At 42.8% G+C, this 1121813-nt stretch overlaps 4 protein-coding genes across 28 annotated transcripts; 3 read left to right on the forward strand and 1 right to left on the reverse strand.

Moving 5' to 3' along the window:
* Positions 1 to 115716: 115716 nt before the first annotated feature.
* Positions 115717 to 222474, forward strand: VCL (vinculin). 4 transcript variants are annotated; one of them, XM_090058637.1, is made up of 22 exons: positions 116599 to 117007; positions 151696 to 151766; positions 170802 to 170952; positions 172443 to 172551; positions 176348 to 176470; positions 178943 to 179103; positions 192476 to 192566; positions 195520 to 195667; positions 197675 to 197828; positions 199511 to 199686; positions 200546 to 200736; positions 203025 to 203224; positions 204163 to 204291; positions 205538 to 205687; positions 206597 to 206705; positions 209189 to 209491; positions 210081 to 210205; positions 211297 to 211482; positions 215038 to 215250; positions 217725 to 217928; positions 218603 to 218707; positions 219938 to 222474. In XM_090058637.1, the coding sequence occupies exons 1-22, from the start codon at positions 116840 to 116842 to the stop codon at positions 220082 to 220084; spliced, it is 3414 nt and encodes a 1137-aa protein (XP_089914763.1). In that variant the 5' UTR covers positions 116599 to 116839; the 3' UTR covers positions 220085 to 222474. The 4 variants fall into 4 exon arrangements, with proteins under 4 accessions (XP_089914762.1, XP_089914763.1, XP_089914759.1 ...); XM_090058636.1 differs by lacking the exons at positions 116599 to 117007; positions 215038 to 215250 and adding an exon at positions 115717 to 116502 and having other exon boundaries at positions 192473 to 192566; XM_090058633.1 differs by lacking the exon at positions 215038 to 215250 and having other exon boundaries at positions 116601 to 117007; positions 192473 to 192566.
* Positions 222475 to 229734: 7260 nt separating this feature from the next.
* Positions 229735 to 268051, reverse strand: AP3M1 (adaptor related protein complex 3 subunit mu 1). 6 transcript variants are annotated; one of them, XM_090058444.1, is made up of 10 exons: positions 267928 to 268031; positions 255677 to 255812; positions 247815 to 248090; positions 247025 to 247196; positions 241632 to 241769; positions 239672 to 239757; positions 237981 to 238114; positions 235506 to 235713; positions 232418 to 232562; positions 229735 to 230783 (listed from the first exon to the last, which is right to left on the reverse strand). In XM_090058444.1, the coding sequence occupies exons 2-10, from the start codon at positions 255761 to 255763 to the stop codon at positions 230683 to 230685; spliced, it is 1347 nt and encodes a 448-aa protein (XP_089914570.1). In that variant the 5' UTR covers positions 255764 to 255812; positions 267928 to 268031; the 3' UTR covers positions 229735 to 230682. The 6 variants fall into 6 exon arrangements, with proteins under 6 accessions (XP_089914570.1, XP_089914573.1, XP_089914572.1 ...); XM_090058447.1 differs by having other exon boundaries at positions 255677 to 255806; positions 267928 to 267945; XM_090058446.1 differs by lacking the exon at positions 267928 to 268031 and adding an exon at positions 266602 to 266710.
* A 134-nt stretch (positions 268052 to 268185) lies between these two features.
* On the forward strand, positions 268186 to 845884 carry ADK (adenosine kinase). 4 transcript variants are annotated; one of them, XM_090058441.1, is made up of 11 exons: positions 268186 to 268340; positions 300784 to 300858; positions 332952 to 333005; positions 457234 to 457312; positions 547638 to 547810; positions 562741 to 562849; positions 697425 to 697595; positions 765031 to 765066; positions 772275 to 772389; positions 814442 to 814528; positions 844719 to 845884. In XM_090058441.1, the coding sequence occupies exons 1-11, from the start codon at positions 268285 to 268287 to the stop codon at positions 844841 to 844843; spliced, it is 1080 nt and encodes a 359-aa protein (XP_089914567.1). In that variant the 5' UTR covers positions 268186 to 268284; the 3' UTR covers positions 844844 to 845884. The 4 variants fall into 4 exon arrangements, with proteins under 4 accessions (XP_089914567.1, XP_089914568.1, XP_089914566.1 ...); XM_090058439.1 differs by lacking the exon at positions 268186 to 268340 and adding an exon at positions 278168 to 278306; XM_090058442.1 differs by lacking the exon at positions 300784 to 300858 and having other exon boundaries at positions 268203 to 268340.
* Positions 845885 to 887133: 41249 nt separating this feature from the next.
* Positions 887134 to 1110261, forward strand: KAT6B (lysine acetyltransferase 6B). Of its 14 annotated transcripts, XM_090058676.1 has the most exons (21): positions 887477 to 887693; positions 888136 to 888399; positions 888667 to 888877; positions 892729 to 892808; positions 894027 to 894908; positions 898253 to 898315; positions 1014194 to 1014302; positions 1025641 to 1025756; positions 1025987 to 1026068; positions 1032842 to 1032974; positions 1042318 to 1043249; positions 1044199 to 1044320; positions 1046443 to 1046558; positions 1047743 to 1047884; positions 1054415 to 1054576; positions 1057580 to 1057673; positions 1098279 to 1098510; positions 1100714 to 1100873; positions 1101467 to 1101733; positions 1103110 to 1103413; positions 1106463 to 1110261. In XM_090058676.1, exons 5-21 carry the CDS (start codon positions 894288 to 894290, stop codon positions 1108946 to 1108948), a joined length of 6141 nt encoding a protein of 2046 aa, XP_089914802.1. In that variant the 5' UTR covers positions 887477 to 887693; positions 888136 to 888399; positions 888667 to 888877; positions 892729 to 892808; positions 894027 to 894287; the 3' UTR covers positions 1108949 to 1110261. The 14 variants fall into 14 exon arrangements, with proteins under 14 accessions (XP_089914805.1, XP_089914802.1, XP_089914803.1 ...); XM_090058677.1 differs by lacking the exon at positions 888136 to 888399; XM_090058675.1 differs by lacking the exon at positions 887477 to 887693 and having other exon boundaries at positions 887719 to 888399.
* Positions 1110262 to 1121813: the final 11552 nt, after the last annotated feature.

The following is a 1121813-nucleotide window of genomic DNA, read 5'->3' on the forward strand; positions in this document are numbered from 1 at the left end:
CGTTTGTTAACCGCCCTTAGGTCCTGCACCAGTCGATATGTGCCTTCAGGCTTTAGTACAGGCAAGATAGGAGTGTTCCAGGACGACTGACATTCTCGCAGTATGCTGTACTTTAGGAAACGGTCTATAGTCTCCTGCAGTCCCTCTCTGGCTTCCCTTTTGATTGGGTACTGCTTGATTCGTACTGGACCTTTTCCTCTCAGTAGTTGGATATTAATGGGGGTTTGATGTGTAGCCTTTCCAGGGACCCCCTCTGCCCACACCAAAGGGTATACCTGGTCTTCCCACTGGTTCCACTCCGGGGGAGCGTTCATAGCTGAGGGTTCAACCACGAGGGTCATTATCCATGCATTTTCAGGGGGCAATGTGAGGGTTATTTCATCCTGGGTAAAATGCAGTGATGCACCTAATCGACAAAGCAGGTCTCGTCCTAGCAGGGGTGTTGGGCAATCTGGAAGGCAGACCAATTTGTGAGAGAGAGCCCAGTCTCCCAGAGCACATTCTGCAGGACCATACACTGGGCACTGAGTCTTTTTTCCCGTGGCACTCACCACAGTGAGAGAGTCCGCTACGGGAAGTTGAAGAGGTTGATTTACAGCGGTCCGTGCTGCCCCGGAGTCTATCAAAAAATCAATTTCTGAATTCCCCACCCGCATTTTTACTCAGGGTTCCAGGGGTGGGGTGGTCCGTTTCCCCTGACACCCCTACTCCTGTCCTTCAGCTGTCATTATGGGAGTACAGTCTCTCCCTTTCTCTGGGCATTCATTCTTCCAGTGTCCCTCTTGCCAGCATAAGGCACACTGGTTCCGTCCCAGGCGTCTTTCTTGTGGGCCAAGGCGCCCGCGCCCACGACCCCTTATACCTCTGCCTCTCCCACCTTCTTGTGGCCTTTCTCTGACTCCAGCCTGTACTGCTGCTACTAGCATTCTAACTTGTCTCTTGTCCTTTTCTCCTTCTCTGAGAGTATACGCCCTGTTTGCAGTTTCCAGGATTTGTGCTACAGACATACCCATTAAGTCTTCCTTCTTTTGTAACTTCCTCTTTATATCAGGGGCTGCACGGCTGGTAAAAATACCCTTTATAATTGCCTCCATCGCCTGATCATCAGGGTCTGCACTGGTATTTTGCTGAATGGCGTCCCGGATGCGCTGTAGGAATGCAGCAGGACTTTCCTTCGGCTCCTGTACTATTTCATATGGCTTTGCCCAGTTATTATGTCGGACAGCCGAGTGCCTAAGCCCATGCATAAGTAGTTCTTTGTAAGAGGTAAGACGGGTATGATCCATAGGATCGTTAGGGTCCCATCTAGTGTCTGCTAGGGGAACCACATCTGCTGGAACAGGAACATTGACAGGATCCCTTTCATGCCTCCGCTGTACTTCCTCCCTGGCTTTGGAAATAACTTGATTCCGCTCTACTTCAGATAATAAGGTTCACATAAGGATATTACAATCATCCCAATCAGGCTTGTGACTAGCTAAACATCCCTCAAAGACAGAGATAAACTTACCCGGGCTAGTTGAAAATTCTCCAGCCTGTGCTTTAAAAGCCGCTAGGTCCACTGGGTTAAAAGGTACATGGGTGTATACTTGCATGGTCTGGGCTGCACGCCCATCTGCCCCAGGCCGGGCTATTACAGTTTCAGTAAGTAAAGGATAAAATCCCACTGAGGGAGGGATCTCTGGGACTGGGGGCATCTGACCTTTATATGGTGGAGGTGTTAAAGCCGAAGGGGACGTCGACTCTGGCATTACAGTAATGGGGGGGAATGCTGAGACTCAACACTAACAACTACTGATCCTGTCGGAGTCAAATTACACTTCTGCAAAATACCTGTCTTGTTCCATAAAGCCATAAACAATTGTGCATACAAATGTTCATTCCACTTACCCGTCCGCTGACAAAACAGGAGTAATTGGAGAATTGTATTGTAGTTAATTGACCCTTCCGGAGGCCACCTTTCCTGATCCTCCAGTTGATATTGAGGCCATTCCACTGTACAGAACCTTTTAAGATCATTTTTAGTCATTAGATCTGACTTAAACAGTTTCCAATTAGTCAGAATGCATTCTATGGGTGTACACCGTACCCTGCCAACCATACTCTGTCCCTGCCCCATACTCCAGGGAGACACTGGGCATCCCCAGGTCTTAACAGACAATGCTCAGACTGCTGAGCTATCCTACCTTATCCGAGGGACCGGTTTCACACCGTCGCCCACGATCGCTTCTCCACTATTAGAGCACGTTGCACTGTTGTGCCCTCTGGGGTCGATCAAACCACGTCTCTGCCGAGGCCCCTGATAAAACCACAGAATACTTTATACAGAAATAAAGAAAGAAGGGAGGAGCAACCCATATTGCCAGTTACTGTTGTATACTACCCTCTGGTTGTGGTCTTGCCCATACTTCCACTACTGGTCATGTATGCACTCCCCCTGAAGCTCCCATGCTCCCCCTCCCCATGTCCCCCACCCACTGTGCCCACCATGATGTTGGTGCTCCAAACTGCCAAGCACAGTGGCATCACCAGAATGGTAAGTCTGCAACTATGCTTGGAGTGTGGCACCTCTTAAAACTTCAATATTTTGGAGATAACCTTCCTATTTCTTATAATTGACATTGCCATTCCAGAAACACGATGAATATTTCAGGCAGATGCTGCATGCCAGACCTGCCCCCAGATGTGCAGCATCCCAGGTGATATATAGGTAATATCAGAGAAATGTTATTTCTAATGCAGGGGGAGGGAGGGGGCGTGGGAAGGAGGCAAGAGGGCAGTGTTTGGACTGTGATCCAAAATCCTGTCCTCTTCTTTGAATTTCTTCCCCTCCTTGCAAAAGTCTTTTGAGACAGAAATCAAAAAGACTCAATAAGGAAAGCATCAAGAAGCCACACCCAGTAGAAGCAAGTTATTTAGTAATAGTGTAATTGTTAAATAGTTTCTAGCATACGTAATAAGTAGTGCATTGTTGTATATATTATACACACACACACACACACACACACACACCCCCCCCCGCAATAGATAGATAGATGTGTGTGTGTGTGTGTGTGTGTGTGTATATCAAGGTGCTGGGGAGGAAAATCACCACTTTTTTCTCATTTTTTCTATTAAAAATATTTTTTTCAATTTATTATTTAATTTTTTAATAATGTCTTTTTGATTAAAAAATGTAAATGCATCACATTTTTAAAATAAAGATTTGAAATTGTGTATATGTGTGACATGTTTTCTTTCACAGGCAGATTGGCATGCATGGCAGTCTTTCTGTGTGGTTTGGGGTTGGGTGGGTTAGGACAGGTGATGACTGCATCTGTCCATCTTAGTGTAGGGATCCTTTGTTTTGGGGTCTTTATGGAGTAATGGCATTACTGAAAAGATTTGCAGGGGCTGTTATGGGAGGTCCAATGCTTGTTCTACCCCCACTCCCAATATACAGAGATCCTGGCAAGCCAAGCCTCTCTGAGGGTGCAGCACCTTCTTACAAGAAAGACTTATCCCTCCCCTCCCACCTCCACACAGAGCACCCCATCCCAACCCTGACAGACTAGAAAAAGTGGCAAGTGGTGATACTGGGAGTGCAGGGGAGAGCCTTCTTTAACACTTGAAAGAGGGAATTTAGCAACTCTTCTGTGTATTATGAGCCTAAGGCTTGGTTTTTGTTTTTTGCAAAACACCTTCCACCTGCGTGTGTCCCCCCGCTCCCCCCCAACTCTTGACCAGGCCAGAGGGGCAAGCTGGGGCAGCTGCATGTATGCATGTTGGGCAATGTAGTGGTCTGGTCACTGGCTGGGGTGGGGGTGGAGTAGTATCCTCCGGATCCCCATTGAGTGGGATCCCTGGTACCCAAGGAATATTAATACACCTCTACACTACAACAGTACCACCCACCCACCCGCCTGATGCTGCTGCTCAGCTGTTTGGTGCTCAGCTTTGCAAATAGCTCCTCAGTTGGTTCTCAGCTTTGTAAATAGTTTCACAAAACACAGGAGTCAGATGATTCATTGTCTTTTACATAACAATCTTTTAATGTTTTTATTGACCCTTTTATTTTTCTTTTCATTAGTAAAACCATGTGTGAGCTACTTTTGTATGAATCCAAGCATTCACAGTGAGAACCCACCCACCACTCCTTCAGGGCAGGGACAAAAAATAAGGCAGGGAGGAGTTCAAACAGGTCAGTAAGATTCTCATAAAAGTAGCTGAAATAAATTAAAATGCTATTTTGATTGGTAAATCACAATAAATTGAAACTGAAATCATGCAGTGGGGAAGCAACGATGCAGGCTTTCATGGTACTATAACCTCTGAGAATGCAATTGAATATCTTAATTCTGAAACAATGAAGATACCAGTCACTTAAGGGAGGAAGGGCCTTTGGCCAAGCACCACGCTGGGCACTGAGAAAATTATTTTGATTGGAAAAAAATCAAAATAAACTGAAATGTTATTTTGATTGGAAAATCACAATAGATTAAAATGTTATTTTGATTGTAAGGAAGACTGTATAGTGTATAATAGTGGTTGCAGTACTGTGTATAATTGACAGTTCATTGGATTGCTAAATCTCACTCAATTGAAATGTGACCTTACACCTGAAATCACTTATGGTGATAGGTATTGATGTCAAATTAAAGATGCCCTTTGCCCTCAAAAAGGGAAGCTCAGTAATAGCGTTTGTGGCCAGCACAAAATAAAGAAGCATAGATGAAGTTTTTCATGGGACTGTAACCTCTGAGAATAGGATAAAATATCTTAATTCTGAAATGAAGAAGATACCAGTCACTTAAGGGAGGAAGGGCCTTTGGCCAAGTACCACGCTGGGCACTAAGAGAATATTATTTTGATTGTGAAATCACAATAAACTGATATGTTATTTTGATTGTAAAATCACAATAAATTGAAATGTCATTAGAGAGGGTTGGAAGGCCCATCATGCAGTGGGGAAGCTAGGATTCAGTTTTTTATGAGACTGTAACCTCTGAGAATGGGGTGGAATATCTTAATTCTGAAACAAAGATACCAGTCGCAAAGTCACCAGACAGGGGGCAAGAGGAAGGGAAGGAGAGCCTTTGCCTGAAAAACCACTCTGGGTGCTATATCGCACTTGACATAATAACAAGAAATTGAAATCTAGCACTTAAGAAATGGAGGAGCTACCCATATTGCCATTTACTGTTGTATACTACCCTCTGATTTTTTTTTACATTGAAGTAAAATATATAAACCAAATAAAAAGAAAAGGAAAATCGAATCCAGCATCTTTCAAAAGAGTAATGAAGCATATCTGAGTAAGCTCTTGGTTGGACTACCTGAACATTTGTCATTTTTCACCATTTCAAAATCTTGCACAATGTAGGCTGGTAGGCTGAGCGACAGTCAGCCCTGGAAGCAGGGTGCGCACATGCACACGTACATGCACATGCATGCGCGCGCACACACACACACACACACACACAGCATAGACTGTTCTTACCCTGACCAGAGACAAAAACATTCTAATCATTAATAAATAGTAGCATGTTAATATTAAAATGAAATATATATATTTTAAATTACCATTGATAATTTCATGTGCATGTTTAGTTGTTGATATATTCACAGGGTAAGTTCCCTTTTGTCTATGTTTATAAACTGTATGTCGCGGCAGAGAGAGGGTTAATTTTTATACCTGCACTGTTTACTACCCTTATCAGGAATAATCATAATGCTCATTTCTCTCATGATTATTTTTTGAGTATTATGAATCTAATACCAGTAGCAATAGACACCTAGCAGTGAAACATTGCCAGCATTGCCAGTTGAGACTGCCAGTTGAGACAATACAGAAGGAAGTGACGTCAGGTGTCCTTCTCAGGCTTTGAAAGTGGGTTCTTCTCTTCTTCCTGTTGTCACCATCAGGAGCACAGCGTAGCAATGGGAGCTAGAAATAGGAGATAGGAAGCATAGGAATTTTTATTGGAAAACCACCATGCAGTGCCTCCCTCCCGGGCCTCTTGTACAACTCGTGTACCTTCCTTCATGACAAAAAATTCACCAACAGGATTTACATGACAGTTGAAGTAAACAATGCATCCCCCTCCCCACCCTCAGGGCACAACCAAGTGTCAGGTGTCACTTACCAATGCGTAAAGTTTGGCGGGTTGTGGAGCATGTCACAATGTCCTCTTTCAAGTCCCACCTCTCAAAGCGGCTCTCATCCTGCACTCAAAGATTCACTGCACCCAACTTCAGCAGCCTCCACTCTTCTCAACACTATATTTGCATTCCTGTGCCCCCCCAGGAGCAACTCCACCCGCTGGTCTCCCCGCTGGGATGAGTCCTTCTCTTTCTGGTGTGCTGTTGTCTCTCATTCACTTCAAACCTCTCTCGTCAATACAGCATATGCGCCCCCCGATAACTACTCCCCCAACTTATAGGCCCTGAGGGGCCCCTCCTAACTGCTTCAAAAGAGAGCAAAAAAAAAAAAGGTGGGGAAAGTGCCTTTGCAAAACAGCTGCCTCTGCAAAATATATATATATGGTGCCCTGGCAAACTCCTGATGTGCAGGCCAGACTGGTTAGGGGGGATGCAGCCAGCTCTCCCGTGTACCTTTGCATGAGAGATTGCCCGGCCCCACACCTCCACACCCCATGCACCAAGCACCCAGAAAAAGCAGCAGGCAAAACCAAAAAAATCAACCCCCCTTCCCCAACCCAGCACTGGTGTGCAGCTCTTGCAAGCCCTTCAAAGTTAGGAAGCCAGATGCAGAAAGCCAGGATAACATGAGGTTTTATTGTAAGCAACACAGTATTGTAACCAGTCAGTTATTTGGACTTCTTTGCCTTTACCCCACTATCACCCTAAACTGGCCCCGACCCCCTGAACCACAGTGGTAGCCACTTGGCCCTGCTGGGAGTTGTTCACCCCTCCCCTGACTCCACTGTGTTTGGGGGAGCAGGCTCAGTTGTAATGCTCCTGGCTACGTCCTGGACAGAGGCAAGTTGAGCCTGCCCTTTCTGGGGTGGTACCTACTTTTTAAACACACATTTGGGCAAGAGCTGTGTGATATCATCACTTATCTAGTCCTGTGACGTCTTGGCATCAACGCGGCACTCCGTGTGGTGTAGCATCTTCTCATGGAAGGCATTTGTTTTTTCCGCATCAGAACGAAGCGACTTCTGGAATTTGTCCCACCAGCCTTCTGTACTGGACATGGGCTTGTGACAAATCCACCAAAGCCTCCATCATGCTTTCTTGGGACCATAGCTGCCTGCAGTGCATATCCCTTGAGTGCTCTGCTGTAGTGCGAGCTGGGGTCCAAGGCTCGGGGGCATGTGCCCAGTACCTGGTAAACAAATGAAAAAAGTATTCCCGGTTTAGTGATATTTCCTTCCCCCAAGAGGAGGAAACTCCACCCTCCCACCCTCCCTGCAGTGAAGAAAGGGCCTGCTGGCATGGAAACAAACCCTGAAAGAGTGAGGCACCATTCATATTGCCCAAAACTTATAAGTCCCCCTTTCGGAGCCATGTCCTCAGCTGCCACTGCCTGTGCCAGCTGCACACAATTAAAGCAAAACACTTAGTTTGGCAACTGTTACATTACCAACCCCAAAAGACTGAGAATGGCATATACCTTTCATCTACCACCAAAAGAGCAAGGCGACCCACCTCCAGTGATACCTGCATTTCTCCCCCCCGACACACAACCCAACCTGCACAAACCTGAGCAGTGCCTGCCAGTGGCAACAGGCATATTCCAAGATACTTACAAGTCACCAGTCATGCATCTTCTTGGACTGTGAGAACAGAAAACAATGTTTGAATGTTGGGAAAAGAAACTGCATTAGAAGCAGTTTCTTCCTGTTCATCCTCCTCCACCTCATCATCTGTGCTAGTCTGTGGAATTGGGGGAGACACTGCTGTGGTTAAGTACAAGGTGTACCGCCCTTCTTGGAAGTCCCCATCTTCCATGAACACAGAACAATCTCCTCATTGCTGCGAGATGCTCATGGTTTCCGGCTCAGGAGGACCTGCCTCTGTTGGTGTGCTCTCCTCCAGCACAATGCCAGTCCCAAAAGACTGCATACAAGGAGCCTTGCCTGCATCCTTGAAGAGAATGACAGACAGCTGGTCATAGAAAGCAGCAATTATGTGCCCTGCCCCAGAACAAGAGTTTGTGTCCCTGGCATGGTAAAATGCACATCTTGGGGCCTTGATCATGCACTGGCACTGGGTCCAGTCCTGGTTGTGCCCTCATGGCTGCATTGCTTTTGCAGTAGCTGCATAAAAACACGTATTCCTCCTACTTTCCAGCTGGTCTATGATCTTTTGCTCTGACCAAATGTTGATTAAATCCTGCAGTTCTTACCAGGTCTAGTTGGGACCATGGGAGTTGGAGGTATCAGCCTCCTGCTTTGTCACCTACGTACTGCTGGACTTGGTTTTCTGAGACATCGGGAAGCAGTTCGTGCCCAACAGCAATTGGATTCACAAAAAGTAGCTGGTGAAATGTGTGGGTCATCTTTATACACATGCCTTATGTGAGCAGTTTGGAAAATTCCATGTACTATTGTGAAGGTATCACCTGTGTCTCACAACACTCAAAGGTGATGAGGCACCACATTTAGCAAGACAGACATGATGATGATCTTGAGCATGGGCCAGATAAAGCTATTGTATATTCAGATGCTTGGTTAATGCCCCATAATGTTGCAAAAATCAACCACGCCTGCTTGCGTTTTTGCCTGTCCCCACTGAGTCACACAGAATCATGGTCAAATTTTTTTTGGTGCAACTAGAGAAGCACAGACAGACTGTTTTTACTGACCTCACAAAAGTATTCAGTTTGTCTGGTCCTACATTAACATGAGAGTGCTGTGGCAAAATTTTATCTGTCTCATTGCAGAATTAAATCTTTGAAAGCTTGATGACAGTTGTCTTCAACAAAGTCTTGATGCATCAGAACATCTCCATTATAACTTTTTTCTTATCTCAGGGTAGAACACCCCCCACTAAACAAAGGCTGTGCAAATGCCCAGTGCCCCAAGGTTACTTGTTGAAATGCAGATAAGAGTTAAAATGCAGTGGTCTTCTATATTGAATTCAGCAAGAGAGAGCTCCAGACCCACTTGGTGGTAGTGAGAAACAGCTGAGCTGAGAAGCAGATGATGACAGAGAAAAACCAAATGGAGATTCGGGATGAAATGAATGAGGAATAGGAAGTGGAGAATAGAGAACAACAGAGTGAAGACATGGGTGAGCAGGAGGAGGAGGAAGAGGTGATACTGCTGTTGATTGAACTACTGCTAGCCTTGAAATTAATACAAGGCATGCAAGACCAGATAACAATGATAGCATATGCATCATTAGCATTTCTCCAAGCTTTTGATGAGGCTGCACGTACAAGTGCCTCGCAAAATGGGATGGATATATTCTGAGGAGTGTGACAATTGAGAGGTATACGAAGTAATGGAATCTGACTGGGCTCCGCGGAGAAACCTCTGGAGCAGCAACTGCACAGTCTGGGCCTGCAAGAGCAACTTGGCCTGATGGGAGTGAATCGTGCAGACCACTTGGAATGATGAGCAGTGGCTGGAGATAGTCCAAATGACCAGGGTAATGTCTTATCTTATTGTCTCAATGCTGGGGCCACAAATTGAGAGGCAGGACGCTAACATGTGTCAAGCCATCCTGCCCGACACAAGGGTGGCCATGGCCATCATGAAATTGGCCAGCCTGTCTAACCTCCACTACATTGTGAACCAGTTTGTTGTGGCTCCCTGCATGGCTGGGGTACCAACTCATGATGTATGCCAGCTGCTGCAGGACATCATGGCAAACAACTTTATTTGCATCAGGAATCCTCAGGAAGTCATAGATGGCTTCAATGACATGGGTTCTGTAACTGTGGGGACTTTAGACAGCACTCACATCCCAGTGCAGTCCCCTTCAGGGAGGGGGAGGTCTTTCACAAACAGGAAAGGATTTGCCTCCATGATCCTGCAAGCTGTGGTGGACCACTGGGGCTAGTTCATGAACATTTTTACCAGGTGGGTTGACAGTGCACATGACACATGCATGTTCAGAAACTCTCCTCTGCCTGGCCTTGTGCAGAAAGGACACTATGCACCTGGAGTCCCTGTGACAGTGACAGGAAAGGGACAGGAAGGGAAGATTCACAGGGCTTGTCATCGGGATAACAATGGAGTCACCTACTGGGAGACTGGCCTGAGCCTAGGCTGGTGCAAATGGCAGGGTTTTGGGGTGACTGTGGCCTGGCATTGTGGGAGGGGGGAGTATAGGGGGGGGTACTTAGCGTGAGACTCCCAGCAGGGGGCGGGGACTGTGGAGGCTGGTTTACCAGCAAACATGTACCTCCTGCAGTAATTCATTAGACAAGACATTACCAGGAGTAGATTGGTATTTGGCTCCCCCTGCCAGAATGTGCAGGGAATTACACTTAGGACTTCAGTAGTTCACAAGCCCGTGGTGTACAAACACAAATGCGATGCACCAAAATAACCTGGGTTCAGTTTTTTTAGGCATGTTAAAGTAACGAGGATCAAACACCATAGCATGTACAAATGCCCTCAGGTACTAAAGTCTCTGTGTGGCACCACAACCGGAAAGATAGAGAAAAAACAGTAATTCGAAAAGCTAGTCCTGAGCTGCTGCAACAAAACATACTGGCACAGCCTGTCAAAAGCTGGTACAAGCTGGGATCTGCCAGTGACCTCTGAAATGGCTGACACACTCCAACCAACTACCATCTTACCACACAAATTACACCCTTGAGCCATCTGGCTCCAGGACTTCTAAGGAGCTTTGTGTAGATACATTCTTTTCAAAGCAGAGGGGAAGGTGCTCAGTTTGGGAGAGTGTTCCTACTGCTGCTGTTTTCTTCCTTCATATGAGAGAGGTCACACAGAGAGGGATGGTCCCCTGGCATTTGTAGGAGCACTATTACTACAGGCCCTATCAGGATGGAGCAACTGGAGATGGTGAACACAGCTCTGCTACCACACTGGCATATGATATGTTGACAGCACTTGCTCAACCCATTGTATATCAGATATACAAAGGACTATTTCAAAGCTAAATTCAGCATCACATAGTACTACAGAAATCCCAAGAGGATACCAGAACATTTGGCTGAAAACTAATTTCCAGTTATATGCTGGATTTACCATTCCTAAATCATGCAATCTTAGCTAGCTATAGAGGCAATTGATTTAGGAACAAAATCCAGTGTCCTGAGTTAGGAAGTAAATAAACATAGTAAATATTGCAAGCTTGTGCAATAGGCTATCCAAACTATCCAGACTAAAATCTGGGAGTATGTTTAAAATAAGTAAACTTGGAAAAAATCAGTCTGTTCATGGTTTCTGAACACAAACAAAGGTAATGTGTGTCATATAGGGCCTTGATTAATTCACTCAGTTTCAAGAAGTACTGACTTGGGTTGTACCAAATCATCCATGTCCTACAAGCAAGAAAACAATGTCAATTAAATAGGCACATATTTGCATGTTTGTCTTGTACTGTAACCATCTACTTATTTTTGTAAACTTAACCCAATACCAAGCACTAACTTGAAATGCTGTGTATCTGCAAGTAAACCTGATTTTCCTTTCAAACCATGCAAACTTTTGCATATATTTTCTCCTCCAGAGATTTCTTTTTCATGGTTTTACACTGCCAGCCTGGATAGTAATTTGGTTTTGAATAATTTCTGTAATCATAATTCAGACGTTGATACCAGCCTACATATACATTGACTCTGGTTATGCGGCAGCTCTGATTTAAAATGCAGGCAGAGCTACTGGAACACCATTTTTACTATGTTTCCCACAGATTGTAGCCTTTGGAATTTCCAGCGTCCTAAATAATTTAGGACGCCATTCCAAGTATATCGTAGGTGAAAGAAATATATAAAGAGGAAAAAGCAGTACTGAAATTTGCTTCATTAGATACGTTTGATCTACAGAGAGTATAGTTCTCCTAGATAACCTGCTTTATAACACTGAGCACTGCTGAACTGTAGGACCTGCCCTGGTCACTTCTACATGTGCTATTAATTTGCAGTAGGCTTACTGCACAGTAAAATACTGATCTGCTCCCATGCAGCAGCCAGGGGGAGGTCCAGACTCCCATGGGTACTAGCTTGGGGGTTGACAAAGGACACAGGGATGGTCCCAATGTGCAGAGGGCCAGAAGAGATCTACCACCCGATTTTGGAGAGGACCTGATGTGCACCAAGCTGGGAGACAGCTGCCCCTGCAGTAGGCCCTGTGCCCATCAGGACACACAGCTGCCAGGAAGGGCTTCCCTACCCAACAGGGACTTCACTGGAAGCTATCTCAGGTATGGGGTAGCTGCCAGCGAGCCTTGTGCTAGACAGGGGGATGGGGCACAGGGCCCACAAGCAGCTATCCTGCTTGAGTTCTCAGACAGAGCTGCCTGCCCGCCAAAGCAGCTCTGTGCAGTACAGAGCTGGATCCTCTGGGGCCCAAGCAGGGGCTGGGAAATCAGCCCCTGCCGACTACCGGGAGTGGGTGCAGGGTAAGTGGGGACTGGTTTTCCAGTCCCTGCTTACCTCCTGGAGCAGCCAGCTCCACGCCACGCAGAGCTGCTCTGGGGTGCAGGCAGAGACTGGGTTCCCAGCCCCCATTCACCCTCCAGAGCTGCCAGCTCCATGCTGGAAGCTTGTAGCTGGGACAGGGAGCAGAGAGCTCCTCAGTCCTGGCACTGATGGGCTCCCAGCTCCTGGGGGGAGCCAAGCACTGAGCAGTGCCAGTACCGAGGACAGAGAGCTTCCTGTCTCCCATGGCCTTCTGCTGCCTAGGCTGACTGGGGACAAGTTTGATCCCAGCCAGTGTCTACATGTGCAGTTAATCTAGTATCTGTATTTACAGGTACTAGCTGAACAGAAGCCTAATTTACTGTGCAGTAAATACCCCACACATGTAGATGGTGACACTTTATTGCACAGTAAATTAGTCTGTTGTGCTGTAAGTTGTCTTGTGTAGATGCATCCCCTGTTATTCAGAATAGACAAAACTCTGGGGGAGATGGAGAAGTGATCAGCCAGGGTACATTTTTAGGTATTCTCTACTTCAATCTGAAGACTACAGTAGTTACCATTTATCAGGAAAAGATTAAATTTAATGACCCACATTTGATGGAGATGTATTCCTAAATTAGATGCTGAGTGGTTGATCTGAGGGTATTTGAATTTTATTCACCCAGGAGAGGTTCATAAGGGTTTCACAACCCCTCCACTGGAAAACCTTGTCTGTGCGGAGACTTCAGGCTAAATCTCACTCTCATTGAACTCAACAGCAAACCTTTTATCAGTTGAGCGTCAGGGTCAGGCCCCATAGGCCAGTCACACTCTCTGTGACACTTGCAACACTCCCTAAACTCTGCACATACTGGTTTTGTGTCAGAAAGGCAGAATTGGTCCTACAGGGACAGCTTTACCTCACTTAATTCTAAGTGACTGTGCAGGAGAAATGAATTTTAGTATGATCAGTTACCTGCTCAAGTAACTATAAAGTATTTTTACATTTCTCCAGATCTCCTTACATTTCTCTTTACATAAATGTATGCAACAGATGTTAAGCTATAGGCATTACAGAAATTATGAATGTATATCTGCAATGCAATTTATGCTTTACAGACACTGACTGGCATACCAGGCATTCTGCTACAGGAATCTTACTGTCTCTCACAAGGCTCCTTCAGAGGTATAAGGAATTCAGTGATCATCAATAGTTGTGTATATGCACAGGGGAGCATATACTCCTGTGTATATGCACAGGAGTAAGTGCAAGTGAGGCTCTTCAGACAGTCTGTTCTTGGGCTGGTATTATTCAACATCTTTATTAAGGATTTAGATAATGGAATAGCATATACATGCTCATTAGATTTCCAAACATCAAGCAGGGAGGGCCTGCAGGCACTTTGAAGGACAACATCAGAATGCAAAATTATCCTGACTGATTGGGAAAATGGTTTGAAATAAATCAGATGACAGTTTGGGCAGGACAAATGCAAAGTACTACACTTAGGTAGGAATAACCAATGTCACAAAAGGAAGACAGAAAATACATGAAAGGCTGTTGCAAAGAGGAAGGTAATACAAAGGAAAAAGAGGAAGGTAACTAAACTGTGAATACCAGTTTGTTTCATGCAGGCCACCAAGAAGTCTCCACCCAGTAACAACTTCCATTGCTATCAGCCTGGGCTCAAATAATTTAAATCAGTGATCTCCTGACAAATATTTGCATATAGAACGTGCTTTCAAAGCCACACCAGCGAGTGCCAAAACAAGTCCTCCACAGAACGCTGGGTGAGGAGACTGGTCTTACGGTTTTTTCTTAGAGCCAGTAACAGAAAAGCTTCATCTATGTAATTAACAAGCATCTATTAAAAATCAATTATATCACAACTTAAAGTTGCAGTCTATTCACAAAGACTGACCATACCTACATTGAAAAATTACGTGCATGGGATCTTACCACTGCACTGGTGACTTCCTGTGCAGGACTCACATTTCCTCATTAACGTTACTTCATTATGACACTCCTGCCCAGAGCTAATGAAAATGCACAGTTATCAACAGAAAGTCATTACATTCAGGCAAGCCTTGTTAATTTGTGCATTCTCTCCATAAGCATGATGCTTCCTTCTTTCATTATACTCTGCTTCAAGAGATAACTATATTATAAAAGGCTTCATTCAGCACTTAGATCAATTAAAAAGACATACAAAAATCATGAAAGCATAATTTCTATTAAGCAGGGAATTTATTATCATTATTATCATCATCACAGCCTAAAATTGAATCTTTTATTAAACCATGCTATCCTAATGGCAAACAATAAAATTGCAAGGACTCTTGTTCCTTCATCCAAGGAGACTTGTTTGTATGTTCAGGACAGTGTGGTATACAAAGTCTTAAGAGTCCAAAGGAATTTACAGACTATGCCAAACTGAATATTGAGAAGATATATATTAAGTAATTAATATTAAGTTTTTTACATATGTAGCAGGCTTACCTTTTTGGAGCTTGGGTTGAGCCCCAGGATTGAGGGTCTGCTGTTTGACTGTTGGATTCCACACACCAATCCGGAGGCAGCACAAGGGAAGTAATGCCCCGACCTTTTCCAAAGGCAGGGGGCAAGGAGCATCTGGACCTGAATCAGAACTGTGCCAGCCAGGTCCAGAGAACGTCGGGGGTGGAGCCCCTGAAGAGTATAAAAGGGGAGCGTGCTCGGCACACTGGAGAGAAACAACGAGGGACAGCAAGGAGAGAGGAACTCCAGAGATGGCCATCCTCGGGACCCTGCTTGAGCTTCAGTGGAGCACAAATCAGCACACGGGGATCAGGCTCTAGGAGCTGCTTGAGGCGCCTTGAGCCTGCGAACCCAGCAAGCGGCTGGGCAGTTGGCATACAGATCAGCACACAGAGAGCTGGCCCTGGGAACAGCTCACGGATGCTTGGGCTTCATCTGGTGTGTGGGTCAGCACATGGAGAACTGCCTTGGAAGCAGCACATGGCTGCTCACTCTAGCCCTAGCCCTAGGCCGAGTGACCGGAGTCCTGCAGTATGGCTCTACTTTTAACTAAAAGAGCCCTGGTGCCCAGAGCAGGACCCAGTGTGAGACCAGGGAGTTGGAGTCTCTAAGGGCTTGGTTCCCATGAGAGAGAGAGAGAGAGCCCTGTGTGCCCAGTGCAGGGTGCCAGGACGTCAAGGAGAGCCAAATGCACCACTGGGGAGAGGCTCTTGTGGGATCAGCCACCAGTGGATGAGTCTTGACTTTTCCAGAGAGGACGTGTGAGTTAGTGGGGAAGCAGACCCAGCAGGGGAGGCTGACATGGGTGAGGAGGGTCAGCCGCCTCCACCCTCCATTGCAGGAAGGGCGTGTCCAGGGCCCTAAAGGGAAGGGGCTTCAGGGAAACCCCTCAGGGAGGTACTGAGTGCACTCCTTATTTTGAGTTTGTCATTGTGTAAAGGGCTATATAGCTAGGGGTATTCTTTAAGGGGATTTATATGGTTTATGTGTTTTAATGTCTCAGTGTGTATATTGGTATTGTTATTTGTGAAGGTTTAAAGAAATATTATTGTTAATTTGCTTGGGTTACATAGGTTAATATCCCTGTGTGTTAATTGTGTTGCATAGGTTGTAAATTATTCAGTTCATATTTGGTATTATATGCGAATTGTGGAATATTGTATATACAGCAAAAGCTGTGTTAACCAGCACTTTATTAGCTGGTTAACACAAAACTCTACTAACTGGCATCCGAGGGACATGGCAAAAGCAAAACTGGAAGTACCACTTCTGGTTTCACCTCCATGAGCCGAGTTCTTCTTTGTCATTTCTTCAGCCTGCCTGGGGCAAAGCAACCCTCCCTGTCCCCCAACACACTGACACCGGGAGTGCACCAGATGGTTTACATTTGATTAACTGGCATCCCCCATTCCAGAGGGGTGCCAGATAACAGAGCTTTTACAGAGTATTATCTGTTAAGCCTTGTAAATATTCTATGTTTTATATGAAGTGTCTGTATTTATTCTTCTAATAAAATGTACATAGTTAAGTACTTGGTTTCAGCTTAGCTCTGTAGAGAGGGGAGGAAGGCACTCTAGTAGCTGCCCCTTCCTCAGCACCCTGCCTGACCACCACCACTGTCATTGGAGGACAGGGCACACCCCCTGGCTGTATCCAGGCTACACCTATCATATTTCCAATGGTTAGCTGCAAATACTGGCAGCCAAAGCCACATCCCATTGTGAGGCTGTGATTTCAGTTATGTTATTTGTTTGAATTGATCCACTGAAGCTAGGATGACAATATGAGAATTCATAAGTTCATACCATGTCTACTTCTGTGCTGGCAAAATACATCCAAATTCTGGTATTCTGAGGTAGTAGTAGTTCTGCCTTGTTTGTATAAAAAAGAAAAATGTTTGCCTCTCCACTTCACCTTCTATTACCCCCAGTTCTTGTCTAGCCTGGAAGATTAAGGCTTCTCTACATGTGCAGGTAAAGGTGCAATAGCATCTAATGCACCATCCACAAAATCGTGCATTACACCTTCTTGTTGGTGCAGGAGAAGCCTAACCTTGGGCTTTCCCTGCACAGGCAATAAGTAAGGTCCCACAGTTCTGGGAGTCTCCTCAGTTTCATGCACCTCTGAGAATGAAAGACCACAGTAGCTGTGATGTCCCAGCTCTGGGGTTCCATGCACCCTGAGGCTGTGCGATCACAGATGCACCCTGTAGAACTGAAAAGCATGATGCCAGGGCCCAGTGTCTGCAGCTACGGGACTCTGGGTCCTAGCAGCTGGGCTACCATCAGTTGCGGGGCTCCCAGCCTCAGCTGTGTATGGTGTACCCCTGCAGCTGGGAGCCACATCAGCAGACCATGCTATGTGGGCAAATTGAAGCTCAATACCAACTAGATATAAAGTTAGTACATGTTTTTAAGATCTAATTTTATAGGTGACTGGAGCTCTTTATGGCATAATGGCTAAGTACAGACAATCAAAAAGCCTGAGGCTGAATTGATTCACTCTTTGCAGGTTAATTTAAACTCCAGAGATTAAACTCAGGAGCAACTGAACAAACATTCACTTTTGATTCAGGAAATGCAGCCACATGCTTGCAGTGGCTCAGGCCAGAAGCCAGGGGGGCGCTAGAGCACGCCTTCCAGCCTGCCAGCCACTGTCAAAGGGAAGGGACTGAAGCTCCAAGGCTTTTCCCCCCTCTCTGCTGGAGCAGAGGCGGTGTGGCCAGGCCCCACCCTTGGCTACATGCTGGAGGCTGGGGGTTTAAATCCCCTTTGTGGTGGTGGCGGTGCCTATGGCCAACTCTCCAAGCTCCAGTGCCATGCAGTCTGCAGCAGTTGTGACCACTCTGCCATGCCCCACTCCCACCCTCAGTGCAGCCCCTGGCCAGGAAGAGGCTTGCACTTCCGGGAAACCATGACAGGGGTGCTGCCCCTGTCAGTGTCCCTCACCCCTCCCCACTCCAGTGGCAGGGACAGAGCCAAGGCCAGAGGCTGGCCAGCATGACCCCCTTAGGCGAGGGGGCAGGGAGGGGGATTATTTCCCCCTTTTCTCCAGCATCTGGCAGAGGGGGCAGGAAAGGAGCTTATTCTGCCACTCACCCTGCACAGGGAGGGATCAGTGGTGGTGGTTGGGGCAGGCAGACCCTGGCTGCAGTCCCCTGGGGATAGGGGGAATAGAGAGGGAATAAACCCCCTCCCTGCCCCTTCTGCCCCATTTTGGCCAGTCTTTGGCCATGTCCCTTCCCCCCACTGCTGGAGCAGCAAAGGGGGAGTGCCAGGCGGATACCGGCTCAGGTCCGTGCTGGTGGGACAGGGAGGGGGGAATTAAACCCCCTCCCTGTCCAGTTCACTTGAGGCTACTGCCAGGCCTGGCCATGCCTCCGATGTTGGAGCACCGAGTGCAGAAATGTCTGGCAGGTCCATGCTGGTGAGAGAGGAGGCAGGGGGGAATAAATCTCTTCCCTGCCTACTTCATCTTAGGGGGGGCCGGTGTCTGGCCATACCCCAACCCCTGCCTGCTCTTGCTAGGGAGGAGAAGGGCAGGGCCAGCCCTACTCCATTGCAGCAGAGAGCACAGGCCCCCCAAGGGCTGTGGAGCACACCAAGATGCTGGGGGACTCTGATTTAACTTAAACCAGGAAGGGGTCTGGGACAGACATTGCATAAACTGGTTTGAGCTCAATGAGTTAAATCTGATACTACATTCAACTGAGTTTATCACAAACTAGTTTCGGCCATTTTGAAACTGGTTTATGCGTACTGAACTTCTGTTTTGTACAGGCTTAAACCAGATTCTGATCACTTAAGCCAGTTTATGTGCAACTTTTAACCTTAAACTTTATCCCTAACCTTAAACTTCTTTGTGTATAAATTCTGTCCCTAGCTGATAGGTACTTTACACATGTAGCTCTTCTCAGGGTAACTGCATGATACCTGCAATGTGTAGAGGGGGCCTCACTGTCATAACTTTAATAATTCTCAGAAGTGACAACTGAGTAACTGAGAGAGGATAGCTTTAGTCCAGCTGTTGTTAACACCTCTTTATTTTCATTTTTATGACCATTTAATTCCAAAGGGAAGTTCATGCATTTACAGTTTTGAGTAGCTGTACTAATCTGTCATTTATTAATCCACAGTTTAAAAAATAGGACTGAAATACCACTTCTTTGAACATGCTAAATAAAGCCTTGGAGTAGTTCTTCAGAGAACAAATTTGTCTTTGTATTTTCATCCATCTCTCTGTAGCTCTGCAAGTATGAGTTCAACTCCTGCTCTGGACTCATGGCAGAAGCTATGTCCCAAGTTGACCCAGCTGTAAGTGAGTACCTGGTCAAAGGCACATATCACTCCCTTATGTGCTATTACTTAAGGAAATGATGTACTGTAACCACATAGTTCAGTGGGCCATTATGATTGAATGGATCTGCCTAGCAGAGACTTCTGGCCTGGGACTGTGCAGCTGTTCATGCCTGCCTGCACCGGAGCAGGAAATTCAGATAAGAAGGGAGGGGGGCAGGGAGGCAGGGGAGGACCGCGGGTGATTGCCCCAGTCCAAAGGGCCAGGCCAGTTCCTACTGAGTCCAGCCAGGAGCCACATGGAGTGGCCGGCAGGGGGCAGGAAAATGGGAAAAGCTGCAGCGGGGGTGGGGAGGAGTGGAAGTGAGAGGGCACACAGGAGCCTGGGGCCTGCATTGATGTCCTGGGGCCTGCATTGATGTCCTGGGGCCAGTGCCAATGGGGCCCAGAGTGGAGTGGCAGGAATGTGGGGTATGGCCTGGCAGGGGTCCGCAGAGCCAGCCAATGCATGACCTAGTTACACCTGGGTTTTCCACCATACAGCCCCAGCCAGCTGGGACCCCTTGTGCTCCTGCCATCCCACTCTGGGCCCTGCCAGCACTGGTCCCAGTACACCAGTGCAAGCCCTGTGCTCCCATCTGGCTGTCACTGGCTCCTGCACACCTGCTTTCTCCCAGTCCCCCACCCCAGCTCCACAGTACAGGAGGAGACCAGCATGCACAGCCCTGACCCCATTCTCGCCTGTCCCCCTCCCGCTGCCAGCGCTTCCTGGTGCAGCTGCTCGGAGCTCACATGGGGCTGTCCTGTGTCTCCACCAAGTCACCGCTGCCTCTGGTCTGCCCCATGGGGCAGTGGTGGCAGCACAGAGCAGGCACAGGCAGCCCTGTGCGGGCTCTGAGTGGCTGCACCAGGAAGCGCCAATAGCAGGAGAGGGAGGGGCTGCCTTTCCCTCATGCTGTACAGCAGTTTGTTCTACACTGCTGCTGCTCAGCCCCATGCCAGCTCCAGGATTTCCCACTGGGGATGAGATGCAGCAACAGCTGGGCAGAAACTGCTGCTTGGCATGGAGGAAATCCTCCCCAACCCCCCTGCTGCTGGCAAGCAGTTTTAGCACACCAAAACTTGCCTGGCAGCAGTGTGTGTGGGGGGGTGGGGAGTGGGAATGCTTTCCCCCATGCTGAGCAGCAGTTTCTGCTCAATAGCAGCAGCTGCTGTTGCTGAGCCCTGACGGATGAGCGTGGAATCGACGTGGGTACGCAGCTTTGCGGCTACATGTACTGGTCCCTGCAGCTACCACTGCATACAACAAGGTGGTGCAGAATGGGCTCAGGACATGCTGGGACTGCACACTGTTGTTGGAGGTGGGGAGGCACTGCAGGTCGCTTAGGCTCCAGGCTGTTGCAAGGTGGGGGCGAGTGCTGACCAGCTCAGGTGTGTGTGTGCAGGGGACTGCCATGCACATCCCACATACCCTCAAACCCTTCCTGCAAACCCCACAGCCACACCCTCCCCCATGCACAATCACACACCCCACAAATACCACCCCCACAAACCTCCATACCCACCCACCCACATCTCCTCACAAACCCCACAGCCACCCACCCATACACCCCAACACCCCTCCACACCCCATACACTATACAAAGGTAAAACTGCATTTTGAGCTATTATGCAATCATTTCCTCATATATAGTGCAAAAACATGCAAATCAGGACATTTTTTAAAATTAAATTAAAATATATTATTACCGGTGTTTCATTTTTAGTATAAAATTTGGGGGGGGGGGGTTTCCCCTAAGATGGCAGAGCCTCATCCCCAAAGGAGTACTTTTAGGGGCAACAGGAGGGACTTCTGGTGGCAAAGGTCAGAGGTTAGGGTTGGGACTTCCATCCCAAGATGGCCACCAGGGGGTGGCGCACATGTCAAGGGGCAGAGCTACCCTTGTGGCCCTCAACAGCTTGCCAAAACTCTGTAAGCAGCCCTCCACCCAAAATAGTTGCACGCCCCTAGTCTATCATCTGACAGGATCCTGAGATGGCTTTCTTTTACACACTGATTCCCTACCAGTTAAGAGGGAAGATTACCACCTAGTCAAATCACACTCCTATAACATGCAAGTTTTACCTTGGAAGAGACTGATAATAAGTGCACTGAGCTGGATATAGCAGGATGAAAGCCTGCATTCGTATTAGGCTTGTACTCAAATGCTTCAAAAATGTAGTAAACTTAAAAGGTTACCTTGAAAGCAAGCTGAAGGAGCAAGTCCATTAGTAAACCTCAAGAATACAGTCATTATTAATGATCTTTCAATGACTCTAAGAACCATAGTAAGTGCAAGATCAATGCAAAGATAATTTTGTATCTCTTCCTTAAAAAAACACCCCATGTTACGTTGTTTTCTTTTATAAAAGTTTCTAAGTCATGAAAGTAAAATATAGGTAAAATCTGTTACCTTGTAGACATAATGCTTGGTTTTCAGGTATGTACTTGTGTACGTCATATCTTTTTTTTCAGTTTTAGAGATGAAAAGGAGGCTAAAAAAGGATTTAAAGAATAAGAATCAGTTATGGAGGCATGACACAGAAGTAAAAAAGCCTTGCTGAGTAAAGAAATGGCTACTTATTACCTAAATTCCTCTAGGAAACATCATTAGTATCTGAATGCTTCCCACATGAGATAGATCCTTGGTAGATTTTGTGGTATCTTCTGCTCTTCTCCGCTTTGTGAGGATGGAAAACTTGGTTTAGATCCAATCCATTAGATAGCCAGGTTAATCTGAGCTGCGTCAAATGCACCTGAGAGAACTGTACACAAAACTCCCAACCCATGATTTTGAGGGCCATGTCACATGTTATACTTAGGACATGTTAACTACACTTAAAACACAAGTTTCCTGTGTTCAAGCAGTAAAACACTTGCTAAGTGTGATCATATCATGCTAAGTGCAGTTGTACCAGAGCAGAGTTAGGACTTTTCAGTGGAGGAGTACCTCCAGATCATGTTAAGTAATACAAGTTTGGTTATCATCTGACCACTCTATGGCAATAGAAGCAGCTCAGCTTGCTGATTGTTGGTCCCAGCCCTGAGACTACAACAGAGTCCTGAACCAGCTCTTGTCCAGTGCTGAGACTGAGTCTGATTCAGTGCAGTCCTATACCACATCACTCATTTACTGTGCAAGTGCTCAGAACATGTTCTAACTATTAATACAGCACGCTTATGCTTACTATGGTTGAAATTAAACAGCTAAAGGCTAAAAGGCCTGTGTATCAAGGCCCTGAGGCTTGTTTGACCCATCCCCAGTTAGAATAGCTTTGAGGGTATCCTAAGCTGCCCTTGTTGGAACAGCCACTTAGGGTGCTGACAGATGTGGAAAAACAAAACACACTCTACCAGAAGCAGCAGCACATTACTTTGACCCAGCTCTGCAGCATCTGTAGAGATCAGGAGCTTCAGCCAGGGCCAGATTAACACATAGGCAAACTAGGCACATGCTTAAGGCTCTGAGCGGCAGGGAGCCCCCCAGTCCTTCCCTCTGTGGTGGCAGTGTGAATGACCCCATCTCGCTCCCTGCCCTTCTCATCTGTTCCTCTCCCCTCTGCCAGCCTCGACAGATGACGACTGCTTCCTAGCAGTGGCTTCAAGCCCTGCTTCCAGTAGGCGGCAGCACCAAGGTGGAGAGCAGGGTCTCAACCAGCTCAGGGCCCACAAGTGTGTTTCCCCCAATCTCTACAGTTGGTGGAAAAGCCGAGTGTAACTAGGTCATGCACTGGGCTCAGCACAGGAGCACACCAAGTTAAAGTAGTCTCATTTTTCTTACACGGCTACAAGGAGCCTTGCATATCATTTCCCTGGCTGAGAACCCAGGAAGAAGTTTCTTTAGTTCACTTTTCTGTGATCCTTTGCTTCTGTATACCACATATGATTAGTTCTGCAGTCTAACACACAAGACACAATCTCCATTGCCCTAATATTATAAAGGGCTTAATTTCAATCTTATATTTATAAGCACATTTTATAGTACTCACATGACCAATTACTGAATTGCCCACATAAGTCATATTTTACAAAACAGATCTGTGAATACTTTCATGCATTGAAACCAGAGTCCACTTCCAGAGAATAAAATCAGGTTCCATGATGGCACTGACTGGTAAAACAAATCACTTGGAGATAAGTGGCTTTATATTTTACTCTGTAGGGCAGTCATTATACCTCTTCCATTGATGAAATCTGATTCAGTAGCATCTGAAAGCTGGGTTGATCAGATAATCTGAGACTTTACAAAGTGATCCATACTTAGCCAACAAGGAATGCAATATTTTTTTGTTGAACTAAGAGGCCAATAGGCTTAGCTGCAGTACCTGCCTTCCCACCAGCCTCTTCTCAAATAGTTTTTGCTTAAACCATGACTTAGTACAGGATATGAATTATCAAGGACCCCCAAAAGCCTGAACTATCATTTTGGGAGTGGGAATAGATTTTTGCTTGTGTTAAGAAAAGAAACTGAGCCCCTAATTTCTTTGCCTAGATAGAAAGGCTTGCAAATTGAGAATATTAAAAAAAACTCCCCAAAACAAACAAACCCCAATCTCCCCAGCACCACCTAAAATATAAAATGTAGCTCTTTTCTTGGAATGGAAAATAGATGGAGAAGAACCTATCACTCAGCTTCCCTCAGTGGGTTAAATATCTACTTCCCATCAGCTAATCAGCCCCAGCAATAAGGACTCATCACCAGGATTATATTGCATTTCTGTGAATCAGCAGTCTACTGATGGCAATTCCTAACCACAGTGAATAAACAGCACCAGTAAGGCTTCATCATTTCCTCCTTGGTTTAAGTCCCACTAACTGTCGGTCTAGAACTACTGTACAGATGCCTGCCTAGAGATATGATAAATAAAGTCAGCATAGGTACAATTTTAGCTGTCTGGACCTAGTCTGATAGTGGCAAAAAAATACTTCAGGAACCCACAACATGCTCTTTTCCAATTTCCACCGTCCACTGTTCAGTTTTGACCCCACACTAAATACAGAATCAGTATTTTGATACTTGGGCCTGTCTCTGATATTGCTGACAGCCTGGACTGCAAAGTACCAAAAGCAATTAAAACAGAAGGATTTTACCAGTAGACTAGAGGGCTCCATCTTTTGAGGGTTCAGCCAGCTCAGCTTCCAGTCCTCACAAACTACTGAGCAACATCAGCTTATTTCACCAACTAGCATTTCTGATGAACTGCTAGTAGCCCAAGAGCAACCTGCTAGTGCAGTAGAAACACCATGGAGTGCTTGCCAGATAGGAGGTGTATATTCTGAGCGCAAAGTCTGAATGAAGTCAGCTGCTTTCTCACAATGAGGGGAGAAGTGATAGGAGTATCATATATTGTTAGTGAAGACATGTAACAGTGCTGTGGCTAGCCCAGAAGTAGGCCAGTTGAGACCCAAAAGATGCAAACTCTAACCCTTCTCAACCTAGGATGCCCCTGAGAAAAGGCTCTATGGCTAGGTTTTTAAAAGGGAAAACTGAAAGGATCATATAAGCAACCCCGTGGACAACCTATCTATGCTGCTGCACATTGTAGCCATCTACTACTGTGAGCAACATACTGTCCAGTGAAGAAGCTTCTTAGGCCTATGCCAGGCTGTGAGAGAGCACTGCTGGTGCCTGCCACTTTAAGGGCTGAACCAAGCAGCCAGCAGGTGCTTGATGGTGGTGGCCATTTTAGATCTCTGGCTACCTATATAAACAGAGCAGTTTGCTGTTGACAGGCTAGGCAGAAATATTGCTTGGTTGTATGCAATACCCTGGAGGTAAAGGAAGGGAGTCCCCTAGGCTTGCAGTGCCTGTTTCCTGCCCCCCACAATACTCCAGCCTGAGTAGCTGAGGAGGACCTGTGAGACAAGGGCGTTCTGTTCCGTTCCACCCTACCCCAGCCCTGACCAGCACAAAGCCAAGGCAACAACTATCTGCTTTCTCTTTCAAGAGGCTGGGAGGGAAGGGATTGCTGGGAAAGGAGGCCTCTCTTGCCTCACAGGATCCCCCAGGTAACCTAGCTAGTATCCTGGGAGAAGCTGGGCTGGGGCTGCAAAGCAAGGGAGCTCCATTTCCCCCACCCCCCTGCCCAAGCCTCTTGACAGCAGCAGCATGCAGGGCTTACATTCTGCCTTTTTTCTTTAAAAAAAAAAATGTTTCACTGCTGGCTGGTCACTAGAGACCATCAGAGCAGGTTAAGTTAGAGAGAGAGAGAGAGTTTCTGGCTCTCAGAAAATTGGTCCTTCTTGATTGAATGTAGCAGGGGTCACTAGCAGCAGGCTGGATTAACACAGCTCCTTTCCAAGATGACTGTGAGTTGGCAGTTATTAGATATCTGCCACTAGATGGCAGAAAGATTTACTAAGAGCAGGCTGTGACAGTACCATTTCTTGGCTTGCTTCTTAGGTCAGTTAAAATGTCTTTGCAGGCTGGATCTGGCCCATGGGCAGTAGGTTGCCAAACCCTGGGTTACAGTATAGAGATCTCATTCTGAAGTTGGTAAATTTATGCTACAATATATACAGCAGTCTGCACAGCAGCACCTACATGGTGTTTATATGCCTTTCAGTGACATTTATAGGGAGGTACAATCCCTTAGCTTAGGTAGCTCTCTCAAGGAGGCCATTTAGAGCTACCTATTATTAACACGGCTAGGAAGCAACTGGGGACTAAAATAAAATCTGCCCTTCTGAAGGAGAAATGCACCCTAACAAACCATCTCATCTGCCCTCTTGGATTACCCCTTTTTCATCAGCAGTCTTGCAATACAGGGAAGGCAAGCAGGGTAGCTATGGATGGTTCATCAGTTGTGATTTTATATTTTAAGCGCAAGTAAAAGATTACTTTACTGTTGGATACTTTCAGCACCCAACCTCCAGCCAGTGGCCCAGGTTAGTTAGAAACTGTTTGAACAATGCATATTTGAATTGGCTTAAGAAAATATCAAGTTACTCAGTCACCAGCTTCTTGCCACAAGGCTTTCAGTTATAATCCATTAAAGTGTGGACACTAGAAGATTCATGCTGATGTTCAGGCCGTACAAGATGGCTGTAGCACATGGGAATAGGACAATGAGTAACTGGAACAATACAGGCAGGGGATTCTTGGCAAAGCTTTGTTCTCATTGGGAAAGATGTAAAGGTCATGGGGGTCAACACAGTATTTTCTAAAGAAGGAACAACAACTTCCGTCCCACTACACCCCTGAGGACTTGATAGATTCTAGCAATCATAAGACAGAAAAAAAGAGGAAGCTGAGGGACCAAGAACAAATTTGTGGTCAATTGCTTATTTAAATAACAGTCACACTAGACGCCCTCATTTACAATAGCTTTAAACCTAACAGGCTAGTTCTTGGTTTTTCTTGCCTCTGTATTGTGCATGTATAAAACTTTTACATGTGAGCAGAGACTATAAATCCAGAGTGTGAAGGTTTCCCAGATGCTCATAGTTACTTCTAAGAAAGATTAAAATAAATAATTGTCATAATCGAAGTTTGGTTCTGACTCAAGTCTGTAGCTGCAATCACCCTGGTGTACACATAATAGATGGCTGTCTTCCATCAGTTGTACAAAAGTGGTAGAATCCTAACTGATTTCAAAGCAACTGAACAAAACAAGACAAATACTTCTGGCAGATTAGGAACTGTGGCTGAACACAAGTGTTTGTATTCATTTGAAATCTGGGCCACAGTTTTCAGGCTTTTCTTACTTCTATACAAAGTAATGATAAGTCATAATGCAGTATTTACTCTACAGCTGGGCAGGAACTATCACTGTTCCTTTTGTACAGTGGACCCTGCCAGTATCTATCTAGGACAGGATGTTTTTCTGTCTCATAGTATATCAGTCTTGGTAACCCTGGTTTCTGCAAACACTTTGCTTGCTGACTGAATATGCCTTTTCAGAGCTTCCCACTGGCTTCCTCAGGTTTTATGTTCCTTCTTCTTGCTTTCAAGACACAGTACAACTAAACACATACTTACCTATTTAGGTTAACTCACCTGAGCAGTACGTGCCATCCTTTCATTTACCTATACACCTTCTTACAATAGCACCATGACCTCAGAACATTAATTGGGTAAATGCAGATCTACCACCTATTTTCAGTGATCCTGGTTTAAAATTTGCAAATTCTCTGATAAAAAAAAATCCAGGTTCTCTGATTTAAAAAAAAAAATCATGTTTTTCTGTGATTTAAACACCACTACATATATAGTGGCCCTCCAGTGCCACTAGCCTGGCAACACAGCTCCCCACTGCCCCTGAAGCGACCTCCCCACCCCCTTCCCACACTGGAGGGGCAGGCACTTCCCCTCTGCCCCCACAGCTGGACACATTCCCCCAGCACCGGTGGGCACCTGCCCCCCTACACATTTATCCTTCCACACAACCCTGCTGTGCATGCACGTGCGCATGTGTGTATGTGCGTGTGCGCACACGCATGCACACACACACATACTTGCATGCCCCACAACCCCCCAGACAGTCCCTAAGACCTGGCCCTACAGCCCCTGCAGCTGGGTCATTTAGAGATATAGCCTTTGGCATGAGTCCAGAGCAGGAGTTTTCTGTAGTAAATGGAAAAAACAGACCCCTGTTTATTATCGTGAGTACCCATTAGTGACCGAAAAGGCAGGTCCTTACCCTGAGAAACTGACAACTGCGAAGACAACAGAAAAAGAATGGGATGAACAAGACACTACTAAACATCTCAGTTCAGCCTTTGTTGTATTCCATAAACCACCCAATGTTTATTTAAACTGAAAGGTCCATGGGACCAGGATGTCTTGATACCCAATTTACTTGGGGGGTCTGAGCATTCTGCACTGTCCCCCAGTCTGCAATCCAGTTCTAAATGCAGCTTAAGATATCAATGACCATCTAGCCTCTCATGTGCTGGGGCAGTCTCTAGCAAGTCTGCTACTATAGTAGCTGACATTCCCTAGAGCATCTTGGGATATAGCCAGGTAAGTAAGTGCTTCTTTCCAAAAGAGGCATTCTCAAATAAAAGGCCTTGCATTTATGTTTGGCATATGTCCCATCTGATTATGGAAAGCCTGAAGTTTGGAAAGCTTCACTATTTGCCTGAATATTGTCTAAGTTCTGAAAAGTAAGGGTGCCTTGACCTGAAAAACCTTGAGAACAGCTTGTTCACCTACAGAATTGTACCTTCCGCACTTGGAGTGAGAAGGGGTCAGAAAGAAAGGAAGGTTAGTTTTCATGTTTTTAATAGTTTGCTATTTTTAGCTCAAAACTGGAATGTACCATGTTTTACACACAACTATCCAAAGAACCAGATGATTAAACACTCAGCTAGACTCGGTGAGGCCAGTGATATTGTTCTGAATGCTGGACTATTTACTTGCCTGTGTGGGTTGGATTGTTTGTATCTGTTTCCAAGCAACAGAGCACAAGTTTGTCACTTGGCCTCTTAAAAAGCAAGCTGATTTTAAAAAGTAAGAGATAAGATAATGGAAAAGCAAAGGCAGAGGAGTTGGAGGACATTGGCCAAGGCTGCATAACACACCCATATTGATGGTGCAATCCTAAAACTTATGAGTTCTTAGCTCACAGCTTCAAGCTTAAACAAAATGTGCTACTTGCATTTTCTGTTTAGCAGATTTGTAGATATCACTTAAGGATATTAATACTCTTCTATATCCTTTATCAGGTTTCTTGTTACAGTAGAACTGCTTATGGTCTCAGAACAGCCTACCTGTCTCTTGTAACAATTTATACAAATACAAAACCATAAACACTAAGAATTACATGTTACATCATTATGTCCAATGCCAGAGAAAAACTGCATACTAGGCCTGTGCAAGTTGGCAGTGATCAGATCTGGCTTCAGATCCAGCCGCTTCGGATGGCCGCAATCCAATCCAGAGCTCCGGACCAGGTTTCCACCTCAATCCGGCTGAAGCAGCTCCAAAGCTGCAGAGCTGCCTTGGAGATCCGGTCATAGGGTATAACGGGGGAATCAATGAAATATCTATAACTTTGTTGTTTTTTGTCTGATTTAGATAAAACTTGTAGGGGTGGTAGCCTCTGCTTAGGGTATGAAACTTGCAAAGTTTCAAGAAGATTGGTTCAGGGGTTTGGGGGGAACTATACCCCAAATTCTTGAAAGCCAAACTCATGTCACAGCTACGTGTCATACCACAGAGGGATGAAAACTGCAGAGGTAGTGGCCTCTGGTGAGGCCATAGAGCCTGCCAAGTTTCAAAAAGATTCACTTTTTTGTGATGCTTTAATGTGCATTAAAACAGGCTAATGTGCACATGCAGATGTGTAGACTGTGTCCATGTTAGGAATGCTGACAGAGTCTACACTTTAGAACAGAGTTCCCAATAAAGGAAAGAAAACTGTGTTTGAAAAATACCATCAGTGGAAACAATATTGAAAGCAAAACTCCTGTCATGTCTATGTGTTACACCACAGGGTGTCAAAACGGCAGGGCACACCCAGTGTTACCCATGGCATGAGTTTTGCTTGTCCACAGCTTGAGGGGCAGTTCCCCCCAAGCCCCTGCACCAGTCTTGAAACCTGGCAGGCTTTGTGGCCTCAGTAAGAGTTACCAGCCCTGCCGTTTTGACACCCTGTGGTGTAACACATAGACATGACAGGAGTTTTGCTTTCAAGAATTTGGGGTGCAGTTCCCCCCAAAACCTTGCACTGATCTTCTTGAAACTTGGCATACTTTGTGGCCGCAGCATAGGCTATCACTCCTGTAGTTTTTACCCCCCTATCTTGTAATGCCTAGATGTGACACGAGTTTTGCTTTCAAGAATTTAGGGTATGGTTCCCCCCAAGCCCCTGCGCCAATTTTCTTGAAACATGGCAGGCTTTATTCTCTCTGTGGATTCTACCACCCTGAAAATTTCATGCAAATCAGACAAAAAACAACAACATTATAGATATTTTATTGTTTCCCCATTATACCCTATGGCTGGATCTTCGAGGCGGCTCCGAAGCTCTTCGGAAGCTCCAAACGGCTTCGGGAAGCCAAATGAGGCAGCGCTTCAGACTGGACATGCTGCTTTGGACCCTGAAGTGTTGGAAGCTTCTCCGGATCTGAAGCTCTGTCTGAAGCCTCGCACGGCCCTACTGCATACTGCATGGAGCAGTCTGTGTCAGCTAGTGTGATACAGTGGGTGCCAACCAAGAGAATGCCTGGAACAAATCACACGTTCCACTTCCTCAGCCTGGATTCCAGGGCACTAGGCAATAAGCGTGATGCAGAGCAAGATGTGGTTATTTCATGGAGCTCTGGGGAAGCACGGAAATGGGCGCATTCCACACTCCTTTATACAAGAGAGGCTTTGATATGGGGAAGCATTTTTGTAATGCTTCAGACACAAAGCATAAAAACCAAAAAAAAAGATTTCAAACTGCATCTCAAATATTGTTTCCACTGATGGTATTTTTCAAAAACAGTTTTCTTTCCTTTATTGGGAACTCTCTTCTAAAGTGTAGACTCTGTCAGCATTCCTAACATGGACACAGTCTACACATCTGCATATGCACATTAGCCTGTTTTAATGCACATTAAAGCATCACAAAAAAGTGTTTGCTTTCACTAATGCACATTAAAATAGGATAATATGCCTTTTCTAGTACCTCACAATAGAGGTACTAAACTTTAATGTGCATTAGCAGAAGCATATTAATGAAACGTGTAGATGCGCCCAGTAAGGTAACTAAGGGAGGGGTACTTGAGCATCACCCCTGGGCACCAGCTTGGCCTGGGGCGGCCAGGGGTGGTGGGTAGGGTGCTTTTTTTTTTTTTCCAGCAACCATCGCTACTGCTTTGTCTGACACTGGAACAGCTGCTACCCAATGTGCCACTGCACCAGGGCTAGTGTAACCAAACAGGCAGCTCAAGCAGTTACTTATGGCTGCAAATTGTAGGGAGCAGCAAAAATGAGGCATAGGTGCTACACTTCACACATGCTGATTACACAGGAGGGGCAAAACACCTGCAAAGTCCTAGTCCCACCCCTCTTGCCTGTGGGGAGGCTGGGAGCTGAGACACAGAGCCCAGACACTACCCAAGGCACAGAGCTGCCCAGTTATGCTCTGCCTGGATTTTTTTGTTAATAGATACCAGATTCAAGACACAAGGCATGTTTAACAGGAAAGCTAACACTCCTGTTACTTTAAGGGAAAACTTGCAGCAGATAGTTCCTTGCAGCCATTCTTAACTTATCTGTCAGGGCTCTAAGCAGTGAGGAAACCCTGTTACCTAGACAAGGAGCTGCCCATTAGGGAAAGGGGAGCACCTGCAGTGGATTAACAAACCACTGCCCCAGGTGAGCAGGCTGCTGCAAGCAGACAATAGGGCAGAGCCTACCTGGGAAACAAGGAAACAGCTGCAGCTGTAATTATAAGCTCCAAGGGCAACTGGATGGCAAGCCTTGATGAGTCAGCCATACAGGTGGCAGGAAAGGAGCTCTATCTTAAAAGTACTCTACCAGAGTGGTTGCATAGGAGCTGTTTATTCCAAGGATTGTGGTTTGAGAAGGGGCAAAGACAGTGTTAGAGAGCCCTGAGAGGGGCAGAGCTTGGGGATAGGGGGCCTGGAGCCTGAGAAAGGAAGAGATGTAAGAACATTGGACAGGGAAATGTGGTTAGTGAGTCTGGGGCCTGGGCAGAGCAGAGAGAAAGGCCCCAGAAGGTAAGGTAAGGGGCTGGAGCCAGCTCCAGGACAGTGGGCTTTGGCTAAGGGACCAGCTATAATAGAGGAGCAGAATCTGGGAAGGCCAAAGTCCCAACAGGGGAGTAAAGGCTTGAGGTGGCTTTGAGGACAAGTGTCCCACTTGAATGACATTGCATAACACCTGCGAGGCATGCGCATGGCTGTAGGAGAGGTTTGTAGGCTGTGAATATGCCCTAAGGTAACGGGTGCCTCAAGCAGGGAGGGTCCAACTACTGACAGATGAGGTTTGAGTTAGTGGGGACCAGGAGGGGATATGCTGGCAAAGGAAAGTCAAGGATGGGTTCTGGGACTCTTAGCTTTCTTTTTATAACTTAACAATTATATGAAGGTCTGGCAGGTGAGAGTGGAAGGGAGGGTACTCAGAATCAGGGCGAGGCAGTAGCCATTTAGCCTCCAGGGAGTAGTATTGTCACCTTTGGGGCCTGGCTCTGTTACAGCATGCTATACCTTTTGTGGCTTATACATATCAACTCTTCCTTATTAGGGGTGTGCAAAATGGGCTGTATTTGATTTAGATTCAGCCTGAATTGGGGACAGTGATTTGATTAGTTGATTCAGATCACTGTCCCCAGTTCAATTCAGCTGAATCAGAATCTAAAGATTTGATGCTAATTCGGAGAATCAGTGATTTGGCCATAGACACAGATTTACATGTTTTTTCTACATACCTCAAGATACCAGGAGTGGCTCATGAACACTGCGATGGTGGGGCAGATGGAGCATCCCACAGGAGCATAGGGTGCCCCCCATGTGTTTGGCGGTGAACCCAGAAGTGGGCTAGAAGTACTTCTAGTCCACTTCTGGGGCCACTGGGGAGTGTGCTGGAGGGCTCCTGCACACCCCTTGGCTCAGCAATTGGCCATGGTGGGGACCCTGGGTGCCACCCCAGGCCCAGGAGGCACCAGTCACCAGGCCAGGGAAGCACAGGGAGGGTCCCCAGTGTGCTCCACAGTGGACCCAGAAATGGACTGGAAGTGCTTTCGGTCCACTTCCATGTCTGCTACCGAGCACCCAGGGCTCAACCTCCCTCCCCCGTGGTCCTATGAGATGTTCCATCTGTCCCACCATTGCAGCATTCATGAGCTGCCTGGTACCTTGAGGTATGTAAAAAAAAAAAAAAAAAAGAAAAAAAGAAAAAAAAAATTAAAGCTGTGTCTATGTCAGAATCTCCAAATCTTTCCGAGTCGATTTGGATGGTTCTGATTTGATTCAGAGAGATTAAAGGGTCTCCTGATTCAATATGGAGATTTGACCAACGAATTGGATCTAATCTCCACCAAATCGAATCAGGGCCTGAAACTTCACACAGCCGTATTGCCTATTACAACAGATACTATCATACAAAGACTAACAAGAGTCCATATACAACTTAATTCTTCCTGGGGTTTCCTGGAGGGTGTCCCTCTAGTTTGTTCTAAATCCTTGATGTTTCTAGCACATGGTTTAAGCCCATCCTGTTTGCTGCTGTCCCAGATGCCTGGCATACAAGTCCATAGTGCTGTAAACATCGATAATAATTGGTGCAGGAAAGCAGTTGACATGGATAGTGCCACCTTGTACTTCCTTGAGTTATCTCTATATTAGAAGAGGATCAGACAAGTGCACAGCACACTAAGGAAAATCAATAAGAAAAAGGTTTTTTAAAGTTTAGGGAATACTTGAATTATTCCACCTCTCATTGTCCAGGAGGGGGAAGTTTTCAGGAGAACACAGCACAATTGCCATTTGTCTTTATACTAACATAGCACAGAGTCCTCCTTGCAGACAAAATCATTTGTGGCTTCTTTGGGTTTGCACGGTCCCTGGCAGTCATATTAATCAGACTGAACTCCACTGCATCAAGGATAAGTGAAAACTAAATTTATCTAGGAACTGAAACAGGTGTCATGGGAGATGGCATCTTGCTTCTTGAGACATTTCATGGACATGCATGCACTAGTATTCTTCATCTTCCGTAAGACTCACCTCTGATATAGATCTGCAGAACTGTGCATGTGAACCATGACTAGGGATTTTGAGAGCTTATAGTATGGGTCAGCAACGTATCTCCAATGGAAAGGTTTTATTCAGCCAACTAGGCACAGGCCACTGCCTGCTCACTGTTTTCCTATGCCTCCTAGGCTCCCCACTGCATATCTCTGAAGACCCTCCAATCCCATCCCTCCTCCTAGCCAAAGTGAAAGGCCCAACAGCAGCTGCAGGTGGAGAAAAAGCATGGAACCTTTGACTTTGCTGCCAGCTGCTCCTGCAACAGGTATCCAGGGTGGGAGCAGGTGAATAGGGAGCCACAGCATCTGGGCCAGCGTACAGGTCAGCAGGATGAGGAGGCTGGGTAGGGGTTTTCCATGAACATAGCCTAGGAAGTGGCATGCCACACAAAGCATAGGAGCCTAATAGCTCCTGGGCATTTTAAAGACCTGCTCTGACTACCTCTGGTTGGAGAAGATCAGGAAACTGAGCACATCCTGCAGACAGTTAGGATCCCTATCTGAGCAGGGCTGTGCAGATCCCTGCAGTGGATAAATGTATGGACTGAGTTGGCTGAGGGGACATTTCCCGAAAGGAGGTGTGCATGTGCGTGTGTGTGTGTATGTGTGTGTTCTGGTGCATTAAGACCAGGTTGTGTTAATTCAAGCTCAGGCTATTCCGTCTCAGAGGAAAGAAAGCAAAAGGGCACAGCAGCTGCCTTGGCTCTCCAGGGAACTAGCAGACCTCCTGTGGCTAAAAAGAAGGGCCTACAAAGGATGGAGGATGGGATCCACCTCCAAGGAGGAATATTCTGCACTGGTCCGGTCCTGCAGGGAGCGAACCAGGAAAGCCAAGACTGTGACGGAACTCCAGCTAGCTACAAGTATCAAGAACAATAAAAAGTCTGTTTTCAGATATGTGGGGAGCTGTAGGAAAAGCAAGGGCAACATTGGACCCCTGCCAAATCAGGTGGGGCAACTGACAACTGACGCCCAGGAAAAAGCCAACCTATTAAATGGGTATTTTGCGTCGGTCTTCCATCAGTCCCACAGGACACTCATGCCCATTACAGGACAGGGAGGCCCAGGTGAGGGAGATCCCCTGCCTTCCACCAATGCTGACCTCATGAAGGAACACCTTGAGAGGCTGGACACCTTCAAGTCAGCTGGCCCTGACAATCTACACCCCAGGGTAGTCAAGGAGCTGGCTAGCATCATAGCCCAACCCCTGTCATGGATCTTCAAGAACTCCTAATGCTTTGGTGATGTGCCTGAAAATTGAAAGAAGGCCAATGTGGTGCCTGTCTTCAAGAAAGGGAGGAAAGTGGATCCAGCAAACTACAGACCCATCAGCCTGACCTCTATCCTGGGCAAGGTCCTGGAAAATATTATCAAAGAGGCCATTCTTAACAGACTAGCTGACAGCAATATCCTGAGAGATACCTAGCATGGGCTTGTTGCAGGTAGGTCTTGCTTGACCAATCTCATTTACTTCTATGATCAGGTGACCTATCACCTGGACAAAGGAGAGGAGATTGATGTCATATATCTTGACTTCAAAAAAGCCTTCGATATGGTATCCCATGATCACCTGTCGGCAAAACTGGCCAACTGCGGCCTCAGGTCCACCACAATCCACTGGCTGCGGATTTGGCTCCGTGGTCGGACCCAGAGGGTGGTGGTTGATAGAAGTCAATTGTCATGGTCCCCTGTGACCAGTGGGGGCCCCAAGGCTCTGTCCACGGACCTCTATTGTTCAACATCTTCATTAATGAGGTGGACATTGGTATCAGAAACAGACTGGTCAAGTTCACTGATGATACCAAACTTGGGGTAAAGCATCCACACCTGAGGACAGGTTCTCCACCTTGGAAGGAAAAAACTGCAACATCCTTATAGGCTCGGCAGTGCTACACTGGCTAGCACTACCGGTGAAAAGGACGTGGGGGTCATTATTGACCACAAGATGATCCTGAGGGATAGCCAGCACAGGTTTGTTGCGGGTAGGTTTTGCTTGACCAATCTCATTTCCTTTTATGACCAGGTGACCTATCACCTGGACAAGGGAGAAGAGAATGATGTCATATATCTTGACTTCAGAAAAGCCTTCAGACTGGTATCCCATGATCATCTCTTGGCAAAACTGGCCAATTGTGGCCTTGGGTCCACCACAAGCTGCTGGCTGGGAAATTGGCTCCATGGTTGGACCCAGAGGGTAGTATTTGATGGAAGTCAATCGTCGTGATGCAGCAGCTAGTAAAGTGAGCAGAATGCTGGCTTGAATCCATAGATGCTTCTCAAGTAAATCCCGGGATGTCATTCTTCCATTGTACTCAGCCTTGGTGAGGCCGCAGCTGGAGTACTGCATCCAGTTTTGGGCTCCGCAATTCAAAAAGGATGTGGAGAATCATGAGAAAGTCCAGAGAAGGGCCACGCGTATGATCAGAGGTCAGGAAAAAAGACCTTATGATGATGGGCTGAGAGGCTCTTTAGCCTGGAAAACTGCAGGCTCAGGGGCGATCTGGTGGCCACCTATAAGTTTACCATGGGTGTTCACCAGGATCTGGGGGAAAAATTGTTCACCAGAGTGCCCCAAGGGATGACAAGGTCAAACAGTTATAAACTTCAGCAAGACCGCTTCAGGCTGGACATAAGGAAGAATTTCTTTACTGTCCAAGCCACCAAGGTCTGGAATAGCCGCCATCGGAGGTGGTTCAAGCACCCACACTGAATACCTTCAACAGAATTTTGGATGCTTATCTTGCTGAGATCCTATGACCTCAGTTGACTTCCTGCCCCTTGGGCAGGCGGCTGGACTTGATGATCTTCCGAGGTCCCTTCCAGCCCTGATGTCTATGAAATCTATGAAATTCAACCTGTTGTCAGTGAAAGGCTGCAAACCCCTGATGTAGTGTAAAACTTGCTTATTTCATTCTTACTTTGCTTTACTGTTCATCTGTCCATTAGTCAAAAAAATAAGCCCTTTGGCAAATGGTATCTTTTGACAAGTGAGAGAACATGGTTCTTATCATTACTTGAACATTATTATACAAACAGTAAGTTAAAGATGTTGTTTGGAATGAGAGCTGGCCAGGAATTTTGAGATAAACGTTGTTCACTGAAAAGTGTTGAGAGTTAAAACTGGAATTAAAAGCAGGAACAAGAGCTTTTAAACAAGAGAAACCCTCCCCCCCACACACACACACACTGCCCCCACAGCAGAATAACCAGTAAACTAATTCCCAGAGCACTTACCTAGAACGTTAGGGCACATGTACACGTGAGGGGGCTTTAGTCCTTACAGTTGCATTCTATGCCCCCTAAAATGAAATGGTCATTTTTTAATTGAAATCCACCATTTTAAATTACAAGGTTTCTGTCACTTTTATGGCAAGTGGCCTGATCCTTTTTTTCCCCCCCAGCAGAGACTGCGTGTGGTGGGCCATTTGGGGATGCTCCTACACTGAGACACCCACCTCACTGTGCCCCACCAAAAACCCAGCTTCAGATGCCTCCCCAGGGGTACCAACTTCTGGTCAACCCCCTTCCTGGAGCACACCTGCAAGCCTGGGGTAATCACTGCCACCACCCAGGGGTTTGATCTTTATTTGGGCCCTGTATTCTCTGGGGTACACAGGGCTTGTAGACCTTGAAGGTGCTTGACCCACTGCGATAACTTGGGGTGCTTCCTTTAGCCTGAAGCACAGAAAGTAGCCTCCCTAAGTCAGCTGAACATGGAGAACATCAAGGCATGCCCAATCCCTCTCCCTGCAAGTCCACCAAGCTTTTTATAGTGGAGAGCCTTATTGGTCAAAGAAGGTAGGCTTGGGGAAGGGTACGGGTTAGGTAAGGATCAAAGAATAACCCAGAGCAAACAATATGGCTTGGTTGCTTTTTGTCATGCTTCTATATTACAGTAAGATATATTTCTAGATAAGTTTCAGGTACGTTCCTCACAAGTATCATCCAGAGGCTGATTGAGCTTCCCTTTGAGGCAGGCAGTTCATAGCATGTCAGTGAGTTTCAAGATGCCTCTTCCCACCTTTCCCCCCTCCAAGATGGAGCGGCCCTTAAATAACCTCTCTGACCTCACCCCTTGAACCAAACATAAAGCAGTATTCTCAGACCATGGCTGACACTAGTTGGTCAGTTTAAAAAATTCAGGACCCTCAGGTGGGAGTTTAGGGTTATACAGGACAGAAGATGAAATTCCCCTCCCCTCAGGAATTTCCAACCCTGTTACCATTGAGACCAGGTGCACACAAAAGCCTAGCTATAAGCACATGAATTACAAGTTGCATTACAAAGGGGAGCCATTTCTCCACCACCATATGTTTTTATAGATCTCTTTGTAGACCCAAGCTTTTTTTCAAAGTTATACAGAATGTGATTTGTTTCCATATTTGTATGGCCCAGCTCTCTCATGCTGCTTTGCTGAAACAATATTAGGCCTTTAAAAAAGGAAAATTCTCCTTTGTATAAGATGTTTACACACACATGCACACACACATGCACAGAGTACCCAATACAGCCAGAGCATGACAAAAACAGTACAATGCCTCAGGCAGCTTGCCTGTTTTGCTTTAAACCTAGGCGAGGAACACAGCCAAAGAACTCCAGCTGTGAGTGTATTCTCCATAACATGGTATGGTACATTTGTGCCCAGCAGGCTCTGGCAGACTGTTTGAAAATAACTCTGCCTTGAAGAACATGGGATTCATCTATCTACTGGGGCTTCACACCTGTCCACATTTTTCAGAGAGGAGCTTAACAAGTACGTCCAGCTTGAAAATAGCTTTGCAATCTTCATAACAGAATCAGTATGCTTTACTGGCCTGAACCAAGCCGTGACCCACTGCTGTGAGACAAAGGTTAAACCTGGTTTAGCAATGGAAACCTGCAGGTTTTATGTGACTTGCCTGATATCCAACAGCAACTCAATACCACAACTCAGAAGAGAATTCAAGGGCCATTGTAGGGGGGGCCCTACCCTGTTCTAGAAGGGGAAGAGGATCCAGGGGTACCGGGCCATTTTCCCTTCCTTCACCTCCCTCCCCACACCTTTTCCTTCCTTACAGTTTGGGCATTTACCAGCGCATCTTTTCCCTGGTAAAGGTCCCTTCCCCCTGGTTTCCTAGGTATGAGGTCCTGATTCCCCCTTCCCTCTCACATCCTTCCACTTCATCTCAATGTCTCTTCTGCGTGTGCTCCAGAGGTAAACTCACAGGCAGAAGAACCTCGGGCCAGGAGGGCAGAGGAGGCAGTCTGGCTGTGGAAGCTACTGGGGATGGAACCTTCTCTGACAGCACGAGGACTGCAGGGAGAGGACTCAGGAGGCAGCCCTGAGTGAAGAGAAGCTGAGAGCCTGCATAGGAAGCAAGCTAAGTACCTTGGGCACTTCTGTTTTGTTTTTTTCTACTTGGATCGCACCACCAAGGGGTGCAGTGACTCCCATGTTAGGGTTACCATATTTCCAGTTCCAAAAAAGAGGACACCTGCTGGGAGGAAGGGTATATGATTGTGGGCAGGGACAGAGGAAGTCTGGCCCTGGTGCATACTAGAGAGAGGAGGAGGAGAGGCCTGTGGCACCCTCTACCCTGGTCTGGGGCTTCAATACTCTACCAGGTTATTTGGCCATGGTCCTGCACCCCTCGGCAGTATCTCCTAGGCACCCCACTCCCCATAGACTTACCTGCATCTGGCTGTTAGGGCTGCTCCCACCAGCCTCCTTGGCTGTATGCCAACCACGTGTGTGTGCATGTGCAGATGCACATGGCACCCCCTTCCTCCAATTGCTCCAAACAGCTCCTTGTAGGCAGGAAGGTTGGCAGCCTGCAAGAGGAAACCCACAGTTTCCTCCTTTTAAAGAGGAAAATCTGTATTTTTCTACAGGAAATGGAAAACCCAGATCCCTGGTAAACAAGTACACCACTAGGCACAGATGGCGGTGGGTGGGGGGATAACATGGCTTAGCCTCCCCCAAACGTGGGGCAGCTGTGGGGCTGCAAGGCAGCCTGGCCATGGGTTTCAGCTGGCCGCAGCAGGGATGGAGAGAGGTGCACGTGCAGCAGTGAGGGAGTGGAGCTAGGGCTAGGGGCAGGGCAGGCACTGCACAGATGGGGGGGGGTGCAGGACTGAGCTGCAAGTGGCTCAGCTGGAGGGTGCAGCTCCTGCTTCTATGTGCACCCCGGGAGGCACAGGGGTGGGGTGTGCCCCCCAGATCTGTGCGGTCCAGGGCAGGCTGCTGCTGTGAGCTGCAGCCGGGGCTGTGCCAGGCTCTTCCCAGCGTGGGGGCTTCAGCTGGGTTGTGCTTGAGGCAGGCAGCAGTGGTGCTGGGAGGAGGCTATGGGGTTGGGGGGGCTGCAGCCACCCCAAAATTCACAGTGGTCCCCCCAGCCCCCCTCCCAGCACTGCTGCCACCTGCCCCAAGCACAGCCTTGCCCAGGCCCCACCCTGCTGGGAAGAGCCTGGTACAGCCGCAGCCCACCCTGCCCACACCCCGTGCAGATCTGGGAGCACCCTCCTCCCTGGGCCCTCCTAGGTGTGTGCAGTGGTGGGAGCTGCCACCCTCCCCCTTACATCCCCAGAAGAGCCACAGCTCCATCCTGCATCCTGCCCTGCTCCAGCTGGGCAGCACCTGTCCTAACTCCAGCCCCACTCCTTCCCCACCTCCTACTTCTTCCCCCACAGACTTACCTGCTGAGGGGGGCATGCATGCTCATGCGTGCACACACACTCAGCTTTCCCCCCACACCAAAAAAAAAAAATTTATCTCCCTCCTGACATAGTAGCTGCCATTTGCCACTCAGTTTTGAGACATCTGAAATACTGTAGTTATATTCTTGGCTATCACCCTGTGTCAGCTGTGACCAAGAAATGATTTTTACAACAGCCAGAAAAAAACCCTGACATACAAATAAGTGACACAGAATTTGACCCTTGCTCTTAAGGTCTTGTTGTCAAATTTCATGCATACAAAAAGGGGCCACAATAATATGATCATACAGGTAGCAGTAAAAGCCCCTGGTGGCCACATAGTTCCTGCTTTGCTCTGGTTCCCTCTTCTCCCCTCCTGCTGCCTGACCCACTCTGCCCAGTTACCTTAATGCTGAGCCATTTATTCTGCATTGGGTTCCTGCAGCCTATCAGTCCCTTATGGCCCAGCCTTTCCTGGGTCCTGGTGAACAACTCTCTGCACTGGGGCTCCCTGCAGCTGTTTGCCACCCTTAAAATAAGAGGGAGCCCTTGGCTCCCTGTTAAAATATGCCTTACACAAAGTGCTTGTGCAGTATAGCTGAAGATATTTTGTCTTTGATATATATGATCCTAAAAAGGAAAAGACTGGTAGCTCAAGAAGATTTTTCTAGCAAATCAGTCCAGCAACAAGGCAATTATTATATATAACAAAATTTGTCAGTATAAAATTCACAGGAAAAAAGCTCCATCTAAGACAGGATTGTACTTTTGGACAACCTATAAGTCAATGTGGCAAATGAAGACTGCATGCATACATACTTTTAATTCTGCATCCCACCCCGCACCCTCACCCTCTCCTGACATACATATTGTTCTACCAGCATTAGTTACATGGCCATCCTGTGTGTGCCTGGCTGTATGCATAGCAGGGCTGGGAAAACCTCAGCATTGTTAAGTTGCATTTATACCAGGGGTGGGCATCCTATGTGCAGGCCCAAGCCTGGAGGCTTGGGATTCGGATGCTCCCAAGTTTCAATCACTCTCAGCTGTAAGGCCCCAGGGGCAAGCTGGGGAGGAGTCTCCCGTTTCCATAAAATGGGCATTAAGCCAGGATCTTATCACGGGCAATGAACATGGGAGAGTAAGTATACATTACCTTCGCAGGTACAACCCCATGCCAGAAAAGCTGTTATCCCCAGGTGCAGCTAGGAAAACTGCCTTGGAGGTCATGGTATTTCCCCTGCCAGGTAGGTCAATCATCATACAAAATGCACCTTACCTTCAGGATCCCAACCTCCTTCAACCATTTGAGGGAGATTAGTGTTGGGATAGCATGGCTACCCAAGGTGATTAAGTTATACAATCTATGCCCTTCCAGTCATGCACTGATAACTCTACCTAACACTGAGCACACTGAGCATAGAGAAAACAAGGGCTAGCAACTGATGCTCTGGAGAGAATGTGCCAAGAATCTCTCATCTTTCACATCAAAGTGCTGTAACAGAACGTGTCAGAACAACTAACAAGCCCAAGGGAAACTCCTGTAATAGATTAGGCTGGGAGAGAAGCAGTATTATATTTCTGTTAACAGACAAAAGAAGTCGGGAGCAGACGGAAATTGTAAATATATCTTTCCCCATTAATATCTCTAGCAGCTATTCCCTTCAAGCCTTTGTAGCGGGTTGAGGGAGTTCACTTAACCATTTGCTTAGTATACAGTTAGTGATGGATTGTTCAAAAGGAAAGAGTATCCTAAGGTTCAAGCTACATGCAGCTTTCAGACCTTGATCCATTTTTTACTTCTCTGCCCTACTGTAAACAACAGAAATGATATCTAGTTCTTTCCAAATAAACATGGCAAAGGAACTACACATCTGGTTTATTTTCCATTACTGTTCCAGATCAGTCTTATACTTTTGGTCTGTGTGGTTTATTTTAGACTGAGAAAAACAGTTTCACCAATCATTTAGTGAGAGGGAATTTAAGACCCAGATCCTGTGAGATCCTGAACGCCTTCATCTCCTGCAGAGGCCAACTGGAATTGAGGTGTTCAGAACTTTGCAGGGAATAGTAGAAGTCGGGTCAGAAGGCACCTTGTAGATCTTCAAGTCCGACCCCACACCTGGGCAGGAGAAAAACTGGGCTCAGATGACTCCAGCCAGGTAGGCATCAAGCCTCTTCTTAAAGACCCCCAGGGTAGGAGCCAGCACCACTTCCCTTGGAAGTTGGTTCCAGATCCTAGCCGCCCTGACCATGAAGTAGTTCTTATGGATGTCTAATCTAAACCTACTCTCCAACAACTAGTGGCCGTTATTCCTTGTTATGCCGGGGGTGCTAAGGGAAACAAGGTCTCTCCCAAACCCTTCTGGTCTCCCCCTAGTGAGTTAGTGAAGGCTAAACAGGTTCAGGTCCCACAGTCTCTCATTGTAGGGTCTGCCCTGTTGTCCCCGGATCATGCAGGTGATCCATGTTGTCCACATTCCTCCTGAAGTGGATGAACTGGACACAGTACTTCAGCTGTGGCCTGACCAGTGTTGCATAGAGGGGGAGGATCACCTCCTTGGCCTTACTTGAGATGCACCTGTGGATGCATGACAAGGTCTGGTTAGCCCTGCCAACCGTGACCTCGCATTGTCAGCCCATGTTCATCTTGGAGTCAATAATGACTCCAAGATCCCTTTCTGCCTCCGTACTCTCAAGAAGGGAGTTTCCCATCTTGTAGGTGTGCTGCTGATTACTACTGCCCAAGTGCAGCACCCTGCACTTGTCAGTATTGAAACGCATCCTGTTTTTGTTAGCCCACCCCTGTAACCTATCCAGGTCTTGCTGTAGTCTTTCCCTCTCTACTAGCATGCTCACCTCACCCCAAATTTTGGTATCATCAGCAAATTTAAACAGGTTGCTTTTCACCCCATCGTCCAAATCACTGATAAAGAAATTGAACAGCGCAGGCCCAAGGACCGAGCCCTGGGGGACTCCGCTGCCCACTTCCCCCCAGGTTGAATATGACCCATCTACCACCACCCTCTGAGTACGACCCTTCAGCCAATCTGCAATCCATCTGGCTGTGTAGGCATCAATGCCACAGTCACCTAGTTTTTTAATGAGGACGGGGTGGGAGACGGTGTCAAAGGCCTTGCTGAAGTCCAGAAAGACTATGTCCATGGCAACATCTGCATCCAAGGCTTTTGTAACCCGATCATAAAAGGCAATCAGGTTGGTCTGACATGACCTGCCCCTAATGAAACCATGCTGGTTGCCCTTGAGCATCACACCTGAAGCTGGCCCATCACAGATGTGCTCCTTGATGATCTTCTCAAAGAGTTTCCCTACAATTGAGGTAAGACTGACGGGTCTATAGTTGCCGGGTCCTCCCTCCTCCCTTTTTTAAAGATGGGGACCATGTTGGCTATCTTCCAATCATCTGGCACCTGGCCCAAGCACCATGAGTGCTCGTAAAGCCATGCCTTGCAATAACCCCTGCATGCCTTGCAATAACCCCTGCTAGCTCCCTCAGCAGCCTGGGGTGGAGAGCATCTGGACGCGCTGATTTGAACATGTCCAGCCCCTCCAGAAGCTCTCTAATCTGGTCCTCCCCAACCTGAGCTCTGGAGGCATTCCCCTCGAGTCCGTCTTACATCACGGTGGGAAGTCCCGGTCCCTGCACAAGAAAATGGAGGTGAAGAATTGGTTAAAGAGGTCTGCTTTCTCCTCTGGCACAACCACCAGATTGCCCAGCGTATCTTGCAGGGGCCCCACGTTTTCCGGTGCCGCCTTTATCATCCCTATATATTTGAAAAAGGACTTTTTGTTATCTTTGATTTTGGATGCTACTCCTAGCTCTATGTCCACCTTAGCTTTCCTGACAGCCCCGCTACAGGCCCAAGCAGAGGAGGTATACTCCTCTTTGGAGATAGCACCCCTCTTCCACTGGGTGCACTCCGCCTTTTTGGCAATCAGGCATTCCTGGATGCCCTTGGTGAGCCAGGGGGGCTTTTGGGCACTCTTGCGCCCCTTGCTTCTTGTTGGGATGGTCACCCCTTGGGCCTTGAGTATCGTCTCCTTAAGGAACGACCACTCATCATGCACACTGAATTCCTCTGCCCTCGAGAACCTCAGTGCCTCTCCCACTAATCTCAACTCATTAAAGTTGGCCCTCTTGAAGTCTAGGGCTACCGCCTTGCTGCAGGCCCTTGATACCCTGTGCTGGATGGTGAATTCCAGCATGGGATGATCACTATCACCCAGGTGGTCAAGAACCTGGAGGCCCCTTACCAGATCATCGCCTGTGGCCAGGACCAGGTCCAACAGGGCATTTCCTCCGGTGGGATTGTGCACCTCCTGAATTAAGTGGAGGAATTAAGTGGAAATACTCCTATGTAAACATGCACTTGAACACAGTCACATGCACTTTTTCTACAGATCTTCCCATTTAACATATCTAAAGTCCTGGCTGCTAACTTAAATGAAGTAAATTAGTCTTTTCTGCTTTAAACTCTCGCTGTCATATATTGCACCCCAAATCAAGGTTTCAGAATCCTTTCTTTGGGGTGCAATGGACCAGTGTTCACATTTCACACCCTGTCAGTACCTAGGGTCCTCCTAGGGAAACAAACGATCCTACTGGCAGACTATATTCTAAGAGAACCTCAGAAAAAGCCTTCTCATGGAATCCCAGTCCTTCCGCAACCAACAGCCTCAATGTTGAACAGTTCCCTGGCTTTCTTGCAACACGGCCTGCTCTTCAAATTCTGCAGTGCAACACTGAAGGCCTGTCATCTGCCAAATGTAACCTCATCACTAGCTCTTTCTTTATAAGCAATGTATAAGCACAGCTTTCACACTCCGATAAAAAGCAAGCTATTTTCCTGGTTAACAAATCAGATGCGAGATGCCCACCAAGGCACAAAAGCAGTCCCTTTCAAAGCCAATTTAGTGTCACTTCTAAAGTAAAAGTGATATTAAAGCACTGTCTATATAAAGGCAGAAATTACTAACAAGTTGCTTTAATTGAGCAAATGAAATAACTCAGGAGCAGAGGATGTCCTATAAGTGTAATTTTTCCATAGTGAAAACAATTATTTCTGCATGCACAAAAACCTGTGGCTTCCCATAACCATGGCTTTATCAGGGCAACGTACATTCTCTCTCTCCCCTTTTCCCTAATTTTAAAAATAGTGAAAGGTGGGAAAGACACTGGTGTTAGAGACAGAAATTACACATAAACTAGTAAAATAGATTGGAAACTGGTTCAAATCTATAACACAACAGAAGTTCAGTTCACATAAACTGCTTTCAAAATACCCAAAACTGGTTTAAGATAAATCTGGATGGATGCAGTATCATACTTAACTGATTTAGGTTAAATCAGTTTATTGAACTCCAGTCCCAGATACCCACCAGATTCAGGTTAACTCACAGTCCTCCAGCATCCCAGGATGGGCAGGCGAGCCTTGGCCAAAACTTTCTGATGCAGTGGAGCAGGGAGGCATGCTCTAGCACCCCCTGGATTCTGGCCTGGGCCACTGCAGGTATGTGGCTACATTTCTGGAATCAAAAGTAAATGTCTGTTCACTTGCTTATTGGTTCAATCTATACAGCTTAGGTTAACCTGCAAAGACTGAATCAATTCAGCCTCAGACTTTTTGACTGTCCGTACTTAGCCTAGATGATATATATCACTTGCTAATTAGTAGTAGTAGTAGTAGTATCACTGCAGAGTCTAGAGGCCACCACGAGGATCAGGGCCCACTGTGAAAATACTTCACATGCACACAATTAATTAGTCTTGCCTCAAAAACCTCACACTAAAAAGGAAATGCCTATATTCTAACACGTACTGCATTTGTGATTAAATCACAGAAGTAATACAAGTTCTAATGAACTTATCCTGAGCCTTCATAGAATTATAGAAAATTAGGGTTGGAAAGGACCTCAGGAGGTCATTTATCCCAACCCCCAGTTCAAAGCAGGACCAGCCCCAATTAGATCATTCCAGTCAAAACTTTGTCTAGCCAGGTCTTAAAAACCTCCAAGGATGGAGATTCCACCACCTCTCTAGATAACCTGTTTCAGTGTTTTACTACCCTCCTAATGAGAAAATTCTTCCTAATATCCAGCCTAAACTTCCCTTGCTGCAACTGGAGATGGTTGCTCCTTCTTCTAGCTCCATCCTCTTTGGAACCACCCTTCAGGTAATTGAAGGCTGCTATTAAATCCCCTCTCAGTCTTCTCTTCTCTAAACTAAATAGCCCAGTTCCCTCAGCCTGTCCTCATAAGTCATATGCCTCAGCCCCCTACCCATTTTTGTTGCCCTCCACTGTACTCTCTCCAATTTGTCCACGTCCTTTCTGTAGTGAATAAAGGGGAATAATCGCTTTCCTGGACCTATTAGCCAGGAGGTGCACAGCCCCACTGGGGAGACGTCTTGTTGGACCTGGTGCTGGCCACGGGAGATGACCTGGTGAGGGGGCTGTGGGTGCTTGACCATCTGGGTGACAGTGATCATTGCCTGCTGGAATTCACCATCCAGCGCAAGGTGGCAAAGGCCTGCAGCAAGGCAGCAGCCCTAGATTTCAGGAGAGCAAACTTCAGTGAGCTAAGGAGAATAGTCAGGGAAGCACTGAGGTCCCAGAGGGGAGGGGAGCCAGGTGTCCAAGGAGAGTAGTTGCTCCTTAAGGAGACAATCCTCCAAGCCCAAAGGGAGGTAATCCCAAGGAGGATCAAAGGGAGCAGGAGGGCACACAAGCCCCCATGGCTCACCAAAAGCATCAAGGAATGTCTCTTAGCTAACACCCAGTGGAAAGGAGGGGACATCACCAGGGATGACTATACTGCAGTTGCTCGGGGATGTAGGGGGGCAGTCAGGAAGGCCAACGCAGAGATGGAACTAGGACTAGCTTCCTAGATTAAGGACAATAAGAAGTCCTTCTTTAAATACATAGGGGGTAAAAAGAAGGTTCCAGGTAATGTGGGGCCCCTGCAGGACACGTTAGGAGATTTGGTCATCACACCAGACGACAAAGCCAACATGTTTAATGATTTCTTTGCCTTCATCTTCCTAAGCAGGGACCAGAACAGTTACCCCCCCGCTGGGCTCCCCTCATGCCCCAGGGGAGGCACACCTAGGCCAAGGGTTAGTGAGGAACTAGTTAGGGAGCTTCTGAAGGGACTGGATGTATTCAAGTCAGCCGGTCCAGATGATCTCCACCCTAGAGTACTAAAGGAATTGGCTGAGGTCATTGCAGGACCCCAGCACGGCTTTACAAGCACTTGTGGTGCTCTGGTGTGGTGCCAGAGGACTGGAAGAGGGCCAATGTGGTTCCCATCTTCAAAAAGGGTAAGAAGGAGGACCCAGGAAACTATAGGCCAGTTAGTCTTACCTTGATCCTTGGCAAGCTGTTTGAGAAAATTATTCTGGCACACATCCACAAGGGGCCAGCAGGGGATATCATGCTTAGGGGTAACCAACACAGGTTCATTAGTGGCAGGTCCTGTCAGACCAACCTTGTGGCCTTCTATGATCAGATCACCAAATCCTTAGATGCAGGGGTGTCGGGGTACAGCCACTACTGGCACCCCGCATTGGGGCCACTTACCGGTTACCAAGAATGTGCTCACCTTGCGTTGGGCGTTTTACACGCGCTTGTCTTGCCTGCCATGACTTCGATGTTAGTAGAGTTGGTTATGATGGTCCGGCGTGTGTCATCCAAATATGAGACTCCTTGGTGTCCGCGGGTCCCGCGTTGATGAGGGCTCTGCCACCCCTACACCCTCGCCCGTTCCACCAGGTGGTGGCCACCTATCCAGGCAGGCCACGTGTTGGTATATCGCCCAAAATGGTCCATAAAAGAAATGCCAAGGTAAACACAAAGACTATGGCTAGGGATTCCCTATAGGGTGGGGCCTGCTTCGATCCTCAGCAGGTGCCCTTGGATATCCCCCTGTCTGCCGTGGGGTTGCACCCCCTTTTTAGTTCTCCATGTTCTCTTCAGCCCTTACTAGGGCTCCCTGGGGCCGCTCAGCCCCTAATTACAGGAGCTACTGTTTCGCAGTCAGTGACTGCCCCTATATCACAGTTTATACGGTACCCAGCTCCTGCTGGGTTCCAGCTGCTCCCGGCGGCAACAAACAGTCCACAGCTTTCCTGGGCCAGCTCCCTGGGCTCAAAAGCCTCGCAGGGGCTTACTCTTCCTCCAGAAGGTTCTGCCGCGTCTGAGGATGGCTCGCATCCGCTCGAGGGTGCTCTCGCCAGTTTCAGCTCCACCGCTGCTTTCTTCCAGTTCTGCCGCCCCACCTCTGGCCGATGCCGGTGTCTCATTTATGCCAGCCCTGGTTGTGCCGGCTCCTCCCTCCTCCTTGCACCTGTAACAGGTAAGTTCCTGCCCAACGTTTTGGGCCTGTAGGTGCAAAATTAGCTTGATTCCCCCTGGGAGGGGAGCCTCAGAGCCTGCCGGCTCCCTCTCTCCCTCACAGCGGGGAGCCTCGGAGCCTGCCAACTCCTTCTCTCCCTCACAAGGGGTATCAGTGGACATAGTCTTCCTGGACTTTCAGAAGGCCTTCGACACTGTCTCTCACCCTGTTCTCATTAAGAAACTGCGGGACTGTGGTGTCGACACCCACACAGTCAATTGGGTCGCCGAGGGCTGCACCCAGAGAGTGGTTGTGGATGGGTCATTTTCAACCTGGAGGGATGTGGGCAGTGGGGTGCCCCAGGGCTCAGTCCTCAGGCCTGCACTGCTCAACATCTTCATCAGTGACTTGGATGAGGGGGTAAAAAGCACCATGTTCAAATTTGCTGATGACACAATGGTGTGGGGGGATGTGGGCACACTAGAAGGGAGGAATAGGCTACAATTGGACCTAGACAGGTTACAGGGGTGGGCAGATGAGAATAGGATGGGATTCAACACCGACAAGTGCAAAGTGATGCACCTGGGGATGAACAACTGGCACCATACCTACAGGCTGGGGAACTCCCTTCTTGTCAGTACAGAAGCAGAAAAGGATCTTGGAGTCGTCAGTGACTCCAAGATGAACTTGAGCTGGCAGTGTGGGGACACAGTCAGGAAGGCCAACCGCACCTTGTCATGCATCCACAGATGCATCTCGAGCAGGTCCAAGCAGGTGATCCTCCCCCTCTATGCGGCACTGGTCAGGCTGCAGTTGGAGTACTGCATCCAGTTCTGGGCACCACACTTCAAGAGGGACGTGGACAACATGGAGAGGGTCCAGAGGCAGGCCACTCACATGATCAGGGGGCAGCAGGGCAGGCCCTACAAGGAGAGGCTACAGGACCTAAACCTGTTCGGCCTCCAGAAGAGAAGGCTGAGGGGGGATCTAGTGGCCTGTTACAAATTAGTCAGGGGGGCTCAGCAGGCACTGGGGGAGTCCCTGTTCCCCCGAGCACTGCCAGGAATGACCAGGAATAATGGTCACAAGCTGGCAGAGGGTAGATTTAGGCTAGATATCAGGAGGCGCTACTTCACGGTCAGGGCGGCTATGATCTGGAATCAACTGCCAAGAGAAGTGGTGCTGGCTCCTACCCTAAGGGTCTTTAAGAGGAGGCTAGATGAACACCTTGCTGGGGTCATTTGACCCCAGTACTCTTCCCTGCTATGGCAGGGGGTCGGACTAGATGATCTACTCAGGTCCCTTCCAACCCTAGAAACTATTCATAGATTTCAAAGACATTAGGGCTGGAAGGGACCTCGGGAGATCGAGTCCAGCCCCCTGCCCAAAGGGCAGGAAGTCAGCTGGGGTCATAGGATCCCAGCAAGATAAGCATCCAATTTACTCTTGAAGGTGTTCAATGTAGGTGCTTGAACCACCTCCGCTGGCAGACTGTTCCAGACCTTGGGGGCTCAGACAGTAAAGAAATTCTTCCTTATGTCCAGCCTGAAACGGTCTTGCAGGAGTTTGTGACCGTTCGAACTCGTCATCCCTTGGGGCGCTCTGGTGAACAGACGTTCCCCCAGATCCTGGTGGTCACCCCTGATAAACTTATAGGTGGCCATCAGATCACCCCTGAGCCTGCGCTTTTCCAGGCTAAAGAGTCCCATGGCTCTCAGCCTGTCATCGTAAGGTCTGTTTTCCTGACCTCTGATCATGCGCATGGCTCTCCTCTGAACTCTCTCAAGCTTCTCCACATCCTTTTTGAATTGTGGAGCCCAAAACTGGACGCAGTACTCCAGCTGCGGCCTCACCAAGGCCGAGTACAAGGGGAGAATGACGTCCCGGGATTTGCTCGAGAAGCATCTATGGATGCATGCCAGCATTTTGGTCGCTTTACTAGCCGCAGCATCGCATTGCAGGCTCATGTTCATGAGACTATGAAACTATGAAACTATTAGCAACACACCTACCGATGCAGCCCAGTATGTCGTTAGCCTTCTTGGCACCCAGGGTACACTGCTGACTCGTAATCAGCTTATTGTGCCCCCAGGTCCTGTCTCTTTCAGCTTCTCAGCCTAAATGGACTATCCTTTTGTTCATAGCCTCTATAGACTGAGCTGAAAAGAACCAGAAACCAGAAACAGATTGGCTCTTAAAGGGAATCCTGTACACACAGAACCTGAGGTTCTGGTCATTTCATTATTCTTCGTCTCTATTTATATTATGTGAGATATCCAAGCCTCATGCCAACCTTGTACTGAAAACTCTAATCTGTCATATACAGACACAATCTGGTGACTGTGTTCTTCCAACCCTTCACCTAGGCATAGTTTCAGACCTACTGACATCAATTACATGGTGCTAGTCTATTCTCTTTGCACATTATTCCAGTTTTGGAATAACTACACTAATAGAAACCTCCAGTGGACAAATAGAAAGCTAAGATTTCCTTGATCAGAATTTATTCCAGTGTTGAGCCAAGTGCTAATGGCTATTTTTTTGACCTACGCTGGATTTTATATTGCCATATTACCAATGGCTGAAATCACAACTACCTCTAAGCAAAAGCAAGACCTTCCTCATTGTACCTGACATAGTACTTTACAGTGGCGTAATGATTTCTCTTCCCTCCGGTACTTTCTTATGCCGTACTACCAAAGGCAGGACTCCTTTTCACATTTCTAGTCTTTTGAGTGCTATCCAGTATATTTGGTTTGGTACAGTTAGTGTTTCCCCATCTATTGCCCACGCCCCATTGATGAAATGTTGAAAGATGGCTGCAAATTTGTAGCTTCTAAACTACAGCAGAATCCTGCGGCTATAAGTTTAATTATACTTCTATTTCATAGCAGTTCTCTTACAAGTATAGGTGGGCAGACTGTTAATAGTACTGTAGTATGTGGAAGAAACAGATGATCGGCTATAGAAAAGTTGACAACACTACTTTGTACAGAGTGACAAGTGAGCAAATTGCTAGCAGATTGGCTATGCTGTCAGCTGTAACAATGCAGGCATTTCTTATTAGTTGTTTAAAAATGATCAAGGGCAGGTGTTTGCCTTTCAGGAGGATGTTGATAGAGCTTCAGTCTACCACTATCAAAATGTATACAGGAATATAAGAAATAGTAATCAATTATGCCTCTGAGTCTTGGTCTGAGTGACCAGCAGCTTTCTATCATCTTTTAGGATGACTCAGTGCAGCTGAAAGCTTTCGTTACCTGGGAGGATGCTCTGGAAGCTATTAAAACTCCATGACTTAATGGATTTTTTTTCCTCTTGGTTTCCATCAAAAATAACAGCCTCAATAAAAACCTGCTTGTCCCTGATCCTGTTTGCAGAAAGATCTTATGCTGGTATGTTCTAGCAAGGGGCATGCGAAGTGGGCCCTATTCAATTCGAATTCGGATTCAGCCTGAATCAGGGACAGTGATTCGATTAGTTGATTTGGATCACTGTCCTTGATTCGATTCGGCTGAATCTGAATCTGAAGATTTGATGGTGTTTCGGAAAATTAGCGATTCAGACATAGACACAGCTTTAAAAGTTTTTTCTACGTACTTCGAGGTTCAAGCGTGGCTTGTAAACACTGCAATGCTGGGGCAGAAGGAGCATCCCACAGGAGTGTGAGGGACCCGCCACATGCTTGGTGGTGAACCTGGCGTGGACCAGAAGTGCTTCCAGTCCATTTCTGAGTCTGCTGGGGAGCACGCTGCCCCCCTTCCCCATGTCCCCTCTGGCTTGGTGATCAGCTGTGGGGGGACTCTGGGTGCCTCCCCAGACCCAGGAAGCACCAGTCACCAAGCCATGGAGTCAGAGGTGGGGCCCCCCAGCGCGCTCCCCAATGGACCTGGAAGTGGACCAGAAGTGCTTCTGGCCCACTTCACAGTCTGCTGCCCTGCATAATGGGGAGCCTCCTGCACTTCTGTGGAACACTCTATGTGCCCCAGCATCGCAACATTCACAAGCCACCTACTACCTAGAGGTATGTAGAAAAAACATTTAAAGCTGTGCCTATGTCTGAATCACCAGATCTCTCCAAATCCATTTGGAGGGTTCTGATTCGATTCAGAGAGATTAAAAGGTCCTCTGATTCGATTTGGATTTGGAGATTCAGCCACTAAATCTGGCCAAATCTCTGCCGAATTGAATCAGGGACCAAAGCTTCACACAGCCGTAGTTCCAGCCTCTGTACAGTTCACAATAACAGCTTCACTACATAAAGGCTATCCCAGCACAAAATGTGCAACTCATCCTGCCATAACTTTATTTAATGTAGGTAAACATTTTTGCTTAGATCCCAATCTAGTATCTGGAACATGTCGTACAGGAGTAATTATTTATTGCAGTGACTCAGGTTTCATTTTAAACAGATTAAAGAATATTCAGACTCTGTTTATGCACCTAAAAAGGAGGTAAATCTCTGCTCTGTTTTACTCTGTCTTCCTTGCAACAGCATTGAGTTCAACTGGATTGGCAGAGTTGAAATCAGAGAAGAATTTATCAAATACAGAGAAGGAGTATATATGTACATAGATGATTTGTGTACACATACACATGCATCATTTTTACACATTTATGGTACTTCCAATTTGTGTAAAGAATGAGAAGGATCGATGCTGCACAGAGGTCTTCAAGTTTTTTCTACCCAGGTCAAAGGAGCACCTAAAATTTTGGGCATGAACACCAGTCCCTTATGAAAGTCAACATCGCCCAAGAGGTTTACCCCAAACCTTAGGTCTTCAAAATCCAACTGGAAATTCTCACCAAATACTTTAATGAGATCTCAAGTATTCCTCACTTCCACACAATCCCAACATTCCCCTTTTTGCCTTTGAAAATGCTACCCTCCCATAATATTTTAATACATCCTCTTTTCCTATGTCAGAAAATGATGTTAGACTACTTGTTTATAGCCTCTACAATATAGTTAGTTCAAAGTAAAAGTATGTACAGATTCTTAGTTTATCCAAATCAGCATTGTTATCTCTAGTTCTTACAAGAAAATAGTTTCTAGCATTTTTAATCAACTCCCAAGATGAGAGAAGCACCCAGGACCAGGCTAGTAGTCTCAAAAAATACAAAAATAAAAATACTGCACACAACAGTGATATAAGATTTCATACATTCTTCTGCCTGAGTGTGAGGACTGGTCAGAAATTATCTGGCAAGGATATTTTGATGGAAAAATAGTTTCCACACAACTGAAGCTGGAAGGGAAGGATAGTAATTGGTTTTCCTGAAATTTTTCCAATTTTACACTGTGAGGAAATAATCAAATAGACATATTGGTCTGAGTTGGCTCTGGGTGAACTGGTGCAGTGGATCCCTGGAATCACAGGACCACAGAGGAGTTGTAGCCTAGATAGACAACTCAGCACATAGAGAACAGGGAGTAGGGTCACCACAGGGGGCACCTGTAGTGGTTTATTTAATTTGTTTTGAATAAAAGTAGAAGGGAAGATGAGAGTCAGTCTCATGTAACTTAAAACCCACACCCATAGAGTGGGTTAAAAATGCCATACAATTGAGGAACCAAAAATCTTAACTAATAATTTAGGTTTTTCAAGCCACTTAAAATGTCCAAAAGTGACTGTGCTAGGTTTAGATGTTCTTTGCACATTAAATCACAGGTGAAGCTCGCAAGCTTTGGCAAAGTTTTCAACAAGTCTGAGCCAAGTCATGACTTCAGACAAAAAACTATGGAAAACTGAAGCCTAGTCTAAATATAATTCTTATACAGCTACAACCAAACAAGTAGCGGATGTTAAGTTTTCACATATATACCATTTTTCATATAATGAATAATCTGTATGCGGATGTTGTATACTGGACTAGTTTATGGGAAAGTACCGTGATGGAATGGTTTATAGTTTCCCAGTATGAGAAAGAAAATAAGCTAGCTTATATGAGTACATTTGTATTGTTTCAACTGCAGCTACAAGGTGTAAAGAAGAGTGTCAAGATCTCAGTAATATTGTATGGCTCCTACCTAAAGTGACAGATCCTCAGTTGGAGGATGTAAGTTAGTGGAACTATGAGAATTACTCCAGGTCACCAAAGGGCAGTATCAAAACAACAAACTGGTATCTCAGCTCAGTGTCTTACTCTTGATCACCCTGCATATTGTACAACTAGCTAGTGTCTGACGTATACTTTCAAAATGTAAAGTGCTAAATTTGGAACATGGCATAGATGTAGAAATAAGTAATAAATATATATCTGGATGTAATGAAAACACCCACACATACCAGATCTATTACCAAACAAAGGAGTATTAGTATTAAAACTAGAATGTGCTTCCAATTATTTCATGTTGGAAGACTGTTAGTAAAATGGACACATTTTTAATGGCAACAGTGTCAACTATGAATTATCTATTTGCGGTCAATACTGAGTATCTGCATCTGTCATAGGCTTCAATGGGAGCTTTGCATGCTCAGCAAGTATTAAATGGCTCTCAACTATGTCACACAAATTATATGTATGAAGGTGAGTGTAGCAGGCTGTCTCTCAGGGGGTAGTAGCCCAGCTGCAAGTAGTAAAGAAATGATTGCAAGCCTGCCTAGAAGGACTAGGCCAGCTGATGAGGATAACTGTCTGGCCCAAAGGAAGTTAAAAGCTCCCAGGAAAGAGAGCTAAGAGGGATAGAGGGAAGGCTGTGTGGCTAGAGGCTGTAGCACTGAGGTAGGATGCTCTCTCAGGATCTGGGAAAAGACCACAAGATTTGGTTAAGTCAATTATTATTTATGTATTTGTTGTTTTATGCTTTGTGTTGTTTCCTGTGGGGGCAAGTTTGCCTCAGGGAAAATAAAGACTGTGGGGTATTACCTGACAATCTGCTACAGTTACTTTATGGGTGAGATATTAAAGATCTAGTGGGAACTGGGAACTGCATCACTAATGTGCTTCTGCAGTCCCACACAACACCTACACATTGCTTCAAGGTAGCAAGTACTGGAAAAAAATAAATTACTCTCTTCAAGTGGCAAGACAAAACAGACAGAGGAAATTTTTAAAAGAAATGTGCAATCATTGGTTATTTATACAACAATATGTGGCAAAACAGCAGCTAGAAACCACATTCTTGAAATATTATTTCAGTGCAGAAATAGATTCTTTCAGCTGGCCTGTGCCCCTGCAGGGGCCCTGTAAGTTCAAAAGCTACATGAATATCTGTGCCCCTCCTGGAAAACCATAACCTTAAGGGCTCAATGCATGGCTTCATTTCCTCCCCTACACCATGCCCCAAGCCTCGCGGGTGTTCTATTTCTTTGATGTTAATTATTTGTACACTCAGCCCCCTTGGGATCTCAGACCCCTGATCCCTTATGTAGTTTCCCTCTGAGCTCTTGGACCCCTGGTCCCACATGGAGCCCCTCCTCCAGGCTCTTGGACCCTCTAGTCCAGCTTAGCCCACTCAGGCTTGTGGACCCTCTGGGCTGGGTCTCAGCTTTTTGCTAAGCTGCTGGACCCCTTACTGGGCTCCACTCTCAGTCTGAGGGCTCCTGGATTGCCAGTTCTGTAAATAGGCCTTGAGCCTGCCACCACAGGGCTCAAGGCTAAGCTACCAGTGTAACTTAAACAATTAAGAAGTGTCTCAGCCCTCTGGCAGACACCTGAAACCCTCTAGAGGCGTATCCAGATGAGCCTGCACATGCCTCTTGCAGTGTCTCAAAGCAGTTTGAGATGCTGCAAGAGGAAAGGTGGAAACAAAAAAATGTTCCCCGTGCTGCATATTTGCACCATGGATTTTAAATCTGATACCTGGAAACCCAGGTATCAAAAAAAAGCCTGCAGGACAAAACCAGGGCAAGGTATACTCTTTTAGCACTCCCTGAAGTAACTGGAGGCCGGGGTCCTCCAAAGATGGTTGAGGCCAAGCTGCGCTGGCCTGTATTGCAGGGGGGCTGTGCCAGGAGGGCCCTGAGCACCTCTATCACCACTGCTGCTGCAGAGGGCCTGTGGGCCATGCAGGGAGGGAGGCATGTGTGCCCTGTGGGAGAGGCTGTGCACCATGCATGGCAGGGCTGTCAGTGAGCTGTGCAGAGGGGGCTGCATCATTCAAGGGGGTGGGGGACACATCCCTCCTGAGAAGCACCCCACTCCCACACAGCCTTTCCACACCCACAGTCCCCCCCACAATCCACCCACAAACCCCTTATCCACATACCCAGTCACAAACCACAAACCCCCACAAAAGCCCGATATCCCCCAAGCCTCACCTCCACAACTGCTACACCCACCCACAAAGCCCTCCAACTCCCCTGTTCACCCCGCCATCCACTCCATAAATCTCACACCCTGCATGCCAAACTGGCCACATGGGATGGGATGAGACCTGTTGGTTGGGAGCTGTAGCTGCAGGGCCAACTGCCACATTGTAGCCCTGCCCCATGCCCACACCAGTGCTGAGACATGTGGCCCCAGCCAGGGGGAGGAGGGGTCCTGGTCCCAAGAGTCACTTGAGGGGTGTGATGGATGGAGGTAGCAGCAAAGGTGAGGCAGTGCTTTGGGTAGAAGAGGCCACCAGAGCCAGGCTTAGAACCCACCTGCCCCACTAGAGCAGCCTGTGCAGGAGGAAGCTGGCCTGGGAAGAAAGGGCCCAGCTCAGTCCCTGATCCTCAGCTGAGGGCTTCCCAGGGACAGCAAGAGGCAGAAAGCAGAACAGCAAGAGCTGGCACTGCTCAGCGTCACAAAGCAGTAGGTGGGACAGCTGTAGCTAGACTCATGTCCTGGTGCTGGGATAGAGATTGCAGCTGGGAAGAAGCTCGTAGGGGCAGGCAGGGGCAATTATGATGATAGAGGCACTGATAGGCTTCCAAACTGCTTTAAACCTGGAAATATATCAATAAAACATTGCCCAACTGATCTCTTTATATATAGTGGCATTTCATTTTAATAGCAAAAGGATGCTATTTTGGGTATTTTAATAAGAGATTTTGGATTTCTTATCAAAGATTTTGCAGTTTTTAAACAGGGTCTCTGCTGGTGAGACAAGTGGTAAGACCCAGGCAGAGAAGCCTCTCCAGTGCAAGCACCAAGGACCCAGCTAGAGGGCAGATGATGTGGATGACCTCTTGGCCATTTGGGGGCAAAAGGACACGCTTTGACAGTTCAAAGCAGGCCATCTTAAGGAGCCCATCTTTTGGGCAATAGCTGTCCAGATGGCACAGTGCGGGCATCCCATCTAGGTCTGGCAGGCGTGCAACCATGGGGCCGCAGGTCCAAGAGAGTGGATGCTGGCACAGATGGCAGCAAGTCACAGCCAGGCAGCAGCCACCACTGCCAGACTGCTGCAGTGGGTAGAGGGTGCAGGGGTCACTCCAGGTTACGGCTGCATCAGCAGTCCAGCTCGCACAAGGGGTAGTGTCCCCAGATACCAACCACTGGGCCTCAGAAGCTCTGGTTTATTTGTGTCATCCAAGTACTATGGGTCCTAAGGCGCACCCGGCTAACTAGTAGCCCCTACTGTATGGGGCTAATGGATGAATGACACAACAAACCTCTTGGGCAAACAAAGGCAAAAAAACAGGACAGGAGTGACGTGAGGGTCAAAGGGTCAAAACATGAAAATGAGTGCTCCTGAGGGAGACACAAAGCAGAGCCCTCCAGGCCACACCCACTGGTCCTCAAAGACATCTAAGGAGCCAGTGGACACCGCCCAGTGGTGCTACACCTGAAAACATGAGCGGACCAGTGAGAGAAGCACTGCCCTTCAGTCCCCAGGCACCTTCCCAGCCAGAGCCTTCTTCCTGGTCATGTACAGGGCTCACTTGGCCAGGGCCAGGAGGAGGTTGACCAGGAGGTCCCAGGACTTGGTGGGGCCGCAGATGGGATGTCCAAAAATAAAAAGGTTGGGGGTAAAGTTCATCCAGAACCTCAGGAGGAGGTTCTGGAGTTAGAGGTAGAAGGGCTGAAGACTGGCACACTCAAGCATCATGTTTGCCAGGGTCTCCCTCTGCCTGCAGAAGGGGCAGGAGACCGAAGGGCATCAGTAAAGCTTGCCACATACACACCTGTGGCGATGGCTCCGTGGAGGAGCTGCCAGCTGAGGTCCCCTGTGGCTCATGGAATGAGGGTGGAATACAGGCTCAGCCACTGGGATGCCCCAGCTAGCCCCTCACCAAGCAAGTCCAGCAACTTGGTGTCTGGGCAAGACACAAGGGCAGCATGGTGGATTGTGTGGTGCATGAGCAGGTAGAGGTGACGGTGATGGTTGGTGGACAAGCAGAGTGGTTTGGTGTCCTCCAGCTGACTCAAGTGGTGAAGTGGGGAGTGTTGTTAGGTCAGGGGAGATGCAATCCCCATGACAAGCTCTGGTGGGCTGGAAGACATGGGGAAGTGGAGACCACCATCGCACAGGACCTGGTCAACAAAGGCAAGGGTGCCAAGAGGTAAGGCAGATGTCACTTCCTGGACTAGGCAGCAGGTTGCATGGATCATGGGTAAACCCATACAGTGGGCCAGCACAGCAGAATCCACCCACACATGAATGGCGCATGCCCCCAGCAGCTGGGGGGGCACAGCTGTGCCAGCGGTGGCAGGAGTCCAGTGGCAGTGAGGGTCAGAATTTTAATGAACTCATGGCTGGGTTGGGTAGAGCAGATGGTTCAGCAGGGGCCTTGCACACCTCAATGCTTGGTGTGGGTTTTGCCGGCTCACGTAGCACCCTCCCATAAGCATAGAGTGTGTCTATGAAACTGCAGGCCCGCCTATATATCTGGGTGTTGCAGCACTTGGGCACCTTGCCATCCCCCACCAACTCCCTCACAGTGGCAAGGACACTGTCAAAATCTCCCCAGTGATCCAAGGCAGGCTTCACCTTGCTGGTGGACCACCAGGTGTACTCATGGTCAGGGAATGTAAGTAGCTTGCATCTGGGGACCGCTGGGACCAAGATGTCTACAGGCTCCACAGAGCCCATAGGTCCTCAGGTGTCTTCATCCTGGTCCTGGGGTTCAGAAGGCTCCTTAGAACCCCCTGGTCTGCTACAACCCTGGACTCTTGCTGGGATTGAGAGAGCTCTGCAGCCCCTTGGGACGGGGCGGGGCTAAGGGTGAGGGTGGGGCTCCATCACCCTTTCTGGCAGAGCTAGAACCCCAGGGGGGCTGTGCAGGGTTCCTGACAAGATTGGCCTGTCAGTCAGGGGACCCCACCTTGACCACCTCTGGTGTGGGGCCATAGGGCAGGCTGGTAGCAAGGTTTTTCTGGCTGGGGAGAAGAGCCATCAGGCACTGTGGTGGCATTGGTGCCTGCCTCAGAGTCCTGGGAGTGAGGACTTCCCCCTCAGGACTCACTACGGTGAGCCCCAGGGCCCCCATCTCCCCAGATCGTCGGAGGGGGAGGGCTCTGCTACTCAACCTACTGTTGGGTCGGCCAAGGCCAAGGTGCCCATGGTCTTGGGGTGTAGGCCAGGCCAGCGGAGTGAGGGGCTTCCTCCATGGGCTTCTGCTTGGGACTGTCCAGCAGCCCTGAAGCCTCCTTCACTAGGATTACTCATTTTCTCTCTCACGGGGGTGGGCTGTCAGTCACAGCAATGGAGGCTGCTGGAAGCTAAGCTGCTCTTTCCCCCTGCCTGGTGATCCTGGGAGGGGGTGGTGGGTTTCTCTACTTCAGAGGGCTCCAGCTGTGCCTGGGCCTTCTGCTTGGCTTTGTGTCCTGAGGGGACCTGCTCCCATTCAGCTATGGGGTGGTCCTCAAGCAGAAGATGGGGGCTGGGGGGTTGGGGCAATCGGCTGCTGCCTCCCTCCCTGGGACTCTGCCAAACCTGGTTGGGGTGCAGGGTCCCCTCAGCTTGTGAGGGGGCTGGATGGCAGGCAACGAGTATATTTATTGATTGTTAAGAAAGCCCACAGCAGTCAGGAAGTATACGCCAGTGCATCTAACTACACCTAACTATACCCCATCAAGTGGCCTCTACAGGGTCCAGGTACCTATCCCAATAACATTACAGAAATATTGAAGTGGAAAGGGGTGAGGTGTAGAGGACGCAGGGCCCCACAGAAGATGCCCAGACACTAAGACCTGCACCCATCTCAGTGTATCCCACAACAATCAGGCACCACCTCCTGGTACCCTCTTCATAAACAGCAAGTTGTGGCAAGTGAGATATAGAGACAAGAAGGCAAAACACCCATTGAGAGTGTGGCATCCAGGTCCCACCCCAGTGTGGCCCTTCAGCCTGGGTCCCACTACACCACACCACACTCCAGCTCACACCTGCCTTGCATGCACCAGACAGCACTGCCCTGGCCCTGGCCAATGCACACATCTTTCCACTGGAGATGCTACCACAGCTTCCCACTGGAGCTGCTCAGCTTCCCCTACCTTCAGTGGCTTCTCTTCCTTCTGCTCCTGCAGTCCTGCTCTGGGCAGCAGGCAGCACAGGGAAGCTGTGGGGATGCATGCCAGGCAACAAATGTCCAGTCAGGCCCACGTGGGAGCATGGTGTGAGCTGCCCTGGGCAGGAATGGGCTGCCATTTGCTCAGCCAGGGCAGAGGGGCAATGCAGGTGCAGCATGCTCCAGGCAGAAGAGGGCAAGCAGCAGCATGGCATAGCCCCCGCTCCCAGCACTGCCACTCCTGCATCCCGTACCCCCCTCACCCCAGCTGGGCAAGCAGTGGCAGCACCCACATCCCACACCCCCACCGCCCCAGCAGGGCAAGCAGCGGGCTATGCCCTGCTGCCGCTTCCCCCGCTTCTGGCTGGAGTGAGCTGCATCTGTATTGCGCCCTGCCCTGGCTGGGCAAGCAGCAGCAGGGCATAGGCCTCCCAGCCTGGCTGAGCAGCTTGTCTCAGCCCCAGCCCCAGCCCCAGCCCCAAACCCTTCCTCTCTGTTGGGGCATTGATCTCCCCACCACCCAACACACCTTCCTCTCTCCCCTCCACCCACCACAACAGACTTTCCAGCTGGAGGCAGCTGTATCCAGCGTGGTGAGGACTGCTGCCTATTTAGCCTACGGCCGAATCTCTGAATCAGGCCGAATCTTTACAAAGTCTAATTGGAGGCTTCCAATTTGATTTGGACCTTTTAATTGGTCTCCCAATTTGATTCAGATTCGGAAATTTGGCCATCAAATCAGGCTGAATCTCCTCTGAATCAAATCAGCTACCAAAACTTTGCACAGCTCTAGAATGCATCCTTTGCCTTTGAAACTCACTGCCACATAATTAAATTGAAATCACCAGGGTAGTAGGATTTTAAAAAGAAAAGACAAAGAAAGGTTTTTACATTTATATGAATACAAAGAACATCAGTTACACTGCACAGCTAAAAATAAAGGGTGAGATAGAGCAATATATATATATACATATATATATATCAACATCTGCTTCTGGACACACACCTCCCACTGACTCATATTTTAGTTAGAAAGAAACTTAACTTCTCTTTTAGCAAGTGATTCCAAAATCAGGATTTTTTGCATCTGTGAAGAAGATAAAGAAGTTTGAAATGGTCACTGCTTGACTAGATACTACACCCTAAACATCACTAATATAATCCAATATGACAATTTATATTGTTTCTTATAAAGGCAGCTGGTGACCTGGAGGGTGGGATTTAATTCTTATTGGGTTGTATGTTCAGTAAAAATATTGGAAAGCTTTGTGAAAAAGGAAACAAAGCATTTGATATTTTTCCATTATCAGCTTAAAAATCTCTCCTGTCAATAGGTAAGTTTTCATTTATACTCAAATGCACTTAAATTATTTTACACAAGAGAAAAAAAATCCCATTTTACCATAATGATTATTTTTCTGCTGATATTTTTTCTTCCACCAATGAATCTGTAGAATTGTTTCTCTTTTAAACAAGTTTTTCAAAGCCCACATATTCTGTCTTGATAAATCAATTACCTGAATTTCAATACAGTGGAATGAAGCCTGAGACTTTGTGGGCAGGTGCTGCCAAGATTCTTTACATAACTCTTGCATGCAATGCACTAGAATCCTTGACCGAGTCTGGTCCTGTCCTTTTCTTCCCCATTACCTTCACCCCCAAGTTCAGCATTGCATCTCACCCATGATCTGCAGGGCTCTCTATTTTTTCCAAGGCCTGGACTTCTTCAGCTCTGCCAATCCATCTTTCTCCTGACTTTAAGCACCTGCTGTTATTCCAGTTCTGGGCTTTCCTAAACAGAATCTTTCTAAATGTACCTACTTAGCCAAATGACAGTTATGTGCTGGTTTTATAAAGGAACACAGAGCAAGTAGAGTGACAACCAATAACTCCTACTGCAACATTTTTACAAGTTCTCTTAGTGCTCTCAGAGGTAAGTGCTGAGCAGTTGCTTGAACCAGCATGTCTCAAATCAGTATACATGATGTAGCATATGGCATAAATTTCTAGAGCAGTAATTCTCAACCAGGGCGCCTTGAAATCCTTAAAGGTGCCACAGGATGCTTCACAATGTTAGGTGTGCAAACATGATTCACATTTTTTACACATGAATCTACAGTGTTAAAAATGTGAATTATTGTAAACTTTCTGAGTTCTTTGCAAAAGAAGAATTGCTCTATTATTTTGCTGTAATCAAATAACGAGTGAAAATTAAGAACTAGCATTTTCGAAGGGGTGCTTTAAGTCTATTGAGGAGTGGCCTTGACTCTGTTAATGAGTGCATCAAATCCAAGGTTGAGAACCACTGTTCTAGAGGGAGCAATGGAAGAAGAAAAGGAAGAAAAATACATAAATTAAGGATAAGGAAGAACTGCTGTACAGTATCTGTTTGACTGTTGGAGAAACTAGTGTGAACATACTGATGTAAAGTTCCTCTCCCATGTATTTTCCATTGTACACATGGCAGTATAACAAGCTTAAAAAAGAGTATGTGACCCAAAATAATTGGGGACCCACTGGCTTAAACAAACCTTACAAACACTGATCTGCTGCAAAGTTTGGCAATTTGGACAAATGCTGAAGGAGCTGGCTGAAGTCACTGAGGAACCCCTGGCAAAACTCTTCCAAAACTTGTGGCACTCTGGAGAAGTCCCTGAAGACTGGAATAGGGCCAATGTTGTGCACACCCACAAGAAGGGCAGGAGGGAGGACCTGGGTAACTATAGGCCAGTCAGCCTAACTTCCATCCTAGGGAAAATCCTAGAAAAGTTTATCAAGGAGTCTATCTGCGATAAGCTTGCAGAAAGTAAGATTCTGAATGACAGACAGCATGGCTTCATCGCAAGCAGGTCTTGCCTTACCAACCTCATCTCCTTCTGTGACCAGGTAACTCACCACCTGGACATGAGAGAGCAGATTGACATTGTATACTTAGACTTCCAACAGGCCTATTATCTAGTATCCCACAATGTCCTCATGAGAAAATTGGAGGATTGTGGGCTTAACTCTGAGACAGTCAGGTGGGTGAGAAACTGGCTGCAGGATAGGACCCAGAGAGTCATAGTGAACGGATCTGTGTCATCCTGGCGAGAAGTGGGCAGTGGTGTCCCACAGGGGTTGGTGCTCAGTCCAGTACTTTTTAACATCTTAATTAGTTATTTGGATGTGGGGGTGAAGTGCTCACTGGACAAGTTTACGGATGACACCGAGTTATGGGGGAGCGTGATCACACTTGATGATAGGCTACAAGTACAGACAGACCTAGACAGGCTAGCAAGTTGAGCAGATTGGAATCTGATGAAGTTCAATGTCGAGAAACATAAAGTGCTCCACCTCCGGATGAGCAACCTTCAACACACCAACATGTGTGCCACCAAACTGACTAGCACCACAAAAGAAAGGGACCTGGGGGTAATAATAGACCACAGTATGAATATGACCTGCCAGTGCGATGCTGTAGCCAGTAGGACAAATAATACTCTGGCATGCATTGATCGATGCATCTCCAGCAAAGCCAAGGAGGTGATTCTTCCACTCTGCTCAGCACTGGTAAGACTGCAGCTGGAGTACTGCATGCAGTTCTGGGCACCACACTTTAATAAGGATGTGGACAAGCTTGAGAGAGTGCCACCTCTATATGATCAGAGTCTTAAAAGGCAAGCCGTATGAAGAAAGGCTGAGAGATCTGGGACTCTTCAGCCTGAGGAAAAGAAGGCTGAGAGGGAACCTGGTAGCAGTTTACCGCTACACTAGGGGAGTACATCAAGGGCTCGGTGAGCAACTGTTCACCAGGGCACCGAGGGGAAAACCAGGAGTAATGGCCACAAATTCCTGTAAGATTGATTCAGGCTCAACATTAGGAAAAACTTCTTCACAGTCAGGGTGCCCAGACTGTGGAATAAGCTCCCTCCAGAGGTGGTGCAATCACCTACCCTGGAAATCTTCAAGAGGAGACTTGACAGTCACCTTGCTGGAGTCACCTGACCCCCAGTTATCTTTCCTGCTTGGTGCAGGGAGCTGGACCCGATGATCTTCTGAGGTCCCTTCCAGCCTTACAATCTATGAATCTATGAAAAAAAGCAGAGATTAGGCTGAAGTCTGCTTGCTTTTCTGATCTCATTCAAACAGACACATTCTCTCACTTCTCACTCTCACATGCTGCTAGAGGAACTACTACTTGACAGCAAAAGTAACTAAGAGGATAAACAGGCTTCAGGTTTCCAGGGTGAAGATTAGTGTGTTAATCTCATGATTCACTCAGCTCCATGATACAAGATTTATAAAACAAAAGCACTGAACTGCCATCTGTAGCTCTCAGATGCAACAACCAACTTTCAGAAACTTGTCCCATATACAGAACTCTATATGTAGTCACAAATGTGGCAGGCACAAGGCCCTTACTGGTAATAGTCAGTTTGCAAATGCACTTCACAAAATTATTTTTAACTCTGAGTGCTGGCTCCTTATCGGGGAGGGGGCAGCAAACAAAGCTAAGCCCTGGATGGGCTTTGTGCTGTAGATGCACAAGCCACATCAAATCTTAAATGGGCAATTTAATTTCTCTTAGGTATAAAGATACATGTCCATTTAGAGCGGTTTCAAAAGGAGCACTTTCAAAATGGCAGCAGCTGTTAACCGTGTTACACAAATTGCCAATTGCTCAAACCACAAGTGAGACCTTATAAAGGGGGATAAGGCAAAATGCCATGTTTATTGATTACATGAATAAGACATAGAGGTTCGGACACACCATTCATAGACGCACACAAATCATACACAAAACTTACACACATACACAAAACAACCATTCCATTCAGACATTATAGTTACCAGCAGCAGTTGTTTAATAATAGCACTGGGTGGCTGGCCTTATTGAGAGAAGATGCAGATAGCAGGTAGGGTGGTTATTATGAGAGAAATCCTGTAGATAACAGCTTGGAAACAGCAGTTGAGAGAGAGGCTCACCCAACTTGTCATTTTTGAAGTCTTCTTTTATAGGGATTGGCATCCTTTGTTTCAGTGCTTTGGGGTTTTTCCATACATACCCAGCTTCTGTTTTTGCAGTTGTTCTTAGGTCTTCAGCTTGGAGTGTTCTTGATGCTCATCTGGCAGGACGGGTGCATTCCTTCTCCTCATTATCTTCTTTGTGCCCTAGGCCTTAAAGGGATTCTTCAGCCATTCATTAATTAGTTTACTGACCAGTAACTTACATTTGGTGCCTTGTTGCTTACATAAACAGTTAAATCTTCTTCTCCCATCTCTATGCCATTCTCTCGCCATTCACCCTTTTACACACACTCATACTTTATATAATGGCTATGCAGAGTTCATTCACTTATGTCAAGCAGAAGGACACAAAATGGAGTTTTCAAGTTGCTTACAGGACAAGACTAACATGGTTACATTTCACTATTATTACACTTTATGTTAACATCAGCTACATTAGTTCAGTTCCTGCTACAACAGTCTAATTATTATGCGTGCCGGACAAGCTGCAAATGATACAAACATTAGAAAACCACTCTAACATTGCTTCATTTAGTGAGGTATGTATGTGTCATGGAGTATGTTTCAGGGCATTGTGCACAGGGTGAACAAAAGACTCTGAAGAACATAGGTATGAAGAGACTCACTTTGGATGTGTGGCTATCTGAAGTTTGGATGGGAAGGAAGGGAACAATTTCCTGCTACCAATTGTTGGCATGGTGTCACATCTTCAGTATGTCTTGTCATTTTTACTTGCACACTACCACTAATTTATAAGTAGAAACAGTGCTAAACTTCTAAAACATACCTTCTCACCCAGAACAGAGGCACATGCATTCTATTCCTCCGTCTAAACCAGGGGTAGGCAAAATGCAGTCTGGGGGGCCGGATGTGGCCCTCCAGGCCATTCTATCTGGCGCACAGGGCCCCTAAAAAAATTTTAAAAATTAATATTAATCTGCCCTGAACTGCCTGTCATCCAGCCCTCAATGGCTTGCTGAAACTCAGTAAGTGGCCCTCTGCCCAAAATAATTGCCCACCCCTGTTCTAAACAGCGAACAGAAGAAAAGCTTAATTATACAGAAGAGGAAGCGGTGGTGACTTCAATTACCCGGACAGTGACTTCAATTACCCGGACATCTTGTGGGAAGATCACTCAGCTAAATCTGAGCGGGCGCAAAGCTTTCTCTCGTGCGTGGATGACCTCTACCTGACCCAAGAAGTCTATGGGCCAACGAGAGGCAAAGCGCTGCTTGACCTGGTACTGGCTACGGGGGATGGCCTAATCGGCGACCTAGTGATTGATGGGAAGTTGGGTGACAGCGACCATGACCTGACACCTTCACCATCTGCCGTAAAGCTGGCAAGTCAGTCAGCAACACAGAAGTCCTTGACTTCAGAAAAGCCAACTTTGACAAGCTCAAGAGGCTAGCTGGTCAGGCCCTCAGGGACCATGACCCCAGGGAGATGGGAGTTCAAGAAGAGTGGTTGCTTCTCAAGGAAGCGATCCTCAGTGCACAAGCTAAATCTATTCCAACATGGAGGAAAGGCAGCAAGAAGGCACAGCAGCTCCCCTGGCTCTCCAGAGACCTAGCGGACCTACTGTGGCTAAAAAGGAAAGCCTACAAAGGATGGAGGACGGGATTCACCTCCAAGGACGATTACTCTGCGCTGGTCCGGTCCTGCAGGGCGCAAACCAGGAAAGCCAAGGCTGCAACTGAACTCCAACTAGCTTCAGGCATCAAGGACAACAAAAAGTCCTTTTTCAGATATGTGGGGAGCCGGAGGAAAAGCGAGGGCAATGTTGGACCCCTGCTAAACCAGATGGGGCAACTGACAACTGACGCCCAGGAAAAAGCCAACCTATTAAATAGGTACTTTGCGTCAGTCTTTCATCAGTCACATGGAATGCCCATGCCTGCTATGGGACAGGGAAATCTGGGTGAGGGGGATCCCCTACCCTCCATCAATCCTGACCTCATGAAGGAACACCTTGAGAAGCTGGATACCTTCAAGTCAGCCGGCCCTGACAATCTGCACCCCAGGGTACTCAAGGATCTGGTGAGCGTCATAGCCCAGCCCCTGGCACGGATCTTTGAAAACTCCTGGCGCTCTGGTGTAGTGCCAGAAGACTGGAAGAAGGCCAATGTGGTGCCGATCTTCAAGAAAGGGAGGAGAGTGGATCCGGCTAACTACAGGCCCATTAGCCTGACTTCTATCCTGGGGAAGATCTTAGAAAAGTTTATTAAGGAGGCCATCCTTGAGGGACTGGCCCAGGCTAACATTCTAAGGGACAGCCAGCATGGGTTTGTTGCAGGTAGGTCTTGTTTGACCAATCTCATTTCCTTCTATGACCAGGTGACCTATCACCTGGACAAGGGAGAAGAGATTGATGTCATATATCTTGACTTCAAAAAAAGCTTTTGATCTGGTATCCCATGATCACCTCTTGGCCAAACTGCCCAGTTGTGGCCTTGGCTCCACCACGATCCGCTGGCTGGGAAATTGGCTTCGTGGTCGGACCCAGAGGGTTGTGATTGATGGCAGTCACTCATCGTGGTGCCCTGTGACCAGTGGGGTCCCTCAAGGCTCTGTCCTGGGACCCATACTGTTCAACATCTTCATTAACGATGTGGACATTGGAGTCAGGAGTGGACTGGCCACGTTCGCCGATGACACCAAACTTTGGGGCAAAGCATCCACGCCAGAAGATAGGCGGGTGATCCAGGCTGACCTGGACAAGCTCAGCAAATGGGCAGACGAGAACCTCATGGTGTTTAACACCGAAAAATGCAAGGTTCTCCACCTTGGGAGGAAAAACCTGCAGCACCCTTATAGGCTCGGCAGTGCTACGTTGGTTAGCACTACAGAAGAAAAAGACTTGGGGGTCATCATTGACCACAAGATGAACATGAGCCTTCAATGCGATGCTGCGGCTAGTAAAGTGACCAAAATGCTGGCATGCCTCCATAGATGCTTCTCGAGCAAATCCCGGGACGTCATTCTCCCCTTGTACTCGGCCTTGGTGAGGCCGCAGCTGGAGTACTGCGTCCAGTTTTGGGCTCCACAATTCAAAAAGGATGTGGAGAAGCTTGAGAGAGTCCAGAGGAGAGCCATGCGCATGATCGGAGGTCAGGAAAACAGATCTTACGATGACAGGCTGAGAGCCATGGGACTCTTTAGCCTGGAAAAGCGCAGGCTCAGGGGTGATCTGATGGCCACCTATAAGTTTATCAGGGGTGACCACCAGGATCTGGGGGAACGTCTGTTCACCAGAGCGCCCCATGGGATGACGAGGTCGAACGGTCACAAACTCCTGCAAGACCGTTTCTGGCTGGACATAAGGAAGAATTTCTTTACTGTCCGAGCCCCCAAGGTCTGGAACAGTCTGCCAGCGGAGGTGGTTCAAGCGCCTACATTGAACACCTTCAAGAGTAAATTGGATGCTTATCTTGCTGGGATCCTATGACCCCAGCTGACTTCCTGCCCTTTGGGCAGGGGGCTGGACTCGATGATCTCCCGAGGTCCCTTCCAGCCCTAATGTCTATGAAAAATCTTTGTAACTGAAGAGAGCTGTTATTGTCATATTACACATTATCTCCCTGAGGTTTCTTCTTGCTCTGAGAGATTAGCAGCTCCTTTTACAGAAGAATTTAAAACATTTAGCTCCTTAGTTGTTTTGATGCAGGATCATTTTATACTGAAAATATAATTATTTTAGAGGGCTCCAGCCCAGCATTCCTTACTCCATAAAAGGAGGAAATCCTAACACCTCCCTATGTATGGAGAGTCCTGGCTTAAGTAAAAAGAGTGTTGTTTCGATGGGGTAGTATCTGAAAAACCCTGTAACCCATTTCTTGCTGTAGATTTATAGTGCAAATCTCATCCAACCAGATAAGATTCAACAAGAAGTGCAAAGTCCTGCTTTTGGGATGAAATAACACCATGCACAAATACAGACTGAGAAATGACTGGCTAGGTTGCAGTACTGCAGAGATGGACCTGGAGATTGCAATGGACCATAAGCTGAGTATGAGCCAAAAGTGTGCTCTTGTTGCAAAAAAGAAGCTAATAACGTCCTTAGTTGTATTAACAGGAGTGTCACTTGCAAATCAAGGGAAATGATTCTTCCAGTCTATGCAGCACTGGTGAGGTCTTACCTGGAGTACTGTGTCCAGTTTTGGGTGCTACACTTCAAGAAAGATGCAAACAGTTTGGAAACAGTCTGGTGCAGAGCAACAGAAATGATTAGGGGCGGGAAGGTAACATTTATGAGAAAAGACTGAAAGAACTAGGCTTATTTAGCCCAGAAAAGAGAAGAGTGAGGAAGATTTGATAACAGTCTTCAAACACCTGAAGGGTGATTATAGAAAAGATGGACATGGGCTTTTCTCTGTGGCTGCAGGGGACAGCCCCAAGCTGCAGCAAGGGAAATTTAGACTGGAGATTAGGAGGAACTTTGACTCAGAGTGATCAGGCAGTGGAACACCCCACTTAGAGAAGTTGTGGATTCTCTGTGCTTGGAGATTTCAAAAGCAGGTTAGACAGACACTTGGCTGGGATGGTTTAGTCAGGGATGATCCTGCCTTAGGCATGGGGCTGGAGTAGAGGACCTAATGAGGTTCCTATGTTTGCACTACTTTCCTATGTTCCTATGTTACACCAGACCTGAATTAACTGCTGCTTTGTAAACTGAGACCATGTGCAGATTTAGAGGAAAGGATTTCAGTGTATCACCACCAGAGCTTTCTGATGCCAGACCTAACTACCCTAGGCAGCATGGGAAAAGTTTGACTCCTAACCAATGCCAGAGACTTCATTTCCATTCTGTGTTAGCACTACTGAGTGTAAGGCAGTATTATTCCCTGTTTTATGAAAAAGATCTATTTGGGGCTTTTCATGAAAATGTGGTTCTGGAAATAGATACAAAATAAGCGGCTGCAGAATCACATTTGAAGGCTATAGCTGACATGAATTTAGGCCATATACAGTGCCAATTATCTCCTGCTACATATAATTCGTGCAGAGAAACAGGAAGCCTGCTTAACCCTACATATATAGATCGGTCCACACATTTAATATCTTTGGATTAAGACCTTTATACTGATTTAAAAATCAATATCCTGTATATTAGTTCATAAGCTACAGCTTCAGCAAAGTTTAATTACTTTCTTCAGCAGCTTTAAATCTAGGACAGATTGAATTAAACCATTGGCTTCTATTAAATATAATCACTTTCCCTGGTGAATTACACAGTGAAGGGGAAGTTACTAATCAAGAAAAAACAAAGATACCTTTGTTAAACAAAGATATGTAGCATGACTCCACTTACATTTGAAAAAGAGTGAACAGGCTTCGACCATACTCTGGTCTCTCAAAATAGCATATGGATATTCATATACCTGTGTGCATACACGGAGGCCAGATCTATACTTGGAAGGCTGTGCCATAGTAGTTACAATGGCATACTAACTGTAAAGCACTCCTTGTGAGCATGCAACTTGCAGCATTGAAGCTGAAATTTTCATAGCATATTTTATTCAAAACTCCTGCCATCCACTCTTAAATGAAACAATATTTTGGCAGCAAAACCAGGTCTACTAGGGCTGTGCAAAGCTTTGCGTGTTGATTCAATTTGGAGGAGATCCAGCCCAAATCAGTGGCCGAATCTCCAAATCCAAATTGAATCAGGAGACCACTTAAAAGGTCCAAATCGATTCCAAGTTCTCTTAATCAATTCAGAAAAGATCCAGAGAGCTTCGGCAATTCAGGCAGTCCCTGCTCGCTGCAGCAGGGAGCTGGACCCGGACTCCATACTGGTAAGTAGGGGGTGGGGGAGGGGAGGCTGGAAGAGTAGGAAGGGGACCATGGGGGAACCCCTGCCAAGCCCCATCCCCTGCCAAGCCCCCACCTCCCCTGAGTGCCCCTGACCCCCTCCCACTGTCTCAACCCCGCTCATGGCTGCCCCGCCCAGCCCCAGCTCCTGGCCCTTTAAAGAAAAGCCTCTACACACCAGCTGCTGCCAGGTGGGGGGGAATCCCTGCTGCCCCCCACTATGCCACACCATATGGGGGGCTCTGCTGTGAACCTCCCGGCCCCCACCTGCTCTCCCAGCCCCGCACCCTGGCTGCTGCACCCACCCCAGCTCCTGGCCCTTCTTTTGGGGGCTCATGGCATAGCCCCGCACACAGCACAGGGCAGTAAGTGGGCAGCGGGGATCACCCCTGCTTGGCAGGAGCTGGTAAATCAGGGCTTTTTCTTTTTTTTTTTTAAAAGAGCCAGGAGCTGGGAGAGCAGCCAAGCCATTGACAGTGTGTGGGGGATGGGGCCAATTCAGAGATTCAGCCAATTTGGTAGCAGAATCTCTGAATCAGATTCAACTGAACTGATTCAGGACAGTGATTCAAATCACTGAATCGAATCACTGTCCCCCGAATCGGCCGAATCCAAATGTGAAGCGAGTACTAGCCACTTTGCACAGGCCTAATGTCTACAGTAGAGCTTTTGCTGGCATGACATTGTCAATCACAGATCATGCCCCATTTGGGCTCCTGGCTAACATACCTGGACTGGCAAAAGTCTGTAGCGTAGACCCTCAGCTGTTCAGTGTACTATCCAAAGTTTATGGAGTTGGCCTTTGTTGTTAGTTTTAACAACAAAGCAAACTCTCCTTCCCACTGAATTACCTTGGATCTCCTATTTGTTACAGTAAATCCAGTGTCCCAGATTTCCCAGATGATATCCTGGATTTCCAGAATTTCCATATGGTCAGTCTGCATATCAACTAACAGTTAAAAAGAAATACAATTATTTTCTTTCTAGTGCAGCTAGATGAGTTAAGCAGGGATTACATCACACATGTGAAAAATAAAAATCATGAAACAGACAGGAAATATCTGTTCTCTTGACTTTAGACACTTACACGTGAAATAACAAGAGATATAAATGAGACAGAGTGAGCAGGAAAACATTAAGAAAAGGGACTTAACTACATACTGTATGTGATGCTGAAGTAATTATTGGGCCTCTGCAAAGTGGCTAGTATTTGCTTCAGATTCAGTCAATTCGGGGAATAGTGATTCTATTCGATTCAAATCCCTGTCCCAAATCAATTCGGCTGAATCCGATTTGGAGATTCTGCCACTGCCGAATCAGCCAAATCCCCGGCCTGTTCTCAATAGCTGCCCCACCCACTCTCCCAGCTCCCGGCTCTTAAAAAAAAAAAAGCCAGCACTCAATGGCTGCTGCCAGGCAGGAAGAGATCCAAGCTGACCCCCACTTCATGGGGGGCTCTGCCATGAGCCCCCAGAAACCCTGAGGCTGCTGCAGCAGCCAGTGAGTAGGGGCATTTTCCTTTTTTTTTTAAAGGGCCGGGAACTGGAGTGGGCAGGGCAGCCATGGGGGGGGGGTCAGCGAGTGGGGGTCAGAGAGCTCATGGTAGAGCCCCCCACATGGTGTGGGGTAGTGGGGGACAGTGGGGATCGCCCCCCCTCACACCTGGCAAGAGCCAGTGAGTAGGGGCTTTTTTTTAAAGGGCTGGGAGCTGGGGCCATGGGGGGGGGCTAGGGGAGCAGGCGGGTGGTTGGAGGCACTCAGAGGGGCTGGGGCCTGACATGGAGTCTTGTTCATACAGAATTCCCACAGGCAAGGTTTCAAACTGCTCCCATTCTAGTCAGTGTGGATAACCTCTAACTGACCTTGAAAACTTTATCCTGCACTGCTGGAGGGAATACTGCATGTGTGCTTCAGTAAGCATCCATTTCCCATGGCAGGGCCTGGAGTATCCTTTAAACACACCCATTAGCAACCTCTAGTTTTTTTACACGTCTGCTTCTATCAGCCCAACTGATAATACTATCAACAAATGCCAAATTATGGATTTTTCCCCTCCCCCAAATTTCCTAAGCAAAGATGCAGGTTTTCAGTGAACCCATACCCTTCCCTACACAAAACCAAAAAAAAAATCAGTTTTAATACAACATTTTTTACAGTATAAATGGAAATGATTTACTGAAAAAGGGGTCTTTGGCTTCCAGGTTAGCAAAACAGTAAGAACCTCTTTCCATTTCCACAGAGATTTTTATTTTGGTCAAAAGCCACTTTTCCCTAAAAAAATGTAACTACTAGAGTGTTGTTCATAACCTGACTATATCTTGAGCTAAATCAATGAAGTCCAGCCTTTTTGGCAAGCATGCAAAAAATTAGCCCTGCATTCTCCCTGAGTGGGGCTCTTATCCCTTTCTGTTATCTGATCCGCTGCTCAGTTTCATGCTCCCAGACCAAGCTGCTCCTCTACATCTACCACTGTGCTGTCTGTTCCCTCCCCAGTCTGCAGAGGTCTGTGCCACAGGTTGGCCACCCCCAAGTTAGGTGATGTTTTCAAGATAAGCTCGCTAACCTGTCAAGTGAACATTTAAAGCATGAATGCTGATGACGCTCCAGTTAGAAATGTACTCAATTACTCTGTGTGACTAATACACTGTTCAGCTTTGAGCATTACTCTGCAGTGCCACCATTTTTCATTCAAGCTATACTAATAGAAGAGGAAATAATTTGATTGTAAATAGTTCGAGCTAACAGTACCACAAAGAAACACTCATAGGAAACAAACCTTTTGGGTTTTTTTCATGTATGGCAGGAGGCTCCTGGTCCTGGGTGTGACCAAAAACTACACCCTGCTGGGGAAGGATGGCCTGGTTGGGCTACCTGTTGTGGGGTAGCTCCCCAGAAATGCCAGGCCAGTAGCCTCCCCGGTGAAAGAAAGGTAGGGGTGCCTTATAACCCCACCCCCAACTACCCAGTGGATCACAGAGCAGATAGTGGGGCCAGACACGCCTAGAGAGAGGCACCTGGGCCCAGGGGGAGTAAGACCCTGAGACCTCAGAGTCAGGATAAATCATTGGCCACAGTGAGAGGGCAGAGGAAAAAACTGGCTACGTAGAGTAAGGCCACAAGGGAGCCCTCAAGGGTATGCAGTACTTGTGTGTGCAGAGTAGGGTTTCAAGGGGCAACCTGAAGGGTTGCATTAAAGTAAGCTAGTGAGTAGCCCCAGTGAGGGGAGTATATTGTTGTTGCCCTGGTGTGGGGATGGAGGAGAAGGTAGGCCAGAAGCAGAGCTGGGCCCCAGTAAGAGGGCGTGCAGTGTGCATATGAAGATACCTGGGGCAAGCAGAGCCAAAGGCCAAACGCAGCCAGTAAGGGGCTGAAAGAGTCATAGTGAGTAGCTGAATACACAGTGTGGCAGCATAGTGACGACCAGCTCCAGAGGGGAGTGAGAGTCCCAGGTAAGACCCTGGAGCATGGGTAGGTGTGACGCACTGTGCAATATAGATGCCATCTGCGAGACATGGGACATGGTATGAGAAGGTTGGAGCCATGTATATACCCCTTGGCATCAGGACATTAAATGGGCAGCCTCCCGCTTAGTACATCATGTATATCCCAACAAGTCATGGCAGGTGAGATAGGATAGACTTCCCTAGACAGAGGGGTGGCCAGTATGGTGACTGACCACAAATTTGGCTCCTTTGTCACACAGATGTCGCTTTTTTCACTTATGTCAAGAATAGTTTGTTACAGTTTATTCAAGTAGGTCACTTCAATAACTAGTCCAAAATTGCAAAGTTAAGCAGGATAGGTCATTTTCTTTGTTCAGTCTATGAATAAAAATGAGATTCAACAGGTTCAGATTTGCCAATTCTGAAATGTTGCGAGACATGGGCCAAGTATAGAAGTTACACTTAATGTGCAGTTGGCTCACAGACAGTGCTATACAGCTGTAATTGAACAGATGGTCAGAGCCCACAGAGCACTGTAAAAAAGCAGATCCCATCCTAGGATGACCCCGGATGGATGTGGTATGAGATTTCAGTGCTGTAAGAGCACCATAATGAACATCTGCATCAGATCCCATAGTGACTCCCAATAGGTTGCACTGCAGCACCCTACTCACCCCACCCCAGGGTGGTGGTCTAGCCTAGGCCAGAGCTCATCTTCTGTAATTGACTGCTGAGCTGCCTCCCTTCCTCCTCCCAAGAATCAGCAACAGCCCTGTCTCCAAACTCCTCTTGTTACCCCTAGCCAGCTATGAGTCACTGTCTGGTACTATTGCTCAGTGTGCAGATTCCATCTACCCCATCTGGGCATTTGTAAAGATTGAAGCGTTCGATTTAAGCACTGTACTGATTATGGACACTGTATTCACACAGAGTATTATCCAAGATGTTTATCTTGTACAGTGTTATTTTGAAACGTCCATATCCAAATCTTGGTCTATTCAGCCTGACCGACACTTCTCTGTCAAGGTCATGTCCCATGGGGGACTCATTTGATGTTGGTATAAAACACTGTAGGAATAGATTTCCAGATTATTCTGAATGGTCATTTCATTTCCATTCACTCCACCTCTTATCTACATTTAGTGCAACACACACAGCCACAGCACCCAGCCTGCCAGGCTCTCCACGGGCCCAGAAACCTGGCAGCAGGGAAGTGGTTAGGGTCTATTTTCTTATGTGACTTGGTTTAATGCCCCAAAGTGCAAGAATAACTCTGTGTGTGCATAAGTTGTGCAGCCTGTTAAGAGTCTCGGCACACTGTTAAGTACAGCATCAAGCTTTTTAGTGCAACAGCTTCTGGACCATACAGGAGCACAGTAATCTGCTGGGGTATATACCATTGCAAAGGCAGTGGTTCTGAGCACTTTGAAGTTGGCACCCCATGCCATGCTGGCTAAACATCTTAAGGCAGCTACCCATGCAGAGACTTTACTGATGATCTTCTGAATGTAATGTTTATAGGTCTAATGCAGGGGTGGGCAAAATGGCAGACCCGGCTGGCAGCTGAACTCCATCTCTCAGAAGCCCCTGTCTGCATGGCTGGGGCCAGTCCCCGTGGAGACCACAGCTGCACTTGCCCTATGATAGCACAAGGCTGGGCTTGCCATGGAGACCAGACTCAGCTGCACTGGTAGAGTGCACAGCAGAGCAGGGCAGGGAGCTGCTCTGGAGAAGCTGGGATCTTGCAGTGAGGGCAGGTTGGTCTAGTGCAAGGGCAAAGCCACAATCTGTTCCCTACACACTTCAGGCAGGGGTGTGCATGCAGTGGATCACAGCTCTGCCCTGGCTCCTTGCAGTGGTGACAACCTGGTCCTAAGCCAGGGCATAGGCAAGATCTGTTGCATGCTCACCCCTACCCAGCGTGTGCAGGTGACAGATTGCAGCTCTGCCCTGGCCCCAGATAAAGGTCCCCCTGCTGCAAGATCCCAGCAGCTCCGGAGCAGCCTCCTGCCCTGCTCTGCCACCTACCCTGCCAGCACAGCTGTGTCTAGTCTCTATGGCAACCTCAGCCTTGTGATATCACAGGGTAGGTGCAGCCAGGGTCTCCATGGAGACTGGCCCCAGCCATGCAGTCAGGGGATGCTGGGAGATGGAGTCCAGCTGCCAACTGGCTCTGACCTGCAGGCTGGACTTTATTCACCCTGGTCTAATGCGACTCTGGTAAGTCAGGGTATGGTCATAAGGAAGGATGTGGTCATGGAAGCCAAAGCCTTACCGATGACACCAGCGCCGCAGACTTTGGTTAACTACCTGGATCCTCCTCTCCGTCCTCAGCCCATACCCCAAGACTGGGAGGATCGAAGAGAACACCACCTGTGCCCCCAGACCCTTTTGCCCACTCTCAAATCCCTGTAGCACCTCATGACCCAGCTGGGAGTGCTCTTAGCCATGTCATTGGTCCCCACATGAATAAGGAGCATGGGATACTGGTCTGTGGGCTGGAGGAGCTTAGGGATCTTCTCTACAATGTCTCAGATGTGGGCCCCCAGGAAGCAGCAGACTTCCAGAGCTAAGGGGTCGGGGCAGCAGATTACCTCCTCAGTCCCCCTCAGAATGGAGTCTCCCACAACAACACCTTAGTTTTCTCTTGGGGAGAGCGGGGGCGGTAGCTGCAGTTGAGCCTGTGTTGCCTGCAGGAGCTGGTAACTCAGCAGGCTCTGCTGGAGCAGCAAGAGGTGCGTACCTATTGCTAAGATCCGACGGGGCAGGGGCCTTGGTGTGGTGGGCCTTGGGGCCCTTGACCACCTTGGTCCATGCCCCTCACTGGACAGAGTGGGAGGTCCCGGAGTCCTCCCTTGTCCTGGAGGGAGACCGTGGTCTACCCTCCGGCTCCTGGGGGAGAAGGGCCTGGCAGTAGGAGTCTATCTCCTGCTCACAGTCCCTGATGGCATGCGGTCTCTGGACCATTGATGTGGGGAGTTGGAAGGGACAGGGTGGCAACTTGTACCTGCACTGCTGTGGCACTTGAATGAGCCAGCCAGGAGCAGAAATGCACTATGAAGGTCCAAGAATGAGGTCTACAGATGGCCAGCCACTTACTGAGGGAGGCCACACACACTGCTGAGACAGTCATAGCACCGGGAGATGGAATTTATGCACAGAGTCAAAGACTGCTTGGGATCCAGCTACGACACCCCTGAGTGGCATCAGTGCTGCTTCCCACAAGTAGACCACTGCCCTCCCAGACCAGAGTGATGGGGAAGCCTGCCATGGCGTTCCCCCTGCTGTCCCAGGGTTTCATGTTTGTTAAACTGAGCCCCCATGGCTGCGCACCCCCCGCCCTCACCTCAACGTCATAACCACCTGGTGCAGCCTTCCCTCTCTCATTGTTAAGTGACAAGAAGGTTCTAAGCTCTAGAGTGGACAACACTGTAGTTTTTGTTTAATAAATACACTAAAAGCTCCAACATTTGATTAAAATGAGGCATGTCTCTTCCTCTCTTTGCATTTCCCTGCAACCTGGTATGTTCACCTGAGGGGAGGTTGGGGAGGATAAGGGGAACGGGGACAGTACCAGGGCAGCTTGTGTTGTGGACAGTGGTGTCCATGACAAGGCCAGAGGAGCCTATAGCAGAAAACCCTGGCCTGGTGCCACGGCATGGGCACTTGAAACCCTCTGGTCCTAATCATAAGGGGAGCGCTTCTGGTACACATGAGTGAGGAAACAGTTGGCTAGAGCTTTGTGGATCTGGACAGCCTGCCATGGTATAGGGTTGGGGCCACTACATATCAATGAGGGGCTCTGCCTCTCCCCCATCCCTGTACCGCAATGTGCTCAGAGTGCTAGGCCTGGTCAATAGCTGAAGTACTCTTTCTGCCAGTCCAGGTGCCTCATAAGCCAGTGCAGGAGGGGTAAGCCAGGCCCCCAACAAGGACTAGGAGGGTGGTGACATCACCAGTGACAAAGTCAGGGACCCCAAGAGCTTAACACCCACTCTCCATCAACCTGGGGAACAGGGAGTTGTGCAAGGGGTGGGCATTGTCCTCATCAGCTACACAAAAGTCAGTGGCTCACTCATGCCCCAGATGCCTGGATTGTGTGTGTGCGCGTGTCTACATGTGTGTGCAAGTGTTCAGGATACCTAGGTGTTGTGTGGTGTCCTGGTGGGCAGCCGTGATGTCCCCACCAGCCAGTCAGGGATGGCTTGGACATTCAGCTCTGCTCGGGAGTCTTTGACAGTCCAGGGAGCCCAAGGGGCATGCTGGGAAGCATGCAAGAGCCCCCTGACCTGCTGCGCTCAAGCCATGCAGGCAGTCTCGGAGCATCTCCCCTCCCTGCCCCCAACAAGGGCTAATGTGTGTTCTGCTTCCTCCCAACCTAAATGGAGACACTTAAGAGTAAAACTTTAAAAGTTAGAGCACTTCAATCACAGGCTTCTTGAATACCTGTACTTAGCCATGATGACTAGAAACAATCAATTCAGTTCATTAACTTTTCCTTTTATTTTTTTTAATAAATCCTTTTACATTTTAATAAATCAGTTTTAAATGCAAGTTTTAATGATCTTTTTTCTTCTGCATCCCGCACATTTACCCTATTTTTATTTGGCTAATTTTAAACATTTTAAAATACTGGTGTTCTGCATTTTAATTGAATTCCAATCTCAAAACTAAAATAAAAGGTATAATCTCTGAACCAAAAGTGTTACAGAGTTTTGCATTTCTTTTTTTGTCTCAGGCCAACACAGCTACCAAATACATCCCTGAAACATGGAAGATGCTGAATTTTAGCAAAGAAGCTTAAATCCAAAAATTGGCTGAACAAAAAGTAAGGTTTCTGCTCCTCCTTGCCTTTCTGCCACCTGACACCACCAGGGAAGGAATCCTGCCTTATCTGCACATCAAAGACACTCTCATGGTCCCAGAGGGACATACTTCCATCTTCAGCTTCCTCTGTGTAAAAATAAAGTTTATTTTCCACCTTTGGGGACTTTTTACCATCTTTAATTTTCCCTGAGCCTGAGGAAGAGTGTGTATGCCTGAAAGCTTGCAGAAAAAGATAATTTTTTTGTGATTTCTTACTTGATATAATAAAAGGTATCTCTGAACCAAGAGTTCTAGAGTTTTGCAATTTCAAATGTGTTACAATGTTTGACACAAAGTAAATATTAGCCATGAAATAATAGCAATCTGTCTCTACCAAAATAAAATGTAACCAAATCAAAATAAAGGTTATATTAAGCCCTATAGCTATGTAAATAGCACATTTTCCTGTTTACTAATTGTAAACAGGACATAGTTCAAAGTTGATTTAGTGTAAGCAAGATTTAGTGTAAAAACTACGTTTATTTGCAAAACAACATTCCTTAACGATTTAACAATATTGAGACTCAACCAATGAGAAGACTTAATTTGTTCTTTAAAAATATAACTACAAAGTAGATATGCAAAACCAGATTAAATTGATGTCTTAAAGTTCCTTTTTTGGATTATTTAAATCCGTGATTTAAGGAAACTTGATTGAAATCAATCTACCCTGGATGGCCTCCATAGCTAAATGTAAATAATTCAAAAGGTCATCATTACTAAACAGTGATTGAGAACATGACTTTTAATCACAATTCTTTGCATGTGTGGATGAAACATGATGCATGACTAAAGGATTTTTTTTCCTTTTTGATTATCAAAGATAGCAGTTTACAAACTGAGAAAAACTAGCCAGTTCCTACAGATGTCATAACTACACTTCCATAGGCATAATTTTCTGCAGAATGTACAGTAAAGTTTCATTTAAAAATTCAAGGCACTAATTGGGTGCAAATGCTGCAAGGCAGAGATCATTTCCATCTTTCCAATGGAAGTGTTGGGTTCTGGAAATCTGATTTGAAAGCATTTTTACACAAAAATTTGCACAGGTTGAAGGGGCAAAGCAGAAGAGAATCAGGCACTAGCTTTCAAGTCCTTGTAGTTGTGAAGAAAATTTAAGAAATAACAGCCCTAGCAGTACTAAGTCTGGTTAGTTAGAAACAATTGCTGTGACAGATGTGTGAAAAGACACCTTTAACACAGCTCCAAAACATAATAGCTACTATTTAATGGCAACCTTAGTAAGTGTTTCACTGCTGAACATTTTAGCTGAATCATAAATTATCTACTCTCAAAATTATGAGGCTAATTTGAGAGTTAAGTGGAGCTTGAATAGAGTCAAGGCTTGGGGCTCTGGGTTCAAGCACATTACTACAAATTCTCCCATTCTGCCACTTGCCTACACCATCAGTAACTTTTGATTGTGGTAGCAGAGAAAATACATATCTAGATGGATAAGAGCTCTCTTGAAATCTGATACATCAGTACAATGATATACATAATAATCCATAAAGGGAAAGTTAAAATTGCAAGGTCCAGCACTTCAAAATTACTTTAACATAATCTAAGGGGAGAATACATTGCAATATTTTTGTATAAGTTAATAATGACCCCTCTCAGAATGATGATGATGATGTATATACCAATACCATGACATCACAATATATAAGCTGATCCTAACATTAACACAGAAGATGGAAACCAGAACAGGGCCTATTTATTATTTTCGCTTTTCTGGGAACACAGATGCTGCATCTAAAAAGCTTAGAACTTTTTCCTTAGTTTCCATTGGAGGACACAGTACAAAACTACTCAGGAATAAGCACAACACCCTAAGAAGGCAATCCACATTAACTAATTTTCAATCCTATATTTTTATTTTAAATATTTATTGCTCATATTATCGCTAATTTCAGACAAACAGTATAACAGGGCCAATGGCCATACCTTTGGCTTGAAGACACCAATGAAGTCCAAGCAAAAGTCAGCTTAAATCAGAATGATCCAACTAAAAAAAACATATCCACAGACCCAGTCATATGCACTGACATATTTGTTACATTCAAACAGTGGGCTTATGCCCCACAGGAAACTACAAGTACCCCTCAAGAGGATCCACCAAGAGGGTAACAGGTTGGGACAAGAGACGAAAATCAGTAATGGGAGCACTGTTTACCTCCATTAATAATAAAGGTTAATAACTAGGGTTCTAAGCAGGTACACAGAACATAGAACATTAGCTAATGACCACTGCCCCTCAAATGCATCCAAGGAAACTGTGCACATTGTCCAGTGAAACTATCCAGAGATGTACATGAATGAGTGAAAGGAAGACAACCCTCACTGTCCCCCAGGGTCTCCCTTACCAGCATATCTTTCCTGGTCTGGTAGATGGAGATGGTGGCCAGATCTGGGAGGGGGTTAACCAGAAGGTCCTAGGACTTCGTAGGGTCACAGATGAAGCATGCATAAAATAAAAGGTGTGAAGAAAAATGTAGCCAGACCTCAATAGGAGGCCCACATGCAGAGTTAACTCAGAATTCTATTTATTGGCACTGGCTGCAGCAGGGAAAAGTGGCAGACCAGAAGTCACACAGATAGCTGCAATAGGCAGCTGGGAAATTTAAATGCCAGGTCAGACAGGTTTGGGTGGCCCCCAGACAGGGGAAACTGACAGAAGTGAGTTAACTGTGACTGCACAGAGGTATTGTGTTTACCTGACCTGACCAAGCTGATGATGAGTGACAGAACGGGAATCAGACTTACCTGATGTGAGACTTCATGCAGGAGGGTCTCTCAGAGTCTAACAAGGATCCTAGCTGTGAGTGAGGGTGCTCCAGGAGGATTACCTGGAGGAGGGAAGAAAGAAGAAGGAGTGGATTGTTACAGGATCTTTCAATAGTCGGGCTTACAGCAGATCACGCTTTGCGATGTTATAGGTGGTCAGGCTCAACTTTATTAATGAGGTGCAAAACAAAACAAAATCAATGGTGCTGTGTCCACCAGTGAGCACACACTCACCACGTCTCACGCGCCCTAGCAACATGTGAGACAGCTGTCGTATACTGGCGAGGTGTTTCTGGGGTTGGTCTCCGGGATCAGGCGGGTCTGGCGTCCTCCCCTCCGGCTGGCCGGGCCGAAGGTCGTTCCAAGTTCGAACCGATCCGTGAGTACGTTCCGTCGGGCGTGCAAAGACCCCAAAGTTCGTAGTGCAATGTCTTTTATACCCTCAGTGATGCAGGGTGGTCTAATCGCGTGTGGTGCTTCTTCATTGGCTCGGAGCGGTGACTGTCACATTACTGACAGACCCTGGGCTTTCCCTTGAGAAGCCCTGTGTGGAAAATCCCAAACACATGTTTCTTCTATACTGCCGCCCTAGAGTCTCTTATTCACTTAGCACCTGTTACATAAACACTATGCAAACCTCTAGTTGGCGTATGCGAACATGGCCACCTATTACAAAAGGTTATAACACATAACAAATGCAAAATAATTACAACATGGATAAGGGTTGACCCTATGACATGGGGATTCCTTATGAGGAAGGAGTGGATGAGAGAGAAAGAGGCACCCATGGACTAAGATAATTGACTGATGGTGCTGGCTGACACTGAGAGACTAACCGCCCCTGAGTTTGTTCATTAATTCGTCAGCCTGACATTTCAGGCACAAGGGACTGAACTAGAGTTTAACTAGAGCGTTAGGCTAAGTACATAAATAAGGTCCTTGAGGAGGATTGTGCCTGGAACATCTGGAATGGTAATGGAGATGGAGGAGCCCTGCAAAGAGGCCAAATGGTTGGTTAAGTTGCAGTAAGGTCCAGCTGATCTTTCTCCCTAGTTTTACAACTTCCTTTTTGGTTCTTTTAACAACAAGGCATGAAGGGTGAGTTCTAGAAATGGGGACCATCGGGTCCCAGCAAATTGATTGCAACATACACCCATCGGAAGTACGATCTTCTACATCCACAAATAAAACAGTCTTTTTGTCATTTGAGTGCCATAAGTTGGTCTCCCAGGACAGCCAGGCTAGGTATAGACATTCTAAAAGCCTGAGGTAGAATCAATCTAATTTATGTGATTTTCTATAAGCTGCATAGTTTAGATTGGTTGTGAACAGAATACACATTTGCCCTTTGGTCCTGGGGGAAGAGAGGGAGGAGGAGGTAGATGCCAGGGGGAGCAACTCTTAGACTAGATTCCATCATTTTTAAAGTCATCGATTAGGCTTTGTGGAGCTTTGGTCCCTGATTCAATTTGGTGGAGATTTGGCCCAATTCGGTGGCCAAATCTCCAAATCCCAGTCAAATCAAAGGACCCTTTAATCTCTCTGAATCAAACTGAAACCGTCCGAATTGATTCAGAAAGATTCTGAGATTTGGAAATAGACACGGCTTTAAATGTTTTTTCTACATACCTCTAGGCAGCAGGGGCTCATGAACGCTGTGATGCTGGGCTGCATGGAGTGTCCCACAGAAGCACGGGGGGCTCTCCATCCTGCTCAGTGCAGACCCGGAAGTGAAACAGAAACACTTCCTGTCCACTTCCAGTTTTGCCAGGGAGCATGCTGGCCTCCTCTCCACCCCACCCCAGCTCGGTGATTGGTGCCTTCTAGGTCTAGTGGGGCACCGGGGTCCCCCTGTGGCCAATCACCAAGCTAGGGAGGCATGGGGGTGGGGGCCAGCATGCTCACTAGCAGACCTGGAAGTGGACCAAAAGGTTTGCTGCTGAGCATGTGGAGGGCCCCCCTACACCCCTGTGAGATGCTCCATGTGCCCCAGCATCACAGCATTCACATGCTGCACTGGTACTTTGAGGTATGTAGAAAATACTTTTATAGCTATATCTATGTCTGAATCAGCATCAAATCTTCAGATCTGGATTTGGCTGAATTGAATCAGGGACAATGATATGAATCAATTAATTAAATCACTGTCCCCGATTCAAGCTGAATCCAAATCAAATAGGGCCCTATTCACACACCTCTACAATCTATGTGTGCCATACTTCTGTTCTGTTACAAGTATATACCAGTTGTGTGTGCTGAACTTCTATTATGGGTATATAGTGGTTTCCAATCACTTATGCTGGTAATAGTATAATGCAGGGGTGGGCAACACATGGCCCATGGGCCAGACCTAATCCATCAAGCATTTTAATTTGGCTCTCAGTGCCCACCAACAAATTATACCCCTCCCAGCCCTTCCTTCCATGTACACCCCCCAGACATGCCCTATTGCACCTTGCTCTCACCCTCATAGGCAGAAGGGCCTGGCTGCTGCAACCCCTGGGGACCTGCTCCACTTCCCCAGTCTTCTGCTGGCTCCTGGCAGCAGGTAGGGAAGCAACAGGGGTGGGGCTTCAGCTCGGCAGGAGCACAGAGTGTGGGGCTTGGGCTTGTGGTATCTTGGAGCTCGTGCCCAGGGGGGCAGCAGCAGCAGAGAGCTTGGGTGAACAGCGTGTGGGTGTGAGGGAAGGAGGGGTGGGGACTCCTCCCCCACTCCCCCCATGGTGCACAGTCCCAGCAGGCAGTGGCAGCAGCAGCAGGCTGGGTGCTCAGGGCTGTGCAGGCACCTGGTAGAGTGCAGCTTTGGCCAGCACTGTACATTGTAGTGAGGGGCACAGCCTCTGCCAGGCCACCTCTATCACCAGCACTCCTCTATCACCACGTGCAGCTCTCACAGTTGCTGGGCATGGGAGGAAAGCCTCAGGCACTGGAGCCAGTTGCCTTGCCTGCTGGGATTATGTAGTAAGGGAGGAAAGTCCCAGGTGCATTCCCCTGGGGGGCAGGAAAGGCAGCCAGCTCCAGCACCTGGGGCTTTCCTCCAGTGCTCTGCAAGTACAGGGAGCACTGGCGATACAGACTGCCTGGCAGGGGGTGATATATAGCACTGGCTGGAGCTCCCAGCATCCTGAGCACACACGGGGGGCGAGAAAAGTAGGGGGGTCCCCCCACACACCCCACAAACCCCATACACCCATACCCAGCCCCCACATATACACTCCAATATACCCAATGTGCCCACACACACAGTCAAACACCCTCACAAACTCCCCCACAAATCCCCTCACCCCACATACACACCCTACCCTATCCCCAGTACACAGGCACACACACCACATATACACCCCTGCCTCCCACACACACCCTCCCACAACCCACCCCCAACAACCCACCACACACACCCCATACACCCCCCACAACCCTGCATACACTCCCCCCCCACACACACAAACTACAATATATAAGACCAGTGGTGATGCATAGGGAGTGCACAGGGGTGCACCCCCTGTCAGGCCTTGCTCCCCACTAAGGTGACAGGTAGGGTTGTAAGCAGGAGTGCCAGTGCCCCCCCTGCGAGTGCCAGCCAGAATGAAGTGCTGGATGAAGTGGCTACAATGCTCCCAGAAGTGGCTGCAACCGCTTCTAGGAGCTCTGCAACTGCTTTCTGGTGAGTGAGATTGACTGTGGGAGGATCTGCCCCCTCCAGTTGGCGAGACTGACTATGGAGGGATCCCCCCAGTCACTGAATGGTCACTGGGGGGGCATGCACCCCTCCCCCCAACTCAGATGGCACCAGTTACCCATGTACAAGACTAAGAATTCATTTTTTAGTTATTATGTAATCATCTCTACACACAGTACTGTAGGAGTAAATTTATTCAGGCTTCTGGCCTACCTGACTAGAAAACCAGACAGAGACCAGAAGTGCTGATACTACTTATTTCAGTTACATGTTTTGAGATAAGAAATCCTGCATGTCTTATTACCTTGTGCACAGTTGTCCAATTAAGTAAACTTGTTTTAGTTTCTCCACGGTCGTATTTTTTTCTCTTTATCTGTCTTAAGTACAAAAATGCTTGAAAACTTAGAGAGGAGGGGGATTCCTCTGAAACAGAGAAGTGGCTGATTCCCCTTGCTGTATGAAATCCTCCCTGTGATCACAGTATAGCTCTAAATAAAGAAAAGCTGGCTCTGTCAGTTCTGATTCAACCACAACACAAAGTTTGATTTCTTCCACAGTACACAAAAATCATGACCAAAAAAAAATTCATAATAAAAATAAAATATTTTATAGTAAGTGTTTGACTTTTAGTGTATGATTTGGTTTTTTTCTGGTTCTAAGATGGCAAACCCCCTCCCAAAAGGAGTATTTCTGGGGGGCAAGAGGAGGGACTTCCAGTGGCAAAGGTGAGGCAGGGATTGGGGGTGGGACTTCTGGTCCCAAGATTGCAACCAGGGGGTGGGGTACCTGTCAAGGGGCAGGGCCCATGCAGACATTGACAGCTCACCAAAACTCATTAAGCAAACCTCCAGCCAAAATAATTGCCCACCCCAGAATAATATCTGTACCCAGCCTAAATTTTACATATTTTCCTTAGGGATTCTGACCTAAGCCCTTATTTCAGGAAAGTCCTATCCCTATTTCCTCCCAAGTAGAGAAGGGAGACAAAAGTTTTTCTTCTTTTAAAAGGCCCATCTGAGCACCTCACCTCAAATTTCATAGTACAGTTGTTGGTTCCATTTCCCAAAAACTTACTGGATAAGAGCTGCAGTGGTTGCCACAGTTCAGGTTTATTGCCTCAGTCTTCTGAAAGGTCTTTTTTGGGATGCAGTCTGTGAGGGTTCCAGTTATGATGATGGGGATTTTGTGTACATTGTACTACCAGCAGCACCTTTCCAAACAACTATCAGTCTACAGCCTGCTCCTCTCAGAGTTGGCTTGCCTTTTCAGCTTTTGCCTTGCCTGCCGTTACTCTGTCGCACACAACTGGTAGCTAGCTACTACTGCTTCTCAAAGTCAAGAGACTGGCTTATCTGCAACTGCTAAACAAATGCCAGAAGCCAACTGCTTCTTAGAAGCCCCTGCTGCTGTCACTCTTATGCCTTCTTGGCTACTTTTCTAAAGCAGTGTCCTTGAAGGTTGCTGCACCTTATGGCCCTGACCCTGCTATGAACTTGAGCAAATATTTTCAGGGTTTGGGGCCTAAACCAAAGGAGCCTGTTGGTTAATACAGCGCTATTCAAAAAGTCTCTTGTGATAGCATTTCTGAACAGAACTGGTTATAAGTATCTCTACTTTTCTCATGAGAGTTCCTGTTCTCATATAACCTCAGGGAAATTTTGCAGACCCATGATATTGGGATGCTTTGATTATGGCAGTGATTCTCGACCAGGGTATCATGAAATCCTTTTAAGGGTGCTGCAAGGTGCTGCTCAATAGTAGCACAATCAAGTTTGCAAGTGCCGACACATGATTCACAAGATAAACCAAGAGATTTAAAATAGATTAGATAGATAAATTTAAAATAAAGAGATAGATCACACATTTGAAAGAGCCACCCAGATACCACATGAAGAATTGCTGCAGTACAGAACGCCCCCCTCCCCACTATGAATCGCACACTGCTGGTTATGACATATCACCCCTCCTTTGAACCTATAAAGAAAAATCTCAAACAGTTGCAACCCATACTAGGAGACCCTATTCTTAAACAGATCTTCCCAGATCGACCCATCCTAGCCTCCAAACAAGCACCAGACCTCCCTAACCTCATCACCAGAAGCAAACTTCCTACAACCAAAAACACACTGAATGGATCCAGACCATCCCATGACAAGAAATGCAAAACCTGCCAAGATATCTCCACCACCCCCCACAATTACTATACCCCACAACAGAGCCATTAGCATTCTTGGATCTTGCAGCTGCACCTCCAGAAGTGCAATCTCTCTTATCTAAGGCACCAAATGCCCTGATGGAAATATGTAGGAGAGACCAAACAACAACTGCACACTAGAATGAATGCACATGAGAAATCTATCAAAGACAAGAATACCCAATTACCTGTGGGGGCACATTTCTCACAAGAAAACCAATTTCTCCAATCTCTCAGTTCTAATCCTCAAAGGGAACTTACAAAACACTTTTCATAGATGAACCTATAAACTTCACTTAATCAACCTCCTGGATACAAAAAGTCATGGACTAAATATAGACATTGAATTTATGACACATCTGACTCCCCAGGTACCTCTCCAGAGTTTACCTGCTACATTCACCCCCTTCTCTCTTTTATCCCCACCTCCCCCCCCAGTCTGTCTCTCACCCACTGACTCCTCCATTTACATCTTCACTGACTGCCTGTCTTGCATGCACACCAGCCCAGCCTCTGGCTTCTTTACTATTCGTTCCATCCAGGAAGAGTACACAGCAACTGCAAAGGCTTCCTCAGCCTGATGAAGGGTTTTTTAAACCCAAAAGCTTGCTAAGAAAGTTTTTTTTCCAACTATTTAAGGTGGTCTAATAAAAGATATCAGATTCACCCAAAGAACCCTGAGATTTCAATTAGGAATCCATAGCATCAAAAGCATTCTGACCTGTTGAACTGTCTGAGTTCTTTGCAACAGAAGAATTCTTTTTCTTCTGCAGTCAAGAAACAAATAAAAACTAAGAGCTGATATTTTCTGAAGGGTGTCCTGAGTCAAAAAAGGTTGAGAGTCACTGGGGTTAGGTCCTGGACAAGCATCTGAATTCTAGGGAAACATGCACCATTATTAACATACTAAAGTTGAGGATAAAAATGGGGAAACAGCACTTCTGTTTCTCTAGCACTAATCCCAGTATGCTTAAAACCGCAGGCATTTTTCTTTTCAGTCACAGCACAGTATTTATTTCATCCCATTATTCTGACAGAGGCATTCCATAAGTCACCTTTCTCAGCAAGCTACAAGAGGCCTGATACTCCAATATTGGCAAGCTCCAAATTTTGCCTTTTGTCATACTAAGGATGGCTTTCCACACAACTACTCCTGCTGCCTATATTCTCCCATATTTGGAAGTTGGCCTGCAGCTCAGAAATCCCTTGTGGGTTTCTGTTTAAATTCCAAAGTCACTGTTACATGTTGCCATTTCCTTAAACTGACGTAAATCAAATACAGTCTGAAGGAAAAATGGGAGCTCAGCCTCAACTAAATAATTTGCTAAGGAAGCTGTTGGCAATGCAGAGAGTATGCAGAAGACAAAGGAAATTAAAACCTTAGTGGACTTGCAATACCTTTGTCTTCTACACTGTGAATTGTTAATGCCTGTGAATCTCATTTGGCAGCATTCTACACAGATGTAAATCACAACACACAGCCTTAGAAAAGTAACCCCTGTGTATGAAGATAAAGCATTGCTGCTCCTGTGCACAGAGGCATTTGTAAACAAATGAAGCCCAAACATCTATATAACAATCCAGTTTTTCCCCTAAATATCTTAGGGTATCTTCAGAGAAAACATACCTTCCATACTGCTTCCCATTTTCCAGTTGTCCCAAACCAGCAGGACACATCCATCCATCACATTGTTTTGGGCTTTTTCTCTGCAGCTGCATAATTTTATGCATCTTTACAGGCAGAGTAATTGCATGGGCTAGGTACACAGGTCTGGGCATCAGGAGATGCGAGTTCTGTTTTTCACTGCTACTGACCTGCTGTGTGATCTTGAACAAGACAGTTAGGGTATGTCTATATTGCAGTCACTGCAAACATGATGGCTAAATACAGACAGTCAAGAAGTCCAAGGCTGAATTGATTCAATCTTCACAGGTTAGTTGAAGGTATATAAATTGAACTGATAAACAAGTGAACAGGCATTCATTTTTTATTCTAGAAATGCAACCACATACCTGCAGTGGCTCAGGTCAGAAGCTGGGGGTGGGGAGTGGAGCTGCTAAAGCATGCCTTCCTGCTTGGCTGGGGCAGACAACTTGAGCCAAGGCTAGCCTGCCCATCCTACTGGGGGGGGGGCGCAAAAGAAGCAGGAGGGGGTATTTGCACGGGAGGTGCAAAGCATCCTAGGATGCTGGGGGACTGTGAATTAACTTGAATCTGGAGGGGATCTGGGACAAAAGTTCAATAAATTGATTTAACCCAAATCAGTTAAGTTTGATACTACATCCATCCAGGTTTATCTTAAACCAGTTTGGGCCATTTTGAAGGCAATTTGGCTAAGTACAGGCAGTCAAAAAACCTGAGGCTGAATCAGATCAGTCTTTGCAGATTAGTTTAAAGTGCACAGATTAAATTGAAACAGAAGTGAATAGACATTTACCTTTGATTTAGGAAATGCAGCCACATGCCTGCAGCGGCTCAGACTGGAAGCCAGTGGGAGGAGGGTACTAGAGCACAACTCTCTGGCTGTGGGTTCATTTCCTCTTCCTGCTGCCCTCAAAGTCTCTATGATTTGCAGTCCAGAATTACAGCAGCAGATTGCTGCAGGGTTGCTTAGCACTTCTTCTTTCTGCTTCCAGATGCCTTTGGGATTTGTAGTCCACAGTTGCAGCTAGCAGTAAGTTTGAGCAGACCCAAACTGGGGTTTAGCTGGTGGGGGCAGCCCCTACCCCGCTATGGACTGGGCTGTATCCTCAGCTGGGCTTGCCCCCACCCCCTTGTCAGCCAGCCCTCACTGCTCCAGCTAGGAAGCAGAAGGGTGGGACCAACCCTGCTCTCTGGAGTATGCAGCATAGCCCAGCCTAGGGCTGGAAAGCATGCTGGGGGACTGTGATTTAACTTGAACCAGGAAGGGAACTGGGACAGAAGCTTCATAAACTGGTTGGACCCAAATCAGTTAAGTCTGATATTACATTCAATCAGGTTTATCTTAAACCAGTGTCAGCCATTTTGAAACTGGTTTATGTGCACTGAACTTCTGTTCTGTTACAGGTTTAAACAAGTTTCTGATCACGTGAACCAGTTTATTTGCAGCTTCTGTCCCTAGCCGTTATGTGCACTAAACTTCTGTCATGTTACAGATTTGAACCAGTTTCCAATCAGTTATATAGGTTTATATATAACTTCTGTCCCTAGCTAGTGTGAACATATTAGAGCTATCTTTTAGTTAGCTAGCTTCAGTAGAAGTAGCAGTCCAGCCCCAGCATTACAAGAAATCCAACATTGGCTAATTATTTATCCAGCTTCTCAAGCAGTTTTGAAGCCCAAGACAGATTCTCTATTTCTTTGGCTAGATTATTCAGTACTCAAGCTAGCTTGTTTAAGCTAACTGAAGAACATCTAATTCATAGACATCCCTTTTGTACTCTCTATGCTTCATATTTTCCATTTATAAAGTCAGGTTAGTAACATTTACCAAACTTTGTGCAACACTTTGAGATCCTCACATAAAGAGCTTAGTATTATCGTTCTCACTGTGAAAAATTCCAGGCCAAATTGTACTGGGAAATCCCCAAGGACAACTCCACCTTACCTATTAGTAAAGCATTAGTAAGAGCAGGAAAAAAGATAAATATAAAACAGACATTCATATAACTCTCATATACTTTTTCCTGACTTTACCTATGACTCCCCTCTTGGCTCTAAAAACATCATTTCTCTTTTCTCCATTTGCAAAATGTTAATATTAATTACCTCTCCTTTGGGTCTTGTGAGGATTAGCTCATGTTTGTAGAATGCTGTGAGGGTGAAAAGCACTGCATAATGTAAGTGCTAAGTATTAGCATATTGAGTGCCCTTTTGAAAGGACCTGTCTAGATGTTGCCTGTGTTTCACAATGTGATGTAAATTTGTTGTTGGCTAAAGTTTGGGCTTGTCACATTACATACAAGTGTTCAAACCACAAGTGAATCCACCCCAAACAAGTGTGGATTAGAGTGCAACACCACCTTTTCAATAAAGATTGACAAGCCTTCTTTGTTTAAAATCCACGTTTACTTCAAAATGGGCTGCACTTCACAGGAGTTTCCCACAGGGTTAAAGAGCTAAATTAGGGGTCATTTGAGCAAGACATTCCTAAAATACAACCTCCTACCCAAAAAAACAACAAACACAAAAAACAAAACAATCAGTTCACAAAGGCAGAAGATTTCACCATTTTTATATCGTATCTTGCTAGCCCTCAGAGTTTCCTGCCCGCCAGTTTATACTTGAGCTGGGTGATTCCAGAAGACATCCTTTGCCATTGGAGGGCATAGTTGGTAATAACACAAAGTGCCATGGGTTGGAGGCCTGTCAGCCCAATATTCCAGCTTCACTTGGTATGACGGAATATAAGGTTGCCTGTGTCTCTGAGCTTTCTGAACCCCATTCCTTATGTCTGTCCCCAGACATGCTGGGATCTATAAGGGTTCCTGATTCTTTAGTGGTGTTTGATATATTCCTCCTACTATCCTTGTATGCAGCAGCATCTAGGGGAGAGGTGGCTGAATGTGTACTCCTATGTATGCCAGGATCTATGGATCTTTCCTTTCTAGCAGGGTCTGACCCCTTCTCCAGGCCCCCAGGTGTGAGACAGGTTTGGGGGAATTTAAGGAGGGCTAAACAAAAGCAAAGTGTTAAATAGACTCCTTAGATAAGATGGTTATTTCTGGGAAGTAAGCCCTGGACACATCACCTAAACACATGCTTTGCCCTTGCAAAGGTGTAGACTCCAACCTACATTGGTTCTGTACCCTATCACACAGTGATTTGTATTATCTGTATCAGCAGACTGCGGTTGTCACTTATGGCTCATTGTTCAAAGAAGGCACAGTTAAGGGTGCATTGGCATGTACATTAACTCTGTAGTTGCTGGTGTCAGTGAATTATTTGTTTAAAAGAGTATAGCACATTACCTTGAAATCTTAACTCTTCAGTAATGACATTTTTCATTAGTGAATTGAATAAATGTTCCATATTTAACAGAATAAGTTAATTAGAAAATTTAAACATTTTTCCAAAAAAAATGTTTATTTTTTAATTCCTTTCCCTTTAAAGCCAAGCTTTCTCAGGGCATACAGGGAGGCTTTCATTTCCATTGCTGGACAGTATCTCATATGAGAAGTCCCACCAAAATAGTTATTCACCAAGGTAACAAAGTTACAGTAATACTTAACTCACCAGCAGAGTAGGCAGAGTATAAGGGTTCACAGTCTAAGATTTTGTAACTGTAACTCCTTGCACAAGGAAAGAGCAGAGAATAAATAATACATTCAAAAGCCTCTATGCTGCCCTGTGAACATAAAACATGCCATGATTTTAAAGTGTGGTATTTTAAGGTCTAGAAGCAAATGCTTTGTGTCCCAGTAAAAACCTACAGTTTTGTCCTTTGCAGTGGTATAGCCCTAATGACCTGATATAGTCCAGCATTTAAACTAGGGGTGTCAAACTCATCATGAATGGCAGGACTGGGCCTGCAGTCCAGCCTTACACACTTGATCCAGCACAGAAGGCTGGTCTGTCATTGGCACTATACGCAATGCATCCCCTGGGCTGGTCCCATGCTTTGCCTTCAGCTTGTGTCCCAGACTGGGCTGTGTCATAGTTTCATAGTTTCTAGGGTCGGAAGGGACCTGAGCAGATCATCTAGTCCGACCCCCTGCCATGGCAGGAAAGAATACTGGGGTCAAATGACCCCAGCAAGATGTTCATCTAACCGCCTCTTAAACACCCCCAGGGTAGGAGCCTGCACCACTTCTCTTGGAAGCTGGTTCCAGACCCTAGCCGCCCTGACCGTGAAGTAGCGCCTCCTAATATCTAACCTAAACCTACCCTCTGCCAGCTTGTGACCGTTATTCCTGGTCACTCCTGGTAGTGCTCGGGGGAACAGAGACTTCCCCAATGCCTGCTGATCCCCCCTGACTAGTTTATAACAGGCCACAAGATCCCCCCTCAGCCTTCTCTTGTGGAGGCTGAATAGGTTCAGGTCCCACAGCCTGTCCTCATAGGGCCTGCCCTGCTGTCCCCTGGTCATACGAGTGGCCCTCCTCTGGACCCTCTCCAAGCTGTCGACATCCCCCTTGAAGTGCGGTGCCCAGAACTGGACACAATACTCCAGCTGCGGCCTGACCAGTGCCGCATAGAGGGGGAGGATCACCTCTTTGGACCTGCTCAAGATGCATCTGTGGATGCATGACAAGGTGCGGTTGGCCTTCCTGACTGCCTCCCCACACTGCCGGCCCATGTTCATCTTGGAGTCAATGATGACTCCAAGATCCTTTTCCGCCTCCGTGTTGACAAGAGGGGAGTTCCCCAACCTGCAGATATGGTGCCGGTTGTTCCTCCCGAGGTGCATCACCTTGCACTTGTCTGTGCTGAAGCCCATCCTAGTCTCATCCGCCCACCCTTGTAGCCTGTCTAGGTCTGATTGTAGCCTGTTGCATCCTTCCAGTGTGCCCACGTCCCCCCACATCTTAGTGTCATCAGCAAATTTGAACAGGGTGCTTTTTACCCCCTCATCCAAATAACTGATGAAGATGTTGAGCAGTGCGGGCCTGAGGACTGAGCCCTGGAGGACCCCACTGCCCACGTCCTTCCAGGTTGAGAAGGACCCATCCACTACCACCCTCTAGGTGCGGCCCACCAGCCAGTTGGCGACCCATTTGACTGTGTGGGTGTCTACACCACAGCCCCCCAATTTCTTAATGAGAACGGGGTGAGAGACAGTGTCAAAAGCCTTCCAGAAGTCCAGGAAGATTATATCCACTGCTATCCCTGCATCTAATGATCTGGTGATCTGATCGTAAAAGGCCACCAGGTTGGTCTGACAGGACCTGCCACTGATGAACCCGTGTTGGTTTCCCCTAAGCATGCAGTCCCCTTCTGGCCCCTCCTGGATGTGTGCCGGCATAATTTTCTCGAACAGCTTGCCTAGGATCGAGGTGAGACTAACCGGCCTATAGTTTCCCGGGTCCTCCTTCCTGCCTTTTTTGAAGATGGGGACCATGTTGGCCCTCTTCCAGTCCTCCGGTACCTCACCAGAGCACCACGAGTGCTCATAAAGTTGTGCCAGGGGACTTGCAATGACCTCGGCCAGTTCCTTTAGAACTCTAGGGTGGAGATCATCCAGGCCGGCTGACTTGAATATGTCCAACCCCTCCAGAAGCTCCCTAACTAAATCCTCGCTAACCCGTGGCCCAAGTGTGCCTCCCCCGGAGCCCGAGGGGGGCCCAGCAGGGAGGTGGCTGTTCTGGTCCCTACTTAGGAAGACGGAGGCAAAGAAATCGTTAAACATGTTAGTTTTGCTGTCTGGTGTGACGACCAAGTTCCCCATGGCATCCTGCAAGGGCCCCACATCACCTGGGACCTTCTTTTTACCCCCTACGTATTTAAAAAAAGACTTCTTATTGTCCTTAATCTGGGAAGCTAGCCTCAGTTCCATCTCTGCCTTGGCCTTCCTAACTACCCCCCTACATCACCGAGCAACTACAGAATAGCCCTCCCTGGTGATGACCCCTTCCTTCCATTGGGTGTAAGCCTCCTTTTTAGCAAGGAGACATTCCTGGTTGCTTTTGGTGAGCCACGGAGGCTTGTGTGCTCTCCTGCTCCCTTTGATCCTCGTTGGGATTACCTTCCTTTGGGTTTGGAGGATCGTCTCCTTAAGGAGCAACCACTGTCCTTGGACACCTGGCTCCCCTCCCCTCCGGGACTTCAGCGCTTCTCCAACTATCCTCCTTAGCTCGTTGAAGTCTGCCCTCTTGAAATCTAGGGCCGCTGCCTTACTGCATGCCTTTGCCACCTTGCGCTGGATGGTGAATTCCAGCAGGCGATGATCGCTGTCACCCAGGTGGTCGAGCACCCGCAGCCCCCTCACCAGGTCATCACCCGTGGCCAACCTAGGTCCAACAAGGCATCCCCCCTGGTGGGGCTGTACACCTCCTGGGTTAGATGGAGGTCCTGAACTCTTGCCAAGAACCTACGTGAGCGGTCAGACCTGGCTGACTGCTCTTCCCAGCAGATGTCCAGGAAGTTCAGGTCCCCCATGACTACCACATCCTTAGCCTTCACTACCTCGTGAGCTGACCCAAGAATTCCTGGTCAACCTCTTCTCCCTGGTTGAGAGGTCTGTAGTAGACTCCCACCGTTAAGTCCCTTTCCCCTCGACTGCCCTGTATTCTAACCCAAAGCACTTCAGAGTGCCCCTCCCCTGACTCCTTGCTAATTAATGATGATGTGTATTCCTCCTTAATATAGAGCGCCACGCCCCCACCTCTCTTTCCTATCCTGTCCCTCCTGTACAGCCTATAGCCCTTGACATTGACCGCCCAATCATGCGTTTCGTCCCACCACGTTTCTGTAATCCCCACTATGTCCGGGCTGGTGTCAGCCAGCAGGAGGGTGAGTTCCTCCTGCTTGTTGCCCATACTACGAGCATTTGTGTAGAGGCATGTGCGTCCACACCAGCTCTGCATGTCACAGGCAATGTACACCTGCCCAAACTCCATGTGCAATGCACAGGGCCAATCCAGTGGGATAGTCCACTTGGAGACCTGTGGGAAGAACTGCAGGCCAGATGATACGGCCTGTGGAGCCATCCCTGTTTTAAAACAGTAACACTTTTAAACCTGCTTTAAACCAAAAACCTACACCACATCACTGGCATTGTCAGAAGCACTTTTTCTCCAGCATATCCTGCCTACCTGCTTCTACCTCATACTAAACCTGAAAATATACTGGTAAACCCGCCCTTAGAGAACCCTCCACAGTTGCTCTTGTGGGGGAGGGGTGGGGGGTACAGATGAGCACAAATGTGCCTCATGTGACATGTCAAACTAGTTTGAGAGATCACAAGAGGCATGCTGAGAATAAAAAAATGTTCCCCACATTGCATATTTGCAGTGTAAACTCAAAATTTGATACCCACATTTTCAAGTATCAAATAAAAACAACCTGGAAAAAAAGCAGTGTAGGGCACAATTCTCCACCGTGCCCTGAGGCAAGCCAGGGCTCAGACCTCCAGAGGAGCTCTGACACCTAGTCAGAGCATCTCTGTGGTGCCCCCTGCTGCCCTAGCATGCTGTGTTCATGTACGGGGCAAGCAGGAGCAGCACAAGGCTGTGACCCAGGTGCTGTCCCCAGTACTGGGGGTGGTGAGGGTGATTGTGGGGGGAGGGAGCTGTAGATGTGGGGGGGGGTTGGTCAGGGGCATGGGTCCCCACAGCAGCAGCAGTGGCCATGGGGCACTCAGGGCCCACTGCAGCCAGAGTGCCCAGCAGTGCGGCATGGCCCCGATCACCTCAGAGCCTGTGTTGCCTGTTGTGCCATGTGGCTTCAGGCAGTGGTCACCTGGGTTGTCACCTGGGGCCTGCCCCCATTTGCAGAGACTACATGTAGTGCTGAGCCAGGTCCTGCCTCCATAGAACTGGCCCAGCCTGATGGCACCTGGGACCTGTGGAGCCAGGATCTGGCCTGCATGACAGGCAGTCCCTGTGACTGGGGCTGGGCCTCAGGTGACAGCTTGAGCAGCCCCAGTGCTGCCTGAAGTCTCATGGCCCCACATGGCACCACACTGAGCCAGGCCAGCCACACAACAAGTGACTTAGGTGGTGCCAGGTTCAAGGGGATGGGGACCGCACCATGCCATGCCACTGGGAGCTCTGGCTGCAGTGGGCCCTGAGTGCTCCATGGCTGCTGCTGCAGAGGTGAGCTGTGGGCCCTGCAGGAGGGCTGGGGCTCTGTGGGGAGGCATAAAGGCCCTGCGAGGGGGGGTATGAGGGCCCTGTGGGGGAACAGTCCATGTGCTGTGGGGGAGGATATGCCCTGTGGGAGGCAGGGGACCCACCCCTCCTGAGCCGCCCCCCTACACAGTCCTCTCATACCCAGTCCCCCCACAATCCACCAACACCTACCCACATACCCCATGTTCCCTCACATGCCTACACACACACACACTCACATCCTACCATATCACTTCCCACCCTCCTCCTGCAAATCCCACATCACACACCCAGCATGCCTAACTGCCAGACAGATTGAGACCTGCTGGCAGGAGCTGTGGCTGCAGGAGCAGCTGTCCCCACATCCTAGTTAGTGAAGGGGTCAGGGGGAGATCTAACTGTTCTATAAGGAAACCAAAAGCAAACATCAAAACATATAGATATTTACAATTTCTATAGAGACTCTGGTAGGCTTCCAAATTGCTTTAACATTGTAAATATATCAATAAAGCATTGCCCCATTGATTGATCTCTCTCTTTCTCTCTCTAATACATATATATGTGTGTGTGTGTGTGTGTGTGTGCGTGTGTGCGTGTGTGTGTATACGGTATGTGTACGGTATATATATACGGTGTGTGTGTATATATAACGGTATTCTGTTTTAATTGTGGAAGAACATGGATTTTGGGGTATTTTAAAGAATGAATTGGGGCATTTTTATCACAGATTTTGCAGTTTTTAAATAGAGAACACCAGAATTCCTGCAAGTGAGGCAGATGATAGGACCCAAGCAGAGGAGCCTGCTGAGGGCTGGCACCCAGGGTTCAGCTGGAGGTGGTTGATCTCTTGGCCACTCGCGGCCAGGAGGACATGCTTTGACAGTTCAAAACAGGCCACCCCCCTGAGAACATCATCTGGGCAAACAGCTGCCCAGATGGTGGAGCGGGGTCACCCCATCCATGTCTGGCAGGCACACAGCTCTGGGGCCACATACTGTCCCAGGTGGCAGCAGGTCATAGCCGGGCAGCAGCCCCCACTACCAGACTGCTGCAGTAGGTAGAAGGTGCAGGGAACTCTCAGTTATGGCTGCTTCAGCAGTCCAGCTGGTGCAAGGGGTAGTGTCCCCAGACACCAATTGGCCAGGCCCCAGAAGTTCCTGTCTATTTGTTTCATTCAATTGCCATGGGCCCTAAGGCACACCTGGCTAACTATTAGCCCCTACTGTATGGGGGCTAATGGATGAATTAAACAACAAAATTATAGGGACAACAGAGGCAAAAAACCAGGACGGGAATGTTGTATGGGCCAAGGGGTCAAAACGTGCAAATGAGTGTGCCTGATGGGAACACAGAGTAGGCTCCTACTGGGCCATGACCACCAGTCCTCAAAGGAGTCCAAGGAGCTGGTGAACATCACCCAGTGGTGCTCCACTCAAAGGTATGTGTGTACCAGTGAGAGAAAAGTGGCCCCGCAGTCCCCGGGCACCTTCCCAGCCAGAACTTCCTTCCTGGTCATGTACAGGGCCCACTTGGCCAGGGCCAGGAGGTGGTTGACCAGGAGGTCCCGGGACTTGTTGGAGCTGTGGATGGGGTGTCCAAAAATAAAAAGGTTGGGGGTAAACTTCATCCAGAACCTCAGAAGGAGGTTCTGGAGGTAGAGGTGGAGGGGCTGCAGTCTGGTGCACTCAAGCATCATGTGTGCCAGGACCTCCCTCTGCACACAGAAGGGGCAGGAGACCAGGGTGTCAGTAAAGCTCACCACATACACACCCATGGAGACAGCTCCATGGAGGAACCACAAGCTGAGGTCCCCAGTGACTCATGGGATGAGTTTGGAATACAGGCTCAGCCACTGGGGCACCCCAGCTACACCCTTGCCAAACAGGTCCCATCATTTGGTCTCCGGGTGAGACGCGAAGGCATCAGAGTGGATCATGTGCCAAACAAACATGTAGAGGTGGTGGTGATGGACGGTGGAGAGCCAGACCAGGTTGGTGTCCTCCCACTAGCTCAGGTGGTAGAGCAGGAAGCACTGTGAGGCTGGGTGAGGCACCAGCTTGACAGCAAACTCTGGCAGGCTGGAGGACATGGGGGGGTAGGGGCACTGCCACCACACAGGACCTGGTCGACAAAGGCAAGGCTGTCAGTAGGTAAGGCATATTTCACTTCCTGAACTAGGTGTCAGGTCACACGCGTTGTGGGTAAACCTCTGCATTGGATCAGGACAGAAGGGTCCACCCACACCCATCTACCAAAGTCCAGGAGGTCACTGATATGGGTGACACCACCCGATACAGGTGATACCACCTCTGTCACAACCGGGGTGCCTCTGAATACCTCCAGCTGGGGGTTCCAGATTAGGGACTCAATGAGCAGGTTGGTGCCCTGGGCAAGTGTCGCAGGGGACCAGGAGGTGGAGACCAGCTTTTAAGCCTGGAAGAGGTCCTGCTAGAACTGTGACAGCCCTTGCAGGTAATGCAGGGAGAAGCCCTGCAGGCTGAGGAGCTGCCAGTTATACCAGAGCCCCTGGAAGTGGCAGAGGAAGGCATGTCCCAGGTGGCCCCATGCTGCATGGCTACCAACACCATATAGCAGTCACTGCAGGGCTGGAAGATGGAACATCAGGATCTGGCTGCACAGGGAAACCAGGGCCTGGCTGCCCTCCCATAAGGGGAGGCTCAGGACCTCCACAGCAGCCCAGTGCCATCCTGGCCAGAAAAACTCCAGCACCTATCTCTGGAGCCTGGCTAGGACCTCAGGGGCACTGTCAGGGTCTGGAAGCAGTGCCAGAACATGGACAGGACCAGCTGGTTTAACAGTAGCACCCTCCTGCACAAGAAGAGATGTCACAACAATCCTGTCCATGCCTGGAGCTGCTCCACCACCCTTGCCTCCAGCTGGTGCCAGTTCTCTGGTGGGGAGGGATCCACTGGGGGCAAGTAGGTCCACAGGTAGATCAACGAGCCCATGCTTCAGCAAATGTCTCAGAGCATGGGGGGAATGAGTCCGCCTGCCACCCATCACCCACTGTCAGGCCAAAGCTCTTGACCCAGTTGACCCAGGTAGAGGAGGCCAGTGAGTACAACACCTGGCAGGCCTCCACCAGCACCAGGTTGCCCAGATCCTGGACCACAAGGAGTATGCCATTGGCATACACTGACAGAACCAGCCACACTGCCGGCACCCAGAGCACCAACCCTGTCACCCACCTCTGCACAGTTGGCCTGACAGTGAGCAGCCTTGACATACACCTTGCTTGAACAGGATGAGTTTCATCAGGATCCAGCTGAGCTTGACCAAACACTCCGCAGAGGCATATAGCACCTGGAGAGCCTGCATGAAGCAGGGTCTGAAGCCAAAGACCTGCCTCAGAGGTACCCATGATCCACCCTGTCAAATGCCTTCTAGTCTAGGGACAGGCTCTCCTGGCATGCTAGCTTCAGGAGGTCCTGAACCAGGTACAGGCTGTCGAAGATGGAATGTCTGGGCACTGTGTACATCTAGTCAGGATGGATCACATCCACCAGCATGGACCACAGGTGCAGCAAGATGGCCTTTACTGCCACCTTGTAGTCCATGCATAGGAGGGACATGGGAATGCCCCTTCTTCAGCAGGAGAGTCAACATGGCCCTCTGGCATGACAAGGGGAGCTCCCCACTTCCTTCAGATTCAGCCGAGACTGTGGCAAAGTCTGGGCCAAGGACAGCCCAGGAGGCCCAGTAGAACTCTGCGGTCAGCCCGTCTATGCCCGGTGCCTTGTTGCCAGTGCATGTCCGGGCATGTGCAATGAGGCAAAAAAACCCAGCTCAGATTTGTGCCACTCTTATCTGAGTTGCTACAAGCACATGTGCCTGCATGTGTGGACACGCCCAGAATGTCTATGTCAGATGTACTTCAGAGCAGTGGTGGGGAGCATCCCACAAGCTGCTTCACTGTTGAATTTCCAGTGGGCATTTGCAAGTGGCAGCAGCTGGATAGTGCATGCTCTTAAGCATGGGTCTGAACAAATCCTCCCTCCTAACTTGCTCAAGATCCATGTGGGAAGTCGGTATTAACTAAAGAGCCACAGCAACTTACAGACCCTTGGTGAATTCCAGCAAATGTACTCCAGTTCAAATAATACTTATAGTACACTAACTGACATTGATAGAAATAAGTAGTGTTTGTGTTGCATTGCTCATGATTGCAGGAAAAACAAACCCAATATGCCCAATACTTGGAACTAAGAAATATATTGCCTTATATATTTCTGATATCGTTATATAAGGTGATATATACCTACAGGGAGTTGGGAGCGGGGCTTAGGGGTCTGGGAGCTCAGGTAGTGTTTTCGTTGATCCTCCCAGTCTCGGGCTATGGGCTGAGGAGGGAGAGGAGGATCCATGCGGTGAACCAAAGACTGTGGCGCTGGTGTTATCGGGAAGGCTTTGGCTTCCATGACCACAGCCCGCTCTTTGGAGAGAGAGGCAGCGAGCTGTTGGGAAGAGATGGCCTCCACCTCTCTCCCCTGGGGAGGAGGCTCTTCTCAGCCAGGCTGGCTGACCTGCTCCACCGGGCTTTAAACTAAGCCCGCTGGGGGATGGGGGGACTAGTGCCCCTGCTGGCCCGCTGAACGGCCCTTGCAAAGCCAGCGGACCAAGGCACTTAAAGGGGCACTTAAGGGAGCCCACCCCTGTCCCAGCCCTGGTACAATCTGTGGGCAAGGCAAGAGCCCCCAAGGGCACACTTGCCTGCCTGTACACTAATGCCAGGAGCCTGGGCAACAAGCAGGACAAGCTCGTCCTCCTGCTCAGTGCAAAGAAATATGATGTCATTGGGATAACGGAGACCTGGTGGGACTCCACCCATGACTGGACCACGGGGATAGAGGGCTATACCCTGTACAGGAGGGATCGTGTTGAAAAAAGGGGCGGGGGTGTAGCTCTCTATGTGAAGGAAAGCTACATGTCCCTGCAAGCTGATGTTAGCGACCGGCATGGACAGCTAGAGACCCTCCGGGTAAAAATTCGTGGGGAATTCGGCACAGGGGACACAACGGTGGGAGTCTACTACAGACCTCCCACTCAAAGTCCCGAGCTTGACCAGGAGTTCGCCCAGGAACTGACTGAGGCCGCTTGCTCCAGGACCTTGGTTGTCATGGGTGACTTCAATTACCCGGACATCTCGTGGGAAGATCACTCAGCTAAATCTGAGCGGGTGCAAAGCTTTCTCTCGTGCGTGGATGACCTCTACCTGACTCAAGAAGTCTATGGGCCAACGAGAGGCAAAGCACTGCTTGACCTGGTACTGGCTACGGGGGACGACCTAATCGGTGACCTAGTGATTGATGGGAAGTTGGGTGACAGTGACCACGAGCTGATCACCTTCACCATCCGCCGTAAAGCTGGCAAGTCAGTCAGCAACACAGAAGTCCTTGACTTCAGAAAAGCCGACTTTGACAAGCTCAAGAGGCTAGTCAGTCAGGCCCTCAGGGACCATGACCCCAGGGAGTTGGGAGTTCAAGAAGAGTGGTTGCTTCTCAAGGAAGCGATCCTCAGTGCACAAGCTAAATCTATTCCAACATGGAAGAAAGGCAGCAAGAAGGCACAGCAGCCCCCCTGGCTCTCCAGGGACCTAGCGGACCTACTGTGGCTAAAAAGGAAAGCCTACAAATGATGGAGGATGGGATTCACCTCCAAGGACGATTACTCTGCGCTGGTCCGGTCCTGCAGGGCGCAAACCAGGAAAGCCAAGGCTGCAACTGAACTCCAACTAGCTTCAGGCATCAAGGACAACAAAAAGTCCTTTTTCAGATATGTGGGGAGCCGGAGGAAAAGCAAGGGCAATGTTGGACCCCTGCTAAACCAGATGGGGCAACTGACAACTGACGCCCAGGAAAAAGCCAACCTATTAAATAGGTACTTTGCGTCAGTCTTTCATCAGTCACACGGGATGCCCATGCCTGCTATGGGACAGGGAAATCTGGGTGAGGGGGATCCCCTACCCTCCATCAATCCTGACCTCGTGAAGGAACACCTTGAGAAGCTGGATACCTTCAAGTCAGCCGGCCCTGACAACCTGCACCCCAGGGTACTCAAGGAGCTGGCGAGCGTCATAGCCCAGCCCCTGGCACAGATCTTTGAAAACTCCTGGTGCTCTGGTGTAGTGCCCGAAGACTGGAAGAAGGCCAATGTGGTGCCGATCTTCAAGAAAGGGAGGAGAGTGGATCCGGCTAACTACAGGCCCATTAGCCTGACTTCTATCCTGGGGAAGATCTTAGAAAAGTTTATTAAGGAGGCCATCCTTGAGGGACTGGCCCAGGCTAACATTCTAAGGGACAGCCAACATGGGTTTGTTGCGGGTAGGTCTTGTTTGACCAATCTCATTTCCTTCTATGACCAGGTGACCTATCACCTGGACAAGGGAGAAGAGATTGATGTCATATATCTTGACTTCAAAAAAAGCTTTTGATCTGGTATCCCATGATCACCTCTTGGCCAAACTGGCCGGTTGTGGCTTTGGCTCCACCACGATCCGCTGGCTGGGAAATTGGCTTCGTGGTCAGACCCAGAGGGTTGTGATTGATGGCAGTCACTCATCGTGGTGCCCTGTGACCAGTGGGGTCCCTCAAGGCTCTGTCCTGGGACCCATACTGTTCAACATCTTCATTAACGATGTGGACATTGGAGTCAGGAGTGGACTGGCCAAGTTCGCCGATGACACCAAACTTTGGGGCAAAGCATCCACGCCAGAAGATAGGCGGGTGATCCAGGCTGACCTGGACAAGCTCACCAAATGGGCAGACGAGAACCTCATGGTGTTTAACACCGAAAAATGCAAGGTTCTCCACCTTGGGAGGAAAGACCTGCAGCACCCTTATAGGCTCGGCAGTGTTACGTTGGTTAGCACTACAGAAGAAAAAGACTTGGGGGTCATCATTGACCACAAGATGAACATGAGCCTCCAATGCGATGCTGCAGCTAATAAAGTGACCAAAATGCTGGCGTGCCTCCATAGATGCTTCTCGAGCAAATCCCGGGACGTCATTCTCCCCTTGTACTCGGCCTTAGTGAGGCCGCAGCTGGAGTACTGCGTCCAGTTTTGGGCTCCACAATTCAAAAAGGATGTGGAGAAGCTTGAGAGAGTCCAGAGGAGAGCCACGCGCATGATCAGAGGTCAGGAAAACAGATCTTACGATGACAGGCTGAGAGCCATGGGACTCTTTAGCCTGGAAAAGCGCAGGCTCAGGGGTGATCTGATGGCCACCTACAAGTTTATCAGGGGTGACCACCAGGATCTGGGGGAACATCTGTTCACCAGAGCGCCCCATGGGATGACGAGGTCGAACGGTCACAAACTCCTGCAAGACCGTTTCAGGCTGGACATAAGGAAGAATTTCTTTACTGTCCGAGCCCCCAAGGTCTGGAACAGTCTGCCAGCGGAGGTGGTTCAAGCGCCTACATTGAACACCTTCAAGAGTAAATTGGATGCTTATCTTGCTGGGATCCTATGACCCCAGCTGACTTCCTGCTGGACTCGATGATCTCCTGAGGTCCCTTCCAGCCCTAATGTCTATGAAATCTATGAAATCTATGAATATAAGGTAATATTATGGCATTTTCTGGGAAGAGCTATAGATGATAAATTGAAGAGCTCTTGGAGCTCAGAAGCTACTCTTTTAGTGTCACTGCTTAAAGTTTATCAGTGGCACAGAGTTAAATACTCTCTGACCTGATCTTCAGAACAGTGTAATTTAAGCTAATTGTGGGAGAAAAGTCTATGTTCAGCCTCTGATTCTGAAATTAATATAATCAGCTTCTGTGGTGTGTGCAGACTTGGAGTATATGAAGCTAATTGTAGGGCAAGAGCTTAAATTGAAGGATTTTTTTGTTTGGTTAGTGATGGGCTAATTTGTTTATTAAAACTGCTCAGAGATTTTGAGTGTTGAAGGAAGTCTTTATGGAGATGAATTAAGCAGCAGAGTGCAGATAAAGCAGTCAAAGATTCATAGTTGATGTGATTTAATTGATTTATCACATGGATTTATTTGTATCTCCACTAGGTATGTAGTGCATAGATATATATAAAACTTGTGGCCCTCTTGTAACTTAATTGGTACAAGTAAGCATAGATCTCATGTTCTGTTACTACAAAACCATGGGTGCTTAGTATTTTAACTAAAAAGGAAAATAGCTCTTGGCCAAAGGGATCTGTGGCGTAAGGTTATGCAGTTCTGAATCTAGCTAGTAAATAGCAATGATAGACACACAGAGACATAGTTCATTATTACTAAATATAGTCTTCTATTTAGTGTTTGGCAATAGCCTTTCTAGAAGTTCTGGAAAGCCACAGGCTGTGATAATGCGGTGAACTGATACATACATAAAACACAAGAAAAATCTGAACCTCCTGCCTTGGCAGCAGGAATACACACCAGAGAGGCTTCAACCAGCAAAACACTTAAAGACTTCAAGCTGCCCAGGTACTTAAAGTTATTCTCATGCTTAAAAGCTTCAGAGGATCAAATCCAGAGAAGGAAGTTCCAGGGAAAGGCATTGCTACAAGCAAGCTACAGCAAAGAGATACTTACATGACTGAACTGCAATTAACTCCCACAGATACAGTGCCAAAGGAGGATGAATATTCTCTTGGTCATCTACAATATTTTCAAATTAATGGGTCTTCAAAGTGAATATAAAAAAACCAAGGCCCTGGCTATGAGGGATCATTCAAGAAAGGTAGACCGATTCATGGGAAGAGGATAAACTGTCAGTAAATTAATGCTACTTCTGAGTTCACAGTGGGGTTTAATATATGTATATATGTGTACTTCATACTTTCAGACTTTTTGCCCTACCTCTTTTATGTGTCTCCATGCAGACATGGTGATATGCTATCAGATGACCAGTACAATGAGTAGACACAGTATATATGTGATATGTAATTAGACTAGTAAAAGGATCACTTTCTCTAAATACAAGTAAGTTCAGAAAGGATTTTGATAATTCATAACCAATATTTTAAGCTAACCAGTTCTAAGTCAGAACATGTACATAGAGAACAGAACATATAAGGGAAGGCAAACTGTTTTATCAGCACTCAGAAACTTTACTGGAAAGCACACAACCCTGAAAAATACTGATGCTTTTTATGGTGTGTGAGAACAACTAATTCTTAGTCACCAGTCTCTCATACAAGAGTTTATATTTGGCTTCAAAATGTGTTCATATAATTTCTTTGCCACAGCATCTGTTTTCTGTCCTTCAAAACATTCCTTTAGCCAGAATTCATGCTGGTATCTTTGTTATTTCAAACTTTTGATACACTAAGATAAACTATTTAAGAATGCAGTGTGGTTAATAAAATGCTTTGGACCTAGTTGGTACAATAAATGAGGTTGGTACAATAACTGAGGAAGAAAAAAATAAACTAGACTTGCAGTCTGGGATTCCCAGTATTTCAGAGCTATGTGTGTCTGCTAGTCATTAAATTCCTTAAGAAGAAGACTGAATGCATTAAGAAACTACTCAAGTTTTACATATGGTTAAATCTCTGCAGGATCTGGACCTTAGTGCAATCTAGTACATGCCATATCAACACATCAAGCAGTGGTTCTCAACCAGAGGGATGCAAGGTTCTTTCAGGGGTGCCATGGTGGTGCAAGCATCACCATTGCTGCTGTAATCTGGTGGAGCTGTGCCACGCACCTCCTGCAGAGCTAGATCCAGAAGTGGCCATGGCAGGAGTTCCTGCTCTCACTGCAGACTTCACACAGTTTGTACGTTCTTTTTTATAAGGAAAATTTTTTGTGTTCCAAGTCAAATCAGCCAAAACAAATCCAAATCCGTGAGTCATTCAAGAACCAAATGTGGCCCTACTACCAGCAAACATCCTTCACCCCCAACCAGAGCTTCAGATGCTTCCAGATCCTTTGGCAGGCATCCTACATGCAGGCCCAAGCCCGAAAGTGTGAGGTTTGGGTATCCCTGAGTTTGGCTTGCCTTTGGCCATATGGCTGCAGGAGCAAGCTAGAGAGGAGTCTCCCATTTCCATAAAGTTGGCACATAGCTGAGATCCTCCCGATGGAGGCAGGCCAGTGGGAAGCTAACTATGAGGCTGTCACAGGAGGTCCTGTCTGCAAGTAGACAAGGTGCAACCCTCCACTACACAGTGTCATTTTAATTGCATTACCTCAGTCAGAGTATTTCCCCAGCCTCTATCGTGTTTCCCTTCACAGTTTTTTCTCAGAAACAGAAGCACGCAGGTAAATGGAACTGTACCATCACCTCTGTTTCCAGATACGTATGTGGGATTGGACCAGGAAGAGTAGGTGAGAGTGAGTGCTTTTACCACAGTCATTTCTTAGTTTGGCTCTGCAGGAGATGCCTGATGACTGAGTTGGCAGCAGCACCCCAGTTGAGACCCCTGCTGTAAGGATGAAATAATTCACTGATATGCTGACGGAGCACACGGTAATTTTATGGTTATGTTAAAAAAATCAGTGTTTGTTATGGCAAGCCTTGTTCCCACTTAGACATAGTTTGTCTTTTTTAAAGAGATCACAACCTCTCTCTTTCTGAAAATCCAAGGTATGAACAATGTGTTACATAAGCTAGGACAAATCAGGTCAATTTTAATTAATTTAAGTCTGTATTTTGTCTTTATTTCACCCACAACAATCCCATTCATATCAACATAGAGAAAATAGAAAAGCACTTTATTTTATTTTGCTGTCAGGGCTTCATTCCTATTTCAGGTAACATGGTACAAATCAAGACTATTTCCATTGCACCTAACTGAGAATTTCTCATGTAAGTGACAGAAAAATCAAAAGGTGCTGGTGGTGAGGCAGAGAGTTAGCATATGTGTGGACAGGAGCCTGCAGTTACACTGCTGCTGTCTTGTGCTGTTTTGGGAAATGGAAAATATTAAAGGATGGTAAACCTACTCTGAATAAGGAGTTATCTGGCAAGCTAAGGCAGCACCACACTGGTTCTCAACTGGGCCGACTTCCAGGAAGTTATGGAGGAATGCCCTACTTCTCAAAAGGCTGAGAACCACCGACTTAAGAATCTAATCCTGAAAACATTTACTGTGCAGTATAGTACACTACTGCAGGTTCATGCATTGACTTCAATAGGAATTCTCATAGCAGTAAGGAATTCCGCAGAAGGTAAGCATTTGCAGCAGCAAGGCCTTTGGAAAGGGTTCTATTCGACTGATCATATCAATTGTTATTGCACTACTGAGTACCCTCACGCAGCAGCTCCCAATACAAACAGCTGGGTGCAGAATTTCAAGGTACTTTGAGAGAGACTGCATTGCAGTTCCATTGTTCGTAAATGTGCAGTGTTCTCTTTCTTTCCCACCAAAAATGAATGATCTGTGCAGTATCACACTAAACTGATTCCACCATCAATCAAAGTCATAGGAGGGTTTCTTATTACTCATTAAAAGTAATGAGTAAATGGGGATGGGGAAGAAAGGGAGGGAACAGACCGGAAGAGGGGACAAGCAATTGAACAAGTGATTGATTATATATTTAAAAAAATTCAGCAGGCCTATAAACTGCTTATTCAAAGGAAGGCATAAAAATAAGTAATACAGAACCATAGAAGAAAAACTGAGTAACATTCTGGGCACTAAGGGATCCCAGGGAGGGATTTATGGTTATGGTGATGAAATGGAGATTCATTAATCTTTCCTTAGTTCATCAAGGGGATCCAACTCCCTTTAAAGTCAATGGAAAGATCATCTTCTTTCTGCCTTGAAACATGTTCAAGGAGAGGCTTGATCTCATCCTAGCATAAGCAGAAAAAGGAGAAACCTTTGTCTATGTCTGTACTTCTCCAGGTACCCATGGAGCTTTGCTTTATAAAGGTGCTTGTTATTGTCAGGATTTGATACCGATGAAGAAAAATGATGGCTCAAAGACAACAGGACTTAATGCAAGCACAAGAATGCTGCTACTGAATGCCTTGAAAGGTTGAGGCTCATGTTACTTGAAAGGACTTCACATTATGAAGTAATAGCAGAGGAAGGAGCTAGTTTCTTGACTTTTTGTCTTTTGTCCTTTGACCACGAGGTATTTAGAAGGTCTATAAGTGTGTCATATTATAGGTCTACAAAACCATGAAGGATGTGGATAAAATGTAGCGGGAACTGTTATTTACCAAAACCCTAGAATACAAGAAGTAGAGGGCACTCACTGAAATGAACAGGAAACAGGTTTAAAAAAAAAAAAAGAGGAAGTACTGTTTCTATACAATGTGTTATTAATTCTTGGGATTTGTGGTAAGGAAGATTGCAAAGCGGATAATATAACCATGTTCAAAAAGGAATTAGATAAATTCATGGAAGACAAGTCTGTTGAGAGCTATTAAATAGAATAGTCAAGAGAAGGATCCTCTGACATCCCTAAACCAATGATTTTTGATACCAGGGTGTGGATTATATTAGACATACCCAGTACATATACTCTCTTTCTAGAGCAGCAACCTACAGCTTGCAGGCCAGATCCAGGCCACAGAACCTTTGGATCCAGTCTGTGTACATGGGACTCCAGTGGCATCAGGTGGCCAGGGGGACCTTTTGCAGGTACTCTCCCCAAGCTGCCATAGGAGGAATACTGGCTGCAGGCATTCCTGCCCGCCCCCCAACTGCAGAGACAAGTGGCAGTAGGGTCCTAGCCCCTACCTATCTCTGACCCAGGGTGCGTTACTCTGGTCTGAAGCCAGAAAAGGTTGCCTACCCCTGCTCTACAGCATTTGCTACTTGCCATTTGTCAGAGATAGGACACTGGATTAGACAGACCATCGTTCTAACCTAGCAAGACGAGGTTCTTTGGGTGAATCTGATACCTTTTATTAGACCAACTTAACCTACAAGGCACTTAAGTTCTTATTTCCCTATTTAATATGGGCTACTTGGTGCTGCTGTAAGGATCAGGATAATATTTGGGAAAGGGAATGTTTAGCATTTATTTTCCCTTGTGGGAATTAGTTATCAAATGTCTACAACACCAGATTGAAAGCAGGAACTCATACATTCTTCCTCAAACTGAATAAACTGAAAGCATCTGTGATCAAAATTCATCATGATAATACAGCCAGCTGTTAGGATCTGGAGAGTTAATAAAATTACATATGCTGGAGAAAGAATCTTCCCGTAGAAGTGTAATTAATTTACAATTACAAATATGGAGCTGTCAAGTGAGCAAAGTAATTGTATTAACAACAAAAAGCAACTGCAAAATTGTAACTCCTGTGAAGTCAGAGGCAGATTTAACATTGCAAAGTAAAGGAAAAACAATTTAAGACAATCACTGTTTAACATTAGTAGAGCACTCGGTGCATTACTATCTTCTCTTTACTAAATATGCCAGAATTTAGTTTAACAAAGACAGCTGTTCGAGGTTCTAACTAGCAGAACATTTACAGAGCAGACCTGTAATCTAGGCATTAAAATTGAAGAATCCAGGCAGACTTCTATTTATCCATTATTACCATATCCTAGATATTGAAACTAACTAAGCCCTTAAAATAAAACAGCAATCATGTTGTCCTTTAGATGGGCATAATTCTGGAAGGCTGCTAAAATTACCTTCTAAATGTTTTTATTCTGTTATGTATGCCATATAAGTACCTTCTAGAACCACTATAAAGTGGCTGTTTGTAACTGCCAAACATCTGTTATCTGTCCTTTAACATACTAGTTTTATTAGGGCTCCTTTATCTATCTACCTATCTATCTATCTATCTATATATATATATATATATATATAACTGGGATAAACGTCAGTAAACAAAATCTTAGTCAGAAGCAATTATTTTTTAATGAAAGAGTTTAGCCAGTTCAAGTTCTATAAAAGGTAAAATAAGTGGTTTATCAGGTTTGCATACTTCTGCAAAGTGGAATTTAGCGGATGATTAGCTCATACCGTAGAGTAATTAGTTTTTTGTAATTCCCAGCTGCTGCACACCATTCTCTAGAAGGATATGTACAGTGTACTCTTTATTACTGATCCATAATATGCAAATTAGTCATTATTGTGATAGCATATTAGAAAAGATATGCAGAATTGTGCAGCTCAAACCTCAGTGACATGATTCATGCATAATGTGCATTCACAGCACACACTCAAGAACAACTGTAGAGGATATCACTTAAGTATCTTTTGCATAATAACACAAAATTGAACTAAACTTTATCAAATCTATTGATATATCTGTTCCCAAACTAGATCCTATAATCCTGAAATAAGCTGAGTCCCCCACTGTACAGTCAACACCACACATGCATGCATGCCCAAAAAGCCCACCATACTTAAGGAATACAAAACCACAAGAAAAACAATTCAAAGCTAAAATTTAAATTTCATCCCTAGGTAACCTTCTGCAATCCTGCAGTCAAGATGCAAAGCCCTTGACTTCACTGTGGCCTCTTACTGGTTCAGAGGTCCATTGATAACCAACTTTTTATAGGATCAGGATTCTTATGAACATGCTGCATGCATGTTATAGAGGAGGCTTCAGAAGGCATTTGGCTTGTGTTGAAATCCTTAAAAACTGTGCCACAGAACTTAGGGTTACCATACATCTGGATTTTCCTGGATACATCCTCTTTTTGGGTCCTCCAATCTCCATCCAGGCAGTTTTTTAAAGTATCAACAAACGTCCCAGATTTTACTCGCTTAACATCAGAGTTTTTCCCAGCGCTTCCCCACTTGCCCTACTAAGATGCTGCTTGGGGCTGGGGAGAGTGGGGGAGGGTGATTGAGGCCAGGGGGTATCGTGTGTCTGTGTGTGCACACATGTGACCGGCATGCAGCCAGGCAGGGTGGTGGGAGGAGCCCTGGCAGCTGGATGCAGGGAAGTCTATGGGGAAGCGGGTTGGAGGGTTAGGGCTTGAGGACTGTTGTGTGTGTGTGGTGAGGGAAGTGGGGGGCAGGAAAATGTGGAGGGGATGGATGCATGAGGGGGGGTGGTACCTGCTGGCACTGGGGAAAGCAGTCTGGGCTCTAGGGCTGAAGGCGGGGAAGGTACCTGTCCCTTCAGCGGGACAGGGGTCAGTGGCAGGGTGGCTGGGAGACACTGCAGGGATGGGGGGGACAGGGCTGTGGCTTGCGAGTGAGGGGCACCAGGGAGGCAGGAGACAGTGGGTTGGGAGGGTGGGGCACAGGCAGTGCCAGGAGGCTGCAAGTTGAGAGTGAGGAGTATCAGCAGGGCTGGGGCTATTGCTTGGGAGTGAGGGGCATGGGCAGGGCAAGGCAAGGGCATATCACAGCTCCCCCCATCATATTCCCAGCCGCTTCTCCAACAGGTGGCCTCTGTTTTGAAACTGGAAACATGGTAACACTACAGAACTAGCCTTATACCATTGAGTCACAAAGGCATAGTCTATGCAGATACACAGAAATACATAAAAAGTTAACATTTTTCCAAATGTTATTGTGTGTACATAGTAATGAGGGGGGAATACAAGATTATATTCCTGCAAACATTTACATGTGTGCTTTTCTTTAGAACTGTGAGTAGTTCCAACATAGCAGGAAAAGCCTAAGAGGGAAGATGGGGTGAAGAATGTGGGACTATATATGGGAAATCACATACTAGTTTTATTAGGGCTCAGAATGGCACTTGGATGCCTCCACACCCCACCCTCATAAATCACAGTGCTTTAACGTGAAGTGGGAGAGCACTGTGCTGACCTTTTGAGGAATGTGGATTGGCTGCATAGATACTTATACATTTAGTCAGAGTTCAGTGAATGGAATGGATCTGTATGCTACTGAGAACCAGATTTGGTGGTATTTTATTCATAAAACTGGATAGCCACTGAGTCTTGTTTTCTATGCATTGTTATAGGAAAGGCAATGATTTCTTAGGGTGATATCTTTTATCAGACCAACTATGGTGTTGGGATAAAGTTAGACAGGTTTCTGAATGCAAGACATTCACAAGTTTGCCTGCCTTTTCCTAAACTATAGTTGGTCTAATAAGAGCTATCACCGTAAGAAATCCTTGCCTCTTGCATACTTTCTGGACCATCACAGCTACAATATCACTCTTACACTATCATTATCAGAAGGAAGTAGGAATTTTGTATGCTCACTGGTTGGAGTTCATGTTTTTCCCCAGTTGTCTAATCAAGTAAATTTCCATAGCCATATCACTACCTCACATTACACGACTATTAATCTGCAACAGTTTTAGAAATCTATTTTACTTTTCGCTCCATTTAACTTTTAATTTTTTTGTATGTACAATGAAAAACCCAGTTTCTCTTTCGGGTGTCCAATAGCTAAAGCTAAGGAGACTACACAAGAGGCTATATTTAGGCACTTCAGTTCACATGTGGTAGAAGGCATAAATAATGTTAGTTGCATTTTTTAAGATAAAGCAGCTGTGTTCTGACCAAGAGCTAGGCTGGGACCCAAATTGCAGCTCCAAGAATCCCACCCAGTTACACACCATAATCTGTAAATAATGCCCCCCCCCAAAAAAAAACCCCCAAAAGAAACCAACAACCCAAAAAACCCAACCAACTCCAACCCTTGCTGTTGGCTTACAGAGGAGATGCATTGCCAAGACATTATTCTGTTTCAGTGCAGCCTTCCATGGCTCTACAGACTGGACTAAGCATATTGGACACAAAGCCTGCCTATGGTTTTGTAGAAGGCAGGGTCGATCGGCACTTTATGGCAAGGGGAAGGCAACTTATTTTTCCTGGGATGTTAAGATGATGGACATGTGCAAGATTTTATGCATTTCAGGTGAGAGCTCCCTCTGAGAACAACCAGGGCCACTGGGCACAGGACACAGTACCTCTGCCTTACAGGCCAACTAAATCAGAGATGCCCAGCACACGCTTTAGGAGTCAGTGGGCTTGCTTCCTCAGATGCTGTGAGGGGCCTGCAGCTCCCGTGTAGTTGGCTCAAGGGCTCATCTTTTTAGACAGGAGCCCCCCTGCCTCGACTGGGGAAAGTTGTCGGAAGATGCCGGCTCTTAGCTCTCGCTCTTTTCCTGAGGGCAGAAAGTGACGGAGCGATTCTTCGGCTGCAAACAGCTCAGAGGCCACCACTCCGGATTTCTATGGGAAACCTCCGGGCTTCTCACTGCAGCCCTGTGAAAGGATCTCAGGGCAGCCGGGCTGCGAGAGGCGGGGGCGCCCGGCCCGCCAGCTCTTCTCGCACTCGGCTTCGGGCTGCAGAAAAACAACCGGGCGCTCGGGACAGGACGGGACCGCACAAAGTCTCTGGGCTGTGAGCACCGGCGCCTGGCTCGCTCCGTGGAACGGGGGGGTGTCGGCAGCGGGCGGAGGGAGCCACACCCCAGCCCCCAGCAACCACTGCCTCATCGCTCGCTCGCGGCCTCTCCTTTTATGGACACCAGAATGTCTGACGTCACCCGGCTCTGGGAAACCGCGGTCAGCGCAACCAAACTTGGTCGGGAAAAACTGGGAGGTGAGGTGCGTCGGCTTGGAATGCTGATGGACGCGGCGCCGTGCCATTGGGCGCGACAGGAGGGTTCCGCTATTGGGCGAGAGCGCCGAGGGGGCGGGAGAAGCCGAGAAGCGTGAGGAGGGGTAGGTTGCGCCGGGGGAAAGCTGCCGCCTGGCTGCGGAGCGGAGTGGAGCGGAGCGGAGCTGTGTTGGTGCTGCCGGGACCTGTCCGGGGCCGCAAGTTCGAGTCCCGCCACAGGCCTCCGCGCCGGCACCGCAGCTGGGTCCCCGCGCGCGGCGAGCACTTCGCCGGGAGTTCGCGAGGAGTTGGGGCTCCGGCCCCCCCGCCCGCCGCCGCCATGCCCGTCTTCCATACCCGCACCATTGAGAGCATCCTGGAGCCCGTGGCGCAGCAGATCTCGCACCTCGTCATCATGCACGAGGAGGGCGAGGTGGACGGCAAGGCCATCCCAGACCTCACCGCCCCAGTGGCCGCTGTGCAGGCCGCCGTCAGCAACCTGGTCCGGGTGAGTGCGGACGGGCGTCCCGCAGCCAGCAAACTTCCCGCCCGTGACAGTGTCTGAGCCTGGCGCCGGTAGCGACCCTTGCCCTCCCGTCCGCTCCCCTCGGCCAACCTCCCGGCCGTGCCGTGCCGGGGCTGGAGCCAAGCCTTCTCCCCTCTGCGGGACTGAGTTAGGGCTGCTTGAAGCCCTCTTTCCTCCCCGCAGCAGGGCCACAGGAAGCCCACGTCCTCGGGTGGGGCTGGGCGGCCCGCACCCGCCTGTGTTTGGATGGTGCCCACTGCACGCACCCCGCACCAGATTGGGACCACCACCTGGAGTTGGGTGGCTGCCTGCCTGGCCAGCTGGGCAAAAAGCTTGAGCATTGCTGTTTCATTGACATGATGAGGCATCTTTTTGAAAACTCCATAAAGTCTTTGTTGCCTCTACTTGTGTGTCTCTCTATAACTCCTTCATGGGAAACTGTTTGAAAACCAAACAAACAACACACCCCCCACCAACCCTGTGTAAATCATGAATGCTTTTGAGCTTTATTTTCGGTGGAGAAAGTTGCGCTGTTAGAACTGTGAATGGAGTGGGGTGGCGGTTGAGTCGGGACTGTTTCAGAGCAACAAGCCGGGATTGTGTTTTTTAAGAATGAGTTACCACTTGCCAAAATAAGGATAATTGAGAGGCAATTGGAATTGCTTGACTTTTTTTCAGTGTTACCTTTGTAGCACCAGAGCTTTTCAGATTTAGAAATATCTCAGTTGTCAGTACATGTACAAACCTTTTAATCATTTGAATTGAAGTTAGAACAGTGGTACGAAACTATCCAAAGAAAAACTATTGGTGGGGAATAAACTTGCTCATTATGCCTTGTAAAGCACTGGGCTGCTGTATACCTCCTATCTCCACAACTGTTTAAAAGATCTCATGCATCTTTCCTTCATGCAGCTCTAGCTTCATTTGTAGAAAAAATGATCTACTCCTATAACCCACAAATTGCTTGTTTTTCATCATTAATCTTGTAAGATCTCATTTTCTAAGTATTGGTTTGTTGTTCTTCCACTGAGACTGATTTTTATGCTAGTTTTACATGGTCCTAGATAGCCTTTGTAATAGAGAAATGCCACCTGGAAATGTTAACTTGGTTAGCACATAGTAATTTACGTTCATTCTGTATGCTATATCTAAGTTAATATTGTAGGCTACATAGCATGATTTAGCATTTGCAATTATAATCATGGTAAATACAGCATTGACCTAATGGCTGACATCACAGAGGTAGGGGATATGGTGGAAAACATGGCAGGAAGGCTACTATTAAGGATGTGAGACTTATTTGAATTATACTCCTCATGCAGTATTTATTATAGTGGTATTGACCAGCCTTCTCTAACTTCGATGTTTTGCAAACCCTGTTATTGCTGGGCAGCTGGGTTTGGTTGTGCCCAAGATTCTTTTATTTTTATGCTGGTGATGTACTGTCTGGAATACTTCTGCTCTTGGCTAAGCTTTTTCTAATGACACCTAGTTGCAGAGTAACCCATGTCTCCTCGTTGGTTCACTAGGAAATTGCCCATCATGAATGGTGGGGTTGGGGGGGCAGGTGGGGGTGGAGCACTGCTACCCAGTGCCCCGCAGTGCCACCACTCTGCCCCCAGCCCCATGGGCTACCGCACCCCCCCACATCCCCTGCTCCAGTCTTCCCATGGGAGGGGGAGAGGGTACCCCTTGGATGCAGCAGTGAGGTCAGAGTTGGGGGGTGAGGCCAGTGCTGTACCTCCAGCACCGTGCGCCATCACCGGCTCCAAGGACCAAGGCTGGGGAAGGGTGTGGCTTTGCCACCCGCTCCTGCCCCTCAGTCTTGCTCCATCAACTCTGTCTGCATCTGAGGAACAGGGCTGGGGGAGGGGAAGAGGCCAGTGCCACTGGCTTTGCCCCCACTCTGGCTCCTCAGTTCCCTGCCCTCATGGCGGCGCTCCGCCGTGTGTCTGTCTGTGCAGAGCATTCTGATTGTGTCAGTCAGCATTGTGATTGGTTGCCTTGGCAGCCAATCAGAGTACGAATGAAGCGTTAGGGACAGACAGACAGACAGACACACACACACACACACACACACACACACACACACTAAGGCTTTTATTATATTAGCATTGTGAGTGAAGGAATTGGTTATATAAGTCTAAGGAAGGGAACACAGAATATATGATGCAGTTAAACTCAGATTTTCCTTTCATAAAGAAATTTACATCTGAAGCTTGTTTTAACCCTGAGCTAATTTTATATTGTCTGGCAATGCAGTCATCTGTGGAAAGAGCTTTACCTGGATAAAGTAAGGAAAACAAGTCTCCTAGCCTATTAATGCCAAATCTTTAATTTTGGGCTATGGCTTTGGAATACATTCAGCCTTTATTTAAAAATATGTATCCACTAGCGAAATGTGGTTTTACAAGTATTGTTCTTTCCGTTTGACCATCTTTGGCATGCTTGGAAAAAGACTGAATAAACTGAAATGGCAGTACTAGTCAGAGATATTCCTCAAAAGAGTTGCCTTATCTCTGTGTTCCACTGAACCCTGTCTACACTAGGGAAAGAATATAGAAAAATAGTTCTATCAATTCCTGATGTTGTTTTTTTTTGTATAACTTCTAAGTGTAGAGGTCAGCAGTCTGCCTGTATTCTTCATTTTCTGAAAGTGGGAATGCTTGTATACACAGGTTGTCAGCAGTTGCTAGCACTGTAATCATAGGTTTGATTGTTTGTTTTTTCCTTGACTAGCTCTGGGCTTCATTATACTTCACCGGTAAAACTCCAGCAACAGCAGGATTTTGAGTCCTCTTCCCTAGACTCAGTTAGAGCAAGTCTAGAAGCCATTGTGCTTAAAATTCATGTGGCTGTCACAGCTACTGTTGCTGAAGTGATTGAAAAATTTGAGTAAAGCACACAATTTGTACAGTGTTTTTGAAAATGCATTAGTTTGGGAAGCCCTGATGGTTTAGTTCTTCTGTCCCTATGCCAAAGAGCAGTCTTACATAGTTTCTTGACTACTAGGTTGTGTTTGTTGCACTACCCAAGACACAGTCCATATTGTGCATTGTAACCACAGTGCAGCAGACAAGTATTCTTACATGAATATCTTCCATGGTTCATAAATCACCCCATATAAAGCCTCTGTCTACTGTTCCTTTTCCTGCTGGAGGATTCAAATGGAGTTCCTGCTTAATTGGACTTCTGATCTTTGTGGGGTGGAGAAGATGGTAGGGGAGGGTGTTTTGTTTTACTGACTGGGAAGATGGATTATATTTCAATTATTGAAAGCTTTGTAAGTTCAGAATCTCTAGTGATTTGATAGTGTAAGAGTCACAGGCAACTCAATCAACAGTGGGGACTGATCCCTGGTGGGATATTATGAGACGTTATTGTGAAACTAACACCAAACACCAGGAGGTCAAATTCCTGATCTAAATTTATATATGTAAAATGAAACAACTGCCCCCAATAAGGCATCTTATTTCATGTTAAATGTCCAACATTTGATATTGTCTGTGTCCCCTGGAATGTGAATGAACTGAGGTTTACTTTTTCAGTGCTGTATTTTGTTAGCAGATGTCAGGCCTGGAACAACATGCAAAACGTATCCCCAAAGCCAAACTTTGACAAAACATCCAAGAAGTTACTTGCTGGAACACTTAAGTTGTGCATCAGTGCAGTGCTCAAAGCTCCTGCATAATTTTTGGAGAAAAAATATGAGCATAGTACTTTCATGGGGGAAACTGAGACAGTAATGGAAATGCCTCATTTCATATCAGGTATGCTAAATCTGAGGCAGGATAAACCCCTTTATTTGTCATCTGTTTGTTTGCTTCAATCTACAGTGCTGTAGGTAGTTGACATTCATAGCATTTTCTTTGCAATTGGAGAACTTAAATGATAAAATTGAAAGTAGAGTTGCACTGATACATTGGTCCCATATTGTATCAGCACCAGTAAAAGGTAAATTGACATTACTGGCAATTGGGGTTTTTTTTGGCCAGTGTGCTCGATTAATGTTACTGATAAATGCTGCGTGCATGTACGCAGCCGAAGCACAGCATGCAGGCACCCAGGAGCGCAGCCTGGCAGCGTGGAGAGCAGTGTCCAGCTGGTAAGCCAGCTGTGGAAGGAAGGGGTGTGGGGGAGGGAAGGAGCATGGATGGTGGCAGACCGAGGCTCCAGCAGTGAGGGAGGGAGCCAACTGGTGCTGATGCTGAGGCAGGAGCAGGCGCTGCACAGCTGGGGCAGGTGTGGGGCGGAACCACAAGTGGCTTGTCCAGGGAGTGTGGGGGGGAGGCGGCTTCTGCTGCTACATGCACCCTGGGATTGCATGGGGGGCATGTGCCCCCAGATTTGTGTCTGGGGTGGGGGTGGGCTGGGGCCAGGGATAGTGCTAGGCTCTTCCTGGCAGGGGGGCTGGGCTGGGCTGGGCTGGGCTGTGCTTGGGGCAGGTGGTGGCAGCACCTGGAAGTGGGTTACTGGGGGGCTGCAGCCACCTAAAAATTCACTGTAGCCCCCCCTGTAGCAACGTTGCTGCCACCTGTCCTGGATGCAGCCCTGGCACAGTCCCCCTTGCTGGGAAGAGCCCAGTGCCGTCCCTGGTCCCAGCCTGTAGCAGTAGCCTGCCCTCACCATGTGCACACATTCAGGGAGTACATGCCCCCCATGCCCTTCCAGGGTGCCTATAGCGGTGGGAGCCGCCACTCCCCCCACACACTCCCCAGATCAGCTGTGGCTCTGTCCCGTGCCCTGCCCTGGCACACCCCGGCTGTGCAGCCCCTGCCCCAGCGCTAGCCCCACTCTCTCCCTCACCATGGGGGCCTCAATCTGTCCCATCCCCATGCCCCTTCTCTCCCTCCTTGCTGCTTCTCCCACAACAGACTTACCAACTGGATGCTGCTCTCCAAGCTGCTGGGCTGCATAGCGACAATTGGATTGGTATCGGCCAATATGGCTAGTTAAAAATTGGCCATCGGCGTCAGCCCAAAAAAGTCTTTATCGGCGCACCCCAACTGAAAGTTTTAAACTTAAGGGTAAGCCCAGTATGCAGGGAATAAAGGTCAGGTATACTTACTTAACTAATTGCTTTGCAAAGGAAAGTTTGAAATTTTAACTGATCACATCTAGATTGGGTAAAGTTTAACCTAAGAGCGGTGAATAAAAAGTTTCTAAGCTGAGTCACTAATTGAGGGAGAGGGAAAGATGTAGGTGTGGTTGTGTGTGTGTGTCTATATACACATACTATTCATATAAAATAAACTAGCAACTACCTGTTATGAATGGGGGGGTGCAAAACAATCTCTTTCTCTTTCTCTTTTTTCTCCCCATACTGTATAATTTATTTGTTAATTACCACTAATACACAAAGGGGAAACCTGAGGGAGCAGCTTAGGGAACGGAATCGTGGGAACTGTAATCAGATAATTCAAAGGTTGTTTTTGTTAAGATAAGGCCTTGAGACTTTTGTTCAAAAATGAGAACTGAGAATATCCTAATATGGGTGTATTCCAATAGCTAGGTCTGTAAGGAAGGGACTCATGCAATCTTCTAGCTCAGCATTGCTTAGTATTCTTGTTTGTTTATAGAAGGTGGAGAATCTTATTTGCTTTAAAAGGTTAAAAGGAATAAAGTCTTATGCCAGCCCATCTGGACTCTGTTGTGTTCTGAAAGTTATAACCAAATGACAAGTAACTTAGAGCGTTGAAGGAGTCCTAATTAGCTAATAAGATGAAGACCTTTCCCATTTTTGTATTTTTTTTATATCTTGTATTTGAGAAGATATATATGATGGAACAATTGATGTCAAGTGATAAAAAAATAATTTTAGAGGCAAGGCCATCTGTTCTTGAGACTATTCTATTCAGAAAGGGGACAAAACATCTGTTTTACTTCGGTGTATCTGCAATTTTTTTTCATGATTCAGAGGAATTTCAGACCTTCTTTGTAAATAGTGGACATTTGTTCTGATCAAGTAAGTTTATAATTTTACTTGATGAGACTTTTAGATGGATAGTCAGGAAGAGAAAGCAGTCTTGCGGTAATGCAGCCATACATCAGTATGTAATTGGTGTCTTGCTTTCATGAGTTAGGAGCGATTTTTAAAGAGGAAATAAATCAATCCATCTGAATAGAAGAATCTTTTGTTCTGCTGATGATGTTTTGTGGCTTCATTATTACTTGTCTTTGCTGCCTTCTCTGAAAGGAATCTTTTGTTTTGTATTTTTGACTTGCAACTGTCCTTAACTCCCCAGTCCCCATTAGTGATTGTTTCCAACCTTGCTTTTAAGCATTGAGATGGAATATTATCTCAACAACTGATAACGTGGCTGGCTGGATTAAGCAATTTTAAATGCTGACAGTTTGTGATATACTACCCATATTACAAAGAACCTGTTAATCTTAGTTCAAACAAGATTACAGGAAATTTCTTTTAAAATATATTTGTAAACTTCGACTTGTGGAGGAGGTCTAAGCTTTGTTTATAACTGAGTCACTGTAGGGTGTAGGAGAGTGGTTGTTATGTTCATATGATGTTTGAGGTGAGTTGCTAGTAAGGGAAGAGAAGACTTGAGGTTTCTTTAATATTTGATGTTGTTTGATAATACCCTAAATGTTTGTACCTGACAACTTGCAAAAAAGAATTTTTCCAACTATTTTAGTTAGTCTAATAAAAGATACCAGATTTACCAAAGAGTCTTGCATGCATATTACCCAATACTTTGTCAAAAAAAACCCAACTCCCCCAAAACTTAGTGTTTTTAAAATTCATAAATGCTATTAAACTTTAGACACATGATTCTTTTAAAGAATGTTACATCAAGTGCACTATGAGGAGCTAGATTTTAAGAAGACTGTTCAGAATGTCTTAGTCGCAGAATTCCAAGTATGAAATGTGAATCAAGATGCTACATGTGGATTATAGGTTTTTTCCCCTTCTAGCTCCACTTTGGTATTGTGACAAAGGCACCTTCCAGGCCTGGTAATAGTATGGCCCCACCCTTGTCTCTGGTTAAACCTCCTGCTTTGTTCATCTGCCACGCTGTGTTGATAAATGATTGTGATGTTAAAGTAGGCGGGAGGCTGCCCTTCCGTGCACCCAAATGACATGGGTGATAAGTACCCATGTACTCCTACCACCTCTGTGTATCCCATCCCTCCCTGATGTTAAATTGTGATGATACTTCAGCTCAAGCCATGCCAAACTAGGCACATGGTTGGATCTTTACAATACTGCCTCTTTGGGGCCACAGATCCCCCCCGCCCCCCCGGGGCCTCTTGCACTCCACTGGCGCTCACCCGGTCTCTTGCATACTGCCTATCCAGGCCACATTTATTCTGCCCTACTCAAGGAGATCCTCAGGCTTTTCTCTCCACCCCTTGGTCAGTCCTGGCACAGTTTTTTGGGCCTCTCCCGTGACCTTCACCCAAAAGGAACTGAGCAGTTACTTAACTATAGGCCTACTTTGCCCCTGGCCCCTCATCAGACCACTACGGGCCCCTCTTGGGCCACAGCTCTGCCCCTTACACTGGGGCATGGGGTCTTCCACCCCCTTGGGACTCAGCCACTTCTCCCTGAGCTTAACTGGCCCCACAACTCTGCCCCACCACTCTCAGGGCCCAACGTCTTATACCCTGTCCCAAGGCAACAGTCATTGGGGGACAGGAAATACTCCCCATTGTGGGACTGGGGATGGGGGTGACCCGCCCCTACAAGAAAAGCCCTGAAACCTGCGCAACCATACCAGTTTTAGGCCACTGAGTGCAGGACAAGCTGTGCCGGGAGGAAACACCTGCATGGTTCATGAACCACGCTTATTTCTGGCTGGAGCTGGCATGAGCAGATTATGTTATCACAGCATGCTGCTTGGCCAGAATAAAAGCCAGTACCAGGAGAGCAGTGGAAATGGCCGACGGGGAAAGTGCTTTCCATGCCAAGCGCAGCCAGCACTGGTGTGCAATGGGGGATCAGATCAGGCTACTGGGGAGCAAGAGAGATCCTCGACAGGGGAGAGGAACCAGAGCAAAGCCTCAGGCACTGGGGCTGCAAGGGAGGAAGAGTTGCTAATCTACCCCCCTCAGCCTTTTTTTTAGTGACTGGATTCCTTTTTTGTTCTTCTCTTGCCTTTTTCTTCTCTTCTTTTGGCGGGAGATGGCACAGAAGGGTCCTGAGGCGGAGGGGCTGGAACATTGGAACATGGGCAATGCTCCAAGAACTAGAGCAGCCTTGGAACCATGACAAGCAGCTGGCTGGCCATTGAAAAAACACAAGGAGCCCAAGCAAACCCGGTTCCCCATAGAGTACAGTGACAGGAAGGAGCCAATTGTAGCCCAGGTGATGTGAAGAGCAGGGATTGAGGGGACCAGAGAGCAAGCTGCACCAAGCCCAAGTGGCTCGTCTTGGAGGCTGACATATGGAAGGGGTGTAGGGAAGGCGGAGCCCCACGAATTCTTGTCAAGTGGTGTGGCCAACCTGGGAGAGTCCTTAACAGGGGAACTCGCTACTGAAGGTTCAATTAAAGTTGTGGCAGGTGACTTTTCAGGCTTTCCCCAGGGTTATTGAGGACCCCTCCAGGGGTGACAGAAGCCCATGCAGCGCCTAACACCAGGTGCACATGGCAGGGTGGCATGTGAGCGGATACTTGAGACCAGACGGGCACACACCCCCTTAGGGTCAGGTGCTCACTCCTCTTTGAGCATGCCTGGCACTCCTCCAGGGTCCAGCACCCCATGGGCATCGGGTGCTTCTCCTAAGTTTACCTGGCCCTTGCAACTCTCCTAATAAGCTACTCAAAGGTGAGGGCAAGGGTTAGGCACTCTGACCCACCTTACACCAGGTAGGTTCTCAGTCCTGGTATTTAGGTTGTCCTGCCCCACCACAGGCAGGCCCACCAGGCTTCCCTGTCCCAGCAGGGTGCAGTTTTAGGTCGTGCCCAGGACCAATGAGCCCCTTCCTTCCCCATAGCCTTACCCTTACCTCCAAGATATTCCTGGAGCAGAAGCTCCCCTGGGTGATGTTACTCCCCAGGCAGCTGAGCACAAACTGCTCTGATCTTATAGCAGAGTTCTCCAAACTGGCCCCCTGCTCCAGCCCTTAAAGTGACAGACACACAAAGGGGTGTTCTGTCACAGCATATAAAGCATTTTGCTTGTCAGGTGGGAAGTGTGGGGAAAATAAATGTTTGTTTTTGTTTTTTTTAATGTGCTGGCAAACATGGTATTAACATGTTATTTAAACAGTGATTGTTTAAAAATGTAAATTGGCTGACATGAAATTATCTGTTTTTGTTTTCTTGTGTTGTAAATGTGATTATATTAATTTAGCTTGTGTGCATTTTTTATGGTTTTTTTGTCCAGTTTTCCACTTATTCTGCTTTTAGGAAGGGAACTGGCCAAAGCCTAAATCATCTTGGGGAAATAAAGGTTTGTGGCTGCTTACTTCAGTTCATCTGCTATTGCATAGAGAAGTTTTTTTTGTCTTTGTTTCTTCCCCCCATCCCAAACTAGAGTGCCATCATGTGAGGTCCTGTTAAAAATGCTGCAGGGTGCCATGTAATATTAAGACTATTAGGTATGCAAACACCTACATGTTGTGATTCACATGGTAAGACTACAGATTTTGCATGAGAATCCAGGGTATCAAAACAGAAAAAACATTCCACAAAGACCTTTCTGTGGTCTTTCTGAGTTCTTTGCAATGGAAGAACTGCTGTTTTCCACAGTCAAAAAATGAGTGAAAGTCATGAGTTGGCATTTTCTGAGGGGTTCCTTAATACTGAAAAGGTTGAGAACCACTGGAATGGAGCATTTTTTTAATGTTCATATATTGTGTAATCACAGCATAGTTTGCTTGTCATATCTTTCTTGTTTTGTTCATTGTAAGAATCTTGTGCATTGTTCCCAAACTTTAGTTCTCAATTGCATTGTAGTCCTTTGTGATTTTTAACATGCACCATATTATTACATGCACTATCGCTATCCTGAAGAATGTCTTAGTCATGGAACACTTGTATGCTGTACGGCAGAGGTTCCCAACCTGTTTAGATCTCCGACTGGCAACCTGCGGGCTGGAAGTTACCATGGACCAGAAATGACTGCACACCAGTCCACAGACTGGAATTAACAATGGACCAGCACACTGCAGTCCAGAAGTGACTTGCTTACTGCATAGCAGCAGCAACCATTTTTTATACTCGGTATGTCTTCTATACTCAGTATAAAAAAGGTTTGGCTGGTGGTCCACAGTATGCCAGTCACTTCTGGACTTCTGGTGTGGCAGCCAACTCTCCTGCAGACTGGCAACCAACCCTTTGTGGCCTCATACTGGGCCACAGCCTGGGTGTTGGGAAGCTCTGCCTTATGGCACTTAATAAATAACACATGCATAGATGGAATGACAGCTGGAATAAAAAAAACAGAAATAGACCATGTCTTAGTGAAAATACTGGACAGGAATACCCTTTTCTTATCCGTTCCACACTTAATTTGTGTTTTCTCAAGTGCTATCTTTCCCAGATCCTTAATTCTTTTGAAATGCATACCTATGTTTCCTCATTTTATGGTGCATTTCCTCCCCCTAATTGCTGACACTTGACCTTTTTTGGGATACAGCCACTACATTTATACTCTGAGTCATATACTGTGATCCTGCTTCCAAGTATGGCTGTATAAAGAGAAATAGTCTGGCTGGCTTTCTCTCTAATCTTAGCTGTAGATATTTAAAAATTTTGGTGCGTTTATTTAGTGAATGCAAATCTGTGAAGCTAAGCAATAGCTTTCTCATTAACTGAGTTCAAAGTTTATTAGTCTACCTCTTAGTTTGTAGACAAGACACTCCTCGGTGATGTGCAGCATTGTTTGCATCTTCCCAAAAGTGCATGATGGTTTAGCACTGAGGCCCCAGCAGTGAGGGTTGGCTGCACAGGGGCCCTGGCCTGTCCTGAGCCTCTTTAGCGGGGACCACTCTTGCAATGATAGTTCAAAGCCAGACGGTTGACAAGTGGGGTTTGTCACAGGGAACTTGTTTGTGACTTCTTTTAGACTACAGTCTGCTAGTATTTTGGTAAAGCTTTGGTTTCAAATGATCTAGTAAATATAAAAATCTAATTCAGGCACATATCTGCTTGGCAACATCCCAGTTGCAAGTGCTGAAGTGTAATGCACCATTATCCAGGCACTAAATTTTTGTACCCTAGCCTCAAATTAAAAAGCTCATAAGGGATTTAATCAATTGACTTGTCTGAAATAAGTCTATTCAAAAGTTCTCAAGAGGAGTCAGGTATAGAAAAGAGAAAATAGCTGATTTTTTTTTTTTTTTTTAATGCTTCAAGGCCATGATCAAGTGAAGAATGTAAACAGAGGGCTGTGTGCTGTTTACTAGTGCACATCTGCTGCTGCCCATGATCTTGTCTTCCTTGTTTAATTGTGCCCCTGCTCCTATATGGATAGTCTGTCTCATCATTTGTTCTCTTGATCAATAACAAGTAATTTGCTTTGATACAGAGCTTTCCTTTCCTTCCAGGGATTTTAATTGCTGCGAACGGATAATCTTCTTTGGCATTTATCATTAGGTGTATAGAGGCTTTATTAGGGAACAGCTCCATGTCTTGTTTAGACAATAAAAGTAACCTTTTCGTGCAAAGAAAGCAGTAAGGTGAATTTGTGATGAATGGACTGTATTTTAATTTATTTTCCCTTAAATATTCTGTAATAACAGCCAAAAAAGCATTGGCCTGTAAGAATTATAAACTGGCCTGGGAACAGGACATGTTTGTGTCAGGTTAAGCTGTCCTTTTACCAGTGCAATGAGTCTTTTATGAGCCATAACACATTTTGCTGCAAGAGAACTGCAGTATCAACATTGCAGTGATTTTAGTTACAAATTGTCCCAAACAGATCTGGAGTCACATAAGGGTTTCCTTGAATTCTATATCCAGCATTCAAACAACCACAGATTGGTTTAGAAAGTAATCGTTCTGCTTAAATAGGGTTACCATACGTCCGGGTTTTCTCAGACATCCTTTTTTTGGCCTCTGTCCTCATGTTCGGGCAGGTGTTTAAAACGAGAGCAAACATCCAGGTTTTTGCTTTTTCCTCTGCTTTTGTGGGCTGCTGCTTGGGGCTGGGAGCAATGGTCAGGGTGATTGGCTGTTGGGGGTCACATGCTCCCCACGCAGGCCCCTGTAAAGAGACAGTGTATGTGTATGCACGTGTGCAACACAGGAGCTGTTTGGGCAGCAGGGCTGGGGGGCAGGGTGCTGCAGCTCAGGAACGAGGGGCACCAGCAGAGCTGTGGGTCCAGAGTGACGGGCACTGGCTGGGTTGGGGGGCAGGGGGCTGTGGGTCCGGAGTGCGGGGCATCAGCTGGGATGGTGAGCATGGAGTTGCAGGTCGGGAGTGAGGGGCACTTGCAGCACTGGGAGGCAGCAGGCTGTGGGTTGAGTGTGAAGTGGGGCTGGGAGGGCTGGGGTGGGGCAGGGGTTTAGGAGTGAGGGGCAGAGGCAGGGCACTGGTATATCATTGCGTGTCCCCCCCCCCCGTGATCATATGCCCCTTCCCCTCACAGGTGTCCTGTTTTTTGGTACTGGAAATATAGTAATCCTAGCTTAAAGCTTTGCAACAGATCCTAGGTCATCTTTTCTAATGAGATCAGGTGATAGTTTCTTGCAAATCCAAGAAAAGGCTTTGTTTTCCTCTGGGGTTTTAGGATGAGCATGGGCAACTGGTGTTCTTTCTTGTTAGGGTAATCTGCAGGTATGTAATCACTCAGTACAATATGCTCCCAATCTGAAGTGAGAGTCAGTCCTGCTATTGAAAAGGTATGCAGCTGATTACATAGCAACATGCTCCTTTCTATCTATCACTTGAAATACTTCAAGTCTGAGAGATGGATGAATTCTGATCAACTGAATGTTAAATCTTTGCATTGCCACATGACCATCCAGGTGACCCCAGCACCTCCTTTTAATTTTATTTCTGTGCATCTTGTAGCTGATGCTATGTTACCTGTTTTTGAAGTAGCTATCAAATGTGGTTCCTACCGCAGCCTTGGCTCCCTCTGATAACTTTGGACGCCTCTTACCTACAATGACCCATAGAAGAAATTTGTATACCTTTTGGAAAGCTGGGCTAATATGTAATTTTTGAGCATCTTCAGGACATTTATTTAAATACAGTGTGAACCCTTTGCTCAGTATGCTGATGTGAAGACAGAGTAGTGGGTACCTAAGAAAGTGAAGAAAGAATCCATTAAGTATTATGCTTACTTGTGCTCCTCCTTTATTACCACTGCTGAAGAAGCAAATTTGTGATGAAAACATTCTGCTGGGGCTGGCTGTGGCAAGCTGCTGCACCAACATCTGCTCATTGCTGGTGCCAGGTGCATGTGCACCTCAGTGCAGACAGCAGATAAGGGGCCAGGGCTGCACTGACACAACAAGGATGGGGTCCCTCGTGGCTCCCCCACTGTCCGCCCCAGGCATACCCACATCTAACAAGTTGAGGTTGGGGTATTTTTGGAACTCGGCTCAAAAACATTCCTGACCCCTGGATTAATTAAAGGTTATTATTTAAAAAATCTAAACTTCCTCCGAGATATGGAAATCCTTGTGTCTGACTCCTATTCCACAACTCTTATTTCATTTGACAAATTCTAACACTATCATGGTGGGGTTCCCCCCCTTCCTTTTCTTGTTATGTATATTCAAGCTTTGACACTGGGGTCAAAATGGCTATTTTTGTGCACAAAACAGCATAGGTTCTGTCTCTGATGGTAAAAACAAGAAGTTTTAGGGCTGGGATATCATTAATGCCTGACAGGTTATATTCTTCTTATTGGATAAGATTATGTTCATGTCTTATTCCTCGCTAATGTGTATCGTTTGTTTTGTGGTTGGAAGTATTTGTGTTATATTTAACTATATAAAAATCTACAATAGTTTGATTTGAGCAAATATGCTTAATCACAGTACTCAGAGACACATTGTACATTAGTGAAGATGAGTAAGAGGGGAATCAACAAAATATTTCCTTGGCTAGTTTGCAGTTTGGTTACATTTGAACATCTTTGTGTATACCAGTTTAGACTGTCTGGAAAACTGCAGTTGTCCTCCTGTTTCACTGTTTTTTGCAAGTTTTAGAATGGGGTCGACTTTTGGTGCTGTTGAATGGGAGATTGTAAAATATGTATGAAAATTCCAAGGTTGTCTTGATTTCCTTAACAGTGCAAACAAGGTACAGATTAGTTTAGTTTAAGGCAGTCTTCAGTTAAATTTGGAAGTAAATAAAAAGTGGAAAGCTTTATTTTCTGAGGATAGAGAACAGTCTTGCAAAATGCACTTGCTGTTCATAGAGACATCTAAAAGTGCTTAGTATTCTGTGATGGTGTTTATCCTGCAATTAACTTTTAATGAGATGATGGGAAACTTTTTTTTTTTTTTTAATGCTGTCACATTGGTGTGGAGAACATGTTGGCTGCTTTAACCAAATTAGACCAAAATTACTATTTTAATAGTCAAGATCACAATCTGTGACTGACCATTCTTGGTAGCTTGGTGAGAAAATCACACCTTGTCTGGGTTGGTGGAGAAAGTCGTATTTAAATGATTTTACTCTTCATTAACAGAGGCTAAATTAATAATAAATAGAAAGTGCTTCTCTAATTAAGAGGAAATTCCTTACCTGCTTACTACCATGGTCCTATGTGCATCCTCTTTCCCACCCTGCCTTGCATCTCATCTTGATCTTGATGTTGGCACTGGACACCAGAAGCTTTGGTTAGCTTTGAACCAAAAAACACAGTTTCTTTCAAATGACAGCTGTCAGCTGAAGACTGAAGTCATCTAAAATAACTCCCAGGTACTAGCAATCTGAGCAGCCAGAGGTGGGGGGAAAGGCTTCAATAAGAACAGATTCATGAGCACTGGATTCAGTTCTGACTGCTTTTTGCAGCATCTAGAATGCCATATCTGAAATTAATCACTTATGTGGCTTTTAGCACAAGTGTGTCAAGTTTTTCACCGATATCTTTAATGTAAATTTCTTTAATATAACAATATATTTGTGTGTGGGTGTGTGCATGTACACTCAGCCTTAATAAGCATGCTTTCTTTATCTGCATTCTATATGTAACCCCTCATACAAGGGGGTGTGGGTGTGCAGCTATAGTAACTCAGGTTCCTCAAGGGTGTTTCAGCTTTAACAGGAGGGTACAAACAAGTTTTGATTTGTTTACACACAAGCATCCAAACATCAAGCTGTAACTTAGCATGGAAACCTGATCACAAAATTACGCTCTCTCAGCAGTACAACTTATAATGGTCACAAGCTGGCAGAGGGTAGATTTAGGCTAGATATCAGGAGGCGCTACTTTACGGTCAGGGGGGCTAGGATCTGGAACCTACTTCCAAGAGAAGTGGTGCTGGCTCTTACCCTGGGGATTTTTAAGAGGAGGCTAGATGAACACCTTGCTGGGGTCGTTTGACCCCAGTACTCTTTCCTGCCATGGCAGGAGGTCGGACTAGATGATCTACTCAGGTCCCTTCTGACCCTAGAAACTATGAAACCCCAACTCCAACAGTCTCACAAGGACGCTTCTGTGTGCGACTTCACCCTGTGCACAGCCACAGCTGTTTCAGATGGAACAAGTACTTTCATTGCTCTGCCATCACTCTGCCTGCATTAATTTCTGTAGTAGAGCTGTGCAGAGCTTCAGTAGCTGATTCAGTTTGGAGGAGATTTGCCCTGATTCGGAGACCAAATCTCCAAATCCGGATCAAATTGGGAGACCAAGTAAAAGCGCTGAATCAATTTGGAAAAGATTTGGCCATAGACTAAACAGACAACTGACAGCTGCCTACACCTGGTAAGTCTGTTGGGGTTGAGGAAGGAAGGGGTGTGGGGGAGGGAGGGATTGGGGCTGGGTCAAGCTGCCCAGCCAGGGTGGGAGACGTGTTACTTGGGGAGGGGGGTGTAAGATTCAGGAGTGCTGAGAGCGGGGGCTCTGCCCTGCTGCTGTTTGCCCAGCTGGGGCAAGGGGGATGGGATGCAGGCACAGCTTGCTCCAGGTGGAAGGGGGCAAGTGGCAGCAAGGCATAGCCCCTGCTCCCAGCACTGCTGTGCCCATATCCTGTGCTCCCCATGCCAGCTGGCAAGCAGCAGCAGGGCAGAGCCCTCGCTCCCAGCGCTGATATGGGTGCAGCAGTGCTGGGAGCAGAGGCTATGCCCTGCTGCCACCTGGAGTGAGCCATGCCTGCATTGCACTTCCGCCACATTGGCTGAGCAAGCGGCAGCAGGGCAGAGGCCCTGTGGCTTCCCCCACCAGGGCAGAGGCAGGCACAGCTGGAGGAGCCATGGGAGAAGCCCCATGCCCGGCCTGGCCCAGCATCCCAGCCCTTAAAAGAAAAATTAAAAAAAAAAAAAAAAAAAGCCTCGCACTCACCAGTTGTACTTACTGGCTGAAGCAGTGGACATCAGGGCCTCTGAGGGCTTATGGCAGAGCCGCCCCATGCAGTGTGGGTCAGTGGAGACAGCGAGGAGCCCCCCTTCCCGCTTGGCACCCACGTGGGAGCTTTCCCATGGCACGTGTGCAGCATGGCTCAGCAGGTCACCGTGTGCTGTCTGGGAGCTGGGGCAACTCCAGTAGTCAGCCAGAGCCTGGCACTGCTCAGCCTCAGCTCCCAGATAGCGTGTGGCTCCCTGCCGAGCTGCGCTGCACCCATGCGATGTGACAGCTGCCGTGTGGGTGCCAGATTGGGGGGGGGAGGGGGGCAATCCCCACTGCTCCACGCTGTCCCAGGGGTGGGGGGGGGGTGCTCTGCCATGGGCCCTCAGAGGCCTCAATCACTGCTCCTGCAGCCGGTGAGGCTGGGGCTTTTTTTTTTTTTAAAGTGCCGGGACTAAGCTTAGGGCCAGGTCGGGGATGAGGCTGGGCAGGGCATCCATGGGGACTTGTCCCATAGCACCCCACACCCGGGGAGAGGCTGGCACAGCTGGGGGAGCCACCTGAATCAGTGCCAAATCTTCTGAAGCTGATTTGGCTGAAGCAATTCAGGACAGCGATCCGAATCTCTGAAACAAATCACTGTCCTCCAAATCGGCTGAATTCAAATCTGAGTTGAATACTTCCCTATTTGCACAGTCCTATTCTTCAGCCTTTTCAGTGCAACTCACTCAGGCCCTGCTCTGTTGCAGCAGTCAGCTTGTCTCTCTGCTGGGTCTCCTCGGTGAGGAAGTTGATCCTTCTCTCAGCTGCACTCAGACCAGGATCCTTCACAGTCTCCCTGGGACCTCTTTTTAATGATGCCTGGAACATATCTGGGAGCAAGGCCTCTCACCTTCTCCTTCCACTTGGCTCTGGGGAAAATAGCTCCCATGTTGCAGCTCCTCTTTCCCACTTCCCATCCTGCTAGCCCTCAAAGCAGTCTACTTGAGGGGCTGTAGTTCAACCCAGCTCTCTGGGCCTGATTTTCCTGGGCTTGGAGTGGTTCCACCCCTCTCTGCTTATCTTCTCACAATCCAGGGGTGGGATTTACATTTTTTTTTTTTGGCGTAATTGGAAACTTAACTTCTTTCTTAAAAATGGTTACTTAACTCAGAGATATTGAGTCCCAATCAACTAGCCTTTATAAAGCTCTGAGTTCTTTAAACTAGCCTCTGTAGAAGCACTAAACATTACTATGTATTTGTAAACTCTGATTCACCTCATTTGCAGTGGGACGCTTGTAGGGAAAACAAAACACTGTTTTTATTATGGAATTAATCTTGGTAAGCTAGTAATATGAGACTACAAGGCTTCTACTTCAGGGTAAAACTTTCCGTTTCTTACTCTGTAGGACTGTTTTCCACTGCTGCTAATGTCTGAACATTTGGCTATCCTTGACACTTTGTTTCAGCAAAAAGAATACAAGAATACTTGTCACTCCAATCTGGTGGTTTTGTTATCTGGCCAACTCTTTTTTTTTTTTTTCCCCCTCTTTGTCATTACACTGATTGTATTGCAGGGGAAAAGGTGTTCTTAACTTATGTATGGTCCTCTGCTCCCAGCATCAATATTTAATCATTTTGTTACTATGACCAAGCCAAACTTCCAGATGTCATTTGTAAACAGGCTATTTGCTAGGTTTAGAAAACATACTGATACTTGAGTTTTGTGCAAACTGATCACTTTGAATTAGGCCTCAAAGCAAGCTTGCCCTGCTCTGAGTTGAGTTTTATTTGGTAGGTTCTGATTTTGTTGGTGCCAGGGGTTGAAATAACAAATTGAGAATGTTCATTTCAAAACAACAGTGTCTTAGACTCTTTAAAACATAAGATAGTTACAACTTTAATGTCTGCTGTAAGGCTTTTGTTATGAAGGTATTGGTTATACCTTGCATTCAGTCCCAGAGGCTTCAATATATTGGATAGTTTGACCCCATACAGGTAGCTTCCCTGAAGCAATATGTTACAGTGTTGTAGCAACAAAGTTTGGTGCCTGGGGAAAGCCCCCAGTGGCAGCCTGTGCACAGATCCATGGGGCTCACGCCCCTTCATGCTTGCCAAGGAGGCACACAGTGGTGGGAGCCATCCTTCATGGTTGGAGGGAGAAAAGGTTATTTGGAGGGGGCTGAGCAGACACAAGTTTGCACATGCACCACCCCCTCTCCAGCAGGTGAGTCTGTGGGGGAAGGGAGAAGGGTCATGTGGCGGGGGGTAGATCAAGGCCCCTGTGGTGAGGGAGGGAATGAGGCAGGGGCAAGGGCTGGGGTGAATGAGCTCCAGCTGGGCTGGGTGGTGGGAAAATCAGAGCCTGGGAGGAGACCCAGGGGGCATGTGCCGCTCCCCAGTGCGCAGTGACAGCCACTTCTGACCTGTGCACAGATCAGGTGGGCACGTGCCCCCCCCCCCGGGCTGGGGTTTGCACAGCATTGGGAGCCCCCCATTGCCCCTGAAAGAGCTGCCCAGGGTCTGATTTGTCCTACAACCCTGCCCTACTCCCTCCCTCAATGTGGGGGCCTTGATCTGCCCCCTCCCCCAAACTCCATCCCCTTCACAGAATAGACTGCTACTTGCCTGCCATGCCTGGTAGCCAGTGATCCACATGCCAGGCTGTGATCCTGGCTGCATGCATGCCCCTCCCCACCGCTGTTGCAGCCACTGGGAGCCTGCAGCCAGGATGCCTTGAAGACCTACCCGCTGCCCCATGTTTAGGGGGGATGAGCCCCTTTAGCTCTGACCTTCCACTGCCAACCCTTCCTCTGTCCCCTCACCCCCCTCTCCCCCCAAAACAGGCTGCTTATGGCTCTGTCCTGTGCCCTGCTCTGGCTGGGCAGTGCCTGTTAACGCCCCTTTGCTTTGGCGCCTGGGGTGGTAACACCACTTGCCCCCCCCCCCATGACAGTAATAGGTTATATTGTGAATCCAGTCCCAGAGTCTGCATTGTGTTGGATAATTTGATGCCACATCAGTAGCAGTATCATGGGCTATGAAAAAGAATCCCATTTTTAGTATTTGACAAAGTAGGTTGTTGCCTGTGAAAGCTTATGCCTCTTTGAACCAGTTAATCTCTAAGGTGTTGCCACCCTACCGTACCTTCAGGATATGAATACTAATCTCTGAAGCTGCCTACAGAGATTCATGGGGTTACCAAGTACAGTCGCTATATGTATGTGTTCAGTAACACCAGAACAACATATAGCTCAACAGGTTCCTTAGGAATGGTGTGAGATCAGATTAAAGCTTCAAGAATAAAGCTTTAACATTTGCATTAAAACTAATAGTAATATTATGCAGTTAAGGCAAGTAACTGAAATGGGCTCCTGTTTCATAAGAGGTGATTTTCAGGTCTACAGGTATAAATCTAGTAAGTAAAAAGTTGAACTCAAGTGTAGTTCTTATCAGAGTACTAAGATGGTACTTCAGAAGCCAAATCTTCCTGTAAAGTATGTAAATAATCCTGAGATTTTTTTTTTTTAAACGACAGTGCAAAGAAGAAACTAGCTAAGGAATTTGATGTTTTATGTGCAGTTAGTCATGAGAGGAGTCAAAATCTATATATATGCTGCTGCAGCCAAAAGGCTTCAGATAAACAAACTGCAGAAAGGATTCCTCAAACACCCCCAAACCTGAGAGCTCCAGTTCCACACAACCACTGCCACTCTGCCTAAATCTTCACACAAGCCAACCCTCCTGCCAGTTTCAACCACACCTCCCAACCACCACTCACATCTAGTTACAAGAAGCCCTTTTCTTACCCCATCTTCCAGTTCTGGTCTGCCCAGTCCCACTACCCTGCCTCAATCTTAGGGTAGATCTATCCTAATATCCCTTCCAAGCTTTCACCCCCTTTCTGACAGAGGGGCTGTGGCTGTCATCCTCCTTCCCCAAAACCACACCTAACTCTTCTCCCACCCCACAACAGAATGAATTCCAGAGGACTCTACCCTAAAAATTTAAAGAAAAAGATCCTTGGTCTCACTTTTGTTGCTAACAAAGGGCTTGCACTCACTAACTGCCTGCCCGCTGCTGCTGCTTTCCCCAGTGTAACAGTTGATGGGGACTAATAAAGATGTAGGTATATAGATACACACAGGCCTTGGTGCTGAGAACCCTGGCCCAAGTTAAAAAGAAAGCTGCTTTAGCCCCTAAGTAATCCCAATGGGCATATCCAGATGAGTGCATATACGTGGTTTGCAGTGTCGCAGATGCATTTAATTAGATCCTATAGATGGAAAATGTGTGTATATATGTATACACACTAGACCATTGCCCGTCAAGAATGATGCGGGGGCCGGGTCCGGCCCTCCCCTCCCCTCCCCTGTATTCCAGGTCTGGATCTGCTCTGCCGTCTTGCCCTGGCCCATTCCCACCCTACCTTCCCTTTGGTTCAGGGCCTGTTCCCCCCTTCACCTGCTGCTTCTGGTCTGGTGCCACTCCCCGCCACCCCTGGACTCTGTCTACCCCTCCCCACTCCCTTCCTCCCTCTCTTCCAGCTGTTGGCAGGGCTGTCACCCTCTCTCCTCCCCTCCCTGCCAGCTTTTGCTGGGGCCTGGAGGTGGCGGGGCAGCAGTGGCATGCTTCTTCCCATCCTGGTGGGCAGGGACAGAGTCCTGCATTCAGCCCTGCTTCTTCTTCTCATTCGGTTGGGGGAGGGGGCCGCTCCCGCCCCCCGGGGTTGTCAGAGAGCTGCCACTGTGCCCTCCCCCTCCCTTCCTCCCCCCCGCCGACTTTTGTCGGGGCTCGGTGGCTCTGCATCCCCCCGCATCTGGTCCCACCCCCACTTCTCGTCCTTGGTGTCGCTTGAAGAGAACGGGGCGGAGGAGCCAAGGCTGGCCTTGCCTCCCCCATGCTTTGAACAGCATTCACTGCTGCTTCACTGTCATGGCAGTGCTCCGCCATGCCATCTCCCATCAAATGTTTGTGGAGCACTCTGGCTGTTTCAGTCAGCCAATCAGAGTGTGAATAAAGCATTACGGACAGACAGACTAAGGCTTTTATAATGTTTGAACGTACGCGCACACACACAAATACAGTGGCTGTGTGTAGGGAGGGGCAGTGTGTGTGGGGGGGAAGGGGCAGAAACAGAGAGCGTGTGTGTGTGTGTGTGTGTGTGTGTGTGTGTGGAGCAGGGCCATCTCTGGGGTGGGGGGGTGAATCGGGATGACTACCCTGGACCTTGTGCTTTGGGTGGTCCTGTGGTCAGTGCAGTATGGGCCCCGCTGTGGCCACCGCACTGCCCCCCACCCCTCCCTGGGCCCCACACAGGCTGATATGCCCCAGGCCCCACACACCCCTAGGGACAGCTCTGGTGGCAGGGGGGAGCAGAGTGTGATCGTGTGTGTTCATAGGGTGCATCCCACACACAGACCCCCACAGTCACACCCCCCACACACAGCATCCCACAAACACGAACACACCCTCCCCCATGCCCCACACACCCACAGCCCCTCACAAACCTATACACACCCCCTCCACAACATACAAGAGTAAGACTTCATTTTAAGTTACTGTGCAATCACCTCTGTACACTACACAAACGCATGTAAATTAGGACAGAAAGATTTTTTGAAATTAAGTTCATGAATGTTGTAGATATTTGATTTTTAGAGTATAACTTGGTATTTTTCTGGTTCCTAGATGGCAAAGCCCCTTGCAGAAAGGAGTATTTCTGGGGGCAAGGGGAGGGACTTCTGGTGGCAAAGGTCAGGGGTTAGGGGCGGGACCTCCAGTCACAAGATGGTGACCGAGGGGCAGGGCACCAGTCAAGGGACAACCTATGTGGCACTCAACAGCTTACCAAAACTCAGTAAGCGGCCATCCACCCAAAACAATTGCCTGCCCCTACCCTACCATAGATGTTGCCTGCTACTACACTTCAGTGGTCTCTGCTAGGTTCACAAGTACTGCCTGATAGTTCCTTATGCTGTTGGATTATTTTGTCATATTCAAAGAGTGCCTTTTTATTGTATGAAGATGATGGTAGCAAATTGGGAAGCATAACAAGCTTTGTTGCATATCATGATAATTACTATGGTTCAATGTCTAATCAGTTCTATTTCTATCTAATCAGCTTTTTGTTTGGGTTCAAAAACTATTTTCTGAGCCCCGGTTTTTGTGTTGCAGACAGATGGATAGGTCCAGCTCTGCCTATTAGCAGGATAACTGCTACTGAAAAGCTGTCATTCAGGGTCCTTCATCTAGCCTACACTTCAGCTCCTTCCTCTACTCTTATGTCTTTCCTCGTCGTTTGAAAAAGGCAGCATATTGCTGTTTCTCTTCAGGATGATTAAGATGTGCCTTTTCCATGGAAGCTTTGTCCTATTTGCCTGTGTTGTCACACTTTTTTTTGGATGCAATGTAAGCTGTGAGACTTTACCAGAATGCTAATCGGTATCTGAGAGCTGGCTGGCTTGACTAAATACAGAGCAGATGTTGGATGGTAATCATTCTTGGTCACCAGCACTCTTGGCAGGGTGTAAATTAGCAATCTGAAGTGAGGGCTGCTTATTGTTGAAGCCTGTACTGCAGTTCCAGGCACCCAGACAGGAATTTACAGTTAAAGTTTTAAATGCAAAATATTACTTGGCAATGTAATGTCTTAAAAGAGTTAGTGTTACAGTTACATGCCAGGTAGTGAATTACTGCACAATAGCATATAACCAGTCTGATTCTTGTGTGTCAGTCATCCTCTTGCACAGCAGTCTTTTTTGAAACTTGTATATTAACGTGTGCTGTAAGCTAGCTTGTAGTAGAAGCTGTATTGAAACAGTGCTGTAAGCACACCAGTCTGAAGTCTGCAAGATCGTGATTTTCTAGTCCAATTCTTGAGAATCAGGAAACCAATTCATTTAAAATTGAGTAAAAGTAAGGGTTACACTTGCTTAAGTTTATTCAAACAGTGCTGCCTGCTCTTTTTTTTCTTTTCTTTTTTTTTTCTTTTTCTTTTTTTTTTTTTTGCTTGTGGATCAAGAGTGAAATAATTCATTGTGCCTGAAGATTTTAAATAAAACCTCCAGACCTTGTGTGGGATGTGACCTTGTTGCTGCATATTCTGGGAACCTTGTCACGGTAAAGAGTTTGTACGTAAGTTAATAAATGTACATGGATCTTGATTAGTATGACATTAAGTTAGGTCTCTGTCATTTTATGGAACACTGGTTATAACCCAGGATATGAAGTTAAATGGAGTTTTCCTACACTCTGAGAAGGCTGGGGATGAGAGAGACATTTTTGTTTAAGAATTATTCTGAGTGACAAAGAAAAGGGTTGCAATGCAAATTGCCAGAAACTGGCAAGCACTGATTGATGGTATTGTCTGAAGAAGTGCTGTGCAACAGCACCTGAAATGGGTGTAAAGGTTCCTATTTAGAAAAAAGAAAATGGTTGGAGGGGGCAACTCTAAATGTTTGATTTATAAGTTTTCTTTGACTCTTAAAATTGTATGGTTCTGAATAAAACTGTATTTTCACCAAATAAAGCTTTTTTCCCCCTCAGCGTATGGGAGAAAGAAATATCAACCTACTTTGATAGGAGAATTTAAGTCCAGACTAAAATCTGTAGACCAGTGGAGGCCAACCTTTGTGGCAGGTGTGCTACAAATCAAGCACTGTTCCCTTCTTGATTGACACTACACTGCACTCCCCTTCCTTTACCCTGTTTGCTGCTTTTTGGTTCCTGCCCTATCTACCACTGTGCTGCCTGTACCCTCCCTAATCTGCTGCATGCCACGTGCAGGGGCTGCTCATACCACTTGGGATATGCATGCCATAGGTTGGCCCCCCCCTGCTCTAGACTGTCATCCATAGAAGTCAATATGGCAACTGCAGTAGATTCTCTCGCTCACCAACATGGTGGGTGCAGGAACCAGGGACTTCTATAGATCTATAGATGTCCCTGGCCCACAAATAGCTGTGCTGTGATATGGCAGTACAGCTGATTGCGGCTTGCTGAAGATGTCTGTTTCCAGCCTTAAATACCAACAGGTCTGTCTGGCTCACAAATCTTTTCTGAATCTGGGTCTCTTATACATTGGCATCTGGTCTGCTCTTGTGTTTTAAAATTTGGTGAGGGAATGTGCCTGTGAAAACAAGGATAGAAGGGCACTGATGGGACCTAAGCACTAATCAGGTGCAGAAGACTTTCTCTTTCTGCTAGGTTTACAGTGATGCTGTATGTTGATTTGTTCTGGTTGACAGTAGTTGTCTTGACCAAATTCTGTGGTGTGGGCAAGAGGGAAATGTATTTACAGATTAAACCTCAGAAAAGAAAGTAGTTTTTTCATACTTCCCTTGATGATCATAGATTACTAGTAATGGAACATGGGCCAAATTTACACCCCAAAAATGGCATCTGTGCCTTTTTCAGCTAGTAGTAGTAATGCCACAAGATTGCTTTTTGTTTCTTTTTAATCTAGGCAGTAGTCCATCTGGTGACCATTGTGGGACCTGTTATTTCAGGTGGTTGCATTTGCATGCTGTTTGGCACATCAGGGCCCCTGAACACCACTGCAGTACAATTAACAGCTTATTATTAGAGGATGCCATTCATGGTGTTGGATGTTGTATTCTTCTTAAACTGTGGGCCGGATGAGTGGCATGGGGGCTGGTCTGTGGGTTGGACCATGCGAGGGATTGGGCCTTGTATGCCCAGATTGGGCTGTTGGCTGCCCCAGCCTGGCCCTGTGTGCTTGGATTGGGTCACATTCTGTCCCAGACTGCCCCAGACTTGTGTGGCTGATCTAGCATGCAGGGCCATGCTATCCACCTTCCCAGGTTCTCTGAGTCCAGAAATTTAGCAGTATGGGAGTGGCAATTAAGGCTGTTACCAGTTCTCCTCCACCAAATTTTTGGATCTGTGGGAAGCCTGGCATGCTGGATGACATGGCTTCCTGGACTGGGTCTGAACACCTTCGCGCCTAGCTACAAAAGGGAATTCCATATTTTTGTAACGTTAGCGTCTATGTTTTCAACAAAGGATTAATGTGTAGAGTCTAGGAGTAATCTATTTACCCTCGGTTTTAAATCGTGATTTTTGAATTTTTTGAAAAAACTTCTTTCTATGGCCATTTGTTTCTCAAGCAAGAGACAAGGAATGGTGCAGGCCACACCCTAAATAGCACTAGCCTGCTTTGCTTTGATTGTGGTTTGTGATGATGGGCAAGTTGTGTGGCTTCCAGGTTTGAATTTCCCATCTGTAAAAATTGGGTTAGAGTACCATTAAAGATTGTAAGGATCTTGAATATTGTTGTGGTGGAGCCAGATGAAAACATAAATGCAAGGAGTGATGTTGAAACCAAAACCAATGAGACTGAACACAACCAGGCTCATTAGCGTAGCTTTATGGGGTGACGGCTGGTATTATGGCTTCCTAGAAGAGCGTGGCAAATTGGAATAAATGTAAATTAAGGAAAGAAAAAAGCAATTTCCAAAAAACATTTTGGATTTCAAAAAAAAAAAAAAAGCACTGGTTTGGTTGGTACCATTTATTAACAAGTCCAAGTAGGTTTTTCAGAAATGACTAAATGCACATTGTAGTGAAAGATATAATGGAAAATGTGGTGTTTCCAGTGAAAACCAGCCCAGGATTTCATTGTTGGTACAAATATAATAAGACCAGCTAGTCCAAAAAAGCCACTGCTATCCCTTGGCTAAGAAGAAAAAGTGTGTAAACTTCCTGCTTTTGCTTAATCTGTTCTCTTGCTTAACAGGCAGGAAGGGTTCAACAGTTTATAAAGAAGAGCCAACTGTATCCTAGTAAAGGTGATCTTGCAGATTAAAACAGGTTTTTTTGTCTTTTCAGTCCAAATAATTTTGTCTAGTTCCTGAAGATGATCAAAAAACAATGGTTGTGATCAGGCTACTATTAGTGTTGAAAACAAGTGGTGCTATATCTTTAAACCATTTATTTTGTGCACAAAAGGTGTTTATTAACTGCATTATGGTCTGATTAAGTTTCCAGGTGCTAACATTTTATATCAGTAGTTTTAGAACAGATTCAAGGTCAGAAATGTCTGCATCTATTTTTTTGCTTTCTTTGAATGTCCTGAACAACAGCCTAACCTCAACAACAGTAAGGTTTGTTAATTGAGCAGTCACCTCATGCTTGCCTGCAGGTTGTTTATATGTAACTGCGGTGGAGGAGGAAACCTGGAGCTGAATCTGTACTTAAACTTCCAGTATACCAGAAAATCCTGGATTCACTATCCAACACAAATATAAATTGCTTTGCATTTTAAAATCAAAAGGGGAAGAAAATACAAACTGCCGTGCATCTTGCTGTTGAAAAGAAAGAAAGAAAAATTCTCAGGTCCAATGCTAATGGCATCTGATTACAATGAAACCACTTCAGTAGTCCTATAAAGCTACCTTCAGAGAGAATTATCCCATTAACAGATTCTTTGTTTCTGATATCTTACTCTTTTTCATCTAATATATGCAGTGTTGCAGCTAATTAAAGCAACACATCTCCAATGCATATGAGAAGTTGTTTACACAACTACCTGTCTAATGGAATTGAAGAGTTATGAGGTATGTTCCAAAAATAAAGAACTTGGTGAAGAAGGAAATGTAATTCATCCTCCCATTTTTTTTTTATAGAAGATGAATACATTTCCCTCTCTTCTGTATTCCAAGTGAAGATATATTGATGCAAGACTGTATAGTGATTAATGCAGCAGAGCTTATCTGAATGAGGGCCTGCATTTGACATGAACCACCTTCATTGTAATTTCATTTGCTGCAGTTCGTCTTTTCCTCCTTCTCTCTCTACCAAATCTCTTCTATTGTTGAAATGTTTTGGGTTTTTTGGGGCCTTTTTTTTTAAAAGGCCCATTTTAGGAATTCACATAAGACCTGGATGCAGCGGGGATTAGTTCAGTTTCTCCATTTGCAGTGACATTTTAAATAGGCTGAGTTCTCTCTTCTTTTTTTCCTCCCGTATTCTTTCCATGGCTCTCTGTACTCTTTAATATTAAACACAAGCCATTTTTAATGCATTACTTCCCAAGGATCTGTTCCCTCTGACTCTGTTAGTTGTATAATCTTCTTTCCCCAGCACAAGTCAGTAGGGTTTCTGTTGATACCCCAGTATATTGCAGGCACATTCAGGAAGTCAAGCAGAAACTAGAAGAGCAAACTTCATGGATTCAAAGTAGTCTTGAGTGTTGAAGAATTTTTTTTAAGTGACTTCAAAATGAAATAGATGTTTAGAGAGTAGCTGCAGTAAAATTATTGTATTCTCTTGTTTTTCAAATGCAATAAAGTTTTAGTATAAAATGCATATAAGTACTGATGAACTGCAGTGTTCTGATACTTTAAAACATCTTTATTCCATTTGCTATGGCCTGGAATTTGTATTGACCAATTTATAATTTTCACTGGTATTACCATAGATATAGATAAAAATAAATTTACTACAATGATTTTTGTCTCCTTCTAGGTGTGTCCATTGTATCTTCATGCATAAGGCTGTTAATTTGATCTAATTGCTGTGTTTTTCTTTTGCTATGTAATAGGGAGATCCAGGTTTTAAGCAATCAGTATTTAGGAAGTCGGTGTGAATTTTAGCATATAATGGGTAGAAGATCTTAAAAGTTCAGTACTTGGCAGATAACCTGTGTTTTTATTTGTGATGAATTTAAAGCTCTTTGTGCAATGCACATTTCTGTTAAACTTGTAGTGAGCTTAAAATGTGTTTCAGTAGAGTACAGAAAGCAGTAAACAGGTATTTTTATAGTTAAACGCTGAAGAGAAACTTCTGGCATTTTATAATGTCAAAAGCTGTTTATTGTAGGTGACTGAAATTATGGACTACTGATATTAAAAAGAGAAAAGTACTATAATATGAGCACATCTTGGAATTTCTGTAAGGCCATTCTTGTTTTGCCTGTTCTCCAGCCTTGCCTACCACTGGAAGTATCTTACAATTCCCTGCCCCCTTCCTCACAAAATTGAGTTACATAAATATGCTTCACCTTTTAATAAATGCAAAATTGTTGTCTTCCATCCCTGTTTTCCCTTCCCTCCTCCCCTCCTGAATGTGTAAATCTAAAACAGAGAAAGCATTAGCCAACAGTTGAAAGGACTGTGAAGAAACAGTACTTTTGAGAAAGGAGAAAATTAACTCAGCCACACATCAAATGGGTGTTATCTGCTAAGCCTAATGTGCCTATTCCCACATAAATATCTTCATCACTCAAGAGTCTTTAGTCTTGTCCCACAGCTATGAGTGGTAAAGAGCCTCCTTTTATAAATTGGGAGAAGCTAAAAGAGTAGTGTGCATTTTTTCCTAGCTATATATTTTTAATATAATACTAGTAAACATTAGAGGACAGGAGGAAGAGATTAGTGAATGTTTTCTGTTTGTCCTCCTGGGAGGGGAAATGTGTTGCATCTTTACATGGCCAGTGAAATTGGTGGTTTAGCAGTCACTTTCACCTACCGGTCAGCGAGTTATATTAGGAAGCAAGTTCATACAGGGCAGTTTTTCCCTTTTAGATGGAAAATTATCCTTTTCCTTTAGCAGAAGTGGGAAGTTTGTGATGCAGATTCTGCTATCTACTACATTTTTACATGACTAAGAAATCACTATTTTCTCATTCCACAGAAATGTTCCTATTACTACCTTCTAAATCAGTTATGGGCAATTATTTTGGGCAGAGGGCCACTTACCGAGTTTTGGCAAGCTGTTGATGACCGCATGGTCATCCTTCCCTTTGACAGGTGCCCTGGCCCCTGACAGGTGCCTTGCCCCGTGGTTGCCATCTTGTGACTGGAAGGCCCATGCTCTAACCCTTGACCTTTGCTACTAGAGGTCCCTCCCTTTGCCCCTGGAAGTACTCCTTTCAGCAAGGGGTTTTGCCATCTTGGAACCAGAAAAATACCAAATTATATTCTAAAAATCCAACATCTAAAAGATTAATTAATTTGATTTTATAAAAATATTTTTGTCCCGATTTACATGCATTTGTGTAGTGTACACAGAGGTGACTGCACAATAGCTTAAATGAAGTCTTGCTCTTGTATGTTGCGGTGGGGGTGGGTATAGGTTTGTGGGTGTGTGGGTATATCGGGTGTGGGGGAGGTTATGGGTGTGTCTGTGAGGGGTGGATAGGGTGGGAGTATGGCTGTGGGGTGAGGGAGCATATGCGGTATAGGTGGGTATGGGGCTTGTGGGGTGCTGTGTGGGCAAAGGGTGGCTGGTGTGTGTGAGGGGGTGTGAGTGTGGAGGTCTGTGTGTATGGCAGTGTGAGGGGGTGTGGGTGCGGGTACATGTGTATGGTGGGGTGACTTACCCTATGAACACACACACTGCCCCCCCCACACACTGCTGCCAGCTCCCCCTGGATCCTACTGCCCCTGGCTCCTGTCATCTTTGACAGGTAGCCAGGAGAAAATGAATATTTATTAAATTTTTTAGGAGCCCCACGAGCTGGATAGAATGGCCTGGCAGGCCAGATCCAGCCCACAGGCTGTATTTTGCCCACCCCTGTTCTAAATAGTGGTATTTCTATCAGACCCTGTAAGTCTATATCCTGACAAAAAAGGACAGCTTGTTTTGTGTTCAGGGAGAGGATATTGACTAACATGTAAGGCATTACCAACAGTGATGCAAGCGTATCTGCATCATCTTGGTGTTCCGTATTTTCTTTCTGTTCCTCAGGTTGGTATGTCTTTATTAAATATGGAGAAGAATGTAACTCTACCATATTATATCTGTTGTACCTCTAAAGTCCTGGTGACTTTTGTGTTTCACTTATCCAGTGTAGTGTAGCTATGCAGCTTTCCTCACTGTACCTTCTGGAGCTGCTCTGAGACTTGAAGATCTCACTGTCCCAGGTATTTTAAAACCAGGCCAGCTCTTTTGTGGTCTGCATAATTTCTTTTTCATTAAAAGCTTTTCAAATCTTGCTTCCTGTGAAACAGATGTGGCAATTTGTAGCTGGGCATGTAATGAACTGTGGATATTTGCCACATTCCTTATATATATATAAAATTTACCTGGAGAATTTATGTAGGAGTTATTCTGCATATAGGATGGATCAAATTAGGATTAGCTGGGTGCATCTACATGAAATGCTTTACTGTGCCACAAATTAGTCTGCTGCTCAGTAAAGCATCACCATCTACATGTATGCAGGAATTAGGGTGCAGTTGACTAATTTCCTGTAAATAGTCCCATCAGATAAAACTGGTATCCAGCAATGCAGTAAATTACTGCACATAGACACGCATGTAGACAGTGATGTCAGGATTAGTTTACTCTGGCTCAGGTTGAGCTGGAGTGTATTCAGTCACATTAATTGCACAGGAAGATGCACCCACTGTGTGTGTTATCACACTTCAGTATTAAAGCATTTTAAATTTCTGTAATATTGCAACAGGAAAGAAACTTTTGTGGTATCTTTTGTAAAAATTAAAAAAGAAATGAACTGTTATCATGCTTAATTGCCTTTGTGTTGACTATGTATCCTGTATTTAATCAAATTACTTAGGCAGTGGGCCTATAATCTGTACGGTTATTAGGTTTTATTAACATAAATAGAAAGAAATCTTGCTGCTTAAATGATGTCATGTACCCTGTTTTTGTATGTTTTCTTTGTATAATTTCCTTGGCCTTGGGGCAATTTAAACTGGTCCTAAAAATCTCCATGAAGATAAGCAGAGCCATTTCCCAAGATTAGGGACAGATGGCTTCAGTGCTTTCATTTACTTGATTTACTGCCAGATGCTTTTGGAATAGTGCCTTGAAATGTCTGGAATTCAGTCTCCAGCATAATCATGAGAAAACCAGGAACAATTATGGAATGTTTGTATATCTGAAATATAAAGATATATCACTCTAGGCCCTAATTCAATAGAGTACTTAACAGTGTATCTAATTTGAAAGATTAGGTACTCTGACTTCAGAGTGACAATTCATAGCCTAATTTATAGTTATTAGGTATACGGATTTTTAACCAAACTTTCTGGAGGTAGGGCATATCATCACTTTATAATATTGACAGGGAAGAAGCGTGATGAGTTAAAAGTACATTAAGATTGTGTTTTTGTGAATCGGCTAAAACGTCCAGAAAAATAGATAGTCTTCTTTAAAAATAATAATGTGAAGTATAGTTTCCCTTGTTACTCTTTCTAGGTAGTCTTTCTGTCAGTTACATCCTAATGGCAATAGTGGGAAAGGAAGCGAGAGTTGCAAGAAAAACTTGTCACCCGAAGCTAAATTAAACAATTACCTTAACTGGTTGTAATTCAGGACCCTAATGTTTTTTATACCATTTCTGTGGCTATTTAAATAACATCAAGCTAAATTCTGTTTTTCTAATTAATATGTAGAAAGAAAGTTATGATTAATGTGAATTGAGCCATGAATGGAATATCAGGTTTGCAGCCTGAATTCAGAGTGAGTTGAATGAGGAATCTGGTAATTTCTTCCTGTTGTAGTAAACCTTTTCTTACTGCTGTCAAACTTCAGCTGTAATGCACAAACAGGAAGCAGGCGTACTATTAACATAACTTCTGCTTGCTTTCCAGTAGTATTTAACAAATGAGTGTTTGTAGTCTTGTAGCCATTTCTACTGTGTTAGAGATGGGGGTAGAATACTGGCATTTGTTTAGCATTAGTATCAGTCCTGATAAAGAGAAGTAACAATAAGTTAATACCCTGCCACACATTTAATTTAAGTTGTGATGGAAGCCAGTCACAAAAATGTTACACAATTTGTGGAATATTTTTGGTGACTGGCTTCATGTTTTGTTATGCCATTAATTCCTTGAATGTGTATAGCAGGGTTACTATTTATGGCACAGTTAAGAGGTTAATTATACCTTAATTGTAATATCTGGCAGGGATTTTTGCTTCAAAGATGGTTAAAAGAAGGCAAAATGGAAGAAGTTCCTGCAGCCTTTATTACATGGATTCCCAGCTAATTTCTGAGAAGTTCTGACATGTCTTCCCTTTCACTGATGGTGTATTTCCTTGTTGTAAATTGTGGGTAAATTAAAAGCCAGTTGCTAACTTATGCACATATAATGGTTTGTGTAAGTGATACGTTGCTAGCATGTAAACTGAATAAACAAAGTCATTTTCAGCACAAGCAATGCCTTGCATCTGTTATATCATCTTATAACATAATGCAGATATAACAATATATCATGAGATAATATCAGTTATCCAGCTGAAAACCTGTGGGCACAGTAGCAATCACTTTCAGCCATGTTACTGCCAATTTCAGCCATAGGTATGTTATAGTAGCTTAATGCATAAAAGTTGAAAACGGATGTGAAAAAGCCTATCCTAGTTGTTGAAGCGTCAGATTGGTATTTATGTGGAAAACCAGTCTGACTTAAGTTTCTGGAGCACTGTAGAAAGCATTGTGCTTTCTTGCTTTCTGTTTGAACCAGGAAGACATAAGAACTGCAAGTAAGACATCAGTTCTGACATTCAGCTGGATATCAGTTTTTGCTGTATTTTCCAGTGATCTCTATACGTTTTGGAATGTGAGCAATAAGGTCAGAAGGAGCCAGCTCTGAAGCACAGTCCAGCAGTCAACTATTCAAGCCCTGTATGTGCTTACTGGGTTGTGACGAAAGTTATAATTTACCAGCTTTGAACAGCATAGTGGGATGGGAATCTAGTTTAATTTTAAAAGTTTGCATATTAAAGCATGTTTGTTGGTCCAGTAAAAGTCAAGGTACAATGCTATCTTGTCTGTAGCTCAGGAAGACCTGGTATCACTTAATGCAGATTAGTGTTTGGCTTAAAGATTTTCTGCTTTGCATTACCCTGCTTCAATGACTTATTTAGCTGGAAAATACAGTGAACAAAGCAACTGGAAATATGCTGTCAAGTGAGTGATCTCAGAGACTAAGGAGCCAGATGTTGATTAGAAAGACTTGTTGTGTAACACAAGAGCTATTGTGTATGAAAACCAAGATCCTATTTTATTCCCTTCATTATTAACTTCTGTCTGATATATTTGCCTGAGGATAGTCTGTAGTGTGTGTGTGCATGTGCGTGTGTGTGTGCACGCGTGTGCGCATGATTATAATTAATTAAACTTTTCTGATAAGCTTGACAGGTTGAAAAGGGATTTTTTTTCTTTATTTTTATTTCCTTTTGGATATTTTTTGATTAAATTGTATTGGCAAGATAGCAGAGCTTGTTCAGTTTAAAAGTTGATTCTGTTTCCCTCATTACTGAATAATACAGTGGTTCCCAAGCTGATTTGTGAGACTGTTAGTGGTCTTCAGGTGGTGCGTGGTAGCATCACAGCCTCTCACTTTTCTTGTGACTTGGTGCACCAGACACGTTGTGTCCACATGTGTGATGCCCCACAGGATTATAGCTAGAATTCAGATGATAGTGAGCTTTCATACTTGCTTCTTTGTTTCTTTCAAACTTCCTTTACTTTTAAGCAATAATTTTGACATATTTTATGAGAACTTTTCTTTCCAGGAGCATGATAGTCTGCAGGAAATGTGAAGTCCATTTGTTCAAAAAGTTGGGGTACCACTAGTGCAGAGTGGTGGATTTTTCTTTTTATGTCTATAGGAAATAAAAACAGAATAACATTTTTTCTTTTTGCGTTAAGATTAATATCTATCTCTTACAATATAGCGAATGTTATACATTTGAGCAAAAAAAATTGCTTTGATTTACTATTAAACACTCAGGAATTAAAAACCTCAAGATTGCTTGTAAGAATTAATATTTGTTGTTCAGACTCTGTTCTTTCCATTCTAAATTGGATAACATTTTATTTTTTCTGGTTAAATGGTGTATTACTATTGGTTTTCTTAGACTGTTCAGTACTAGTAAATCAAATATACTGCCCAATAGTATTAGTAAGAGTTTATTCTTCAAAACTCCAATATCTATATTGGAATGTTTCTATTTGTACTGATTTGGCCAGATCAGTGAAGGAAACTTTCCCCAGCTGCATTCTAGAAAACGTCTCCAGTGATGATCATTATATCTACAAATTTAAAACTTTTTAGAACGGGTGAGCTATTAATATTTTAAGGTTCAGTGCCTACTTAACTCTGTGCAGACCTCAAAAACTCTAATGTGTATTCTTCATTGGTTAATTCCTGTTGTTGGTATTAAATCTTAATCATTTACACTGATGGAATTAAATTTAATTCATACTTTAAAGTGAAATCCCAAAGCTGAGGATTAAATGTGGATTCTCTCTTTTAATGCAGGTTGGAAAAGAGACTGTGCAGACAACTGAAGACCAGATCTTGAAAAGGGACATGCCACCAGCATTTATCAAGTAAGTTCACATAAATAAGTGTAATTTACATGACAGATACAGAAAACCTGCTCCATGACTAAGTTCATTATTTGTTTCAGTGTGAGGAAGGGGAAATGTATTTATTTGCTAAGATTCTTTGCGATACCTCAGATTTGCTTGTCCTCATTTGTTTTCTTTAGTAGTTCAAAGGGTGATAGACTTCCTGCTACAGCTGAGAGAGAGCCAGATACTGCTTTTTACTATGACAGTCTTGGCTTTTTTTTTTTTTTTTAACCTATGATAACTTTTTTTTTAATGTGCTTTCCTAGTGTTCCTCCAGAAATAAACAGTAATATTTTTCCACATGCTGGGATTAAAGAATGCTGAAGAACCTTATAATAAATATTTTTTCAGCAAAATCTCTGCTTATTTTACTGGTTGCGTGTATCAGTGAGACTATAGCCAGTAGGTGCTTCATGTCATGGCCTAGAAAACTATTTTCAGATACCTAAAGACTAGTGACTAACACTTTTAAAATTACATTCAGGACTTAGTATTAATGACATGTTTTTATCATCTGTAGCCCAGAGTCTTTATTTTAGAAATAAAAGCTTCTTGGCTATCGTGACACTGCCAGGCTTGTCACTGGCAAATGACAAACTCATTTAACTGACTCTCTTTCCCCATCCTCCTAATTCACTGGTTACTTTATTGATGCTTTTTACTGACATATGTCAAGTTACTGAATATTTTATTCTATTTTTCCAAGCCACAGGATGCTGAAAATCTGGATCAGGAAACTCCTAAAGCAAATAATGAAATAATAAATGCAAGAATGCTGGGACAATGATGTTTTCATATGGGGGTTAGGGATAAGAGGAGGCAAAATAATTCTGAAAGGGAAATGTTTCCAAATAAATTTTTGGGGGGAGACTTTGAAGAATCATGTGCGTGGTAGGCTCTGGTTTATGGATTTGGAGAATAGAATTGTGATGTTATATAAAAAATCTTACTTTGCTGTCTCCATTTTCAGTAGTGGTTTAGTAGTTATTTTTTATTTAAGAGGGTGGTGAATTAAATTAATGACTGTCTTTGAATTTTTGAGCCAGAACCAACTCTGTTTAATACTTAAAAGCTTCCACAGCATGTAAGAAGTGTGTGTGTGGGGGGGTAAATATCATCAAGGATATTTAGGCAAGTAAGTATGAGGCAATATTAATCAAAGGTGTTTGAAAAAGCACAGTGGGAATTCAGTTAACCCTTATTGCATCCAAATGGCATGTACCCAGCTGTGAAAGTGGTGTTTTGGCACTTAATAGAATCACATCCTGGGTTTAATTATGCAGCGTGGACATGTAAGCACATACGCCCTGGACATGTGCAGTAGGCTACACTCAGGTCAAGCAGCTACCTGGCTACATATGAATGGACCCTGGCTTTGGTTCCAGAAAAAAAAACAAGGAGCAGGAAGGTCCTCCCATCATTTGGTTAGGGGAGGAATCAGAACACCTGGGTAACAGACCTTCATGCCCAGAGGAGATTTGAACCTGAATCTCTGATTTACTAGCACAGCATACTGACCACCACCGCATAGCTTAGGCAGTAGCCAGGCCCTTCTCTATCTTTTCTTCTGAAACAGAACCACTGCCGTTTGCACTGCTCTGCTCTTCATCTGTTTTACACAGTGGAAACTTTTCTGTCCTACTGGGAGTAAAGGTCCAGTCTAGAACCTAGGGCCTATTCCCTGCCAGGGTGGTACCTAGCTCACTTAGCCTTATACTGTCTAGCATGTTCTTTTTTTTCTGGCTCCACATGTATTCACCTTTGGCTTCCCAGGGGGGAACCTGAAAAGGAGGGCTGGAAAGGTCATTGTATGGTACCCTATTCTGTAGTGTTGGGGTTAGAGTGCTAGAGGTGCAAAGGTTTGAACCTCCTGCGGGCGAGGGATTGGTTTTAGAAAGCAGGCCTCCTACTGCAGGATGACTGCTGTAACTGTTCAGCTACCGGAACTAAAATGTGGGAAGGTTCTTCCCCTCCCACACCACCGAGCTAACGCCCTATTAGTCACGGGTTTTTGTCTGGTTACAACTTCATGACTGAGTTGTGCTCACTGGGCCTGTATTTAGCTGAATACACTGACATTGTTGCACATGCTCAGGATTTGTGCATATGCTCAGCATCCATTCTGTGCAGATAATAAGAGGATAGAATTGTAAACTGCATATGTACCAAAAATATTACTTTAGCAGCTGGAAGACTTCATTTAAATGCAGATGGGTAATGGCATTGCACCTGACATCTGTTGTTATGCACCTAACAGTCACAAGTTGTTGCTGAATTTAAACAGTTTGGGTCTGATTTACACTGAGGGGAAAAAAATTATCTCAGCTGCTCAGTCAGTAATTAAACCTGTTCCATACCATACTTATTTAAAAAATAATATCCTAAAGTAAAACAGGTCTAGCACAGATTCTTACAAGCAAAATTCAACATGTACAGGTTTCCCTTGCCAACCACGGGGATTAGGTTCCTGGAAGTTCCCATGGTTGGCAAAACCACGGTTGGTAAAACTAGAGACTTGTGGGAAAAATGGGGTTAGGAACTTGAATGGGGCCTTGGCCAGGCCGGGTTGTGGGACCTTCCGAACCTGGTGGCAGTGGGAGCCATCCACCTGTACCGCTGGACAAGCCAATAAGTGGGGGGAGAGGGAGGTCGAGGCCCCTGTAGATAGGGAGCTGGGCAGAGCTAGGGATGCTGCCCAGCTGGGCGGTGCTTGGGATTGGGGGCTGGAGCAGGATGGGGGTTTGAGTGGCTCATCTGGGAGAGGGGAAGGGCTGCTGCCCTCAGTGCAGCCCTGTGCACAAGAGGGGCAGCACAAAGCAAGCAGTGGCAAGCAAGGAGATCCCTGCTTGGCTTCTCTGCTCCCTGCCAAGCTGACTTGGCATGGCAGGGAGCCGAGAATTCATGCGGGGATCTCCTTGACCACCGCTGCTCACCTTGCGCTGCTCCAGCAATGCACCTCCTGCATATGGGGCTGCACTGAGGACAGCAGCATGGTGCAAAACCAGCAGCAGGCACAGGCTTCTCTGCTCCCTGCCACATTGGGTTGCAGGGGAGGGAAGCAGGGCACAGCAGCAGGTGGGCCTGCAGTTCCCTGCCACCATGGATAGGGCAACTCCAGCAGCGAGGTGCGGATTCAGGGGGCAGAAGCTGAGCCCAGCTGTGGCCTGCTCCTGCCTCGTGGAAAGATCAGGGGCCCATGTGCTCCCCCCCTACTCCTTGGCTCCCCATCACCACACTGCCTCTGGAAGAGCCACCAGGCTCTGATTGCCCTACGAGTTGGCTTGGCCGGGGCCGGCACTCAGCCCCCCAAATGTTTTTCCTCCCTCTGCCTGTGAATAACCATGGAAAACCATGGTTACTCAAAACTATATACAATGGTAGGCAAAATGGTATACAGAATATTAACTAGGGATAGTCAAAACCATGGTTGGCAAAACCATGGTAGGTGAGGGAAACCTGTATGACCAAAACCTTTCTCATCTAGACATGTTTGTTTTTAAATTAATTCAGTACATGTTTACAGTTCTCTGTTGAAGGTCTTAGAGCTTATTATTAGCTGCCCTTAAGAGATTTGTCAGTGGTGGCTTCAATGCAGTATTTGTTTCCTCACCCCAGTCTCTCTTTCTTTTCAACCCTAACTGACTAATGTAACTCAACCTTAACATGGGGGCCACTGCTGGGGCCCAGGGGAGAGGATGTTTCTTGCTCTTTGGATGTTTGTATGTGTAGGGGACTCTTTAATTAGAGTGGCTTTTGGAGCCATGCTAAAGCTCCTGGAGTGTTATTTGTATAAGTGTCCCTGTGTTGAAAAATGGCAGCAGGGGCATTTTAACTAAAGCTGTAGTTAAAGTGCCCCTGCCACTATTTTTAAGAGCGGGAACACTGATACACCTGATGCTGGAGGTTGCTTGATTACTTGAATCTGTTCCAATGTGCTGTAATTAGTGTGTCGGAGCAACCTCGCTACATATGTACAGGCACCCATCACTTTTTTTGCTTCTCTGAGGCTGACCCCACAGGATGAAAATTCCACCAAATTAATATAATCTGGTGTGTTTTTGTGAAGCTCTGTAGTACAGATGGGACTGAGATTAACAAATTCACTGTGGCTGGTTAAACAGCCATCAGATGGCAACTTTCATTTTCAACTGACATAAGCCACATTGAAACCGTTGACCTAGTCATTAAAAACCTGTATCCTATTACATAGTTGTCTCAGCCACCAGGGACCTTGAGTAATGCACATAATTTAAATCTAATGTTTTGAAGTCTGTTCATATTATTTGCTTCAGCTTTTATGAAAGGGGAAAATCCTTTGAAAGAAAAAAAAGAGATGAGTTTAAATTTGAGAGCTAGGAACAGGGCAGCTGCAGGTCTGTTTTCACTCACAATCAAATATAAATTCTGCCATTTTAATTTGAATTTTATTAGAAAATAAACAGTGGAACTTTAGCATGGTTACTAAAATAGTGTTCTTTTAAGTTTTATCTCTCTAGTCTCACTTCATGTAGATTATTTTTAGTAGGAATTAAATAAAATCATTTTTTAATCTGATCTCAAAGATTTAGTTCTGTTATAGGACCATAGGGAAGCAGGGCTAGAAGGGAACCTAGAAAATGTAATTCAAGGCAGAATTATACCTAACAATGTTTGTCATTAAGTCAGATGTTTGTTCAGCCTGTTCTTGAAAATTTCTAAGGATAGAGGTTGATTCCACAACTTCTTTAGTTCCAATGGTTGACTTCCTTCACGGTCAAAAAGTTCTTCCTAATCCCCAACCTATTTTTTGTCCACCGCTACTTGTGGCCATTACTCCTTGTCCTGTCTGCGATAGCCACAGAGAAAAGTCTAGCCCCATCCTCTTTGTAGCCACTCTTTAGGTATTTGAAGTGTTAACAAATTTCCCCTTGGTCTCTTCTCTACATTAAATAATAAAAATTTGTTAAGCCTTTCTTCATAAGCCTTGCTTCCCAGACCTCTAATCATTTTTGTTGCCCTGCACTGGGCTCTCTCCAAGCTGTCATGTCCTTCTTGAAGTATGGGGCCCAGAACTGGACACAGTACTCCAGGTGAGTACTTAGTGCTCACCAGTGCTGAATGGTATCATTAGTGATACCAGTTTAATGATCTGTAGGCTGATTTTTTTGTTTGTTTGTTTGTTTTTTGTTTTAAAAGGGAAAATTTAAAGGTAACATTTGAAGAAAACTCCCTTAACACCAGTGCCAAACAGAGCTGAAGAATCACTTTCCTTGATTTGCAAGAGACACCACCGTTGATACAGCCCAGTATTATGCTGCTAGGTTTTTTTATTTGTTTGGGGTTTTCTTGCAACAAGAGCACGATGTTGGCTCATTCCAGTTTATGGTCCACTGAAACCCCCCAGATTTCTCTGCAAGTACTGTGACCTAGCTAGTCATTCCCCAGTCTATTTGTATGTACATTTCTTACATTACAAGTGCAGGATTTCAACACTTGTTCTTGTTGAATCTCATCCTAGGCCTAACTTTCAGAGTGTTTGCAGCTCCTCCCAATGTAATGTTATCCACAAAGCGTGTACTCAGTCCTGTGGTCCAAATCATTAATGAAGATGTTGACCCAGGACAGACTATTGGGGAACTCCCACTTGATACCTCCTCCCAGCTAGACACTGAGCCATTGATGACTATTTGTTGAGTGTCAAATCTTACTATGTCCCATGGAGGCCATGGGATGTCATGTATGTTTTCTTGAGTTTGTTTTACTGACATGGCATGTGTAGTTCCTATGTACAGATAGTGCCAAGCTGTATTTAACCTTACCGTTATTATGTCTGCATGAATTGTGGTGTTTAATATCACTAGACTTTTGAAATATCTTTATTTTGACCAAGACTGTTTAGCTGAACAGTACTTAAATGTTCCTCACCTATTCACACTTAGTAGAGGTAACTGCATTCATACTTAGTAGAGGTAACTGCTGAGAACTGGCATTTGACATTGGTTGAGAATTGGCATTTGTTTCCTCATGACTGAGGCAGGTGGACCTAGCCCTTCCCGATGATACTGAATTTACATTTTTAAGTAAGGAGCCATAAAAATAATACCTGACTATTCAGACTATTGGAGGAAGGATATTTCTCAGTACAGGGAAATTTAATAAGTGTCAGTATCTTCGGGATATGTGTGAAAGGATGCAGATATTCTCCTCATCTCCCTTAGATCAGGAGAGACTTTTAGTTTGGTAAACATGTACCTGGGAGGGGGGCAGGAAATTGTATGCATAGTGTGGACGCCCCAGGAACCCAATGGACGATGCATGTAAATGTACAGATAAGAAACCATACTTAAGCTTTGCCTTAAGAGGAAGGGTTTGTCGCTAGTCTTCCAGATACAGGGAAAGCTGCAGATCCTTAGCCAGCAGACTGAGAAATGTAGGCTAATGGGAGAAATTGCAGGAGGCCCTGGAAGAGAGGCCAGAGGCAGAGGCTGCTTTCTGACTTGTTGAGCTGAGTAAGGACTGCATTTTGGGTTTAAGATGCAGGATAAGAACAGATTAAAGTTCTGATATTTTTCTTTGCTCTTCTATTCTTATTGTCTATTTCCCAATGTATAGTTACTGATTTCTTATATTTGCTCTTGTTATTACAGTAAATCTTTCTGTTATCTTTTTACCCAACTATTGTCAGTGATAACTCCTGACTCCATAGCATTTGACCATATGGTCAGGCTTCTTCCATGGAAAGTGGAAAGTGGGGAGGGGGCTAGGATGATCCTTCTTTTCTGAGCATGTGACCAGACAGGGAGTACTTCTTGTAGGTGGCAAAATCCCCCTGCTAAGAGCTGGTAAGACCTAGGTGAAGCAGGTAGAACTGAGACACCACAGGCCAAGGAGTTGGCTGCTCATCACACTGGGTGGGTGAAGTGGGTGGAAGGCAGCTGGGAGCTGCAGCCCCACACTCTGGGGCAGGAGCTGCCTGGCTGCAGCTTCCCCTCCCACCCCCTGCCTGGGTGGGCATGTAGTGCCTGGCACACATTTCCATGGCTGCTGCCGTTTTCCTGCACTACCTGTTGCCTGGAGCAGTGCATCAGGAGCAAGAAGAGGAAGGGAAGGAGCTGCTGAAGGTGGGAGCCAAGTATAGTACTTGGGCAGCTGCAGCATCAAGAGAAGCAGCCCTGTTGGGAAGCTGTGTGTGTTCACTGGGGCTGGGGCAGCACCATCAGTGGGCATATGGTGTGGGCTACCCTGGGTTGTAGCAGGCAGGGCTCAGCCCCACACACATGTGCACACCTTCCCCTGCACACACACACCCATACACTGCCCTCCCCCCCCCCAACAATATACAAGAATAAGACTTTATTTTGAGTTATTATGAGATTGCCTCTGTATATATAGTACTCAAAAACAAAATCAGGGCAGAAATTATTTTTTTAAATAAAATTATAGTAGGTTATAGTTAGATGTTTGATTTTTTTAGTATGATTTGTTTTTATCTATAATTTGTAAAAATGATATCTTTTGAAAGATTGTGTGGCCCTTGACAGCTCACCGAAACTCATTAGAGGGGCTTGACCGTCAAAATAATTACCCTCCCCAATCTAGCTTCTCTTAGTGCCCATCTTGTTTTTCTACTATGGTGTAGGGCAGGGGTGGGCAAAATGCGGCCTGGGGGCTGGATGCGGCCCACCAGGCCATTCTATCCAGCTTGCAGGGCCCCTAAAAAAAAATTAGAAAATTTATTTGCTCTGGGCTGTCTGTCATGTGACCCTCGATGGCTTGCCAAAGCTCAGTAAGTGGCCCTGTGCCCAAAATAATTGCCTGCCCCGGTGTAGGGTGTTTGCCTCCTCTTTTCCTGTTTTTTGCTGCCAACTGCATACACTAGTTCTTTGGTTTTCCTCTTTTGACATGTTTTTAGAATCTCTTTTTATTGCTTTGTGTCCCTTATCAGCTGTATCTCAAATCATGCTCCTATACTCTTTCTGTTCCCTAAAAATATGACCAATTTTCCACTTTTTGTAGAATTCTATATTGAGTTTCAACTCATTGAGGAGATTACTGTCTAGCTAGCCTGGTCTCCTGTTGTATTGCCATTCTTCTGTTGGATCAGGATAGTTCTCACCTGTGCCCCTAACTGGGCCTCCTTTGGACAATTTTTTTAAGAAAGGAAGGAGATAAAAAAGAGAGAGAGAGATGGAGAAGCTTTGTATATTTTGTAAGGGATTGTAAACCATCATGGCACAGAAAAATAGATTGGAATTCAGAAAAATTTCACTTTTAAAACATTCACAAGTAATGAACCAACCAACATAGCTAAACATGTAGTAGTAGTTGTTGAAGCGTTGTATCAATATAGTACTGTATGTACTTCACTAATTTTTAAAATAAAATCAATGATTGCAACGAACATTTTCCTTTAAATCCTTTGTCTGATGTATTAAGTGTTTTGTTTTAAACTCTGTATTTGAATGTCTGATCATTTTTTGGGAGGCATGGTGAAATGTATGTAGGGGGAAATAGAAGCAGGAACTTTAATAGGTAAAATAGAAATAGTTGACTTCTGGTATTCAGGAACACTATGTGAAACAACAATGACAATTGTTTTCCAGGAAAATGAATTCCTAGATTTTTATTTAGTGTTAAACGTCTTGTGAGAAATGCATAAAGTAATTGCATTATAGGGGAATGTACTTGTTAAATTCTTGCTTCCTTCAAACATTATTATTACTTGGGTCATTTTGGAAACATTGTAATGACTTCTGTGGCTCAATCTGAAAATAAACATACTAATATCAAACACATTTCCTTTAGAATTTTTGTAAGTGAAGCCAAAAATGTATCATATGAGAATTTTGCAAAAACAAATGCTGTCTAAAGAAATCTGGCTGATTGGAATAAAACAACTGGCATATTAATGAAGTATGAGCAACAGATTTTGATTTAAAAGTAAGCAAAATCATATAACCTTTGCAGTTGTGTGTATGTTTACCGATTTGCACTACTTCTATTCTGCTCTGCTTCTGTCTTCTGTATCTTTCCCCCTCTCGTACAAAAATGCTGTCAATAAAAAATAGTAACTGAATATGCTGAAGTCTAGAATCACATTTATGTATATTGTACCAGTACACAGTAACTGAGTTGTTGTTGTTTTTGTTGTTGGAGTGATGTTGTAGGTGTAATGGTCCAGGAAAGGCAAGGATTTTTGTGACTGATCTTTTTTTTTTTTTTTTTTTTTTTTAATTGAGTGGTATCCCAACTACATGGTTGGAGTGGACTTAGGCAAGTTTTTGAGTGCTAGCTCTTTTGGGTATCTATTAACATGTTTTTATTATTGTATAATGTTTAAAAGTAGTAATTGTTTTTTATTGTAGGGATCGTTGTCTTCTAAGGGAAAATGTACAGGCTTGGTAATAGCAATGTATGATTAACTGTAATGTCTTTTTGACAATATAGCATAGAATATTACCATATTTACTTGAGTACATGACAAGGTCTCTCTCCACCTTTCCATATTGGCAAGAGGAAAAAAGCCTCTTGTCTTATTTATTGTATACAAGGAAATCTCGCGAAATATATTGTCTATCATTAAATTGCCCCCAAAAGCAGGATGCTCTCAGTAATGGAAGCCAGCTATGAAGTTGATTAAATGTAGCTAACACTAAGCGTGGCTATAAAACACATGATCCTATTCCTTGCTGCCCCCCAAAGAATTTGTAGACAGCCACCTAACCTCTCTCAGCCTTCTCTTATGGAGGCTGAAGGGATCTAGGTCTCTCAACCTCTCCTCATAGGACCTATCCTAGAAGCCCCTAACCATATGTGTGGCCCTTCTCTGGCCCCTTGCAAGCTTATCCACATGCCCCTTGAAGTGCGGCACCCAAAACTGAACACAGTACTCCAGCTGCAGCCTTACCAATGGTGCCTAGAGGGGAAGTATCACCTTTTGTAGACCTGTTTGTGATGCATCTATTAATGCATGATAGAGTGCTGTTAGCTCTATTAATCATTTTGTTACATTGTTGACTCATGTTCATCTTTGAGTCAGCTATGACTCTGAGATCTCTTTCTGCTGCTTAGAAAGTCATCCGCCAATCTGTATGTGGGTTAGTGATTCCTTCTCCCTAGGTGTAGTGCTCCGCACTTACCCTTGTTAAACTGCATCCTGTTTTATTCTGCCCACTTTTTCAGCTTGTCCAAATCTGCCTGAATCTGCTCCCTACCCTCCAGTGTGTCTGCTCTGCCCCGTCATTTGGTGTCATCTTTGAATTTGTACAGTGAGCTCATTATGCCCTTGTCCAAATCACTGATGAAGATGTTGTTTTTACATGTGTTCCTCACTTCCATGGGCTTGGGGAGAGCATGGTTAACAGTAAGGGGGGAGGGGGTGCTACCAGGGGAAAAAGCTGAGGGGAAGCACAGAGCAAAATGGCTCACTGAGATTTATTTTCTCTTCTTTATCATCAGGAGAGGGACAAATCCAAGGCAACCCTCCGATAATTCAATTCTGTACCTGGAAAGTTATAAGAAACTTGTAAATTTTTCATATATAGAATCTAATTACGTGTGTGTGTGTGTGTGTGTGTGTGTGTGTGTGTGTGTGTGTGTGTGTGTGTGGCGGGGGTAGGGCAGTCTTATAATCAGGGTTATCATCTCTTCAAATAAATATGGTAATTAGACATCTAAATAGCTGATTATCACATCGTGTCTGTCAAGTATTCCAGATTCTTTGCAAAATCTAAAGAAACCAAAGTTTAGTAAATATGCAGATGTTCCTAAGACCACCATTTTATTAATCTGTGGAACTTGTGTGCATTGTAATGAGGCAAATGTAAACATATCAGGTACTTCAAGTAGAGTTACTTTTCTTAAGCCAGAGAAAATGTATCCTTTTAAGAAATTTAAAAAAATTATTTTAATATATTTTCATAAGTTTGATTTTATATTGGCAAACTTAGAGTTTATATAGACTTTATATTATTGGCAAACCTACTACATTAGAGAATAGTATTTAAATAAGATAATTGTATATTAAAATAGCTTTTCTTAAAAACTTTTGTTTCTAGAATCAGTAGTCTAGAATTTGGCCCAATATTTGTAGCATAGAGACTGCAATAAATATAAGTAATTAATAGATATTTAATAAATTTAAAATAAATAATTAATCCTAATAAATAAAAATGCTTTTGTTCTATAAAGTTACCTCTCCAGGATGCATCAGAACTGTAGAGTTTTAAGACCTTAGAAGAAGTGGTGTTATGTTATGTTTTACAGAATTAATAATGCCCCCTGCCCACTGAGTTTATTGCAACAACCTTTTAGAATTTTAATGTCTAAAATACAGTACTCTTTTTTTTTTTTTCTTCTGCTTCTAAATTCATTAAAGGAGTAGTACTATATTTTTCACCAGTGCTATGATATCTCAGTGTCAGGAATAAATACTCTGGAATTTTGGAACCTTTCTATGGGAAATGTGCAGCTGTTCCACCTTGGCCTGTGACCCTGTTTGGTACATCAGGCTGTATTTTTCCTTGAGCATATACTTTGAAGATTCACAGCTGTTAGTGGTACTAGTCATTTTAAATAAGTACCACTTCACCTTCGCAATAGGAGTCAAGTCTTACCTTTTATAATGATAAAGAGGTCAGTTTTTTAGAAACACCACATTTCGGTTTGGATCTGACTTGTTAGAGATGCCATGTTTTGGATGGGAGGTTAAGCTAAGACTGCTTCTGAAGGGAACCATGGGAATTCTGTGCATAATACAAGTTTGAAGGTGTAGGAGAGACACTAAGAAGATTCATTTAGCTTGACTCTTCTGCCTATAATCAGCCAGTGTTTGAGCGTGTGTGCTGGGGAAGGAATACAGAATATAGATTACAGTTGTGTACAAATATCCATGTGACTTCAGAATTTCATTGGTCCCAAATATAACTGCTTTCCCAATAAAACTGCAAACTCTGGAAATATTATAAAGGCACATCTTATTTCCATGATGCCTTTTTATAGAGTATTATTGCAAGAACTAGGTAATCTGCATCTAGTAGGATCTTAATTTTGTGGGCTGTTAGGCTATGTGATCCTTGAGTTAAACAGTTGTTCAGTATGGGATATTCTGTTTTAAATAGTTGAATATAATTTTTAATTAATCACTAACTTGATACCAGTTTTGGCTAGTTTTGGAAGAAATGCCAGTTGCTGTTGTGCAAGTTTGTACTTGGAAAGTCAAAAGACACAAAAGTTATTCTGATTTTAGATAACTGTTGAGCTCACCCTCCTGAAGCAGAATTAGTGTCTGGAAATATTTTTACCATCTTCCTGCCTGCAAATGTCACTTCACTCATACAGCTTATGGATCAGGGAATTATTGAAAACTTGAAATCCATGTACAGAAGGGATTTTGTGAGGAAGCTACTCAATTAAGAAGGCAGTCTCCAAGAATTTCAGTTGCAGTATATCATTAAGGATGCAATTTGCAATGTGGTATGTGCCTGGTGTGCTGTGAAGAGTACAACTTTAAGGACCGCTTGGAGAAAATTGTGGGCAGCAGTGATGTTTCCAGAGGGATCTTCTGATGAGGAAGAATTTGCAGGTTTCCATGCAAGACAGAAAAAACAATCATTAAAAGAGATTGTTGATGTCCTTCAAAATGCTGACCCCACCTAACCCACTCACTAAACTCAGAGATACTGAACTTGAGGAGTGGGTGAAGATTGATCAAGACCTTGATGTTGCACAAACCCTTACTGATGCTGAAATTATAGAAAAGGTTGTGCATCCTGACAGATCTACTGCACCTGAACAAAACTTAGAAGAAGACCAGAGTGAAGAAACTGAACTGGCTTGGGCTACTGCTGCTCAATGTCTGGAAACATTCTTGAAATTTGCTGAGCAACAGTCTTCTTATTCTGCTTAGGAAGTGATGCAACTTCATGTTGCTCACAACAATTTCCTGAAAAAAAGGCAACTGACTTGCAGGCAGGCAGACATCTGCAGGTTGCTTCGAAGAGCTTCTGCAGCTTGTGTCTAGGATCATTTTGTTCCTTGGGGAAAAGTGGCACTTTGCGTAAGTTGCAACTGAAGTGAGTGCTTTTGGCAATGTTGTGTTTAAAAAAACCAAAACAATAGCAATCAATAAATATTTAATTGCCTGGAGTCCTTCAACCTTTTTATAATTATGGCATGTTTCCAGTAAAACTTTAAAGAGTGCTTATGTTGCTAACTTTAGTAGAAAAACTAGTATGCCTTTGTCAGTGTAATGAAATACAATATAAAATATTTGTAGCAGAAATGAAGTACAGCCCAAAGCAAAGCATGATGGAAAGTGCAGTTCACACTTGCAGAACTAAAACTTTTGTGTGGTATCTTAATTTGGGAAAATTGCTTTTGGTTTTAGATGTTTTGACATGAAGATCTGATTGCATGACAAGTCATGTGAATGCTCTGTTTCTATTTTACAGATTAGGAGTATCAAAATATAGTTTATAAATAATTTTGCTTATGAAATGTTTGTTATAAATGTGAAGTTGCTGTCTTATGTTACAGGGCAGCTGAGTTTACATGTCTGACTGTCTTATTTCTAGAAGTATCCTTTTCTGTCCAATGGCACTTGTGTTAGAAGCTGTAGTCATTACCAAAGGTCTTGGCTTTTATGTTTAAATATTACAAATTCTCTGGTTAAAAAACCCCCAAAGATCAAAAAAAACCCAAGTCTGCATTTTTCTGCAATTAAAATGAAAATATTCTATTCTATTCCATTCTATTCCTTTGGCTGTTTTTTTTCATTTGTAAGCAGTGCATTAAAACCTGAAGGTATAAATATTCAGAAAGTGACTAGAATTTCAAACTTTAAATTACACTGAGTTTGAAAGAACATTTAAAACATATAAAAGTAGCTTTAGTGTTGTAATTTTGTAGAACTTAATTTATTAAAACATTTTCCAGTTTTGCGTCTCAGATTTCTTCAACTTGGTAACATATGCATAAATCTGAAGTCCCTTGACTTTATAAAAAAAAGGGGAAAAAAAAGAAGACATTTAGTAGGATTGCACCAATAGAAATTTTTGGGGCTGATACCAATAGCCAAGTTTTAAGGAGATGTATCTGCTGATACCTGTCTGATTACTGCTACCAGCCCGGCACCTTGGAGAGCTGCATGCAGCTGTTAAGTCTGCTGTGGTGGAAGTGAAGGGGAGGGGAAGGAAGGGACATGGGGGTAGGGGGAGCAGATCAAGGCCCCTGTGGTGAGGGAGGAGTGAGGTTGTGGCTGGGGCAGGGGCTGGGACAAGCGCTGCCCAGGTGGGGTGGGCATGGGACAGAGCTGTGGGTCATCTGCAGTGGTGGCTCCCACCACTGCATGCTGCTTATCCAGGAGCCGCTGATCTGGTGCTTGTCCGCTTGCCCAGCGGCTTCCACTGCTGCTCCTGACACTCATCTGGGATGGCATGGTGGGGCATGTGCCCACAGATCTGTGTGGGGCGGGCCGAGGCCAGGGCTGCATGGGGCTCTTCCTGGCCCAGCCCAGCCCAGTCCAGCCCAGCCATTTTCCCCCCCCCGACAAGCATTGGGAGCAGTGGTGGGAACCACTGGATAAACAGGCAAATGCCGAAAGAGTAGCTCCTGAATGAGCAGGGCACAGTGGCATGAGTCACTTCCCCTGGCCTGTTCCCATCCTGCCCCAGCTGGGTAGCACTTGCCGCAACCCCAGCTTCATTCGTCCCTCATTGCCCCCAACTTCCCTTCCTTTCCTCCTCCCCTTCCACCACACCAGATTTACCAGCTGCATGTAGTTCTACAAGCTGTGCTCTTTGCTGCTTACATGCTGTTTTGCAACTGTGCGCATGCACGGGCATTTATTGGCTAAGTTATCAGCCACATCAGGCTGATTTCCCATATGATCAGTTTTCTTTATGTCAATGTTGATCCGATATCGGACCGAGGTCTTGGTGCACCTCTAACATTTAATTCACGTTGAAAAAATAAAATAAAATTTTAGTTGTGAGTGAGACCCTAAGCATATTCTCATGAAACAATTGTTGCTTTCTTTCCCCAAACAGGAACTATTTTTAAAAGAGGGGAGTAGGGCCAGTGACTGGGCCATGGCGGCAGGGTAGAGCCCCTGCACTATAACACCCTTGTGCCCCAGCCAGCCTTGGTCACAGTCTGCACATGCATTTGAGTGCAAGTTATTACTTCGCTGTAGGATAGTATTAGTCTTTTAGTTCTATGTAAGCAGAATCTGTGTGTACTGTGCTGTCTACCCTTAATGTTCCCCTAAGGAGAAGTGAGAATGAAGGGAAATTCATAGAAAAGTGAGCATACAGAAGATTATATGAATAGTATTTCATCAAACTGAGTTAAATTTAGAAAAAAAAATGTTTGCTTACCTGTGTACTGTTTCATAGTAGCTAGGGTCAGGAGGGACAGTGAGAGACAGTGTCAAAGACCTTCTTAAAGTCTAGAAAGAATACATCCATGGTGACACCATCATCCAAGGATTTAGTCACCTGGTCATAAAAGGCAACCAGGTTGGTCAGGCAGGACCTGCACTTGATGAACCCATGCTGATTGCCCCCGAGCATGATCTCCCCTGCTGGCCCCCCATAGATGTGCTCCTTGATGATTCTCTCCAAGATCTTCCTGAGCACCAAGGTGAGGCTTACAGGCCTATAGTTACCTGGGTCCTCCCTTTTTGGAAAATTGGGACCACATTAGCCAGTTTCCAATCCCCCAGCACCTGGCCAGATAACCACGAATGCTCATACAGCCAGGCCAAGGGCTCTGTGATAATTTCTGCCAGCTCCCTCAACACCCTTGGGTAGAGGGCATCTGGACCTGCAGATTTAAAAATGTCTAGCCCTTCCAGAAGATCCCTAACTACATCTGTGCTGACTGAAGGCCTGACAGAGCTATCCCCAAGATTGTCCCTATCCCAGTGGGATGTCCTGGTCCCCGTTCAAGAAAACAGAGGGAAAGAAACTGTTAAAAATATCAGCTTTCTTGTCTGGCGTAGCCACAAGATTACTGTTTCCGTTTTGCAGGGGCCCTACATTGCCTGGTGCCCTCTTCTTGCTCCCAATGTACTTGAAAAAGGACTTCTTGTTGTCCTTAATCCTGGATGCTAGCCTGAGCTCCATCTCTGCCTTGGTCTTCCTAATAGCCCTCCTACACTCATGGGCTGAGGAGGAGTGCTCCTCCTTGGTGATAGCTCCTCCCTTCCACTGGTTGTACACCCCGCTTTTAGTCCTCAGGCATTGCTGAATGCCTTTGCTGAGCCAAGGGGGTTTCTGAGCACTCTTACCCCCCTTTCTTCTCTCAGGGACTGTTATTCTTTGGGCCTGGTGGATCCCCCACTTAGGGTACAACCATCCCTCATGGACTCCCATCTCTTCTACCTTCTGGGCCCTCAGTGCCTCCCCCATTAGTCTCCTAAGCTCATGAAGTTGGCCCTTCCGAAGTCAAGGGCATTAGCCTTGGTGTAAGCCCTTGACACCCTGTGTTGGATAGTGAAATCCAGCAGGTTATGATCACTATCGTCCAGGTGGTCAAGGACCTGCAGTCCCCTCACCAGGTCATCCCCCGTGGCCAGAACCAGGTCCAGCTGTGGGGCTGTGCACTTGCTGGATAAGGTGAAGGACCTGGCTGTCTGCTCCTCCCAGCAAATATCTGGGTAGTTTAGGTCACCCATGACAGTAGCATCCCTTGACCTAACTGCCTCCATAAGCTGACTGGAGAAGTCTTGGTCCAGCTCTTCCCCCTGGTTGGGTGGTCTGTAGTAGACATCCACGGAAAGGTCCCTTTTGCCACACACCCCCTTGCAGTTTGACCCATAGTGTCTCTGCCAGATCGTCCTCTACCCTGAAGCTAATCCTTGATGACGTGAGGTGCTCTTTGACATAAACCGCAACCCCCCCACCTTTCCTCTCTGTTCTGTCTCTTCTATATAGGGTGTATCCCCAAATGCCCGCCGCCCAGTCATAGGTAAGGTCCCACCAGGTTTCTGTGAGCCCTACTAAGTCTGGGTTCTTACTCACAATCAGGAGGCACAGTTCCTCCTGCTTACTCCCTATACTTACCATCCAGATATCCAGTGGAACAGTTTGTTAATTTGACCCAGGGTGTTTAAAGCTTTAGAACTGTTTATGAAATAGACTTTCTTTCTGCCTTTTGTCTTGCCTCCATGAAATCATATGGTACATAGAAAAGTTGACGGAACAAGTAAAATTAACACCTTAACTCAATTCTCTTTTTAGTGCTGCAACTCCATATTTTTATTAGAGCTTTCATTAGCTGGATAGACTAGATTAATTTTAAAACTCATGCACTTTAGTTAAAAGCAGTCAGGGCTCAAGGTAGAGGTGATATCTTTTATTAGACCAACAGGATTTTTGCAAAAAAAAATCTTTAATTGCAAGCTTTTGGGCACAAACACCCTTCATCAGGCATCAGAGAAAAATTTGTAAAAGTTCTCCTGAGTAGAAATGAAAGTTCACATTTCATAGGATTTCACAGAGGAGTCAATAGATGGAAAGCTTCTCTGGGCAAAAAGTTCTTACTTGAGGTAAGCATTATGGCTACTTGCAGATGTTAAACAAAAAACAAACCCAAAACCAAACAAAGAAACAGAGCTTTACTTAAAACTTGATGTGCTTCCACGCTGAGCCCAGCCTCCAGAAGAGGCAGTGTGTTAGCTGGACCCAGCTCACCCAACGTTTGTATAGCTCAGGCTCTTAAGTGGGGCTTTTTTGGTGCTATTATCTAATAGCTGATTGAATCAGCTATTAGATAAAATTGCCAAAAAACCCTGCTTGAAGTGCCCAATCTATACAGATGCTGAAGAGCCAGGTCTGAGTAATGCACTGCTGCTCCTGGTAAAGCTCATTTTGTTTGTTTGATTGTTCTAATTGTAACATCTGCAAGTAGTCCTATAACTCAGATTCTACATTTAAGGACCCTCTCTTTTTTTAGTTGTATCAGCAGTTGATAGCACTTATATCTGAACCTCCCTATTTGTAATCAAATATTAGAGCTATTTAGTTCATGTTTGCATAAGGTAGTAAGAATAGAACCTGAAGAGCAGGAAATCTTCATTAGTGAATTAAGTTGGGAGAAGCTTGGTTATTTATTACTGTATTTTGTTGCATACAATTTGCCCCCAAATAAAATTCACACCTTATTTTTGGAAGGCAGAATATAGGAAAAAGGTTTTTCCAGTCATGTCTGACTGTGTAACAAAGACTAAATCTTCCTAGGAACATAAGAGTACAGGTTTCCCTTGTTTTATGCTGTACATGTGTTCCTGGAAGATGGTGCATAATTTGAATTTGCATAAAGGAAACCTATTTTATTTACAATGTAACAAATAAGGATACGTTCCAAGACCTTGACTGTACTGACCCCCAGACCCATTTCTACCACTTTTCAAAACAAGTTTGGTACTCACCGACAGCACAGTACATACAGGCACAGGGCACTATCATAATGGGGATGGCAACTATAGAAATACATGTCGCAGACAATGAGCAAGGAGTACAGATCCACACAGGAGACTATGTGCACATCACTCCCACAATGCATTGCACAAAGCAGCTGACTGCGGGCTTCCACCACGCCAATCGCATAAGAGTAAATTTACCTCTTATACAACAAATTTTTTTATATAAAAAGGGACATTGCATAAGTATGAATTCGCATATACAGAACCTGCATAAAGCAAGGGAAACCTGTATACAGGAAGTGTGGCATTCCAGGAGGTGATCTTAATGAAGCATCAGGAACTTCCTGACATAGAAGTTATCTGGATAGATGAAGCTCCAAATAAGTTGATTTCATCACTGAGAAAAAATGTTTACATGGGCACAGTAAACCATAAGTCAGTTCAAAATATGTAGAACTAGATACGGTTGGTCTGAGGTGTTTTGCATATGAAAGTACAAATGATTGAGATTCTAGAGCTGAGCTTCCTGAACTTTTGAGATCTGCCCCCTTCCTGCAGAGTATTTAGAACAAGCATTAACTGTTGTCTTTTACTGTTATAAATAGGGTGGAGAATGCCTGCACTAAACTTGTCCAAGCGGCCCAGATGCTACAAGCAGATCCTTATTCAGTGCCTGCTCGTGATTATCTCATTGATGGATCAAGAGGCATACTTTCTGGAACATCAGACTTGCTCCTGACTTTTGATGAGGCTGAGGTAGGCACTGTAACACCAGCAAACCTGGTTCTGAGTATCTCTAATATCCACTTAATTTGTAGTAGTTCCAAGGATTCCATGTATAAATCTAACAAGGGCCTGGTTTGGATGGATGGAAAACATTCCAATAAGTACTTCAAAAGTGATCTGGGACATGATCATGGTGTGAAGTATTTGTTTTCTTAATCATAGTTCCAGTGTTCAGGAAAATAATTCATTCCTCTCTAAAGCTACATGCTTCTTCAAATGCTCAGTTCCAATATGCACAAGGTAAACAAAAGAGGAACATTTTTTATTACTTTGGCATGTTTTATTCTCACAAATATAAAATCTATTTTAATATCTATTGAACAAACATAATGTTGGAGATCATTATTAGAAGTGACTGCTTGAGGACTTGCAAAGAGTATTAGTTCAGATTTTCAGCAGTAATGGCTGCTTTTCATTTAAATTCAGTGCTCTAAGTTAAATCCTCCAGAAAAGGTTGGGTGTTGCCATGAGCTCTCTATTTTCCAGCCCAGTGATTCTCAACCAGGGTGCCATGAGATCCTTTCAAAAGTGATAAGGGGTGCTGCATGATTTTAGCATGGTTAGGTATGCAGACCTGATTCACAAGATAAACCCAGTTTTCATATAGGAATTCATGGTGTTAGAACCTTCTGATCTGTTGTGATCTGAGTTCATTTCAACAAAGGATTCACTCTATTATTTGTCTGTAGTCAAAACAACAGTGAAAATTAAGAGCTGGCATTTTCCAAAGGGTGCCTTGAATTGATTGAGGGGTGTCTCAAGTATAAAAAGTTGAGAACCACTCCTCTCAAATATGATGTAAAAACAATAGGTGTTTTAAAAACAGATTGGTAAAAAGGCCAACGTGGACTTCTAATTCAAAGCATAGTTAAGAAAACTCCTTGTGCTGCGAGGCAAAAGGAGAATAAAATGCCCCTCACACACATTTTTTCTGGAAGGTTTTAGAGTTGGATCCATCCTTTTTAAGTGGAATGTTGGATAATGTATTCTGCATGTGCACAACTGTTTAATGGATAACATTTCATAGGGAAACTTTGGAATCTATCGTTCTGGAAGTTTTACTTAGTAATTTCTTTTTTATCTGTTAAACATCAATAACAAATTATAATACAGTCTTTCTTCAAGACAGCAGTGCAGCATGTTCCCTAGTGCCCTAAGAGGTGAATATACTTTCTTACAATTTACGTATTTCCCTGATGTCCTTCAGATCTTGAGGTAGGTGTGAAATTATTGGAAACAGGATGTGTCATTTCAAATAACAGAAATGTTGGTTTGTTTTGGGAGTACAGAAGATTATGTGGGTTTTGTTGCTGAAAAGTTCTGAGCCATTAATTCAAGATTCCAAACCTCACATAGATCTTTGCTAACCCTGCTACCAAATGCTGTGCTTGTTCTATTTTTCAGTAATAAACCTTGCATTTCTAGCTTGACCTATTAAATGATTAAATGCTTCTTTTTAGGTCCGTAAAATCATCCGTGTCTGCAAGGGAATTTTGGAATATCTAACTGTGGCAGAGGTGGTGGAGACTATGGAGGATTTAGTGACATACACAAAGAATTTGGGGCCAGGTTAGATTTCTCCAGTATCTTCTGAATATACTCTTATGCATATATTTGTTGTCCCAAGTTTTGTAGTCATTTGTATTTGAGTTATGTTAAAGCTTTTCCTTTTGAAAGTCTGCTGGAACAGTTTATATTAAAGGTCAGCTTTCCAGTGCTTTCTGCCTCACAAGTATTATCTTGAGGATGCAGTACAAATCGCATTAGAAAATGCTATATCAGTGATTTGACCCAGTGTTGGGTCAAACTGTATCGCAGTATGCATAGGACACAAAGGTAAGCCATTTTTCTTTTACATTATTAGGGAGCAATGTGCTGAAGGATAGACTTCTTGATATACAACAAAAATATAACACAAAATACAGTATAGGAAGCTATATACTTTCAAACACCAACAACTGAATCCAGGTTTTGGGTAATGAGCTTCTGTACAGAGTGAGGTAGTTGCATCCTAAAAACATTCCTTGGACTGTTACAGTTTAAATTATAATACAAGTTTGACATCTAGATATTAGTAAGAGGTCCAGAAAATAGTGCTTCACTGCTATAAAAGCGAAGGCCAGATAGGGTTCTCTCTTCTCTACTTATTCACTGTTTCTTTATTACAGGCTAGTTGGCCTAAGACTGTTTTATGATCTTTCACCTCATTAATGAGGCCTTTCTGTTAAAGAGGCAGTATGTCTGCCCCAGTTTTTCTCTATCTGGTAAGAGAAAAAAAAGATTATATTCCTGGCTTTGCCATTGGCCTGTGGGATCGTTTGATAAAATGACTCCCTTTCTCTCTTTTTCCCCTATTGATCAATTGAGAATAACAATGCTGGCCCCTTTTGTAAAGTGTTTGGAGATAAACAGGAAAACACTAAAAATGCAACTGAAATACAAATATAAATTTTCATATGAATAGAAGATGTAAATTGAATCAAGAGGTCCACCAAGTGGTTTTATTTCTTCACCTCCCAAATGGCCACTACCAGCTACTTTGAAAAGGTTCATTAACTCAGAAGAGCTGGCTTGTACAAGGTGTCTTTATATCAGGAAGCCTGTTCCTCCTTTTCAGTGTAACAACAAAATTCTTCTGTTATGTGTATTCCTGGCTAAACTTTGGGATTGCAATAAACTTTTATCTGCGGTGATACCTTGCAGTGGTAAGCTCCACAGTAGGTCATGCATCACGGCTTGAAACCCCCCCAAAACAGAACCCCTGAAAAATCATTTGCCTTCATTTTAACTGGCATCCCCTTGGTTTACTTCAAAAAATTAAATAAATACGTGGCCAATCTGGCTAGTCTATCTTCTTCATGTGGTTGATTGATTTATTTTGTTTTATATACTTCTCTGGTGTTTGTTGTTATCACTAAACCAGCAGTCCTAGTCTTTTCTGTGTCTTCCATGCCTCTGATCATTTTCACTGATTTGCTCTGGACTTCTTTTGCCTCTGCTAGACTGTTTTTGAGCTGGGTTAGCAGAACCGAACATGGCATTTCAGGTAATGACACATCAATGATTTATATGATGACATTATGACACTTACCTCCTTTTGTATTTTGATTGCCATGACTTATTGAGCAGACTTTTTCATTGAGCTGTGCACAAGAAGCACATGCCTATTTTCTTGAATGGCAGCAATTAATTTAGAATCTAACAGTGTGTGTGAATAATTCAAATGATACATGTCAGTGTTTATAAGCCTCATATTTTTCAACACTGAATTTTATCTACTATTCTGTTGTAAGTTTTGACTGAGGAACTTCAGTCTTTCCTAGTCTGGGCTAGCATAATTATCTTAATTTTTCATTTTGTCATCCATCACACATTTAAATACATGGACATTTTCTAATCCATGACAATACTTTTTTTTCCTTGTCTCATGATTATCTGCCTTACTGCATGCTGTGAGAGAATTATCATAAACTGTTCATAGATCTACCAGGAATCTTGTGTTGTCCTTTGCAAATATGCTGAAGTTTTATAAATCATTGGAGAGAAGTAGGATGAAGACAGGTAATATTGACATAACTTTGTACCATTAGACTTTTACCCTGTTCTTTCAGGGATAATTCAGCGCCAGATTGGATGAAGTCATCCTAGTTTAGAAGTTTCTCATTGCCATCTGTTCGCTATTTCTTTGCACTGGTGATAAGACTGTTAAACTGGTGTAATGTGATAAATATGTCATCTCTCTGGGGCTTGATTTCTTTTTTTGTTGTTGTTTGAAACCCCCCCCCACTACCAAATGTGTTCTCATCATGTCCATCTAGGTGTTTTAGAGTTCTTTTTCCCTTCCAGTTTTCCTGATACATAAGTAAACCTTAGTGACCTGTAATTGCCAGATCACACAGAAATATCTTTTAAATCTTTTGTTTATAATTAAGTTCAGCCCTTGTTTTCTAGCAGTCATCCATGATTTACTAAACATTGCATGTTTTTGGTAGAAGGTCTTCTGCTGAGTTCTTATCTTTTGGAAAAAAACTACTCTCTGGTTAGTTTGTGATTTTAATTGCTTTGTTTTGTCTCTCTCTTGGACAACTTGTTCTCTGATAGTGTCTGGATCTTTGCTGCCTGAATCTGAGGTAGATATTTTCCCAATGTCCACCTTGTTCCCTTGTAAACCTGTAGAGTCAATAGGTTGTTTCTTTTGCTGTACCTGTGGACTACTTTTTATCTTAAAGTTCCCACTTGAATTTTTTTTCTATTTTGAAAGATACTTGCTTGACTCAGATGATCATAAAACACTTGAAATTTGTGATCATTATGTTATGTAGAGTAGCAGTATTATACTTCTGTGACACAAGCTGTCCTTTCTATATAGTTTATAGTTGGGTAGTAAATATTTGATCAGTATTTAATTTTTGAAACCAGGAAGTGTGTGTAGGTTTGTGTTTCGGTGTGTGTTATCCCACCAGTCTCACATTTTACCTCTAAATTCAACCTGCATGTATTTCCTGTTAGTTTAGTTTTCTGCTATTGGCAACCCTGAAATAGAAGTCTTGGTCTGACCTATGTGCTCTTCAGAACATGTAGTATTAGTTTGTATAAACCTTCAAAACCATGTCAGCTTTCCATGGCATGTTTTTAACTCCTTAAACATGTTATTGTGGAGTAAATATACTTTCAACAGTTAAGATTTATGTGGGGACCACAGTAGAATATACATCAGTCATCACATTTTCCAAGTGGTCGGGAACTACTGGGGGAACCATATATTCTTTCTCAAATAAAATAAACTAATAACATGTTATTCTGGAGTAAATATACTATTATAGTATAGTATACAATATTTTAGAATGAGGACAATTCTACTTAATGTATATTTATTTGTTCTGTCATAATGGATGCCATAATACTAGTAAAACTTCCAGACAAGTATTTTCTGAAGGCAGCACACCATGTGTCCCTGATACTGGCTGATCCCATCTTCCATTATCTAAATGCGACTTAAAGTAAAAGGAGGAAAAAGTAGTAAATCATTGTCATAAGATGATGACCTGACTGTCTTTGCTGAAGTCAGCTCTTCATTTATTCTATATCTGTATAGGTCATTTTTATCATTAGTCTTTTAAGAAGAACAAAAAAGCTTAAGAATCTTGAGGCCTATTCTCTAGGTTGAATTTCAAACAGAAACTGAATGTATAGTTTCCCTGAAGCAACTGAAAAATAGTTCAAAGTTGTTGTGCCTTGTTAAGTTTTTTGGCTTTTGTTTGGAAAGTTCAACTGTGAGAAGGTAGACTTCCTTGCAGAATGTTCAGAACTATAGGGAAAAACCGTATTCATAGCTTAATTACTTGAATTAACTCTTCTGATCTAGGAATGACAAAAATGGCAAAAATGATTGATGAAAGACAGCAGGAATTGACTCATCAGGAGCACAGAGTCATGTTGGTGAATTCCATGAACACTGTGAAGGAGCTATTGCCAGTCCTTATTTCAGGTACTTGGTCAGACTATTTAATACAATTACATACAAATGTATAATGCAGATTTGAATGGCATTGTGTTTTGTCCATTAAAATAGCAGCCTTTACGTCCCTTTTAGACTGACTGGAAATATTTAGGTGTGTGGATTATTTGTCAGTAGCTTGGAGGTGGGAAGAGAAGCTATTACACCAACTTATCCATTTCAAGTTTTGTGTACTTGCAAAAATTAACTGTATACTATTTATATGAGTTGTATTTACATGCCATGCATGTCATTTGCTGCAGTATTACATTTAATAAATATTTTAAAATAGCTGTTTGCATTAATGCATTTATATGAAAGAACTTTCTTATGGTTGACCTACCTTTTTTTAGCATCTATGCATAATGGGCCTCACAGCAGTGTAGTCTAGATGCTGCTGTCAAAGGCTGAGACATGTATACTCTTTAAAAACAAAGCAAATTAACCCCTCCTCCCCCAGATCTTCTTGTACATATGCATGCACGCGCACACGTGCGCGCGCGCACACACACACTCGGGGGAAATTGGAACCTATTCCTGCCACACTTAAGCTTCTGATGCATTTTATTCTGGGAATGGCCTAAAAGGGAAGAGGCCTCCACTTGTCTGTTTCTTGGGTGTAGAACTTACAGTCCCATTACTGAAGCAGCGTGGCCCTCTGTCAAAACTCCTGTCCTCTGCCACAGGGAGTGCTGGTCGAGCTACAGCTAGGGAGACTGAATATCTTACCCAAAATATATAGCAGTGCATAATGTTGAGAATACCTTGGCCTCTTAGTTGTTTGCACTTGTGAACAGATTTTGTTTTCCTTCTCGCCAGTGCCAGGTTTCATTTTTTTCAAGTGTTATAGTTGGGGTGGCAGTTTAAGCACTGTTTTTTTGCTTTAAGAATGTAGTACAAAATTACTCTCTCTTTCTTTCTAGTCCCTAGTACATGCTTTGTGTATGACACAAGCCATAAAGTATATCTAAACAAGTTGTCTGCTTGGAGATCCACAATGGTAGCTGTCTGAATAATAGAATTTTGGTTTGAAGGGTTTTTGACAAAGTTGTACAAGTAGAGTACAGCAGGCTTTGCCTTTGTAATGTCCTTTCAAATCCTACCTTCCTCTTGATGTTAAATTGAGTTAAATCAAAGCACTGGACAGGTTTTGGAATGGGACTGCCTTTGCATCTGCAGAAATTGAGGTACTGCTAATGACCCCTATAGCATAGCATTGTGCTTCTGTTCTAGTCTGTGAAGATGACTCCACAAAATGTAAAGGTAGTCTGAGATGAAGAAATAGCAATGTGGGGCTAAACATTGATTGTCTAATTTGGCTTTGATTTTAAATGTTCAGGCAAGGTGAAACATTTTGGACAAGAGCGCCTGTGTCTGTGTTGGTCTAGTACATTCCTGTGATTATCTTAGTAATGTGCATGGGGTTTTCCCATTGCTATTGCCCTGGCGTGAATTTTAACTGAGCAGATGGGTGTAGGAACACACAAGAATCTGAAAATTATAGGTTTATGGTATATTTTGTATTGATGCTGACTATTTGATGCATCAGTGCAAAACAGGAAAAGGAAAAGGAGAGAAACAGAAGCATCTGCATAGGAAAACTAAGAGGTGGTGGTGGTATGTGGCAATGTAATCTACTTAGCTGGGAAGTAAGAACAATGAAGATAGGGCAGCGTATGCTTTAGCATGAGCTAGAACTAGAGCAGTGGTTCTCAACCCTCAGAACCCTGAAGAGTTATGAGATCCTTTTAGGAGTGCTCTGGAATGCTGAACAATATGAATACTGTTAGGTAAGCAAACACCTACACATGACTCACAGGATAAATGCAGTGTCAAAAATTGTGGGAATCTTTACACGTGCTCCAGGGATGGGGCAGTGCTTTAATCAGAGCAGCTCTTGGGAACCACTAATGTAAAGCATTTCCAGCATCTTGTATATTCACCATCCTGCGCTTTAAAATGGCAGTGGGGGTGCTTTTAACTAAAGTTTGTTCAACAAGCATGGGGCGCTGAATACACGAGACACCAAGGCTGCTGGAACATTGCAATTAGCATGCTCAATTGCTTTAACGTGCTGTCATTACAGTGCGTTGGAGCAGGTGCCCCACATGTCTACAGGTACCCATTCCTTCTGACCCATTGTGGCCTTTCTGAGTTCTTTGCAACACGAATTGCTCCATTATTTTTCTTTAATCTAAAAATGAGTGGAAACACAGAGCTGGATTTTCTGAGGGGTGTCTTCAGTCTAAAAAGGTTTAGACTGAACGGTGAGCTAAAGTATATATTTTGAAATACTATACTTGACTGACCTAATTATACCAATGAACACGTCTTAAAGGCCTCGGACTCCATGGTTTTATTCAATCCCATTAAGTACTGTTCATGAATGAAACAGTGGGAGAGTGTCTTGTTTAAGAACTGGATCTTTTGGTGGTTTACTAATCAGTTGTACAACATTTATAGCTATGAAGATTTTTGTAACTACTAAAAATTCTAAAAGCCAAGGGATAGAAGAGGCTTTGAAAAACCGTAACTTCACAGTAGAGAAGATGAGTGCCGAGATTAATGAAATCATCCGTGTGTTGCAACTCACTTCCTGGGATGAGGATGCCTGGGCTAGTAAGGTATGTTCACTACTCCTTTTGGAAATTCTGCTTGACCTACCATAGCAAGTATAAAATGACACTTTTCAGATTATAGAGTCTGTAGATTTTATCTTGCTATACTTTTGCTATGCTTTGTAGATTTTATCTTGCTATACTGTGTGATACCATACCATAAGAGAATCAAGATAAAAGATTATCATTGGAGCTCATTTGTCTTTGAGATAATATTATTTGTGTTATTGCTTTACCTTTTTCTTAAAAAAAAAAAAACAAAAAAAAAAATCTTGTTGACTGGTTATTCTTATTTGATTTGATATAATAGAAACAAGAAGGTTATAAAAGAACATTATGTGAACTTGTTCCAATGGCTTATTTGAAGGGCTCTCTGATAGCTTTCAAGAGATTGTGATTTATGTTAAATTTGGTTTCTTTCTTTGGCGTCACAAGATAATTGTAAAATGCAGTGCAGTCTTCCCAAAGGAGGGAAGTATGTGACAGTCATACCTCATCTAGCAAAGTGGGAATAAGTTGGGTACAAAAGTTGTTCTTAAACTATAGAAATCATGCCTAAAACTGGTTTAATACGTAAGTACTCATAATCCATTATTTACCCAGAGTTGCCTTTGCAAGTGTTAGGAAAAAAGTTAACTCACAGTCATGTTGACTGAAGTTTTTTGTTTGAAAAGGCAAGGTGAAAAGTTCCACAAGTGGTGATTAACTGAGAAAATCTTTTACTTTTGCATTTACCTGAGTGTTGAGGTAGTGGATGCAGACAAAAGTGCAGCTCCCCACTGTAACTGAGAACACGTTGCAGGAAGTGTTCCGAGTTACTGTGATCTCCAAAGTTCACTGTTGGTTCCGGGGGGGAGGGAATCTAGCTGCTGGCTTCCAGCATACAGTCTGTTTCCCCTACCAATGACCCCTCCTCCAGTCCCAGCCTGTCCCTGTTCTCAGAATGGGAGTGAGACAAGGGAGCAGAGGAAACTCCTAGGGGTTCCCCCGCTGGCTCTGGACGGTGGGGTGGGTGAATTGGAGCGACCCACCTTGCCGGGGCAGGGGGGCCTACAATACACCAGCCCCATCCTCCAGGAGGGGCTAAAAACCACCAGACTGAACGCCCTCTGCTTCCCCTCTCCCTTCTGAAAACAGCTCAGAGGCTAGCAGGCAATGCAGACGCAAATTACAGAAGATGCTGTTTTGAAATGTCTTCATCTGAAACCTCATGCAATGAAATGAGGGTTCAGAGTTTTGCCAGGTTGGCCATTTTGAAACAGTCCACAGTTTTGAACTTGTATTTGGTTATGGTTATAGACCACTTCCTGTGGCCATATCAGGTGAAAATTGTCTTTTTTGTCTGCACCCAGTGTTACTGTCTGTTGTCCTTATTTCTCTCCTCCAGAAAGGGCTTTCTGGGCTGCATGCTCATTTTGGATGAGAGAGGGTGTAATCTGAGGTCCGATTAGTTGGAATGTTTACCAAATTATTGTCATGCAGGTGCAACGTGCGAGTGCTGGTGTGGTTCTCCTTTCTTTTCTTGTCACGTTTTAAAATGTCTCTGTTGCCAGTTCAGTCCCATGTCTGCTGCTCAGCAGAAGGGAACGTTGGCATCTTGGAGAAGCCGCCTATATGTGTTTACATCCTGTGTAACTACAGTTGCAAAGAAATGGCCCCTTAAATAGGTTGCTGATAGGATTTGGGGGAATAGTTGCACAGCAGCAAACAACAAACTATTTCAAAAAACATCTATAGGGATAAAAACCTGTTAGTTCACCATTATTAGTTGGTTCAGGAAACCTAACATCAAATTTGAGCAAGGGATTAAACCACGTCGGCCTACATATTGGTGTCCTGACCCTTATTTTGCATCTGAAGTATTTTACCACTACTATTTCTTTATCATGACTACTTTATGCATCTTTGTTTTTGTTCTTCTGTTTGTTTCTTACTCTTTTTCTCACCTTTTAGAAGGTAAGCTTTCTTCCAGACCATACACTTCTACTTTTATACTAAAACCAAAAAGCATGTTTGACATTTTGTGCTGTGTGCAGACTGTGTGCTGTGCATTTTTTTTCTGTGTGCCAGTTGTAACACCATACTCATGTGTATAGGTTTTTTTAAAATTATTTCAGTTGAGTGTTAGCTAGACGGCTGTATATGAAAATCAGAGTTGCATGATCGTATACAGATGCTCAGTTTTTCCTGAGACAGTTGCTGGTCTCCCAGGAGAAACCACAAGAGTATAGATGTTCAGGATGTTTCTCCAAGAGGGAAAATGGCTGTCCTGGGAGAAGAATAAGATGGGGACAGTCAGGGTTAAATCTCTCTTTGTCAAGTTATGAAAAGACAGACTTACTGAATTTGAAAGGAACACTTCTAAGTTTTTGTTTGTTTGTTTGTTTTTGTTTTTGTTTTTTTTTAAGGATAGCTTTCTGTTAATGTTTTTATTTTCCAGTATGTTACTAATATCTGTTGCTCCTGAATGTCGACCCCAAACATGCAAGAGGAAGCTTTCTATTTGTCAGGGAGCCTTTACCAAGGCTTTGAGTAATTTTACCCTTTTCAAAATTCCTGCTCTTCAATAGCAGCAACTGTCAAAATTCCTTCAGAATGACAAAAACTTTTACTAAGTATAAGTCCCTTAGTACAGTAGCTTCTGTTTTATATATACTGCGTTTACTCACATATGAGATGACCCCTTATATTTGTAGGGTTAGCTTGGATTTGAATTTGCCCCTCTTTCTGCTGCTATATCAGGGAGAATAAATCTGAGTCAGGTAGCCCCCTTCCTTTTTGTACCCCCCACCACCTTCCCCTTGCAGTTCTTTCCCTTGCTCCTTACTGTCAGATCCTGCTCTCCCTGAGACATGGAAGGGCAGACTTGAAAGCACTGACCTTGAAATAAACAGTTTATTTTATAGGCAAATTACTACAGGTATCCATAGACTTAGACTTAGTTAATCTAGAATGATGCATTTTACCTTTTTTAAAACGGTTGCAAGTTTTAGCACAGGTACTCCGTAAACATACTTGTAAAAACAGCACTTTGGCACATGCTTATACCAACTACAAATGATGCATGATGTTAGTCCAAAGGCAAAAGACTCATGATTTACCATACAGTTCATTGGACTGGGCCCCATCAGTCAACAGCATTTCAAGCCTTTGTGATCCCACAGCTCAGTACTACTCGATGTGTGTGTGCATTCAAGATATTCCCCACAAGTGATCCATGTGATAATTAGTCCGTCCCCCCCTCCCATGACTGGAACCAGGTGTTCTTGTTATAAAACCTAGGATATCCCAAAAATGTATACGCAGATGTAGTGCAGGGCAGCATAGTCCAACTTCACCTCATGGAGGGCAAGATCACACTAATCATCAGGAATCTTGGTTTTCTTTGATAAAAATAGCAAATTCTCTGATAAAAATCCTCATTTAAAATTAAATACCACTATATACATAGGTATCAATTAAGCACAATGTTTTATTTGATATATTTACAATTTTAAAGAAGTTTTGAAGCCTACTAGTTCCTCAGTCAGTATAATAAAATAAATTCTAAATATGTATAAATTTTGGAATTTGACTTTGGGGTTTTTATCATAGAAAATCAAAGCTCCCTCTGCCCCCTGAGCTGACCAGGATGCAGGTCCCAGACCCCTTACTCCCCACTCACAAACCCCAGGCCCTGGCAGAGGGGCCCCCAGCCGCCAGGTCTATGGGGCCAGAGACCTGGGACCACTTCCCCCTGCCCCCTGCAGCAGTAGCTGAGCCCTGACGGTTGCCCACAGGAAGCAGTGGGTGCTGTGGCAGATTGGGGCATGGAGCCCAGCTCCCCCTTCCCTGTGGGCAGCATGGCCAAAGTAGAGCCCCTTGTGTTGGGGGGAGGGTGGGTGCGGGCTGCCTGCTGCAGGCTTAGGCAGGGGGCTGGCTTCCTGCCACTGTGCTCACTCCTAGGGGACTGTGGAGGGCACGTGCCCACCAAATATGTGTGCGGGATGGGGGCAGGTGTGGGCTCCCTGCCCTGCTGCCCTCTGCCTGGGACCTGCATGCCGCTGCAAGCCCCGCATCACCCTGGCAAAGCGCCCCGTATCCACCTGGCAGCACCGGGGGTCACAATCCCCAGGGTCTCTGCAGCCCAGTGGGTGGGACGTGGCATGGCAGGGCCACAGGATGGGGAGCCCAAGCCTGCAGTGAGCAGCCTGCACCCACGCCATGCATGAATCTGGGGGCACATGCCCCTTATTGCCCTCCCAGGAGTGTGCGCAATGGTGGGGAGCTAGCTTCTCCTGCCCCCCAGATGACCTGCCTGCAACCCTGTCCCACTCGCTGCTGGGGCCCTGTGGCCATGCATTCTAGCCCCAATCCCCGCCCAGACTGGGCAGCAGGCCCAGCCCTGCCCAACTCCCTCCCTACGTCACTATGGGGGCCTCAGTCCCTCCCCGCACCCCACCAGACTTACCTGCAGGAGCTGCTCTCCAGGCTGCTTGGCAGCTATATGCCCGTACATGCACATGGTGCCCCCAAGCCTGACTGCTCTCCTTCTGTATCCCCAGCCCCTTTCAGGCTGGAACTCTGCCAGCCTGCAAGAGGTCTTTGCAAAAGTCCATAATCTGTGTGTTTCTCCATTAAAATGAAAAATCCAAGTTTTTTTCGGGTAAAAGGAAAATCTGCGTTTTTCTCTGTTTTTCCTGTGGGAAATGGAAAACCCGATCCCTGCTAACCATATGCACCAGGCTGAGAGAGGGATTCTGGGTGAGCTCTTTGGGGCCCTGTTTGGTGAAGTTTGTCAGACATTTAAGGCTAGTGAAGAGACAGGTCATTGGAAATGGAAAGAAAGGCACAGCTTTGCTGTGGGAAAGAAGAAGTTGAAATGTATGCAGTATACTGCTTTATTATGACTTGTAGCAGTTTAATGATAAACAGTGTATTTCCTTGTATGCAATTATAGGACAAAGGGCTTTTTTCCTCGATGCTGATTGCGGGGGACATCATCTTGTATTTAAGTAGATACAATAGATTATTTATCAGAAATTCCCATGATTTTTATCACAACTTCACAGTTCTAGTGCATGGAAGACCAGGAAGCTTCATAGTCCGTAATGAATTCAGCAGAAAGTAGGACTGTGCAAAGCTTTGGTCCCTGATTCGATTCAGCCTTATTCAATGGCTGAATCTCTGAATCCAAATCGAATCGGGAGACCCTTTAATCTCTCTGAATCGAATTAGAACCCTCTGAATTGATTCAGAAAGATTTGACAATTTGGACATAGACACAGCTTTAAATGTTTTTTCTACATACCTCAAGGCTCGTGAATGCTGGGTCGGATGGAGCATTCCACAGGAGCGTGGGAGGCTTCCCAGCCAACTCAGCAGCAGACCCAGAAATGGACCAGAAGCACTTCCAGTCCACTTCTGGGTCTGCTGGGGAACATGCCCCACCATCCACCCCACCATCACAGCATTCACAAGCCGCGCCTGCTACCTCGAGGTATGTAGAAAAAACATTTAAAGCTGCGTCTATGGCTGAACTGCTGATTCTCCGAATTAGCATCAAATCTTCAGATTTAGATTTGGCCAGATAAATTGGGGACAGTGATCTGAATCAATTAATTAAATCACTGTCCCCAGTGTGGGCTGAATCTGAATTGAATGTGGCCCGTTTTGCACACCCGTAAGTAAGTTAGAGGTTAATAATTCTTAATATGTGTGAATAGCTTCTTTGTTATAATAATGCAGGTAAAGATTTTTTTTTATATAATGGTTCATATTTTGACAGTGTCTCTCAGGGGAAAATGTTAGTCGGAATACATAATACATAAGTATGTTCTGTGGCTAGTATACCAAGTATATTGTGGTGCTCCCTAACTAAATTCAGAGTATTTTAATAATCACTTTTATTTCAGCTTGTAGGATGGTGGCAGTTTGCCAGGATTTTGGAAATCCAGCATTGGGCACTGCCTGTGTACTGAACTTTTCATGGTATCAAGGATATTAAATGTTACAACTGAGCAGGTGTGAGAAAAAATACAAGCCCTTGATTAGGCCGTCTTGCCAGTAGTCACATACAATAGACTTTCCTTTTCCATTTTGTATACATGCCAAATGGCTGATTAGAGGAGGGAGGAGCTGCTACTTTATTTCCCCTTGTACCTGTTGCATGTATCTTGTGGTAAAAAAATATTCCTCCAGAAAGGGGAGGAAATTAAGTTAAGAGAAAAGGCTAGAAGGAGGAATTCTTAGTGGGGAGGGAGGGACTGTGCAATTATAACAGTGTTAATGAAAAGTTCAAGCAAATTCCAACACTGTTTCATAGCCTGGTTGTGAGTAACAGCTATAAGTAATAGATCTGTAATTATAACTACATAGAAATATACTTAAGTTCTTCCAAACCTATTTGCTACTGACTGAAATCCCCTGGAGCGTTGTGGGTTGTGACATCGCATTCATAGTACCATGAGCTGTCACTTATGTTACTCAAGATGGGTTGAATACTTATCTAGAATCAAGGTGCTGGATAAACATGGGCATTTTTCTTAGGCAGAAATCAATAGTTATTTTAACTGTCTAGCTACACCTTTTTTTTTCCCTTTAAAAAAAAAAATTGCAGTGTATTGAAAAAATCCTGTAAGGTGAAACTGGGATAAAACTACATACAATAAAACTGAGTGTACAAATGTTAGTTTTTCCTTTGTTTTTCCCTACTTCTTTCTCAGCCTGTAGCTGTATGCTGCTGCATTGTTAACTGCATGTAACTCATTCTTCAGCAGAGGAGTCAGCCTATAGTGAATAAGGAATGGATTCTACAAGGTCCTGAGCCCTCAACTCACAACGAGCGCTCTGGGAAGCTGGGAAGTGTCCAGTACCTTGCAAGATTGAGCTTTGTGTGGTGACTAAGCCAGCTGTTATGCCAGAAAGTTGGACTTGCTGTACTTCCCTCATCATTCCCTTCTTTGGTAAAGGAATGAAGCTATTTCTCAACTTCCCTAGACTGAGTTTGTATATTCAGTCTCTGCAGGGTTTCTGAGTTTTCCTTGCATATAACACTACTGCCAATATACATTTTGGACTAGAATATATTCTGAGGGATTTGGAAAATATCTAGTAGGGGCAGAAGTATCACAGAAGTGGTAACTTGATCTGGATGTTATCTTCCCTGCAAAGGGCCCATTCTTTTTTGCTCCTCCTCTCAGGCAATGGTTATTCTGCTTGTGCAACTTATTTTTTCTAGGCTTTCTGAAAAACCCCCAAAACCAAATAGGTTTCTTCCTGTTGCTGCAGCTGCTTTGTGGGAAAGCTTTGCACTTCTCTACATGGGAAAAGGTATGTTGCTATAACAGCGAATATCCCAACTGAAGATGAGCTTAGACTGGAAAAAGTACATGTTACTGATGTAATTGCATCAGAGCTGTGAATTCCCCACTCTGAATTTGCATTATTGACATGCCATGAATAGATGCCATTAATGCAGTTATAGGGGAGTTATAGGGGAGACGAAAATGGACCTGAAGGAAGATTGAAGTTCAAAATGTTTCAGCGCACAACATACTAAGCAAGAGTGTTTAAAAGTTATGCCCTAGATAAGCTTTCAATTCCAGGTCCTTGTCTACTGGCCAGGATCTATCTATAAAACCATACATTTCAATGATCTCTGCGCTCCAGTTGTCTCTCCAAGTATGATATGGTGGTAAGAGATCCGTGCACCAAAGGGATGAGGTAATGACAAATACTGGCATGTTCAGCTAAGGAACCTATTTTCATTGAGGATGCCTGCTAAAAAAGAAGCTTGCATTAAGCAGAATGAACATTTAGAGAGCAGTCTTTTGCATTATTGTTCAAAACCCAGTCACACTAATAGCCTGCAGCAATGACTTCAGCAGGCCACAAGTGCTTTCTAGGCAGTCCTGGGTATGAAGTAAAGATGAAAAAGCTAACATCTAAAAAAGTCCTCAAAAACAAAACAACAAAGATTTGCTTAAATTAGATGTAATTGAACTTATTAGCTCTTAGAGTGAGCTCCCTAGCAGGAAACTTAAATATCCAAGAAGAGAGCTTGACTGGTGACAGAAAGGGAGGAGCTATAGCAATCTGTGATCGTTCTTCTGTCACTTTCGGGGAATCCCAGAAATAGGTGTATTGGCCACGTGCTATTCACAAGATTTTAAGTGCAGAATAAACACTTTGTGGCCAAATGAAAAAGGTGAAAAAATACTGAGAAATTCTACACTTGCAGTTCTAAAAATTAAAATATCTGTGAAAAAGCAAAAAACAAAACAAAAATCCAAACAAAAAGCCTCAACCAAAAAACAGTTTGATCAAATTTGAGATTCAATTACAGAAGTCTGTAATCAGTGGCACTTTAGCAACCACAGTTACATAAATCAACAAAGAAGATAACAGTTAACAGAATTAACTTTATGTACTTTTCTGGCATGATGATAACATAGATTAGAATGGGTGATTCCTTCAGATGGCAGGACAGTTCTGTTGAGCTGTCAAAGGCCATGCACACAATCTTTCAGAAGAGATCATTTTAACAAATAATAGATAAAAATACTAAAATTCAAAGTACTATAACCTATTTTAATTATATTTCAAATAACATTTTTGTCCTGATTTGTTTGGTTTTTTTGTGAGCAGTGTATGTGGCAGAATGCCACCTCTGTCCCTCCCCAAAAACTCTGCTCTGTGACAGTTTGATTAATATGGGCCCTACAGAGGGCATCCCATCTCTTTAGGTTACCTGAGTTGGATACATTCCTGAGGGAGTGGGGAAACCTGCTCTCTCTGCTTAGGTGACTGGCATCACATACCTGGGTGAGGGGCTTATGCTCCCTATTGTTCTGAGCAATGCCAGCCTGACTGGGAAGGGACTAGAGACCCTGCCAGTCTACCTAAAAACCAGTGATGCATTTCAAATGGGTTGGCTGGCAGGCAACAGGTGCTGGCCTTCATTGGACCAGGTAAATGAGGTCATAAGGTTAAGGACTGCCCAGGAGGAGGAGCAGTAGCCATGATGAAAACTCAGAAAGAGAAGAGCTGGACCATCTGAAACTTGCTCTTTCTCTTGAAACTCATGTTCAGTGAACTGCCTGCCTCCAGAGGGAATCTCCACCTGCCTCTGGATGATACTTGTGAGTAAGCTACCTGAGATGGAACTAGATATATAGCTTGCAGTAACTCAGAGGCGTGATCAGAGGCTACCCAGCCATACCAGTTTGCTCTATGGGATTTCTCTGATATTGTTCTACCCTGTACCCTATTGCAACCCTACCCCCTGTAACCAGTAAAGTTCTCCTTTGTACCTATTAACGCAGACTTACTGGGAGTGGGTCTAGATTATGCCTTGGGGTGCCCTTGGTTTGGCTGACTAAGGGAGACTACTATTTGTGTTTCAGACTGAGAGAAGTACCCAGAGTTCTTGAAGTGGGTCGAGTACCCTCAAGGGCTACCAGGCCTGTGTTTCCCAGGGGGCACAGGGCCAGGATCAGTTCAGACCCTGGGTGGTGGTGGTGTTACCCCCAGTCTAGCAGGTATACTCCAGGAAGGGGGTTGGTGAGATGCTTGGCGCCCCCAGGGAGGCACTCAGAGCCTGGAAGTTGGTCGGGCCCAGTGAGTTGGGTGGCTCGGTGCAGGATCACCCCCTACTGGCCTGCCACAGTATACATAGAGGCAATTGTATAATAGCTCAAAATAAAGTATGTTGGTGGGATGGGATTGGGAGGGTGTGGGTATGTAGGGGGACATTATGCTCGTGTGTGGGGAGCTGCCCATATGCTAGGTTGTAGGAACCAGCCAAGGGTGGGAAGAGGGAGGGGAGGCAGGGGGTGCATGCAGCAGACCTCACTTGGGTGGTGCAGCTATGGTCAGCCCCTACCCCACCATCCAGTCCACAGTGATCCCTGTGGTACTCTGCACAAGGCCAAGCCCCTCCTTGCCTGGGACAGGCCTGCACCCATATCATGCCCATTGACGGTCCCCACCTCCATCCCAGCACTGGCCTCAGCCAGCATACACAGCTTCCTGGTGGCTGCCCAGATACTGCTTGCCTTCCCCCACCTCCAGTGACTCTTTCTCATGCCACTGCTGCACTGCTCTGGGCAGCAGGTAGTGTAAGGAAGCAGCGGTGATCATGGGGATGTGTGCCTTGCACCCTATGCCCAGTTAGGTGGGGGTGGGGAAGCTGCAGCTGTATGGCTCCTGTCCCAACAGGTGGGGCTCTGGCTCCAGCTTCAGGTCCTGGCTGCCTTCCACCCTCTCAGTCACCCACAGGTGTCTGTTCATTGCACCAGTTGGGCAGAGTGGGTGGAAGGCAGTCAGGGGCTGGGGCTGGAGCCACCTGGCTGCAGCATCTTCTCTGCCTGACTGGGCTTGTGGTGCCTGGCACACACCTGCACAGCTGCTGCTGCCTTCCTGAACTATCTGATGCCCAGAGTGGTGCAGCAAGGGGAGGGGAGGAGGAGCCACTGGAGGTGGGGGCAGGGGGGGAGCTGAAGAGTAACTGGGTGGCTGCAGCAGCAGCACTGGGAAGCTGTGTATACTGGTTGGGGCTGGGGCTAGTGTGGTGGCATTGGCAGGCACAGGGTGGATGCAGGTGGGAGCATGGCGTGGGTAGGAGTGTATGGGACCGAGCCCCATATGCGGCAGCCGTGGGTGAGATGCATCCAACTGGTGGGCCATATTTTGTGTGCCCCTGACAAAATGGAAAATACGTGTTTTTTGTCTTTAAGTTTTACATGGACTTGAATTGGAAGGAATTATTTTTAATTTGCCCTCTTAAGAATCTCCAAGGCAAAGTTTAAAGGTGCAATCTCATATTACACAAACACAACCACATAGATCTTCCCTTTTAGAAAGTTCCTTTAGGAATAGGTGACTACATAAAGGTGACTAGGTGTTGAGGCCATAATATTGCAAAGACATATGTATTCCTAATTTGTAGGCTCGTGAGTCTATTATGCAGTGTTGGAACTTTATTAAAGACTCTTGTGACAGATCTGTTTGCCTTTTAAATGTTTTGGGTTTTTTTAATATTTATGGAGCAGCTGGCTTATTCATTGCGCATTGAGACCTGAAGTTCCTTTAGTCCTCATCTGAAACATAACAGAATCATAGAAAGGTAGGGCTAGAAGGGACCTATGTAAGTCATCCAGTCCAACCCCCTTACTCAGGCAGGATCATACCTATCCAAACTATCCCATACAAATCTTTTTTATAACTTGTTGCTAAAGTTACACAATCAGCTTTGTCACATAAGTATAAGGCATCACACCCTAACCTGCCACTGGTAAACCAGGGGGACAATGGCAGTTGACAGCTATAATCATCACAAGTGATAATACTTAAGACTACTAACATAAAGTTATTAAGAATTAAGCACAGAATTAGCAAACTGTAGAGATCAGAAGGTGATGACCACCAGCATATTCTGTACTAAACCTCCCCAACCTGGGTCTTGTCCTTGGCTCTGAATCTTATCGATCTCTCTCTTTGACAAGACTGCAAGGGAGCAGGTTCTCATAGCGAGGCTTTCTGCTAAGTGCTATTCCACTGGCTCTGGAAAGCAGTTCCAGGCCCATACTCTGAGCCACCTAGAAACTCTAGTATGGCATGAGGTGACTTTGTAGAGATGGATACCAGAGCACATAGGCCTGCATAGGTCAGTCTGTGGTCAATCTTTTGACTCTGCGGCCCTGACGAGTAGCATGGGACCAGTGATTTCTGGAACTGGGATCCATATGCACCCCCTCTCCCACACTGCCCCTGGCTGGCTCCACATGCTGGGATCAATTCCTGTTCACCCTCCCTTGGCACCAAACTTTCAGACCTATGGGGATGCCCACAGGTGAGACTACTCCAGGGGCTGGATCTGGCCCAGAGGCCAAGGGTTAGATTATAATCAAGCCCTTGAACTGGGAGTCAGTAGAGGTCATCAAGCAATGACTTTGTGTTGATAAGAGCATACATACCACAGTGATTAAGTTTAGGGATGACACTAGCTCAGAAAAATTGGTGTGTTGGTGTTAGTGTGCCCCATACAGTTCAAGATACTGATCCCTGCCCCAGGGACTTTGCGGTCCAGAGCTCTTTGTTATGTTGGAGTTGTATTAGGGGCCAGAGTTCCTCTCTTAACCTGTGCTGTTGGGTAACAGAACTCTGCATAAAGCTGCTGGAAGTCTGACTTGATAATACAGCTTTGAACTTCACATTAAACAAATTTGCTACCTTTTATCATACATTTGTTTAAGAGCTGTTTCCTGGCCTCCTCTCTAATCTCCTACTCAGTGGTTCTTGTATTTTCCTATTGTATATACATCAGACAGAAAACTCACAATGACTTCTGGTGGAGAGTTTGCAGATGAGCCAGTGACAGGCTCATGCAGAGAAAGGAGGACTAGATGTTTTTGGCCTTTTCTAAGCAAAGGAGCTTAAGTGAGCTGATAGTGGCCAGATGGTCAAAATAGGGGCGTCTTTGACAAAGGTGTAGTGTCATGAGTTGGTTAAAGTTTTTAAAAAATGAAAAAGCCCATAAACATGTGCATATGTAAGTCTCTGATGACTCAAAGCTCTCACTATTTGTAAATCCTAATAGTTGGCCGTGAAGCCATCTTCTCCCACCTTCTTCCTCAAAGGTAATGAATGCATGGTAGCTTGTTTCTAGCTTGAAAGGTGGGTAAGTTGCAAAAATGTAAACACTCAACAGATTAATCTGAGAAAGGACATTAAAATAGTAACTGAAATTCTGCCTCGAAGATTACTAATCCCATTGGTATAAAGTTGGTGGGTGGAAAAGTTCTAAATCATAATTTCATTTGGTAGTGCAGTCCCTAAAACATTTTATGTACACTTATACTTATGTTGGGGAGCTAATGGATTGTTAGAGCTTTTGTTTTTGGGAGGTATAACAATAGGAAAATGAGTGAACAAACAAAATAACAACTTGCATGCAAAACTTTTTTTTTTTTTGGTTTTGCATTTTTGGGCAGGATGAAAACATGTCTGTTGGTTTTAATCTTAAAGAAAGAACTGTAACCAGGGCCGTCCCTAGGGGGGAGGCAAATCGGGGCGACTGCCCCAGGCCAAGTGCTTTGCGGGGCCCCGCGGTCAGTGCTGTATAGGCCTCACTGTGGCTGCCATGCACTGCCACTGCTGAGGATTGCTGGCTCCAGCCACTCGCCTCCCCCTTCCCCCCTGTGCCCCTGTATGTCCCGGGCCTTGCACACCCCTAGGGATGGCTCTGCCTGTAACCTGCTAGTATCAATACGTTTGGGGGTTGTTTTATAAAAGCTTTAAATGCAAGCAGATTGTGCTTCAACTTCTGTCTGTTTTGATCGTTAGCTATCTGTGGTTTGAAAACTGAATGAATGTGATTGATTTCTTTCTTGCAAAGGACACTGAAGCCATGAAGAGAGCTTTGGCCTTAATCGATTCCAAAATGAACCAGGCAAAAGGATGGCTAAGGGATCCTAATGCACCAGCAGGTATTTTAAAATCACCCCAAATACAGCATTCAAACTCTTAGGGCAAGGGCAGGCAAAGTCTGGCCCACAGGCTGGATCTGGTTAGCAGCGGACTCCATTTCCCAGCTACCTGTGTACATCTCTGGTGGGGAGACCCCAGCCACATTGGCCCATGAAAGCACAAGGCTGGGGTTGCCATGGAAACCAGCCTCACCCCACTAGCAGGGTGTGCAGCAGGACAGGGCAAGGGGCTGCTCCAGAGCTGTTGGGATCTTGCAGCAGGGGCAGCTTGCTTCAAGGCCAGGGCAGAGCTGCAATCTGTAGGCGGTACACTCCAGACAGGGGTGGAGGCAGGGGATTGCAGCTCTGCCCTGGCTCCTTGCAGTGGCAACAGCCTGGTTTGGAGCAGGGGCAGAACTGTGATCCTTGTGTGCCCCTGCCTGGAATATGCAGGCTGCACATTGAAGCTCTGCCATCGCCTTGCCAGTGGTGACGGTCTGGTCTGGTCTGGAGCAGGGGCAGAGCTGCAATCTGCTGCCTGTGTGCCCCTGCCCGGAGTGTGCCAAGCTACAGATTGAAGCTGCTCCCATCTCAAGATCCCAGTGGCTCCAGAGCAGCTCCCTGTCCTGCTCTGCTGCATACCCTGCCAGCGCAGCTAGGGCTGGTCTCCATGGCAATCCCAGCCTTGAGCTTTCACAGCACAGCTGTGGTTGGGATCTCCATGGAGACCAGCCACAGCAATGTGGGCAGGGGCTGCTGAAAAATAGCTGGATTGGCCATTTTGCCTCCCCCTGCTTTAGGGCATTTATACATGTGCTTCGGAGGGGGAGGAAGGGGGCACTCTCAGAGCTGTTCTAATTAAAGTGCCTGGAACATCATGTGCATTGGCAGGGGCACTTTAAAGTTTCTCAAATGAGCTTTAGTTAAACCATTCCTGCTGCCATTTTTCAGCATGGGGTCACTGATACATCTGACACTGGAGTCTGCTGGAGTGCAGTAATTACCGCACTCCAGCAGACTATTAATCGAGTTTGCTCTGACTTGTAATTAGAGTGTATCAGAGCAGCCTCTCTGCATACGTAAAGGCGCCCTTAATGTCTAAATGACTGTTTGTTTAAAGGGAAAAAATGCAAAGATAATGTTCCTGGAATATTGTTAATGCACTGATATGGGATTATTTTGAACAAACTTTTTCAGTTATATTCTTTTCTTTTCTTCAAATATTAATATAAAACAAATAATGTATATATAAAGTGCTCCATAATGTTTTGCTTTTTTTGTTGGCCAAATCATATAGTTTAAACTATGGTAAATAGTACTTTTCCTATATGTTCTGCTTAGAATGATCCAACCAACTAGTTTCATCCAGCACGCAGAGTCCACCAACAAATTGTGCCCTACCCACCCCTTCCCATGAGGGTGGGAGCGAGGCGCCCATGTGTACACATAGCCAAAAAACCGTAGTGGGCAGAAGGGCTGGCTAGCCAGAATGGAGCTTCTGCAGGGGGCTGCTGCTGCCACTGCTGCAGTCCCTAGGGACTTGCTACGCTTTCCTGGTCTTCTGCTGGCCCTGGGCAGCATGTAGGGACATATCAGCAGAAAGGCTTTGTGGTGCTGGGGCTGGTGGCAATGCAGAGCCTGTGCCCAGGGTTACAAAGGATGGCAGCAGCATGGAGCTTGGGTGGGCAGCCTGTGGGTGTGAGGGAGAGCAGGGCACGCAGCCCTGGCAGGTGGTGACAGCAGCATTACGCGGGGCACTCAGGGCGCAGGCACCCAGTGGGGTGCGGCTCCAGCCAGTGCTGCACATCGCAGTGAGGGGCACAGCCTTCACTGGGCTGCCTGCATCACTGGTGCTCCCTGCCACTTATGCACAGCTCCTGAACTTGCATTGCAGGGAGGGAAGCCCCACATGTTGGAGGTAGCTGCCTTCCCTGCCCCACTGGGGCTGTGCTGCGTGGGGGGGAAGTCCCAGGCGCCTTGGCCCCTAGTGGGGCAGGGAAGTCACCAGCTCCAGCACCTGGGGCTTCTGTCTGGTGCTGCACAGCCCCAGCAGAGAAGGCAGCTGTCTCCAGCACATGGGACCTCCCTTCCTGCTGTGTGAGAGCAGGGGCTGTGTGTGAGTGGCAGGGAGCACCAGTGGCCCAGTGGAGGCTGTGCCCCTCGCTGAGATGTGCAGCACTAGCCAGAGCCACGACTCACTGGGTGCCTGCACCCTGAGTGCCCTGCCTTCTGCTGTGCCGTGGGGAGAGTATGAGGGGGTCCCCACCCCCTCAACTTCCCTCACACCCACACCCTGCCACCACAATCCCCCACGTGTATATACAACCCCCCCACACACCCCATGATACACACCCTACCACCCACACACACCATACACGCACCACACTCATCCTACTGTACACCCCTCCATATGCAAAACTAAGAATTTATTTTTGAGTTATTATGCAATCATCTCTATACACGCATGCAAACACAAATCATGACAATCATTTTTGTTGTAATAAAATTAAAATACTGTTTGTTATAGTAGATGTTTGACTTTTAGTGTATGATTTGGTTTTTTTCTGGTTCTAAGATGGCGACTCCCCTCCCAAAAGGAGTATTTCCAGGGAACAAGGGGAAGGACTTCTGGTAGCAAGGGTTAAGGGTGGGACTTCCGGTCCCAAGATGGTGACAAGGGGCGGGACTATCAATCTGGCCCTCAACAGTTCACCAAACCTCATTAAGCGGCCCTCCACCGAAAATAATTGCCTGCCTCAATCTAAAGCAACATTATAGTGTCGCAGAAACATTGTCTTACAATAAGGTATTAGATTTCTTGCACTGTGTGCCTACCCTATCATTTCAATACATGTACTTTCCTCCCTGAATGAAGTGTAATTAGGGAAGCAGGTCATGATGGAACTAGCAGTTTCCCCTTATTAAATAATGAATATCTTACATTGAACATGTTGTTGGCTTTTTTGCATGGTAGGTGATGCTGGTGAGCAAGCAATAAGGCAAATCCTTGATGAAGCTGGAAAAGTGGGAGAACTGTGTGCAGGCAAAGAGCGCAGAGAGATTCTGGGAACCTGTAAAATGCTGGGCCAGATGACTGATCAAGTAGCTGATCTTCGAGCCAGGTAAATCTCTTGTTACTACTCAAACAGTAACTCTTCTACTATTAAAACAATTGTAGAATTGAACCTTCGTTATACCGCTATTTAGGGTGGGACGTTCATTGCTATAGTAGAACAGGGCAGTTTTTTGTGAACAGTTTTTTGTTCTGTTAACCCTGGTTCTATTGAGGCTTCTTCACATTGATACGTAACTTCTTATTTACACGAGTTCTTGGGACAATACCAAACGATAAGGTTTAATCAGATAATGCAGGCTTTTCTTAACTGAGCATATGGCAATATAACCGGGCACTAAAAAATCTCTAGCAGATACAGAATTTTCAACTCCTTTGCTAAATATTTTCCACGAAAAGAAGGTGCCTTTTAGGAATTAGCTTGCATCATCCGAGTTATAATATTCTAGTCCTTGGGATTTCATTAGATGATTCATTTCATTAGAAAGTAGCAGTTGTTCAGATGAAAAAAATCATTTTTGTCTTTTTTTTTTACTTCCCTTCTTTTAGATGGACTTTAGAACAGTTCTTCTGGTTTATAGCAGTTTACTATCTGTGCCCATGTTGAGTCAATCGTTATTCTTAAAACTTTAGTTTTATGAGAGGCGAATCAGACTCGGTGTCAGTTTTGGAGCTTTTGATTCCAAGTTGGTACAGCATTTTTTAGCAATATATGATTAAGGGTCTGCTCATCTTGAGGTGGCTGGCTGATTTCACTGGCAGATTTTAGTGTTACTTCACTTTGAAAGCAGCTGTCTGAGTCACATAAAATTATGTATACGTTTATTTGAAATTAAACCAGATTTTTGTGTAGGTCAAATTGTTCTCCCCATAAAATGACAATTTGTGTTCACTTCACTGGCCTGGGACCTCTGAGAAAAATAAGACTTTTTGGCTGCACAGGGATTCATGCCTGTGTTGACCAAACGGTTGAAGTATCTTAACTTCAATGTCTGCTAAAATGTGTGAAGAAGCATCTCTTTTATATCTGGCCTAGCCCTGGTGACAGGAACTTTAGACCAAACATCATACAATTACTCACATCTTCTGTTAACCTAAAAAAGATTTTGTCAGAAGAGGGCAGTTTAGGTTGTGTAAATCCTAAATGTAGGTTGTGTAAATCCTACTACTTAAGCTGCTTTGCAAATATAACTTACCACATCTAAAACCATAAGGTGTGTGAGCACATACTTAATATATTATCTTCAGGCATGGGAATCGTCCAAATAATGGTTCTAATTCTCCTTTTCCACATACTGATTGATTTTTGCATATCTTCTTAATAACCTTCCCTGAGGTTTCCAGTTCACCCAGAAGTTTGTAATCCACCTAGTAATCTGCCTTTTGACATGAAAAAACAATGGATCCAAGGATGTCTCCATTTATAATAGCTTAATTTAACAGAGTCAGTTCAGTCTTATTCTAAGATGCAGCAGAACATAATTTGCACAGATGCTGCAATTCCAGCTGCTGTAATGTAATCTTTATGGTCATGCTGTCTAGAGGCAGCAGAGGAGTTCTGTTACATCTATTACAAGCCTTACTTGTACTTTAGATGGGAAATCTTTAATAGATATAAACTGGAAAGTTTCTCAAAATAGATACAAAATGCAAAATTTTGGACACAGTGTATTTTTATTAAAATAGTAGGTGATGGAACTAATTCTGTAGAAGTTTCATGTATTGCACTTTTTTCCAAAACAAGCACATAGCTGAAGTCAAGTAATTTTGTGCAACTGCCCCAGAAGGTCCCTTTTTCTTTTTCTTTTTTTTATTATATCTTAAAGAAATCAGTTCTCTTCATGACGCTACAGACAAAATTATAGACAGAGACAGACAGCTCTTCTCAGTTGAGTATTTGGCTGATTCCAACTTCCTAGTACAGTTCTTAAAATCTATCTCTTGACCGACTTTGTTATATTGTGACTATTGTAAGAATAAATTAATAATTGATGGCTGGTCTTCATGCTTTTGTTTTAACCTATGGTATTTATGATTGTCATTATACTTAAAATAGAGGACAAGGTGCTACACCAATGGCCATGCAGAAAGCACAGCAAGTGTCTCAAGGTCTGGATTTGTTGACAGCAAAAGTGGAAAATGCAGCCCGTAAACTGGAGGCCATGACTAACTCTAAGCAGGCAATTGCTAAAAAAATAGATGCTGCTCAGGTACTGTTCATATTGTTGTAATAAACACTTCAGTATTTTCCCAAGCTGCTACTTTGTACTCATAATGAACTGTTGCAGGTATCTTGACACAGAATGTGGTTACGCCACATGAAGAATGCATGAGAGACATTTTTTTGTGTACAAATAAATCTTTCCAATTACGCTATCTGGAGGAAACACAGGAGTTCTGTTACTGGTTATCACAAATCTACTTGTACAGTAGATTCTAATTAGCTAATAGATGTAAACAGATGAGCTTCTAAAAATAGGGGGAAAATGCAAATTTTGGACATGACATTTTCTTTGTTTAGCACCATTGCTAATCTTTTGGGAAGTTCACATGCTCAAATGCTTTCTGTGGAGATTTGTATGTAGACTTAGCATAGGGGAAGGCAATTATTTTTGGCAGAGGGCCACTTACTGAGTTTTGGCAAGCTGTCGAGGGCTACATAGGTAGCCCACCCCTTGACAGATGCCCCTCCCCCTGGTTGGCATCTTGCAACCGGAATTCCCCCCCCTTAACCCCTCTGACCTTTGCCACCAGAAGTCCCTCCCCTTGCCCACGGAAATATTCCTTTCAGCAAGGGATTTTGCCATCTCAGAACTAGAAAAATACCAAATTATATTCTAAAAATTGAACATTTACAACATTCATTAATTTGGTTTCAAAAAATATTTTTGTCCTTATTTACATGTAGTGTAGTGTACATAGAAGTGATTGCACAATAGTGTCAAATGAAGTCTTACTCTTGTATACTGTGGGGGTTTGGGGGCATGGAGGGTGGGCATTGGCGATGTTTAGGGGTGCACCCCCTTGAAAGTGCCAACTGCAAAATCGGAAGTGCATTTCCCTCTTTCCCCCTCGTTGCACGGACACACACACACCCTCCTGCTCCTTGCCCCGTGCTCCTGCAGTCCAGTGATGCAGCGGGGGGGCCATGTGGTCCTGGAGTGGCTGGCAGGTTGGCAGGGAAACCTTGAAAGTGGTGGCAGGCAGAGGCTTCTGGTTGTGGGGGATGGGGCCAGGCTGGTTTTGCATCTGTGTCTTGCTGGCTTCCCCTGGGTCCTGCTGCCCCTTGGACCTGTCATCCTTGACAGGTAGTCAGGAGCAGATAAATATTAATTTTCTAAATTTTTTAGGGGCCCTGCAGGCCAGATAGAATGGCCTGGCTGGTTGGATGCTGCCCATGGGCCATATTTTGCCTCTCCCTGACTTAGCAGCTATGTTTAAGAAACTATAAAACAGTCTATTAATGTAGTTATCTTGTTTCCTTTATAAGAATAATATAAGGGACCTTTTCTCTTCTGAAAGAAAAGCATAGTCTTCAATTGTTGCTTTTGTTCCCATTTATTTAGTTTAGGAACTATTATCTATCATCCTGCTTAAAACAGTGGTAGAAAATGCTACCTTGTCTAAAAAATAGAGATATAGAGATACAAAATGGAAGTAGCTGCATTGTACTAGTTAAAATAATGTCAGTGCAGAGGGGAGAGTGGACAGCTGGGCTAAGTTGTATGTAACTTTGTATGCTTGGGCTCATGTAACAAATCAGGCAGGTACTATTAGGGGACATCAAGGTATGGCATCAGGAAGAAAATGTTTTAAGAAATTATTTTGTTTAAAAGATGTTTATTGCAGTAGAAGGCTTCATCTTTATTTGTACATTTTCTTTTCTTTAAAGAACTGGCTTGCAGATCCTAATGGGGGCAGTGAAGGAGAAGAACATATTCGCGGAATTATGGCTGAAGCCAGGAAAATTGCAGAACTTTGTGAGGAACCCAAGGAAAGAGATGACATTCTGCGTTCCTTGGGGGAAATCTCTGCTCTTACCGCCAAGCTGTCAGATCTACGAAGACAGTATGTAGTAGTATCATGCCAGTTGTTATATTTGAGTAAATATAGTTTGCATATAGGAATTAGCTAAATAAGGAACTAACAAAATGTGAAGGGGGGCAAGGAGGGGAGCAAGAGAGAGAGAAAGCTTTTGCTTAAAAGCATTCCTTCAGGGACCTGTGCTTGGCTAAAACCTGTTTCTATATCAAGTTTGAAAAGAAGGGATGTTTATACATGTGCTCTGGGAGTGGGGGCGTGGGGTGCTTTAATTAGAGTGGCTTTGAGAGCTGCTCCTAATTAAAGCATGTGAAGCATCATGTGTATCAGCATCCCTGAGCTAAAAATGGCAGTGGGGGGTACTTTTAACTAAAGCTCATAGAATGAACTCTGATGCACATGATGCTGGAGTCTGCTGAAGCACAGTAATTACCATGAGTTTGCTCCAGTGTGTTGTAAATACAGTGCATTGGAGCAGCCTTGCTGTATGTGTATAGGCGCCCAAGGGATGGGGACACGCTGCGCTTGTCAGCTGTCCTCTTTAATATGGCATAATTGAATGCACTGATTCCTCATTTTGCAGTTGCTGGAATTTTAATTTAGGGTTTTCTTGAGAGACAACCCTAAATTTTGCAACCTCAAACTGTTTCTACTGATGTTTTTCATACTGTGTAAATAATTTCTCCTGTTTATCATTCTCAGGTTTTGCCACAATGACTTGTGTACCATTGTTAGGCTTGCTCCTTTCTAAAAAAATAACAGTGAACAAAGTCATAGTAAACTAAGGAACAGAATCACAGTGGAACCTGTACTGAAAAAGCATTATGCCTGTTGCATCAAGTCCAATGGAGCTTGTGGCTGTAACTATATCTTTTCTTTCTCTTAGTGGGAAAGGAGACTCTCCAGAGGCCCGTGCATTGGCTAAGCAGATAGCCACATCACTGCAGAACTTACAGACTAAAACTAACAAAGTTGTAGCAAACACTAGGCCAGTTAAGGCTGCAGTCCATTTGGAGGGCAAGATTGAACAAGCTCAAAGGTGGATTGACAATCCGACAGTTGATGATCGTGGAGTAGGTAAGGTTTTCGCTTGTCACAGTTAACCCTACTAATGAATTCTAGTAAGTTTCTCCTGAGGAAGGAACTGAACATCAGTCTGATAGCACTTGTTTGGATGCTTACAGCTGTGGAAGGGTCTCAGGAGGACTAGTTATCTTAGGGTGGGATTTTCCAGTTTTCAGACTTCCTGGGATATAGTGGTTTCTAAAGCATTCTGCTCCTGGAAGAATGAAACTTTAAAGGAGATGACCATTTATCTGAATTTTTCCCCTTCAATTGGAAATAAAAAACAGAGACATTCCAAAAGAGCACAAGTACATGCTTAGCTACATTTGAGTATTTACAGTAAGGCAGGAGCCTTGCAAAGAACCAAAACTCACTTGCAGTGGGCACAAAGTAAAGTTATTGTCAATAGGTACAAGAATACATTATACCAGAAATGTGTAAAAGGGAATAGTAAATATTTGTGATGGCCATAACTTATTCATTTCTTGTTTGGTTAAAAATTTCTGTCTTAATATTACCAATACATTAATAGGTATTGGTTTTGTTTTCATTTTAAACATGTGGCTTCCAGGTTTAATCCTGGGTTAGTCTCATGTGAAGAATTTGTAAAGAATATACCATATCAGATATGCGCTGTGTTAAATATATACAGCATTACTGGAAGAATTTTTGGCCTGGTATTTTTAGTCTAGTGATAATGTGACAATACTTCTGCAGTGTTTGTTCCCTTAACGAGGCACCAGCCATGTCACAAACAACTTTACACATTTACACTTATTCCTAGCATAATGTTGTGATAAGCTTTGATTAAAATCATGACATGTAAACCTGATTTTATTTTATAGTTGTGTGGGCCATTTTGCTGGAATTTATTGCTGTTATCTATGTAAATACCCATATTGTAACCCCCCACGGCTGTGAGATGAGTGGAATTGTTAATTCCTACTGCCAGATAAGAATTGGGCATGATGGGATGAAATGCCACATTAATATCCACATTTCATGATCATGGCTAATCCTTAAACTGCAATCTAAATATTTGTTAGGGGTTCCAGCAAGACTACTCAGCCAAAATAGGAGGCTTCACAAAATGTTGATGTCAGCACTGCACAACTGCTCCTGTATATTTTGGTCCTGTGACAAAATTGTCTTACTAAGAGCATGGACAGATCAAGTACACCCTGTAAAAAGATCTGGAAGAGACTTACTACAGGTTTGGGGGTACCTGTTTCATCTTTTGGCTGCTAACCAGCAGTAAGGAAGGTTAAATGACAGTAATTCCTTCACTTTCACTCAAGGGTAAAATACTGCTGTTGTACTTCACTTACCAAAGGTTAGAAAAAGATAAATTAAACAGAGCAGATCAGCAAGTGTGCTCTTGTATGTCCCCATCCTTTACATAAGTGTAAATGAACTTTTGCCCATGCCCCCGTTTTGAACTCCACAACTTGCAATATTAGCCAAACTGAGCGCATCTATGCATGAGCTTTATGACAGTGTAGACTAATTAGCTCCACAGTAAAGCATCACCATCTCCATGTGCACCAGTATTAGGGTGTGGTAAATCAACTCCACCGTAAGATAGTATTGTTGGGAACAGTACTGTCTTGTAGCAGAGTACTTATGTGCACTGGAACACATATAGGCCATGACAGGGGTGGGCTGGGGCACAAGGGTGCTAATGTGCAGGGGCTACCTGCTGCCTACCCCTGCACTTTAGCATCCTTGTGCCTCAGCCAGCCCTTTTGCTGCCCGACATTGCCACCTGGAGCCTGGGGCTGCCTCCTAGGGCCCCCTTCCAGCCTGGGGCTGCTTTGCCCGAGCTCAAAGTGTTGTCATCCTGGGGGCACGTGTAAATGCTGCAACTGGGAGTATCTTATTCCAGCACAAACTGCACTAGAGTTTATTGCTCTGCCTTAATTGCACATGTAGAGGTACCCACTGTGTGCAGTGTGAGAAGTTCATGGTGAATTAGCACAGTAGGAACATGAAATTATCTAATAAATACTCTGTTTTTGCCAACCCTTGCTAACTGAAGATGGTATGGCCTAATGGGCAAAAGAAAAAAAAATCTTGAAGAGACTTGGAATTCTTCACATGGCTTAAACTGCAATTCCTTTGTGTAAACTCATGAAAGATCCTTCATCCCAGGTTCTGAGTAACCAGAAAGTTAAGAATTAGACTGGTTATAAGAGACTTCTTTTTTAGTTTGGCCCTTAATTGCCACTTTAGCAGTATGTCTGAGTTATTGTCTATACTTTTTGGCTCTGCATATTACTGATGTCGTACTTATACTGCAGGCCAGGCTGCAATCCGGGGACTGGTTGCTGAAGGTCGTCGTTTAGCCAATGTTATGATGGGACCCTATCGCCAAGATCTGCTTGCCAAATGTGACCGTGTAGAACAGCTGGCTGCCCAGCTTGCTGATCTGGCAGCTAGAGGAGAAGGAGAGTCTCCTCAGGCAAGGGCCATTGCTGCACAACTCCAGGACTCCTTGAAGGTAACACTTTGCTACAAGTGGAACTATCACCAGTTCATGTACCACACAAAATATTGGTGGTTGGGAGTACTCTTAGTTGAGGTATGTGGATGACATACAAAGTAGGAAGTAACTTGGGAAAATCTACAGTGTTAAAAGACTCTGGAGGTGTCTTGCTGACCATGGGTTTCTTCACTGCTTGAGATGTTAAATATGACTCTTCTCAAAGGACTTTATTTCATTTAGGAAGGTATTGATTTGGTGGGATGGACGCATTGATTCGGAGTCTGTTCTTGCTGTCATTGCAGATCAATAATAGGTTTGGTCTTGTACAGAAAAAGGGTGTTGGGAAAACTGGTCATGTTTTTCAAATTCTCATTCTCTGCCCCCCCAAAAAAGGACTGCTTGAAGAACATAGGGTCTCTAATTAAGCCATTCATTGTTTAGCCTCCTGATGCTGTTTTGTAATCACTAAGTGCATTTATACACGTTTGTCTGCTCCAACATGCTAGAGATCCAGCACGTTGGAGCAGACTCAATTAATCGAGTCTGCTCTGCACACAAGCTGACATGCCCGGCACTGCATCGCATGCATTTGTGTAAACAGCAAAATGCGTGTCAGTGCTGAAAAAATGGCGGCAGCATGCTTTTGAACTAAAACACCTTCAATGTGTTTTAGTTCAAAAGTGCACCACCGCCATTTTCTCAGTATTGACACCCATTTTGCCGATTAATACAAATGTACAAGCTGTGGTGCCGGGGGCTTTTAAAAGCACCTGACACTGCGGTGCAAGCATGTGTACAAATGCCCTAATATCCCAAGGTTTAATGTTACAGTGGTTTATAAATTTTTACTGAACATGCTTCTATCTCAGTGGTAACCACTTTATATGGCACTATTTTCTTTGTTTTTGCAAGAATACAATTCCTGGGATTACTAATATAAACATTTTTTAAAGGATCTGAAAACAAGGATGCAGGAAGCAATGACTCAGGAAGTTTCTGATGTCTTCAGTGACACTACAACTCCTATTAAACTATTGGCAGTGGCAGCCACAGCACCTCCTGATGCGCCCAATAGAGATGAGGTAAGTGCTGTAGAGACTACAAATAGATTCTTGTGGGTATTTCGCTATGCAGCTTTACATGAGAGAAGATCTTGTCCTTTGTTGTCATCCATGCTCATCAATATTGCTATTGTGAGGATTCTAATGCAAACTGCTCCTAGGTTAATGGAAGTAATTGATTGACTGATTACTGGAAGTAAACATTCAATAGAAACCAGGATATCTATGCCAGACATATTCATGTTTAGATGCTTCCAACTTTCTTTTAACTGTTTGTTTATTGGTTGGGTTACCTACAGTAGTGTTAATTTCTCTACATGTAAAGTTTTGGTGTAAGGAGACCAGAGCAGATAATCAATTTGTGCCAAGACTCATCAATATATTAGACCTGTTTTTTCCAATACGTAACCCATTTCATGTGCCTTTATACAGTATCTAAAACACTTGGCTTAGAAGCTGTATTTAACTAGTTTTTACAGAGAGCCAGAAAGATTTTCCAAAGCCTGAGAAATTTGGCTTTATAGGAGAGTAACTTTTATCAACATTATAGTATGTATTCAAAAATATAAGTGGATGCAACTGTAAGACTGGATATGTGTAGAGAGAGTTCTTGTGTAGTGTTTTGGTTTCTAGGATAACTATCCATTTTCTTATAATTTTGTATGAAAAATGTTTTAATTTTTATTTTCTATATTTTTAACTCAAAATTCTAAAACAATTTTAGAAAAATCTGTCATCTTTATAAGAATGACAGCTACAGCCCTGGATGCATTGTTGTACATTTCTTGTTGGAAGCCTAGTTTTGGAAGTCAGACTAATTTCTTTTAGGCATATGGGTCCAAAATTATTTTTCCCACACTGAGTGATTAAAAAAATAAAGAAAACAAAACCAAAAAATGTTTTAACATATAGCATCAGGAATTCCTGACTAGTACTACTAGGATATAATGTACAAATATCTTGCATCCATGAAAATGTTAAAACACACCTTGCCAACAGGACAGGATAGATTAGTAATTTAAATCATCTGATTAGGAAAAACTCTGCTCTAATCTTGGGATTATAAATAAACATTGTTGCTGCAGGATGTTAATTGATTTAATGCACCAAGCTAGCGAACAGAAAATCTTGGCTTCAGTGTTTAATAAAAATGTGTTACTTGTGTTGATGCTGTGGGGACAAGGATGGTGTTAGACCTAAATAGAGTAGAAAATACTTTTGAGACAGTACATTGCTGCTTATATTTTTCTTCTCCTCTGACCTCTAGGTATTTGGTGAAAGAGCAGCGAACTTTGAAAACCATGCTGCTAGACTTGGAGCTACAGCAGAAAAAGCAGCTGCTGTGGGAACTGCTAATAAAACTACTGTGGAAGGCATTCAAGCAACTGTGAAATCAGCGAGAGAACTTACACCTCAGGTCTGTTTGCTTAACATCTCAAATTCTAAAACATTATTTTGCAGAGAGAGACTCCAGAAGAATTTCTTTGTGGTCCTGTTGACCAAAACAACATTTTTGCATTGGCATTATGTTGGGATCTAACTAACAGGATTATTACTAGAGTGTCATATTTGAACCGGAAAGCTTGCTTAATAATTGTTTTCCAACTATTTAAGTTGGTCTAATAAAAGATATCAGATTCACCCAAAGAACCTTGTCTGCCTATATTATATTTTAAGGTGATTAAGATCCACTTTTAAAATAGATCTGTAAAAAGGAGGATAGTATGTGTAATAGATAGGACAAGCTAAAAGTTAGAAATAGATTTCTTTCTTTGACTTTTGGCCAGATATTTCAGTGGCTTACCTCTTAGCAAAATGACCTGCAAAACTTTAACATTTTGGTAGTGTTGAGGTGATGTTGTTGCCATGATGGTCCTGGAAATATCAGTGTCAAGAATTCTTACCTGCAGAACTTAAAAATGTCTGGGTAAGAAATAATGCTCTGTAAAAAGATTTTTCTAATTTGGGTGGTCATATGAAAGTGTAACTATGTGCAGCATGTATAGATTATGTTTGATATTGCTACTCAGAACAGCAAAAGCAAATGAGCATGCTCTCAAAAAATGGATTTGTTTTTGGGTGTATGTGCAACTGCATAAATAATTGCAATTCCAGATAATCTAGTATCTAGGGGCATTTTAAATCTCCTTTGTTGTGCAGAGTTCTTTATGCAGCCAGAAGGCTTTTACAGTAAAACTAAAACTGTCAGATCAATATTGAAAATGAGTAATTGGGCACCTAGTCAAAAATGAAGTACATTTTAACTGTATGTAAACTATTCCTTTGTAACAAATGCTACATATTGAAGGATATCTTACTTTGGCAGGTAGTATCAGCTGCTCGTATTCTGCTAAGAAATCCTGGCAATCAAGCTGCTTATGAACATTTTGAGACCATGAAAAATCAATGGATTGATAATGTGGAAAAAATGACAGGTAAATTACAGAATATTTTATACCTCTTACTGCTTAGGTCCTAATATACTTTTTCTGATGCTTGGATTTACAAAATATGCATAAAAGTAATAACTACAAAAGCATATTTTTATATATAGAATAGAGCAGACATGTGCCATAACACAGAAAAAAGCCTATTTAGCAAAGTTTCTTGTTGTATAGATGCCAAATTAATACATCTTGTTTTCTACAGTTCTAAACTACATAGGTATGTCGGTTCATTTTTTTTCTACATGTATTTCCACATTGTGGTATCTTTCCACTTGGTATTGTAAGCATGACCTTTTGTGATGAGTCTGTTGTAACTAGCTGATTAGCAGTAGGTAACTATTGACCACTTTTAACAGTGCATGCATGTGTTGCTGCTGATATGCTGTAGATGAGGCAAGCAAGACTTGGTTGGGGAGGGAAATGAAGCAACAGCTTATTAAATAGAGCATAAAACTAAGTCCCAATTAGAGGTCATTGCAACATAAATCTGATGAAACTGAGGTACCATCTGATTACACAATTGCTGGTCAGCCCCCATAGTACGATAGGTCCTGATACTGGGCATGACCAAAACCTTTTATGTGATAGAATTCAGTTGTCTCTGGTGTGTATTCCCCCCCCCCTTCCACCCCAACAGCATTTAGCCTGGAAGCACTACACGTTTTTAAGTAAATCAGCTGAAAGTACAGTTGGAGACTTGCAGCTCTTTCCTCATATGCTAATGCTCCATTGTTATCAGGAATTCTTTGACATGTGGAGTGCCTAGCAAAACTGTAAAATAAGCCTAAAGAAATTTATAGGTGGAAATGTTTGTTTTGTCTTAAGCTAGTTCTTTGCTCCAGCTGCAATCTACAGTAATTATCCAGGATAGTATGAGCTGGGTATTATATCAACTGATGTGGATCATATGCTATAACCATAGAGTGTGTAGTGAAGAAAAACAACAGTGGACATCCCAGGATCTGTGTGTAAGCGAAGTGAAAGTTCAGTTTGGTACTACACCATTCTCTCACCTTCCAAGCATCTCCTGCCATGTGTTCTGATATAACTGTCGAAGTGTTTGAGTCCATTTCCAGAGGATGACAAGTACATTAAATACCGATGAAATTTTTGTGTCTGAATCTTCATGACACTGAGGCTGCTTACAGACATAACTCCCCCCCCCCCCAATTCACCCAATGTCTTTATAGATTGGACACTTTAGCTGGGCTTTTTGGTGCCTTTGTCTGATAGTTGATTGAATCAATTTTAGATAAAAGCACCAAAAAGCCCTGCTGAAGTGCCTGAGCTTTACAGATGCTGGGGAGCTTGGTCAAACTAATGTTTCCTCTTCTGGTAAAGCACTGTTTTTGGGGGGACTTTTTTTCCCACCACATCTGTCAGTGCCCTGAGTGAGGCAGACACAGGTTGGTAAATCTAAAATATCAAGGGGGGTCACTTTTGTTCATGCCGTAATATAAAGAAGCATTTTAAAGTCCAGTTGAGTCATAAAACTATGGTCTTGAGTTTTTCTAATGAGTTTTCAGTCAAATAATTTTTCTTTCACTGATGTAGCTTGAGGTCATAAAAGATATGGGGTACCTAGCAAGTAGTGACAGGACTAATATTTTTCCTGACTGAATAATATTTTTGGACTAGCCTGGTATGAATTGTCCTTCACACTTCTTGATAATGCATGTTTATCTTGATTTTTTTTTTTTTTTTAAGATGCTTGTATCCCTTCCACTGTGTTTATATTTCAAATGTATTGGGTTTAAATTACGAAAAATCCCCCAACACTTAATTGTTAATTTCAGTTCTCTTCCATGTTGTCAGCTGTATATTCAGTTACTTCCAGATTTTTACACGATGGCCTGATTTTCTTGAGTCTGAGACTTTTAGAATAGGCAATCTCATTGCTATGGCTATCTCATACCAGAACTTGGGAAATGCAAGAAGTTTCTTCATTTCATATGAGTAGAATCCATGGTGGTGGTGATTAGTGATAAAACAAGGATAGAAAACGGACCACTGAATTAACTGAAACAGGAAGTAAACTATGATAGTCTTACTGGTTAATGTGAAACACCAACGCAGCAGCAAAAACACAAATGCAGCAGTATTTTGTCCAACACAAACTGTCTATAAACAGGGAATGATTTGGGTGGCTGAGTAGCAAGTGCACATAATCAGTTTCACACAATAGTAGTTCTAGATGTTTCATTTTCCTTGTTTCTGGGTGACCTATGGCAGTGGCTAGAAAACTCATTTGTCATTATAAATAAAGAAGATAAATGCTCCATCTTTGCATTACTGAATGTTATGTTCTCTGCCACACTTCATGGTTTGGAGTCACCTTCATCTAGAATCTGTATGTAAAGGAACTTAACCATCCAGGAGAGAGAATATGTCCAAATATTTACAATCTCTAGAGCCCTAAATATCCATTTGCTTTTCTACGCATGAAAGAGAAACATTAATTTTTGTCTTAGGGTTGGTGGATGAAGCAATTGATACCAAGTCTCTGTTGGATGCATCAGAAGAAGCCATCAAGAAAGACCTTGATAAATGTAAAGTTGCAATGGCTAATATCCAACCTCAGATGCTCGTAGCCGGTGCCACCAGCATTGCTCGGAGGGCCAATCGGATCTTACTGGTAGCAAAACGGGAGGTTGAAAATTCGGAGGATCCCAAATTCCGGGAAGCTGTTAAGGCAGCCTCTGATGACCTCAGCAAAACTATATCGCCAATGGTAATGGATGCTAAAGCTGTAGCGGGGAACATTTCTGATCCAGGTAAGCATTAAAAAAAGAGTAGAGCTCAAGTATTTTTTCTACTCAATACTTTTGAAGTACTAGTGTAGGCTAGGAGAAAGATGTAGCCATTGTAATTTCAGAACATGCATCCTTTCAGGTCCTGCATTGTTGTGTGGTGGATTTAAGATTTGTACCACTTAGTACTGGAACCTGCTGCTTAAATTTAGTGAAAAAACCTTCATTGAATTCAAGGTTCAGCCACCTAATTTGATACTTGATCTGTTAGATAAAAGCTCCTTCATAGCTGTTCTTGATCTTTGTCATGGTGGATTATTTATAAGTGGCTGCTGAGGACTATGTGTAGCATTTTCTTTAGGATGACAAAGTATTGTTTTTTGTAACTGGAGGTACTCAAAGTGGATTCCTACTCAGCCAGAATGAACATATTAAAAATTAAAAACTTCTGGATATAGTTCTGGCAATTATTAAATGCCCTTAGGCAACATATTTTTAAAGTTACCTGAACAGCCAGGTGTTTTGTAGAATGAAAATACTGAAGTTGTGGTCTGTCAGTCAGTTGGCAGGGTGGGTTATGCAGACTCGATTAATAATTGGATCATCTGTTCAGGTTTGCAGAAGAGCTTTCTGGATTCTGGATATAGGATTCTGGGAGCTGTAGCAAAAGTCAGGGAAGCCTTCCAGCCTCAAGAACCTGATTTCCCCCCTCCTCCACCAGACCTTGAGCAGCTTCATGTAAGTGTCCTGTAATTTATCAGTAATGATACATTCAAGTTGTATTGGCAAAGTATTGATTACGTGTAGTGACAATGAAAATTATCAGGCTCATATTAAGTACAGTCATGCTGCTGTGCAGCTAGACTTCAGTTTTTACTTAAAATAACTTTTGGTGGCACTAGTTTTAGACCTTGATGTAATTAGGTTAAGAATGAAGCACTTAGGATTTTGCTGGGCTTTGGAGCAGACTCAAAAAGCACAATTTTTCTTGAAGCAGATTGGAGAGGGGCAGTCTCTAACTCTACTCCAGTGTTAGCTTTATAGCCTATTACCAAGACCTTTAAGTGCATTTGGAACTCGAACTTGAAAAGGATGTAGCTGACATGTTAATTCCTTTGTTAAATTAGAGCAGGAAATCTTTCAACAGGAAATCAAGTAATTTACTACATGTGTTCTTTCACACCAGTTGTACTTTTTTTTTTTGACCATTCAAACAGAAATATCATGATCTCACTTGGTTTTCACGGAAGAAAAAAAGTGTTTGGTTTTACCCACTATTTCACGTTTTCAATCCCTTATTTCTCTCCTCTGACATGAGTTACTTAAAGCCTAATCTAGTGTAAAATAATACTCCAGAAGGTGACCTATGGGAAAATAATGCAGGCTTTTCTGCCCATTGCTCTTTCACTGCCCCACAAAAAGAATCCTTTGAATCTATGCATGTCTCTGGTCACATACATTGTGCAACAGCCTTTCAGAGTAGGGTCCCTTGCTATTACTCTACATCTATCTTACAACTAAGCAGCTGCCACAATTCCAGGACAAATATTAATGTTTAATGTAAGAGTGTTATTGATTCTGACCAAACTGAAATAATTTACTTGGCTAATCTGTTTGTCTTTTGAATGAAGTAGTTGTATTTGACCAGCTACACCACAAAATTAGTGGTCCTGCATTCAGTGTGTAAAGGAATAAAATGCTATTAATAATCTCCTTGCAGTGCTGAACTTTATAAAAACAAGGAGAAAGCATGAATTCTCCACATGTCCATTGACATGACACCATATAGTTTCAAATGTACTGAACATACCCCTGTGTTTAATGCTTAGCTAACTGATGAACTTGCTCCTCCGAAACCACCCCTTCCTGAGGGTGAAGTTCCCCCACCCAGACCACCTCCTCCAGAAGAGAAGGATGAAGAGTTCCCAGAGCAGAAGGCTGGAGAAGTGATTAATCAACCCATGATGATGGCTGCTAGGCAGCTACATGATGAAGCCCGAAAATGGTCCAGCAAGGTAAGAAGTGAAGCATATATGTGAGCTTGTTTCTACTGTTTGCTACCTCTAGCCAACTAATGTAGGAAGGGTGTTTCTCTGGAACCCCCAGTTAAAGATCTTGGACTGTATAATTGCCCCTGGCGAGTGGTTGGGCTAAATGTCCAAAGCCAGCTGTTGACATGTTTTTTTTCACAGCCTGAGCATGGAGGTTGGTTGAGATTCTATATATGTCACAACTCTACAGATGGATATTTGCCACAGAACTGTGCTGCAGATTAGACTTCCATTTTTCTGGCCTTTATGGAGGTGATGCAATTTCCATACAAGGCCTCAAAGCAGTATGTGTGCAAATCCCTAAACAATGGTGGTAAGAAACAGTACTTACAGCTCTTGTTGGGTGTTGATTTTTGAAGACTAATGATGTGAATTTCAACAGAAGTATTATTAACTAGTTTGCTGTTGAGCATTTTAATATCCAAAGTTAATGTGCCTGTCCCACAAAGCAAAAGTGCCTTCTATAACTTGTCAGTTCCAGAAGCTCCTCCTGCTTTCCTCACCCAGTTGCAAAAACCTTCCACTGTATACTGACTGCTTTTATTATAGGGTACTACATTTTCACTACTAAATTCTAGAAGGCACTGAAAGGGTATGTGTTGGGGCTAAAGAAAATAAATAGATATATAATTAAATAAAAGGTCTATTGCAATGATAGTTGTGTGTGTTATATGAAAACATAGCTGTTACAGAATCTGCAGCTTGCTGTACTGAGAATGCAGAAGAGCTGCTTCAGAAGTGAGGGGACATGGACTATGAACTAAATTGGGATTTTGATTCCTAATTAGCCCCCTCCGCTGGTTTAACTGTTAAATCATATCAACAGGAGCAATGAGAATCTCTTCATCTCTGAAACATGCAGTAGAACAGCTGCCTCATTCCTATATGTCTAGGGGGTGCTGTGATGCACCACACTGTATGTAAACCTGCACTTGCATTCAGGCTCGCTCTTGTATTTGTGGTCCTTCAGTCCTGGTTAACATAGAACTATCAACATTTTAGTTGTTCTATGCTGGGGAAAACGGGGACTATATTAAATCAATTTCAGGTGGTTTGTGTGCGAATTATAGAAATCAGTCAGGCCTTTAGTTGGGATGACTTGCAGGTATCTCATTGGTTTAACTCTTGGCATAAGCCATCTGTCTCCAGGATATGGATCAGCACAAAACCACTTTGGGGCATTTTGTAGCAGTTAAACTTTTCTGGGGAAGGCACAGTTTGCTGAGTCACTTTGTTTGCTATATTTAGGGGCGGGGGAATTAAACTTCCACTGTTTATTCTTCAGTAGGCCACAGATGTAACTGGCAGGCCAGGCTCTAACAGGTTTTCAACACTGATTTAGCAAAACCTACTTTGCTGGCAAAATGAAGAAATATACACTTGTAACAAACGTTGAACCTTCCAGACCTATTTTGGAAACACTTTTTAAAGTAGAACGGCTCTTTGAGTGAAAGGACTGATTGAGTTTCTACTTGCTTCAGTGAATAAAGTCTGTGCATGTTTTAGCTGAAAATCCATCCTCTTTTAATTTGGCAATCATTATGAACGGTAGTTTTGAACGTTAGTGGTTTGCAACATCCTCTTTCTTTTAAAAACAAAAAACCAAGTGCTTAGTGCTCTGGATTCTAAAGCTGATAAAACATGATATGTACTAAAAAAGTTTGCTTGGCATATGTAACTTAGACATCAAGTAAAACACCTAAAATGTTTACCTTCCAGAGCACAACACCAGAGCTTCAAAATTCACTAAACTTGCAACTTGTCCTGTAATTAACATGAGTCAAACTTGGTGTTCTTGGTATACAGCAGTGTTTAGGTAACGTCAAAAAGTCACTCAAACCAAAACAAAAAGGAAAAAAGGAAGGTCTCCCAGCTGTGAGTACAGCTGCAGGAAATGGCAATGATTTATTGACCCTAGTACATGTCCAAGGTACTATTTTTGGATTTTTTTCTTGCTCTGGGTTCAGTAGTGCTTTCAAGGAAGCTATTAAAAAACAAGGGCTTTGCAGCCACAAGGGTCACCTTCCCACTGAGGATCAAGTATGCAACTTGAGAGATTATGAAAAAAGATCCAACTACCCTCAAATCTGATAAGTTTGCCAAAGGGTGGCGAGCCCTTGGTGTAACAAGCCAATCTTTCATCTTATTTTTCGAAGTGTCTGAGTTTACATGCTTATATCTGTATATGGAGGGGTGTCTGAGCTATTTTTTTACCTGGAGTTTTGATACTCATCTTTGTAAGATTCTGAAGTTAGGCAACTTCTCATTTTTTTTAGAATGTCCTTTTGTCCCCATTAGACCAACACGGCACTTCTAACCACTTCCTGATGGGGCATTAGGGTTTTTAACTCAATTAGGCTTCAGCAGAAAGAAGTAGGAAGGCCAACTTCAGAAGGATTTGTATTGTGTGATACATGTAAGATATCCTTCATCAGATTAAGACTTCTGTTTGTTTATTTTCTTACTTTGAATTAGCCATGTACTAGATGTAGTTTGTCCCTTTCAAAGTTTTTTTTTTCCTGGTGAATTTTTTTCCTAAAAGGGATGGTTCTATGGCACAGCAAAAAATACATACCTCCTTGATGAGCACTCTTTGATTTGTTCCAGTCTTTGCCTACAGCCTAAGAAATGTGATTAGTAAGTTTGTATAATAAAATGGTCTTGGACATTTTGGCTATGCTTACTTTTCAAGCAAACAACACCATGCTGTGCTGACATTATTTCATCCCTGTATCATATGATCTAGACTTCATTTGGCTTGAATCCTTATTTAAAGAAAAAGGAAGCAATGAATGTAACATTGTGGCAAAACAATATGGTCCTTTTTTCTAATTTTAAAAAGATTTTATTAACTGTGTTGTTTTATTAATTACTTTTTTGGTCTGTTAATAATTACAACCCTCCTAACTTAATTTACCACAAGTCTCACCTTTCCTTGTCATAACCCTTTTTGTTGGTTTTCTGCAAATCCTGAGACACTTCCATTTTAATTCTTGCAATTTATTTGCTCTTAATTAACAGAACAGCTTCTAGCATTGGTATTACCTGACCCTATTCTTATCTCTTTTGGTCATCCTTATGTGAACCAGTATCCACGTGAGCAACAAAGCCTTTCATCTCCATCAGTCCCAGCTCCTTGTTTCCAGTGCATGCTTCTTTTTGTGTCATAGGTTGTTTTTAAAACCCATTTATGCTACCGTTTTCATATCTGGAAAGTGTTCCGAAATTTCGGTTTTTGTGTAAACCTAGTAAATGGATAAGAGTGTGTGCTCACACCTTTCAAGCCATTGTAACTTTTCTCTTTTTACTTTTTTAGTAATGTTGATTCACAGGTAAAACGTTTGTTCCCTTTCTGTTGATCCTTGGATTCATGCCATTCCTCCTCCTCACTTTCAGTCATCCTGTCGTTTCCTAAGAGGATGTTTGGTTACTAAACCAGCTCAGTTCATGCTCTTTTACCAAATTCTGCTTCTCATACTAACTGTCCCTGTTTCTCCACCCTCCCTACCACCTGCAAAGCCTGATGTGACTGGGGTTAATGAAGCCACTGAGGCTGGTGTAGATATAGATGAGGAGGATGATGCAGATGATGCTGAATTCACCCTCCCTTCTGACATTGAAGATGATTACGAGCCTGAGCTGCTGTTAATACCAAGCAATCAGCCCGTTAACCAGCCCATTCTGGCCGCTGCTCAGTCTCTACATCGGGAAGCAACCAAGTGGTCTAGTAAGGTACTCAGTTTCCCACGGGCAACTGGTCTGTGTGCATCCAAGCCATGTGGAACGTTGACACATTTGCATCACTCTTGCTCCTTGCTGGGTCCCATGAGTCTGAGTGAATAAGTTTGTCTGCACTTCATTTTAAGGATTGAAAGTGGCTTCACAAGTTTGTTAGGTCTGTTTGTCAATGCTAGATTAAGGCTTGATTTGGGTCACTTAATACCAAAAGGCTTCCTTACCCTTTGCCTCTGCCTATCTTTCTGTAAATGGCAGTGTAAAAAACCTTTTACATTGTTTTTTTCTGACCACCTGTGAAGCCATGATTTGGTTTCTCAATGACTTCAGATTATAACTGAATATACATCATTCAAGAAGTCATTTAACATGTCTATTTTGCTTTGCCTCTATCAGTGGCTTCAACTAAAATATATATGGACAAGGAATGGCTTTGTATGGCAGCATTATCAAGGACTGCCCGCTGATGTGCACTTGGCTGTAATGCAAATGCTGGCCTTGATGAGAGAACTCTTTAAAGAAGCTGCACTGAATGCATTAATTGCTGAATTCAGACTATGTTTATATGGTACCAGTGGAAGTCTAAGCTGCGGTTCAGACATTGACACATACTCTGTCATTGCATTAAAACACAAATAAGTGTTTGCAGGGCTGGTCACCTTTTTTTTTTTTTGGAACTGGCATGCTACAACATGTAGGTTTGTTGGGGTCCAGTAACTGAGGCTAGGTATGTATATGTGATCTTTTCTTTTCTTTTCCATGGAAAGAGCTTTAAAACAAAATATTCCCACTCTCTTGTCCTTTTCAGATTCTAGAGCTGAGTAACTTGTTAGGGGGCTTCATAAGTGTAATTATTAAATGTTTCTAACTGCTTTATTTTTCTACATGACTGAATAGAAAAAAGTGTATTAGGTCAGTTCTCTCTTTTGTTAGAACTGGGCCAGCCATTGGATTAGGAAGCTGTTCATGGTAACAAGCAACCCATCTTTTTATATCGCCCAACATCTTTGTAACCTTCAGTGTCATGTTTTGGATGTCCTTAAATTTAATAGCACCAAACTCTGGAGGTACATCCACAATGAGGAGGGAAGATATTGGCTCAATCAGATTTTCAATGGGCGCTTCTACACGGGACACTTTGAGCACAGTAGACTAATTCTACCGTGTGTTAGCTCAGTGGGCAAAACCTGTGCTAATGCGCAGACTTAGTCTACTGCACTTTAACCATTAGTTTGCAGTAATGCACAGTAGCATAGATCCTGGTGCATTGTTAGTATCTGTCATTACAGGTACTGAACATGTGCTATAATTACAATGTATTAATGAACATGTCGATGTGCCCAGTGTGTACTTTTTGCTACAGACTTTCTTGATCTCAGAATGACCTGCTTTGTGCTGAAGAAAGAATTGTATGTAGAGAATTGCATTCTTATTCCTCAGCTCACTGCTAATACTTCATTCACTTAACCACACATGAATAATTCATAGCACTTAGTATTTCACGTATTGCTAACATTTTATAGATACATGAATCTGACTATACTAACAACTGATTGACTTGGTCTGAATTCTTACTCCAGGCTTCATCTTTGGAATAGATGATGAAATGCATTCTGCTTTACATGTTACTTTCACCCATTACAAGTAATTTTCAAAAGTATTTCACTGTAAGTTCCTAATTTAAAAGCAAACAAGAAACCCTTTCCCCTTAAAAAAAAATGCTCACTCTTAAGGGACTGTCTTTAAGAAAGTTCTTTATGCATTAAAAGCTAATCTATTGGAGCTTTTTTGGCTTAGAATTCAGATACATTTAGCTTTTTATGATGAAACTGGCAAAGAGCAATTTAAAAGAAAAATTATTTAAAGATGCTTCTATTTGAGAATGTGAACTTAAGTGACAAATCTTGCATACATTGTAAATCCTTTTCCTGCTGTCTTCTATAGATACTATAGAATCAGTAGTGCAGTAGGGCAGTGCAGCTGATACATTCGTGACTCAGTTTCTGATATCATTTAACATTTTTATATTAAAGTATTCAGTGTTTATTATTAAGCTTCAGTTAATTGGTGCTGTTTGGTTTAACATATGTTCTTTTCTTGGCACTATTTTTAATAATGCTGCTTTTATAGAGGAAATTAGGAATGTCTAACACTTAACACACTTCATCTTAAAATCTTGACAGCAGAATAGTCACTTCTACTCAGTGAACAAACTAACAAGTCAGTGCTCCTTTTCCCATTGTTCAGTTGTTTCACTAAGTGTCAAAGAAAGTATTCCACAAATAATTTAAACATATCTTCAGTGCTCTTCCTGAAGCCTTTTCTTTTCTTCTTCTTTTGGGTAAACATTAATTGTTCTTCCTTCACTTGAGAGAAGTAAATGTAGAGGACAGCTCAGGTGTGGTTTACTTTTCTGCAATTTTTGGATTAACACTGCAATTGTATAACACCATTATGTTTGTTCTCTGCAGGGTAATGACATCATTGCTGCTGCCAAAAGAATGGCTCTGCTAATGGCAGAGATGTCCCGCCTTGTGAGAGGTGGCAGTGGGACCAAGCGTGCCCTTATTCAGTGTGCGAAGGATATTGCAAAAGCATCAGATGAAGTAACTCGACTGGCCAAGGAGGTGGCAAAACAGTGCACTGACAAACGTATTCGAACCAACCTCTTGCAGGTAATTCAATCTAACCTTGAAATATGCATGAAGCTCTTGCCTTCTTCCATCCTGCTCTTTTCATCCCACAGGTTCAAAGTTTGCTCTGTCTCCTTAGCTCCCACTCCCAGGTTGGTTCAGTTTTAAGGCTAAAGCTTGGAAAGTTTCACTTTCCTCAACTCCAGTGCAGTGAGCCCTTTTTTGCAAGATCTGGCTTTATTTACAAAAAGGAGAAGGGTGTCGGTGTCCAAAAGAGACACTGAAAATTCCATACTATGGAGGCATGTCTGTACTGTTTTTAATGCCCATGTAGGTGTCCTAGTCATGTCACAGTATATGAGCAATGCTATAAAACATGCTAGAGCTTTTTCATAATCTGACAGTAGGCCACAGCTAGAGTTGTTAGAGTAAAAAACCACACCCTCCATTCTTGATGGAACAAACCCTAGAGGGACTGTTTGGAGCAAATGAGAAACATCACTCCGTGTTCCCATTGTTTGAACAATTGCCCAGGCTTGTCACGAGCCAAACAATCATTAGAAATTAAGTTCTTAGTGGCATTAGGCCTGTGCGTGTCTACTTCTATCCATTGGTAGAAAACCAGCAGGTTGGAGGGGCGGAGGTAGTCAGCAACGTTGGGATATCCAATGGTTAAAGTTAAACTGAGGTGATGCATTGTATTTCCTACCCCTTAGGTCTGTGAGCGAATTCCAACCATCAGTACACAACTCAAAATCCTCTCTACTGTCAAAGCTACCATGCTGGGCAGAACTAACATCAGTGATGAAGAGTCAGAACAGGTAAGAGCAGTGAAAATTGATTGTAATGTAGACCCCTGTGAAGGGGATTGGGTGTGTGTTCTGTATATAATCAGTTTTGTTAGATAATCAGACCTATTAGTAAGCAGAGTTGCTGACTGATTCTCAGTCTTGGGGTACAGTGAGGTCCTTTTAAGGGTGCAGCAGGTTGTGCAGTATATCACTGTTAGGTGTGCAGAAACCTCCATATGATTTGCAACAAGGCTCTCCAATGGGAGTGTGGCCAGGGGCTGCATGTTACACATGTCATGGGCCCCAGGATGCACACTTATGCTGTGCAATAAGCATAAGCCCCCTGTGTACTTCCATGCTGGCAATTACCTCTCTCTCCTTCTACCACCATGATGTGGCAATTTTTCCCTCACTGCATGGAGACAGTGTCCCCACTCCCCTGATGCTGTTACCACACAGATGGCAAGCTCACCAGGGCCTCCCACTGTTCTGTCTGCCCCAGAGACCCCAGCTGCTTTAATTGGAGCAATGGGAGCAGCAGTGGCTGGGTGGACCACCCAACTGGACACCCTTGACTTACAGGATAAACCCAGAGATTTTGTATAGGAATCTGTTGCGTCAAACCCATTCTGACCTGTTGTGGTCATCTTGAGTTCTCTGCAGCAGAAGAATTGTGCTCTTATTTTTCTGTAGTCAAGATTGAAAGCTAAGAGCTGAGGGTTGCCTTGAATCTAAAAAAGTTTAGAACCACCAGTCTGAGAGAGTATTCACTGGTGCCCTCTGGTGGCTAAGTAGTACCAGTTTAAAAAAAACTAATTGGCCAATCATTGAAAATACTGTTAGAGCGCCCCTTTTAATAATCAGCACCTTCATCCTGTGAACTGTTATTTTGGTTATAGAATATTTGCAGGCTTTCTAAAAACATTTTCAGGAGCTACAAATCAATCAGCTTTTTCTCATTCATTAGCTTTTCTTAGATTTTTCAGTAGCAGACTGTGAAGAATTGGAAAGTGCCAGAGACTTATTTGATGCTTAGAGTGATTGGACTTGCACAGCTGGGAACAGATGTTTTACATTTGACATGGTATCGTGAAACTTTCATAGGCCAGAATGACCTAGCATAGTGTTCCTACTGAGAGTTCCTAGCCTGAGTGTAAATTTCATGCTACTGAATAAGGAGTTGCTTGCCTGAATGTGAATACTGTTCTACTATCCACTCTTTAAGAAACTGAAACAATAACTCCTTCCCTTTCTCTACAGGCTACTGAAATGTTGGTTCATAATGCCCAGAACCTTATGCAATCTGTAAAGGAGACCGTGAGAGAAGCAGAAGCAGCATCTATTAAGATTAGAACAGATGCTGGATTCACCCTTCGCTGGGTTAGAAAGACTCCCTGGTATCAGTAAACCGCCATCACATAGTATTGTATCCTGTAACATAAATGCCTTTTTTTTTTTTTTTTGAAGCAGCAGAGAATTTTTACCAGCGAACAGTGTTGTAAACATGGGCTTAAAATTAGCTTGTGCCAGTGTCCCATTTTGAGGGCAAAAAAGAGGAATATGCATTTTAAGTTTTTGGAAAGCATTTGGTATCCAACATCTCACAATTGCTTCCAAGATGGTGATAGCTTTTTATTTTACTTGCTTTTGAAGATATCTCTTCATGGCTTCTATAATCCCAGAAACACACTTCATTTATGCACTGTGTATTGCAGTAGTTTCCATGGGGTGGTATGAAACATGGACCTCACTTTCCCTGGAATTGGAAGTCCGGAACACTAACAATGTTACTTAGCTGTTTTGGGGAGAGGGGATGTGGAAAAATTGGCAGTGACATAAACAAATTAGCTTTGCAGTAAGTTTTTAGCTAGCTGTTCTTGCATAATGCAAAAGCATTGAGAGGTGTGTAATCAAGTTAGTTTTCATGTGAATGATCCCTTTTTTTTGCTGGTGGGGGGGAAGGAATCCCATTGCTAAAATAATCTCTTAGGCTGCTACTTTTTTGCCTAGCTACAATACCCTAGGCCAGCTGTATTCATATACTTCCTGTTGCCACTAGCAGGCAATCTGGAATCTGAACTGTGTTATACTGAAATGATTGGCAATGGAGATTTGTAGCACTTGGGTGATAGCTTAACCTTTCCAGTTTCAGAGGCCTTAAAAATTAAGGAGCTCTTCTTGCCATCCCCTTTGGTAGAGTATTGAGCTGAAAATGTGGAGTCCACTGGGCTAGATGAATCTGTCAGTATTCAAAGCAACCTTGTATGGGCAAAGTGCTTGAATAGAAAATAAATGTATGCTAGCTCCTCGCCATTGAAATCTGAGTATTCTAGTCATCCAAGGCAGAGAGGGCAGGTGGAAAGATAATGCAAAGTTTCCATAATGCTTTGCTCCCTGCCCTGAACTCCATGATGGACTAGCACCATACTGGCATTTTCCAGGCTGAGCAAAGGGAGGGCGAGTCTCATGCAGTCTGTTGGCGTATAAATCTCTTGAGAGGTTTTTTTTTTTCCAAAACTGGGCCGTACAACTTATTTTATAGACTGCAATCCTATATCCCCAGTCCTGCTGGTAACTAATAGAATCAAATTGTCTTTATTCCCTTATATTAAGAAATAGCTATTTTTATGCTACCATAATGCTACATGACTGCTTTTTCAACATGATCATGATAGCTGCTCTATAATTGTATTCTTTTGGCATTTAAAAAAGGAAAAACAAGTTACTAACACTTGTTAGTCAGAAAGGGCCATTATGTATTTGCAAAGAATACTTGCAAGTTTATTATGCATACCAGCATTGACAGCATAATGGCACCTTAGTTTCCATTTGGAAAAGAATGACAAATGCCTCATGCCCAATCCACCAGTAAGCAAGTGCCCTTGCTGATGAACATTGATTTAGATACAGTCAACAGCCCAAAGGAGAGGAAGTGGTATAGGAACAGACACCTTTTATGTCTGTCTGCTACATTTACTGTACCCTTACCAATTTTTCTCTCTCCTTTGTACTATTTTCTAAAAGGGAAATTCAGATATTTGAACTACATTATAAGCTGCCTCAATGACCTTAGCAAGAGAAAGCACTTGTTCATCCTTATTTCACTGCTTTTGTCTGGGTATTACAGAACACACAGTACTTAGGATCCTTTCTTGGATTTCTTCAGTAACTACCTTCAACAGAAGGGTGGAGTGAGTCAGAGCCTTAACCCCAGTATCTTGCTTTGGTTGGTTTATATCAGACTCTTAACCCTATTGTAATGTAGTAATTTGTATTTAACAGTAAACAACACTGAACAGGGAAGAGACACCCTTGATGGTCTTCTGACTAGTCTTCCTGTATTTTGTTTTAAATCCCCTATAATTCAGGCATCTCTGTGAGAGTTCTAGCATCACTGTTTAGTTGCTTGATTGATATTAATGCAATATTACTAATGCCTTTAAATACATAATGGTTTATGCCAAAGATCACTCTTTGTTTTAAGGAATGTGTGGGGAAGAGTTGATTAATGTTTGCTTTTGATATTTCTTCAGAATGTTTGCTATCTGTGTTCTTAGAGGAACTGTTTTCTAGGAGCTGAGATACTGTACACCTTATGCAATTTGTGCTTTCTTGAACACTATTGGTCCTCAGACCTACAATGAAGCAAAAATTTGAAAATGACCTTGAATGTTGGTTAGAAATGTTTTACCACTAGAGAACTTTGTTTATAAACCAAAATGTGTTGTATATTCTAATATTTTCAACTTTGTTCCTTTGTTCTGTTAAAACAAAATAAAACTGCATTTGTACAAATATCATGTTGTGAATATTCACAGGGATTTGCTTGGTAAAAACTCTTTTTCTGCTGAAAGAGCAGATCAGTGTAGCAAAAGGATGCTGAGTTGTCAAATTATGCACCCAAATGTGCCTAGGAAAGCGCGCGCACATTTTCTAAACATTCCGACTATAAACAGCAACACATGCTCTTGTAGAAATCACAGGCTCCTTCACAGTTGCGGTTTAACATTCAAAATTAAACATCACCATGGAAACAAGATACGGTTAAGAGAGATTTTGTACCAACAACCATAGTTATAGCAATCCAGTGGAATATTCTCCTCTTCATTTAAAAGCTGGCAAATCAGTACCTTTAGAAAAAGCCTCAGACAGAGTGAGAGCATTTGGATCCTTTCTAGGTTTGTACTGGCTTGTCCAGTTTTGGAAAAGGCATTTAGTACCCTGTAGTCAACTGTAGCAAATCAAGTTCTTTATAGGCTCAGCACTCCAATATTCTACACCAGCCAACACAAAGGAATAGAAATTTGAGGTGGGATTTTCTTGATTCTTCCACATAGGCTAGAGAGGGTCATCTTGGTAAATGCATACAAGAAGTAATCTTGGAGCTGTTTACCCTCCTCCCATAGGTTCTGCTTGAGGCAAAGATTATTGTCATGAAGGTAACTTCTATCCAGCTAATGGCTGCTTCTGAACAACAGAGCTCCTGCTTATCTTCTTGATCATCCCTGTTCATGATCCAAAGCCAGACAGAATGTGTCCTTTGCCACTGAGCATGAAGCTTGTTTATAGCATGTGTGGGTTATAGCACTCTGTAGCATGGGGAAAGGACCTACCGGGAAATGAGGCAGATTGGGGGATAGTGGGCTGGCAAAGTTCATGGTCAGGTGGGTTGGAAACTGGCTAAGGGTTGAATCCAGACAGGTCGGTATCATCTTGGTGGGAGGTGGCCAGTGGTGTTGGGTCCATACTGTTCAACATCTTTATCAGTGATTTAGATGAGGATGTGGAAAGCACACTGGCAAGGTTGGTGTACAGTAGTAAGTTACAGGGAAAAGCAGTCACGCTAGGGGATAGGATCTGTATAGGATCCAAGGTGACCTGGACAAGCTGGAAAGATGGGTGGAGTGGAACTGGATGCAGTTCTATAAGGATAAATGCAGAGTGCTTCATCTGGGGAGAAGTAACCAGCAACATGAATATAGGTTAGGAATATAGGTTAGGATATATATCTTGGTCAGCATGATGGCTGAAAGGGAAGTCAACAGAGCTGATAGCATACTGGGATGTATTAGTGTGTGCATCGTGAGCAGGGCTAAGGAAGTGATACTTCCTCTCTACTAGGTGCTGGTGAGATCCCAGCTGGAGTACTGTTTCATTTTGGGTGCCAAACTTCACAAAAAGAGGTGGAGAATCTTGAAAGGGCCACAAGAATGATTAAGGACCTGGAGGACAAACCTTATGATGAAAGACTAAGGGATCTGAAACTGTTCAGCCTGGGGAAGAGAAGAGTAAGGGGGGACTTTGTGGCTGTCTATAAGTATGTAAGAGGTGACTATCAGGAGCTGGGAGAAGCTGTTCACTAGGGTGCCCCAGGGGAGGACAACAAGCAATGGTCATAAACTGTTAGAGGATCATTTCAGGTTGGATGCAAGGAAGAACTTCTCTATGGTAAGGGTGACCAAAATCTGGAATAGACTTCCCAAGGAGTCTCCAACCTTGGAAGTCTTCCAGAGAAGACTGGACAAACACCGTTCTGGGATCATTTGATCTCAGCAGTATTCCTGCCCAGAGCAGGGAGGTTGGGCTTGATGATCTTTCGAGGTTTCTTCCAGCCCTTAATTTTTGTGATTCTTCATGGTCTCACCTGACCATCCAAACTGACAAAAGAACTCTTACAGCACTGGTGGAATTAGGCCATGGTGGTGGTTTGTTACTTCTGTGTTAGGCTAGAGGAGAAATGCAGTGAAGATTTGCTCAAGAAGCAGACAGACGGTCTTAGTTCTAAACTGCTGAAGGCTACTCTGCAGCAGAAGGGGTGATAGCCGTGTCACAGCACAGACTTAGAGAAGAGATCAAGGCTATGAGTGAAGGTGACCTAACAACTTAAAGAGGATGGGGAATTGCTGCTCAGGAGCAATATACCCATGACATCTGCATGATCCTGTTAACAATAAGTGATAAATTACTAACTCTAATCCTGAATGAAACAGGGTTAAAGTTGCAACGTCTTTGCTACAGCCTGGCATTTGAGAGGGATGCAGTTGTCGTATGCCTGTTTATACCTGAGGTGATCTGGTGGCTAAAACTGTTCATCGTCCTTGGGCAAGTTCTTACCAGGAAATAAGTTGGTAGTGCTCATGGTCCCTCTTTCCTCTTAGGAGCAAGCAGGTTATAAGCCCACACACACTCTTGTATAGTCAGTACAGTTATGGTCGGTGTTGTGGAAGAGACCACTAAGCCCAACACAAGTCAAACTGGAGATCCTTTGCCACTAAGTAGGTTGCTAATGTCTTAGGTGATCTTCACAGAGGCTGACAAAGCTGGTATATATAGCTCCATGCTGTCACACATTACCTAATAAGTGGAGGTGACCAGTTGGAACGCAAAGGTGAACAAGCTGCAAGGTAGACTTGGAAAAAAGGACACCAACTCTCTTCAGCCTGCTCCTCTGGCAGAAAGTGAAAGATACTTCTGGATTAAATTCCAATCTTCTGCTGGAGTAGGTAACAGCAATTAGGAAAAGCTTCTGAAGTAGCTGCTGGAGCTCAGAAAGTGAGCACAATGGGTAAAATGCTGTCATCTACTCTTAAAAAGCTGAAATATTCAGAGCTGCATAAGAACATAAAAGTTTTGCTGGTTGGCTCAGTGTAATGTCTTTAGGTGCACACTACTACTTTGTCAGCATTCCCATGATTCACCATCAGCTATCAAAACAAGACAAATGTGCTAAGCATGGATGGATAGAGACTAGCAAAAGGGCTTCACTCAAAAAAAATCAAAGGTGGTACAAAGAAAAGGCCTGTTTCAAGATTTCCTACTCAAGAAGTTCTGGACAGAAGTAGGGTTACCAGTATAAAGGGCTTATTTTAATCTACTCTGGCCATCCCCCCAGTTACATTTTAAACTGCTAAAAACAATGGTGGTTTCTAATTTCACTAAGCTCAAGGTTTGTCCTTTGCTAGGGCAGCAGTAAGGTACAAAGGATGAAAGAAAAAGATCAGCAACCAGATTAACCAGAATGAGGGCTGCTGAGAAAGTAATACATATGCAAAATGGATGCATCACAGGCCAGTACCCACTGCAAGCAGTTCATGGCCCTTAGAGCCCAAGTTCAGAATATTTTGATCAGAGTAGCTGAAAGGAAGAGCATAGAAAGATGAAGTTATTGCCAAGATTGTTCAGGGAAAGAGCACATGCCTTCACTGAAGACTAGCTGCCTGTGGGCATAGCTCCACATGCACTTTACTGTGCAGGAGACTAATTTACTGTGCAGTCAAGTGTCACCATCTACATGTGCACAGTAATTGGGCTGGTGTAGATTAATTTACAGCACCACTGGATAGTTCTGTCAGATGCAGGTACTGGTAATGGTGGAGTCTGGGCTTAAACACATGTGTAGACAGTGAAGTTGGAATTATTTTGCTGCAGCTCAAATTGCAGCAGAGTTTATTCAATTGCATGAATTGCATGTATAGACTTGCCCCCTTTTTTCTCTAGTTGAAGTTGATGGTCTATGGAAAGAATCTTAATTGGAATTCACCCTCTTGGGAAGAGGCAACTGGTTAGTGTCTTCACTTATTACAATCACTTTAAAAAAATGGATCCAGGTGTAAGCTACCATGCTGGCCACAGTAAGTGCTGTAGCCTTTTTGTATTTTATATTACAGAGGTCAACAAACCTCAGCACATGTGCCAAGCACAGTATGCGAGGCCATTTTGCTCAGCACACCACAGCCAGACCGGGCTCTGTGGTTGGCAGCAGCTACCCAGAGCCTGGGCTGGTTGCAGCCAGGAGGTTGCAAACATCTGCTCTGGGCTCCAGCATTAGCTCCATACAAGCAGGTGCACATGTGCCTCGGAGCAAATGGTTGTGGGGGGAGCCCTGAAGCAGCACAACCCCAGCCTCTCCCCTGCTGTTGGCACAGAGCTGATGACTGGGGTCTGGAGCCTGGTGCAGCTGTTTGTAGCCAGCCTGGGCTCCGGGCAGCTGCTGCAGGCAGCAAGCAGGCTGCAAACAGCTGCACTGGGCTTTATAGCCTCGGCATCAGCACCATGCTGGCAGCAACTGCATGTGGACCTTGGAGTGGATAGCAGGAGGGCTGTGCTGCCTCAGGCCCTATCCCCACTGTCCGTTCCAAAGCACGCGTGCACCTGCTGGTATGGAGCTGATGTCAGAGCCTGGAATGGATGTTTGCAGCCTCCTGGCTGCAACTGGCCCAGGCTCTGGGTAGCTACTGCCAACCATGGAGCCTGGTCTACTTGCAGCAGAGCTTGCAGCTGCCTGCTGGGAGCAGCCCGGGCTTCATGGCTGGCAGCAGCTGAGCCCACCTGACTCCCACCCGCTCAGAGCCCAGCATCTGGTTCTGTGCGTTTGCCTGCCTCTCTGCACATACACAGTCTGGTTGCAGATGTTTGTGTGTATGTGTCTGTTCTGGGTGTGTTCTGGTTCCCTGTGTTTGTGCACATGGTTCTGTGTGCCTGTGCATGTGCCTGGTTCTCGCTGCTCTGCTTTTTCTCTCCTTTGTCTCTTTTCTCTCTCTCTCACTGCAACATGCTCAACAAAAAAGGAATACAGAACAAAGGCAACATTTATGATTATTAAATATACTAATATGTAGTGCACCCTGCCATGTACCACCCCCCCCCCCATTTTGTTTTTCTGGCTTACCAGCACTCTGGCCAAAAAACCTTGTTTACCCCTGCTATATTGTATTTATAGGAGGCAAGAAACTTAACTGCCACTCTTGGCTGGACTTTGCTAGGATAGGTGTTACTGCACCCATAAGAATGTGAATATTGCTACTGCAGAAACTTGGTATCCTAGTGTTTCTTATTTAATAGCTTCACTAGAAAAGCTAGATAGTTGTGTGGCTTATGGTTGTAGAAACCTAAGGATGTGCACATTTAAAAATAATATATGTATATATTTTTTTAAATAAAAAGTTGAGCACTGGCAATAACTAGTTTTTAAGGAGGCAAAAGTTGTTTAGGATGTAGAACTTTGTATTTAGGCTCTTTCAGACCAGGTTTTGTTTTGAGGGCACCATCACCATGTATGTTAAGATCTGTATGCAGAATAGCTGTAGAAATGCCAACAAAGCCAGCCATAGGTCTCAACCTTTTGTCACACACAATACTGTCACTTCACCAGGTGTTTTAGGGAACATTAGATACAGGGCCCTGACAATTTTAACATTCCTAAGCCAAGACACATAAGCTACCAGCCTTGTTGACACTGACCTCTGGTGGTAAGAAGTGAGATTAGCTGCCCTGACCATGATGTACAAGAGTCTCACATCAATCTGTCCCCAAGGTTCTATTACAAGAGTCCAGTAATCTATTCAGTGTTGGAAATCTGATGCTGTAGTTTAGGGATGCAAGTCTGGCTTGTTATGGGGATTTGTTACAGATAACAGAAATAGGGTCTTTCTGTTACAGATTATTTCGGTAACAATACAATGCCAAGCATGGCCTGCAGATGTTATGGACATTAGGGCTGGAAGAGACCTCAGAAGATTAGAGTCCAGCCCCCTGCCCCAGGGGCAGGAAGTCAGCATGGATCATAGGATCCCAGCAAGATAAACACCTTCAAGAGACACTTGGATGTTCAAAGCAGGTGCCTTGGGGGCTCGGACAGTAAAGAAGTTCTTCCTTGCATCTAACCTGAAATGGTCATGGTGGAGTTTGTGACTGTTCAACCTTGTCATCCCTTGGGGTGCTCTGGTGAACAGATGTTCCCCTAGATCCTGGTGAGCACCCTGATAAACTTACAGATCACAGAAACCAGGTTTCAGATCCACCAGAGAGAAGTTACTGGTTTTAAATGAACATGCATTTCCCCATCTGTTGTGAAGCATCAATAGAAGGCATAGAGCTTTGGGCATGCCTCGTTTTAAGCTTAAGTCAAATATACTTTTAATAACACAATCCTAATAGAAGGATATTAAGACAATCTATGCTGCAGTTGTGGCCATTTGCACAAGTATATCTCAGTTCTCTATAACAGATTAGTATATTATTTTGATACAATACCTAAAGTTTAGTTTTACAACCTGTAGCTTCCAAAGCACAACTCTAGCCATGCATGCATTTCCTGCAGGATTAAAGTATTAATTAAATTTCTAAAGAGTCTTCCCACCTCTTCCTCTCTACTCTGGGCTTACCCCACATTTCCATTGGCCTTCAAGAGGAAAGTCTTATCTGTAATACTTGCCTGAAATGCCAAGGAATGAACTTCAGAATCTATTTAGTGGTTCCAATTTAATGTGTTAAAAGTTATCCCACAGACCCATTCAGGATGACAATAGAGAAACTGCAGCCAAAAAAAGAGAACACATGCTAATTTTTCAAGCTGGTGTAAGTATGGTTCATTCTGGTTACTGCTTTGTCTTTTTCAGAATGGTGTATTAAGAGAAAAACCTGTTACCTCTAAAATGTGGCCCGAAGTCACAAAAAGCCACAGTGTAGTGCTAGGTATACTGTTTCATCAAGATTTATTGTACCTAGAGGAAGAATAGCAGTTGAAAAATGAGCTCCTACCTCAAGTTAGCCAGATTTTCAGAGACCCAGAATTCCTGGATTTTTTGAGAGCTTAGTTTCACATCTAGGTTTGAAAGTCTGGACTGCGGAGTTTTGGTTTGGGTTAGTTTATCCCTCTCAAATGAGGCTACAATCTACTTTACCCATTTTCAAGACAGGGCACTTCAAGGCAGCAAGCTGAATTACTGGCAGAGCAGACTAGAGAAACTGAACTCCTTGCCTAAAGAGTGCTTCAGGACCAAATATTCAGATTGGTTAGGGGCTCAAGAAGTTGAAGGCAGGCAACTGAAAAAACATCCCCAAACCAAGCTTCTAGAATCATCAAAACATAAAGCTAACTGAAATGGAGTAGCAGGAATCTCATCTCTGTATCTTCTTGAATGCTGACACTTTTTTTCCAAGATGTCCACTTGGTAAGCAGAGCTATGGCTAGCTCTTACTTTGTGGCAGTGTAATATATGCATCTTAGTATTGTTTGCAGAGTGTTGAGAACAAATCAAGATGACTTGACAAGAGGATGTATTTGCAGTAGAGTTCCCTTTAATTCTTTTGTTACAATAAAGCACACAACCTTTAAATTACATTTGACATCTTCTACGTTGCTATCTAAAAGCTATGATCCAACATACACGTGGCACACAAGTCTGGCTACATTCACTTCAAAGAAGTGGCACGTGTAAATCAAAGCAAAGGCTTGACATAAAAATAGACCTTCCTCTCTGCAACTGGATTTATAAAAAAATACAAAGTAAGATGAGAAATGGAAACAAGATGAATCAATGAAGCAACCATCATTCCCAGGATTTGATGCAGAAAGTTATTTGATCAGCTCATTTGCTGATGGCACAAATGAAAGCTGATTAAGGCAAAGACTCTGTAAGAAAGGCGGTACCTTGTAAACATGAGAAACAATTTTTTCTTTATCAGAAAAATCTCTCTGGGGAGTGATGAATTTGACTTGGCCCATGCTTGGTTGGAACCACTACCCATTCTCACTGCTGTGTTTTGTTTCTGAAGCTAACACGTGATGTGCTGTGGAATGTGAACTTGCGGCAGGCAGTGAGGAGGGTGTAGTGTTCTCCCAGTGCTGCGGCAATGAGGTGTGCGGCCACAGGAGTTTCCAGTGTGCTTGCAGGGCCTGTGCAGTGTGCTTAGCCTTCCGGCATTGGTATCTTATATGGCAGTGTATTTTTCATGGCAGACTGTGGACCACTTCATCCTAAAACAATTCTTGAACCCAAGGACTGATTAAAAAAAACAAAGTGAAACTGTTAGAAAAAGTCATCCGATTTTAAAGCCATATTTAAGAAAAAACAAACGATACTTCAATTTGAATAGCTGCTGTGCACAAACTAGTCAGTGTGTCTTATTAATCAACCAGCACCTAACAGCAACTTAAGTCACTAAGCAGTCATAATTTCCAACTTAAAAATGTTCTTATTTCCTGTTGGGAGTTGGGCACCTTCTCATGTCCTCACTTGGAATTTGCCTGCTTTAGTGATGTACTTGACACCTTTAAAAGGCTTGTATTTTTCTCCGTACATGTCCAGGCGATTTACTTTCAACCCTGCAAAAGGGAGAAAAGAGTAAGAACATGCATTATTAAAGTTATGCCCTTTCTGTTTGTAAAGGATCTTTCAATTCCAGAAGTTTCCTGTGCAGAGAGGTGGTGTGCCTACATTGACTTGATTTGGTTTCTCTTCTAACCTCCTCTTCCTTTCTAACCTTTTTCAGAGGTTAAGTCCAGACCATAGATTTAGCTACTACTACACCTACAAGCTAAACCCTAATGATCCTTCCTCATCCAGTTTAGGACTCTGATGTATGCAGAAGATCCTTCAACAGGGGGAACAACCTTTATGGCAGGCATGTCACAAATGTATCTTCCCCAAGTGCCACTCTGATTCCTGATCTGCTCCTTGTTCGCTGCCTGATCTCTTACTTTGCTTCCTGCCCATACCCTCCCCAATCTGCCACGTGCCACACACAGAGGCTGCCCATGCTACCTGTGGCACTCATGTCACAGGTTGACCACCTTTGGTAGGATGACTGAGTTAAAGCCTCAGTTCTGCAAATACTTATACAAACAATTTTACACAGATCACTCATGCAATTTGCTTCAAAAGCGACTACTCCTGTGCCCACAGTTAGGAATACATATAATTTTAAGCAGTGTTCAAGGAGTTGGGGTCCCCAGGTTATCCTTAAATCCAATTTTGGTTTAACCCTGTAGACTTCAAGGTTGAATTTTTCCTTTGAAATAAGGAGTTATTTTGAGTGTGAAGAATGCAGGTTGACAGCTCCATGGGGGAGGGGGCGCAGGGGGAAAAAAAAAGAAACAGTGAGAAAATAGTTTCCCAACCCAAAGAATCATCAGGATTGGTTTTACTGCTGGGAGGCCTATGAAAGTCAAATGAATTATGGGAAGCCATGTTGCCCCACACTCCAAGCTCCTCCTCACCTCCCAGCCCTGTAGAAATTTGGGGGTTTTGGGCAGACACTTTTTTTTGTTTTAAATACGAATGGCTATCAGAACATAAGCATGCCATATAGCATTGGTTTGTGTACCCCTGGGGTACTTAAAAGGGTTGTAGGGGGTACATGGAACTGTGCCTGCATGCAGCCTCAGCACAGCACGCGGGCAGCCAGGACACACCCCAGCCACGTAGAGAGCAGCCGGGTCCAGCGGGTAAGTTTGTTGTGGGGGGAGGGAATGGGGCAGGGGCTGCCCAGCTGGGGTGGGGGGGAGCTCCTGCTGCTACATGCACCTGGGAGGGCACAAGGGGGAGGATGGGCCCCTGGATCTGCACATAGGGCAGGGTAGGCTGGGACCAGGGCCACTCTGGGTTTGGCTGTTCTTGGGGTGGTTGGCGGTGGCACTGGGCCCTGCTCCCCTCCCAGGAACAGCCCAGTGCAGTCCTGGCCCCAGGTGCCCATCCCCCATGCGCCCAGAAGGTGTACACATATTAAAAAGTTGAAAACCTCTGCCATCTAGGGTCGGACCAGGGTCCATCTCTGACGCTGGCAGGGGTGAATGCTCTAGAGGGATGCATCAATCAGGATTTCACTATTCTCTACCTACAAGGTAAACTTGTTAAGGAGTTTGAAGAAACCATTAGTTTGAATTAAGCCCAATTCAGATTTGCAGACATTCCAATTCAACATAAGACTCCATATTTCTGTTTAGTGCAATAGTCTTACCTGAAATAGCTAGCTGTTGTATCTTAAACTGAATGTTTAGGCTGGGATTCTCCTCTGGCTTGGGGGCTCCAGACTGCAGATTCACAATGCCCTTCAGATTTGGCAGCTTTTGAGGGGTAATTTTGCCAACATCCCATGTTAAGACCTTAAAACACACAGTAATGAATAAGTGTAGGAAATGTCAGAAGCCAAGTTACTGTCAGGCTTCTAGTTTGGAAGCTAGTCCGTAGCTTAAAGAAGGGTTGTGGCAGCTTGGCAATAGGACTAGCTAGGAGAGGTAAGAGTTCTAACTGGACACGTTTCCCTGTTCTTACCTCTGATATGTGCTTTTAATAGTACAGGAAACCCTCACTGTTTGCGGGACTGGCATTCACAGTTTCAAATATTTGCAAATGCCGTACCTGCATCTTAAATATACTTACAGGAGCTCCTTGGGAGCTCTGCGCTTGCCACCACCGAGCTCCTGCTGCTGCCAGAGCAGCCATGCCCCCCTACCCCCAGCCACAGGGGGCACTGCGTTCATGAACGCAGTGATTTCACCATTTGCGGGGATCACAAGAACATATCCCCTGCAAATGTCGAGGGTCACCTGTACTCATTCCTTTTTTAATAATGATTGGTCAGTTGGGCACATGACGTTATAAACTGTTTCAACATCCAGAGACAACTCTATATCAAAGTAGTAAAGTAGCACATCACAAGAGAAGAGCACTGCCACTAAGAGAAAATCTCCAGTTCCTTAAGGGCTAATCATTTCCAACTGAAGGTGAATTACTGGCTTTTCCACAGAGTTTATTTCTAATTAACAAACAACAAAGAAGAAGAACATAGGCCCCATCAGTAAAGAGGTAAGTCTCCTGTCAGCGCAGTTCTAGAAATAGGACTTTGCAGCTGCAGTAGAAGTACACCGATACATTGGTCCCATATTGGATTGGCACCAATATAAGGAAAATTGGCTTTTTTCCCCTGATGTGGCTGATAATAGGGGGGTAGATCCCACCACTGCATGCACCTTGGGAGTGCATGGGGGGGGGCATATGTCCCTGGATCTGTCTGGGGTGAGGGCAGGCTGGGATCAGAGGCAGAGCCAGGCTCTTCCAGGCAGGGGGCTGGGCTGGGGAAAGACTGGGGGGGCTGAATCCCACCCCCCCCCCAGTGCCACTGGCACATGCCCCAAGCGCAGCCTGGCCCAGACCCCTGCCAGGAAGAACCCGGTGCAGCCCTGACCCCAGGCTGGGGTGGTAGCCCACGCTCACCCTCTGCAGATCGGGGGGTGGGCACATGCCCCCCCATGCCCTTCTCGGGTGCGTTCCACAGCAGGAGCTGCCTTTCCCCCCTCCCCCACCAACCAGACAAGCTGCTCATAGGTCTGTCCTGTGCCCCAGCCCGGCTGTGCAGCACCTGCCTCGGCTTCCACTCCCTCACCGCAGGGACCTCAATCTGCTCCCCCTATGCCCCTTCCATCCCCCCACACCAGACTTACCAGCCCAGTGCTGGTTTCCAAGCTGCTCAGCTTTATATCAGAATTGGATTGGTATCAGCTGATGAGGCTCCTCAAAAATTGGCCATTGGTATCAGACCAAAAAAATCTCTATCGGTGCACCCCTAAGCTGCAGCATGACCATATGTTACACTTGATAAGCAGAGGCTTGGACTCAAATGTGCTGCCTTCAGTTTGGCTCTACCCTGTGCAGTCCTTCTGTGCAGTGAACTCCATTGCAATGTTACAGGCAAGTCAAGTTTTGGTTTTAGGATAATACAATCCTGCAGACACAAATTAATGCATCTCTGCTATAGAGAGAGGCCAGAATAAAATTATGTTGGTGGGAAGCAGCCTCACCAACTGTCACTGTGCTCCTTAACCTTCTCCCAAAGTGGAGGTACTGTCAATGTTTCTACTCCAACATCAATACTTTGCACTGTCCTACCAACTGCAGTCAGTCATTAAGCAGAGTTTACTAGGTTCCATTCTGGTCATTTGGCTCCCATGCACACCTCCCACTGTCGTGGGCACTTGAAGCATTTTTTTTTAAGCCATATGATTTCTTTGAGGAACCTTTGCCTCAGGGTCAAACCAAGAACTGACTGAACAATTCCAAAAGCAACAATTAGCTCAGATGACATAATATGACAGGCAGGAACAACTGGGCTCAAATTCCAACCTGGTAAAATTACTCCTGGGGACCAAAAAGAAAAGAAAAAGAAAACCTCAAGAGCTTGAGGATTCTGCACCTCAACTCTAATGATAGCAGCAGGAAGTATATCTGCAGAGGAGCAGAATTCTGCTGCTCCTCTCTGAGTCACTTTTCTGCTGCTCTCTTATTTAGGTTTAGGTCTTCTGACCAAGTATGAAAGCAACAAACAACTGCCTGCTGCTTTACTACCTACTTGGTTTTAATTCTGCTGAAACACAGTCGCAAGTAAACATCATCTTAAAGAATACAGGGAAAGGCACACCATTAGCAAAGTGAACAAGAAAGCTGTTGCATGCATTAAAGAAACAACTGAAAGAGAGGAAAGGAAACTTACCTAATCCTCTTAAGGCAGGGGCAGGCAAAATATGGCCCGCAGGCCACATCTGGCCTACCAGGCAATTCTATCTGACCTGCAGGTGCCCACCAATTGTACCCTGCCCAGCCCCTGTGCCTCGCTCCCACCCTGGTGTGTGGAAAGGCCCAGCCAGCACAAAGCTTTTAGGCGAGGCTGCTGCTGCCACTGTTGCAGCCACAGGACTGGCTCGGCTCCCCTGTTCAGCAGCTCCTCCTCCTGTCCCTGCTGCTGTGCTCGCTCTGGGAAGCAGGTAGGGAAGTGGGGGGGGAGCTGTGGCAGGGACAAGGGGAACTGCAGCTGGGCAGAGGCAGGGAGTATGGGACTGGCAGAAGCATGGAGCCTGTGCCCAAGGGGGCAGCAGGAACATGGAGCTCAGGTGGGCAATGTGTGGGTGTGGGGTAAGGTAGGGGGTGGGTGGTGGGGACCCCCCCTACGATGCACAGCTCCTGCTGCTGGCAGCAGTAGGTGGCAGGTGCTCAAGGTGCTTGTGATGCATGCGCCTTTTAATTGAGACAGAATTAAAAATCACAAGACTTACTTTAGTGACTGGATCAAATGTATAGCTGCCTTGTGAGGCGGTAAGATTCATGTTAAGTACAGCTTTTGGCATGTGGACTGTCATAACAACTCCTTCCACTGTTTTCCCCATATTCTGTTTAGGTCCAATTGTAACATCAAATCTCCCTGAAGAACTGTTCTCCTTAAAACTTATCATGTGCTTCACATACACAGGAATTGCCACCAAGCTGGAAAAAGAGAAATTTGGTGTTAAAGTCACCCATCCAAAGTACTATTTCCTAAGTATAAAAGGTACTATTTTAGTGTGCCTATACACATGCAGGGTATTGTAACTTTTGCGATTTACTTAATGCACTTTAGGTATAGGGTCTTAAATCTTAATAGATGTTCCATGGCTTGGTGTGAGTTTTGTGCCTTGCTGTAGTTCTGTAGAGCAGGAGGCAAGGAGGGCTGGAAACTGCACAGTTACCATGTTGAAAAGCCCCCCCCGCCTTTTAAATACATGCGCAGTAAAGGCAAACCAGATGCACTACTACAGTTTGTCTCACATACAATGAAGTTTAATTAATGCAACTTCCACTATTTAAAAAAAAAAAAAAATGTTCTAAAGTTGCCCATGTGTTTTAAGTGACAGCTTTTTTAGCACACTTTAAATGGCGAAGAGTCACATGTATAGGTATTCTTAAATGGTGCTTACATCTATTGTCTTCTAGCAAGGATAAGCTAAAAACAGTTCTTAAAAGTAGGAAGTAAGACTTTGGTAAAAAGATCCAAAGAAGGTAAAGACAGAATTCCAAAGACATTGAGTACTGATATCAAGGCATTATCCTAGTGCAGCAGTGCTCAACCTCTGGCCTGTGGGCCAGATGCAGCCCATGAAGCCAGTATGAACAGCTCATCACTGGTATGTCATCATTGGTACTGATACTCCTGCACTCCTTTCTCAGAACCTGCTCAGTTCAGCAACAGGGGAAAGGAGGGTATGAGAGGCAATGCTGCTGACATGCCTGTGTGCTCAGAGCTTTCATCCAGCTCTGGAGCCCAGGAGCCGAGTGCAGCTGCATCACCTCTCCCTCCTTCCACAAGGAATTCAGTAGCAGGGAAAAAAGCAGCTGTAGTGTTCAGATCATGGGCTCTGGCACTGCATGAAAGCTCTGAGAAAACTGGCATGTCAGCGTGGGCTCTGGCAAAAGCCACAGCTTTCAAGCTGAGCACCACCACTGCTGCTTGCTGCTTCTTCCCTGCCACTCAAGTCCATGAGGGAGGGCTTGGTGGGAAAGGAAAATGGCAGGGATGCTCAGCTCCTGGACTTTGCAGCCCCATCAAACTTTGGCTGCAGAAAGGGGAAAAAGCAGTGGAAACCTGCCACCGATGACTTCAAGAACACACAATCCCCCTGGGGTCCTGATCCGGCACAGGGTAGTTGCAGTACTTGGGGGATGTGTGGGCGGGGGGGGGGAGGGGAGGAGTTATTTCAAAAAAAGCCCCAATGCTCTGGGGCACAGCATGGTCCCCTCCTACACAGGAGAGCCATGTGTTATGAGACCATTCAGGCCCTGGTAGGCCACTGAGAAGTGTAGGGAGCTGAGGTAAAGGTACAATGCTGCCACCTAGGCAATTTCCAGCTGTGATCTGAAATAATGTTTTTATTATCCTGTGTAATATTATGGCTGTTATTTTTTGTAACGATTCCACAGTTTAATTTTTTAAACAAAAATTCAGTGTTCAGCAAAAGTAATGTTTCCCTGCTAATATTCTTAAAATCTTAATGTTATGATATGATGAATTATAGAACTATAATGCCTTTCTACGTGGCCCTTGGCCCATTTCCGCTTTTAATGTTTGGCCCACTTGTAAAAAGAGGTTGAGCACCACTGTCCTAGTATAATAATTTGTTCAAATGCAAATATATTTGCTACAACAATCAACAGAAAAAAAATGCCGAAAGACAACCAGCCAAGAATAATTCCACTGTTAGCATACAGTAAAAAGAAATTTGGCTTAAACAGGTTTGCAATTTAGTTTAAATTTAAAAAAAAAAAACACCCCACAAAGCAAAAACCAATGAAGATAAGTGTTCTGTACTGATACAGTATCTTAACTGCAGAGCATTCTGTGGTATTTGAAATATTAGCCATCAAGAACAGACTTGTTATTACCAATGGGCTGGCCCGCTCAACAGCCACTGCCAGATGCTATCAGCATCTCTGTTGTAAAGCTGGTTTATTGTTAGAACAGCAGTTCCCAATCCTATTTGGAACCCCACTTCTGGCTAGCTCACAACCATTAGCCATCCCTAATGTTGTTTAGGAAGTACTGTGTTAGAGAGCAGACAGCATCAGATTAAAGAACTCACATCTTGAAATAATGGGAGTTCTTGCATTGTCAGAACAAGTCAGAGATAATCAAAACTCTCTGCAAGGCTTTTGAAGTTATTCATGTGCAAATCAACAGTTGTTCCAACAGAAAGCTAGCAAAGCAAATACCGACTTACTTCTGTGAGCTAACACGGTAGGAGATCAATCTGAAGTTTCCATCTGGAGGAATAAATGAGAGGACTCTTTCAGACTCCCAGCGTTTGAAACGAATGCAGGGATGGAAGCTGACATCATCCAGCAACCTTGGGTTCTGCAGAAAGAAACCAAGTAAGCAAGCTTCTCACGTTAGTTGAACGTCTGGCATCAATGTTGATGCATTTTTCTCTTCATTCCCTTTTCCTTCCTTTGGTACTTTATAGGGGTGCACTGATAAAGATGTTTGATTATTGACCAGCCATATTGGCCAATACTGATCCGATTGCTGATATGCAGTCCGGCAGCTTGGAGAGTAGTGTCCAGCTGATAAGTCTGGGGGGGCAGATTGAGACCCCCGTGGTGAGGGGAGTGGGACTGGGGCAGGTGCTGCCCAGCCAGGGTCAGACACAGGATGGAGCTACCTGCTTGTTTGATGGGGAAGGGGAGAGAGGGTGGTTCCTGCTGCTGCATGCACCCCTGGGGGAGGCATGGGGGGCACATGTCCCCCAATCTGTGCATGAGGTGAGGGAGGGCTGCCCGCTCTGTGCTCAGGGCCAGTATCTCTTCTTGGCACCTGTGCTTGGGGTGGGCAGTGGGGGTGCTGGGAGGGAAGGCTACGGGGGGGGGGGGGCGGCTAGAACCACCCCAAAGTTTGCCATAACCCTCCCCCACTATCCTGTAGCCTCTTCCCAGCAGCTGTGCTGGGAGGGGAGCCTGGTGTTGGCCCTCAGCATGCAGCAGGCAGCCTGCCCCCACACTGCACAGACTGGGGGCATATGCCCCCCATGCCTCCCCCAAGAGCGCGTACAGCAGCATGAGCTACCTCCCCCTCCTGCCTCCCCAGATGAGCCGCTAGCTCCATCCCATTCCCCACCCTGGCTAGGTAGTACCTGCCTCTGCCCCAGCCCCACTCCCTCCCTCACTGCGGGGGCCTCCATCTGCACCCCGCATTCCCCTTCCTCCCCACAGACACTGTTGTCCAAGGTGCCTGGTTGCACTCCTGGCAACATGTATGCTGTGTCTGCATGCAGATGGCATTTATTGACCACATCAGCAATAGACTTTCTTTGGTTGACGTCAATTTTCCTTTTAATTCCTTTAATTGCTAAGATATGGACTGATGTATCAGTGGGTGCACTTCTAGTACTTTAGAGAGGATTCAGCTTAGAACAACCCTAAAATAGCCACAGAACAGGGGCCTGATGGTGGGAATGCCAGTTTCCCCTCACTGTCCTATTGCAGTGCCTCAGCTATGACCTATAGGGACTGAGTGCAAGCAAGAACAATTTTTCCATCCAAACTAAGGTTGCCAACATGGATGCCTGCTGAGGAAGGGCTAGTTTTGATGAATACACTTCTTAGACTACTGAACTAGAGTCGAACACTGGTAAAATTATGGTGCATTGTGATGGCTAAGAGGCAAAAGTCTATAGAAGTCTGTGAGTAAGGAGGTCAGAGTATAATAAAAACCACCTGATGACTTATTTTATTTTTTAGCATGGTTGCCAATTATGAAAGAATATGCTGCATGATGACAAAACAGCTAGAGTTCTCTCATTGTAATCATGGATTGCTGACAGCACTATTTCAATAATTTCTGCAGAATTCTAATTGAGGATAAAACTACAACAGTTATTTACAAGTAGATTGCTGATTATATTGTTAGCATTACCATGAAAGAGAGAGAAAGATCTGGCATTCCTGACAGCTTAATGCAGGAATCAATGACACCTTGAATTTCTGCAAAGACCGTGGAACCTGAAAAGAGGATGAAAGACATGACTTAGCATATTGTGGATAGCTGAGCAAATAATGAGTTTCAGCAAGGGAGAACAGATGCAGTTTCTAGTACGGTGCAGATCCTATCATCTGTAACACCCAGCCTAACAAAATGGTTCTCTTCACATGTGGCACACAAGGCTTACTGGGGCATGTAAGCTACAACATACAACAGCTTGTAAGCTGGTTGAGTACTGTTCAGGTTGGAACATGGGATTTCTACCCAACATGGTCGTATCAAGTCAGGCAGTCTGGTCCCCAACAGTGACATGATCCTATGGTCTGGATCTGTTCCACTGGGCTGAATGAAGTTAAGACATGCCTGCATTAAAAACGCAAATTAGAACTCATGCCTCAGATGGACAGAGACCATGGAATTCCTTGCTCACCAAGACAGCACTCATCTGTGGCACAAGTGGACAGAGGCATATCAAGCCTTGGTGAGCTCCTGAGGTTTTAAGCTACAGAAGAGACAGTGGAAAGTGCCACAAGAAAAACAAAATAATAAAGCTAATTTGGTGAAGGGTCTGTTTCCAAAGAACAGGATCTAATGATATCTATGTAAATACAGTAACATGTCATTCTAGAGCAGAGAAGCCTGTGACATTCACTAGAAAGTAGAAACAAGATTCCTTCATCACAACCCCTCAAGGGAAAAACAGGAACACCTTACAAACTGGAATATTTTACAAGCTTACAACTAACTGTGTAAGATTCAAACCATCCCCACGGCCTCATACATTGTTGGAAGAGGTAGAATGGAACAGAAATAAACAGGAACCTTGTAATAAAACATATGTCTGACTAAGCACACATATTACTTATTGGGTGGTATGGAGCTATTTAGATGTGTGTTAAACCTCAAAATAATCTGGCTAGTTATCGTCACTCTTTACTCTCCTAGAGAATTTCAGCACCCAACATACACATGGGTTTCTGGAGCTGCCTTAGAATTTCACACTGGAGAGAGAACTGATGCTGTCCATTAACAGTCTGCAAGAACAGCAAGGAAAATGAAATCACGATTGAAGTTTGCATTGAACTGTTTGGGATTGGGGAGGAGAATGCTAGTTGTCATTACACCAATCCTTCAATCTCAAAAGACTGTTTTATGGTGCACTACTGGAACACATCTTGTGTGATGCTACTTGAAGTGGCAGATACTTATGTTTTGAGCAGTTGAGAGATTTCCTATGTAGGCAGATCTTACAGAGTAGTTTGCTTATGTCATTTTATTTATTTTGTTTTTAAGCAAATACCAGTTAAGTGAGTAACATCTACAGACTTTATATTTTTTCCTCAGTTTTCTTAAGAGACAGGAAACAAACATTTGTCCACCCCTCAGAGAAGTTGGCTGTAGTTTGTATACAAAGTTAAAAACACTGGATGGCTATTTTGAAAAGAGCATCCTATCAGTATTACAAGAAAACAGGTAAGTGGAACAAGTGAGCAACACCTCATGCCCCATTCACAGAGTGAGGAGCCACAAAAGTAATGAAAGAAAATGGAAGAGAGAGAGAAAAGATAATGCATGCCACCACACTTGAAGCTCTGGCTGTAAAGAAACAAGTTTCCATTAGGAAACATTAATGTACTAGCACATATACAATAACTATCTAAGTGGAGGCCATTACTTTTGCATTAATAGTTTATTGGATAAGTGGCCTAGGCAATATTGTTATTACAAGATAAAAAAATATATTTGTGCATGTTGTTTTAAAAGAGCAGTGTACTTAATTGGTAGATGGAAAAGCAACGTATTAGTCGATTTAAACCCTCTCTAAATCCCATGAGCTGAATGGAATGTTGAAACAGCCTCTGAAAAGGAAATTTAAGTTGACATGGCATCTTACCTGATTTATCTATAATTGCATCTATTTCTTCAATGACATCGAAATAGGCTTCATTGTTTGTGTACTTTACCCCGGCTCTGCGCCAAGGAATGTTGGAGAGCTGTCCAGTAGGAAGTGTGTCTCCCACATTACTGCTGCCTTGAAAAAAAAATAAATAAAAAAACAAAACAAAACACCCCCACCCCAAAGAATACATTAGAAGAGAATGGTTCCAGATCTCATAATTAGATGTACCAACATAAGACTGCATTCAATAACTAAATTAGGCATCATACACTAGGATTTCCTTAAGTGGCCCTGAGTAAGCTACAACATGTCCTTACTGTTAGTGCCTTAGCATGCATTCTTTATACCTCTAAAGGCATAATTCAAGTTAGCAGAATTTAGGGGAGGGTACAATTAGGGGCTAGATCCAAAGAACAGATTTCCATGTTGTGATACTCACAGAGATGTGGGGTAGAAAATTTTCCAGTGCTTTATTTTTCGTTGGGAAATTTTCCATTTCTAAAACTTCACTGTTTCATAAAATTCATTAGTAACAATGAATGCCAATACAGGCAGTCCTTGGACTTATGGTGCAATTGGTTCCTAAAAACTGCGTCTTAAGCCAAAATGTTGTAACTCGGAACCAATTTTCCCATAATAGTTTCATAGTTGGTAGGGTTGGAAGGGACCTGAGCAGATCAAGTCCGACCCTCTGCATAGGCAGGAAAGAGCACTGGGGTCAAACGATCCTGGTGAGGTGTTCATCCAGCCTCCATGTAAAGACCCCCAGGGTAGAAGCCAGCACTACTTTTCTTGGAAGTTGGTTTCATATCCTAGCTGCCCTGACAGTGAAGTAGCACCTCCTGATATCTAGCTTAAATCTGCCCTCTGCCACCTTGTGACCGTTATTTCATGTCACTCAGAGAAACAATGTTATACATGGGGGATTGCTTCACAAAAAATAGACCAGAATTTTGTACTTGATCAATTATAGATGAGTAATATAGCTGCATTAATGTATTTATATTGTAAATAGAAATCATATTGATTTGGAAAGACTTCTTTGAGGTGACTTTGCTGGACTTTTTGAAAGGCTTTTGGTTGGACTATTTGAAGAGTTATTGGCTGCAGATTTTTCTGGAGTTTTGTCTGCTTTCTTAAAGAAAGTGTCCAAGGAAGTTTGGACATATGTTCTCCAGGGAGATGAGTGATGCAACAAAACTGGTTGGCTGGTGTGGTGTCACATTGGATCAAGTATTGTAAAGTCAAAACTGATATCAAAGTTGAAACAGGGTGTCAATTTACAAATGTTGTAAGTGCGAAACGCTGCAAGTCGAGGACTGCCTGTACAATATTAGGCAAGCATGGCAAAGTTGTAATTAATGTTTTTTCAGGTGATTATCCCTAAGAAGTGAGAGAGTACATATATGTTTTATTGATTTGTAAACAGGAAGGTAAATACTAGGGCTGTGTGAAGCTTTGGTCCCCGATTCAATTCAGTGGAGATTTGACCTGATGAGGTGGCCGAATCTTTGAATCCAAATTGAATCAGAGAACACTTTAATCTCTCCAAATCAAATCCAAACCCTCTGAATTGATTTGGAGAGATTGGGTGATCTGGACATAGACACAGCTTTAATTGCTTTTTCTACATACCTCTAGGTAGCAGGTAGCTCATGAATGCTGTGATGCTGGGGCACATGGAGCATCCCACAGGAGTGTGGGGGGTCTCCAGCATGCTCAACAGCAGACCTGGGAGTGAACCAGAAGCACTTCTGGTCCACCGGGGAGTGCACTGGGGAGGCCCCCCCGTGCCCCACTGGCTCAGTGACTGGTGCCTCCTGGGTCTGGGGAGGCACCTGGGGTCCCCCACAGCTAATGGCCAAGACAGGAGGGGCCCCCTCCACACACTGCCCAGCAGACCCAGAAGGGGACTGGAAGTATGTTCCAGTCCACTTCCGGGTTCGCTGCTGAGCACATGGAGGCGGCCCGCACTCCTGTGGGACGCTCGGTCTGCCCCAGCATCGCAACATTCGTGAGCCATGCTGGTACCTCGAGGTATGTAGAAAAATGTTAAAGCTGTATCTATATCTGAATCGCTGATTCTCTGAATCAGTGTCAAATCTTCAGATTCAAGTTTGGCCGAATCGAATCAGGGACAGTGATATGAATCAACTAATTGAATCACTGTCTCCAATTCATGCTGAATCAGAATCCAATAGGGCCTGCTTTGCACCCCCCTAGTAACTATACTCGCATAATAATCCAAACCAAAAAATCAAGTTATGAATTCACCTAATTGGCTATGCAAGTCAAATCAAGCCAAAGCTGAAATTCTTATTTCATCTCAGACTGCAAGTGAAAGCAAAACCAAAACTAAAACCGTGATTCATTTTCGTGTGTTGCTTTCAGTTCAAACACAGAGCAGTGTCTCATTTCGTTTCTTGAGTTGGGGAAGTTGGAAGTGTTTGCATAAGTTTAGTTTTTTTAATGCTTTTGGTTTGAAATAGTCATAAGAATGCCTAATCAGACCAAAAAAAAACTAGTGTGGCATCATTATAGTGAAGTTCAAGCCACTGAAGGAAGGAAGAAAGTTGGTAGATATAAATATTGCAGGCAGGAGTATGCTAAGAATGCAACAAGAATGAAGAAACATTTAATAACATGTAGAAGCTGTCCTGAAAGTGTACAAGCCATATACAGAAAGCTAATGCAACAAAGTGGTGGAACAACATCATCTGAGAAAAGTCTGCTTCAGGAATCCCATGTAAATAAAGTTAATATGTAAAACAACACATAGTAGACACTAGTATCTATATTGTTTTAAAACATTATAATTTTAAAAGTTGTTAATGCAACTCTGGAAGATTCTTTATTTTTTCATTTAAAATATTTGTATCCTGCTTTTCCACTTACACTAAAAACCCGAAGTGGCTTAGGCTGAACAATAATTTTGAAAAAAATACATAATAGATAAATAATTAACCATTTCAACACAGCAGAGCAAGCTTAGTCCTCTGGCTGATGGCAGAGGCCAGACTATACTTTGCTTTGGCTGTGTAGTCCTAGGGCAGCAAAGCAGCAAGTTGAGCAAGCAGAGTGTTCTCTCTGGCAGAGAGTGGGGAAGCAAGCTCCCTGACACTTCTTCTGATGGATGAGGCCAGACTAGACTAGGCTAAAATAAAAATCTTTTCCCTTTTGTTGCAGGAACTTGGCAGTGCAAGTGCAACAACAGATTTGCAAAAAGTGGTAATTGAAAATGTTGAGCTGCCAGGTCTAGCAGCAAACCTTTGGGATCCTCAACCCAGAGGACAACATTTATCAAAAGATGAATTATCTATTGCTCTTGATACAAGTATGGAAATAGCTAAGAATGTCTCCAACATCCACAAAATAGCCGTGATGACAGACACTGCTGAGTATCGTGCAAAAGAAAAACTTTGGAGCAAAGACATTATTTGGCTGGCAGCAAGAGAATGCGTTTCCTCTCACATGGTGGAAGGGATACTGTAACACCCGGCTGTTGTCCAGCATTGCTCTAAGCATCCTAAGCACTCCACCAACAGTGGATTCTTGCGGACAAAACTGGAAGGCTTTGGGCTCATTCAAGACAAAAAGAGGAATAGACTAACAAATGAACGCACCACTAAGCTTGTTTCTATTTCTCAAAATCTCTTGCTTCTTGAGAATCAGTCAGAAGCACAGTTAGTGAAGAAGATACAGCGTGATAAGTTGCTCTTACCCATAGACTCATTGGTAAAACCATCCCTTAGTGAAAGAGAATGTGGTTCAAGTAGTTCTGAACCAGATTTGCCTCAATCTGATTCTGCAATGGAACTAATAAGTAGTGCAAGTGATTCTACAGATGTTGACAGTGGAACTGGAGGTGCCGCAATGACCTCAGTAGAAGAAAGTTAAACCCTGTTGCAGTAGATGAGTGGACAACCACAGCACATCATGCACAGTTCTTTGGGTATGCTAAAACTGTGTGTCCATAGTTTTCGGTGCCTTCATTTTTTTTCCTTAAAATTTAAACAATGTAAGGGAAGCACATGCTATTGTGTATTGTCTTTACATCTTTACAAGTATTCCAATAAAAATAATTTCCTTCCACATAAAGCTTTGAATTTGTTTGAATATAACATTTAAACTACATTAAGCATGCTGTATTTAATTTTTTCCTAATCAACTACTTCAGTTCAAATTCTTGTGGCTTTTGGGATATAAAATTAACATGGTGGTACTTTTTTAGTTTTGTTTACTAAATATAAGTTGAATAAACATGTAAATCAGATCATGCTCTATTTAGGGCATTGGAAAATTTTCTAGGAAACCCACATCTCTGGATGCTCAACATCACATGACAGCAGAAAACTTTCAGGTTCCTGGTCCTTGTGTGGATTCCACTGTCCTGAGTCAGACACCTATGCTCAACACCCTGCATGGAGAGCCTGTGCTTCAGAATGACATTCTGAACAGCCAGCATGATAAGCAGGGATTTGCCCAAGCAAGCTAGCAGAAAAGCAGAAAATGGGGGCATCTTCAGACAACCTCTAACCAGAGCTAGGCTGCAACATAGCTGTACTGACAGCAGGTGGCTTTTGTCAGCTTGGGTCATTTTGTTCCTGGAAACAGTACGCCAAGGCCAGTAGAAAACACAAAACAACTTTTGTTGGCATATGGTGCATTTCTACTAAGGGGCTGTACTGACAGAGCAACACAGTCCATTTACAGCCCCTTAGGATCCATAGTATGACAAACCCTTAGACATCTACATTTTATTTACACCTTTTTGTGAATATGTTCACTTAATGACATGGGACTTGTCTTCACTTTCATTTTAGTTCAAAGCAAGTGCAAGTGCTGGTCCGCACCTGAGAGCCATGCACAGGTAAAGGATATGCTTTAAACTTAAGCAAGCTGGTCCACTTGATGCGAGTTGAAACTCATGCAGTGACAATACTGGAATCACTGATATATTGAGTATTCAGCTCATCTATATTGCAATACAAAACAGTGGTGCTTGTGTTTTTTGGAACATGAAAGCTCTTGCTCAAGCTACATAAAACCCTTAATTATATGCCAGCAAGAAGTATAAAAAAGATCATCTCCCCCACCACCAAAACTACAATCACACCAGCTTTGCTGCCTTAGTGCTGCAGCCACCTTTAAAACAATGGCAGTCTCAGTAGCTTGAGTTGTTAGACTGAGTTTAACTCTGCAGTAGAGACAAATCCTTAGACTCCCGAGTCACCTCAATACTTTTGAAAGGATACCCTTAGCTGTCTATAATCAGGACAGAATGAAGGTCATTAAATCTGAAATATGAAGTAACTCTGCTGTATTAAAGTGAAACAGGAGAGAGAAAAAGCTACCTTCAAAGTCAGTTGGCTATTTTAAAATCATACCTGTGATAGAGTTGACAACAGAGCGCAAAATTGTGGGAGGCTTAATCAACTCTTTCAAGATGTTTGATTCTGTTGCCAGTGGAAAGCCATTGTCTAACATTTCTTCTAGAAGCTCGTATACAATAACCACATTGTCCTTAATCGCGGTCTCGGAACACTCACCAAAATAATCCTGAACAAAGGGAAAGAATTTTTAGTCATGTTAAAATGCTTGACAATTTGAGTTTACTTAAGAGATAAATCTGTATAGAAATGCTATTACTAATGTTAATGCATATCTTTAATTAGATAACTCCTATGAAGTATAGCACAAGTCTGGAAAATATCTCTGTGTGCAGTCTAGTTTTCAACTCTCCTGGGAACACTCACTCCAAGTTCAGCAACAGAGATTCTTCAGTGATTTCTACTCCAACAAGTAGGTTTATAGTGCAGCAGGGTAAGTGTCCATTTCAATGAAATTGTTACCAAAAATAGAATTATAATTGATACTTAGTTCCATCCAAATAGTATGAAAGGAACATTATAAAAGCATATCTAAAGAAAGGCCACTTTTGTAAACAACATTCTCCTTGTGTGCACTTAAATGTATGTATAGCCAGAAGCCAAATGAAAAAGCAAAATCTTACGTAAATGTGCGCTTTATAAACCAATACTTGGCTTTTGGTTTCAATCCTCAGTTTTCAAGGGGGAAATCATTAACTGGAAGGGTTTAGCTACTTCAAAATTCTTAAACTTTTGCAAGAGACACTTGAGGCAAACTGACAATTCCAAGATTATACCAGTGACAGACCTGAAAAGTATCTGCGACGCGGTGCAGGAATTCAATTACAAAGAGTGGTGGCACTTCTGTCTGTATGACAGACACAAAGAAGATTTTATCCCGGTAGATGCTGATGAGGTAGTGGTGTGGCGTTGAGATGACAGGGGGCACATTCTCAACATCGACAGCTTTTTCCTGAGCTTCAAAGAAATAATCACACACAGATTGGCTCACAACGCTCTTCCAGTGCTTCTCCAAGAATATATCACCAGAACAGTTTATAAGAAACAGACTGTGGATCATTTTCTGTTGGAGACACATTCACACAAGTTAAAACAAACAGAAGTGACTAAGATTGATATCAATTCTCACAGCTTTCCCTCACAGTGCTGGCAATTCTGTACCATGCTACACTGATTTTTTTTTAAGTCACCACATCAAATATACATTTTACTGTAATATTTAATAAGTAAAGGACATTTTACAAAACATACCCATGCTAACAATAAATCAAAATGGTTTGATTTAAAATAGTGTAACTCATTATTTTTATGAAGCAGGAAATTTTATTTAAATAATAATTTTAATTCCTGTTCTGCATTTCTACTTCAGGTTTTTTCTTAAAGAAAGGCAGCTTCTTTTGGCTTGGTAACCATTGCAAAATATATTATTTGCAACTAAAATGTAGCCCTTCTACCAAACCTGGGACTATTTTTCAGTAACCAGGCAGACAAACAAATGGACACATGTTTGTTTAAGCAACTATGCAGCTTAACATTTATTGAGATTCTTAATTTTTACATTAGTTTCATTCTAAGTTGGTAGATGACATTGTTATTGACAAAATGTTTACTCTTCTACAGGTAATGTGCTTGAAGCTGTATTGAAAATGAAAATAGGAATGAAATTGAAATACAGCATTTAAAAAAGTTTTAGTTACCAGTTACACAATTAAATAAATGCAAAAAAACCTCCCCACTTTAAGTGCCCAGGATACCTAAGAAAGAAGTACATTTGTCTAAATATGCTTTACTTAAAAAAAACTAAAAGACTTATTAAATGTAGCCAATATATATTATTTGTAGTAAAACTAGAGTCTTGAAAATCATAACCAGTAATAATAATTACAAAAACATTTAATCTCAGCCTCATATGATTTTCATTTACATAGTAGATATGGAAAATAAGATGTCTTTGTTGTCTTAATTGCCATTCTGTTTGTCAGCTTTGAATGAATCAGGCAGTAAACTGAACTAGCTAACCAATCTAGCTAAAAAACAAAACAAAAAAACCCCAACTGCCAAAGAGGCTACCTCTATCAGAAGTTGTGGTAGCACTTCCATAAATTAAAAATAGCAAGGAAGCTCAATGCATTACCCTGAGGGGATTAAAATATTAGCATTGGTGCTCAATATCTAGGTTCAGAAAGTTATTTAGACAGATGTGAAGAAACAGCATAGTTAATGAGTTTTAATTTCTAGAGTACTAGTTGGAGGGAAGAACAGCAACTAAACTCATATAGCCAAAGAAAGCTGTATGAATAATATTTTTCTTTAATCTGGATAGGTTGGCTAAGATGGACTTCAAATGACAATAGGTTGTATTCCACAACAAACCTAACAATGACAAACATTTACTCAGCCCCAAAACTGCCATATTTAGTGGTATACCCACAAGAAGAGCTAACCAGTAAACACCAACCATTTCATACTACATGCCTTAAGCCTTGTATCATACTGCTGGAAAAATTGCTTAACTCCAGATAAGACTCTCTCCGTCAATATTACAATCCAAGCATCTGTTTATTATGTTGAATCTGTGTATTCATTATCTTAATGGAAAAATGCACTTTTGACAGCCATGAAGCTGCTTAGTCTAACGCACCCTCTTAATTCTGTGAAACGGATTAACTGCCTCGTCTCTAAAAGGTCTTTAACCAAAGTTAGCTAACTTATACTAAAAGCACCTCTTTTCCTAGGGAAGATGCATAAAAAGGACACGTCTTTGGCCATTACAAAGGTAAACAGACATTCTGAGCCAAGATGTCACTTAAAAGGAGGACTTTTAGGAATCCTTGGGTGCATCTACACACGCAAATGCTGTGGGATGGGTTTGCTCTAGCATAAACCACCCCAGGCAGGCATCTATTCATGTGGGGAAGCAGAAGTGGATTTGCTGCTCCTGGCCCTGCACCAGCCTCCTGGAGCAGCCAGGGGGAGCTCTATGCTCCCCCTGGGTGCTAGCAGAGGGGCTGGCAGGGAGCATAGGGCCAGGAGACAGCTGTCACCTGGTGGGGGTGGGTGGATTGCTCCCTGCCCCTGGGAGATACCTGCTGCCAGGGCAGGCTCTGCCACTGGAGCCCAGGTGGGGAGCTCTCGTCCCCAGCTCCCTGACTGGGGGCAGGAGGTTTGGAAAAAGCTGCAGTGGAGGGGCTGGTTCCAGCCCCTTGCCCTGATCTGCCGGTAGGGCAGTTAGCACCCAGATTCTCCACTCAGCCAGGGTCTCACGACTAGCTGCCCCAACTGGTGGACTGGGGCAGGGGACTGGGACATACAACCTCTCCCCCACCCAGCTCTTTCCAAGCCCTGCACTTCAGTTGCCCAATAGGAGCATGGGGCTGGGCAGTTGACTGGACAGTTCTCAGCCAGCCCCAGGCTCTGAGGGGAAGTTTGCATGTGCAGCCTGGTGCTGGCTGGGGATTGCCCAAGACAAGACAGTCCCCAACCACCTTCAGGCTGCATGTGTAGACTACCCTGCGCAGCCTGGGGCTGGCCAGGAACTGTCCCAGTCAGGGGCAGGACCCAGCCAGCTCCAGGCTGGGGAGTGAACTCTCCCCATTCAGGGAGCTCCCAGCCCCCACTCCACAAATAGGCTGGGAGCTTGTTCCTAGCCTCTGCTCTACAATTGTAGGAATGAGGGCTGGAAGACTGTATCCAGCCTGTTCCCAGACCCAGCTCCACGACTGAAGTCAGAGTAGGGGCTAGGAAAATCTCCCAGCCCCTACTGTGATCAAGGAGCAGGGGCAGGAGGACAGTGTCCCCACCTGGGCACCAGTGGTAGAGCCTGCCCCAGCAGGAAGCAGCTCCTAGGGGCAGGGAGCAATCTCCCGCTCCCTGCTGCCCAGGAGCAAGTTTGTTCCTGATTGGCTGACTACACATGCCATACTGCACAGTAACAATACTTCTATTTACAGGTAGCAAATTTACTTGTGATGAACACAAATTACTGCGCAGTATCTGCATGTGTAGACAGCAATGCTTACTGTGCAATAATTTGTGCTAATCTTAAGTAAAGCATATCATGTAGACACACTCCCTGATGCCAATTAGCTACAGATAGGGATGGAAATAAAGCTATAAATTAGTTCTCTTCTTGACATATATTAAGCAAATCCAAGGCTAATTGTATTTATTGTGTTTCTGGAACAGCAATAGTAAAAAAAGATGGATAATTTTTATAAAGCAAGGGAATGTTTTTAATGACACGGCAGCCTTGCCATAATTGCTTTAATCCAGTTTAACTAAACAAGTCCTGAATTTAGCAGGCACTGAACATTAAAACCCTCCAAAATCTCTTTTGAGATGGTCACACAACTGTGGTAATTCTAATTAACCACTGAATGTCAGTATTGTTTCATGTCAATGCAGCTCAAACATTTGAAAGTGATCAGCTATGAGAGCTTAGAAAAGTTCTCTGTACATTTTAATATGGATACAATAGCATATCTGTTAACAAAGACAAACCCTAATTAACAACAAATGCAGAGCAAGTTGCATAGGAAAGGTTTGGTACAAGCAGCAGTGGCCTCAGTTGCCACTGAAGGACTATTTCCATAATGGCCTGATCTAAAGCTCACTGCACCCAGTGAAGACACTCCACTGATAAGAATAGGTCCAGATCTGCAATGGGCTTTGCATCAGGCTCTCAGTACATCAGACATCTGTAGCAGAGTATTTTTTTTTTTTTAAGATCTAAAAGTTGTACTACAATCAACACTTACCCAGGTTTTACTAACTGGCAACCCTCCCTGACACATTCTTTAAAAATATATAAACACAGCATTTACATTAAATTGCAAGCCTGCTAGCTAAAATCTATTTCTTTACATTCTGATCATAGATAGCATGCTATCCTGGTGCATGTTTCTGGGTTGGTTGCGTTATTGCAATCACTCCATATGTGATAAATCCCGATTATGCTCCTGCAAGGCAACACAATTGGTGCTTATTACTCAGCTGTTCTAGGTCAAGTTATATTTCATGGCAACTTTTACAGAACTTACAAACTTTTATTTCTCCAACAGAGCTTTGCTATTTCAAGCCCAGCTCCAGCATCCCCTTTTCATAGATTATTTTAGTGCTGCCAGAACAGCTGGTTTAAGAACTCTGGAAACAAAAAGCTCGTTCTGTGGGTCAAGTACAGTGCAAGCAGCTATAAACCAAGTTCTGCTTCTGGGCATCACCTTTATGGCCTCAACTTCTAGTAAAAAAGACAAGTCAACCATCACAGTCATGTTTCTCTGGTGATACTGCTAAGGAGGAAGCTCTGGTTGCGATATGGACACCTACTTAGAATCACAGAAAATGAGGGTTGGATGGGACCTCAGAAGGTCATCTAGTCCAAACCCCTGCACAAAGCAGGACCATCCCCAACTAGTTCATCCCAGCCAAAGCTTTGTCTATCCAGGTCTTAAACTCCGATGACACCACCTCTCTGGGTAACCTGTTCCAGTGTTTTAATACCCTCCTAGTGAGAAAGTTTTTCCTAATGTCTAACTTAAACTTCCCGTGCTGCAACTTAGGATCATTGCTCCTTGTCCTCTCATCTGCCACCACTAAAAACAGTTCCACTCCACCCTCTTTGGAACCACACTTAAAAGTAGTTGAAGGCTGCTATTAAATCCCCTTTCGGTCTTCTCTTCTCTACACTGAATAAACCCAGTTCTCTCAGCCTCTCCTCAGAAGTCATGTGTCCCCACCCTCTCACTATTTTTGATGCCCTCCACTGGACTTTCTCCAATTTGTCCACATCCTTTTTGTAGTGGGGGGCCCTAAACTGGACACACTACTCCAGATGTGGCTTCACCAGTGCTGAATAGGGGGGTTTAATCACTTCCCTTGATCTGCTGGCTACACTCCTACCAATGCAGCCCAGTATGCCGTTAGCGTTCCTGACAGCAAGGGGACACTGTTGGCTCATATTCAGTTTATTGTCCACTATAAACCCACAGGTCCCTTTTCTGCAGGACTGCTGCCTAACCTGTCAGCCCCTAGCTTGTACCAGTGCATGGGATAAATAGGAACTAAATCAAAACTACCGATTTATCTTATGCAAGACAATAAATAGATGGCAACAATTTCCCTTTAAGAGATTAACTAATCACATACTTCCTTAATAAATACTATTTCAGAGATCACTGGATTATTTTACTACTGGCGCTATGAAAGATATTACTTCAGAAACTATTTATGGTATTCCCCAGGATTTAAGATTCTCTAACCAGCCAAGCTTTCCAGCATCAGACTTCTACAGGCAACACAGAAATCATTCAACTCTTGTTCCTCATCCCTTTGTTTATCTCGACTCAAATGTTGTTTTGCAATGAAAAGAACTAAGCACTGTACTATCATGGGTAAGAAATTGTGTCTTAACATTGGTACAGAAGCAAATCCATCATAAAATTGCTACTCACACCAATAGGTCAAGTAAATGATATCAGCAGTCAAACTGCAAGACATTTTTAGGATTAGGACACTAAAAGCAAAAAGGTCAAAGATCAAAACTTGTGAAATTTAAATTTTAAAAAACCCAACAAAAAAACCTCACACAGACATATAAATCATGAGTACTTTCACACCAGCTGCTGGTTCAGCTTCCTGGGAAGGTTCACAAGTCTAATGGGCTAAAAACTGGTTTTGAATCATTTAGATTTGAATTTATAAGATTTCCACTGTTTAAAAATGTTTTGTATTGTTTTTTCAGGACACACAGTTAGAGCAAAAAGGTCTGAATCCCTTATTATCAAACACAATAAATTTATGGAAGGGAATTCTTGTTTGAAAACCTGTATACGGGATATGTGGATTCAAATATCTGCCATCTTCGTGTTGGGGTACAGACATATTTTTTCATAGTATGGTAGGTGCCTGGGAATCCCATGCTTCAGGGCTTCTGTTGGTCACCTGGAATGGATATGAAGAATTCTCCCCTGGCCCCCATGATTTCCAGTACTTTATTAGCTTATTCATTTTTTCTGTTCTACTTTTCTCTGACAGACTGAACTTTGGCTACAGCTAAAGCTAGGAGTTTTGACTGGCGTGTGTTAGCATTAGAAATCTGAGGCATAGTGGCAAGAGGGTCTTGCTTTTTTGTTCAAGGTCAAGCTGATCACCAGCTTTAGGTCAGACTGACATGGACTGCAGAGATTTTGCCTCTGCGGCACAAGGTATGGTGTTCTTCCTAACATCCTCTTAGTATATGCAACTACAGTGGCAGGGCACTAGCAGCCTTCCTGTCTTTTTGATCTTTGGAATGTTAGTAGTTGGTATTTCTGGCTCATGCCAGGTAGCAGCAGCATGTAAGAATTTGAAATCCCCCCCCTTAAAAAAAAAAAGTCTCTTGGTACATCTACATAAGATGCTACCACACAATTGTTACTGTGCATTTATTTAGTACATGTATTAGGAAGTACTAAATAAATGCACAGTAACTGGAGTTACAGCACAGTAGCATCAGCAATGCCTTTTAAGTAACATTACAGCACAGCAGCGTCTTGGCAAGGTTTTTCCCATGCAACACTACTGTGCAGTAGTATCAGGCTACTGCGCAGTCAATGTCTCATGTAGACATGCCCTCTGTGTAGTTAGTTGCCTGCAAATGCAGGGAACTGGATTTAATGACCCAGAAATGCCTTCCACCTCTATAGTCTTAAGTACTTCACTGAAGATTCTCTATTTTCCATCTCCAGCAATGCTTAGACTACAGAAATATAAAGCCCTGGAAGCAGAGAGTCCCCATAAGGAACAGGCTTTGAATACTCATCCACAGTTCAACATTTAAGCCATAGGTAGTTACTGTAAGTAAACTAGTAGCTTCTGATACCCCTGAGCTGCTGTATCGTTGACTTGATTGAGAAATTTCTTATAGAGGTGAAGGAAATTGCTTTTCAGTGCTCCTTATACTCAAAGATAAACTACTCGTTCTTGTCAAGACCTCTGTTACAAGGGATCTCAATTCCTTCTTTCTAGTTACTCTTCTAGTTCCAAGGGAACAGAAAGGCCTCAGAGGAAAACATTTTTTGTCCAACATATGCTTGCTATGCAGAGGACTGTTTGCTCCTTTTTGAAAAAATTCAGATGCTAGTTTTGTTCCTTCCCCACTGTCTGACCAAATGAAAAACCTGGATGAAAGGCACACGAAAACCACCCAGGAGGAGTGTTGTGTATTGGTAAAGGAGTATGGTAGTGTTTTCAGGAGCAATCACTGAGGGCACATGCCTATCCTTACCTAGAATTAACCACTTCAAAACTTTATTGATTCAGTAATAACATAGCCTGGTGATGCCACATGACCTGCCAGAACATCAAACCAAGCTACACATACGTTTATGAAAACCACGGAAAGAAGAATGTATGCATGTAACCTTTGCAGTGCAACCTGAACTCTGCCCTCAAGAGCTGACAAGGGAATGGTTCTGGAAAGGTTGGGACCTTGATGACCAGAAACACATCACTGGCTGTGCAGCATTCCATAGCTTTGAACCACAGGATTCATCTGCACATATTCCAGTTGCCTTCACTGCATTCAGTATGTTTATACTGAATGATGGACAGTAACTGGAGCAGGTTGACAAAGCTGCTACCATTGTAACATGGTAAGAGGTGCACATGTACCTTATTTTGGTGTTCAGTTCTGTAGGCTGCATCAGTAGTGATGCACACAGGTGGTCTTGTCAGGAGGATTATACAGTCTTGTGACATACAGGGCTGTGCTTCCCAGAGCCTTAAGAGGAACAAGTGAAAGCTGTGTCTTGGAAATAAACATAAGGGAAAAGGTGAGATAATATTATACAAAACTGGGTGGCTTTGTTTTTGAATGTGCAAGGGGGATATAGCTCCCATTTCCTATGCCCATGACCTAAGACAGACAAAGAGAAGTGGATAGATTTTGTCTTACAGTGTTCATGCAATGCGTTTCCAGAGTCTTCTGTGCCATCTTTCAGTCAAGCACAAGCATGCATGCTGTTGGTATGCTGGGGTATCTATAGCTTAGTGGACCGAGTTACAGTTCTGTTGCACAGGTAGTATATAGTACCTTGTCTCTGGAAACCAGGAAATTCAGAGGTTTTAGTTTAGCTGAAGCAGACTTCCTACAAGGACAACAAGCAGTAGACAACCTAAATTCTGCTTTAATAAGAATATATTGGGGCATTTAATTCCCTTAAGAGGAAAAAATAACCTTATCATCCCCATGTTTCATTGTCCAGCTCCCTCCTCCTTTCATCCTTTGCACTGACTGAATCCACTATAAAAGGGGCATTGCCCATCTATTAGTCTTTTAAATGCCCATGCATCATCTCTTAATTATGTGTCTGCCCTGCACAGGTTGGCTCCTCTCTGCCCAGCCCTCTTCACTAAGAATGGTATGGTGGTCAGTGAGGATTCCACAGGTGCAGGAGCTGGATGGAAGAAATACAAGGGGGAGGGGGGAGCAACAAAAAACCAACATGGCAGAGCTGAACTGAACACCCTTCCATCCAAATGCTCTGCTGCATTGCTCTGATCTCTCTTACTTAAAAACAGCAGTAAGGAAAAAGGTGGCTGTGGAGTCTCTGCCCCACAGCAAGGGGTAGCATGAAGGAGGGGTTCCTTGGTCAGACAGTTGCATAGGGAAGAAGAGCCTCTAAATCAGTGGTCACCAATGAGTCAATCTTGATTGGTCAATCATGGAGCCTCTGACAGTCAGTCTCAGCCTCTTAGAGGCTCCATGATCAAAAGCAGCAGGATGCACATGGCTGGGCTGAGCCATGCCACCTGGGTTTGTCTGGGAGGCAGGGGGGGCAGTAGATCCTGGGGTGCCCTTTACTTACAAAAAATGATCTTTACCATAAAAACGTTGGAGGAGACCACAGCTTTAAATCCTGTCCTAATAAGCCACCATACTGGGCAATGTGTTGGAAGAGGGAAAAAAAGAACAGGTGGCTCCTTTTGTCTTGCCCTCCAATTACATTACTAGAGGGGAAGGTATCCAACCTCTGGTTCTGCTTTTTTTTTTTTAGCTCTTCTGCATTCCCAAAGATCCATTCAAGGGATACTCATTGTTTATAGAGGGGTGACAGAAAAAGTACGTCTTGAAAACCGTTTCCCATAATTTTTCCCCCAAATGACATTTGGTTGATCTCTTACATTAACTAAGGTTGTTCCAGCCCCTCAGAGTTAGCCCTAGTGATCTAGACTTGCAGAAGGGCAGAATGCTGCTTGCACTGCTCTAGCATCTTTAACACGCTTCCACATTTCTGACCCCTCCCCATATTTCCTAGCTCTGCACCAAGCAAAGTCTGACAACTCAAGTCTATTATGAATGACTCATACTTGGAGAGTGGGGTAAGGGCAAGCTTTGTTCACCATAAACCCCTGCCCATGAAAGTCACTGGCTCCCTGAGATCCAGTGTAAAGGCCTGTGAGATTAAGAACATATTCTCCTTTTGGAAAGTATAAGGGAGTAAGTGGTCCTGCTAATGGTAGGTTATGCATAAAACCACTAAAACAAATTTCTCCCAAGAGCCAGAGTGTGAGATGCCTTTATTTCAATGGAATCAGTATACTTAATTTTTGTAGCTTCCTTTTAAAAATCCAGGCATAAAAATGACATTTCCTTGTTTAATTAAAGATCCTCCAATATTTTTCTCACATAGCACTAGACCCTGTTCTCATGTAAACTAGATCCTATACAGACAATTCTACCATTTAGCTTTTGATGACATTCAATAATGCAGCCAGCAAGACCCAGTCTTATAAAAGATCAGTAGTAGGTTGCCTTCAGTTCAATGACAGAATTGAATTGCAGATGTTTAACTACTGCTTCCAAAAGATTCCGTCTCATTTAAGTACAAGTGACTGGATTTTCAATTTCTGTTGATGCTCCTTAATACAAGTATCTGAATAGCATTAATCCTTTCATTTATAAAGATGCATAATTCACCTGTTGTTTACTATTACAACTAGAGGTGCACTGATTCATCGGTCCAATATCAGATTAGCACCGAAATAAAGAAAATTGATTGCAGCCGTAGCGTAGAACTCAAGCAGCGAGGATCATCGCTTGGAAAGTTGCATGCAGCCGGTAAGAGGAGGAAAGGAAGTATTGTGGAGGAAGGGGAAGGGGAAAGGAAGGGGGGGGGGCAGATTAATGCCCTCCCACAGTGACGGAGGGAGCAGGGCTGGGGCCCACCAGGGTGGGGTGTGGGACAGAGCCATGAGCGGTTTGTCTGGGGAGCATGGGGGGGTGGCTCCTGCCACTGCATGCTCCCCAGAAGGGCATGCTTCCCAGGGGGGGAGGGGCAGGTTGGCTCAGGGCTGCTTTTGGGACAGACAGTGGTGGTGCTGGAAGGGGGGGGACTACGACAAAATTTGGGGTGGCTACAGCCCACCTGTAGTCCCCTTCCCAGCACCACTACCACCTGCCCTGAGTGCGGCCCCAATCCAATCCCACCCCCCCTCCACACTCAAAGAGCCCTACACAACCCCAGCCCACAGCTGTAGCCCGCCTACCCAGATCTGGGGCCACATGCTGCCCCCCTCCATGCCCTTCTATGGTGGGCAGTGGTGGGAACCACCCCCTCCTGCCTTGTGCCCCCAAGATGAGCCACGGCTCCATCCTGTACCCTGCCCCAGCTGGGCAGCATCTGCCCACAGCTCTACTCCCTCCCTCACCTCAGGGGCTTTGATCTGCCCCCACCTATGCCCCTTCCCCTCCTACTCCTCTTCCACCAAAGACTTACCAGCTGCACGCACTGTATTGTAAATCTGATTGGCATCAGCCAACATGCCTCCTTAAAAATCAGCTATCAGTATCAGCCCCTAAAAGTCTCTCAATTTACCCATAATTAGGACAAAAATACTATGTATTCAGTTCATAACTACCTGGAGTCTTGTGAGGTATTTCTCTTAGTTATAACTATTTGGATTCTGGGAACTTCAGGTGAATAAGACCAATACTAACAAAGGCTTTTGTTTAATTAACATCTACTTTCTTTGCATTTGTACTAGATCAGAGCTATGTGTGTAACCAATCTAATTAAGCATAGTTACAAACACAGTAAGACAGTTGTCTACTTTCCACATGCCTCTCTCATCTTTAGCTTTATTCTCTTACCATTGAAAATTACTTCCTGGATTTATTTTTTCAAAGTAAGTGGTCTCTTAAGAATGCTTTAAAGTTGCTTTTAATTAGTAGTGTAGTATGGGGAGGGGAGTGCCCTTTCCATCCTCCTTCATGTTTTCCATAACAAAAAAAAAAAAAAAATCACAGCCTGTACTGCAAGCAGAAATTTGCATAGCATGTCAGCTACCAGCTGGCAGGCCTTCCATATGTTTACATGCTGTCTCAATTTAATGTTTCCAACCCAAACACTCCATCACTGGCAGACTCAGATACACCCCATCTCTTAGCAACACCCAACAAATAACTACTTGGTGTTTAATCAATCTCATTTCCTTTTGGTGTATGCAAGGATTGAATTTCCCCCCCCCCCAAAAAAAAGCTGGAAAAATCCAATCCACTTGGCAAGAGGACAGATGTCACTCATTCCTAATACTCATTCTGGGAAAATATGGGTGGAACTGTGTTTGTAGCAAGCATCCCATCCCATGAAATAAGCTGAAGAAATGTTAAGGGAATTTCTGAGGAAATTTACTATTCAAAATAGGTCACATACTACACTAAGCAAAATGAATACAGAATGGCATGTTTAATGCCAGAGAGATTTTTGTGAGTTTTAAAGAATAGGAACCTATCAGGAAAGTTGCCAATTGCCTGAAATTCTACAAGTGCCAGTGAGAATTGTGACCATTTTGCAGATTTGGGCTATTAGGAAGTTAGAAACCAAGGGTTATAGGCTCAGTGAGATTCTCCTATCACCATGCTCCAATACACAGAGCTCTACAACACAGAGGCTATGAAGGCACAACAGCAGAGAGACAGCATAATTATCCCCATGCTGCTTCTCTCACAAGCTCAGTTTTAATTTTAATTGGCATTTTGGATTTAAAAAAGGGACATATCTGCACAGTGCTCAAGTCTTGAAATGCTGGATTAAAATTTATAGGCAGTTAAAGGAAAGTCATTATGATGATCTGTAAGGTCCTTTCCAGACCCTAACAACTATGAAACAATATCTTAGTAGTGTGCCCCGCTTCCCCTTCCCCACCCCCTGCCACCAAGTGGCTGAGACGCAATTAGTGCTGCAGTTTTTGCCTCTTGGCCACTCAGCAGTGGTGGGGTCAGGGGGAGGTGCAGGGAGCTACAAGTGCAAAATTAAAGGTGTTGCTGTACTGCCAATTTACACTGCAGTTTAGGTAGGTCCCTATACATCAGAGTATCTTCCAAGTTACTCCACTTCCTTCCAGGGGTTAGACACTTATCCAGCCATGGGTGTCTGGTACCTCTCGAATCAGTGGGATGTCAGCAGATCTCACTTTTTTTTGTGACTGTAGAAGCACCCGCACCACTTCCACAACTCCCATGGCCACTTCCACTTTTGCTGGCAGCTCTGCTCCCTGGCCAGCGCTCACCGGGGGGGGGCACTAGTGCTCCTGCCTGCCGCCCCAGCAAAACAGGGAGCATGGACCAACAGAGGGTACACCAGCACTCTTGGGGGTGCACATGCACCCCCTACACCTCACCCCCTGTATTTAGCCATATTATGATCTGGATGGCACAAAAGTGACAAACATTTTTCTTTAAAATTTCCTTTGCTTCCATAAGGTATAGCACATAAATGGACCGCTTAATCCCACCAGCTTCAACAGACCGGTGCTGGCATGTGTAAAAATAGAAGAATTAAGCCTCCAAATTTAGTTTACACCACAACTATCTTGAGTGCCACAAGTCTTCCTTGAGAAGACCTTTAAAGATTGAAAACAGACAGGTAGAAAATCTGTACTTAAAAAAAGCATTGTAAGAAGACCAAATGCTTGTAATAGAAATATTAGAATCCCTATTAAAAATAAATGTGCATTGTGTGGGTGGAAGCAGGTATAACATTTAAGTGACTGGAAAAGGGGGAGAAAAAAGAAATGGGATAGAAAAAAAGCTAGCAGTAATAGGAAGGTGCAACAGCAGACCCAAGCCCTGTTACTCAGCCAGGGAGGTTGAGTGGGACTTAATCAGAGCCCTAGACACCTGTGCAAAAGCATGCTACAGGCAGATGGGAACGGTGACCTATGGAATCAAAGGGGAGAACTGAGAGGAACTCTATTGAGAGAGGTGGGGATTGAAGCTGCTGGTCCAGGAGGAAGGGGCATGTCCCAGGACACCAGGTGCCTCTATCACTTCAAGAGAAGCAAGTAGCAGGAGCACTTGCAGCCCTCTGATTGAGAGATCAAACACCCATTTGCCAGGCTGAGGGGAAGGCAGAAGGGCTTCCAGGGCACATAATCCCTGTCCCAAAGATGGCAATTAGGAAAGCAGGAGGAGAAGCAGCTCCCATGGAGAAGCTGACTGTGGGAAGCAGCCTCAGGGAGCCTGCTCACAAGGGGGAAGCAGGTCTAGCCCAGGTATATTATAGTTCGGGAGCAACAGGTGTTGCAAGCAGTATGCCTGTGTTTTCTTTGTATTCACAGATGTTTAATTTGGCTTGCTACAACACTAGTGGACTGGGTGTGGCTGAATGAGGCAGCCACAGTGGGGTGCCACAGGGCTTAGAACACTGCCATGGCAGGATCTAAGCCAGGGATGGCCAGTGCCTGAGAAGGACCAAATAGGCATTGGAGCTCGTAAGCTGAGACCTGGTTTAGTGAGCCTAGGTTAAAGGAGGCCAGCTAGAGAAAAGAGGCAGCAGCTGGGAAGGCTGAGACCCCAACAAGGGTTTGGAAGCCAGAGGAGGCCAAACCTTGTACTAAGGCAAGGTGCCTCATAAGAATGATCAAGCAGTAGCACCTGCAAGGTTTAGCTTTAGAAGTGACCATGAATTTAGCTGCTAAGGCAAGCGGGACCTAAGGAGAGGGAACCCTAGGGTCACCAGCCTCCAAGGGGAACCTTCTCACATTGCTTTTAACAACAATGTAGGTAAGGAAGCAGGGTGAGACCCTAGGAGGCATGGGCAAGAGCCAGGCAGGATCAAAACAGCCACTAGGGGGCATCATGGCACCACCCCTCCCACACCATAGCCATAGCCTTCACAGAATGTTAATAGGAAATGCCAATTTCAGTGTAAATGGTTTAAAGTTTTCCATAAGGCAAATGACTAGTTTATTATTGTAAAGCAGTAGGGTTCAAGTCTGTGATCCCATGGACCAAATGAGTGGCATGGGGCTGGATCAGACCCTGTGTGTTAGGACTGGGGTCCCGTTCTACCCTGCATGCCCAATCTAGTGCCTAGAGAGCAACAGCCTGCAGGGCTCCACGGGGAGCCCTGAAGGCCAGGGGTTGAGCACCCAGCTGTAGGGCATTCAGGGTTTTTTTTAAGGGCTAAAAAAGAAAAGATTATATATTTAGTATTTGAAATAGTAAATGCTTTAATTTGACATTGTGGTTTATTCTGTGCGTGTCAGTTTGATTAAACTAGTTCTCAAGGTCTTAATATCTAGGAAAGAGATACTGGAAGAGATAATACATTAGGAATTTATTAAGGATACTAGCCAATTGCCCATCAAGAATGTAGGGAGGGGAGTGGGTGGGGAGCTCTGTGCCCCCCCCTCCCAATTTGGGCCCACTCCCCCTATCCCTCCTGCTGCTTGGGGTCCAGACCTGTTCTCCCCACAGTGGCATCCCGACTCCACTCCCCCCACCCATGCCACCACCATCACTTCCTAGGAGCAAGGAGCACCCCCCCGCTCCATCATCGCCATCTGCAGGGAGCGGGGGGGGGGGGGGTGAGGCCCCCCATTCTGTTTGCTCTGTTGTCATCGCCTCCAGGGAGCAGGGTGGGGATCTCTCAATCCCCTGCTCCGTCCCCTGTATCCCCACCATCATGGTGGCAGCCTGCCACCTGTCAGAATGCTTCTTTGCACAGACAGACAGGACAGAGAGAACAGACACTGAGTGAAAGAGCGATATTTGGAATGGAAATAGCAAGACTATTTTGAGCAAAATATGAGTAATGATATTACAATGTGTACAAGAAATCTAAGCAACTGGTCACCTTTCCTACCCCAAGGCAAAAAAACTGGGGATGTAGATTACTACAGCATGCAAGGAGAAAAATACAAAATATTCCAGTAAACAAACTGTCTGAAAAGCTGGTCTGGCTTTTTGTTTCTTGGATTAATCAGAAGAAACTTTCTTTCACATTTAAAATTACTGCTATTTAAATTCTACTGAATTGTAACTGGACTGTCTGCAGGCAGGGCTGTCAGCTAGATTTTTCTTTTTATGTATGGTAAACAAGAAAACGTAACACATCCCAAGTCTAACAAACTGCAACACTAATTTAGTAAATGCCAATTAATGCCTTATTCCAGATTGGAAACTGCTTTAAGTGATATCTTTGTATAATTAATGACAGGTTTCCCTACCTACCAACTTGCTTCAGGCTTTTAAAAAGAGCTGCTATAAAGTTGGCAGTCACCAACCCATTCTTTGACAGGTTCAGCAAAATCTTACTGCACATACTTTCAAGTGGGGTAGCACAAGGGGGATACAGGGAGACAAAAAGAATAAACATGGCTAAAACTTAAATGAGGAGGGTTTAATTTGGCTTCTTCCAGCCCTTACTTCCATAAACGGCAGTTGGCACCTAACACTTTATTTTCACCCTCCTATCTAAGACTCTGGCTTCTGTCTCCAAAACAGACATTCATAATTGTTCAACATGTGGCTACTTGTAGGAAGAGTTCTAATAGAGGAATTAAATGGAACTTCACTAGTGCATAGGATTAATATTGGCTTTCTGCATAGGCCAGCTACATCCATTGTAAATATGGATTGCCACCTGAAGTCCAAAGGAGACAGTTTACTATTTATGCAGCATTTTCACTTGGGTAGAGACAGATATCAGCTTTGGCCAGTTGTTCAGACTCATTTGTTAGTGCTCCAAGGAGCAAAACACTAAATGTTAAAGACTATGTCCAATGTGTTAAATTAAAAACAAACAAAAACATTTTTATAAATGGAAGAGGCTGCATACTATTATCTGACTTCCAGTAAGCAGGTTTATCATTCCCATTCATTTTATAATTAACAGCTAAAAATAGTAATAATGGTAAACAGATAGATTTGAATGTTCAGTTCACAACCTGCTTGAAAGCCAGCTTTTCCTTTCCAGTATTTTACTCCTCTTTTTAGATCTGTACTTTCAACAGCTTTGAGATCACCATTTCATTATGTTTGACTGAATGCAGACCCCCTCTCCCCCCATCTCCTCTAAACCATTGCGGGCAGGGGGGAGAAGAGAGAGACAGCCTACCTCTTAAATTGATTTTTAGCTTTTAAGCTATTCTGTTTTTGACTTCGTAAGATTCAGAATGCATTGTATTAAGGGACATTTAGTCATGCAAATGCATTGCTGAACTTGAAGAGTCCATTTTTCCTGTCCACATACATAAATGATTCAGTAATAAGAAAGGAACATCATTCACCCCAAGTTATTAGCATCTTTTTTAAAGCTGTTTTCTACAATCAATACCTCTGAACTACAACCAATAGACAAATTATTTCCCCTATAAACTATTATTTCCTTAGTGCACTGGACAGCTCTTTGATTTATCAGTTTGTATTAATCAGTTGTACTGTATTTGTATTACTGTTGTTTGCTTAACTCTTTCATGTAACAATATGGAAAGACATTACAATCTCCAACTCCTTTCAAAGCCGATAAGAGGACACAAGAAAAGGCATGCTATCAAAGTTAAATAACATCTATTACATTATTACAGACAGTGTTTAATTATAATGACTGTAAACCCTTAAGCAGATATATTACTATTAAAGGTTTGATGCCACTTTACACTGTTACTAATCATTACCTAGAACTTACTGAAAAGTTACAACTATGGTTATAAAAGGTGGCAAGAGAGCCATATACACAGGCAGGTGCAAGATGCTATACTGCATGCCAGCAACTTGCAACAATGCAGGTGCCTGCTGAGATAAACAAAGCTGCACATGAAAGCACAGAGGGAGATGGTTTTGTAGCTAAGGCACTGGGTGGAAATTCGGGAGATGTGGGTTCCACTCCTGGCTCTGCTTCAAACTTGCTATGAGAGGCAAGATCCAGTATGGTTCTGCAGGTGTCTAAACAAGATTCTGGTATAATTTAATTAGCCAAGTTTCAAACAGTAATTAAGTTTGGCCCTGCTCTACAAGCTCCAAAACCTCAGTAGCTGTCCAAGTTCAAACCATGCTTCCATTTTGGACTGCAAAATTACAAGGTTCTGCACTTAGCTTCTGAGTATAGCCAAATGTGAGACATTGACCATTATGGGGTATGCACAGATGAACCCATCCCTAGAGACACATTATATGTGCTCCGAGCATGCTTAACTCATACTTAGCTCAAAAATATTGGTGGTGGCAACTTTTTACCCAACAGCCAACATTTTTTTTTTTTAACCCAACATATCAGAGCATTTGCACAGCAATCAGGAACCCTGAATTTTAGGTCCTCTTTAGCCTGAGGGATTCAAATCCCCTTCTTAGGAGACTATTCTGCCACACTAAAGGATAAAGCTGGGTAAAACATTCTCTTCTCTTCCTCCTCTTCTCCATTGGGCATCCGTCACAGGAGATATGAAGCCAGAAAGAGAACAAGAGGGAGACTGGCACTGTACACTAGTGGTTACAGTACTTCACTAATGGAAGGAAAACCCAGGTTGATCCCAGCATGTAAATATCATTGTTAAATAATAAGAACAAGACAATAACCTTGGGAATAGGGATTGGAACCTAGAATCCCTTTGCCCACAGGAACACTATACCCTCAAGCCAGGAGCTAGGAACTTTGAAAACCACACAGCAGAACAACTTATCTCAAGTCCAGCATGCACTGGGTGGCTTCAGTGGCACATCAGCAAGGGGGATTTGCCTGTGATGGGGTCAGGCAGCTGGGAGCTGGCACTAACACCACTCTTCCTAACCCCCAACTCCATAGTTAGGGCACAAGCAAAGCTTCCAGCTGGGAACTGCATCCATGCTGCTGCTGTCACTTCTCCCCAGCCCCTTGTTCCCTGGCTGCACTGAGGGTATAGCTTCCAGCTAGTAGGGAACTGTGCTGCAGCTGGGTAGCTCAAAGTTGGGTTCTCCTTGATGTTGCTTCTCCCTGTTCCCAACAGACAAGCCTTCATAGAAACAAGCTGAGTGTTAACAAGGGGGATATGGTTCCTTGGTTTATTAACATGCCAAAACACAAAGCCAAGAATTCTAAGGACATAGTAGGCAACAGATTTAGTTTACTTTATGTTCCCACATCACAGGCTACATGAAACTTAGACTTAAAAGGCAAGGGGTATGCATTTAGTGGTCTCTACAACAGCTGGCACACCTTAAGCATTTTGCAAACTATGAAAAAAAGCCTTTCCTTGCCATCTAGACACCATGGACCACCTTGCTCCTATGAAATCCATAGGGGGATGATAAAAGAGGGAGATAGGGAAGTTCTTACCTGAATTACTATGAAACAACTTGCTATTACCAAAATTGCAGTTTAGGTTTCTGCAAAGAAGTCTGGTTTTCCCATTTCACACAGTTTAGACCAGGGGTGGACAACATTCTATCCGGCCTGCAGAACCCCTATAAATTTAGAAAATTAATATTTATCTGCCCCAGCTGCCTGTCATATGGCCCTTGATGGATTGCTAAAACTCAATAAGAGGTCCTCCACCCAAAATAACTGGCCACCTCTAGTTTAGACAATAACAGATCCACCAACTGAGGAATACTTTTCAAATGAACTTTCAGACATTCAGGCCTAAAGTCTCAAAAAAAAATTTTAAGCATCTCACTCCTATCAATTGCAAAAGGCTCTAGACACCTGAAAACCTTTAAGTCTCAGTTCAAACTGAAATGCACTATGATCCCCAACAACTTGGGCATTCTCTTATGTCTGAATTCAACATCAGAGACTCAATTTCTATACTTAAAATTTTCTACTTACACATAATCAGAAAGTTAAGGCTATTTTTTAAATATGTAGAATCTCTTGCGTTAATATTTTTAAAGTTAAGCATTACATATTTGAATTTAACCATAATGCTGAGGCTTGCTTTACCATTAAACATCCCAAATAAATCTGACATGGATAGGGGTTCACATAACTGTAAAACTGCAAAAGACAGGTAGCATTAACACAGCAGCCTCCCATTTTCTCCTACAGCACAAGAGGCTTTTCATATTTAACTTTAAGCCAACAGCAATAAAAGACTCCATTAAGAAACAAACCTGGACCAACCCAGTTAATAAATAAGTACCATTTCCACACCATGACCAAGAAAGCCAGTCAGATACACTCCTTAACTCTTAGCCACACCATTACTAAGATACTCTATTTTTTCCAATGTTAAATTCCTTCAAGAAACCAAGTCTAGGCTACCAACTGGTAACATTTAAGTCAAAAGGGACAAAGGGAAGGTTTCCCGGCCAAAACGAAAGCGCAAAATGCGGCAGACGTTTATAAACAGAAGACATAAAATGTCCTTGGTAGTTTTCTCTGCTACTTCCCAGATGGTTATCCCGAGCACACACTCCTCAGTCCGGAGGCAGCCAACGCCCTGCAGTAAAGCATAACCACCCTGAGAGTTTTATAACCTCCAAAAACATTAACTAATAAGGTAATAAATGCGACGATCCAGGCCGAGACTTCCAGGCTCAGAGCAACACGGACAGGACAAAGGGAGGTCATTTCAAGCAGCAGCTTTCGGCGCCTACCAGGAAAAAAAAAAAATACCCTTCCTTTTCCAGCCCCCAACTCTCCCCGTACGACCCAGTTCACCTGCGCCGGAGCCCGCACTGACCCGGTCCCGCTCCCCCCGCAACGCTGGCAAATATGGCTCCAAGGCCCCCACCCCGCGCCTTCTCCTCGGCCGGCGCAGGTGACTATGTGACTGCCTGCAGCAAACGCGAGCCCTGCCGCCTGCTTCCCCGGACCGCGTGCAGGCGCGGGGCGCTCGGCCTTAGGCGGCCCCCGGAGCAGCTCTGCCCTCGGGGCGGCGGGAGGCCTCTCACACGTGTGCGGCAGCTTCCCGCCCCCGGGCCGCCCCGGATCAGGCGCTCTGCGTAGCCGACCCTGCCCCACTGCTGCTTGCAGAGAGCTCGCGCCGAGCCGGGGTTGTAGCACGCGGGCGCGGAGATGGCAGGGGACGAGCCGCGAGCCAAGAAGCCGAAGCGGGAACAAGAGCGGCTGAGGTAACGCGGCGGCGGGCGCGGGTCGCCTGGCCGGGCAGGGTGCATGTGCCCCGGGCAAACGCGAGCGGCTCGGTGCCGGCGGGCGAGCGCTGGCTGTGGGGGCTCCGAGCTCACGCTGTTGCAGCGAGCGTGCTCCGAGCCCGGCGGGGGCAGCGGCAGCGGATCTCGGGTGCTGCCTCTGCCACGCGTAGCCTGGCTGCACGTGGGCATGTCCTCAGTGATGCCTGCTGAGGCGCAAGTGCCCACAGACCTAAGCCGGTGCATCTGTTCCGGTCCATCAGGGTAGGGGGCAGAGAAATGACGGGGTCAAAACAGTAGATCAAAGAGCATCCAGGCGCTCCCCGAAAACAGCTTTTCCCGCAAGGGCTGCAGAGGAGAGGACAAGTGCTAGCCTGCACAACGGATCTGTGCGCAGCCGCTGCTGCCAGCTAGGAGAGCGGCACTTCTGGGGTGCCCAGCGTGGCTGGCACAAGGCCAGAGCTGGGCCTTTCCGTTCACGCTACGACCGGGTTGTGAACTATGCTACCTTCCCCAAGCCTTCGGGGAGCCCTTTGACTCGCTGTTTGCACAGTGCTTATAGGGAACCCGGATTGAGAGACCCTAGACCTAACTATGACCTTCTTATGTGAGAGGCAGTGACTTATGGAGATATTTTTTTATTGGACCAACTATCCGGTAGAGTTAGACAAGCTTTCCCATGCAAGACATTATGACTTGGATGAAGTAATTAGCCAGACTCCTTGTGTCAGATAGGAAAAATGCAAAACCAGAAAAGGTTCTTGCATAGGAAACCTGATCCTACCACACAGTTTGTTCAATAAAAAATATCACCCTAAGAAATTCTTCTCTCACATAATTGCTGAACCATCATAGCTACATAATCACTCTTACACTACCTTATTATGAATATGTTTTAGGGCAAATTGCATTGTGGGAATCTGTTCCTTCAGTGTAATAGATAGATAGATACAGATAATAATAGATAGATATTAATAGACAGACAGGGTGCAAACTGGAGGTGTTTGGGGCGGGGCTGAGCCCACCCATAAGAGACAAGAGCTCCCCTGTACAATTCAAAGATGGTAACTTGATCAGGTGGCTCCTTCACTTAGATTGTTAATCAATTAACTGTTTTTGTTTTTGGGGTTTTTTGTGCAGATTCTCCCCTCTGCCCTCCCCCTCCCCCCTCTCCAGAGTCAAAATGTAATTTGAACCCTGTAGACTCCGCGTGGGCAAAATGCGGGCTGCAGGCTGGATACAGCCTGCCAGGCCATTCTATCTGGCCTGCAGGGCCCCTAAAAATATTTGAAAATTAATATTTATCTGCCCCTAGCTACCTGTCATGCAGCTCTCAATGGCTTGCCAAAAGTCAGTAAGCGGCCCTCTGCCTGAAATAGTTGCTGGCCTCTGCTGTAGACAGCTGTATATGTATTTTCCTCTATTTAGCATTGGTGAGGTCACATCTGGACTATTGTGTCCAGTTTTGAAACCCCACTACAGAAAAGATGTAAATAAATTGGAAATAATTTGTGGATAAAGTCCAGTGGAAGGCAATGAAAATAGGGGGCTGGGGCAGATGACTTACGAGGAGAGTCTGAGGGAATTGGGCTTATTTAATCAAGAAAAGAGAAGACTGAGAGGGGATATAATAGCAGCCTTCAACTACTTGCTGGGTGGTTCCAAAGAGGGTGGAGCTGGACTGCTCTCAGTGCTGGCAGATGACAGAACAAGGTGCAGTGGTTTCAACTTGCAGCAAGGGAAGTTTAGGAGGGTAGTAAAGCACTGGAACAGGCTACCCAGAGAGGTGGTGGAATCTCAACTCTTAGAGGTTTTTAAGACCTAGCCAGACAAAACCTTGGCTGGGATGTGGTAGTTGTTGATGGACCTGCTTTGAGCAGGGGTATGGATGACCTCCTGAGGACCTCCCTTCCAACCTGAATTTCCTATGATTCTGTGATTTTATATATATGCATGTGGCTGATATCCATACCCCTTTTGTGTTGTTATTTTATTATAGTAGCCTCCAGAAACCCAAGTCAAGACTGAAGTCCATTATTGTACAGATTACTGTGCAGATAAGTAACTAAGAAAATGGTCTTTATTCACTCTAGGAGTGAAATTATGACCCGGCTGAAGCCACTAGCAAACTTCCCCGTGTTAGATAGGATGAAAAATGGACAGAACAAGAAAAGAGGTTGGAGATAGGTGAATAATGAAGTAATGAAGCTGATAACATTATCAGAATAGAAGTCTCATCTAGGCATTTCCTTAACCAATGCCAGATGGGAGTGATTTGTAGGCATGGCAGAAAAAGAGAAGTATTCAAGAAAGATTTAAAACAGATAATGTGACAAGTTTGCAAATGATGAGAGCTGGGTTTTTTGGTTGTAAGAAGGGTGATTGCACCCAAAAGCTTGCTAAGAACTTTTGTCCAACTGCTCAGTTGGTCTAATAAAAGATATCACATCTACTCAAAGAACCTTGCCTGCAAATTATGATAGAGACTTATTCTGATGCATAAGAAACAGGATGGTAGAAAGCATGTTTGAGACAGGAGCAGGGGATGGTTGGCTGCTAACAGTTGTAGGGCAAGGTGGGGGCTGATGATTTCCGAGATTTACTTAAGATATTTAAGTTTCTGACTGTGATTCTGCCCTGCATATCTGGCTTGTAGTGTTAAGAGCAAATCTAGCTTTGAATTCTTATTCTAATTTGTTTGTATTAGATATTTTGATCATTAAATAATATTTGTTTTCTCTGGGTGTTTAAAAATATGAAGTAAAAACAGATGAAATAACTAGTATGGGCTTCTTATCTCTTCTCATTTAGCCAGGATTCTAGAGTAAGTTAAATTCATTAACACATGCAAAGTTTGTTTTAGAGCACTTTACATATTTTAGAGTGTTGCTAGCATTAAAAATTCATAATTAATTGCTAAAAAAAGGAGCAGTACTGCATTGAGGAGTCTCATGATTGGCACTACACTAAAACTGGAAATTGGGCTTTTTTTGTTGTTATTTAACTTAAATAAGAGGTAGCTCAAAGCATAAAGCATATGCAAAACAAAAGCATGAATTGCCTAGATGTATTTTCAGGACTTTTGTATTAGATTTGGCAATAGATATTGGATAGATGCTACTGTCATCAATTAAATCAATTAAAATAACTTGAAATTGAAATGGCAGGATCCAGTGGTAATTATTAATTGATTGAAAAATTTAGCATCAGGCACAGGAGTTTGAATGGTATCATGAGAATAGTGGCTTTACATAGTCTTGGCTCTGCTGAATTAGCTATTCCTATGGAAGCAATTTGTGACATTAGTGTAAAAACAGAAGGCAGCATATATCAGTAACTTGTTTCTTGGCAGCTGAGTGACTTTTGCAAGTCTAATAATAGTTGCAAGGACAGTGGCAGATAATAGAAGAGGAAAAATATAGCTGTACTGCAAAAAACCAACCCCCCCACCCCCTCCCGCAACAACCCAACAAAAAAACAAATTAGAAGTAAAAATATAAACCTATGTTAGAAAAGCTACAGTAAATGTCAACACTTTTTAAATAAGCTGTTAAAACAAGGAAAGGCTGGAAAGCCATCCTCAAGCTTACGTAGCCCAAACCAAACCGTATCTCATTCGGCTTAAGCACTACATACATATTTAGAGAGAAATAAAAAAAATGGCAGCAGGTACATTTATCTGCTTGTAACCCCATGCTTCATTAATAAAGTTCTCTTTTTTTTTTTTTTTAAGAAATTTTTCCTATATGCCTGTACCAACTGATAAACTCTCCAAAGATGATTTTGTAAGATTTTATCCACACAATGGATACAATGTACCAGGTAACCTTGTTACAGCATAAATGAGCTCTGCTGGTGGTGAAGTGGCAGGAAATGTAATCCTCCTGCAACCTTGTTATAATATTGGCTTAAATTTTATGTATAAATTCCAACTTTTTTCTGTTTTATAATAATCTCTGTTACATTATTATGCCCCTCCGGTTGCTCAACAGCTCCTAAATAGATTGGATGATCATGATGTCTGCTCATGATTTGTTTTCTGAGCAAATTGATATGTCTGCATGGAGAATGCGTAAGCATTACGTTTGGCAGGAGATGCTTATCATTAAAAGTACGAAGTGCAATATTGTTTTCTCCAGTTAAGCAACTATTCCTCTTTAGATTCAGTTATCAAGCACACATTTGACACATTCTTTCCTCAATTTTTTTGTAGAAAGAATCAATGTTCATCCTCATGGTTGAAATTGGGCCTTGATTGATTTGGTACAGATAAGAAAATCCACAGTTGTATTGGTAACTGTGAAATAATATTAATGTGTTAAGAGGGTGAGTGGTGGGGGATTCTTAGTATTATATGCATTTTAAAATGTAATTTAATTTTTCAACTTATTTCAAATGAATGAAGATTCCAAGGGTATTAAATAAACTCCAATAAATCACATCTGCAGTTAGCAATTCACTTCTGTTTTGTCGTCTTCTTTTGGGTTTTTTTTAATTTCACCTTGATCTTTTTTTTTTTTCCCCTTGACTTCTATACCTTATTCTTGTGCACTTCTTCCCTTCTGGGTTCTCCAAGCCTGTAAATATTTCAACACATGCATAACTTTGCTTATGGGAATATTCTCACTGGTCTACAGGGAACTGAACTCATGGTTCAGTGCTAGAGTCTAACAGTGCATGGATTAGCTTGCTGTATTGAGCCCCAAGAGAAGAATAAAACTGAGATGCATATTGTATATAGTTGGAGATTTAGAGAATAATATTTTTAAACTATTTGAGGGAGAGAATAACAACTAATTTTTCTGAGGCTTATTTCTTCTCTAAGGGTTTAGCATCAAAAACCTCCCCTGCATTGCTGTTGACACAGTTACTTGACTGGCCATCTGAAAAATGCTATCATTCTACTTGTTGAAGGGTCTGTTTCACCTTATATAGTTATTTAATTTTTTAAATTACTAATCTGGTCCCACACATTTTTGACCATGCTAGAGCTGGCAAAACATACATTATCTAATGTAATTTTTATTATTCTTCATTATCAAATTGGATCATGGTTATGTCATGGTGACTGTGAAGGAGTGTGTTTTGAGGGAGGGATTGACTGCAGGAACATTTTTTTTTTTTTTTTTTTTTTTTGTGCTGGGAGGGAGGATGAAGGAGAATGAATGTAGACAGACCATGATAGTTGCTTCTAAATCTATTTAAACTAAGATTTGAAAATATTGCTCTGTGTACTTAACTTGGTGAGCATGCCTTGTCTAGTTATATTGGACAAGATTAGTCATGTTCAAAAATTTACTCATGTTTTATTCTCTGTGGGTTTAAGGTAGTTTTTTTCCCTTAGCAAATTGGCATATTTGATAATGAATCCTGAAATTGATTTGAATTATTCCCAGATCTTTTGTGCATTTCTTCCTTTTCAGCTGATCCAGGGAGAAGGCAAACAGCTGTAGTATTTCTGGTCTAACTAGGTTGGATCACTTGACTTAAAAGCAAACATGGAAATAACTGTAAAGAGGTTTGATTTCACATGAAAGATAGTGGAGATGAAGAGTAAACTGAAGAAGTAGCCTGCATTTGAGCTATAAGTTATCTTGGCTTATTTTGTTACATTATTTTTGCTTACGTTATGTATGGAATTCTAAGAAGGAAAGCCTCAGCTTGTGGTAAAGGTGGTGATACTGCATTTGAATGATTTAGTAAGCAAAATATTTTAGTGTTTTTCACTTAGTCATTACTTGCAAGTCTAAGGATAAGCAGCATAGATCCAGTCCAGTAAATGTATTTCTGCAAAAATTTGCTAATTGGTTTCTCCCCTCCCTCCCCCCAAAGCATGGGGAAAAAAACCTTATCACAGGAGTGGCTAAGCTTTAGTACACATGCCGCAGGTGGCAGATTGGAGAGGAGGCAGGCAGCACAGTGGCAGATGGGGTAAGGCAGGAGAAAGCAGCAGCAGTCAGGGCAGGGAGCACAGAGCAGAGAGCAGAGTGGCAGATCCAGAAAGGGAAGGGAATTGGAGTGGCAATGAGAGAGAGTGTGTGGTTTAATTTGTGACATGCATGCCAAAAAGTTTGGCTCTTATTGCCCTATCCTATTGAAGTAGATTGATGTTAGATGCCACCTCTTCAAAAGACTTCAGAAATTATTCAAATACTCTCAAATTATTTATATTGTGGTATGGAGAGACATGACTGGGAGTTGTGGGGGAAGCTTTCTCTCCAACTATTTGTTAAAGGACCGATAGATGTATGTGTGGAAATAGCCAGCAAGTTTTACCCTCTGAAGAAAATTATCTTCCAAGTCCTTAATCCTGCAAAACATGTACCGTTGCTTAACTTCATGTACTCGGGTATCCGTGTTCAGATCAATGGGACTCTGTATTGCACAGAACATACAGACACAGCCATCAGTGGCTCAAGGTTAAATAAGGAGATGTCAAGTGACCCATGACATCCCCAGGGACTTGTCATGGGTCCAGAACTGTTCAATATTTTAATTAATGACCTGGAGGATGGATTGAGGGTATGCTTATTACATCTGTAGATCAGATCAAGCTGTGTGGGGTAACAAGCAGCTGGTGACAGGATTAGAATTCAAAATGATGTGGATAAATTAGAAAAATAACCTGAAATTAAAAGGACTAAATTCAGCAATGCAAGTACAAAGTACTCTATTTAGAAATTTATAATCAAATGTAGGAAAAATTAGGAAATTACTGGCTAGGCTTCAGTAAGGCCGAAGAGAATCTGGAGGTGTAATAATGGATCACCAGTCAAATACGAGTCAACAGTAATATTGCTAGAAAAAAAAAGCTAATAGCATGCTGGGATGTGAACAAGTCTATCTTATACAAGTTGCAAGAAGGGATTCTTTATTCTTTACAACACAAGCAAGGCCTCACCTGAGAAACCATCTCCCGTGTTGAGCATTACACTTCAAAAGAGGCTTTCACTAGTTGTCTAGAAAACATGGCTTGATGGGAGGTAACACTGGGATTATTTTGTTTTGAGGGGAGATGATTGAGAGGAGGCATCAGATAACAATTTTAAAATACTTAAAGGTTTTTACAAAGATGGTGATTGATTATTGTCATGTTCATTGGAGACAGTGCAAGAAGGAATGATCTTAAACTGCAGTACAGGAAATTTAGGTTAGATATTAAGAGGAACTTTCAAGCTCTGGGAGGGATTAAGTTCTGGAATTTATTTTACCTAGAGATGTTGTGGTATCTGTGTAATTGGAAGCTTGTAATTGCAGGTTAAACATCTTTCTATGATGTTATAGATGAAGAGTGATCCTGTCTTGAATAGGAGTTGGACTATATGACTTTTTGTGTGATTCTATGAAAATTAAACATATATGCAGGTCTTCACAACATCAGGACTTAGCTGAGGGCTTTAGATGCTCTATCATGGGAATGAGGTCTATTTAAGAGAAGTATGTGCCCATCATGGGTTAATGAAAAAAATCTAAGGTCTTATCTTCTTTTTTTTCTCTTGTACTTATCTGGGACTCATGTGGTATCATAGGGTAATGAGGTACAATGAAGTCCTGAAGGGAGGTTGGGAAATGAGGGATAAGCGTAATAAAAATAGAATAAAGAGGGTTGAACTTTGTTTATTTCTAAAAGAAAATAAGTGAATGATATCTTCACCTTTATTGAGTTTATTTCAGAATTATGTAAAGGGCATCCTTTTATATTCTTTTCTTTTCATGCTCACTCTTTCTCTTTTGACACTTGGTTAAATAAACTCTTTCTCTTGTACACTTGAGTTTCCTATCAGATAATTAAAGAAATAAGGTACACTTTAATTCTAAAGGTTCTCTTATTTCTTTCTCTTAATGGAGAGTAAATAAAACAATCTCTTTGAATTTTAATAGACTTAATAATGCAGCCAACAAAGTGGTAGTGAACTGTCTTTAAAAAGGTGTATTTAAATGTGTGGCAAAGGCAAGAAATTTGTTTCTTCAAAAAGTCATGTAAAATTAAAATGTTGAACTGGTAATATATATTGTGTGTTTTGCAAGTAATGCAGATTTTATATTGCAGAAGGTACATAGATATTCATCTCAGGAAATGCACATGGGAACAAATCTACCTGTATAAATTTGCATCTAAACAATGAGGAGACAGAAACCTTATTAATAAAATTTTTCTTAACTTGACATGTGGTCAAAAATGTTTCAGTTGTGATGGGAACTGGAGGAGGTGGTGTTTAGCAGCTTTGCTGGCTCTGTGCCACTTTGGGATTCCATATTCAGAAGGGAAATCCTGCAGTGACTAGCTTTGTTGGCTGCCTTGCAGTCAGTGGCACAAAGCAGCTCTAGCAGGCTCAAGGATTTGATCCTTTAACTCCCAAATAGAAAAGGAGGAATCTACTGGAAAAATTGCAGTTTCCCACTCTTACCCTGTTAACTATGGAATATGTGCAGTGTGGCCTTAAAAAAAAAAAAAAAATCAGTAAAAAAAAAAAAAAAATACTCCACTTGGGTATCCAGAAACTGACATTCCTGAAAAGTTGGTGTAAACCTTTCTATAATTCAGCTCATTTTATATGCTTGGGAAAGAGAGCTGGGGCACAAAATTGAACTGCTACATTGCAAAGCCAGTTGTGCAGTTTTTCATCAGCATTTGGGTATGTGGGGTTGGGTAGAAATAGCTTTTTCCTTCTTTCCTTCCTTCATTTTTTGGCATAAGCAACATTTTGTGTGTCATCAATTTAAGAAGCCAGTGTTGTGTTGCTAATACTATGCCCAATTTGCAGAGAGTAGCAGTTACTCTGGCTGCAAAATTAGGTGGAAGTGAGTTGTAAAACAGGAGGAGGGAAGAATGAGGAATGCTGAACTTATTGCTATTTCTTGCCTCTGAAGCAGCCCTCGTGTCTATTTACGTTGCATATCTGAGCTGGGGACCCCAAGACATTTTTGCTAGCTAAGTCTGATTTTATTGCTCAAACTGGGATCAACCTTGACATTTGTAGAAGGCAAACAAGGTTACAGATAGGCACCCACTTCTGTTGTGCTGCCTGTCAGGGTGAGGAAATAGGATTGGCAGTAGTTGCATTTTGCAGGCAACAGGCAAGTCACTGCAGCAGCTTGTGCCTGAAAGCCCTGCCGCCTCCTGAAGTGGGGCGAGAGAAGGCCAGGCTGAGGGCGGCTCTCTTCTCCTGCCCAATGTTGCAAGTCCTGTAATGCCCGCCCCGGTTTCTTAAGGGCCGGCTCCTGGCTTGCAGGAACGCGCGCTCATCTTCGCTGCCTGCTGCGTCCTCTAGAAGAGGAGGTCTTCGGCTGTCAGGATCCGGGGCAGACCCTGCCCGCGCAGCGGATACTCAACCCCCGCGGAGGAAATCAGCAGCCCCCAGAGCCGGGTCCCTGCAGCTCAGCTGGGCCAGGGGCGGCGGGACGTAGGGTCAGGACCGCGAATAGCGCCTGGCTCAGGCCGCGGGGCATCCCGCGGAGCCGAGGAAAACCGGTGTGGCGGTCACACGGCGAAGGCTGGTGCTATGTCCCTATACTACAGCCATCTTAGATGTGGGCAAGCGCTCCCCCCCCCCCCCCCAAAAAAAACCCGCCAGTCCTGCGTGTCGCTCCTGCGGGATGTCACATGCGACCCCGCAGATTCTCCTCGCCCGCAACAAAGATGGCGACCAGCGAGGCAAGAGGAGCAGCCCGGGCTCTCGCGTGCAGGCGCCGCACGAGTCCTCCCAGCCCGCGGCTCTCTCTTCTCGTCCTTTCGCACGGCCCCGCCCACCGGGGCGCTCCCTGCCAATCGCGGCGTGCGCGCGGCGCGGGGGCGGGCCCGGGCGCAGTGGGCTGCCTGGCTGCCCAGGGCGGCTCAGATGCGATGGAGCGCGGCGGGGCGCGGGCACCGGGCGCACGGCTGGGCGGCGGCGGCTGCCGGGGCACGGGCGGGGACAGGCTGGCGGCGGGCAGCATGCCGACGCTCAGGTAAGCCTGCACAGCGCAGCCCCGAGGGACGAGCCGCTGCCTCGGGGGTCGCAGCAGCCGCAGGCGCTGCCCGGGCGGGGCGGTGGGGAGGTCGATGCCCCTGTCCCCTGCCCCGCGCGTCAGCAGCGCTGCGTGGGTGGGGGGCACCAGGCGGCAGTGTCCTCGTGTGGGAGGCGGCGGCTGCACCTCTGCCCGGGCTGCCCCAGCCAGGAGCGGCGGGAGATGCCGGGGCTCCGGGCAGGCGGGGAGCTGAGCGGGGCAGGTGCGCGGGACCCGCGGGGTGGGGCCCGCGTCTGCCCCGGAGGATGCGCTGCCCGGCAGGAGGCGGGGGCCGTTGAGCAGGTTTCCCCCTTTCCGCGTTTGACTCTGGGCAGGCTCCGAGAGAGCAGCAGGGCGGATCCCGGCCTCGTCTCGCAGGGGCACGAGAAGGCTAAGATTGCTGTGGAAAAGTGCTGCTTTTGGCCCCAAGTTGTGTGGAGTGGTGCAGTGCCAGGACCTCCGGTTTGGTTGTTTTTTGGGGTTTTTTTCCCCCAACTAAATATAGATCAGTCCCAAATGCTGAGGAGGTGGAGGGAGCCTTTTACTGGGACAGCCCTGTCTTTGGGATAAAGTTAGCCACACTTTCCAAGCACGCCAGCCCCAGTGCCCACATCTGAGGAAGAACGTCTTGTATTTGAAAGCTTGTCTAACTTCATCCCCACTGCATAGTTGATTCAATAAAATACATTGTCTTAAGAAAGCCAGGCCTCTCTTGTAATTTTTGGACTGTCACAGCTACAACATGGCTCTTCAGCTACCAAGGTGGAAGATGATGGTCAATACAAGACTCGGCACCCCTGGAGGTCTGGAAGCTTTATGATGCCAGTTCCCCAGATGAGTAATGATCAAGAAGCTTAAATTAAAAAAATCTATAGCATAGCATGCAATAGGGAGAATTAGCCCTCTAGAGCTGTGTGTGTGTTCAAGACACTTTAAATTGGCTTGCACTCCAACGTGCAAAGTGAACTGGTGACCTTTATCATATAGGCATTTCTGATCAGCCCCATCGTTCCAGGAGATCTGTCTAAAGTTACAGGCTCTGAGTTTAATTATCGTTCAAGGGTGCTTCCTGGATCTTTTTTCCCCCACCCCCAATATGTTCTGTATCAGATGTCACTGTCTCCTGTTAAGAAATACAGACCAGTGGCTCAAAGCATGATGCTGTTCAACTGTCAGGTTATGCTAAGCCAATGCAACTGGCTTGAAATCTCACTGGTAGTGGAACAGTTTACTGTATGACAGACTCTATTCCTAGAAGCTTTTGCTTAAGGGGCTTGTTATTTGAAACAGAAAGTGTCAGTGAGTCCAAAAGAGGATTATTAAATGTGTATTAAGGGAACTCCTCTAAGCCTATTTGGAAATATGCAGCTTCTTAGCTAAATGCTACCTTTTCAGAATCTCCATTTAGGGGAGTATATGAACAGTTCCATGGATATTTGTGCTTTGCTGAATAAAGATACAAGAGAAATAGTCTTTCACCTCTAGACTCACCAAGTATCAGCTCTGAAATGCTTTTGGTCTCAGATAAGTTAAAATGATTAATGGCCATCTTTTATAAACGATTGTATTGCATAGGAAATATGCTGGGAGCAAAATAGAATTGATCAAATCTTCTAGCAATGTTGTCGTCGGCATGGTTCTAAGAGGCTTCTGTAACAAACAGATAATTGTTTAAAAAATCAAAAAGAAAACACTGAAGCTACAATAACCCAACTCCATATATGTGTGCGTAGTTACCTTAACTACAGTGACAATATTATTTGAATGCAGCTTATTTTGGATTTGCTTTTGAGGGCAAGTCCAAGACGCACACCACTGTTAGATGTGTTATACCACAGGTCCGCTCATGTCATATGCTCTTAATAAAATATAATAAATATTACATGCTTGCATTGGTTTGATCTGATATATATTGGAAAGCCAAGCCATTTCAGTAAGTCCCCCTTGTCCCCCAATCCCCATAAGCGTTATGCACATACAATGACCCAGTATTTTATTTTTTTTAAGGGGGATCCCATCTACATAGGAAAATTACTGTCGCATATGTGCTTTATAACAGGCAGTACTTTATACTTATAAACACACATTTTATCAGCTTATTATGACCATATAGGACCAGTGATTCTCCGTCAATCATGGTGCCTCAAGGTCCTTTAAAGGGAGACATGGGGTGCTAACACCTAATACATAGCACCCTACAGTGCTACACGTTCACAAGATAAACCCAGAGAATCCATGTCAAAAGCATTCTGACGTGATCTTTTTGAGTTCTGTGCAACAGAAGAATCGCTCTATTATATTTCTGTAGTTGAAAAGAATGAAAGCTAAGAGCTGGTGGCATTTTCCAGAAGGTTCTAAAAAAGGTTGAGAACCACTGTTTTGGACAGAGATGTCTTGCTGACAGAGAATTGAAATAACTTATTTTGTGTCTCCTTTTGGTATAACTCCTGCAAAAAAAAAAAAAAATCCAATGTATTTTTTTTTTTAAATATTTCTTTAAGCAAGAATTTTCACTGTATCAAGACTGGAATGTTCTTTCACTTGCATGTTTCTAGACATTGAGCTTCCATTGCCATTTGGATGACACTTTTCTATGGTGATAGCATGCTAATGTGTGTACAAGTGTTGGAGACCACATACTTGGTTGACATTTTGATTTTAGTAATTAAACACGATTACTTTCATAGTTGGAACTGGCTGGACTGAGTTGTTTCTGCTTTCTAATAATCTGATTTAGAAAAAATATATGCTTAAAATTAATTAATAACTTTTGCATAATATTTTGTGAAATCTAGTCGGTTAAGGTTAGGTTACTTGACATTTGATTAAAAATGATTTTCAAGTGGTAAGCTATTCCTGATGAAAGAGACTGTTCTGTGTGCTGGTTGCGCCTCATTACTTCAATTACTTGTGATAACCAGGATTATGTGCAAAAGTTTTGCAAAGATCATTACTTCTCTGCAAACAGTTAATGTCTCTGAACAAAACAGTGCAGTTGGCAGATCAAAGTTTATATTTAATGGTTTATATTACTGAAAAGTTTGACCTAGTAGTTATTTTTCAGTTTATTCAGCAGCAAATGTCAAAACAAGTAAAATGTCTTGCCCTTTACTATGGACAATCTGACAGTCGATTTGGGCTGCATTTAATGTGCAGTGTTAGTTCATACAACCTGTAAAGTAAGCTGATGGATCTAGATCTTTTCTAGATCTTTTTTCTTTCTTCTGATGTAAAAAGATAACTTGTTACATGGACTTCTGTTTGTCTCTCTTTTTTTAATTACAATATTCATATAATAGCCAGAGACGCACCTAATTTATGTGTGGATTTAGTCAGATAAACCTATAAGGAAGAACATATTGGAAAACAATATTTCTACCATAATTTAAACAAGAATTTGTCTACCCTGTGTTTAAATATGAAATTTCCAATGAGCTGTATGAGCATGTTTGTGGACTACATCCAACTTTAATATCTTAAGAAACTTATTTCTGAAGTATTGCATGATACCCAGAACATTAATGGTGAAATCTGAACCCCAGAAATCAGGAAATTTAGTTGTTGGTTTTGTACAATTTTCAGCTCTTCCATGCTACATCTGACTTACTGGATTGCCGTATTTAACAGTTAAGTTTTCAGTTGTGCTGCCTGTGATGCTTAAAAGTTAAAAAATGAATTGGCAAATATATTCTATTTCAGCTGCATCCATTTATTTCTTTTAAGTGGAGATAATAATACTGGAAAGAGTTTAATACTTGATGCTGTTCCTATTTTTCTTTTCTTTCTTTTTAAACTTAATTTATTAACAAATCCAACATATCAAATAACAAATTTACCATTTAAAGATGCATCCAATACCCTACAATATACATAAAGACCAATAATTATCTTCTATCAACAGTGTTCCCTTAAGCCAAGGCAATGTCCACAGGAGTCTTGTGTTCTTTTTTTCTTGTTTTCAGTCTCTAACGGTTCCTTTATGTTTTAGTCCATGCTAAGCTTTTGTGTTTCTTCAGCTCTACATAAGAATTTATTTCCTCTTTTTTTCCCTCAGAACTCTGAATAATATGAATTTCACTATCTTCCACTCATCTTTATTTTTAACTTTTGATTTATTCCAAGTTTGTTCTTAGATGTTAGCTCATAAAACTTTCACTTCCATTTAATATTGAAAGCAGTTTTTCAAACTTTCTGGTTTAGAGGAAGGAGACGTTTATTATTACTTTTAAAAGCAAATCCCAAGAGTTGCCACCAATTTTCTAAGTATATCTTTTCTCTCTTTGGGAACACTGACTTTGTAGGACATCTGCTAATCCTTCCCAAACATTTTAATGCAGATAAGTTGCATTTGCCTTACTTGTGTTAAATATCAGATATTGATGTTAGCAATACTAAGGAGCAACAGTTTCCAAATATGTCATTTGCTTCTCTCTCTCTCCATTCCTTTTGAAAGTTTCTTACTAGAGCTGTATGGAAACTGAGCAAATGAGAAAGACATAATCTTGGGAGATGTTGCAAAATTATGCCTTATTACAAGGGAGTCTACATGGATCAAGCCATTGAAATCAGTAATAAGAGACTATGGTCCAAATATTTCATTTGCTACTTCTAATATGTTCTTGCTAGTTGCTGCTACATCCACTAGTTTTTAAGTGCTGTTGTATATGTGCCAATGGGCAGGTAGAGAATGGTTGATGGAAAGAATCTCTGGGTTAGACTACTTCGGGAGTTGGGGTGGGGAGAAAGGAACTTAGATGATAAACAACAATGAGCAAAAAGCGTTGTATGGACAATGATGATGGTTTATATCACAAGTATAGAGTTGTGAAGGCCTGGAAAAACCCCCAGAATAATTTGGAAAAAAACCCAGTTTTTCCTCCATTTTTTCTGAGGATTTTTTTTTTTGTTTGCTTCAAAAAAAATTGGAAAAATTGAATTTTTTTGAAAAATTAAGAAAAGTCATATGAAATATTTTTCTTTTAGAATGATGAATAAAATGTTTAAGACAAAGTGTTTATATATTCCTACCCTTTACTCCCCAAAATGTTTTCTAATAACTATAATAGGAAGACTTTTATGTAGGATTATCTACAGTATCAGATCATTACAATTCTTGTACACTGAGGATAAGGAGTACAGCACTGGCAAAGCGTAGGGGGTACACACATGTGCATGTGCACCTTGTGAGATTGGTGGTGCACACCCTGAGAGAAGCACTGCTGACACCTGAATTTAAAAAACACTTTTCACAAATGAGCCTATGAACTTCATTCGTCAACCTCCTCCATACAAAACTCATGGACTCAGTGCAGACATTGGATTTATGATGCACTGTAACCTGCCTGACATCTGACTCCCCAGGTACCTCTCCACTTTTACCTGCTATATTGCCCTTCCTCCCTACCCCCCCCAGCCTCTCTTTCACCCCCCTGATGCCTCCATTTCCATTTCACTGACTGGCTTTCTTGCCTGCATAGCCTCTGGCTTCTTTAGTATTCCTTCCATCCAGGACAAGTGCACACACCATCTGCAGATGCTTCCTCAGCCTGACAAAGGGTTTTTAAACCCCAAAGCTTGCCAAGATATATTTCTCCAACTGTTCAGTTAGTCTAATATAAGATATCAGATTGACCCAAAGAACCTTGTCTGCCTTCTGTTGAGCGGGATGAATGCAACAGGGATTGTAGCCTGTAACAGAGGGCCTCCCGGTGCCAGTTAGATCTTGATCCGCCCACCTGTTTCTGGGCCAACTGCTTGCCCCTCTTTCACTTGCCATGCCTTCATGAAAAACTGGTTCAGATGTTACCCAGGCGGGAGGCTTCCCATTTAGGACCCTGATGTCTAGGGGTGGCATTCATTCCACAGCTCTTTACCTCCCCTGCACTCTGGCTCTTGCCTCGCAGATGGCATCCTTCACTCCCTATCACTGTGGTGTACCCTCTCTGGGACCTTTGGCCCTGGCCCCACCTTCAGGCCAATCGGAATCCTGACCTTCTTGCTCTGGGCATTCCTTGCAGTGGGCCCCTGGCCCTTCGATCCCCACCTTTGCGTCCTGACCCCAGGATGGACCAGTGGAGGGTACATCAGGTCAGATCTGAACTGCCTGCTAATTCTCACCCTCAGACCGTCATAGAATCATAGAAGTAGGGTCGGAAGGGACCTTGTAGATCTTCAAGTCTGACCCCCTGTCTGGGCAGGAGAAAAAACTGGGCTTAAATGATTCCAGCCAGGTAGGCATCAAGCCTCCTCTTAAACAGCCCCAGGGTAGGAGCCAGCACCACTCCCTTGGAAGTTAGTTCCAGATCCTAGCCGCCCTGACTGTGAAGTAGTTCTTACAGATGTCTAATCTAAATTCTCCAACAAGTTGTGGCTGTTATTCCTTGTTATACCAGGGGGCGCTAGGGGAAACAAGAGCTCTCCCAAACCCTTCTGGTCACCCCTAGTGAGTTTATAGCTGGTCACCAGGTCCCCCTGCAGTCTTTGCTTGTGAAGGCTGAACAGGTTCAGGTCCTGCAGTCTCTCATTGTAGGGTCTGCCCTGTTGTCCCCAGATCATGCGGGTGGCCCTCCTCTGGACTCTCTCAATGTTGTCCACATCCCTGCTGAAGTGGGGTGCACAGAACTGGACACAGTACTCTAGCTGTGGCCTGACCAGTGTTGCATAGAGGGGGAAGATCACCTCCTTGGCCTTACTTGAGATGCACCTGTGGATGCATGACAAGGTCCGGTTAGCCCTGCCAACCGTGACCTCGCATTGTTGGCCCATGTTCATTTTGGAGTCAGTAATGACTCCAAAATCCCTTTCTGCCTCCATGCTCTCAAGAAGGGAGTTTCCCATCTTATAAGTGTGCTGCCAGTTACTACTGCCCTTACTACTGCCCAAGTGCAATACCCTGCACCTGTCACTATTGAAGCGCATCATGTTTTTGTTAGCCCACCCCTGTAACCTATCCAGGTCTTGCTGCAGTCTTTCCCTCCCTACTATTGTGCTCACCTCACCCCAAATTTTGGTATCATCAGCAAATTTAAACAGGTTGCTTTTCACCCCGTCGTCCAAATCACTGATAAAGAAATTGAACAGCGCGGACCCAAGGACCGAGTCCTGGGGGAACTCTGCTGCCCACTTCCCCCTAAGTCGAATATGACCTGTTCACCACCACCCTCTGAGTATGACCCTTCAGCCAATCTGCAATCCATCTGACTGTGTAGGCATCAATGCCACAGTCACCCAATTTTTTAATGAGGACGGGGTGGGAGACGGTGTTAGAGGCCTTGCTGAAGTCCAGAAAGACTACGTCCACAGCAACACCTGCATCCAAGGCTTTTGTGACCTGATCATAAAAGGCAATCAGGTTGGTCTGACATGACCTGCCCCTAATGAAACTGCTGGTTGCCCTTGAGCGTCATCCCTGAAGCCGGCCCATTGCAGGTGTGTTCCATGGTGATCTTCTCAAAGAGTTTCGCTAGGATTGAGGTAAGACCGATGGGCTTATAGTTGCCCGGGTCCTCCCTTTTTTAAAGATGGTGACCATGTTCGCTGTCTTCCAATTGTCTGGCACCTGGCCTGAGTACCACAAGCGCTCATAAAGCTGTGCCAAGGGCCCTGTAACCCCTGCAAGCTCCCTCAACAGCCTGGGGTGGAGAGCATCTAGACCCGCTGATTTGAACATGTCCAGCCTTTCCAGAAGCTCTCTAACGTGGTCCTCCCCAACCTGAGTTCCATAGGCGTTCCCCCTTGAGTCTGTCTTGCATCACGGTGGGGAAGTCCCGGTCCCTGCCCAAGAAAATGGAGGTGAAGAATTGGTTAAAGAGGTCTGCTTTCTCCTCTGGCGCAACCACCAGATTGCCCAGAGGATCTTGCAGGGGCCTCACATTTCCCGGTGCTTTCTTCATCCTCCCTATATATTTGGAAAAGGACTTTTTATTATGTTTGATTTTGGATGCAGGTCCTAGCTCTATGTCCGCCTTAGCTTTCCTGACAGCCCCCCTACAGGCGTGAGCAGAGGAGGGATCCTTGACGTACAGCGCCACACCCCCACCTTTCCTTCCTTCTCTTTCCCACCTGTAAAGCCTGTAGCCCCTAATGCTAACTGCCCAGTCCTGGGATGAATCCCACCAAGTTTCTGTAAGCCCAATTATGTCTGCGTCTGAACTGGCTATTCTGAGGGTGAGTTCCTCCTGTTTATTCCCCATTCTACAAGCATTGGTATATAGGCATTTAAGGCCTTGCCTAGCTGCGTGTGCCACCCCCTGATTTGGGAGACTGTTTGGATCCCTGTTTCTTACCTGGGCACTCCTTGCATTTGTCACCTGTCCTGCTCAGTTGTTGTCTCCTCGTCTTCCTGCGGCCCCCTCCCCTGGTGATGCTAGTTTAAAGCTTGCTGTACGAGATCAGCCAACCTGGAAGAGAAGACACGTTTGCCTTTAGGAGAGAAGTGAAGTCCATCCCACCCCACTCCAGCAAGTCCTCCGCCCAAAAGCATAGGTCATTATCCAGGAACCCAAGGCCTGCCTGGTGGCACCAACTACATAAGCACTGGTTGACCTCACCAATGCAGGTCTTGTGTCGCCGTCCCTGCCTACTCACCGGAAGAAGAGAGGAGAATGCCACCTGCGCCCCCGTCTCCTTAAGCTTGTCCCCCAGAGCCTTGAAATCCTTCATAATGGGGTCAGGGTTGCCCCTGGCTGTGTCATTCATCTCCACGTGGATGACAACCATGGGGTACTGGTCTGCAGATCGGATGTAGGCTGGGATCCTCTCTGTGATGTCTCTAACCTGAACCCCAGGCATGAAGCAGACCTCTCACGTCATGGGGTCAGGCCGACAGATGGGACCTTCTAGTCCTCATAGGATGGAGTCTCCAATGACAAGAACCCGGCATTTCTTCCTGCTGGTGTTCATTCTCTGCCCATTCTTTATCATGTGAGGCATGATCACCTTCACTGCAACTAATAAGTTTCAGGCCTCTCAAAGATATTACAGGTCTGGATTTTCCCCAGTCAGGACTGTGCACATGTATGTGCAGTGGTAGGAGGTTATCAGGTGCCTTCTACCTGCCTTTCACCAGGGATATTCATGGTCCTGGCATTTCCTGGGGTTGCTGCGCCCCCAGCAGTCCCATCAGGTCTCCTGACCCTGGCAGGGTGCAGTTTTAGGTCATGCCAAGGACCTGGGGACCTATTACTTCCCCATAGCCCCAGCCCATATCTCCAAGTTTGTCTTGGCACAGGAGCTCAGCGGGGAGATGTTCTAACCCTGCTGGCTGGTGAAAAACTAAACTGCCACCTCCAGCTCTGAGAGTGGGGCATTAAAAGGTTGTGAAAGCGACTAAAAAAAGTAAATGGGTGCGGAGTGAGGAGGGTGGCACTTTCTCTATCTGCATGTGGAGCTTGGGGAACCCCAGCAGCGGAAGATTCACCTTGAGGAACATCAGCTGCTCCACCAAACCAGCGGTTCCACATCCACAGCAAGTAAGGTAGTCACCAAGGCCCCTGTGTTACTTGCTGGATGGTGGGCTCTGGTGCTTCTGGACCCCAAAATTGAAGCCATGCCCTTGGCCCACATTGGCAGTGGCTGTGGTGGAGGAGATTGGATGGTGCTTGGAGTGCTGGCATGGGACAGTGGATCCTCCTCTTCCACGTCCCCCCACCTCTGCCCTTCTGCCTCCCTGACTGTTCACCAGCACCTCTGTCCAGTGATTGAGGGCTTTGCTGTTGCAGATGCTCCCCTTCACCCTTGGGTTGCACATGCTTACCAGCACGTGGACTGTACTGGACTGTAGCTGCAGTTTTTTTGATGCCCTCCTTTAGCTGTTTCACGAGTGCCTGCACCCCTGGGGAAAGCAGCTTGCCCCAGCCAGGAACATTGATCCCCTAGAACTTCTCCATTTCATTCTCAAGCTCCTTCACTATGGGGATCACCTGGCTAAGGAGGGCACCGCCAGTGCTGAGGCTCTCAGTGGCCTCAAGGAATGGCTTGAGAACTGCTAAGATCTGGGAGATGGTATCCCACTCAGCTTTGTTAAGGGGGCCACTAATCCCAGTCTCCCTAACCAAGGCCATCTCATGGATGGCCTTCTGTTCCTTGACCAGCCTGTCAAGCATCAGGTATGTGGAGTTCCACTGAGTCTTCACATCCCTCATGATTTTGTGGTGTGGGATGCGCAGCTCTGCCTGTTTCTCCTGTAGCATCTTGTCCCCCTTGATGCTCTGGTGGAAGTAGCCCACCACCTTCCTGCATTTCAAAATGAGCTTGCTGGTCATGGTAGTGATGGCACCATCACCAGGAGCCCTGTCCCCCTCCAAGGCACCCCTGACTATGAGGTGGAACTTGTGTGCCACACAGTGGATGCCAACAAGTGGCATCATTCACCACCTTGACCATATTGGCCCTGTTGTTGGTGACCATGAATCTGTGGGTGAGCTCAGCCTGCCCAACAAGCCACCCCTGCACCATGTGGTTCATGACCATCGTGATCTCCCTTGCTGTGTGGGACTCATCCATCGCTTCTGCTTGAAGGAGAGCCCACTTATGTCCTGACTGATGATACCAGTGCCCTGTGAAGGAGTGGTAGGCATGATCTCCACCCCAGCTGCTCCAGATGTCTGTAAAGCTACCTGTGGCCCTGCCTTCCACAGCTCCTCCCTCAAGTACTCCTAGCATGCCTCATACAGGGAGGACACCACCATTCTGGTGGTGCATGCAGGCATTTGGTAAGATGGGGTCACAAGTGCCATGAACCACCTGAACCCTGGATGCTCAACAAAGGAGAAGGGCTGGCCATCCAAAGCAAGCATCTCCTCAATGCTCTGGGTAACCTTGCTCGCCTTGGGATCGCACCCTGCTTTGTCCCCACCTTTCCCCCACTGGTCCAGGGTGGTCTGCCTCTGCTTTGTGGGGATGGGGACTTTGAAGCAAGATGGGGACTTCTTTTTGGACATGCTTCTGCTGGTGCCAGGCTGAGGAGGAACAAGAGCAAAGGGGTGCTGCCCCCTGAGCATTACTGTGGTGGTGAAGTTTCTCGTCCTTGCCCCAGCTGATCTGCTTTTGGGAATGCGGGCAGGTAGCATACCTGGGATCATCTGCTACCTCAAAGTGATCCCATAATACACTACCTACCTGCTTCTGGGTTGCGGGTGGCGATCTTACCCTATCCCCCTCCTCATCAGGTAGAGGCACAACAACCGGGGAAGCTGAGGCACCTGCCCCCACAACCTCCTCCGAGGTGCCTTCCAGCGAAGGAAACCTGCCTCCAGGGGAACGTTGAGGGGTGTGGAGCAAAAACTCAGATTTCCCCCTGCTTTCCCAGAATTTCCTTGGCTATGGCACTCAGCTCCCCTGCTTCCAGATCCAGCTCTGCCTCTGGCACTGGGAGGCTCACTCTGACAACTTAAATTGGAGTGGAGAATGTCACGCTGCTGCTGGTTGTGGTTACTGGTGTTACTGGTGGTGCTGCAGATGCAGACACAGCTTCCACCTCCTTGCTTTCACTAGTAGCAGAAGATTCTTCACTGCAAGGAAAGAGGGTGTGTCTGTGTTTGCGGTGGGAGTGGGAAACTTGCAGCTCTCCCTCTGCCTCCTCTCCTTCCCCTGCCAGAAGACCTGCCCACCTGCCTTTCCAGCATGCTTCATGGTGTTTAGTGTGCTGCAAAATGTGTATGTGTGTCTGTATGTAATATATATTGTGTTTTCCTGCAGAGGGATGACACACTGTCAGGGAAAACATAGATTTCTTTTTTTGTGTGTGTGTGTGGTGGGGAAGACAGGGTAACAAGAACAAATAAGAGGATTTTTGGGGAAGAATAAGCTGAAAGGAATGGATAACAATAGGTAGGCAAGGGTAACTAGGAAAGGATTGGATAGAACTTGGTGGCAAGAGACCCACTACTACCAAGCCAGAGCCCTTCAGATGCTGCTGCTGCTGCAACAGGGAGAGACAGATGATTTCACACACAGCCTTATATGTTGTTTCTACATCCTTATAGGCTCAGCAGTGCTATGCTGGCTAGCACTATGGAAGAAAGAGACTTGGGGTCATCATTGACCACAAGATGAACATGAGCCTGCAATGCGATGCTGCAGCTAGTAAAGCAACCAAAACGCTGGCTTGCATCCATAGATGCTTCTCGAGCAAATCCTGGGACACCATTCTCCCCTTGTACTCGGCCTTGGTGAGGCCGCAGCTGGAGTACTGCGTCCAGTTTTGGGCTCCACAATTCAAAAAGGATGTGGAGAAGCTTGAGAGAGTCTAGAGGAGAGCCACGCGCATGATCAGAGGTCAGGAAAACAGATCTTACGACGACAGGCTGAGAGCCATGGGACTCTTTAGCCTGGAAAAGCGCAGGCTCAGGGGTGATCTGATGGCCACCTATAAGTTTATCAGGGGTGACCACCAGGATCTGGGGGAACGTTTGTTCACCAGAGCGCCCCAAGGGATGACGAGGTCGAACGGTCACAAACTCCTGCAAGACCGTTTCAGGCTGGACTTAAGGAAGAATTTCTTTACTGTCCGAGCCCCCAAGGTCTGGAACAGTCTACCATCGAAGGTGGTTCAGGCACCTACACTGAACACCTTCAAGAGTAAATTGGATGCTTATCTTGCTGGGATCCTGTGACCCCAGTTGACTTCCTGCCCTTTGGGCGGGGGGCTGGACTCAATGATCTTCCGAGGTCCCTTCCAGCCCTAATGTCTATGAAATCTATGAAATCATTCCTCCAGAGCACTGATTGGAAGGGAACTCAGAGAAAGATCAATCACTGGCCAGCTACAGATGTCAATATCAGAGCAGTCTTTCCACCCCCTCCTCCCTCTCCCTTTTCTCAGTTTCTGTTTCCTGCATGTCTGCCTCCCGAATCTCCAAATCTTTTCTGAATTGATTTGGAGGCTTCAATTTGATTTGGAGCTTTTAATGGGTCTCTCGATTCTATTTGGATTTGGAGCTTTGGCTGCCAAATCGGTCTGAATCTCCTCCAAATTGAATCAGCTACCAAAGCTTTGCATAGCCCTATAAAACATGTAAAAGCTACAGTCTTTAAGAAGCAGCAGAAAGAAAATAATGCAAAGAATAAAATAGTGACACTCAAACTCTGTAGTAAAACTAGATGGGGTGAAGTGGTGATCTCATTTGAAAGTTTACTAAAAAACAAAGAAGTTCTTCAAGAAACAGTAATAACTGAGGATCTTAAAGTACCAAGAAGTGTAAGGAACACTGTATTTGATGAAGATGTCTTCTGGATTCAGCTGCAGAACTCCCTGAAGATTCTAAAGCCAATTTCTTCAGCAGTCGCTGCATCTCAGTCAGACAGTGCACTTTTGTCAGACATTCCTTACCAAATAGCCCAGATAAAATCAACTGTTTTTGAGAATCTAAGTGCATCTCTGCTTACAAGTACAGAAGAAAGAAAAGTGAAAGACTTTATTAACAGATGGGAAGAATTTTGGTGCCAGTCAATTCAGGCTGCTGCAAATCCCCTGGATCCAAGATTCAAAGGCAGAAATGTTACTGATGCATTTGACTGGATTTCAAAACAAGCAGCACATGTAGGACTTCATGTTGGAAAGGTACTTTCAAAGGTTTCAGAATACAGAACATCTTCAGGTATTTGGTCCAGAAATGCAGTCTGGGACTCTGCTAAGCATATCCCTCCTGCAACAAGGTGGCCAGGCCTTTGCATGACATGGCCTCTGACTCTTCTTGGTTCTCTCCTGCTTCAGATTCCTCCATCTTCTGCAGCATGTGAAAGAAACTGGTCTAGATTTGCAAACACTCGCACCAAATCAAGAAATTAACCAATATGTGAAAGAGTAGATAAGCTTGTCTCAATCCGGGCAAACCTTCAGTTTTCAGAAGTCTGTCAAGATGATACAAATGAAGGTTTGGAAGAAGCAGAAACAGCTGATAGTGATAGCTCAGAAAATAAGATGGATTAGACTTTTTCATGTAGCAAAATTTGTATTGAATGAGCCTTGTTTTTTTTCCTTTTTTTCTTACCTCTTTTTATAAGAATGAGTGCTTTCTCTATCTCCTTGACACGTGCAGGAGACTAAGTCCAGAATACATGATAGCATTCTTTGTTTTACTATAATGTTGATGGTTTCTTCTATTTTCAACTTTAATTTTTGCCTGCTTCTCACAAACTGGCAATAACTAAGAGATGCTAGGTTCCTTAGAGTTCAGCAGCTTGTAGCTCCGTTTGTAACAAAAATTAAAAACATTGTAAAGTAAATTCAATTAGTAAATTTGTAATTATTGTCTGAATAAACTATACTTTTAAATTTAATAAATATACCAAACATGATCATTTTATGAGCAAGCCAAGCTATACATAATGCATTTTATGCATTTAAAGTAGCAAAGTACATTTAGAACTGTAAAAGGATGCTAAGAAAATAAGTATTGCATATATTTCAGTTTTCCTAAAATTTCCACTTTTTTTCTGGAAAAGAACCTGGGGAAAAATGTTTTTTTTCCATGGCTTTAAAATTTCCAGAAAATTTACATCTCTATGCAAGTGACACTGGATGGCATATGAGGGATTCAGATGCATTTCACTGGCATCCACAGAAGGTACGATTATGTAAAATAATGTGAAATCATGATCAAACCCCTCTGTGTACCTGCAGTTTCTGTCTTTTCACTGTCATGTACAAATGTGCAGAAGACTTCTTTGACTTGTGGCTCCAGAAGATGCAAAATATTTAGATCTAACCTGGAAGATTATTTTTTAAATGATAATCATAGAATCATAGAAAGTTATGGTTGGAAAAGACCTCAGGAGGTCATCTGGTCCAACCCCTGCTCAAATCAAGGCCATACCCAACTAGATCATCCCAGCCAAGGCTTTGTCTAGCCGAGTCTTTAAAACGTCCAAGGATGGAGATTCCACAACCTAGTGTTCCAGTGCTTTACTATATCCTCATCGTGAAAAAGTTTTTCTTAATATTTAACCTAAACTTTCTTTGCTGTAACTTGAGGCCATTTTTTCCTTTTTCTGTCATCTGCCTCCACTGGGAACAGCCTAACTCCATTCTCTTTGGAACCATCCTTTAGGTAGTTGAAGGCTGCTATTCAATCCCGCCAGTCTTCTTTTTTTCCAGTCTAAATAAGGCCAGTTCCCACAGCCTCATCTCATAAGGCATGTGCCCTAGCCCACTAACCATTTTGGTTGCCCTCCACTGGACTCTCCAATTTGTCCACATCCTTTCTGTAGTGGGGGTCCCAAAACTGGACATTGCAGTGCAGATATAGCCTCATCTGTGCTGAATAGAAGGGAAGAATCATTTCCCTTGATCTGCTGGCAGTGCTCTTATCTTCTCCCTCCAAGTGCTCACCTTTTTCCTCCTCCAAGTGCTTAGAAATGGATTATTTGAGGACTTGTTTCATGATTTTTCCAGGGACTGAGGTGAAGGTGACTGGTCTATAGTTCCCAGAATCCTCCTTGTTCCCTTTTTAAAATATGGGAACTGTCTTTGCCCTTTCCCAATCATCTGGGACTTTTCCCAGTCACCACAGGTTTTCAAATATAGTGGCTAGTGGCTCTGATCACATTGGCCAATTCCCACAGCAATACCCTTGGGTATGTTACATCCAGCTTTCTAAATATCCCTAAACTGTTTTTTTTCATCACTGAGGGCTGCTCACCTTCTCCCTAAACGGTGATCTGGCCTGTGAAGACTTAGGTGGAATAGTCATTGAGTAGTTCAGCCTTTTCCTCATCTGTCACTAGGTTGCTCCCCCATTCATTCAAGGACCCACACTTTTCCCTGATCTTCCTTTTGTTGGTGAGATACTTGTAGAAACCCTTCGTGTTACAATGTACTCTGGTACTGTTTGTTTAAAGGATCCAAGTATTTTGTTTTCCATATTCACAAAATATTTTGTCATGCTTAGTTTAATTTACTGTAAAATGTAACTCAGCAGTTTTTAATTTGAGAACAAACCTTTATTATTTTCCTTATTATAAGAATAATTTTATTTATGAACCGTGCCATATACCACAATATACTTGAAGTTCCTGTATTGCACGTGTAAGCTATGAAAGAAAATGGAAACCTTGTGTCAGAACCAAATTTAAAAGAGATGCTGGATAACACAGTGTTAAGCACAAACATGCACGGACAAGTAAGTGGAAAATCCCCAGAGGGCTAGTGAGCATGCCCGACACATGCCCCATGCTTGACCCCACACTTGTCAATCATAAAAGTTCAATGAGGTAATCTGAATTGGCACTATGCGCATGCCTAGACATGCACCAGAATGCACTAGAACTTTCCAAAAGGGGAACTATTTGATTGGCCACTTGAAACATATTTAAGGCCAGTGAGTTTCCACCCACGCCGGAGACCAAACCAGACAGGAGCCAATCTGAGCAGAGACCGCTACAGCGGAGACTGTCTCAGGGAAACGACACGGCCCTGGTTCTTGCGAACCCAGAGCTCCACTGGTCTCCCCGCCACTGTCATATCCCAGTGTACCCCTTCCTAGAAAGCGTTCTTCTCATCTCGACCATTCGTTATTGATCATTGTTTACTCGTTCACGTTCCGGTTATCTTCGACTCATTTTGGCCACTCGGTCTTGATTATTCATCCGTTTCTCGTTACTTGTTTACCACGTTCCAGCCTCGTTTTTTTGTTCTGTGTTTCCGATCAACTCGTTATTCGACTCGTTCCTGTTCATCGACTTTGTTCCTGTTACCGACTCGGCATCGTTTCTCGTTCACCGTTATCGTATTATCGTATTTCTGTAACCAAGTTGACCTGACCTACGCTACATTACCATCTCGTGGCGTAAGTAAACAATAAAAGCATTCTGTTTTGAAACCGCATGCTTGCCCGACCGCTCTGACTCCTCGCCACTAATCCCACCTGTTTGATCCACACTCGGCCCACCGTGACACCGGGGCTCTCGGCTCCGACACCTTGGAAATGCATAGGCTTCATTTCTTTTTACCGTCTATTAGTAAGTATCTAGAAAATCAGTCAAGTTGGTTTGTTTCCTTTTTTTTCTTTGATTTCCAATTAGCAGAATCCAAATTTAATGATTATATAGAAGCAAAATCTGTACTAAAATTAACACTTTTTAAACTTAATATGACATTTGGAATTTTTCATGAATTTAGTATTGAAATATCTAAGGCAGTGTCTTTTTTAGTAGCGTGAAGGACGGGAAGCATATAGGAAATTGATACCTATCATCTGCCTGGAAAATATGGTGGTACATTTCAGTTACAGCCAAAAGCATCTTGATTTCAGTAGTGAGTATTTCCTCAAAAACTAATGTCTGTTATGCTATCGAGCATGTCCTGGTTACATACTGTCACTTGGTATGTGCCAAACCAGCAGCGAGTGAAGTCCTGGAAAGGGATCTGGTTTCAAATTCACTGATGATGGAGGTCTCTAGAGTGGCAGTGGGAGAGCCCTTCAACTTCCACTCATTGCTTCATTTCTGAGTTTGGTACATGCATAATAGGAGTGGGTAAGCAAATTGTACTTGACGGGTGTTTTCAGGGAGCATTGAGGAAGCTGTTTGGACAACTTACTAGCTCCAAATTTTATATTAATAATACTTTGGATAATGCCTATAGTAGGTTGAGCAGAGCAAGACAAAACTAGGGAAAAGGAGTGAAACAAGTGGTAAAAGTTGTAACTGACAACGATAAAGAATGTTTTTGCACGATCAGCACTGATAAAAGGAAAATTAACTTTATTGGCTATCAGCTTTGTTGACTGGTTTAGCTGATTAATGTCACCGATAAATATAATATGCCTTTTGGCTGGGGCCCCCAGATGTCACATGCATGTGCAGAGCTGTATTCATGCCAGAAATGTAGCCAGGCAGTTTGGAGAACAGCACCCTGCAGGTAAGTCTGGAAGGCAAAGGGTGCTGGGATTGAGGCCCCCACGGTAAGGGAGTGGGGCAGGGGCTGGGAGTGCTGCCCAGCCAGGGTGGTGAATAGTACTCAGCACAGGGAGCAGGATGGAGCCACAGGTGGCTAGTCCAGGGAGGGTGGGGGAAGCAGGTGCTTCCCCATCGCTGTGCACAACCCTTGGTGGAGGGCATGTGGCTGCCCAGATTTGTGCACAAGGTGGATGCAGGCTGCCTGCTGTGAGCTCGGGGCTCTCCATCCTGCTGCCTTTGCCTCAGGGGCTTTGCATCGGCCTCATGTCCCCTACCCACCCAGCAGCAGTGAGGGCAGCGAGTTGTGCCTCCTGCTGCTGGGTGGACAGGGTACACATGGCTGATGTGGGGCCCTCGGGGCAAAGGCAGCAGAGCAGAGAGCCCAGAGCCCACAGCAGACAGCCTGCATCCCCCCTTGCCCCACTCGGCTCCATGCCGGTTAAAAGTGCCCCACACTTAAAAATTGAAAAGGGTGGCAGCAGCACTTGAACTAAAGTTTATTTGACCAGCTTTAGTTCAGGGGTGGGCAGTTATGTCGGGCGGAGGGCTGCTTTACCCAGTTTTGGCAAGCTGTTGAGGGCCACATGGGTAGCCCCATGCCTTGACAGGTGCCCTGCCCCCTGGCTGCCATCTTGTGATTGGAAGTCCTGCCCCCTATCTCCTGACCTTTGCCACCAGAAGTCCCTCCCTTTGCCCCCCGGAAGTACTCTTTTCAGCACGGGGTTTTGCTATCTCGGAACCAGAAAAATACCAAATTATATTCTAAAAGCGAACCTCTAAAACATTCATTAATTTGATTTCAAAATATATTTTTGTCTTGGTTTACACGTGTTTGTGTAGTGTACATAGAGGTGATTGATTAAAGTAGATTAAAATGAAGTTTTATTCTTGTATATTGTGGGGGTATAGGTTTGTGGGGGGCTGTGGGTGTGTGGGTATATGTGATATGGGGGAGGATATGGGCCAGATAAAATCCCTGGTGTGCTGTCTTTTGTCTACCCTGATATAGGGCTTTGAAGGTGAAGACGTAATACTTAAATCTGATGTGGTGAAGGAAGGGAGACAGTGGAAAGATACGAGAATTTTCTTTAGTGATATTTGGTTGAGAAATTATCTTGGTAGCAATGGCAGCACAAGGAGTGGTAGCAGCAGCAATCCGAATAGTCTGAAGGAGGCAGTGTGAGTGTGGTGTGGCTACGGAAGGGGTTAGAGGCTAGGGTTTGAAATGGTAGGATCTGATGTTGTAGACTTTCAGTATGATTTTGGAGAAAGAAATGGCATGGCTTTGAATATATATTGGATCTAAGAGACAATGGAAAAAAGAGAATAGGAGATGATCCTCAGAGTATGGACTTCAGTGCTTTACTAGTGGTGTCACCAATAAGACAGAATGGTTCTTATTAGTGGTGTCACTGGTAAGAGAGAATGGGAAAGTTGTGAGTTAAGCTTTGAGGTGATTACGCTTATGATGTCTGAATTTCTTACTGAGATGTGGGGCTGAACATATAAACAAGTCAGTGAAAAGAGGTAGGAGGAATTGATATGGAAATGGTAAGTGGAACTATGCTCTCTCAAAGAAAGGAAGGGAATAAAAGGAGGGGTGAAGGCGTGCAATGTGAGAGAATGTAACACCCAGATGGTATGACAGGAGGATTTTCTACAGGGGGTGCTGGAGGAGAAGAACCAAGAGGACATTAGTCCAAGAGCTTCCAGTGTTAAAATGTCCAGATGGAGAATATGATCAGTAATGAAAGCAACAAAGAGGAGGCTGAGAATTACCAGAGATTATACTTGCCTACCTGATTCTTCTATATATTGGCCAAGTCCAAATAAAGTTTTTAGCACTACAACCTTAATTTTTGTTCTTGCTAAGAATGCAAGATATCTCAACATTGAGATGTCTATATTGAAACCAAACTCATAGCCATTATTCATTCAGTGTCATTTACTGCATGGAGCACACTGGACTGGGAGTGAGGAGACCTGCGCTCTATTCCAGCTGTACCATTGATCGGCTGTGTGTGATTTTGTGCCAGTCACTTCTCTGCCTACCTCCTCCTCCCACCCATTTGTATATCTCCTCCTTTTAGACTCTAACCCGGGGTAGGCAACCCTGGCACAGGTGCCAGAGCATGGCATGTGAAGGCATTTTGCTTGGTATGTGCACCTTAGGGCAGACAGTTGGGAAGGGGCTGGGATTGCACTGCCACAACAAAGATGGGGCCCCTCATGGCTCCCATGCCATTTGCCCTGGCATGCCAACAAGTCAAGGTTGTGGATATTTTTGGCACTCTGCCCAAAAACGTTGCTGACTCCTGCTCTTACCTTATTTGGAGCCAGAACTATATGCTCCTATAACACCCATTACCAAGGAGGCTTTCATTTTCTGGTATTCTCTAGGTGCTGCTGTAATATGAATAGTGAATATCGTGGAACAATATTTGCCAGTTGTATAATTGGATATTTTGGAGCAGAGGTAGCTAGAGAGGTAATAATTGATTAAGGCAAGAACTGTTTTTTTGGCGATCAGGGATATAATAGCTTTCTCAGTGTGAAAGAGGCATTAAGGAGGAGCGTTGGCACCAGATCAAGAAACAGAGTTAGGGGGTAGTAGGGATCTTGGAGCAAGGTGGAGAATAACATTTGGCCCAAGGCAGGAATGCTGGTACAGTTGCATTAGTAAACGTTTCCTTTGGAGATTTAGCTTATAACAGCAAAACTGGACTTTTCCTGGTACAGTCTTGTTTGCCTGTCCCTTTCCATAATGTAATAAGCTATGATGGCAGAAACTCAGTTTTGCTGGTGTAAGTGCATCTACACTGCATGCTTTTGCTATGTTGGTCACAAATTATACCACTCTACACCCTGACTCTCGCGCACATACTTTCTAAAAAGTTTGGGGTATAGACCTGGCTCAAATATACCATGACAACAGTGACAGCAGAATGAGAGAATTTGATAGAGAAAAGGGACATCATTGCAGGTATTTGTAATATTATCTTAAATGGCTTAGCAGGATTTTGTATTGAGACCTGAAGTGGGTGGTAGAAGACAAGATTTGGGGGAAGCATGAAGGCACCGAGTAGAAACAACTCTCACTGCATTTGATGGAGAAGTGGTGCAGTTTGACTTGAAAGATGGCAGAATGTGTTTGGGGAAAATAATTAATGTTTTTAGGGGAGAATGGCATGTGTTCATGTCCATTTTGAGGTACAAAGCAGCATAAGGTAGGAAAAAAGGAAAAAAGGAAGGGGATTTGCAAACAGTTTAGGATGGGAGAGTGTGGAGGGAAGTAATAACTGCCTGAGCTGCTTCCTGGACTTGCAGTTTTTTATTGGGGTTTTTTTTTTCCATCTTTAAAATTTCCCTAGTTGTTTTCATCTTCAGTTCTTTGGCTTTTATTGTCCTGAGTAGGAGATAGTAAAATGCATTTGGTTTGCTTGCCAGATGAATCAGTGAAATTGTGTACCTTTTATACGTGGTCCTAAAATTGGTTAGAAATGCTGCTGTGGAAGCTCAATTTTAGCTTAACTTTTATTTGAGCTAGGATCTCAGAATGAAAGATAGTTAGGTCAGGTTGCTTTGACTGACTTCAGAGCATTCTGTTTTTAAGCCTTAAATATTGTGGCAATATGTTGGCAATCTCTCTTGAGTGTTATCTACCTCTAAAAGTGAGTATTTAGTGGGGAGGAAGGGACCTATTTTGTGGCTTCTTTGTATTAGGTTTTCAGCTATGATTTGAGTAGCTAGATCATGGTGGTATTAAGAGCCAGCAGGTGTTGGTTTAGTTAGCAATGTGGTAGCTTAGAATCTAGTTTTAGAAAGTCTACTGGGAACAGCTGCATTCACAACAGCTTGTTTCTATGCCGTGTATTTAGTTCCTTGGTATTACTACTTTGTCAGTCGGACTACACTGAATACTACTTTTGACATTAGCCTTTATCAAATATTTTAATAATAATAATTTCCTCTGGTTATTCATATCTATTCAGAACCTACTGTTTGGCATCATGGATTGTATCACACATTATAGAAAAACTATAAGAGACCAGCTAAGTGGAAGTGCCGAGGCCAGTTTGGCTGTTAACTGTAACCTTTTTATAGGGTTAAGTGTATTATTGCCTGGATAGCAACTTTATCAACTAAACTTGGTTATGGAACTCTACAATCTCATCTTCTACTGCGCTTTTATAAAATCCGAGGATGGAACCTAAGTGCACCCTACACCCCTGTGGACACGTCAGTTGATATGCCGTATTCATCCTTCATCTGAATGAAATGCTACTTAAGTGAATACAGAACCTAACTTGTTTGAGATTTCTATTCAGTGTAGAACACTGATTACAGGTTTGGCTTTTTGAATCAAGTCACCTGTGCAGCTCTCAACTGGACAAAACTTAAATATTTCTGTCCTTTAATATAAGTATTCAAGAAACAGTCTTGTTCCCTGAAGTATTTTTAATTTGTTTCTTATTTACTTTAGTGTTTATAATAAAATTAGAAACATGAAACTAATTTTTTAATACTGGTTCTTTTGTAGTGAAAATGTCCTTTTTGGGATGGGAAATCCTCTTCTTGACATTTGTGCAGTAGTGGACAAGGACTTCCTTGACAAGTAAGTCTTAAGATTTTTCACATTAAATAACTTATTAACGTTACTGATATTTAATTAACACAGATGTAAAAAACCTGCTTAAAGTTAAGCTCTTAATTTAGTCTTTCTGAAGGTGTTGTGTGTCCTGGAAGAGACTAGTAGTGTATTATTAAACTGATTTTCAGCCCCCTGGCTCTGACCTTCTTTTGTCTTTGTTCACTGGCAGCAGTTGCTGTATCCTTTACAAATGGTGGTGGATAAACCTTTTTGGTAGTCCTGCCACAAATTATCTTCACGCCCTACCTAAGTGCCACTCCAAACTCCTTCCTCTTCATGGTCTGCTACTCTGCTTTCTACTCTGAGCCTTGTGCTCCCTGCTCCGTCTACCTGTGTGGCCTGCTCCCTCCCTGATCTGCTGCGTGCCACACATGGAGGCTGCCTATGGCACCCGTGCTGCAGGTTAGCCACTCCTGCTTTAAAACATCCATATGGGTATTTCAGGAAACTATTGTTTATCTAATCTAAGCTGCACATGCTTTCTTCCCTTGGCCTTTAGGTTTTATATTTTCTGAACTCCATCGGTTTTTTTGTTAGTTTGTTCTTCATTGGTTCCTTCTGATTCCTCAGCTTGTTCTAAGGTTCCTAGGCTTGCTTAAGCAGTTTGTATACACAATGGTAGTTTTTGCTTCATGCATTACTCCTAATATAGTACAATATTTTCTGAGCTTAACTTTTTGTTCCCTCTCAAGAGCTGCTTCATATTTCTTAATGGCTTTTGTTCTGCCTGTATCTTTGTTTTTAGTTTTAATGTATTAACAGAACTATGAAAATCCCAAGAACAGCCCTGCCACTCTAGCATTACCTCTGGCATGAAACTGTCACAGGTTTTGATCCTATTGAATTAAAATCGTGGTTCGTTTCTCGGGAGGCGGAAAAAAAACCCTTCAGCTACAGACACACTTTATTAGCAACACAAAAGGTATATATTTGCAAATAGGGTCAGAGAGAGAGACAAAAGATCAATCACTCTGCCCCCGGGCACAATCATTAGCAGGCTTTTATCCCCTCTCTCCTGACCACGTGTGCAGAAGGAGGAACTTTTACAACTCATTTCCGGTTCATACAAACATATATGTAAACATGTCGCTTCATACGTCCCATGTGCATTATAATTAACTACTTAAGTATGCGGGGCGGATAGGCTTAATATGCATTAGGTTATCACGCGTGCGTAGATGGGATCCAAGGTTACTCAAGGTTCAACCTGAAGGCTAAAATGGCATTTGCTCTTATCTTAGCCTAAGAATGTGTGGGTCATGAAAGAAAGTGTGATTTAGTGTAACAAAGAGATAGTAAATTTGCAGAACAGAGAGAGAGTGATACCTTAGTACAAAGGGCCTTTGGTGGTTTTCCCTTCAATTTCCAACCCCCCGCTTCTCTCTCCCATTAAGGAGACGAGGAGGGCTAGCAGCTGTGTTTTTTTTTCTAAATCTGCTATTGATAATGCATTTTTAATAATATTTCTAACAATATCCCCCCTCGAGATGCTTTCTGATCTTTACTTCATTCGGGCATATCAAGATAATTACGAGGAATTTTTCTGAGGACCATGACCTTTGCAGCAGTCTGTGCTTTTAGAGGGACTGCTGCGACCTGCATTCCTTCTACCGTGGTGGTTATCAATCTAGTGAGACAAGGAATAAGGCAAGGGATAAAAATCAAACCAGTTAGAGCACACAAAAGCACAAACCCTACCTTTTTCCACCAGGGTCCTCCAAATAATTGAAACCACCAGTCCTTATTCCATGTGGTTTCCCACGTTTGTATTGGTACATGGGCTATTTTTCTAATCTCTTCGGCAATCTCTAAGACTGCTTTCCCGTTGTCATCTATTTGGAGGCAACAATTAGAAAGGTTGAGCTTTCCGCAGACTCCGCCTTCCTCTGCAAGTAAATAGTCTAAGGCCATCCGATTTTGGTATACGGCTGCTCTCATCTGAGAACTTTGTCGGGCCAATAACTCGAGAGCAGTGGCGGTCTGGTTAGTAATTACTTCCAAGACTGCCTGCAACCGGATGATTCTATTCAGCATATATATTGGTGTCCGGTATCCCCAACTCCCATCATTAGCCCATGTAGCTGGTCCATAATACTCAATAATCCTCTGAGGAGGCCACTCATCCTCCTTCCACTTTTGGGAGCTACCCTGTGTCAAACTTACATCAATACTTCTCTTGGCCCTTTTCCAATCATCATACAAAGAGACTCCCAGCTTATTTCCAACCTCAGACGGTAACAAAAAGAAAGCTGGTACAATTACTCCCATATAGCAAGTTCCTGTCCACCCCTGTGGTAGTATTGTATAGGCCCGTCTTCCGCAAATCCAATAGTATCCTCTTAAGGCCCTATTTTCTCTATTGGTGGCATTTGGAGGGGCCCAACCATAGGGCATCTCGGGAAACCCCAAGCCTCCTTCTGGACCCAAAGGACTAGCAACTGCGTGGCCTCCTTTCATGGAACATTCCCATAGCCCATCCTGGTTCTTGTCTGTACAATCTGTCCGATCATCACTTTGATTTGTGGCACTCCAATACTTATTAAACCACACAATTGTTCCATTGGGATGCTGCCACACTAGCCGATTATACCCTGGGCTATTAGGATAATAAAGCCGTTCTAATCTTGTAAGGTTCATCCACCTTACTTTTAAAGTCCATATGCAACGGCTGTGTCCCAACCTTTTTCCTGTACCATTATTACTGATGCAATACTCTCCTAACGCCACTTGGGGAAGTTCCCAACTGTGGTTCTCATCCCATTTTTGACTAGTACTTTTAACATCTGCCTTACTACTTACTAGCCATTTCGGGGCCAAAGGAAAAGCCCTCCAAGGCCACTGGCCTCCGGCCTCCCGAAGCCCCCCACAGGCCCAGCAGTTGGTAAGATTAAAAGTACCTGCAATTCTTTCCATCATATCAACATACAAATTTGTCCCTGGGGGAGCAATTTGGGAAAGCGAGGGTGTGAGCCAGCGGTTAAGGCTGGTCAATTCTGCTTCTTTCATTATGCAGATAACAACAAGGCACATTAAGATTCCCACCATATTTTCCCTTTTACTTCCTTGTCTAATTTTCTGAGCTTTGATTAAGCCGTCTCAGGCGCACTTGGAGATCACCAGTAGGTTCACAGCTCCACTTGCTGGCTTCTTGTTCCGAAGACGACTCAGCTTCCGGAGTGAGTTCGTCTTGGGAGATGTTGTCCTCTGACGCTTGTGGATGTCGTTTCACACGGGTATGGTGTATCCAACGATCATGGCCAGTAATCTTTACAGCGGTGTGGGTTGTTAGAAGTACCTGGAAAGGGCCACTCCACCTCTCAGTCAAAGGCTCCTTTTTCCACCGCTGCACCAAGACCCAGTCTCCCGGGGAGAAGTCATGTACTGGTACATCTAAAGGCAGACGCTGAAAGGAGGCTGCATACCTGTGAAGAGAAAACAAGACAGACTGCAAGGCAATAACATATGTATGAAGCTCACTATTACCTAATTCAAAAGTTACATTCTCTCGCATCCCAGGAGGTAAGACTCGAGGCGGCTTGCCAAACATAATTTCATATGGGGTCAATTTGAGGCCCCGTCGGGGAGTGTTTCGAATGCAAGTAAGAGCTAGCGGCAATGCTTGAGGCCACTTAAGGCGTGTTTCAATACAGATTTTGGTGAGCAAAGTCTTTAAAGTTCTATTCATGCGTTCCACTTGTCCTGAACTCTGTGGTCTCCATGGTGTGTGTAGTTTCCAAGTAACCTTGAGAGCTTGTGCGACTTCTTGAACCACTTTTCCCACAAAGTGTTGTCCTTGATCCGACTCGATGGACTCAGGCAGGGGGAATACCGGGGAATGATCTCCTGTAACAAATACTTCACTACTGTAGCTGCAGTGGCAGTCCTGGTGGGCCAAGCCTCGACCCAACCAGAGAGCTGGTCTACCATGACAAGTAAGAACCCGTGATGTCCAGACCGTGGGAGCTCGGCAAAATCAATCTGCCATGCCTGTCCAGGGTACGCTGCCCAGGGTCTACCTCCCATTGGCACAGGGGGTTTCCTTCGAGGGTTTACTTTCTGGCATGTAATGCACTTGGTAGCAATGCGCTGAGCTTCTACATATAGCCCTGGGGCTACTGCTTGGCGGATCACTAGATCACCCATGGCCAAACCTCCCATATGGGTTCTTGCATGGAGCTGTTGCAGCATCTCCCGAAGCAATGGCCTGGGTATCATGACTTTCCCTCCTGGTACTATCCACCACCCCTGGGAGTTCTTTTCTGCACAAGCTTTCTGTGCAATTTTATCTTCTTCAGGGGAATACTGTGGGACTAAATCCTGAACGTATGGCCATATGGCATGGGACATGGCCTGCTTGGATACCTCTTCCGCTTCTCCCCCAATAAATGCAGCTTCCTTTGCTGCTGCATCAGCCTTTGCATTTCCAAGCTTATGCTTTTTCTCAGCAGCCTTCCCATGGGCCCGCACATGAATGACTGCTACCTCTTTAGGCTGGTGGAGTGCCTCTAGTAGTTTGATAATCTGGGGGCCATTAGCAATCTTATTCCCAGAGGCAGTAATGAAACCCCTTTCTTTCCACAATAGTCCGTGCGCATGGACTGTAGAAAAAGCATAGCGAGAGTCAGTGTATATATTAACTCGCTGGTCTGTCCCCAGCTGTAATGCTCGGGTGAGCGCAGTGAGTTCCGCGGCCTGTGCCGACCATGAGCTCGGCAATGACTCCCTCCATACTACCTTATCCAAGGTTACCACTGCACATCCTGTTCGTCTTTTTCCATCGATGACAGAGCTGGAGCCGTCCACAAAGTATTCAACATCTGGGTCTTCAATTGGGTCCTCAGCAAGATCAGGTCGCACCTGCGTGGTCTGATTCAGGACCTCAAGGCAGTCATGCGTCGGTTGCCCTGGCTCTGGCAGCAAGGTTGCAGGGTTTAAGGCTGTAGTATGTTTGAAAGTAAGTCCTGGATTAGAGAGCAAAAATATCTCATACCGTGATTGTCTGGAGGGGTTAAGAAATTTCCCTCCCTCAGTCCCTAGGATCTGGGGAACTCCATGAGGAGTGAGTATTTCCATATCCGCACCCATGACTATCTTCTGGGCTTCTTCAACAACCACTGCTGTGGCTGCCACAGCCCGAAGACAGGCTGGCCACCCGAGTGCAACTGGATCTAGAACCTTTGAATAATATCCCACGGGTCTCCAGGTCGGGCCCGATGGCTGTGTCAGCACCCCTGATGCAACCCCTCGATTCTCATGAACATACAGTCGATATGGCTTTTTACTGTTTGGGATGGCTAAGGCTGGGGCTGGGTTAATGCTGCCTTCAGCAGATCAAAAGCATGCTGCATTTCTTTATTCCATTTCCATTTAGTGAGACTCTCCTTAGTCAGGGATTCATACAGTGGTCTAGCCTTCCCACCGTAATCTGGTATCCATAGTCGACAGAACCCAGTTAGCCCTAGGAATGCCCGCAGCTCCTTGGGTGACATAGGTGGGGTTAGACCTTGAATCACCTGTATGCGATCTGCACTCAGGGCTCTGACTCCTTTTGAGAGCTTATATCCCAAAAATGTGACTTCAGGCTGACATATTTGGGCTTTTTCTCTAGAGACTTTATATCCTTTTTTTCCCAGAGTGTTTAGGAGTGACCTGGTGGCTTCCTCGCAGAGCTGCAAGTTTGGGCTTGCAACTAGCAGGTCATCCACATACTGGAGGAGAGTCACTGCAGGGTGTGATCCCTTCCATTCCCCCAAGTCCTTCTGAAGGGCAAGTCCGAAAATATGGGGGGCTGCTATAAATCCTTGTGGAAGAACTGTCCACATGAGTTGGGCTTTATGGAAAGTATCTGGATCCTCCCATTCAAAAGCAAACAATTTTTGACTCTCTCGGTGAAGAGGAATAGAGAAGGAAGCATCTTTCAAATCTAGCACTGAAAATATTTCAGCTTCCCCCGGTACTTGTGTCAAAATCGTGTGAGGGTTCGGGACTACAGGATGGTCTGAAAGGACTTTCTTATTTACTGCCCGTAAGTCTTGGACCAGTCTGTATGAGACCCCATCTGCCTTTGGCACTCCAAGAATGGGGGTGTTATAGGGTGAAGACCCTTCCACTAGCCATCCGTACCTCTTGTATTTCTCTATTAACGGCTTGAGTCCAGCTCTGGCCGCTCGGCTGAGTGGGTACTGCTTTACCCGAACGGGCCCCTCCCCATCCTTGAGTACGATCCTTACCGGGGAGACGAACTTAGCTCGCGCAGGGGTTCCATCAGCCCATACTGAGGGGTCTACTCCAGTCATGTGATCTTCTGGACTTACTGCAGGGCGTCGGTCCTCCAGGAGAGCCATCTGATAGTTCGAGCTCTGCTTGACAGGTAGCTGGACCACCATCTGATCGTCTCTGAAAAAGATCTCAGCTTGCAATTTTGTGAGTAAGTCCCGCCCAAGGAGTGCAACCGGGCAACTTGGAGAATACACAAAGGAGTGCTCGAGCAAATGGTCTCCCACCTTGGTGAGGAGTGGTTTACAAACAGGGAGTCGAGTTTGCATTCCCTCAATCCCTTCTACAAGTACATGCTGTTCACTAGTTCCTGCACGGGGGGGTTTTTCTGGAATCATTGAAAATGTAGCCCCAGTATCCACCAAGGCTTCAAAGTTTTTGCCACCAACCCTAATGGTTACCATGGGATCTTCTCGGGCTCCAACCCGAAGGGTAGTGGTCTTAGATCCCTGTCCCCTTCATTCTGAATCCTCACCCTTGTCTTCTGCCCGCATGAGGTGACCTCTCGGTTCCCCCTCTCTCTTCTCCTTCAACTTCGGGCATTCTCTCTTCCAGTGTCCTTTCTCCTTGCAATAAGCACAAACATCTGCTCCCACTCTTTCTCCCTTCCTCTTCTGTATCCCAGCCTTTCCAGGGTTCCCTCCAGTTATAGCAGCTGCTAGTGCTGCCATCTGTCGCTGAGCCTTTTTATCCTCCTTGTGCTCCTGCACTTGCTCACGATTCCCATACACCTTATATGCAATTTCCACCAGCTCTGAAATCGGTTTCCCAGCACCTCCCTCAGTTTTCTGTAACTTCTTATGGATATCAGCAGCAGATTGACCAATAAACATAAGATTTACCATGCGCTGGTTATCTGGGGCTTCTGGATCCAGATCCGAAAACCTGCGAAACGCCTCATACAGCCTCCCAAGGAAAGCTGAGGGATCCTCCTCTCTTCCCTGTCTCACCTCATACAATTTAGACAGATTGGTAATCCGAGGCACTGCCTTTCCCATTGCTTCCACTATAATTCCCAAATACCGTGCACTCAACTCTCTGCCCTCTGCAGTATGATTGTCCCATCTCGGCTCTTCTACAGGGCAGGTATCACGCAGAGTACGACCAGCAGCACCCTCTGACTCAACTCTGGCTGCCGCAATACGCTCTGCTGTACCTAACACTAATCTCCTCTCCTCCGGGGTTAGGAGGGTCTGGAGCATCATCTGGACATCAGCCCAAGTGGGTCGATGAGTCTGCCCAATAGATCGAAACAAATCCCTCATCTTTTCAGGGTCTTCACGAAAAGAGGGGCTCTGATTCTTCCAGTTAAATAAATCTGAAGTGCTAAATGGGGTGTAGACAAAAGTTGCAGTGCCTCCTTCCCCAATAACCTCTCGCATCGGACAGTTCAACACCGGCTGTGACTCTACAGGCTTGCGCAAATAATAACCCTTATTTCCTGATTCAGATGAGGCACTTGGCTGAGGCTCACACTCTAACTCATTAGGTATGCATTGGTACGTCGGTGGTGGTCTCTCGAAGGGAGGGGGCGGTGGTGCAGAAGGACTGGATGCCGAGGAGGTGTCTGACTCATCTTCGCTACCCGACAGGGCAACCGGAGCACGGGTCCGGTACTTAGCCAATTCAGAATCCCCCCCCTCATTAGACTCAGGAAGTACAGGCGGCCCCCCCGAGCCTTTTTCTTAACAAGCATCACATGAGACTTTGCTAAGTAATTCTTAATCCAAGGTGGCTGATTTTGAACCACCCACAACCAACAATCAATATAAGGAAACTGATTCCAATACCCATTTTGCATAACAATTTCATGGATAGCTAGCACTTCTTTTAACACAAAGGATCCTTTCGGGGTCCAGTGGACCCCAAATGTTGGCCACTCGAGTTGACAAAACTTAGTTAAATCACCTTTTTTCATTTTTATTCCATAATCGGCCGGCTTTGCAAATTTATTAAAATGACGTAATAAGACTTTTAGAGGGGTATCAATATTGTTTTCTACACAAGAGCTACTCGTACCCATTTGCCCACAAAAATGCGCTCAAGGCACACCAAATACCAAAAAGATCTCAACAACAGATGATTTACAATGAGAGCTAAGCCTAGAATTTCTCAGCAAACTTACACATCCTTTGTTTTAGATCCGTACACCAGATTGGGCAAAGGGAATTCGTATACTCACTCAGATACCCGAGAGATCTCGATCCAAATTCCAAAGTGTGTCTGCCTCTCCAGAAACTCAGAATTTACATAGGATACTTCCTTTAACTTCCCGGATATTCGGACTTAAACCTCAAATACCAGGGCGAGTCCAAAGTCGGCTCGGTGCGCACAAACCCCTGGTACCGGAGGTGCTCCGTCACTGAATTCCGGGGTAGTCCTCGAGAAGCCCCACGTTGGGCGCCAATTATTGAATTAAAATCGTGGTTCGTTTCTCGGGAGGCGGAAAAAAAAAACCTTCAGCTACAGACACATTTTATTAGCAACACAAAAGGTATATATTTGCAAATAGGGTCAGAGAGAGAGACAAAAGATCAATCACTCTGCACCCGGGCACAATCATTAGCAGGCTTTTATCACCTCTCTCCTGTGCAGAAGGAGGAACTTTTACAACTCATTTCCGGTTCATACAAACATATATGTAAACATGTCGCTTCATACGTCCCATGTGCATTATAATTAACTACTTAAGTATGCGGGGCGGATAGGCTTAATATGCATTAGGTTATCACGCGTGCGTAGATGGGATCCAAGGTTACTCAAGGTTCAACCTGAAGGCTAAAATGGCATTTGCTCTTATCTTAGCCTAAGAATGTGTGGGTCATGAAAGAAAGTGTGATTTAGTGTAACAAAGAGATAGTAAATTTGCAGAACAGAGAGAGAGTGATACCTTAGTACAAAGGGCCTTTGGTGGTTTTCCCTTCAATTTCCAACCCCCCGCTTCTCTCTCCCATTAAGGAGACAAGGAGGGCTAGCAGCTGTGTTTTTTTTTCTAAATCTGCTATTGATAATGCATTTTTAATAATATTTCTAACAATCCTTCCGTATGAGTCCCATTCCTTCCAGCTGCCAAAGTGGGGATTTTTCCCCTGCAAAGTGGGGTTTTTCCCCATTTAGCAAGTAACAAATGGGTTTAGGCCTATCCTTCAAAGTGCCATTTTCATAATTTGGCTTTCTGTTGTATAGAATTGATTAATATTCAGTGTTCTCTCCATTTCATACCATTAGTAGTTAATAGAATTGTTGGACTCAAATCCATTTCTCAACCTTGACTGAAGAACATTTACAAGTTTACTTTTCTTGACTACTTGTTTTCTTCATCCATCTACTTCATATTTCTTGTGTTTTTTCTGTGAAAGTTCCCTTCTGGTATTTAACTTATATTTTTGTGAAACAAATTGTTTCATTGTGTTTTGTATTTTAAAGTTCTGTTTGTAGTAAGTTTGAAAAGAAATCAGAATGACATGACTTAGGCAAGAGCAAGACTGCTTTAGAATAAAAGAATGATTTATTTTTGAATATGTATGAACATTTTGATGCCTGATGAAAAGGGCCCCAAATATTGTAAGTAATGATACCCTACCCCCCTGCAAAAAAACAACCAAAACCAAAACAAAACTCCACACCATTCTCATATAGTGCCATGCAATAACATTTGCATCAAATCTCCAGAAGTTTTATTAATCCCCCCCCAAATCCTCTTATTACTGCTATAACAATTGTTGCAGAACTTGCTGCACAGCAGTGATGGATACTCTCTCAGCAATGAGAGAAATGTACTGGGGATTGGTAAAACAAAAGTGTTACAAAGATTTAATTTAGCTGTTCGCTGGGATGCAAGAGAGCTTAGGCTGGTTTTGCATTATAATATTTTCCTGGCTAAAGGTGATGTAGCCATGCTTGTTCCTTGTCCACCAACCAGTTTTTAGTCCTGTAGGTAGAAGTAAACCATCTTCCTGAATCGTGCGAGTCCTCTGCGAGCGTTATTAAGCCAATAAAATGCCATTGTGGATGCTGCATTATTTGCTGGTTAATAGCCCATCAGCAACATTCCCGCAACACTTCTGTCCTTCCCAGCAGAACTCTGATCACAGTTTTGAAAGTTGCTGCCTAAGGGGTCACCTTGACTGGGAAGTATGTGGTGCGATTTCCTTTCCATTAAGCTAGGCCATCTTTTGTAAGCAGTCAGGCATGTTTGTGCAAAGACAGAACTTCAGGTAGACATTGGACTGCAGTATGGATCAGAAAAGAAGCCCTGGGTCAGTCTGACCATTTAAGGCTATGTGCAAAACAAGTGCAGGAATAAAGATGGACATTGCAGAGAGGATAGAAGAGCTTGGATACAACTGAGATGAGAAGCAATGCCAGACGAAAGTCTCAGATTGCCACCCATTACCCTTCCCACTAACTGAATCTGTTGACCGTGTTTGGCTTTATCCTTACCAGTACCCAGATAGTGACAGAAGATTCAGAAGAGGGAATCTCAGCAGAAATCAGCAACAGAAAACTCATTGACAAGCACCATTGTAGGAGATGAAGACAAGGAGAGGCAGTCAGGCTACACTATATGCCTAGTTCTGGCTAAGAGATTCAGTCCAGTAAGAAAAAATATTTAAAAAAGAATGTATGGGTTGTGTTTTCTTTCTTATGCTTAAGCTCCAACCTCCCCTTGTTCTTAAAAAATGGTGGCTGTATGCAGGTGTCCAGAGAATAGAGGAACTGACTTGGGAAATCACAAATGTGTTCTGGTACTCAAATAAGGGAATCCTACAGTAAGTTGATAGCCATTGGGTGTAGCGGCAAAATGGAATTTCCACTAACCTAAATCAGTTAATCACAAAAGGAAACATTAACTGAAACAGGTGTGAGTACCAGGGTTATAGCAAATAACCAATCCAATACATGGCCAATCAGATTATGAAATATTTGAGCAAATCTGTTGAGTAAATGTTGCAAAAAAAAGTGCCTTGGGTTTATCTGGTTCAGTTGCCCAAGTCTAAAAGACTTGCTGTCAGGCTCTTTTTGAATTTGAGACTTAGAATTTGAGAGATTTTGCTGGGGCCTCAAGAGGGTTACCTTACGTTGGCTTGTAGAGCTGGTCCTGCCCCACTGTTTTGGGGTGCTCTGTGTTTACCTAGCCCCAACTATCCTTTTGTCCTCTGGCACAATCTCAGTAATAGTCAAGATAATATTTCTAGGAAGGGCAGTCTTATTTCAGTTGTAACTGCAGGAGACTAGGTGCTGCTGGCATCATTGTTGACAGCACTGTCTACATAAGGGGATAATCGCAAATGGGTGCAAGCAGCTGTAATTCTCTGCCTTTGAGATCCTCAATAATGAATTCTCCAGCAGTCAGGAGAACTATAATTACAACTGCCTGACTAGCTTAGCAATATTGATTTTTTTTTTTTTAACTTAGAGCTTGGGATACTGTATATACAATCTTTTTCCCTTATGGCTTTAGACTCAGGGGGTTCACAACATTTTGCAGCCCTGGGCCAGAGCTTGTGTTTTGTCTTGTTGCCACAGCTGCAAATCTCTACCCCTGGAGGGCTCAAACAGATATGTCCTTCACTGCAGATATCTGGTCCCTCTCTAGCTAGGTAAGTGCAGGTACAAGAGAGCGGTAGGGAAGGTTGTTGAGGAGGGGGCTGTGGAAAGAATGAGTTCAGTGCAGTTTTGAGATGCCTGAACCTCTATGCTTCCCCAGGTCAAGTTAGATCTTCCCAGGCTGGTTTCAGCTTCTTCGTGGGCTGGAATTAACCCAGGGGCCATAGGTTGCCAACTCCTGCCCTAGGCTTTTGACAGCATTCTACATACTGCTTACCATGCTGAGAACTATGGAGCAATCTTGAAGCTGTCCCAAAGGTAGTCTGTCCCTCTATTTACTTTTATGGAAATTTTTTCCTTTCCTTTCTGTTAACATTAATAATGTTGTATTCTTTGTTTATCCACTGTGCCTGCTGGATGTATCTTTGAATTGTCCACAGCATACCTGCTCAGAGACTGACCTTAATCAGAAAGAGGAATTACTTGGACAATGAAAAACAATATATTTTTGTTTTTGTGAGGGAACTGCTGTGGATATATGTAAACAGTTCTGTGATTTAATGTAGAACCAGTTGGGACCTGGTGGTGGTTGGTGTGGGTGTGTTCCAAATAAGCTGTTTAATAAATCTGAGTATTTAAGTATTCCCTGTTTGTTACTGTACAATGAAATATTTTCCCCCCAAAAGCATGATTTATTTACCAAGTCTTAAATTTTATTACAGCCCAAATGAGCAATTTTTGCACCAAATCCTTAAAAATCACTTATAGATAATTGAAAATCCATATTCAAGCCGATTAGTTTTAAGTAGTACATAAACAGAGCTCAGTGCCTTACTACAACAGTGCATGAAAGTGATCTTTTAGAGTCTCCTTTAACTGTACAGCAACTATGTCAAACTTGCCATGCCCTGCAGGCTGGATAAGTGGTGCTGGTCCTGTCCTTGGGCTGAATCAGGTCTGCAGACTGTCTCTGGGTGTTCCCTAGGCATGTAACACAAGCGCATAGGTCTAACCTGAGACATGCCCCCTCCCCACCACCTGGCCATCATGGGGAGGGGCCAAGTGGTAGGGTTCTGCTGGTCCTGTCTTTGACACTTCTGCTGTACAGCATCTCAGTTGGTTCCTATAACTTCTTTTGTGTCTGTGTCTGACTGTTTGAAATCAGTGAATCATGTTTCCATCTCAGTGTTCCACTTACAGGTACACTTTGCTGCAAATTGTATTTTTGCATAATATTGGCAAAGCAATAACAATAGGGATATTTGGCTCACTGAGATCGACCCTAATCAGGGTTATTTCCTGTGTCCTCTCTGTGTATCAAAAGCACATTCAACAGCCATCCTACAACTGTTCAAAGACCAGATACATCTTTCTTTGCTGCTCACTAAATACTTGGTATATTGTTTCATCAACCAGAAAAACAGTGTAGGTTAAATCCCCACAAATTGTCACTGGCATTGCAGCCTTAATAATAGGAACACTTTTGTCCTGGAAAATTGTTCCCACTAATTATATTTTAATTTTAAAAATTCTAATTTTCTGAAGATTTGAGCATCCCTTATTTTCCCCAACTAGCCAACATTTTATTTGTCAGTGAAACATAATCTGTAAGTATTTGTGTAAGGGTGTGCATATCCTCATTCTGCACGCAATCTCTCGTCCAGTTGCAGTTACAGAAGTCCATTATATCAGATCTGTTTGTTTTTCTGCATTTTGTCCAAGATCACAATCTTGTACTATTGGCCTTGACACCTGGATGATGACCATTTGTTGCTCAGCGTACGGTCCCAGAAACACTGTTTGACTACATGCAACTGATCAGTTAAAGGGATTTTGTGTGATTTGCCCCTTGGTTGTCTTGCTTTCACTGCAACAAGCTGTACAAGTGTAAAATAATTATTGTCTTTAAATCTAACAAAAGTTCATGATTCACATTTCTGGGGAAGAGTGAGAAAATATATGAGTTTTTGGAGAAGAGACCTATGTAAAATAGAAGGAAAGGTATATGTGGGAACTTAAACCTGATTCAGGAAATCCCTGTGCATAATGCTGACATCCTACAGTATGTTGTTCCATAGGTGGTATGGCTGTGTGGGAGATGATGGTAATGGCTTCTGCTGAAACAATCTTTTTTGTTAAAATGTGTGGTGGTCAAGTGTGCACATGATATGGGTATTGCAGTACTGGAAGCTATATGACAGAAGTTTTACAATTAAATTTTCTTATGTAGTCATGGTCCTAGGCTGGTTGTTGTGATGGAAGTAAAAAAATTGTACATTGGTTGCCAACAGCTTGTTGTCCATGTTAAACTGTAAGTAGGCAAATATTCCCCTGTTACTCCTCCACAATATATTTGTCACTAGGAGAAGGTAAGATTTAATCAGTTCATTCAAACTGTGCCATCAAAAATGGGAACGTAATATCATTAAATTAAATTGTAGTTTTATTACAGGATGCAGGCTGTCTACAGAAAGTTGGCATTATCTAATAAAATCCCAGCTGAGATTGAAGAGCCAAAGTTTAGGTTCATATAAAAGCAGCAAGTAGCCTGATGAAGGGGAAATCTTCAGGGATTAGGAAGTCTACAAGGAACCCTGGTGGGTTGGTTTCTGTGTGAGCCTTGGAGCAGGGTAACTCTGGGGCAGGCAGCAGAGTGTAGGTGTGAAAGGACTGTTAGGAGTAGAGGGACTTTTCCATGGAGCCTCTGAATCAAGCAAGGCATGGGGTTTGAGAAGTGGAATTTGTGTTAGTAGTTTTAAATGGACAAAAGCTCAGAAACTCTGAGAAATAGAGTCAAACTAAGATCTTGGATGTGTTGGCAGTCCTTTGGGTACTGAAGAGGTGGACTAGCACCCTGGTGTATTTTTTTTGTTTTTAAGTTCAGGTCTGTTTTCATTAGTGCAGAACATGCTGATAGTGCTTACTAAAAATTCCTATTTATAGTTGACCTGAAAGCTGTGCCGCTTCCTTTTTGAAGGGTGCCTTGCAACGTGGATCCATTGCCTTCTTAATCCCAGACTGACAACTGCGCATGTTCCAGACTGAATTTTCTAATATTCAGGATAGAGTAAACCTTTAATTTTATAAAATGTATAAATATGTTAGCATTATATTTATTAAATCAAAGTATTGATATTAATAATGTTTCATAAATAAATACATTAATAAATTATTAACAGTTTATATACTTATGCATGAGAGGAGCCTTTCATCACTAATGTGCTTAGAAAAGTTTGTAAACGTAATTGTGGCTGCTTGTGCACTGCCAAAACTGTGGTGGTAATGAATAATACGAGGGCTTCAGATAGGCATCTTATAAAGGAGTATATGGAAAGATCAACCTTTGTATGGGCCGTTCTTTTCTGGTTTTTTAATCTTTTGGGCCATCCTGAAGTTGAGAAATCATTTTGGGGGTGCTTTTATGTAGTTGTTTGTAAATTGCAACAGGGCGTAGAATGTCAGTAAATGTGAAATGTTTTAAATTTTATAATTTTGTCTTTATTATTGTTTATACATCAGTTACTTAATTTTCAGGAAATACATACCTCCACATGGTAGCCTCAAATATATTGCATATAGAGGGGTTTTTATTCTTTTAATGCAATGGAACATTTGCTATTTTTTCCTACCTTTTAAAGTAGAAAACTTGTTCTTAAGCAGTTAATTTTCTATTTTCTTTTGCACACAATGTGAAGGGATGCATAGATAGTTTCAGCTCAAAGTTTTCTAACATTAAAAACTGATTAAATAAAATCAGAAGTAAAACATTTTTCTTGATTATTTTTTTCACGGTATTTGTAAAGCATATCATCAAGCCAGTTTTCCATGTCCAAAATGGATAAAAAGCAAACATTCTAAATTTAATTACTCTTAACTTTCATATTTAATGTGATATTCACAATATCACTAAAACAGATGTTTAAAAATTGTTTCAAACTACTAAAACACATATTTCCCCTTGTCTTCATAATGAAACAAGTAAGAGCTCTTTTGTTAAAAAACAGAGCTTCTGTGACAGGAGATATTGCCCTGAAAACCATTAAAAGCTACAAAACATCACATATTTTATACAAAAAAGGAATTGCCATTGATTGGGCTGAATCATTCTCTAGCCAAAAGATTGATGAGTCTGTGGTCTAGACTTGCAAGAGCGTATTTTCTTTTATACTGAATCCATTACATAAGAACATGATTTAAGTTGTAAGTTTTGGTACAAATGCAGACATTCCTTTTTAAGACTAGTGTGGCTCTGGTTTTATAGCCCTTTCCTTCCTTCTAACACCAAAATTGATGACAACAAATGGGGAATGTTTCTAGTTGCTATAGTAATGAAGTAAAACAGTCTCATAATTGCTGCAAAATTATATTGCAGTTAGCAGTCCAGTTTAAAAATAACAGACATTTTGTACTAGGTTTTTGTTTTTATTTCAGTGGTTTGCCATTTGGGTTATATTTTTGTGAGAGAAGATTTTTATTAAAGCTTTGTTTCCTTACTGTTTGGAATTCCTTTAACTTTTAAAAGATGCTAGGAAAATGACAAAATTTGATAGGAGTATTTCCCTAGACCCATTTATTAGTGGGTTATGTTATTTCAGACTGTTCACACTTTATTGCGTCTCAGTGATGCACACATTTTGGGGATAAAATGCTTAATAGGGTCATCTGCAAAAAGATAGGCTCTAGTGCCCATATGTTTTACTGCTAGTATAACCCTGTATTATCACATTTGGCTTCCGTTGCATACAATAAGATCATTTATGTCTTTACAGCCAATCTTACCTAAAAAAAATATTCATTCATTCATCCATCTTTCTTTATGAGGTGTTTCAATGTATATGTATCATAAATGCACTGTTTGCTTTATATGACCTTTATAAGAAGGTAGCCAGTGTTTCAGTCCTGCCTGTAAAGATGGCAGCATGTCAAGTACTGTTTACAGTAGACGCTTTTTATCCTCGTGACTTTGCATACTTCCTTTTATACAACCAGTTGCACAAGACCACAGCTTCCTAAAAGTAACAATGTCAGTGATCTGGTTTTCCTTTTGAAACAGCTATACTTCAGCTTTACTTTGCCATTCTGAAGAGCACAGAGTCATGATTTTGCATATTTGTAGATGTTGGCTGTTCAGAATACCAAGAGTTTGAGAAAATGGGTTGCGGTCAAAATGATGGGGGTCATGATATCCATAAGTTTTATGGTATGGAAATTAAAATGTAGAATTTGAAGGGTTAGCAAATTGCAGGAATTACAACAGAAGGGTGGATCTTGACTTTGGGTCCTCAGTTTATCCACCAAGATTAGGTGTTTTTGGGGATGATACCTTGATCTTTGGCACAACTTTTAAAACTCAGCATATTACATTTTCATGTGGAAGTGGTTTTGTCATTTTTACTGCAAAGAGTCAAAGTAAAAAATATCTCTTAATAGCATCCTAGGAATGTAGGGCTGGAAGGGACCTCATGAGCTCATCTGGTGTAACCCCTTTCTCAAGGCAGAATCATCCCTGACTAAACTGCCCCAGCCAAACATCTATCTAATCCCAGCCAAGTCTTTCAGAGGTGGAAATTTGAGAGAATTTCTGGCAGTTTCAAAGAACTTTTCAAACTACAGCAAAACGTAAATCCCGATCTTAAAAACAAACTTTCTGTGCTTATGAATGTTTGATTCTGATGGTCTTTGAATAAATGTTCCTTAAACAATGAATGGGCCATAAACATTCTTGTTTGTTTGTTTTTAAATTAACCCTGAAACAGAACCTGTCTTGTGAGAGACAGCAAAATATAATGTTTATGTTCTTCATTTATGTCCCAGAGAAATCCCTATTTAAAAGATTAATATAGTTGCACATCAACAAAGTTGAGTGGCCAGAGATAATTTTTTTTTATATTCACCTGAAATTATATATAAAAAAACATTCACTTCAAAGAAAAGCACTTAAACCTGGATCAGGCCCCCACTGCAACCCCCATCTCCTCTCCCCGCCCCACAAGCTGGATCTAGCCTATTGGCCAGATTTGGCCTGGGTTTGGGGAGAGACCAGGCATCACCCATGCAGCTTGCAGGGTGAAAAAGTTAGGCACCATTGGGTTACATGATTGCACCTGTGTGGAATTTGGTTTCATTTTGATGATAAACTATAGAGAACATAGGTCTGTAATGGGCCTCCTGCACCAGTGAACTGAGTTCCTTGTGTTTGCAGGCCATCATTACTCAAGGAGTTCCTAAAATAACCACTTCAGACACTCACATGGCTATAAAGCACAGTACGCAAAACAACAAACCCAATAACATGCCAGAGATTAAAGGAGGGGAGGTAAGGACACTACCGGGGCTTCACTACTACATTTACAGGGGAGTAATTGGTTAATATATGCCCATAGGAAAAGAATTGTTTGTTGCACTACAGAGTAAAGCAGAACCCTTCCGAGTCCTTGTAAATGACCTAGTCTTAAAAACATTTTTTTTCCTGATGCCAGTTTTGGCAGTCTACTGATTAGAAGACTCCTGAGTAGAAGAGCAAGACTGCAGCCAGGAACATCTGAGTTCCTTAAGTACCAGCAACAGCATCAGTGAATCCCAGTCAAAACTCCCACATCTTAGCTGTGGCCAGTATTCCCATGTTTCGAAGTGACACCTACTCCCCTACAAGGTAGTTACTTGTAAACTGCAATTGCATTCCCATTTACACTGCTGCTTAAAACAAGACAGTGATTCACAGGATTGTTACTGATTGCCAGTAGATGATATTGAAGCACAAGTGTTTGAAGTTATATCTTGGTTAGGTTGAATGTGGGAAGAATACTACATTAATAATGTGCATGTATGTCTCCATTACAGGGCATGGAAAAATGGGAAGAGAAAAGACTGCTCTTCAGTCCCTTATCACTTGTTATTTTGTTATATTTAAATAGAACTGTTTATGTGATTGTTATTCTTGAAGGATTTTTTTCCCCTGCTTCCAGAGTTGAAATAATTGAAAGTTGGGGCTTGAATTTGAAGTAATTATACTTTAAACTAAAGCAGTATGAATACAACTTACTATTCAGACTGTTAAAATGTATAGGTACACTAAGTACAAATGAGAAAAATTTCACTCTGTTGCTCTGAACATTTTAAACCTAGTCTGATACCTGGGAAAAAACAAACAAACCAAAGTGTGTTTTTAACTGAAGAAAGGCAACGTGTTCTGAGAAATGGTGGTCTTGAGAGTAAAACCTGCTACTACATATTACACTATGTTTCCAGCCATTCCAAATGAAAAATTAAGTCGCTAATTGAAAATTAATGTAAAATGTCCAGAAATTTGAAGTGTGTAATCCTGAACTAGGGCTAGGAGGATATGAAATAGGAAGTTGGATGAATATATGAAGAAAAGATTCTCAGAGCTGTAGCCAGAAGTGTAGATTTTGATTGCAGAATTCTCTCTTTCAGATTTTCAGGTTGCATATCTTCCTTAAGAAAAGCTAAGGATCCTTCTGCTTTTCTTATCTTTCTATTCTAAGTTTATATTTTTTGTTGAGACTTTGGGTTCTGTCCTTCTGAATTAGGTTGCTACCAAATTATTATTCATGGAGGTACTAATTAAAAGAAATTATGAATTGCTGTGTCAGTAACTAACGTCTTTCTCCTTTTAAAATGCAATTGTTGACCCACTTCCAAAATGAACAGTATAAACTGTCTTTTTGTCTTTGCATCCTATTAGCTTTATTATTTATTTAAACTGGTGTTGTTTTCATCAAAGTTAGAGGTGGAAAAGACCAGTTTGATGTTTTCTCCACCCCCTGCCAACATGGGATTGTTCCCTACACTAAATATTTTCATTTTTTGCTACGTCACATTTAAACTACTAACAGCAGGAGAACAGTAAGTCAGACGTGTCAAACTCACCTGGTCCTGTGAGCTGAATGAGTGGTACTGGGCTGGTTCAGGGGTCAGATCAGGCCCATGGATTCCCCTGTTTCCCTCCTCAGGGTGAATCCAGTACCTATGGTGCTATGACGAGATGGTGCCTAAGGGCCGCCACCATGGCCCACTTGGGTTTCCCCAGCTTGCAACCTACTCACTCACCTGCTGTGCCTTCATTGGTAGATGTAACAAGTGGGTGTCCCAGGGCTGGTTGAGTTGTTGGCCTGCCCTCTTGTCTGAGGGCTAACTGCCTCCCTGCCTCTCCTGCTACACCTTTGATGAAACAATTGAAAGTTGTTAACCAGGCCAGTGGCTGCCCATTTACTTACGCTATGCCAAGGGCCTATAAACAGCTCTGAACCTCCCCTTATACCATGTCCCATGCCTTGCAGATAGTATCCATAGCCTAACACCAGGCCTAAGAAACCAGTGCCCCAGTCTAGGGTTTTTATTCCCGTGCCCTCATTCTGTTGCCTCACATCTGGTCCATCACTCCCATACCCTCATACTGGAGCTTGCAATCTCTCTGTCCTCATGTCTGGACTCTCAATCCCTATGTCCCTGCACTGGGCTCTCAATCACCCCTACTCAGGGCTCCCTTTCCCTCTGGCTCCTGCCTGGCTGAAGACCCTCTTGGTCCCCACACACCCCCACACTGGGGCCTCATCTCTTGCCCAACACTGGGCCTCCTTCTTGCCTCTGGAGCCTCACACCCAGCTCCCCTTATGAACCTCATATCTCACAGTGCACCTGGGCCATCTCAGGCCCCTTCATGACCTGAACCCGGCTTCAGGCTCCACGCACTTAACCTGGGCCTTTGCTTTGTCTTTTGGGGTGCGCTTCCCCAGCCTTCCCCTTTCTGGTGACCCATACTCGCCCTTAATGGGGGAGACACAGGTGTGCCATTTCCTGGGACTGCCCCACCACTGGCAGCCCCACCACACCATCCAGCCTCAGCAGGATGTAGTTTTAGGTCATGCTTCAAGACCAGGAGTCTCCAGCATCCCCATAGAACCTGGCTTGTACCTCCAAGATGTTACATAAGCAGCAGTTCCGGTGGTGGCTGTGTGGCAGTGTTCCTGCCTACCATGTGGGAGATCTGGGCTCAAGTCCCAGCTGAGGTGACTTGGGGTGAGTGAGATAAGAAGCAAATCTTCTTTTAGGCTAGGCGCTAAAAGAAAAGAAGCAAATCTTCTTTTGAGGCGCTACTTCATGGTTGGGCGGCTAGGATCTGGAATCAACTTCCAAGAGAAGTGGTGCTGGCTCCTACCCTGGGGGTCTTTAAGAGGGGGCTAGACAAACAAGGTGGCAGGGAGTCAGACTCAATGATCTGCTCAGGTCCCTTCCAACCCTAGAAACTATGAAACTATGGGTGATATTCTCTCCTTGGCTGCTAGCAGCGAACTGCTGGCTCCACTGCTCAGGGCCTGCTTTTATCACAAACAGCTGGGCCCTGTTTCCAATCAGGCAGTTGTGCCTGATTGGAAGTGCAGCTTCCTGCAGGGTGCTCTGCTGCTTGCCCAGACCCTCTGAGTGACAGACTGCAACTTGTGCTCTGTTACAGTAAAGAAAATTAATGAGGGGAGACCGTTTACATGGGGTTGGTGAGTCTCCTGGGCCTTGCTCTCTCTGTTTTTTCCTCGTGTCCTGTTTTCGCAGGCTCTGACAGCCTTAAGGGTTAGATTTGTGGTCTCCTTCCTCCACCACAACCATGTCCATGCTTCATAGGTGTTGCTGGTTAATCGTTGCAACGGGTTAGCTCATCCCCCAAAACAGTGTCAGGTGTCCTGTGGCCTCTAGGCCTGGCTCAAGGGCCTTAGCCTTTCCAGCCTTTACCCCTTTCCTTTAGCTGGGTCCATAGCCCAAGGCTCACTGTTCTGGACTCCAACTTTGAGGACCCAGCCCGTCTTGCCCTTCTCAGGTGTCTCACCCTCTTGGGTTCAGGCTCCTGGTCCTGATATTCTTGCCCTATGGCCTTTTTGACTTAAGGACACCTCTGTTTTGGGCTGTTTGCCCTCTGTGTCTTGGTCCCTGTTCTAGCATGGCTCTCTGCCATACCTCCCTGGCATCTTATGGCTTTGTCATTGCCTCTTATAGTCACATCTGGACAACCAGTTCAAACAGGAATGTAAAAAAAGCTGCCACTTTAACAAAAGCTCACACTGCTTGGCGTAAATGAACAAAAAAAAAAAGAGAGAAAAAGGAAAAAGCATATTGTGGGATAAACAAACAAACATGTTTTCAGCCTTTATTCCATCAGGCTTTCACTGCTCTCTGTTTCAGGCATTTAGTGCCTGTCAGGGTCCCTCAGGCACCTATCCCCTACTGATACCTTTGTCCCCTATAGAGTACCGTTCCCCGCCCTTCTTTTTCCTAAGCTTCCTTTTTTAAGTTCCTCGGAGCATGGCCCCTTCTAATCAAGTGACTGTTCCTCTTCAGCATAGCTGCCTCTCCTTAATTCTAATATGCAGTTTTCTCTGCTCCGTGGCTGCTGCTCAGATTTGCCACATGTAAGTTCCTCTTTGGTAACAGGAGCAGTTGGCTTCCTGTTACAGGTGTCCACTTGTGGACCCACACCACATGTCACACCCATTCTAACCTATCCAGGATTTGTACTACACAAGGCACTCCCTATTCCCCTTGGTCAATTGGAGTGGGCACTGTATGCAGCAAGGTTCCTGAACCAGCTATGGGGGAGGAGAGCACACCTTGTGTGGCACAGATCTTGAAACCTGTGGCATGCTTTCCAGGCCCTATGCAATGTTGGTCAACTCAGACCCAGGGCATCACTGGGGGATAGATCCAGCCTCTGGGGTGCATCTTTGACACCTCTGTCATAAGCAGGGATCCTGGTTTTCTCTGATTGAAAAAAAACAAAACAAATTCTCTGATTTTTTTTTTGATTTGTTTTTTTTAAACTGCAAATTCTCCGATAAAACCCTCAAAATCTGCAATTAAAATGAAATGCCACTATATATATATATATAATGGCATTAATTGAACACAATGTTTTATTGAGATATTTACAACTTTAAAGCAATTTGCCTCAATCTCTATAATAAGATAAATTCTAAATACCTTTTGGTATTTGATTTTGGGTTTTTTTTATAATGGAAAATCAGAGCTCCCCCTGTCCTCTTAGCTTACAGAATGCAGGTACAGAATGCAAGGCCCTTGCCCCCTTCCCCCCCGCAGCCCAGTTGCAAGGGCTGTAGTGCCAGAGACCCAGGTCCACAGCCCCCTGTCCCCCACAGCAGCGCCCAAGCCCCAGCTGCCACATAGCGGAGTGTGGAGCCTGGCTTCCTCCGCCCCCCCATCATGGACAGCACAGCCGGTATGGAGTCTGTGGGGGGCCGGACGTGGACTGCCTTCTGTGGGCTTGGGCGGGGGGGGCAGCTTCCAACCACTGCACACGCTCTGTGGGGGGAGGGGCAAGGGGGACCCCATGCTCCCTAGATCTCTGTGTGGGGAGGGGGCCAGCTGCCCACTGTGGTCTCAGGCTCCCTGTCCCAGCAGGCAGGACCCCATGTGGCAGGGCAGAACGGGTTCGGGCAGGGAATGCCACAGATGAAAAACATGGTCACTACTAAAGCTCTGCCATTGCAATGGCAAAGTAGTAGTGGAATGAACAGCCTCTTGCTTAGTCTGCTTGCACACTTTTTTTTTTATTATTAATCTTTTTCTGAATTTTTATGTGAACAAAGTTAGTTTTCTTGATTGTTGTGAAACGAGGCTTGTACTTATAGTTAAAATGCATTCAAACAAACTTTGTTTTGTTTTTATAGTTGCAGAAGAAGCAGTGCATGAAGTTAGGCTCTGGTTCCAGAACATAAACAATAAAATATGACTTAAGTGATTAATGGCACAGCTTGAATGTGGAATATTCAAAAGAATAAGCAAATCAATACATGGACTACACTTTTATTTCAAATGTTGATTAAATAATGAAACCGTATTTGCATAAAACTAGCAACTTAGGCACTAATGACGTAATACTGAAAGATGCCTGAACATAAGAGAGTAACATGAAATACGTTCTGCCACTGAGGGGAACTGAAAATATCTGTTGAGGATTGCAATAGATGTAGTGCATACAATAATTACAGCTTTCTTATGTTCCTTCTCAAAAGAAGCTCTTGGGAAGAGGGAACAAAGCTTCTACAATTATACATTCCAAAAATGAGAATTTTGAAAATATTTTCATAGACTTGTGAATGCTTACATATATTTTTCAGTTCCTGGTCCTCTGGTTTAATTACAATAAACTATACTGATTTGAAAAGGTTCTTACTGTATGCTTCTATCTAGACAGATAGCTCAGACCTTATTAACTGATCATAGTTTGCCTCAGTGTGGTGATTAATTAGCACTGAACTTTTCTGGCTTTCTTAATCCATTTTAATCATTTAAACCTATTATTGTTTTGACTTAAATTCAAAAGCCCCTTAAACCTGTCTTACATTATTAGTAGCTGCTAAAATCCTGATTTCTAAGCACACTGTTTATGGAGAGTCTTTTCGGTTCAACAGTCTGTTGGGATTGGAATGCTGAATCAGAAGAATCTACGCTGAACCCTGCTTACATTAAAAATAATGCTTATTCGTAATGCAATAAACTGGTTATCCTGATAATGTCAAAACAAGCATGATAATTATTGCAAGCCTAGGGAATGCTGAACTTTTGAATAATAGGTGGTATAACTTTATTCCCTGAGTTTACTACTGTGTTGAATTCTGATAAGGTGGAACCTCAGAAATCTTTTGCAAAAGGACTTTTGCTGACAACATTGGTTAAACTCCACTTAAACCAATTCTGATGTAAAAACAAACAAACAACAGAAGCCAAAGACTTTAAATCTGTAGAGGGCATGATGCTGGTAAACTAAATACTACATGAGTTGGGGAAAAGCCAGTATTGGAAAAGTAGACATATGAGAAACACTTCCATCTCAAATTCTGTGCAGAGTTGCTAAAGTATCTGCAGCACACTAAAACTTTCACATTCAAGAAAGAAAGTCCTAAGCAAAGTGTTTTCTAAACTAAAACAAGCTCAATCTGGGTTTCTGTTATGAGTTCAAATTCCTTTATTTAAGATGCTTTTTAAAAAGCAGTAGTTGTGTCGTAAGTATCTGTTCTATGATGTACTCAAAACTTTCAGGCCTGCCTAGTTGTGTTATTTTTTATCATAAAATAATACCACAGTTGCAATCAGCTCTAGGTTTAAAGGAAATAAGGTAGAAGGGGCTGTTGAGAGAAGTTTTTGTTTAAAGAGGCTCTTCACCTTTGGAACCAAAGTTTCACAATGTTTATAGTTTAATTATTAGAGAATTCAATGCTTTGCTTTCTGACTTCCAACCGGTAGATATTTGCCTTTTGTAAAGTGAAGAGTCTGAAGCCACAGAATGCTTTTAGTTAAGACAGCTGTGTGACTGTCTTTCCTTGACTATATTCAATCTCTCCTTTCCAGTTGATCTGAAGCCAGCCTGCCCTTGGGTTAGGTTATGACTCATGAATATGTGGGCCTGTCAGTGAAAAGGAAAGTGTAAAGCTACAAGAAATGGAACTTTTTAGAGTAGGCAGTGAGCAAAGGGGGATATGAGGAGTAGAATGGGCGAGAGCAACAGGAACAGGAAGAGATTTTAAGGAATTGTGGTGGAGCAAAGAGATGAAGGTGGTGACAGGACATGAATAGATACTAGTTCAGGGAAAGATTGTAGGGTGCAGGGAAATGGTGTCTTTTGATTATGAGTCATTTTTCCTGGTCACCACTGTTTCAGTGACATTAATGAACACAAAATAATTTTCCTAATGTAGCCACCTTTTGATGAGAAACAGGATGAAAATTTGGGTATGAGAGAGGGAGAGATATTGGCAAAAGGCTTGTGGGTGCCAAAGGCTGGGTAGAGGGTTGAGGTATGTAACAAAGATGCTGGACCAGTATGTACGTTATTCATGTCAGCAGGTAGTAGAGCAGAGGTGGGCAAAATGCATCCTGTGGGCTGGATGTGGCCCACCAGGCCATTCTGTCTGGCCCATGGAGCCCATAAAAAATTTAGAAGATTAATATTTATCTGTCCCTGGCTGCCTGTCATGCAGCCCTCAATGGCTTGTCAAAACTCAGTAAGCGGCCCTCCGCCTGAAATAATTGCCCACCCCTGTAGTAGAAAGTAAGTGGAATCTCTTTCTGGCAACCAACAGGATCATCTGCCCATGTGCATCTGTGAGAGAGAGAAATAGAAATATATGTGTATATATGTGTGTATATGTGTATATATATAAGTGTGTGTGTGACTATATATAGTTATATTTCAGTATTTTATTTCTAAAAAGGATACACATCAACTATGTGTCTATTGTTTTTAATTTATTACTTACAGATCTTCATGATTTGGTCTTGTTAACATAATACTTGTGATTATTTCCCAAAATGGCAACCATTCCTCCATTTATTTTTCAGTTGGCCACTGGCAGAAGATTGTTTCAAATAGAATGGCTGTCCATTCTTTTAGCCTTTGCAGGTGGAAATGGAGCTAACCCTAGTAAAGCTGAACTGTTTTTCTTTGTTTTCCACATGACTGAAGCCAGCATATTATCAGATAATATGACTGTCCTTTTCTGTTCAATGGTTTGACTTAAGAGAAAGCTTAAATAAAGGAAGTGGGAAGCTGATGCATGCTGGCAGACTGTGGAGATATCCAGTAGCCTATGAGGTGCAGGAGGGAGTAATGGACATAGGATAGTTGGGATCAGAAATGCATAGTGCAGAGGACAGGAATGTGCTGTTCAGGGAGCAGTCAAAAGTGCAAGTAGAGACTTCAAGGGATTGTACAGGAACAAGGTTGGACAGGAAGAAGACTGAGGATAAAATTATGGGGTAGAGGTGATTGCAGGATTATGAAGTTACAATTTGAGTGGGACAGATACATTTCAAGTCATTCTGCAGCTTTTTCCTTGGGCTTTTAAGGAAATGGGTTATGTCTGAGACCTGGTATCTGGGGCAGGATGTATGGGCATTAGTTTAAATTACTTATATTAGTTGCTAGAATTCATATAATGCATGCTATTTGTGTGTGTGTGTTTTAAAGGAATGTTCAGCCTGTAGAGCTAAGGCTAAATGGCTTTACTGTAGTGATATAAATGTGCTATAATCCTTAATACTCAGATTTTCAGCTTTAGGCTAGTGATTCTCTTTAACATTCATGGAATATAATAGGCTACTTTAGAATTTCAGAGTGATTATGGGAATAGCCAAAGCTGCCAAAATCTTAAATGAATTAAAGCAGTTCTTTCACCAATATTTTTAAAGCAGTTCAGTCACTATTTTCTCTCTCTCTGGGTAAACCAGGTTTGAGGAAATGAAAAAAAAATGTAGTTACCAAGCATAATGGTAAGTCTTAATGCTGGTTTTGAACAACTCCAAATCAAATACGCTATGATAGCTGTAAATATTTTTAGGTGTCTGTTGATCACAAATGTTGATGCTGCTTCTCATCAAATGGGAAAAAATATACCATGGCAGCAGATTTACAGTAAGCCTCAGACAGGGCTTTTTTAGCCTGAGAGATCTCTTGGAGTGTCAAAGAGAAGCTGACTGTCTGAAAAATAGACAAGTAAGCACAGACATTCCTGATGCTCACTGTCCTAGTTTTTATAAATTAATTATTAAAAGCACATACAGATAAGTACACTTTTTCTTTTTTTTAAAGGAAGATGAAAGTGACTAATATCACTTTTAAGAGTTAACCGTATAAACCCTGAATCATCATTTAAAAATATTTTCTGATGGACCTACAGCAAGGCTCTGTACCAGCGGTCAGCAGTAATTTTTTGGCAGAGAGGCTGCAGTGATCCAACTTGGGTTAGAAGTGGGCAGGCATTAAGATCCAGTCACCGCCATTTCTCCTTGGGCTGGATCTGGCCCATGGGCCATAGACTGACCTCTGCTCCACCTGAAATCATTAGTGTTGGTTAGGGGCCCTGGAGAGACCTTGTGCAGAACTCCATGATGAAGTCCATATTTTAAAGGGCCTCTTACTGATTAAACCATAGTCTAGCACAGTAGTTACAGTATTTTGTGACATCTTAACATTGTCTGATTCATTCAGGATGTACTGGTGGACTCACTGAGTAGCTAAGCTTTTTCTGAGGGTATCTTCACAAAAGTGATTTGCATAGCATTTTCATCTTAACAAAAAGCCACTTCCAGAGGGGGTCCTCCTGCCACTGAGAAATCTGTCCCTTTATAAAGACCATTTTTAATATATTTGCAAAAAATATTTGTTCTCACGTTATTTTTTTTCACTAGTCCAGGAATTACCTTTTTGAACAAAGACGAGTTGGCAAATATGTTTAATTTGAACCTGATTTAGTCAGTGATAGCAAAATAGGCTGATCTAATTCATTACAATGTGGCAAGAGCCAGGATGGGAAACAGTTTTAGGCCTTTAGGTAGCCCTGATTACTGGAGTTGGGCCTAACTATCTGCAGCTGGCTTGAGTTACTTTCATGGGTGTGGCTGCTTGGATCCAAGCAGTTTACATCTCAGTGTTCTTCAGGCTGCTCAATTGGGCAGATGCCTCTTTGTCTGGCTCGTGGTTTCTAGGCCTTGCTTGAATCCTTGTTCCTGGTTCCTAACTCCAGCCTCAATCCTAGTTCCTGATCTCTGATCACCAGGTTGTGGCTTTAGACCCCTGGCTCCTGATTGCTAGCTGTCTTCTGTCTTGTGTTTTTGTCTTGTGGCTTTACTTGAATGATTGTGACCACTCCAGTCCCTTATAGCTACAACTCCTGCTCTGGATCTTCTAGCTCAGGGGTGGGCAGAGTACAGCCCATAGGCTGGATCCGGCCTGTGAGGGCGTTCTGTCTAGCCTGCGGGGCCCCTAAAAAATTTAGGAAATGAATATTTATCTGCCCTTGGTTCCTGTCAAAAATGACAGGAACCAAGAGCAGTAGGACCCAGGGGAAGCCTGATGGGCTCCCACAACAGCAGAGGCCCCGCCTCCCCAGCCAGGAGCCCCAGCAGAGGCTTCTGGCCTGGGACCAGATGGCTGCCCTGCGCTGGAACCTCAGGTAAGTGGGGGGGAAGGGCGGGGGAGGACCCTGGGCAGGGAAGGAGCGCCGGGAAAAGTGGCCCAGGAAAAGCTGAGCATGGGGTGGGGGAAAAGCAGTCCCTCACCTGCCCTCTGGCAACCCATCGGGGATGAGTGTGGTGACAGGAGCTGCAGCCCCCCCGCTTGTCGCACCGGGTAGTGTCTGCCACCACCGCCTGTCGGCTGCCCAGAGCGCGAGCCCTGGGCAGGCAGTAGTAGCAAACGCTGCCCGGCATGGCAAGCTGGGGGTGGGGCAGAGCTGCTGCTACCGTGTGGAGCCCCGACGGACGAGCCCAGAGCTAGCTGGGGCCCAGGTTGGCAGTGGGGCCGGGTTACAAGCTGGTGCTGAGCATGGGGAAAAGCAGCCCCTTGCTTACCCCATGGGCAGCGCCCTGTACTGTAGCTGCTTGCACCACCGGTGGGGCTGACTGTGCCTGCTCCAGACAGCCCCGTGTGGGCTGCGAGTGCCTGCAGCAGGGAGTGCTGGCCATGGGGTGTGCAAGGGACCAGTTTTTTCCGTGCTCAGGGCTGAGCACTGCCCCCCCGCCTGTACTGTGGGGCTGGGGGGCACTGGGAGTGAGCAGGTGCAGGACCCTGCAGGAGCACGGGGCCTGCACTGGTGTCCCAGTGCCAGTGGGGCCCGGAGCAGTGTGGCAGAGCACAGGATCCCAGGCAGCAGGGGCTCTATGGAGCTGGGTCAAGATGGTGACCAAGGGGCAGGACACCTGTCAAGGGGCAGGGCTACCCATGCAGCCTTCGACAGCCTGCCAAAACTAGGTAAGCGGCCCTCCACCCGAAATAATTGCCAGACTCTGTTCTAACTAGTGACTAGTCATGACTTCTGCTTGCTGTTTGTTGCTCTGCCTCAGTCTCAGTCCGTTACAGATCTCTTGACCCGTTTGCTCATGATAGCTTGACTTGTCTCTAGTTTGGACCCTTGTTTCCTGATCTTGCCTGTTCCTGACTCCTTAGCACATGATGCTCTAGTGTCAAGCCTGAAGGCTCATGTCCTGGTCGTCCCCTGGCACCAGGTGAGCATTAAAGAAGGGTGTAGGGTAAACATGTAGGGTGTAAATCTAAGTTAGGTTAAAGTTTAACCTTTTCCTGCTTTTGCTGGATAGCTCTTTAGGCTTAAACATAGGTCCCTAAGCAGCATACATGAGCATGTGGTTTTGAATCTGATCTCTGCATTCATGTCATACACTCTTTTTCTCCATCTTTTTATTTAGACTGGTAGAACCAAATCACAGAAGGACTTGAAAGAAATCAGCCTTTGTGAATAGTCTGTTTGTTTTCCATATGCTTGATCATATCTCTAAATGGCTTATTTTGGGTCTTAGGACAGTTGTTTGTTACCAGCTTTTGAGCAAACATTGGTTCATGTAACAAACCTAATCTTGACATTGAACCTGAAGTTATTTCCACAGTGCATAATTAATGTGGTCTTAGAAGTGGTAGGCTTTGGAAACTTACATGTTATCTAAACTGCACTATCTCTCTAAGCTGTTTGTCCCATTCAGAGTATCAGTGCCAAAATGCTAATTACAGACAAGGATCATTAGTTTCCATTATACAGTATCTCTTTTAGACGGTGGAAAATGATTAAATGAAGTGTCATAATCTTTCCTTATGAGGAGTATTTTCAATTAAGCACTCTAGTTATTGATTTTTTTACAAATTCCAGGACATAAAGAAACACATAATGACTGTATGGAGGCATCATTGTGTTCTGATTGGACTGCTAGTGTAATATTTTTTTGTGGTAACTAATGAAGGGATCATATAAGTACCCAATAAAAAGTTGCACAGAATAAAAATTATTTCTTAGTAGTGGTGGAAAAATAACCAACTTGAACTTGCTAGTAGGATTTGCTGTGAATCATTAATATTAAAATCATACAGTATCCCTGTCACTTGTTTGGCAAAAGGATTATCCAACTGTACTGACAAACTTCCAGAATGCTATTGTTACTACCCCTTAGGTTTGCTTTAAGTGTAGGAAATTGTTGGGTTTCATGGTTATATGATCTGGCCATTGTGTCTAAGATTGTGGGAATAGAATGAGAAAACAAAAATAAAGCAAAACCAATATAACAAGCAGTTCATATTTCAGGGAATCTGTAGTTTAATGTACTGTGGGGAAGAAATTATTTTGATAACTTTAAGTCTTGTGCATGTCTACATAAGAGCATTGGCTTGCAGCTCATATGACTCTATGTAGTTCTATTTCAGTATTTTGTTTCTAAAAAAGGTTACTGATAAAGTATCAACTATGTGTCTATTTTTTAAATTTATTACTTTTGGAGCAGGAATTCTTGATTTCAGCATTGCAGGCTCACAGATCTTCATGATTTGGTCTTGTTAACATAATACTTGTGATTGTTCCCCAAATGGCAACAAATGTATAGTGTTTGGTAAGAAAGAGGAGAATATAATCAAGTTCAGAAGAGGTTTGAGATCATTTGTTACAATAAAGAGATTTTTTATGACCAGTGGCAGACTACATCACAGTCTTGTTTCTCAGCAACCCTGGCAAATTAAAAGGCCAGTTCTTCAGTTTTGAACATGCATTAAATAGTGATTACATTCTCTGTAAGAGAGTTCAAGAAAATTCAATGAAAAGATTAATGGTTCAGGGGGCTTCACTGGCAGGGAAGATTTAGCTTTGAAAGAAGACAATACTGTAAGAAATAACATTCATGATGCTTTATTCTTTTCTAATCTGAACTAAATTTGGCTTTGCTAAGTTGTTATAGACCTACTAAAATTGTGACTAAGTAAATTATCTGAAAACTAAACTATAAAGAAATTTAGAAATGTAGAAATGTAGAATTCTTATCAGAATTCAGATCTCTTTGTATCTAATAGCCTCTGCTAACAAATTTGGCAAGCAGATCTTGTTTTCTTTAACCTGGCTAGGATGGTTTAGAGCAGGGGTGTCAAAGATCCAGCCCATACAGCTGTTCCATCCAGCCTGTGTGGCTTCTGGAGGGGCTGGCAATTTGGGGAGGGAGTATGTGGCAAAAACCAGAAATCTGGGGTACAGAGCCCTGTTGGGGATGCATTCATGCAAGGGACATTTTAGTAGATAAATATTTCAGGATGATAGCTATATTCCAAAAACCTAAAACCCCCAAATCTTTACATTTTATTTTGTCTGGTTTGAAATTTATGAAGTTTCTTTCCAATAATTCTGATAAACACCAAAGTGCTTAACTATCTTTTCTTTTTTTAGGTATGGGCTAAAGCCAAATGACCAAATCCTGGCAGAGGACAAACATAAAGAACTGTAAGTTTTATAAAAACTGACCTTTTGGATCATGATGCTAACAGTTACTCAGTTACTGCATGTCCCTAATATGTGTTCATGATATAAAATCATTACTTGTATCCAGTGAAATTACAAATGAAGAAACAAAAAATCCCCAGCAAACCCCACTTTTTGAAGGTAATGCACTGGTTAGTTGTTTAAACTGATAATATTTCATCATGCTTTTGCATACAGTCATTTATTGATAGGTTCAGATTATTCCTCATTGAAATATTTCCTGTTTTGGCTTAGCAGACTTAAGAACTCTTGGACATGACTGCCGAGAGATTTTAAACTACCCTCTTGTGAAAGTTTATATAGCTAATTATTAATTGCCTTCCAGTAGAACTGCCTGTATTTACTCAAATACAAGATGAGGTCCCCTTCCCACTCCCCAATGAGCATGGGGAAAAATGTTCTTTCTGTTATTTACATACAAGGAAACCTCATTAAATACATTGTCTGTCATTAAACTGCTGCCAAAACCAGCATGTGCTCAGTAATAGAAATCAGCTTATTAGGCTGATTTAAATGAAGCCAACACTGAGCATGACTATAAAACTCATAGCCCTTATTGGGCAAGCATTCTGAGGGGAACCTACCACAAACATAGGTTAGTGCAGTCCATCTTAATAAGACTTTATTTACTTGAAGACAACCCCCACCCCCCAGATTAGATTCTATATATGGAAAATTTATAAATTTATTATAATTTTCCAGGTACAGAATCTAATTATTGGAGGTTTGCCTTGACTCTCCCTCCCTCCCACTGCTATAGCAGGGAAAATAAATTTGAGAGGTCAAGTGGCTTTTTTGCTCTCTGCTTCTTCCCAAATTTTTCCCCTGACAGGCCCTTCCCCTTCTCTTTGCTGGCAGACCCTGCTCTCCCTGAGCACATGGATATGTGGAGGAAATTTGAAAACAATAACCTTGAAATTAAAATGTCAGTATAGGCTTCAGTTTGTCCAGAATTGATGCATATTACCTTTTTTTTTTTTTGAAACTGATGCAAGGCTTAGCACAGATACTTCATAAACCCACTTTTGAGCATCACTTTGGCAGCTACTTATATGTACAGGACTGCCTGTATGTATGTGTACTCCATATTAACACCCTTCCCCCCAAAGGATCCATGCCCTGATTAGCCCACCACTCGCGATTGGAACTGGGTGTTCTTTTCATGAGTCCTGGGATGCTCCAATAATTCATATGCAGATGAGGCACAGGACAACTTGGTCTTGCCTCACCTCGAGGAGGACATGGCTCCACTAATGATAGGAGCCAGGCTGAGGAGGGCAGGGGAGTACAACAGAAGGTGACAGCAGTGTTTCCCCATGTAGAATCTAATTACTGGGGCTGAGCTTATATTCAGGGTTATCGACTATTCAAGTAAATAGGGTATTTTAATTTAATGTAACAAATTATCGTTTTTGTTTGTTTGGGGTTTTTTTGCTTTTATATAAAAAAGCTGCAATTGATGTCATTGTTTTAAATCTGAAAGTTTTATGAGAAAAACCTGGAATCCTTGCTAGCACCTTCAGCGTGATTTTTTTAGAAGCCTATCAAGAATACTTTTGTTTTTTAGGGAACATAACTTCATTCCCATGAAACTTTTTATTTTAATAGAAAATGTCTTTACATTTTCACCTGTAATAACATTTATTTCCTTATGGCACTTGGGAACAGAAAGGTTACTTTTAACCTGCAGGCATTTATAGTCTCCTTTATGCATGGATCTGCTACTGAAATACAGTAGCACCATGAAATACATAACAAGTAAAAAAATCAAGAGAGTACTGTGTCCAGTTCTGGGCACTGCACTTCAGGAGGGATGTGGCCAGCATCGAGAAGGTCCAGAGGAGGGCACTCGCATGATCAGGGGGCAGCAAGGCAGGCCCTACAAGTGGAGGCTATGGGACCTGTTCAGCCTCCACAAGAGAAGGTTGAGAGGGGATCTGGTGGCCATCTACAAACTGGCCAAGGGGGACCAGCAGGCAATCTGAGCACTACCAGGAGTAACAAGGAATAACGACTATAAGTTGACAGAGAGTCAATTCAGGCTAGATATCAGGAGCACTGCTTCACAGTCAGGGTGGCTAGGATCTGGGACCAGCTTCCAAGGGAAGTGGTGCTCGCTTCTACCCTGGGGATCTTCAAAAGGAGGGTAAATAATCACCTTACCAGGGTCATTTGACCCCCACCATTCTTTCCTGCCTGTGGCAGGGGGGTCAGACTTGATCATCTGCTCATTTTTTATGACCAGTGACAGACTGGCTTCCGACCCTACCAGCTATGAAACTATAATCTATGTGGGAGAAAAGTTTTCTGAATTTTCTGACTCTTGTGCACCTGCCTTTTCAACTTTAATACCCATGTCTTCTGCTTAGGTGTTTGGTGTATAGTGATACTTTTCCCTCCCTTCCTCCCCACACCTTTCCTCATGGAAAAGTGAGAGGAAGAAGGATTACAAGGTCTGGATACTAGGGTAAGAACCACAGCATCTTAAATCTATCAACTCTCTTCTTATTAGTCATTTATCACTTAGGGTTGATAACCATGTAGTAGTGAACTATATAACTAGTGAAGCAATAAAATAAACTGTCTGCTAATTCAACCAGGCCATGTACAGGTATTATATTTCTATGGGAGGATCACTGCTCCCGCCATAGAAATTAGAATGTACAAACATTCATTTAATTTCTCTGGGAGGAAACATGCCCCGGTCCAGGAGAAAGAACTTCCTTGTTGACACCTGGAAGACCTCCTCTGTGAGAGTTGCTCTCACGGAAAGATTGCCTATGCATTGCTTAGCTCCTGTAACTATAGAATTTCTTAAAAGTTTTCTCTTCTATAAATGAACACCTATTTATACCCAGAAACTTGACCTTAAACTTTAAATCAAGTGTATCTGGATTTCTAATGTGAAGTGAATATTCATTACAAAATCCGTTTATGAATAAATTTAAGTCCATATGCATTCAAAATCACTCGAGGTTTGTTTTAGGAGTTGTGATACTAGGTCTTACAGCCTGGTCAGGTGAGAAAGTGCTACTTAGCCTTGTCATGGGTTGCTCAGCAATTAGGAGTACGTACTGTATTTGTTTGAACTTGACTCCAATTTAATTGTCTTAATCTTTCTAGTCAGCATTCTGTTTTGTGGTGTCACTATATTATAATTTTAGTATTGGTGTTCAGTTTCCTTTTGCTGTTCAAAATGCAAGTTTAATTTCTTTATAATTTCCTGTAGTGTACAGTTAATGGAAGCTTTTTTTTTAATTCCAAATGAGGAAAGACACTTTCCCTTTTTTTAGACAATTATCCCTCCTTTCAAGTTTCAAGAGCATGTTCTGCCCTGGAATTCTAACAGCATGTGAAAATACTAAAGTTTATAGCATTATCTTTTGTAATTGACAGAAAAGCAGAAGGATAACCAGTATTCATATACTTAACAAACACTTATGGCATTGAAAGCTTCTAAAAAAATAAGTTATTTTGTTTATCAGTAAATCTTACATTTAAGAACTGCTGCTATATGTTATATTTTGCACAGTTAACTAGTATCTGCTTTACAGAAATGGAATAAGATTAAATTAATTTCTTTCATAACCATTTGTAAATAAATGACAGAGGTATATCTGTACCTTGAGCAGCAGTGGTGCCTGGAGCAGCGTTGGCTGCTAGTGGCAGTGGCATGGCCAATTGCAGTAATGGTTCTTGTTTGCTTCCCCAACACCCAAAAGGCTGCTACCCCAGTCGTTCTCTCTCAGTTAAACTTTATTGTATCATTCATCACTAGTATATCTCTTAAGGTGCATTTCTAACATAAATTTCAACATTTTTTGTTGTTGTTTAATAAAAAAGGGTTGATAGTGTTTCCATGTCATGGATGGTGGATATGAAGGACAGATGTAAAGTAACTTGGCCTTGATGATGTAGTACGTTTGTGGCAGGATAAAGAATAAAGTCTATAGACCTTATTACTCAACAATAGTAATTTGTATATGAAAAATACTTAAAAGTAAGCAAGTATAACTTCTTCAGCTATTTTGGTGTTTAAAAACCCTTTTAAAGGGGAGGTTGCAGTGCTGTCACAAAGTATATAGTTAAGTGAAGCAGGCAACAATTTAAAAAAGGATAATCAAGCACCTGGCTCAACAAATGGTTGGCAGTCCAAATGGTTTACTGGAGTAGGCAGGCATAGTTTTTTGCTACTTAGTATAAGAAGTTGTTGTTATAACTAAAAATAAAATTATGCTTCATATCCATTTAATATTTAAAGAAAGTATAATAGAAAAATGCCACTTTTCAGAAAAATGCCAGTTTTCCATAAAAAATGGACACAAAAAATTGAGTGCCTGGCTTATTTAATGAATTGGGAAAAGCAGTCTAGGAAGCTAAAAAGAGACATTAAATATGCCAATGAACTTTATACTGATTGAGATGTCTGGAAAGAAATGTCAGGCAGTACTGATTGGTGTCTACCTAGTGTTACAGGAACTTTTTGACAAGTAGAATGAAAAGAGAGCTTAATAGATTGAGAGAAGGGCTGATGAGCAGGGATCCTGGTTTTCTTTGTTAAAAATCCCAAATTCTCTGATTAAAAAAAGCCCCAAACAACAAAATGTATGATTAAAATGAAACACCACTAATACCTATCTGTCCATCTGTCTGTCTATCTATCTATTTATCTATCTATCTATAATGTAGGTATCAGTTGAACACAATGTTTTATTCATATATTTACATTTTAAAGCAATTTAGAAGCCTATCAGTGCCTTAATCATTACAGTAAAAAAAATTCTAAATACCTGTGTATTTTAGTGTTTAATTTTGGTTTTTTTATCGTGGAAAATCAGAGCTTCCCCTGTCCCTTTTGTTCATCAGGTTGTGGGTCTAGGTACAGCTGTCCCCCTGTTGCTTTGTGGCCCTGAGCAACCCTTAAATTTGTGCCCTATCCCTGCCCATGCTGTTGCCCCTCACTCCCAAGGCACTCCCCCCGCCCCCACAAGCCTTGCCAGTAACCTCACTTCTATCCCACAGCCCCCGCCCCCTGCCTTGCTGGTGCCCCTTGCCCTCCCCCACTCCCAGCCCTGCCAGAGGCGGGCCCCAGCTGCCAGGGCTATGAGACCTAGTGGCTACATGCTGCCTGGTCCCTGCTCTCAATGGTGGTGCAGAGTTGTGCTTCTGAGTGGGCAGGGGGTGTCTCACTTTGGCAGCATGGCTTGCATGGGACTTCTGGTGGTAGTGGTGGTAGTGGCAGTAGCAACACCAAGTCCCTCTTGCCCTGCTCTACCCTCCCACACTGTGGAGGCCCCCGGGACTAGGGCAGCAGGGTGGAGAGCCCTGACCCCCACAGTGAGCAGCTCACATCTTTCCCTGTCCTGCGCACAAATGTGGAGGGGCATGAGCCCCCAGCCCTGCCCCACTCCCTCCCTCACCATGGCCGCCTCATTCTTCACCCCCTTGCATTGCCTGTTTTCCCTTACCCCTTCCCATAGACTTACCTGGAGGCAGCTGGCAGAGTGGCTCTCCATTGATCATCAAGGAGGACAGTGACGGTCTATAGTATACTTGAATATATGTATTTAAGATATCTATATTCTAATATACTGGCTAAGCTGAATCTGGTTGAGATTTCACTGAAAGAAGGGAACATTTTCCTTTGTGCTTTTGAAAATGAAAGTGGATTAGTCTTTCACAAGAATTATTTTTAAATAAAAAGCTTTTCTTTCTGATACTATCAGTTAGTTGTGGCTGTCAATCTCTAACCCTGCTAATTCCTCAACAAGCAGTGTAGGACTTTTGTGGGTAACCGCATAGAAACGGAAAATATATATTGACATTCATAGGACAGGATGAATATCATCTGGAGGTATTGTAAATTTGTTCTTTCAAGCCTGTAAGAAGAGAGGGCATTCTTTTGCCAGATTCTGGGAGACATTTTTTTTCCTTGTTACAATGTAAAGAGCCAAGTAGGCATCATACATCTATAGAAACTTTGCTGTTGAACTTGGTATGCAGATTTTGGAGCGTCCAAAAGAAGTGGGGAGGTGATGAACAAAGAGGTGCACCTAAGAGGGCAAATTGAAGGAAATGAATTAAGGCAAAGATTGAGGCTGCTGCTTGTGACCTCTTCTATATAACCAGCTTATAGAGCCAGCAGTTTGTCAGTGATGTTATATTAAAAAAAAAAGAAGTCACATGTAACACTTCTTACAAATGTAATGTATATTAAACTTTCTGCAAGTGTTTTATATATATTATCTTCACAGATTATACTTAGGGCACTGAATGCAAAAATAGCTTTAGTACGTTTGAAGTTAGTTCTTATAATATAGTCACTATTTTTGTGGTTAGTATATTCTTTTAGGGCTGAGGGCTAGGTAGTTAACTGCTCTTCTTGAAATGTCATTCTCCATTTTTTTTCTGTAATTCTACTTTCTTGGTTTTCTTCCCACTTCTCTGTTAATCCCTTAAAAATGTCATTTCAGATTCTTCATTAGGGCTGGCATGAATTATAGAATAACAAGAAATAAAAATTTAACTTTAGTACAATATATTCCTGTCTGGTATTGAAGGGGAACTGTCTGAAAGAATGAAAAATATCCATTATTATATTTTTTTTTTCTGATTTTATTCAAAACTGTCTGAAGTTGCTAACAGATGATGCCCTAAAAATATATCTCCTACATTGCTTGTGTCTACAAACATCTTTTTTTTTTTTAAGTCTTCTTTATGTTATGGCTAGAGAGAAAATTGTGTGCAGAAGCTAGAATGTGTAAGTAGAAAACAGGAAAGAAAAACATGTTTTTTGCAATCTCCACAAAAAATTATTGAACATGTCAAGCTCCTTAATAGTTTTAAGTGACTTGTCATGGTAAAACATTGTGATGTGTGTGAAAGTCAAAGATAAATAGCTGAGTTTGATAAAATTTATTTTTATAACGTTTACAGAAGTGCTTCCTCTTGGTACAGATAGAAAACATTTTTTACTCCATTACTGGAGTGGTCTATAATAACCTCTGTCATTTGTTTATAAATTTTATAATGTTAGATGGAGTGACCATCCATGTTTATGTAACAATATGGTCTGTAAACATGTGTAAGAAATTGCCTTGAGCCTAACACTTTTTCAGTGATATTGGTAGCCTTAGTGGCTGTAAACATAAGTAATAAAATTCCAAAGTATACATGATATCTTTCTGAAATAATTTCACAAATTTCAATGTCAGGTATTTGATAACATCCACTCTTTCCAACAGGCCCAGCCATATTCTAATGGAATTCCTTAGCAGATGTTATACGTTAGCATGGGAGAATGCCGTAACCATTCAAGAGGCCCGTGGCTCCATCCTATTCACCGCCCCAGCTGGGCAACCCCTGCCCCTTCCCCATTCCTGCCCTCACCATGGGGGTCTTGATCTGCCCCCTCCCCACCATGCCCTTTGTCTCCACCATGTCCCTTAGCCATCACAGATGGATGCTGCTCTCCAAGCTTCTGGGCTGCATATCAGCAATTGGATCGGTATCGGTCAATGTGGCTAGTTAATAATTGGCCATCAGTATTGACCCAAAAATCTTTATCGGTATACCCCTAGTATTTATAAAAGAGGATACAAGAGCACACCTCAGCATAGTACATCTTAGTTTTACTATAACTTGCATTTTATAGAAATAGAAGTGGGAGAAAAATGGAAGCATAAGTTGGGATGTAAATATCATTTAAAAATAAATAGAAATAGAAGTGGGAGAAAAATGGAAGCATAAGTTGGGATGTAAATATCATTTAAAAATATTTGTATAACCTCCTCTAATTTTATCCGTTAAATGATTAACCAGTAACACAGCAGTTGGGACACAGTTGCTGCTGGGAGCCACTCCTGGCTGCCAGAGCCCTTTGACTGAAGGGAGGTTGAGGGAGGAGGCAAGCCAAGCCAGACAACACAGCCTTTGACTGGGAGGGAGGAGCACCTGTGAATGAGCAGCTAATTTCTAAATTGATAAGTCATTAGGCTGCTCCCTATATTCCTCTTAGGCTTTGGGTACTAGTTCCCTTTCCCCTTCCTCTTCCGTTCCCCTTCCCTTCGCTCTTTCCTCCCTTCCTCCTGCCTGCCTGCCCTGCTGCCTTCTGGTTCGTGCTGGAGTACTGTGTGGATTTCCTTCCCCATTTTTCTCCCAGACTGCACCTGCCCTGAGCTAAAGATAACCGGTAGGATAATGGGTTATCATTGTATGTATTGGTTAAACGATAAAAAGTTGTTCCAGGTAACTTCTTTAGGTATTTATGCATGTACAAGATGCAACTTGTGACCACTTCTGAGGGCCAGAGGAAGAAAAATATCACATGTTCATGTCGGAATCAAGGTGTCTTCTTTGTTTTTTTTAATTTTAAATTCCTGCACAGAATTCACTATCCTTCTTATTACTCAAACATTACAATAGTCTATTTCAAATCACTTAATTATTTATATTATATATATTAACAATAGATAAAAATTATATTGTGATTTTCTAATGCAGGATGGAAAGAGGATGGAATGATCCATTTAGATTTTTGTGTGTAATGATAAGATATCTGTGACATTAAAACCACTGGTGTTTTGGGTTTTTTTGCTTGCTGCAGGCAAAAAACAGGCAGCGTGATTTACTTTTCATCAGTAGATAATGTTTTCATGTAGGACAGTTGCTGTAATGTTAGAAAGAATATTGAAGGACAGTGCAAGTTTAACTCATTGAATACAGTTGACTTGCATTTTTCAAAACATTTGTTAATTGGGAAATCTAGAAGATGCCAGCATTTTAAGGGGTTAACACAGTACTTTATCTCACTGATCATAAGCCTTATTTTGGACAGTACACATTGTACTGTTTATACAACTTTTATTTGTGCATTAGATATTGACTAAACATTTGATATGAACTGCCCTTTTGAAATAGTTTACATAGTTTGCTAAACCTCCCCTCTCTTCTCCTCCCTTTCTTAAACATGATACATGTGGATTAACTTTGAGGGGGAAGGGGGTGTGGTCCAGCCCAATGCCATGAGGGAAAGGGGGAAAGTCCCAGCCCCAACCTGGCCCCACAGGGGGAAGGGGCCTGGCCCAGCCCTATACAGTTTGGGGGATAGGGACATGCCACAGCCTCATCCAGTCATGGAGGTGAGGGCGTAACCTGGCCCCAGCCTCCTGGGAGGGGCTTGGGGTTTGGGAATTGGGCAGTGGGAAATAGTGGTTGTATTTAATGCAGCTGCCTCCTGCCACCAAATTTTCTGATTGTGGGGAGCCCTGTGGGCCAGGTACCTACAGCTCCGTGGGCCACTTTGGCCCACAAACTGCAGGTTGAACACCTTTGTTCTAGACCAATTTATCAGGATTCAGAAACATTTTATAAAAAGATACAATTGCTTAATTTATCTTTTTACAAAAAAAAAAATGTAATTTTTCTTCAAAAGCCATTGGTTATGTTAGAACCTGATTCTTGGCTTTATGTTGCTGTCATGGTGCAATGCAGGAGCTTCCCAAGATAATTTACAAGCCATTGGTTTTAACAGATGAATAAAGTATAAGGTCCCATGGTTGTAACTATGGCTAGGGATGCAAGTTGCACATAAACCAGTTTAACTGATCAGAAGACTGCTTTAAACCTGTAACAAAACATAGGTTCAGTGCACATAAACTGGTTTCAAAATGGCCAAGACTGGTTTAAGATAAACCTGGTTGAAAGTAATGTCAGACTTAACTGATTTGGGTCAAACTGGTTTATGGAACTTCTGTCCCAGGCCTTCCTGGTTCAAGTTAAATTAGTCTCCCAGCATGCTTTTCAGCCCTGGGCTGGGCTATGCTGTCTGCTTCAGCGAGCAGGGCTGGCCCCACCCCTCTCCTTCCTAGCCAGAGCTCTGGCTAGCTGAGAAGGAGGTGGCGGTTTGCAGGCACAGCAGTGTCTGCCTGGCTTCCCTCTGTCCCACCCTCCCTTCACTCATTGCTCAAACAGGGATTCTACCTCTCCCACAGCAAGGACCCCAGTTGCACAGACCCCAGCTGGCATCTGGCTGTGCCAACTCCCATGCTAGTTGATGCTGAGAGGGATCTGTTTGTATATCTCTAATTGCACTGGAACAAAGGCAGACAGAACTGTATCTGTTTAGGGCTTTTTGGAACTAATCAAGAGGTCAGCTGGTAATGTCTTCCTTATAAATGCCTTGGGAAAAGTTGTTTAAGAAGAGCTTGAATTAATGAGAGGCTTTTGTTTTCTTCATGGGCTGATAAGCTTTGTGTTTTGATGGCTTGCTTCAAAGGCTGCAATCTGTCAATGTTCAATAGGGGACAGAGAGGGGTGTGAAAAATGATCTGGTTTGCAATGAATGCAGTACCTGTCAGTTTGCTGCAGACAGTATGAAGAAGCAGGGAGAGTGAGATATGAATAGCTGGGTATAATAAACAGATGCATGAAGTCCACACAAACAGTCCTTCCTCCCCCTATCCACCTTTGCCTTAGAGCACTAGCCATGGGTCAGGTCTGGCAACACTCCCCACCCCTTGAGCAGCGAGGGGTGGGGGTAGAGGGTAGCCTGGCGATGGCCGCTTCCCCCTCCTCCAGGCACGTCCTGGCTGGGGACTTGGGTGGGATCAGGGTGGGGATTTAAATCCTTCCATAATCATAGCATCCTCCTGGGGCCTGGTTCACTTGAAAATCGGTTCAATCTCTGCAGGTTAGACTAACCTGTAAAGATTTAATCAATTCAGGCAAGGCCTTTTTGAATGTCTGTCGCTAGCCTATGTGTTCTTATTGTGTTAAGTGCCAGTGCTTAGAAGTCAGAAATATAAACGGAGCATTTCTCTTTCCATCCTGCATTAGAACATCTCAGTATAATTCATTTAAATCATTTGTTATATATATTATTTGATCTGAAAACATTTTATCCCACTTATATTGATTTGTAAATAATAATAGTTTCCAGCTGAATAATAGTTTTAAGCTCAATTCAGTTATTTAAAAAGTACTAATTTTTTCATCGTGTAATCTGGAGAAACTCTCATGGATCTATGTGAGACTTCTAATCTTGTGTGCTCCTGTTCATACTGATGCTTGTAATTTGTTTGTGTTCAGAAAAAAGATCTGCTTGAAGTCACAAGTATCTTAATGCATATTCTGGTACAACTTGAACTCTTCAATAGGCTTTCTTTGAAACCTGTCACCTGTGCATATACTGAACAGAAAAGTATATTATTTAATTAATAGAACCTTGAGGGGTTTTTTGTTTCCAAGATTTTTGGATCTTCTGATTAAAATATCTGGTTTTAATGAATGACTGCCACTTGTGACCCAGCTTCTGCTGTGAGCTACTGATCCCCTCTGTAGCACCCTGAACACCCATGTTCTGTGCCTCTGCTTACCCTTGACACTGAGTGCTGTCAGTTCCTGTGACAATGGGGAACAGTGAACTTAATGGCAAGGGTAAGCAAAGGTTGACTTAGGGGAGGGTCCAGGTCACAAAACAAAGAGGGCTGGACAGTGTGACAGAAAGTGGCTGCACATGGTGGAGTAATGCAGGACACAGGGTGAAGAAGGTGTCCTCAGCATTGCATGCTGCCAATCCCCTTTACTGCACGGCCAGCTCCAGTCTCTTTCAAACCACAGGCCTTTAGCTGATAACCCCATTCTAGAAGGCCATTCCTTATAGAGGTGCTGAGCTCTGCTTAGTTTTAACATGGGTGATACTGCAGACTTTATTCAGTGCTGCTGTTAGCGTGACTTTCTTAACTGGGCCAATAGGGCAGGCCAGATGCATAGTGGCTAGATCCTGCTTCTATCACTTATTCATTCAGTGGCTTTGGGAACCTCTGTCATATTTTTAAATTACTTTACATATGAGTTGTTTCACCTCTTATAGGGAGTTTGGAAAGACTTGAGGTTCTAAGAGGTTCATAGGCATTAGTATGTAATGGCTTGTGTATCCAACTGTTACATCTTCGAGGGGAAAAAAGAACTCTGCGGGCTCACTGTAGGAACATGGACCCGAAGTATCCATCTAAGAGAATTTACTTATTTAATAACACACTGTTGCTTTATTAACTATATAGATTTCTTCTAAAAAAGATGATGTAATTCCTGTTATGATCAATGTATTCACGGTTTATTTTTCTTACTGTAAACTTCATGAAATAAAAAGATTTGTCTTTACAGTCTCCCTTTATACAGTCCTTCTCTTTTTGGTAGTCCTCCTATTTTTAATTCCAGGAAGTACATTATTACAAGGTCAGTTTGACCAAGTATAGTAGAAAAACATGCGTTTTTCTGTTGCCTAAATTGCTTTTCTTGCTACGGTTCCAGATCAAACATTGTTTGGAAGAAGAGATTAAAGCTCATTGCAACTACTGATGATGGTGACCCTGTTCAGTGTCTTTGATGTTAAAGCACAAGTGCTTTATTGTTTATCTACTCCAAAAGATACTTATGGCTGGAAATGTGGATTCCATCCTCACAGGCTAAGAAGCATTGTTTAAAACTAGTATTCAATCATTGCTAAAATATGGCTGCAGCAAAATCCTGAAAGTTTGATTGTTTTGTGTGGGTATGGAGCCAAAGTGGATTCAGTGTTTGTTTCAAAAGCATTGTTTTGAAACTAGGTACTGCCTATCTGTAAATATTGGCTTAAAATGGTTTGGCTGCTGGTGACAATAGAAAAAGTTGTTTTTGCCAGTTTTTTGGCTAGGCAGAATTTCTAACCCCCTCACCTCTCCTCCCAGAATGGCTTTCAGCTTTATTTTCCTTCTGCTTTCCTCTGAAGAGTTGGATGTTGGTCATAGCTAAAAGTGCAAATTTCCTTGGAGTATGCTGGTACAGGACCTAGAATTCTCTTGATGCCTGGTCCGAGTTCTTCTGTGCTTGGGGTGAAGTCAGTTGCCAGATTTGAGGATGGAAAGGAAATTTCAGTCTGAGTCAGGTTGGCAAGCATCCTGGATATTTTGACTTCCTCAAGCAGTGCACATGGTCCTCTTTCTGAGATCATCTGAGTATATTTTAACCTAACAAAGTGAAGTGGCAGTGTATTGGTGATCCCCTTTGTCTCCCTTGCTCTTTATCTGTACAACATTGTAAGCTTTTTCTCCTTTCATAGAGTGTTTTGTGGCTATAGCCTGTTAGAGAAGTGGATGCTCTTGCCGGTCCTTTGAAGAAGGGTTGCCTGTGAATGGGGGGGACTGGACTCAGTGGCCCCAGGAGGTCCTTTCTAGTCTCTGTGTTTATGTGTTTCTTTCAGACTTTCTTGACAAATAAGAGCAATTGGAGTTTTGTGTTTTCCTGTGCATTACAATTGGTTGTCTTCTGTGGTGATGAAGATTGAGGAAGATAAAGAATGACCACTGATTTCCTTTTCTTTCAGTCCCACTGTTGGAGGTGCTGTAGTGGGGAGGGAACTGCGCACAATTCCTGTAAGATGGAGTATCTGCCAGGTGGTTACCTTGACTTTTTTGCTAAGTCCTTTCCAGTGAATTTCATCTAAATAAGAGACCCAAGTTACTGAATTATTGGCATAAGTAGCAGAAAATAGCAAATTTCCTAGAACAAAATGCTGTTTGTGTAAAAATAAACCACAACCTCAGACTTATGCTTACTGAGTCATCAGCTACTTTTCCATTTCTGGTGTAAGGCTAGAATGATTTGACTAACAGTCAAAATGAATGGCCACAGAATCAGAATAACACATGAAAACACTGCTTTAGAAAAGTCTCACTCCCACAAGCAAATACTCTCAATAAAGAAGTTTGTCATAAGCATACTGTGTGCAAAACAGCTTCATAAAAGTATACCATGAATGTAAAAATGACAGAGTTAAAATTATTGTAAAATCTAAAAGTCACAATGTAAAGGTTTCATGCTTAGTTGCAACTCTGCCCAGGTTTGTGAATGCATTGCAGTAGTTTTCTAATTAAGCTATCCCATACCACTTATTTGTTTTCTGTAGGATTCTTACTTCTTTCAGCGGCAAAAATAGAGGATCAGGGAGAGAGGTCTCTGTCTTTTCTGTTTAAATAATGGGATTATTTTTACTGCTGCTTTGTATTTCATTTACTTGTCTCCTGTTGAAGTCCTGCTGTGTCTGTGAGCACCTCTTAGTGCATTGGTTGTCATCACACCTCTGTGAGGTAGAGAACTATTACTTTCAGTTTGCAGCTAGACCTCTGGAGAGACAGAAGCCCATGTTTAATATCATATTAGGAATGTGTAATGGAGAGAATTATAGAACCCAGATCTCCCAGTGTAGAGCACAAATACTACAGGGCCACTGTTTATTTTCTTACTTATTCTTACTCGCCACATAATAGCATAGGTAGGAATCATACTTTTTACAACTTTTCCTGAATGATTGTCTGTGGAGGAGAAAACAAGGTGTGACCATTTACTTAATACTGGTATCAAACCAAGAAGGTACAATATATTAATAAAGCAACTAGAGGACATAATCAGCATTTAAACTACAGATATCTTGCAAATCCTCTTTGTATAGGCTGCAGCCAGAAATCTAGAGGTCTTATTGATATGTAGTTTTCCTTAAAGATGCTATGTTTTTGAGACAGTAGGCCAAAGAGAAGATGCAGTTAGTTAAGCCCCACCCCCTGCCTCTTTTGAAACATCTTAGAAAGAACATGAATACAAAGCCTGGTCTTATCTGGTTATCTATCTCCCACTATTAGTGTATATTGTTAATACAGTTATGGAGAGACATGAATCTTTGACTGGCACCTTCTCTGCCAAAGCTGTTGATAATTGTCTTATTGAATGTACCTGATTAAATTTACCTTATTTATTTATTTTTGCATAGACAAGTATTTAATTTTGTGTACAACTTAGCAGAGCTAATTGTAAAATAATTGATGGCATTCCATTATTGCATGCTATTTTCTCATCTCATTAAAGAATGTATTAATTCTCTACCCTATGCTTTTTGGTTTTAATGAACTATACTTGTTACTAGTGTTTTTAGATTAGGCTGTAATACTCTCCTGTTCATTGATATGGTTGTTTTAAATGGAAATTTACTAGAAAAATACCCTTTAAAAAAATTAACATGTAGGGGTATAGTTTTGTTGACACAATCTTTTTAAGTTTTAGAATTAGTATCACTCGAAAAATTGAAGTTGCCATTTTTTATGAAAAAAGAAACTATACATAAAATTATTGATGTATAAAAGGACAAATTTGCCCTTGCCAGCTATAAAGGCGCATTTGTGAGGGCACTGTTGACTTTGATGGTGAGCAATGTTTTTCTCTTGAGGGCCGGAATGATCCAGTTCGGGTCTGGTGTGATCTGATACTAGGACCTGGTAAATCCCTGTAAAGGTTTTTGTGGCTGAACTAAAATGGTCTTAAAATATTTGAAGGGTTTTTTGTTTTTTTAACTTGCTGGAAAGGTGGGCAAATATACTGTTGATAAAACAGTATTGTTTACTTTTAGTTTCAAACTTTTTAAAAATTATTGATGGAAAACATAACAATAACAAAAGGCAGCACAATTATTAAAAAACCTGTGCCCCTTTGCTCTGGAATTAATCTGATCTTGTTCTTTCAGTTGTTGGCTCCCTCTATTGAATGCCTTTAAAATTGCAGTTTGATTGTTGCTAGTTCAACGGTGCAGTAAAATTAAAGATTGGTTTGTGTGCCCAGATGAACAATTGTATAGTAGGCCTCAAAATTTCTATCAAGACTTCATTGTTTCAAAAAACAATTTCTAAATGCCACATTGAGAGAGAAATAAGAACATTCAATTTTGTGAAAATTTTGGTTACTAAAATCTCATGGATAAAATTTCCAAGAAATATGCGACTTGAGTAAGGTTGTTTTACTGTACTTTACCTTGAAGTACCTGTTTTTAACATTTCTGCTTCTATCAGAGATAAATAACAAAAGTGTTAGTGAAATTTTACTTATTGTTTACACATTTTAATCAGTTGTTTGGAAAAGTTAATTTGTAGGTTTGTTCATGAAGTTGTCAAATTGTTTATATCCAAATTCATGAATATGTTATTTCAACAAAACCTTTTGACTCAGTGTTTCATGTCTATTTTCTATGCACCTAAGTACACATGCACCCCCTAATTAGTAGAAAACAATACTACATTACTGTGAAATAAAATATAAAGAACATTATTCTAACATATAAGCACCAGGAAGTAAAAATAACCAGTTTAATTTTCCTGTTCAAGTTATGTGACATGAAGGGAATAAATTATAGTAAAAGCTTTGGTATCTGGCATGAGTGGGAAAAGCGGGGTGCTGGTTATCTAAAAATTCCAGTTATCTGGGCTTGCGTGCGATGGCGGCAGAGGTGTGGGGTGGAGAATGGCAGCGGCCACCGCCGCGTGCGAACTCTTCCCGGCTGGCCGTCTTCCCGGCTGGCCGTCTGGCGCCTGTGCAGCATGCAGAGGGGAGCCGCTGCCCTTGTCCTGCCCCCAGCCCTGCTCAAGAAATACTTGGTACACATACTGGAAATTCCAGTTAATGGAGTATTCCGATTAGTAAAATGCTGGTTAACACAGCTTTTACTGTAATACAGTAACATTAATAGTGTAAGGCAGACTTTTACTTTTCTGAAACCTCAAAATAAAATTTATTTCTGAAACCCTAGTGTTGTCACAGGGTTGGGATATCAGCAATAGTTTGTAAAATGGAGTTTTCCTTAAAATAAATTAGATTAGTTAAAATGTCTTAACTGAAATAACACAGCTGTCAGTTAAGGTGGTTTTTTTTTATTATACTTCACTTTTAATGGATTTCAAGGATTCTTACTATGATGCACAATAAATATCTCAAAATACAGGTAAGTGAGGCCTGAGGAAGCATATTAAGAGATCTAAAGGCTTGCCTATGTCTAACCATACCAACCATGCAGTTGGTCCAACAGAAGATATCACCCTCAAGAATTCATGCTTTTGCATATCTTCTGGATCATCATGGCAACAACATTGCTTCAGCACCATCACTGTTCCTTTATTTCACTTAATAGAAAGTACTAGATCAGTCAGTTGGCTTATTTGTTTCTTTATTATTATTATTTTAAAGATCAGATGCAAAACAAAGCATAAAGACATAAAAAGATATGTAACAAATATGTAAAAAGAAAAAAGTCTGTAAAATAAGGAAGATGCTTGGCTATGTTTAAAAAACAAGAAACAACCTTTCCCCTCACATACACAAAATTTGTAAGTGACTTTTGAGACCTTCATTACTGTCTATTTAGGCACTTGACTGCATCTTGGTCACTTGTGTATAGACTTGTACTCCCTTTGGATCACCTCTGGGCAAAGGTGTGGTTCAGAGTGCTGCTGAAGGAGACTGGCTTAGGGGTAAGCAACAGTCTCTTTCTGTTCAGGAAAATGGTAAACTTCTGTGAGACTTTAGCATGGCTAAGGTGGAAACGAGAAGTCCACTGTCTTATTTTGTTGATCTTAAATCTCCACTCTTGTGTAATAAAAATGTATGATATACTTGTCTTAATTAATGTTTTCCTTGATCTGTTTAAAGCCTTTTATCCTAAGCAGATTTCATCTATGCACTTGAAGACTCTCATTACTATAGTTGTTGTGTCAGATAGTCCAAAAGAGCACTGAACCATTAGAGTTTTTCTTTTCTTTTCTTTTAATTTATGGGTAGCATATTTCAAGCATCATTCTGAAGTTTCTCTTAGAGTAGCATCTCTATTCTGATAATTGTCCAACAGGGCAATAATTTAGTTACCTTTACCTTTTAGATACCTTTAGAAGACTAGTTTGCCATGTAGCTCAGAAGCTGGTTAAGTCAATTCATGCAGCCCCAATTTTCTCAGTATTTTTAAGCAGTTCCCTATATTATGTGTGGGTGGTTACACTTGATCACATGTAGTACTATTTGCTATAAAGCAGTGCTGCTTGACACATTCAGCCTGTGTGCTATATGAGTGGTGCAGGACCAGACTGCAGGTTGGTATAATCCAGCTTGAAATTCCATGTTATTTGACCTGCAGGGCTCCCACTGGTTCCCTGCTGCTGCAGGTAGGATTCTGTCACTGCTTCCCCACCACCAAATTTCTAGACCAGTGGGGAGCTCCTTGGGCTCGATCTGTGAGCTCCTGATGGCAGAGTTCAAATTAAACTTTGAGTATTGGGGGGGCCTGCAAAAAAAATTGAGCTGCCCATCGTGATGCCGTAATAGAATCAAGAGACCTCCCACCACCCTGGTTATGATTTTCAAATCTTACAGGGGGGCTCAGTTCTCCCCATAATTCGATCCCTGCCTGATGGTATGAATCTGGCCCATGGCTGCAGGTTTAGCACTAATCTAAAGCTTTTCTGCAGTAGTGTAATCAAGACTGTCTGAAAGGAACCAAGTTAGGAGGATCCTCCCCTGACCCCCTGCGGAGTCTGTGCCTCAGCAGCATTATCATGCCAAAACAGTCCCTGGCTGCTGCTACTTTAAGAGTACACAGCAGCTGTAGCCCAGCCAAGCCTGTGGAGTTCCCCAGCAGGTTTGACCTGGACAGCAACTCTGCTTGTTACTCCACTGCCTTCCTGTTAATCCCCCAGGGTTTCTTTTTCTGTGGGTCCTGTGGGATCCCGTGAGATCAAAAATGTGGGAGCTCCTGTATGTTGGTGACGGCAGTCCCTTGATATTAGGATTACAGTCTTGCAGTAGATAGGGAAGTTATCAGGGAGTATGGAAATGTCTTGAAAAGGCCAATCTGAGATTGGCATGTTTGACTGCAGATATGGCATACAGTCCTTGAAGGAAGGAGTAGATCCTGGTGATGTTGGGTGACAGCTCTTTTCCTTCATCTCGCTTGGAGTACCTCATGATATCATTGGGGAAGATTCGGTACTCAAGTCTCCCAGGTATTGATGTTAATATTGAATTTCTTTCGATAGGCCTTCAGAGTGTCCTTGAATCTCTCCCTTTGCCCACCTCTAGAGCAATTACCATTGGTGAGTTGGGAATAAAAAACTGTTTTGAGAGCTGGTTGTTAGGCATTCTTATGATGTGTCCTGTCCAACAGAACAGGTGCTATATAAATGCAGCTTCCATGCTGGTAGTGTTTGCTTGAGCTGGAACGATGGATTCATTCTTCTGCTCTCCCAGTTGGTATAGAGGATTTTCCAAAGGTGTTGATGGCAAAATTTCAAGCCTTTCAGGGATTTCTGATATGTTGTCCAAGTTTTACACCCATATGACAAGGTAGGGATGATAACAGCCTGGGTTCTGATGTCACGATCAAGAAACATCCAAAGGCAGCACTGGTAGATTTAATTTAGGGTTGAATATCATGATCTACATTTACTTTTTAGGAAAGGTGACTACCCAGGTAGAGGAAATGCTCAGTAGTCTCCAAGGACTGCCTTTAAATTGTAGTATGTGGGGGAGCAGCTGGATCATTTGGGGTAAGTTGGTAAAGTATTTTGGTTTTTGTGAAGTTGACAAAGTCCAAGCATTGCATAAACTTCATAGAAACTTATCTGCATATCTCTGTTGGTGTGCATGGTCAGGGGTATTAGAATCCTCCTATTTGTTTTGACTGTGCTAACATGATTTTAACTGCTTGTTGACAATCTGAATATAAGGGGGCAAGTGAGTCAGGTTTGTGTGCACTAGCCCTGCCTTCTGAAATTGTAAAGTTTTTACAAGGGTACTGATATTGTAAGAGAATTGGGTAGAGGTTGCTGAAGGGTCAGTGCTCCTCATGACTTGTGAAGGGACCTTCAGCTCAGGAGCACTGAGGGGAAGCTCCCGGTGTAGGTACTTTCTCAAGGGGATAGTTTGTACTTGACTATCTAGGCTTATAGGGAAAAATACTGACAATGCACAGATCCCTCTAGTGGGTTCAGCTGGGACCTTGTATCCACTTGTTTCTGAAGAGCTGAAATCCTTGAGCTTGCCTGAAACCTAAAAGACCTTGGTTGTTTCTGCAACCAGAAGCAGGTAGCAGAGTAGTGCTCCCTAGTCATGGTGAGTAGCAGCAGCCAGCAGAGCAATGCCCTTTGGTGGGGTGAGGCAGGGGAAAGCTTGGGCTGGGAGCCACACAGGTTCTACTGGCTGCCAAGTTAATCTTTTATGGACTAGAGAACTCTGAACATATTGACTGGGGTAATCTGTTAATAGTTGGTTGAAGTGAGCTATTGATTGTTAAAGGTTTCCCAAGTCTTCCTTCTGACCCGTTTTCCTTCCCCTTCAATAAACTTTGTTATAATTTAATATTACTCACAAGTGGGGACAGTTGTTCACATTGGAATACCCAGACGGAATTTTCTTCCCTGTTTTCCTGGCTGGGGGCTCAAGCCAAGATAATACTATTATGTAAAGCCCCTAATTGTACTTGGCCCTTGTTACTTGCTGTCTTGTGCCTGGCAGAAGAGTTATATAAACATTAAAAGCTATCTTATTCTCTTTTTGGTTAAATGTACCATACTTAGTATGCAGGCTCCCCAGGTTTTCATGCATCTAAATGCTCTTTATATTTCCTTTGTGGAAAAAGTTCAAAAATATCATACTGGCTTCTGAGGTTGCTGACATTTGGTACAGGAGTTTTTCTTAGACTTAATTATTTCATCCAAAGGCTTGTCATTTGTAAATTTGTCTATATTAATTAGAGATATAACTATTTTGTTAGCTTGAATATATGTGAATGTGGAGGGTAGTGGGTCTTCTACAGCACTAAACTTCCTAATTAGTACGCTCTTATCAGATCTTATCATACTGACTTCTCTTACTGTAACTCATCTTACTGTTTGATGTGACTACTACTTCCATTTTCTATATTGGACATTAAGTTTATCTATGAGGTGGCAGCCTCTCTGGATTGGCAAAATTTCCCAGCTAAATTTAAAAGCTTTTTACATTCCTTATCCATGTAATTCTTATGTTACCTATGTGGAATTGTGGTTTAGTGGTTACTCTGTATACAATCTTAGAAATCAGCTTTAGGCTTTATCTAGGAAGACAATATGGAGCATGCATCCTTCATAATTTGGGGTTAAATTGTGAATTTTTATCCCAATTAGTTTTCCTTTAGTTTCATATGAATTTTTAGAGAGCATGTACTATTGGGATCTTTTCTAGCCACTTTGAATTGGGATCAGGTGGGATTGAGTGACTGGGCTGAAAGCTTTTTGAGCTAGGCAGTTGATAGAGATGTGGTCTAAGGTATCAGGTGTGTAGGTGTCCTTCCAGCAAAATGAGTGAAAGGTATTTTGTAGCTTGGGATAGTACAAGAGGTGGAGGCCTGTTCCACAATATCAGAGCCATTTTATTAAACTATTTGTAGCTTTACATGATTTGATTACATTTGAAGTTTCTAATGTAGACAGAGGGATTTAGGCAGCAGTGGAGTTTTCCATGTCTCATTTGGAGATTTGTAAATACCCATCTCTTATGATGTTGAGCTGAACTGTGGAGACATATTTTAGCTCCTCCAAGTAAAATATTTGACCTCACAAAGGTGGCTTTTCTGATACATCAAGATAATGTGATTTTGTAGCTTTTAATAACTTGCTAGCAAGAGATGCTTCTGTAAGGTTCTTAGAATAAAAAGCTTTGTGAAAGTGCATAAGGTAGTAGCCTTGACACAAGTTACATTTTATGGTACAATTAACATGCACATGTTAACTCAATTTAAGGCTCCATAAAATGACAATCCAGGCAAAAAGATCATAGAATCAGAAAATTAGGGTTGGAAGGGACTTTAGGAGGTCATCTAGTCCAGTCCCCAACTAGATCATTCCAGCCAGGGCTTTGTTGAGCTGGACCTTAAAAACCTTGAAGGGTGGAAATTCCACCTGTAGGTAACCTGTTCTAGTGCTTCACCACTCTTCAAGTGAGTGAGTTTTTCCTAATGTCTAACTTAAATTTCCTTTGCTGCTTTTCTTAAGATAGTCTGTATATTTTATCTTATTGTGAGAATCAGCCCCCAATAGACCTGGGTCCCCAACCAGCCCAATGCCAACAAAGTTTGATTGTGTGAACTGACCCCAGAAAGCCCTGGGTTTTCAGTCAGCTGGTTTTCAGCACCAGCCAGGGTCTCCAACCATCCTCTCTATGCAGAGAAAGGCAGCAGAAAGTCGCAGGGAAAAGGCAGTAGGAGTGTGGGGAGCAGGGGGACAGCAGAAAATCACAGGAAAACAGCAGGAGAGACTGAAAGGTGGCAGGGCAGCGGGAAAGCAGAGAAAGGCAACAGAAAGTCACAGGGAAAAGGCAGTAGATGGCACGAGAAGCTGAAAGGCAGCAGGGACAGCAGGAAAGCAAGGAGAGGCTGAGAGGTGGCGTAAAAGGGGAGACGGAATTGGGAGGAGATTGGAAAACTAGTGGAGAGGGGTAGGGCTGGAGCTGAGAGAGAGAGAACAAGGCTGGAATTTAAGATAGGGAAGGGACTAGGTAAAACATGACCCAACTTGGGGTTGCAAATGACAGTGGTTTTATTGAACAGGGGAGATGGTGTTATTGGTGATGTCTTATTGGTTCCCTTGCACCCACACCCGCCCCCCCCCCCCCACACACAATGGCAGCAGGGGTTAGAGAGGCTTGGTGTAGGGGCTGAAGTCCAGGAGGAGAGAGAGAGTCCAAATTGTAGGAGGTGGTGTGCAGGTAATATCTACCTATCCCAGGCTGGAAGTTAATCCTTGATGGTCAGTCGGGGTCTCCTTCAGCTCGGTGTTGTCCAGTGGGGGTCATCGGCGGGGCTTCTGGGGTGGATAGGTGATGTGAAGCTGGTCTGGTCCAGATGGAAATGGCATTCCCACTGGGTCTGTCTTCACTGCCCCTTCTTATAGGGGCAGACCTTGTGTGACCCTAGTGACAGGAGGCATGCCCAGGCAAGGGTCAGCCTCTGGCGTACTGAGCATGTGTTCTCCATGCAGGGATGTGCAGTTTAGGGTGTCTCTAATGGTGGGGTATAATGGTAGAGTTGCTGGTTCTGTAGGGTCTTTTGTCTTTCAAATGCTGGGTTCTTGGCTCTGTTCCTGGGTGAGGTCTGCAGTTCCTGGATGAGTCAATGAGAGGTGATGTCCCAGTCGTTACAGGCCATTCAGTAGTGGCCTGCTACTATTGTATTTCAATCATTCCCAATCACTCTCATTCATCCGGGAACTAATTTACATGGGAAGGGTATGTGAATCACACAGTTGCAACACAGGGGATGTCCAGGCAGAGGACACAAGATGGAGGCTTGACATACAAAATGGAAACTTGATATGGTTCACTTACAAACATGGGCCTAAACCATACAATACCCATATGAAACAATAAAAATCAATACGAAAATGATAATACAATATACAATAGTAAAAATCAATACAAGCCTAATAATTATAATAAAACAGCGGATATCCAAAACCAAAAACTTGCTACCAAAATAAAAATATTAAAGCTTATCCTAAGTCTGATCTCACTTATGCTTGTCTGTAGGAAATAGAGAGGGAAAGAAAGAAAAGTCAGAAATAGTTGGGGAAGGAAAGGGAATGTATATCTATCATATATATATATAATAGGTATTACAAAAGAAAAACTGGGGGTTTTGCTACAAAATTATTGCTAGCATATGAAAATTTAAAAGTGAAATTGACTGGAAAATAAGCAGAATCAAAGCAGATTTTATCAGTTACTGCTGAAGCTGAGAAAAAGATGAACTAAGTGTCTGTTTTTAAATGCTTCTAAAGAGGATATTATACAAGATAATGGGGTTTTTTTTAGCTTGAATGCTCTTTTCAGATGTAGGATAAACAGTTTTCATATAATTCCGGCATATAGTTTCATGATTTTAACAAAACTATTTAGAATCAAAATCACAATCTCAGTGCAACAAAGGACACATACTTGTATTATCTGTTTTCTTAAATAGTCTTCGTTATCATAACGTCAGATTATCTCAACCACTCAGTAAAGTCCTGATGGCGTAAAAACTTATTTCAGCTCTCAGAATGAAAAGAAAATAGGATAGGAAAGGACCACAAGTATTTTGTTTTCCTTCTTAAACACAGAATGCATCTCTCCAATTCAGGTATCCATGTTGTAGCTGCAATGGTCTAGAGGCAAAAGGAATCAGAACTCATGGTAGAGGTGATACTTTTTATTAGATCAACTAGAGTTTTGCAAAAAAAAAAGTCCTTAACTGCAAGCTTTCGGGCACAAGCATCCTTCTTCAGGCATGGGAGAAACGATAGTACAAGTTCTCCTGGGTAGAAATGAAAGTTTATATTTTATAGGAGAGTTGATGGTGTGGTTGACTCTCCTGTTTGGAACAGTTGATTTTATATGCACATTAGGCTCAGAGAAATGTTGGAACCAGAATCACACCTTCTCTACTGTTATTTATAACCTTTCTTCAGGACTATTTTTTCCTCATTACAGTTACCAGATAAACACACGGGGAGTAACTAAAATAAAATAAAAGTAAATAAATAAAGATTTTACAGAAAAAAATAATCCACAATACACAAAAAGGGCATACAGTTTTATCTTCCTTATTAAATAATCCTTATCATCATAATATCAGTGTCTCTAAAATCCTCAGTCAAATTCTAATGCTCAACTCCACAGAGTTATATTAAAAGATAGCTGGAAAGGGCTTCAAGCAGTCAGGGTAGATTCACCTCTATCTGAACTATCCCAGACCAAATGTTTGTCTAACCTGTACTTAAAAGCTTCCAAGGACAAACATGTCACTTTTCTCTACATATTCTGTTCCAGTGCTTACCCCCACTCAGACTTTAAAAGAACATATTTTCTTGCATACCATATCCACGAAATAAGACATATGCCTTGTTTTTTTGAAAAGCAGAATGTAGAAAAAGAGAATTTCCCAGAGTCATGGCCTAGAGCAGGCTGTTCATGATTTAATGTTATTCTATTATGTCCCATTTTTCCGGGTCATTTTGAATCTCCATTCTGTCTTCTGTTGCTTGTTGTCATCTGTATAGTTAATAATTGTATATACAGTTTCAATCTCAGAGCTATGAATGAAGTTATTGAACAGTACCAGAGCAGGACAGACCCTTGGGAAACAAAAGTAGATGCCTCCCCTAGTTTGACATTGGTAGCTGCTGAACCCTGCTACTTTTTTTTTAAGGCAATCATGCAACTGGCTTACAGTAGGTTCATCTAGAATTTTTTTCTTAAGCTTATTGAGAATTTTTTGTAGAAAAAAGTGTTATAAACCTTATTAAAAATGAGGTATATCATCTCCGTTTCTCCCGTCCTGCTGCCGTAAGTATGTCATTGAAAGAAACTGGGTTGCACTTGACAGCTTCATGTTGATTGACTCACTACTTTGCTATCCTCTAAATCAGGGGCGGGCAATTATTTTGGGCAGAGGGCTACTTACTGAGTTTCAGCAAGCCATCAAGGGCTGCATGACAGGCAGCCAAGGGCAGATTAATATTAATTTTCTAAATTTTTTAGGTGCCCTGCGGGTCAGATAGAATGGTCTGGCAGGCTGCATCTGGCCCCTGGGCCTCATTTTGCCCACCCCTGCTCCAGGTGCATACAGATGGCTTCATGTGTCCTAATATCTTTCAGGATAGTCAAGTAAGACTAACTGGCTGATAATTTATGTCCTCTTTATTAAAAAAAAAATTAAAGATGGATACTGTTTACCTTTTTCCAGTGGATTTTTTCCAGTGACTGATTTTTTTGCAAGAAGAAATGTATTCCATCTTTCAGCTTCTGCTTATTATCCTTTAAAAACAGAAAAGATAGGTTTGTATAGGAGTATCTTGAGAGAGCTTTTAATCAGTTCTTTTATTTACTTACTATGAAGTATGGCATACGTGCCAAAGTTTGTTGAAGGTTAGATCAGGGACAGACAAAGTCTGGCCCATGGGCTGGATCCTGCTGGCAGTGGACTCCATTTCCCAACAGTCCCTGCCCATGTGGGTAGGGTCAGTTTCTGTGGAGACCCCAAGTAGCAGCTGTGCTGTGATAGTGCAGGGCAGGGCCCCAGCAGTGCTGGCAGGCAGCAGCAGCGCTAGCCTCCTTTTGGTGGGGGGCTGAAGAAGGACTTTGCTGCAGGCAGGAGCAGAGTGGGCTCAGCTGCTGCTGCCTATGTGGGGTGGCTGGCAAGCAGTGGCACTGTTGGGAGGGGAGGCTACAGGGGGCTATAGTAAATTTTGGGGTGACTAGAGCCACTCCAAACTCCCTCCCCCCAGCACCATTCCTGCTGGCAGGGCGCACAGCAGGGTGTGGAGCTGCTTCAGAGCCTGGCTGGGATCTTGCTGCAGTGACAGCATAATTCAGAGCCACGGCAGAGCTGTCATCTGTAGCCTGCATAATCTGGGCAGGGGTGTGCAGGCAGCGGATCGCAGCTCTGCCCTGGCTCTGGATCATGCTGTTGCTGCCACAAGAGGCTCTGTAACAGCTCTGTACTCTGCGGTGTGCCCTGTCAGTACTGCTGGGGCTGGTCTCCATGGAAACCCTGGCCTTCTATTATCACAGTGCAGCTGCTGCTGAGGTTTCCATGGAAACCAGCCCCAGCCAAGTGGGCAGGGGCTGCTGGGAAATGGAATCTAGCTGTGAGGCCATTTTGCTCACCCTGGGTTAGGTGTTACTAATTTAATTTATTATTTTTAAGTATTTCAAAATAGACCACTTTTTCTAAAATTTTCTTTGCAGAAATTTTCAAATGAAAGTCCTTCTGTATTATTGCTACCTGCTGCAATTTCTACCCAACACAAATACAATTTATTGTAATTTTTTGTGTGCATCTGGCTTAAAGAAACATTAAGAGATTGGACATTTGAATAATTTAATAGGCTTCTTTTTGCAAGTTATCAGTTTCATTTTTTTCTTCAGCATGTCAAAAGGTGGCAGTTTAACAGGCGACATTAAGCCTGACTATCCTGTAAAGAACAAGAGGCTAAGATTGGATACAAGACACAGGACAAATTTTGCATGCCTGTTTAAAAACCTCTCCCTTTGATTGATAGCCAGTGTGAACTCTGTTTTTGTACTGATGTTCATGGAGGAAAATAACTATACAGAAGCCAGTTTTTCTGTATTCTTTTAAATTCAGAAACATTGATATTTGTGATAAAGATAATATAGCCACAAGGTGGCGCTTGATGCTTGTTTTTTTTTTATGGAAATTAATAGAATAGTATATGCTAGGAACCATTTCAAGCTCTTAACAGTTGTGAAGTGCTTTGTAAATTTAAAAGGGTAAATCTAAATCCATATAAAATAAGGATTTTGTATTTCTTGATTTTATAAAGACTATAAACAGCTTTGGGCTTTAGATAAGTACTTTGATAATCAGGACACCATTTTCAAAAGTTTTACTACTTCAATTATTATTATTTATTTTTTTTTACAGAGCTCCGGGTTCTGTTTGTTCCTGTAGTATGACATAGGCCAGGAATTATGATTTAGCTTTGCTTACACTGGTTATTGATAAGAATATCTAGAAACTGGCTACTGCATAATTTATAGCAGTATAAGTATTTGGTCGATTAATGGAACTAATTCATGAACTTTTAAGTTCTTCCCTGCCTTTTGAACAGGCACAGGAATAGATGGAAAACTTCAGTCTGTTTGGTTTTCAGCCTTAACATATTAGTGGAAAAGATGTGCAGTAATTGGATTTTAGAGGGCAAAACTTTGGGATTTAATGGATAATTGCCTTCCAAATTGCTGCTAAACCCTTGGATGGCATTTTGACTTAAACAGGTTGCTACAGCTACCTATGTATATATAGTTTTAGTAATGCCTTCATCGTCTTTAGGGAGAAAGTTGCCAGAGATGATTCCCCTGTTTTTCCTGTGCATTACTGGTAATGTGTTGGATTCAGCAACAATAGATTTATGATTGCATGCTTATATTTAAGGCAGTGGTTTTGTTATTGCGGTCACAGAGGTCACAGAAATAATGTATTTGAATGATAAATGTACCCTGTCACTCAGATGGAGGGCAGAATACATAAGATCATAGGAGTTTCAGTTCAGCCCGATGTCAGCCTGTAGGAAAGAATGGGAGCATTTCTCTCTAAATTCCTACAAGAAGTAGAGAGCTGCCCTAGCCTTAGATGAGGTCATTGTTGGTTTATAGCAGGGGCATCAAACAAGCCCACAGGTCGGATCTGGCTCATGGAACTGTATGGTCTATCCGTGCATCTTTGGACTGACCCCTTGCGCCAACCCTTATCCTGTGTGGTGTATGTGGCATGCAAGCTGGACTCAGGATCCTGTGTCCTGCACACAACACAGGGGGTTGGTTTGGGCACATACTGCATGCATTGCCCCTGCCAGATTGGCCCTGTGCGCTGGCTTTGGGGCCGGTGTAGATCAAGTTACATGAGAACCAGTATCCAAGGCCAGCCTGGAATGGCCTTGTATGCAACACACTCCCCATGCCAGCCCTCTGTGCTGCATGCAGTGTGCATGGCTAGTTCAGCTCTGTGTGATGCATACAACATATTCAGGCCCCAGGGCTTGCTATTCACACAGTATATGAGGCCAGCACTGAACATGTGCTACCTGTGGCATGCAGGTTGTACCCAGTGCTGTGGTGGAGGGAAAGGGGAGCGGTGGCTTGGGCTGCATGTAATGTCCTAGACCAACCCCCTTTGCTGCTTGCAATGCTGGGTCTAGCCTGTGTGCTGCAAGTAACACACTCCATGTTGGCCCTGTCTACCATTTGCACAGGGAGCCCAGGCCAGTGTGTGCTGCGTGCAGTGTGTGGGCTGGACCCGGCACCATGGGCAGCGGAAGGCCAAGGTTAATGGGGCTTATTTAACTTTGATTTTCCCATTACTTTAGAGACAGCGCTTGCAGGCCCACAGTCACTGTTTTTTCATGCATACCTGCCTTCTTCCCCCCGCCCTCACCTCCCAATAAGACCTGTACCCTTTTTTTAGAAGGCAGAACGTAGGAACAATGAGTCCAGGAAGTGAGACATCCCAGGAGAGGCAGCAGGAACTCCGTGAGGTGACAGGACAGCAAGGTCCAGCCTCAGACCTTTGCAAAGGCAGCAGCAAGGCTTATTTCTTTACAGTAAATAGTTCTTTATATCAAATATTGTAAATAATAAAGTGTTGTTTCCATACCACAAGCATCATCAGGATACTACAGACTGCATGCAGTAACTCGCACATCCTGAGCCAGCAAAATTACTGATTCAGGCACAGATATCTGAACAGTTGTGCTTAAGGCGGGGTGGGCAAAATACAGTCCTCCAGGCATTTTCATCCAGCCTGTGGTGTCCACCATTGAATTGTGCCCCACCCAGCCCTTCCCCCTCCCCCCACAAGGGTGGGAGCCAGGCGACCATGTATACAGCTCTCCCCAACGTACCCTGTTGCTCCTCGTTCCCACCCTCGTGGGCGGAAGGGCCCGGCCCAGCCGCCACCAGCTTCCATGTGGGGCTGCTTCTGCTGGCTTCCCCACATCCTGCTGGATCCAGGCAACAGGTAGGGAAGCGGTGGGGGTGGGGCTGCAGCTGGGTGGGAGCGCAGAGCGTGGGGCTAGGGTTGGCTGCAGTGTAGAGCCTACGCCCAGGCAGGCCGTGGCAGCACAAAGCCCACCTGTGTGGGGGTTGTGGGGAACACCTCCACATTCCCCTCATGGTGCACAGCCTTAGCAGAGAGTGGCAGCAGAGCTGCACATTGCAGCGAGGAGTGTAGCTTCTGCTGGGCTGCGTGTATCACCGGTGCTCACCACACTGGCATGGCATGGGAGGGAAGCCCCACATGCTGGAGCTGGCGGCCTTCTTCGCCCCAGCTGGCTCCAGTGCCTGGGGCTTCCCTCCCGTGCCTTGCCAGTCTGGGGAGCGCCGGTGATACACACAGCCGGGTAGGGACTGCGCTCCTTGCAGTGATGTGCAGTGCTGGCCAGAGCCAGGCACTGGCACTCTCCTAAGTGGAGGACTTTGCACTTGTCCTTGTTGAACCTCATGAGATTCCTTTTGGTCCAATCCTTCAATTTGTCTAGGTCCTTCTGAATCCTAGCCCTATCCTCCAGCATATCTACCGCTCCCCCAGCTTAGTGCCTTTTGCAACTCTATACAGACAATGACAGAAAAGTGCCAGTCACTGCTACTTTTCTGTCATATGCTGGACTTATACAGACAATGCATTACTAAACAGTGAGTTAGTTATCTTGCTAAGCAGGTGTTGTATCCTAGAAAGTGCTCATCAGATAGCTCTTAGGGTGCCTGTACACATGGCGGGAGCCTACTCCAGTGTACGGTAATTACAGAGTGTTGGAGCAGACTCAGTTAATTGCTAATTAGCGTGCTCCAGCCAGCCTCTGCATCTCATGTATCAACATTCTTGTGCTTCAAAATGGTGGCAGGGGCTCTATAACTAGAGCTTGTTCAACAAGCTTTAGATAAAGTGTCCCCACTGCCATTTTGAAGCGTGGGGACATTTATACTTGAGACCCTGCAGGTGCTCTTGGAGCTGTTCTGTTTAAAACTGTGCTCTCCCACCCCCAGAGCATGGGTAAGAAATTCCTTATGGTCTGAAGGGCAGTATATCACCTTAGCAGTCTTGAAGGCATGTCCAATCACTCTCTCTATACCCTTACCTTTTTATTAGCTTACCTACTGTAATGTGTAAGCATGCTTTATGATAATTAATTTCCCTATACTTACTGGCATAAAACTCTACTTTTACACTCTTAGTTATGCTTTAGTCATGTCCATGATTAACAGCATTACTTTTGTGTTTTGTTCTTTTTTTTAAATTAGAGAATAGCATAAATTTAATGGGAATTTATTAATAAGTTTATTAACCAGTTTTGGAGCTAAAATTTGGTTAAAATTGGTTCCTTTAGGATCTATTATTCAACTCCTTTTTCATCCCAGATACTTTCAGACAATTAAGGTAGAGGCTTCAGACTGTCAATATAGTTAATCACATCCTAAGTAGTGCCCTGACCACACAATCATGGCTGGGAATATTTCCCCAGCTGGATGCCCCAATTGCCTGATTGGGTCTTTTAGCCACTGGAGTGCATGGTGCGCACTCCCTCAGCTAGAATTCCCAATCATCTGACTGGGCTCCCAGCTATGAGAGTGCACTGTATGCTCCCTTAACTGGGAGCCAGGCTTGCTATTCGCTGGGACAGGGAGTGCCTGGCATTGGATTCCCCCTGTACCGGCAATATGATGCAATGGAATCTGATGCAGAATCATACCATTGAGCCTCCTGCTATGTACATATGGCATGGCAGGAAGTGCTATTGTTGGAATCCTGGATCAGATCCCATTGCGCCTTTATTTTAATATCTGTCAGGGGTCTTAATGTATACTTAATGAGCATACGTGTGTGGAGGGGCATGCATTTACTTAAGTTGAGAATGGGTAAATAGATCCTTGAATGGCTTATAAATGAAGTCTAGCAGAAGTATTGGGGGTGATATGTTGTCCTCAGATGAGTTTGTATACTTGTATGGCCCAATTATCACGTCTGCTGGTCCCTGCCATGTGACTCAGCTCTGCAGGGAGCAGAGATCTGCACCGGGGGTCTTCTTGCCTCTGCTGCCCACCCCGTGCTGCCCCAGATCTCTGCTTCCTATGGAGCCAGTTGTGCAGCAGGGAGCAGCACTGCCCTGCCATGTGAACTGGCTCTGCAGGGAGCAGAGATCCATGCCAGGGGTCTCCTCGCTGCTAGTTTCCGCCCCACGCTGCACTGGATCTCTGCTCCCTGCGGAGCCAGGTCATGTGGCAGGGACCAGCACTGCCCTGCCATGCGACCTGGCTCTGCAGGGAGTAGAGATTTGCACTGGGGTCTCCTTGCCCTGCTGTCTGCACCACACAACCCCACACTGCCAGGGCAGTGCAGGGCAGGCAGTGGCGGTGAGGAGACACCTGGTGTGGATCTCTGCTCCCTGTGGAGCCGAGTTACGTGGCAGGAAAACAGCTGTTTTCCCTGCAAGCCTGGCTCTGAAACTCCAAAATTTTCCAAAACATTTACAAAAAGTTTCAGATGCCTTATTTCACTATGGAGATGTTTCAGAGCCTTCAGTTTCAATTTGTATTCGGTGTTTTGGGTGCCAAAACGGCCTGAAACACCTCTGAAATGAAACAACTGCTGAAATTTCGCACAGCCATAGTGATCTGCATTCTGAATTTACTTCCCTCCCCTTCCCTACTCCCATATGGAGAGATACCATACTGTGCAAACATATTTAAAGCCAGTTCCTTCCCTTCCAAGTCAGGGAGTGAACCTTAATGCAGATAAGCATAGATTAATGTGGCCAACCTCTGGCAGAAGCTCATTAGCCTAAGCTTCTCTCTTCCTGTTTCATGGAATTCAGTACTGTTACAATAGTGCCCCAGCCTCCAAGAGCGTGTAGGGTGAAAGCATCCCTGGAGAGATGGTAAGGCAATCAGGCAGGTAGATAGACAGGCAAAAGCCTATTAAATGTAGAACTGAGAAGAGCCATCAGGGGAAAACAGAAAAACCTGCAGCAGAACAGGCACTAGAAGTGTGTAGGTATATGGACTAAAAGAGATAGCTGAAGAGATCACCTATCAAAAAAACAACAAAACTACGATCTACTTGTTTAAAAGAAAGGAGTTGCGATGTAACAAATGCATTGATAACTAGATAGTATCAAAGTGGTTTTACATTACTGGTCATATAAATCATATTGGTATGAAGAGGAAAACCATGTCTGATAGGTGGATTCAAGTGCCCTCTTTATATTGTAATTTTAGGATGTGATTATTCTTTTCATTTGAGATGATAGTACTGCCTTCCCCATCTGGATGCCTCTATCCTCAGAATGCAGATTCCCTGTAGACCCTTGATTAAAACCATCCTTTTTTTCCATCTGGCTTACAATTTCTAAGACAGAGCAAAGCAAATGGAGAGTGCTTTTAAATTGAGAGATCACCACTTGATGGTGCTATTGGTTTAACATTTGACTTCTGTTCTCTGAAAACGTGGACAACATAAATCCCGTTTATTTTCACTTTCTCTCCCTCCCTGAAAAAAACATTGTAAAGACATGCTAAAAGAAAATCTAATGTATATAGAAGGAATATTAATCCTTAACCTACACCTTGGTAAGCAAAGAGCAGAGAGTAACCCTTTCTCATATGACCTGCATTTGAGCTTTGCAGATTAATGTTTAATAAAAACTCAGCAGGGAGTCTGCTGTTTGATAGTACAACTATTTTTATAGGAGATGCTCTTCTTTAAAAAGGGGACACACAAGCCAATCAGCTCCGTGAAATCTGCATATTCATAAAAAGTCTAATTATCCATAAAGAGATGCTGAGTTACTGAAATTGTCACTTGGAATGCTTTTCTAACAAGGGGACTGTCTTTTAAAACGGCAGGGGTTACATAGTTAGCTACCTATTACATTAAAAAAAAAAAGTTTTGACTGCTTTATGCAAATACAGTACATTATCCCATATAAATTATAAGGTAAATCAGCTTTTGAAAGCCCTTCATATTTTTTTGAGGGGGAAAACAAGTCCTCCATATAAATTTGCATTTCAAGAAGTAAGCAACTGCTTGAAAAGGTGCATATGCTTTTAAAGATTGCAGTTTAATGATAGGGTAGAGATTGAGAGTTAAAATGGCTTTAGAACATTTTGAAATTTATCTTCAGGTATAGTATGAACAATTGAAGATGTACTTCTGTTTTCACATACTGACGTTAAAATGGTGTTATGATTTTTATATTTTTATGCTTTTTCTTTTGCTCCCCTTTCCTCTATATTTACTGTAACATAAGATATAGGATTTGTTTTTTAAAGATGGGGCATTGAGGGGACAGATGGGATTCTACAAATACTGTGCCTGGTTTCAGAGGTAAGCATCAGAGTTGCCAACCCAAGATTTTGTTGTTGTTGTTTTTTACTAACCTTCTACAAACTTTTTATTGACAAACTTTTTTACTGACACATTTTTACTAATATATGTGCTATATGATGTAAAAGTAACCTTTCTGCCAGTTCCTGTATAGCAGTTAGGGCTTAGTTAAAATGTAAGGACTTAACACCAACCATAGTGAAAAAGTTTTGTCAGTAATATGTTTGAACATTGGCATAAAAATGTTTTAGGGTGGCAGTTTTGTTTGGCTGTGGCAATAGTTTTATACTCTGATGTCCCCACTCCAGGGATCTCCCTACTTGCTCCCACATCCTGATATCCACAATTGTGCCCTACATGGTGCTGCTCCCCCCATTCTGGCATGGATCATTACCTGCTTGTCTGCAGCTCTGACCCATTGTCACCACTCCCTCCCTGTCCTGCCCAAGGCCATGCAGCCCTGCCTACATGTGACCTTGCAGTTTTACAGGCCGATGATGAGATGCAGCAGCTGCACATGGCCTGTGTGGGGGAGTAAACTATGGAGACTCTCATGGGTGCCAACCCCTCAAAGACTTCCTGCTTGAATGCCAGGTGGCAATGCTTCAAGATCCAGCTTTATTGGCAGAGCTTCATACACAGTGCTTCAAGCAAGGTTGCTTTTTTATGGATGTCTCCCTTTTTTTTATGGACTTTGCAGACAGGCACTTTTAGCCTTGTTATTTGTGGACCATCCATAAATTTACAGATAGTTGGCAACCTGGGTAAGTGTGGAATCAGTAATGAAGGTGCTTTAAACAAATGGTTCGCAACCTTTTTTGTACCAGGACCCATTTGTAAGCTTCAATGGCCAGTCCTCATCCAGTTTAAGTAGAAAACAGTCCCTTAACCCTGCCAGTGCCCCTCACTCTCAACCTACAGCCTCCTGCCCACCTCCCCCACTCTCAGCCTGCTGCCTCCCCTCCCCTCCCCCCTTGGGCCATGAGACTCATTGCTGCCACGCCTGGGACCCCCGCGCCAGGTGCGTTGCAAGCAGCACGAAGAATAACAGATGGAGCAGGGGGGTGCATTTCCCTCACCTCCTCTCAGGCTGTCTGTTTTGCCTGCCCTACATCTCCCCTCCTGGATAGAGCCACAACCTGAAGAATGCTGCAGCAGCAGCCAGGCTGTGACAGTGGGGTAGAGCCACAGCCTAGCTGACAGTGGGAAGAGGTGAGGGGAATAGCGCCCTCCCCATCCTTTACTCCTCACACTGCTGCTGGCACGGCTGCTGTAGGGGTCCCAGCAATGGCTGCAATGAGTCATGCTCCCCCTCTCAGCTCTACGACACTGGGTTCTACTTGCTGGCCTAGGGAGGCAACTCCTGCCCGTGTCAGTCCAGCCAGGCTGCAGACCCATGCCTGCTGTTGGAGCACAAATTGGGGGGGGGTTGCCCCTCCAGTACCCTTCCAACATGTCACCTGTGCCCCCTCCACTTCCCCCAATGTATTCTGTATGCCCTTCCCACCTCATAGATTTACCTGCTAGGAGCTGAGGGACCTGCTCTCCATACTGCCTGCTTGCCACGTGAATGTGTGCATATGCACATGGCACCCTGTGCCTGATTGCCCTCCTCCCACTCCCCCCAGCCCCAAGCAGCCTTTGCTAGGCTGCAAAGGGGAAACCTATGATTTCCCACATTTTCCCCTTCAAAGGAGAATCCATTTTTTAAAGTTTGTTGATCCATTTTTTAATTTGTTCATGACTTTTGAACATTCTTGCGGTCCACGGGTTGAGAAACACTGCTTTAAATATTCCATCTCAAACGCCCCTCCTCCCCCTTTTTTTTGTTTTCTTTTCAGAGAATGTGAGTTTTAGAAAACGCTACCTAGTGGTCATTTTGTACTGAAATTAAAACTGCTTGTTGGCTTCACTTGTATGCCAGTCCTTGGTTTATGCTTGACCACTAAATCTGTCCCATGTATTCAAGCTTTGGCATAAATGCACTATTTTAAAGTAGTTTAATTCTTTTGAGAACTTGAAGACAAAAGAAAAAATGCTTCTTATGACTCAGTTGAGGAGTATGATGGGTTCCAAGCCTTCTGTTGTAGAAGACAGGCTTTTCAATATGGTATTGACTTACTACTGGTGTTTCTGTATAGCACTGTTTCCTGTGTTCTTAATTTTAACCTCAGTTCATAAATTATTAACTTCTTTATTACACAAACAAACTGTATTCAGTTACTTAGTTTTATCAAACACAGATTGTGTCTTAGCTTTGAGACAGTAATGTATATATGAATTTATAAAACCCTGTTGCACTAGGTGCCTATGTTCTTAAACTGACAAGGCAGTACTATTCCTAAATTTCAGGGTGAGACTTTTTTCTTATTGTGTTCAGCATACAGTGTTTAGCTCTGACTTCAGTTTTATAGGTCCAAAAGTAACACACACAGTTGCAAAGAACTTGATACCACTGTTTCCTGTTTTTCTTCTCTGACCACCTTCCCTCTCGGCTAACAGCCACTGATTTCCAAAACTTCAGAACAATTTATTTCCAAAATTAAAAATCAAAACAGCCTTGCAGTTTAACAGTCCTCCCCGTCCCCCAAAGCGTGTGTGTGTGGTCTTATTTTGCTTTTTGACAAGCTGTAGCCTATAGTTTGTAACTTGGCTTTTGAAAACGTACTCTGTTGGCCCTCCATGATTTTTCTAAACCTTCTATATGTAGATTTTACTACTACATAGATGATATAGTGTGCGTCATGGTTTCACTTAGCACATTTTTGTTTGAAGCTCTTCATGGGTTTTTTTCATCATGCCAACATTTCTTCCTAAGTAAAAATAAAGCAAAAATATCTCTATAGCTTTTTATGTGATCACTATTTGTGCTAAATGGCTGGACTGACCATGTTAAAAAATATCATGTTCAAATTTATCACTTGCTGGAATTAAATTTATACATCAAGCTGATAAGGTTAAGGTATCTGAGATGTACCTTTTTTCCCCTTCCTTTGACCTCCAAGTAGTTCTGTATGGGAGGATGGTGAACAAGCCTTACCATGTGGCTTATACTAAGCTCTCCAACATTTGGATGAGAGGAGAAATGGTACAGAAAGGACTCAACTCAAATGCCTATCCTCTTTCTTAAAATCAAAACCAGTTCCGCACAATATCCAGTTCCGCACAATATCCAGTCATAGGTGTAAAAGAATATGGATCAGAAATTGGTTCCCAAGTGGAAGTTGCACATGTTCACTGTATAATGGTCCTGCTCACTAGAATTATTTTTACTATAGCTTCATTTTCTGACTGTAATGAAGAACACATAACATACTCATGTTTTAGTCAGTGTGACTGTGAATATAGACAAGGTATTCAACAACCAAGATTTGGCAGTAATTTCAAATTGCAGTGGAGGCTGTGTAGCATATGTCTTTTAAATGTATAATGTATAGTAGTCGTGATAGATTTTATAAAACAGAAATTGTTTCAGAGCATCCTACTTCAAATGTGGTAAATAAAGAGAGTTCTCTAAAGATACCATCTGTTCAGGATTTGTATTCCTGGATTTTGTCTCTTTCATTGTGAGACTGATGAAATTTCTGTGATTATTAAAGTTCCCCTTCCCACAACAATTTTTTTAGGTTCTTTTGTTTTTGACATACTAGTACATCAGCTGGGCTTCATTTTCTAGTTTTATTACATTGGTATCTGTTCTCTGATTAATACATAGGTCCTATCAAATAGAATGCACCAAGAACTAGGGATGCACCGATATATCAGTTGGCTACCGGATTGGCACCAATAAAAGGAGAAATTATGTTATTGGCTATTGGGTTTTTTTGGTCGTTGTAGCTGATAATTACAGCTGCATTCCCAAAGCATCCTGGTGAGCATAATCTATCTGGTCCCTGCATCCTGTTGTTGGCCTGAGCCTACAGCAGACTACAGGCTCTGGTGAGCAGTAGGGGGGTGGGGGCACCTGTGACCTGTCACAGAGTGCTGCACTAAGCAACAAAGGTGCCATTGCCAGCTCCTGCTGTCACCGCTGCCATTGTCATGACAATGCTGCACACACAGCAGAGGCCTGAGCTCTGGGGCTGCTGCAGACGGGTGGCATGCGGGTGGGCTAAGGCACTGTGTGAGGGACATTCCTCTCCTCTGGGCACTGGGTGCCTTTGCAAAAGTGACTTCTCCGTGATGGCCGCGGGAACTTGGCTGTATGGGGCCTTCCAGCGCTGAGGCAGTGGCATGCTCTGGGGCTTTAACCATGCTTGGTGCTACTGTCCTTGTGAGGGTCCACCATCTACCTGGAACAGCAGTATGGGCTGTGTGGGGAGCGGGACTGCAGGTAGGAGCCGTGGGCAAGGGGCAACATGCATGGGAATAAAACCTTCCTCACTGAGGGCTGGAACAGATGTGTGTGTGTATGAAATGCAAAACAAACCAACAAAAAAAGGTTTATTTTTGGCAGTAGTTTAAAATGCCTTGCACTATTACTAAACATCAGTTATGGGATCAGCATTGGCCAGTATGTTTCATTAATGATCAACTGACAGTATCAAGCAAGAAAATCTTTACCAGTAAACCCCTATCAAAAACCATGATGTTTCATTACAAATACAGAAATTCTTAGTGTATAACTGCTAATATCTTTTTATAATGCCATCAGTGTTTGAGTTTTTGCATTTTGATGTCAAAGTTCTAATGCATACTTTATTACTTGCAGCTCAGTGCTGTAGCATTAATGTTGCTTAGATAGTGGATTCCTGCACTGATGGATTAGTAGCACATTCTTTTTGCCCATGTGTGATACCTCTGATGGTGTGTGCTAACACACTCTTCTACTCTCTCTCAGCTCCTGACAGAGTGGAAATTTTTGTCTTGGAACATGCAGTTTATTCCTTCTGATATTTGTAAGTTGTCACTATAAAATGAGGTGGAATATTTTCCAGTGTAGTAAATAGCCATTACGGATCTCTGCAAAAACTACTTACCTGCCTACCTTCACTTGCCTGATTTTAACCATTACAGCCTATTGTGAAATATCTTTTCTCAGTCTAAGGCAAGACAAATAGCGTTCTCTTGTCTCCAGGGTGGATAAAAATCAATGATTTTTTAAATAAGTAAAAATAAAATCAGATTTTTATTTAAATCGGATTTTTTTGATTTAATCATTTCTTTTTGTTAAGAGGCTTTTAAAAATAAACTCATAATTTTACTTTAAGATAAGTTAAAGCTCAAAGATCTCATCATGGAATAGGTATTATAACTTTTAATTATATACTACATGAGACAACATATTCATGTAACCTTTTTAGAAGTTTTAGAAATAGGTCACAACAGGCCATGGACTATATTAGGGGCCCAACCTTATGGGGTTCACAAAGGCTTTTTTATAGATTAGTAAAGATTAAATGGGATTCAGTGCTCAGTCCAGAAGATCCCGTGATGCTTAGTTTCAGTTTTCAAAGTGTTGATTTTTGTCTCCAGAGATCATAGGGAGGTGAGGTTCTTTGAGTAGATGTGATATCTTTTATGAAACCAACTAAATAGTTAGAAAAATAATTCTTTGCAAGGTTTCGGTCACAAAAGCCCTTCTTCAGGCATAGGGAGAGTTTGTTGTTTCCAGAGATAACATCCTTGTTAACAGCAGTATATGGAGATGAGAGATAACAGACCTGATTACCCTCCCATCAGCCCTGTTGTCTGTCTGCAGGTTAGTGTACACTCAGTCAAGCCCTTACCTTTCTCTAAAAGTGCAAAGTTTCAAGAAGTTAAATGAATAAAGGATATCAAAGAACAAGAATGTACTTTTTGGGGAAAACAATGATTAAATCGAGGCTTCCTGACCAGGGATTTAATTCGTGATTTAAATTGATTTGATTTAAATCAAACCCACCCTGCCTGTCTCTAGGATCTTTCCATTAAAAACACATGAATGAAGATACATAATCCTCCCCCTACATAGCTACAAATCTTTATCTCTTGGAACCAATCATTCTCCAGACTGAAAACCTATTTTATCTCTGTCCATTCAAGAACCCATTATATAGCTATACTCAAGAGTGGACAGAGGTAAAAGTAGGTTTTAGAGAGAGAGAGAGATGTCCATTATTTTCCATTGCCGATTCCTGCATAAGCTTTTGTCCCCATTAATTGATCTGATCTGCAGGCTTGTCTTTGTGTTTGATTATTAAACAGTTATATTGCCTTGGTCCTTGAGTCAAAGTCCTCTATGTATGGCAGGGGAGTGAAATGTACAGCCCATGGGATGGATGTGGCCCATACAAATGTATCATCTAGCAGTCAAGGGTTTGAAACAGCTGAGAATTTGGTGGCAAGGCTCACAACTGAAAAACAGGACATGGAGCCCCATTACAGACCTGTGTTGGTGGCAGGCTATGAGTGACAGCTACATTAATGCCTGTGGCTACTGCAGTCACTTGCTCTGCCAGTGCCACCATGACTGGATCTGGCCCACAATGTAATACAGATTTGGGGCATGGGGCAGGGTGAGACTGACCACCTCTGATTTATACAAATGTGTGAAACATTCCTTTCTCACATTTTTTGGTAATGGCCTCACTGATGCCATGTTTCATCATTTTATGGTTGCTTTTCTCTTGGGCCCACCTTTCAGATTTCTTGCTTGTTGGCAGTCAAAATTTTGCACAGTCAATATATATAAAAAGAGGAAAGTTGGCACCTAGTAATTCTGTTTTTTTGGTTGTCTTTTTCATGTTTCCCACTTTCCCTTGTACCCACCTGTCTTGCATTGTAGCTCAAATGTTAACTTTTTCAGATATTTTTTTCAGTTTGCTTTCTTTGGTTATGGTCTCATTTGATCATTGGCTTTTGAGTGTTAGAGATTTACCTTTTTTCTGTGGAGGACAAATGGGTCGTGTACTAGTAAGGATATGTCTCATTTAGATGCAAAAATTTTAAGAGAGGTTTGTGTCTGAACCGATTATGGAAAATAAATACTTTTTGTACAGAGAAGATACTGGATACAAAAGCATTTTTAACATGGTGGAGAAAGGCACAGTAAAACTCAATACTTGGAGTATGAGGAAAAGAAAGATCAAATTTGTAGTAATACTTTTTTTTTTAACTGTGGTACTGACCAAATCTAGGAATGAAAGTACTTCAGCATGATACCTTGACTATAGCAGAATTACAAGGCAAATATTTTTTCTCTTTCTGGTTAAAAAAAGGAAAAAAAAAGACAGTACATGCAGAGGTTTTATTTATCATTAAAAACCAGAACCAAAAGAAAAGGAAACCCTAAATAAGTGTATCACAGGATGTCATTATATCTTTTCATATAGCTTGGTTGGTTTAAAACAGCTTCATTCAGTTGGATGAACTTTGATTAGAACGTGATTGTACCGTATGTAGACTTAATACCGTGGTGTTTATCTTGAGAGTAATTGTAAGTATCATGTATGTAAACATCTTAACTCATTTTTGTATAGAATTAAAATGTAATCTTTATGTTGATATTAAAGTAAAGAATGAAATCTCTAAAGGAAATTCATATTGAAAAGTCTGTAGTCTGATGTCTACAGGCCCATCAGCCTGACCTCTGTCCTGGGGGAGGTCTTGGAAAAGATTATCAAGAAGGCCATCCTTAACAGACTAGCTGAAGGCAATATCCTGAGGGATACCCAGCTTGGGTTTGTTGTGGGTAGGTCTTGCTTGACCAATCTCATTTCCTTTTATGATCAGGTGACCTATCACCTGGACAAAGAGGAAGAGATTGACGTTGTGTATCTTGACATTAAAAAAGCCTTTGATCTGGTATCCCATGATCACCTCTTGGCTAATCTAGCTAACTGCAGCCTTGATGTCACCATGATCTGCTGGCTGGGGAATTGGCTCCACGGTAGGATCCAGAGGGTGGTGGTTGACGGAAGCCAATTGTCTTGGTGTGCGGTCACCAGTGGGGTCCCCCAAGGCTCTGTCCTAGGGCCTATACTGTTTAACATCTTCATCAGTGATGTGGACATTGGTGTCAGAAGCAGACTGGCCAAGTTTGCCGATGACACCAAACTCTGGGATAAAGCATCCATACCTGAGGACAGGAGGGTGATCCAGGCAGATCTTGACAGGCTCAGGAAATGGGCGGACAAGAACCTGATGATGTTCAACACCGAAAAATGCAAGGTTCTCCAGCTTGGGACAAAAAACCTGCAGCATGCTTATAGGCTTGGCAGTGCTACACTGGTTAGCACTACAGATAAAAGGGACTTGGGGGCCATGATTGACCACAAGATGAACATGAACTGTCAGTGTGATGCTGCGGCTAGTAAAGCAAGCAGAAAGCTGGCTTGCATCCATATGCGTCTCAAGCAAATCCTGGGACATCATTCTCCCATTGTACTCAGCCTTGATGAGGTTGCAGCTGGAGTACTGCATCCAGTTTTGGGCTCCGCAATTCAAAAAAGATGTGGAGAAACTTGAGAGGGTGCAGAGGAGAGCCTTGCACATGATCAGAGGTCAGGAAAACAGACCTTATGATGAGAGGCTGAGAGCCATGGGACTCTTCAGCCTGCAAAAATGCAGGCTCAGGTCTGATCTGATGGCCACCTATAAGTTTATCAGGGGTGCTTATCAGGATCTGGGGGAATGTCTGTTTGCCAGAGCACCCCAAGGGATGACAAGATCGAACAGTCACAAACTCCTCTGTGACCAATTCAGGCTGGACATAAGGAAGAACTTCTTTACTGTCCAAGCCCCCAAGGTTTGTAATAGACTGCCACTGGAGGCAGTTCAAGCACCCACTTTGGACACCTTCAAGACACATTTGGATGTTTATCTTGCTGGGATCCTATGATCCCTGCTGACTTCCTGCCCCTGGGGCAGGGGGCTGGACTTGATGATCCTCCAGGGTCCCTTCCAGCCCAAATGTCTATGAAATCTATGAATTGTCAAGGCAGTGCGGTGCCTTAGAGACTAACTGGTTCAGAGAGGCATAAGTATTTGTAGACAATAGTCTGCTTCATCAGATAGGCTTATGCCTCTCAAAAACTAACTGGTTTGAAGAGGCATAAGCTTATGTGATGAAACAGGCAGTTTATGAACTGCTCTCTCTAAGATATCGCTAATCTATTTAGCCTCATAACTTCCATAACTTTTCTGAATTTTGTAATACCCTGGTTGAGAATCACTGAGCTAGCAGCTAAATTCAGAAAAGATGTGGCGGAATGCCTTGAGGCTAAAGAAGTTAAGAAACACTCATTTAGCTGGAGCCAAGTAAATTAGTGGTTCTTATTTATAATTGTAGAAATTATAGTTAAGGGCAGCAGGTGTAGAACCTAACCCTGCCATGGCCTGCTGTTTCCATTGGGTGTTCCCCTTGTCCCACTCTCTACCTGAGAGGGCAAGGGTGATCCCCACCACTGAGGCTGCTGTTCTGGAGTCTCGCATGCCAGTGACTGGTATCATCTGCCTTTGCAGCACCTCCCACTGGTCCCAGGAGTATGGGATAAGCTGGCATGGAAAGCATGGTTCCAGGTACTGGAGCAGGTGCAAGTACTTGGATAGCTGGGGTAGAAACAGAGTGCTAGTATTGGGGGAAGAGAGCACTTGCCTCCTCTCATAGGGGTGCAGCACACTGGTTGAATCTGCTCTCTGGTACCACCTTGCCTTACTTTCTATCTAAAAAAAATGTGGAAAGCACTAGCTTATTAAATATTGTATTTGCTTTGGCTCATTTTTTGGAAAACAAACTCCATCATACAAGTGCTTATTTAGAGTTAGATCATGTGGGCTATATAAAAGATAATCCTTAGAATAGGCATACAAAGTCGGAAGAATGCATGGGCAGATCTGGATTTTTGAAAAGGGGGGTGCAGATGGTGAGACGCATCATCACATGTGAAACAAGATCTATTTTTCTCCAGTTAAAAATAAATTAGAAGCTCTACTAATATGCTAGGGGCCTAGGGCTGCATTAGTCAGTTCAAGATTGAAGCAAAAACAATTATATCTTCATTGGAATATGTTAAAAACAAACTGCAGGCTGTGAAGTAGCAGCTTCATTACCAGGAGCAGCGAACAGACATCAGACTTGGAAAACAAATGATAGCTTGATTGGTGGAGCATCAAGACCATTAAAAAGAAGATGGCTGTTAACACCAGTGGAATGAGTTTAGACGGGATCAGGTGGAATATGAGCCATGAAGTCAATTGATCCCTCTGCACTGCCTGACTAAAAATGCTGCTGCCACTGCTGGGCAGTTGCTTGTAAACTTGGGTGGACCTGGAATTAAAGGCCAGAGGGGGTGCAAGCACCTGGGCATTCCCCTCCCCCCTATCCCCCCCCCCCCAACTGCCCAATTTTCCCCTGGCAGGGTGCAGGGAGCCATTATGCAGGTACAGCAGTAGGTTGCTTGGTTTTGAACTGCACCCAGCTTAGAATACATGTTTTTTCTAAATGGGAAGGGCTATAGTCCTATCTGTCTTTGCTCTTCCACAAAGGAATGAGAATGTTGTGTATGTGTGTTTGGAAACGCAAGGAAGACTTTTGAGGCACGCTTCCCATGAATTTCATATGGATGGTGCAGCTCTGCCCCCCCCCGATGTGGAGGTCAGTTCTATTCATATATAGTTCAATTCTTGGTTTATGTGGACTTATAAAACTATCCTCAAGAACAGCTAAGAGTAAAGGTCATTGGTATAATTTGCGACAACACCATTACTAACATGAAACCTGCTGTTCTAAACTGAATGGTTAACATCCTGGATTTGTAGAGAGAATGCTAGGAAAAGTAATCAGGTCTCATGGACAAAGGTGATATCTTTTACTAGACCAACAAGATTTTTGCAAAAAAAGTCTTTAATTGCAAGCTTTTGAGCACAAACACCCTTCATCAGGCATCAGAGAAAAGACTGTAAAAGTTCTTCTGGGTAGAAATGAAAGTTGATGTTTCATAGGATTTCACAGAAGAGTTTGTAGATGGAAGAATCCTCTGGGCAGCAGTTCTTAGCTGGTAAGTAGTCTTAGCTCTCCTGTGCAGCTGTGATGATACAAATTACTTTAGACAAAGGCAGGAGCAGAATCTCAGGTTTCAGGTGGTCAAAGTTGTTTCCTGCTTGGGAAAATATGAAGATTTTATTTAAAAAATTGGCTAAAATTCAATATCTTCCATCTGCTAGGAAAAGTGACACTTCTGCTGAAAACCCTGTTTAGGGCTACATGAAAGTTGGCCCTAAGGCAAAGGCTTTTAACAACTATAGACAATCTAAATGTGGGTTGTGTGGCTTTAATCTGTCTTCAGTCCTTCAATCTTGGTTGCCATTTTATCTATGCATTTTTTTTTTCATTCTGTCGTGTTGATAAGCATTAGCTACTTGCAGTCCCAGATTTTATGCTGGGAAGGGATGACACTATACTGAAACTGAACTTATCAGTAGAAATTCTGTATATACAGAGGGCTAAAGGAGGACTGACTTCATTACCCTGTTTGTTCACTCTGTACTTCACTCCTTTTATCACTGCCATCATATGTCATCCTTTTTTGTTGGCTCTCTGTATAAGAGTTTGAAATTAATCTCAAACCTGGAACTGCTGGGGGCAAGGCAAAGCACTATCCATCAAGCTGTCTGGGTCGTTATAGTGGTATTGTTATGCCTTTTAAATGTGGAACTTCTGTATTGAAGCTCATGTTGCTTAATGTGTGTAAGAAGCTTTTATCTTTTCTTAAGAATAAACAATTGAAAACACAAGGAAGAGTTCAAGATGGAACTCTTGGAAAAGAATAACTACTGAAGAGGCATTTCAAGACAAGAGGAGTCTGTGTAGGACTTGAGCACCTTTCCCAGCTGCTAATAGTGCCCATTCTTTAATTAATATGCCTTAGAGCAAGAAATTCCAAAAGGATTTTAAAAAATCCAGAGGAAATAATAGTTGCTGTTTTCTATGATAGATGAGTGTACCTTGTATACTAAAAAACCACAGTTATAGTGCAGTTTCTGAATGAATACTGGGACTTCTAGGCAGTGTTCCTCTGTGTAAGTCAGGTTTTGTTGTTGTTTTGGTTTTGGAAATCTCAGAGACTGTCACCTTCATATGTTGGTGCAACAGTTACAAGAGGCTGCAATACTAGAACTGAACAGTGTCTGAATGACAGCCTCCAGAGAAGAACTGAGAAATTTATTTTTGGTTTTGGCTCTTTGTTCTCATTTTGATGACTGCAGGAGGAAAGGTAATCCTAAAGCAACCTACCACTAACACTACTTAAGAAGAATTGCCTTTTCTTTGGCACATACTGTAGAACAAGTGTATTGTAATAGATATTTCAGCCTCTTGTATCATGTCAATCAAAATACAACTGCAGGTTGTTTGTATACTTCATGTTTTTTAATTTTTGTTCTAGCTCCTACATGTCAAAGCAATTGGGGCTTGAAAAACCAATTCAATCAGATAATAAATAGCAAGGGTGCATGAATCAAAATTTTGTAGATTGGAGTACATGGGGGGGGGAAAAATGCAAACTGCTCTTCTTTGTCCCATCCAGAATCTGAATGAAACTAATATTAATAGATTAATAGAACTGCAATATTTAAAACTTGTTTTTACATGTGATACAAAGTAACTTAGAATACAAGTTTTCCATGAGAGAAGGAAGCAAGTTAAAATCCAATTCTGACCCATTCAGCGTCTGGCTGTATGGAATATTATGGGCAGCTGTGCCCAACTGGGCTCTGCTGCTGAGTAGGAGCTCCCGTCTGTTAAGGGCCAGTTTTTAGGGCAGGACAGCTTGGCTACTGCTTATGCGTACTAATAGGGCACACCTGTCTCATCCGCCATGTCTTGATTTTTCTAATAAGCGGGGAGGATCCTTGGTTGATTACATTCAGCCTCATGAGTGTCTCAGGTCATTGGTCGTAGGCACTTTGCCTCCCTGTACACCCCGTCCTTATGCCAACCAGATCTTATAACATAGCCAGGCTGCTGGCAATCTGGTGGAAGAATGACAGAGTCAGCAAACTGCTCAATGAGTTGGGCTAGGGCCTGGTTAGTAGTCTCCACAGGTTAAAGCATCTCTCTGTCTTGTCTTGGCAGTCTATGGCATCAGTCTGACTAGCTGAGCTTTTTGTGCCTGGACTCTGCACAGGGTACCTGGGTCCTTCCCCACTTTGCACAACCTGGTGATATCAAGCCCTTTTTCTGGCCCCTTGAAATCCCTATAAATCCTGTATCTTTTTCCCTCAGCCCCCCTGAGGACTTGTTAGCTGTGGGCTAATGCTTTAGCCCCACCACATAGTTCATTGGGCTTCTATTTCTACACTGTGGGGCCAACCCAGCGTGCCTTTATTTCCAGACGCATAAGATCACTATACCTAAAGTCAGGACGGGAACCCAGATCCCCTTCTGGAATGAACTCATAGTTGTGGCTCTTGCTGTCTCACTGAGGAAGGCGACATCTCTCTGAGCTTCACATGCCATGTCGCTCTTTCCTCTCCATTGGGGTTCAGGTCCCCAGGACTAGAGGCTCCTCTGAGCCTCTGATCTGGTGAGCAGGCTCTTTCTTGCTTACTTCACCCCTGCCAGGGCATCTTCCATTTGGGCTCTATACCCCTGCAGCCATGGTCCTGGTCTCTTTTCTGTCCCCTGCCAGTGCAGGGCATGTTGTTATGATGTCTGCCCCTGCACACCAGCCAGCTGAGGTCTGGTTTGGCTGTGGAACAAGTTACTGAGGGCTTAGGAAGAACCATTTTGAATAGTGACAGCCAAAGGAGGGCCTTTGGCAGAGTATTATCAGAGCATGTGGCACTTAAGCTAAGTCTTTCTAGTACACTCCACACATGAAGGAAGGTGTATGTTTGGAAGGGAGTTGTATTGGAAGCCTGTTGTATTGACCTTGGGTTGCTAGTACTGAAGGAATTCCAAGCTACCCCACTTTGATATAGGACCAAGTCCTCAATCTCCAGTTCATTTTCTTCAACTTCTGAAGAAAATGAATTGGAGATTGAGGATTTGGTTCTTTTTGTGTTGCATTTTTTAGATAATTTTATTCTTGAGCTTTGAAAGTTTAGGCTAGTTGTGCAAATTCAGGTAATCTCTTAAAGTCACTAGTGCACTTCACTTTCTGGTGAGTTATACAAGAAGTATTGCTATTAAACTTTAGAGAGAGATCAGTTAAATTCCTAAACTTTTGGAAAAACACCACCATATATCAAAATGTCAAAAGGCTAAGTGATACAAAACTGGCCTACTCTCCTGTAACCACTAAGGTTGATGGTTTATTTGGTTCTTGGTGGTAAAACATAGCATTTTGACTTCTGTTTCTGCTGACAGGCAAGATTTCCCTAAGGTTCAGTTGTTTTACTTTATGACTTAGTGTTCTAAACTTGTTTAAATTCTTTTAGTAATCATAGCGAGGTCACTGTAAAACTCATTTGTTAGTCTTGCAATGGAAAGACGTATGCTCATTGTAAATTACATGCATCCAATTGATTTGAAATTGGCCCATTAGTTACATTGATTTAAAGTGCCAGAAAATTGATCTAAATTTCCTAATTTAAGAATGAAACCAGTTTCTCTTACTTATGGGAGGATGATTTATTTAGAGACCAACTGGAGCATGGGTACTTGGATAGTGAAGTAGATAATGGAGATACAGCAGCTGCTGACATTGGAATAAGAGTGCAATCACTGTGTGTTTAGGGAATAATTTAATTGTAGCCCATTGAAAGCCAAATGCACCCTCTCTGCATTTCTTGTCAAAACGTGTATGTTCACCTACCACCCCATGTGTAACAGTGGCATTTCTTTCACTATCCTTCTGTAATGCTTTGAAGTTTCAGTTAGCAAGCATTATGTCTATTAAATACACCCTTTACATAAAAAGCTTTTCAGTTGTAATGGATGAGATCATATGCTTCTGTAATGTAAAAGATTCTTCTGTAATGTATTTAGAAAAGATTAATAAACTGGGAAGAGTGGGAGTAAAAGAAATCGCAAGTCATCTTGGGAAGCAATAGATTGGAAGAGCCTCTAGTTTGTCTTTTAAGCCTTTATGATTGTTCTCATAAGTGTTGGTGTAATCCAGGGCCCCTCCAGATATGCAGGTATGATGGGATCTGATGTGTGAGCCATACATTCACGCTTCCTGCCATGCCACATGTGCATATCAGGAAGCATGATTGTGGGATTGCACATCAAATTGCATCATACCTTATTGCCAGCGCAGGGGGAATCCTTGAGATCATGATCCCCTGGCTGCAATGGCAAATAGTAAATTCCATGGCTGGGAGGCTTGTCAGCTGATCTAGGCTCCCAGCTGCGGGAGTGCACCTGGCCACATGTTCAGTTAATAGTATTATAAGACTCATTTTTTGTGGAATAACTTTGCATCTTATTCCTTGATTTTTATGATGCCATTAATCGCTCTAACGTGTGACCAAGTTACAGTTTAAGATGTGATTAACTGGTTAACCACACCCTAAGTATAACATGTGACAGGGACTCCACAATCTTACTGTTAGTTCCATGGAACCAGCAATAAATGTTTTGTATAAACATTTACATAAATGTTAAACCTAATATTACCTATGACTCTCTAGTGAAGCACAAATTAGATTTATTTGAAACTGAATTATGTTGAAATTCAGAGTTCTGAAACAAATACTTGAATACTTTTTCACATGAATTTGGAAATATTTGTACATCTCTGCTTTTTTCTTCACGTTATACAACTTTGAATAAAAAGTCGAGAAGAGCTTAACGATATGTTTTATAAATCAATGCATCTTATTTGGCTGGACCAATCATTGCTCAAAGCTTGTCTTTGCATATGGTGTACTTTAATATATATTAATGAAGTCTTAAAAGCTGCAAATATAAAAGGGTAAAACTTAGGAAATATAGCTAAGATTTTCACCACAGCCATACCTTGCTGCCTTTATGGACAGTGTATTTTACTGTTTCAACTGAAGCATAGATTTAGTGCTGATTTTATTGCAGACAAACAGAATCGTGATACATTTTCTTACTTAAACAGTACCTAAGTGTAAATTATAAATTACAAAAAGTTTGTATGGTATTACAAAAATGTCAAATATTTGTAATTGTTTCAGCCAGTTTAGTCTGTTTCTTTAACTAGTTTGTTTATTATTTGTGTATAAGAACTTAGTCACTATATTTTTCAAGTGATTTTATTCTTGTTAAACACTCCCCCCTAGGGAATATTATTCTCTGCACTGTAAACCCTTCTCCAAATCGTAAATATTGTTAATAATAATAATGTTTTATATTATTTCTTCTTTCTAGACTCTTCCCTTGTCTTTTTTAACATGGGGTCTAAGTGTTGTGTGTGCCCAATTCCTGTTGAGGTTTCTTTTCACTGTTATAGTACCGATGCTGAGTCCCACTGTTTTCTTAAGAACTGTTTGTGCAAAAACGTTTTTACAGGATTGGAGCCATAATACATATTAACAAACCTCAAACTGTAGACATGAAGTATGTTAATAAACCAGAATATCTCCCTACTGCTATTGGAGTTTGGAACATATATATCCTGATATCAGTCCAATTTCAGACCAGAAGTCTTTCATTTTGATACTATGTTTTATTATATAAAGATGATTCCCAATATTATGGTATTTCTTTCAGGTTTTCTTGTAAATTGTACAAATGTATAGTTTCATAAGACTAGCATGTGGTCCTTTCTGATCAGCTAGAGACTTCTTTTTTCTCTTTCTAATCCCAGCCTGCATTATTAGTATTAAGCTACAGCAAAAGCCGTGTTATCCAGCACTTCACCATCCAGAATGCTCCACTAACTGGCATCTGTCAATACAAATCTTCCTTCCGACTGAAAAGTGAAACCGGAAGTCCCACTTCTGGTTTTGCTGCCATGAGCCAAGTTCTTCTTCTTTACTTCTTCCTTGTGGACCACGGCCCGGGGCAAGGCAGCTTGCGCAGGGCCCCCTTTCCTTTCCCCTGGCACACTGACACCAGAGAGTAAAAGTCCTGGTGCACTGGACACGGCATATTTGATTAACCAGCATGCCCCATTCCCCATGGATGCTGAATAACAGAGTTTTTACTGTATATTTCTGGAGAAAAGTGTTTATCCTCTTGATAATTTTTCTCTTAATTTCCTTAGGTAGCTATTTATTGGAGAATTACCTCTAATTCTTGTTATTTTTAAATAATCTTAAGAAAAATGAAAAATATATTTTTCTAAGACATGTAAACTATTTGGGTTCAATTCTTGATGGACGATTTTTCTTTTTATCTAGTTTGTGGGCCCCCCCCCCCATATCTTTTAATGAAATCTGGTATGCATCTGGGGGTTTCAAAAATAGTTATCAAATGCAAACAACTGTTTAAAAATAATGTATTTTCTCACATGCAATACAAACATTTTGCCCCAAAATCAGCTTCCCTCCCTCAACCCCCCCCCCCCCCCCAATCAAGTCAGGGTGCATTTATTAGGCATGGAAGCTGGTTTTCTGCTGCAGATAGCAGCATCCTGTGTTAATTCCTGCTCCACAGTGTAGCAGCTCTGTTATATTACTGTTCAGGCAGCTGAAGGAGTCATTTTACTTAAAGGCTTCTTGTTCTTTACTTAAGAGGTGTTGATGATTGTTTCTCCCTTGCAATGATCTCGATGTTCCACTAATCAAGCTAACCTTTCTTAGGACAATTTTGCCTTCTGCTAGCTGTTCCCTTCTCTTTATTGCAGAGTGCTAGCTCTTTTTACAGTTATAGATCCACCCATGGAGACCAGTCTTCAGCAGCAGCTAGGATTTTAGTTGAACAGGAAAGGAGAGCAAGTCAGCCGAAGATTAGGCTCTATCTCTGCTGTATTGGAAAAATATTTTTTTCATCATTTTGCCTTTCAAAAACAAGGTATGCACTATATTCAGAGGAGTGTTGTACGCAAGAAATTATGTATTAGTTTTTATTTTAACTTAATTTCAAGCCTGTTAAAAATTATGCAGTAGGCAAAGAATTCTTAGGGTAATATCTTTCTTGGACCACCTATGTAATTAGGATAAAGTTAGACAAGCTTTTGAATGCAAGACATTCTTCCTCAGATCTTGATCACAGGAACCAAGAGCAGCATAGTGAATAACAGCAGAGGAGAGAGGGTAGCAGAAAGGTGATAACAGAAAGCATAGTGGAAAAATAGCAGAGGGGAGGGTTTAGCAAGCTCATCAAAAGGGAGGAGGGTCATTTTCCTGTGTGGAAAGAATCCAGGAGTTATGTAAAATAAAATTTGCCATAAATTAAATATCAATATTAGTCCTTGGTTTTTAGTGTCCAACAGCTTATGAACTTTTGTTCCCAGGTTCACCTTTTAAAGGTGTGAGGTAGGAAGTTTTCTCTTGAGCACACGCACAATGAGGTTGGAGAGGGAATAGTTTTTCTGTGAGAAATGTGCTCCTAATAGTGTGTGTATATAGCTTCGTTCTTTATATTTTTTTTCTGTGAGAGTTCATTCTGATGCGTAGTTACTGTTTAGTTTCACCCATGCAGTTGCCATGAGGGCACTTGGTGCATTGGACCAGGTGTATCATGTTATGGGAAGGGCATGTGTATTTACTATAGATTCTGATTTGGTAATGGAGTGGTGGCAGGGAGTGAACTATCACTGCACTCTGCAGCCCCTTGTGCTGCCAGTGTTTGTGGTCTGCTGTTCTCCCACAAGGCATATGTAATCTGAAGCACTTCATTTTCAAGTTCTTATATACAATACCTGTTCCTGTCAGCATCATTCTTGGAGCAGTGCCAACTTTTTTTGCAGGACTTCAGAGTGGGTACGTATTCCTGCATGATTCAACCTTTTAAGCATTTCAAATGCTTACTCTGTCTACACCCTGAGTGTTGTATCTTTTGTTCAGGACGGGAGGGAGTTTGATGTCCAGGATTTCTTTAGAGTATTTTTCTCATGTCTTGGTCACCAAAGCTCCATCTGATCCCCAGGATATTTAGGAAAATCAGACAAAATCCTGCTGGGATTATGATAGACGATCAAGGTAGTTTTGGAACCTCATTCTGATATTGTTTCTGATTTCCAAAGACTATGGCTTTTCAATCAGACCTTATAACTCAGGACAAATGTGTGTCATGCACTTAATAGATTTCATAGACATCAGGGCTGGAAAGGACCTTGGAAGATCATTGAGTCCAGCCTCCGCCCAAAGGGCAGGAAGTCAGCTGGGGTCCTAGGATCCCAGCAAGATAAGCATCCAATTTGCTTTTGAAGGTGTTCAGTGTAGGTGCTTGAACCACCTCCGATGGCAGGCTATTTCAGACCTTGGGGGCTCGGACAGTAAAGAAGTTCTTCCTTATGTCCAGCCTGAAACGGTCTTGCAGTAGTTTATAACCGTTCAACCTCGTCATCCCCTGGAGTGCTCTGGTGAACAAACGTTCCCCCAGGTACTGGTGGTCAGCCCTGATAAACTTGTAGGTGGCCATCAGATTGCCCTTGAGCCTGCGCTTTTCCAGGCTAAAGAGCCCCATGGCTCTCAGCCTGTCGTCGTAAGGTCTGTTCTCCTGACCTCTGATCATGCATGTGGTTCTTCTCTGGACTCTCTCAAGCTTCTCCACGTCCTTTTTGAATTGCAGAGCCCAAAACTGGATGCAGTACTCCAGCTGCGGCCTCACCAAGGCCAAGTACAAGGGGAGAATGAAGTCCCAGGATTTGCTTGAGACGCATCTATGGATGCAAGCCAGCGTTTTGGTCACTTTACTAGCCGCACCATCACATTACAGGCTCATATTCATCTTGTGGTCAATGATGACCCCCCAAGTCTCTTTTTTCTGTAGTGCTAACCAGCGTAGCACTGCCGAGCCTATAAGGATGCTGCAGGTTTTTCCTCCCAAGGTGGAGAACCTTGCATTTTTCAGTGTTAAACACCATCAGGTTCTCGTTCACCCATTTGCTGAGCCTGTCTAGGTCAGCCTGAATCGCCCTCCTGTCTTCTGGTGTGGATGCTTTGCCCCAAAGTTTGGTGTCATCAGCAAACTTGGCCAGTCCACTCCTGACTCCAGTGTGCACATCATTAATGAAGATGTTGAACAATATGGGTCCAAGGACAGAGCCTTGGGGAACCCCACTGGTCACAGGGCACCATGATGATTGACTTCCATCAATTACCATCCTCTGGGTCCGACCACGAAGCCAGTTCTCCAGCCAGCGGATCATGGTGGACCCAAGGCCACAATTGGCCAGTTTCGCCAAGAGGTGATCATGGGATACCAGATGGAAGGCTTTTTTGAAGTCAAGATATATGACATCAATCTCTTCTCCCTTGTCCAGGTGATAGGTCATCTGGTCATAGAAGGAAATGAGATTGGTCAAGCAAGAGCTACCTGCAACAAACCCGTGGTGGCTATCCCTCAGGATGTTGGCATCGGCCAGTCCATTAAGGATGGCCTCTTTAATAAACTTTTCTAAGACCTGCCCAGGATAGAAGTCAGGCTGATGGGCCTATAGTTAGCCGGATCAACTTTCCTCCCCTTCTTGAAGATAGGCACCACATTGGCCTTCCAGTCTTCAGGCACTACACCAGAGTGCCAGGAGTTTTCAAAGATCTGTGCCAGAGGCTGGGCTATAATGCTAACCAGCTCCTTGAGTACCCTGGGGTGTAGATTGTCAGGGCTGGCTGACTTGAAGATATCCAGCTTCTCAAGGTGTTCCTTCATGAGGTCAGCATTAATGGAGGGCAGGGGATCTCCCTCACCCAGACCTCCCTGTCCTGTGGTTGGCATGGGCATCCTATGGGACTGATAAAAGACTGATGCGAAGTACCCATTTAATAGGTTAGCTTTTTCCTGGACATCAGTTGTCAGCTGGCCCATCTGGTTCAGCAGGGGTCCAGTGTTGCCTTTGTTTTTCCTTCGGCTCCCCACATATCTGAAAAAGGACTTTTTTTTGTCCTTGATGCTTGACGCTAGTTGGAGTTCAGTTGCAGCCTTGGCTTTCCTGGTTTGCTCCCTGCAGGACTGGACCAGTGCAGAATATTCTTCCTTCAAAGTGAATCCCATCCTCCATCCTTTGTAGGCCTTTCTTTTTAGCCTCAGGAGGTTTGTTAGACCCCTGGAGAGCCGGGGGGGTGGGGTAGGGGGGCTGCTGTGCCTTCTTGCTGCCTTTCCTCCAAGACAGAATAGAATTAGCATGTGCATTGAGGATTGCTCCCTTAAGGAGCAACCGTTCTTCCTGAGCTCCCTTCCCCCTGGTGTCGTCGTCCCTAAGGGCCTCACTGATAAGCCTCCTGAGCTTGTCAGAGTTGGCTTTCCTGAAGTCAGGGACATTCGTGTTGGTGACTGACTTGCCATCTTTACGGCGGATGGTGAAGGTGATCAGCTCATGGTCACTGTCACCCAGCTTTCCATTGATCGTTATCGGTTGCTGATTAGGTCATCCCCAGTAGCCAGTACCAGGTTGAGCAGTGCTTTGCCTCTTGTTGGCCCGTAGACTTCTTGAGTCAGGTAGAAGTCATCCATGCAGGATAGGAAGCTTTGGGACCGCTCGGATTTTGCTGAGTGATCCTCCCATGAGATGTCTGGGTAATTGAAGTCACCCATGACAACCATGGTCCTGGAGCATGTGGCCTCAACCAGTTCCCGGGCAAACTCCTAGTCAAGCTCTTGACTTTGGGTGGGAAGTCTGTAGTAGACGCCCATCATTTTGTCCCCTGTGCTGTGTTCCCCATGGATTTTAACCCAGAGGGTCTCCAGTCATCCACCCTGGTTGCCAACATCAGCTTTCATGAATGCGTAGCTTTCCTTCACATAGAGAGCTACACAACTGCCCTTTTTATCTATTTGATCCCTCCTGTACAGGGTATAGCCATCTATACCCATGGTCCAGTCATGGGTGGAGTCCCACCAGGTCTCCATTATCTCTATGATGTCGTAATTATTTGCATTAAGCAGGAGGACAAGTTCCTCCTGCTTATTTCCCAAGCTCCTGGCATTTGTGTACAGGCAGGCAAGTGTCCACATGGGGGCTCTTGCCTTGCCAACAGATTGTACCAGGGCTGGGACAAGGGTGGGGGCTCCCTTAAGAGCCTTGGCCTGGTTGCTCAGTGGGCCAGCAGTGGCAGTAGTCCCCCCAACCCCCATCAGGCTTAGTTTAAAGCCCGGTGGAGCAGGTCAGCCAGTCTGGCTGAGAAGAGCCTCCTCCCCAGCAGAGAGAGGTGGAGGCCATCTCTTTCCAGCAGCTCGCTGCCTGTCTCGCCAAAGAGCAGGCTATGGTCATGGAAGCCAAAGCCTTCACCAGTGCCTCAGTCTTTGGTTCACTACCTGGATCCTCCTCTCCCTCTTCAGCCCATACCCCGAGACTGGGAGGATTGAAGAGGATACCACCTGTGCCCCCAGACTCTTTAGCACTGCTCCCAAATCCCTGTAGCACCTCATGACCTGGCTGGGAGCGCTCCGAGCCATGTCTTTGGTGCCCACATGAATAAGAAACATGGGATAGTGGTCTGTGGGCTGGAGGAGCTTAGGGATCTTTTCTGCAATGTCTCAGACTTCCCGGGCTAAGGGGTCAGGGTGGCAGATTACCCCCTCAGTTCCCCTCAGGATGGAGTCTCCCACAACAAACACTTTACATTTGTCTTGGGGAGAGTAGGGGCAGTAGCTGCAGTTGAGCTTGTGTTGCCTCTGGGAACTGGCAACTCAGCAGGCTCTGCTGGAGTAGAGCTCCGGCGGGGCAAGGGCCTTGGTGCAGCGGGCCTTAGGGTCCTTGACCACCTTGTCCATGCCCCTGTCTGGACAGAATGGGAGGTCCCGGAGTCCTCCCTTGTCCTGGAGGGAGACCGTGGTCTACCCTCTGGCTCCCAGGGGAGAAGGGCTTGGCAGTAGTAATCTATCTCGTGCTCACAGTCCCTGATGGCATGAAGTCTCTGGACTGTGTCCTGGAGCTCCTCCAGCTGGTGTGCCAGAGACCCCCAAAAGGGAGCAGACCCCACAAGGGGAGGTAGCCATGCTCCTGGGCCCCAGAGCCTGACAAAGGGACAGGCAGCCCCCGCAGCTGAGAGCCAGAGGCTCTGTCTGCATGGAGCTTGGAACCATGGGCTCCGTCCAGGTGGCTGTCTCTGAGGTGCCGGGGGGGGGCACAGACCCCGAGGGGTGTAGCGTGGTGCGTGCCCATCCGTGTCATGCCACAGACAGGCTAGCTACGGCTGGGACTGTCTACCCTAGGGGGCTCGCAGCAGGGCCTCGCACCCTCCCGTATACCCTCCCACGCGAATTCTGCGCTAACTCGCGTGCGAGGAGACAAGCGCCCCTGTTTGCACAGCCTGTTTGCTCAGCTCTGATCACGTGGCTCCCTGGGGGGCTGTGTGAAGTAGGGGCCTGGGCGGGGCGAGACCCAGTCCAGCTCCCACTGAGCCGCCTCCTCCCACTCTCTAGGGGTTAACCACCTCCCACCATGGGCCCCGCTTATCTCCGGCTGTGCTGGGAGCCAGTGGGGGGCTCTGAGGCTGCTGTGGGGGGTCTCTGGGAGGCTTCAGGGGAGCAGGGGTGCAGCGGGTTTTCACCCGCACCTCTCTCTCCACTTCTGGAGCCTAACTGCAGCTTTTTTTGCTGTTGGTGGGCCCTTTTAAACTTGAATGCAGCTTCCCTATATCTAATGGTTTAACGTCTGTCTGGATCTTAGACGTAGAAAGATCAGGTTCTTTTGAGGAACAGAGCATCCTACTCTGTAATGGGAAGGTTTGTCTATATTATGAGGCTGCTGCCTCCATGGCTTTGCTAATAGAGCTATGGTAGCTGAGCCCCTTTGTGAAGCTAAAAAGGGCTTCACTGGACCAACAATTGGCCAGTTTCGTCAAGAGGTGATCATGGGATACCAGATCAAAGGCTTTTTTAAAGTAAATATACACAACGTCAATCTCTTCCCCCTTGTCCAGTTGATAGGTCACCTAACCAGTACTCTTCAATGTCTTCATCAGTGACTTGGACAAGGGAGTAAAGTGTACTTAATCCAAGTTTGTGAATGATACAAAACTGTGGGGAGGAGTGGACACACCAGAGGGCAGGGAACAACTGCAGGCAGACCTGGACAGGTTGAACAAATGGGCAGAAAACAGTAGAATGCAATTTAACAAGGAGAAATGAAAAGTACTGCACCTAAGGAGGAAAAATGTCCAGCACACCTACTGCCTAGGAAATGACCTGCTCGGTAGTATGGAAGCAGAGAGGGATCTTGGAGTCCTAGTCCACTAGGACTCCAAGGTGAACATGAGTCGTCAGTGTGACGAAGTCATCAGAAAAGCTAACTGCACTTTATTGACAAACAGAACCAAGTAGGTGATCCTTCCCCTCTATCGGGTGCTGGCCAGACCACGGTTGGAATACTGTGTGCAGTTTTGGGTGCCACACTTCAAGAGGGATGTGGATAACCTAGGGAGGGTCCAGAGGAGGGCCACTCATATGCTTAAGGGCTTGCAGGCCAAGCCCTTTGAGGAGAGACTAAGGCACCTTGACCTCTTCAACCTCCGCAAGAGAAGGTTGAGAGGCAACCTTGTGGCTGCCTGTAAATTTATCAAGGGGGCACAGAAGGGAATTGGTGAGGCTCTACTCACCAAGGCACCCTGGGGGTCACAAGAAATAATGGCCATAAGCTAGCAGAGAGCAGATTTGGATTGGACATTAGGAGGAACTTCTTCACAGTTGGAGTGGCCAAGGTCTGGAATGGGCTTCCAAGGGAGGTGGTGCTCTCCCCTACCCTAGAGGTCTTCAAGAGGAGGTTGGATGGGCATCTGGCTGGGGTCATCTGAATCCAGCACTTTCCTGTCTATGCAGGGGGTCAGACTTGATGATCTATTGAAGTCCCTTCCGACCCTAACATCTATGAATCTATGAAAACTTAGTCATCTAAATGGAGGCGTGTTATTACTTGGTGACAGCAGAAATAGTTTCAAATTCTTATTGCCCTAGCCTGCTTACTTTCCAGTTGAGCTATTAATGCACATCACTTATTTGTTAGGAGCTGCATGAACAGTGTTTTCATATCTTAAAATGACTAAATTCTTGAAGCATTCACCAGTATCTTCCTACCAACCACTCTCCTCATGTGACTGTAATAATATTCTCTCAGAAGTAGCATGGCCTCTATTTGGACCCATAGCCACATGCTTCCTGCTTTATCTGTGGAAACCTCATCACTGGTAGTAGAAACATTATCCTAGGAGATTTAGTAGGTCTGCCTTAGATGTATTCCATCCAGATAAAATGACATTGAAATCCTATATTAAAATCTTGCCTGAGGGAATTATGAATGTAATTTAAATCAAAAGATCCTTCTTTCTGCATTCTTTCTTAAACCTCATCCTGAAGAGAGAGAAGTTAGGCTGAAACTTTAGATGTGAGAACTTTAGCTTCCTGTTTGCATTTAAGGGCTTCCCAACATTATTTGTATCATATACTGAAAAAATGAGAGCAGAGTGGTTTCTGCCTAACTGGGTTTTCAGTTGTTTTAAGTCATGTTAGTATAGAGCTATAGCATGGTGTAGATTTTTCCAGATGAGATTTGGGCTTATTTTGCTATTCCCAATTAGCATCTGTGGTAGCCTCTTTCCTGGTACTACAGAGGCATCTTTTTCCTCTGTATGAGAGCACAAAGACTAGGGGGGAGCATGTGCAATTGCAGTGGATGTTGCGGGCTAAAAGACTTGGATGTTGAACATGGGCACTTACGCACCAAAAGAAGAAAATGTATTTAAATGTCACTTCTCAAATTCCATTTACTGTGTAGATAACTAGCTTTCACATACTTCCAGGACTTTGAGAGCTGTATAGTCTCATATGAATATCGCCATCTTTGAGTGTCATAGATGCATATGAGGATATTCATTTAACTTCTTGTACTTGAAGATTAGATCTGAGTCTTTGAGTGCATAATAGGGCTGTGCAAAGCATCGGTCACCTATTCGATTCAGAGGAGATTCAGCCCGATTTCGGTGGCTAGATCTCTGAATCTAAATAGAATTGGGAGACCCATTAAAAAGTCCAAAATGAATCTGAAGCCTGAATCGGAAGTCTCTGAATCAATTGGAAAGGTTTCGGAGAAATTCAGAGATTTGGATTGGCTGGGGAGAGGCAGGCACAGCCAGGCAGCTGCAGGTTCTCCCACAGCTCCTCTGGCTGTGCCTGCCTCTCCCCAGGTGAGGGGAGCCACAGGAGAAGCCCCCACAGCAGCGGCACTGGGAGAGGTGGCTATGGGGGGGCCTACGGGGAATTTTGAGCTGGCCATAGCCCACCCCGTAGCCACCCATCCTGGTGCGGCCACCTTTCCCACCCTGCCCACAGCCTCAGCCCAGTACCCACTGACAGGAAGAGGCTACTGCAGCCCCTGAGCCTGCAGCAGGCAGCCTACCCTTGCCCCATACAAATCTGGGGGTACATCCCTCCCATTCCTCTTCCTGGAGTGTGCACAGTAAGGGGAACCTCCCCCCTTCTCCACCCTCCTTCACCCACCAGAAGAGCCACCTGTGGTTCCACCCAAACCCCTGCCCCATTCAGAGTGGGCAGCACTTGCCCTTACCCCTGAACCACTCCTTCCTTCACTGTGGGGGCCTCAATCTGCCCTCCCTTATCACAACCTGACCAGCCAGACACTGCTTTCCAAGCTAACAGGCTGGATTCCTGGCTGTGTGCATGCTGCAGCAGCACTCATGCAGGTGGCCTTTATTGGTGACATTATTGGCTACATTGGCCAAGAAAAGCTGATTGCCGATAATGTCAATTTTCCTTTTATCGGTGCTGATCCAGTATGGGACCTATATATTGGTGCACCCCTAACAGAAAGGATGTAGATAAATTGGAGAAAATCTAGCGGAGGGCAACAAAAATGGTGCAAGGTCTAGGGCACATGACTTGTGAGAAAAAACTTGGTTTATTGATGAGGGAACTGGGCTTATTTAGTCTAGAGGAGACTGAAATTGAATAGCAGCCTTCAACTACCTGAAGGAGAGTTTGAAAGAGGATGGAACTAGACTGTTGTGAGTGGTGACAAATGGCAGAAGAAGGAGCAACGGTTTCAAGTTGCAGCAAGGGAAGTTTAGGTTATTAGCATATTTGGAAGAATTTTTTTACTAGGAGGGTAGTAAAACACTGGAACAGGTGACCCAGAGAGGTGGTGGAATCTCCAACCATGGAAGTTTTTAAGACCTGGCTAGACAAAGTTGTTTTCTGCCTGGTAATGCATTTGCCATTGACTGGGGGGGGTACCTTACCTCTCCCTTCACTGAGCAGAGTGCAAGGTGAGGGAGGAAGCCCCTGGTCTATGCTTTGGGTCAGGGCAGGAGCTAGGGTGAAAAAGCCTGAGCCTGAATTGATTCAATCTTTGTAGGTTAGTCTAATCTGTCTAGGCTGAATCAGTTTGTAACTGCAGAGACATCTGAGAAATGCAGACGTGTCTACAGTGGCTCAGGCTAGAAGCCCGGGGGCGCTAGAGCAGCCCGCCCTTCACTTCGTAGTGCTGAGCTGAGAGGGATGTGGCTAGGCCTTGGCAGGATACTCTGCTTAGGGACCCTTCCCCCCCCAACACTTCTGACCAGTCCAGCAGGGAATTGATAACAGTGTTTATCACCCCATTAAGAAAACAACAGAGGGACATTGCTAACTACCTGTTGATTCTTCCTTTGTTGTGTCTGCCACAGCATGGACTATAGCCAGCATGTGGTCTGCTAGCTAATGCTGAGAGTTGTCTGTAAAGCAGAGGGGACAGCGGAAATCCCTCGTTAGCAGGGATTGGGGAGGGGAGCGTGGGGAGCAAGGGGAAGCCAGGCAGATGCCTGCAGTCTCTGCCAAGCTCCAGACAGGGAGCAGAGGGGCAGGGTCAGGTCTGCTGTGGAGCAGAGAGCCCCACCCAGCCCAGAGAGCATGCCGAGATGCTGGGGGAGTCTGGTTTAACTTTAAACCAGCAAGGGGTCTGGGACGGACTTGGCATAAACCAGTTTGACCCAAATCAGTTAAGTCTGATACTACATTCAACAAGGTTTATCGCAACCCAGTTTCAGACATTTTCAAACTGGTTTATGTGCCCTAAATATCTGTTCTGTTACAGGTTTAAACCTGTTTCTGATCACTTAATCTGGTTTATGTGTAATATCTGTCCCTAGCCTGTGGGGTTGGGCTTTTTTGGGAGTGGGGAGGCAGAGATTCTTCCCTTTCTCATGCACTTTGCTTAGTTTGGGAGGAAAGAGGGAACCGTGTTTCTTCTCTGTGTTGGGGCAGGGATTTCCTATGTGCAGGGCTCCATGTTTTGGGGGTTATTCCTGCCCAGTGTCCTGAGAAGGAATCCCCTGTGCAGTGCTCTGTTCTTGGGGAGGGCTTTCTCTTACTTTGCCCATGGTTATGGAAGTGGGGATGAGAGTGAGACGAAGGGAATCTTTACCACCCAAGAAAGGTGTGTTTGTCAGCAAGGCCTGTGTTCACAGCCCAGGTGCTGTTCCAGATAGGTGGCTAGTGAGGTGAGGCAAAGACCTGTGCACCTTGGGATGCTGGAGGACCCAATAAAGACCCAGCACCTGATGTGTGATATGCCACATGTTCAAATTAAATCTTGATAGAAGCCAGCTAAAAATGTTCTACTTTTCTCAAACAAAATCTTTTGTAGCTGGTTGTCCATTTTTATTGTGAAATAATTACTTTGCACATATAGCTGGTCTAAACATATTGCACAGTTAACCTTATGAACCAATTAGCCTTTAAGGTGCCATCACACTCCTCCTTTCTGCCTGACTTTAGATTCATACAGCTAACTACCTCTCTGCTCTTGGATTTTTTGAATGGCTACTATTTTTTACTCAATAGAATGGACTGTAATCTCATGATTTAAGGGCAGCTCAGTAGAGTGGGGTCTTCATTTTCTCAATTGTAGGCACACTCAACTATGTAATGCCTAATTATGTAGATAAGTCAAATTGGCATCAACTCTTATAAATAGGACTTGATCCTTTTTTCCTTAATTTACCGGCGTTAATGTGCTCATTGAGAGAGTTTACTGACAACGCAGGAAAAATAATCTGTAAACAAAAATCTTGCCATGTTAGTGCAGTTGAGTGATGGACTCTTTATTTCCCAAAGTCTCCCCTCTAATAATTAACATGTTGATCCTTTTTATATATGGAGAAACACTATTGATTCTCAAACATATAGCTGTAAGATGGTAGTAAATCTTTAATGTACTTTATTGTAAGAAATAACTTTTACCAGTAACTTTTACAAGTATTTTGGAGTTAATCAATGCGGGAATGCAAAAAAGAGTGCGATGGGATTTGTACATTATTCTTTTGGAGATCCTGGATCAGAGTATGTTGACACAGAGGATATAGTAATGTATGTGTAGGTTGTAAGACAAGTTATGGCAGTTTTCAATTCGAAACAATAATTTAAAAATGGATTAAAATGTATTCATTTCAGATTTTCAAAGCTAAATGCATCAGGTATAGAGAAAGAACATTATAAAGGTGGGTTGAAGGTTGCATTTGGTAATAGAAATGTATGCTAGATATTTATTGTACTATCAAGCTTGGCATGTAGTTCAGTTATAATCATACAGGTATATTACAATTCTCTGCCATGTTCAGCTTTTGTAAGATTATGAAGATTCTGCCTCTTACCTTTAATACATTTTCTTCTCATCATGACAGGGCATAAAAAACCCTTTTTATTGATAAAAATTTAGATGTGGCTTGGCCATTATTCTTACCTCATTTTAACTCCTAATTTTTTGTTTAATTTACTGTTAGATTGTTATTATAATTCCTCAGCTATTTCCAATATTGGATTAGTAAATTTGGCCCAGAGGTGGTTTCAGCCATGCTAGTTTGTCCTAATTTAGACTTCTAATATGAAAATTATTTTTGATACATGTCTCTATCTATGACAAATGTTGTTAGTAGTTATGGGTATTAAATTAGACTTGACTAACCTAGTTCCTGTTTGTTTATATAGTAAATTTAAGCTGTAGAAAAAATGCAGCATAACTTGTACTGTAAATAAACTGTTAGCAATGAACATCATAGTGAGACCTGGCAATGTATGAATAATTCACTGAAAGCTTATTATCTTCATGTCATTAGCATTGCAAGATAATGAACTTAATTACTATGGCAGTATACTCGTGGGAGCATGCAATTCTTGTCCACCATTCTGGGCTGCAGTTTACCACCCACAGGAGTATTAAGAAAACTGCAGACATTGCCTCAGTGTCTGATTGTCAAGATTCTTCTTTTCCTTTTGTGCAGCCTCTACAATACATATTCTTTGTATGTTCCTTACATTACCTTTCAGTTTTACAAGATTTTATACTTTTTGAGATCAGATCTAAAAGTTAAGTATATGTTGATTCTGTTTTCATTATGACCGAATCCTGTATTTTGAGTAAATTGATTTGGTGCTTAAAGGTGACAGCATTGAAGATTTACCCATTTCTATTCGAAAGGTCCATTATAGTAAATTAGTATAAATGGTATAATTGCTTAGAAAATCCAGGGTAAAAGGTTAATCAGCAATTTGCCCTTCTTAAAGGACTTAGCTTAATAATGATTTACTTGTCTAAAGGAACTTGGCAAAAAATTAGTTTATATGCCTTTCTAATCTATAGTTTGTCCACCTGATCATAAGTTTCTGATGAACCTCGTGCTTCTGTTTTCTGTTTTATATTATTATAATGTAAATTATCTGTAATAAGCCATCCTAATTAAAGTTGGTAATCTACAACACTGCTCCAATTACACACTGATCAATTACACCCTAATTTAATTCTATTTAGCTGGATACAGTGCATCATTAATCAGGTTCAGGTTTAATACAACAGATTTACTGTATTCACAAAGTTTGGGACATGAAAATGGGTGAAGAACGAAGGAAATCATAATACAAGATATTACACATAAATACTTCCTTATCAACTGTGCGCTGAAAAAGGTTTAATTTTTCAGCTAAGTGTAACTGAAATCTGTTACCTCGTTGAGGAGCTTAATGTATGGGCTGAAGGTATTTTATTGATAATATAATACATTCAAGCAGCTCATAGTTCTTAAACAGTACACTATCCTTAATTATGTTATTGTGAATGATCTCACTCTTAACTTTATTCAACTGAGCAGCTGTAAATGAAATTTTGTGAAAGTTGTTATGTTTCCCTTTGCAGTTGAATCGTAAAAGCTATTGGCCAGTTAGACTTCAAGCCATTAGTGCTGCCAAAAGCTTTTTTCCTTTTAAGACATATCCAACATGGGTCATACTTTTTTTTCTCTACTGAACTATTTTCAGTGTTTCCATGAAATTATTTTAGGTGCTTTAATTTAACAGGGTTTTCAAATGAGTATTTTCCACACACAACTCTGAATGATCTATGTCAGGGATACTCAACCCCAGCCTTCCAGCCAGATCTAGCCTTCACTGCTGGGTCATCTGGCCCACTGGGCTTCCCACAAGTTCAAAAATTTGGCAGCCAGGAAGTAGAAGAGCCTGGTGCTGCCCCAGCTCTAGCCTGCAGCTGCAACCCACCTGCCCCACCCTGCCCCTTGCAGATGCTGGGGCACACGACCCCCATGCCCTCTTGGGGTGCATGCAGCAGTGGTAGCTGCCCCCCTCCCGACAAGCTGAGTATCTGTCCTGTACCTCCTTTGCCCCACTCCAGATGGGCAGTGCCTGCCCCCACCCTCACTGTGGGGGGGGCATTAATCTGCCCCCCCCTTCCCTCCTCCCTCCCCTTCCACCACAATGGACTTACCAGCTGAAGGCAGCTCTCCATGCTGTATCAGAAATTGGATCAGTATTGGCCGATATGCCTCCTTAAAAATCAGATATTGGTATTGGCCCCAAAAATTTCTATCGGTGCACCCCTACTAATTACTGATTATCAGTCCCAGCCTGTACTGGCATCTCTGGATCATCCTGGTATGGTCTCAGGGCTATGGTCAGTGGTCAGCAATCAGCTGAACAGGGTCTGAAACTGACCCTGAGACCACACTGGGTAATGCTGGGCTACAGGCACCCTTCTTGCAGTTTGCCAGTGCTGGGGGAGCCTGGGAGCCCTCTGCACTTGGAAGTATAAATGGTAAGAGTAAGGTCAGAGCCCTGATCCCAAAACTGTAGCTCCTGCCACGTCACACTGGAGTCAGGCTCCTATTCCACGATGCCTTTAAATGAACATGGGCCACGAGCCTTGGAAGCATTTGGAAAGAGATTTTAAAACCAAATAATGTTTCTCTTCTCTTCGTTTATAGAAGAAAGAGTTATCCTGAATAATCAACTAGGTACTCAATACTTCCTGCACACATGAATTACTTATTTTCTTTTAGGACATTGCAGATATTCTGTGCTAGCTCATTGCCACTAGAACCACATATTATTCAAATATGATTGCTAGCCCATTTGCCTACACTGAAGATAGCATTTCATTGTGTGCCCTTGTGGTCTACAACACACTCCCCCCTTGACTTTGTCATATTGTGAACGTTTGGTTATCAACCTTGAATTTTATAATAAGGTTCTATTTGAGCCAGTTCGAATTAGTCAAGCCAGACTTCCGTAGGCATTGTATGAAGAATTTAAAAAAAAATCCAGATACATTAAAATTATTTCAGTACCTTTAAAACTCTCTATAAAAATGTATACCTAAAATATATGTTGCAAAGATGTAGTTAGTATTGGCTAGCTGATATTTGTAGAACGCTGAACATAGTATTGCGTTGATTCCTTTTTCCTTCCTGATCCATTTCTCTACTCTCTTTCCTGCCTGGTCTGTTGCTCTTCTCAGCTGTCCTGTCTCCCAAATTTGCCAGGTGTCAAACAAAGCAGCTCCAAGTATCATTTGTGGTGTATGTGCCCACAAGTTGGCCAGTTATGTTTTAAAAGATGTTGCTATTTAAAACAAATCTGGCTGTAGTTCCATTGAAAAATACATAAGCAATAAAAAGCCAGTGTTGTTTGAAGCACACACAAGCATAAATAAAAATCAACAAAACAAATAAGCTATATGTTAAAGATGTAAAAGGAAGAAAGAGCCAAACACAACTGCACAACTAGTTAAGGGCTATGGAGTCAGCAAAAAGGTCATAAGTAGTTTAGTGCTAACTAAGAGGTTAAAGGAAATTAAAAGGCTTTTATAAATATTTCATAAAGAAAAATAAGGTACCAGAGAGAGCTTATTAATAAAAGAGAAGGTTGAAATTCATGACTCAAAAATAGAAAGAAGAGTAGACATTTATTTTAAAATGTCTTCAATAAGAAAAATACAAGAAAGTAATTATAACAATTAGGAAGCAAAGTGGTTGTTGTAAAATATTATGCTTAAGAAATAGGTAAGAGAATACTTTTGAAATTATAATTATACTTGTGCCAGCAATTCTGGATGACATCCATCCCAAGGTTGTAAAGCAACTACAAAATGAACTTTCTGTATCATTGAATTTACATAAGGAAAATCAAGGGATCTAACGGTGGGGGTCTACTACAGACCCCCTAACCAAGGGGAGGAGCTGGACTGGGAATTTTTGGGCCAGCTTGCAGAGGCACTTAAGGCAAGGGATGTAGTTGTCATGGGTGATTTAAATTACCTGGATATCTGCTGGGAGGAAGAGTCAGCCAGGTCAGACTGTTCCAGGAGTTTCCTGGCCGAGATACAGGACCTCCACTTAATTCAGGAGGTGCACAGTGGATGGATCAGGAAGGAAAAAGGAATCAATACAATACTATGTTCAGCATTCTACAAACATCAGCTAGCCAATACTAACTACATCTTTGCAACATATATTTTAGGTATACATTTTTATAGAGAGTTTTAAAGGGACTGAAGGCACCAGAGGAAATGCCTGTTGGACCTGGTAAGGGGCCTCCAGGTCCTTGACCACCAGGGTGATAGCAATTATTGCTTGCTGGAATTCACCATCCAGCGCAGGGTATCAAGGGCCTGCAGCAAGGTGGTAGCCCTACACTTCAAGAGGGCCAACTTCAACGAGTTGAGATTAGTGGGAGAGGCGCTGGGGTTCTCGAGAGCAGGGGAGCTCAGTGCCCAAGATGAGTGGTCGTTCCTTAAGGAGACGATACTCAGGGCCCAAGGGGGTGACCATCCCAACAAGAAGCAAGGGGGGCAGGAGTGCCCATAAGCCCTCCTGGCTCACAAAGGCTGTACGGGCATGCCTGATTGCCAAAAAGGCGGCGTACACCCGGTGGAAGGGGGGTGCTATCACCAAAGAGGAGTATACCTTCTCTGCTCAGACCTGTAGGGGGGCTGTCAGGAAAGCTAAGGCGGACATAGAACTAGGACTTGCGTCTAAAATCAAAGATAACAAAAGTCCTTTTTCAAATATATAGGGAGGATGAAGAAAGCACCGGGAACTGTGGGGCCCCTGCAAGATCCTCTGGGCAATTTGGTGGTTGCACCAGAGGAGGAAGCAGACTTCTTTAACCAATTCTTCACTTCCGTTTTCTTGGGCAGGGACCGGGACTTCCCCACTGTGATGCAAGACGAACTTGAGGAGAACGCCTCCAGATTTCAGGTTGGGGAGGACCGGGTTAGAGAGCTTCTAGGGGGGCTGGATGTGTTCAAATCAGTGGGTCCAGATGCTCTCCACCCCAGGGTGGTGAGGGAGCTAGCAGGGGTTATTGCAGGGCCCTTGGCACGGCTTTATGAGCGCGTGTGGTGCTTAGTCCAGGTGCCAAATGATTGGAAGATAGCCAACGTGGTCCCCATCTTTAAAAAAGGGAGGAGGGAGGACCCGGGCAACTACAGGCCCATCAGTCTTACCTCAATCCTAGGGAAACTCTTTGCAAAGATCAAGGAGCACATCTACAATGGGCCGGCCTCAGAGATGATGTTCAAGGGCAACCAGCACGGTTTCATTAGGGGCAGGTCATGTCAGACCAACCTGATTGCCTTTTGACACCGACTCCTACCCCATCCTCATTAAAAAATTGGGCGACTGTGGCCTACACAGTCAGATTGATTGCAGATTGGCTGAAGGGTCGCACTCAGAGGGTGGTGGTGGATGGGTCATACTGGGGAGAAGTAGGCAGCAGAGTCCCCCAGGGTTCGGTCCTTGGGCCCGTGCTGTTCAATTTCTTTATCAGCGATTTGGATGACGGGGTGAAAAGCATCCTGTTTAAATTTGCTGATGATACCAAAATTTGGGGTGAGGTGAGCACGCTAGTAGGGAAGGAAAGACTGCAGCAACACTTGGATAGGTTACAGGGGTAGTCTAGCAAAAACAGGATGTGTTTCAATACTGACAAGTGCAGGGTGCTACACTTGGGCAGTAGTAACCAGCAGCACACTTATAAGAAGGGAAACTCCCTTTGTGAGAGCACAGAGGCAGAAAGGATCTTGGAGTCATTATTGACTCGAAGATGAACATGGGCCGACAATGCAAGGTCACGGTTGGCAGGGCTAACCGGACCTTGTCGTGCATCCACAGGTGCATCTCAAGCAGGGCCAAGGAGGTGATCCTCCCCCTCTATGCAACACTGGTCAGGCCACAGCTGGAGTACTGTGTCCAGTTCTGTGCGCCCCATTTCAGGAGGGATGTGGACAACATGGAGAGGGTCCAAGGAGGGCCACCCGCATGATCCGGGGACAACAGAGCAGACCCTACAATGAGAGACTGTGGGACCTAAACCTGTTCAGCCTTCACAAGCGAAGGCTGAGGGGGGACCTGGTGACCAGTCACTGGGGGGACCAGAAGGGTTTGGCAGAGACCTTGTTTCCCCTAGCTCACCCTGGCATAACAAGGCATAAAGGCCACAACTTGTTGGAGAGTAGGTTTAGATTAAACATGCAAAAGAACTACTTCACAGTTAGGGCGGCTAGGATCTGGAACCAACTTCCAAGGGAAGTGGTGCTGGCTCCTACCCTGGGGGTCTTTAAGAAGAGGCTTAATGCCTACCTGGCTGGGATCATTTGAGCCCAGTTTTTTCTCCTGCCCTGGCAGGGGGTCAGACTTGAAGATCTACAAGGTCCCTTCCGACCCTACTTCTATGATTCTATGATAAGGGAAACCAGAGATGTTCCAGATTAAGGGAGAAAAGGAAGTATTGTAAATTAATTTCAGAAATTGAAATGTCTCATTCTGCCGTCTCCTGCTAAATAAACTTAACATCTATCCCAAGTAAAATGTCAGAACAAATACTGGAAGTGCAAAAGTATAAGCTGCTTAAGCAGTTAAGGGAAAGATTCAGCCTGAAAAACTTGCTGTCATTTTATGGGAATAAAAAATAGATGAAGAAAGCATCCTAGAAATAATATTTGGGTTTTTTTTAATATATTTATTACTCTATATATCGGAATTATCTAAACAGTGGTTACTGCTCTACTAGGTTGATGAGCATGGGTAGACGTGTCATGTTCTATGTCTCTACATATTGTATATGGAAAATAACAGATGTTTTCAGTTAGATATCATTATCCCTTTTCCTTTGCATATAAGCTTTTTTCCTCTTTTAGTGGCTTCAGGTTTTGCAATCAGTGAGTGAATGTGCAGTAATTCTATAAGACATTTACATATTTTAATTTTGCGCAAAATGTAACAAGTATATACAAGAAATGGAAAAAATATTGTAAATATCTTAAGCTTATTTAAAATGTTGTACTGGATTGTGTGGTTAAATGATATCAGGATAGTAATTATGCTAAAGTACTTCTAGTCACAAAGAAGCTTGTCCATGACTTGTGGAAATAAAGGCAAGATGCAACGGATGTGATTTAATTAGAACACAGCTTTATTAACCTAACTCACCTGGGAACTATCCAGTAATAACTTGTACAGTACACATTGTGATTCTTTCCTTAATTATTTCCACCTGTTGGAGGACTACTATCAATCACCCCCATCTACTCTAAAGATGATCCCTGGCCTGTTGCTGACACTAGGCTATTTTCCCCTTATATAAAAGTTAAGGGACTGAGGAAGTGGATTTGTCTACTTATATCAGATATTATGGGTTCCAAACTTATTCCCTGGCTTTTTTAAGGTTATGTTTTTCCCCTAGATTTACTTCCAGTTTCTATTTATCAGTGACCTAAACCAATGGAACAAATACCTGTACATTCTTCTTGGTGCTTCCACTATCACTGGATTGTCCCTGTACCTCACATGCACTGTGGGAGGGAAGGAGCTGAGATAGCCACATTGTCCTGCAAAAAGGACACCAAGTCATTGGTTAACTCAGTAAGCCATGTTGACTCATCTCTCTGTCTGCAGTCAGAGATGCTCCTTCCTTAGGATCATAGAAAAATAGGGCTGGAAGGAACCTCATGAGATTATCTGGTCCAGCCCCCCTGCCCAAGGCAGGATTATCCCCAAATAATTAATGCAAGGCAAGCATCTGTCTAATCTACTTTTGGAAATTTGCAGGGATGGTCATTTCGTAGCCTATCCTAATTCTCAACCACTCTCACAGTGAGAAATTTCTTCCTAATCTCCAAACTAAGTTTAGTTTGCTGCATCTTGAGGCCATTGTCATGTCCTGTACTCTACAACTGTCATTCTCTTAATAGTTTTCTTTTGTAATCATACCCTTGCCCTTTAGTTTTTTATTCTCCAGACTGAATAATCCTAGTTCTTTTAGTCTTTCCTCCAAAGTCATGCTTCCCAGGCTTCTAATCATTTTGCTTGCTCTTGACTGGACTCTCCAATCTGTCCAAAATTAGGCACAGTACTTCATGTAAGGCTCCACCAAAGCTGAATGGAGCAGAAGAATCACTTCCCTTATTTTGCAACCAGTTTTGTATCCACCTTACAGTACTTTCATCTAGTCTGTATTTCTTTATTTTATTATGAAAATGTTGTGGAAAATGGTGTCTAAAACCATGCTAAAATCAAAGTACATCACCCTCACCACTCTCCCTCCACCCATAGAGCCTGTCCCTATATAACAATGGATAATCAAGCTAATGAGGCACACCTTACTCGTTCCTTACTGTGTTTCTGATCACCTTGTTCTCTTTCAGGTGCTTCAAAATAGATTCCTTGATGACCTGCTTCATAATTTTTCTGGGTATCAAGGTCTGGCTGAGTGGTCTGTAATGCCTCAGGTTCTCTTTTTTTTCCCCCCTTCTTAAAATCAGGACTATATTCATCTTTTTCTAGTCATATGGAACCTCACTTGACACAGCTTCCCAAAGATGATGTCCACTGGCTCTGATATTTCTCCAATTTCCCAAGAATTTTCCAATTCTTTCAGTACTCCAGGAAAGGGGTCAGCAACCTACAGCCCACAAGCCAGATGAGACCTCTTTGCAGGCCATGTCTGACACAGTGAATTGGTCTCTCAGAACTGTGCTGTGGTGTTTCTCTGCTCCTTTGTGCTCTCCACTGCTACAAAGCCTGCTGCTCCTCAGTGTCCTTTGCTGCAGAAGGCCTGGGAATCTGGAAGTCAGCTGCTTTGGGGGAGGGAAAGAGGGAGAGGCTGAGACTTCTGGCCCACAGCTACAGCCAGTTTATAAGGTCTGGCCCATGCTAGCAAAAGGCTACTGACCCCTGCTTTAGGATGTTTTGCATCAAGCTCAGCTAACTTGAAAACATCAAGCTTTTTTGAGTAATTCCTAACCCATTCTTCTACTACTCTAGGCTGTTTGCCTCCTTTGTTACCAGTCCTGCCAACTACAGTTATCCTCTGGTAGCTGACCTTATTTGCAAACACTGAAGAATAAAAGGAATTAAATATTTCAGACTTCTCTGCAGCATCAGCAGTAACTCGACTGATTTTTGCATTCTATAAAGTTCTTATGATTTCTATGGTCTTTCTCTGACTTGTGACATAGTTGTAGAATCCCTTTTTATTACCATTTTCATTCCTTGCTGGTTGCATTTCTCATCCATTCTTTCTCTTCACTCCAGCTGTTTTTGCAATGGCTGCCATGACTACCTACATATCTTTTATTATATATTACTGGTATATTGGCAAAGTACAACCCTTGTGTTAAAAGATGCAACTTCACAATAAGTGAAGGCAGGTTTCTACTTTCAAACTAAAACACATAAAGCAGCTACAATTCTGAAAAATTGTTAGGGGTGCACCGATACATTGGTCCAATATTGGATTGGCACCGATATAAAGAAAACTGACTATATTGGAAATTGGCCTGAAGTGGCCAATTAATTTGGCTGATAAATGCTTATGCACATGTGCAGCTGCAGTGCAACATGCAGACAGTGAGGAGCACAAGTCTGGCAGCTTGGAGAGCTGCGTGCAGCTGGTAAGTCTGGCATGGTGAAAGGGGAGGGGGGAGGGGAGGGAAGGGGCAAGTGTGGGCAGATCAACAACCCTTGTGGTGATGGAGGTAGTGGGGCTGGGTAGGTGCTGCCCAGCCGAGGCGGGTGCAGGATGGAGCCGTGGCTCGTGTGGAGGGTGTACAGAGGGGGAGGCGGCTTCTTCCACTGCATACCACTTGTCCGGTGGCTTGTCCTGCTGCTCGGCCCCAGCCTACAGCTGCAGCCTGCCCTGTCTTGCCCCACACGGATCTGGGGGCACATGCCCCCCCCACCTCCCTGCCCTCCCAGAAAAGTGGCAGGAGCAGTGGTGGGAGCCTCTGGACAAGTGACGTGTAGCAGCAGGAGCCACGCCCCCCCAGACAAGCTGTCCTGTACCTGCCCTGCCCCTGCTAGGCAATGCCTACCCCAGCCTCACTCACTCACTGCAGAGGGCATTGATCTGCCCCCCCACGCCCCTTCCCTCCCCCTCCCCTTTCACCACAACAGACTTACCAGCTGGACTCAACTGTATCAGAAATCAGATTAGTATTGACTAATGTGCCTCCTTAAAAATTAGCTATAGGTATTACTCCCCAAAACATCTATCGGTGCACCCCTAAAAATTGTCACTGAAAAATCACCGAAAAAAATTTTGTACATATTTTTGTTTGACTACTAGAGTTCAGTTCTTTGGAAACATTGTCATAGATGAGTGAAGTCCAGTTCTGTTACAGGGAAATCCTTGCACACAGGTCTCTTAACTAATCATTATATTGGAGAGAACTTTTTTCAGGATAAAAAAATGAGGCAGAGGAGAAAAACCTTTGTAATGGATTTTTATTGTAATTTTATTCCTTAATGTTTCAAATAGAAATGCATTAGATTTCTGATTAACTGAAATGTTGGAAATAATCTGAAATGCAACACCTAATAATTTCTGTAGTTTTTAAAGCATCATGAGGCTTGATTCCAGAAAAATAAAATTCTTTTGAAGGCTCTTTTCCCAAAGATGTCTAAATCATTTGTACAGTTGCTTTTCTACTGGCTCTACATGATAGTTTTACTCAATGAAAGTGTCATGAAAAATTCTTTTAAGTTTTTCCAATGACCCTTATAAGTTAGCATCTACTGAAATGCTTTCTAATAATTAATAAAGTTAATACTTCTTTGTGAAATTATTATTGGTGCACTTGTATGCACAGAAATATTTGCTGGTAGAACCATAGCAGTATGATTATACTAGGGGTCCTCACATTCTGGACTAAGAGCACTGATTCCAGTTTAGCTAATAAAGTTTTTAAAGCACATAGTCTAAGTTAAAAGAAAAGCACTCAATCTGAATTAAATGCTTCTGCTGGGTCTGTTGCAAAGTGCTCAGGGGATCCCCCTACCCTCTGCCTCAGTGACTGGTATCTCCTGGGTCTGGAGGGGCACCCAAGGCCCCCCTGTGGCTGATCGCTGGGCGGGGGGTCCCCCATGTGCTCAGTGGAAGACCCAGAACTGGACTGGAAGTATTTCTAGTCCACTTTCAGATCCGCCACCAAGCACGCAGAGCACTTCCCCGCCCCCCATGCTTCTGTGAGATGCTCCATCCACTCCACTATCTCAGCATTCATAAGCTGTGCCTGATACCTTGTGGTATGTAGAAAAAACATATAAAGCTGTGTCTATGGTTGAATCAGAATTGAATCTTCAGATTCAGATTCAGCTGAATCGAATCCAGATTGGGACAGTGATCCAAATCATTGTCCCCCAAATCAGGCCAAATCTGAATCAAATACTGCCTGTTTCGTACACCCCTAATATCTATCTGGCATCCAGTATCAACTGGAGTGCCCCTGAGGCTGGTTTTGTTCAAGATATTCATCAACAGCCTGGAAGATGGGATGAAGTGCACCCTTAGCAAGTTTGCAGATGACACCAAACTGGTGGGGGAGTAGTAGATACACAGGAGGGTAGTGCTAGAATTCAGAGAGACATTGGCAAATTGGAGGATTGAACCAAAAGAAACCTCATGAAGTATAACAAAGACACGTGCGAAGTCCTGCACTTAGGGTGGAAAAATCCCATGCGCCGGTATAGACTGGGGACTGACTGGCTAAGCAGCAGATCTTCAGAAAAGGACCTGGGGGTTACAGTGGACAATAAGATGGATATGAGCCAATAATATGTCCTTGTTATGAAGAAGGCTAATGGCTTATTGAGCTGCATTAATATGAGCATTGCCAGCAGATAGAAGGAAGTGATTATTCCTCTCTATTCAGCACTGGTGAGGCCACATCTGGAGTACTGCATCCAATTTTGGGCCCCCCACTACAGAAAGGATGTGGCCAAATTGAAAAGAGTCCAGCGGAGGGCAATAAATATTGTTAGGGGGTACAGGCCTTATTAGGAGAGTCTGAGGAAACTGGGTTTATTTAGTCTAGAGAGGAGAAGACTGAGGGGGGACTGATTAGCATCCTTTAACTATCTGAAGGGGGGTTCCAAAGAGGATGGAGGTAGACCAGGGGTGTTCAACCTTTTTTAATAAGTGTACCCCCAGCAGCTGAACCTGGAGCAGCGGAGTGGCGGGTGGCTGGGCTCAGAGTGGCAGCAGTGTGGGGTGGTGGGTGGTGGCTGCCATTGTGTGCAAGTCTCCCCTTCCCACCCTGCTGCATTTGGGACCTGTGCAGCTTGCAGAGGGGCACCGCCACTCCCTCCCCCTCCCCGGCTCTGCTCCTGAGAGGCGGCAGTGTTAGGTGGTCAGTGACAGCGTTCCATCCCTGCCAGCCTGCATAGACCCTCTGTGGCCTTTCCAAGTACCCGTGGGGGGTACACATATCCCTGGTTAACAACCCCTGAGCTAGACTGTTCTCAGTAGTGACAGATGGCAAAAAAAGAAGCAATGGTGTCAAGTTGTAGCAAGGGAAGTTTAAGTTAGATCATAGGAAAAACTTTCTCATGAGGAAAGCATTGGAACAGGTTACAGAGAGGTGGTGGAATCTCCATTCTTGGAGGTTTTTAAGACCCAGATAGACAAAGCCTTGTCTGGGATGATCTAACTGGGGATAGTTCTGCTTTGAGCAGGGGGTTGGACTAGATATTGTTATGAAACACTAAAGTTTCTTTCTACATGTTTGAGGTCAGTAGCAGAAAACTATCCCCAAAAAACCCGCAAGATGGATCCAAGCAACCTGGCAATGGTATTTGGTCCAACTCTTTTTAGGTCATCTAATGATAACATGGCACACAGTTACATGCATAGCAGACCAGTACGAATTTGTAGAAACATTTTATCTAGAAATAGAATTTTTTTTTTCACAGAAGATAATGCCTAAGAGCTTCCTATGGCAGTTCAGGAGGAAAACACTGTAGAGTTTCAGCCAGTGCCAAACAGATAATTTACTCACCAACATTTGGAAGGTCAGGAGCATCTCCTGGAGATGTAACAGATCCAACTACTAGTGACCCATCAAAATCTAAGAGCACCGGGGGATCTGGCAAGGACCAGCATAGCAAGGAATTGCTTGTGTCCTCCATCTTTGCAGCAGGAGTTGAAAGCTGAAAAAAACAAAACCGCTCAGCAGCTCAGAAGATGAGTTTTTAATATGTTCCTCAAGAAGGAGCTTACTAAACAAACAATCTCTTGAAAAGACCATAGAGGACTCAGTTAAAGTGGAATGTGAAAAAGGAAGAGATGCAAGAGGGACAAGACAAAGGAAGTTTGTTCTGAAAGAAAAAGAGAACAGCATAAAGACATAAATGCTGCAAAGGATGAAAAGGTGTCAGAAAAGAAAGAATGTGCTCCCTGAGAGGCACCTTCAGCACCTTGCTACCAAAATGCAAAATGATCACCTCATTCCAGCTGTCAGGTAACTGTACAAAAGATTACCATAAAATACTGTTTCATAAGCCAATTCCCAGGTTGAAGGGATGGTGCCTGACTGGCACCTTCTCCCAGGCTTTCCTGCATTGAATCTCATGCAGGAATGTAGCCCTGAGGATAAATGCAGTGAGTTTTTAGCTGCTTATGTCAGTTCTGTCACTTTAGGCTACACAACCACTTGGTCCATTGTATACCTAGATTCCACTGTGCTGAGCCCTGAAGGTGTAGGTGGTGACAGAAAGCCATGGAGATGAGGCCGGTGGTGAACAAAACAAATTAATTGGTGAAGGTTGTCTTATGGAAACAGACAATGAAAATGCTTTGCCTGTCTTTGCTACAAGTTCTGTGATTGAAAGGCAAATAAAGGGAAAAATACAAGAAAGGGCCAAGGGCAAGTCAGAGGAGCTGTGAAGAAAGTGAAGTTGTACTGATGGAAGTTCAGTGCCCAAGTTAGACAGCCACAGACTGTTTAGTTCTCTAAACTTACTGAATGTGATAAGTTCTCAGGAAAGAAGTTTGCCTGGAACAAAACAGACAGGAAACATGGAGAATGAATAGGATTTGCCTGCTATGAGCAAAACGTTTGACATAATGAAAAAGGACGATCAACCAGCAGTTTAACGACATCAATTAGAAGTGACACTGAAAAACAACAGCCTCCACTGAAACTTAAAATAAGACAGGCTGTTTGGGTGATTTTAAGTCAAGAAAGTTAAGCCACTTTAATCTTACGTTGTTAGGTACTTTCATTTAATTTTGGAAGAGCCTTTTTGTGTTAAAAATTATTCTAAGCTTTCTGTTTAGTGATTTGTTCTAAAATTACCTACTTTTTATACTGACTGCTTCTTTCATTGTTCGAAATAACCACTGATAGTTATTCACCCTTCTTTGTCATAGTATTTATTCTTGTGAAGAATCAGCAGATTACATTTATACAGTATTTTCATAATTAATCTGCAAAGGGAATACGAATTGCCTTTTAAAGTGTAGCAATAAATACATTCAATGAAAAATTATTCCATTCTTGGAAGGAAAAGATAAAATGCTCCAGGTTTTTATGAAAACCAGAAACCTTTGGCAGGTAAGAGAGTAAGAAGTATAAATTATTATTTTCTTTTTCTCAAGGAAGGAAAAAAATGACTTTAGAGCTGAAGCATATGTAATACAGCAATAACTAACAAATACTATGAATTATTATTTTCAGTATTTTTTATTATGATATGGTAGCTTGTAGTAACCATGAAAACACTTTTCTTTACACATATTGGAGCATATAGTCATGACTGCACCATTTTTAAGATCTATTATACTCTGAAAATTAGTCAAACTTCTCTGGTTCATTGAAAACATAGATCGTGACTGAAAACGTGAATATAGCCATAATTGGTGGTTACACAGAATACTTAAAATAATTTTAAAGTATTGTCTTGGTTTAAAAGTGTCACTTTTATTATAGTTCTACATGTATTGAATGCAAAAATTGGAGTCTCTTTGGATAAAAAGAGCTTGACTTAATGTTATAATGTTTTGAGGTGTCTAAATGTTGATTAGGTAAAAAAATGAATAATATATGTGCTGCTGTAGAAAACAGGGACAGTATAGTCCCATTACTTCTAGGAGGACTCCTGTTCAAAATCCTTGATTTTGTGTGCTGTTTGCTGTGTTTAATGTGGATCAATCTGATAAAGACCATTATTTTAATAAAACTGCTATGTCTTTTTTTAAATAAACATTTAGTGTAGTATATACTAAAAACAAATAATTTTCCAGATACTATTAATAATGTGATTGTGTGCAAAATGTTACATAACAGAAACATTCATTTGTTTCTTTATAATAAACATTAATGTGATAGAACAATTGATAAATATTTTAAAAGCTAATTTTAGATAATAGGTGGAGTTTATTCAGTGATTTGAAGGGAAGTATACATTTTTTTACCCACTGGAAGACAGATTTCTTCCTTAACTGTTGGGTGAGCTTTCTAAACCCTGGATATTCAACTAGCACAGAATGCATGTAAAATATATAGTCCAAATTTACAAAGTGCAGTGATCCTACATTTAGACTTTCTGTTGGGCTTGGGAAAGATGGCATTTTTCTTTGACCTGTACTCGAGGAATCCTGTTCTTGAGGCGCATCCCAGGAATTTGGAATGTTTTAACCCAATGTGTTTATAGGCTATATTCTGTATAAAAAGTAGAAAGTAGTTTAAAGCTAGCTGCCCCAGTAATGGGACTATGGTAAAGTCAAAATCCTCAGATTTTAAAATCTGCCTGTCACGTTATGAGGCAACTTACTTGAATAACAAAGTACCGTATTTTGCTTATAGGAAGGCTGTATCTTGACAACTGTGATTTGAAATCTTTTTCAAAATGCATGTAAGGAGTGCACTTAAAGCTTTTTCTAGTGGAGAAACTAACAAGGACTGTCAGGTTTTGAAGCTCTTTGAAGAAAAGGGATTTCTGGCCTGTCTTGGACAGTGAGTACATCAGCTATGTGATATGTCTTTCTGGGGTCTCAGTAAGTAAAGAGAGCTCACTGTACAGTTAACAGCTGTAATACTGAGGGTAATTTGCACATGGCATCCATAGTGCAACTGAGAGGTGTGAGCTAGCTTTGCTACAAAAAGCAGTCTGGTAACATGGAGCCTTCATGCAGAGCTAACTTGTCCTACTTGAAAGCTGAGTAAAAGCTTACTGGTACTTCTGCTAGGCTTTTTTTGGTATGTGAGCCACCTCTAATCATAGTTGCTTAGATATTTCTACAGTATGTTCCAATATGTGGGATAGACATAACCTCTGTTTCACCTATTCTTTAAGTAGTCAGTTTTTCTTACTATGAATTGTAGATAACAGTCCCATCTAAGTGATTCAAGGTTTTAAATATTCATCCCACCTCAAGTTCCTTTTTCATGACTGCCATGAATCAAGCATTGATATAGTCTGTCCTAACAGAATCCACCCTGGAAACAAAGAACAGATATTTTTTTTTAAGCAAGGAGGACCATTCTGTAACAAAGGGTAAATATTTTTAGTAGGAAGCACTATTTTTAAATAAATATAATGATCATAATCATGTACTTTCAACCTATGCTAGCCAAATATGATTACAGTGGGGAAGAACTAAACAATCAATTGACAGATTTTCTTTAGAGCTCAAGGAAAAGCTCAAATCTGTCTATAATGTGGGGTCCATTAATTATCAATTGGTTGTTCTTGGGTAGTCAGCTCACCAATTTTCCCCAAACCCTGTTCCTCTCCAGACAGGCAAGACTTTGTGAACCAGTTGATATTTTATTGCCTCCATGGTACAGTGCAATTTCCAAGATCTTTAAGTCTGTTTCAAGTACTTGGATGTAGATCCAAGTTTCAGGTTGTTTCAGTCCAGACTTTATAAATGAGTTCTGTTTTGCATTAGCCTTCCTTGTGATATCTGCAAAGCTCACATTAAGGTGCAGTCTACTACAGTCGAAACAACCTTGGTGGCATGCTTGATCAAAATCCCCATAACCAAACTTGACAAAGAATCTATGTTGAACTCTGGCATCTTACTTTATCCAACCACTACTCTTTAGTATCAGTCTCCAGGTCTGATGCTTTAATAGTGGTACTACAACCATTGCTTCAATAAATTTCTAGTTCCCATCTCCTAACAAAATCAATTATTGGTTAGTCACCAAGAGTGGTGTATAAAATATACAGATACTCAAAGAAAGAAGAATGGTTACTTAACATATTTCCTTGCCTAGAGCATTTCAGGAATCAGATATGCTCATTGTTTCTGGTAAGGCAGAACAAAGAAAATTATTTTTCTCCAGAATTATGGCTGAATAAAGGAAGGAAAGAGTGAAAAGATCTGCAAGGCTGTGAAATAGAAAGAGAGAGACCAAGAGTAGCTAGCAGACAGCACAGTTGCCAGAAGACAGTTAGCTTGATTAGTGGAACATTGAGACCATTAAAAAAAAGAGATGATTGTTAACACTTGTGGAGTGAAGAACAATGAGCCATTAAGTTGACTGATTCAGCTGCCTGAGAAGAAATCCCACTGCTACTGGGCATTGGGTTTTTGGAACAGGGGAATTGAAATAGGGTACTTCTGTTTTAGGTGGAAAATAGGGTGCTTCTATTCAGCTTCTTTGCTTGAGACATGTATCCTAAGTTTTTGGTGGGTGGCTGATTTTGGGGGGAAAAATGCATGTAGTATCCCAAATCATCCAGACACTGGTTGCTGTGAAGGGCCTTTCCAACTAGACTCCTAAGTTTACCAAAGTCCAGTAAAATTCAAATGTGATGAATTTTCCTATGTTGAATGTATCTAGCCCCTTGTTTTTCTGTATTCCTTGTGAGAAATAATAATTTCCCAAATTTCACTACTGTATTGCCATAGAGTTAAAATATATTGAGAATAATCTGTTTTCCCAATAGACATTTTGCGAAGGCTAAGTATCTTGTGAGGATCTGTGGATGTTTCTTAGTTTTCTGCAGGAGATATTGTAAATAGTTGGGCATGCTTGAGTTTGTGTAGGTCAGCTGGAGGCCTGCCTGATGAGGTTAGTGACAATATTTTAAACTACTAGTGCATTGTTGCCTTTGAGAATTTAAGTTTTGGCTCAATGTAAGGGGACGTATTAGATATTTCTTTCTTTTTGAAACTACAAGTAAAGTAAGAATGCTTTAGATAGCACACACAGTTGGTGTTTTTCAAGAAGTTGAATTATCAGATTGTATATCATTTGTTGATACTACCTTTGGCAGATGATCTAATCAGTCTGAAATAAGTGCAGTGTCTCTGAAAACCACAGCTTTTAGTCAGGAGGGGAAATGATTTCCAAAAGAGCGTCTATTATTTGAATGCTAAAGACACATGAAAGAAAAACACAGACTGGAGAAAAATACTAGTTTAATTCAAGTGAAAGCCTGATGAAAAGTAATTTAAGGCACTGTCAAGAAGTTGGATATGCTTTACCAAGAAAAAACAATGTGCATTCTTTAGTGCCAAAAGGTGTTCATTGCGTCATGGGTAATAAAATTAAGTTTTAAATTAGGGAATTGTGAGCTTACAGGTTATTCCTTTGGTACATAATGTTTACCTTATAGGAAGAATATCACAGATTAAGGTCTTTTACAATTTTATGTATGTATTTTTACTTTATGGAAGTTGCATGTGTGTCTAATTGTTCTAATAATAATCATTGATACTGGTGAACAAGTTAAGGGGCTGTGACTTGGGTGACTGCACAGTCCGGTGGGTGGAGAATTGGCTGGAGGGTCGCACCCAGAGAGTTGTGGTGGATGGGTCGGTTTCGACCTGGAAGAGTGTGGGCAGTGGGGTCCCGCAGGGCTCGGTGCTTGGACCGATACTCTTTAATGTCTTCATCAGCGACTTGGACGAGGGGGTGAAATGTACTCTGTCCAAGTTTGCAGATGACACTAAGCTATGGGGCGAAGTGGACACGCCGGAGGGCAGGGAACAGCTGCAAGAAGACCTGGACAGGTTAGACAAGTGGGCAGAAAACAACAGAATGCAGTTCAACAAGGAGAAATGCAAAGTGCTGCATCTAGGGAGGAAAAATGTCCAGCACACCTACAGCCTAGGAAATGACCTGCTGGGTGGCACGGAAGTGGAAAGGGATCTTGGAGTCCTAGTAGACTCCAAGATGAACATGAGTCGGCAGTGTGACGAAACCATCAGAAAAGCCAATGGCACTTTATCGTGCATCAGCAGATGCATGACAAATAGGTCCAAGGAGGTGATACTTCCCCTCTATCGGGCGCTGGTCAGACCGCAGCTGGAGTACTGCGTGCAATTCTGGGCGCCGCACTTCAAGAAAGATGCGGATAACCTGGAGAGGGTCCAGAGAAGGGCCACTCGTATGGTTAAGGGCCTGCAGGCCAAGCCCTATGAGGAGAGATTAGAGAAACTGGACCTTTTCAGCCTCCGCAAGAGAAGGTTGAGAGGCGACCTGGTGGCTGCCTATAAGTTCGTCAGGGGGGCACAGAAGGGAATTGGTGAGTATTTATTCACCAAGGCGCCCCCGGGGGTTACAAGAAATAATGGCCACAAGCTGGAGGAGAGCAGATTTAGATTAGATATTAGGAGGAACTTCTTCACAGTTCGAGTGGCCAAGGTCTGGAATGGGCTTCCAAGGGAGGTGGTGCTCTCCCCTACCCTGGGGGTATTCAAGAGAAGGTTGGATGTGTATCTAGCTGGGGTAATGTAGGCCCAGCACTCTTTCCTGCTTATGCAGGGGGTCGGACTCGATGATCTATTGAGGTCCCTTCCGACCCTAGCATCTATGAATCTATGAATCTATGATATGTATTTTTGTTGTAAAATTATTTTCTTATTGTTCTTATTGTTGTAAATTTATTTATTTCCCCCATTGCTTTGTGGCATTGAGCAGCCCTGATATGCAGGTGCCCTGCCTATGCCATTGCCCTTCACTCCTAAGTCACAGACCCCCACCCCTCCCCAGCCTTGTTGGTGCCCCTCACTCCTGACTCGCAGCCCCCTGGCCCTGCCAATGCCCCTCACTTCTAATCCACAGTCACCATCCCTCCCAGCCCTGCTGGTGTCCCTCACTACTGATACACAGCCCCCTGGCCCCTCTGGTACCCTTCACTCCTGACCCACAATCTCCCATCCCTCACTCCCAATCTGCTGTCCCCCATCCCCACCGTGTGAGAAAGGGGGTGGGTGTGCGGGGAAGTGGGTGCATGTGGACATAGGTGATGCATGGGGATTATATGTGCCTCTCCAGACTTCTGCACCCACAGAAGGGTGAGGGGCTCAGGACTATAGTCTGGCTGGGCCTGCTCCTGGCAGGAGCTTCCTCTGTGACCCAGTGTGGGAGGGAGTACCATGTTGCCATGGTCACCAAGGTGAGGCAACCCCTGCAACAGTGGAGAGCACAACTCCACACTGCTGTGTCCTCCCACATGATGGCTATGCCCCCTCCCACCTCCCTGACACATACTCCTGTGTCCCATTCCCCCCAGCCCCAAACAGCCTGGCAGGTTGGAACTCTGCCAGCCTCCAAAGGGAAACTCACGGTTTTCCAGGATTTCCTACTTTAAAGTAGAAAATCTGTGTTTTTCCACAGGAAACAGAAAACTGAGATCCCTGATAATCAGGCTGCTAGCATATTTAGATTTACACAGGGAATCTATGGCAGACAAAGAACCTGAGTCCATGTCTGAGTCCTAGTATTTACCCTAACCATGGGTCATCCTTTCTTTTTTATCCCAAGGTCTTATTAGAAACGTGGTCAGAATTTCTCTGTTGTCATCCTTTGTCTTCTAGTACTGTATTTATTTGAATAGAAGATAAACGTAAATAGAAGATGACCCCCCCAGTAATTAGATTCTGTATATGAAAAATGTATACATTTGTTATAATTTTCCAGGTATAGAATCTAATTATTGGAAGTTTGCCTTTAATTCGTCCCCCTTCCATTCCTACTGCAGGAAAAATAAATCTGGGGGGAGGGTCAGATTTCCCTCTCTCCCCCTGCCTCCAACTTCTTCCCCATTCAGCCCCTTCTCCCACTCCTTACTGTCAGATCCTGTTGGCCTTAAGGACATGGAAGTTTCAAGAATGGTAAGATTCCTGGGTCAGACAGCCTGCTCAAGGAGTTCTACGTGACCTTTTGGGACCTGGTAGGCCCAGACCTGCTGGAGCTCTTTCGAGGGTGCATGCAGGAGGGTCGTCTGGGGGGCTTGGATGGACCGGGGCCTCATGACCCTATTGCACAAGAAGGGCCGGAGGGAAGAATTGAAGAACTGGAGGCCCATTACCCTCCTGAACTTTGACTATAAGCTGCTGGCCGAAGACTTGGCTGAGCGATTCAAATCCATCCTAGGTTCCATCATCCAATAGGACCAGTCGCATGTGGTACCAGGATGCCAGAACCATGGAGCTCTGCTGCAACTGAGGGACATGCTCCAGATGGAATGAGACAGAGGGCAGAAGGTGGCTATGCTGAACCTGGACCTGGAAAAGGCCTATGACAGAATATCACACAGGTTTTTCTTCAAGACGCTGCGGTGAATGGGCATCCCTCCTACCTTCACTGGTTGGATAAGGACACTGTATATGGATGTAAGCAGCAAGGTTCTGGTCAATGGGTTCTTGAGTGTGCAGATCATGATAGTCAGGGGTCTGCCAGGGCTGCCCACTATCCCCAGTTCTTTTCATCTATACCATTGAACCCCTGTCCCAGCACATCAGGCAGGACCCTGGGATGAGTGGAGTCCAGATCCTTGAAGAAAGCAGGGAAGTGACCAGGGTCCTGGCCTACATGAATGACCTGAACATCCTGTGCCTGGATAAGTGTTCAGTAGAAAGAGCTCTGTGGCACACACAGGTCTAGGAAGCAGCAGCGGGGGCCAAGCTCAATGTGAGCAAAAGCACCTGCCCCGCAATGGGCGAGCTCAGGGACCTGGAGTCCCTGGGGGTCTCAGTTCCCCATGAGGGGGTCAAGATCCTTGGGATGGAGTTCGATCTTGAGCTGAGAGGAAGGACAGCATGGGAGAAGGAGGCCAAGGTGAATCAGAAGTTGGGTCTGTGGCACACGTGCCTCCTACCCATGGGGGAGGTAGGGTGCTTATGAAGGTAGTGTTGCTACCGCATTGATCTTCCCCCCACTTCAAAGCATATCATCCACAGAATCCAGAGTACCATGTGTGTTTTCTTCTGGGGATCCAGAATGGAGAAGGGGGCAAGGAAGACCCTATACAAGAAGAAACAGACTGGGGGCAAGGAGATGCCACCTGTTCCTATGGGAATGGTACATGAGCCAGATTTGCAAGGTGGTGACTGGGCCAGAGACCAAAAGAGCCTGTCTCATCAAGTATTTTGCAGGTCACCTCCTGAGACAGTGGGAGGTATATGTATCACCGAATGGGAGACCATGGAACACTGCTGGTTCTACAGGGTCCTGAATGTGTTCCAGAATGAGTATGGGCTACAAAAGGAAAGCCTGGTGACCATGTCCAACCATAGGAAGATACAGAAGGCAGTCAGAGACAGAGACAAGCTATTGACTGTGGAGCTGCTCCCCAAAGATGACTGCCAGGCCATCTGGGACCGGAGCTTCCACAAAGACCTCTGAAAGGACCACAGAGACTTGAAATGGCTAATAGTTCACTGCACACTCCCAGTGAGGATGTGGAGATGCTTCAAGGAGCAAGGGACTCAAGCTAGCTGCTCCAGGGAAAGCTGCTAAGGCACAAGAGAGACCATTGAACCCCTGTGATTTTGCCCCTATGCCAAGGGTGCATGGAAAAGGGTAAGCTGACTCCGCAAAGAGGTGACAGGAGTCAGGCTGATGACAAGGGAAGCGGTGCTGTACGAACACTTGACTAAACGTCAGGGGTCCCTGACAACCCACTTTGACCAGCTTGTGTCCTGCGTGAAGCATGCCCTGTAGAAATACAGGAATCTCCTGAGGTAGAGATGCATGGAACTTGAAGAAACAGACTGTGTTAACATGTTTCTGGGTGAGCTCCAGTCCTATGACCAGAAACTAGTGGGAGAGGACAGAGAAGATGTAGCCAACTCCACCTGGCACAGGCTGTTCAAAGCCCCACCTGTGAGGGGGAGTGGACAGGGATCATGAAGAGGACAGCAACACCACTGGAGACAGTGATGAAAACAGCAGCAGCAGAAGCAACAGTGACAGGGACAAGGGCAGTGAATGAACTGGGAATGTAAACCCTGAGAAGAGGTGCTAGGACCAAGACATGGGGCCAGATGGGGGGAGGGGGAGCACATGGGACCAAAGGCACAGCGGTGGCAGCTCTCTGTCGTCGTCCCACCCTCCCATGGTCATTCATGATGGGCAATTTGCTTGTGTGTGTGTGTGTGTGTGTGTGTGTGTGTGTGTGTGTTTTCCAAAATAAAAGGTAGGTTCTCATCAGCATGTTGTCCAATGTGGGCCGTATGTTTTATAGTTCTGCTCAGTGTTGGTTGCATTTAATCAGCTTCATAGTTGGTTTCCATCACTGAGCACATGCTGCTTTTGGCACCAGTTTAATTATAGGCAATGCATTTAATGAGTTTTTCTTTAATGAGTTGTATGTGAATATAAGATGAGGGTCTTTTTTCTATGTGCTGATTGGTGAAAAAACCTCATCTTGTATTTGAGTAAATACAGTATACATCCTTGCTAGTGAGAACAGTATCTGTGAATTAGATATTTTAAAAATTCCCTTAAATCTGATCTGAATTGGGCTTAGGACCTGGAAAATCCACTTAATTATTTTGATTAATTTACTACTAGTGCATTTTTTTAAACTAGCTCTAAGTGAGCAGTGGCTTTCTGCTTTTTTCATTATTTATCCATATCTTACCTGTACCCACAACGTTCTGTTAAGTTGCATGAGGCCAAAGGCCTACACTCCAGGTCATTCATTGTCTTTTCAGAAGAGAAACAGGGCGGTCTTGTAGAATTGTCTGATTTTTAAAACATTATTGATTTGACTTGGTAGCTTGTCATCAATCAAGTTTGGCCTATTTTTGTTATGGAATTTGTAACTGGACTGGGTGAGGGGGAAAGCTTCCTAACTTTCCTGAGTGTTGTGTTTTTATCCCATTGCCCCTCCCCAGCAAGTGATTGCTTCCTATGAAGATTGTATTGTTTGAAAAGTATCTTATCCTTCCTACTCAAAACAGTTCTGTTGACTGTTTTGTTAGGTTATGTTTCTTAGTAGATAGTTATCACTGTAATAAGTTACTGTTATCACAAGTTACAGTATACATATACATACATTGAAGCCATTGTAGTTTTTGTGTTCTAGGAAGTGAAATCATTTCCAGTTTTTACCTTGGATGAAAAGAAAGTCTTATAAAATCAAGCCAGAGATGCATTGTTTTTATTTTTATTGTAGGATTTGCATAACTGTGGTTCTTTTACCAACTTAACCAGTTGTATTTCAGTGTATATGTGTATTTAAATTAGTAAGTATTTGTGCAGTGTGTGTAAAATAAAAAAATTATATAGGGCCTGTTAGCAATGCCTACTAAGAAGGCTGCATGATGTTTCTTAATGTAAGATACTGTTTTAGTAGCTTATAACTTAACAAGCATTGTTAGAAAAATAAGAGAGATACTTAAATATACAATTATAGAAAAGTAAAGTTGGAAGGGACCTCAGGGTATCATCTAGCCCAACCCCCTGCTCAAAGCAGGACCACCCCCAATGAGATTATCCCAGCCAAGGCTTTGTCTACTGGGTCTTAAAAACCTCCAAGGATGGAGATTCCACAATCTCTCTGTAACCTGTTCCAGTGCTTTACTGTGTTCCTCATAAGAGAGTTTTTCCTAATATCTAAACTAATTTTCCCTTGCTGCAACTTGACATCATTGCTCCTTGTTCTGTTATCTGGTACCACTGAGAACACTCTAGGTCTATCATCTTTGTTACCATTCTTCCCATAGTTCAAAGCTTCTATTCAGCCTCCGCCTTTAGCCTTCTCCTCTGCAGACTAAATAAGCCCAGTTCCCTCAGGCTTTCCTCGTAAGTCCTGTTCCCCAGCCCCCTCACCATTTTAGTTGGCCTCTTCTGGATTCTTTCCAAATTGCCTATAGATGTCAAAATGTAGGAAAAATGTGTAGATATATTATGCACAGATTATATTAAATGAGAATGATTAAGGTTGTAAAGTGATGTACTCAAAAATTAGGACATGCAAGTATTAAATTTGCTATTGCAACCTTTATTTAACTCCTTTGTGCATATATATTATGATTGTATTTGGTTGCACTACTGAAATATCTTTTATGTAAGATAATTACATTATCCAGTGTTATATGAATTATGCAGTGCATATGAATTATGATCGTATAGGGAAGGGCATTATTATCTGTAGGACTAATGGTGCAGGAGTTGGAAGTTGTATAGGGAAATGATAGTGTATGTGGCAAACGTTAGCAGAAAGAAAGGAGGATTTTATGACAAAGGCCGTTGAACTCTGCTATGGAGAACCAGATTCTATCCCTGCCTGTGTAATAGATTTCATACATAATAGTAGTTTCCTCACTTGACCCTGAATTTTCAAATAGGGTCATTAATTATTAAATTAGAAATTAATTCCATTTTTGGGTGCCTGTCATACAATTCAGGAGTTTGATATGCAGCAGTGCTGAGGATTTCCTGTTGCAAGTGAAGTCAGCTGGGGGCTGTTTTTTTAACATATAAAGTGCTGTGTAATGCCAAGTAGTCTTAAAAAAATCAGGTCCTAGGCATTTCAGATAAAGCATCCAAAATTTACATATATTTTTAATTTTGCTTCTGACTAAGTTTGCCATCTATTAAGTGGGGATGATAACGCATCTTTCTCTTTCATGGGGTTGTGAAAACACATTTATTAATACTTAGGAAGTCCTGAGATACTACTGATGTGATGAATGTCTGAAAGGGTTAATACTTCTATCCCTTTATGCAGGGGATAAAGCAGGTGGCTGCACGTGTAAAAAAAAAAAAAAAAAAAAAAAAAAAGTGGGGGGGAAATAAAATATAGAATAGCTACTCATCAAATAAATATCAACCATTTTATGTGCTAAATGAAGTATGGATCCCAAGGAAAAAATAATGTGCAGTTGTATAGTTGAACTGCCTTTTACAGAGTCAGAGTCAAATTAAGGTGACAGGCAATCCTAATTCTGGGGTTTCTTAACTCTTAATGATTTTCCTTTCTATAGGATTTTTAGTGTGTATGAAATCATTTCTGTTTTGTAACCCTGTTTCTCCTGATATAGAATAATTTGTGCTGTAATTTGAAAATAGCTTCAAGCTTACGCATGGTTTTGAGAAATCTCACACAGGGGAAGGTCCTTTTTTTTTGGCTGATAAGTTATCCAGTATACATTTAACAACTGTAAATTGTGGTGCCTGTGGTAGGGCTGTGCAAAACTTTGGTTGCTGATTCAATTTGGAGGAGATTCGGCCTGATTCGGTGGTTGAACCTCCAAATAAGAATCAAATCAGGAAACCTATTAATCTCTCTGAATAGAATCGGAAGCCTCTGATTTGATTCAGAGAGATTCGATGATTTGGACATAGACACAGCTTTATATGTTTTTTATACATAGCTCAAGGTACCAGGTGACTTGTGAACACTGAGATGATGGAGCAGATGCAGAACCCCAAGGGCATGTGGGGGGGGGGGTCCCCAGCGCACTCAGTGGCAGATCCAGAAGTGGACCAGAAGCACTTCCAGCTCATTTCTGGGTCTTCCGCGGCGCTTGCAGGGGTGCATCGCTCCCCAGCTCAGTGACTGGTGCCTCCTGGGTCTAGGGGGGACACCTGGGATCCCCCCCTCATGGTGAATTGCCAAGCCAGGGGGGCAGATCCCCCATGCACTGAGTGGTGGATCTGGATGTGGATCAGAACTACTTCCAGTACACTTCCAGGTTCACTGCTGAGCATGCAGGGGGCCCTCCCCACCACAGTCCTGTGGGATGCTCCATCCACCTCACTAACCAGTGTTCACAAGATAAGCCTGGTACCTTGAGGTACATAGAAAAAACATTTAAAGTTGTGTCTATTGCCAAATAGCTGATTCTCCAAATCAGCATCAAATTTTAGATTAGGATTCATCTGAATCAACAATATATATGTGTGTTCATATATGTTGTGTGTGTGTGCGTGTTTGTGTGCGTGTGTGTGTATATATGGGCACACGTGTGTGTATCATAGAATCATAGAATCAATGAGTCGGAAGGGACCTAGACAGATCATCTAGTCCGACCCCCTGCCATGGGCAGCAAGGAGCACTGGGGGTGGCAGGGGTCATAAGACCCCAACCAGGTGCCTATCCAGTCTCCTCTTGAAGATTTCCAGGGAAGGTGAGAGCACCACCTCTCTGGGAAGCCTATTCCAGGCTCTGGTCACCCTTACAGTGGAGTAGTTCTTCGTAATATCTAACCTAAGCCTGTCCTCCCTCAGCTTGTGGCTGGTGACTCCAAGGGGGGCCCTGGTGAACAGACTTTCCCCAAGTCCCTGCTGCTGGCCCCTGATAAGGTTGTAGGCAGCCACAATATCCCCCCTCAGTCTCCTCTTGCGGAGACTAAAGAGATTCAAGTCCCTCAGCGTCTCCTTATAGGGCTGGCCATGGAGGCCCCCAGCCATATGAGTGGCCCTCCTCTGGACCCTCTCCAGGTTCTCCACGTCCTTCTTGAAGTGTGATGCCCAGAACTGGACACAGTACTCCAGCTGCGGCCTGACCAGCGCCGCATAGAGCGGGAGCAAGACCTCTCTGGACCTGTTAGTGATGCCCCTGTTGATGCATGATGGGGTGCAGTTGGCTCTGCCTATTGCTTCATCTCACTGGCAACTCATATTAATCCTGGAGTCAATCCTGACTCCAAGATCCCTCTCTGCCTCTGTGCTGCCGAGAGGGTCAGCCCCTAGCCTATAGCCATAATGCTGGTTTCCTCTCCCCAGGTGCAGCACCCTGCACTTGTCCTTGTTGAACCGCATCCTGTTTAGATCCGCCCACTTCTCTAACCTATTCAGGTCTGCCTGGATGTGGTCCCTGCCTGCTGGCATATTCACTTTACCCCACAGCTAGATGTCATCAGTGAACTTGAACAGGGTGCTCTCCACACCCTCGTCCAGGTTGCTAATGAAGATGTTGAACAGCACCGGCTCTAGGACCGAGCCCTGGGAGACTCCGCTGCCCACACCCTCCCAGGTCGACATCGACTTGTCCACCACCACCTCTGGGTGCGCCCCTGGAGCCAGTTTGCCACCCATGTGACTGTACATTCGTCAATGCCGCAGTCCCTCAGCTTGCCCACCAGAATTGGGTGGGACACTGTCGAAGGCCTTCTGGAAGTCCAAGAAGATGACATCGACTTCCTCCTCCTTTGTTTCCAGGTCATAGAAAGAGACCAGGCTAGTCAGGCAGGATCGGCCTTGCATGAACCCATGCTGGTTACCCCTCAACATCACTTCCCCTGCAGGGCTCTCACAAATGTGGCCCTTGATAATTTTTTCAAAGACCTTTCCCAGGATAGAAGTGAGGCTGACTGGCCTGTAGTTGCCAGGCTTTTCCTTCCTCCCATTCTTGAAAATAGGGAGCACATTGGCTCTTTTCCAGTCCTCAGGGACTTGGCCCGAGCAACCAGGAGTCCTCAAACAGCTGTGCCAATGGCTCCGTAATGACACCAGCCAATTCCCTCAGCACCCACGGATGATGGTCATCCGGGCCCGCTGACTTGGACACATCTGAGCCCTCCAGGTAATCCTTAACTAGGTCTGAACTAACAGTTGGGGGACTCGCATCCTTCCCAGGCCTCTCTACGCTGTCACCCGAGAGCACCCCATTGTCAGCAGAAAGAAACATGGAGGCAAAGAACTTGTTGAAGAGTTCTGCCTTCTCTCGCGTGTCCGTCACCAGCTGCCCTGCCCTGCCTCGTAGGGGTCCAATGTTACCCCGAGACTTCTTTTTGCTACCTATATACTTGAAAAAGGACTTTTTGTTATCGTTAATCCCAGAAGCTAATCTAAGCTCCAGTGCTGCTTTAGCCTTCCTTACCAAATCCCTACAAGCTTGGGTCAGGGAGGTGTACTCCTCCGTTGTCCCTGCCCCCTGCTTCCACCGCCAGTACACCTTTTTCTTTGCCCTCAGGCCAGCCTGGATATCCATGCTCAGCCATGAAGGTTTCTTGGACTGTTTTCCCGCCTTCCTGCGCAGAGGAATTGCGTCCTGCTGAACCCCAAGGATAGCCTCCTTGAGGAAGGACCATCTTTCCTGGGCCCCCATACTAGCTACGCCCTCGGTTCCAAGTGCCTCTGACTATTGCCCTGAGCACATCAAAGTTGGCTTTCCTAAAGTCAAGCATTTGTGCTGTACTAGTTACCCTCCCTACTTTTCTCTGAATAGCAAACTGGATCATTTCATGATCACTGTCCCTTAGCCTCCCTTGTACTAGCACCTCCCCCACCAGGTCATCCCCAGAGGCTAACACCAGATCCAGTATGGCGTTTTCCCTAGTGGGGATGAGTACCTCCTGCACGAGGTGTAGGTCCTGTAGGCACATCAGGAACCTTTGTGAGTGGCTAGACCTGGCTGACTGCTCATCCCAGTTGATGTCAGGGTAATTCATATCACCCATGACCACAACATCCTTTGCATGCATGGCCTCCCCCAGCTGCCTGGAGAATTCCAGATCCAGCTTTTCCTCCTGATGTGGTGGCCTGTAGTAAACCCCTGCCATGAGATCCCTCTCACCCTGCCCTCCTTGACGTTTGACCAACAGGGTCTCAGTTAAACCTTCCTCTGGTCCCATTTGGAAGGTAGAACTGGTATACTGTTCCCTAACATAGAGCGCAACCCCCCCCCTTTTTCCCCTTCCTATCTCTTCTAAACAACCTATAGCCCTCTATGTCTACTGCCCAGTCAAAAGTTTCGTTCCACCATGTCTCCACTAGGCCAACCAGGTTGATTTTACTACTTGCAAGCAGGAGAGCAAGCTGGGGTGTGTACAGCAGCAGGAGTTACCCCCGGGACGAGCCCTGTCGGCGTCTCATGCCCTACCCCACCCCAGCTAGGCAGTGACTGCTCCGGCCCCACTCCCTCCCTCACTGCAGGGGCCTTGGTTTGACCCCGACACCCCTTTCTTCCCCCCTTGCTCCTTCCCCCACAACAGACTTACCAGCTGGATGCTGCATATCGGCAATTGGATTCGTATCGGCCTATATGGCTCGTTAAAAATCGGCCACTGGTATCAGTCCAGAAAATCTCTATCGGTGCAGCACTACTTTATGTATTGAAGGGCCCAAAACTGAACATGTTACTCCAGATGTGGCTGAATAGAGGGAAATCATTACTTCCCTTTATCTGCTGGCAGCACATCTACCAATGCAGCCCAGTATGCTGTTAGCCTTCTTGGCAGCAAGGGCACACTGCTGGCTCATATTCAGCTTGTCAACTGTAACCCCCAAGTCCTTTTGTATAGAGCTGCTGCCCAGCCAGTCAGCCCCCAGCATGTAGTGATGTATGGGATTCTTCCGTCTTAAGTGCAGGACTTTGCAATTGTCCTTGTTGAACCTCATGGGATTCCTTTTGGCCCAATCCTCCAATTTGTCTAGATCACACTGAATGAATTCTAGCCCTACCCTCCAACGTATCTACTACTCTCCTCAGCTTGATGTCATCTGCAGACTAAGTTATTCATTCCATAATAGGAGAACCTAAGCCAAGCAAAGACCCTGAACTAGGGGTGGGTAAAATATGGCCTGTGGGCTTGATCTGGCCCACCAGGCCATTCTATCCAGCCCATGGAGCCCCTAAAAATTTTAGAAAATATTTATTTGCTTCTGGCTGCCTGTCAAAGACAACAGGAACCATGGGCAGTAGGACCTCAGCAAGAATGCCCAGTCCTGTCCCACCCCCAGTGATTTTCTGTGTCCGCACTGCTACAGCACAACACATAGTTCCTGGCTGCATCACTGGACTGTAGGAGCACAGGGCCATGTAGGCACCCTGGTGTGTGTGTGTGTGTGTGTGTGAGAGTGTGTGTTTGTAGGGTGAGTCTCACATGCACATCCCACCATACATGTGCACCCACACCCCTCCTCACACTGCCATACATGCAGACCTCCACACCCATACCCCCTCAGGCACCCTAGCCATCCTCCCCCATATTCCCCGCACACAATATACAAAAGTAAAACTTCATTTTAAGCTATTATATCCAATCATCTCTATGTACACTACACAAACGTATGTAAACCAGGACAAAAATATCTTTTGAAATCAAATTATGTTGTAGATGTTTGCTTTTTAGAATATAATTTGGTATTTTTCTTGTTCTGCGGTGGCAAAACCCCTTGCTGAAAGGTGTACTTCCAGGGCAGGGGGAGGGGTTTCTGGTGGCAAAGGTCAGGGGTTAGGGGGTGGGACTTCCAGTCACAAGATGGTGACTAGGAGGTGGGGCACCTGTCAAGGAGTAGGGCTATGCATGTGGCCCTCGACAGTTTGCCAAAACTCGGTAAGCAGCCATGTGCCTGAAATAATTGCCCACTCCTGCCCTAAACAGTGTACACTTTACTTCCCAGCTATGCCACTTCCAAGAAGCTAAATGCCATATATCATACCATATATGAATTCTATATTTTCTAATTTTTAATTAATGTTTTATATATTAAAGGATAACATCTTATAGTATTGTTTGGTTACGAGAATATAGGCTTTAAACACAGCTTGCATTTGGTTCCATTTTAACAATAGAAGTTAATCTTGTATGGTTTTTGTTAAAGCAGTGTTACAGAAAAATATCTCATTGAACTGTTTGTGGTGGTTTTTGTTTTTAAAGATGTTAAGATTTCACATACAGTTTAACTGATCACAGATGAAGCTGTAAATTAATACCTTATGAGTTGTACTGACTGCAGGGCATTGTTTGTGATTCAAAGCTGCTTTGTTCCTGCAAACTAGAAAAGACCAGGTTCAAGCAAACAAATTAAAAATTGCATTTTAATATCAATATGTTTATTAAAGTCAAAATGCTCTTTTGAGTTAAACTGTGCTAAAATATAAAAACTGTATAAATATAACAATTTCCTTAAGCTTAAATCTTTGAAGACTGAAATAAAAGACCTAATATTGTATGTAATTGTCTCATTTAGACACGTGAGGGTAGTTATTGTGTTTTGTTTGTCTGTAAAACTAGTCACAGTAACAAGAATAAGAACAGTTATCAGTTAAGCCTGAAGCAGCTATGACTATATGATCAGTCTCCTTTCTACTACCATTAAGTTGGGTATAGCTCCAGTACTGTGCAATATAGGTTTGAACTTTATATGAGAATCATCTTTTCCCAAATGCTGAAAGACCATTCCTGACCTGAAAGTCAGACTGAGAATTTTCATGTTTTAAAGGCTTTAGTTTATACTATCTGGAAGCAAAAATAATATTGGGATCTTCTTCATTGTTTTCCCATTCCTACAATATAATCAATCAGTCAATCAATATGAAAATGGGTAAAAGTAGCTAACTTTTCAAAAGCATATATACTGTGAAACTGCTTTGGGAAGCTACTGAAATCCTACTGCTTAGCAAACTGGAAAGCAGTCAGTGGTCACATGTCTTCTCAGGAAAGTAGGCCTTAAAATCAAGCTATAAAATCAAGGGAACTGTTATTAGAAGTTGTGAAACACTTGCAATAGTTATGTGGGCAAAGCTAACTTCTTAAGGTGAAGAGGGGTCCCCTTCTGTCGTAGTGAACAGGAAAAAGAAACGGGTATTCTTCCCAACTTGGAAGTTGCTCATTTTATATATTGTTGCTGCCATAAGACCTATTAAAATGCATGTTAAAATGTACATGGTAAAGGCCCTGAGGATCGTAAGATGAAATATATATAGTTATTCCATTATAAGCCTGGGGACCAGACTGAGGCTGAAGAGGAGAGTGAGAATATATGCGTTTAGGATGTCAGTCAGTCTTATTTCAGAGACAGCTGCTGATCTGAAGTATTAATTAGAGATGAAGAGTAGTAATTCAATCACTGGCTTCTTTCAAAGATAATGTGAGGTAAATAATGGCATGAAGGCTTCTGTATTTAGCTGAAGCAGTAGTTGGAGGTTGACAAATTTCCAAACCTCAAGATGCCATCATAAGGGAGTATGGTTAGCAAAATGATCTCTATCCAAATTTGGTACAAAATAATTAAGACAAGCTTTAAAAATGTTGTCATTAGTGGCCTACTGATCTGATTAGATCGTCAAATATATTACTGTTTTCTTGAATGGTGGTTGACTGCAGGGTTGTAATGATTCTCTCTTGACTCATTATTTTCTAGCCCATTGTTAAAGACATATTATTAAATAAAAATTTGCATGTTTTCACAGATTTCATAGACATTAGGGCTGGAAGGGACCTCGGAAGATCGAGTCCAGCCCCCGGCCCGAGGGGGCAGGAAGTCAGCCGAGGTCATAGGATCCCATCCAATTTGCTCTTGAAGGTGTTCATTGTAGGTGCTTGAACCACCTCCTCTGGCAGACTGTTCCAGACCTTGGGGGCTCGGACAGTAAAGAAATTCTTCCTTATGTCCGGCCTGAAATGGTCTTGTAGTAGTTTATAACCGTTTGACCTTGTCTTCCCCTGGAGTGCTCTGGTGAACAAACGTTCCCCCAGGTACTGGTGGTCAGCCCTAATAAACTTATAGGTGGCCATCAGATTGCTCCTGAGCCTGCGCTTTTCCAGGCTAAAGAGCCCCATGGCTCTCAGCCTGTCATTGTAAGGTCTGTTTTCCTGACCTCTGATCATGCACGTGGCTCTTCTCTGGACTCCCTGAAGCTTCTCCACATCCTTTTTGAATTGCGGAGCCCAAAACTGGACGCAGTACTCCAGCTGCGGCCTCACCAAGGCCGAGTACAAGGGGAGAACGACATCCCGGGATTTGCTTTGCTTGAGAAGCATCTATGGATGCAAGCCAGCATTTTGGTCGCTTTACTATGGCGTCGTAATTATTTGCATTAAGCAGGAGGATGAGTTCCTCCTGCTTATTCCCCAAGCTCCTGGCATTTGTGTACAGGCAAGTCCCCCCAAGGGGACACTTGCCTTACCCACAGATTGTACCAGAGCTGGGGCAGGAGTGGGCTCCCTTAAGTGCCTTGACCTGCTGGCTTTGCAATGATTGCTCAGTGGGCCAGCAGTGGCGGTAATCCCCCAGCAGGCTTAGTTTAAAGCCTGGTGGAGCAGGTCAGCCAGTCTGGCTGAGAAGAGCCCCCACCCAGGAGAGAGGTGGAGGCCATCTCTTCCCAGCAGCTTGCTGCCTCTCTCACCAAAGAGCAGGCTGTGGTCATGGAAGCCAAAGCCTTCCCGATGACACCAGCACCGCAGTCTTTGGTTCACTACCTGGATCCTCCTTTCCCTCCTCAGCCCATACCCTGAGCCTGGAAGGATCGATGAGAACACCACCTGTGCCCCCAGACCATTTAGCCCCGCTCCCAAATCCCTGTAGCGCCTCATGACCTGGCTGGGAGCTTTCCAAGCCATGTCATTGGTGCCCACATGAATAAGGAGCATCAGATAGTGGTCTGTGGGCTGGAGGAGCTTACGGATTGTTTTTGATCTTTGTGACTTATGACTTTAGGTGTGATTTTTGGAGAAACTGGGTATAAATACTGGGGAGACCAACTTTTTCTCCATTAGCAAAAACCAAAGAGGCTTGGGAGAAGCAGGAATCCAGAAATAATGGGGGAAAATAATTGCGTAGTCTAAGTGCAATGAATTTACAGGTATAACTTCTTGGCAATACTCTGCCGAGACGTGTCAGTGGATAATCTTAAAACAAAAATGCACCTCCAAACAAAATGTAAAGGGAGGTAAAAGGAAATATTGACATAGGCCGTTTATTACAGTTAAAGAAAAATTGTTTAAAAAAAAACATTGATGGCTGACCTGCTGAGAGTAGTGTCTCTTTTTAGTAAAGTAAGACACTGACCAAGAAACCTACACTTTAATTATAGCCTTGTGACTGCTACACTTGTTTAAAGGAATAAAAACAAACCATTAGTATGACATTCTGATGCTTTTATAGGAGTAATCCCTATATTTGCTTTTATTCAACACAAAAACAGTATAGTTGTAGCAATTAATTGGCTTATTGAAAACATAAAGCCATGTCAGGAGAAAAGTACTAAGAATTTTAAGCCTTCCAGCAAATAAGTACCTTCTGCTTTTCCACTTAGTTGTATACTTCATTAGTAACTAAAGGTGTGTGTGGATGAAACAGGGGTCCTAAATTGAAGTAGTGGGCTTTACAAAACACTGCTTCAACTTAGCGCTGATTAAACCCCTATGTTGTGCACACACCTTGCTGACTTACCTGGCTCTCTGGCGGGGAGGGGAGGGCAAGCTGCTGGTGAGCAGAGTGGTCCCTGGGTTGCAGGGGGACTGGTGCTTCCCTCTACAGCAGTGGCAGCCCTCCCCTCCTACCCACAGCTTGGGTGGTCCCGGGGGCACTGCAGCCATGGAGGGAAGCACTGGGCCCCCATGCTCAGGCAGACAGGCAGGCTCTAGTGGGGGGGCGGGGGGGGAGGAAATCAGGCTCACTGCTTTTCTTGGGCAGAGCCTGCTTTCTTGGGCTGCTGCCAGGCTGTCTGCAGGGCTTTGAGCAGAAAGTCCAGCAGAGGGCAACAAAAATGGTTAGGGCACATGACTTCTGAGGAGAGGCTGAGGGAATTGGGTTTATTTAGTCTGAAGAAGATAAAACTGATGGGGATTTGATAGCAGTCTTTAACTGCTTGATGGGTGGTTCCAAAGAGGATGGAGCTGGACTGTTCTCAGTGGTGGCAGATGACAGAACAAGGAGCAGTGGTCTTAAGTTGCAGCAAAGCAAGTTTAGGTTAGATATTAGGAAGAATTTTCTCATGAGGAAGGTAGTAAAACACTGGACCGGGTTACCTAGAGAGGAGGTGGGCTGCTGCCAGGCTGTCTTCAGGGCTTCCTGCAGAGCTGTGGGGCTGCACGGAGCCTGGTGCTTTGCTCCACAGCTGTAGGGGCAGCAAACTAAAACTCCCTGAAGGAGTTTGTTTGCTGAGTCCCAAGTCATTTAAGGTGTATTACACCACCAAATTTCCTACAGCGGCTGGAATTAACGCACAATACACCACCAATGCGTGCAAACACCAACACCTTTAAAGCGGTGCAAAAGCATTTAGCCTGCTTTAAAGTGCCGTGTGCCCACGCCTCTCATTTTGTCTGCATGTGGCCTAAACTGCCATATATCACTAATAAAGCACTGCTTTCTCATCTCTGCAGTAAGAGCTGCTTTTCAACACCAAAACTGTTTACTTTCACCACTATTTGCTGCCACTGTAAGAAGACAAGACTTCCCTATTCACCATTCCTACTCACACTTGTGTATGTTTTGTAGGAAGAACTTCTTAAATCCTTATTTAAAAAATTCTAAAATCATCTTCCCTATAGGACGTTCAGAATTTTCAGTGAAGCATAACCTAGCTCATTAATGTGTGTTCCGTGAGGTCTTCACAATATGCTCATTACCATAGCGTCTGAGCACCTTCCAATATTGGATTAAGAACTCTTACTCACTTTGTTTTTACTTACATCCTTGTCTCTGGCAAGTGTGTGCAGTAGATTCTTTTATATTGGGATTATTTATGAGAATATACAGGTGTGTACATACATCTAACCACAAATACACTTTTTAAATATGTTTTAAATATGGTTAAGGTAGAGAAGGCAAATATAAAGAATTGTTCAATGCACTTCATAGTGCAGGAAGCTCTAAACTCCACAGCAGGAATTGTCAATTGGGATGCTGTGGCATCTTGATGTACCTTGAGATTCTTTCAAGGGTGCCTCAGGGTACCATGCAATGTTAGTATTGCTAGGTGTGTAAACAGGATTCACAAGCTAAACCTAGAGTTTCAAATCAGAATCTATAATGTTAAAACACTGACCAGTTCTGATCTTGCTGAGTTCTTTGCAACAGGAGAACTGCTGTGTTGTCCTGTTGTCAAAAAAAGAATGAACGCTAAGATCTGTTATTTGTCCAAGGGGTGCATCAAATCGGTCGAGGGCTGTCTCAGGTCTTAAGAGGTTGAGAGGTGCTGCCCTACACAGATGAGTTCTGCCACTGCAGAAAGTTCCTTTGTGAAACAGAAGCAAAATTGTTCTTCAATCCAGAGTTTTAGCTGTTCTTTCAGATATTCTGAGTTGGTCTTTTACTGCTTTGAGAATAAGAATCAGACCTTGAACTTGATTCAATCTTCCATTGAAACCTAAAATAGAGAACAGGTTTGATTTTTCTTTATAGTAGCCATTGTTGCTGAGATGCAATGCAGAATTCTATAGTGGTTAAAGTTTAAATGCTGAAGGCTTCATGCCCAGGGAAATTGAATTGCTGTCATCCAGCCAAGAAGTAACAAAGTCATGAATCATTGAGTTTAGGTCATCAGTCTGAAATAGAGGGAGTTACTTAGCTTATTGAAGATGGTAAAAAGCATTACTTGTGGATGCTGCTATGTAAAAACATAGCAAGGAATACAGGAGCACTTCAAAACTATGAATTGAACTGACCAGTTGTGGTCATGTACCCTGCACTCTAGTGTCTTCACAATGCTTTCCTTTGCCCACCAGCATAATGCCTGTCTGGTTTCGTTTTTACCCAGCTTTTGTTTATTCATCAGCTGATCTCATATAACCACTGGGCTGCTTGGGTGCTAATTGTATGATTGTGTTCACTGAAGATAGAGCGGCATATCGTCTTCATATTGTTGTCACTTGAGCATGTCATCTGACAATTATTCTATAGCTAGATAGCTTTTCCAAAAAGGTATTCAAGCCTACAAAGGCCACTTCCCCTTATCAAGTTATGAAAATTTGTTCTAAAAAATGGTTATGACCCCCTGTTCATCATCCCTTATATATTTGTGAAACAGTGTAAATTGGATATTCAAGTTTTGTGGATGTCACTTTTGGCATTTAGGTACTAGAAAATGTAATACTCCACTGACATCATACAAATATAATATATTTGTGGAAAAAACTAGGAAGTTCAAGTTCCCTTTCTGCAGCTGTTCTTATATTGCTATTGAAATATAATTCCAGCTGTGGCAAACCTAATGGAAAGTGAGAAAAGAAAAAGGTGGGAAAATTTGTGTTATCTCATTTTCTTTTGTGTGTTAGAAGGAACTTTAAGTTATCATTCAGTCCCATGGACCACTACCTGTCATTTGCTCACAAGACTTTCCAACATGCTTCACAGCCACAGGAAAGTAAAAAAGTTAAAACTGAGGAGGACAGAGAGCAAAATATGATGTTGCCTGCAATGTCACTTGCACAGTGGGGCAGTGAAAATTGTGTGCATATCCCCTGGTACGGAGGCAAAATAAGTATCTTTTGACCGTCTGTAACAGATACTTTTCTGATCTTTTCTAAACAACAGTCTCAATCTCCCAGGACAAGATGTCAGAGTGATTCACTGCTTGAAAGCTTTCTCAAGTTTTTTACAAATCAAACTGATTTCTTCGTGTCCCATAGAATTATAGGAGCATGGAAACATATGGGTGGAATGAATTTAGTTCAGCCTTCTGCATTGAGTATTGGTGGGATAGTTTGCAGTCTTTGTAGCAGCCATTTACATATTGCACTGCTGTTAGCCCCACTATTTTTCTCCTGTCTTACCCCTAACATGAATCTTATGTTTTCTATAGTAAGAAAGCTCAGTTTTTTTTAGCCTTTCTACCTAGATCACATTTTCTAACCCTGCTACCCCTTTGGGTGCTTTCTGGTTTGCCTTCATCTTTCTTAAACTGTGAAGCCTCAAACTGGAGATGATCCTTCTAACGAGTCCTCCCAAATGCTGAGTAGAACAAAATAGCTACTTCCCATGTCTTATATGCAGTGCTTCAGTGATCCCAGAATGAGCACTGACTTCTTGTCTGCATCATCAGGTTGTTGACTTATATTCAGTTTTGTGATTCTCCATAATTCCAAGTTTTTGTGCCACACTGCTACCTAGCAACTTTATTCCACTGGTGTTTGTGCATTAAATTTCTTTTTTCTAAGTGGAACACCTAGCACTTCTCTTTACTGAATTTCATCTTAATGATTTGAACAATTTCTCCATTTTATCAAAAAGCTATTGAACAATGAACCTGCCCTCTCTGCTTGATATCATCCGCAAATTTTAGGTGAAATCTCAACTCTGTCATCCAAGTTATCAAAGAAAACATTGACTATAACTGTGTCCAGAACAGAACCCTGTGGGGCTCCACTTACACTGTACTCCTAGTTTGCCAATGATAACTATTCTGTGGATTTTTTTAACCAGTTGTGCACCCACATTACAGTAATTTAATCTAGTCATCTTTATTTCGTTTATGAGAATATCTTGTGGGACCATATCAAAAGACTTTATACATTTAAGATATATCATATTACTGTTTCCCCTTAATCTATGGTCAGTTACTCTGTGAAAGAAGAAAATTAGATTGATTTGACATCATTTTTTCTTGACAAACATGTTTATCATCTTGTTATTCTCTAGGTGGTTATAAATAGTGTGATTGATAATTTGATCTTGTATTTTTCCAGACGCTGAAGTTAGGCTGTCTAGTTTGTAATTCCCCAGGCTCTCCTTTTTCCCCTTTTAGAGATAGATATGATGTTTGCCTTTTTCCAGTCTACTGGGACCTCATAGATCCAGGTTCACAAATTTCTTCCCATCCCTGTTGGGAACTGCAAGAAGTCAAAGAGAGGAGTTTCTTTTTCTACTCTATCTTAAGGCCTGCTTACTTTTTAATATTTCTCCCTTGTGGTCAGCTCCTTTAGCTGAATCAGCTGGTTTTCATAACTTTCCCAAATCATAGCAGCAAGAAACTGACACAATTCTTGAGAATTTCACGGCTGACATAGGATTCTTAATGGAGGTGATGAAACTAGCCTAGAATATGGCTAAGTATGCTTTGATACTGCTTGTATTCATCGTGGCTGGCTGTCTATAAGTGAGAAAGGCTAAACTACATTGATTTACGTCAGTTAGCATTCTAAGTGTCATCTTCACAATTATAAACACTAGAAATGTATTCATATTAAATGATACCTTACTTTTGCAGAAATTGACTTCAGTTTATCACAACCACCCACTTCTGTTGCAGCTAGATTTTTTTGTAATCCCTGGATTATTGTTTGTGTTATAGACCTGGATCTTTAATCCTAAAAAGTCTTGGATGTTACATTTTTGAGACGTATATAGCATCATTTTACTGCGGGTATTCGTTACCTGAGAATTTTTTTTCTGTTCATCAAATATGCTAACTGTAGCTTTTTTCAAAAGGTGACCCTCTCAGATTTGTGCCTGTACAATAAGAAATGGGTGAATCGTCATAGGCTGTGGGATGAGTTATTTTTAGCTGTTGGCATTTCAAGCTGGAACACTTCATTCTGCCTTGCTTGTTAATGAGTCATCTGGAGAAAATGGGCCTCTTGTTTTCAAAAAGGATCTGCAGCAAATAATAGGATAATCTCTGCAGGAGACATCCTGTAAAGTGAGTGAAACCTCAAATAGAAAATGTATTTGAAATGGAAAATTTATCAATCCACATTTAAACACAGTATGTAGAGGAAGAAAAGAATGCCTATACTATAACATATATATATATAAAAAATATATATGGTGTGGGTGTTTGCATATATGTAATATATATATATTACAGTATAAGCATTTTGTCTCTACATACTTTATTTACATGTGGATTGATAAGTTTATATTTTTATAAAATATGAAAGGTTTAAATTCTAACAGCATGGTAAAAAATATAGTGATGCTATTGCAGTGATAAAGACACTTTTTCTAGAAAAGCTTAATAGAGACCCAGTTCATCCTTAACAAATGCATAAGACACAATACTCAGCTTGTAATTCCAAATGCAGTTCTTTCCCACAGGATCTGATTCACCAAAAATCACCTGGTTCAGAAGCTGCTTACAGTTTTTACAATATCAAGTCTCAAGTGTAAGTTTTATCGTTGAGAGAAATCAAAATTCTGTGTGATACTATTTTTAAAGTATACCTTTTATCTTTGTTTTGACCACATGCTTGTAAAACTCGTTTTGTAAAAAACAATTCTTTGTTTCTGCAGGAGAAGCAATGGTTTCTCCTTTTGTTTTCTTCGTCTTCACTGAGCTTGTAGGAGTCTGACTGTATAACATTGTTCTTTTAGATAGCTATTGATGTTATAGTGTGCTTTGTCTCAGTGGCGCAGAAGTCACTTGTCTGCAGCTCTCTACCTGGGCCATAATTGCTCAAAGCTGCTAATCCAATTGCTTCATTTACCTTGTGTTGAGTTCCCAAAATTCAATAATATGACTGATTAGTTTTTGAGAATTTAGTGAAGCCTGCACTATGCACAAGGAAGGTCACATGAAATAGGATGCTGTGAATAAGATAATCTACAAGAATAGTGGTAAAGTGTCAAACCTTTGTCACTTAGATAATGTTTCTTTTCAATCTGTATTTTGATTCTTGTTCAGGAAATGACACTTAGCATTATTTTTTTTTTGCAAGAAGCATTGCAAATTTTAGAGAATTTACAATTTATAGGGTAAAAAGAAGCTATATTTCTGCACTGCTTCAGTTAGGCTAGGGCAGACATTCAAAAACACGAAGCCTGAATTAATTCAATTTTTGCAGGTTAGTCTAACTTGCAAGGATTGAACTGATTTTGAAGTGCACGGACATTTACGTTTAATTCAAGAAATGCAAGCATATGCCTGCAGTGGCTCAGGCTAGAAGCCTGAGGGTGCTAAAGCAGACCTCTCTTCCCTTTGCAGCAGCTGCAAGGCTGCAAGGAAGCTGACCTGGGGGGCGTGGCCAGGCCCCTACAGGGGCTAAGTATGATTGTGGAGGTGTTTAAACCCCCACCTGGGCCTGTAGTGACCCTAGCCTAGCTGTCTGAAGAGGTAGGGGGGAAGCAGTCCTTGCCGGCTTGTCTCTGAGGCCAGATACTGGTCAGGGCAATGCCTCAGACAAAGGGTAGGGATTAAATTCCCCTGTCTTCAGGTGGGCACAGGACCCCAGTCAAGGTCTACCCAGCTTTCCCTTGTGATCTTGTTTAGGTGGCAGAGGGCCAGGCCAGAGCCAGCCAGCTATCCACCCAAGGCTGGGGCTGGGGCTGCAGCTGCAGCTGGTGCTACGGGGCTGAGCCCAGCCAGCTGGTGGGTGTTGCTGAGGATGGAGGCAGAGGGGCAGCCTTGGCTGGGGCCCACGGCTGCGTGGCCAAAATGCTCCTGGCTCCTTGTGCCCAAGCCCAGCAGGGCTGTCATGGAGCCCCAGCCGGCTGGGTAGGGCCCTGTGGGGCTGGCCCATGGGAGCAGGTTCTTCCCAGCCTGCTGTGCCTATATCACAGCCCAGCCTGGCCACACAGGTGGGGGCTGGCTGGGGAGTGGACTTCCCAGGCCAGCTTGAAGGCACCAGTGGGCCCCAAGCCCAGCAGCTACCACCGTGCCCCATGTCCATGCAGTACCCAGGGCTGCAGGCGCACAACCAGTTGTGGGCTGGCTGGAGCTGGGAGGGGGGACTGTTGCAGCTGCTGGGCTGAAGGAAGCTTCCCCACCCCGAGCGGAGCTATGTAGTATGACATGAGCAGGAGCCACAGGTGGAGGTGAGGAGAGAAAAACAGTCCTTTCACCCAGACATCTTCTGTCTTTCAAGGCATCTGGGTGTTGCAGCCAGAGCTCCATGCACTGGGCAGAAGTTGCAAGGCTCCCCCCACTCCCTCCCCCCGGCCAGCCCACAGCTGGTTCTGCACCTGTAGGCCTGGGTGTTGAACAGGATGGGGAATGGTGGTGGCTGCTGGCCTTGGGGCCCATTGGCACCTCTGAGGTGGCCTGGGAAGACTGCTCCCCAGCCAGCCCCCGCTCATCCTGCCAGGCCAGGCTGTCACACAGTGGGTAGCAAACTGGAAAGAGCCTTTCCCCTATGGACCAGCCTGACGGGACCCCACCTGGGTTCGGCACAGGGAGCTGTGCACCCCACCCCAAGTTGCAGCCCACTGTGAAGGGCCTAGCTCTGGCCCCAGCAGCCCATCCTGGGTGGGCCTCTTTGCCTCCATCCTCAGTAGCCCTTGCAGACTGGCTGGGCTCAGTCCCACAGCCCCAGCTGCTGGCGAAGCAGGGGGATGGCGGGGGCTATGCCAGCCAGCTCTAGCCATGTTTCCTCCCCTGCTGCTGGAATGGGGAGGGGAATGGCTGATGGGCTGCACTCCCCCAGAAGGGGAGGGGGGAAAAAAATCCCCTGTCTGTTTCCTTTGCCTTAGGGGACCATGCATTTGGCTATGGCCCTGCCCCTGTTTGGGCTAGAGAGCAGAGGGACAGGACCAGCCCAACTCTCTGGAGCAAAGAGCACAGTCCTGCCCAGGGCTGCAAAGCATCTGGGATGCTGGGGGACTCTGATTTAACTTAAATCAGGAAGAGGTCTGGAACAGAAGTTTCATTTGACCCAAGTCAGTTAAGTTTGACTTGACTTGAATGACCACTTGAATGACTTGACTTGAATGACTACATTCAACCAGGTTTATCTTGAACCAGTTTCAGCCATTTTGAAACTGGTTTATGTGCACCGAACTTACATTCTGTTACAGGTTTAAATCAGTTTCTGAACACTTAAACCGGTTTATATGTAACTTCTGTCCCTAGCCTTAGCGTTGGTATTTGGGATTATTGTCCTGCTTGTTATTACATTACAGTTAGGTGAATAGGCTCTAGAAGATGACTTTTTAAAAGAGAGCTGTTCAATGAAGACATGTCATATTTCTTTAAAAAAAAAAGAAGGAAAAGGGGGTGCTGTTTAGAAACTGGTGGAATTAGTCTGGTAGTAATTAAGCAAATAAGTCATTTTTACATATGCAAGCGCCGCAGCACTGGGCGCTTTGGAAAGCTCCTGGCACTGCATTGGGTCTAGTCATATAAGCATTGAAATGTTCATTTGCACTGAGAAAATGGCAAAAGGTTTGAACTAAAACACATAGAAGGTGTTTTAGTTCAAAACCGCACCACCACCATTTTCTGCACACTGATGTGCACTTCGCTGCTTGTGCAACTACACACAACAAAGTGCAGTTTGCATCAGCTAGCATGCAGAGCATACTCAGTTAATCAAGTCTGCTCTGAAGCGGTGGATCTCCAGTGTGTCATGGGACAGAAAGGTATGTGTATAAATGCCCATAAAAACAGGTAGGTACACCATGTTTAGTGAGATATAAGATATCTTGTATCAAGTACAAGTGTAACAAAGCCAGGCACTTACCAGATTTATTGACTGATCCTGAACTCCCAGTATGTTAACCTGGTAGTGTTAAGTTCACTTCTGGGCCAGATCCAGACTGCGGGGCTTCTTATGAGACAGATCCAGATGTGGTACTGGCTGGATAAGCATAATTGGCATGGTGGTAATACAGCTATCCCTTGCCTCCCACCACCTCTAACAGGTATCCATACTTCGGATTTTGGCAGCACCCCACTCACTTACATCTCTGAATTTCTGGCCTGGTAGGAGCTCTATATGTCAGGCAACATGGCTCTGTAAAAAGAACAACAAATTGATTTATAGAACATTGGTGGCTATTGGTATTATTATGAGAAATTTATCTTGGTTTTACTAACAGAGAGATTACTGTTTGAGTAATGTTTTGTTTGGTCTATGAGTGGAAGCAATCAGTTTTATGATGTTTATTAGAGAAATTTTTCATAATTTTTCATAATTTTTCTTATATTTTATGGGCCCCTAATTAGAGCCCAAATTCTTGGATCTGTTGACATTTAATTTGACCATTTTTTACTCTTATGAATAAATGGCAAATTCTAAAATTACTGTGTTAGAGATGTGCCTCATGCTGAAAACTTTTTTGTTGGGTTTTTTTAAGGTACTGGTTCTTTAAAGCAGGCTTAATGTGGTTTGATTTGCCGCTTTATTTAGGTAATCCAAATCATAGCAGAGATGAGATCTCATTTGATAGTTTGATACTTTTAATATTAAATGTTCTTGACAAATGTTCTATTAAATTAAACAAAATTTCGCTTTGATGTGAGCCTGAGTAACTTCATGCTTGTGAGACTGCAACTTCAATTAGCATTTATTAAAAGATTATTGGTGGTTAACACCTGGTCTCTGCTGTGCCAAGTGGGAAGCATCTCTTCCAGTCTCATACAGTTATTACGCAATTAAGATTATAATCTCTAATTTATTTTTAATTTTGCAAATGTAATTTTATTTTCAGAAGCATTAGTTTTTCTTGTTATTTTGAATCTTAGTTGTAGAACAGATAAAATTATTAGTTAAAAAGATTAAAAACTGCGCTTTCTGATCAGATATTCTAGCTTTTAATTCTTTCCTTTAAATGTAATTGATGGGAAGGAATTCCCAGGTGTATCTCAGTTTTAGAACGCTTGTATTCCTTTCTTTCATTTTGTGTATCCATAATATAAAAATTATAAAAAGTAAAGATTTTCATCAAATAATTTCAATGAATGAGTGAGAAATTGCTAGTGCTAGTGGCAGGAAGTGGCATATTCTCATTACAAACGAGAAATAATGACACTATTTGGAATAATGTTAGCCATGATCTCAATGGTTAACCAACCCTTGGGTAACTCAGGTAATTCTGCTTGATTGTGATAAGCTCTGTAGGCAAGATCTCCCTATGTCTAGCACACCCAGGACCCAGGTGGGAGAAAGTGAGGAGTCAGCTGAGACAAATTAAACTGATTATCCAGGGATTCCTGTATATTGGAGAAATCCATAGCTGTCCAGTAACAGAAACTTTAACTCCTTTTTATTGCACTACCAAGAATAGCAGAGTTAAGAACCTAACATAACAAGTTGTTTCATGTGGAAATGAAGTCTTACAGGTTTTTCTGTGCCATGGTAACTAACTTTCCTATTGTCTGGTATCAAATTTCTTCACAAGCCCTTAATTTAGAACAGTTTCCAGATAGCTTGGCTTGTGTGTGTATTTTGCATGGTCCCCTGCAAGAAACAGAATTAAAATAGCAGTGAAGTTAGAAATTCTCAGGTAAATTTTTTTAGTAAAAACAATTCAGAGAACACAAGTATAAAATATTCATGACTATCCAAACAGAACAGAAATATTCACATCTAGTTTAGATTGGGAGTTCTTAGATTTTAATGAGATTTGAATATTGCTGCCGTGTCATAAATATAGCTTTAACTTGTACCAAGGCTCATTTCAACTGCATTCTGGGTTTAAATTCAACATTTTGCATACCACTTTTATGCATGATGTGTTGAAGTAATATACCATTGTACACAGGTACTAGCATATCATTCCAATATTTTAAAATTATAGCCATGTTGGGGGAAATATTTGATAAAATAAAAAGTTTATTTTACACGTTTATGATCCAGGGTTGGGTGGTTGAGGAGTATCTTAGACCCTGGGTCTGCCTTATGAGTCATCCTAACATTCACCTGAGCATCAGGATGGGGAATCAGGTTTCAGGGCATGGGGGCTGTACCCTAAACATCACGGCTTTCCTATCCTAGACCTCAGGGCTGCTCCATGCCCCATATCATTGCTTAGCTGAGCATCAGGATAGGACACAGGGTCCAGAACACAGCTTTCCGTATCCAGTCAAATAGGGAACAGTACTGAGCTGTAGTGGTCATACAGTTAGGATCTGAAGAATTTTATGCCCCATCCCAAACATCTCACTCTTGCTGTGGGGCATAAAATTCCTTAGATCCCAGTTGTCTTTATCTTAACATCTGCCAGGGGCCACATAGTACTTAGCAGTAGCACATCAGCCATAGAGGAGATTTTTTTAGTAAGTATGTATCCATTTTAACAATTTGCTTAAAGATTTAAGAGGGGGTAAAAGTCAAGTGTTGTTACTATGGAATGCAGAAGATTAAACTAAATATATATTAGCAGACAGTTAGGAAATGTGTGTGCGTGTGTGTGTAGTTTGTGTATATACAATATATATTTGTGGTATGTTTAATGGTAATTAGAACCAGAAATATTAAATTATGTTGTATTTTCTAATATAAAAGTAGAATGTATATTAAACTTTTCTTTTTTTGGATTGTTTCAAAATCTCAGTACTGAAGTTTGTACACTTTGATTTTTCTTAGCATAATTGTTAGTCTTCTACAAGATACAAGGGAGAAAAACATCAGATAGTTTGGAATAAAAGGGAACTTCCTATTTTAGAATTTTAGTGAACAGTCCTGTGAAGTTACTGTCTACTGCAGAAAGGGGAAAAATTAACTTTGAGAAATGTCTTTAAATCATGATCTTTGAGTTCATGTTTTAACCTTACTTTTGAATGACTGTTACTTTTTTCCATCTTGTTTCAATATGCCTAAATGCAAACATATGTGGGAAATGTTCTTTTGGCTTTTATCAAACTGACATTTAAGTGCATTTTTTTCAACCTTGCTAACATTTGTGGTAAAATATTTCAAAGCTATGAATCTTATAATTTGCCTATGCATTTTTTTTCTCTTTTATATATTAACATTTGGTACTCATAAGCCTAACCTGGTTGAAATTACTGGCTTTTTTTCATTTGCTGTTTGGATGAGGTGGTTAAGAAAATCCTTTATGTGAAATTTTCATTTGTAGTAGTAAATACTTTAATGAAGAATCACTGTTTTCTGAACTTGAGTTTTAAAAAGTCATAATATGCTATATTCAGTAGTAACATATCCTTAATATTTCTAATGAAATTATATTTATATTCTGCTGTTTGTATATAGTATTAATTTTCTCACTCCTCTTTGTAGCATGTCTTGAGCCTCCTTCTCTATTTTTAATCCATGGCAATGCATATGTAAGAAAATTAGGAACTAATAGTTCTGTGTACAGACAATCATTGTCAGACAGCTGATGAGAGAGCTTTCCTATGTATCTATACTAAAGCAACCTAATACTGAAATGAAATTTTTCTGCTATTTCAGGCTTCTCTTTTGAACAGGAAATGCAAATTGTGACAAGTGATGTGGTATTTTGACATGAGGACTGTCCAAAGACAACTAGAAATTAAATTAACTAATTTTATGTTTGACTAAACATAGTTTAAACCATAACCTAGATTTGAACTATAAAGCTCAAAGTTGTAAGTTAAGCATAATAATTAATTTCACCTACTCAGAAAAAAAAAGAAATCTACTTCTGATAAAAGTTTTCTTTAAAGAGAGTGAAACAAAAGGGAAGTACCTTTTAAAGAGTGCCTGTCTACACTTCTCTTAACACTGTTTAAGGATGAAGATTTCACAACCTCTCTAGATAGCCTGTTCCAACCATTCTCATAGCGAGTGTTCTTCCTAATCTCCAACCTAAATTTTCCTTGCTGCAATTTAAGAAACTTGCTCTTTGTCTTTTCAATAGTCATCGAAGTCAGGATGTGTGTACCATATAGAAACATTTTAAAATTCTTGTTACTAAAATACCACATCTAAATTTTATTTCTAATAAACTTTCACATGCAGACTTCAGGAGAAGTGCTTTTTAATCTACTTTTATTATATCAAAATTACCTTTAACTTGACCATGGTATTGTTAGTTTTTTTAAAAAAAAGAAAGTTTTTTGTTACAAATTGTTGGTGATTCTCAAAGGAGAGGCACATTTACTGATTGTTTTTGCCTCAGTTACTGTATTTTACTTAAATAACTAGACACTGGCTTTATTAGCTTGGCTTACCATTAAGTGAACCAGCCTGGCACAGATAGACTCATCCATTTGCATGTGTATCTGAAAATAATCTGTATTGTTTTTAACCTGAAAGACAGTCACATTACATGTTGTGGCTGTTTTAAAATAGTTTTAAGTATAGATGTTTAAGCTAAAGAGTACTAAATATTAAATTTCTTATATAATTTAAGTAGACCCTATGTTAAATTTATCTTACTGCCATGCAATTTCCATTTGAGTTACAATGCTAATTTATTTGTTGCTTTATTTAAAGGTAGTGTAATGCATTTCTACAAAAACTAATAGGTTAGATTAAAAATGACCTCAGTATGTTAGTGTTATCTTCCTCATTGTTATATACTAAATAAAGAACTGTGGATGAAAATAAAAGAACTGGGAAAGGGGACTCAGCTACCTTTAATAAAATGAATCCAGTAAATTAAAAAAAACAAATCTGCAACCATTTAGGTTAAAACAATGTCATTAGAGTTGTAAGGAAATTCAATGTTTAGCAAGGATCTTTTTTCCCAACAGTTTTAGGCATTTTATTTTACAAACAAACAAAAAAACTGGACTAAGTGATTTAATTTCCAGGAAAAATAAGTTAGATGGGACCTGGCCCAAAGTTTCTAATAGAGAAGATGAGCATAGAAATCCAAACAAAGAAGGCAGGGTGTTTTTATACTTAAAAAGCAGGGGCGGGGGGGGGAATCACAAATACACTTTTCTGCTCATGAGCAGCAGTCCTGAAAATACGGCTCCCTGCTGGTTGTGTGCTGTAGAGTACATTCTGGGTAATAAGCAGATATGTCAGAACATATTCGAGACGACCTATCCTGCTGAAAAACATGGAAGTATATTTCCTTTTACCTTATTGCATATAAGTAGCCTTTGACTTCTCGGTCAACCATGTCTGTTCTCCTGGATTTGTTTTCATGGGCAAGAATGAAGATGCTTCCCAGGACAAACTGATTCCTGAGTGAAAGCATCTATATACAGGTTTGATGTTTTTTAATTTCTGTGAACTTTCAGTTGAGTTGCCTTAGTATAACTATAATTCTGTAGACAAGCTCTTAATGTGGTTGCTTGTGGAGAATGGTGTTTAGACCTTTATCATCACAGTGCTGTGGAGTGCCTTTTTAATGGGCCCTTTGGAAACACAGATTGAGATGATGCTTACTCAAACAACTTTTAGTCTAAGATGAGAAAACAGATAAAGACAGAGAGGACAGCACAAGGCAACATGATACACTGTTGGTCAGTTTGGTAGGCAGGGTTCTCAGGAGATCGAGGCTAGGGACAGAAGTTTCACATAAACCAGTTTAACTGATCAGAAACTGGTTTAAACCTGTAACAGAACAGAAACTCAGTGCACATAAACCAGTTTCAAAATGGCCAGAACTGGTTTAAGATAAACCTGGTTGAATGTAGTATCAGACTTAACTGGTTTATGAAACTTCTGTCCCAGAGTCCTTCCTGGTTCAAGTTAAAACACAGTCCTTCATCATCCCAGCATGCTTTCCATCCCTGGGCTGTGCTGTCTGCTCCAGAGAGCAAGGCTGACCCTGCCCCTCTGCTCCATAGCTGGAGCACTGTAGGCTGGTTGACAAGGGGGAGGAGGTGCAAGCCTGGCTGGGGATGCAGCCCCGTCTGCAGGGTGGAACTCTTCCCCGCTCCCCAGGCATAACCCAGCTGGGGTCTGGGGCCAGGGAGGGGGGTTTATAAACACCCCTTCTTCCACTCAAAGTTACTGCTGGCTGTGTCTGTGGACTACAAATCCCAGAGGCACCTGGAAGCAGAAAGAGGAAGTGATGAGCAACCATGCAGTGTCCTGCTGCTGTAATTGTGAACTGCAAATCCTAGAGACCTCATGGGCAGCAGAAAGAGGAAGTGAACACACAGCCAGAGAGCCTGCTCTAGTGCCCCTGGCTTCTGGCCAGAGCCACTGCAGGCATATGGCTGCATTTCCTGAATCATAGGTAAATTGTCTGTTCACTTCTGTTTCAATTTAATCTATGCAATTTAAACTAACCTGCAAAGACTGAACTGATTCAGCCTTGGGCTTTTTGACTGTCCGTACCTAGCCCAACAGCCTAACCCTGTCAGGTTTTTTTGTCAACATAATTGCAATTGAGAGCATGAAAGAGGGATTTGAAGGAGAAAAATGATGTAGTATTACAAGTAGCTGTGAGGAGTTCTAACAAGTGGGATCACAGTGTTGATTGGAAATGGGAGTTGACCTCTCAGGACTGAACATGAGATGAGAGAATGCAGCTTGAAAGTGAAGACAAGTAGCATATGTTTGTTATGACAGAAATAATCATATAATCATCTAAAAATAGGGCTGGAAGGGAACTCCTAGTGTCATCTTTTCCAAATCTCAGCTCAGGGCTGGATTTTTTCTGTTTAAATCTTTGCCTATACTGCATTTAAATTCCCAGTGATAGAAATTCTCTCTCTCGCTTTCTTGGAAATCTGTTCTTGTGCTTACTCACCTTTATAGTTAGAAAATTCTTCCTAGTCTCTAATCTAAATCTCTCTTGTTGCAGTTTGAGGCTATTACTTATTGTCCTATAATAGTAGACACCGAGAATAATGGATTGGCATCCTCTTTCTAATGACCCTTTTTGTTTTTGAAGACTATATCAAATCTCTATTTGTTATCTTATTTCTAGCCTAAAATATTCCAATAAGGAGGATTTGGTGAAAGACTGAAAAGGGGAGGGGTGACCTGGTCAAAGTGATGGGTTAGGAAAATAATAACTGCAGCAGCACTTGTGCATATTATTAGGGCAAGATTCCATTTGTAAACGAATACATAGATATAAGGAGTGAAGTCAAAATCAAAAATCATATCTGGGTTATAAAGGATAAGAAGGAGTGTGGAGTGTCAGTATGGTTGGAATAAAAATGTAGAAGTGGAGTTAAGGTGAAGCTTAAAATCTGTGTTGTAGACATGTTGAACTGGAGGCAGCAACATGACATCCACAAAAGGGTGTCTGTTGGATATAGGTTTCTAGAACTGAAGTCCCTCTTTTGATATAGAACTCAGGCTCCTTAGTTACTAGAAGCCTTGGAAATGTTTACCTTGATCCTTTTTGTATTGTTTTATTAAATTGCTGGGTGTGTGACTTACCTGGTAACCCTACCTTTCCATGAGCTAGAAAAGTTAATTATGTTAAAAAGTAAGGCTGTTGAGGCCTACCCTTCAGCATCAACTTTCATTAGCACTTCAGTTTTAAAACACAAGCAAGAGAAGTGCTATTCTTGCCAGTGTAATTTAGGAAATACATTGGTTCTTGTTGATTAGTGCTACTGTTGATCAGCAGTATCACAGCTGGAAACTTACATTACTGCTGTTTCAAACAAATTTTTGTTAAAGTATGCTGTAATACGAGGAACAAATTCATAGTACCACAGGTAGGGGGCCGCTAGATGGTGGTGCTGATCATGAGAGTTATTATCATGTTATTGAAGCTAATAGTATGTTACAAGATCAATAGAAGATCCAGAGTTCTCAGATATATGAGAACCTTAGAAAGTATTCAGAAAGATATTAAATTGTAGAACCACAAACAAAAATATTGCTCAGGAAAACTTATACGGTTCTAATTTTCTATTGAATTTATTCCAAGTATGATAACAACTTACTGCTAAAGTACACACAGAAGCTATATTTGGCATCTGTTGGCCTCAAAGACAGTTTGCTCCAATTAATTTTTTTCCTAAAACAGGAAAATATATACAAGTAAATAAAGTGCTTCTGAAAGGAGCTGAAATAACAGCTTTATGGAATGGAATCTTGTATCCTCAGGCCAGATACAATGCAGACAATGGCAAAGTAAGTTTTTTCACGCTGCCTCGGTTGTGTACTGACATTTTGAACAATGTCTTGTCAAAAAGCGAACATTTTGACATAAACAATTGTCATTTTTAACTTAACACCAGATTTGATACAACTGGGTTATTGGATTTGTTTTGGATAAAATAAGACATTTAAACTTACCACCTTTATTTCACAACATGAAACATGGTCTGTAGAAGTAGTTTCCTTGCATTTATTTGAATTTTCTTTGAATTTGTGTTCACTGAAGTCCCTGAAGAGTTTAATATGCTTGCCTAATTCAGTGAAATAATTGAAAGTAATTTTGTCAAGGTATACTTGAAACACTCATGGATAGTCATCTTCCAGCTTTGACATGCTGAAGACAGTACTGACAATATTCCGAGGATTATATCTAATACAATAGCATATGATATGAACGCAACAAGATCTTGGAATGCCCCTGAATGACCAAGACAGTTGTAGCAGTAGCTATTTCCAGGTAAACAAGTTAAAATTGTAATGGTTATGATTGTCAGTACATGGATTTAAAACTGTGTGTTTGGTACCACACATTTAAGATTGATAGAAAATGTAAGGTATCAATTTAATTTTTAATATCTTGCCAAAACACTGTTAGTTCATGTGGGTTTTGCATTTCTTTACTAGAGAAACAGTTGTTATCAGACATCTTATTGTTTTTTCCTCAGCAACTTGCTATCAGTTGAGGTTGCAACTGCTTGACATAAAATTGGTAGATAATTGGTAGTGTAGATAGCTGTGAAAAGCAGATGTAGTAATTTAGTTCTTGGTTTTTTTTAATTGCCTGCCCATTGGTAGTTTGCTAGGGTAAGTAGCTCATTATTCAGACATTTTAAATAGAAACATTTGTAGAAATAAAAAGCTCATAACTTTCACAATTAACACAACATTGCAAGTCAATGTATCTTTTAAATAATTATTTACAAAATATGTCCTAAAAGCCATTGTCTGTATGCTATAACAGGGCTTGGGGACATGATAAGATTGATGATATGGTTAAGGCAGCCTTTTTTCCTCCCCATCACTGAAAAACACTTCATTACTTTAAGTGTTATAAAAAGAGAACTGAAATAAAAATATTTAAAAAAAAATCTCTCTCTCTCTCTATATATAAATATATATATATAAATATATATATATATAAGCAAACTGCCCCCTCCACCCCCCGCCACTCCTGATGCAGCCCCATGTGCCTGCCCCCCCCCCAACTGCTCCAGCCCATACTGATGCCAGCTCCCTGGAACGGGGGAGAGGGGAGTTTTTGCATGTGGTAGCAGCTGCCTACACCCAGTAGCCTGCACTGCCTCTGATCTGCGTCCAGCTGCATGTAACATCCCCCCCCGCCTACCCTCCCTCTCTCCCCTCTCTGTCCCTCCCCACCACCTTCCCCTCTCTGCTGGCTGTTGTTGGGCCCAGGTGGTGTGGTAGTGGTAGCAGAGGGGGGAAGGGAGCATGGTGGCAGTGGGGAGGACACTATCATTGGAACCCCCCCCTTCCTTGCCCCATTCCCTTCTTTCCCTCCCTTCCTCCCCGCTGCCTCCTGCTGGCCTTGTCCCCTGCTCTGTTTCCTCCATCATGGCAATGCTAAACTCTGCCAGTCTGTCCCCGCAGTCCTCCTCTGCCATGGATGCAGCACTGCCATGACAGCGGGGATGAAGCTGACCAGTACCACCACTGCCTCCAAGTAGCAGGGCTAGGGGAGGTGGGGGCAGGCCACCCCTTGTTTCCCCCATTCTGTCCCTTCCATCCCTGCCACCATGGCGGCACTTTGCCGTGCTAGTCTGTTGCCACTGTCCCTCTCTGTCTCTAAGGAGCAGGGCTGGCAGGAGGGGCGAGGCCCCCTGCTCCGGCCCCTCAGTCCCCATTGTCATGGTGGTGCTCCACCATGTGTGTCTGTCTGTGCAGAACACTCTGATTAGTTGTTTCAGTAAGCATTGTGATTGGCTGCTGAGACAACCAATTAGAGTACTCATAAAGCGTTATGGACAGACAGACAGACTAAGGCTTTTATTATATTAGATTTATCTGCTAAAGTTTGGTTTGGGTAGTCAAGGTTTTTTATTATAAATATGGAACCTAGTGAAGTTAAATTTAACTTTGGGTAAAATACCAATAAAATGAAGCTTTTTATTCAACTTTATGTTGAAACTTAGCTGTACATGATCTGTTGTTTGATCATGGTGACTGAAGACTATCAGTACAGGATCTACTGTACAGCAGGCCATTAGCATTATGCTTATAGATAGGACTCCTACTGAGTGAAGGTAAAGGTGGGGGCTATAATTTTGACTGCTTTAATATTAAAAGAGACCTTGGCATTTTTCTTCAAAGTAGCAGCTTTCTTCAGGCTTTCATCTACAGGAATAATCATCAAAACAATATGTGATCACCGATCTACTTTATCATATTGAAATGGTGATCAACTGCCTTCCACTTGACTCTTCAAGATTCTCTTTATGTTTTTAATAGAATGGCAAAAAAAATAATCTGCCTTACTGTTACTTTTAATACTACTGTTGTACTCATTCTATCCTAAATGAGGTACTTCATAGCAAGAAATTTAAAACCTTAATAAATGTCCAAGAAATTGTAGAGCTAAGCAACTCAAAGAAATCTGGGGGAAATGGGACAATATGTAAAAAGTGAGCATGAGTAAATTTGTTTATATCATGTTTTTTTAATCAGAAAATTAAATGGTCCTATTAAAAGTTATTCTACTATATATTGTGACTAAATTCATTTGTTTAAAAACAAGCCACATATTTCAGCTCTACTGCCAGTGTAAATTGTAACACAGTCTTACCTAGTTACTATTGATGCCTCCATAATACTGTTTTTCATCTTCAAAGCATGTTAATTGAAAGGAAAGTTATTGTAGAATCATTAAGGGACTACTGGTGCTACTGCTTGCAAAAGCAGTTTTTATAAGCATTTAATAACACAAGCACCAGCCTCTTAGAATCACAGATGCAAATAGTCAAGAAACTGTACTGTTTGGCAATAATTTCTTCATTTACAATGTTACAAACAACTGTTCTGGACAAAGAAATTGTATATTCCAGATAACGTTTATTAAGCTACTGTGCAACAAGGTATTCCATTTGACTAGCAGAGCAGCAACTGAAAAAAAAAGATGTAATATCAGGAATAACTTTCATGCTCATATGGCCATAATGAAATAGTTGACCTTGGAAATGACTTTTGGGGATTCCAAAGTTGCTTAGCTGACAATTCAAACTCATCCATATTAACTCATAGCCCTGAAAACTCAACATGAGATGTGATAATCAGGCATTCTTTTCTGCTTCCAACATCACAAATAACTTGAATTGTACCATTAGAATGTATCCGGCACTTGAGTATTAGCATGATGTTGTATTCATGATGCTTCAGGAATTGTGAGAAACAAGGATTTCTTAGGGTGATATATTTTTATTGGACCAGCTGCATAATTGGGAGAATGTCTTCCATTTGAAAGCTTGTCTAACTATCCCAGTTGTGCAGTTGGTCCAATAAAAGATATTACCTTAAGAAATCTTTGCCTCTAGCACCTTGGTAATTGAGTGCAAAGTAGGAAAAAAATCTAAGCCTTAACAGATCTGGACCGTTATCATGGAAATTATGCTTTAGAGTAAGCATATTTGTTGACAGATGATGCCTTTTCAGTAGTTATTTCTCTAGCTAATGAATATTTTTTTCACTGTAAGCCAGCAGTAATATTTATAGTAAATTTAGAAAGTAGCCTCAGGCTGTAGACAAACATTCGTTTGTAGTGCTGCAAAAATCAAGTACTGTGTGGGGTGAGCACATGTGTACAGCCCCCTGGCTGAAGCGTGACAGTCATCTACCTCAGAGATGTACTGTTTACTTCAGAGATGTACTCTCCAGGCATGGGGAGATTAGGGTTTGTTCCCCTGACCCCAAAACAGCCTGTCAGGCAACTCCTGCTCTCCCCACTTTCCCTCCCTTCCTCCCCACCAGTGCCTGCTGGGACTGCTCTCTTTGCTTCTGCCAGCTCTGTTTTTCCACTAGGTATTGCCAGTAGGGCTGTGCAAAATGGCTGTGTTTCATTTCGGTTCAGATTTGGTGTTTTAGAGGGACAGTGCTTCATTTTGGTGTTTTGGATCGCTGTCCTGTTTCATTTTGGCCAGAAGTGTTTCGAAACTTTCAGAATTTCAATGCTGTTTCGGTGTTTCAGCCCTAGGCTATACTGGTAAATCACAAAACTGCCTATAACTTTGCCATTTTTTGCCTGATTCAGACGAAACTTTGTAGGGATGCTAGCCCCTTATGAGGCCATGAAGCCTGCCGGTTCTGGGAAAATGCACCTCAAACTGTTCAAAACAAAACTTGTGACGTGTGACTTTGTGTGTGTGTGTGTGTGTGTGTGTGTGTGTGTGTGTGTGTGTTAAGGCAGAGTGGGATGAAAATTTCAGGAATGGTAGTCCCTGTTCTCATCCTTACAATTCCACAGCAACCAGTAAGTCTCAGGCCTTTCAAAGATCTTACAGGTCTGGGCTTTCCCCAGCTAGGACTGTGCATGCATGTGGTGGCTGGAGGTTATAAGGCACCTCCTACCCACCTTTCACCATGGAGATCCTCAGTCCTGGCATTTCCTGGGGTTGCTGCACCACCAGCAGTCCCATCAGGTCTCCTAACCCTGGCAGGGTACAGTTTTAGGTCATGCCCAGGATGATGTGGGGCCTCTTCCCCTCCCTAAAGCCCCAACCCTTATACCTCCAAGTTTTTTCTGGTTCTGGAGCTCAACAGGGAGATGTTCTTCCCCTGCTGGCTGGTGAGAAACTAAACTGCTGCCTCCAGCTCTGAGAGCAGGGCATCAGATGGCCGCCCTGATTAGTATCTGTCCTGCCACAAACATAGCCCCTTGTGTGGGCATGAGGGGGCCTGCCAGGTTTCAGGTAGAGTGGTGCAGGGGTTTCTGTGAAACTGCACCTCAAACTGCTGAAAGCAAAACTCGTGTCACTTGTGTGTGTTAAGGGGTGTAGTTTGTAGCCATGTTGGTCTAAGGACATAGCCCAGACATGGTTCTTGAGGTCAATCTGATATCTTTTATTAGACCACCTGAATAGTTGGAAAAATTCTTCTTTGTAAGCTTTCAGGTTTGAAAACCCTTCATCAGGGTGAGGAAGCATCTGCAGTTGGTGTGTGTGCTCTTCTTGGATGGAAGGAAGAAGCCAGAGGCTGGTACGCAGTGTAGGCAAGAAAGCCAGTCAGTGATAATGGAAATGGAGGCATCAGGGGGTGAGAGACAGGCTGGGGGAGGAGGTAGAAGGGGGATATAGCAGGTAAAAGTAGAGAGGTACCTGCTACCTGGGGAGTCAGATGTCAGGCAGGTTGTAGTGTGTCATAAATCCAATGTCTATATTGAGTCCATAGGTATCTAGGAGGTTAATGAAGTGAAGGGCATACCGTTTGTGAAAAGTGGTTTGTAAATTCAAACAAGCACTGAACCTTGCTAACCTCATCACCAGAAGCCAACTTCCTATAGCCCAAAACATATCAAATGGATCCAGACTATGCCATGACAAGAAATGCAGAATACACCAACATATCTCCAGTACCCCCATAAACTGCACACAGAATCTGTTACAGACAAGAAAACCCTGTGGGTGCACATTTCTCACAAGAAAACCACTGTGTCTCCAGTCTCTCAGTCCTGACCCTCAGATGGAATTTACTAACCACTTTTCACAGATGGGTGGAGCACAAACTCAGATTCCTCCTCAGTCCCCCAAATTTCTTTTACTATGGTGCTCAGCTCCCCTGCTTCCAGATCCAGCTCCTCCTCTGGCACTGGAAGGCTCAGGCTGGGAACTGAAATGGGGGTGGAGGAGACTGTCATGCTAGTGGTGTCCGGGGTTATTATTGTGGCTGGTGTTACTGGAGGGGGTGCAGATGCAGGCACTGGTCCCATCTCCTTGCTGCCACTATCACCAGAAGCCTTATGCCTGCTAGTGGTAGGAAAGAAGGTGTGTCTCAGTTTGGGGGGGGGGGGGGGGGGGAGACTTACAGCTTTCCCTCTCCCCCCTCTGACTTCCCTGCCAGAAGACCTGGCACCTGCCTTTCCAGCATGTCTCATATTTTGTGTGCTGGAACAAAATGTGTGTCCGTGTGAGCGTGTGTGTAATGTATGTGTAGTGCTTTCTTGCAGTGCACAGTGATGAGACACTGGCAGGCAAAGCACTGCTTTCTTTTTGTTTGGGGGGGGAATAAGACCAACAAATAACAGGAGTTTTGAGGAAGAAAGAGTTGCCAGGGATGACACTAGGGAGGGTAGGCTAGGGTAAATAGGAAAGGATTGGCTACAACTTGATAGGAAGCTGCAAGCTTACAGATGCTTCTCTCTGCTGCTGCTACGCAGACACAGACGCAACTGCAACATGGCAGAGAGCAGGTCACAAACAGCCATGCTGCTTCTCTGTCCCTCCCCCAGAGCACTGGGATTGGAAGGGACCTCGGGACAGTTCATTGTCACTGGCCAGCTACATATATCAATATCAGAGGAGTCCTTCCCCTCCCTCTCCTCCCCTTCCCTCCTCTTAGTTTCTCTTTCCCTGCAAGCCTGCCTCAGAAACAGTTCGAAACATTTCCAAAACATTTTGGATGGATCTGTTTAGTTTCAGAGCTGTTTCAAAGCTTTGCGTTTTGTTTTGGCCGCCGATCATCAGAATTTGAAACTAAACAAAATAGCTGCTGAAATTTGCACTGCCCTAATTGCCAGTGGTCCTGCAGCATCTGTTCTTGTGGTGGCAGTGGTGGCAGCAGGGTCCAAACAAGACTCTGTGACATCTCCTGTGGCTCGGTGGACTGTCAGGGAGGCTGCTGCCCTCCTTCCAACCCTTTGAGGGTAGGGAGGAGAATGGAGGGCTATGGCGTGTTGGACACGTGTAATGCTACTAAACGCCATACTGCAGATAAGTTCCTGCTTCAAACAGAAACTTTTTTGTGGCAGATCCACCATTTTTATGATGCCAAAGGCAGTGTGAAGTGCAGTGCTACAAATATGTATCTGTCCATATCATAATTTATTTGAGCAAAGGGTGCATGGAAAAAAAGGGAAAAGTACTTTCTGTCTTCATATGTAAAAGGAGACAGTAATGAGAAGGTTATGAATACTGTGATACATGACAAATAATATGCTGGCTTCCTATATGAAATTTTCTTTCAGTTAAAGTTACGAAGGCCTTTTTTATTAAATGATCTCCTGCCTAAGAGACCATCAGGAAGATTCTTTAAATGGACAGACTACAGTTCTGCTCCATATTCATTAAAAGATCACCTCTGCTAGACAAACTAATTTGTTGGTCCCATAAGACATGTTTCATTATCTTTCTTTTTAGTACTGGAATTTTTCTTGATAGTTGTCCAACCTTAATTAAAATTTTGTATGGTCTTTTTCACTGACCATATATTGACCCTTCTAAAACATAATTAAACTAGCAGTGAATTTTGTTAACATCTCTTTCATGCACTAATGTTAACTAGTTGAACTAGACATTGTTGTCTCCTTACTGTTATTAAAATCAATTGCATTTCCTTTTTTAGCTTTAATTTTGTTTTTATATTGTGAAAATAATGTTACAAAACTTTTCAACAGTATAACTTGATTTTAATTTCTTAATATTTACATTGTGATGTAACTTAATAGACTAAGAAGTGGAGATGTAGAGAATTAGTTTGTCAGAATAATTTATAGACATCTTCCTATTCCTATGTGCCATTGCTGGTTTTTCTCAAACAGTAGATCCTGTTTATGCACTCCTTACAAATCACAAACCCTAGTTGAAACTTAGATTTTAAAATGTATCTGGAAACCTGGGCTGCCTTTACTTGGACCTGAGCCTTAAAACAGGTATATAATTGTTCTTATAATATTTTATTTCTTGTTAGAGGAAGTGTGAATCAATGTCTGTCTCCTCAGTGGCGTTCTTTTAAGTGATTTATTCTTATACATGTAAGCATATATTCATCAACTTCAGAGTTAATTATAATCATGCACATATTCCAGATGCTGGGCTCCTGAAACATCATTTAAATGTGATATATTTGTAATGCGTCTTTAACAATGTGAAATCAAATTTGTATCACATGCTTTGCTTTTGTCATTCAGCCAGTTGCTTAATGAACATACTGTGCATGCATGCTATTTTAGTCTGTATTTTCTCAGCCAGCACCTTGTAAAACAGCTAATGTGTCTGAATTTCCTGTTTACAAATAACATGATCTCATACATTTCTAATTTTGATGCTTACATGCTTTTATGCTGTGAAAAATTGCCAAATCTGACTTCTTTTCCTCCCCCCTGTGGTTTCTTACAGGTTTGAAGAACTTGTGAAAAAGTTCAAAGTAGAATATCATGCTGGTGGCTCTACTCAAAATTCTGTTAAAGTGGCCCAGGTTTGTACCTCTTTAAAAGAAATAACTAAGACATTCTGAAAGTGTTGACTGTTAACCAGCTTCTTGTTATTCCATGTTCCTTATCATGTTGCCCAGGAGCATTGCACAGTGGGTTCATGCTATTTTATTGCCTGCAATAAGTTTAGCTTTGCATTCTAAAAGATATATTCTGATGTTTTTGCCCTTTTGTTATTTTCTTCTGCACTGTTATTGTTAAGATTACTACATTTCCATTATAACCACACTTACTTGTTAAGGATTTGAAACTTGTTCATACAAGATGAGTGAAGAAAATTTTAACATACTTTAGTAAAGGATGGGTTCTATATGTGTACTTTGATAACTGAAAATATACTTTGTCACAATACTACTGAACAAAAGTGATATGTTTTATAGATGTATTTTAATTTGTAACGTGGGTCTATAAAATAAACTGCAAAAATTAAAAATATGCAGACTTTTTGCTAATGTAATGGGTGCCTTGGTAATTTTCAAATGTTTTGTATAGTTAAAACTTATTGTCAAATATCTTCAAATTCACAATTTGTATATAAAAGAGAAAAGCTAATGATTCATTTTCTTTTATAGTTACAGTCACAATTTTCTCTTAGTCAAAATGATTGCCGTTTCCTGTAACTTACGATGGATGAAGGAGATTGGAGGCGTTTATGAGCCAGTACTGGGGATGTAGCCACTCTCACAGGGCACTGATAGACATGGAAAACCCCCTCCCCATGCTTTACTGGAAGAAGCAGTGTGTTAGTTTGAGTCAAAGAGAAATACACATCCTCAACAAACAGCATGGGGTCAGAGGAGGTGCAGACTGAAGTGCTCTGGGTTAGAATACATGCGGGTTGTGGGGAAAGGGTGTTAACGGTGGGTGTCTACTACAGACCACCCAAACAGGGGGGAAAGCTAGACCGGGAATTCTCAGGTCAGCTCGTGGAGGCAGTTAAGTCAAGGGACGTGGTCATCATGGGTGACCTAAACTACCCAGACATGTGCTGGGAGGAGCAGTCAGCCAGGTCTGACTGCTCAAATAGGTTCCTACCTGTGGGTTCTTGACTACCTGGGCGATAGTGATCATTGCCTACTGGAATTCACTGTACAGCACAGGGTGTCAAGGACCTGCAGCAAGGCAGTAGCCCTTGACTTCAGGAGGGCCGATTTCAACAAGTTAAGGAGATTAATTGGAGAGGCACTGAGGTCCTAGAGAGTAAGGGAGTTGGGAGTCCAAGACGAGTGGTCGTTCCTTAAGGAGACAATCCTCCGAGCCCAAAGAATGACAGTCCCAACACGAATCAAAGTGGGCAAGAGTGCTCAAAATCTCCCATGGCTCACCAAAGGCATTTAGGAATGTCTGAAAGCTAAAAAGGAGGCGTAAACCCGGTGGAAGGGAGGGGCTGTCACCAAGGAGGATTATACTTCTGTTGCTTGAGACTGTAGAGGGGCTGTTAGGAAGGCTAAGGCAGAACGTGAACGACTTCAAAGTGTGAACAATGAAGAGAGAAGAGATCAAGTTGAGACTGTTTCCATTTGATGAGTCCCTTGGATAGACTCCATAAAGTGTCAATGTCTGTCCAGCTCTACTTCTCACCAGAGATCCTTGTCATCTGTAACACTGCAGAAATGTGTACCAATGCACTGGTTAAGTTCCCAGTCTCAAGAAAGGTCACCAGCTAAGGTGTTTAGGGGCCTTTCCTGCTATTTCCCTCCTAGCCATTCTGACCAGTTTTCAGCCTTCCACAGACTATGATGGGCATCAGCCAAATTATACAGCTCCATCATCATCTTGTTCCTGTGCTGCTGCAAGTTGCCAACTCAGTCCCTGGTCCAGCCTGTCTCTGACAGCAATAATTGAACTTTCTATGAAGAAATGTCTTCTCAGCCTTCTTTACTTGAAAAGAATGGAGAATATCAGAACCTCTTGTGATCTACTGCTACAAACCTATAATTGTCTCTAGAGAAATTTACCGAACTTCTTGCCAACATCGGTGGATATTTTCTAGCAGCCTGGGCAATCAAAAATGTTACTCCTAATTATAAATATAATTCTTGATTTGGCAGATCCTCTAGTGCACAAATGCATCACTCTGCCAAGCAGATAGAGTTTATAGACAGGAAATACAGTGTCGAATCTCAAAGTGCAGAGTATTTATATTCACATCCTACACAGTAGCAGCAGCTAACAAAAACATTGAGTATCCCAGACTGGCACTTAAGGATAAGGAACCAAATCATTTGGACCTTTATAACTGAAAGGCTTCTTTCATTTGCAAATTCTCGGTTCTGAATCGCTGATTATAAAGTGCTGCATGCCAGGTATGCTTTTAAAGTTTGACTGGTTTGCTGAACCTACCTTCTGACAGCTCATAGTCCATTGAAGTGACATTATTGGTGGCAATTACTTCTGTAAGGAGAGCCAGCAAGATGGAAGCTCTCTTAGCATATCCTCCTTACAAGATAATTTTATCCAAGTAAAGTAGTCTCTGAATTCCACCTGAGTAAACAAATATCCTTTTCATTCTTCCTTCTGAGTAGAATCCTCTTTAGACTTCATAGTTTCATAGTAGCTAGGGTCAAGAGGGACCTGAACAGATCATCTAGCCTGACCCCCTGCCACAGGCAGGAATGAATGCTGGGTTCACAAGACCCCAGACAGGTGATCATCCAACCTCCTCTTGAATTTGCCCAAGGTAGGGGTGAGGACCACTTCCCTGGGAAGTTGGTTCCAGATTTTGGCCATCCTAACTGTAAAAAAATGCCTTCTGATCTCTAACCTAAACCTGTTCTCCATCAGCTTATTACCATTGTTCCTTGTAACCCCAGGTGGTGCTGGGGTGAAAAGGGCTCTACCTATTTGCTGTTGATCTCCCCTGATGAGTTTGTAGGCAGCTACCAGGTCCCCCCTCAGCCTCCTCTTGCTGAGGCTGAACAGGTTCAGGTCCCTCAGTCTCTCCTCATAGGGCCTGTCCTGCTGCCCTCTCACCAAGCAAGTGGCCCTCCCCTGAACTCTCTGCAGGCTAGCCACATCCCTCTTGGAAGTGTGGCACCCAGTAGTGGACACAGTACTCCAACTGCGGCCTGACCAAAGTCGCATAGAGGGGGAGTATCACCTTACACATTGTTAAGAGAGAATTGTCCTTTTACTTACATAGGACCAAATCTTTTTGTAAATCCCCAATAGCTCTTTGTAGCCACATTTGACAGAGCTGAAATTCCAATGATAGAATTTCAGGGATTATCCAACCGGATATGGAGTTGTGTTATGAAACTACCAAGGTGGAACAAACTTCATTGATTTGTGCTCATTCAGCATCTCTAGAGTTTCTTCACAGTATTACCATCATTGCCAGGTAGCTCTTTGAAAGTCAATTCATACCTTCATGAAGCATTAGGTTATTGTTAAGGCCTTCAGAACTCCACAGATCTTCCAAAAAGTATTAGTTCAAGAGACTCTGAGATCCACTACTGTTACGTTTGGGAACTACTTTAGTGTTACTGAAGTGAGATTGTGTATCTACACAACTACTCAAAGAAAAAAAAAACTTTTACAGTACTGGCTGACATGTATTGTCCATATACACATTTGCATCCCACTATCCTTTCACTCTTCTGTAATCTGGTCTTTAACAAACTTTGACATTGAGTGGAAACTGAGAAGGAGGAAATGTTTGAGTAAAGGAAAAAAGTCTCCTGTCAAGACACAGAGTTTGAGTCATACCTACTAGTAGAATGCATATGTGGATGACACATGTTGAAGAGCTCCAATTCTTGTGAAGGACTGTTTTTTATTTAACCAGAAAGTGAGAAGAAAAGCTAAAATAAAAAATGGAAAAAAGTAAAAAGTAGCTAAAGATAGTCCAATGACATGAAAACTATGAGATGAATAAAACAAGTTCAGTTACATGGCTTTCCTTTCCTTTATCATGTCCTTTTGACAAGGTATTTAACAGAATTTGCAGATTCATTGGACTCTGACAGGGCCTCACTGGCTTTGCACTTGTGATCTCTGGGCTGTCAACCATGCGCCTGAGCACTGATGCTACTCCAGGTCCTCAGTTACATGGCTAATAAGGATAGAATAAACATCTTAAACTTAATGTGGTAAAATGTTCATCAAATGACATATTTGAAATGAAAGAAGTAGTGTGATGGCTGTATGTGTTGTAGGGCTTGCTACCACTGCCCTGAGCTCATCTGCCTACAGGCAGTGACAGGGTGGACCTTGGCTTTGCATTACCTGGTCTGCCAGGAAATTGGTCTTATGTTTTCTCACCTGCCACAACTTTGATGAAATATATTCCAGAAGGCACTGCCCACGGTGATCCTGCCTGGTCTTGATCCCTGTTTCTTCTGTGGGGCTCCAAACCTCCCCTCTACCTCGGCCTGGCCTCTCCAGATGGTACTCACAAAATTCTTCTACAGCCAGGTTGCAGTGCTGCCTGTTGTGGTATTATTTGGCCCTCTACTCCAGGGTAACCTTTGGTCTCAATTAAATACACCCTTCCAGGGCTGGTCTTGGCCTGTGCTCAAATATCAAAAGAAAAGGCAAAAAAACCCCCAAAGAAAACCCCTGCTGGTCTCAACCTCCTTGTCAGGCTCAGTCCATGTTCCCTTTTACCCAGGATCAGGTTCTCAGAATCCCAATAGCAATGATCAAGAAAAATCCCTTAGTCCAGTCTTTGTTATGCACTGGCTTGCCCTGCAACCCTATGAACATTCCCAGTCTCCTTGGGGTCTCCACTACGTGCAGAAAGGCTCTACCTGCAACTGTAGCTTCCCTCAGGCTCCTCCTCTGGATCCTCTGTTGAAACTCCACTCCAGAGATTATCACAGGCCTTGTGGACTCCCTCTCTTCAGATCCTCAGCTGAAGCCATGTGTATGCAGACCTTTGCCTGCCTCCTGCCCAGGGTCACTGCCGCAGTGTTCCTCTGGCAAATTCCTCAGCCCTTGCCTGCTGGGATGCTTGGCTGCTCTTCTCTCTCTGCGGCCTGCAGGAGACTGACTTCTTTCTGCCCCTCTCCAGGGCCGGAAATACATCTGGGCAGCCTCCCTCCTCCAATCCTGAGCGAGATGCTGCTCTGGAAGTGGGGTGGATATTTTCTTTCCCTTCCAGCTTTCAGTTGCAGCCCTGCCAGCCCTCCATGCTGTGAGTTTTGTCTCACTTCTTCACAAGTAGAAACACTACAGCAGCAGCAGGACAGGTTAGCGATTACTTAGAGAAGACAGATGCCTTCAAGTCAGGGGGGTCAGATGAAATGCACCCTAGGTTACTGAAGGAATTGACTGAGGTATTTTCAGAGGCATTAACTATCCTCTTTGAGAACTTGTGAAGGTCAGGTGGGGTCCTGGATAATTGGAAAACAATGAATATAGTGACTGTCTTTAAGAAGGGAAGAAGGAGAATCTGGGGAATTACAGGGCAATCATCCTGAGCTCACTACCTAAAAAGATCATGGAGCAGTACTCAGCATGGATTCAGCAAGAGCAAGGCAGTCTGCCCAACTCAATTTTCTCCTATGATAAGGTGACAGGCTCTGTGGATGGAGGGAGAGCATTAAATGTAACATACCTTGAGTTTTGCAAGACTTTTGACATTCTGCTATTATAAACTCACTCATTAAGAAGCTAATGAAATACAGACTAAATGGAAGTACTCCTGAACATGGATACAGACATATCTCCTGGTTGGATTACAGACAGACACAAGAAGGACACCAGCCCACCAACAGCCCCAACCTAGTGAAGGGATACTTGGAGGGGCTAGACGTGTTTAAGTCAGTAGGTCCAGACAATATTCATCCAAGGGTGCTGAGAGAATTAGCCAGTGTCATAGCAGAACCACTGACAAGACTATTTGAGTCCTTGTGGTGCTCAGGACATGCCCCAGATGACTGGAAAAGGCCCAGTGTGGTCCCTATTTTCAAGAAAGGGAGGAAGGAAGATCTGGGTAACCACAGGCCATTTAGCCTCATCTCTATCCTTGGGAAAACCTTTGAAAAAATTATTAAGGAACACATTTGTTGGAATCTAGCAGTAAAAATAATGCTGAAGGGCAACCAGCATGGATTCATAGCAGGTAGACTAACCTTGCCTGACTAACCTTGTTCCTTTTAATGACCAGGTCACAAAATGCTTAGATGCAGGAGTCGAGGCAGATGTCATTTACTTGGATTTTAAAAAGGCCTTTGATATGGTGTCTTATCCCATTCTTATAAATAAACTATGCAGCTGTGACATAGATGATTATACGGTCAGATGGGTGGCAAATTGGCTTATGGGAGGCACCCAGAGAGTCATGGTGGATGGGTCAGTATCGACCTGGAAAGGTGTGGGCAGTGGGGTCCCCCAGGGTTCGGTCCTTGGACAAGTGCTGTTCAGTATGTTCATCAGTGACTTGGTTGAGGGCATGGAGAACACTCTGTCCAAATTTGCGGATGACACCAAATTATGGAGCAAAGTAAACACATGGGTGGGCAGGGAATGGATTCAGCATATTTGGACAGGTTAGAAAAGTGGGCAGAACAGAATTGAATGCAATTTAACAAAGATAAGTGCAAAGTGCTGCACCTAGGGAGAAAGAATCACCAACACACATACAGATTGGGAGATGACTTTCTAAGTAGCACAACGGCAGAAAGGGATCTCAGAGTCATAGTAGACTCCAACATTAACATGAATAGTCAATGTGATGAAGTGATAAGTAAAGCGAATGGCATTCTATCATTATGATACTTCCCCTCTATGTGCCATTGTTAAGGCTGCAGCAGGACTACAGCATCCAGTTTTGGGCGCTGCACTTCAAGAAGGATGTGGATAACTTTGAGAGGGTCTAGAGGAAGGCTACTTGTATGGTTAGGGGCCTGCAGGTAAGGCCCTATGAGGAGAGACTGAGGGACCTGGATCTCTTCAGCCACCTTAAGAGAAGACTGAGAGGTCATCTTGTGGCTGTCTACAAGTTCATTGAGGGAAAGGGAGGCAGCAAGGAATAGGAGATGCTCAGTTTACCAGGGCATCCCCTTGGGGTAACTAGAAACAACAGCCACAAACTGACAAAGAGCAGATTTAGATTGGACATCAGGAAGAACTTCTTCACAATAAGGTTTATCAGAATCTGGAATGGACTTCCCAGGGAGGTAGTGCCCTCCCCTACCCTGGAGGTCTTTAAGAGGAGACTGGACAAGCACCTGGCTGGGGTCATCTGACCCCAGTGCTCTTTCCTGCTCAGGGCAGGGGGTTGGATTCGATGATCTAATGAGGTCCCTTCTGACCCTAAGTATCTATGAAATCTATTGTAAGGTGAATATATAATTGGTGAATATATAATTGGTTGGATCATGATGCTCAGTGACTAGTTCTCAGCGTCTTGTTGGGAGGAGGTATCAAGGGAAATGATTCTTCTTCTTTCTTCAGCACTGGTGAGACCTGGAATTCTGTGTCCAGGTCTGGTTTCCACAATTCAAGAAGGATGTGAACAGATTAAGGAGTTGAGCACAGTGTGACAATGATTAGGGGTCTGAGAAGTAAGACTTACAAGGGTCAGAAAAAATTAGCATTGTTTGGTCTGGAGAAGAGAGAACTTGGTGGAGGAGGGCATGGATTTGGTAACAGTTGACAGGGACATTGACCTTAAGCTGTGGCAGAGGAAATTTTAGGTTGGAGCTTAGGAAGAACTTTCTGACTGTGGGGGTAGTCACACATTATAATAGCCTACCTAGAGAAATTTCTCTTGGAAATTTTCAAGAGCAGGTTGGATAGACATTTAGCTAGAATGGTTTAGTCAGGGATGATCCTGCCTTGAGAAGGGGGCTGGATTAGATGACCTTGTGAGGTCCCATCCAGCTATATCTTAGCTAAAGTGTTGAATGGACAAGGCAGGCCTTATGAGGAGAGGCTGAGGGACCTAAACCTGTTCAGCCTCAGCAAGCGGAGGCTGAGGGGGGATTTGGTGGCTGCCTACAAACTTGTTAGGGGAGATCAGCAGCACCTGGGGTGACGAGGAACAACGGCCAGAAGCTGCTGGAGAATAGGTTCAGGTTAGAGATTAGGAAGCACTATTTCACTGTTAGGGTAGCTAGGATCTGGAACCAACTTCCTAGGGAAGTGGTCCTCGCTCGTACCTTGGGTAGATTCAAAAAGAGGTTGAATGAACACCTGTCTGGGGTCATGTGATCCCAGAGTGTGCTCCAGCCAGTGGCAGGGGGTTAGACTAGATGATCTATTCAGGTCCCTTCTGACCCCTAACTACTATGAAACTATGAATCTGCTATATTTATGAGGGGCAGAATATTTTAGTAATCTTAGGGAAATGTTATTGCTTATGGAAAACAATTGGGGAATTAGCTAGAAATCAAAGCAAAAGATAACTGAAACTCAAATAAGAAACTTAAATGAGAGGGAAAAGGACCAGAAAGAAAAATTTCTGATTTGTTAGTTTAAATAGACATTAACAAAACTGAGGCTGGAGTTAAAAGAGTAGACAAAGAACATGAGTTAACATTGTAGACTGAAACTGGAACCCTGTTGGCCATGTACTTCTCTCTTGCTACAGCCCTCCCTGGTCTGGCTTCCCCATGCTTCTAGAAACAGAGGCACGTGGAACTGTTGCACCTGCCCCATGTGTCTCTGTTTTCGGGTGGCACATAGGGGGTCAGGCCAGGAAGGGCTGTAGCAGGATAAGGTGTTTCTGCCTCCTTTATGCTTATATATCTGTGCACAATGAGTATGGGGCAGTTCTTTTTGTCTGGTGGTGCCCGAGCTTCGGGATGCTGAAAGGGTCTCATAGCACCTTTGTTGAGAGCCACTGCCTTAACTACTTTGCTTGTATGTTTTAAATGTTTCTGTGACCATTCCTTCATAGATTGCAAGATACTTGCACATCTTTGCACTTGCACAGCATAAACCAGATTCTGAAACCAACTGATGATGATTAAAAAAGTGTAAAGCTTCCCCCCAGCTTCCCTCAGGGATCTCATGTGTGTGAAGTATGAGGTTTTTGGCAAAGGAGAGGGTCAGATATGAAGTTCTGAGGCTATGCTGAAGAAGATAAAGTTTGCATGGGGATTTTTGGAGCTAAGAAGTAGATAGCACGGTTGGCAGAGATGGATATAAAGAAAGAGTGTACATAGAAAATAACCAAAAAAAGAGGCAAATTTGTAAGAGTTATATTTAGTAGAATTAATGAAGTTAATATGATAGGGTTGTTAACTAAGGTAAAAGACGTGAGCAAAAACATCCCAAGAAGGTTTTGAAATGTAAGGAATTAAAGGGATACTTGAAATTTCTCAAGCATTGTTCTGCAGCAGTACAGCAGTACAAATGAGTGATGGTAATACAGAAGTAAACAAGGGTTAAAGAGTATTGAATTAGAAAGCAGAGATAATGACCTTTCAGACAAGGCATTTAAAAGGGTATGAGACTTCAGACACATGAAAGAGGATAGGAGTCTCAGGAACAACTGGAAGAATGTTGTGGCAGAAAAAAATGCCCCAGAAGAGATTTGGGGAGATATACATGATACACTGAAATACTGGAAGTGGGAAGAGCTACCGTTAGAGGGAGAACTGTTTAGAAATAAAACAAGGTCACAGATGGGCTAGCAGAATGAGCTGACTGAGAAACTGACTGTAAGGTTTATCTTCGGAAAAGAAATATGAAGAGTTATTGAAGTCAATAGGAGAGAATAGAAGACAAAAAGGACAGCGATTTTCATTAAAAAAGAAAGGAAAGTGAGGAGGAGACCAGTTTATTGTGCTGCATTGTCGAGAAAATGTTTAAGTGCAATGATATTCAAAGTTCTCCTTGGAAAATAGTAAAATAAAATTGTAGTATGAAAGAGAAGAGCCATGAAGAATTAAGAGCAGCCATAGTAGTTCAGTGGTCAGTGAAGTTAGAATGAGTGAACTGAAAACTGAGCTGAAACCAATGCAGGTCTCTGTGAGAGAACATTAAAAAGATTGATGTGACCTAACCTGTATTAAAAAAACTTTGGTTAACATTCAACCAAGAATGTTGGGAGAAGATTCAAGAAACCACAATAATGACAGTTCTGGGACTGAGAATTAAAAATTGTACATATTAACAAAAGTGTAAAAAGAAATATTGGATTTGCATTTATATATGGGGAAAGAAATAGTGAAGGCAAGCTTAAGTGAAAAATGGAAGAAAATGAAGGAATGGAAGATAAAATCAAAATGTAATAATTTGAAGGAATAGAATATTGGTCTTCTTGTGGAGGATGAGGGTGAAGAGGGAAGCAAGCAAGCAAGCAGCCACATTTTTTTTGCTTCTCTTCCTTTACACAAAATATATTCATTTCCTTTCTTCTCATGGTGTATAAACCGTGAAGGATAGAAAAGGTTAGAATACAAACCTGATTAGCCATTGTATAAGACATAAGGAAAAGTTTTATTAGAATGAGCGTCTCTCCCATTATACCCTTAATGTTGGATGTGAAAGTTGGCAATGAAAAACGGCAGACACAGGTCAATGAAATAAAAAGTAAATAGGAATTAAAGGGTTTGTCTCATAGAACATAGGAAACTTGTGAAAAACTTCAGAATATCCATAAATTTCTGTTAATTTCAAGCAGTTTTGCTATACCTGTCTTCTGGTATATGTCTTTAAAAATATTTCTCTAAAATCAAAGGGACAGCCTTAATAAAGCTAGTCATATTTATACAAATTATCCCTTTAAAAATGTACAAAAATGGAATTTTTAATTTAAAAATTGTTAATAGTATTTTTTAATATTTTGAAAATAAACTTTTGGAACTTGTATCCTTAGAAATAATTTTCTGTTTTAACTATGCTGATATCTCTGAGTTTCTTATTTTGAGATGTAAAATAAATTCAACAGTTTGATTTAAAAAACATGATAGAATGAAATGTAACTGATTTTCTTGTTTTACAATGATTATAGCTGCTCTCTGTTTGTCCACTTCAGATTATTTACCTGGCATTGCTTATCACATAGCCTCCATTTATTAAACTGAGCCTTATCTAGCATTTAATTTGTGTTGGAGTTTTATATGAAATTGTAGACTGATAATATTTTTTCTTTGAAAATCTTTGGTATCTGCAATTTAATTTAGTGGATATGTTTAATTTAACTGACATTAAAAAGTCACTTATAAATATTTGCATGAGATTTACCTAGTATATAACTGAATATTTTTATGAAGTAATAATATTTTTAATTTATTGTGAAGTCATTTTTTATGGCATGGGTTTATCTGTTATGTTATCTGTTATAATGAAGACTAGTGACAGATGAATTTTCTTGCAGCTCACTTGGAAGGAACTAGTACAAACATTTAATAAATGAATGTTGAATGTTAAATGTGAAACAGAAAAGCTTGAAACCTACACTGTATATGTACCCATAACTTCCACTGGTTTCAGCTGGTTGTTTTGATTGTTCAAGGCATTCAGAATTTCAGGGAAAGCTTCAGTAAGTGTTGAAATCAGTGGGTAGTCTTTTTATTGACATAAGTAGACAGTGGAACAGAGCCCCATTTGCCTAGATTGAAATAGTCACAGAATGAAAACTGCCTGTAACCCAGAAAAATAGGGAAGGAAAGGTTCTGTGGAATGGAATCTCAAATTTAATCTTGCAGTTGCCTTTGTAATTGAACATCTCCTTTTTTTGTTTTTTCTCTTTTTATATTTAACATTGAAGTTAGATGTATAGTTACAAATACTAGTATATACTGAGTTAGAATTGTACATTGCTGCTACTCTGACCTTAACTTGTCTCATTAAATTTTGGCTTTATATCTCATATGATATGTGACAGCTTATTCTGATCTTAGGCTTTTGCCATGCTTCCAAACAATTGGATCCATTATATTAAATACATAAAATATGCATATACATAGCTGTATACAGATCATAAATAATACATTGTTTTAAAATCCTACCAACTAACTAAATTCAGATGTGTGACTATGGAATTTCACTACTCATCAACTTCTTCCTGCAATTTTAATTAATAATATATGCCTGTCTAGTTTCAAACCTTAGGCTACTAGAAAAAGTAAAACTGTTTTGGGGAAAAAGTAAAACTTAGAACTTTGAGTTTTAAGTATCATAGTACTAGCTGTTTTAAAGGAATCTGTTTAAAGACAGGTAATTTTTGTATGCAGAGTGAGTGCATCGCTTCTTGGCCTCTTGAAGGCTCAGATCAAGTGTATTTCGGGTCATGACATGATTACACATCATCTATTACTGTTTTATTTTTGGGATTCAAGGGAGTAAAGTATCATTAATTGAGTTATTTTATGTATATTGTAGTACTGGTGTTTTAATATATTTTAATACTAGTGAGGTAAAAAAACTCTCGGTTCGTTTCTTTGGAGGCTCATTGAATAACAAATCCTTAGGCACACATTGTTGGTGAGACAAAAGGTATATATTTGCAAATAGGGTCAGAGGGAGAAGACAAAAGATCAAAACCCTCTGCCCCCGGGCACAATCATTAGCAGGCTTTTATCCCCTCTCCTCTGGCACGTGTACAGAAGCAGGAACTCTTACAACTCATTTCCGGTTCATACAAACATGCATGAGAATACGTCAGATCATGCATCCCATGTGTATTATAATTAACTACTTAAGTATGTGGGGCGGATAGGCTTAATATGTATTAGGTTATTGCGCTTGCCCAGAAAGCACTCGAGGTTATGGAGGGTTTAACTCCAAGGCTAAGATTGCAATTATTCTTATCTTAGCCTAAGAATGCGGGAGCCATGAAAGAAAGTGTGATTTAGTGTAACAAAGAGATAGTAAATTTGCAGAACAAAGAGAGAGTGATACCTTCGTACAAAGAGCTCTTGGAGTTTTTCCTTCAGTTTCCAACCCCCCCTTCCCTCTCTCATTAAGGAGACAAGGAGGGCTGGCAGCCGTGCTTATTCAGAGGACAACACTATTGATGGGAGCTAACAGCTATTGATAATGCATTTTTAATAATATTTCTAACACTAGTTCAAAGCAAATTTAAAAATCTTGTTAGCCTGATATTGAACAGAGGCAAACAGCCCTGCAGAATGACCATGTTTTCAGTTTCAGAGTTATAAAAGTGCAAGTCAAGAAAGTGATGTTAAAAACGGCACCTTATAGCTCATCTGTGGGCTCTCATTTTAATATCTGACCTAGACCTAATCCATCTAAAAGACCGAATGAACCATAATCTATTGTACCTTACATTCTTCCCAAAATTGCTAAGTACTCAGAGCAGCTGATTGTTAGCACTGGGATTTGAGTTTGCCAGGACCCAGCAAGTTTGTTGCCAGGCCTTGCAGTCCTTAAGGCAAGGGACAGACATTCAAAAAGCCTGAGCCTGAACCAATTAAATCTTTGCAGGTTAGTCCTGCAGTTAGCCCTGGCAGGACGCTTTGATTAGGGAGGAGTTTTAACCCACACCCTGCCTGCAGTCCCAGGGTTCCCCATTCCTCCCCACCTTGCTGACTGCTCAAGGGGTGGGGAGCATTGCCAGACCCTGTATCTCTTGATACTGAGTTTTTCAATCTCTGTCTTCCTGCTTCTTCAGACTATCTGCAAACCAGGTCATTTGTAACACCTTTCTCTGTCCCTTCTTCAAAACTGACAGATTGCACCAAGTTATTTATCAGAACAAAGTTTATTGACCCATCAAGCCCTAGAAAAGAAAACATCTCTTGTGTTACTTTCAAGCTCTTCTTATCTGCAGGGTGCATTTGCAAGCAAATAGCTGTCTGCCTTTATTCCAGAGAAATTAGAGACTTACACAGACACCTCTCAGCATTAGCTAGCATGAGTTGGGGCATGGCCAAATGCTGGTTCCCTGCCATGGGAGAGGGGCAGGAGGGGGGATCCCTGCTTGAACCCCCCTGGCAGCTGCTGCAGGCCCTCAGCCAGCCGGAGCAGTGATAGTGTTCTTGGTAGGAAGGAGGGGGGCAGGGCCAACCCTGCTCTGCTTCACCAGACAGCCCCACACTGCATCTGGGATGCAGGAGGACTCTGGTTTCATGTAAACCAGGAAGGGGTCTGGGACAGACATTGCATGAACGAGTTTGACCCAAATCAGTTAAGTCTGATACTACATTCAACCCGATTTATCTCATACGGGTTTCAGCCATTTTCAAACTGGTTTATGTGCACTGAACATCTGTTCTGTTGCAGGTTTAAACCAGTTTCTGATCACTTAAACCTGTTTATGTGTAATGTCTGTACTTAGCCCATTAGGGCTGAAGAGCAAAGCTGTTTAAACCTTGTTGCATGCCAACTTCTTTAACTTCCCAGGTGCCCATGGAAGCAGTACCTAGGGAGTGGGTTGCTCCCAGCTCCTCAGTTGCTGCTTTCACAAGTGTGATGGGTGCAGGTGCACATGCCCCAGGCCCTGAGCTCCTGATGTAGAGCTTCCCTCATGCTTGTAGCTGCCAGCTGCAAGATCAAGATGCAAGGAATTTTATACCCCATTCCGAGAATCTCACAACCTACCATGGACCTCTGGCATGGCAAGCCACATGCTTTGGGGAATGGGGCATAAAAGTCCTCTGAACTAGTTGCACAACTACTTTAACATCTGCCAGCAGCCTGGGAGAAGGAGTTATATTAGATAATATTATGTTTCTTTCTGTTCCTCATTTCAGTCATTGGCAAAATTTCCATTGGCCTTGGAAAAACAATTGGGCCCATTGCCTGGCTTAGCATGTATAGAAATTAGTAGTTGATTTATGACACTTCCTCTAGAAGTTGCTTTCAATATTTTTCTCTACCTTCCCTCTCTTTGGGAAAGGGGAAGCAAAGCCAAGCTTGACTGAATCTCATGACCAAAAAAATCCAACTGATGCATCTTTGCTATTTCATTTACTGCTGGTACTGTTTTGCGGGGTTCCACATGTTGTTATGTTCCATTCTAGAGGACTGTTGATTAAGGAAGGAAGGTTTCATACTTGGGTGATTTTTCACTATTTAGGTTGCAAGCATCTGCCCTTTCTGTTAAAATAAACAAAATGGTTGGTTCTTATTTTTTAAAAAGCCAAAAAGTAAGTACTTCCACCTACTCCATTATTATAAATACATTGGAAATTATTGGATATATTTACAGTAGATCCAACTGAAGAAAACCTTTGGCTGCCAATCCAGGTGGGCTGCCAACACATCCAACTTGCAGTAGTGTGGTCAGCTAATAAATCTTAAGTAATATATTACTCTGGAGAGTTTATTTCCTTGACATGCCAACTTGTAGGGTTTTTTGCATGATTCTGGAATATTTTCTGTTTGTAATTTGAATCTTTGTCCTTAGCAGCTATATCCAAATTGTTAGTGTTGACTAGTAAAGGCTCTTATACAGGTTTCATGATGTATATAGTTTTCCTTGGATATGCTGTACTTTTATAAAAGTTTAAATTCAATGGTGTTATAACTATTGCACATGTGCTAGATGAGCTCAAGATAGTTTCACAGGTTTGTTACCTGAAACCATTATTTTCCCTGTAGAAATGTTTCTATGTTTGTACTCCATCCAAGTAGACTTGTGTCAGATTCTGTAATCTTGAATTCTGAAACTGGCTCTACCATTAACTTTTTTTGTAGCTAGAAGGCAAGTAACTGAATGTCTCATTTTTCAGTTTACTTTTATAAAATGGAGAAAATTCTTGCTCATCTCAAAGGAGTGTTCAAATTTGTGTAGTATTTTGAGAATGTAAAGTATTATATAATTAATAGGTATTATTGCTGGTGTGATTAAAGTTTCAAAAACTGCAATACTTTTTTACTTAAAGAAGTTACACTGATAATGATCTCGGGAACTTGAGGTTGCCATACCAATCAGAGAATTGCTTCATGTGTCTTATCGTGAAAGGAGACGTCACCTTTGTGCCACCATAACAATTTTTATAGCAACTTACAGGGAAAGCAAACAGATGTCTGTAGCATTTATCATGACACAAATGTCCAAATCTGTGGCTCCAACAAAGGTGGTAATAGTTTCTGTTTCATTATTGTGGCAGACATATGTTAGGTTTATGGTAGGAGAGGGTGGGCACCTTGGAGTTGCGTGTATTCTCCAAACATCCTGGGTAGGCACTCTCAGGGCTTGAGAGTACCAGTCCTTCAGGCCCTGGGAATTCCCATGCAAGACTGGACCTAATGAATGCCTGCCTAGCTATCCCCTGTTATAGAAATGCATTCTGGATTCCCCAGAGCACATCTCTGCAAGCAAGGAACCCTGGCTTTCTCTGCTTGCAGAAACACATGTAAGCAGGATTAGTGAGCAGGACAGTAGGCAGAAATGTGGGTTTTCCTGGAAATTTTGAATTGGAAAATTTTCCAGTGCCTTAAATAGAGTGTGATCTGATTTAGCATGTTTATTTGACTTATATTTAGTAAATAAAACTAAAAAAGTTACCCCATACTAATTTTATGTCCCAATAGCCACAAGTATTTGAACTGAAATATTAGGAAAAAAATTAAATACAGCACACTTAATGTGGTTTAAATATTATATTCAAACAAATCCAAAGCTTTATGTGGAAAGAAATTATTTTTTATATTGGAATACTTGTAAAAATGTAAAGACGAGACACAATCGCATGTACTTCATTTATATTGTTTGTTTAGATTTAAGAAAAAAACGAAGGCACTGAAAACTGTTGACACACAATTTTAGCACACCCAAAGAACTGTGCATGATATGCCTTGGTTGTCCACTCATGTTTCAACAGGATTTAACTGTCTTCCACTGAGGTCATTGATGCACCTCCAGTTTCACTGTCACTATCTGTAGAATCAGTTGTAGTACTTATTAATTCCATTTCAGAATCATATTAAGGAAAATCTGATTCAGAACTATTTGAACCACATTCTCTTTTGTTAAAAGATGGTTTTACTAATGAGTCTATGGGCAGGGCAGCTTATCATTATACACATCTTCACTAATTGTGCTTTTGACTGATTCTCCAGAAGCAAGAGATTTTGAGAAATAGAAACAAGCTTAGTGGGGCATTCATTTGTTAGTCTGTTCCTCTTTTTTGTCTTGAATGAGCTGAAAGCCTTCCAGTTTCATCCACAAAAAGCCGCTGTTGGTGGAATACTTAAGATGCTTAGAGCAATCCTGGACAACAGTCAGGTGTTACAGTATCCCTTCTACCACATGAGAGGAGACATATTCTCTGCTGTCCTCCAAATGATGTCTTTGCTCCAAAGTTTTTCTTTCATGCGAAATGTTTGTTATCACGGCTATTTCGTCGATGTTGGGGACCTTCTTAGCTACTTCCGTAATTGTATCGAGAGCAGTAGATAATTCATCTTCTGATAAATGTTGTCCTCTGTGTTGAGGATGCAAAGGTTTGCTGCCAAATGAACTGGATGAGAGCAAAACTCAGGTCTCTTAGTAAACATTTGTTTTACTTCTTTTCTGGGTAGAGGTGAAGAAGGCAAAAGCTCAATTAGACTTTCATTCAGTTGTCTGAATATCTCTGAAATATTTGAAAGGCTTGGTGCATCTCCTTCAAGTTTCTTGATAGCCACTGAAACTGGTAGTACCAACTTGAATGCTCCTTAAACTCAAACCCAGAACAGGTCATGGTCGAGAATCTGCTTCTGAATGTTCACAGGAATAATCTGGGATACTGTGTCATCTATTGAAGCACACTGCAAACAGTTCTTTGTGCTTAGCATACTATGTAAACACTTCGTAGCTGAGCCCCATATAGTTTCTACTGGCAATGAAACTGGACTTTCTTTTCCCTGTTTCTCTTCTGTAATTTCTTCAAAGTCTGATTAGCAACATGATTGTTGAATTACCTTCACAATCACTTTGCAGTTTGCCAGTATTGTCTTCATTGTATTGAATTAGGTGAATTCATAACTTGATTTTTGGTAGGATTATTATGCAAGTGTATTTACCCTCGTTTTAACAAATCAATAAAACATATGTACTCTCTCACACACGTCCTAGGGGTAATCACCTGAAAAACATTAATTACAACTTTGAAACTGCCAAGATTGCCTAATATTGTATTGGCATCTATTCATTGTTACTAATGACTTTTATGAAACAATTAATTTTTAGAAATGAAAAATTTCCTACGGAAACATAATGTACTGGAAAATTTTCTGCCCCACATCTCTGACAGCAGGCAATGTTAGTTTCATGCAATGAAGCAGATCAGATGTGCCGGGATTTCCTATAAGTTGGCACACCTGATCTGCTTTGTTTGGTAATGTATCTCTGTACCCTCAGTCTTTCTCTCAGTGACCAGTATCATAAATTTTAGGGGGGTAGCAAGAAATAGTGACACAAGCAGTCATGAAATAATCTGCCAATGGGGAAGTTTCTTCTTCCTAACTTCTGACAGCTGGTAGGTGATTTATATCCTGAAACATGAAGGTTTATATATCTACTGTGTATTACTTATCCCATCTGTTGATGTTTTCATTAGTCACATAAATATCTTGGTTCCGGGTAAGACTGTAAACTGCATCTGACTGGAGAGCCTGGTGACAACATAGTGGGGCTGCTCATGGTGAGGCAGCTCCTATAAAATACCACAATATTACAACCTCCAGAATAAGGTGAATATAGGGCACCTCAAAACTGTAGTCCTCACTGCCTTGTGGGTACTTTTTGTTTGGAGAAAGTCTAAGGGGCATCAACAGAAATGTGCCCTTGTTGAGGTATTAGGCAGTCAGCAGCAGTTTTTATCTGTTGCTCTCTGGCAGAAGATACAACCATCACTGAACATCTAGACTTGGCCTGGCCTTTGGATTCTGTTTCAGTGGTCTAAAGGGAGGATGGTAGAACTTGGGCACCTTCCACTTCTCCATACTCTTGCCTAGGCATATGCAACAAGGGTCTTGGTGTGATGGTCACAGGACTCCATACAAACAGATTCATCAGTCATCTGACTATACCTCTTACACATGCACTGTAATCCAGAGGATTGCTGGTTGCCTACACAAATGAATGTCTACATTTTCCAAAACTCTTTAGCTCTTGCCTTCATTAATATCTTTGGCAAAATAGTTCATAAATTTAATTGCATGAAATAAAATAGTATTCCTTTTAATTTTGATTTATCTGCTTATATTTTGAGGGCTAAAAAGCTTTTTATTCACTTTCTGTGACCATTCAGTATTGTCATACTTCTACAGCAAAAGCTGTGTTAACCGGTACTTTATTAGCTGGAAAACTCTATTAACCGGCATCTGAGGAATGCAGCAAAAGTGAAACCGGAAGTACCACTTCCGGGTTTCGCCGCCACCATGACCAGAGTTCTTGCCACTTCTGCCCACAGCCAAGGGCAAAGCAGCCTGCGCAGGCTGTGGGGGGAGGGCAGCAGGGAGGGGAGCCTGAACACACAGCAGTCAGCCTGCAGCCATCCCACCCCCACAGATCTGGAGGGTGCATGGCCCCCCTGCAACCCCTGAGAATGTGTGCAGTGGCAGGGAGCCAGTCCTGCCCCCTGCCCCCTGGACAAACTACTCATGGCTCCATCCTGCTCTTCACCAGGGCCCTGTGGTTACACATTCCAGCCCTAAGCCCCATACCGCATGCACCGCCTAGGCTGGGCGGCAGTCCCCGCCACAGCCCTGTCCAGCTCACTCCCTCTGTCCCTCTCTCCCTCCCTGTGGGGGCCTCAATTCTCCCCCTCTCCCCCTGCCCCGACTTACCTGCAGGAGCTGCTCTCCATGCTCATGCACTTGGCACCCCCTGTCTAACCACCCTTCTCCCTCTCCGCACCAGTCCCTTGCAGGTTGCAACTCTGCCAGCCTGCAGAGAGCTCTGTGCAAAAGTGGAAAATCCGTGTATTTCTCTGTTAAAATGAAAAATCTACATTTTTCTTGGTCAAAAGGGAAAATCCGTGTTTTTTTCCATTTTTCTTCTGGAAATAGAAAACCCAGATACCTGATTATGATCCTTCTTATTTCTTCTCCAGATTAAATTATCATAATATCTTCAATCTTCTATCATACCAGCATTTTTCTTTGCCACTGTCATTTTATCACTAGTGCTTGGGACTTATTTGCATGTGATGAATGTTTGTGTGTGAGATAGCATGATGGATAATTAAACTCTTCATTCAAGATGAGGGGGAAAAAACCCATAGCTTTAAGCATGATATTAGTATATTTTGCTTTTTTGCTGAGACTTTTTAGGTTCTATTTGAAAGTGAGTTTCAGATTTATTCCATCTGGTTTTAAAGTGTTAAGCTTGTTGCCATTCCAACACTCCTAGGGACATGTTGCCAAATGCATATTGTATACAATAGGGATACATTTCCTGTAGGATTTTTGTCCCCCAGTTAGTGTTTTACATCTCTCTGAATTTTGTATGGGTCAAGAAAGAACAATAATGTAACAATTCTGTTCCCTTCTCTGCAGTCCCCAATTAAAGTAAAGTCCTGAAAGTTGACAGCATGGTGAAGTCAAAGCCTGCTTCTATGATCTCACTTAGAGTTGTTTTCCTTTCCTGATTAGGAAGAGCTAATCTCTGTATAACTGTAACTGAGCATCAATCTTTTATTCTAATATACTGAATAATTCCTTAGTTATGCATAGTTTGTACCTGTGATTTTTCTTTTAATAGCCTCAGGATTAACTAGGTTTTTTATAGGAAAATCCTAGGGCTTAGGAAACAGAGCTTCTTGAATTAGCTGAACCTGGAAAGTTCCACAGAGTGACTGCTTTTCCTTCCCTTCCAAGTTTCCTTGGCTAAAACACTGACATATGTAGGATCTGAGAGGGTTTCTAATCCTATCAAAGCTATGGTACAAGTACTGAAGCATGAAGCGTGTATGAGCATGAATAAGAATGAAAGCATAATAAGAAAATTATACTTGTTTGCACTGTATTTCTTCATGACCATATAGCTTGGGTAAGTAACCTGCTTCTCTTGAATTTAGTTATTCTGTATTGTTCAGTCACTCTCTGCAGTCTACAATGAAGCTGAATTTGTAGACCTTAAAAACAGATAATCTTTCTCTCTGTACCATCTCAGCAGCCGAGACACCTGCTATGGTACATAGAAAAAGCTGGTAGTTTGAGCAGGCATGTGTCATGCATGCTAAATTTTTGTCCTTTAAAATTATACTAAGGGGTTGCATGTTGATTATCTCTGAGTGATTCCGTATCCTACTTTCTGCTTATAAATACTTCTTAGCAGCTCTGTATGATCTTAGCTTGGTTTGAGAATCAACCCAGTTTCTCTCTCTTCTGCACTAATATCACAGTAAAGGTTTTGGAGCCCAGTGGATGCCCCCAAGTAGCCCAAGTACCTCTGTGCAACTTCATTAGCTTTCTGTCACATTTGTACAGGTATGATTGTGAAAAGTATTTGTATGACAGAATTTTTTTATTTCTGGTGATGATGTATGAAACGCTTGACTCAGATTCCTGGTTGAGCTTGTAGGACTGGCACTTATATAAATTCTCTACTTGTAAATGGAACATACATAATTTTCAATCAGTGAGTCACAGCAAACAAGAAATTTCAGAGCCCTTTTTATCAAGGCACTTTTCAGAGGAAAGAGATTCACTTCAGATGAGTACTGTCGGAAATGTGGATATACTGCTATTGCAAATAGATGAATTTTTATATGTAGCAGACAGAAATCTTTAGTGCCTCAAGCATTTCAACATTATATGATGGTCATACACTTTGGGGGGAAAAAATCACTTTTAAATAGTTTGATAGCTGAAAGCAAGGATGGTGATATTATCCCAAGCTGTACGTTACACAACCAGTAGCACTTCTTCCAAAGCATTCATTATTAGCTTCGGCTTTTTTTAGTGCCTTTTCTGTTATTTGTGACCATATGGAAGGCTGCATGCTTTTAATCATTGCCAATAGTTGATTCCACCTGCCTGTAGACTTCGATAATGTTTGGGACATGGGACTCATTCTACTTGAAATTAGCTCTACACAAACTGACCTTGGTGGTTTTATAGTCAAACTTTCCCATCTATGCTGTCTGCTGAAATGCAGTGTAGTGAACAGGTTTATGTTTTGTCCTGTGGAACTGGAAGCAACACTACCAACCAATGCTGAGGGGTATATAAAATACATGAACTTCTCTATGTGTGATTTGATGGCTTTGCTGGTATAGCAGTATTTTCACTTGGAGTGAAGATGAGATCTAAGCATCTCACAAAGAAGTGGTAGCCTTCTGCAGCCCAACACATTGTTTCCTTTCTATGACTTCCTGCCTACAAGTTTTTCAATGCATCTATTAGTTTCTGTCCTTTTGCCTTTTTAAGCCTTTTTTTCCAAGATAACCAAATATATGTTGATTCTTGTTTGTGCCTGCCCTCCACATCCACTAATGAACTCTATTAGCTTTAACAGGAATAGGATAAAAATAGAAAACAAATTTAGTAGGCAGTTGTTTCCAAATTAATTCTACTATATATTAACATAATACTTATTTGGATTATCTGTTTTCAAAAAGAAAAAATTATATTTTCTTTCTGCATGCTAAAATTTACCAATTATTCAGTTTTAGTATGAAGATGCCAAAAGATAAATACACAAGTATTTGAAAGACAAGGTTATTTAGTTGGTCTAGTAAAAGATATCACATTTACCCAAAAAATCTTGTCTGCCTATATCTATAGAATAACAACCAACAACCCTTGAGTATTTGAAAAGTACTTAAAAATAAAAAGGGAATAATTAATTGCTTAAGGAGAAATTGAAACTTTTTACCTTCAGTTACGCATTTACTTAAGTAGTTTTCAATAATATTTCTGCTTCATATATAATATAGCCGTAAGTCTTTTCTTTACAATTGCAGTTCATTTTATAAATACCACGTGTGTGTTTCATGGTAAGTCATGTGTCTGTATACAGTGTGGTCTTTGTATATTGAAAGGGAATATTGTAACTTAGTCGTGGTCACAGTAGTTTAGTAGAAGGGAGATTACTTCCTGTTATTCTGTAAACTGATCAGTATATCTATTTGATTATTCTGTTTGTCATTAGCTTGAGTTTCAACCTATATCTATTCTGTAGCTTTATTTGTATTTTCTAGCACTGAACAGTGTTATATCAATTAACTGGGATCTTATTTTAATGTTTTACATTAATAGTTTTAATATTTTAAGTACTGTTAGTGTTAGTAAAAAAATAGCACTGATAGAAACTTTACAGACCATATTCTATCTGTAGATGAAACATGGTATACATTCCCACCACCTTCTTCATCTCTGACTTTTAAGAATGGATGTTAAAAGGGTAGGTAACTGATTCTCAGACTAGATCTCATCTTCACTCCAAGTGAAAATACTGCTATACCAGCAAAGCCATCAAATCACATAAGAGAAGTTCATGTATTTTAGGTAATCCTCAGCACCAGTGGGCAGTGTTGCTTCCAGTTCCACAGGACAAAACATAAGCCAAGCACCTGCAGATAAAATACAATTGCTTCAGTAGGACAGTTGTTCTGTCCACTACGCTGCATTTCAACAGAGGATAGATGGAAAAGTTTCTGACTAAAAGACCACCAAGGTCAGCTACTGTAGAACTAATTTCAAGTAGAATGAGTCCCATGTCCCAAACATGATCAAAGTCTATGGGCAAGTGGAACTGGCAAATCAGTCATTGGCAATGACTAAAAGCATGTGGGCTTCCATATGGTCACAAATAATAGAAATGGCACTAAAAAGACTTCAGAATACATTCTAGAGCTGAACCGTTTGGCTTTGTCAGGATACTTCTCAAATAAGTCTGCACTTCAAAGTAAACACTCAGCTGTACTCTCTGGTTTATATGTATAATTAAAATAAAATTATATATAAATAATACACACACATTAGCATATAATGTATAACATATATGCTAGCTATGGTCATATCACAACTCTACCGAGCGCTATCTTCACTCAGGAGATGGGACTCATATTGAGAAAGCAACAATGCAAAAAAAATACTAAGCTAGTGATTTAAAATCGTGTATATTTATAAAGATATATTAGAGTGTTTTGCCAGGGAAAACATTAAGAACTAGAGCAGTGTTCACAACCAGGGTGCTGCAAGATCCTTTAAAAGGCACCATGATATGTAAAGAGGTAAGCCAGGTGTGAAGAGACAAGCAGATTAAGTGCAGGCTCAGGCTTGTCCCTGCCTGGTCATTCTCCTGCCCCTGTTGCCAGGTCCCAGCTGTGAGGAGTGCTTAAGTTTGTTTTTGAATAGGGTGCTGCACAGTTCACCAAAGTTATGGAGGGTGCCTAAAGTCTAAAAAGGTTGGGAATCATTGACCTAAACTAAACAAAATGTACTTTGTAAAAAATTGATCCATGCTAGGATTTTTAGGAAGATGGCTCAAGCAAAGTTAATTTGTTAAAATTAAAGAGAGTTTATTTTATAAATTCTGAAAATCTGTATAGATACATTCATAATTCCATTCATCCACCCATCCCTCCACCTGCATAAATGCATTTATATAGTCTTAATAGTTCTAACCAGAATGATTTCTTAGATGACCTTTTGTTTAACCTGCTAAACTAGTCTAACAGTTGAAAGGTCTTTTAGTAGGTGTTGCTCTGGGAAACTCTGAAAGCACTGCTTGGATGTTAAAGGAAGAAATGCCACTGATGTGATCAAAGAGAGCTGTCTGTCCTAATGGTTCACACCTGGAACAACTGTGGAAATGTCAGCAGCCCAACTATATTTATAAATATCAGAGCAGGATGTGGCAGGTTGTGATACAACACAGAGTTCACGTCAGACTTCATCATTAAACACTGATGTTTGGAAAGTGTTGTTTTGCACCCATTTTCAAGATTAATGAATGACTCCAAAGAGCTTATTTTACAAAGTGAAGAATAATACAGAACACTGTATCAAAAATTTCCATGTAAGATAGCTGAAGATGTCCTGATTCAAGTAATGAAGAGTACTTACTGAAATATTTCAGTTTTTGTGTTTTAATTGACTTGGATCAAATAAGGTAGCAGTTTTTCGGTTTTCTTTTTTCCCCCTACTCAAATCTTTTCATTCTTTTTTCCCCCTACTCAAATCTTTTCATTACAGCACCCTTTCCCTCTGAAATAATATTTATTTGTGGCAGCTAAAGCAAGGAGAGAGGTAAAATGCTGTTTGTAAGAACACCTGCAAGCACAGACAGGTAGGTATCTTATACTTTTCTTTCTGATCTTTCGTTGTAAGCATAGATGGGTGACTGTTTTGTCCTTGTTGATTTTCAGAACATGCCCTCAGAATGAAGTCATAGATGCACTACAGGTGATGGTGAACCCTGTGCTGTCTGACAGAGACCTCTTAGGGCTTATAGTAGAACCTTATTTATATTGACTGGAATTTGTCACTGATATAAATGAGACCCTTGCCACAGATTTGTTTCCAGAAAATAAAGCCTCATTTAAAATACTTTCTTCTAGTTTACCTTGTTAATAGAAAATATTATAAACATAAACCAAACATAAATCAGGGCAAAGTTCTCTTGCTGAATCTACAGAGAACTGAAACAACAGTGTTCCATTCATCTCAGCAGGCTACCAGCTCTAAACACAATGATGATTTGGGCTGGAAATTTTCAGAGACCCAATTCTACTTGATTTATGTTCTCAACTGGAAATGTCAACATTGTTAGCTGTTTCACTGTGTTTCATTTTAGCAGAAAAACCCAGTTAAAATGTTTATCTTATAATTCAAACTGTATCTCATTCTTTACCATGAGCTGTAAGCTCCAAGCGTCACAAGCTCAGCTCTCAAAGCATGCAGCTCTCCTCTCTCCCCAATAACTCCTATGCGATTGGCATTGTCAACATAGATATTTGTTACACATTGAACATGAAAATGTGTGGGTTACGTGAAATAAATTGAACATTAAATAACATAGACCACGGGTGTCAAAGATAAAGCCTGCAGGCCAGATCCATCCTGTGGAGCTTTCACCTGCCCCTGGGGTTGCTAGAGGAGCTGGGAATTCCAGGGGCAGAGCGAGCGGAGGCAGGGCTTGCCACCAAATTCGCAGCAACTGAGATGCAGTGGGTTTGTACATCAGCAGGGGGAGGGCAGGTGACATCTGTGTTAACCCCTGCACTGCTGCTGCTGCCAGATCAAGATCTAGATCCAGCCAGGATGCAGTATAAAGATGACCGATTATAGTGGCAGGTGGTTTCCTCTTAGCCATGGACTATCAGATTTATTTTTAAGTACTGTGTTGGACATAGTTTACAGTCATTTGCTGGTGATATCTCTTAAGGACCTTGCAAGGATAAGGGGAAGCACAATGAGACTCTTACGTTCCTTACTTGCTGACTCAAAACCAGGAGAGTTCTGAAAGGAGAATACCTCTATACTTCTAGGGTTGTCCCATGTAGAGTCTAACAGCTCTATAGTCTTCCCCACAATTATGTGAAACCAGTCATTTAGACTGAGAAACAAAATATTATCAAATACCAGCAGCATGCAGATGTATGTTTCCTTTATGTAAAGTGCAATTAATACCATCTCAAAGCTTAAGTAAAATCAGTGTATATATATAAAAGCAGTTGATTAAGCTGATCTCAGTCATTTTGATAAAGTATTGTTGATAAAAAGATTAAACCAATGTGAAAAGTTAGCTAGCAACTTATGATAAAGCATTAAGGGAACTAGTCCTCACTTAAACATTTTTGTGGTTCTTCTGAATACCCCACAAATACTCGAGATAGTCCCTAAAAGTACATTTTTTATTGGCCAGGACCTTATGCTTTACATTAGCAGGTGAAATCCGGTTTTTTGAGACCTATGTGCATGAGTTCTGAAATATGACAATGCCTAGAGAACATATAAGCCCTAAAATAACTCCATACAGCTTGAAGTAGGAATAGCCTGCTTGCTAAGCAACACCAGGAGGTGGGAGCATATAATTCTAAAGCTCTGGCCATTACCATAGCTCTTTGTTATATGATGCTAGTTCCAGCTCCATGTCTTGGTACTAATCTTAAAAGCCTTCCATGTGGTACTAGAGAACTACCTGAGGGACTGTCTTTCCATTTGCAATGAAGATCTTCCACAACAGCTGTGCTTCTTAGGAGCAATGGAGCTGTTAAAAATAACAGTTGGAGCTATGAAAGTCAAGAAGAGGGGGTGGATTCAGAAGAGAGGTGTAAGATGCTGTAAGTTGAATTTCCTTATGCTAATTTACTCCTTTTAACAGAGGAAAATGGGGTCAAAGTCCTGTAAGGGAATCTGTTTTATAAGCATTTCACATAACTTCTCAATATGGCCTAGACTTCTTTTTCTTGGCCAGCCCGCAGGAATTTCCTTCTTCGAAAAATGCATGTCTTGCTCCTCACCCCCTCCTCCCTTCTTTCCTTAATTTTCCTTTAACAATAGCAGTAAAACCAGGAAAGCAATGGAGACGGTGTGAGGGAGAGGAATTTTTTATTTTATATAGGTATGATGATGATAGGTGGGTATAAATACCTGCACTGAAAGGCTGAGAAATTATTTTTTTTGCTCTAGTGCACTGCCAGAGGGAAATCCAGCAAGCCTTTGAATTACCAAGGATACACAGGTCTGTGTGGCCCAAAGCAGTTACTTATATTGCTTGTGCCTAAGGCCAGCCATGGCCTTACTTTAAAATTAAATCAGAAATGAGAATTTGGGGCAAATGCTTTCTGGTTGCCTCCTTCCCCCCGCCTCCACTAACAGTGTATCAGTACCTGATAAAAATCACTCCACAGAATGAATATCCTCTGACCTTGACAGGGCATAAGTTCTCTTCATTGTATATAAAACATAATTCACAGACATACTTCTCTGAGTTAGCCAGCAATAACTTTTGATTCTAACTTACAGGTGTAAGTATATAAAATCTTGGACAAAGAACCAATTCAGTAACCTGTTAAATATTTTAAAAGATAGCTGGTTTGTCTAGCTCTATTATATTTAATGTAGAAATGTTGCCCGTGGAGAACTGGATGCAAGTACAACGATAAACAGTAAAATATACGCATAAGGAGGCCCTTACCTGTACTGTACCTTCTGACAACTTAAAACTATACTAATGCCTACTGTGGCATGGCTAAATGCTATTAGGGTTATGCTCAGGCTTAAATTTCATTTAAGAAAATAACTTAAAACATAATAGTATAGGATATACAGTTGGTCTTTCTACAACAAAAAGTAATAGTAGAACAAGAGAAAACAGAAGGCAACATTTGAAAACAGAAGGCAACTCCCACAGCTATCAGCTGATATGATACGAGCATGTAGCTGATTCACATGGTCAGTTGCAGCCCAGTTCAGCTGATGGGGCCCCCACCTGCAGGGCTGCAGTGGAGCCCAATGAGGGGAGTCAAAGGCTCCCACACATTTTGAAGGCTGGGAGCCCAATCAGCCTGGCCATGTGTTCAAATAATGGTATGGATAGGAACCAGTTGCAAAACAGTTGCACATATTTTGTGGAACAATTTGCTGGCTTATTCCTTGTTTTATCATGCCACAGTTGCATTAATATGTGGTTGGGTACCTATGATATAATTAGCTAGTTAATCATGTCTTAAGTGTAACATGTGCCAGGGGCCTTTGTGAGACAAAATATGAAGGCCCCACTGTAAGCGACCAGACCTGGCCAGAGGAAAGATTATACCATGTCACAACAATGTAAGCCTTCTAAAAATTGTTTTCTTTACATATTGAAAGAAAAACAAAACTTTTTCAGTGTTTTCATGGTATGAATTGTATCATATTATCAGATCAGAAATTTCAGGTTTTTCTCTCTTACAGTGACCCCGAATCTCACAAATTATACTGGAAAAAAAAATCAGTATGTCTTCATAAAAACTTCAGTTTTTATGAAATAGCATTACAAGATGGAAACTGGGGTGGCAAGGAAGCAGGGGGTTGGGTGGCCAGAGGAGGCAGTCCATAATGGCTTCATCACAGGCATAGCATACATTATCATATGAGGTTGAACAGTGTGGGCTAGCACATCCTGCTTTTGTAAAGATGTTTGGATGAGATGACCATTGGGGTCTATTCTAACCCTATGAGTCTATGTGTGTGCACAGAAAAGGACTGGGAAAGTGTTACTGGTATAGCTATGTTCCCAATCTCCCTAATACAGAGGAGGTTTATGCCAGCAAAAGCATTTTGACATCTAAGCACTGATGCCAGGAAAAGCACTACAGTTTATACCAGCTTTCCTAACAGGATAAGCTGGCAAAAACACATCTTTGCCAGTCTAACTGCTTTTATGCTGGGGTTTTTATTGATGCAAAAAAATAATCCTGCAATCAGCATAGCATACTGCTAACATCTTGTGTCGTAGACTGTGGAAGCACAGTACTAGTTGCATTGTTGTGGTATAATCTGTTCACAGCTATTTGATATTAATTTATAGCAAAACCAAAGAAAGTTTTTGTATGTTGGGAGTTGCTTTCATTAAGGAGGCATGGAAAATTGTGTGCCTCAGTCTTCTAGTTGAGTGATAGCAGGACAGAACATTCTCTTCTAAAAATAAATCCAGTGGTATACAGCTCACTCCGGCCAAAGAAAAATGATGTTTCAGCAAAACAACTCTATTATAGAAATAATATGTCAGACAACTCTGTCTAAAACTGTTCAATTGTTTGTCATCCAGACTTTAAATATTGATTACAATGGATAGTGGTCTATGATGATGCATAGGCCCTTAAAGACATTGAGTCTGATGTCCTCCTTATTTATAGTTGTGTACCTCCTTTGACTTCAGTGATACTTTTCTTGTTTGTTTTTTTTAATAGATTAAGATAAAAGCATGATTATGTGTTCTACTTGTGCTGTGTTGATCAAAGAGAACAGATGTATTCTTTTTATTTTATGCATGTCCTTTGCCCTTTATTTTTTCTTAACAAAATGGCATTTTATATGAAACCCAATACAAAACATTGACAGCAAATAAATTTAAAGTCCAAGTCTGCATCCTGCCTTCTGTCTACCCTGTTGTGTCCAGGTACCGCAATAGTCACTGCTGTGATTCATCCTCTATATGGCATGTAGTATATTACCTAGATACTGAGTATTATGCTAAATCGTCTTACTAGGATCTCCTTGCTTCTGTTGATAAAACTAAGTTCCTTAGTGATTATTTTCATGTAGTTTTTCTGTGTGTGAATAACTTATAAACACCTCTTCCTTACAACAGAATCATTAAGGCAGTGCCCCATTAGCTTTCTGACTTAAAGGTAATAGTATCCAGGGGCGATTATACAGGCATGCTGGATTTGAGCAATGTTTTTCTAATTACTACAATAAATCATTATTATCGGAAATTCTTGAGATTCCATTGGAAAACAAATCATAGGGATGGAAAACAATTTTGCAGGATCCAGGGAATTAATGATATAAATACTTTTAGTGGTTTTTAGTATTTGAAAAACAGAAAATGACTGGTTTGCAAATACGTTTTGTAAAATTAAATGTGTTATGTTAAGCATCTGCTATCAGCTCTTGGCTTAGCTATGAATTTCAGGAAGTAACACCTCATTCTTCACAGAAATCATGTTTGGGGATTGTAGTTTAGATGCAAACCTACAAACTGTAAAACTTGGTTTCAAATAGGAGATGTAGAGATCAAAATAAAATGCTTTAAATACTCCATCCTTTGCTGAAGCATAGAAGGTAGTAAGTTTTAGTTTATTAGTAATATACATAATATTAAGTTACCTGGTAGTGAGTTTTAGTTTATTAGTAATATACATAATATTAAGTTACCTGTTGAACACACAAGGGCATTTTTTTCAGCTTTGATGTTTCTATTTTGTATTTGTATTCAATATACCTGTAACAGTCTAAGATGAACTGAGTGGTTGCAAGAACAAAAATAAAAAGATTACGGGGATTATTAGGTATTTCATAATAAAGACTTGAACCGTGAATTTGAAATACAGTTTTTCCAAGGCAGCAAAATTCTAAATTAAGGCTACTGATGCTGTTTTAGCTTGATTTAGATTTGGTATTATAACAATATGAAAATGAATTAGGGAGGTTTCCACCAGCTGGAGAGTAGTATATCTAACCTGTTATTATTTAGACAGTTTTTTTATGACAATACATTATTATATGTCCATCCTTCTCTCTGTCTCCTTGTTCATCGTTTTCTTTCTGAGTTTCGTATCAGTATACCGTGGAGGGTTTTAGTATGGCTTTTGTGGTAAGACTATAGAAATTACTAGATTTGGAACTGAAATACTGTGTTGGTGTGTACTTGGGGAAAATGTGCCCCTGATTATGAGTTGGGAAGGAATTATTTTCATAATATTTTGTGCCATAAAATGGTGATGTATAGATATTTTGTGGCTACCATTCAAGGTGCTCTTAACTAGGCCTGACCAATAAATGGTTTCCCATCCCACAAAAATTTTGAGACTTTAGCAGTTTCCCTGTTTTACACTGGGATAAAATCTAAAGCAGGAAACCCTTTTCAGCATTTATGGATCTTTTGTTTATAAACTCTTATTCACTGGTGATTTATCAGTGGTATTACATTTAAGCTACAAGTCTGATGCATAATCATGTGAAATAAATATTTAAGGAATATTTTAATTCTATTTTTTTCATGGGATTCAGCTGGGAGGGTCTTCCCAGCTACAAGATGACAGGATTTCACAACGTTCATCTCTTTAACCAACTTCACTGCCTGAAACTTTGGAAAGTAATCAGAATATTTTACAATATTCATTTCCTTTGCTCATTTAAAAAATCAGCATGACCTTTAATGATTTGGTAAAGTTATGTTAATAGTTAATACTAACTTGTATTGCCAATAACCGATAACTACTTCAGTTTAATTTTGTTTTGCATCAGACTGTAAATTTAATTGCAATACACCAGCACCTAGTAGTAGTAAAAATGTTGTTACTTATCCTTCTGGTGCTACAATTTCTTCAGGTTTTCAGATGTGTGAAAATATATATTTTAAGCTCATCTTAAACAGAAATTGCATAAATTTTCTCAATATACCAAACTCTCAGTTTTAGATTTTATATGTCAGTGAGATTACTAGTGAAATGATTCAAAATGTTTTTTTCCATGTTTTACCATGAGTTTGCACAATAAAATCTAGTTCTGGAGAAAAGTGAAAGATGATACTTGGCATTGGTATCCCCATGGTATTCTGCTGCAAAGAGAATTTCTGTATTGCGTGAAAAAAGGAAGTGTTCATGAGCACTTCAGGCTTCTAACCCCCCCCCCAACAAACAAACAAACAAACAAACAAACCAATATTGGTATTAATAGAAACTATCTTATCGACATAAAAAGTGTAATTTCAAAGGGCATGCATGCCCTGTCTTCCTGTGTTTACATACATAATCTAAACCCAGAAGAATGGTGAAGGAATCATTCTTCATGGCTGCTCTCCAGCAAGCCACTGACCAAGATTCTAAGGAGAAGGGCACCCCAGAATGTCCTCACAACTAAACTTCTAGGTTTGAAATGTGAATAAGTGAAGATGGGTGACAGGAGTGTGCTTGGGAAAGGCATAGCAGGAAGACACTGACACGACAAGGTGTTGGTAAAAGAACTGAACCATTCAAAAATATCACTGACTGGAAACAGGTTTCAATTATTGCAGGACAGGGTGTGGACACTCATAACACCTGAACCATTCCAAAAAGTCCCTGTTTGGGAACTAGTTCACAATTGTGTGAAAGTACTATGGTTCTGACACAGCAGGTGGGAGAGAGCACCTGGCCCAGCATGTTTCATGATGGGCAAGTGTGGGAGTGAGTGCTTGCAAGCATGTCTTGGAAGTGCTAAGTGGTACATGACCTGTGGCTGGGGGTGTTGTCATTTTTCTACTTTCCTTGTTTTCTAAATGTGAGTTTGGTCATTTGCTGACTATTGAAGTTTATTGAAGTCTGCAGTGTGCTTGCCGGACTTGGGTCAGGGAAGGGGGAGTACTTGGACCCATGTTTTTTGGTTATTAGGGCCTAAACAGGGTGTGTAATAAGGGGACACATTTGGGCATAGACAAGGCACAGCTAGTTGTATAAAGATAGCTTTTATTGCATACGCAGTGCAAGAGAGCTCGCTGATTAAAAAGTGTCAACAAAAAGGAAAAAAAGGTGGAGCGGGCAGTAGAGTTCTGGGTACATACCAGAGGAGCCAGTTGAAATAGTGTGAAGGAAAAAGAACAGATGCAGTGTGAGATGTCTGAAAGACTGACCAGACTGGTGTCATAGAATGCTTAGTGTCTACATATGATGTTGGACTGGTTCATAGTGAACCCTTTCAAATTTGTATTTGATTTTCCAGGTCTACTTCTGAACTGCTCCAGTTAGATTTAAACTGGTTTAACAGGCTTGTACATCTACCTGATTTAGGTTTAAACCAAATTTAAACCATTCTAGGTGTTGTGTATGTCCATTCCTACAACAAAGACATGCCTGACGTGCTACAGGGGATGACAGTGATTGTGCAGCAAGCTACTTGCATTAGTCTTGAAATTATTGCCTGTTCACTTTCTTATCATAATTTGGTGTAACAAATGTAGTGTAAAAATAAAATATTAATTATATATTTTTAAAGCAAATCTCTTTTTGTTTTGGTTAAAGGAAGGTATGATCGTATTTGGTAGTTTTACTTGCTTTAAAAAAATAAGGAGCCTGACTTTCAAAGGTGCTGAAATGAGCTCCATTTTACTTGAAAATTACGTCATAGAAGCCCAAAGTTCATTATAGAGACTGGAAGGGTTCTTGTCATCCTGTTTGTAATGGTGTCCATTAGCTTTTTAAAAATCATTTTATTTATTGTTAGCAGTTTTTTTTTTATGTTGTAAACAAATAAGATTGATTAGCAGTTGTCTACCATATTAATCCAGCATTACATTACAGTGCATTCATGATAATGATTTCTAACTGGTAATTGGGGAAAGTTATTAACATACATGACTTAGTCTCTCTTTTTTCTTAATTGCAAGATGAACTATATTTCTTTGTTGTATAACCATTTTTTATCAAATGAACTAAGAATTGCATAATGGTAGGACCAGGAATAGATAAATTTATAGTGAATTTCTATTTATACCATAACATCTGTCACCATGTGGGGGTTTTTTTTAGGAACAGTTTAATTATTCATGAGAAACTTTTCCACACAGAAAGCATAGTATTAGTTTTGGCAAATAGGGATAAATTCTAACATGTCATAAACATTTACCAGTGTGTTTGCATTTCCATTATTTTATATATATTTATAAATGTGTGTCTAGGATATGTATATATATATTTACTGAGAGGGAGATAAAACTGAATCTTGTATATATCACCAGAGTGGTGCAAAGATATGAAACCCTTAAAATCCCAATACCATGGCATAAAATAGCAATGCCAGAATATTTATAATATAAGTACAAATGGGCTTTGTGGGTTAATACATGTATTGCTTTGCAAAGGTGAAAGCATTAGAAATGAGATATCATTGACTTAAACAAATGAGGTGATATCAGGGCAGATGTATCCTAAGTTGAAGTTCTGGGAATAGGCTGACAAGAAATAATGAGCCTGTTGGTGTTCTTTCTTGCATTTGAAAAGTAACAAAATCAAACTTGATTGCTAGATATCCTTTCTCCAGTTATAGGAAAAATAATGTATATTTTGTTAATTTTTAAAATATCCTTAATAGTCAGTGTAATATATATTGGGTTTGGGTATCTGTCCTCATTTCAGTGAAAACACTGGAAAAGTTAAAGAAATGCTTTTTCCTTTTAAATTTTATAGTGTAAGGCAGGACTCAAAAATTGGTAAGAAATGATAGCCAGTTGACAAATTTAGGAATACAGTAGTCTTTTCAAAATCAAAAAAACTTCTATAGGAGAGTTTGGATTTCATAGGGAATATACAGAGAAACATTGGGTAATGAGGTAAATTTGCAGTCATAAAAGCTTTATAATCATGTTACATATTAAAATCATGGTGTCTACCAGAATGCCTGTTAACAGGAAACCCTATTTCAGCAGGGGGCATGATGAACTTAAGACAAAGAAACCAGTCTGGGGATAAAAGCTATGTATAACGGCATAGAAGGTCTGAGCATCAATAATCCAGTCAGAAAAGTAGAATTTTTCTTTGCTTCAACTAACCAAAAACAGATGTTATATTACTATTAGGAAGTTAACTAGAATTGATCAAAAGTTTGAATATATCATTGAAAAGTTCTTGTAAAACTAGCTAGATAGTCTGTATGGCAGTTCAATTTAGAAAAATGATAAAAATGTTTTTTAAAGTGTGATGAAAATGTTTGCTACTTTATTTGGCTTATTTTGATACAGTTAAAATTAGTATTGAATATGCAATGTACTGCTAACCCCACTGCTGCTTTAATTTGTTCAAGTCTGTAATGACACTCTCTGTGCGCACTCACCATGTCTTAGGCCTCCTACTCTGATATATCTCCCATATGTAGAGTTGGTATAGAGCCAATAAACAAGCTTTACTCGAGTCAGAGAACTCCCTTGGTATGGGAATATTTTGTAGGAGCAATTTTGGCTCTTTTCCTCAGCTGGAATAGTTTAATGAGGCAAAACTGTATAGTACACTCTTATGTGCACCTTTATGTAATATTTATATACTCTGTATGTGAGAGATGCATGTTATTTCTCAAACTGATATATTTGAAAAATAATTTTCAGATTCATAGTTCAGGTCAAAGAAAATATTTAAAAAAGAGGGATGCCTATTTGAAAAACTAAAAAAAAAGAGAAAATTTTGAAGCACCTTTCTTTAGTCCCCTATTCTACATTCTTCTCAACACATAGACATGCATATTTCAATCAAAAGGTTTTGTTTAAAGAATGTTGTTAAGGTTTTAAAATAAAGTATTTTAAAGTATTTTAAAGTTAGAACTTTAAAAAGTTCAGGTTGTTTGTACACTTAATTTGACCTCCCTTGTGATTAGCACTCATACTCATATAACTAAATATAATTTGTATCAAAGCAATAAGAAATTGAAACAGAGATATTGAAGTGAGAAGCTCTGTTCACATTTCTTAAAACATTTTCTTTGGGTCATCTGCGACTTACAAGGATAAGCTTACCCCAATTTAACCTAGGACTGTGGACATACATAACTTTCAAACACTTTAAAAGAAGTAGGGGAGTTGCCTTTTGGATGTCAGCTGTTCCAGTGCTGTTCCAGTGTTACGTGTGCACGCATCTAAAGTGGTTATAAGTAAGCTAAACAGCTCCATCTCTAATCGTGAATGAAACAGACTTGACTTTACAAGTTTTGCTTTACTTATTCAGCTATGAGAACATGGGCCCTCTCTTTGCATTGTTATATGTATTGTTCAATTAACTGGTTAATTGTGCAATTACCTTAAGACTAGATACACATGCAAAGTACTTATCACATGGTAAAGAACTCCAACCAACTAAAATTTTAGGCCTTGAAAAGCTGTACTAACTTTCTAGTTGGTTGCTAATGAGCTTTAATTTACATATGTAGCAAGGTCTCCCCTAGGGCTGAGAGCTCTGTCAGCTGAAAGGGCTCCCAGCTGCAGATGTGTACCATGCCCAGTCTGAAACTGCTGTCAGGTGCAGGACTCCCAGTGAAAAGCCCTTCAGGTGTGGGACTCCCAGTTCCGGCTATGTGTGCTCCTTCACAGCTGGGAGCCCCCTCGGCAAAGGGAGCTCCTACCCATGGGAGCCGACTTCTTGCCAATGCAGTGGGAGCCCAGGATTAGGCTCCCCCTACAGTGACAAAAAGGTGCTCTTGCATTTAATGCGCAATCCCACAATTGCACCTCCTGCCATGCACATGTGGCATGGCAGGAGGCACAATTGTGGAGATCACACATTAGAGCCAAACACACCTTTATCAGCAGGTGTGAAGGGGGGCCATACAGTTATAACAGTTACATGGGAGCAACATACTCATGTATGTTTTGATACAGGTATGACATGGGGCTGCCCATACCCTAGGTTTACATTTTTCAAAATTTTGTCCAGAGTACTGGGGCCGGAAATAGGTTTTAGATTCTGGATTGTCCATTTAATAAAAATATTTATGAGTTATTATAGTGTAAAGAGAAAAAAATCTGAGTGTGTGTTAAAATAAAAAACATATGTGTAATAGCAACAAGACTGTGCCCCATGTTTTTCTGCATTCTAGCAACTAGTTCATAGTTCAGTTTTAAAATTCATTATTTACTAACTTGGAAAAAATGGAAAGAGAATTTTTAGAATTTTAATCTGGATGTATTATAATTAATAAAATAAAGCTTTCTGGTAAATATAAAAAAATATCAAAAAATATTTTTTACTTAGTATAAGTACTGTAAATTTGAAATAGATCACACTGATTTTTTTTTTTGTATTTAGTGGAACAGTTGGTTACAGCCAAACAAAAACTCTGTTAATTGTCATAGCAGCTATAAGAAAAGAAATGCTTTGTCACCTTGATAATTGGATGTACAGAGGACTCTGTCTTGAGAGAACTAAGTTTCTTTGTACTTTTAAAATTCCAATTGTGGATTCTGACTTTCAATAAAGGGGAAATGAGGAACATAAAACCAGCATCCCTATAGTACCCTATTGTAAGACACTAACATGGGGGAAATAGCCTATGGATAGAAGGAAGCTCAGCTGGAAACACTCCACTATTCTTCAGCTGCTGCTTAGCTTCTTCAAATTGCTTGTGGCCAAAACATATTTTTCATCAATCCTGAGGTTAGTATGAACTTTGCTGGAGGCAGCTTTGTCCTATTGCTTCCTCCAAGATCTTAGCGCCACAAGCCCTGTTTATTTCTACTCAGTTTGACAGTCACAGAATATGATAATGATATTGTCCATACATTTCAAAATCTGTAATTAAGCTGAAAAAGCTTTTAGGTATGCCAAAATGTTTCTAATATCCTCTATATTTTACATTACATGATCAAATTAAATTTGCTTTTACTGATTTATAGGATACTGTTTCTTTCTGAATTTGATACAGGGTTAAAAAAAGATTGAAAGATTTATCACTGTCAACCTTATTTCTGTTTTTCTTAGGTGCAAATTATGGTAAATTATCCAGCAGGAAATGAATGGAATTTTCCTCCTACCCCTTCCAAATCAACAGTGTAGTTTATGAGCTAGTGTTAATGATATATTAAGGAATTTCCTCAAAAGGTTCCACTAGGGTAACTTACATTTTATTACTCAATAAACACAGTGAAGCTTCTTTCACAATTCTTAATACTGAGAATTTGACATAATATAGCTGTCACTTGTGAACAGTATTTATAAATATGAGGGCAGTCCCATAACAAATAAAAGGATGAGCTTTCACTAATTCTGCATCTGCTACAATTACGAGATGTATTTAAAATAATTTTGTATAACTTCTTGTTGTAAAATAAATTCTAGGAATTAGTTTAGCCTGCTTTTATTTTGTGCCTAAATGGTCTAAGAAAAATTACACTTTCAACCCATGTGCATCCAAATCTGTCACTATTCATTATGAGTAGTTAAAATGCTCTTTATTGTATTGCTCAAGTTACTTTGCATTGCATAGGATATTATATATTCAGTTTCTGTTGACAGAACTCTCTGAAAAACTGCCTTTTAAAAAAACAACAAGGATGGACCCAAAAATACTGCTATTTTCAGAAACACTTTTGTCATGTGTGTTTTTAATCATTTTTATTCTGGAAACAGTCATGTTACAGGTCTGTCTGGCAGTTTATTGAAACAAAAAAATCACTGCCTGATTTAATTTATTATTGTGAAGTTACTTAGCATGTTATATATAGATTGCCTACTTTTATTTTTTTCTTAAATTTCTATGTTATTGATCATTTGAGTCATTTTTATAGTTTCCTCTGTAGTTTATGCCTGAACTCTCCTCTGCAGCCCCGAGAGCAACATTGGTATATTTTGCCATATCCATGCATATTTAACAAAATTAGTAGATTCATAGATTGTTAGGGGCTGGAAGAGACCTTGTAAATCATTGGGTCTAGTTCCTCTGCACACTAGGCAGTAAAAGACAACTGGGGTCAAGTGACCCCAGTGAGGTGACTGTCCAGTCTCCTTTTGAAGATTTCCAGGGTAGGTGACTACACCAGCACTGGAGGGAGTTTATTCCACAGTCTAAACACCCTGACTGAGAAGGAGTTTTTCTTGGAATTGAACCTGAAGTGGCCTTCCAGGAGTTTGTATCCATCGCTCCTCACCTTCCCCAGGGATGTCCTGGTGAACAGTCGTTCACTGAGTTCTTGATGTACTCTCCTGATGTAGCAGTAAACCACTACTAAGTCCCCTCTCAGCCTTCTCTTCTGAGGGCTGAAGAGGCCCAAGTCCCTCAGCCTCTCCTTCTATGGCTTGTCTTGCAAGTTCCTGATCATACAGGTGATTCTTCTCTGGACCCTCTCAAGTTTTTCCATGTCCTTGTTTAAGTGCGGCGCACAGAACTGGACGCAGTTCTCCAGCTGCAGTCTCACCAGTGCAAAGTACAATGAGAGTATCACTTCCTTAGTTTTGCATGAGATGCAACGGTTAATGCATGCCAGCGTGTTGTTTGCCGTACTGGCCACAGCATTGCACTGCCAGCTTACGTTCATGTGATAGTCAATTACTCTCCCTAGGTCCCTTTTGGCTGTGGTGCAAGTCAAATTGTTGCCACAAGCCTGTAGGTATGTTGGGGATTGTTTGCCCCTAGATAGAGCACCTTACACTTCTGAGTGTTGAACTTCATCTGGTTCCAGTCCGCCCAACTCTCTAGACTGTCCAGGTCTGTCTGCATTTGCAACCTATTTTCTGGCATGCCCGTGCTCCCTCATAACTTGGTGTCATCTGCAAACCTGGCCAGTGAGCTTTTCACCCCCACATCCAAATCATTGGTAAAGATGTTGAAAAGCACTGGTCCAAGCACAGACCCCTGAGGGACACCACTGGCCACTTCTCGCCAGGATGACACAGGTCCATTCATGAGAATTATCTGGGTCTCACCACGCAGCCAGTTTTCCACCCACTGAACTGTTGAACAGTTAAGCCCACAGTCTTCCCATTTTTCCACAAGGATATAATGGGATACTAGATCAAAAACCTTCTGGAAGTCTAGGTATATAATATTGACCTTCTCTCCCATATCCAGGTGGCAAGAGACCTGTTCATAGAAGGAGATGAGATTGATAAGACAAGATCTACCCACCAGGAAGCCATGCTGGCTGTCATTCAGAACCTTACCCTCAGCAAGCGTATCACACATAGATTGTTTAATGAGTTTTTCCAGGATTTTCCCTGGGGTGGAGGTTAGGCAGATTGGCCAGGTCCACACAGTGTTGGCTCTTTTCCAATCCTCAGGGATCTCCCCTATGTGCCATGATTTCTGAAAGAGTTTTGCCAGAGGTTCCTCAATGATCTCAGCCAACTCCATCAACACTGTCCAATGAAGTCCATCTGGTCCTGCTGACTTATAAATATCTAGCTTTTCTAGTTGGTTTTGCACCAGCTCAGCATTCACAATGGGAGGGCTATCGTTCCCACCATGCCGCCTGTGATCCTTATCTCGCTTGTCCTTCCCCTTGGTCTGGTGAAATACCCAAACAAAGTAGGCATTCAGGAGTTCATTTTTTTCCTGAGTATCTGTTACCAGTTGTCATGAGGTGTTAAGCAGGAGCCCCATGCTTCCATTTGTTTTCCTTCTGTTCCCTGCATACCTAAAGAAGGACTTCTTAAACTCAGTCACCGCTAACTTAAACTCAGTTGCCGCCTTAGCTTGCTTAATCATTTCCCCGCAAGTGCAGACCACTGTTATATAGTCTTCCTTGAGGACTGTCCCTAACTTCCATTATGTGTATGTCTCTTTTTTCTTTTTCAAGACGGCCACAGTGTCCCTGTTGAGCCAGGTGGGCTTGCCAGCCCTTCTGCTACCTTTCCTCTTCATGGGAATGGTTTTCTTTTGTGCTTCAAGGATCATGTCCTTGAGGAATGACTACTCTTTGTGCACCCCATTCACCTTCCATCCCTGGTCCCACATTACCTCCCCTACTAATGCCCTGAGCCTGTTGAAGTCAGCATTTTTAAAGTCCAGGACTTTCATAGATTTTCATAGATTTCATAGACATTAGGGCTGGAAGGGACCTTGGAAGATCATCAGGTCCACCCCCTGCTTCAGGGGCAGGAAATCAGGTAGGGTCAAAAGATCCCAGCAAGATAACTGTCCAAATGTTTCTTAAAAGAGTCCAGAGTAGGTGCTTGCACCACCTCTGGAGGGAGTCTATTCTAGGCCTTGTGGGGCTTGGACAATAAAGAAGTTTTTCCTTGTGTCCAGCCTAAAACGAACTTGGAGGAGTTTGTGACCATTGTACCTTGTCATCCCTTGGGCGCTCTGGTGAACAGACGTTCCCCCCAGATCCTGATGTACACTCCTTATATACTTCCAGTTCCCCCTTTTCTTGGCCTGCTTTTTTTTCACCATGGCCCCGTGCTTGCTGCACTTCTGGTCTGAAGCAGTGTCCCGTTGGCTCTGCTCCTCTCCCTTTTCAGGTTAAGTCTCTCTTTGTGGTGTTGTCCCTGCCACACTGGATCAAAAAGAGCTCCACAGTTACAGTTAAGAAGCTACATGACCGATCCGACCTAGCCAAGCGTTCCTTACAGTCTACGTCCGGGTAATTGAAGTTGCTTATGACAGCCAAGTCCCTTGCATGCACGGCCTCTGTTAGTTCTTGAGAGAGCATCAGATCAAGCTCCTCCCTTTGGTTCGGTGGCCTGTAGTAAACGCCCACAGTTCTCTCACCTCTATTATAAAACTTATGACATCTATGTTAGATATATTTATTTACTGATAAAGTTTTGCTTTCTTTGCAATTTTTTAATTTTCTGCTGAAATAAAAAAAATGTTCAAATGTTAGATAGATTAAATATAATGCCTAGTTTCAATAAATACCTCAAGTACAGAATCTTTGTACCTTGTAATGACAGGTGAATTTTATAATACTTAACAGCTATACTATCACAAAAAAATATATTGGCTTTCTTCAGCCCAGTACTTTCCTTGAAAGACTTTCTATATTTTGAACTGGTATTCTCTAAATTGCACTGTTTAAAGCTATTAATATTGCATGCAGTCATAGAATACCACTATTCAAAACCATTTCCACCAACGATACATATAATAATCTTGTATCTAGGACTTTGCTGAGTGCTTAGAAAATACATAGTAAATGAACCAGCACTGCATTTCTTCGGGCTATTATACTGATTCTTGACTTTTTCTGCAAAAATTCTAGCAGATTAGTTTATCATATGCTTTCCATCAAAACTCATGTCTCAGCCTCAGGATCCATTTAAAAACCAAATCTCCCAATTTATAATGGGTTTTACATAAATGGTATTGAACTAAATATACAGTTAAGAGCTATTGCATACTTAATTGTTGCTTTTAGCTCTGTACCAATGGGTAGTCAACATTTGTGTAAGTCAATGAAAAACCTTCCATTAAGTTCCATTGCTTTATTGCAGGCCTAAAGATATGCCTTTTAGATATATCAGAAAAAATGTGAGTGATCTGGCTTGAAAATACTCTTCACCAGTATGTGTTTTCACCAGCAAATAAAGTAACAATGACCCCCTTTCCTGCCACCCATAATGAAGGAAGCATGAACCTTAGTCCCATAAGTGAGCTAGTTGAGTTTTACACTTAGAGCAGGAATTGTCACTTTTTTACAATATGAAGAATAATGGCTGTCTTCAAAATGTACATCTTCATTCTTTATGCAGCCTACAAGCAGTTAACCAGTGGCATTTGGCCTCTCACCCAGCTGCTGTTACCCCTGTTGCTCCAGCTGTAGTAGCAACCAGCGTCTTAGGACTCTCCCTTCCCCTACCTTTTGCTGCATGCTGTCAATCCTATGGCCAGGGCAGCATGGCATGGTGCCAGGGAAGCTAGCAGCCTGGAGTGCTTGTTCATTGCGGTGTCAGAGGGAGGCTGCAGAGACTTGTACATAATGTGGGGTGCTACACTGTACAGGGAACATTTGGCTGCATCTGCTTGCAGTGTACTCAGTTTAGGCAGCACCAACGTGCATGGTACATGGAGTGGGGGTTGCCTGCCTGGGTGTGCAATGCAGCAGGAGAGTGCCCACCTACTCGTGTACATTTAGGCTGTGCAGCCTGTGGGACCCTGTCTCTGTGGTGTGTGGCCTATGGAACACCTGATTCTGTCATCTTTGAAGTTGGACAGCCCTGGCATTCAGTTTTCTAATATTTTATAAGTGAATCAGTTATTTGATTTGAGTCGAAATGAATTTTAAAAGTATTCTCTAATAAATTAAAATAGCCTGTCATACCATATTTTTTCTTACATGATTTTAATAACATAATACAAACTTTCCAATTTTACATTTAGTAAAAATTTGTTGAAATCTAATGCATTAGCTACGTTTGAAGTTTTATTTTAAGGATTAAAGATCATTTTTACCTTATTATAATGAAAAGTTACTTCTTCAGCAGAGGTTGTTGAATATATTTTTCTCTATAATTCCATGGAGAACAGACCATTTTTTATTTGGGGAAAAATATAACTTTTATGTTGCCCTTTTTTAAGAATGGCCATTGGTTACCATTTCATAGATGGTGCTGGCACTTGATACTACTCATAACTGTATGGTTATTTTATAGTGTAATTACAGGATCAAGTTAAACTCATTCGGATTATTCTTACTATGTATTTCTTTAACATATTTGGATTTCTTTAGTAATAAGTTATTTGTAATATTTTTTAGCGAAAATGGAAATATTGTTATGGGATTTTTTTTTACTTTGGGATTTTCATATGAACTTAACCAGAATTAAAATTTAACATTTTTTTTTTTGCTGGAAATATGCCATTGCACTGTAGGTGTTGGGCACTCAGTCATCCTTCATTAAGAAATATTCTAACAGGAAGTTACAAAATAAAAATTCCATGAGACATTCAGATATTTTATATTGAAATGCTGCACTGAAATTAGTACAGGCCCACTGGTGCTTGCAAGGCCTTACCTTCCAAAAAGATTCAGATTTCCAGTCTTCAGTACCTGATTTAGTGGAAAATATATTAAAATCTATCTTTAATTATTTAAAGAGTTTCTGTCTTACATTTTTCATAGTAATTACCTTACTTTGTTATTATGTTGTATAAATTCCTCCTTATGTGGCCCTGGTTTTAGTAGTCTGACAGAGAAGGGCATGTTATTTACAGCACCAGTTGTAAATGTACTTAAGTGAAGCAACCACACCCAGGAGGTCCTACATTGTTGTTCAGTTTCTCTACTTTGTCAGTTAATACATAGATACTAGCATTGCTCTCATTTAATGGAATATCAAATTCCAGTAGCACTACTGTTTTCATGCTTTATTTTTCCGCACATTTGATAAATTACATATTTCACGCTCAGATTATCTTCTTGTATTTGGGGTTTTTCCCCCATTTCAGTCTGTGTTCTGTTTTCTCATTAACATCATATTTACTTTTGAAAACAAGTTATTCAGTGTTATATACATTAATGGTTGCTGAATGAAGTGCTCTCACTGCTCTTACTCTGAAGAGATGATTTAGAAAGGTACGGAATATTATCGTAACAGAAGAGCTGAATGGTTGTGTAATTGAACAAACCTCTACCACCAAAGCTAGCTATGCTATAGTTACATGTGGGTGCTATTGGTGCTCAGTGGCCAGGGAAAGCAAACTCATCCCTGGAATTGACTGGCAATTAACCTGAATGTATGTACGTATTATGTCAAGAAAAGTTGTTAGTATATTTTATCTCACATATTTCACAGGCACTTAAAGTGAGACGATAGTCTGGTAAGTCTGTAGAGTCCTAGAACAAAAGGGAGAAAAGTGGTATCTGCTTACACCTGTGATGTAACTTTACCATAGAAGCAATGAGGGAGGTAGATATATTCTGAGCTATGTTGATGAGACCAGAAGGGAAAAGTATTTTCTTTCTCTTTCTTTATGCTCCCTGTCTTGATTAGCTCTATTTGGGTTGGGTTGGTTTTTTGTAAACGTTTTTGTTTTTGTTAATATGTTTGTTTTTTCCATTACTAGAATGTTTCTAAAACCCTGGCAGAATTATGTAAAATGTCACAGAGTGCCTCTCACTCCTGACATACAGTGTCCTTGCTCCGCCCCCAGCCCTGCCATAATGGGGTGGCTTTGACTTGTGCAGGCAGTGGTGGAGTGAGTCTGGCCCTGGTGCAGGCTGGAGGGAGGAGGAGGGGAGGCCTGTGGAACTCCCTTGCTCTGGGCTGGGGCTCCTGCTTCATGCTAGGCAGCCTGGCTGCTGTCTTCTCTCCCCCAGGCAGTGTCTCCCAGGTGCTTTGCCCCTACCACCATGGGTACCAGCCCCCGGTGCCACTAGCCTGACCAGGCAGCTCCCCAATGTCCCCAATTCTCCCACTGGAGGGGCAGACACTTCCCCCTGCCCTGTGCCCTGCCACAGCCCTAGTGCCTGGACACCATCACCCAGTGCCAGCAGGCACCACCCCCATACACACATGGTGCTCCCTGAGTCCAATTCCCCTTCTCCATGCAGAGCAAAGCAAAATCCCAGACATTTGTTCAGACTTCAGAAAACTTCCTGGCTGGTGATCAGAGGACCCAAAAAGAGGACATGTCCAGGAAAACACAGACATATGGTAACTCTAGGCAATATGCACCTCTAAACTGTTAATACAAGAAACATTAACCTGATATGCTGCGCCTCATTCTGAGTTTCCCTGCACAGATTTTCTAATAGTGTTTCTCATGATTTATGAATGAATACCATTAGCTTGTGATCATGTTGGCTCATTACTCACTCATTAATTTTTTTCTCTGAAGACTTATGGTACCTACAGAAATGGATTTGTCATTACATTTTAATATGCAGTCTATTTACAACAGCTTTTACAACAAAAATAATCTCTCAAATGAACTTCAAGAGGATGTTCATTAACTTCCTCATATTTAATCACAACCCACAATTAATTAGAAATTACTGAATATCACACCTAAGCTCAACATTCACATATATTCCAAAACAGATTTTATAAGAAAGAGAAACTGTAACTTGCAGTAAATGTAGCAGGTTACCTAGCTCAAATAACCTATCAGTTGCCTCAGGATATTTCCACCTTTTCCTGGAAAACCACTTGCCATGCTCTCTTGAGTTTGGTTTTGCTCATTTAATAACACTGATTAGAATATATCTTATAACTAAACTTTTTGTTTTGTTACTTTTTACTCAATTTTACTTATAATCCTGTCCTGAAAATTACTCAGTCAAATATTTCAGAGCCCTTAGGCATGCATATGATATTCAATCTTTGGCAGCCTTTTCTTCCATTTTCTGCTCATACCACATTTCTAACTTTTTATTTTCTGTGTTGTATCTACTTTACCTGTCTTGTACTTAAAACAGTCGCTGGTCATTTGTTATTTCATGTTTATGGATCTCCCTGAATCTGTCAGAGGTCTTTCAGTCTCTTTATCACAATTAACAGTTGACCAAAATTGTGCAACTATATCTGTCTGTCCTGTATTTAAAAAATGCTCAAAACCCTGTGTAGCACCAGTTATACATTTTGTATCTACTTTAATAGTTGCTGTACTATTAGCGTGATTATTACATATCTTTGAGTTTAATAGTTAACTACCAGCTTTAAAATTGCAAATAGTCCTTTGAATCAGCCCATGCAGCTATCGGAGCAAAAAAGGATGTATGCATTATACCACTTGCAGAAAACCAAAAACAGAATGTAACATTTTTTTCTTAAAGCTTTCCTGTATTCATCTCCTTACAAATTGTCCGTGACGGGCCTTCTTGTGTCGCTCCTGAGAGCTCTGCCCTCCTGGTTGGTGGCTACTTCCCATCTGGACCCGTTTGTCACCGTGGATGTTTGTTCTCCCGTGTGGCCAGCCCCGCTCTCTCCTGCCACGACTTGTTGTTTCCCGAGTGGGGCAGGGCTAGTTCACAGGTCCCTCGGTGGCCCGGGCTTGGCCCGCTGGTTGCACATGGGGCTCTGCCACCCCTACAGCCCGGCCTCACGCCACCTATGGGCTCCACTTCCCTGTGCCTGCTCCGTGCTGCTTCTACAGGCTTCTCATACAGCTTTAGTACTTGATCCCACAATCTGTGGGGATATTCCTACCATAATGTCGAACACTTCACAGTAGCCTGCACCGTGCCTCAGTCGCCCCCTCTGTAGACCCCATGCCACAAGCCCTTCACCCAGTGCGACACTCCCCACTTGGAGTTACTGACGTCCTAACTACCTCGCTGACCCTCCACCAGATCCCTATTAGCCTGAACAGGGGGGGAAGGGATTCCCCTTAGTTGCTCTCTGGCTGCCCTGCTCCTGTTCCTTTAACCAACGTCCACTGGTCCTGGCGGCAATCCCACCCTGATCTCCCTCCAGCCAGGTAGTCCTCTGTCCTTCGCCCCTCTTCGGCGTGGCCCACACCCACCATCTCAGAACTTACTTCGGGGTCCTCAGAATCCTCCTGGGTCGTTCCGATCTTCAGTCGCTCACCTGATCCGTCGCTTCTGGGACGATCTGCCGGTGTCCCCATTGTCGGGCTTCCCTTCTGGGTCACTGCTCCCTCCGGCACGCTGGCTCTGCATTACTCATCCCGTGGATCCCGCGCCATCGCTGGCCCTAACAGCAGTCTGACCCCCGGACTATCAACCACCTCCGGAGTGGCGGCTGCCATTTTTAAATCCGCCGGCCAGCCTCTGACGCTGCCGTCAGCCACTGGCCGCAGCTGTATGAAGATGCAGCTAACAAGCCGCGCTGGTTCTCCCTCTGGCTCTGCATCTCTCCTGTCCTGGGCTTCAGGTAGGTGTCCCTTGTTACCTTGGCCCCCCAGGACACAAATGTACAGTATCTCCTCTTAGTCTTGCACTTTAACTGTTGTTCCAAATGCCCTTTTAGAGTTCAATTATAAGCTGTTTAGTGAAAGGGCCCCTAGGGTTTCTTTTCAAAAGCAATATATGCATAATGTTCAGTTTTCTTTTATACTATATGTACTCATTTTTTCTAAATCCATTTAAGAGGTTAGTAATTTTTCCAGATGAACCTTTCTCAGTGTTTGTTTATTAGTAATTCATTACGGAAAATTAACTACAATTTTAATACCATTTTCTTCCTTTATTTCCTCTTCACCCCCCCCCCCCCCAAAGGCAGTATCTCATTGATTTCAGCATATTGGCCAGGGTACAGCAATGAATAGAGAAGTAAACAATATCTTCATTAATGATCTGGAAGATGGGATGGATTGCACCCTCAGCAAATTCACACATGACACCAAGCTGGGGGATGTAGTAGATACTTGGGTAGGGCTAGGATTTACAGTGACCTAGACAAATTGGAGGATTGGACTAAAAGACATCTCATGAGGTTCAATAAGGACAAGTGCAAAATCCTGCACTTAGGACAGCAGAATCCCATGCACTGCTACAGCCTGTCATTTTAGGACATGTCATTGGACTCTAATAATTTTTATAGTAATTTTTGGTATCTTGAAATTGAAATCTTGTTCTGCCTTGAATTTTATTTAATCATTTGTCCTTTTTTCTGTCACACTGCACGTGAAAAGTTTATTTCTTGTAACTGTAGATCTTAAAATATGTTGCTTCTGCAGATCTACTCTTTTAGGATGATAACCATTACAAGCTTAAAACCATTTGAAAGGTAAATCTCAGGTGATGCCCTCTCCCTTGACTATTTCTTGAACTGTTCCAATAGGTGTTCCTGAACGTTTGGAATGATTATGATGATGATTATATTATGTTAGAAGTTTAATTGCAATATTTGCATATTAATAACTTTTAAAATAAATCAAAATGTTATCCTTGCTAGAAATGAGGTCAGACAGATATTCTTTCTGGTTTTCTTTCAGCTGCTGTTCAATTCAAGTAGAATCAAGTATTATGGTGTTGGGGAGAATTATTTAAAACTTTGTGTGACACCAGATTAATTTTTCATAACATCAGAGATTGAGTCTGCAGTGAGCACAATGTTATTAATGAATAAAAACTTCATTAATAGGTAGTGCAGTCTTTTTGTCCTTACATAGAATGTTGGATTATGTAAGTCTTCTTTTTTCATCTTCCTTCTTTCATGTAATTTAGAAAATCTAAAGCCGCAGATGTTTTGCCAAGTAACTCTTTAAACTGCTGATAATGATAGGGAGCCTGATCAACTGTGAAGATCTCGTCAAGAAAAGTTGACTTTTTTTCCTTCTCTTAGGCTCTATGGCTAGGGACAGAAATTGTACATAAACCAGTATATGTGACTGAAACTGGTTCAAATTTGTAACACAACAGAAGTTCAGTGCACATAAACCACTTTCAAAATGGCTGAAACAGATTTAAGATAAACCTGGATGGAAGTAGCATCAGACTTATCTGATTTAGGCTAAATTAGTTTGTTGAACTTCTGTCCCTCCTGTTTCATGTTAACTCACAGTCCCCCAGCATTCCAGGATGCTTTGCATCTCCCTTGCAAACTCCCCCTCGCAGGGTGGGTAGGCTAGCCTTGACCCAAGCTGATTGCTCTAGCCAAGTAGGAGATGAGATGTGTTCTAGTGCCTCCTGGCTCCTGGCCTGGCCCACTATGGGCATGTGGCTGCATTTCCAGAATCAAAAGTGAATGTCTGTTTTCTTGCTTATCAGTTCAATCTATGCAGTTTAGACTGACCTGCAAAGATTGAATTGTTTCAGCCTCAGGCTTTTTGATTGTCTGTACTTGGCCAATGTGCTTCAATTTTAAATATTAAAAATACAAAGAGTGAGTATCCCCATACTTGGAGCACAAAAGTAACTAAATACAGTTAAGTTTCTGGGTCTTTTTTCATTAGTTGATTTTCATATGACTTTGGGCATATGAGTTTTGAATTCAGTGTGCATCCATATGGTATAAGCTTCCAAGGATAGGAACCAAAGAAAATATTCTCAAAAGATTGCACATTTCCAGTGGCATTTCAAATTGTAATTATCTAATGTTACTTAAATTTCTAAATGCTATAAAGTATGCAGATACCATTTTGTTTCTATTATTTCCATAAAAATAAGAAGGTGATGTAACTCCTTGGTTCTCATTTCTTTAAAGCAAAACTGACTTCAGAATTTTTCTATAGTTTTCATTGCTTTCTAAGAAAATGGAATAATTTCAGAAGATAAAATATTGTCCCCTAAATCACATAATGTTACCTGTTTTCTGAATTTTAATGATTATTGGATATGTTGGATTTTGCATAATAGCAAATGAGTCAAATAAGAAAGTATACCCCAGTATAGTCTCTCACAATAGAAATGTAAAGTAAAATATTTATAGAATGTTGTATGTTCTTATTTAGCTTTTTGGGGATACCACAGAATATACTATCATTTCAAGTTAAACCTAGTGATACTAGACATCTAAATAGACCCTTTTCCCCCTTGGAAATGTTTTGTATAAGTTATAAAAGTAACAGCTCTTGTGATTGATATGTTACCTCTGCTTATAATGCTTAAAGGAGAGGTTTGAGGTCCTCATCAGAGAAGTTTCAACCATTGTTCTAAATATAGATGGAAAAATGCAGTGTGCACCACAACCATTTCCAAAGAATCCAGAATGGTAAAACCCACTGTTAATATCAGGCTGTGAAACTGGAAAATGTTCTAAAAAATGCAGTACATGTAAAGAATATATATTTTAGAATACAATCTTTAATATGTTTTTCTAGTACATTTTGAATCTGGGCGACTAAAATTGGGCCTCTATATATATGTGTGTGTGTGTGTATATGTATGTATGTATGTGTATATATATATAGTTAACAGCTGACTTAAGCTATCTGAAAAATTGTCAGTGGAACACTTTTTTTTGTAGAATTCATTTCTATTAAAAGAAAAACATTATGAAATTATGTTGAGTTTGCTAAAATTTTGTTTCAGAGGAAAAAAGGAGTGAAACCATTTGAAAAATATCAGAGCCTCCTTTTCAGATATTTTAGGAATGAAACATTTAGCTTTTCCTTTTTTAAAAGATTTTTCATTTTTTTAAATTCTGTATTATATATGATGTAATAAAAATAAAAAGTTGAAATAAATGTGAAAAGTTTCAATCAACCCTAAAATTATGTTAAAATAAAAAAGAAACCTAACAAAAACATAGGAAAATTCAGAATTTTCTATTTCTTTCAGACTAGAATGAAGATTTATTTTGAAATCATGAAATTGCATGTAGAGTGGACTTCTAATATCTCCATACATGGCTAGTATCTAGATAAAAGCAGCACTATTTTAAGAGATCATGAGCATCTGATTGACAGAAGATATTTAGCATCTGCAACTATTACTAACTTCAAATTAAACTAGGAAGATTTAGTTCTTTTGAAAAACCGGAGCAGTTTTACTTAGATGCTTGACCATGGAATTAAATGCCAATGTTAAGCATTTTTTTATTGTCATTCAGACTGGAGAGTTGTAGAAAGAAACTGTTTGTGGGGAGGGAAATGCTGTGATTTGTTTTCTTCCTGCTCTTCAGGACTAAAAATGTGACCATCAGGAATTCACGTGGAGATATAGGATCACCAGATGCACAAAATGTCAGTTGTCAGAAAAAGCTGTTTCTAGTGTTACCAGTACTAGTGAAATATAACTATCCAATGGCTTCATAGCAGTTAAATATAGGTCTTTTCCTCTTTAGTTTTCCCTGAAACTTGTATTCGCTTTTGAGCCCTGCATGTTAAATATTTGGTTTTTTTGACAGATTTCCCTCAAGGATGTTATCAAATGAAGTATTTGATTGACAGGCTGCTCTGACTTAACAAGAACAAGTAGCATATTATCTGCATCCACTAAACATTCATTTTTTTCCTATCTTGAATTATATATTATGGGAGATATTTCTGCATTATCTAGAAGCTCTCTGTCAAAAGTTTTAATTCAGTGCAGTAAACATGTAGACACAGGGCAGAGCTTCTAGAAGGTAGAGCATAAACTGCTTATATGCAAGACCTTTTGTTGTAGTGATCCAAACCTTTTCTGTATCATTGGTCAAGACATCTAGTTTTTTTGTGCAGTTACTGGTTTAACACAATTATGTCACAGACTCTTTATATGATATCCTGAGGACCATGATTGTAGTAGATGACAAAAATAATAGTTAAAAAACAACAAAGTATACTACTATAGTATAATTTAGCAGAGAAGTATCTTTTCTCTTAAAGAAACCCATACCTATTTTAAAACTTTTTATTCTTGTGGGTTGTTGACATTCTAAAATTTTTCTATAACTATAATTAAAGAAAATAAAAAGGTGGTACTTGATTTCTATGAAGAACAATTGGAAGGCCACACATTTCTGAATGTCATCAAAGACCTGAATAATTTTAAAACATCTTTTACCTGAATATTAAAATTAGGACATTTTAAAAAAAATGAGTCTGGAGCAGGTGATCTTTTTTAAAGTGTCCTGTTAAAAGGTATAAAGACATGTTTATTTATAAAATTTCAGTATCAATTGAAAAATTATTTCGTATGGTTTTATGTCCCATCATCTCTACTAATTTTAATAAGATTGGACTAGGTTTTACAGCATTTTCTGAAGAGTAAAATGTGTCAGGATCTTAATTAGAATTCCAAAATCCTTATGACATAGTTGCAGGGAGAGTTGGTAGGTGAGTAGGCTGAGAGCATTTGCAGGAGGTAAATTTAACATATTGCAATATAAAGTCAGAATCTGTCTTATCATAGATTCAAAGATGCTAGGGTCAGAAGGGACCTCAACAGATCATCGAGTCCAACCCTCTGCCTGGGCAGGAAAGAGTGCCAGATGCCTATTCAGCCTTCTCTTTTAAAGACGCCCAAGGTAGGGGAGCACCACCCTTGGAAGCCCATTCCAAATTTTGGCCACCCTTACCATGAAGAAGTTTTTCCTGATATCTAGCCTAAATCTGCTCTCTGTTAGTTTGTGACCATTGTTCCTTGTTACTCCAAGAGGTGCCCTGATGAACAGAGCATCTCTAATCCCTTGCTGCGTTCCCCTAATGAATTCGTAGGTGGCCACAAGATCACCTCTCAGACTTCCTTTGTGGAGACTAAAGAGGTCCAGGTCCCTCAGTCTCTGCTCATAGGGCTTGTCCTGTAAGCCCCTAACAATATGACTGGCCCTCCTCTGGACCCTCTTGAATCTATCAACATCCTTCTTGAAGTAAAGTGCTCAAAACTGGATGCAGTACTCCAACTGTGGTCTGACCAATGTCGCATAGAGGGGAAGTATCACCTCTTTGGTTCTATTTGTCATGCATCTGCTGATGCATGATAAACTGCCATTAGCTTTGCTGATACTTTTGTCACACTGATGACTCATATTCATCTTGGAGGTCACTATGACTCTGAGATCCCTTTCCGCTTCTGTGCTGCTCAAAGGGTCATTTCCCAACCGGTAGGTGTGCTGGATATTTTTATGCCCTAGGTGCAGCACTCTGCATTTGTCCTTGTTGAACTGCATCCTATTGTGTTCTGCCCATTTTTCCATTCTGTCCAGGTCTGCCTGCAATCATTCCCTACCTTCCAGAGTGTGCACTTCACTCCACAGTTCAGTATCGTCAGCAAACTTGGACAGTGTACACTTCACACCCACATCCAAGTCACTGATAAAGACATTGAAGAGTACAGGTGCAAGGACCAAGCCCAGCAGGAACCCACTACCCACATCCTTGCAGGTTGATACCAACCCATCTTCTACCACTCTCTAGGTACAACCCCCCAAGCCAATTTGTCACCCACTGGACTGTGTAAACATCTAAGTCAGTCTGTTTATGAGAATGGGATGAGATACCATTTCAAAGGCCTTCGATACAAGTAAATACAAGAAAACGACATCCACCTTTACTGCTGCATCTAAGTGTTTTGTGACCTGGTCATAAAATGAAACCAGAATAGTCAGGCATGATCTACCTGCTATGAATCTATGCTGGTTGCCCTGCTGCATTGTCCTGCTGGGCTCACACAAATATGATCCTTACTAATCTTTTCAAAGACTTTTCCAAGGATGGGGGTGAGACGCACTGGCCTATAATTACTCGGATCCTCCTTCCTCCCCTTCTTGAAAATAGGGACCACATTGGCCCTTTTCCAGTCCTCCAGTGTTGGAACATAGCAGATTTTTACTTGGATGCCTCTGTAGTCAACATAAAAAGGTCTCATGATATACGATAGAAATATCTTTTCTTTTCTCTTGCACATAGATGTGATTTAAATGTAGTATAAAGTAATTGCTACTATACATGATGAATTTCTCTTTATGTGTTGATAGAAAAACCTGCTAATTGGATACAAATAAATTAGTAGCAATTACACACATACCTATATTTTAAAATATTTATCCAATTGTATGTCTTACTGCTCATTGTCATAAAATCAGTTGATTGAAAACTGCATTGTAAAACATGCACTGTAGGGCATGAAGACTAGGCTAGAGTGAAATGAAAGAAAAATATTAAGAGATGTATCTGGTGATTATGTTAATAAAAGGGGTAGATAGATATTTGTCTAAATTTGCCAATTTTTTTGGATTTAAATTTAAGCCATAACATTCTTAATTAACTTGTTTGTTTGTTGATTGTGGGATTTTTTCATTTTACTAATTGAATAAATTACACTGCTTGCAAGAGTTCCAATATCACCAGTGGGTATCATGTAAAACAGATTTTTTATTTCAGTATCATAAGAGTCAGTGATTTAATGATATAAATACTAGTTACAAAAATAGTTGCCTATTCCACTGTGTGGTGATTTTAAGAATGTTTTCTTACAAAGAGATTGAATTTATGTGACCATAACCTTTAGAGGTGCACTGATACATTGGTCTGGTAAGAGAGTTGGTAGGTGATCAGAACTGATGTAAAGAAAATTGTCTATATCTGAAATTGGCCTAGTATAGCCAATAATTTGGCCAATAAATAGCCTGTGCATGTGCGCAGCTGCAGCACAGCATGTAGGCAGTGAGAAGCACAGCCTGGCAGCTTGAAGAGCAGTGTCCAGCTGGTAAGTCTGGTTTCGTGGAAGGGGCACTGGGGGGCAGATTAATGCCCCTTTGGTGAGGGAGGAGTGAGGCTGGGGTAGCAGCTGGGGCTGGGGCAAGTACTGCCCAGCCAGGGCAGGTGGGTGCAGGACAGAGCTGTGGCTCGTCTTGGGGGCATGGGGGGAGCAGCTCATGCTGCTTCTCTGGGAGCTGCTCATCCGACACTGCTTCTGCTATTTGTCTGGGAGGGCATGTGCCCCCGGATCTGCACGGAACAGGTTCTTCCTGGCAGGGGGTGGGCTGGGCTGCGCTTGAGCCAGGTGGTGACGATGCTGGGAGAGGGCTATGGGGCCACCCCAAAATTTGCCTTAGTCCCCCCCCAGCCTCCCTCCCAGCACTGCTGTAGCCTGACCCAGCCCTCCATGCCAGGAAGAGCTTAGCACAGCTCTGACCCCAGCCTTCCTTGCACAAATCTGGGGGTACTTACTCCCCATGCCCTCTCAGACAAGCAGTGGGGGCAGCACTGGGAGCTGCCGACCAAGCAGGCAAGCGCTGGATGAGTGGCTCCCAGATGAGCGGTGTGCAATGGCAGGAGGCCCCCCCCTCCTCTCACTCCCTGGACTAGCCGCAGCTCTGTCCCGTGCCCGCCTGACCCCGGCTGAGCAGTGCTTGCCCCAGCCCCAGTCCTCCCTCAACATGGGGGTCTTGATCTTCCTCCCTCCTCCCCTTCCACCACACCAGACTTACCAGCTGGACACTGCTCTTCAAGCTGTTAGGCTGGTGTGTTGGAACATGGATCGGTATTGGCTGATATGCCTCCTTAAAAATGGCTATCAGTATCAGCCCCCAAAATCTCTATCAGTGCACCCCTAGTAACCTTCATATTTAAGACGTTCTGAGCACTTGTAAGCCCTATGAGAACTAAGGGTGGCCAGCATCTCTTTGTGATCCTGTCTGTTACTATCCAAGATGGCAGAATTATACACGAGACCTAGAAATTGTCTTTGTTAACATGGTAAAGATTGACTAACTTGGAGTCTGTTTCAAGTTGGGTTGACCAGTCTATAATTCCCCAGATTCCGTGTCTTCCCTTTCTTAAAGATGGGCACTGTATTTTGCCTTTTGCGGTCCCCTGGTACTTCTCCCATGAGTCCTCAAACAGAATAGCCAGTGGTTCTGAAGTTACCTCAGTCAATTCCTTCAGTACTCTATAGTGCATCCTATCTGGTCCTAACAACTTTAAAGCGTCTAGCTTCTCTAAGTAATCCTTAAATTATTCTTCTCCAACTCTTGGCTCTTTGTATCCTTTCCTTTTTTTGCTCCCAACTACATTTGTCATTTGATAGCTGCCCCATTTGTAAAGACTGAAGTAAAAAAGGCATTAAATACTTCATCTCTGTCTGCAGCATCCATTACTAGATTGACTTCCACATTTCATAAGGGATCTATAGCTGCTTTGGCTTATGCTTATTTTTTTACTGACTTGTAGAATCCCCTTTTATTGCCTTTTATGTCGTTGGCCAGCTTCATCTCAAAATGTGTTGGCCTTCCTAATTTTTGCCCTGCATGTTGTAGTACTATAACCAAGTTTCCACTTTTTATAGGATTCCTTTTTGAGTTTCAACTCATTGAAGAGATTGCTGTCTAGCCAGTCTGGTCTCCTATTACACTTCCCATTCTTCCATCGCGTCATATAGGGATAGCTTTTCCATATACCCTTCTGGACTCTTTTTCCCCCTCTCAGGAACTTGTCTCTTTAGCAGATCCTGCTATCAGCTCTCTGACTTAGCTGAAGTTTTCTGAAGTCCAGTGTTCTTATTCTGCCTCTTTCCTTCCTTCCCCTACTTAGGATCTTAAACTCTATCAGTTCATGGTCAATGTTACCTTCCAGCTTCATATTCATAACTAGTTCCTATCTGATTGTGAGCAGTAGGTCAAGGAGAACTCCCTTGCTACTTGGTCTCTACCATCTTTATCAAGAAGTTACCTGCAATGCATTCCAAGAATTTGCTAGACTGCTTGTGCATTGTTGTGTTTCCCTCCTAATAGGTGTATTCCAATAATTAAAGTCCTCCATGTCCAAATCCTCCCATTTATAGAAGCATCTGTCAGTTGTTTAAAGAAATTCTTGTTTGCCGCCGCCTCCTGATTTGGTGGCTTATAGGAGACACCCACTGTGACATTCCTTCCTACTTCTTTCCCCTCTGACCTTTTCCCAGAGGCTTTCAACAAGCCTGTCTTCTATTTCAGACTTCATTTTAGAACACATGGATATCATCTCCATAGTAATATATTACTAGAGAGCAAGCAGAACACGTTAGTGCCTAGGGAGGAGAGGGACTTGGAGTGTGCCAAGCCCAGCAGGTAGTGGGGACTCTTACACTCCCCTCAGCATGCCCTGCAGGCTCCCTAGGCTGCCAGAGACTCCTGAGCAGAACCGAAAGACCAAGCCACGCCTGATTGGCTGGCAGGGACATCATAGCCACCCACCTGGAGCTGATGCAGCAGCAGCTCATCATGGCACGCATCCTCATGGCCATAAGCCACCAGTTGGCTATCCACATGGCTGCTAGCACACTGTGTGTGTGCCCCAGACCCCTGAGAGGGATGTGGGTGAATGTATATGTGCATGCGTGTCCTAGACGCCTGCATTCCACCCCCCAGCAATGTTGGTGGCTCTGGCAGGCTGTCTGGATCTGCGAAACCCTGGCTGAGTAGCTCCTCACCTGTGTGTACTGGGAGCCCTTCCCAGATAAGTATGGCAGAGGGCTTCAAGTACCCCTACCCTGGCACTGGGCCCATGGGCCTCCAGGTCCAGGCTCTTCTGGCCCTGCATCACACTGGATGGGCACAGTCCCCGGGGTGTACACTGGTGTTGCAGGGGAACGCAGCATGAGGAAGAGATGTGACTTGTCTTAATCAAATGTTGAAGCGGATAAACTTTTACCGGGTTCTTTAAACAGAACTGACTGTGGAACATTGCCCTTTCCAGAACTTAGAACTTTCTTCTCAGTTAACATAGAGAGAGTGGGGAAAGACCCTGCCTGCACCAGGTGGTTATGACATTGTGGGGAGGAGGACGATGGGAAGCCATAGGGGCTCAGCTTAACAAACAAGAAGCCCTGGGGCAGCAGGAGGAATGCTGCACACAAAGCTGACAGCCCTTTGTTTAACTAAATGTTGTAGCTGCCAAACTTTTCATATGCATAGTAAAGAAAAACTGTGGAACGTTGCCCTCTCTGCAACTTGTACCAAGCTCAGGGGACTGCCTATCCTCACAGAGGCTATGCTGCTCTCCAGCAGTGGGACCCAGGCCCAGAGTGTCTTGACCTGGCAGGCTGGTAGGCTTTCCCCTGGGGAAGCACTCATTTTGAGTGCTCCTGAACCCTTCTGGGACTAGCCTGGAATCTCTTTGGAGCCCTGCACCTATGCCACTGACCAGCAGTGGCTGGGGGTAGTGAGCTGGCTCTGGAAGGCAGGTTGAGTCACTGTCCGCCCTGGTATTGGGTCTCGGGCAGCCCGGTCCTCCTACCCTCCCACATAGCTGCTCCGTGGAGCGGGCTCCTCTGGACGTCCTCCTGGCTTCTTGGACCACAGGTCAGCAGCTTCCATGTGCCATATCTCTTGTTATATATCTCTGATTTTGTCTTAAGTATAGGACTTTTCATTTGTACTTAATGAATTTCATTCAATTAAACGAGAAAAATAGTCTAAAAATATCAGCATCACTCTGAGTCCTAAGCCTACCCTTCTGTGTTTGCAGCTCTGCCCAGTTTAGTGTCATCTACAAATTTTCTACGTGTGCATTCAGTCACATTCTCCAGCTCATTAATGTTAAAGAGTACTGAACACAGGACAGACCCCTAATAAGTCTCATTTGATATCTCTGTAGACATTGAGCCACTGACAACTACCCTTTGAGCTTAATGATTCAATCAGTTTTGTGTCTATCACACAGGAAGTGAATTTTTAAGTAGAGAAGGACTGGAGAAGAGGTTATCATTGTAACTGAGCATAGAATACAAAAGAAGAGTATGAGTATGCTTTGTTGATACAGCAAAGGGAATAGGAAGAAAAATGGAGAGAAAGAAAATACAGACTAGGACAGAATTATGCCTGGTCTGCAATGTCTGGAGAAGAAACTTGATTTGCACACTTGGTTTGCCAGAGCAAACCAGTGAGGAGATTACTTGGAGGATGATGTAGTTAGTGATGTGTAAGAGTTGAATGTGATTATGTTTTGGATGGCTTATAAGACAGTAAACTGGGAATGGATGAAACTCAAAGATTTTAACTGTAGGAATGAAGGGAAAAACAATACATTATAGAGATACCTGAGGAAGAAAACAAAATTTAGCAGCAGTCTACATGGGATGAGCCAAGGAGAGAGAAATTAAGAGTGATACCAAAGTTACAAAGGTGATGGAAGTGCAAATAGTAATAATGAAGACAAAGGAGAAAGGGAACATTTATCAGTTGGGCAAATGTATTTTGTTGGAGCTGCCAGTGGAACATTCATTTTAAAATGTCAGATATGGAAAGGGAGAAAACGGATGAAGGAGTCTGCTGAAAAGGCAGATTTGAGTTCAGTTTAGTTGATAAAATATGTCACCCAGGAATAACTGGTAAAAGGAAACACTAAAAACTAAAGTTTCAATGACTCTTAGAGAGAGAGAGAGAGAGAGAGGGGTGTGGAGAATGAGTCAGTGAACACTGCACAAATAGATGCTAAAACCAGAACGACAGGATAGTGGAAACTGTTGGGGATACAAAAACAAGAGGAAGGGATGGTTAACTGTATAAAGAAAAGCAGAGAGCTGGAGGAGAAAAAGAATGGAATTTCTGAGTGGCCTCACTAAGGAGGTTTTGATGCTGCACATAGGAAGCAAGTGAAATTGCTGGTGTTCAAATAAGGAATTAACAGAGACAATGAATATACCCAACACCCGCAAAGTGTGAAAGAGAGAAATGGAGAAGTGGTTAGAAATGGATTCAACAAAGATTTTTTTTGACAATGGAAAATCCTGTGGCATGTTAGACAGCTATATAAAGAAGGAAGTAGGGCAGTTCAACTGTGATGAGGAACGGAGGAAAAAAATGACATATGTACAAGTGTTCATTTAGCCTGCTTGCATAGGTTAAAAAACAAAACAAAACAAAACAAAAAAGCCCACACCTTACCAGATAAAGCAGAACATTGCTTCGAGCTGGCTCCACAGAGCCTGTATAAATCGGGCGCTTCAATGGGGCTATTAGATAAAAGCACTGAAAAAGCCCCCTAAAAGTGCCTGATATATACAGATATTGGATGAGCTAGGTCCAGCTAACATGCTCTCTCTCTTCTGGGTATGCGATGGGCTCAATGGAGGAGCATGCCAAGCTGAAAGTGCCTTTTTTGGTTTGGCAACCAAGCTTCTTTGGGTAGATGTGATGTCTTTTATTAGATCAACTGAGTAGATGGAAAAAAAGGTCTTCGCAAGCTTTCAGGCACAAGCACCCCTCTTCAGGCATAGGGAGTCTGTCTTTCATTTGTTTGTCTGTTTAAATGTCTGCAAGTGGCCTTAATTTCTCCCAAGGGAAATATATCCCCTCTCGACTTAGAAGATTTCCATTCTTCAAGAAAACCTCTTGCAAGGGTGAGCCCATGTACACTCCCCTCCTTGTCTGTTCTGGGAGTGGAGGGGAGCAGCAGTTGCTGCTTCCTGTCTCTTCCACAATATATGAACTGCCGGGAGACAGGGAGGGGAGTGAGTGAAGGTTTTGTTCCGCTGCTCCCTGTCTTTTCCTCAAACCAAGCAGTCCCTGGCTTGCTTAAGAGGTGGGGGCTTTGCCCTGCTCTTCCTTCCACTATGCTTCTGCAGACTACAGGCATTGATTCTGAATGCATGGCATGTTCAAGGATGGCAATGCTGGCTTCCTCTTGCTATCTCTGCTGCCCAGCTGGGTGGCAGGGCAGGCACTTCAGAGCAGAAAAGGGCAGGAAGCAGCCTTGGGGATGCTTTCCACACCCTGGTTCCTGACCTTGCAGCCTTCAAAAGTTGTGTGTGCTGCCAGCTGGGCAGCACATCTGGCGATTTAAAAGTCTGTGGAGCTGGGAAAACTTTCCCTGGGGCATCAGGCCAATGCTCCCTGGGCTTCCCCAGACCAGGGACTGCCTAATTTTAGGAACAGGCTAGGGGTTTTGCCCCACTGCTCCACTCCCCTCCCCTCCCAGACTGATTTATGATGAAAGTGGAGTGGTGGGGAAAGATTCCCCATGCATTCTCCACTCTAGGGAATCTGGCTCAGCCTTCCCTGCTGCTCCAGTTCTCCTCCTCCCCTACAATGGGAGGAGTGGAACAGCTACAGGTACCCATGCGTTCCCCAGCCTCAGCTCACCCTGGTCTCAGGAGGATCAGGGAAAAGAAGGTGTTTTGTAAGCTGAATGTCTGTGCTGCACCCTCTCCCAGAAATACTTCTAGCAGTGGAAATTTCTGAGAAATTTCCACTGCTAGAAATTAACACCGCTTCCTGGCCTTCGAAGTGTTAGAAGATAAAGGAAGGAGTCTCATTATTATGGTGCTCATTTGTCATAGTTCAGCTTAGTTTATCCATAATTAATCGTTATAAAAGTATCTGAAAAACAGGCATGTGGGTTAATGACTGCTAGACTTCAATGAATGCTAGGTTTTTGGTGTGTGGACAGGCTGATATTTGGCTAATGCTATTGAAAAGCATTGCAAATTAATGTATGAGCTCTAGTCATTTGGAAATAGATCTATCATGGCTTGTTACTGTATTTAACTCTTTTAATTGTGTTTTATTTTAATAAATCAAGCAACAGGAAAAATAGATTACTACTACTTTTTACAATAAAATATAGCAGTTAAGATAATAGTAATTGTTTTTTGAAAATGCAGAATTTCGGTTAACTTCTTGCAGAAAAGAGTGAGTTAAATACCAGGGTCTTCTACCATTATTTTTATTTTGCTTTTCCTCTGCATTTTAGTTACTATACTAAATCTTATTTGGAAGTGGTTACATTTGCATTATGTTGTATTAGTGCTGTACTGGAACCTTCTTAAACAAGCTATATTGGATTAAATGAATCTACTGTGTAACCTCTGTAAATTTAGGGCCCCTGGCTCATGTTCATTTAATGGTGTAATAGGATTTGATCCCCAGTTCCAACAGTTGCAGCTCCTGCCATGCCACATGTGCATGGCAGGACATGCAATTTCAGGGTTGAGGATCAGACCCACTGGTGCCATTAATACTTGCCAATGCAGAGGAGCCCGGAATCATGATTCCTGGGCTCCCTCTGCACCAGCAAGTTGAAAGTCATGGGTCTGCAGCCTGATCTGAACTGTGCAATCCTGAGGGCAGTGTCCCTGATGGGTCTTCTCGTGTCACTCCTGGGAGCTCTGCCCTCCTGGTTGTTGGCTACTCCCCGTGTGGACCTGTTTGTTACGGTGCGTGTTCGTCCTCCCGCGTCGCCAACCCCGCTCTCTCCTGCCACAACTTGTTGTTCCCCCAGTGGGGCAGGGCTAGTTTACGGGTCCCTCGGTGGCCTGGGCTTGGCCTGCCAGTTGCACTCGGGGCTCTGCCACCCCTACACCCCGGCCTCATGGCACCTATGGGCTCCACTTCCCCGTGCCCACTCAGTGTTGCTTCTGCAGGCTTCTAACACGGCTCTCGTCCTTGATCCCCACAATCCATGGGATACTGCTACCCTAATGTTGACCACTTCACACCAGCCTGCACCGGTGCCTCAGCCACAACCTCTATAGACCCCACACCACAAGCCCTTCACCCTGTGCACCCTGTGCAACACTCCCCCACTTGGAGGTTCTGACGTCCTAACTACCTCGCTGACCTTCCACCAGATCCTTATTAGCATGAATGGGAGGGGGGGAAGGAGTCCCCTCAGTCGCTCTCTAGTTGCCCTGCTCATGTTCCTTAATCGACGTCTGCTGGTCTTGGCGGCGATCCCACCCCGATCTCCCTCCAGCCGGGTGGTCCTCGTTCTTTCGCCCCTCTTCGGCATAGCCCCTACCCACCTTCTTGGCACTTACTTCGGGGTCCTCTGGATCCTCCTGGGTTGTCCCAATCTTACATTGCTCACTCGATCCATCACTTCTGGGTCAACCTGCCAGTGTCCCCATCGTCGGGCTTCCCTTCTGGGTCACTGCTCCCTCCGGCACGCTGGCTCTGCGTTGCCCATCTCGTGGATCCTGCGCTGTTGCTGGCCCTAACAGCAGTCTGACCCCCAGGCTATCCGCTGCCTCCGGAGTGGCGGCCGCCATTTTTAAATCCGCCGGCCGGCATCTGACGCTGCCGTCAGCCACTGGCCGCAGCTGTATGAAGAGGCGGCTAACGAGCTGCGCTGGTTTTCCCTCCAGCTCTGCATCTCTCCTGTCCTGGGCTTCAGGTAAGTGTCCCTTGTTACCTTGGCCCCCCAGGACAGGCAGGACTGACAATCAGCTGACTGTTAATCTCAGAGGTGGGGGGGCTGCTGTCTGCAAGCCCCTATGCACCAGAATGTCAGAAAATGTTGTGTGCAGCATGCATACACAATTTTTTTTAAGATCTAAGTGTGGGGTTCCTGAATCTGGGAGATGTTCCTCAATCCAATGGTCTTTATGTGCCAGGGATATCAGAAAAATGTGCATGCAGCTAGGCTACACAAATGGCTTTAAAAGTCTTGATACATGGGGACCCTGGAATTGGGGAACCTCTTCCCAGTCACAGGTCCCTGTAGTTGGGATGTGTGAAGTGCCTTGCTCCACAGCTTTCTGGGATCTGTATGGCAAAGCAATCAGCAGGTATGTCGTGTGATTCACTGCAGCCACTGATCAGAACATGCATAACTCCTCGTTCTTTGCTCAGTTGTGGAGATTCCCTGGCTCTCAATGACCCAACATCGTGGCCCAGCTGATGAGTTCCCCTCAACTCAGCACCTTGAAAAAGCAGGATGCAGTACCAAGTAGGGCTGACCACACAGCTGTCCAACACAGGGATCTGTCAATGAAGCCTTGCAACGCAGATAGTTTTAGGCTTCACAAGGGGCTATGCTGTTACATCTTCAATTTAAAGTGTGATGGAAATGAGCCACAAAAATATATGTATATTGTGGAATATTATTATGTCTCATGTCCTGTTTTGTTCCATTAATTGCCTGAACATGTGGCTGAAGTACTATCAGGGATCCTGGTTTTCCCTGATAAAACATTGCAAATTCTCTGATAAACTCCCCAAAATCCATGATTAAAATAAAAGGCAGCTGCTACAGTGAAGCAGAGCACAGAGCCTCGCTTCCCCCTGCCCCCCCACTGCCTGCTAGCTGCCTGCTGTGGGCTCAGGCAGTGTGGGGGGAGGGGTATCAGTGCAGGCCAACTCAAATTCTAGTTATAACATTTAGCATGAGCATCACAGTATTATGAAGAATTTTACAAACATTCCAGGTTTAATTTATGTATGGTAACAGAAAATAATACACCTACAATCACAACCCTTTAGTCTGGCTATAGCACTTGTTTTAACTCTGCCTGTGATAACTAGAATGCATACCTGATGAAGTGACAAGGACAGAAATTATGAAAATTAGGAAACAAGAACCAAATGAATTTTGCAGAACCAACCTCTAGATTTTTTTCAGTGTTAGAGACAATGCCATGATCTTCCATTTTACATACTTAACTGCTGGCCCTTCCCTTCTACTCTAGCAATTCTTTCTAGGCTCTGGTTTATTTTCCCAAAATATCTTTATTATCCCCTTTTTCTTTCACTTTCCTTTCTGCTTTCTCTTTACTTTGCTGTGCACTTACTTGTTGATATATAGTTTGGAAATGCATTGTGTCTCCACCAATACAGAAATATTTGCCCTGTCACATCATACTCTCTTTTGTAGTATCCTGAGCTGTTTTGTTAGATGTTCTCCTAAAACATTCAGAATTATTCAGAACCCTAATCCCTTACTGGCTCACTAGTGTCTAAAAATCTCTGAAGTTCAAAAATGTTATGCAGTTTAAAAAGAATCAAAGCATAATCCACAACCACTATTTTTACTTCTAATCATTCCAGAAGTCTTCTGTAATGTCATTGCAGAGGCCATCCTTTTTTGAAGACCGGAAGGACAATGTATAATAATAGAACCCTTACGAATTTCCATATAGACTGTACACTGCACATCCAAACGATCTTATTATCAGTATGATAAACATGCTTAACGCCCATTAATGTTAATGTGAGTTATGAATGCACATAAAGAGGAAAATAGATCCTTAATAGACTGAAGGGATTAACTGAGCTGTGTTTGGTTCATTAATTACTGGAATGTGGTCATTAGATGTAAAGAAGAAAGAATAGCTCTGTCATATACTAGAGGACATTGTACTGCTGGTTAATCCTATTGAATTGCCAAGGCAGAGTTGATTAGGACAAGAGTTATTTTTTGGATATGTAATATAAATGTTGTATTCAGTGGATGTCTTTATAAAAAGCAAACATTTATTTGGGGTGAAGTGATATAACTGGAGAAATCTAATTTGTATAAGCTTAAAAATGAAATATACATTTTGTAGAAAACTGTAAAAAAAAATCTTATTTCTACCAACTGTCTTTGATATCCTAAATTATTACATCAGTCTAATAGGACTATCTATTATTGCCATTGTCTTTCTATTATCAGGCTAGGATGCCAGACATCAATAAGCAAGTCTGTGAATTCTCTTGATGCTAGACATCCTTCTAGGACACTCACTGGTGTAGTTCAATGGTAGAATCCTTGTATGCTATGGGGGAGACCCGGGTTTGATTCTTGGATATGCGTATAACTACAGCCATGAGGTACCAAACACCTGAGCTAGGTCTGGGCTTTGGATACTTTCTCAGTGGTATAAAGGCAAGGCTGGAAGGTTTGCGCAGCCTCCACTCCTTCATTCTCCTGCCTAGGCATATCCATCGAAGGACCTGGTTACCTCTCACATGTACACCATTATCCAGAAGGATTGACGGTTACTTACTAATATAGTCCTGCTGACCTATGTCCACTTTTCATTTCTGTCTAAAAGGGAAACTAACTGAAAGTATGCCAAAGGAACAAACTTGATGATATCTGTAATTATCAGATTTCCTGGTTCTGTGCTATCCTTGCTTCACAGCAGGATATGGAATGGAAACAGAACTACTGGTTGTGGTTTTCCTGAAAAAAATTCAGAAAGTGTCCTTCCAGTAATCCCTTTCATGTTACTTTGAAGAGGATTTGAAGAAAGATACAGTGCCCCCTAGGCTCATCACAATTTTGGCAGTGTATTTTAGAGGGCAAGAACTAGGCTGATAGGTAAGGTGGACCCAGACTACACAGGACTTTTTAGATCAAAACTGAATACCCAGGGTCTATGAAATGGGGGGAGAGGGGGAGATGGGGGGTACAGTTGTATTTGGGGATGCACAAATCAGCTCACTCTCTATATGCTGTTTTGAAAATAGGAGGTAGAAGTGTCTCCCTTATCAGGATGAAGTGGGCCCCAAGTTATCTTTCACAGGAGCTTCCAACATCTTAAAATCTATTTGAAGCCCCCAGGCGATCATTATTGTAGGACATTGCAGTGATCCAGTCTTGCAATCACAAAGGTGTGGATGAAAGTAGTAACATCTCTATCCAGAAGCTAAGGCTATAATCTGGGCAAGTGTAAATGGTAAACTTACACATTGAAAGTTGTCTTATTTACTGCATCCTTCCTGGATGCTGTATTAGGAGTTGTGAACAAGAATTTGTTTTTTCTTTTGTGAATGACAGAAAGAGAACTACTGCATGTACTTGAAACCAAGATGAGGAATTTTTCTTCATTTAACGTGAGGGAAAAAAGCCCCTTGTCTTGGATTTGGGTATAAGGTGGCAAGGGTGCAGGTGGCTGCTGTGGCTTTGACCCTGGCCCTGAGTTGGAGCCTGAGTCATAGTCACAGCTGTTGGCCAGCCCGGTGCTGCCTCTGTCCCTCTGGGCCTTCCCTCACTGCTTTCTCTTCAGCTCTGGCAGAGCCCAGTCCCGTCTCCAGCCCAGGGCATGGAGCATGTAGTTACTTCAACCCAAGCCTAGCCCACGAGGCATGAACTCTGGCTCAGACTCTAGCTCTGGGGCCTGGCTGGAGATGCCACCACTGTGTCAGCTGACAGTGGGCCGAGCTGCCCAGAGCAACTATATGCTCCATGCCCTGGGTTGGAGTGGGGCAGGAGCCCTGCTGGACACTGGAGGGTAAGTGACAGTGGCACTGGAGGGTTAGGGGGAGGGGCAAGCACCAGTAGTGGAAAGGCACCAGGGAGTGCAGGCATAGGGGGCTAAGTAGCAGGGGGACAGGTGCTGAGGCATGCAGGCAATGGGGGGTAGGCAGCAGGGAGGGTAGTGGTGGGGGAACAGGCAGCAGGGGGCAAGGTGTGGGGTGTCAAGTTGCTTGCCTCCCCTATTGCCTGCATCCTAATTGCTTCCCCTACTGCTCACCCTAGTACTGCCTCCTCTACCCCACTACTCTTTGTCGCCCACTGTCCCCTTGCCACTGTTTTCCCTGCTGCAGCAGTAAAGGGACAAATTTACGATGATTCTACAATAGTTAACTTCTACACTTGGAAAATTATAACAAATTTATACATTTTTCTTGCCTAGAATCTAATTATTGAGGTGTCTTAAAATCAGGGTCATCTTGGATTTGGGTTAATATGGTACATATCCTTTATATGTATATCTCTCTAGAGATTGATATATTATCCATTTTTTTCCCACAATAATACCATAAGGCACTATTTATTTGTCTGTAGCTTAGGACAATTTAGAAGCTGAAGTTGATACAGAGTATAGGCACCCATTTATTTATTAAATGGTTCTTCTTTCTGCAAAGCAGAATAGTCATTTTCACTGACTGCCATATAGTTGCTGAGTATAGTTTAAGGGTTTTGTTTTCAGCTGAAAAGGCCGAAATCAATTGGAATCTGTCATTTGAGACATTGTCTCTCCCTGTGTGATACCACCACAGCTGTGATCAGCAGAGGAATTTTTGCTAACAGTCTGTCAGTTTAATGGTAGCTGGTCCCCTCTGGCAACTGACTCTGGATTTCAGCACCACATATTTGGCTCTATTTAATCTACCAAGTATGCACTATGTAGCTCACCTTTTCTTGAGACTTTTGATAGAGACCGAATGGTGATTGGGGTTTCATAAATACTAATATAAGTAATTTTAGCTGTTTGGATATCGTAGTAAGTATATTTTGTGGTGAATAGTATTCTTTTGCCTGACCAACCTTTTCTGTTCTGCAGCTTACATGGTGTGTGTTTACGATAAATCAGAGCAAATGACAAATTGTAGTTTATTATCTGGTATTCTTTACTGTTTACATATCTTTAAATACTTAGAAATCTTAGGCAATAATTAAATACTTGGAAATTGATTGGCTTTGTGCATTTTTTTCCAAAATGGAGACCTACTTTTTATTTACCATCTATACTGAAATGTTTTAAATCTCATATTCCTTAGGCATATAGGAGACCAATGCTTCTGTGCATTCTGATGAAAATAGCAAGTTTTACAATATGTTGTTGGAATTGTTTTACGTTACTGAACAGTGTGTACCCACATACTGGTATTAATACCTTGCTTTTCCTCCGAATATATTTACATAGTTACTACAATTTTAGGACCCATGTGTAGTTCAAGAAGGTCTTGCTTTGGACCAACAAGATCTTCAAGAGGGAAACATCTGTGGTTGCTTCCCATGCAGCTATAGAAATTCATTGAAGAAGCTTCAGTGGTGCAGTGGACCTAGACAGAACAGAATTTTAACAGCTAAACTAGCTGACTGAATTCCCTCCACAGGCAGCCTGTTACCCAGGGAAAGTTATTCCCCTCCATTAAAATGAGAATTGTTTTACAGGTGCCATATGTTAAAATATGCAAGAGGTACCAGGCAAATATATCATAGTCCTTGTATCAGGAAAGAGATGTGATCCCTCGGCTATTATTATGGTACTGGGCATATGTGTAGGATGCTTTCAGCTTGTTATTTATATTCCAAACTAATTTATATTTCATTATAGTACCATTTTCTATTACAATCCTAAATGATTTTATCAAATGCTCAATTCTACAATCAGCTGGTTTCAATATAATTGGTGATGGTTACCCATATAGCATTGTCTGGGCATGATTTGCCAAAATTCACTACTATGCTCTAAGCTCCTGTTTGAAATGCTGTTTCTTGTTTTGAAATGCAAGCTGTTGAGCTTTGTCTTGGTTTATACTGTTGGCAACACAGTAGACTATCAGTTGAGACATATTTAGTTTCTTTTCAAGGAGCCAAAGGAAGTTTAGAAATAAACTGGGGCTCCTGTAATTTTACTTTTGCTTTTTAGGCTGAATTTTACTTTTACTTTTCCAGCATCTGAGTTATACTTATAAATGGGTTCCCTGAATGGGATAAAGGGATTTCTGCATCTTGCATTCCCACAAAGATACCTGCATAATATGTGCGGTCTGTACAATTATAAGGCTGTCTCCCTTTTTAAAACTTATTTCGAAAGAGATCAAGATATCCATGCTGATATAGTTCTAGTTCTTGGGTTTTAATACTGCTATCCCTTGTTCAAACTTTAGTCATTATTACAGGCGATAATGGATTAACAAGGAAATTAGATATAGTTCCTGGAATAAAGTATGCTACTCTTGGCTTTCAGTAAAGGAAAACTTAAAAAAAAGTTGAAGTTATTATATTGCAAATTGTATTTAATTGCAGGAATGACTGTAACCACATTGTTAAACTTTCTAAATATTAAAATACTGTTTTAGACCAGAATCTTAACAAATAGATTTTGGAAAGCAAGGTGTTTACTTTGGCTTGTTTGCAGAAAAACCCGGAAGACTGCCCTAGAGTTGAGGCTCAGCTGCACAGAAGTGTAGGACTGAAATGATTCCTATTGAAGGGTAAATTTATAATACCATTGACTTTGGAAGGAATTCTTACTCTGAGAAATGATCTCTAGAACTGTGGAAGTCAGAGGAGTATCAGCTTAGAAATGTGATAGTTTGGGTTTTAGAATGATCTTTGGAACTGTGGCTGTTGGTGCACTGGACATACCAACAGCCACAGTTTACCAACACAGAGCACAGTTTTGATCCTTCTGTGGTCTTGCAAGACTCTTCAGGTTCTAATGTGGAGAATAACAGACAAATCTCAGAGAAAACCGTGTATTCTTGTCTTATGGCTAGATTTATTGCTTTAAAATAATGAGAAGGTTAATATGAGGAACCTCCCATCAGTTAAGATGATAAGATGATGAATATCCCCCATATAGATGATATTGGGAGAGGTAACTACCCTTGGGAGGGGGAGGGGAGAGGGAAGTACTTCTCTTTACTCATTAAAGGGAGAAACCACAGAACTCTTCCAGTAATCTTTATATGCCTTATCCCTGCCCGCCCCCATTGTTCATAGGCCACACCTGTGAACAACTTTTTTTCTTTCATATTTAGCTTGACTTAATGTGATAGCATACCAGTCGAGTTTTAAAAATAGCAATTTTTAAAGTTAAGTCACAAGGTTTCTACAGCCAAAGGAATGGATAAGAGATAATACATAAAATCCTAGGAGGATTTCCTGAGTATGGGCTATGTCGTGTTAACAATGGGAAGAACTTTTTGAGCATTTGTAAGATCTATCCATCTATCAGGCTGCAGAAACGATTTTCATTAACTCCTGCTTTCTGAAGTACCGGCTTGATATCCATCTGGTTTTTTTGAGATCAGATTGCTTCATTACTGTATACGTACTTCTGCCACCTAAGTTGACAAATGTGGAATTTATCAAGCTTTCTTACAAATAATAATGTTTAAATTGAATGTCTTTAAATTACATTTAGAGAATAACATTAGTGCTATTGTTATACCAATACTTAGCACTCAAAGTGCTTCTCAGCCTCAAAGCGTCTTTATAAACATTAATTAGCCTCACTATAACCCTTTGATAAAGGAATATATGAGTGCCCCAAAGTCTTGAAAACACTATTCATTTACTCTGTAGTATAAGCTACCTAGGCTATGTACAGAGAATCAAAATCCTGAGGCAGAATCAATATAATCTACATAGCTTCCTTTAAAGTATGTAGATTGAACCAATAACCAACTGAACTGACATTCAGTTTTCAATTGGGAATGGTGAGGGGAGGCCAGCACATCTCCCAGGGTGCTGGCCATTGTGAGCTCAGCCAAGTGGTGCACATGCTCCCAACCTCCTGCTGTTCCTCCATAGGGGGTTGAGGAGTCCCTTGCCCAGTTGCTTGCCCACTTAGGGGGAGCCTGCCCCTCGGGGTTTCCTTCAGTCTGGGTTCCCCAGCCCAGGGCATCCCTGGGAAGCTAAGAGGAATTCTCCCCCTCTTACTCCCCTGTGGCTGCTTGCCTCAGCCACTACCACAGGAGGGAGGGGGAAGCAGTCCCTTGGGCTGGGTTCTTGCCCATGCAGCCCAGCATGAGGGCACCAGGGGGCTCTTACCCCATCCTGAGGGAGCCCTAGGGAGCTGAGGAGAATTCCCCCCTTTCACTCCCCCATGGCTCCTTTCCTTGGCCACTGCCACAGAGGGAGAGGGAAGGTGTCTCTCAGGCTGGGTGCCTGTCCATGTACTCCAGCCTGCCCTGGGCTGGGCTGGCCTGAGGTGTGGTGGGGGAAGCTGCCCGAGGCAGGGGCTTCCCAGTGTCCCCATGCTGGGCTCCATGGTCAGGCACCCAGCCCAAAGGACTCTTTCCCCCTCCCGCCTGTGGTAGTGGCTGAAGCAATTAGCAGCTGGGAAGGGAAAGGGGGGAAATTCTCCTTGACTCTACAGGATTCCTCAAATCCCCAGGGTAGGGGATTCTGGGCCAGAGTGGAGAAAGCCCCCTGACATGGGGGTTCCCTGGTGCCATTACCCTGGGCAGCCTTGGAAAGTCCTTCCTCCTCCCTCCTGTGGCAGTATCTAAGGCAAGCAGCTGTGCAGGGGAGGGGGAGTTGGGGAGTTCCCCCAGCTCCCTGGGCTGCCCCTGCTGGGTGAAGTGCAGCGGAAGGGCGAAAAGCCTCCACCATGGGCACTTTCCCTCCCCCTGCATGCTATATAGACCTGAGCTAGGGAGGTCTGGGGATCGGTTCTCCTGCCTCCTGTCCCTATGGGCTGATACATGCAGGTAGGAAGCAGGCTATGGTGAAGAGGGGTGGAGCGGTCCCTGCTTCACTGGAGTAGAGAGCACAGCATCCTGAGATGCTAGGGGACTATGAGTTAACTTGAACTGGAAAGGGATCTGGAATTCCATAAAATGGCTTGTCTTAAGTTAAGTTTAATACTACAACCATGCAGGTTTATCCTAAATCAGTTGTGGCCATTTTAGCTAAGTACAGACATTCAAAAAACCTAAGCCTGAATCAATTCATAGTTTCATAGTTTCATAGTTTGTAGAGTCGGAAGGGACCTGAGCAGATCATCTAGTCCGACCCCCTGCCATGGCAGGAAAGAATACTGGGGTCAAATGACCCCAGCAAGATGTTCAGCTAACCTCCTCTTAAACACCCCCAGGGTAGGAGCCTGCACCACTTTTCTTGGAAGCTGGTTCCAGACCCTAGCCGCCCTGACTGTGAAGTAGCACCTCCTGATATCTAACCTAAATCTACCCTCTGCCATCTTGTGACCGTTATTCCTGGTCACTCCTGGCGGTGCTCGGGGAAACAGTGACTTCCCCAATGCCTGCTGATCCCCCCTGACTAGTTTATAACAGGCCACAAGATCCCCCCTCAGCCTTCTCTTTTGGAGGCTGAACAGTTTCAGGTCCCACAGCCTGTCCTCATAGGGCCTGCCCTGTTGTCCCCTGATCATATGAGTGGCCCTCCTCTGGACCCTCTCCATGCTGTCGACATCCCTCTTGAAGTGCAGCGCCCAGAATTGGACGCAATACTCCAGCTGCGGCCTGACCAGTGCCGCATAGAGGGGGAGGATCACCTCCTTGGACCTGCTTGAGATGCATCTGTGGATGCATGCCAAGGTGCGGTTGGCCTTCCTTACTGCCTCTCCACACTGCCGGCCCATGTTCATCTTGGAGTCAACGATGACCCCCAGATCCCTTTCTGCCTCCGTGCTGATAAGAGGGGAGTTCCCCAACCTGTAGGTATGGTGCCGGTTGTTCCTCCCAAGGTGCATCACCTTGCACTTGTCTGTGTTGAAACCCATCCTATTCTCGTCTGCCCACCCTTGTAACCTGTCGAGGTCTGATTGTAGCCTGTTGCATCCTATCCACGTCCCCCCACATCTTAGTGTCATCAGCAAATTTGAACAGGGTGCTTTTTACCCCCTCATCCAAATTGCTGATGAACAGTGCGGGCCTGAGGACCGAGCCCTGCGGAACCCCGCTGCCCACGTCCTTCCAGATTGAGAAGGACCCATCCACTACCACCCTCTGGGTGCGGCCCACCAGCCAGTTGGCGACCCATTTGACTGTGTGGGTGTCTACACCACAGCCCCCCAGTTTCTTAATGAGAACAGGGTGAGAGACAGTGTCAAAAGCCTTCCAGAAGTCCAGGAAGATTATATCCACTGCTACCCTGCGTCTAATGATCTGGTGATCTGATCATAAAAGGCCACCAGGTTGGTCTGACAGGACCTTCCACTGATGAACCCATGTTGGTTGCCCCTAAGCATGCAGTCTCCTGCTGGCCCCTCCTGGATGTGTGCCAGCATAATTTTCTCAAACAGCTTGCCTGCATAGATTGAACTGGCAAGCAAGTGAATAGACATTCACTTTTGATTCTGGAAATGCAGCCAGTGCCTGAAGTGGCTGAGGCCAGAAGTCTGAAGGCACTAGAGCGAGCCCCTGGCTGGAAAAAAGCTGAGCTGGGGGTGGGGGGGGGTGTGGCCAGGCCCCGCCAGGCTGAGTATGATTAGGGAGCGGTTTAAATACCCACCTTGGCCTTTACGTTCCCCAATTGGGGTGTGCCTGGAGGGGGAGGGGGAAACAGCCCCTGCAAGGCATTTCTCAACCCCTCTCCCCTGCTGCTTATTCAACAGGGGGAATGACCATCCCCATCAGCAGCCTCAAATGAACCCCCTGTTTGCTTGAGGCTGCTGCTGAGGCTGGCCATGCCACCCGCCACTTGACTGGCAAGGCAGAGGAGAATGCCTAACAGGGGCTGCTACACCCCTGCCATGCAGACCCCGGATGGAGTTCCCCAGGGGGTAAGAGAGAAGGGCAGGGGGAATAAACCCCCTCCCTGCCCCCTTTGCCTTAGGGGGCCATGCCAGGGTGGCAGCTGGCCATGCCCTCTGCCCTTGCTCCAGTTAGAGAGCAGGGGGGTGGGGCCAGCCCTGCTCTCTGGAGCAGACAGTGCAGCCCAGCCCAGGGCTGCAAAGCATCCTGGGATCCTGTGAAACTCTGATTTAACTTGAACCAGGAAGGGGTCTGTGACAGAAGTTCCATAAATCGGTTTGACCTCAATCAGTTAAGTCTGATACTACATTCAACCAGATTTATCTTAAACAAGTTTTGGCCATTTTGAAACTGCTTTATGTGTGCTGAACTTCTGTTCTGTTACAGGTTTAAACCAATTTCTGATCACTTAAACCAGTTTATGTTTAACTTTTCTCCCTAGCCTTTGAAAGCAGTTCATGTACACTGAAATTTTGGTCTATTACAGTTTTAAACCAGTGTCTGATCTGTTAAATGAGTTTATGTGCAACTTCTGTCCCTAGTTGTGATGTAAAGGTATACAGTCCAATTTTCTGGTTACTTTGTGTATTGTTAAAACCCCTTTGATATTATAAGGTTCCACCAGTACATATTAATGAAAGTAGACTATTTTGAGGTTTCTTTTGGAAAACTGAAGAAGTAAGGACTAATTTGCTAATAGTCCTTTTTGTAACCAAGGAGTTAATTCTTCAGTTAAATGTAAAGATGTAACAAACAAAAATTGTGTTGTACATTTGCCAGTTTGCATGTTAAATTTTATAACGATTTGAATGCTTTAATACTGCTTCTTGTCCTTACTTTAGGTTGATTTACTGACAGGTTCTCCTCTTAATACAGCTTAGATAAAGCCTTTAATTTTTTTCTCAGTTGCTTTAGACATTATAATGTCTTAGCATTTTTTTATCCATTCTGTGCCTGAAGCATACATTCAATGCCTGAAGCTACTTTGCTGCTTCTGTTTTAAATAGCATTTACAAATCTTGCATGCTATATTGCAAAAATGAATTTGCATTAGCTGTCATTTTATCATCTTGACAGCCTCTTAATCGACTCCTTTCCTCTACCTCTATAGAGAATAAATAAATGGAATTACAGGTTGTTATCCTTGGGAAATCATGTAATGATGTAATTAACATATTAGTAAAGCAGTTAACAAAAAAATATAAAGCTGTGTTCCCCCTTTTAACTACAGAGTGGAAAAAAACTAAAATTTCAAGAGCTCTTTTTACTTTCATTTGCAGTTCTTGATTTTAAATGTATGTTTTTGCTTACCTTTTAAGTTGTGATTTAAAATCCTCACCGTTTTTAGCAGAATAGGTTTTATGCTGTATAGAAAATGATTGCATAAAGTAAAAAAGGTACTATTATAATTTTAGACCCAAACTAAGTAGTACAGTTTCAGCACTGAATTTATGTTGAATTTCCAAGATTCACAATTAGCATATTTTGCACTCAATGAAAGCAAGAGAACGGATCTTTGGCTAGCCTATTGCAAGATTAAATCAGTAAACCCCCAAAAGCTATTATCAGCTGAAATTACTGAATTCTTTGGTTGATAATCCTGTTTAAGTAACTTGTTATAATATAATCAATAAACCAAACAGAATTTTTAAAATGTAAATTATGCTGTTTTGTATACGTGAGTTCAGATAACCTGTGACAAAATGGGCATAAAGAAAAGGAGTCCATTTTGGCCTTTCTGGAATTGCCCAAGAAAAAGAGCGTCTCAGATGACAAGTCCAATAACTTATTGCTTAAAAGTATACTACATAATATAACAGTATACTTTTAAGTCAAAGCACTTTGCACTGATGCACTGGAAGTATTCTTATTTTATTGACTATCATCTAAGACACCCTCTCCTCTTGGGCAATTTCAGAATGGCTGAAGTGGTCTCCCTTTCTTTATTCCAATTTTGTATAAATATTATACAAAAGGTTATTAAAGTTTATCTGAATTTGAGTACACAAAATAGCATAATTAACTTTAAAGTATCCTTTTAACTAATAAATCAGATTGAATTGGACTTCATCCAGTGTGTTCAGCAGTCAAGTGGATATCATACAAATCTAGCCATAAGGTTTTAATTTTATTTTGTGTATTGTTTAGAGCTGCTATAGATTATGATGTCAGCAGAAATTTGCACAGCTTTGCAAATTGGTTCTTTCTGTATATTTTCTTTTTGAAGATGGCTTTTTGTTTATCTTATAGAGTTTTATTATAGTGTGTGCATATGTTTTTGTGGAATAAAGTACTGTGTGCTAAGTTGAAAAGGATACCAGGATATGTACTTGAATATGTAGTGGGCAGCAGCTACTGTGTAACAGCTTGGATGACACATTTACATTTACATTGATGTAATTGGTAGTTACAGCAATGCAAACAAGGGGTGAAAAGATGCTGTAAAACTCTACACCAGTGTAACTTTTCTCATAGTGCGGACACATGTAACACTTAGAACAGTTTAAATGCAGTTTAAAACTGAAGCAGATGAATGCACAAAATCGTTTAACTGATTTAAAGCTTCCTAGAATTGTTCAAAGGTTTACCTGAAAACTCAAGTTCTGTTCTGAACTAGTTCAGTGTTAACCTGGTCAGTGTTTTGTGTGAACACTAGGCATTCTATGATGCATGTCTTGTCAGTCCAGCGGGCCTCCCACAGTGCTCATTTCTCCCCCCCTTTCCAAACACCTCCACTGCTGTGACTAGCTACTGTGATATGTGGCCAGAATTCTTCTGCCCTTTTTCCCCCTTTTGTTGGCACTTTTTTATCAATAAGCTCCTTTTGCACTGCTTGTTCAATAAAAATATCTTTCTAACAACTACCTCTGTCCTCTCTCCCTACTCAACTATGGCTCCTCATCATGCCATCCATCTCAGCCTCTGGGAACGTGAAAACATGAGTCTAAGCACTCCCAGCTTCCCAGGCACACCAAGTTAGGCAAGCACACTGTAAATTTCAGTCAAGTGCATGCTACTGAACTTTACTGAACTCATTTTTAGGAGAGATGGAAAAGCAGAAAAGTAAAAACACCCCCTGCCCATACATAGGTCTAAAGTGTGGGTGCAAGTACTCCCCCCTAGCCTTCCACTATGTAACATGTTGGGTTGAGTGACCACTCCCACCCTGTGGTGTCAGTGTCACAGTACTTCAATGCCTGAAAGGTGACTGTTCTATTTGGAATGCTAGGACAAGGTACTTGTGGACATCCATGACCTGTGACATTGTAAATTGGTTCCCGATCAGCAACATTTGTGAGCCGTTCCATTGTTGTATGTCTCCACATCCTGAATCTGATGTAGAATTAGGAATGTAACGGTTATTACTACACTGGTGTAAGTTACATTAGTTTAGGTGTCGCCTGACTTTTAAAAAAAAAAATACTTCATTTTCATCCCTATGTTGCCATTTGTTCAAGATAAATGGTTTATTACTTGTTCCCTTGCCCTCTTATGGCAAGGCACTGGCATAGCAAGCTACTCTGTGTGTCTACCCAAGAATAGCTGCTTGTTTATCTGCCATCATTTGATTTACATTACTGCACAAACTATTGTGAAGTACGCCAATATAAAGGTCCATATCCAAAATCACACACACTTTCATTAAAATAAATGAATACATACCAGTATAAAACTGAACTGAACTCTATTGTAAGTGTAAAGTTAGACTCAGCTCTCTTGTGCTTTCTGATTTCTCAGAGGAAAGTCAGGCTCCTGGATTTTATAAATATTATAAGCATACTAACTGGATAAAAGCTATGAAATGTACAATGTTACTTTTCTTTGTTACATGTGTTACTTTCCCATTGTATTTTGGGATGGGTTTTTGTAAATATTTTAGGAAAGAATACTGTATAAGTTAAATCAAATGAAGTTCTCACTGCTCTCATAGCAACATCTCCGATGTCACTGGCATTCAGCTGAACTCGTAACTTCCATAACAGAAAGATCAGGTTTGTCCTGATACTTGGTTTGATCACGTGAGGTGCCGAAATATCTTCAGCTTCCATTCAAGTCAGTAGTATTTAAGAACAACCAGGAACTTGTAGTACTTATTCAGCTATGAGTTTGTTGGTGGGGAGAATGGATTCCTGCTGATTTCCCCCCCACTTCCTCCTCCCCCTGCCCCCCACTAACAGTTTAGTTACTCATTCTGTGAAAATTACTTGAACTTGCCACAGATTTGATCTGCATGCCAAGGAATTCTGGGAGTCTCAATCATTCTTCTTAACTGTACATAATTACATGCGACTGCCTTTGTCAATTTTGTTAAAATCCTTTTTATTAATTTTTACACAAATATAATTACTCCCATGAAGTAATAACATCAATTAACAATACAAGCATGAATAATTCTATTATAATAAACAACTATATTCTGCCCTCTCCTTTGGTATCTTTGGAAAGAAAGCAGAATATCTTTAGTGTTGTTGACGAACAGTAGCATTTTCAAACAGAATGTCTTGACAAAAAGATATTTCTTGTGTCTACACAGTGATGTTAAGGAAGTACACAAAAGGGAAGTGAGATAAACTTTAACTCCTCCTTTACAGTTATCTGGGTAACTGGAATAAATCACAGTATTTTAATATGTAACTGCTGAACTAATATACAGATAAGATGGCCACCATTCCATCTTGCAAAACCTGGACTATGTCCAGAGCCTGCAAAGAACCCTTATTAAAAATTCCAGTAAAGTCAAATTCCAGTAAAGTCAAACGGAAGGTGTTGCATTCGCTACCCAGGATCTGCTATGGGATGGCAGTCTAAATCTTCATCTAAGTGGTCACCAGAGACATGTGACCAACTATCTAAAGACATCCCTGTATACATAAATATGGCTGCCTCAACTACACTTCTAGTGCAGACTAAAAATATGCAACTACTATATAATAAATAAAGTACAAGTAACAGAAGCTATCTGGATTCCCTGCATTGGACCCCAGATGATATTAGAAGTGCCAAAAGATCAACAGTGAGGATTGATATCTATAAATCACACACAAATAATATGTATGTTTGCCTGTGAACTGTGAATTACAGACTTTAAATTATGTTTTAATTATCTTCTGAATCAATGTTTATCATGTAATCTTAATTAGTGAGTTTTTAAATTGTTAACAGAATAATTCAAAAGCTGCTTTAGAAAGGAGATAAAGCAGATAATTCTAGATGTTTTTCACTGTACATTTGGAAAGCGTTTTTGTATTAGTTTCTTTGTCATAGAAATTTCAGAATAGATTGATAATTACTTAAAAAAATTAAAGCTTCAAGTCATCTTTCCCACCTTATGCTCACATTTAATAGAAATGAAGAATGCATACAGTATATTGGGAAATATAAGAGTGAACAGAGAATTTTTATCATCTGTATGTTCTATTTTCCTTTTGCATAGTGTTTTGAGTCAATTTAGATAAATAAACAAGGTCCAGTATTTCTAAATATGAATATCTTAAGTTAGGTATCTTAAGTTGTGTGGGGGCATATGCCTCCCCCCTTTTTTTGTACTGACAGCAGGGCATGAGGCTGCAGCCCGGCCAAAGCAAGGGCCCTGCAACATCAGAAGTGGTGGTGCAATTTCTGTGCTGATAGCAGGCATGTGGCTGCAGCTTGGCTGAAGCCAGCATCCAGCAGCTATGGGGTCAGCAGCACAGCGAAGTTCTGCCACCCTACTCTTACCATTTAAACATTGTCTATGTTAGACTGTCATCTTTATCCACATACAGGGTCCCATATCTTATAGTTCAGGTAGCACTGGATTGATGCAAGTATTTAGGGGTATTCACATTATGCATGCTGTAATCCTAAAAGTAGGAAAAGTAATTCCTGCAGTTCAGCTAGTTAGAATTGGGAGGCCAAATGTAAATAATGAGATTTCTCTCTCTTTCTCTTAGCCCATCACAATTGCAGCTTAGGGTTAGGGACAGACATTCAAAAAATTCAAAAAAGGTTAGTCTAATGTGCAAGAGAGTGAACCAGTTTCCAAGTGGATAGATGTTGAGCACATGCCTACAGTGGCTTAGGCCAGAAGCTTGGGGGTGCTAGAGCAGCCCTCCCATCCCTTCCACAGGGAAGCTGAGCTGAGGAGGGGTGCCATGGTCAGGCTTCAGCAAGCCCACCCCAGGGCTCTGTGACAGCTAGGAGTAATCTTGGTACTCACGGCTGCCTGGCCACAGAGGAGAACTCTTCCCCACCTCCCTCCCCTATCACCCCACCATGTGGGATGGGGAGGTGGGGCCTCTTCCATGCTGGGGGAGCTCTTCTCCCTCCTCATCCCCTGCTGGCACCATGGGGTAGGGAGGGGGCTCTGTGAGGCTGCCTGGCCCCAGAGTGGGACTCTTCCCCCTGGTTCTCATCTATTGCTGAAGGGTGGGGAGGGGGGGCTTCTATGGGCTGCTGACCAGCCCCAGAGATGGTCTCTTCCCCAGGGTAGGGGGAGGCTCTGTTCTGTGATGGGGGGACTCTTCCCCTGCCTGCTCCCCCCAGAGGGGCAGCAAGAGCACAGAGCTCAGCTGGGCAGGGTGGGGTGGGGTGTGCAGGAGGAGGGGTGTAGGGACCCTTTCACACTGGCAGCAGCAGCAGGTGGAGACATCATGGTGCTCAGAGGGAGTGGCGCTTGCCTTAACACCTTTCTCCCCCCATCGGGGCTCTGCTCCCCATGCCTGTAGCTACAACTCCGACAGTGGGGGAAGCCCGGCACTGGAGCCAGCTGTCTTCCCCACTGCAGGCTGCAAAGCACTCTGCCCGGAGTGGAGGGAGCCCCTCTCCTGCTTCCCCACAGAGTCCAACCTGGTGCTTCCCCCCTGTGAGATCCCAGCTGCAGGCAGGCATTGTGGGGCTGAAGTGACCCAGCAGGCCGCGCAAGGCTGTGTTCTTCACTCCCAGTGCAGCCCTGGCTGTCTCTATCCCCAAACTCCACGCTGCCTACCTGCAGTTCTGTTTTCACAGTGGGGAAGCCACAGGCTGGACTCTGCAGGGAAGCAGGGGCAGGGCTCCCTCCATTCAGGGCAGAGTACTTTACAGCCTGCAGTTGGGGAGACAGCAGGCTCCAGTGCTTCCCCCACTGTCACAGCTGAAGCTACAGGCATGGGGAGCAGAGCCCTGGGGTGGGGGTTAAGGCAAACTCTGCTTTCTCCCCCTGCCCAGCACTGTCCAGAGCAGTGCTTGCATCAGGCACGAGTGCCTTGACGTCCCTGCCTGTTACTGCTGCCAGGCACCAGGGGCTGCAGCTATGGCGGGTGTGAGGATCCCTACACCCCGTACTCTCACCCTGCCCAGCTGAGCCCCTCTGGGGGGACAAGTGGAAGGGGGAAATGTTCCCCAGCATAGAACAGAGCCCTGCCCCTGCTCTGGGGCTGGGAGCATCCCATGGAGCACTCTCCCCTCCCCCTGTGGCAGGGGGGAAGGGGAGGAGAAAGAAGAGTACAAAGAGCACCTCACAGAGTCCCCCTCTCCACCCTGGGAGAAAGAGGAGGAGGGGGAAGAGTCCTCTCCAGCACGGAACAGAGCCCCCCACCCCACCTATTCAGCGTGGCTCCATTAAGGTGAAGGAGGCAGGGAGAAGGGTTAATTCCTTCATACTCCCTTCTCTGAAGCTGGGGTCAGGCAGCCCCCTCCCCTCTGGTCCCCAGCAGACAGGCAGAATTAACTCTCTTCCTGCCCACTTTGCCTTAATGGAGCCATGCCAGCCAGTGTCTCTGCTAGTACCAGTGTCTCTGCTAGTACCAGTCCCTGCTCTGGCTAGAGAGCAGAGGGGAGAAGCCAACCCTGTGGCTGGAGCAGAGAGCCCTGCACAGCCCAGAGAGCATGGCAGGATGCTGGGGGTCTCTGGCTTATTTTAAACCAGTAAGGAGTCTGGGACAGGCAGTGCATAAACCAGAGCCAAATCAGTTAAGTCTGATACTACATTCAACCAGGTTTATCTCAAATGGGTTTCAGCCAGTTCAAAATTGGTTTATATGGACTGAATGTCGGTTCTGTTACAGGTTCAAACCAGCTTCTGATCACTTAAACTGGTTTATGTGTAATGTCTGTCTCTAGCCTAAGCAACTCTGTTCCACTTTTAGTTTAATCTTATAACCTTGAATGTTCTCAGTTAGTTAGTTAATAAAATAAAGTACATATTTCCTTCCCAATTAGCTGGTGTCAGTCAAGATTCTCTAACATCTTCTTTTAAAGTTCAATGTACATGATTATACGAAATAAACAGTCCCATCTCTGTGAAAGTTTATTATGTGTACATTAAATAGTGAGATCTTACAGCTGATACTTTTGAAAGTATTGGTTTTGTGTTTAATTTCAGTGCCTTCTGGTTGACCAAATGTAGTTTGTCACAAATAAAGACACACAAACTTCTAAGGCAAAAAGCTTTATGGCACAATGTATTTTTGTAATTAACAGAACTCATGCTTGTACTGAAAGAGCACAGTATGACCAGTTGGTTTATTGTTTAGTGCACAACAGTTGCATGTGAGTTTTTAATTTCTGTGGGTGGTATAAATCATCAGACATTGTAGACTGCAGGTAGTAAGTGTTCTCTGTTGGCAGCACTGTGGCCAGTTGGTTTTAGTTTTTAATTATGCTAATTTAATGTTACTGAAAGGTGTCAGATTGAAAATCCAAAGGACTAAATATTTGTTTTTCATGGTCCTCTAAATCCCATTTGTTGTAAGTTCTGGGTATATGGAAATACTCTTACAACTTTCTTGGAGGAAGCCAATTGTCTTAAAATCACTTTTGTTATTGTTCAACAGTAATCTGATGATTGATTAAACTGTATCACATCCTTACTGCCTTTGCTATCTGGGATATGAGAGAAAAAGTATAACCAAAATGAGAAACCAGACTTCCTATAATTTTTCTCCCGCCCCCCTTCCACCAAAATCCATACTAAGTAGATAGTTGGGATGAAATAGGGACTGAGAAATGGGGTGCAAATCATTTACTACAATAAAATGTTTGTTTGTAATTTGCAACTTGTTGCTGTGGCAACATAGATGCATGGATTTTTAAGAAAAACATTTTAGACATATGGGATTGATAAAATTTCCGTCTTTTTGCTGTTTCAGATTCACAAGTAGGATTGTAGTTTTCAGAGTTCTTATAATTGTCTCTCATTCTTTCAAAATGAAATGTAAATTGTATATTAAATTTTTATGTTTATGAAAATGTATAATATCCTAAAATTAGTCGAAAGAATGATTTCTAATATTTGAAACATGCATAAGTGAAGTCTTTGATTTGACAACAAAAATTACTCTTACAATCTGTGTTACTGGAGCTTAGCTAAATGGTAAATAGTTTAATGTATTGGGAGTTCTTGACAACAGATGAAGACCTGCCACTTTAAAGACTCCCTTGCCTTAACTGCTTTCTAACTCCAGTAGTCAAAAGCTGTTAAGCTTTAAGTGCTCTGTCATATTTGCAGGCTTTTATAGCAGAAGAGTAGAGCAGACAGCAATGATGATGGAAAACGATGGCAGGTAGACTTAAAACACCATAAAGCACAGAGACAATTGTATGTAATGCCTTGAATTGAATCCTTTTTGAATGAAATGATCAGCCATATGTGCCACCCTTATGGACCCTGTAAGAAGAAGAGAAGAAATGTACCCTATTGCTAACTGTGCATGAAATTGCAGTGTTAGGAGATATTGACCAGATGTTTCAATCTCAACAAATAGCTTGTTATGTGACTGAGTGAAAATCTCTCTGCTGCTTTGATCACATACACCTTAAAGGAAGAAGTAATTTAATTGAGGCTGTCAAAGTTCATCATTGTCAATAAACTTTGACTTGACCTTTGCCATCTGTTTTAGATACTGTTGGTGATAGAAGCTGATAGGCAGATGTTTACAGTTTGAAGGGGTATCACTATGAATTCTGTGCTGCCAGACAGCAGTCCTAGAATTTTTTTGCCGTGATTCAAATATGGGTGTGTTCATTAGAGACTGTGCAGCATGTAGCAGAAGTACAAGAATGGAAGCTTCTTGTATTTGAAAATGAAGAAGAGTTACCATGGGTATTAAGCATATTTTTATATACTTTGTATCATTTTAATCTGCTACAAAGATATTACAAAATATTTCATAATCTTATTTTGCAGAATGTCTACTTGGTTAATAATAATCTAAATAGTTTGTATTTACACAGTACCTTTCACTAGATGATTTACAGTTTACCCATAGAACAGATTTTACCCCTTTGTACACAGGGTAAACTGAGGAATGGAGAGATATTGACACTGTCATAGTTCTGCAGTGAATCATCAGCAGAACTAGGAATACACTTCTTCAGTTCTTGGAAATCCAGCCTGGTGCTCTCACCTATGTAATCAGCATTTTCCAATAGCAGCATGTGTGCATGTCCTTTTTCTGAACATGAAATAATAAGCATACATTGTATGCTACAAGATACAATAAGACCAAAACACAATCAGTGGATCACAGGTCTTGCAGATTGAGGGGAACAGAAGTAGTAAACGAAAATAGATAGCAGTAAAAATTAGCAATAGGTTGTATTGCATATTTCCTTTTTGAGAATTTTGTTTTGCCAAGTATGTTTAATCTAGCAATGAATTAAATATCTCTATTGGACAATAACATTTTGATACTCTATATACGGAAGATAAAACTTGTAGCCTTCTACTAAAAGCTAGTGATTTCTTATTCTTTTGACATTTTACTAAAAGTTGGTGATTTTTCTTCTACTGTGAATTGGACGGAATTTTTTGAAGCAACTCCTGAAAAGATTGTAGAAGATGTAAGTACTGGTTTCTGGGAGGGATTTGACTCATCTTTTTACCTCAAAAGCAGTTATCACTATTATCTCAGTTGACAGGAAGCTGCTTGAGGGTGTTGTGATACCTTTGAACAATATCACTTCCTCATGCAAGTTATGGCAGCTTCATTTAATGGTACAAGGATTATTGTACAGTAAATTGTCCTCTATTTTTAAAACTTGCCCTTAGAAAGGCAGACAAACCTAGTTTTTTGGGGGGGAGTGTTTTTTGGAAGCTTTTTTTTCTTCATAATGACCATCAAAGAACAGTCTGAGCCAGCATTATGTAAAAAATCTGTCAAATTATGGGGTGACACAAAACTTGCAGTATCTTTCCTATTTGTTAAGATCTCATTACTGTATGTTGAGGCTTATTGCAAATGTTTTTTACATAAAGATACAAAAAAGGTTTGGGTAGGTAAAATAGTTACCCAATGTCACATAACTGCCAAACAATAAGTGAGCAAACTTAGGGGTTAGCAACATCCAACCCATGAGCCAGATCTGGTCTACAGAGTCACTGGTTCTGACCCACAGAACTGTCAGGTTTTGCCTGCACCTGTCCCAGCGCAGGGACTGAGCAGCAAGGAGCTGTGCCTGCACCACTGTCACTTCTTTCCACCCCCACTTCTCTTTCCCTTAGCTCAGCTTCTAGCCAGAGGGTAATTTTGCTGGGGAAGGAGAGCTGGGAGCTGTGTCCATGCAGCTGTTGTTTCTCCCTGCTCCCCATCCTCAACCTCCTCTCCCCCTTTTGCAGTAGCACCAGTTTGCATCACCCCTCTTCCCCTCCCCGGTTGCATCACCCCAACTGATGAAATCACCTTTGCTTAGGAAATTTTGTATCGGTCAAAGGGAGGGTATATCTGAGGCAGAACAGATTCCTTAAAATATACAAACATATAGAACTGGTAAAAGTGAGGTTGTCATTCCATGTCGTTGGTTGGTTGGTTGGATTATTGGTTTCTTTGTATGTTTTCCCGCACCTCAAGGTCATAGACGTCAATCATCTCTGTGGCTTTTTGTGCTGGAGTCATTTATAACTCTACCTCAGTAGCATTTTTCCAATTTAGACAACTTTTGTCTGTTTACAGTACCCAAGAATGTATTCAGCTCTATGATGGTCAGTCAGAGAAACCTGGAAGCATAAAACATTGTTCAATAACCTCCCAGGTTGTTAGGAGCTCCTTTGGTTAGAAAAGAGGAGGTGCAATTTTGGGATCAGAGATCAGATCCCATTTACACCATTAGTATTTGCCAGTGTAGGGGGAATATCATAATCTCAGGCTCCTCCTGCACCAGCAAATTGAAAGCAGGATACCTGTACGTCCACATATGGGGCAACAAATGAGCTGATTGTTGGCCCCAACCCAAACAGCCCTGGGTCCAGGGCTGAAGTACTGGAGCTGGTGGGGCTGCCAGGCATGGGATTTAAAGTCCTAGCGGGAGAAGCCCTTTGGCTACCTAACAGGAGAACAAGGATTGCTCTGAAGGCCAGTGCCAACAAGCAGCTGATTGTCAGCACTGGTCTTAGGGTAGCCTCTGGCCTATTTAAAACCAGGGATGCCCCATACCAGTGCCAACAATATAGTCAGTAGCCTGGTTGCAGAGCAGCACAGTCAGGACTGATTCAGCTGATTGTTGGATTGTCAGACATTTGCTCTGGGGAGCCCCAGTGCCTGGACATGGCATGCATTTAATTTAAGGCATCAACAAATCATCCATAAAAATGTCCTACATTATTTTATGGAACATTTTTCTGGATGATTTGTTATTTAATGGTGCCTTAAACTGGGTGCTCATACCGAACCTTTGCCATTTATGCTGTAATTAACACAATTGTGGTATAAATTTAATGTGGAGGGAGCTTAGGAGCAACCAGTCTCTCCTCTAATAATGAATTTTATTTCCATTTCGGTTAATCACCATCAAGTGTTTTAGTCACTCAAAATCATGTAATTTGCAAATATATTCCCATCAGTGAAGGACCAGACACCAATTTTGGACAAAGAGTGGTCCTCCTAGGGTTATTAGAACCAATGGACAATTACTGTTTTGTTTTTTTTTAATTTATCTGTGAAAACATTTTTTATTTCCATAATGTAAGTGAGACTGGTCAAAACAAAGTGATCACTTTTTCCTTATTCTAAATTCCTTCCCAAAACGTCATAGTCGCAAAAAGTAATTTTGGGCTGTGTCAACTGGAGTATTAGATGTCAGGCATGGGAAGTGATAGTACCACTCTATTCAACACTGCATGGGCCCTAGTATTTTCTGTGGTGGTGGGCTTCATAGTTTAAGAAGGATATGAAGATGCTAGGGAGGGTCCAGAGGTGTGTGTGAAAATGACAGAGGCTTGTAAGGCAAGCTCCGTGAGGAAAGGCTGAGAGAGCTAGGTATGTCTAGCTTGGAGAAAAGGAGATTAAGGAGGTGACATGGTAATAGTTTTCAAAATATTTGAAAGGCTGGCATAGAGAAGAGTGAGAATGACTGACTGTTCTCCCTTGCCACAGAAGGCCAGACATGAAGCAAAGGTTTTAAATTGTAGCAAAGCTGATTTAGATTAGATCTCAACGGAAACTTCCATACTGTTAAAACAGTAAGGCTATAGGCTGCCCATTGAAATTGTAGTATCTCCTCCATTGAAAGATTTCAAGAGGAGGCTGAATAAGTATTTGACAGGGATGATTTAGGAATAGCATTTAGACAGAAGCTTGGATAAGTGGACACTTGAGGTCCTTTGGAACTCTATGATCCTTCATGTTAACAGGTTGTTATAAGAAGTAGGCGATTAATCTGCCAGTGTTCTTTCAAATATCACATTCCCATCAAAGGAATATTCTTTAAATAATTAGATATGAAGAAAACTTTAATTTTTTTTACCTGCATAGTTCAAAAGAAACTAGGCTCTCACCGTAGGTTTTCATTTCCTGTAGGGATAAACATAAAGGAAATGGCATCATTTACCAGCACCCAGCAGGATCTACATTGGAAAAGTGTTGTAATTTGGCAGTGTTCACATGTTGAAGTTTTGCTGATGTTGTCTTGCCCCTAGCAAAATGCCACACATTTTGATAGTTGAAATTTGTAAAGCAACAAGCATCTGAGATCAAGAATTCTAATTTGGATCAAGATCCTAAGATAAAATGAAAGCAACGTTGCAATCTTTATTCAGTTAGCACTTCTCAGCTCACCATCATTTGGAGGTGGTAAACTCCTCATGGGGGAATATGTGAAGGTAATTCAAAGAAGCTAAGACTAGTTACTTCTTCACATTAATGCTGTCTGCTGGCTTTTCACTCTTCATCAGAATCCTGTTGTTTAATGTGGTTCTGAGGTTCAGGGGGAAGGAACTGATTCAGTGGGCATGGCCAAGTGACAGGAACATGCAAAGGATCATCTTAAAGAACTCTAGAAAGTAACCTTTGTCTCTGATAGATAACTTACATTGAAAACAAAGACTGCCAGTGGTTTTAAATAGTTTTTGCAGATGGCATGCTTGAACTTAAATTGGCCAGTAGTCAAAATTGTGGGATTGTAGCAGTAACTCTCTTTGTCAAAGGTCTGTGGAAGAATGCATGAAATGTCATTGCTGCTTGAATATCCATCTGGCAGTATATAAAGATGAAAAAACAGTTGGTGCATCATATTCTAAAATATGCTAGACATCTAAAATTCTACTGGAGCTTTTTTGAGAAACTGGAAGTATTCATATAGAAATTATGCTTTGATAAGTGCTGTCTGTAATGTACTCTGCAAATTCTTGTAATTTGTGAGAGTAAGACCTACTTTTCAATGGCAGACACCAGAAATAGTCTACTCTTAGCAGAAGTGAAACAAGCTCCTGGCTTTTCTTTGCATAATAGACTGCATTTTTAATCTTGCAGAATAATCTATTTCACTAGTTTCCAAACACAGTAGATTTTGAATGTTGACTTCAAAAAGGATTTTACACAAGAGATGTTATGGAGAAGCTCTTTATGCTACACAGGTTCAGTTACCTCCTTTTCTATTAATTTAGAATGATACTGAATAGATTAGCATAACCAGTCAAATGTATGTCTTTGTGCACGAGAGGGAAAATATTGTCACTATATTGGAAAAATATTGTATCCGGGAAAAAATAGCGTTTTCCCCCGGAAACATAGAATAACTTATGTTGTTTCATTAGAAGATATCATGTAATCAGTTTTGTCCATTTTCTTATTAATGAAGACTTCTGTGTGATTAAAGCATGTCTTCCCTCTGTATCTAAAAAGTAATGGAGATGTGACTAAGCATGTATTTGCAACTCAGTTACTTGACCTTTCTACAACCCACAGATACAGCTAATGCTGATTTGTAATGGAGACATTATCGTTTATTTAAATCTCGATTAGGAAACAATTATAAGCAGGGTTTTAGCATGGCAGTAAATTGATGTAGCCTTTAATTCATACTATAGATTGAGTGGATAAGCTTACTGACTGTAATTAGGGGGAATTATAATGACTTCAATTGGTTGACTCATCTCTGGCAGGATAGTGTCTACTAATGTTTCTTCCTGACTTATTATTTTTTAGTTCACTTTCAGTTCTACTTTGGTGTTCAGTTTTATTTTTTCCATTTTGATACACAACACAGATAGTTACAATTGATTTATTGTATCTGTCTTTTTTGATTTTAATAGAAGAGAAGCTTGATGAAATAACCCCACAGTTAACAACACGATGCAGTTAGACTCTTTAAAAATCAATTTACAGAATTGCTTTCAGTAAAGTCAAAGACACCTTTTTATATAAGGTTTAACAATGTGAATAGGATCATTCTCTTATTTTGCATATGACTGAATGTTAGATAAAAAGGATTGGTTTTAATGCTCTTTATGTTTTTGTGTCTATATTGTGAACATTCAGGAATGTTTTATATATTTTATTCAGATTTACCATATCTTCTGCTTTGGCTGCTCTTTTTTATATTTTTTGAAGTATATTTAAAATGTCCTTTAAAAAAATTCCATCTTGGTTATTTTGAGGAAACATAGAAGTACTGATTCCTCATGTCTCACAGGCAAGTGAATATTCATAGCAGGTCCTTATGATATTTCAAGCCCAATGAACACTGTTCCTATTTTATTTGAATACAGCTTCTAGTGGATGCACTCATGACTTTTACTTCAGTTTTGAACTACTAAACATTTAACATGAAAGTTCAGTGTGAACATTAGTTTTTTTATTGAGCTTTCCTAAGCTAATGTACCTAATGTTCTTTTAACGTATGGCATAGGCAGCATGTGACTTGTCTTAGATTTTCTTAAGTATAGCATTATAAGGCCAGACGAGAAAGAAAAAAGAGGCGACTAATCTGATACTAAATTTCTTTGTATTTGTTTTCTGTCCATCTGCAGTGGATGATTCAGAGCCCTTACAAAGCAGCAACTTTCTTTGGGTGCATTGGAAAGGATAAATTTGGGGAGATCCTAAAGAAGAAGGCTGAGGAAGCGCATGTGGATGCTCATTATTACGAACAGAATGAAGAGCCGACAGGAACTTGTGCTGCCTGCATCACTAGTGACAACAGGTCAGAGACCTTATCTCTACAAGTTACTTTATCGCTTCTTAAGGATATGAGCACTGATAAAATAGGCAACTTGTTTCGGAATATTTGACCTTTAAATATATTGTAAATTCTAATATAATAAAGGGCTTAGTCTGTCTCTCTGTCTGTCCACAATGCTCTTTGAGCACTCTGATTGGTTACTGAAACAACAAATCTGAGTGCTCCAAGAGCGTTCCGGACAGGAAGTGGCGGCAGCAGCATGGTAGAGCACCACCATGATGGAGGGGACGGAGCTGCGGGGTGAGGCCTGTGCTGCTGTCTTTACCATTCACTCCTTCCCCCCGCCAGCCCTGCTCCCTGGAGGCAGTGGTGGCGTGGGGTGCACACACTTCTGGGAGGTAGGTGACAGCAGCACAGGATGGTGAGTCGCAGCACTTCACCCTTTCCCTCCTCCCCAGTCATTCCTGACAGGCAATTGGCTAATTTTATAATAAAGAAGTAGTTAATAACACTGATATGGGAAGCAGGGTATTGAGGATGGCAGACTGTTATTTTTGTTCTTTCATATTCATATTTCAATATCAGGTGCATTACAGTGAAAGAGTATGAGATAGCACAGTGATCTACAGGCACTTGTTGCTGAGATTTAAAGCTCACAGTTGCTCTAGATCAGAGCAGTCCAACTTCTAAGCAGCTGGGACCACATGTTGCTTGGGCTATGTTAGTATGAGTCATGGGCTTGTTAGTGCTCCTACCCCACCTTATGTACCGCTCATGCGGGTGGTCACCACCTCAGCTTCCCAGCTGTGGGTTCCCCAGCTGTATTGTGCCATTGTCTCCCTCAACATTTTGGACTGTACTGCACCACTTACCTGAGGTGAGCAAAAGACGTGAAAGCTGCAGGAAGGAGGGGAAGCCTGAAGACCCTGCAGCAGCCAAAGTAATGGGGGGAGTGGTGCCAAGTGACAGCTTGGGAGCTGCTAGTCTTGTTCTAAGTGAAAATTTATGTACAAAAAATTCTTGGAAAATGTTAGCCATAAAGTTTATTTGTTTGCTAGGTTAAGGGTGATTGTCACATCACAATGGAGTGAAAAAACGTATTTAATATTTTATTAATATTTAAGAAATATATTTTAATATTTAAGAATTAAGATAAATATTTAAGAAATTAGCATATGAAGGAGCATACTAAGAATGCCAATTTATGACTCATTAGCTGCCAACTTATTTGTTGCTGTACAGAAAAATAAGAAGCTCTATATTTGTAACTGCTATTTAAAAGTTTAGATGAGAACTGTAACTCAAGTTCTCATTGAGGCAAGGCAATGAACTAATTCTTGCTGATAAACTAACATTTAACCATTGCTATGTGTTCTATTTGTACACTGGATTTTTGTTTCAGTTAAATTCCTTGTTTTACTTGATCTTTGTATTATCAGTGTTTTCCTTATCAGACCTTTTTGACATGGTTATACTTTCTTAAAATTGGAGCTGTGAACAAAGCTCTTCATGATAACTACTATGATTTTCTCTGGCTTTGCAATACATAACACCTCATTCTGATTAGAACATTTTGGGTGTTGCTGCAATCGAAATCATAAAAATTAGAGGCTAAAAAGAGAATTAATGTATAGCAAATAATTTTCAACATGCTTCTTCCTCCCCCAACTCCTTTCTTTCTTCCTTCATTATTGTTGGCACCTGACTATTTTTAAAGGTTCAAATACCTGTTACTCAGGGATTGAAAAAGTCTTGAGATGTTAACAGTGGACAAGGTAATGTGTTCAGGCTTCAGGACAACACATTCCTTAGGGTTATGGGAAGGTCAAGAACTGCTAACTTGTACATACACAGAATTTCCATATCATCGCAACACTTTTCAGTTCTGCTTTAATTTATTGAGGAGATAGACAATACTTTTTGAGATGGGTGATTTTTTGAATGGTTAGTACTTGCTGAAGTTAGAAGGTTTGACATATTTTAAATTGGATTTGTCAAGGTTTCGTAGAAGGGGAGTGTATGTGATGGTCTTCTTCAAAGTTCTCTGGCCCTCCTGTTGAGTGATTGGAATCCTTTCATCTGTGAGAGATGGTGAATGTTGCAGCCTATGGCATAGATGGTTTGCAATATCTCAAATGACTGAAAAGTCCTATCTGAGATTTGCATGATCTGTGGCAGTGGTTGCATGTGTGTGTGTCATGATTGGGTGGTTCAGGAGCCACTTGCTTCCTGCAAACTCTTTTCTCTTAAAGCTGTTGGAACCAATTCCTGTCATGGACTTTAATGCCCTCATGGAGACGGTGATGCCACTGTTCCAATCACTTTCCAAAGTTTCCCATTGGTCAGGATCAATTCCAAATGCCTTCATATCTTACTTGCTTGTGTCTTTACAGTGAAGCTTAGGACATCCTGTTGTTCTTGTTCCCTCTGAGTTCTCCGTATAGCATGCCCTTAGGTATATGTCTATTTTCCAGTCTGCTCAGATGGCCTAGCCAGCACAGTCATCTCTGTTTGAGTAGGGCTGTCACAGTTGCTAAATTTACCCTTTGAAAACCCTCTGCATTGGTAACTTTATCTTGCCATTTGATGTTGAGTATGTGGTGTAAACAGTGCAGGTGGAAGCTGTTTAAACTTTTGGTGTGCAACCTTTCTGATGCAAACATTAAGTTCTTCATCCAGTGAGCGGTTGGTGGTCACTGTGGAGCCTAAGTAGCTGAACTTTTGGACTACCTCTGTCTGGTTTCATTAAGAGTGATTGACAGATCTTGTGAAACATCCTGTCTTTGCACAACTGTTTTTTTTATGCTGATGGTGAGAGCGAATACCTGGCAAGCTCTTGAGAGGCAATCCATGAGTTCTTGTACTAGGTCTTCATTGTGGGCTGTAAGGGCAGCATTATCAGCAAATAGCTGAGTTAGATTTCTTATATTTGCAGTGTTATGTTCTTATTCAGGAAGAGTAGAATTTCTTGTCCTACTTCTTTTAGTGGTGGAGAGATTTATGCAAGTTCAGATTAGTTACTGATGAATTCTCTTTTGGCTTGCTGTACAAGGCTTTTCTTTTCAGAACCACTAAATACCCAAGGGTGTTTCTTAAGAATATTAAGAAGTGAGAACTTGAGCTTGTGGTCTGTGTTAGATCTTTTTAATTCATTATGAGAAAACTAGTCCCTCTCTACTTCCTTTCTGCAATCTGCTTCTGTTTGTCTTTTGAGGACTGAGAATAAGGAATGATGTAGAGAGTTTGTGTTAGCCTCCTGATTGCTGCCCTTGTATGGAATTTTTTTCATGGCACTAAGGAAATCGTGCATATTGTGAATGTCAGCAAGATGTTGAATCTCCTTCGCCTTGTCTTCCCACCATCTGTTTTTCATATATCAGGTCCTCTTTTAGACCTTTGCCTTGGCTTGTTGATGATTCAATTTCTTTTACTTGCAGTTGGTATCATTCTGCCAAGCATGAAAGGCCTAGTGCTTGCAATTGATCAACTCTTGGATACCCGAGTCATTCTTATCAAATCAGTCTTGGTGTTGCTTGGTAGAGAATCCAAGTGTCTCTTAGCAGGCGCTGATGACGGTGAACCTGAAGGCACCCCAACCGCTGCCAATATTCTCCCATTGTTGTTGATTGGAATTTGCCAGTTTTTCATTGAGACACTAGTAGAAGAGCTCTTGCTTGATTGGGTCCTTGAGTCCTTCAGTGTTGACCTTCCGTCGGCATTGCTTCTGCTGCGGCCATCATTTGGGAACCAGTTTGAGTGACTTAACCAAGCAGATGAGTCCTTGGTTGGTCCAGCAATCATCAGCTCCTAGCATAGCCCAAGTGATGTGAACATCTTTGTGATCCCAGGCACGAACAATGACATAGTCAATCAAGTGCCAGTGCTTAGATTGAAGGTGTTATCATGATGTCTTGTACCCATTTTTCTGGTGGAACAGGGTGTTGGTGATGATGAGTCTGTTCTGTACATTTAATAAAGAGGAAGATGCTTTGGGAAGTTCACCTTTCCGACTGCTGCCTTGCCAGTGGTTCTGTTCCAAAAATTCAAGTCCCTACCAACTCTGGCATTGAAATCACCAAGCAGAATAAGCCTGTCTTCTACCAGAATGTCAGAAATGAGTTGGTCAATGTTGACAGAATTCCTTCTTGGTTTTATTGGAGGCATCAAGAATTGGGACATACACAGTGGCATATATACTACCTGCCAATATGAGGCAGAGAGTCATGAAGTGCTCACTGGATGCCTGTATACATGCTGCTCTGATATGCTGTTAGTACAGTGTGTCGGAGCAGCCTTGATTAATTGAGTCTGCTGATGTGGGATAATTACCGTGCTCCAGAAGACTCAAGTGTCACATGTATCAGCATCCCTGCAGTGAAAAATGATGATGGGGGGCACTTTAACTAAAAATCGTTTGAGCCCCCACGACAATTTTTCAGCATGGGGATGCTGATACACATGAAACTCCAGGTGCTTTAATTAGAGCAACTCTTGGAGCTGCTCTAATTAAAGTGCCCCCCTGCCTCCTGGAGCACATGTATAAATGCACATTAATTCCGATAAGGAACTCATTGAGGAGGTTTATGAGTTCATTCTTAATGGGTCTCGCTCAGTGCATCAGTGTCAGTGTTGTATCATCTGAGTTCGAGCCACAATTGCAGTGTGGCACTCTGAGTGTTCACTATTAGGAATGGTCCATGATGGTCCTCATGTTCCAGGTCCTGAAACTGATTGTGTATCTTCACTAATTGTAATTGCAGTAAAGGTGAGTCCGCTGGATATGGTTATCTCAGGGGTGGGAAAAATACAGTCTGCCAGGTACTTTAATCCGACCCGCGGCACCCCCCAACAAATTGTTCCCTACCTAGCCCTTCTGCCTATGAGAGTGGGAGCGAGGCACCTACAGCCCCTCCTTGCTAGCACTGGGCGGAGCTCCTGCTGCAGGCTTCCCTGGTGTTCCACTCCCTCTGGGCAGCAGGTAGAGAAGTGGGAGGCCAGGGTGAGGCTGCAGCTGGGTGGGAGTGTGGAGCTTTGGGCTGGGACTGGCAGCATTGCAGAGCCCACACCTAGGAGAGCAAGGGCAGGTAGTGGGGCAGCAGCAGTAGCAGGGGTTCCTTGTGCTCAGCACTGGTGCCTGGCTCTGGCCAGCACTGCACCTTGCAGTGAGGAGCGCAGCCCTGGCCAAGCCGTCCATATTCCCAACACTCCCAACACTTGCACGGCACAGGAGGGAAGACCCAGACACTGGATGGGGAAGGCAACCAGCTCTAGCACCTGGGGCTTCCCTCCCCTGTGTGAGTGCTGCGGAGCACTGGCAATAGAGACTGCCCAACGGGGGCTGCACTCCTTGCTGCAACATGCAGTGCTGGCCAGAACCAGGCATCAGTGCCTCCACCTGCGGCTGCTCCATGGGGAGAGTGTCCGGGGCGTCCCCACACCGCTTCTATCCTCCCTCACATATACACACACACACCCCCTCCCAGCGTTGACTGCAGGAGAAGACAATACAATCCAGATACCTGCACGTTCCAGAGCTACACACCCACATCCCACAAATGCCACACAACCCCTAAATGAACCCCACACAGCCACTCCCCCCACACTGCACCACACACACACACCCCATCATACACTCCCCAACCATACCCTCTACACAGTATAAAAGACTAAGAACTTATTTTTAAATTGTTATGTAATCACCTCTATATACAATACACAAACACAAATCATAAAAAAAATATTTTTTGTACTAAAATTAAAATATTTTATAGTAGGTGTTTTACTTTTAGTGTATTTGTTTTTTTCTAGTTCTAGGATGGCAACCCCCGCTCCCAAAAAGAGTATTTCTAGGGGTGGCAAAAAGAGGGACTTCTAGTTAGCGATGGGACTTCCATCCCCAAGACAGCAACCAGGGTATGGGGCAACTTTGTCAAGGTGCTGGGATACCCATGTGGCCCTTGACAGCACACCAGACCTCATTAAGCAGCCCTCCACCTGAAATAACTGCATGCCCCAGGGTTATCCAGTTAGGAAAAAGGAAGGCCAACTGTTTACGGCATCTTTCCTAGCCCCCTACCATATGGGGCGAGCAGAGTGGACCCTAAGAGGGTTGCTCAGGCATAATTACAGCTGCCAAATCACATTCCTGCCTTGTCCAAGTGCCAGATAACCTTCTTATAAGTGCCACCTTCAATCCAGTTCATGAATAGGAGCTTCCAATGCTCACATGCCTGCTCCTGTTATCACTAGCTGGTGACCCAAGGGCTTGAAAACGTGATGGAAAAGCCATTTTCATGGAAGACTTTTCTTGATGTCTTGTTGTAGAGAACCTGCTGCATGTTAGCTTCTACACGGTCCTTGACAAAACAGGACCTTGATCCAATTGTAAGGAAGCCAAGATACTTGAAGATCTTGGCCCACTGCAGCCTTTGTCCACCTTTCCAGACATTAAGATTCTAACATTTTCTTCTGCCTGCTCTGCCATTGAGGTCTTGTAGACCCATGGCTGGGGTCAGGCAGGCTTATTATAGTGGTGACCTTTAGTCATCATGTCAGAGCACCATTGGAGGATATATGTGGCTTTTCAGGAGGGAGAGCATTGCCATCTGCTGTCCCCACCACATACTGGTGGTGCTGCCACTGGTTATGACTGCTCATTTGTCAGAGTTACCTCTGACAAATACCTGCGTATTTTGCAGCTAATCTTCCCTGAAGGTAATTCCACTATCCACCATCTTTAGACGTTATGCATGGCAGTACAGCTCTGTTGCTAGACTACAACTCTGCCAGCAGAATATTATGCCATCCATGATATGCACAGTTTCTTTAGTACCACCGAAGCCATCTACCATCAAAGCATTCAGGGACCAACTGACTTGAGACCTAAGGAAGGAGGAGACCTGATCAAGGAAAGGGGTGTGCATCAACACCTGTTGGAAGAGCATTTTGAAGACCTTCTCAATCAAAACTCTATTGTTGATGCAACACCCTGTCAGAGACTATCTCAGAATTCTTCCAACCACTGTTGAAGTGAGAAAAGTAGGATGGTACAAAATTTCGGCAGCTGTTTCATTTCAGGGGTGTTTCTGACTGTTTGGGTGCCTGAAACACCAAATCCGATCTGAAACAGGCTCTGAAACATCTCAGAAACAAAATGAGGCATCTAAAATGTTCTGGAAATTTTCTGAGTTTCAGAGGTGGGCTTGCAGGGAAACAGCTGTATGCTACTGCCCTGCCATGAGATTTAGCTCTGCAGGGAGTAGAGATCTGCACCGGGGGTTTCCTCACTGCTGCTGCCTGCCCTGCACTGAATTGGTGATGTGAGGCTTCACGGGACAGGCAGTGGCAGCAAGGAGACTGTGGCATGGAACTCTGCTCCCTGTGGAGCCAGGTCTCATGGCAGGGCAGTACTGGTTCCTGCTGCATGACCTGATTCCACAGGGAGCAGAGATCTGGGGCAGCGTGGGGCAGGCAGTGGCATCAAGGAGACCCCAGCACAGTTCTCTGCTCCTTGTGGAGCCAGGTTGCATGGCAGGACAGTGCTGATCTTTGCCATGCGACCTGGCTTCACGGGGAGCAGAGATCTGTGCTGGGGCCTCCACACCGCAGCTGCCTATCCTGCACAGCCCCACATCACTGGGGCAGTGCAGGGCAGGCGGCAGCAGTGGGGAGACTGCTGGCACAGATCTCTGTTCTTTGTGGAGCCCAGTCATGCAGCAGGGACCAGCAAGCTTGCTCATCACTCTGCACTGCTTCCCTGCCCCACAACCTGGTGTAATAGGGATCAGTGATCTACACTGAGGTCTCCTTGTCTGCATGGAGGGCAGCAGCCCTCCCCTGGATGAGCCACCCACAGCTGTGTCCTTCTCCCTGCTGGGACCCTGTAGTCCCTGGCTGAAATAAAACAGGACAGTGATCTGAAACACTGAAACGAATCACTGTCCTTTGAAACGAATGAATCTGAAACTGAATTGAAACACAGCCATTTCGCACAATTCTAGAGGAAAGCCATCAAGCAGTCGAAGAAGGAAAAGGCATCTGGAATGAATGGAATCTCTGCTGAAATTTTCAAGCAGGGGGGAGAGGAGGTTACATCACAGTTCCATGTCCTCATTTTAACGATCTGAAATGATGAAGGAAATCCCAGATGACCTTAGGGACACCATGATCATGATGGTTTTCAAGGAGACAGGTCCAACCATGGAAATTACAGAGGGATCACCTTGCTGTCCTCCACAGGAAAGATCATTGTGAGAACCCTCCTGAACTGTATTCTTCCAGCTGTTGAAGAGCTCCTCCTGGTTTAGGGTATCAAGAGGCAGAACTGACATGATCCTTATTGCTTGCCAGCTGAAGGAAAAATGCCAGCAACAACATAAACCTTTCTGTGTGGCCTTCTTTGACCTTATGAAAGCCTTCAACTTTGTCAGCTAAGAAGCACTGTGGAGGATTCTTCCGAGTACAGATGTCCACTGAAATTTGTCATCATTCATTGCATGCTCCATGGCTGTATGCAAGTAGTGGTTCTCAGTAGTGGATCTATCACAGATCCATTTGAGCTTAACACTGTTAAGTAAGACTGCCTCATTGAGCCAGCACTTTTCTTGATATTCCTTACCGTGGTGCTATATTTGACCACCAACAAACTTCTAGTGGGAGTGGAGCTAAACTACCAAATGGATGGTAAGCTGTTTAATCTCAGCCAACTCCAAGCTCAAACTAAGACTACCCCAACTTCCGTCATCAGACTCCAGTACACTAATGAATGATGCTGTAGCATGTGCTCGCTTGGAAGCAGATCATCAGGCAACCATTGATGTCTTTACCAAAGCACACAAGAAGATAGGACTGCTGTTTAACATTCAGAAGACTAAGATCCTTCATCAACAAGCTGTTACCAGCAGTCCCTAGCTCTCGCAATTCTGATTTATATTGAGACTCTGGAGAATCTTGAGTATTTCTGTAATAGTAAGAGCTTTGCTAAGAGCAAGAGTTTTGTATGCTGATTCCATAGTAGGCCGGTGAAACAGCACGTAGCCTCCTGCTCTGTGAGCGTGACCAAACCATGAACCTAGATAGTAGAATGTTGTAAGAAAGTGGAATGCGGTAAACACCAGGTGCATTGGATCAGAACTCATCCCCAAATTCCTTGCTTGAGATAACCAAATCCTTAGCTCAAGATAACGTTGTTTACTCCAGACTATGTAAGCTGTACATTCTTAAGTTATGATGGGTTCCTCAGCTCTGGCAAGAGTTCCGACTTGTGCGGACACCCGGTGCAGGTTATTGCATCCCCGGGATCGGGACACTCCAAGGCCAGGGGAACCATGCAGGGTGGCGGCGGCCGCCTAAGGCTAATGTGAGGTGACCGTACTCTCTGCTCTGTTCTATCGCCTGCCTCTGCGAGTATCCTTAAATAAAGCTTTGCAAGGGTGAAAACAACCATGAGTTTGTCCTTTGTTCAAGCGCAGGGAATCCTCTGAACCCAGTAGTTCATCCTAAGACAATTTCCCATACCTTGAAAGCCTCTGATGTCAGTAAAGAAATCCAACATCACCTCAGATGTGCAAGTGCAGCCTTCACACACCTAGGGTTCGAAGATTGTGACATCAGATTCAAAACCAAACTCATGGTTTATCATGCAGTTGTGATCTCTACCTTACTGGATGGTGCTAATATGGGGACGGCATACAGGAGACACCTCAAGTTGCTGGAGAAATACCATCAACGCTGCCTGCAGAAGATTATTTGAATCCAGTGGGAAGATAGACGCACCAATTTTAGCATCTTCTTGCAAGCAAGTATCACAAACATCAAATTCACTGGACTGGCCACATCATCCGGATGTCTGAATCCAGACTCCCGAAGCAAGTTTTATTCTCCAAGCTCAGTCAAGGCATACACTCAGAGGAAGGCAGAGAAGGTGCTTCAAGGATGTTTTAAGGTCAACTTGAAAAAACTGGTGTGTCAACATCAACTCGTGGGAGACTATCACCAAGGACTGCACCAAATGAAAGAAGAGTCTGGTGCAAGGAGCTTAGTACTTTGAAATTTCACAATGACAACAGGAGCAGCAAAAACAGCATGTTGTGGAGCAAACTAAGAAACTAGAGCCACCCATCCCGCATGGAAACACATGCCCAAGATGTGATAGAACCTGTTGATGCAGGTTTGGGCTTGTCACCCATCTTCAGACTTGCAGATAAGGCAGTCATAGAAAACAATCATTTTTGACTGTGAGGGCCTGCTGTGGATGATAGAATTCCCCCCCCCCCCTTAAGATGGGAAAATAGGAAAAAGATGAGAGAAGTGGACTTTCAAGAGATGGTGCACGTCTCAAGTAGGAATAATCTATTGTCAATTCAAACAAGCTGAACCTTGCTAACCTCATCACCAGAAGCCAACTTCCTACAGCCCAAAACACACTGAATGGATCCAGACCATGCCATGATATGACATGCAAAACGTATCTCTAGTACCCCCACAAACTGCGCACCAGAATTTATTACAGACAAGAATACTCGACTATCTGTGGGTGCACATTTCTCACAAGAAAACCACTCTGTCTCCAGTCTCTCAGTCTTGATCCTCAAATTTACAAAAGTGGAATTTACAAACCACTTTTCACTGACAGGCCTATGAACTTCACTTTATCAACCTCCTAGATATAGAAACTCATGGACTCAATATAGACATTGGATTTGTGACACACTACAACTTGCCTGACATCTGACTCCCCAGGTACCTTTCCACTTTTACCTGCTACATCCCCCTTGCACCCTACCCCAGCCTGTCTCTTACCCTCTGATGCCTCCATTTCCATTTACACTGACTGGCTTTCTTGCCTGCATTGCATGCCAGCCTCTGGCTTCTTTACTATTCCTTCCATCCAGGAAGAGGACAAATACACAAACTAGGTGCTTCCTCAGCCTGATGAAGGGTTTTAAACCCAAAAACCCACGCCTCGTAGATTACATCCCAGGCAGCTAAGCTCACTCACTGGTGACTGGAGGTTATAAGGCGCCTCCTACCTGCCTTCCACCAGAGAAATCCTTAGTCCTGGCATTTCCTGGGGCTGCTATGCCACCGGTAGTCCCACCAGGCCTCCCAGCCCTAGCAGGGTGCAGTTTTACGTCATGCCCAGGACCTGGGGCTTCCTTCTTCCCCATAGCTCCAGTGCATACCTCCAAGTTTGTCCTGGCATGGGAGCTCAGCAGGCACGTTCTTCCCCTGCTGGCTGGTGTTGCAGTGAGTGCTGCCTCTGGCTCTGAGAGCAGGGTATTAAATGGTTTTTAAAAAAGGGAAAAGGTTCAGACAGAGTGAGGAGGGTAGCACTTACTCTATCTGGAGGTGGAGCCTGGGCAGTGGGAGATTCACCTTCAGGAACACCAGCTGTTCCACCAAACCAGGATTCAAGGAGGTGCAGTGGGGTGTCACAACATCCCCAGCAGTGCTGAACACCATCTCACTTGGAACACTGGTCAGTGGACAGTACAGGTGTTCCAGGGCAACCATGCCCAGATCCTGCCACATCTGGATGCAGGTTGCCCAGTAGACCAAGGGGTCCTAGTCCAGCAGCACCACGTCCTCGCCAAGATAAGTAGCCACTGAGGCCTTGACACTACCTGCCCAATGCCGGGGTCTGGTGCATCTGGACCCCACCATTGAAGCCATGCCCTTGTCCCACATTGGCAGCGCCTGTTGTGGAGGAGACTGGCTGCTGCTGGGAGTGCTGGCATGGGGAAGTGGATCCCCCTCTTCCATGTCCTAGTGCCTCTGCCCTTCTGCCTCCTAGTTTCTGTTCACCAGCACCTCCATCCAATGATCCAGGGTTTTGGGGGTGCACATGCTTCACCGTCGGGTCACACAGGGCCACCAGCACATGGACTGTACTGGACCGCAACAGATACAGCCGTTTCTTGATGCTGTCCCTCAGCTGCTTCACCAGTGCCTGCACCTTTAGTGACAGTGGCTTGCCCCAGCCAGAAACATTGATTCTTTGGAACTTCTCCATTTGGTTCTCAAGTTCCCTCACTATGGGGATCACCTGGCTAAGGAGGGCATTGCCAGTGCTGACGGTCTTGGTGACCTCAAGGAATGGCTCCACCAGCCTTTCCAGTGTGAGGTATGTGGAGTTCCACCAAGTCTCCACATCCTGGATGATTTTGTGCTACGAGAGGCTCAGCTCTGTCTGTTTGTCCCACAACGTCTTGGCCCCCCATGATGCTGTGATGGAAGTAGCCCACCACTTTCCTTCACTTCAAAATGAGCTGGCCAGTTGTGACAGTGCCATAACCAGCAGCCTTATCCCCCTCCAAGGCATCCATGACTATGAGGTGGAACTTGTGTGCCACACAGCAGGTGGCAACACAGTTGGCATCATGGAATGCCTTGGTCATATTGGCCCCATTGTTGGTGACCATGAACCCATGAGTGAGCTTGCCCTGCTCAACAAGCCACCCCTGCACCATGTGGTTCATGGCCACCATGATCTCCCTTGCTGTGTGGGATTCATCCATCACCTCCGCTTGAAGGAGGGCACACCAACACCCTGACTGATTGCCTCAGTGCCCTGTGAGGGAGAGGTAGGCATGCTTTCCACCCTGGCTGCTCCAGATGTCTGAGGAGAAATGCAAGGCTACCTGTGGACCTGTCTTGCATAGTTCTTCCCTCATGTACTCCCTGCATGCCTCATACAGGGAGGACACCACTACCTTGCTGAAGGTGGTGTGTGTGCGGGCACTTGGTCAGATGGGGCCACAAGAGCCATCAGCCACCTGACCCTAGCTGCTCAAGTAGGGAGAAGGGAAAGCCATCCAGAGCAAGCATATCCCCAATGGTCTTGGTGATCTCGCCTGCCTTTGCACCACACCCCCCGTGTGCCCACCTTTCCCCCACTGTTGCAGGGTGATCTGCCTCTCCTTTGGGGGAATGGGGGCTTTGGAGTGAGAGGGGGACTTCTTTTTGGGCATGCTCCCACCAGTGCCAGGCTGAGGAGGAGCAAGGGCAAGGGGGTGGTGCCTGCAGAGATGCATCAGCATCCCTGTGGTGCTATAGTGTTTCTTCTCCTTGCCCCAACTGGTCTTATATCAGCAGTGCAGGCAGACAGCATACCTGGGATCATCTACCACCTCAACATGATCCCACACCACACTACCTCCTTGCTTCTGGGATGCAGGTGTGGATCCTGCCTGAAACCCCTTCTCAGCAGGCAGAGGCACAACAACAGGAGAAGCAGACTTAGCTGAGCCGCTTGCCTCCACAACCTCTACCTCATCTTTCTCTGAACTGTCTCCTAGGGAAGGAGACCTGGCTCTAGGGGAACTTGGAGGAGAGTAGAGCACAAACTCACATTCCTTCTTGGTCCCTGGAATTTCTTTTGCTAGGGCACTCAGGTCCCCTGCTTCCATATCCAGCTCCTCTTCTGGCACTAGAAGGCTGAGGTTGGGAACTGAAATGGGGGTGGAGGAAACTGTCATGCTGGTGCTGCTTGTCATTCTGGTGGTGCCGGGGGATATTATTATGGCTGGTGTTATTGGAGAGAGTGCAGATGCAGGCACTGGTCCCACCTCCTTGCTGCTACTAGCACCAGAAGCCTCATGCCTGCTAGTGCTAGGAAACAGGCTGCATCAAAATTTGGAGGGGGGGTGGAACTTATAACTCTCCCTCTGCCCCCTCTCCTGCCCTAGCGAGAGGACCTGGCACCTGCCTTTCCAGCATGCTTCGTATTTCATGTACTGGGAAAGAATGTGTGTCTGGGTGAGTGTGTGTATAATAAATGTACATGTATTGAGTGTTTTCCAGGCAAAGCACTGCTTTCTTTTTTTGTGGGGGGGAAATAAGAAGAACAAATAACAGGGTTTTTAGGGCAGGGTAGGGAAGGGTAAAAAGGAAATGATTAATGGCAATGGCTACAACTTGGTAGCACGGCACTACCAAGCTGCAACCCAAGCTTACAGATGTTGCTCTCTGCTGCTGCTCCAGACACTCACAGATGCAGCTGCAAAATGCAGCAGTTCACAAAGAGCCTTTTTATGGTGCTTCGCTGTCCCTCCCCCAGAGCACTGGGATTGGAAGGGACCTCAGGGACAGATCATTGTCACTGGCCAGCTACAGATGTCAATATCAGAGCAGTCTCACCCCCACCCCTTCTCCCTCCCTCTTAGTTTATCTTTCCCTGCAAGCCCACTGTCGAAACAGCTCTGAATCGGCTCTGAAACATTTCAGAAACATCTGAATCATTTTGGAGAATTTCCAAAATGTTTTGAATGGCCGTTTTGTTTCAGAGCTGTTTCAGAGCCTTGTGTTTCATTTAGGATTTGGTGTTTTGACCATCAAAATGTCCAAATACAAAATGAAACGGCCATAAAAATTTCACAAAGCCCTAATATGTCTGTATGTATTCAGTGTCAATAGTGCAGTAGCCAACAAGTATTCTCGACATTACCAACAATTAGCTTGTGCTTAAAATCAAGAACTGTGAGTAATCTTTTAGCATCTTAAGCTACAAATGTTATTTATAGCAATATTTTCATCTAGCTATTGTTTCTAAAAAATGTATAAATTGATCAATTTTAGAGAGGCAACTTATTGCAATGAGTTCTTTCAAATTAAAATTCTATAAATGGAGAAAAATGTTATCACAAACTCTCACCTCCATAAAACATCTACACGCCATTAATATCCCTGATTTTTACGATATGGACAAATAATCTCAGGAAACTGGATGACGTCATACACTGTAAGTAGGAGAATTAATATGTTGTTTTTAAAAAAGCAGACATTATTAAATAGCCATGTTTTTTAAATATTACTTGCCTGTTATTGCTCTCTGTTTTACTGATGTAATTTACTTTAAAAAGTCCTTGTTCCTGGTGGAAGAAATGAAGCCATGTTAAGAAAAGCGCTGCTGAAACTGTCTGTAATTGATGCCTTTTTCTTTTAACATTTAGGTCCCTCATTGCTAATCTTGCTGCTGCTAATTGTTATAAGAAGGAGAAGCATCTTGATCTGGACAAGAACTGGAAAATGGTGGAAAAAGCCAAAGTTTATTATATAGCAGTAAGTTTGGCTTATTTTAAAGTTGTCAAGTGTTTGTGTATTACAGCAATCTCTATAAAATTTAAGCTATAGTAGAATACATTTTGCATGTAGTGTAAGAAGGCTATGGAAATTACTACTACTTCTATAAAGTGGTTTGATTTGTTTATCTTTGCGTTTACAGCAATATTAGTACATTTTAGATATATGCTTCTTAAAATGAGTGCAGGAAACAATAAGAAACCAAAAATACTTTAAGAGCTTCTGTAATAGTGCATCAAATTTACATTTCACATTTGCTGGCAAATTGTTGTGAAGGATGCACAGATTATGTAGAAAAACACTATTAGCATAATTATTCACTGCAAACAGTTTGAGCTTATTTGTGTGAACAATCTTAATTGCTATTTATTCCATAGTAATTACCATGGCACCTTATAACTCAATATTTCAGAAACAATGATCATGACAAGTCTCTTGAATGTGGGCGGGGGTGGGGAAAGCTATGATTTAATGATAAAATCCTATTTCTGGGATCAGAGTTGGGTTTTTTTGGTGGGGGTGGGGAGTGGTGGTGACAAGAGTTAAATCCACAATTAGTTTATTTGAAATTTATTGAAGCTTAGCGTATTTGTGTGGACTGCGTACCTAAATACAAAGAGTGAATTTGTTTTCATTTTGCTCTGATGTTGATATGACTGAGTACAATTAGCAAATGTATACAACACCTATGATAGATTAAAAACACATAATATGCATATAATATATGGTTTCCGTATGACAGCTGCTGCCATTCTGCTACCTGAGCTATGTGGGAACAGCTGGTAAAGAGTGTAAAAAATTGATTATCCAGGAGGAACAAGTTCATTGAAAATACAGTTATTTCTTTCAGCTAGTGTTAATGTCTCCTACAGCCTGTTAGTGTGCACTGCTGTAAGCTTTACATGGTTGTTATTGATTCTTGTGTATGGCCAAGACTGCCCCTTTATAACTGTCAAAAAATACTTACACTGAAAAGGTTATACAAAAGAAAGACATCCCACTGCTCCTGCCACATATTTGAGATACATTTCAAGAATACATATTTCTTCAATAGCCTGCTCATTTTTAATTTATATTTTAAAAATGAACCGTGTTTTCATTTCCAAATAATTATACTGTAGTCTATTCTGAATGACACACTTGGGGATAAGTGCTGTAGGCTAAAAATTGCAGAAAGGCTAAGAGTATTGTTCAGCAAAGAGGAACGACAAATGTTAGCAAAGCTACTCTACACTAAGCTTTTTTGTTTTTCTATATCTTAGCATACTTGCATATAAATACCAGTGAGTAATGTATTTTTGAGAAAAAATATTCTCAATGGAGATACTTCATAGAACACGTGAAAAGTTATACAAGGTGACAAAGGGATTTTGTTGTATAGATCCAGCCTACACTATCCTAATTTTAGTTTTGAAACCTGTCTTTTGTGTTAAGTCTGTTTGGATCAGCTACATGTTGAGGAGCTGATTTATCTTTTTGGTCGGGAATATTCTGTAGGAGGCATCCAAGCTTTATTCTTTTTGTTGACCAAGAGGCTGAGAATTTCCTTTCAAACTGAAAATACTACATTTTCTTACAAATAACCTGCACCTTTTTCCCCTAAACTACCTGGGAAAAATTGGAGTGCTCATTATATGCAAGGAACAGGCTCCCTGTGGGCCTGGACATTTGGCAGCAGGGGCAGGGTGTGGCAGCGTTAATTTTTATGGGACGCCTTCCCCTCTACCCTCCATTGCCACCAAATGTCCAGACCTATACGACACCCGCCTCTCTAACAAGATGCTCTCTCAGGTTTGCACATATGGCAGGCCTGTGGCCAGACTCTGCACACTGGCTAGATCCAGCCTTGGGGCTGGTGCACACCTCCAGCTCTGGCATGTCAGGGTTGGAGCCAGCACATGGCCCTGGCTCTCAAGCCTCCAATCCTGGCATGCAGCCTCCAGTTCCCAGGTCCCTAGACCTAGCTAGTAGCCCCTAGCCTGCAGCCCCAGCATGTAGCCTCCATCCCTGGAGACCCAGACCTCAAGTACTTGCCCATGCTCCAAGATATAGGATCTTTTTTCCTTCTTGGAACCTTCCAAAAATATTGTGTGTTATATTGTGTGTTATATTATGTATTTTTGTGTTATATTTGGGACCCTGTTATATATAAGAAAATATGGTAAAATTGAAGATGTGTACTTGGACTGGAAAAATAAATAGTTGTGAAATACTGGAGAAATTTTTGAGAGCACTCAAGTTAGGGGAACATTTGGCTTTAGGAAGGACCCTAAGAATATTAGTACAGAAAAAGCAGATCAATATTTTGTTTTTTGCATCCTTCACTGACATTTCTCTGTTGTAACAGAGAAAATGTATTATTGCCGCCACCACTACTCAAGCCAAAAAATAGGAGTACTGAATTGCAAAATATGATTACCATGGTGATTGCATGATAAATTGTAATGTTCCACATATTTGGGGAACTTATGGGGGCTAAAATGGCAAACCAGCCACAAGGATGTTCCACACCTTTAAATTAAATGTGTGGCATGTGTCCTAGATCTGGGGCCACTAATATCAACAAGCAACTGAAGATGGAAGCCCTGGGTTGGGTTCTGAATCCAGGACACAAAAGTATCCCCTGCCTTGCAGCACAGGTCTTTCATGTCCCCATGTGAGAGAGCTTATTAGTTCCCTATGATCAGGACTATGTAAAGCCCCATGCTGCAGCTGACAGGGTTTAAATGGCCCCATGCAAGAGGAGCCCATTGGCATAAAATTCGTTAAATCCCAATTGCACACAGAATTCCTCAGATCTCTATTCTGTGACCATAACTTCTGTGAGCAGCCTAAAGGTTTTTTTTCATGACTTTCTAGAAGTGTTTTAATGTTAAAGTTGCTCATAATTTTCTAAACCAGTAAGGGCCAATGTTTTGGTAGGTGTGCCACAAAACCCTACACCTTCCCCAAGTCCCACTATGATTGTCTTCCCCTGTCTGATCCATTGCTTTTCTCTCTTTTCTAGTTGCTGCTGTTCTCTCTGCTCCCTCCCACATCTTCTCTAGGGCAAACGAAATGGCTGTGTGCTTCTTGTGGCACACATGCCACATGTTGGCCAACCCAGTGTAAACTATTCCATCTGTATTAGGGTTCAGTGATTTGTTGTTTTATTTGCTTGGCTGAGTGTTTATTCTTATAATTAAATACACGCGTAGACTTTATCTAGTCTGTCATTATCTCTAAAAGTCTCCACTTTGGATATGCATATGGATAGCTGCAAGGCCCTCAGACAAATTGGCAGTAAATATTAGATAAAAAGTTATCAGCACACGATACTGTCTGTTAATTTATTTTTTGGCATTACTCATGAAACATGGTACTTAACAGTGCTATGGAATATCAGCAATGGATCCTTTTGTTGCCTGTTTTCTTTGCTTTTATTACATTCTTTTGTCCGGGTGAACAAGGTCTATTTCTTATTAAATATCATTTCACTTACATAATTCACAGTTAAGTAGGCAGGGGAGGGCAGTGGAACAGAAGATTTTTGAGCATTTATACAGGTTGCCTATGTTACACTCTGGCAGGCAAAGAGTAAATAGCACAATGATATTCTAGTTCCTTGAATATATTTCCTTTCTCAGTATACTTTTCCACTTTGAGTGGGAGACCTGAGCAGAAATTAAACAAATGCTACATAGGTAATAAAGTTCTGCATCCAGACTGACCAGGCCTTTTCTTTTTCTTTTAATCTGTTGCAATATGTGGAAAGATTACCAAAATACAGTTTCATGTTCACTTGTTACTAAAGTCAAGAATACTTAATTCAAAATAAATGCTATCCTGAGTCTATTAAGCAGTAGGGGTGTACAAATCGTGTTGTATTTGATTAGTTGATTTGGATCACCGTCCTGATTTGATTCGGCCGAATCCAATCTGATGCTGATTCAGAGAATCACCGATTCGGCCATAGACACAGCTTTAAATGCTTTTCTATATACCTCGAGGTACCAGGTGCAGCTCAGAAACATTGAGATGGTGGTGCACTTGGTGGCGGACCTGGAAGTGGACCAGAAGCACTTCCGGTCCACTTCTGGGTCTGCCACAGAGTGCACAGGACCTCCCCCACTGGCGATTAGTGCCTCTTGGGTCTGGGGGGACACTCGGGGTCCCTCTGTAGCCAATTGCTGAGCTGGCTGAGTGCGGGGAGGCGTCCACTCCCAAGCATGCAGGGAGCCCCCCTGCATGCTCCCTGGCAGACCCAGAAGATCCGGGTTCACTGCCAAGCACATGGAGGGCCCCCCTGCACTACTGTGGGATACTCCATCTACCCCACCATCTCAATGTTTGTGAGCTGCACCTGGTACCTCAAGGTATACAGAAAAGCATTTAAAGCTGTGTCTATGGCCGAAGCTTCGGTTGCTGATGTGATGACCATTTGTAACACCTGCTGAAGACTATGGGAGCACATACTTTGGTGCTTAATTTTAAACAGTTATGTTGGAAAATTTTGGCTACCACTTTCAAGATTTTCATATATGTCAAAAACTGAAATTGTATGTCCTATAAGAAAACTCTGCTTGTTGAAGAAGGTTGTTAAGGAGAGCAGGAAAAGTTGGGAGAAGGTCTTTTGAAAATTTTTATTTTGCGCTCAGATTTACATCTCTTTTGACCTGCAATTTTCTATTTATCCGCACAATAATGGAAAAATTGAAGAAAACAGAATATGCCTTTTTTGTAGGACACCTTGTAAGAGTCTAACTCCATTCTGACAGTTGATTTTGCATTGCCATGCAACCAGATAGATTTTAATTTTTCTCTGTATATTTTATACTGCTGCCGTAAAGGGCTGTAGAGCTGCCTTGATTCTTTTTCTCAGATCCACATCCCTACTGGCCAAGTTAGTTGTATTCAATTTCTTTGTCAATACTGTACCCGCAGTCATTCAATGTTTGTTATTGAAGGCGCTGAGTGAAAGAAGCAGTGTCACTTGTTGCTGTGATAGCATTTATGCTTTATGGTTATATAGTCTTGGAAGTTCTTTCTTTACATCAGTTTTTCTTTTGATCCTAAGCGGGAGCTCCTTACTGAGGATGGGAAATTGCAATATTGATTGTAATTATTGTTCTCAATATAGTAACTCACATGGTATTGCAGTCAGTTTTACTGTTGACCGATTATAACAATATCATACCAGTTCAATCATTCAATTAGTGGAATACCCAGTGTATCTTTCCATCAGAGGAAAAAAATAGATTGTGGGTAAGGGAACATCTTCAAATTAATTTTTGAAGTTATGTCTTGTAAAGTAAAAAAAACCTGCAAAATATCAATGCTAACATATTAAAAGAATCTCTTCCCAATCTATGCCATTTAACATTTGCAAGAATTTCTTGAGTGTCCAGCTCTTTATTTCACTTTGTTCATGACCAAACAATGTGACTCACTTGCAGCATCTTTAATATTGGTGATGGTCTATAGTTCCTCTTATGCTTAACTTTTGTGTTGACATGGCTTGTGAGCATCAAGTTCCCCAGTATAGAAGAACCATTGCTGAGAAGGAGTCAGAGCAGTGAAGCTTTCTGACCTTATGGCCTGGTTATACACAGCTGGCATCTTGGTTATCACAAGTTATCACTTGGTATCACAAGTTACCATCCCACTTTCATAGGAGATGGTCATGCCTAGATCTTGGTATCATGACTCAGTCAGCCTGGTTTTCATAAGATGCTACTTCACCACAATCCAGAAAAGCCTAAACTTTCCTGTGTGTTTATATTGGTAAACCAGTGAAGTTTTTTAGTACTTAAAGATTACTAGTATAAATTTTAAAACTAGTTCATGATCTCAGCTAGGACCATTAAGTTACAGTGATTTGAAAAACCCTTTATACCTAAATGAGAGCATTCCCAGTTGAAGTTTAATGTATATTACCATGCACACGTTGACTTAGATACCTTCAGTTGATTTTCCTTAGCTGTCTAGTTCATAGATCATAGAAAAGTAGGATTGGAAGGGACCTCACAAGGTCATCTAATCTACCCCCTACTCAAATTGGGCTAATCCCTGTCTAGACCATTCCAGGCAAGTGTCTATCTAATAACCACTACATTACAGAAACTTTTTTTTGAATGATGTTGTCGTCCTTTAGCATTGTTTGTAGAATTAAATCTTTTAAAGCTGTCCAGATCAGGGCTGACCAAGCTGTGTCATCTGGCCTGTAGTAGGGCTCGTACCAGATCCAGAAATCTGACAGTGTGGGCAGCAATGGCATTGTTAACTGCTGGAGTTCCCACAGCCATAGCAACTAACACTCCTCCCACTTGTTCTGCTGCCAGATTTCTAGATATGGACTAGAAATCTGGAGCATGGATTTCTAGATGTGGACTAGATCTGGAGCATGGAGCTGCATTATTTGGCTTGTGGGACCATAAATTTGATGGATGGTGGGAATAGTGGTGGCTGTTACATCCCCAGGAACTGCAGCAAATAACACTGGGGCTATCAAATTTGAACATCAGAGGGCCAGATGATGTGGCTCTGTGCTTCAGATCCAGCCCACAGACTGGCCCCGTGTCACTCTTCTGGTTCATGGGGCTGGATGAGTTGGGCAGCACTAGTCTAAATCATATGCATTCACTTTGAAGAGACTAGTCCAAAAATATCTGTTGTGCTTTAATAAAACGCAGCTTTTAAATCTTATCTGTTTTGTTTAAGTTGATAGTGTTCAGTTAACTAGTAAAGTAATGGAAGTTGTTTAAAAAAATTATCACCACAAACTAAAAAATTATGCGATTACAGTACAGTTATTCTTCAGTATCCATTTTTTCATAAAAGTAATGACAAACATGGATTTTTTTTTAAAACAGTACTTCTCAAGCATATGTATTCTGCTTTTAGGTTCTTTTTGAAATATAGGATGTCATGTATTACGGTGGATAAATACATTTAGTGTTAGGCTACTATGCAGTTAGCATCTCATGTAGATGCACTCACTGTGTGTCATTGGTATTTTTATATTTATTTTCTCACAGTTCCTAAATGCTTGTCTAAGCAAGGAGATACTGGGGTATCAAGCAAGGGCTTGATGGCAGAATTATCTAGTTTCAACAAGAGCCTGTCAAAACATAAGCTTGATGTCAGCAATGCATAGCACAGTTTTAATATTTCACATCATTTTTACATGTTTCTTGGCTATTCTACTTCAGAAAAAATGTGATTATTATAACAATGCAAGTATAAATGAAATTTCTTTTGTGCTGTCTCCTCCTTTCAGAGGCATGTTAAAATGTTAAATGAAGCCATTTTTATTGTAATTTACTGATATGATGATTATGATAATTTAAGATGGATTGTGATAGTTTTGTATATTAAAATACACTGGCACTTTGTAGGCATTATGGGAAACAAGTGACACACAGAGACTGGCAAGAATCAAAATATCCACTAAATGTTCATAGCTGTGGGAAACTACAGTTCTTTTGTCTCCATTGATACTCTACACCATAAAACTCTACATCACTACATCCATGAAATGACATTTTGGGGAATAATTCTTAGCAGCATATAGTTGCTATGTTATTTCAATGGCCAGTTATATTTTGCTATTTCCAAAACTGCCCTTTTGTGATGCTGTGCTTTCTTAAAGTTATGAAAAAAAGAAACATTACTGTCTACTGTGGGCAGATCCTATAACTGCATTGGAAGCAATATCCACATGTTCTCAGGCTTTCAAACATGGCACACACACATTTCCTGTCTCGTAAATTGAGAGAGAGCCTTTTCTTTTCCTTCCCCTTAAAGAAAAGGAAACCAATCAAAATGTGAACAAAAGGTCTGCGTAAATTATCACCGTGATGCATTAGCTTACTACCATGATACCTTTTGAATGTTGAGAAGGCATACAATGAAGCCTCAGACTACCATTTCAGAAGGTGCTTTTATATACTAATGTCTCTACCACTGTCTTCTCAAGTAATGTGTGTAGAAAAATAGCTCAGAATTAAATGTTTTATTTTGTTTTCAGACTGAGAGTCACAATGGCCCATTATTTAAAGGTAAATGATTTGTAGCTAGTGGAGAATAAATCCCTGAGCAACATTTTGAGAGAGGTTATCTTTCCTTTTCACAACTGGCAAATAAACAGGAGCCTAACAGAGAGATTAAAAATGTTTATTTGTAAGTGTGCACCTCCAGGTTATTAATGATCTTTATTTATAAGAGAAAATATGCACACTCTTTTTACCCCCTCACCCTTCCTCTACCCCAGTAGCCTTCAAATTGTAGATAGACTTCCTTAGCCCAGTTATTAGTGAAGCTCAGTCATTGCTCCTCTTATCATGTGATTTTTAAGAATGCATTATTAGAGCACTTACACAGTCAGTCTAGCTGCAACAGCCAGGCGGCAACAGCAGTGCCATTTTTCACAAAGAAAATGTTGAACAGGAGCCAAATGTTTGGTGGCAGAGTCTGTTGCTAGGAAATCAAGTTCCTGAGGCGATTAATGACAAAGCAAGCAATAACAAGAAGGCAGAATTACAGATTTAAAAGAGAGAAAAAAGTGGTTGGTGTTATAATTACCCAAAGAAATCTACACTCATTACATTGGCTGTTTTTATGATTGACTTTAATTGGAGGTTAGCTCAGATATTTAGCTCCTTTCCCACCCCTTTAAACACACACATGCACATAATCTGTAGAACTGCAGACTTGTTTTTCTAAGCATTGAGAGGAGCTTGCCCTGTAATTTGATCCCCACTGACAGATGCATTTTCTATGCTGCCATTTTGAATTAACCTATTGTGCAACAATTTTCCTCAGCTCTGTTGAATAAAACATCAAGTCTTATTACCTCAGATGGATTTGATAGAGTAAAAGAATGTACTTCTAGCTGAAGTAGACTGTTTGCAATGAGTTCAGTGATTTGAACTCTGCCAACGAGCACCAATAATTTGTGATGTATACTTAAAGAATAAGGAGGAAAGAGCCACGTGGGGGATCTTTTTTTGGAGTTCAGACCATGACCTTAGAGTAGTATCTGTGTTTGCACAAAGATTGTTCATCCAGACAAGGGCTTTTAGATAAAGCCTGTTAAACCAAGACAATTTTTTACCATTTATTTGGGTTTTCTGAACCTTGATCTCCCACATCCCAAATGAGTGCCCCAACCACCCATCTGTTATGGGGTTAAGAAAATAGCTGTTTGAATCTTCATTTGAGCCATCCCTCCTGGAGAGAAATTCTCCCTTCCAAATTCACATTCATGTAAACAGATTTTTAAAAATCCCGACTGATGTATTTATCTGTGGTAACTGAAGAACTGATTCATGTTGCTCTCTTCCCAATTAAAAAAACTCATCCAGCTAGTTCAACCAGATTTTGGCATGGAAGCGACAGGAAACTGTATCTGACATTTAAATCCTGTCCTGTTTCATTGATTATTTTGAACAGTAAAAAATGGACTGTTCCCATTTTATATAGCTAATGATAACTGAGAAAATATCACAATCCATTTACTGTACCTGTAAGTGAGCATACAGAAGCTGAACTGTAAGAGCTACATGATGTCACAACTCTCCAAATTCCTAATCAAACAGTGAAACAATAGAGCTGCACATATTCTATCCAACAATGCACACATTGCTAATCAGATGCCAATGCCAAGCTGTCTGCTTTGTTAAATACCCAGGTTCCCTGAGGCAAGAAGACAGCTGCTATAACTACTATGAAATTTGGTAGCTCAATCTATTTTTGCTACCCTTGGGCTATCAAGCTACTGTTAATTTAGACCACCCCAATTGGTACACTTTAGGGATTTTTTTCAAAGTGTTTGTAATTAAAATGATAAAACATCATTATTACTCTGAAGATGTTGTGTACGTTTTGCATTTGACAGATACCTACAGAGATAAACCCAGCATGTAATATTCATTGACATAATGGTTGTAATTGCATTTCCCATTTAAAAATATACTGCTTCCTAGAAAAATGAGAAGCAGCGAAAGGGCATGCTTTTATTTCATTAGCAGAATTTGTAAATCTGCACAAATGCTAAACCAGTCTATCGGTAATGAGCTGCTTCAACTGCAAAACCTAAATCAGGCTTTATACAAGACAGTGAGTGAGTGAAAATAGATACTCATCAGCCCCAACACTACCACCAGGGGGAGGAAACCTTAGCATGAAAATCCACACTGATTGGACTGCCAACAGATTTTGCAGCAGAGGCCTGCAAACATACTTATTCTGCTCTCCCAGATGACTCTGCCTTTAGGGACATTGAGTCTCAAATTATATGTAAAGTCTGGGCAGACTTAACACACTATTTAAATGTAAATTAAAATGGGAAGCCTCTGTATTCTAAGGGGTGTGTTGAGTCAATTTGAAGGAGATTTTTGCTGCTATCCTCCTGCTTGTCAATCTTTATTAGATGCTATCCTTATGAGGATATAAGAATTTAGTCTGTTACCATGTCAACTTTGTTAAAGAGAGATCTCAAAACTGAAGCACAGGGAAATTTGGAAGTATACTGGTCTGAGTTGCATTGTTATCAGGCTGTATCTTATAACATTGGAGGATGTTGCTATTTCTTAAAATAAATTCAAATTGAATTTAAACCTGCTGTAAAGATTTCTCTCCTAAATTAAATTTAACATTTACACAAAGGGTCAGACTGAGATAATAGTTATTTAAAATAAAAAGTTGAGCAGAAAAACAACGCTACTAATAAATTATCAGTATTTAAGTATGCACAAAAAAAAAGATCTAAGTTTAGGGTTCCACATTTCTTTTATTAGAGTTGATCCCAGTAACATGTAAAGGCATGGAAATCTGTAATATTACTTTCCCTATTTTTTGCATTTGTTATCAATGGCTGGACTATAAACATGTGTTTTTTAAATTCAGACCATTGTTCAGACAAAAGCTTTTTCTGATGCCAATTAAAATGCAGCTCTGCTTTGGAAAATTTATACTGAAATGGGCATTGTGGATTTTTTGATCCAATATGCTCTGTTTTACAAGCAACAAAGTGGTTTTCAAATAGGAGTACCTGAAAATTCAACCTGAATTCTTAGAATCAAGCTGTTTCAACAGTAGAGTAGTGAGATTTGGAGGCCAATTATATTCTCATTTACACATAAATAACTGTATTTGGAAAAAACAGATATGAACAGATTCAAATGAAGGAACAATTTATGCTGCTGAAAAGTTGCTTCTTGTGATGATATGTGAAGGAAGAAGAATGCAACAGGTGCATGACGGGAATGGATAGAATTTCAGGCACCATCCCTGTTGTGGTTCCTGCAGCATTGCTTCTCAACAGGTAGTTAGTTACCCATAAACTATGGTTTTAAGCCATAATTTTTTCTTTTGTTTTGAACACTTTTAAAGCTCTTAAAATTTAGGAATTTGTACTTTAGCATTTGCTTTTAACAAAATGCCAGAACAATCCTTGGTTTTTAAGTTGTAGAGTGGTAAATATTCATATGTGGAGTCCCCCAGGGCTCGGTCCTGGGGCTTGTACTGTTCAACATCTTTATCAGTGATCTTGATGTGGCTGTGGAAAGCACGCTGTCCAAATTTGCTGATGATACCAAAATCTGGGGTAAGGTGGGCATGCTGGAGGGGAGGAACAGAATCCAGCTAGATCTAGACAGGTTACAGAGGTGGGCAGATGAGAATAGAATGGAATTCAATGCAGACAAGTGCAGGGTGCTTCATCTGGGGAGAAGGAACCTGCAACATGCCTATAGGCTGAGGAACACCCTTCTTATCGACAGTGGCAGAAAGGGATCTTGGAGTCATTGTTGACTCCAGGATGAATATGAGCCGCCAATGCGAGGAAGCAGCCAGTAAGGCTAACCACACCTTGTCATGCGTCTACAGATGCATCACAAGCAGGTCCAGGGAAGTGATCCTTCTCCTCTGTGCGGTGTTGGTCAGGCCACAGTTGGAGTACTTCATCCAGTTCTGGGCACCACACTTCAGGAGGGATGTGGCTAGCATTGAGAGGGTCCAGAGGAGGGCCACTTGCATGGTCAAGGGGCAGCAGGTCAGGCCCTATGAAGAGAGGCTAAAGGGCCTGAATCTATTCAGCCTCCACAAGAGAAGGTTGAGAGGGGACCTGGTGGCTGGTTACAAACTCACCAGGGGGAATCAGCGGAAATTGGGGGAGGCTCTGTTCCCCTGGGCACCACCTGGGGGCTAATAGGAATAACAGCCACAAATTGTTAGAGAGAAGGTTTAGGCTGGACATCAGGAGGCATTACTTTATGGTTAGGGCTGCCAGGCTCTGGAATGGACTCTCAAGGGAAGTGGTGCTCTCTCCTACCTTGGGGGTCTTCAGGAGGAGGCTGGGTAGATATTTGGATGTGGTGTTATGACCCCAGCACTCATTCCTGCTTGGGACAGGGGATTCGGACCTGATGATCTGTTTAGGTCACTTCCGACACTAAGCACTATGAAATATATAACTTGAACATGTTCCTTCATAAGTCAGACACTGTATTTTAGAATGGCATTAGCTGAGTGCAGACTAGTGGCATACAGAGCTAGCACACATGGCCATAATAGCAGTTTTGTTTTGGAAAAGGAAAGATTGTATAGGCTCTGCAAAGACACTTGAGCAAGCTTTCAATGACAGCATATTAAAAACACAAGCTAATACAGGCAACCCCACTTAGTGCTCTTAATTGGTATGAAAAACTGAACATTAAGCGAAACCAAAAGTATTTGATGACCCAAGATGGTGACTGCAATTGTTTTTAATGACCCAAGATAGTGACCGCAAGCGTTATGGCAAAACTCACTGAGCCCTAAGTGAAATCAGGTATCAATTTAAAATGAATGTTATAGCGAAATAGCACTAAGTGAAACAGTGTTAAGCGGGGGTTGCCTGTACACAAAATGATACCACTTGGAGGTTAGACTTTCATTTTGTAACAGAGTGGTCTGCCTCTTTGAGGCCTGGTAGGTTTTGGGTTATCCAAACTATTTGATTATCAGTTTCAATTGAGAAGGAGTTGAGTGATTCCTATAAATAGTTGAGAGTTCATTTGAAGCAGCTCCATGAATTAAGTTGGCGTTTTGGTTGGCCCTGGAGAAGGGAGAAAAGGGCTGTTTGTACTTCAGAAAAACCCTAGCTTATAAAAGGGAAGCAGATGGGTGGGTACATTTGCACTTTATAGACTAACCTAAGTGTGTGTGTGTGTGTGTGTGTGTGTGTGTAATCTATACTACACTACACTGTACTGCACTATACTATACCTAGCCCTCCCAAATGCATACTCCAAGAGATTCCCATATATATGAAAAAGACAAGTGGTACACGCAGACACACATGTATATACTGAGATGAGTCTCTGAGAGTTTGCATTTGGGGTGGCTGTGTGTGTCTAATATATATAGCACTGAAGTTCATCTCTGAGAATTTGCATGTGTATGTGTGTGCACACGCGCACATGTGGGTGTGTATGTGTATATAGCACTGAGGTTAATCTCTGAGGGCTACTGTACAAGTTTGGGGAGCCTGCTCTGACACACTGGAAATTCAGTGCATTGGAGCAGACTTGGTTAATCGAGTCTGCTGGAGCATGGAAATTGATGTGCTCCGGCCGCCTTCTGCATCATATGTATCAGTGTCCCCTAGCATCTTTGCACTGAAAAAATGGTGGTTGGACACTTTGAAATAAAACATATTCACCATTTTTTCAGCATGGGGACAGTGATACATGTGACGTGCAGGCACTTTTAATTAGTGTGGTTTGCTAATTAAAGTATTTGACACTATGTCCCAAAGCACATGTAAAAATGCCCTGAGTGTTTGCATTTGGTATGGCTATGAATATCATTCAGTCAGAAAGGTGACAACTTTCAAAGTATATTTGGATAAAGGCGATAATGGTAAACAATTGTGGTTTACATTTCAAAAGAAAAACTTTTAGCAGGAGGAATCTGCTCTCAGGCGAATAACACCTGAAAGCTATCTCATGCAGAGATTGATATTTTTCAGCCTTGACTAGAATGAGGGAGAGTCTATATCTCTCTTGAATAATTGACAGCCAAGGAAATTTAGCTAACAGTTTATTGATTGAAAGGATGTGTATATATTTCTATATATCTTAAATACAATTGTAAATTCAGAGTAACATCTGTCATAACAGACATATACATATCTTGGGGGAGGAGGGAGGGAAGTCACCTGCATAATGTACACATGCTTACCAGAACTTGAATGGGCAAAATTATATAAGGGATGCCTTGGGAAAAGGCTTTTGTCTGGCGATACCTAGGCTCTGGGTAATCTAGTCTGTCAGCTGGTAGAAGATGGTATTGCAAACTAAGAAGCTGCTTTCAGGAAATATCTGTCAGGAGAACCAAGTCAGTTTTCTGGTCAGTGAAAGGTGCTACATTTTAGTAAGATGTCCAGGGCAAGATGTTGCTTTAATGTTTATGTTAATGTCTTATATCTCTACGATCCTTAGTTCCTTATGTGATTTATGTTGCTTGTATAATAAATCTTTTTGCTATTCTATTTATCATAATGATTGCCTGTGATAAATGTGATTTCTCAGAACAATTAATGAATGTAGGTTTGTCCCTTATACAAACTGAAGGAATGTGACTCATAAAGGCTAGGGAGAGACATTACACACAAACTGGTTTAAGTGATCAGAAACTGGTTTAAACATGTAACAGAACAGATGGTCAGTGCACATAAACCAGTCTGAAAATGGCTGAAACTGGTTTAAGATAAACCGGTTTAAGATAAACCTGGTCTGAATGAATCAGACTTAACTGATTTGGCTCAAACCAGTTTATACAATGTCTGTTCTAGACGCCTTCCTGGTTTAATATAAACCAGAGACCCCCCAGCATACTGGCATGCTCTCTGGGACACTTTAAGCTATCCTTCTTGACACAACAAACAATGTTGCCCGTTTCTGTGTAATCATCTTCCCTGGTATACAACCAATTTATGAAAGTGAACATATGAAATCAGCTCTGCAACTGATAAATATAGCATGAGAAGTTCTGCATGAAGAAAAAGTGGTTACAACTAACTAATAACTACCATAGCTGAAAGTAAAAAAAAAAACCACAAAAAAACCATGTATAAACTGAATTTACTGGGGTTTTGTACACAAGTGATTGGTATTTTCAGAATTATTGGCTTAAGTTTTGATCCAACACACAGTCTTTTATCTTCCAAATATTACATGAGGAAAATGTTAAAACAGTTGTCTTCACAATTACAATATCACCCTTATATTATTTCCCATCCCAGGGCATTCTAAGGATTTTAACATTTCTACTGGCATTACCCTTACATGAACTGCATTCTAGATTTCTGCTGTTACTGAGAAATGCATTAAGGCAAGTCACATGATTTCACTCATGTCAACAAATGATGGCTCAATTAGGCTGATAAGAATCTACAGTCCTCAGCAGAACATCTCTTCAGCCCATTCTCAGCCATTTAAAGCAGCACTTAGGGACAGCACTAGTTCTAAGGAATGAACACTTGCTATCCTCACTGAAAACTTTTATTTTCCCTTAAAAGAAAATTGGACCCACCATATAGCTAAATACTTCCAATCCTGTGCAGCTGGTAAGTCTGTTAGTACAATGGATGACTGCTCTAAAAGTCAGATAATGCATATAATTATTGAAATAGTAGGGCATTCCAGTTCCTGCCCATTGCTTTACTAGATTTCTCCATATGGCACGAAATCCTCTATATTGAGTTAAAACATATATATAGTATACATATATAATAGTTTTCATATTTGTGAAATTCATATTATAGATACTATATATAGTATAATACTTTTCATATTTGTGAAATGCATAGTCCATATAAAACAAGCAAAATGATGTGAAGGTTATGACACTAATTCACAAAATATAGTAGATTCATATTTAAGGATGATCTCATTCTTGTCTCACCTTGCTGGGAACATTAACACCCTTTTTGGGGTACCATGAAAGAAAGACATTGGCTGCAATTACTCCTGCTTTTCAGGCCCAATTTTATATATTCTCTTACAAGCCCAGAATCAATATGTATTCACCCTGTGGAGATTCCTATCTAAATTAATACTACCTCAGAGAGAAGTCTGCTCCAAGTCCACTCTCCAGGAGATTACACATACTCATAATGGTTCAAAAAGCAAGCTACTGGGAATTCAAACTGCCAGTTCTCTATGCCTTTTTTTCTCCATCAACCTCACTCATTAGGATTTCTTTGATACCTTCTAGCTTTTGCCTCTGGTCTCCAAAAACACCTGCTTACTACTGTGCTATATGCTGCTGTTCTTACAAAGATACACTCAGAATAAGGATGAATTACATTACATGGTAGGTCACAGGTGGGCAATTATTTCAGCTGGAGGGCCTCTCCATGAGTTATGGTAAGCTGTCAAGGGCCACAAGGGTATCCCCACCTCTTGATAGGTGCCAGGCCCCTGGTTACCATCTTGGTACCAGAAGTCACACCTCCTAACCCCTGACCATTGTCACTGGAAGTCCCTGCCCCTGCCCCTGCCCCTGCCCCTGCCCCTGCCCCTGCCCCAGAAATACTTCTTTTGGGAAGGGGGTTTGCCATCTTGGAACTGGAAAAAAACCACAACCAAATTATATACAAAAAAATCTAACATCTACAATAACTTAATTTTATTTTTAAAAGATTTTTTTGTCCTAATTTGTGTGTATTTGTATCATGTATCAAAATGAAGTCTTACTCATGTATATTTCAGGAAAGGGTGTGGAGGGGTATGGGAGGGCGAGTGAATATGGGGTTTGTGGGGGAATGCGGGTATATGTGGGGTATGTATGGATGTGGGTGGGTATGATGAGCTTGTGGGGTATGTTTGTGGGGATGTGTGTGTGGGTATGGGGTTTGTAGGGTGTGTGAAGGGGGAGGGTGGCTGGAGGGGTGTGGTGGGTGTGTGTGGGTAGCAGTGAGCGGGGCTCCCCCCAGAGGCCTGTGGGTGTGTGGGGAGGAGTTTGGGGTGTGTGATTGTGTGTGGAAGAGTGTGGTTGTAGGGTTTGTGGGGGTGGATTTGTGGGTATGGTGGGGTGTGTGTGGGATCTCCCCCCACCGTGTGCACCCCCCCTGAGCCAGTCAGCACCTGCCCCCACCCCCAACAGCCCAGAGCCCATATGCCCTGTGGTGCTTCTCCACCACTGCCAGCAGCACGCAGCCCCAGGAGATTTGTTCACATTTTTCAGTTCCTGTGGTTACAGGGAATTATTTTACTATCAGCTATATTCCCAAATTAAATTTCTTATGCTTTAGTACATAAAATTATAGACTTACCATATCTTTGGAGGGTGGAATAAAAATCTTTTGGAAAAGATGTCAAGCTACAATAACAGACCTCTGTTTGACGTTATTTTACAAATGCCTTGTTTGTTAGAACAAATTCTTGCAGGCGTCTCTGCTGAGATAGTAGAGTCACAAGCCATAGTCTGGGATGTCACTGTATAGCACAAAGTTAAGATTTCTAAATTTTAGGTATGTGGTAAAAGTAATGTAATTGAAGCCCCCAAACAGTTAAGACATGATTAACAAGTTAATTGGCCCTTTAATAGTAACCCAGCCACACATGCAACTCAATCTAAGGCTCAATAATGCAGTAAATGAACCACACAGTTATTCTACATATATGGAAGTTTATGTGGAATAACTTTGTGGGTCCTCTGTATCATGCTTTAAATTGAAGATATGTCTGGAGCCTGTCAAAACGTCATGTGCTGCCCAGATGGGCAGCAAATGCAGCTTTATATTTCCCCATGTGGCGTGAGCTGTATAAGCCTTCTGTGCTGCTTCAGTTGGTTTTATAGCTCCCAGTGCATGGGGAACCTGCAAGTGGGCTGCAGCAGCCAAGTGCCCAGTTGCCCATGTACAGGGAATTATAAACCCATGTCTGCTGCCTGGATGGGTATCACATGGGGTTTATACAGCTCCCGGTGCATGGGAGGCCCAACGTTGGACTGCTGTAACCTGATGCCATGCTCCCCTTGCACCGGGACCTGTCAAACCATGTATGTTGCTCAGTTGGGTGCCACGTGTGGTTTTATAGCTAGTGGTGCATGGGGATCCCAGAACAGGGCTGCTGGGCTCCCCAGAGGTCAAGTTGATTGTCAGATGGGGCCAGGGAGTGGTTTGGTTCCCAGCCCCAACTGACAATCAGTGAATTTGTTTAATTTTGCTGGTACAGGGAAAGCCTGGGTTTATGACCCCAGGCTCTCCCTGCACCAGCAAGAAAGGTGCAATTGGGAGCTAATCCCAAATCCCCAAATTGCATATTCTGCCATTCATGTGTGGCAGGGAAGAATGCATGATTGTTGGGACTAAGGATTAGATCCCAGCATATCTTAAAGTGTACATCTGCTCAGGGCCTGAGGAACATGAGTGTGGTGAATTAAGCTATAAACCCTCTGCAGCTAGCTCATGAATATAATAGCTCTTTGTGAAGACATCTGCCAATTTATCTGCCATCCTCTAGAAAGCATTGGTGATATTGATCTAACCACAGTGGTTATTCAGACTACTTGATTCACACTGCAGACTGCTTCAGTTGCATGACCTTCAGCATGTTCAATAAAGATATTCATTTTCCATCTTATTTTTTCAGCTCTGGTTTGTCTTCCACGTTAATAGAAAAATCATGACTTGGTGGAAGAAGAAACATGGAAAAGAGGGATAGGATTGAGACAATAATTTAAGATAAGAGTGTAGAAGACACTTTTCCAGATAAATGTAATTTTATCTGCTCTTCAGGGCTCGTATCTACACGAGACGCTTACTGTGCAGTAGCTCATTACTGGTGCAGTAGCTTGTTATTACTGTGCAGTAGTGTCACCGGGCTTGAACCATGATTTGACTCTACTGTGCAGTAGTAACAAGCTACAGTGCAGTAGTCATCACTAGGCCACCATGCCAAAATGCTGCTATGCAGTAACGCCAGTTACTGCCCAGTCATTTAGTACTTGGTTATGCAAGTACTAAATAACTGCGCAGTAACAATTGTTCAGTGGCCGTCCCATGCAGATGCACTCAGGGAATAGCCAATTTTGTCCAGTTGAAAATATCTCAATAACCCTTTCTTTTCCTCTCCAAAAGAGAATAATGTTCTGGGAGATTTTGATACAAGATTGCAAAGCACTTAGAGGAAAATTAAAATATCCACATGTTTCAGTGCTATCATATGTAGATATCTGGTGGTAAAGAGCAGCAATGTAACAATGCGGCCTTGTGCCCAGGGCAGCTGCCATGTATGGGGTAGTGATAACTTCTGCTTGCTGCTGCTGCTGCTGCACTCGCAGTTGCACAGTAGCAGCAAATCTGTTTTTTTGCTCACTCGCCCCCATTGGTCCACAGGGAAGATTACTGCTGTCACCGTGCCCTAGGTTGACTGTGGGTAGTGAGTAAAACACACCCTAACCACAAGTAAACCATTGTACAATATTTTAATATATTTGGCCTTGTAAATGATAAAGCAACTTGGAAACAAGTTTTAGGGTAATAAAAGGATAAGCCTATAACACACTGTGGGGAGGGTGCGTTGCTTGAAAAATAGTCTAGAATCTGTAGACTATTAAAATAAAAGAAAAAAGAAAAATCAGTTACACTATGTACACTTTTATACTTTGTATGTGTGCCTTAATTATTTTAATGGAAATACAATTAAATGTTGTTTGTGACAATGGGACAGTTATTGATTGTAGACAGTTAGCATTATGAATTATGCTTGGAAGTGACCTTATAAAGATTCCGAGACTACGTCTTAGGGATGTTTTATAATCCCTTCCTTCAAGTTGAAGAGCTCTGGCTGGATATAAAAGTTTTGATGAAATGCATAAAGTATGTATTAGCTGTGAATTCTATAGGAAAATTGTTTACTTGGAATTTTCTGGCCTTTATTGATATGTTGGCCTAGCAATGCTTAGAAATGATGATTGCTCAAAAACATTTGATCGTTCAAAAATAAGCCGTGTGCAAACTCTATAAATCACCCAAAGAAGGCAGTGAGTGGCTCAGGCTACAATTGCTGTTGGAGAATGTGCAATTTTATTCAGAAATTAAACCAAATTGTAAGTAGAATGAAGAGTGTGTTATGACAGTTTAACACACTATAGGTAGTGTTTTCATTTAGCATATTTAAGATGTTTTACCAGGATGTGGGATAACCCATTCATTTGCAGTGTGGTTTTGCTTGGAAGCATAGCATTGGTTAAGAAAACAAATAATTTTCTCTAGCCATACATGGTTAAAGTATAGTGAGTATTCACTGTTTAGAGCCCTAGCAGTACTTGATTTGCTTTGAATTAATATGAACACATGCAGTATTTGGGCTCAAATCTAATATGAAATCCAAATATCCTAGTATTTTTCCTTTTTGCTTTATATGCCATATTGAATGGTATAAGGATGTATTATACATGCCACTAAGTCCACTCTATACATTAGAATACAGATATGATGAACTATATTAACTGAACATGCACTTATTTATGTAAAAATTGATAATCATTTTGTATGTCCCATATGAGATTAAATAAGAAATATACTGTATGGGCCAGGCCTGCATATACTTTTAAAAAATGATAATATTGTAATAAATTCCTCTTTTAACCTAGTCAGCAGATCACAGAATTTGTCATCCCATTTAGGCAGGGTAGTCTTAAAAAAGTCATCACACTAAAGGTCATTTCATTTTTTAAAAGAAGCTTTCTATGTTAACAGCAAATCAGATGTAAACTAAGCAGAATTTCAACTTACTCTTTTATCAAGATAGATTTAAATTAATGAAATTCCTACAATTTTAGGCAAGTTTTGTTGAGTGATGATATAGTTAGGAAATAGACAACTTGAGTTACTGTGAATGCCCAATAAGGGATGTTTTATTATCATGCTGCATGCTAATATCAGAGAATTTTGTTGGTATAAGCTTGAAAGAAATAAGATAAATCTTCTTCCAAAGATGACCATAGTGTTCCAGCTGTGACAACAGGAGTATTGATAGTTGTTTTAGCTGAATGAAAATTGAGCTACTTTCATTTATTCTGTGTTTTGAACAACTTGTTGTAATTGATTTTAATACTTCAGTATGCTGTAGACATTTAAATCAACAAATGTCTAAGCACAAGTTAGTACAGTATTAGTTACTGTTAATATTTTTTTAGAAGTCCAGATAAGAAAACTTGTATAAGTCCTAAGGTCTACTAAATAGAAAATCAAAGTATGTGAGTTTATTTTTCTGTTAAATTTTAAGATCTCAGTATTGAATGTCTGCTAACAGATCAAGGAAAAAATTATTTAGAGGAGCAGTGTTTTTTCTTTCTAGTTTTGTTTGTTCATGCTATTAATTTCAGGAGTTGTCCTGAACAGCTAGTGAATTTGATTACTTCAGCTGATATCAAATGGAAGTTTTTTGTGTCAGGCATATACATTTGATGAATTGATCCAATGGAAAATGAATGTATAACTACTGTATGGTTAATACTTGTCTTGCCTTTTATTCTGCTCCCAGAGATCCATTTAAGATCATTTTAATTATTTTACATTATTATGAATACCCAGTAACTACTCAGTTTCTGGGTGATATTTAGCTAATTGTTACATTGTATCACTTTTTATAATTGCCTTGTGATCTATTGATGAGAGCAGAGCATATAGAAGCAAAACCTTTATTCCTGATTCTTAAATGGGCTTACTGTAGGCTACTGAAAGGTCAAATAACAAGGGACAACACTGCAAACAGTGACTTCTGAAGTGCAATTGCATTGTTTATTTTCATAGTTCTAGAACAGATGTTGATCAACAAGTTGCTTTCTTTCTGGCTTTTACATCATTATCATCATTAGTAGTTATTCAAAAAGTATGAAATTAGAACTTAGTTATTAATTCCATTAAAGCATGAATCATAATACATCCTGTTTACTTTTCTATAGATTTGCTGGCTTTGTGATGTTAATTAAAATAAAGAGTAGTAAAAACTTTTTTCCCTGAGACACACTTACTGTTTTAAACCTGTTTTTTTTCTAGAACAGGGGATGATAAAAGTTTAATAAACAGTCTTGCATTATTTTATTTACCACATATACAACCCCTTCAGGAGATGGCCATAAAATAGCAAAACACAGCTTCAGTTAAGTTTTTATATTCACAAAACTATGACTAATGTACAACACCAAGAACTCCAGAAACAAACTTAGGTGCATGGCCAGTACCACAAGAAAACAGGAAACAGGAACATAAAATAGCCATGTTGCATCAAATTACTTATCTTGTCCAGTGGCCTGTCTCCCAAAGTGGGCAGTTAGGTATTTTAGTGTAAGAGCTTTTTTTACACAGAGAAATTAGTACACGCTAAACTGAAGTTTCAGTTTGGAGCATATTAGCTGTTCTGCACTATATTCTCATGTGGATACTGTTTGCATGCACAAATTACTTATTCCACTTTCCACTTGTTCCACTTTCAAAATGGGTGAGCTAATTTACATAAAGATTCTACCATTTGGGGAGTGGTAGTAGATGGGTCGGTATCGACCTGGAAGGATGTGGGTAGTGGGGTCCCGCATGGTTCATTCCTTGGACCTGTACTCTTCAATGTCTTCATCAGTGACTTGAATGTGGGTGTGAAATGTACTCTGTCCAAGTTTGCGGACAGTACTGAATTGTGGGGTGATGTGCACACTCTGGAGGGTAGGGAATGATTGCAGGCAGATGTGGACATGTTAGAAAAGTGAGCAGTACACAATAGAATGCAGTACAACAAGGACAAGTGCAGAGTGCTGCATCTAAGGTGCAAAAATGTCCAGCACACCTACTGGCTTGGAAGTGACCCTCTCAGTGGCACAGAAGTGGAAAGGGATCTCGGAGTCATAGTGGATTTCAAGATGATGAACATGAGTCATCAGTGTGACGAAACCATCAGAAAAGCTAACTGCACTTTATCATGAATCAACGGATGTACGACAAATAGATCCAAGGACGTGATACTTCCCCTCTATGTAGCATCGGTCAGACCACATTTGGAGTACTGCGTCCAGTTTTGTGCACTTTACTTCAAGAAGGATGTTGATAGACTCGAGAGGGTCCAGAGGAGGGCCACTCGTATGGTTAGGGGCTTACAGGGCAAGCCCTATGAGGAGAGACTGAGGGACCTGAACCTCTTCAGCCTCTACAAGTGAAGGCTGAGAGGTGATCTTGTGGCCACCTACAGATTCATTAGGGGGACACAGCAAGGGATCGAAGATGCCCTGGTCACCAGGGCACCTCTTGGGCTGACAAGAAACAATGGTCACAAACTGACAGAGAGCAGATTTAGGCTAGGTTTCAGGGAAAACTTTATGGTAAGGGTGGCCAAAATTTGGAATGGGCTTCCAAGGGAGGTGGTGTTCTCCTTTTCTTTGGGGGTCTTTAAGAGAAGGCTGGACAGGCATCTGGCTGGGGTCATCTGACCCCAGCACTCTTTCCTGCCTAGGCAGGGGGTCAGACTCGATGATCTGTTGAGGTCCCTTCTGACTCTAGCATCTATGAATCTAGTTCTTAAGTGCTTATCTACACAGGGAAATAGAATTTAGTAGACTATGATGAGAATTTACAGTGCACTAACTGCTGTGTACCAACTCTTCAAATTTCCTCATTTGTGAGGTTAATATACATAGAGGATATGGTATGGTTGTAATTACTGAGCAAGTTGCCACCATAGTGTAGACATGCCCTTAGGGTGCACAGAGAGTGCCCTTGTCCTGGGATAGCTTATTTCACTTCGAAAATGGATTAAGCTACTTCACACTTAGTATATACTGGACTTGTCTACATGTGCTTTAGTGCACAGTTGTCTATTTTATTGTGCATTAAAGCTTCATGGAAAAAAACACATGAATTTATGCTAATACACAGTAAAATAGGCTACTGCGCATTAAGCCACACTTAAAAAATGGTGCATATTCATTCCTGAGCATTAAGCCTAATGTGCATTTGTTTAGTACCTCACATTGGAGGTACTAAATGTAATTCTCATTAAGAAAAGCAGATGTATAGATGAGCCCACTAAAAATGCAGGCAAGCTCTAAGTGTGTCCCCACAGGGAGTTAATGTGTACTGTAAATTGATACCTGAGCCTTCTATGCACTCACTTTTCTCACAGACTGGCTTAAAGATGAGTCAGAATTGTCAATTATGGAATAAACTGCTTTGGAGCACTCAACAATGTGTGTTTGGCTAATGTTCTATAACATAGAGGGTTTGTAATTTTTAAATGTATGTGTTACTGTTTATAGAAACATGTAATCTAATGTTAAATCCAATTCTGTTGGCATCTTGTGATATGAGATCTTCAGACTAAATTTGTACTTAAAATGTATTTCTTTGTATCACCTTTATCCTTCCCTTTCATTACCTTTACATTTGATTGACTGTCTATTAATTTATGGGACATTGTTCTTTCTTTTACATATATCTGCCTTCTCTAAATTAAACAGTATATACAGAGGCCTTTCTCTGCTTCTAATTTTAAACATCTGCCTATGATCCCTTCTATTTATACCACATCTGTCTTGAGAAATAGTCACCAGAACTGAAGAACAGTTTTCTAGGTGAAGATGCACAATTAATTCCTCTTTTTCTTTGCTTTCATATACATTGGTATATAAAATTTTTCACTTGATCCATATAAGGCTTTTTAAAAATTTTAAAAAGCCTTATATGGATCAAGTGAAAAATTTGATATTTTATACAACCTATTATTTTGTTTGATTTTGTTCCTATCCTTCAATCTTTGGATGAAATATAATGAAGAGAAGTGATATGAGAAGTACCCTTGTTAGGAGTCTCTTTCTAAGGGGTCTGGATTATAAAAAAGGTTTTATGATCAGGTCTGTGGTCCTCACAGTATTGTGAAACATGTAAGGCCAAATCCTGTTCCATGTAGGAGCCAGAGTACAATCCTATTTCATCCTTTTCTAGTCCCTGAATATACAAAAGTAGATGCATTAACGAAGCATGTTATCTTAAGACTGAGGACCTTGTTACATGGTAATATTAGGCAGCTTCTGGAGCTCTTAACCCCTGGAATGGCTGCACATTAACATTTTTATGTGGCTTAAAGCACTTATTATTTGGCTTAAAGTTATGCCACTCCAGGGCAGAATTATCTCTAATCTGCCTAATTTTGCTCCTTTGTTAAGGTGTGGCCATTTCCTGCAGCTGTTCTGCCCAAGTTGAAGCCCTCTAGCATCCCAGGTTGCAGTGGCCCCTCCTGAGCCAGAACGAGTGGGTGTAGCAGGACCATGCACAGTGCCTTGCCCCTTGGGGACATTGGGCAGAGTGACCGCCACAGTCTCAGAGCACCTGGTGACCACTGTGCCTCCCGCTACCATCTGGACCGGCTTGCTGCTCCAGCCAGCAGTGGTGCATGGGGCAGGGGGTGAGCTCTAGAGAAAAAAGGCACCACCCAAGCTCCAGAAATAAAATTATTGGACCCCTTGGAGCGCAGTGCTACCTGACTGGCTTGCAGCCCAACCGGTGGCAATGTGGGGAGACAAGCTCTGGAGAAAAAATGGATCAAGCCCCCTCAGAGCTCAAGCAGTGAGCTCGTCTGGATGGCAGTTGGAGGCACTGTAGCTGCTGAAGATAACAAGGAGCTTAGCTTTAAGATGCACAAGAATATTTACAGACCCTTTTTTAACCATCACATTAGCTCTCTGACTTTCCCATGGTCTCCTTTTCAATGGGGTTATCTTTTGAAAATCTCCACTTGGCTCCTACCCACCTCATTCTTTAAAGGGCCTTATCCAATCTATGCACTGAATAAATACAGTGAGGTGGTCCTGCCACTGTTCACCAAGCCTCTAGTGGCAAGTCACAGCTGTGCAAGTAAAGGACAGTCAGAGATAGTTTTACTCCTTAAGGGTTGTCTGTTTCACTAAGACAAACAACACTAAGCAAACAACACAATTAACATTTGTGGGGCTTACAGTGTAAGGTGTAACAAGACCCTGAGTCACAAAAGAGAGCCAAGAAGGAGAAAGGCCCACCCATCTTTGTCATTAACAGTTTTTGAGGGACTTGATCATAGTGAAATATAATCACATTTAAGTGCCTTAGGGAAAGGGAAAATAGTATTTGGCCTCTAGTGCATATGAGTAATAATTGAATTTTCAGGGCTTAATGCAGCAGTTACAAATTTTTATCTTTATCTACGTACTTTTTATCCATGACTTACACTTCTTGTGTGGACTTGTAAGGTCAAAGTTGAAATATGTGGGGGGGGGGGGGGGGTTCAGAATACAGAATTGTCCTACACTTCCTTGTAAATAATGTACCCAGATATTCTTTCTGGTTTTAATTTTCCTATATCTGTCAAGAGTATTAAACTTCTAGTGCTTTATGCAGGCTGAGATGATCATATATCCATTGGCAGTAGATTCAAGAAAATTTTAATAAAACAAGGTATGAACATATAATTATCAAGTGTGGGCTGCTACATGTGGCTTAATGCCAGAACAGTCAATGATTTCTAAAGGTTCAGTGATGTCCTGAAAGGAGTAGTCACCAGATATCTTTGTACACCAATGGTGTCCTCCTACACCTAACCCTGACAGTTGCACTGAAGCTCTGCTCAACGTAAGAAGATTATAAAATTAACCTTACAAATTATAGCACGTCTGCACAGCAGCAAATGTTCCTATTCCCACAGTCTGTTATGCAGACCACTCATAATTTGTAAGGTTAATTTTATAGTCAGGCATAAAGCAGCAATCATCCAACGCTTTAAGAAGAAATGGAACAGAACTGTCAGGGTCAGGGGGGAGGAGGATATCACTGGCATATGATGCTGTTTTCTGACATACTTCGCTTTACAGTATTGTCAGTGTGTCAAATAATTGGAGCATCTAATATAGGAGGTGTGAATGGGCTAAATTCTTACCCATTCGTGAGCTAAGCACATCTACCCTGAGATGTCAAATTCATTCCTTTCCTGGGATTTGCCTTTACTGGTTTTACAAAATGTAAACCAGAGCCTGTGACCTGTCTAATCTGGTTGTTCCTAGCCTCTTCAGTTCTTGTTTCCTCAGGCCCAAATACACCCATTTTCTTTTTATTCTGGTTATAATTAAATGATCTTATGTTCCGACATGATTTGCCAGCAATTACACTGACTCTTAGGGGAGAGTTTTAGCCATTTAAGGGAGGGGGAGTATCTGAAAAAGCCCTATATCCATTACAAGATTGTTAGGTATAGCTTCACTGTAGGGTTATCTCAAGTTATATACATTCAAACGACTTCTTGAGTCAGTCTGTCTTGAGTGAGAGCGGCTACACTGCAAAATCCGTGTGACAGACCAGTAGGGGGAGGCCTTCCACCTCACTGCGCCCATCCACCTTTTGGATTCCACATGTTTCTCCAGGGGCGCCTAAGCCCAGGCAGACCCGCTTTCAAGCCCCATCGCAGAGTCCGGGGGTAACATATGATACCACCACCCCGAGAAGAGTCTGGCTAGGTACTGTGTCCTCAGGCAAACACAGGCCTAATAGTCCTATGGGTACTCGACCCTATACAGACCCAAGGGGCCTCCTAGGCATAATTAAACCAACCCCTCAATAAGTCTCCTACACCAGTCACAAAGGAGAACTTCATTGCTCCTGACAGGATAAGGTAGACTAGGATAAGAGGTAGAGCACTATCAAGGGATTACCACTGAGCAAAACAATCTAGCTGATGTAGCCGTTTGATATGCAAATGCATTACTGTGAGCTGACTAGCTCTCTAGAAACAGTTACAAGTATCATTCAGAAGATGGTAGAGATATGGCTCAGAGATTTCCAGAGAGAGAGCTTTTCAGATGGATCAGACTCTTTCCCTGTGTCCTCATGCTTGAACCATGCTGGTAAAATGGCTTCTCTGCCCCTTCTTCTTGGACCAGGCCCTTATATAGCCTTTCTGACCTCAGCAGCCCAGTCCAATAGAAGCCCGCAGTGTTGGCAACTAGCCAACCAACTTAAAAAGCATCACTGGATAACTGGGCAGATGAGCAGGGGCTTTTCCCTCCCCCTACTCAGGTGACCACAGGGACCACACCCTAGGCAACAGGTTTTTGTCACATAGGCAGGGAGGAAAATCCCCCCTCCCTTAGGAATTTGGCCCCAGTGTCTCAAGCTGAGAGGGATAGATTCCTGGGGAGAGACACAGACAGTGGCATTTCTGCCACAATCCTTGAGCTGTTTTGCCCACCCAGGTGCTGTATGCAATTGTTTGTAGTGTGGAGACTTTGTGGTTCTTTGTGCTGGCAGCAAACTGAGCCTTTTTGTGAATTATTCACCACAGATTAGAGAGAGCTTCTCTGTCTTTTTTAGGCACCAAATAGGAAATGTGAAAAAGCAACAACTGAGTTAAAGTTTTCTCTGTGTTAAAAAGCCTCAAGTTTAGATGCATAACTCAAGGGGGATATGTTAAATTTTCAATGAAGTCACCAAGACCTTAGTTTGTCATCATATTACAGGGCTATGCTAATCCATAGATAAAATGATGGAAGATTATATACACATTCTTAATGAAACACCTAAATAAAGAATAACCCATCTAAAAAAGGCTGATGAGGAACGATGAATGATTATTAAGTGTAGGTTTGTTGAGACAGCAAAAATGTGCTTCTTTTGTAATGGAGGAGTACCGTGCCATTCAGCCAGTGTCAGTATTATTATCACAAAAAATCTTCCTTGAAAATATCAAGCATATATTCCTGGGAAGTAAGAGACAGGTAGCTTTTAAAGTAAAAATGGGAATTTTGTCTTCAGGAAACCCAGGTAATTAAATACCCTACTGATCTAATTTCAAGATAAATGTGTTACTGATACATCCAGAAAACTAATATTCTACATGTATAGTTGTAGAATATTCTACAAACTCATTGATACCTGAGTCCGTTTGGGACAGAAAAAGGAGTGTCTGAGGTCATTAAGATAAAGAAATCCACATCCTCCTTTGTAACAAGTACTCCCAGTGGTAGGTCAATGAGTGTTATCTCTGGAGCTTGTCATGGTCACTTTCGTCACATCAGGTTGTGGGTGGCTAGGTCTGGGGCCACTTTGGGATTGAGATGCTGACCAGGGTCTGGAGAAGTGAGCAGAATTCAGGCATGGACTGGGTCAGGAAGCCAGGATGTCAGTCTGAGAGTGGGGTCTAGGAACAAGCCATGTCAGGAAGCCAGGAGATCAGGCAGAGAGTGGAGTCAAAGAGCAAGCTGGATGGAGAAGTGAGGAGATTGGTTAGAGAGTGTAGTTGGAGCGCAAGTCTGGTCAAGAAACCAAAAGATCAAGTGAGCATCATCCGGATGGAGCATCAAAGTGATCAAATTAAGTCCTGTTGTCTGGACACTTCCTGCTCTGGTTCAGGGGCTTTTATAGGGAAACTTGGAGAGTCACCTCACCACAGCAGGCCACTCCAGTGCCAGTGAGTTTGTAGAGAGCTAGGTCCTGCTGGAGGCTTCAGGATAGCCTTTACTATCCTGGGTGACCAGCTGTATGGTAGCCAGGATGAGTGGCTATTAGGGCTGTACAAAGCTTCAGTCCCTGATTCAATTTGGCAGAGATTCAGCCCGATTGGGTGGTGTGGCAGGACGACCTAGGGGTGCTGTGACCTCCCCTAGTGCCCTTGCCTACCGTGCCAGCCTGGGCCTTGAATGCACCCTCTATCTCGCCCGCCACGTCTTTGATCTTATATTGTTAATGGGAGGCTGCCTTCCTGCCCTTCTTGGCACGGGGCCGGTCTTGCTACACCAGGATTCCGTTCTGTTCCCTGTGCTGGTCCTCTCCCGGGGCCTACTCGATATGCTTGCCCCCTCTCCCAGGCCTGCTCAATATACGCGCCCCCCTTCTGGGGCCTCTCTCAGACTGCGCCCGCCCCTGGGGCCTCTCTCAGACTGCGCCCGCCCCTGGGGCCTTCTATGCCCGACTCAGGCTTCCCAAGGTTGGGGCTCAGGCGGCCTTAGCCTCACCTGGCCCCCAGACCCACCTTCTCGGGCCTATGCCCCACTGGGGCTCTTCCTAATTGGGGTTCCCAATTGGGGCTCATCCCGATATCGCCCCCGCTGGGCTGGGGTCGGGATACCCCACTAGCTCATGCCCGATTCGGGCTTCCTATGCTTGCGCTCCTCACGCCCCTTGCCCACACTCGGGCCTGCGCTTGCTCTCCTTGTGCTCCTTGCCCACACTCGGGGCCTGTGTTCGCGCCTTTCGAGTGCCTGCCCACACTGGGGCCTTCTATGCCCGACTCAGGCTTCCCAAGGTCGGGGCTCAGGCAGCCTTAGCCTCACCTGGCCCCCAGACCTGCCTTCTCAGGCCTATGCCCCACTGGGGCTCTTCCCAATTGGGGCTCATCCCGATATCGCCCCCGCTGGGCTGGGGTTGGGATACCCCACTAGCTCAGACCCACCTTTTTGGGCCTACGCCCCACTGGGCTTCTGCCTCCACCGAGCTCTTCCCGAAGCTGCCCACACTGGGCTGGGGTTGGGACACCCCAAAACACGGCACCCCCTGTGGTGCCAGGACCTTCCCCCTTCTATCAGGGAGCTCCCTTGAGGCCTCCTCCACCCCTACAGCCTCACCCAGTCCTCTGGTTCGTAATTACCACTATCAACCCAAAACAGAAACTCAAAGCCCCTCAGCTACAACGTAAATCTTAAGCCAACCCTGTCAGGGTCCTCTCCACCCTGTACCTGCACGCTGACACACAACAACTGCCCTGCTCACTCTAGCAGAGCTCTTGCTCCTTAGGCCCCCAGAAGGGAACTGAACTCTGGCCTCAGCATCCTCTGTTTATAAAGGCCAGGCCCTGCCCCCTTCCAATCAGCTGACACAATCAGGTGCTTTAGCAACTCATGCCTGTGCTGCCCTATTGAGTGGCAGCTAAGCCCATGTTACCATTATCAGTAGCAGGCACCTTAGTGCCCTGCTACAGGTGGCCAAATCTCTGAATTGAATCAGAGGACCCTTTAATCTCTCTGAATTGAATTGGAACCCTCCAAATCAACTTGGAAAGATTCGGAAAGATTTGGCAATTCAGACATAGATACAGCTTTAAATGTTTTTTCTACATACCTCAAGGTACCAGGTGGCTTGTCAGTGTTGCAGTGCTGGGGCAGATGGAGTGTCCCACAGAATTGTGGGGGGGCTTCCCAGCATGCTCGGCAGCAGATCCAGAAGTGGACCAGAATCACCTGCGGTCCACTTCCGGGTCTGCTGGGGGGGCCCCATGTATCCCGCAGCTCTGTGACTGGTTCCTCCTGAGTCTGCAGGAGCACCCAGGGTCCTCTGCAGCCAATCGCTGAGCCAGGGTGGGTGCAGGAGGGCCCTCAGCACACTGCCTGACGGACCCAGAAGTGGACTGGAAGTACTTTCAAACCACTTCTGGGTTTGCCACCAAGTATGCGAGGGCCTCCCCCCCACCCACTCCTATGGGACGCTCCATGCATCCCAGCATCACAGCGTTCACAAGCCACGCTGGTACTTCAGGTATGTAAAAAAAACTTTTACAGCTGTGTCTATGTCTGAATTGCTGATTCTCTGAAACATCATCGAATCTTCAGATTTGGGTTCGACCAAATCGAATCAGGGACATTGATCCGACTCAATTAATCAAATCATTGTCTCTAATTCAGGCCTAATCTGAACTGAACAGGGCCCGTTTCGCACACCCCTAGTGGCTATGCTGGTCAGGCCTGAGGCCCAGGTTTGAGACTGAGTTCTGACAATCACATACCACTTATGGATCTTTTTGCACTAGAGATGGGAGAGAGACTGATGTACTAGAATGGCTGAAGTAATAAACTTAATAAAGTTTAAGGAGAAAAAGATACACTATTACATGTTTTTTTTCATAAAATACACCATAACATCCATTTAAAATGTTTCTCTTGTATAATTTTCGCATTTGTTGGAGAACATTGGCATTCTTGTGATTCTCTTTCCAGTAGACTGAACGGTTGAAGCAATTTTTCAACTTTATTTTGGAAAAGATGGAACTATGCCCTGAAAGCTTGTCTTTGCTAAACACAACCACAAAAGATTGACATCAGAAACAGCCATTTATAATGATCTCCTTCGATTGTGAATAACTGATATGGCTGAAGTCTCCCACTGAAATTTTCTATATGTGATGGATTCCATTTCACAAAAGCACTTTAATTGTTCTGTAATGATGCTTTTAACGATGATAAACAAGTGAGTGAAATCTTGAAATGTGCCTTTTAGTATTATGGTCTCTTAAATTCATGTTTTTTAATGCAGAAGGATTGTAATCATTTTTAGTTCAAACACATCTATGTAGCACTGCATATTCTTGTTATAATTTTATGTGCAGCCTTCAACTGATAGTAGCAAGATCAATGGGTGTGCTAATGAATGAGGTACAAAACTAACACATTTCTTGATGTGTAAGCAAATGTTGTTATAGTTGAAATAAGGATGCAACAGTATTTGTAATTTCATGGGGAATTCTAGGGAAAATTGATGCTATAGAACTATTTCCCTTGCTGATATCACAGGGAATTATGATAACCCATTGGGGGATCCTGCTTATCAAACCTGCCAGCGTCAAATTTAACATACAGGTTCATGGAAATGAATGGAAGGTGTGAGGAGCCACATCTGTACAAAATAATTGTAATAACTGCTGAATTAGCCTGGACTGTGCAGTTTAAAAACGGTAAATAGTATGAAGAGCTAAAGGAAAAAAAACACATTTTCTTGGGATGGGGTTTTCAATGCATATGAAAGCCTCACAATATTGTGCTTACTGTTGAGACAGCTCTCATAATTTCATTAGGGGCAACCATCTTAGAAAGCATGCACGGTTCCTGTTCTCAATAGCTGTCCAGGGGACTATGAAATAAGTTCCTGAAGAAGTCCATAAAACATTACTGAAAAAGCATTTGCAGATAACAAGTATTTGATGTTACTATATGGCTTCTTAGGTAATGCATAGATAGCATTTAAAAGTTAGAATAAAAGTTGTTACAAGAGCCTTAATTCTGAAGTTGTCATCATAGTCATCCTAAATTCTATGTGAATTTGATCTCATCTCTAAAAGTACATTAACATCATTTTTAATAAGGGATTTAAAATATTGTGTAGTAAACATTTTGTGTGGGAGGCCTTTTTTAGAAAGGCAACAATAAAAAAGACTGAAAAACAATTTATTTGTTAGGTGCAAGCGTTTTGCTTATAACCACTAACATATGAGGCTTGTGTGCTCTACACTTCATATTAACTTTGTATGAAAGGAAGCAATCTATGTTAGCTAAGAACAATAGCAGGTTATTTTTTTCTGAGGCTAAATGAGGTTCCATGCGTAGTAGATCATCCCTTTCAGGGATTTCATGTGAAAGGACAGTCTAGCACAATTAAACTAACTGTGGAGCCAAAGACATTACTCAGTATGAAAAAAGGGTGCTGTAGTTTGGCCCAAGATGTTGTATGGTCCCTGCATCGTATTTTTTTTCAGCATAGACACAGTGATCAAGAAATGTTATCATATCCTAAAGACTCAAGACCAGAAGATCTATAGTGGTAACTGTCTGATTTATCATGAAAATTCTACAAAGAACTACTTGTTATAGATGAAATTTGATATAGCAGGAAATAATTGATTTTGAGAGTACTGTTTCTAAAGAAGTACCTTAAAATGGAAGTGACTATATTTAAACATTAAATTTTCAAGTTTGTCAGATTTCTGGGCCTTAATAATAATAATTTAGCTCAGAAAAAATGAAGCATTGACAAGTTTATAGATATTGCCAGTACTACTTTGTTGTTAATAGCACCATTAGACAGGTTTGGTTTTCCTTACATGTTGGCCTGGATATAGCCAACTATAATTTTGACTGATCTTTTAAAAACCTAAATTAGCCAAACAAAGAAAAAATATTTGATTTGTTACAGTCTGTGTGGACACTTAAACAATCAAGCAGACATTTCAGCTTCAAAGTGGTCTCTTGGAAATATCTAAAAGCATGCTTTAAGCAGTTTTCATTACATTCAGTTAGTCATATTTCCTCTATGCCCTTTTCACAGCATTCTTTCACCTCCCACTCATCTTTAGAAAACCTCTATAGTTATTCCCACTGATTAAATTGGTGCTTACAGGTGAGCACAGAATTTTTTGCTGCAGGCAATGCTTGTTATGGCTCTGACATGTTCCACCTTTGATGACTGATGGCAACTTGTGGTCATATTTTTTCATTATTTATCTCTTTAACCCTGGCAGGAATGTTAATATCTAGAAATGATGTGAGAGTCTGACAGGTGGAATCCTGAACCAGAATCCAACAAGCAGACAATTAACCATGCATAAGATTAATTTTCTGGGTAACAGTGCCAGTAGAATAGTTTAAAAAATTGATGGGTAAATGTAAAGCTTCTGTTTTTGTTTAGTGTTCCAAAATATAGTTCTGGCTTAATGTCCAAATGAAGAACAGACCAGAGTGAGGAATCCTGCAAGATCAGGATAAGAAATGAACCCTTGGACCCTTACATGTTTCTGGTACAGTAACATTCCAAGGTGACCTTCTGTTAGGAAGTAGATGGTGTAGAATAAGGGAACACTGTTATAGGGATTACTTTTTTAAACTGTCAAATTGAAAATTTGAGGTTTAATATATCCCTTTAATTTACCCTTTTTATGTGACCTCTAAGAAGCTACAAAAGTCTGTGTCTGAGGTCCTCCTAATAGGACTGATCACTTAAGACAAGATAACTAACAGGAATACAGGTTTCTAAGACTTGGTCCTGGGAGTGTTACATATCATTTGTCATATTAGGACACATGAAACAAACCAGAAGTCCATCTAGTTTCCTACACCATTCCAGGTACTTTAAGGATAAAAGAACAACTATAATTCATCTGCCAAGTTTGTAGTACTAATAAATGATGTGTTGGAAGAAGTAAAAAAGTATTCTTTATCTCACTTGCTGATATTACAGCATGAGAAAAACCTGATAGAGAGTGGCCCTTATAATTTTAACCTATGATAATGACGTACATTTTATTATTACTAATTTCTTCATTTAAAAGGTTAGGAAATTGACTCAATGGTTTTTGTCCATGATTTGCATGTATTTAATGTTGACTTTGTTAAAATGTAACCGAGTGGTTCTATTATTAAAAATATGAAATTACGTGTAAGAATGACTTACATCTTTTACTATAAGTCTGTTTTATATAGTACAGCAAAAGGTGTTACTGTATTTGCTGCTTGATGTCCATTTTCAGGGCTAAAATTCAATTATAGAGCTTGAGATCAGCATTTTTCAAAGTTTGCAGAACTGTAATCCTTCAAAAATATTGTACATAAAATAGCAAGCTGTTTTGTATTTACTAAAAGCTGAGAAAGTTATTACTTTGCACTTTGTATGAAAATTATTACTTTGGCTTTTGCCAAATAAGATAACTTCAAAAAAAGAAGAAGTTTATTAAAAGGGATTATGGAAGGAACAGATTTATGGCAAGTGTCTGATATATACCCAGAATCCTTATGTTCAACTAAACCAGACTTGCCCTAGGCCCTATTTGAGCACAATGCCCTTAGCAAGTAGCTTTCAACAGCTTTTTCAGGAAGCAATATTTTTCTTCAGAAAGAGGGTCATTCTACTGTTTTTCTTTTTCCTTCTCTCCTGTCTTATCTTTTGAGTTCAGGAAGTACTTTAAATTTACAGCCAGCTTTGAAGGCATGAAGCAAGTTCAGCCCCAGAAGTATTTCCTGTTATAGCATTAATCTAATTCCATGAAAGTAGAACTGATTTTTCATCTGTAAAGTAGATAAAGTGCCGAGAGCAGCAGACCATTACTCTAGGTTATCATGATAAAGAGGCTTAGTTTTGACACCAAAGTGTTTATCAGCCTCACCAGTAGAAGATTTCATCCTTTTTGTTGAAAGAGATATTAATGGATTATAATATTTCTTTACTTCATGAAGACCATGAGTTCATATTGAAAATGTTGACCTGAAGTAACAACATTCGCATAACAAATTATAGGTTAATTTATCAAGAAAGCTTCCAGTACCTGCGGGGAACATGGAAAACTTGTTGTGAAATGCTATAATAAGCAAGTATCAAGTATCTCACATATATACTATGCTGCTTATTTCAGGACTACAAAATAAATTTAAAACTCAGGTCACAGGTAGTGTTTTGTACCTGGCTTGAGTGATGTCTTTGGTTGTTTTTCAGGGTATATTCACTTAGCTTAATTTTATACGTCAAGAAGATTCTTCTACTTAGTGGCCAGAGAGGGCAATTATCATACCCCTTTTTAAAGTGATACAGCCATTATCCTTTTAATGGTGCCCTCAATATGTTGCACTGGCCTAAAAATACACAACCTGTTATGCCTCATGGCTTATTTGCAACGTTGCTTTTTCCAGTGCAGAATTTCAGGTTGTGTTGGTATTTATGTTATAAATTGAGATTTTAGGGAGAACTTACCCATAAAAATAATTCTGACCTAACACTTGACATGTGATGTTAGTGTACCAGAGAAAAGTTTATATGACAAATTTATTTCAGTCCATAGACATTATAACTATGACAAGATTTCTTAGAATCATCCTTCAAAAAGTAAGATTTTCCCTTCTATGTTGGTAGTTTCCTTAATTGAAGTCCAGTTCCCAAATTGGATCTGTTCACATGTGCTTTTTTACTTGCACAGAGTGCCTTCACATTCATGAAAGGTGGCAAGGAATAGTGTGAGGCATGAGAAGAATCACCATCTGGTTGTAGGGTTAGGACCTAACATATTATGTTTATAATGAAATTAATATTTCTGACGTTCAGGTTGTGCAAGAGCTGTTCAGGTTATGTCATTTCAGCTGTCATCATCAAAGGCAACATAACTGAATTCCAGGAAATCCATATAGTTCCTCTCATCCATCCCTGCTTCAGAGCCACAAATAGGAGCACACTGGGAAATGTTTGGGGGTCATTATGGACTAGAAGGAGAATTATGGCCACTTTTTGCTCTTACTATTCTGAGTGGCAAAGCACTCAGTTGGCAGCTGAAGATAACTATCATAATTTAGAACAACCTCTTTAGGGCTGAGACTACATTAACCCTTGGAACAGTCATGAATTTGTGAGGTGCAAACATATCATAAAGCCTTCTTAGGCTGGTTTCTTCTCCCTGCTAAATTTTCCATTGGGAAGAGAATGCGGATTTCTCTCCTTTAACAGCTCCTTGGCCCATCCACAAATATGTGCATGGGTTTAATACTTGAACAGCTCCCACCAGAAGGTTCATGTGAACACATTATAGATTTTAGAGAGAAAAGTAGGAATTGGTATCTCACTGAAACATTGCAGATGGTGTGTTATTAGTCTTTGTTTTTTCATTCTAAAAAATGAATTTTCATTCATTCCTTATCCTTCAAAATAAGCATCTTTTGTGGAGTACAAAATTGCTTTTTCAGGACTGCTGTTAAACAACTTGTAAGGGCTTTTTGTAAAAGTACAAACAATTAATAAATGTTGCCCTGGTCAGGCTTATTTACTGCTCACTTGCTCAGTGGTTTAACTGTATTTAATAACTATCACAGTGCCTAAAGGCTGCAAATTTAGCACCATTGTAATAACCCTTGTCCCAGAAAATATATATCTATCTTATAACACGGCAGTTGAAAAATAAATGTAAATTGTTCCCCTCCTTACTCTGATGTTGAAGAAAGCTGCCTATGTAGTCATACTTATAGTGGAAACCTTTACTTTCATCCAGTAAGGTACCTGTTAAGTTTGATGTAACGGCAGTAAACAACTGGAGGGTATCAAGTGTGTTGGTTTATATACATATATAATATATAGCTAGTCTGTTGGTTTGTTTCCATATAATGCCCATGACCAGCTTATTCTAAATCCCGCATAATATTAAGAATACAAGCTGAGAGTTTAGGAAATTTTAGCCTTCCACCTTCTTCCAAAGCAGAAATGTATGCATTTCATGTTTTGAGAATTTTAATCATAAAAGCTGGAAAACATTTTCCCCTATCCATCAAGTATTTAAGAATATATATTTTAGAGAGGTTGGGTTACCAGGAGCATTTCCAACACAAAATCAGTAGAGACTATGGATCAAACAGGAGGGTGTGCTGAATCTTAAGAAATTCCTTTCTTTATGGGAACTCCTTGCTGGATTAAAACTAGGAAGAACAACTCTCCCACCACCTCTACCATTCACCACTTCCAACATTAGTGTACAGAGAACAAGTGGGCATTCCGATGGATGGATATAGACAGAACCCATCGGGAAAAGACAGTGCTTCATTGATGTGGGGGTTCCTCAATCATATCTGCAAACTGCTTCTTCATAAAGCATGGGTGGAGTAAAGCATCAAACCACATATGTACTTTTTACACAACAAATATAATTAATACCAGTAGGCTAAGCAGTATATTTAAGTCTATCAGTGCTTGCCAGCAGTACTGGGGAGAAAATAGTTTAACACAGAAAATGTAAAATGAACTTTTTTTCACTAGTCTGCTATGAGGCAGTAGGTCCCTTGGCTCACCACCCGTTCAATCTGAACTGATTATACAGAAAAATAGTATTTCCCAGTAACATAATAACAATAATAATGATGAAGTTTCCCTCTCACTATGATCAGAATTCTAAAATATTTCAACATGAAGTTGGGCAGATTTCATTGGTCAAAAAAAAGGGTTCACAACCATGGAAGCAAAGTCATCACTGCATTTATCTGCATATCCAGTAGTGACTTAATCACTTTGTTCCCTGGGTTGATCTTCAAGACAACTTGTCTGTCAGAGTCCAAAACAATAAAGCACCATAAACATAGATTAAAGGATTATCACAAGCTAAGTTTTTAATTGCAATACCTCAAGTTGTTTTAGTCTGATGCAACTTTTTAATTTATGTATATGCAGAATTTTCAGCATTTATTGACTATGCAGTTTTGACAGTTTAGTTTCTTTAGACGACTAAAAGCCTTGTCTAATCCTATTCCCTTTTCATGTCATTTCAGGGTGCTAAATTATGCAAAGTGGTGTGAAGAGATTGTATATGCATTAGCTGGTTTCATGAAGCTATTTTCTATGTGTCGTTATTGCAGCCAGATTGTGGAGAAGATAGGATTGCTAGTCCCATGCTCATATGTCTGTTCCTAAGAGTCCTTTGACTAGCCTTATTTCCTTCTATGACCAGGTGATGCATCATGTCCTCATGGTAAAATTGGAGAACTGCAGCCTCAACAACCTTATGGTCTGATGGCTGGGGAACTGGATCTGTGGTCAGTTCCAGAGAGTGATAGTTGATGGAACTGAGTCAACATGGTGCATGGTGACTAGTGGCATTCCCCAGGGCTCAGTACTTGGGCCAGTACTCTTTAATATATTCATAAATGATCTGGATTCAGAAGCAGACTGGCTAAGTTTGCAGATGACACAAAATTATGGGGAAGTGCAGTCATGTTAGAGGGTAGGCTGCCAATTCAGGCTGACGTGGACAGGTTCACAAGGTGGATCAAAGCCTGATGACATTCAACATGGAAAAATGCAAAGTGCTCCACCTCAGGAGAAATAATCCACATCATACTTACAGGCTTGGCAGTGCTACACTTACTAGCACCATGACTGAATGGGACTTCGGGGTCATGACTGACCATAAGATAAACATGAGGCACCAGTGCGATGCACTTGGCCTTGGATAAGCCACAGCTGGAGTACTGCATCCAATTCTGGGCTCCACACTTTATAAAGCTCAAGAGAGTCCAGAAGAGAGCCATATGCATGATTAGAGCTCAAGAGAACAGGCCTTGTAAGGAGAGGCTGAGAGGCATGGGACTTTTCAGCCTGGAGAAGTGAAGGCTCAGGAGTGACTTGGTGGCAGCCTATAAGTATATAAGGGGTGTGTATCAGGAACTGGGAGAACATCTGTTCACCGGGGCATCTAAAGGGAAGACAAGGTCTAATTGTCATAAACTGCTGGAAGACTGTTTTAGACTAGACATAAAGAAAAACTTCTTTACCGTCTGAGTCTCCAGAGTCTGGAATAGACTCCCCACAGAAGTGGTGCTAGCACCTACTCTGGATACCTTTAAGAAATGTTTGGATGCTTATCTTGCTGGGGTGATCTGACCCCAGCTGACTTCCTGCCTCTTGGGCAGGGGGCTGGAGCCAGTAATCTCACAAGTTCCCTTCCAGCCCTAATGCCAATGAAATCTATGAACCTGTGAAATCTATGACCAGCACAACTGCCAGTACCCATTAGAAGATAATGCTACTTGTATATCTACTGCCATGATTGAATGTGTTTTCAGTGCTGGATATAGGTATGTGTTTTTGTTTCCATTTATGTACTACTTTTCAGGAGAAGATAAATTTAATGTCTACAAGATCTCAGGTCAAGAGATATTTCTCTCAAATATGAACTCAGATATGAATGAATGTATTAGCCATCTGTTAGTCTTTTGCTAATCATGAAGCAAATCATTCTAGAAATTAATGTAGATGTAGCAACATTAAAATTGTACCCACCTGAAAGAACAGGAAGGGCTGCCCTTGCAAAGGAACTGTGTGAGGAAATAGAGATAATTTCTCTCAGCGGGGACCCCATTTGCACTGAGGTTGAGTGAAGCTGCTTGGGAGGCAGCCATCTTTGAAGTGGGAAGAGTGACATAACCTCAGCAGAGGTTTTGAATGGGAACGAATGTTAACAAACATGGTGGAAAGATTCCTAGCCTGGTATTGGCTGAGGCAGCTTATTTAAAAGTGGAAGCATTCTTCCCGGGGAGGACAAGAACAAGAAAAGCGGAGAGAACAGCAGACATCGAGGTTGGAGGCTAGGGAAAGGGCCTTTCTACGGTCTCATTCATCAGAGAGCCCCTATCGGAGCCGCTCAGAGGTAGTAGCAGGAGGCTTGAGGAGAGCATCACTACTGCCATTCCTCTGAGAACCGTTGCCAGAACCACTGGAGAGAGCCTCCCTTCCCCTCCCCCTGCCTAAGAGGGAGACCGCCCTGGTCTTTCATGGGTGAGACCGCAACCAGGAGAGGAGCAGGCTCAGTGTGTCAGAGGGAGCACTGGGTGGGAGGCTGAGCGAAACTATTCCAGTCCACCAGAAGCCCTGTTGGCAGAAAGGGCTAGGGGAACTCTAGTCTACACACCTAAAGTGTTCTGTGGAGTGGGGCCAGGCCCAGGAGGGTGGGCCACATTTGCCGTGTGTGGGTGTGTGCTGGAACTGTTAGAACTTGCAGCTGAAACCCCGCTCCCCACTGTGCCAGGGGACAAGGGTCTGGGCAGGTTAAGTCCTCTTGCAGAGATTGCAGTGAAGGAGACACTGCCTGCCGCACCATGACCCCTGAAGTTTGTGCAGAGGGACGCAAGCAGCAGGGACCTGCCCATGCTTCCTGTGCAAGGGACACAGAAGTGGTCCCACTCCCTCAGGCACTAAGCCCCAAGGGGCAGTATATGGTCATTATAGTTATGCTTGTGCATATTACTTATTAACTAAGTCAGTAAATAAGTTCCTAACAGGTTATCTGTGGTGTATCAATCTATTTATTCTTCGGTTTATTATTCAGTCTGAGTACTTCATATGCCTTCCCCTGGTATAAGGTGTGTCAGAGAAGCCATTAATCGTTAAGCCACCATCACCTGACTTACTTTATATAACATTATTTGTTTTTATTGTATTAGTTATACTTTATCTTGTAAATAATTAAATTCTGTAAATAGTTTTATAATGGTCGCAGGGTTGTTTTGTTTGTCAAGGGAAGCCCTCCTCTCAGACAACCTGGAGCAGCTACGCAGGGATCTGGACAGGGCCACTGGTTACTAGGTACCCCAGGATGCCACTGTTCAGGTAAAGGCTCAGGTAGTGTCGCTCCCCAGGGTACATGTAATAAATTAAATATTTTAGAGTACTTATTCACTCTCCTGTAACGAAAAAGGCAAATGAATTATTTTTAGGTGAAGATTTGCAAAATGTTCACCTAAAAATTGAGCTATTTTCTTTTAACTTGTTGCACAAAAGCTAGAGAAGGGAAAAACCCTTCCCTTTTTCAGTAACTACTAACATGCAGCCACAAACGCTGCATGCCCCTGGAGGCTGTGGGGGGCACAGCGAGCTCCCACTGGCAGCACTGGTGCTAGCGGTGGCAGAAGCATGGTAGTGGCAAGTGGTGAGCTCCGCAGGCCACAGCACTGGTGGCAGCAGGGGTGGGGAAGCGCTGACCAGTGGTCAGCAACCACCCACAGACACCACCACAACCATTGGCAGCGGCCTGTGATGATCAGGGACTGCCCACAGATGCCGCCAACAGGGTCGGCAGTGATGGGAGATGGCTAGCAGTGACTGCCAGCCAGCAGTGTCAGCAGCACCTTTTTGCAGGGGCAGCAACACCAAGCTCAGGGGGTGCACATACACTCACATGCGCCCCCTACATGTTGCCAATTCATGCATCAGATATTTGGATCACTTAACCTCCCTGAACATTTATCATGTAGGTCTTTAATGAGTATTATTTAAACTTCTTGCTTAACATCATGGTTAGTTGGATTTGGTGCTACATTTGTGGTATTATCCATTCTGTTTAAAATAAAAGAATAGCTATAATTAAGCCAAATTACATATATATTCTTTATAGATTGCTGAACTTTCACAGCTGATGCAAATGTCAAGCCATGCTCAAAGCTGAATTGTTCTTCTATGTTGCTGTCTTGTACTTTTCTGTCCCATGTTCCTTTTCTTCTGTTTGCAGACAGTCACATTGTTTGTTTAGTAAATGTTAACTAATACTTAAACCATACAAGCAAGAAAAGGAGGTTGGGGACAAAGATTTGGGGAAAAGGGGTGCACCAATAGAGATTTTTGAGGCCAATATCTATAGCCAGTTTTTAAGGAAGCTTATCAGGTGATGCTGATCTGATTTCCAGTGGAACTGCCTCCAGCTTATAAGCCTGGTGTGGTGGAAGGGGACGGGGAAGGGAATGTGTGTGTGGCAGGCAGACCAAGGCCCCCACCATGATGGAAGCATGGGACTGGGGCAGGGGCTGGGGAGGCGCTGCCCAGTCAGGGCACGGCAGGTGCAAGATGGTGCCATGGCTCATCTGGGGGACACAGGGAGGAGGATAAGCAGCTCCCACCACTGTGCGCCACTTGACTAGGAGACACTGGTCCACCCCACCCTGCCCCATCTGGGGGCACATGCCCCTCCCCCCATGCCCTCCCAGATCAGTGGCGGGAGCCACTGGGTGAGCAGGCGAGTGCTGGATGAGCCGCCAGACCAGCGGCTTCTGGCCAAGCAGCGCACAGTGGGGGGAGCCACCCCCTCCACGTACCCCCCGACGAGCCATGGCACTGTCCCACCCCGCCCCAGCTGTGCAGCCCCAGCCCTACCCCCATGCTGCCTGCATGGCAGGGACCCTGATCTGCTCCCCCACCCCTTCTCTCCCCACTCTTCCACCATACTAGACTTACCAGCCGGTGCACAGGTTGGGCTCCTTGACATCTGTGCTATGTTGTGACTGCATGCATGTACAGGCCATTTATCAGCCAAATTATTGGCCTGGTATAGCCAATTTCTGATATAGTAAATTCTCTTTATATCGGGACTGATCCAGTATCAGACCAATGTATTGGTGCACCTCTAAAAGGGAACCTTGATAAAATTAGAGGCAAAGAGAACATGTTTTCAAATTTAAGTTGTTTCCCAGAAACTATGAAACCAAGTATAAAAGATAAATTATTTGTCATCAGACCCAAACTTCTACTCTTAAAGAAATAAAGGGGTGCAGAGAGGTGTTGAAGATTCCTTTTTAAAATATTATAACATAAAATAATAATACATTAAGGTTTCTAATTGGTTAGAGTAGTAATTACCCACAAAGAGGTAAAAAACTGGATCCAGTGTGATTCATGATGGTCCTTTTCCTGGACACACAAAAAAAGGAGGGACAATTCCATCAACTTTACTAATTTACTAGCTAAAAATTCTGCTTAAGGAAGCTTATAAATACCCACTTAGGGGAACATAGTTTCTTACCTCATACCAGTCAGAGCGCAGAGAAGCACCTTCCTGGAGCAGAACTGCAACCAGAAAACACTCAGCCTCTACTAGTAATCTTAGAGCCCCTGAAACTCTGTGGTCAGTCTTGTAGGTGTCCTCCACCCAAACTGAACTAGACCGTTGCTGCAGGTGTTATAAGGTGTTTTATATTGACTGCAGAATTTTTATTTCTCTGTCCACACTCAATTTTAAAGTGGTGAAATAACTCTTATTTAGTATAGATCACGTGCTTGCTGAACAAAAAGAATGCAACTGAAATGGCATGTAAAAATAATTTAAATATTTTAAAATGCCTTAAAATGTAATAATGGCAGAGTAGAAATTGAAGAGCAGTTGACAGCTTAAGAAAGAAAAAAACAAATCTAGCAGGTAACTAGTAAGATGGTTTCCTATCATCACCTTAAACACTTTGCCTGTCTGTTGTTCCCCTTTCCTTTCACATTGTTTTTTAAGTCTGAAGCTCCTTAGGGCAGATGGACTGTGCCTTTCTGTATCTCTAATGCACCATCTATTTAGGCACTATCATAATGAACTCAAAAACAAAGATTTTGCCCAGTCACCATGGGGATAAAAAAAGAAGCCTTGTCTTATATTTGAGTACCAGCCTGGGGTAAATGGCAGCTTATCTCTGGCTTTGACTCTGGGCGAAAGTCAGTCTTGCTGCTGCCTGCCCTCGGCTGTAGTGGCTCATGCAACGTTAAACAGCCTTGCAGTGGGGACAGCATGGAGGAGCCCATGCAGTGGGGGAGGAGTGAACAGGGGAGACCTGTGTTGGGGCGCTTCCCTCACATGCAACCCAGCCAGGCCCAGACCTGCTACCATTGTTTGTGCCAGACTGAGCCGGGTTGTGCTGAGGCCACCAACGCGCTCTCTCCTGGAGCTGGAGCCAGAGATGCCACAAAGTGTGTGTGTGGGCGGGGGGGGGGGGCAGGCTGGGGGAGGAGAGGAAGCAGCTTTGGTAGCAGGCAGGCATAAGCATGGAGGGGCAAGTAGCAGTGGGGACAGGCACAAGCCTAGCAGGGGCTGGCAGAGGAGTTAGGGTTTATCCCCTTGTCCTCTGCCACTGATTTTCCCACCACAACAAAGTGGGGAGGAATTTAAGACTACTCCCCAATAATAAGATAGATTATATGTGTGGAAAATACAACAAATTTAAATTTTCCATGTATATAATTTAATTATGGGAATAGTCTTAAAGTCATCTTGAATTTGGGTATATGGGAATAATAATAACAATAACAAGAATATTTTAATAAGTAGTGGCAAGTCAGCTGCGCAGGTGTTCTCTGCCCACTCACAAGAATGGCTCCTTCTTCCCAATCCATATGTAAGTTAACTCTACTTATGGTTTTTGTTTTGGTTTTGCTGGGGTAATGTGATTTTCCCTCTTACTCAAGCAAAACTGCCATCAGTAAGTAAGACTTGCTTTTAAATGCAAATATTCTATGTCTGAAGCAGAATGAGAAATGTAAAAAATGTGATGAAAATAGTGCTGGATATAAAACAAATTCAGAGGTAAGAGAATGCAGCAGAGCTTCATATTCTGAGACAATTATTAGATTGTACATTTGAAGTAGGGCACAATTTTTGTTCAATGTGGCTGCCACATTGCAATGTAAAATACAGTAATAAATAATTACAGTTTCCTCACAGGTGTTAGCTTCCTTTCACTATCTTTTCTCTTTGTGTTGAAATGATGTGTAAAGGTGCCAGCCTATGATAAAGTGGAAGTCAGCTGTCCATAGACAGAGGCATCCTAATAAACACTTAGTAAGATACTTGATGATTAACAGTCTGTATGAATTAGTTACAAGTGTTACAAGTCATTAATATTTCTATACTTGATTATAAAATTAAATACTTTATGTGTTTTATGATTAATTCTAACTAAAGCAAGCATTTACATGTTTAAAAATAAAAGGTGGTTGCCGAGTAATTATTATTAAATTGGCTAAAATTAATTCTTAACTGTGTAAGTACAACTTGCTCCTTTCCCTCAGCCTAGGAGTGAATGAAACTTCTTCTTGGTTTTATTCTAACAACAGTTCAGTAGATACCTCTTGTGCATTTATTGCAGAATAATGCTTATCTCCAAATTAATATGTAGATTAGGGGTTGTCAACTGGGGGTACACATACCCCTGGGAGTACTTGGAAAGTGACTAGAGGGTATGCGCAGGTGGGTGGGGACAGAACACCACCACCCTATGCCACCACCTCCTAGGAACAGGGCCGGGGAGTAGGGTAAGAGGCAAAGGCAATGGCTCCCCACTGCCATCCACCATCCTGTACCACCACACGCAAGCCTCCCCTGCTCCCCGTCTGGCCACCGCTATCCTCCCCGCTCCATGTCTGGCTGCTGTCACCCCCCCGTACTACGCCAGAAGTGTACCCAGAAGGGGTGCACTCCTTAAAAAAGATTGAAAACCCCTGGTGTAGAATACAGAAGGAACAGAAAAGGTCATTTAGCATTTATCTTTTTCTTAGAACTGGTTTAGCTAAAAATGCTAAAGCCTTAGGATGCATGTAGATATGCTTTAATTACAAGGCATCGGAGCAGATTAAATTAATTGAGTCTGCTGCAGCATGCTAATTAGTGCACTCCAGCAGCCTCCACGTCTCATGTATTCAGTGCCCCTACGTTTCAAAATGGCAACGGGAGTGCTTTAACTAAAGCTTGTCAAGTGAGCTTTATTAAAGTGCTCCTGCCACCATTTTGAAGTGCAGGACGCTGAATACACAAGACACAGTGGGCATTTTAATTTAAGTGCCTCCACCCCCTGGAGCATGTGTAAAGAGGCCCTTAGAGTCCACTCTGCTTGTCTAGAAGTTGGCCAGATCCTTACTTGTCTCCAGCAGTATCAGATTGTTTTTGTTTAGGACCAAGGGAACTGGCTTAATAGCTACAGCTGAAGTTAGAAAACAGCCTACAGTCTGTAACACTATAAATTTAAATCCTGGAAGAGACAATTCTGTACTTTATCCATTTGAGACAGTTACTAGACTACTGTCTGGTTAAAAAAGAAAATATTCTGTGGATATTAAAAAATCTCATCTAAGAAGGTGGTTTGACTTGGTTTCTTAAAAACATACTTCATTGATGCTCAGCATCTTTTGAATGATTATCGGAATAGGATGATAAAACATAAAAATTTAGAAAGAAACAAAGTTAATTTTTTTCTACAACTATTTCTATATATGTACTTCAACTCTTTTAAGATAACTGTTTAATACTTCAGGATGTTTTTACATGTGTGGCAGGCCAGTAGGGGGCGCTTCTGCATTTAGCCACCCACCTCACTGCACCTGACCACCTTCCAGGCTCCGAGTGCCTCCTGAGCCTGGAAGGTGATTGGGCGCAGTGAGGTGGGTGGCTCAGCGCAGGAGTGCCCACTACTGGCCCACCACAACATGTACTCCAGGCTGGGGGTGGGGAGGCGTTCTAGTTAAAACACCTGCAGCATCTCATGTATTCAGCATCTGTGTTTAAAATGGTGGCAGGGTACTTTAAATAAAGCTTGTTTGACATGGGAACACTGAATACACAAGAAGCTGCAGCATGCTGGAGCGTTCTGATTAGAATGCATCGGAGCACATGTATAAATGCCCTTGATGTTCATGATTGGCTAGTGATAGAATTACCAGAAAACAAATCAAATCCACATTTGCCATTAATACATTTCTTACTATATCATTTAAGACTGTCTCACAAAGCAAATGAGCAATGGGGCTGAATTAGTTTCACAGGCAACTTTAATTCTGTCATTTCCTAACTTACAGTGGTTGACTTTGCAAGCCTAATGTTTGTGTGATATTTTATATATAGAAAGACCAATGTTTTAAAGTTAAAGCACAGTGAGACTACATAATTTATGGAGATAGATTCATGAGTGATATCATGATCTAATGCCATCTTAAAATATGCCTGGAGTAACTGAATATGTATAGAATTATTGCCAGGCGAACTGATGTCACAAACAGAAATCTTATAGGTGGTAAGCAGCAAGTGAAACACTTGGTCAGACATGGAAAGCAGTTTGGTTTGACATGGAAAACAGCTGGGTTTTCTGCTAAAATGATCAGCAATTACATGGTTAACAATAATGATACTTAAATAGTTTGTGAGTAAAATCCATTCATATAAAGAGGTTAGCTCCCACACTCAAGCACTAGTCTCTTTGCAGACTCTGGAAAGCTGCACTGCATTAATTTACATTTGGTCCACCTTTTTAGGTTTATCCTTGCAATCACAGTGGCTAGAAATACAAGCCAAGATTTAAAAAAATAGAAGCCAAAAAATTAGTCTCCTAAATCATAATCTCAGCAGCCAGTTATGATTAGTGAGGAACATAGTCTTAAATAAAGTGTGAAGCAGAGCTAGTTTTCCTTTTTAGAACTACTGTTGCAATGGAAAACTTCTTGACCTGTTCTGACCAAACAGAGGGCACATCTACACAAGACACTATGTCACTGTAGCAGTGAGCTACAGCGTAGCAACATAGGGTCAGAAATGACCCGTGTGCTGCTGGGACTATGCAGTGCCAGTGGGTACTGTGCAGTCAGGGACAAGTGTTGACACGCTCAGAGAGTAAGTCAGCTCTCCATTCTGTTTCTTCCAAAAAACATTCTCACAAAACACTGTGGTCTGATTTTGTTATTCTTACTCAAAGCAAATAATCTGTGGGACCTCTTACTGTGTATGGTACTTCTCAGCATGTGAAAGAACCAAATAATCTTTAATTTAATTTTTCAAGAAGTGTATAGTTAAAAACCACACTATTCTGCATTGGGGAGAAAAGTAGGAAAGCCTGTGCAATTAAGAGAAAGGATGTAGGCCCTGCAGCCATGAGACAGGCTCTGCTATAGACTTCCTGCAGAACAATGGGATATAGAAATGTTGTTTGGCTTAATTCATTAATGAATGTAAAGGATTTTGAGATTTTAGTATAACTTTAAACTATTATTAACCTTGTTGACTACTTGCCTCAAGTGGAAAATCTTTCACTCAAGTACTTCCCTTTATAATCACTAATATATTGGATATAGTCATGCATTCCACCTATACCCATTATGATTGTGGGGCAGTCAGAGAAGAAATAATCAGTTTTATTTCTAGAAAAATTATTTCAAATGTCATATTTTTAACATAATTATGGCTTTATGATGCAAATTGAGTTTACATTCTGCTGCATTTTTCTTTCCTATGGGTATTTTTGCATTGGCTTGTCTTTTCATTCTTGATCTTATTTCCCGTCATTTTAAAATGTTCCTATTTAGGAAAGAAGTGGGTTATGGCTATTTCTTATCATTTTCAGATTTAATTTTAAGTAAATAGCACATTTTAATCCCTTTACCTTTGAACCGAGTGGAAATCAACTCTCTGAGGCCTTACAAGACTCACAGAAAAAAAATGACTTGAACTTTATTTTTCCTAGTTGCATAACTGACTTGTAACGCCTCTAGGAACAGATAAGAAATGTCAGTGATAATGTAAAATATTCTTCCTGTGAGAATCTTTTTGGTTAATATGAATAGAGACCTACTGAAATCATGATTTCATGAAATTTGGCATTGCCTGTGAAAGTGGGCAATGCCCATGAAGTCCATGGGGGAAAAAAAAGAAAACTTAGGGAATATAAAATGCTGACTCCCCAGAGGAAGCCATCAGTCCTCAGGGCTCTATGGAGAGGAGAGGGGGAGCTGCCCACTCAAAGGGCTGTCAGCAAGATGGCTGCTGCCTCCCTCCTACCCCAGTTGGTTGCAAGGGCTGCCTGGCATGTGGCTCTGCCCCTCTACCAATTGGCAGCAAGGCTGCATGACAGGCAGCCGTCCAACCAATTAGTGGCAACGGGTGGGGCCACATGACAGGCAGCCCTCGCAGCCAGGGTGGTGAGGGGTGGGACCACTGGGGCCCCTTGCCCAATCAGAGGCATGGCCAGCTGCTGTGAATTAGGTAGGTCCCTAAATATGAACGTTGATGAGACTCTTGAAATAATAGGTAAAGAAAAATGAGAAATGTCTTGGAGTTTACTAATCTGAAAGCAATGTAGTTTATTTCTCCCAACACTTGTTTCCACATGGTCAGAGAAGGAGTAAGCAGGATTTTAAATCCTTCACAGATCTCAACAGTGCTGATTTCCCCTCCTCCTCCCCCCATCTAGGCATAACTGTTCTGAATTAATTCTTAATTTTATACCATCCTAATATGTAGGTTCATAAAGTACCTTCCAGTAAATGATTAAGCAGTGTGACTAGCATCTGTTACCTGTTGTCCCTTCTCTGCTCCTCTTTTAAGGGGGAAAATTATGGGCTCTGACACACATGCAGGGAGCCTGCTCCGACATGCTGGAAATCCAGTGTGTTGGAGCAGACTCAATTAATCGAGTCTGCTGGAGAGCAGAAGTTAATGTGCTCCAGCAGATTCTCTCATCGTGTCTATTAGTATCCCCGGGCTGACAAATGGCAACGGGGCACTTTGAATTACAGCTTGTTGAATGAGCTTTAATTCAAAGTGCCCTGTCTCCATTTTTTCAGCGTGGGGGCACTGATAACATGTGATGATCCGGCACTTTTAATTAGGACACCTCGCATGTATAAAAAAATTATCTATGTGCCTGGTCTTCATTTTATTTGAGTTTATATGATTTTTCTTGTATTTTGCTTTGTATATAATATGCTAGAGGGTTTTTTTTGCTTTTGGGTTGTGATGGGAGAAGATTGAAGTGCACTTTGCACTGAAACAGAAAATAGTGATGACTTGAAACACTTTTTGGTTTCTGCAGGGCTGAGTTCCCGCATCTACTAGCCTTGAGGCTATCTATTTTTAACATTGCGACTTCTCAAAACCATCATAAATACTAGTATTTGGCATTGCCTGTATCAGTCCCTTCCATAGAGTTCAGCATTTGCACCTAATATTTTTTCAATAATATTAATAATGGTCATAACTCAGGGAGAAGAACAGGATAGTAGTGTATGTTATGGTGATTGCTTTGTCATATCCAAACTCATCCAAGGAGGTCAAACTGGCAGTTAGCAGGCTCCTAGTAATAATGTTTTATGCGCTGGAGTTGATGTTTAAGTGAGATAAAAGAAGCTCATTTTTAAAAATGAAAATCTTACCCATAGTGATAAGCATTAGTACAAGAACTGATGATACCTAGCTCTTCTATTAGTAGGTTTTCATTACTAGATTTAAAAAAGTTTTTAAAAAGTAAGTCAGTTTCATTATCTACATTTTTCACATGAGGAAACCAGGGCACAGAAAGTCCAAGTGACTGAGCTAAGATCATTGGCAGGTCAGTGACAGAACTGGAAAGAGAACTCAGGCCTCCAAAGACCTAATTTAGTCCTCCCAGTAATTTTCCTTCTTCGGGTCAAATAAAGGTCATGATCCAGCAGGAACATGTCTACTGAAAAATCGCGTTGTAATAACCTGTGAAGATATGGGAAACAAAGGCATTCATGTGAATGCTCACCAAATGTTAAGATGTTGAGGAACAGTAACCTGCAGCTTTTATTTCCTCAGCAGATGCCTCGTGTCAGGCCTCGTGAGTAAATGCATCACTGTGGGTACGAGGATGGCAGAACAGGTAGTGCACATTTCCCTGGGCTAATTTCAGGATGAATTTTTGGAACAAAACACCTTTGGAAACACATTTCCAAAAAGTCTTTGAATGACTTCTCAGAAGTAGGTTTAAAACAATTTTGCACTGTTAAATCCCTGCCACTTCTGTATAACATTTGATTTTCAGTACTAATATTTAGACTCTCTCATTGACCCATAGGCTACAGCAAAATTAACAAGGATCAGGCAGAATCTTCGCAGAGTCATGTTGCTGTTTTCTACAATATCTTCTATCACAATAAGCACCCTAAAATTGTTAGCAGTACAACTTGCTGTAAAGGAAACATTCAAACACTGCCTGTGCTGTTAAGACAAGCTAGTCTATTGGCAGTGGCCTACTAACATCAGAGGAGAGGAACTAAATGTGAAATCCTAAATGAAACGAGTCTTAAGGGTCATATTTTCATAAGTATTTGTGTACTGAAAGGTGCAATAGTCACTTAGGTGCATTTTTGAAAAGCAGTAAGCAGGCTAGGTGCCTACACTCCTAAGAACCCTGAAGAGCCTGTCTCATGCCAGCTGTCAAATCAAAGGAGCTTGAAACAAACTAAATGTTGGCTGTTTAAAGAACAATATATATTTCCTGTCTTCAAGCTTGCAGTATTAGAAGATGACTTTCCATGACTTTTGCTTTAATTCCATCTTCTTCCCTTTCCGTTCTCCTTAGTCTCCAACTCTTTTCTTACCCCAGGTTGGGTGTGACTAGTCAGAATTCCTTGGTCCTTCCTGACAATGAACATATAAATCACAGAAAGCACATTTTATTTCGTGTCAGTTTTTCCCATGATTTGATTAGAGAGTTAGATGTATGTTCATTATAGAATTTTATTTTGCTTACCTAAGGCTAACACTTCATTTTAGTACAAAATGGAAACTAGCTCTACTTTTAGTTCTGTGAAAAATCATTGAGAGGTTTCTCAAGGGGAGAGAGCAAAATAAAGCACACAGCATTCTTCTTCATGATAAACTGTCACTTGTGTAATTTGCTGAGAAGAGGATTTGTATAGAAAAATTAGAGAACCTAGAGGATCAGATTGCTTCATTAAAGCCTACTCTGAATTGAAGACTGTTGAGTTAACTTGTGAGCTCCTACCTTTAGCTGGTGAATTTTCCTGGCAGTAGCAAATTGGGATGGCACTCATGGCTCTGCCTTCTCCCCACTACTTATTGAGAAAGATGTACATGTCCATGCCCTGGTGTTTAGTCCATCTTTGAATTCATGGCAGTACAAGTACAATTCAGTGTGGTGGGACTACTTGTGCATTGTAGCTCCTATAAAATACTACAAAGTTGCAGCCTCTAGAGTAAGGCAGGCATAGTGTGGTTCAAAACCCTAATCCCTACTGCTTTGTAGGTACACCATGGTTGGACAACAGCTAAGGGACATCACCCTGACAGAAATGTGCCCTCGCTGAGACATTAGGCAGTCAGCGGTAGTTCTTGTCTGTTGCTCTCTAGCAGAAGCTACAACTGTTGAGGCACTTAAAAGATTGAACCAAATAAATTGAATTTACTGTGCATTTTAAGGTAATAGAAACTGCTAGTTACACTAATGAGTAAATATTATCAGTGTTTGAATTAGCAAATGAACACAGTAAAGGATAATTCATATTTCATATTTCACAGTATGTTTCTTGCTATTGCATTTTGTCATGTGTAGTTTAGCTTTAATTATTTATCATAATAGTGTTATAGTAAACATATAGTTGTTGCATTAAATATTCAGCAGCTTTCAGCATTAACCCACAGTTGCCATATAGTGGTCTTAGAAATATTGCTATTTTCTTCACTCCTTAAAATACTGTGTGGCATCTGTTAGCAAATGTTGGCTTTTTACTGTTGGCTACTGCATTGCAGTGTATAATGTAAAAATTATGAAGGTCTGGTTGTACCATATAAGACCTCACCGTATTACTGTTCTATTAAATCTGCTTAACAGTGGGGCAAGTTTGTCATGCTGTATTGCTGATTTTTTTGTTATATATCCAATTGGTAGGTTAGTGAAGTAAGAATAACTGAGGTTTTTCTGTATTTATAAAGGATAAAAATGTTTTATATTTCCTCTCTCAACTGAGGCCACAGTAGGTGAGTGTGGTATTATAGCAATTTGATCAAGTGCAGGCACCTTTTAGGACAGTGTCATAGTCTGAATGATAGTTTTTACTTTGAAACTCTTTTGTTCTCAACCCAGCTTTGATAGCAAGAAATATTTAACATGGAGAGAAAAAGGAAAAAAAAAAAATGATAACAGGGGAGAAATAAAGTGCAAGTATTTCAGAGATAATGTAAAGAATGAAGGCTGTTGTCTATTGATCTCTATTAGCAGACATTCAAACACAGAATGGTGATAGAGGCCACTAGAGCACCTACACAAGTAGAAAATTGCTCTCAGCTTGGGGTTTTCCATTTCTTCAGTCTGTCAAAACTTCAGTATTATTAGGACTTAAGTCCAAGTGGTTGTAGTGTGTTCCTTTTTCAGCAGATGGGCTATGCACTTACGTAAAGTGTAGACAAGAGGGAATGGACAAAAGAGCCTTTGGGAGTTGTGTATTGCATACCACTTCACAAGCCTCACTCTACTTAAAGAAAAGTAGTATTAACTACAAGCCCCAGCTTTCCTTCTAATGCTGGTGTTTTGAGGATCACCTGGGATAAACTCAACAAAGGCAAGTTCAGCAGAGGCAGACTGTCTCATTACATATTTTAATTTCCTGGTTTAGATTAGTACAATTGAGCAGCTGCAGTTGATTTTTCTAGAAAAGGTAGGAATTTTGTTTGAAATTATAATGAATGTGCAGATGAAGTAGAAGCAGGGAAAAAGCAGTCTTTATTTAAAAATCTTTAATAGATGCTGAAGCTTTATGTAAATTAAACCCTGTCTGGCAAGATGTACTAATTCTATAAGGAGAAATTTTCCAGGGTAAGGTATTATTTTCATGCTATATAAAATATTATAAAAAATTAATCTATTACAAATATGCTCATATTCTGCTACTACGAGGCTAGATTATTTATCCCATAAATTCCCAATGTTGCTTCACAGTGGGCACATCTACACGTGTGCCAGACTACACAGTTGTTACTGCACCAGTCATTTATTACTTGCTTTAGCAAGTAATAAATGACTGGTACAGTAACTACTGTTACTGCTCAGTCCCAGCACCACACGGGTCATTTATGCCCTCCAACTCTATATTACCATAGCAATGAGCTGTGTCACTGTAGCTCGTTGCTGTGGTGACATAGCATCTCGTGTAGATGTGCTCAGTGAAAGTAGAGGCCATGCTGTTTAATGCTGCTTAGAGCAGGCCAAGAGGATACGGTGGATAACATTCTGTTGACTACCATCTTGTTTACATTAGCACACTTGTTATTGTTAGCTGTGACGGGAGCTGTGAAGCTTTCTTTATTAGTGATAGCCATACAAAAGTCTGATTTAGACCAAAAAAGGGAAATCAAGCTTTATTTAATGTCCATATTGGTTACGTTAAGACAGTACTACTTAATGTAATCTCTGTATAGGCTAACTTCTGGGCTAGGACTGTGTGAATGAAATTGTGGCCACTAAGCAATGGAATGTTATAAGCAGGTGATTTTTTTCTTGGCTCTAGTACTCTATATACGGTAGCAAAACTCACTCCTCTCCTGGGGTGTGATTTTCGTGAAAAATTGGTGATTAGTAAAACAACATTAATCCAGCTCTTTCTTCTCATTGCTCCTACTGATTCTGGGGTACTCAGTCAGTTTTCTCAGCTTCAGGATCCCTGTCAGGACATCCCAGTTCTAAAACTTGTTTCCTGTTTCCAGACTGGTATTGCAGGCCAGTGGTGTGGAATAGGAACATCTTTATTTCCTGACTCCAGGACAGACTATTAATCACTTTCTATTCTGCCTCAACTAATAATACCAACAATAGCATAAACATACATTTTTTCTTCTTAATTTATATATAGGACATAATGCACCTGAATATATTAAATGTTTCATATTCAGCACACACTTTTTTCAAAAAGTCAGCTGCTGGAAATTGGGCTGTGTATTTTAAGCAAGGAAGTATGGGAAAAACAGTTTCTGGATTTTAAGCCTCTCAGAAAAAGGGGGGAAGTGAAATTAACATTTCAGGTGATCCACAGGGAATAGCATGATGAGCATGCTGCAGCTACTCAATTACTACTACTAACCAGTATTTTCAAGGAGAGATCTTTTTGTATTCCTTTTGTCTGTCAAAAACAAAGTGCATATCTTATTCTGCTGCATGTTGCATGTGAGAAAATGTGGTAAATGCAATCTTGTCTATTACAGAATGCCAACTGTAAAACTTATATTTATTCAAAACCCATTAAAATTAGGTGTACCACAAAATGAAATCACAGATAAGAGAGGATAGGTGGTGAGTCTCATTGTGCTTTAACTGTAAAACATTGGTCTTTCTGTATATAAAATGCATCACAAACTTTGTAAAAATAACATTAGTAGACTTGCAAGGTCAACCACTGTAAGTTAGGAAATGACAAATTTATAGTTGCCTGTGAAACTAATTCAGCCCTGTTGCTCGTCTGCTTTATGAGACAGTCTTTAACAACATAATGTATGATATTTTTTTCCACTGGACCCATGCCTGTTTCAATGCAGAAAATAGAAGATGCTCACTAAATGCACAGCTGCTTATTGTTTTGGGATTTTTTTTTCCTCATTGTCCTTGATTGACTCTGGGCTTTTTTATAGTATTCATCACTTTGCTAGCTCAGTGCTTCACAAATATTATTAAATCTACTTTCACATCATAGGATCATAGGAAAGTAGCACTGTAAGGGACCTTATGAAGTCATACAGTCCAGACTCCTGCTCGAGGCAGGATCATCCCTGACTAAACCATCCCACCCAAATGTCACATTTTTAGATTTAACGAAATGAAGGTACCAGCATACTGAAATATATTAACGAAATTACTTTATCTAAGTCTAAGAAGTGATTTTTTCTTTGAATCACTTCGAAGTCTGAGAAGTAAGTAGTGAGTCCTTAGTTGGAGTATTTTGTTCAGGTTAGGCACCACACATAAAGAAAAAATGTGGACAAATTGGAAAGTCCTGAAGAGAGCAAAAAATTATTAGTGGTCTAAAAAACATGACATATGAGGAAAGTTAAAAAAGCTGGGTTTATTTAATTTGGAGAAGAGAATTCTGATGGTGAGAAGGATGATGATAAGTCTTCAAATACACAAAATGGAATCTGATTATTTGTGGAACCCCTGTTATTGGAAGTTCTTAAGTGCAGTTTAGACAAAAATTTTCGTGGGATGCTTTAGATGGCGATAATTCTGTCTCTAGTTGAGGACTGAATAATATGACCTTCTGAGATTTCTTGCAGACCTCTTTTTCCATGACTATGAGATGGGACGATATTATTATCCCAGGTTTTCACGGCTCAAAGACGGAATTTATAATCCTCAACTCAGCCTCCATCCAGCCACCTGATTGGTCCTTTTTGCCTCTATTTCCTCAGGGCCAGGGTGAGTTAATTTTCTCATTAGCTGCCTGATCCCTGGTCTTTTCCCTATTCAGGCCCTCCTGGTAAGGGGTGGAGGGGCTCCTTGTTACAGTGCCCAACTTGAGGCACCTCAAATCTAATTTTTGAGAGTACTGATTATTATAAAGCACAGCTGCCAGGATTTTGTTTTCAGCTGTAAGTGACAAATTCTTTTGAAAATACAGCTCAAATGAGGCACTAAGAAACTGAGGAACAGATAGTGTGGTAATGTAACATGACCAGCATCACACTGCAATTCTTGTTGTGTTGCACTGAACTGTTTCCTGATGTTCCCTGCTGCTTTCACTTTACACTTTGAAAATTTTGCAATAAGCGATGTAGAATTCTCAACAAACAAATCTTCCCTACCCCATCCTGGTTCATCCCCATAGCAAGTCCATTCTGCATGTTGAATTAACTAAGTCCTGTAGAAAAATAGCGATTTCATTTTTCTGAGGAGGAAAAAAACCTTCAGCTTAAGGCAGATACCCAGCATGAAAAATTCAGCCTAAGGCTAAAGTTTGACAAAATTATAACAACTGGCAACAATCTTATAATGGAAATATTGGACAGTTGTAATAATTGGCAGTGTTAGCAGCTCCAGTTGTAATAATTTGAGCTCCTGATATATATAGAGAGAGAGAGATTGTGTAACATTGCACATTTGTAACATATATTGTGCTTGCTTTGTTGTTCGTTTGTTGTTCGTTTGTTCAGTAAGCCAGATAGGTTGCTGACAAAGCATGGTACATAAGAGAAGCATAAGGCCTTCTCAGTTACAATGAATGGAGAAGAGGGAGTCATGGTGTGAAATGTCCACATACCAGGTTGAGCCATTAATGAGGCATAAGCAGTTAGTCACTGGGTGGAACTCACTGGTGCCACTGGCCCCAGCAGATGGGTCCCTGTGGTTTCTATAATGGTGTGAGTTTCCAAACCCCACTGGTCTGATTGTAATAGGCAAGGATTTACTACCTGGGGGTAGGTTGATCAGTTTTAATAAAGCTGGCAGCCACTTTGATTTCACATCGTGCATCTCTCCATTTATAGTCTGGAATTCTATGTAAGCCTTACAATGTAGCAAGACACATGCTATGCAGCTCCATTTTATAAACATCAAGCATCCCTAAAATGTCCATTTGGAAAACCTTCAGTATTTGGAAGACTATTTTGGAGTGTATATGTGTTTCTATTTATTTAAAAAAATGAATTACAAGAATATATAACCACTAGACAGTTTACAGTCCTTAAAAAAAAGAAGCACTGCCAACTGGTGAACAGCTAATTCACTCCGTGTAAAACAAAGATGCATTTCTGTAGGGCTAACGACATGCATCCCATCTCCTTGACAACCGCTCTAATTACCTCAGCTTGGACAATCAATATTTGATCTTTTTCCCACCATGCAAACATGTCACTTTAACTCCATAGCTTTCTCTTAGCTTTTTGATAATTTGCAGCCAAGTGAAAATGGTCCATTCTATTTGTTCTTCCTGGCTTCAGGCCAAGGGTTCTCTCACTAGTATAATGCAGTTCATTGATGTGAATTTGTTGATCTCCTGGGTAGTTTTTCACAAATTTAAGGCAATTAAAAGCCTTTATAAAGCATTTCACTTTTAGTTATTATTAGTTGTTCAATAATTTTGCTTTTAAAAATTACTTCATCTTTTTATGATAATTTTTTTCCTTCTCTGTCCATAAAACTACTTCAGAAGAAAGGAAAAGCATCCATTTCATTGAGTGGTTTATGTAAAAGATTTTACAATTTACAATTCAATGACATTTTAGAAACATTTAGTTGGTATATTTAAGTTTAAAATGAAAAGTTTGGTATTATGTTTGAAAACCTAAATTTTTCTTTCAGTGTAAAAAAATAATGACATGTAATGATTTTTAAGAGCAGTTATAAGACTTCCATAAAATGTAATTTTATAAGCATTGATAATAAGGGAAACCAGCTTTTTAATTTTTTCATGAACATTAATACTACTTTGTTAGTTCAGGGTTTCTTCTCCGTTAGACTCTTGTGGGATATTTTTATGACCATTTTATCTTTTTAGTTTTGCTTATGATATAGGTAGATGATTAAAGGAATTAGAGGTTTTATTACTGCTCAGAAGGTTTTGAATATCAAGTTTTAAAAATGGGATGCCTTGTTTAAATAACAAAAATGCCAAGCAGTCTGTATAGCTCCATAATGTCTTTCACTGCTGATTAGAGACTTCCAAGTTCTTTTATCCAAGCTAGATATATCTCATATCCTGTGTACAGTCTGGTTCAGGGAGAGTTGTTGAAGTCCTTTTGAAATATATGTAAAAAGTCTTGGTGAAAAATGAGGTTTGGAGCAGGTAACCAAGAAGATAATTGTTAGATATAGGTAAAAATCAGACACTACTTTTGGTGAAAATTTGGTACAAGAAGTGTGGACAGCTTTGTCCCCATGGAATACCAGCTCTGCCATTTAAATTAATTCTTCCTGCAGTTGTTACTGCAAGTTAAAAGCGTTGATGGTGACAAGTGGAATCAAGATTAAGTTTTTTGGTTAAAAGATATCCATTAGTCCTTTAAAGAGCTGGGTGATGTGAGAAGGACAAAGAGCAGTAGAATTATTTGCTGATGCATGATTTGCTGAGATTTCAACCGGACCTAACTCAGTAGACTATAATGAGAGACTGAGGTAGGGTGACCATACATCCAAGTTTAGCCAGGACACCCCCGGATTCCCAGCCACTTAGTCAGAAGTCCCAGGCCAGAGTCCAGCGGGGAGGTAGAGGGGCATGGTGTGCCATGCAGGCAGCCAAGTAGGCACTGCTGCTGTAGCATGGAAGTAAGGTAGGTGAACTGGAGCAGGCACCACCATGCCTGCACGTGGCATGTCCTTGCCACTGCAGGTGCAGATCTTGGTGATAGTAGCAGATATTCAAACGATGTATTTGCCTGACACACCATGCCACTTTGCCTCCCTGCCAGTCTCTGGCCCAGGACTTTTAACCAACCGGCCAGGGCCAGGCTACAGAATCCAGGAGTTTCCTGGCCAAACCAGGATATATGGTCACCCTAGATCTAGGCCATGTCCACACATTCAGCTTCTGCTAGAAAATCTGTGTTCTCCCGGTATGAACCAAAAGTGTGTAGCTATTCAAGCTTTTTCTTCTGGAGCAAAAATAGCTGCTTTGGGAAAAAATAACCCAAAAACAGGCAGGTAGAAATCATTCCCAGGAGAGTTTCACCCAGAAGAATGAACATCTACATGCTTTTCCCTGTATGTTTGGATGTTTATGTAAATTGCAATAATATAGGGATTGAGCATTAACAAACTCCCATGATTACTCTTCTGATGTCCATTAATTGTGCCAATGTCCAGTTTCAAGCTCCTCTCAGGGAACATGGGAGAGCTGCTGCTGAGTGCCTTGTCATAAATCCAAATAGGATAATGCATTTTGTTAATGAGTGATTTGGCCCTGTAATTTCATAGGGCTTTTTATCACAGTAATATTATTAATGAATGAAAAGAAGAGTATGACACTGAGTACGTATTTCAGCAGAGTATTTACTGGGAGCTCTGCAATGCTGTGAGAGAGGTATATCGGGCAATGTGTAGGAAAGTATTAATGACTTTTTGTTCAGGAAGTTCCTGAACTGTACAGGGGTTATGATTGGGTATGTATACACAGTTTCTTCTCTTCACAGAAGGCAAAAATATTATCATCAAGAAGGGATGATCTGTGGTGCTGCAGGGTCTGGTTGATCACCATAGAAGAATCACCAGTATTAACACAGTGCTCCAGAAAACTCTTTGATACCAGGATATTTAGTAACTCAGGCCTGACTTCTGGACTGATCAAAAGCATATCTTCCCATCCCTCTAACCAAGGGGTGGGCAAAATGCAGCTCAGGGGCTGGATGCAGCCCACCAGACCATTCTATCCGGCCCGTGGGGCCCCCCAAAAAAGTAAAAAATTAATATTTATCTGCCCAGGGCTGCCTACCATGTGGCCCTCAATGGCTTGCCAAAACTCAGGAAACGGCCCTGTGCCCAAAATAATTGCCCGCTTCTGCTCTAACCCCTCCTGCTTCCTATGTATTTTCCCCTAGTCATTCTTGAAGATTGCCCTCTGCTTCCCTGGTTTATGGTTTACTAGCTACTTAGACAACAAGGAATGGTTTGCTATTACCTGAAGTAGCTACAGAATGTAATTGGAATATACTTTTGAAAGACTAAAGGGAAGGTGGTGATGCCTTATGAAGAGATTGGACAATATTCATCATTATGCATCTTTGTAAGTGATATGCTTTGTATTCTGTACTTCACTGAAAACAAAAGAGGAGATATCCTAGAGAATGAGATGGAATATGCAGCTTTCCAAAGACAGTAGGCAAGTTCATGACATCTTTAGGCAACCAGGGAGAAGCAAGAGACAGGGAGGGCATAGCCACTATAATAAGTCTGTGAACTCATATCAGGACGAGTCAGTTCTGTTTGCCCACATGTATTTAAATTGAGAGGTTACATCCCACTGAAAAAACTTGGAGCAATGGAGGGCATGCAGGCACAAAGATCCAGGTGGACAGCAATACAGAAAGGGTGTCAAACTCATCTTGTACCTTGGTCTGGAAGCTCCCCATGAGCATCTGACAGCAGTGGTCACTGTAGCTACAGTGTTCCACAGTGGAACCAACAGTGGCAGAGGAGCATAAATGACGTCGGGCCAGGCAGGTGCAGGACAACCAAAGGCCATTATCGCACTGCCCTTGTCTGCCCCCTGTTGCTAATAGCCATATTCACCAGGACCCTAGGGCCATGCCCACCTCTTATTGTGCCCCTCAAATTCCCTGGCCTGCTGGTAGTCTCTGTAGGTCAGATCCAGCTGTGGGCCAAGTTTGACACCCCTACAGTACAGTATGATATAGTATTTGTAAGACTGCCAGAAGTGGAATAATTGAAAATGGAGTCACAGAAATCTTAAAGAATTCATGGTAATGTCAAGTTACTTCTTTTCTGAGGATTACTTAGGAATCTAAAATTCTGAATTTGAAATAAACTAAAAAGCTAGAGGTGCACCGATATATTTGTCCATATCATATCAGCACCAATAAAAGGAAAATTGACATTATTGGCAATCAGCTTTTTATGGCTGATGTGGCTGGTAATGTTGCTGATAAATTCCCTGTGCATGCACAGCCACAGCATATACACAGACAGCCTAGCAGCTTGGAGAGGAGTGTCTGGCTGGTAAGCCTGTTGCGGAGGAAGGACATGGGGGGGGCAGATCAAGACCGCTGCGGTGTGGGAGGGAGTGAGGCTTGGGTTGGGCATGGGATGGAGCTGCTCATGGCTTGTTTGGGGGCTGTGGGGAATGGGGGAGGCAAGTCACGCCACCTCACACACCCTTGGAGAAGCCATGGGGGACATGTGCCCTCCCCAAATCTGTGCACGGAACAAGGGTGAGCTGCCACTATGGGCTGGGGCCAGGGACAGTGCCAGGCTCTTAGTCGGGGGGCTGGACTGGGACTGTGCTCAGGGTGACTGGCAGTGGCTCTGGGAGGGGGGGACTAGGCACAATTAATGGACATCAGAAGAGGAATCATGACAGTTTGTTAATGCCTGGTTACCTAGTCCCCACTCCCAGTGCAGCCACCTACCCTGACCACAGCCCCAGTCCAGCCCCCGCCCCCTGCCAAGAAGACCCTGGTGCTGTCTCCAGCCTCAGCTTGCAGCAGCAGTCCAGCCTCACCATGCACACAGATCCATGAAGCACATGGCCCTCATGGCTCCCCTGGGAGTGCATGCAGACCCTGCTCCCCATACACCTCTGGATGAGCTGCTCATGGCTCCATCCCAGCCTCAGCCCCAGCCGCACTCCCTACTTCACCGCAAGGACCTAACTGCCCCCTCTACCCCCTTTCCCTCCTCCCGCTCCGTGCTCCACAACAGATTTACTAGCTGGACACTGCTCTCCAAGCTACCAAGCTGCATATTGGCAGTTGGATCGGTATTGGTTGATATGGCTTGTTAATAATTGGCCATTGGTATCTGTCCAAAAAATCTTTATTGGTGCAACCCTATCAAAAACAATTTTTTTGTAAGGACAAGACAGATTTACATGAGCTACTTACATTAATCATAGAACTGTAGGGCTGGAAGGGACCCCGAAGGATCATTGGGTCCAGCCCCCTGAATGAGCAGGAAAGGCATCTGGGGTCAGGTGATCCCAGCCAGGTGACTGTCCATTCATCTCTTGAAGACCTCTATGGTAGATGATTGCACCACCTCTTGTGGGAGCTTGTTCCATAGTCTAGGCATTCTAGTTGTGAAGAAGTTTTTCCTAATGTTCAGCCTGAAACTGTCTTCCAGGAGTTTGTGGCTGTTGTTTCTAGTTTTCCCCCAGTTGTTCACCGAGCCCCTGATATACACTTCTAATATAGCGGTAAGCTGCAGTCAGGTTCTCTCTCAGCCTTCTTTTCTTTAGGCTGAAGAGTCTGAGATCCCACAATCTCTCCTCGTATGGCTTGCCATGGAAGCCCCTGATCATATGGGTGGCCCTTCTCTTGTCTTTCTCACACTGTAGCACATTCTTGTTGAAGTGCAGCACACAGAACTGGACGCAGTACTCCAACTGTGGCTGCACCAATGTTGAGTAAAGTGGGAGAATCGCTTCTTTGGTTTTACTGGAGATGCATCAATTGATGCATGCCAGAGTTTTATTGGCCCTAGCAGCTACTGCGTCCCATTGCTGGCTCATATTCATGCTTGGGTCTGTTGTTACCCCGAGATCTCTTTCATTTGCAGTGCTGGTCAGGTTAGCAATGCCCAGCCTGCAGGTGTGCTGGGGGTTCTTCCTTCCCAGGTGCAACACTTTTTGCATTTCTCTACATTGAACCTCATCTGGTTCTGTTCTGCCTAACATGCCAGCCAGATAGATGAGAGGTGTGTTATAAATTTGGACATTGCCATGTCCAAATAGATAAGAAGAGCGTTATAAATGATGTTACAGACAACAGAAGAACCTTGTGAATTTCTACAAAGCCTTCTAGGTTAGAAATAGGAAATAGTTGTCATCCAATGGTACAAAGTATAACATAAAATGACTGAATCAGAATTGTGTCATCTATCTGTTACTTGTTTGGGTTTTGTTATTTTTGCCTATGGCATCTTATGTGGGAATCAGTTAGTTTCAATTACAAGGAAAAATAAGGTTTGACATTTATGAAAGATATGAGATTTTATGCAGTCCAACAGTGTTTGCCTCATGGCTTCTTATATATTATTCTTATATATATTCTTATATATGCTTTATGAAACAACTCAGATGCTTTGTGATTAGTGAATACCGTGTGTATTAAATAAATACCATAACAGATCTGCAAAAAATGAAAGCAAGAAAATAATTTCCACAGAAGCAACTTCAGGTTTTGCCACTGAACATGTCTTAGGATTTAAATGAAATCTTTACCCACTACCCAATGATACTTCATTAGATGTTGCCTTTCTTTTTTTATTATATATTTTTGAATATATATTTCCTTTACACTATTGTAATTGGTATCTCTGTTTTGGGACTTCTGCAGCATATTGCTCCCATTGAGGCATCACTGACTCTATATTTCGAAAAAGTAAAGCAGAATACAAGTCATGGGTTTATAAGATAAGACCATTGAACCAGCTAAAGAATCATGTTTGAAGACAAAACAAAAATATTCCTTGCTTTACTTAAGCTAATTAGATTAATCTATGAGAAGTCTTCATATTTACCAATGACCTAATTATGTGGCCAACAATATGTTGCTTAACCAAAGAGCCAATGAAAAGATGAGTGAGCTGTATCCTGTGATTTGTTAAAATGAAGTTTTTAACTGCTGCAAAAATGTGACATGCTTATTACCACAATTATTTCTCTGTTTAAGAGTACTCAGATCCAAGAGAAATAAATTCTCGGGAAAAAAATAAAATTAATTTTTAAAAGGGAATATTTTAAAAAGAAAATGTTAAAGGCCCAAGCATGAAATTACCTTTTTTTAAAGTCACTGTTTTTTTCCTGCGGTTCCAAGAACCTTTTTATGACATTGGTAACACTTAATTTTGTGGTGTTGATATGTTTTAAATGTTAGACATCTACTCTACCTGAAGTTCCATAAACATTACTGGAATTTATATTTTTATTCCACACATTATTGGCTCTGGTGATGTCTTATTAGAAATGCTTGAAAAGTTGTAGGTGCCATAGACGCTTAAAAATGACATTGTTAAATTTTGTAATCTTTATTAATTAGAGTTACAGGGTCAAGCAGAGTTTTCTTTTCTGTGAAATCTCCAAAATTCCTATGGAAGCTCTGCATTGGAACTATCCTATCAACCAATCAGCAGAAGAAGGAGACATTTACCAGGGTTCCCATGTGTGAAATTCTAAACAATGTTCATTGAAAATAATAGCCCAAACACTAGAGTTGGTTCAGGTGTTAGAAGTAAACAACTTATTTGTTGGATCTAGCCTTATTATCTAGTTATTTTTTTTTATAAACCAGTTATCTTTAATTAATCTGTTCTCCATTTGCAATTGTTGATAAACAGTATTTATGAGTATAGATGTGATCAGTCCTGGGTTTATTTTTATTTCTTTTAATAGCTAACGTCATAGACTAAAAAAGTATTGTTTGACGTCCACTAATAAATGATGAGGATGAATAAATAAGAAAGCTCAGTTTGCAAAGAAAGATGTAGGATTGATGTGGGTTTTTAAACATAATGTGCAATAGGATGTGACTTTTTTATTTGTAAAAAGACTTTCTCTCTCTGTAAAATAACTAGTAGTTTCTTAGATTTAAATTCCTAATATTAACAAAATATATTTGAATAAATAGTTTTCCATTGAACAAAGGCTCTAAGTTATATTGAATACAATTACGTGTGATTGTTGTAAGTCAAGATGCTATTCTAGAAGTGTAGCTCTGGGAGCACCTTACTTGTTTTCAAATATTGTTTAACTAGAGACTTAGTACTTTGGTTTAGTGTTTTGTTTTATGTTAAGTATTGCTATATATGCTATATACATATATCACATGAATTACATGTTTATGTTGGATAACAATTTTAAAACATGCACTAGGTGCAGTGTCTCTCTTTAGCAGTTTTCAGAATTCTTAATGAACTGGGAAAAGACCAGGAGGGATTACTTTTAAATCTTTAAAAAAATATAGAACTGCAAGAAGTATGAATCGTCTGGTTCCAGCTTAGTATAGCACTTAAAGATAAGAGGAGTCCCATTCATGGAACTTGTAGGGTTGAATCTATGTACTGAATTTACTGAGACTTTCTTCTTTCTCCAGCTGGATAAATATCTTTCATCCAAAATCAAAACATGTTTACATTAAATTATTTTGAAGTAAAATTTAAGAAAAATTAGGTACTGTGCCCTATTCATAAACAGACATGTTTTTACTTCAGATTTAGCTCTGTCAGATTTCAATAGTCATTATTCAGGTGATTTGTTATGAGAGTATCTGTGAGCTGGAGGAAAACAGGAGGCTGAAAAAAAGATTATCCAATGGGTAAAATGTTAGCCTGAGCCGTGGGAAGGGCAGGTTTCATATCCTGCTCTTCCACCCCCCACATCTTCTGTGACTTTAGCAGAGTAATTTTGGTCCTTATTTTTAAAGGTACACACCTTTAAAGCCATCGGTGAAATTGGTGGGTGTTAGGTACCTAAACGCCTTTAAAATACACACTTTAAGATATATCTATATTCCTATCTGAGACAACTCTAAGGGATGTTCTTTACCACTCCAGGCTGCACAAGCTGTCTTTTTCCTTCTACGCTATCTTTCTTCTCCAAACATGAAAAACAAAGAAGGAGAAACAAATAGCCTGTTTTGTTCAAAAGACTCCATTGAGTTGGATCAGGAAGCTCAAATGGAGGCCTGGTCAGACAGACGACATGGTAGATTTGCACCTTATAGATTAACTAAATCTCTCTCTCTCTCTCTCTCTCTCTCACACACACACACACACACACACACACACACACACACACACACCATAAACTTTCATGTGCTTAAGTTCACTTTACCAGATGTTGTGACTACAAAAGGCAGGAAGGGAGAATTGTGGGGAACAGTGTTGGGAGAGGCAAACAAGCAAGCAATAAATCCATGGGAGCAAAGAAAGACCTGGGTCTTATCCTAGGTAATGGGATAAGAATTTGTGGTCCCTGTTTAAACCACACTTAACACAATCCAGAATATGTTTGTTTTCCCCTTCTGCGATTTCCAAATAAGTTGTTTTTTCAGGCTAGGGACAAAAGTTACAAATAAACTGGTTTAAGTGATCAGAAACTGGTTTAAACCTGTAACATAACATAAGTTCAGTGCACATAAGCCAGTTTCAACATGGCTGAAACTGGTTTAAGATAAATCTGGTTGAATATAGTAGCAGACTTAACTGATATGGATCAAACCAGTTTTTGAAATTTCTGTCCCAAACCCCTTCCTGGTTCAAGTTAAATCAGAATCCCCCAGCATGCTTTCCAGCCCTGGGCTGGGCTGGGTTGTGCTGTCTTTCTCCAGAGAGTAGGGCTAGCCCTGCCCCTCTGTTCTCCAAGATGAACATGAGTCGGCAGTGTGACGAAACCATCAGAAAAGCCAATGGCACTTTATCGTGCATCAGCAGATGCATGACAAATAGGTCCAAGGAGGTGATACTTCCCCTCTATCGGGCGCTGGTCAGACCGCAGCTGGAGTACTGGTGGGGGAGGGGAGGCAAGCCCAGCTGGGGTGCAGCCCAGTCCATGGGGGGGAGGGCTGCCTCCCCCCATGCAAAACCTGCTGGGGTTTAGGGCCAGGGAGGTGGGTTAAATACCCTTTCCACTGCAAGCTTACTGCTGGCTGCAGCTGTGGACTGCAAATCCCATAGACACCTGGAAGCAGGAAGAGGAAGGGATGAACAACCCTGAAAGCCCTGCTACTGTAATTCTGGATTTCAAATCCCACAGTGATTAGGGATAGCAGGAAAAGGAAGTGAACACACAGCCAGGGAGCTGTACCCTAGTGCCCCCTGGCTTCTGGCCTGAGCTACTGCAGGCATGTGGCTGCATTTCCTGGATCAAAGGTAAACATCTGTTGACTTCTGTTTCAATTTAACCTGTGCAACTTAGACTAACCTACCAAGACTGAATTGATTCAGTCTCAGGCTTTTTGACTGACTGTACCTAGCCTTAAAGTTTTGCTGCCTAAGAACACCCATCTTGAGGTCAGCAATGGAATGTCCAGAGAGGCTAAAGTGTTCTGGCAAAGGCCTTTGTGTCTTTCTGGACCTGATGTCATTTCAGTTTTCATTCATTATTACATGTAGGGATTGCCTCATCTGTCCAATGTAGACTACAGAGTGTCACTGCAGGCAGATGATGGTGTATATGACTGGTAGGGGAACAGGTGAATGGACTTCAGGTGTTATAGATTCATAGATTCATAGATGCTAGGGTCGGAAGGGACCTCAATAGATCATCGAGTCCGACCCCCTGCATAAGCAGGAAAGAGTGCTGGGCCTACATTACCCCAGCTAGATACACATCTAGCCTTCGCTTGAAGACCCCCAGGGTAGGGGAGAGCACCACCTCCCTTGGGAGCCCGTTCCAGACCTTGGCCACTCGAACTGTGAAGAAGTTCCTCCTAATATCCAATCTAAATCTGCTCTCTTCTAGCGTGTGGCCATTATTTCTTGTAACCCCCGGGGGGGCCTTGGTGAATACATACTCACCAATTCCCTTCTGTGCCCCCCTGATGAACTTATAGGCAGCCACCAGGTCGCCTCTCAACCTTCTCTTGCGGAGGCTGAAAAGGTCCAGTTTCTCTAGTCTCTCCTCGTAGGGCTTGGCCTGCAGGCCCTTAACCATACGAGTGGCCCTTCTCTGGACCCTCTCCAGATTATCCGCATCCTTCGTGAAGTGCGGCGCCCAGAATTGCACGCAGTACTCCAGCTGCGGTCTGACCAGCGCCCGATAGAGGGGAAGTATCACCTCCTTGGACCTATTTGTCATGCATCTGCTGATGCACGATAAAGTGCCATTGGCTTTTCTGATGGTTTCGTCACACTGCCGACTCATGTTCATCTTGGAGTCCACTAGGACTCCAAGATCCCTTTCCACTTCCGTGCCACCCAGCAGGTCATTTCCTAGGCTGTAGGTGTGCTGGACATTTTTCCTCCCTAGATGCAGCACTTTGCATTTCTCCTTGTTGAACTGCATTCTGTTGTTTTCTGCCCACTTGTCTAACCTGTCCAGGTCTGCTTGCAGCTGCTCCCTGCCCTCTGGCGTGTCCACTTCGCCCCATAGCTTAGTGTCATCTGCAAACTTGGACAGAGTACATTTCAATCCCTCATCCAAGTCGCTGATGAAGACATTAAAGAGTATCGGTCCAAGGACTGAGCCCTGCGGGACCCCACTGCCCACACCCCTCCAGGTCGAAACCGACCCATCCACCACGACTCTCTGGGTGCGACCCTCCAGTCAATTCTCCACCCACCGGACTGTGCAGTCATCCAAGTCACAGCCCCTTAACTTGTTCACCAGTATGGGGTGGGATACCGTATCAAAGGCCTTCCTGAAGTCCAAGTATACGACATCCACCCCTCCTCCTGCGTCGAGGCATTTTGTAACCTGGTCATAAAAAGAGACTAGATTGGTCAGGCACGATCTGCCTGCCACAAACCCATGCTGGTTTCCCCTCAGCATAACTTGCCCTGCCAGGCTCTCACAAATGTGAGCCTTGATAATTTTTTCAAAGACTTTGCCAAGGTTATAGAGGTGTATCGGCTGTATAGATGTGATAGAGTAGGAAAAAAGCAGGGGGAGGTCATTACTGTCAACTTTAAGGAGCAATACATGTCCTCAGTAATCAAGATGGGACCAGAAGAGGGGCAAATTGAGGTACTATGGGTCAGAATACAAGGGGATCGGGGTAAACAGGACTTGGTAGTGGGAGTCTATTACAGGCCACCACACCCAGGCAGCTGAGCTAGACCTGGAATTCTCAAGGCAGCTCTCAGAGACAGTATGCTCAGTATGGTTGTCATGGGTGACCTTAACTACCCTGACATCTACTACGAGAAGCAATGAGCTAGATCTGACTGTTCACATAGGGTCTTAATTTGCATACAGAACCTTCACCTTATGCAGGACGTATACGGCCCCTCTAGGAGAAATGCCTTACTGGACTTGGTGTTTGTTACAGGGGATGACCTGGTAGGGGATCTGCAGACAGAGGGTAATCTAGGAGATAGTGACCACCAATTGTTGGAATTCACTATTCGTCATAAAGTGGGAAAGATAACCAGTAGGGCAGAAGTGCTAGACTTCAAAAAGGCTAACTTCAGTGAGTTTCAGAGGTTAGTAAGGGATGTGCTGAAAGACAAGAGCCCTGGTGAGATGGGAATTCAGGAAGAATGGTCCTCCCTCAAGGGAACGATCCTTTGAGCACAGAAGGAAACAATCCCACTCCACATAAAAGGGGGCAAAAGGGCCAAGAAACCTTCTTGGCTGAATAGGGAAATCCAGGAAAGCCTAGGGATGAAAAAAGAGGTGTACAGACTATGGAAGCAAAGGGTGGCCACCAAGGAGAAATATACCAGCTTGGCTTGTGCCTGCAGGGAATCACTTAGAAAGGCCAAGGCAGCAATGGAACTCAGGATGACAACAAATGTTAAAGGTAATGAAAAGTCCTTTTTCAGGTATATAGGGAGCAAAAAGAAGGTGCATGGTAACATAGGACTTCTACAGGACAGGCTAGGGCAATTAGTGACAAAACTGAGCTCTTCAGTGAGTTCTTTGCATCAGTATTCCTGAACACGGATATAGGCATATCTCCAAATTGGACTGTAGACAGGTATAAGAAGGTCACCAGCCCACCAACGGTTAGCGCTGACCTAGTGAAGGGACACTAGTGAAGGGACCTAGTGAAGGGACACTTAGAGGGGCTTGATGTGTTCAAGTCAACAGGCCCAGATGATCTTCATCCAAGGGTGCTGAGTGAATTAGCGAGTGTCATAACAGAACAACTAGCAAGACTGTTTGAGCACTCGTGGCATTCAGGACAGGTCCCAGACGACTGGAAAAGGGCCATTGTGGCCTCTATTTTCAAAAACGGGAAGAGGGGAGAACCCAGGCAACTATAGACCTGTTAGTCTCACCTCTATCCTTGGGAAAACCTTTGAAAAAGTTGTTAAGGATCACATCTGTGGGAGTCCAGCAGGAAAAATAATGCTGAAGGGCAACCAACATGGATTCATAGCAGGTAGGTAGATCCTGCCTGACTAACCTAGCTTCTTTTTATGACCAGGTCACAAACTGCTTAGATGCGGAGTTGAGGTGGATGTCATATACTTGGATTTTTAAAAAGGCTTTGATAAAGTCTCACATCCCATTCTTTTAAAAAAAATAAGTGGCTATGACTTAGATGATTACATGGTCAGGTGGGTGGCAGATTGGCTAATGGGACGCACCCAGAGAGTGGTGGTGGATGGGTTCGTATCAACCTGGAAAGATGTGGGCAGTGGTGTCCCCCAAGGCTTGGTCCTCGGGCCAGTGCTGTTCAATATCTTCATCAGTGATTGGGACGAAGGCATGGAGAGCATACTGTCCAAATTCACGGATGACATCAAGTTATGGAGACGCACTGGAGGGTAGGGAACAGATCCAGGCAGATTTGGACATTCTGGAATTGTGGGCAGAACAAAATAGGATGCAGTTCAACAAAGATAAGTGCAAAGTGCTGCACCTAGGGAGAAGGAATCACCAACACACATGCTGATTGGGGGATGAGCTAAGCAGCACAGCAGCAGGAACGAATCTTGGAGTACTGCATCCAGTTTTGGGCACCACACTTCAAGAGGGATGCAGATAACCTTGAGAGGGTCCAAAGGAGGGCTGTTTGTATGGTTAGGGCCCTGCAGGAAAAGTCCTACGAGGAGAGATTGAGGGACCTGGCTGAGAGGGGATCTGGTGGCTGTCTACAAATTTGTTGAGGGGTGGGGGGACACAGCAAGGAATAGGAGATACTCTGTTTACCAAGGTGCCCCTTGGAGTAACTACAAACAACGGCCACAAACTGATGAAGAGCAGGTTCAGATTAGAGATTAGGAAGAACTTCTTTACAGTGAGGGTTACCAGAATCTAGAATGGGTTTCCAAGGGAGGTGGTGCTCTCCCCTACCTTGGAGATCTTTAAGAGGAGACTAGACTGGGGTCATCTGACAACAACTCTTTCCTGCCCAGAGGCAGGGGGTTGGACTCGATCTTCCAGGGTCCCTACTGACCCTAAAAATCTATGAAATCTATTAAAACTGTTATTCAATCCAGTGATGATGTGGTCTGTATTAATGAAGGGGCACAGCTGGCATCTGGGTCTGTTGGAAGGCCTGGTGTTTCAGTGAGAATGGGAGTTAGGTAGCCTGTTGCTTGAGGTACACTGTTTGAGGTTGAAGCCAGGACAGGTTTGTCCCCTATGACTACCTTCAGATGACCATCTTTTTTCAGGATGGGTTTGAGATCATTAATGATGTGTCCAGAGTGTTCAAGCTGGGGGCTGTAGGTGAAAACCAGAGGGATCCTGTTATACTTGTTCTGGAGATGGTATTGTAGCAGGTTGGAGCATGCTCTGAATTTGGCTTTGTTGATCTGATGGCTATGATTATTGGATTGGATTGTAGTTGTAGGAAGACAGCAGCAGCAGTGGCATTTCCTAGAGAAGCAGCCATGGCCGTTGCTGGAGTAGCTGGGGCAGGTGCAGGTGCCAGATGGGGGAAGAGACAGCATTTGCTTCCTCACATAGGGGGATCTCATGGCACACTTCTTTTGTTCTTGTGGCATGTCAGTGTGCAATGGCACACCCTTTTGGAATCACTGGTCTAGAAAATGAATTTTCTGGGTGGTGTATTCCAGAATTAGTTTGATGGAGGGGTGGAAGTTGTTAAAGTTCTGGTGAAATATATAGAGATTTTTGTGTCCATGCAATGAACATGTCAGTGATGTACCTTAAGCATAGCATGGGGATGAGAGGGCAGCTGTAGGCAGCTGATGAACTTCAAGGCCTGTCACAAATATATTGGCATGCTGGGGTGCCATACATGTGTCCGTGGCAGTGCCATTTGTTTGTACATATAGGGGGAATCTCCAAATCTGAAATAGTTGTATGTGAGAACAAAGCAAGAGAATATAATGGAAACAGAAGCTCTGTCCTCAGTAGAGATAATGTTCCTTATGGCTTGTAATTCTTTCTTATAAGGCATGTTGGTGTGCAGAGATGTGACATCTGTGGTAGCTAAAATGATGCTGTCTGGAATTTTGTTAATAGAGCCCACCTTTTTAAAGAAATAGCTGGCAGCTGGAAGCTCCAGTGGCATATGGGAATAGGATAAAGTCAGCATAACCAGAAACAACCTCTGTGATGGTGCCCATGCCAGAGATGTGTACTTGTCACACCTTGTCACATGTGTCTGAGTCATTTCTTTCTCTGCTTTACATTCATTACAGGTAATAGAGAAGGGAAGTTGAGTGTAGAAGACACACTGGAGGACTCTAGTTCTTCTGTATTAGCTTCATGCTGGGTACTGAATGAAGCACAGGGCAGGGCTGGAAAGAGGGCAAGTGCAACCTCACTATCTGATTCTCAGATGAGCTTTTGGGGTAGAACTAGTCTGCTTCTGGGAGTGAGGGAGTGGAGGTTTCATTTGCATAACTAGTGAATATAAGGCTAGAGAACAGGTTGGAGGGGTATGGTAGACGTACCATTAGGAGACATCTGTCCTGCTTTCTGTGTGCACAACTGAGATGTTTGGCTCTGCCATGCCACATCTGCTCTGCATACACGAACCTGGAGATGGAGGAAGTGAAGCCACCCTGGGGCTATGGAGACAGAAGTCTCGAGTGCAACCGTTGAAGTGCCCCCAAAATAACTTCACTGCCTTATTTCCAGTTTTGATTCATGCTGAATGAGAGTGGGTGGGCAGCATCAAGCTTCTCCAGGACTGTTCGGGCAACAGTATAGAAATGTCATCAGTCCCTTTGTGTCTCAGTGCCCCAACTGTAAAGAGAGATATTTTCCTATCTCACAAAGCTGTTGTGAGCATAAGTATGTTAAAGAATATGAAGAGTTCAGTTATTACAGTGGTGGGGACCATAGCAATACTTCCAGTAAATAGAGAAGGTAAGATAGAAACACTTTATTACTATCAAATAATAAAGTTTCTGAATTTCTCAGTGCTGCAGTTTCCACTCAGCAAACTGTATATAATCCTTACTTCCTACAAAGAGTTGTGTAACTAAATTAATATAGGTAGAAAGCTTTATGACCTTCTGATAGCGACGCTTGAGGAGAAATGTAAATTATCTTTATCAATATTTGTTCCTTAAAAACTAAATACCCTGAGGTGAGTTTGAAGAAAAATTGTTATTTAAACTAAGTCACGATTCTGCATTCTTTAATATTTTTTAGTTTTTAAAATATATTCCTTCAGGCTACCAAAAATAAAGATTTGGCATTTTAGCTTTTTGCTAAAACTTTGTGGGGCATCTTGTCCTATCTTGTTTCTGGTTGTAAATGAATAGAAAGTGGATGATATATACAGAAATTACCACTGTGGTATGTGTTTCTCAAATATTGTCTAGAAAAATGATAGCTAATTTTTTTTACAAAACATCATGCTAAAGTAAAGCTCAGTCTCTTGATTCAGTAAAAAATCTTAAGGATTCATTTCAGTATAGACGTTGTGTGCAAAATAGGAGAATAGTTTTCATGCACCTTATAATAGTTTGTTAATTAAAAGTAAATAGGACTCTTAAGTGGAAAATGAAATTATCCCATTGCCTGAAATACCTTGATGCAGTTTTTATTACAGGTTGCATATGGTATCTGTTAGGAATTTGAGCTTGGGTTGGTTGTTGAATTATTGTGTGGATTAGCTGCAGCATTTGAAGGTTCTCGACTTTAAAAGCATGTGTCTGTTTTAAATCCTACATAAATTCCTCACAGTTTTTTAGAACAGTCTGTAACTTTAACCAGGGCATTTTTAACACCACAGCTTCAAGCAACAGCAGGAGCAAATCTAAAACATTGCTTTGAATGGTTTCATAACATCATTAAAAGATTTCTTTTTAATTAGATAAATGCTCTTTCTTTAACTTTTCAACCTTTCTGTAGTTTGCTGTACAAATGTTGCAAAGACAAACTGAATAGAATTAAATATTAAAAGATGCAAACTGGCATTTTAGAGCTCATAGGGAAAGAAGAATAAACAAAAGCTCTTGTAAAAAATAGCTTTTCTTTTAAAAGCCTTCCAAACTATATAGATTTATCCTGGTAAGAAAAATTATAGACTGTGTTGTCTCCCAGGGCCACTAAAGTTTCCAAAAGGAAGTTCAATCTGTAATACATCTTTCATATGTTATTTTAATAAAAAAGCAAATATCATTTGTGTGTTTCCACTGCTAAATGGTGACCCATTGTTTGGTCATGTTTCCATACATCAGCAGCCACATTAAGGAAGACTAAAGTACAGCTTATTTAAAGTTATGTCGATCATATATCTCTCAAGTAACATATACCTAAAAGATTATATTCATGTAAAACTTGAATTGATGAAAAATGGATGAATGGTCTATTTGTGTTTAAGCATGTTTGTATGTGAGCAGTGTTCTGTGTGTGTATTTTTACAGATATGTATATATTTATATCTGTAATTTATATAGAGAAAGTAGATAGAGGCTGTTCAGTACCTGTAAATGTCATCTGCCCTCTAAAACAAATGACTGACCATTTCATAAAATTAATTTGGTCATGCCTAAGGAAACTAAGTTTAGCAGAATTAAAGCCTATTTACAATATAAATTCAGTTGTGTTGGAGAACATGGTTACTACTTATTTGTCCACCCACATTGGTTAAAACATCTGGCTGCCTGACATGGATAAAACATTGTGTTGTAAAAGTATGTTCATCTTGTTCCCAGTTTGTGGTGAACAATTGATATCGCAGTAGACATAAAACTGTTAGATCCAATATGCATTACATACAGTGAACAGTGTATAAATAGCATCAAGGGACAGCCATGTTGTAGCCTAAACTTCTATAAAACTTGTATTTGCAGTGGTAGGCGTGTCTTACTGGACTGAAGCTGTAAGATAAGGATGTCTCTGTTCCTGTCTGTTGGATAAATGAGGGGCATGGGCAAGGAACAGAATGAGAAGAGATAGTTCATCTACTCAAAATATCAGAGGAAAAAAACTTGAAAGGAGGGTTCTGTTACCATCCATTGATAAATGAGAAAACTACAGGTACAGACAGGCTTACATATGCATGAGCATTCTACTCCTGTTAACTCAAGTGTTGTGTTGGGAGCTATCATAAAAGGACAAACTCAGAATTATTTGATTAGTGGAAATGAGTTGAAAGAAGAGGGAAGGGTAGAGGACTTGTATCTTGGGGTAAGGCATGCATTCTCAGGGACAGGGAATCTGCTCAAGGGTCCTGTATGTTGATGTTTCCATTCCCTCCACCTGAAAACCCAGTGCCCTCACAAAATATTTAACAAGAGACATTGTAGAAGCTGCTTCTCAGGAGGGTTGCTTCCAATGAGGCTCCTTACAAAGGCTGGACAAATAATGAGATCATTGTAGTTGACCTCTGTGGTTGGAGTCTCAGAACATCCTTGGGCAACACTTTTTAAATAATCCAAGTGCACTGTAGGATCCAAATTAACCAAATTAGGAGTGGGGGGTTACTAGATGTAGAAGGCAGTAGTGATGTGTTACAAACATATTTGCCTGCTGGATGTCCATACTGGTGGGAAGGCAATAGAATTAATAGACTGCTGCCTAAATTACCATAGATGAATATTCTACTCCTCATTCATTTAGGTATATTTTTGCCAAGTCTTCCCAAGCTAATGCTGCTCAAAAATAGCTTGTTTCCCCGCCTCAGTAACAACTCATTTCAGAGACAGGTTTGGTACATATGTCTAGCTAAGTATTGTCCATTAAGGGCACATAGGAAAGTATTGTAGTGATTCCAGAAAGTCTGTCTCAAGGTTTATGTACTTGCGGCTGTTGTCCTCTCTTCTAGAAGATTTTTAAACAGGTAGACTGTGGCAGTATGTGCCATTTTGCTAGGCAGGGTGCCCTTTCTTTTCATTGTGATTTATTTTACAATAGTATTTAGTATAAATAAGTAATAGATTACCCTGTTTGCAAGTCTGCCTCTAAATCTGGAAATCTACGTATCAGTAATCCACATTTACCTCATATCCTTACTGCTTTTGTGGGATCTGACAGGAAAGGCTTGTACAAGTGAGCACTGCTCTTGCAACCTCTTCTGTAGAATGAGAGATTTGGTTTCCTTTGAATTTATATGTTGGTTTGGGTTTTGAAATCCTTTTCAAGTTTTTAGACCAGCCCTAATTTGGGAAGCCAGTTTCCTAATTCCTCCATAAGCTATTAGAGCTCTCTCACAGGGTGATTGACAGTGACATGCAGGATATGCTTTTGTTTTTATCATCTACAGTTTTAGAAAATACAGAGAAGTAAATAATTGAGGGGAAACAGTATAAAATGGGCATTTATCAGTAGTTTGCATTCCGTATAATTGTTTTTAAATCTGTTAATTGAAATTTTCATTTCAGTTTCAAATTGCAGCCTCTCTGCAAATTGCAGCCTCCTTGTGAGAACATCCAAATGACCTCTCAGCTAAATCTTCCAAGATTATATTTTATTCATTTCTCGTTCCTCACTGACCCCTCCATAATGTAAACCAAAATAAATCTTAGTCTACTTGTATTTGTTATAGGAACTTTGTAATTTTTTTACAGTTATCCTTGGTAGTTTTATAATCTGACATTTCTGGTGATTTTTATGCTAGGAGATCTCAAAGTTCTTTCCAAGCTTTATGAACTCGTCAATCATGATTAAGAAATATTTCCTCCTTATGTAGGGTGGAATTCCACAGCCTTTTAATAGTGCACAACAATAGTTTAAGATAAGTTTGGAATGCTATATGCAGTTGTATCTGCAGGGTGAAATTATATCGTCACAAAGTAATTACCCAAATTGAAACTTGACTCTGAGACTAATTAATACTCAGAGTTTGATACTTAAAGTTTCATAGGACAGTCAATGATCATAAATACTGAGAATCTCATTTATGTATCTAACATAAGAGAGAATGCACATTGGGTAAGAAGTGACAAGCCTATTTAATGCAGGTTCTGCAGTAGTGGTGTGTTCAGTTATTTTCAAAGAATAACCGAGAACCCTATCAGGTGCAGGGATTCATGGTCCTGACTTCACCCCATGGGCAGCAGGGACTGAGAGCCCCATCAGCTGTGGGACTCTCATCCCATGCAGCTGTGGGACTGGATAGAGCTGCAGCTGAGAGACTGCATTGGCTGTGATCTTCCAGCCCAGGAGGTGCATTGTGTTCTCACACACTTGGTAGATTGAAGCAGCTGCAGTCTGCCCAGTGTGAATTAAAACTGGATAGAAAATATCTATAAAGTTATTGAACATTTTCAAGCAATAACTTTGTACCTGGTAGGACCCTTTTAAGGCAAGATAATTTTCACATGTAGCCAGTCTAAATTTATTGTGCAATTAACAAGGTAATTGCTCAAAAGATATAACTTTTGGAGAGAGCCTTACTTGCATACCTAGTTTCATAGTTTCATAGTAGCTAGAGTCGGAAGGGACCTAGGTAGATCATCTAGTCCGACCCCCTGCCTTGGCAGGAAAGAGCACCGGGGTCAGATGACCCCGGCAAGGTGCTCATCTAACTTCCTTTTAAAAATCCCCAGGCTAGGAGCCTGCACCACTTCCCCTGGAAGCCGGTTCCAGGCCCTAGCCGCCCTGACTGTGAAGTAGCGCCTCCTAATATCTAATCTAAACCTACCCTCCGCCAGCTTGTGACCGTTATTCCTGGTCACTCCTGGCAGCACACGGGGGAACAGGGACTCCCCCAATACCTGCTGATCCCCCCTGACCAGTTTGTAGCAGGCCACAAGGTCCCCCCTTAACCTTCTCTTGTGGAGGCTAAACAGGTTCAGGTCCCGTAGCCTCTCCTCATAAGGCCTGCCCTGCTGACCCCTGATCATACGAGTGGCCCTCCTCTGGACTCTTTCCATATCGTCCACGTCCCTCTTGAAGTGTGGCGCCCAGAACTGGACGCAGTACTCCAGCTGCGGCCTGACCAGTGCCGCATAGAGGGGGAGGATCACCTCCCTGGACCTGCTCAAGATGCATCTGTGGATGCATGACAGGGTACGGTTGGCCTTCTTGACTGCCTCCCCACACTGCCGGCCCATGTTCATCGTGGAGTCAATGACGACTTCAAGATCCTTTTCCGTCTCCGTGCTGGCAAGAGGGGAGTTCCCCAACCTGTAAGTGTGGTGCCGGTTCTTCCTCCCCATGTGCAACACCTTGCACTTATCAGTGTTAAACCCCATCCTATTCTCATCTGCCCACCGTTGCAACCTGTCAAGGTCAGCTTGTAGCCTATTGCACCCTTCTAGTGCACCCACATCCCCCCACATCTTAGTGTCATCAGCAAACTTGAACAGGGTGCTTTCTACCCCCTCATCCAAGTCACTGATGAAGATGTTGAACAGTGCGGGCCCGAGGACCGAGCCCTGCGGAACCCCGCTGCCCACGTCCTTCCAGGTCGAGAAGAACCCATCCACTACCACCCTCTGGGTGCGGCCCTCCAACCAGTTAGCGACCCATTTGACTGTGTGGGCATCGACACCACAGTCTCCCAGCTTTTTGATGAGGACAGGGTGAGAGACAGTGTCGAAAGCCTTCCGGAAGTCCAGAAAGACTACATCCACAGCAACCCCTGCGTCTAATGATTTGGTGACCTGATTGTAAAAGGCCACCAGGTTGGTCTGACAAGACCTGCCACTGATGAACCCATGTTGGTTATACTTGACTAGATATAAGGAGCAGTCCAAAATATTTTCCCCATATTCCATCCAAGAGTTTTTGATGATCAGAGTATATTTATAGGATTTTGAGTGTTTGAGTGCTGTGAGAATCCATTTATTCATGGACCCCACTGTTCTGGGCACTATACAAACAGAAAAAGGTGGTTCTTGTCCCAAAGAATTAACAGTCTAAGACAAGAGGAAGCAAATGGGTTGTGATGAGGAGAGAACAAAGAAATAATGAGAAAGCACAATAGGTAATGATTTAACTATACCAGCAGCCTTAGTGTTGTCAATTTTTTTACAGTTGTGGGAAAAGAGAGTTTAAAGGAGGGCTTTGAGAAAAGTAAAATGAGTTAATTTTATGGATGTTTCTGGGAGTTCTTCTCAAACTGAGGAGAAGCGTATGATACAGCAAGAAGGTGATTTTGTTTTAAAAATTAAACAAGCATTTTGGAATGTAGCACAATGTACTGATCAAAAGGAAGAGCTAACCTGCTGATAGTAAATGACAGAAGTTAGAAAGATTGGGGAGAGATCATGAAGGACCTTAGAAGTCAAGTAGCTTATGTTAAATACACAGGGAAGAGAAATCCTCTGGAATGAGCATAGAGAGGTGACATGCTCAAAGAAAAGGGATAGTAAAATTATCTGAATGGTTGTGAGTATGGCAAGATTGCATTTATCAAGGCCAAAGGAGAAATTCTAATATTATAAAAGCCTAAGTCTGTCTGTCTGTCTATAACTCTTTATTCACATTCTTATTGGCTGACAGAAATAGCCAATCAGAATTCCAAGTGTGGGGGAGTGGCGCCGTTATTCCAAAGCCACATCGAGGACCAGACAGAGGGTGGAGGAGCCAACGCCAGCAGCTCTGGCCTCGGCTTCCCCGCCCCATTCCCTGCAAGTAGTGCTGAAGACTGAACAGGGGGTGGGGGAGCCAAGGCCAGCCTACCCCACTCCCTGCAAGCCACGCCGAGGACCGGACAGGCGTTGCTGGCCTCAGCTCCCCAACCCCACTCCCTGCAAGAGGCAGAACAGTGGCAGCATGGGGTGTTAGGTGGTGGCACTCCATCCCAGCCCCGCCCCCCCGTCATTCTTGACAGGCAATTGGCTAGTTTTCAGAAATAAAGACATAACATGACAGTCTAGGTGACAATTGTAATCAGATTAATCTTAAAATTTTAAATTAAATGTATACAGGGTATGAGATTGAGATCAAATTAACAATTGCATCCATATTATGGGCTTGACAGAGAGGTGGGGTGGTAGCTTTGTCTGCAGTAATGGGAAAGGAGGTAGTCAGGCATGTTTGAGGGGTGGGGAGGGGAGTTATGATTAAGAGCACAACTTTATCCATGTTGAGCTGGACACTTATGGGGAGATATTGGAAAGAGAGCTGAGATATTACTTCAGAGAGAAGGAAGCATGTATGAGATCAAGAGGTGGATCTTAAGCATGAATTTAGGTTTTCTGATGAGATTATCCAAAGATTATATAGATAGAAAAGAGAATAATGGAAACGTTTCTGTGGAATTTGGAATAAGGATGAGGAAAATCTTTCTAAAACCAAAGACTCAATTAGAGGGGTAGAAATTGAACTAGGAAACACTAGATTAACAGAAACAGAGGGAAGACACGTTTTCAAGAAGAACAATATGGTCAACACTGTTGAAGGCTGGCAGATTAAGGAGGGTTAGAATAGAGTACTGACTCTGAGCTCTAGCTAGAAGGAAGTCATTAGGGACTTAAAGAGGCCATTATATGAGAACATTTCAGTAGAAAACAGGCAGAGAAGGTAGAGTTGAGGATGGAAACTGGAGGACAGAAACGCTAGACAGCAGTTGTAAAGAGCACCTTTGATATACTTAGAGATGAAAAGGAGAGTAAAAATGGGGTGATAGAGAAGTGAGTGGGGTCAAAGATTTTTTTTAGGCTGGGAAAGACGAAGCATTTTCTATCATGACGGTGAGGAATACGAGGCAAAGGAAATTAAGGAAAAGAGTGAGGAAGGGAATGAGAGTGCATGTGAAGGGGATCAGGAATAGGGATGGAAAGGAGTCACTGAAAAGTTAGAGGGAAGAGTAAGTAAGATATGTCAGTGTTTCTGATAGCAGAAAAGAGGAGAAGATTTGCAAGAGAGGAAAGAAGGGAGACCTTAGCTGAAGAGAGGAGGAGGTTAATGTTGTATTTTGTCAATTTCCCCTTGGAAGAAATCAACAAGTTCATGTTCAGAGACAGAAATGGAGGCATGAAAGGGTGGGTGAGAAGTCTGCCCAGTGGTGAGAAGGTGAACAGATTGTAGCAATGGCATCCAGTTAAACTGGAGGAGTGGCATTTGTGTAGCTAGGAAGAGGGCAGAACTAAAATAGGAGAAAATGAATTTGTAGTGCAGGAAATTAACCTGATCATAGGATTTGCACCAGAGATGCTTTGCAGCTTGAAAACAGACATGAAGGAAGTAGATGTTGAGAGTCAGCCAGAGCAGAAGGTATCAGTGGACTTTAGAATGGAAGAGAGGGGCCAAAGAGTGAAGGGGGAGGGGCAGGTAGACAGAGTAAGCCTTGGAGAGAGAATCAGCATCTCAGTAAGTAAGGGAAGCACAAAATAATACCTTGCTTTCTGTTACTTCTATATTTCAGTTTCCGTGCTGTTGCATTAGAACATAAATTATAGAAAATCTGATTTCAGGAATAATTTCTTCTCTTATCATTTAGTCTTTCCTACTCTTATGATTTGTATACCCATCTCTTTTTTAATCAGTTGGCAAAACTTTCAGTTACTATGTTCCACATTATGTCACTGGTATATTGAGGCACACATGTCAGCCTAGTACATAAATGGAAGCAGCTGGTTCCCTCAGCACTTAGGAGAATGCATACACACAACTGAGATCTTCAAATCCTATATATGCTTTGGATACAGTTCCTATCCTGGAAAGCCATGCTGTGATTTCAATTAGTGCAGATGTGCACCAAGCCACCTTATTGGCTCAAAAAGAATTCTTTTGTTTCAGCACTTGAACTGCTAAATCTGGTTAATGTTACCAAAAGAAAAAAATAACATCACACCTATGGTATTAGCCCTATACTCCAGTATCTGCAAAAGCCTTGGCAGAAAAAAATGTTATCATCTCATAGGGAAAAGCTGAATTCATACACAGGAACTGCAGGATTACTTCAACATTTTACTAGTCCCCTGTAACACCAGCAAGTCCCATAAATGCCTAATGGAAAAACAGCAGAAAATGAGATCTACAGCAAGCCTTTAGAGATCAAATTTATGTTGCTGAACACTTTTTTCAGGTCAGGTTTAAAGGTCAAAAGAAAGTGGATAGATTAAATTAGCTGATTTTTGCCAACTTTAAAGGCTCATTTTTAAAGTTTTCTGTTTTTACAAAAAGCACCCTTCACTTTGGGGTATTTTCTGCAAATGAGAACGGAAAAATTTAGTATCTTCACTAAATTTGCCTTACATAGGGAATTCAGTCATGTAATATGTACTTTGCTTCTGCTCTTTTAGTAGTATCTGCCTTTGATCCAAGAAATGTAGTCCTTTGTGAAGTATTCAATATTTGCCACTGAGCATTGTTAGTAACTTTCTCTTCCTCCTCCAGTCTGATAGGTCCTCCCTCCGAAAATATGCTGACATAAATGTCACAGCAACACTTTGTTTTCATAATTCTTTTGGAATATTCCTTTGGAATATTCCTTTGTATTTCTCATGTGACAGCTCTTTGTCCTTTACTTCCAAGTAGAAAGCTGTCTGTGAGCATTTATTAAGTTCTAAACTCCAGGCTCCGTCAAAGGTGAGTATAGTGAAAAGTAGGGCCTACTCAATTAAAAATAAAGAAGTGGTATACAGTAGGGCAGTTGGCATAACCAGTCAAGGGAAAATGAGGTGCCAAATTAGTGATTGGCAACTGGTACTATAAAATTTCAGAATTCTAACAAAATTGACCATAAAGCTCAAAGTACTGTAAATTCCTGCCAACTGTTTTTAAAAGTCTGTGTTTCGCTGGATGCAAACATTTTTGCTAGTGACAAAGTGTTTAAAAAATGCATACAGTATAGCTTCCTTATAGCAAATATTACTGGCTTGGGAGAAAAGTTCATTAAAAGAGAGCGTTCGCTATAATAGGGTGAGTCAGTTTGCTGTATCATCACAATGAAAAAAATGGTTCTTGCTTTTGGCATTGCTAAAAGCAGGGGGGGTTTGTAACGAGGTTGTATTGTATTTCCATGTGTAAACCAGCATGGAACAATTAGCATCTTCACACCAGTATTTGAGTATATATATTCTAGTATAATGTGTGTGGGTGTGTTTATTTTTTTAGTTGTTCAAATATTGACATTGCCTATTCTCTGTGTCCCCTCAAAAGAAGTCTGTGGCAGGGCACTGTGTGTGCCTGCCACTTTAAGGTTCTGGAGCCAGCAGCCACCAGGTGCCTAATGAGGGCAGCCATTTTAGATTCAGGGCTGCCCATATAAAAAAAGCAGTTTGGCTGCTGGGGGCCAGGCAACAACATCGCCTGGCCAGAGGGCTGCTAGTATCATCTGGAGGTAAGGGAGGAGCTATAAGGGAAGGATGGGAGGTTCCTGGTCCTGGTTATAACCTAAAACTGCACCCTGCTGGGAGTGGGTGGCCTGGTAGGTCTCCCAGTGGTGCGGGAGCCCCCAGGAAATGCCAGGCCAGTTACCACCCTGGTGAAAGGTGGGTCAGGGCACCTTAACCCCTAGCCTCCACACTTGGGTGGGTTACCCCTTGTTTTGGAGGGCCCAGAGGGTGGACCCTCAGAGAATGAGAAAAGGGTCATAGACTCAGGCCTGTCTGAGTTTCCCCTGAGTGGCCCATGCTGAGGCCAGGACCAGAAGGGTCAAAGGGCCAGGGGGCCCACCGTGAGGGACGCCCAAGAGTTGAGGGCCTGAGGTCCCGACTGGTCTGGAGGTGGGCCAGGGCTGGATGAGCTGAAGGTCTCAGTGGGGGGACCACACCCAAAGGGGAACCAGCTCAGAGAGCTATGCTGCCCAGTATGACAATGGAAGAGGCTGCCTGAGGAAGAGGAATACAGGTGAGGTTCAATAGGAAGATTCTGGGGCCCATTGTGGGAGCCGGTGATAGTGGGAACATTGTGATGCCATCTGCAAGGCTTGGGTTGTGGTGTAGGGGAGGAAAGGGGCTGCAAATAGCACCTCCTGGCATCAGGGCAGAAAATGGGCAGCCTTCTGCTTATTAACATCTATTAATTAATTATAACAACAAGGCATGGCAGGAGAGAATGTGGACGGTTAGCCCAGGAACAGGTGGGCAGGCCGCAGGGAAAGTGGCCCCAAGCAGACCCCCTGTTACAAAGCCTGAATACATAAAGATTGCAATTTGTTTGTCTTTATGTAAATACCTGAATACAAATGTGTGCACGCATTTGTAGCCTGAGTTAAACTGGAATGGGTTTTGAAAATTATTTCTGATTCCTGAAATTAGTGAAGGAGTTTGCTCAGACAGAGTTGCTTTTATGTGATAATTCTCAGGAAATTAGGTTTCAGTAAACTGATTTTAAAAAATTCTAGAACACATGTAGTAAAAGTCAAGGCCATGGATTCCCCTGAAAAGTGGTGAATGTCTATGAAATGTTTTTAGAGTATTCACCTCTTAAGGAAAAGGGAGATAATTTCTGTACTAAAAGAGACAAAGAAGAAAAAAAAAATCTTCCTTCAGAAGAGCCAGAAAATGTAATTGGAGGAGTTAAATATTTACTAATATCCACCTGAAAGGACTACTTCTAGGAGCATTTATAGCTGCTCAGTTAGGAAAAGTATCTCTCTCAACAGAAAAGTGCAAAAACTGAGGGCTCTTCTGCTGCTGATTCAGTTCTACAGCAAAACTTATATGAGGCCATGATGAGGTTCTTTGTCTTCTGCATTTAGTACCACAGGAAGTTTTCATGCCTCTGATCTCTACTGGCATTTATCATTCTTTCCAAACCTAACCTGTAGTAGATATCAGGTTTCAGCCTCATTGAGCATGTCTACATTAAAAGTTTGCTGTCCAGTTGACTAATTAGCTGCACAGTAAATATCTCAGTGTCTACACTTGTGCCCCTATTAGGCTGGAGTAAAGTAATTTACTCCACAGCTGGATAGTACTTGCAAATACAAGTGCTATCCTGCTGCAGGGTAGAAAACTCCTTAGCACAGGTGTAGGTGCTGCCCAGCTGGCTGGGGCACAAGGGAGCTTCAGTGCAGGGACTGCCTGCCAGCTATCTCCACACTGAAGCACCCTCATGCTTCAGTCAGCCCCTCTGCTGCATGTTGAGTCAGGGGGTGCAGCCCTGGGCTGGCAGGCTGACCCCTGGCGCCCACTGCCACCTGGGGCTGCTCCACCCAGGTTCCACATGCTGCACCTGAATAAGCTGCAGAACTTATTGCTCCAGAATTAATTGCTCTCGAGTGCACATTCAAATGATGCTCCCAACAGGAATTAACTCCGAAGCAAAAAGCTGCACAGTTTATTCAGGTGCCGTGTTGCATGTGTAGATGCGCCCACTGCTAACCAAAAGTTTTGTAAAACTTGGGGGCGTAAATATGGAAGTACATTTAGTGAGATATACCTACATGAGCCATCTTTTGTGGCCATGAGCAAAGATGCTAGCCTGAGTCAGCAAAAGCTTACCTGAACTAAACAATAGTTTGAGACTTGTGACTGAGCTCAGAAAGGAGATGTCACAAAATATTGACAAGCTGTGGGTAATTTTCAAAATTCTGCTTTCTTCTGGGTCAACCTTTAATGATATTAGATGCATAAAAATGGTATCCTATATCAACCAGCAGGCAGACAAAAGAAATTGGAATTTATTGGAGGAAGACATTGATTTTTGTTGTGAGTAGTTACATGTGGCATCTGTGTGCCATTTCCTAGATCTTCACTGTATGCTATCAGACCATTTTAGCAGTTCAGACATGTATTTGAACAAATTTCACCATAATACTACCAAGGTGGACATCTTGCTAGAATAGACTTCTGGCCTCATGTAGAAAAAATGTAAAGACAATCATAATTTTGCAACAAGTAGTCAGAAAATCAAACAAGCTACACAGAAATATTTTCATGAATGTCACTCTTGGGTTTTGGCAAGTTATCAGGCTAACTGCACCTCTGATCCCTTCTCGTATCTTTGAGTGTATCCCCTCCCAAGCCTCAGAACTATAGTTATTACCTCTCTCAAGGTGGACATACAAATGAAGCTTTCTGTAGCCATCCAGAGACCTTGAGGGTCTGGATTATAACCTATTTCTTTAAGTCATAATTAATTCACTTTCTGTTCCAGGATCATAATATTTAAATCCTCCTCAGTTTTTTATTGTAGTATTGTATTTATAATAGATATCATAGCTATATAGGAGAAGCAAGGTTTGGCATGTGAAACCATGTTTTATTTAACCAGCTTTTATAGTTGGGCATAGGATTGGGTATTTGACCAGGTCAAATAAAGTTTGGTTAGTTGACCAGTCAAATATCGTTCAAAAAATATTTTAAAAATTGCCAATAGATCCAAATAATACACAGAAAAAGCACAAATTTTCCATTAAGAAATGTGTCAAAAACAAAAAAAAAATATTTCTGTCAAGAAAAACAACAAAAAAGTAGTTATATGAACTTTCATTTCTACCCAGGAGAACTTTTACAATCTTTTCTCCAGTGCCTGATGAAGAGTATTTGTGCAGGAACACTTGCAATAAAGTAATTTTTTTTTGCAAAAATCTTGGTGGTCTAATAAAAGAGATCATTTCTACTATGTGTCCTGACTGCCTTTTCCTCTAGACCAATATGACTACAGCCTGGATACCGGACCAAAAAAGTAGGGGTTTGGGGGGTTTTTTTTTGTAAAATTAGTATAATTTTTGACCACTCAAAAATATACAGTCAGTTGACCAGGGCTTTCCAACCCTAGTTGGGAGAGAAAGTATGAAAACATTAAGGCTTTCTTATATCCTGCACCAGGTTTGAGAAGGAAGCAGTCGCAGTTCAATCTAAGTACAAGTTAAAATAATTGCTTGGGCTTAAGCCACCTATATTAATGATTTAGGACCAAGGTTTTTCAACTTTTTTTAATAAGAGTACCCCCGGTGGCTGGATGCAGAGTGGGGAGGGGTGGGAGGTGAGTAGGGGTGGCACGTGGCTGGACATGGAACAGCAGCAGCACGGGGTGCCCTTGCCCCACCCCAGCCCTGCTCCTGGGTGGCAGCGGTGTGGGGTGGTGGTGCTCCATCCCTGTCCACCTGCACGTACCCTCTAGGGCCTTCCCAAGTACCCCCTAACAACCCCTGATTTAGACTACTTGAACTGAAAGTGGGCAGTTGTCACCTGTGAAGGAAAAGGAAGTTAGCAGAGAGAGAGGAGAAAGGTATGTTATAAAGAGCCATCAGAAAAGCAACATGTCTGTAAATCCATGGTTATTGGTGTCTGGGAAAGTTAAGAATGTCTTTTCCTTGGCCTGTCTTTTGAGTGATTTGGGTAGACTTCCTTTGAAGACAAGAACTATGAAGTTGGAGATGGATTGATTGTTTTGTGAAAGTGTTCTTGCAAAAAATGATATTGTTCTTCTCTTTCATCATTATTCCATGGAAGTTCATTATGGAGCATAGTGGTTGAAGTCCATAAGGTTACTGATTGGAGTAGCACATACCTAGCCCATGGTAGGCACGTGTAGCTTCATGGACTCTGATTTCATTATGGGGGTATTGTTGGTGATGGAGATTGTATTTGTTTTATCAAGGTCTGAGTCCATTTTATATGTTATTCAGTGGAGAAGTTGCTTCTGATGATGATTTTGGTTTGATTCAGGGTTGTTTGAAAGCCAGGGACAGCCTTGAAATTTTGATTCAAGGTTTAATCCTGTTTAAACATAGGTTGCAATTATTTGATGATCTTTTTTTGCAGGTTCCAGCATGTGATGGTATACCAGAACTAGGGGGGTGTGTTTGGTGGGAATTTTCTTTTTGTATTGTAATACGTTTATTTGGAGTATTAGATGGTTAGTTCAAAGATACAGTCTGTTGGGGGATTTTTAGTGGAATGTCCTTTGATAAAGGCAGTTTTTAGATGGATATGGTGGTCTTGCAAACATTTTCTTTGTAAGTGCAGGATGCCTCATTATATATTACAGGTCTCCTGTTGTGTTTGAGATAGTTGCTGGTTTTGTGGAGGGAAGTGTGGTGATCTGTGGCATTTTTTGTATATGGTTACTTGTCAGGTGCCATTACTGATATTAATTGTGCTATCAATGCAAGTTAATGTTGGTATAATTATATTCAAGAGACATTTTAATAGAAAAGTGATAGTTGCTGTATAGTATTTATTGTATCCCTTGTCCTCCACAAGGACTAAATCACTTTTTAACTGTTTATGGGTCTTTGATTTTTTTTTAGTTTCCAGAACTGGCAAAACAGGTCTTACAGCTTTGTTGGAGTTGGGGATATACCTTTGAAGCTAACAGCTTTCCCACTGCCTTTCAAGTGTGTGCTGGGATGTTCTTCTCTGAGAGTCACTGATTTTTTATCTAGGTGATATCCTTCATCAAACTAAAACTACACAGACATATATTAAACACCCCTGTAATTCAGTATAGTTATATAGCATGTTTCAATAATTAGGTCACTTAATGTAATTAGTTAACTTATTACACAGCAGCTCTGACAAATAGGGGAACATACAAAAACAAATATCTGTCTTCCCATAGAACTGTAAAAAAAAGTATCAAGTATAAGATGTAGGATAAAAGCAAGTTTTCATACTTGAAGTTTGAGTCTGGTGTTCATATGTTTTTCCTTAATTCTGTCTAACCCTAGCAATTTTTTTATTTATTCTTATTCACTGTCAATTTTAAGAGATGACACAAAATATCTGCCTCCCATGTAATTATTTATAACTGGTTTCAACATGCAAGATTGAAAAAAACAGACCCCAAAAGCCGCTCTTAAACTTGTCCCCACTTAAAGTCTGTTGAAGGAACTGCACTCTCTCTCCTTGTCTGAGCCCATATAATGTGTGTGAGACTGTGTGTACATTTTATATGCTGGCTCTCAGTGGGACTCTTGGCATTTTGTTTGGGGCTAAATTCAGGAAATATTTATTCTTTTAATCAATATAGAAGACCTTAACAAGCTTATTTCGGCTGTCCTAACTTCTACAACCTAAAGGTCTTGTTGCATAAACTAGAGAAGCATAAAAGGCAAGGATTTTTGTGAGTCATTTCTTTCATTGGACCAAATGCATTGTTAGGTAAAATTAGACAAGCTTTTGACTGCAAAGCATTCTTTATCAAGTCTGAGGAAGAAAGAGGTACAGTAATTATTAAAAGCAGTGGATATAGCTGTGAAATTGGAGAGGTGAGAAATTCTCAGGGTAGCAGACAAACAATTAGCAGAAGAAAAAAGCTTAATTAGTGAGAGATCAAGAGGGAGGAGGGTCATTATCACTTGTAGTGTGAAGGAAGAATGTCAGGAATCAGGTAAATTATAGTATACCTGATTTCAGCATCAGTGTTCAGTTCTTGGTGCATAGTGTCCAGCCAGCTTCTGAATTTTTTTTCCTAGGTTGCCTTTGGTAGATTTTCTCTGAGCAGAAGGTTAGAGAGAGAGTGGTTGTTCTGTGGAAAATATCCTCTACTGGTATTTCTGTGTCTGTAAAAGTTCATTCTGGTTAGCAGTTGCTATTTAGTTTCACCCTTGTAGTCACCATGAGGACATCTAAAGTACAGAGTCGAACGTAACATGCTTTGGGAAGGGCATATGTAGGATCTGTAGATTCTGGTGGGTCTGTTGTGAGGAGTGTTGATTGTAGTAGTAGGGAAGATGGGTTAACAGGTTAAGCATTTCTTGCTAAGGCAAGACTGAATTCTACTTGATGTTGATTGAACAGTGAGGAATTTGCTTCTGATGATGAGTTGGACAAGGTTAGAGGGTTGTTTTAAAAGACAAGAGCAAAGAGGCTGGGAACCAAGCCAAGTATAGGTTGTAATTGTTTGATCATACTTGTAATCCTTTCAGTGTGGGGTAAGAGGTGACCACAAGAGGTGTGGGATCACAGGGAGGTTCCTTTTGTCTTGTACTAGATGACTGCAGGGTATTTGCATGGGTCTTTCACAGATACAGTTTATTTCTCTGCTGGAGTGTCCTTGTTGTATACAGGCAGATTTCAGCCTAGCCAAGTTGGTGTCATGAGTATTTTCCTCAGAGCAGATGTAGATGTATCTTAGGACCTGACTGTAGATTACAGTTTTTTTCGTGTGTTTGGAATTATTGCTAGTTTTCCAGTATTGCTAATTTTGTGGACATAAACATAGTGGTCCATGGGTTTTTTGATATATGGTTATTGGTAGGGTGCTATCCCAGGTGTGGATTGTGGTGTCTAAAAAGTTGATGATAGTGTAGGAATATTCCAGAAAAAAATTGATCAAAGCGTGATAGTTGTTAAACCTGTGGCGGAAGTCAGTAACTGAGTCCAGGTGTTCAGGCCAAATGATAAAAATTTCATCTATGTAACACAGGTATAGTGTAGGTTTGATGATGCAGATTTCTAGAAATGTTTCCTCCAGGTGGCTCATAAAGAGGTTGGCATATTAAGGAGCCAACTCTTTACCCATATCTATCCATGGTTTGGAAGAAACGATGATTGTAGAAGGTGAAGTTGTGGGTGAGGACATAGTGGATGATTTGTACAATGTGTTGCTACAAATCTGAGTCTGGTCTGTTTTCTTGTAAGTTTTTCAGGCAGGCAGCTGTGCCTTCATGGTGTGGAATGTTAGTGTACAGGATAGTGACATCAACGACTGCAAGTATGTTCTGCATTTTTTGAGAGTCTTTTTTATCTTGTAGAAAACTCATTCTTTGAGTGATACGTGGTTCCAAGGTAGTTTCTGTGAAACCTGACCTCAGCGATAGTACCACAGTTTGATATGATGGATCTGCCATGGTTATCTTGTTTGTGGGATTATTGGAAGTAGTTTTTCCTGAAGCTAGTGTGTAAAGGATTAGATATTTTTCAGTTCTAGAGCACATACTCGTGGGGGATCCTCCCCAAGTTCTTTATAGTAGTAGGTGTCATAGAGATGTCTGTTGGGCGCACTGATGTGGTATTGAAGGTTGAGGACGACTAGAGTTCCACTTTTGTCCACTGGTTTGATTGTTATTGGATCTCAGGGATTGTATGGAAGTGTCACTGGCCATCATCTCTGAAAACTCATGGTGATCAAGAGAGGTCCCAGATGATTGGAAAAGGGCCCATATTTAAGAACATAGTGCCCATATTTAAGAACATATTTAAGAAAGGGGAAAAGGAAGATCCAGGGAATTACAGACCAGTCAGCCTCACAGTCCCTGAAAAAATAATGGAGTAAATCCTCAAGGAATCTATTTCTAAGCCCTTGGAGGAGAAGAAGGTGATTAGGAACAATCAGCATGGATTCACCAAGACCAAGTTATGCCTGACCAACCGGATTGCCTCTTATGATGAGGTGACTGGCTCTGTATACATGGGGAGACCAGTGGATTGGAATACCTTGATTTTAGCAAGGATTTTGATATGGTCTGCCACAACATTCCCGCAGGCAAGCTAAGGAAGTATAGGCTGGATGAATGGACTGCAAGATGGATAGAAGACTGGCTGGAGCATCGGCCTTAGAGGATAATAATAGCTCAATGTTTAGCTGGAAGCCAGTATCCAGTGGAGTGCCCTAGGAGTCATTCCTGGTTCTGCTTTTGTTCAATGCCTTTGTCAACATCCTGGAAGATGACATTGAGTGTACCCCCAGCAAGTCTGCAGATGACACCAAGCTGCGGGGTGTAGTAGATATGCTGGAGGGTAGGGCTAGGATTCAGAGTGACCTAGACAAATTGGAGGATTGGGCATCTCACGAGGATCAACAAAGACAAGTGCAAAGTCTTGCACTTAGGATGGACCAATCCCATGTACCAGTACAGGTTGGGGGCTGACTGGCTAGGCAGCAGCTCTGCAGAAAGGGACCTGAGGGTTACAGTGTACGGTAAGCTGAATATGAACCAACAGTATACCCTTGTTACAAAAAAGGCTAATGGCATACTGGGCTGCATTGGTAGGAGTGTTGCCAACAGGGAAAGGGAAGTGATTATTCCACTCTATTTAGCACTAGTAAGGCCACATCTGGAGTACTGTGTTCAGTTTTGGCCCCCTACTACAGAATGGATGTAGACAAATTGGAAAGAGTCCAGCCAACAGAACAAAAATGGTAAAAGGGTTCGGGTACATGACTTCTGAGGAGAGGCTGAGAGAATTGGGCTTATTTAGTTTAGAGAATAGAAAACTGAGATGGGATTTAATAGCAGCTTTCAACTACCTGAAGGGAAGCTCGAAAGAGGATGGAGCTAGACTGTTCTCAGTGGTGGCAGATGACAGAATAAGGAGCAATGGTCTCAAGTTGCAGCAAGGGAAGTTTAGGTTAGATATTAGGAAGAATTTTCTCCTTAGATGGGTAGTAAAACACTGGAACAGCCTACCCAGAGAGGTTGTGGAATCTCTGTCTTAAGACCTGGCTAGACAAAGCTTTGGCTGGATGATCTAGTTGGGGATGATGCTACTTTGGGCACAGGATTGGACTAGATGACTTCCTGAGGTCTCTTCCAGCCCTAACTTTTGATGATTCCATGATTCCAAGTGTAGAGAAATGTGTTGTTTTAAAAAGTAGAATCATTTGGGCAGCCTAACACATTATGATGAAACCCTGCAAATTCAGGACCAAATTCACTGCTGGCATAAATGGGTGTCGATCCATAGAAGCTAATAGAGCCATTGCATATGTTTATGTTGGCAGTGAATTTGTTCCTCAAATAACATTTGTTAGTGGATTTGTGTTACTTGGGTGGTATACAGAACGTACCCACTGTCTAATCAAAGGAATGTCAGTGGGTGTGTATATGCTGTGGGGAGCGCACCTGCCTAACTGTAGGCGAGCTCACCTCCTTTCCCCACACAGCAGAGGAGACACCCAGGACACCCAGTGATATTTAACTATGTACAGGTTTAATGATACAAAATAATATAAAATTTATAACCATAAACTTACAATTATCTATCTATCTAATACGTATGTGTACACACACACACACACACACACACACACACACACACACACACACACACACACAGAGGTACCCATGTTATTTACAAATATAGGTTTACACAGACAGTAGCTCTTTTCTACCCTGAAGTCAGGCACAGGCCTATCCTCTGTGGCTTTCTCGTTAGTCTATGGCCCCCACACCTTGACAGGGCCCTCTAGCAGCAGGCAAAGGAACATTTAATGATAAAGCACAGGTTAATTAACAGATCAGTAACAGGAATAGCTGGCAGTGATTGGACAATAATTGAACATACACACTCAGGTTACATCAGTAGAGTCACAAACATATACATACAGACTTAGCAGCTCAGGCTACTTTGCCCCAGGTTGTGGGGGCTCGGAGAAACCAGAAGTGCCATGGTGGGCACTTCCAGTTTCACTTTATCTTACAAGCCAGCATGCCGGTTAATTGAGCATACCGGCTTGTAAGATGCTGGTTAACAGAACTTTTACTGTATATAATTGTGCAACAATTTAAATATAAAAATTGGGTGTTTTCACCTGAGAGACAAATTGGAAAGAATGCCTCAGTAACCTAGTTGGTAGTTTTTTAGTACAAAAAACAATTATCAAGCTAAACATTATTTGTATGTGACAGTAAGCAATACTGTTAAATTATTGATGTGGACATAGTGTCATTTTATAGACCCTTTCCCCCCCTTGCTATTCTTTTTCAAGGAAATTGAATTTCTGTTACTAAAAGAATTTTAATATAATAAAGCCTTAGTCTGTCTGTCTGTCTCTAACGCTCTGGGCCAACTGTGCATGCACCACCGAGAGGGCACATGTTAATTGACTGTAAGGGCCTGGAGCCTTTTGGACAGAGGAGGTGAGGGACCACACCCCCCCCCCAACAACAGCCTGCAGGGAGGGGAAGGTGGCAAGGAAGAGGGGAGGGAGGGAGGGGAGCAGGAATGAGAAGGAGGGTGCTTCCAGTGGCAACACACCGCTGCGCCCCTCCGCCCTGCTGCCATTGTCGCAGCCTGGTCCCAGCAACAGCGGGCAAAAAGGAGGAGGCGGCGGGGAAGGAGGGTGGAGTGGAGGAGGGGAGGCAGGGAGGGGGGGCATGTTGCGTGCCACCCAGTGTCGCCGGCTGCCACTGCATACAAGCTCCCTTCCGTCCTCCCCCTTCCTGGAAGCTGGCGGTGGTGTGAGGTGGAGAGCATAGGGCCATACTGGGACCGGTGGGGGGGCGGGGGACATAGGGCTGGAGGCAGGGATGGGGGGGGCACAGAAGGAAGGAGACAGAATGGCGGCACCATGGGGTGCGGGGTGGTGGCACTCCATTCCCCCCCACCCTGGTCATTCATGACAGGCAGTTTGCTAGCACAGAACATAAAAGGGGAATGGAGTTTGCACCTTAAATTAACACACCTGAAGAAAGCCATCCATTGTGCTGCTTTTATATGGCTGTTGTTAGATATTAATTTGATAAGGACAGAGTATCTTAAAATGGGGACTCAAAAATCTTGAACTTTTTTCCAACTGCTTTATCTTACATTAAAATGTTTATTGTTGAGATAAAGTGTTCTCTATTCAAGCAGTAACAAGTTTCATAGTAGAACAAAAGTAGGCAGAACTCACAAAATTCACTATAACAAAAAGTATGAACAGAAAGATATGAAAACTATCGATTATGTTGTCTCTAGTGACATACAAACAAAGTGATAACTGTTCACATCCATAAAAATTGAAGAATGGCAATGTCAGACTACACAAAGATTAACATAAGAATCTGACATCTTTGGTGAAAATTTATAATTACAATTTGACGCCTTTGGTAGAAATTGGAAGAAGGGTGGAATTTCATCAAGTAAATTTTTATGCATGTCAGTACTAACTGCTTAACCCTTTGATTAACAATAATAATTACTATGGGGAAACAGTAAATTTCTCATCGTCGACAGCCTTCTGTTAAAGTTTTGGCAATGCAAATGTGTTCTCTGGTATCTGATAGTAGTATTTATACTTTTGTGTAAGAAGTTAGCTATCTAGATTTGGTCTTGACACACAGAACACTTAAGGCAAGATTCATAAAGGGAGTTAGTTATGGTGATACAGTCTAACATCTAACATCTAAAGCTGGGCACCTAACTTTTAGAAGTGGAATTCACAAACTCAAGTTAAATGCTTACATTCCCTATACTTTAAATGACAAAAATTAGGCACCTGAGATTGAGATTCATCATAATCACTATATTTGCATGGTAGGAGGGACAGGGATGGTACTTAAGACAGCCAATAAGAAATGCCAAAGAAAGGGATACTGAAATTCTGCTTCTTTCCTGGCTGCAGAGCACTGCCTATATCAAATCTGAGATTCATAGCCTGAAACTAAGTTGTCCCAAAGTTGTCGCTTACAGGTTCCAGGTTCATTCTTTCCCTTTAAGAACAGAAGTGTCTGTACACCCTTCATATGATAGCATATTAGATAGAACACTTGCCCAGGAAACTGGAGAGCTTAGTTCTACCTGACAGGTTTAAACCCACATCTCCCTCATGTCAGTTAGCTATTATAGCAGCAACCAGACAGGAGCACAGCCTGGCAGCATGGAGAGCATCTGGGTCTGGCTGGGAAGTCTGTTGTGAGGCTGGGGGGCAGATTGAGGCCCCAGCAGTGGGGGAGAGTGTGGGGCTGGGGCTGGGGCTGGGGCTGGGGCAGGGGCTGCCCAGCCAGGGTGGGGTGTAGGACCTAGCTGTTCATGAGGGGGTGGCTCCTGCTGCTATGTGCACCCCTGGAGGGCATGGGGGGCGTGTGCACCCAGATCTGCATGTGAGGCAAGGGTGGGCTGGCACTGCAGGCTGGGGCCAGGGCAGTGCCAGGCTCTTCCCAGCGTGTGGGCTGGGCCGGGCTGTGCTCAGGGCAGGCGGGGATGGTGCTGGGAGGGGGAGCTGTAGAGGCTAGGGCAAATTCTGGAGTGGCTGCAGCCCCTCTCATAGCTCTCTCCCAGCACCACCACCACTCACCCCAAGCATGGCCCTGCCCCTACCCCACAGCTGCATCCTGCCCTTTCCTCACATGCAGATGGGGGCACACCCCACCATGCCCATCTGGGGTACGTACAGCAGTGGGAGTTGCCCCCCTTCTCTCTATGCCCCCTGGACTTGTGGCTCTGTCCTGCACTCCACCCCAGCTGTGCAGCACCTGCTGTAGCCCCAACCCCACTCTCTCCCTCACCATGAGCCTCGATCTGCCCCCACCCCTTAAAAACAAGAAAAAATATAAAGGGGTACGTGAGCTGAAACTTTGAGACAGGTGGGGTACACTTGTTATAAAAGGTTGAAGACCCCTGGCCTAGTAAATGGGAGAAGTCCCTTCAGTTCTGCTCCCTGCTCACAATAATCTTGATATGTACATTTAAAATCATTGTACAGGTAGCACTCTGGACATATGGGCATATGGACAGTGGTATGAGTAAAACTGGCAGGCTTCTCCAGTGACCTTTCATTAGATATAATCAAAGGAACAAATCAAAAGAAAACGTGGAAGCATAAATTGAACAGTTGTTCACAATTACAAGTCAATATTTGTTATAGTTACCACATGTCACAGATACTCTAATTATTTCCTATTTCCTTTTTGTGTCATTAAGAGAAACCTGCGGCATGTCTAATGGCATTGACTGTGGTAACTGTGATTACCTGTTGCCTTCTAATGGGATCCATTGATTTGGTGGGGTTATAAACTGAGGGAAAATCAGGTAATACAAATGAATATGAAGCTGAACATTGGCCAGCTTGTATTCTACCTATTAGGAACCTAAATCCACTTAGACACCTAAGTGCAGATTCCTGAAAATCCATTAATTCATCTACTTTTGTTATAGCATCCTCTGACCCTTAAGATTGAGACACAAAAAAGCAGTGAGGAGAAGGACACACCCATCTTTTCTGTTAAACATTTTTTCAGGGATTTGAGCAGTGCAGAAGAGAATTGCATTTAGGCACTTACAGCCCTAATAAATGGAGTATTATTTGGCCCCATATCTCAGTCTGGCAAGTTCTTTCTTTTCATAGTTATTTGTGTTAAAGAGATGAAAGGACTGAGCCAACTGAAATTTGGAAAGGACATCTTAATGGGGGATTCCCAATGATGATATAAAAATGTTTAAACCTTGAGACTGAGAAGATTGTGGTTGCTGCACAGATGCCATATGTCTAAAAATATTCCACTACTGTATATTCTCTTATATTTCTATACTTCTGTGTTCAAAAAGTGCATATTTTGCTTTCCTTCCATGTGAGCCAGTTATTTTCACATCCTAAAATATGGATGTGGCTTTAAAATTTCAAACAGGTTTAAATTGTGGTGAATGAAATGGAGAATGATAAGGAATTTGCATTACGCAAGAAACATAAGGAACTGGCACCAAAAAAAGCCACAAAAGTATGGAGAAGATTCTAAGAGACTGTAAATTCCTCATTTCAGGAAAACCCCTCAGTATGTGCTTAAATGCAAAATAAATAGAGATACTTTCCTATACCTGTAGAATAATATTTATGTAAGACCATTGTGGCCAACTTAAAATTTTATAGCAACCATAACTGTATTTCCTGGTACTTTCGGTACTTATAGTTTAAATCTTAACTATAACATCAAATTAACATAGCTTTATTGTTTAATGTTCTTATTCTGGGTAATTTGCAAGGACCAGGATAGGGAAGTCAGAGGCAGGAAGGGACTGAGGGAAGAAAAGGGGAGAGAAGAGCAGAGAACTTGGTTTAGTTTGATAACACTTAAGAGCTAAGTACAGACATTCAAAAATCCTGAGGCAGGTTTCTCTAAACTGCAGAGAGTGGATCAGGAGTGAATGGAACATATGTTCACCCTTTGGTGGGGGGAGGTAAGGAGATGCCTGTACTGGCGAAGGCCGGAAGGCGGGGAATTCTCCCACATACCTCCCAGTGTCCCAGACACTGCTGCAGGCAGCCAAGCCCAGCTGATTGGCTGCTCGGCACATGCCTTCAACCCCCTGCTGCCCTTCAATCCCCTTCAATCCCCTGCAGGGAGTGGGGGAGCCAGTACAGAATTTCTCTCCAGCTCTGCTGCATCAGGAAGGGGAGGGGGAAGGCAAAGGCCCCTGCCTTGTGCACCTGGCTCTTCTTTGCCCAGCCAGAACAGCTGGGTTTCTACCCCCACTGTGCAGCTGGCCAGCCAAAGCACTGCCACTGCCTCTCTCAGTGGCAAGGGAGGGGAGGAACAGACCCTCCCCTGCCCTGATCCCAGTCCAGCTGGGGTCTGTAAAGCTGGGGTGGCCCAGTGCAAAAGGGGCTTCCCCCACCCCCGCTGCCCAGCTTGTGGCCAGTTGAGTAGCCAGGGTAAATACTTACACTGCATGGGCTTCCCCCAGTGCTGCAGACCCCAGCTTGGGCAGTGGTGGGGAGGCTAGTGAAGGGGGCTGTCTTTCCTGTCCCCCTTTCACCAACGATAGCTTTCAGCTGAGAGCAACCGTGACAGCAGCTCAGCTAGGCAGTGGGGGGGGGAAGCTGGACAGACCCCATGGGGGGGGCGGAGAAGGTTTCTCTGTTCCCCTCCTTTCCCCTCATTCCTTCCCCTGCCTGTGAGAGACAGCTGCTCGTGGCGGGGGGCAGGGAAGGGAGGGGGGCTGTGGAGCAGAGATTTTGCTGCCTCAGCTTTGTGACAGCCCAGGGGCAAGGCCAGCTCAGCACCTAGCCAGAACAGAGGATTGTGGGATGAGACCAGCTCACTCACACTGCTAGGGGCAATTAGCAGGGGAGCCATAAAGCATCCTGGGGTGCCAGGGAATTGTGACCTAACTTGAGTCAGGAGGGGATCTGGAACAAAAGTTTGAGACACCCGTCTGACCTAAACTGATTATATCTTATATATACAACATCCATCTAAATCTATCTTAGACCAGGTTCTGCTAGTTTAAAACCGATCTATGTGCACTTAACTTCTGGTCTGTTACAGGGTTAGACTAGTTTCCAATCGCATATACTGGTTTGTATGTAATTTCTCCATCTAGCCAAGATTAAAGTTATTCCTCTATAGAGGGTCCTCTGAATGCAAGGCTGTATGCATAATTTGGATCTTGTTTAAGCTTTTAACTTGGGTCTCATGAGGGCCACGTTTATAGGGGGTTTGTTTTGTTGTTTTGTTTTGTTTTTTTACCTTGAAAACATTTTTATGCTTCATCTGCAAAGTATAACAACACAGTGGTGTTCATTTCTCTGTATAATTGTTAATCTCATTATGCAATGTTTATGTATACATGCATGTGTCTGGAGCTTCGCATATCACCATCTTCTTAAAAAGGCAATAGAAAATATAAGGAAAAAACACTATGGCCACATAATACGTAATTTTCATATACTCATAACTCCAACCAAGTTTTTTGAACCATACTACAAATCTAAAGTGAGTTTCAAAAACAGGACATGTTTAAATTATATAAATGCAAATAAAACTATCTGAAAGATGTCTTAATTCATATGTCATGGCGCAGGGTCCCTGGTGATGGCCATGATGCCCCTGGGCTCTGTGACTGTGTCATCTTCACCCTGCGGGCACCTTCTAATCTTCCCCTGGCACCCAGATATACTTTAACGTATACTATGCCTCTAATTCTCCCAGCAACCATTCTCCTCAACATCCGCCATTTAACATGTCCTGGGAGGTTACTAACATAAACCTGGGGTCTCCTTTCAGGCCTTTCCCCCGCTTCTTGCCTAGTTATCTTTGTCACTGAGGGAACTTCTGCCTCCTTAGCTTAGTCTGCCATCTGTGCCTGGGACAGGGGTCTCTTCTGTATGGGTCTTATTGGCTGTCCCTTGTGGCTGCACTCCTGGTGTGACTCTGCCTTCTGTAGCATCTCCCTGGATACTTGTTCCCCATTTCCTACTTTAGGGACTACAGCATACCTTTCTACTGCTGCTTCAACCACCACCTCCTCCCTGAGGTCTTTATTTGATCTATGCTGCATGTGCGTTTGCTCTGCCAGTGTTCTCCAGTCTCTTGGCTTTGGGCATTTCGCCCTCTGAGTGCAGCCTTGAAAAGCCGGTCCCAACTCCTGTTATTTGTCCTGGACAGTTATCTCCTCTACATAGCTTTTGGGGGTATCCGCTTCTTTTGTAATAGTTGGAGGTGTTCTGTCACTGCCAATAGTCCAGTCTCATGCCTATTGGCATGTTCTTCCAGCTTTCCTATTATGCTGTTTCTTTCCTTACTGTGCTCGCTTATCCACTCATCCCAATCCTGGTCCCGGTGTTTTCCTTGCCTCCTATTTTCAAGCATGTAGGTCTCTCATCCCTTTCCTGGGATTGCAGGATTTCCAGCTTCATGGCCTCAACTGTTTTTCAGCCTCAGTCAAAGTTCCATTCAAAACCTCTATCTCCCAAAGGTGTAGCTTTGGCTGTGCTACATGGTCACTTAGCTGTATTCCAGCACAGCCACCTTTTCTCTTAGCTGACCTGGAGCCTGCAGCTCACTACCAAGGTTTCTCTCACTTCTTCTGGATACTGGTTCTGGCTGGGAGCCCTTTGGAGTCCTTCTCCAGCCATTGCCAGTCTGGCTTCCCATCTCTATTCCTGTCTTCTAAGGTCTCCTCCAGTTGTTTGATCTCCCGTTCTAATGTCAGTACCTGATCTACCTTGGCTTGCACACCCACCTGTAGACAATCTCTTCCTGCACATATAGCTCCTTCGCTTGCCATGCCTGCTTGCAGGAGGTTCCTCAAGGACTGTATGTGTTCCTCACACTGGCCTTTCTCCACCTCCACCATTTGCAACTGAGTTCACAACGCATCACACTCCTCAGTTCTTAGCCCTTTACCTATTTCAAGGGACTGCATCTGGTCCTGCAACCCTTTGTAATCTTCCATGTATCTTCTGATCATCTCCATTTCTTTCAATATTGTCTTTCCCGCCTCCTCTGACTAGATATGGTCTTGAATTAACTCATTTTGCATTTCTTGTACAACTTCTTCCAATTGGAAGTATCTCTGTTGCCAACTCTCCAGCTCCTTCTGCAAGTCCTCTACCTGGTCCTCTTGACTCCGCAGTTTTCTATGGTCCCTATAATGTGTTTTAACTCTTCAATCTGTTGTCGACGGTCTGACTCTCCCACCATCTGGGCTGTGCAGACTTCGGATTACCTCGTTGTCAGTGTTGCCACCTCTTTCTGCATCTTGTGCAGCTTCTCTTCCCACCTTCACCTCTTCTCAGCCTCATTCAAGATGAGCCCTTCCAGCACTCAAGTTTTTTCAGCCTCAGCTGCAACCAGGCATCTGACTTCCTTAGACCCTCCTTCCTTCTTTCTGGATTGCAAGAGCAGTTCTAATGCAGCCACTTTTACCTCGGTCTGCTCATTTTTGGGCCCCAGCACCTCTAGCTCCCATCATAAATGGGCCTCTCTTTCTTCCACATCATCTGCTTGCAGCTGCCAGGGGAGGGCCTCTTGCTTTAAAGCTTCCATCGCCTCTATCTCTGCTGAGGTTTTTCTCCTGCCTTTACTCTCTTTTATCTCTTCTCCACTAGGAAAAGGAATCTCCTCGTCTGGACTTGAAGTCTTCCCTCCATCAGTCTCCTGCACTGGTATTTTCCATCCTCAGCTCTTCCTCCTGAGCTCTGGTGCTGCTGCTTTACAATAAGCTTCTCTAGGACCCTATTCTGGCCCAAAGGTTCATTTCCCTTCTCAGGGAAACAGGCTTCTTTCCCATGAATGGCTGGTTTACTGGCTAATGGACCGCTTCTTACAACGTAGGGTCCCCAGGGATGGCTGTGATGCCCCTAGGGCTCCATGACAACTTTACCCTGTGGGCTTCTTCTAATCTCACCTGCCACATCTTGTTGGTTAAGATAATAAATAGGGAAGCTGCCCACGAGTTTGTGTGTGGCCATGGTCCTTTTTAACCACACTTGGCCCTGCATGTTCTTGGATCCCTTGCCAGGTCCTGCTGCAAGTTGGTACCTCACCACACACCCCAAGTCTTATGGGCTAGATGCATGGCTCCAAAACCTCCCATTCACCACAGCCCGTGACTCACAGGTGGTACTTAAATATTGTCCCTTTGATTAGGTCTTGGCCTTACTCTGCCTCCTGTCATCACTGGGCTCGTTGTGCCCCCGTAGTGCACCTTTTGGTGCTGGGCTTGCTGTGCCCCTGCGGCTGTGCCCTCTGGCTGTGGGGCTGTACACAGTAGTGTCCCCAGTGAGGCCCCCTCCTCCCCTATTAGCCTCTTCCCAGTGCATCGGTACAAAGGACAACATAAACACAAACCCTTGGGCTACAACATAAAAATAACAACAATGGAAGCCACGCTCTGCCCCTTTAAAGAGGCAAACTTCTCCCATAGTGGTGTGTACCTCCTAACTCTAGGTACCTTATGAACTCCTGGAGTCCTATTAATCTTGCAGGCAACAGATCAGCCTCCCAAACATCCCCAAATAGCTCTTTTGCACATGAGTTGTTCCCCCTGATGAGTGCCAGAGAACTAAACTCTGCCAGCCTTAGCCCTGGGCCCTGCCTCCTTCCAGTCAGCTGACCATGTTCATGTGCCAGCTAATCTCATTAGCTTGCTGCCCAAGCAACCTGCAGCTGCCTTACTCACAGGGCTCTCTAACTAAACTGCTTTTGCTCTTAAAGGAGGAGGCTCACCTTAGCACCCTGGGACATCATGGAAACTACTCTGTTATACTGTAGTATTTCAAAAATACACAAATGAATTCTAATTTACAACAAGCTTTCTTTAGGGCTAACAGCCAGGGGATGTTCCCCATCTAAACAGTTTTATTATTTTTAAACAGAAGTCCTGAAGTTGTGTATTCTTCTGAAATCTGTTGTCTGCCATATATTATACTGTAAAATATTATCCAGATGTTTCTATGGTTATAGAAAAAATGTGTAGTATTTCATAATATTTTAAAGGAAATAACGTGGATTCATTGTTAAAAACTTCATCTTGAGGTGTACACACAAGGCTAGAATTGTTAAGTATTTCTGAATTCTGAGTATTTAACTGTGCAACATTTAACTTAGTTTGTTAATGGAATTTCTTAGGTTTATGATTTATTTCCATTTTTAAGAAGGAGAAGATAAAACTCCTTGCTCCTCAACTGTATAACTATATACCATCTGAACATCTAGTTCCATGCACATAACATCAGCTGGAGTGTGGCTTGTCCCCAGTAGACATTAAGGGTACCTATACACATGCTCCGATTATGTTCTAATTAAAACACATTGGAACAGACTCAATTTAATAGTCGGCTAGAGCATTCTAATTAGAATTTATATTAGAATGCTCCAGCATGTTGCAGCATCACATGTATTCAGCATCCCACATTTCAAAATGGCAGTGGGGGTGCTTTAACTAAAACTCATTGGACAAGTTTTAAAGTGCCCCTACCACCGTTTTGAAATGCAGGACACTGAATACACATGATGCTTTTGTGTTTTACTTACAGCAACTGTTCCAGAGCTGCTCTAATTAAAACACCCCCTCTCTCATCCTGGAGCACGTGTCTGGACTCCTAAGGTATCCTTTGGAAGGCCATCTTCCTAAGGTGTTCAGTGGGGCTTTTACCTCAGGCTGTGCACAATTAGTATATGTCAGATAAAACTGTATTTTCAAAGTTTCACAGTTCACTGAAATCAAAACCAATTTTCAATAGAAAATTGCAAGGTTCTTTTAAAAAAAAAAAAAGCTTAGTCTTCTGGCAAGATTTGACTGTTTACCTCAAACTTTCATGGTGCTAGAACTGTGATGGAAAAGAAAGGTTTTTTGGTAACAGGAAAATTGTGTGCGCACATGTGTGCATATCCAAATCTTATGCTCCAAACATGTTTTTCATTTCACATGTTTTTCATTTCATTTCTCTGCAAAGGAAAGGGTAGAGAGGAAGTGTGTGAAACAGTCAGCTTCAAAATTAAAAATTTGTCAAAGTGCAGCATCTTAAATAGGGCCATAGTATGGAAACCAGTATACAACTTGCTGTTCCTGCAGTAAAATTACATTATTATAAATAGCATCTTAGAAACTAGAGAACTTTTCCATCAGACTATAATGGCTTGAAATAAAAAGGTTGACTTTACTGTCTTTGTCCCATGGGATGCCCGTGCCCACTATGGGACAGGGAGGTCTGGGTGAGGGAGATATCCTGCCCTCCATCAATGCTGACCTCGTGAAGGAACACCTTGAGAGGCTGGATACTTTCAAATCATCCAGCCCTGACAATCTACACCCCAGGGTACTCAAGGAGCTGGCAAGCATCATAGCCCAGCCTCTGGCATGGATCTTTGAAAATTCCTGGCATTCTGGTGTAGTGCCCGGAGACTGGAAGAAGGCCAGTGTGGTGCCTATCTTCAAGAAAGGGATGAAAGTGGATCCGGCAAACTATAGGCCCATCAGCCTGACTTCTATCCCAGGAAAGATCTTAGAAAAGTGTATTAAAGAGGCCATCCTTAATGGACTGGCCAACGCCAACATCCTAAGGGTTAGTCAGCACGGGTATGTTTCGGGTAGGTCTTGCTTGACCAATCTCATTACTTTCTACAACCAGGTGACCTATCACCTGAACAAGGGAGAAGAGATTGATGTCATATATCTTGACTTCAAAAAAGCCTTCGATCTGGTATCCCATGATCACCTCTTGGTGAAACTGGCCAGTTGTGGCCTTGGGTCTACGACGATCTGCTGGCTGGGAAATTGGCTCCGTGGTCGGACCCAGAGGGTGGTGGTTGATGGAAATCAATCATCATGGTGCCCTGTAACCAGTGGCGTCCCCCAAGGCTCTGTCCTTGGACCCATATTGTTCAACATCTTCATTAATGATGTGGACATTGGAGTCAGGAGCAGACTGGCGAAGTTCACCGATGACACCGAACTTTGGGGCAAAGCACCCGCACCAAAAGACAGGAGGGTGATCCAGGCTGACCTGGACAGGCTCAGCAGATGGGCGGATGAGAAACTGATGGTTTTTAACACTGAAAAATGCAAAATTCTCCACCTTGGGAGGAAAAACCTGCAGCATCCTTATAGGCTCAGCAGTGCTACACGGGCTAGCACTACAGAAGAAAGAGACTTGAAGGTCATCATTGACAACAAGATGAACATGAGCCTGCACTGCAATCCTGCGGCTAGTAAAGCAAGCAAAACTCTGACTTGCATCCATAGATGCTTCTCAAGCAAATCCCGGAACATCATTCTCCCCTTGTACTCGGCTTTGGTGAGGCTGCAGCTGGAGTACTGCATCCAGTTTTGGGCTCTGCAATTCAAAAAGGATGTGGAGAAGCTTGAGAGAGTCCAGAGAAGAGCCACGCGCATGATCAGAGGTCAGGAAAACAGACCTTACGATGACAGGCTGAGAGCCATGGGGCTCTTTAGTCTGGAAAAGCGTAGGCTCAGGGGTGATCTGATGGCCACCTACAAGTTTATCGGGGTGACTACCAGTGTCTGGGGAAACCTTTGTTCACCAGAGCACCCCAAGGGATCACGAGGTCAAACAGTTATACTGCAAGACTGTTTCAGGCTGGACATAAGAAAGAATTTCTTTACTGTCTGAGACCCCAAGGTCTGGAATAGCCTGCCATCGAAGGTGGCTCAAGCACCTACATTGCACACCTTCAAGAGTAAATTGGATGCTTATCTTGCTGGGATCCTATGACCTCAGCTGACTTCCTGCCCCTTGGGCTTGATGATCTTCCAAGGTCCCTTCCAGCCCTAACATCTATGAAATCTTTGATTAGAGCAGTGTCCCTCTATTACAATTGGCTGCTAGAGAGGGTTAGATCACAGATATTTTAGAGGCAGGAATGTATTGTGAGTGTTTTGTCTCTATAAAAAGCTAATGGATTTTTGTTTTTCCTTTTGTATCTCAAAAAGGGCAAATTCAGATCATATTACTCTTCTTTATGTACTCAAACTACTGTGCAAATTTTAATTATCATTATATTCCCTAAACTAAATTATGTACAAGTACCTCTCTTAGAGTTCTGCAACTGTCTACATTTCAGTTGTATTTCACAATAATTATTAGATGTAACTGTGGTCCCTACCCCATTATTTGTGTGTTCACAAACAAAGCAATAGCAGTCCTTACATAATGAAAATTAAAAGCCCAAACAAAAACATTATCGTTCTTTTAAATAATGAATTTTAATGTGATGAAGTGTTAGCAATAAATGTTTTATAGTAAACCCTGCTGTGGTAATTAATCCAAGTGATTAGGACCTAATTGCATGTTCATGGTAAATATAATATTTACTGTGAAGTAAGTTTTTACAGATTTACAGTTCAATTGTGAGAGTTGTGAGAGGGGTGATCATTAAAAGAGATCAAATTCAAATAGTACATTATGTTTAGCTTTTCTAATGGAAGTCAGAACAATTATTTTAAATTTTCCATTGTTTTATGGCTTGTTTAAAATTCTGGTTCTTATGAGCTGTTTGTTTTCCTGTAATTTTAGTCTTAGGCAATAATGTTCTTTTTGAGTAAATTAAGCACAGTCTGAAATTACTCAGGCTGTGTAAACTCAGATAAAGGTCACACGTCTCTTCATTTCTTTTATACTATTCTATTTATTCCTTTGCACTCTTTTTTTTTTACAAATAGCAGAAAGGAAAGGAAATGACAAGGAAAACTTGTCACTATTTAATGTACAGAAGAAACAGTGTAAATTGTGTTTCTTTTAGTTGTACAGAGTATAATTTGGATGGTATTAGCCTCCAGAAATGGTATTGAATAGCGGCTGTGGGCTGGATAGTGATCTCAGTCATACCAACATCAGTCCAACATCAGTTCAGAAGAACTCCACTGAATCCCCTGCAGCTATTCTGGATTTCCAACAGTAACATTTATGAGAGTCTGCCTTTTGGTTTGTTGGCTGTTGTTTAGGAAGATTGCATTTTAAAATATTTGGTGTGTGGTTTGTGGTTATATGAAGGCTGCTATTTCCCTTTATAAGTTTACTTTCTTTAGACCTGGATTCACTGAGAGGAGGATTTTACTTTTGCACTGTACGCTGCAGAAAAAAAATGTTACCTTTTTGTTTCTTAAAAAAAAGCCTAATTTGCTCCATTATCAGAGTGCAGTCTTTTTGATAATTTGATCATTGTTAGTGAGATATAATATGGTCTTTCTTTGGAGCTCTTGAAATATATTCTAAAGATTGACATAATGACTTTAATTAATATTTAATCCCCTCGCAGCTATGTGCTTGCAACTTAGAAGATCTCAAAGGTGTGCCTTATTTTGGCTAAAATTTTTCACGTTCTCCCTTCTTGGGAAACCATACATGACATCTTATTGCACTTAATATACATTTAATAAACTGAATCCAAGTAGCAATTTTTAATGTAGCAACCATGTTGTCTACAAGGAAAAATCATATGATACTAAAGGGTACCTACAAGTAGGAAATGTATTTTTCTACAGTATTTGATTCATCCCCTATTTTATTCATGTGGATCAACTATTTCTTTCCAGAGCTGGTGCCATTTCTCAGCACTCTCCTCAGGGATCAGAGAATCCCAAAGCTGAGATGACCCAATTAATATTATGTTGCCTAAAATAGGAAATCTGTTCTTTTTTGCAGGATGTAGGCAGAAGAGAAAGTAAATATACAGGAGGATGGTCTTAGATTAGTTTCTCCCTAACACACTAAAATACTAACACACACAGTCTTAAAATACTCACGCACATAGTTGCATATCAGAGGTCACATTCATATACAGAGCAGACTTTTTCAGCTTTTCAAGCCATCAAGATGTCAAGGAAAAAATAACTCTTGAGTAAGCAAGAATAATATGCTAGTTTTGAATAGCTTTCTAAGAGACCTTTTAGATCATGTAAAATGATCCAAGTTTTTACAAGCTCTTTTGATACACAGACAGCCAATAATGATTTTATCTGGTAATGCAGTAATATATGGGCCAGACACCTATTTCAGTCTTGAGCATTAACCTATATTTATGAAATAAACTACTGAGCCAATATAAATGTATATGATTTAAAATTCATCATATTCATTTTTGGTCAGGGCTTTCTGAATAAGTGAAGAAATAGGCTTGTTTTAAATATTCCTTTACAGACTTTTCAAATTGGGTATTAAAAATGTCCAGAGAATTAGAAATTCTTTATGCATTTATATATATATTGATTTTATCAATAATACTGGATTATAAATGTTCTGCATAGCCACATTTAAATGAATTCAATGTATGGTTGATGTTTACATAATTAATGGGATGCCAAAATATATTAAAATAACAGCCCCCCCAACACAAGTGTTGCATGAAGAGTCTAAATTAACCATACAAAATAGCTTTTCTTTATCCACTGATAAAGATGAAGACATAAGGAGTAAAGGATAAGCTATTTTGTGCCACTGATAGCAGTAGAATTAAACTCAAAACAGCAAGTTTAAAGTTGAGCATGGACTCTAACAAGCTATTTTATTGTTTCTAGGCATCATGAATGCTATTCATAACTCTCTCATTAAGGACTTCTGAACTATCATGAAACACTAGTCAAAGTGTCTGATTCTGATTTCAGTCTTAACACCAAATTTTGTACCTATTGGACTGCCTTAAGTTAAATGAGGATAGGTTTTCATGGATGGAAGACAGGGAAAGAGATGATGCATCTCTCTCAAACCCACACACATTGTTTTTAGAAATTTAAGAGTTTTCGTAGTAAGGTCTAGATCTTCTTTTCAAGGGAGGAATTAAAAAAATGGACACGCTTATATTAAAGAAACAATATCCAAGAATGTACAGTACAGTGTTTTGGAGTAAGGGGGAGAAGGAAAGACAGATTGCCCTAGATCTTAGCTGTGTGATTGTAGCTTATATTTTATTGATGATTTTACTCTTCATTCTTTAATATCTTTCAGCATAACATCTTAACTCACTTCGGTAACATTAATTAATTAAGTCGCACAACTGTTCTGCCAGAGAAGTGACTCTATCCATAATATTATATCCCTTTTACAAATGGGTACATAGAGAAACTAAGAGGTTCAAGTACCTCAACAGACCTCAGCCTCTTCACTAAATGAAAAAACTGAGCAACCCTTAATCCTCATCTTAGACTCTAACATTTCTGTAAATTCTTCTAAATGCTGTACAATGTAAAAAGCGCATTGGCATTACAGATGCTGACAAAATTGATTTATAACTACAAAATATAACTAGACAATAAATATTAGTTGAAAATGTGCAGTATTGTATTGAATAAAGTGTATGGTAATGTTAAGAACATATTTACTGAAGTTATGTGTTTTAATTTTCTATATGAATCTTGCTAGAACAATTAGCTTAAGTTCAGTCAGTCAGATGTCAGCTGTGGGAATCAAAAGGAGTGCAAGCATTTTTGGACAAGCATCATTGCTATTTTTCTGTTTGAAGAACATATAATATATATTGTGGTGACTACAGGAACTAAATCCCATTTTTACAATATTAGATGTATGCTATTAATATTTCTGAGCAGTTGCTCTGTGGAGTCAATGGAATATTAAAAAGATTGAGCAAACTGTCAATATCTTTTATCAGAAAGGTGATCAGTGTGTGTAGGAAGAATATCAGAATGTCAACTCCGAAGGTCCAATCTGAAGTCTGTGTTCTACTAGAACTTTTAATACTGAAGAAATTCCTTAAAACAATGTATAAAACATATATCAAAGAAAGAGTTTTTTTAAAATATTAGTTATTTCTATTAATTTCTTAAGTTATCCAAGGAAGTATTTATACCTTTATTGCACATATGGCATCTGTTATGCATATTGGCCTTGAACTGAGTCATGAAGATCCATATAAGGGGAAGAACAGTTCTTATGATGGAGAATGTGGAAAAGAAAGGAGCAAAAGTGCCAGCAAAACTAGTTCTATTACTTGCATATATGAAGGTGAAAAGTTTTTTTTTTCTTAAACTAGTACATTAGATATGGGAATCACTGACAGATCTAAAACATTGACACTCACACTGCCATTTGTACAATCACCTTTCAGAATAGAATCACAACTTAAAGGAACTGTACTTACCTGAATTCAAGATTTCTTGAATTTAAGATGACTCCCCAGTAATTAGATTCTAGACATGGAAAATTATAAATTTGTTATAATTTTTCCATGTCTGGAATCTGATTAGTGGGGAAGGTTGTCTTAAATGCTTTCATCTTGCTGTTGTAGGGAAAGCAGTGCAGGGGTAGGGGACAAATGGCCAGACCCTCACTCCTTGTCTCCCTGCTTGCCTCCCTGCCCCTTGCGTACCCTGTGGCTATAGCTGTCCCCCTACCAGATGCCCTCTCCCCTTGTGCCTGTGCCTGCCTCCCTTGCTGCTTGTTTCTCCTGCCACCTGCCCCTTCTTGGCCCCCTAGGCATGTGCCTGCCCCCTTAGCTGTCTGCCCCTCCCCTGCTACCTGCCCTCTCACTTCCTGCTCCCACCTCTGCATGCAGCTCCCCACCACTTACCTTCTAGGCAGCAGCTCTGGCACCTGGACAGCTACCAGTGGTTCCCAGGCTCTGGCCCAGCACAACCAGTCAGAAGCATCAGTGGCAGCTTCAGGGCTGGCCGAGTCAGGGTCAGAGATTGGTTTGGAGCCAAAGCCTGGAAAGTAAGTGGATGTGGGGGCAGGAGGGCCAAGCTGTAGAGGCTCTCCTGCACTTCTCCCCCAGGTGTACACCATGAGTCTTACTTCATGCTCCCACTGCCATGCATCCCCTTCCCCTGCCATGTGAGCCATCCTTGCTGGGGGCAGGCTGCAACCACCTGCTTCAGGCCACTACTTGAATCAAAGGATTAGAGTAGATTTTTCTCTTACTGTACTGTTTCCCTGGCCAGTTGTATACTAAGTTCATGCTAAATAAATTTGCTTATGACAAAAGTAAGTGTCTTACCTCTAGCATTGCAAAATGATACCATTCAGCTATTCTGACAGCTAAAATCTTCGCATCTTCCTATGGGCTTTAACATTCCATGATATGTTATTTTCTTTGACCCTCTTCATCTGTGGATAGGTGTCTTCATGTTGGATATAGGAAGGAAGTCTCTACAAAAACCTCTGGTCTTCAATAATTTATCCATTAGCCTTTGTTACACTAGATAAACAAAGTATATCCAGAGGGCAGTGCCAAGGGACTCCTTTTGTGAATTGTATGCTGTCTTTCTGAAATATACTGAAGGATTTAATTGCATTTCTCTTGTCCCAGTGGAGCCGTGCCTGCTTAAAATGGTCAGATTCACAGGCAGATGACACCTGGAATTATAAATAGTATAATTCATTGTCAAGTATTTTTACTTCCATTTATTTAATCCATGGTCATGTATGCCTACTTTGAGCTCCCATATGTACAGCATAGCAAATAACCTGCATGCTGTTACTGTGAGCAGTGAGGTGCAATAAAGTAAGGGATATACAAACATCTTAAATTGGCATAATCATGACAATACAATTACTGAGCATATAGATAGTCTGGGAAAAATTCTGGGGATCTGGATACTCGTATATTACAAGATCTAATTCCTAGAGTCAGAACAACATAGGGATCTTTTTCCTGGGCCTGGGAAACATGTATAAAACTGTTCATTCAACCTTGTGGAAAGTGTAGAGGCGTGTATGCTCAAATTAAAGGTGCAAGGTTTAGTGATCTACATCTAACCATCAATGCAAAAATGAGGACCACCAGCAGACACTTAAATCCTTGTTATGTCTGTAGTGAATAAACACAGGAAAACGTTGTGGCTGGGATTGGGAAGCCTTGAAGAACTTCCCTTCACTGAGACATTCTTTGGTCATCTCTCTGGGTGTCACTGACTTGCTGTCCTGTAAGGATATATATGCATACTCAATAATTTAAAAAGATTCTGTGTGTAAAATCACCTTATTGTTTTGTCTTAGGTTTGACTGGTAAAGGTTTTTGAAGAATAAATAACCTAACTTTGTAGCAATGATAATTGACATGCCTTTCTAGACTGTTTAAAGAATTGAAAAAATAATTGCTAATATATGCACACAATAATTATTTTCTCTAACATCTAATGTCAGATACTATATAGGAATTTTTATGCTACCGTTGTAATCTGATAGATACTAATATGGCAGCAATCAGGGTTCACTTCAGCAACAAAGAAGCTGTTCAAGTCTGAAAGCAATCCTCTCCTTTTGACACGTTGGCAGCATCTTAGAAGAAAATGTCAGGGTCAGTATAAGCACATTTACTGACAGTTAGGTTTTTTTCTGTGTTACTGAAAACTGTTTGAAACTTGGCTTTTATCAAAAACAGAAACGTTGGCCACTCAGAATGATAAAACAATAGCTTACAGCTTAGTCATTTTCCAGTTATAAAGCAATACTTTCATAAAAATAAACAATGCAGACTGGAGCGAGCCAAAACAATTACTCAGAGAAATTGTTGCATTTTTTCATCTTTGCTTTCTGATTTAAAACAACTGTCTCTAGTAGGAATTGGGTTGAGACCAGAGGTTTATATTTCATTAAGTAACTACTTACTGATCACCACAAGATAAAATGTAGTTTGCAAATACAATAAGCACTGTGTAGATACTCAGAGTGTTACTAGGTAACTATTAGCTGAGGAAAGGGGGCATGGATTAGAAAGCTTGCATGTACTACCCCAATTTACTGCCTGAATGTTTTCCAACTGGATGGCCCATCTAGTTTTTTTCTGATTCCTTGTTGAATTACAAGATGCCTTAAAAAAAACAAATGCTTCTATTAAAGAAAAGCTACTTTGTTTTTATCTTCATTTCTTATCATTTTGTATCATTCAGTGGTTTTATAACTGGAATAAATTAATGCCTAAGTCATTTGGGTACATACTATACCATCTTTGACACCCCATTAATTGAAAGTACAAAAAATTGCATCCATGTAGTATTGGATTGTTAATTTGAATGTTCAGGGGGAACGTCTACATTTGCCTCCTGTAGTGCAGTTGTTACTGTGCCATCATTTATAACTTGCTTTAGGAAGTACTAAATGATGGCATAGTAAAATACATTACTGTTCTGCCCCAGTGATGCACAGTTATTTTTAGCAGCTATGTTGCCATAGCGATGCACTGATGCTACATTGACATTAGTGATGCACTACATCGCTGTAGCGCGATACTACAGTGCTGTAGCAGCATGTATAGATGTGCCAAGAACTTAGAAAAACTGTAAGTAGTCCATTAAACCCGTTAATACTGCAAAACTGTATATTCTCACTACTACTCTCCCTAGGTATTTCCAGTATTAAAGATCCCATTTTTCATGGGAATTCACTTCCCTGGCTCACCATCTCAAAGGAAGATTTTTTATTGCTGTAGCCCTAGGGTACAGTGAATGGATTCTTTGCTGCCCTACGCTCATGCTCTAGGCAGCTCAAAAGATGAGAAACAAAGATAACTTTTTGTTGCCTTTCTATCTTCTCCAGTCACAGGTAGGAAGATGTAAGCCTTCTTGTAACATAGGGGCATCATACGACAGCTCTTGTGACTACCACAGCATAGGCAGTGGAGGGTCTGGTAGTAGTAAAAGGTGTAGCAAAAAGTGTGGTGGTAGTGAGGAATCCAGCAGAAGTGGCAGGATGTCTGGTCGTGGCAAGCCAAGCCAAAGGAGCCTGAATTCTGTTGCAAGCCATGTTCCCCCTACTTCTGGTGGCCTGCCAGTAGTTTAGTAGTCTGGATTTTCATAGATTTCATAGACATTAGGGCTGGAAGGGACCTCGGGAGATCATTGAGTCCAGCCCCCTGCCCAAAGGGCAGGAAGTCAGCTGGGGTCATAGGATCCCAGCAAGATAAGCATCCAATTTACTCTGGATAGAACAGCCTAATGGGCTGGATCCAGTCCATGGGTTATATATTTGACAGTACTGTTGTAAAGACTTCTTGTAAGCCTTCCAAACTGTCTTGTAAATGATACGTTCTTAGAACAGGCTAGGACTGCACTTGTGTTCCAGATCGATGTTATCATGTTCCTGTACACCTGCAATTCAGGGCAAGGAATTGTTGCTGTAAAGGGAATTCTGTTCTGCTGGAGTAAGGTAGCTGTAAGTGGCCTTTGCATCACTGAAGCACAAAAGAGACTTAACTAGGGCTGAAGATTTAGTGTAGTGAATCAAGTTCCTAGTTAAGCAAAGCACTTAAGCAAGTGCTTAATTTTAAGTACTTGTGTATGTATATATGACTGAACATAGGCAACTGGTGCCCCATGGCTCTGGGGGGGCACCAGTGGCTGATCACTGATGGGGGTGGCTGCAGGCACTTCTCAGGGGGGACACCGGCCGACGCTCCTAACTCCCCAGCTGGCAAGGGCCAATTTCAGTCACCTGTATGACTGGATTTAGACATACTTAAAATTAAGAAAAAATGTTAAGTGGTTGCTGAATTGTTACCTATATCAGGCTTTCATTATATCAATGCCTAGTTGACTGTATGCACAAAAGCTTCATCCCTTTCATGGATTAGTATTATGTCATTGAACTGGTATTTTTCTGTGAATGTTTGTCATAAATTAATTTTAGATAAAATAATTTAATCTTTTTTGCACTGGTTAGATATAAATTGTTGAAAAGAGCATCAGACAGTTATATATTTGGCTCTGAGAGTTAAATAGTTTGATTCTCACTTATGATTTATTCATTTCCTATCATTATTAAATGATATACTGAGTTCAGAACATTTAACATCAAAATCCATCCCATGAGCGTACTATGAAATATTTTTAAGTAAACAGTTTGGATGAGTCCCATGTTTCTGTGCTGGCATTCCCAATTTTTTTTAATTGTTGTTTCTCTAAGTGAGCTTGCACAGATTTTGACTGTGGACTTTGAACTACCTTGCTGCTTGTTGCATGTAAATTTGGGTTTGTCAAAGTGTATCCCCAGTAATAGATTTTAGCTTTAAGGAAATAATACTTCTTAGCATTAAAAATTCTTGGCCCTAATTATGTAAACATTCAATTTATGAGAGTAACCTTACTCAAGTGTTTGACCATATTGGATTCAGTGGGACTACGTGACCAAAGTTTTTGTGTGTATAAGTCACTGCAGGATCAGCATCTTTGTTTGGATGGAACGTTATATAAAGAAACACAATCAGCAAGGTGGGTAGTTCATATTTTATGAGAGGGTTCATCTGCCTTTCGCTCTATGATGTTGACATTTTTGACACTGAATTTGTTGTTCTCACATCTACTACTGCTGATGCTGTGTAGACTTACTAAGTAAGGATCAGAGGAAACATGTTGAGTCTTTATGCAATAAAAATAAGTGTTTTGACTTCCAAAGGCAAATTACACGTGCATAAGATCCCTAAATCCACCTAGTGATTCTGGTCTCTAGAAGAAAGATCTCGTCGGGGGGGGAAGCAAACCCAGATTTTTGAAAGAATATTCTGTACTCACAACACCCTTACATACTTCAAAAAGGCAAACTCCAGCATATTGTGAGATTACATTCTCTCCTACCTGTCTACTGCTGTCATTTTTCAAAACGCAGCTTATCTTAATACTAAATTTTAAAGGTTCTTAAGTTAGAAACAAGCTACTGTATCTCCTATTGCCTTCAGAAATGAAATAGTCTTTAATGCACAAACAGGTTTTTCCTCTTTGTTCATTTTTTTGTCTCTTCCTCCCCCAAGGAAAATATTTTTCACAGCCAAAGGCAATATTTAAACACAAATAATACTTATAATGCATGTAGTAAGTATCTGTATATGTTAAACTCCTACATACTCACACACTCACCCACCCACACACACACACACATACATACACACACTCTTCTATCCTATTTTTCTGATTTACTTATTATCTCAGCACTAATCTCTGCCTCGTGGTGTAATGGCACCTTTCTTGTGGTGTAGAAAATGGGCTAATTACACATGTAGCAGCAGACAATAGTGGCATGTCATGAATCAGTAGCATCTGGTGCACTCAACCTCAGTGCAAACCTAAAACATACTATATGCTGCTAAGATGTCTGATAGCTTTTAATGTTTAATACCTTTGCCTTGTATATTATTGCTTTTTTACCTTTTCTTTTAATGTAGTATCTAATTGCCAAGTCTTCCTCTGCATATAGTGTCCTCTCACAAAGACAGGCATGAACATAATAATTGGGGTGTAGTACATCAGACTAATCCAAAATTCTTCCTGCTGTGCTATTGTTTTTTATGAATTAAGTGTTACTACTTTTGGAGATTCCTAGTTCCCTATAAATTGTTGGGAATGATTTTTTGTGTACATGGAAAAAGTGTTGCTTAAATATTTTATATGTATATGTAGATCTTTCTTATCTATCTATCTATCGATCTATCTATCTATCTATCTATCTTATAAGGACCTATGCTTCTTTTTTGAATGGCTTCTGTGTAATCCCATTTGTGGGCATGGAACCACAGGCATTTAGCTCTAGTATTTTCTGGACCACGGGTGCTCAATCCTTGGCCTGCAGGCCAGATCTGGCCCACAAATGCTAAATCATTTGGCCCATGGGGCTCCCCATGGGCCCAGAAATTTGTTGGCAGTGGAGCAGTGGCACTGCTCCTTAGCTGCCAAATTTTCAGACCCGTAAGGAACCCTAGGCTCTGCACACTGGATCAGTCACCCAATCCCAGTGCACAGGGCCAGGCAGGGGCAGCACCAGGCCAGGGCCTAATTCCAGTGGGGGGGACCTGGAAGGAGTGGTGCCAGGCTCCTGAGATCCAGTCCCAGTGCGCAGGGCAGGGAGCAGGCAGTACCATACCTCACTGCCTGATCGTAGTGTACAGGACTCAGTCTGGCCTGTGGGCTGGCCCCAGCACCAAGGTCCAGTTATAATTAACATTGCACCAAGATTTGAAGTCCTCATTGGATTGACCCTGCTGACTCCACCTCATTCAGTGCTGAAATTGTGCTGTACTGAGGTCCCTGAAGCTTTTCAGCTTGGCTTAGTTCAGCATCAATGTTCACACTGACATAGCATCAGCATTCTCAGAGCCTTATGGATCAGTACACTTTGGTGTAGAGGTCCTGACACTATAGGTATTAACAGATCAACTGTTCCCATTTGAAGTCTGAGCCTTGCGCTATGGTTCTTGCATTGTTGATGATTACACCACTGCCTTGAAGTGGTCTAGCACTAACATATATGGGTTATGGTTCTAGGCCATCTATGTTAACACAGACTAAAAATCTAACACAATTTTTAGAATCATTTTATTGAAGTGGCTTAGAGAGGCTTGTTGCACTAACAACAAGATGAGTTAATGAGGCACAATACACAGCTCAAGGTAACAGATCTTCATAGATTTCATAGACAGAGGCTGGACGGGACCTCATGAAATCATTGGGTCCAGCCCCCCCCCCAACATAGGCGGGAAGTCAGCTGGGATCTAGTGACCACAGCAAGAAATATATCCAGCTGTTTTTTGGTGCTTGCACCACCCCTGGGGAGAGTTTTTCCAAACCCTGGACACACATACCGTAAATAACTTTTTTCTTACGTCAAGTCTAAATTGGTCTTCCTAAAGTTTATGGCTGTTAGACCTTGTTATCCCTTGGGGAGCTCTTGTGAGCAGCTGTTCTCCCAGGTTCTGATGTACCCCTGTTATGTAATTGAAATTGAATTGCTGAGGGAATTAGCTGAGGTCATTGCGGGACTCTTGGCATGACTTTATGAACACTTGTGGTGCTCTGGTGTGGTACCAGAGGACTGGAAGAGGGCCAATGTGGTTCCCATCTTCAAAAAAGGGAGGAAGGAGGACCCAGGAAACTATAGGCCAGTTAGTCTTGCCTCGATCCTGGGTAAGTTTTTTGAGAGAATTATCTTGGCACATGTCCACAAGGGGCCAGCGGGGGAGGTTATGCTTAGGGGTAACCAACATGAGTTCATTACAGGCAGGTCCTGTCAGACCAACCTGGTGGCCTTCTATGACCAGGTCACAAAACCCTGAAATGCAGGGGTAGCAGTGGATATAGTCTTTCTGGACTTTAGGAAGGCTTTTGACACTGTCTCTCACCCCATTCCCATTAAAAAACTGGGGGACTGTGGTGTCGACACCTACACAGTCAAATGGGTCCCTAACTGGCTGGAGGGCCGCACCCAGAGTGTACTGGTGGATGGGTCATGTCGACCTGGAGGGATATGGGCAGTGGGGCTCCTCAGGGCTCGGTCCTCGGGCCCACACTGTTGAACATCTTCATCAGTGACTTGGACAAGGTGGTAAAAAGCACCCTGTTCAAATTTGCTGATGACACCAAGATGCGGGGGGATGTGGGCACACTAGAAGGGAGGAATAGGCTGCAGTCAGACCTAGACAGGTTACAGGGGTGGGTGGACGAGAATAGGATGGGTTTCAACACTGACAAGTGCAAAGTGATGCACCTGGGGAGGAAGAACCAGCAGCAGACCTACAGGCTGAGGAACTCCCTTCTCATCAGTGCAGAGGCAGAAAAGGATCTTGGAGTCATCATTGATGCCAAGATAAACATGGGCCGGCAGTGTGGGGATGCTGTCAGGAAGGCCAACCACACCTTGTCATGCATCCACAGATGCATCTCAAGCAGGTCCAAGGAGGTGATCCTCCCCCTCTATGTGACACTGGTCAGGTCGCAGCTGGAGTACTGCATCCAGTTCTGGGTGCTGCAGTTCAAGAGGGATGTGGACAACATGGAGAGGGTCCAGAGGAGGGCCACTTGCATGATCAGGGGGCAGCAGGGCAGGCCCTATGAGGAGAGGCTACAGGGCCTGAACCTGCTCAGCCTCCACAAGAGAAGGCTGAGGGGGGATTTAGTGGCTGGTTACAAACTAGTCGGAGGGGACCAGCAGGCATTGGGGGAATCCCTGTTCCCCAGAGTACTACCGGGAGTGACTAGAAATAATGGTCACAAGCTGGCAGAGGGTAGATTCAGACTAGACATCAGGAGGCACTACTTCACTGTCAGGGTGGCTAGGATCTGGAACCAACTTCCAAGCGAAATGGTGCTGACTCCTACCCTGGGGGTCTTTAAGACAAGGCTAGATGAACACCTTGCTGGGGTCATTTGACCCCAGTACTTTTTCTTGCCGTGGCAGGGGGTCGGACTTGATTATCTGCTCAGGTCCCTTCTGACCCTACCAACTATGAAACTATAAAAGCTTCCATCAAGTCCCCCCCGAGCCTTCTCTTCTGCAGACTGAAGAGTCCCAAGTCCCTCAGCCTCTCATCGTACAGCCTTCCCTCCAGGCCTTGGATCATATGAGTGGCTCTCCTCTGGACTCTCTCAAACTTCTCCACATCCTTCCTGAAGTGTGGGGGAGTCCAATCCTGGACGCTGTACTCCAGCTGCGTCTCACCAAAGCCAAGTAAAGTGGAAAGATGACTTCCCTGGTTTTGCTTGACATTGCATGGGTAGATGCATGTCAGAGTCTGGTTCTTTGCCAGCCACAGCATCATATTGGTAGCTCATATTTATCTTGTGGTCAATCAAGACTCCCAAGCCCCTTTCAGTCATGGTGCTAGCAACTGTAGCACTGCTAAGCTTGTATGTATGCTGGGGGTTCTTCCTACCAAGCACCTTACACGTCTCTGCATTGAAGGTAATCATGTTTTGGTCATCCCACCTTGAGAGCATGTCCAAGTCAGCCTGTATCCCTAGCCTGTCCTGCAGTGTGACTGCCCTCCCCATAATTTGATATTGTCCATGAACTTTGCCAGTTCACGTCTCACTCCTGAATCCAGATCATTGATGAAGATGTTAAAGAGTACTGGCTCAAGTACCGAGCCCTGAGGGACTCCACTGGTCACCCTGCACCATCTTGAATTGCTGCTGTCAACTAGTACTCTTTGGGTCTGACCCCATAGCCAGTTGCCTAGCCATCAGATTGTATGATGATCAAAGACACAGCTTAACCATGAGGAGATCATGGGGAACTAGGTCAAAGGCTTTCTTCAAATCCACATATATGATGTCCACGTCATCTCCCTTGTCCAGGGCACATGTTACCTGGTCATAGAAGGAGATGAGGTTGGTCAAGCAAGAACTGCCAGTCACAAAACCATGTTGTCTGGCATTCAGAAGCTTGCCTTCCATTAGTCTGGTGTTGATGGATCCCTTGACAATTTTCTCCAGGATTTTTCCAGGAACAGACATCAGACTAATTGGTCTATAGTTCCCCAAGTCATCCCTCCCTTTCTTGTAGATAGGGACCACATTGGCTCTTTTCCAGTCATCTGGGACCTCACCCGAGCACCATGAATTTTTAAATATCTCTGCTCAGGGGGATGCAATGATATCTGCCAGCTTCTTCAAGACTCTTGGATGCATTCTATCTGGGCCCACATACTTGTGAATGTCCAGTTTCTCAAGGTGTTCTCTCACCTGATCCACATCAATTTTGGGCCCATCACCCACTCCCAGATTGGTTTGTGCTGTTCCAGACAGTGTGATCCTCCTGGGAGGGTGAAAAACAGATGCAAAGGAGTCACTTAGGAGATTAGCCCTTTCTTGTGTGTCAGATGCTAGTTGCCCCTTTGGCTCTTGCAGGGGCCCAATGCTATCTTTGTTTTTTTTATGACTACCCATGTATCTGAAGAAGGATTTTTTTGTTGTCCTTGATTCCCAGTGCTAGCCTGAGTTTGGTTTGTGCCTTGGCTTTTCTCGACCACTCTCTACAGGTGTGGGCAAGTGCAGAGTAATCCTCTTTGCTAATGCTTCATGTTTTCCAGCTTGTATAGGCTACTCTTTTGAGCTTAATGAGGTCCAACAGTTCGTTATTCAGCCGTGGGAGCTTCCTTGCCTGTTGACTACATTTTTTGTGAGATGGTATGGCTTTGCCCTGTGCTTCAAGGATTATGTTTTTGAGACATGACCATTCCTCGTGTACTGCCTTTTTGGGGAGTGGGGAGGTGGCCTCTAATTGCCTGACTGACCAATTCTTTCAGTTTACAAAAGTCAGCCTTCCCAAAGTTAAGGATTTCTGTTTTACTGAGGAGTTTGCCTGCTCTTCAGTGAACTAAGAAGGTAACCAATCCATGGTCGCTGTCGCCAAGCTTCCCCTTGATCTGCAAATCAATCACCAGGTCCTCCCCTTTGGCCAGGACCAGAACAAGCAATGCGTCTCCCCTAGTCAGTCCATAGACTTTGTGGGTTAGATAGAAGTCATCAATGCATGTGAGAAAGCTACGTGACCTGTCAGATTTGGCTGTCCACTCATCCCAAAAGATGTCAGGGAAGCTGAAGTCCCCCATGACGATCATGCATCAGGAGCACAGGGCTTCGACCAGTTCCCTATTGAATTCCCGATCTAGTTCTTCCTCTTGGTGTGGAGGTCTATAGTAGACTCTGACAACTAAGTCACCCTCCCCATGTTCTCCTTGTATCCTGACCCAGAGGGTCTCAAGATGCCCTTCCTGGTTTGGAAACTCAATCTTCAGGGAGGTGAACTGATCCTTGACATAGAAAGCAACAGCCCCACGCCTCTTCCTCACACCGTCTCTCCTATAAAGGTGTAATCCTTTACTGCCACTTACCAATCATAGGTGGAGTCCCTGCAGGTCTCCATAATCCCTACAAGGTCAGTCATTTTCACACAGGAGAAGGGCCAGTTTCTCATGCTTATTTCCCAAGCTCCTGGCATTTGTGCACAGGCAATTAAGTCTGCCATGAGAAGCCCAATGCTTCCCTGAGGAGTGAAGTGGGACCTTTCTTTGGGCTTTCGCCAGAGCAGGTTCCCTTGGGCTGCCCACATTATTGGTAGTGCGGCTGACATGACCTGGGCTAGAACTGTTAGTAGACCGCTTATCCCCCAGCGGTCTCAGTTTAAAGCTCTGTCAAGAAGGTCAGCCATTCTGGCCAAGAAGAGCTTCTTCCCTTTCCAGGTGAGGTGGAGGCCATCCCTTCCCAACAGTCCACTGTCTCTGAAGTGCAGACCATGGTCAAGGAAGCCAGACCCCTTGCGATGGCACTATTGCTGGAATCTTCTATTCACCTCGTCAATGCACCTATCCCTCCAGAGCCCATGTCCTGTGACAGGGAGAATTGAAGAAAAAACTATCTGTGCCCCAAGACCCTTGACCCCAACTCTCAGAGCCCTGTAGTCACGCATGACCTGGGCCAGACTTCTCCGTGCCATATCATTGGTGCCCACATGGATCACTAGCATGGGATGGTGGTCGGAGAGCCAGATGAGTTTGGGGAACCTCTATGTCACATCCCGGACATGAGCTCCAGGCAGGCAACAGACCTCATGGGCTAGGGGGTCAGGGCAATAAATCGCTCCCTCTGTCCCCCTAAGGAGGGAGTCACCCACCACAATAACTCTGTCTCTTCTAGGCACACGTGCTGGTGGCCCTGCATCCTCACATGCTGGAGCTGGCCGTATGGCTGGGCCCACTGATGCGAGAGGTGGAAAGCGATTGTGCAGCTCCAGGGAAGAGGCTGCACCTCTTTGGGCTGGAGACAACTATCGTCCAGGCAACCCTAGGCTGGACTTTGTGGTGGTTCTTAGGTTTCACAACTCTGTCATGAGCCATCAGGCGGAGAGCCTGAAAGTAAGAGTCCAGTTCCTGCTCCACATCTCTAATGGATTGCAGTCATTGGACCATTGCCTAGAGTTCCCTAATCTGGCACTTCAGGGCCTCCACCATTAAGCACACCCCACAAAGGAAGGTATGAGTGCCCCCAAACCCAGCTGCCTGCAGTCTTGCTAGGTAGCCTACACATGGAGCCAGGGGCTCTGTCTGAGTGGAGGCTGGAGCCATGGGCCCTGTCCAGGTGGGGGCAGGAAGTGCCGGATGCATTTGTGTATAGGCTGGAACCATGGGCTCCATTTGTGTCAGAGCAGGGGAGTCCAGGTGCACAGGGTGCAACGTGTCCCACCCACCATGGTCCTTGTCGTAGTCTGGCTACTACTGTGCAGATCCTTGGCTGTGACTCAGTGCCTAGAGTCTTGTGCCCTCCTGCTCACCCTTCTGCACAAATGCCCGCACTAACTTGCACACCGGACCTGTTTGCACGGCTCTGGTTGTGCAGCTCCTTTGGGGGCTGGGTAAAGTAGGAGCCAGGGTGGGGTGAGACTCCTCAGCTTCTCTCAGCTGCCTCCCCACAACTGTGCTAGTCCCCTCCCACAATGGGCCCCACTTACCTTCGGCTGTGCTGGGGGTCAGACGGGGGTCCTCTGTGGTTGCTGGGGGTTGCTGGGGATTTCAGGGTGCAGGGGTGCGATGGGCTTACACCCGTGCATCTCTCACCACTCCCAGAGCCTAACGGATGGATCTTTTGATCCATCTGAGTCAGATAGGTCAGTGTCCAAGATCCATTTTAATTATATAAATACACACATAATGCACACACACACACAAACAGACTTGTCAAGGTGGCTTATTATGTACTGTCATCAAGAACTAGGTCTCTGTGTTTGTCCTGGTTTACTGGGTTCGGTGTTGACATTAACTGCATCTCAAGTTGTCTGTCTCTCAGTAAAGTGGCATGTAGAGCAGCGCCCAGCAGGTAAGTCTGTGGAGGGGAAGGGAAGGGGCATTGGGGAGCAGATTGAGGCCCCCACTGTGAGGGAGAGGGTGAGGTTGGGGTGAGTGGGTCCCCAGGGCTGGGGTAGGTTGTACAATGGAGCCACGGGTGGCTCGTCCAGAGGTATGGGGCGGGGCGGGGTGGCTCCTTGCCACTGCACACACCCCCAAGGGAGGAATGGGGGGGCATATGCCTCCTGGATTTGTGCACAGGACAGAGCCAGGCTGCCTATCGTGGGCCGGGGCTCTTTGACCTGCCTTTGCCCTCGGAGCCACACATCCCCTGTCCACCCAGAAGCAGGAGGCACAACATAGCATTGTGCGGCACCTGGGGCAAAGGTAGCAGGGCACAGAGCCCCACCGCACAGGAAGCAACCTGCATCCACCCCACACAAATGCAGGGGGCACATGCCCCCATGGGTCCATCACATGATCCACCCTGGCCCTGGGGTCCCATTCACCCATTCAAATTTCCTACCCCTGCCCCACTCCCTCCCTCAGTGTGGGGGCCTCAATCTTCCCCCTACGACCGTTCCCTCTCCCCACTGCTCACCTCCACAGGCTTACTGGCAGGGCAGTTGCTTTCCTGGCTGCCTGTATGCTGCGGCTGCTCATGTGTATGTCTGTATCTGTGTGCTCCCCCCCACGCTTCCTACTGCAGCAACTCAGAGCCTGCACCAGAGCTGCCCTCCCATCCTCTGAACTGCCACCACTTCCCTGCTGGGTGGCCTCATGACAGTGGTGGAGTAGAGCCCTGGTGTGGGTTCCAAAACCACATACATGATTAACATGTTAAAAAAATTAACCAAGAACCAATTAACCCATTAATCGAGCACGTTAACAGTGATTAATTGACAGCCCTACTTAAAACCAATACCTACTGAGTCTCATTAAGTGCCATGCCTGAAAAATGCCATAACTGTGAAACTGCTTACCTGGCAATATGTATGTTCCAAGCACCACTGTCAGTGTTTGTTTGTGAAAGAGGCCATAAGGAGATTTCTCTCAGTCCTCTATAATATCATTTTCTAATGCTGGATAACTAATTATTTCTGCTTCTCCTATATATGTGCTGTCAGCTGCGCATTGACAGATCCAAGTTTCAAAAAATAATAAAATAAAAGAGATTTTAAAAAACTGATACTTGTCTTGGCACCAAGATTCTGTGTTCCAAATAGTTGTCTGATGCTATATCTTTGGTGCTTTAATTCTGCAAGCTCTTTTGCAATTCTAGAAGGACCTTGAGCGGTCTTGCACCATTTAGATGTAGTTGACAAAATATATCAGGCTCTAATCCTAACTTGATCTTTTAGATAGCTTTACAAATGCTGGAAGCTACTGTTTTAAGTCACCAAAAAAAAATTAGGCATGGGTTTCCAAAGGTCTTTTATGTAGTAGCAACTTGCCAGGGTTTCAGCTGTGACTCAACATTGTAGTAACTCCACTAATGCAAACCTTTGCAGAGGTAAGAGCTGTTGTTTGCACTAGTTGAAACTGTAGTAAGGTGGAATGGTGCATCTCATGGTTTATAGCTTTATACCAGAGCTGCGCTAAAGGGTTGCATCAGTCCAGCTGCATTGGTGACTAGCCAAAAATGACTGAAATTGGAGTACAAACAAAGATAAAACCAAAGTCTGTTTAATGAGAATGAAAAAGCTTAAATCCAGATCTATTTGGTTCAAGACCAGTCCATTTTTTCTGGTGCTTACTTTGTCAACACCATTGTGCCATTGTCTGGAACTGATTTTAAAAAGACTAAGTCAAATGCATAGCATTTGTGAATTCATGGTCCTTACTGTACAAAAAGAGAAATGTAAGTTATACTGTTAGCATTTCAATACTGTTATACAGTCTTTTGCAAGGGGAGGGGGGAAGTTGAACCTAGACCTGAGCTAAACCCCTCGGGGATATTATTCTGCACCTTAAATTACACTCACATGTATTTTAGTTCAGATCAAGTTTTCAGTCTAAAATTGGTAAGAAGCCTAATTATTTGACCAGGTTAGTATTTACATAGACCACTGTGCAGCTCTCTGTGGTTTATCCACAGCTGGCACCATACTAGCATTGAAAGGTTTTTATTTTGTATTTGGAACAGTTTTAAACAAATTCCAACTCTGTTCATTAAATGAAACAGTAAAAGACAGTAGAGATTGCTATGGAGATGAGATATTATATAAGTTGTTCATTTCAATTCTTCATGATATAAGAATAGAAAAGAAGAATCGGGTGTATTTGTAGACCAAGCCTGCAAGGTGGTGAGCAACTTCAGGAGGTCAAAGCATCTCCCATTGACTTTAAAAGAACATGTAGCACAATTCAGGATCAAGCTCAGCTTTTCAGTGTCATAAATTTCCTTAATTAGGGAGTTTAATTTATAAAGGTTTAATCTGTGAAGTTTGTCAATGAATAAAACTCTTGAGCGCATCTTCAGCTGAAATACTTTGGGTAAAACTATAAATGTAGTGCCATGGTGGGGGGCAGGCAGATCAACCCTCCCCGCAGTGGGGCTGGGGCTGGGGCTGGGGCTGGGGCTGCCCAGCCAGGTTGGGGCAGGCATGGAATGGAGCCATGGCTCATCCAGGAGTCGCGGGGGGTGTTGCTCCCACTGCTGTGTGCTGCTTGTCCCGTGGCTCCCCCTGCTGCTTCCGCCACTTGTCTGGGAGGGCATGGGGAGAGGGGGCGTGCCACCAGATCTGCATGGGGTAGGCAAGGCAGGCTGGGGTTGAGCAGCAGAAGCAGTGGCAGAATGAGCCACCAGATGAGCGGCACGCTGCGGTGGGAGCTACCTTCAGCTGTATCCTGCACCCACCCTGCCCTAGTTGGGCCCCACTCCCCCTCTCACCACAGGGGGCATTGATCTTCACCCCCCCATGCCCCTTCCCTCCCCTTCTACCACAGCAAACTTCCCAGCTGGACACAACTCCCCAAGCTGTCAGGCTTGTGCTCCTTGTATGCTGCGCTATGACTGTACACACACACAAGCATTTATTGGCCAAATTATTGGCCACTTCAAGCCGATTTCCCTTATAGTCAATTTTCTTTATATGGGTGCCGATAGTGGACTGATGTATCAGTGCACCTCTATTAATAAACATTTGCTAGATTATAGAAATGCAAAACAATTAAAATGTCTTAAACATGCATAAGATTACCATTATTAATAAATATAGCATCTTAAAGTTCAGTATATTCAACACTAGGAATCAGATGATGCTATAAGTTTCTATAGTAAAGTCACAGTATCACTAATACAGTTGTTCATACTGAGATCAGTAAATCTGACCACATCTATATGGGACATTGACTACACAGTTGTTACTGTGCAGTCATTTAGTACTTGTATACTTGTCCAGATTTACTGCACAGCAGAATCGTCAAATGGCTTTTAGGTGATGCTGACTGAGCAGTACCTTGTTACTACTGTGCGGTAGCATTGTGTCATGCTTCATGCCACACATACTACTGCTCAGTAGTAACGAACTACTGCACAGTCAGTATCTCCTGTAGATGCAGCCTCTGAGTCCTACAAAAGTCCTATATGTCACAATGGGGTATAGGTTGTATCTGTGTTGGTCTACAAACATAGGCAGATAAGGTTATTTGGTTAAATCCCATCTCTTTTATTAGAACAAATTAAATAATTGGAAACGTTGTTTGCAAGCTTTTGGGTACAAGTACCCTTCGTCAGGCTGAGGAAGTATCATGTCACAGTGAAAATTTGAGGGAATAAAACCAAATTTACATAACAAGATTTGGTAAGTGGTTGTTCCTTCATGAAACTACTTAATTTGGTCTACTTTTATGTGTTAGCTTTACTAAATTAGAGTTGATTTGAGAACATGTGAAGCACAATAATGCATATTATGATTAATAACAAAGATTTAGAATGGCAGATTCAAAATGTCAGCCATCAAAAGTATTCTCTCACAATTTCCACTTTGTCAACATTGAAATCTAATGAAATGACCTAATAGATTGTTCCTGGTTTCATTCTGTAAATACATTACTTTGAATTTATTTTATATTTGCATTATTTCTCTCATTCTTATTGGGAGAGGGAAGAAACCTAGAAAATTATCTACTGTATTTATTCAAATACAAAAGAAGGCTTTTCCCCCATAATTGGCATGCTGGGGAAAGCTCCTCATTTATAATTGCACACAAGGTAATCTGACTAAATACATTGTCTATCATAAAACTGCTGCCAAAAGCAGCATGTGCTCAGCAATAGAAATGAACTATGAAGTTGATTAAATGCAGCCGACACTGAACATAATTGTAAAACACATGGCCCATATCAGGCAAACATGCCGATACGAACCTTTTTTAACAAATTTTATTGAAAACACACGTATCACCCTATACTTACAAAGCTATACATACTGGGCATCCTTGTTTTACCTAAACCTCGTAGCACAGAAACAACTACATATCAAAACCATACAGCTATGTATGGTAAGCCCTACATTCCCTATTTTATACTTCTGCATGAATCCTTCCCCTATGATGTAATGAATCAGCAGTTGCCATGCCCATGGACTCTTCAAAGAGGTCTGATATACTCCCTGTGTCCTCAAAATTACAGCTGCGTGAAATTGAGAGATATGCACTGCTTTCCTCTATCCATTTGTTACTGCCTTGCATATTGTACATACATATTTCACATAGATGAACAATCCCAAGTCTGGCAGCCCCCATCCCTCCATTTCTTTTGCTTTATACAGTTCAACTCTAGCCAGTCTTTCTCTTTTGGCATTCCAGAAAAATGCACATATTTCCCTCTGTACTTTTGTTATCTGCTGTCCCATCAGTGGGTATATAAGCCCCATATATAGAACAATCAGCAGTGTCACAGCCTTAAACACCACCACTTTTCAGGCAAAAGACAATGTCTTTCCAGACTATAGCCAGAGTATTTGTCATAGTCTTGCTGTCACCTTTTCCCATGCTGTATTACTTTTTCCTTCAGCATTCATCAGAATCCCTAGCATTCTGATTTCTCTCTCTGTTTGAAAGCACAGCTTCTCCAGTTCCCTATTCCCATTATGGTGCTTTTCAGTCTACTTTGCTTAGCCCCTAGCAGTTCTCCATACTTTGATGTATGCTTTAGCATCCTTTACATTGAAAGTCTATCTCTACTACATTTATATCATCCATGTATACTAAACATTTTACTTCCACCCTTCCCCGCGTCTTTACTCTGCTTATGACATTGTCTCTTTTTATTTTTTGTGCTAATGGTTCCATGATGCATACAAATAGTAGTGGTGACAGGGGGGACCCTTGTCTCACTCCTGTATGGATTTTAAAAGTCCAGCTTAGGTGCTTTGACTCTTCTTCTCTATAAAATACCCTTATCCAACATATAAATTTCTCTAGGAACCCCATTTTCTCTCACACCTTGAATATGTATTCACAATCCACTCTGTCATATGCTTTTTCTAAATCTAGGTTTGCTATAACTCTGTTTATTTTCCTCTCTCAGATGTGGGGCAGTATCTCTGATCACTTTGGAGATCTTTCTGCCTCAGGGATGGGCAAAATACAGCCTGCTTGCCAGAGCCGACCTACAAGTTGATTGGATTTGGCTTATGGCTGCTCCCATGGTGCAGGGCCCAGGGCAGCCCAAGCTGCACCCCAAGCAGACATAGCTGCTCCCACTGTGACTGCAACTACCTGGGTGCTGCTTGGTTCCCCTTATCTCCAGCACCAGCTCCTTCTCCTGCTCCAGCTACGCCACTCCAGGCCAGGAGGAAGCTTCAGCTGAGTGTCTTCTGTCCCAGTGTGTGGAGCTCTGACTCCAGCTCCTGGCTGTATTCCACCCACTCTGCCCATCCAGCACAGGTGGCTGAGTTTGGTAGAAGGTGCCTGGGAGCTGGAGTTGAGCCCCGCACATTGGGGCAGGAGCCACCTGACTGAAGCTCTCCTGGCTGCCTTCCACCCATACACATGTTCTCCCACATACCACACCCACAGGGTAGGGGCTACCCATTAAGCCTTTGCAAGTATAGTCAGACCCTGTGCGAAGACTGTAGTTTGCATCAGCACCAACTCTTTTCCAACTCTTTTTCTAGTCATGGTGAGCCACTACATTGCATCCATTTGGACTTCCTCTTCACTTCCACAACTGAGCCATGCCTTTCTTTCCTATTCCCAGTGACTCATGTTTCTTCACCAGCCTTGAACGCCTGGCAAACATTGCTAAACAGGGACTCAAATGGTTCACCCAAAAACCCTCTGTTGCCCCCTCTCTCAAACTGTTGCATATAATTAGTGTGGTCCCACCATCCATAAGTTGAAGCTGAACCAAATTGTCCTGCCCCTCATCTGCATATAAAATTTTAGAATATCCCAGGATTCGTGACAAGAACACCTGGTTCCAGTCATGAGTGTCGGCTTATTAGCACCTGAATCCTTTGTGAGGGATATCTGGAATACATGCACATACTGAGCAGCGCTGAGCTGTGAGGTCCCCATGGCTTCAACTGCTGCTGACAGTGGTGGGGCGTAACCCATTGAACTATGAGGTAAATCACAAGCCTTTAGGTTTGAACTAATATTATACGTAGTTTGTACTATATATAAGTAGGTGCCAAAGTGGTCCTCAAAAGTATGTTTATGGAGTACCTGTGCTAAAACTTGTAGCAGTTTCAAAAAAAGGTAACATGCATCAATTCTGGATGAACTAAGGGTCTGGGTACTATATGCAAATTGCTACAGTCATATTTGATGTCAAAGTTACTGGTTTCAAATTTGTTCCTCCCTTCCATGTGCTCAGGGAGAGCAGGGTCTGACAGTAAGGAGAGTGGGAAGAGGCTGCCAGGTGAAAAAGTTGCAGGAAGCAGAGAACAAAAGGGCTACCTGACCTCCCAGATTAATTTTTCCTGCTGTAGCAGTGGGAATGGGACAAATTCAAGGCAAACCTCCACTAATTAGATTCTGTTCTTAGAAGATGTATAACAAATGTATTTCCATATATAGAATCTCATTATTGGGGGGATCATCTTAAAATCGGGGTAATTTTCTATTTGAGTAAATATGGTAATATTATAACGTTATTTATAGTCTATGGTGCTTGAAATAATAACAGTGAATAGTAATCCCCCTATTTGTTCAGCCCTTAAAACCATCCTTAACTTCTTTTTCGCCACCAAGTACCTGTTCATAAAACTTTGAAACTAATATATTAATAAAGGGAAATATTCATAGAAAAACTGAGATACTAAGTAAATTTCCTAATAGTATATTGAAAAATAACAAATAAATACAGTATTACAGTTCAGGACTATAAGTATATGTATAATCTATACTTTGGCCTGCTTTTCTGGTAGCTGGAAAACTTAAAGGGTGATAGAAACTAGGAGTTTCAGGTAATACTCTTTCTTTTAGTATTGTCATTTGAATTTTAAGGTCCATGGCTGAAATTCCAGCAAAAGTGTTCTCCAAAGGGAATCAGACGAAGTAAAGGTTTCATCTCTTCTTTGCTCACTTATTTACCTTCCTGACCAGAACAGAAGCCCTTCCTCTTGCTCATATTTAATGTTTCCTCTGTTGGGCTGTACTTTGGTAGATACTAATTATAGCTCTTCTTTTTGTTAATAGAAGTATTTTTGGTGTACAAATGGTTTCATAATTGAAATATTAACAGTTATCAAGGATTTGGGTGTAAGGGATTAAATTAAATTATGTTATCCTTTTACATCTCATATGAATGTCCAGTAATGATTTTTTTACTGAGCTCTGATACATAGCCAATGAGCAAGAGCTGCTGGTCCACTTCCAACTGGCTAATCTCCCATTCTATTGTTCATTCTACCCTTTCCATAGCGGCAGAATGGGAGTATATGATGATAATTCAGGTAAATTCCACAAACGAGAAGGAAAGTGTTTGAGTATGTGGCTGCAGCAGAATGGACAGAACTGTGCTGGAGAAAGGTGGAAAACACAGAACCTTGACTTGCAGAATCAAAATAGTCTATGCACAATGGATGCCATACCCTGCATGTCCATTATATATGAGTTTGCACCTGCCGGGCCTCGATCGTATGATCCCGTGCCGCCCGGCCCAAGGACTTGGTGGTAACCTTTCACTCCGTCCCTTAGGGGAGGTGCCACCGATCTCCTGGTTCAGGCAGTCTTCCCCCTCCTTATCCCGCCTGCCACGACTTTGATGATATTTCAGTGGTGGAGGGGTACGACTGTCTGATCCTGGCTGCCTCCCCGCGGCCAAGGCGTGATGTTCTTCACAAGGCTCCAACCTCCCCTGTACCTCGCCCTATCCCAGCCTCAGTGGTGTGCTATTGTGGTTGCCAATGACTGACCCTTACTTGATGTAGGGTCCCTCCTGATTTTAGTCAGGCCCAGGAAGAGGGCCCAATAAACCCAGACCCTTTCCTGACTCCTGTGAGCTTAGGGGCCCTAGCTCCCTCTGGCTGCGATGCTCACCAGTAACGACAATAAGAGCAATAATGGTAGTGATAATAATGATAATAATAACAATAATAGGTCCACCAAGAGGCTACGGTGACCTTACTTCAACACCCCTTCACAACCTTCCCTATATCTCTGCCCAGGCATGCCTAGCACAGTGCCATCCCCTTAAACTCCAACTACCCTTCCCCTTAAGGGCTACTATGTAAGCTCGGGTGGGGATAAGTACGCCCTCTACGTTCCTCGATGAAGGGGCCCTGCCTCGATGGGGTTCCAGTCTGTGTCCTGTGTTGCAAGCATGAAGGTCTCAGTTGGCCTTCTTGTCCGGATACCTCTTGCTTCGTACTTCTGCCGGCCTCGAGCCCCAGTTGACAAGGTCTCTCCCGTCAGCTCCCCTCGTGGCCCGAGGGTTATATACAGCCGGGACACCTGCGTCTTCTCGGGTCCGCCAGCGGCGTCTTCTCCTGGGCACAGTTTGAATACCTTTTGTGAGCCCGGAGCAGCATCCCCTGTTCCCTCTACTGCCTTAGTGGCCCCCAGGGCTCTTCTCTTGCCACTCTCCTGCCACCTCCTCCTCGGTCCGCCTATTCCCCCTTCTTATACTCCTGAGTTGGTTCACCTCCCCCTCTCTCCCAGCTGTTTTCCCTTATGTAAAACCGTGGCTAATGAGTCGCACGGGCTCCGCCGCCTCTTTCTGCTCCACCGTGGTTCCCGCCGCCGCTTCCAGTCCCACCGTGCCTCGTGCTCATTCTTCCTTTCTCCTCCCTCTCCCTGGGGTGTGCTGTCCCCCAGGGTCCCTCTTTGACCCTTCAGGGTTCAAATCTCCCCCTTGTCCCGGGACAGAGTTATATACGAGATAATACCCAGTCTTCAAGTGAACTTTTCATTACTTCTTAGAAAGCCATCACTGAGTATGTGCAGAGCCCCAGATAATATCATACTTAGTCACTGGAATTAAGCAGTAGAGTGTGACTGATACTTTTGAAAAGAAGATGCAGTTTGTTTACCTTCCTGTATTTTTAGTTTGGATTTTCATAGAAAGACCACTGAAAAAAAGTTAAAATTAGGCTTACATGTCAGTGTTGGGAGCAAAACAAAACTTCAAAATACCTGCCTGATAACAGAAATCTGTGTTTTATCATCATCAACATATCTGGATTCCTTGTCGTTTCAGTTGTGTTCACTTTCAACTCTACCACGTGTTGATCAAAGGGTGGCATTTATATACAGTTTTGTATTTTATACATGTAAGTTTTTCTTGTTTCTCCCTCATTGCAAGCAGCATGTTTAATATGGTTTATAATCTGAAATGAGTAATATATGTTGGTTTGTTTCCTTGTTTGTAGGGATTTTTTCTGACGGTTTCACCAGAGGCAGTATTAAAAGTGGCCTCTCAGGCTTCTGCAAACAACAAGATCTTCAGTTTAAATCTTTCTGCACCATTTATTAGCCAGTTCTATAAAGAGCCAATGATGAAAGTTATGCCTTATGTTGACATCCTTTTTGGAAATGAGACGGTAAGTCCTTATAAAAATATTTGAATAGTCTCTCATTTCCACCTTTTTATTTACATATATTAATAATTTTTTATTATACAATAGTGTAAATTTAATCCATAATCTTAGTTCAAAAATAATTTAAGGAAGTGCAGTGATTTGGTGAATAGCTAGTGTGTTAACCTGTTAAAAATGTGATAATATCATCTTTGATGGATATTTATGGAATAAAATAGAAACTGTCTTAGAGGAGTCCATGTAAAAAATCTCCTTTTTGCTTTGCTTTTCTGTGCATGAGTGTAGAAAGAGATTATGTGAAATCAGTGACAAAGCAGACATTGACTTCACTGAGACTTATATTCCAGTTACCATATTGGTACTGTGTTGCCTTCTTGCACTTCACAGAGTTCTCTGAGCATTTATAGGATTGCTTGTCATGGAAACCAGTGATGAATTCCTGAGACAGAAACTTAACAAAATGAACTAAGGACTTATCTGCACTTGAGATATGGACTGATAGCTGAAATAATGCTAAAAATTGATTGCTATGAAAATGGCTTATCCTTTCATCACAGGTTGCAAGTCAATTTCTGGTGCTGGTGCATCATGTTCAAATGTGGTAGGGTTGCATTGGTGCAGATATAACAATGCAGAAAACAAGTGCAGACAAGCTAGGAAGAACAAATCTCATCTGTTCAGGAGCTTGGAATTCTGTGATTCTAAGCTCTGAGAAAATCAATTTTTTTTCAGGTCCACTAGGGTAGTGACAACCTCCTGAACCTCAGGAACCTAAGTGGAAGAAATATTTAAATATTGGCATTCTCCTATCATTGTCACTCTCTCAGGCTCATTCTGTCATTTGACATACAGAGACCTCATCAGGTGCTATTGCGTGTCTCTTTTCCATAATCAAACCATCTCAAGTGCTGATCTAGTCAGACCTTACAAATTAAGTAGTCAGACTTGGTCAATACTTGGTTGTCAGGCTTCCAGATGGTTAAGTGTCCCTTCTCTTTTTATATCAGTACAATTCTCATGACCTATTTGGATATTATGAATCGCAGTGTTATGCAAGGTACCTTTTTTCAGAAGAGGTGTATAACATAGCTTGTGACACTTGTTATTAGATATCAGGCAATACTTCACAAGGAAAAGCCCCAGTTACTGGTCAGATTAACATTTTGAGAATTATATTCTGCCCACCTTACTTCCATCAGGCATTTCATTTGGGTATGATGGTATTTACTCTGTGTCATAAAATATTGTGCAGGGTGTAATGAAGTGTGCCGTTTCCCCTGCATTTTCTGCATATAGTTTTTGAAGCATTTTGGTATCTTTAGGTAAAAACAGTTAGCAGTCATTGCAAAGTGTGACTGTACAATAGATGTATTTCAAAGAGAATCACTGTTCTTTAGCTATGTTACTTGCAGCCAGAGTTGTGTCTATAGCCTTGGGTTTCCAAATGAATGTAAGCATAGTCTACTTTCATCTCTGCTTCTTGCTACATAACCTGCCCATTGCCACTTTAGGTTCTCCTTTCTTTAAGATATCTTTCAGCATGGCTCATTCTCCTGTCTCTTAATCATTTGAAACCTCTTTCTTTCTATAATACGCCTCCTACCTATTAGTACTCCTATATATTGTGGCTGCTAGTGTTTCTGCTTAGTGTTATGTCTTGTAAGCAAGAGCAGATGCAAAACGCTTTTAACTTTTTGTTTATTCTGACACAGTTCAGCCTCCTAAATGGTCCCCTTCATGTAATTTTGAGTTATGTATAAATGCTTAATTGTGTCTAGCAGATAATATATGTCTTGATGTACAATTAACTGCTTCAGGGATAATGAACATCTTAAGTCCTATTTTTTCCCATGTACTCTTATCTTGTTTCTATCTTGACTATTGTGTTTTCATTAAGTTTTGCTAATTTACATAAACAGGAAAAGGATCCTTAAGTCAACCTTTACAACGCAGTTTTGTTTTAATACATAAGTAAATATGTAAGCTAAGCATACTAGATGGTATAGTTGTTATTTTATTAGAACAATAAATAGTGTCACATACAATTTTACTTCTTGGTATCTTCACTCTACATTATAAGCCAACATAATTTTATTGTTAAACACTGAACCTTTTATATTTTTAGAATAATACAAAAAAAACAGTGAGGAGCAAAATTCAAAATTGCTGCCATGCCTAAGCTAAAAACAAATGGCACAGTGATTTGAAATTATATCTTGTACTTAAAAATTTACATTTTAATGGAGATTGGTTATTACAAGTCTATCCAGATGATAATTAAAATGGGCAACTTATAAACCTCTCAGAATAAATGCTCTAATTTAGAATGTAAATGCCAGCCTACCCTTCACTGTACTGGTGATCCTGAATACTGCTATAATAACTTAGTATACTTACGATTTCAACTGTAGTTCTGTGACTATTGGTATATTAATGATTTCTTTGAAATCTCTTTAAAACCTAAGCAAAACATCTTGTCTTGGAAATTTGACACTTATTAAATAGACTTCACATAATACATTTAATATAGGACATTCAATATAAAATAATTATGCAGTCATTGCTGCTAACCAATTAAGGCCATTCTACAGTCATTATCTGGCAATACATGACTGCAGAATTTGCTTATTGTCATTGCTTTTAATTTTTATTAAATTAAGTTTTTTTTAATGGTGTCATTTTGCAAATAGTTCTTAGCAATAATACTTTCCAAGCTACCATAATCACTGGATAATTAACCTGCCAGGATTAAGCACACTCTACTTTGCCTCAGGATGCTTAACTCTCAAATAAGGTCAATTATCTCCTGATGATAACTGCTTTGTCACAAGTTGCTGCTTAATTCATCTGTAAAAACTCACAATACATATTTTACAAGTCAAGGTAGCTTTAAAAAATAACAGTGGCTGCAGTGGTCAAAGGGTAAGTTTCTGATAATCATATCCCAGTGTAAACCTAACTAATGGATAGGAGGCTTCTTGCACAAGAGTTGCTATGTATGCAGATATAGGTGAAAGGTAGGGAAGAGTGCCATAACTGCATTCTCCCTTTCCCCTAGGTCTTTTCCCACATCCTGGTTAGTCTCCTCATCTCTGATAGGCCTGCTTAAGCTGTCTGAAGGGTAGGCTAGGAGGCATCTGCTCTACACTACCTGTTTCTCTTCAGAATTCTCTGAATATTCACCTGGAAGTAAATGCTGCTTTTGGGCCCAGGCCTGTACCATCTCTGAAAAGATGCTACAGGCAATAGCAGCTCTGAAAGAGAGGAAATGAAGTCTGTGTACTGAGGAGCACACTTGTGGGCTGCAGTTTCTTTTTCTTAAAAGATTTCTCTGAGTCTGGAGATTCTGGAAAGCCATGATCCTTGCCTTTCTGCAAACATTTTAGACACTGGGAGAAATATTTGCCAAGGTATATTTGCCAAGGTATATTTGCTGATATCATAGAATCATAGAAGTAGGGTCGGAAGGGACCTTGTAGATCTTCAAGTCTGAACCCCTGCCTGGGCAGAAGAAAAAACTGGGCTGAAATGATTCCAGTCAGGTAGGCATCAAGCCTCCTCTTAAAGACCCCCAGGGTAGGAGCCAGCACCACTTCCCTTGGAAGTAGGTTCCAGATCCTATGCTGAAGCAGGTTTTGCTGGGTCTGCTGCCTATTTACAGTAGGATGTCACCATGAGACAGTTCCAATTTGCATTTATTTTCTTTTTATTTAGACTAACACAGGTTTTGAGTGCCTGGTAAGTTATTTACAAATAAAAACCAGGATCAAACAAATTAGTTCACCATTCACAAAGAAGTGCAAGTTAAAAGGAAGTTATATAAAGTGGTGAACCAAACGTTAAGAAGAAATAAAGTAGTTTTTTTTTTAAGCAGCAAAAAATAAAGCCAAATTTAACAAGCTGTCTTGAAAATCAAAACCGCTTTATACGCACTGGTTGATGCTGTTACCTCTAAACGTGTAGTCTATGAACAAATTAATTACAGGATTTTAAGCTAAAGTTCTGCAATTACAGAGTAGTATTGCGACCTGATTAGGAAATTGATATGGGTGCAACAACAAATGCACTGAAAAGAAAGGAGGTTACATGAAAGACTTGTACATTTTGAAAAGCCATAACAATGGCTCTAATAATGCTTCTGGAGCCATGTATCCTAAGCTTTAGAAAAATGAATACATTTGCATGCAAAAAAATAAACAGGCCTTGTCATTATTATATCTAAGAATTGTACCAAAAGGGCACATTATGTCTCTTTAAATTAGAATGCTTGTAAATGTTATGAAGTAGAGAACAGAATCATATAAAAAATCCTCACAAATATTTGGGGGGGGTGCTAAAGCAGTCCCCCCTTCCCTTGCACAGCACTGAGCTGAGAGGGGGCATGGCCAGGCTTTGGCAGGACACTCTGATTAGCCCAGCAGGGAATTGATAACAGTGTTTATCACCTCTAACTCAGGGTTTATCACCCCATTAACAAAACAGCAGAGGGACATTGTCATCTACCTGTTGATTCAGCATGGACCTTAGCCAGCATGTGGTCTGTTAGCTAATACACAGACACCTCCTCAACAAGGCATAGGGGAAGGTCATTCCTGCTTAGGAGGTATTGATGACGGGAGGGGGAAAGCAGCCAGCAGTCTCTGGAGCTCTAGTCAGGCAGTAGAAGGGAGGGGCCAGGCCTGCTATGGAGCAGAGAGCCCCATCCAGCCCAGCGAGCATCCTGCGATGCTGGGGGAGTCTGATTTATCTTAAACCTGAAAGGGGGCTGGGACAGACATTGCATAAACTGGTTTGACCCAAATCAGTTAAGTCTACTACTACATTCAACCAGGGTTATCTCAAACTAGTTTCAGCCATTTTTAAACTGGTTTATGTGCACTGAACATCTGTTCTGTTAGAGGTTTAAACCAGTTTCTGATCACTTAAACCAGTTTATGTGTAATGTCCATCCCTAGCAAAGAGGTCTAGTCAGGTTCCTGATGAATCCACTTGTACAGAATCCTGCAACTGCAGCTGTGGGTTGGGGCCAGGGGCTGGGCTGCACTGAACTTGGGGCGAGTGGCGGCGATGTTGGAAGGGAGGGATGGGGGGCCTATAGTGAATTTGGGGGGGTGCAGCCCCCCCATGTAACCCCCTCTCTTAGTGCCACTGCCGCCTGCCCGAGCTCAGCACAGCCCCGTGCCTGCCACACGCAGATCTGGGGACAAACGCCTCCACATGCCCTCCTGGACAAGCAGTAGGAGCAGCAGCAGGAGCCACTGAACAAGTGGGTGAACGCCAGATGAGCCGCTGGATGAGCAGTTCCCAAATGAGCAGCATACAGCGGCAGGAGCCACCCCCCCCTCCTCCCTGCAGCCCCCAGATGAGCCACAGCACCATCCAACACTTGCCTGCCCTGGCTAGGCAGTGCTTGCCTCTGCCCCAGCTTCAGCCCCACTCCTCTCTCACTGCTGGGGCCTTGATCTTGTCCCACACTGGTCTCGATGCCTCTGCTCCGCTCAGCTTGTTGCCCAGCTCCTCTTGAAGCTGCAGCCCAGCTCCTCTCCAAGTGGGTGTGCAGCATTAACAAGTTTGTGTGCGACATGGTTTCAAAGCATGCGTGACCACCCACACGCACAGCTTAGAGGGAACCTTGCTGATGGGTCCTTTCTTCTTTCTCCCTACTCCCCTATTCCTCCTCCTTCCCCCACTCTAGATTTGGGCAGTTTGAATGTCTTCTCTCCCTGCTGATTCCAGCTAGATGCTGCCAGTTGTTTGAGTAAAAAGACCCTAATGAATGAGGCACTTCAAGAGGTCTGGATTCTGTTGGCTAAGGAAGAACATGGAGTCCTCTCTTGTTCCACAGATGCAGCATCTGCTGCTGGAAGAACACCTCCTGAAGGCTTATTTGGACTGATTATACATTTTGGGTAGTGCCAGCCCCAGACAAGTTCTTCTGGGTGTGGTGCTGCTTATTCAGGTTTGTCAGTCAGATGTAGGGCCCCATTCCTCCTCTCCTCTACCTCAGTTCCCACTACCTGCCTAGGTGTCAGATACATATGCTAGATGAGCCAATTCAGTTTTGTTTTCCCCAGCTACTGCTTCTTTGAAAGCTGGTCCTCTCAAGCCCCCCACCGCTTCCCAAGGCAAAATTCCCAGTTATGCACACAATGCTTTCCATTCCTTCATTCTACATTTGATTTCTGATGGTGGTACAGGAATGATCATACCTTCCTTCTGGTTCAGAAATGTGCTGCACATTCCTGCCCCCTGCCTTAGGCTACACTTCTGCCCCAGCTCCCAAACGCACTTCAGTTCTGCTCACTCTGTTACAAGGCAATTCTGCATTCCCCACTTGGCCCAAATCTGCCCCATGTGTCCCCCAGTGCACTCCCCACTCCTTCTGCAGCCACAGAGAAAGTCCAGGCCCTAGCAGCAACTGTGAATGGGGGTAGAAAGTCTAATAGCTCCTCTTTTCCCAGGCTGAAGATGGTTTCACCAAAAAGGACTTTCTTTCCCCTTTCCAGGGTCAGTGTTTCAGGGATAACATGGGTGTGAGGGGAGAAGTAAAATCAGAAGGAGGGCAAAACTGAACCATATTGCACAGGAGGAGAAGGAAATGGAGAGATCTGAACTGCCTTCATCACTAGGGTTCTTTCTGCTTCCTTTTCCACCTCTGGTGAAGATGTCAGTTGTTGCTTCTTCCCCTGTGGTTTCCAACCCTCATCCAAGTGAAAGATCCTCAGGAAAGATGTTGCCTGCTTCCTGCAGCACCCACCTTTGGCTTATAGCAAATAGCATACTGGAAAGCATGTTTCTCAGTGATCCCACCATTTATTTGGTTCCTGTCCATCTTGTTTAATATAGGTATACATCATACCTTCTCTTGTTACTCTGGTTTCAGTGACAAGGAAAAGCTTTAAATCTAAAAGCACTGACAGTGGCTGCAGTTGTCCAGACTTTAAATTTGCTTTTGTGCACTGAAAGGTGATTAGTTGGTCTGTATCTGTATGCTTGTTTTAAGTTCAGGAATGGATATAAATATTTAAATTTTGTAACATAAAGTGCATTGCAATGAAATTTGCATCTAAATGATAGTTTCAATATCCATTCTGCCATCTCTTTCCTATAGCTGTGATATTATATTATGTTCATGTACAACTTTGCATTTTTGTGTAAAACCCGCTGAATATTTAGGCCAAACTGCAGCCCAGTAAATTAGCTCCTTTATACTACAACTTCTTCAACTTAAGGCCAGCATGGGACCTTATGGTCCATGAACCCAGGCCCACAAATCACAAAAGCAAGGGATGAAACAGTTGCTTTCGTAGGATTAAATTGGACAGGTTCTGATTTTTATTGAACCAGTATAAAATAAATAATGTTGCTCTGGTTTTGCCCTTGTGTAACTGAAACCAAACACATACCAAATAGGCATGTGTGAAGCAGCTAGTATTCGCTTTGGATTTGGCTGATTCAGGGGACAGTGATTCGATCTGGTGATTTGAATCACTGTCCCGAATCACTTTAACTGAATCTGATTTGGAGATTCGTCTGTTGCCGAATCTCTGAATTGGCCCCATCTCCTGCCCGCTCTTGATGGCTTCCCACGTGCTCTCTCAGCTCCCAGCTCCTTAAAAAAAAAAAAAAAAAAGCTCCCACTTACCGGCTTCTGCCAGGTGGGAAGCAATCCCCACTGCCCCCAACTGCGCAAAACTGCAGGGGGGCTCTACCACGAGCCCCCAGAAGCCCCAAGGCTGCTGCAGCAGCGAGTGAGTCAGGCTTTTTTTTTCTTTTTTAAGGGGCAGGAGGTGGGGCAGCCATGGGGGGGTGGGGGTGGAACAGTGGGTGGGGTCAGGGCGCTCGTAGCAAAACTCCCCATGCAGCGTGGAGCAGTGAGGGGCAGCAGGGATCGCCTGTGCATGTAGCAGCAGCTGGTGAGTGGGGTCTTTTTTTTTCAGAGCCAGGAGCTGGGCCTGGGCAGGGGTGCAATGGGGGGTCTGGGAGAGCAGGCAGGAATCAGGGGGTGCTCAGGGGCCCTGGGGGAGCAGGCAGGGGATGGGCCCTGGCAGGGGTCCCTCCATGGTCCCTTCCCCCCTCCTGCAGTCCCCTCTCCCCCACTCCCACCCCCTACTTACCAGCATGGAGTCTGGGTCCAGCTCTCTGCAGTAGCAAGCAGGGACTGCCCAAATCACTGAAGCTCTCTGAATCTTTTCTGAATCGATTCAGACCTTTTAATTGGTCTCCTGATTCGATTTGGATTTGGAGATTCAGCCACCAAATTGGACCTAATCTCCTCCAAATTGAATCAGCACCCAAAGCTTTGCACAGCCATAATGCCAAATAAGTGCATCCTGAAGACATCATCTTCCAGGCTTCCACTCAAATTGATGAAGTGCCTAACACTGAGCAGTAGGAAAGTCTGTGGCATTGTGGAGGAAGAACAATATAGGTAAAGCCACAGTTTCAGAAGGAACAGAACCAACTTGGACTCTCCTCCTTTTTCAAATCCCATTAAGCCAACCAGAGGGAAACAACAATGGAGGGCAGGCAACTGGTCATGCCAAAAATATCACAAAAGCGGGGGTTTTTTCATAACTAACTGGTTTCAAATAATTATTTGAATTATTTGGCTGAAGCCAACTATTAGAATTATACTGGAATAAAAGTGAATGCCTGAGAAGCCTTGCTTTGGTTACATCTATGTAAAGAGACAAGAGCAAGAGTACTAGTTTCTTTCTTTATACACCTTGTGTCAAGTCATTATTTGTACTCGTTAGTTGTTAGAAATCTTCCTCACAGATTAAAGCTCTAAATTCAATGGCTAAATCCCCATTTAGCTTGAATGAAGTTTTCAGCAGTGTTAACAATCTTAATTTCAGTTTTCAGTGTATAATTATATAATGCCAATATTTTTGCATTTCTTGATGCCTTCCATAATCAAAGGACCTCAAACAGTTGCACCAGAGATGTGGTTATATACTATTATCCAAGGAGAAATTAATTGGAGAAACTTAGGGGCTTTCCCAAATTCACACTGTAAATCTGTGTCTGAGCTAAGAGTAAAACTTTTAGTTTGTATTTTTATTTAATACATATAGAAAAAACCTTTGTAAGAATACATATCATCATCTCTTTCATTCTAACAGATAGAGGCATTTAAGGTCAATTGATGATGGTGTTCATCTTTCTAACATGGTGTAAGCAAATAGTGGTCTGTGTTCTAAAAGCTAGATTTAGGATTGTTATAAAATCTGTAACTAGAGAGATGGAATTAAAGACAGGAACTTTCAATGGAGGAAAAAATAAATATTGATTTTTTTTTTTAAAGCTCTGTTCCTTTGCAGAATTTTGACACTTATTTTCTGGTAGGGATATTGAATTTTCAATTATAAGAGAGCTATGGCATCATAATATTGCTGCTAAATTCAGAGAATTAACTACTTCTTCAGTGTGTAAGTATCTAATAAATTGTTCTCAACTGAAAAACGAGGTACTGTGTAGCACAAAGAAGTATATAATGTCAATGGCACGTTGTAAAGATGTGCTGTGGGAAGGATTCTGAAACAGCCCAAGGCTATTTCAGCTGCAGACACAGAACCTTCTCTCTCTCTCTCTCTCTCTTTTCCCCTGTGAACTGTAGTGCCTCCTTTAAGATGAAATGTTTTTAAATCATTTTGCAACCTTGCAGCCGTCATTGATAAAAGCCCTGTTATTTAAAATTATCTGAATCACTGTGGAGTTAATCATAACTCATACAACAACATATTTTGATGTGATTCATTCTATTTTAATTAATATTCTTATTTATGTACATTGTCTCAGCTGCTGCAGTGCAAATTCATAAGTAATAAACAAGTAATTATTTTAATGTATTTTACCTAGTACATTATGATGAAAAGAAAATTGAGAACCAAACATTTAAGTTGTTATTAAGTGCTGTCTTGAACTAATTGCTAGTCATTTAAATAATTTGGGAGTCATATCTCAAAAGTGGCTTTTCTTCCTCCCCATACCCCCTTCCTCTCCACCATGAAAATGAACAAGCATATAGAAAAGGAGATTACATTTTTCAACAGTCTTGACCAGTTAAACATTTTCCAGTAGCCTCTCAGAAAGATGAGGAATTGGCTGATCTTTCATTGTGCTGTCTAGGTTTTAGATATTTCTGAGAACAGGAATAAAAATTCTGTTTTCTGTACTCGGCACAGTACAAGATAGAAGGGTTATCATAGAAGGGAAGGTGGATTCTGTTGTATTTCAATAGCTTCTTCTTACTAATGTTGTTGGTTGATAGTACTTTGGCCTATATAGCACTTCCCAAAGCATCTTATAACATTTTGCAAGCATTGTATTGCAGAGCGCACCTTGAGGAAGGTATGTATTCTGATCTCTAATTTTAAATGGACAGACTCTTAGGTTATTTGTCCAAAGTCATGTTTACAAAAGCTTATGTGATTTACATCAGTTTAAACCCAGAATAATTCAGTTTCACAGGGATGTTTGCAGATCCCAAGTTAAGTACATGAGTATGAATGTAAGTAGCACTTCTCAGCTGCAGTTGTCTGCAAGGCCTGTGCAAAGCAGCAAATATTTGCTTCAGATTAAGATTCGGCCAATTCAAAGGGGCAATGATTCAATTTGGTGATTCGAATCACTGTCCTGATTCAAGTCAGATGATTTGGATCCAGAGATTCAGTGTTGATTTGGAGATTCAGCCATAGACTATACAGGCAGCAGTCCTCCATGATGCTGGACACAGCTGCCTTCAGCTGATAAGTCTGTTGTCATGGGTGGAGGCGGGACGGAATAGGTGTGAGGGGGAGCATATCAATGCCCCCACAGTGAGGGAGGGATTGGGGCTGGGGCTAGGACAAGCTGCCCAGCTGGGGCAGGTGGGGTGCAGGACTTGGGGAGGAGGGCTCCTGCCACTACAGACCGCCATGAGCCACTGGTCCAGGAGCTGCTCTTCTCTTGCTCTTTTATGTATTTGAAGACTGTTTCTGCATCAGGATTAGACTTAGCCTCTGTCACAATTTAAAACAGCACTGGTAATTTACTAGACATTATTGTGTCAACCAGGAAGCTTCATTTTCCATCCCTTTAGGCATATTTTTTTTCCAGCAGAGTGAGTATAGTCACTTAGGGTACCTTTTACCTAGGAATTAGAGAAAAGAGATATAGTGGGAGCCATGATCTGACTTAGAGTTTTAAAGTTCTATATTATCTGTATTTTGTCTTTAAAAAAATCACAGAGATAAAAAATGTAATGTTATTGTACAAGAATATATTCAGGTATTTAGTAATGCATCATTCTCTTCAAGTATTTGATGAACTATTGTTATACATTGATAAGTCTACTTGTAGTTGTAGAGTTCTTGGACACAGTCATGTGAAATTTTATAAAGAATAGTATGTACTTTTCAAATGTTTGTGTATCATATTTTCCCTATAAGGCTGGTTCTGGTACCCAATGGCATCCAATAAATAAGAAGATTAATTAAAATAGAATGAATCACAACAGAATATGTTGTTGCATAAGTTATGATTAACTCCACGGTGATTCAGATAATTTTAAATAACAGAGCTTTTATCAATGACAACTGCAAGATTGCAAAATGTCTACCCAATATAGAAGAGAAAAAGGAGTTAATCAGAGTAATTTACAGTTCCTTGATGCTCTAACCTGCTCTACCCAACCTGTATCGCCCATATAGCTCAGAGAAACCAGGAGGCTTGCCTCACACTGTCATCTTGCAATATTAAACATCATAACAACCCATTAAATCACCTTTAGTGATTACAAAAATATGATCTTGATCTCTATATATGTAGCAAAGACTGAGCAGATGAAAGAAAATAAATAGTTTTTCCATGAAATTACATTTTTATGAGATGTAGAAGGAAAGGCATGACTTTGTCAAGCATAACAGAATAGGTTGTTACTTCCTTTCACATTTTCAGGTACACTTGCAAACAGTGTCTACGGAATCACTGAAATATAGGGTCGAAGAAACTTCAAGAGATCATTTCATGCATTTGCTTCCCTTGGGGCAAGATTAAGTGCTACCTAGAACATCCCTAGTAGATGTTTGTCTAACCAGTTCTTTAAAACTTTCAATTAAATTCTAGTATTTTTAGGTAGCTTGTATCAGTGTTTTACTAACAAACAATTTATCAGCCTTTTCTACTATCCAACCTGAATCATCCTCACTACAAAATAAGCTCATTTCTTCTGGTCTTTCCCCTAAAGGCCAAAGAGAACAATTGATCCCTGTCTCTTTTAAAACAGTCTTTTATGTATTTGAAGACTGTTTCTGCATCTTAAGTGTAGCGCTTTGCACTTGTCTTTATTGAATTTTGTCTCATTGGACCATCTCTCCAGTTTGTCAATAAAATTTTGAATTCTGAGCCTCTCTTCTAAATGTTTGCAATGCAACCTAGCCAAGATAATTTTTCTACAACAACCTTCTGCTAATATCAGTGAACAATCTCAGGACCTTCTGATTCAGGACTGAGGGAAAGTGCTCTATCCAAATCTGCACTCTGCATCTCACAGCCTTAGCAAAAGATAGAATTTGGAAGTAGAGAGGGGAAGGTCTACATTAGTCAGAGACAGACTTATTCAGAACAGAAAGAATGCAGCTTGACTCACTGATCCAAGTGGTTCAGATTCTCAAGAAAGTGCCAGCATAGAAACCTCTCTGCTAGTGATTCCTCTATTCTGACTGTATTGGAATATCTACTACCTCTTATGTATCTACAGTTGTCAATTAGCTTGGTCAAAATCTACCTACCTGCTGTCTTGGCCCACCATCCTACTCTGGAGGGATAACATATTTCATAACTGAAAGTCATGAAATTATTCAAGAGTCTAACCAAAGCCTGTTCTGTGGTAAAGGACTCTGTCTTATAACAGGACCTAAATTTGGTTTTCATATTTTTGTCAAAGTTATTCTCTGAACCAAAGCAATATGCTCTTTGCTTCTCTTATCCATGAAATGTTTTTTTGTGATGACCATCACCACAGCAAGGAAGACAGGTTAGATCCAAATACAGTATAACCTCATAAATCTGAATATCAAAAATCCAGCATTCTCAAAAATCCGTCACTTTTTAAGCTTCCCCCTCTGCTCCCCGAGACACCATTCACCACCCAAATGCAATGTAAGATTCTCAAGTAGGAAGGAAACTGAAGAGCAAGAAGTATTCAACATTCTTTATCCTGTAGGGTATGAGCATCAAGAGGGTGGATGTACTGCAAGCCATATGCATATTACAAAATTAAAAAGTTGTGTGTGCTTGAGTACAATGGCACATATAATAGTGCACAATGAGAATATATATCTGAACAGAAGAGTCAAAAGAACTCTGGGCTACAGATAGACATTCAGAAAGCCTGAGCCTGAATTAATTCAATCTTTGCAGGTTAGTCTAACCTGCAACGTTTTAACCAGATTGCACGTGAATAGACATTCCCTTTTCATTTTGGAAATGCAGGCAGATGCCTGCAGTGGCTCAGGCCAGAGGTCCATTATGATTAAAAGAAAACTGAGAACCAAGCATTTAAGTTGATATTAAGTGCTGTTTTGAACTAATTGCTAGCCATTTAAATAATTTGGGAGTCATGTCAAAAAAATGTTTTTTTTTCCTTCCCATGCCCCTTTCCTCTTCATCATGAAAATGAACAAGCATATAGAAAAGGAGATTACGTTTTACAACAGTCTTGACCAGTTAAAAATTTTCCAGTAGCCTGTCAGAAAGATGAGGAAGCGGTTGATCTTTCGTTGTGCTGTCCAAGTTTTATATATTTCTGAGAACAGGAATAAAAATTCTGTTTCCCCTACTGGGCACAGTACAAGATAGAAGGGTTATCATAGAAGGGTAGGTGGATTCTATTGTATTTCAATAGCTTCTTCTTACTAATCTTGTTGATTGATAGTACTTTGGTCTGTATAGCGCATGCCTGCAGTGGCTCAGGCCAGAAGTCCAGGGGTACTAGAGCAGCCCTCCCTTCCCTTTCACAGGGAAGCTGAGTATGACTCAGGAGGGGTTTAAACCCACACCTTGGCCTGTGGGGTTTGGAGGGTGGGGGAAGATGGAGCATGGCCAGACCCCTGGGGCTGGGAAGGGGGAACAAGGAGGAGGAGGGGAGTGCTCTGCCCACCCCAGCAGCTTCCTTTCTGCCAGAAGCAATCCAGGCACAGAGTGCTGCCCAGCCCCAGAGGAGGACTCTTTCCTCTCCTCCCTCTCCCCCACAGCCATGGGGTGGGGAGAGAGGCTCTGTGCAGTGCTAGAGGGGGACTCTTTCCCCTCCTCCTCCTTATTCTCCACCCCACCTCCCACATGAAGTAGGGAGGGGGCTCTGAGCTGGACAGCCTGGCCAGAGAGACGGACTCTTCCCCCTCCCTCCCCTGCAGGGTGAGAGGTAGGGGTTCTGTTCAGTGCTGGGAAGGACTCTTCCCCCTCCTCTTCCCCTCCTACCCTCCACTGCCACAGGGCTGGAAGGGGGTCTGTGTGCAGGGCTGGCCCAGTCTGGGCGCAGGGAGCAGCTGTCACTGAGCCGTGGTCCCTGGGGTGGCCCCAGTCCTGCAGCCTGGCCTAGCCCAGCTGAGGCAGCCACATGGCAGGGCCAGGCTGGGCCATGAGGGCAGGACCAACCCCAGCAGCTGCAGCTCAGTGACAGGGATGCTGAGCCTTGTCAGCAGCACAGCCTGCCTAGTGTGCAGGTGGCAAGTGGCCAGGCAGCAGGCTACGCAGGCTGGCTCAGAGAAGCTGCGGGGGCTCATGGCTGGCTCAGCTGCGGCTCAGCTGGGCTGCGCTGAGCTGGGCCCCGGGGGGGGTGGGGCCACACCCAGGGGCTGTGGCTCAGTGACATCTGCTCTCTGCACCCAGGCTGAGCCAAGCCAGGACAAGTAGCTGCGCAGAACCCCCTCTACCCACTCCATGGCTGCAGAGTGTTGTGGGGGGGAGGAGGAAGAGGGGGAAGAGTCCCCCTTTGGGGTTGGGCAGCCCCACACAGAACCCCCTCCCCACCCTGTGAGAGCAGGATGGCAGGGAGAAGTGGGGGGCTGCTGTCCTCTGGTGGGAAAGGGAGGAAATTAACTCTCTCCCTGCTCCCTTAGCCTTAACAGGGCCATGCTGGGACAGTTGCCATCCCTGCCAGTGTGGCAGGGATGGGGGAGGGGGGAATAAACCACCTTGTGGGCAGTCTGACCAAGCCTGCTGCCCTTCCCCATCCTCTCACTGCTCCAGTGTCAGGATATGGCCAGACACTATCCCTGCATGGCCCTGTTAAGCTGAAGAGGGCAGGGATGAAGTTAATTCCTCCCTCTGTCCCTTCTGACCCTGGGGATCACAGCCCCAGCTGCCCCTTCCACCTGTCTCACTCCCCCAAGTAGACCCTAGCTGTGGTGGGGGAGAGGGGAATGAGGGAAGAATTAACTCCCTCCCTGCCCACTTTGCCTTAATGGGGCCATGACAGCTGGTGTCTTGCCATGTCCCTGCCCCTGTTCTGGCTGGTGAGCAGAGGGGTGGGGCCAACCCTGCTCTGCTGGAACAGAGAGCCCAGCCCAGAGAGCACGCTGGGATGCTGGGGAGCTCTGGTTTAACTTGCATCAGGAAGTGGTCTGGGACCGACATTGCATAAACCAGTTTGAAGTCAGTCAGTTAAGTGTGATACTACATTCAACCAGTTTATCTCAAACCAATTTCAGCCATTTTGAAATTGGTTTATGTATAGTGAATGTATGGTCTATTACAGGTTTAAACCAGTTTCCGGTCACTTAAACTGGTTTATGTGTAATGTCTGTCCCCAGCCCTGGTTACTAAGTAACTTTCCTTTCTGCTAGGTTAGAATCCATAGTTCATTCAAGATCACTGTCAACACCTGTAGAGATCATGAGTTTGAACCTTCAGCTGTTACCTAGACAATGGTTCTGAGTCTGTAGTGGGCTCCAAATTTGTTAGTCCCACAGAGATAATGTTTTATAATTGTACGTTACAGAAAATCTGAAACCTTCAGAAGTTCTTGAAGTTGTACTGGGAAACATGATAAGGAAGGCAAATAGACTTGACTTTTCAGTGAGTGCAACCACAGTCTTCCAATGTATATGTTTTAGAGAGTTATTTGAATATCTGTTCTGCTTAGGGGAAATAGGTTCTCTCTCTCCTACATGTTGCAATAGAAAACTGTGTTTTAAGCAAATCATAAAGGCACTTCTGCTTTGTTTTCTGTAACTTTTTAATGGAATATATTTTGCTTTAGGAAATAACCTTGAGATTTATTTTATATGCTTCAGGAAATAGTAATGACGGTGTCTTTATTATGTATTGGATATTTCTACACTATCATGTAGTACCATTTATTCAAAACCACGCATTATCCCCTGTCAACACCTTCCTCAGCTACATACTTTATCCTCAGCTTCTACACATCACTTCCCCCCAGTGCAAGGGAAGAGAATTGCTCATCATTTCAGTACATCGTAGCCAGGTTTTAAACCCAGCAACTCCAGGGTTTTTTTTGTCTCAATCTGTTCAGTGAAGGAGAGCAAAGTTAGGCAGATGGCATCACCCACTAAGGTCCTCTGCCTTTATGTAATTTTTGTGATTTACTGTCACTAGTATTCTTATATTGCTAGGAAAAAATGTAAGTTGCCAATAACAATATTGATGCCATTCTGTAAAGACCGCCCAAGAAGTCTTTGAATAACAGAGTGATTCATCAGATTTTTTCCTTTCTGTAAGACTGAACATATTGTTTAAGAACTATGCATTGACTTCTTCTAAACCACAGTCCAGGGACTGAAATCCATACTTGAAATGCAGGTCTCCAGAGCTGTAGTAGAGTGTATTGCCATTAGTCTAATCTGCCAATTATGTTTTTAACCGTATGAAGGGAATACAAGGGAAAGTTAAACTTACCTTGCCCAGTGGAATATAAACTGACACTCTAGGGTCACAATAATATCTTAGGAACTGCTGGAAAAGTTTTCTTTTCAAACTTTTCCCAAACATTACCACAAAGTTAGGAAACAATTTATTCTGAAATGGGATGGAGAAAAAAATTATATCTCTAAAGAGCTAATCAACCATCTGAATGGCTAGCAGATCTCTACAGCATTTTTTGGGACTCATAGTCATATTTTTCTTTATCCACAATTTCATTTGATCATATACTGACCTCATAGGAAAGCTGTATTAGGGAACAGCCATATGATAGCTGCAATACTTCCCAAATTGTTTAATATACTTCTGTATAACTTTTGTATAAGTCACTAGGGACTTCTGTATAAGTCACAAAGGGATTTAATGGTGGGAGTCTACTACAGTCTTCTCAACCAGGGAGAAGAGCTTGACCAGGAATTCTTGGGTCAGCTCACAGAGGTAGTGAAGGCTAAGGATGTGGTAGTCATGGGGGACCTGAATTTCCCGGACATCTGCTGGGAAGAGCAGTCAGCCAGGTCTGAACGCTCACGTAGGTTCTTGGCCAGAGTGCAGGACCTCCATCTAACCCAGGAGGTGCACAGCCCCACCAGGGGAGACGCCTTGTTGGACCTAGTGCTGGGCACGGGTGATGACCTGGTGAGGGGGCTGCGGGTGCTCGACCACCTGGGCGACAGTGATCATCGCCTGCTGGAATTCACCATCCAGCGCAAGGTGGCAAAGGCATGCAGTAAGGCAGCGGCCCTAGATTTCAAGAGGGCAGACTTCAACGAGCTAAGGAGGATAGTTGGAGAAGTGCTGAGGTCCTGGAGGGGAGGGGAGCCAGGTGTCCAAGGAGAGTGGTCGCTCCTTAAGGAGACGATCCTCCAAGCCAAAAGGAAGGTAATCCCAAGGAGGATCAAAGGGAGCAGGAGAGCACACAAGCCTCCGTGGCTCACCAAAAGAATCCGGGAATGTCTCCTTGCTAAAAAGGAGGCTTATACCCAGTGGAAAGAAGGGGTCATCACCAGGGAGGGCTATTCTGTAGTTGCTCGGGGATGTAGGGGGGCAGTTAGGAAGGCCAAGGCAGAGATGGAACTGGGACTGGCTTCCCAGATTAAGGACAATAAGAAGTCTTTTTTTAAATACGTAGGGGGTAAAAAGAAGGTCCCGGGTAATGTGGGGCCCTTGCAAGACGACATGGATAACTTGGTCGTCACACCAGACAGCAAAGCTAACATGTTTAACAATTTCTTTGCCTCCGTCTTCCTAAGTAGGGACCAGAACAGCCACCTCCCGGCTGGGCCACCCTCGGGCCCCAGGGGAGGCACACCTGGGCCATGGATTAGCGAGGATTTAGTTAGGGAGCTTCTGGAGGTGTTGGACGTATTCAAGTCAGCTGGCCCGTATGATCTCCACCCTAGAGTTCTAAAGGAACTGGCCGAGGTCATTGCAAGTCCCCTGGCACAACTTTATGAGCACTCGTGGTGCTCTGGTGAGGTACCGGAGGACTGGAAGAGGGCCAGCGTGGTCCCCATCTTCAAAAAAGGCAGGAAGGAGGACCTGGGAACTATAGGCCAGTTAGTCTCACCTCGATCCTGGGCAAGCTGTTCGAGAAAATTATTCTGGCACACATCCAGGAGGGGCCAGCAGGAGACTGCATGTTTAGGGGCAACCAACATGGGTTCATCAGTGGAAGGTCCTGTCAGACCAACCTGGTGGCCTTTTGCGATCAGATCACCAGATCATTAGACGCAGGGTAGCAGTGGATATAATCTTCCTGGACTTCCGGAAGGCTTTTGACACTGTCTCTCACCCTGTTCTCATTAAGAAACTGGGGGGCTGTGGTGTAGACACCCACACAGTCAAATGGGTCACCAACTGGCTGGAGGGCCACACCCAGAGGGTGTTAGTGGATGGGTCCTTCTCAACCTGGAAGGACGTGGGCAGTGGGTTCCGCAGGGCTCGGTCCTCGGGCCCGCACTGTTCAACATCTTCATCAGCGATTTGGATGACGGGGTATAAAGCACCCTGTTCAAATTTGCTGATGACACTAAGATGTGGGGGGACGTGGGCACATTGGAAGGATGCAACAGGCTACAATCAGACCTAGACAGGTTACAAGGGTGGGTGGACGAGAATAGGATGGGTTTCAACACAGACAAGTGCAAGGTGATGCACCTTGGGAGGAACAACCAGCACCATACCTACAGGTTGGGGAACTCCCTTCTTATCAGCACGGAGGCAGAAAGGGATCTGGGGGTCATCACTGACTCCAAGATGAACATGGGCCGGCAGTGTGGAGAGGCAGTAAAGGAAGGCCACCCGCACCTTGGCATGCATCCACAGATGCATCTCGAGCAGGTCCAGGGAGGTGATCCTCCCCCTCTATGCGGCACTGGTCAGGCCGCAGCTGGAGTATTGCGTCCAATTCTGGGTGCCACACTTCAAGAGGGATGTCAACAGCATGGAGAGGGTCCAGAGGAGGGCCACTCGTATGATCAGGGGACAACAGGGTAGGCCGTATGAGGACAGGCTGCGGGACCTGAACCTGTTCAGCCTCCAAAAGAGAAGGCTGAGGGGGGATCTTGTGGCCTGTTATAAACTAGTCAGGGGGGATCAGCAGGCATTGGGGAAGTCACTGTTTCCCCGAGCACCGCCAGGAGTGACCAGGAATAACGGTCACAAGCTGGCAGAGGGTAGGTTTAGGTTAGATATCAGGAGGCACTACTTCACGGTCAGGGCGGCTAGGGTCTGGAACCAGCTTCCAAGAGATGTGGTGCAGGCTTCTACCCTGGGGGTGTTTAAGAGGCGGTTAGATGAACATCTTGCTGGGGTCATTTGACCCCAGTATTCTTTCCTGCCATGACAGGGGATCGGACTAGATGATCTGCTCAGGTCCCTTCCGACCCTACAAACTATGAAACTAAACTCACTTAATATTATTTATTAACATAATTCACCAGAACATAATTCCCCAAAACAAAATCCACCAAAGCATAATAAATATATATAGCACCATTCATTTTACATCAGAATTACCTGCCCCAGCTATGCCAACATGTATTTTCAATACTCTGCCAGTTGCTACTTTAACTTCTTTAAGTACACTCAGTATATTGCCGATCCTGCATTTTGTCATCCAATACAGCCAAGATATTGGAATCATCTTCCAAAAGCAGTGCCTGTTAGAAAACTCCCATGCCCCTCACTGCCTTTCCATCAGCATTCAGAATGTTCTGAGGGGCAAGGATGTGAGAAGGAGGGACATGATGCCTCTGCTGCCTCAGCTGCTTTCCAGCTGCAGCAGCAGATAGAGGTAACGTCTCCAGATCTCTTAAATCTAGGCCCTAGTCTCTCAAGTGCCTTAGTTCTTTGTTTAATGTCTAATGTAGGTTAGATATGATACTTACTCAGTAGCTACTTAATAATTAAATAGGATATTTCAGTGAGTCATTAGTTAGTAATACTTTATTCCATCCACATACAGCATGATATATCCAAAAGGAAAGGTAGGCGTCACATGATCTGCCTCATGTTCAGCAGTATTTTCTACACAGGATGCATATGTGAAATGCCTGTTGTGTCATTTTAAGAGTTATGGTTCTTACTTATATTCTAGCTGCAGTGCCTTCAATCCAAGAGCAAATAAGGAACTTCAGATTAGATTCCAGGCTCTTTTGCTGTGGGAAATATTAGTTGCAAAGCTCAGATCTAGGATGCCTGAGGTTTCTGAGGACAATATTATGAAGACATGTAAGTTCCTGGTCTAGTTTCTAAATTTAGTACTTTTGTGAGGGGTCCAGATCCATCACTGGGGTTAGTTTCTGTACCTGGTTCAGATTCTGTACATAGGCAGTAGATTAATAAAATGTTTTGAGTTTCCATCAGCACTTGCTTCTGGAACAAGAACTAAACCATAGGAGAAGCTATTGGACTCATATGTATTAGTTGAAAAGGAAATGGGAAAAGGAAAAAAAAAACGTCTCTAATAGCAAGGCCCAGTCTCTTGTGGAAAATGCACTGAACACATCAGATCCATCAACATTGCTTTGAAAACTGTAAGTCAAAGGAGACTTCCGTAGCAGATTTCTTTTCATAGATTGAAACTGCTTGGCTCCAATGATAACTTTGAATATGAAAGATACGGTTGAAACCTACACTTCTGTTGCCACAGGCTGCAGTTACAGTAGCAGTGTATCTTGCATGATTTTGCATGAATAAAAGGGGAGCAAAGCTCTCTTAGACATTGTCCTTTGGACTTTCACACATGACAAGTGAAAGACAATAGATGACATTTCTTGATTTCGCTATAGAAATGTTTCTTCCTCCCTAAACTCCTTTGACTCAGTATCTTTCATCATTCGGTATGCTATGCATCCTGCTTCCTCTGGTTTCTTCAACTGTACCCATCTCAGATTCAAGGTTGGATCCCCAATAGGAAGAATAACAGATTTAAGATAAGACTTCAAGAGCAGTTCTTAAATTTCAGTTTCCAAATGTTTTATATTTTCCTCTGAGCTGGTGGAGGAGACTGTTTCACCTTGTGGTCACGAACTGTTACCATAAGCCAGATACTGGCAAGATTAACCATCATGGACTACATGATCCATATAGATCAGTGGTGGTCAACCTTTTTGATAGGCATGCTGCAAATTAGATCACCTTCCCCAAATGTCACACTGATCCCCCCCCCTTCCCCCCTCCCAAAAGTATATCAGACAAAGTTTAGACCTTGGGGCACTGGTACGAAGGTGACAGAGAATTGAGCCTCAAGGTAGAGTGGAGTGGGGCAGGACACTACTATGCAATTGGTGTCATTGCCAAGAGGCAAGATAACCTTTTCCTGTCCTTGTAACTACAGTCGTTTTACATGGCAAGTAAATAACAAAAGCCCTAAATTTAGTGGCAGCTGCTGGTCCATGGAAGGGTTGGCCATTCCAGCATCTTCCTTTACTGAGCACCCTGGGCTCACATACAACATAGCAGCTGCCCATGCCACTTGTGGCATGTGTGCCACGCATTGGCCACCCCTGGTAGAGATGCTTTGTAGAGACATCTTAATATTTTTGGCAGAATAATCTTTCTCAGTTAAGGCACAAACTCTCCAGAGCCAATTGCTTTTGTATCTGACACTCTTTGCAGAGCAGGAAAGGAACAAATTCATCTTCATAGCTTCATAATTGGTAGGTTTGAAGGGACCTGAACAGATCATCAAGTCCAACCACCTGCCATGGCAGGAAAAAGTACTGGGGTCAAACTGGGGTCTTAAGTGTGTCTCTTCACTGCTGTGACCTAGAAAACAGCAGCATAGGGTAAGAGGCCAGATCCCTTGCTCCCCTGCTCCTTGTCTTCCCTTCCTGCCTCCCTGCCACTTGCCCCTCCTGTGCTAATCCATCCTGATGCCTGCCCACTGCCATGAACCCCACTGTTGTCTGCCTCTCTATGGCTGTGCCTGCCCCCCACTGCATCTCCCCTTGCCCCTTGTACCTGTGCCTCCCCCTACCCCTCTGCAGCATGCTCCCCACTCCTTGTCCCCCCTGTGCTCCCCACTCCTTGTCCCCCCTGTGTCTGCCATCCACCCCCTGCTTCCCTCACAGTTTTCTCCCCACCCACTGCCCCTGCCTGCCTTCCACCCCTTGCCCCCATGCCTGGGCCTGTGTATTTTGTGGTCTGTAGGTTCTACTCTGGCTGCATGCTTCTTTTCCCAGCCAAATGAGCCATCTAAGCCCAGGGCAGGCAGTAGCTCAGCTCTGGCTTCAGCCTCAAGCCCAGAGCCAAGCCAGAGGTGAGCCAGTGCCTGCCCTGGGCTAGTACTCAAATATAAGATGCCTTTTTTCCCCCTATGTTCATTGGAGGAAAAAAACCTTATCTTGGATTCAAGTAAATATGTTGTTAGAATAACAGCTGTTTCATCTCCCCTTAAAGATGTACTGAATTTTCTTGAATTTGTGGAAAGGTTGCCTTTAAAACTTTTACTTATGGCAGTGAAGAAAGTCTCCAATCTAGTGTCTGACATTCTTGGTGCCCCATGGAAAAATAAAATCTCCCTCTATATCCTGGAGATTACTGCAAGCTTCTGATGCCATTCAGCCTCTTACATGGTCAAGGAGAAGAGGTTGATGTCATATATTTAGTTTTCAAAAAAGTCTTTGACTTGGTCTTCTATGATGTCTTCATGGTAAAATTGGGGAACTGCAGCCTCGACAACCCTATGGTCTGATGGCTGGGGAACTGTCTCTGTGGTCAGACCCAGAGAATGATAGTCAATGGAACCGAGTTAACATGGTGCATGGTGACCAGTGGCATCCCCCAGGTTTCAGTACTCAGAGTAGTACTCTTTAATATATTCATAAATGATCTGATATCAGGTGTCAGAAGTGGATTGGCCTAGTTCGCAGATGACACCAAATTATAGGGAAGTGCAGTCATGCTAGAGCATAGGCTAGCGATTCAGGCTGACCTAGACAGACTGGCAAGGTGGGCAGATCAAAACCTGATGACATTCAACATGGAGAAATATAAGGTGCTCCACCTAGGGAGAAAAAACATCATACTTATAGGCTTGGCAGTGCTGCATTCACTACATGACCAAAAGAGACTTGGGGGTCATAATTGACCACAAGATGAACATGAGCCACCAATGGGATGCCACAGCTGGCAGAGCAAATAAAACTCTAGCTTGCATCTACCGATGCATCTCAAGCAAGACCCAAGAAGTCATCCTCCTGCTTTATTTGGCCTTGGTGAGGCCACAGCTGGAGTACTGCATCCAATTCTGGGCTCTGCACTTTACATAAGATGTGGAGAAGCTTGAGAGAGTCCAGAGGAGAGCCATACATGTAATTAGAGGTCAAGAAAATAGACCTTATGAGGAGAGGCTGAGAGGCATGGGACCAGTGGTGGATTTACAGATAGTGGGGCCCTGTGACTCAAGCAGGGTGCAGAGCCCCACCTCCTGTCCCATGGCATGTCTGTGGGAGAATTAGCACAGCACACCAGCTGCAGGGGAGGGGTGGTGGCCAGAATTTCCAGCTGGAACTGCTGAAGAAGCCCACAATCCATTGGGCGGGAGGGAAGGCCACAAACCAAATGCAGGAGGCTCTCCAGCCAGGGGCTGTACCCCCTGCCACAGGCAGTGGTGGTGGTGTCGGCAGCGGGGGCCCCTGTTGTGGTGGTCCCTGTGCCACCACACATTTTGTTTCACAGTAAATCCGCCACTGCATGGGACTTTTCAGCCTGGAGAAGTGAAGGCTCAGGGGTGACTTGGTGGCAGCCTATAAGTATGTAAGGGGTGTACATCAGGATGTGGAAGAATGTCTGTTCACCAGGGCACTCCAAGGCGAGCCAAGGTCTAGTGGTCACAAACTGCTGGAAGACCATTTTAGACTGGACATAAGGAAAAACTTCTTTACTGTCCAACTCTCCAGAATCTGGAATAGACTCCCCCCAGAAGTGTTGCTAGCACCTACTCTGGATAACTTTAAGAAACACTTGCTTATCTTGCTGGGATGATCTGACCTCAGCTGACTTCCTGCCTCTTGGGCAGGGTGCTAGACCTGATGATCTCATGAGGTCCCTTCCAGCCCTAATGTCTATTAAATCTATGTCAATTAATGTCTGGAAAGGATGAAAAATAGTATCACCTACCACAAAAGAGTTCTTTTTCAAATGGGAGAATCACTGCTTTAGATCATCATTTTATGCCATGGATTGCTTAGCCAGAACCAATGCATCTACAGTTGCATTCAGTCCCAGGTGATATCCGCTCTTGCTGAAAGGTAGTTTTACATGGGGTACCTTTTCTTGAAGTCATTCAGCAGTCACACTGATAGCATACTGGAAAAAATTAAAATTGCAAGATCTGTTACACAATCCTTGCAATAAGAGGAGGACTCAAAGTCTGAATTTGACTAACACTTGTCCATCATCATCATCTTCATGGTGACAAAAGAAAAAAATATGAACAGTAACTTGTTTCTTCCCAGCCACAGAGAAAACAGAGACTTTGTTCCTGCTTAAAAGGAAAGGAGCCATGGGTCTGAATTTCTTCTTCAAATCCTAACCTTCAGAATTGACATGAATTGAGAGCTTCAATCCAGCTTGTACTTGTATTCCTGTCCTTGTTTTGTCAAATAATGGCAGTCTGTAACATCAGACACATTGAAAAATGGTATGTATTTCGATGCAAGACTGTCCCTTCCTCCATGGCCCTCAGCAAATCTCTGCTTGGGGATACCTCTCAGGAGAGTATGGTGTTGGGAGGGCTTCAATCCTTGTTGCTTGCAGAGGAGGACAACAGAGGTGACAAAAAATTTCTGTCTTTACCTCTGACCACAAAGGTTTTAGGAATTCAGCAAACCTTGAAAGGTTTTGTCTATCATTTTCAAGAAGTGCTAACTAATTTTTTTAAAAGTTGCTACCTAAAATGGTATAACAAATTAGAGCCACTAGAGTTACCATTGCTTCTCAGCCTCTTGAAGGCTCAGATCAAGAGTATTTTAGAATGCTTCCTTCATTTAAAGGATATGCTTCTATCAGTTTCCTTCTATAAATGTACACTTAATGGTTCTATTAATATAACATGTTCTGATAAATCTGATTAATCTGTCTTTGAACCCAGGATAATTAAGATATTTATTAAGGGTTTTCACCATTTGCATTTATTTGTAAAGGACCTGATTTTAATACAGAATCTCAATTTAGTCTTAGTGCAGTTCATGAAATCGCCTTTGGGGCCTTTTATATTGTTTATTCTGTTTGTTAAAAGAGTTTTTATATTAGTTGTAGCTTCAGATGGATGTGTAAATGAATTGTTTTCTGATGGATGACCCATCTTTCACTGTTTTCCACCTGCAGTAGGGTTAGAACAAAAGTGATAAAATAAGTAACCTTTTCACATAAAGTAAAAAATACAAAATATTACAAATTATTTTCTAAGCATACCTATTCTGTATCCACCTCCTCCACTAGAGTTATTTATGTCAGGAGATAAATGTCAATTGTCCATTTTTAATCACTCTTCCTCTCTATTAATCTTAAACAAGAGTTTATCCTTGTTATTTGGTAGCTAAAAGTGCACAATGGGGATACTGGAACATAAACTAGTAGAAAAATTGGTTGCTTCAGAAAGCATTTAGACTGATCTAGAATGAGAGAAGAATGTGTAATAGGTTAGAGAGGGATGTTATAACAGTAGGAAGGTGCTTAATTCAGGAGTAAATTATTCAGGCATTCCTTCCTCTCACATTTTTCAAAATAACACATTCCAGAAGAAATGGAAGATGTGTAATGGTGATTTGCCTTTTTACTTTATTATTTAAAACTGTTTAATTTCATCATGCAAAGTAAAAAGCCTAATTTTCCATGATAGAGCATACAATTTTAATAATAAAATAATGATTTTGTATGTGTGGAAAGAAATGGCAAGTTAGATGGATAATGAGAACATCCACAGTTAAGGGAAAAAAACTCTTAGTCTCCAGGGTATAAGCTAACCACCACACAGTGAGAATTAGAAAAAAAGCTTTTCCTGTGAGCAAAGTATTGTGTAATTGTCTATTACAGGGTTTCTTGCAATTTCGTCAGTTTGTGGCTGTTGTTTCTAGTCACTCCAAAGGGTGCCCTGGTAAACGTAAAAGTAAAAAAAATCCATCTCCTATTCCTTGCTTGCCCCCCTCTGATGAATTTTAGGCGGCCACAGGATCACCTTTCAGCCTTCTCTTGCGGAAGCTGAAGAGATCCAGGTCCCTCAGTCTCTCAGACTAACTGGCCTATAGTTACCCGGATCTTCCTTCCTCCCTTTCTTGAAAATAGGAACCACATTGGCCCTTTTCCAGTCATCTGGGACCTGTCCTGAGTGCCACGAGGTCTCAAACAGTCTTGCCAGCGATTCTGCTATGACACTGGCCAATTCCCTTAGCACCCTTGGATGAAGATTGTCTGGGCCTGCTGACTTACACACACCGAGCCCCTCCAAATGTACCTTCACTAGGTTGGGGCTAACTGTTGGTGGGCTGTTGTCCCTCTTGTGTCTGTCTTCAATCCAACTGGGAGATATGCCTTTATTCATGTTCAAGAGTACTTCCATTTAGTCTGTATTTCCTTAGCTTCTTAATGAGGTTACAATAGAAGAATGTCAAAAGCCTTACAAAAGTAAAGGTATTTTCCATTTAATGCTTTTGCTCTTGCTGAATCCATGCTGAGTGCTGCTCCATGATGATGGAATCATCATTGACTCCATGATGAACATGGGCCGGCAGTGTGGGGAGGCAGTCAAGAAGGCCAACCGTACCCTGTCATGCATCCACAGATGCATCTCGAGCAGGTCCAGGGAGGTGATCCTCCCCCTCTATGCGGCACCGGTCAGGCCGCAGCTGGAGTACTGCGTCCAGTTCTGGGTGCCACACTTCAAGAGGGACGAGGACGATATGGAAAGAGTTCAGAGGAGGGCCACTCGTATGATCAAGGGTCAGCAGGGCAGGCCTTATGAGGAGAGGCTACGGGACCTGAACCTGTTTAGCCTCCACAAGAGAAGGTTAAGGGGGGACCTTGTGGCCTGCTACAAACTGGTCAGGGGGGATCAGCAGGTATTGGGGGAGTCCCTGTTCCCCCGTGCGCTGCCAGGAGTGACCAGGAATAACGGTCACAAGCTGGCGGAGGGTAAGTTTAGATTAGATATTAGGAGGCGCTACTTCACAGTCAGGGCGGCTAGGGCCTGGAACCGGCTTCCAGGGGAAGTGGTGCAGGCTCCTAGCCTGGGGATTTTTAAAAGGAAGTTAGATGAGCACCTTGCCGGGGTCATCTGACCCCGGTGCTCTTTCCTGCCAAGGCAGGGGGTCGGACTAGATGATCTACCTAGGTCCCTTCCGACTCTAGCTACTATGAAACTATGAAACTATCTTTCCAGGTAGTGAGCTCAGGATTACTGCCCTGTAATTCCCCAGATTCTCCGTCTTCCCTTTCTTGAAGACAGTCACTATATTAGTCCTTTTCTAATTATACAGGACCCCACCCAACCTTTACAAGTTCTCACAGAGGATAGCTAATACCTCCAGAAATAACTCAGTCAATTCCTTCAGTATCCTAAGGTGCATCCCATTTGGCTCTCCTGACTTGAAGGCATCTGTTTTCTCTAAGTAATCACTAACTTGTCCTGCTACTGCTCTAGCCTGTTTCCATTTCTTTCATTTCAAATATGTCATTTGACTAACATTTTACCACATTAAGTTTCAGATGTTTATTCTATCCTTGACTTCTTTTTGTTTCAATTTAATAGCTTAACAGTTGGGCAGTTCTATTTGGTGCCACAGTTTTTTGTCTTCAGTGTCATTTCTTTGTGTTTAGGCATTTAATTCTGCATCTTTAATGACTCTTGAGAAGAAATTTTCATTCCCAGCTCAAAGAATGATGATGCAGTTGTGGGAGGTGGTTCCCTTACTGAAAAAAATTCCTTCCTTATAAACAGGGATCTGGGTTTTCCGTTTCCCATGGAAAAACAGAAAAAACACAGATTTTTCCTTTTAACTGAGAAACACCTTTGTTCCTTTTAATGGAGAAACACAGATTTTCCATTTTTGCAAAGAGCTCTCTGCAGGCTGTCAGAGTTCCAGCCTGCAAGGGGCTGGGGGGAGTGGGAGGAGGACACATGGTCACCAGGCAGCCTGGAGAGCAGTTCCCACAGGTAAGTCTGATGGGGGCAGGGGGATTGAGGCCCCATAGGGAGGGAGGAGGGGAGTGGGCAGGACTGGAGGGCAGGCAGCGTGTTGCCCAGCCAGGCAGTGCGTTGGACTTGGGGCCTGGGGCAGGAATGCACAGCCACAGGGCCCTAGAGGGGAGTGGGATGAGGCGGCAGGCAGCTCGTCCAGGTGGAAAGGCAGGAGGGGCTGGCTCCCTGTTGCTGTGTGTACTCCCAGGGAGGGCATTGGGAACATGTGCCCCCCCAGATCTGTGTGCCAGGGGGTGCAAGCTGCCTGCTGCAGGCTTGGGCTCCCTACCCTGCTGCCCTCCCCACAGGGCCTCCACAGCCCTGCAGGTAGAACTTGGCACAGCAGGACAGAGCAGGGCTGGGTGTGGAAGCTCCTTGCCACAGCAAGCCCTGCGCAACCCTGTGCTGCAGCCACTCAGGGGGCACTTTGCGAGGGTGGTGTAGGGCTCGCAACAGCAGCAAGGAACTTCACCACCTGGCCCTGCCACACTAGGCCCCACCTGCTGGGCCACAGAGGCCCCAGGGGGAGGGCAGCAGGGTGGGCAGCCTGAGGCTGCAGTGAGCAGCCCACACCCACCCCTCCCACAGGCTTAATTCCGGCCATGCTGCCCATGGGGGAGGGGGAGCCGGATTCCGTGTCCTGCTCCCCACCCAGGCCGCAGCAGCAGCCACCTCCCACAGGTGACAGCCAAGGCTCATGCATTGTTGTGGGGGGCAGGGGGCTCTGGACCCAAGTCCCTGGTCCCTGGCCCTATAGTCCTAGCAGCTGGGGGGTCGCTCCGGCAAGGTTCGGTGTGGTGGGAGTGGCAGGGGGATTGAGGGCCTATAGGGAGATTGGGGGGACACCAGCAGGGCCAGGGGGATGTGGTTGACAAATGAGGGACACTGAAAAGGCTGGGGTACTGTGGCTTGGGAGTGAGGGGCCTGGACCGATGTCCCCATGAGCAAAGGGGTCAGGGGGAGTTCTGATTTTCCATGACAAAAATCGCAAATTCAAATACTAAAATGTATAGGTATTTAGAATGTATTTCATTATAGTAATTGAGACACTAGTAAGCTTCCAAATTGCTTTGAAATAGTAAATATATCAGGAAAACATGGTGTTCAGGTGATACCTATGTATATAGTAGTATTTCATTTTTCATCATGAATTTTGATGGTTTATTGGATAATTTGCGGTTTTATCAGAGAATCTGTGATTTTTCGTAGTTTCATAGTTTCTAGGGTTGGAAGGGACCTGAGCAGATCATCTAGTCCGACCCCCTGCCATGGCAGGAAAATACTGGGGTCAAACGACCTCAGCAAGATGTTCATCTAACCTCCTCTTAAACACCCCCAGGGTAGAAGCCTGCACCACTTCTCTTGGAAGCTGGTTCCAGACCCTAGCCGCCCTGACCGTGAAGTAGCGCCTCCTGATATCTAACCTAAACCTACCCTCTGCCAGCTTGTGACTGTTATTCCTGGTCACTCCTGGTAGTGCTCGGGGGAACAGGGACTCCCCCAGTGCCTGCTGATCTGCCCTGACTAGTTTATAACAGGCCACAAGATCCCCCCTCAGCCTTCTCTTTTGGAGGCTGAACAGGTCTCCTCATAGGGCCTGCCCTGTTGTCCCCTGATCATACGAGTGGCCCTCCTCTGGACCCTCTCCATGCAGTCGACATCCCTCTTGAAGTGTGGCGCCCAGAACTGGACACAGTACTCCAGCTGCGGCCTGACCAGTGCCGCATACAGGGGGAGGATCACCTCTTTGGACCTGCTCGAGATGCATCTGTGGATGCATGACAAGGTGCGGTTGGCCTTCTTGACTGCATCCCCACACTGCCAGCCCATGTTCATCTTGGAGTCAATGATGACCCCAAGATCCTTTTCCGCCTCCATGCTGACAAGAGGGGAGTTCCCTAACCTGTAGGTATGGTGCTGGTTGTTCCTCCCCAGGTGCATCACCTTGCACTTGTCTGTGTTTTAAACAGAATAAAAACAGGATCCCTGCTTATAAAATTCGAAGGAGATTGGCATTTACCATTCATTTACTCAGCACTCCTTGTACACATAAGAGAATGCTTGTCTGGAACTTCTTGCATGATCAGGACATGATACAGAGAGCTTGATATATGAATGAGGAAATAGGAGACCTCTGTCCAAGAATTGTTTGCTTTCACCTGTGTATCTTGTACCACCATCATGAAGAAGCATTTTTTACCATCAAAATGTCTAACTCTCTCAGAATAATATTGGTTTACCTGAAGACTGCATATTTTTTCCCCCAAGCTCCAGTGAAGAGCATTTATATTTCTTTCATTTCCTACAAGGCTTTATATTAAAAGAATTGGGGCCGCTGTGGCATAAAGATGGTGTGCTGGCAGTTCTTCTTTCATTCATCTTTTCTCCCTATACTTGTGCTAATGCCCCATTACTGTTCTACAGAGCAGGAGAAAAAAAATAACATCTTTCTCTGGGGATGATGTTATCAGGGAGGAGTTAAGAAGTATTTTTTTAGAACCAATCTAATGTCTGTATAAGTAATGGAAAGAATACTGCCGACATGGGCAAGACCCTGATTAGAACCTTGGTGAAGATCTCCATGCTGTTGTCACATCTACATGTGATTAGGAGCTTTATTGTTCTCAATTGTAGCTAGGATTTTGGCTTCTGTTATTAATGAGTCTTTCTCAAGCTTTCATAGACTCTGCTGTAGTTGGGAAACAACAACCAAGGGCATCCGGGAATGCTTGATTGCCAAAAAGGTGGCGTACACCCAGTGGAAGGGGGGTGCTATCACCAAAAAGGAGTATACCTCCTCTGCTCGGGCTTGTAGGGGGGCAGTCAGGAAAGCTAAGGCAGACATAGAGTTAGGACTTGCATCCAAAATCAAAGATAACAAAAAGTCCTTTTTCAAATATATAGGGAGGATCCTCCCCCTCTATGCACACTGGGAAATGTGGGGCCCCTGCAAGATCCTCTGGGCAATCTGGTGGTTGTGCCAGAGGAGGAAGCAGACCTCTTTAACCAATTCTTCACCTTCGTTTTCTTGGGCAGGGACTGGGACTTCCCCACCGTGATGCAAGACGGACTCGGGGGGGGGGGGGAACACTTCCAGACCTCAGGCTGGGGAGGACCGGGTTAGAGAGCTTCTGGGGGGGCTGGATGTGTTCAAATCAGTGGGTCCAGATGCTCTCCACCACAGGTGTTGAGGCAGCTAGCCGGGATTATTGCAGGGCCCTTGGCATGGCTTACGAGCGCTTACGGTGCTCGGGCCAGGTGCCAGATGATTGGAAGATAGCCAACGTGGTCCCCATCTTTAAAAAAGGGAGGAGGGAGGACCCGGGCAACTACAGGCCCATCAGTCTTACCTCAATCCTAGGGAAACTCTTTGAGAAGATCATTAAGGAGCACATCTGCAATGGGCTGGCCTCAGAGATGATGTTCAAGGGCAACCAACACAGTTTCATTAGGGGCAGGTCATGTCAGACCAACCTGATTGCCTTTTAAGATCAGGTCACAAAAGCCTTGGAGGCAAGTGTCGCCGTGGACGTAGTCTTTCTGGACTTCAGCAAGGCCTTTGACACCATCTCCCACCCCATCCTCATTAAAAAACTAGGCAACTGTGGCCTACACAGTCAGATGGATTGCAGATTAGCTGAAGGGTCATACTCAGAGGATGATGGTAGATGGGTCATATTCAACCTGGGGGGAAGTAGGCAGCAGAGTTCCCCAGGGCTCAGTCCTTGGACACACGCTGTTCAATTTCTTTATCAGTGATTTGGATGACGGGGTGAAAAGCAACCTGTTTAAATTTGCTGATGATACCAAAATTTGGGGTGAGGTGAACACGCTAGTTGGGAGGGAAAGACTGCAGCAAGACCTGGATAGGCTACAGGGGTGGGCTAACAAAAACAGGATGCGTTTCAATACTGACAAGTGCAGGGTGCTGCACTTGGGCAGTAGTAACCAGCAGCACACTTATAAGATGGGAAACTCCCTTCTTGAGATCACGGAGACAGAAAGGGATCTTGGAGTCATTATTGACTCGAAGATGAACATGGGCCGACGATGCAAGGTCACAGTTGGCGGGGCTAACCAGACCTTGTCGTGCATCCACCGGCGCATCTCAAGTAAGGCCAAGGAGGTGATCCTCCCCCTCTGTGCAACACTGGTCAGGCCACAGCTGGAGTACTGTGTCCAGTTCTGTGTGCCCCACTTCAGGAGGGTTGTGGACAACACTGAGAGGGTCCAGAGGAGGGCCACCCGCATGATCTGGGGACAACAGGGCAGACCCTACAATGAGAGACTGCGGGACCTGAAGCTGTTCAGCCTTCACAAGAGAAGACTGAGGGGGGACCTGGTGACCGCCTATAAACTCACTAGGGTGGACCAGGAGGGTTTGGGAGAGACCTTGTTTCCCCTAGCGCCCCCTGGCATAACAAGGAATAATGGCCATAAGTTGTTGGGGAGTAGGTTTAGATTAGACATCCGTAAGAACTACTTCACGGTCAGGGTGGCTAGGATCTGGAACCAACTTCCAAGGGAAGTGGTGCTGGCTCCTACCCTGGGGGTCTTTAAGAAGAGGCTTGATGCCTACCTGGCTGGAGTCATCTGAGCCCAGTTTTTCTCCTGTCCAGGAAGGGGGTTGGACTTGAAGAATTACAAGGTCCCTTCCGACCCTACTTCTATGACTCTATGATTCTATGAACCTTTCCAGCTGAATGAATCCAGAGAAGTGTACACTGAATAAAACCAAGTAGTTTGAACTTTGAGGAGACAGTAAAATCTTTTTCATTCATAGAATCTGTACTTATTCTCCCAGCCAGGATTCACATCTCACTGCTGCCTTGGTGATCATGGCTAGGATCACACTAGTTCACTGAATATAGAGCTAGAATCTATAAACTCATAAGTATTTATATTGTCTAGGCATTTGACTTGCCTTTAGCAAGTTGCTTAACCTCTCTTTCTCCCTGTAAATTTCCTTATTTGTAAAATGAAACTAATGGTGCTTCCCAGTCCTAGTTCTTGGTGGATTCCTTTATATTTTACAGAACCTGGAAAATATATGTTCTCTATACATACACTCAAGCATTGCTTATTATTATTAGAAAGAATCTCTGCTAAATGAGAATTTGAGTCCCAGTGTGATGCATGCAGGCACATGTGAATGAATATGTATATCCTTTCCACTTGGCCCGATAGCCTCCCCTAACCTACCAAAAAAAACATTTAGATATAATTTCTCTGGCAGTACATTTCACTTGCCCCAGATTGAGATTCTGGCATTGATACATTTTCCTGTTTCAGAGAAGTTGAATATATTTAACCCAGGGCTGTCCAACTTCTTAGTGCATGGGGGCTGTCTGTCATATGGGCCCATGCCACATTGGGCCCCGGTCCCCTGCCAATCTGCAGGCTCCTTAGGCATGACCCCAAGCTGTGGATTCACTGGCCCCTGTGGTATGTGCCTTGCAGTGCCACCCCTAGGGGTTGGAGCAGGAGGCTGAAGCCAGAAGAAGGAGAGGAAACCCAGAGGCCCAGAACCACAAACTGGACAGCTTTGACCTAACCTGACTGAACAAATGGTCCTGACCTGGCTGACTGGCATCAGAACCAGATACAAGACTTTAACTCATGGGGTGCATCCAGATGAGAGTGGTTGTGCAGTACGTGGCACCACAAACACATTTGCAGCACCACATACTACACAGCCCAGTGTTCTCTGCACTGTAAGGGTATGCTGCCCAAGCATACACTGCACTGGGTTTTTTTTCCACGGGTCAAAAAATATGGGGGGAGGGGAAGGTACAGCATACGCTTGGAAAGTGCACACTGCTGAAATGGAGTTGGGCTGCCCAGAGCTGTGCTGCAGCTGCTGGGCAGGCTCCGCATGGCAGAATCATTGTGGCTGCGGCTGCAGCCCCAGGAGGCTCCCAGGACGCCAGGTAAGTCTGCTGGGGCCAGCACAGTGCAACGTGCTGTGCATCAAAGCACACATAGCACAGGTGATCCCTAGGGACAAGTAGCTGCAGCTCAAGGTGCAATGAGATTAACTAGTGCTACTGACCCCTGTGGCCTTCTATGAGAACTTGATGGCAAATGTGCATATGACAGTTATTTCTACCCACTGTCAAGGACAGAGATGGTATAGTTCATTTGCCGTCTTCTCCAGGGTCACCACTCATGCATGATGACTTGTGTGATGAGCTTGTATTCCAAATCTGTCTCTGGATAAGGTCAAGGAAGTTCCTCTTTGAGCTATCGACTCTCTGTGGAGTCATCTATGGGCTTCCCTCCCTTCACTTATCTCAACATTTGCTATTCTAATATGATAAGGTGTCATGCCACAGCCAGAGATTGGTACATGTTACCATGCACAACATGGTATCATTGGTACATGTTACCATGTACAGCTTGAAAGCACCTTCCTAGAAGTTTCCTCTTTCCCTACCTACCTCCTGAAAGCTCCTTCTAAATTGCTTGCTTGTTTCCATTGTTACCTAATCTCTCCTGAGTATATGCTTTAGGACAAGTATTTAGCTGATTTATCTTAGTTGCAATATTGGGCTTCCTAGATATGATTTTTGGATTGAGTTTTCTAGGTATAGAATCTGATTTGGGTTACTAAAACTTTTATTGTTGTGCATAAAGATGGTGTATCAGCAATTTTTCCTCCACTCTTTCTTTTCTCCCTATGCGTGTGTGATTTAATGCTAAATCCATATTACTGCTCTACAGGTCAGGACTAATGGAAGGCAGAATACCAGGGTAAGATGGAAGAAGAATTAAGAAGTGTTATTTTTTAGGTGATGGAAAGAGTACTGTTGACTTGAGCAAGTGCTTGATTAGAACCTTAGGATACCTATACATGTGCTGCTCCAACATGCTGTAAATACTCGATTAATCAAGTCTGCTGGAACACGGTAATTACTGCACTCCAGCAGACTCCAGCATCATGTGTATCAGCGTCCCCATGCTGAAAAATTAAAATGCCCCCCCTCCCAAATACCCTTAGTGAAGGTCTCTATTCTGCTGTCACTTCTACATGAGATTAGGAGCGTAGTGTTCTCAATGTAGCTGGGCTTTTGACTTCTATTATTAATGAGGCTTTCTCAAGCATTCATAGACTCTGCTTTCTATAAATAGAGCCTTAATGAAGCAGATCTCTTGCAAGTACCTTAAACACTGAGGACTACACCAGGTTTATAAAATGCAGAGCAAACAAATGAATGGCTGGTGCCTTAGTGATTCAACTTGCACCACATAATAAAACCAAGAAAACAAAACACCCAAGCTAGTAGCATCTATCCAGATAAACAGAGTGCATCTCAAAATCTCACTTTCATGGTCAGCTTTTTGGTTTTTTTGGACTTGACTTAAGTGTTCAGGGGACTTAGTATGGGTTACACATTTTTCTGATGATACCCAGACCGCCAGTAATATGTGGTACTCTATTGGGAGCATGTAACAGATCAGAAGCACCTAAGCAAGTTCTTTTACATCTAATATCTATTAGTAGAAAAATTAAATAAAATAAGTGAAGTAGTAATATGATGACAGTGAACTGGTAGCCCTATTGCAGTAGATGCTTACTCAAGACAATGAACAACTAGGAGGTTATACTAGGAGGGTATGTAAAGCTCCCAAGTGAAAAAGAAAATAACCTTTTACAGACTTTTAGGAATGGAACTTATTTTTATCCACAGTTACCTGAACAAATCAGAATTTGGAAATGAGTCAGGCCCATAACATACGATACTCACCTTTTTCATAATAGTTCCCTCAATAAATATTTTTTCTTATAGAGTTCTTTTCATTCCTTTTCAGGGACCCAGCACTCTAAAAATAATGAATTTCCCCTGAAAATTATACTGGCCAGAAGCCCAAGAAAGGCAAGTTTCAGACCTTTCCTCTCTAGGTAATTATAATTGGGAGTGTGATAATATTGGAAAAAAGAGAGTGTCTGCTTGCCAGTAGGACACAAAGCTTACCACTGGCCCTGGAAAGTCCCATGCTACTTAGTTTTAAAAGCCTTTTTAAAACTTACTAAGTATCAAAAAGTTTTTTGGGGATACTTTAAAAGCTTTCTAAAAACATTTCCCTCTGAGCCCCATACAATCCTTACTAACTTTACAGACAGAGATGCCTCTGTCTGTGAAAACCAGCACCAATAAAATGTTAAAAACTCTCTAAAATATTTCTAAGATAGTTTTCCTGTAAAATAAATCACAGACATAATATATTAATGGTTTGGAATGGTAAAATGGTTTTATGGCTCCCTTTTTAAGATGACTTCACTTGTGAATTGGCCATTTGAATAATGTAACTTACTCAATATGTTCACAAAATCGTGTCTTTTTTCTTAATTTCCTATTTTATTACTACTAATTTTTCTTACAGTAGTGCCTACTTGCCACTTGGTGCCAGGTGCTGTACAGTACAGAGTAAGCCTGCCTCTAAGCTAAGGAACTTACAAAATAAAGAGAGAGGAGAGACAAAAGGTAGTACAGAAAACAGGCAAAGAAAGAGGTGATAGGATACACACAGTGAGTTAGTGGCAGCATCAAAGAACTAGGTCTTCTGGTTCAGTCTGGTAATCTCTCCTTTGCACTATTGCTTCCCAGATAGATATCAGTTTTAATGTATACACTGTACAGGATACAGTATAATGTATAATCTGCAGAATATAAATTACTTAACTACTATAAACTACTTCTATAATTCTGTAATAGAGTTGGAGTGTTGTTGTAGCCATGATGGTCTAGGAAATATCCAAGAGGCCGGTATTTTGTGCTATCTTTTACTGAACAAACTGTATCACTGGGAGAGTTGTTGGACAAGATTTTGGGCATCAAATGCCCTTCGTCAGGTTCTTTCTGGTCCAATTAGTGCAGTAAAATATTCTATACATTTTTATTCCTGACGAATCATGAAATTTGTCATTTTTGATTGTTAACCCATGAAGTATATTATATTTATTCTATTTATTATATACCAGCCTTTTCCAAACTCTTCAAAAAGTGGTAGACAGTAAAAGGTAGTGATAAACTATTCTATACAAAGATGTGGCAGATCCTTAATTACAGATTTTTGCACCTTTTAGTTTATTAAATCATGAGCTTTGTAAAAATATTGATGAACTTAAAATAATTTTTCAGTAGAATCTACTGATTGTTACTTGGAAACAAAAAAATTCTTGTATTTTTGTAAGCACAGTAAGCTACACTGTTTTTCTTTAAACTTTAGGGTATGAATTATATTCTTATAATGACAGCTGCAGGGTGGAATGTTTTAACACACTGGAGTGAGATATATCTTGGACACATTCTTGGTATCTTAAGTTCAACATGCTCCATATGGTGCCACTGAGCCAGTGATTTTGAAGAAAACAGTCAGACTGCTGAAACAGCGTAAAATACAAATTAGTCTTTGCTATATAAGTATAAATTCCCTGTCAATCTTTTTAGCTTTCTTTTTGCATGAATACTTCCACCAAGTTTAACTAGTAGTCACTAAGTCTTAAGACAACTGTAGAACACCACTAAAAGAACAGGAAGGGGTTATGTAGTAAGAAACATAGTATTCATTATGGGTTAGTTTGAGCCTTGTCTAATGTAATCATGCGCAGAAGAAGGAAAGAAAGCATGGGTGAGTGGTGCCTTCTGAGTCGGGGGAGGGGGGGGGGAGCACCTGACGAAGTCAGCATTGGCAGCGGGGCTGGGGCTGGCAAGCACCCACAGAAGTCATTGGTATCAGGAATGGGGCTGGCAAGCACCTGCAGAAGCCACTGTCAATGGCAGGGACGGGGCTGGTGAGCACCTGCAGAAGCTGGTGGTGGTGGCGGGGATGGGGCTGGTGAACACCCACAAAAGCTGCCAATGGTGGTGTTAGTGGGAATGGCCCTGTCAGTGGGGGCACATGCCCCTTCCTCCCCCCCCATGTCCCCACTACCAGTTGCCTATGAAAGAAAGTATGGCCTCCCAAAATTGTCACATTAGCACTACCTTTATTGTAGCCCCAGGTCCTCTGGGAAAAGCTGTGCTGTAGTTGATTTTCCTCAAAAAAGTGGGTAGGAGGTGCTTAGTAAAAGGAATCCATGACTTTACACCAATTTTACACTGACAGGCAGAGCTTGCTTGATGTGTGAGAAGTTTGCTCTTTTCCCTTTTCCAAGTTTGTAACAACTTTGTTCCCCACCTGCTTAGTATTGCAGCCACAGAGGATCTATGACTTGTGTGAGTAGCTAAACCCTGCTGCTTGTATGGATGGTAATTATACTTTGCCCTGTAGTAAATAACACCTTGCTCATGTAATAACCACACATATATGATTAAGGCATCTTAGCTTTCATGGTTTAACTTTTTGGAATGAAATTCATTTTTAACAATGCATTGGCTTTTTCACATATATTCCTTTTCATGGAATATATAGTTTTACAGACCAGTGTTAAGGTTATTTGTATACCCATTATATTCTTCAACTTTTTAATTTGCTTGCATTTCTTTTAAGTGGAAACTTAGCCCTGAATTTCCTGGGTTCAAATTGTTTCACTTCCAGAAAATAACAACATACTTGCAATCCTTCTGACTTTCATCCAAGGTTTTGACTTGGAATATCCTTGGCTTTGTTAAAATTGTTAAAAATGCCATACACGCACACTGAAGAAGCACATAGAGAGTGTTACCATGTGAAATTTTAATGATATGAATGTATGCAGTATCAACCATAAGCCATTTTATTTTAGTGTTGGTTTTAAGAGCAAATTCACTGGTATATCAAAGTAGAAAAAAAGAGTTCCATGCTCAGTTATGCTTACAGCTCTTTTGTATTGTCAGAATAGGGTAAAAGAATCAGAGTGTTGTTATGTACCTGTGTTTTAAATTGATATAGTGGTCAAGGTTTGTGTTAGTGAGACTGGTGCTATGTGAAGTAGGACTGAGAGCCCAGTTCCTGATTTCAAATTTCATGCTCTACAGCCATTCTGTCACAAGTTTCCTGGCAGCGCTGCCTCAATATTCAGTCGAGCTCTGGTAGCGGTGCTGTGGAATCTTATGAGCACCAATACCAAAGCTAGCAGCCAGCCATGCAGTCTTTAAGGGCAATGTCATTTGGGCTATTTATTCTGCCATTAGAAAGTTTTGATATGTATGTCAAGTCTTTTTCATAACACTGAGTCATTAAAGCTTATAGAATTGTTCATATCAGTTTGTTGTAGGGGAAGAGAGGTAAAAGGTTTAATTACTTTTGATGCCCTAGGTTGGGGGCTTTGCCCCACTGCTCCCTCCCCTCCTGGATTAGTCCTGGACCTCTTCCCCACATGGGAGGTGAGGGAACTAGGCTTGTGAAGGCTCTGCCCAAGCTTGGTTCCAGCCCCACTGGCTTTGAAATCACCACCCCACGGCCCAGCAGGTCAGCAGTGTGAAACTGGGGCCTCGGGGAAGTGCACTGGAGAGGCTCTCCAAGGGCCCTGCAGGTACCCCCTGCTTCATGTTGCTGCTGAGCTGGGCAATGATTTAAAAGCTGTCAGGCACTGGCTTGGAACCTGCCATGCGGTGCAAGGAGGAGGGAGAGGAGAGACGGGATGTCAGGTTGTGGGCAGCTCCACCCCACATGACACATTCAAAGCCAGCACCCGCACAGCTTTTCAACTACCATGGCCAGCTGGGTGGCAGGGGCAGCAACATGAAGCCAGGCACATAGGTGTGGGGATTCTCCCAGAGCCTGCTTCCCACTCTACCAGCTTTTAAATTGCTGACCCTGCCACCCAAGTAGGTGGCACAGGTAGCATTGTGAAGCTGAGGCATGGGGAAGCTACCTGCCAGTCTCCCCAGGACCAGAAGAGTGGAGCAGCTGCTGTTCCCCACACCTTCCCCAGGCCAGGATCACCCTCATGTGGGGAAGGCACAGACACCAGGGAAGAGGAGGCAGCTGTGGGCAGAATGCTTGTACTGTTCCCTCTCCTGGAAAGATTTCTGGCAGTGGAAATTTCTCATAAATTTCCACTGCTAGAAATGAATGCCTATCCAAAGCCATAATTAGATCAAATATTCCTTAATGGCTTTGCTTAATTACCACCTAATGTCTTCAAATATAGTCTGACTGTTAAAGTTCAATTATTAACTGTCTGGGAAGTTTATAAAGTTATTTGGGACAAAGAAAAGGCTAACACAGTTGCTAAATGTAATAATGCACTCAGTTTTTAATTAATATTAACTCATCAGCTAATTAATTCGACTAATAAATTCTCAGTAAATGTACTCAGGGTAAGTGCTGTAAATTTGGGACCAATATGCTCTATTTTCATGTAAGGCAAAGAAGTCAAATCTTTCACAAAACTGATCTCAACATTAACTATGATGAGTCTCCATATTCCATTACGGCTCACATTCCACCCCCATACATGCATAAAATATAAATCTAATGAAAAGTTGGTTAGATTTTTCATTTAGGCAATCTGTGTGTTTTTAAATTTAAGATGAACTATCAATATTCATCCAACCAAATTATCTCTGAATGTGCACTGATAGATGATTTATGAAATCTTTATCCATCCAGATATTCCTCCCTTGTTTCTGATCAATCAGAAACTCTTTTGGCCACCAAATTTACATAGCAATCCTAATCCCTTTGGAATGATGAAATACTGCAGCTGCCATGAAAGCTCCATCTCTTCTGTCACTGAGACACAGGTTACCCCAAAGCTGTTCTAGGCAACCTAGAACATGGAAAGGTTTGGGGATCCACGTATGACACTCAATACCTTCTTTTATGTCTTAAAATGTGGTTGGTTTCCTGGCAAACTAGTCAACAACAAGCCAGGAAAAAATATTTAACAAGGTGCCCAACTTGAACTGGAAGCCACTGTTCTTTGTTACTTCGTCAATGGTTTTCCATCACAATGTGTCCCTAAGCACCACATACTTAGTTCAGAAAAGAAAGACTCCTGTTTCATAAAGATGGACGTCATTACAGTGCCGACAGTTTCGCTATGCACCGTGCATAATAGTGAGAAGAGAAAGAGAAAACAGAAAATATTCACTCCCAAAATGGTGGACTGAGACAAAAATCCCCACTTCACGAAGTAGCCATTTTTATGAAGAAAAAGAGGAGGAGGCTCAGAAGGCATCCATGTTCTCCCTTTGCTAGCCCAGTTCTCCAGCTGTTGATGGGACATGCATGAAAATTACTCTTAAGGGGAAGAAACACCTGGCTTATCTCAAGGGGAAGAGGCAGTATCGCATATGAAGTGTTGCAGCATAATGGAAGCAAGGCACTCATTTGCACATGCTTTCACCTCTGAAGCAGCTTTTCATTTTTCCAGTGTGAAGCATTTTTTCCTACCCTTCCTAACTGCACAGTAGATCATCCATTCCCTGTGAAGTCAGATCAGGTGCTTGTTTTTTTTAAGTCTTGCATGGGCCACAAGACTGCAAATACATTCACCTGCCTAGAGCCCCAGTACACCTTACTCTTGAAAAGTTTGTCTTACTGTCAGGCACTGGGCTAGGCGTGTGGAGGTTTGTCATGTTACTGAAATAAAAAAGTAGGGAGGTACAAAGTATTTATGACTAGATTTAACTATTTTAAAGGAAACAAATTATTGCAGCTGTAGGGCATCAGTAACTCAGTGGCAACTGATACACGTTTTATGTACCTATTTACCTCAAAATTCACTTCAAAAGTATAGTTACCATAGCAATGCCCATATCACCTGATTCCTATGCTAGTTGTGAAGTACAGAACACCCATTTGCCCCCTGAACTATGAGTATTGTACTGTAGGTAGAACTTGGAGTTGTCAGATACGTTTCTAAATAAACAGCAAAATATATTGATTTACAAAACATTTTATAGTGAAAAACAGTTGGTACAAGTAGATCTTAGGTCTCTGGCATCCCTAGTACTGTAAATCCTTTGCTGCTGAGCTAAAAGAAAAGTTTTACTAGCTTTTACCAGCAGGGATTCAACTACTGTATATTTAACCCAATATCTTGTGCAAAATATCATGTCTCTGAGCCAATTAGTCTCTAAGGGTATCTTTACATGCTCTCCAGGGTGAGGGAGGAGGTAGGGGATGGGGGGTGCTTTAATTAGAGCAGCTCTTGGGAGCTGCTTTAATTAAAGTGCCTACAACGTGTTGTGTATTCAGCATTCCACACTTCAAAATGGTGCCGGGGACACTTTAACTAATGCTTGTTCAGTGAGCTTTAGTTGAAGTGTCCCAGCTCCCTTTTTGAAGCAAGGGAACACTGAATACATTTGACACCAATGCTGCTGGAGCCACGCTAATTAGTACACTCCAGCAGTACTTGATTAATTGAGTCTGCTTCAATGCGTGCTAATTAGTACATGCTGGAGCAGGCTTTTGGGCACATGTATAGGTGTCTTAAGATGTCACTCTGCCTTACCTTCTGCCTATGGAGACTAACAATCTATACCCTTTTGGAAGTTAGGTAGAATAGGAGCTAGAACAGTGATAAATTGAATTACTAGGGGATGTTACAGAAGATGAGAGAGATTAAAAAGTTTGATTTAACATCCTCAAACGCTGAGTTGGGGCAAGCTAAGTTTTTGATTTCATGCTTTGAAACCACTATCCTGACCTTTTAAAGATGAACAAAGCTCTTCATTGAAAACAATTGAACTCAGAATAATATGGGTTTTCTTTCAAGAAAATGTTTTAAATATTTCCCTAAAAAAAGAAAAAGTCAAATCTGTTTTTCATAACTATAGGGCTGCTTATGCTCTGTTGCAAAGGAAACATGCAACTTTTTTCTTCTACTTTACAGTTCATCATTCATAAGCAATTTTAACCAGTTCTGGATTACAGTAGAGTTTTTTCTTTCTCCTATGTTCCTTTTTCTGTGAAAGACAAAAAATGCACACTGTCCTAGGTACAGTTGGAGGAGATTGTATTTAATTGCTCTTAATTCTTAGTCATATTGTTTCCAGCCTCAGCACAGATGTGCAAACAGGAGAGGATGAAAGAAGACTATTTTACCATATGGCCCTGAACAGGGGCCAGGCAACCACATGTCTAGAGAAGGTAGGCCCAAGTAAGACAATGCAATGAACACTTCTACTCATCTCATTGATGAGGAGATTGGGCTGGCAGAGTTGTGGGTACACCTTGCCAGCTGCTCTAGAGGTGGCAGAAATACTGCTTTTGATCAGTGATAGATCAGATATATGGCTGATTTATTTGGTAATTGTACACATTCCTGATTTCATCATATATTGTATTAACTGCATTAGTTCTCTTTACATACAGTGGAAGCAGCCCCTAAATTACAAAATCATATTGCATAGGCTTGTCATGTGTTCATTCCAGCTGGTGACTTGAAAATGCACAGCATGTTGACCTTTGGGACCGGTTTGGCTTATGTGTATTTACCATGGTTGACAAATATGCATGCCAAAGCACGTGCTCATCATAATGGCAAAGTACAGTGTCACAGGATCAAGGAGATGTCCTGTGACTAATGGAGGGTTAAGGAGCTGCCAATCACCAGAGGCAGCTCAGGTGCCAGTTGCTGCAGCGACCAGATAGGTCAGGTGACCAGAAGGGGGCAGGGCCGGGCCTTTATAAACTGCCCAGGCCTGAGCCAGAGGGCAGTTCCCTTCTGGTGGCCGCAGGAGCAGGAGCTTGAGCTTGAGCTCTGCGGCAGAGCTGAGCAGCCTGAGTTGGTGGTTGTAGCCTTACTGTGCTGACTGGCTGCGATGATGCTGGGGATGAGGACACCCTAAAGGGAGGTAGGGTTGCAAGCCCTCGAGGGGCTTGGAGTTTACGTTATGAGCAGGAGGCTCTGTGTTGTTTATGTTGTAGCCAGGTGGCTCGGGTTTCAGTTGTAGTTACCCCGGAGGACCGGGTGAGGCTGTAGGGGTGAGAGGAGGCCTCACGGGGATTCCCCAGCAGCTTGGAGGTTCCCGGTGCCCAGTAGGGGCACAGTGCCACAGCAGGCACAGCATAAGCAGTGCCGGAAAGGCGCTCGCTGTGTGGGGTTGTAGCCCAAGCCATGAGAGGCGCGGCACAGGCCCCAGAGTGGGGCAGCAGGCGCGAGAGGCGCGGCACAGGCCCCAGAGTGGGGCAGCGGGCGCGAGAGGCACGACACAGGCCCCAGAGTGGGGCAGGTTCTGATTATTAAGAGCCCAGTAGGGTTGGGGAGGCCCGGTAAGGCTCCGGCCGCCTGAGCCCAACCCGGTATCCACTGGTATTTGGACAAGAACCCAGTAGGGTCGGAGAGGCCAGGTAAGGCTCCGGCTGCCTGAGCTCAATCCGATATCCACTAGTATTGGGACAGGAACCCAGTAGGGTCGGGGAGGCCAGGTAAGGCTCCGGCTGCCTGAGTCCAATCCGGTATTTACCAGTATTCGGACATTAGAGTGACTAGCAAAGGTTTTAGAAGATGGCCCGGGCAGCAAGATAGCCTTGCGGTTTGGAGACTGGCGTCGGGGCGTGGTGAGCCCCAGGGGCGCCAGGGAGTGGATAAACCCGGGGTTGCCGGAGAGGGGCACCAGGGTGGGACTACCCAAGGGGTGCCAGTGAGGGCCGGTCGGAGGTCCAGGACAGGATAAACGTCCGGGAACAACTGCGAGGCTTGGGGCGTGCTAAAGGGGAGGTTTGGAGGCACGCATAGCCCTTAAGGCAAGGGGTGCACAGAGGTAGCCCATACAGAGTAGAGGCAGGGACATTCACACTGTTCACCGGGGGGAGAAAGGCAGCCTCCCCTCTATACCTATTTATCATCAAAGTCATAGCGGGCGAGAATCCGAGGGTGTTGAGTCCACCTTACGTGATAGTAGGGGGCACTAGGGAGTACACGGCCGCTCCTAGAAACCACTCCCTCACATACAGACATTCAGAAACCCTGAGCCTGAATTGATTCAGCCTTTGAAGGTTAGTTTAACCTGTGTAGATTGAACCTAGAAGCAAGTGAACAGGCATTCACTTTTGATTCCAGAAATGTAGCCACATGCTTTCAAGTGGCTCAGGCTAAAAGCTGGGGGGCACCAGAGCAAGCCCTCCCTTCCCTTTGGCAGTGGCCAGAAGGCTGGAGAGAAGCTGAGCTGGGCGGGGTATGGCCAGGCCGCTGAGTATGATTGGGGAGGGTTTTAAACTCCCACCCTGGCCTGCATGGTCCCCAGCCAGAGTGTGCCTAGAGGGGGAAAGGCTTTTTCCTGGCTTGCTGCTCAAGCGGAGGGGGGCATAGCCAGACCCCGATCCCTGGCTAGCACATTGAGGTGAAATGAGGTAGGGAAGGGGTTTTAATTCCAGCAGCCCATCCCAGACTTTCCCCCACCCCCACCCCCACTCACCACTAGAGCACCGAGACTGAGGAGCATGGCCAGATGCCAGCCTCTTCCCTGCTGAACTGCTGCTCATGTGCGAATGGTGGGGAGGGGGAAAATGCCTGGATGGGACTGCCTCCTCAGGCAAACCCTGGCTAGGATCTCATGCCAGTAGGAGAGGGGAGGGAGTGGGGATTAATCCCCACTTCTCTGCCTCATTCTTCCTGCCCTGGCCAGGTTGTGGCCATACCCTCTGTTCTCCACTCTAGTGGGGAGAAAGGAAAAAAACCCTGCCAGGGGCTGCCCTCTCCCCTGCTTGAGTGGGGGGCAGGGTGGGGTGGGGGGACAGAAGCATGGCATCTCCTCCCATCCAGACCCATCTTGGGGTCCTGTAGCTCATGGAGGGGATTTAAACCCCTCTGCCTGAGCCTGCCCTCTCATGCTCCTGCCTCCTCCACTCCAGCAGGGGAAAAGTCTGGCAGGGGCTACTCTGTCCATGCCAGGCAGACTGGGTTTTGTCCCCAGCTGGGTTTACCACCCCCACCTCCACCCCCTTGTCAACCAGCCCTGACTGGTTAGGTTAGGGAGAAGAGGGGCAGGGCCCAACCTGCTCTGCTGGAGCATACAGCACAGCCCATGGCTGCAAAGCATCCTGGGATGCTGGGGTACTGTGATTTAACTTGAACCAGGAAGAGGTCTGGGAAAGAAGTTCCATAAATTGATTTGACTTAAATCAGTTAAGTCTGATACTGCATTCAAGCAGGTTTATCTTAAACCAGTTTCGGCCATTCTCAAACTGATTTATGTGCACTGAACTTCTGTTCTGTTACAGGTTTAAACCAGTTTCTGATCACTTAAACCAGATTATGTGTAACTTCTGTCCATAGCCTGTATCTTTTGAAGTTGCAACACATATTTACCATACAAATAACAGACTTTGAAGGAATGGACCTAATTGATCTTTCAGATAAAGGCTGTTACATTTGATTGCTATCCTGTTACATTTGATTTCGTATTTTTAGTCTCCTATAGTTGAATATAGAATTCCTTTCCTTTCCTCTGTTTCTGGGCTGACCATGTAATCTGGGAAGGATTCCAGAAACCATGTTCAAACATGAGCCCATTCAGCCAGGAGCAGAGGACCTAACTTTCTGCCACATGAACAGAACTGCCGATAGAGTGTATCACTAAATGCTGTAGACTCACTTTCATGAAGTAGAAGCGCTGCAGGGAAACCTGGCAAGGAAGAGGTGTTTATATAACTGTACTCAGTGTTCCAACTGCTATCACTTAGTTCCCTTGGCTGCTGTGAGGGAGTAATGAAAAGTAATCCAAACGGAGATCTTTGGGCACTGGAGGCAGCTCTAATTCCCTACAAACTGTTGTTAAAAATATGGTAAAATATAATTATAGAATACCACTGTATTTACTTGAATACAAGATGACCCTGAATGTAAGATAACCCCATAATTAGTTTCTATATACAGAAAATATATAAATGTATTATATTTTTCCATGTATGAGGATCTAATAATTGGATGAACATCTTGAATTTGCACCCCCCCCCCACTACCGCAGGTGGTGGTGAGAGAGGTGATGAGAGGGGAAAGCAATGGGGCAGTAGAAGGGGGATATGGTACGGTAGGCAGAGAGGCAGTAATGAGACAGGCACTGGAGGAGCAGGTCATAGGGGTCAGGCGATGTGGAGGCAGTGGGGCAGGTAGTGAGAGAGGCAGGCAGCTTGCTTCCTGCTGCCTGCGCCTGCCACATACCCCCAATTGTGTCTGTCCCTACCCCACTTCTTCTCCATAGCCTCAGGTTGCCCTGATTCATAGAATCTCAGAATCATAGAAAACTAGGGTTGGAAGGGAGCTCAGGAGGTCCAGCTACCTGCTCAAAGCAGAACCATCCCCAACTGTGTCATCCCAGCCAAAGTTTTCTCAAGCCAGGTCTTAAAAACCTCTGAGGATCAAGATTCCACAACCTCTTTGGGTAACCCATTTCAGTGCTTTAATACCCTCCTTGTGAGTTTTTTCCAAATATCTAACCTAAACTTCCCTTGTTGCAACTTGAGAACATTGTTCCTTGTTCTGTCATATGGCATCACTGAGAACAGTCTAGCTGCATTTTCTTTGGATCCACCATTCAGGTAGTTGAAGGCTGCTATTAAATCCCCTCTCAGTCATCTGTTCTCCAGACTAAATAAGCCCAGTTCCCTCAGTGTCTCCTCAGAAGTCATGTACCCCATCCCACTAACCATTTTCATTGCCCTCTCTCCAATTTGTTCACATCCTTTCTGTAGTGGGGGGGCCAAAACTGGACACAGTACTCTCGATATGACCTTGCCAGTGCCAAATAAAAGGGAATAAACACTTCCCTCAATCTGCTGGCAACACTCCTACTAATACAGCTGTGTATGCCATTGGTCTTCTACACAGCAAGGACACTGTTGTCTCATATTCAGCTTACTGTTCACTGCAACCCCCAAGTCCTTTTCTGCAGAGCTGCTGCTTAGCCACTCAGTCCCCAGCCAGTACCAGTACCAGCATAGGGCATAGGATTTTCTGTCCTAAGTGGATGACTTTGCACTTGTCCTTATTAAACCGGTTTATGTGTAATGTCTGTCCCTAGCCATGAGGTCTAAGTGATCAGAAACTGGTTTAAACCTGTAACAGAACAGATGTTTAGTGCACATAAAGCAATTTGAAAATGGCTGAAACTAGTTTGAGATAAACCTGGTTGAATGTAGTATCAGACTTAACTGATTTGGCTCAGATTGGTTTATACAATGACTGTCCCAGACCCCTTGATGGTTTAAGATAAACCAGAGTCCCCCAGCATCCTGGCATGCTGTTTGGTTGGGCGGGGCTCTCTGCTCCACAACAGGGCTGGCCCCTCCCCTCTGCTGCCTCACTGGAGCTGAGCAGTTTCTGCTGGCTTCTGCTTCCCCCCTCCCCCCCCTCACTCTGCTAAACAGGCATTCCCCTGTCCCTCACAGACACTTCAGCATTAGCTAGGAGACCACATGCTGACTAGGGTCCCTGGTGTGGGAGAGACAAGGGCAGACAGGCTTTTTGGAGGTAATCAACAAGTAGCTTAATATCCTTCCTTGGAAACGCTATTTGAGAAAAGTGGTTTGCTCCCCTCCCTCCCCCTCACCACTCACTGCCAAGTGCAAAGTCCCCCTTCCCCTCTGCCTTGCTGTGAGGTGTCTGTATATTAGCCAGCAGACCACATGCTGGGTCTCTGCTGAATGAACAGATAGCTGGTAATGTCTCTCTGTTTTCTTAATGGGGCAATAAACACTGAGATATGGGTGATAAACACTGTTATCTGCTCCCCCCTCCCTGCTTCCCTATTAGTTTGCTACAGACAGTATACAGAAGCAGGGAGGGAGAATAAAAAACCTTTTTTTTAAAGAAATGTTTCACGTTCCAAGCCAAATGGCCCAAATCTAGTCCAAATCCATTAGTCAGTCCAAAACCATAAGTGGCCCTACAACCAGGAAACATCCTTTACCCCCACCAGGGGCTTCAGATATTTCCAGCGTCTTTTGGCAGGCATCCTACATGCAGGCCCAAGCCAGGTGGCTTAGGGTTCAGATGTCCCCACAGTTCGCCTGCCCTCAGCCATATGGCTGCAGGAGCAAGCTAGGGAGGAGCCCCCCATTTCCATTAAGTGGGCATTAAGCCCCAACGCCTCGGCGGGTACTAAACCATGCCACAAGAATGGTTGTCCCCCAGGGGTGAAAAACTCCGTAACATCAAGAGATGCATGCACTGCACACACACACTTGCCTCAGAGGGCTAGCCTGGAGCTGCAGGCTGGCAAAACTCCTGCCTCTTGAGCAGCGAGTGGGGGAAAAGCCTGGGACTGCAGGCAGGGTGAGGATTCACACCCCTCCCTAATCAGAGGCCTGCTAGGGCCTGGCCATGCCCGCCTCAGTCTAGCTCTGTGGAAAGGCAGGGAGAGCTGCACTAGCACTCCCTGGCTTCCAGCCTGAGCCACTGCAGGCATGTGCCTGAGTTTCCTTAGTCTAGAAGGATTTTCTGTATGGTTGCAAACCAGTTCAGCCTAGCCAGGTTAAACTAAACCCTCCTGAAGTGGGGCGCACAGAACTGGACACAGTACTCCAGCTGTGGCCTGACCAGTGTTGCATAGAGGGGGAGGATCACCTCCTTGGCCCTGCTAGAGATGCACCTGTAGATGCCGACATGGTCCAGTTAGCCCTGCTAACCATGACCTTGCGTTGTTGGCCCATGTTCATCTTGGAGTCAGTAATGACTCCAAGATCCCTTTCTGCCTCTGTGCTCTTAAGAAGGGAGTTTCCCATCTTATAAGTGTGCTGCTGTTTACTACTGCCCAAGTGTAGCACCCTACACTTGTCAGTATTGAAGCGCATCCTGTTTTTGCTAGCCCACCTGTGTAACCTATCCAGGTCTTTCCCTCCCAACTAGCGTGCTCACCTCACCCCAAATTTTGGTATCATCACCAATTTAAACAGGTTGCTTTTCACCCCGTCATCCAAATCGCTGATAAAGAAATGGAACAGCACGGGCCCAAACACCGAACCCTGGGGGACTCCGCTGCCCACTTCTCCCCAGGTCGGATATGACCCCACCCTCTGAGAGCGACCCTTCAGCCAATCTGCAATCCATCTGACTGTGTAGGCATCAGTGCCACAGTCGCCCAATTTTTTAATGAGGATGGGGTGGGAGATGGTGTCAGAGGCCTTGCTGAAGTCCAGAAAGACTATATCCATGGCAATACCTGCATCCAATGCTTTTGTGACCTAATCATAAAAGGCTGTCAGGTTGGTCTGACATGACCTGCCCCTAATGAAACCCTGTTGGTTGTCCTTGAGCATCATTTCTGAGGCCAGCCCATCACAGATGTGCTCCATGATGATCTTCTCAAAGAGTTTCCCTAGGATTGAGGTAAGACTGATGGGCCTGTAGTTGCCCGGGTCCTCCCTCCTCCCTTCTTTAAAGATGGGGACCACGTTGGCTATCTTCCAGTCATCTGGCACTTGGCCCGAGCACCACAAGCACTCGTAAAGCCATGCCAAGGGCCCTGCAATAATCCCGGCTAGCTGCCTCAACACCTGTGGTAGAGAGCATCTGGACCCGCTGATTTGAACACATCCAGCCCCCCCAGAAGCTCTCTAACCCGGTCCTCCCCAGCCTGAGGTCTGGAAGCGTTCTCCCCCGAGTCCATCTTGCATCACGGTGGGGAAGTCCTGGTCCCTGCCCAAGAAAACGAAGGTGAAGAATTGGTTAAAGAAGTCTGCTTCCTCCTCTGGCACAACCACCAGATTGCCCAGAGGATCTTGCAGGGGCCCCACATTTCCCAGTGTGCATAGAGGGGGAGGATCCTCCCTATATATTTGAAAAAGGACTTTTTGTTATCTTTGATTTTGGATGCAAGTCCTAACTCTATGTCTGCCTTAGCTTTCCTGACAGCCCCCCTACAGGCCTGAGTAGAGGAGGTATACTCTTCTTTGGAGATAGCACCCCTTCCAACAGTTGTACACTGCTTTTTTGGCAATCAGGCATTCCCGTACACCTTTGGTGGGCCAAGGGGGCTTACAGGCACTCCTGCCCCCCTTGCTTCTTGTTGGGATGGTCACCCCTTGGGCCCTGAGTATTGTCTCCTTAAGGAACAACCACTCATCTTGGGCACTGAGCTCCCCTGCTCTCGGGAACTGCAGCGCCTCTCCCACTAATCTCAACTCATTGAAGTTGGCCCTCTTGAAGTCTAGGGCTACTGCCTTGCTGCAGGCCCTTGACACCCTGCGCTGGATGGTGAATTGCAGCAAGCGATGATCGGTATCACCCAGGTGGTCAAGGACCTGGAGGCCCCTTACCAGGTTGTCACCTGTGGCCAGGACCAGGTCTAACAGGGCATTTCCTCTGGTGGGACTGTGCACCTCCTGAATTAAGTGGAGTTCCTGTATCTCGGCCAGGAATCTCCTGGAACGGTCTGACTTGGCTGACTGTTCCTCCCAGCAGATGTCCGGGTAATTTAAATCTCCCATGACAACTACATCCCTTGCCTTAAGTGCCTCTGCAAGCTGGCCCAAAAATTCCCAGTCCAGCTCCTCCCCTTGGTTGCGGGGTCTGTAGTAGACTCCCACTGTTAGATCCCTCTCCCCACAACCCCCTTGTATCTTGACCCAGAGCACTTCCACTTGCCCCTCTGACCCCATTCTGCTGGCAGAGGATGTGTATTGCTCCTTGACAGAGAGCGCCACACCCCCACCTTTCCTTCCTTCTCTATCCCGCCTGTAAAGCCTATAGCCCGTAATGCTAACTGCCCAGTCGTGGGATGAATCCCACCAAGTTTCTGAAAGCCCTATTACGTCTGGGTCTGAACTGGCTATTCTGAGGACGAGTTCCTCCTGCTTATTCCCCATACTACGAGCATTGGTATATAGGCATTTAAGGCCCTGCCTAGTTGCTTGTGCCACCCCCAGATTTGGGAGACTGTTTGGACCCCTGTTTCTTACCTGGGCACTCCTTGCAGTTGTCACCTGTCTTGCTTGGGTGGTGTCTCCTCATCTTCCTGCGGCCCCCTCCCCCGGCGATGCTAGTTTAAAGACATTGAGCAATTGATTTACTACCCTTTGAGCCCAATGATCCAGCCAGTTTTCTCTTCATCTTACAGTCCATTCCTCCTTAGCTTGTTTGCAAGGAAGTTATAATGTCATAGTGTCGTAGTAGTTAGGGGTCAGAATGGACCTGAATAGATCATCTAGTCTAACCCCCCACCGCTGGCTGGAGCACACACTGGGATCACACAACCCCAGACCGGTGTTCATCCAACCTGTTTTTGAATTTACCCAAGGTAGGAGTGAGGACCACTTCCCTAGTAAGTTGGTTCCAGATCCTAGCTACCCTAACAGTGAAATAGTGCCTCCTAATCTCTAACTTGAACCTGTTCTCCAGCAGCTTCTGGCCATTGTTCCTCTTCACCCCAGGTGCTGCTGTGGGGAATAGGACCCTTCCTATTTGCTACAACGAGGTTGTAGGCATCCACCAAATCCCCCCCCCCTCAGCCTCCGCTTGTGGGAGATCATATAAAAAGCCCTGCTGAAGCCCAGGTATATCATGTCCACTGCTCTTCCTCCATCCACTAAGCCAGTCATCTTATCATAGAATGCAATCAGGTTGGTCAGGTATGAGTTGTCCTTGGTGAATCCATGCTGACTGTTCCTAATCACCCCACCGCCAATAGTCTCCTCCCACCAACCTGCCTGCCCCTCAGTCCCCACCCCTTCCACTTACCTTTGCTCTGCACCCGCAGGCCCCATCCCTGCCTAGGACACAGAGCATGGCTCCAGCCCTCCCCATGGCAGTCATGTGGAGCCAGCATTGCTGTTCTAGCTCAGCCTTATAGCAGCAATGTCAGGGAGCTCATGCTGCTGCTATGGGACCATGTTTCATAGTTTCTAGGGTCGGAAGGGACCTGAGCAGATCATCGAGTCCAACCCCCTGCCGTGGCATGTTGACCAGCTCCATGGCAGTATTGCCTCTTACTCAATTGTAAGGCAAGGAGCTTTTTCCCCCATGTTACATGGGAGGAAAAGCCTCATCTTCTAATCGAGTAAATGGAGCACATCATTCACTTTCTTAAGAGATCAGGTGTAGCAATCTCATTGATGGGGCAGAGAACAACCAGTTTCTTGCTCTTCAATTGAATATACATCTTCTTTGATATCTTCAGTGCATTCTAATCACCCTAGGAGATCCAGGACAGAAAAACAATTGCACATAATACAAACAAGATCTGCATTACTGGGCTCTCTTACTCAATATTATGTTACAAATCCAGATGTGTGAGGTGTGTTAGGAGAACAGAGTTCGTTTGAGGTAGCTTTATCAAATGTAGCTAGTCTTCCAGCAAAATGCAGAATATATAAATTAGAGCTTAGGACCCTTGTTAAATCTGGCACATAAAATTTTATGGTTACATTTAATGTTCCATATGTGCTTTGGACATGTGCCAGGTTTAAAATGAACTAGTTCAATATTATTTAGAAAAAGTGGCACCTTTCACACAGTGTCTTCTGCGTAATGCCCAACTGTTAACTATTAAGGGGTAAAACGGTGGTTGCTTTTGTGGATTTGCTTTCCTGTAATATAACCCTCTAATCAAGTTACCTTCTAGATCTTGGTAAATTCCATGGCACAGCAATTATCTGAAACTCGAATGGTGATTTGATGTAGACTAAGCGTGCTGTATCAAATCTGTATAGTCCTTGAGTGGTAAGTGCGTGGAGAGATGCTTTGAAATCTAGAATGCACTGGTATGGAGGGGGCAGACAGGTCATGTATATATACAACACAAGGTCAGGAACAGTAGCTCCATGAATCTGTTCCACTCTTACAATTCAGTTGACTAGTTAATACAACAGCAGTGGTTTTCTTGCTTAGTCAAAGTTCAGAGCTCTCCTTCTGTAATAACACTAATTCAGATCATAACCCAAATTGAGAGAGTCTGGTTTTATCTCATCTTCTTCATAGTGAATCTCTGCCTGCTTAACTAGGAAATCCATAATATTTTTATATGAATTGGGCCAAATGTTTCATTTTCAGCTTAGAGTTTGCATGGATTTTCAGTCTGCAAAATCATTTAGTATAATGTTGTTATTTATTACACTTAAGAATAGTGGGAAAAAGTGATCTTATGATACTTTATGAGCAGGTATTAGTATTTTTGACAGTAAATAGAAATTATACAATTAAAAGATTAATAAAAGAAAGCCATTTCATATTTGCGGGAAATTAAATCAAAACTGCCTACAAGGAATGATGATTTAAGGAAGCTATCTAAAGCAGCTGTCTACAGAGAATGGGTAGTCTTCAGGATCCTTCTAAGCTATGTGGTCATCAGAATGAAATATTTTGTTAAGCAGGTTGTAAGGTTTTAGTGGTTGTGGACCCATGAGAATAGGTGTTGGTTCTTTTTATGAAATGGTCTGCAGAATGAGATGTTTGATTAAACTAGTAAGATTTGATGAAGGGTACGTGCACATCAGGGCAGAGGTAAGGAATATGTAAAATTCCACATAGGTCCTACTTAATTTAATTTTGGAAAGTAAAGGATTATCAAAAGTTGGCTTGAGAGGAGGAATACAAAGCACTATGGACAGGATTTTAGTGTTGAAAGTATGATGCATATTGCCACATATCTTAAAAAATAGGGTGCATTTTAGAGCAGAGCTCCTCAGGATAACATGCCAGGTGAAAAAACATACATTACATAAAATCATGAATCTGATATAGTCCAAAGTTTAGCACATGTAACTACAGGTAAAAGATTATGTGCATTTTCATGTAGAAAGTTAATGTTAAGGGGATACAATTGTAGTACTGAAATCTAAATCAGTTAATTTTTTTCCCCTCCAAGCAGTGAGTCAAGTTTTTTTTTCCATTTTATAATTTACAATGCATCTTTCCTGGTGAGAGTCAAGCACATTGAAAATCAGATGGTGAGAAGCTCCTCATTTCCTTTTTAGCTGAGGGATGCCATTCTCCATTTCTCTGCAAGTATTCCCCTTTTCCTTTCAAGAGCATATTGGCAAAACCAGCTAGCAGGATAGAGACATTATCTTTGTACTGAAGCCATTTTTAAAAAAAAAGGTTAATTATTGAGTTCAAATCAAGAACAGGGATGGATGGCTGAAGAAGCTGATACCAGGATGCAGAACCTTTTACTTCCAAATCTGGCCCAAACTGGTAACAATATATTGACTCAGGAGAAATAATTTGCCAGCTAAAATGGAGTTCTTCACAAAACCTTGAAGAAAACCTATGTGGTAGTCCCTTTAAATGCTGTTCTTTCCACCAAGAGAAACTGGAGAAGTCACAACATACCTATGCTATACCAGTGCAATTCCTTATGTGACTTCCTGTATAGTTCTTCCTGTCCCTAACTATGCTTCTGTGTGATCTTTTCCCATCCCTGATCCTTTGGTTCCCTCTCACCCTTTACATCTCTATACAGGTGAGCCATTTGGGGTAGGCACTGTATCATTATGTGTCTAGCACAAAAGAGGGCCCAGGCCTCCTTTGCATTATTGCAGTACATCCCAGTATCTAGAAAAAAATTGGTTCCCTCCTAACTTGCCAAAAGCTGCTGCTTGTGCCATAATTTAAATAGGCATCTCTTTAACATGGGGGTTTCAATCGTATTTTTCACATTCTTTTCATTTAATAGCCAATGTGGTGTTATTACTTGCTTTTGTTGAATTCTTCTTTGACTCAAAGGTTCAAAACAGCAGCTTTAGGACCCTCTTCAGAAAGATTATTGGCTTTGTTACGTTGGTGCCCTTCATTATTAATTTGTCATTGCCCTGAAATTTTTATGCCATTAACACAGTTTTCTTCTGATGAAATATTAATATTTGCACATTTGTAAATTGTTTCCTGGCAGGCCCACAGAGTGGAGCAATGGGAATGTTGGAAGATTATGAAGTGAGGAGACCTGGTTTATAGTCCCAACTCCACTACAAATTTTAAACCAGACTTGTCTCGTTTTAGGCAAATCACCTCAATGCTCCATCTGTTTGTTTCCTTCATCTGCAAAATAGAAATAATGAAATCTCTTTAAAGCATGTGGAGATCTACACTTTCTTTAAGTTTTTTTTTTTTTATTATTATTAACTGTTCCTAAATGCACACGTACAGGTGCGAACTTTGCCAGTGTTTATCATGCTGCACTAATTAAATCTGTAGATGCACCCACTGAGAGGTTTATGCATTACAGTTCTCAGTTCTGGCAAACTTATTTCCTGTTTAGAAAGTGCATGTCATCCTTTGTTTCAACACATGAATTTTCTGAAGATTAAAATAATGAAAATTACAGTTAGACCTATAGCTAGTCTCAAACCAAAACCCTGAATTCAGCTCCAGGCCTAGGCCCATTTCAAGTTCAAGTTCTTTTTTCTTTTTTTTAAAGATACTTAAATACTTACTACTTTGTGCCTCTATGCTTTACATATTTTAAAAGGATCTTACAAGTGTCCAGTAACCCTCAACCTCATTTTCAGATAGGTTAATTAGATCTTTGTTTTACAGATGAGGAAACTGAGGCAGAAATTAATTTGCCAAGATAACATAAGGAGCTTCTGTCAGAATTGGGTTTAGAGTTGATTCTGAGATTTGTCATTACCTGAAACTGCTGTTTTTCAATAGTTAACTGAGAATGACTACTGAGAGCTTAGGTGTCCTTGTATGGAGCATTTATAGTAACCAGCACAGTGCAGTGGAAGTCATAATTATGAAGTAGGGTTTTCAGAGACAGCTATGAAAAAGATATGGTCTTGTTCAATTAATATACACTGGAACAACAAACTCTACATTATAAAAATCTACAAATCTACTGAATTCAACTAACTTTAAAAAGTAAAATCAGTCATGTTAATATCAACAAAAAGCACTACTGCTGATGGACATGGTGATCAATTTTATTTTCTTTAGTAGGAGATAGCTGAGCAGTTCAGACCTAGCACATGAAAATAATTATGTGATCATTCACCCCTGTTGTTTATAGGGTTCTTGATTTCGTAGCTATTAGTTACAATTCTAAAGGGCTGCACATGACATCACACAAAGTGAAGTATATCAAACATCTCAATTTTACTGCTAAAAATCTATTAACCTTTTCGCTACTCACTAGACAATATGTGATCTGCAAGTCCTTCTGTATTGCAGCACTTTCAGAAACACCTGATTATTCTCTTCACTTAGAATTGCTGAATGAGAATGTCTTCTCAATGATTTCAGTCCTGTTTGAGTGGCAGCAATCACAGAAGGCCTTGTTGAAAATGATGCAGTCTTTTATTTCTGTTTGGCATCCCTCAGCCAGGAAGTTAGTACAGGAGGTTTCCGATTACCGGCTGAGAGCATCCAAGGGGCAGCATTACAGACTTCAAAAGCCTGCACATCTTTCATTTTTTGTACATGTATAAAAATCTTCTCTCTCCCACCTCCCAACCATCTACTTGATTTTAACATATTTTTTTTCATCTTTATTCTGTTCACTTGATTTGATGATTAAACAAGGCACCTTTTATCTTTTCCCCTTTTTTCTCATCAGTGTGTTTCTATTTTTGATAATGAAGCAGACACATTTATATAGACAAGTAGACAATTTAAAGTAATTCAGCATAGTTAATTTGATACCAGCAACATATAAATAGAGATACAATGGAAGGAAGTATACTTAGTGCATTTCTTTACATTAGGATGGAAGGTAGAGCTATAAGTAATAGCTCTTTATCCAACATAAAATTTCAAAATGGCTCAGAGGCGTATAACTGCTGCAGCTGTTGCAGACTTTGTAATGGCATATTAGCTCTCTGACTCACAGTGATTTTCTTTTGCTGCTTTTTTTTTTTGGCCAAAAGATTCTGGCAGCAACTACAATTCCAGTAGTAATCTCAGTAAGAAAACAATTGTTAATAATATATGGGTGGTAAAGGTTCTGGTGCTGGAACCCAGGAAAGAGATGGGGAAACACAAAAGTTTAACTCTTTTCTAACTGTAGCATCAGAAATAATACCTGCTCATAGGACCCACTTTGCACATTACACTTTTATCTGAGGTAGTATTCTCACTTGTTCTGAACTGCTGTTTTTCTCTCCTTTTTTCCCCACTTGGTGAAACAAGTTTCATTTATATATGGATCGGGGTCTGTAACAATACTCAGACATTATGGCTGCTTACAGACATTGAAAAAAACAAAAAACAAAATGGTGCTTTACTTTAAAATTGGTGTGCTCCCACGATGAGCCCAGCACATGCCCAGAAGAGGTATCATGTTAACTGGACACAGCTCACCCAGTGTCTGTATAAATCAGATGCTTTAATGGGGCTTTTTGGGTGCTTTTATCTAAAAGCTGATTGAATCAGCTACTAGGTAAAAGCTCCAAAAGCCCCACTGAAATATCCAATCTATACAGACACTGCAGAGTAGGTTGAACTAATGCACTACTTTTTCCGTAAAGCACGTTTTTGTTTTTAAACATCTGTAAACAGCCTAAATGATGTAACATCTAAACCCACAGACCTCTTCTAATTAAGGTAATTCTGGGTTTTCCAGTACTTATAGAAAAATTAAAGAAGGTCACTATTTCTTTGATAATCTAGCTGTCCCGTTGATAGTAGCCATGCTCTCTTTTGTAATAAACATAAATGGGTATATCCTTCTTTAGAGACAGCAGTGATGATTCTCAGGCTCTCTGCAGAGGCTATTCAGCTTGTGACCAGTGTTTATTGATCTTGCATCTGAAAAGCTGAACAGATGTATACTCCTGCTCAGAATCCTCCTTCAGAAGCACCTCTCATGCTTATCAAGGGGCAGATTATTTTTAAGCCCTGTGCTTCCCATGAAGCATCCTTAAACATGACTCCAACTTTAGAATTTTATCATATACTTATTGTTTCAAAAGATATGCTGATGTTTTCCTTCTCTTTCTTTGTTGCCTTCCAAGTTCTCATTTGTCCCTTTTTAAAGTGCTAAAAAATATTTCTAGAACTATATTCCTCCCCTGCTGCTCCCTGAATACTACTGGAAATTACTAGTTTTTATAAAGGTGTAGGAGATTGTATTGTTTTGACACAATAGAACATGGCACCATCTGACCTGAAAAGAAAGCCAACTTAAACTCAGTTGCAAGAAAAGTCTGGATGTTCTATGCTGTAACTATTGGTAATTGTTTCAAAGTGGATTGATTGAAAAAATGTATATCCTCATCACTAGTTGCAATAACCATACCCTTGCCATTCAAGAAAATATATAGTGGCATAGCCTCAACTAAAGGAAACTGGCAGAGGTCCTAAAGCATTTGTCCTATAGAGTATACCTCCATTCTTTCTTAAATGTCAGAGTGCTACATGTACCCTGATGATGTTTCATAGAAATCTTGTTTTAAAGGACCTATCTGGATGTAAAATCAGTATACTGCCCATCTTAACTGCTCTTGAGCTGATCTTGAGCTGAGCTTCCATATTATGTACCTTCCTTCTTTGTTATACCATATTTACTCAATTCCAAGACTAGGCTTTTCCCCATTCAATATGTGTAAGGAAAAGCTTCATCTTAGAATTGAGTATCAGACTCAGCAGAGAAGTGCCACCTGGGGTCTGAGTAGGAATGTGACTTGGCTTCCTGCAAGGAGCAGTGCCTTGGGGCTCTGTAGCCCATAGGAGCCTCTGTGGTCCCTTCTTTCCCCCCACCTCAGCCACGTACTGCTACTGTGTCCTGGCCATTACCTGCCTAACAGCTGCTTGCCTTGCAGATAGGCTAGTGCTGCGTGGTCCTGGGCAGGACAGGAATGGGTGGTGAAACTACAATGGAGCTGCGGAGTTGGGGAGAGGAGATATGTGGCGGTCTGTGCTGAGACGGGGAGGCAAGGCAGGTGGGGACAAGGCTGGAGATGGGTTGGGGTAGAGATGGCATGATTAGAGGCATCAGAGTGTGGGGGTGAGTAGGAGCCCCTAGTGTGGGGGCATCACGGAGACACTGGGGATACCGGGCAGGAAGTAGGAGTGCCTGGGAAGGGGGACCTGCCTGCACATCTAAGCCTGGCATCCCACACTGTCACTCACAGAAGCTGGCACACTCGACTGCCCCCATCCCAGTGGTAAACTCCTTCCTTTAAAAGCTAGCATGCAGCATGCCAGTCTGCATACAAGAAAGCATTCCAACGGGCGCTACTGTGCTGTCAGGGAATACCTCAGCCTTTATCTACTCTATTAACAAGAGGAACGGGAACAGCTAGAAATACCTTCTTAGGCACTGGGCTGTGACGCCCCTCCACACAGAACTGACTCATGCCTTTACTCCGCTTCCTAGGGAGTTTTCCCCCTGCCTTCCACCATGCCCCCACCATGAAAACCCTCCAGCACATGTTTAACATCTTGAGGTGAATGGGACTAGTCAAGGACTGAAACTCATCCATGAACTTTTGGAAGATCTGGATAAAAAAAACATTGAATCCTTTTTTCCTGCACTCTGCATGTTTCTACAAAGCCGGGCAAAATAGGGTCTGGTGTGGATGTTGTCCACTGTAACATCTAATATAGATTAATTTTCCATATGTGGAATCTAATTATTGGCGGGGGTCAAATTAAATTCAAGGGCATTTTGAATTTAGGTAAATATAGTAGCCTGTGATCACCATGACTACATTTATGGTATCACACCCATCTACCTGGTTTAGATTTATCATAGGTCTTGAATAGTACTAATTTGTCATGTTAAAATGTATGATCTGCTATTACTTTATTTCCTTTGAGGACAGCAGAGGTAATAAAATGAACACACAATGTAGATAAAATATATAGGTGAAGTACACATGTAGGAAAGCAAAATCATATTGCTGTGCTTTTAAGTGCTGCATAATTAGTTGGGTTTGATATAAGAAAACACCTACCAAGAAGTATGCCATTGAGTTAATGATAAGTGTATAATGCCTTTGTTATATTTCAGACATGGCAATCAAAAAACCGCTGTCCTTTCTAATCCTTAAGACAGATGCCATTTCCAGGCCTGAAACTGAAAGAGTTGAAAATGTGGCAGAACTCACAGAGATATTTAATAAAAACCTCTCCCCCTACTCAAAGACAAGTTTAACTTTCATACAGTGATGAGCCTCTTACAAGAAAGGCACAGGAAAGGAACTCATGGTGCTCTTGACAAAAATATCATTAGCAACCAGGTTTCTATATAAGTGCAAGTTACCGTTTTCCATAAAAAAGAAAGGGGCCTAAGCGCGCGCCTGTACACACACACACACACGTCTGATTTTCAGAAGTGCTGAGCACCAGCACTGAAGTCAGAGGTGCTCAGCACCTTTGAAGGGCACAATGCAAACAAAGGGAGCAGCCAGCCAGATTGCAAACTGGGAATAGACAGTTTTGTTATTTACGTGTAACTAACACAATGAGTGAGGGTGAAGAAAACAGTGTTATGTGCATGTAGGAATTAATCCAAGTGGAAGAAGGCTGTTGGTACTGGCTAGAGGAGGATTTCCTGAAAGAAGCAGGTGTTTTCTTTTTTCTGTCATAGTTTACAACATCTGTAGACAATTTCCGAGTACAGGTACATGTGCGATACCTGTATAAGCCAATGTGACCCTCCCCCTCATGCCCCCAGGTGCCTTTTTTATTTCTTAGAAATTGTTTTACACAGATTGTCTATTCTGGGAAACAGTACATTAAAATGTCTATTTCAGGGATATGTTTTTGAAGCATCCAGCACAAAAATAGTGTATCATCAGAATAGTAAAACTTAAATTATCTAAACCTCATCTAACAAAAAGCTCACTTACACAAAATGACATTGCATCTAGCAGTGTGCATTTTTTACATTAAAAAACTCTTATCTGCATTCTTAATTACAGCACTATATTCTTTCTTTCTGTTGCCTTTAGATGAGTTGGGTTTATGTCACTAGCATTTAATTGCAGAAAACAAGGTAAAATGTAAGTGTATGTAAAAAGATGGAAAGTTATACAACCATTAAAGGAGAATTAGTTGGAAAGAGAGCAGCCTAAATGATTATACTGGAGAAAAAGAGGAAGCCCCTGAGTAGGTGATCCTAATCTTTACTTTCCAGGAAACAATATAAATGGAAGAAAATAATAATGCCAAACTCTTAGAAATTGGTGGTAGAGAGACCAGTAACCCAAAGCTAGGAAAAGAAAACTTGAGGATAAAGTGTAGAAGTTTGAAACAGAATGAATTATTTGGACAAACTGTGCATTTCAGGAGATATAGAGGAGGCACCATTCAAGAAGTGGTTTGGGAATCGTACAGTGAGCAAGCAGTTCTATCAATTGCAGACTCAAGTGTGGAAGGATCCCAGTGGCCTTTTGTTGCCTTTTCTCCTATGAATGAATCCTCAAAAGGTTTTGGTGAGATAATCCACTTGGATTTAAAAAAGGTATCTCTATACAGAGCAACTATTCCATTCATGTGGCTTCAGTGCATTTATGGAATGAGATGAATCCATCAGCCTATTCCTTTGTCATAGCAAGGTGGTCAGTAAAGTTTCAGGAAATTAAGGTGGAAAATGCAAATGTGGCTTTATTTATTTATTCATTCACCTGGTCTTCCCTGGTAGCTATAGAAGACTCTTGACTTCTACAGTAAGAACTGCCTCAGGAATTGTCAGTGTTCTGTCCCCTACCCTCTTTACCCTCCTTTATTTTGTTTACCCAGGCAAAACGATGAGAGCAGCATGGAGCAACATTGCACAAAGTAATTGAGTTATATGGCATACAGCGAACTGTTTCCCCCTCCAAGGATTTTTGGGGACACATTAGTTTGTGTACCTCCTGCGTTTGTTATCTTGTGTAATTATAGAAGATGCATTCAAGTGCAAGAGTATCACTGTTGTCCTGCTGTTTTATCATTTCTTTATGAGTTGATGTTGGTTTCAGCTATGAAATGCAAATTTGGTTTACATTGTTGTTTTTGCCTATATAAAGGTTAAAATACATATTATGGACAATATTGTTGGTGCTGCTTTTTGAAAGGCCTTTGTCAGCTTATTTCAGGAATACATAGTTTTAAATGTTGTATAGTACTTTGAGTTTTATGTTAGCCTACACAAATTAAATTTATTCCAGCCTGCAATTTGTTACCATTTGAGGAATAATTTGATTAAGTCATCATCAATTCTTGACACCACCCAAAAAAACAACCCTGGATGTACTGAGAATAATACATTGTTTTGCTTACATTCATCATGGCAAACAGAACATACAGGACAGGTACAGACATTACACTTTTACTAGTATAAGTGGTCGGAAACTGGTCTATACTCATAAGACAACAAAAGTTCTGCACATGTAGCTAGACTGGTTTAAAAACAGCAGAACGCAATCTAAGATTTAACCCCTTTACCAAAGCGTATGTATTCTGTTTTCTACCAATATAAACTACACTGCTTACAGAAAATGGTGTAACTTAGATTGATTCCACCTCCTGCTTTTTGAATGTCTGAACCTAGCCATAATCATAATGTTCTAAAAGTGCAAAGTGTTAATGGATACTGATAGCAATGGAGAGGCTAATGAATCCTGAATTTGGAGGATGTTTTTATTTACTCATGAACAAATAATTTTCTATTATTGGTTATAAAATGTTTCAGAATTTAACCAGCCACAGCAGTAGCATAATGAGGGGTAGGTGACTGGAGCACCAGCCTGGGGTGTCGAAAAACAAGGAGATGCAAGAACTGCAGGCCAATGGCCTGGGAGCTGTCATCACCACTACCCAAGGCACAAAGCCTGGTTATTACACCTCTGAAACACAATACAATTAGCCTTAGCCTAGATTATAAAAAGCCCCACTTAAATACTGAGGTGCTAACAACAATAAAATGCATTCAAGAGTATAAACGGTTTTAAGATAGCAAGGGTGTTCCAGAATACACACAATACTTGCTACTAAAGGAAGTTGTCTTCTTTTTATTGTTATCTTTTTAGTTTATCTTCCCTTTCCTGTGTAAACTGCTCAGTGTTGTTCCAAAAGAGGGTGTGTGTTAACTTTAGTGACAGAATGTTACACACATTAAACAGCTCTGTACACAGTTTCCATACAGTGTGAATTTCCACATACTTTTAAGGACTGCTTTTTGCCAGAATGGGGATGCAAATAAAGCTTTATAATTGTTAAACTAGTTCCATGAATTTTGAGGCTGTACAGTAATAAACTTACTGTGAAGTGAAATACAAATATGTTATAGATGAAAGTGGGAGGGTTATAAATATATATCTAATTTGAAGGGTGGAAATGGCTTTTTGTGAAAGGAAATATTATGTTATAGACAACAATGGGAAACGGTTATGACAAGTTTAGTTGCTTAAGAGGGAAAATGAGTGCATAATGCTGAAAGTTTATCAAAACTGAAAGAACTACTGATGTGAAATTGAGCCTCCTAAGAAAATTCTGTTCTGTCGCTGTTTTGCTTTGCTGTTGTCGCATGTCATGCATGAATGAAAATGCTGCATTCTCCGGGGAGCTTTAAAGCCTCTGTGTAGGTTGTTTATTTCCTTAATCCCTCCTTCTTCTTGATTCTTAATGTCACATATAAAATGGAAAGCCTGTAAATATAGTGATTGTTGTACTGATTATCACCTGCATTGGGAAACGCCCTGCCTGGCTTTGGTAACCCTAGCAGTCTCCACATGTTACAGCTGCTTAGATTTTAACTTGACTACTTTATCAGATATGTGAAGCTCAGTATGAGGTGCCCTAGGGCAGCACAGATGGGGACTGCTTGTTTCCTTTTCTCACTCTTATTGTGAATAGACAGTAAAAGGTCTTCCTCGCTTTTGTCTGGTTAATTTACTTTGAACTGTCCCTACTATTTGGGACCTGCCTCACATTTCTCACCATTCTACAAACCCAAGCTGCAATCCCCAAACTCACATTCTGAGCTTCACTATCTTTTGTATTTGAAGGCTATAGTGTTAGAATTGTACTTTAAAAGGTGTGATGCAGAGAGATGCTGCTTCATAGGAAGTTGCAGGATCAAGCCCAGAATCCCTGAGACAAAGTGTTCAAGGATTATTTTGATGGTTTCATTGACGCGGGTGGAGGAAAGAAAGATTGCTGTTGCTCTGTGATGCCTTCAAATGTCTTTTGATCAGAGATACTTTTCAGGAAAATGCATGGTTTTATAAACCAGCTACCATCACTCATGTAGCTGTAGGGGTAGCAGACCAGAATAAAAGATATAGTTATAGGATGGAAAATCAGAAGATAAGATTTTTCAAGTAGTATGCAAGTGCTTTTGTATAGTTTGTGGAAGGGCCAAGCTTGGATGTACTATATGAGGATGCTCAGGTACAGAAAATTAGGATGAATTTTCTAAAGTCTCTGTTTTATTAAGGAAATAAAAAAGCTGTTAGCTGGAATAGTTTGCCTTTTGCACATTGATATGTAAGAGCACATTGATATCCAGTTTCCTGGCCAAACAATAGTTTAACATGGATGTTAATGTCTTGTTGCACTGGGGCATTAATGAAGGCCCCTTAGGATAGATCAGTATAGCTTCCTATTTCGATTGCGTGACTAAAAACTGTTGTTAAAAAATAATCTGGCTACAATATATACAATTTGCTTTCATATTCTAAACATAGCCTATCACTCCCCTATTTTTCTCATTTTTTTTCTTTTTCTGTGTCTAGTCCTATATTATCCTATTCTGATTATATTGCAGTTCACTGTAAGTGCATCACTATAGCCAAGGCTTGTTAGGCTCCTTTTTCATATGAGCATGGGGTTTGTTAATCACATGCTGGTTTAGGAAAACACTGCATGATATTTTTGAACCCTATACTCTTCCTCGACAGCCTAGCTAACAAATGTCATTGACTGTGATGTACAAGAAGGAATTCTATTGTAAGTAAATTGTCAAAGTGGCTAACCTTGCCCGCACCCAATTGTCAGGACTGTGATTCAGTTTTTCTGTCAACATCAGCTAAGGCTAACCCGGTCAGGCTTATGCTTCTGCAGTGAGAAGCCTGAGGAGTTGTGCTTTTCAGCTTATCACATTTTATTAACCTCAATTTACTGTTGTAATAATCAATTGTACCCAATTCAAATTCCTATATTGGTAAAAAAAATCACAGATTTTTTACGTTCACATATGTGTATTTTCTGTCCAGTGCATTGCTTTAAAATGAAGTATGACCAAAAAGTGTCTTAAGGATACAGACAGTATGCCTACGCACACTCCCTTAAGTAGTTGTTCTAGTTTAGCTGGATTAACTGTCTGTTCCAGTTTAAATGCAATCCATCTATTAATATTACTAGGTAAAGTTCATTTGGAAGAATATTTATCTGTAAAGAAGAAGATGTATGGGGAAATAACATTGCTACCATTCTTTCTGCCTCTGCTTTCATTTAAAAACAAAAGATATAATAGGAGCAATTACTATAAATAAGAAACGAGGACACTCTCATAGCTTGATGTTTCTTCAGTTCTTTGACGAAGGGAACATAGTTAGACTGCCTGAAGCTGTGATTAAGACATCAGGCATTAAAATGCCCATCTGATTCTGCCACAAAGGTTTGATCACATTTTGTTAAAATAGCATGTAATCCTTTTTTCTAATGCATAGTAGATGGCAATTTTTTTTTAATAGCTTAATAACCTGTGTACCCTGAGGTATAATGCACAAGTAGTGGACAGGATGTGTTTTTAATTAAGAATGTGTCTTAAGGAAAAGTGTCTTGGTTTGAAATAGTAGCCTCCACTTGTTAAAGTCCTATAACCAGAAGTAAGTTTTCTAGCTTGGAGAAAAACATGCATTACACCTTCTCATTTGAACTTGTGGAGTGTGTTGACATTATCCTGCTGTCTTGCTGGCGGGGGGAGCCTTTTGGTGCAAGTATCAAAACTGAACAACTGTATATGGGTATATTGAGATAATTGTGTAAAAAGAAGACTGCCTGAATGAGTTTCAAAATGTGTTATTTCTTCATTATCTAGCACTTTATAATTAACTGTTCTTTTTTTATTATTTCAGGAAGCTGCCACTTTTGCTAGAGAGCAAGGCTTTGAGGTGAGTTAACCCACAATTGCACACTAAACAGATCCTAAAGGTTTTTTTCTTGCTGATAATGAAGTTCTTTTGGACAATGATTGATGTGCTATTATACTCTCCAAGCCTCGCAGCGGTTACCATGGAAACTTGGCAGTCGTCATGGTTTCTTTGTTCTGCCAGCTCAGTGTTATGACGCACTCTGCTAGGTCTGCACCCAACATCGCCTACAGATGTTATTTATTGAATTCTGAAAAGCCTCTTGGGAAGCCGAGAGGTTGGGCACGGTTTCAAGCTGCCTCTGCAGATATGGGACCTGTCATTTTGTTCAGTTAAAAAGCTACCTCATTAGCTGCATTACACTCCATAAGGATTCACTGCTAAAGCAGTGGTGAAGCAAGACTAAATAGTGAAATATAACACCGTTTAAATAACTTAAACCCTGCCACATGCAGATTATCATTATGCAAATGACTTTTAGACAGGTTGTATATAAAATTGTTAGCAACTGATTGATGTAAGCCCTGCTTCTACAAACAGCCTTTTAGGAGAGTGGTGAGGATTTTTGTTTCAAAACATAGACAAGTTGGTGTTTTCCATCTGTGTTCTCAAAAATGTACACTCCCCTTTCAACTAACACTTGCTTTCTTGAAGTAAACATGGCTGATTTTACAATGATTTTCAGAGCTTTTGATGTTGACTTGATCATCTTTATATATTAATTTGAGTGTCTAAGCCTTTTCAGTAGTTTCTCATCAGTTAAATTTAGACAACTTGATCAGGAGAGCTATCAATTATAGGTTTATGGTACTATCTACAAATATGCAGATCTTAAATACCATAATTAATATGACAACAACTGTACTAATTTTACTGATTATGATCCTACTGAAATCTAAATTGCAGAACAGAGGTCATGTTAATCCCTTTGTGTAAGTGTTCATGAGAATCAAACTCATCTTAAATGGTATGTTTGCAGTGCAAATGTATGGCTAAGGGGGTTGACTCTTTAGCTCCCATTTCATTAATAATGGGTACAGCACAGTTTGGACCCCATATATTAATTTTAGAGCATGCCACTTTTCTGTGGAATGATTATATGCAGAACATAAGGGACAAAATTACAGATTTTGGTTGCCCAAATTTGGTTTCTTTAAGACCATTCCCTCAATGCCATCAGTGTTTTGGATATTAAAACTGTGGGCTGCCCCATTTCATTTTAGGAATCATAAATTCTGTTGGCCGCTGTGTAGAAATCTAGACTTTTTATCACTGTCAGTTTTCATTTGTATAATCTGTATTGTTAGCATAAAAATACACTTTCAGTTTATTCTGTCAAATGAATTAATTTCACAGATGGTTCCAAATATATCATATAGCATAACAAATTATTGGGACCTGGTAGTAGCTAGACAATAAAAAAGGGAGGAAGTAATGTATTAAGCATACCCATTCTATATTTTTATTGCCCCCTTGAGCTAAAGACTTTGAATGTGCCTGGTTTAAATTCAGTCCTAGTGACAAACTGCTTTTGCTGGTGTCTGCTAACCACCATCATATTAACCTTTCCATTAGTGCTTGCTTAGAGATTCTAGCACAGTTTCTTCTTAACATCCTCAATCTGCCACATTTGATTACAGCATATCAGTAAAGTGCAAAATGATTATGATCTTATCTCTTATTACCCCCTTGCTTGGCAACAACTTGCATGTTAGGTTTGCTGACAGAGATGTATCAGATTTGATAAGTGTCCATTGTATTGTTTCTTTCTTTATGACTTGAAATAGAATCCCAACACCAATAAGGGATATTAAGGGAAAGTGAACTATCCTCAGTTAGATGTTTCATTAATAATAAAATGTAATGCATATTTGAGAGCCAAACTGGAATAAGATGCACCAAGATGCTGCTATTTTAGAACGCCCTCAGAACTTGCTTTGGATAGCACAGAGTAATTTGGACATACTTGCTGGAAGGTTTTGTACTGTTACTAAAGTACAGTGTAAACTAAAAAGGTTTAAAAACATGTCTAATACAAAAAGAAATGCATGAACTATCTGTAAGCATGCCATAATATGTGGAAAAATTAGTATTGTTTAGCTACTAAAAAAGGTCAAACCCAACCCAATATATGACATTCTAACTATTTGGTTTCTTTGTGAATTTTTAATATTTAAAAAAAAGAAGAAGAAATTCTTAATCTCCAAAATGGATTCAGTAATTTTCAGTGTGAAGAGACAACTCACAGAGTACTGGAAAGTAAGAGAAGAACTGGAGCTGGGCAAAGCAAAAAGCAAGAGTGTTTTTTTTTCAAGTAGGTGATAGAAAATTGTCGGTACCTGATTTAAATGACAATCTATTAGGAATTTTAAATTAAGATACTTTACCTAAAATTTTCAAAAGGTTCTTTTAGCATTGAAAATTAGTTTAACCAGAATTTTTCATATCTGCTGCAATTCTAGCTCCAAATTATTAAAACCATTTGCTACTTCTGTTAGACCTAGTGCTTTTATACATACATATACACGCATACACTGAAGAAAAAGAAATGCAATGAAGTTATTCTTAAGACAGTTACACTTACACAAGGAAATACCATGTGCCTTTGAGCAAGAGGCAGGGGAGGATCCCTACCTCTGTGATACAAATATCAAAAATGTTGATAAGAAAGATTATGCTTGAAGGATGTTTTGGATGCCTCCCAGTTCTAGTTCCTCACATAGATGTTCTTCCATCACAATTAAAGAAAACTTCAAATGGTTTTTCATCCATCACTGTATTCTAAGGTCACTATTTCCTCCCCTTATCTCCTGACCCACATTCATTTATAGTAATTGTAGGTAGAAAGTTATGTCTAATGTTCATTCTGTGCCAGAAGCACATCTGTACCTCCTTACTCTGTGAAATGTCTTGCTCTATGAAGAAATTTGCTAAATGAGTGTGTGCTCCCTCTGAAGTCAGTGCTTTATCCAATAGTGATCATAGCTTCATGCGTAGCTCTAAAATCTCATTCCACAGGCAATGGTAGCTCCATATTCTGGCAAGCTAAATGGTTCGTTGGAGTGTGGTTCAGAGAACATAAAGATTGAATTACTGTTTGTTGGTCCTGTGTAAAGACTGACAATGTCCTAAAAATCATTAAACTTAGCAAGTATTATACCTTCATAGAATAATTTAGGGTTCAGCTCTGATCTTAGAATCAGATATGAATAGGGTATATAATAAAATGGGGTAACATGATTCTTGGAGGCTGACAACAACCTTTACACACAACAGCTATTCTCTATAGATAATGCAGACATTTAAAAACACATATTTTCCACTCTGGAACATTTTTGGAAACTCTACCAGCTGTCAAGAGGAATTGATAATGCAGAGCCAGCTAAAGAGCTCCCACTCTGGATCACCTAGACAGCATACTCCACTAGCAGGAGGTCATTCTTTAAACTTGTGTAACGTGTTTACTATGCTGGTCTAAATAATACTTTTAACATGATCTTAGAAGTTTGTACTGAATTAGAAAGCTACAGCAAGCTGTGGAATTGTACCACTGCACAAAGACACTTAAATGGTCATTCAGGCACAGCTCAACCACTTGCTTATTTGGTTCATTGGTAGCATTAATACTTAATTGGTTCAACACCAGAATGGAAACTACTACACACATCTACCAACTGACTAAACATTAGAAAGGAACATATTTTTTGAAATGGTAAATCTAAGTAAAGAAGTCCAAAGGTCAAAAGTGAGGAAATGAAAATCTTTAGAGCCAGTTTGATAGCTGCTTAAGCATTATAGAAATGCTAGTGAAGATAAGCATATGCCAGAGAAGAAGAAGAAGCAGGAGGAGAAAGAATGGATTCCTAGTCTCTATGGTTTAAGTGTCCAGGTAAAATTCCAGCTGAATGGTGTCCTAGAAAAGTTAGACATCCTGTCCAAGGCATACACACGGGAAAGAACATTAGCTATGACAGATATAAATGCTATGTGGAGATTGTCAGGTGTGAGAGAAAAATTTAAAGAGTGCATTGCCATATACATACCACTAAGTAAGAATAGATTATTTAAAAATTTATTTCAGAAGCAGGAAACATGAAGATGAATGGGTGCACTGGACTATGAGAGAGGTCATGGAGTATTGAGATGAGGATAACTATGTTGCAGAGGGTATATACAATCTCCTTGCATTAGTTTTCACTATGGCAGATATTGAGAGACACCTGACCCAGATCTACTGTTTTTAAATAGTAAAGCTAAGGTAATGTCAAAATTGCAACATAAAACAAAGGAAATTTCCAACAACATAAGCTAAGAAGTAACAAACTACCAAGACGGAATAGTATGCATGACAGACTTCTCAACAAATTTAAGAATTAGGTGAGTGAGAGGCTGAGGAAAACATGCAATCTCGTATCAAAATCAACTGTTATTTCATCTACTTATGTTTAAAGTTACACTAAAAGTAATCTATGGAATTATGGACCAGTGGTACTTAATTTAATATAAGGAATACTTGTTGCCATATAATTACAAACAGAATCATAAAATGCCTAAATGAGCAATAATGTTCTGGTAATTGTGTCATCATGCTTGTTTCATAAGAAACAATTTGTGACTAAAATTCCTTAATCTTGCCAATAAAATATTTGATAAAGAAGAAATAATCAACACAAGTAATTTAGATTTTCAAAATTTTTTGTCAAAGCCCTTCACAAGAGAATATAGGGAGATAAAAATTATTGCCAACATAAGAAACTGGCTAAGAATCAGAAAGCAAACTTGAAAAAATAATTGATTTTCCTCATGATAAAATATTAAGTAGAATGCATCAAGATTACATACTATGACTGTTGTTGTTTAATGACAGATATTAATGTTCTAAAAGGAAATGAACAGAGACACTAGATTGCAGACATCTTCTGCAGACCTTACTCCTATTAAATATTGCCTTACTCTGTGAATAATGTCATTGAAGTCATTGGTAAATCAGTGGGAATAGACTAAAAATAAAGCTTGGTCTACAATACAAAGTTCTGCTGACATAGCTCTTTTCTAACAGTGAGAAAAAAAATCACAGGTTGGCAAACTCCTGAGCTAAGTACAGACAGTCAAAAAGCCTGAGACTGAATCGATTCAGTTTTCACAGGTTAGTTTAAATGGAATAGATTGAACTGATAAGCAGACGGTTATTTTTGATTCTGGAAATGTAGCCACATACCTGCAGTGGCTCAGGACAGAAACTGGGGGGTGCTGGAGCACTCCTCCCTGCTCAGCCGGAGGGGACAGCTTGGGTGAAGGCTAACCCACCAACCCTGTGAGGGTGGGTTTGTGGGGGAGGTGCAAAGCATCCTGGGATGCTAGGGGACTAAGTTAACTTGAATCTGGAGAGGATCTGGGGCAAAAGTTCAATAAACTGATTTCACTTAAATCAGATAAGTTTGATCCATCCAGGTTTACCTTAAACCAGTTTCAGCCATTCTGAAAGTAGTTTATGCGCACTGAACTTCTATCGTGTTACCAGTTTGAACTGGTTTCCAATCACTTATAATGGTTTATTTATAATTTCTGTCCCTAGCCCTGGTGTGGATGTAGCTATGCCAACAGAAGTCTGTGTTTATCAACTTAGTTTATTTGGAAAGGTGGTATAGATACATCAACAGAAAAGTATTTCTGGCATATGTAGAGTAGTGAAGGTTCTATAAAGTAATTGAGCCTTAAGATACTACTCTTGTGATTGAGGCAAAATTGACCGAAAATTATTTAGGTTAGCCAATATTAGAGAAGACTATAAAGAATGTTGAAGGATCTAACAAAATTAGGAAAAAAATGAATTCACTATGAATGGACAAATGAACAAAGAATGGAAGAAATAAACTGAGTTAAATTTACTGCAAGTATCCAAGTAAAAGTCTTGAAGAAACTATTGTGGACAGCTTAATGAAAACCTCTGCCCAGTAGGTAATGATTATTTTAAAAAATAGATTTGATGAAGAAGAGGACTCTAAATAATGGTGAAATATTATAATGCTATTATATAAATTATTATTATATAATACATTATTATTATTTTCTGGGGCTGTATTATATACATCCCCATCCAATCTGCCCTGTGTTCAGTTTCAGTTCTTTCATATGAAGCAGATTGAAAAGACTGGGACTGGATAGTATAGAGAGAAAATGAAAAGAAGAGATATAATAAATTTTATTGTGAAAATATATATTATTTATTCTCTCATAATAAAAGAATCAGGGGGCATTCATTGAAATTGAAAAGCAACAAATCGATAAGTGATAAAAAGAAACAATTTTCCACATCAGGTGGTTAACTTGTGTAACTTGTTGACACCCAGATAGCTTTATGACTGAAAGCTTAGTGTTGTATGATTTTAAAAAGAATGATATGTTTGTAGAGATACCGAGAACAGCTGCATTTAGATTAGATTAGATTAGATTAGATACAATAAAAGAAAATAAAAGAAAAAGAAAAAAATTGGGAAGAAAAACCCTCATGCTTCAGACCAGAGGAGGACCTAACAACAGATGGGGTTAGGAGCATAATGTCCTAAAAGGCACATCATTCATAAACTGTCCATTACGGGGTTGCTTACATCCAAATGAAGTACTGTATATGGTGGCCATTCTCAGAGGTAAGATCCTGGAATGCAGGGACAAGTGCCTCAATTCAGTCTGCCAATTTCTGTTCCTACATACCTACAGTATTCTCTAAAAATGTAATCACTTTAAAAGCATGTGGAAAATCGCTAAAGATATAAGTCTTCTACATTAATGTAAATCAGCAGTAATTCCGTTGTAATCAGTAGGGTTACACCAGCCTAAAAAGCAAGAGAATCAAGCCCTGAGTTTTTTCCAAGTTATTCTCTTCTTTATGTTATTTTTAATTTTATGGCAGGCAAGGTTAGAATCTATCCAGTAGCAGGGAAAATTACTAGCAATTGCCAATTAGAAAATGCTCTGTAATTCTTTTTTTAGGGTTTGAAGTATAGGAGTTGGTATTGCTCCAGTATAACTTCCAAGATTAAAGACAATGGCCTCATGATACAACATAAACCTTTAAATATTCTTCCTTTTAAAAAATCTCTCTCAACAAACAATAAAGTCTATTTTATATCTTGTCCTAGGAAGATAAATCTTTGATCTGCTAATAAAGATCTAATCTTCCACTTCTCTGCTGTGCTAGCTACAAGAATTTTCTCTCTTACTATTAATAGACTGAAGACATTAAAGAGATAGCCCGGAAGACACAAGCCCTGCCAAAGGTGAACCCTAAAAGGCAACGAATTGTAGTCTTCACGCAAGGGAAAGATGACACTATAATGGCTACAGGTATACTTTTTAGACTATACTGCTGCACACAGTAGATGACTGTGGTTAATCATGCATGAGTTTTACAAATTATAATGGTTAAATGGTATTCAAATGTATTTGATATCTTAAATCAATGTTTCTCACATCTGTTCTATTTTTAACTTCTTGCATGTCCTGACTTTGAGAAGTTAATATTTCACAGGAATGCCTAAAAAATTAGTTATTAAGTTCTTTTTATGACATAGATCTAATACATTATTTCAGTTGGTTTTACTTTGATTTTTTATTACTTCAGATTTTATCTGTATAGCCATCTTTGCTGTAAACAAGAACATGTGATATTGGTGAGAGCAGCTGTGACAATTGTATAGTACACTTAAACGTTTGTGAAAATACGGAAGTGAAATCCAGTACTAAGTGAATTTCCAGTCTTTTTTTTTGCTTTGAGCAGAAAGCCCTGTTTCTTGCTTTTCTCAGCTGTCTTCTCTTGTGTTCTCAAAGGAATAGGTGGCGGGGGAAGTGTTCTAGCTGGGCTGCAAGTGGCTTCTGCTTCTGAAACGATGATGTACACCACAGATTTAAACATTATAAAACATGGCTGCCTGTCTTTTGACAGTTTCTTTCATTTTGTCCACATGTGTTTTCACACTAAGTACTACTATTACTACATATGCTGTGGCAAACTATTTTAGTCATTCAGTTTTGCACAAGATAAGATATTGACTAAGGGCCGATTCCCTCCCTTTAACAATAACAAGAGTTGAAGGTGCTCTGTACCTTAAGAGTTCAGTCCTTACTTATTCCCCAGAAAATACTTGGGCCTTTGACTGCAGGACTAGGAATCAAGTAGATGTGTCACTACCTTACAGTTGGCAAGAATTTGAATTATTTTCTAAATTATTTCTCTGCTGGTTTTGTTAGGCTCAACCTGTTCTGAAAAAAAGAATAGGTTAAAAGTTGGATAGGATTTTTGTATTATAAAGATGATAGTGTCACTTCAAGAAAATCACTGCAATATTTGAATGAACCATATGGAGGTGCCCTACTGGAGCTTTGTACAGCTGGCTGAAAAATAGCAGTATATAATGTTTTTCTACATGTTAGTAATAATGCTGGTAAACCTAAATCTTACATTTAAACCTCCTGTGTTCTTATTTAATTTTCACTCTGAATTTATTATATTCTTTAAACTGGAGTTGTTAACAAATCCATTAATCCATTCTTTGATATTTTTACAACTGGGAGCTTATTTGAGGACTGACACTTGCTAATCTTAGCTGTTTGTTCCCTATGAAAATGAACTTAAATTAGAGAATGCACTTTATGTGCATGATAAATGCAAGATGGATAGAGAGTGTATGCAGTGGTGTCAGCTACAAAAGCAAACATGATAAATGTTAAGGCAGTTTTGAGCCCTGGGATAAGCTATTCAGTGTGCAAGCATAGCTGAATCTCTTTGCTATGTTGTTATTCATGGCAGCCAAATAAATGTCAATAATAAAAGAGAATTAAAGATTTTCATTTCCCAGAGGCAGTCCTCTAATACAGCTTGATCTTTCATTTCATTTGTAATTCGTTCTCATGTCAGGATGCAATCATTTGCCAGGCTCTGTGTGTCATGTTAAGTCATTTAATAATGATTAAGAACATAAAAATGCTTGGCCTGTGGGGCAATTCTCAAAAGAGATACCAATTTGTTATTGTTTTTCCCCCTCCTCTCTTCTTGAATATGGATCAGCCTTTTCCTACCTCCTCGCATTAAAATACTAATGAAAGAAAAAGGAAAATGTGTCCCTTAATTTAGCATATAGTGACACCATAGAATGGCATAGGGCAGTGCTAACATACTTATTTCAACACTAATTAGGGCTTGTTGTGCTTTAAAACTTGCGTTGTAGACTGTTTATAAATGATTGTTGGAAAAACTGCTGCACTTCACTATTGTTACCAGTGTAAAAAGTCAAACCTCTCTTCTTTAATGCACAGGAGACAGCTAAAACATTTTTTTAAAGCATGGTTGTGGTGCAGTTTATTCTCATGCTTTATTGAGGAGGTGAAATACTCAAGAAGAGGTCATTCCTAAATTAGAAGAATGCTTGCAAGGACAGAAGGGTGGTTATCTGGCCATGGATTTGGGTTTACTTATAGAGAGCTTCAACTTTGTGCTGCTGTCATTTGTTTTGTCAGATCATGTCCAAGTGAGCATGACAAGAGGACTTCAATTTAGTTGGGTTACTAGGTCAGAAAAAGAAGCCTAAAAGCCAAAGTAAATCCAACAGTTTTGATTTCTTCCACCACCTGTTAACCTTAGATTCTAATTACTCATGGAACTGACTTTTACTTCTACCCTTTCTTCTGCCGCCCTCATTAGCAATACTGCAACAATTTCTGGATAAATCACTTAGTCTGCTTAAAATCTTTTCATCCCAAAATAAGAAAAATTTACTGTCTCACCATAAGGAGCACCAGGGGCACACAAGAGACTGTCTCCTTGCTATGCTATCAGTAATAGTTACCTTCACCATGAAAGCTGCTCTTTCTGGTAGGAATGATTACAGCAAAAGTTGTGCTGTGAGCATCTCAGCATACTTTCTGGAGACAGAATATGTACTGCAGGTTTTTCACATAGAAGCTGTATGTGGGGGCAGCAGGCTGACTTCAGTTTCCTGCCACTACCTAGAGACAATTAGTATATGCAGATTATTTTGGCTTATTTGAATAGATAATCCTGGGGAAAGCAAAAGACACCTCTCTACTGCCAGAGCATCGCCTCCAAATTTCAGCTCTTTTCTCTATAGCATCATAACAATTCTAGGAATTACCTTGTGAAAAACAATGTATTCTCTTTAACATCATTCACAGCTGAATTATTTTTGCTGAACTTAAAAAATATAATTTGGAGCAGATGTCTACCATAAAAATTTCAGTTAAATGGTTAATGTTTAGCAAAAATAACCAAAAATAGGGTCAAAGTTTTTATCTGTATGGAGAAATTTATAACAAGAACTGTACAAATACAGCTCTGTGTGGATTATCATAATCTAGAATAAGTCTGTCTGCTGGGGGCATTAGTTTGCTTAACTGTAGTCATACAATTATAATTTTGCTAGTACATTTTCTTGTTAAGACAAATCCTTTTAATGGAAAGTGTTGAGTCACTTTAACTGCAGGTGTCATTGTCAGCTCTACTTATAACTTCATAGACTTCATAGACATTAGGGCTGGAAGGGACCTTGGAAGATCTTCGAGTCCAGTCCCCTGCCCCAGGGGCAGGAAGTCAGTGGGGGTCATAGGATCCCAGCAAGATAAACGTCCAAATTTCTGTTGAAGGCATTCAAAGTAGGTGCTTGAACCACCTCTGGCAACAGGCCATTACAAACCTTGGGGGCTCAAACAGTAAAGAAGTTCTTCCTTATGTCCAGCCTGAAACGGTCATGGAGGAGTTTGTGACCATTCAACCTTGTCATCCCTTGGGGCACTCTGGTGAACAGACATTACCCCAGATCCTGGTGAACACCCCTTATAAACTTACAGGCAGCCACCAGATCACCCCTGAGCCTGCGCTTTTCCAGGCTGAAGAGTCCCATAGCTCTCAGCCTCTTATCCTAAGGTCTGTTTTCCCGACCTCTGATCATGTGCGTGGCTCTCCTTTGCACTCTATTAAGCTTCTCCACATCCTTTTTGAATCATGGAGCTCAAAACTGGATGCAGTACTCCAGCTGTGGCCTTGCCAAGGCCGAGTACAACAGGAGAATGACGTCCCGGGATTTGCTTGAGAAGCATCTATGGATACAAGCCAGTGTTTTGCTCACTTTACTAGGTGCAGCATTACATTGGTGGCTCATGTTCATCTTGTGGTCAGTCATGACTCCCAAGTCCCTTTTGTCCGTAGTGCTAGCCAGCATAGCACTGCCAAGCCTATAAGCATGCTGTGGGTTTTTCTTCCCAAGGAGGAGAACCTAGCATTTTTTGGTGTTAAACACTGTCAGGTTCTCGTCCGCCCACCCATTTCCTGAACCTGTTTAGGTCAGCCTGGATCACCCTCCTGTCATCAGGTGTGGATGCTTTCCCCCAACTTGGCCAGTCCGCTTCTGACACCAATGTCCACATCATTAATGAAGATGTTGAATAGTATAGGCCAAAGGACAGAGCCTTGAGGGACTCCACTGGTCACAGGGCACCATGACGATTGACTTCCATCAACCACCACCCCCTCGGCCCAACCATGGAGCCAATTCCCCAGCCAGAGGACCGTGGTGAAGCTGAGGCTGCAGCTGGCCAGTTTTGCTAAGAGGTGATCATGGGATAACAGATCAAAGGCTTTTTTAAAGTCAAGATATACGACATCATTCTCTTCTCCCTGTTCAGGTGATAGGTCACAGAGTCATAGGTCACCTGGTCATAAAAGGAAATGAGATTGGTCAAGCAAGACCTACCTGCAACAAATCTTGGCTATCCCTCAGGTTGTTGCCCTTGGCCAGTCTGTTAAGAATGATCTCTTCAATAATCTTTTCTAAGACCTTTCCCAGGATAGAGGTCAGGCTGATGGGCCTGTAGTTTGCCAGATCCACTTTCCTCCCTTTCTTGAAGATAAGCTACACATTGGACTTCTTCCAGTGTTTGGGCACTTCACCAGAGCGCCAGGAGTTCTTGAAGATCCGTGCCAGGGGCTGAGCTATGATGGTTGCCAGCTCCTTGAGTACCATTGGGTGGAGAATGTCAGGGCTGGCTGACTTGAAGGTATCCAGCCTCTCAAGGTGTTCCTTCACAAGGTCAGCTTTGATGGAGGGTAAGGAATCTCCCTCATCCAGGCCTTCTCATCCCGTAATGGGCAGGGGCATCCCTTGGGACTGGTGAAAAACAGATGCAAAGCACCCATTTAGCAAATTGGCTTTTTCCTGGGTGTCAGTTGTCAGTTGTCCCATCTGGTTTAGCAGGGGTCCAGTGTTACCCTTGCTTTTCCTTCAGCTCCCCACATATCTAAAGTAGGACTTTTTATTGTCCTTGATACTTGTAGGTCGTTGGAGTTCAGTCGCAGCCTTGGCAACAACAGACTCTTCTGTGATATCGTTCAAACTGTATCAATGATCACAATGATGATACTATGAAAAGCAGACCTAATTAGAAAGTTAGATAAATAAAACTGTAACTTCTGTGAAAATGAAGCTTTTCATAGTCAGTAGAGCTGCGCAAAGCTTTGGGTGCCAATTCAATTCAGAGGAGATTTGGCCCAATTCAGCAGCTGAATCTCCAAATCCGAATTGAATCATGAGACCAATAAAAAGTTCTGAATCAATTCAAAGCTATCTGAATCAATTTGGAGAGCTTCGGAGATTCAGGTAGTCCCCACTCGCCACCACGGGGAGCTATACCTAGACTCTGTGGTGGTAAGTAGGGGGCAGAGGGGTGGGGCTGGAGAAGGGGAAGAGGACCATGGAAGGACCCACACCAGTCCCCATCCCTACTTGCTCCGCCCACTCTCCCAGCCCTCCTGAGTGTCCCCTAACTCTTGCCCACTCTCCCAGGCCTGCCATGGCTGCCCTACCCAGCCCCAGTTCCTAGTTCTTTAAAAAAAAGGGGGAAAAAAAGAGCCCTCACTCACTGGCTGCTGCAGTGGCTGTTGGGGCTTCTAGGAGCTCATGGCAGAGCCCCCATGCAGCACAGGACAGTGAGGGGCAGCGGGGATCACCCCCCACACACCTGGAAGGCTGTATGGGGGCTTTTATTTTTTTTTTTCAAAGAGCTGGGATGCTGGGGCTGGGAGAGTGGACAAGGGAATGGCGCTCAGGGCAGAGACCCCCACGCAGCATAGGCAGTGAGGGGCAGAGGGGATTGTTTCCCTCAGCCTGGAAGGAGCTGGTTAGTGCCAGGCTTTTTTTTTTGAAGAGCTGGGACACTGGGGCCAGGCAGAGCAGCCATTGACAGGGCTGGGAGAGTAGGCAGGGGATGGTGCCTGTTTGATTTAGAGATTCAGACAATTTGGCTGCGGCCAAATCGTCTGAATCAAATTTGCCCGAATCAATTCAGGACAGTGATTTGAATCACATCAGTGCCCCCCAAATTGACCGAATCCAAATCCGAAGTGAATACTAGCCACTTTGCACAGGCCTAATAGTCAGTATTTACGTTCTATAAATAATGATATTTGGCTACTTACAATTATCTTTGTCATTTCTATGAAGGGAATTATACAGTGTGGGTTTTTTCCAATCATAAATATTTCTGAAAATGGTTTGATGCTTTTGCAGTTTTTGCATTATATTAAAAATTTCCACTGGAAGAACAGACAAAGGTAATGCTCTTGATTTAACTGAGACTTGTCAGATTGCAACGATTGTTACATAGTTCAGTAATTTTTTTATACAACTTATCATGTTAGCTAGCGAGAGGGAATCCTGACAAATAAAAATGTCCATGTTCCTTAGCCTATTAAAGTAGGTATTGATCCAGAAGCATATCTAATCTAATCGGAATGAACCTTTTAGTAGCCAGCTGGTAGAAATTCCACAGCTGTGGATCTTGCCTTACTGGCTGAAGAAATGATACATTATATATTTTAGCAGAGTTCTCTTCCTAGAACAATCATTTGATTTCTCCCAACCTAATCAGTGTAAATGGTAGCTGTGCTCTTGGAAGTGCTTACCTAGTTCCACAACTTACTAATGCACAGGAAGAACTCAGTAATGCCCAAAGTCCACATTAAATGGGCTGTTATACACTGACTACTCTATTTTTCTGCATCAGGGAGAGTGATAAGGGTACCCAAGAAGCTGAACCTTCCACATAACTGGATTAGGGAGGACTTAGTATTGGGAAACCCAAAAGTACAAATATCATTACTTTTATACCAAAAATAAAACTCATCAGGCCCCAAAACCATGAGCTTTAGTGAGAGAGTGTGTGTGAGAGAGAAAATATATTATGTGGTTTTGGTCTCTTGATTTTTGTTCTTCCTCTACCCACCCCTAAGGTGGCTCATATATTTATAACTGTAAGACCCAGCTAAAATCAAATTATTCATATATATATAAAATACTGTTTGATGGCAGGGGCTTCTAGCTTCTCCCCAAATCCCAACTTTTAATTTTGTGTCCTCTACTAGCCCTATATCCCTCTATTCTCCAACCTAGAAATAAACTTTGCACTCTCCACATCAGAACATCTCTTTTCCCTTCCCTATCACCTAGGCAGCATTTGCAGCAGCATCCTCTTCTCCAGTCTTCTCTCTAGGTCTGGGGTGAGAGCAGAATGGGTGTCATGGGGCTCTTTCCTTTCATCACCTACCTAAGCTATGTTTAGAGAGATGGAGTAATGCTCATCCATTTTTCATAGAAAGGGATGGGGGAGCAGCAGCACCCTGAAGGGTTTGTCTCTTTCTGTTACCTTTTCTCCATTCCCTTTTATGTGTGAATGTGTCAGGTGTTCCCTCTTTCCATACACTCAATAATTCCTCTCTGTCTTCTGAAGCAATAGGGAAATGGTAGAAAAATGAAGAAGGCAGTCAGTCAGAGGATTTTCCCATTGCCAGATTTTAAAAATCCTAGTTTCTCTCTAATGCAAGTCTTTACCAGGGTTAAGAAACATAGGATTTACAGGGAACACTCATATTGCATCTCATCTTTCGTGTTGCTAAGTTAATCAAGCTATTTTCATTCCTTCCCATAAGATAAACCTCCATTTCTCCAATCATCCTACTGGGGCTTCTTTAAACTTATTCCAGTTTGGATCTCTTGTTGACCATAGATGAGCAAAATTTTACATGATATTCCAGATAAGGCCTCATTAGAGCTTTGTACAATATTGTGACAGGGGGCACCTCTCGGGGCCAGGTCTCATGTCAGCCTGCCCACCTGTCTCCATGGGGCAATCCACCCAGTCTCTCCTGCCACGACTTTACTGTTCCTATATATGGATGGCATGTACGGGAGACTGCCCATTACTGCCCCGATGCCTGGGGGCGCTATCTGCAGCTCCAGACTTCCCCTACAGTATAGCCCATGCCTCACAGATGGCATCTAGATTAATATTACTCCCAGTCTGAGACCGAAACAAATCAAGTCTAAAGTTGGGCTCCACACACACATTCACACCACCTCCCCTCTCACAGGAGGCCTCTTCTACTCCACCCCTCTCTCACCGGGGCCTCTGGCATACCATCCATTACTGGGCCATACTCCACTGCCCTTGCTCCTCCTTGAGTGGCCCCTTTTGGGCCATCAGGCTTCACTACTGTCATACTGGCCTTGCCACCTAGGACCTTCAGTTCCTGCAAATTCCCCTATTCTACATGGTCCGGCCTTATGCCAAACCTTGGGCTAATTCTGCCCCAAGCCCCTCACCAGGCACAACTTCTCACAGGGCTGGCCCTTACTCTGTCCTTCAAGTTTACTACCATTCAACCCTACTCAGCATGCCCCTTAAGATGTCCTTCAGGCCTACTCCAACTTCAGCCCTACTCAGCCCCCTCACACACATAGTCCTTCAGGCCAACTTGCACTTCAGTTCTACTTCGTGTGGAGCCTCCCAGTGTTCTTCACACTACCCCCTCTGGGGTCTCTGGGACCTCATATCCATGCTGGGCTCAGGCACCCACACATGAACATACTTGACACCACTACTCCCCCAGCTGCCTCCAAAACCCACCCGAAGGTTGGGGCTGGGATTAAGGCGCCCCTCCTTGCCTTTCACTGGGGTGGTAACTGGCCTGGCATTTCCTGGGGACTCCCACACCACCAGGAGCCCCACCAGGCCACCCATCCCTGACAGGGTACAGTTTTAGGTCATGCTCAGGACCAAGAGGCTCCTGCTCCTATCTGAAGATACTCCATGCAGCAGTTCAACCAGGCAGTGTTTCTGCCTGAACTGCCAGCAGCCAATGTTTTAAAATGGCTGCCACAATCAAGCGCCTGCTGGCTGCTTGATTCAACCCTTAAAGTGGCAGGCACTACTAGTGCCCTGCCACAAATAACATTAATATTTCCCTAACTCTGCTGAAAATACTATACTGAGATCTCTCTTGAGACATTTATCTTTTTCACAGGCTCATAAACTGATGTCTCATGTGCCCTGTGACTGACTAATATGCTTTAGTCTTTTCCTTCCTGTGTCATTTCCAACTGATAAGCACCTAGCTCCAGCTCATTGCCCCACCCTGAAATTCTTATTTGCTCTTAAGTACCATATTTACTCAGATATAAGATGACCCTGAATATAAGATAATTAGAATCTATATATGGAAAATGTATACATTTATTATAATTTCCTATGTAATGAATTGAATTATTGGAGGTTTGCCTTGAATTTGTCCCTCTCCCAGTGCTAGAACAGGGAAAATAAATAGTGAGGGGAGAAGGGAGGCATGTAGCCACACTCCCCTTCCCCACCTTCTTCTCCCAGCAGTGTATTCCCCACTTCCTTACTGTCAGACCTTGAACATGTGGAAGTGAGGAGCAAAAACACTGACCTTGAAATAAACATAATTTACCATATAGGCAAATTACTACAGGTACCCATTGACTTATTTCGTTCAGAATTAATACATTTGAGGATTTTTTGAAGCTGCTACAACTTTTAGCTTGAGTACACCATAAACACACTTTTAAGTAGCACTTTTGTACCTACTTATATCAAATAAAAACTGTGCATCAGATGAGTCCAAAGCCAAAGGGCTTATGATTCACCATACAGTTCACTGGGCTGGGCCCCAGCAGAGTCAACAGCATTTCAAACCATGCTGACCCCACAGCTCAGCACTGTTCAGTATGTGTGTTTACTCCAAATACCCCACCACGAAGGAGGCTCTTGAAGAAACTTGGAAAGAAAAACATAGTTCAGCTGTGGGAGTGAAGAGGAAATTGAAATGTATTAATTGTAGTGGCTCACCATGCCTTGATAAAGAGCTGGTGCTCAGGAAGACTGTGATTAATGGGGACTACCATATGTATTATTCAGATGGGCTGCACTAGCTTATCCTTGTGGTAGGTTCCCATCAGTATGTTTGTTTATATGAGCCATAGGAAACTGGTAGGTGGGGCCAGGGTGGGGGCATGTGCCGCCCCCCACTGCCAACACCACTGGTGGCTTCTGTGGGTGCTTGCCAGCCTGTCCCCAGTGCTGCTGCTGCCGGCGGTTTCTGTGGGTGCTTGCCAGCCCCATCCCTGATGCTGATGCCAGCTTCTGCAGGTGCCTCCCCAGACTCAGGAGGCACCAGTCGCCCATGATATGAACCTTGTATTTTGTAGTTATGCTCAGTGTTGGCTGTATTTAATCAACTTTATAGTTGGTTTCCCTTATTGAGCACATGCTGCTTTTGGCAAAAGCTTAATGATAGACAAATGTATTTAGCTAGGTTTCTTTGTATGCCGTTTGTATGGGGCTTTTTCCCCATGCTATTTGGGGGAAAAAAACCTTATCTTGAATTGAAGTGAATATATTGTGTGATCTTGCCTCTTTGTATTACTGTGTTGCATTCCATTTCTTTTACTGTGGTCCTCGAGGTCATCCAGATCTTCTTTTATGAGGTAGCAGTCCTCCTCTGTATAGATAAAGCCTTTCTACTTAATGTTTTCAACAAATATCATTAGTGCTTCCCACCTTTTTTTTGCCAAGGCCATTAATGAAAATGTAAATAAGTTCTGTTCCAAGACTGCCTGTTCAGGAACTCCAACTAGTAACCACCTTTTAGTCCAATAGTTCCCCTTTGAGCACATTCCATTGTCTCCTCCCCTTAACCAGTACCTTACCTATGGTACTTTACCATACTTGTCCTAATCCCCATCTTTTCAAATACAACTAATAATCTCCCTGTGGCACCAGATTTCAGTGTCTTTATTGAATTCCAGGCTATATATATACTATAAAGATTTGGTGACATTTCTGTTTCTGCTGGGAGTGTGAAAAATCATACATCTAACCGATACAGCTATGCCAGCAAAGCCCCTTATGTGTATGTAGTAGGCCTGTGTGAAGCGGCTAGTATTTGCTTCAGATTCGGATTCAGCCAATTCGGCTGCTGCTGAATATCTGAATCAGCCAGGCCCATCCTTCACCTGCTCTCCCAGCCCACCAATGGCTGCCCCGCATGCCCCAGCTCCAGCACTTATACAAAAAAACAAACAAACAAAACAGCCCCAACTCAGCAGGCTGCCAGGCAGGGAGGCGATCCCTGCTACCCCATACTTCCCCACGCTGCATGGGGGACTCTGCACAAGTCCCCAAAACCCCCCGTGCAGCGAGGGGCAGTGTTCCCCCCATGGTCGCCTCCCCCCGCACCCCTGCCCCTAGTACTTACCAGCTCTGAGTCAGTTGCAGCTCCTTGCTGCAGCCACTGGGGACTGCCCGAATCATCAAAGCCCTCTGAATCTTTTCCAAAGATTTGGAGAGCTTTGAATCAATTCAGATATTTAAATTGGTCCCCTGATTCGATTCAGATTCAGAGATTCAGCCACCATATTGGGCTGAATTTCTTCCGAATTGAATCACCACCCAAAGCTTTGCACAGCCCTAGTATGTAGCAATCCTAACCAAACACTGCTTTTGTTAGTGTGACTGCTTGGCCTCAAACGGCTGTTTGTGTGCTGCCTTGGCTCGGACGGTTGGTAGTGGACGTCCCGAGGTTTCTTGTAAACCCTGAGGTAGATGCTTTTCACCTAGGTGGCCACCCCCAGACTCATCTGCCACGACTTTGAATGTAATTTCAGTGGGGGGGTAAACCACCAGGGGCTCCTCAGTGGTGGGTAGTCCACTAGACACCCATCTGTGGTGCTCCACCTCCCCTATACCCCAGCCTCACACCAACCTTCGACAGGTCACTGGATCTTGTCGTCTGTTCCTCTAATGCAGCTGTATTCTTGACCCCAACATTCTCTTGAATCTTGTGTCCCAAGCACTTTCTCCTATGGTGGCTCAACTGATCCACTGTCTAGCCTAAGCTGGGCCTCTTCCTGCCCTAAACTGCCTCAAACCAGAAGCTGAAAGACCAAAACAGCAAATGAAAAAAAGAAGAAAAAAACAAAGGGAGGACAGAAAGGATCTGCCCTGCCAGCACCTCTGTGCTTCACTCTATTCCCTTTAACCAGGACTTCCTCCTCACTAGGGGACTTAGTTCCTTGGCATTGTCTATCCTGCCACACAACCCCTCCAAAAGGGGGAAAAAAAGAGGAATGAAACAAAATTATGAGTTGGGGAGGGTCTGCTCAGTTTCCTTCCTGGCCCTACCGTTAGGATAAAGGAGGTGCCTCATCGGCACTCTCTCTAAGATCTCTTCTTCCTCATCCCCGCCACACCCGGTACCTGGGAACTCTCTGGAAGAAGAGCTAAGGCTCCTCTTCCTGGGCTGTTGTTCCTCTCACGCTGCCAAATGTGGCTTGTGGAATCACTCTTCCCTGATGTCGTCTGAGGCGTTCCAATTCCAGCATCCCACAGTCCTTTCTGGTCTGGTCAACCATGGCTTGTGCTGTAGGTTGCTGCCAAGCCTGCTGCTGCCCTACGGGGCTTCCTCTTTTGCTGTTCACACCAGTCTCTGCCAGTGTAGAAAGCCTCCTCTGGCTCTCCTGCCTCCTAGGCATACCAACCTCTGCTGGTGCAGAGAGCCTCCACCGGCTCTCCCTCCTCCCGGGCACGTCAGTCGTTACTGGTGTAGAGAGCCCCTGCTGGCTCTCTCTCCTTCTGAAGATGTCTGCCGTCACCAGCGCAGAGAGCCACCATTGACTGTCTCCTCCTGGCCTTCCCAGCCTCCACAGGTGGTCCTTTTTCTTCCCGCCGGCCAGTGATTGATGATGATTTCACCGGCCGGCTTCAGCTGTATAAAGGTGTGGCTTACAACCCGTGTGGGTTCCCTCCGCTCCAGCTGCACCATGGGCCCTGCTGCAGGTAAGTGTTCTTCTTGTATAACTTTTTTTTTTTTTCATGCATGGTCCCCTCCCTACGAGCCCCACGGTGCAGTTCGAGGCATTTTAACCTGATCACCCCCATGAAAGTTGGTTTAGCCTACATTGTTTAGGAACATGGTGTAGCTAGGCTGGCAAAAGAACTCCTGTTTTCAGAGTATATTGCACCTACCCTAAAGGGCTGTACGGATGTAGCCCTCAGATTAATTAGATCTACCATATTTCTTTTTTCTGGAAGTCAGTCATCAGAGAAAAATACTATATTAGCTTGGCATATTCCACCTTTACTGAACTCATATTGATTTTTATTCCACTTCCTTTTTACTGGCACCTACTTTATAGATGCTTTGCTTATATCCAGCATTTCTGACTGCCAGAAGATCACATGTCTCAGAAGCCTGCTTACGGTGTGCTGCTCTAGGTCCTAGGATTTTTTAGGGGGGAATGGTATATATTCACTGTACAGTTAATGTAAGCATTAACCCAGATTTGTTTTAAGATTGGTTTTTAATTCACATCCATTGTAGACTAACTGGTGAGGTTCTCACCTGAAGTACTGTATCCATTTTTGGGCCCCACACTTCAAAAAAAATGTGGGAAGACTAGAAACATAATTTATGAGGAAAGACTGGGAAAAAAAAGAATTATTTCATCTGGAGGAGAGAAAACTGAGTGGGGATCTGATAACAGTCTTCAAATACCAGCAAGATTATTATAAAGAGGATGAAGATAGACTTTTCTCTGGGTGTTGCTTCAGCACAGGATAGGGCCACAGACCATGGCAGCCCTGTGCTTGGAGAGAGTGTGCTGTGAGAAAATGGACTCAGCCAGTTCAAACACTCAGCAAAGGTTACCCAATTCTTTCCTGCCATGCCTTGGTGTTGAATACCTATTGGTTGGAAGGTGATTTATCTGTTCTTTGTTCACCCTGGATTCCCCAGGTCTGCTTTTTCTTTGGGACTCCTACTTCCCCTTATTCCCTGTCCAAGCACCACGTAGTTATTAAGGCATCAGTTAAGTCCACCAGCTCTCGATGGGCATTCTTCTTTTCTGGTCCTTTAGGCTTGTGATAGTCTCGGGCCTGATTGAAGGCTAGGGTGGCTAAGCCGGCCCTGCAGGTCACTGTGCCGGAGCTTAGTCAATGAAAGGGAAATAAAGAACAACACAAAACAAGGAAACTGGAACTCAGGTAAGTCCCTCGGCTAGGGCCGCTGACTGCAACCTTCAACAGAGTAAGTCCCTCCTGAGGGCTGCAGGCTATTCCTCCAAGGGCCAGTCCTATTGGATAAAAGAAACTAAAGAAAAGAAAAGTCCCAGAAAGTTCTCAGTTGAGCTTGCCTACACACTTGGGTGTTTCTGTTGACTTTAGACGCATCTGGGTTGGTCCTCAGTGGTCCTGCTGAACTAGTTAAGCTTCAGCTATGGGGCAAGTCCTCATACAGGCCTTGTTGATTTGGCTACGTCCTCAAGTAAGGGCCTCAAATTTCTCAACCAGTGCTCTCCATCCCAGGGCTGTTGCTGGCTTTCTCTTTTTCAGATCGGCTGGAACCCAGCACAGCAGGAGTGTCATCATTCAAAATGAAAGTAAACTAGAACTAAAAAAAACCTCGTCTTCAGATGTTGCCAGCTTTTCTGCACATATCTCTTCTTTGTGGTGCAGCTCCCTCCCTGCCAGATCTTCCCACAGCTTTCACCACTGCTTGCCTCTTCACAATGGGGCTATAGGGGACAGGACTAGGAGCAATGACCTCAAGTTGCTGCAGAGTAGATTTAGATTGGAGATTAGGAGAAACTTTCTGACTAAAAGGTGGCTAAGCATTGGAACAGGCTAGCCAGAGAAGTTGTGGAATGTTCATCCCTGGAACTTTTGAAGAACAGGTTAGACAGACACTTGACTGGGATAATTTAATGAGGAGTTACACTGCTCTGAGCAGGGCGTTAGATTTGATGACCTTAGAAGGTCCCTTCCAGGCCTACTTTCCTATAATCCTGTGAACTCCAGTACTCAGACCTGGGTGCTAATCACCGGAGTTAATTACAGTGATTGCTGATTATTCAAGGTAATTAACATATGTGCAAATGCCAGGATGAATAAATCCTACATGTCAGTCCAACTTTGAGGAATATTCACAGTAGTCTTAATAAATATGAGCAAGTTCATTGAGTTAATTAAATGCCAGAATTCTTGTGTTGATGTAGCCAAATAGTCTGTTTTTATTTGTCTAGATTATATGGCTAGACTAGTTTTCTAGATTGCAGATTTTTTAAAGTTGATGCTTATTTTATATTTCTTTTGCTTTTGGCTGTGAATGAGTTCCTCATCATTTTATTTTTAAGCTAAAAATAAGAGCTATAACTGAAGAGATATTTGAAATAATAGTTTCAAAGACAGGTTGAATTAGTGTCTTTTAAAAATTTTTTAAAATGTATTTATAGTTTTTGACTGATCAGTTGCTATTTTTCCAACATTTCCAGTGTAAAAAATATAAATATATGTTTTTCCCATATATCTCTCATATATCGGATTTTCAGGGGCTCTTTTGATTGACATGCTTGTTCCTTCATGCTTTTATCAATACTAGATGGATCTTCTCTCACATGCTTTGATTAAGGTGTTATTCTTCTATTGGTAAGCCCATGTACATGTTACCTACATTTACACACTCCATTCCTAGCAGCTTGCTGGGTAAAAAAACCTGAGTGTGAGCTTTATTTAGCAAATGGGTTGTTCAGAAAATGATGGTATAAATGAAAAATCATTAGGGATGAAGGGTGGTCTCTCCTATCTATTTTAATCTAATGTAAGATGTATGTCAGTTTACCTCTTAGGCTTTTGTTAGTGTGTGGCAGTGAAAATCACGCTGCCAGCTCCAAGCATGGTCTGGGTCCCGGGGGAAAGGGCCTTGAGGACCCCAAAGATGGCCGGAGAGTTTCTTCTGGAAGTAGGTGCTTACCTTGTCAGGAATGAGAGGTGGAAGCATGGGGCTTGCCAGAACCACAGATGATACGATTTGTTAGTTCCTGCCGGCTCCAATTGGCTGGGTGCTCGACAAATGATGTCAGAAAAGCATACCCAGTAACAGATGCAGGAGAGGAAGAGAGACACAGAGAACAGAGAGATTATTAAAGGAGCAGATGCTCGGACTGTGCCCTGGCAGGAGCCAAGGAGAAGAGTGGTAAACTCTCTCTGTCTTGAGCCTTGGAGGAGTCTGTTGACTCACCAGAGTTCAGTGTTGAGAAAAAGATAGGCTAGAGTTTGGAAAGCTGCAGACTGCCAGGGTGGAGAGTATCTACAGTAGAAGAAAAGACAGCTAGCTATAAGTGGTTGTATTTCAGAGCCAGCGATCAGGAGGAATCCCAAGGCCAGGTACTTCGTTACCAGCTGGAGGATATTTCTTTCATTTAAACAGACATACCCTGATCAGGGGCCCCATGGCTGTGGGCAGTTAAGTTGCACAAGCTCAAGGACTTGAACTATGTTGCTACTGAGAGCTAGCAATAAGCCCCTATAGACACAGTCAAGGTTGAGTCTTCAGACCCATTGTCAATACTTATCTGTGACCCAAAAGCAGGTCACAGTGTGCGGAGACTGTGCCATCAGGTTGGTGCTAGGCTGGGATACAAGGGAAAACAGAGCCCCAAGGAACATCAGTTAGCCAGGGGTCAACAGTGGTTCGGGCCAGCAAGTCTCCCTCTTTACTTAACTTTAATATCAAGTCATGGGAGGTGAGATAGGGTGGATGTGCTGTTGAAAATGTGATATAAGATACCTGCTGGGACCTAAGGGCTAGTACACACCTAGTTCCACCAGGAAAATAATCAAACTGCTCCAATAACCATCTGTTGCTTACATAGTGACTTAAATGCACAATGTTACTTTTTGTTTTCTATCTCAACTCCACTCCAGAGGCAGAAGGCCAATACTCTACTAATATAAAGTGCCCCACTGTCACAACTTGGAGTCCCAGAGGTGGCCTTGATGCTCCCTGGTGGCGTCGCGATCATGTCAGCTCTGCTCCAAGTGTGCCTTCCTGTCTTGCCTGCTACACCTAGATGGTAAAATAATAAATAGTGAGGCTCTCCACAGGCCTTTTGCTTGTTTCCTGAGATCCTGGCATTTGTGTACAGGCAGTTGAGCGCCATAGGAAGCCCTGAGCTTCCCTGTGCATTGGGACGTGATATTTCCTTGGGCTGTCATAGGAGTAGGTTCCCTTGAGATACCTGACCTGTTAATACTGTAGTTGACATGACATAGTCTAGAACTGTTATTTGACTGCCCGTCCCCCAGTGATCCCACAAGAAAACAGAAAAAGCTGCATATGTTACCCTTTACCAAAGGAAAATGGAGGGAGAGGCTTATTCCCTGCCAAAGCACCCACTCCTGGGGGGATCAGCAGGGAGGACTTGTGCCCCCCCAGATCTGTGCATGGGGCGGGGGTAGGCTGCCCACTGTGGGCTAGGGCTCCCACATTGCTGCCCTCCGCCAGGGCTTCTGCAACCCAGCAGGTGCAACGTGGCACTGCAGGGCATACCAGGGCTGTGCCCAAATGTCCTTGCCACTGCTAGCTCTGTGCTGCCCTGGCAATGTGTCCCCTCCATGCAGCAATGAGGGGCACAACCCTGCGCCACTGCCCCCACTGCTGCTGCGCATGCAGGGGACACGTTGCCAGAGCAGCATGGAGCTCGCAGTGGCTAGGAGATCCCCGTGCAGCCCCTCTGAGCCCTGCAGTGTTGGGTTGCACCCACTGGGCTACAGAGGCCCCAGGGGAGGGCAGCAGGGTAGGAGCCTGAGCCCACAGCGGGCAGCCTGTTCCCACTCCAGTACATGCACACATCTGGAGGTCATGGGTCCCCTGTGCCCCCTGGGAGTCCACACAGTGGCAGGGAGCCACCCCCCTACCCCACCCCACCTGAGATCACAGCAGGCAGGCAGGCAGAAGTGAGGGGAGTCGGGCTCTGCTCCACTGCAGCAGCTGGTGCCTTCTGCCAGGGGCAGGGGCCTGTGGGTCTGGGTCCCTGGCTCCATAGGTCTGGCAGCTGGGGTTCCTTCTGGCAGGCATGGGGGTGACAGGAGGCTCTGGGGGGGGCAAGGGGCACCAGCAAGGCTGGGGTGTGGAGTGAGGGGTTCAAACAGGGCTAGAGGGTGTGGGGGAGGAATGAGAGCACCAGCAGGGCCAGAGGGCTTTTGGGAGGGGAAGTGAGGGGCACCAGCAGGGCCAGGGTGGCTGTGCGGGGAGTGTGGGGCCTTTTTAATCATGGGTTTGGGGAGTTTTATCAGAGAATTTGCAATCTTTTTATCAGGGAAAACCAGGATCCCTGCTGATGAGTTACCACCTAGGATACAACTTGTTTCAAATGAAAGTCATGAGGTTCCAGTTCTTGATTTCTGATGTATCTTATAGGTTTCACTGTACCTAAAGGGCCTTAATCCTGGGCACTCCCCAGGTAGAGAATAACTGAAGGAACTGCTTATAGAAAGTTTTGGAGAGACAATACTTAATACTTCACCAGTAAAAGAAACATATCTGCAAGAACAGAAAAAAAAAGAATTAGATTAAATATCGAACCAAGTTATGATTCTTTATACAGATGACTAATAATGTCAAAAAACTTTATGAAACCATAATGAGTGATTTCTATAGATCTTGCTATAAACCAAGGTCTGTTGTGGAATGGTCCAAACTGGTTTTCATTATGTCACTGCCACAGGAAATTCGTGACAGACTGCATGATGGATATTAAGGCATTGGAAAAGGCAGGGAGAGAGCTAAACAATCTATTAAATGGCTGACATCAGTGCTGAGCAAAAAGCTGTAATAGAGTTGGAAAATGTAATACTTACATTCATATGAGAATTGAACCACACTGGAACTGCACTACCAGACAGGTCATGACAGAAAGTAAGGGTTGCTCTTTTCAGTCTCAGCAATACAACCTGTCTTTTGATGACTGATTATTTAATCAGGTTGCTCAGCAGTACATCAAATACAGTTGTGAGGAGGATAAATTCCAGAGCAGGTCTATGTATCTTGTTTCACCCCCGGGTTTCCTAAATAAATGGTGAAGTAGAATATTAGATAAGAAAAGAGCAAACCTTCTTTCATGGCATACTGGTGAATACCTTAAGCAAACAGAGTCAGCCCGGTGAAACTGTTGCTAGGAAGGAAGTTGGGATCCACTATTTCATCTTTTCTCAACTACGCCCTTCCTGGCCTGACTTCCCAAGTTTAGAGAAGGGATATCAATATAAAACCCATTTTTGACTGGCCCTTTTAAGGTCAGATCACTAAAGTTACTGAATTCAGGAGATCATGTCTGAATGTAGGACTAGAAGAGGCCTCCGGGGCTATCCAGTCCAGTTCCCTGTGTTTTCTGGCAGCAGTTTGTCCAAAGGGTATATCATATGCTACAGCCACAAAACATCCTCTGGGGGGAAAGAGCTACAGTGTGCTGCTGGTGAAAAGCAGAAAAGACAAGGGCATTATCAGTGCCAAGCTACAGCCATAGCAGGGAATTAATAGGCTAATGTATGCTTCAATAAATCTAAGAGAAGGATCATGCACTGCACCACAGAGGAAAACAGAAAAGCTCATGGTCCTTCCTGACATCAAATCTGGTGGTAAGCCTTGACCCTAAGTTCATGAACAATATCCTCTAGCTAGGCACCATAACAGTTTTTAAGTACTGGTAAAAGCACCAGCATACGCCAGCCAAACTCCCATGGCAAATGTCTGGTGTTTCTGAGGAAGAGGAAAACAACACTCAAGCCAAATAAAGCATTCATTGTGAGGGGAAAAAAACTCTTCTTGGCCCCTAACAATGATCAGCAGAAACTCAGAGACATGGGATGATAAGATACCTTCTGGACATATCAAATATGGACATGCCAAATATTTGAGTCCACATTTTCACATGTCCTTATGGCTCTAAGGACACTTCTGTTTGGTCTCTTCTATAAGCTTATAAGAATCCTTCTTGAAGTCATTCAGGTTTGTGACCCCCACTGCTTTCAAACTGGAGTTTGTTAGCAACTTCTCATCTGACTCTACATTTGTTTGTGACAAGTGTGTAGTCACCTAATCTTATTTTCATTAGGTTGCCTTATTCTACCAGTCTGATAATCCAGTCTTCCCCCAGATTTTCAAAGGGCCTGCTTTTTTGTTGCCCCCCAATTTCATAAGCATGTGTCTAGTTTTTACACCAGTGTTACTGGTAGAATTGTTAAACAGCATACATCACAAGATCAATCCCTGAGGAATACCCACTATTACTCCCTTCAATCTGTTAAATCTCCATTCAACATAACCTGCACAATTTCAGTATGAATCTTCATCTTCAGACATTCTCACTTCTTTTGTACACCCTTTTGATATTTCTCCTTACTGATCAATCCCATTTTACATTCCTTGCAGGTTGTCTATTTACTGTAGTTTCTCAAGTTGGCCCTACTCTTATCCAGTCAGGCTGAGCTGGATCAGCTCATAATTGTTCAATCCAGAATTTGTTCCCACAACCAATTCCTCTATAGGATCCTTGCCACTTCCTAAAACCAGATCTAAAATATTCTCTTGCTGAATCAGTGAAAGATTTTCAAGAAAAGGAATGAGAAACAACCCCTTCGTCCTGCTTTCTTTCTTACTCTAGAGTGTTCCAAAGTGACCTGTTGTGGTGCTGCTCTCAGCAAGCCGCTTCCAAAACCAAGCAGTGAAGATGCATCCAGGCAACTTGGTGGGCTAGCTCATTAGCAAAGGGTAGTGTCCACACTGTTGAGCAGCAAGTATGCCTAGGTATTTTTCTGTGGAGCACCATGAGTTTACCATTTGGACATAGCCTTTGTTCATTTGTTTTTATTTTGTATTGCTACTGTATTTCTGTTATCTGTTCTTTAACTGTAAGTATAAAAAGAGTTTCACCACCCATCCCATTACAGTGGGTTGCAGTGTCAGTTGTGAATGTTTCAGAGCCACTGGTTAACTGACACATCAGGTAGTAACAGTCTGTTAATAGGAAACAGATAGTCCCACATTCATCCAAACCAGGGTGTTTTGGATGCTTGTAATTTCTGCAGTATACTTCATCTGGGAATCTAGTTTTACATCCTAGGTGAATAGTAAAATCTTATTCCTGTCTCACTGAAGTCAGTAAAAATTCTCAGATTGCACTCAGCTTGGAAAATGATATATACTGTCTGCCTAAATTCCTACTGGATAGGCAGTTCTTCTACTTCTAAAATAGTTATCATACTCTGTTTATCAATTAATGTTTAATTATATAGGGCTGTATAATGAGTGTATACAGCATCTGTCAGAGCTTGAGTTCAGTTGTAGACAGGTTTCTGCTTCAAGAACCTTACAGTTGAATTTTGGATGGTTGCATTAGACCAAATTAAAGGTCCAGGGGTTGGTAGAGTTGTTAATCATCAATGGAAGGCTATACAAAAGGGTGTTTAAAGAAAGGTGTCAAGTTAGGGTTGGGCCACAAGAAACATATTAGTATAAAACACAGGTTCAGGAAAAATTCAGGAAGGGACAAAGGGAGAACTAAAAGAATGACTGAGTTATGGCATAAATCCTGGACTTTATGAGGTAATGAGTAGGTTAACCAGTATGGGGCTTAAAACAAGGAGCTGAAATTTGATGCAGCAAAGTGAGTTAACTATGGGAAGAGATTGTAACAAAATCAAATAAACAGGAGAGGAAGATGTTTTTTAGCAGTAGTGTTCTTGTCCTGCTTAAACAACTGCCAAATTATTGTGAGTAGTTCACTGGTGGGTATCATGAGATATGTGTATACAGCATATGGATATGGATATTTGTAGGATTGCCAACTTTAAATATGAATAAGGCCCCCAAATATTAGTTTGGTATTAAATTGTGAGGGTTCTTAAAATTAATTTTGGATTATTTTTCTTTAAGTTTTAGTTTCCAGGCCATTAAGATACACTCGCTTCATGCTTTAAAGTTTTTCTCTGCAATAAGAGGGGCTAGAAAGTACTTATTTTAAAAAATGACAGGATACAATCTCTTGAGTTAAACAGCTGGGCTTCTAAGAAATGCACCAAAAATCACAAGAGTTGGCACCACACACTGTCATATCTATATGTATACAATATAAAAATTGTCAGTATCAAATGCTGTGAAATATATCCCTTTTTGGAGTTGCTCATGACATTTTCAAACAAATAACTTTTGGTCAGATACATTTTATGGCTGGTCTTGGCCTGAAGGGAAATCTTTTGGAAAGTCTGAGGAAAATCAGCCCAGCAATGGAAAAACACACATTATACTGAAATATTTGCATACTTCAAAAACAGCTGAAGCTATAAACTTTAAACTTGGCTTGTTATATGGTTTTAATAGAGGAAAGAAAAACAATCCAAATTTGAAGAAAATCACTTCACTGTTTTTCAAGTTTTGAATGATGAAATTTGGCATGATCAGGTACAAGCACTAGAATTTTCCATTCATTTTTCCAATGTTTTTAAGACCACCTCTGTCATGGACCTAGTTATGGGCTCATTCGTTAGAAATACTGTACATGAGGATGGATTTGTAAAGGGCTCAGACACTGAGAGTACCTAACTTAAAGTCTTCCAAGTTAAGGGAGTTTCAGATAGGTCCACATCAATTAAGCCTATTATTCCCAAATGCTTTTGTAATACCAAAGCTAATCTAAAGTGTTAATAATAGGCTAAGACATCTTGAAAGCAATTCAGCAAAGCCTTTTCCCTTTACATATTCCGTATGTCAATTCTATGTGTGTGTGTATGTGTACGTATATAAAAAACACTTTTTCATTTCATTTTCCTTCTTGAAAATGACCCTGTTGTTGTTTAAAGGATACAAATAAATATACTATATGCTAATAAGACCAAGTTAACACTATGGGTGCTTGTACGTGTGATGAGGGTTAGGCCTCTAAATTGAAACAGTTGGGTTTAATTGTGATGATTCAAAACCCACCTTGTCAATTTAGGGGCTTCTGTCATGGTTACAGTGAGGGGCCCGATCTGATCCTTATTTTTTCCACAAAACCTGCCTGCCTCTCCTATGGCTGGGGGGTGAGCTGCTAGTGGGCCAGGCAGCCCTTGACCTGCGGGGGGCCCTGGTCCTTCCCTCCATGGCGGCAGCCTCTAAGCTGCTAGCTGACCAGAGGCTGCCCCAGCTCATGCTTGAGAAACAGTTGGGTCAGCTAAATGATGCCTCTGAGCTAGAGCAGCTCTCAGCCCACTGGCAGCCTACCCAGGCAGCCCCGGGGGTGCTGCTGCTAAGGAGGGAAGGACCAGGGGCCCCTGCAGCTCAGGGCCTTCCAGCAGTTCATCTCCTGGCTGAAGGCAGGCTTCGTGGAAAAAAAAAAGCCCCTTGCTGCTTTTTTTTCCCCACCCCCTCTGCTGAAGCCTGTCCTTGCAAGCTACCAGTAGGCTCAGTGGCTAAAACTTCCTTTGTGCAGAGACAGTGCACAGAGAGCTGGAAGCCCCATTAGGCTCGGGGAAGAGTTGGATCTGCCTGCCAGTTGGATCTGTTGGCCCCAGGGAGTGCTGCCACCATGGAGGGAAGGACCAGGGCTCCCCACAGCTCAGGGGCTGCTCAGCCTGCCAACAGCTCATGGGCAGGCTATGCCGGAAAAAAAAGCAGCAAAGGACCTGATCCTTTTTTTTGTCTGCACGGAGCCTGCCTTCAGCTCGAGAGGGAGCTTCCAGCAGGCCCTGAGCTGTGGGGGGCCCTGGTCCTTCCCTCTGCAGCGAAGGCAGCCCCTGAGGCTACCTAGGTGGGCTGCTAGCAGGCTGGGGGTTGCCTCAGCTCAGAAGCGGCACTCAGCCTGATCCAACTGTTTCCTGAGCCTGAGCTGTGGCAGACCCCAGCTGACTAGCAGCCCACCCAGGCAGCCCTGGGGGGGCAGCACTGCTGCAGAGGGAAGGGGGTTGCCCTGCAGCTCAGGGGCCACTCAGCCCACTGGCAGCTCGCCCCCCTGGCTGCAGGAGACATGGGCAGCCTTCATGGGGGAGCAGAGGAAGAATTGGGCTCCTCGCCACTTCTGTCTTCAGCCCACCTCTCCTGCAGCCGGGGAGGAGTGAGCTGTCAGGCTAAAGGCTGCAACATTGCAACGTAACACACTCATTTCAATCAGAAAACCCATACATGTAAAGTGTGATCCAATTAAACCACAAAAATAGGCAATTTTTGTCACATGTACAACTGCCCTGGGATAATGGTAAAACTTTCAGTTTCCTGATTAGACTACTTGCTTTCCCAACCATTAATGTTGCTTTAAGGTCAGCATTTTCATTTACTTCCAATCCTGCAACCATTTTGTATGTGAGTAACTTTTATTTACGTGAGTATTCCCATTAGTTAACATAGATAAGCAAATAAGAAACCAAATCTAAATATTTGGTTTAAATGTAAAGTATGTTTTGAAATGATAAGTTCTGTGTAGATTTGGTTGGAGCCAAATCCTGATTCTATTTAAAGTCAGTCACAGATTTGGAAAGTATTCTCTTTTGAATGATGGAGCTCCCTGAATTTGGGAAGCATGTGTTACATCCTTAAATATTTTCAGAATTTTTCTGCAATTTAATTACCCATACTTAGAAATCTCAGCGACATTTAGAAACTTAAAGATTCTAAGGAACAGTTGTTGCCTAATCTCCTAGTATGATGTAGTTAAATGAACTTCTGTTGGAAATCAGGAGGAACTGTGTTTAAGTATGAAGTTGCTCTTCACGGTCAGTGACAGGTTATACCACAAACATGGCTCCGTATCTTGCAAGTAAGCTTATCTATGAAACGGTCATTTATTACTATTGATGTTGCTAAAATTTTATGCTGGATCTGTTTTCATCCCACGTTTCCATAGGTTACTCTGCATTTGGTATTCTTAACTGAGTTACACACCGAAGTTTTATTTTTTCTTCTATTGTTTTGAATGTCATACTTACCCTTGCAATGGCAAAAAAACTCTGATTAACCCTTTTATCATTCGCTATTTGTGTATGGGGTTTGCACACAATTTGAAGGCTTGCTGGTGTTTAGGAATTGTTGGGTGTTCAAATTATGTCATAGTTTATACATATCTTTTAGGTCATTGACATATTTTTTCCTGTTCAAAAAACAACTAAAATTTCAAAAATTTTGTGTTTAATTTAGCAAATGAAAGTTTTTCTGGGTAAATATTGTTATGATCTGAAAAAAATGAACATAAATGAAGAGTCAATAAAGAGATATAAAATAACATAGAATGCTACAAAGGCCACAACTTAAATTATTCTTTTATTTTAAAATGCTGATACTTTGGATGTAACCCTGAATAAATTAATGAGGAAATTCTGGAATTGTGTATTAATGAATTACAAGACTAGTGATACCTGCACATGATTGGCACTTCCCAGGATAACAACAGCATGGTCTCATTCTGTGTGACAGAGGCTGTTTGAGAATGTTACTAGAAAGCACAAATACTTTGTTAAAACTTGAGTTCCTGAACACTGATGTTTTTGTTGTGAGTATATTAACACGTGCATCTCAAAGAATGTACAATACTTTTACCTTTATACTATCTTTTTAACTTTTCCAGCACTTTCCAGTCAAGTAATTCAAAAGAGGCTTTCAGCCTTTCATGAATTACGTCTCATCCGTCTTGTAAAGTGGTAGAAAGGTAAATTGAAACACCCAGAGCTTATGGTGTGGTTCTGCCGTGAAAAGTAATTCTATGGGGCTTCCCATGTTTGAGAGTCAGTAATGCCATTCTGTGCATAAATTCCTGAGGTGCACAGGATCAGCCCCTCAACCCCCAAGAGCATCTGCTCAGGGCAGATGGAGAGTGCAGGCAGCTCAGGATGTCTCCACTCTCTTGTCACAGAACTAATAGATGTCTGCCACAATAAAGCAGCACAATGAATTACTACTGTTTGTCATGCCACTGATTTGCTTCTGATGTGGCGCAACAAAGGGTTGGGATGTCTATTTGCTCACCATAAAAATGTTTATGGTGACACAGAGGTAATATCTGTTTCTAAAAAAAATTTAGGACAAATCCACTACAGGAGGGAAGTGAGTGCATGTAACTTAAAATGTGTTAACCCCTTGAATGGATGCTCTTATTTAGAAATAAAGCAGCCATGGTTTTCTATAGCTTAATCTTCTTCTGAAGATTACGGCTTCCTCTACAGCAAACTAAGACTGCTTTAGTCCTTAATGAAAATATCCGTGAAGGGTTTTAATACACCTGAGCTTATGTACATTGACTTCACACCTTCAGTTAATTCACTTAGGTTATAGGGTCAGAAAATATACGTGCATATATATCGTTAGTACAGAAATTATTTCTCTGAGACCTCATGCTGTAATGCTATTTTTCTTAATTTTTTTAAAGCACATATTGAAAATAATGGTAAGATGACAGAGTTAAATACTCAAAAAGTTTTAAAATGTCAAAATTTCAGTCTTGCAATTTGAAGCTGGCTCTCTTGTCTGTCTGTAAAATTGATAGTTTTTATTTATATAACCACCTCCTAATTTCCTTTGCCTTATTTTTAAATGTTGGCATTTTCTCATTTTTTTCTCAATTTTTTTTTTCAGTGTAGCTATTTGGCTGTAGTTTTCCAAGTTTTTAAAGAAACTGGGGTGGGGGGGAACCCTCCAAGACAAACTAAAAAAGTTGTTTGACATATTTAATGTGCAAATATTCTCTCTTATTTTTTCATTAAATGTATATATGTAAAATAAAGTGTTATAATCATTTATATATACTGTCTATATTGTCGAACATTCAGAATCTCATGCAGTCCATTTCTCTTTAATGACCTTAATAAAGCTTAATAAAATGAAACGTAGTGCAGGTGATTAAGAGGGTTACTGTGCCATGATCCTTTCACCTCCAAACACTTGGGTTCAAATCATAGTTCAAGTAACAAATGAAAGCTGGGGGAGGTTGGTGGGGAGTGGCTTTCCCCTTTTGCTCATCTTTACACCACATAAATTAATGTGATGATCCTCTGTTATGATCCTCTGTTATATGAATCTGATGTTACATTTTTTGTGCTTATATGCTTGCATTCAGCAACATATTTTTAGAAATACATTTTCATTTTCCACTAGTTATGTGTGATTATCTTTCATTGTATGGAATTAAAAGAGCCAACTTGTTCAGCAGGTTTCATAATAGATCAATAATATGTTGGCTTTAACATTTTTTTTCTAGTGGGGATGCAGAAAAATCAATGTCTGTAGTGCCCTGGGTCATGATCAATACTTTTAATAAAACTTCCTTTTTTACCTTTGTATGGTTTTGCTTTTATTAATGAGCTTTTCTTTTAGTTTCATCCCATTAATGGCTTTCTGATAATGTCATACTGCCCAAGGTCAAGGCCAGTTTGAACTTATAACTCTAGTTATCGGTGATTAAATCTATTGGCTGGGCTTAGATGTGTTAAAAGACACAAGAATCTGAACATAGTATGAAACATTGCTCTCTAGATCTCAAAGTTAAAAAACTTTTGGGTGGATGGCAAATTAGTGTGTGTGTGTGTGTGTGTGTGTGTGTTTACAAATAATGATTGTTTTACTGATGTATCTAGTATTGCTGGAAACATCCCAAGTAACTGCTGCAGCCCTGACCACACTGCAATTAAATATCAATGTGAAACAGTCTATCATAAAAACTTGCAACATTTTGCTGTGTATTTTGCAAGATCAATTTGAAATAAAATAGGTTACAGCTTTTGCTCATTTTTTAAGCCAAGCCAAAGAGCCATACTTTGATATCTCACATGCATTAAGGTATAAAGACTAGCATTTTAATGAAGCATGGGATATGGGTTGGAATGTATGCAAGAAATACAGCATTTTTTATTGTCCCTGGGGCTTGATCCAAGGTCTACTTGCCAATGAAAAGACACCTATTACCTTCATTGAGCATTAATTACAGCCATCAAGAACTTAAAATATTCATGTATCTTAATTATTTCTGTGCCTGCATTCATCTTCATATATATTGCAGTTTGTCTATATTCTCTAATGTACTCTTTATAGGCACCTGGAGGTTATACAGACAGAACTTTATGTATGAAAGACTGTAACACATTTTACCTTAGGGTATACTTTTTGTAGTCTCTAACAAATGAATTGCAGAGAGACCTGGACAGTTTGACCAGGGAGCACATTTATGTAGAAGAGCTTTTTTCTCACTATTTTGGCAATTTTAGCCTTGTTATATTAGATAGCAGTTCACTTCATAACAAATCATCACAAGGAGTTTGAACAGCACAGTCTTTGCTTAGAAGGTGCCCTACAGACTCTGATAGTCTATCATCTTTAATTTAGAGATTTAAGTTCCCATCTTGTGATTATAGCTGAGTGAGAAGTGAAGGAAAGTTTAAATTGTAGCTATCTGTGTCATGCTTTTGCCATAGATGATGGAACTTAAATCTTCAGTCCTCTAATTTTCACAAGCCAAAATAGTCACCATAAAGTTGTACAGAATAGGAGTGGAAGAAAGTAGATGGGGGTTGTGACTTAAAAGAGGAAATCCCCTGCAGGAAGTGACCATTTAATCAGAAGTGCCTGTGCTCTGGCATCCAGTCCCAGGTAATGTACTGTGGGAAGAATGGAACAAGGAAGGAGAAAAATTCCTAGTTCCTTGACAACCAGTACAGAGATGGGTGACTAGTATTAAAAATAAAAAGAGTGGAAGAAATAGAGAACTAGAAGAGTCAGAGGAGGCCCCTGACTAAGTTTTGGGGCAGATGAATAACCCTTTTTCTAGGGCACCAACATACCTAAAGCCAGCACCAATATGAGGGAAGGCTTACTCCAAAAACCTGGAAAATGTCTACATTTTCAGGCATTTGAGTTTGTGCAGTTGTCAGTTTTTGCAGTTATTTGATTCTTCAGCTTTCATAATATTACAAGTAAAACAGTGGGAATGACTCTAAATTCAATTTTAGAAGGTACTTTGTGATAATATGTCATTCATATATCAATAATCTTGATACTCTGAGTTAGATTATAGACAAAATGAAGGTGCAACTGAGGTGTAGCCTTCTCAGTTACGCAGTGTAGTCTCTGTAATTGATGCTTAATTAACAGCTGAATCAATGATTCAGTTGAAGAATTAAAAATGGACTCAGATGAAGTCAAAATAGACTCAGGTTTACACTCTCTAACTGCATGCCCTATGAAGTGCTCAAAGCAGTTGATACTTACCATTGTCATAGAATAAGCATGCCTTGAAAAACAGGGAGCAGAAAGCTGGATATAAAGGCACAGTTTTTATAAAATTACTTTTCTGCCCTGACAAGCACAATGGGGTAACAGTAATAATACTGTTTGTTTAAAAACAATCCATCCAATCATTATTAAGAAGACTGAATGTTCCATGACCTAATCACATTGATTTTTTTGACTGCTACTTTGATTTAGTTTAGTTTGATTTAGGCAGCAAAGAGATATCCAACAGAACCAAATATTTGTACCACTTGAAATCTGACACTGAATATTGTACTGTGAACCTGAATTGATATTGGCCTATGCAGTTGACTAATGCAGTTGATCCCAGGATGAAATGGCAGAACACTTTTATCAAACTATAGAAATTTGATAATGAATACCTTTTCTGATTTTAATACAGAAGTGCAATAAATAGTTCTCCCCCACCTGCCTCATCAGTTGCAGAGTACTGTTTGTACAGTATGTTGTTGTTAGTGACAACTGAACAAGAATGTTTAGGAGCAGTTGGCTATCAAATAATGGCAAATTTAAAGGTTATGCAAATTGTGCCAGTACAGCCCAGCTTGTTTCAGACCTCTTTTCTCTATTATCATATCAATTGAGTCAGCTCATAGTAGACAAAGCAAGGTTATGGGAACCACCTAGAGCATCATGCACCATTAAACATCAATGCAGCATACATGAACATCTGCAACGACGATCTTATTAACGGAGGGTATAACGGAAGGCGATAAGCAGCTTTCTTAGTCACTTAATTGTAAAAAATTTAATATCCTAATGCTTGCATTGTTTATCAACAGCAAGTTCATTAATAATTGTGTAATTATAGGAGGATAGATTATAATACCTATTGCACACTGTCATTTACTATACAGATATGAACTTCCATCTGTGAGCACTTAAGCCATCAGTTTGTAGTGCACCAATAATGCAAGTTGTTTTTAATGTTCTTTGTATTGTGGGATAGAAGTATTCATATGTCATTTTTCTGGCTGGTGTCTGCAGATTGTTTTTTTTTTTAATTTTCTATTAGTCTAGGCAGCTTGGAAATTTCAAAAACCATATGAGGAGTTTAATTTAATGTGGGAGGGGAAGGCTGTCAAGTGGTCTCTGTGTGTGCACGTAAAGGAGATGTTTGGAAACATTAAACAAAAAGTGTTAAATGTTTGCACTAGAATTGTGAAGGTTGTGGGGCACACTTTTAGTATCAAGAAAACATGGAAATGGAAGATGAAAGCAAATAGGGTTGTGGCCTGGAAGGGACTTGAAGAAATAAACACAGCAATTAAAACAAAGAGATTAAAAAGTAAATAAAAAGAAGAAAAATGAGTAGAGCCATGCCCTAGGTTCCAAAATACCTATGGCAACATAGTAACACCCAACTTTTGTTAGATGGACTAGCAGTGCTGAATTTCCAATGCTTCTTACAAGGGCTGCAGTTGGTTAGCATATGACCTAGCGCCTGCTCATAAAACAGTGTACATGAATGGAAACATATCTCTTTCAGTTATGCCATGTGTGCCACTGAAAACATTTTAACAGGAAAATCAGAAAAAGAAAACTGATGAATGGTGACCTGATGTAATAAAGGGTCAAAGATGAAGTTTGACAGGTGCACTCAGCAGCAAAATGCTCTAAATGTTAATCTGTTTCCAAGACATACTAACCAAGTAGCAGGCAGTCAGATCTGACCAAGCTAATAGATTCATTTTATGTGGGGAAAAAAATAAAGTTTTCAAACTTCCTAGTAGCATAAAAATCTAAAATATGTGCTACAGAAGAATGCTACAAGGAAACCTACGGATAAATTCAGAGCTCTACAGTAAGTGGTCCCTGCAGTCAAAAGGAATCAGCTGGCAACAAAGGTAGTTACAAAAGAAAAATGAGTCAAATGACAATAAACATCAGATGAGTGAAAACTTGGTAAAGAGTAAACGCTGTACCTTGATAGTTATTATTTTCATTTTATTTCCACATCTTAAAGGGTGACTTTTGTTATTCAGAAGAAATATGAATTTGAGAGATTGCAATTAAAAGATTCAGGGTCCATTTTAACTGCATTTTAGAAATAGGTGTTATATATAAACCATAATCAAATTCCTTTGTGATAAATTGCATTATAGAGCAACAAATAACTGTCATTTTCTACCATCCTTTCTGTGCTTCTAAGTTATACCAGGTACAGCCTATTTCCCTCTGGGAGGCAGAGAGCTGAGAATTGGGCCCTGTATCCTGTAATAACTTTCTAATTTAATTTCCATACCCACCTCCTTGCCCCATACCCTCTTTTTTCTGTTCATTTAGAATAAACAGTAGCTGCAGCAGAAAAGTGTCCATAGATCAAAACATAATTTTGCAGTGTTTATTACTTAGCTTGCAATCTCTTTGGGGTTATGAGCATTTTTTTATTGTGTCTGTATAGTGAGTGCATAGGATTGGCATATTAATAATAATTTATTATATTTGCTAGAATGATCATAAAGCTGGTTAAGGTTTGATTCTTGTAGTTTTAATGCTCAAAATAGATGATCAAAGATTATTTTTTAAGTATTAAACTGAAAGATGCAGGTACTTAATAGCATGGGAAATAAAACCTTAAAGGAAGAATAATTAAAAATGACAGGCTGAGGTACAAACTTGACAGGATTCTGCAAATGTGGAGGATGGAGATTTTTAATTTATGCCTTCTAGACTAGGTTATTTTGGTTTTGTCAAGCAGTCTGTTTTTATAGCTTCAGGGTTTACTGTAAATGACAGTGGTGTGTGCACTATAAAACCTGTTGTGTTACCTTTATGAGTGCCTATATCCTACAGCCATGCTTTAAAGGGCTTGCTATGCAAACATATGATTCAAGAGCTGTAGCTAGAAACTGTCTGTCAAAACTGCTGTTATAACAACTGCATCTGAATGAATCTGTTTCACCTGAATGAATCTATGAAGGAAATAATCTATAAATTCAATATTAATGTTGCATAATTTACATTAAAATATACATATAATTAATCTGAAAGGAGGTAAATCATATACATTCAGTTTATAGCGGTAATTAAGGAAAGGCATTTTGATGCTAGTTATGTGATCCAAAAAGGATCATCATTTTCTGTATTTAATTACCAAAGGAACAATCAACAACTAATTTAAAGTGAAGAAAACTACCTTAATTTGGGGCCACATTGTGCTCTTTGTTAGACTGGTAGAAATTTAAAAGAATTCCACTGAAGTAAGCAAAGTTACTCCTGACTTTCACTCGCACGTGTGAGAGCAGAATGTGGCCCTTTGAGATGGAACAAATCTCAGCCCACACTATACTGGCATCAACTATTAGATATGAAAGCTGTGAGAGTCTGGGAAAACCTACTTAGTAAAGCAAACTCCCAGTCTTTAAAAAGGAAGAAAGAAACAATCTAGAGAGATCTTAATTAAGGCAACGGAAAATTACAAATACAAAATGAGCACAAAAATATAATTTAAAAATCCTAAACCTATATCTAGCTTTTAAAGAAAGCTAGGAAAAATTAAAATTTCCATGAAGAAATCAGATTTGCAAAACCACTGATACAGGGTCACTAATGTTTTTCTCTCCCTTTCCTGAATTGTGAAGTATATACATTGTATCAGGTTATTTTTAGTAATGTTATGCTGAAGTTTATCTTTTTCTCTCCCAGACTGATTATATTTATACAATCAAACAAAATCCCCCAGAAGAAAAAGCTTCTTCAGAAATGCTCTGTAGTGACCTAATGCGCAATACTTTTCTTTTCATTCTCACTGACTCTCAAGTAAAATAGAAATGCCTTGGGCCCATCCCTGCCTCTCCTGACAACCTGTGTTTCTCATATTACTTTGTAACATAAACAAACCTGTCATATAACAAGGTGCTTATTTAAATTATGTGATTTCTGTATTCTCTGCTCTGAAATTGAGGTGTACCTGAGGAAATTTACAAGTCTAATGGTAGAGGTATGCATGCACAGATGCCAATAGGGACAGGTTTCCACACAGAAAAGAAAAGCTTGATGAGAAAAATGAGAGAAAATAAGCTCTTCCTGAAAATTAAATGAGCACTCTAGTTTTTTGGGGGGTTTTGGAGATGCCTTAGATAGGTGTTGGAGAAGGGAAGGATTTCTTTAAATATTAACTTACATTTTCTTGAAAAAACGTCTCTCATGTTAATATCTCAGTTCCAGCAATATTGGTAATGTAAGAATGATGTTGTAGATGTGATGGTCCAGAAATTATGTGAGAGGCAAGGATTGCTTAGGATGGTATCTTTTACTGGACTATCTATGAAGTTGGATAGACTTAGACAAGCTTTTGAATATAAGACATTCTTGAGGAAGAAAGTCTTGCATTCAAAAGCTTGTCTGAGTCTACCCAGTTTCATAGTTGGTCCAATAAAAGATACCACCCTAAGAAATCTTTGCCTTGTAATAATATTATGTTTTTAAGTATCTGCTTTGCAGTATTCTGAAAGAGAGAATATTTTCATCTGTTGTTTGTACTGGGCCACATACTATGAGAATGGGATCTATTTTATGGCAGTATAAATATATATAAACAATATACTTACATATCTTGTCTCTCTTTGTTAATTGAAATTTGATTCATTGTAATGTGTGGGCGAGCTGAGAAATGCTTTCCCAGGGAGTGAAGTACAATCACCTAACCCTGTTGGCCAAGAATAGTACTCTGCAACACTTCTGCAGATTTTTAGTCACTGGAGTCAGGTAAGAGCAAAGAGGTCTACCACAGAACATGCAGCTGTTCCAGAGGCCTGTTCATGTGGCTGTCTGTTCAATAGCCAGTTGTTGGCTCTCCACTCCTAGGTGAATTTTGTCCTTGGATGCCCCCTCTTTAATCCCTGGTAATACAAGGTAGAAGTTATGAATGCTCATTATCCTTCAAAAAATCCACCCAGTTTCATTTGATTTCACAGATCTATATGTAAGTGCTCTTATTTACATGTGGTAGCCATAAGTTTTCTGTGCCTCAGTGTACATGACTGTAAAACAGGGATAACATTAACTGTCTCATAGAGTCTCTGAATGTTCATTATTGAAAGTTCACAAAGTGTCCTGAGATCCTTTGTTGAATATCCCATACTGTTATGACATTACATTAATGATTAGTGAATTGGATCTATAGGAATTCATCTTGCTCTCACCAGTCCTGACCAGCAGTGCCTTCTCATTTCATCCATCAGTCACACAGAATCTCAGTCACATAGACCAGCAATTGGGGACACTTACAATTATAAACAAAAGAACAAGCAGAAAGATTGGCAAAAAGATAAAACTAGTCATAAAAAAATGGAAGGTTTTGTTTTTCCTTTTGGTAAATACAAATTCTTTCCTGGCTGTCATCTGTGTCCTCCTATCCTGGCTTTCACCTTCACTTCTCTGAAGCAGAGAGACGGCCTTGCTTTTGTAGATGACAGATAAGTAATTAAACAACCTGATTAAGTTCTTTAAACTAACAGGTGAAAGTGGGAAGTCTGGGTGTTAACATTTATGATATCTTCATGCCTGTGATGTCTGTTTTTGTATGTGTATCATTACAGATGCATCTGTTTATAATTCTCAGTTCCTTGCATAAACTTTGCTTTAAAAAATAGTTCTGTGCCTATGTCCTTATTCCACTGTATTGTGACTTCTGAAGGGGAATATCTTGTCAGATCAAAACACACAGGGTTTAATGAAAGACAAAGTGCAAAATGAAAGACTTGTACAGGAAAAATTCTGAATCGTCACCTAATTCTTGGCCTGAACCACCACTGTAATACACTAGTTTTAAGCTGGTGTTGTTTGATGGATTTCTTTGGAGCTCTGTTGAACTAAAACGGGAGTAACACTTGGGAATCAAGGCCTATTGGATTCAGTAGGGAGTAACACAATATTATTTAGGGTCTGTTTCCTGTAACCTCTCAGTTCTAACTTCAGGTCCTTTCTGATAATGTACTGTTTCAGTCAGTCAATTATAGTCCTTTGAGTTACAACAGGGTATTATCTGTACATGGTCAGAACTGGGTTCTTACTTAGTATCTCATGCCTAAGCCTTCACACTCTTTTACTTCCTTCAGTTTGCAACCTCTGTCCTGGTTCAGGCAGAGAGTGCAGGAAAGTGATTTAATTCTGAATGTTACCTTATGTCTTTAACAGCTATACTGATTTAGAGGAGTATATTTTCTGGCAGTTCAGTGGGCACAGTTGCAGCTCCCACTGAATAGTGTGCCTAGCGGGCAAGTAGCAGCACTTTTGTAAGCTTGGAAGGTTTTTTCAACAGAGTTCACTGCCATTCTAAACTTTAAACATTGTGACACATGCCAGAAAAATTCAGCAACTCTTTCTTTGGGGCAGTTTTTCCTAGGCATATATATATATATATCTATATATCATTTGAGCTGGACTAAGACAGACTGAACCTTAACATCTTCCATTAACCTTCTCTGGTTCTCTGTCATATGCACAGCATTATTACTTACTAGTTCAAAAAATACAGAGCCAAAAAACAAAATGGAACTGCTTCTGACATTGGCAGTGAACTGGACAGAGAATGCCAAGGGTTAAGTGGCTTCCACACTATCTATAAAGTAAAGGAAACACATATGAGTCTATAAAAACTCTACATTGGTCATTAGTGATTCTGTTAAAATTGTACTATTGTTGCAGTCTGATTCAGAGGGTCTAACAGTGGCATAAATCAAGAGTTAATTCAGGTTGGTGGCATTAAACTGATCTGAGCAAATCCAGAATCAGGCATAAGTCCAGTGGTTAAATTCTAGGGCCAGGGAACACCTGCACGCATGTGCAATGTATGGCACTGAAGAACCATCTGCAATGCCACACACCACATGCATGCAGGCATTCCCTGGCCCTAAAATTTAACCACTGGACCTATGCCTGATTCTGGATTTGCTCAGATCAATGTCACCAACTTGAATTAACTCTTGATTTATGCCACTGTTAGACCCTCTGCATCAGGTTGCAACAATAGTAAAATTTTAACAGAATCACTAATGACTCATGTAGATCCTGGTATCAAAAAACCCTGCACCCAAAAAAAAAAAATGGGGCGGCACAGGTGACAGCAGCATGTCACCCAAAACTGGAGCCTGGCCAGCTGGAGTCATGCTTCAGCTCCCAGGCAAGCTCCCTGCTGCAGGATTGCTGTGGCTGCAGCCCCCGGAGGGCCCCAGGACCCCAGGTAAGGCTGCTGGGGCCAAACTTCCCCTACCCCACTCAGGAAAAGATGCCGTGTGCCAGAGCGCATGTGTATGGACATTACCCAGGGACCCTAGAAAAATGCATGTTCCTGCTCATGGGGACACATGCTAGGAGTCAGAATGTGACTTCTGTTAGACACCATTAATAATATGCTATGAACCACACGAAGAGGTAGCTTATGTATCTGAGTAAGAATATAGGGAGATTGTCCTTGCATATCTTCCCTGCTTCAGCTCTGTATACATGGTGAAGGGGAAAGCAGAGGACACAACCAATGATTTGTGTTTGAGGTGTGGGCCACAGAGCAGGCAGCCCCTTGGTTCCATTTCTTTTCTTTCTACAACATGCCAGCTAGCTGAGCTAAACTGGGCTTGCTCCTGTGGCAGCATAGCTACACTCTGTGCCTTTTGCTAAGCTAGCTGTAAATGGGCATATTAGTACAGTAGAGCAGGCTCCCATATTATTGTTGGTATTATTTCATCATTAATTATTTGGTTACCATTCATGTAGTATTACACATCTGTAAGGCAGTTTACAATAATTATGGTAAGAGCTGAACGAGATCAATAGGTAACTATGATTAACAACACTTTCAGTTGCAATCTCAGATTTAACCTTTATTGATCTATTCATACATTCTTAGCTGTATCTGTGGGTTGCAACAAAGCCCCCAAAAGCTGGTGTTAATAAAATACTCATTTTATATTTTTGTGTACTTCTAACCTACTGGTAGGATCCCAAATCACTCCTTAAATTATGAGCCTATAACTGCATAATTTAATTATGCTGTCCTGCACAAACAAGCTCTTAATTTACACTGAGGGAAGTGAGAAAGGAATTAAGCCCTGTACAGCTATAGCACCAGTCCACACACTGGTCAAAAGTAAGTGGGAAAGAGTAAAAGTGCTAGCAAGGAATAGCACCAGCTTCTATTTACTCAAAAAAGTGCCAGAGAGTCTAAAGTCCATGTAGAGCAGGCATCTGAAAGCCCCAGATTGTATATTTATGGATATCCATCAATCTGCCTTGGAACAACCCTGCCAGTCCATCATTATAGGTAGGTGAAGCATGTCTTACGAGAGGATTAGAGCACTGTGCCATTTCTGTAGATCCTTTATAGCTTTGGCCATCACTATGCTGATATTGACATGGGTATGACAGTATCCACTTGAGTTACTTAATACTTATATTCTTGTCTTGAGTGCAGCAGTGACATTGACTTCTCTCATAACAAAAATGGGAGAAAATGCTATTCCTCTGCTGATTTTAAAAGATTTGTTAAAAGATAAGATTTTTTTATCTTTTGTGTAAAAGATATCTTAGATGGAAGAATGTTGTGGGAGTCTGGAAAAGGGTGAGATCAGGTTCTGCCCAGATGTTGTGGAGCTTATACTCATCCCCCCCATCTTCTCACTTCATCCCACCATAGCTGCCCAGAGGCATTGATATGTTTCTGGCCTAAAGGTTCCATTTTCTTCCTATTTTTCTCCCCTTCTTTTCCACCGATATGGTACCAATATAAAGAAAATTGGGGTCAGGATTCTGTTTTATAGTTGTTCTTACTTTAGGAAGTTCAAGTTCACAAAATAAATATGAATATATGCTCCCAGCCTGTCAGTATCTGTGTTTTCCATATTGGCCCATGGAGTTAAAGATGATTATTTTAGGAAGTAGATAGATAGGTAATATTTTTGTGTTTTATTCCCTTCCCCTCTTTTTTAAATAGGAAGTTAAGGGCACTGTGACATGTCGCCCATAAGAGTTCTGTTACACGTAATTAAATGTAAGTTTACACATTTAATCTACTTTTAAGAGCAAGAGAGACTGGTAAATGACCCAGTTAAGGAAAGTACTCAGCCTAATTGGATGTAATGATTGCTTGCTGGTGTTTATTACTGTACTAAGAGTAGACATGTAGTCTGTGATTCTAATTTGGTTTAAAGACAGACCTGCTGTATTTGCAGCTACCATCAGTGTTTGATTCTTTCAGCTGGCATCATGCGTTCATTTGAGAACTTTTATCTGTGTGTGTTAGAGGAAGGATATTTTGGTTTTAATATTTTTCTCCAGCTCTACCTCCAGACTCCATGGTACCTGCAAAAATACATTCACCTCTGCATACAATGTTTTTTCCTAAGGAAAAAAGCTGAATCCTGTATCCCTGTGTGCTTACTACAACAGTTAAGAGCAAGTAGGATTTACCATGGAGGCTCTCTGTTAGAAAGTGTCTTCATTATATGAGATGACAGCATCTGATAAAATGAGCTTGGGTTCAAAAACCTCATGCTATACGTCTCTTATGTGGTTAGTCTATAAGATGCAACCCTACTTTCATATGAGGACACTCCACTAATAATCTGATACTGATCACATTTAAACTATCAGTCTAAATAAAAGTTGAAGGCAATAGGGTTATACCAGTGTAAAGTCAGAATCAAGCCCTAAAACTCAGATTTCAGTGGTGTTCATTTATCAAACTTTGTTTAATTATGCACATTGCACTGCACACACACACACAATCCTAGCTTTTCAAGAAACAATGCTCAAAAGGCTGTGTTGTATTTAAATGTGTTTACCATAAACAAGATTTGTTACTTTAAAATAGCACTCTGGATATTATGCCTAGAGGAGCAGCACTTGGATTTCAAAACACTTACGTAATTATTCTTTATTTCATAAACTCTCAGAATGATAAATGAAATCAGAACTGACTTTGAAAAGCAAGGTCACTGATGACCAGTGCACTTAGCCAAGGTGTCTCAGTGTTCACTATGATGGATTTGGGAGGTTTGTAATGTAATAGATCACACGCAAAAATGAAATTAAAGTAACATTAAACTCACAAAAGCAAGGAATTTCAAAATGGAGGCTTCTGCTTCATCCTTAATTCACCTTGTTGTGCCTGGTTATTACCAAGCCCTCACATCAGTGAGTGATGTTAGATATCACATATGCTGCTGCATGAGCATAGCAAAGTAGATTACTGGGAGCCTTAACTCTAAATGACTTAATTTTTTGTGGGTTAAAGAAAAATCCTTAAGATCATATCAGTGTATTTTCATATATGTTGTTAATGATGATAACAGTAGGTTTAAGCAAACAGGGAACAACATAGCACCGTAGGTCCAAGGAGGCGTTTGGCTTTGTTATGTTAACAGCAGCATGTATAGGAAAACTCATTTGCTGTATTGAACATCTCTAGTCTGTATAAGTATCAGAATCTTTACAAAGAAGTAGTACATACTTCAGAACTACAATAACACCTCATCCTGTCTCACTTCACTGGAAATTATGTAAAGTTACAGAAGCAGTGAGAACAGAATGGATGACCCATATACAGCTAGAAAACTGTAAAGGGTGAAATAGACTGATATCATCATGACTGAATTCATTGGTGCATTTTTTAGAATATTTCACAGTTTCCTGTTGTTGTATCTAGTGCAGAATGAATAGAACAGGGGAGGGGAAATGCGATATATACTTAAGAATTCTAGAGGGAACTTAGGGAAGAAATCAAGACGCAGCAGGAAAAAAGGGGAGGTGATGGTGGAAGTTTTTATGAATGTAAGTTTGCTTGAATAGAGAATTCTGTTTAATCTTGATCATTGCTTGTTTATCTAATTTGAAATACAACCCCTCTGCATTATTTTCTTTCTGTTCACATGTACCCACATCCATAGCCATATACAAGCAAGCATGTATGCATATATAGTTAATATGGGGCATCTGTGTGTGTGTATGCATGCGCGCACTTGGAGAAGGGGAATCTGCAACAACAAAACAGATTGGCTTATTGCAGTGTGACTTCAATAGATTTATCACTTTACTGATTGTTTTTCCATAATCTAGAGCAAAATGTGTTATCCTTCCTTTTCAAATGGATGAATACACACTGCTTTCCTGGCAGAGTTCAATACAAGATCTTTGTTCCCTGATTTCCAATTCAAATGAAACCTGTTAAAAGTACTGTAAGGTGTAAACAGCTTGGCTCTTGCAAACTACAGTATGAGTACAACACAGCATTGAAGAGTAGGTTTCTAAATAGCTTTAATAACAGCGTAGAGAAGATGCCCTGAGTATGGACTAAAAACTGTTCTTTAATTGGAATATTCATCTTCTGTTTCTTCATTACCCTTTTCTTTTTTTCCTTTGCCTTTCCTAATGGTTGTTGCTAATGCTCCCCTCCCCTCCTGGTGGGCCAGCCAACAGTTCCCTCTGGAGGCAGCATCATTATATCTGCCTGGTTCACTTAGTAGCAGATGGTGAAGAGCAGTAGAGCTGATACACTGCACTTCACAGAAACCAGGATCCTTCTGGTCCCTCTTCAACATACACAGGCTTGCCTGATTTGAGACTGAGAATTCTGTGTACTCTTCCCAACCTGGGTTTTCTTGTTTGCAAATGTGTGTTGGACAAGTACCTTGTGTAGGAACCTTTTTGTGATCTACTTTCTAACTGGATAATAGAAAAATTAAACATGTGCAACTTTTATATATTGTAAAAACTATTTGTTGTGTTACTTCTATTTTTACCAAAAATTAAAAGGAGAAGACGGCTCTGATAGTTTTCAGTTTCACTGGCTGACAGGCTTTTCTTTCAGTATCATTACTATCTGCCAAAGGACAATCTGTTTGCTCTGAGACAGTTTTAATGTGAACTGACTACCAGAGGCAGAACTTCCATTGGCTCTTTTACAGGGGTAATTTACACTTTAACAAGGTATTGTGACAAGGTGGTAATTATATTTTTATCACGTCATTATGACATTGCCACCTGGAAAGCCCTAGCTGATTAATTAGTGGCATATATTAAATTTATAACCCTAGAACTCTAAAGTTATCATACCTAAGTGGTGTAATTATATTAAGTTGTGGTGTGGCAGTGAATTGGTGCAGATGCTCTATATCCCCCTATTTAAATAGGTCTTATGGGTGCCAGTAGAGGGCAGGGAGCTGCAAAAGAGGAAAGGCATTACAAAGATAAATGTTAATGTTGCTAGAGGTTTTGAAACCAAGTCTAGCATGGCCAGCAGTTCCTAAAGCCCTTTCACAGATGAATATTTTTAAAGAGATGCCATTTCCCAGTATTTTAGTATCCCTCTCCACCCCCCAAGAAAACTCAAGTGTTAGTTTTTTCCTTTGTCCCATATGTTTATTATTTCAAGCATTTCTTGTTCATTTAAGCTTTTCCAACTCAGGTAACTGTAAATATTCCTTATTGTACTACGGAAGGGCTGCTACTTCGGAAGGGCTGGGTTGGCTGTTCTAGAGATTGCATCACCTGTCTGTGACTGGGAGGAAGGAGTAGTTTTGGAGAGGGTTTTTTCTCTATCGCTTCATCTGACATTCTTCTCTGAATCAGTTAACCTCTAACGGCGCCATCCTGCCCTACATTCTGCCTACCTTCAGACTAACAAAGCTACCCACCTCTCTTTTAATATGTCCATTTATCTTCTTGTGTTTTTTCATTGTCTTAGGGCTGCTGCTTTTTTTCTCTCTCTTTCAAAATTGAGAAGACAAGAAGGGCAATAAAGCTGAAAATGTATCGAGTAACTTGTTCACAGCAAATATTTTGATCGTGTTTATCTATATATAGGTATCAGATGAATAAGTAACCAGTTTAAGTTGTTGAATACTAATGTTCAGAATCTAATTTTTTTATAATGATCAACTTTCACTATGTTCCAAACTCCATTTACAAAGAACTGATATTTTCTTTTCTCTTCCTTTGTAGAAAATGAAGTAACTTCTTTTCCAGTCTTAGTGAGTGACCAGAGTGAAATTGTTGATACCAATGGAGCTGGAGATGCATTTGTTGGAGGTATTGATCATTTAATTTACTTTCTTATTTGGAAGTTATCCTATTATTGCCTCGTTACACAACATGCCCTTTTTGGTTTAGTTTCAAATTGTTGTTTAGAATAGATTTTGTTCTTTTAAGGTTTTTGATTCACATCCTGAGATCCTGTGTTTTCACCAAGTGTTAATTCTCCTAGGAAAAAAATGTGTTCTATGACTTTAAAGATTATATGTGATTATGCTATACCCTGGTTGTTTTCACGAGATTAATTGTTTCTGTCAGAATGTTGCATAAACAAGCTGCATCAAATACACTATATACTGCATAGAAATCCCTTCTGGCTTAAATGTTAACACATTGTTGTTCTTTAAAACAGGTTGTGGTGAATATTAAACAGCGTGTTAATAATTAAATGTAATGCTTCTGATCATGTCATTCTTGTCAGAACATCTGCTTTCACTACAGGTATTTGGACATTAAGAAAAAAGTATAAAGGGTTAATTTTTGTTTTAAACCAGACAATAAATATATCTGGCACTGTTTAATATCCATTTGCAAACTTACTATTTTTTGGCATGAGCTCTAAAAAAATGAGGATGTTATGTCTGTGCCTGTTTCTAAAATGTCTCAGTGTAAGCCAAAAGCAAGTAAGTCCAAAAGTTCCCTTGTTGATTGTAACTTTCATGTAGTGCAGTGATATACAATTATATACTGAAGGGTTTCACATTCACTAAGTAGTAGCTGTAGGGTGCCTCCACTTTTTCTAACTTACTTGAAACATGAGCAAAGAAACTTTATAAATGGAATCACAGGCTCAATTGTGCAGTGATAAGTAGAGTAATAAACTCTTGTAAGACAACAAATTGTGTTACCTGAGGTAAGGCTGAAGAATTGGGCCCAAATCTCATCCCTGCTTAACATAACACTTAAATTTATTTTTAACTTTCAGGATGTGCCTAAATCCTGTCGAAATTAGGTATGATACTACTTGAATGCATAAATTGTTTCTTGGATCCAAGAAATAGAAATGGAAAAGAAAAGTTAGGTCAAGTTACCCATTTTCTCATCAATGCAGCTTTGCCCCCTTTCTGTTGTTCCTAAATAGCACACGGGAGTTGCTTCAGCACGTGACTATATTTGAACCACTAAGTAACAGTGATCATAATACATATAGTTATTTAAAAGCTTATTCTTGTATGTACACATACATTTAATGTGACTGAAATTAGAACATTCTTACCAGTGGTTTCAGCAGACTCAGTTTCTTGGCATGAAAATGAAAGAACATTTTTGCCAAATTCAGTCTAAGATCTTTGGCTCTAGTGGGTAGTGCTCAAGGGATCTGCATGAAAGGTTCTAGCCAAACCTTACCTGAGTAAGAAGCTCATATGCTTAAGAGTCTGCTGTTCCAGACTCTGTATTACATATAGTATCCTAAAATGAGTGTGCAGTGCTGTAAGCTGGAAATCTGCTCAAGCCAGATAGAAAGTTATGATACTGTCATGCTCACCTTGAGTAAGTCAGCCATAAAAACATATTATCAAATTGAAGAATAGCAAGAAAATTAACCTCATGTGGAGTAAAAGGAGGTGCTTATTTCATGAGTGACTGCATGAACTCAAGAAAGCAAAGACAACTTAAGTAACTGCTTATAGGACATCATTAGTGGAGTCCTACAACATGTAATTTTCTTTGTCAGGGATGGTATGAATGCCAGGGATGAGCTATGCCAAGAGTATCAAACTCAGCTGGATCTACAGGCCAGATGAGGGTCTCTGAGCTGATCTGCAGGCTGGGCTGGACCAGGAGCATAGAGTCATAGAATTATAGAAAATTGGGTTTGGAAGGGACCTCAGGAGGTCATCTAATCCAACCCCCTGCTCAAACCAGGACCATCCCCAACTAGATCAAGGCTTTGTCTAGCTGGGTCTTAAAACCTCCAAGGATGGAGAGTTCACAACTTCTCTGGGTGTAACATGTTCTGGCGTTTTGCCACCCTCCTAGTGAGAGAGTTTTTCTTAATATCTAACCTAAATTTCCTTTGCTGCAACTTGAGACCATTGTTCCTTGTCCTGTCATCTGCCACCACTGAGAACAGTCTAGATCCATCCTCTTTGGAACCACCCTTCAGGTACTTAAAGGCTGCTATCAAATCCCTCCTCATTCTTCTCTTTTCCAGACTAAATAAACCCAGTTCCCTCAGTCTTTCCTCATAAATCATATTCCCCAGCCCCCTAACCATTTTTGTTACCCTAACCATTTTCATTGCCATTTCTGTTGACTGACTCCATATGCATCACCTGCAGTGATGGGTTCATCCCACGTGCTGCATGCAACCGGCACCAGTCCTGGGGCTCACTGTCTACACGTGGCCCCCACTCCCACCTCATGTGTTGTATGCAGTGCTGGGTCCAACTTACACACCACAGGTGGTGTGTAATCCATGCTGTCCCCCCACTCAATAATGCAGTGCCTCCAGCACCAGGTCCAGCCCACATGCTGCATGCATAGACCCACAGACTGGATCATATGGCTCCATTGGCCAGATCTGACCCACAGACCTTATGTTTGACCCCCCTGGTCTAAGCAACACCATTGGCATTTGCAAGTTTTGTTCATACAATGGCAATGGAGAACACCTTGTGCAAGAGGCGTAACAGTGTGACCAGGCACGCAGGGCAGTCGTCACAAACAGGGCAGCCTTTGGGTGCTGCAGCTGGGTGTTTCAGTTACCCCATCCTAGTTATGCCACTGACTCATGGAATTTTCAAAATTTACCTGCAAAAACACAACCAAGAAAATCCGTACCTCCAGACTTATAGCCCCAAGCAAAAATGGAATTCGAAGATTCCAGACATAATGAAAATTAACTTTGATGTCCATCTTACTAAATGAATCAACAAGTTATCCATTTTTACTGATCATGGATTCCATTTTTGATTAAGTACAAAAAGGCTGGTGGGACTATCAGCAACGCATATGAAAAGACAGCTATCAACTTTGTTGGGTTTCTCAAATGTAGGATAGAAGTATAGGTCACCAAGACCATATGGGATGCTGTCACCAAAAGGAAATAGGCAAACCTGAATCTCCTCAATACTTAAGGGCAAAAGGACTATAACAAGCAAAAGATATACATATAGAAAGGTAAATGGGTACAATGATCTGCAAAAACAGGCTAACAAACATATATATTAATGGGCAGACCCAGGAAGCAAAGGCATATGCCAAAGAAGTGATAAAATAAACCTTTTCCAAACCACAAAAAGGCTTGCAGGTGGCTGGTCATTGCTGCCATGGCTCAATAAAAGGCAAACATGGAAATAGATTCACCAAGACAGAAGAACAAATAAAAAGATGGGTTAAGCATTTTCTCTTTATATTAAACAAGCCTTCCCTGAAACAATATAGGCAGGATAAAAGAACTTGATGTTAACTGCAAGCAAATCACTTTGTTTGAACTCAAAGCAGCTGTCAGCAAACTAAAGAAGTATAAGGCAGCAGGCCAGGATAAATAACTGCAGATCTCCTCAAAACAGTCAATGAAGAAAACATGAAAATGTTATAACAACTCCTCTACTGAGTATGGAGGAGAAATTCAGTTTGAAAGCCTGGAGAAAACAAACCATCATAAAATTACCTAGGGGTAGACAATTGAGTGACTGTAGAAACTAGCCTGGGATCACTGCTGGCAGGCCCAAGGAAACTTGTATACAGTGGTATGGAAGAGAATCTACAGTGCTGCTATTGAACATCATTGGGCAAAGCAAAATATGGTAGCTACCCCTTGTCTTATATTTGAATGACTCCTGGAAAAGCTTTGACAACATAAAGATTTCCCTGTGGCCGATACTGAAAATCTACAGGTACCCTTGTAACATTATCCAGGTCTTTCCAGAATGTTTGCCAAGATACCAAATATACTGAAAATGAACTAATAGCTAAGGCCAGAGTAATGGGCCATCAGTTAGATGAATTCCAGCTGCTCCTGGCAGGAAAGACATTTCTAGAGGATTCTGAGACTCCTGAGGAACTAGGACAGTGTTGATGGTGGGGGGGTGAACGGGTGGTAGGGTTGGCTTGAGGATATTCAGGGAACTATCTTGGAGAAAAAAAGGGATCTTTGGGTTATCCCAGGCCTAGGGAGAGGCCAGTCCCCAGCAGTCAGGTCAGCTGGCAGGATCAGCAAGAAGGCAGATCTGAAAATACTGGTAGGACTCTCTGAGAGACTGTGGTAGCCAGATGAGAGGTTTCTGCCTCCAGACTTTACAGTTAGTTTTCCTTGTATCATTCTTTTCTCCTATACAGTAAATGGTTTATTGGGGGTTTTTTTCCCTTCTTATTGATTTCCTGTGGTGAAGAGTAATATTGCAAGCGAATCCCATTCTGTAGAAAGGGGTACCTAAAATTCCCAGGGGAAGCCACTGGGAGCTGGCATAGATTCCTCTGCTGCAGCTCTGTGGTCTGTTATGAGGTCAGTGGACTTGAGGCTTGAGAGAATAAGGAGTTATCACAAGGCAAACCTTGGTCTGTTCCTTGGGACAAAAGCAGGGGGAAACTTGGGACTCTAGGTGTATCCCATGAATGGGTTTGTGATAGTGCCATGCTGGATATTCAGAATGAAGGGTCAGCTGGAATAAAGAATGTTCAAATCTTGGACTAGGCACAGCAATCCCCAGGAATACATCCACAAGAAATACACAAGAGAAGGTGGCTCCCCAAACTACTTCTATGTTCTGTCAATCCGCCTCTTCACCTACCTCTTAGAATATACCACTTGGTCTGGGGCATGAGAGAGAGAAAATGTTGCCGCTTCCCTGCATGTGGCAGTATAACAGGTGGCTGTCTGCCTTGGAAAAATAATTGTGGCAGGTTCAGCCCATCCTATCTGACAGTAGTAACAAGCCTACAAGGAAAGTTTACATATTCAAATAGAAAAGTATCAGCTGTAGTATGATCAGACCTCTCCCATCACGGTTCCTGAACACAACGGACCATATGTGCTTATTGAAATCTGTGGCATTCTCCTTTAAATTTCTTGACATCTATTTAGTGTCTCGGTTTCCAATATGTAATGTCACTGTATTCATATTCACTTGTTCAAGTCACAGCAAGATTTCTAAAAAGATGTATGAAACAATTTTAATCAATATTGAAGCTGACACCATTGTGGAATTATTGCATAGTGCTTATGGCCTTAATGAATGCTCCATTTAAGATGTTTGCCTCACATTTATTTTTTTCACCAGTTTGTGAGTGTTGCCCTTCTTATAGCCATCACATCAGATAAGAGGGTAGTGGAACTGAGAGCTCTTCTGTCCGACCTTCCCTATACTATATTGCATCACCATAATGTGTTGCTTAAAGAACACCCAAAAATTCTTTCCAAGATAATTGCAGAGTTTCTATTAATAAAGTTAGTTGTCTACTTTTATTCTTTCCCAAAACTCCCATGAATCTTGAAGAGATGAAGCTACATAACTTAGATATTAGGGAGGTTTTGACCCTTTTTTTTTAAGATGACAGTGCCCTTCATACGATTTATCTCAGAATTAAAGGTGACAGTTTTCACTCAGAGACTCTCCAAGTGGATCTCTGGAGAAGGGAGGGCAGCAGGGGGCTTTCATGGTGGACATCTCTTACAGGCCTCCAAAGCAGGAAGAGGAGGTGGATGAAACCTTCTTTAAACAACTGAAAGAAGCTTCCAAATCTCAGGACTTGTTTCTCTGGGAGGACTGTAATTATTGGGGTATCTGGTAGGAGGGAAACACAGCAGTGCACAAACAGTCCAGCAGATTCCTGGAGTTGGCTGGAGATAACTGTTTGATATAGATAGTAAAGATGCCATCTATAAAAGGGAGCTCTTCTTGATTTTACTCCTTACAGACAAAGAAAAATTAGTTGAGTATGTAAAGCTGCAAGGTAACTTGTGTGACAGTGACTATGAAGTGATAGGAATTCAAGATTGTAAATGGGGGAAGGAAGAAGACCAGTTGAATAAGGACACTGGGCTTGAGAAAAGCAGACTTTAGTAAACTCAGACACTTGACTGGGGTGGTTTAGTGATGATCCTGCTTAGAGCTGGGGGCTGGACTAGATAACCTTGTGAGGTCCCTTCCAGCTCTGCTTTCATATACTATATTTTACTTTGTTTTGAACACTGACATCAGAAAATATCAGTCTGTATTCTGTTAAGGCTTCAGTACATGAAGTAGCTGAACAGTTGCAAAAATGTATGAGTTTGCATTAAAATAGGCTGCTGTTATGGAAGTTATGGCATAAGCAAAAGATATACCTATCATTAAAGGAGGCACCTGGGAGATTGTGGGAATTAAATAACAACAGTTCATTTTTCTGCTCCAGAGAAATTCAGTAGTACTGAAAAGTGGCAGTTGTAAATTCACAAAAAGGAGGATTTTTTTTCATCCATTGCATAATTAACTTACGGAACTCAGTGCCAAGGTATTGGAACTAAAAGCTTACAGGGATTCAAAAAGAAAATAAGCCATTATATGAATAATGAAAACATCCACTCTTATATGAGACAAATTAAAAAATGAAGACAAGACCTTCCCTCTTCTGGACTTGATCCAAGCACTGGTCGATAAACTTCCTGTTTTAGGAATTTTTACCATATTTATCCATATTTGTCCTACACATCCACCTGAAGCCTCTGATACTGGCCAGTGTTGGAAATGGATGCTGGTTTAGATTAACTATAGGTTTGGTCTGCCCTTTGTTTCACTGGAGACAATCTTTGTACTAGCTATACTACATTTTGGTCCTCACACTTTAAAAACGCCTATTTTTTAGCAGATATAGCCTTCTATACCTAGGCACCACAGGGTGCCCAATATTGCAGTACAGTCAGTATTACCAGCATTGATAACCCCTAGTTGGCAGTACATCAAGCTCCCAGACAAAGACTTTTTAATGGAAAGTTTTTACTCTTTTTTTTCCTAGAGTTCTCACTTTAAAATGTCATATATATTGATACTTCAGATACTGCTATTTATAAGATTTTGATTCCGTCTTTAGCTTCCTTATAGCAAAAAATGTTCCAATTCTGTCTTTTAATTCCTGAAATATTGTATCAGAAGCAGCACAGGTTTTGAAAACAGTACTTTGAGCAGACTCAACCTTACTTCTCTATGGCCTCATCTAGTTCTATCACCAAAGCTTCTAGTGATAGGCAGCAGCTCTGGCAGCTGTACATCCAGGTAGCTCCACTTTCTCAGCTGGTCGAGCACATGAAATGCATGCTGGTAGGCATAGCTATTAAAGGGGCTGCAGCAGTTAACAGAAGGTGTGGGCTGCTGCTCCTCTGCTGGCAGGAGGAAGGGGAGGTACTCATAGTTTTGCCGGCAGAATTTGGGCATGGAGCCACATGGATCTGGGAATGCCTGTTTGGCAAGTTGCTTTTTACAAATAGATCCACATGGAGCAAAGCGGGGGAAAAAAGCCAAAATAAGAAACCTGCTTCTTTTCTATGGCTAATGTAACTACCATCTCTTAGAAAGTATAGAAATCATTGAGAAAAAAAGGTTAAAAGCCCCTGAGTACCTGCAAATCCAACTGAGCTGGAATGGAGTTTGGGAGCTTGGTACCTCTTCAAATGAAGCTCAAGGCCTTCAAGTAAAACTAGCTAACAGGTTTCCATTACCAGCTAGCCAGACAAAAAAAATTTGAATAGATCCTTCCATTGGAATGTGCCTCTATTAAAAATGTCATTGAATGTCCTGCCTCCCTCTACAGACAGGAAGTCCTGTGTAATTACTTGCTCGCCAGACAGACCCAGCAAGCACGTGAATCAAAGGTGGAATGTTTGCAATTTTTGAAACTCATCATTTGAACAGAAAAACTTGTTTTGAGCAATCCCTTTGCTGCCTCTAGTGGTTTTCATTGGCACCCTGTCCTTTTACCCACTTAAAGAATGACAAGCTGCTTTACAGCATTTCAGCACCTCTAGTGGTTTTCAGCAGTGCCACAGATTTCCATTTATAATGTAAAATAAACCCTTGAAACAGCCATAAATTAAAGCTGTAATTCCACCTCAGGGTTTTGATGACATTGACAAAGCACTTGAGCTTTGCTAACATGGTTTATGTCACAAGAGCCCCCTTAATGGAATTACAGTCTTATTCTATAGAATTTGGAGAGATTTTCCTTATTCCATATTGTATTAGCATTTATTTGCCAGTAGCAAGCCCCATCTTGAACTGCCCTAATTGCATGTTTCAAAAAAATATAATGGCAGTACACATTTGGAAAAGGAGACAATTCTGTCATCTTGCGCTCCGTGTGCCTTTCTGATTTCCTAGGTCAAGAGAAAATTCCGTTCCGTCATCGTCCTGTGTTTTGTCATAGTAGGTTTGTCTTCCTTTTGGAATCTTCTTTGTCATTGCCACAGTAACAAATGAAAACAATGAGAATCTTTTGTGACAGTCACTGTCATTGTTCCCTGCAAAATCTCTCCTCTAGTGTCTGTCCGCTAAATGGAACTGGGAAGAAAAATTATAACAAATGAACAGGGAAAGGTGCAAAATCAATATGTTCCTACAGGTTCTGTCAATACATTTCTTTGCTAATCTAATATGATTTAGTCATCTGCTGCATGAAAAGTACTAGACTCTGAACTGTACTTGCAAATCATTTAAAGTAGTGTAACGCAGTAGTGACAAAATGTATGCGGTAACTATAGATATATTACTTACAGCTGTCTGATAAAAAATTCCATAGCTTTCACTATGGCCAGAATTCTTGAGTTAAAAAAAACTCCTCATTAAGTGTTGTGAGATACCAAGACCACCTCAGAGCCTTTTACTTTTGTCAATATCAAAGCCACAGTCAGAGCTCAAAACACTTGTCATTTTCAAAATCACATTGACAGTTACAACATGGAGAGGAATCCTAGGAAGATGTTACCTGCAGTTTAAAAACTACAGAGAGAAATCCTTTTTTAGTGCAGCTGCTTGCAGAATAAACAATTATCTCTCTCTCATGAAACACAGCATCAGTCTTGCTCTGTGACAGCTACTGTATCAGCCGTTAGATCACAATTCTTATAGAAGCTAGGAGACGCAACACAACAGGATGTATCTTGTGAGTGTACCTCATAGAATCCTTGCATTGCCTTATCATCTTGTGATGTACAGGGTTTCATGGATATATTTTCATCCTATTTCGTCACATTCTGGTTGCCACACTGGCCATAAAAAAGCCTGGGTTCTCTTCTTTAATACTGGAGATCCAGGGAGGTGCAGTTGCACCTTTCTCTGATTCCTGCTCCTGCCAAACTTTAAAACCACTTGCCTAGGAGGACATTTATATTGAGGCAGTACTGAGAGGGTCAGTTGACTTATCTGCATGATTCCTGCTAATCTCTCTCTACTCCGCAGCTGTTAACTACCTTTTTTCTTTTTTCATGATCTTGATGTTCCACTATTCAAACTATCCTTTCTTCTGCTGTCTGTCTGTTAGTAGCCAGTCCTTATTATGTCTCTATTTCACAGCCCTGAAGACTGCTTTTAACTTTAAAATGTTTAATTTAGCTGTGGTAAAATTAACTCAGGTGTAGAAATTATTGACAGTCACTTTCAAGACACTCAAAAGGGCTAGATTTTGTTTAATTAATTTGAATAAGAGATGTAAAAGATTACTACAGGACTAATGACAATCTCTTTTGACTATTTAGACTAATTTAAACTATTTTTTGCCTACTTGGTTGTGTTTTCTTCAACTTTATATGCAATCTACCAAATTAGTGTACATTCCAATAGTTACATTTGTTTTTGCTTTGATCTTAAACGGAAAATAGTGTTAGCCCCCTAATAGATTAGTAAAATATCTAGTTCCTCTTTAACTGGATAAAAATGTGTCTTGTGTTATATGTGATGATGTGGCACACCATCTGCACCCTACTTTTCAAAATCCTAGATCCACACATACACTGAGGTAAGCTATAGAGAGACTACTGAGCCCAGTAGATGATCCTCCATCTTAACCAGAATGTCTGTACATATTTCAATCAAGCCCTTGAACTCCTGGGACGTTGTCAAGTTGAACAAATTTGACCTACTTTCTTGTTAATGCTGATAATCTTCCCTCATTGGACACCTAGGTTTGGTTTCAGAGTGATATCTAGTTGTGTTCATTATTAGTAGATTGCTGGGATTTTAAAGTGTTATTTTAAAATATTATTCTTTATGTGTAACATTCTTCAGCTATGTATAGTGCAGCACCATAAGTACATGAAAGGGTTTACATGCCACCCTCTGTCCTTGAAGAACTAGCTGTATAGCATGTCATTCCTTCTATAATATTATATTTTTGTCAAGAAACTTTTTAATGATAAAACTAGCTTTGTGGCACAAAAATGTAAATCAGGAACCACTTTACTGAAGGCAGCAGAGTTATGTAAGTGTAATGTGGGTGTAAGAGAAAGCAGAAGGAAATCCATCCTTCTAAAGCTTCTGTAGTGGCTCTGGGGAATTCCTCCTCAATGGAGGGAATCCATGTACCTTTGAATGGAATTTTGCCTTCAATGGGATTTTCAGAGATGCTGTAAAGATGTTTAAATCTTATTGAAAGTAAATGGAACTTGGGCACCTAATTCTGATACGCTTGTTGTAAAATCCAAGTGTCTACCATCTTTTGTGAGCATGTATGGTTAAAGAAACTGATTTAACCAAAAATGACATAGTCATAGAAATTCCACTTCAGTAAATATGATGCGACACACAGATGGATTATTGTGCAGAATTTAGCAGGACATAGGATGCAAATTTTTTTATTAAACCACAAATCCACAGTGCATTTCAAATGATGGCATTTTGTGTGTGCACATACAGGTAATAACATACTGTAGATGTGGAAGAGGGTGATGTATACCATGGCTGTGGTATAACACATCACAAAGTTCTGATAATACAGATGATCAACACAGAAGAGTAATTTGTGTGGTTATGATAATAGAACTCTAAGGCTGTGTACAGATGTAATGATATCCCCTTTTGAAAGGGAGGGGTGGGAGCTTCAGTATGCTTCAGCTAAACCAAAAATGTAATTATTTTGTCTGCAGCTATAAATAGAACCAAATCATTAACTTTAACCTGAATGAAACGAGCATAGGAAGGGACCAGTGTAACCATTTCATCGTTTAATTGTGATCCACACTATACTGATGTAATCAGTTTGTCTGTCTACACTCCGACAGAGTGAATTTGTGGCTATATTCAAAATTTCCTGCTCTTAAATGCAGTTGTATAATACAACAGTGTTATAAAAGAAAATTATGACATTTACTAAAACTGTGGCAGGGTAACAAAATATCATGCTTACTTACTGGGTGTGCATGTCTGTAAGGATTTCTGTTTTACAGGAACTAAGGGGAAATATATAAATGTCTTGAAATCAAAGTTTCAGAAACTAAGAAAAAATCAGTGTTGGGTGGTAGGATTGTGATGTCAGTGGCTGCTTAATCCCTGTACAGCAGATTTTAATTCAGTTGCATTGGTTTTAATTAGGTAAAGTACCATGGAAAGTTGTGACCATTTTTTCAATCATATTTTTAAAAGACACATTTCATGGAGATAATGTCATAACCATGAAATACAACCCTGATACTGTAGCCCTGAGATGCAACATTATTGCTAGCTGGTAGTAGATTTTGTTGTTTTCAATTAAATATATAGGATATATAATGCACAGTGGCTTATTTCTATTATAAAATTTATCTTCATGAGTGAAAACGCAAGGGGATATTATTTGTGGGTTATTCTACCTATCTTTCAAGTGAAGATAAATGTTATAGCAGAGATCAGCTTTCATGTAGTCCTCATTTATACAAAATGGGCAACTAACTGCCTTTAGCAATCCTGTTGTTATTGCAGTCATGGTTGATGATATATCGAGTGTTGAAATAAAAATACCTTTTTAATGTCATCAGCGTTTTGACTGACAACCCATTTTCCTCATCTTTAATGCTATTGTTGTATAAACAGCATATACCAGTGTAATTGCTGAGTTTTAGATGAGACATCAATCTTTACTTGCTAGGGGATAACTTGTCAGAACTCTCAACATGTTCATGACTATGTCACCTGTGTGTTTGTATGTCATTCTTAACTCACAAAGATAAATGCCACAACTAGGCCTAGGCTATTAGATGGCCACTTTATCTCTGTAACCAGCCTTCCATAAATAGAAATGTTGCTGCATTATATGTTCATTGTAGATTTTTCTCTGTCTTATTTACAGGTATACCATTATTCCAATAAATGTTGTGGTCAGCCACAAGTAGGCAATTTCTACATTGGTATTGATACATTTTAGAAATTTGTCCTGCGGTTTGAATGCAGCTGGCTTTAAAAAACACCATGTAGAAATAAGCATACAGATCTGAATTTTTCTATTTACTTCCCTTTTTTGCACTCTGTTAATTACTAAATATTAGTTACAATGCAAATTAATCAGACATGCCTGCCATATATAAACAAGGCGGACAAAACCCCAAATGAAGCCACAGTTCTAATGCAGTTTTCTGATGGTCCTCATAATGTTTCACTTACTATCTTCCCAGTGGGATCTAGGTATTTACCTGTTTTATTTTTCATATTATTAAATATTATTAAATATAAAATTATTAAAATTAAAGTAAGATAATTTCAGTTTGCAACTGCAAGATCTTAGGAAACAATTCTTCTGCTCTCATGAATTTGCTAATTCTATTGCTCTTGTTTTAAAAGTAATATTTGTTTTAATTCATTAAAATTGATGAGTGTATGGATTAAAAAAACATTGAGTTAGTAGTTTGACAGAATTGGAGCCTTATCCTGAAGTTGCTAACAAAATCGTTGATTTGGTGCTTAATGTTTCTGTGTCTGAAAAGAGACATAGTACTTGGCAAAATGGGACTTAAGAAGCTACCTCATTTTTCTGTCAGGGACATCAGACCTGATGGTAAACAAAAGTTGACTGGGCTATATGCATCTTAAAAGCTGTTAGAAACTAAGTGTTTTTTCTTAATAAATTATACGGCTCCAGCTTTTGCTATACCGCCTTGAAAGCAATTACAAGCTGACTTAAAAACTGAAAGTAGATTATTTCTTTTAAAAATATTTTGTCATATCTTCTTATGCACTTCATGGTAACATTTTATTTCAGAGTGGACAACCTGCAGAATGAGTGCCACAGACACTATGGTGGGGGTCTACTACAGACCCCCTACCCAGAGTCAAGACCTTGACCAGGAGTTCACCAGGGAATTGGCTGAGGCCGCACAGTCCCAGTGTATGGTTGTCATGGTAGACTTTAACTACCCAGACATCTCGTGGGAGGAGCGCTTGGCCAAATCCGAGCAGTCGCAAAGCTTTCTCTCATGTGGGGACAACCTCTATCTGAGGCAGGAAATCTATGGGCCGACAAGAGGTAAAGCGCTGCTGGACCTTGTACTGGCAAGCGGGGATGACCTAACTGGCAACCTAACAATTGAAGGGAAGCTGGGTGACAGTGATCATGAACTGATCACCTTCACCACCTGCTGTAAAGCTGGCAGGTCAGTCAGTGATACAGAAGTCCTCGACTTCAGGAAAGCTGACTTTGACAAGCTAAGGAGGCTTGTCAGTGAGGCGCTAAAAGGCCACAACCCAATGGAGAGGGGAGTTCAGGACAAGTGGTTGCTCTTCAATGGAGCAGTCCTGGATGCGCAAGCGAAGTCCATCCCGTCTTGGAGGAAAGGCAGCAAAAGGGCACAGCAGCCCCCTTGGCTCTTCAGGGAACTGGTGGACCTCCTGTGCCTTGAAAGGAAGACCTACAAAGGATGGAGGACTGGAACCACCACCAAGGAGGAATACTCTGCTTTAGTCTGGACTTGCAGAGAGCAAATCAGGAATGCCAACGCTGCAATGGATCTCCAGCTAGCTACAAATATCAAGGAAAATAAAAGGTCCTTTTTTAGATATGTGGGGAGCCGGAAGAAAACCAAGAGCAACATTGGACCCCTGCTAAACCAGATGGGCCAACTGACAACTGACACCCAGGAAAAAGCAAACTTGCTAAATGGGTACTTTGCATCAGTTTTTTACCAGTCCCATGACCACTATGGGTCAGGGAGGCCTGGGTGAGGGAGATTCCTTGCCCTCCATCGAAGCTGACCTTGTGAAGGAACACCTCGACAGGCTGGATACCTTCAAGTCAGCCGGCCCTGATGGGTTACACCCAAGGGTACTCAGGGATCTGGCAAGCATCATAGCTCAGCCCCTGGCACGGATCTTTGAGAGTTCTTGGTGAAGTGCCCGATGATTGGAAGAGGGCCAATATCATGCCTATCTTCAAGAAAGGGAGGAAAGTAGATGGGACAAACTACAGGCCCATCAGCCTGACCTCTATCCTGGGGAAGGTCTTGGAGGCCATCCTTAACAGGCTAGCTGAAGGCAATATCCTGAGGGATACCCAGAATGGGTTTGTTGTGGGTAAGTCTTGCTTGACCAATTTCATTTCTTTTTATGACCAGGTGACCTATCACCTGGACAAGGGGGAAGAGATCAACATCGTATACCTCGACTTTAAAAAAGCCTTCGATCTGGTATCCCATGATCACCTTTTGGCTAACTGCAGCCTTGACGTCACCACGATCGGCTGGCTGGGGAACTGGCTCCGTGGTAGGACCCAGAGGGTGGTGGTCGACAGGAGCCAATTGTCTTGGTATGCTGTGACCAGTGGGGTCCCACAAGGCTCTGTCCTATGGCCTATACTGTTTAACATCTTCATCAGTGATGTGGACATTGGCGTCAGAAGTGAACTGGCCAAGTTCGCCAACGACACCAATCTCTGGGGTAAAGCATCCACACCTGAGGACAGGAGGGTGATCCAGGCAGATCTGGACAGACTCATGAAATGGGTGGATGAGAACCTGATGGTGTTCAACACCAAAAAATGCAAGGTTTTCCACCTTGGGAGGAAAAACCTGCACCATGGATATAGGCTCAGTAGTGCTACGCTCGTTAGCACTAGAGATGAAAGGGACTTGGGGTCATGGTTGACCACAAGATGAACGTGAGCCTTCAGTGTGATGCTGTGGCTAGTAAAGCGAGCAAAACACTGGCTTGCATCCATAGATGCTTCTCAAGCAGATCCCAGGACATCATTCCCCTGTTGTACTCGGCCTTGGTGAGGCCGCAGCTGGAGTACTGCGTCCAGTTTTGGGCTCTGCAATTCAAAAAGGATGTGGAGAAGCTTTAGAGAGTCCAGAGAAGAGCCACGCACATGATCAGAGGCCAGGAAAACAGACCTTATGAGGAGAGGCTGAGAGCAATGGGGCTATTCAGCCAGGAAAAGTGCAGGCTCAGGGTGGTCTTGTGGCCACCTATAAGTTTATTGGGGTGCTCATCAGGATCTGGGGGAATGTCTGTTCACCAGAGTCCCCCAAGGGATGACAAGACTGAACGGTCACAAACTCCACTGTGACCGATTCAGGCTGGACATAAGAAAGAACTTCTTCGCTGTCTGAGCCCCCAAGGTCTGGAACAGTCTGCCACTGGAGGTGGTTCAAGTGCCCGCTTTGAATGCCTCTGGATGCTTATCTTGCTGGGATCCTGTGATCCCTGCTGACTTCCTGCCCCTGGGGCAGGGGGCTGGACTCGATGATCCTCTGGGGTCCCTTCCAGCCTAAATGTCTATGAAAACTGTGAAGTGGCATAGGCAACCTGTGTGTGGCTCATGGCAGATAATGGAGGGGAAAGGCAACACAGCAGCAATAACGCAGGAAGCAGGGCAGGAAGCAAAGGAGGTGATTGGGCAGGGAGCACAGAGTAGGGAGCAGAAAGCAGAGCAGCAGAATGGATAGAGCAAGGGTTTTAGAGTGGCACTCAGGGAGGGTACAGGGCTAATTTGTGGCACACCTGCCAAAAAGGTTGCCCACCCTGTTTTATTTTATGTAAATGTGGGATGTGTTAGAAAATCATGCAGTGATGAAGAGAATGTTCATATGGAAGGTTAGAGAAATGATTTTAATGAGTTATTATTATCTTGCACTCAGAGTATTGGTAATATTTTTGCATTATTTTAATGTATTCCTAGTTGAAACACAGGCACTAGTCAAACTAGATCATTGAGCAGATTCCCCAGGGAGTCAGAGCAGGATATAGCCCCCAGAGAAAAAGTATCAGATTAATCTGATACATTGTATTAGCATAAAATATAATGGCATTATGAAATATAAAATACTTTGAAATATATTAGGTATTTCATAAGTGATATGACTTGTATTGGGATGCTGTAGCCCAACTGGCACAAGGGGAGATTGACTTGATAATCTTCAAGTTATTTCTAAACTGAGTCATCATCCTGAATAGTGTATTTTTCTTCTAACACTGAAATGTAACAACATTTAGAATTAAAGAAATCTTGGCCCAGTGAAGTCAAAGGGGAAACTCTCATTATTTTCAATGAAGCCAGGAACTTCCCTTCAAGGTGTGTCTGTCAAGGCAGTGTGCATTACGGCATACCAGTTCTGTAGCCAACTGCATACAAGAGTGATGTGGTAGCATCCCATCTAAATGCCTTTAACTCCCCTGTGCAAGTTACAGCAGGGCAATGTGGGCTGGCCTTCAGCACGAGTCCAGAACAGGGCTCAAAATTACAACTTGGGAGCCATAGGCAAACACTGTAATTGCCGTGCCACTGTGCTTCTGTAGTATGCATGTCACCACACAATCCTGAAGTGCACAGACTCTGCTCCTGCAAGCATTTTTATTAATGTGTTTAATGTTAGTAGTGTGAGCACCTCAGTGAAGCTCTTCAAAGCAGCAAAGTTAAGCCTGCAAAAGTGTTTGCAATATCAGGACCACAAAGAGTAAATTGTGGTTGGCTGACCTTGGTCTCCTATACTTAATGAACACTCTTGTTGTTGGCATTTAGTAAATGACTTTTTTCTGCCAGTGTCCACTTAGCACACTAGTAGTTTTTAAAAACAACCTGAGGGCAGGTAGGAGGGGAGACTTGAAACACACACTTTTTATTCACTGCATCGGAGCCATATTAATATAACATTGTGGGCATATTAGTTCAGAAAAGGCAAGAACTTCACAGGCCCCAGAGTAGCTAACTCATCCTCTTGCAGAGGGCTTTGGGTTTTTTTCACTTTTTGTGGTGTTGGGAAAGGTATTTGCAGATTGTGGTGTGGATAAGTTATGGTTGCTTTGGGAAATATAACTGAATTTCCTGGCTTTTGTGCATGTGAAATCTTGACCGCTGCATTCATGTAACCTTTTTTACATTTGTGTAGCCTTAATTTCCTCAAATGCATGCTATTTTCATGTAGCCCTTCTGCATTTCATTTCCTCAGATATATGAAAGAAGCACCACACTTGAAAGTGTTATAAACGTGAATAGAAAACCATATTCTGCACTGCATTTTGTTTTTCTGTATGAAAATAATCAAATTCTCATCTGTAAGAGGCGTAACTGGTGATGTTTATGCTCTGGGCAGCAGAGGTGTACCAGATGAGGTTTGCACCCTAGAATGCCAAAATACAGATTGGGGCTTGAGGCTCCAGTGGTATGGAGTGGAGTGGACCGGAGCAGAGGCAGGGTGCTGCTGTGGAGAGGCCAGGTTAATGCTCCTCTGCCCCTGCAACCACAAGCAAGGTGGCAGCTGCAGAGCCAGGGAAGAGTTACCGTGGCTCTTGGCAGTGATAGCTGACACTTCCCCTCAAAGCAATGGTGCCTACCCTGGGAAGTGGGAAGGCAGGGCAAGGGACTGACAAGGGGAGTCCTGACCTTGCTCTGCAGCACACAGCTGGAGCCACACTTCCTCCTACCTCCACTTGGTTCTTCCCACCTCCACTCCAGTGCACCATTTCATTGAGCATCAGGGGCTGTTGCCCTGGGCTAAGTACAGGCAGTCAAAAAACCCAAGACTGAATCGATGCAATTTTTGCAGGTTAGTCTGAGCTGTATAGATTGAACCAATAAGCAAGTGAACAGACATTCACTTCTGATTCCAGAAATGTAGCCACATGCCTGAAGTGGACCAGATCAGAGGCTGGGGGTGATAGAGCCCACCTCCCTGCTCATCTGGAGCAGACAGCTTGGGCCAATGCTAGCCTGCCCACCCTATGAAGGGAGGGTGGCAGGGGATGTGCAAAGCATCCTGGGATGCTGGGGGACTGTGAGTTACCTTGAATCTGGAGGGGATCTGGGACAAAAGTTCAATAAACTGATTTAACCTAAATCAGTTAAGTCTGATACTACATCCATCCAGGTTTATCATAAACCAGTTTTGGATATTTTGAAAGCAGTTTATGTACACTAAACTTCTGCTGTGTTACATATTGGAACTAATTTCCAATCACTTATACTGGTTTACATGTAATTTCTGTCCCTAGCCCTGGTCACCCACCTTTAATTATGCTACTGGTTTAAACCCTTATTATGCTTAGGATCAGAACAACTGGACCCACGTGCTATGTTTGCAGATTAAGTGGCTGTTTTTGTTACTGAAGCAGAAACATTTGCACCTGAAAAATTTCTGAGCAGCTGAAAATCCAGTTTTCTTCATTTTGCTATCTCAAAAATGGTGAAAGAGGACTTTAAGTTTCCAGAAACAATTTGCTTATGGGATTAAGAACCAATCTAAGAAATACCAGTTTGGAAAATATTTTTTCAGACAGTTGTGAAAGATGCTTCACATGAAATTGTCTAAATTTTAGTTTCACAAATGCTATGCCCTGACTACCATTTGGAAGCCTGGAGCCTGTGAAGCCTGTTTCCTTATTAAATTGTTTTCCCACATCTTGCTTGCTAGTTAGAAAACTTGCATCCAAAAGTGAACTTCAAAGTTGTGCAGGGAGAAATTATAAAAAATATGAAGGAACCATCACAAAATGCTTGGAGGGCATGCTAACTTGTTTTTTTAATATTGTAAATTCTTAACCAAAGTGGTGGTCTGCAGAGACCCAATGACTATAGAGTTTCCTGAAGATGGAAAGAGAGGAGGAAAATGTTGCATCATTTCTCCAACAAGAGGTTCACATTGGGACATTGCTTCTCAAATAGTATGCAATACTCACTGAAGAGATATAGAACAGCCAGGGCACCAGTGTCTCATACAAAGCACATCGAAGTTAATGGATCAATTCCCATTGAATAGACTAGGTTTGAATCAGGCCCTAAGTCCATCCACTGATGATCCTTGAGCAACAGAACTGTAGAATTCCAGGTATCCTCCCACAGCAGAAATACCAAGGCAAGGGCTGATGCTGCAATTTTCTACCTGCTGTCCTTCAGCAAGCTAGCATAGGGAAGTATGAGCCCTACTTCACTGCCTTTAGTGATTGGCCTACTAGGCTTACCAATAGAGTTAATACTTGCTTTGCAAAGAAAAAAAAAGAGCAAATATTAACTGATTCATTACTGAGATAACAGTGATTAAGTGAGTTTTATTCTGTTCTTTTGGTTTCACCAATTTTTGGAGTGTGGGGTTAATGTTTTTCTCAAATATTACTTTGCATGTTGGTGCTTTGGTTGTTTGTGCTTGGGAGCTAAATTGCACTCATCATCACAGGAAATTGCCAGTAAAGCAGTGTGAAACCACCCCATGGCTTACCCACAGCCATCCAGTAGATACAGTCACGTTATTTCAGTGAATCTCTAAATGAGTGTATGAACTCAGACTGAGGAATATGCACATATAATTGAGTGGTTCTTAAAGAAGTTTAGTGCACTTAATGTGTCCACAAATATAAAGAAATCAAGAGGAGTGAAGATAGCAATAACAGCATTAATTGCTACTCTGGATTGCATAGGTTTTCAGCATTTAAGCTGGTGATTAGAAAATGAGAAACTTGGTATTAGGGTTGTGCATAGACAGTGAAAAGCACGTGAAACATTTTTATAAACATACTGAAAATAGACTTCCCAAACCTTTTATTCGTGATCTCATGGTTTTGTCATTCTCTGGAAGTAAAAATATTGACATTTACCAGGCTGTTTGTTCCAGCTTTCTGATCTCCTGCAGTTTATTTTTATAACAACCTTATCGATGGGCCTCTTACCCAGCTCTCTAGGTTTAACTGAGTTGAGTCGATTTGTTACCACAGCTTCAAGTAGCTGTTACAGAACAAGCAAGACATCCTAATAAAGCTGTAAACGTGTTTACTCAAACATGGTATTGATTTTACTTGGAGAGGGAGAAGCTAGTGCTTAGCATGGTGTCAGAGTGGATGAATTTAACTGCAGTTTTTCATTGTCATCTGTCATGGTTGTGAAACACTAAGTAAAGCCACAAGAGGATAATTAGAATTGCCAGAAATTTAGCCCCTAAAATCAGTTAACCACTTGGGATTTCTGTAGTTTAATTAGTTTTTATTAAAACTTTCCTCTAGTGATATAGTCAGAAAGGCAGTTCTAATGTGCTTTTTAGCTAGAATAAGATTTCAAGGTTGCCACTAGTTAGATATACATTTTAAATGACTGATTTTGTTGAGGGGGGTGGGTCACCTTTGTTTCTTTCACCTGTAATTAGTCTGGTACTGCAACATAGCTGGAAGTACAAGGCATCTAATTTGGAAGGGAGATAAAGATATTCATAGATTGTGGGGATTTTTGTTGTAGCCGTGTTGGTCTAAGGACATAGGCAGGCCAAACTACTCAGTTGGTCTAATAAAAGTTATCACTTCTACTCAAAGAACCTTGCCTTCATAGATTATATTAATTTGTGTTTATATATTTGTGTAACTATCTGGGTACATATCTTATATACATTTGTGTGCTTAATTTTTTAAGTGCATTTGGGGAAAGAGCTGAACTGTATGGAGCTTGGAGGAAGTAAATAAGGTATTTTAAGATATATGTGATTTATCTTATGCCCTATAACTATGTGTCAGACACTATCATCAAAATATGTTAAACTAGGAGCCAAGTCCCACCCTTAAGAAAAAACGTTTCCATTTAGAATATCCAACCATCAGTTTGATAGCAATGGGCAGGGTTTCTGGCTTACCACAATTCTTGGCTGTAATATCCACCATCTGCCACAAAATTAAAAAAAGAGAAACCACAGCATGTCTAATGGCTGCGTACAGTCGTTCAGTGACCATGTTGCAGAATTATCTGATGCCAACAATTTTTACAGACTCTAGGTTGGCTGCTTGGCTCTTGGCACCAGCTCTGCTAACCACCTGATTACAATGGACCAGGCTTGTGCTACCACACTATTAACCCAATAACACTAACAGACTTCCAGAAAAACACAACAGTATCAGCTAAAGGATTTTAAGTGATTTAATACTATAGCAATACTTCCTTCAGACTACATCCTCCCTTTTAGCTTTTGCCACTGCTGGCTTGGAAGGGTGGTGGAATCATATAAGAATAGCTGGATGATCCTAGCAACTGTGATGTAAAAGGCTGCCCATCAATAAGAGCATAAAGAAGTGATACTTACTTTCTCCTTTGGTGGAATACTATTATTGGTTTTTTAAATCCATTTTGTCAGCTATGCTATGAAGGCTTTGATGGGCAGGTTTCACTGAATTTCTTGACTGCTGATGACCATGGGTGGATCTAGAATTTTTTACAGGGTAGTGTGGGAACAGTGTCTGGCACTACAGGGGTGCCTGCACCCTTGCTCCCAGCCTCCTCCTGCCACAGGAGTGGGAAGATCCCCGTAGGAAACTTTTTAAAAGTCCCTCGATCTAGTAAGCATCTTTCCTTTGCACTTCCTCTCCCTATGTGCTCAGCAGCATATCCCCTCCCCTCTCACTTCCTCCCCCTTCCATGCCTGCTACTGCTGCTGTCGCCAGCTGACTCAGGTGGGGGCTCCATAGCCACTCCTCTGTGCTTCAGCCAGGCTGCACATGGAGCCAAGAGACAGGAGAGGTGGCAGTGGCAAGGAACAGTTTTCCTTCTGCAGTGCCTACTCCCAGGATAGCAGGAAACACCAAGGGGGACCAGACAGGAGGAGGACACCCCCCTCCACGCACACACTGCCCCCTGCCACTGATGTAATTGACACTGGCGGAGCCTGGGTCCCTCTGCAGAACCTGGCTGGAGCATCAGGTATGGCTTTGGAGCCTCCGGCAGCCCTCGCCTCCAGGGCAGCCAGGGACAGTGGTGCCTGTGGAGTGGGGGTCGTGGAAGGTGCTTCTGAGTATGGAGGGGAAGAGGCGGCAATTCTTACCTAATTCAGGGTCTTAAAAAAAGTACCCAGCAGATGCTCTTGCAGGGTGGTCAACTGATTGATGGGAAGTTGGGTGATAGCGACCACGAGCTGATCACCTTCACCATCCGCCGTAAAGCTGGCAAGTCAGTCAGCAACACAGAAGTCCTTGACTTCAGAAAAGCCGACTTTGACAAGCTCAAGAGGCTAGTCGGTCAGGCCCTCAGGGACCATGATCCCAGGGAGATGGGAGTTCAAGAAGAGTGCTTGCTTCTCAAGGAAGCGATCCTCAATGCACAAGCTAAATCTATTCCAACACAGAGGAAAGGCAGCAAGAAGGCACAGGAGCCCCCCTGGCTCTCCAGAGACCTAGCGGACCTCCTGTGGCTAAAAAGGAAAGCCTACAAAGGATGGAAGACGGGAGTCACCTCCAAGGAGGATTACTCCGCGCTGGTCCGGTCCTGCAGGGCGCAAACCAGGAAAGCCAAGGCTGCAACTGAACTCCAACTAGCTTCAGGCATCAAGGACAACAAAAAGTCCTTTTTCAGATATGTGGGGAGCCGGAGGAAAAGCAAGGGCAATGTTGGACCCCTGCTAAACCAGATGGGGCAACTGACAACTGATGCCCAGGAAAAAGCCAACCTATTAAATAGGTACTTTGCGTCAGTCTTTCATCAGTCACACGGGATGCCCATGCCTGCTATGGGACAGGGAAATCTGGGTGAGGGGAATCCCCTACCCTCCATCAATGCTGACCTCGTGAAGGAACACCTTGAGAAGCTGGATACCTTCAAGTCAGCCGGCCCTGACAATCTGCACCCCAGGGTGCACTCAAGGAGCTGGCGAGCCTCATAGCCCAGCCCCTGGCACGGATCTTTGAAAACTCCTGGCGCTCTGGTGTAGTGCCCGAAGACTGGAAAAAGGCCAATGTGGTGCCGATCTTCAAGAAAGGGAGGAGAGTGGATCCGGCTAACTACAGGCCCATTAGCCTGACTTCTATCCTGGGGAAGATCTTAGAAAAGTTTATTAAGGAGGCCATCCTTGATGGACTGGCCCAGGCTAACATCCTAAGGGACAGCCAGCACGGGTTTGTTGCGGGTAGGTCTTGTTTGACCAATCTCATTTCCTTCTATGACCAGGTGACCTATCACCTGGACCAGGGAGAAGAGATTGATGTCATATATCTTGACTTCAAAAAAGCTTTTGATCTGGTATCCCATGATCACCTCTTGGCCAAACTGGCCGGTTGTGGCCTTGGCTCCACCACTATCTGCTGGCTGGGAAATTGGCTTCGTGGTCAGACCCAGAGGGTTGTGATTGATGGCAGTCACTCATCGTGGTACCCTGTGACCAGTGGGGTCCCTCAAGGCTCTGTCCTGGGACCCATCCTGTTCAACATCTTCATTAACAATGTGGACATTGGAGTTAGGAGTGGACTGGCCAAGTTCGCCGATGACACCAAACTTTGGGGCAAAGCATCCACGCCAGAAGATAGGCGGGTGATCCAGGCTGACCTGGACAAGCTCAGCAAATGGGCAGACGAGAACCTCATGGTGTTTAACACCGAAAAATGCAAGGTTCTCCACCTTGGGAGGAAAGACCTGCAGCACCCTTATAGGCTCGGCAGTGCTACGTTGGTTAGCACTACAGAAGAAAAAGACTTGGGGGTCATCATTGACCACAAGATGAACATGAGCCTCCAATGCGATGCTGCGGCTAGTAAAGCGACCAAAATGCTGGCGTGCATCCATAGATGCTTCTCGAGCAAATCCCGGGACGTCATTCTCCCCTTGTACTCGGCCTTGGTGAGGCCGCAGCTGGAGTACTGCGTCCAGTTTTGGGCTCCACAATTCAAAAAGGATGTGGAGAAGCTTGAGAGAGTCCGGAGGAGAGCCACGCGCATGATCAGGTCAGGAAAACAGATCTTACGATGACAGGCTGAGAGCCATGGGACTCTTTAGCCTGGAAAAGCGTAGGCTCAGGGGTGATCTGATGGCCACCTATAAGTTTATCAGGGATGACCACCAGGATCTGGGGGAACGTCTGTTCACCAGAGCGCCCCAAGGGATGACGAGGTCGAACGGTCACAAACTCCTGCAAGACCGTTTCAGGCTGGACATAAGGAAGAATTTCTTTACTGTCCGAGCCCCCAAGGTCTGGAACAGTCTGCCAGCGGAGGTGGTTCAAGCGCCTACATTGAACACCTTCAAGAGTAAATTGGATGCTTATCTTGCTGGGATCCTATTACCCCAGCTGACTTCCTGCCCTTTGGGCAGGGGGCTGGTCTCGATGATCTCCCGAGGTCCCTTCCAGCCCTAATGTCTATGAAATCTATGAAAGCGGAGTATATCAGGAACTGTGCACCCTGAAGATTTATTTGGATCAGGGCTTTTTCCTGGGAGAGTAATTCTGCAAAAATGCTTTTAGGGTTGTATTGCTAAGGTGTCAGGCTTGTTTATAACTGACATGTTTAGTAACTGCTTTTTCTGCCTTCCTTTTTTTAAGGGGAAAAAAACTTTCATTTTGCTTTGGGCATTGTATGAATGCAAAGAGAATGAAATATGATGTGTAGTGTTGGAGGAAACCATCCTGATAAAAAGGAATGTCCTTGTAAGACTGGCAGCATAGGGACTGATATGGGAGCTGTAAACTACGTTTCAGCCAGCTTTGGTAATTAACAGTCATTAAAATTAATTATCAAGTGTACAATTTGAAATGAATCATTTGGCTTCAAGATGAGCTGTTTTTAAGTGTTGTTAAACCATTACTAAAGCAGACCAGAAACTGTTTTAAAATCTCAGTCATCGAACTCCTACATTGCTAAAGTCATTGCACTAGCAGCAGGCACTTATTCAGAAACATCTTTGGTAATTTTAGAACAAAAGTGTTTTTAAAATACATTGATTATAATGACTGTTGGCTCTGACCTTGTAGATATTGAAACTTCAGAATTGCTGGCCACAGCAATATGAATGTAGTTTTCTTTAATGATTTTATTTAAGTCCAGTTTTTTTCTTAAAAGTAACTAAATCAAATGGTCCCTTGTTATTCAACAAGCTCATTCCCCATCTATTCAGAATTATATTACCACATTTAAGAGGGAGTAAGGGGGGGTTCTTGTTTTTTCTTGTGATCATAATGAGCACTGTTTTCTAAATTCCAGTTGCTTACATCTTGCAGAACTATTGTCAGCAATAGGACTATAACTTCACAGGGATCACTGGTGACATAATTGGTAGACACCAGTGTGAATCAGATTTCATTGAGGACCTAATAATTTTGGCTTGTGAAACTGTATATCTTGTGGTGTTGGACAAGGACAAAAAACAAGTTGACTTTCATGTCCTATGTTCTGTTTGCAGAGCTGGCACTTATGTTTCTAAGATGAATAAATGCAGTATGGAAATGTCTGAGAGATCATAGAAATAAGACTTAGTGATAGATGACACTTTTCAATGCAGAACTGCATTTTATCTCCTGGGAATTTAAGAGACTCTGTAATTCTCTTTAATTGGGCCAATAATAGCTATTGGTGCTTTCCCAAATATAGTCTCCATTAACTGAGAATTTGGACAGGTCTTATTTTTATTCTGGTATTGTATTATTGTCAGATACAAAATTTGACTTTTCAGACAAAGTTGTATTTGTCTTCTGTCTAGGTTGTAGCTATATTGGTCTAAAGGAAAAGGTAATCAGGACTCGTAGTAGAGATGATAAGTTTTATTAGACCAACAAGATTTTTGCCCAAAAAAATTCTTTAATTGCAAGCTTTCAGGCACTATAACACCCTTCATCAGGGATTGGAAAAAAGATTATAAAAGTTCTCTTGGGTAGACATGAAAGTTCATATTTCATAGGATTTCACAGAGGAGTCAATAGATGGAAAACTGACTGTCCTAAGGAGCTTTCCATCTATTGCCTCCTCTCTGAAATCCTATGAAATATGAACTTTCATTTCTACCCAGGAAAACTTTTACAATCTTTTTTCTAATGCCTGATGAAGGGTGTTTATGCCCAAAAGTTTGCAATTAAAGAATTTTTTTTTTCCAAAAGTCTTGTTGATCTAATAAAACATACCATTTCTACTACAAGTCCTGACTGTATTTGCCTTCTAAGAACTTGTTTGCTTTTGAGAACAAATGAGGACCAATTCCAGGTAAGTTGTTAAAATAAAAAAGAACAAGCTTGTTCCCTTGCTGACAGTGCTTGTCAGCCAAGGGGACCAAGGGGGGAAAAAGGCATCTCCTTTCTTCTACATGTGAACTACCCAAATCACTGTTATAATAAGGAAGCAGAACTAGTACTGTGGTGTCATTCCCACTTCTTCCACACACAACCTAAATGCAAGTGACATAGCAGGGACAATGGGTAGAGTCACTCTGGTGCCTCCCCCCCCTCCCCCCCAATACTGTGACCAGGAGAGGTTTGCATATATATAGCATGTGAAATAAATATCAGTTTGGACATGGTCTTGACACAGCCTCTGTCATTGAAAAATAAGTTTAAAAATGGAAACAAAGTATATCACCTCAGGCTAGTCTGGGTTGATATACATGTTTATTATAGTCTTGACTGCATTTGAGTCATACTAAATGCAGGACACAGCTAAGTAAGACATGGCAAAGATGTTTTGCTTCCTTTGCACTTCACCGATCCTTAGAGGAGCCAGGAAACAAGAGTAGCCTCTGAATTGTTCCAGCATGTGCTGGTAACAACAACCTAGGAGAGCCATTCCTGTAACCCAGCATTGCAGGAGGACAGCCGTGTCCTTTGTGCCCGTGAGGGGCTAGGGTAGGTGGCATAGAATCATTGCAGAAGGGGTGCAGCAGGGCTGAAGATGCAATCCCTATAGTGTTTGCAGTAGAGGATTACACGTTGGAGGAGCCAAGCCCAGAATTATGTTTTAATTTTATTGCCTGTATTGAGTATACTTAAGAACACGTTCTGCAGCTAAAGCAGGCAGCCTGACTGGGTTCTTTGTTTCTCGACTCAAACGAGCGCTTTCTGTTGTTTCCCAGGGGTCTGCTTTGCTAACTGCCTGTGCCTAGTATGTGATATGGTTATATGTTTGCAATTTATGTTTGTGTTGTTACTAGATGTGCTATTACATTGAATACTGGTACATTCTCCTTTGTTAATAATGTAAAAAAATACATAATTTAAAAAGAAACTTTCCAGACTGGTCTTGAATGGTCTGGGGCAGACTTTCTACCACAGATGTCTATATCTCCCAAGTGGCAGCTGAACTCACTATCAATTCATTACAATTTCATCTCCATTCTCAACTCTCATACTCAGGCTCAATTGTTACACCAGCTGATGTTATGTCTGATTCTGATCTCACTTATAGTAAATAAGGAGTAGCTACCCTGGAGTGAATGGATATACACTGATTTAAACTGCTGGAAGCAGTTATGTTCCCAGTACAGTTCATATTAAACAGTCTTTGAAGTCCTTCATATAACTTTTCAAGTATATTGGGAGTACTGGTCGTAAACAAAGAGCGTGATTTTTCATCCCTGTATAAAAGCCCTTTCTGGACTCATGTTCCTTGCAGAGCTGAGATGTATTTTTGGAGGCCTGCCCAATGAATCTGTTTGACTCACTGATTTAAAAATGGACTTTTTAACCACCTGATTTTGTATACGGATACAACTAGCTCTCAAGTTTTAACCACCCAGAAACTTCCTGGCAAGCTCATGCCTCCCAGGCAGTTCAGATTTAGTGATTGACATTCTCTATGTAGCCAGGAAAGTTTCCTCTAAGAATGCATGTTAATTTAATGGAGAGCAGACTATTTTCATCTCCATATTCAGAAACCATCTGATTTCTGCCAGACATGCTGTTTGAATTTTTGAACTATTACCCAAATGTGGTGGATGGACTCTTCTAACCCCCGGTAGGGGGTATGTTGACCACAGACTGCCATTGGTGACAATGTTCGTGGCACAATTCCCTCTCATTTCAGACCCTTCTCCTTGTGCATGGAAGACTTCTGCCTTTTCACTTAAGTTTAGGTCCTTTATGTTTGTCAGTGAAGTGATAATTTTTTCCTAGCCAGTGTCAGCCACTGATGCCTGTGAAGTAGGATAACTAATGATTTGGGTTTCCCTAGAAAAAAATTAATGTTGGAATATACCCTGACTTATGGATGTTAACCAAAATACCGTTCTTCCACCATTGCAAAAGTCCATTGGAAAGTCTATAGTACTTGATTTATAGTGTCAGTTGCTTTTAACTAAAAAGTCAACTTTTACTCCAACAATTGAAATGTAGAGAAAACTCTGAGTTTCAAGGAGGCTTACTTTCTCTGTTGGTTATGACTGTTAGAGTATAAGCAACTTAGTAAGCTCTGACTGATCATTTTTTACTCATTGGTATTATCCATAGCTTTAGATTTTTTTTATGTTCATGTTTTATGTAATGTTTTTATATTATATGTTGATCTCTAAATTACCAGAAGGCATTATTACATGGGACAGAATGTTTGTGTCATGTTCTGGGAGTTCCGGAACATCCCACCGAGGAATAAATATTTAAAGAAGAAATACAAATAAAATCAAAATGATCTTCCTTTTGGGCACTGTGTTAACATGCAGGGTGTTTAGCGTGATAATAACCAAACTGAATATAGAATATGTATAGGGTTTTATAAAAAAAACCACCCAACAACAACAACAGCAACCCAGCAGATTACGTCATTGTCTTTGAACCAGAATTTCTGATGTGTCAGCAATTGGTAGATTTGAGCTTTTTGAGACATGGTTTTGAGGCTAATCTTGTTGCTGTCAAAACCCAGAGGGAGCTCAAACATGATATGATGACTTGAAAAGGTGAAAATGAAGGTCTGGAATAAAAAGCTGAAAACCTTACAAAGCCCCTGTTAGGGCTTTCCTGCCTTGTCACCTTACCTGAGTGGGAATGATTTTTCTCCTGTGGTCAGATGCAGAAGGGAAAAGCCATGGTCTATGTATCAAATGCATTCAAAATATTAAGGTTTTAAATTATAAATTACTGAATCCTTTTCTTCCCATTTCAAGCTATTGCAAACTGTTTATACAATATGTTTTCTTTTCCACTTACAGTAAGCATTGTCAGTCTGTCAGCCATGCTGTCATGTTGTATAGTCTCTGTACACTGATCAGGGCCATAAGTCTCAAATATGGGGCTAGGGTTTTCAAAGGCCCTAGAGGAATTTATTTGCTGAAATTCCATTGATGCTTAACTTCATACTCCTTAGGAAAAAAACCACCATGGTAGTTGCACTTAGATCTCTCTGTCCTCATACATACATCTCAGATAATTGGCCTGAGTACTGAACTCCGATTGATCAATTTTGTTCACGGTGTTTGGTATGGTTTGGTAGCCTATGGTATTTAAGTTAGTGTCAGGATTTTCCAGAGCGTTGAGTGCTCAGCTCTTTGGAAACCTGCCATATATTTAGGTGCCTAAACGTGGATGTTGGAGCCTAATGTAAAGTATCCATTGAATTAAATCACTCCCTAATGAGCAGGAAATATCAGCTGCCATCTAAATTTCCTGGTCAATTTAAAACTTCTCACTTGATTTTGCTCTGAACACCGGCATCTGCAAGTAAAAGCAACATTTACATTGGAAGCATTTACTTTCTTAAAAGCTGGAATGTACAGTGGTAAGTCCATGGACATACACATGTAGCCAGCATGGAAAGAAGGAACTCGCTTCAATATGAAAAGTTGGTTCTACTTTTTGAAATGAGATTAGAGGGTACTAGAGGCGCCTTCTGGAAAAAAAGGAGAGGAAAGGACTTAGTGTGATCATTTCATTTGAAGCCACTAGTAGAAAGCTGCCTTGATAGTTATGCCATTTGCTTGAAGTTACTAGATAGGAACTTTAAGTAAAAATAAAGGCCCCAGTCCACCAAGGTATTTCAGCATGTGCCTAATTTTAAATCCAAATTTCAGTTGGACTGTATGTAGGCTTATGTTGAAGTGCTTTGCCCATTTGGGGACTACAACATATTCAAAATCTAATAATTTTCTCTCCTCTCTCCCCTTTCTTTTTGTTCTGCAGGTTTTCTCTCACAACTTGTCTATGATCGACCATTGACTGAGTGCATCCGAGCTGCACATTATGCAGCCAGTGTAATCATAAAGCGTTCTGGTTGTACTTTCCCAGAAAAGCCCGACTTCCACTGATACCAAGGGATCAAGAATAAAAACTTGTATGTTTATGGGATTGCTGCCTAAATTTTTCTGACTTCCCTTCCTCGACCTCAATTACCTGCATCAAGTCTTCTGTACTTCCGCTCATTAGACTCTCCACAAAATGTGTATGTCAGTGGTCTTGTCCTGTTCACACCACTATGTCTCAATGGTCTTAAACTTACAGGCTGTAGTGTTAAGTGAAGCTTATTCTCACATTAATCTGGAAAACATTTTTATTTACAGAGTTTATAAGAAAGTCCCATGTAAACACCACACTTGATTAACATAGTTCTAATCTGTTATGGCCAGATCCCGCTCAGTTTTTTCATGTGCAAAATCAATAGGCCTCAGTTTCATTTCACAGTAGTTCAAATCAGGAATAAATCCTTTTAAATACATTGAGTCAAACCCATGTTCAAAATGAGATTCATGTGCAGAGACTCAGGTCACAAGGATCTACTTATGTAATACTGTGCAGAGATCTGGCCTCTGGAAGTCATTCATGATCCCATTGAAGTTATTAGATATTTTTCCAATCATTTAAGGGTCTGATCCAAAGTTAATTGAATTAATTCTGCATCTTTCCATTGATGTCAGTGGGTTTGGATCAGACCTAGCCGGCAGCAGGATCTGGCTGATAATTTGCACTCCATTATTTGCATAATTTGTATTGTGCATTGATCAGACTGGCCAATAAGATAGGTACTTTGAGTGCTTTCAGGGCAGAGGCTGATGACTAAAACATATGGATAGATGCTAACTCTTCCATGTAAACTTTCTAAAAAGGTGGTGTGTAACTACGGTACATGTAATGAAATGAGGTGCAGAACTATTTATGCAGGTTATTGTGCCAGGATTTGCCAAACAGAGTCTCTGAAACGCACATTTTTCAATTTGTATTTTACTTGGGATAATTAAACAATATGCCGGATTTTGTTTATTACAGTATTCAAAAGAGACTATCTGACACTTGCATTCATTACTTTGCTATGTAATTTGATACTGATAAATAAATAAATTGTCATACAGTGATGCCCTGGCTTTTTATTGCCGAGACCTCAATAATCCTAATGCTCTGGATCCAGTCTTTGTGCAAACACCTTCATGAAACAGATGCTCCACCCACAGCACATGATAAGGCTGATATTTTATTTATAGCTTTCAGCGTCCAGACTGATGCTGGACTCAGCCTGAGGAATGAGGTCAGCATGAAGGAAGGAAAGTAGTAGTTGTTCATTTTCTCATCAGTGTAGCGTTCTTACCACAGAAGAGATGAAAAGTAGAAGTTAAGGTTCAGTGCCAAAGGATGCCAAACAGTTCTCCTAAGTACAGAGATTGTTTTCTGATGCTGCATGTTGAGATGAAACCCCTAACAAGGTATGGGAAGAGATTCTGTTCCCCATCTGTGTATGGGCCAAGAGTTGGTGGGATTCAGAGGAGACAGCAGGCTTCACCTCCTTAAAGACAATACATAGGCTCTCTAACTGCATACTAGGGCAGCGTTTCTCAACCTATGGGTCACAACCCAAAAGTAGGTTGCATGAATATATGAAAGAGTTGCAAATAAACTTTAAAAATGGATTCTCCTTTAAAGGAGAAAAACGTAGGAAACCATGGCTTTTCCCTTGCAGGCTGTCAGAGTTCCAGTTTGCAAGGGGCTGCTTGGGGTCCCCCATGCCCTACACCACCCCCTAATCCATACACTGGGGCCTGGAGCCTGGGGGCAGAGGACAGCAGGTCGGGAGCGAAGGGTACTGGGTCAGGACTGGCCATTAAAGTGTATAAATGCGTTCTGATCACAAAAGGTTGAGAACCACTGCATTGGGGAATCCAGGGATCTTTCCAAAATACTCCTTGGAGTTGCCCCAGATGCAGGCTGGTGCCTGGCAATTACAATCTAGCGTTTAGTGAGGCTTAGGATAATGTGTAATTACAGCAGATGCTTTTTGACCTCATGGCTTTTATTTTCTGGCCTTAACTCCAAAAGTTTCACATCCTGAGCATGTGGATGCATGGAGTTATTCAGAAAGAGCTGTTCCTGATTAACTCCATGTGTAGGCAAGTATATCCATGACAGTAACCATCTTTGTAGTTATGACACAAACAAAATTGGAAGAGAAGGCATTGTGCATTATATTTTAGACCGTAGTTTGCACAGGAAAGATGCATATCACTGTTAATTTTTAATATTATAATATGATGCATCTTCATTGTCATACATTTAAGTCATAGAAAAGTTGTCAGCGTAGGGATGTGTTTCAGGCCATGTTTTTAACCTGTGGACATATATACAGATACACATCACCCTATAAGTATGAATTTGGCTGTCAGTAGGGAAAAGATGAATGTTCTAATGGTTAAATCCAACATTACTATTACAGTGCAATCAGTGGCACATTTAATTCCCTTTAGTAACAACTTAATTCTATGTAATCTCTGTTCCACCCAGGTAGTTATGATTCATTTAAAACAATAGGATTTAAAATGGAAATATGCCTCATTTCATATTAATTATGTTCCATTTCAGTCCTTTTTCCATAGTAAAAGGAGGTGGATCTATTACTCTAAATGACGTAGGATATTTTTTACCTTGTTTTAATGTATCCTGAATTTCTTCTCAGTTCAAATATCAGGAGTAGCAGGATTCAGATTCTCTTACCAGCTCTGCCACTGGTATGCTTTTTGACCTTGGGCTCATGACATTGCAGAACTTTGTGTCAAATCAACTGAAGAGGATAATTTGAAACCAAAAGATGATTACGAAACATGAGTAAGAGCATCAGAATCTGACCAGCTGTGTTTAACCATTTGTTACTTCCCTGATATCTGTCAACAAATCCTCTCAGTACATACAGATACTTAGAATTGGCTTGCCAAGTCATACGAAGTAATCTCCAAATGTACTGTCACATGACTAATGTTTTCATTCTGGATTCCTTTAAGCATCTGTGTCAGTCTTTTTTGCTCCCCTCCTTTTACCTCTCCCCCTTCTGCTGACTTGCTCCATGTAGAAGCGTGGCAGAGAACAGCCTTGTGACAGACGTGTCAACCTGTGACATGTCCTGTTGTCTGACATCCCAAACCTGCCACATGAACTCAGGTGAGCCTGACACTGAAACTGAACTGTCATTCAAACTTGAACTTCTCAGACCTGGACAGTTTCATTTGAAACCCATCTCTTTGTAACCATTGGACACATCACAGGATCACATAAAACACCTTGGTTTACGATTCATATTGTACCACAGAAAGATCTGTACCACACACATTTTGCTCAATATTACTTCAAACGTATATCACTGAAGTTAAGGCAGCAGAATGATGTCTGTCATGCTGCATAATCTACACAAGCCAGGGGCTTGAAGATATGTGTGGGAATCAGGAGAACTGGGTTGTGTACTCATTTCTGCCTTGTGACTCATGTTCTTACCTTGAGCAAGTTACTTCACCTCTCTGAACCTCAGTTTCCCGTATCCATAAAGAAGCATGCTGAGTGCAATTGATGAAACTGATAAGTATTTGAGTAGAGCAGTACTGTTTATTGTATTCCCCTGACTTTTCTTTTACATTTTTAAATTGTCTTGCTTTGTAGGAGCTATTGTAGGAGTATTTGTTTACCTTATATGGGGTTTGTTTTTTTAAAAAAATAGTGCTAACTATTATTCCCTTGTTAAGTAGGGGTAGTAGGGGAAAAAAAAGAAAACAAAGATTTATATTTAAATAGCCTAAGTGGAAAATACAATAGAAATACAAGCTATTGTAATATGACAAGTTTGGAAACAATGTGTAATTTAGGTCTTGTCCACAGTTTTCTCAGGGAAATATTAATTAAAAGAGTGATGACATATATAGGATTTAAAAGAAATCATTCTGCAAATTATTTATAGCAATAGCAGCTTCAGAGCATTAGGATTACTGATCCTTGTGCTGTTCCTTTTCAATGATCATGTGATTGGCCTGTTGTTAAATATAGCTTCCATTTAGTGAATTGAGACAGGCATGGGAAAGGTAGGGATAGTTTTCTTTAACCAGCAAGATTTCAAAGGTGTTGGAGATTATACAATTCATTAGTCTTTTCAAAAGATCAAAGGGAGAGAGAGTCTTAATTTGGGCACTCAGTGCTACTATCTGAGCCTCTTGCAGATTAAGTGGAAAATGAACATATGCAGTACTAACTGCATGTATTAAAGCATGAGCCTATTGTTTTATCTCTCACTGTTCACTTCCTGGAGATAATTCTCACACTTAAGACCTTTTGAGATAGTTATGTCTATTGTGAATGGTTCAGCAGCCAAATGGCTGAGAAGTTAGTGCCTAAGCATCTTTCTCTGCGTTTAATCCCCTGCAATGGCTTTTCTGAGCAAAGTTGCTAATCTAAAATGAATGCTACCTGATGTCTGTGTCAAACAGTACTCTTTTTATGCTGTGAATGTTTCCTATAGAGGCCAAAGGAAATGTTCCTTTTAATATGATGTCTAGTTTCTTTCTTGAAAGATAAAAATAAAAATGGCAGAGTGAAGATGCCAAAATAATTAGGGTTTAAGACAAAGCTTCCCTATCTAACCCTGAGGAACAGAGAGAACAGACAAGTCTGTAACTAAAAGCCACTTTACCCACAAAGTCAATGTTGTGTTAGTAACACTGAATGTTACACAAACTGCTGCTATTAGATACATGTTGTATCACTGTACGTGATGGGTACAGACACGTCTGAGAAGTAGTCTCTTATAAGGATCTGCAATAACCTGACTTATTGGGAAATGAAGACCAAATAAAGCAAAGCAACAAGTCTTGTTTCTTGCTTTTTTCAGGTGTTACTGGAATTGGCATAAAGGGAATGCTTTTGTTTGTGTCAATAGCATAGACAGGCCTTGCATGCCTAATGACAATATGGGAAGAGAAAGACAGATAGATTTTAATAGCAATAAGGTGGGTTTCCTTCCAGTGTGAATAGAACATAGGATTCCTGTATGCTGAGATGAAGTATAGCCCTGCTGCACAGTGCAAATATTTAATGCTGTTCTAACTATCCCCTGGTTATTGGAGTGTGACAGTTAATAGCCGTCAGCTGCCAAACCTCCTGAACAGTTTGGTTTCCTAAAAAGAAAATGAAAAGTTAAAAAATGAAGCCAAGTCAGACTAGAAGCCCACAAATAAGAAATGTGCCACAGCTTAGCAGGCAGATCACCTCCAAAGTTCAATGGGTTGTCGACCTGAGCTGCTTCTCAAATGAGGAAGAGGGGCCTCAGAATGAGAGTGCTCTCTTCCATGCCCAGCTTTGCTGTGGACTTGGAGGATCAAGCTCCTTCCTTCTCAGTGTCCCTGTTTCTAATGGGGTAATATGATGTACCTGCTTCATAGTGCTGTTTACAAGGCACTTTGGGATGGGTTGATTAAAAGCCATAAAGAAATGCAGCATATTAGTAGTACTAGGTTAGCCTTAGAGAACCCAAAAGCGGTACAAAACAAAGATAAATGGAAGTCCCATTAAATTATATGTAATTTAACTACAATTGAATAAACCTTGCAATCCATAATGTTACAGGGGGAGTTAAATCAGTGTGGACTTTTGTCTAAAAAAGAGGTCTGCGTGGCTGTGATGTAATAATTGCATATTATGCATATTATGGGGTGATCAAAGAGATACCGTCCACTTGAAATATACTTTATTATGAACTGTATTTTATTTATTACTGTTACCCATAAAACCAATTTTACTCCGCCTAAAAGAAACAGAAACATTGTTTTGTATTGTGAGTGTAATTACTTAGTGCATTTGTCTGTAATTTGTGGATAGAAAGATTCACTGTTTCCATCATGTCGTTGCATTACTTCCCCTTCTGTTGGTACAGGGGGAAAATGTCTTCAAGAAATAGCTAAATACAATTATAAAACTACAGAGCTTGGCAGCGGGACTCAAGGACAGAGGTAGAAACTATTTTGATCTCATCTTTTCAGCTCAGTTGGACTGGAAGTGGATGGTAGCTCTTTTAAATACCCAACTTATTACTAAGACACCCAAAAAGATACTGCACCAAAGCATGTTTCCATCCCTAACCTGTCATTTAAGCATCACTTGCCATTAAACTACATCACTTTTTATTTCCACTATAGTTGTGTCACCTCCACAGGACAGATGGGGCCCTCTAATTGAATAAACTTTACAAAAAGACTAGTTTCTTATGAAGCCCAGCAGTCCTCCTAGAAATGAAGGTTACTGAAATCTCTCTCAGTAGATCAGTGGAATATAAATGGAATTACCAATACAAATGCTATAGGGAATTGTGTGATCTAAGTCTGAAGGTATCATCTATCTGTGGGATTATACCAGATGGAATTATTTATTTTAGAAATTGGATTGCTTGAAAATGTAGTTTATAATCACTGTTGGGCTTAGAAAGGGTAGACGTGGCTGCTGTGCAAGGCTCTGTCATCTAGGGAATTGTTATTAAAAAAAAAAAAGCCTGAGACAAAGGTAGCTGAAGGCCATGGCCTATAGCCAGCTACAGCCAGAGTGTTGCAGGACAGAGGCACAGCTAATTATCTTTTGCTGGTGGAGAACTTGGCTGAAAGTGAAGTGGATGAACATTTAGTGGTGTAATCTTTGCATGTCAGTAAATGACAAGAGGTCTTGTGTTTTCATACCTTGTGGGTTTCAGACTGAGGGGGAACGGTACATATTGTTTCCAAACTGTATTTGTGCCCTAAAAAGTAACTTTAAATTGGACTCTGGATGTCTGGTGTTTGTTGCATCCTGGTGAGTTGGCTGAGTACTTTCTAAAGCAGAGCATGCTCAGTTTACATATTGGATGAGTTCAATAGGCAACCCTGGCAATTGAATTTAGGAACTGAGAGGGAGATCTTCAGCTGGGTATGCTATTGTAGCTCTAACACCAGTGGAGGAATTGACACAGAGGGTCCGGGAGGTTTCTTTTTATATTGTGCACTGTGATCCACCATCTTAAACTGAGATTTAAAAAGGATTCCTGTGAAGATCTTTGGATTTAAGTGATGCACAAAAGATAACTCTGTGTGGAGAAAACACCTCTGGAGCTTGTCTCTACCAGGAAAAAAAGAACCAACCTGAGTTTTAAGGAGCTGTTTTAGTGGACTTGGTGTTAACAATGACTTTTCAGTAAGACCTGGCAGGGACAAGTTACATTTAACATCAAATTAGTGAGCTATGGGCAAGTCCCTTGGAAAAGTCCCTTGGAAACATGTTTACCAACAACTTGTTGACACTGCAATAAACATGATTTCTTCCTGCCAGTATGCACTTCAAATATTCATTTAAGACCATTTCATTTACCACAATGCAAGACCATGGTAATCTCATCTTGTAGGTGAGGGACAGACATTACCCAAAAACTGGTTTAAGTGATCAGAAATCGGTTTAAACATGTAAAGGAACAGATGTTCAGTGCACATAAACCAGTCTGAAAATGGCTGAAACTGGTTTGAGATAAAGCTGGTTGAATGTAGTATCAGACTTAACTGATTTGGGTCAAACTCATTTATGCAATGTCTGTCCCAGACCCCTTGCTGGTTTAAGTTAAACCAGACTCCCCCAGTATCCCAGCATGCTCTCTGGGCTTGGCTCTGCTCCACAGCAGAGTTGGCCCCTCTCCTCTGCTCCTTGGCTGGGGCTCTGGCAGAGACTACAGGTGTCTGCCTGGCTTTCCCCTGCTCCATACTCTCCTCACTACTCCCTGCCTTATGAAGACACCTCTCAGCATTAGCTAGCAGACCACATGCTGGCTACATCCATGCTGTGGGAGACAGGACAAAGGCAGACAGGATTGTGTCCACTTAGGGCTCTTCGCAGCTAGTCAACACCAGGAATGTCCCTCCCTTCCTTCTTTGGAACAAGTTGTTTAAGAATAGCTTGAACTAATGAGAAAAACATTTTTTCTGATGGGGTGATAAATGCTGATAACAGAGCTGATAAATGGTCTGTTATCAAGGGGGAGATCCCCTCCCGAATCAGAGTGCCCCACTAGGGTCTGGCCATACCCCCCTCAGCTCAGCACTATAGAAGGGAAGGGAGGGCTGCTCTAGCATCCCCTAGCTTCTAACCTGAGCCACTGCAGGCATGTGCCTGCATTTCTGGGATGTCTGTACAGTTACAAACCAGTTTAGCTTAGCCAGGTTAAACTAACCTGCAAAGATTGAATTGATTTAGGCTCAGGCCTTTTGAATGTCTGTCCCTAGCCCTAGTGGAGGACAGAGCTGAGAGGTTAGCATCTATTTTGGCACCAATGATGGAGAACATTATCCAGTGTCCCTGTAAATAGCTTCTGGACAAGTTACTTATTTTCTGCTGGGCTCTTCCTCTCTTTCTTGCCCTGCACGCAGAATGCTGCAATTACCTAACACGCTAGCAAAAAAGACCAATAGGATTTTTAATTACTACAGTTTCAGGAACTTGACTGTATGGCCTCTCCCACAACACAGTGCTTCTTACCACCCTGTGGGGTACTGGCTTAGTATGTGTCAGAGTGCAGCCCAGCAAATCACTAGTCTCACTTCCTGCAGGACTTTAATTGTCCCTTGGAGGTTCCCTGTTCATGTACTGACCTAGTTTATCACTGTGGCCTCTAATGGGATCAGAGTGTAAGGTGCCTGGCCTTATAGCCTTAAATTACAGCCTGATGATGTTGTGCAGTACAAGGGGCAAAGAGGGCCACCACAGGCTCATTTTTATTTTCCCCAAAACTCTGCTGATAAAAGGAAACAGACACAAATGTCTGCACTAATCTCCCGCCTCTCCAATCTGCTAATTAGCCCAACTAAATATCAGGGGCTGGGGAGGGGGTTACCTGCTTCTTCTCAATCCAGCCACAGCTACTAAAATGTATTTTTTAAAGAAAACCACCCTAAACCTGGGTCTTTTTAAAAGGACTCTTGCCGGCTGCCATTCCTGCTGACAAAAAAGATGGCAAGAGGCAAGATTTTGAATAAAGGACAAACATCACATATGCTGTGTGCTATGGAGGACAAATGCAGAATACAAAATATGTTTAATTGCTGAGTTAATTATCTCACTAAAGTCTAAATGTTGTTTTTCGGCACTTCCCCCCCACTCAGTTGTTTACTTTTATCAGTTAGAAAATAAAAAATCAATGTCATGAAAAACATAATTATATTCCTACTAATCTGAAGTGTTTTCTCATTTGAGTACTGCAGTCTGATGCATTTTATCACTTTCCATCAGATTATAGCACTGGAAATTGCCAGCTAAAAGCTATGACTAGAGCAAAAGAAAAGGAGGAGGGGAAAAAAATGCTCCTCACCAATCAAATCTTATTTCTAATGACAAATCTTCTGCGATTTCCTTTCTGACAATACATGAATAGCTAGTGAATAATTGGTTCAACAGGAGCTTCATTAAAGTCCAAGAGAGAAAGCAGGATCTTTCATGTGAATAATTTGGAATGATTGGGTAAAGATGAGGCATTATTATAGAATTGCCTTCTGCTCCACAGTCAGAAATAGTCAGGCTCTTCCTTGCTGAAGTGTGAAAACATTTTGTAAACAGTTGTAGCTGCTCCCAGGCATCAGATGATTGTGCTATTTAGTGTCCTGACTTTTAACTGCTGTTAATTCCAGATTAAATGTGACCTCTTCCTTCACAAAGCATGAGTAATCAGGCTTTGCATGGGCAGCTAAGCAGGAAGGAGTTAGAGGGAAGATGCTTCCTTCCCTCCCCCCACCCACTGCCTCCCTCAGTCGGTGTAGGTTGTCATGCTACAGTGTAAGCCATGTGCAGTTAGCCATGTGTCATGGCTGGAATGGCAATGTGCTTCTCCATTATCTCTGTGCGATGTTCTGGGCTGTGGCGTCACTGGCGATACAAGTGCTCTGACCCACCCTCAGGGTCTTCTCTATAGCACCTGGAGTTGAGGCTAGTTTATGGATTTCCTCAGACCCCCTTTGTCTGAAGGCCTGTTCTGCCTGTCCATGGGGCATAAGTGACGGTGGGAGGCTTTGCATGGGATCTTGCCACAAGGAGTTTCACCCATAAGAGACTGAACTGCAGTCGCTTTTCCTAACAGCTGAGTCTCTTGCTAGTGCATTTATCCCTCTTCCTGTCTTCATGCAAAAGTGGACTCTCATAATGAATATCTTTTCCTTTCCTAGTAACTGGTATTGTGACATTTATGCTGCTAGGATGCATAATATATCATTGTTCTGTCAGCAAACCAAACGGGGGCATAGATATCACCTCCCTGGACAAGAAAATAAATCCAGAGGAACTAGAGCTAATCTCCGGATTTTTAACAGAAGCAGGATTTTGGTTAGAGTCTTATAAAGACAGGGCCCATCTTAACTATGCATCTAAATCCAGGCTTTGATTTTCAGTTGCATGACTATTCGTGTCCAGGGTTTTGATCTGGGCCCATTAACCTAATTTGCTTGCTGCCTACCAAGGGATTTTTGTGTGGTTGGGTCTGTGCAGTACAGGCTCCCAAACTCTCTTGTAGTCTACAGTTTAAACAGATTTGCATTATTTTAAAAGAAAGAACAGTTACATTGTTTACACTGTAATAACAGATGCTTCAGCTTGTATGAAAACCATTCAGAAATTCTGGCAGCCCTTGGGCAACAGTTTTCTGACTGCATCTGGTTTCAGATAGATGTGACTCCATGATGGGGAAACTCAGTTTTAGGGAGGACATTCCTTTATCAGTGCGTCTGAGAATAATGTGGATTTCCCTATGATGTTTTCCTTAGGGAGTGATTTACCATGTTTAAAACTGGGAGTGAAGGTATTAAAATTCTGTTCCAAAGACGGTCTCAGATAATTGTCTGAAATCTTGGGATAGTTGTTTTATTATAGTAGTATAAATACATCTCAGGGAGAAGTGGTTGGTTTAGAGAACTGCTGATAAGTATTTAGAATGTGACCACAGTTGTTTGCTGTCTGATGGCTCTTTCCGTGACTGCTCAGTGGATGAGTCTTGGTCTGACTTTTAACGAAGAAGTGCCTGCATTGCAAAAAACAGGCACCACATTCAGTATCTTTGCTGATTGTTTCAGCAGACAAATCCAATACTGGAAGGAGAATGTATGATGAGAAAACCCTTCACCCTGGATTCCAAGCGCACAGTAATGCAGGTGCAGCTGGTGCACTCAGAGTGGTGGGGCAGGTGGAGTGGCTCATGTGAGCAGGGTGGGGTTTGCAGCTGGCTGGGAGTGGGGTGGGGTTTGCAGCCTTCCAGCCGGCTGCAAACCCCACCCTGTCCCAGTGTGACGCTCCACCCGCCCCACCAGCCTGAGTTCACCAGCCGTGTCTGCACTGATGGAGTGCTGGGGAAATTTGCACTGGCATGGGGTCTCAGTGTCCCGGCCACTGGAGAAAATTGAAGCAAAAGTCCCAGATTGGTGTGAACCTACCTGCACATGCATGGCTCCTGAGCCAGGAGCTGAGCACTTGCAGGCAGGTTGGTACCAATCTGGGACTTTTGCGTCAGTTTTCTCCAGGGAGCCCAGCCAATGGGTTTCTCCCTGGTCAGACTCTGCTGGGCTATGAGCAAAGTCGCTTGTACAGGAGTGGGGGGAGAGAGGAGCCACAGGGTCATGTTTTTGTGCCTATGCCTATCTTGCCCAGCCCCACTCCTGGAAGCCACAAGGCCACATCCCAGATTTCTCTCAAATTATGATGGTCACCCTACGTATACAGTTACATAGCTAAATGTGTAAAACTGCCCCCTTTGGCCAGTGCCTGTTATATCCTTTCTTGATGCAATCCATAGATGATCTGACAGAATCGGCATCCGATAAACTTTGCTAAAAAGCAGAAAGCAGGCTGCCCATTTTGACCTCATGCCTCACTGATGGCTGCAAGTTTGTTAGTTTGCATGTGCAAAAAGCCTGAACCAGAATTTGGCCAATCCAGGGCAAATTGAAAACCAAACCAAACCCTTGTTACATGCATGGCTGCTCTTCCAGGCATTGAGCAAAAATGAGTCTTGAGCCCAGTGCCCCAGCTTATGTGACATTCATGGAGCAGTATCAACTCACATCAGCTGAGGCTATGGCTCCTAACACCTAAGGATACTGGCTGCAAGTTAACCTGCAGGGAGAATTGATTTTCATGTGCTAGAGCTGTATTGTGCATGAGTAACATCACCCAGGGGTAGTCCCACTGAGATTATTTGCCTGCTTACCTGGGTAAAGATACCAGCGTGCATGTTTGAAAGCTTTAACTTTTACTTGCAAAGGATAACACAGTGCCAACCTAGGCCATTAGGAGATTGTTCTGAAGAACGAGGCCTGAACTCTGCATATTTTCTTGCTCTTATATCCCACCTTTAGCCTGCATGTGACTTCAGCAAGGCAATGGATTGTTGTTAGTGAACATTTTTGTGGGGAAGAAGCAATAATGTAAGTTTAAAAAATACTCCTGGGGCATAAGGGTATGAGTAACAGTTTGTGTGAGTGATGCTGCCATTCATAAAAAAAAGGATAGTTGTGCTATGGCAGTTGCTACCTAAGTGATATTTGTGAGGCTGAATAAGTGAGCAGAAACTTGAGGAAAACAACACATGCACAGGTGTAGCATTGTCTTTATTCTCTGCTTTTTCAAGGGGGGAGGAGGAGCAGGGTGCTGTAATTAACAGACACTTGTTTCTGCTTTTAACTAAGCATTTTAATGGATTATTCACTGACAACCAGGTTTCTCGCTCACTCGCTCTGTCTTTTTCCCTGGTTGGAGTTCATGAATCAGTTATGTTTAGGGAAACGAGGTTCATGAGTAGCTGTGCCTTTCTGTGGGAGTGGTGGGGGGCGAGCGGAGTATGGTCACACTGGCATGTGCAGGGCCATAGGAATAAAAAAAATATGTTCATAAGAGCCCTGGAAAAGGGCCAATTTAGTGCCCCTCTTTAAAAAAAGGCAAGGAGGACACTGGGAACCAGAGGCAGGGAAGCCTCACCTCAATACCTGGGAAGTTACTGGAGCATATGTATCTGGAGGAGGAAGCACAAGTAGCTGGCATGAATTTATGGAAAACAAATCATGTCAAACAAACCTGATCTCTTTCTTTGACAAAGAAACTACTTGGGTGGATGAAGGAAAAATGCTATGGATGGACTTGCAAGGCTTTTGACAAGGTCCTGCATGGCCTTCTCATAAATAACTTGGAGAAATGTGGGTTGGATAAAACTACTACAAAGTGGATAAATAACTGGCTCAATAATGGTAAGCAAAGGGTAATTATTAGGAATCCCTGGAATTTGTGCCAGAAATGCATGGCAACTTCTTTAGTTTTGGACATTCCCCTGAGTGCCCTCTTCCTCCCCCCTGCTGATTGGTGGAGTGGCTTGCTGCTGTGCCTGATGGCCGAGAGGCAAAAACCAGTGCAGTATTCACCTCCTGGGCATCAGAGACAGGCAGCAAGTGACGGGGCCCCTCTGCCAATCAACAATGGCAGGGTGAATGGGGAAAACGCCAAGATTAAAGAAACTGCCATGCTGTGTACTTCTGCCACAAATTCCGGAGATCCCTAGTGGCAGGAGGTTTCAAGTGGAGTCCCACCGAGGTCTATCTTGGGCCTGGTGCTGTTCAGGGTGTTTATTAATGATTTGTATGCTTACATAGCATTCAAGCTTCTTGAGCAAGTTTGTGGGTGACATGAAGCTGGAAAGGATTGTGAACACTGGAAGATGTGAGTACAATTCAGAAAGATCTTGACAGATTGAAAAGCTGGGCTAGAGTTAACAGAATGAAATTCAGTGTAGACAAATGCAAGATGCTACATCTCAGGGGAGGAATAGTCAAAAACACAAATACAAAATGTGGGGCACCTGGCTGGATGGCAGTTCTATGGAAAAGGACTTGGGGGTCTTGGTAGACTACAAACTCGATATGAGTCTGCAGTATGGCACAGCCATACAAAAGGCCAATGTGATTTTGGGCTGCATCAATAAAAGCATTAGGTGAAAGACAGTGCCTCTCGACTCAGCACTGGTTGAGCCTCATTTGGAGTACTGGAATGCAGTTTTGGGCTCCATATTTTTAAAAGGATCTGAAATTAGAGAGGATCCAGAAGAGGGCAACAAAGGTGATCAAGGGCGAGTCGTATGAGGAGAGGCTGAAGGGGCCAAGCATGTTCAGCTTGCAGAAAAAGCGTGTAAGAGGGGACATGAGAGCAGTCTTCAAATGCTTGCAGGGCTGCCATGAAGAAGACGGAAGCACTTTTTATCTCACCGCAGAGAGGAGAATGTGGATCAATGGCTTGAAGTTGCAGCAAAGTAAATTTAGATTGAATATCCGGAAGAACTTCTTCACTATGAGAATAGTGAAACAGTGCAATAGGCTGCCTAGGGAAGTTGTGGAGGTGTTCAAGAAGAGGCTGGACAGCCACTGGTTGGGGCTGCAAAGCTATGTTTACTTTCTGTCATGGGTATTTCCCATGCTTCTGGGTTTTTCTGGTTCCTCCCATTCCCCTTTCTCTCCCCCGCCTCCCCCCCGCCCCCAGCATGGACCCCAGCCTCTGCCCCCCCCACTTCTTCTGCTCTGTTTCAGGGTGTTTCCAAGCCTCCCCAGAGACGCTGGATGTTGGCTCCAGATAAGCCTGGGGACTTCAACAGGGGTGTGCCAGATCTCCTGCTAGGAGAAAAGCCACCCACCTTACTGTGCCCGACCACCTTCCAGGCTCTGAGTGCCTCCCTGGGAGCACCTCACGTCTGGCTGACCCCCTCCCTGAAGCACGCCCGCTAGCCTGGGGGTTCCACTGCCACCACCCAGGGCTGGGCTTGATTCTGGCTCTGTGCACCCTGGGAAACACAGGCCTAGTAGCTCTCGAGGGTACTTGATTCACTTCAAGAACTTGGGATGCTTCCCTCAGTCAGAAGCACAAGTAGTGGTCTCCCTTAGTCAGCCGAACCAAGGGGACCCCAAGGCATAATCTAGACCTACTCCCAATAAGTCTCCCACACTAAGTACAAAGGAGAACTTTATTGGTTACAAGGGGTAGGGTTGGAATAGAGTATAGGGTAGGGCAATATCAGAGAAATCCCATAGAGCAAACTCCCATGGCTGGGTAGCTTTTGATCACGCATCTGAGTTACTGCAAGTTGTTTATCTAGTTAGATCTCAGGTAGATTACTCACAAGTATCATCCAGAGGCAGGTGGAGATTCCCTCTGGAGGCAGGCAGTTCCTTGATCATGAGTTTTGAGAAAGAGAGCAAGTTTCAGATGGTTCAGCTCTTCTCTCTCTCTCTCTCTCTCTCTGAGTCTCCCTCATGGCTGCTGCCCCTTCCTCCTGGGCAGTCCTTAACTTATATAGCCCTTGTGACCTCATTTACCTGGTCAGCCAACCAATTTGAAATACATCACTAGTTGCTGGGCAGACTGGCAGTTCCTAGCTCCCCAGGGAGCCCAAGCCCCTCACCCAGGTATGTGATACCAGTCAGGTAGGCAGAAGGAGCAGGTTTCCCCCCTCCCTCAGGAATGTATCCAGCTCAGGTTACCTAAAGAGATAGGGTAAGGTATGTATCCTCTGCTGGGCCCATCCTAACCAAGTTGTCACAAAGTAGAGTTTTTCGGGAGAAACAGAGGTAACCTTCTGCCACACTGCACATAAACCACTTTGAAAATGACTGAAACTGGTTTGAGATAAACCTGGTTGAATGTAGTATTAGACTTAACTGATTTGGCTTAAATTGGTATGTGGTATGCTAGCTAGTGCTGCATAAGGCTCCAGCAGAGACTGTACACACAGCAAGGTCTGCTGGCTTCCCCCTGCCCTGCCCTGCCCCACCTTGCTGCTCAAGCAGGAAATTCCCACCCCTCCCATCTGCCACAGCATGGACCCCAGCCCCTCGGACTCTAGGCATGCGGTGTGCTAGCTAATTACAAGAGGTGTTTGTGTGTGTCTCTCTCTCCAGTCTCATTGGGACGGGCAGGCAGGCAGAACAGGGTTTTTGGAGCTAATCAGCAGGTCACCCAGTAAGCTGTTTAAGAAGAGTTTGAAGTAGTGGGAGAGAGGCTATCGTTTTGCTAATCAAGTGATAAAGACTCTTATGAGCTTCGGGCTATCTTGGTTGCTTGTCAGTTTGCTCCAAACAGTCTGACAAGCAGGGAGGGAGATTGAAAAGTTCTGTATTATCAACAGACATGTATGACACATGCCCCCAGTGTCTGGGGGGGCATGGCAGCACTGGGAGTGTGGCAGCGGTATGTGGGGATATGTCACCAGCACTGTTGGTGGCGGGGGTGGGGGGCGCCAACTAGGGTTTGGCGACCACCAGCAGATGCTGCCGGTGGTGTTGGGAGTGTGGGGGGTGAGCAGCCACCGCCCACAGGCGCGCTGACACTGTCATGCACCCCCTACCAGTGTCGACAGATGCAGGCACTACACAACCCCCTTGCTTCAGAGTTCTAGCAAGGGTCTGGGGGCTGACAACTGTCCCACCCCTTGAGCAGCCAGCAGGGAAAAGCCTGGGATGGTGCAGGCAGACTAAACTAACCAGCTGCGTTAAACTAACTTGCAAAGGTTTAATCAAGTCAGGCTGAGGCTTTTTGAACGTCTGTCCCTAACCTGGCAGGTTAAGGTGCCAAGTCTATACTGTGTCAGAGTTGAGGGTAGTCTTATGTAGTTTAGGTTATGGTTGTATGGTGTGGTTTGGATAGGAATGATTCTGTACCAGGCAGGGGTTTGAATTAGATGACCTCTGGAGATCCCTTCCAGCCCGACTTCTCTATGACTCTATGCCTCTATAAGTTTTAAGCAGACAAACTACCCTTTAAAGCCAACAGATAGGGAAAAAATAAAACCTATAGCCTTCTTAGTTCAGTGATAGAATTCTCACCTGCCAATTCTTGGCCAGTGAAACAGTCTTTTCAATATGTTCGCCACAAAGTATAATGGCCTTGCTTTGAGTTGGATGGAGAGGGCCTCTGAAAGCTCCAGCAATTTTCAGAGGTATGGATGGGCCTTGCCAATTTTTTATTTTTTGTTAAAAGAAGTGTTCTATATATTCCACAAGACTTTAGGCTGAATGGACAATGCCCTGAGTGAGATCTTAGGTGTTATGCAGCAGGTCAAAGTAGATGACTAGAATGATCCCTAGAATTCATAAACCCCAGCTCTAATTTTGGTCTTCCCCAGTGTAGCTGTTCTTTACTGCCTCTGTATTGGCTTCTTTTTCTGATCTTTCTCAATATTTGCAGATGAGCTTGAGTTTTTCAGTCCCGTCCTGTTCTCCTGTGGGTGCTAAAGCCCTCCTGAAAGATCCTGGGTTCACTCAGTAGCTAAAGACCAAATGAGAAATATGTAAGTGCAAGTGCCTAGTCATACAGGACTCTGAACCTGATCTTGTCTGCTAACTAGGCTTACCTGGTGCTTAGATGAAAGACTACCTGGAAATCCCAACTACTGAAGGCCCAAACCAAGAAGTCATGTGATGGATATTAGCTTACAGAGATGGAACAAGTAGAAGATTTCATTTAGTCCCCATTTCTGCCCACAGAGGAATACACTTACCCAGAATACAGAAGTAGTTGAGTTGCCCTGATGACTTCAGTGGGGCTGCTCATAATCTACATATGCCAAAGTACCTAGATGAATCAGGGTTGTATGTGGGAGCTGAGCCTGCTCTGCACATCACAGCACTGGGTCCAGATCATGCATAGGAAAGCACACTATTGGGGAAAATTGTTAAACCAATCAGCAATGGGAATATTCTCTTTGCACTGGTAAGACCTGCACATTTGTTTTGATTAGAGCACTGTAAAGTACAGCAACAAACCTACAAAGGATGTATTTGACACCTTAGCTGTCAGGTTTGTTTTTTTTAATACTATTCACCAAAGCAATGTTTTGTCTGTCTTCTTGTCTGTTCTATTTACTGCATTAATTATCTGTGCATTAACACAATTTACAAACGCTTTCATTTTCGTTAGTGTTGCATTACCGCTTTGTGAGTAACTTTGTTTATTAATTCCTTCCTGCTGGCTTGCCTGAAAGTACTGCTTAGTTCTGTACAAACTTCATCATTAACCCTTACACTGCCTCTCTAAGGAAGTTCATTATTATTATCCCCATTTTAGAGATGAGGAAACCAAGGCATAGTGAAATTAATAGGTTGCCCTCAGCTTCCATAGGGAATTCTGCTTAAAATCAGGGACACAACCAAGGCTTAAATGGCTTGTTCAAGGTAAGGGTGGGCTAACCAAAGTTTATATTTGAATAAAGGTGTCCTGTCTTGGGTTCAATTTTAGTAAAAATGCATAGACACATGTAAAGAAAAGTTGCTTCCCCACTTCAGTTGATGATACTGAACATGCATTTGGTTGGATTAGAAATGATCCATAGTCATGATACATCAATCATATATATTGATAAGAAATGACTTTCATATGTAAAGTACTGGAATAACATGAATGTTGAAGGCACAAAATCACATCTCTATGGTAAAGCTGTCTTCTAATTTTGGTCTACACCTTCACCTTGTTTTTGCATTGTTTTGAGACTTACACATGAAAAAAATTAAATGAATATTAATTTTATGGATGAATGAATGAATGATTTTGTTGGAAACAAAAGGGGGAAAAAAAAGACAGCATTTCACTTCCATATTAGATAAGCAGTATTTGAGGATTCAGTTCAAGTTAATACATGTGTAAGATCTTTGCCAAATCAGTTTGAATCCTTGCTGTCCTCCTTAGGTCGAAACTGTGCGCCATAATGTTCTCCCCTTGCTTTAGAACTTGTTTTTGTATTTGTGGGGTTATATTGGTGTGACTGGGAGAAATTTCATCCTTTATAATCCAGGTCAGCTAAAACCAAGTTATGTGCCTCCTCTTGAGTAATGCATGGGATGGGCATTTTTAAAACCTCAATTCCCAATTAATTTTAATGAAAGTTGGGTGCCTCAGCACCTTCGAAAAAATCAGCCAAAGGATCCTCCTGTTGACAGTATGTAACTTCTTTGTATTTGAAGGAACAAATCAATAAATCCTATGTTATCCTACATGGTACATTGTTTGCTACAATTTGTGCAAAAATTTTTCCCATACTTATATTGCATTCTATATTAATTAGGGAGAAACCCTTTATTTAATACCTAAAAAGGCATTATATTTATTTAAAAAATACTGCAAACCATTATACATACCTCTGCGATGATTTTGCATGATACCTTCCAGCCCCTTACAATCTATGAATATTCTGAGGAAAAATGCAGAGGCCTTTCATTGTACTGCCTCTAGCACTGATCCAACACTTGCATAGCTAAGTGTTGACTTACTTAAGAAAACTCATGTACATAAATGTGTGTGGGAGTGGGGCTTTAGGTATGTAATTTTGAGTTTAATGGGACCCCTAATGTGTGACAGGTCCTTGTCACGGAGTGGGTTTTTTTGTTTTTTTTGGCGGGAGGGGTTGAATTACAGTAGTGTACAACGTGTAAAGTTGCTCCACTGTTGTAAAAAAGAAACTAACAGTGGCTTTCACTTATTTTAAAGAATGCTAATGGAGCAACATCAGTGCAAAGCGAAAATTGGAGGGACGTATAACCATGGGTAGGAATTTACAGGATCTCGAACAATGTTTGTAAAATCAAAGTCCTGTTTAATGTGGCACATGTCACTATACCACTACATGCATACTCATTTCAATAGAGACATCTTAACTGAAGAAAAAAATCTTGTCTGACAGCTTACTGTATGTGTCCAGTAGCTACGTGATGAGATTAAAAGATAGGAGTTACAAATCACCAAAAATACTTGTTTAGAATGGAAATTGCAAATCAGTGCCCATGTTATCATTAGGAAGTATTTTTCACATGAAAGATTTCTTGCAGAAGGTCTCAGCCTCTGCTTCAACAGTATGAAATATTGATCATGAATTAATTAGAAACAATTAAATTGCATGATGATATAATTGTTTTTCTTTCAGTGAATGGATCTAACTCGTACGTCTTTATCAAGGGTGCTGGAATTTGTCTCTGAATTTGACATGGCCTCCATTTAGCCTTATGGTATCCTTCATTAGCGATTAAAATAGCCCACACGGTTCAGAGAATCTCAGCCTTTTCCAGACTAATCCTGTTTAACCACAGAAAAATATTGCGTCCTCAAATGTAACACTAAGGGAATAGTACAGTGCTCATTGAGAAGTACCTTTTGAAATAACTAAATGCGATGGACTTGAGAATCTTCCAATAAAGAGTAAGTTTGAAATGGGTCTGATTGTCTTTGGAGGGAAATAAATAAATGGTTATAACTCCGTTAAATGATGACTGGTAGGTATGGCAATTGCTTACATGGGGAAGCCACCTACAAATAAACAGTAGAAAGGAGAGAAATTGTTTAGGGGCTACAATTAGGGGCATATCAGAATGAAGCCAAGTAAGGAAAAATTTAGCTTGAAGCTCAGAAAAAATGGCCTGACAAAGAAATCTATAGACTGTGGAAGGTCTCCCAGAGGATGTCAGGAACGCACTTCTCAGGTCATTTTAAGGTGACTTGAAGATGAAAGCTCACAATCTGCTCATTACTCTATTCTAAATTTTCATTTGCAGGTCTCCTTTAAAACCCACCTGAAGACATAATAGAGCTAAATGAAAAAAAAGGAAAAAAGAAATTGATTTTTAAGTAGACAAATTAAAACGAAGGCAGGCCCTCCACCTTTACCAGGATTACTGTTAGTTATTTGTACTGTAGCATCACCAAGAACAGTGATTCTCAACCAGGGTCCTATTAGATCTTTCTCAGGGTGCCGTAGGCATACAACATTAGCACGGTTAGGCGTGCACGGTTAGGTGCATACAACATTAGCATGGCTAGGTGTGTAAATACCTAGACAATTCACACAGTAAACCCTGATACAGCGGTTGTACATGCACTGGGGGAGTGGGTCAGGGGGTGCTTTAATTAGAGTGGCTCTGACAGCCACATGATGCATCTGTGGATGCATGACAAGGTGCAATTAGCCTTCCTGACTGTGTCCTCACATTGGTGGCCCATGTTCATCTTGGAGTCTAGAATGACTCCAAGGTCCTTCTCTGGCTCTGTGCTGATGAGAAGGGAGTTCCCCAGCCTGTAGGTATCTGCTGGTTCTTTCTCCCTAGGTGCAGTACCCTGTACTTGTCAGTACTGAATCCCATCTTATTCTCATCCACCCACCCCTGTAGCCTGTCCAGATCCAGTTGCAGCCTGTCCCTCCCTTCTAGCGTGCCCTCTTCTCCCCACATCTTAGTGTCATCTGCGAATTTGAACAAGGTGCTTTTCACCCTCTCATCCAAGTCGCTGATGAAGACGTTGAACAATGCAGGCCCAAGGACCGAGCCCTGGGGGACCCCACTGCCCACATCCCTCCAAGTCGAAAATGACCTGTCCACCACTACTCTCTGGGTGCAGCCCTCCAGCCAATTGGTGACCTATCTGACAGTGTAGGGATTGACACCACAGTCGCCTAATTTTTTAACGAGAATGAGGTGAAAGACAGTGTCTTTGTAAATGTAAGAATTATTCTTTATGTAGTCAAGAAATGGATGAAAGCTAAAATCTGTCATTTTTGCCCTTGATCTCATGGGGGAACTTCAGTCAGCCTGGGTGCATCTACATGAGACACTACATCGCCGCAATTCACTACGGCGACATAGCATCAGCGGGCACAAACTGTGATGTCGCACCTACATCACCATAACAACATGCTTCCTCGCCATAGTGCATTGCTGTGGCAACGTAGTGGCTAAAAATAACCATGCACCGATGGCACACTGCAGTACAAGCTGTTACTCTACCATCATTCAGTACTTCCGAAAGGAAGTAGTAAATGATGGCACAGTAACAACAGCACCATAGAGGCATGTGTAGATGCGCCCCTTGACATATGCTGGGAGGGCAATACAGGAATTCAGAAGCAATCCAGGAAGTTTTTGAAGAGTTCAAAATCCTGAGGCAAGGAAAAAGGAGAGCAGTAGAGTAAGGACGCTGGACTTCAAAAAAGCAGACTTGGACTCCCTCAGGGAACTGATGGGCAGGATCCCCTGGGAGGCCAGTCTGAGGGAAAGAAGTACAGGATTGCTGGTTGTACTTTAAAGAAACCTTACTGAAGGCACAAGAATTAAACATACCAATGTGCAGGCCTGCGTGGCAAAAAAAACTGCCCCATCCTGAGTGGCACCGAGTTGGGGGCCAATCTTGGGACTGCCCCCCCAACACTCCCAACCAGTCGCCTGTGGTGCAGGAAGACTAGTAAGTATGGCAGAAGGCAAGCCTGGCTTAGCAGGGAACTCTTCAGTGAGCTAAACCGCAGAAAGAAAGCTTGCAAGCAGTGGAAACTTTGACAAATGACTAGGGAGGAGTAGAAGAGCATTGCTTAGTCATGAAGGGATGAAACCAGAAAGGCCAAAGCACAACTGGAGTTGCAACTAGCAAGGGACTCGAAGGGTAACAAGAAGATTTTCTATAAGTACGTCAGAAACAAAAGGAAGATCAGGGAAAGTGTGGGTCCCATACTGAATGGGGGAGGCAACCTTGTGACAGATAATGTGGAAAAGGCTGAAATACTCAATGCTCTTTTTACCTCAGTCTTCATAAACAAGGTCAGATCCCAGACTGCTGCACCTGGCAGCACAGTTTGGGGAGGAGGTAAGCAGCCAACAGTGCAAAAAGGATCTGTTTAGAGAAGCTGGACACATACAAGTCCATGGGGCTGGATGTGATGCACCCAAAGGTGTAGAGAGAGTTGGCCAATGTGATTGCAGAGCTGCCAGCCATCATCTTTAAAAACTTGTGGTGGTTGGGAGAAGTCCTAGATGATTAGAAAAGGGCAAGATTAGTGTCCATCTTTCAGAAAGGAAAGGAGGAAGATCTAGGAAACTATAACCAGTCAGCCTCACGTTAGTCCCTGGAAAAATCATGGAGCAGGTCCTCAAGGAATCCATTTCTAAGCACTTGGAGAAGGAGGTGGTTAGAAACAGTCAGCATGGATTCAATAAGGACAAGTAAAGCCTTAGCAATCTGATTGCCTTCTATGACAAGATGACTGTTTCTGTGAATGTGGGGCGAGCAGTGGATGTGATACACCTTGACTTCACCTGGTCTTTTGATATGGTCTCTCACAACATTCTTGCAAGCAAGCTAAGGAAGTACAGGTTGAATGGACTATAAGGTGGATAAAAAACTGGATGGATTATCCTACTGAAAGGGTAGTAATCAATGGGTCGATGTCTAGTTGTTAGCTGGTATTAAGTGGAGTGTCCCATGGATTGGACCTGGGACAGGATTTGTTCAACAACTTCTTCAATGCCCCAGAGGATGGGATAGAGTGCACCCTCAGCAAGTTTGTGGATGGGGAGTAGTAGATATATAGAGGGTAGGATTCAGAGAGACCTCAACAAATTGGAGGATTGGACCAAAAGAAATCTCACGAGGTTCAATCAGGACAAGTGCAGAGTCCTGCACTTAAGACAGAACGATCCCATGCACTGGTACAGACTGGGGACTGACTGGTTAAACAGCAGGTCTGCAGAAAAGGACTTGGGGGTTACAGTGGACAATACACTGAATACGAGCCAACAGTGTGCCCTTGTTGCAAAGAAGGCTAATGGCATACTAGGCCGCATTACTAGGAGTGTTGCCAGCAGGTGGAGGGGAGTGATTATTCCCCTGTAATCCCCACATCTGGAGTACTGTGTCCAATTTTGGATCCCCCACTACATAAAGGGTGTGGAAAGATTGGAGAGAGTCCAGTGGAGGGCAACAAAAGTAGTTAGTGACTTATGAGGAGAGGCTGAGGGAACTGGGCTTATTTAGTCTGGAGAAGAGAAGACTGAGATGGCATTTAATAGCATCCTTCAACTACCTGAAGGGTGGTTCCAAAGAGGATGGAGCTAAACTGTTCTCAGTGGTGACAGATAACAGAGCAAGGAGCAATGGCATCAAATTGGAGCAAGGGAAATTTAGGTTATACATTAGGAAAACTTTCTCACTAATAAGGTATTAAAACACTGAAACAGGTTACCCAGAGAGGAATCTTCATCCTTGGAGGTTTTTAAGATCAAGCCTTGGCTGGGATGATCTAGTGGGGGTTGGTTCTGCTGAATAGGGGGTTGGACTGGATGACATCCTGAGGTCCCTTCCAACCCTAATTTTCTTTGATTTTTTGAGGGATGCTATGAGAATAAAAAGATTGATGACCATGAACCTAGGAGCTTCAGCTGAGATCAAAGCTTTTTTTCTTTTTTACAATCTGGACAGAAAAAAGAGATAAAGGAAGTGTTGTGGCCCCCTGTTTTACAGAGGGAAAATGAGATTCAGCAAGGTCACGTGGCTTGTTCAAGGGCACATGATAAGTATATGGAAGAACCCCAAGATAAAGCCAGATATCCTGAGTTCTAAAATAGTACCTTAACCCTACGACCCTCCTTTCCCAGCGTCTGTATGTCTTGGTATTGTAAGGCTGTGAGAAGCTGCGGTGTTACCCAACAAATTCATAGCCACGTAAGCACAGTGTAAAGAATATCTCTTGGTGGGCTTATTTCACATAGCAGTGGTAGTTAAATGTGGCTGGCTGTGGGTTAATTCTTTATGAAATGAGATTGTTTTTCATGTGTGTCGTACAACTGCACTCAGGAGACCCTACTCTGATTGCTTGTATTACCAGCTGGGAAGTCAGAAGTTTGTAATTTTAGAAGCAAAGGAGAAATGTAATTTCCTGGACTGCGGATTTTTTTAAAGCAATTATCCATTGTTTATGATGTCAACATGTAAACTCACTGCTGATTTTTATATGAGGTTAATTGTAGCAATAGAAAAATGTATTAGCAGCAGATGAAATTGAGTAGGCTCTTCTCCATGCTCAGGAACCTCCCTTTCTTCCTGAGTGTGTTCTTGGTAATGATACCCAACACTTGTATAGCCATTAGCACATTTCAGCCTCGAAGTATTTTGCTGTGAGGTAGGTTAATGTTGCTGTTCTTAAATACATCAAGAGGTCAAGATAAAACTATCAAGGGGAGTAAGGGTAACAACAGATTTCTCCAGAAACAAAGCCTTTTATTCTGGGATCCTACAGGCTGCAAGCCCATTATCCCAATTTAAGTACCAGTGGATGTGTCTACATGAGACGTTTACTGTGGAGCTGCCTAATTAGCTCTGCAGGAAAGTCTTATCTACATGTCCAGACCTACTAGGTCACAGTAAACAAATAAACACTGCTGTAGGTTAGTACTCCTATATACAAGTACTATCCTGCTACAGCATTATTTGCTGCACAGCAACTTATGTGTAGATGCTGACAGGGCTAAATGGGGCAAGGGGATGCTTCAGTGCAAGGGCTGCCAGCCAACTAGTCCCATGCTGGGGCACCCTCATGCCCCGGCCAGCTCCTCCACAGTGAGCCAGGTCCGAGCAGCCCCAGGCTGATAAGTTGACTCCCCTGGACTCCCCTGCCAGCAACGGCTGTTCCTACCCAGCTCGATGTGCTGTGGTCCTGGGTACACATGTAGCCATGCCACCCAGGAGCAATAAACTCTGGCACAATATGCACCGAAGTTTATTGCATTATATTTATTGCATGTGTAGATACACCCTGTGAAGCATCCAAGATAACATTTTTTCCCCTGTAACAGTCCAAGCTAAGAGTTAACTGTCTTTCATTCTAGGGACAAGGTATGCCTAAAGGTCTGCACTTCTCTCAGGTTTTGACTTGAATCAATCAGAATTGCCTCAGATGCTACCTTTGTTTTTACCCTAAGGCAGAGTTCTTGCTCAGGAGCATCTCTTGTGCAGTACTGTGCTCAGACCATTTGGCTATGCTACTTTCGATTAAATTACATGCCTCTGAGAGTTAGGGGAATGAACACAATAGAGAGGTAGACTCCAAAATATGTTAGCATTCATAGGGTGACTTGGATGGGCAAACAGGATCTGAGCAAAAAGATTTGCTATAGATTTATGTTTCCAAGAATAATACCCGTTTACTTCTAAGGATCTTAAACCACTTTACAAATATTAATGGATTAAGACTTCACAGCCCCTTCTGTAGAAAGGAAATAAAAATATTGCTGTCCTTTTTAAGGTGGGGAAATGGAGGCACAAAACAATTATTAGAGGTGCACTGACACATCAGTCTGATACTGGATCAGTACCGATATAAAGAAAATTGTCTGTAATGGATATCGGCCCGATGGGGCTGATAAATGCCTGTGCTGAGCACAATCACAGTGCAGCATGGAGCAGAGCTAGCAGCGTGGAGAGCTGCCTCTGGCTGGTCCGGCAGGCCATTGTGGTGGAAGGGGAGGGGAGGGGAGGGGGGAAGGGGCATGGCGGGGGCAGATCAGTGCCCTCCACGGTGATGGGGGGCATGGCTGGTGGGGGGGGGGTTCCCGCCAGTTCTTGCGGCCCGGGGCGGGCTGCAGCTGTGGGGTGGAGCCAGAGCCGGAGCTGGAGCCGGTGCCTTGCAGGGGTCTTGTCACCAGGGGCTGTGCTCTGAGCAGGCTCCGGCGGTGCTGGGAGGAGGCTGCAGCCAACCCATATTTTGGTGCAGCTCTGTTACACGGCCCATGCTGGTGCCCGCTGCCCGGTGCAGCTGCAGCTTTCCCCAGCACTTGGGCGGAGGTGGGACGCTGAGCCAGGGCTGGGAACGGAGCTGCAGAGAAATCTGGGGTGGCTGCAGCCGCCTCCCCGCGCTGCCAGAGCCCACTCTGAGCCCAGCCCCAGCCCCAGCCCCAGTGAGAAGAGCCCCGCGCGGCACCGGCTTGGGCTCGGCCTCCACCGTGCAGCTGCAGCCCCCGGGCGCGGCGCCTCCGTGCCCTGCCCTGCGCAACGTCCCACGCCCCTGCCACCTCCCTTAGCGTGGGGGGTGCTGATCTGCACGCCCACGCCCCTCCCCTTCCACCACAACGGGCTGAGCAGCTGATGGCGGCTGTATCAGATATCCGATTGGTTTCGGCCGATATGCCTCCTGACTGAGGCCGCTTGCTCCAGGACCTTGGTTGTCATGGGTGACTTCAATTACCCGGACATCTCGTGGGAAGATCACTCAGCTAAATCCGAGCGGTTGCAAAGCTTTCTCTCGTGCGTGGATGACCTCTACCTGACCCAAGAAGTCTATGGGCCAATGAGAGGCAAAGCGCTGCTCGACCTGGTACTGGCTACGGGGGACGACCTAATCGGCGACCTAGTGATTGATGGGAAGTTGGGTGACAGCGACCACGAGCTGATCACCTTCACCATCCGCCGTAAAGCTGGCAAGTCAGTCAGCAACACAGAAGTCCTTGACTTCAGAAAAGCCGACTTTGACAAGCTCAAGAGGCTAGTCGGTCAGGCCCTCAGGGACCATGACCCCAGGGAGATGGGAGTTCAAGAAGAGTGGTTGCTTCTCAAGGAAGCGATCCTCAATGCACAAGCTAAATCTATTCCAACACGGAGGAAAGGCAGCAAGAAGGCACAGCAGCCCCCCTGGCTCTCCAGAGACCTAGCGGACCTCCTGTGGCTAAAAAGGAAAGCCTACAAAGGATGGAGGACGGGATTCACCTCCAAGGAGGATTACTCCACCCTGGTCCGGTCCTGCAGGGAGCAAACCAGGAAAGCCAAGGCTGCAACTGAACTCCGACTAGCTTCAGGCATCAAGGACAACAAAAAGTCCTTTTTCAGATATGTGGGGAGCCGGAGGAAAAGCAAGGGTAATGTTGGACCCCTGCTAAACCAGATGGGGCAACTGACAACTGATGCCCAGGAAAAAGCCAACCTATTAAATAGGTACTTTGCGTCAGTCTTTCATCAGTCACACGGGATGCCCATGCCTGCTATGGGACAGGGAAATCTGGGTGAGGGGGATCCCCTACCCTCCATCAATGCTGACCTCGTGAAGGAACACCTTGAGAAGCTGGATACCTTCAAGTCAGCCGGCCCTGACAATCTGCACCCCAGGGTACTCAAGGAGCTGGCGAGCGTCATAGCCCAGCCCCTGGCACGGATCTTTGAAAACTCCTGGCGCTCTGGTGTAGTGCCCGAAGACTGGAAGAAGGCCAATGTGGTGCCGATCTTCAAGAAAGGGAGGAGAGTGGATCCGGCTAACTACAGGCCCATTAGCCTGACTTCTATCCTGGGGAAGATCTTAGAAAAGTTTATTAAGGAGGCCATCCTTGATGGACTGGCCCAGGCTAACATCCTAAGGGACAGCCAGCACGGGTTTGTTGCGGGTAGGTCTTGTTTGACCAATCTCATTTCCTTCTATGACCAGGTGACCTATCACCTGGACCAGGGAGAAGAGATTGATGTCATATATCTTGACTTCAAAAAAGCTTTTGATCTGGTATCCCATGATCACCTTGGCCAAACTGCCCAGTTGTGGCCTTGGCTCCACCATGATCCGCTGGCTGGGAAATTGGCTTCGTGGTCAGACCCAGAGGGTTGTGATTGATGGCAGTCACTCATCGTGGTGCCCTGTGACCAGTGGGGTCCCTCAAGGCTCTGTCCTGGGACCCATACTGTTCAACATCTTCATTAACGATGTGGACATTGGAGTCAGGAGTGGACTGGCTAAGTTCGCCGATGACACCAAACTTTGGGGCAAAGCATCCACGCCAGAAGATAGGCGGGTGATCCAGGCTGACCTGGACAAGCTCAGCAAATGGGCAGACGAGAACCTCATGGTGTTTAACACCGAAAAATGCAAGGTTCTCCACCTTGGGAGGAAAGACCTGCAGCACCCTTATAGGCTCGGCAGTGCTACGTTGGTTAGCACTACAGAAGAAAAAGACTTGGGGGTCATCATTGACCACAAGATAAACATGAGCCTCCAATGCGATGCTGCGGCTAGTAAAGCGACCAAAATGCTGGCGTGCATCCATAGATGCTTCTCGAGCAAATCCCGGGACGTCATTCTCCCCTTGTACTCGGCCTTGGTGAGGCCGCAGCTGGAGTACTGCGTCCAGTTTTGGGCTCCACAATTCAAAAAGGATGTGGAGAAGCTTGAGAGAGTCCGGAGGAGAGCCACGCGCATGATCAGAGGTCAGGAAAACAGATCTTACGATGACAGGCTGAGAGACATGGGACTCTTTAGCCTGGAAAAGCGCAGGCTCAGGGGTGTTCTGATGGCCACCTATAAGTTTATCAGGGGTGACCACCAGGATCTGGGGGAACGTCTGTTCACCAGAGCGCCCCAAGGGATGACAAGGTCGAACGGTCACAAACTCCTGCAAGACCGTTTCAGGCTGGACACAAGGAAGAATTTCTTTACTGTCTGAACCCCCAAGGTCTGGAACAGTCTGCCAGCGGAGGTGGTTCAAGCACCTACATTGAACACCTTCAAGAGTAAATTGGATGCTTATCTTGCTGGGATCCTATGACCCCAGCTGACTTCCTGCCCTTTGGGAAGGGGGCTGGTCTCGATGATCTCCCGAGGTCCCTTCCAGCCCTAATGTCTATGAAATCTATGAAATCTTAAATATCGGCATCGGCCCCCGAAGTCTATCGGTGCACGCCCTAAAATCATGGACCATATTTTCAGATTTGTTAGCATCCTACAAATCCCATTAAAATCAACAGAACTCAGAATTAGAAACCAGGTCTAATGACAGAACCATTATGCCAAACCATAAGCCCATCTTATCTTTTCCTTGGTTTCCAGATATCACAGGGTGAAGGAAAAAACGTTTTTTTTCTTTTCCTGGATATTCTGTCTTTACAAATGAAAACCGTATTGTATTTCTGCATTAATTTTAAATAAAATTACAGACTTAGCCCTTAACAAGTCAACATTTACTTGCTGATACTGCTCGGTTTATTAACAATTATTATTTGTTATGCTATAGCCTAAACCCTGCAATTAAGAATTGTGAATTTTAATTGTTCAGGATACTTCCTACCAACACAAGAAGAAGACAAACATACATCTTTTTTAAAAAGTGTTTCCAGTACCAGCTCATGCCAGCAGTAACAGAAAAAAATGTGTAGCATCTCAGATAATTTAGGATATGCATGTGTGTATGTGTGGATGTATGTATGTGTGTGTCTACATGTGTGTGTGCTTATATAGATGTGTGTGTGTGTACATATCTGTGTGGGTGTGTATGAATAATATAGATAATTGATAGAATATTCTGATATTTAAGAGAAGCCACAGCACTAGGAAAAGAAATATATCTAATATAAAATATTTCTTCTTTACTGACTAAATGTTCTCTTACGCTTCTTAGCATTCATAGTGAGAGCACTTGTTAGGGAGTTCTCTTTGTGATGTCAAGTCAGAATTTAATATTTATGTTTGTGCATGTCTTTCCAGTTAAATAACTTGGGATCTGTTTTCTTTTTGATCTCAGTATGTGTCCTTATTTTGGAATCATGTTTATTTTGGCCAAGATTTTCAGCTGTGATTTATTCTGTGTCCCCAACCTGACACACTGTATAAGGGCTTAATTCTGAAAGGATTCATGTTGTTCACCTTCTGAAAATCAGACCTATTATGGAAAAATTAATAAACAACTAAAAAACATGGATGTTACACTGTGGTCTTATATCAAGTCAGCTTTACAACATTAGGCCCTGATCATGCAAACATTAGGGTGTGAAAGAAAGCTCAATGAACTCACTGGCCATCCTTCCATTGACATTCGTGGTCTTTGGGTCAGGCCATTCAGCATGTGCATGACTTGATTCACAGGAGTAATCCCAATGAAATCTTTAAAACTACTCTGATGATAAGAACTGCACACATGTGTTTAAGTGTTTGCAGGCTTGAGGCCTATATTCACTGAGGGAGAATATATATATTTTGACTGGAGAGCAAAATATAAGCATTCCCATTACATCATTGTTAACAAAAAGAAAAAAAAAGTGATGAATAGCTTTTGTACCCTGCCTGGTACCCAAGGCTGTTTTAAAGTACACTTCATGATGTTTTAGATGTTTCAATTAATTAGTTTTATTGTCATGGAGTTAACAGAAACCTTTGGGATCCTTCAGGGTAAAAGGTACATAAGTCAAAGGTATTACCACCTACAGTCATATATGCTAGCAAAGATGCCTGTAAATCCCCACTGCTTTCAGTAGGATAGCTCATGTAAGTAATGGGAGATTTGGATTGGAACACATGGAAACTATGCACCCAACTTCCACTGAAAGCCCGTGGGCAGTTATTGCTTTACTCCCATTTGGGCTTTAGAAAATCTCCCCTTTGCTTTGAAGGCAACTTCAGCTGCTGAGGGTAGGCTATGGAGAACACTTCCAGTTGCATCAGAACAAGATACTTATCTTTGCCTCTGAGACATGTTGGGAGGAGATCTAAAGAGGTGGCAATAAGCAATATGAAAAGGTATTAAACACAAATTTCCACCTGTCCAGAATTAATGGCATAGACAAAATCCTGCAAAGAGTAGATGTTGAGGAAAAGCTCAGGGTCTGATTACCCAGGCATCAAGGGGTGGGGGGTGGGGAAATGAGAGGGGATGTTCTGTAGCTTAATTAATGGAAAGAGGCCTGTGCATCTGACAGCAGCCCCTCTGCAAGGTGAATTCTTTCATAAAGGGCCTCATTCATGAGTTGCCAAGACATCCACAACCTATTCTTGAATTCACACAAAAATTAAAAGAAAAACAACTGACTGGCTAATTTACTGACTTGAAGGATGCAGCTGGTGCTACTGTTTTCACACACACACACACACACACACGCACACACACACATGCCTTTTCCCTTCTACCTCCCAACCATTCCGATTTTTTCCCCTCTGCTATTTTGTATCCTGTAGCCCCAGTGCTGAGTGTGACAACTCACTGACTTAGCTGGCACTGTGGGATACAGAATAACAAAGGGAAAAAACATCAGGATAGTGAGGGGATTCTGGCTAGTGCAGAGAAAATATGTAGAACAGCAGCCCTGCCTGCCCTCAGTCTGCTTGTATTTCTGTCAGCTGAGAGAGTTGGAATTTTCCCCTTCTCCTAAAAATTAAATTATTTTTACCTTAAACAAAAGGCTTAATGATACCAGATGGTGAGTCCCCTCCCTAGCATCTTGATGACTCTCTGTCTACCTATGCCTGACAGAGAAATACAAGAGGAAGCTTGTGCAATTGAATATTTAACAAGGGTACTTTAGATTTCAAGTGCTGATATCTTACCTCAGGTTTTTTTAGCAGTTTCAAGTTACTAGGATGATGATGATGAATGCTCTCAGAATACTTGAGAACGATCAGCTGATAGATCAGCCATGTCCCTTTCCAAAAATTCTCTGTCCAGCTTTGCCCCACAGGCCACACAAGCAGGGTCCAAATGCCATGTGGGCCACACCAGCATGAGCCACACAAACCATGTGGGTTTCCCCCCACATCCCATGCCTTTGGATGCTTCCCCCATCCTGCAGGCTCTGGCCTTGCTCCTAGCTCCTTTGCCAAAGGCTCCATTGCTGCCCTTCACCATGCAAGCCCCCAAGCTGCAGGCTCTCTCAGCACCATGGGCTCAGCTCTGGGAGGAAGGGGTAGCCCAGAGAACCTGGTTGCTGCTGCAGCCAGAAGGATGAGGCAAGCAGCGGCTATGTGGAAGCCCAGGCCACAAAATGGCCCTTTCTTGGGCTACATATTGGACAGCCCTGCTCTGTTTTACACAAGGGGTGTTTCGAAAACACCTCTCATTGTTGATAATAGCAATTCAATTTACCTGTGTAACCAAGGTTGGGAAACCTAATGTGGACAGTCCAGTAGCTGCTGCCACTGTGCTTTCCAGGTTAGCTCTTAGCATGGTTAGAGGACACACTGCTTGAAATTGTGTGGGCACTGGGCCAGGACTCCCAGGATAGCGAATACAGGTAGAACTTATCTGGAGGTTGCAGTGGTGTGAAATGATTGAAAGACTTTCTCTGTCTGGTAATGACATCGCTTACCAGGGCACCTGCAGATGAAGCCATCAATGCATTTTTAATAAAAAATTAATATATCCAGTTAAAATCACAGCATAAGGCAGAAGATAAGGTCCTTGGGGCTAGCCAAGATCCAGTTAACTCATGACACTTAGCTGAAAAGCTGCAACAGAACTGGTTCAGTTTCCAAAGTAGCGTAGAACAGATTGCTGTGAATTAGGATTGCTCTAAATTACACCAGCTAGAAATGGTCCCTTGGTTCATTTCCTGCAATAGGGATAGAAATGGACCAAAAGTATAGGAGAGGTTGAAAGAATATGGAATTAATTAAAATGTGACCAAAATCTCTGCCCCCACCCATTTTCCTTGACAATATTTGACCAAAAATATTGCCAACCACTTGAAATTTGGAAAAATTCAAAGAATAGTTGGAAAAATTGCTCTTTACAAGCTTTCAGACATAAGCACTCTTCTTCAGGCATAGGGAGATTCTGAAGACAGGCTCTTGTGCCCAAAAGCTTGTAAAGAACAATTTTTCAACCATTCAGTTGGTCTAATAAAAGATATCACATTTACCTAAATAACCTTGTCTGCCTATGTCCGTAGACCAACACAGCTACAGCCAATATCCCCAGAAAAATGCAGATGATTTTAACGAGACATAAATATAGATTTACTTCCCAATGGGAGGTTATGAAACTTCATTAATTAACCTGTAGGATCCTCAGATTTATGGTGCTCAGAATATATTTATTTATTAAACCTGTGTATGCAGTTTCTCTTCTCGGTAGCAGGCATGGTCTTCATTTCATCAAGGGTTCTGCTGAGCTTTGGGAAGAGGCATATGCATGTGCTCTCTCTCTCCAGATGGATCTGGAGAAGGTTGTGAATGTAAGTCCATTAAACAGAGAGAAAGAGATCTCCAGCAGCTTTGAGAGCACAGAAAAAGCTGGTGGGAAGCTGTGAAAGGGAATTCTTGTGAACTCTAAAGAGAATCCTCTCCTCTCACAAAGTGACAACCCAATATCCCCAAAGGGAACAGCAGGAGGGAAACCTGAACCTGTGGACAAAGTCAACCGATAATGATTGGAGAGTTAATTACTTTAAAGATAACAAAGACAAGCTGAGGTGTTAAAATGGTTCCTACAAACACCAGCCTCCTCCCCTTTCACCTATGCTAACAAAACCCAGCAGGACTTCAGTGTGAAGGGTCTGTACAGCCCCATGATTATGGCAGCTTTCACTAACTCAGAGAAAACAGATCTCTGTTCATTTTCAATTCCATCCTTCAACTCATCAGCCACCTTGACAAAGTGTTACAGTATATGAGCATAAAAACACAAAGCAGTGCCTAGTTCAATGATGCTATTTTACACAGAGACCTGGAATCTAAAAACCTGGTCCCTCCTTCTGGGATTAGCCTGGAAAATACTAATTTTGCATCCAACAGTCAAATGCTGTTTGTTACAGAGAGACATATTGCAGGAAAAGCAATACAAATACAACAAAAATAACTGCAGATTGCCAGGCCAGCGGATTGTTTTTTTCTTTTAGTAAACTTGATTTGGTTCATGCTTTATATTAATCTTTCATTTAGAAAGGGTTAATAAATGATTCACTGATGGCATAAGACATGATGTGTGTGTATATGTGCATTTAAGGTGGGCATAAACACACTGATATATGTCAGTGGTTTTCAAACTTTTTTCATTTATGGATCCCTGAAAAATTTTGAATGGGGTGTGGTCACCTTTGGAACTTTCAAATGGAAATGTGGATCCCTTTGAATTGTAAGTGTGGGTATTCACATACTTTTGATTAATCCTAGTCAACGTTCATTGACCTCTTAGACATAGTCTGTGGATACCCACGGTTCTGTGGAACACAGATTGAAAACCACTGATATAAGGTGTTATCGATGCTAGCGTTATAAGGCTATTGAACTGTTATATTAATAATAATTGCTTAGCCATTTGTTAAAGCACATACTATTGGTAATTACTCATTCATCTTACAAAAACTATGTTTAACTGGAAGCTTAACATCCGGTGTGACGGCAATTCAGTTATTCATTGTACAGTGTTATGAAATATTTTTGTAAGAAGGGCATGTGAAGATATAAAATCCACATTTGATCTCTATGCTTCGCTTTTTGTTGTTGCTTTTTTGATGTCTTCTGTTTTTTGTCTGCTTCTTCAGAAGTCTCATTCTTCCTGATGCCACATATGAGTTGGTCCGTTGGTCCTTCTGACTTGAATAAGAATTATTGCAGCAAAGGAGCAAGGCCTGTGGAAAGTATCTAATGCCATGTTTACAGAACCTTCCTCCTGAGCCCTAGACTACCACCAAGCTACAAGAGCACCTTAGTTTCATAGTTTCATAGTTAGTAGGGTCGGAAGGGACCTGAGCAGATAATCAAGTCCGACCCCCTGCCATGGCAAAAAAGAGTACTGGGGTCAACCGACCCTGGCAAGGTGTTTGTCTAGCCTTGTTCTAAAGACCCCCAATGTAGGAGCCAGCACCACTTCACTTGTAAGTTGGTTCCAGATCCTAGCCGCCCTGACAGTGAAGTAGCGCCTCCTGATGTCTAATTTGAACTTACCCTCTGCAAACTTGTGACTGTTATTTCTAGTTACTCCTGGTAGTGCTCGGGGGAACAAGGACTCCCCCAGTGCCTGCTGGTCCCCTCTGACTAGTTTGTAACAGGCCACTAGATCCCCCCTCAGCCTTCTCTTGTGGAGGCTGAACAGGTTCAGGTCCCGTAGCCTCTCCTCGTAGGGCCTGCCCTGCTGCCCTCTGATCATGCGAGAAGCCCTTCTCTGGACCCTCTCCATGTTGTCCACATCCCTCTTGAAGTGCGGTGCCCAGAACTGGACGCAGTACTCGAGCTGCAGCCTGACCAGTGTTGCATAGAGGGTGAGTATCACCTCCCTAGACCTGCTTAAGATGCATCTATGGATGTATGACAAGGTACGGTTGGGCCTTCCTGACTGCTTCCCCACACTGCCGGCCCATGTTCATTTTGGCATCAATAATGACTCCAAGATCCTTTTCTGCCTCTGCACTGACGAGAAGGGAGTTCCCCAGCCTGTAGGTATGGTGCCGGTTCTTCCTCCCCAGGTGCAGCACCTTGCACTTGTCGGTGTTGAATCCCATCCTGTTCTCATCCCCCCACCCCTGTAACCTGTCTAGGTCTGATTGCAGCCTATTCCTCCCTTCTAGCATGCCCACATCCCCCCACATCTTAGTGTCATCAGCAAATTTGAACAGAGTGCTTCTTACCCCCTCATCCAAGTCTCTGATGAAGATGTTGAACAGTGCGGGCCCGAGGACCGAGTCCTGGGGGACCCCACTGCCCACATCCCTCCAGGTCGAAAATGACCTGTCCACCACCACTCTCTGGGTGCGGCCCTCCAGCCAGTTGGCGACCCAATTGACTGTGTGGGTGTCGACACCACAGTCCCCCAGTTTCTTAATGAGAACGGGGTGAGAGACAGTGTCGAAGGCCTTCTGAAAGTCCAGAAAGACTATGTCCACTGCTACCCCTGCATCTAAGGATTTGGTGATCTGGTCATAGAAGGCCACCAGGTTGGTCTGACAGGACCTGCCTCTAATGAACCCATGTTGGTTGCCCCTAAGCATGATCACCCCTGCTGGCCCCTCGTGGACATGTGCCAGGATAATTCTCTCAAAAAGCTTGCCCAGGATCAAGGTAAGACTAACTGGCCTATACTTTCCTGGGTCCTCCTTCCTCCCTGTTTTGAAAATGGGAACCACATTGGCCCTCCTCCAGTCCTCTGGCACAACACCAGAGTACCACGAGTGCTTGTACAGCTGTGCCAGGGGTCCCGCTATGACCTCAACTAATTCCCTCAGCTCTCTGGGGTGGAGATTGTTTGGGCCAGCTGATTTAAATACATCCAGTCCCTCCAGAAGTTCCCTGACTAGATCCTCCCTGACCCTTGGCCTAGGCGCGCCTCCCCTGGGGCCTGAGGGGGGCTGATCCAGTCCCTGCTCAGGAAAATGGAGGCAAAGAAATCATTAAATAGGTTAGTTTTGTCGTCTTCCCAGGCTTGAATCCCACAATTAGGCAGAAGAGCTGGCATGAAGGGACCCTGAGAACACATTCCAGTGCTGCTGTCAGACACTGGGATATATGCTCAGGACTCTGCTGAGTAGTTGGCTGTAGGCCAAAATGACCCAGTCAGGGTCCCAGGCAGGCAGGACCCAGCCACTACTCCTGCTTTTTCCCATGGCAGTATGGGAAAAGTGCTGGCCACCTTTTCTTCTTACAGAGGCAGCTGCTGCCAAAAGCTCCCCCACTTCTGAATGCCATGGAAGCGCCATATCCATGGGCAAAATCAAATGGCTCTTCAGGCTGGATCTGGCCTGTGAGCTGTAGGTTGCCAACCCCTGTTTTGTATTCTCTGCCTAATCATTAGGCTTGGACATCACCAGAGGAGTTGTGAGTGAATAGATCTTGTTCTGGGTAGTGGTCGTGGGTGATATGGCTACAGCTTAAATGTAATTCACAGGCAAGCTGGTTTGTTCCTCTTAGCTGACACAACTGGAAAGGGTGATGGGTAATAACTTGAACAGGGATCTAGGAGTTAGGATTATTCTATTTCCACCTCTGCCACTTGCTACAAGCCACTTTGCCTCAGTTCTGCCACCTGTAAGATAGGGATAATAATATTCACCCAGCAAACAATGCTGTTATATAGCTAAATTAATGAATCAATGTTTGTGAAGCACATTGAGATATTTGGATAAAATGTGACAAAATGGGGATTTATTATTAAAAGTCACTGTTATTTGGCCCAGTGGAAGGACAACTGTTCTAAGACAACTAATGTTATTCTCAAAGTACAGCATCACATCAATTGTAATTCTTGAGCTAAGGCACTTCCCTTATAAAATCTTAGTTTCCAGGATTAAAAAACCTACAGCAACTTAAAAAACTGGCAAGGAGATGATGCTTTCTACTCTCATTTAATTACGTTATTTGAAACGTAACACATCATTTGAAAATACTTTTGTAGACCTTTCAGTATGCATCTGTTATCATTAACTACTACTAGTAGTAGTACTAGTAGTTGTGGTGTGGTGGGGCCTAAACAGTGCTAATGTAATTAAATGTATAGTGTGTTCTTAGCTAAGCCAAGAAGTGGGAAAGTCTGTATTCAAATACAATTTAAATAAACGGCTGCAGAAAAGTTAGACGTAAAAAGAAAGATCAGTTATCCCAGAGCGGAAAAAAGTCTACGTGGAATCCAGAGACATAGCTTAGCTCTGAGCTGGGGCAGTAAGGCAGACCAGAAGATGAGGTAAAGCTGCAGAACCTGCCTACCTGCCCCATCTGCAGAGATGCATCTGGGGCGGCCACACAAATACAGGAGATAATGTGCTGAATTGTCCCCAGCGCCACTTGAGCAAGTTGTTTGAGCCAGGAAAGCATCCTGGTGGATGTTTTTATATAGGTATATTTGGTAATAAGATGATAGATCTTGGGTGACATCCTGACTCTTTTGAAGTCAAAGGAATTTTTGCAATTGAATTTGATGGGATCAGGATTTCACCGTTTAACAGGTCCAAAAGAGATAAATAGGGGCCTATCGTTAAGCCAACATGAACAACTTTTTTTTTCTAAATGTATATCAAAATAATGGACTGTGATGATTCAAAGAAAGTGTAACCCATTGGATGAACGACGTGCATTTTGAAAACAGACCCTGTGTATTTTTTAGATGACAAAGACCTTACATTTCAAAGCAGCTGCTAATTGGTTAACACTTAGCTGAGGTTTGTTTGTTTCACACAAATTAAGTAAAATGAAGTGGTTTAAACTGAAGGTTGAAACTGCATCCTCGTCTTGATTCTTTGGGGCCAAATTTCATCCCTGGAGTAACTTCACTGAGTTCAAGGAGTTGTACCAGGGATTAAGAACCTGATCCAGTGAACTCCAACACACAAATAACTGACAAATATTTGTAAGACTGGGCCCTAATTTATTACTTTTATATATACATAATGCTGAAATTAAGCACTGTAGGCAGATTTGAATCTAGCATTTTGTCTCTATGGGCATTTCTACACATGGTCCGGGGGTGGGATGGAAGTGCTTTAATTAGAGCAGCTCTGAGACTTGCTATTGTTCAAGCACCCTGAGCATATCAGCATCTCTGCGCTTTAAAATGACAGAGTGGGGTGCTTTATATAAACCAGGGAGGTCCAACCTTTTTGAATGTGGGGCCGGATCATGAACTTTTTATCACCCAGTGGGCTGGCGAGCCGTATTCAAAGACCTCACAGGAAGCAGTATCACATCACCCCCACCCTCCACCCCCAAAATGAAAGTACAGTGTTTACTTTAGTTTCCCGTCACAACACCTCAGGCCTCAGAAAACAGCTTGGGGGGGCTGTATGTTGGACAAGCCTGATCTAAACCTTGTTGAATGAGCTTAAGTTAAAGCAACCCACCGCCAGTTTGATGTGCAGGGGCGCTGATACACAAGATATGGAAGCTGGCTGGAGTGCATTAATTACCACGCTCCAGCAGGCTCGAGTTTTGTAACCCCACAGTTAAAAGGATTCTATTAGATAGAGCCACAAGAGCCTGGGTTCTGGAAATCCTGGGCATCCACAACTCCAACAGAAGTCAGTAGCAGCTGAAGGTGCTCCTCAGTGATAGGAATCGCCCTTAAAATCATGCTTTCATTGACTTGTGTCTCCAATTTGTGTGCAAGAATACTAGAGAACTATCTAGCATATGGATATGTGTCTACAGTGCAGTAGCTCAGTCTTGCATATCTTTTTTTTCATAGGAAAAAGTAATAAGATTATTAGAAATATCATAAAAGCAAGGAAACTGACAGGGGAGGGAGAATGGAATCAAACCACTTCCTATCCTACTAGGTGTAGGTACAATGCAGTGCTTTTGATCTTGGAAAGTATTTACTAGAGACCTCTTGTCAGGAGGGAGAGTAATATAGTACATTTCATCCTTAGGTGTCTAGACACCTCTCAGTTTTCAGGGGCATTATCTGGTGTTGTAACTCATTAGTGCTAATAGTAGTTATGGTCATGCAAATTGCCTAGAGTTGGATGGGCAAAGACATCCTTTATTATGATTTTTTTTTCTTTGCTTATACTAACTTCTTTCTCTCCCTAACATCCTTGTAATTTGTATATGCACCTTGTGCTAAATTTTGTTTCTAATTAAGAGGTGGTTTGCTTGTATTTGATTAAACAGTATACAATCTAGAGATGTCATATTTAACTTAATTTGCAAACTGCAATGCAGAGTGTTTGGGAAATAAAAATAGAGCTGAGTTAGCCCCCAACCTTCTAGCACCTAGGGCTTGTCTAACATTTTTTTCCAAATTAAAATGTCCTAAATTCATATGAAACAATTTTTTTTAAAGGCCAGTTTTTGGGACTTGGATAGTCTACTTTTCAAAAGGATGAAGGTAATTTTGGAATGAGTTAGTGCAGAAAAAAAATCTGTACAGTCTTTACATTTACCATGTGAACCGTATGGATATGCATAACATTAAGAATGTGAATAAGTATGTGGAAGAGCTTTTTGGGTCAAATAAGTGCTTTAAAACATGGATTTCTTCAGTATGTTATTTTGAACATTATTTTTTATTCAAAAAACAAAACTTTTACAAATATAGCACTGCATAACATTTCCTTTTAGGCAAAACCATTTTAGATTGGGAAGAAATTAGGAAGAATATCTGAAAATAGCAACTTTTACTATTTCTATCAGCCCTGTAATGTATGACATTAGTACACTCTTAACTCCAAAATGGCCTAACAGATTGTCAAATTTTCCCTGGTGTTTTGTTTCCTGGACTGAGGTATGTCAAGAAAAGTTTCAGTTTCAAGGGTTTTTGGTCTTTTTACCACCAACTAAGCGGTAAGTCCTCTGTAAAAGGACTTTACAATGAAAATGTTGATACTACATTCAGAATGCATTTCAACTGTAATGACATGCTGTATCTGTCATCACATTATGATTTTTACAATCTTCCAATAATTTAAAAACTTTTTTTAAACATAACCAAACCCACAATATTACATGAACGCTGGGAAGGGTGAAAATGATTCTCCAACAAGCACTAAATCAACGCACAAAACAAAATTGACCTCCATGATGTTAAAATACTGCACTTCAAAAGAGAAAACACTGAGGAAATAACTTCAGTCAACAGATGTTGTTCCATAGATATAAACTGGAATAACATTTTCACCCAGTGGCTTTCTGTAAATAGCCTGCTTAGTTTTACACTGCTCTAAAACATCACAAAGCAGCTGCTTCGTATGTAATTTGCATTACTTGACTTCCAAAATAGTTGTAATAAACCTTAATGTTTAATATTAATATAGAAACTTGGTTCCCCTGATGATCTACATGCAATACCTGATCTGTTTCTTGGGCAAGACTGTTGGGATTTATTAGAGCAACTCACTTCCTATCTACTCTCTGCGTGGAGAGCTACTTTTTCTCTTCTTCCCACTTCTATACAGGAACTTCACAGGACTTTGTGGGTCAGTGCTTACAAAGAGACAATGTTGAAAGCAGCATTTTGCTCACCATGCATGGGAGGGGAATTTTATGGGACAGCTCATGCAATTACGCTAATCATGTTGGCAAGATTCAGACCCAAGCTGAGTCTGAAGAAGATAATGGAGCGAGTTACCTGTCACGCTATCATATGTTATCAGGCAGGTACCATTCTATTATAGTAGACTTTGCCAAGTGTGATGCTTTCTACCTAGGGCTAAGCATAATCAAATATCTGAAGGTATTTCATATTCCAACTAATCTCTGTCCTCAGCATGTCACTCAAGACTGACTAAGGGTGTACCCCCAAACACACTGAAATCAGTAAGCCCTGCCCCCTGAAATAAGTTCCTCCTAATAATATGCACAGCCTTCTAGAGAACGGAACCATCCCAAATTTGATCATCCTCTGCCAACTCCATAATGATTGCTTCTAATATAGACTGGAGGAGGGTGGGGGTAGACAGTGGTGGCAGGCAGATCTAGACTCCCTCATTTTGGATTGAAGCTTCTCACCATGAAGGATTTCGCTGTCCATGGGTTTGTCCTCCCATGGATGCATGTAAAACCTCCCCCTCCTGCCCATTCAAATGATCTAAGGAGCCAGAGAATGCTGCAGGATGCTGGAAAATCATCAGGGGTTCATAATAACCACATTCCTCCCCAAAACCCAGCCCCACTAATCCCAGCCCTTCCCTCCAAGATGCCTGAAGTATATTCCAGCTCTAACCCATCTGGCACTGATGATGACCCCTACCCCCCAAACTTTCTCCCCCTCCTTTTTATTTGAGAGGGGGTGAAGCTCAATTTCCCACTTGCCAGCAGCAGATCAAAAAAGTGGGGAGGGACCTTGTCTGTCACAGCCTATGTAGATTAACCTTTCAATTAGCTGAGATCAGGTCCTGTGTTTTAGCACCAGTCCTTGCAATCTGCGTCCATTTAGCATCGGGAAGGCTTTGGGGTGGATTATTTTTGGGGGGTTGTTTCAATTAATAATCATAATTATTTGTGCTGGGGGCGCTTTGCCCCCCTCCCCTGCTTCCCTCCCGGCAGGGTCTGAGCGTTTGCCACCCGTCTTGGTGAGCCTGCTCCCTGCCCCCCCAGCCTTTTTGTGTGTTATTTTGGAGTCAGAAGAGGAGCCCCACGGAGGAGGAGGGCGGCCAAGGTAGAGTCTCTCTCTTATTCGACAGACACATGGGCAGAGCTCGTCTTTTCCTCGCCAGGGGGGTTCCGCGAGGCCCCCGCGGCCGGTGCCCCTCGCCGCCGGCCTGGGGCTGCGCGGGGGGAAGGGCTGGGGGCGGCGGTGTTGTTGTTGTGCTCCCGGCTCGGGCTGCAGCCGGGAGGGAGCGGGGGAGAAGCCGCGCTCGCTTCCAGGGGCGGCACATTCCGCAGGAGCCGCTGCCGCAGCTGCAGCCGCGCGCCCGGGCGGAGGAAGGAGGTCACTGCGGGCCGAGGTCAGCCGGAGCCGGCGGGGGGAGAGCGGCTGGGGCGCGGGCGGGGTGTGTTTGGCCCCGGGCCCGGGGGGGGGCAGGCTGCGGCCCCTCGCAGCCCCCTCCTCCTCGGTACCAGGCTGGGGACTTCTCCCCCCCCCCGCACTGGGGGCTGCTGCACGTGTGTGCAGGAGATGCGCCGCGCTCCCCGCGCATCCTGCAGCGGCGGCGGCGGGCGGTGCGGCTGAGCCGAGGGGGAAGCTTGCGGGGCCCCGCCACCCTCGCTGGTGCCGCGCGGGGCGGGGGTGCGTGCTCGAAGCCGCTGCCGCTGCCAGGCACCTTGGGAGGCGGACGCTGGGGCCTCCCGCCCGGGCGAGCGGCAGGAGCCGGAGCAGGCGCGTGAAGCTCAATATTGAACGCGGTGTATTGGTGTGTGTGACGCGCCCGCCCGGGCTCACTGGTTCAGCGGCCGCCGCCGGCCTCGCAGCGCTCACCCTCTCGAGCAAACTTCAGCGGCAGGAGCGTGTGGGGCGGTGACTAGGAGGGAAGTCGGAAAGACTGACGGCTGCGGCGGCCAATGGAAGGGCGAGGGCGCGAGACTCCTCGCCCCTGCTCGTACTCGGCTGCCAATCAGCAGAGGACAAGGCTGAGCTTGGGGCTGGCCGGGTCGAGGCGGGTGTTTGGCGGCGGCAGCAGCCAATGAAAGGCCGCGGCACCTCCCCTCTGACAGGTAGGCGGGGTTTCGCGTGGAGGGAAGGGGCGTGTTCCGTGATTGACACGCCCCGCCTTCCAATGAGGAAGCTGGCTGGTTGCTGGGCGGGGCGGGGCCCGGGTGGGCGGTTGATAGGCACGCACCCCTGCCCAATGAGCTGCGCGCGGCGTGCGCGGCGCGGCCCAATGCTGGGCGGCGGGGGCGGGGCGTGGGGAAGGTAAGGTTTTAATGAGCCTCCATTGGGCTGTAATCAGTGTCATGTCGGATTCACGTTAACTACAACAGGGCGAAACAAAATGGCGGCGGTTTAGGTGAGCCGAGCGGCGGCGGCGGCAGGGGGAGCAGCGGCGGGAGACGCGGCGGCAGAGGGGGAGCCGCGGCAGCTGCGGGGCAGAGCCGGCGGCTGCAGCAGCCTCAGCATCAGCCCGGCAGCAGGGGGAGCAGCTGCAGCACCTGGAGGTGGCTCCTCCCCTTTCAGCCGCGGCCCCGCGGAGCGGTGAGTGGTACCCTGCGGGGGAGGGGACAGACGGCCCGCAGCATCCCTCCTCGGGGCGCAGCCCGGCTTCTGCTGCCTGGGCCTCTGGCCGCCGGCTCCGTCTCAGCGCCCCCTCCTGGAGCCCCTCGTGGGTGGTCGCTGCGCTGCCCCGAGGTGGCGCCCCTTAGCACCAGGGTGGCTGGATGGTGAGAACGAGCCCTGCCGTGGAAACATCGAGCATGACGTAAGCCGCCCCTTCCTCGCAAAGCCCCAGCCACGGGGGTCGGCAAGTGCTGACAACGGTTCCTTGGAAAAAACTTTGTCTTAAAACCGCTGTCCCAAGAAAGGTTCTCCCCAGCCCACGCACCTGCCCGGCTGCCATCGAGCGTGGAGGCGCTGCCATGGCGCCTGGGTTGGCAGCTTCTAGTCATTGCCACCATTGTGGCACTTTTTGCCACTTAAATAGTTGTCCGGGGAGGCAGGTGGGAAGGGCTGGCGGGTACTTCCGTGGCTGTCATGTTGTCACAGCGCTACTGGTGGTGCTGGTTACGGTCACATTGCTGCTTTTCAGTGTGTGATCTTGAATTGGCTAATGGGGCATTGCGGTGTGCGCACGCTTCCTCAAGTCTCAGGGTTAGGTTTGCTGCTTTCCAAAAAACATAAATAAGCCCTCAGTCTGTTTCTGAACTTGCTACAGTGCCTCCTTTCTGCAGTTGGCCAAGGTTCCAGTTTATTCACTTGTCAGAATTAAGGGCATATGTAATGAATGGGGAAGAATGAAATCACTGGCTTCATGATCTGAATAATTTTCAAGAGTGTTTTATGCACTAGGAGTGCATATCTGGTTTCTCTTTGTGTGTGTGTGTGTGTGTGTGTGTTTTGAGCATGAAGGAGACACTTCTCTTGAATCATTAAATGAGGAGGGGGGTGGTGGTAGGAAACTGAATTGAGTGGCTGCGTAATTCTAAATAATGAGCTAGATGAAAGGGGAGTTTATTTAATGCAATGGCAATTTTCTCTTCTTTCTGCACTCCTGCTGCAATCCTTACCTGACCCTGATGCTGCAGCAGAGAGCTGGCCTGCAGCTGCTCCTACTGCCTGTGTGAACAGAGCAGGTAGGAGGGAACTGAATGCAATTGTAGTTTGCAGGTCACCAGCAGGTTGCACAACTGGCTGTCTTCTGCTTCTGACCTTTTTTTCCTCTCCCTATTACATTGAGATCAAATGTTGGAAAGTTTATTTGGGCATAATGCTATAGGCAACCTGGGAGAATTTTTATGAGCTTTTCAAAACACTTTTCAATCAGACTTTTTATAAACTAGACTTTCTTCATGATAGGCTTTTCCCCCCTCTAAGCAAAAAAACCCATGTTTTTGAAAACTAGAAATATTTCTGAATAATCCCGATACTCCTTTAGTCTAAAGGAAAATGTCATTACAGGATTATAAGATTAGTGACTACACTCAAGAATGACATGTTCAGTCAGTGTATTCTTTAATTGGCTTTGGCTCTACAGTAGATGTATTCTTACAGCATGTATATTTGATTTCATTCTAATCACCATGCTATGATTCTGCAACTCGTGTATTTTGCCTCCCTTTTAACTTTTCATATTAGCTGAGCACTGAATAGAGGTGCCTTTTCTCCTACTGCAGTACAAGGCACTATGTTTTCCAAAAGGCTTGTATGCTGTATGTGCTATGCTAATGCCTACATATTAATAGGTGCCATCAAAAGTTTAATGATTTGGCTTTTAAAAGCCATGTGATTGAAACACTAAAACTTTCAAATCCAGAATAAGTGAGTATTTGAGATACCAAAATCATGGTGACTTGCAACTGGTCACTTTCATTTTAAGATTTCTGTGGTGAAACTAACCCATATTTGGGGAAGGGAATAGGTGCTGAAGTTTCATTAAAATTGCTTTGAATGGTGGTAATCTTTTTGGGAAGACTATGAATAAGGTATGGGGAAAGCCTGTAAACTAGTAGAAGACACTATTGTAATAAAATGAAATTTGTGTACAGTTTTGTCCAGGTAGATACTTAAACATTGCAACTGTGATTGTTAACTGTGATGTCATAGGCATTGTATGGTGCTGGAGAAGCAGTAGTTCCTATATTTAGAAATCCTTTTTTCACTTAAATTGGAGGATCCTCTTTGCAGTTGTATGTCTTGCTTGAATGTGGGTTGGGTGAGTTCATCTGAAAAAGCTGGGTTTTGGTTGGCTCTGGGCTAGGATCAACAATGGTCTTCATGGTGCTTCTGAATGCTGAAAGGTGTTGAATGGATGGATTTATTTATGTGATAACAGAATATTGAGCAGAACTGTGTTACTGGGAAAATGTTTGCTATTAACAGGTTATTATGTATATTATTTACAGTGGACACTTGGCTCATTGGCATGGTGCCTGGCTATCCTGCCCCAGTAAATGCGTTCCAACAAAGCAAATGCATAACAGAAATTCCTTATTTAAATAAATCAAACGTTTGACCAGACAAGTGCTGCACTGTGTCCTGGAGCACAACACACTTGGGCTCAGAAAGATTGCTGAAGAAGGGAGACTTTAAGATGTCTTCTTTTGCCATAGAAAAACCCTTGCCATTTGCAGTCAAAAGGCTCCTGTGCCTCTACTGATACGCTCTACTAGTGTTGATTTAGTAGGCGTTAGTATGCAGGGGAATGTATGACACAGAGGGAATTTAAAGTAAACAGGTAAAAATGTGACTCTGAATGTATACTGCTGTGAAACTCTTGTAGCAGGCAGCAGGCTTAGCACTGGCCTTTTGCTTTATGTACACTCTTTTTCTAGTCATTGGCCAATAAAAATTCCTGTAACCCACAAGTTACAGTATTTATACTGAAATGCTTCATCAGTATCCTAGGAGCTTGGAACAGACCCTATACTGTATGTCTTGGAATTTAGTTGAAGTGATGTGGTTGTTTATATGAAATTAACCTAATAGTGTAAATTTCAGTAAGCTTAAAAATCTGGTAAATCTATTTGAATCAGCAGTTACAGTTAAAAGGGCTTAATTGAGCCCTGACTTTCATCTCCATGAAAATCCATGGTAGTACCACATAATTTGTTTTTGTTCTGTTTTTTTTAATTGAAAGTTAATGAGTTAAAAATCTCTAGTTACATTTGCCACTGAACAGAATTCCTCAATTTTACCACAGGATGTTAACCATATAATATGGTCTCAGTGTGGGTTTAATTAGTATGGTATTTTGGCGAGTTGTTTTCTTCCACACTTAATTTCTGAGGCAGTGTTCAGGGTTAAGAATACCTCAAATAAAAGCATGGCCCCTGTTTTATTTGACAGTTCCCTTCCCCTATGAAAGTTGCAATAATATATCTTGTGGTCTTTGCTCTCTGTTCTTATCCATGTTCAGTGAAGTCCCAAAATAAGGCTGTTGGCCTAGTGTGTGGCTTCCAAGAAGATTGCTAGCATTTTTGTCCACATTGGAATATCAGCTTGTCAAAATCTGTTACAACTCCCTGAAATATGCGAAACAGTCTTTACACAGTTGAGTTTGTGTGCCATTTATGGGGCAGATTGGGTTTCAAGGTATTATACTACCTTTCTACTACCCAGCCACTTAGGTCAATAAGCTTCAGTCTGTTTTGCAGTTGTTCTCTTCAGGATTAGAACGTCTGAACTAGATGAGTATGATTATTGAAAACTGCAATTACTTTTTCTGGTTGTAAAATAGTGTACCACACTTTCAGTTGTGCTGTAATTGGAAAAAAAAATCTTTGACTAGATCTGATTGAAAATACTATTTTACTATTTTTACAGTACATATGTGCCTTTTGTTATGTGGAACCTTAACCAAAACTTTTTTTTTTTTTTTTTTTAATTTTTAGATTTTTCAGAACAATTGGAGAATCTTCCACTTGCCAAGAGTACTGATTGGTTGCAGTGCTAAGGAGTTCCATTCCATCTGGTATTATTTATAATTTTTACTTCATCTTAGTGCTTTAATACAAGATAATCCTGTGGGTTTTTGTGGGGTTTTTTTTGGTTAAAGCAGTTGTATCGTATCTGGATTGTGTTCAAGCTGTTGGTCAACTTTTTAAAGAAAATTTATTTTGAAGATTGCTTTATAAGGTATGTTCATTTTAACAAGAACATGACAACTGATTCCTTTTTCTTCTTAATGTCTGTGTATAGCTATTAGCATAACTTCCTGCGCCATAAAATGACCATATCCCAACCCCAAATTTGGAGGTCATTTAGTCATGTACAGTAAAGAAGATACTTGTTACTGTAAGAAGAAAGTGACTATCTTGAGACAAATACCACTGATAGATGAAGCATGGATGACTAAATTTTACGTGTGTACCATCCTACTAAAACAAGAAGTACAAATTTAATTGCATTATGCCTGTGAAAATTCATCATGTTGCTTCTTATTATTGAAGCTCTTCACCTTCTTTTGTAGACTTCTGTGTCTGTTGGCAGATAGGTCTGTGTTGGCCCTCTGTAAAAATGCAAGTATCTGTACATTCAGGGTGCATCGTTATCCCTCTATAGATGCTTGGGAAGGGTATAAGTAATAGTGAGAGGCTTATTGCAGTGCTAGTATCTCTGGATTTCTATATTAAAAGCAGAGCTTCAGTTTAGTCCCTATTTGAAAGAATGAGCATGGTATATTGAAAAGCTATTTTATTAAAGGATTTTCTAGCAGGGTCAATGATTCCTTTGTTATATCTATCAGTACAAAATCATAGTGTGTATATATATGGTGCCATTTATTTTTTCTGGTGGGTGTCATAATGTGGCCTGTACAATGTTCAGAGTTTCAGGAAACTTTAAAACTTCTTTGGTGATTTACAGAACTGAATTTTTCTAAGAACCAAGCAGTGGGTAAATGGTGTGAAGTGGGGTGTCAAAAACAAGGGCCCTGAATATGAATGGAAATGTATGCAATCTGTGAACAACTTTTGCACAAGTAGAGTAATAGGTATGGCTGGAATTCTTAAACATGCATTACAAATAAAGTCCCATCTTCAAGGATAGTATGGGAAGCTGCACTTTATTGGAGCATGTTCATGTTAAAAAAAAAAAAAAAAAAGACTCTCAGTACATTTTAATTTTTATTACTATTAATCTCTAGGCATTTCAGCGTTAACTGTTTTTCTTCTTTTCTCTATCTTTAAAGCTCTGTAAGGATGTTCTGGTACCATCAGGAGTGCAGTCATTCTTGCCTTTCACATTGGTAAAGTAATAAGGAATTTCAGTCTGCAGATGTTTCTCCGCCTCTTCTGATTGCTTGAGGATGGATATTTATGAGATGCAACTAAACAGCACATGGGATCATCTGATTGCTTTCAAGTTGTGACTAACATCTGAAAGATTCCTTAGAAGGATAAGGAGGAACCTCTATGGGTAACTCTTGGCTGGAAGCAATTACTGGTCAACCATGGTAAAACTTGCAAACCCACTTTATACAGAGTGGATTCTTGAAGCTATACAAAAGGTTAAAAAGCAAAAGCAAAGGCCATCTGAAGAGAGAATTTGTCATGCTGTGTGTGCTTCCCATGGATTGGATAAGAAGACTGTTTCCGAACAGTTGGAACTAAGTGTTCAAGATGGTTCTATTCTTAAAGTTACCAACAAAGGCCTTGCATCTTACAAAGACCCAGATAATCCTGGACGTTTTTCATCTGTTAAACCAGGCACTCTTCCTAAATCTGGTAAGGGATCTAGAGGAGCCTGTAATGAGCTTCGTAATGTGGATTGGAATAAACTATTGAGAAGAGCAATTGAAGGGCTTCAAGAACCAAATGGCTCCTCCCTGAAAAACATAGAAAAATATTTGAGAAGTCAAAATGACCTAGCTCATATTTTTAACAATCCTACATTTCAGCAGAGATTGAGGCTGGGGGCCAAACGTGCTGTAAATAATGGAAGGTTACTGAAGGAAGGACCTCAATATAGGGTGAATTATGGCAGTTTGGAAAGCAAAGGAACTCCAAAATATTCCAGTGGTTTCCCAGCTTCTCTCCCACCTGTCAGCCTCCTACCCCATGAAAAAGACCAGGTAAGTGTGAAAAAATGGACACATCTGGAAATGTGAAAAAATAAATTAAGATAAATGACAGTTCCACTTTTTTTGTTTTGGTTTTATGTTACATGAAGCTCCTTATTATAGCTTGGGAGAATGTTTTCGTTGTTCAGCATTAATCTGTATCCTCTCTATAGTAGGAAAAGTGATATCTTCATTGCTGGATATATTTTTTGTGAACTGTGTATTGCGCTGCTTGGTTCTTAGATAGGCAAGAGTACCCATGTGAAAGGTGTGCGCGCTGAAGTTTTGAAGATTCACATGTCTTTCCTGTCTGTTTTACCAGTTTGGTAAAGTGGTGATGTATTTCCAGTATCTTGAAACAATTTGGTACTGTTGGACTATTATCATCTCTTGTTGGATGCAGTTTCACTTGCTATCTTCTAATAATTTGTTATCTTTTAAAATCATTAAGTAGTACTGGAACAGTAATAGTAAGTAGTAGGTCTCTTAATACATTTCGAACATAGTCTAAATACCTTTTATTTTAAAGTTATTGTTATTCCAGTTCCTAATAATGAAATACAAAGGCTAATTGTGACTACTAGTAATCGAGTTAAAGATGTTAGCTAAGTGTCTTGCTTCCTTCCCATCATGCACAGAATGCTTTGTGGTTCTAAGTGAGCTGAACACTTCATGATTTCCTATATATGCAGTTGAAGTGTTGAGTAAATTTAATAATTTCTAAGGAATGGGGTGGCAGAGGAGCAGCAGCAAGAGTTCTTGGTCATTCTGTGCTTGGAAGTGGTGGTGTGCTTTTTAAAATTTCAGTATAGTTCCTTCTACTCTGAATTCTGCTGTCTCTTTGTGCTTTAATTCTTTAGGTGGAACAGCGAGAGAGAGAGAGAGAAGAAATTCTGGAATGTTTTATCAACTTGCTAAAGATATGTTTAGTAGTACTCTTTTCTGACCTTGGGCATCCCAAATTTATATTTCCATTGTCTGTGTTTTGGGGGATATCACCAATATCTTTATCTTTCTCATTGGTAGCCTTTGCTTTTGTTTTGCTTGGCATTGTTGTAACCACTGCACAGTGCAGAAACTATTAGCATGTGCAGTTGATGGTGGAGTGAACCTGATTAGGGTCTTGAGTCTGCAAACATTTGTGCTCCTATGGTTATTTTTGTGAGTTTCCATTTATTTAAATAAAACCTCTTGCATGTATAAAGTGTGTGCACCTTTAGGTCTTAGACTTGAAATGGGAATTTATGAGAATTACTTGCCTAGTAATTATTGCTACCTCCATGCACTAAACATTTAATTACCCCACCAACTGGCAGCTTTATCACTACAAAGTGCCTTTCTTGGAATTCTTCAGTTACTTTGAAGTGAAAAATGTAATGAATTTACCAAGCGACAAGAACATCCTAACATAACAGAGCTTCCTGTATCCTCTCTGGAAGACACCTCTGTAGAGTCTAGCATTTATTGACTTGTATCCATTGCTAAAACACGTCAAGTAGGGTTATGATGCTGGGAAGTTGAGTCTTAACTATAGCACTAAGAAATTCTGGTATGGCTTTAATTTGTCTGTCAAAACTTAATCAAACAAACATTGTTTTCTGTCAGCTGTTACAACAACTGAGCTTTTGCTGTATATGACAAAGGTATGAGGTGGGTGTTAAAACATACGCCACCTGGTTTCTAGCTTCAATAAAGTACTTAAGGCCAGATCATCATCAGCTGGTGGAACTGTGGATTTCAGTAGAGCTATTCAGACTTGTACCAGCTGAGGCTTTGGCCCCATGGTGCATATATGAGAAATTCTGTCTTATAACTAAATATGGCAGTGTTCCTATATGTAAAAACAAACATGCTCACTACCAGTTTCATCACTGTTTTAAAACAATCAATCCTTTTAAACTCCTTAAACAGTTATCTTTGTAATTGTTCATCTTGTGGAGGTGCTTATTTGACATTCACAGTGCTTCATTACTTAAGTAAACAGTTCAGCTCTGCAGGAAAATTGTTGTGCAGCTTCTTAACTGAAAAGAAAAACCATTCGCAGTAAAAGAGAGGACCCTAGCATGTGGCACTGTTTCTTAATATTTTACACAACCCAGCAAAATAGGGGATTGGCATCTAAATCGGTGGTTCTCAACCTTTTTGGTACCAGGACCCATTAATGTTTACAAATGTCCAGTCCCAACCCAATGCCCCTCACTCCTGAGCCACTGCCCCCAAGTCTGCCAGCCTGAAAGGGGAAGCCCATGGCTTCCCATGTTTTTTCTCTTTTAAAGGAGAATCAATTTTTAAAGCTTGTTGATCCAGTTTTGAAGCTTGTTTGCAATCCTTTCATATATTCTTGTGACCCATTTTTGGGTTGCGACCCATGGGTTGAGAAACACTGATCCAGAAGTTCATAGATTCATAGATTTGGTTTCAGATGCTGTGTGGGATTCTTTTCCTTTGGACTGTAGAGCTATGCTCTGGCTGATGTTGCCAGTTTGGTTGATCCATCACAGCCAAGGATTTCCTCCCCGCTTTAATGGGAATGGAAGGAAAGGAGCGGAGTTACTGCTGCTTATGTGATCTTTGACTACCACTTGGAGTTTCATTGAAAATCTGCATGGGTCTACAGGGGAGCATGTGTTCAAATGTCAGTTTAGCTTCCTTGAAATTGGACTGTAAGCTGTGTGGAGATGTTTCCAAGAGTTCCTAAAGATATGAGACTGGAAGCATTCAGTGCAGGTTTCCTGTTTTTTGGTATCCTTTTGTTTCTTTCCATCTGCATGAGGAGGTGGAAGCACCTGGCTCACATGCAGAATAAATTCTAATCAGAAGTAATTATTTACATCAGCCATGTAGTCTGCCATCATGTGTGCAATAATACATCAGCAACTGTATACTCTGCAGGCTCTATTGGAAAACGTGACTGACTCTGCAAATTAAGCTTCCAAAGGGCATAAAAAATTAATCATATTGAATACTGGGGTGTGTCTGAGCTGAGCAATGCAGATGGATTATAATTTTAAAATATTTAATTGAATGGCTGTATTGGTGGAACAAACCAAATCTCAGCCTCTCAGGCTAGTAAGTGAATGGAAAATATACAAAGCAGGGTGACAATATCTAGCTCTCTGGGTCATGTTTTAAAAATAGACATCTTAAAGGTATGCTGTCAACTGAAAATAATAGTTCCTGGTAATTCCTAAAACAACTAGAACAGAGATCAGAAGGTAGAAGTTCTGTGTGTTTTTTGGTTTGCTGAAGCATGTAGGCACTTTGGCCAATCTGACTTGAAAGAGGTTATAGATAGGGGTGCACCAACAGATTTTTGGGGCCGATACCGATAGCTGATTTTTTTTTTTTTTTTTAAGGAGACTAATACCCATCTGACTTCTGATACACAGCTCTTCAGCTTGAAGAGCTGCATCCAGCTGGTAAGTTTGGTGTGGAAAGGGTGTGTTTGGGGGGCAGATAAGGGCCCCTGTGGTGAGGGAGGGAATGGGGCTGGGGCAGTGGCAGGTGCTTACCAGGCAGGGCGGGGAGGAATGTGGGACATGCCCTCCTGGACAAGTGGTGGGAGCCACCACAAGAGCACTGGGCGACCTGTGCGCAGCGACGGGATCGGCCTTTGTCCCGTGCCTACCCTGGCCCCTATTAAGCTGCCTCATCCCTACCCCACACCCTCCGTCACCGTGGGGGGCCTTGATCTCCCTCCCCCCCCATGCCCCTTCCGCTTCTACCGCACCAGACTTATCAGCTGCATGCAGCAGTCCAGCCCGGCTCCTCACTGCCTATGTGCTGTGCTGTAGCTGTGCGCGTGCACACATGGGCATTTAATGGACAAATTATCTGCTGCATTGGGCTGGTGTCTGATACAGAAAATTGTTCTTTATATTGGTGGCGATGTAATATAGGAATGATGTATCAGTATTTATAGAGGATCTTTTCAGGTACATACTGTCTTCTTACCAATTGTTTTTATTTACCCACCTTTCCTCTTACCTTCTCCCCTAAAAAAACAAAAAAAACCCTGCAGGAAACTATTTGTCTATAGTAGGGGTGTGAACAATGAGAAGAGGGAAAGTTGGGCCTGAACATGTTTGATTAAGTTTATCTTGGGGGTGATCCAGCAGACAAATACAAATATGCCTGAAGGAATGGAGCTGGATAGCTGAAAAATGGAAGCAGTTTTTTTTAAATATCAGAATGTGACTTAGGATACTGTATTGCATGATTTAAAAAAAAATTAAATGGATCAATTTTAAAACATGAAATATTCCCTTTTAAAGTGTGTATTTTAAAACCATGTTTATTTCTGTATTAATTTTATGAATGTTGAATAAACATCTCAAATGATCTTGATGTACAATTTATACCTTTCTCATTATAACCTCATTGTTTAAACTGTTCCAAAATGAATGTAATATTGGTGCTCAGGTGAATATGCAGAAAGAGGTCATACAACTTGCAAAGTTTTATTAGAAAGGCTTTATTTAAAAACAAGACACGGCGTATGCATTGATCATCTGAAAGGGTTTAATCCTTTCAGATGAAAGGGTGCATGTCTACAGCAGTGGTTTTCAGCCTTATTAGAATCAAGACACCCCTCTTAATGCTTAAGCCGTCCCTTCGAAAATGACAGTTCTTAACTTTCTTTCATTTCTTGAATACTGAAAAATAATAGAGCAATTCTTCTGCAACAGGTCAGAATGCTCTTGACACTGGATTCCTACTTGAAATTTCTGGGTTTGTCTCATGAATAATATGTAGGTGTTCATACATTTAATACTGCATGGCACCCTGCAGCACCCTTGAAAGGACTTTATATACCCTAGGGTGCCATGGCACACTAGTTAAGAATCACTGGTCTAGAGGTTTGTGACAGATAATGTACCCATAGGCCTGTCCTGTGTTCAGCTGGTCAAAATATTTCAAGCTTGAATTGGGAGATACTATGTCATTTGATACGTATTTATTTATCTTACGGCATTCATAGGCCTCTTAAATGTCTGTAAATAATTCGACAGTTGCTATTTTTTAAGCAACTGAGTCCTGGCATGAAAACCTTTCTGTATATGATTTTTCTTTCCCTTTCAGTTTGTCTTTATAAGTTGACCTTACTGCAAAAGCAAGCTGTTTTTGTTATATTTTGACCCTCCCCCTCCCCCCCATTTAATTCTGTTTTCACTGGCCTACATAGACTTAGCTGGCTTTTTAAATTATAACTTGGCATGGGTCGAATTTCAATTTTCTGGGATTCTGCTTCTGCCAGGGCAGACACGGGGTGTTCTTCCTTCTGTCTGTCAGGCAGGGAGCCAATCTATAGAAGAGTCTTTGGCACCCAGTCTTCATACTTTTTCTCCTCCTACATGCTCTGCTCCTCAGTTTCCTGGTTGTCTATAAGAAGACAGCAGGAGGTTGCTGCTTGAACTTTCTTCTGCACCTTCTTTCTTCTGGCCTCCAGATGTATTGGGAAGCAGATGAGTTGGATGGGAAGAAAGAGTTCCCCCCCAACCCCCCATTCATTCCAAAATGAGGCCATTATGCCATGCCCATTGTCTCCATGGTCCTAGGACCTTCTCTTGTTAGTCTGTAGAACCATACCTATATGTCCCTTGGTGGTAAACAGCTTGAACAATATAACATAAGACTCCATTTTCTAGCAGTTGGTGCTTCTGCTTCTTCAGTCCAACTTTGTCTGGGCTCTGGTATTATGGAGAGACTGCATGTCAGAAGACTTGTGACTAGAGGTGCACAAATACATCGGTCCAGTTATTGGATTGGTACCGATTTATAAAGAAAATTGATTGTATCAGAAATTGGTTTGATTTGGCTGATAAATGCCTGTGTGGGCGGGCAGCCATGGCACAGCACGTAGGCAGTGATGAGCACAGCCTGGTAGCTTGGAGAGCTGTGTGTAGCTGGTAAGTCTGATGTGGTGGAAGGGGGGGGGGGAAGAAAGGGGCATGGGGAGCAGATCAAGGCCCCTGTGATTAGGGAGGAGTGGGGCTGGGTAAGTGCTACTTAGCTGGGGCAGGGTGGGTGCAAAATGTAGCTGTGGCTTGCGGGGGGTGGAGACCTGCTGCTGCTGCTGCATGCTGCTAGTCTGGGAGCTGCTGGTCCGGTGCTTGCCTGGAAGGGCATGGGCGGGGGAGTAGGGCTGCACCCCCCACCCCCCATGTTCTCCTGGATGAACAACGGGAGCAGTGGCGGGAGCTGCCAGACCAGTGCACGAGTGCCGGACCAGCGGCTGTTGGATGAATGGCACACAGTGGTGGGAGCTGCCTCTCCCCCTCTGTTCCCCCCAGATGAGCCATGGTTCTGTCCTATACCTGGCCTGCTCTGGCTGGGCAGTGCTTTTCCCAGCCTCACCCCCACTCCTCCCTCACCATGGGGGCCTTGATCTGCCTCCCCCCTCCCTTTCCACCACATCAGATTTACCAGCTGCACACAGCTCTCCAAGCTGCCGAGCTGGTATCAGAAATCAGATGGGTATCAGCCCATATGCCTCCTTAAAAATTGGCTATTGGTATTGGCCCCAAAGATCTCTTGGTGCACCCCTACTTGTGACTCTTAAATTCAAAATTATTTGCATCTGTCCTGAAGTTTTGCTTGCAAAGATTTATCTTCTTCCTTTTATTTTGAGATGTCACAAGGAAGAATATATTGTTGCTGTTTCTACAATGAGTTTGTCATGATTTTCATCTCTCAGTAGTTTTGCAAGGGCTCCTGCCTGTCATACCAAAGGATAGATGATGTAGATGGAGGGTTTGCTAAACATGGTGTTGTTTTGTGGCCTGGCTTTTATAGATAATTTTGGAGTTAGTAGTACGCCTGAGTTCTCGAGTTGAACTCAAGTTCCATCAGCCAGATTAGAAGGAGAAAAAAAAGACGGAGACAGAGAACACTGCAGACGGTTACAGGCAAAGGGCAAACCTAACTTCTGTCGTTTTAAAAGGGGAGTGGGAGTGTGTATCAGCTGTTAGTGAGCATGTTCCTGTAGTGCAAGGTACCTAAATCATTAGTTCACTTTAAACAAAACAGGATTAAAGTTGGGAGTGGTGTCACTACTTATCACTATGCTCTTGTAACAGGGGATCCTTCTTGGGGCCATTTTACCTTTTAGCCTGCCCACCTGTTTTGGGCCTTCTTGCCTACCATGCCTTGATATTAATTAACGATCTTAGTAAGTGGGAGGCTGTCCATTTCTTGCCTCAATGCCAGGGGGGTGCTATGTGCGGCTTCGTACACCGGAGCCCGTGCCTTGCAGATGGCATCCTCTGTTGTCAACCTCACTAGCCCCACTCTGGGCCCCAGAATCCTACTATTTGAACCCCACCTGGATCCCTCCACTCAGGCTTCCTATTCTGCCTTCATTCCCAGCTGCATAGCTCCCTGAGCTGCTTCCCCCTTACAGGTGTGGTCCCCCCAGGACCTTTGGCTACACTGGCCCTGGCCTCACTTCCAGGCCAGTCAGAACTCCAGACTCTCAGCTCTGGGCCACCCTTGTGGTGGGCCCCTGGCCCTTTGACCCTTCTGGTCCTGGCCCCAGCATTGACCAGCCGAGGGTTGTCAGGACAGGTTTCTGAGTCTATGGTGCCACTGTCTCACTGGGGTCCACCTTCCGGGCCCTACAAGGGAGTAATCCACCCGGTTGTGGGAGCTGGGGTTAAGGTGCCCTGACCTGCCTTTCACTGAGGTGGTAACAGGCCTGGCATTTCCTGGGGGCTCCCACACCATTGAGAGCCCCACCATGCTACCCACTCCTGGCAGGGTGCAGTTTTAGGTCAGGACCAGGAGCAGAAGCCTCCTGACCATCCCCTACAGCTCCTCCCATGTCTCCAGGGTGTTCCATGAAGCCTTGCAGCCAGGTGATGTTGCTGCACTTCCAGCCAGCAGCAAAATGCCCCGTTTATATGGGCAGCTAGAGCTCTAAAATGGTTGCCTTAATCAGGCACCTGCTGGCTGCTTGGCTTTTGTCTTTAAAGTGGCAGGCACAAACAGTGCCCTGCCACACATTATCTGAATCAATCAATGAAATACAGGATTTAAAGATAGAGGCCTTGGAACTTCCTTCATCATTGGTCATCACATATATGGACATCCTGGCATCCCTTGACCTTACAGATGTATGAAACCATCCTGCTAGTTCAGCTGACGTCCCTTAGATTCTCAACAGGTTGCTGTACATCAGAACATTTCCATATTATTTGTACGTACCTCTGTTCTTTGAAATTCTGACAGCATGGTGACTGCAATCTGCTGCTGTTGCTTGTCAGGCAACTGTAGGTAGGGATGGGAAACAATTATATTGTTATCAGGTGATGATAACATAAGCTGTTAAGCTATAACTGTTGCTGTTTGTGTGCTCCGCTCCTGTAGTGATACAAGTAGTGACACCACTCCCAACTTTAGCCCTGTTTGGTTAGAGTGAGCTAATGATTTAGGTACTTTGTATCGCTACAGGAGCATGCACACTAACAGCTGATACACACCCCAACTCTCCCTTTAAAATGGTCAGCAGTTAGGTTTGCTCATTGCCTGTATCTGTCTGCAGTCTTCTCTGTCTCAGCCTTTTTTTTCCTTTTAATCTGGTTGATGGAACAGAATCCCAGTAGGAGGTCAGATAAGCTAATAAGCCATGCTGGGTTGCCTCCTTGTATTTACAACTGGGGCTTTTACTAAATTTGGAGAAAAGCTCCTTCTCCCATCTTGGAGCAGGTATAAAATAAAAAAAGAAGAAAGTGCTCAGTTTGAATTTCAAAACACTGGAATTACAGTTCCAGGTTTTTAATATAGCCATCAGATAAAACTGACTGCTAAGAGCTAGAGTACCTCTTTAGTCACTGATGTTTTCTGAGGATTTCCTGGGTTTCAGAATGAGGGCCCCCATTTAGTGAAACCATCTTTGTAGTAAATGAATATCTTTTGGTTTTTCTCTGAATGCATCTTCATTGCTGGATTCCAACCCTTGTTCTTCCCCTTCCTCTTCCATTTCCCACTTCCCCTGATGGAATGCATTCATAAACTTTGGCTCCAAGGGAGAGGCAGTATACATCTGCATAATAGAACCTGGGATGATTTAGGTTTTGTCTGAAATTCCTTTTTAATCCAGCATGTCCTGATCAGGTTGGAGAATTTACCAGTGATTTACCTACCTGAGTAATTGGGAATGGCCCAAGTACCCATGGGGGTTCCTGAGTGAGAGTTCCTTCATTTCCCCCCCGCCATTAGGTGGAGAGGAGACTGGATTCCTGAAAGCCCTTTGTACTGCTGGTCATTTAGGACTCATACGTGTGCACAGAGCCTGCTCTGACACATCTGAAATACAGCGTATTAAACCAGACTCGATTAATTGATTCTGCTGGAGCATGGAAACTGGTGTGTTCCAACAGCCTTCTGCATCACATGCTAATTAAATGTGTATCGGCATCTCAATGCTGCAAAAATGGCCGTGGGGTTCTTTGAAATAAAACTCATTCAATGAATTTTAGTTCAGAGTGCCCTTCTGCCATTTTTTCCTGTGTGGGGGACACTGATACACATTTAATTTGCATGGCTTGCTAGTTAAATTGCCAGGTTCCACATCCCACAGCACGTGTAAACATGCCCTTAATTATACTTTTAGACCAATTTCCGATCATTTATATCAATATACCTGTAACAGAATAGAAGTTTGGCACACACAGACTCATTTAAAAATGGCAGAACCTAGTGAAGAGCTGCCCCCCACTACCCTTACCAAAGGATGAATGAATGTGTTTTGTTTGCTACTGATCTAAACTATACTGCTTATAGAAAACTGCATAATTTAGCATGGTTCTGCATCTGGGTTTTTTGAATGTCTGTCCCTAGCCTTAACAATAATTATGTTGGCTCAGCCATCTTCATTTATCCAAGCAATATAAATGCCATGTGCTATTGATAGACTAAGTCACAGAGCAGTTACCATCTACTGTCTGTGGTTACCACCAGGACACAGTTTGGGAGAGTTCTGTTGCTCATAGCAATAAATGACCAATTTTTAGGATGATGGTATAATGTGTTACATTATTGGTTTATTAAAGCAGCAATGCTTTGCTTACAATGTGGGCTCTAGAATTCCAGAGACTGCCTAGTGCATTTTGATTTCGTATACAGTGCCTCTTCAAAATGAAAACAGTCATTTTATTGTACCTTAGTTGCAGGAAGGCATGTGGTGGAACTTAAGCAGTGACTTAAGAAAGTTTCACATGTCATTCACTATTAGACTGCAGACAGAGATTGCTATTATTTTTATCACCTGTCTGAATTTTGTTTCATTAGCAGGGATCCTGGTTTTCTCTGATTAAATTCCCTGAACTCTCTGATTAAAAAGCCAAAAAAAAACGTTTTTCCATGATTTAAAATGAAATGCCACTGTATATATAGTTATCAATTTAACATGTTTTATTGATACATTGACACTTTTATAGCAATTTGGAAGCCTACCAGTGCCTCAATCATTGTAATAAAATAAATTCTAAATACCTATATATTTTGGCATTTGACTCTGTCTTTTTGCTTTTTGTTGGTTTTGTTTTTTTTCAGTCAACTAGAGCTCCCCCTGCTACCTTTTGGTTTACCAGGATGCAGGTCCAGCTGTGCTTGTACCCCCATTGCTTTGTATAATTAATGGTGCCCCGCACACCTGAGCTGCAGCCCTCTGTTTCCCCCCCACCTCCCCAGCCCTGCTAGAGTGAGCTCACAGCTTCCCCTTTCCTGACTGGACCAGAATGTGGCAGCTGTGTTGCACTAGGTAGCCATGCCCTCCCCCTCCCCCCCCCCACCTGGGCAGCATCTCCTCGCCACCTTGCCCCTCTGAGTATGGGCACCAACGCTGGTGCCACAGGCCCACGCAACTCCCCATTGCCCCTGAAGGTCCCCTCCATCCTCTTCCTCATCTGGAGGGGCAGGTGCCTCCTCTCTCCTGCCCTGCTGGAACCCCAGCACCTGGACACATTACCCTAGTGCTGACAGGCACACGCACATGCATGCACTTGCATGTGCCTGTCCCCCTCCCGAACCCCCTGGATATTCCTCAAGTCCTAGCCTTGCCCCTCATAGCCTTATCCTTATCTAGCTGCCAGGGCTGCTCCTAACTCCCTGCCTGGCTGCATACCGGTCACGTGCGTGTACACATGCCCCCCATGCGCTCCTGGGGTGCCTGCAGTCTGCCTCCAGTCACCCTTTCCCTGCTCCCCCACTGGCAGCATTCAAAGGGAAACCTGTTGTTTCCCACAGTTTTTTCCTTTTTAAAGAGGAAAATTCATATTTTTCTCTTTCAAAGGAGAAAATCAGCAATTTCCACCATCCCCATCCTGCAGCAAACAAAAAACCTGGATCCCTGTTCATAAGTAAACATAACTAACAGTTACATATCTGTTTGCATAAAATATTTTAGAAATTAGGAGGAACAAGGGGTTCCTTACTTGCCAAAATCGTAGCATCATAGAAAAGTAAGGTTGGAAGGCACTGGAGGAGGTCATCTAGTCCAGGCACGGCTGGTGAACTCAAACTGGTGTTGGGGTGGAGGAGGGGTTTGCAACCTCCCTGCTACTGATTGGAGTCCCTGGCTGGCTGCAAACCTTTTTCCCACCCCCTGCTTCCGTGGAACGCTCCACTGGCCCACCAGTGTGAGTTCACCAGCCATGTCTGGCCCCCTGCTCAAAACAGGATCATCCCCAACTAGATCTTCCCAGCCAAGGCTTTGTCTAGCTGGGTCTTAAAAACCTCCAAGGCTGGAGAGTCTATCACTTCTGTGAGTAATGTGTTCCAGTGCTTTGCTGCTTTCCTGATGAGAGTTTTTCCTGATGTCTAACCTGAACTTCCCTTGGTGCAACTTGAGACTGTTGCTCATTTTTCTGTCATCTGCCACCATAGTCTACCTCCATCATCTTCAGAACACTTGAAGTAGTTGAGCCCCTCTTGTAGCCCTGCTCCTGGTGCAGCCCTGGCCCCAGCCTGTCCCGTATGCAGATTGGTGGTCCTGTGCCCCTCCATGCGCTCCTGGGGTGCATGCAGTGGCGGGAACTGCCCCCCCTCCATGCCCCCTGGAAAAGCTGCTTGTGGCTCCGTCCCACGCTCTGCCTGGCTGCACAGTGCCTGCCCCAGCCCCACTCCCTCCCTCACTGTGAGGGCCTATGGGAGAGGCTGCAGCCACTCCAGATTTTGCCTTAGCTCCCCCCCCAAACCCTCCTCTCAGTGCTGCCACCCGATGCCACCTTGGATGCAGCCTCGGCCCACCCTGCGTCATGGACAGATCTGGGGGCACCTGGCCCCCATGCCCTCCCAGGAGTGCACTTAATGATGAGAACTGCATGCCATCACCCCCCACATGTGGCTCAGTCCCATGGCCCCCCACAGCTGGGCAGCCCCAGCCACGCTCCCTCCCCCACCTCTGCGGACTTGATCTGCCCCCCCACAGCCATGCCCCTTTCCCTACAACAGACTTACCAGCCACACCTGGCTGCTCTTGACATGGACAGGCTGTGCGTCTGGCCGCCTGCGTGCTGCACAGCATCTGTATGCACGCACATAGCATTTATCAGCCGTGTCCGTTCTGCGTACCCCCTGTGACCCTTTGAAGTACCCCTAGGGGTACACTTACCCCCCTGGATGACAACCACTGTTCTAAGTCATTGATGAAGATACTGAACAAAACCCACCCCAGGACCAACCTCTGGGGCACTCCACTTGGCACTGGCTGACAACTAGACATCAAGCCATTGATTACTACCCTTTGAGCCACATGCTTCAGCCAGTTTTCTATCCATCTTATAGTCCATTCATCCAACCCGTACTTCCTTAGCATGCTTTCAGCAATGTGGGAGATGGTATCAAAAGACTTGCTAAAGTCAAGATATTATCCACTGCTCTTCCAGCATCCACTGAACCAATCATTTCATAGAAGGCAATCAGGTTGGTTAGGCATGATTTGCTCTTGGTGAATCTATTCTTACTGTTCCTAATCACCTTCTCCAAGTGCTTAGAAACAGATTCCTTGAGGAGCTGTGCCATAATTTTTCTGGGGACTGAGGTGAAGCTGACTGGTTTGCAACATGCACAATTAAAAATAAACTAAAATAAAAAAATCTGTTTTTCTTTGACCAGCCTAGTTTCATAAGTGTCCTTAATTTTATGAAGTACTTCTCTTCGTGTCCCAGTTTGGTTAACATTTGTTCATCATACTGCAGGTGGTATTGCTTCTCTCACCTGCCAACAGCTCCCATTGTTTCCTAATTTTTACAGGAACACAATTGTAAAACAGTGGGTGAAAACCCTTAATACAGAGCAGTTCAGGTTTTATGTTATTTTTTGACAGACTTCTCCCTTTTTTTGTTTAAAATCTCTTGGGTATAAATAAACTGTTGATGAGGCATAGTTTCCTAATTTGACAACTCAAAATTGCAATAGTCTGTCAGTCTTTGAGAGGCTATCACTCAAACAAGCAAAATGTATTGCATGAGAGGAGTTTTGCAGTTTAATCTTAAAGCCTTTTCTGGCAACCTAATGTTTATGTTATTCCTAGCTTTTTTTAAAGGCATTTTATTGGTCCCTTTTTATATTCAGAGTTTATATTTGGCTCCGTGTGGGGAGGGACTTTTAATTCCTGTAGACATTACCAAAAAGAGTAGCTCAAAATTTATGCTGTAATCTTTAGTACTCTTTAGAACAAAGCCATAATTCATGCTATATCAGCAGTACTGAACTCTCTGGCCCCGTGGCTTGGATCCCATGGGTGGGGTCTGTCAGTGGGTTGGATCTAGCATGGGTCAACTGTGAATTGCTGTGTCAGTCTGGCCCTGTCTGCCAGATCTGGCTGCAGCCCAGCCCCATGTACCAGCAGGACTCTCCAGGCTGGATCCAGTGATGGAGTGTCCCCATGCCCCAGTATAATCCAACGTGGCAGCAGTGGCAGCTTTAATTGCTATAGCTCTGGAAACTGCAGCAATTAATGTTGCCACCACTGCACCTGCTGCCAAACTTATGGCTCTGTGGGAACCCTCTGGGATGGATGACATAACCCTATGGGAGAGATTTGGCCTATAGGCTGGAGCTTGAGTATTGCTGTTCTTTTGACATGCAAAAAATGAATACCGGCTCTGACGTAGGTGAATGAGATGGATTCTTCTTCAGAGTACATCATAAGAATTTCCTAAATTGTAGCTGAAGAATTTTGAGACTGGTAATGCACCAAGTCAGAGCACTGTTTGATTTTGAAGGCACTTAATTTGATTCAGGCTCCATAACCTTTTTGGGGATGACATACCACATTTACATATAAGTTTACATTGTTCAGAAAGGACCATTATGATGCTCTAGTGTGCGTCTTTCTTTAATGTAGGCCATAGTATTTCACCAAGTGGTTTTCTTCATCTGGCAGATCTTGCAAGCTACTAAACATAGTCTCAGTTGGATTGATGCTTTATGAACTAATTTAAGATTTGTGTGCTATTGTCAAGTCATACATTAATTTTAAATAAACTAAATGATAAAAAATCGAGTTCTTATTTCCTGTACTGTACAATACTTTATTTTTTACTTTTAGAAAACTAGTAATGGCAAACAAGGCTGTAATTCTGGAATGCTGCAGTAGCTAATAACTGTACTGACATAAATAGTTTCATGGACTTCAGTGGGCATATTATTAAAACAGCACACATAGGGCATAGGTAGCATCAGGAACTAAAGTTTGTGTGTCAAAATATATGTATTTTTATAAGGCACTAAGGCAGCTCTTGCTTTAGGCCTTCATTTCTGAGAGTTTTGATCTCTTCTTGGTTATTGTTAACTTCTTAGGTTTATTGAAGGTATACATAACTGTTTTTGTGTTAATAAAGTGTTGTACAAAAGAAACAGTGAGCATTCCTTCGTTGCAAAATCAAACTCCCGTTCACTTAAGACTCTAACCTTGATTGAGAGTACAGTCTGGTACATCACAAAACATGTATACTCTTGATTTTTAAAAGTCTACAAACATACTGTGAACAACTTGCTTGTCATTTTGTGATAGTCCAGGAAAGATGTGGCTGGTGTCCTTGCTTTGTCGCCTTTGGTATGGATGAAGCTTGTATGTCAATGTTGATTAGTAGAATTATTACTTTAAATTTATTTCCCCCTAATTTGGCAAGTATTTTTTTGTTAAAGACGTTTGATATAAACTTCTGAACAACTTGAAAAACCAGAAAATAATAAGTAAAAAAAAATACTGACCTGAAACCTTTTAATATCAATTACTCACTTCAGTTAATTTTTTGTCCGTCTTGAACTCCACCATGCAGACTCTCATGTCAATTATTTATAAATTGATTACTGTACCTTAAATTGGCGATGGCCAACTGGTAGCATGGTCAGCCTCTCTGTGGTCCATGGCAGACTGGGGAGGGGACAGGTAACACGGTGGCAGATAGGGTAGGAAGTAGAAAATAGGGCAGCACGTCAGGCAGGGAGCACAGGGCAGGAAGCAAAAAGCAGAACAACAGCTTGGATGGGGGTAGGGGATCAGAATGGCATGCCAATTTCTGACATGCTTGCCGAGAAGGTTGGCTCCTACTGGCTTACGTGATCTCATGCAAGTGCTGAGTCTATTATGATTCAACAAGCAGTCAAACTTCATTAGTTTAGAACTGTTTGGGAGTCCAGTTTTGGGAAAAGAAACAGCGATGCCATTTCAGTCTTTACTTGCCAAATAAACTCCATCCAAAATGAACCACTGATTTATGGTAGAATCAACAGATGTTGAAAATCTGATTATGCATGCTTTTTCATCTCTGTTGAGCTTCTCGAGTTTTTCCCCCACCCTCTTGGCAGAGTTGAATATGTCTATGGACTTGGCTTCATTCCTGTGCTTGACCTTTCAACACTTTTATTTAATGGTTGCAGCATCTCCCAAGATTCTCAAACTCAGTATGTCTTCTAATTTCTTGTGAGTAATGATACAGTGAAGCAATGATGTTTTTAATTATTGTTTCTGGACATCAGTTAACATACCATTGAAAAGAAAGGGGTTCTAGGCGGAGATGTGGGGTGGAAAATTTTCCAGTACCTTATCTTTTCGTGGGCAGTTTTCCATTTCTAAAAATCAATTGTTTCATAACATCCATTAGTAATAATGGACAGATGCCAATACAATATTAGGCAAGCTTGGCAGTTTCAAAGTTGTAATTAATGTTTTTCAGGTTATTATTCCTAGGAAGTGTGAGAGAGAGTACATATATGTTGATTTGTAAACAGGAGGGTAAATACACTTGCATATTAATCCAAACCAAAAATCAAGTTATGAATTCACCTAATTGGCTGTGCAGGTCAAATCAAGCTAAAATTCTTATTTCGTCTCAGACTGCAAGTGAAAGCAAAACTAAAACTATGATTAAATTTTGTGTCACTTTCAGTTCAGCAAACACACAGAACAGTGTCTCATTTTGTTTCTTGAGCTGGGAAAGTTGGAAGTGTTTGCATAAGATGGGTTAGTTTTTTAGTGCTTTTGGTTTGAAGTAGTCATAAGAATGCCTATGAAAAAAGCTAGCATGTGGTATCATTACAGTGAAGTTCAGGGAAGGAAGAAAGCCGGTAGATGTAAATATTGTAGGCAGGAGTAAGCTAAGAACGCAACAAGAATGGAGAAACATTTAGTAACATGTAGAAGCTGTCCTGAAAGAGTACAAGCCATATACAGAAAGCTAATGCAACAAAGTGGTGGAGCAACATCATCTGAGAAAAGTCTGCTTCAGGAATCCTGTGTAAATAAAGTTAATATGTGAAACAACACACAGTAGACACTAGTATCTATATTGTTTTAAAACATTATAATTTTAAAAGTTGTTAATGGAACTCTGGAAGATTCTTTATTTTTTCATTTAAAATATTTGTATCCTGCTTTTCTGCTTGCACTAAACACCCAAAGTGGTTTAGGCTTAACAATAATTTTGAAGAAATTACATAATAGATAAATAATTAACTATTTCAACCCAGCAGAGTGAGTATAATCAAGCTTTGTGGACAAAATGTCAAAAGAAGATCAAGTAAGAGCAGATGAGACATTAGCTCAAGCTTTATTTGCACGTGGTACACCTCTTTCCATTACTAGAAATCAAAACTGGAAGGACCATTACAAACTAATTCACCCATCATATGAGTTACGGTCACATTATCGCTTATCACAGTCTCTCTTAGATAGAGAGTGGTTATTCAAAGGAATGGTCAAGCAGAATAACTGACTCTGATGACTGCTGTACAAGGAAATCCTCTATTGAACATTATGTTTGCAACACCTGAACCAGTATTCCTGAAAGCAGTTGCTACCAAATCTTCTCGTCATACAGGTGAACGCATAGCCAAATTACTGAGTGAAGAGATTGAAAGTGCAGGTCTCTCCAGGGTACAAGCCCTTGTAACTGAAAATGTGAGTAACATGAAAGCTGCATGGCAAATATTAAAGCCAAAATATCCTCATTTAATAGTATTTGGCTGTCTTGCTCATGGGTTGAATCTTCTGGCAAAGGACATAGTAAGTGTAAATACAATGAAGACAATACTGGCAAACTGCGACGTGATTGTGAAGGTATTGAACAATCATCATGTTGCTAATCAGACTTTGAAGCAATTACAGAAAGAGAAGCAGGGGAAGAAAAGTGCACTTTTATTGCCAGGAGAAACTAGATGGGGCTCGGCTACAAAGTGTTTACATAGTTTGCTGCACACAAAGAACTGTTTGCAGTGTGCTTCAATAGATGACACGGTATCCCAGATTATTCCCGTGAACATTCGGAAGCAGATTCTTGACAACAGTGTGTTCTGGGTTCGAGTTCAAAGAGTGTTCAATTTGCTACTACTAGTGCCTGTGGCTATCAAGAAACTTGAAGAAGATGAACCAAGCCTTTCAAATGAATATTTCTTGTACTCGAATATTCAGAGATATTCAGACAACTGAATTAAAATCTAATTGAGCTTTTGCCTTCTTCACCTCTATCCAAAAAAGAAGTAAAACAAATGTTTACTAAGAGATCTGAGTTTTGCTTTCATCTGGCAGCAAACCTTTTGGATCCTGAACACAGAGGACAACATTTATCAGAAGATGAATTATTTATTGCTCTCAATACAATTATGAAAGTAGTTAAGAATGTCCCCAACATCAACGAAATAGCTGTGATGACAGACATTGCCGAGTATCGCGCAAAAGAAAAACTTTGGAGCAAAGACATCATTTGGCCAGCAGCAGAGAATATGTCTCCCCTCACATGGTGGAAGGGATACTGTAACACTGCTATACCCTCCGAATGTACTCATCCTGGGTGAGTAGGAATCTTCCTTGAATGCATGCCATGAGCTTCTGTGCAGAGTTCTAGCTTCTAGCTGTAAATTTCTAGCTCTTGGGTACCAAACTGATATCATTATCTCTAGAGAGGCAACTCTTACAGTGCCATGTTTAGAAATATGTGAGGATGAAAGTCAAGCTGCTGTACTTGTTAGAGTAGAGCACATATGTGAAACTGGTGTCTCCTGACAATATTGCAGTACATTTTTAGGGTTGGTGGGGCTGCTGTGACCTACATGTTTCAGATGACCACTGGACTGAATGCTGGGTAGAGTCTCATTGTTCTGTCAGGTTGTTTTTTTGTTGGTTTTTCTTGTGGATTGAGATCTGGCCCAGGAAAAGGGGAAAACATTCTTCAGCAAAGGGCTTCATTGGGTAGGTGACTGTCCTGGAGTCCAGCAGACTTTGCATGGTCAAGCCTAAATTGATGTGGTAGAATTGGTGGTATTTAGTTTTATGTCCTCCAGCAATTTCCAGAGGGTGGCCTGGGCGGCATTCATTTCTATGCAGTGGTGGTTATGTGATGGGAGGCAGCAGTAATTGGGAGCACAGAGTTCGATTTGTGAGAGTCCAGGATTTGAGGAAATGCGGGTATATTTCAGCCTGGTGTCTAATGGATATTAGAAGTTCAGAAAATGTTCAGTTAGCAGATGAGTTTATTCACTTTTTAAATTTTTCTTGGCTTTTCGTTTTAGAAGACAGCATAGTTACCTGAATAGCAGACTCTTTCCCCTGTTGTTGATTTATGACTTCAAAGAACCCTGTACAGGCTACATCAAATAGTCAAAATATTGGTTGAGAGAGAATCCATATTGTCCATTCACCAGTTTTTTTAAAGCCACACACGTGCACACACAAATCAGTACTGCTTTCATATTTTATCCTGGCTAGGCTTCCTCTGTTGCAAGTTTTTCTGTTTCTGACTTTCTCACAGACTTTCTGTTTAGCCTTCAAAAACTTCCCAAGGTACATAACCTGCAAGTGGCTTTCCAGACATGTGGAACCCATCAAGCTCCATGTAGTCTCTGCTGTTAATTCATGTGGATCTGTGTGGAGAATTGTGCTCTTAATCTGGTTCTCAATATCTTATCTAAAATGTAGATAATACCAGACTTGCAAGCTTTTTTGAGGCTTCTTCTTTAAAGTGCTTGGAATGTATGGATAATTGAAGTTCATTACAGAAAAATAGCTATATAGAAATACAGAAAGAAACATGGATTTATTTATAGTATTTTAATGTAGTCAAAATAGTAACACTTGACAATCCCTTTTCCCCCTTGAACAAACATTTGTCTTGAGCTTGACTAACTCCATCAGTGGTTGGTTTAAGACTTTCTAATTTATACACATTGCTAGATTCTCATCCTCTTCAAAATACAGAAGAAAAGATGTTCTTCAGTTTGTCTGCTTTATTCCTCTTCTTTTCTTATGTACTCTAGCAAACTTGCTGCAGGAGTCCAATTAACAGGGATGTTTGTGAGAAGTGAGAATTTATGGTTAAAAACAAGTGTTTATCAATCCATCTATAAACATATACCTTTAGAGTTGATAGATAAAAATGGAATACTGGCTACTGGAATTTTAATACTAGTACCAATATAGATACCAAAGAACCATATGTATAAATTTAGAAATAACTGGTTTTAAAGCTGGAGGTTGTGATAGAAATAATTCCAATTTGGGGGGAGGCACATTGGTTAGTAAGGAATCATACTGGTTTTGGAATGTGAGCCGTCTGCCAGTTTTGGGAGAATGGTAAATTGCAAATCATAGACATTTTCTGAACTTCTAATGTTGTCATAGGAAAATAAAAGAAATAATGACAGTGTGGAAAGCTGGTTATCAGGGCAGATTCTAGTGGGATGTGTAGTATATGTTACCAGACAGGTCTAAAAATTCTGCTACAGCACTTGCATATGCAGTATATTTAACTCTTATGAACAGTATTAAAGCCGTTGCAGTATCTTAGAAGCCAGTGATTTGCTCTTCTGCAGCCATTTTAAATTTAGCTTCCCATCAGGTCTGTTACAAGCAGCAACAAATTTTTTGCGTCGAGACGCTGGATAGAACTATATACAACACTTTATGTGGTAGGGGGAAATCCTGATAGTTTTATTTTTAACAATGCTTCTCATTGCAGTATTGAAACTTTAGTTGGTGCCTAGCAAAGCAAGTAAATGGCTTCCTTTGCTAAAAGCAGTATTTTTGCATTTATTTGTAGCCTGTGACAGATGATTTTCTTTTTTCAACACTTCTTCATCCAGGGTTTAAGGCTGGATCTGTGTTATGACATTTGAATTGTTCTCGGCTTGTTTGCACATAACAGTTAGAATATACCTGCTGCTTTTGTGAAATGTTCTGCTTTTGAAAGGACTCCAAGCATCCACGTCCACACCCATTAATAGGGACCTCCTTAAATCGCAGGTTTGCAATTTTCGCAGAAATAGTGAAAAACAGTGATTGCTGTGAAGAATGGCATTGGCCAATATTTCCCAGGAAATCAACCAAAAGGAAAACCCCTTCAAAATAAACTGTTGCCTCCCCAGTGGGAGCCAGCAGTTCTCACTGCTGCTATGGCCTGGTATTGCAGTCAGCCCGGGAGGGGACAGCACAGTCATCTTGGAAGGGGATGGCACCAGCTGGGTGGGGTGGCATGAAGGGCAGTAGCCAAGGGCAGAGAGGCAGGGCCACACAAAGAGCAGCCAGGGCATCCCTCTTCCCCACAGGGCTTCTCTGCCAGTCAACACTGAGGGGCAGGGCCACTGCAAAATGACCGTGAAATTGGCTCTTTGGGCTTTGACCAAACCACAAATTAGATAGGTGCCTACCCATAGGGTGCAGATAGATAATGCTTTTTTTTCCCTCCTGAAATGCTGTTTAATGCCAGGTATACATGGCAATTTAGGATGGCTTAAATCTCCTAGAATGCATACCTGGAGAAGCAGATATGATTTCAAGCTGGTCCTTCTTAAAGTGGCTCATTAATATGTGTGGGCACCAAACTTTCCTTGAGGCTGCCCACACTACATGGCTCCTCAACTTTCCTCTTCTCTACCTGTGCCCCCTGCTTCAGCACCTACACAGCAAGTGGCCAGAACTCTACCTGGTTCATCTTATATTCCCTGCACTTGATGTGCTAGAGCATGCTATTTCAGGCCATTCTTTGCTGTTATGTGGAGACTTTAGGAAGCCCCTTGAGCACCTAGCACCCTGAGAACTTGGAAGCAGGGATTTCTGCTCTACCCGCTTAGCCATCTCTTCCTTTCCTCACCCCAGATCAGTCTGGGATGCCCAAAAGCCTGGTCATTTGTAAGCAGCTTTGGAGAAAATGCTGTTTAAAAGTGGTGGAGACTTTGGGCAGCTTCCTAAATACCCAGCTTATTGGGAGCCCAAAAGCAGGGGTCCAGGCATCTTCCTTTCCCTCTTAGCTGCCCATGCCTAGGGAAAGTCTTAAGACAATAGCTTGAGCCAGAGACTTTGGGCAACCCCCTGGAGCACCCAGGCCCCTGGCAGGGAGATGCAAGAGTCCAGGATTTCAATCCCCTGTCCCCCCACCAGTTGGCCACTCTTTACCCCCAGATCAGCCTGTGATGCACCCGGGGTGGATTTGATTGAAATCAAATTGATTTAAATCAAGATTTAAATCACTGGTCAGGAAGCCTCAAGTTAATGATTGTTTTCTACAAAAAGTGCAGTTTTTTTGCTGGATATCCTTTATTCATTTAATTTCTTGAAACTTTGCACTTTTAAAGAAAGGTAAGGGTTTGACTGTATACACAGATTTGCAGAGAGACAACAGGGCTGATGGACGGGTAATCAGGTCTGTAATTTCTCATCTCCATATACTGCTGTTCACAAGGATGTTACTTCTGGAGACAACAAACTCTCCATATGCCTGAAGAAGGGTGTTTGTGTCCAAAACTGTGCAAAGAACAATTTTTCCAACTATTTAGTTGGTCTAATAAAAGATATCGCATCTACCCAAAAGAACCTTGTCTGCCTATGATCTCTGGAGATACAAATCCAGTTTGAAAACTGAAACTAAATGTCACAGAGATGCTTAATGGCATCTTCTAGAATATTGAGCACTGAATCCCATTGGGTAGAGTGGTTTTCTTTAATCTTCACTAATCTGTAGGCGAACCTCTGGGAACCCTATAAGATTGGGCCCCCAATATAGTCCATGGCCTGTTGTGACATATTTATAAAACTTTTCTAAAAAGGTTACGTGAATATATGGTCTCAAATAGTATATAATTAGAAGCTATAATCCCTATTCCATGATGATATTGTTGAGTTTTAACATATTTTAAATGAAAACTATCTTTATATAAGTTTATTTTTAAAGCATCTTAAAATTAAAAAAATATGATTATATAAAAAAAATCATTTTTTCATTAAAAAAAATAATTGATTTTTATCCACCCTGGATGCACCAAGCCATGGTTCATTGCCAGGAACTGAAGTAAATTGCTGAATGGCTTGGAGGCAAGTACTTCCCTAAAGCTCCAAAAGCTCTGACAGCCTCAGAAGATCCAGGTTCTGGGAACCCAGAGGCAGGGGTCTAGACAGTTCCTGCCCCCCTCTGCACAGTATATGTGTACATGTGGGCACCCTCAATCAGTGTTCCACGGCACAGATTTTGGTAAAGCGCAGGAATTGTCTTTATTGAACTTGATGCTACTGTGAAGGCGGATCAGAAAATTGTAATTGCAGGCCATCGATTTAGGTTTCCTTGGCATCCAGCCACTCAGGCTTCCTCTGCTCAGGGAATACCGGTGAAACTGGAGCACTTGCCGCTGATTGGCACGCTGGGTTTGGGTATTCACGACCACCTTGTGGTGCTTGTTTAACAGCACTATAGTGCCTAAAAGGTGACTACTATACTTTGAACTCTTGATAGTGTATGTGTGGACATCTCTAAACTGGGACACTTGTGAGCTGGTTCCAATTTGATGCCATCCTTGGAACTGTTTGAGTGTTAGGTTTGTCTGCACCCTGTACTATTATGAACACTATTACAAACAGGTTCACTGTGAAAGGTGGGTATTATGTGTGGACACCACGTGTTCCATGACACTGATCTGGGCAGTCTTCCAGGCATCCCACGCTGCATCACTCATGCCCCTCACACTAATGCAGTTATCCACAGTAAATGACCCCCTTTTTTCCTTTTGGTGGCACTTTTTATCAGTGAAATCCTTTGCACTGTTTATTCAGTAACATTTTTTTTTCTAATAGCTGCCTTTGTCCTCATTCTATACTCTACCACAGCCCCTCATCCTGCTCCTTTCCCCTCAGCCATGTGGGTCCAAGCATTCTTCCTCCCTCCCAAGTCAGGCAAGCATGCTGAAGGCTTGGATCAATCACAACACCCCTAGCTGCAGCATGCTGGGCTTGGTGCCTACTCCCACTCTGGTGTCTGAGCCACTGTACTTGACACGCTTATGAACCAGTTTACAGGCAGTGACATTTTGGAATGGTTCAGTTACGTGTGTCTGCACCCAAAGACAGCTGGCTTATTCCCAACACGTAACTTGGCATTGTGTCTCTTTCACGTTAGCTGGAAGACTAATTCATCTTGTTTGCTAGAACTGGAATGACTTGTTAGAACATTAGTGGCCAGAGTCTGCCAAAATTCCTGTTGAAATCAAGGACTTGCAGGCTGCAGTTTATGCATGAGAAGGTATTTGCACAGAATCTGCTTGTGTTAGTTGACTGTTGACTGTAGCATTCTCCCTTTTTGGGGTAATAATTTTTGTTTCTACAACCATAAAATGCATGGAATCAATTAAAGCTATGCAGTGGATGGAATTTTCTTGTTTTCAGAAACTTATGGTTAAAAAGTTTAATTTGGTACCAGTTCCACCTGCTGGGAGTCGCAGTGTACTTTTTTTTTCATGTAAAGCATGGGTATTTGTTCCAGCCATGCATGTTTGGAACTGACCTGAACAACATGGTATAATCCTCTCAAGTATCTCTCTGCATGTCAGATTTAATGGCACTTATCCATTACACTGGTTGCTCCACCTTTTATAACTGCGTATTTGACAGCAGAATTTGAAAATTCATTATGAGTGAAGAGTACTCAATCTGCCCTCCTCTGCAAAACTTTTTGCTTAAACCAGGGATGTCAAACTTGTTGGCCTACAGCCTAGGTCTGGACTGTGGGGTTTCCCATTGGTGATGCCACTGATGTTATTCCCCACAGCTGCTGCAGCCAGTTTCTGCCTGGCTTCAGAACCCAGAGAGTTAATACTGCTATTGCTTACCTACCCTTTCACTTTGCTGCCAATTTTAGTCACTGGGGTGGCTAAAAACCCATTGAGTTCTGGAGCTGCACTGAAATGGAAAGGATTAACATTGCCATAACAGGGGCTCTGGCAGTTGTGGCAGTGAGCCCTTTGGGCTGTGTTTAGCCTGCGAGGTGAGTGGTCCAGCATGCAAGAAGCCCTGCCAGGCAGTGAACTACCTTTGCAAGCTGAACTGAATGCACTGGCCTCATGTTTGGCATCCCTGACTCAAGTGGTTAGTTCAGGCAAAGGCAGCTGACTAGTCTCGCAAGGAATTTAGGGGAATACGCGTTTGTAGGATTTGGGCTCTAACTGTCATGGATTACATCTGTGTGACTTCATTTAACAAATATATATTTTCAGGTAGTTTCAGTATTAACCTCCAAGCAGTTGTTATGCTGAGAGGCAAGCATTCTTGTGGGTGATATCTTTTTTTGGATCAACTGCATGCTTTCTTTATGTTCTAGGTTTTCCTTTGTAAGCAACACATTTTGATATCCTCTATATGAATGCTATGCAGTTAGTCCAGTAGAAAATATTGTGCACATGAAAAGTGCCTTTCACATTTCCTGGGTCATTATGGCAGCATGGCATTGACACTACACTGAGAGAGCATTTTTATACTTAGACTGAAGTTTTGAATAAAAGTCTTTTAAGCAGCACTGGACAACTTTAAGTGAATAAGAAAGTGAATTGCTGGGTTTTATTCCCCCAAATATTTGGCTTTATCTACTTCTACATATAAATTACCACTACTAGAATTTGGCAGCAGCGATGTTAGTACATCTACATTTCTTAGCTTTTTGCCTGTTGGAACTGGCATGTAATCAGCAGTTAGTCTTTGTATCCATTGGGTTTAGTGATTTTAAGCTTCCATATTAACAACTGTTTTAAAATGGGTTCAGCAGATTAGTTACTAATAGACTTTCAGTTACACTAATACCATTTATTTTATCTGTTATCTTGTTGACATGTTTGCTAACTGAAAGTTTAAAAACTTCAGTCATACTTTACTGTTATCTATATACACTTAAATAATAGTTTTCCTTTGCGCCTCTTCAAATCACGTTGGTTAACCAGTCTTTTCTGACTAACTGACAAAATATTTGTTCTGTTATTTATAACAGTCTTTTGAGAGCAAAAATCTCACCATTTTATTATTGAGTTACGTAAGCAGCACAAGATGCTGTGGAGAAAGGTATGTTTGTTAAATTGCTGGGTTAAGTTTTCTCTTAGCGACTAGATTTTCTATTTGAAATCTTATCTCCAAACATATGATAACTCAAACAAACAGTTCTGAGAATGAATTAATAGCTGTATCCAACAACCTTACCTTGTAATTTCTGTAATAGATGCATGCACATTAATCTGCATGTTGTACAGAGGTAAAATTGTAACATGGATGTCAAAATCAGTTGGAAGTATGTGTTTTAAAGTTTTGCATGCTGCTTCATAAGATGAGAAGAATGTAGACTCTGAGGCAGAAGAAGAAGAAAAGAAGTATTTGGTCATCTAGCCCAGCATTTCTTAACCCATGGGTTGGGACTCAAAAGTGGGGCGCAAAAATATTTGAAAGGATTGTGAACAAACTGAATGGATTTTTCTTTAAAGGAGAAAAATGTGGGAAATGTGGTTTTCCCCTTGTAAGGCTGGCAGAGTTCCACACACTGGGGGGGCTGGGGCCTCTGGGCAGGGGGCAGCAGGTCAGGAGTGAGGGGCACTGGGTCGGGATTGGCCATCGATGTTTACAAATGGGTCCTGGTACAAAAGAGGTTGAGAACCACCGATCTAGCCCACTTGCGAGTTGCTGCAGAATGCCCAGTAGGTCATAGCCTAGGATGCTGAATTTTCTGCTGAAGTCTTTGGTATTTGTGTGCACTAATGGTCAGCTGAACTTGAACTAAAGGAATATATCCAGCTAATACAACATATTTCCAGTCAGAGTTTCTTTGTAAAGCTACTCTGTAGCAGACAATTTTAGATTTTACCAGGATACTTATCTTAAACTTTTGTTCTTAACTTCCTACTGTAATTCCTAGTGATTTGGAATATTAGAAAGCAACATTATTTATTTCCCTTAATGTGTACATTCTCTAAATTATTGACATTAACTTGTCCTTTTTCAAATTTTGACTACCTCTGAGTATGTGGTCCATTTAATCTTTTTTTTTTGCTAAGCAGTCCTTGAGAGAGAGATAATATAGGGAGAGAGAAATATATAGGATTGTCTGAATTCTTACTATATTCAGTGCCCAGATACGACTACTACATTTAGCTGTAGATTCTCTTTCTTTCTCTTGGTCTATATCAGTCACCTTTGTTTTATGTTATATCTGTGTAATAAACTGTTTTGGCCTCTTGTTATCATATTGCATTACAGATTGTTGACCTTGTCTGCTGCTCATTTGCCATTCCATGGGAACCTGGATTGCCTGAAGATCTAGGACTTGTGAATCCTTTGGATTAATTAAGAAGGCTGGCTAATAGACTTCAAATCCGCTCTTGGAACAAGTGGATATTTTGCAACCTCTTGCCTGGTTGGCTGGGTCGTCCAAATTTGAACAGCTGCTACCTTTCTTTGCCCAGCTGGCCTTAAACTGAAGAGGAACCCTGTTGTAGCTTAGGGGCTTGCTAGAGAGCCTGCATTTGTTCTCTTACTTTCAGGCTACCTGCTGTAGAGGTGCTCTCATCCTGTTGTTGTTTTGGTGACAACAGTGTGAAGCAATAAAACTACCCTGGGAATATAGCTGTAGACTTGTTAGCTGCAGTATGTTGTAGAAACACCTCCTGTTTAGAGGTTTGGCCTTGTGGAGCTTGGCATTGTAGAATTCTTCATAATAGAGAACTGAAAGCCACTGTTCCTTTCAGGCTGGCTATGAGGTTCCATGAGCTTTGCTTACTTGAGAGTTGCAGGGGACTTGGTTCCCTATCATATAATATGGAGAGCAGCACAAAACAAAACAACTTTGTTTGTTCAGAATTCCAAGCCCATGGTACTTAAATAGTTTTTAGCTTGCTTTTTCAAATTAGTTTAACCCTAGAAGTCTAGGATGAATTTTGACTTTCTGCTCATTTTCCTAACTTCCAATCATGAATAATAATAACTGTAGACCTAACATGCTTTAAGTCTATTTGAAAAGATACCAGTTGGTGAGTAGGCAGACAAGGTTCTTTGGGTAAATCTGATATTTTTTTAGACCAACTCAGATAATTGAAAAGATTCTTCTTAGCAAGCTTTTGGGTTTGAATACCCTTCCTTAGGCTGAGGAAGCATCTGCATGCAGTTGGTGTGTGCTCTTCCTGGTTGGAATTAATAGTAAAAAATCCAGAGGCTGATATGCATGCAAGAAAGGCAGTCAGTGAAGATGTAAATTGAGAAGTCAGTGGGGAAAGGGAAGGAAATGAATGTAGCTGGTAAATAGTGGAGAGGTGTGTGCGGAGTAAGATGTTAGGCAGGTTATAATGTGTCATAAATCCCATGTTTATATTTAGTCCATGAGTTTTTGTATCCAGGAAGATGATGAAGTGAAGTTCGTAGGCTCATCTGTGAAAAGTGTTTTGTAAATTCCCTTTGAGGATTAGAATTGAGAGATTAGAGAGACATTGGTTTTCTTGTGAGAAGTGTCTCACCACAGGTAATTGGGTATTCTTGTCTTTGATAGATTTATGTTGTGCATTCATTCTGGCGTACAGTTGTTTGGTCTCTCCTACATATTTTCCATCAGGGCATTTGGTGCATTGGGTGAGATGTATAACTTTTCTGGAGGTGTGGCTTTAAGTTTTAGGAATGCTGATGGCTCTGTTGTGGAGGGTAGTAATTGTGGGGGTGGTGGAGATAATGTTGGCAGGTTTTACATTTCTTGTTGTGGTATATGGCCTGGATCCATTCTGTGTGTTTTGGGCTATAGGAAGTTTGCTTCTGGGGATGAGATTAGCGAGGTTCGTGCTTGATTGAAGGCTAGGATGGATGGTTCTGGGAAGATGGTAAGTGTCACTCTAAGTTGTCTGTAAAGAAATATGTAGACATGCTTGGAAAGGAATCCAGTTTTGGTACAACATGTATTCATATATCACATGAAAACAGTTTTAAAATATTGTTACCTTTTTAGAACAAAGTTTCTGAAGATATTTGAATAAGAGTTTGACCTTTCTGATAATAGAGAGATTCTGCCTCTTTGATATGTGTCTGTCTGGTTCAGAAGAAGTGAATTTGTTCATACAGCATGAGTAAAGCTTATAGAAACTGGCTTTGAATCCTTATTTTTTCCCCATAAGACACTAAATTATGCCATATTTTAAATTTTTTTTGGATGGAAAGGAATTGCCAAAGTGGGAGAAACAAATGCACAACATGTATTATATGCAATTAGAGGCCAGAATGGATAAAGTATCTATTTATAGAAAATTCTTAGAAATAAGCATTCAACTCTGTTTAGATAATGACGTTGACTTATAGCCTGCATCTGTGTTATGTTAAGACAAAAATGGTTGAATGCTCAGGCTTCATTGCATTTGTTTGTTTTTATGTAGCCTTTTTTTATAGAGAGAATTGCTTGTGATCTGATAAAAGGGGCACCCTTCTGTGCTGAACTTGTGTATCAAAATTGTTTCCTTTCTCAATGAGGGGCCTAAATATACATAAATGTTGACGAAAATGTTTGACCAAAGATGAACATAATAGTACAGATATTGAAGAAAATGCTTCGTGAAAAGAAACAAATCTCATCTTCCCTTGAGTTACATTTCCCTCTTGTATCTCTACTTAGAATTACAAACATTTTAATTTGTTGGATATTTGGATACTGGTATCGAGACTTCAGTGAAGCGTACAAAGGTTTTTCAGAATTTTTTCAGGGGATGAGAGAGAGTTTAGGATATCAAGTTTGGGGCTTTTTAAAAAATGTCTTAGACCTAACAAATGTTTTCATTAACATTTCAAATGCAAAAGAGAACTGAAACTTGGCTGGGAAAAGAGGGGCTCTAATTCTAAATGATGGGACTAACAAAGGGTTTCTTAATAAAGTAACTTTTAATTCAGTAATGCCCCTTTACAATTCTTGGGCTAGTGCAGGGGGGGAAACCTAATTTCCTACTGTGTAGATTACATCCAATATATCTATTTATTTTTAACGTGATTTGGCCTGTGAATTCTGCTCAACACAAACCTGCTTTTAGCTGTATAATGTACTGTCTTAAGGTTGATGTCAAATTTATAATAGCAGTCATTACTGATTTCTTGTTCAATAGGTCACATGCATTTTTGTTTGGCCTCATTGTTCCTAGTATCATTGGGAGGGCAGCAGCATTAAATAAGAAGGTTAGCTCTGTCTTTATGTGCACAGCTATAGTAACCCCCATTGTTATCTGTTTTTCATAAAATATAAACAGTTTTTTCTTATTTGGTGTGTATTTAAGAGATTTTTACCAGTTAGATTAGACATCTGTTTGGAGATCAGGAGCAATCAAAATCACTTACTAAGAAGTTGTTGGCTCCTGATGTCTCTAAAAATTTCTGTAAGTTCAGCTTCTTTTTAGCTGTTGCTAAGAGATAAATTTTCATTGACATGAGGGACATGAGGACATGTCAGCATGCTGCCAGTTGTTTTATAGGCAGTTAGCTCTGCCGCCTTGCAGATGGTTGAAAAACTCTTGGTAGTGGGTAAATGTGTGCTGATTATCTTATTGAATTAAGGTAACCTTTTGTCATTCATTGAATTCTGCAGCCCAGTCACTGAGCAGCTGCTCGGGTGGTGTTTAATTCTGGATTTGGTGTGTACAAAGACTATGCTAAAGGGTGTTCAGCCTGGTTGCAGGTATTCAGTATAGTAGCACCATGAGAATTCTTTTTTTAATAAATGAACACATTCACCATTTTTAGTTAAAAAAAAAAAAAAAAAAAAGGAACAAACAAGGATCTGCTTTGATAATATTCAGATAATTAAATCCATTGATATAATGATATAATTTTGAATACATGATATAACTTCAACAGTCACTTTTAAATTTTGCTCTTAGCACATAGTAGTCTATGTAAATTCTAGGCTGAATTAGAAATCAGAGTGGTATTTTGGAAGCTAAATTTTTTTTGTTTGCACTCTTAAAAAGCAAGTGAGTTTATTTAATTTCTAGAAAGACTTCTGTAATGAGTAGCAGAGATGTGGGTTTTCTGGAAAATTTTCCCTAAATAGACCATGATCTGATTTAGCATGTTTATTTGACTTATATTTAGTACACAAAACTAAAAAAGTACCCCCATGTTCATTTTATATCTCAATAGCCACAAGTATTTGAACTGAAATATTTGATTAGGAACAAAATTAAATATAGCACACTTAATGTGGTTTAAATGTTATATTCAAACATTCAAAGCTTTATGTGGAAAGGAATTATTTTTATTGGAATACTCGTAAAAAATGTAAAGACAGTACACAATAGCATGTACTTCTCTTACATTGCTAAAATTTAAGAAAAAAAATGATGGCACTGAAAACTGTTAACACACTAATTTTAGCACACCCAAAGAATTGTGCTTGATATACTGTGCTTTGGTTTTGATTTACTTGCACAGCCAATTAGGTGAATTCATAACTCGATTTTTGGTTTGGATTATTATGTGAGTGTATTTACCCTCCTTTTTACAAATCAAAAAAACATATATGTACTCTCTCACAAACTTCCTTATCTGAAAAACATTAATTGAAACTTTGAAACCGCCAAGCTTGCCTAATATTGTATTGGCATCCATTCATTGCTACTAATGAATTTTATGAAACAATGTATTTGTAGAAATGGAAAATTTCCCATGGAAAAATAAAACCCTGGAAAATTTTATGCCCCACATCTCTGATGAGTAGCTTGATTTAATATATTAATCATTTGGCAGATGTCAGAGAATTCTCTAACTCTCTCCTGAAGATAGATCTTAAGGGTATCTTTTTGGTTCCTTCCCCTGCTCCCCCCTCCCAATTGGTCCCTATCTGTGTTTCTTTTGTCAATAATATTGGCAAGTGTGCTTGCTTTGTAATTATTTTATTATTTTAAACTTGTATGCAGATTTTTTCCCTGTGGAATTGAGGTGGAATTAATTTTACACGCTGCTTGTTTTTGTATAAGAGACTGACTGCATTCGAAGAGTTAACTTGGGTTCTGGTTCTAGTGCACCTGAATGTAGTAGGCAGGGGTTGGGGGGAGAGGGAGGAGACATCTTAAACCTAAAATTAGGTTTTAAATGATGATGCAATTGTTTGTGTTTAACAGAAGCCCCTATCAGGGATTACTGGATTACATTGTGCACATGTATGGTAACTAGAATGCAAAACAAAAAAGACAGTCTGTATCCCACAGAGACTTTGATGTCAATGATGCACTCCATATCCCACCAGCATCTATTAAGAACACTTGCCACAGTTGCTTGGTCTGCTGAAGAGAGTAAGATACTGTTGGGATTCAGGATATGCTTTGTGAACTCTTTTGAGAGATTAATTGGAAAAAATAAGAAATCCGCCCTCCAACTCCTGCTAACGTGAGTAATGTGAGCTTTTTGGGCTACTGGCAGAAGTCGGGAGACGGGGCTAGGGAGAAGAGCCTGCTTGCAGAATTGCGGTGTTAGGGCCCTGATGGACATAGCCATTGGTTTTAGGGAGGCCAAGCAAAGGATGTGTGGATAAAAGCCCTGTACATGTTAGACCCCTACTGTCACTGTCCCCCTAGATCCATCCATACAGCCTGGGAGAAGTCCCACAGTCTGGGTCTGGCTTGGGCCTTGGCATGAGTTTGACACCCTTGTATATTATGCTGACATGGTGGTTATTCCCTATAAGAATCAAGCTGCAAGTTTTTGTTACCTTTGCATTAACAGATGAGTACGACAATCGCAATTATTAATGATGTCAGGTGGAAAATCAAGATAAATCAATCTTCACAAAGTTTTATATGCTTCCTATGCGTGCCTAGGGTCTTCAGAACAGTTCAGTTTTTTTCATATATAAATTATGTTCTGTAAGTATAGCAATCATTAACTTTCTTTGAAAGTGAACTACTAAATCCCATTTTTCAAAAATCTTTGAAGATCATTTGAATTTCATGGTGTCACATAGGGCTGGTTTATGGCTCCCTTTAGTTTAGGTAAGTACAATTACATGTAACTACAATTTTGTGCCCATGTGTACAAGTTTAGGATTCAGTACTGCATTCTGACTGAATAGTCTTCCTGAGTTAAATAAAATTGCCAGGTGCGGGTATAATGTGAGGCAAATTCCAAAACTTTAGTTGCAGAAAAACTACGACTAGTGTGTGGTAGATGCCAGAAGAGTCCGCCCTTTCATGTTTTAGCTGAATAGTCTAGTGTAGTGATGACTAACCTTCCAACCCATGGGCTACATAAGGGGCAGGGGGCTGTTTCATGGGGTGGATTGATTCATGGTCTGGATCCAGTGTTGGGAAAGCCTGTGGATGTAATTCTGCATTGCTGAATCTGACTGTGGGGCACCACATGCCACTACAGTCAAGCATGTAGAGCTGTGTTGGCCCATGCAGGCCTCCCCACTGGTCTGGATGTTTGGCAGTGGTGGCAGCATTAATTGACACAGCTTATAAAGCTGCTATCACCATCACCAAATTTCTGGACCTTTGGAGAGCTCCGTGGGCCAGATGATGCAGCTCTGTGGGCCAGATTTAGTGTGTGGCATGGAGGTTGAGCACCACTGGTCTTGTGTCTAGGACGCTTGCCTGGGGAGTGAAAATCTTAGGTTCTACATTCTATTCAGATGGGATTTGAACTTTTTTCCTCTTTCCTGATAAAATTCTCTAACCCCCAGAATACAGTAGGGGCATTGCCCAGAGAAGCTTCTTCCCCTGCTTTGAAGCTGACCCACTGGGCAGCTAAGGGGGAGATATATTGAGCTAGAAGGAAGACAAACTAGAGGGAATACAGCTCAGTGAGATGGGACAGTACTGTGGAGGGGAGGAGAATCTCAGAGTTTTAGCTTAGGGTAGAGGCAAACTTCTTGGCTAGAGTGCTGAAAAAACTGCAGTGTTTACTTTGTAAAGTGCCAGAGTGCCAGCATGCCAGAAAAACAAAACCGGGGTGGGGAATGCATGGCAGGATGCACTGCATATTAATATAGTTAATAATCATTAGAGGTGCACTGATAAATTGGTCCATATTGTATTGACACTTATAAAAGGAAAATTGACATTGATAATAGTCTTTTATTTGGTGGATGTGGCCGATAATGTTGCCAATAAATAGTGTGTGCTTGTGTGCAGCTGCAGCATGCACTCAGCTAGCCTGGCAGTTTGGAGGCCAGTCACCAGATGGTAAATCTGTTAGGAGCGGGGTGTGGGAGGGTAAGATTGAGGCCTTTGCAGTGAGGGAGGGAGTGGGCCTGGGTCAGGCATTGCCCAGCTGGGGCGGGGTGGGGCATGGGACAGAGCCGCGAGAGGCTCATCTGGGGGGCTCAGGGAAGGAGGTTGGATCCCGCTGCTACACATACCCACAGGGGAGCCGTGGAGGGTGTGTGCCCCCTGGATCTGTGCATGAGTCAAGGGCAGGCTGCTGCTGTGGGCTGGGACTGGGGGCAGCGCCAGGCTCTTCATGGCAGGGGGGTGGTTAAGCTGGGGCTGTGCTGATGAGCTGCTTAGTCTTGCTGCTGGCTTCCCTTGGGTCCTACTACCCCTGACTCCTGTCATATTTGACAGGCAGCCAGGAGCAGACAGATATTAATTTTCTAAATTTTTTAGGGGCCCCACAGGCTGGATAGAATGGCCTACAGGTCGTATTTTGCTGGCCCCGTTCTGTGATTATTAAAAGCAAAATGTAGAAGGCTAGTTTCAAAGGAGTGGTGGAGAGCCCTCTGGGCAATGTCTAGCCTGTGGTCAGGTGGTTAGATTGCTTGTTTGGGAAGCAGGAGACAGGTTGAAATCCTTCTGGATGATGAGAACCTAGAACCTGGGTTGCTCTCCCTTATGTAAGCATCTTGGCTATTAGGCTATTGGGCTGAAAGACGGGAAGACTCTTATTGTCCTTACTTCCAGCAAGTATTCTCCTAGGATGATCTTCTTCCACCAGAAGTGGAAATAGAATCCCAAAACATGTTAAACATCAAGTTGGACTTACACAGCTATATGCATGCTACTAAGGCACGTGAAGGGGAAATACCTTATTTATTCACATACCCCACATCTTTCCTGAAAAAATTAGCTCTCCAAAGTTAGGGTTTGCATCTTAAATAAGGAAGCAGATTTTCTGTGTCAGAATAGAAGCATGGGGACTAATAGTTGCTGGGAGAGGGGTGGAGTCCACTCTTCATCCTGCAACTTGTAGTTTTAACCCTCTTTCAGCCACTGCCGAATTGGCAGTAGCTTTTGGCTAAGCTGAAGAGCAGACTCTGTCCCTGCTGTGTGAAGCCTTGTTTGGCTGTGACTGGAATAATATTTCTTTTCTTTATTCTGCCTCCTAATAACAAGGTGTGTGTCATCTTCCAGGGTGTGTGGTATACAGTTGATTTCAGCCTATGCTGACTGAAATAAGTGCAGTATATCATATCTCCCATCTTACATAGCAGACTGATAAAATGGAGATAATCTGAAACTTTCATTCCTAGAGAGTAGTTTTCTCAAGGTATCATGCTCTACTCAACATGGTGTTTCCTTGCCTAGGAATATGTAAAGTAGTTGCCTGAAGTATTACTATGAGTTTTTTGGGTGAAAGGCTGTATTTAGAGCCCTGACCTAATGTCACTTCAGAGAGGAAAGTGTTTTTGAGTCCTGAATTATTTTTGAGCCTGCTATAATTCTGACTTTCTTCATGCCTCTTCACTCTTAGATTAACATGTCCCCATAAAATCTTCATAAAAATAATGCATAGCCTTAGTAATTTACAGTGTTTTCGTTACGTTTCTATGCTTCTCTAGTTCTTACAACCTTATGTCCTATATCAAAACATGTCGTCGTGGTATTGCTTTTAAAACTAAATTAGCAGAGAATTTAAGAGGTCTATTTTGATTTCAGGGAGGTAACAGAATATTCTACAATATTTATTTTAAATGTATGTAAGTGCAGTTTAAGTCTACATTGATGCAGAAGAATTGGTAGAATTGATATATGGAACTTACATTTTTATATGTATTCTTTAAGACCTGTGTCAGAAATAAATTATAAATATTAATATGCAACTTCAGGGAGACCTTTTAGTGAAGAGCTGAGCAGCTAGATGCTTTGCTGGACTTATTAAAGAAGTCTCTGTTAAGAAAATGTTTCTAATTTCTGAGCAAGGGGAAAATAGATTTCCACTTCATTTGATTATCTCAATTGCAATCAAATTGGTCCCCACTTCTAAGTAAAAAGTTTAAGCAGTGGACTGCATCTCATCATAAATGGATATTTGAAGCAGCATTGTAGGCTTAATAAATGGATTTTTCTCTTGTTCCCAGTGGAATGTTTTATAGCTTTTCTTTCTGACTCCACTGAAGTTTTGACATTTAATACCAATTCCTTTCTGACTGGTGCAATTCTTCTCCATTTTGTCAAATAAATATGTAACCTCAGATCTTTTCCTGGTCTGTGATACAAGCTCTGGAACTCTCTTGTCACTGTGGAATAAAGACTGGTGTCCCAATGCCAGTTGGAAAATGGAGGAAGTGTCTTCTTTTGGTCTTTTAAAATTTCCTTGTTTCTCATGTGTTTACATAGTTTGGTATAATGAAAACTTAATAGTACTCATGGAAATAAACACTTGTAAAAAGAAAGGTTCACCTTGGTAACCTTTGGCTAAACTGTACAAGGACAGTTTTGAAGCAAAGACCAAATTCAGCTATTAAGGTTTTCTTTTGAAAAAGAGGATCCTAATGTCTCATTAAAACAGTACTTGTTTTATTACTTGTAATGCAACAAGTAAACAAGTAATAAAATAAACTAACAGTACATATTCATTAGGGGGAACACAGCAAGGAATTGGAAACGCTCTGTTCAACAGGGCACCTCTTGGGGTAACAAGGAACAATGGCCACAAAGTGAGAGAGAGAGCAGATTTAGGCTAGATAACAGGGAAAACTTCTTCATGGCAAGGGTGGCCAGTATTACTGTAAGTTTATAGTATGGCAGGACTGAGATAGTAGAGTTGAATAATAATTTCAAAAAGTATCAGTGTCCTGAGTTTTGGAGGCAATAGTTCATGACAGCCTTGGCTACAGCACAGTTGCCTCCTGACCTTGGAGAACAGGATTAAAATAAACCATATTGGTAGTGCCTATCCATGCTGAAACTAGGATAAAGGCTTGAGAAGCTTTAGCCCTCTTATGTGACTCATCATGAGTCCCATCCATATAGCAAATGTTAACATGATGTAAGCTGTTTAAGAGCTGCAGCCTAGATGAGGCTTTAAAAAAAGTCATTTCTTGTAGGTAGCCTTGTGAGAAAATATCCTAAGTTGCTTTCATTGAAGTCTAACTTAGCTTTTAGCACATGAGTTACAACAGCTGTTTGGTGGTAATAGCTCACGTTAGGGTTAAATTATAGAAGATATTGGGTTTCTTTCTCCTTCCAATTAAGCCACATTAAATCATGAGTAATTTGATTGAAGATGGTGGAGCTAAAACAGTATGAAATGAAGCTGGCTGGAGAATTGGACAAGTAATTTGGACTAATTAAACAGAAACCAAGAATACAGACAGAAGTCTTTGTGCAGGTGTGATGATAATGAAAAATAAAAGTTCTAGCTGCAGATGCAGCCTTTGGCTATATGTGTATATATGTGTGCTTATATATTTTCTAGGTGTTCCCCCTGCCCTCCCTCCCCCCCCCCCCCCAAAAAAAAAGGCATCTTACACATGTGCTCTGCATCTCCATGCTATGGCAGTTCTGGTGCTCTCTTTGTAATATATAATAAGTGTATATAGAACAGGCAGCCAACACTTGCCAGATATTTTCATGACTTGCTTGTATCCATTCCCTTGTTCTCCAAACTGCTTTTGCTTTTACCGTAACTCCCTGTAGCTTTTTCTGTAACTCTCCATATTGTTTTGTAGACTGTCTGTCAGGTGGAGCTGCAAGATTTTGCAGCTGGCACTTACTCCCTTCTTGCTCATTCTCAGTGAAGATTAAGTTGTAAACAGGGTTACTAGAGGTGCACTGATATAAAGAAAATTGACTATATCAGAAATCAGCCTGATGTGGTTGATAATTTGGCTGATAAATGCCTGTGCATGTGCTGCCCTGCTGGGGTGGGTTAGGTGTGAGAGAACCATGGTTTTTCTGGTCATTGTGAGGGGGGGTGGCTCCAACTGCTGCATGCTGCTTTTTCAGGAGGGCATGGGCAGCGGGGGGCACATGTGCCTGGATATGTGCAGGGTGGGCCAGGCAGGCTGCAGTGGGGCTGGGGGCTGTGCTCGGGGCAGGTGGTGGTGGCTCTGGGAGGGGGCTATGGCAAAATTTGGGGTGGCTGCAGCCCCCTGTAGCTTCCCTCCCAGTGCCGCCACCAAGCGTAGTGCTGCAGCCTGCCCTGCCCTGCCCAGTGCAGATCTGGGGACACCCCTCTCCTCCCCCCCTGTGCCCTCCTGGCCCTGGGACTCTTCAGCCTAAAAAAAGGAAACCTGAGAGGGGACTTGGTAACAGCTTACCTCTACATCAGGGCACCCTTGGGGAAAACTAGGAGTAATGGCTGCAAACTCCTGGAAGACCGTTTCTGGCTTGATACTAGGAAAAGTTTCTTAATAGTTAGGGTGTCTAGACTGTGGATAAGCTCCCTCCAGAGGTGGTGTAGTCAGCTACCGTCAGTATCTTCAGGAGAAGACTGGATGGTCATCTTGCTGGGTTACGTGACCACAGTTGTCTTTCCTGCCTAGTGCTGGGAGGCTGGATCCAATGATTTTGCGAGGTCCCTTCCAGCTCTTATAGTCTATGAATCCTCCAACTGTACTCTTTTAAAGTTTTTTTTACTAATTATGAGGGGTGTATTGATAAAGATTTCTGAGCTGATTGTTAAGGAGTTATATCAGCTGATATCGATCTGATGTCAATATGCAGCCATGCAGCTTGGAGAGCAGCATCTGGCTGGTTGGTTTGTTGCAGAAGAAGGGACATGGGGGAAGGAAGGGGCATGGGGGTGGGCAGATCAAGGCCTTAGTGGTGAGGGAGGGAGTGTGGCTGGGACGGGGCAGGCCTAGCTGGGTCCGTGCGGGACATGGGACAGAGCAATTCAGCTTGTCCAGGCGGCAGGGGGTGGCTCCCGCCACTATGCGGACCGATGAGGGCACATGCACCCCTGGATTTGTTTGTGGGATCAGGATGGGCTGCTGCTGTGGGCAGGGGCTGGGAACTGTGCCAGAATCTTCCTGGAGGGGTGGGGCTAGGCTGGGGCTGTGCTTGGGGTTGGGTATGGCTATGGGGTTATTTTATACTCCACCGACTCTCAGCACCACCGCCACCTACCCCAAGTGCAGCCCCAGCCCAACCCCCCGCCTGGAAAAGCTCAGTGCTGCCCCCAGCCCACGGCAGCAGCCCACCCTTACCCCATGCACAGTTCCATGGGGCACATGTCCCCCATGGCTCTCCTGGGGTGTGCGTAATGGTGGAATCCATGCCTCTCGGACAAGCTGTGCAGCTCTGTTCCCCACCCCTCCCCAGCTGTCCCAGCCTCATTCTGTCTCTCATCGTAGGGGCCTCGATCTGCCCCACCCTCCCCCTGCACCTCCCCCTGTCCCCCAACAGACTTACAAGCCAGATGCTGCTCTCCAAGCTGCTGCGTTAGCTGTGTGCATGCTGTGGCTGTGCACATGCATGTGGTATTTATTGGTGACATCGGCCACATCAGCCAAAAAAGCCGGTTGCCATTAATGTAAATTTTCCTTTTATCAGTGCCAATACGATACGGACTGATGTATCTGTGCACCTCTACTAATTAATGGTTATTTTATACTCTGGTGCCTATAGAGAATACTTCATTTTGCCACTATATGGACTGGCATTAGACTCCATGTCACTATGGCTTCAGTCAGCTCGAAGTCTATAATAGCCTAATTTACAGCAGAAATGCTCTCAAAGGGCACGTCTACACGAGATACTACTGTAAAGTGGTTACTGCATATTTATTTAGTACTTGTATAATCAAATGCTAAATAAATGCTCAGGAAGCGGAATTACTGCACAGTAGCACCAGTGAACGTCTTAAGTTATGCTACTGCGCATAATAACGCTACTGCTGCCTAATAATATGGTGCAATAGCATATTAGCACTGTCCATGCGGTACTGCACAGTATTATTCGGCTACTGCTCAGTCAGTGTCTCATATAGATGCACCCAAAATTAAGTATTTGCTGAAGTGTCCAAGTGTATTACCCGTCTTCATGGGGTTTCAAGTAGTAAGTCTTCATTTAAATAAACTAATAAAAGCATAAAGGAAGAAAATGAGTAAAGCTATAGAAGAAAACCTATTACAAAGTCTTATGTTTGCAGTTGTGTATTAGTTTCTTTGTTAATATTTGCTAAATGCCTTCTTTCTCTAAGTCATGTCCAAACATTTAATTTGGGGTTTTAATGGAAGTGGAATAGATGAGTTTTGTCTTCATTTTTAAAATATGTCCTCTATTACCACCTACCTTTACACATTCTCTTGTCATTTCAAGACAGAATTTTCTAAAACCATTTAAAATTAGTGAAGGCTTTGATTCACAACTCTGATTCTGGACTCTTTTGAAGTTTGGGAAAGTGCAGATCCAGATGTTCAGTTTGGAGCCCTTTCTGTAGGTGTAACTGCTCTGGGACAGGCTAATTACAACTGCAGTATCTACTATACATTTCCAGTTGCTTGTTAATATAAACACTAGGTTGTGGATCAATAACAAATTCCAGTCCTTCCTGCCCTCCTCCCTCTCCCCCTCCCCCCAATTTTTACTGGATATATACAGTCTTTTCATGCATAAGGCTCTAAGGCAGTATATTTAATACTAGCTTTATACATTAGCTGTGAGTACAGTGTGCAGCAGGTTTCAGACTTAAAACACCAGAGAGTCATTACCTATTTATCCACAAAGTAGTTACAGCTCAGGCAGCATCCAGCCTTTAAGCTTTGTTCGTACTACCCTGCCGGCACATAATGAGGCTGTACTTCAGAAGATCTAGCAAGCTAACCATACACTGTGTGCTTTGTTCCTCTCCTTTTTTTCTTCCTTTTTTAAAGTTTTGAATTTAAAGATCTTTGCAAAGCTTATTATTGAAGTACTAAAAGCACTAATTTTGATAGCTAAGCATACAGCAGTGATAGAGCAAGGATTTCAGGGTTTTTGGGATGAACAGATTTCATACAATCTCATCTAAATTAATGACTGGTTCAGGGGCTTCCAGCAGAACAGGTTTTATTGCTTTGTACAGCTATTTCCAAACCATCCCAGGAGGGGCCCTGGGCTGATAAGATCTTAACTTGATTCCATTGCTGACAAATAGGAGGAGGAAAAAGCCATCCACAGTCCGAGTGCACTCCATATCCTAGTATAGGACACAGCATAATAGAGAGTTTCCTGTTCTTTCATGGGAACAGTGTATTTCAATTCACTTGCAGTGTTAAATTAAAATATTTAATTTTTAAGCTAATAATAATGCAGGGAATAAGAACTTTGCGTAAGAGGTTAGTAGCTCAGAATCAAGTGTTTCAAAGCCTAATTTTCAGGTTGAAGGAGAGAAGGAATGTAACTCCCTTTGCCGTCTTTCTCCCTTCTATTACTCTTTTCCCCACACTTTTCTCCCCCCATTACTATCACCTTTGTATCTTCATCCAGAGATTTGGGTTCATTCTGCGCCTTGAAGTACTGTTGGCCAAAGGTTCTACTTACAGCTGAATTGTCTCCTCACCTGAGCAGAGCAGGATTAAAATTAAATGTAGGTACTGTCTATCCATGTTGTAAATAGAATAGTTATGGAGGTTTTAGCAGTCAGTTATTGCTTTCAGCCATATTACAAATGTTAACTTATGTTGTAAGCGTATCACTTGACAGTGTTACAGTTTTAGCATAAATCAGGCTGAAGAACAAGGTCCTTTCCTTTAAATTATCTCTTGACAAGACGGTTCAAATTTCTGCAGTTAGAGTAAACTACCTTTTTGTTGCAAAAGTTGCACCAGTTTTTCTTGAATAGAGAGGCTTTAAAATGAAGTCAAAAGTCCAAAATGAATCCTTTTGAGAGCTTGCAAGGTCTCTAGCTTCATAGAAGGTTTTAAATGCAAAGATGTCACCTGGAAGCTTGCTTGGGAAACAAGGGCTTGCGTCTTCATACAACAGGTAAAATCTTCAAAGTTAGCCCCTTCACCACTTGCTTGATCCAGAGGTTCTTAAACTTTTTGTTGCATAGCCCTTTTCAGATTTATAAGCTGTCAACATACCCCTACCAGCATACATTTTATATTTTAACGACTTAAATGCCAATTATTATTATAATGAAAATTAAATCCTCCATTACACAGTTTCTCCCATGTACCCATCAGAGGTGTCTTGCAGCATGCCCCCAAGCATGTGTGTACTACAGTTTGGAAACCCCTGGCTTAATTCAAAGCAGAAATAGACTTTGTTTTTAAAAGACAGTTTTTAGGGTCAGATGGCTTCAGTCATTATAGAAAAGAGCTTCTATTTAAAATTTTTATTACTGCCTATCAGTTATTTTACATAGAAAATGTTCTTTTTTTTTAACGGCTCTCTGATTTTATGGTTGATTGTGAGGGTGTCCCTCCTTAGAAGTGACTTGGCTGCACTACTCAACAGAGTATCTTCCCTGTCCAAGGAATGCCCAAATATGGCCATTGTAAATATGACTGGGCAGTATGATAGGTGCATCTTAGTGTGTGTGTTCTGCTCTCCAGCTCCCTGGGGCATATATGCTCTGTACAACCAGTGCTGTTTTACTAGCGCTGTCAGCCAAATTGTAAGATACTTACATTCCAGTATTTTGTTTTTATTTAAAAAAAATAAAACATAGGTGTTGTAGACCCAAGTGTTATGATCGTAAGCTTAGCTAAATCAGTTCAGTTTAGTCATTGACTCAAGCACTAGCGACATAACCGTTAAAAACTACTTCATATGTTTCTCAGGCATGTACTGCCATACGGAGAACTGAGGAAAATGCTAACAAAGAAAGCCCAGAAAGCTGAGGTCACATCTGTGTAGAGGGGGACAGAACACATAGGTTCTCTTCCAGGGTTTGTGTTAAAAGGCTATCCTTGATCAAAACTCCTACTGTGGAGCTAAATACTTCATCTAAATTAGATGGCAGTAGCTCTTGCCCTGTTCCATAATTCAGGTTCATGTTTTGTAGCAAGTAGGCTAGATAGAAGCCCAGAATCTGTCTGATGCACTTCACAATTTTGCTCCTGGTCCCCATGTTCAGTAGTGACGTTGTGTTGCTTTGGCCCCATAAAAATCAGTCTTATGGGTAGATGTCTAACATGATGGAAATGAACAGTTCTAGTCCAAGGGGCTCTTGCTGCACAGTGTGCTCCTTTAAACATACAGGTTTTCACAGTGATGAAAAGAAATTCACTTGTTGGCCCTCTTGTTTCTGGAAATTTGAATGTGAACCAGTGGTGTGTTCTTTCTGTTTGTGCAGTCAGATCAAGAGAAAAGCTAAGCGGTGTCAATTGTCAGAGCTGTCTTGGGCTGTATTTAAACTGTTGTTGTTAGGCTTCAGAATCAATGTAGTTTGGTAACTAGTGTGACCACTGATGATTTTCATAGGCCTATTCAGTGTATGTATTTAGAGATGGTGTTTGGAATTTGGAATGGAATATACTGTGCATCCCTGCCTTAAAAGGGATAAGAATAATTTTTCTTTTGGTGTTCATGTTTTGACTACTGTTATGTGTTCAAAACTACAAACCCACTAACCATTTGTTGAGTGTTTAAGGTTTCAAGCAATATTTGCCAAGCTGTAAACCCCCTTGCTTTGTCCTTGATAAATTCTTCAAGACAGACAAATCCTGGGGCATACTGAAAACTGAGAACCTGTAGGGTAGTGTTAGAAGAACTAAAAAACCCAAAGAAACAAATAAATCACCCCACCACCAAAACCAAAACAAACAACCCCCCCAACCCCAATTCCAAACTGAAAACACTTTAAGTATTGTATTGTATCTAATAGCAAAATAGGGGAAAAGTCGATAGACTGGCCTCATTTTGAAGTCAGTAACAAAACTTCCATTTAATTGTTGTCAGGTTGAGTTTTATCATTTCGTTCCATGTTGTTCTTGAGTATTCTGGTTCTGATGGTACCCATAGAGGAAACTTGAGCAGAGTTCCTTTAAGGAGCCTCGTGGTTCCTAAACAGTATGGCTGGAGTGCCAAACTAACTTGTATAGTAGGGAATGTAGTTTTGGAGGAAAGCTGTTTTTTTCTACTATGTTCAAAGTTTCTCAAATGACTCAGGTGCCAAAGAAGCATTTCTAGTTACAATTTCTTTTTGGTGCATACACTGGGAGCTCCCTGTGAAAGTTTCTGGACATCTTTTTATGACAGACAGTGGCTCAATATAACCTGTTTGGATGAAGAATCTCCTGAAGTACTTGCTTTAAAAGTCTGGTTAAATATATTGGCAGCCTACCGTATCATGATGGTCCTGACAACAAAAGGGTGAAGTTTGGTCTCTGCAGTAGAAGGCTGTTGTCATAGTTTTAACATAGTGAAAAATTTAAACATGTGAGACTGAAGATCCTATCACTGCCTCTTCTGACAGAGCTCAGAGTCCTTGTGAAAATGGAAGACCTTAATTTTAGTCTTCTACATTTTTAATGTTGCTTTATTAGGATGGTAGCGTCCATTCTAGCACAGACAATTGAAAGCCAGTAGTAGTTCATGCATGAATGAGAGAGCTTGATGGGGAAAACCCCCCAGAAACCTAGATCTTGTTTTGGATCATTAGATTGCCATCTTAAGACTCTTGTGCTGTTCTTTAAGTCTTCAGAACTTCTCTATTCCTTGTAGAAATTAAACACTTTAAAATGACTGTCTGTTGAAAGTCCAGCTTTCTTATTTTGAAACAACTTGAGCTCATACATAAAACTACTGAACAAAGAGCTATACTGTATTTACAACTTGAACTACCTTTCACATCAAGAAAATCTGGAAGGCTTTTACCAGGCTCTGTTTCTGCCATTAGGTTTTGCTGTCTGAATGGGGATTGTGCTTCAGAATCATGCAAGTGGTCTTGTAAATCATACCACTAGATGCCTACATGCTTATTTGTAACCTAACTATTAATCTCCTAGTTTTTTAGAACATTTTAGTCTGGGTGTATAGAAATACTAATGGTTTGTTAATTTATTAAAACATAGAATATATTTTCATTGTTACCTTTGAAGCAACTTTGTATTGAAGCAACTGGTTTGGCAACTTGTTTATTAAAAATGCAGGCTTAGCCTCTGATATGTCACTTGATTGACTTACTCCATTGATGTTGAGAGGACTGTGTGAGTAAAAATACACACATGCTTTGTGTGTTTGTAGGATGATGACCTTTCTTTTTAGTGGTGCCTCCCCTGCTTGCAGCAGAAATTTGTACCCACAAAATCTATGCTGAACTTGAAAGTTTGGTACAAATTTTATTTAAAAGTTGCAGTTATATACATAATAAAGCTAGTTCTTCAAAACCACAGCCTGATTTTTAAAAAATCAAATGACTAAAGCAACTTAATATTTTGGATTTAATTTGCTCCATTTGCTTGCAGCTTAAACTCCAGGGTCTGAATAGGAGTAATTACATTATTTCATGATGATAATTAAATGCCGCTTCCTCATTTTGTGTGTCTTGCAACATGCACACACTTTTGATTTATTAACAATTTGCTTAACAATGGCTTAGCTGTCTCACTGCCAGATCATTTGTATTGTTTAACTATTTGGAACAGTTAATAGATAAGGATACTGCGCATTAAAATGCCGCCCCACCCTATGGGAAGTATAAAATACCTTCTTGCTTGTATCCTCTTTTCTCTGTGCTCCAGTTGCGGACTGTTCTAAATTTGTATGACAGACTTCAGAAAAATGTGTCTCAGCTTTGAGAGTATATTCACTTTACTACCTGTTAAGTAGGACACTTGTATTTTCTCAACGCTATTTGTTCTTTGAGAAAGAAATGTGCATAAGTACATGCAAATATCTTATTACTTTGTGTCAAACAAAAGTGTTACTAAAGACTGCTATCAACTGTCTTGTATCTGTGCTAGATAGGAGCTGCTGTTTCAGCTTTCTGGGTAGATGGGCTTCTACACATGTGTGTTTGCTTCCCAGAAGATTAGGATTACTAAAAAGGTTTGTCACTGCTTTGAGATTTTCATCAGCCAAGCCACTTCTCTCTCCATCAATCCAGGCAATTTATCTGGCACTGGTGGACCTGTAGGACTCGTATCTGCATGCTCCCATCGACTGCTGTCACTGGAACTAAATGTATTAATTTCTGGTACTGGAGGTAAATGAATCTCCAGCTGCTTTTCAGTCTCTTTAGGTAATGAGTCTAATCTATTACTGTAAAAAGCTCTACCAGTCAATGAGTATGTTGCTTTAAGTAATTCTGTTGCTTAAATCTAATTACTGTACAGTGCTTTTTAAATCAAACTTTTGTTGGCTGCAGGGCAAAGCATCTTAAGCCTTGTCAAACTTAAACTGTACATTATATGGAATTATTTTAAGAGTGATAACTATGATCCTAGATCATTTAGTGTACTGTACTTATGGGGGAAGAATTATGGCTGTTGAAGTTGGTCAATTATATAGGAAATAATAGGATTGACTGCAGTGAGATGTAAGAAAATAATTGACTGTGTAAATGAATAGAAATAAGAGCCAGACTCATTAGTCTGTGACGACATAGCAGTGAATTGCAAGGATTTCATGATAATATAAGTACTCATTATAAAGCTTTTTTATGCTACAAATGAGCTAATTTATAAACTGCCAGCACCTGAAGAAGGAAATCTCTTGGGCCCAGAGGCTTGTGTATTATAGCATGTTTATTGGTTTGATAAAAGGTATATTGCATTTATCAGTCTAACTTACCTGAGAAGTCCTTTTTGTTATAATTTAACTGTAAATTTAAGGAGGTGGAAACTGAGACTTCTGTGATCTTGCGTTTTAATGTTCCTTTAGCAGCAGATATTGAGAAATTTAATGCAATTTAGTTATTTTTTAAATAATATTTTTCTGGATGTTGTAAGCTGTTTATCCTCGAAACAATGTTTTTCTGTGTGCCTACTCCTGGGGTGTGTGGATTTCAGTCACACAGGGCACAGATCTACAAAGGTGGCTCAAGGAGATGTGAAGTGGGAGGGTGGAAATGGGATTCTTTGCATTGTTAATTTTGGAATGGTGGCTTTATGGATAAGACCCATGTCCCTTTTGGCAGATTTTGGCAACTTCTTTGGAAACTGGACTTCCTTCTTTTTGTCTTTTAGAAGTTGGGCAAGTAAGTTAGAGGCCAGCATCTGCAAATGTGTGGAAAGTTTCAGGTTTCTTTAAAACTGGTGTGATGAGTCCTGTGCCTTCAGTGTAAGTTGGTCTTTACTTATGGGCATATGTCTTAGAAACTTCTTCGAGTCAGCAGTAGGGCAATTTTTGAACTAGTTTTATCAGTCTAGTTCCCTAGCAGCTTAACACACCATGACACAAGGGAGCTTGGGGTAAAAGAAAGAGAAGACATATGCAAATGAGGCAAAGGACACAAATTTGCAGGCACATGCATACAACCATAAAATTTGGGATTCTCTCAAACCTACACATTTTCTTAGACTTAAGTGTAAGGCTTGTTCTCGTGGCTCGTTTGAAGGAGAAACTTCCTATGTTCAATTTCATTGTGTGTTTCCACTCCTGAATGACATCCTTTGCAAGGTATGTCACTTAGTTAATGTACAAAACCTTTTCTACTACAGCGTTGTACTGAACTAGTGAATTGATACGACTTATAACAAGTAATCAATTCATCTCTGGGTAGTCTAGGTTTTATTTTCTTTCTGTGTGTGTGTGTGTGTGTGTGTGTGTGTGTGTGTCTCTCTCTCTCTCTCTCTTTTTTTGCCACGCTTCATTGAAATGTATGGCCTCATTCAGTTTCTCCTGGGAAAATTGCTGCTCTCCCTGGAAAAACCATGAGTGTTTAGATGTCTAGTTTTTGCTCCCACAGTAAAAATAGCCACTCTAAGAGAAGTAACCTGAGAACAATCAAGGTTAAATCACTCCTGGGAGAATTTCTCTACGAGAGAAAATGCCTGTACATGCTGTGGAGCTGCATGTACAGACATTTGAATTCCCAGGGCCTGAAGAGTGGAGAGCTTGCAGCGGGGTACTCTGTGCATATATCTTAGCATGCTCTGCAGTCTCCCTTAGCTTGCCGAGCAACGGATGGCAGAAGTGCATAGCGCAACTCTGACTGGCTGACCCAGGCTGACCATGGGTTGTCCGTTTCCCTGCAGCACAGTGCGGGGATTGTGAAGGGGACATGTTTTGTTCCCTGCTGGAGCAGCAGAATCCGTGAGCAACACACTTTCTGCATGGGAGGTAGGTGGGGGATGCTGGAGGACCATATTTTCTTCTGAGAGAAGTCATTTTTTATCAGAACAAACCTGGGAGAATTTCCCAGATTATTTGAATGTGTGTACGCAGTCGTGTATGAGCAGATTTGTCTAGCAGTGTAGAACAGAAAGCCAGTGGCTCTTTTTGTTCTCTCTTGACCATAGTTTGGTAGGCCAGCTCAGGACTGATTTTACCTTTCCTGCCCAACCCCAGTGCTTGAAGACATTTGCAGGAACACCGACTGACTATCGTAAGACACCAGCTGTCTTTCTGTCAGGTAAAAGTGGAACATGGTCTCTAAATACAGATGCTTGTCCCTTGTCCAAATGATCCATCAGAAGGTCCTTTATCATGTTCTTAGAGGGAAAACCTTCTTATGGCCTTCCAAGTAATCATGGTCCCCATAAGTAGAAAGCTGAAGTTGATTTCTAGTGTTGTTTGGAACATGTAATTCCCTTTCTTGGTGTAGTGGGATTCAAAGAAGATAAGGAGGATTGATACTTTCAAAGAATCATGTATTATAAGACATGATGTCATACATGCTGTGGAGCTGCATGTACAGACATTTGAATCTAGCCTAAGATGCTGGCACTCCCAAGTTCCTTGAAAAAAAGCATTAATTATAGTTGACACTTATAATACTCCAGATGTATGTGTGTTTAAGAAAAATATGGAGTTTCTGGTATAAGTTTATTGGTTGAAGGATACCTTGGAGTTGGAACATATGTATGCTGTGCACATGTATGAGGCTATCTATAATGTGTTGCTGAAAAGTTTTTATTCAAAGTTAAGGGAGGCGGGCAAATGTCCAAACAATATTTTCGAGACTAATTTCTTCTGCAAACTAGTCAGATCTTTTTCTTCTGGCCAAACTAGTCAGAGCTTTGTGAGAGCCCATGCTAGTGATGTTTTTTCAAACTGATTTCTTCCAAATGATATGCTTTGCAGTGGGACTGGTTCATTTTCTGGTCCTTTCCCAGTGCTCCCATGTTCTGTTATCCTTCCAGATATTGGTGGAAGAAATCTGATGCCTTTTTCATAGGTTGAGGAGTGCTCTGAAGGGAGAACATCCCACACATTGTAAAGGTCTCTTTTTACAAGGCAAATAAACTGATACCCCTTCCACCCCTTTCTTCCCCAAATGTCATTTTGATGGGAATGCAGTGACTGTCTGCTTGAAATTGTAGTGTACAGCTTTTTGCTATACAACAAGATTTTAACTTAAAAATGACTCCCTTTGTGCTGAAACTGGTGACTGGTTTATGCTTTTTGCAAGCCATTCTTGTTGGAGTCCAAAGACCATCTGGTCGACAATGCCCCTGCTACAAGGATTAAGCTTCTGCTTCTGGGAAATTGTGCTCCTCAGTTGGCGCGTCCAGATGAGCATGGATGTTTGGGGACAAGTGGCTGCGGCACAAGGTGCTTCGCAGCCACGGCAAGTTACCTGGGGTCCCCATGAGTAGTGCAGTGGGAGTCAAAGAAGATAAGATTGATAAGGTAGGGGAGGGTGAGGCCAGTGCTGGGCTTGCTCCAGAAGCCTTATCTGGGATCCTGGGGGCCTCCTGGGGCTGCGACAGCAGTGATCCTGCCGTGCGGTAACTGGCCAGTAGCTGGAGCATGGTTCTGGGCAGCCGGGCTCCGCTTTTGAGTGGTGTGGCTGTCTGTGCGTTTGCTGTTCTGTTTTTTTTTTCCTGCAGATTTTTTGACCCCTGGATATCTAGGAGTGAAAAAACACATGAGGGGAAAAAAAAAGTGGAGCAGCACATGCACAGGAAGCATACCCTTGCAGTGCGGAGAATATTTACATATGTAGTATGTGACACTGCAGACATGCTTGCAACATCACATGTACACGACCGTGCTCGTTAGGACGCGGCCAGTAAGTCCTCTGACCTGTTCGTTGTAGCACTTTTTTCTTTGTTACCAATGCTGCTTTATTGCTGCGTTCACTATATCTTGCAGACTAAAGGTGCTATCCAAGTTGCCTGTGCCATCTAAGCTATCTGGGGATTGTTCAGAGACAACCTGGCTAGCAGACCTGGAATGGCAGCAAGAATTCAATTCAGGACTAGAGCTAAGTTCATAAGGGCCTGGTGATGGTTTTTGGGTTTTTTTTTGTTTGGTTGTTGGGGGGGGTTTCCTAATTGACGAAACACCCTTGCATCCCCTGATTTCACCTCCTTGTTTCTGAATGGTGCTTCTCAAATGGTTCTTGCCTGAAAAACTGAGCCTAGTATAAAAGCTAGTGAGTATTTTGCAGTAAGGACCAGAAAATATAAGGAGTAATTGTGTTTGGTCAATAAAACTGAAAACCATGTAGGGGGAGGGAGAAGAAATGAGGAGTGGGTATAGGTGAAGAACCTAGAGGGGCAGGATCTCAGGTGGGTTAAATGGGATGCAGTGGAGTTAAAACAGCTTGCACCAGTTGAGGACTTACCTCAGAGAGCGCGTCCAGACGAGCACACACGTCTCTTGTCCCATCTCAAACCGCTTTGAGGTGGGGCTAGAGGCATGTGTGGGAGCAAAAAATGTTCACAGTGTGGGGAGAAAATTAGACCCCTGGATATCCAGGAGTCTAAAAAAAAAATAACTCTGCAGAACAGTGGAGCAAGGCATGGTCCCAGACGTTCTGATGTGAGCTAGAGCATTTCCCATGGGATGACGAGGTCGAACAGTCACAAACTCCTGCAAGACCGTTTCAGGCTGGACATAAGGAAGAATTTCTTTACTGTCCGAGCCCCCAAGGTCTGGAACAGTCTGCCAGCGGAGGTGGTTCAAGCGCCTACATTGAACACCTTCAAGAGTAAATTGGATGCTTATCTAGCTGGGATCCTATGACCCCAGCTGACTTCCTGCCCTTTGGGCAGGGGGCTGGACTCGATGATCTCCCGAGGTCCCTTCCAGCCCTAATGTCTATGAAATCTATGAAATCTTTGTTTTCCTGCTGCCTTGGCCCCCAGCGCTATCCAAGCTAAGTGGGGGGGGTTTGGGGAGTGGCAGCAGGGATGTCCCTGGGGCTGCGGGGGAGCATAGGAATGGCCCGGCTGGGCAGCAGAGGCCCCAAGGGTGGCTGGGCCCCGCACGCGGTCCTCACTTGCTGCGCCACCATGGCCCAGCCCTGCCAGGCAGCAGAGAGGCCCCAGGGCTGGCAGAACCCAGCTGGGCCCAGCGTGCGGTCCCCGTGTGCCGTGCCAGGTCCTGCTGCCATGGCTTAGAGCACCCTACTCCTGCTGCTGCTGCTGAAGGTAAGTGATGGGCCCTGGGTGGGGGGGCCTGTGGCCCTCCAGGATGCCTGGGACCCTAGGCATGGGGTCTGTGGTCCTCCAGGGGGAGCTGGGACTCAGGGATGGTGGGCTGTGGCCTTTCAGGGTGCCTGGGACCCTGAGTGGGGGGGTGGGGCCCTGTGGGGGATATGGGCATGGTTCTCCAGGGGGGAGCTGGCGCCCTGTGGGGAGAGACATTCTATGTGCTGTGTGGGGGAGGCTGCACCCTGTGGGGGCCAGGGGACCTACCTCTCCTGAGCAGCCCCCTATAAGGTCCCCCACATCCACAGTCCCCCCAGCAGTTGCCCCACGCCTACCTACAGATCAACCCACATCCCTATACACATACCCACTCACCTTCCCCCACACCCCTTCTCACCCCCTTCCTGCAAACACCACATCCCTCCATCACACACCCATCATGTGTGAAGAAAACCAAAAGCACACATCAACGCATATAGGTGTTTAGAATTTATTTTTTCATGATGATAGAGACACTTGTAGGCTTCCAAATTGCTTTAACATAGTAAATATACCAATAAAGCATTACCCAACTGATCACTATCTCTCTGTCTCTCTCTCTCTGTCTCTCTCGCTTGATGTGTGTGTGTGTGTGTGTTTGTGTGTGTGTGTGTAGAGTGGTTTTAACTGTGGAAGAACATGGATTTTGGGGTATTTTAAAAAATGGATTTGGGATGCTGCTGCAGCAGTCCAACTGGCACAAGGGGTAGTATCCCCAGGTACCAATTGGCTGGGCCCCAGAAGCTCCTGAAAGCGAGTAGCCCTGAGCTGCTTGCCAGAGCAGCTTTTTGTACAGATGGGGCAATGACAGGGCAGCTTTTTATACTGCTGGGGACAGCACAGGTGCTGGCCCTGGACTCTCGCTCCCCCTGGCTACAGATCCGGGAGGAGCTGGGCAGAGTTATTTTGCCCCAAGTGGCACAATTTGCTCCACAACAAAGTGCATGTCCAAGTATGTGTGCTGAGGCAAAAAGCCCCTGCTCAAATTTGCACCACTTCTATTTGGGCTGCTGCAAGTGCACATGCTTGTATATGTGGATGTGCCCTCTGAGTTTTTGCCACTAAGTCTTATTGGAATGTGTTGAACATGCTTTAGTTTGCTCTATACTGTCTGTACAGTTAATCCTGAATCTATGATAGATGATTTTTTTTTTAAATGGAGTTTAGGTAGCAAGGACTTTGTCATTGTATGTATGGGGCTTGACTGCTTTATTTGGAGGGTTGTAGCCAGTTCGTAAATAACAAATAGCTGTGGATTTATTTGATGAGCATAAGAATCAATGATGTCTGTCATGCCTGAAGAAAATCTGTCACATGGCAAGTGAATCTGTCCCTGTTAAGGTTCTTGATTTGAACTAATTGAAATGCTTTTTATCTTATTATATGCTATTAATGGTTGTTTGTCTAGGGTCTCCTATACTGTACAATTGTATATGTTACAGGAAACAAATATTTTTTACTTAGTTCAAATACACTAATCTTAATGGAAGGCAGTTCTGAAGTGGATCCAGTTTAATGAGGTCAGCTTCTATTAAATTTATTGCTTTAAACCCAACCACAAATAAAGTGGATTAAAGACCAAATTATATCAATATAGATGTGCATTGAGCCAGAATGTTATAATGATTAATTTCCTCAAGTGTTAAATTCCCAGTTAGTTCTTGTGTCAACAACCAAAAAGAATTTATTGACTTTACATTAAGGGTAGTTTGGTCTGGTTGATTATACCATTCAAGTGTAAATTAGTGGGTGGTGGAAGAGTGTGTGTATTGTATTGGAATTTTATTTTGTCTTAAGAAAATTGTCTCATGCCTTATTAACTAGCAGTGCTTAAAATGTGTAGTTCTGACTCTTGGAATAGAAGCTAAGACATTCAGGAAGTTTCTGTAGGTTTCTTTTAGTCATTACGTAAGCCTGTTGGTATTCAGGGAGTGTTTTTCCTCTTTCAGTGTTGTGCTGTTAAGACTGCACCATAAGTTTTATGTTTTTCCACAGCAAATTCCCTTAGAATATTTTGTATAGATCAACTAATGACATATTTAGACTCCACTTCAGTACCTAATAGGCTCCCAGATCAAAGTTTATCTTCTGAGATAAACAGAGATTTGAAGCAAATCATTTCCTTTTTTCTCCCTTCTAAGCCCCACTGTATCCCTACACTTTTCTAGATAAATGGCTTTTAGCTGTCATAGTGCATTTTATAGAATTTAATCGGAAACATAGTTTGACTAGTTCCTAGACCTTCTGTCTTGCAAATAGTAAAGGGGCATTTCATTCTTTTGGTTGTATTATTGTATTACACATGCCTTGTTTGAGCACATTAATGCAGTATGCATTATTGTCAAAGAAAACCTGTCTTCAAATGCCTTCTGTCCCCTAATCTAGCATCAAAGTATCATTAGAAATGGTAGGTACTGAAATAGATGATCCTGATGGACCTTTTAAGTTCCAATTAAAAATTATGCTTCCCAAATTAAAAAATAACCATCACATATTTCTAGTTAGACATGACAGCCCTCCAATTTGAAAAATAATTACTGTTGGATCAAACTTTCAGTTCTATGCCTGTTATCAAGTTATCTATCAAAGAAAATGAGATGGATGATTAAAAGGTTCAGATCAAACGCAACTAGTTTAGCTTCACTGGAGGTTTCCATTCTTTAATTTAAAATTTATCTATGTCTAACTGATTACCTCTCACATTTATAAAGAAATATTGACATCCTGCTAAAGTATGCAGTGACCTCACTTCTGGCTGTGTTGTGTAGGTCTCACTGAAGGCACTCTGAAAGCATTGATATTTCTGTAACCTTTGAGGCAAGATATGTGTACAGTGTATTAATGAGCTGGTTGAAGTGATGTACAGTAATTTCATCCTTGGGTAAAAACAGATGTGAAAGATTCTGTTTTAATATTTAATCAGGCTCAAAGCCTCTGTTGGCTTGTTTAAGTTGACCTGACAGCATTATACCTGGAAACACTTTGAATTAAACCCTGAGTGCTTGACCTTGTTCAAACAGTTGTAATTTAATAAGGCTGCTGTCTTTGTGGAGATAGCATGGCTAATGGGCAAATCCTTTCTTGGCCAGGATTACTTTCTGTTCTCTGAGAAAAAATTCCAGTCTCCTTTTTAAAGGAGATTGTAATCTGAGATAACAAAAAATAGACTATATAGTATAACAGTTATAGAATAATATTAGCCACTTGTAAATTAAGGTTCAGGTGGGCTTCCTATTTAGAAGCCCGGCTTTACCTGCAAAGAAACCCCTCAGTCTGAAAACTGCAGGCTGGGGTCAGTACCTGGCAGCCTGTGATGCTCTTTTCTGCTCCCATATACTGGGATCAGTCTTGGGCTACTCCTTCCTGGGCCCACACACTGGGATTGCATCCCATGCCACCTGCACGTTGGGATTAGGCCTGCATGCCCGGATTATGCCCTGTGTGCTGGGATTGGGGCCTGAGACTCAGGGCCTGGGACCGGGCACTGCCCCCACCTGGTTTTATGTAATGGGATTGAGTGCCTAATCTAGTGTACAGGGTCTTGGGCTCCCACAGGTCTGGAAATTTGGCAGCAGAGGACCACTTCCTTGCTGCCAAATATCTGGAGCTGTGTGGAGTCCTATGGGCTAGATGACAAGGCACTGGGGCCAGATCTGGCCTGCAGGCTGGGGGCTGAGCATCCCTGATTTAAGAATTCTGGGACACCATTGAAATATTTGTTACCCAGTTAATAGCAGCATAGCATCCAATTCTAGGTTTCACCGTTGCAGAACCAGACAAGGGAGCAAAGGTAAGTTTAGGTGGTTTAATGAATGGTATAGCAATGGCAATACAGTGGAGTCCTGGTTTTCAGACATTGTAATATTTGTTTTTAGGGTAATACAGTGGAAGTAGTAGTTTTGGGTGCTCAGTGAATCATATTTAAATCTAGTTGCAGCTCTTATTCTTCTTTTGATAAAGAGTGTTGCTTGTGTTGGGGTAATCTTTTTGACATTTTCCTTTCTCACAGCAGCTTTTCTTTAAACAATTGCATTTTTTAATTTCTCTCAGCTGCTTGGTTTATTTACACTTTGCAGTTACTGTTTGTAACTGTCCTAGTAGTTTGAGGTTTAATATAATAAATGAATATTTCTCTTTGAATTTGCTTGATGGTAAGTAGACTTTCAGATTACCACACTTCTGCTATCAATAATTTATGCTTATGATAGACAAGATTAATATAGATTAAATTTGGTTTGGAAACTGATGTCAGAAGAAGTCAGTGCAATACATTTTGATATAATTGTGAATATTTTGAATTTGGTTCCCAATCATGTTAAGACCAGTTTGATGTGAGGGAGGAGTGAAAAACCTGTTGAAAAGGTTTTGGCAATTCATTATTACCCCTTTTTTATAGAAGTGCTTTTCACCTCTAGGGGTTTGTTTAAAATCTGGTTCAGGTCAGTAATTGCTGGAGGTCAGTACATTCTCTTTGCTACTCAGTGGCTTACATAAATGAAACAATCTCAGTCCTGTTCCTAGTGAACAAGTGTGCACATTAAACTTATTTAAAATATTTGATGTTCTTACGTGCAGTTTCTTTGGAGAACAGAGATAATCAGCAGGCCAGATTCTCTGCTGGTGTAAATTAGAATAGTTGCATATAAAGTAATGGATTAACTTTTGATTGAGCCCTAGCTGATGTGCAGGCTTGGTTTCATTGGAATATAACTGAGTCATTTTAATGACCCAACTTGTGGAAATGTACATTGTCACTTCCTGTGATTTAGTTCTTTTGTGGATCAAAAGAACTAAATGTAGGCTCTTCTTCAGGAGTTTTTTTAAGGCTGCTAGTAGGACACCATAGTAAGTAGACCGGTTTCTCTAGCTGGTTCACTTTTTAGCAGGTTTCTGAACTTTGCAGGTAGTTGCATGTTAATTAGTGCATGATTCATAGGAGCAGGTGTGGCTCCTTTAGACTTCTTCCTGGAGACAAGGGAGGTTGCAAGTGGAACTTTGGCAGATGATTTTTGATTCAGTTGATCTGGATGGATAAAAAGATAAGGGAAAAGAATTAAAGCTGGTTTTTTTTTTTTAACTTTGTGTTTTCTTTTGACAAATAAACCTGTATAAAATAAATATGGAGTTATGATAGCCTCTGTTAAGACCTCAGTTTAGTGTAATATACTAAACTATGTAGGCTAAAGGCATTGATGAGTCCTTAAACTTTAATGAATTAATGCTTTTTGTTTTATTTTACATACCTAGCAGGAGAAGAGGGGTTGTCATCCTTAACTTTTGAGGTCAACTGAAGCTTCATAAACATGTCAGTGTTATGCAAGCATCTTGTTTCTACATTACAGCTAGAGGGTAGGCACCACAAATTGCTTATGTGCTTTTGAAATGTCAAGTAGGCACCTGTCTGCCTTGTTAGATGCCCAACTGTGTTTTGAAAAAGTGGCTGATGAGGATCAGGAAAAAATATGTCAGTTCACTAACCTCACTTACTACTTCCTTTGTTTAATAAATCAATTGGTTGTAAATGCAGTTAACCCTTACACAAATTAATTCTAAGAGCAGCCGGGCTTGGGAGAAGGCTTAAATTATGGTCTGTTTTAATGATTTACAGTGACCTCTTTTGTTAATAAAATTAGTATTTGATTGTAACTAATGTTCAGCTTCTGCTTTGGATCTGTGTGAAGACTCAGTAGTTTACAGGAATTTCTTTACAGCACTATGTTCTATTGGTATAAAGAAAAAAAACTGTCTGTAGAACATTTACTGTGACTCTCTCTTGTTTGGAATTTGTGAATATATCTATAGATCTATATGCAGTAAAACTACGTTAACCGGCATGAGTGGGGTAAGGGGGGTGCTGGGTACCTAAAACTTCCAGTTATCTGAGGCAGGGGTATTCAACCTTTTTGATACTCCCTGCAGAGTGGGGAGGGGGGTGGCGGCCACATGCATGCGAGCCCCCTCGCTCCCTGGTGTCCGGCCAGCCAGCCGGATGGAAATTCCAGTTAATGAAGTATTCAGGATAGTAGAATGCTGGTTAACACAACTTTTACTGTACAGGAAACCCTCCCTATTCTTGGGTTTGGCATTCGTGGTTTCGAATTCGTGGTGCCACGCCAACCCACGCTGTCTCCCCACTGGCAGCGTGATGGCACTGTTATGGTGCTAGTGGCATCTGCGGGAGCTCTGTGCTTGCTGCCGTGATCCCGCTGCTGCGCTCCCACTGCCACCAGTGCTACTGTGCTCCCCCCCCAGCTACCAGGGGCACGCATGATTCCTGATGCAGTACAGTATGTATTCACAGATTTTGCCGTTCGCGGGGATCTCTAGAACATATCCTCCTCGAATGGCGAGGGTCTCCTGTATTATCCTTTGCCTTTGCCCAAAGTAGCTTAGATTCGGTGACCTTAAGGATGTACTACTTGGTCCATCTAATTTCTCTGGCTCTTGGGAGCAGGTTGTGAAAAGCAGTGTTCTGGGCTTGAGAACACTGTGCTTTTCTGTTTTTATTTTTAAACTGTGCTGGTTCTCATTTGTGTTGGAGCAAGATAGCAGGTTATTTACTTTTCTATATTTTAGCCAAGACACCAGGGTGCATTTTAACATTTTCTGTTATAAATAATCACAACAAATATTCAATATTTAAGAAACCGCTTGTTGCCTGAAGTGGGGTAGAGTTTGTACTTATGAGGATGGATTAAATTACTGAATGAAATGAAAGCTACTTTGTGCTGTTAAGCAAGTAAGTCTGCCCTCCAGTAAATTGTTTATAATACGGAATCAACTGGAATATCCTGAACACAGCAAGGGAACAGACTGCTTATTTTTTGTTTTGTTTTCTTCAGTACACAATAATAGTTTCAACATTGGGGGCAGTTCTTGCCTTGTGTAACTACATAGCAGAAGAGGTACCTTTGTAACATATTTTTTACTTCACTTCACTTAATAAAAGTATGTTGCAGTATTGGAACAGAAATTGGATTTAGTATTGCTTGATAATAGAGGGCTTTCACATTTGGTATCAGAAAGGAGACAAGGACTTATGCCAGTGTTGTATATGATCAAAATATAGGAAGACTGGCCACTGGGTGGGCCTAATTTACACACTAAAGCTTTTTGGGAATAGATTTTCAAATAAAGAATCTAAGATTTAAATTGGGGATGGCTAACCTGTGGCACATGTCACAAGTGGCAAAGCCTCTGTGTGTGTGACACATGGGAGAAAGGAGAGGGAAGTCAGCACAGTGGCAAATAAGGCAAGGAGCAGAAAAAATGCAGCAGATTTGGCAGGGAGCATGGGGAAGGAAGCAGAAAGTACAGGAGCAGATAGGGCACTTGGGAGGGGTGAGGGGCTAATTTGTGACAAATCTGTCAAAAAGGTTGGCTTCCACTGATTTAAACAGTGAAATCTTACAGTCATTATTGTTCTCTCTCTCCTTCTTTAACCACTTGATGCTCATCTAGTATAAAACGTAAGAGTTTCTTTCTGTGCATATAGTAATACTATGATTTGTGTAACTTTTCAAATGCCATTTTGGCTTCCAAAGGGAACAGTGTGGATTCCAAGAGTCAGAATGAAGAGTTAAGCCCTTGTTTACAGATGCTTGGCAGATAAATGACTTTAATCAACCTGTTTTTCATACTAAATGTGTGTGTGCTTGTGTGCATGCATGCATGTGTGTGTGTGTGTGCATGCGTGTGCACTCATGCATGCATTAAATGGTGGGTTGACATCTTTCTTTGCAGTGTGTAGCAGGGCATTAGGGTGCCTGCTACTGACATTAGGAATAAGGACTGCTGAAGCTCCCTAAGACAGCACAGGTGTTGGTTGCCGGAGCAGCCAGGCTGGTCACATGACTAGAAAGGGGCAGGGCCAGGCCTTTATAAACAGCCCAGGCCAGAGCCTAGCAGCAGTTCCCTTCTGGCAGCCTGAGGTGCAGGAGCTCTGCAGGAGAGCCCAGCAGAGCAGAGAGGAGCAGTGCAGCCTGAGCACCTAAGGGGCTGCACCATGGTGAGGGTGGAGAGAACCCTGACTGAGACGCCTTTGCAAAAGGGCTAGGTGGGCCTGGATCCTATGTTATAGCTGGTAAGCTCATTTTGAGTTAGAGCCGGTTGGCTGGTAGCTTTGCTTTGCTGTTGGGCTGTTTGTATAAAACCGGAGGACTGGGAGAGGCTGTAGGGGACGGAGGAGGCCTCATTAGGAGCTCCCCAGTGGAGTGGGGGGGGTTCCTGGGTGCCCTGGGAGGGCACAGCGATTGGTGCTGGAGCTGGCACTGCAGGTAAGCGCCAGAGAGAGGCGTGACGTTGTGGGGTGTCGTGACCCCGGCCCCATGGGGGGCGGCGGTATTTTGCCCAGTGGGCGTAGGCCCAAGAAGGCAGGTCTGGGGGCCAGGTAAGGCTAAGGCCGCCTGAGCCCCAACCTTGGGAAGCCTGAGTCGGGCATAGAAGGCCTCAGTGCGGGCGAGGAGCGCGGGAAGCGTGAGCACAGGCCCCAGGGAGGGCGAGGAGCGCGGGAAGCGCGGCATAGGCCCCAGGGAGGGCAAGGAGCGCGGGAAGCGCGGCATAGGCCCCAGGGAGGGCGAGATTCGACAGAGCCAAGCGTGCAATTAGGACAGCCGAAGAGGGCTGAGCGCGCGGTAAAAGTCCCGGAGCAGGGCAGGCGCATGAGAACAAGCCTGGGAGGGGCAAATATATCGGGCGTGCAGATGGAGGGACCCCAGAGAGAGGGAGTGTGTGTATTGCGAGACCCCAGGAAGTGGTGAGCATACGACACAAGAACATCCGGTACAGCTGCGAGGCTTGGGGCATGCTAAAGGGGAGGTTGGAGGCACACGTAGCCCATAAGGCTGGGGTGCACCAGGTTGGTACACCCAGGATAGGGAACGGGATATACTTGGGCACCGTGTCCAAGGGGACAATAAGGCAGCCTCCCTTATAGAACTATTTAAGATCAAGAAGTGGCGGGCGAGATCGAGGGTGCTGAGTCGCCCTACTTGGCACGGTAGGGGCGCTAGAGGGATCACGGCTGCTCTTGCGCCTCGGCCCGTGACACAGTGGAAAATACAAAGATTTTTTTTCAGTTTGTTTTCCTTGACAACACTTTCGTTTGCTAAGGTGGAAGTAATTACCAATCTTGATTTAGCTGTATACTTGATATCAATACTCTGTATTGTGCCTGTAGAGTGATCAGTGTCACATTGAGCACTGCATGGTGGGATCTGTCTAACATGGTTCTGTAACACCAAGCCCAGGGGGAACTAGCAGCATGAACAGCAGTTTGTTTTTGACAGCAGAATGTCCTTGTTGCTATTGATTGGGTTGTTCAGTCAAGTGAAAAAACATTGATCCAGCCTTAAACTGGTAGTTATATGATAATCCTAGAGATGAATGAATATCAAGTAAAGTATTGCTGGGAGGAATCAAATGTTGTTGTATGTAGATAATAATAGACTAATGATTTCTTAAAAATAGACATTTTTATTATATAGATCTGTTAAATTAAGCTCACAACTGATAAGATGAAACGGACCCTTAGCACTCTATGGCTGTTAATGGGGTTTATGGAACATGCTCTGCCTATATTCTTGCCCCTAAAAGTATTTCAGGGTAACTTGTCTTTAGGTGTATGCTACCATAGTCTAGACTCTAGGGATACAATAATTACTGTGTAGTGTTTTTCCATTGAGGTAAGTGAATAGTAACTTTGTTGTATTTATTTAAAAAAAATAATTTATATAATTAATTTAATTGCAATTTATAATTAATCACTGTCCTGTGTGGCATGAAGATTCTCAGAAGGGATATACAGAGGGGTCTGAAGTTCTCTAGCAGCTGTTGAACTCCACTCCTGTAATACAATTTTAACATCTGCAAAGCTGGCTAGTATAGTTTGTTTTTCCCTACACAGGGAAAACCCTGTTAGTGGTTGGTGAAGTGAATGATGAGGAGAACATTGTTCTAGGTCTTGAGTAGTGTTTTAATAGTTAAAACTCTGTCTCATTTTAAACTTTGACTTCTTCAAAGCTTGCACAGCATTTTTTTACAGATCTTGTTCAACTAAAACATGGGATGAACAAACAATACTGATGCCACTGGAGTGGTTTGTAGGTTGTTGCTTTGCTGCTGCGACTGTTTTTCTGCACAGCTAAGGGATCACAAATGATCAACACAGCTTATTTTCCTAAAATAAATAATGTTTCCAATTTTTGAGAGTAGAAACAAAAACAATCAGGTTATATGTGAGTAGGGACTTGCTCATAGGTCAGTAAATTAGGTGTGGATCAGTACTAGGGCCAGAAGACTTGAAATGGCAATCTGAATTATGTTGGCTAGAAGACCCACACGTAATAACTTCCATAGCATATCACCTCTGTTCACTCTTCTTAGCCCTTAAAAGAGCTTGGCAGCATGGATGTATGCACATCACTGGTTCTATAACTGGTACAACCTTGTCACCCTGTCCCCCTCCCAGAAATAATCCCAACACTGTTTATACTAGGGGTGGGTAAAATATGGCTTGTGGGCTAGATCCAGTGCACCAGTTGTTTGGATCCAGCCCATGGCTGCCTCTTCAGCATTCCATATTGGGCTCAGCCTGGCACTGGCATGCTTTGTCAGTGCATACTGGATCTGATTGGCTGGGTGGAACCCAGATGGCAAGATAAAAGTCATCCGGGTTGTGGAAGATGGGGGACCGGAAGTAGATGCCTGGAGCTGTGGAAAACAGTGTCCAGGAACAAATTGCCTCAGGAGGGGTAAATGGTGTGAGCCAAGACTGTGACCCATGTTTAGAGGCTCAGAGGAGCCTATTGGCTTACCAGCTGGAGCCTTGGGGAAGGTCTGGAGTGATGGATGTTTACCCAGCAGCGAGGATCCTGCAAAGAGAGAGTGCCAGTGTGAGGAGATGTAAAACCTTCCTCCCATCTTTATAATTACAAACATCAAAGACGTGGCAGGAGAGAACATTGGGCATGGTGAGATCCAAGGCAGCAGGCCAAGCTATCCACCCGCGGAGGGTGAGGAAGTAAGGAATCATGCCGAGATGAGTAGAGGCCTGACCAAAGAGAGACAGCATTCTACAGTGACATAAACTGAGTTGATGAGTCAGTGATCTGTCCTGTAATCATCAACTCCTAGCGTAGCTCAATGTAGATATCTTTGTACGCCTGAGCATGAATGCTGACGCATTCCCAGGCATGTAGTCTATCAAGTGCCTGTGCTTAGATCATGGGTGTTGCCATGATGTCTTCTACCTGGTTTTCTGGTGGAACAGGGTGTTGGTGATGGTGAGTGCGTGTTTTGCACATTTGGTCTAGAGGAGAATGCTGTTGGAATTAACTTTTTCCGTTCCTTCCTTGCTGTTGGTTCTGTTCTAGAAGTTTGAGTCCCTTCCAACTCTGGTGTTGAAATTGCTGAGCAGAGTAAATCTGTCTCCCTTCAGCACATCAGAAAGGACTCTGTTAAGGTTGGCATAGAATTCCTCCTTGGTTTTGTTGTTGGCATAGGAGTCAGGATGTATGTGCTGATAACAGTGGCGTATTGGCTCCCCACCAGTTTGAGCTAGAGAGTCATGAGGCGCTCATTAATTTTGATAGGAAACTTTTTGAGTTGGTTTATGAGTTCATTGTTGATGGCAAAACCAACTCCATGAAGCTACTGTTCTCCTTCCTGTTTCCCTTTTCAGAAAAGGGTATACCCACTTCCTTGTTCTTTGAGCTGCCCATCTCCTGCTCACTGTGTCTCACTCAGTGCAGTGATGTCAGGATTTATTGTTGCTTGAGTTCTTGAGCCATGATTATGGTGTAGTGCTCTGGGCATTCATTCTTAGGATTGTCTGGGAGAGTCCTGATATTCCAGTTCCCAAACTTGATTGTGTTTTCTTTGTTGATTTTGACCACAGTAAAGGTGATCCCATTGGATGCAGTTATCCAGTCAGGAAAAAGGTAGGCAGACTATGTTTAAGGTATGTTTTCTAGCCCTCTCCCCATGTCTGGTGAGTAGAATGGATCCAGAAGAGGACTGCTTATTCACAGTTATCATTGTCAAATCACTCTCCTGCTTCATCCAAGTGCTAGATGACCCTTTTACAGCTGTCGTTTTTGTGCCAGTCCATGACTAGGAGCTTCCAGACCTCACAATCCTGTTTCCATTGTCACTAGCTTGTTTCCAGAGGGCTTGAAAAATATGCTGGAAAAGCTGTTTTCATGGAAGACTTCTGTGTGTGATTTTTGTTGTGGGGAGGCTGCTGCACATCAACTTCCACGTGGTTCTTGACAGAATGGGACCTTGATCCAGTGGCAAGGAGGCCAAGTCTCCTAGGTCTCGTTGTGCTGCAGCCTTCATCTGCCTTCGCAGCAGTTGAGATTCCAACATCTTCTGTCTGCTCCACCATTGAGGACTTGTAGACCTGTGGATAGGGGCTGGACAGGCTTACTATAGTAACCTATATGTTATATGTAACTTTTCAAGAGGGAAAGTATTGTCTTCTGCTGTCCCCATCACATCCTGGTGCTGCTGCTGCTGCTGTTTGCTTCATGACTTCTTATTTGTCAGTTATTCCTGCTTATTTCGCAGCTAACCTTCCACTGTGTGCCACCTGTGGATGCACTGGGTATCAGTACAGCTCTAACACCAGGCGTAATATCCCTGTCGTGATCTGCAGCTTCCTTCTTCCAACCCCACTCCACAGTGTTCTGCCGATTGGTTCTGAAGAAGCTTGCTATAGCTCTGTGAGTAACAGCAGCTGAAGTTACTAGAGTTACTTTTTTTTGTAGTGGAACGGAAAATGAATTAAATTATGATTAATGTTACTTTTAAATAAGTGAATTTTTATATAGAGCCTGGTTTTTGAAGAAAGCCAGTTAAACATAATGGATCATCACAGTGTTGTAAAATATTCTCTACCTTTGGAGGTGGAAGTTGTCACAGAATTGCTTAGTGCAAGGCTGCATCCTACCGGTAACCAGGGGTGGATCCAGAGGGAGTGGAGTTGTGTGGTTGCACTCACTTTTTGATTGTACTGCAAGAGCAGGATATTTTTAAGTCACCCAAGAAGGTAAGAATTCCCCTTGTCCCCTTCCCTCCATGTCCCCTCCCCCCGTACCTGTCTTCTCCCCTTTGCCTGCTGTTGCCTCTATTCCCATTGACTTGGAGGTGGGAAGAAGCTCCAGAGCTACACCTGCTTGCTTCAGCTGGGCTGCATGAAGGCCACATTCAGCCCAGGACAGTGGTGGTGGTGCACAGGTTCCCTGTCCCTGCCTGGTCCCTCCTGGATGTTCCTCACTGATTTGAAATCATGGTGGAATGTGATAGCTAATGACTTAGGTTGCAGTTAGGGGTTCACTGGTAAAGTTTTTTAGGCTGATATTGATGGCTGATTATGAATGAGTCATATTGGCCGATACCAACCTGATTGCTTATATGCAGCCTGGCAGCATGAAGAACAGTGTCCAGCTGGTAAGTCTTTTGGGGGTGGGGGGGGAAGAGGGAAGGGGAGGGAAGGGTTGTGTCGGGGTACACAAATCAAAGCCCCTATGATGAGGGAGGGAGTGGGACAGGGGCAGAAGGAGGGGGGAAGATTGTGCTGCTACGCAGACCCCTGGGGGAGTCATGGGAACATGTGTGCCGCAGAAATGTGTGCAAGGGGAGGGTGAGCTGCTGCTGGGGGCAGCGCCAGATTGGGCTGGGGCCAGGGGCAGGTGGTGGCAATGCTGGGGTGGGGGTGGCTGTATGGAGGGGTGAAAAATTCACCATACCCCCTACTTCCTGCCCTCCTCTGGGAAGAGTCCAGTGCCACCCCCAGTCCCAGCCTGCAGTGGCATCCTGCCCTCACCCCAAGCACAGATGTGGGAGGGGAAAAGCCCTCCCATGGCTCCCCCAGGGTTAATGTAGCAGCGGGATCCACCCATCCAGGCCTCCCAGACAAACCGCATGGCTCCTTCCCTGCCCGCCCTGGCTGGGCAGCCCCAGCCCCAGCCTCACTTCCTCCCTCACGTCAGGGGCCTCGATCTACCCCTTGCCCCTTCTCCCTCCCAACAGACTTATTAGCCAGAGACTTCTCTCCCAGCTGCCAGGCTGGCTGCATGCGTATTGCAGCTGCATACATGCACATGGCATTTATTGGCCAATATTATCGGCCACATTAGCCAAAAAAAAGCTGATTGCTGATAATGTCAGTTTTCCTTTTATCAGTGCCAATACGATATGGAACGATGCATCAATGCATCTCTAGTTGCAGTTTCTTAACTTGGTACAACTTGTTCAGAAACAAAAGAACAATAACAGGCTCGGTCAAACATACCCTTGTACCAGGTGAAATTCAGTGTGGTGATTCAGGCTGAACATTTTTGATTTCTGATGTCATAAGCTCCTAGATCTCTGGCACTTGATACATTGCAACTTGGGTTTTTGTGTTATGGTTAACAGTAGTGTTAGACCACAGAAGCAGTGAGCTTCATTTGTGGCTATGAACCATTACTCGCAGAGCTGGGAAGTTGTTTTTGTTTTTATTTTGTTTTGTTTTGTTTCTCTACAAAATGTCTAGACCACGTGGTCTTATTCTTGGCAAACAAGCCACCTGACATAGCAGTTAAATTCTTTCACTTCAAGTTCTTTTATCTGATTTGTATTTTCTTCATAGGTTTTATTTGTGCTAGACATATTTTTTTTACTATTACAGAAGTGTTGACAAGGGGTGTGAATATTTGAATAATAGTTGTATTAGACAAATTTAAAGGTAGATGAAGTTATTTTTGCTTAAAAGTGCTTTTTCCTGGCCTGCCCTGTGCTAGTACAGTAAGCTACACTGGTAAAAAAAGTTTGTCTGTGTGAACTATGCTACACTAATATGATTGCCAGTACAGGTAAATTGACAGACCTTTTCTGATGTACACCAGGCCTGAGCAATAAATGTCTTATCTTAGCAGAACTTACTGCAGCAGAAAGAGACCTCTTTCTTTGTCAAAACTGATAGAGTTATGATGACTGGTTTCTTCTCTCTCCATTTCCAGAGTTTTATAAGTCTGTAAGATGTGCAGTTTCTGCATTGTTTGATCAGTCATATATCAGGGATTGGCATCCTGTGGCCTGCAGAGCCAGTAAATTTGGTTTGTGGCTTCAGCAGCACTTGGGGAGGGAAAGTGGAGGGGAGAGAGGGAAGTGGCTTCACAGCAGAAAGCAGCAGCAGCAATTGGGTCCTAGCACTTAGTCCAGGGGTGGACAAAATATGGCCCGTTTGCTGGATCCTGCCCACCAAGCACTTTAATTTGGCCCATGGGGCCCACCAACAAATTGTGCCCCACTCAGCCCAGCCTTTTTGCCCACTAGGGTGGGAGTGAGGCATCCTTCCCCCCTCCATCCCCCAGACTTACCAGATTGGGGAACTGCAGCCTCAACAACCTGACGGTTTGATGGCTGGAGGACTGACTCCGTGGCCATTCTCAGAGCATGATAGTCAATGGAACTGAGTCAGCATGGCGCATAGTGACCAGTGGCATCCCCCAGGGCTCCGTTTTCAGACCTGTACTCTTTAATGTAGCTATAAATGATCTGGACTCTAGTGTCAGAAGCGGACTGGCTAAGTTCACTGGTGATATCAAACTATGGGGAAGTGTGGTCACTCTAGAGAATAGGCTGGCAATCCAGGCTGACCTTGACAGGCTCATAAAGTGGGCGGATAAAAACTTGATGGTATTCAACACAGAGAAATGCAAGGTGCTCTACCTCAGAAGAAAAAACCCATATCGCATTTATAGACTCAGCAGTGCTATACTCACTCAGAGACTTCAGGGTCATGACTGATCACAGGATGAACATAAGCCACCAATGCAATGCCGCAGCCGGCAAAGCAAACAAAACCTTAGCTTGCATCTACCAATGCATCTCAAGCAAGACCCAGGAAGTCATCCTCCCACTTTACTTGGCCTTAGTGAGGCCGCAGCTAGACTACTGTATCCCGTTCTGGGCTCTGCAATTCAGAAAGGATGTGGAGAAGCTTGAAAGAGTTTCAGAGGAGAGCCACTCACATGATTAGAAGACAAGAGAACAGGCTTTATGAAGAGGCTGAGAGGCATGGGACTCTTCAGCCTAGAGAAATAAAGGCTCAGGGGTGACTTGGTAGCAGTCGATAAGTACATAAAGGGTGTGCATCAGGAACTGGGAGAATGTCTGTTCACCAGGGCACCCCAGGGGAAGGCGAGGTCCAACAGTCACAAACTGCTGGAAGATCATTTTAGGCTGGACATAAGGAAAAACTTTACCGTCCGAGTCCCCAGTGCCTGCAGTAGACTCCCCCTAGTGGTGGTGCAAACACCTACTCTGGACACTTTCAAGAAACATTCGACTGCCTATCTTGCTGGGATCATTTGACCTCAGCTGATTTCCTGTCCCTTGGACAGGGCTGGACCCGATAATCTTGCAAGGTCCATTCAAGCCCTAGTGTTTATGAAATCAATTAAATATATTGTGCCTCGCTCCCACCCTTGTGGGCAGAAGGGTCCGACCCAGCCAGCACGCAGCTTCTAGGTGGGGCTGCTGCTGCTGCAGTCCCTGAGGACCTGTTCTGCTTCCCTGGTCTCCTGCTGGCTCTGGGAAGCAGTGGGGGCGGAGCTGCAGCTGGGTGAGGCAGGGAACATGGGGCTGGGGCTGGTGACAGTACGGAGCCCATGCCTGGGGTGAGGCAGTGGCAGCGTGGATCATGGGTGGGCAGCACATGGGTGTGAGGGAGAGTGGGGGAGGTGTGGGGACCCCCCCTTAAATCCTCCCACATTCCCCCCACAATGTGCAGCCCCAGCAGGCAATGGCAGTGGCAGCAGGAGCAGGCAGGGGGGCTCGTGCCCCATGCACACTCCCACACCCCACCACGTGTACACGCCCACCACACACACGTGCGCACACAGCTATACCCACACCACATTATACAAGACTAAGAATTTATTTTTGAGTTATTATGCAGTCATCTCTATATACAGTATGCAAACACAAATCATGCCAAAAATTAGTTTTTGTAATAAAATTAAAATATAGTAGGTTCTTGACTTTTAGTATGTGATTTAGTTTTTTTCTGGTTCTAAGATTTCAACCCCCACTCCCAAGGGGCAAGGGCAAGGGAAGGGACATCTGCTGGCAAAGGTTAGGAGTTACAGGTGGGAATTCCTGTCCTAAGATGGCGACCAGGGGGTGGGGCAACTGTCAAGGGGTGGGGTTACCGAGGCGTTTCTCAGCAGGTCACCAAAACTCATTAAGTAGTTCTCCACCCGAAATAACTGCCTGTCCCTGACTTAGCCCTTTTGGGAGCCAAGCTGGGTTATTCCAGCTTCCTGCAAAACGGTGCCAGGTGCTAATGTATATGTTTACCTTTTCTGAGGTGGGGGAGAGAGAGAGGGAGACCAAAGAAAGAGTGGTAATAGATCATGGGAGGTAGGATGTGTCTTAACCTATTGCATGGCCCTTATTGCAAACCTTTGAAGATAACTTTATTGCCAAGTGATCCATCCGAAAGCCCAATACCAGGAAGATAAGTTTATTGAGCTTCAAAAATCGCTGGTTGTTCTTGAAAGTTTAAAGGTAGTATGTCTGTTGATTTGCAGTAACTGTTTTAATTAACTTCTTTTGTAGTATGCTTGACTTTAGATGGCGTGTAATTTTGCTCTACAATACCCTAAACAAAGGAGGGGAAAAATCCTAACCTAAGTATAAATAAATATCTGATAATATCTGATTTTAGTGTCTCACTTTCTTTCAAAAAAAAAAATCACTTGACGTTGAAGGGTTATGGTGAAGTTTCTTCAGGGAGATGATGCCTGCTTTGATCTTTAAACAGTCTGAGTACATGTTCACCAACTCTACTTGAATCCTATTAACTTGGTACAAAATCAGAGTGTTGAATAAAGACTGATGGTCATTTCTAAATTGCTTTATAATGTGCATGGCCCAGAAACACATCACTTTCACAATTTACTGCAACCTTTTTGAAAACTACTGGAATTTGCTTCCAGTCACCTGCTTCTTCAGTTTATCTGACCCTATAAACTTGTAGTGATAACAGTTATGAGTCTTGACCCAATTAATAAACGTTAGAATTGTAACTTGTTTGCACAAAGAACAAGTTGAGTATTAATCACTTGTTGTAGCATGTTAGTTGTCAGTGGCTGACATATTTTGGTTAAATTTGTGGTTCTCAACCTTTTTAGACTTGAGGCTCCCCTTACTGGACAGCATGGATATGACATCAAGTGCTACTCTGTCAAATGGTACATTCTGCCATTTGTGTTTACTGAGGGATGGGGGCAATTTTTTATTGCTATTCAGTATAATGCTTTTGAAGCATGATGAGAGCATGAAGTATTGTGGTAATTGATGTGAAGGAGTTGGATCCCTAATATCATTGTATTAGTTGTAGTGATTATGTTTTCTGACTTGAGTAATGTGGTAGTAGTACGAATCTGAGAACATTTTTCTATGTGGGTGAGACTCATGAAGACTTTCAGCATGCACGTGAATAGTTTGAAGAAGGTTCTTCCTGGATAGGAGAAGGTGGAGTTGGGGAAAACTGGGAGGAGTTAACAGTCTTGGAAGGGTAATGGTTAGATGAGAGACTGGAGGCCACTTCATAAATAAGGTAATAACCAGATGTTACATTTCTATTGACAGAATCACTGCTTTCCCAGTAGTAACTAGAAGTTCATTCATTTTTTTCCAAAAGAATACATGCCCCCGCTTAGAGAAGCATTTTCCATTCCCCTGCGAGAGAGTTTCTCTTGCAAGAATGAAGACTTGCACCCTTCTTCCTGACTTTTCTGATCTGGAGGTGTGAAGCAGCAGCTTTCCCTGTGCCTTTCCCAGAACAAGGACTTCAGTCTGGTAATTCCCCACAGCTCAATTCCTTCTATGGAGGAACTGAACTGCTGCTAACCCCTGAGCCTTCCTGAGACCCAGCTTTTTCACTGCAGTCTTGGTATGGGGAGCAAGTAGAGAGGGGTGGCAGGGATTGCCCTGCTAATGTCTGCTGTGGGACTGTAGACACTGGCTTGGAACTTGGATCTGCATCCCCCTCTGTGGCATTGATAAAAGCCACACTTACCAGGGACGCCTCTCTGAAAAAGAAATCATTGGTTAGAACACTAAATTACCAAAATAGACATTCATTCAAAATCCCATTACTGAGGCCTGAGGAGAAATGAAGCATCTGATTCCCTGGGCTTCATAGAAAAAGTAGTGTTGGAAATCCTGCAAAGTTGGGATTATCTTGAGCCTGGCTCATGATACCATTTTTTGTATTTCAGACCTAGCTGGGCAAAATAAGCTATAAGGCCTCCATGGCTATTGGAAGAGGAAAATGTTGTAGGATTTATTCTTGTGCAGCAAATAATTCTGTAAAACTTGTGCTCTAAAATTCCACCTTTTCTTACCTAAAATAAAACAGAACACTGAAAGCCAAGGGACATGGAATTTATGTAGAATCATAAGAAAGTAGGGCAGGTCATCCAGTGATTCTAGTCCAGCCCTCTGCTCAAGCAAGGCAGAATCATCACTTGCTAAACCATCCCAGCCAAGTGTCTGTCCAATCTGCTCTTGGAAATTCCCAAGAATGGAGATTCCACAACTTCTCTAGGTAGCCTTTTCTGATACTTAACCACCTTCATACTTAGAAAGTTCCTCCTAATCTCCAACCTAAATTTCCTTTGCTGCAGCTCGAGACCTAGTCATGTTCCCCGCAGCCACAGATATTTTTTTCTTTGTAATTGTCCTTCAGTTATTGAAGACTGATAGTAAATCCCCCTGCATCTTGTCTTCACCAGACTAAATGATCCTTGTTCTGTTAGCCTTTCCTCATAAGCCTTGCTTCCCAGGCCCCTAATTATTTTCGTCACTCTACACTGGACTCTTTCCAATGTGTCCACATCCTTCCAGAATGGCAGGGCCCAAAACTGGACACAGTGCTTGAGGTGAGGTCTCATTAGTGCTGAATAGAGCAGAAGAATCACTTCCCTTGATTTGCAAGCAACGCTTCTGTTGATGTAATTTACTAGTCTCTTGGCTTTTTTTTTTTTTTTTTTTTTTTTACACAGTAGCACACTGTAGGCTCAGTGGTGGCAGATACCAGAACAAGAAACAGTGATCTCAAGTTCTAGCAGGGAAGGTTTAGGTTAGATTTAGGGGTATGTGAGTATGTGGGGGGGGGGGGTTGAAGCCCAGGGAGAGGGGTTCCTGCATGCCTTGGCAGGATCTGTGGTACTGTGGGTCAGGGGCAAAGGGCAACACCAGGACTGGGCTGGCTGTGGCTTGGGAGTGATGTGCAGACATAGACACTGCCCAGCAGGTAAGACTGTGGAGAGGAAGAGGTGTGGAGGGGGGAATCAGCAGGGAGGGGGCAGATAGAGGCCCCCACAGTGAGGAAATTGGGCAGGTGTGAGTGGGGTCCGGGGGCTGGGGTGGGTTGTGGGATGGAGCATGGGCGGCTTGTCTAGAGGTGGGGGGAGGGCATGGCTCCTGCTGCTGGAAGGTATGGGAGGCATGTAGCCCCTGTATTTGTGCATGGGGCAGACGTGGGCTGCGGGCTTGGGGCTCTGTATGCTGCTGCCACTGCCCCAGGAGCTGCATGATGCCCTGTGCCTCCCACTGTTGGGCAGGCAGGGGACCCATGGTGTGCCCAGCATGTGGCTCCCAGGTCAATAGCAGCAGGGTACAGAGATCCTCAGCTCACGGCACACAGCTTGCCTCCACCTTCCACACAAATATGGCCACTAGATCCGCCCTCAGCCTTTCCTTGTGGAGGCTGAACAGGTTCAGGTCCCTTAACGTCTCCTCATAGGGCCTGCCGTGCTGCCCCCTGATTGTACGGGTAGCCCTCTGGACCCTCTCCATGTTGTCCACATCCCTCCTGAAGTGCGGTGCCCAGAGCTGGATGCAGTACTCCAGCTGCGGCCTGACCAGTATTGCATAGAGGGGGAGGATCACCTCCTTGGACCTGCTTGAAATTTTGTTGCTTCACCATCTCATCTCTTGCCCCCTGCCACTGCTTATCCTGCTGCAGTGATGGGTGTGGTGAATTTAGGACAGCCCTCCAATAGTTAGATTCTGTACACGGAAAATCTATTATAATTTGTTATAATTTTCCATGTATAGAATCTAATTATGTGGAGGCCATCTTAAAGTCAAAGTGGTCTTGGTTTGAGATTAGTACAGTAGATTGTCTTCTGCATTCTGTAAGGGACATATGGAGTGTTGGTCTTCTTCTTACTTTTGATTTACTTGTAGAATCCCTTTTTATTGTCTTTTATGTCCATGCCCAGTTGCATCTCAAATCATGCCATGGCCTTCCTAATTTTCTCCCTGCATACCTGTGTGATACTCTTATACTCTAGTAATATGACCAAGTTTCCAATGTTTATAGGACAGTTTTGCATCTCAGTTCATTGAAGAGATTGCTATCCAGCCAGGCTGGCCTCCTTTTGCAGTTCCCAGTCTTCCATCTCCATTGGGATAGCTCTGAGCTCTTAAAAAGTCCTCTTTAAAGTACTGCCAGCTCTACTGTAGTTCTTTCAGCCTCTTAGAGGATCCTGCCCACCAGGAATCCTCAGTTTGTCTGCTTTTCTGAAGCTCAGTGTCCTTATTCTGTTGCTCCTTCCTTCCTTCCCCTGGGATCTGGAATACTGTCATTTTGTGGTCACTGACACCCAGGTTATCTTCCACTTTCATGTTCCGAACCAATTTCTCTCTGTGTGCAGCAATCTGAAAAGAGTTTCCTCCACGATGGCCCTACTTTCCCCCATGACCCCCCACTAGTTGGCTTGTGTATCCTACCATTTTTATCAAAGAGTTACCCCAACACACTCTAAAAAATTGCTGGCTTTTACACTGACATGTTTGCCTCCCAGCAGATGTCCTGATAATTAAAGTCCCCCATGAAAACCAGATCCTGCAATTTGGAAGCTTCTGTCAGTTGCTTAAAGAAGGCCTTGTCCATGTTTCCCTCCTGGTGTGGTAGCCTGTAGCAGATGCTACGCATGAGTTTTGTCCTGACCTTTATTCAGAGGCTTTCAACATTTGTATCAGAGGCTTATCATCCACTTCATATTGCACCTCAGAGTGGATGTACATTGCTTTTTTACATACAGCAACTCCTTCTGTTCTTTTCTTCTGCCTATTCTTCTTGAGCAAGCTGTACCCATGCATGACTGCTTCAGTCATTTGAACTATCCCACCATATCTTAAGAGGCCATTCTTAACCGACTGGTTGACAGCAACATCCTGAGGGATAGCCAGCATGGGTTTGTTGTGGGTAGGTCTTGCTTGACACATCTTATTTCCTTTTATGACCAGGTGACTTATCACCTGAACAAGGGAGAAGAGATTGATGTCGTATATCTTGACTTTAAAAAAGCCTTTGATCTGGTATCCCATGATCACCTCTTGGCAAAACTGGCCAACTGCAGCCTCGGGTCTACCATGATCCGCTGGCTGGGGAATTGGCTCTGTGGTCAGACCCAGAGGGTGGTGGTTGACGGAAGTCAATCATCGTGGTGCCCTGTAACCAGCGGGATCCCTCAAGGCTCTGTCCTTGGACCTATATTGTTCAACATCTTCATTAATGACGTGAACATTGGGGTCAGAAGTGGACAGGCCAAGTTTGCTGATGATACCAAACTTTGGGGTAAAGCATTCACACCTGCGGACAGGAGGGCGATCCAGCCTGACCTTGACAGACTTAGGAGATGGGCGGACGAGAACCTGATGGTGTTTAACACTGAAAAATGCAAGGTTCTCTACCTTGGACAGAAAAACCTGCAGCATCCTTATAGGCTTGGCAGTGCTACGGGTGAAAGGGACTTGGGGGTCATGATTGACCACAAGATGAACATAAGCCTTCAATATGATGTTGCGGCTAGTAGAGCAAGCAAAATGCTGGCTTGCATCCATAGATGCTTCTCAAGCAAATCCCGGGACGTCATTCTCCCCTTGTACTTGGCCTTGGTGAAGCCGCAGCTGGAGTACTGCGTCCAGTCTGGGCTCCACAATTCAAAAAGGATGTGGAGAAGCTTGAGAGAGTCCAAAGAAGAGCCATGCACATGATCAGAGGTCAAGAAAATAGACTTTACGACGACAGACTGAGAGCCATGGGACTCTTCAGCCTGGAAAAGCACAGGCTCAGGGGCGATCTGATGGCTTCCTATAAGTTTATCAGGAGTATTCACCAGGATCTGGGGGAACATTTGTTTACTAGAGTGCCCCAAGGGATGACAAGGTCAAACAGTTATAAACTCCTGCAAGACCGTTTCAGGCTGGACACAAGGAAGAATTTCTTTACTGTCCAAGCCCCCAAGGTCTGGAATAGCCTGCCATCGGAGGTGGTTCAAGCACCTACTTTGAATGTCTTCAAGAGAAATTTGGATGCTTGTCTTGCTGGGATCCTATGACCCCAGCTGACTTCCTGCCCCTTGGGCAGGGGGTTGGACTCAATTATCTTCCGAGGTCCCTTCCAGCCCTAGTGTCTATGAAATCTCCATAGTCTCAGTTACATCATAATTCTGTGCTTGTCCTAAGACCTCCAGTTCTTCCTGTTTGTATCCTAGGTGTCTCACATTATTACCATATTTTATCAATTCCAAGATGGCCTGCCCCGCCGCCTTCATTATAGGGAAAGAAAGCCTCATCTTAGAATCAAGTAGCAGATGGCTCCAGCCGGAAGCACTGGGCAGTGGCTGTGTAGGGAGTTCAGTTTGACCAGGGACAGCATCAGTGGTGCTAATTTGGAGAGGTGCATGGATTCTTTCTTCCGGTGTCTGCTCCCTGTCCTTCCAGTGTCTGGTCCCTGTGGCAGGGAGCTGAGGAGGGGTGGAGGAGTCTGTGTGCCACTGCTGTGGTCTTCAACTGAGCCCAGTTCCCTGGCAAGTGTTCCTCACAGTTCCCAGCTGAAGTGGTCAGAGTGCCAGCTGATGTAGGCCTGTGGGAAACCACAGAGCTGCTCCTGACCTCTTCCTGCCCTGCATGGCAAGGAGCAGCTGTGGCAGGGCTCAGATTCCTCCTTCTAGCCTGCTTCCAGGCAGCAGGGGAGACTGGGGAGGGAAGCTGGGCAGTGATGGAGGAACCTGTGTGCTGCTGAGCCAAGTTCTCTGCACAGCTGCTTCCTGATGCATGGGACATGAGTGGATCAGGAGCAGCTCTGGAGCTCTCATGTGCTCAGGTCAGCCAGGGAAGTTAGAGTAGTCAGTGGGTGACCAGGTAGGATGGCAGGCAATAGAAGGAATAAGTGTGGGGGGAGCATGGGGGCAAGAGGCAGGGGTCAGGCTTCCTGCTCCCCACACCTCTTGCACTCCAGCCACCTGCCACCTGCCCCCCCCCCACCCAAACACAGCAGTTGAAGGGACAGATTTGACAAGACCATCCAGTAATTACAATAAATAGATTCTATGCATTGAAAAACTTATCAGATTTATAATTTTCCATGTCTAGGATCAAATTATTGGATGTTCATCATAAATTCTTTTAGGTATCTAGTTAATTCTCCTGTCTCTTCCCTGAGAATGTTGCAAGGCTTCTGCTATTCTCTCCCTCTACTAAATTTTTATCTAGGTCCTTTGGTTCTTTACTGGGCTTTTGTGTCCCAGGTAAACCTAGTTAGAAGTCTTCCCCACTATGTTAGTAAGCATGTCCCTCTTTGTAAATTGTGTAGGCTAAAATGAGACTCTTGGAGAATTGTGTCTCTGTCTCTGACTCATGACAGGTTTTTTGGGTATTCTTTTTCCATCACAAGCTTGATAGTGTCAGCAAAAACTGGGGGAAAAGAAGAGTCCTTAGTAGGGGTGCACAAAATGGGCCATATTTGATTCATTGATTTGGATCACTGTCCCAATTTGATTTGGCTGAATCTGAATCTGAAGATTCAATGCTGATTTGGAGAATCAGCGATTTGGCCATAGACACAGCTTTAAATGTTTTTTCTACATACCCCAAGGTACCAGGTGCAACTCATGAAAACTGAGATGGTGGGGCAGATGGAGCGTCCCACAGAGCATCCCACAGGAGCGCAGGGAGGGCCCCCAGGTACTTGACAGCGGACCCCCCCGCCCCCGCACTTCCATGGGATGCTCCATCCTCCCTACCATCTCAGCATTCATGAGCCGTGTGGTATTTTGAGGTATGTAGAAAAAACATTTAAAGCTGTGTCTATGGCTGAATCATCGAATCTCTCTGAATCAATTTGGAGGGTTCTGATTCAGTTCGGAGAAATTAAAAGGTCTCCTGATTTGATTCAGATTTAGAGATTTGGCCACTGAATCAGGCTGAATCTCAGCTGAGTCGAATCAGCAACTGAAGCTTCACATAGCCCTAGTGCTCTACCCCTTCCCAGACCTCAGTATTTGGAGTATCTGCTTTATACAAAAGCTGCACTGACTCCCACTACTCCTTAGAAACTCTGCTCTCACTCTTCTTTAGAAACACTGAAATTAATATTTCTCACAGTTTCTTGCTGTTGCATAGACTGTCCCTAAGAACTGCAGCACTGTTTATCAAAGCCTTATTAGTGCTGCCATATAACAGCAGTGATGATAGTTGTTTACCCATATAACCTTCAAAATGTGAACTTACCTTCACAATCATAACTGTAAATGTTTAAAAAAAAAAAAAAGAAAATTCTGTGGAAATAAGTGGTATAGCTCACCCACACCTCATTTCCCAAGGAAAATTCCCTTTTTTTTTCCAGACTGTGCTTTACATGTGCTCATTGTACTGCTGCCAAATACCACCACAGTCTAAATTAAATAAAAGTAATCATTGCCTTTGGTAAGTGAAATTTTCAAGACCTCTCTTAGACTTTGAAGGGAACAATGTATGCAGTTGTTTAAAAAACAAAACAAAACTTTTACACTGGCCTCATCTATGCACTTCCATTGATGTGGCAACCAAAATATTTAATTTCCTTTTTTTTTGTTGTACTTGTGAATTCTTACCCCCTCCCCCTCAAATCCAAATCAACTTCAACTGTAGTATTCTTTTCCAAGGATTTTAAACAAATGCTGGTTTAACAGGAAATTAGTTTAGTTTGGCAGGCAAAAAAACCATAAAAATGTGGTATTGTGGATCTATTAGTATGATTATTTATAGAGTATTTAATACACTGTATTTTCCTGCATACAACATGCCCCAAAATATAATGTACACCTTGTTTTTGAAAGGCAGAATGAAGGAAAAAAAGATATTTCCTTGTGGTAAGTAGTTGCATAGCAGCTGAGAAGAAGCCAAGCCTGCTCACTGGTCTGCTCCCTGTGCATTGCTGCAGACTTTGCTTTCTATTTCACCTGGTGTGTGGTAGCACCTGTGTTTACTGTATTTCTCATGTATAATATGCACATAGTAGCTACCAGCAATTGTTTGGGGCAGGGGAGGAATGCTCATGTTGAATGCCAGAAAATATGGTACAGTGCTTTTTATGGTTCTAAACTGGTTCAGAAGAACAGGGAGGATCATAAAGGGGTTTACCCTTTACACGCCTTCCTTTTCTTCTGAACCAGTTTATTTGTATGCTTGCATTCCATATCCACTTACTCATATGACTCTCAACATAGTATCAAGACTGCTTCACAATCATTATGTAGCTGTAATTATTATAGTTGTAAAGAAAGGACTTTTTGTTTTGTAGCTAGGTAACTGAGTTACTGGTACATGTGACTTGCCCAGAAATGTGCTGGTCATGACTGGGATGAGGACCTAGGTCTCTTGGAGTCACTATTTGGTGCCCAGGGCACCCTTCCTACCCTGTCTTGGCTGTAAGAATAATGACTTGATGCACTGAAATGTGTTTTTCTTGGTGTGTTTTATTCATTTTGAGAGCTGCATAAAAAAAGAAAAAACTTGCTGAAAAGGATATCAGGTTTTGGTTCTTTTGTATTTATTTATATTTGATGCAACTCCCCTAGACCATCTAATGATAGATATTGATGATAGAAGTTTACAGGCTACCAAAACATAGCCTGTAGGAAAATAAATAACATGCCCAAATCTAATAAGAACAATGATGATGGTGGTGATAATTCATTTCTATTGGGTTTACAGGCAGTGATTATTCTAGATCAGCAGTACTTAACATTTTGCCCCATAGGCCAGATGAATGGTGGGGGCCAGACCAGACCCTGCATGCCTAGATCAGACCCCGTGCCACCTCCAACTAGCCCCCACACTCTGGGATTGGACCTGGGGGCCTATGCTGCCCTCACCTGGACTGTGCTCCCCTAGCATGCAGAGCCACAGCCTGTGGGGCTTCCTACCCATGGGGACTGCTGTGAGCCAGATTACCCAGTCCCCAGACAGATCTAGCCTGCAGGCCAAGGATTGAGCACCCCTATCCTGGATGATAAATTGGAAACATTTTGTTACTGGGAAGAGTTGATTAACTTCTCCAGGCAGAATTGCAGAATGAGAATCTGAGCTTTATAGCCTTACTTTGCCTTTATAGGCGATACGACCTTTGGAAAACACCAGTTAGAGAGAGAGAATAACGTTTACTTTGCATGATACAAAGGACCAAAGAGTTAGGGCTTGAAGTTACTTGGACCTGCTGATTTTGCTGTATTCATACACCATTTTAGGTGTCTCACTTTTGAACTTTGGGTTTTGCTGTGCTTTGAGTAGTGAAATTAAACAGATTTAAGAGGTGTGCCTTTTTCCCTAAATTAATGTTTTTCCTTTTTTCCCTCCCCTTCCTCTTTCTTTGTTTTTGTCACTGTCATTTCTCTTCAAGTATAGATTTATTTCTCATACAAATACCTATTTTCTTTGGCTAGCTAGAAGCCAGTCTGTGTGAAATTATGTAATGTCTGAAAAGTTATGTTCATGATTAATTAGCCTATCATAAAATGGTTTTGGTGTCTATGTGGAATAACTAGATCATACTTTCTGTTTATTTGGCAGTAGTGTAAGGCTCTGTGCTTAGATCAGGTTACTTGTAGAGTGCTTTCTTATTAAGTCCTGCATGCTTTGCTTGATTGTTATTTTAAAACAAAACATTTTGTATTTGTCGTCAGCCAGTTGATTTGAATCTTACATGCAGGGTAAAATCAACTTTAAAACACAATAGCTTGACTTGGAAGTATATTTTTAGTTTTCAAATAGTAAAATGATTATTGCTGTAAACGACAACCAAACAATTTATAGGAGATCAAGAAAAGACAAGAGGAAAAAGCATGAAAGGTAAAATTATTAAACCAATTATAAAACTCCTGTTGCTTTCAATTAAGCTAGGATTTAACTCTATTTTATTTTTTTACCTTGTGGTTCTTTATATACAATAGATGGCAGGGTTTGGCCACTGGTGGATGTGGGCTTCACGTGGCCCCTGAAGCACTAACCTATAGCCTCAGTCCAGGTGCTGCAACACACCTCCTTACCTGCCCCAGTCAGTCTCCTGTGGCTGGGGTCTGTAGGCTCCCCCTCCCTGCCTTTGTCTCATAGGGTAGCCTGTGGGAGTTCACAGCCTGGGGAGGAGGGGAACCTGGTAGGAACTTGGGGACCCTATATAGCATGGGAGTGCTGCAGGAGAAAGAGGAGTGGGGTTGGGCCAGCCATTCACATATTGAACAGTCAGCTTCCTTTCCTTTTTCCTATCCTTGTAACAAGGTATTTAGCAGAATTCACAGATTTGTTGGCATCTGACAGGGCCTTACCCTAAGCACTTCTGTTGTGGCCTTGAACTTGTAATCTCTGAGTTGTCAACCATGCACCTTAATGCCTGGGAGGAGGCTACAGGGGGGCTATGGTGAAATTTGCAGCCCCCCCATAACTCCCTTCTCAGCACCGCCACTGCCTGCCTAGAGCGCAGCTCCAGCACAAGGCTCCCTCTCCCCCATAGCCTCGGAGGAGCCCTGTGCAGCCCTGGCCCCAGCCTGCAGCTGCAGCTCCCCCGCACATATCCAGGGGCACATGCCCCCCCCCCCCCATGTCCTGGAGTATGCAGAGCAGTAGAAGCCGCCCCCCATCCAGGAAAGAAGCTCTTTTCAACTAGAGTGGCTGACATGCTTGACAAAGATTTAAACTAAGATTACCAGGGGACGGAGAGACAACCATCAGAACAAGCTCAGGAAGAGACAAGCAAGTAATCAGTAAGTCAGGATATACGATCAAACTTACTCCTACCCCAACCCATGGACAAGACTCTCCTAAGAGTACAGAGAAGCCTAGGGCTTCCAATGACAGGCTCAGCTGCCTGTACACTAATGCCAGGAGCATGGGGAACAAACAGGAGGAACTGGCCCTCCTGCTAACCAATAACAAATATGATCTCGTAAGGACTCCTGGTGGGACTCCACCTATGACTGGACCACAGGTATAGATGGTTGTACCTTGTACAGGAGGGATCGTGCTGGGAGGAAGGGCAAAGTTGTAGCTCTCTATATCAAGTAGCAGTACATTTCCCTACTAGCTGCCATAGGCACCCAAGGAGGATGACTTGAAACTGTCTGTGTTAGAATACAGGAAGGATGTGGTGAATGTGATATTACTGTAGGAATCTATTACAGACCTCCTAACCAGGAGGAAGAGGCAAAACTGGGGAACTGTGGCCTCAACAACCTTATGGTCCGATGGCTGGGGAACTGTCTCCCTGTTTGGACACAGAGAGTGATACCCAATGGAACCGAATCAGCATGGTGACCAGTGGCATCCCTCAGGGGTACCAGTACTCAGACCAGTACTCTTTAATATATTCATTAACAATCTGGATTGGGGGTCAGAAGTGGACTGGCTAAGTTTGCGGATGATACCAAACTATGGGGAAAGTGCAGTTACACTGGAGGATAGGCTGGTGATTCAGACTGACCTGGATAGGCTCACAAGGTGGGCAGAGATGAACCTGATGACCTTCAACATAGAGAAATGCAAGGTGCTTCACATCAGGAGAAAGAGCCCACATCATACCTATAGGTTCAGCAGTGCTTTGCTCACTAGCGCTGTGTCCAAAAGACTTGGGGGTCACTATTGACCATAAGATGAATATGAGCCACCAATGCAATGCTGCAGCCAGCGAAGCAAATAACTCTGGCTTGCGTCTACCGATGCATCTCAAGGAAGACCCAAGATGTCGTTCTTCTGCTTTATTTGACCTTGGTGAGGCTGCAGCTGGAGTACTGCATCCAGTTCTGGGCTCCACAATTTAAAATGGACAGGGAGAAGCTCGAGAGAGTCCAGCGGAGAGCCACACAATCAGAAGTAAAGTGAGCAGGCCTTATGAGGAGAGGCTGAGAGTCACAGGACTCTTCAGCTTGGAAAAGCGTGGGCTCAGGGGGGACTTGTTGGCAGCCTATAAGTATATCAGGGGTATACATCAAGATCTGGGAGAATGTCTGTTCACCAGGGCTCCCCTAGGGAAAACAAGGTGCAATGGTCACAAACTGCCGGAAGGCCATTTTAGACTGGACATAAGTAATAACTTCTTTACCATCTGAGTTTCCGCATTCAAGATGAGTTTGGACGATTATCTTGCTGGGGTCATCTGACCCCAGCTGACTTCCTGCCCTTTGGGCAGGAGGCTGGGCCAGATAATCTTGTAAGGTCTCTTCCAGCCCTAATGTCTATGAAATCTAAGTGTAAAAGGAAAGTATACAAGCAATGTAAAATGCACAGCTCACCAAGGAAGATTACCTGTAAATAACAAGAACCTCTAGGGACAAAATCAGGAAGGCAGAAGTGAAAAATGAGTTGCACCTGGCTAGGGAGGTTAAAGACAACAACAAGAGGTTTTATAATTATGTTGTCCAGAAAAGAGAGAAGGCAAGGAAGCTGGTGGTTAACTAGCTAGGGGAACTTTTAACTAAAGAAAAGAAGGCAGAGCTACTTTGCCTCAATCATCACAAAAAAAACAAGTTGCAGCCAGATACCTAATAAGGATTATCTGGATAAGGAAAGGGATAAGCTAAGGGGTGAAATAACTGTCTGAGAGCTTTTGATGGGTTTGAATTCAAGTGATCAGGGCCTGATGAACATCATCCTAGGGTATTGAAGGAACTGGCAGAGGAGAGCTTGGAGACCTTCATGAAGTTGTAGTAGATGGGCAAGGTACCAGGGGCCTGGAAAAGGGCTAATATAGTGCTCCTCTTTCCAAAAAAAAAAAGACAAAGAAGGACATGGGGAAGTACAGACTAGTTAGTTTCATCTCAGTACTCGGGAATGTTACTGGAGCTTATACTAAGGAAGACCATTTGCAGGCATCTGGAGGAGGAAAAGCTGATAACAAGCAGCCATCGTGGATTTACTAAGTACAAATCTTGTCAAACAAATTTGATCTCCTTTTTTGACAAAGTAACTAGTTGGGTGGATGAAGGGATTGCTGTGTATATGAACTTCAGCAAGGTTTTTGTGAAGTCCCACATGAACTTTTCATAACAAGGTCCCACATGAACTTGGATAAATATGGAATGGGCAAAACTTCTATAAGTTGGATAGACAACTGGCTCAATAGCTGCAATGAGTATTTAGAAATGGATCCATGTCAGAATGGCAGAAGGTTTTGAGTGTAGTCCCACAGGGGTCTGTCCTGGGACAACATGCTGTTCAACATTTTTATTGATGATTTGGATTCCATCATAGAAAGCTTCTTGAACAAGTTTTCAGACAACACAAAACTGGAAAAGGACTTGAGAGTTTTGGTAGATCACAGACTTAGTATGAATCTGTAGTGTGGTGTAGCCTCACATAAGGTGAATGCAGTTTTGGGATGCATCAGTAGAAGCAATAGATGCAAGACACAAGAGGTGATAGTGCCTCTGTACTTGGAATTGGTTAAGTGTCATCTAGAATATTTTGTGCAGTTTTGGGCTCCATGTTTTTAAAAGAATGTGGAGAAGTTAGGGTCCAAAGCTGGGCAATAAAAATGAAAATCATATTTTGGGCTTGGAAGGCAAGTTATATGAAGAGAGGTTGAAAAAGATAGGCATGTTCAGCTTGTGGAAGATGCTTGAGAAGGGACATAATAGCAGTCTTCAAATACCTAAAATTTGCTATAAATAATTGGAAAAATGCCTTTTTGTCTCTTACTCCAGAGTAGGACATGGACCAATGGCTTAAAGTTGCAGCAAAGTGGGTTTAGACAGAATACCATGAAAAAACTTCTTCACTGTTAGAACAGTGAGGCAGTAGAAAAGCATAAGGAAGTTGTGGGATCTTCATCATTGGAGGTGTTTAAGAAGAAGATGGCCAGGTATTGGTCAGGGATGATCAATGCATAGCTATGCTTCTGTTCTATTATAGGTTTTTTCCAAGTTTCTGGGCTTTGCTTGTTGACGCGCCGGGCTGGGAGGGAATTGTTAGCCTCTCATGCTGTGACATTTTCCTCAGATTCATTGGGTGTTGACTTCAGCCATGCTAGTGAGTCCTGCACCTCCTCTCAGGGTCAGACTAATCACCATATTTGGGTTCAGGAAGGAATTTTACCTCATGGTCAGATTGGTATGGACTAGGGTAAAGATTTTTTGGGCCAATTATTAACAAGTCATATTGGCTGATACAATCCAATTGCTGATATATAGCTTGGCAGCTTGGAGAGCAGTGTCTGGGTGGGAAGTCTGTTGAGGGGTAGGGGGAAGGGTCGGGGGAGGGAAGAGGCATGGGGGGGAGCAGATCGAGGCCCCTGTGGTGAGGGAGGGACTGGAGCTGTGGCTGGGGCAGGTGCTGCCTGCCTGGGGTAGAGCAGGGCGCAGCATGGAGCCACACGGCTCATCTAGAGGGCGGATCCTGCTGCTACATGCACCCCTGGGGGAGCCATGGGGGGCACATGCCCCCTGGATCTTTGTGTGGAGCAAAGGTGGGTGCCTCTGAAGGCTGGGGCCAGGGTTGGTGCCGCGCTCTTCCCAGTGGGGGGGGGGGGGGGCTGTGCCAGAGCTGCACGCAGGGCAGTCAGCGGCGGTGTTGGTAGGGGTGCTACAGGGTGGGCTATGGTGAATTCTGGGGTGGCTACAACTCACTCTGGCCCCCCCCCCATCCCAGCACTGCTGCCACCTGCCCTGAGTGCAGCCCCCTGCTCCCTGTGCCACTCCTGGCCCCAGCCCACAGTGGCAGCCCACCCTCGCCCTGTGCACAGGTTGGAGGGGGCACACGCCCCCCCATGGCTCGACTGGGGGTGCGCATAGTGGTGGGAACCACCCCCCTCCCTGTGCCCTGTGGATGAGCCACATGGCTCTCTCCTGACTCCTGCCCTACCCCAGCCCCACTCCCTCCCTCACTGCAGGGACCTCAATCATCTCCCTCAACCCTTCCCCCCAACAGACTTACCAGACAGGTTGGTTTGTATAGGAATGATCCTGCCTCTGGCAGGGGCTTGGACTAGATGACTTTTAGATCCTTTCCAACTCTACTTCTTTATGAGTCTTTTCCTTTACATGTAGTACTCCTGGCTTCCTGATGCTGCTTGCTTTGGACTCTGGTTTCTGGATTTTCACTTGGATCTAGTGAAAATGCCTCTGAAGCTCTTGAATTTTTTATTTGGCTTCTGATTTGGACCTTACCCCTGGTTTTCTCATAGATCTGGTAACTTAATGTTTCCTGACCCCATATTGGGTCACTGTTGTAGATGCTGCCCCTGTCCCTGGACCTGCTTTGCTGGCCTAACCACTAAGCAAGATGACCTACAACTCAGTCCATTACATGCACACATGAATGTGGGGACTTCCAGTGGGCTTATTTCACAGTGTGCAGCCTGGGTGATGTGTGCCTCATGTGGTGTTCAGCTCCCAGCCATGCTAAAATGGAGCAACCCTGAGCTACATCATTTGAAAAATGGGGCAAATGCCTATCAAGGCTACTAAATATCCTGTTCTTCCTAGGAGGAGGAGAAGATCTTTGCAAATTCTGTCATCAAAATGTCAAAGCTCCAAGAGACTGACTATGGAAAATTTTGACCTCTTTGTTCTGTTAGTCATGTCCTTTAGCACTAAACCTAGTTAAATTCGTCTTCAGGGAAACTTCATGGTGTTCTAAAAAAAATACCTGGGCATGGTTAATTTTGGTATGCCCGTTAGCAGTTTCCTTTATATTCTTCTTAAATCAGGGGGAGGGCAAAATACGGTCTGCCAGTTGATTTTTAGCTGGCCTGCAGATGGGCAGTGCAGGTGGCGGCTCTGCACAAGCCAGACTTGGGCCCTGCTCTGGCTCTGGCCTCTGCTGGCACCATGGGGATGCTGGGCAGAAGCAGCCCCACCCATCTGCCCACTTGGCACTGTGCAGTAATCTAGGAGATGGAGTCTGGACTGCATGGGGCCTGTGTTGCTAGTCTCTGTGTCTCAGGCGCCATCGGGGATGCTGGACATTATCAGCTCTGCCCACCCATGTGGTACTGCATGGCACCAGTAGAGGCCGGAGCCTGAGTACAGATTACTCAGGAGCCCTGGTGGTGGGGTGGGAGAGCATGGAGGCCTATGGCAAGGCTCTGACCCCCACCCCCAGTTGGATGGGGCTGGCAGATGCTGTTTCTTGCTCTGGGGGAGGGGTGGGGCATGCCGTGGTGCGTTACAGCCCCAGGGAGGCTTATCCTTCCATTCCTGCTGCTGCTCTGGCACCAACCTGTTGAGGAAAAATGGGTGCTCTGGAGGTAATCCTGAGAAGTGGACCCTTTCAGTAGCTTTCACTTTTGAGTATCTAGCTGCTATTTCCTACAAATACAGTGTACCTTGTGACATTAGATGTATAAAAAAGATTATTGATCCTTTGGTCTGGTTTATGTCAGAAAATACTAATAATATAACTGTTTGGGGGAAAGGTGACTTTTATATAAACAATATACTTACAATGTTGGCATGGATGCAGCTAAACTGGTATAAAGGTTACATCTTAATTTCCTTGCTGCATGAAAATAGGGGATTTCAGTATAAACATTCTCATACCTGTTTAACCATTCACACAGTCAAAACAAAACAAAACTACTAAGAATCACAGAAGCATACAACTTTCTAGTTTAAGCAGGGCCTGATGGTTTAGCAATCTTCCTGTCACTCTGATACTGATATTTGATTTGTTTCCCAAAAGGCAATTATTAAGAGCTATCTTTACCACTAAAACTTCTGTTGCCAGGTAGTGGAGCCTTTTCACGTTATGTCACCAGAAATATAAGTGCCACATTGCCTCTTCTTCTGAGGAAGACCAGAACATGCTCAGAGTCTTGCCAAAAGTTACAGGAAGCAGAGAAATTACTGTGATCCTAGTCTGAGCTCTTACTTGAAAAGCACAAACTTTTCTGCTGTTCAGTTACCTTATTTTGTTGTATATGATATGCCTCTGAATATAACACACGCGCGCGCGCGCGCACACACACACATACACACACTCACTCTCTCTTGTTTTGGAAGACCCCAACAAGGAAAAAAAAATGTTAGCTTGGAGTACAAAGAAGTATCAGAGGTCTGGTGTTTCCAAGGCTGTGTGCCAGGACTAGCCTGATCCAGCATGCTGGTGGTGCAGCGCTGCATGGCGCAATGGGGCCTAATCTGTCATGCCAGCTCCAGGGCTACATTCCAGGTTCAACCCTTCACACTGGCTTTGGAGCCATGTGCCAAGTCCAAGGCTGTGTGCTGGGTTGGGCTTGGCACACCAGATCCAGCTGCAGATCATTGTCATATGCACGCAGTTGGAGAGGTCCAGTCCCTATAGGTCCTTAAATGTGGTGGCATGGAGGGGCAGGTGAGAGGGATGCCAGAGTTAATTGCTGTGGCTCCCAGAGCTGTGGAAATTAATCCTTCCAGTGTTCAGTCATCCTCGCAGTTGCTAGACCCATGGGGATCCCTTTTTCTCACGTGCAATGGATACCTCAATTTTTCTTTGACTGGTTTTGGAGTAGGGAAGGGCCGAGCTATATGTGAGAAAATACAGTACCTGTAGGACAATGTCCTGCCAATTATTGCTGAGAGATCCTTATATTTTAGCACAGGGTGGGCAAAATGTGGCCTGTGGAGCCCCTAAAAAATTAGTATTTATCTGCCTCTGGCTGCCTGTCATGCGTCCCTTGAAGGCTGGCCAAAACTCATCAAGCAGCCCTTCACCCAAAATAATTGCCTGCCCCTGTTCTAGCATCTTGAAGACAAAAAGATCTTCTGTTTTGTTCTCTGTGGGAAGGATGGTCTCCTTCACATTAGTAAGTGTTGCTGGTACTCTACACAAACTGATTTATTTAGGCTGCTTTTAAATAAGGGTTTTCAAGTTTGTGTTTGATGACTTGGTTCTAAACTGCACAGTTTATACATCTATATGAATTGGGAATGTGTTTTCTGTGTTTTTAGTTTTTTGACTGGTCCTTTCATATAATTAAGTGTATATATAAACTTCATCAGAGAATGGTAGACCTCTGTGAAACATAAGTCTTGCTTTTGTTCTGTGCTGCTTGTTTGAACATGTAGCATCAATGGATAAAATTGCTTTATTTAAATTACATGGAGAAAAAATTTACTGGTTTTAAAAATGAAATGCAGTGGTATGAAGTCTGATTAATTGGATTAATTATAAATTAAATGAATTTCATTTTGGAACTGTTCTTGGAGGTATTTAATACATACCATTATTTATATATCTAAAGAGGCATGGATTAATGGAACCATCTGATTTCTCCATTTGTTAACTTGCTATTCCAGTTGAAATACCAACTATTTAAATATCTCCATATGGTTTCGGGCTAGTTGGATTATTCACTTTTAGGTACCATTTTGCTATGGATTCATTAACTGATTAACTAAAAAACTGTTGTTCTCTAATATTGTCATCGCTTCAGAAAGAATACTTGTATAAACTGTATGGGTATTTAAATATTCATTGGTATCACGTCTCAAGTAATGGTTTGTAAAAAATAGGCCTGGGCATGACTTTAGTGTCTAGGGCTGCTTGCAGATGTTAAAAAAACAAACAAAAAATAACGCGTTTTACTGGAAGAAGCAGCGCATTACTTAGACCCAGGTCTGCAGTGTCTGTATTGATTGGGCACTTTAGTGGGGTTTTTTGGTGCTTTTATCCAAAGCCGAGTGAATTATCCAAATCCATTTTCTGCAGTGCTGGGGGTGCGTATTTATTTCTTGCATTGTTGCATAATGTAGAAGTCATTTATGTAAATACAATACAATTTACTTAAATGACACTGATAAATTGCATGGAATATTTACCAGGGAGAAATCACTGACTCAACAATGGATAAATAGCATGCCTGACATTTCTTGTTCACACTGGTTTACATAGTGAATTGGTGTTCCATGTAAAATCCCTATTTCAGAGCCTCAGGTCAGAGAATTGAATACCTGATTTGTACTGTGCTGGTTCTTTAATTATTGAAATGAAAGTGGGTAAAGCATTGTATGTCTATGATGAGGAAACATTTGGTACTGCCAGTGTAAGATTCCATAAAGTAAATGTTATAATAAAAGTAAATTATAGTGGTTCTTTGAAATATAGCGGCTGTATTGGAATAAATGTTCCATTAGAACTTCTGCATCTAATTTGACATCCTGCATCAGGTTTTAGACTTTTGCTCCTTTAACTCAATTCTCCTTGGTCTTCTTCCATTTCTATCCCCTCAAGGATGCAAGGCAAAACAGGCCATTGTCAGATTTTTATTCTGGGGTGAGTGCATTTAATTGAAGTTAGATTTGCTTCTGATTGTGAGAATTAAACAATTTACTGGTGAAGTAGAACGCTGTTTGCTTTAAAATGGCACTTACGGTGCTTAGTCCAGTCCCGTGAAGCCTCTGCTCCTGCATTTATTCCAGTGCAATTCAAATTGGGAAAGTACTGATAGCAAATTTGCCCCCAAAGAGTACATTAAATAAAACATGCATGTGATCAGTTTAATATGCAATTAAACATTTTCTCCAAGCAATTAGCATCAAGACAACTAATAATTATCTCATGCCACATTGCAAACCTATTATACACATTTATGTAGGATGACTTTGATAATAAGTTATGAATAAAAAATATGCACATACGCAAACAACTGAGTAAACATAGCATTATAGCAATAAAGTGTGTGATTTTAATATTGAAGAAATAACTTGCCTTAATCTCCTTAGAAGTAGTATTTTCCCAAAGGCTTTGAAAGATGTGCTCACTAAGCCTTTGTACAGTTTAGAGCACCTCTGCGGGTTGCTTCATGATCACATCTGTTTGCCTAGTATTCTGCTTCAGCCTCTTCCTATCTTTTTTTTTTGTATTTGAACCACAATAGAAACTGGAGACCCCAGTGAGAAATTTCAGCTTCTGTATGCAGGAAACTTGTACACCCACTTAATAGAAGCCCCTCAGAACTTACATATAACCATGGCATCACAGACAGTAGGAGAATACAACAAATGCATGTATAGAAGAATGGCTGAGTGATTTAAGAACTCAGGATAAACAGGATCACAAGCCCTCTTCTCATTGTTTTAGACATCACTGTGGGGATGAATTAAAAGCACGATTTGATGCTTGGTGATGTGAATTTTTTTCACATTGCTCTTCCAGTGCATAAACGCTGACACAGCATTGTAACTCAGGTGGGTGGTAGATGGTCTACAACAGGTGATTGATAAGGTAGCTGTAATACTTGAGTAAAATGAAATGGATTCATAGACATCAGGGCTGGAAGTGACCTTGGAAGATCATTGAATCCAGCTTTCTTCCAAAAAGGCCGGAAAGTCAGCAAGGGTCACAGAATCCAAGCAAAATAGATATCTAAATGTCTCTTGAAGGCTTTCAAAGTATGTGCTTGAACCACATCCAGTGGCAGTCTATTCCAAACCTTGGGGAGTTGGATAGTAAAGAAGTTCTTCCTTATGTCTAGTCTGAAACAGTCACGGAGGAGTTTATGACTGTTCAATCTTGTCATCCCTTGGGGCACTCTGCTGAACAGACGTACCCCCAAATCCTGATTAGCACTCCTGATAAACTTATAGGTGGCCACCAAATCACCCCTGAGCCTGCGCTATTCCTGGCTGAAGAGTCCCATAGCTCTTAGTCTCTCATCGTAAGATCTGTTTTCCTGACCTCTTATCATGCGTGTAGCTCTCTTCTGCACTCTTTCAAGCTTCTCCACATCCTTTTTGAATTGTGGAGCCCAAAACTGGACGAAGTACTCCAGCTGTGGCCTTGCCAAGGCCGAGTACAACGGGAGAACAACATCCTGGGATTTGCTTGAGAAGCATCTATGGATGCAAGCCAGTGTTTTGCTTGCTTTACTAGCCGCGGCATCGCATTGAAGGCTTATGTTCATCTTGTGTTAATCATGACCCCCAAGTACCTTTCGTCTGAAGTACTACTAGCCAGCATAGCACTGCCAAGCCTATAAGCATGCTGCGGATTTTTCCTCCCAAGGTGGAAAACCTTGCATTTTTCAGTGTTAAATGCCATCAGGTTCTCGTCTGCCCATTTTTTTAGCCTGTTGAGGTCAACCTGGATCTCCCTCCTGTCCTCAGTTGTGGACACTTTTACCCCAAAGTTTGGTGTCATTGGCGAACTTTGGACTAGATGATCTGCTCGGGTCCCTTCCGACCCTAGAAACTATGAAACTTGGCCAATCTGCTTCTGACACCCATGTCCATATCATTAATGAAGATGTTGAACAATATAGGTCCAAGGACAGAGCCTTGAGGGACCCCACTGGTCACAGGGCACCATGATAATTGACTTCCATCAACCACCACCCTCTGGTTCTGACCACGGAGCCAATTCCCCAGCCAGCGGATCGTGGTGAAGCTGAGGCCACGGTTGGCCAGTTTTGCCAAGAGGTGATGATAGGATACCAGATCGAAGGCTTTTTTAAAGTCAGGATGTATGATATCAATCTCTTCCACCTTGTCCAGGTGATAGGTCACCTGGTTGTAAAAGGAAGTAAGATTGATCAAGGAAGACCTACCCATGACAAACTCATGCTTGCTATCCCTCAGGATTTTGCCATTGGCCAGTCTGTTAAGAATGGTTTCTTTGATAATCTTTTCTAGAATCTTCCCCGGGATAGAGGTTAGGCTGATGGGCCTGTAGTTTGCTGGATTCGCTTTCCTTCCCTTCTTGAAGATGGGCACCACATTGGCCTACTTCCAATCTTCGGACACTTCAGCGGAGCACCAGGAGTTCTTGAAGATCTGTGCCAGGGGCTGGGCTATGATGCTTGCCAGCTCCTTGAGTACCCTGGGCTGTAAGCTGTCAGGATCGGGTGACTTGAAGGTATCCAGCCTCTCAAGGTGTTCCTTCACAAGGTTAGCATTGATGGAGGGTAAGGAATCTCCCTCACCCAGGCTTTCCTGTCCCCTAGTGCAGACCAACACAAAGTACCCATTTAGCAAGTTGGCTTTTTTATGGGCGTCAGTTGTCAGTTGCTTCATCTGGTTTAGCAGGGGTCCAGTGTTGCCCTTGCTTTTCCTTTGGCTCTCCGCATATCCAAAAAAGGACTTTTTATTGTCCTTGATACTTGTAGCCAGTTGGAGTTCAGTCGCAGCCTTGGCTTTCCTGGTTTGTTCTCTGCAGGTCCGGACCAGCGCAGAATATTCCTCCTTGGAGATGGATCCTGTCCTCCATCCTTTGTAGGCCTTTCTTTTTAGAATCAGGAGGTCCACTAGTTCCCTGCAGAGCCATGGGAGCTGCTGTGCCCTTTTGCTGCCTTTTCTCTGAGGTGGGTTAGACTTTGGTTGTGCATCTAGGATCACTCCCTTCAGCAACAATCAATCATCCTGAACTCCCCTTCCCTTTGGGCTGAGGCCCTTTAGGGCCTCACTGACAAGCCTCCTGAGCTTGTCAAAGTCATCTTTCCTGAAGTTGAGGACTTCTGTATTGCTGACTGACTTGCCAGCTTTACAGTGGATGGTGAAGGTGATCAGGCCATGGTCACTGTCACCCAGCTTCCCTTCTATTGTTAGGTCACTGATAAGGTCATCCCCCATTACCAGTACCAGGTTGAGCAGTGCTTTACCTCTCATTTATTCCCCGAGCTCCTGGCATTCGTGTACAAGCAGGCAAGTGTCCCTTTGGGGGCCCCTGCCTTGCCTGCAGAGCATTTCAGGGCTGGGGCAGGGGTGGGCTCCCTCAAGTGCCTTGGCCTGCTGGCTTTGGAAGGGTTGCTCTGTGGGCCAGCAGTGGCAGTAGTGTCCCCATCCCCTGGTGGGCTTAGTTTAAAGCCTGGTGGAGCAGGACAGCCAGTCTGGCTGAGAAGAGCCTCCTCTCCAGCAGAGAGAGGTGGAGACTGTCCCTTCCCAGTGGCTCACTGCCTCTCTCTCCAAAGAGCGGACTGTGGTCATGGAAGCCGAAGCCTTCCTGAAGACACCAGTGCCACAGTCTTTGGTTCACTACCTCAATCCTCCTCTCCCTCCTCTGCCTGTAGCCTGAAACTGGAAGGATCGAGGAAAACACCACCTGCACCCCCAACCCCTTAAGTCCTGTTCCCAAATCCCTGTAGCACTTTATGGCCTGGCTGGGATTGCTCTGAGCTATGTCAATGGTACCCACATGGATAAGGAGCATAGGGCAGTAGTCAGTGAGCTGGAGGAGCCCAGGAATCTTCTCTGTAATGTCTCGGATATGGGATCCCTGGAAGCAGCAGACTTCCCGGGCTAAGGGGGTGGGGCAGCAGATTGCCCCCTCATTCCCCCTCAGGGTGGAGTCTCCCATGACAAGGGCTTTGCATTTATCTTGGGGAGAGAGGGGACGGTAGCTACAGTTGAGCCTGTGTTGCCTGCAGGAGCTGGCAGCTTGGCAGGCTGTGCTGGGGCTGCAAGAGGTTCATACCTGTTGGAAATCTCCAGTGGGGTGGGGACCCTGGTACAGCAGGCCTTTGGGCCCTTGACCACCTTGGTCCAACCTTGCTGCTGGACAGAAGTGGGGGTCCCTGAGTCCTCCCTTGTCCTGGGAGGTGACCCTGGTCCACCCTCTGCCTCCAGGGGGTGAAGGGCCTGGCAGGAGGAGTTGATCTCCTGCTTACAGTCCCTGATGGCACACAGTCTCTGGACTGTGGCCTGGAGCTCCTCCATCTGGTGTGCCAGAGACCACAAAAGGGAGCAGACTTCACAAGGAGAGGTGGCCATGTTCCCAGACCCCAGAGCCTGAAAAAGTGACAGGTAGCACGCACACCTGAGAGCTAGGGGCGCCGTCTGCATGGAGCCCGGAACCATGGACTCCATCTGGGTGGAGGCCTCTGAGGAGCCAGAGGTGGAGGCCGCAGGCCCTGAGGGGACCCTCGGTATGTGGCGTGTGCCCGTCCATGTCGTGCCACTGGTGGGCCAGCTACGGCTCGGACTGGTTTCCCTATGGGGGTGCACTGGCAGGACCTCGGGTCCTCCTGCTTGCCCTCCTGCACAAACTTCCACTCTAACTCGCATGCTGGGCAGACAAGTGCACCAACCCAAATAGCTTTGTGTTCAGTTTAGTAGCAAAGGAGGATCCCCAGGAGGGGTGCCTCAAGTTAAGGTGATGATGTGAAGATGTTTGCAGCATTATGAATTGAGGTATCCAAAAGAGGGCATGCATTTAGCGAGAATGAAAAGAAAGAGTGTGGTCTGGTTTAAAAGGCACAAAAAAGGAAGTCTGAAGGAGAATTTTGGCAGAGTTAAGCTTGGAATTTATAGTTTACACAAGTATCAATAGGGAAATTTGAAGTTTTTCCAGAGAAGACAGTCAAAGGTAGAGATCTGAGCTGCGGAGAAGATGGTGTCCAAGGGAACTGAGAAAGGGGACAGTTCTTAGTTTTGACATAGCTTTAAAAGGCTATGCCAAAATTAAAGTCATCACGAGAAGGCTGCAGTTTTAGTTTTCGTGGAGTGATATGCATGCAGGGTACAGGAAGATTGCCAGACTGTTACCATGAAGGTAATTGAAACAGTGCTTTATAATGAAATACTCTAGTGGTAGGGTGTAGAGCAGGGGTTGGCAACCCCCAACACGCATGCCAAGCATGGCACGTGAGGCCATTTTGCTCAGCACACCATGGCCAGTCCTGGCTCTGGGTAGCAGGCTGAGAGCAGCCTGGGCTCTGTGGCTGGCTGCAGCCAGGAGGCTCCAAACAGTTGCACCAGGCTGCAGAGCCCCGGCATCAGCTCCCTACCGACACATGCACCTGTGCATCGGAGCAAGCGGTGGGGTGGGGCCTGAGGCAGCATAACCCTGGTCTCTTCTCTGCTGCCAGCACAGAGCTGGTGACTGGGCTCTGGGTAGCTACAGTGCTAACAGTGCTAACATTACCAGTCAGCCATGGTACGCTTGAAAGAATTTTAAGGCACCTCAAGGTGTGGCACTTGATTGAGAATCACTGGTATGGAAGGAGTGAGAAGACTTCAGAGTAAAGCCTTTCTGGTAACTGGAGTGAAGCTGAGGAATATCATCCAGATGAAATCCTGACGGAATATTTTCTGCTTTGCTTTATGGCAGCTGGTCCCTGAATCATTTTCCTCCTCACTGCTGTTCTGGCTGTATGAGGTTTTTTTTCTCTTCTGGTTGGTTTGAAATCTTTATATAGACTCTTTGGTCATTCTTAAACTTACTTCCCTTTTCCTTTTTAAATATAACCTTCCCCTTCTTTACTTTTTGGTTGTCCATAGTAGCCAATGGGTTAGTTTCTTTTTTATTCTTTTCCTCTTCAGTGATATCTTACTTTCCATCAGGGTGCTATATTTAGATCTGTACCACTATCAATGCTTTACAGATGCAGCAGCTGAGGTACAGAAATGTTTTGGCTTATCCAGAGTCTGGTGGCAGAATCAGCAGTAGGGGTTGCAATGCATTCCAGTCCAGAACAGGATTCATTGGGCCGTGCTCTAGGGGTGCACTGATAGAGATTTTTTGGGCTGATAGCGATGGCCGATTTTTAAGGAGCCATATCAGCTAATGACACTTTGATTCCAATATGCAGCCCTCCCTGCAGTGTGAAGGGTGGAGTCCAGCTGGTAAGTCTGTTGTGGGGAAAAGGGTTGGGGAGATCAAGGCCCCCGTGGTGAGGGAGGGAGTGGAGCTGGCATTGTGGCTGGGGCAGGCATTGCCCAGCTGGGGCAGGGTGGGGCATGGTACGCAGCTGAGGCTCATACGGAGGGTGCAGGGAGGGGTGGGTGGCTTATGCTGCTGCATACACCCCAGGAGGGCATGGGAGAGCATGTGCCCCTGGATCTGTGTGTGAGGCGAGAGCGGGCTACTGCTGTGGGCTGGAGCTGGAGTCATCACTGGGCTCTTCTTGGTGGGGGGAGCTGGACTGGACTGGGCTATGCTCAGGTTGGGGGGGCTATGATGAATTTTGGGGTGGCTGCAGTGCCCCTCAGCCCTCCCAGCACTGCCACTGCCTGCCCTTCACTCAGATTTGGGGGCACATGTTCCCCATGCCCTCTGGGGTTGTGCACAGTGGTAGGAGCTGTGTCTCCATCCCATGCTCTGCCCTGCCTCGCCCCACCCCTGCTGAGCAGTGCTTGCCCTGCCCCTGCCTTTGCTCCACTCCACTCCCACTCCCATTCCCTCCATCCCTCCCTCACCACGGGGGCCTCAATGTGTCCCTCCCCACAACAAACTTGCCAGCTGGACCCGGTTGCACTCCTGGCTGCCTGTGTGCTGTGCTGCAGCTGCGCACATGCATGTGGCATTTATCAGCCACATTATTGGCCACATCAAATAAAAAAACCAATTGCTGATGCTCTCAATTTTCCTCATATGGTGCCAATCTGATATGGGACTGATGTTTCAGTGCACCTCTACCATGCTGCTCTAGCAATGAACAATGAATCTAATAAAGCAAAGTCTCTTTTCTGTCACATTCTAGGTAATAATAACCAACTCCAAGTCATGTTATAGGAAGCAGTCGTCATAAGAGATCTAGGTCATGGAAGGGGTACTAAAACGGAACACACATACTTCTTCAGATTATCAACCTTTTTGACCTTCTTCTTCCTTCCGTTTTTCTTTCTAGACGTCTGTCTGTCTTTCAAACAATGTAAAGCTCTGCCTCACAATTTTAGCATAACTTAAATGTATGTCTTATGGAAGAAAACACCCCTTGAATTGAGAGGGAAGAACTGTTTGCTGTAACTGTTTCCAATCATTGATTGCTAAAGTAAGAACCTGAAATTGGAAGTGGATTTTATCTGTGGCCATTAAAATTTAATATAACCCATCTCTTGCCAAGATGACACAGATTCGTTCATTAGGACTCTCTGGGTCCTACCACACAGCCAGCTTCATACCCACCTAACTGTCTCTCAGTTAAGCCCACTGTCTTCCAATTTTCTCGCGAGAACATCATGGGATACTAGATCAAAGGCTTTTTGGAAGTCAAGGTATACAATATCCACCATTTCTCCCTTAACTAGGTGGCAAGTCACCTGATTGTAAAAGGAGATGAGGTTGGTTGTGTAAGACCTGCCTATGATGAAGCCATGCTGGCTGTCATTTAGAAACCTACCTTCTGCAAGCCTATAACACATAGACTCGTTAATGAATTTTTGCCTGGGATAGAAGTTAGGCTAATTGGTCTATAGTTACCTGGGTCCTCCCTTTTCCCGTTCTTGAAGATGGGCACAACATTGGCCCTCTTCCAGTCCTCAGGGACCTCTCCAGACTGCCATGAGTTTTGGAACAGTTGTGCTGGGGGCTCCACGATGACATTGGCCAGCTCCTTCAGCACCTTCAATTGGAATTCATCCAGCCCTGCTGACTTGTATATGTCTGATTTCTTTAACTGATCACACGCCAGTTCTACGGCAACAGTAAAGAGGCAGTCATTTCTGCCCTGCTCATTCTGTACCCTATCCAGCATAATTTTCCCTGTGGCCTGGTAAAATACCAAGACAAAGTAGTCATTCATGAGTTCAGTTTTCTCCTGACTATCAGTAACCAGCTGTCCTGAGTTGTTGAGCTGTGGCCCCACATTCCCATTTGCTTTCCTCTTGTTTCCTAAGTACCTAAAGAAGGACTTTTTGTTGTCCTTGATTCCCTTTGCTAAGTTCAGTCACCACCTTAGCCTTTCTAATTTGTTCCCTGCAAGTGCGGGCCATTGTTGTATAGTCCTGCTTGGGGCTGTCCCCAGCTTTCATTGTTTGTACACCTCTTTCTTGTTTCTAAGGAGGACCGTGATTTCCCTGTTTAGCCAAGAGGGCTTCCCAGCCTTTCTGCTGCCCTTTCTCCACATGGGAATGGACTTCATTTGTCCTTCAAGGATTGTGTCCTTATGGAGTGACTACTTAAGTGTCTCTGTATGTCTGGACACCACAGAGGAAAGGAGAAATCAGTCTCTTAACTTGGCTTATAGGATTTTTAAAAATGCATTTAAAATGGAGTGTATTGAATTGAGCAGCCTTTAATTGCACACTGGGATTTTTAAAAACATTTCAGCTTGAAAGGAATTTGGAGATGGATGTGGGGGAGACTTGAAGTTACAAACTTCTAAGGCAGAGGTTTTTACTGAGGAAAACTAAAAATCAATTGTACTCCTTTAAAAGGATCCTGCCCTGTGATGTCCTCCTGTGTGTGAAAAATTTAACGCTATCATTGCAGTTAGTGCCTTTTGAAATTAATAGAGTAGTTGACATGTCAGAGCTATGCTGTTAGGCTGCCTGAAAATTCAGACAGGTATCATGTGAGATTGTGGTTCAAAAGTGTTTGAGTGCAGCATCTTTAACTGTCTCTGGAAACATAGAAGCTTTAGATGGATTGGAGACTTTTTTTGCACAGCTAAAATATTTGTCTGCACCTCTCAGTACTCCTTTGTACTTTTTCCCAGGATGCTTTCACTTTGAAGAAAAGTTAGAGCAGAAGAATATTCTTTCTTTAATTTTCAGGTTCTGTAAATGTATAATGCAATCAGGCAAAGAGTGAAATTCAAGTGATGATGAACTCTATATGTTGATGGTTGCATCCTGTGTAGGGAATCGGCACAAAGCCAAGTACCACTTAAGTCCTTTTGAAGCCTTACATGGCACCTAATTTATGCCTAAGCCTTAGGTTCGTTTCTTGCACGGGGTGAATTTTTAGCTTTAATTTTTCTTCATAATTGTACACTTTTTTATAACAGTGAGCACAATGGAACACTAATCCTGATTGGCTTTTTTGAATGCTAATGCAGTAGATAAAATAAATTGAGCTCAGTATTGCCTTTATTTCTGATCTCTTGTATCATTTATGTACAACATGGGCAGTCAAATTTGAAATAGAATAGAATTTGATTTTTATCATCTCTTCCATACTGTAGACATAGCAAAGACCTACACAGATACAAATTGGATGTTGTTGTCTAATGGCAGTTCTTATGAACTCACCTGTATTTGTGCAAATTGAAACATAGTCTTCCTATTTGAAAAAGTGGTTGCTGTCAGGAGAATCTGGAAGAAAATATCCCATTAAGAAACCTGTCCATTAGTATGTGTTGTTTTCTTTGTTTCCTCTCCTGCTATACAATATTATGCTTGAAAACACAAAGTCTTTTTCTGTAAGCTTAGACCTAGTAGGCAAATTTTAGTATTTATTTATTTATTGGATTTATATGCCACCCAGCCCAAGCAAAGTCTTGGGGCAGCTTGTAATAAAAGCAAATAAATAATAAAAACCCAGATAAATATTAAAATAAAATAGTAAATGATATAACCCATTTTCCCTAAAGCTTAACCCCACCTGCCAAAAGCCTACCCAAATAAGAATGTCATGCAGAGTTTCTGGAAGATGGGTTTCAAGTAGGGCTGTGTGAAATTTCGCCACCAGTTTTGTTTCGACTCGTTTCGATGTCAAAACAGCAGAATCAAAACAAAACAGATATGGTCAAAACAGCCTGGAAACAAAACGAGGCAAATCAAAACGTTTCGCTGTTTTGATGCTGTTTTGATGTTTCACTCATAGGCTATAATGGGGAAGGTTTAAACAGTCTATAACTCTGTCATTTTTAGCCAGATTTGGATAAAATGTGCGGGAATGCTAGCCCCTGCTGAGGCCACAAAGCCTGCCACGTTTCAAGAAGATAGGTGCAGGGGGTTCAGAGAAACTGGATCCCAAAATCCTGTTCACCAGGGCAACCTTTGGGAAAAGTAGGAGTAATGGTCACGTTCTGGACACCCTAGTTGTGAAGTAGTTTTTCCTAATGTTGAGCCTGAAATGATCTTCCAGAAGTTCTTGACTGTTACTCCTAGTTTTCCCTAAGGGTGCTGGTGAACAGTTGTTCACTGTGCCCTAGATGTATACTTCTGATGTAGTGGTAAGCTGCTACCAAGTCCTCTCTCGGCCTTCTCTTTTTCAGGCTGAAGTGTCCCAGGTCCCTCAGCCTTTCCTCATATGGCTTGCCGTGATTATACGTATAAAGTGGCTCTTCTCTGGACTCTCTCAAGCTTTACGACATCCTTGTTAAGGTGCAGAGCCCAGAACTGGACGCAGTACTCCAGCTGCAGTCTCACCAGTGCTGAGTAGAGCAGGAGAATCACTTCTTTGCAATGTTTTTGCTGGAGATGCATCAATTGGTGCATGCCATCGTATTGTTGGCCCTGCTGGCTACAGCATTGCACTGCTGGCTCATGTTCACATTGTGGTCAATTATTACCCTCAGGTGTTGGTGACAAGTGATGGGAGATCTTCAGTCCTGCTGCCTGATGAGAGGCAGCAGTTGCACAAGCACCCATGTCATGAGTTTTGTCTCTCAGCAGCTAGGGGTTCAGGGCCCCAAAACCCCCCTGCATCTGCTTGACAGTTGGCAGGCTAATGGCCGCAGCAGGGCCTAGCACCCAGGCCTGCAGTAGTTTCCCATGCCCCAAGACAGACAGAGTCCCACAAGCATCCATGTCACGAGTTTTGCCTGTCAGCAGCTAGAGGTGCAGGGCTGCAGAAGCCCCTGAACCTATCTCCTTGAAAGATGGAAGGCTTCATGGCCTCAGCAGGGGCTATTAGGCCTGCAGCTTTCACCTTGCTGCACCTTAACACACACAGTGTCACCCATTTCACAAGTTTTGCTTGTCTACAGCTTGAGGTGCAGTTTCCCCCAAGCCCCTGCACCTATCTCCTTGAAACTTGGCAGGCTTTGTGACCTCCACAGGGGCTAGCATACCTGCAGTTTTGAGCATGCTGTGGCTTAACACGTACACGTGACATGAGTTTTTCTCTCAAGACTTTGGGGTGTAGTTTCTCTGTACCCTCTGCACCTATCTTCTTGAACCATGGCACACATCATGCCCTCAGAAGGGGCTACCAGTCCTGCAAGTTTCATCCAGATCTGGTCAGAAATGACGAAGTTATAGCCTGTTTTGACCTTCCCCATTATATTATATGGGCAAAATGTCAAAATGGTTGAAACAGCAAAGCGTTTTGACGGAATGAAATGGAACAACCATTTTGACTTGAAACAAAACACTGTTCTGTCAAAACATCGAAATGCTGGTTGAAATAGAACACTTCTGTTTCGCACAGCCCTAGTTTCAAGGAGGGAGTTCCAAAGCTGAGGAGTGACTATGGAGAATGACCTCTCATATTTTTGCTGAGCAAACTGGATGCACAGGTAAAATTTTTCGGCTTTTGCTTTTGGCTGATGTTAGGAATGTCAGGGGAATGTAAGGGAGGGGGTTGTGCCTTGGGAATGTAGGGCCCAGACTATCCACTCATAGTTTCATAGTTTCATGGTTTGTAGGGTCGGAAGGAACCTGAGCAGATCATCTAGTCCGACCCCCTGCCATGGCAGGAAAGAGTACTGGGGTCAAATGACCCCAGCTAGATGTTCATCTAACCGCCTCTTAAACACCCCCAGGGTAGAAGCCTGCACCACATCTCTTGGAAGCTGGTTCCAGACCCAAGCCGCCCTGACTGTGAAGTAGCGCCTCCTGATATCTAACCTAAACCTACCCTCTGCCTGCTTGTGACCGTTATTCCTGGTCACTCCTGGTGGTGCTTGGGGAAACAGTGACTTCCCCAATGCCTGCTGATCCCCCCTGACTAGTTTATAACAGGCCACAAGATCCCCCCTCAGCCTTCTCTTGTGGAGGCTGAACAGGTTCAGGTCCCGCAGCCTCTCCTCATAGGGCCTGCCCTGTTGTCCCCTGATCATGCGAGTGGCCCTCCTCTGGACCCTCTCCATGCTGTCAACATCCCTCTTGAAGTGCGGCGCCCAGAACTGGACGCAGTACTCCAGCTGCGGCCTGACCAGTGCTGCATAGAGGGGGAGGATCACCTCCTTGGACCTGCTCGAGATGCATCTGTGGATGCATGCCAAGGTGAGGTTGGCCTTCCTTACTGCCTCTCCACACTGCCGGCCCATGTTCATCTTGGAGTCAATGATCACTCCCAGATCCCTTTCCGCCTCCGTGCTGACAAGAGGGGAGTTCCCTAACCTGTAGGTATGATGCCGGTTGTTCCTCCCAAGGTGCATCACCTTGCACTTGTCTGTGTTGAAACCCATCCTATTCTCGTCCGCCCACCCTTGTAACCTGTCTAGGTCTGATTGTAGCCTGTTGCATCCTTCCAATGTGCCCACGTCCCCCCACATCTTAGCGTCATCAGCAAATTTGAACAAGGTGCTTTTTACCCCCTCGTCCAAATCGCTGATGAAGATGTTGAACAGTGCGGGCCCGAGGACCGAGCCCTGCGGAACCCCGCTGCCCACGTCCTTCCAGGTTGAGAAGGACCCATCTACTGCCACCCTCTGGGTGCGACCCTCCAGCCAGTTGGTGACCCATTTGACTGTGTGGGTGTCTACACCACAGCCCCCCAGTTTCTTAATGAGAACGGGGTGAGAGACAGTGTCAAAAGCCTTCCGGAAGTCCAGGAAGATTATATCCACTGCTACCCCTGCATCTAATGATCTGGTGATCTGATCGTAAAAGGCCACCAGGTTGGTCTGACAGGACCTGCCACTGATGAACCCATGTTGGTTGCCCCTAAGCATGCAGTCTCCTGCTGGCCCCTTCTGGATGTGTGCCAGGATAATTTTTTCGAACAGCTTGCCTAGGATCGAGGTGAGACTAACTGGCCTATAGTTTCCCGGGTCTTCCTTCCTGCCTTTTTTGAAGATGGGGACCACATTGGCCCTCTTTCAGTCCTCCGGTACCTCACCAGAGCACCACGAGTGCTCGTAAAGTTGTGCCAGGGGACTTGCAATGACCTCGGCCAGTTCCTTTAGAACTCTAGGGTGGAGATCATCCAGGCCGGCTGACTTGAATACATCCAACCCCTCCAGAAGCTCCCTAACTAAATCCTCGCTAACCCGTGGCCCAGGTGTGCCTCCCCTGGGGCCTGAGGGGGGCCCAGCAGGGAGGTGGCTGTTTTGGTCCCTACTTAAGAAGACGGAGGCAAAGAAATTGTTAAACATGTTATCTTTGCCGTCTGGTGTGATGACCACGTTACCCATGTCATCCTGCAAGGGCCCCATATTACCCGGGACCTTCTTTTTACCCCCTACGTATTTAAAAAAAGACTTCTTATTGTCCTTAATCTGGGAAGCCAGTCCCAGTTCCATCTCTGCCTTGGCCTTCCTAACTGCCCCCCTACATCCCCGAGCAACTACAGAATAGCCCTCCCTGGTGATGACCCCTTCTTTCCACTGGGTATAAGCCTCCTTTTTAGCAAGGAGACCTTCCCGGATTCTTTTGATGAGCCACAGAGGCTTGTGTGCTCTCCTGCTCCCTTTGATCCTCCTTGGGATTACCTTCCTTTGGGCTTGGAGGATCATCTCCTTAAGGAGCAACCACTCTTCTTGGACACCTGGCTCCCCACCCCCCCAGTGCTTCTCCAATTATCCTCCTTAGCTCATTGAAGTCTGCCCTCCTAAAATCCAGGGCCGCTGTTTTACTGCATGCCTTTGCCACCTTGCGCTGGATGGTGAATTCCAGCAGGCGATGATCGTTGTCACCCAGGTGGTCGAGCCCCTGCAGCCCCCTCACCAGGTCGTCACCCGTGGCCAGCACTAGGTCCAACAAGGCATCCCCCCGGTGGGGCTGTGCACCTCCTGGGTTAGATGGAGGTCCTGCACTCTGGCCAAGAACCTACGTGAGCGGTCAGACCTAGCTGACTGCTCTTCCCAGTAGATGTCCGGGAAATTCAGGTCCCCCATGACTACTACATCCCTAGCCTTCACTACCTCTGTGAGCTGACCCAAGAATTCCTGGTCAAGCTCTTCTCCCTGGTTGGGAGGTCTGTAGTAGACTCCCACCATTAAGTCTCTTTCCCCTCGACTGCCTTGTACTCTAACCCAAAGCACTTCAGAGCGCCCCTCCCCTGACTCCTTGCTAATTAACGAGGATGTGTATTTCTCCTTAATATAGAGCGCCATGCCCCCACCCCTCTTTCCTATCCTATCCCTCCTGTACAGCCTATAGCCCTTGACATTGACCGCCCAATCATGCGTTTCATCCCACCACGTTTCTGTAATCCCCACTATGTCCGGGCTGGTGTCAGCCAGCAGGAGGGTGAGTTCCTCCTGCTTATTGCCCATACTATGAGCATTTGTGTAGAGGCATTTGAGGCCTCCTGTGGGTGTGTGTGGTGACCCCCTAGTCCCAGCGTTACCCTGGCCCCTCTCTCTTACCTGTTTGGTTGCTTCTCTCATCGGTCTGGGCTGGGCTGTAGTTGTGGGTGCTGTTTGGTCTGGCAGTGTGATATATCCTCCGCCCTCATCTTCCCCTTCCCCCGACGAGCCTAGTTTAAAGCCCGCCGGAGGAGGTCTGCCAACCTAGAAGAGAACACACGCTTACCTTTAGGGGAAAGGTGGAGCCCGTCCCACCCCAGTATGTCTCTCGTCATGATGTGCCGGTCGTGGTTGAGGAAGCCAAAGCCCTCCTTGAAGCACCATTCCTGTAGCTGCCAGTTGGTCTCCGCGATGTTCGTTTCATGTTGTCTGCCTCGTCCACTCACTGCGAAGGTAGAGGAGAAAACCACCTGTGCGCCCATCTCCTTCAGCACGCACCCCAGAGCATGGTAGTCCTCCATCAGGCGGTCAGGGCTCCTCCTGGCCGCATCGTTAGTACCCACATGGACTAGGACCATAGGGTAATAATCGGTGGGCTGGATTACGGTCTGGAGCATGCCTTTCACGTCCTGAATCCTCGCTCCAGGTAGGCAGTATACCTCGCGTGCCGAGGGGTCCCGGCGACAGATAGGGCCCTCCATACCTCTCAGGATGGAGTCACCAATGACGATCACGTGACACTTCTTCCTCCCGGCCTTCTTGCCTCCTTCGGCTTGCACGGGACGCAGTGTGCGTGGAGTTGCCTCCTCCCCGGTTTCGTCCTCTCCGTCCTCCTCCTCCAGGGCTGCCAGAGCTTCGTACCTGTTCTCCAGCCGGACTGCAGGAACAGGTGCTGCCACGTCTCGAGCATCCCTGGCACAGGAGGTGTCCGTCTGCCACTTAGCAGTGGAGGGCTCATCTTGAGGTGCGTCCTCCTTGGTCATAGAACCCTGCAGGGAAAGAAAATAGCTATCAATTTCTTCCTCTGCCTCCCTGATTCCCCTCAGCCTGCTAACCTCCTCCTGGAGCTCCCTCACCTGCGCCTCCAGGGCCCTAAGGCGGGCGCCTGCAGGACAGGTGTGGGGGTCCCCAGTCCCTGCCCCCCCAGGCCTTGCTGGGCAGCTCCCGCAGGCCAGGGGGTTGGGGGATGCCAGCCCCCCCCCGCGGTCTCCGTCTGGGTGGAGGCCTCAGACAAGCCCCGGGAAGGCCCGCCCCCCGGGCAGGGGCCCTGGCAGCACTCCATGTCAACACCATCCTAGGAGTTCCTAACTGAGTTCGGGTCCTCTGGCCCTCGCTAACAAGAGTCGGTCTCTCGGCCCCTCCTGCTCCCCCTCCGGCGCGAACACCGGCGCGCTCTTACAGACTGCGCCTGTTTGCACGCTCTGTTTGCGTGGCTCGGGAGCGCGGCTCCCTACCGGCTCAGCTAAGAGGGATCCAGGGGGCTTCCCCTCTGGATCCGGCTCAGCTGCGCCGGCCCCTCTGCCCCACTTACCTTAGGGGGATCAGCTGCTGCTGCCCCCACTGCTGCTCCGCTTCTCTCACCTCTGCTCCGGGTCTGGTAAGGGGGCACACGTGTGTGCAAGACACCCGTGTGCCTGTGTCCTAACTCTCCCCGCTGCTCCTTGCTCCCGAGTGCCGGAAGCTACATCAAACCGCAGCTTTTAAAGGCTGCGGTTTGAATTTCCCGCCTATGCTCTAACCGCCAATCAGGCGCTCCGGTCTTGCCGGAAGTGCCTGCCGGCGATCCCGCCCCCCTGCTCTCCCTCGCTGGGGGGACCTGGTGCCTCTCGGAGGGATACCCCCGGGGGTGCTCCCTGGCTTGGGGGACAGTCCCACCCCCCAGCCCACCCTGTTTGCGCGCTCTGTTTGCGCGGCTCCATCCTGTTTACTGCACTTACTTGAATATAAGATTACTGTGAATACAAGACAACCCCTCAATAATGAGATTCTATAAAAGGGAAATGTATAAATCTGTTACAGTTTTCCAGGTATAGAATTGAATTATTGCAAGTTTGCCTTGTGTTTGTCCCCCTCCCACTGGTACAATAGGGAAAATAAATCCAGGGGGTCAGGTAGCCCCCTTATCCTTTGTCCTCCCCTAACTTCTTCCCCCTGCAACCCTTTCCTCCTGCTCCTTACTGTCAAATCATGCTGTCCCTGAGCACCTGGAAGTGAGGCACAAAGTGGAAAACACTGACCTTGAAATAAACATACCAGCAATAACTTTCATATAGGAAAATTATTATGTGTAAACTTAGCCCATTCAGAATTGATGCAGTTTACCTCTTGAAACTGCTGCAGATTTTATTACAGGTACTCCATAAACACACTTTAAAGCAGTACTTTTATACCTGCTTATGTAGATTATGGACCACGCATGATATTAGTCCAAAGCCAAAAGGCTTATGGTTTACCACCTAGTTCATTGGGCTGAGCCACAGTCAACAGCATTTCTAGACATGGTGACCCCACAGCCATGTTAACACCAGTGGCCAACCTAGAGGCTGGTGTGTGGCTGGTATGTAGGGGAGGCAGAGCCCCATGAATACCCACCAAGGGTTGCAGCCAATCTGAGGAAGCCCACTAAAGGGGAGCCCACCACTGAAAATAATATCAAAATCGTGGCAGGCGAGTCTCTGGGCTTATCCTGGGATGACTGTGGGCTCATTCAGAGGTTGCTGGAACCCACACAGCGGCTGACCCTTAGCGCACGCACCAAGGTGGTATGCGAGTGCATCCTCGAGACTAGGTGGGCACAAAGTGTTTCCAAAAACGGGAATGAATCTTGTTAGGTTGGCTAGTTTTGATTTTTGTGCATTTAGGTACTACTTGCGTCAGAATAAAAAGTGGTCTCGAGGGTAATGCATAGGACTGTGAGTTCAAACAATATGACACTTATTTCAGGCTCTGTCATGAACTCTTTTTGCAGTGGTCTTGAGCAAGTCACTTTGTGTGTCTGTCTGCTTCAGATCACCCGGGAATGATGACACACCTTCTTCATATGGATGTAGAAGGTTTGAACAGATTGTAAAGTATTTATATTAATTACTATATTTGTTTTTAAACATTATATATAATGCTTTACTACAGGGGTGGGCAATTATTTTGGGTGGAGGGCTGCTTAACAAGTTTTGGTGAGCCGTTGAGGGCCAAATAGGTAGCCCCTCCTCTTGACAGTTGCCCCTCCCCCTCGTTGCTGTTTTGGGACTGAAAGTCCCACCCCTAACCCCTGACCTTTGTTACCACATGAGTGCCTCTCTACCACCCTTGTGGGCAGAAGGGCTGGGTGGAGAACAATTTTTGGGGGGAGTCCACAGCTTGGATGAAAGTACTTGGTGGGCCAGATCCAGCCCGCAGGCCGTATTTTGCCTGCCACTGCTTTACTACATGTTTAATCCTTCTACATCAATATGAAGAAGTTGTGTAATTTCCAGATGATCTGAGGAAGATGTGCTAAATGACTCACTCACGATCATATAAAGTATGTTGTGATCTTTGGATGAAAGCTGCTTAAATGGTAGATGCTATTTCACTTTACCATTTAGGAGTTTTTCATTCAGGGCCCTAAATTAACTATATATGGTTTATATCTATCTATCTATCTGTCTAATTTTATTTTATCTATAATTTTCTTCTACTTATTTGCTAATTTATACACCTTTTTTCTATAAAAGTATTTCCAGGATTCCTTTTTATAGTATCTGCTCCTGCTTATTACACACTTGAAGCCTAAATCCCAACTGTGTTGGTATAATCAACTGCTGACTCAATTATCATGTCAGACACATTGTACCAAATGCAAGTAGAGAACCTGTCCCCTCTTTTTGTCCTCCCCGCCATGCCCCTCCTGTCCATGCTTTCCCTCCCACCCTCAAAAAAAAATTGTTTGCAAAATGATGGGTTTGTCAGGTCTGGAAGTAAAAAGTCCATTTTTTACTCAGAATACAGGTCCAGTTAGGGAAGTGCAGTTTAAGGTGCTCTAATATCCTGCTAATGAGCCTTGACTGTGACTAAGACCAATTATGTCAATAGCTGAAAGATAAATAAGTCCCAGTGACCAACTCGGTCCTTGGCCTGTCTTCTGAGACTGCTGAAAAAGGGTGCACTGCCTCTGGTGTTGCTTTGGTATGTAGAACCCTCATTTGCTCAAATGTGCTTGTCAAAATTAAAAGCAGAATATGAGCTATTTAATAACATTTATGAGTAAGGGAAATGCTAGAAAAGCAGATGTTTCCTTCTAATTGGATAGTTTTCAGAAGCCTTTTTTTGTGGCTCTAAACAGATTTTAGTAGTCTGCAGAGGAATAAAGATTATGGCACCTTGGCAGTGGATCCAACAAGAAGGTTGTGGCAATTGCCATTTAACAGAGTTTTCACCCCAGCCTCAAACTTAGCGTAAAAATTCGTTTTAGCTTGAAATGACTTGCATGCTGTCTCTATCCACAATATATAAATATTTAATGTCTGTAATAGTATGTATGAAAATGCTTTACTCTTTTTAGCAGATATCAAGTTTTCAGCTGTTTCTGAGAAGACTCTTTTGAGAAAAGGATGAGAGGGAAATCGTGCTTTTTGAAAACATTTGTAACTATTTTAGATTTTTTTTTTAAGTATGGGGTAATAATTTCCATTCTTTTGATACCTGTACATAACAGGGAAAACTCTGTTAAAGAGAACAGCACCCTAAAGCACCATTCCTAATTCATCATGACTGTGATCCTTAACTGAAGTTTCTAAGTGCTACTGCTGTCCAAAGAATAATAGTTTCATTGAATTCAGTGGAACTCAAAGTACAAGGATTTGTGGAACTGGGAACTAGGGACCGTGGCATTATATGGTGTTAGAGGTTAATTGTTGAACAATTGAGAAATTTTCTGGAAGTCATAAATAATTCAGAGCATGCCAGAAGACAATATATGTTCTCTGTTGCTACTGATCTCAAAGGAATAAATGCTAAAGTTCTTTAAATGTCTTAACACAAATATGTCCTGGTGTAACCAAGTAGGGCTGTGCAAAATTTTGGCATCCGTTTTGGTTCGGAGGCATTTTGGCTCGTTTTGGCACCCGAAACACTGAATCCAAAATGAAAAATGCAACACTCCAAAACAAATTAAATGAAACCATCCGAAACGTTTCAGAAATGTTTCAGAGCCAAGCTTGCAGGGAAGCAGAAACTAAGAAGAGGGAAGGGAAAGAGGGTAATGGACTGCTTTGATATTGACATCTTTAGCTGGGCAGTGTCTGCGATCTGTCCCTGAGGTCCCTTTCAATCCCAGTGGTCTGGGGGAGGAACAGCAGCCTGCTGTCATCTCATATGCAGATCCAGGGACATGTGCCCCCAGGAGGAGTCTGGCACAGCCCTCCTGGGGGGCATGGGCCCCCAGATCCGCGGGCCAGCACCAGCACCCGAGTCTGCTCGGTGCAGCCCGTTCCGAGCACAGCCAGGGGAGCCACGGGAGAAACCCCCATGGCTGAATGTCTGGGTCCCATCCCCTGCCTGGCCCCAGCCTCCTGGTACTTTAAAAAAGAAAATTAAAAAAAAGCCCTGCACTCACCAGCTATAGGTGCTCAGGGGCTGTGGGTGCTCTGGCCCTCATGCAGCCCCTGCTCCCCAATCGACCCCAGCCCCAGCAGTTTGGAAATATTTAAAAAAAAAAGCCCCACACTCACCAGCTTTGGCAGCAGTGATCAGGAACTCTGAGGGCTTGTGGCAGAACCCTCTGTGCATTCGCAGGGCAGTGGGGGGGGCAGCAGGGATCCCCCCCAGCCTGGAATCCATGCAGCAACTGCCCTATAGTACGGATGCAGTGTAGCTTGGCAGGATACCATGCACTGTCTGGAAGCTGGGTCCACTGAGCTCTGTTGACTGCTGGTACCAGGCTCTGGCTGACTCGTGGAGCCACCCCAGCTCCCAGACAGCATGTGGCGCCCTGCTGAGCCACACTGCACCCACTTCATGGGGCAGCTGCCATGTAGGTGACAAGCAGGGTGGGGTTGATCCCTGTTTCTCCTCCACTGCCCCATACTGCGCAGGGGGGACCCTGCTACAAGCCCTCCGAGGCCTTGATCACCACTGCCAGAGCTGGTGATTGCAGAGCTTCTTTGTTTTGTTTTTTGGGTTTTTTTGTTTTGTTTTTGTTTTTTATGTGCCAGGAGTAGGCTGGGGCTGGCTGGGCCAGGGATGGGGCTGGGCAGGGCAGCCATGTGGGCTTCTCCCGCGGCTCCACCCTGCCCAGGAAGAGGCAGGCACAGCTGGAGGAACCATGGGAGAACCTGCAGCCTCCTGGCTGTGCCTGCCTCTCCCTGGCTGATCCGAATCTCCAAAACAGCATCAGACCTCCAAAACAGATTTGGCCAAATCAAAACAGAGCAGTGATCCGAACCACCAAAATGAATCACTTTGTTCCAAAATGGCCAAATCCGAAATTGAAACAAGGCATAGCTTTTTTGCACAGCTCTACTAACAAGCATTAGTCTGGCCCACTGGACAAAGTTCACTATTATTTGTGTTATGTACCTGTTGTTCATGAAAGATGTAAATACTGCTTACCTAAGTATGATAAGGAGCTTCATGATAGTGTGATTAAGGACTTCGCTAAAGGCAGAAGTTCCATTAGTTAAATGAACTTTATAGTGACACATTTCTAAATCGGTGTGAACTTTTGTGTGTCAAGCCGTAAGTTGAATTGTAAACTAGAGTTGCAGTTAGAAAATACAAAGGATTGAGATGCTTATTTGATAGTTTCTTTAAATAATGCTAATTTCAACTAACTTTTTAAAACTGAATTTAAATAACACGGAGGTATATGTCTATATTCTAGGACTAGCCTCTCCACTACTGCCCACCCAAAATCCCAGTAAAATAGTAGGTAAAAAAGAATCTTCAAGAGCTAGTTACCTTTCTTAAAGCAACTGAAATCATGAGTCTTCCAAATTCCCAAGTATGTCTATTAATTTTAATATCATTGCTTGTAAAAATGTTCATCCTCAGAAAATCAAAAGCATTTATATGTTTAGAATTTGGGGGTGAGAGAGACTTTTTAGCTCTGCTCCATGTTTTCACCCATTTTTTCATCACCTGAACCAGAACCCCTCTTACACCTGTTTCTTACCTCATCTATTTATGCCTTCTCACAGAATTTGTTTTCTAATTTAAGACAAAAAACTATAAAAACTGCTGTGGTAAGCACCCTAGAAATGCCAACATCTCTCTTCTTCCCATCAACATTCAAGTCAGGAACCGTGTGCTCCTCTTAACCACCATGTTCACGTATCCATGTGTTACTTCATATACAATCCAACACCCATACCCAATTTCCACTATCCAGTCAAGGTGATACTCTGCCTCCTTTGTCCTGTGTGTAATGTAGTATCTTTTTAATATATCTACGCTATTTACCCTCCTACTAATTGTTTCCCCTTTCTGCTCTACATATCTGATTTGAGACCCTAGACTGCTTCTTTTGCTCAAATGCTCTGGGCTCAACCATTTTTAAAAAGGAAAGCAAGTTAAAATACTTACTTGCCCCTATTCTTTGGCTAGAGGGTAGAGCTAAGGTTTTACAGTACCTTATGAGGGGTGACCCTGATGAGTAGGACACCTGAGCACTATTGTAACATGTAATTTTTTTTAAGTCAGTCTTTGGAAACAGACCTGTGTAGCTCTTTAATTTCAAATGGGTGTTTTTTTATAACACTGTGTTCTAATGGACGTACATTAATAAAGTTTTGTTTATAGCAGTAACTCTGTCTCTGCATTTCTGTATGGAAAAAACACACTAGAGAATTTTAATTTCTCATTGTAAATGTTGAAAGTAAAACACTGTTTGACATTTATAGTATATTTGTAGCATTAATCAAAAAGTGCCTCTTAGCAAATTGCAAAAGTTCATTTGAAAGCTTAAAATAACAAGCTGCTTAAGATTGCATATAAATTGCTTCAAAACTTTATATACAATGTTTTTATTGACTTTATAGTTTAATCCTGGCTTTGGTATTTACTGTAAGATACACTAGTTGTCCCAGAGCTTGCTTTGGCCAGGAAACATGCTCCAGGAGGCTCTTTAGTTTTTCATGGGCATAAATTGGAGCCATTGTTGACAATGGAATGACCATAGTGCTCTCCCTCTCTCATTCTGAGGGTTTTATTTGGCTGTAGTCATCTCTGGTGTACAACACCTAAATAACTATGTTTAATATTTAGTAAAATGATAAGGTAAATGTGAGTTACAGACTTCCTGTCACAATACTCTGAAACTAATAGCAGAAAAGATGTTTAACTGAGTTTTGAAAAACATTCCATTTCTGCATGTATACAAAGAGTACATTTTAAATCTCCTCTGATGTATCTGGTGAAACTTCTGCAGATTTGCTTTCACTGCAGTTGTTTGAAGTACACAATCATTAAACCAAGGCAGGAATGTTTTAACCTTATAAACACTATTTGTGGTGGCTGCTACATATGATTAGTTAAATCAGCATCTTTTGAAAGAGTAACAACCACTTAAATATGTGAAGTTCCTATATTTAAACCATTACACAAATTATGTTTTGCTAGTACTTGAAGTAAATGGGTGAAAAATTCCGGTGGACTAATTAGCTCTATTCAAGGAACAATAACACGTTGTTAGGCCAAGTAGCATTCAGCCTCCAGTTGTTTAAGTGATATGCTTTTAACATAGTTAGTGACAATTTAAAAAAAGAACTATCCATATGATATGTTTTAGAGTTTGTAGTAAAACTCAGGGTGGATTTGATTGAAATAAAATTAATATAAATCACTAGGCAGGAAGCCTCAATTTAATCATTGTTTTCTACAAAAAGTGCATTCTTTTTTATCTCGTTTATTTGTTTAACTTTTTGAAGCTTTGCACTTCACAAATCCAGTTTGAGAACTGAAACTAAATATCACAGAGATGCCTAATGGAATCTTCTAAACCAGGGGCAGGCAATTATTTCGGGCAGAGGGCTGCTTAACGAAGTTTGAGCTGTCAGGGGCTGCATGGGTAGCTCTGGCTCATGACAGTTGCTGTGCCCCCTGGTCACCATCTTGAGACTGGAAGTCCTCCCCCACATCCCCTCACCATTGCCATTGGAAGTTCCCCCTGCCATAAAAACTCCTTTTGGGAGGGAAGGATTGCCATCTTAGAACAAGAAAAAAAAATCATTTTAATCATGCACTAAAAGTCAAAGACCTACTATAATGTATTTTAATTTTATTACAAAAAATATTTTCGTCGTGATTTGTGTTTGTATACTATATATAGAGGGGATTGCATAATAGGTCAACAACAAATTCGTAGTCTTTTATGTTGTGTTGAGGTGTATGGGGAATTGGGGTATGTGTGTTGGGACAGTGTGTGAGAGGGTGTGTGCATGTGTTGGGTGTGTGTATGGGGCACGGGGGAATTTGTGAGGGGGTGTGGGTGTGTCTGGGGGGCATAGGGTATGTTGGTGGGTTGTGTGTGGGGGGGTGGAAATACAAGCATTGTCCCCTGGGTGCTGGAGACCCACAATACATCACTGCCCAGCCGGCTCCAGTACCTGGGGCTGCATTTGCTGCGATGTGCAGCTCTGGACAGAGCCAGGCACCAGCACTGAGCACCAGTGCCCCACCTGCTGCTGCTGCTGCTGGCACCACCCCCATTGCCTGCCAGGGCTGCTCACCGTCAGTGGTGTGGTGGGGGTTTGCATACCCCTCCACCTTCCCTCGCACCCACATTGTGCCTAGCCAAGCTCTGCAGTTCCTCCACCTTCTGGGCATAGGCTCCACACTGCTGCCAACCCCATGCTCCATGCTCCCTCCCACCTGCAGCCCTGCTCCTGCTCCCTGCTTCTCTACCTGTTGCCCAGAGGGAGCAGAATGCCAGGGAAGCCTGCAGCAGCCCCACCCGGTGCTAGCGGGGCCAGGTCCTCCTGCCCATGAGGGTGGAAGCGACGCATAACAGGGTATGTTGAGGGCAGATGTAGGTATCTCGCTCCCACCCTTGCAAGTGGAAGGGCTGGGTAAGGTACAATTTGTTGGGTGGTCCTGTGGGCCAGATGAAGGTACCTGGTGGGCCGTATTTTGCCTGCCTTGTTCTAGACTGAGCACTGAGTCCCATTGGGTAGAGTGGTTTTCGTTAATTGTTGGTAATCTATAGAGGAGCCTCTGGGAGCCCCATAAGGTTGGGCCCCTAATGTAGTCCATGGCCTGTTGTGACCTATTTATAAAACTTCTAAAAATGTTACATGAATATATTGTCTCAAATACTATATAATTAGAGGTTATACTCCTGCTTCCATGATGGTATATTTGAGCTTTTAACATATCTTAAATTAAAACTATATATGGTTTTTTTTAATCGTTTTAACAAAAAGTTTTTAAAAAGATTAAATAAAATCTGATTTAAATAAAAAGATCCAAATTTTTTTTAAATAATTGATTGTTATCCACCCTGGCAAAACTATTATTTCATGACTTTTCTTTTGCAAATCATCCATATTACAATATTAGTTATGTCAAATGTTCAGTTTACACAACCAGATTTCTCTATATACACTGATGTTGTGAGTTCATGTTGAAAGCCATCATGCCCTTTTATCTTGCTTCCTGTAATGATTAACAAGTTTCTGGATTTTAGAATCTAAATTTACTGATATTTATGTAAGAAGATGTGAGAGAGTGGAATTACATTGCTCTCTCTAGTAATCACCTCTGCAGGGATGAGAATATTACTTTAGGAATTAAACTATTAGATATGACTAACAGAGATGATGGGTACAAGTAAGAAATGTGTGTAGTGCTTAAGGTGCCATTTTAGTTTCTCTTTGGATCATATTCTAATCCGGTATAATGAAGTCTTCAATCAACCTATCTCTGTTTAGACAATTGTGAACCAAATAAGCCTCCAGCCAGTATGCAGTTTCATCCTGAATCTTAGTGTTCTGATTTTTTTTTTAGTTGTTGGTAGCTCAGCAGATGCTATTTTTTGTATAATAATGTTCTGAGATAGTTATTAATATAAATGGCTGAAGATGCACATCAATGCTGTAAGACCCTAGAAAGCCTATCATGAAGTGATAGGATCTATAAACTTTCTATTATTAGGTTGGTATGGGGACATCGGTCTTTCTAACCCTGAACTACTAACAACCTTTGTCCTTTATGTTACCTTTAGTTAAAAACAAAAGAGAGAGAGAGCGTGAGTGCATGAATGTTGGCTAATGGCCATGTATTTCCTTAAGCCAAAAAAAAAAATCATCTGGGAAAGATAAATGAGATTGTAGCCCTGGAATGTTACATTACATGAATGATATGTGACACTTGACAAATTATTTTATCAAGCAAGTGTGGCAGAAATGACTAAAGCACGATTAAAGCAAATGACGGAGAGAATGCCATGAGTGCAAAGACTGAATTTTTACTGGATTCTGTCAGGGGAATATTGCTGTTTTTAAAATCAGTTGGGCTTTTAATTGCCTTTTACAAGATCAAGTGTTCCCAGGCTGCTGTAAGTAAGCAGTTGTAGGTAGTAATGATGGAGCCATGACTCTGTAACTGATTGCCACACATTCATTAAGATCAATGACAAAGTTGGTACCCAATCTGTAGGCGTTTTATGTAAATTCTTTAAAGGATTATTATTATGGAGATGTATTGGATTGTGTCTGTGCATATAACATTTCCAATCTGCCTGAAGTTCGAGGGCACTTTTGGGTAACAACAGTAAATTATTTATTCTGCATGCCCTCTCCCAATCCTCTACCCCTACACTTTTGCATTGTCACTTTTGGAGAGGGGGAGTTGTTATGTCTTTAAACTGTTACATGAAGAGTTAAGTAGGCACTCACATATATTTCCCACTAACAAGTTTGTTATTCAAGGTTGCATTCCAACAGTTTAGGTTTATTTATTGACTGAAATTCATTTAACCATTGGTTACATGGAAACATGATTGACTTAGAAATGCCACAGTTCTATTTTTCCCCCCAATTATTTCTCTCAAGGTGGCGATTTGGTTTTTCAGCTCTGCACATAATTCATAGCAATTCATATCATTAATAAAACTAGTAAGTGTGTGTTGTCTACAAGGTTCCCTCTAAGGCGTGCACATGCGTGGCTGCGCACAAGTAAAAGTCTGCCTGAGCACCAACTTTTTAAGGCCACACACCTGCCGGGAGAGGAGCTGGACTGCGGCGTGGGACACTTACTGAAGGTAAGCTCCTACCCAAGGTGAGGCAGAGGCTGGGGCCTTGGTGCAGGCTCTGCCGGCTCCAGGGAACTGCTCCGCTCCCCCACATTGCCTCGGGGAGTGAGGAGGCACGTGACATCAGGGCTGGGAAGTGGAGCACTTCCCTGGCTCCAGTGGAGCCCGCGCCAGCCCACTGCCCCAGCCTCTATCCCTGCCTTGCCTCACCTCAAGGAGGAGTCACTGCCTGCCTCGAGTGAGGCTACGCTGGTTCCGGGGAACTGCTCCGCGGGCACCGTCAGCTCTGGGGAACAGCTCCACTCCCCAGCCCTGACACCATGTGCCTCCTGAGGTGATATGGAGATGGCAGAGCCCGCCCCTAGCCCCGAGTCCCCTGTGGAGCCCATCCCAGGCCCTAGCCATAGCCCCCCGGCTGCAGGCCCCGCTGCCTGCCCTGGGTGAGGAATGAGGAGCTAACCTTCAGTAAGCGTCCCACACCGCACTGAAAGGGGGAGGCGGGACTGAAGCGGCACGCTCACGGACTGCTACTCCTTAGAGGGAACATTGGTTGTCTGTAGTGTATTTGAAACACTAGATAACGTTTCCATTTTTCTTAATAAGTTTGTCAAAGTTAAGGCTAATCCTACTAGAATCATGGTGGATTTTCACTGCATGTGGTGAGGTGTATGTGACTGTCAAGATGCCCATAACTATATCTTGAAAGGACATACCATAAAATAACAAATTTGAAGGACTGAGCTGTGCCGAAGCAAATGTTTAAGTAATAATACACTTAAGGATAAGTCTACAGAAATGCAACTTCAGTATACTATGAAGATACTTTAGTTAGCTGTAAACTAGTTAGCTTGAATACCAATAATAGTATATCTGACAGCACAGAACACAGTCCATGCTAACCTAACCTTGAAACCTGCTTTAAAAATAGATTTTACAGCCTGTACTGTGTTCTGGGCTGGTGTAGCTAGATGGTATTGGTTTCACAGTTTTCATAGACATTAGGGCTGGAAGGGACCTCGTAAGATCATTGCGTCCAGCCCCCTGCCCGAGGGCCAGAAAGTCAGGTAGGGTTAAAGAATTCAAGCAAGATAAGTGTCCAAATGTTTGTTGAAAGTGTCCAGAGTAGGTGCTTGCACCACCTCTGGGGCTGAGTCTGTTCCAGGCCTTGGGGGTTTGGATAGTAAAGATGTTTTTCCTTATATCCCGCTTAAATGGTCTTGCAGGAGTTTGTGACTGTTGGACCTTGTCACCTCCTGGGGTGCTCTGGTAAACAGGTGTTCCCCCAGATCCTGATGCACACCCCTTATGTAATTATAGGCCAAGTCATCCTTGAGCCTCCATTTCTCCAGGAGTCCTGTAGCTCGCAGCCTTTCTTTGTAGGACCTGTTCTCTTTCCCTCAGATCATGCGCATGCCTCTCTGGACTCTTTCAAGCTTCTCCACGTCCTTCATAAATTGTGGAGCCCAGAATTGGATGTAGTACTCCAGCTGCAGCCCCACCAAGGCCAAGTACAGCGGGAGGATGACATCCCGGGTCTTAGTCGACCTGTGTCGGTAGATGCAAGCCAGAGTTTTGTTCGCTTTACTAGCTGTGGTATCATATTGGTGGCTCATATTCATCTTGTGGTCACTCATGACCCCCAAGTCTCTTTCAGTCATCTTGCTTGTGAGTGTAGCATTGCTGAGCCTATAAGTGTGATGCGGGTTTCTTTGCCAGAGGTGGAGTACCTTGCATTTCTCCATATTGAATACCATCAGGTATTTCCTCTGCCCACCTTGCAAGCTTATTGAGGTCGGCCTGGATCACCAGCCTGTCCTCAAGTGTGGACATTGTTCCCCAGAGTTTGGTGTCATCAGCAAATTTAGCCAGTCCACTTCTGATGCTAGTGTCCAGATCATTTATGAAGGACAAAGAGTACAGGTCTGAGAATGGAGCCTTGGGGGATGCCACTAGTCACTGAATGCCATGTTGATTTGGTTTTGTCAACTACAACTCTCTGGATCCAACCTTGGAGCCAGTTCCCCAGCCATCAGACTATGAAGTAGTTGAGGCTGCAGTTGCTCAATTGGTCCCTGATCTTAAACTGAATAATGTAGTGCAAGGCTCCTAACATATCTGTAAAGTTTCCAGTTTCTCTGTAATTTGACAAAAATGTGTTGTGCTACATGTGATGATGTACCCTAGCATCTGCACCCCTTTTTCCAAATCCTAGATCCACCACTGCATGAACACATAATACAAGAATCCTCTAGGAAAGGAATGCAATTAATTGCTTTAACACATCAAAAATGTAAACATAAATTATTTTATTTAAATCTCAGATATTGTCTTGTTTCATATGTGATTAGAAACAGCAAATATAATGACTCCTCAGGTGATTTTTCTAATCTGAATGAATGTGCATTGTGGAAGGGGCTGTATGTTAGAAAAAAAATATTTAAAAAAATTTTAGCATAATTTTTTAACACTGTTGGCCTGCTGATTCTTATAGAAAATGTTGATTAGTAGAAAATAGGAACTGATGGGCTGAATTTGGTCAGTGGTTCATCTAGATGGAAATCTTTTCTGACATTGGTTGTATCCAGTGATTCAGAAGATGGTGGAAAGCTTCTGTTTTGGAGTGTCATGGTATAACATCCTTAGAAAAAACATCCTTATATTTATGTTGTTTTAAAGCCTGAACCGTGAGGGTTTGTTCCTCTTCCAAAGTTTTTGGTACTAATTGTTGATGAAGTTCTGGTTATTTTTGCTTTTCTACATGAATGCCCAAGCTTGTACTTTTTTTAAATCTTGTCTACAAATATCTTTTAGCAAAGGGCTCCACAGTTTGAGTGCAGGGATAAAAGTTCATTTTATCCATTTTAAATTTGCTATCTTTAAGTTTCATTGTGTACCAGTGGTCTTGTTTATTAGACGATAGTATTAAGTTGGTGTTGACAAAGGTTACATCACAAGTTTGCACCTTTGTTGCTGACATGATGCAGTTCTGAGCAAACCACTTAACTTTTCTGCCACAGTTTTCCATCTTTAAAAAAGAATAACACACCAGGACATTGTGATTGGTGCTTAATTAATGTTTATGATGCATTTAAAGATGCTGCCATGATGAATGACACTAATACTAAATAGTAGTCATGAGGAAGACTTCTACGATACTATGTCAGTTTGAAAAAAAAAACTTCATATACTGAAGCAATTGTCTCATAAATCAAAATACAAAAAAAAGAAAATAAGGGGAAATAATGTTTTTAATTTTTTAGGACAAGAATTGGAATATCGCTTCTGTATAAGAGAACTAACCACAGCTTGTTTTTATTTTTTGCTCTAGCCACGAGCTGATCCTATTCCAATATGTAGCTTCTGTTTGGGGACTAAAGAATCTAATCGTGAAAAAAAGCCAGAAGAACTGCTGTCTTGTGCAGACTGTGGTAGCAGTGGTAAGTTAATGCATATTGTAGATCCATGTTTTTGTCTGTTTTTACTATTCAAGGTAAACCCACCCCCAAACAACTCTGCCCCTCCTCCAGGGCATTCAAAAGTAGATAGCTAAAAATCAGACTTGTACATTCATAGTATTTATTCAGACCTGAATTTCAGAAATACTGGGCAACCTGAGCCCCAGGTTTTTAAAAGTTTTGTTTGTTTGTTTGTTTGTTTTTTTTACAAAATTGCTGAAAAGCTTTATTTAGGAACTTTCCCTTAGCACTGAAGTTTGAAAATCTTGCCCATGGTCTTAAAGGCTGTTGATCTTACTCCTTTCATAAACACTGAATTGCACTATTCAGAAGAGGCTGGGCATAGGCACTAAGAAATTGGACATTATCCAAATCCTGCTACCTGTTTAACTATCCTGTTAAACTTTCAAACAGTTTTCTGTCATTACTGTAGATGATACCGTGAATGATCTTTTTAGTTAAACACTTGAAACTGTTTGTTTACTAGTAATTCACATGTAGTTTAATATTTATTTTAAAACTTTTGGAAGTTCTGTAAGTCTACAACTTGGAGGGAACACTTTCAAAAGCAGCTTTTGAAAAGTTATGTCTTTTTACCTTACAAAATTATTTTCCTGCAGATATGGTACTGTGAAACTGTAACTGCTGATTTGCTAATTCTTTTGCTCCCATCACCTATGCCAAAGCCTACCTTTACTTCTTCCCAGCTTCTTAAGTCTTGTGTGGCTCACTGCACTTCCCTCTGAGACTGGCTCCATCAGACTTACTTCATTTTCAAAGTTTGCTATGAGCTTTCCATAAGCATTCAACCCCTTAGCTTAATAACTTTTTCAAAATAATTTGATTTTCATGAACTCTGTTTTGCACATTTGAAATCCAAAGTGCAAAATAAAAGTTCTTTGTCTGACATGTTCCTAAACTGTTCTAGGACAGTACTTTTTATAGCAGTAACTTTTGAGACAGTCCAAAAAAGAAATATTGGGTAGATCATAATTTTTTTTTCAGTTCCATATGGAGTGCTGTTTTGTTGTCTGTCACTCAATATGGATATGAGTCATTGGTAGAACTACTGAGATTGGTTAACACCCTAAAATGTATATAAAATTTAAATTTGAAGTTGACAGCCTTTTAAAAGCCTAAATTTATTGTAACTATTAGAAAAATTTAAAGTAAAAATCTAGCTTATGTGCAGCTGAAGCTTCAATCAGATATACTCAAATACATGGATGGTACTTGGCTCTGTGGTTTGGCTTCAGTTGTTTTCAGCTCTGTCATAGGCTGCCTGTGAGAGCTTGGGTAAATCATTTAGGGCCAGGTTTACCTTACAAAGGTTGCTAGCAAGGCTGGGTTGTCCAAGAGTGTAAAAAACCCTTCACTGATATAGCAGTGTTGGCAAAACTCTCTGTGCAGACACAACTTACACCATAAAGATTCTTTTTTGGCTGGAGAATTCCACTTTTTTGGAGAAGTGGTTAACCGAAAGCAGAATTTTTTTCCAGTTACAAGCTGTGTTTCCCTTAAGGGAATTTTAATGAAAATGCCTTTTGCGGTATAGGCTTACCCTGACCCCTAATTTTTCTGTATCATATTTGATTATGTTTTTGATAATAGGACTTTCCTCCCTTTTAGTTGTGAGGGTATTATGTTCAAAGATGATGAATGGCTCCAGTACTGTAGTGATGGGATGCACAAGTGCCTAGATCAGGGGTGGGCAAAATACATCCTGTGGGCCGGATTCAGCTCATGGAGGGGCTTTGTCCGGCCTGCGGCAGACCCCTTGGTCCCATCTAGCCCCTGTGGCATCCTACTGCCTCCTGGGCACACAATAGGATTGGGATGTCTCCACAGCAGGACTGCCGTTCTAGGTGGTTTCTTCCAGTGGCCCCAGTCCCATGGTACTAGCAGGGACTCGTATGCGCAGTCCTAAATCTGGACCACCCTGTGCCCACTCCAGACGGGGCCCAGCTCTGGACTTGCCGGAACCTGCACATGCAGCCCCAACCCGGCCTTCCCTGCACCTGCTCCAGACTTGCCCACCTATGTTGAGCAGCGGCAGCAGCTGTGACGGCTGAGCAAAAGCTGCTGTTCCACATTGGAAAAAGTGGGCTCTCCCCTTCACCACTTCTGGGCCCTTCTTGCTGCAGCCATCTGGACCCTGTGTTTGGGCTGCTCTGCAGCTCCTCTGCACTGCCACTGGTGTGCCACTGGGCAGGCCGGAGGCAGCAACGATGGTGGTGAAGAGGAGCAGCAGGGCAGCCTAGGCCCAGGCTCCGGGCAGCTGCAGCTAGAAGGGCCTGGCAGTGGCAGTGCTTTTCTGTTGGGCTCAGCAGTAGCTTCTGGAGTAGGCGCAGAGTGGCCCAGGTGGTGGTCGCACAGATGGGTTCTGGCTAGTCTGGAGCAGGTCCTTTCCGCTTGGCTGGATCCGGATCAGGCATGGGGTGGTCCGGGGTTAGAGCTGTGCATGCAGGTCCCCACTAGTACCACGGGGTTGGGACCAATGACTGTGGCAGCCAGAAGGAGCCAGTACCACCACTTGGGCTGCCTAGAAAAGCAGGGCAGGCTGCAGTCAGGGCTGGGGCTGTGTGCTGTTGGTGTGGGTGGGGAGGAGCTGCAGGGCATGTGGGCTCCAGGCTGTTGTGGGTGGGGTGGGGGTTGCTGACCAGCCCTTGGCAGCTCTCCAGAACTGCATATGTGGCCCATGGGCCCAAATACTTGTCTGCCCCTGGTATAGATAGATGGAACAGAGCAAAGTAGAAAATAGGGACCTCTAAAATGACAAGATGAAATTTTCAGTTAATGAGAGGAATTTTTTTTTATTAACCACCTCTGAGTTTGTTACCTGGGACAGACTTCTATAAGCATGTTTCCTGATGAATATTAGCAGATTACTACAGAGTTGCTTTTCTTTGTGGTTTATTTTCTACTTTTCTAAAGTGTTTTTTTTTAAAAACACTTTGAGACACTCCAATTGCCTATACTTTCTACCAAACCTAAATACAGGCATACCTCGTTTTATTGCACTTCACTTTATTGCACTTCGCAGATATTGCGCTTTTACAAATTGAAGGTTTGTGGCAACCCTGTGTCGAGCAAGTCTATTGGTGCCATTTTTCCATCAGCGCCATTCGGCTCAGATGATGGTTAGCCTTTTTTAGCAATAAAGTATTTTTTAATTAAGGTATGTACATTGTTTTTTAGACATAATGCTATTGCACACTTAATAGACTACAGGATAGTGTAAACATAACTTTTATATGCACTGGGAAACCAAAAAATTCGTGTGACTCGCTTTATTGCGATATTCGCTTTATTGCGGTGGTCTGGAACTGAACCCGCAATATCTCCGAGGTATGCCTGTATAATATTTTTCAGGAATTAAATGGGATTGGTTACTAGTTATTACTCCCTTGCTGTTTTGCAAACATAGATTGTATTAATCAGATTGTATTAAATATCAGCTATTCTTCCATTATATAACAACTCTGCGCAGTTCTGTGGAGCATTAGAATTGGAAGCCTTGACTTTCATGGATCAGCTTCCATTTGAATTAACACTGATACTTTCTCTCTGCCTCATTAAGACCAAATTATCTTTAATTAGTTCCTCAGATGTATTAGATATACTGAATGAACTGTTGAGACTGCCAATCAGATTGCTGGATGGCTAAACTTTAGCTACTGATGACTTATTAAAATAAAAATCAATCTCAGAACAGCATATAAACAGGAAAACTTCTAGCTAAGTAGAGGCTCCTCGTAATTAAGCTTGTAATTTGCACATTGCAGTGTGCATTTAAGCAGGTTTCACTGTGGAGCCAGTGTAACAGAAACTGTAGGGTTAGGAATAATCTAGTTTTCTGTTGAGCAAGTCTGTTAAAATGATTACATTTAAATTGCAATGCCCGCCATAAATGCACGTTTTTCAATGTTCTCTCTGGTCTTTGTTTCCATCACAAGTGGCTTTTAATGTGTCTAACTTTAGCAAGGTCTGTGAGAAGTTTTGTATTTATCTTCAAAAATAGTACTGTCCTTCTGACACTATAGAAATAATAAGTTTAGGATACTGGAATGAGCATCAACTAGGGATGTAAATATTATTTAAAATAATATTCTTTTAGCCTTTTCTAATTACAGGCAGTCCTCGGACTTACAACACAATTGGTTCCTGAAAACTGTGTCTTAAATTGAAATGTTGTAACTTGGAACCGATTTTCCCATAGGAAACAATGTTATAAATGGGGGACTGGTTCCTGAACCAAGGCCCAATACCCTATTCTCACCAAAAATAACCCAGAATTTGTACTCAATCAATTATAGATGAGTAATATAGCTACATTAATGTATTTATATTGTAAATAGCAATCATATTGATTTGGAAGGACTTCTTCGAGGTGACTTCAGTGGACTTTTTGAAAGGCTCTTGGTTGGACTTTTTGAAGGGTTCTTGGCTGGAGTCGTCTCAGGAGTCTTGACTGCAGGTTTTTCTGGAGTCTTGTCTGCTTTCTTAAAGAAAGGGTCCAAAGAAGTTTGAACAGATGTTGTCCAGGGAGATGGGTGATGCAGCAAACTTGCTCACTGATGTAGCGTTGCATTGGACCAAGCATTGTAAAGTTGAAACTGACATCAGAAAGTTGAAACAGGGTGTCAATTTATACATGTTGTAAGTGTGAAATGTTGTAACTCAAAACATTGTGAGTGGAGGACTGCCTGTATATTGGTTAAACGATTAACTGATAACAAAGCAGCTCAGGCACAGCTGTCGCTGGGAGCTGTTTCAGCTCCTGGAGCCCTTTGAATGGTGGGGGTGGGCAGGAGGGAAGCCCAGCCAGACAACACATTCCACGCATGGGAAGCCCTGTGCTGGGAGGGAGGGAGCGCCTGTGAACCAGTAGCTAATTGTTTAACTGATGAGCCATTAGGCTGCTCCTGTTTTCCTCCTAGGCTATGGGTACCAGTCTCCCTCACCCCTTGCACTTGCTCCTTCTCCTGACTTCTCCCTTCTGCCTGCCCTCTGCCTTCTGATTCCTGCTGTGGCATCATGTGGCTTCCCTTTCCTGCCAGACTATGCTGGCCCAGAGCTAAAGGATAACCAGTAAACTAACTAGTTATCCCTGCGCTTATCAGTTAAATGCAGTTAAGATTAATCGTTTAACCTTTCACATCCCTAGCAGCAACCCTTTGAGCTATGTAAACTGCTCTGTAGTAGTGAAGTGGAGGGTGACAGGGAGGTGGAAGAGACTTCCAGGTCAAGGCCTGTGTGAGATGCAGAAGGCACATCAAAGATGGGCAGTATTTGTGAGGTGCATTGGAAGCTCATCAGAACTGGGTGGCAATAGCCATGTTCTGTCTCAATTCTTAATCAATGGGCCTCACAAGACTGAGTGAAAATGGTATCTTATACCATCTCACTTTTTTAAACTGGTCAGCTCAAGACAGTAAAAGGTCAGAGGGAGGTTGAGTTACTAGGTGGAAAAAGTATAGCTAGTTGAAGGTGGTGGAGGAGAGTTGGATATTAGAAAGTATGTGTAAATGTACATTAGTGTCGCAGAGCATTTAGGTGCCCTGCTCCTTATAGTAGAAAAACTGCTAGGGAGAGAGCCTAGCAGTGAGTGGGGAGTCCCAGCTGCAGGTTGCCAGGGCAACCGGTGGGAGTCAGCTGACCGAAGGGGCCAGGGCCTGGCTCCTATATAACTCCCAGGCTGGGGCCAGGCGGGCAGTTCTCTGCTGGCAGCCAAAGGGGAAGGGGCTCTGCCAGACTGTGCAAAGAGGAGAAGTCAGACTGCAGGTATAGCTCTGAGACTGGGAGAAGGATAGAGCACCCCGATGTGGCGGGACTAATGTGATAGCCGAGTGGCTTGAATTTATGTTGTAGCCTAGGGGCTTGAGCTTTTTGTTTACTGTTTACAACCGGTGGTTTGGGTGAGGCTATTAGGGGTTGGAGGAGGCTTCATAGGGGACCCATGGTAGCGTGGGGACCCTGGCACCAGAGAGGGCACAGCATTTTGGGGTGCACAGATCCCAGCCCCAGAGAAGGGATGGAGAGTCAGAGGCCAGGTAAGGCCAAGGCCGTCTGAGCCCTGTGAGGGTTCAAGACCCTGAGGAGGAGAGTTGGGGCCAGGCACAGCTACAGTCACCTGAGCCCACCTGAGTGCGAGGAGCCCCAGGGCAAAGGGGGCGGCATGAGAAGCCCCAGAGAAGGGGTCAGCACGAGAAGCCCCAGGCAAAGGGGACAGCAATTGACGAGCGCCAGGGGGTGCAGTGAGAGAGCCAAGGGCTGCGGCTAAGACCGAAGAACGTCCGGTACATCAGCGAGGCTTGGAGCATGGTAAAGGGGCGGTTGGAGCCACGCATAGCCCATAAGGCTGGGGTGCATCGAGACACCTGGTACAGAACGGGGCCAGGGTACAACAGAAAACCATGTCCAACAGAAAACCATGTCAAAGAGGACGAAAGGCAGCCTCCCTTTTATACATATGAGATCAAGACGTGGCAGGTGAGATTTGAGGGTGCTTTGAAGCAAACTTGGCAAGGTAAGGGAATGCTAGGGGGATCACGGCCACTCCTAGGACCCACGCTGTGACAATTAGGCTGAGAAATCACAGAATTAGTGTGGAGGAGAGGATGAAGGCAGGGCCAGATCTAGGAGGGGTGCAGTTGGACCCCCCCTCTTGGATTCCTGTTCCACCCAAACTTTAAAACCAACTGCCTGGGAGGGCATTTCTAATCGAGCAGTGGTGAGGGAGTCAGTTGGCTTCATGGCTCATTACCATCTCCTTGATTCCTGCTAATTTCTCTCCACTTCACATCTATCCTGTTTAATGAGCTTCATGTTCCACTATTCAAACTATCTTTTCTTTTGCAATTTTTTCTGTCTGTTAGCTGTTCCTTGTAATGTCTCTTTTCTGTTTCATAGCCTTGCAGACTGTCAGATGTAGAAATGATTGACAGTGAAATATTGGAGGCACTGTCAAGAAGATTAAGAAAACTAGATTTTCTTTTGTGAATCTGAATGAGACATACATTTAACTATAATGACTACAGGACTAATGACATAATATCTTTTTGATTATTTTGACTATTTTTGGCCTAGTTGGTTAGGTGTTGTTTTAAAACTTAATATATTATCTAGCAAATTAGTGTGCATTCTAGTTGTTATCTTTGTTTTTGCTTTAATCTTAAACTGAACACTGTAGTGCTAGTCCTGTAGCATATTAGTAAAATTTCTAGTTTCTCTTTAAACTGAGAAAAATGGGTGGTGTTATATGTGGAGATTTGCCACATCTTCTGCCACTCCCTTTTCAAATCCTACAATTGTCCCTGGGTGATGGTAACTTGGGGTGTGAGAAATGGGCCATATTTGATTCGTATTCAACCCAAATTGGGGACAGTGATTTGATTTGTTGATCTGGATCACTATCCCCAATTCGATTCGGGTGAATCCAAATCTGAAGATTCTAATCAGGAGACCCTTTATTTAATCCCTTCGGATCAAATCGGAGAGATTCAGAATGATTTGGAGATTTGGACATAAACACACCTTTAAATCTTTCTGAATCTCTCCAATTCGATTTGAAGAGTTTAAAGGGTATCCTGATTTGATTTGGATTCAGAGATTTGGGCACTGAATCGGGCCATATCTCCGCTGAATTGAATCGGGTACTGAAGCTTCGCACAGCCCTAATGGTAGTGTAGGAACACTGAAGGGTAATAGAGAAACGAAATAAAGGTGGGAACATTTGAAAATGAATCTGGAGGGGATTAAGTACACAATTTTAAATTGGAAGATTCATAGGAGCTAATAATAAGACGATTTGGAAACTGACTTCCATTATCTGTCCACTTATTGCTCCATGTCATGATGTGTGCATTGCCTAGCACAGTGATTCTTAATCAGGTTACTGTGAGACCCTTTTAATGGTGTTGTGGGGTGCTGCATAATATTAGCACTAATGTGCACTGACCTACATATGAATTGCAAGATATTTCAAATAGGAATTTATAATGTCAAAAAATACTGGCCTGTTGTGGTCTTTCTGAGTTCTTTGCTACAGAAGAATTGCTATATAGCAATTTGTGTAGTCAAGGAATGAGAGAAAGCTAATAGCTGGCATTTTCCAAAGGGTGCCTTGAGTCTAACAAGGGGTGTCTCAAGTGTAATGAGATTGAGAACCACGGGCCTAGCATAATAGAAAATTTCAAAATAGAAGATCAGAAAATATTAGCAACTTGACATTAAAATCTAATTTGGCAGCATATGCAGGATGATAGTTATTGCTGTCATTTACATAATGGTAATTGTTTTCGTGGTTCTTGAGATAAAAGAATTAAATGATTTGTCATATCTAGTTGATATAAACAAGCATTTTCTATCAACCAGATATATCAACTCTCAAAGTCAGAGTTGAGGAAAATACAGCAACTAGGTTAAAAGATTTGTCCTTAATTTGACTATAAAATGTCATATCAGACCCAGAATTCAATGGAACACTAAACCAGGGTGAATAAGAGTAAGGCTTTCGTAAAGTAACTCGCAACCTGTAAATGTTTAAATTCACTGTTAGAATAATTTTAATTAAAAATAAGCAGTAATGTCTGCTGTTGATAGTCCCAAGGAAGTCAGTGAAATGACTGAACTGGGAAAGTTAGTAGCTCAGTACATGGAACCAGAATTTGAAGCGATAAACTTGTTTTTGTACACAGTCAAGGTGGGAGAGATCGAGGTGTACTAGTTCTAAAATATTTATTACTAGAAATAATCAGTTCAGTTAGTTAATTTTAGACAATACTTCCTTTGTTTAACATCAATTTTAAATGTAAAATAAGTTATGAACTCTGTACTTGTATCTGGCATGGTTAACCTGATTTTCTAGTCTTTAATTGGCTGAATTCTAGAAGTTAATTTCAATTTCCATCAACAGTAACTTGAAATTAATCACAAGTGAAAGAGTTAATCATATAGTAAATAAGGAATATAGCATTCACCGTAATAGCAGCACAAAATTAAATTACAAATCAGAATAAATATACGTCAAGCTGCGTAGTTGCTTGAATGTGTTTGTAGTGTATTCTGTTAGTTATAAAGAAATGTCAAAGTAGGGGCAAAAGCTATAGCTAGTTGAAGGTCAGTGTTGTTGTCAGTTGTTTCTGTCCATTGAGAATCAACTTTTCTTTAGGAAGATAACTAAGATAGCAATATAAAATGAGGTTAAGATGCATAATTTAAATCAAGATTCTTTGCTTGTTGAATTAAAAAAAGTTCTTACACAGGGTGAATGGATTATGTTTGGGTATCTGTACTGAAGTATGCTGGTGATTAGTTTTTGATAACATTCTAGCCTGTTAATGTATCTGGTATGATTTGTGGAATATGAGAACGTGTGTGTTGTATTGGTGACTAATATCAAGCCCATCTAGAAGCCCTTTCTTCTGATGAGCAGATTTTTATGAAGCACCTGTTAGGCTTTATTGGAAGGAACAATTTGGCATAGAACTAAAATATTCTTTTAAACAATGGATTTGCCAATGCCAGGAATTTATAAAAATGACTTTGTAATTGCATAATTCATATTTTCATTGTTGCACCTGTTTTTTCAGTTGTTATAGGTTGTTAAACATGGAGTCTACTAATGCTTGTTAATGTAAGTGTGTTATTAAGAACAAACTAATAGCATTTTTTGCTCTCTAAACTCCAAAATAGTTGACAGCTGGTGGGATTTTCATGCTCATCAGCCCATAGAAATGATTTTACATTTTCACAAAAATTTTAGCTGCATTTGCCTTGAGATGCAACATAGTCTCCTAGCATATTTTCCCCAGTTGTCTCCAGACACTTTATAATGATTTATTTACCATATTTACCATAATCTAAGATGACTCTGAATTTGAGATGACCTCTGAACAATTAGATTCTAGACACAGAAAATTTTATAACGTGTTTCCATGGTGAGGCGCTCCTCACCCCCTATTTTATATGTGGGGGTCCTCGTCTTAGATTCAGGTGAACATGGTAAACATCTTTTTAGTTTTAAATGCACGCGCAAGTATCTATTAAATAATGTGAAATATATTATTAAATGCCTTTCTGCTCTTAATTAAATATAAATTCATAATGAACTTTCTTCTCTAGCACCTAAAAGTATGTCTGGATTTTTTAGCTTCATTATTCGTGGCTTTTAGTTCTAGGGTATCAAGGAATGTTGAAATCATGCCTCAATTAGCCATGACAACGTTAAACTGCTTCTTCGGGATCATTTAAATGATGGCATTTGCTTGGATATATAATAGCATGCATTCTTTTGGAGATATCTGCAATATGGGTTGCCAGGGGAGCTGGGTAGTTTTCATCAAGGCTAAAAACAGAGCTTTATATCAGTTTATATCAGAGCCGACTGTACTGGGCTTTAAGTGGCATAAAAACAGTCTTGTGTAGCATGAATGAAGATTAATTTGAATTAGCCGCGTGTGCGTGTGCGTGTGCATGTGCATGTTGGGGAGAGTGTTATCTTTGTTCTTTACAGGTACTTAGGGCGGAAAAATAGGTTTGTATCTCTGGAGGATCCTAGAATTAAAAAAAGGCTTTATCCAGGGGAAATCCAGTAGTCTTTTTAGCCCCAGCTTTATCCATCAGTATTGAGAGGGGTCCATTTTATAGGAGTTGGGAGTCAAGAGTTACTTCTTTTCATTTTTGAGCCAAAAGTGTGTGTGTGTGCATGATGTATAAATATTTTACATTATTTATTTTCTATCATTACTGCTGTAAAGTGTCTATATTGTAAGGCCATTAAAGTAAGCAATAAAAAGACTAAAATGAAATGAATGTATTTATATAATTCACTATTAGGTTGCCATTGTGAATGCTTAGACAAATATTGTAACTTCTAAAATTTTTAGTTTTATTAATACTATCATATTAAACTCTTTCACCAGTTATGAAACTCTTTTATCAGTTACTGTGGCTGTAACTCAAGAGAACAAATTCAAGTGTAATACAAGCTGTTTTCCCAGAGTCTGTGGTGGTTTAATATGCTGTGGAAATGGTTTGATTAAGACATCAATTCAGTTTTAGGTGCTATATACTTTTTCACATCCTGCGATTACAGTAAATGCAAACTTGCCGGTTCTTCCTACACTGATACATTTTAAGGATCAATTTCATTTTTTCCAGAGAAGGTTAAAATAAACTGAATAATATAATACAACGTTTTGAAACCAGTTGATACTGGTTGGGTTCTACTTCTGGTAACTGGTGTTCTGCAGTGGCTGCAGCATAGGCACAGGAACTCTGTTAACCCTCAAGACTTGGCAACTGTTTTGTTTTTCAGGGCACCCATCATGTTTGAAATTCTGTCCTGAGTTAACAACAAATGTAAAGGCCTTAAGATGGCAGTGTATTGAATGCAAGACATGCAGTGCATGTAGAATCCAAGGCAAAAATGCAGTAAGTACTTTAATATCCCAACATCCTGAGTTCTGTTCATATTCACCCTGAAAATGTTTGCCTATCGCATTAGCTGTACCATTTGAAACTATTAATACTTTGTTCCGAAGGGTAAAAATATATATAGTTACAGGAAGTGTGCCTTTTTTTTCAAGATAAAATGCAAAATATCAATGTAGTCTCTAGTAAGATTGTATTAAGAGTTTTTTTCATTCTCTCCCTAATTTTAGGATAATATGCTTTTCTGCGACTCTTGTGATAGAGGGTTCCACATGGAGTGCTGTGACCCACCACTTTCCCGAATGCCAAAAGGTGATACTATAACTTCTTTCATGGTATCTTGTTATACTGATGACTTCATTAGAAACAGGCTCTTGATTGTTGTGTTAGTTTCAGCTTTTTAGGTTGGGTCACCTGTATGGTCCCAACCATGTTGAACTCCGAATTTCCTTACTCCCTCCCCCCTCCCAAGATTTATTGTTGACAAATCAATGATGTTCCCACTGGTCAGTCTCTTGCCTCAAGGCAGGCAAAGATAGTCTTGTGATATTTCTCTGGGTTATTACTTTTTTTAAAGTTGTTTGAAAATCATAGGTATTGTACTTCTCCACTTGTGTTGCAGTGGTGTTTGGTTCATTAAAAACTTTCTCCAGAAGTCAGGTTTTTAAGCCATCTTTGTTTCTTAAATGGTGATTTGTTTTGCTATTAATTTACACATCTTTTGCAGTGAATGGGTAAGTTGGAGTCACTCTATATTGGAAATTTAGATCAAACTTTGATTGTGTGGCATTTCAAGTTTGCACATTATCTAGATGGGTCCATAGTGCCAATTATACCAAATATAGTTTGTATAAAATGTCTATTGTTTTTGGAGTGTGTATAGAGAGTGTTTAGAGAGAAAGTGGCAGAAATTGTCCTCAGATTTTACTGAACTGGACATGTCTATACAGAGCTTAAGCCTAATAACCTACTGTTTACATCCTTATTCAAATTCACTGACTGTTAATATGGGTCTAAAACCATTTTTCTTACCCATAGTGATGGTAATTTTTCCCAAGAATGGTGATGCCTACATTGTGGGCACAGACAGAAGTGACAGTTTTCGTCCAGTCTGGCCACAGAAAGTGACCAAATCAGGGAAAAATTTGAACCCTTGTTGCATGAGGGATCAGATGAAGGTGTTTCAGAACAGAGTATCTTCTGTAATTTTTGTCTGCACAGCCTTCCAGCTTGTCACTGTTTTCAGAATGGGAAGGGTGAAAGGGAGCAGAGGAAGTTTGGTCTGGGGGTTTTTCACCCCCTGCTAGAGGGGGGGCAAGTGTATTGCAGGCCCCAAGTTGGGGGGACGCCAATCCAACCACTTCATCCTCGAGCACCGGCTGGTGAACCCCTAGAATGAGCTCCCTCTGCTCCGTTTCCCTCTTCCCATTCTGAAAACTTTGCAGCCTCACAAGAAGGAGAGGCCACTGCTAAGGGGAAATGGCTACAGATTCTCTTCCCCCTGAAACCAACAATGGACTTTCGTTTGGCGGGGTGGGGGTCATTTTAACTTAGACCACTTCCTGCAAAGCGTTCTCAGTTTACAGCGGGGAGCTGCACTTCTGTCTGTACTGTGTGGCTTTTGAACTGCAGATTCCTATGTTTAAAAACGTCCCCCTGAAATTTTCCTAACTGTTATGACTCCAGATGCCATTAGACGAAAACTGAAGAGATGAATTTTCAAAGAATTATAAGTTAGCAGGGCATTTTACACTGTCCCTGTTGTGCTAGTTAAAATCAGTTTGCCAGAGTTGCCAGGCTTGTGTGTCAGAAGCTAGCTGTAACATTGTACCTACCAGAGCATAATACTGAAAATGGACGTTTTTTTTTTCTACCTTCCTGTGAAATCGTATCGTAAACTAAGTCTGTAGCATGCTTCTTTGATTTTTTTATATACTGCTAACTCGGTTTAGTAATATGATCTTGACTTTAAAATTGTTTCAAATGCTAATACAGTAGAAGCTGGATACAAACGCACTCTTTGGGAACAAGGACGTGTGCTTTTATCTAAACTGTGTTAACAGAAGTTAACCTAGCCTTCCATTTTCTAGTGTAGTATGGACAGGTGATACATCACCCATATTGAGTGCAATTTAATTTTTATTTGGTTTTAGCTACCAAATGCATGAAAGTTAATTATGTACAATGTCTGCTACTTATTAAAATCACATTAGGCAGAGCATTTTGATGCTAATAATAGGTAGTACACTCACACAAAGCATATGTTCCTATGCCACTGCATGTAATATAATGATTTTTACCAAATTTGTTCATTTTTATTGGAAATACGGTGGTGTGCCAGAAGTTTAGTTGCATCAGGTTCAGGTATTCCATAAGTTTGCTTTTTTAAATTCATGCTACATCCTGAGAGATTGCAACACCTGAAAGTTCATTGGCTACACAGGGTTGACACAGACATTTTTGACAAGCTGCAAGGCCTCTTTGTCAACATGTTAGACTAGTAAAGATAGCTGACAGCTTTGTTTTTATTTTTGCCCAAATTACAAACACTTCATCACCAGTACAGCATATACCATAAATTTGGGATTACAAGTGTGCTGGTATCCCATCAGGGTGCATTTATATCAGTTGTTCTGGACTTGGAAACAATTCGTTTCCTGATTATGTTGCTTATAGCTGAATTGTGCATTTGTCAGGTGTGCTTATGTCTCCCTTCTGTATTATGAACCCTAATGTTGACTATTAAAATCTGTTTGCATTGCTCAAACATAATGTATAGGCAGATATGTGGTGTGGAAAATGTCCCAATGCCTTATTTTTTCATGGGAAGTTTTCCATTTATAAAAATTCATTGTTTCATAAAATTCATCTGTGACAATGAATGGATGCCAATGTAATATTAGGCCATCTTGGCAGTTTCAAAGTTGCAAATAATGTTTTTCAGATGATTGTCCCTAGGAAGTGTGAGAGAAAGTAAACAGGAGGGTAAATACACTCACATAATAATCCAAACCAAAAATCAGCAAACACACAGAGCAGTGTCTCATTTCGTTTCTTGAGTTGGGAAGTTGGAAGTGTTTGAATAAGATCAGTTAGCGCTTTTGGTTTGAAGTAATCATAAGAATACCTAATCAGAAAAAAAACTAGTGTGTGGCATCATTATAATGAAGTTCAAGCCACTGAAGGAAGGAAGAAAATTGGTAGATGTAAATATTGCAGGCAGGAGTATGGTAAGAACGCAACAAGAATGAAGAAACGTTTAACAACATGTAAAAACTGTCCTGAAAGAGTACAAGCTGTATACAGAAAGCTAATACAACAAAGTGGTGGAACGTCATCTGAGAAAAATCTACTTCAGGAATCCCATGTAAGTAAACAAATTAATGTGTTAAACAAACAAAGTGTAGGCTAGCATCTGTATTGTTTTAAAAAATTATAAGTTGTTAATGCAACTCTAGACTATTCTTTAATTTTTTATTTAAAATATTTGTATCCTGCTTTTCTGCTTGCACTCAAAGTGGCTTAGGTTTAACAATAATTTTTTTAAAAATTACATAATAGATAAATAGTTAACTATTTCAGTGCAGCAGAGTGCATTGCTACATAGTCCTCTGGCCAATAGCTGTACAATCCCAGGGCAACTGAGCAGCAAGTTGAAGAGCAGAGTGTTCTTTCTGGCAGGGAGGGGGGAAGCAAGCTCCCTGCCACTTCTCCTTCTCCTTCCGATGGATGAGGCCAGACTAGAAAAGGCTAAAAAAATATTTTCCCCTTTTGTTGCAGGAACTTAGTAGCTCAAGTGAAATAGCAGATTTGCAAAAAATGGAAAATGAAAATGTTGAGCTGCCAGGTCTGGGGGAAGAAGCAGGAGCCTCACTTTCAAGATCATTGTCACCAGATATGCTATCTACCATGAGTAGCTGTTCAAGACAGTCAAGCTTTTTATCAAACTTTGTGGACAACATGTGAAAAGAAGATCAAGAAAAATCAGATAAGACATTAGCTCAAGCTATATTTGCAAGTGGTACACCTCTTTCCAAAACTGAAAACCAATACTGGAAGGAACATTACAAACTAGTTCACCCATCATATAAGTTACTATCACGTTATCGCTTATCACTTTCTCTCTTAGATAGAGAGTATGACAGAGTTCAGACAATGGTTATTCGAAGGATCGATCAAGCAGAATCACTGACTCTGATGTCAGTTGGACGGACTGATATACAAGGAAATCCTTTATTGAACATTATGTTCGCAGCACCTGAACCAATATTTCTGAAAGCAATTGTTACCAAATCTTCTTGTCATACAGGTGAATGCATAGCCAAATTACCAAGTGAAGAGATTGAAAGTGCAGGTCTCTCCAGGGTACAAGCCCTTGTAACTGATAATGCAAGTAACATGAAAGCTGCATGGCAAATATTAAAGCCAAAATATCCTCATTTAATAGTATTTTGCTGTCTTGCTCGTGGATTGAATTTTCTGGCAAAGGACATAGTAAGTGTGAATACAATGAAGACAATACTGGCAAACTGCAAAGCGATTGTGAAGGTATTGAACAATCATCATGTTGCTAATCAGACTTTGAAGCAATTACAGAAAGAGAAGCAGGGGAAGAAAAGTGCACTTTTATTGCCAGGAGAAACTAGATAGGGCTCAGCTACAAAGCGTTTGCTGCTCACAAAGAGCTGTTTGCAGTGTGCTTCAACAGATGACACAATATCCTAGATTATTCCCATGAACATTCAGAAGCAGATTCTTGACAACAGTGTGTTCTGGGTTCAAGTTCAAGGTCGCTATCAAGAAACCTGAAGGAAATACACCACGCCTTGCAAATATTCCAGAGATATTCAGACAACTAAATGAAAATCTAATTGAGCTTTTGCCTTCTTCACCTCTATCCAAAAAAGTAGTAGTAAAACAAATGTTTATTAAGAGATCTGAGTTTTGCTCTCATCCAGTTCATCTGGCAGCAAACCTTTTGGATCTTGAATACAGAGGATAACATTTATCAGAAGATGAATTATTTACTGCTCGCAATACAATTATGGTAATAGCTAAGAATGTCCCCAACATCGATGAAATAGCTGTGGTGACAGACACTGCCGAGTACTGTGCAAAAGAAAAACTTTGGAGCAAATACATCATTTGGAGGGCAGCAGAGAATGTTTCCTCTCGTGGTAGAAGGGATACTGTAACACCCGACTGTTGTCCAGGATTGCTCTAAGCATCCTAAGCACTCCACCAACAGCATCTTCCTGTGAATGGAACTGGAAGGCTTTCAGCTCATTCAAGACAAAAAAGGGGAATAGACTAACAAATGAACACACTGCTAAGCTTGTTTCTGTTTCTCAGAATCTCTTGTTTCAGGAGAATCAGTCAGAAGCACAGTTAGTGGAGGTGTAATATGATGATAAGTTGCCCTTGCCCATAGACTCATTGGTAAAACCATCCTTTAACGAAAAAGAATGTGGTTCAGGTAGTTCTGAATCAGATTTTCTTCAATTTGATTCTGAAATGAAACTAATTAAGTAGTGCAAGTGATTCTACAGATAGTGATAGTGAAACAGGAGGTGCTGCAGTGACCTCAGTGGAAGAGAGTTAAACTCTATTGAAGTAGATGAGTGGACCCTCAACCATGGCATATCATGCACAGCTCTTTGGGTGTGCTAAAATTAGTGTGTCCACAGTTTTCAGTGCCTTTGTTTTTTCTTAAATTTAAACAAACAATGTAAGGGAAGTACATGCTATTGTGTATTATCTTTCCATTTTTACAAGTATTCCAATAAAAATAATTTATTTCTACATAAAGGTTTGAATTTGTTTGACTATAACATTTAAACCACGTTAAGTGTGCTATATTTAATTTTTTCCTAATTAAATATTTCAGTTCAAATACTTGTGGGTATTGAGACATAAAATTAACCTGGGGTACTTTTTTAGTTTTGTTTACTAAATATAAGTAAAATAAACATGCTAAATCAGATCACATTCTTTTTAGGGCATTGGAAAATTTTCCAATCCAGAATATTCCACAAAACCCACATCTATATGTGTAGGGGGGCTTTATTAAAATACAAGGCTCCCCAATAGAGTTAAGATGCTATTTCTTGCATCATAAATAGAACCTAAATATCATTTAAACAGACTATGAAGCTGAATCCTTGAACCTTACTGGTTGAAGTATGATATAGGAGTGTGATTTAGTAGACAGCACTGCAAGATCAAAATTTCGGTATAATCCCCTGGAGTGCTATAATATTGTATGCTGTATTGCATTGTTTTAGGAACAGCAAATCTTGTATCTGGCCATAGGCGTAGACTATACATGAATGTGTTTTTTTCCCCAGTCCTATGAATCCATGATTTGTTCCACTGTAGATATCATAGTATAGATAGGCTTTTAAAGAATCAGAGTATCATTAAGGCCTTCCCTTCCTAATAAGGATAACCTGTCAATTTTGGGATGATTGCTAACTAGAAAAATAGGAACCCCCTTAGGCAAATTGTGACCCTTAACTTGATGAGTGTATGCTTTATGGCATGTTGTCATGTACCACGACAACAGAACCTTCATGAAGTTTTCAACCACAGAGCTTCTGTTACGTTCTTGGCTGAGCGGTTTGTATGATAAGCCTAATGACTGTCTGAAACACAGTTCTTCACAGGTTCAGATAAATTGCTCCAGAAAAATTAAATGAGTGTAATTAACACTGAAATTGACTCTGAGAAGACAACAGAAGTCTTTTCATGTGTTACTTTGTTTTTCAATTAAAAACTTGATGTGCTGCCTCTTAGAAAAAGGCCTGTCTGAAAGTGGAAAGAAGAAACAAGTTTAGAATAGGAGCCCTGCTTGTGGCTATGTTCCTTGTTACTGGAAGGGGGTAGGGACAAGCAACTGCTTCCACTCAGCTGTGAAATACAAAAACTGATTTCTTCTTCCTCTCTCCCTTAGTCCTTCACCTTTTTTGCAAGAACAAAACCTGTTGGCGTAAAGCACTTGGCACATAGCTTGTTACATCTTGACTATAAATAGCATACAAACTGAACGTGTGCAATTGAATCAATTAATTTTTTTTTTAATGCAGGGATGTGGATTTGCCAGGTCTGTAGACCAAAGAAAAAGGGAAGAAAGCTACTTCATGAGAAAGCTGCCCAAATAAGGCGACGATATGCAAAACCTATTGGACGACCGAAAAATAAACTAAAGCAACGAATGTTGTAGGTTTCTTTTTTAATTTCCTCTGATGTTCCTGAAAACGTAATCAGATAGCATTTTAGGTGATGGGAGTTCATTTAAAATTAAACTACTGTTTTGGCTCAGTAGTGCAATCTGAAAAAAAAAATCACATGGAGAGAAGCACTCATTATGCAAAGACTTCAATGTGATAGAAAATAACTTTAATTATAGTTGGTATTTTTGAGTCTTCTGATGACAGCAAAAGATGCACTAAAAGTTTGCATGACTTAAAAATCATTATGGAATCTAGAGATGGACTTAAACTTCAATTTATGTATGAATAGTATAGTGTCCTGAATACTTGCAATGAAACAAACTGTGGTAATGAATAGTGACTGCAGTGGATTGAGTTGACCATACCTGACTTATCCACACAATCCATAACAAACATTAAAATTACTCCGCCACAGCAAAAAGGTTTGCAGATTTTCATTCAGGTTATTTTGTAGCTCCCCACTCAGGAAGCTGCTGTGCACTAAGGTTTAATTTGCAGAAATATGATTTGTTTAAAAATACAACTTTCTACCTCATAATAAGTTAGTACTAGTTCCTCCAACATCATCTTATAATCAGCCCCCACACTGAGTTTTTTTTCTCAGTTGAAGGGTATTCTGTGAAGCCCAACAAATGGTTCCAGAGTTAATCTGGGAAAAGTTATTCTTTGAGTAGACACTGAAGAAGGCAGGGTAGATTTGCACCTTTATATACTAACTGAATTAGAGATGTACAGCAGAGGTCTTACTTCATCAGGTGGTGTGAAGAGGGTCCTTCTCCAGAATCTGATGAAGTAAGCCCTCTGCTTATGGAAGCTTATACTATACATCTCTGATTTCGTTAGTCTATCAAGATGCAAATCTCTTCTCCCTTTTGCCTGACTCCAGACTAATGCAGCTAACTAGCTCTCTTTGCTAATGAGTAGACACTGGGCACTAGAGGAGGCAGCTGTTGTTCCTCTTACTTATCTCTGGGCCCCTATATACCTGGCTATGTTAGGGTATGGACAAACCTAAGTTTTAGCCACTTTAAAAGGGTAGGAGCAGCTGCTTGTCTGGAAGCACACACAAGCTATTATGCTGTAACTGCTATATCTTCATGCCCTGTAGCCACACATGTTAACTAAATCACCCTAACTTTGACCCTGGATAAAGCAAGGTTAAAGCTGGAACAGTTTTGCTACACCTGTATTACCACAGGATTATTCAGTTGTAACAATTGCAACATAAAAGCTTGTATCAATATCATGTCCAAAAGTGATACCAATTATTAGGTCTGTTTTAGGTTCCTTAGAGATATTCATTTCTCCAGGAAGAAATTTCTTCTGGTAGAAAAATAGACTAGGAGAGTAGTCTCTAACAGCCCAGCAGGTAAGGTAGCAGGGCTGGAACAGGGGCAGGCCCTGCATAGCCAGCACAGGGAAGGGGATGGAGCCTGCTCCAGCCCTGCTACCTACCTCAGAGCTGCAGTTGCTGGCACTCCCCCAAATTTGGGGGTGGGGGGCATGTGTCCCCCCTTTCTGTGCATGGCGGAGGCAGCTCCCTCTGCGGACTGGGCTTTGTGCCCCGAGCGGCACTACATGTACTCCCCAGGCCTCTGCCCCTTCCCTCCCCTGCTGACTGATCTGTTGAGCTGGGGGAGGTGTGCGCTCGCATGCATGCATGCGCTCAGTCCCACTGTACCCTCCCACCCCCCGCAGCCCAGGATCGACCTCAGGAGGCTCCAGAATCTACTGGTTAATCGCAGTTGACCGGTTGGAGACCAGTGGCCTAAGATGTGGACTCTACAAACTTTTCTCCAGTCCCTGCTTGGAGAGCTTCAAAGGTAAGCTTTCCAGCCAGGGGTTACTAGAGAACTGTTCTCTGGGCCATCCCCATCCTTGGTGGAGTCCATTAATTGGCAGTCTGTCCTCTCCTTTCCCTGGAAAGAGAAGCAGGTTGTCAAGAGTTAGTTGTGCAGCTGCTGGAAATCAGCAGCTGCCACAGACAGCCCTGGGAGGGAGCCAGCCCCTGGGGAATGACTGCCCCATGCCTCCAGTCAGCTGATTGGTTGGAGGCGGGAATTCTCCAGTGGTGCGAACCCTCCCAGTTTTCCCTTAAAGAAGAATAGCCACCACACCTTCCATTCTTAGGACTGACCTAGGGATGTGTAGGGAGGGGAAGAGGGAGCACTTAGCCACTGCAGCAAGGCTCTGGGACAGCCCCATGGTGACCTGGAGCACTGCAGAGTGAGGCAGGGGCATTTTGTCAGGGTGGGAAGGTCCCCGCGCTTTACTGATGCAGCACAGCAACCTGCCTCACCCTACTTTGCTGTGGGTCAAGTGGGCAACAAGGAAAGGTGGCAGCTGGGCTTGGGAAAACCTCTGTATGTTGTGTTCCTGGCCCCTTTGGCTTTTAAATGACTATATCCTCTGCTCAGCTGAACAGCAGTGGGATGCAAGGGAAAGCTGGCACAGCCAAGCCAGGCTTGGAAGTCTGGCTCACCATCCATGCCACTCAGCTGAGCTTGGAGGGGGCAGGGGGAAGTAGGCAGGGGGCACTGCTCCCTGCTGTTGGCTCCTGGTGCTCAGGACCTGAACAGAGTGATGTGGGAAAGCCCCTGCCTGCTTCCACCCCAGGAACTCCTGCTTCTCACAGCGGGGGCTGCCCTTCCCCTCTCTTCCTGTCAGTGGGAGGGGGAACAGCTGCCCCATAACCTTTCTCAAGAGGGTGACCGCAGACTTAGGAAAGTACAGAGGCCTTTTCCCCAACTCTAGTCCTCTTGTTCCTCAGGAGGAGTTAAACGGGGAGAAGGTGTGCTCCTGGGATTCAGCTTCCTGGGATAAATTCTCCTAGGACTGATTTAACCCTGGTTGTTCCTGAGTTATTCTTCTCTTGGAATGGCTGTTTTTGCTCCAGGAGAAAAAGCTTGAACATCAACACATTTTTGTTTTCTACCAAGAGAATGACAATTCTCCAATAGAAATTAAATATCTGTACATGGCCTTGTACCCCCTAGACCGGACAGTGCTGGGGTGGTGAGATACTCTGATATCTCCCTTCTCCACAGACTGTTTGTTTGTTTTTAACCAACCAAGGCATGTTTTTAACGTAGACATGTTGGATATCTTAAAGCTGAAGGGAGGGCTACTGAGCACAATTCGGTCTGAATTAATGGTGAATGGGAAGAATGGGTTATATGAAGCTGCAAGGAAATGAGGACAGTAGTATATCTCCTTCCATCACATATTTCTGTCCACTCGCCTCATCTATGTCCTCAATGCTTTCCTCTGTTATTTAGGTATTTGTATAGGCTTCATCACTGTCGAGCTGGAGAGCTTCACTATCATTCACATGCTACTACTCCTCTTCTCAGTTTGGTGCCCCTGTCCAAATGTGCCCTAAAATCCTCCCTCACTAGTTGTCTTCTCTCTAAAGCCCCCATATATTCACTGCCCAAAAGATTGTTTTACCAGCAGTGTCTCTTTTTTTCTCTTGAACAGCGGATATACCTGTAGTTAAACCTCTGAATTCTCAGTTATGATGGGCCCATCGACACATGCTATTAAGGCAAAGCAATAAACCTCAACACTTATTAAACCAAAGTTTATTGCTCCTGGGCACCACATTTACACATGGATCCAGGACTGCAGCATGTTCAGCTGGGTCAGGGCAACCCCTGGCTGGAAGGCTGGGACCGGGGGTCAGCTTGCCAGCCTGGGATTACTCCAGCCAGAGGGGCTAGCTGAAGCATGACAGTCTCCAGTACAGGGCTCGCTCCCTGAACTGAAGCACTCTCAAGCTCCAACCAGCAACATCAGCATATACACACGTAGTGCTGCAGAGTAACAAGCTCCACAGCAAGATATTGCTTGTATTTACAAGAACTACCCTGCTGTTGAAATGTTAGTTTCCTGTGACCTCATACAACTGCACATGTAGATGTGCGAAGTTTTCTGTGAAGCTAATTAGTCTACTGCAGTAAACGTCTCGTGTAGATATGCCCAATGAGTTGAAAAGAAATCTCTTAATATCAAACCTTCAAAATACACAGTTAAGATAATGTCCCCTGTAAAACCTTAACTCTGCTTCTTACCATGTTTCATCATGTTGCCGTGAGGTCTGTGGTCTTCCTGAGCGGCTTCAAAACAATTGGGAAAGCATGAGAATAATAAAGGATTATTGGTCACCCTTACCTGAGGGTATACATGCAGTGCATATTCTGTGTAATAAATTGACTTTACTACATAGTAAAAATGGAATGGACCCACAATTCACAGCCCTACTATAAAGTGAATGACTTCAATACAGGTTAAAGTTACCCCTTGAAGTAATTATACCACATGGAACTTGTTGAATGTACACTCCCCTAGTTAATTTCATTAACGTGTTTGCTCAGTGCAAACCAGCTTCCTGCCATTTAGTGGTCATGTGCTGTAATACATTCTACTGTGGGCACCTACCTTGGGAGAGCCAGTTGTCTGTTTCTTCCTTGCTATACAGCAGGGATGTCGAATGCATTCAAGTCCTCAGGCCAGATGAGAGTGGCTGGGCTGGTATGCATGCTGAATTGGGACTGACTCCCTATGCTATGTGCAGCACCTGTGGTGACAAACGTGATGATCTGTTCTGGGGCTTGTGTTGCATGTAGTCTGTGGGCTGGATGTGGCACTGCACATAGCACAGGGCATGGCCTGTATGCAGTGCCCAACCAGACTGACCATGTGCTGGCTCTAGCATGGCCTGATTTGGACTGGTCCTGGAGCCAGTGAGCACACAGTACCCAGTGCATGGTGCCAGATCCAACCTACATGCCATATGAGTGGATGAGTCTGGAGCTAGTGCATGCCCCAAGTAGCACACATGGGATGGATCATACAGTTCCACAGGCCAGATCCAGCCCACAGGCCATGTTTGATGTCTCCGCTGTAGAGTAAATTTAAACTAATCCATGATTCCTCTGTTATTTGTGGTTAGGCCAGGCTTAGTGACCTAGTGAGCTAGCTGGTATGATCTACACATTACTTCAGACAAACTACCAATGAATTGCCAGATGTTAATAGCTATTTATCCTTGTCCTGTGCACTGCCTCAGGGATAATGCTTCAGTTATCCCCAGCTGAGCCTAATTATGTAGTATGGTGTGTATTACTGAACAGTTAAATTCCCTTAGGCAATAGTTAAAAGAAAGTGCATGGCAAATTATATGGCCTTTTAGTGGGTATTGGGAATGTGCATGAGGCTGTTAGAAAAGGGTGAAGCATTCTTGTTTCCTTGTCATCATGCTCTGCCTAGTGCAGTGTATTTTTCTATAGATATTTTGTCTGCTTGGACTTCCTACATATTGAAGGTAAAGAGGCCTTTTTGATTCCTTGAGAAACAGCTGCTGCTTTCTTCAATGGCAGAGCAGGCCACAGGAAACTGCTGAAACAATCTGCTGGCTTAGTACAGCCACACTGAGCCCAGTGAGGCTGTGTGTGTCAGCTTAAAAAAAGGCAGATCTTGGAAAATATAGGTCAGGTTCAGTCCTGTTACAACAACTATTGCCAAATGTGAGAGGTGAGGGTATATGGAGATGCCTTACCTCTTTTTGTGATCTTTCAGTCCTTCAGATATAGATATTAGATATTCTGGAAGGGTGCAAGGTAATGCCTGATAAAATTAACTCTGTTAATGAAAGTGTTGGGCAGGGAATTCCCTTGGTTTTTGAGGAAGTGATGGTAAGGGAGGCACCTGTTCTGGTAGAGATTAGAGGGCTGTCTGGACTTCTTAAATACTAGGGCAGGGCCAGTTGTGGGAAGAAGGGAATTTATTAACCACTGGGCAATGACAGCCACATACGTCCTGAAGGGAGAGGGCACGGGGAAGGGAAAGGGTAGTATCTGACTCCCTATTGGACTTTGAGGACTATTGTGTATGGAAGGGGGCCTGCAGAATGCTGGAGGATCAAAGAGGATTGTGTATTCCTTTCTTCACTGTAATGGGGATTCTCCTCCTTCCTTTTTTCCAAAGTCTTTCCTGGGTCATATTGTGAAATATGAATCTTTCTGTTCATATGCATTTTAGAGGAATTTTAATATTTAAAGTTCTAAAATTTTAATTTTAAATAATTTTTTTTAGCTGTCAGGTGTATGTAAAAAGGGCCCTTCATTAAATGAGCCTAAATTTGGAATACTAATGTGAATTTTGCCCTAATGTGACACATCTATTCATGTGAATATTAGAAATATCTATGCTTAAGTAAAAGCACTCTTTTCACAAAACAAAACTTCCGCAAATAACTCTTTTTATAGCCCTGCACTTAAATAAGAATACAGGAAGAGAGTAGTAACATACACAGTTGATATTCTTAGGGGGGTGAAATATCATCCCTGACCAACATAGCTGTGCCAGTAAAAAGCCCTGAGTGTAGATGGAGTTTTACTCTCAGAATTGTGCTTTACCTGTACATCTTGTTTCATATACAAGGTGAAGTGGAGTAGAATAACTACCAGTAAAACTTCAGCATTGCCAGTGTAAGCTGTGTCCACATTAGGTGTGCTGACCTGCTGAAGAACTTCTAGTTTAGAGATGTCCTCAGGAATCTTGTAGTCCTTGGATGTGGTTTGGGTTCGGTGGATATAGTATGTTGACACGTGCTATAGAGCGACATGGAGCATGTGTGTTACCTCGTCAGGCAAAAATCTTGTGGCACATGTGCAGATTGCAGTATATCAGTCAAGCTTTAGCCAAGCTTGTAGGGCTAACTTAAACTTCTTATGACGTCTTAAATAGTGTTTCTTGGAAGAAGCAACTGATTTCAAGCCTGATGAGATGAGGCATAAGCCTTTCCTTCCTTCCTAGGAGTTTTTCTTTGGAAATACCATCTTCAGATGATCCCAAATATGGATAATAAATCCTGCCTAAAAACCCTAAGGAAGCATAGCATTTTCAAGCGTATGGATGTGTTTCAGACCACTAAAAAAACCCAACAAAATCTTCCATTAATAGTACTCACTTGAGCTTACATGAGACACTACTACGCAGTTGTTAATGTGCATTTATTTAGTACTTGTATAAATAAGTGCTAAATGAATGTGCAGTAACCTGAGTTACTGTACAGTAGTGCCAGCAAACACTTTTTTTGTGATGCTACTGCACAGTAGCTGAATACTAGTGCCCAGTAGCGTCACATCATGGTCTTTGTCACGCAATGCTACTGCACAGTAGTATTGAGCTACTGTGCAGTCAGCATCTTGTATAGATGTGGCCATTATCTAGTCCCTCCTGACAGTGTTTGACCAAGTTTGGGGATTCTGCAGTTGAATCACTCTATTCATGGGAGGGAAATATCTGGTAGGAGAAATGAAATCAAAGTCAAGACAGAAGGGAAACATTTAGAAACCCTTTGAATTCAACTCTTAAAGTTGGATAGTGGGGCCTTAAACCATAATGAATGCTATATTTAAAAAATGTGTAAATCCTCTGAAGGGTTCTGCCTATAAGAATCTCTTTCCCAGTTTATTGTACCTGAGGATGTCAAGCTAATCCCCAAGAACAATTTAAAGCATTTCTTGAAAATAAATTCCCTCATCTTCTCAATCCCATTTTTGTGTTAAAATTTAAACAACATACCTAAAAATTTTTCTTTTAAATGGGATTACATCTTAGTGTCATGCTAGGAAATGGAAGAAAAGCAATTACCTGGGTAGAATTTACTCCAGAAAGAATCTGCCTTCAGAACAGTAACAGATCATGGCAGATAGCTTATCCTGCCATTTTTCATGTGGGCTTAACCTTAATGTGTGTAGTGTTGCTGATACACCTGAGCCATTTTGATGTAGTCTAAAAGAAGGCTATCTTATTATATGGAAATGATACTGCCTAAAGGACCTCTGTATGGAGCTCTGATGAGGAAAGTTACTACAAGAGGTGAAATAAAGCCAGGTGCTTGTTAACCTCTGGGTGCTGGTTGTTATTAATACATCTGCTACTGTCAATAGATTTTTGAAGCTACAAATATGAACTTATGGCATCAAAAGATTCAGAGGACTTGAGAGAAAAAGATGGTATTTTTTAGGAAGAGGTGGACTCTCAAGAGCAAACCAGATTCAGTGACGAGTGGGAGTGGAGCAGGGGCCAATTTTAAGGCTGGTGGGCCCTTGGAGTTCAGCTAACCAGATGGTAGCCCCAGGCTGTTCCATCTCTAATTAAAAGTAATCTGTTGGAATTAATTATTTCAGCTTCTCAATTAAGAAGGCAAAATCTGTGGAAGGAAATCTTCCTCTGCAAAATAAGCAAGCTAACTTTTTAAACGAATGTAAGGATGCATTTGGGGAGAGGAGACAGAATGGAATAATTTGATGTAATTATGGTTTGCAATTTGATAACGCTTCCTGATGACATGTATTTCTGTACTATGAATACTCTTAGCTCTTCAGTTTGTATTCACTTGAACAAAACACCACTCTTCAATATTCCCTTCAGTGTCCTTTCTTTTCATTCAGTCATTAGCTGACAGCTAAATCAGCACTTTCTTTAATGCAAACGTTGGCCTCCAGGATGCCCTCTGCTCACTCTTAGTAAAATTCACTGCTTCTCTTCAAGATCTTCCATGTCATGCCTAACACAATTATGGCTTTTATTTGATCATTATTTTATTTATGCTTTTTTGCTGTTTTCCTCTCTCCACTTTTTGCCTTAACTACCATTTCGCCCCCCTTTTTAAAAAAGAAAACAGAGGCTGCTTTGGTTTTGTGATCGTTCTATGCATAAATTGCCTCACTCCGCCCGTAGCTCTGCATTATTTTTTTAAAAGTTTAAATATTTTGGTAAAAGCATAAGTTTACTTGAGGTAAATAGGTAAGATCACACAAAAAGCGCAGTTTACTGAGAAATATCTGTAAATATTTGACCATGCTACCATGATGGTCAAACTAGTCTGCATTTCTAGTGAAAGTGTTGCTGAAATCAATACAGTGTTTTGATGTGCTGTGTATATTTTGTGGCACAGAATATGTGTATCTCTTGGATTTATGTTATAGATTTTAACAGCCGTGAAGTGATTGATGTGCTCAAAACTAGTGTATTAATGATTTAGCTCACAAAAGAAACACACTTTTTTCCTTAATAAAATTAGACGTGGGGTTGTATATATTGAAAGCTTTTCCCACCCCAGTTCCTTTCTTCAGAGAAACTGGATAAATATTAGCTGCCATCTCATTCAGTAAATCATATGCGTACATATTTTTAAGGGTCACTATTCAGTACTTGATTTTTAAGTACAATGACATTTATAATTTGTGTATATAATCGTTTATCAGTAGTTTTTGTAGCTTTTTAATGTTGATTTTATTTTCCAAATTTTTGCATAGGTCTGTAACCAGTGATGAAGGATCCATGAATGCATTCACAGGAAGGGGGTCACCTGGTAGGGGTCAAAAGACTAAAGTCTGTACCACACCTTCATCTGGTCATGCTGCATCTGTGAAGGATTCAAGCAGCAGATTGCCTGTTACAGACCCCACTCGGCCTGGTGCCACCACCAAAATCACCACCACCTCCACCTACATATCTGCCTCTACACTTAAAGTAAACAAGAAAACCAAAGGGCTCATTGATGGCCTTACTAAGTTTTTTACACCATCACCCGATGGTCGCAGATCACGAGGTGAAATAATAGACTTTTCAAAGCACTATCGTCCAAGGAAAAAGGTCTCTCAGAAACAGTCATGCACTTCTCATGTGTTGGCTACAGGTACCACACAAAAGCTAAAACCTCCACCTTCTTCACTTCTACCCCCAACCCCCATCTCTGGTCAGAGCCCCAATTCACAAAAATCCAGCACTTCCACCTCTTCTAACTCTCCCCAAAGTTCTTCCAGTCAGTCAAGTGCACCCTCTGTTGGTAGCCTTCCTAATAACAGTCAGCTAAAGGGACTCTTTGATGGACTTTCTCATATTTATACTACTCAGGGACAGTCTCGAAAAAAGGGACGCCCAAGTTATGCACCACCCAAACGTATGCGTCGTAAACCAGAATTATCTTCCACATCAAAATCTAATACCCATTTCTATGGAAAGAAAGAGGTTAGAAGTAGGTTTATTTCTCATTCCTCTGCCTCTGGATGGGGTGTATCTAGAGGACGTGCTTTTAAAGCAATTGCTCATTTCAAGCGAACAACTTTCCTTAAAAAGCACAGGATTCTAGGCAGATTAAAGTATAAAGTGACCCCTCAGATGGGGACCCCCTCACCAGGGAAGGGGAGCTTGGCAGACGGAAGGATTAAACCTGATCAGAATAATGGTAAGCAAAGGTCAAAGCGCCAACCAAACCTGCGTCCCGTCCAAAACCAAAATTCTTATTTTGTCACATAGGTCTTAGCTATTTCTCTTGTTCTTCCTTCACTTCCATACAAAAGCAATAAAACTTTGACCTTTTTATCTAATGCTGACTAAACCTCCAAAATGTTTTTTCTGACTAATACTACACCACCTTTTTATTATTATTTATGCATCTGTAGTGGCACTAGGAGCCCCAAATGCCTTCATAACGTCGCTTATGGCTTTGTAGTACCGCATGAGTAGCCACTTTCATGCTACTTCCTTGTTCTTTCCCCTGCCCTTTCTCTGGCAGTAGTGCTGTCATTATGATTGTGTGCTATCAGCGCTTATAATAATGGGCATTTCAATTCATTTCCCTCTGCTCCATTGCTTTTTCATGACCAATTCCATCCTGCTGCAGTCTCCACAACACTTGATCTGTACTGCTGTGAAATGTCCTTTTTCTGATTATTTTTATTTAAGAGGAAATATATTTATAATGTCTGGATGTATTCTTAGCTTAGCATTGGTTTTCTAAGTTTTTTCTAAAAGGGGTTTTTGTTTAAGATAGCACAAAGGGGGACACTGGATTTTTATTTTATAGTGAGCTAGCTGCTGAGATTTTCCAGGACATGTTCAGTAGAACCTATCACCTTAGTTATTTTAGGCGGGTTGTTTTCAAAATTCATTTAGTATAATTGAACTAAACTCTGAAGGCTTGCATGAAACAGGTGAACAGACACTTTGAATTGTTTCTTCAGTGACAGAGGGAGGGGAAAAGGCATAGTTCCTATAGCAGGTATAAAGGAATTCAAGTAGAAAGTAGAATGGGAGCCTCAATTGCCTACAGTTCTGTTTAGGAGTACCACCCTGTTAAGGCATGTGTGGTCTTCATGTCTGTGAATAAACTTTCTGCTGGTTTTAAATAACAGATACTGAAATCAAATTAAGCATCAAACAAGAAAATACAGATGTTTTTCTGGTTGGAAGCAAGGACACTGTTACAGAGGAGGATTTGGAAGTTTTTAAGCAGGCCCGGGAACTTTCTCTGGAGGTAAGACTAGCTGCCAGTAATTTGGTAATCAAGTGTATATGTTAAATTCAATTACCTTTCATAGATTTCATAGACATCAGGGCTGGAAGGGACCTCGGGAGATCATCGAGTCCAGCCCCTTGCCTAAAGGGCAGGAAATGAGCTGGGGTCATAGGATCCCAGCAAGATAAGCATCCAATTTACTCTTGAAGGTGTTCAGTGTAGGTGTTTGAACCACCTCTGCTGGCAGACTGTTCCAGACCTTGGGGGCTCGGACAGTAAAGAAATTCTTCCTTATGTCCAGCCTGAAACGGTCTTGCAGGAGTTTGTGACCGTTCGACCTCATCATCCCTTGGGGCGCACCAGATCCTGGTGGTCACCCTCGATAAACTTATAGGTGGCCATCAGATCACCCCTGAGCCTACGCTTTTCCAGGCTAAATAACCAAGTTCTTACTTTTGGCGAACTACTCATTCTCATATTTTGATATATTCTTTGACTTTCTTTTTAAATCTCCACTGAAAGCAGCCACTATGAGTAGCCACCAGATAAGTGTGTTGTTTTTGTGATGAGGCGGTCAAAACTGGGGAGAGGGTTATGATTAGTGCACAGTTTTACTACTTTTACATTGTCCTGTTAAAACTCACAAGACCTTTTAATTGTGTAAGACTTTTGTGGTATGAACCTCATTTGCTGGATTTAACTAAAGCTATTGTAGTAGGTGGTGCTTTATTTGTTGTTATTTAACACTACGTATTTACATATATTCTGCTGAAGTTGGATTAATTTCTTGGCTGAAGAAGTTTCAGGCATGATAACTGGATTTTTCTCTGTCCCTTTGTCTAATGAAAAAAGACAAGATTTTTTGCTTAAGTCTAGTAGGTAGAAGGGTTTGTTTAATCAGAGGTGGAACTGCAGTAGAATTTGTGCCTCAAGCAAACACAGGTTAGAGGGAAGGACACAATAATAACCCTTGCTACCACAGTCTTCCATAGCATTGTGTCATAAATAAGAACGTTAAGCTTGGCTTTTCCAGCTGTGCTTTTCTACATGCGGCATCTCTGACAGTTTTTTACAGGCCCTTGCTACAGATTCAAATGGAAGCTAAAGAGAAACAAGCTACAGAGTTGTTACACATTTGAAGCACTAACTTGAAAATGTGTAACAACTCTACATTATTGTTGTTGTCAACTCTTGAGCTGGTTGGCTCTTTTTATAGCTGGATAATATTTATCGTGTAATAATTACTTTGCACGTGTGGCTGGTCTAAATTTATAGTGCAGTTAACCAGTTAATTGTATAATATATGTAATTTGTAACAGGAGCCTCAGTAATCTTTTTCCATTTATGCAGCCAGAAGTGCAGGGCCTGATATTGTGCTTGGTACGGGGCTTTAACTTTTGAGTTAGGCATGATCTCTTGGTCCTGTGAGTTTGCCTAGTGTGAGTTTGGCTTTTGAGTCTTTTCTTTTTTCTTGTTTCCTGCTAGTTACCTCTCTTGCACAGAATGATTTCCAACCATACCACAGTGCAGCAGTGTAAACTTTTTATAAGTTTATTTGATTTGATTAAGATGATCCTTTCTATCTTCCTGCATCAACCTTATCTAAGGAATCTAGCTACCAAGGGAACAACTCTTACTTCTCTTGGAACTAACTTACTTTAACATCCAGTGAGTAGTAGAAGTACCAAATGGGACCCTCTGCATTCAAGATATCTGCTTGTAAGAGAGGTTAATCCATTTTTGGTGAAGGCAAGTGTTTCCTTTTGTCACCATTCATCACCTTTTGGAGACTGGAGGACATCACAGAATGTGAGCTAAGACTCTCCTGGCAGAGGCCATCAATAAGATTGAATGAACGTACCCGTTAGGTCGGGTCCATCCTCTGTCAATCCTAGCTGAGCCCCACTTCCAGAAGAATGGAGGTTACAGGCGGACTTACTGCTGCACACAAATTTTGGCTTATTTTCTGCATGTCTGGGTTATATAGCGTTGTATCTGTTGATTTCCAAAAACTTTGGACAGCGAAAAACCTGAGAGACTTGAAGCCGTTTTAGTTTTAAACAAGTCAAACTGAAGGTGCACAATGATTCTTCTTTCATATGTTGTTATAACATGCCTTTGTTTTTACTATACCTGACAGAAAATTGGGTGTAAAAATACTGGTGAAACAACAGGACGGTACCCTTCTGTGATTGAATTTGGAAAGTTTGAGATTCAGACCTGGTACTCTTCGCCTTACCCGCAGGAATATGCAAGGTACTACAGTTATCAGGTCTATTGAATGATATTATGTAATGGAGGAGAAAGAGGGTTTTACCTTGTTGTTTCACGGTATTTCAGATTAAATTTAATTTTATGCATACATTCAAGTAAATCCCCAAACTTCTAATCCACTAGCATTTTTAAAATCTTGCACATGGTATAAACATGCCATGAACAATATCTTTCTTTTTGCCTCACCCGTAGATGATACACTGTTTTCACTGGAAATTAAGGAATATGCCAGGAATGGGTTATACTGAAATAAAGGGCAAACAAAGCGCAGAGGGTAGATCATTTTCACTTGTGTTAACTATTGGGTTTTTATAGTAATAATATATTCATTCATCTGTAAATTTTCTCAATTTCTACTGTGTTGAAAGCTCTAACTTGCCAAATACTTTAATCTCTTAAGGGGGTCTGGTTAATAGTAGGTAATATGTTCATGACAGTAGGATGGCATCAAAACTAGGCAATGTTATTCTTGGCTGCCTATGCAAAGGCATGCCAACTGATAGCTCTTCTCTGTAGTTGTTAGTAAACAGCCCCTAGAAATACCGTGTTCAATTTATTTACCAAATAGATACCAACAGAGAGAAACAACAAAAATGACTAACAGTATTCTGGGTGATTTACAAAGAAAAATTAAAAGCCCAGTATGTGCGTATTACTAAATGATTTGGAGGGAGGAGTAGATGTGAATTCACTGAAATACTTGTAAGGGTTAAAAGGACTAAACTCATTGTACTATCTTTGTGTAGCCATCAAATGCATTAATAATGCCAGGACAAATGCTAGAAATTTCTGTATGTCAGTAAGTGGCAATATGGCATAGACAAGGGGATCTCATAGAAATTAGGGTAAAAAAAGGTATATGATCTAATGAAGCAACGAAAAACTTATACCCATAGGTTCACCCAGTTGAATCAATACTGTACCAAAGCCCCCATCGTTGTGTTTTTAAGGTAATGGTTTAAATCAGTTTTCCTGTGCTTCCCAATGAAGGATGGATATGCATGTTTTTAATCTTTCTCCCTATAATACATAATTAGGGCAAGAAGAAATACCGTTTACTTCAGATATGTTCTGATGATTTTTTTTAAATTAGTGGGCTGGAGGCATGTGTATTTTTTTTTTTGGTTAAAATTAATAAATTCTTTATAATCTTTATACTTCAACAGACTACCAAAGCTTTACCTGTGTGAATTTTGTCTTAAATATATGAAAAGTAAAAACATTTTGCTAAGGCATTCAAAGAAGTGTGGTTGGTACCACCCCCCAGCTAATGAAATCTACCGAAGAAATGACCTTTCAGTGTTTGAGGTAAGTATATTAAAATCCAAATGTTTTCCAAAAAAGAAAGTTATTTGTATTAGTTGATCTTTGCCAATCAAAGTGAAAAAAGAAAAATTAAGATAGTTAATCCAAGATTAATATTTTGCTCCAAAAGTAAGTCTTTTTTTTCTTCCTCAAAGGTTAGATTTCCTACCTTTGTATCTGGTGTATTCATAAATCATGCAGACCCTAAGAGTTTTCTATCTTTCTTGTGCAAGCAGCTTTTAGATGTAGGTTGAAAATGGTAACTTGCTAACTGCATGTTTTTCTCCTTCTGGTCAGGGTAAGGTCTTACTTCCTCTTACTCAATTATTCATTTTTGGCTGTCTTTAATTTTTCTTGGGAGATAGGAAAAATAGAAAGTATGTTTTTTGGGGGGGACAATGCAAAGAAAACACTTTCTTCTTTTCCTTTTACTGAAGTTTTATACATGTGGACTTGGGGTACCAAGCATATTAAATCTTGAAACTAAAATTATTCCTCCTTCAGATGGTTTCAGAAATATCTCTATAACCACTTGAGTGTTGAGGTCCCAAGTCAGGCCTTTTGTTTTTCTATATTAACCCCACAGTGTGTTGAGACTCTGACTAAATTAACCAGCTTTTAATTTTGTTGGTTCAAAAGTTAAGCCAGTAGGGTATTCTCCCTTGTGATCTTTTTAGAATTAACCTCTTAAGGGCTGTTGACCACATGACTTTGTTTTGCAAAGACCCCTGAATTTAACTAATATTCTCTATTCCATATTCCAAGCTTTGTGTCTGCAAGTTTAACAGCTGCACCAACTACTTTAACCTACTTATTCCTATTTCTTAAACAGTGATAGAGACATTACTAGCAGAAAGGACTGCCTAGTATCCTGGGCCTTCATTCCAAAGAAATAGCACAAATATTTCTGTACAGAAATTCTGAAAGTTTTTTTACACCCCACTCATCATGAAAGTACCACAGATATCACAGGCTGCTCAGACCTGGCATTTTCATATTGCACAAATGACTGCCTTTCTTGTCTAGCCAGATGTTTGTGTTTGTTCCAGCTATGAGCAGAACATTAGGACTTGGTCTAGTCAGTCACTGGTTTGGTAATTTTAACCAAAAGAATTCCAGTTTAGCATTACCTCAACCCTAGCCAAAGCCTTTATTCCCAGGTTTTGCTTTTCTTATGCTTTCCCACAATATGTTTGTGCCACACCCTACTTCCCCATGTTGGAGAACTAGTTCCACTGTCTTTATGGCCTTTTTATACTAAAATTTACTTCTGTGAAGGACACAAATTTTATCTGCAGAAGAACTTATTTCCTGGTATAATGGTCTGTATAACAGGGCTTTGGCAGGCATAGAACTTTGTTGGCCAGGGGTGTTCCTCCCTCTTCTAATAGACATAAAGTGCCAGCAGTCCTTTTAAGTGCATGATAAAAATTAGACTTCCCTGAGTATAAGCAGCCACTCTTGTTTCAGTGAGTCAGGAGTAGTTTTTTAGTCTCTGCCTTCTTTGAACACCTGCTAACAGAGTAAGGTAACAGGGGAATCTTGCTATCCTGTTACATAATGCTAACTTAATACCAAGTGCCAGCCCATAAATTAAAACTTAACTTCATTCTTTATGTTCTTTATAGCAGTCTTTTTTAGGGCAATTTGTAAAAGAGCCCTGGAAGGGAAAATGTATAGGAAGGAAAATCTGGACTCTTAGGTTTTTTTTTTTTACCATTGCATTTAAGTGGGACTTGGAATGGAGTTACTGAGATGCCTAAAGAATAATTCTCCCCACTTTGGTTGGAGTGTTGGCTAGGGCCATTAGTTGTAATTTAGACAACTGCGGGTGCCTAATGATGAGGTGGTAGGATTCCTACAGACTCCACCCATTCATTCTTTTTTGGCAGGACAGTGAAAGGAATGGACTGCTTTACTCCTGTTTCTCCAACAAACAGAAGATGCACCAAGAGCATGTTGTGTTTAGGGGCCCTCCTTCCATTGCAGAACCCCGATAGATCTAAAATGAGTTTGATGTCATAATTCTTAATACAGTGGTTCTCAATCAGAATGCCACAGCACCTTGCGTTGCCTTGAGATCCTTTCTTGGGTCTTGCAGTGGTGCCATGAAATGTTAGCGCTGTTAGATGTACAATCACGATTCACAAGATAAACCCAGAGATTTCAAAGAGGAATCCGGAAGTGTCAAAATAGTTCTGCCCTGCTGTGGTCCATCTGAGTTTTTTGCAACAGTAGAAACATTGTATTACACATCTGTAGTCAGAAAACAAGTGAAAACAGAGAATTGCCATTTTAGAAAGGATGCCTCATGTTTCTTGAGGGGTGCCTCGAGTTTAAAAAGGCTAAGAGCCACTGCTTTAATAGTCAGGAAACTATTGGTGGGTGCCTCCAACCGAGATGTAGTCCCTTTTTGCTTCTGAACAGTTGAATAAAGTACCTGTGCCATAATTTTCTTTTATTGTCTGGAAGCCGCCCATTAAAACAGCACAGTATTAGGACTGGCTGATTTTATCATTTACTTGCATATAGATAAAAAGAACAACATCTCCAGGTTTGTACAAAAGAAGCAATTGCAAGAATGTTTAAATAGTTGATTAAGTTCTCAAGTGCTGTATGTGACATGATTTGTTCTAATGTTTGTAGTGGTACTTCTTAACCCTTAAGTAGCGTTTTTTATGTCCAAGTTCATCCATCCAAAGGCTAGGGAGAGACATTGCACACAAACTGGTTTAAGTGATCAGAAACTGGTTTAAACCTGTAACAGAACAGACGTTCAGTGCACATAAATCAGTTTGAAAATGACTGAATCAGTTTGAGATAAACCTGGTTGAATGCAGTATCAGACTTAATTGATTTGGCTCAAACCAGTTTATACAATGTCTGCTCCAAACCCCTTGCTGGTTTAAGTTAAATTAGACTCTCCCAGCATGCTCTCTGGGCTGGATGGAGCTCTGCTCCAGTGAGCTGGGCTATCCCACCCACTCTGCTCTCTTGCCAGAACAGGGGCAGGGTGTGGCCAGATGCAGGCCTGCCATGGCTCCTGAGGCAAATTCCTCCCTCTATTCCCTTCCCTACCCCCTCCACTGGCAAACCTTGGGGACTGCAGCTGAGGTTTGCCAGCACCAGCCACACATCCACAGCTTGCCTGCAGCCAGACAGGGACCGAGTTAATTTCTTGCTTTGTTTCTTCTCCCCCCAAAACCCCTGGAGGTTGGCTGCAGTCTCTGTGGCTTGCCTGCAGCCAGGCAGGGATGCACCTTTGAGCCCAGAGCTAAGACCTGCAGGACCAGACTGAGAATTGGGAAGTGTTGGCAAAGACCTGATGATCATTACACATGCTGGAGATGTAGTTAAGGGAAGTTGCAGACAGTATCACCAAAGAATGCAGAGAGCTACATTTACATTATAAAGCACAATGTGAGGTGGGAATACCTAAACAAAGCCTTTCTGAAAGCCTGGCTGTAAGGGGACACTCTGTCATCAGGATTAGTAAAACTAATTCTTGTCTTCCTGGTTTACATTTTAAGTTAGACTAAGTTGCATATGCTGTGTTTTACTGGACTGTATCTTAGCTTAGGCATAGATTTTTGGTAGTTCCCTATTGTATGCTTTGCAAATTGTTGTGTCCAATACATGCTTGCTTCAGAGAGAGGACTTTTTCCCCATCCCCACTCCTGAGTCTGGCAGCAGCTGCCCCCCCACCCTACCCAAGCTGGTGGCTGGCATCCCATGTATTGTGCTAGCCCTGGCTGGTGCCTGGCCACGCTCTCTCCACTCCAGCAGGCAGGGGTGAGAGCCCTGGAGGGTGTCTCTCTTCCCTCCCCTTTGCCAGTGGCTGCCAGGCATGCTCTAGTGCCCCCAAGCTTCTGTCTTGTGCCACTGCAGATATGTAGCTGCATTTCCTGATTTAACAGAGAATGTCTGTCCAGTTCTTTATCAGTTCAAGCCGCGCAACTTAGACTAGCAAAGAGTGAATCAATTCAGGCTCAGGCTTTTTGAATGTCTGTCCTAGCCAAAGTCAATCCTGTGCCCCAGTGAGTTAGCAAAAATGGTATGTTTAAAAACAGGTAAAGCGGGGGTTTGCCCAAACCCTACCAGGAGTTGTCCTTGGAAGTGGATTAGAATAGATTGTTTCCTAGTTCTGTTCACAGCCATGCTTGCTGTGTAAATAAAAGACAAATATTCCCATCAGCAAAGAATTCTAGTTGCAAGTAAGAATTTATCTTTAAGAAGAATATAGGGAAATGGCTCCTGCTTGCATTGACTGCTCTTTCCTTGAACAAAGAGAAATAGTTAACCATGTTAGTCTTAAGTCAGGCAGAAGAAAGGGTAGATGTGCACTTTATACTAAATCACACCTTAACGAAATCAGAGAGGTGTAAGTTTTTATAAGCAGCAGCTTACTTCATCAGATGCTCTGAAGGGACTGCAGAAGCAGAGTTTCTAAATGGAAAGCAGTGATTAGAACACAAAGGATAGGGCAGGGGGAATAAGAATGAAGGGGAGGTGCTGGGTGGGTTAGGGTGGGCAGGAGAGAGAAAAACAAAGTAGTTAACCTGCTATAGCTATGGTGGTTAGTTGTTTTTTGATTACAGTGTGGTGGTGATATAGCTGTTGTAAACTTCCAGAATATTCCGGAGTCAGTCTGGTGGAGGGGTGAAATTTGTTAAAGTCCTGGTGGATTTTTTCTAGAGATTCCTTTCCATATGTCCATATAATGAAGATGTTGTTAGTGTACTTTAGGTATACCAAACAATCAGAGGACAGCTGTGGGTGGACAAAGCAAAATTCAGTGTCTGTTGTAAATATATCAACATATTGCACTGGGGAGGTGGGGGCATACATGTGTATAGACAGTGATGTTCATTTGTAGGTATAGGGAGTCCTTGAATCTGAACGGAGGTGTGAAGAGAAAACAGGAGAATGCAGTGATAAAAGAAGCAGTGTCCTTGTCGGGGATAATATTCTTTATGGCTTATAATTTGTTGTCATTGGAGATGTTGGTGTACAGAGATGTGACATCCATGGTAGCTAATATGGTAGTAGCTGGAAGTTAGTTTCTTTGGGAAATCTGTGGTATCTTTCAAATAACTGGCAGCTCCTGTGGCATATGGGAATAGGATTGGGTCAATGTAGCCAGCAACTTCATCCATTAGAGTCAGTGTGATATCCTGGATTACCAGGTTTGTGGATCTTGGGTAATAAGTAAAAGTTGCCTGGCCAGGACTCCTAGGAAGATGGAAGGATTTATCCTCTCTTGTGCTTCCAGAAGTAGTGTCTTTTAAGGGTTTATTTAGTTTCTTTTGGTATTGTGCCATGGACTCCTAGGTCAGCAGTTTGTAAAACTGTGTTGGAAAGCTGTCTTTTGGCCGCCTCCTGTTTCAAGGAGTAACTGTTTGTGGCTTAAAAAATAGATATTTGTGCTTGGCCTAGCTGCAGCCATAAAAATCAGAACTCACATACTCACAGCAGACATAGGTTAATTATGGTGCTTAGCATAAAAATATTTTTTTCTCACCCAGAAGCACTCTTACCCTAGCACAGAATTTTTATCTTCTCTTATTATCTATATATAAAGGACTTAGTCCATCTGTCTGTCTGTAACACTTTTTGGGGTCGGGGGTCCCAGCAGAGCGAGGCTTCAGCCAGTGCTGTGTGCAGGGCAAATTGCCCATCAAGAATGATGGAGGGGACAGAGCGGAAGGGGTGGCCAGGGAGGGAGAATGACAGTGGGGATGGAGTGTCACCATGACAGTGGGGATGGAGTGGGGGAACAATGCCAGCACTGCTGGCCTCACCCCCCTTCCCTCCCCTCCCCCTCAGCTGTGCTCCTTGGAGGTGGTAGTGGCACATGGGGTGGTGGGATGGCTATGATGGAGTGCCGCCATGACAGGGGGCAGAGCACTGGCCTCCTCCTACCTCCTCCCCCCCAGCCCTGCTCCTTGGAGGCAGCAGTATTGTGGGGTGGTGGCAGCACAGCACTGAACTTGCCCCTCTCCCCTCCATACCCCTGTCCCTGCCGTCATTCTTGATGGGCAATTTGCTAGTAGCTACTTATAACCTATAAAGTGGCAACCCATTTGTTAGCCACACATTTCAGGGATTCTGAATAATTCCACAAATTCTGTACTAATGTTGCTGGCAACCCTTTCTGCAGTGATCCAGAACTTAAGTTAGTTATTGTAATGGTATATTTTCAATGTCTGCTGTTCATCTGTTTGATTAAAGGAGAATAAATGAAAGATGTAACAATGTCTAACTGGAACAATTACCAGGTAAAATTATCTTGCTTGTTTGACACATCCAGATCTTTTGAAGATCTTTACTAATTCAAAACAATTAGCTCTAATAGCAGAATATTCCATCTTGGAAGTCAAGGGATTTCTATTCCAAAGTTAAACTACTTTTTTCTTTAATGTCAAGAGGGGTTGTATTTTGGTTTAATAAGTATTCTAGTAGGTATAATACACAATGTTATGCTAAAAAAGGTTGTGATGTGTTAGATATGTAACATTATTTATCCTTTTTAGGTTGATGGAAATGTGAGCAAAATTTATTGCCAAAATCTTTGCTTGCTAGCCAAGCTCTTTCTGGACCACAAAACCTTGTATTATGATGTTGAGCCATTCCTCTTCTATGTTCTCACAAAAAACGATGAAAAAGGCTGCCACTTAGTTGGATATTTCTCTAAGGTAAAACAGTATCTCCTTTACTCATGTTAAGTTACATGTAAATGGTTTAACTACTATAAAGCTAATTGCATAAAGTACTTGTGTTTTTTCATTGGCTTTTCAAATTGCTTAGAATTTCACATTTTCAGAATTTTTTAGCAAGCCTTAAACAAACATCTATTCCACTAATGACCACTAAAAATATCTTTTTACACCAAAAATTGATATAAACTGAGAAATTATGCATATATTCAGTTAAATCTGTTTTACAGGTCTTCTGGTGATTATAATTAGATGGTGTGACACAGTTCCCTCCAGGCAACCTCCCCCCCGCCACTTATTTTTTTCCTTGGCTGTTTCTGGTTAAATATGCCAGATCTGAATTCCAGTAGTTTGAGGGATGTGGAATGTATGCAGTTGTCAATAGGTTTATAGCTGATAACTGGCTCAGTGCATTCTTACACACACACAGACACGCTCTTGATTTTAATGCATTTTTTTACACATCAAAGTTTTGACAACCTAGTCCAAAATTACTAAATTTTATAGTATATATTTTAACAATTCATAGCATTGCTTTGATTTCTAAAACAAACCCTCTTATAGAGAAAGTGATATTCACTGTATTTCCTTGATAAGGGCTATTTTAAAATTATTTGTAAGGTACAAGTTGAGTTGTTTGGAATAAGAAGAGGCTTAAGTTTGTTTCTGTCAACTTTTAAATAAGAAGTTTGTGTCTTGGCACACACATGGCTTCTATGTAATATTTAATATCATCAAAACTTTGAAAATCAGGTGATATTTTTTTTTATTCCCCCTGAAAATTTTTCTCAGCCAGATGTGATCCAACTGAATAGAATTATTTTTAAAGAAATCATCTGAATAATTAAAGTAGCACCTGTACTGAGGTGCTTTTGGATTGATTCAGTTCTCTCCAGATATGGTTCTTAAAAAGATGTTTACCATGTTTTCTTGCGTACCACATGCCCTTGCATCCCAAAAGATATGCACCCTATCTTTGGAAAGCGGAATGTCAAAAAAAATGGTTTGTCATAGGCGACTGTGACAGAGTAAGTCCTTCTGGAAACATAGTTTCCAGGAAGCATGGCATCCTAGGAGACAGACTGTGTGAATCAGGAAGAGGTTCCTGTATTTTAGATCCTCAACAAAGCTGACTCCTAGCCATTGCAAGGGCCATAGCAAGACTGTTAACTACTTCATTGTAAACAGTCCTTTATGAAAGTTCCTGTAAAAAATACTGTTATTTCCACACCACAAGCCTCATCAAAGACTAGCTAAGACAATGTAGGGCAGGTTACTTGCTGCTTCAGGTACAAGCTGATGTGCTCAATCAGTAGTTATGGCAAATTCCTTAGCAGCTGTGAAAGACTTAACACTGGACTCTTCCCCTTCTGCTTGCTGGGCCTGAGAGAAGCTTGAGCCATTTTGGTATCTGTTTGAGCACCGTATATGCATGCTTCTATTCCTCCCTGCTTCTGTTCCAGCAAAAAAAATCAGCTTCCCTGTTTAAGATGTGCACTCCAATTTCGGAGGGCTGATTTTTGGGGAAAGAGTATGTGTGGTATGTAAATGAATATGGTACAACTTTAGTAGGCAAGAAATGTTAGCATTCCAGATGAAGACTGGAATTTGTTGTTCTGTTTCCCACCTACCTATATTTTGGCCCATTACTCTCAACAGCTCACTTAGTCTCTGTCCACTGTTATGTTTATCATCCCAAATGTTGTCCCTGGCACTGATTCAGGAAAGCGCTTGAGCATCAAAGTCAAACATGCATTGAATGCTTGCATGAAAGGGGTCTTGTCTAAAGTAGCAAATGCCGTTTTTTATTGGTAAAGTATCCCTGAATCTTTTGTGGTGGGTACAAAAAAAAATCCTCAGAAGTATATTCCAGGACTGTCAGCTTAAGAAGTTGGGGTCACTATCTCTATAAATTATTGCAGGAGCTGGTAAATGTTTTTTGTGAAATATAGCAAAGGGGTAGTCAGATTTCAGAACCACAGGAGACTGGTTTGAAGTGGGCCTGCTGGGATGTGCTATTTGGTATCTCCTTACGTGTGGCTACCTTAAGTAGCTTCCTACTAATTCTGTTGTTCCTGCAGCTTTTTGTAGAATCTGCCAACCTGGATTTCACTAGTTTGACTTGTCTTTCATGAAGTTAGCTTCATTCAATTGGTCAATTAAAGTTAACTGTAGTATTGTTAAATACAGCACAAGGCCTGCTTTAGAACTATGGGTGTGTCAAATTTGGACAGTTTCTTTTAGAATGTTACTGCCTCATTAATGCATCCAGTTGTTAAACCAAGAAAGCCAAAAATCCTTTGGCCTACATTACAAGAACCGCTTCCTAGTTTAGTTTGTCCCCTCTTTTTCCTTTGTCTTATGCAGTCAGTGTAATCTTTGCTTTTATTGCGTTTGTGGTTATATGATTTTTTTTTGTCAGAGTTGCAGGGTTCCGATGGCCCAACATTTTGCCTTCACTTTGTATTCAGGGGAGAATGCATTTGGCTGTGAAAAAAGCTGCACTTGCTTCAAATATCACTTTAGTTAAACAATTGCACTAGTGTTAGATATATTTGCTCAGGTGAGAGGCAGCAGTAAGTTATCTAACAATTGCTGCAAGCCCAACTTGCTGTCTTCAGTGAGTATGTGGATATTATTTTCCCCTTTTTATATCCCTGACAGAAAAGTCAGTGAAGCATGAAAAGAATTTTTCCCCCATGCTGCACTTAACCTTCATTATGCTGTTTATGCAATTCCTTAGGTATTTTTGTTTACTTTTTAAGGTGCTGACTAGTCAGTTAATAAAAAAAAATTAGAGGGTGCATTTGACTGATGCTTCTCTCTTATAATTAATTAATACCATAGAATTATTCTGTTTTGGTATTGACCAGATATATCTGTTCACCTTACTGGAGTATTTTACAAGGACAGTGGCAGGTGCAGGGAATTGCCCACTTCAGCAGTGCTTTGACATACTTGATCTGTTTCTCCTTCCCTCAGGAGAAGCTTTGCCAGCAGAAGTACAATGTCTCCTGCATAATGATCATGCCCCAATACCAAAGGCAAGGATTTGGAAGGTTTCTCATTGATTTCAGTAAGTGAAGTGCTTTATTTACATTCATGATCCAGGGAGCTGATGGTTGTTATGGGAAACAGTAACATATAAAACTTTATTTAACCTGCTTTGTTATTTTTATCAATAGATAATGGGATTTCTATTTATATTTACATAGGCTAGAAAAGCTCCCTGAAGTGAAGAACTTACTGCTGCTCTGTTATTGTACTCCAGGAAATTGAGAATAGATCTCTCTGCAGTAATATTAGCTCACAAAGCTATTACCCTGAATGAATTGTCTAAATTACATTCCATTTTGCACTGCTCATTAGTACAAGAAGAGGCAATTATTTGTGATTAAAGCTAAAGAAGGTGTTAGTCCAAGGCATTCTCCACATTCTGATTTTTTTTAAACTTGTAATATATTTTAGCTGAACAATTGTTATAAAGAGGGAACATAATATTTCAATTTTTCTTCCAAAAAAGGAATCTCATTACCTACCTTTTGTAGTGAAAATCCTGCTTTGTTGCAAATTTATAAATTGGTATTCATGGTTATATCCTTGCTTGCTGTGTTATTATGCAGAGTTGTACATCTAACCTACTTGAAAAGCCTAGGCAACATTTGTACATGTGTCACCCTAATTTCCTCAGTTAAAAGTTAAAAACAAAATTCTATGGATAAGTGTTTCAAATAAATGCCTTCAGTGTTGCTAAGTTAGAGAGAAGTTTTAGAATCAGGATTGGCATATGTTGCATATGACTAGTGAGATGGGGAATTGAGTTTTCACTTTGATTTTTTAGTTGTTAAAGTATTATGAACAGTTAAGATAATCAGATTCCTGTCCTCAAGGAGCATGCAGGAGCATTTAAGTGTAAATAGAGTACATTACAGTATAACAGCAGGGCTAAGACAATAGCTTGTGACTATAGAATTTTGAGGTTCTCTGTCTTGCAGTGTTCTACTGAGCATGACTACATTCAGATTAATAAAAATACTTCTATAGTGCTTTTCAGCCAATAGGTTTGCAAACAATTAAGCTTCACAACACCCCTGTGAGATAGGTATAGATAGAACTGGATCACTTCATCCGCCACTGAAATTCATCCACCACTGGAGTGGAACGCAACAGCTGTCTTACTGTGTATACTAACATTTCACAGAGCAGAAAGTAGAGAATACAATATACTTTTAAAACTGGAGGAGTTTAGGAAAGTAACTGCTAAGTAGAAATTTCCCTTGGGCATCAGATCAACACTTGCTCTTAAAAAGAGTTTGTGAACCTCAAACCCATGGCATACTTTAGAATTATGGGGTGATTAACATGTTAATTTCACCATGAATAATAACAGTGCTACACATTCAGCTGATTTATGGTGCCATAAAATGGTAAACAAATCACAAAGGTATTCCACAAAATATGTAAACCATCTTTGTGGCTTGTTTGTATGGTAACGTAAATTGAATGTGTAGCACCCTCATATCAGTGCTGAGAATTGGCTGATTGTTGGCATCAGCTTGGGGAAAGGAGTTAACATCAGGGCCAGGAAAGCCTCCGTGTTGATATAAAAAATGGGCTGGTGGTTGTGAGGTTCTCCAGTGTGGAGAGTCAAGGGTTTCTCTGTTTGCCAGGGGCCTGGCAGCTGCCAGGCCCAGCAGCCTTTCTTACTTTGCTCTGCAAGCCTACATGGGCTGAAGTGCAAGATGCTTTAAAGTTCTAGGTTGTAGGGACCTGGCATGACCACAATTTGTAGATGTCCTGGAGAAAATGGATAGAGATCTACTCAAATCACAATTTTGTGTTTCTTGCAGAAACTGTAGTTTGAGGCAGTTCTGTGAAAAGTGGCCTTCCCCATGATTTTCAGTGGAATTGCTGGAAAAAAAAATCCTGAAAATAAAATGCTGGCTCTCCAGTGGGACCCAGCAGTTCTCACTGCTGCTGGAACACAGAAAGGGAGCCAAGATGGCGGCTGCCCTCTCTCCCCTCCATTGCTGATTGGCTGAGAGGGCTGGCTGTCATGTGGTCCCACCCTTTTCCGCCAGTCAACGGTGAGGGGTGGTACCGCCTGAAGGGCAGCTCTGTCAGTCAGTCAGCAGCATGGGGGTGGGGGCCCTTGCTGTGAAAAACTATGAAAAAGGCAGTGGGCACCACAATCTTGGACTGCAAAATTGCCTGTGTGCCTCCCTAATTTCAGTAGGTACCTACACGTGGATCCTGGGATGGCAGGAGAGCACGTGAACCCAGGGATGGAGGAACAGTCAGATGATTGTTGGACCTGGTCCCAGACAGGGTTGGGTCAGACAGTCAGCTGATTGTCACACCTGCCCTGGACAGCCCCAGGTCTCAAACCAGTCCAGGGACTATCCAGCGCTGGGCTCTGAGTTTGATACTTGCTACGGGCTAAAGGCAGCCCTGGGTGTGGTTTACAGTGTCCCCCTCCCTCCACTGGGACAGCAACTCAGTGGCATGATTGTGATCAGAGGAATTTCATGCCCTGTCATGTCTTCTGCCATGCACATCTGGCAGGTAGAAGGTGTGATGTTTGGGATGGGCCATATGGGTTTTTTTTATCCCAGTCACACTGTTGTTTTAATATCTGTCAGGGGCCTCAGCTGCCACAAGTGATCAAGACCCTTCAGTTTTTGTCTTGTCTGAAAGAGGCTTTAGTAAAATAACTTCAAGCCCATGTAAAACCAGGTTGGAATGTTTTGGTTTTGAGCTGACTCAGAAGGCCGAGTGATACCTACCAAGCTGCCAACAATATTTCAAAACCTAGGTGGCCCTTAAAAGTCTCTTAAGTGAGAGTTGACTTTGCTTCATCTGTGCTTAGCTCTCTGAGATGTACTGTGTTTTATTGTTTAATTAAGTCCAGAATGTTCAGGAATGCAGTGCACGGATATCTCAATCTCCTCCTGGATTTCCTCCCAATAACTTTGCTATGTGCCATATTATCTGGTGGGACTATTCAGGCCTTGGAAATAGCCCTGCAGCAGCTTTTGTGTCCCATTTATTCTTCTGTAAAGAGCTTACAGTGAATCTAGTTCCTTGGATTTTAGAGAAAGGACTTTAGAGCGTTGTACTTGCTGAGCTAGCTGAGGCTTCTACTAAAGCCGTTGCCCCCAGCCTCCTGACTGTCTATACTTAAAAACATCTCCTCAAAGTTAATTCATACCCTAAACCTGGGCTCTCTGGAACACCTGCCAGACATGGATTAGAGCTGAGGTTTTACTTCTCTTTGGGCACATGATCTATCCACTTTACTGTGAAAACCCAAGCTAAATCATTTTAGTGCTCAAAATCGTAGATTGCCTTCCGACAAGGCCCTCAACGTGCCAGGAGGACAGGCACGTTCTCCAACAATTCATTGGGAAAAGAATTGGTCAGAGCATCATTCAGCTTTCAGAAGAATGATGAGCCATGGGATATGCCACCTGATAGTTTCATAGTTTGTAGGGTCGGAAGGGACCTGAGCAGATCATCAAATCCAACCCCCTGCCTTAGCAGGAAGAAGTACTGGGGTCAAATGACCTCAGCAAGGTGTTCATCAAGCCTTGTTTTAAAGACCCCCAGGGTAGAAGCCAGCACCACTTCTCTTGGAAGTTGGTTCCAGATCCTAGCTGCCCTGACAGTGAAGTAGCGCCTCCTGATGTCTAGTCTGAATCTACCCTCTGCCAGCTTGTGACCGTTATTTCTTGTCACTCCTGGTGGTGCTCGGGGGAACAGGGACTCCCCCAATGCCTGCTGGTCCCCACAACTAGTTTGTAACAGGCCACTAGATGCCCCCTCAGCTTTCTCTTGTGGAGGCTGAACAGGTTCAGGTCTCTTAGCCTCTCCTCACAGGGCCTGCCCAGCTGCCCCCTGATATGCGAGTGGCCCTCCCCTGGACCCTCTCCATGTTGTCCACATCCCTCTTGAAGTGCGGCATCCAGAACTGGACGCAGTACTCCAGCTGCAGCCTGACCAGTATGGGGTCAGGACAGGGTATGGTTGGCCTTCCTGACCGTGTCCCCACACTGCCAGCCCATGTTCATCTTGGCATCAGTGATGACTCCAAGATCCTTTTCTGCCTCTGCACTGATGAGAAGGGAGTTCCCCAGCCTGTAGGTATGCTGCTGGTTCTTCCTCCCCAGGTGTATCACCTTGCACTTGTCAGTGTTGCGACCCATCCTGTTCTCATCTGCCCACCCCTGTAACCTGTCTTGGTCTGATTGCAGCCTATTCCTCCCTTCTAGCATGCCCACATCCCCCCCACATCTTAGTGTCATCAGCAAATTTAAACAGGGTGCTTTTTACCACCTCGTCCAAGTCACTGATGAAGATGTTGAACAGTGCAGGCCGGAGGACTCGAGCCCTGTGGAACCCCACTGCCCACATCCCTCCAGGTCGAAAATGACCTGTCCACTACCACTCTCTGGGTGCGGCCCTCCAACCAGTTAGCAACCCATTTGACTGTGTAGGTGTCGATGTCACAGTCCCTCAGTTTTTTAATGAGAATGGGATGAGAGACAGTGTCAAAGGCCTTCCTCAAGTTCAGAAAGACTATGTCCACTGCTACCCCTGCATCTAAGGATTTGGTGACCTGGTCATAGAAGGCCACCAGGTTGGTCTGACAGGACCTGCCTCTAATGAACCTGTGTTGGTTGCCCCTAATCGTAACCTCCCCTGCTGGCCCCTCATGGACATGCGCCAGAATAATTCTCTCAAAAAGCTTACCCAGGATTGAGGTAAGACTAACTGGCCTATAGTTCCCTGGGTCCTCCTTCCTCCCTTTTTTTGAAGATGGGAACCACGTTGGCCCTCTTCCAGTTCTCTGGCACCACACAAAAGCACTTCAGTGTGCCCCTCCTCTGACCCTGTGCTACTTGATGAGGATGTGTATTCTCACCCCCACCTTTCTTCCCTGTCCTGTCCCTCCTGTACAGCCGGTAGCCCTTGATATTCACTGCCCAGTCCTGTGTTGGGTCCCACCACATTTCTGTGAGCTCCACTATGTCTGGGTTGGTGTCAGCTAGCAGGAGGGTAAGTTCCTCCTGCTTGTTTCCCATACGAGCATTTGTGTAGAGGCATTTGAGGCCTCCTGAAGATGTCAGGCCCCCTAAACTCAGCATTGCCCTGGCCCCTGTTGCTTACCTGGGTATTTGGTCTGCTCGTCAGTCTAGGCTGGGCTGTACTTGTGGGTGCCGCTTGGTTTAGTGGTTCAAGGCTTCCTCTGCTCTCATCTTCCCTTCCCCCGACAAGCCTAGTTTAAAGCCCTCCAAAGGAGATCAGCCAACCTAGAAGAGAACACACACTTACCTTTGGGGGAAAGGTGAAGCCTATCCCACTCGAGTGAGTCCTAGGAACACACATGGAGAAGTATAGTAACAGTGAGGACCTAGTAACTGCGGTATGATTTTGTTACAGGGATGCTTTTAACTGGACTAACATAACCTGCATGCCAGTCACCTGCCTCTAATTCAGCAGTGAAGGCATATCCTCAGATAAGGTTTCATCTGCCTTGCATTTATGTAGGCCTCATCCTGCAGAGTAGGTATAAGTGCTGCCTAGTGGATTGATGAATGACAAATGAATTTTTCAAGAAGAAACTAAGATAGCTTATGCCTTTTCTTTCCCATTTCATAACTTTCGCTGATCTCCATATGTACTCTTCTCTCCATTTCCCAAACTGCTTTTCATTGGAACGTCTGAGAACTTGTCGGCACTACAAGGCTTCTGCTGGCAGAAGCATTCTAGAAGCAGCTGCCAAAGAAAGTCACCAGAGCATGTCTCTACTTGTGCAACTTCTGACAGCTCCTGCAGAAACTGCATGGTCCACTACAACAGCTGTGTTGGCAGGGTGCACATACACCCTGGGACACATCAGCTGTTAAAGGGACCATGGCAGCTAGCAAAAAGCCCATGCACATTTACATGTGCTTCTTACTGGCTGCTGTGTGGCAGCAGAAACCTTCTGTTGCTTTCAGAGTCGCTGTTACTCTTTTGGCAAAAAGAAAGGGTTCTTCCACCATAGGGAGCTGTGAACGTGGAGCATGCAAAACTGCAGTATAGGCCAGGTCCAATAGTTCTATCTCTCGTGAATCTCATTTTTCTGCTCATTGCCACCTATTTTGAGAATAGCAGGTTTAATAATCACGTACTTAGAAGAGAGCTTTACACAATGATCTGGAGAAGCAGGCCACAATGCACAACATGCTATATAGGATAAAATTAAGTCCCCTCTTTCTTACCTGTCTGCACAAACAGAGATTTGAATAGGAATCACAACATTTACCTAAAACATTGGTTTGCACAGTGTTCATGTGTTCTTATGAACTTGTCACAAAGAGTTTGTAACTTAGACATAGTACTGGTTTTAAAAAAAACAACAACTTTCTCTACAAAATAAACATCACACAAAATTTTCCTTTGTATTTGAACCAGAAAGAATTGTTGAATCTTACTTTTTGTTTTTTGTTAAGTGATAATCAATTATATCAATTGACTCTGTAAAGGTAACCAGCTTAGTTTGTAGTCCAAAAATCAAAATTGGGTTCACCAGCTTGTAGAGTTAATTTGGTAATGTAACGTTTCATGGTTTTGCAGTTCTGAGAAATGTGTCAAAACAGTAAGATGCACAGCAATAACATGTCTTTCATGGTTTATGATGATCGGTGTACAGAATTAAAATATCACACCTTTTGACTTTGTGTGTGTCCAGACCTGATTTTTTGGAAAATTTTTAGGCCACTTAAGAGAAATTATGGTTGTATAAGCATTTTATGTAATTGATTAGTTATATCCTATTAATTGTTTTATTTTTTAAATTCATCCTGTTTGTGTGCAGTTTAAACTGCATGGGATCTGATACCTGGCAGACATTTTTACTTGGATTTCTCACACTTAGTTTGTCTTTAGCAGAAGGTCAGATGGACTCTTATTGTTGGTTTAAGGTGAAGGTATCTTGAGCTTATGCAAAAGCACACGTGCACATGTATGTGCACACATGTACATACACTTGGATTCCAGAATATTGAATTCTTTGTGGAGTTGGAGAAGGCATGGCTTTCACCTCCGTTTTTTTAGCATCCTATACAAAGCAGCCTTTCGTGCTTGGCTGCTTCTTGTATCCTGAAGTGAATCTGCTGAGGTTTTTTATAGAGCAACTGTAGCATTGTGCCGGAGGCAGCCTGCTCCATGGTTTCCAGGACCTGGTTGATATAATAATCAGATTATTCCCTGAGGGATCTATATAAGGAGATGTTGGGGAGTGAGTGGTATCTTCCCAAGTTAAGTGTTTTATAGGTCAGTTCTCGATGTATTCAAAAGTAAACTAATGACAAAGCTGTCTAATGATTATAGAACATAATCCATCTTTGCGTACACCAGATAATTGTTTGCTACAAGCATTTTGTGTCTTTGCTTGAGTGGCTGCAGTAATCCATAGTATTGCCCACATTATTGGGATACCCATTCTTTAAGCAGGTTTCACTGCTATGATGGTATAGAATGAAAGTATTGGTTGTTGTGACCGTTTCAATGCAGCTGATCTACCCATGTTGTCTTGCAGTCCTGTTAGAACTTCCATCAGTTTCTTTGCATATTTTGTCATAGTTCCTTCCTGTTTCCTTTCTTCTTTTGAGTTACTTCAGCTTCTGTTACTGTTGTCCATCGTTTCATTTCTGATTTTGTTAGACAGAATGCCTGTAATCTTCAAATTTCCCTTATTTCCAGATATAATGAACAGACAGTGCTGATGAACATTTAATAATGCAAAATTTGTGCTATTTAATGGCTTAAAAATAGTAAACCTCTGGTACCTGTGCTGGGAACTGTGTGCTGAATACCCACAATGAACTGATACTGCAACAATTGCAGAAAGAGATATGTGAGGATATAGTGAACAGGTATACCAGGACAGGTTGAGTGGGAACACCTGTTATGTTCTGGTTGTTCAGATGAATCGCTGTAAAAATGCAGTTCTGTGGCATAGGTGATGTCTACCTTAGCCCAGTATGATTTTTCTTGAGGGCACTTTACAGGTCCATTTATTTACAATAGTTTGGTTTTTTTTCTTTACTGACTGTGGCGGATCTACACATGAAATTAATGCAAAGCAATAAACTCTGATGCTTATTGTGCTGGAATTTATAGCTTCTGGGTGCTGCATTTACACATGCACTTCGGACTACAGCGCGTTAAGCTGGGACGGAACAGCACCAGCTGGCAGGGGAGTGGGGGGCGTCAGCCTACCAGCCCAGGGCTGCTCCATCCCAGGTCAATGTGCTGTGGAGGGGCTGGCGGGGCATGACGTTGCTCAAGTGCAGGGCAAGCTGGCAACCAGCCCTTGCACTGAAGCACCCTCATGTCCCAGCCAGCTTCATCAGCATCTAAAAGTGGTGCTGTGCAGTAAGTAACATCACTGTAGCATAGTACTTGTATTTACAAGTGCTAACCTACAGTGGGGTTAATTAGTTTTCTGGGGTCTAATAGGGCTGCATATGTAGACTCAGAGGATTTACCTGTGGAGCTAATTAGGGAGCTCTGCAGTAAACTTTCTGTCTCGTGTAGATACATCCTGCCTTACGTTGACTGGGCTTTTCCTTCCTTTTTTTGCCCTATTCTTTGTTAATTAGGAGATAATCATTCTTAACTGAGGGATGACAGCCTGCTTGAATTGTTTTGTTTTTGCCTTTATGCTGTATCCTCTAGTTCTGCTTGCCTGTGCATTTGGGCTAGCATATCTTTTATTTTGACTTGCCCTGTGTTTTATTATAGGAAACTTTAATGCCTACAAAAGATCACTTTACCATTACATGTAAAACTAAGTTTGCATCACAAACAGTAGTACCTTTAACACAACTGAGAAATATCAGTTTGATCGTAAATACCTAAAGGATACTAATGCACTTACAAAAGACAATATAGGAAAACAAGAGCTAGTACAACATGCTGATGTATTTTCTTTTCCATCAGCTTGCAACAGATCCTAGTTTGTTTCCTACTGAGATGTGCAGCTCTCAATTAGCATAAGCTGCCCAAGACAAAAAGTGCCTTATTGGTACGTAATAGGGAAAAGCAGCTCAAATCTAATAGAGGAAAAGCAAAACTTGAAGAGACCATCTCAGTTCATCAGTTTCATTTTGCTTCATATGGAAAGTAGATACTTAATGACCAACTGTGTGACCTTTCTGGCTGGTTCAGTTCCCCAAATCAGATGATTTTATTTCTTGGCCAAGTCCCCTTTTTGTTTTATCCAAAGGGGTTAGTAAATCTTCAGGTCTTAACAACTGAATCTAAGGCCATTGTTAATCCATGTAAATTCATTAGGTCCCACATTAGAAAAAAAGATGAAAAAGAAAATGTGAACACGAGACATTTCGTAAAAACAATTTAATCCTGCCCCACCAGAAATAAATTTATCTGTGGCCAGAAACTCAGGTTTTCAAATGTCATGGGAAGCATATGGTAACATCCCAGATGACAGCAAAGAGGCACTGGTATGATGCTTTGCAGTCCTCTCTTCACAGTTAAGGACTTCATGTGTAGCTCCCAAGGACATTAATTGTTTAGATACTGGCTGTGCATTGGCTTCAGACTGAGGAATTGGACTAGGGCTTATCAAGCAATGCCAATATCTGGATAGCATAACTGAGGGGCAGTGACCAGGAAGGTAGCCCAGGGCACTGCCTTTGTGAGGCACACAAAAATTGCTTCTGCTAGCACCAACAGCATAGCAGCCAGTACTGCTGCACTTGCTGCTGCTGCTGCTGCCATCATGCATCTATATCATAGCAGACCTCAACAAGAACCTGATTAGTGACAGTGAGGACTGTATGGTCAAAGGGGTCCTCAAAAGCCAGGACACTTTTTTTTTTTGCCAGCCAAGAACTTGGGCATTTGCCAGAGAATGCTGAACTGGATATAGAGGTATTTCTGCCCGCAACGCATCTGCTTGCCATCCCCAACATTGTTCTGTTCACTACAAAGCCTGTGATTGACAAAGGTAAGTGTACGTGCTTTCTGGATTAGCTGTTTGAACATCAGCACACAATCATACAATGTTAATGTTGCTGTGCTTTGGGCTGCCATCATGAGTGGATGTAACAAAATGCTCCCTCCTAAAACTCCCCCAGCTTTGGCGTTTCAAATTATAAGCCCTGTATGCAGATCTAGTGACTTCCCTCTTCTCCCTCCCCTCCCCCACTGTGCAACCACTCTCCTCAGTCCTTGGATGTCTTGAGCCTCAGCAGCCTTGCAGCTGCATTTACTGTCTCTCTAGTTACCTAACATCATCTGGCTTCACGTGCTTCCTCCAAGTCCTCTGGTTACCAAACACAGAAGGCCACAGAGAGCTGCTCATTTTAGCAATGTGTCTCAAGAGTTACAAGTATATTCCAAAGACCAAGAAATAGCATTTTTGTCCACAACAGTAAATACCACAGACAAACCATTTCAGTTTATGGCCAGTTTGTACATAACTTACTGATCCCTCCCATGCACAAGTTCAATCAAAATGATTTAAGTTAACACTAAAATGGGTTACTGATAAGCATTCAGAGTCCATTAGATCTGGACTGTTGTCTGTTTGGGAGATCAGTTGAAGTGTTAAAAATACAGGAAATGTTTTAGCAATGCTGAAGATGGCTAATTTGTTCCTGGTTCCTGGACTGGTAGCCCTACCATCTTCCATTCCTGCAGAACCTCTAAAGACACCATCATACATGCAGTAGCAGGTCAGGAAAGTTTGTAAGGCTAGTTGGGGTTGCCTTTAACATTTACAAAAGGGTGCTTGCTTGTTAGATGTTGCAGAGACATGTCCTCCAAGATTATGGAAGCCCAGAAGTCGTCACTAAGATAACTTAACATGATCTGTCAACTTCCCCTCATACAGCCCACCCACATATTTGTATCATTTGTTAAGCAGTGTGCATTGCAGTGCATGGAGCACAAGGGACCTCTGCTCAACCAGGATAAATAGAAAGGTGAAGTGAGGGCTACTCCACATCAAAGGAAAGCAGATTGCTCATTAGTGGTTCAGTACAGAAGCCAGGGCTTTGACCCACAATTCATTCCTGCACGCCATAATCTGCTGCCTGGTCCTGCAAATACCTTAGCAGCAGCTTCTCTCTTCTCTTCTCTAATGTGGCTGAGTTTTGGGAATTAGGCAAGAAGAAAACTGGCCATCAGCAAGGTATGCCAAGATTACAGAGCAGTCCTGGAGTTGACACCTATGTCATTGTGGATAGGTCGAGGCTTTATCTTTGGAACTGTGGGAACAGCATGAAATAATAGCATAGGCAGGGTTGCTGTGGAAAGCCTGGGTAACTCAAAGTCCTGGAAGAAGTGGAGAAAGGAAAATTTTAATTTCTCTGTCATTTGAACCACAACTGAAGATTTCTGAAGGGAGTGCAACTAGGACTGCTGTGTGGAGGTGGTGGGGAGTGACACAGGGAGAAGCTTGAATCAGTTGAAGGAACTTGTGTGGGAGAGCCTGCCTGTGATCAAGAAAACCATCATATTACCCATAGAGCCTCTGGACCTGATTAAGGGAGTAAACTGAGTAGCAGATGTAGTCTGGATCTGGATTTGGATCTGTCAGTCTGGATGTACATAGTCTGTAAGCATTGCCAGAGTCTGTGTGGAGGGCCTGGTGCTTTCCTACATTACTAGTGGCCTGGAAGAAATTCACTTCTGAGGATTTGCTTAAGAACACATAATTCTGGGAACACTGATACACAGTTGGTGGGACCCTTGGCCACAGCTCCTCTGTTGCTGATGGGAAGAACAGAGTCGGTTTCCTTTGACCCTTTGACTTTGTACCATGTTGTCTTGAAGCCATATTGTTCCACTCTCTAGGGGTCCAAACTGGCCATAAGAAAAGGGAGTTTTGTTCTCTGTGGCTCTGAGTTTCCCCTACCACAGAACACTTATTATTTATTTTACCCAGCAAATACAAAAGTTAGTTGAAGTATGGGATTCCCATAAGTAGTCCAGGACATGTAGAGTATGCAAACCAAATGCATCTGACTGTATAAATAATTTAAGCATTCCCTCCTGTTCTCCACAACCTACGCAAATTTCATGAGGCTGGGGAAAAAAGTACAATTTCTGTCTACAAAGAAGACATCCTTGTAAGCAGTGAGCCTTCAGAGCATCTCTCTCCAAACAGGCCAGTAGACCCAGGCCTAAACTGGGCAGAGGATAAAAGCATGAAGAGGGCTGGGTAGCACATATGGCTTCTATGCAAGCAGAATTAATCACAATGCTGAGGGAGTCATCATGGAGCCCAGAAGCATGTAGGCATTTTTACATACTTTCCTGGGGTAGATGCACAGTGAATTCTGAATGAAGTATCCCAGCTGTTGTCACTGTAGATTAATTTAGGCTCTGATGGCTGAAGCCTCCATGCTGCCATCAACTCTGGTCCTCCTCTTTGCTCTCACAGAAGTGCCTGGTATAGCAGGTAAACAGAAGGCATTGTTCAGCTTGCTTCCAGTTCAGCACTGAGCACACATCATCTGGCCTTCAGCCACCAGAGAGTACATTCATTTGTTTTCCTGCAGCTGCTTAGTTCAGAGCCAGAGAGTTCTTTTCTTAAATCAAGGTGCCTCAGATAAAGCTTCCTGAGCCAAAGTAGCAGTAGGGTAGGCAGAATTGTTGAGTATCAGTGAGGACAGTCATATCATTGATCCCTATGCTTCAAAGCGTTTGGGAAACTTTCTTCATTAGGAAAATTAGGTGGAGTTGTTGAAAATTCCAATATCGTACACTCATTGTGACTAGCCTGCAGTCTCCCACGGTGTTTGACCAGGCCCTGCAGCACAATGGAGAAAAAATCCTCCTGCTAGAGCCCTAAAACCTGATCTGGAGCAAGGAATGGGATTCTGCATTTTCTCTGTCGCTCTACCATAATTAAGGAAAATCCCATGTGTTTAAAGTAGTCATTTAACATCCTAAAGCGAGGGAGCTTCATGACATACATGGATAGCACTTGGTGAACTCTGTCTTCCAACATGTTTTTATGAGGGACTGCTAGCTTCCAGATAACAGCTGCTGTCAGTTCTCCATGGACGGGGGGAGCCTTGGGTTTGTTGGTCTGATCATGTAGTTCTGGGACTAACTCCACATGGGTTTCTAGTAAAAGCATTTCCTCATCTTAAAGCTGTCTTGTCACTGCTGGCTGTTCCAGGTCTGTAGCACAATCTTTTCATATGAGTTTTTGTTTACTCTGTCAGAATTGGAGATGGCCCTTGAGGAAGATAGGCATGCAGAGTAATTACTTGGATAACCTAATTTTTTGTTGGGTACTTGCCATCACAGGAAAGCAGGCCACTGGTGTGCGGTAAGTGTCTTGGTAACTGAATTGTCCATCTCAGTTCTGTAGTTTTTTTCCTGCTGCAGCAAGGTTTGCAGTTGCTTGTTTATGTGGCTTAGGACTGGCCATGAATTGTATACTTGGTGGCAGGAAGTCAAATGCATTGTCACTGTTTGGTGATGGCTAGCATGTAGTACTATGCCAAGCTGATGCGCTGCCTCATGGTGTCCGACACCATCCGTTGGTCCCGTGACATCTACGTGGAACACATCATGGGCCACCGCCAGTACTCCGACCCCACCAGACAAGCCGCCGCCGGACCAGACTTGGAGGGCACTGCCTGAACTGCCCCCCGCTTCACTTCACTCCGAGAGGATTCTTCCACCATGGACGACCCCGCTTCACCCCAGTTAGACCATAGGGACTGAGATGCTTCCTCCGAACCACCTCCTCCACCATTGCAGACCACTGTAACGGGTTTGCGTGTATCTATCTCCTTTTTCTCTCAGCGTCGCAAAACCTCTCCCTCCCCTTTCCCCTGCCCCTACCCCCCACCCTCGGGCTTAGTTGGCTAACATTGTATTGCCTGTAACCTAGTTGCACTCCCCTTCTCACCCCCATCCCTCTACTGTTAGTCCCTCACTCAGGCGCTCTGTATTTGCATATCAGCTTTGTCATCTTTTTTCTGGATTCCCAGTCCTAAACATTTACTAATAAAAGTCAATCTGTTGAGGACATTAGTAGGGGACACACCCAAGCTGCTGCCCTTACACTTGCAAGTGGTGCACCCAACAAGAGGTTGCCAGGTTAATCTTGGGATTTTCTTCATGGCTGAAGGAAATTGAAGCTTCTGGATGCCCGTCTACAAACATTCCTCCATATCATGTGGCATTGGAAGGGTCAGCACTGGAAAGGATTCTAGGGTACCAGCTCCCACTACTATTAACACATTTCATGACCAGGCTCACCCATACTCTCATTCATGGTACCTGAGCACAGCCTGCTTACTTGGGTACAGGTGCTTTGGGATGATTTTGTCCATGTTTGCCTCAAGCTTCACCTCTGAAGCTCACCAAGCATCAGCCATCAAATCAGTAGGTCAGGCTGTAAAAGGGAACACACTCCTACCCCACCCCAGGGATGGGGCTCTTCTAGGAGTGCAGGAAAGCCTAGGGCCTCCAAAGGTAAGTAAGGCTGCCAATACGCAAATGCCAGGAGCCTGGGAAACAACCAGGAGGAGCTGCCCCTTGTGCTAAACAAAAATGACTACGATCTCGTAGAGATAATGGAGACCTGGTGGGACTCCACCTATGACTGGACCACAGGTATAGGTGGCTATACCCTGTAGAGGAGAGATTGTGTTGCAAGAAAGGGTGGGGTTGTAGCTCTTTATGTAAAGAAGCAATACATTTCCCTACAGGTGGAGATTGGCAACCAAGGAGGGTGACTTGAGACCCTCTGGGTAGAAATAAGGGGAGAATATGGTGAAGGGGATATAACAGGAGGAGTCTACTACTGATCTAGTCAAGAGCAAGAATTTGGCCACAAATTCACCAGTGAACTGGCTGAGGCTGCATACTCTCAGTGCATGGTTGTCGTGATCAACTTCAATTACTCGGACATCTTGTGGGAGAGCACTAAGTCAAATCCAATTGGTTGCAATGCTTCCTCACAAGCACTGATGAGCTCTTTTTGTCGCAAGAAGTATATGGACCAACAAGGGGCAAGGCACCGCTGGACTTGGTGCTCGCCAAAGGGGATGATCTAGTGAGCAACCTGAGAATCAGAGGAAAGCTGGGAGACAGTGACAATGAGTTGATCACTTTCTCTATTCACCGCAAAGCTGGCAAGTCAGTCAGCAATGCGGAAGTCCTTGACTTTAGGAAAGCCAACTTTCATAAGCTCAAGAAGCTAGTTGTTGAGGCCCTGAGAAGCCATAATCTGACAGGGAGGGGAGTCCATGATGAGTGGTTGCTCCTCAAGGATGCAATCCTTGAAGCACAAGGGAAGTCCTTTCCAGCACTCAGAAAAAAATAGCAAAAGGGCTGGGCAACCCCCTTGGCTCAATAGGGAACTCATGGACCTCCTGCACCTAAAAAAAGAAGCTTATATAAGGGATGGAAGATGGGAAAGACCACTGAGGAAGAGTATTCAGCACTGGCCCGCATTCAGCCTGAATACTCACTGGCCTGAGTATTCAGCACTGTAGGGAGTGAACTAGGAAAGCCAAGGCTGAAACCAAGCTCAAATTGGCCACACAAATCAAGAACATTGAAAAGTCCTGCTTCAGATATGTGGGAAGTCAGAAAAAATACAAGAGTAACATTAGACCCTTATAAAACCAAGTGGGGCAGCTAATAACTGGCACCCAGGAAAAAGCCTGTCAATCTTCTTAATGACTACTTTGCATCAGTCTTTCATCAGCCCAATGGGATCAATCTGTCTGACAAGATGCAGGATCACCCTGGGAAGGGCAAACATGCACCCATCATTGGCGTTGATCTTGTGAGGGAACACAATGCTGGACATCCACAAATTAGCTGGCCTAGACAGAATGCACCCAAGAGTGCTAAAGGAACTGGCTGACATCATAGCATGGCCAGTAGTGAGGATATTTGAGAACTTGTGATGCTCGGGTGAGGTGCCTGAAGATTGGAGGAGGGCCAGTATGGTGCCCATCTTCAAAAAAGGGAGGAAGGAAGATCCATGGAACTACAGGCCAGTCAGCTTGACCTCAACCCCTGGAAAGATCTTGGAAAAAATTGAGGAAACCGTTAACAACAGGCTAATAGAAGGTAACGTTCTGAGAGGTGATTGTGGGTAGCCCTTGTCTGACCAATCTCATTTCCTTCTATGACCAGGTGACACATCAGCTGGGGAAAGGAGAAGAGGTGGATATCATATTTTTGGACTTGAAGAAAGCCTTTGACCTGGTGCCTAACGATGTCCTTGTGGAATAATTTGGGACTTGCAGCCTTGACAATTTCACATTCCAATGGCTGAGGAACTGGCTCCATGGACAGACCCAGAGAGTGATAGTTGATGGAACCAAGTCAACATTGAGCGTGGTGACCAGTGGCATCCCCCAGGGCTCTGTTCTCGGAGCTGTACTCTTCAGTGTGTTTATAAATGACCTGGACTCTGTTGTCAGAAGCGGACTGGCTAAGTTTGCTGATGACACCAAACTATTGGGAAAGTGCAGTCACTCTAGAGGATAGGCTGGCCGACCTTGACAGACTTACAAGGTTGGTGGATCAAAACCTGATGGCATTCAACACTGAGAAATGCGAAGTGCTTCACCTCGGGAGAAAAAATCCATACTCACTAGCATCTCGACTGGAAAAGACTTGGGGGTCATGACTGACCATGAAATGAACATGAGCCATCAATGTGACACCACAGCCACCAAAGCAAACAAAACTGTGGCTTGCCATCTACCAGCACATCTCAAGCAAGACCCAGGAAGTCATCCTCCCACTTTACTTGGCCTTAGTGCGACCACAGCTGGAATACTGTGTCCAGTTCTGGGCTCTGCAATTCAGAAAGGATGTGGAATAGCTTGAGAGAGTCCATAGAAGAGCCATGTGAATGTTTAGAGGACAAGAAAGCAGGCCTTATGAAGAGAGGCTGAGAGACATGGGACTCTTCAGCCTGGAAAAGCGTAGGCTCAGGGGTGACTTGGTGGCAGCCTATAAGTACATAAGGGGTGTGCATCAGCAACTGTTCACCAGAGCACCCCATGGGAAGAGAAGGCCCAATGGTCACAAACTCCTGGAAGATCATTTTAGGCTGGACATAAGGAAAAACTTCTTCACTGTCCAAGTCCCCAGGGACTAGAATAGACTTCCCCTAGAGATGGTGCAAGCACCTGCCCTGGATACTTTCAGAAAACACTTGGATGCCTATCTTGCTGGGATCTTTTGACCCCTCCTGACTTCCTGACTTTTGGGCAGGGGGCTGGACCCAATGATCTTGCAACCCTAGTGTCTATGAAATTTATGAAGGCTTACCCGCGCATTGCAAAAGGAGGTCAATCAACAGCAGCATGTCTTATGAAACAGTTTCTGGGGATGCAGGCATGAACAAAAACTTTCCTGTGGGAGCAACTGGGGAAATAGACTATCCGTGAAAGCATTACTGTTGTAACATCTATTCTATTATTCTGCTTGACAAAAAAGTTATCACTATACTTGTTCTGCCGTTAGGGGAATGTAGTCACAGAGGTAAAATTACATGCTCGTGGTTACTCTGGAGGTCAGTGGTAGAGCCAGAAATAGAACTTTTAGTTTCCATCCAGTGCTGTATTCATTTGGCCATATGATGCTCTAGAAGGAATTGACTGGAGCAGGAGATGAGGAGTTGTGCTGCTTAATCTGCAATAATACACTCGTCTTGGCCTTGAGTACTTCCGCCCATGCATCCTTCAGTGCACTCTGATCTTTGAGCGGGGAAAAAAGAGTTTTTTCTGCTCTTCTGTTTGTCTGTTTTAGAAAGGCCAGCCTGTCTCCAAGAGGAGGAGATGGTGGGAAGCTTAATTAAGTAGGGCCCAGACCTGCAAAGTGCTGAGCATTCTGGCCAAGATCCAGCAAAGCACTTTAAGCACATGAACAGTCTCACAGACCTCAGTCTTAAACATGAGCTTGTGCTCTCCCAGATTGGGGCCAAAGCACTCAGCACGTTACAGGAATGAACCCTTAATTATTGTGAAATATTTTTATAGCCACTGCTAAAAGACCACGTCGAAGTAAAAAGCCAAAGGTCTCCAAGCTTCTGCATCCGGTATCAGTGGATTTTGAAATGCCAAAGTATTATGGGGACTCACTGACTCTTCCTATTTAGCGTGTGATAATAGAAGCCAATTGTAACCTTGTTTGATTCTCCATATTTTAGCTTTGAATATGGTTTTGGCTTGGAAATTGACAATTTGATTTGAAAACTAAAGCAAGCACTCGTATTTGCAAAGTTTGAAGAAAAATATTCAAATGAAATTTCAGTCTTTTGAAGCACAACCAGACAGAAAGTGGCAGATGTCTTCATTTGAAACTTGGACTTTTTTTCTACCTTGGTTCTCATGAAATGTCACTGCCTCTTCCAGATTTACATACATATCCATATCCTTTTAAAAACCTAAGCATTTGATGCAATTGTACATGATCTGTACATTTAGGAAAATTTTTATTAACAGTTATTTCTTGTGAATAGTTCTAGGCCCAATCCCATTGATGTCAATGAGAAGTTTTTCTTTTTGCCATGAACTTCAATAGGAACAAGAATGGACAGTTTAGCTGGCTGTAACTTAGAAAAAGTATAAGATATATCTCTAGTTAATGGGCTTTTCCTTTAGTTTATGGTTGGACACCTAGTAGAAAACCAAATTTCCAGTCTTGGGTCTTTGGGTTTCTGGTTTACTGTGAAGATCCTTGCTGTAATTTGGACTATATAAAGACAAGTTGTGTTGAGGAGAAATTTAGTAATTGTTGCTTGAACGTAGCACTGATAAAATGCAGTTGGACACAACAGGTAAAACCTCACACCTGAATAAATGTGCATCCATTGTTATGGCTGGAAACCAAGGCAGGTGCAAAAAGACGGTAATGAAAATGGGCTCTGCTATTTACTACGTTCGTAAAGAGAGTCCAAAAGATGTGCAAGCTTCTCTGATGGCCAAGCTGTGACAGACTTGTAGGACTGCAAGGAAGTAGTGACTTTTAATACCAAATTGATATTTAGACTGAGGCCCGAGAGCTGGAAAGTTTTAATGTATTTGGACATGGGTGGTGTGGGTGCATTTGTGTATTTACGTGCATTTCATTTTGATCCATCCCTTGGCATATTGAAAAGCTTTCTGTGCAAATGCAAAACTGAGCTTTCTCTGAAGAAGAGTGTTGAGCAGGAAATTTTTGCCATCTGATACAGATGCTTTCCTGTTCTGCAAAGCAAAGATTGGAAAACAGCATGGGAACATTTTTTTTCTGTGAGTGGACAGTTGTTGAAAGAGTTACATATAAACCTGCTCTGCCTCTGTTGTGATGCATGAACAGGAATCTAACTCAGAACAAATGCATATGATTCCTGGACTAGAATAAGTAATCAGTTGATTTTTCTGATTTATATTTCAAGATTGTTTTAGGCTGGCCATGCTGAAGACATTTTCCATTTATTTTTTCATTGACTTCCACCAAACTTGTTTGCATATTCTCTTAGAGAATTTTATTAGCTATATGCTGGTCACCTTACTGTGAAGATGATTGGAAGCCTATAACTTCCAAATGGGTGGTTGAATTATTTGTCTGTCTTGATGTGGGAGATGACTGCAGGGGATGGGCTGTGAGTTTGTGGGAACCTAGCAGCACTGAATGCCTGCTTTGATTTGGTGTTCTTTTATGAAAATTGATGATGTTCATGACCTGGAGGCAAGAGTTTGGCCTCCCTAAATGACCAATAACAGGCATTCTGTCAAGTTGAGATTTAGGTGAAAGAGTAATTTCTTCTAAAGATCAATTTTTTTAAACTTTTTTTTTGTTGATTTATGATTATTCCAAAAAAACCAGCCTCTGCGGATTTCTTGGCATCATTTTTGCGTAGCTTCAAGACATTGTGCATTTATCATAACAGTGAAAGAAATCAGGCTTGTCACTTCAGATCTTAGGGCCAAGACTGTTAAAACCCAAGAGCATCTCTTTCAGTTGCAACTTGCTGACACTGAGTGCAACCAAGAGCAGGACTAAAGGCATACTAACAATGAAGACAGGGCATCTGGTGGGCAACGTTGACTTTAGAGTATACTGAGTGAGTAGGCAAGCTCTCTATCTAGAAAACTGAAGGAGAGGGATTGACCCAAAAGCTTCATAGATTTTAATTAAAAAAAAACCAAAACGCATCTTCATTAATCAGCATATTCACTTATACTGTCAGTCACATAGTCCAACTATATTGCCAGTGAGTTAATGAAAATCTCAGGCACTTACTTACCCATGGTAGGTGTGTCACTTTCTATTAATTTCAGTGTCTGTAGATGTTGCAGTAAGAGAGTGTCTTTGCCAAGATAACTTCACGACTTCTTTAGCAGGCTGTTTGTAGATATTATCAGTGTTACCTGAGGCATAGGATTGCTTCAAATAATACAAAAACAAACAAAACAAAACAGAACAAAAACTTGGAATCCCTCCTGTAGTCTTCATCACTCCTGAAATGCCCTGAAGAAACGGGAATGATGTGAATTCCACATAAATCCCATAAGCCTGCCTCTTTTAGGAGCTAACAGAAGATCTAAGATCTGAAAAAATGGCATTAAGATGTTTTGTGTTTACTTCCTTTTTTAGTTCTGATATTCTTTTATCTAGTTCATACCAGGAAACCTCAACATGGACTTCTTCAGTTCAATTCACCTGTTTTAAAATGTTTAAATATTTTCCACAGTTTATTGAACCCTAAAACACAAATGTATTATACAGACAGGTACTGTTATGTAAAAAAAATCTCCTGAAAATTTGTGTTGATACTCTTAATACTGGACATTGTCTTCAGTCAGAATTACAGGGGGACCCAAAGAATGGTTGCTATCTGGCATTGTCCCTTTGTACCTGCTCATGCCCACGTGGCAGCCTAAGTAGATGTAATACCTAAATTAGCTTAATTTTGCACGCCACCACTGTTTTGCAATATTATCCTCATTCTTCCATCCTTTTTCAAGTCTGCTGTCCCTTAAATTCAGTTGAATTGTCTTCATACATTCCCTCTTTCCATTCCATGTTTTCTCTTTCCTTCTCATTCCTTCATCCTTTCCTCTCTGCTTACTTACTCTTTTGTGCCTTATTTACTAATGGTATTCTCCCACAGGTAATCATTTTCTTCCTATCATTTACCAAATTCTGTTTCCTCACACGTTCTTGTTTGATCACACACTCACTTTAGGTCTATTCCTCCCTCATGCACATGTTAATAGGCCTTCAAGCCATTTGCCTGCTTTGTTTCCTCCCTTTTTTTTCTCCTCCCTTCTTGTCAACTAAAATAAAAACACAAGCAAGCAACTCCATTACTTGCTTGGTATTGGTACCAGGTCCCAATGTCCTCATACTTGTTCTGCTTCTAGCTTTTTCCATTATCTTTAGGCTATAATGTGCAGGCACCATTCCCCCCCTGCAAGCTGGAGTGAGAAAGCAAAACCATGCTGGGACCATTGTATGCTTACATAAATTTTACAGGAAGAAGTTGTCATAATCCAAACAGAACTGGAACCTGGTCCCTCTTTTGCCAGTAGGGAGAGTAAGGAAACTGGACTTGCATAGTTTAGAAATAAAAATGATCTGTTCAGCAGAGTCCTTAAGAACTTTAGATTAAATCCTAATTTCTCTACTCTTTTTTTTCTAAGAAGGGTCCAAACAAAAAGAAAAAGAAAGGAAAGGAAAAATAAACACATAAATATGTCTGATAATTTCCACTCCTTCCTTTGGGTTAGCAGTATACTGAAGTTGGAGGGGAAAAGACCCTTGGAAAATACATTTCCTCTTTTGCTACTTTACTGCGTCCCCATTATCATCATTTCATCAGGCAGGTTGACTTTGTTAGTACATAGGGAAATTTTGTCCTTTCTGTTGACTGTGAATATTAGTTGTTTTAACAGGTTACCACACTTTGAGACTAACCCCTACACAGTGTACTGCATCCCTTGATTCATCTTTCTCTCTCTGACAGTGGCAAAATCCCATGCAGCTTTTTTTGATTGCAGTATCTGCCAATTATCTGGGTGCCACAATGAGCTTTCGCAGTGATGTAATTCTGCCTTTCCTGTCTTTGCTTTATTCTCGGTCCTTACCTGGGACTCAGGCCATGGGGGGTGAGGCCAGCTTTGCTGCCATTGTCATGGCAGCACAGCCACCAGCTCCTGTCTGAACGCGGGCGCTCTGATTGGTTATTTCCAATCAGAGTGCAAATAAAGCATTATGGACAGACAGACTAAGGCTTTTATAATAGTAGATTTTTGAGGCTGGCTACCCAAGAATTACAATACATTCAGTTTATTTGCCCCCTTCTCCCTTCCCAGATGGGACTTGTGATTTTTTTTTTTCAGTTCAGAACTGCCAAAACTAACCCCTTGTTTCTGTCCATGTGCATTAAGTAGTGCTAGAGCTGATTTTTCTGTCTTGGAAAGATGTTTCAATTGATCTTAAATATAAAGCGCTTACCTGGAAACCTCTGTTTCCTTCAGTGGTCCAAGGTTGAAAATGTTATATTATGTCCATTATCTTCAAGTCAATAGTTCTAATTAATTTTTGTTGTAAATGTGACTGCACTCTGGACGTCATGGGAGCAGCAGAATGTAACTGCACTTCTAAGTGAAGTTCATCCAGCTCTTAAAATTGCATAAACATTAAAGTCATGATTATATTTTTAAAATAAGAACATCTACTCATAAAATCTGGGGAAATAATCAAGCCTCATTAATGATATATTTGAACTTCTTGATTTATTGACAAAATCCAGGCTCCTGGTTGGCAGACAGAATTGTTTCTACCCTGTACCAATTTTAAAGGTACTATGATTCCTCTTCTAACACTTACGTACTTTCACTTCAACTCTAATTAGTCTACTTTGTTTAGACAAAAAACTTGGTTAAGAATTCATTGGCAATTGGCACAAGTGAAGCCAATGCTAGTCAATTAATGTTTTCAAAAGGAGCTTTTAGTTGTTTTGTCTTTAATGCGTTCTTCATTATCCTCCCTTCCTTTGTGAAGGGAATTTGTTTAGCCCAAACCTCTTCCATGGAACTTTCTATAAAGGAATTGAAGGTATCTGCCCACTAGGCTGAGTTTACTTATTGTAGAGAGGAACGAGAGCTGGCATTCTTCCTCATAACAATAATGAGTGAATCTTTGACTTGCCCCTGTTCACTGTAAAGAAAGCCTTTTCCTTACCAAACAAAGGGGAAAAGAAAATGTAGCAGGTTGTTCACTTACCTAAGAATCTCAAGTTACAGCCAACCTTTCATTCTCTGAGTAGCAGTGTTTATGAGGATCCTGGCACTGAGTCTTTTGAAAGCATTCCTGAGGCAGCTTCAAAGTGAATACTAATATCTATTTAAGATCCTCTATCTTTGATATTAACCCCATTGACATAAATGGGAGTTGTGAATGCACTTACAAGCAGAATAATGCTATAAATATGATGGAAATATTTATGAAAAATAAAATGGTAACATGCATTATACAGGGAAGGTGGACTGAGGTTATTTTAAGAAAGAAAATGTGGTCTTTCTGTTTTTTTCAGCATGGGGTATCAGGTTTAATATTTTCTTTGCTCAGTGTGTCATACTTGGAGTTTGAAAGTCTGAGATGAAACACAAACCTAGAATACTGCCCAGGTACATTTTCACTGTTTGGTTTTCTAATTATTTTTTGAATCAGCAATCTGCCACTATGCATTTCTTTTTAAAACTAAATATTTGTTATTCTGCAACAATGGAAACTGTCCTTAGGTATCATTTACAGTGCTTTGAAAAATCTTCTCTTTCTGTTAAGGTGATTGTCTCACATAAAGTATGGTGCCAGTGTTAGCTATCCTTTCTAACCTCTTGCTTGATAATGTACATTGCATGAAAAATCTCCAGTTCTTACTTGGTTGTGTTGTGAACAAAACACAGTTTAATAAAAACCTGTTACATCTGAATGGTTCTGAGGCTAGTCATTCATTTGTGCAGGTAGATCTTTGTAGGGGTGTATAAGAGTTCAACACATGCTGGGGCAAACAGGTTGCTTGACATTTTATCCTTTGTATTAGATGGATTCTAACTGAAGCCTTCAATTACTGTAGCACAAGTTTAAAACAAATCTGGTGCTGAAAAGAGAACAAGAATTGTGCTGTGCAGATTACATAAAGGCAAACTCTCAGACAGAGGCTAGTCCCAGAAAGGTTGCATTCTGTGTCTGAGGATGGCTCTGTCTGTTTCTGTTTCAGCAGCAATTTAGTTTTGTTGCAACTCTTTTGTCCAGTTGGGGTTTTCAGCAGTGTTTTGGCATCTTTCATTTGTAAAGCTTGCATAAGTAATTTGATCAGGTCATTGTCTTTATAATCCTGTTGTTGTCTTTGTCATTCAGGTTTTTTTTTTCGTGTATGATGATACAATGAATACAAAGCAAGGAAACACATATTCACAATTTTATGTCCAAATTTTGCAGCCAGCTGATTGCCTCTGGTGTAGTAATGTGCAAGTCCAGCAGACTTCCATTAAAAGCATGAAGAAGGCATTCAGAGCTGATGTGGTTCAAAGTTTGAAAAGGGGCACCACAGTCAGTTTGGTGAGCTAGTCTAACCTCATCAATGAAACAGAAATCCACATCTGCCACATCCTGTCCTGATTCAGTTTAGAGAAGACCAAAGATGTCTAGGGAGATCAAAGCCAGCAGGTCTAATGATAGGATTTGTAATAATACTTTCTGTATTAAAGGGTGAATTGAGCCACTCTCACATCCAGGCATCTTGGATGTTAAATGAGTCTTGCTCAAGTTGAATTGCTGTTCTTCAAGTGGGATGTCTATATTTTAATTTTGGATGTCACAGGTTTAAGAGATCTATGTGTGTAGGCAGCTGCAGGTATTTTTTATTTTAGTCATTCAGATGATTTCAGGACTTGCCAGTGATATTGTTGGGCATAAGGGTATGTGTACTTAAGTATATGCACGTAATAGAAATATGAGAAAAAATTCTCTTCTCTTTCAAGTGCAAAGTAATGGTAAATATGATAAACTTTAGCTATATTAACATGATGTCAAGACTTGGATTTCTAGAGTTTCTTTGTTCCACAAATGCCAAAGTTAAGACACCTGCAGTAAACCAAGTAGAAGTGAAGGATAAAGTATACCCTCTGGAACGGAGCTGAGTTGTACAAATTCAGAGTTATTTTTAATTGTATCATATTTTTAGAAACTAATTTTTATGGGTTAGTGTGGTGGTTCACTGTGCCTCTCAAAGTTTCATAGTTGTCTCTTAGCCACATTTTCCTAGCCTGCTGTCTGAATAGATCTTATTTCCCAAACAGATTCCTGTTGGCAATGGAACTGTGATTCACTTCAACAGCAGCTAGACTAAGTACAATGATTTTAAGTGCTTATTGTTTACCTACACAATGAGTTTAGGTGCATATGGATGGTATAGTCCTAATATTGAATTGCATGTTTTGTTGCACTAATTAATTGCATACCAGCCAGCTGTATAAATTGGCTAATTACATTCCAAATTGAGGTCCAAATGTTCCCCTTTACACAGTAATCACTCTGGACTGAGTGATCACACTGTATTTAGCCAACAGTCTAAATACACTTGAGATTTTGTCTGTTCGTCAATTTTGTTTAAACAGCTGTTACTGTATGTAGTAAAGATAGAGGCCAGCAGAATTATGTATGAAACCAGTTTGTTACATGAAAACCTCTTCTGTAAGATTCTGCAAGATGTTAACAGGAAATGTCTACTGTTGTTTAACCTCCCCAGTGTGTAGCTTCCAATTATAGCATATTCAAGAGATGATGTCCAGTCATAAAGGTAGAGTGTCCAAGAAAAGATCAACTGTAAAAGGTAGCAAAATTTAAGTCTAGTGTCTTCTGGTGGGTCTTTCCTTTGTCTGTTTGGATGCTCTGACTGAGAAGGTTGCTGATTTAGAAGACTGACATATTGCACAGCATGTAGAAATGTGGATGTCTTTTACTCTAAAGTTGGCAAAATAAAAAATAAATAGTATAATACTCCTGTTAGCTCTTTCATGCTTAGATTAAACATCACTAAAGTTCAGTATTTTGTTGTGTAACCAGTATCTTTTAAAATGCGGTTCTTAGCATGTAATGACACAGTTTAAGGAAGATTTGGCTTCTTGTAACTACTTTTATGCAGCATGTAACAGCATGAGCTACTAATGAAATAAATTAATCTGAAGCACCAGGACATGCCAGAGGCATTCAGTCTTAGCTTAGGTCAACATACGTCCTTAATTGCTTTAGATTTTCACAAGTTCTACAACTCGGATATCTATATCAGGTTACTTGTGCTAAAATATTCCTCTATTACTTTCACTGAATTAGTGTTACGAATAGGAGAACTGGTGTAGATAAGTACCATTTCCAGGCTGGCATTAACTACTATGTTCTATAGATATGTTCTGAGCAGAATTAGATGATATAATACTGGCAGCTGTCTGAAGCCCTTTTACATCAATTGTATTGTTACCACTGGTAAAGGTGAATCAGCACTAAAAAAAACCCACCATTTTAAAGGGACTTGATTTTCAACACTATAGTGTCCTAACAAAGCTTAAACCATAGCTACCTTTCTGAAGATAATGGTTCTGTGCAGATAGAACTGAATGATGCCACGTCTTGAGGGCTGTCTGGTGGTCTGGAAACAGTTAAAACATGCTTTTGTCAGGATTGAATGGGTTGTTTTATTTTGGGGAGCTGGGGAGAGGGTTGGGTTGGGTGGTTTTTTAACTGTCAGAATCCTGCCATGTTAAAATTACAGTATTAGACTGGATGTAAAAGAATTATAGAAGCTATGGTTAATACACCCAGACATGGCTCTTCCTTATGTTTTATGTATCTATTTCCAGGATCACCCAAATTTATTTCAATCTGTTTTAACTTTTAAATATTGTTGCAATCCTGACTTACTTTTACTAGGGTTTTTAAACTAATTGGGAGCTTATTTGGATGCAGTGAGAGAGCATCCTGAACATTATGCTTTTCTGTTCTTTCTCTGTTCAAAGAATAAAGTTACAAGAATCTTATTCTCTGAAGTCTTGTTTCCTGGTGCTTCAGAAAGAGTTGGAGAGAATGCAAGTGTGTCTTATGAAGTTCACTTTATTGCTTATACAAAAGTATGAAAAAAGGAGTTCCATTTGATGGGGAAATGATAGCATGATAGTGATCAGGCAGCTTACTGAGGGAATGGTGAGGAAGCAATGATAAGTAAGAAAGGACTGGGGCTACATAGGGCTGGTTTGGTTAAAGTAAATCTTTATAATAATCTAGAATTAGGAGGGGGTCAACTCAGAAATGTCTTATGGAAACTATGATGAATGGAATAAAAGAATAGATCCAAGAAAATTATAAATCATTCTCATAGAAGGGCAGACCCTTACTTATGTATTCTTGTTGGCTGCATAATATATACAGCTTTTGACTGAAAATGTTACTGCTGCTTTCTTTGGGTAATAGAACAGCTCTGTGATTCTCTCCAGTATGGGTAACATTGGCAGAGTCAAGACAGCTATCCAGGGAATCAGTAGAGGTGTTAGTTTATTTTCAAACCTGTGAAAGTAGTGAGCAATAAGAAATTTAGGAGCTACCCTTTATATATATTTTGTATAGATGTAAGATTCATATTGTCATGCTATTCTGAACCTTTAGGTTAGGGCAGGGTATGCATAAATAAAGTAACATTTAATAAGAACAGATTCTACCCCAAACATCTAATGGGTGCCCTTTTGAATATTTCAAAAGCTTCTTCAAATTTTGAGAGAAGTCTTCTGTTTTCTCCTTTGTATAAAGAAATCTCTCTGGATATCTCACATTTATTTGGCCCAATTATGATGTAATTTAAGAAGGCAAAATAGTTTTGCATCTTATACACCAAGTAATTGAGAGAGAGAGAGAGATACTATAAGGTTTTGTGAATCGAAGCTCACTTCATCAGATGTTGTGAAAGGACATGCCCAGAGCTGTGTATAAAATGGAGAGAATGATTTGAATACAAAAGACAGGAAGGGGGAGCAGTGTGAGAGAGGCAGACAAGCAGTAAACCCATAGGGACAAAAGGGTCACAGAAGCTACCAACAAAAGTTTTTTTTAAATTTTGCTTTCTAAGTACAGCTGCACTAAGGTCAACAGTGGAACATCTGGGGAGGTTACAGTGTTCTGCCACAGGCTTGTGTGTCTTACTGGACCTGATTCATTATTCTTGCATGTAGGGATTGCCCCATCTGTCCAATGTAGGCAGCAGAGGGGCCCTGCAAGCAAGTGTTGACTCATGATGTTGATGGAGCTTCAAGTGAATGAGTCTCTGATGTTATAGTCTGTGTTGTTTAGTTCACTGATGATATGGACTGCATCGATGAGAAAGCATAGCTGGTATTTGTCTATTGCAAAGCCTTGGTGGGAGCAGAATTTAGGCAGACTGTTGCTTGAGAGATGCCACTTTGCGGTTGGGGGTACTGTCTGTAAGCCAGAACAGGTTTGCCTCCCCCCACCCCACATGGCTACCTTGAGACAGTCATCCTTTTCCACAAGGGGCTGGAGTTCATTAATGATGTCTGAGAAACTGGGCTTTAGGTAACAACCAGAGGGATTCTGTTGTCCTTCTCCTGCGGTTGGTATTATAGCAGGTTAGAGCAAGGTCTGAGTCTGGTGTTGTTGATTTGAGTGGCTACAGCTTTGGGACTGTATTGTAATTGTAGGAATCCCCTGCTCCAGATCCACAAGTGGATTTTATCCAGAAAATATGTTATAAGAAGCCACTTAATGTTATTCAATTACTCTATTGTAATAGGCTTCTTCAACTAGCCATACTGGTTGGCATAATTTGAAATGCATGGGGAAGTTGTTTTTTGTTATGTGTTTTTTTTTAAATAGATTATCATTCACTTTGGGGGTCTTGGTTTTAACACAGTGTTTGCTACATATTTTTACTTTAAATTTGAGGAAAAAACATACCCAGTAAGTAAATAGAATAAACAATTGAACTTTAGAATAGGAGGAGCTACTTTTCATAAGGTAAATTTAATCAGAGCAGTTTTGTCCAAGCAACCTGCTACTGAAGATTCCCCAGCTAATAGGTCTCTAAAGAAGCTTCCCACAGAAATAGGTTATCAGTACCACTAGAACATTTGGCAGCTATGGCTCTGAGGCTGGATGAAGTAAATTCCATTTGGTCACAGGATAGCCAGAGATTTACTGGGGGAGAGAATGGTAAAATGTCTGTAAGTATGTAGGTCATGTGCTTTTAGCCAGCAGTGGATATTTATGGTTTTGCTTGAACAGGGTGCACAAGACACCTTTTTTGATTCCTTTGATTTGTTTTTTGGTGGGGGTGGGGGTGTGGGTGTTGTGTTTCTGGCAGCCCAGAAAAGTAATCGAATTCAAGCAATCAGTGACTTGGGATGCTCTCTCCCCTGGTCCATCTCTGGCTGTGAAAGGTATGTCTTGAGTTCTAATAAATTGATTGGAAGAAGAATCAGAAAAAGCCGGACTGGAAGAGACCTTCAGAGGTTATCTAGTCCAACCCCCTGCCAGAGGCAGAATCAGCCGTATCCAAACCACCCTATACAAATCCATTGTCCAACCTCTTAGTAAAACTACTTAGTCAACCATGATACAACCACAACACCTACTGCCAGTACAGTGGGGGGACACTCATGGCCAATGTCATGCTGCTATAAGGAGTTGTTAAAAACACATTCAAGAGATTCAAGGAAGAAAGCCAAAAACCTCCCACTGCTTGTATCAGTCTGACCATTAGGTGAAATTCCTTCCTGACCCCAAATATGGTGATCAGTTTCATCCTAAGTGGATGGGCAAGACCCTCTCACCAGGAACTTCTGAGTTTAAGTCCCAGCAGGAGCATTGTCACAATCCCCAGCCCTGGCTGCAGCCAAGACCCAATGCTTCTGAGGAAGGCAAATGAAACCCCCCCCCCCAAAACCTGAGTTGTAACAACAACAGTAGTGCTACGTAAAGAGGTACTGTCACCTCCTACATGTTGCACCTAATGCTTCTGTTCACAGAATCATAGAAAATCAGGGTCGGAAGGGACCTCAGGAGGTTATCTAATCCAACCCCCTGCTCAAAGCAAGGCCATCCCCAACTAGATCATCCCAGCCAAAGTTTTGTCTTGCCAGATCTTAAAAACCTCCAAGAATGGAGATTCCACAATCTTTCTTGATAACCTATTTCAGTGTTTTACTGCACTCCTAGTGTGATAATTCTTCCTAATATGTAACTTAAACTTCCCTTGCTGCAACTTGAAACCGTTGCTCCTTGTTCTGTCATCTGCCACCACTGAGAACAGTCTAGCTCCATCATCTTTTGAACCCTCCCTTCAGGTAGTTATTGATGCATCTCAAAACTGCATTCACTGTTAATGCACCTACATCAGCTCATATTGAGTCTGTAATTTACCAAGAATCCTAGATCCTTTTCTGTAGTGCTGCCATCAAGCCAGGTGTCACCCTTTTTGATTTGTTTTCGATTGTTCTTCCCAAGATTGTAGCACCTTGTATTTGTCAGCATTGGACTTCATCATGTTGGCTCCAGCCCAGCTTTCCAATTTGTCAAGATCCTTCTGAATAGTGCTGTTGTCCTTGAGTGTCAGTCCTTCCCAGAAATCTAGAGGAAATGTAGAGAAAGTACAAAACTTAGTTGTCAAAGCACCCATTTTCTAAAATCCCTCTCTTCTTCACCATGAGAGGGGACATTCGCTGAATAGTATCACTATATAGGAGGTACTAAAGAGAATTTAGAAGTTCATTACAAGGGGAATAGGAGCTTGGTTTCTAAATATTTCTAAGAATCAAACTCAGAACAGTCTGGCTAGGTGCATCTCGGAAGCAAAGCTGGAGGCATTTCAGACTGCCCAATACAGAACAAAAAAAGAAGCAAAGCCTGATCATAACTTGACATTGGACTTGAGCTATGGACTTGAAGGAGAAGCTGAGTTGCACAGCTGTGTAATCAGTTATTTTCTTACTGTAATATCTGGAGGATTAATATTAGTGGAATTCCACATGGCTGCTTCAAGAGGTTAAAGATAAACTTCCCCCATGCCAGAATAAGTAATTTAGCTAAAAGGCAAACAGTTTAACTTTTAAGTATAATGTATGTCCAAAAATTGCAACATGTGTCTTTAACAGTTTTGCAGGAAGTTATTTGACTTCAGTTTACAGAACCAAAAAAAATAAGGTTTTAAGCTTAAATTTGTAAGATCCTTGGGGTAGGGGCATCTGCTTGTGTGATTGTATAGTTCCTATTAACATAGGGTCATGATCTAAGGGTAAGTAGTACTATTGCAATACAAATAATAATTTCAAGATGTCTCTCCTTCACCATGTTTCTACATAATTTATTCTCAGGCCTTGACTCCACTGGCTGAACTTCAGAATTTAACATCACAGCAAGTCATTGTGGATGAGGCAAAAACAGGTTAGAACCAGAGTGGATAAAAAATCAACAATTTTTTTTTAAATCAAAAAAATTGGATTTTTTTTTTAATCAGATTTTTTTATTTAATTGTATTTTGTGGGGTTTTTTTGTTAAGAGGCTTTTATTTTAAGATATGCTAGAGCTCAAAGAACTCATCATGGAATAGGGATTATAACTTCTAATTATATACTATTTGAGACAATATATTCACATAACTTTTTTTAGAAAAGTTTTATAAATAGGTCACAACAGGACATGGACTATATATATTAGGGGCCCAACCTTATGGTGCTCCCAGAGGTTTCTCTATAAATTAGTGTAGATTAAAGAAAACCACTTTATCCAATGGGACTCAGTGCTCAATCTAGAAGATCCCATTAAGTATCTCCACAATGCTTAGTTTCAGCTCTCAACGTGTGGATTTGTGTCTCCAGAGAACCATATGGAGATGAGAGATGACACAACTGATTACTTTCCCATCAGCCCTGTTGTCTCTCTGCAAGTTTGTGTACACACAGTCAAACCCTTACCTCTCTCTAAAAATGCAAAGTTTCAAGACGTTAAATGAATAGAGGATTGTTGGGGGTGGAGTAGATGAGGCTGGAGATAAATGCAAGGAGGGAGGGGCAGTAGAAACAAAAGAGAAACATTTTGAGCAGAATATTCCAGAAGTCTTGAGGGATAAGTTTCTGAGTATAGCCTCTCCATTGACTTGAGATCTAGTGAGGGAATGGTATGGTGGAAGGAAAAACCTATCATGGCAGCAGGCTTGTCAGGCCATAAAAGAGCTCCTCTTTGGGAATATTTTAATGAAGGGTGTATCAAACAACAAGAATGCACTTTTTGTAGAAAACAATGATTAAATTGAGGCTTTCTGGCCAGTGATTTTAAATTGTGGTTTAAATCATGATTTAAATTGATTTGATTTAAATAAAATCCACCCTGGTTAGAATAGTATTTTCAGAAACGTTTTTAATATGGTGTAGATCACAGTTGTTCAAGGGTCTAGCCAGGACTGTAGTAATCATTTGACTTTTCTCATTAACTGATTTTTAAATTCCTGTTGAATATAGGTTGATATTTATATTGAATTATTCTCAGGCCATTGGTGGGGGCTGTTTTATGATTGTACAAATCTGTGCTCTAATTGGATGACTCTGCTTTTTTGAAAAAATTATGAAATGTTCTCAATATGCAGTTTCTTCTCTCAATCAAACTGCTTCTCATGGCTAGGTATTTTTGGAGGACATTTAAGTTATCCAGGACATCTCAATTATCAGAATTCTAGTTTGTTCATTTCTTGATCACACAGGGATGTGTTTTATTCTGAGTAAAATGAGGTTCCTATTTTCCAGGTGACAATTAGTAGAATTTATGCATTAAAAAATTTGATCCAGCCTATTAATGTTTTTCAGCAGGTTATGTGTTTAATATATTAAGTTGCTTCCCATTTACAAAGGCACAGTTAAGGTTATGTTAAACTTTCTGTTGTAAACTCTTGTTTCCAGGTTCTGACAGGAATTATGGTTCCATAATTCTGACAACAGAAATCTGTCCTAGCTGAAATGTAGATCATGCTAGTCACAGCTTTCAGGACTCATTTATTGTATTTCTTTTAAACTTTAATAAGTGAAAAAGAAATGTGTTTTTATCAAAACACAATCTTGCAAGCTGTAGGTCTCCCAGGGTTCGGAGTGAGCTGATATTGCCTGCGTGCCACACTGACACATCTCTGCTGGTTCCATTAGCTTGTGCAAAATTTCCTCCTCTTTTTTTTTTTTTAAAAGGAATTTGTTTCTATCCCATATGATTAAAGAGAGAACTTCCCAGTGAAAAGCAGTGCAGTTCAGTTGAGATGAATCTGAATAGAGTTGGCCAGAAATGATGATAAATCTGAGAAATGGGAATTGGCTCTTTAATCTCAGTAGCTTTATGATGACAATTTAGATTTCATATTAACTTTATCTTTGCTGATTATTTTAGGATAAGTGACTAGTTATTCTAGGATTGTGGGATACCTTTTGGATGGAGCTTGGGTAAAATGTTACCATTTTTTAATAATAAGAGAGAAATAGTAAACTAAAATAATAAGAGAGAAATAGTAAATTAAAAGACTGATTCTTTTTTAAGCAAGCTTTTATTCTCTAATACAGCGATCAGCAACATTTTTGGGCAGAGTGCCAAAACACCCACAACCTCGACTTGTAAGATGTTGTTGTGCCAAGGTAGACAGCAGGGGAGCTGCAAGAGGCCTGATCTTTATTGTGGCAGGACAGCCCCGCCCCTTTCCCTGCTGTCCATCCTGAGGCGCAGGTGCCAAGCAAAATGCCTTTGCGTGCAACACTTTGGCACCTGTGACAGGGGTTGCCTACCCCCTCTCTAATGGATATTTATTCTAAAACAAAAAACAGGTAGTTAGAAAAATCCAAAGGTCATAAGAGGAAGTACTTGTTAGTCTGTTAAAGATTGCCTTTAATTTGTCTCTTATAATCATCTTATACATCTTATAATATTTCCAGTTTTTTGGTAACTGATTAGAATTGCATAACAGAATGCCTGAAGCTCATCTAGGTTCTAGGATTCTTTCAAGAGATGCCCTTGAACGATGTATGGTTTCCTTTCATTAGACATTGGATTTATGTATGTAAGGTGGTCATTTTGCAGAACAAGATATGTGCATGTAAATGCAGATGAGTAAACAGAAATGAACACAACAAAAGTCTCTCTTTCCATTGGCTTGTTAGGGTATAGCAGCCTAGGCTTTTCTGCAGATAATGGCTTCAGAGGAAACCACTGCTCTCCGTTAGGGCTTTCTCATGGGTAGGTCCAAAACTTCCGTAAGCCGGAAAAATCTTAGTGTTCTAATCCATGCTGAAAGAAAATGATTTGAGAATTTACCTAATAGCTGTTCCCAGTTTAATTCCTTCACAAGGAATGAGAAAACTGATTAGACACTCCAGATATAACACTTCCATTCCAATTGGATAACTGATGAAGCATAGATATCCAGGCCATCTTGTATCTCAAGAGTCACTGAACAAGTCAATGAAGATGAAATTCAGAATGGAGACTTTGCTGACCATTCTCACTTCAGTCTTGGCAGGAGCTTTTCATTTGTTGAATCTGGTACCACCTTATCCCCATATCCTAGTCATATCCAGGGGTTGCCTGTCTGCCTGCTTTTAGATCACTTAGCAATTGTAGCCTCATCTGGAAGGCTTAAGGTCACTAAGAGAATTTACTCTATAACTGCATATAGAGTAATATACACAAAGAAGGAGTTTGCTTTTCCTCAAGTAGGAAAGTTTTAATAACATAGGACCATAGAAGAGTAGGGCCAGAAGGGACCTCATGAAGTCACGTAGGTAGTCCAGCCCCCAGCTCAAATCAGGGTTATCCCTGACTAAACCATCCCAGCCAAGTGTTTGTGTAACATCTAACACTCTATAAAGTGTTATGGAATGCATGCATGTTTTCAGTCCAGTTTTAGGTGTCTATCCACAGACAGTAAGACTCTCATGCCTGAAGTAATTCTTAATAAGGGTAAGACAAAGTAAAATGACTACTTAGAATTCTCTGTTCTCTTACCTGATGGAAGGCAACAGCCCATCAGAATCCTTTCACAGTCAGAGCAGTAATCTCTTTGTTCTTGACGCAAGAGCTCCATAAAGTGCTGTAGACTCTCACAACCTATCCATTTGAGTCCATCAGATCTATTTATTGGTATTTCCTTTACCTGATTATGACCACGGTTTCAAGCTTTTGACCATGGTTTCAAGCATCTCTGAAATCGTCACTTTTAGAAAACCTGTCATCTTCAGTAAGGCAGGGTAGCACGTTGTACTCCAAAACTATTTATTCTTAAAGTTAACAATTACACACATTAAAGAAGAGTCTTCTTACTTTTTCTTACCGTACTCTCTTAACACCCTTCAACAATATTATGTGCTGATACCTAGTTAAATTTTTATAGCCAACCAGTTGAGGGACAAATGCATATTTTTTCTTTTTATTGCAAGTGCTTAAGATAGGGGTGTCAAAGATGGCTTATGAGCTGAATCTGACCTGTGGAGGCCCGTTAGCCAGTTTCCACTGCTAACCCTAGGTCTCATACCAGATCAGCCCTGCCTACAGGGTCCAATATACTTGCCACACAGGGGCCCATTTGAGCTGGTCTGGAACTATGCCACACACGATGACACCCACTCTGGCCAGTCAAGGATACAAGTTGCCTGCAGTGTGGGCCCCAGAGCAAGTGCAATGTGCAGCAAAGTCTCAGACTGGCCAGTGTGGATGCTGGATCCAGCATGCCAGATCTAGCAGCTGCTCTGGTTAGTTCAAAACTACACTGAACATTGCACCCATCCAGCATCTGCATTGCCCCATGCTGACTGGAGCAGGCTCCATATACAGCTCATGTCCTGGACCAGCCAGAGCAAGCGCCATATGATCTGGATCCAGCATGATGGAGGTGGGGAGTCCATGGGTCCAATCCAGCCTGCAGGGCCAGCTCCTCACTGTTCATCTGGCCTGTGGACTGGTCCTGCACCACTCCTCCAGCCAGTGGAGCCAAATGAGTTTGCCACTCATAGCTTAAGCAATTAAATTCTCTTATGGTAGATAAATCAAGTGCCATATCACTGCAATATTAGGGGAAACACTGACTATGTGATGAACCAATTCCAGAGGAGATCAAAGCCTACTGTACATGTTCCACAATAGCATCTTGGGGCAGAAAGGTTATCATTCAGCACAGAGATTTACAAATCTCTGCCTAGGCATCCCCCAGCACATTAGAATATTTATAAAACCGTATGGCATTTAAACTTTGTTTCTCTTCAGAAACATCCTTTGACAAAATAATGCTCTGAAATAAATCAAATTTTTGTGGAGTGGGTTTTTTTTCTTCTTTCTCGTCTGTTTTTCTTTTCTTGTGACAGACTTTTTTCCCCTTATTACTTGCCACTTGTCATTTGATTTACTTTTTGGGACTTCAGAATAAGCATTCTCTCATATCTGGAATGGATGAATCCATCTGAATGAGTATGTAAGTGTAAGTGAATTAAGCATAGCGTTGGATTAAAAGTGAAGTTTAGTGCTTAGTGTAATTTCTTTAAAAGGAGTTTTTGACAGCTAGTCATTTCTATTCTGAAATGTGTGGAGTAGAATTTTCCTAATAATGCACAGTAGTTTTTCCTGCCTCATAGAGAGCTTTACTGACTTTTTTCTTTCTATGTTGAATAATATAAAGTATTGTAGTGTTGTGGATGCTGATCCAGCAAAGGACCCTGAATTTGCATGGATGAATTGTTTCTTTCAAGAACCCAGAGGAGGGATGTGGCTAGGAGTGTTAAAAATAGTTTTCTGGCTATTCATTTTGTGAATATGTAATTCTTAGCCCAGCAGATTTTTGCCACTGAAAATCCCCATAAAGAGGGAAAGGGAACTCTTTTTCCTTACCTAGGTTAGACTTTGTGTAGCATTGGCTTGGCTTGTCATTTGTAATGCACAGCATCCACTAATGGTTGACTTACATAGAAGTTACTGTGCTTTGTTTTCCAGGTATTGCCAGGGTTCCTCATCTCACATCACAGATTATATCACTTATTAGAGTCCTTTTAGTTTTTCATTTTGGGGTTATCCATTATTAAGACTAGATAGATGATGACACCAGGGCTACCTGTTTAACAGGGACGTGTTGTACTCATTTCAGATGCTTCAGGATAAATACACGAGCTACCAAGATCAGTGTTTTTTATTTACCTGCACCTTAGATCAATTATTTGGCATCTGTTTGGTAAGTTTAATTTAATAGATGTAATTTAAATCACAGAACCAATTACCTTGTGTATGCTGTAAGTAAGATAAACTTTGCATTAAATGTGCACTAGACATTACAGCTCATACTGCAAGTTTATATTATGTTTTTTGGTACTATAAGGTATGTTTTAGATGCACAGTTCATTTCTATGCTGCAGAATTTTAGGAAAAAAATCCCCATCGGTGCTCTCTCCTTGCAAGATAAACTTGGATCAGCCCTAATACCAGCATAAAAGTGGACAAAGGAATAGTAAGAGATTCTGGGAATATATCACGTATCAGTCACCAGAAGGATTTTACTGTCAAGAGTATCTGTTTCCTGGCTTTTTCTTTCCTTTGTTATGACCACATTTTCAAGCATCTTAAAAATCCTTACTTTTAGAAGATCCTATCTTCTAAGACATGAGGAGGAATGTCTTGCATTCAAAAGCTTATCTAACTGTATCCCAACTATGTGGTTGGTTCAATAAAAATATCACCCTGAGGAATCCTTTCCCCTGTCTTCTTCTATAAAACAAGGTTACAGGTTGTGCTTCAAATGTATTTGTTGTTAAGGCTAACTGCCCTGCACATTACAGGGGAGCCGTCTTTCCTTTCTCTCATGGTCGATCTCAAAACCCTTTACACAAGAAGTGGGTATCATTACACCTGTTTTTTATAGATTGATAAATTGAGGTATAGGGAAGGAAGAATGATATGTCCAAAGTTATTAAACAGGCTGATATAAACTCAGGAACAGAAACTAGGTGATGGGCATCCATAGTTGTTGAAATACCCACACTCTGAAGTTAGTAGAAAGCCAACAATAACAAAAGTAGTGCGCCAGTATCTTTGCAGATTATTTTGGCATTGTCTGATGATTTCAAAAACTTACACAGCTTTAAACTCTCCAGATGGGATGCTTCTAATCACTAAACAATTGGGTTTTTTTATTATCACTTTTTGCACTGCTTCAAGTTCAAGCTGTTTCTGACAAGCAGTGACATCTAGTACAATTCAATACAAAGCTCTTAGATTTTACAGCAAAAGTGAGCTGGGATATTGCTTAGAATTCTTAACACAGAGCTGAAATAATATGTTTTAAATGTATCTGGTGTAAAGAGTGGTCCTGATTTAGCACCTGCTGGGCCCATCTACATGTCCCTTAATGCGCAGTGGTTACTGCGCATTTAATTTAGTACTTGTATAATTAAGTACTAAATAAATGCATAGTAACCGGGGTAACTAGGCAAACACTTTTTTAGTGACACTACTGCACAGTAGCCTAATAATACTGCACAGTAGCATATCAGCTGTGTTGTGATGCGCTACTGCGCAGTATTATTAGATTACTGCGCAGTTAGCATCTCATGTAGATGTGCCCCAGTGCATACTGAAGTACAACTGCTGATTCTTAGCTTTTGATATGTAGTGCCCAAATACCATCATTCTTTAAATGTGAAACGTGGTGTTTTCTGTGCATACAGTAGCATAGATTTTTAGGAAATGCTTTCTGGACAATAAATCCTGCATCCTAAATGGGTTTAATGATGTAGGCTCCATCACCTCAGTCAGTGTAAGGTGACAGTTGAGGTTTAAAACTAAAAGCCTATGCTAGACCAAGTTTCTGGCGGCTCCATAAGTACAGGCAGACTTCACATTTGGTGTGGGTGATGTTCCTCATAATGTACCAATACAGTTTTTATTATAAATCTTTTTAATGAAATGGTAGGTATCAATGGGATATGTAGTAGCACTTACATTAATGATCATCTTGGGTGTAACGACATACCTGCCTTTCTGTGTTATTGGTAATTGCAGGCAAGAAGCAAGATTGGAGTCGATGTACATATCTTTTTTCCAAATTGGGAGGTACACACTTGATAAGTCTTGCAGCAGAAGGAAAACAGACTAAAAAACTCATTTTGTATACACCAAAGCTTGCAGAAAGGCAAGAAAACTGTTTCATAAGAATGACTTTGCTTTATGAAGGAAGATGTTAACTAGCTGTCTTTACTGTACTGCCAAATCCATTATGATTAACAATATGTGCGTTGGGTGTCAAGGAATGGATCAGGATCAGTAAGGGAGTAAGAAAGTGCTGCTTTTGTTGTTACGGGGGAATGGATCAGGATCAGTAAAGTACTGCTTTTGTTGTTACGTGTGTTTTCAGAGTTTGAAAATTTTTAAAAATGGAATTTTGACTCACTTCTGAGATTTAAAGCATCAGGACATGTAAGAAAGGTATCTATAGGAGAAAATATCAAATATGTTGGTGGAGTCCAGTTATGTCACTGAGCAAGTTTTTAAGCATGGTTACGTACTGTTTGTAGCTGTGCAGTTGGATAGTATTTGTGAGAGTACAGCTATTTAATCAGAGAAAGGTAGAGATTATTACTTTATATCTTTTCTGTGCCCTCTAAGTAGTTTTTAATTACAGTAATAGCTACCAGATTTTTTTCATTATTTTCAAGCAGGTTCTTCTCCTTTGTAATTTTAGAACCTTTTCAAGTGGAGGAGGGTGGTTAAGTCTTGTACAGTGTATAGTAGGGGAGAGGCTTTTGGCTAGAAATATTTTATTATACATCAACATGTTCTAATTGCTGCAGAAGATATAAAAGTGGAGCTAACTGAATGTTCATAGATGTGGTTTAATGGAAATACTATTTTTAAAAACACTTCCCACAAATTCAGGTGAATTCAAGAGTTAGTCTCATTCCAGTTAAGGTGACTCTTTACTGCTGTCAGTGGGCCATTACAGAGAAAACGTACTTGATTTCTATTACCCATATCAGTTCCATCTTAAGTTCTTAGTGTAAGGTTCTGACTTGCAGTATTTATAAAAAAAACAAAAGCGGTGGTTCCCAATTGATAATGCTTCCATACTGTTGTGATTGGGACCAAGTGGATGCTTTGACTTACTGGATACTGCTTTGGTCTCCTTAAAGCATGGGCTTTTGTAGCTTATCAAGTGTCACACTTTTGTACTTCGTTTTGTATTTGAATTTAGAAAATAGGGGGCAGGGGTTGTTGAAAATTCTAAGTGACAGTGTATGTGTTTGGAATTGCTGACCTGAAACTTAACTTTTTGCAAGCATGATTAAAGGCATTTTTAATGCAGGTTTGGAAAGCAGATTCCTTCTCTTGTATATGAAGTTTGGACAAAGGAGAGGTGCGGGGAAGCTTCACAAAATAGTTGTAAGGAAAGAAAGCTAGGCTTATACATTCTTAAAACATGATGTTTAATTTTGCTTTTATAGAGAGCATTTGGTCACTTTGATATTTCTGTTGCACATTATCTCTCCTAAAAGGATATATCCTAAATTTTCAAGGCACGGTATTTCTACAAAATATTGTTTTCTCTTCTCTCTAGGTTATTTGCTCTCTAGAAGGGAAGGACAAGCAGGATCCCCTGAAAAACCACTGTCTGATCTGGGTCGCCTCTCCTACTTGGCCTACTGGAAAAGTGTCATATTAGAATACCTTAATTGCCACCATGAAAAACAAATCAGCATCAAAGGAATGAGTCGAGCTACTGGAATGTGTCCACATGATATTGCCACCACCCTTCAGCAGCACAGCATGATAGACAAGAGAGAAGATAGGTCAGTAAAGCTTTTGGCACTTGAAAACTACTTGAGAACAAAAAAAAAAGATTATATATATCTATTAAAAAAGGGCATTATATAATACTTGATTGAAGTACATTTTTTGATATGGGAAAAAACCTAACATCTTCAGTGTAGTTTTTATTTATAGTGGGGAACAGTGCTACTTTATGCTCATATCTTTACATCTTTAGGTTGTCTTAGAAGGACACTGTCAAATTAAAGTAGTCAACTCTTTTTTTTTCTTTTTTAAATAACAGTGGTTTAATATGATACAATAAATCCACCGGGATCCTTCTTCCTAATTGTATTGCCTTCTTGGTTTTGGGGGGTTTGCCTTTATAAAAAGGTGTCACACTCGCTCACTGTAGACCGAGACCATGAATGCTTTCAAGAGATTTGTTAATGGAAGTTGGAAAGTTATTGAGGGATCATCCTTATGAACATTCCAGTTTGGGTGTGGGCATGCCTTAAGTATTTGAGTCTAGAGCCTGTTTTTGCTCCTTAATACATTCATCCTGCCTCTCTGTGCTGATGTCTTAAGGAGCAGTTTGTGATACCTTGTCCGTACTTCCTCTCAATTTCACTGTTTTAAGATGGAACTATTGCAGCCTAGTCCCAATCCTATTTTTGGCCTACAGTAACTCTCAGAAGCCACTTCTTCAGATTTTCTTGTCTTTGCACTTTCTTGAATTGATTAACCTTGTGCAGCTTGTGACCAGTCCAGCCCAACAAGCAGCACATGCGGGCCCCTCTTTGGGGTTTTACTGCATTCAGTGCGTGGACTGGACCCAGTGCCACAAGCACTATACACAGCATAGAGGGTTCAAGGTATGGGCTGCATGTGGTGCCTGCACCAAGCCAATCCTGCATATCAACTCTGGGGCCAGTTCCACATGCAGAGCAAGCTGCCTGCTGGTACCTCTTACAGAGCAAGCCCTGGGGCAGAGCCAGCGTGTGCTGCATGTAGCACATGAAGTAAGACCAGCTGTGTGCACTGCATGTGCCATGAGAGTCTCGCACGGAGTGTGCACTGCATGCTGGCCCTGAGCACTGACTCCAGTGTGGCCTGTTTTTGACCAGCCCTAGAGCCAGCGCTTGCTTAAGAGTGAGCTGCTTGCTGCACACCCTGGATATACCCCCTGAGCTGCATGAGGCGCTGGGTCCAGCCCACATGCCAGACCAGCTCTGCATGATTAATGCAATCCATGAGGTAGGTACAAGACCCACGGGCCAGATCATAATGTTTCATGGTTCAGATCTGGCCTGTGAGCCTTATGTTTGATACTCCTGCGCTAGGGCACACTGTCTCCTTGTAGTTGCCCTGTGTTGCTTATGATCTCAATCTGCCCCTTGATTTCATCACTTTTCTTATAGATCTAATCAGGAAAACCAAAAGGACTGGTGTGAATATATAAGTCGTTCCTCTGGTGTTTTTGTAAAACCTTCTTCTAGGTCATTGACATCATCTGCTTCTCAATCTAAAGTTTTAGAATTCATAAGTAGGTGAAAGGAGATGGATTTGGCAATTCCCTGCACTCTAACGGATCTTGTGCCCTAATATTTGTTTTCCAATGTTCTCCACTTCTGAAATGTTACAATGCCCTTCTTTGCCAGCAGGAAGGAGAGCCACTTTACATTTACTATTCCTTTCACTTTGTTTCTTATGTAAGAATACCTGTATTCATAACAGGGTTTCTGGCACAGTCAGTTCCTACTTCCAGGCAGGAGACACTAGTTGCTAACTTGTCCAATTTTAGTATCACGGCATTACATGGATTCAATTTATTCTTCAGTTTTCTATCAAACTGAAGGCAGGTCTGGCAAGGAGGAGCCACTTATACAGAGGGGGGTCCATACTCAGCCATTTTTTTTGTGGGCTTGAAAAAATCAGTTGCAAAAGTTTTTTCTTTTCCTCTTCCCCATATAATATTGGTCCTTTGCCTTGTAAATTGTTGTGGGTTTTTTTGTTTGTTTTGTTGTTTGTTTTGGGGGGAGGGGACGGAAGATGAGGTGAGCAGCTGTGTGTTAAATCTCCTATGTGTATTTAAGGTACATTAGCCTCCATATGTGGTTGGCTGTATACTCATTTACTTATTTGTACCAAAGTCATTTCTCAAAAGATGCAACTTTTTTAAAAGATCATTGTAGCTTTATTTTGATCCTTTTTCTGAAAATGAAAATATTTATTGAATTGTAGATTTGTGATCATTAGAAGGGAAAAATTGATCTTGAGCCATATGGAGAAACTAAAAGCTAATCCACGTGTCAATGAAGTAGATCCTGAAAGTTTGAGATGGACTCCCCTGTTAGTTTCTAATGCTGCGGTTTCTGAAGAAGAGAGAGAAGCTGAAAAAGAGGTAATGATAGCAGATATTCTTTAAATCCTTGATTTTTCAGGAGTAATCTATCTTAAACAATACATTGTTAACATATAGTCTAACACAATTAAGGAGCAGTAATTTACTGAAATTCAAAAAATTTGGCAGTTGCACAGTAAGACCTGGTAAGTTTTAGCAAATTAATGTGAAAAACTTAAAACATGTCTCACTTGTCATGAAGCTGTATTTATCACTCTTAAAGTAGTCTGAGAGCATGTAATCAGATCAAATTTGGTGCAGAGCTCAAAGGCTGCAATGTCAATCGATTCTTTGTGTTTATGAACTTGCTCAAAGTGATCCATGTCAGTGGGCGTGTAATGTAGTGCTAAAGGACTTAAATCAATTCGCTGCATCATTAATAGTGCTAAATATCCCATGAAATGCAATCTTCTTTGGTTTGTTATCCTAACTGTTGTAAAGGAGCTACTAGATGATTCAGCTGAAATGTTGTTGCTTGGTTAGCCAGCAGTGCTAATAAGGGTTGACTTACTGTAACTCTTTAGCTGAACTTAAAGGATATGGCCAAATAAATACTGTTTCAATGACCCATTACTTTAACCTCAACCCTTCAGGCTGAGCGTCTGATGGAGCAAGCTAGCTGCTGGGAAAAGGAAGAGCAAGAAATATTCTCCACAAGAGCTAATAATAGGCAATCACCTGCAAAAGTGCAATCTAAAAATAAATATTTGCGATCTCCAGAGAGTGTGGCAGTGGTGGGGGATCGAGGGCAATCCACAGAACAATCTAAAGAAAGCAGCGAGGATGATGAAGGGGAGGAGAATCATCCAAGTTCACCTCCCCGACTGACAAAACCACAATCACTGGCCATGAAAAGAAAGGTATGTTATTTTAGCTGTTAGGTTTAAAGCTGATCAGGGCCCCTTACAAATCAAATCATTGTCACCAATATAATGTTAAAAAAATTGAAGTGTTAAATGTTCACAAGAATCTGGGCTTTTTAATCTAAATTTTGTTTGGGGCACTGGGTCCCTACCACATTTCCTAATTGTTTTCCCTTTTTTCTGGTGGTGTTGGCTTTTTGTGTTTTCCATATTGTTAGGAAAAAACAGATAGCACTAAACGGTAGACGCTGGCTTTATTTTTAGACTAATGACTGCCCTCTGCTGCTTGACATCAGTATTGTTCCACTAGTTTAGCTGGTTTGTCAGTTCTTACTTGTTTTGTTTTGTTTTTCCTTTAAGAGGAATCAATATATTATGGGTTTCTCCTCTTATAAGATTGAAGGGGGAGAAGGCCTTGAACAAGATGTTTAAGGAGTTAATGTATTTAAGAAAAAAAAATGAGGTTTTGGTTTTTTTGGAGTTCTGTTTTTTTTCAAGTTGACATTGCTTAGTTTTTAAAACAGTTGCAAGTCACTGAACTAGGGTGTTAATAGATTTTCAGTGAATTAAAAGGATCAGGTTCAATGTTTAAATTAAGAACCCCAAAATGCTAAACTACTTGTTTTGATGCATGTACTAAGATAGCTTTAGTAAAAGTTAGTAGTTCTGACTGTGCTCTTGTGTATATTTTTGATATAGAAAATACTATAATGAATGTGTATTCTTAAGTAATGTAACTAGTTAACAATTTAAAGTAATGTGGATACTGAACCCCATCTTTCCTATAAGAACAGACATTCTTTAGTGTATTGTGAGTACTTACTTGAAGCTTGTGATATGCACTATTTTTTCCTAGCTATTTAATAGTCTACCATTTTATGCTTGCTTGCTTATGGATATATTGCGTCTTAATTTTCCAGGACCCTGAAGTCTAAAAGCACAAGCTATACATTTGCTTCCTGTAAATGATAGTAGTGAAATGATGAATGGAATTATAAGCATGCAACCAGGTGTTCATATGTGTAAATATTTTATGTTCTGCTGCTGTGAATTTTATTGAGCAAGAATAAAAGCTGAAAACCACCATAAAATATAGATAGTAATTTTAGTTCTTAATTTTTACTTGTAGAAAAAAAAGGGGGAGAAAAATGAGGTGCCTGCTGTCTTATGTAGTATTTCTTAATTGTTTGGATTCTGTGTAAAACAGTCAAAACTAACTTTAAAAGTAACATAAGTCAGCTTTTGAATTGATAAATATATTAGTCTACCAGAAACTCACTTCACAAAAGTTCAGTCATTCTGTATATACTTGGCCAACTAGCTCCTTCTTTATTCTTACTATAGTTCATTACATTTTCGGAATTATTTTTCAGAGACCTTTCATATTAAAAAAGAAAAGGGGCCGCAAACGCAGAAGGATTAATAGCAGTGTTACAACAGAGACAATTTCTGAAACCACAGAGGTGTTGAATGAGCCATTTGATAACTCTGATGAAGAGCGGCCTATGCCACAGCTGGAACCTACTTGTGAGATAGATGGAGAAGATGATGAGTTAAAACCTGCCATTAGAAAAGTGTTCCAGTACCATCCTGGTAGGCAGAAGCAGGATGAAGAGGAAGAGCAGGACAAGGAGGACAAAGAGAGCCATGATTGTAACAGCGATGATCTGTGTAAAAGTACGTAGAAAACCGTTTTACATGTACGTTTAAACGAACATGTCACTTTGCCCCTCAGGACAATCTTTTGTCTTTTAGTAATAACCCTTGCAGGCTTGTGTCTAGTTTTACAGAGCTTTTTAAATGTTTATATTTCAAGATCAAATTAACATGGATTTTTAGTAGCGTTCCATCCCTCTGAGATGGTGTTCATACTGTTAGTCCCACCTGATCTATTGGCATTATACCACAATTTGAAGCATTATACAACGATCTTTCCACCCCTAGCCCCACTCTTGTGTCCTCCCCCACGCCTCCCACCACAAATGTAACACTTTTTTCCTTGCTGTCCCTATGACTCCCTCTACACATTACACACAGCATGCAATTAACTGGTTAATTGTGCGGTTAACTTGAGACCAGCTATACGAGCAAAGTAGCTATTGCACAATAAAAAGCTCCAACCAGCTATAAAGTTAGACCTTAAAACTTTGTACTATCTTTATAGCTGGTTGCCATCAAGCTTTAATTTGCACATGTATCAGGGTCTTCCCTTCAGTTGGGAGCCTGGCAGCTGACAGGGCTCCCAGCCACAGGGTTATGACCCCTGAGTCCTGGGGATCATGGCTGCCATGATTCCCAAAGGCTTGGGGGTTCATGAAACCCCTGGGCCCACACAGGGCTCTGAGTCCTAACTGCACCTCACCCGCATCTGGGACTGAGAGTCCTGCAGCTCGTGGGGCTCTGGATCCCAGCTGCGTCTCACATGAGCTGCTGTGTCTCAGGTTTCAGGCTGAATGTAGCCTCTGCAGCTGGGAGTCCCTCAGCTCAGGGGCTTCCAGCCGTAGGTGCCTGCTTCTTTCAGATGCAGGGGAAATCCAGGATCGGGCTCCCCCTACACCAGCAATAAGGCACAATTGGTTCTAATGTGGGATCCACACAATCACACCTCCTGCCATGCCATTGGCATGCATTATATCCTATCGCACCTTTACCTGCATGTGGAGAAGGGGCTTATCTTATTCTTCTCATTCAGTAGATTAATTCCCATTTAAGACAAAACTATCAGGTTTTATTTCAGTTTGGGACATTTCAGCCCTGGTCATTGCGGGGAGATGCGGAAGTAGAGTGGGGCATGGCACAAAAGGCTCATCCCCTTCCTGTCAGGGAAATACTGGTGGGTTCTTGCTCTCTGTGTTCTCTTTCCTGTATTCTTTGCCAACAAAAAGAAGATCTGTAATTCATACAGCTCTTCTCTTTTTATTCTGCATTTTATTAATGCATTTATAAGAACTATTGAAATTTGCCTTGTGCCCTAGGAACGGTATGTCTTCTTCACTTGGGCTTGTCAGTTCTGAATTTCTATATTAGTAATCTTGGAGACTACGCTTACTTCCTTGACAAGCACTCAGAAACTGCCCTTCCCATCTTTCAAAATAACTCAGGATTGTTCAAGCATGGGAACTGGTGCCAACTTCTTAGGCTCTTAGATTGATTTATACCAAGATGTTTTGGCTCTAAAAATGCTGCATTTCCCTAAAATCTTCAGAACCATTTATTTAACATGCTTGTTCAAAGCTGCTCATCCAGCTCTGTTTCAAGAACATTTCCTGGTGGGAAAACTTAGAAATGTGTAGTGAATCCACTAATGAGCAGTTCTGGGAGACTCCTTACTCTCTGAACTCTTAAGTGAAAATTTGAGTTTAATTCCAAATCCTGAATGAGTTGTGGATTCCTGCATCACGTTCCTTATCTTTAGAAGCTGCTGGTGTCTCTTTGGTGTCCTGAGAATTAATAGTTTAGAGAATGTGGCAGGAAGTTTCGTTTTCTGGTGCCCAGCTAAGAGTTAATCTGTCAGTGCCTGGTACAGGCTATTTTTTTTTATTGGCAAGCTGCTTAGGGTTGTAACATACTAGCAATACATTTAAGTAGTACAGTTCCTAGTGTGAATAGTAAGGTTATATTCTTTTAACTATACTGATGTAGCATTTTCCTGAGTCACTTTTTCACATTAGCCAGCTGTTAGGATGTTGAGAGGGAACCTTTTTCACAGGAGAACACAAAAGTATAATGCTTTTCCTAAACAGGCTTTTAAAGACACCCACATACATTTACCAATACATTTGTCCTTTTTTTATCTTTGTCGTTTTTTGCCCCCTCAGTGTTTGTCATGGATTGAATTAACGTGCATTTTCTTTGTATACTTCATTTTTTTAAATTCTATTTCAGAATATGTTTTGGCCTGTAATCTCCTGTGTAGATTTATACTGAAAGACCTTCTCAGAGGAAAAGAAAAATTTTCCTTTTTCAGTATTGGAGTTATAATGTGCATTTAATGTTCAACCTCTGTTAGTATCTAGTTTTTGAGGACTTTTGTATATCTATCAGCTGCATCATTAGTAATAACAAAAGAAGTAAGGGCATAGTTTGTGTTCCACCTCTATATAATGAGAAATGGTATCCCTTTTCTATAGGAACATGTTGCTGTATAGAAGGGTGGATGTTTGCGTAAACTCACAGTGAAGTTAGGTTTTTTTGCAAGTTGTAGAAATAAGCTTTGCAAATTTTGTGGTTTTCAATTTTACTCTACAAATTATCTCTTGATTATATTTCTCTGTGTTATAAGTGCCACAGAGTGAGGAAACACTTGTTAGCAATCAAAGGCTTATACAGAATGTTTGTAGTAGTTTAACAATGTTTGTTGAAAACACTTTCAAGAAATAACAAATAGGATTTTTAATGTATATATGGTGATTATGAGGCTGACTGTTAGAAAGCTGCAAATCAGGTATTGAACTTGATTTATTACACCTGGTATATTCTGATACATAAAATATTCTTGTGCTTTATCTCAAAGTAGGAAGCTGTGTGTCTGTATACCAGATATGGTTAGATTGAAGGTACCTGTTCATTATCAGTTTGGCATTTTTTATGCATGAAGTTTTTAATGTGAAAGTATATCGAGTTTATAGATTAACTTTGTATTTACCTTTTGCGTAGGTTAAGGATTGGTTTTTGCAAGCTAAGACTCTTTTTTTTTTTCTTTTTCTCTGTTCTCTGCTTACTAAAGACAACATGGAGGATGCAGCTGTTTTGGAAGAAAGCACTAAAGACAATCCTGAACCCTTGAGGTGCAAACAGGGCTGGCCCAAAGGAGTGAAGCGTGGTCCATCTAAATGGAGACAAAACAAAGAAAGAAAGCCTGGTTTTAAACTTAATTTGTACACTCCCCCTGAGACTCCTATGGAGCCTGACTACCAAGTTACAGTAGAGGAACAAAAAGAAGAGGCTGAAGACAAAGTCTGCCAAGTTCCTCCTGTTGCAGAAGAGGAGAATAAAGAGCTTGTTAAGGTCACTCAGCCTCAGGATGTGTTGACAGAGCCGGAACCCGAGCCTCCAAATCCACCTAGTGAGCCTTTTGAAAAGATGGAGAATGAGGATATGAAAGTAGAGGAAGAGGACAAGAATGTGGAAGAAGAAGAAGAAAAGGTCAGTGTAAAAGATCAAGAGAAAGACCAACTAGAAGAAACATTAATACAGAAAGAAGAGTCTGAGCAGTTGGATGATCGTGAGGAGGAAGAGGAGGAAGAGGAGGAGCCCTCTCACAATGAGGATCATGATGCAGATGATGAAGATGATAGCCACATGGGTTCCACCGAAGTGGAGAAAGAGGAGTTACCAGGGGAAGCCTTCAAAGAAATGCTAGAGAATCAGGAGTCTTTTTTAGATGTAAATGTTCAAACTAGTAATTCAAACCAGGAGGACTTAATAAACTGTGGTGTTGACCTTGCAGCCGACTGTGAAGGTAACCACAAGGAGCTTACTGCAGATCCAGAGCCTGTGCCTGAATCTGATGATGATCATACCGATAATAACCAGGACCAAAAGGACAGCGAAGAATTAAATTCTGGTTTCAAAGAAGAAAATACTGAAACTATGGAAATTGATTCAGAGACAGTACAAGCAGTTCAGTCTCTAACCCAAGAAGCAAGTGAACAGGAAGATGCATTTCAGGACTGTGCAGAGACACAAGAAGCATGCAGGAGCTTGCAGAACTATGCCCATACTGACCAAAGTCCACAAATGACCACGTTGGATGATTGCCAACAGTCTGACCACAGCAGCCCAGTCTCATCTGTCCATTCCCATCCTAGCCAGTCAGTTCGTTCTGTCAATAGTCCAAATGTTGCTCCATTGGAGAACAGTTATGCGCAAATTAGCCCAGATCAAAGTGCCATCTCTGTACCCTCATTACAAAATATGGAAACAAGCCCAATGATGGATGTTCCATCAGTTTCTGATCACTCACAGCAAGTTGTAGACAGCGGGTTTAGTGATCTAGGTAGCATTGAGAGCACAACAGAAAACTATGAAAACCCAAGCAGTTATGATTCTACAATGGGTAGTAGTATCTGTGGAAACAGCTCTTCACAGAACAGTTGCTCATACAGCAACCTTACATCTAGCAACCTAACACAGAGTAGTTGTGCAGTGACCCAGCAAATGTCTAATATTAATGGAAGCTGCAGTATGATGCAACAAACCAACATCAGCTCTCCGCCTACATGTAATGTAAAATCTCCTCAAGGTTGTGTTGTGGAAAGGCCCCCAAGCAGCAACCAGCAGTTATCTCAGTGCAGCATGGCTGCTAATTTCACACCACCTATGCAGTTAACTGAAATCCCAGAGACTGGCAGTGCCAACATTGGCTTGTATGAAAGGATGGGTCAGAGTGAATTTGGAGCAGGGCACTACCCGCAGCCATCTGCCACCTTCAGCCTTGCCAAACTACAACAGTTAACTAACACACTAATGGATCATTCATTGCCTTACAGTCATTCAGCTGCTGTAACTTCCTATGCAAACAGTGCCTCTTTGTCCACGCCCTTAAGTAACACAGGGCTTGTTCAGCTTTCTCAGTCTCCACACGCTGTTCCTGGGGGACCCCAAGCACAGGCTACTATGACCCCACCCCCTAACCTTACTCCTCCTCCCATGAATTTGCCACCGCCCCTTTTGCAGCGTAACATGGCTGCATCAAATATTGGAATATCCCATACCCAAAGACTGCAAACGCAGATGGCTGGCAAAGGCCACGTGTCTGTGAGAACCAAATCTACACCTCTACCACCAGCCGCCACAGCCCATCAGCCACAAATCTATGGGCGTGCTTCACAGACTGTGGCCATGCAAGGACCAGCACGGACCTTAACAATGCAGCGTGGTATGAATATGAGTGTAAACCTGATGCCAGCCCCCGCTTATAATGTTAATTCAGTGAACATGAATATGAACACTCTAAATGCTATGAACGGATACAGTATGTCTCAGCCCATGATGAACAGTGGATATCATAGTAATCATGGGTACATGAATCAAACACCCCAGTACCCTATGCAGATGCAAATGGGAATGATGGGAACTCAGCCATATGCACAGCAGCCAATGCAGACAACACCCCATAGTAACATGATGTACACTCCTCCAGGACATCATGGCTACATGAATACTGGCATGTCTAAGCAGTCTCTCAATGGATCCTACATGAGAAGGTAGGCTCTGTGGAGAGATAGATAACCGAACTGGCATATTGGATTGATCTGCACAGATATCTTTTGGAGAGTACGATTTCAAAACCAGCAATTGGTGTGAATGCAAAAACATTTGTTGGCACCATTTAAAAGCTGTATGCAGCAGAAAGCCTTATACAACTTTTTCTTTTTTCTTTTTCTTTTTCTTTTTGTACCTCCTTTATTATTTTTTACTTTTTGTTATTGTTTTTATTTTGTTTTGGGTTTTTGTTTGATTTTTGGTTTTTTTGGGGGTGGGATTGGGCTTTTTTATTTTTAATCGAAGTTATCTGGAAAGGAAGAACTCTTTCTATGAACTGCAATTACACAGCCGCTGATGGTTCAGAGCCATTTTATGTGCCTGCTCCCATTAAAATGTGGATAAATAGACTCCAAAACTATCAGACTTAGTACTGGACCCTGAGCTTTCTCTCTCCTTTCCCCCACATGTAAATGCCTTTTAGCATTTCATTTATTGTATTATTTTGTTTCTTAAGGTGACACTTCCGCATGCCGCTAATGTCTTTGTTAGTGACAGTGCATTTTGTAGTACTGTACAAGTGTTGTGCTTAACAGTAAGCCATTTCTTAAGTTTTTTGCCTTGATTAGGTTACCCTAGTTGAAGGGTAAAAAAACAGAACTATATTTTTGTTAATTATAAAACTTGTAAAAATAAAAAGCAGTAAAAGCTATTCACATTTTGTTTAGTTCAAAGGGTTTTATTGCTAAATGTTTGGTGTAAAGTTGAGACTCTTTTCCATTTTCTTTGGGTGAGGTGGAGAAAAAGGCAGCTTTCTGTTTTATAAATGCAGATTTTTGTTGACTGAAGCATATCTCAGTGTTTATTTGTTAAGTTTTGAAACATTTTCATATATGTCCAAATACTTGGCAGAATTTAAAAAAAAATAGTGAATTTGGTGTAAAGTTGCTATTTTATGGAAATGCCTCTAACTTTACATTTTCATTCCATCTGTAGATTTTTCTATCTTTATAAAATATTGGAGTTATTTTTTAAGGAAAAAATAGAGCAGTAGCGTGTGAATAGCTCTAACTAAGCTTACAGATCGCATGTAAAAAGGCAAAAGTTATTTGTGTCTGTTTATATTGCTTCCTTTTTGTAGCCTTTGTACCTGTACAGAGTGACTGTAAGGGCCGAGCAGAAGAGGCTTGATACATGTATAAAATAGGACCCAGTGACACTCTTGTATTTATCTGTTATCTTTTTAGTCAGTCACTTAAAAAAAACAAAAAACAAGCTGTACATTTTAACATAAAATAAATTATGATGAGCCATTTTTAGCCTCTGGTGTCTTGTCATAATCTGATGTTGCGTGGGGAATTTGCTGCTGAATTCTAGTGTTTGCTACATAATCTAAAGCCCATTAAAGGCAATGAGATTTGAATTAACCCATTGGAGTTTCCATTGTATTGGTTACAATTCAAAACCATGTCCATTTGTGGAAAAAAACACATCTAAGATTATTTTTAAAATAATATTAATAAAACAATATTGGATAAATAGATATTTGATGCATTAGAGGATTGTCAATATATAATGTAGGCAAAGCACTTTTGTTTTAAAAAGTGTTACTTAGATAAAAGGCTCATTATATGGTGGTTCTGCTGAGTTATCTCGGAACATTAAATATCCTGTTTTCTTTTTGACAGTTATCTTCAGCTACTGTTAGAAGGTAACCAGATTCTCAGGTGAAGTAACTTCAGCATTGAAATTTCTTCCCAGCTGTGTTCTGGCAATACTGAATTTTAAAAATGGATACAGTTGTTTCTTAAATGTAGCTGTCATGAAGAATATATGCCAAGCCTAGGTCAGATGCATGTGAAAAAAAGCCACCAAAAAGGCAACCTCAGGAGAATTTTTTAAAGTGTTCCTACACTTAAGGCTGATCTGAATATACTGACTCTTTGATAAATATTTATTTATTATTGTAATTATATTGTAATTAATCCTAATGGGAAAAGAGTATGTAAAGATATAGATGAGGATCTAAATGCTCAACAGACAGAGATAGCTGTGTATTATAAAACTTGTAATTCAATTCAGTTAAGAGACCTGCAAGCTCTTACACACAAATAACTTTACGGATCCATGTTCCATTTGATTTTGATGGAACTAATCATGTCCAGTTACTTCCATATCTGAGTGTGTACCTGCACATCAAGGTTTTGCCTGCCTTGTGGGAGATTAAATTATTGGGCATAATAATATGCAGTGAAGCCCTGATTCTACAGACTTACACGTGTTTAACTTCATGTGCTGTGAATAGTGCTTTTGAATCCAGCAAGGCTTTTGCAGTGCATAAAGTAAGAATATGTGCAAGTCTTTGCAGGATTAGCATCTGTCATTGTATTTTTGCCATAAGCTTCCATTCATCTTTATTTTGGGGGAAATGAAAAGGAGGATTGAAGAGAACATTGTGCTCTTTTCAATGTGTGGTGTGAGATGAACAGAGTTCTAGTGAGTGTGCATGTGGCTGGAATGCTGCACCTTTGTTCATTAGCCGATTGCACATTGAAATAGAAGCAGCATCATGTATAACCTTATTTTGTACAGTTATATTAAATCAAAAAGGAAGACAGCTGGGCCTTATCCACTGCTGTGTTACTCCAGCTTCACAGTGCTGTAACACACTGGCACATCAAGCCCAATTCTTGTTATTTCAGCATGTGGTGCTCCAGCACTGAGCATGCTGACTCCAACATATTGCTAGAGCTGTTCATTGCAATGTGTGGTTAAAAATGGCATGGAAAATGATGTGCTGTGTGTACGCAGGGAATGATTTCCAAAATCTTTATTTCAAGACCAAATTTCTTTCAACAAGACAAATCCTTTTGACATTTTTTTTTTTAGTCCATGGCACCTCTGAAGTGTATTTCTGTGCTGAGCACTGTTTTATAAGAAGACATCTTCTTCTCAACAGATCTGTTCCGTGTGTATATTCATCCTTCCCTCTGCTCACTTTGATCACAAAGCTTTTGCTGTCATTACCTGTGCAAAACCATCATAAAACAGAGATGTTCTTCTCCCATCTACTGCATCAACAGAATTATTTGCTCAGTTACAGTCAGCTGTAGCTGGACACACTTGAGTTTTCAAAGATGCTATTGTGGCCATAATTGAAAGAATGAGGTTGCACCGGTGCAAATGGAGGGCATTGTTTGGTCAGCAGAAACCTTTCTGTTTTTACTAGCTATGGGAAAAAGTCTGACTGCTGACTGACCTGGTGGAGAATGCTACTGTTTAGGCCATGTTTACAATACAAGCATTTGCCAGTGTGGTTATATTGGTTTGGTATAATGTAATGTAATCCCATTCAGTGTGACTCTGCCTGCAAAGGCCCCTAATTAGGTGCTGCTATATTTGCAAAACTGGGCTTTTTTGCTTGCATAGTTTGTTTTCATAGGGCTGTGGAGGGGAACGGGCAGTGGGGCAGGAAGCTGGAAGCACAGTTTTGCTGGTATAATCTGCGTTCACACCCAAATTGTTTTCCTAGCCTAGCCCAATCAGTGAAACACTCCTAACATGGACCTGGGCAGAGGTGAAGAGTTCTCATATAAATCCATGCACCCCAATGCCTTCACACATTTAATTTTTATCAGTAGATCAGACATCTACCAATCACATAGACTGATACAAATATCTATAGGATGTTGTATATAAGAGGATGGTGGCAATGGAGCATTTAAAAATAACCGAGCAGTCTGGCATAATAGCCAAAGGGGTCACCTACAACTGTACAAAACTGTACAGAATTGCACTTCAAGGATATAATAATAGACAGCTGAGGCATGAAACTTCTTTTGATGGACTGTTTGTATACAAAGGAAGCATGCCCTTTTTGTGACTATTAAGCCTATTATACCAAGTGTGAGTGACTGGATATCACAGGTATCTGGGGACTACTTTGTTGTTACTACAAATGAAGTCCAGATATTCAGTGATCCAAAGCTGTTGCCAAGGCAGTAATGGTGAGAAGTCTGTACTTAATGAGGAGGATGGGGTTTTATTTCCTGGCTGCGCTACAAACTTCCTTTGTAAGTTTGGCAAATCAGTCTCCCTTGGTTTCTTTTTCTCCTCTGTAAAATGGGGCTAATGAGTGAGTTTAATAAAGTCCTGTTTGTAGAAGTGATCTGAGGTCCTCCAAAGGAAGGTGCTGTAGAAAAGGCATCTTCTGTTGTCTGCTGCTTATTAATGCAGACAGTCAACATCATCTTGTTTTCAATGATTGTCAGGCGGGTAACAAGCAATGCTGATACAGCAGAATTCCCATCCTGAGTCAGGATACTGGATGTAACAGTGTCTTTTTTCAGCTAACTTCTTCCTGTCTCTGAGGCTGCTGGTGCTGGTACCCTTTTGTGTTAATATTCCTTATGTGGCAGTCCTTCCAGCAAGTGCTACAGCTGGGGTTCGCAAGAGTCACAGCACTGGGTCACCCGGTGACTGAAAGATGGCCTTATGGATGTTCTTCCTCCCTTTCTCTCCCCACAGCTGACTAACATCTCTGTGGCACCTACAGCATACACTAAAACCAGCCTAAGGGAAGCCTTTCAAGAATTTCTTAACTGCAGCAGCTACAGGAAGCCAGAAAGAGCCAGTGTGTGGTGTACAGAGCAATCTGAGAACAGGCTTAATACAAACATCAGACACAGCCTGCAGGCAGTGGTCACTAGAGCAGCAGACCTAAGAGCATGCCAAAAAGACACACACACTGATTTTTAGCATTTGTTTACTATCCCAGGTGGGATTCTTTGGAAAACCCCTCTGCCTTGCCAGGGGCACCCAAACCACAGGAAATAGAATCATATCTATGTGTTTCTTGCTGCACAGTAGCTCACCTGTGCAAGCACCTAGCTCTTAAGAAGCTTTTTGTTTTGATGTAGCTCCAAGTCAAAGGGTCCTGTTAACATACAAATGCTTCAAATCATGGCTGTCATCAAAGGTGCAGAGCACTGAAACAAAAGTGTGTGCAGGCTTGGATTAGCAAAGAGGACAATAGTTAACTCTTTCTCAGAATAAGAAGAAGCTGCCTTCCCTTAGTGCAAGGACTGTCCAGGGAGGAAGTCTGAGTCAGCTGTCTCTAGTTAATTCCCTCAGCACATAGTAGAAAGGTCTGTTGTCTCCGTAGTTTTTAGAAGCTGCCTAAAGATCTTTGAGCGGGAGCAAGAAGGGTAAAGGACCACCTGACAAAGCCTATGAGGACTCTTTAGATGCAGCTGAATGTACATTGTTTTTTGGGGGAGGTTCTGATTGAGCTCCACACAATTCAGATGGACCCTTTGCTGGACTTCCAAGACATTTGTGTATAAATCGAGAAACCTGACTGTTGTCCATTTGATTTGCATCTGTCTATCCCTTACATCCCTCTATCAGAGCCATTTGGTGGCTCCTCAAAAATGAATATGGTGTTATCCCAGTTCCCAGAAGTGAGGTATGGCTGGATCATGAACATCCCCACACCTGTAGGCATCATTTGTGGGGAGACTTGTGGGGCTCAAGCCTATGCTGAATATCCAAGTCGATAGACGACAAAAGTCTTCCAGACTTCTGAGGGATGGGCAAGTACCATTTCTACTGTACAGTTAGATTAGCCAGGAAGCCAGAAACCCACTTCCAGGAAGCAGTACTCCTCTAGGCTTCTGAGAAGGAAGTTAAGAAAATAGATATACTGGAACATCTACCTAGGCTGTCTTCAAGGCTTAGAAAGGCCCAAATTTCTAGTATCCTGTTCTATGCAGGTTCTTTATTACCATGCTTTCCCCCTAGCATTGGAATTCCTTCAGTGTATGTTAAACAAACGTGAGTTGCAACTGTTAAATGTTGTTTTAATGTCTCATCTTCCCCTCCTAGGAAGAGGGACAGTAAGCCTTTTAGAGCCTGCTTTCTTGTGGTGGGAGTTCTTTTAAATCTGCATGTCACTTTAGAGAAGGCAAGGTCTAAGAAATGTGCCTTGCACTTGGAGCAGAAGATGTTGAAATCTGTGAGTGTTTTTGGTTTCAGTGGAAGTTCCTTGCATAGTCCCAGACTGGTCCTAACGAAGCTCAGTCTCCTCCATGAATGAGCTATTCCCTTGTGGAGGGTTGCATTGCATCAGGGGAGAGTTATTGACTGTAGTCTTTGTCCTGGAGCCTCAGTCCATCTTTTAGGTGTTCTGGGCCCAGACCACAGAGTACCCTGAAGATATGGAGTGTTTAGGCACAACCTCAGGTTATAGGTAGATATAAACCAATTTAACTGTTGTTGAAAGCCCTCTGCATTCCTCAGTAGATGGTGGATATGTTTGCTCCACCAAGGAGTACAATGTCATGAATCGGTGCAATATTTCCTAGCTGGCCAGTTCCTGTTTCCCTTCTCATTTCCAAAAAGTGCTCTTTGTTCAGTGAAAGCATTCATAATCATTGTGATCGCTCTTGTCTGTGGTTCCCTGGAGCTAAATAGTTCTTGCCTTGAAAGGAGACAAAAACCCCAGATAATGTAAGCATGGGATGGCTGGAAAATCCAGAATTGGAAAAGTCTGGTGGTTCATTGTGCATTGTGGCTACCCATTGCCTGTCAGTAGTTTGGTTTGTGTTTAGCTTATCTTCAGGGATGTGGAGTCTGAGGTTTTTTGGGGCACATAACATACAGAACAGACAACAGAGAGGAAACTATTAACTCCTCCTCTTGGCTGTTGTCAGATTCTGCTGTAGCATGAGTTTTGTAGACTGTGTGTCTGAACAATAACCTAGTATTCTGCCCTGGGAGTCCAAGGAATGGGAAGTCCTCTATCATCACACTCGCATTAAAGTTTAGGACCTCACAAAGAGCAGCTGAAAGGCTTCTAAATACGTGGTTTTGAAAACTACTTATCTGCAGTTAGTTCTTAAACTGCGCAAGTGGTGCTTATACTAACTAATCCAAGACAAAAATGCTCAGCAGCACAACTCTGCCTTGATTCCCATTCCCAAAAAAACAGCTTCATTCTGTCTTTAAATAAATTGGCTACTTCATATAGAACCCCAGCTGCTTGGGGCACTGAGACATCCCCACCAACATCCCACTTCCAGACATTAAACTGTCGATGCCCCAACCCTATTCCCCACAACTGTTCTGTGCTGGGGCTGTGGTTCACCTGGTACACAACAAGAGAACGCCTTGGCTTCCTCTGCTATGACTCCATTATTTCAAGTGCTGTGAAGATGAGCCTCTCTAACTGAGCTCTTGCATTAGAAGGGCAAAAATACTAGGAGACAGTGATGACTGTTCTAAAAGGATGCAAATAAGTAGGTGTGGCTTGGCTTCTTTTGTTTTAAGAGCATCTTTCTTGATAAAGTGGGAAAAAAACATGTCCAGGTCCATGTTACAGAATTTCAGTGTGGAGTTGGGCGGCAGTGTTTCTGTTAGTTGACACAAGGCTGAAGAGGGGTCAGTGAGCAGAGTAGATCAGTGCCATGTGTTGGGATTTGTGTCAGTGAATTCAATGGTTGGCAACCATGTTTGGACACAGTAATTTTTGGAGTGTGTCTAAACCCAATGGAGCAAGGGAGTGCTTGTTGCTAGTGAATATAAACAGTGATGACTGAGAGAATAACAACAATTCTGTCTTGGATAATGAAAACAGCATGGTGGTTTGTAAATGTTTCATTTTCCATTGTCAGGTTAACTTACACTGTCGTTTTTTCCTTTTTTATTTTAAAGCAGACATGCTGAACCTCATTAAACCTGTTTTTATTTGAAGCATCGTTCTTTTTTAATGCTAAGCATAAGCCTCCTCTTAGCAGCCCAAAGGAAATTTCATTTTTCTCATGAGGAACAACATATATTGTTTTAGCTGTTACTTTTTGTTCCGAGCACCATTACAGGAGAAGAAATCCCATTGCATTGAACAAACCTATTTTTTCTTGCTTTCTCATGTCTCAGTAAATCATATGTAGAAGATAAAACCTTTAAACACGACAGGAAGGAGTTCTTTTGAATTTGGGCTTGGGGACCATTTAGCAAGAGCAAGATAAAATTGGATGGTGTTATTTTGGTCATTGTATATTTGTACCTCCTATGTCTTCTGTGATTGCTTATGCTGCTGATCTTGTAGTGTGAGTCTGTGTGTCCTGCTCCTGTGTAAACTGGGAGCTGATTCTCCTCATTGGTGTGCTCTCTCCATTATGCTATGCCTGGGTTTCTCATTTTGAGAGAAGGAATGGACAACCCAGAGGATGCCATCAACAGCATAGTTTCCTTGCTTGCCTGTCTAGCAGTTACTAGGTCAGAAAATCTTCCTGTGCACTTTGACTTTTGCCTTAAGGATTATGTTGTCTCCTATCATGGTATCATCTGAGCACTTGTAACGTAAAATGCACTGAAAAGTAATGTCCCTAATGGATATCAAGTATTCTGTGATTTTTAGTATTGCCACCAGTGTAGAAATGGTGAACTGGAGCAGAGAAGTTAAGAGCTTGATTACACCAGCCAAATTAATTCCGCTCCCTCTAGAAATGTGCTGGATAAGAGCTCCTGACACATGCTCTCCTTTGGCTCTGTCAGGGAACCTCTGCTGGTGAAACAATGGATGACCTGTTCAAGAAGTCATAGACAGCCAGTGGCACAACTGAGGACAGAACGTTAGGGTGTCTGGCTCTGGGCCTGCAATTGTTTTGTTAAACAATACAACCTCCATAGGGAGGCAGGGTGTTCAGTGGAGAAGTAATGAATTGGGGAATGAAGAGAAAAAAGAATTGGGATGTACACTGAAGTGATATCTGGGGAGGAGACAGAAAAGTAATAGAGTGTCTCCTGAACAACTGAACTTCACTGGAATGATAGACCTTTCTACTCTAAGGGTATAAAATGGCTTTCCTAGAAACAGCTCTCTTAATGGCCACAGTGTAACGGTGGAACAAAATCTTAGAGAAGCTAAAGAACCACCCCAGCCTCTTTATGGTCTGCTCCAAGGGCAGGAACGCAGTTTGGCCTTGACTTCTCTATGAAGCATATGATAATGCATATTTTGGAAATTCCAAAGTGAACACACACACACACGCATGTGTGCACACACTTTCATACTTCTTCCCTTAAGGAAGAGTATAAGAGAACAAATGCGTAACAGATGTTGCTTAAGTCACTTAATGGAGCACTGAAAAGTTTGCAGCTAATAAGGCAATGAGACTAGAATAACTTATGTATAACAGAACTAGAAGGAACCCAAAACATTGAAATGAACAAGATTAATCCCCTAGAATTATGATGATAGAGAGGTTGAGGTCCTGGGGAGAAGAAACAATGGAAAGACAAGGGCTCCTGCAGTCATGGGTTAAGAAGTTGAGAGTTGTGGGGCTGCCCTAATCATTCAGTCACTGGGAGAGCTTATGTAGCTTCAATGGTCCACAGAACACAGTTATAAACATTTTGTAGTCTCTATATCATTATATTTTCCACAGCTATGGAAACATAATACAGCTTTAGTTTCTACTCGTGGTTTCATAACAAGAAGTTTGCAAAGCATTAGGTCATTTTGTGTGTGACAAGTATCATTAGCATTCTCAGCTATACCTCTCCAATCAGGTTATGTTCCATGGTCTGTTGACCCTGGGCTTAATTAGGACTAATTAAATCGAGGTCAATGAGGGGTGGTTTTTGACCCTGGGTCAGTTAACAGGTTAATATGGGCATGTCTACTCACCACCTAGTTAACCTGGCAATTAGTGGGCTGTGATTAATTAGCACACTCACACAAGTTATAAACTGAAATGAATAAACAGTTTATTATAGAAATCATACATTTAACAGACACCACAGCTAAATTATAACAGTTCAAACAACACTACTATAAGGACTAATATTAACTACAACTAAAGTCTATCCATATCTAATTAATGAATGACTACCATCTAATCTAATGGTTCTTATCACTACAGTATAATTCAGTCAGAGGCTAGGGGGTGGGGGGGGGATTTTATTAAATAGGGAGATGTATATTATACTACGGCCACTGGTCACCGACTCCAGTCTCTATCCTCTCAACATCTGAGCCGCTGCACCTAGTGGCGTACCTTCCACTCCTTCAGGGAAAGGGGTACCCCACCACCAGCACCAACAAAGGATAGGAAAATGAAGAAGGTGGGATGCGGTAATACTTACTACGAAGAGGCAGAGGGCTGCTATCTTACATGCAAAGCACACCCAGAAGGAAAGAAGGCTGGGGACCCAACCCTTTCTACTTCTGTGAGGCTTGTAATAGACAATCAAAGGACTGGAGCCCCACAGAACACCAGAGTCTGGAGCAAAATACCTCCACGGCACACTGACATCTCTGCTTTGTTGCCTCCCTCATTGTCTCTGAATCACCCTCAGTCACACTTGGAAACACCCGTCTACCACTCCTCAAGCAGTCTCATGTTACTCTTCGGATGGGAAACTTTTCAAGACCTTGGCCTGGTGTCATTCTGCTTACTTCAACAAGCATATAACAACGTCAATCCAAACTTGGAAACCACAAATTTATTCATCCAATTACGTCACTTAAACATTATCATACATACTCTCAGTCTCTCTACTCATATCCTCATACGTGTTCTGTTTCAGTTTCACAAACTTACTATACAACAACTCAGTCATTTGCATTTTTGGATGTGCTCTTTCAATCATACTATACACATAGCCAACCTTCTATCCCATACATGCCTGAGCAAATCAGGATCTAGACAATTGGGAGTGAGATATTCAAAACTCCAGTGGCTATGGGGCTCCATCCCATCAATGTTTCCCACCATTGGTGTTTCACAGTTTCAGCAAAACGGTCTAGGATGTGAATAATTTCATGGTTCTTGTGTACTACCTTAATATATATCTGTTAGGCTTTTTCTGTGTTAGCAATTAACGACTGTTGTACTCCATCATGTGTGATTAATTGTCTTAGTATGTGTCGGGTATCACTGTCCCCTGTGGACCTACCTAACAGACGCCGCCTGCCGGTTGCCTAGGGTGGCATCAGCTATAATTGGGGTCTCACACGCATACGTTTCGCCTGCCATGACTTGATCTTAATGGAGTTGGTTCAGATGCCTTCGCGTGTAGTCCAATTATGAATCTCCCTGGTGTCTTGTGAGGTCCCGAGTTTCTGAGGGCTCTGCCACCCCTACACCCTTGTCCATTCCACCAGGTGGTGGCCAACCAGTTGGTCTGGCCACGTATCCTCAGTTCCTCCCAGATAATCCACAAAAGAAAGGTCAATCAAAACAAACATGACAACCACGAAGGTTCCCCTCATCTGTGTAGCTGCTCCATCTGTCTGCAGCTGCCTTCCAACTCAAGCTTGACCTTCGAGGAGTCAAGCACCCCTTTGTTGGCTCTTGGAGAGCCCCCTTGTAGGGCTTAACGAGATTCCTTTTTAACAACTTAAGTTCCCTATTGCACGGTGCCCCTATTACAGGGACTACGGTACCCAAAGTCAGTAGTGCCCCTCTATTAGGGTTATTACGGTACCCTTCTCCCGCCGGGCTCAGCCAGCTCCCGGCTGGTAAACAAACAGTTCTACTCCCCGCAGGGACCAGTAAACCCCGCTGGGGTTTTGCTCTCTGCCAGAGGCTCCTACCAGCACTCAACACTGCTTTCAGCCTGCCCTGCAGCCTCTCCCCGCATTCCGCTCACGTTGAGCAAATTCTTTTTGGTACTGGGTGGTGGAACCGGAGCGTGCGCTGTCCACTCCATTCATTGACCTGGTATTGCAGTGTTTCCAGGACCGGTGCAAAAAAAAAAAAAAGCATGCTCATGCTCCTCTGCGTTGCCGCTTTCCAATCCCGGCCTCTCCTTTATGGGGGGGGGGGATATCGGCCCCTCCGTTCCCAACACACCTGGGTAAGGGGAATTTCTGCCGGGCTCCTTGGGGCTGTGGACCTGGGGCCGCTGGCCCTCCCCTTGGCCCAGAAGCCTTGGAGCCTGCTGGCTCCTCCTCTCTCTCACAGTATGGACTAGTCCATCCCAATATGACTGGGCCTGACCTCATTATATATAGACAAATTTGCAATTAGCTTCAGACTAGGTATAGATTGTAGGTGTAAGGCACCACAAGATTCGAATTGCGTTGGAGGACATGGGTAGTATGGCGGGTACAGAAAGTTCCGTTGTGCCAACACACACTAACATTCACCCAATGGTTTAAAATTACATAGGGGTACCATGAACTTACACAGATACATTGTGTACTGACTACATAAATACTAGTAGAGGAATTGTCTTGGGAATATTTTAAAATAGCACTCACTAGAGTTGTTGTCATGAGGAGTCCAACACAGGTCCTTCACAGGGCGGTGAACCCCCTCACAAATATATCCTCGTCCTTCTTGGACAATACACAGACTTACATCCACCGGGACTATTTGCTTGCTATGATTACCAACTTGTGTCTGAAACCCAAGCAATTGAGTGTCTAACTTTGGTAGGAACAGCGAATAGTTTAGTTGATTTTCTAAGCTAACGATAGGGTGGATAACATTAATTTTCGCCTCAGTGATGGTGTGAATAGTTGCCAACATGTTTCTTTTCTGGTTTATTCAAAATGTATTAATCTCCACCAGTCCCTAAGCACCAACTCAGTTTCCATAGCCACCTTTACAATTAACTGTTTGAATTCCAGTGGGATGACTCCTGAGTATCCCTGTTTTATGATACCACTCATGACTATTTATACACATGACTGAGCCTAGGCACAAGATAAAGTGAGTCTGGTACCATTTGGGGACTTTTCTAAAACTTTTATGACCAGCAGTTGTTCTAGTTGATTGGCTTGATGCCATAGTGGTAACACATGGACATTATTTATTACCTGATTCATGATCTCGAAGATCGAGGCAGTAGTTGGCTT

This window comes from Crocodylus siamensis, chromosome 7, assembly GCF_052110815.1.
Source record: "Crocodylus siamensis isolate JL-2025a chromosome 7, ASM5211081v1, whole genome shotgun sequence".
Classification (NCBI taxonomy): Eukaryota; Metazoa; Chordata; order Crocodylia; family Crocodylidae; genus Crocodylus; species Crocodylus siamensis.

Excerpts from the sequence above, each read along its gene's own strand:
- ADK (XM_090058439.1), top strand. The coding sequence starts at position 278,203 with ATGGAGCGCGGCGGGGCGCGGGCACCGGGCGCACGGCTGGGCGGCGGC. Across the intron at positions 278,307-300,783 it reads GGCAGCATGCCGACGCTCAG|TGAAAATGTCCTTTTTGGGA; the intron begins GTAAGCCTGCAC and ends GTTCTTTTGTAG. Across the intron at positions 333,006-457,233 it reads GAGGACAAACATAAAGAACT|GTTTGAAGAACTTGTGAAAA; the intron begins GTAAGTTTTATA and ends GGTTTCTTACAG.
- AP3M1 (XM_090058444.1), bottom strand. The coding sequence starts at position 255,763 with ATGTCACAAGACTGTATAATCCTCCTGACAAGACCACCTGTGTGCATC. Across the intron at positions 239,758-241,631 it reads TGCAATTATAGATAAATCAG|GTTCCACGGTCTTTGCAGAA; the intron begins GTAAGATGCCAT and ends TCCTCTTTTCAG. Across the intron at positions 238,115-239,671 it reads ATCTTTCTCTCTCTTTCATG|AACCCAAGGTTGCTGGATGA; the intron begins GTAATGCTAACA and ends TTCTTTCTGCAG.
- KAT6B (XM_090058679.1), top strand. The coding sequence starts at position 894,288 with ATGGTAAAACTTGCAAACCCACTTTATACAGAGTGGATTCTTGAAGCT. Across the intron at positions 1,025,757-1,025,986 it reads GAATCCAAGGCAAAAATGCA|GATAATATGCTTTTCTGCGA; the intron begins GTAAGTACTTTA and ends CCCTAATTTTAG. Across the intron at positions 1,044,321-1,046,442 it reads CCCGGGAACTTTCTCTGGAG|AAAATTGGGTGTAAAAATAC; the intron begins GTAAGACTAGCT and ends TATACCTGACAG.
- VCL (XM_090058637.1), top strand. The coding sequence starts at position 116,840 with ATGCCCGTCTTCCATACCCGCACCATTGAGAGCATCCTGGAGCCCGTG. Across the intron at positions 205,688-206,596 it reads CGAGAGAACTTACACCTCAG|GTAGTATCAGCTGCTCGTAT; the intron begins GTCTGTTTGCTT and ends TTACTTTGGCAG. Across the intron at positions 206,706-209,188 it reads TAATGTGGAAAAAATGACAG|GGTTGGTGGATGAAGCAATT; the intron begins GTAAATTACAGA and ends TTTTTGTCTTAG.